Genomic DNA, 1,075,410 nt, shown 5'->3' with positions numbered 1-1,075,410 from the left:
CGACAGTAGCGCACCTGGTTTAGATATCCAAACTACCTTCGAAACCGTTAGAGATTTTACACAAGTTGAATGCTGAAGATGGACGTCTGTTCTCTGTGATTCTATTGCAAGCATGACTATTGTGAGTGAAATGTTCAGTGTAACAATATGCGTAGTTATGTTGACCTAACGTTTCATCATAATAGTGAAATTGAACACTATGTTGTCAAAATGACCATTATAAGTGGGCTGCTTGGGATAACAATAAGCATAGTAATTCTGACCTAGGCCTGTTTGTAATAACTAAAACATTGGAACTTTGACATTTGTTGACTAGTTATTTTGAGAAAGGATATTGTAAATGACGCCTGTTAATATAACTAGATGGATGGTAAGAGTGTATTAAAGCGTTCCGTATATTTTTCATTAAAATAATAATTTAGATAATAATCACAGCGGCAATTTACTAGCAGACAATAGATTGTGCCCAAATACCGCTCGACCGAGGATGGTAGAACCATCAATGGTGCTTGCCTTCTGGTGAGCCTGAAGCAAGACTTCAAAATCCTTCTGCTCTGATCGACGAATGATCCAAATACATTTTCTCCAATATAGAATACGCAGAAAGATATTGACAGCGCTCATCTTTGAAAAGAGTAGCCAGCATGCGCGATTTTTGTTGACCAGCCGAAGCAAGAACGGTACGTATTAGTACTTGTTTTCACCCTCTTCCACAATAGATCGGTGGGACAGCGTTGCCAACATTTGTTTCAAAAAAACTGGAACCTTTCTGGAAAAAAAACTGGAAAAAACTGGATGATCAAAAAAAACCTATTTTACCCTTGTAATGTTTAAGTTAATGATTCAATGAACGTAATTTAAAGTAAACACGTATGTTCCATACTGAAATTTTGAGCCAGTTTTTTGATATTGCTGTCCAAATTAAAAAAATATTAAAGCACTCGAATTTGATTGTAATAGTTACAGTCGAATTTTACTTTTTTTTGTTTTGCTTTGAATCTACACATCCACAAAATCCTAAATTTAAGACTATTTGCTAAACTTGAGGATGCGTTTAAACCTTTCTTACGATACCACTATAGCAACTAACTAAGAAATCAACAAATGTTCATGAAAATATTTGACACAATGTATTACCACCTTTATGTTTGAGTAAAATTCATTTGAAATCGAATGAAAACGTACATCCCCGAACCGTTTTACTCACAAGTGGTATAAAAAGAGTTCAGGTTACGATGGATTAAAATCTTATTCTGGGGCACTCGGCATCATCCCATCGCTTACTTGAAAATTCTATGAATCAAGTTACAATTTGTGAGATAAAATACTAAATAAATGACTATTTTAAAAAACTGGATAAAACTGGCTCAAATTAAAAAAAACTGGACGATTTTTCCGATTGTCTGTTTGACTGGATGCTATTAAAAAAACTGGAAGAATCCAGTTTAAACTGGAAGGTTGGCATCGCTGGGTGGGACAGTTCATTGTAGCATTGGACTGCTTCGATAGACTTACAACGATCTAATCTAATAATCATCGATGATGATCTTAAAAAAGCCCTTTTTAGTCTCATTTTTCTGCAGTCACGCTAAAAAAAAGAATCGAAAAATTTATGGTTTGAGAACGTTACAGTTCATTATCATATAAAATTTCAGTATTTACTCACCTGGTGCAATACTTATGAGTAAAGCAAACTCCTAGTACTGCATTCCGTTGCGACTTTCTGTTTCATCAGACTTTTAAGCCGATTCTTAGTGTAGAGACCTTTAAGGCTAGCGCTAACTCCTATTTGGTCACTAAGAACCCTTCCAGGCTAGGACTCGATTATGCGATGGTTTATAAGTCCATCGCCTTACTGTAAAATTATAGTAATCGTAAAAAAATCGAAAAGTCTCCAAAGCACGCCCGTATGTTATGTATACGGTTTTTCACTGTAATGGCCGCGACATGTAGGAATACATTTGGAAACATTTGGTCTTTGGAATTACGACAGGGCCTGCTAGATAAAATTAAGAAAAACAAGAAGCTTGTTGTCGTCTCTTCTCTTAGTATTAGCGGGTTAAATTAAAAACAATGTACCCACTATTTTCAGCTGATAATACTATAATTTTATCATAACCATGCAACATGTCATTTTTATCACATCATGCTTTATGGATTTTTACCATGTTTGTAGTATTTTAATGTTTCTGCATGATAGCCGTTTGCACTAGAAAAACTCTAGTAAGAGAACTGCAGAGCGAAAAACAGCATTTTTGGCAACGTATGCCCCGGCATTGTATGGCAACACGTCCAATGTTAGAAGGGTAGGCAATGTTCGATTGGATTCGTTTTTTGACAGCTAAACGGAAATCCAATCGATCCAAAATGGAGTCTCCGCAGTTCTCTTTCTAGAATTTTTCTAGTTTTCACTGTGAAACTAGTTAAATTGACAGCTACCCTAATAAAAAAAATATATACGAACTTTAACTCATATAGTCCAACGATTCCACATATTGTTTGGATGATACCCCAGCCCGGGGACAACTTGACAGCTCCCATATATTGAACTCATAAGCAAATTTTGTGGTGATTTGGTGATGTCATGGCGGCTCGAATGGAGCAAAATTTGAAAAAGGCGCATCCCATTTACTATTTTTCATATCTAAAAAATAACCAGTTTAAGCATTTCTATCATCAAATTTATTTCGCTGTTTACATTAGAAACTGTCCTCATTCCCCCATACTTAAACGGAAACATAGATTCCATTTGGAATTTAAAAAATCCGAAAGAAAATAAATCGATTTTCGGAAATACAAGAAGATGACTTTCAAAATCAAGCCACTACCACTTATATTGGAATTTTCGAAAATCTTCCGAAACTAATCAACATCTCCTAAGGCATGAAATCCTCCGGTAGAGCCGAGAAAAATGCCAGAATAATTCTGAAGGGATCCATACCAAAAACATCGCAACATCTTCCGGACAGAATTATTGCAAAAGTCGAACAAAACTCTGGCCGAATTCGAACAAAATTGTACATTCCTGGCAGCATTCTTGCTGAAACCGAGCGCTACTGGTTTGATGCCAGAATTCTGTTAAAAGCACACAAATTTTATTCAAAACCAATTTTGCTAAATGTGTAGAAAATCCTACATATATTGTTTATTCTCCCAATCAAAATGCTAGAATTCTTGACGTTCTTAATGAACTTGAAACAAGATGTCGCAGGTTCACGAATTGTTAAGCTTGGTGATTAGGGTTGCCACCCCTCCGGGTTTGACCCGGAGACTCCGGTTTTCGGGAGCGATCTCCGGGTTTTACATCAATTTCTCCGGGTTTGGTGGGAAGAAGCATAGGTTGATTTTTTTTGAAATTGATTCTTTACAAAATATTTCAAAAGTCTAAGCTAACTATTACTCAGATTTATTTTGCCCGACTAACCCTTCGTTTCAAGGTGGCGAAGATGAGTTCACCAAATATTAATAATTTCTTTTACAAAGCAATGAAAATGAAAAACAAATTACCACAAATTAACCTTCCGGCAGTCGCGCTCTGAAAATCTAGCGAAATCGTCTTAGGGTACCAGCGGCTGCTCGTTCGGTAGGCCAAATGCGCGACTTCCGGAGGGTTAAGGAAAATAATATTTCGTCATGTGCTACAATTGAAATGTTGCATTCCACTAAGTCGTTCAAAATGGTGTAAAAAATTTTTTTGTTGCAATTTTACCAAATAATTTCACTCATAGTGGTGCTTATCGCCAGCTGCACTAAGGTCTAGCAGATTTGTTCTAATCCAACTGACTAGGTAAACATCAAACGGGTTACGGAGGTGAGTTTTGCCCCTTTGTTGCGAAATGAAAATTTGTTGGTGATGAATAACCGACACCACATAGTGTGATGCCGCAGCTCTGCCTCCTTTGCTCTCCTTTTCCTGTTAGTTGTGGAGGAGAGCAATGCTCGTTCAACTTATCCTCTACAGTGAGAGTAGCTGGTGCTTTTGTATTCTTGGCACTTAGTCGGGAAAGTGAACTACTACACCACTTTAAACCGATAAAACCGTTCTCAACCGTCAAAAAATTACAGCTTTACTTTAACGTAGTAATTAAAAGCGATTAAAGTGCTCTAAAATGCCGAGCAATCGCTTTGATTCCACTTTCTGTCTCGTTCCACTCAAAATCCACCACCCCCGATCAGTGAAAATCTCCGGGTCAAAGCCTCTCCAGAGGTGGCAACCCTATTGGTGATTTACTTTCATTGGCCAAAAAGTTTTTCATTTATATTTCATTTATAACACCAATGATTTACCGATTACAAACTTCACACAACAAGAAAACCAAAACATGTTTAGGAAGGAAGAGAGCCGGTTGCTAAAAACAACACCTTCCAGCTTAATCTATAATAAGATTTATGTAACTTTGCTGACGGTTTCCAATCAGGGATAAATTTATTCTCTAATAATATTTTTCTTTATCCACATTTTGGAATACGCTTTTTCTAAATGTTGTTCTAGCCGCATTGACGGCGTTCATAACACACGTAACGAAACACGCTTTTCTCTTGAAACTTTTTCGTGTCGTTGTTCGTGGTAGTCGTACAGAAAAGGCATACTACCGCCACCATCAAATCGGTGGTACATATATGAAACAAGCACTATCTGTCAAGTTGTCCCCGGGCTGTGATACCCTGAACAGGTCGTTTGGCTCTTGCATCATAAGATGTTTAGTAGGGTACTGTTTTTGAGTTAAATCCTAGGGGCATGTCACTCTAGGAATGTTTAACAAATGTGCATCAAATTAGAAAAAATGCATTTAATTTCCCTTTTTTCATCAACTTTGTACTCCCTTGCAGTTAAGTGTTAAATGTAGGGCTAGTTTTTCGTAGGGTTTTGACGTCTTACACGCAACACAAAATACATTGCACGCAACGCAAAATGCATTAGGAATTTCCATTTTGATGTAAAGAAATGCATTTTATTTCGCTGATTTTAAAAAATACATCACCAGTGATCGCCCCCTAGGTTAAATCCTTCATTCATAGTAAATTTGACTCTAGGGAGTCTACTTTTTACTATACCCCAGTAAGTCCACCCCTGAAAATGAGCCGAAAAACTGGCTGGTTCTAGTTAGTATTCCGGCTCCAGCGACACAACCGACTCTAATTAGAATTGGCTGTGTCATTGGAGCGGGATACTAACTAGAGCCAGCCAGAACTCCGGCTCATCTTCCGGCTAAACCTACTGGGTTACTTTGTCGACATTTTTTGTCAGTAAAAGAAGTTCAAGATACAGGATTCATATTACGAAAACTACATGATGAAAAGGCTAGATTGCAGAGAAAAAATTTACACATGGTCAAAAGAATTTTCTAATGAAAATAATTTACATCTAGTCCTTTAGTTTTAATTAGTTTTCTGTACTTACAGATGTTAACAGCGTAAAACAACGGGCTTAAATCCAATCCTGCAATTGCGGATTGATGTCCTTTTCTGTGAAGGAATTTGGAATCAAGTACAAAAGTAATTAATCTAAAACATATTTTAGACACTCACCTACGATATTATCTGGATCGGACTAATTCTTTGCACAAACACGAGCTAATTCTCTCTAACAAACAAATACTTTAATTGCCTCATAATGGTGCATGCCAATCTTCCCTTGGTATTGAAATTTACTATATTTGTTGAAAATTTCAACGGAAACGTGGTCGCCTGAAAGTTGTCGGTACATGACGTTTGACTTGACTATATACATAGTAAATTCAGAACTGAACAGAAGTAAATAGTGAAATAATACCAACATACATAGTAAATGTTACCGCAAATACAGTATTTCAATACCTAAAATCATAGTTAATTTAACTATAGAAAATAGTCATTGCCATCATTAGAATTTTCAAAAGCGCATAGTATATTTGCCATAAAGTGGTTAAGTTGAATATATTTTCCATTATTTTGAACATTTTGAGCTATAGTAAATATGAACATAGTTTTTTTGTATTGTTTACTATTCTTTATTATTTTCTGTGCAGGCACCAGAGTGGCTTCGACAAACATACACTGATAAAAAATATAACAGTAACATCTATTAATTTTACACATAGATTTTCGCAATTAGCGGCCGCATATGCATACTATATGCTCGCACATAGATCTATTGAGAAAAATATCAATACATACTATTTTTGTATTGACATTTAATAACTTAGGCACATAAAACATCATTCTATAGCGACACGTACATATAATTTATGTGTGAACTTGTTGCGTTCTACAGCTTGCACTTGAAATGGATGTTTTGCGCTTGATGAATATACCGTTTTTGCGCATTTTATTGCTAAGTGCGCGAAACAATTGAATTGTACAGTCAGATTATTTTGAGTGTACGATTACGAAAGTTATCAGTCAAAATTCAATTTGAGGGGAAATTCTGAACGAACAGTTAGTCGCCCCACTCAGCCATTAAACAAAACAAAAGAGAAAAGTATTCTCTTTCGTTGACTATTATACATCGTACTTGGGTGATAACGTTTTCTCCAGAATTTCTCTTCAAAATGAATTTTGACAGTTGGCCTCCTTTGGACCCTAATCATATGTTTGTCAAGAATTTGACGTATCCACATGAGCAGAAGTCTGACGTATTGTGAATGCGTCAAACTTAATGTTCGTTGACAAATTGTATCCAAATTTGGATACATCACATGGTTCCTTCCTCTTAATGCCACGCTCTAACTAGAATGCCCTAATTTGGATCGATTAGGCAATCCATGAGACGTTTCTAATCAGCTGATTATTTCTTGTTTACTTCTTCTGACGTTACTCCGAGGGGTGCGACGTCCAACAATATCGTTGATTCGATCCAACATCAAACGAATCGGACTAACGAAAGATGTTTGTCGGACGAGTTTTTCTGTTCGCAGGAGTAGACCTGTTGACAGTACCCACCGCTGAGTTGTCAAACAAACGTCTAATGGATTGCCTAATAGATATTTTGTAAAGACGATGTTTTAAATATAAAGACACGCGGAGTGAAAAACAATGAATTTAGCTGCAAGGTTTACCAAGTTATTTTGTCTGCTAATTTTGGCAACCAGGAGCACACTTAATTTATTCTGCTAAATCTCAGCTTTTTTCGCATCTTTTGCCGAAATCTCAACAGCTGAGATCTCAGTAAGCAAATTTTGTTGCTGAGATCTCAGTAAAAGAGATGTTTGATAGCTGATACTCAGAAAATATTCCACCAAAAATCAGCAAGCAAATCTCACTTCACTGAGATATCAGTTTCTCAATTTGTTGAAATCACGGCTGTTTTAAAATTGCCGCGGCGAATTGAGTGTGAGTATTGTGTAAACAGCGTAAACAGTGAGTGACTTGTAGTTTGAATGAATTCTTGACGAATTTCTTTTTTGAGATATTTCGCAAAATACTCCATGATGAAACTGGGAAACGCATTGATTTACATGACTAAGCTTGTGTACATGTTTTTTGTTTCAATAGAGAAGATATATCGAGAATGAAGTAGATGAGAAATAGCAATATTGCCGCACAGTTGCCTACTTTGCTGACGCCATTCAACATCAATATTCGTGACGAATGTCACAATTTTAGGAAAAAACTAGTCAATAGGTTTATAATGTTCAGGCTTTGCATGTACCATGTAGAAAATAAGGGATTTATTTGGGCCCGTGGCGTAAATATATTTTGGCCATGTTAATAATTTTGCAAACATATTATCTCTCACTTCGTGTATACTGCCCATGATCGCATATCAGTCCCATAAAGATAGGAAAACCCATAGAAAACGGGACAACTATGCGATCATGGGTAGTATACTCGCTGTAATTTGATATTGTTGGAATAAACTACTATCAAAGATAAACTCAAGATAGAGCGGTCAGAGATTTCCCATGTACCATCCGAATTAGACTCCTCGTTAAACTCGGTTCACCGTCAGAGTGACAGTTAAAAAAATCAAAGCGAGGCTTTGGGTAACACCGCCGTCGATCTTTGCGTCGTAGCTATGACAATATGTTGCTGTGAACATGTTGCCCGATTTTTCAGCAGCCAAATAACAAACTTTGAAGTACTTGTAGCTTGATAATTAGTGAATGGATAATTTGGTTGTTACTTTCACGAATGTGAATAATTTCTAGATAATTAGAATATCTAGATCGACTGATATATGTTCCATTAAGTTCCATGCACTATATTTGCATGCGAATCAAATGCGTACATTTTTAATTTCAATTGCAACGTACATTACCTGTTTAGGATACGATCGATCTGCAACAGTTCTGGTTATCACATGTCCGGAAAAATGCATTCAGTTGCACAATCAATCAAGTAATCATTCATTCATTCTACACTCAAAAAAAAAGTAAACGTTATGCCTATTGATTTTACACATAGATTTTTGCAATTAACGGAGGCATATAGACACTATTTGCTGGCACATAAACCTATTGTGTGTATTTACAAGAAATATTAATCTTACATTCACATTTCATAACTATTAGACACATAAAACCCCATTCTATAACAATATGCACATATAACTTATGTGTGTGCATACATTGTTTATACAGTTGACACATAGAAGGTATGTGTGCGCGTGATAACAATAGCATTTCTTCTTCATATGAATTTTAAGCGATTTGAAGCAAATAGAATTAACGTTTGGATTTTTTTTCAGTGTACGTAACGATTCGATACCATGTTTACATACTGCACAAGAACTTTTCCAACTTTGTTTGAGTTGTAACCATAGCATTTTGTAGACGCATGCAAATAATAATCGACGCCTATATCCGAAGGGGCAGCAAAAGCATACCATTATTGAGTTCACCGGTTCACGGTTACTGATCCATCTTTTCTGAATATTTTGTATGGGAAATAGTAATCTTGAGTTTATCTTTGCTACTATCATAAGAATAAACAATGCAATGCAATCGGCAATGCTCCGAAAACAACGGCAATTTAAACTACTGACTCAGTAGTTAAAGGATGTTGAAATTATCCGCCAGTTCCGAAATTTAGACTTGGAAGCCAACAAAAATATTCTAACCAGTGACAGGATTTATTTAGTTTTGTGGCTTTAGAATTGGATTACTATCGAAACGCGCATGATTTAAGAGAGGGATCAAATGTTGTTATGTCTTTTTTAAATTCAGAAATGATTCTATTTTCAGTATTTTGCATTCTGGGGCGATTTTTATTATGGGTAGATTTCGCATTTTGTTGAAACTGTTCTGCAAAAAGTAATGGATGAAACGTACCCAGGTTGAAGTACAAGGTCAGTACTCATTAATGAGTAGCAGCTCTTTACCTATTGAGTGGGTGATTGCACTTTTATTGAAAATGGGTATAACTACAGACACTTTATATAACAGGCTTGTGGAGAGAAAAACCGTAAAACTAGCAATAATGAATGTAAACTGGCATCACGGATCTCTCATACCCAGTACAGTTCAGCCGGAAATGAACTGGAATTCTGGCTGGTTCCAGTTCGTATCGGCCCCAGTGACACAACCGATTCTAACTAGAATCGGTTGTGTCACTGGAGCCGGAGTACGAACTGGAACCAGCCAGAATTCCAGTTAATTTCCGGCTGAGCTTAACTTGGTAAGCTTTGCATGGGTTTCCTCGTGTACTTCCTCTCAAACCCTTCATGCTCGTTTGGCTGCACTTTTTGACAGTCCGTTTGGCTGACACTTCGCTAGTCTGTGTATAAAGTGTCTGTAGGTATAACTATAGTTTTCTACGCTACCCCTTAATACATTATTTTATCAGTGTGGGTAGTAGCGAATGAGCGTGTAAACAACTGTGAACGTAGCCAAAAACGCAAAAAACTCATTCTTACAACTGTCAAAATCGTCCGCTGAAATTATAACAGATATGACAGACGTGCTTATAATTAGAGCTCGAGTGATAATTGGTAATTTGAATTCTACTCAAATTTATTCTTCAATAAAATTGGCTCGTTTTCTGATTCGTTTAGGTAAAGTGCAGTTGGTTTTATCTGATGTTAATATGAAATTCTAGAAGCAACTAGTATACACGCTATCAATACATAATGGTGAGTATTCCCGGTAAACGGATTATACGTTCGGATGACCTATTTTTAGAAATTAATTCTAAATTTAGTGTTTAACCGCGAGCTTCCTTGATGTGCAATATACATACCTTATGGTTTTCGTGTTACAAATATAAGTAAAATATGTGCTTTCTCTCACAGGCCCTTTTGGGAGCGCAATTGGTTATCACACTGATCATGGTCAGTGTGATTCAAAAAGTGAGCCCACACTTTTCGCTGGCCAAATGGATTCTCTGTTCGACCGGTCTGATTCGTTATTTGCACCCAACGGACGACGAGCTCCGGAAACTGTCGGGTGTACCTCGCGAGAAGACTAAGTCGAGAAAGGATAAACGGGGCAACGGTCATGTTGAGGTCAGCGATAGACCATCGACATTCCACGTCCCGCGAAGTTTGGACGTGCAACTGGAGACTGTCAGCATAGCGCCTTACGACATTATCCATTTGCGGTACTACACCGAATATCAGTGGATAGTGGATTTCAGTTTGTATGCGACGATCGTTTACGCTATTTCTGAGGTGGGTTTTTTGTTGTGTTATTTTAGAAATTACTAATTGCGTATAACCTGTTTCGTTTAGACATACACGTTTTTCTTTCCGATGAAAGAGGAGTTTAACTTGAGCATGTTATGGTGTTTGTTGGTCATCTTTTTTGCATTGTGAGTGTTATTCTTTCGTTTTGTGTAAGCGCAATATACACACTGATTATACATTCTTTCAAATTGTAGCAAATTATTGGCATCGCTCACAATCCAGTACTTCCAAAGTGATGAATCTATCGGTGAACGGTCAACTTGTATTGTGACGGGACTTGTATACCTATTGATAGCAATGATGATTTTGATTGTGCCGGAAACGACATTGGAGGTTGGTCTAGTACAAGCGTACAAGAGTTTCAATGAGAGTGCTTCTGTATTTTTGGAATCGCAAGGATTGCAGTCTTCGTAAGTATTCTTTTAAATATTTAGCGATCATTAATAGGAAACAGCAAATCAAATGTGTATCAAATCACTATACTAATCCTTCATCAGATAGTCACTAATCAATCGATCAAGCAGACAAGTGCTTTATGTGGGAGCGATACCATTTGTTTTTAAATATGGAGACACCTTGTTTTTTGTTGAACCTTGGAAAATATATCTCTTGCCACCGTGTCATAACGTCTGTAAAGGAAGTATTTATTCAAGTATTTATTATAGATTTTTCTCGATACCGTGTTTTCGGATGTTATAATGTGCTTTTGTATATCATAATGTCGCGGACTTTGTGACACATCACCCTTCGGACGTTATGACTCGGAACGCTACTATACGGTGTCATTTTCTTTGATTCGTTGATGATTTAATGATTTTTATAGGGTTACTTCCTTGACATGTTAGTGAATTATTTATATCTTACATGTCTCTTTTGTTATTAACAATTCATGAATGTCTTTTTGTGCCTGTGCAAGAATTGTAATTAATGGACATTTTCTATGTGCAGCGGGCCAGCCTCCGAAATAGTGGTAAAGTTCTTCATTGCTGTCGGCTGCGGTATTCTAGGAGCTCTGTTTACCTTCCCTGGACTTCGAATGGCCAGAATGCATTGGGATTCGTTGAAGTAAGTCATTTGCTAACAGAACCAAAAAAAAATTAACTTAACTTTTGAATTTCAGGTTCTGTCAGGATAAAGCATTGCTTAAATTCGGGCTTAATCTGAGTTTTGCAATGCCCTTTCTGTTGGTACTGCTGTGGATCAAACCGCTAAGCAGAGACTATCTAACCGTTCGTGTTTTTTCTGGAATGTCTGCTCCCCTGTATGTTAGCGAGGTATGAAAAATTATCATTATTGCACTAATACAATCTACCCCGATATAGGCTCTCATCCGAAGCATTTGAAACCATTCGCTTGGATACGGTGGTTTTTGCTGTTCTGCTTAGATTCGTTTTGATGCCAGTATATTTGCAAGCGTATCTCAACCTAGCATACGATAGAATCGAGGACCAGAAAAAGGAAGCAGGTCGCATAACGAATGTTGATCTGCAGAAGAAGATCACCTCTATTTTTTACTACCTCTGCGTCGTGACTCTGCAGTATGTAGCTCCAATTCTGATGTGCTTGTTCTTTACGCTAATGTACAAAACTTTGGGCGAGTACACGTGGACCGGGTTTTTGAAAGAGGCACTTCCGCCAAATGAATGCTCCGCTGATTTGGAAACTCAGCGAGCAATGGAAGTCGCGGCAGCTGCGTCGTTAGAGAGCAACGCTAGCTCGTCGGATGATACCAGTATTCTGTCCACAGCGGAAACCATTCAGCTATCGCTGCAAAGCTTGAAGTCCGTATTTACCAAAGATGTGTACCGGGGGTTGCTCGGTTTTGCCACGTGGTGGTGCTGTTTCAGTTGGTTTGCAGCGACCTCATTGGGAATGGTTTATCAGTCCTACTTCACCAAGTCATAAGCGGAAGGGTAGTATTTAATAGTGTAAGACCAACTGCGCATTTAGTTTAGAGATATGCATTTTGCAAGAAGTTCGCCGTCAGCGAGCACACAACGTTCTAAGCACAACTCGTTGATAGTCGATTGGAAAAGTCATGGTAGATTAATCATACATTTGCTGCCCATAATCACAAGTCGGACCCATGTTCTATGGGGTTCCTTATCTACATGGGACTGACTTGCGATTATAGGTAGTATGGTAGAACAAGGAAAAGCTATAATTAAAATCATATGTAATAGGTTTGGATAAATACAGTTTTTAAGTTTTTTGGATTGTTAATTTTTTGTGCATGTCGAATAATTTTGTGTTAAACAATAATAATAATACGGTTATCACAGTTATGTCACTTGGTCAATCCGAAATTTTTATGATCTTGGTCTTTCGCTGATATTACCGTTACAAGAACACCCACACCAACTGGGCCTACTGGAAGTGTCATACGTTACTATTCAAATCATTGAAAAATGCGAAGTGATCGATATTTTGCAATACATTTTTGATATTTGTTGATAAACAAAAAGACGTTTTTGTATTTGCACTTTTTTGAAGGCAGAAATATAATTTGATTGTAAAAAATGACTTGATAGCTTATTTCGTTGCGAAACGTGATCTTCCTGAAATATTACAATTCTTTGCAAGCATAAATAAAATGGTACGTTGCTGGCAGAGCTTATGATCCCAGTAAAATGATTTCATACACTACAAAACAACTATGATGGAAATCACTTGAATGGCGCTGCGTTATACTGGGAGATACATTAGGCGTCGTGGGCCTTTTTTGAATTTACATTTAAAAAAATAAAAATTTTCAAAATGCCTGCCCATCGGGTCTTGCTGACGCAGCTTGCTGCTGTGTGTTAAGATCCTCTTAAGGCCTGTGGTAAGGCTGTACCGAGTCTTTGGTGAAGCGCACTATCTGTACGATATCTGTGGGGAGAATAAATGATTGATGGTAGATTGCCGAGTTGGACACACACGCGTGTTTTATTTACAAGCTACAATATCACAAATTGGCGACGAGGATAAGTCATTAACAGCTATCAAAGGACGAGTTTGAATTGTTGACGTGCCATAGACTGAGGTGAGTGTTATTTGGGAGTTATAGTTGAAGTTTTGTGCTTCAAAATAATCGTTTTTTTCCCTGCGGTGAAAAGGAGTGGAAGAGCTAAATATTGCTACCGTGCAATAGAGTGGCGAATCTGCACCTGCTATCGCGCATGAGAGCGGCGATTTGCTACCGCGCATGAGAGCGGCGATTTGTTACCGCACACGACAGCGGCGTTTTGCTACCGCGCTTGAAAGTGGAGAATTGCTACCGCGCATGGAAGCGGCAAATATGAGAGTTCAATCGACCTACGTCTGCTGGCGATTTTTCTGGCGGTATCGGTGGATTTCCCAAAATCGGAATGGACAAATTTAAAATGTTTTCGAGTTTACCTTCGTTTTCGTTTGCTGACGTGCCAGTGACAGATCGTAGGAACAAGTGGCAAACATGGAAACGCAGATTTGCGATTTGTTTAAGAGCAGCGAATGTCGCGTCTGGTCCTGAGAAAAAAGACTTGTTACTAGCCCAGGGCGGTTTCGAATTGCAGAAATATTTTTCAACATACCGGGTGCAGACGTGGAGGGAGGAGGACCAGGGAAGTGGTATTGACCCTTACATTTTTGCCGTTAAAAAGCTAGACGGGTATTTTGCACCACAGCGACACGAACCACATGAGCGATATTTGTTTTGGGCTATGAATCCTGAACCAAACAAGACATTGGGAAAATTTTTAATGCGAGCGCAGAACAAATAATGCAAGCAAGTGTAATTGCGGTAAAAGTACTGGTGAAATCTCCGAGATAGCTGTAATCGACAAACTACTACAATTTGCCCCTGTCCAACTCCGAGAGAGACTATTACTAGAAGAGGAGCTTTCACTCGAGGAAGTGATTAAACAAGTGAATGCATTTTAGGCTCCTCGTTTGGCAAGTGATCAGATCGCCGGTCAAGGAATTTTGCAGCAGATGAACAAACCAACTGATATGGTACAACGTGTTCGTATGCTTTGCAAGTTTTGTGATCGATCTCACAGACCTGAAGACACTTGCCCCGCATGGAATAAAACTTGTTCAAACTGTGGGAGACGGGGACATATCCGTGCCGTGTGTCTAAATTGCCCGAGTAACAGCTCTATTAGTTTTCGTCAATCTGTCACAACACAACGTTTCGGTTAGAGAAACTATGAATATGCGTTTACACCTAGTGGTACCGTAGTTAAAAAAGCAGTGAAGAAACAATTACATTCGACTCGCCGACTACACGCAATCAACGAAAATAATTCTGATGATGGGAATGTAGAGCTAGTCGAGATCGTTTCGTCTGCTAATGATTCAGATGATCTTATTTGGGCAAAGGTTGGTGGCGTTTGGATTGAAATGCAAATTGATTCGGGAGTCCAGTCCAATATTATCGATGGCAACACGTGGCAGATTATAACTCGAAATGGGGTAAAAACTATTAGTAATAGTCTACAAGCTGACAGGAAGTTTAAAGCGGGACTATTTAGTCATCATGAAAATGTTTGAAGCACTTATTGAAATAAAGGAGGGTGGAAAAGTACTCAAAGCTGTTGCTCGATTTTACGTGGTAAAAGACGGACCACAGCCGTTGTTGGGAAGAGTAACAACAAAAACATTGGGGGTTTTGATAGTAGGTCTTCCTAGTCAACAAGAATCCATCCGGAATGTAGAAGTTACCCGACCATTTCCAAGCATTCGAGGAGTCAAAATTCACATACCGGTCGATAAATCAGTGCAGCCAGTAGCACAGTGACTACGACGAGTTCCATTTGCCACAATGGATCGAGTTGAGGCAAAGTTAAAGGAACTACTTGCCAAGGACATCATCGAGCCGGTTTCAGGACCAAGCCGTTGGGTGTCCCCGATGGTTTTTGTTATCAAGGACAGCGGAGATATACGACTATGTATCGATATGCGACAAGTGAATAAAGCGCGAGACCCACCCGTTACCAACCATAGAGGAAATTCGGTGGAAACTGAACGGGGCGATGAATTTTCCCAGATTACATATTACGTACACTTGGAACTGGACCATGAAAGTAAATCTTTGACGACATTTATAACACATAAAGGTAGGATCGGATGTTAAATTTTGTATTTTATTATTGGAACAAAGAATAATTATTGAATTTGTTATATTCTATTTTATGCTAACGGTATTAATCACGAATATAATTATTTTATTTATTCAAGGTTTATTTCTTTACAAACGACTGGTCTTCGGTATATCGTGCGCACCGGAAATCTTTCAAAAGATTATTGAGCAAATTTTGTCCGATTGTGATAACTGTATAAATTTTTTTGACGATATAATTATCGTTGGAAAGAACGAACAGGAACACGATAAAGCACTTCGAAAGGTTCTGGATAAACTTAAAGATTACGACATACTCATCAATCAGGTGAAATGTGCGTTTAAATTAACTGAAATTGAATTTTTGGGTCACCATTTTAACAAAGAGGGTATGACCCCGTCGCAAAGTAAAGTAGAAGCTATCAAGAATTTTCGTCTACCAGAAAGCTGTGAGGAAGTATGAAGTTTTCTAGGTTTGGTGAACTATGTCGGCGCATTTATTCCGAACTTAGCGACGATTTCTGCAACGTTACGGGAGCTTACTAAAGACAAGGCTGTATTCAAATGGGGATCAGAGGAAAAAAGTGCATTTCGTTAAACGTAACGATTATTTCACAAAAATGTTTAGTTCGTGTGACTCGAGTACTGATACACAACCATGCACTGTTAGGCCCCACGCAAAACTGACTCAGACATCACTTCGTTAAAAGTTTAATAACTTCTTTTAACAAAGCCGGATTGACTAGCAGTCTTCGACAAAGTTTTAGACAATTAAATTATCTTTCTTATTTTCACTTACTGTGATAATACGATGCATACAGTGCCATCTAGCGGCGAAAATGCGAGCTGCTGGGTTTTCTCCATGTAAATTGTTGAAAAATCCCATACAAACTTCAGGCACGTTGGTCCGGTAGTTAGACTTGTCCGATTTGCTTCAAATTTGGTGCAAGTACTCCTGGTGGGACTAGGAATCGACTCAGAGGTGAGCCGATAGGGGTCATTTTTTTTTCCTGTCACTCTACTGACCACGGATCGAACAAGCGTTTAGCTACGATGTAGTGTATAGAAAAGGGAAATGTAATATCGCGGATCCCCTATCGCGACTATCCAGATCATCCGATGCCGAAGCAGCATCCGCAAATGATCCAGAGTTGAGCGAGTTACGAGAATGTTTGAACCGCGGGATATGGAATTATTCGTCTGATTGTATCAAGCCTTACCATGCGTTCCGGAACGAGCTCGGAAAAGTAGAAGATCTAATAGTTCAAGGATCTAAACTTATTGTTCCGAAAGGCCTGCTACAGCGTATGTTGCAGTTGGCACACGAGGGTTACCCAGGTCAAACAAAAATGCAGTAACGGCTAAGGTATACTTGTTGGTGGCCAGGTACAGACGATACAATTGCTCGTACAGTTAACTCTTGCGAAGGATGTCGCCTTGTTAGCCTACCGGAACGCCCTGAGCCAATGCAGAGACGAATGCTTCCGGATACACCGTAGTGTGAAATAGCCGCACGTTTGGAACACATCTTTGTTCGCCTGGGATATCCTCGGACTATCACCTTAGACAACGGTCGTCAGTTCGTCAGTAGAGAATTTGAAGAGTATTGTGACCATCGTGGAATTATACTTTATAAAACCACGCCGTATTGGCCCCAAAGAGAACGGACTCGTAGAACGACAAAATCGATCATTGGTGAAAAGGCTTAAAATAAGTCAAGCCCTCAAGCGCGATTGCAGGAGGGATCTGCTTTTGTATTTGTCTATGTATTATTCAACACCCCATAGTACAACCGGGAAAACACCAGGGGAACTGATGTATGGCAGGAACATACGAACAAAATTGCCATCTTTGCGTGATGTTACTACTTCAGTTCCGACAACTGATTATAGAGACAGAGATCAACAGTTGAAAGAGAAGGGAAAGGATCTGGAGGACTCGCGTCGTAACGCCAAACCTTCAGGAATTGAAATCGGGGATAAGGTGTTGATGAAAAACGTGCTACCTAGAAACAAGCTTACTCCCACGTTTGATCCGACTGTAATGCACAGCTAAACAGGGATCACGAGTAACCGTCCAGAACTGTGAGACGGGGAAACCGTACGATCGAAATTCAAGCCATTTGAAGAAGCTTTTAGCGGAAGACAGTACTGCATAAGATACACCGGAGTCAACCGATAAGGGGGTAGATATTGATTCAGCACAGGACACGACCAGTACCCAACGTTTGGAACCACCTAGCTCCTGTAACGATAAATTAGTGAAGCGGTCGCAGCGGGAAATCAAAAGGCCAAGCCGTTTCGAAGATTGTTTGTTGAAGTTTTAAGTTTATACATATTGAATGAAGGGGATATGTGGTAAGGCTGTACCGAGTCTTTGGTGAAGCGCACTCTCTGTACGATATCTGTGGGAGAATAAATGATTGATGGTAGATTGCCGAGTTGAGCACATACGCGTGTTTTATTTACAAGCTACAATATCACAGGGCCGATTTCTTCACCCTCGCTTAGCGCTTAACCCAGGTTTAAACGTACTGGTGAACCAGGTTTTGAAAGTTAAGCGAGGGTGAAGAAATCGACCCGTAGCGGTAAAACATTAGTTGCGTTGTCTGCCGCAACTTGGGGGTCAATTGGTCCGCTTTCTCTCGCGTTTTCAATCATGTCCATGTCGTCTTTGGTACTGCATTCGTGTTGAATATCACGATGTGATATTCTTGTTTTTTGGGATTACGGGTCGCTGTTTGAAGGCAGTATAACGATATTAATCACGAATATAATTATTTTATTTATTCAAGGTTTATTTCTTTACAAACGACTGGTCTTCGGTATATCGTGCGCACCGGAAATCTTTCAAAAGATTATTGAGCAAATTTTGTCCGATTGTGATAACTGTATAAATTTTTTGACGATATAATTATCGTTGGAAAGAACGAACAGGAACACGATAAAGCACTTCGAAAGGTTCTGGATAAACTTAATGATTACGACATACTCCTCAATACTGCATTCGTGTTGAATATCACGATGTGATATTCTTGTTTTTTGGGATTACGGGTCGCTGTTTGAAGGCAGTTGATTTAGTGGTACTGAGCCCGATCATGGTTGAGTTAGTGTTTGCGCGATCCGCAGTCGTTGGTTTAAAAACTTGTTGTGGTTTAGCATACGACGATTGTGGTTCACTTTTGGTCGTAACAGATGGAATTTCCTTAGCAACCTCCGCGCAAGGTTTTCCCTGCTGTAGCAGTTGATCACAGAACTGGCACGTAGGAATCTGTCCTGGGTGCGTGACCTATGTTCGCTGATTATATGAGCCTCCGAAGATAAAAGTCGCAACGACAGAACGGAAATAAACTGAAACCGTGTCAATAAGATTCTTCAGCATAAGAATCGCCTAAAAGATTTACACCCACATAACTCGGCAAGGATTAACTGCCCATAATGACCACTGAATCACAATCCTCAAATAAGATTACCAGATTTGTTTAGAAAATATCGAAAAAAAAAAATACCAAAACATGGTTGTGCCATCCATAAGGTTCAATGGAAATGTAAATCTTGAGCAGCGTTTTTCTCGGCTTGCTGTTTTTCAATATGGGACTCTTATGCTTTAATGGGCAGTGAACCTCTGTTAGAAAAACTGGCAAAAATGAGTAAATCGTACGCAGGAGCATCCGTATATCGTAATGGTTGGCACAGCTGTATTATCGTGCAACATGAGGCCAAACTATGTCGCCATCCACCTCTGATACCGAACTCCTATCCCTCACCTCCCCGCGGTGCCAACCGGAGTACGGTGGCCTGTATGCCGTATTTGCTTAAACTCGGGACTGGGTCGGGTTCTATCTCCATCCGCTGTCAGTTCATTCACTTCGACAGATTGACGGATTGGAGCCTGTCTCAGTTTCGTAGCGAGCGGGAGTGGCATTGATAACGCTGTTCGCCATTGACGATGTAATGGTTCGTTCGGCTATCCAGTCGACAAAAGCGCCCTTCGATCCCGGTTCGAGTATTATACCTGCAGCTGTATTGAAAAAATGCTCGGACATCTTGGCTACACCACTCGCGCAACTTTTCAATATGTCACTTCAGCAGCAAACGTTTCCAGTGCACTGGAAATGTTCGACACTAATCACAGTTTTCAAAAAGGCGACAAGCGTAACGTTGAAAATTACTGTGAAATTATTTCGCTTGGAGTTTAATCAAAACTGATTGAGTCAGTGCAGTGGTTAACGAAACACTATTTGCTTCCTGCCGACACTATATTAGCACCTGTCAGCATGGTTTCTATCCTGACCGTTCGGTGGAAACCAATCTAGTGAGCTTTACGTCATTTTGTATGCACGGTTAAATAAAACAACCTGCAGAATAAGTTCTTTTAACCTACTTTTGAGTTGTGCGTCGCTTTCGCACTTATTAGTGTTGTCAAAAACAAAAAGAGAGATTCGACTCAGTCGAGTTCTTCCGTGGAGGAAGGTACTTTTGAGTTGTTTGGGGTGAACTCCAAATTAGGTAAATTCAACTTAAATTTGAGTATAAAAAACCTATCAATGAGTTGTAATTTTTGGCGTGGTTAAATGGAAACTACCTTCAACACGGTTTACCTAATTTTAAGTTCCCCCACGATACCACGAGATTGAGTCAAAGGAACTCAATTTTAGGTAGTTTTTCGTTTCCGTGTGGATAATATGTGCACAAAACTTCAAGTGTTTGCGATATATACAGATTTGATTTCCGCCTTTGACAAAGTGAATCACAATATCCTGATTGCCATACTGAAAAAACTTGGCTGCACGACTAGGTTTTGTAAGTGGCTTCGATCATTCATCGTCAAATTGTTGTTTGTATTGGCACTGCTCAGTCTGATTGCTTTTCGAACAGCTCTGGGGTTCCTCAAGGTAGTACACTCGGACCGCTGCTATTTTCGCTGTTTATTAATGACGTTGCTGGTACTTTAAATCATGGTGGTAAACTATTGTTCGCTGACGATGTTAAAATTATATTACGTAATTCGTGATCAGTCCGACTGCCTGTTACTGCAAGACTTTCTGGTTACTGTTAAGGGGGGTAAAGGTTTCAGCGTGAAAAAAACACTTTTTTGCGAATTTGATTCCAACTCCCCGTCAGTGCCATGCCCTCGTCCACAGGTGTTTTTTCTGGTTGTTTTACCCCAGTTACATAAAAAATATGAGATTTTTTAAGTTTCATGAAGCCATTTTCCGAAACTCGAGACTTATTCTATTTTTTGTGGTTCATCGACTAACTACAAGTCTAAGCTTTACAAAACTTATTGAATTTCCCATATCAGACAATTTTATCGAGAGTTATCGTGTTCGCCACGGCGCTCCTCGACTTGGAAATGGTTGAACGTCTACTCTTTGACCGCTCGTATGTGTGACTGAACTTTTTTTTTCTTGCACAATGAATGTATAATGCAATCCTAACATTGGACAAAAGATCTATTGTTGCCTTCAAAATTGTTAAACAAAATAACTTTCGTTTTGAACACTTTGCACCAGACGCTCCCCTTAAAAACAATACTCGTAAGGACACTCGCTATCAATAAATATGAAGTTTAGATATTTTTTCCAAATTAAAGATCCCTATTATCCCAATAGGTATTTAACAGTGAATTCGCACGAAAGATTTATATCATTTTCCCATTGCTAGAAATAAGACCAAAACATGCAACGGTTAATTTTAGGCCAATAGTATCTTCGGAATTTATTTGATGCAATATGTCCTTTGTTGATAATATGTTTTCGCGCAATAATCTCCTTATAAGTGAGATATTTTCTGTGCAAATTCCCAAATGGGAAAATTTTGGACTATTCCAAATTTTTTGTGCATAAGGACACAATACCTTACATAAAGTATGGTTTTTGTTTTAGTGTTTCGGATTCTGCTCGTCAGTAACTAGCACCAACTGGGTGACAGTTTCTGTTCATATTCCTCGTCGGCAAACAGAACTTCTGTGCTTACTATCGAGACATCACTCGGTATAAGCCAGTTGTTTAGTGTTCACGCAAGACGTGTAACTTTTTCAATTTTAGTATCTAACTAGTGCTAATTTGGGTACTAGTTTAGATACATCGTCTAACAAGACACCCAGTTGGTGCTAGTTACTGACGAGGAGAATCCGAAACACTAACACGAGATATTTTCATCAATTTTCTTTCAAGTGATTGTGTTGAGATGATGCCTTCAGCAAATTTGTAGCCATTACTTTTGCGAACAACTTTACTGAAGACACCAAATATCGATTCGAAATACTTCACAAGTTATAGCATATTGTTTGTGGATGACCCTTTGCCGCCTGTTTATTGTTCAATACAGTAATGATTCGTTTAAATAAGCCGTATTTCAGTGCGATGTCTGGAAGAAAACGAATACTGCGCTGAGCACAAAAACATTATAGAGTTACAAATCGTGTTCATGATACAGTTCACAGAACAAGACACCGCGATTCAGTTACACTTAATACAGTTAATATTGTCACGTTACTGTATGTAAAATCCGATAATAACCAAAAACTAACATATAAGGCCAAGTGAAATTACGAACATCATGATAAAACTGCTGATGAATATGAGTCACATCACTCCACGTGTCAAATTCGAAAGAAAATTCAATAATTAAAAATATATCGATAACGTGCATGAGAATTACGAAAATAGTGACTATGATCCTGAAATCATGAACATAAATCACATTACGATGAAAAAAATATCAAAAATTGCAGCTAAGATCCTAAAATCATGAACATAAATCACTCTTCTCGTAACTAAATTTTAACGATAACTTGAATAGAAATTATTAAAAACGTGAATGAGATCTTGAAATTATGAACATAAATCACATTAGGGGAGACCGCGGCTGGTTGGCCGAGTTTTACTGTCGTAATTTCTGTACTCATTCTGGTTAGACTTTTTGAAAAACGGTTTGCGCTGTCATGAAGATACAACCCTTGCGTACATATGTAATTTTTTCATTCATGAAAAAATCAGGGAAAAAGTTATTAGCAAACAAATACGAAAAGAAAAATCGGCCAACCAACCCAGGGCTGAGGTCGAGTTTGGTAAAATAAGTTAAACACGTTAAATGTAACCGTAGAAAACTTTTAATTAAAAAAACATAGTTTTTTCGTATATAGGTAATATAGGTGCCTTTCTCAGTAGAAAGGTATTGCAATTGCTCTGAAAACCGACTTTTTAACGGAGGCCCGGAGGGCCGAGTGACATATACCATTCGATTCAGTTCGTCGAGTTCGGCAAATGTCTGTGTATGTATGTGTATGTATATAGGCTGCTATTGAATTTCTAATGGATCCGACTTCCGGTTCCGGAATTACAGGATGGTGAGTACGATCACGCAGAAAATGTCAATTTTAATAAATTCTGCAACGAATGTATAAAGGTGAAAATTTTTCCAAAATATGACCACAACTGCTTCGATTTGTAGTATTAGGTCACTAACTGCCATTCAAAGTCTCTTTGGCCACATTGGCCACCATCATCGGTTCCGGAAGCTCCGGTGGAAGTATCCAAATTCAGAATAACAGTCACATCGGTTTCTCGGAGATGGCTAGACCGAATCAACCAAACTTAGTATCAAATGAAAGATGTTGAGTTCCCGTAAATGGCTATTAAATTTTATCCCGAACCGACTTCCGGTTCCGGAGTTACGGGTTGTGGCGTGCGATCACATACCAAATTGTGATTCAAACCGATACTCCGATGAAAGCAAAAAAGGTAAAAATTTCGCTAAAATGTCTCTCAAACAACTTTAATTTGCAGTTCTAGGTCACTGACGGCCAAACAAACTTTCGTTGACTACATTGACCACCATAGACGGAAATGGTTGGGCCGATTTTCACAAACTTAGTCCCAAATGATAGCTATATTATCCCCACAGATGTCTATAAAATTTCGCACGGATCGCTTATATGGTTCCAGAAATATAGACTGAACCGAAATTCTTATATAAGCCGGAACTCAAAATTTTTTTTCAAAGGGGGGACCTCATGAAATTTCAGAAATCGTATTTTTGATGCCAAACATCTTTAAAATGCATGAAACGTCGAGATTTTATGTTATCTCGAATTTTTTCTTTATAAAGATCGACTTTTTGGGACTTTGCCGATTTCGCACCTTTTTCAGTTCAATATTACCGTGGCTGTTTTTTCTTTTACAAAATTTTAGAACTCGAAATATGATTTCTTTTCCTGTATATAGTTGTCGTGTGATGTAAAGTAATAAAATGTAATATATGCATTTAAAAGCTTTTAATGAATATAAACAACGCACACATTCTCGTGTTCATGATTGAGAAAGGCACAATTGCACCGCTAGGTGGATTAAAACAGGTTTTGGACTTAGTTTTGGTAGCTTTGGTGAACTTTTTACCAGCTCTCGTTGATTTTTTTTCCTCCGCCAGCGTACGCTTACGTTTGATATCATTTTTCTGCTCCTCCAATATTGCTTTTATTGGGGAATCGGTCAAAATTCGGCGTTTACGACCTTGCCACTTCTTCGAATCAGATCGTGCACTCGCCTTGGGAAGAGCTCTGACGTCTTCAGAGAGGCTAACATCTGCAGCAGATTGTATGCTAATGGACGAGTTTTGTTCGGGGTTGGGTCGATCTGTGACAATCCTCCCAGAAACTCCTCAGGAGGAAAAATTTCAGGATTGAAGGGGCCCACGCCAAAGACTCTGAAACTCCAAATATCGGAATCAACTTTTTATAAACAATTGCCGACTTTTAATGATTCTAATCTCTCATTTCAATTTTGTAATAATTTTAAATTATGTTTATTACTTATTTCTAGTGTATATTTTTCCTTATAATCATCAATATTAGCATAATATCAAATTTTGCTTTGGAAAAGATTGGCATTTCACAAATATCAAAGTGCACATTACTCTACACTAAATTTACAACTCGGCCAACCTACCCCAATGTATATTTTCGAGAACAATCACGATTTACACAAACAAATATGAGATTACACTGATAACCGTTACACCATTTTGTTGGGTTTTGAATACCCTTTCCAGCAGTACTAAGTTATTGGAAATCGGATGTAAAATGATTCGCGTTACACATATTATTTTTCAGAAACAGAAATTTACTCACCACCACCACCAAAACACCTGAAATTACATCGGTACATTGGTGACCTAATACCCCACCAAAATCAGTATAGATATCGCTACTGCGCATAATACCCTTTTCGTAAAAGGCACTCGGCCAACCAGCCCCTTCGGTCAACCAGCCCCGGTCACCCCTACACGAGGTTAAAATATCAAAAATCGAGGCTACGATCCTGAAATCATGAACATTAATCACATTACACGTGGTTAAAATATCAGAAATCGTGACTACGATCCTGAAATCATGAACATTAATCACTACCCATAACTGAAATATCACGATGACATGAGTGGAAATTACGAAAATCGCGACAAAGATCTTGAAATCATGAACATAAAGCACGCTGTTCTTGTGGAATTATTTGATAGTAAATTCTCAGTAACGTGATGAGAAATTAGAAAAATCGCGAATACTGAAATACTGGACATCGTTTAAATGTAAGCTGTGTATTCCCAAATTATGAACCCGAATCACAAGAAAAACTAAACGTGTACAGGGAACAACTTATATAAATAAAATACTTATTATTTCATGAATACAAGGTTTATTATTCGTAATTTCAAGAATTTGATCACGGTTTTCGTAAATCGTTCAGTTCACGAAATCGTGATCTTGTATTTATGAACTTATGAACGGATTATGTTTTCGAGGTTCTAGGAATTCCGTACTCCCGTCTTACCCACAGTTACCCTAAATATGTTACCTAGAAGTATAAGATAGTGGGATTTTTCAAGACTTGTCTACCAAAGTACTGACTGTGGACCGAACGTATTCATAAGGGCCCAATAGTGTTTTAATAAAGTTTGTGAATATTTTGATAGCACATGATAACAAAACAAACTTAAACGACTAATTAATCGCATTTGGATGTAATTTCGATAATCGTTTTGATTTGTTGGTTGCATACTTAAATTCAAAGCAATATAATGTAATGAAATGTGCAATATTGTACAATGTGTGTATGTCGAAAGATTTACTGCGAATTTGAAGAATGTACTAACTTCAAATGGGTTTTCCCAATTCGATGTTTCATGTAGACTTACATCAGATGAAAAAAGAAAAAAAAATGAATTAAATGATGAATTCAAATAAAGAAATGATATAACATGCGAGTTTGCTAGCATTCTGAGAAGCAAATAATTGTTCCTGCTTGATTTTTTCGATGAGATTTTGCATTGTCCTTATGTTTATAGACGAACCATATAACAATCTTATGAATTCGAACTAAAAGTCATATCTACACCCATTTCAATAAATTGTCACATTCGAAACATTGTGAACACCAAATTTGTTCAAATTCAATAGGCTAACAAATTCGGGTCAAAAGACAAGAAAATCAAGGCAGGACACAACCGGGGATGACACGATCAGCTTTTCACGGTAATATTGTAGCGCCCATATTGATGATATACCGCGTATTTTCTTTAACCTAACTGCTGCACAATTTGTATAAACATATGTAAGAAAACCCCATCTAGAATATGCCATCAAAATAAAAATATCACGTTTCAGAAAAATAGACAATACCTTACGAATTACAAACTTGACTTGCAGATGTGTGTTAAATGTATTCACTTTGAACTACTTTATCATTTCATGGCTTGAAAAATCTATTTGTTAGTTCATTCAAATTTCCTCAGCTTACGCGATTTGTTCCACACACTTGTTATACCAATATGTGAACTATAATGTCTTGCTACACGGTGTTAGCAGTTTTTTTGTCGACCAGAGTAAAGCGTGTGCGAATAAATAAAGGTTGAACATTCTAGAGAGCAAAGTCAGGATATTTTAAGATCAACCATTGATGAGTTTGATGATTAGTCTGCAGAGAAACGTTGAACAGATCAGATCGCAATTCACTAGTAACAACTGAGAAGCGTGAATTAATTCCCATACTTTGGCTACTAACGAAAAAGTGGTTGAAATTGTGGCGTGTGATAGTGATTTTTCAAAGGTAATACAGCTATCTATTTATATGGAAATCTTTTGCGATAGATTATGCTAAAAACATTAATTGTTGGGAGATTGGCCACGAAAACCGGTACTATAGCGGAAGATTTTCTAGTGCTTTCTACGACGGTGCACGTGATTTAAAAATATGCGGGCTAGTGACTGCCAAAAAATTCGAGCTAAAAATAGTGCGGCGCTGAACGTTTTGTGACCTTTCAATTTCAGAAATAGACATGGCTAAGATTCCTGCTATCGGCATTGATCTCGGAACGACCTACTCCTGCGTTGGTGTGTTCCAGCATGGCAAGGTGGACATCATCGCCAACGATCAGGGAAACCGAACCACACCGTCTTACGTGGCGTTCACGGACAGTGAACGACTGATAGGCGATGCCGCCAAGAATCAGGTGGCGATGAATCCTAATAATACGATTTTCGGTGAGTTGAGCTGAGCAGTTTAAAATGGGGGCGATTAGAAATTACTTCGTGTATATTAAAAATGCAAAACATTCAAATGTGTGAAATGAGAGAAAATGGTATTATGCGGGTTGAATTAAGTTTGCCAATTGAACTGTTTGAGATTTACTTTTAAAATGATTTTGATGATGTTGAAAACTAGATCTTTAACGTTTTAATTATTTGCATTATTAAATTTTATCGGCCTTATTAGAATTAATGTATAATTGATCATTCGTTTGGTACTTTTTCTAGTAAATCTAGTATCTATGATCTAACGTTATTTTGTTGGCCACGTTTCACTGAAGCTGCATTTTTTTTTTCTAATTTCACGCTCACAGTGCTCAATCCTATATTTGTTATTTTAAAATAGTTCAAAACGCGGATGAACACAATTTCACAAATTTACATCAGCGATGGGTGAATTTGAAATGCCATAATCTTTTATTTATGTTACATAATCACCAGAATATTCCTGAAATTGACTGATAAAACTAAATAAAGCGAATAACAGTACTTGGACCAGGTTGTCGATTACAAATAGAGCAGTATTAAACTTGTTAATAACGAATATCGCACAGTTTAAAACTTCAATTCCTTTTTTAATCCATGCAATGGTGCAAGTATACTTTTCTTATATATGCGAACCATTTCAGGTCAGTGGTCATTTTTTCAATATAAATTTCAAAACACATGACATATTTCAATATTTGGAAAAAAAATCATCCATTTTTTAAGCGACGATCTAGCGCTAAATCCAAAAATCCTTCTTTTTTACATCAAAATTTTGAAAATGGTAGGGGAGACCGAGTAGGGTTGAAAGAGTTTAACTCATTATAACCCAGCTATGTTAAAACTTTTGGCAATTTATAAAATACTTCGTGAGCCCTAATTAAGCCGAATTAAGTATGGGAAAAATAAAATAACCACTTTGGAATGTTTTGTTGCGAACAAAGCTAACGTATGAAATTTCATACGCTGGGCTGATAGGGTATCAAAAAATCACTACAGAGAAAATTCGGCAAACATTCTTATATTTAGCATAAAATCGACTAATATTTTCAACAGTGGCGTATCTAGAAATTTGGGGTGGGGGGAGGTAGGGTTTGATAAAAATCGTTGATTTTTCGAAAATGCTTAAATTTTATGTAAGTTTGATAAATTATTGAAAGTTCAGAAACAAAATTAATCTAACAGATGCCATTTACAGTTTCTTTTATAATATGTCAATTAAGTCAAAGTACGTAAAAAACAAAGTGCACTTTTAAGACTAAATAAATGTTCGAAAACTTTTCTAACGGCCAATAAGGTTAAATAATTTCGAAAGCATCAACTTTGGAGTTTTGAAAACCTCGAAGAAGCTAACCAATATAAAAAGTACATCTTTTGATTTAATAATATTGGTGATTAAATCTTTTAGAAGTAATTATGGAGAAATAACTCTTCAAAAATAGTAAGAGACGTAGTGTCTTCAGCAAAGTTATTGATAATGTTTTTTAAACAACTTTGTTGAAAATATATCGTATATACGTAAAAGTATATCGAGATATAAAACGATATTTAACAAATTTTCTTACAGCCAGCTCATTTCAATAATTTATTTTACTGTAGGTTTTAGAGACTATTTTCAATAGAATGGGAATTATATTGTTTATACACAGCAGATGATTTTTATCAATTACAGTAATATCAGAATTACCTGAAAACCATTAATTCTTTCACACATAGTCGATGTGGTGCTATCATATGACAAGCGTCATTTTGCACACTTCGAGAAAAACGAGTTGTTAAGCTTGAGATTGAATATCTTGAAACTTATAAATGATAAAAACAATTCAGAGAAGAGATGCTTCTATCTTGTGTGTATTAATCTCTCAATTATTACGGAGATCGGTTGATCATGTTGAGAGTGTTGGCCAAAAATGTAATGCACTCACACGTGTCATATGTGTATATTGATGACAAAATATGTACGGTGTATCATAACATGCAGCTTCTCAGAAAGAATTTTGATAGAAACTGAATCAAAAGCCCCCTCTATATCTAGGAAAACCGATGCCATCTGCTAGCATAGGCCATTTGAATTTCTGTTGAGAGCAACGCAAGACAATCGTTCGTCCCTTTTCCTTTGCGGAAATCAAATTGTGTATCTGACAGTAAGCCATTTGCTTCAACCCAATTGTCGAGGCGAAACAAGATAATTTTCTCGAACAACTTTCGGATACAGGACAGCATTGCAATCGGTCGATACGAGTTGTGGTCGGAGGCTGGTTTTTTGGATGGCGATAACCTTCATTTGCCTCCAGTCATGAGCGACAATATTACCCTCAAGAAACTTATTAAATAAATTCAACAAGCGTCTCTTGGCAGAGTCTGGCAGATTAACAAGTTGAATTTGATTCTGTCTGGCCCTGGGGCTTTATAGTTACATGACAAGAGAGCAAGTGAGAACTCCACCATCGAAAACGGTGTTTCGTTCGCGCTATCGTGAGGAGACGCGGCGCGGTAGATCTTCTGTGCCGGGGCGGAATCCGGACAAACTTTCTTGGCAAAATCGAATATCCAAAGGTTTGAATATTCCACGCTCTCATTTGTACTGCTCCGGTTTCATGAGCACCGGGTCGTGCCCCAAAGAGTGCTCATCGATGTTTCTCTCGTTAGCCTGTCGACGAACCAGCACCAGTAGCTACGTTTTTTGGCTTTCATCAAATTCTTCATGCGCGTTTCCGCCATCGCGTACTGTCGGTAGCTAGCTGACATCCCGTCATCCCGGAAGGTCTTATACGCGGCGGCCTTCTCCGCGTACAAGTCTGAGCACTCTTTGTCCCACCATGGGTTGGGAGGATGCCCGCGAGAGTTCGCGTCTGGTATGCGTTTAGTTTGAGCTTGAATCGCGATATCGAGAATCAAGCCAGCCAAGAACCCGCACTCTTCCTCCGGAGAAAGCTCTTGTGTTGATTTTACTTTTTTGGATATCACGGACGCGTAGCTCTTCCAATCAATATTTCGTGTGAGGTCATACGAAACATTGATTGTATTCGGTGACCCTGAACCGTTAGCAATATTAATTACGATTGGCAGATGGTCGCTGCCGTGGGGATCAGAGACTACCTTCCATATGCAATCTAACCGCAGCGATGTCGAGCAGAGGGACAGATCTTAGGCGCTCGGTCGCGCTGGAGGGGCAGGAATCCGTGTCATTTCATCCGTGTTCAAAATGGTCATATTGAAGTTGTCGCGAAGCTCATGGAGTGAGGTAGATCGATTATCGTCATGAAGACAACCCCATGCCGTACCGTGGGAGTTGAAGTCAGCTAAAACTAGCCTCGGTGTGGGGAGGAGCTCCGCAATATCGCAAAGCCGACGGTGGCTAACTGAGGCTCTTGGGGGGATGTAGGTGGAAGCAATCCAAAGGTCTTTGCCTTTAATTCTGGTTTGGCAAGCGACAACTTCAATGCCTGGTGTCGAGGGTAGGACGATTCGATTGAAAGAATAGCACTTTTTGATCCCCAAAAGTACTCCTCCGTAAGAATCTTCTCGATCCAAGCGAATAATATTAAAATCGTGGAAGTGTAGGTTTATTTCTGAAGTGAGCCATGTCTCGCATAGAGCAAATGCATCACATTTCAAATTATTTAGTAAAATTTTAAACGAATCGATTTTCAGGATAGTGCTTCTGCACTTCCACTGTAGAACAGTGATTAAATCCTTGACCTCGTTCGATGAATTAGCCATCGAAGGATACAATCGCTGAAAGGAGGGACCATTTCGCAGTGAACTGCATCAAAAATGTTTTACTGCGGGGAGAAAGCTTATCAGGATGCTTTTAAGGGAGTCAGAAATATTTAAAGCTGTAAGAATACGGTCCACAATGTCAGAAAAAGCAGCGCTGGTTTCTTTCTCTGGCTGAGATATGAGAACGCTTGGTGTATTTGATGTTCCTGGAAGTGCTGGGAACTTCTGTTCTGAGCTCAAGTTACTGAGACCTGGAGCAACTGGCTTCGCTTTTGCACCTGTACTTCATTGAGTAAATATTTTAGGAGGTCCATGAAGAGACACCTTCTGGCCTTTTGGCCTCTACGACGAAGCTTGGAAGAGGAAATGTTTCTCCTTTTTCTATTGCTTCTAGGCACAGCCGAAGATGTTCCCTCCTGGAGTTCATCACAGTCGCCTTTGTCAGTAGATGTTCGTTGAGGCCGGTGGCATAGCTATCTTAAGCATTTCTGCAAAAGATCGCTTAGAGTGTCCCTAAAGGGGACGCTTAAGATTCTCCTCGCGCTGTTTGTACGCGGGACATGAAGGGAGATCATGTGGGTTTTCCCCACAGTAGAGACACTTTTCGACATCTCTTTTACAGGAATCATCCGCATGATTCCCACCGCATTTCCCACAACGGGCCCTATTGCCACAATGGGAGGGTGTGTGTCCCAATTGTTTGCAATTAGTATAGTTCATGACCCGTGGCACAAAGAGGCAAACAGGTAGACGAACCTTGTCAAAGAGGAGGTAGTTGGGTAGAGCAGAACCGGCGAAGGTCACCCAATATGAGTCTGAGCAGACGTATGTTTTCTTCTCGTCAGCTGCGACCGATGCTGAATGCAAACGTTTGCACTTCAGTATATTCACTTCCTTAAGATGAGGTCTTTGAAATAGCCAGTCCCATATTCTAGCAGGTCCTCGCAACTCAGACTCGAATCGGAAACGACCCCACTGACTTTAACCCTGTTAGCTGGAATATACACCCTGTACTCCTTCGTAAAGGGCCCATAGCCAGCAATATCATTTGTTTGATTTAAACTGTTAACAACCACCCGCTTATCAGGGCGAATTTTCGATATTTCTGTCACGGCCGAATACCGATCCGTCAGAACTCGAGAAATCTGCAATAGATTCAAACACTGTTTTGTCTTTGGTCTGAAAGAAGATCACAAATGGGCCGGTGACCGAGCTCGGATATACTTTGAGTCGGGGAGCCGATTTTGTTTCGACGTCCATCTCACCTTTAGATGAACCGCCTTCAGGGGAAGTCATTTTTGCACGGGCCTATTGCCCAGTGCACGTTGGTAAAAGAACCAAGAAGGGGAAATGTAAACTAATACTTAAATTGTGTATGTAACGGTATCCAGACGGCTTACTAGAAGAACTGCTTCACTCGTCACTGACCGGCTAACGGTACTCAGAAACAGAAACACAAATGAAGGGAAAAAACACTGAAACCTTGACGAGGCGGAGAGTGCGCAAGATAACCTTGAACGCGGATTAGCACTATTTTTTATCGTTATATGCTGCACGGACTGGCAAAACACTTCTGTCTCGACTGAGCGCTCAAAGACGAATGAGAAAATTAATAATATGTATTGTTCATATTTTGGTTTGAATATTGTCCAACTTTGACATTCGAAAACACAATGGAATTTTACAAAAAAAAATGTCATTGAGCATACACATTATAAATTATAGGGTATTAAATAGCGTTCACAGAAGACCAGAAGTTTGAAAACGCCTTTATTGTATAACAAGTATGATCCAGAAATGTGTTGTTTTTGCGTATTTCATACGCTAGGTCGTAATGGGACTTTAATGAAAATAAAAGCTTATTGTTTTTCTCTTTTTACTTTATTGCAGATGCCAAACGCTTGATCGGTCGCAAGTTCGACGATCCGACCGTACAGTCCGATATGAAGCACTGGCCGTTCGACGTGGTAAACGATGGAGGAAAACCAAAGCTAAAAGTCGAGTACAAGGGAGAGAAAAAGACATTTTTCCCCGAGGAAGTTTCCTCGATGGTGCTGACCAAGATGAAGGAAACCGCCGAGGCTTACCTGGGCTACAAGATTGCTAGTGCTGTTATTACGGTACCGGCCTATTTTAACGATTCGCAACGTCAGGCTACAAAGGATGCCGGAGCGATTGCCGGGCTGAATGTACTGCGAATCATCAATGAACCGACGGCTGCCGCCATTGCGTACGGTTTGGACAAGAAGGGTGCTGGAGAGAGAAACGTCTTGATTTTTGATTTGGGTGGCGGTACTTTTGATGTGTCCGTTCTGACCATTGAGGATGGTATTTTTGAGGTTAAGTCTACTGCTGGCGATACCCACTTGGGCGGTGAGGATTTCGATAATCGGATGGTTAGCCACTTTGTAGAAGAGTTTAAGAGAAAGCATAAGAAGGATATCTCGAGTAATAAGCGTGCTTTGAGACGATTGCGTACAGCTTGCGAGAGAGCGAAACGTACTCTATCTGCGTCCACTCAAGCGAGTATTGAGATTGATTCCCTTTTCGAGGGTATCGATTTTTACACATCGATGACGCGTGCTCGATTCGAAGAGCTGAATTCGGATCTGTTCCGTGATACGATGGAACCGGTTGCCAAATCTCTTCGCGATGCCAAAATGGACAAAAGCAATATTCATGATATCGTTTTGGTCGGTGGATCGACTCGTATTCCAAAGGTGCAGAAGCTGTTGCAGGACTTTTTCAACGGTAAAGAATTAAACAAATCAATCAATCCAGATGAAGCTGTGGCCTATGGAGCCGCTGTACAGGCCGCTATTCTACAAGGCGATACATCGGACGCGGTGCAGGACTTACTACTTCTGGACGTCACTCCTTTGTCGCTGGGTATCGAAACTGCTGGCGGTGTAATGACTGTTCTAATCAAGCGTAACACCACAATCCCGACCAAGCAGACTCAGACTTTTACCACTTATTCGGATAATCAACCGGGAGTTCTGATCCAAGTATTTGAAGGCGAGCGTGCCATGACTAAGGATAACAACTTGCTAGGCAAGTTTGAATTGAGTGGAATTCCTCCAGCCCCGAGGGGAGTTCCCCAGATTGAAGTTACCTTCGATATTGATGCAAATGGTATTATGAATGTATCGGCGATCGAGAAATCAACCAATAAGGAAAATCGAATCACCATCACTAACGACAAGGGTCGCTTGAGTAAAGAGGATATCGATAGGATGGTTAACGAAGCAGAGAAGTTCCGCAGTGAGGACGACAAACAAAAGGAAAAGATTACTGCGAAAAACTCGCTCGAATCCTATTGCTTCAACATGAAATCGACTATGGAGGATGCCAATATTAAGGACAAGATCCCCGAAACCGATAAGACTTTGATATTGGATAAGTGTAACGCGACTATTAGCTGGCTCGATGCTAATCAGACAGCTGAAAAGGAAGAGTTTGAACATAAGCAAAAGGAGCTGGAAGCAGTTTGTAATCCGATTATTCAGAAGCTGTATCAGAGCTCTGGTGGAATGCCAGGTGGAATGCCGGGTGGTATGCCTGGAGCTGGTGGACCACCACCAACGGGAACTGCTGGCCCGACTATTGAAGAAGTTGATTAAAGTCAGCTGGTTGTGCTAGGGTATTTGCATAATAAAAGACTAATTCAAAACTAGTTATTCCGGGTTTTTCTGTTTTATTTCTGAAATAGTCGCAACTTTTGACTCATTTTCTTTGTTTACACAGTTCACGTGTTAGGACAAACTCATTCGACCGAAAACATTTGTAACGAACAGAAACAAAATTTACACATTGTAACACAGTTTCTATTTTTTCGTTCATCATCAATGTTTATTGGAAATGACTGAACGTTATTTTGTTTTTATTAATTCAATGCTGTTTACATGCCTTAATATCTATACGACTCCGCCTTCGTCGTTGCTGCGATTGTATATAAATTCTTACCATCTAAACTGTTTTTTCGTAACGAATATTCGCTATAAACTTCCGCAACATCTTTTGACAGCCATTTTTACGCTTTATACATCAACCAAATTGTTCATGTGTATTTCCTTGGAATAGTTTTTTTTGCCAAACTGAACATTTTTCTTCAGGAAGCATTGCACGAATAGTAGGTTCCGAACTCACAGATCTAATTAAGGTAACACATTTTTCTATTTTGTTTTTACTTTCTTTCTAAAGCTTTTGCAGATAATAAGAAACGCCAATTTATATACATTCCGAGCTTCATGTAGTCTCATATTAAGCCGTTAGTCTGTTGTTTTCCAATGTACAGGTTTCTGATACGTTAAAGTTGTGTAGTGCATTTTTTCCAATAGGTTTGTAATTTTTCACTTTTCACTCGGATCGGGATATTTTTTTCTGTTGAACCAGCATATTTTTAACGTACTTTTGAGGATCTACATCATTTTTTTTTGTAAAATATAACAATTTGTTCTTTTTAGTGCACAAAGCAAGCATCGTTTAGTAGGAAAATGGGCGTAGATGTTCGAATCACTCGAAGATCAAATATTGACTCCCAAACGAAACTCTAATTCAAGTTTAAGTTTTCCATCTGCGTGTTTAATTTTGAATAAATTACAAAAAAATATCCCGATCAGTGACGAATGACCTGGAAGGTTAAAGCTGCTAATAAATCACTAATAATAATTTCTCGATCCTTTTACCGCTTTTGATTTTAGATTGAGTGACACTGTCAAACGTTAGAAATGGAAACGCTGCACTCGAACGTCGGTGTTAGCTAAGTAAAGATTCAATGAATGTGAGTAATTGATTTTTGTTTTAGGAAATACGCTTAGAAGCTTGACATTAACTCATGAACATGTGGATTTGGAAAATGCAAAACAACTCGTACAGATCCTATCTATTCCACCGTATGTAAACCACTAAATTTTTGGAGAAAGGCAAGCTCCTTACCCTGCTTAGTATGACTGCTTTCTGTTCTCGTGTGTTGAATGGAGAATCATGTTGTACTTTACTCGATATTTTAGTTCATAAATTCAGTCATAAAAATATTTTCTCCTGTATTCCTCATGCAATCTTTGATCTCATTAGAAATTCCTGTCACCAATTTGCCTCTGCCATAGTTAGTTAAATTTGCACGGCTGCTGTCTTATATCTGATTGAGCTTTTTCATCTATTTGCTGGTGAGTATTGCTTATTTAGTGGTTTAATTCAATGCTGCCGATATGATCTCTGCTCGATCCACTGTTGGAACATTAGGATTTAGACTGTGCTAGAGTTAACCTACCAGCCAACCGATACTATTGTTTATTAATTACATGGAACAAGGGCTAAATCGATTCGATTCACAATCTGATTTCCTGGTTGTTTTGTTTTGATTGGTCTTTCGTTAGGTCTTTAATTCTAGCCTGCTGTTGTTTCATCAGATTCGTCATTATTTTCCTCTATCGACTATTTATTTATTACACTATATAAATGTCGTACTTGTAAGTTGTAACTTATCTAAAAAATCCATAAAACTTCTATTTAACAATGATGATAACTGCTAGGTTGTGTCGTTCGCGGTTGTGTTTTGTTTTTTTTTCTATTGTTGTTGTTGTTGTAGTGAATCATCCATTTAACGCAGTTTTCAAAAGTTGTTTGTTGTCATATGTTGCTTTATTTTAATAGTTCAGTGGAGCTGCACGGGCCGTCAAAGCCCCCGCATGTACTATCACTAATAGACCTCTGGCTTAGGTTTGGAGAAAGCTGAGAAGAAAAAAAAATAGAGTCAGTATATTATTGGAAGATGCAAATACTGCGCCGTTTGTCTTAATATATTCAATAGTTAGAAACATTTTTCCAAACTTTCGTGTGCTTTTATGATATTTGCATATAATTTAGTTGGACGAATTGGCGAAAGTTTGAATATTTTGAATGATCATCACTATTGAATACGCGTCTCCATATATTGATATATAATGGAAACGCATGGTCCTGGATCAGCAACACCATCCAGTGGTGCAAATTTTCATTTTCAAAAGCTAACTTTCAGTTCAATCCATCTCAACCATGATACAAATTCAAAGCCTCCCTCAATCATTCACATTCAAATTGGCGGGATTTTCATAACTAAACCGTACGTCTTCATTTCAAATTGATGCTTTTCCATTTACCAACCAAAGTTGTCATCTGGACTGTAGAGGTTAGTTTAGGTTAAATGTTGACATATTTTGCGTTTTCAAGCTTACATGAACAGTAAAAAGTATGTTCAAAGTAGTTTTGCTTGAAAACCCTAGTCAAAGAGCAGTAGAGAGATATTCACAGGGTCAATTAAATTGAAAATGAATGGAACATGATTAAGCAGCTCAGCTGTTTGAATGAATGATGCAAAATAAAAGCTACAAATGGAACATAGTAGGACATGATTTGAGAATTCCTCCTCCCTAAAGTTCAAAACAACCTGTTGAAAATTTGCAGCTCTGGTACCAGCTATAAATCACAACAACCAAAAATAGTCAACGAAATCGATACAGCAGAACTTTGTTGCAATGAAAACATAGTAACAAATCCTATAAAGGTAAAACCATTGCTAGTGGAAGGCTGCTGTGAAAGCACATGGGGATGAAATCGAATACTAAAGAAAAGACCAGAATTATTGGCTTCAGCACCTTTTCGTCGAGGTAGCACACTAAGATGAAAATAGTATTATATGTAACGCTACATCACATCGAGTATTATCGTCTGATGATAAACCTCTGTGTACTTTAATCTGTAAAATAATGTATTTTGCTTCTTTGGTCGTAGAATGTAGCTACGTGAACTATAGAGAACTAACAACATTTTCGTTTTTGACATCCTATCACATTCATTCACACTTGGGGTTTATCACATTTCGTACACTAAGCCGATGTAGGACCATATTCAGTGGGTTACTGAACGTAAAATGTGGTGAACAACGATGATATATTGATATGCTGCTTTCGGGATAGCCTCTAAGAGAAGTTGTGTCGGTTTATAGATTGTCGTCGCCTGGTTTGGTTTGCTCGCTGAACATTTTTAATGCACTTATAAAGATTCAACTATAACTAGCTGCCTGCCACAGAAAAAAAATTCACCATGAAGTGCTTTCATACAAAACCAGGAATCATTGCATCCAGTTTATAAAAAACTTACTCAATTCGCTCTCAAACGTGATACTTATCCTCTCAACGTGCCAGCAATACTTCGTTATTGGAACCAGTCAAACGAGGACGAAGTATTTCTTTGCGTTGAAGATATATGATGGTTGCTCTATTTCAATTATTTTAGGATAAACATTACATAGTTTTACAAACATTTCAACATCGAAATTTCAGAGGGGGTCCGAAATTTCGATGTTGAAATGTTCATTGTACGACACGTAATGTGTAATACCCTCATTTAATGAAAATCAGCTTCGGTGGTTGAATCTGGTTTGGAATGATTTTGAATTTAGAACCAATTTAAAATAGAAACTATTTTAAAATTTCTCAAGAAGTTAAAAAAAATTCGGGGGGGGGGGTCCGGACCCTCAGGACCCTCCCCTGGATCCGCCACTGGAAATAGCATTTAATAGGAATAGTTATTCTGTTTATAAAATTAAAAGTTTACTTTTCGATACGTTAGATCGTGAATAGAGTGGTTCGACATAAAGGGTGGCACGATCAAAAAATGATCGTATGTCTAAAAAATCAAATCATGTTTCTTTTGCAGGTTCAATTCATACAGAAACAAAATATATTCACTCAAACTTCCTTTTAAGTGAATTCGCATTGCCAGGGCTTTTCGTTTGACTCCTTCCAACGAGTTTTGCATGGCCTCTTTGGTCATTTTACTCACCGCAAAGCGCCAGTTGGCATTGAACTGCATTTCGCTGACTACTGTTTTTCGCGTCCTTTTGAGATCCCGATTGACTATTGCCCAATATTGTTCTATTGGGCGGAGCTATGGCGTATAGGCAGGGTTCATGTCATGTTGGGCACAACGTGGACGTTAATCGTGACATACCACTCTATGGCCTTTTCTTCGTGATGGCAAGATGCCGAACCCGCCAAAACAAAACAGAACAATTGTGTTGCTTGAGACAAGGCAGTAGATGGTTTTCTAGGTACTCCTTTTTTCTAGCTGGTTCCTGTTACGATGTAAATGGCGCTCTTCAAGCAACAGGAGTAGATGGCCTACCAAACGAGACATTTCTTTGCGAATTTCGACAGCTTAGATCGTTGTAGACGGCATTCCCAACTTGCTTGCGACAACTCGGACGGGAAGGTTGGGGTTCCGCTTGAATCAGGAATCAGTAGCGACTGGCTCAAATGGTGCGTTCCTCATGTTGATCGAAGATTAGAGGCTTGCCATGATTTGTCTTTTCATTATTTCCGTGATAAGAAGTATTGAGGGGGAATGGTAAGGTTAGGGATAAGGAAAATAATGACACATAAAACATAGATAATACGGAAGTATTTTTCACTCCCAAAGAAATAAAGATACTTCTCGGTGAGCTGATATATAAACACCCCCGAAGGTATATTTAGATAACAGAACAACATCCCCAAAGAGATACTGTCATTCAAATTCGGCTTAAATCGATTTAGGTTTATAAACGTTCGGCGTGACTTTTTGGAAGCCATAGGTCAGTTTATAACCCTTTTTCGTAAGAAATTCAAGAGAAAGGTTCTCGATTCTGCGAAAATATTGCTGTATTTTCTCTGTAAACTTCAAACATTCTATAGGATTCTACGGAATGTAAAGGAATACTTTATTCTAGTAAAGGTATGGTTTGACAATAGAACGGAAGTCCCCTGCCTTCCCCCTTATCTCCTTCAATTTCTGTTTCAGTCAGGTTATCCGAAGAGAACCAATCAATACCATACCTTGAATCAAACCCACGGAAACTGGACCTTTCTCCAACCTTGCTTGCACTCGATAAGTATTCTGACTCTAAGACACTATACAATGAGCCGAAGCATTGGTGAAGAGAACACCTCTGCGATTGTGCATCTTTTCTTTGATTTTGATCTAAGTATTTTCCCATTTTTAAAAAGCAAAGGCCCGGTTAATTACAGTTCCCTAGTTTCAATAATCTTGTAATTTGAAATACAAATGATCGAGCGCTTTCGGGTTTTCGATTCTCTCGTTGATAAAACGAGGCTTTGGACTTCAATGGATCTTGGGAGCGATGCTTCTTGAAATCATAATTATAGCTTGCCATTTTGAGGGTTAAGGATTTAGAAGGAGCACGCTTCTCGCAACTGCTAGTATTCACACCTGACATTGTGGGAAGTGACACAATTTTGGATTAACTGAAATTACACAAAAGGATCTACACACATAAACGGTTTAATCAAAGAGAGCACACAATAAAAACTAGAAAAACTCATAGTAAGAGAACTGCGGAGAAAAAAACAGCATTTTTGGCAACGTATGCCCCGGCATTGTATGGCAACACGTCCAATGTTATAAGGATAGGCAATGTTCGATTGGATTCGTTTTTTTGACAGCTAAACGCGAATCCAATCGACCCAAAATGGAGTCTCCGCAGTTCTCTTTCTAGAGATTTTCTAATCAAAACCAATGTTTTACTACCACTTATTCAAAATTGAATTAACACATAGTAAAACCGCAAGAGTTGCAACATCTAGACGTTTAAATGATCAAAGACGATGCACTTATGATCAGATAACGACTGTTCGAACTCGTTGGGCACGAGCCAGTTTGCCAACTCAAGCGGAATACCGCCAGAGCAGCGAGTCACATCTAACATCTTCTCTCTACCAGATCGTGCAAATGTGGAGTGATTTCCTATTCAACTTTGTGCTGTTATACTAGTATATCAATTCAGTGCCTCTCAAATTGATATCGTAGCTACATCAAAATATGTGGTGGGTATTTGCATCACTGCCGATTATGAGTGGAAACCCATTTCTGTCACAGTATGATATAACCCTTTTAAAATCATCAGAAGGCGATGATTTATGATGCGGCAAATATGCCGAACAGTAAACATATTCCTGTTTATGTTATCAACAGTCATATTGAATGCAACAGCACAAATATCACGAGTTGTGAGGTCGAATAGAAGATATGCGTCAATAGCACTATCGTTCCGCCGAACGATCTTTCGCCGCAGAGGGGGGTGCTGGGTCTAGTTAGAAGCGTCCTGCGGTACAAGCCACTTCTAATTCTAGACTAAGTATAGTTTGTGGCACCTGCGTTACAAATACCACACGCTATAGCTTAATAAGCCGGGAATTCCTCGTCCAGTTAGTATCGTTCTGCGTAACAAACCAATACTAATTCTGGTCGTAAGACAATTTGCTTCCCCGCTTGCGTTACAAACAAGGAAGTAATTTGACTTTGGATTTAACAAGGTGGAAAAACCAACGAAGAACTCCAGGGTCTGGACACGAAGTAAAGGATTTTCGACTGAGTGAAGTGGTACTTTCGACTGCTCGATTTCAACTTGATTTTATTATACAATTTTTTGGTTTATATACCTACTTTCCTAAGCTAGCTATTTACAAATAATCGATTTTTGAATCGATTTTATTTAGATTTGTTTTGGTACAGAATGTTAACAATGAATATTGTTGTCAACTCTGCACAAATGTTTTATTATCCAAGCCACCGCGCGAAGTCAAATATCGATATAATTATCGTCTTCGAATGCGCTGTGACCGGCAGTGGCACCGAAAATGCCGATGAAGCATATATGACCCTTGCGTGAGCGCGCATTGACTCATCGTTGGGCGCACTTGAATGTAATTCGATTTTCCTTCTGCCTCTTTAGGTCAGAACGAACTGTTCTATGTTACGGTGGTTTGTTTTGATTCTGCCGCTGCTCGCTGCGAACAGCTGTTTGTGATTTTGCGTCGGCGACATATTGCCCCCCGTAAGTCTATCCCATAGACCTTACGAAAAACTAGCCGACGCGCCGATGGTCATCTTGCTTGTCGAGATTTTCGATGCCTATTTGATTATAAAGGTTCATATAATATTTACTTTTGTTACCTACTAATGATTTATGTTTTTGGAGCCTAGTTTAATATTTAATAAATGATAACGTTCCTATCTTTCAAGTTATTTTTTAATATTTGTTTAAGTTATTAATGCACTTGCTTTAAATTTGTGTAACACTATTTGCAGCTGTTGTTCGTGGAATTATTCTCGGTGGTCGTCTTGGAAGTGGAGTTGGTCTGCTCGATGTTCTAATGGTGTAACGTCGACTGCCTTTCTTATAGTAAAGGGCGCTGATTATCGTGGCCACAACAAGTACTGATGATACCGCTGCTACTATGACCGGAACATGATGATTTATCGCCTTTGTTTCAGGATCGTTGTGATAGGATGAATGGGTTGCAGCTATCGGATCAAGTTCTGTTGTTTCCCAAGTGTCTTCTGACGCATTGAAATTGTCGTTTTTCCATTGAGGTATTTGATCGTGGCGTTTGAAGTATATTTTTTGTTGCTTTGAAGTTCCGCCAATGCTAGCGTACGTTACGCTGTGCTTGGTTCGTATTTCACAACCAGGATCTAATTTTACAACCGCTATGTTGTATGAGGTGAAATTCAATTCCTTATTGCAGAGTATCGTGATTGTATTTGGATCTTTTGCGTAGTATAGTAGTGTGTTTGGTTGTGATAATATGATTACTTCCGCGTAATCGGTGGGCAGGTTATCGAAAGTTGTAATATTGCAGTTTCTTACGGGACGCTTGTGAAATATTGCTGCTGGCACGCATGACATTTCCATCTGTATTGTTGGCTTGAAGCAGAGGAAGTGTGTTTCGTTTAGTTTCCTTGCCTCATTAGAGGGATAGAAATACTGGTTGTGCTGATTGATGGCGATTCTTGGTTGATCAACATGAATTTTTGTTCTGTTTTCAAAGTCTGGTATAGCTATAACCTTGAAATTTTCGAATGATTCTCTTAGTATCACAATAGATCTCATCGTGATGTGATACGAATCATTCTTTATTTTGAGTTTATAATGGGTTGCAAACTCATCCTCGGGTATGTAGTGATTTGCAGGAAGTCGCAGGTTCGCTTGTTGGATGAATTCATTTCTTTCTTCTATGGTGACGGGTATACGTTTCAATTTTCTGTGACGTGTGAGAATACTCTCGATCAGTTGTTTAGCCACCATTATTGTGTCCATCAGATGGTTGGCTAGAGTTTCTGCATAGTTCATCGCGAACTGTTTGTTCAAAAGTTTGATTCCATCTAATGCGTGGTGAATCCGTTGTTCAAATTGATTGTTTTGTTGCAGGGTTCTTTCCCTTAGCTGATTCATGCTATGTGTGACGTCATGAATTTTTTGTTCTTCGTTCATTCGGATAGCCTCGATTTGCTCTGTCAGATCATCGCCTCCGAATAGTATGTCTTTAAGGAATCCAAAAATTCCCTTTCCTCTTTTTACTCGAGCTGGTTCCAAAATTTCCTGCTTCGCGGCGTAACACTGTTGTTCAATCGAGGTAGCCAAGTCGATGAGTGTTGGATTTTTTATTTTCTGCTTTAGTCCATTTATAGCGTCTTCGATGTTTCTGTGTATCGTGTCAATGAGTTTTACATCGTCGGTGGGAGATATGTTTGTAGTAATTTGTGTGTCCCAAATTCCGGTTTGTATTAAATAGGTAGCTTCGTGATCGAATAAAAGTCCCGCATTTGGTACGGGTTTGATGGTCATACTAGACGTTGTATTTAAAGATAGTACTGCTGCTGTAGTGACGAGCATTTTTGCCCACATGTTTGGCCTAGCTCGAATAGTTTTCTTTTTCGGTTTGGTTGGATGAGCGGCTTTGTGCTTTTCTGCTAGTTGTTCTACTAGCTCTATGTCGATTTTTTGTCGCTTACCCCAATCTGTCATATTTGCCTTTGCATTTGAGCTACTATTTTGCGGGAAGACGTCTTTTCGTTTTGGTGATATTTCCTGTATGTGACCGGTGAATACCGTATCTGCCTTTACGTCTAATTTGGCCAATTTTACAGTTGGCCTAACTAATTTAGAGTTTTCAGTGCGAACGACCGCAGACCTTGTTTGGCCATCCTGCGCCTTCCTTACTTCGGTTATAATTCCTTTATGAAACTTCCCTTTCCGTTGTTCGTCTGGAAAAACAACGACATCATCAGGCTGGAGTGGTTCTGTGTTCTGTTTCCATTTTTCTCGTTTGTTCAGTTTAGGAAGGTATTCTGTACTCCACCGATCCCAAAATTTAGTAGTTGCCATTTGAGCCTTTTTCCAGTGTTCTCTTGTTGCCTCGGCTCGTGACGTGTCGTCGAGTGAAGGATACGTTCCTCCTGCGCATCCAATCAAAAAATGATTTGGTGTCAGGGGTTCATCATCGTTGGAGCTTAATGGTATATGTGTTAACGGGCGACTGTTCAGGAGATGCTCTATCTCGATTAGAGCATTCCTAAGTACGCTCTCCTTGGGTTTTGATACTGGCCATAACTTTTCATTTAGTAATTTTTTAACCTCTTGTATCATACGTTCCCATGCTCCTCCAAAGTGTGGAGCTGATGGTGGAATAAAATTCCATTTTATTCCTTCGATCGCTGTTCTGATTTCTAATTCCTTCATCTGATTACTTGCGCCAACCATATTGGTGCCGTTATCGCTGTACATTTCACAGACCTTGCCGCGCCTGTTTTGTAAGTTTTTTATGCAGATGAGAAGCGCGTCTGTACTTAAGTCGTCTGCTAGTTCCAGGTGTATAGCTCGAGTAGCCATACAGGTGAAGAGTGCACCCCAGCGTTTTTCACATCTTCTTCCTACAGTAACTTCCATTGGTCCAAAGAAGTCTATACCGGTGTGTGTAAATGGTTTTAAATTTGGAGTGGTGCGGCAGCTTGGCAATGTGCCCATTTTTGGAGGGTGAGGGCTTGCCTTCTTGTTTCTGCAGAGTTGACATCTTGCATTCACTCTTTTTACTGCCGCCCTAATCTTGATTATCCAGAAATGCTGTCGTATTTGAGCTATAACTGCTTCCGTTTCACGGTGTAGAAATTTCTCGTGGTATTGTTTTATGATCAAATTCGTTATATGTCCCTTGTTTGGTAATAGTACTGGAGTCATGTTTTGTATTCGTCCGCTGATTCGGATGAGACGGTTTTCATCTAATGCAAGCTCGTGATCTGCTACAGAGCTGTTCTGGTAAATACCTTCGCCGTTGATCAGAGCCACTAGCTCGGATGGAAAAGCTTCTTGCTGTGCTTGTTGTAACAATAGGATTTCTGCTCGCTTATAATGATCAGAAGTAATTGTCTCATCATATCTGGAGTTTGATACTTTCGTCCTCAATTTTTCCATGTATTTGAGCCAGTAACAAACTGCCTTCTTTAGTCGTCCCCAATCCGAGCACCAAGTTGTGTGCATAATAATGTTCGCAGGTTGTATTTCTTGAACGCTGCAAACCCTTTTTTCTTCTGAAGTTTCAATGACTGCACCTTTCTCCTTTGGCCATGATTCCACTTTTGTATTTAGGTACGTCGCTCCTGTATACCATATAGATTCCGTAGGTTGGATGTTCCGTGTTGCTTCGTCTGCCGGATTCATTCCTGATGGTACCCACCTCCATTGGGAGATCGTTGTGTCGTCGAGTATTTCGCTTACTCGGTTGGCTACAAATGTTTTATACCTGCGATGGTCACTTCGTATCCAGGAGAGTACAGTGGTGCTATCTGTCCACATGGTTACGTTTGTAATATTCAATCGAAGTTCCTTTAAAACGGTTGTTTTCAATCGTGTGCCTAACACCGCGGCTTGAAGTTCTAGCCTTGGAATTGACATGGCTTTATTTGGTGCAACTCTCGTTTTTGCTGCTATTAGGCTTACGTCGTATCCATGTAAGGTTTCTGCTCGTATATATGCTGCCGCGGCGAACGCTGATTCTGATGCATCAACAAAGATATGCAATTCCAATGATTTTGCGTCCGGTATGTTGGGAGAGAAACACCTAGAAATTCTCAGATATGATATTGTGGATAGTCTATTTGTCCAAATCGTCCAATCTTCCATTAATTTCGTAGATATTTTCTCATCCCAGTCTATACCTTCTTTCCAGGCTTGTTGCATTAGTAATTTACCTCCAATCGTAATATGCGCTATTAATCCAAGAGGGTCGAAGATTCTGGCAATTGTTGAGAGGACTTCTCTTTTGGTCGGTATGGCGTTGGACTTGAAGTCTGCTATTCTATACCCAATTGTGTCTTGCGTCGTGTCCCAGTATACTCCGAGGACTTTCTCTGATGTTGCAGTTTTTTCAATAAATTCCTTTTGGGTGGATTGTCTCGCGACGTTGCGTTCAGGTAGAACGTCCAGCATTTCGGCATCGTTTGAAATGATGTTTCTTAGTGTGAAGTGTGCAGCTTCATGAATTTTTATAACTCCGAACGTGACTGCACTGGCTTCCTCCGCTGTCGAGAAACTGTCCAGATAATCGTCAACATAGTGTTGTTTTATAATGGCGTTCGCTGCCACCGGATCGCAATCTCGGTAGTTCTCTGCGTTTGCATTCTTTACTGCTTGGGCACATGCAGGTGAGCAGGTTGCTCCAAACGTCATTACCTGCATTACGTAGTGTCCCATGGTATTTGAAGCCTTACCGTCCCTCCATAAGAATCGTTGAGCCTCCTGATCCTCTTTGCGTATTTTAATTTGTGAGAACATCTCTTGGATGTCTCCTGCTACTGCGCACTTTCCTTCTCGGAATCTCAGTAAAATTCCAAAGAGCGATGTCAAGTTATCGGGACCAGAGAGTAATTCAGTGTTGAGCGATAATCCTTGTACCTTGGCAGCTGCGTCAAATACAAGTCGCGGTTTTAAAGGTGTTTTATTAGGATTTACGACAGCGAAATGAGGCAAATAGTATGTTTTATCGGTTGTTAGTGTTATCTCGTTTGCTGTTAATTTTCGTGCGTATCCCTTTTCAACGTATTCCTTAATTTTATCCGTGTACCATTGGGCAAACTCAGGGTTTTTCCTCATCTTAGTTTCAGTGTATTCTAACCTCTTTAATGCTCCCTTGAAGCTTTCTGATTTTGGCATTATGGGCCTGGCTTGTTTCCATAAAAGGCCAATTTCGTATTGACTCCCGTCATACTTCATTGTTTCTTTTATCAATTTTTCAGCTCGTCTATCCTCCTCGCTCTGTTGGTTAGTGGTGCTAACCTTAACGCCAAACTCTTCCGTTGAGAAGTATTTCCTCATTTCTTCTCGTAGTGAGTCTTGCTCCTCTACTACACAGGAATATATTTCTCCTTGATGTCGGGAGTTGGTCCTTCCGTAAATGACCCATCCTATTGGTGTTTTAGCGGCAACTGGACCGACTTTGCTTGCTCTCTGTTTTGTTGCTGTTAATAGTCGGGGATGATCAAGTCCAATAAGTAATGTCGGCTCAGCATTCTCGTATCCTTGAATAGGAAGGTTTTTAAGATGGTTGTAGTTTTCATGAAGATCCTTGTAGTCAAGTGTCTGTCGTGGTAAGGATAATTTTTTTACTGTACGTACACTTTCCATTTGGTATCGAATTTTGTTGTCGCCTGATATTTTGAAACATACGCTTTGGCTTTCGTTATCTTCGTGTACGGAGTCATTTGTCCATTTTATGCATAATGGTGATACTGGCCCTTGCAAACCTAAATCTTTGGCCAAGTCGTCGAGGATTAGACTGTTCGATGAGCCGTGATCCAAAAATGCGAAGGTTTCTAATTGTCTTCCTTGCGCATAAAGTGTAACCGGCAGTATTTGGTAGTAGACCTTATTTCTTTTGGTAGCGTGTATGTTAGTGCGCACATCTTCTTGTTCCTTCGAGGTGGACGATGTTGGAGCTTGCGCATCTATTTCTTTCACTTCCTTCTTATCTTGGTTCTTCTTGTTGTCTTTTGATTGTCCTGAAGGTTCCTTGATTTTTTGTTTTGTTTCCTCCTTTTGGGAGGCTCGTTTTTCATCATTTGTTTTTGGTCTGACGTGAAGAAATGTGTGATGATATGCTGTACATCCTTCTGTTCTGCAGTTTGGCCTCATTTGACAGTTTCTAAAGGAGTGTCCTTGGCGTAAACAGTTAAAGCACATGCGTTTCTCTAGTGCCAGTTCTCGTCTTTTTTCCACACTCATCTTTTTAAAGACCGGGCATGCTACTATCCAGTGTTGTTGACTACAACAGGAACATTTGGCTTGGGATCTGGATGTTGTTTCAGCGTGCATATTGACTCTTGATTGGCGCTCATTTTTCGGGTTTTCCTTCTCAGATTGACACACCTTTTGTGCAATAAGAAGTGTTGCTCTTTGCTGTTGCGGTTTCAAAAACTCGTGTAATTCCTTTAGTGTGAGTTTTTGCCGTGGTCGTCCTTCTTGCGGAATCATTGCTTCTGCTTCCTTGTCCGCCCATTGTTCTCTTAAGTTCAGTGGTAAGCGGCAAACAAGTTCAGCCATCTGCAACGGATTAGTTAAATAATCCTCACACTGTATCATGGACATGTTGGACACCAAATTTCCGAGAGTCACTACGAAGTCCACCATGCTTTGAGGGTATTCCATGCGTGGGTTCCGTAACTTTGCCAAATCCTTCCATAGTTCGTTGTATATAGCCAACGGTTGTCCGTAAATACTATCCAGAGTTTCTACTACATGTTTCTCGTTTCCTGGATCCATCAGCAAGGCACTTACGTGTACCTTTGCTGCCTTGCCTAGACTTGCCATAAGTCTGTTTATGTTGTCGGTATCGCTGAATTGACCTTCTCGTTTGCTTTGTTCGTAAAGCCGTTTGAAATTTGGCCAATCCTTGTAATTTCCGTTGAAAACTGGGAGGGGTGTTGCTGTTTGCCTCCTCAGTAAGTTTGTAATTTCATCCGGCAATTTGATTGTCGGAGCCATTTGTTGTCCCGCTTCGGGGTCCATTTTTACTTGGTGCATTTTGGTTGCCATCTCAATCATGGCTTTTTGAAATGCCTCATCACGCAATTTTTGGCTTTCCATTTGTGCCTCAAATTGGCGTCTTAGCAGCTCTACAGTGTCTGCTGGTCCGCGTTCCTTGGACACACTCCTGGTAGTCTTCTTCTTTTGATCCTCCAGCTCCTTTCTTAGTTGCTGGAGCTCCATTATTTCCTCTTTGCACTTTGGGCAGTGCCAGAGGTCCTTAGTGGAGGGTCTTTTCTCAAGTTTGGTGCAGGTCATGTGGAACCAGTTCCAACACTTTGAGCACTCGACCATCCATTCGTCCGCGCTGTCCTTATCCTTGCACAGGCGGCAATTCCCATTCGGGTTGTGCGCGTATCCTCCAGATGCCATCCTTTAGATCCGCTTTCTCTTTCGGCTTGTTTTAGATTCACTAGTGATATATCGCACGGTGTGATATATATTGTGATATCTTATTCAAGCACTGTTTGTTTTCACCGAATCCGCTATTGGCTGCGGATACGCCTTATTAGCGATTTTGTAAGTGACGCGTATTGCAATGCGTATTACTGTCCGTTATAAGCTACGGACACGCTGTGTTTCTAGCGTTTTTCCACCACAGTTTGTAGGTGTTCGCTTAATGTTTATGCCTTTTTCCACTACCGTAGCTTGGTCAGTGTAGGACTTAGTAGTTTTTCTTTACTTCGTGCCTTCTGTGGCGAGAATTGTGAGGATAAATCCTCTCTGGAGCCACCATATATCGTTCCGCCGAACGATCTTTCGCCGCAGAGGGGGGTGCTGGGTCTAGTTAGAAGCGTCCTGCGGTACAAGCCACTTCTAATTCTAGACTAAGTATAGTTTGTGGCACCTGCGTTACAAATACCACACGCTATAGCTTAATAAGCCGGGAATTCCTCGTCCAGTTAGTATCGTTCTGCGTAACAAACCAATACTAATTCTGGTCGTAAGACAATTTGCTTCCCCGCTTGCGTTACAAACAAGGAAGTAATTTGACTTTGGATTTAACAAGGTGGAAAAACCAACGAAGAACTCCAGGGTCTGGACACGAAGTAAAGGATTTTCGACTGAGTGAAGTGGTACTTTCGACTGCTCGATTTCAACTTGATTTTATTATACAATTTTTTGGTTTATATACCTACTTTCCTAAGCTAGCTATTTACAAATAATCGATTTTTGAATCGATTTTATTTAGATTTGTTTTGGTACAGAATGTTAACAATGAATATTGTTGTCAACTCTGCACAAATGTTTTATTATCCAAGCCACCGCGCGAAGTCAAATATCGATATAATTATCGTCTTCGAATGCGCTGTGACCGGCAGTGGCACCGAAAATGCCGATGAAGCATATATGACCCTTGCGTGAGCGCGCATTGACTCATCGTTGGGCGCACTTGAATGTAATTCGATTTTCCTTCTGCCTCTTTAGGTCAGAACGAACTGTTCTATGTTACGGTGGTTTGTTTTGATTCTGCCGCTGCTCGCTGCGAACAGCTGTTTGTGATTTTGCGTCGGCGACAAGCACTATTTACAAGTTTACATGCACGAGGCATTTCGTGAGTATTTGTCATGCTATTTTGTTGTAGGCTACGAAGACGGGGTTAAATAACTTTCCAACATAGAAGTTTCCTTCGTGGAAATACGTTCCTTGAACCTATAAAGGCTTTACCTTCCTGCAAAAAGCGGAATAAATCCATGGTTGCTGTCGGCTTATAATCGCCTATAGCAAACCGCGAAATGGGCATTAGTGACAGGACCATCATTTGAATTCCACTATTTCGGAAGAAACAAACGTCCACTGTGTCAGAGAGCTTAACACAGCAAGGATACACTGGTTTATATAAACTATATCTACTAAAAGAGCCGACAGTCGTGGTTTTCTTAATTTTTCATCACCGTTTTCGTAATTCCTATTCACGTTGTCATGATATTTTATTCAAAAGTTTCATATCGGATTTTTACTGGAGTGTTCATGATTTCAGTATATTTGCAACGGTTGTCGTAATTTATATGCGCGTTATCATGATATTTTATTCTTGAACTTACTATGTCTAATTCGATAGTAAGTTCATGAATAAAATATAATGTAATGTGATTCTGGTGATGATAGCATCAGTTTTATCATGAGATTCATAATTTCTCTTCGTGTTATCGTGATATGTTATTTTTGGATACTATAGCAGATATTTTACGCGAAGCAACATGACAATATGAAATGGATCACAAAAGCGATATCAACTGGTTTTATAAACTATTTCACGAACAAGATTTGTGGCTCCATAATCTATTTTTGGTCATTTTTTGTCCGGGAATCAAGCTAAACCTTATCAAATGAATAACGGTATTCGACGTCCTAGTAGTTTTCCTACATCTACCTATTACTGGTCGCAAGCAGCTGAAGACAATTACATTTTATTTCATGAGACAAAAACGATTCCATGAATATTATTCTAAACTTTGATAAATTGTTAACGTGTATATTTCATGTGCGGATTTGCTTGAAATTGAAAATGATTATAGATATATTCTACATATCATAAGCATGCAAGATAGATCGTTAATAGTGCACTATGAATCAAAAATCAGTTCACGAACCCATTAATAATAGTTGATTGTTAACTATTCACGAGCTTGAATGGTGAGTTGTGACAAATATACTAGAAATCATGAAACAGTTCACGAATACATGAATAATATTTTATGATTTTGTAAACCTTTTCATGAGCACGGTCAGTCGTAACTATTATACTAGGAACCATGAACCAGTTCACGTATCCATAAATAGAATTTTGTAATTTTGTGAACTATTTCGCGATCACTAATTGTGAGTCGTGACTAAAATACTAGGAATCATGAACCAGTTCACGTATCCATGAATAATATTTTATGATATTGTGAACTAATATGCTAGGAATCATGAACCATTTCGGGTATGCATGAAAAATATTTTATTATTTTGTGAACTATTTCACGAGTAGGGATATTGAAAACATTTATTTCATGTTTCGATTTAACATAAAATTCGATTTAACGTACATGTTTGGATCGGAAAATGTATGCTAAATCGAGATGTACCTGTATTAACTTTGTTTTATTCTTTTTTGAAATCTAATTCGCCGACATAATTTTTTCAAATCGTTCATTTTATTTTATTCGTCTTATTGATTGAATTAATTCATTTTATTACTCTATTCTTATAATTAATTTAATTCATATTATGCACTATATATTTAAGTTTTTCATTCATTTAATTAATTTTTTTCACTGTTTTCATGTTATTTATTTTATGCATTTTGTAGCTTTATTACGTGAGTTTAATCATTTATGTGATTTATTTATTCCAATTTACTAACTTCGTTCAGTTCATTAATAACATTCATATTATTATATTCGTCATGTTCATCAATTTAATTCATTTTATCACCTATTTTTTTAAAATATTAATTTAATTAATTTTAGTTAATTCCTTTGCTTTATTCATTTAAAGCGTATCGATAATTTTCTTCATTGTCTTCGTTGCAGTTCTTATCATTTTATTCAATTTTTTCGCGTTATTTATTTTGATCGTTATATTCATTTTATTCGATTCCTTTTTTCAATTAGGTATTTTATTTCGACCATATTTTTTTATTTCTCGACAGTAATAATTTCATTTATAGTAGCCACCTTATACATTTCATTCAAACTAATATATTTAAAATGCTCTTGATTTTGTAAATCTCATTTCTTTTACTAATTTTATTTATTCAAACTTTTGATTCGCTGTAATATTGTATTATATTCCTTTTATTCATTACTTACATTTCGGGCGTTTCACATATTTTTTCATAATGTTTATTTTATTTGTTATAATCACCATTGGTTGCTTTTGTTTCATTTTAATAGCGCATTTCATTAATTTAATCGTTTTGTTCGTTGTATTCGTGTTTTTGGACACATTCAGATTATTTTGTTTTTTTTTTCATTCGTTTCATTAATTTTAATTACAAGTTTTTCACGAGTCGCCTCCGGAAATTCACTGTCACTCGCTCTATTTTCAGAATTTTGCAATGAATATATGAGGGAATATTGTTTAATTGTGGCATTATTGTACGGAAAGCGAATGAATATACTAACACTTTCCGCATCGCTACAACCATTTTTACCAAATAAACATTATAGCAACCCCACCCTCTGTGGCTGTGCAACACTTGATGGAAGGCGTCAAACGAAAGGCCCGGCAAATCGCATTCGCAAAAAAAAAGAAACTTAAGTGAATATTTTTTCTTTATTCTGTATGAATTGAACTTGAAAAAGAAACCTGAGATGATTTTTTAATAGAAGGTTTTAACGATTTACACACATTTTTGTTTGACCAGTTTTTGATCGTCTCACCCTTTATAATTAATTACTGCAATTATTGGTACACATCAGCAATAGTTAAAGAACACAAGGTTAGCATTGTCGTTGTGGTACCGTTTGCTCTATCTCTGCCCACTAGGTTGACTCTTATATTCCTTATGTTCTGGATCGTGACGATAGGGACAATCCTAGTTTAGTATATTTAATCCACTATACATCCTTCTTAGAAACCCCAACACTACTCCCACACTACTTTTGCAGTAAACGGCAAGTTACGGCGGGTTGCCTTGAACAAAGCTTCAATAGACTACCGATCGATCGATCAGACTGTCTAGCCACCTTTTCGTTTACTGGGTTTGAACGGGCGATCGTTGATATACAAAATATACACAGCCTACCTCTCTCAACTGTTACCAGCAGCATTATTCGATGACAGCTTCAAGCGAAAAATGGACTTCACACACCTTTGACTTATGGAGATATGGTTCGCTTGGAGCTGCCATGTTTATTTGGATTTTGTAAACATTAGAGCGTACCTAGAGCGACTTGAATTCAAAACCAGAATCATGTTATTTACAGTTAGCAGCAAGCTTCCGTGCTGATCGGTCGATTTATCTAGGACGCGTTAAACCGAAAGTTTGCTCACGAACTATACCACTCGTTTATTTGCCAATTTTTCATCGGTGTTCTAAAGCATTGCGCTTTCGTCGCGACAGTGCCTTTCCGCCATGTGCGAAAACACGTTTCGCGTAGACTATTCGCAGTTTCCGAAACACCTTTCCCACGATGTAATCTTAAAACTCGTCGGGAAAGAAATCGGTCTCACACGAGATAATGTGTTACAAATTCAGCCAAACAGAAGGCTGGGTTGTACCTTCGTGAAGGTCAACAACCTTGCCCTGGCAGAAAAGATCGTCGAAGAACACGATAGTAAACACGAGTTTACAATCGACGGCAAAACACACAAGCTGCGGATCATGATGGAGGACGGGGCGGTGGAGGTGCAGATCTTTGACCTACCCGAAGACATCACCAACGAACAAATATCGGCTTTCCTAGCCGAATACGGTGAAGTACTCAACGTTCGTGACCTCCTGTGGGACAATCGCTATGGCCCTTTCGAAGGTGTGAAGACCGGCGTTCGTGTCGCTCGGATGGTGAAGAAGAATATTCCTTCTCTCGTCACGATCCAGGGAGAAGACACCGCAGTCGGATACAAGGGGCAGCGGCAAACTTGCCTACACTGCCGAGAATTTGCACACATCGGCATTCCATGTGTGCAAAATAAAAAACTGCTTGTACAGAAACTTTCAGCCGACCAGTCATACGCAAACGTGGCAAAAATGCATATACAGCAGAAAGGACCGGTAAAACCGAACAAAAACCTACCCAAGTCGGGCGAACCACTACAATCATCGGGATCAAAACCCCCGACACGAGAGCCGTCGACAGCCAGTCAAACAAAACCTCGAGAAGTCATCGAGACACGATCTGCAGCCGCACAGCGGAAAAACACCATGCCTCCCCCTGCGGCGCCAACCACCACCAATCAGAAACCCACACCAACTCAAGCGACCATCCAACCTCTCTCGGCCCTCGCAAACGTCGTCACACAGCGCAAAAGCGATGGAAACGAGACAGACAGTTCTCAAGCCTCGACTAGCAACCGACGCTCACGCAGACTGCCGCCGGGGAAGAAAATGCGACACGGCGAAGACGATTTCACCACCATCGAACACGGACGCGTCCAGATCTCCGACGAAGAAATGTAAACAATGAACTTCGTCAGTTGTAACATCGGAACCATCAACATCAACACAATCACCAACACTACCAAACTCAACGCCCTACGCACATTTGTTCGCTCGATGGACCTTGACATCGTGTTTCTACAGGAGGTTGAAAACGAACAACTCACCATACCCGGCTACAACGTCGTCTGTAACGTTGACCATGCGAGGAGAGGAACGGCAATTGCGCTCAAAGAACACATTAAATTCTCACACGTAGAGAAGAGCCTGGACGGAAGATTGCTTGCTTTGCGCGCAAATAACATCACACTGTGCAATTTGTATGCCCCGTCGGGATCTGCCCAACGAGCCGAACGAGAGCGCTTCTTCAACACAACGATCGCCTACTACCTTCGCCACCGAACCGCACACACCATCCTGGGAGGCGATTTCAACAGCGTGCTGCGAGCGTGCGACGCGACGGGAAATAATTCCAGCCCCGCTCTACAAGCGACCGTCCAACAGCTACATCTACAAGACGTGTGGCAGCAACTCCGACCCCGAGAGATCGAATACACTTACATTACACACAACTCTTCCTCCAGACTCGATCGCATATACGTCAGCGCAGGGCTTAGAAATCAGCTGAGAACAACAGCCACCCATGTCTGCTGTTTCTCAGACCACAAAGCAGTCACAGTGAGAATATGCCTTCCTCTCCCCGACCGAGCACATGGTCGCGGGTTTTGGTCTCTCCGTCCCCATCTCTTGAGCACCGCAAATATCGACGAGTTCCAAATTCAATGGCAATATTGGACTCGCCAGCGCCGTAACTTTCCGTCGTGGATGGATTGGTGGCTGTCGTGTGCCAAACCTAAAATAAAATCATTTTTTCGATGGAAATCAAAAATCGCATTCAACATTTTCCATTGCGAGCAACAACGTATTTACGGGTTACTACGGCAGGCATACGACAGCTACCAAAACAATCGTGCAATGCTTCCCACCATCAACCGACTAAAAGCTGAAATGCTTTCACATCAGCGCCACTTCTCAGAGATGTTCGTGAGAATCAACGAAACACGCGTGGCGGGAGAACCCATCTCAACCTACCAGCTGGGGGAGCGCGAAAAACGAAGAACAACCATCGAACACCTACGGAACGAGAGAGATGAAATCATCGACAATTCAACTGCCATCCAGAACCACATGGTTCAATATTTTACTGACCTATACGCACGAGCCGATGTGGAAGAACCACAAAGCGACAGTCCCTTCCAATGCGAACGAGTCATCCCAGAGACCGATGTCGAAAATGAAGCCACCATGAATGAAATCACGACTGTTGAAATACTAACTGCAATCCGCACCAGTGCTTCCAGAAAATCGCCAGGGCCTGATGGATTGCAGAAAGAATTCTACCTGCGAACTTTTGACGTCATCCACCGTGAATTAAACTTGGTACTGAATGAGGCTATCAGATCAAACATTCCAACCCAGTTCGTCGATGGGGTAATCGTACTGGTGAAAAAACGAGGGGCAGGCGACACCGCTCGTGCGTACAGGCCAATAAGTCTGATAAATTACGACTATAAAATTCTCTCTCGGATCCTCAAACAGCGTCTTGAAAACGTTCTTCGTTCCCACAGCGTGCTGACCGACGTGCAAAAGTGTTCAAACCCAAACAGGAATATTTTTCAAGCCACCCTAGCCTTGAAAGATAAGATCGCTCAACTAAAAGCCAACAAGCGAGGAGGAAAATTGGTTTCATTCGACCTCGACCACGCGTTTGACCGAGTCAACCACAACTTTTTGTTTCACACCATGCGATCGCTGGGTTTCAACGCGGCTCTGGTAGAGCTACTTTCCCGCATAGCAGCAGCATCATCATCGAGGCTGCTAATCAATGGACATCTGTCGGCACCCTTCCCCATCCAGCGATCAGTTCGGCAGGGTGATCCTCTGGCCAGCCATCTCTTTGGAATCTACCTGGAACCGCTTCTACGACGCCTAAAACAGGTGTGTGGAACGGATCTAATGGTTGCATATGCAGACGACATCAGCGCCATCGTCAGTACCGCAAACCAGCTGAACGAAATGCGGGCTTTGTTCAAGCGATTCGAACGAGTCGCAGGCGCCCGCTTGAACGAATCAAAAACGACAGCAATTGATGTGGGGTTCACGGTAAATCAAATATCAGTACCGTGGCTCAGGACCGAAAACAGTATAAAAATCTTGGGTATAATTTTTACCAACTCGGTCAGGGAAATGACACCGCTAAACTGGGACATCCTCACGACGAATTTTGCTCGCCAAGTATGGATGCACTCGCTGCGCATGCTGACCCTACACCAAAAAGTCACACTACTAAACACCTTCATTTCATCGAAGATGTGGTACATGGCAGCAAATTTACAACCGACAACAGCTCAAGTGGCTAAACTTACAGCTACCATGCGGTCCTACCTCTTCCGTGGTGCATGTGCGACGGTACCTATGCAGCAACTAGCACGCAGCAAAGATCACGGCGGTTTAAAACTACAACTGCCTGCGATAAAATGTAAAGCGCTGCTGATAAACCGCCACTTACAAGAGATTGAATCCCTCCCCTATTACTCTTCCTTCCTTTACCAAGCAAATCCACCGCGAGCAATTTCTCTTCCCTGCCTAAAAACTATCCTAGCAAACATCCCAACACTTCCTATCCAAATTCGCCAAAGCCCAACCACCGATCTAATTACTCGCTTCTTCATTGAACGCACCGACAGAGCCAAAGTGGAAATTTCCAACCCGGGAGCAAACTGGAGACGCATATGGAAGAATATATCCTCCCGTGCGCTTCTTCCCGAGCAACGCAGTATACTATTCATGTGGGTAAACCAAAAAGTCCCACACAGACGACTACTACACACTATGAGGAGAACAGACGGTGAAAACTGCCTGTACTGTGTAGAACCAGTGGAAACCATACAGCACAAATTTTTCGAGTGCGACAGAGTACAAGAGGCTTACACACTACTACGAGAAAAAGTGCTGGTGGTGACCGGCGGACGGCGTTTACAAAACGACGAATTGATGAGACCTTCATTAGAACGATTTACGGCGACAACAAGAACAAAAGTCCTCAAACTTTTGTTTTGCTACATCTCCTTCATTCAGAACAACCTAGACGTTAGGGTGAATGCAAGTAATTTGGACTTCGAGTTTCAAATTCTTAATTAACACCAAAACAATTTATTTTGTGATAACATTTTAACTATAACAAAACCGACAAATAAACATATTTTACAAAAAAAAAAAAAAATGTTATGAGAAAATGTATTGAAAATCAAGGATCAATTGACCGATGATTGTCCCATAAGTTATAGTACTATACTTATTGCTTTTTATTTCTATTGCTTTCTAGAATAGTTTCACCGTTCAATAGAATCATTTCTTATAACTGTCTTTTAAATTTGCTGTATGCATCCAACGTCTGTAAGCAGCAAAGACGCGCAACAACACATACGATTTAAACCCTTCCCGCACCATCTCTATTTCCTGTCTGTCTCGGCCACCACGATTGTTGGCGGCGTCAATCCTATTCTAGTCCATTTAATTCATAAACGAACTACATATGTATTTTCCCACGAGCATCCTTACCTCCTGTGTTTCGTCGACCGACGGCAGCAAATCATCGATCGAGTTCGGCGTCATCGGGCTGGGGGTGGTCAGGATGGGTTTATTCATCGGACAAGATATCACGTCGCCGATGATGATGTTAGGTTTGATTTTTTGCAACTGCTGCTGCTCCTGGAGCCGCACCAGGTGTTTCTTCATCTCCTGCCGCAATTCCTTCTGTTGGACCTCCTGCTCGAATCGGCGCATGCTGTAACTCCGAACCGACGACGTGGTGCTGTGAATCGAAGCTAGACTTGGTCTTCGGGAACCTATTCGATGGCCGATGAGTACGAGATGTGAAAGGATATAGGAAAAAGACACACAAAAAGTAGGGCAAGAATAAATTTAGTTTTTATCATCGCTGAAAAAGACTTATTTCACTAGAACGAAAAAAAAAGAAAAATAGCGCCTGTACAAAAATACAAGTACATAAATAAATCAGCATTCTCGTGATATACGGCGTGTGAGTTGATTGAAATTTGCTCGTTAGCGCAAAAGCCATCAAGTACTTATAGCTATATGCAATCTTACGTGTAAGCAAGCCTTCAATTAATCATGTATTAATGAGTGCGTGCATGGGGATAAATTGTAACGATATTTTTTGTCCTGATGATTTAATTAGTAATTAATCACACATTGTATGTGAGAACAGATTAAATGTAGTGCATTAAGGGGGTCCTTCACTCTCGAGGCCCGAAAGTTGTGTTTGGGAAACAAATTGCAATGTATTTACTGCATAGAATTTGATTTTTTTAAACTTGATGCTACATATTTTGAATTTGGAATTTTAATTTTGAGTATCAGAAAAACAACTTTTGATGACCAAAACTAGCCACCTTGAAACGTCATTGTTTACTGCTGCCGAGTAACACTTTTGCAAACAATATTGGTCCGATTTCATTAATTTTTTTACATATTCCGTAAACTTACCGCTATGTTTTCCAGTGAAATTTTTTTTTTGCGGATTGGGAAATTTTTACAACGATTTGTCATTTTTTAAGTTTTGGCGTTATTTTTAGATATATAAAAATTGAACCAAATCAAATTTCGCAAGTCTGTCACGGGAATACGTAGCAATATATTCACTGAATGCTTAAAAAAGTTATTGAAATCGAACAAATACTTTTATGAAAAGTATTTGCCAAAGTCCAAAACAAAAATTATAAATTTAAATTATTGTAAGTAGATTCATTGCAATTTGTTGCCCAAAAACGGCTCTGTTTCGGGCCTCGAGAGTAACATTCCGAATGAATTTTCTAAACTATAGACGATGTGCCTTAGAAAAACTTTATACATATCCGCATACAGCATTTTTCGCTTTTACAGACGGGCCAACTCGCGTCCATTATATGAAAAACATGATTTAGATATAAAGTTCGATAAATTTCGCATTTCTTGCGGATGGAATGGATGGAAACTGCTTTAGAGTGCAAAAGCTGACCAACAGTTGGTGTTTCAAGATTGATCAATTGCTGGACCTGGAGAATAATTGGTGATACGTCAATCCAATGGCGAAGGCAGAATACATTGGTTGTGTGGGAGGCTGGTGTACTATAGACCCGTTTAACGGTGGTATGGTATTCGACAACAATCTGCATGGCTCATCCAGTATCGGAAGGTACCGTAGAATATTATACTGATGGCTGAAAAAGACAGTGTTGTGTGGTGCCAAGAGTTATCGTTCTTACTTCAGGTTTAACAAGTCTAAAGTTCTGTATTAAGTATTAGAAGTGTAGGTATATGTAAGTGAAACCTTTGTCGGAAAGTATGTGCTCAGATCTAAGACCACTGAGCTAGCTACTAAAGGGGCAGCATATCTTTTCACAAGTCCATAGCCATACTTTAGATTTGGACGTATAATGAATCAGGAACCAGAATATACTAGCTCAAGTAGCAAGTTTCTCGTGTGTAGTCATGGATTAGTGCCTTGAGCCTTGTCGTATCTTCTCATTCTGATCCGATGGAAATGTGACGGAGGAGGGAGGAAGTAGAATTGGAAGACTGTGAAAAATGATAACACAAAAGCAAAAAGCTGGTAAGTTGAATTCACAAGTAGTTCAAATCACCTGTGAGAAAGCCTAAAGCTCTATATCGTTTTGGATAAGGAACTTTAGTATGTCTCTGATATTCCGTGTATAAGGACAGCCGAAAACTCGTAATCGCAATTGCGCTACTGCTGGGAAATTGCATATCAAAGCTTCATATTCTTCGTATTCGGATTCCCAAATATCACATAAAAATGGCTCAGTGCGCTTAATAGCTGCCATGTGCTAATTGAGTTTGCAGTGGCCGGTTAAAGCATTAGTCAGCATACCGCATAGCAGTGGAGTTTCGAAAAAATGTAGGAGACGTTTCGGCAGTTCTAGAAACGCTTTTGTTTAGTGAAACGTTTGTAGAGTTCTCCAATAATTGCGGTTCTTGGACGAAGCCCAGGACCAGATTTTTTCCCTTATCCAACTTGTCGAAATTGGCAAGGCGGACTCAGGATCTACGAAGGCTATCGCTCCACCTGACTTGGCCAATTCGTTAGCTTATTCTTTTCCAGTAATCCTGCCATGTCCGGGCGTTCAGACAAGCTAGATAGTATTAACAATGCGTAGTTCTTCGATTTGGGCTCGGCATGTAATCACTAGCTTGGCCCGTAATTTGTCTGAGGTAAGGGCTTTAATAGCAGCCTGACTATCGTAGCAGAAGTTCATAACTTTGCCGGACGAGCTCTGTTTAAGGGCCGATTGTATCCCGCACATAATCGCAACGATTTCTGCTTGGAATACAATACAGTATCTACCTAGCGAGTGAGATTGTTCCAATCTCATTTCACGATAGTAGATACCAGCACCAGTGCTTAGATACCAGCATCTGCGCGTCGCTATATCAGAGAGACGACTCTCTGATATAGTGACGAGCTGCTTCTGGTGTAAAAGGCTGTTTGCGTTTGTTGTTGTCTCTCTATATAGCCAGACAACCACTCCTCTTGAGATTGAATCCTCACGTGTGAGGAAAACTAGGTGTGAGTGTAATGTCGTTTGGAGCAAGAATATCTTCACCCTATGTAACCAATTGTGACCATAGTCATGTATAATTGGTAGCATGATCAACATGATTACTGTTCCAAAGACCAGTAACTTTCAGTATATATGCACATGATAGTGCTTCTTGTTTGAGGTGAATATATAATGGTTTGATACATCAAGGGCATCAGTCGGAGTTGTGGTGAAAGTTCTTCGGCAACCAGGTTCCATAGAAAAGGTGATAGAATGCCACTTGGAGGACAGCTGCAAATACTCAACTTCCTTATCTTCGCCTGTTTCAGTGACGAGCGAAGAACGCGGTTACTAAGCATTGCGTTTATCCATCCCGAGATACATGCAAATACTCCATGGCCGCGCTTCGCTTGCAGAATATATTGGAAGAACACATTGTCAAATGCACCCTTAATATCTAGGAACACACACAAGCTCGATTGCTTGAGTGGGAAGGCCTTTGCAATATTGTAAATAACATCACATTCATATACATGTTGCATTTTTCATAACTTTCATAACCCTAGTCTTTTTCATAACTTGAGCGCCCCTTTTGTGAATAAACATGATTTCTCACCATGCTTCCGGGATATACTCCGTTGTAAGACTGTTAATCAAAATGTTTTTTTTCGCTTTATCGCGGGAGTGATTCCATATTTTCCAGGCGATTTGTATACAGCAAAGCTGTCAACTGTCCACTTGACCGATTCAGCGGTAACCAATGTGCGTTTTAATTCAGCCTGATAGACTCATTCAGACTAGATACATTAGTGCTTATTTTCTGCAAACCAGTACGCTTTGCAGATCTAAGACGTTGCATATATGCACTACGAACTGACCTGAAAGCCCTAGAGTCATCACGCTAACGCTAGTTCCAAGCTCTTCTCATATCCTTCTTCATTCTTTGAACCTCAGCCACCACCAATGAGTTCTTCTAGTCGATTTTACAGTACGAATTGGACAAGCTTGTTCGTAGGATGGTACTATGAACGAGTTTGTCGTATCCAGGATGTCATCCAAGACTAATAGTTCCAAGTTGACTAATAGTTGAAAAATATCCATGAAATATAGTGGTCAAGTTTTCCAAAAATATGTCATAGTTTGTAGGTTTAGGATTACGATATGTTACCATATTGAGAGTGACATCAAGACTATCGAAAAATATAGGTTTATGATAGAGAAAGTTCAGTTTCATTAGGAACCTGCCAATTACCCAGCTCATGCGAAACTCTTTCAGAGTCTAACATCTCCTCTCTCCCAGACCTCGTTACAGTTAGTTGTTTTTCTACATTCAGAACATGTAGATTTGTACTATGAACATTTGCATCACTGCCGATAATGAGCGGAAGCCCATTTCTGCTACAATATGACACAACGCTTTGGAAATCATCAGAAGGTGATGACTCGTTATGAAACAGATATCCCGAACAATATATAAACACTTCTTGACTATTTCACCAATCGCCAGAGTAACTGTGACAGCACAGATATCGCGAGTTGTGAGCTCCGATATGAGACACTCGTCAATAGCCTTATTTGCAAGAATGCATGCACGAGGCATTTCACGTGGATTAGTCATGCCTGTCTTGTTGTTAGCAATAAAGGCAGTGTTAACTAACCGTTATAGAACCAATGCTATGGAAGCTTTACCTTCTTGCATAAGTCGCTATAGATTCATAGTTGCTGCTCGTTTATGCGGGAGATTGATCTGTGTTATTCTAACCATTGTTGATTAGAAAGCTGTACATTTCATTTTTAAAATATATTGCACTACAACTAGAGGACACCAAGCAAGTCGGGATGTAAACGCATGTAGCGAGCCATATCAGGTTTAAACAATCATAATTTGATTCTGACGTTTTGCGAAGACAATGACTGTTGACTGTGTCAGAGATTCACATAACACAGTAGGGGTTAAACCCAAAATGCTCCGTGCACGATTGGCATATTTTAGACCCCTCAGTCATTGAGTCCTCGGCATGGACCTGCAACTTGGCTCAAAAAAACTTGTTTTCAGTCGCCTCCCGTGATATGGAAGCAGCAACCCAGTGGCTACATTCTTGGCTGGATGGCACATGGCCTCTGTGCAGATTCCGCTATACACATCGAAATTTGATGATAGAAATTCAGCAAAACTTCACCGAATTACTATCAGCCGAACCTCACCAAACCTTCAACCAAAAAAAAAATATCGATCTTCGGCGAAAAAATTTTGGTGTGTGATGCGAACGTTCCGTTGCGTAATGCAACATACGCTTCCCAGGCGCCGTTCATCATTGAGAATATTGCAATCTCCTTCCATAATTTGAACCATAACACGGGTCGCATGACGCTATGGAATTACGGTTCCCTGTTTGGTAGGTTATTAGCATCGGAACAGGTGGTTCGCAATGTAGCTGCTTGAAACAACGACTACCGACGCTACAATGCTTATCTAGGCTGTTCCAGGCTGATTCGGTTAATTATTATTAAGATGCTTTCGCAGTTAAGTGATTTTTTCAGCAGGAAGTTTTAAGTATGGGAACAAACTTGAATAATAGCCAACAGAGCAATCATTGCACAGTAGTTTACCGTTGGAATTGCTATGAGCATTATTCCAGGATCGGTGTTTAGCGTTAAAATCACCGAGTATAAAGAATTTTTTCGCATTTCTTGTTTTTGTAAGTCTCCTTACAAGAAATTAGTTTCCTCGTCTGTGCACTGCAAATACAAATACTTTGCAGCAATAAAAATGATACCAAGGTCGGTTCCAATTTCGATACTTAAACGCGCGATCACCTTGGTGACAAAAGACGGTAAGACGTGATGTTTGATTCAGCGATTAACCGCCATTGCGATTCCTCCACCGAATCCAACAGTTCGATCGAATCGATGAATAACAAAATTAGAGTTACTCTTCAATTTAATATTATGCCTTTAAAAAGTTTCGGTAGCAACGGCCATATTCACATTGTCTACTCTCAAGAAGTTGAATAATTTGTCTTCGCATGTTTTTGACGAACGTGCATTCCAATTATATAAATTTAAATGATTATTTAAAGCCATTATTGAACTTTAAATTCGTTACAATTTTGTTACCAAATTCCGACCCAGTTTGAAAAGCTTCAAATATGGAGATAAAATTTAGCATTCCAGTCATCAATTGAAATATTGATTGCTGCAAGAAAATCAATTTTTCTTCCGTAATGTTACCTAGATTGTTCTTTTAGCTGTGTTACCTGCCACTGAATCATAAAATGATGCACCATTGTATGATGGTATGACGGAGGTAGAAGATCCTTATATAGGCAGAGAAGTTGTATTTCTATTTTGTAGTGGAAAATGTGATTTTATGTGTTGCTTTGAACGAGCATTTATATTTTTTCTCGACTAGGACGTGCCCAGAAATTATATTTATGGTTTTCGTTACAATTAGCTCATTTGAAACATTCTGTGGTTTCTTTCACCGGACAAGCGTCTATTGTGTGCGAATTATCACTACAGATCATACATTTGGAATCTAAATGACAATGTTTTGTACCATGCCCAAAGCCCTGGCATCTACGATACTTTGAAATCTGTCGTCTATAATGTTCCCACTTTACTCGTACAGTGGAACGAAAAGCGTGCTTTTTCTAACACTTTCAAATTATTAACCTCATTGTGGTGGTGCGTTGGAGCCGTTAGCTTTTCTCTACATAGGAATGACTTGCGAAGGAGTGAAGCCAAGTAAATTATTCAATTCGTTGGATATTTCTTCCAAACTTTGACCTTGCGGTACCCTTGCATGGTTTATCTGTCATGAAATCGTATGAATAAAATTTATATAACTTCCCCGTAAGATACTGGAGATGTCGTTTTTGGCCATTCATTCGCTGTAACTCGAAATTCTCGCTTTGAAGTCGGAGATCATCACTATTATCGTCGGAGGAGATTGGCGTTTCTTCTCATTGGCATTACGCACAATGCGAGGAAATTTACAAATATCTTCTGCTTCACATTCGGATAAAACATCAAATGAGTTGCTACAATCAATCGGATTTTCGGGTGGAGAAGTTACCCTTTTTCGTTTCTGTTTAATATTTGGCACATGGCATTTCTGTGAGACCCAGATATGTTGGAAGAATTCAATATTTATTTAGGCTGAATTATTCCTGAAAAACTTCTTACTCTTGAAAAAGACTGCTTGAGTAGACAAAATAGGTAGACTTGAGAAAGACTGATTGTCGAAAATATAGGTACTCTTGAGAAAGACTGTTGCTGTTGAAAAACTCTAGGTAAACCAGGAGCTATCAAGATTTGTGACTGGATCGCACGTAGGTTCAAGCCGGACTGTATGTTGTGATTCTATCGTTGGTTTTAGAATTTTCACTTTTTACCATGTCAGGCAGTAAAAAGCTGTATATTGACTTCTCCCACGAACATTGCCAATTTGAAAACAAGAAAGGCAGCAAAACAAAAAAATCCAGAAAAATACACTGAAGAAAATTTTAGCAACACCGCCGACGAACGAGCTAATAACATGTCATCACAAAAAAGTTTGCCTTACTTAATTGCGTTGTTCGCAGCTCATCTGAAGTTAAATTCACAATCCCTTACATGAGGTAGGAGATTTTTCTAACCCGATACGGAGGCGAACCCTAGTAACAATTGAGGTTTTATGGTAGTTCTATAGCCACTCATAAAATTTAGATTGCACTTGTAGCATGCTATAAAACTTCAATTCGACATAGATCTTTCATTAGGGCTTAAATCGCAAATGTAAACAAACTGCGTTTTCGCTATTATGACATTATGCGACAAAAATACTACAAGATTGAGGTGAAAATTAGTTAAAATGGTTTTTAGTTCGATTTATAATTAAAGAAAACAAAACGGCGAAACATACATTTTCTTCGAGATTTCGACTTAGGCCCTTCTTCTCATATGGAATATAAAGGCTAAATTTACATTTTTTGACAGAACCGGGCGTACGGTTATTATTCACAAAATTATTCTTTAAACGGCGGTTCTATTATATAAATGATAAGCAATATCTACTAGGATCATGTGTACTCGATAGTTGTTGCACATAAACATTCGAATATTTCGATATTTTCATGAAATTCGAAGAAAAGATGCACGCGCCCTATCATTTACATTGGGTTTCTATGCGCCCATTTGCTGAGCCCTATTAAAAAGTATACTGTCAAGCTCGCCCATTTACCCAGCCCTACCCAGCAAGACAGAGTCAGTTTAGCCCTTTTACCGCGCCCTTCTGAAAATTATGTACACCGTTTAGCCCTTCCGCAAATGGTGGTTGCTGAAGGGCGAAATCACGACTGGGATGCAAATTGGGCGTAAGCATTTTTTTAGTTTCTACCCACTAAAAGCACATAGGAATTAAATTCTTTGTTATATTGTCATAAGGTTTAACCAAAGATGCTTCCGGAAAAACATGGTCATAAAGTAATTTATACCTACAATAAAAACTACATTTAGAAAAGCATCGCCGTATATTGAAACTGATTTTTCTCCATTTGAGTACATTGCGACTTTGGCCCTATTGAAAGATCTGTGTCGAATTGTTACTTGGGAATGATTCCAGGTGAGAATGTCTATAACCGATAACAACAAAAAACTTTCCATGCTTTAATTTTTGTATTATCTGTATGAATGAAACGCCGCACGAATTGACTAAAAAATTCAATGTCTATAACACATATGACGTAAACCAGCGGTTCTCAACCTTTTTCGTATCACGGGCCCCTCAGAAATCACCCTGGGTTGCTACGGACTCCCACGGATAAACATCGATTTTGTATGCTATCAACATGTTATTTTCAGTTTGTTAGGAAACAAAACTTAAAATTTCAATATGCACTCGGAAAATGTATTTTTCTTCGCGGATCCCCAGCAACGACTTCACGGTCCCTCCCCTGCACAGTACTTCAAATTCCAACTAGGTCGCTACCAATTTTAAAATATTTTTTTTGGCTCAATTTTACAGGTTTAAACCATTAAGCCAATTGCATCTTTCTTCGGGTTAAAAGACTTCTAGCCCTATGTACGGGGGTTGAAAATCGCATTGACTTAGTTTCGTCTAAGCCAATTAACTGCCTCAGCTGTGTCTAAGACAATCGACTTCCCAAGTACGCCAGCTGCATTTTTTGACCTCATTGATCCGGTCGCATCGAACCCATCCCAAGTTTGTCATCTGCGTGGGCACTTTATTCGTCGTTCGTAATCAACAAATCAGTATTACACTTCATAATCGTAATTGCATATCTAAAATGTGCGCCAATTGTGACTATACCGGATTCAGTAATCGATAGAAAGAAACTATAAAGTTGTTCACAGCCGCGTGCAATAGGAAACATAAACGAAGGGCATCCTGTGCTACTTAAACCATATATTTTCCTGTAGAAACCTTCACAACAGTTTATGATTTATGTACAGATTTATTCCATGCATCATTCAATGCGACATACATTTTACGCCCGTGCTTTTGGAGACTCCATTGTTTGTAACGACGGAAACCCAGCTTTGTGTTCGCTTGAGCTTCCAAATCTCTTTCGAACTGAGATTAGAAGTACCCTGCTGCACGTGGTGGTACTGGTGGAGTGTAGTCGCACAATCACGGCCGGACGATGCAGCAGACATAGATGAAAGGAAGCCGGATGAGGTTCGGCCGATGTGAATATAGATAGAAATACAGAAAGCATGAGTGATGCTGCAAAACTTCAAAAATACATGCTACTTTTCAGGTGCGATGTTGGCGAAACATGAACGACAGCGGAAGGGGTGTTATATTTTGGAGTAAAAAAAATCAGCATAGACAAGTATGGGGACGTTGAGATGTACACGCAAAAATGGTCTGGTAATGTTGACCACAATCACTACTAAAAATCATTTATCGACTCATTAGAATTTTAACGAAGGCAGGTTTCCGTTTGAATTTTTCTAATATTTTTTTCACAATTTTTGCGTTAACAGAATAAAGCATAAAAGCATTCAAAGACTTTTAGCACTGAATGGTTATGGTTTTTCTAAGTGGGAGACTGAATCCGAGGTGGTAATATCTAGGAGACAAACGGCATTTTAGTAATGCCACACGTTTTAGTTGCACCTCGATTGTACTGCTGACGTGTCTACAATAGCTTTATTGTGTTGATGTTACAATATGGTGCATAGTAGACTGGTACTTGAATGACTAAAACGATGCTGCATTATGATGTGTGAATTGCTTGAAGAAATCCATAAAGTTTGGACACATCCAGATAATGAAGCTATTGTTTGGAGCGTTGCTTAAAAAGCAATGTATAACGGTAACTGCTTTATAAGGGGTGCAAAGTAGCGCTGTTGGTGTTTCATGCTTTCTCTAGCTGAGGTAAATAAGCTGATAGAATAAAACTGAAAGTATAGAAGAAAAGTTATTCGAAGCAAGAAACTAAAACAAAATAGAATAGAAACGAGCAAACAAAATCAATGGTGAAAATGTTACCAAATTCATTTGTATTTGTATTTTACGCTTCCTATTGTTCGCCATATTGCTTATATGCATGAGACACCTCTGTAATAGTTGTTAAGTTTCACATGTATTATGGTTTTGTTAACACTCTATTTCTACAACACATGAAAGGTATTATCGAAACTAAATAGAACATATAAAAATAGTAGGCGAAAATTTTTGATTGAAACTAAATTATTTTTCAAAGATTATGGAAGCAGTATAATTTCTCGGTGCACGTTGTAGTTCGGATGAGCTTTCCACAAATAATGCAAAATTCTATTTCCTAGTTTACTGTTACTCTTACCCATATATGGCTCCAGCTAGATAGTAGATGGAGTATATCATTTTTTCGATCTATTGTATTTCAATTTTTTTGCAGATCGGCGTCTTCGACAAGCTTAATCTGGAGTTCAAAACTTACGAGGTTTTACATTGAATAATACGGGAATCTGCAGCTAGTAGGTGCACATGCCATTTTTCGATCTTCTGTATTACTAATTAAGTGTTGTAACCGGATCGAACGGAAGTTTAAACTGGCCTGTCATTTTCATATCTTTTTCCCTGGTGCTTCTCACTGCATTAGTATAAGTGGTACAAAAATCGTTCATTTCTTCTAAAACTATGAAAAAGCTGTTTAAATAAGACCAAACACGAGGTGGGACCAGAGGATTTTTTAAAGGAACATATATTCACGAATAAAAGCGATTTTATATTAGAGACTGACAGGCCCGCTTAAATGTGCTGCATACCAAAGACTAAGATGAATCCAGACAACCCAAACAGTACATGAAGTCCTGGAAACTTTACATTTTTTACTTCTAATTTTGCATTCTATTGGTAAAATTATTCATGTACGTTTACAATCCGCTATCTGTTTGTGGATTTTCTGATACTGTTTGCAATATTATGTGATTTCTGTAAATTACAATAGATCTAATGAGAAATCAGGAATCAGAATATAATAGTTTAAAGGACCATCTTATCTCCATTTTAGTCTCATTTGTATTGGATATTTTACAGTCTTAAATTTAAAATATTTCAGGGCTACGGTAACAGCATAGTGCATATTGCATTGGCTTGTTAAGTGTGGCGTCTGGTGTAGCAGGTAAATAAAATCGACTTCTTTTTTATCCGCTTATTTGTTAATAATGAAACTCTATAATAGTCTCCCGTAGTCTCGGTGACCACGCTGAGCTTCTTTTGTTTTAAACAGCCAAGCATTACTCGCGCGTGTTTGCTGTAACACACGCAGATTTCAATTTATCGGTAACAATTGTCGAAAAACTCACAGCGATAAAAATACAATGTAAACAATACACTTTAAGCTACTTCAACCCAAATTTTCAAGAGAATATACCCACTGGGTTATTTTCTACAGCGTTTTTTCCGTGGTGCAATTTGATGTGGTTTTTTCTCGAAACCGCGTTTTTCAAATTGGCCAACACGATAACACAAAAACTACTCAACGAATTGACTTGATTTTTTATGAGAATGCACAATATGTGTAGCCTGTCGATGAAACACAGAAAACTGAATAAAAAAATTCTCCATATTATTTTGAAGAAAAATGAGCCAATTTTACAGTAAAATAAAAGATTTTTCGGTTTTTATGAAGCCATTTTCCGAAACTCGATCCATTTTCTATTTTTTAGGTTCATCAAGTAACTACAAGTTAAAGCTTTACAAAACTTATTGAAGTTCCCGTGTCAGATATTTTTATTAAGAGTTATGGTGTTCGTCGTGGTGCTCCTCGACGTAGAAATGGTTGGACGCCTACGAACGCTCGTATGTGTAGCTTTACGCGACTGAAATATGTTTTCCGCTCACAATGAATGCATAAATAAATCTTAACGTTACATAAAAGATTCATTGTTGCTTTACCTTCAAAATCGTAAAACAAAATAACATACGGTTTGAGAAATAATTACTTTGTTTGATTATTTGACTATCTATAAAACTAATCCACTGGGTATTCAATGCGCGTGGGGAATATGCATGGTCTTGTCTGAGTGTATGATGACATTTGAATTATGTATGAGGGTTGCGAATTGACTATTCGCAAGACGAATTCAATACAAGTTATCAATTTTCAGCAGTCGTATCAACACGAAGAACAAATGTTTTATTTTCATATTCATTGGTTTACTTTTGGTCCATTAACATATCAATCAATTATATCAATTGTTCTTATAGTATTAAGCACTTGCATATGCTTTGGAGCAGTACATGCACTAAATTATTGTCATGTTAACCATTATAATGAGTATAATATAAATTATAGCTTGATTATTGACGCAAAAGGTGACAAATTAATTTTTTTGTTCTTATTGATTTCAATCTTGTTCTAGTATTTAGCAAAAAAAAAGGGGAACATGTCATCGGTTATATATCCGACATACAAAGTTAGTTGCTTTAGGTATTTCAGTAGGGCTACCGTTTAAAATGTGCCTTAGAGAGCATAACAACGCATCAATCATCCGCGGAGAAAGAAGCATAATTGTCATTAACAATACTTAAATTTTTACAACCCAAACAATGCGCGTATTACGAAACTTTTAATTACATAGATATATCGATAAATATCTTAAGAAACTAAAAGTAATCGCTTTTCATTACATTATATTGTTCTTGGAATGGCGTGTTTCGCTGGAATGAAGGAGCAAGGAGTAATACAATCCCTGCCGATACAATACCTGCCGTTGGATCCAATTAAACATAAGCCACACACCCGGATGTCGGCTGTCCGGAGCTGAAGATGCTTTTTTACATACCGAATATATCAAAATTAAATCGGTAAACGATAACTCTATCATAAATTCTCGGCAGCCGGCTGCCCAGAGCAATAAGCGCATGATAGTACTGAGAGGTGCACAGATCGTATCACTCATCAAGGTGAATCCAGATTTGTGTAACTCTACCCCATTCTACACCCAAAACTCGGCCGTAATACCTTTACGGTAATAAGAAAAAAATGCTCTAATAGCTAGACGTTTCATACTAAAACGATCACAACAAAAAATTCCTCAAACGGCAATACCAACACATTCAAATCTTCTCTGCGTCGCACTCATGTTTTATCAATTCTTATTCAATAAATATTATCGCGTCGGATTGTCTGGAAGTGTATAGCACTTCGCTTGTCATTGTATTGTGCATCAAGTGAAGTGAACACTATGTGGACAAAGACGAGATTCGATTTTCTCTACACGACACATTCCTTATTTGAATATCGGATCACACTCGGCTAGCTTCAAAGCACAGTCAGAAGAAACGACTCGGAATAGTGGTGGGGTATTTCGGCTGGTTGAATTAAAATTTCTTTTCTATCACGAACGTTAACAGCAAGGTAGCGACTGCACAAAACATGAACAGTCCTTCCCGTCATGTGCGGGAAGCAAGACCTATGGTTTGGATCCACGTATCCGAACCGAGGGTCGGGATCCAGACACTTGTTTGGATCTAAGCACCAGGTCTGGGTCTGGTTCAGGTCCGGACTTGGTAAGGGGAAAAGGGGATGGGCTAGATCCAGGTACTGGTCCGGATCCGGATACTGGTCCAGATCCGGGAGCTGATTCGGATCTGGGCACGTGTCTGGATCCGGGAGGTCTGGATTTGGGGACTGGTCCGGATCTGGCAGCTAGGCCGGATCCGGAAGCCGCCTAAACTATTTATTGCACTATCCAACCTACCCAGTAAAAAATCCGTAGTTCTGGCTGGTTTCTGCCAATATTGGGGCAGATTCCAGCCTGAATTTGGTCAGAGATCCGCCAGGATTCCGGTTTGTTTGACTCGGTACTAATACTATCATACCAATCGACAGAATTATCCCACATCCGAACAGAGCCGAGGTTGACACATACTGAAAAAGTGTTTGATTGTGTGATGCGCATACATGAACAGCAACCGAAATTCGTCATTCCACCGTTTACTACCTTTGCGGGAATATGAGTTTAATACTGCAATGCGCAATTGCGTGGTCTGTTACCGAAAACACAATAGAATCTTACCCAAAAGTAATAGAAACATACCCGTCGGATTTTGGGTGTACTAAAAAAACTCCTTCCCTTTGCCACGGGAAGATGCAGAGGTATACACGATCTCCATAACAACGTTTGTTACACTAACATTCGTTTCCTTCCCCGGTGACTAAAAGGACTTAACCGGCGCTGTTATTGATATTTCAAATTATAGATCTCTCCAAACATGCACACTGAGGATGGATAGCTACTCCCAGGCCCCATTCGTGGATTCTCTGAGCGATTTCGCTTGTTCTGGTTAATCAAGCAGTAGAAATTATACGGTCTAGTTCCAGCTGTAAGCAATTTGATGTAATATATCCGTATCCGACAAAGCGGCTGAAAAACATTGCTGTCACGATACTGCAACAACTAGGTTTTCCTCCGTGGGAATGCTACAATTTTTCCTTTCTGAACGCTAACTGGTGCCCTTCAAGAAAGCCAACTAGGGCTACTTATCTTTTACTTATTTATCACCGATGGCTGCACCCGCATCAAGTATGGAAAACTCGTTTACGCTGATGGCTTTGCTCCAAGACGATATAGTCAATTGGTATGCAGATCAACGTCGATAGATGTAAGGTGATAAGTTCTGGGCGCTCGACAATTCTAAGGCGCTGAGATTAAACTCCTCCAGCCTATATCATCGAGCGGGTGGCTTCTATCAATGACTTGGGAGAGTTGTTTAACAGAAAATTTTGCTTCGCCGCTCACATCACTACGACAACGACGAAGGTTGTAGCAACATTGGGCTTATGTAACGGAATACAGCTGATTTCGAGGATTTTCACGTACTGCAATATGTAATATGAAGAGATGGCGTTGTGGTCACGGATTTCATTTGACAATAACTATATTTCGTCGAATACCAACGTTTCTAAGGTCTACGTCTAACGTACGGTAACAGTCTTGTGTTAGTCAAGTTATTTTTAACATTTAAACAGGACCATGGCCAAAATATCATCACTTCACATTAAAAACAAATTGGGCGTCTTTCCTACCACTGAAATATGTATACTAGGGCATTGCAAAAAGGCACTCGAATTTAAAATCTCAATGCCCCCCTCCCCCCACCTTTCATGTTGTGACAAATGTCAAAGCAAACTCAGGTGCCAAATTTCACATCATTTGGACAACATTAGACCCCCGCCCAGTTTGACATCACTGTCATGGATTAGGTTTGATGTTTGGCACAGGCACGTAGCCAGAGGGAGCTAGGGAGAAAAAGCCTCCCCACGAAATTTCTCAGAAATGAATTATCAAAAAAAGTGTTTTTTGGTGACTCTTCGCAAATTTATGTTTTGTTTGGTTTGAACAAATTATTGAGAGAATGTTGAAGAAGTTTTCTATTTAGAACTACCAACGACACGATACCTACTCAGTAATTCTGGTGGCAGAATTTTTCGTGGAAGATAACAATTTTTATTTCAATTGAGTAAAAAGCACCCTTAATTGAAAAAATATCTCAAAAACTCAACGTGGCGGTTAGGTATTTTTTACATAGAATGTGTATGCAAAATTTGAAATAAATCGGTGAAGTAGTTTTTGAATGGCAGTCGACACCGCAAATCGTGTGTTTTTCAGAGTCGTTCTACAAAACGCTTCATCACCGAGTCGCTTGTCAATATTTTTGCATGAAAAAATTACAGAATATTAGTGATATGATATTTTATAATACACAAAAGTTTTGGTCAATTTGCTTCACTCGAAGTTAAAAAAATCACAGAAAAGTGATTTTTTTTTGCTAAAACCCTTATTCCCCCTTAAAGGATTCATTTCACATTTGGAAGAAATGGAGTTCATTATAAAGGACAAATTTACAAAGTAATCCCCCAAATATTAAATGGTGTTTTTTGTGGTGTGAATCTAGGTGGACCGACTCATTTCTTCCTACCTGACTCTGCACTTGAGTGAAAAGAAAAAAAATGACCCCTATCGGCCCACCCCTGACTCGATTTCTAGTCCCACCAGGAGTACTTACTGCAAATTTGAAGGAAATCGGACAAGCCGAGCTGCCAGACCAACGCTCCTGAAGTTTGAGACTTTTCGACAATTTACATGGAGAAAAATTACTACTTCACACTTTCACCGCCAGGCGACACTGTAAGTGAAAATAAGAAAGATAATTTGATTGTCTATGACTTGGTCAAAAACTGCTAGTCAATCCGGCTTTGTTAAACGAAGATATTAAACTGCATGGTTGTGTATCAGTACTCGATCCCCGCGATTGTGAAATAACGGTTAGATTTTGCTCAATAGTATGTTCAGAAGAATTATAGTAAATAATACGAATCATGTTTCGGTTAGAACGCCATAACTAATTTTTCAACGGAGGGAGATAGAAATTAAGTGTCTTCTACAAAGTTATAGAACGGGCAATTTGCAGTAATTCTTCCGAACATATCGATGTTCTATCTCTCTTCTAAGCAAAGTTAGTGTTGGCGTCCTCTATGTGGTCACATGGGGAACTAAAAATAGAAAAAGTAATTTCCCGGGATTTGGGAATCCCTAGACTGTCAAAAACCCCGGGGTTCTCGGGAAAAAAGTCTCTGGGATGGAAGCTGTGTGGCATAATAACATCGTAGTGTGATACGCTTATTCGAGCAACCTATCGGAAATAGCAAAACTACTTCGAAAGGTTACGTAACCGACATAGCGTGTCATGATATCCATTTAAGAATATTCTCATCTGTAATAAACCCATATGACTCCTCACATTTTACTAGCAGCTTCTCTGGAGGTAAGTCGCATATTCACAGCGCTAGGCAGTGAGTGATTCCTCGTGGCTTAAAACCTAACTTCCACAGAAGCTCTAGTCGAAGAATTTCTTACGCAGCCGGATGGCTGAGCATCGGCGTCAGTTGCTCGTATAGATTAGCACACTGTTTCGTTAGAGCGTTAAGACTGCTGTCAAAACCACTTTAACTTTCCACTTTTACCTCGTTCAATCCTTTTTCGCCGATAAACTGATCAAATGTTCAATAATTCCATTCATTGAACCGAAAATAGCGAGCAGACTGCGAAAACTGATAAAAAACAATCGCTAGCGCGTGACTGGCAGCGATGTCGTTTCTATCCAGAAACAGTATTGTAATTGTTATTTTTTTAATATTGTTCGTTTACTGTTAAAAAATAACTGCAGAATCTCAACATTACTCAAACACATATGATTGTCCCATTGCGATCACTGGTTTGGTCTTTAGGCAGAAAAGCGTTGTCAAAATTGAATCGTCTTCTATCAGAAATATCATGTAGCTACGCAAAAAAAAAATAGTCAAACAGAATAAGGTAAGAGTGAGGCACCCGGGTTATTCATCGATCACAAGCTGCGAAAGTACAAACACTGATTGAGTATTTATCAACGTGCACCGGAAATAAAATTTGCCCTTTCCGCGTCAGCAAATCCAATTTACCGGCAGTATAGAGAATCGCTACTATAGATTATTTACCGTGAAAACGTGAATATTAAACTTGAAAAAATACAAACTATAAAACAAGAAACAAATCCAACACAGAACATCGAAATGAATGGTAGGATGAACTATATGCATCGAGGAGAGCCGACAACGAACCAATGTACAGTTACACAAAATGAAAACGACAAGCAAATACAACACACAGTCATAGATGAGTTAGTAGCAAATATCGAACACATCGAACAACATCATAGTAAACAACTTGCTACACAGTTTGCCAACGAGAAGGAAATCGGGATGGGAGTGAGTGGGTGGGGACAGCCCGGTGTTAACTGACCATTTCATTTTGTTTTGACATGTCGTCTCACAGAGGTGATGTGTGCGAGTTCCAGGAAGTTTAAATAAATTGGACGCGAAGGGCTCTAAAAGGGCCCATCCAAGTGATAGTACATTTTGGGAAACAAAAAAGGCTGCTCTGAATTTCTCGTTACAGCGAGTATAAAAAGGTCATAACCGGTTCGACGACGGTGGGTGGGAAGTTGTTTTTCAGTAGCCCGGTTATTTGCACAGATTATTATCGTGTCGAACATAAATTTGAATAAATTGTGTAAAGCTTGTTCGGTAGCCCGTTATGATACACCGGGCAGACAAGTAGAAGCTTCCGGGGGAAGGAACAAACGAACAAACTTGAAACTGAAGAAAATATAGTAAGGATAACAACCAAATGACACAGAGATCGAATATAAATTGGTGGAAGAGAGATTGAACTTTTCGAAACTAAAGATACAGAAATAGGGGGCAGGTAAGAAGAGTAAGAAGGTGTTCGTTCGTGTTTTACTTGGGGTAATGGGGAAAATGTTGAGAAGTTAAGGTGTTTGTTTACCGCGACATTTGCCACCTCGCTTGCGGGTGTTGGCAGAGCTCCCAACTCAATGCTATCGTTTTCATAGCTGTAATGATTGTGTCCAGTGTCGTTCTCTTCGTCGTAACTGGAGTCGTCATTACTGGATGCGTATTTGGAGGTTTTGCAAAATTTCGACAACAATTTGTTGTGATTTCTGAGCGCCGGGATGTCCAGATAGAGCAACTGTTTCTGGTGCTCCAGCTGACGCTCGAGATACTTGGTCATATTGTCATCGCTCAGATGGTCACTCGGATGCTGCGAGTTGTTAGTGGTGTTGGATCTACTACTTCTAATTGCAGATATGTGACATGATACAAGCAATATGGCGGCAGATCTAGCCGCACCTGTACGCGAGGTTGACACCAAGACACCTTTGGAACCGTGCAATGGAGCACTGGACGGCCGTCGATTGCCATAGGAACCGATGGAGCCGCTAGATCGTTGGCTGGAACGCGACGAAGGCCTTGCCGACTGTATTGTCAATGGAATCCCTGTGGTTTATTGTGAGTTCGTTGTTGGTTTGTGATTTTTGACGAATGTGTTATAGTGTGGTTTGTTATTTGTTTCATTTTATCGGTAGTAAGGCGCAGATCCAAGAAGAAAAGATAGAATAGAAAAAAGATAAGCGTACGTACCGGATTAGAATCTAGGAATTATGCAGCGTTTCTAATTATTTAAGTTTGTATTTTATCATATGAACGAGAAGAAAGGTCATGCAATTGTATAACTTTCAGCTTTTTAGTGTAAAGCCTTATATCTAATAAATATGAACAGAATAATAAAAACCTTAAAAGAAAGTTACCAGCGGTTGTACAGTTTTGTGGTGGATCAAGACATTTTCCGTTATATTTTGTCACTATTCACTAGCCAAGTAGCAAAACGCAACTAGTTTTAAAGAATCATAGGTTTTGGCATACCGTAAAGCAGACTTTGATCACTCGAAACTTTTTTCATAGATTGCTTATTTTGCCAGAATAGTCTACCGAATCTTTAAAATTTGAAATGAATTTTACTCTAAACTTATAAAATACTGATTTGTTATATTTTTTAGCATATTGTTCGATTTTATATTTCTTAGAAAAGAAATGTATAGAATTCGCTCAAACTTTCAAGATGATTTCCGAGGCCAGGAGGGCCGAGCCTTATATACCAATTGACTCAGCTCGACAATTTGGCACAATTGTATCGATTTTGTTGGCTAATTTCGGCAAATTTGAGACTAAGAGAAACGAAAGCAATGAAATTGAAAGACGGATAGGTATTCTAGAGCGAATCAGTTATAAACTTAGAACGGAAAACTAGAAATACGCAGGCTCATATGGGCATGATCGAAAGGAAATGTGCAGAATTCTAGTTTTCCGTTCTAAGTTTATAACTGATTCGCTCTAGAATACCTATCCGTCTTTCAATTTCATTGCTTTCGTTTCTCTTAGTCTCTTTGCCGAAAATAGCCAACAAAATTGATACAGTAGAACCTTGCGGCAATTAAAACATAGTAACAATTTGGCACAATGTCTGTGTGTGTATGTAACGGACAAACTCTCATTCGTGTTTCTCAGCAATGGCTGAACTGATCTTATCCAAACTAATTTTAAATGAAAGGCCTATCACCCTGACAGAACGCTATTAAATGGTTTTTGATTCTGATGTTTGGTTTCCAAGATATGAATGTTAGACAAAGGATTCTTCACATTTCCTTTCGATCATGTCCACAAGAGCCTGCTTAGTCCTAGTTTTCTGTTCTAAGTTTATAACTGATTCGCTCTATAATACGTATCCGTCTTTCAATTTCATTGCTTTTGTTTCTCTTAGTCTTAAATTTGCCGAAAATGATCAACAGAATCGATACAGTAGAACCTTGCGGCAATTAAAACATAGAAACACATTTTCAAAATAGATTTTTTTTAATAACTCGCTATTTCGCGAAAAAACGATATATCATAAAATCGACGACGCTGGTGGTTGAGTGGTAAGCGTGACCGCCACTCATCCCAGTTGGCCTGGGTTCAATTCCAGCCGAGGTCGTTGAGATTTTTCTGAGGTGAAAAAATCTGTGGTCACTTCTTCTTTCGGAAGGGAAGTAAAGCCGTTGGTTCCTGGTCTATAAGTTGATGGATCTAGGGTTGTGGTACCGGTAATACCGGTACCGAAAATCCCGGGAATACCGACCCATTTTTGGTACCGTAATACCGGTACTGAACGAAAGCCAGTACCGGTATTTTCGGTACTATACAATTTTTTATGACAAATATGTTAACTCTGCAGGGGGATTTGTTTCAAAATATCAGTCTGCAAGATAACGTTTAATTATATTAATTTGCCTTCTAGATAAATCGTTGAGATAACACCTTTGTGTGGAAATGAGGTGGGGCCATCATTATAACCCTTTCATGCCCAATTTTTTTCTAGTGCATGTAGGATTTCAAAACAATTTTTCCTTGAAAACGGTGGGGTTACGAAACATGAAAAGTCATTTTTCATAAAGATTGGTGCTTCCCTAGCAGTGCTAGAAGCTGCTCAATTTTTACCTTCCAATGCTCAATACCATTCTCCTACATTATTTACAGTATTCCACTTGCGTGGAAAACGAAGCCAAAAGCAATCTAAATTGATACGTTTTATCAGTTTTCAATAATATTGCAACATAACGAAGATATATGAAAAATTAATTTTTCGTCGTCAACGTTAACTCTCCCTGGCAGCACTGCTTCATTGGAATCCAATCAGACTAATTGTAATAACTTCAGTTCTAGAGCTGATCCTTGTAATTGTTAATACTCAAATTAAAGGCAATAATCACATTAATGAGCCTTACTTGTTTTTGTGAGCAAATTTTGCCTCAATCAAAAGTTATAGCTGTTTAAAAACGTTTTTGTCCACAAACAACATGGGCATGAATGGGATAATAATTCTAGAAGTTAAGGTTTTATTAACGACATTCTGATTGGTTTCCATTATTCACTGGGTGGCGCGTAATAAGACTATGGTCTAAGTCATGTCTGTATTTGGTTTGCTCTTAAACCTTTATCTATAAAAGAACGAACAGCTAACAGCGTTTAGACTTGGTGAACTGCTTCAAATGGGGCGATTTGTAATTATTGGTGATCGGAAAATTCAGTAAAACTCCATAGTTTACAGGAAAGCAAGGAGCCTTGATATGCATTAGAGAATAGTAGGCAAACGACATAAAGGTCGGAACCAATTTTCAGAACAGCAAGAGAGGAAATGCAATTAACCTGCTCGGATTTACTGCCATTCTCGCTTTGATTTAATGTTGTTAATAGGGTTTCATACATTTACCATCTGTTCAAATCGACGAAAGTCGCACCACTTAGTTATTGATTTCAAAGTGGCCTAGATTTCGAAATAAAAGAAGATGCCCTATACGAAAAATATCTCCAGTGAAATAAGTCTTGCCATTCCGAAGCAATTAAAAACAATAAACATGTTTTTTGAACAGCATAAATCAATCATCTGAGAATAAGATCATCAGTTTGAGCATTCAATTTCAGTTTGAAGCTTTTTTCGAATTTCTTTAAAAAATATTCGAGTACCGGTACTTTACCGGTACTACCGGTACTGAGGGCTTCAGTACCGTAGTAGCGGTTCTCGCCAAAAAGGGTCGGTACTGCGAACCCTAGATGGATCGATATCTAGTCCAGATAGTGGAGTCACCTCTCTGGCATCGGTAAAGAAGAAGCAGAATCCAACTTCTATACTTACTAACAAATATCCTCCTCCCGTGATACTTTTGGAGTGCGTAATAATATATACGGCCTTTAGCAAAAGCAAGCATCGGACTAACCATTCCTTCCCTTTCCTTCCGCGATCTACGTTCGGGCCTGGCCGGCGCCGGTATTGGTCAATAAACACTTTAGGATTACCAGGAGTTGCACTTTGAATAATGTTACGCTGTTAATTTTCTACTTATTCCTACTTATGTGCAACTTCAGCTAGTCCAGATCGATAACAGAGTAGCAGCCAGGGGTGGTCGCACAAGCTCAAGCTCAAGTTCGAAACGATATATCGAAAAAATCTTAGTTACGTCGCTTGGTATTGTTATAAGAAATTGAAAAAAACTTTAGCTTTAAGTTCTAGGTTAAAAATTACGGGAGAAAGGTAACTATTGTGAAATATACGGTACAGTTATTTGTGTTTTCCGTCAACGCTCAACGAACGCGGAAGGTTTCTGTTTTCATGATCCTGTACTGCCTATTAGAACATAGAAGTCCTGTATGGATTTTTGTCGAATGTGAGTTGTCTGTTGGTTTGTATTTTGTATGCGTTTTTTTGTTTATATTACTACTAGTTAACCGATTTCGCCAATTTTCTCTATTGTTTCAGAGAGCGAGTAAGGGCGCTATAACTCTGGCTCATTAGTCAGGGCAGGGCTAAATACTTCTGTCCCATCCCAAAAACCTAGGATCAAAGGAGTGATATTAATCCTCTTAGCAAAGTCACTCCCAACGATTTATCAAACCCCCATCAAATTAAAACGGTTGTGTACGGTTGTCCACGTTTCTTCCTTATTCAAGGTTCAAAATATTCCGTCGATTAAATTATTCGTTGAATGAATAATTTGATTGCCTTATAATTTTGAATCATCTTTATTTTGTACGCTGCACAGTTGGCCTGGCCGCTTTAATGCTTGTGTCATATTCAATATGTGCCACAAACATTAATAATGACAAGAAAAATTGTGGACGAACGTCTGCGATTTTCCAGGATCCCTACATGTATTGGCTGTGTATGTGTAGACTAGACTAGACGGGAGAAAGGTTTCCAGACGTAAACCCTTTCCAAAAAGAGGTGTCTACGGAGAATAGCTGAACGGCCGCCATCTTGTGACAAATATACTTGAAACAATTATTTGTTGTTCTTCCTAACTAGTACTATAAATACCACATGCACAGTAAGTATGATTTATTTCTTCCAAGTAACATTCTGTTGTTTTATTGTGCATTTTTACTCATTCGGTTAGGGATCATCCATAAATGACGTAGCATTATATGGGGTAGGGGGAGTTTTGTATTTTGTTATGATGTGTGACTATAGGGGGTAGGGGGTCATGTCATGCTACGTAGCTTTTTTAAAGGGGAATAGAATAGAGTTACGGTGACAAGGGGGGGGGGGGGCAGGGCTACCGTCAAGCTACGTAATTACCAGGGGGTATTTAGAGGTTTGTGACGAAATGCTGCGATGGGGGAGGGGGGTGTTAAAAATCACTCAAAAATGCTACGTCATTTATGGATGATCCCTTAATCTCGAAGTGCATTTACGGGCAGTCTACCTAAGCTAAGCTAAGAATAACTAGTTCCATAAATACCATTTGACAAGATCTCATTGCACCTTTCTATTTCGTCTAGAAAAATTCCTGAAACATGCTTATTTTTTCGTGTTCTGCAGAGTGGTGTAACCCCTTAAGTAGCTTTTTCCAAACTAAAAGTCTTTCAAAAAGTCCCACGACTCCAATTTTGGTTCGCAAGCAATTGCATTCAGGAAAAATCAACGAGTATATGAAAACCACTTATTTTCCATCAGCCTTATTTTGAACCTGTCACCGAATCTGCTCTTCCAAACTTTGCTCTTTTGGACGGGGCTAGACTATCTGTTCGCTTTTTTGTGCCGCGAGGCATGAACTGCCGTCGTTGCAAACAATTGGGCATACAGCGATTTATTGTAGAAACAAGGGACGCTGTGGAAAATGCGGAGAGAATCATGAAAAGTTTTCCTATTGTGGAGAGACTCCGCATGATCTCTCGACATATCCCGCATATACATTATGTGGGGACAAAACGAAACATTATTAAAGGAACGCTCCGATAAGAAATGCAAAAAAACTCTACGCCACCGACAACGACTAATTTCTATGTTTCCTTGTACATTAAAGAGCGAGAGTCTGACCATCCCATTGTGGAAACATCTTCTAATGTGCCTATAAATTTCCGAAGGAGTTTTCTCTCCTAAACTTCCTCGTAAAGACCTGAGAGTGTCCATTGAAGGGTGTTGTTATAAAACCGAAGTAAGTGATTCCTGGTCTCGGTAATTTTAGAAAACAAGCAGGAATTGCCACATGGGACATCAACAACCCCAAGTGTCCCTATATTTCAGTCCCTACATTTTCCCCCACGTTTTACACAATGCAGTTGCACTACAATTAAAGCTCAAACGAAACGAGTATCCGGCGTGAACACCCGTGAACAGTCTCCTACTTCGGGGTGGGCAGAGACTGCTTGGAATTGTACGCGAAAGGGACTTTTAAACGTCGGATCGCCCGAATTTTTCCCAATATACGCGACGCTACAAATGCAAATGATAAATTTGATGAAAGCTGAAAAACGCGATTATTGGCACCGTTTCGTTGACGGATAAACGGAGAGAGAAACAATGTTTCGTCTAGAGGCTAAAGCCTACGTTGTGTTTTCGATTCATCCTGTGATTGAAATACACGGAACGTTCGTCATATGATGACAGCTATGCATCGCTTTTATGTTAATTATTATGACAATAGGGGTAAGTGCAATCATAGAAGAGGCTGTGCTGCCAACATTCTTACCACAAAACTGATGGTTTTATATGCTCAAATCGTTACAGTTACAGGAGGCTCTCTGTTTGATGGGGCATGGAAAGCACTCATTGTATTTCCTGGAGAAAACATGGGAGTTTTTGAATACTTTATCTGAAAAATCATAGAAGATTACCTTAGTTTGAGTTCTTTTGCAGTGCTCCATTCCGAGTAATGAGAAGGCGGACACTTGGAATAGAATGATAATCAAAAGGTGGATATTTAGGCATTAGAAGCCCCAAGTAACAATCCAAATGATAATTGGTTTTATTTAAGTTTTATGGTAGTTTTATCAAGCCATTATTGAGTGAATCGTGTTTTAACATTGCTTATGGAAAGGGTCTTTAGTTTGATATGCTTGGCGGGATTTAAGAGTGCTTCAAGAGCTCTTAAAGAAATATCCATAAAACTACATTTTTCATAAAATAATTGATCTTATGAGCAGTTTTAAGAGACCCTTGAGTCCCTTACATTTTTTTTCAAACTCCTAAAAATTAAAGGAGAGTTTTATGACATTCTTGCTGAAGATAAATGTATCTTAAGAATGCTACCATAAAACCTTCTTAAAGCTTTAACGTAGTGAAAATACTCTTGCATAAGAGCGTTCTAGAATAAACAAACAAACTGTTACGACTGACGGGATATGTGACGTATTCCACAGGAGAAGACATGAAATGGAGCTCAATCATGCATAAACACCAAACTCGACGATTATAATTAAATTATTTAACTTTGCAAATCTGTAGGTGCGATACATATAGCGAGATTGCGTCGGTTGTTCGAATAGCTCTATTTAACAAGCGTTGTTGAAATAAAACTTTTAGATAAAATTGTGATTTCAATAATAATTAATCATAGGCATTTTCATTTCAACATTTACATTTTCAATGAAAAATAGACTGGATTTATGGCGATCTTCAATTAAACCTGTCTTGAAAAATTCTAATTAGTTTTCTTCAAGTGCAAACGCTCTTCTTAAAAATAAAAATGAATTTATTACGATCTTGAACAACTCCTATTACTCTTGAGCAAGAATAGTTAGTTTTAATAAGATCTCATGGTGGTTTCAGTTAAATCCAATGACAAGTAATGGCGTCGTTTCTATTTTTGACCACTTCGAAATAATAACTTTTCTCCATATACTGAACTGATTCTCACTGATTGAAATACATTTCTGAACTAGAAAAATGTTTATGCACGCATTTTATCCAAAATTTGACAATTAAAAACATTTTCATGTATTATTGAATTTTCGAAACGATTTAATATTTTCTTTAAAAATCAATGTTTTAGAAATTGTTTCACGGCGCGTTGACTTTTTCGCATTTTCATATTGCATATGATCGGAAAACTTGCAACCGCATGTAAATTTTCTCAATCATTAGCTTAAAAACCTGGCCATTCATATTATCGCATTTCATTCGCATCCATTTTGGTAAAAGAATATCATATGATGGATAGATTTTTTCCTAAGCGGATTCTTTTCGACTATACACCAAGCCCTCTGTCTAACAAAGCAGTTTCATAGCACACTAGAAGTGTTCTTGAAGAAGAAAACCATAAAACTATCAAGACTTATAGTTTTAAGCAGTTCTTAAACACCACTATAAAAAGTATTGATAAGACTTAAAAGTTTTAAGAAAACCTTGTAAAATACTCTTGAGAACCTTCTTGAGTATGGGCCTTTTCGTTTTAAGAGGGGTATATGGTTGTCTTGAAGCAGTGTTGTAGAGTAATTGGTTTTATATTCGGTTTTATGAAACTAATCTTGAAGATATCTTCAAGTGTACCATAAAACTAATTTTTTTACTTGGGAGGTGATATTTATGAAAGATTGCATAGCTTCAACGGGTTTTTAAATATTTCTTCTCAGAGGATGCTCGAAAATTGGCAAATTTCGTGGAACGATGGAAGTTCAGGAATCCCAAATGTATCAACAAACCAAGAGAATGGATGATGACCATGACATCATTCGGGTGATATCTCGGGTCATGTACAATTGTTATACGTAGAATGCCTATCTCCGCCGTATTGGGGTCGTTGAGAGTGGTATCTGTGCTTGTGGTGGTGGTTATCGCGATACTAAACATGTTGTCTGGTCTTGCGGTGTTCTAGTACCAGATATCCGTTAAACGAAGTACTTCGACCTCGTTCCAGTCCAGTCCGAGATACTATACCAAATTCGTAACTGATACTTTTTGCATGTATCAGGCAACTAGCAGTTAGGAAATTGGATTCTGAGATGATTATGACTTTCATTGGTTTAGTTTTCGATAAAAAAAATGCGCTGAAAAAAGAGCAAGGAGTTGCGGGAAGAGGAAGGAGTTGAAGGAAGCATGTTTAGAACGGCATGGAATAGGACCATATGAGCAAGCTTAGAGTTTCCCGATGTCTTAACCCTTTGTCTTCTACCGCAGGAGTTAGGATGTTTTAACACTTTAAATGCAAATCACCTGAGTCTGCGGCATGTTCCGATAAGCGTGAAGTGACTTAGAACTTTATGCTGTCGAAACCGACAAAAAGTTAAGTCACGGAAAGCTTCCATACTAAGCACTGTGAACTCTTGAATGAGCTAGCTTGTTCCCGATGTACACCTCCCAAATATTTGCACAGCTTGTATAAAACTGAGGAACTTTTCGTTAGGAGTCATGACATAGCTCATATTAGAAGTTGAAAAGAGCACCTTGAAAATCAGAATAAATTGGCTCAATTTTCACATTATTCTCGTAATTTGGAGATTAGGCATCATGACTCAAAACTTTTTATAAGTGTTTTAAATATAAATGTATGTAGAATATGAGTATCTTGAAATAAAAATCAGCGTTTTGGTAAATGTGGGACACTTTCCGGCCTTGAAATGCGGGACTGTTCCGCGTAATAGGGACGTCTGGTTATTTTATCATATAGTCTCATGTCGCCGATGTTGTGCTATCTTATGACAAGCGCCATTTTGCACATTTCGAGAAAAACGATTTTTAATGTTTGAGATTTAATATATTGAAACTTATAAACGGTATAAACAATTCAAAGAAGACAATTGATGCTTCTATCTATTCTGTATTAATCTCTAGTTAATTACGAAGATCAGTTGACTATGTTGCGAGTTTTTACTATAAATGTAAACAAAATTCGCACTCACACGTGCCATAGGTGTGTATTGATAACAAAATTTGTATGGCGTGTCATAATTGTACATGGAAAATTTTCCATAGAAAAACATCATCAATTATTAACATTTATTCATATCTTTGGCTTCATTTGGTCTATAAACAATGGGTGAGATGTATTTTAAAGGAAATGAGTCAGGGAATCTAGAAAAAATAGTTATTTTTGGTTACAGTGTTGCCAAATATGCTATAATTCCAGTTTAAAACTTAAACTGCAATTTTGTAACAATTCGCGCATTTTTGTTTTGAAAATGATTATGCCATTGTGTTTCTCAGATAGTTTTACATATAAAAACATCTTATACATCAAGATGTGTTTGAGCCTCCAGACACAGTCATTTGAAGCAAAACATTAAAAATTTCTCTGCTCGTTTCTCGCTTTATATTATTAACCAAGCAAAATGTCAAAATTCTGTAAACGCCATTTTGTAGAAATTTTTTAGACAAGTAATGTGGCATATGTAACTCAGTTTACCCCAAAATGACGTTTGTCATAAGAGTCATAAGCACAATAGCGACGATGTGTTATTGGTTGAATGTAGTGTTGAATTTATTCCTAAATCTGCCATGAATCGGTTTTATTAAATCCAATATATATGAATTATTTGTAGGTTCATAACAGTTTTTGCAACCGACCGAGACGGTTGTGCCTCCAGGTGGAAGGTTTTGTTCTCGAGAGAGTGACGGAGTGCGGGACGCTGTATGCGTTGTTGTGGGAGAGAGAGAGACCAGTTTGTTGGGTGTGAGTCGACAGTTGATACGTCGGAGGCGTGGTCAACGGCATCCTCGACAAGTGGTGTTTTGACAGCAAACCGCGGGTAGACGAATTTGCCTACCGCGGTGGCAGAAATCGACAGTGATCGTGCCTGTACACACAGAAAAAAATATAGTGTATTGGTGTCGTCGGGCAATTCTAATCGACGAGAGGGAAGCGTCACAGGTAGACCCATTTGCTCTATTTGTCTACCGCAGAAGTGGTACGACGAATAAGGAAAACAAGTGGCACCGAAAAGTGCCGCATCGACAGTGGGATTTTCGCAGCAAGCCACAGGTAGCCACATTTGTCTACCGAAGTGGTGGAAACGGAGAGAGCGCGCTTGTGGTGGTGATACCGACGAGCAGCTTAATCGGAGAGAGTTTTGAAGTGTTGCAGGTAGGACTATTTCTCTACTGAAGAAGCAACGCGACGAAGAAGAACAGCAGGTGTCACATTGTCAAACAACGGGCACCGAGTTTACAACGTAACACATGAGGTGTGTTCTACAGGTATAACAGGTATATTTTTCATTCCTTTTTGTGATAGTTTTTCTTGCTAGGTAAAATGGATGAAGAGATGGGAGAACGAGTAACAGACCCTCCCCCTAAGCCTTATGCTGATGTAAATCCGACTAGAATTAAAATTTACCCAGAGTCGTCAACGGGACCATGGATTGTATTTATTAGGCGTAAAGTAAAGGCGCTAAATATTATTCAAATTTCTAAAGATTTGACTTCGCGATTCTCGGATGTAAAAGAGATCGTCAAAGTCAATAAAGATAAAATACGCATTGTCGTTGGTAGTTTCAAACAAGCCAATGCAATTGCTTCTTGCGAGCTTTTTACGCGTGAGTATAGAGCGTATATTCCTTCAAAGGAAATTGAAATTGATGGGGTCATCACAGAATCGAGTTTGACTGTTGATGACTTAGTTAAGCATGGGGTTGGTCGTTTCAAAGACACCATACTTAAAGACGTAAAAATACTTGAATGCAAGCAATTGCATTCAGTATCACACGAAGGAGATAAAAAAGTTTATCGACTGTCTGACTCATTTCGAGTGACTTTCGCTGGGTCTGCGCTGCCCAACTATGTCATTATCGATAAGATTCGTCTCCCTGTTCGCCTTTTTATCCCTCGTGTAATGAATTGCCTTAATTGCAAACAGCTTGGCCACACAGCCACTTACTGTTCCAATAAGGCACGGTGTGGCAAATGTGGGGGTTCTCATCAAGAGGATACATGCAATGAAAATTCAGAAAAATGTTTAATGTGCGGAGAAAACTCACATGAGCTCCCTGCATGCCCCATTTATAAATTGCGTGAGGATAAAATTAAACGATCCTTGAAGGAGAGGTCTAAGCGCTCCTATGCAGAAATGTTGAAAAATGCTACCCCTAAACCCATCTTCTTAGAAAACACTTACGCATCTCTATTTTCGGAACAGTCTGACTCTGACGGAGCGTGCGAAGGTACATCATTTGTTTTACCCGGAAATTCCAGAAAAAGAAAACAGTCTTCTTTTCCCAAGCTGCCAAGAAAGGGCCTTAAAATTTCTCCACCAATAGATAAACTGCGCCCAAAACCGAAAAATTCCGATTCAAAACCGAAATCAATTCCGCCCGGTTTTGGGAACGTACAATCCAAACAGAACACCATTACTGGAAATAATAAAATTTCGACTACCTCTGAGCCTCAGCCGGGGGTAGGATTATTGAAGTTTTCTGAAATTGTTGATTGGATTTTTAAAGCATTCAATATTTCTGAACCACTAAAGAGTATACTTTCAGCTTTCCTCCCAACAATTAGAACATTTTTAGAGCAGCTGATTGCTCAATGGCCCATCCTTGCAGCGATTGTACCTTTCAATGGGTAATTCACCTCCTCCAATGAAAGATTCCATCACTGTTTTACAGTGGAATTGCAGAAGTATCATACCTAAAATTGATTCCTTAAAAATTTTACTGCATAATTTAAAATGCGATGCTTTTGCTCTATGTGAAACATGGCTTACCTCAAACATTAATTTCAACTTAAATGATTTCAACATTATTCGCCTAGACCGAGACACCCCGTATGGAGGAGTGCTTCTAGGAATTAAAAAGTGCTATTCTTTCTATAGAATTAACATCCCCTTGTTTGCGGGCATTGAGGCTGTAGCTGTCCAAACGAACATTAAAGGCAAAGACATGTCTATCGCTTCTATATATATATACCTCCCAAAGTTCAAATTGGACAACGTCAAATTTTTGAGGTAGTGGAATCCATGGCTGCTCCGCGTCTGATACTGGGAGACTTCAACTCGCACGGAGTATTGTGGGGTTCCCTCTACAATGATAATCGATCCTCTTTGATATACAATGTTTGTGACGAATTTAATATGACAGTTTTAAATACTGGCGAAACAACACGCATCCCCAGACCTCCTGCACGTCCAAGTGCATTAGATCTATCTCTGTGCTCGACATCACTTCGGTTAGATTGCACGTGGAAGGTTGTACCTGATCCTCACGGTAGCGATCATTTGCCAATCGTTGTTTCAATTAACAGTGATTTAGGCCTTACGAATTCAATCAATGTTCCTTATGACTTAACACGAAATATTGATTGGAAAACATACGAAACATTAATTTCCACTTCTCTTGCTTCGACAGAAGAGCTACCCCCTACCGAAGAATATGAATTCTTAGCGGGTTTAATTATTGAAGCAGCAGAACAAGCCCAAACGAAATGCAATCCTGGAATGACAATAAATAGACGGCCCCCTAATCCTTGGTGGGACAAAGAGTGCTCTGATGCATATGAAGCTAAACAAGTTGCCTACAAAGAAATTATGAAACAGAAAGGGGGTATACGTGAGAACTTTGAAAATTATTTCATTTTGCAAAACAAATTTGACAGTATACGTCGTGCCAAAAAATCTAGTTATTGGAGACACTTCGTTAATGGCTTGTCAAGAGAAACATCAATGAGTACTCTTTGGAACACAGCCAGAAGAATGAGGAATCGAAACGTGACTAATGAAAGCGAAGATTTTTCGAATCGTTGGATATTTAATTTTGCCAAGAAAATTTGTCCCGATTCTGCTCCTGCGCAGAAAATCACTCGCGATGCTCCCACAAGTAACGATTTCATAGATTCGCCTTTGACAATGATGGAATTCTCAATTGCACTCCTCTCATGCAACAATAATGCTCCGGGACTAGACAGAATTAAAATCAACTTGGTGAAGAATCTGCCTGACCTAGCAAAAAGACGCTTGTTGAATTTATTCAATAAGCTTCTTGAGCAGAACATTGTCCCGCACGACTGGAGACAAGTGAGAGTTATCGCTATTCCAAAACCGGGAAAACCAGCCTCCGATCATAACTCGTATCGACCGATTGCAATGTTATCCTGCATCAGGAAATTGTTGGAAAAAATTATCCTACGACGTCTCGACAATTGGGTTGAGGCGAACGGCTTGCTATCAGATACCCAGTTTGGTTTTCGGAGGGGAAAGGGAACGAATGATTGTCTGGCGCTACTTTCGTCAGAAATCCAACTAGCTTATGCAAAAAAAGAACAAATGGCGTCTGTGTTCTTAGACATAAAAGGAGCATTCGACTCTGTTTCCATTGATGTTCTCTCAGAGAAACTACATCAATGTGGTCTTTCACCAATATTAAATAATTATTTATACAACTTATTGTCAGAAAAGCACATGCATTTTTCATATGGCGATTTGGCAACATTCAGAATAAGTTACATGGGTCTCCCACAAGGTTCTTGTTTAAGCCCCCTTATCTACAATTTTTACGTGAATGATATTGATAATTGTATTGTCAGCCCATGCACTCTAAGACAACTTGCAGATGATGGCGTGGTTTCTGTTACAGGACCAAAAGCCTTAAATTTACAACAACCACTGCAAGATAGTTTGGATAATTTATCAAGTTGGGCTTTGAAGTTAGGCATCGATTTCTCTACGGAGAAAACAGAGTTGGTTGTTTTTTCAAGGAAGCGTGATCCAGCTCAGCTTCAGCTTCAGTTGGTTGGTAGAACGATAGCCCAAGTCCTGACTTTTAAATACCTTGGAATTTGGTTCGATTCTAAAGGCACATGGGGAGGCCACATTAGGTATCTAATAATGAAATGCCAACAAAGGATAAATTTTCTGCGAACAATAACTGGATCATGGTGGGGTTCTCATCCAAGTGACATGATAAGATTGTATCAAACAACAATACTTTCAGTAATGGAATATGGGTGCATCTGTTTCCGTTCAGCTGCGAACACTCACATTATTAAACTGGAACGGATACAGTATCGCTGTTTACGAATTGCCTTAGGTTGCATGCAATCGACCCATACGATGAGTCTTGAAGTACTAGCGAGAGTTCTTCCTTTAAAAGACCGATTCTGGGATCTCTCTTCTCGTTTACTTATTCGATGTGAGGTTATGAACCCACTGGTAATTGAAAATTTTGAAAGACTTGTCGAGTTTCAACCCCAAACCAGATTCATGACAGTGTATTTCAATCACATGTCACAAGAAATAACGCCTGCTAGGTATGTTCCCACATACGTCAATATACTAGATATTCCTGAATCCACTTTATTCTTCGACACGTCCATGCAAGCAGAGATTCGTGGAATTCCGGATCATCTACGCTCGCGGGAGATCCCTAAAATATTCACAAGTAAATATCAACACATAGACTGCCTTAAAATGTTTTACACTGATGGGTCACGAATCAGTGAGGCCACTGGTTTCGGTATTTTCAACAATAATTTTTCAATTTCTCTCAAACTTGCAGAACCCGCCTCTGTTTATATAGCGGAACTAGCAGCAGTTCACTATAGTTTGCAAATAATTAACACTTTACCCCCGAACCATTACTTTATCCTCACTGATAGTCTCAGCACAATTGCAGCTCTACGCTCAAAGAGGATTGATAATCACGATCCATTCTTTTTGGGGAAGATACGAGAATCTCTGAGTAACCTGACAAGAAAATGTTATAAATTTACCCTAGTGTGGCTCCCCGCCCATTGCTCTATTGCGGGCAATGAGAAAGCTGATAATTTAGCCAAGATTGGTGCACTAGATGGTGAAATATATGAAAGACCCATCGCTTACAATGAATTTTATAGCGCTTCTCGACAAAGGACACTTGCTAGTTGGCAAACATCTTGGGACAATGGAGATATGGTACGATGGCTACACTCAATTATCCCTAAAGTATCAACGAAGGCATGGTTCAAAGGATTGGATGTAAGTCGGGACTTCATCCGTGTGATGTCTAGGCTCATGTCCAATCATTATACTTTAGATGCGCATCTCCGTCGTATTGGGCTCGCTGAGGGTAATCATTGTGCTTGTGGAGAAGGTTACCATGACATTGAGCATGTTGTTTGGTCCTGCACTGAATATCGTGAAGCCAGATCACAATTAGTAGATTCTTTACAAGTCCGAGGAAGACCAATCCATGTTCCTGTTAGAGACATCCTGGCGTATCGCGATCCTCTATACATGGAACTTATCTATCATTTTCTAAAAACAGCGTCTGTCAAAATTTAATTAAATTCATCTCCTCATACTCTCATCCAAGGCTAATCATTCACCAATTAAAGGAACCTAGAATATTTAGTTTTTAAATTTAGACAATAACAGAAAAAAAGTAAATAAATACACCCGAAAATACTAGATCAGTATGAAATACAACAATGTAAGGAAAAAAGCAAACAATAAAGTGATTTCAGTGTTAGTTTTAGACAAAGTACTAGTATAGTTAAAATTAGTCTTAAGGATTTTTGTAACGTGCTATGTAAAAAAAGAAACTGGCGTAAAAAGCTATTGCAAATGCCGTGTCAAATAAACGTATGAAAAAAAAAAAAAATTATTTGTAGGTATTCAGTTGAAGTTTTATTTTAATTAGTCGCTAGTGAACTTCATTGTAACGAAATTATTTTCAATCTATTTCATAAATCGTACGGATTGTTTGATAAAATACACGAAAAGCTTTTCTATATTTGCGAACATCTTTCATAGTATTCTGCATCCAATATGGCTTCGATTTTTTACGATTTTTGAAAATGTTTTATAATATTTATACAGGTCCTAGTTTCAACCAAGAAACTATTAATTAGGCTATATTTTATTGATCACTACATTAGTTTTATTGATAAACATAATGTTTTCGAATCTAGTCCATAAAATAATTCTTAAAAACATTATAAAAATATTTGACTCCACATCCATTGAATATTTTTTGTATAAGCACGTTTAGAACCACTCCAACTAAGCTTATGATACATAACAGTTCAAATGATCCATGCACCTGTCCGTAATTTGTACAACCGCACTGGTAGCTTTCCTGATGGAAACGATTTTACATGGCAGCTTCCTTTCTTACGAATCAAACCAAACAGTAAAATCCAAAGAGAAAAAGAAAAAGAGCCAGAGCAATGGTTTCCGTTTGCATACCTGTATCACTGTTGTACAAAATTGGCGGCGCTAAGTTGGCATCGCCGAAATGTCGAGGTCGAGGATATTTCGTTTTGCTAAATAAATGCAGCACCATGCAAATGAGACCGGCTAGCACGGCAATGCCACTGGTGACACCGAATAGTGTTGGAAGATCCGCAGTTATAACAGCCAAATCTGGAATGAAACAGAACCGGAAATGCTTGAGTTGGGATGTTAAAAAAACGACTGGGATCGAATGAAAAATGTATTGCAGGTCGGTGCGTCGTATGGAGCTAATGTATTAGGAGGGATTTGGTTTGTTGGATCTGCGTTCAGTGGGGATTATGTCTTTCATCGTTTCCAGTTTGTTCAATACTTATACAATTTTCGTATACACTTACCCTGTGTACAGAAGACACGTTTGGTTGGTTTTGAATAGCTAACGGAGTGGAAACCGGGCGCACACTGGCAGATGGCGTTGTGACTAATCTGCTCGCAGAGGGCGTGCTCGTCGTTGTAGATGCAAGTCTGATCGTAGAAACATTGTTCCCCTAACTTTTTGGCTGCTCTCGCCGGTTGGTTCGTTGTGTGGATGAAAAGATCATATGGAAATTGAGAAAAAAATTGATTTAGAACATTTCGATTATCAGAAACATAGCATAGTAGAGAAATGACTATCGAGTGTAGCAGCGTTGGTACGAATTTTATATTACAACTGGTTGGATATAAATAAAAAAAGAACATCCAGTGTCGAACAATGCGAAATTTATCATTTTCTATTAATTGTTTCGTTTAAAGGATTCATTTTCTATTACTTTTTAGGAATAACATATGGTCAAGGCTCCGAAAATGGCAACCACAGGCGAAATTATTTTACGTCAAACTGTTTGTTTTCCGTATGTATATAACCTCTAATATTAAAAAATATGAATGGTGATCCCAGAAAAAAATTTCATGTGTGTCATTTATGAAAGTTTGTTGATGCTATTTGCATGACCTGAAAGTGACTAAAAGACCGTAAGGAGATAAAAAGGTAAACAAAATCCATATTATCAACTTTTTGCTTGCAACCACATTTTTCTATCGTAGTCTAATTTAAATTTGATGATATTGCTTAAATTTTTTTGATGAATATGGATTATTGCTTATTTTCAGTTGTGAAGTAATGGAAACCAAATAACTTGTAACGTGACAGATCAAAAATTCAAAAAAAGTTTTGTGGACCACACCAACAGCATGCAAACAATGTCTATCCTGCATTTTTCTTACTACTTTGAGTCTACTTTTTGAAACTGTATTGTGAAAACTTTGAAGTTTTATTAATTTTTAAGAAAACACAGTTTATCTTATGTAACGTGACAGATTTTTTCTGCTGTAAAGCAATTCTATCAAGTTTGATTCAATTGCGTCAATATTAGTGACCATCTTTGATTCTGATGAAACCTTTTACGTTTCATGTATATGGGAGACTAAGTATTTTTCAATATTAAACAAACAATTTTTATTCAAGAGTAATATTTAAAAAGGGCGATGAGATGTTCAATGCACAACTACACTTCAATATATATTTTTCGAAAATCGCCATTTGTGCAGCAAAACTATATGATAGCGAGTTCTAGGGAATTAATTGTTCTGTGTGAATATTTTTTGGTGAAATTTTTCAAAAAGAAAGCAAAAAAATGTTGAAAATACAAATATATCGTTAAAAAAAATAATTAAAATACAATTACAGAAAAACAATATTTTTTTTTGTTAACGAAAGCCTATTGCACTATTAGGAAGTTACTAGTAAGAAAGTATTTTTAACTTCAAGTATTCTTCTAAATTTCTTAGTATTTGCCAGTCATGAATATAATTTTCTTATACAATATTAATACTAAATATAATTTCGAAGCAAAATGCTCTTAACAATTTTTTTTCGAAATATTTTGATTTGTTTCTTCAACCAAAATATCTAGTCGTGAAAATACGCCCTTATAATAAATTACTCACAAATACTAAACGCAAAAAACAAAACACGTTTAAAATTTAATTGCAAATAAAAAAACTTTAAAATATAATCACAGACTAACAGACATAACACTATGAGGTAATTCCTTCAAAAAATATCGATCCGCCAATTTTACTAGAACACTAGCTCCACCTTTTCTACATGGTCCCAACCACTCATTTGCAAAAGGGTTATCTCTCAGGCTCGGGAACAATTTTTCGCTAGTGCTCTATCCCCCCGTATACTTGCGCATATATCGGTGGCGCCATTATCTCAAATGCGGCCACAGTCCCAACTAAAAATATATTTAAAATGACCGTTAAAGCGGTCGAAGAATTGTTTTCGAGCGTTATGTCTGTTAGTCTGTGATATAATTGCATCGTAGAGAAAATAACAATAAAAAGTTTTAACATATTTCAATAATTCTTTTAATTTTGAATTTTCATTTAATTTTTTTTTCTTTAAATAATTTAGTTAAAGAATGTATTTCAAAATGAGTTTTCAATTCAAAATGCTCACGAAAAATTATCCTTCAAAATGCAGATGTTTTCAAGTTATTTTGGATTTTCTTTCGGCATAATGGGCCCTATTCTCACAGTCACGTCACTTAGTAACTAGAAGGAAATTCTCTTCTAGTCACTAGGTGACGTGACTGTAAGAATGTGTAATGTAAAACCAATGTGTTTTTCAAAATAAACATGAAATTTTCTCGTTATGCTCAGTTCCTAAATTAAGAATGATTTGTGTACGATTGTCTTGATATCCTTACTTCAATGAAAATGCAGAACTGTAACGTGACAGATTCTGGTTGTAACGTGACAGATCATTGAGAATACTCCATAAAATCGGAAACAAAGTTTTTCTTCAGGAAAACTATATTTCAAACTCTTCCTTGCTTTCTAAGCTTCAACTTAAAACTGTTTTCATGCAAATTTGGGGGCCAACGGAACAGACTTTTTATATTTAGTCGGGCAACCTCCAAACTAACTGCGAAAATTGTGTAACGTGACAGACGTATCAAAATGACAATAAAGTGAAAACGGATCATGATAGAAAAAAACTTTCTGTAGAAAAAATGTGCGGTTTAGTGACCTTAATAATGTGCAGTTGTGATAGAATATGGTTTTATTGTTTTTGCTGACTTATCTTATGAAATATGCGTAAAATTGTAACGTGACAGACAGAAGCCTTGAGCATATGACCATCGCCTCCATATTAAAACTTAAAAAAATGTTTGGGCATTCGGAAAATAATCGACGAAACAATAAGACCATACAAGCAACAAATTTCATACTTTTCGCATGTAAGTTAATTTATAATTGCTTTATCGTATTTATTGAGTAATATACAATGTCTCATAATGCAACTCTTCTTAATATAGTGAAGCGGTCTTTAAGGGGGTTCTCTATCCTCTAGGGACGCAGTTTTTTGGGGTTGAAAAGTATCTACCGAATAGATTTTGATTTTTTTTTTCAAATTTGAAGCTAAATGTTTAGATTTTTAAATTTTTATTTTGAAGAGCATTGGCTACCTTGAATCGTTTTTGATTACATTGATATTAAAATTGCTACAAAGTATGACTTTTGATAAAAGTTTTGATCCGATTTCAATATATATTTAGAAATATTCAGTAAATATACCGCTATGTTTTCATGTGACAATAAAGAAATATTTGTCTTATCTTTTTAAATTTTGTATTGATAAAATAACACCAGTATAAAGGTGTTGTCATTATTTTTCTTGCAAGTGATTTTACTGAGATGATGCTCTTAGTGAATTTGTAACTCTTACTTTTGCGAATAACTTTGCTGAAGAGATCAAGTATCTATCTTGAGTGCCAGCACTCATTTATTGTTCAATATTTTGCAGAGGGATTCTGATTAATCGGAATTTAATCGGAGATAATGAATTTTAAGTAGTAGATAATTAAAGTATCAATAATTCTAAAAATATTTTTTTTCAGTAAATGCCTGAAATTTATTTATTTATTTATTTCGTCCCCGGCATATACCGTACAATACAATTGTTAACGTCAATATTAAAAATTTTAATTGCTAACTTATAACTAGATTTAGTTGTGTGGAGGTCGTAAACTAGAGCAGTTTCGTTGAATTTGCTACAACATCTGTCCACCGGATTATTCTGACCATAAGCTGTACGATGTTTAGGAATCAACAAAGACGAACGATTCCTTATACCACGAGGAGGAATAAACAAATTAGTCCTAGAAAGAATGTCGGGACAGTCAACATTGTTCGATAACATATCGTAGATAAACATTCTTTGTAAGAAACTACGGCTAGACTCTAAATGTAGCAACATGCATCTGTTATTGTACGGCGGAAGACGGATAGAGTCGTTCCAAGGCAGTTTTCTGAGCAAATCGTACAAAGCTTCTCTGAGCACGCTCCAACCGATTACTTTGGCCGGCGTTATATGGCGTCCATACTTGTACAGCATACTCTAAGGTGCTCTGGACAAGTGCGCAGTATATTGATTTCAGCGCGTAGAAATTCACAAAATCAAACTGTGTTTCGTTTCAGTGTTGCAAAAGCTTTCGCCGTTGTTGTAGTGATGTGCTTGGTGAAACGAAGTTTTCTGTCGAACAACACTCCCAAGTCACGGATAGAATCCACCCTCTCGATGACACAGGTTTGAAGGGTATATTCGCAATACCTTACAATTGTCGAGCGCCCGAAACTTATCACCTTACATTTATCGACGTTAATCTGAATGCCGTTTAGTAAGCACCATTCTTCTATATTGTCTATATCATCTTGAAGCACAGCAGAGTCGTGTCCTGAGGCAATTGAGCGAAAGATCATCAGCGTAGAGTAGTTTTCCAGACTTGATGCGAGTGCAGACATCGATGAAGAATAAAAGAAAGATAAGTGGACCTAGGTGACTTCCTTGAGGCGCACCGGTTGGCGTTTGGAAGGTGCTTGAGTGCGTGGTACTGATTGTAACGAAAGCAGATCGCTCGGAGAGGTAGGAATGTAGCCATCTGGTTACCCATCCAGGAAATGCATAGTAAAGTAATTTTATGCATAGAGTTTATATAAAAAATCAGACAAACTTTGAAAGGTGTATGATTTATAAAAGAATGACCCGTATACAGGACTCTTTCTTTGTCGTCATTGCCCATTTTAAATACCCTGTCCCTCGTATTGTGCTACTCTGATGTTGAAATAACCAAATTTCAACATCAATTTTGACCTTTTTCGGAACACCGCTAAATCAAATGCTAATTGACTCCACAAACCCTATGCCAAATATGAGCTGATTCCGACAACTATACGCACCAAAAATATGAATTTTATCGCTGACGTAATTGCATGCATGACAGAATTTAACAAACCGTAGTTCACGAACTGACGAAATATAACCGTGTTCCGTTTACGAAATTTAACGTCATTAAAATTAAATTAAATCAAACTTAAAAGTAAGACATTTTTGATGCTCGTATATGTCAGGGTCAGGAGACGCAAATTTACACGATTTTTTCTAGTTGTATAGTTCACTCACAAGAGTTTTCAAGTTTCTAAAGTAATGCAATGATGACCCGATTTTATCAGCATCCGATTTTATCAGCCCCGATTTTGTTTACCCCCGATTTTATTAGGTTTTTACCCGATTTTGTCAGCCTTGTATAAAAAGTGATAGTTGGTAGTTTGATGGGCTCTAGCAGACGAACCAAGCTGATTTCGAGTCAATCCTTTCTTGAGCATATTTTTTTTATCTTAGAGATCCGAAATATGCAAAAACAAAAATTATGTGAAAAATATATGTCCCGATTTTATCAACGTCGCTATTTTATCAGCCTAAAATTCACCAAGGGGCTGATAAAAACGGGTCTTTACTGTATATATGAAAAATCGGAAACGAAAACTAAAAATTCAATAAAAAATCTCACAGTAACTCTGTATATCTCAAATTTTAAGGCCACTAGATTATTCTATACCAATCACTTTTGTTGAAGGCTATTCAACTTTAAAGGTCAACAGAATTTTTGCAAATCTCGTATTCTAAGCATGTGCGAGAAAGAGAGGCAATACATGAATTTAATGGGAATATTTTTTTTACTGAAAAGTCGAATTATTTTGCAGCCTTCGGCAATGTTGATTCTTACATTCTTTTTGATATTGGTATGCACAAGATGATCTTGAGATATTTTACTGAATTTTTGTTTGCATTTCCGATTTTTCATATATTCTCACATAAAAGCCTAAAAATTCTTCTGGCTAAACCAGAAGTAAGCGCTTAAGGCTCATATTTGGTATCCGACGATATCACATTTCAATTGAGCGGTATTCCGAAAAAAAGTAAATTTTGGTGCCGGTCTATTATTTTGAATAAGTGAAATCAGTAAATACAAAACATCCACAACACAATGCTAACTAAATACCTACCCACTACCCAATCCGTGGTACTTATGGGAGTGCAACTGAATCGGGTATTTCCATTAAGTAAGTGCCACATCAACGTTTACTTTCTAATATCTCAAGTTACAGTAAAGATGGTCGTGGTCCGCTATAGTTGGCTCTCAGGCCAAGTTCTCGTTTGGACTGGGACAGTTGTGTTAGAATGAATCACTGGTCTCCAATGTACGAATTACATCGTGCTTACGAAATGCAACGACTTAATAATGCATTTGTGTTGTGTGATCCCACGCTTGTTCTAATGTGAAGGCGTATCAAAACTGTGATTCATTGATATAATAATAAAATTTGCGCCGAACACTTGGAACGGAACGGTTCTAAACGAAACAAAAATGCAATAAAATTACCTGTTGAATTCCGAACCCCAGTACATTCGTACTTTAGTAACTTCGTTCAGTGACAAAAAATCGTTACTCATTGGGAATGCAATAACTAATTATAGTGCATTCCACAATCATTTAGTACCAACGCTTTTTAATGTAATTACCCTCAGAAATCGGAGCTCTATCTACACTGCTCTATATATGGTCGACATCATGCTATATTTTCTAGCACAATTAAAACTTGTAGCATCGTGCAAATTGTAGCCTCAAATACACCTTGATAGCACTGCCTGACCGCACTTTTCAATTCTGTTCCACATCCAATATGCTCACACATGTGACCAACAGATAAATTTGCCATCAACCGCCGACACACGGCCAAATAGCATAATTCTAGTCCCAGTATACCGCACTTAAACTCCCCGGCGTCCTTGCTTTGCAAGCATGAGGCAACTGCCCGGAGCGACCACGACTATGCCATCATCGCATTGGAAGCACAATTGCAGACACACACACAAATCCAGGCATTTGCACTATCACGCCACAAAAAGGTTCTCCTTCCTCTCACCCAGTTCAGTGGCGTTTTCTCGAAAAGCCTGCGGAAAAAGTCGTCGCCAAACGAAACAGGAACTATTTTTTTTTGCGAAAAATGCTATTTGGCTTGGTGCCAAATAGATGGTGAAATTCCCTCACCTATATCAAATCGGTTTGAGAAGGATATACACTCTAGATAGCATTAATTTGGTTGATGATTAGTTGCGCAAAATACCCAACTTCTAGCGGCATGTCAAAGTTCGTTTCTTGTTTCGTACTGGTAACAGAGGGAGAATTTCAGGATCAACGCTCATGCGTTTCTATCAGTTTTGTACCCAAATAGCAACGCGAAATGGGGGACAAGGTTGAATAACTTACGCTTGGCACATCCTCTTAGTATTCCGATCAGTACTAGATAGTCTTTTTCGCAGCTGCACGTGTTGGTAGAGGGATCACAGTACACGTGATGCAGTTTGGCGTGGCACGTGAACTCACATGGGGCTCCAACGTACATTCCTTTGGCTGCGAAACGAGAAGAAAAAATAGAGAAAATCAGAAATCGAATGCAGAAAAATCAATCATTCAAACTGAAAAGTGTTTCCCCCATTTACACTGGATGAATTTCATTTTGCGATGTTACGGCACGACCAATACAATGCAACGGATATGAATTTTATGGGGCTTACATATCCGTTTCCAAATGAGCTTCAATGGGTGGATTGGTTGGGACATTACACTGGCCAAACGCCAGTTTTTGAGTTTATTATGTTCAGTGTGTGTTACCCAACAATCATTGGAACACAATTTCAATCCCTGAAGAAACTCTATCTAGTTTTGGTTTCATAATCCGAGTGTATCAATCAAGCGACAACGACCAACGATGGTGGAATGTACCCCAAAGACTTTGCCATTCTTGCCTGGAAATTGTTGATCGATGGAAAGGGATGAAGCACACTCGCAGATAAGTGCACAAATTACAACTAATGACTGGATACTTCATTTTATATCAGGGTCCTTGATGAGGTGAGCTGGTATTGCGAATGGTACCGACAGTTTCCATCGGGAAAGTTAATTGACTACACAGGCCACCTGGAAGCCATTTTAAAGGGGCGGAAAACCTCTACATCTTATGAGCATTCTGCGTTCCTATGGCTTTTTATATGTTCTCGTTCAAGCAGCGAGACTAATTGGTTTTGAAGATGCCTGCCATTGTGCTTTTGCATTGTAAATTAAAGTTGTTTCCTGTGCTTGTCTTGTTCTTAGTTTTCATTTCAGACCGATCCCGATATTAAGTGTGTGCCATCAGTTGAAAACAATAAGAAGTTATTCGCGATTTAATGAATAAAAACCTGTTTTAATCCACCTAGTGGTGCCTTTCATGTCTCCAAATTATGTATGTGGAAATGTCTGTTGCTTAATGTTTGTATTTGTATTTGTATAAAAAAGTCCAACTGACAATTTGTCTAAACGAACTAAACTAAACTAAGTTAAACTAAACACAATTAAACTAGTGACAATACACGACGACGAAACTGCGAAGAATTCACGACGAAGTCGAAAATTTCAGCAAACTCGTTGAAGCGATGACTCATTGCTAAAATCGGACTATTGGCACACGGTGTATTTATTAGAACAATTTTATGCAAAAAAATTCAGCATCTCTGAAACTTCGAAATATGAAAGAATGGGCTTTCCCCTTTCATTTGAAACTAAGATCAAAATAATCCGTCGGGGGGTCCAGAGGAACTTTTTTTTAAGTTTTTTTTTTCGTAACAATATAGGTTTTACTACTGGAGATAATTCATATTTCTGTCTCTAGATGGTGCTTTATACATTCGAACAACACTAAAAGTGAGAATTTAATAGAAAATTTATTTGTCTACAAGTTTGTTGACCACTAAAACTTGATCTGAAATCATCCGGAAAAGTTGTTTAAGATTTTAACAAAGTTATATCTAAGATAGTTTCACACGAGGCCTAGTGGTTTGGAAATATGTTTTCTCGCACTTATTATATTACAAAAAAAATAATTGGGTTTAGTGGAATGAAAATATTAGACGGCATTCATTACGTTTACAATTCTAATTGATCTTCTGAAAATTAGGATATTTGACAGAGTCAGAAAACTTTTTGTGCTTTTGGATTGTAATCTTGCCCGATAGGTTCAAAGGGACTACCATTAATCGGAACGTATTGCTTGGTTACAAGGGTTTGCTTACATTTATATTTTGTTACACGGGTGTTTTAGAAAGGACCAAACGTTGTATAATTTAGGTTATGATCGCTTAAGTCAGCTATTAAAATTCCGTTCAAAACGAAATTTTGGGACACACCGTTTCTAATTTAACGCAAACCACAGTAGTAACTGTCCAAATTAGTGGTTAGTGTGAAATGATTTATACAAATTTTCTCCGCAAAGCATATTGTGGCAGTTGGATTTTACGGCCATTTCCTATCAATTATGCGAGATTTCGTTACTAAATTGAGCCTAGATTATGCGAAATGTATTACTTTGAAAACAAAATATGATTTGAGTACAACAATAACCTTATATACATGGAAGTCCTCGAATATATCAAAAAAAATTATCTTGATCCAAAAACTCAAAGTTTTTTGTTCACTGTTTGTCACATTGAGTTAATTTTGAAAACGGATAATCAGCGTTTTTAACCAAGCGTTGCAATGAAATCCGCGAAATATTGCAATGGTGCGTTAAAAGTTTCATTGAGTTTGTTCAAATATAATGGTTGAAGTTCAGGACAAGTCAATTTTATACGAAGATGCTAACAGAGTAGGAGATTCATGTAAGAATAGTTACCAGTCATCCCTGAGAACAATCGAAAAAATGAAAAAGAAGGCATACATAATTGAAAAGGCTGTTTCTGTGGGAGGAATCACTTACCATCATGAAAAAGAATATTAATATCATACTAGTTTGGTCAACACTTATCTAAAACTTCTCATCCTAAAAATATGAATGGTGCCTTGTATCAGGGAATTATAATTTTCAGCTAAAAGATGACTTTCCAAGCTCTCAAATTCCGCTGAATTCACTATTGAACCAAACACAACTATTTGGCAAATAAAAAAGTGCTTGTGAATTAACAAACCACTAGGTCTTCTGTGAAACTAACTTAGACTTAGAAATCGTTAAAATATTAAACTACTTTTCGGGATAATTTCAAAACGGTTTTTAGTTGGTAACAAAATTGTAGACAATTAAATAATCTATCAAATTCTCACTTTTAGTGTTGTTCGAATGTCTAAAGCACCATCTAGGGGCAGAAATATGAACTAATTCCATTGTAAAATCTATGTTTTCACGAAAAAATACTTCAAAAAAAAGTTACTCTAGACCCCCCGACGGATTATTTTGATGTTGGTTTCAAATGAAAGGGGAAAGCACATTCTTTCATATCCTGAAGTTTCAGAGATGCTGAATTTTTTTGCATAAAGTTGTTAAAAACGACACCGTGGGCAGCGTAGTTAGTGCTGCGCATTTCAGAATGCAGCAGGGCTCGTGGGCGAAGAGAACGGGTAGGCGCGTAGAGGCTGATTTACGCTAGTAGCTCCGGATCATCATATTCAGCCAGCAGAATCTTTGACACGAAAGTAGCCTGCGCTGCATGTCTCCGATGCAGTATTAAGTCCTAAAAGACGACAACGGTCCTCGTACGGTGGCAGGTTTAACGGATCGTTCCACGGCAATCCACGTAACGCATATCGTATGAATTTACGCTGGACTGCTTCGATCCTAAGGCTCCACGTTGCTTGATAGGGGCACCAAACGACGTTTGCAAATTCCAACTGCGAGCACACCAATGAGCAATAAAGAGCCTTGAAACACAGAGGATCCCGAAATTCACTGGAAATTTTGAAAATAAATTCCAGTAATCGATTGGCTTTGTCGATGGACGCAAAGACGTGATGAGTATACGTTAGCTTTTCATCAAGAATGACTCCTAGATCCTTCACGTGGTCAACGCGTTGCAGCTGAGTTCCTGCGATGTTATAGTTGAAGGTAAGCATATTTCTCGTTCGAAAATAGCTGATGACAAAACATTTTGCAACACTAAGGACCATCATGTTTCTGAGCACTGCCGAATCTCTCGGAAGTGATTTTGTGTTCCTCCCATAGTTTGCAGGATTTTGCAGTGAAATGTAATATATTTGATAGCAAATCGAGGTTAATCGCTCGGTAGGTCGTTCCTCCTGTTGTGTTATGTGTTGGTAGGCAAAAGTATCGTTGGAATAGTGTAATTTGACGTAGTGATTTTATCGTCACATCACAATTATTTTACTATGTATGTGCGCGAGCTACCAAAAAAATATTCCCACTTAGCATCGACAGCGCCGTCTGAACTTGACTAGTTGATGCAACGATTTCACTGATTCCCAGTTAAACTCATTCCGGAACCGGTTCGGATATCTGAATGGAGTCAGTACCCGGTCAAAAAAAAAATGCGGACTAAGATCGTCAGGCGATTTTAATAGTTTAACGTTTGACTCAACTCGCCTGTTCTAATTGCCCCTATGAACAAATGCTATTTGCGAATGCGATTTAAAGGCAATTTCAATACTTAGACGACAAATTTTCTGGCGCCTGCAATGGACTTGGTTGTTTTTGCATTTTTCAAACATGGCGGTTAGTGTTATCCACATTATTCATATTATTTATCTTATTAATTCAATAATTTTTTTTATTGTTTTATTCATGTTAATTGTTTCATTTGTTTTAATCATTTTATTAAATTGTTAGTTTTTCCCAGTTCATATATTGTTCAGTTTCTTCATTTTATTAATTCGGTTTAGTCAGTTCTTTTAGTTATTGGATGACAGTTAGTTAGCTTGAAACAATTTAGTTCACTCTCTTAATTTCATAACTTTTTTAATATTGTCTGATTTTCATTTGAGCTAATTTGATTTGTTTTATTAATTTGATTTATATGGATCATTCTATCCATTTTATGAATAACTTTTTTGTTTCATAATTGTTTTGATTTTTGGTTTGTTTTGTTACTGTTTTTTTTAATTTATTCAGTTTATTATACGTGTTATACGTGCAGGACTCGAGGCTGTGCTTGTCTCACATATAGTTGCTTGCCAGCTTTGCGTGCGTTTGGCAAATTAATGAATAATACAACAGTTATATGTATGAGAGGTGTCTCATCCCACTGATGGGTGGATTAAATCGGTTTTATGTATACATGTGTGTATATATGTGTATGTGTTTATGTGTGTATATGTACATATAAATGTTCAAAAAATTGTTGCATTATACACGGGATTGTTTTGTAGTGTACATATATAATCTATTAATGTGAAAAACTGATACTTCTGGATAGAAGTCAGATCTTTCTCCAATTACAGCTCCTTGGAGATCTCCAATGGAACAACTTACACAAGTCCAATAGGCAGTGACACCAGACTAGGAGAAACGGAAGCGCTGAGGAAAACACGGAGTCTATCGGTTCTTTTTTATTATTTCCCCTTTTCTTTCTTAAATAAGCAGGAATTCAAGAAATGTGGATGAGAGTTAAAGGAGACATAAATGGAAGATATGAATGAAGGTAGAAAACTGAAAAAATGGTAAGTTCTAGTACACATGTGTTATGTTATATATATATACAAATTGAACCATTATAATAAATACGCGTCGATTTCCTGCTTAAATGGAAATGAAAGTTTTACTGTAATGTTACAATCCAATTGATACAAACATTACAGTAAGGCGGGGCTAGTTGATGGAACGATGACCTCGGAACATGTCTGGCACTGTACACGAAATGGGTCATCGGAAAGTCAATTGAGCTAACACCTTCCTAAATCCGTGAACCAAGTTATTTGCATGAATGTTTAAATACATGCAAACATCTTTTTTCTGTAAATCACTACCAGCTAGTGGGAGATAGGAAGGTTAACACACACACACACACACACACACACACACACACACACACACACTAAGGACCATCATGTTTCTTACACACCAGCTATAAAAGGTGTCGATAAGAAGCTGTAGCTCACGGCAATCGGCTTCATTTCGTATAACAAGAAAAAAATTTAAGTCGTCGGCAAAAAACTGCATCATTCACGAACAGTGAAAAAAGCGGTGGACCCAGCGTACTACCTTGAAGAACTCTGGAAGTGTTGATAAAGGATTCTGAAGCAATATCGCCAATTTGAACAACGACTTCGCGGTGTACAAGGTAGGATCGAAGTAGAACAGAGAATGGGCAAAAATCGAAAACGAAAAAAGCAGATTTTCCCCACCGTGTGTTAGATCTTCATAAAAATCAATCAGCTGTACTGTAACAACATTCTACATAAGCTGATTGATTTTTATAAAGATCTAACACACGGTGGGGAAAAACTACTTTTTTCGTTTTCGATTTTTGTCCATTCTCTGTCCAACCTTAATCAGTATTAGTTCAATTGTGTCTTCTTGGGTGTGTGAGGGGGATGAAAAAGTTATAACCCAGAGCCACCATCCCCAGCTTACTTTGATATGCCTGATAGGTGAAGGCTATTGGAATGAGAGAGTTATGGATCTGTAGGAGGTGGGATGGTGTGGTAGTCTCAGAGCGAGGAGGGGGTGATGGAGAGGGATCTGAGAGGAGTTAGATGGGAGTGGGATGTGTTGAGAGGATGGTTGTGCAACGCCCTTGTTAAAATCCAGAATACCTATTTAAGTAAAAGAAATGGCTTGGATTAGGTCGACAATTTTCAGAGTAGTGCCTTTTTATATAAGAGTCAAAAAATAAGTATTGGGATGGTACAGTTATATGGGTAATTTCTACGTGACCGCACTAACCAACATGTAACTCCGGAACCGAATCAGTAACCGAAAGTCAGATCGGGATGAAATTCAATAGTAGTCAATTGAAGCATTGCATCAAATATTGCAAATTTTGATGATGGTGAAAATCGGTTAAGAATTCTCTGAGGTGTGAAATTATTTCTGAACATTGGCAAGTTCTCCGGGACATCAAGACCATCCTAGGTGGCCAATGTGATCAAAGCGACTACGAACCTGCAATTCAAAAGTAAATTAGCGCCCGTTTTAATAGGTTTTCTATCATCTAGATGTCAAGGTGGTACCAGTTTATATAGGGATTTACTGTATGATCGCTTTCGGATGTCAGATCAGAATTAGATTCAATAGCAACTAATGCCTTTCATTACTTAGAAGATGTGATGATGATGTAGGGAACCCACCATCAGTGCAAGGGCTACGTCAGTGGCTGCAGTTACTTTTATCAGTAAAGCTAAATGTTGCTAGCAACTGACTTTCAATTTATAGCTGTATGAAGGGCCAAAAAGGGTTGTATCCATAAGCAGAAGTTCTTATGTGCACTCCACAGGGACAAAGAATCTCCTTCCAACAATAAAATCCAGTCGTTTGAATAGCAGCATTTGCAAAACTCGTTAAGACACTACCTGATGGTTTGTGAGAAGAGCGCGTCTAACTTACCGTGCCGTGACAGATTGAAATATTTACAATAATTACGTAATTCCAAAAAATTGGGAAGTCAGGGCAGACATTATTATTTTGTGACTAGAGACAGGCGATCCACGTACCCTAATCCATGACACAGTTTGTATGATACCCAGATGCACCCTCCCTGCCCAAATAATTAAATAAATAAATATCATGGAATAATGCATATAACGAATATGATAGGGGAGACCGGGGCTGGTTGGCCGAATTTTTCTTTCGGAATTTCTGTACTCATTCTGGTTAGACTTTTTGAAAATCGTTTTGCGCTGTCATGAAGATACGACCCTTGAGCACATATGTAATTTTTTTCATTCATGAAAAAAATCAGGGAAAAATTTATTAGCAAAGAAATGCGGAAAGAAAAATCGGCCAACCAACCCCAATGCTGAGGTTTCTGACTTTCAATCATTCTGATCTCTTATATCAATTTGGTAATAATTTTAAATTATTTTTATTACTTATTTGTCATGTATATTCTTCCTTATAATCATCAATATTAGCATAACATCAAATTTTGCTTTGAAAAAGGTTGGCATTTCACAAATATCAACGTGAACATTACTCTACACTAAATTTACAACTCGGCCAACTACCCCAATGTATATTTTCGAGAACAATCACGATTTACACAAACAAATATAAGTTTACACTGGTAACCGTTATACCATTTTGTTGGGTTTTGAATACCCTTTCCAACAGTACAAAGTTATTGGAAATCGGATGTAAATTGATTCGCGTTACACATATTATTTTTCAGAAACAGAAATTTACTCACCAGTGCCGAAAAAAGAACAAACGTGCTCCTGTACAAACGACACCACCAAAACACCTGAAATTATGTCGGTACATTGGTGACCTAATACCCCACAAAAATCACTATAGATGTCGCTACTGTGCATAATAGCCTTCTTATAAAAGGCACTCGGCCAACCTGCCCCTTCGGCCAACCAACCCCGGTCACCCCTACACATAGTCCAAATAATTATAGTAAAAGGTAATGAAATACTCGAAAGGAATAAAATATAATTTATAAATTAATAAAAATTTATATATTGCAAATATAACGCCCTATAAAATCAGGATTAATCCCCAGTCCGACCTTAACGCCTGAAATCTACATCCAACTTCTACACTGTAATATATTCAAAGCGGGTCCTACGAACTCTTCTTTCGGTCACTCATATTCTGCTTTTTAATAGAGCTGAAATGTTATTAAGACGGTGTCTACAATGTACATAATAATGTCATATAACAATAAATAAAAAATATAATGCAGGTAATAAATAATTTATTTTAATAAGTAATAAGTAAGTGAAGTGTAAATGAAACAAATATCGCACATATAATTCAAATAGTATAGTAATATGACATTCAGCAATGAAGACCTTGACAGCAATTTCATCTTAATCGCGGCAAATAATGTTCCGTGCTTTCCATCCGTTGGATTTCCATCACTCGTCTCTAATGCAGTGGTTCTAGAAGCGTACTTACTCTTAAAAAACTCATTTAATCCCGGCCCTGATGGCATTCCATCGATAGTTTTGGAAAATTGTGCAACTAACGTCGCGTTCCCATTGGCAGCTATATTCAACCGTTCGCTATCTACGGGAACATTCCCAGAAATCTGGAAAAAGTCGTTTCATCTCTAACTATCGCGGCATTTTTTTTCGAGAGTTGTCCTACTGGAGCTGTAGAGCTAGGTTCTCGGAAGGGCTCCCCGTCAGAATCACATACTACAATTTGCAGACGAGACAGGCAATGTCACCCACTAAAACACTGCTTTAGGCCAATAGGGATCTTTAGGGGTGTGCGGGTTAAGGCATATTCTGATGCAGATTAGTACCGTGAGTTAATATCTCAGTCCTTTTTCAATTTTTTGGCCCGAAACTATTGAAAAAAACATTTTTTAGTTTGTTTCCTTTTAGGACAATAACACATCCAAACCCATGCGAATTGCACGACTCTATAGGTTGCCTTATCAGATCTACCATAGTTTGCAGATGAAACTTGGGATGGCAGGTTGCTAGCGGATTGACAAAGTACCAGATAATGCTGTGTGGGGTGCTGTCCCGGTTAACAATGAGGCGAACGAGATATTTGCAGATAAGTCATTTAGTAGGACAACTGTCAGTTTGCTGGTTGAGTTTAATTTGGTTTTTTTAAATTTAAAAATCATAAAGGAATAATTAAGGTTTAAGAATGATATGAGTGTACTCGTAAGGACACCCGCTACCAATACATATGAAAAACTGGCACAATTTTTCCAAATTAAAGATCCCTATTGTAGCGGGCCGTGATTCTGAATGTGATATTCATTGTACGGTTCAGGTATGTGCGGGGGTAGGGACTCGCGATCGCGTGTATCATCGCGAAGGGCTCGAACATTTGTACGTTAACGTGCTCGATCGCGTGTGCGTTTGTATGTCGCGTGTGCGTTTGTATGTCGCGTGCGCGTTTGTATGTCGCGTGTGCTAACGTGTATGAACTTCACGTGTATACATTCTATTTCATAACCGTGTGCCTTTCGCATATTCGCGTGTGTTCTAGAATGATCGCGCGCGGACCGTAAACCTGATACTTAATTTTGATTTTTGGTGCACGGTTCAGATTCCAGAAGAAAGTGGATTCTTACATATCATTAGAATTCCCATTCATGTCGCCGTAGAACGCGTGGTCTAATGGATATGAGCTTTATTTTTTTTTTGATTGGTCCAACTGAATGTATGGACCTAAATTGCTAAAGATTTCCGGACGTGACCGATTCATGATCGCGCGCGTTTGCGGGTTCTAGTTTGAGACCGCGTTTGTAACATCGTAAGTACTAAAACGTTCACACAATTGCGGGAGTATTATCAAGTTTACGCGATCTCGGGCATAGGTGTGCGTAGATGATCGCGAAGGGCTTAAGCGTTCGTATGTTAACGTGTTCGTCGCGTGTGCTCGCGTGTATATGACTTCGCGTGTATAAATTCGATTTTGAAACCCTGCGGCCATTCATATATTCGCGGACCGTCATTCTGATCTTTAGCTTTCGGTGTACGAATCACATTCTGACAGGGAGAGAGTTACCCCATATCACTAGAGTTTCCGGTCATGTCGCCATGGAACGTTTTGTCTAGTGGATATGGGAGTTATTTTTCAATTCTATTTTTTTTTATTAATTAACAAGGACCTAGATTGTTGGTACCGAGGATAGAGACTTCCGGACGATCCCGATTCATGATGGCGCGAGCGCGGGAGTTTGTAGGTTGACGCTTGAGATCGTGTTGCTAAGTTTATGAGCGCTGAGTGAGATTTTCACCTTATCACCGGGGTGTAATCATGTTTGCGAGTTCGTGGGCGTAGGTTACTTGGAAAATCGCGAGGGGCTCTAACGTTTGTGCGCTGACGTGATTTTGTAACGTGTGTTCTTGAATGGTCGCGCGAACCGTGAGTCTGATATTAAATTTTCAGTGCGCGGTTAGAATTCTGGCAGAGAGTGGGATCCTTTATATCGATAGGGTTCCCGGTCATGTCGCGTGTTGTCTAATAGGTATAGGCGTATTTTCTTAATTGGTCCAGCTGAAGGCATGGACCTAGTCTTCTAGGATCAAGGATAGACTTTCGGACGTGACCGATTCGTAATCGCGTGCACGATGGCATTTTCGTAGGTTCCCGCTGAGACCGCGTTTGAGAATGTGTGAGTGTTAAGACGTTCACTATCACCATCTTTGTTGACCCAGCTGAAGGCGGGTGTATAATGACAGTATAGGACTCGAAAAGAAGAAATAAAAGACAATATATGAGAGACGTAATAGATTAGATAGGTACAAGATGCAGCTGAAGTTATGATCATCACATGAGACATACATTAGTACTTCAAACACTACTAATACTTGAATAGCCAATCACCACACATAGCACATCCTTTCTCAATTATCTATTTGTTACTGGTTGATTGTTGGTTATGAGCTGGTAAATAGAGGAAAGGTATAGAACAGAAAAAAGGCTCATATCAGCCCTCCCGGCCTCCTCGACACACCACTATCGAGGCGTATTGTAATCAACATCTTGAAGCGGGCTTCTTATATAAATCAAATCCTCAGTAGTCATAATGTTTAGTGGATTATTAACATGAGAACTAATTAACCTCTAGTAGTAGAACTTGGTGCAAATAAAAACTAAAAAGAGCGAAGGTCCTTATATTTAGATAACTCTATTGAATCTATTGTGGCTTGATGATGTTTACAATACCGTCAATCCCATCAACCTGCGAGAGGGCATCTCTAACTATCGCGGCATTGCAGCTTTATGTGCATCGTCTAAGCTGTTCGATTTGAAAATAGTTGATTTCATGTCACGCTGCTGCTCACACTACATATCCGCTGATCAACACGGATTCTTTCCCAAGCGTTTAACAAATACCAATCTACATCATCCAAGAGATGGAGAAATGACATCAAACGGATGCAATTTACACCGATCTGTCCGCTGCATTTGATAAAATTAATCACGATATCGCCATAGCGAAACTCAAGCGTCTCGGTTTTCACGGAATGTTCCTCGACTGGCTAAACTCGTATGTTGTTGGTCGCGAAATGTCAGTGAAAATAGGAGATAGTATCTCTGAATCAATTACCGTTACCTCTGGTGTACCACAAGGAAGTCACCTTGGACCTCTCCTATTTCTAATTTACATCAATGACGTCAATCTCACTTTGAGATGCTTAAAGTTTTCCTACGCCGATGATATCAAATTATACCTAAGAATTTGTAATCTGAATGATACCCAGTTTCTGGAACAGCAGCTCGATATCTCGGGGTCATGCTAGATAGTAAACTGTCGTTCTGTGATCACATATCATACATCGTGTCCAAGGCATCCAAACAGCTCGGCTTTATATTCCGGATGACTAAATCATTCAAAAACATCCATTGCTTAAAGGCGTTGTATGTCGCCCTTGTTCGCTCGTTACTGGAGTATTCGGCAGTCGTTTGGTCGCCTTCTTACCACAATGGAGTGCAGCGCATTGAGGCAGTACAACGTAAATTTGTTCGCTTCACTCTGCGTCAGTTGCCTTGGAGAGATCTAATAAATCTCCCGAGTTATGAGCACCGTTGCAACCTGATTGGTCTTGAAACACTCAACGACCGGCGCAACATCTCAAAAGCAATGTTCATAACTGACTTACTTTTGGACAATATAGACTGTCCCAGCCTCCTTAGCCAACTCAACATTAACATTAGACGCAGGACGCTCCGGGCCTACTCTTTTCTCTTCACACCCACTGCTAGAACAAATTATGAGTTCAACGAACCGATGGCAAGCATGTGCAAAATTTTCAACCAACGTTACACGTCCTTTGACTTTAACTTATCCCGTGTTTCCCTTAGACATCTATACAGTGTTATTTTAAAACATGACCCGTAGTTTAATATATAGTTCGTAACGCTTATTGTTATTATAATATTAGATAAGATGTGTTATTTTAGGATATAAGTAATTATGTATCATTTGGATTATGTTATATCTGTTGCTACGAAAAGACGAGGAGGTTTTGCGCCCATTTGAGAAAAGTGCTTATGTTTTCTCATCTCAAGAGGGGTTTTCCATGCTCCAATAAATAAATAAATAAATAAATAAAATAAAATGAACGCGCGTGATGCTGATAAAATGTTACTAATAAAAGAAGACAGTATAGGAAAACATAATGAATGAAATGCATCAAACATAAACGAATATGAAAAAATATACATTAAACAACATTAAAAATATTAAGATGTCATGAACTAAAAGAATAAATCAATATTATGAACAAAATGAATATAATAAAATTAGTATTATATAGTAATATAGCATGCATATAATTCAAGTTAAATATATGATATAATATAAAAATAAATTTTAAAAAGAACATTGCGAGTATAGTGTAAACAATTAATCGATCTAGATTTCTCGCGTTTGCAAATACCTGCATAGGGAAAAAGAATAAACCGCATATATAAAGGCCTCGATCAAATTAATATAGTAAATGTATGCATTAATTACGATGGATTGCGAATGAAACAAGCTTCAGATGTTAACTTGTTAAATATCAAATAATGATTTGATGATGATGTTTTACTACCACCTATTATAGCACTGGTTACGAATCTCCTTCTAATAGGGTAAACAGGTCTAATACGCCCCCTTAAGGAAAAATAGCTATATTTCACCGTTCGACGCTATGATCTTCTCACTAACGACTCTAATTTATTGTTATATTAGTTAGAAATTAGTACCCGTTTCATTTTTTATTAAAAACATCCTGATACAAGTACTATTAAACATTTTTCAAAGATGCCTAAATTCTAGTTTTTTCTTTCACCCAGGGCAAAATGTCCCACAACAAGAGGACGGTATGCCCCACAGCAATCGGTGAGTATGCCCCACAACAATGGGTAAGGGGGGTTTTGGCCGGTGATGAGCTGTTGTGAATACATGAATAATTCTACACACACATAGTTTTAAGCCAAGCTAAAAACTAAGATAGTAACTACAATATTCTAGTAAGCCACTTGAAATAGTTCTATCGAATCCGACTGTTTCTAATTGGTTGTAATGTTATTGGAAAAAGTGGACGCTTACATAAAAGTAGCTCTTTTGAAACTTTTGTGTATATATTGTTGTTTTGCAACATATTAAAAATAGAAAACTAACTTAGTACGTTGATTTCATGAAACGATACTGTTATCAGTCATTTTTACTTTTTAGATAATTCAGGAATCCTGGGAATCGAAGAGGGGCATTTAGCCCCAGTGGGGCGTATTAAACACTTTTACCCTACCAAGACCATACAAGTCATCCACAATGCAAACAATGCACCCATTTTAATAGGTTTTCTATCATCTAGATGTCAAGGTGGTACCTGTTTATATGGAGATTTACTGCATGACCGCTTTCCGATGTCAGATCAGAATTAGATTCAATAGCAACTAATGCCTTTCATTACTTAGTTTGAGAAAATCGGTTCGGCCATCTTTGAGTAACCGATGTGCGATTGTTGGTAACATACATATACACATACGCACACACACATTTTACAAACTCAACGAAGTGAGTATATTGGTATAAGAGACTGAGCCATCCGGGCCTCGGGTAAAAAGTCGATTTTCAGAGTGATTGCATAACCTATCCATAGGAGAAAGGCAATAAAGTTTATACAGGAACTTCACGTTGTAATCGGATTCTTCTACTCATACCTCCGGAATCAATACTTCGTTCACATGCAATTTTGTCACAATCAATGTGAATACTGCACACTTCATTTAAACAGAATGAGAATCAATACGGCAATATATGAGAAACAAGTGTGAATCTAATTCCATTTCCACGGATCTTCCGGAATTTTCAACGGTTCTCAATGTGGTCAAAAATACTTTGATTTGCAATTAGTAATCTTCAAGCCGTAACACAGGAACCGGAGCTCCGTTTCCAATGGAATATAATGGCATTTACTAAGGATGTTGTAGCTTTGATTTTAGAGTGATGTCCAAAGTGATCAATGTGCGTTTGACTGGCCATCAGTGAACTGAAACTATAAATCCAAGCAATTTGTAACACATTTTATGAACTTTTACATATTTTAGATAACATGCTAATTTCGTTTTATATGGGAATTTCATGCGTGACCACAATCTTAAATCCGTAACTCCCGAACATGACAAATCCGTAGAATACCTATCCGTCTTTCAATATCATTGCTTTCGTTTCTCTTAGTCTCAAATTTGCCGAAAATAGCCAACAAAATCGATACAGTAAAAGCAGATATACAAAAACAAGCAATAGGTCGAAAACCTTTATAATCGGTGATTTCGACGCCAAACACCGATCCTGGAATAATGTTCAAAGCAATTCCAACGGTAAACTACATTTTAATGATTCCTCTGCTGATTATTATTCAATTTTGTTCCCAAATGGACCTACGTGCTATTCGTCTGTAAGGATTCCATCAACAATTGATTTGGTTTTGACAGAACAAAGTCACATTTGTAGCGAATCGATTTCCTACATACGCAGACTTTGATTCTGTCTCCTTCCAGTAACTTTTTCACTTTCTCAAGAGGCTGTTTCCAATCCCATTAGCTCAGTTTTTAATTATTACTAAGTGAATTGGGAAAGGTACAAAAATTATATTGAGAATGATTTTAATCATGATCATGATTTACAAATTAAAGCTAACATTGATACGGCATAACAAAATTTAACTGATTCTATAGTTGATGCTAGAAATTTATCAGTACCAACAACACAGGTAAAATTGACGTCGATCTTCAACTTCTGATTCTCCAGAAGAATATTCGAAGATCCTGCTATGAAATGTATCTATCAGGATCTTCAAAAAGAAATTAACTCTCCGAAAGTCGCGCTCATGGACCACTGAACGGACTGCCGGAAGGTTAAGCATAGATTCACACTCTTAAGAAATGAAAATTTTGAGATACTTTCAACGAATGATTTGAATTAGCATACTTTCCTAAAAGATGGAAAAATGCTAAGGCTATTTCTATTCTGAAGCCAGATGAAAATCCAGCAGAAGAATCTAGCTATCGACCAATTATTTTACTCTCTTCTATTAGTCAATTATGTGAAAAAATCATGCCTAACCAGAATGATGTCACATATCAATGAGAATTATATCTTTCTTCCCACGCAGCTTGAATTGATAAAGGAAAATATCTCAGAGGGCTAGTCCACTGGAGTTGCTCTTCTAGACATCGAAAAAGCTTACGACAGTGTTTGGCACAAAGAATTAATTGCCATAATGTGGGATTTCATTTTTTTCCATGATAATGAAAATTAAAAATTATCATGCTAACAGTACCTTAGATATATCTTATCAGAATTGTCAATCTAATAAGTTACCCGTTAAAGCAGTCTTACACCTCATCTTCCAAATCTACCTACAGAATGTAAAAAGTTGTTTTGTTATAATGATGCTAGTATCTCTACCACAGGGAGAAGCCTTCCTATTATCTTGTTGTTTTTGTTCTATTAGGAAGAAAACGCTTCAAAGGATTCAAAACAAAATTTTGAAAATCAGTATGACCTCGCACAAAGCCGAGGCGAAAAATTGCTACGCTATAGCAGGCTATAGGCACCAATGAAGCCTTTTGTTCCATATCAGTGCATAAACAATATTGTATCGTTGACTCGGCTGCGGATTAAAATGAGTTTGCCAAATGAAACAAAAGTGCCCGCGCTACGGAATAATACGATTTCGATCAACTTTAGTAAAACTCGTGTTAGACCCACAGTTCAGAAAGTGGAAAAATTAGTTAAAGATAAAATGAATCTTAATCTCTTTCGTACATTCAGGTACATCACGTAAAAACTGTGTTTGGATCACGTTTAGAAGCTTAGCACAGGCCGAAAACTTCATTCCAAAGGAACAACATGCAACACGAGGTTGAATTTAATAACACCAGAATCAAGATCCCCGTGCATATGGAAAACAACATGGTGGACGTGTGTATCCATGATTTAGCCCTGCGCACTAGGGATGATTACATCAAACGAATCATGTCGCAATATGGAGAAGTAGAATCTATTACGAATGACACCTGGAGAATTTTTTTCACCGGCATTCCCAACGGTGTTCGTATTGTGAGGATGCGAGTGACTAAACCAATACCTTCTTACATGACTATCGAATGCAAATCACCGAAGGAAGGCGTGACCTATAAGCAAACAACGCTAATCACATATACCGGGCAGACCCCAACATGCCAACCCTATAACCATACAGTCCACTACGGAAAATCATGCGCCGAAGCAACTAGTCAAAACTCATCTACTACAGCCAACTCTAACAAACTGCCACCGACGCCCACAGATAAACCGAAAACAACGATCCAATTAACATATAATGCAGGTACAACCACCACGACAACCGCTCCTAAACCAACAACTAGCATCACCAATAAAGAAGCAAATTCCGATAAAGACGGATTTACAACAGCGACCCGCAAGAACAAGAAACAAATAAGAACATCTGATCATGAACAGCAAGAAAGCAGTACCGATGATGACATGGACGGTAACGATAACGCGAGAGAAGGCAGACTAAATGACCCCCAAGCGGCTTCACCGCCAAGGAAAAGGATCTCAACACGCAGCAGCAAACTGCGCCAACAAGATCTGGATTCTTAGTTCTTAGTTTATTTTTACTTTTACATATTGTTAAAACTTAAAAGATCCACGGCTCAGTTGTGCTAACGCATTGGGCCGTGTCAAATAAAGCTTAATAAAAAAAGAAATTCAGAAAATGAATTCGAAGCGTCTTCCCTGGTTTAGCACAAACGAATTGCACAGACTCGCAAATATAGAAACATTAGAAATTATAATTAGAAGAATTGTAAGAAATTTCCGACAACAATCGTTGCAATCACCAATCGTAACGATTAGCTCTCTTTGTAGTTTATAAGTGAGTTTATAAGATATGTTTAGCTCCTTATTCATATGACAAGTAGGTTTAAAACTCCCTACTGCAAAACTTACCTAACGGCGGAAGCATATTATATCTTAATAATAATTAACCGAATCATGTAAACATTAGGCATGAAAAGTTAGCACTTGTGGCTGAATACCCAATATATTCAATTTGAAATGTAATGCAAACAAAACAATATAATATAATATAGAAAGAAAGGGTCTCGCAAATTTACTCCCGAGCTCTTCAAAGCATGAACATCGCTTCAGGGGACGGGCATAGCGTAGTTGGTAAATTGATTGCCTTGCACGCAGCTCACCTGAGTTCGATTCCCAACCCCGCACATAGGGCTTTCCAAAAGAGATTTCTCTAACCCGAAAAAAAGAGGCGAATGACCTAAAGGTTAAAACCTCTATGATCAAAACAAAAAAAAACATCACTTTCTTTTCTAAGCATTTTCTTGATGTGTTCGATATTTTCGCTGTTTTGGGTGCGATTGTATCGCATGTTTCTCCCGCTTACACACATTAAAGTGAAGAGATCGAAAATATCATAACACAACCTTTTCTTTTCATTCGTCCATCCAAATGTCAGTTTTCCCAGCGATGACGCATAGCATATCATCCGTGCTTCCATCGCTAGAGCTGAAATGACATTTCACTTCATAATGAGCAATTGCTTTGAACTGCGAAATCCACGCCAGCCCGTCACATTCCAACAACCAGAGCCTCATTTAAAATTCTATTTAGCCAGCAATTAGTCCCGATCTGGTTTATTACTCGCACTCAAGCAATCTGCAGATTAAGCATAGCAAACCAAATAAAAACAAAACAACCCTGCGCTACTCGCATGCACACGAACGGAACTGCAAGCTCCAGTTGTGGAGAATTACGGTATGAAACTTTCAGTCACGGCATTTCTGTCAGCCTCAGCATCAACAATAACGGCAGGAATGGTGAAAAAAAAACTTTTCTTTCCGCCAGTTTAACAGCTCAGGCATATTTACTCAAACTAAAAATAAACTGGCACAATAAGGACGGAACTACCCTGCCGGACGGTCGCCGCGGTTGGTAGGAAAGTTTCCGGTGCAGCTACGACTGGGAAGTCGGAAGTTTTGTTTGCGGCAACAGCCGCAATACGATTCAAATTGGTGGGGTGTTTTTCTCTTCAGGTTGATGATTCATATCTCATTGAATTTCATTGAAATTAAATACAAAGTACGCGAGGCAAGATAGTAAGCAAATTAGCTCCTTGCCAGTTGTGATTTAAATATCGACCTGTTGAATTGCTTGTTGTATATCTGGGTAATTGCTTAAGATTGTACGGTAATGCACAGTGACCAAATGTTATGAACACGGGACGCGCCTACAAAACTTATTCAAAAGTTTATTTTTCAGCTGTTTGCATACCTTTTGTAAGACAGTTAATTTTCACAAAGATTCATGGACTGTCATGCTAGAGGAAGATATAGGTACCATGGGAATCAAAATAAATAGGCTCCCTTCATACGGTCTCCACGTTGTTCAGAAATAAAATATCGCTATGTGTGCAAAATATGTTCAATATACATACAGGTATTAAAAATCATTATGTTGGAACAGTTTCCGGGACGTTCGGTCATGCGGGATATGTTCTTTATATTCGGGAGTGCCCCGCCTAATCCGGGGCGTGTGGTCACTTTACTACAATGCTTACACCATTTTGTTGGGTTTTATGTTTATGTTATGTTTATGTTTATTACCTTCACCAACAAGCCCCTTGGCCCCAATGGTGGTTGCTTAAACTAATTACATTTTAAAATTGACAACATTTTCGCTTTTATAGCATTCCGCGTCCGGTTGAAGTCGAAGGCCGTCGCCACACTGTTAAAAATTCGTTGGAGTCCGGTTACAGCGCTCTGGCAACCATAGTTGGTTCTCCTGAACGGAACTCGCAGAAGGGAGTTATTACGTAGAGCTCGAACGCGGGCTTGAAGATCCAGACGTCCGAGGATTGTAGGGCAATCCACTCTGGCAGAGAGTAAGTCCGAGACGAACAGGGCTCGAGAGCAGTCCCTCCGAATGCTGAGTGTATCGAGGTGTATAAGCTGGCAACGGTTTCCATAGCTCGGCAGCTGAAATCTGTTTCGCCATGGGAGATGACGAAGGGCGAAGCGTATGAACCTGCGTTGGACAGCCTCGATTCTGTCAATCCCGTTCTGGTAGTACGGATTCCAAACAGCTGAACAATATTCTAACGTTGAGCCGACCAACGCGCAGTAAAGCGATTTAAGACAATATACGTCCCTGAAGTTTTTCGCTATTCGGAAGATGAACCCAAGCTGTCGTGATGCCTTATCCACGATGTATGACGTATGTGGTTTGAATGTTAATGCCGAATCCGTGATGACTCCGAGATCTTTGATGTGAGAGTGTCTTGGAATGCTCGAGCCGAAGAAATGGTAGTTAAACTGAGTCGGTTGGCGTTTCCGCGTGAACGTAACGATTGAGCATTTGCTCGGGTTTAAAACCATTCTGTTTTGATCACACCACGTGCTAAAGCTGTCCAGATCCCTCTGAAGAAGCTCGGCATCGGTTTTATCCCGTATTTGTTGAAAAATTTTCATGTCGTCGGCGAAAGAAAGGCGGGGTCCTTGTAATGTGAAATTGACGTCATTAAAGTAGAGGAGGAATATTACTGGACCGAGATGGCTTCCTTGTGGTATGCCGGATGTAGCGAAGAATGGTGCAGATAGACAGTCCTTAATGCTGATTTGGAGTTGCCTTCCATCGAGGTAGGAACGAAACCAGCGCAGAAGCTGTCCATGAATGCCGAGTTTGTCCAGCTTCGCTATTGCGATATCATGGTTGATTTTGTCGAAGGCCGCAGATAGATCCATATAAATAGCATCGGTTTGCAATCCGTCAGCGAATCCATCCATTACATATGTTGTGAACGAGAGCAGGTTTGTCGTTGTCGATCGTTTAGGCATGAAACCGTGTTGGTCATCTGCAATGTAGTGTTTGCAGTGAAAGAAAATAGGATCTAACACAACCAGCTCGAACAGTTTTGATACAGCACTTAAACACGAGATTCCCCGATAATTGTCAATGTTCGATTTGTTTCCTTTTTTATGAACTGGAAACATGTGCGCTGCTTTCCAGCAGGAAGGGAATGTACCAGTAGTGAGTGATAGCTCGAAGACTCGCCGAAGTGGTTCAAGAAGCCCGCTGATGCACTTTTTGACAAAAATCGAGGGAACACCATCTGGACCTGGGGAACAAGATGCTTTCAGTTTGGCATTTGCTGCAAGAATGGCAGCATTATCGACACAAATTCGGTTGATGGTTCGTCCTAGAGAAGGAGTTAAATTAGCGGCGGCAGCAACTTGTTGTGGTGGCAAGCGCTCGTTGGAAAAAACGCTTAAAAATTTGTCGGAGAACAGTTGGCAAATTTCCTTAGTGTCGGTGCCTAAAACTCCATTAAACGACATACAAGATGGCAAACCGGATTCCTTTCGCTGCTCGTTAACATACTTCCAGAACGACTTGGGCTTGGATTTCAGTTGACGCTCGACGTTTCGCTGGTGTCTAAAAAAGGCGCGTCTGCTTTGTTGTTTGTATTCGTGGTTGAGTTGAAAGTAGTGATTTCGTAATGCAAGTGTCTTATGCTTCGAGAATTTTTTAAATGCAGCTCGTTTGGCAGATTTTAAACGTCTTAGGACGGTTGATTGCCAGGGAGGGTGTTCATCGGTACTAATTGATCGTTTTGGTACATGGCGGTCGATAAGGTAGTTAAGAATACTAGAAAACGTCATCGCTGACCCGTTCGCGTCGTCATTGTTAATATTTTCGTCCCAGTTTATATCCAACAGCGTGCTAACGATGCTGTCGTAGTCAGCGTTTTTAAAATCGTAGACGATAGAGCTTGATACGTCGTCAAAATTCACTCCTAAGTTACCAGCGAATATAAGATGTAGTGGGGGATGATGACGCACCTGCTTGACTAAAGGAGTCGGTGCAGTGCAGCAGTACGGAGCGCAGTCCCGGGTACTTTCAAAGCAGAGGTCCAATGTACGTCCATTCTCGTTGGTGACATTATTAATTTACCGAAGAGTTGCGCTGCTGTAGTTGTCCAAAATACAACTGGCATTGTTAATAAGCGCAGATTTTTCGATATTCAATCGTAGAAAACCATTACTTGCTTGGCACCACGTCAAGCCAGGTAAGTTGAAGTCGCCCAGTATAACGATATCATCAGACGGGGCGGCGATCGAGGCGATAAAAGAAACGGAGGAAAGATGTACATCGATCAGGCTGGAATCACGAATTCTGTCAGGTGGAAAATACACAACACACAGGAACAGATTGCGATCGGCAAGTTTCACTGATATCCACACTTGCTCGGAGCTCGCCCACCGGTCATCGTTGATCACTCGGGCTTTTATACCACGCCGAACGGCGATAAGCACACCACCGCCTGATGTCTTGTGGCTGTTGAGGGCATTACGGTCACAGCGGTAGACATCGAATGTTGAACCAAAGACCTGGCGAGACAGAGTACGGTTGTCGAGCCACGTCTCGGTCAAGGCGATAACGTCGTAACAGCAACCCGTGGTCGCGAGCAAATCAGGCATTCTGCAGAATTTTTAAGTAGAATAGGATTTACAATTCAATGTACGAGCCACATCTTTTCTCTGAAAAGTAATGAACATTTGGATCGTTTACTAGATTTGTTTTTTTGAATATAAGTGGCACAATTTTTGTACATTGCCTTCAGAAACTCTACGGTTAAGAGTACCATACACTTGGGCAATATTACAGAGCTTAGGGAACGAGAGAACAGCACAGTTGATATGCTGCTTAAATGGTAATTGAACGCATGAACGTAATGAGCGATATTTATTTAGGTTTAGGTTTACTGTCTTCCGGCAGATATCCCACCACTTCGCAAAAATTAAGATTTGGTTTCAGAATTAGGAACACCCTCTGTACTATGAAATAGAAAAAGCGATTTGGAAGATTTAAATATTGAAATGCTGCTGAATGGTTTTTAAACAAATTTTTAATTAATTTAATTTAATCCCTTTTATGCCCATTAAAGCACAAGAGCCCCATATTGAAAAAGAGCAAGCCGAGGAAACCGCTGTTCAAGATTCACATTTTCATTAAGCCTCATAAATGGTGTCCGCGCCGGGACACTCTTTTCGACAATTGCAGGATGCACAAACCAAAGTGCAATCTTCTCGGGTGTGGACTGTATAGAAAGCTATTCCTATTTTTTGAAGGAGAATTTTGAATGCGATTCTTTGTAGTGGGAAAAATTCAATTTAATTCTTTGCTTCGTCCCGTTCGAATGTAGAAGAATGCTGTGTGCCACGATTTCAACTGTAGCTAGGTATATTTGAACTGAACGGTTAAACGGTTTGATAAGGAACTGACAATTTATTTCGAGTGTGGTGTTCTTTTATAGTCTGATGCTATCTAACTTAATACATTCGCTGTATATTAGTTTGTCATCTGGAGACGGGATAGCATGTGATGGACGCTTCTAATGTGCGGACGCAACAGATGGAACAATCGTGTTTTGGTATTTTTTCGATATTTTCTAAACAAACCTGCTAATCTTATTTGTGCGCATTGTAATTCAGTGGTGATACAGCATACAATCCAACACAGAATACAACCTCATTTTCAACAAAAAATCATATGGGACTCTTAGGCTTTAATGAGCAGTTTGGATTCCTCTAAAACCTATTTAGATTATTGCACTCACCTGACTTATTGTTGACAATATCGTACTCGTCAATATCCTCATCCAGGTAATCGTCGTCGTCTTCTTCGAGGTGCGGAACCACCATTTCCGGAAGGGTGCGAGATCGAACGCTCAGGACCGGCACCGGTTTGACACCGGTATTCGTCTCAATAGCCAGCGTCATTGGAAGCATCTTGATGAACACGTACGACAGGTAGAGTAGTGCAAAGGACGATTTGCGCAGCCTTCGGTTCTTGATGTACTTATCACTAATGAGGGCGTAGATGATCCGATGATATAGTTGATTCTTCTGCTGGTGACTTTTCGCTGTGCATCCTCCCCATATGTGGTCGGGGAAAAAACTCACTATCATCTTTGATGACTTACAACTGCACGAACATTGCCGGAATGCAGCAGACTCATTTAATAACCATTAAAGTTCGGGTTAGATAATTTTTCTCTATCGAGCCATTTGACGAAACGATCTCACTTCACAGCTTATAATCTATCACATGTTTTAGCACATTGTCAAAGTTCAAAAGAACCTGTTAGAATGATCGAAATTACTGGAGCAGAGCATGGTGCAGATAAACGGATTGGAAAGCTTAATTCATGAGATCTGCTTCTGATCCTGGAGACGCATTGTGGTTTGCGGACTATCGAACTTCAGCACAAGAGCGGTCGATCGTCCACAACACCTTTGTTTCATGTTAATGGTATCAGTACCGTATCACTATCCGTCTTTGTATCGTACTACGTTTAAATTCGCTGGAGTTTTGTGCGTCGAAAGTTGGATGGCAGTAAATGGATCCTACTGCTGAGAACGAACAGCACACATAAAAATGATGAAATTTAAACGACATGTAAATCAATACGAATGTAAACATACAAAGATTGAACCAAAACTTTGATTGAAAATTACGTTAAAATCAATGCACTCAATTAGAGCATCAACAAGCATACAATTTTAAACTTTCATTCGTGTATTATTACATGTCATTCATTTTACAGTAATAAGCGTGTAAAAAATACATTGAAGTGCATTGGTTTTCCGTTTAAAGAAACTGTAATTTTCAATTCACGTGTAGAATTATAATAAAATTCGTTGAAGAAAGCACGCTAAGTCGTGTGGATTTTTGGTGGAACTTAATTTTACATTTATATTCATGCTCCAAATATGTGCATGAAAATAAACTTAAAATTACAAAATATTTTTTTCTGTGAGGGCTCATTATGAAGATTTAAATTCGTCTTTTACTACTACATACATCTATGGAGCCAAACATTCAAAATGGAACTATAGATTTATCCAACTTCTAAGAGGTTATATAAAAAGTTGGGTCTCAAAAAATCGAAACCTGTCGAAAATATCTCTCGTCTAGTGTAGTCTAGTCTACACATACACAGCTAGTATATGTAGAGATCCTGGAAAATTACAGACGTTCGCCTACAACTTTACATGTCAGCCGTAATGTTTGTGGCACGTACGGTATGTGACACAATCATTAAAGCTGCCAGGCTAATTGTGCAGCGTACAAAATGAAAATGATTCAAAGTTATATGGCAATCAAATTATTCATTTATGAAGAATTTAATCAAGGAATCATTTCGAACCTTGAATAAGGAAGAAACGTGGACAACCGCACCGACCGTTTCAATTTGATGCGAGTATGATAAATCGTTCGGAGTGACTTGGCTAAGAGGGTTAATGTGACTCCTTTGGGCCTAAGCTCTTGGGATGAGACAGAGGTATTAAGCCTTACCATGGCTAATGAGCCTAGGTTATAGCGCCTTTACACGCTCTCTAGAATAAGGATAAATAAAATTGTATGACAACAGTAACACGGTTATCTTCTGAATCTCTCACTCATTGGAATCATTACTGAGAGGAATTGCAACTGATCATCATTTTATTTTCAATATAAATACGGTATAAATACGGCTATAACGGTCATCTAGTATTAACAAACAGGTGGTTTCACACAAATAGCTTTCCATAAAAGAAACAGAAAAGTGGAGGGAAACTCAACAAAGCACCGCATGCTGCCTGAATACAATACACTGCTAATATTTGGTTATACCAATATAAATTAAATGGTACTCAATCTTTCTATCACTTCAATGCGCTCTCTCTCTCGCACGGCTTCTGTGAGAGGTATTTAATTGAAATACTATGCGAGGATTGCACATACTTCACAGCACTGGATACACACTTATAAAATAATAAAAATAGCAAGAAATATTGTTAGTGTCACCTGTTATATTGAACACTAGAAATGAAGCGCAAAATGCTACAAGTTGATATGAATCGTCAAGTGAATTGCGTAAAAAAATAAAATTACATTATCAGGATGTATTGCGCGTTCCAACCTTACCAGGAAGGCCACTTTACCTCTACGTCAATTCTCGGTCAGCAACCGACAGCGGTATAAAGAGTACAGTACAACCAAATACAAATTTGTATTTGGTACACCACTAAAACTAGTATGTACTAGTATGGATATATGCCGAGGCATAGCAAGCAACATTGAGAGCCCCTCCCTGTTTACCCACCCTCTCGATTATTACGACGTAACTATAACCCTTTGCATTAATTTATCAGTATATATTAGAAGTCGACGGTTTTTACTAGAATATTATGCACAGTTGATCAGTAAATGTTGAAACGACCCACAGTGGCACCTCTCCATACCAAATTGTGACAAACTTATAAAAATTGGTTCATGTGGTTAAAAATGTTTTTAACTAATTTTAGGTCGCTGAATCCATTTTTGCTATCAATTTGGAAATTTCATAACTATTTTTTCGACCATTTTTATGTTAACACATTTGAAGGCGTTGGTTGTTAAAGGGTTAATATAGTCTAACTAGTACAAATTACTATTTTTTCAGTACAGTAGGATTCCGTTTTTAGCAACAATTTTATTTTTTCAGTTGCCAAAATCGGAACCGTGCCAAAAATGGAACCTTATTTTTGTAGTTTGGATTTTCAATAAACGGATTTAAAAATGTTTCAAGGATTTTTAATCATGTGTGAAATGAAATGAGCTGAAAGAAAAAAAAATAAGAAAATTCAATTTTATTCATGTTTTTATCAAATTCAGTTGTCGCATAGTGATCACCTTCCAAAAAAAGTCGGACAAAACTTCGAAAGGGATCCGAATTTGGTGAAAACTTCACATTAGGGTAATTTTACGACGCTGAATTCATATTTGGTGTTATTTTTTTTATTTTTTTCACCTCGAAACTTTGGCACCTAGGGTGGTTTGAAAATTCAACATTTACGAATATAAAGTGCACTATATCTGAAAATTCATTTTTAAAAAATTTGTTTTGAATTTTTAGCAGAATTCACCTTTTTTCATACCTCGGGGCAGAAAGGGGCAAAACAAGACATTTATTTTTGAAAAGTACACCAGTTTTCAAGTGTCATGAACTACAAGCGATCTTTCCGAACTGTTTTTCCACTTTGAATAAATATTTTAATTTAATGCGCGATTTATTATGTGTTCTTCAGAAAGAGTCACTGAGCAGAAAGCCTTGTATAGACTAAACTGAATGGCAAATAAAAGTCCACCGAAAAACCTTACTAATGAAATCAGTTCGACCCTAATCGGAATCTTAACTAAAACGATATATTAACCCATTATTGCCCAACTTATTTTTCACACGCAGCACAAATTGAGTTTTCCGATTGGAAAAAATGATGTGGTCATTCCAGTGAAATTAATTTCCTACTAAGAGTAGCTGATATAATAAGGAACAACCAGTGAAAATTTCAGATTGATCGATTAATTAAGTCCTGAGATATCGTGGTCGCCGCGAATGAACTTTTCAACAAAATACAATTCCTAGATAATCGAGTTTTAATGTCGCTGCAGCGAGTCAACGGTCTAGCGTATCAAACACTACGCACCGCCTACGAGTGGTCAATGGGTAGCGGTCTATGAATCGCTGTAACTCAAGTTTTAGTATTCCGATCTTAATGAAATTTTGAGAATATTTTTCTCAGCGTATGTAATTTGAGAATATCTAATTTACAAAAATTCGATTTTTTTCATCATGACAAAAATGTGTAACCCCTTAAGGGAAAATTGAATAAAAACAAAACATAAACACCGGTTTAACTACTCTAACTTCTCTAAACGTATTCTGTAAGAGTATATGAACAATATTAACTAATTGATAATGCCTGTTCTGCGTTATTCCTTAAGTAATAGGAGTTATTCTTAGCACCTACTATGTATAGTAGGTTGGGCAATAATGGGTTAATTTGAATAACATAGGTTTGAACATGGTTTTTTTCAGAATTAATCATCTATTTCACCTTTGAAGGTCTGTAAAAAATCTATCTTTTGACCTCAAGACTTTATTTTGAGAAAACTCTATTCAACCTGTTTACAAACAGAGCAAAATGTTAAATCGTGAAAAATCCAAAAAAAAATGAGGTTTTGTACGGCTAGGCGACACTGTGCGTCGCACAGTTGCGGGTCTTCAAACAAAAGTCGGACAAAACCTCAAATGTTACCTAAATTGGCTGAAAATCACAATTTAAGCTAATTTTGAGGTGCTGAGCTCATTTTTGATGTCAAAAGTCGTAAAATATTAAATGCATTTTTCCATACAGTGTCATTGAACCTTTCTTATAACTATGATTCCGTTTTCATGATAGATTTTCCGTTACTGTTCACCAATGTCAGTAATATCATAAAAAATGAAGAACACTACTTTAAATCTATTGTATAACGTGTTGGTTTATAGTAGATTGTCTAACTATTTTACACAAAACACCATGCGCCTCCATATCAGCAACAAAGCTTCAAAATCCCCTTAAAACTTTTTGCGCACCTAGGCGCAGAACGAGACCATTATATTCGAAAAGTAGAGGTTATTTCCCATAGAATGTATACTATGTGACCGTTCCGAAATGTTTCCGAAATTTGTACAGAATACATTAGTGAAAAAAGTATTTTTGATCTGACCACCTCAAACATATTTAAACTAAAAAGTCATAGTTCCAAGCAAATTTACCAAATGTATTTTAATCACTAACCAAGCTCTTTCGTTCCTCTACACAATGAAACTAGTTGTGCTAAAATTGGACCAAAATCAAAAGAGCAACATACATTTGAAGTGAACAGAGCAATGGTGGTTTCGGAAATGAAAATCATTAAAATTTCCGGACTTTGCTACGTTTAAACTCTTGTTAAAAATCTTATTCTTATCCAATGACCATAAATGTATGAATATACATCATTCAATACATGAGAAATTTGGGAAAAATATAAAATATAAATATTTCAAAAATAAATTTTTGAGGTTTTGGCCAGCCTCCAGCCACTGTGCGTCGTCCAGTAAAATTCTCACAATCTTCACGCACTTCTCGAGTAGAATGCCCCTCTTTACGGAGGTGTAACATATCATGTAGTTTGAATAGCTTTTCTACGGTCCACTGGACGTCAAAACTCATACAATTCACTGCAAGGTATTGTTGATTTCGCTACTGGGGCTGTAATCTCTTCATTCTGAAAATTAATGAAAAATTTTTCAAGAGCCACCCTACCCCAAATCTTAAAAAAAAAACATCATAACAAATTAACCATTATAGTCTATAGATAGCATTGTTTATTCAGTAAGCTTGCTTCAATTTATATGTGTTATTATGTTATTGTGTGTGCGCAGGAAAGCTTCACACATCTAAACAGTCGATACTTTGAACATCCTAACCATAAGGACCACCCTAATTCCATTCATTTGAAAAAATCGTCAAAAAACTAACAAATTTGCCAAAGACATCATAAATCTAAAACAAACTATTTGGAAGCTATCAGCTTTGCATTCCTAAATACGGGCTTTCGATATGTACTGAAAATTTGGTAGTGACATCGTAATAATCGAAAGATAAAGAGGCTCGCAATGTTACTAAGGTTATATTGAAAATTTTCTCCAGAACTAGTCTTATGCATTGTAGCGCATTCCTCTGTACTTGACTAGTTCATAGACTCTGGGTCTTTCTGTAAAAATTGATTACGTCAGACATTAGTTACACTGTTACCAGTTATATTATACATAAATAATACATTTCTATACTTATTGTAGTCATTAAATACGACACGTATAGTGTAAAATATAGTTAACCCTTAAATGCATACGGCTGTTTTAAAACAACATTGCGAAAAACATCTCAAAATTATCACAGTAATATATTGAAACTATGAGACAATGTTAACAAAATTTGGAAAAAATGATTTGCGCGTTTGGGGGTTAATATGGCTCCAATGTTCGGAAATAAAACCAAATGTGATGTCAATTGATACGAAAAAAATATCTACTGCTCATTTTTTAAAGACTTATTATGTACAACAAGAATGTTGCCAAAAACGGAACCCATTTGTTGCCAAAATCGGAATCTTACTGTAATATGATGATGTTTAGGCAACCAATTTGTAAGAAGATGTACAAGCTACAGGGCGTCTCCATTGGGTATTTTCAAAAACATACATATGAAAACTTCGGCGCAAAAAAGCGCAAGATGAGGCCTATATATCTTTAAAATTCATTTTTCATCCGATTGTCGTAACATTTTGAGATTTTTTTTATTCAAATTAAGACTGAAATAAAATAAATATTTGCAAAGGAATATCTAGACATTGAATTTTGGGGTTTTGTTACTCGCCGTACCACAGTGCGACCGAGTAATGAACAGAAGAGAAAGACTCCAAAGAGAATCTCCCACTGCCACCCACGACCTAATCCAAATTTTCGCCAGAAACAATTCATGCTAAACCGACTTGAAAAAACGCAATATTTTCAGACATATAATGTATTAAAAATAAATCATAAAGTGGAAAATTATCAACATCATCGAGATTATTTTGCGTCACGTGTCCCTCCAGAATCGTCCTGTAAAGTAATAGTTGGTAAAATGGCTATTGGAAGGGTGACTCATTTTTATTCAATTGGCATAACTTCCTGTCCGCTTTTTCGAAAATTTGTAATTCCTGGACAACTTGACAACGAGTATCTGGAGAAACTTTTCAAATTTTTAACACAATTGCCGGAAGTGAAAAAATAATTCGTGTCAGACACCTATGGCTATTACGATCGAACTCCGAAGTCTATCGAAAATATCATCCATATGGGAGTACAAGAGTTTGAATTATAGTCATTCGCAGCGCGATGGTCCCACCCACGAATGAAGTTAACACAAAACTTTGACCGCGATTATCTCGGAATACAGTTTTTGAAAAGTACCGTTGCGTTGAGCCGAGTGAAACCCAACCGTTCAAGTACACCACACTATGTCTACAATATTTTTTTTACTTTATTATTTCAGTTGAGCGGTTCGCCATGGAGAGTGTTCACCACAAGCCTCTGCAAAAAGCGCACTTCGGTGGGAGGGAGAGGTCATAATTCCGACAATCTATATATAGTTCACAAAACTCGAAAAAAATAGTTTGCAAAGGTACAAACTTAACGCAAGGTTAACTATCAATTCAATTACAAAGAATACTACTCGTCTTTAACATTGTCTGCATCTGAAAAGTCGAAGCACAGCACATGGCTTATAAGATATTGCACTTCTATATCTAGAAATTTCTAAAAAATCATATTGAGCTACCCGTACGATATTAAGCCTGTTCTAATGACCCCGCCACTTCTAGTTTTCCGATCTGTTTACTTCACATCCTTGCTCTCACTTGAGTACTATGGCTCTAATTTTCATAACTTTCCCTACCCAGCAATCTCTGGCTAATTGAATGTCGTTAAAATGTAAAAAAGAAAATGTGACTAACATAGTCGAAATAAAAAAGGAAAAAAATACTGAGCAACCTTTTGCTCATGCCTATTGAATTCAACGTGTTCAGGGACTAGTTAACGACGTTATTAAACTCCATGCAGAAATTATGAACCAGTAACTGTCTTACTATGATGCCCTGTGACCTAGTTAAGCATAAAATTTTAAATTAGTTTCCAAATACCTACTTTACTTCCCACGCCTCTAAAGCAAGCCGAACAAAAGAAAGCCGGCTTGGTGAAGGAGAAACTGTCAATCGCTTCACGATTCTTCCTCTCTACCCTAAGTGTCCCAGTGACTGTAGTGGCCCAGTAGGGAAAGCCTAGCTGCATAAGCATTAATTTAACGGGTCACAAACCAGTTGATGAATTAATTCCCGTCAGCAGCTGGTTGTGGCTAGGAGAGTCGGGAAGAATGTCCTTGATGGAACGTGTGATGTTTTGTGATGCCAGTCACGAACCCTTGAGAGGGTGCTGGAAAGTTTCTGTGGATAGTGGATCACTTGGCGGTTCTTCACAGTACCACGCCACGGCTGTTGAGCACGAGCACAGCGTGTTAGGTGATTCAGGGTTAAACCCAAATGGAGGACTCCGAATTTTTCGATTCGCAACTTGACAATTTGACATCGACCTTTACGGTGTCGATTATTTAGGTTGGTGGAGGTGCCTGCTGGCAAACCTAAAGGCAGAAGTGACACCCACTCCCGAGTTTCAAGCATTGCAAAGGTGTGAAGGCCAATACAAATAATGACGGTTGACGGTGGTAAGAATAGCTGACATAACGCAACAAGATGTTGGGACAGTTCCAACTGGAATTGATTTCGACTCTCGCCAAAAAATAACAAGTTCAACTCTATTAATGTTGTTTGCCAAAGGAGCCCACCCGTTACCCTTGCCGTAGACACTGGATCTTTTCGATGAACCTTTCTGGCCTGTCAGCTATTTTCAACCCATAAACGTCCATTATCGTTGTTGACACGGTGCCATCCAGCTTTCTCTCTCTCTGGGTTTCTTGCAGCAAGTACTCCTGTAGAAAAGCAATATGCCTAATCGCGATTTAAACTATTTGATCTTATTCCGACATAGTACGTGCTATTTCATTAAACTAGTGATTGAAGCACCCTCTAAGTAGGTTATTTTTATCAGAGAGTGACATGATTTTGAAATTAGAGCTGGTTCTGTAGGCATTTTTTGTGTCAACCTCAGTGAGCCTACAATGAGCAGCGAATATTTATGCCTTTGACATATACAGTTACGGACAAAACAATAAGACCTCTGCGGCGCTAATTTTTTTCCCCACTAACTTCTACGTTGTGATTAAGATGATGTCATCTAGCGGCGAGCAATAGTAATGATGTGTCATTGAGCGTTATCAACTTTGTGGCATAGCTTTCTTTATGTAAATAGATATGAGATTTTAACAAAGGATGCCATAAAAACCACTTGACATAAAAATAGGACCACATTCGCTATCTGATCAGAGTTTAGTTATTTTCCAAATTTTGCAGTTTAACTTCTGTTGTACGTATACGTAAGTCAGGAGGAAAATCGAAAATTGATTTGAAAGCCTATTTGTAGTGAATTCCTCGCAAGCTTGTAGAAGATAACATTTCGAAAAAGGCCCTATTGATAAAAGAATAGCGAGATTTTGTTATCGTGTTCCTGAAAGACCGACAACATAGTTTCAATGTTCGTTGTGATGTGAAATCAGTACATCAGTACAGTACCCTGAAAACTACTGCCATTTTTTTATACTTATATATAACAACTTACCACTGTGGATATATTCAAACCAGATCACGGGTGATCTAAAGTAATCAGTATCACCCGGAACTCTCTAGAGGAGGTTTGTGGAGCATAAACTTGTTGACAAGAGTCTCAGGAAAGTCGTACTAGACCAGTGGGAGACTCGACTGTAGTTCGTCAAAGAACAACAAAAGTGGGTTGGTTCCGAAAATTAAAAAAATAACCGGCCATCTTCTGGTCGGATGAAGCAAAGATGTAAAATGGTTGGATGTGGTGGAAAACTATTCACAGTGGAAGAAATCCTACCAAAAAGGCAATTAATTGAAAGCCGCTGAAAAAGTATGACAATATATACGCCAAAAATTGCGGAATTTAAGAAATAAAATACAATAAACTTTGTTTATCGCATGCAGTTGTGAACGGTGATATGGGGTTTTGAAGATCCGGAACATTGCCGATATTCATCAAATCTGAGGTCTAATTAAGAAGCCGTAGTAAAAGTACAAAGAATTATGCCCTCAAAGTTGCAGAAAACTCTAGCGATCAGGATGCAATCAAATTTGTTCATCGCACACTTGTGACCGGAGATATAGGGCTTTGAAGATCCTGAACATCACCGGTATTCTTCAAATCTGTTCAAAGAATTCAAAGTTGCGGAAAACTCTAGTGATCAAGACGCAATCAAATTTGTTCACCGCACGCACTTGTGACCGGATATATGGGGCTTTGAATATCCGGAACATAAACGGTTTCATCAAATGCAGAAGCCGCATTAAAAGTAGGGGAATTGTGGGAAAAACCGACACTGTGGGTAAAACCGACACCCCACAACTTTTCCTAGAAATCAAATTTTTATTCATTTCATAATGATATATTATTATTAGTACGTTTATTTAGAGCATTTGAAGAAAAATTTGATTTACGTTAGTGCGCCGAATGTCATAAAAATAAACAAAACATACGACAGCAGCGTTCATACTCGTCTGGATGTTAAATTTCGTTGGTAGATTTCAAGGTTTTAACCGAACAAAAGCTTTTCATATCACCATATTTTTCAGCACCTATTATTATCGGCCTTTCTTATGATCAACTAGGTGCATTGAAGACGAGTTTGAGAAACTCAATATTTTTAATTGCTTTTATGAAAATATGTGCGCTGTTGGGGTAAAACCGACACCCTATGGTTAGGGTAAAACCGACACGCTGTTAAGATGGTTGTGTATACTTGCGATCCATTTCAAAATACTGCGGATCTTTGTGACACTTAAATTAGCCTATTAGAACACTATAGTATTAGCAGAAATACACAGAAATACTTTTATTGTGTTTATTTCTTGTAAGTCTCTTTAAAAATCAAAAAATGGAATTTTTGCTTATCTGATTGTATCGAAGCTTTTGCTATTTCTGCAAAAAGCTCATCAAACCGAATTTATAGTGTTCTCTTGGTTTGTCATAGACGAACTTTATCACAATGAGGCAATGATCTTATGTATACCCCAATAGATCGTTGATGATCAGAATAGTTTTACTAAGAAGTGTGTGTGTCACTTACAAGTGAATGAATCCAATTAGCAGAACGTAGAACGCTTGCAACTCTTCTCTTACGAAATAAAATGACACTGGAGGTTGCAATGATGTACGCAAGGATTATTTGGAAATACTCATATCAAGAAATAATCCTATAGCATAAATACTCTTATTTATAGTACTACGCTTTCGAACTTTCTTCCCCTCACTACATGATGAAGCAATAAAAAGCACATATTTTCATCATACATACTCACACTTTATTAATCACGCATATATCTCATTTTTAATAAAGATAAAGATTTTAATAAAGTGGAGAGAAAATAAATTAAAGGGGGTGTCGATCTTACCTCTATGGGGTGCCGGTTTTACCCGTAGTGCCTACAAAAAGTCACTTTGTTTTTTAAGTTTTACAACCAATAATTTTTAATGAAATCAATTTTTTGAAGCGCTGAAAAAATTAAGTCTTGTTAAGAATTTTCTGAAGAAGAATTCTACATAAAAATTATAATTTTATTGGTTTTGTGGTAACTTAGAAAAAGCGTTAAGCTTAAGGTATCGGTTTTAACCATAATTCCCCTACAAAGAATTGTACTCTATTGTATTAGAGATGGAGATAGAGTAATTTTACCCTATACCTGACCCGAACCTGTACCCGTAAGAATTTAGGTTTTATTATCATCTGGTACCGGTTGGGTTGGGTACGTTAAAAAACATTTATTCCAGTCTTGGGTCGGGACATGCTTTTTCGAAATATTTCGAATTTACCCAGCACAAGTGCGTGCGATGAAAAATTTGATTGCATCTTGATCGCAAGAGCTTTCCGCAACTTTGAGGGTATAATTCTTTGTACTTTTACTGCGGCTTCTTAATTACACCTCAGATTTGATGAATACCGGTAACGTTCCGGATCTTCAAAGCCCCATATCTCCGGTCACAGTTGCGTGCGGTATACAAATTTTCCGTAACTTTGAGGGTATAATTCTTTGAACTTTTTCAGCGGCTTCCGAATTGAGTGCATTTTATTTCCTAAAAAAAATCCGCAACATTGGAGTATATATAGGGTGATGAGCCTATTTTCACCATACTAAGCAAGGTGCCTCACTAATTCGGTAATTTTTTGCCTTACAATCAATGGAATACGTAAAAATTTACATCAACCGCTTTGCTTCGTTGTTAAGAACCAATATAATAACACAAATACGTTGAAAACAGTAAAATGCTCGTGTTTGAGCACAATGAAAACTCGAATCGAGTGCCCCTGTTGTTGCGCTACCATTTGAATCAATGCGTTGAACAAAGATGGCAGACACTGCTCTAACCAACGGCTTCAAATGGGTAAGGTGATAATAGAAACATGGCGCAAATAGGCTCGTCCCCCTATTCATACTTTTTCAGCGGCGTCCAATTAATTGCCTTTTTGGTCGGATTTCTTCCACTGTGGATTGTTTCGAAGCTCAGAAAATTCAGACCGTTAGTCACAATACATTCAAACATGGAGGAGAGAATATTTTTCTTGAGCGTTGTTTTGGAGTTCAATTATAATTTCTTTTAAATGCAATGTAAAGGCGGTGGATATGTTCTATTCTCATCTTGTTTATAAAAAGCAGTTATAAATTACTTGATTGGCGTAAAAATAACTTGATATTCAACTAGTGAAAATATAGAGAATGCTAACATTTGCATTTTGTAAAAAGTGGTCCTATTATTTTGTCCGTCGCTATACATGATCGTGCCAATTTACTTTTAACCAGTTGCTACTTGCTAAGTCTATGCGCCAGTTGCTACTTGGCAAGTCTATGCCCATTTTGAATTACACTCAAAACTTTCCACTTTTCGTCACTGTCGTGTATTGTTTCGAAAAAAAATACAGAGTATTAGAAATTCTTATCCAGTAATTGCAGCTGAAAATGTTAGCTGGCATTAATTACAATCGGTTCATGTATAAAATAACATAGATCATCGTATCCAATTGAAAGTAATTTACTAAAAAGGGATATTACTGAACTTCTTGGTATTTTCGTAAGGATATTTCGTCGCTGTTGTGCTATCTTATCATAAACGCCATTTTAGGGTAAACTGAGTTAGATATGCCATTCGCGCCTCTCTAGAAAGTTTTTAACAGCTACTCCAGTCCGGCCAAACTCCGGTATCTCTAGACCACCTCGGAGACGTCGTCGCGAGGATGGCCCTGATCTGAGCAATATTCTTGTTGGTGGTGGAAAGCTAGTCGATAATAGCTACATTGTTACGGTTCCACCTCAATGTGAACCTCCCATCCCAAGTTCGGATTAACGGTGATTGAAATCGAGATGGTCAACGAATTCGTGTATTTGAGCTCACTGGTAACCACGGATCTTGGTGGGAAATCGTGCCTACATTGGACTCCGGAGGACGCTCCGGTCGAACAAAATTCGCCGCCGCACGATGTTGATTATCTACAAGACGCTGATTAGACCGGTGGTCCTCTACGGCCACGAGACCTGGACTATGCTCGTGGAGGACCAACGCGCCCTTGGAGTTTTCGAACAAAAGGTGTTGCGTACCATCTATGATGGCGTGCAGATGAATGACGGAACGTGGTGCAGGCGAATGAACCATGAGTTGCATCAGCTGCTGGAAGAACCACCCATCGCGTATACCGCAAAAATAGGACGTTTGCGGTGAGCTGGACAAGTCGTAAGAATGTCGGACGACGACCCGGTGAAGATGGTTCCTGAGGGCGACCCTACAAGAACAAGAAGACGGGGCATACATCGAGCACGGTGGATCGACCAGATAGAGGACGACCTGCGGGCCCTTCGAAGACTGCGTGGCTGGCGACAAGCAGCAATGGACCGACTGGAGTGGAGACGGCTTCTGCATACAGTAAAAGACAAAAAGGGCTCTAGCCTGAACGAACCGGACCTACGGTTCCACCTCCCGCGCCGTTGCTCTGGATGTATCTTTCCCGCTTTCATCCTAGCGTTAGCAAGGAGACTGTCGAAAAAATGTCTAAAGAAGGACTAAATTGTAATGAGGAGATAAAAATTATTCCGCTTGTTAAAAAAGGCATAGACGTCAGTACTTTGAACTTCATAGCCTTCAAAGTTGGAGTTCCCCGAAAGTACCGTGATGCAGCTCTTAACCCTGACACATGGCCTACTGTTCAGGGAATCTGAGGACAGCCGTACCCCGAACATTTGGAGTCCGCCGACTCCAAACTGGTCCATCAATGGCCCTGCAGAAGACTCCGCCACGATTGGCCATGCCACTATACCAAGCTACACCGCCATTGTGAAGGAGTGTCGATGCCGATCGCATTGGTACTATAAAAGCCCTCGATCCCTCCGCTACAGTCGAGCCTTTGCCGCCTGCGTTCAATAGTCGTCCCAGTTCTGTATGTGTGGGTCGAGAAAGGGTCTTTCTCGGCAAGTACAAATTGTAACGATACAACTGTTGAGCCGATTCACGCTTTTAGCTCATCGTACCAACCTGTTTCTGCTCTCCGCATCGCCCCATCGGGTTTCAACACATACTGGGACGCACCGCAGTTGGCACTATGGAAGCCCTCGATCCCCCCGCCACAGTCGAGCAATTGCAGCCAGCGATCATCAGTCGTCCCGGTCCTGTGTGTGGGATGGGTGAAAGGGTCTTCAAACCCGCCGCAAATGGCAAGAATACATCTGTTCCGAACACTTCAAGCGCTGATGTATTCTTCGCTTCCAGTTTTTTGCCCTTTGCTCCGACATCTTGTGATCAGATTTCAAACTTTTCTCTCGCCGACGACGATAGTATCCCGCACCTCAGTCGACCAAGCGACCGTGAGCCGTTCCGATACTGTTCGTGGGATTGACGAAAGTATCTTCCAACACGGCAACATGGCTTCGCTCTCTGCTGTACCTGATCGTTCCTCCAACAACATCGAGGTTTACCAGAATGTAGGCGGCTTAAATTCATCAATCGACAGCTATTTGCTCGCGACCACGGGTTGCTGTTACGATGTTATCGCCTTGACCGAGACGTGGCTCGGCAACCGTGCTCACCAGGTGTTTGGTTCAACATTCGATGTCTACCGCTGTGACCACAACGCCCTCAACAGTCGGTGGTGTGCTTATCGCCGTTCGACATGGTATAAAAGCCCGAGTGATCAACGATGAACGGTGGGCAAGCTCCGTACAAGTGTGGATATCAGTGAAACTTGTCGATCGCAATCTGTTCCTGTGTGTTGTGTATTTTCCACCTGACAGAATTCTTGATTCCAGCCTGATCGATGTACATATTTCCTGCGTTTTTTTATCGCCTCGAACGCTGCCCCGTATGACGATATTGTTATACAAAGCGACTTCAATTTACCTGGCTTGACGTAGTGCCAGGCAAGTAATGGATTTCTACGATTGGATATCGAAAAATCTGTGCTTTTAACAATGCCAGTTGTATTTTGGACAACTACAGCAGCGCAACTCTTCGGAAAATTAACAATGTCACCAACGAGAATGGACGTACATTGGACATCTGCTTTGACAGTGCCCTAGACTACGTTCCGTACTAGTGCACTGCTCCGACTCCTTTAGTCAAGCAGGTGCGTCATCATCCCCCGCTACATCTTGTATTCGCTGGTAACTTAGGAGTGAATTTTGAAAACGTCTCAAGCTCTATCGTCTACGATTTTAAAAACGCTGATTACGACAGCATCGTTAGCACGCTGTTGGATACAAACTGGGATTAAAATCTTAACAATGACGACGCGAACGGGTCAGCGATGACGATTTCTTATATTCTTAACTACATTATCGACCGCCATGTGCCAAAACGAACAATTAGTACTTATCAATATCCTCCCAGGCAATCAACCGTCCTTAGACGATTGAAATCTGCCAAACGAGCTGCATTTAAAAAATTCTCGAAACATTACGAAATCACTACTTTCAACTCAACCACGAATACAAACTGCAAAGCAGACGCACCTTTTTTAGACACCAGCGAAACGTCGAGCGTCAACTGAAATCTAAGCCCAAGGTGTTCTGGAAGTTAACGAGCAGCGAAAAGAATCCGGTTTACCTTCTTGTTTGTCGTTTAATGAAGTTTTAGGCACCGACACTAAGGAAATTTGCCAACTGTTCTCCGACAAATTTTCAAGCGTTTTTTTTTTCAACGAGCTCCTTCCACCACAAGTCGCTACCGCCGCCAATTTAACTCCTTCTCTAGAACGAACCATCAATCGAATTTGTGTCGATTCTTGCAGCAAATTCCAAACTGAAAGCATGTTTCTCCCCGGCCCCAGATAGTGTTTCCTCGATTATTTTCAAAAAGTGCATCAGTGGGCTTCTTGAACCACTTTAGCGAGTCTTCGAGCTATCTCTCAGTACTGGAATATTCTCTTCCTGCTGGAAAGTAGCGCACATGTTTCCAGTTCATAAAAAAGGAAACAAATCGAACATTATCGGGGAATCTTGTGCTTAAGTGCCGTATCAAAACTATTCGAGCTGGTTGTTTTAGACCCTATTTTCTTTCACTGCAAACATTACATTGCAGATGACCAACACGGTTTTATGCCTAAACGATCGACAACGACCAACCTGCTTTCGCTCACAACATATGTGCCAAGCCATCTCGGTGCAGTAATATTCCTCCTCTACTTTACTGACGTCAATATCACATTACAAGGACCCCGCCTTTCTTTCGCCGACGGCATGAAAATTTTTCGACAAATACGGGATAAAACCAATGGCGAGCTTCTTCAGAGGGAACTGGAAAGCTTTAGTACTTGGCGTGATCTAAACAGAATGGTACTAAACCCGAGCAAATGCTCAATCGCTACGTTCACGCGAAAGCGACTCAGTTTAACTACCGCGGAGAAATGGTCGTTAAACATTTCTTCGACTCGAATATTCCTTTTTACTCTTAATGAAGGATCCCGAAGTTATCATGGATTCGGCAAACCACATACTTCATACATCGTGGATATCATTCACTACACACAGTGGTCACCTTCCATACAGAAGTTGGACAAAACCTCAAAAGTGGTTCGAATTCGATGAAAACTTCACATTAGGGTAATTTGATGGCGCTGAATTCATATTTGATGTCATATTTTTATTTATTTTTACCTAAAAATTTTGGCACTTAATGTGGTTCGAAAATTCAACATTTCGTCGCTGTTGTGCTATCTTATGACAAGCGCCATTTTGCACATTTCGAGAAAAACGATTTTTAAAGTTTGGGATTGAATATCATGAAACTTATAAATGGTAAAAACATTTCAGAGAAGACAATTGTTGCTTCTACCTATTCTCTATTAATCTTTCAAATATTATGAAGATCGGTTGACTATGTTGCGTGTTTTCACTAAAAATGTAAACAAAAGTCGCACTCACACGTGTCATAGGTGTGTATTGATGAAAAAATTTGTATGACGTGTCATAATCGGGCATGGAAAATTTTCCATAGAAAAAAATCACCACTTATGAACTTTTATTCATATCTTTGGTTTAATTTGGTCTATATACAATCGGTAAAATGCATTTTGAAGGAAATGAGTCTGGGAATCTAGAATAAATAGTTATTTTTGGTTACAGTGTTGCCAAATAGGCAATATTTCTAGTTTAAAGCTAAAACTGCGTTTTTCTTCCAATACATGTATTTTTCTTTTGAAAATTATTATGCCATTGTGTTCCTACGACATTTTTACACATAAAAGCAACGAAAACTTTATTATAACTTGAGCCAATCCCAAGATATAATGATTTGAAGCAAAAAACTCACAATTTCTAATCACTTTTCTCGCTATATTTCAGTAACCAAGCAAAATTTTAAAATTCTGGAAACGCCATCTTGTAGAGATTCGTTAGACGAGTAATGTGGCATATCTAACTCAGTTTACCCCAAAATGGCGTTTGTCATAAGATAGCACAACAGCGACGATTTACGAATATAAAGTGCACTATATCTGAAAATTCGTATTCAAAAAATTTGATGCAGTGAGTACATAATATTTAAATTTTGATAATGCTAGGAGACATTTATAAATTACGAACTCTGGGTAATCAAACACTACCTTGCGTCTCCTTCAGACATATTATGAAAAATCACCATTTTTCATACCACGGGGCAGAAAGTGGCAAAATAAGACATTCATTTTCGGAAAGTACACTAATTTTCTAGTATCATTAACTACGAGCGATCTTTCCGAACTGTTTAAAAAAAGTTTAGCCACTTTGAAGATTAAAATTTAAATTTAATGCGCGATTTATTATTTGTTCTTTATGTCTGAGCGAGAATAAAGGCTTGTAACGACTCAATCGAATGGAAAGTATAAGTACAGCATATAACCTTTCAAATGAAACCAGTTCGAGCCTAATCGGAATCTTAACTAAAAAGATATATCCATTTGAATAACACAGGTTTGAATACAGTTTTTTCCCGAAGTGTTCATCTGTTTCACCTTTGAAGCTCTGTAAAAAATCTCTTTCGTCCTCAAGACTTAATATTTTGAGGAGATTTATTTATAAACAGATAAAAATATTAAATCATGAAAACCCCAAAATAAAATTTTGAGGTTTTGTCCGACTAGGCGACATTGTGTGACAGCTTGGGTTCATCTTCCGAATAGCGAAAAATTTCAGTGACGTATAAGCTGTCTTAAATCGCTTTACTGCGCGTTGGTCCGCTCTACGTCAGAATATTGTTCTGCTGCACAGGGGTCCCCCCACAGGCTAATAGTACAAAAAAAAATATTTCGACAAAAACGTGTTTTCGTCTCTCGATTATATGGTTATGGATGTACGGTGATGAGCCTATTTGCGCCATGTTTCTATTATCACCCTACCCATTTAAAGCCGTTGGTTAGAGCAGTGATTGCTATCTTTGTTCAACGCATTGAGTCAAATGGTAGCGCAACAATAGGGGCACTCGATTCGAGTTTTCATTGTGCTCAAACACAAGAATTTTACTGTTTTCAACGCATTTGTGTTATTATATTGGTTCTTAACAACGAAGCAAAGCGGTTGATGTCAATTTTTACGCATTCCATTGATTGTAAGGTAAGAAATTACCGAATTAGTGAGGCACCTTGCTTAGTATGGTGAAAATAGGCTCATCACCCTATGTTTTATTGTTTCTAACTTGATTTGGCAAACAATGAACTGATTTTTTAGTATATAAATGAATGCTTAGGGTGGTTCGTTATTTACCAAAGTCAAATAATATTGATAATTGATTGTTCAACAGAATCTTTTTTGTCGAGCTGTAGTTATCAATATTAGTATATTTTCATCGGACAACGTAACTATTAGCAGTGCATTGAACGATAATTATCGGGTTTTGGTTAATATGAAGTGTAGAAAGATGAGTATTTTTGTATATGTATTCGAAGAACCTACAAATATTGAACTTGGCTTATATACAAATATTGAACTTGGCTTTAACTAAGTTTTTCCTTCGATATCCCTCGCGAATTTTGCTTTAAAATGGCCTTCAGACTATTCAGTTCCACTTAAACTAGGTTTTAGCTGCGCAAGTCTGCGCCCAGAATGCCTAGAGAATCTAAGTTGTATATGTATATGTTGGAAGAGATAATACAAGACGAAAAACAATATTTCACATTTTAAAATTATATTATTTTATTATTACTTCAGATCTTGAAACTTTATAGCCTTATTATTATTTTCACAAAAAATTTCGATCGGATCATTACAACTTAAGTTATAATAATTTGTTGGACGCTGCTTTTCGAAATACATGTACGAGGCAAACGACTCACTCCACTTCGTACCACTACGATGTTCTCGAATACGGATTTTTTGGAAAGCCCGTTGCGATTCATACGATGTCCGTAGTTCCTATTTACAAATAAATTTAAAGTCATGAACTGTTGCTTCTTTTTAAAATTATTGGTACCATAATGAGGTTTTTTTAATTTATGCGAAAAGCTTTATTTTTACAGTAGCTAAAACCCTTTGTATTCATAAAAACTTTCGGGGAAAAATTCACAATTAATTTGAAATTTTGTCGTGAGCTTGCTATTGTAATCACGAACCATATTCAAAATTTCAAAATTGGTCTGTGATTTTGTTCACGAGATATCAGGATCACTGGAAATGATATCAAAATATTGGCGTTCTAGCACAAAAGCTGCAGTTTCGAGAATTTTCAATGAAAAGTCGTGATTCTTTTTTTACAAGCACATCAAAACATGTACTATTTGATACTCTAAAAATGTTAGAGCGAAAAATAATGATAATTAAATATGAATGATTAGTGTAATATGAAAGGTCATATAACACTGTTAGGTGAATACAATCAATTTTCTAATGTGAGATTCGGACTCAGCGACCCAAAATTTACTAAAGAAATATGGTTTTGTATCGATGTTTGCATTGCATATATTTATGACCGCCTCTCTTGGGGAATAGAACCACTGTGTGCTGTTTGGAATCCGTACTACCAGAACGGGATTGACAGGATCGAGGCTGTCCAACGCCGTTTCATACACTTCGCCCTTCGGCATCTCCCATGGCGAAACAGATTTCAGCTATGAAATCAGTTGCCAACTAATACACTCTGCATTCGGAGGGACTGCTTTCGAGCCCTGTTCGTCTCGGTCTTACTCTCTGCCAAAGTGGATTGTACTACAATTCTAGAACGCCTGAATCTTCAAGCCCGCATTCGAACACTGCGTATACTAACTCTCTTCTGCGACTACCTTGTAGGAGAACCAACTACGCTCGCCACAGCGCTGTGACCGTACTTCAGCGAGTCTTCGATAGAGTTGCCACAGGTTTCGACTTTCACTGAACTAGAAATATGATTAATAATATTTTTTGTCTAACCTTAAGTGTAACTAGGCTAAGAACCACCATTGGGGCCAAGAGACCTGTTGGTGTTTATACAACAAATAAAGCAAATAAATTATGATTCTGCATTAAAAAGACAACAATAATCCAGGCGAACAGTAGATGAATAAAATCGACCAATTCGTTGAAGAATAATAAATAGACATGTGTAAAAATATGTAAGATATGTAAAATGTAAATGTAAGCCGAAATTGGTATGAGCGCAAGCATGAGTACTGATGAAATTGTTTGCATCATGGTATGCACTGCACAGTTGATCGTAGAATACTCTGCTGGCCTATTAGACCCATCTTGTATCTTCTGTGTATGTATGAAAATAGGTTTCTCTCGAGTAATCTATGTTTGATATTTCATAATTGTATTTTAACGTCAAATTTCCATACACAAACTTCACTAGATGTACAACTTCGTAACTAAAATACCTGTAGTCACCGGATTTGTAAGTCCCGCTTGCCTTTTAGGGGGTAATTGTACAAGAATGATTAGATTAAAGGAATGCTTTGAATTGTTATGAAACGGACAATCGAGTAGATATCACGTGATCTGATGGATTGATCTTTGAAATAACCATCGTGGTATGAATCTCCTGAACATTTATATTTTTTATTTTCTAAGCAAAAATTATCAAACGTTTAGTATTTTATTCCGCGCAATTTCGTAAAACGACTACAATCACGGGAATGTTTGAGTTTTTCAAGTGAACCGCAGAATTTGCTCAAAGAAGAACATCCGTTTGACCTAGTGGGCAAAACGTACCACTTACTAATACACGTATACCTCATACAACCGGATTCATATGGCCTAACGGGTGCGGTGTCTTCTGTGCTAAGGTTCAACCTGTAATTACTACATTGTAACACATCATTATAGGTATTACTTTGTATCGCAAAAAAGCTCGTTTCATGACAGATATGAGGCCACGGGACCGGCATATTGTTTTCTACCGCCATTCGTTTGCACCAGAGAATAAGAGCTACCAAATAGAACTGGCATGCAGCATGCTATAGAATGGGATAGAAGAGAGTGAGAGTTCTCGTGGCTTCAGCACTTTCTGCACATGCTCATTGGCTACTCAACTGATTGAAACTCGCTTTTAAGAATTTTTCGTAATGCTTCTCTGTAGTAAATGTAAGGAATACAGAAGCTTTCTGTTACTGAGATCCAAAATTTGATTAGGTTGTCAATTCCATGCATAAGGACGCGATATGCAGGAATCCGAGCATTCGAGAGGATTTGGTATTTCACGTGTTTACACGATTCACACAGTCTACGAAGGGGCAGGTTGCTTTTGTATTACTATTCTAGTGCTCCTTTTTAGGGGGGTGTATCAAAAAAATAATAGGCATGTGAAGGTTGATAACCTTTTCCTCTCGGCAGCTGTGGCGGCCGTTTTTATTGCAGCAAAGCTGCTTTTACACTAGCATTCACAGCTGCAAATTATCGTTCGAGCTCCTTCCTGTAGGTGTCTCCTCTTAATGGGTATCCTCGCTCTACATGTACTTCAAGTTGGGTTGAAATCGATTGAAATGGTAGATTTTCCCGAATGATAAGAACTGAGCTTTCTTCTTGCCAATCACAAAATATTGGGTGGGCGGAATGTGTAGTGTCTGTGCGACACTCAATACATTATTCGTTATGTTTGCTGAAATTGAATGCAAATTCAACGATTCAATGATGTGCATGGCTGTCAATACTCGCCCTATTTGAAGGCAAGCAAGAGGGATTACTGTGTGTTGGATTAGCTTTTCTCACAATCGACCGGAAGCAGAACACGAAAATGTTGGTTTGCTTTCTATCCATTTATATTGTTGGCACCAGTTCCTTTGGGACTATTACAGAAAATAATTCACCTTCTTATTTTTCACATAACAATAAAGGGAAGATGTGGCCTATAGCTTCGTTTTCATGTTACGTAAATAAACACACATTTCACTCTGTAGACCCATTTGATAATTTACTAAGCTTCAATTCCGTTTTCACTAAACCGAATCATAGCACATATCTTCGATTTTCGCACTATTTCTTCCTAGGTTAGCAGATTTCTGGCACACATCATTTTATCCTTCTCGGCCATACATAATTTCCAAACGAATGCGTTTTTGAGAACTCCACCATACAGTTTTTTTATTACTACAAATCCAACCGACAAGGATTCGTTTTCGAATGGACAGGAAAATATTTTATAATCCTGTCCTACGGCGAGCTGTTCCGTAGCACTATTTGTGAGTGAGTGTGCGAGTTGTGTGTTTGTAGCCGTGTCTCGATGTCCTATCTGTATATGTACAACAATGTATATGCGTATGTGTGTTTTAGTGGTGGTGTGAAGAGGCTCGAGAGTGCCGTGAAAAACGGTGCTATCGCGAAAGGTTGTACGACGTGGACTGCAAGCGATGAAGCTTTGCATGAAACGCTTCGCCTACGAGAGCTGAAAAATCCTTTCCTGCCTGTTTGATCGTGAGAACCGAGAGATGGTTCCCTTGTTCTACTCGGAGAATTTGCGAGAGCTTTAAGAGTGGGTGGTAAACACGTGAAAAGTTATGTTTGGTTGTTTTGATTTGTTTATTTGTACTTATCCTAAGAAAAGCTATGTAACGATTGCGAGTAAAGAGATAAACAACCCGATTTTTTTTATGAAAAACTCCTTCTATCCACCTCACAGTGTGCTGAGATATTTCTTATAACTCTTACAAATCTCTCTTCGAATATTAGGGGAACTGCGTCGAAGATGGACACTGTGAGTAAGATGGACAAATTTAGTTTCACATTAAATGAAAAATTCAGTTGAATGGTACTGATACTATATGGTTTTTAGAAGATTTCAAATGATTTTGAAAGATACTGCTATTGTCTAATACGCGAATTATCAGATATTCATGCAAAACAAAAAATTTTCTCGAGAGCGCGCTAACGGATATAATTTTTTGAAACCAGAACATAACGATTTAAACCTGAAAGCTGTTGATCTCGGGAAATATTTTAAGTTGACATAGTGTACTGGCTATTTATCACTTGACTTTTGAAAAAACAAAAAAATTAATGAGACGTTTATGATCTGGAACATTTTTAAAATTTGGTATCAGTTTGGGTACGACGGACACAGTACGGTGGGAAAAGATGGACATATTTATTACGCGAGCACTAACCAGAATGCCGCCAAATTGCATACTATTGGGCTATTTTGTTATTATCCCTAGATTGTGACGTACCGACAGAAAACAAAATTTATTGATCGAGAAGCGTCCCGCTCTCCCCTTGTCCCATGTTCATCGCTACCAATGCCAATGTATGTCCATATTACTCATGCCAGGTGTCCGTCTTTCCCATCCCAGTTTTGAAACGACGATTTTGTGCCTCTTTTTCACAATCATTTTAAACAGCTTTCTGTTTTAAATTTTATTAGTTTAAGTAACTATATTGATGGCATGTGATCTTAAATTGCGGTTTGCATTTCATTTGCGAGCAATGCATCAATCGATGAGTCGAACGTGTCCGTCTTGGGCACAGTTCCTCTATATCGATCAAATTGGCATGGTGCAACATCATTGCGAAAAATCTCGAAGGTTGTATTAAATCAAGCGAAAAAAATACCATTTAAAATGAACGCAATTCAACAGATAACTCATTTTTGACAAAAATCCATATAGGACTTTTATAGATTTAATAGTCAGTTTAGCTGTTGCTCAAATTCCATCAATACGCCTTTTGCCATGAGATGTGACAAAATATTTCAAAAAAAAAAAATTACTGCCAAAGTTAAGTGCGTGTTAATTGATGCAATAAGCTTGTTTTTAAAATGTGCAGAAGGTCCGTCACTCCAAATTCTAGGAATTTTCAATGAGTCCGGCATTTTTTCAGCAATTTCTACCAGCATGGTACAATCGTTTCTTTAGTATGTGACAATCTGACTACACTAGTTTTATATACCCTGCCGGTCAATAAAATAGGTTCGAGATAAAAATACATGAAGTTTTGCGTTTTCTCTAAAACTTGTTTAATATCCAGAGATTTTATAGTTGGGCATCGTCGTAAATATGAAAAAGAACACTTTTATTTGTGAATAATATGTTATTCTATATCGTAACTCTCTATTCTCCATGAAATCCAAAAAGGTACCTGGTTAGTTAAATAGGTGTATTGCAATCCATTGCACTTAAATGTTTCAAATCTAATGATTTCAAGGCTGTAATATTTTTAAAAAGTAATAACCTGTGTAACCTGTCTTTTTCAACAAAATTTTATCCAATCGTCTTGGCATTGAGCCATTCAAATGCTGATGAATTTCCGTTGGTATAGCGTACCATTCCTTTTAAGCTGCTTCCCACAAACCTTCCCTATTTGTGAAATTTCGACCGGATACCTTCATTTTAAGTACGTTTTGTAGTTTTTCTACAGGATTGATGTCAGGAGATTGGTAGGGCCACGAAATTATAGTTACTTTATTATCCCAAAATCATTGCTTCACATACTTCGATGTGTGTTTCCGATCAATATCTTGCTGAAACTGCCATATAAAGGCACGCTATCGTCGGCATAGGGCAGTATGACATCTTTAAGGATGGCCCTGCATTCAAATCTTTCCATTTTAGTGGTTATGCGAAAAATAGGACATGCGCCATTCCATGAAATACAGTCCCAAAACCCTAATATTCACGCATTCGTGCTTTACCGTATTTTGCGCGTGTCACAGATCAAACTCACTTTGGACGTCTGCACTTTGGACGTCTATCGTTTCATTAAGCATCGGAGGAAAACAAGTTTATCTTCGATTCGTCCCTCCAATAGGTATGTAGTAGGGTGGCACAAGGATGTATGAAAAAAATTGAATACCGCAGAACCAAATTAGAAAAATTCGTAATTTTTCAACGAACTCTTACGCTAAATCTGAATCAAATCTGTTGGAGCATGTTTTAGCACAAATGATTCTAGGTTTGTATGGAGTTTACTATAAGAAAATAATACATTTGCTTTAATTCATAAAGATGCCGCCTGGTGCCCCTGAAAAATATATTGTATGCTTCATTCTATAGATTCAGTCAAGTAGAACAACTTCTTCTAAAGACAGTTCACAGCTATGACAACTGGTTCATCAGTTATTGCAAAATTAAACTTTCGTTACCCTGTATGTTATGAAAATAGTGCTGTCTCTGGCTACCCGGCGAACTGAACCTTCAATCAAGTGACGTATTTGTTGTGGTCACCAGTTATACCATTGGTGTAAAGTGTAAATATAGTCCAGATGGTATCATCCGAAACATGTGATCTGAAGGACTTGGGATCGAATTGTAAACAGAATTATTTTTATGTATTTTTTTTTTTTTTGGTGCACAATAATATACGTTGAGCAAATTAAAATGAGTCTGAAGCGGGAAAGATTACCGTTATTTTTAAGCTCAACTGATGTTCACCACATCCCTGTGGAGCTGGAACTGAAACTGCTATAAAGTGCCCCGTAAAGTGAAGGTAGGTTAATTGAGTAAGCCGGGCAATATCTGTCACTATACGCCAGGAAGAGTGTCTCCGACCGTGAAGCACGATTTGATTTTAACCAAAACTTTTGAACGAATCATCCAGGGATAAAAATTGGAGTAACATCGTGAATATAACGTTAGAACATAAATTTGCTAAAATAAAATAACACGTCAGAAATAACGGTTATGATCTCCCTTATTGCTTTATTTGAAACTAACAATTATACATAATAACGCTCCCGCTTTACAGGAGGCAAAAAAATAAAAATATTAAAAAAATTAAGAACCGAACTCATGTCCTTCAGACTGTCTATTTATGATGCTCGCATCTGAACTATAAAACCGCCTATGTACATAGCTGCCTGTTTCGGTTTATGTCTAGCATATCACGGTTAACTTGATTGAAGTATCAGCCAGAGTATCCAGATAAATTCAAATTTCACCAACGATGTAGACACTTAAGCATTGTATAAAGAATAACTTTTGAACCACAAGTCGCAGCCTATTACACTCTTCAGAGAAGTTGTACACGGTACTCGTATCTACCGAAATTAGCGTAGCATATATTTTTAGAATACATAGGAACGTGTCTACGAAATATTAAATAATGTGGATCGTTTATCCATGTTAAATCACATACAAAGTATAAACCATTTGTGCTAAAATATAGTGCAACCTATCAAATCAACATTTTGCAGGGTTGATTGAGGTCGTATAGGAAGTAGTTTTAGATCGGTTCTACTGAATTCAAAAATTTGTGCCACCCTAATATGTAGTTATTTTTTGATTCCTTCTGGGCAGGCCATGAGCGCTGTTGAAAATCAAATTGCATTCTTCTTCGGAAGCTTTTACTTCGCAATAGTGGGACCTTCCTAACAATACTTTATAAAAAACCAATTATGTACCCTACTAATACTATTGCTCATAATAATCTAGAATTTACAACAGGCATTCGAGTTCACAGCACTAGACAAGCCAATCATTTATTATACTCCAGAGTATCCACGAACCTTGGTCAAAGACGCATTTCTTTCATCGGACCTAAGTTATTCAACCAGCTTCCTACTGATTTAAAGCAATTAACATGTCGCACTCGTTTCCAAGCAAAATTGAAACTAATTTAAAAAAAAAATAAAATAGGAGAATTTTTAATATAAACTTCGTTCACCACCAATCGAGCTTATTCCTTTAGTTATAATTGGTTAACATTTTTTTAATAAAACAATTGATAAATGCATTTTTTCTAGCAATAAGTAATATATAAATTTAAATTATTATAAGCTTCCTGCAAAGCTTATAATAATTCAAAAAAATTCACTTTGAGTGGAAATTCCGGACAAACGAATACACGTCAATCACAGATGTTGATAGTTAACAAAAGAGACAAGTTTTCTCTTTCATTAAATACTACCTTGTTCGAACAATAACGATTTGTGCGAAATTCAAAGAGAATTTGACAGTTGGCTTTTACGTCGCAATCATATGTTTGTCGAGAACTGGAATTCTGTGCAGTTTTAAAAATCTGTAGCACAGAATCTGAGCACCTGGCATCCCTGCATATCGATTTCATTTTGACAGGTTATTTCACAATACACGCTAAACGCAGGTGAGCTAAAAATGATTGATTAAAATGCTTTTTCGTCGCCAGATGGCGTACGTTTTGTGTCTTCTATGATTCGTATGAGATGTACAGGAGTGGACTATATTGTTATTTATAATATATGACGATGGTCAGCTTATGTAGATGTCTTCTTGGGTTTTTTGCGTGTTTCCTTCGTTCAAAGTTTTTAAGGCTTTTGTAACGAAGTTTTCGGAACGCCCAAAAGTCTTCGCGATTTATTTATGTCTTTCTTTCCTGAACAAAATTTCTTAGAAAAACTCGTTGCACTTGAGTGCAGTGAGATGGTCGACCCATTCTATAACAAATATTTGCCGTTTTCAACTTTCATATACATTTATTAGCACGTAGAGTACAAACTTTTCAAAACAAATGTATAATGGAATTATGTAAAATAATAACTCGTTAATATATTTCAAACACATATTGGTGACACACAAAAAGCTGCGCTAGTCTTGTTTTGCATCTGGGCAAGGATTGCAAATGTAACCAGCACCAACAACCCACTAGTAATTTGACAGATACCAAGGCTTGTATGTGCAGTAGGTGCGATTGAGACTGCTGTAACTTGGTATGTGTAATTGGAGAAAAACAAAATAATCTATCGCACACCTGTTTTATTGACCAGCAGTGTTAGTGAGCTTGTGCGACCACCCCTGGCTGCTATAGCAGAGTATACTTCGTTATCGATCTGGACTAGTTATAGTTGCAAAGGAATCAGTAGATAATTATGCTTGGGAGTAGCGAAACATCTTTCAATGTGCAACTCCTGGTAATCCTAAACAATTTTATTGATCAATACCGGCGCCGGCCAGGCCCGAACGTAGATCGTGGAAGGAAAGGGAAGGAATGTTAGTCCGTTTGCTAGAAGTTTTGCTAGAAAAAATGAGAAAAATGCAGCTTAAATTTTATACTAAAAATATAGCATGTTTGGCAACACTGTAACCAAAATAACTATTTTTTTCTAGATTCCCTGAGTCATTTCCTTCAAAATGCACCTCACCGATTGTTTGTAGACCAAATGAAGCCAAAGACATGAATAAAATGAATGAAAATTTTTCCATGCACTATTATGAGACGCCATACAAATTTTGTCATCAATACGCACCTATGACACGTGTGAGTGCGATTTTTGTTTACATTTTTAGTTAAAACTTGCAACATATTGAACCGATCTTCGTAATATTTATGAGATTAATACAGAGTAGATAGAAGCATCAATTTTCTTCTTAGAATTGTTTCTACCATTTATAAGTTTCAAGATATTCAATTTCAAACTTTAAAAATCGTTTTTCTCAAAATGTGCTAAATGGCGCTTGTCATAAAATAGCACAACAGCGACGAGTTGGGATATCTCAACCAAGTGCGCTACTGTTGGCATGGTTTATTGGCTAAGTTCGACTGAATTGACAGCGGTTATACCTCTACTCAGTTAAACCGGAACCGGCTCGGACTTCTAAGTAGATTCAGTATGGATTCCAGCTCAAATGCATCAACCGGTTGAGTCGGAATCCTTTGAGCCAGATTTCATACTGACTCCATTCAGGATTTTGAACCGGTTTCGGAATGGATTTGACGGATAGTTTCTTCATTCAAATACTTACACAAATTTTATTAACATATTTGTTCAATCATGGATATAAATTGTTATGCATATTATGTTCTCTGTGATCAGAGTTTCATTATGCTTGTATATACGGCTTCAATAGAAATGAACGAATTCAAGGATCAAAAACCTGTGACTATGGAATATTATAACATAGCATTGATCTATTTCCAAGGTTTAAGTACCCGTCTGACTTTTAGCGAGATTGACAGGGGCGGATTCAGTGAAAAATTTCTGGAGGTTTCGATTACGAAATAAACATTGCACAACACGTAATACGTAAAACCTTACTTAATGAAAATCAGTTTTGTGGTCAAAATTGATTTGAAATGATTTGAGTAAGAAACTAATATAAAATTGAAAGTAATTTAAAATATCTAACAAATTGGAAATTTTCGGCGTCAAATACAAGATTTTCATCTATATCGTGCAATAGAAGTTCAACTACATGACAAAGTACGTTTACTTGGAGAAATTTGAAAATAAGTACCAGTAGTGCACGTGAACAAGAAGCTTCTTACCTCCAAAAAGAGCCTCATATTATGGGAATCAATTTACTACTACGTAATTTGTGAACGATCTACTCACTGCGGCAACCCATGTGCGGTAGCAGTTATGAAAGAACAGTTACCAACAAACGAATCAACATACTCAACTTAATTCTATGGATATTCGAACAAAGATTAACCCCCAAATTTGATTTCTGAACTCCGATTCACTTCAAACTTTCTGAAAATGAAGTACTACTGTATAATTATGTTTTGACAGCTTTGCTTTACTGAACTTTCTCTCTCAACTCAGAATGCCCGCATCCTTGCCTTGTCCTCTATTATTAGATTTAGAGGAATGGTTGGGCGTCTTATGTCGCTTTCAACCATATTGTGGGTATTCCCAATAATGTGTCCATCATGATAAAGTGGGGCTCCTGATTATTTGGAAGGTTGATGTCTCTTGGTATAAATTCAAAATTAGTGGTTTTATATTTACATAAATTTCGTGAGGCCTCCCTTTTGAAAACATTTGTTCGTTGATGCGCTCAGATACGAAAGGGTTGACTCAGAGACTAATTGAGACCACGAACTCTCGGAGAAACTCTCAAAAGTAATGATGCATTGTACACTACAATTTTTTGAAGTAGGAGAAAGAGAACGGTCGCCTCAGCTCTACTAATCGTTACAAACCAATCTTTAGACCTGAATTTCTGTTGGGTTCGTAAAGTTGTTATTTATTGATCGTTGCTGCATGCTTTTGTTTTTGTTTCGAACTGTCTAGCAGTTTTCTCCTATGTACGGCTCGACCGTCTAGAAAAATGGTTCGTAGATGTGTGAAGTGAAAATTAAAACATGCCATGGCTGGTAGTTCTATGCATTTTATTTTTAACATGCGTTTTGAGATCATAATAGCTCAGATTATAAAAACACAGTGTATGGCAGTTAGTATGCACCATTATATCCGAAACTATGAGTGCGTCAGTACCTATGAGTTCCATTGAAACATAGAATCCAAACGGTATTGGGCAGATATCGTACTACCCAATTCATGCTGCCGTGGACCATCTCGTAGATATTCCGTCGAAACTTTTAATACAGGAAACTTCGAAAGTTATATATTAATTCCTAAAAACTTTAAAACATAATGTCACAGGATTATACTATGTTCAGACTACCGAGTACAACACATTATAATAATTAGCAACAAGGAAAATTTCACCAAGATGACGTAGGGAAATTGTGGGAAAAATCGACACAGTGTGGGTAAAACCGACACCCCACAAACTTTTCCTAGAAATCAAATTTTTATTCATTTCATAATGACACATTATTATTAGTACGTTTATGTAGAGCATTTGGAGAAAAATTGGATTTACGTAGTGCGCCGAATGTCATAAAAATAAACAAAATCAACTAGGTGCATTGAATACGAGTTTGAGAAATTCAATATTTTCAATTGTTTTTATAAAAAAAAGTGCGTTGTTGGGGTAAAACCGACACTCTATGGTTAGGGTAAAACCGACACGCTGTTATGATGGATTTGTATACTTGCGATTCATTACAAAATGCTGGGGATCTTTGTGACACTTCAATTAGCCTATTAGAACGCTATAGTATTAGCAGAAATACGTTTATTGTGTTTATTTCCTGTAAGTCTCTTTAAAAATCAAAAATTGGAATTTTTGCTTATCTGATTCTATCGAAGCTTTTGCTATTTCTGCAAAAAGCTCATCAAACCGAATTTCTAGTGTTCTCGTTGGTGGTCATAGACGAACTTTATCACAATGATCTTATGTATACTCCAATAGATCGTTGATGATCAGAGTCCGAAAAATCAAATCTGAAAATAATAGTTTTACTAAGAAGTGTGTGTGTGTTTCTTATAAGTGAATAAATCCAATTAGTAGAACGCTTGCAAATCTTCTCTTACAAAATAAAATGACACTGAAGGTTGCAATGATGTGCGCAAGGATTATTTGGAAATACCCATATCAAGAAATAATCCTATAGCATAAAAATACTCTTAGTTATAGTACTACGCTTTCGAACTTTCTTCCCCTCACTACATGATGAAGCAATAAAAAGCACATATTTTCATCATACATACTCACACTTTATTAATCACGCATATATCTCATTTTTAATAAAGATAAAGATTTTAATAAAGTGGAGAGAAAATAAATTAAAGGGGGTGTCGATCTTACCCCTATGGGGTGTCGGTTTTACCCGCAGTGCCTACAAAAAGTCATTTTGTTTTCCAAGTTTTACAACCAATAATTTTTAATGAAACTAATTTTTTGAAGCGCTGAAAAATTAAGCCCTTGCTAAGAATTTTCTGAAGAAGAATGCTGCATAAAAATTATAATTTTATTGGTTTTGTGGCAACATAGAAAAAGTGTTAAGCTTAAGGTGTCGGTTTTAACCATAATTCCCCTATGTCCTTTATACGTAATCATTTTATGCAGATCAACCGAAAATGGGACGTTTAATCAGACAATACTGGTCATGTACTCAGGGCAGATGCCAATGTGCAAATTCTGCAAAAAAGACACTGCACGACAGAAAACCTTGTGCAGAAGCAGCTAAAGAAAGCCCGCCTACTATAACCATAAACAGTACACGCCACGCCACAAACGGCTACAATACCAATATATACGGATATAACAGGAACAAATATTCACTGCGTCCTGTATCTCCAAGGCAACAACCGGTATCACCAACAAAGAAGTGAACACAGATGAGGACGGATACGTTCGTTCGTGCGCTCGCATTCCTGTTTAGTGCTCTATCGCCTTCTTCAGCAATACATTGAATTGGCTTTTGAATCCTTGGTAGTGTATTCCGTCGATTCAAGCAATTCGGTTTCGGACCTTGTATATTAAGTAGGCAGCAATGTCCTTTAAGTTTTTACCCGCGTTCATCATATAACAATTTAATTTGGCGAATGAATATAAAGAAACAACAATTTACTATTTTTATTACTTTTCCATGAATTTAACGCAAAACTCAACATGGACATGCGACACCTATGATTCAGCTCGTTAACTGCCAAAGTGATGCAGTTTGTTTTTGCACCCTCAAGCAGATCGTAGCTTCCAATAAAAACTTTATTTTAATCACGGCAAAACCTTTCCAGTGCCAAAATATGAATGAAATAAGTTAGAAGTTTAGTTTTATTTGCAATTATTGGGAGTTTCAACCATTCAAAACTATCGTGATATTATGGTGGTTATAAAAATACTATTCATAAATAAAATTTCATCAGGAAACCGAAACTTAATCAACACCAATGTTAAACTTCCTGATATTTTGGACCACGTAGGAGATTTTGTTGGACCTGCTCTGTATGATGCAGAGCATATATTTTGCATTGGTTACACCAAAACATGATTCGCATCGAAGACCACGTAACAAAATCTTCTCACCCTGGTAAGATTCCGCATGAAATCAGATTTAGAGTAACAAATAGTATTTCTGAGCCCTTAACTAAAGCAGGAACCGCTTGGTGCAAATATATAGTGGTTCGCTTGACCCGTAGCTAAGCCGTTATATTATGGATTGCACAGATTTTTTTCTAGTCACATATTTTATTTCGATCTTAACAAACAAAATATCTGTCTTGAATAGACACCAAGCAAGCATGAGAAATTCTAAAAACGGAGAAAGATGCTCCGTGAGACGCAAAAAGAGTTATTGAGCTTTGATGTTCAAAAACACCAACTCATCTGTTTCCGACTGACATCGGGCACTACCAATGAGCTCGAATTATTCTTGAATTCAAACCAACCAAATAAAGGCTTTGCTCGACTTAGTAGGAATGGGAAATTATGCTGCGACGGTTGTGGTGCTCACATTTCGGAACCGCCCACATATAGCTCTTCGGATAATATCAGGAATTACAATGTTTTACATTTTCGCAAGTTGTTTACTCATCACTTTATAAAATGATAGTTTCCCTTCGTTTTGGTAAACATTTATCAACGAATTAAAAGGTGTTATATTGTTTATAAACTATTTTCTTAAAAATGTTCACAGAAAATATATCTACTATGACAGAACAAAATGAAATCTGCAACAATTTGCTTCCAGCGCTATCTGTGAACGGTTTCGACGTAGAATTGCCAATAGATTCGTCACCTTCTTTTGCATTCGCTTTTGCTCTTTCAAAGAAATTACCTGTCTCATTGGCCTGAAAATTTCAGTTCACAAACACGTGAAATATTATCACGCTGCAGAGACTGGTTGACTCTATATTTATCAATCTGATATTGAAACAGTTTTCCAGCTAGTACAAACTTGATTACACTTACTAAATCATTTTTGTAGATGTTATCTATATCGAAAACGACCTTGGCTTTTTCTTCTTTGGTGAATCAGGAAACGCCCGAGAAACATTTTTGACAGCTTTTCCAAGGGTTTTTGGATATGTTCCGGTACGATGTCACTTGAATAGAGTCGTTGTCCAATAGTGGCATCATCTTGTTGTTCAATTTTGCACTGTTTTATTTTCTCTCTATGTTTCTTCATTCGTTTGCAGGTAGCTTGGCGTGGATTGATGATAACATTTTCAAGTTTTCTTTTCGGCAATTTGTTCACTTCTATTTTCTTCTCCTAGCATTTCATCTTCTTGGCTACAGGCCTCTTCTTCCTGTATTCATCATAGCGCTATGAAATTTTTTCTAAGTATCTTCGGTTTATTTGAGACTTGTTCATTGTTATTCTGTGATATAATATTGAATTTTAATTTAGTTGACAAGTATGCTAGTGGTAATACCGGAGCAGTAGTCTTGAATGGAATCACTAGGCACGATACGTTTCCAGAAAACATACCGGATGGTCGATAGCGAAACGGGTGACAGTCAAAGGCTACTATGATTAACTCTATGTTTTGGCACCCAGAATGAGTGAGTACACTGGGTGACACCGCAAATGTAACACAACTTATATTCTGGACTTCCACTTTCCAGCATTCCACTTTTCTGCATCACAAAATATTTGCCACATACTCACATTACGGCTCATATACGTACACGTCACATGACACAAACACTACATCACTAGCTGGTGGAAATTAATAAACAAAGACGGCAAAAGCAAATGGAATTGTTTTCAACCAGGAAGCTGCAGAAGTGTTCGTGAGACTGAGTGACAAGAATTCAATAAGTTTAATTGCTTATTTTTCATATTCAAGTAAAGTTCTATTTTTTACAATATTTTTTGAAATTAGTGCGAATAAATATAGGTTAAACATTTTATGAAAGCAATCTTTGTGGTACGAAAAACTTTATCGAATTTTCGATCTGTCACGTTACAAGTTATTTGTATCCATTACCATCCAATGAAAAATAACCCTTTGTCAAAGTTCGTGTCGATTCTTTGAGCGATTGTGTTAAGTTGAAATTAGACTGTGATGAAAAAATGTGTTTTAAGTTTAAATGTTATATAGTTTTTTTTATCGTTTCTGGTCATGTACAGGTTGTGCAAGAAGTATCGACAAGCTTCAATAAATGATAAAAATAGACCATTTCTATGATTGTCATTTATCGTTTCTAATATTAGAGGTAATGTACATACGAGAAAAAAATAACTAGAAATTTGGAAAAAGAATTCACCAACGGTGAAAAATTCCAGCGACTCTTGGAATCCCCTCCCCAGATCTTGTTGTACATCTACTAGACCGGCACAAAAATTAACTTTTTTAGAACTCCTCACAATCGAAAGATGATGGGCTCCAAAAGCATTACGCAAAATACGAACTTGCTTGGTTGCTTCTTGTTGACTCACATTTGTATGTGAGAATATATGGAAAATCGGCTAAGGAAACAATAAATTCATTAAAAACTTTCAGTGTTATCTTATACATTCCAAAATACTCAGATATATAGTCTAAGGTGTGGGGGTTAAACATTGCCGAAGACTGCAAATTGAGCAGATATGAACAATTTCCCATTTGAATTAGCAGTGTTCCAAAAAAGTTCAACATGGTTGCCAGTCTAACACCCACATATGTCGAGGCACAGTATGTACTATTTCACCAGATCAAATAGAGTTTGTATACATTTGGTTTTTGAATTTTAGTATTGTTCGACGCACCCTAAGGCTGATGCAATAATCGTTCAATAAACAATAAACTGACCGTCATAATAGACGATATTGACATAGATTTTTCGGAAGTTTTACATTTCATACCCTGTGATCTCTCTTTATTAGCCAATGGACGCGTGCTTCTAATTAGGTATCAGTGACGACGGCCGTGGGCGGCAATGCCGCTTCTCATTCTATCAGATTATAGTTGATTATAGTAAAAGCTCATTTTGATACTATACTTGCTTGTCTAGATTCCCATTTTCGTTCAATTTATCCTTGTAGTTAATGTGACGCAGGCGCTTTGGATAAAAGCTATTCGGTGTTTAGTGTTACAGGATCCCGATGCATAGCTTTCAAAAATGCCCATGTTAATGTAACGCTTATCCATTTAGAGGTGGCCTCATTGGCTACGGCTGAAAGCTTTGTTAGCAGCTGAAAGCACTCACAGTACTCACGAACAATGCATTTAATGAATGCAAAATCATTGTGCCTTGCGGGACAACCGTTCAAATTGCGATTAGGGATATGAAAGCTCAACTCAGATTGGTGCGTGGCAGTCGCTTATAAGAATACAAAAGCTTTTTCCAAAGCGCTTTCGAGAAGCAAACCGTTGTCATAAAAATATACAAACTTAAAATTTGTTTCAATTCTGTTTATTTGAAGATTCAGCGAAAAACCATTTTCATCATCCCCTTGGTGTGTTTTAGGTTGACAAAATGGCGACAATGACAAAAAACGTCGTTTATTTCCTTTCAATAAACCAAAGCTGTTAAAATAAGCCTCTTTAGTCCCTAGACATAGCCTCATAACCCTGGCTGGTTGACAAAATCGGGTCAAAAAGCTAAAAAAAATCGGGGCTGATAAAATCGGGGCTGATAAAATCGGGTATTCGCGGTCCTGATTTTCTCCACCCATAACTCGTCCGTAATACCTTTACGGTAATAAGAAAAAAATGCCCTATCAGCAAGACGTTTAATACTAAAACGGTCCCAACAAAAAATTAATTGTTATTGGTAACGTGGTAGGAGTGTTTTGAATGAATTTATTGTATTTGGTTCTGTATGGGTTTGATACTCATTTGGTTTATTTCTCATTTGGCAACTACTTGACTAGCTTTTGGTGCGATATTTCTCCTTATAGATCAAATCATAGAGATCATTTTATGCATTGAGGGCACCCCAAACCTCATATCGAGAAATGAAGTGACAGAGCAGTAATCGGTTATCATACTATATTTTATAGTAGTTTCCAACTACTGAAAACAACGGTGATGATACTTAGGCTTCTTTTTGTGTGTGCCAGCACGAATCAATGAATAAGAAACCGTGATTTTAATCATGTGGGCATTGTTTCAAGATCAAAAGAAATTGGTACTTTGAGTTTTGCCATCGTGAACTATTGAGGTGAGCAAGAAACTGCTGCTCTCGTCAAATAAGGCGTCAAGTCAATTACTTCCGGTCTTTTCCTAAAAGACCGAGTATTCGCAACGTGGACTGACATCGCAAGGTAGAAGTCGTGTGTTCACAAGTAGTTTTTACAATTTTGGACTTAGCGTCACCCCGGTACATTGGTCAAGTACCGCGGTTTTGAAGAGACGAAGTCGAAACGCAAATATCTGGACTAATTATAGTTAGGTTTTGTGCCCTTCATGCATAAAGACGGTTTTAAACCAATTTTCTCCTTAGGGAGTAATATAGCATGTGGAATACTAATGAATGGTGAAAATTGACTTTAAGTTTGCGGAAATCGCCTTTATCCAATTCCATCATATCAGGCTTACAGTATTGATAATCATTTAATTAACCTAGGCAAAAGAATTCACATCAACCTAAAATACGTAGTTGTGTTTGACCACTTAAAGATTAGGGTCTCTGTTTATGCGAACGATGAGAAAATCAAGGCATGACTTCACGATTTGGCACCGCATACTTGCCATGTGGCCAATAAAAATGTCATGTTGTAATATGGAGATATGAAATCTGTTATGGAGGATATATTTTTTATTTTTCTGGTACTAATTGTATCAATAATTGAAACAAATTAATCGACTACTTCGATTAATTAACAGTTATTCACTGCTCATGATCGCATCTCAGTCCCATAAAGATAGGAATCTGATTGAAACAGCAAAGCTTTTCTCGGATTTTTGGCACGATTTCCTCTGGTTTTTGTCTTTCTTATATAGAAAGGTTATGCAATAACTCTGAACATCGTCAACCTAAAACCATTTTTTTACTTTTGTAGGGTTCTGTGTTTTAACAGGGGCTTACCCCCCCACATTACCACCTTTCCCTAATCCCCCTCCCCACAAAGTGCCCTCACATCAAATCCCCCTCCTTCACTCATCACGCCCCCGATTCATCCACACACCCCTTTTGCATCCCAATCACCTTCACCTAGTGGTTATACAACGATAGACTGAGGGTGGTTCGGTTGCGGGTTATTCATTCCCTTCACACACACACATCCACATGATCAAATTAATTTGCCGAAAGACAACCCCCTCCTAATATTATACATTTTTGCATCAAGCAGGGGATGGTCCAGAATAAAATTTCCTAGTGGGTCTGAAACTTTGATTTCAAAATGAGCACATTACATAATACAATAAAATTCAATAAGATTCAATAAAAACCAGTAGAAATTTGGTTTGAAATTAATTTGAGTTTGAAACTATTTTAAAATTGAAACTAATTTAAAATTTCTTAACAAAATGAAAATTTTTGGCGGACCCTCCTCCTGGACCTGCGGCTGATTTTTTTATTTCGCCGTCGACACATAGCCTCTTAAGTTCGTGGCTGTCGATCCATTGTATGTATAGGGGAATTATGGTTAAAACCGACACCTTAAGCTTAACACTTTTTCTGAGTTGCCACAAAACCAATAAAATTAAAAATTTTATGCAGAATTCTTCTTCAGAAAATTCTTAACAAGGCTTAATTTTTTCAGCGCTTCAAAAAAATAATTTCATTAAAAATTATTGGTTGTAAAACTTGGAAAACAAAATGACGTTTTGTAGGCACTGCTGGTAAAACCGGCACCCCATAGGGGTTAGATCGACACCCACTTTAATTTATTTTCTCTCCACTTTATTAAAATCTTTATCTTTATTAAAAATGAGATATATGCGTGATTAATTAAGTGTGAGTATGTATGATGCAAATATGCGCTTTTTATAGCTTCATCATGTAGTGAGGAGAAGAAAGTTCGAAAGCGTAGTACTATAAATAAGAGTATTTTATTCTATAGGATTATTTCTTGATATGGGTATTTCCAAATAATCCTTACGCACATCATTGCAACCTTCAGTGTCATTTTATTTTGTAAGAGAAGATTTGCTATCTTCGTTCTGCTAATCGGATTCATTCACTTATAAGTGACACACACACTTCTTAGTAAAACTATCTTTTTCAGACTTTAATTTTTCGGGACTCTGATCATCAACGATCCACTGGGGTATACATAAGATCGTTGTCTCATTGTGATAAAGTTCGTCTATGACAAACCAAGAGAACACTAGAAATTCGGTTTGATGAGCTTTTTGCAGAAATAGCAAAAGCTTCGATAGAACCAGATAAGCAAAAATTCCAATTTTTAAAGAGACTTATACACCCAAAACGCGAACCGCATGAATTACATGCGAATAAGCATGATTCTAATGAGAATTCTGCATTGTAACTGGTATAATGCATATAAAGCGATATTGGTCCGGGACAAAAATGCATTAAGGCGATTACACTACAGAAACTTACACAAACCCACAGTTGAGAATGTATTAGTGAATTTAACGATATCGGAGCATTAGTATTAAAATGACTCCGCACTAATACACATGTAAAGGACATCTCCACTCGGATACATGTGTGCTCTGAAAATATTAATACACGCTCAAGGACCAGTTTCCATTTCGCCTTTCTACTGATCACATGCTGCATATTGGAGAGAACAGTTTATAGCGTCATCAAATTGGTGGGGTGTGGGTGATGATTTTGTTTTGATAATATGTTGAGCTTTCGGCGTTCTCTAAACCCTAAATTTACCAGCGATATGCGAGTTCTAGCCTCTAGACAGGTTCATAAATAATGATTAATGATTATTTAAGCGCACTATACGCAGGAGAAAGTTACCTATATGGGAACATAGGGTTAACAAGTTAATTCAACATTTGTCGGATAGAAGCCGTCCGCCAATCATTTCTGGCATTCCTCATATCAACAGTACTTTCAGGTGATATCATATCAGTATTTCGCAGTAAAAGTATCTAAATTTAAAGTATCATAAACTATAAGGGCAGTGATGACATGGTTTTGCACTTTTGAGTAGCAGTGGCACTGGCAGTTAATTTCAGTTTATATTATTTCCCTAACATGCGAATCTAGCGCACATCATCGCCCTGGGCAACGATCATCGCAAATCAATCTGAGCACAAATCATTTTCTTCTACTCTTCTCTGAAGCACAGAATGAGAGAGCGATGATTTTACTGCAAAAACCATTCGCTATGGGAAAATAACAACGCGTATATCACACACTCTCGTGAACGTAAACTGTTCCCGTGTTTAGTGTGGTTGGAATTGAGTTGTTCGCAGACAAAACGGCGTAACTGTGTATGAAGACAGAAGTTCTTACAAACACCACAGAGATATTCATGTATAGAATACACCACCTTTTTGGCAGACTCAGCAAGCAAAACCAACTAATACTTTTACATGCGGGCAGATATTATGGTAGCGTGTATTCTCAATCAATTTATTTCATCATGAATCAAGCGGTGTTGGTATAATGCAGTAGCTATGCTTGGTCTACAATGCGAAGAAAGCATGATTCTAATTCGGAATATGCACGAAAGGATGTAATGCCTTTTTTGCATTGGGAAATTGTTTTGGGTGTAGGAAATAAACACAATAAAAGTATTTCTGAGTATTTCTGCTATTACTATAGTGAGCTAATAGTGTGATTGAAGTGTCACAAAGATCCCCAGCATTTTGTAATGAATCGCAAGTAAACACAATCATCTTAACAGCGTGTCGGTTTTACCCCAACAGCGCACATTTTTTTTATAAAAGCAATTAAAAATATTGAATTTCTCAAACTCGTCTTCAATGCACCTAGTTAATCATAGGAAAAGCCGATAATAATAGATACTGAAAAATAAGGTGATTTGAAAAGCTTTTGTTCGGTTAAACCCTTAAATCTACCATCCAAATTTAACATCCAGACGAGTATGAACGCTGCTGTTGTATGTTTTGTTTATTTTTATGACATTCGGCGTACTAACGTAAATCCGTACTAATAGTAAAGTGGCATTATGAAATAAAAAATTGATTTCTAGGATAAGTTGTGGGGTGTCGGTTTTACCCACAATTCCCCTATACAAATCGTACTGAATATGTAAGAGACATTTCCACTATTATATTGAACTATTGTATTAAGCCATGAAATTGTAGTTTGGACAAATGGTCGGTGTTAAGTCAGACCGGACTAAGTGACAAAATATTGATTTCGAGCAAAACGGGTTTAAAATTTGAATTGCAGCATCCTCTACGTTATAATTGGTAATTTTTTTGCCATAATTCTTGTTTATGGTTACATATTTCAAATCTGGCAAAAATTGAATGTAGCTGAAGAAATTCTTTATCCAGTATTGTCATTATCTCATTTTTTGAAGTTTTGCGACTTAGTCCGGTCTGACTTAACCAAATGAGAAAGACACAATTGCACCACAAGATGGATTAAAACAGGTTTTTTGATGATAGTTGCCATCGATGCATTCAATTTTCGCACATGCAGACACACTCATGCATTATGCTTGTATAAGAACTTTGACTATTTCAAAATCTGGAAAAAAATTGAAGGTCAATCGCTCACACCAATGACGATACAAATTTATTTGAATTACTTGTAAAAGTTAAAAATGTTATGAATAATCCATGTGGATACCCCCGCACCCCCTCCCCATGGACAAGCGTGGACTTTCTCGTGACCCTTACCCACCCTTAAATTGTCCTCGGTGTAAATGGATGGTCCCTTGTAAAAAACTCTCGGGAAATTATTTGAAGAAGGACTGTGCAAAATTTTAGAACGATTGAAGTAAACTATGAGGTCTTCAATTGGCTTTTATTACATCAACAACATGTTTTCAAATCCAAAAGAAGTGGGATTGACAATAATACACAACATTGAAGTATGTGGTCTTGGGAGAAAATTTTTATAGGTATTGACCTCCACTGATTTTGCAATGACAGTTGCCATCGATTTTATCGTTTTATAGAAACTCATGCTTTTTCTAGGCTGTTATGAGCTCTTGAAGTATTGTACTTTATTGGGAAAATTTAGCTTATATATGCCATTGATGATACAAATTTGTTTTATTATTTTGTAAAGGAAAAATATATAAGTGAGGTCCACTAGGACAATTTCTATACCACACTCCTCTCCGTGGACAAGCGTGGACTTTTTCGTACCCCCTACCCTCCCCTAAATTGTCCACGTGTATATCAATGGCCCAATATTGATTGGGTTATAGCGACTTCCGCTAAACCGGAAATCTGATTTCAAAATGGTATTTATTTTCGGATAGTTTCACTGTACGAAAAACGGTAATCGAACAAAAAAAACTTGAAAGTAATGCATGCAAAAACTTCTGAAAAATTGCTCTTGAGTCTGAATATGCAAATTGCCGTAGTTTTGTTCGAATCGACGACGGTTATGTTTAATCGCGTTCTCGTGGTATTCCTCTCGTGGAATCCCGTAACTGCTAATTTTTGCGCCATGGTACATGGATTAAAATATAGTTGCTCTCGGTGATACCCCTAGTATAGTATGGATACAATAGTATCCTTATGCATGAAAGAATAAAGAAACTCCTTACTCACCATCAGTTTTCAATTCCACATAAAATGCTTTCTTAGAAGTCTTACATGAGATACATGATACATACATGAGATAACTGAATTATGTTGAAAAGCCCGATTTATTTTCTTTGTTCCTTGATGTAGTTCCAAAAGACGCTGGATTTCAAATTCTCGGACGGCACATATCAAAATAGATCTTTCTGACTGCACTGATGGATGGACTTCATAATACAGCATGAAGCAGACGTAAGTCGTTTTCGGTATAAATTGTTCCTAACCAAGGAACTAGTCACTTATTACGTCCATACCTTTTTGAAAGGCATGCCATTTTTGCTCCAAGACGCAACATTTTAATTACGGTATGAATTATAAATTACGTCATTACGCCGCGCTGACCTGGCAAGGTACCATATTGTACTACTACCGCAACCAGCTTCCGTGCCATGTGTGATGTGACGGTCTGCGGTATGCTCATACACAGAGAGTACGTTATTCATTCTATGTTCTGACTCTTTCGAAATGTGTCTGGATCTAGCTTAATTTTGAAATGAGTGACTGATGGAGGATTTGTGAAGGCTGGAGTGCATCATATTTTATAGTCACATGTTCTCCAGTGTTAGAACAAATTGAACATGAAAAATATGTTGTAATAAAACATCAATTTCATATCCCATATGGAGCAGCCGAAGGGCATATTTACAGACGCAAATATTATTCAAAATTCGATTCCAAACACAGTTCAAGGAAACAATGTGAAATGTTAAATCCATTTCAACAAAGCCTTCACGAGCTAAAGCGCAGAAAGTGTACATCAACTTTGAACAGTTTATGGACATGTCTGTATACCTACGTGTTGATGGTTTATTTATAAATAAAATTTATCGAACCGTAAGTAACCTGTATCCATTCATTCGATTCAAATACACAACAAACGGGAACAGGATGAGCGACCACGTAGTATACCTACAGCTAGAGGCAACGAAGGTTCACAGGGAGCCCGCACGAGGTATTACATGTCTATACACCGTCACTTGTAGGGAGCATTATGTGCTATTCCTTTTTGCCATGCACAGATGAACCGGATTAACGGACACTCTGTAGTGCTGATGTGGCATAGCATCGATGCTCACCGGTATCCAGAAAACATACTTTGATATCATTATCTGGAGCATAAAAATGGCGCACTTTGAAATTAGAACTACATGCCTGAGCACATTTTGTGAATGCTTCAGTTGTCCTAGAGCGTGATGTTGGATGGACTCTCGGGTGAAAATGTGCTCGAGTGAGGTATGTTCTGTCTTGTCATGTATCTTTTTGAATCAATTGGAGATTCTGAAATTTTTACGGTTGCTGCTATTTTGGGTAGTTATAACCTTAGAGATCGTTAATGAACAGGATCGTTAATGAGCAGTTTTTGTTTACATTAATTTATGCTGAAGATTTTTAACATTCATAATCTTTCTCTAGAGATAGAATTCTATTCTATTTTAAACGTATATAGTTAGATTTCTATAATGTACTTTAATGGAACACAAATGAAAACTCCAAAAATATCAAAAGTTGTGTACGGCCTCGGTGAAATTGTAAAGCTGTATTTTAATGGAGCGAACAACATCAATGAATTAATTTAAAACTATCAGCCATTTTCGTGACTTACATTAGTACAAAATAACTATAGTTATAATTTTAGTTGGTTTGATATACACAATAAAATTTAAGTTGAAATGCAATAATGCCATAACTTTTATACATTCTCGGTTGGCCAATTTGTGATCATAGGTAAATTATCGGTAGTAATTACAAGAGAATTAGGGACTTGGGAGTTATGTTAAATTCAAAACTATCATTTCTTATTATTACATTACAATAATCAACAAAGGACCAATATGCCTGCATATCTAAAATTGTTAAGGGAGCGGAGAGGGGTAAGGGTTTCAGTGTTTTTTAGAAATTTGGATAAAGCAAATTTATCGAAACTTTTGTACATTAAAATGCATCATTTCAATACTGCCATTCAAAAACTGCCGTCATCGGGGGTTACTTTTCACCACGGGGGCTACTTTACGCCAAAATTAAAGAATGATACTTGAGCTTCAAACTTAACGTTATATTTTGACAAAAACAAATCATAGTATTATTCGCTGGTTCAACACAAATATAAAATATGGAAATAGGTTCAATAAAAAGATTGCAAATAATCGCAGTAGGCGATGAAACTGAAATATAAGATATACGCAAAAAGCATTGTAACTTAAATTCTCTTGGGAAAGTGTGATATACTAGTCAAATTATTAGATAAGAGTATATAGATTACGTGAAATTAACCTGGCAATGTAAAACAATTATTTGTGTTTGTACACCCAAAACAATTTCCCAATGCAAAAAAGGCATTACATCCTTTCGTGCATATTCCGAATTAAAATCATGCCTTCTTCGCATTGTAGACCAAGCATAGCTGCGGCATTATACCAACACAGCTTGATTCATGATGATATAAATGATGAAACACGCTACCATATTATCTGCCCGCCTGTAAAAGTATTAGTTGGTTTTGCTTGCTGAGTCTGCCAAAAAGGTTGTGTATTCTATACATGAATACCTCTGTGGTATTTGTAAGAACTTCTGTCTTCATACACAGCTACGCTTTTTGTCTGCGAACAGCTCAATTCCAACCACACTAAACGCGTCAACAGTTTACGTTCACGAGAGTGTGTGATATACGCTTTGTTATTTTCCCATAGCGAACGATTTTTGCAGTAAAATCATCGCTCTCTCATTCTACGTTTCAGAGAAGAGTGGAAGAAAATGATTTGTGCTCAGATTGATTTGCGATGATCGTTGATTAGGGCGATGATGTGCGCTGGATTCGCATGTTCGGGAAATAATACAAATTGAAATGAGTAACTGCCACTGCTGCTCAAAAGTGCACAACCATGTCATCACTGCCTTTATAGTCAATGATAGATAGATATTTTTGCTGCGAAATACTGATATAATATCACCTGAAAGTACTGTTGATATGAGGAATGCTAGAAATGATTGGCGGACGGCTTCTATCAGACAAATGTTGAATTAACTTGTTAGCCCAATGTTCCCATATAGGTAACTTTCTCCTGCGTATAGTGCGCTTAAATAATCATTAATCATTATTCACATTTACCTATCTACCACAACCTATCTAGTGGCTAGAACTCGCATATCGCTGGTAAATTTAGGGTTGAGAAAACGCCGAAAGCTCAACATAATATCAACATATAATCATCACTCGCACCCCACTAATTTGATGATGCTATAAACTGTTCTCTCCAATATGCAGCATGTGATCAGTAGAAAAGCGAAATGGAAACAGATCCTTGAGCGTGTATTAGTATTTTCAGAGCGCACATGTATCCGAGTGGAGATGTCCTTTACATGTGTATTAGTTCAGAGTCATTTTAATACTAATACTCCGATAATGTTAAATTCACTAATACATTCCCAACTGTGTGTTTGTGTAAGTTTTTGTGATGTAATCGCCATTTAATGCATTTTTGTCCCAGACCAATATCGCTTTCTATGCATTATACCAGTTACAATGCAAAATTCTCATTAGAATCATGCTTATTCGCATGTAATTCATACGGTTCGCGTTTTGGGTGTACTTTTTGTGTTTGTTTGTTTTGATTTTTGGTAATTGGTGACCATATGTCCATTTTATCTAAAATTGAGGCTACTTTACGCCAAGCTTTACTTAAGTCTATATTGCACAATCTGTATATTTGATCTAAATTTTACTCTTATTTTGGGATTTGATTCTAATTCAAACCAGATTTTTATTAGCGTACTTGTTTGACTGTTTTGAAAAATAACAGCAATCGATAATTTGCAAGTTGAGCAGTGTAGTTACAATGGAGGCAAACATATAAAACGCCATCGTTTCTAAAAGTATTTAAACTATGTGTATTGAAGCAATTTGTCGTGTAATGACAGAATAAGCAGCGGGGAATAGTTCTGCAGTGTAAGCGAATGAACTTATGTTTAAAACCTTACTAAACAAAAAGGTCATCAATATATTGGAAATGGATATCTCATTAAAGATGGATGAACTGACCTGACCATTAAATATAACAGTACCATTCGCATTTCTGTTGGAAAAACCTTTGCACTCCGGAATACAACTACTCCGGAATAAAACTACTTTTAGAAAAATACTAAAAAAATTGTCTAATTCATAAGGTTCAATGAAAAAGTATATTATTAAGAGCGTTTTTTGTCGTGGATGCGTGGTACGCAGTTCTTGAACATACCATTTTTATTTTTACGAGCACGACATTCATTTGAATTCACACATAAATGACTATCATAATCTATAACAATAAATCAAGAAGTTAACATGATTTTGAAAAAAAAACTTTCTGGCGTAAAGAAGCCAGAAAGTTTTTTTTTTCGCGCCCTTTGGGAGCGACTTTACGTCAATTTTTATTTCCTTATATCCCATGTTCAATCTTGATGTACCAAAAGTTATTGTCACTGACTTCGGAGGTACTTCTGCCATATGTCACACATCAAACAGTTTCAAATTTGAAGTTGCGTGATTGTAGTTCTTGAGTGTAATATACAAAACGTTCTATTTTTGGCGCAAAGTAACCACTGATGACGGTACTATTTGAAACTTTGCATACACATTAGTTGTGAAAAATACCTAACCCCTACGTTGACGACGTCGGTAATCCATCTTCTATACTTACTAACAAATATCCTTTTACCGTGAAACTTGTAGAGTGTGCAGTAGTATATACGGTCTCTAGCAAAAGCAAGTATCGGACTAACATTCCTTCCCATTCCTTCCGCGATCTACGTTCGGGCCTGGCCAGTACCGGTATTGATCAATAAACACTTTTGGATTACCAGGAGTTCTAGATCGAAAGATGTTTCGCTACTCCCAAGCATAATTATCTACTGATTCCCTGTGCAATTTTAGCTAGTCCAGAACGATAACGGAGTAGCAGCCAGGGGTGGTCGCACAAGCTCATGCTCAAGCTCATTCGATAGGGATGTTTTGTGTCACCATGAAGTCGCATCGAACCGTTGGTGTATAGTACAGGAGACGACTTCGAAGAATGATAAGAAAAATGAAAGGAGCAGTTATATTGATGGTTTGTTGGATGACGTATAAACTGGGCATATAGAAAACTTTGCGACTAGCCAGTACATTTCAAACCATTGGATGGTCTTTCTCGGTCCCGAAAGGAATGCAATAGTTGAGATCCTACAGAACAATAATCGCCGCATGCCCAAATAATATGCTTGATATCGTGATAACCGTGGCCACAAGCAACCGCTATTCGTGAGCCCAATACATCGGAGATAAGCGTCTAACGTGTAGTGATTGAGTATGAGCCTAAACATCATACGAATGAAATCCAGGTCCACATCCATTCCTCTGAGCCAAGGTTTTGTTAAACCCTTGGGAATAATAGAATGAAGGTACCGTACCAACCCTCCATTGTTCCAAGAGGTTTGTTAACTTTCTGGAGTTCTTTGACGAGATATATTGAAAAATTCTTTGAAGCAGTTCGGGCTTTCGCAAACGTCACCTTCTAATGCGGCCGCCTTAGCTAAAGAGTCCGCTTCTTCATTACCTAGGGTGGAGCAATGAGAGGGAACCCAAACTAAGGTAATTTTACCGACCAAGCACGCAGTAACTACCATGTTTTCTCTACACCTAAAACGTACCCGGTAAGAATCGCTTACATTAATGCAATAAATGCGAGCGAAAATTGCAAGCGTTCTGGTAATGTGCGAAAATTGCAAGAAGTTTCCTTGCATGCAATGCAAGAAACAGAAAAAAACGAATTTTGCCTATGTATTAGCGATGTAAGTGTATTGGTGACCAATATGCGTTAGAAAAAAAGACTGTTGGCTTTGAAAAATGAACCCCGCACAAACAGATCATTAAGCAATACTTTATCCACCCAACCATACTACCAGATAGTTACGAGTGGATAAAAGTCATATATAAACACTTAGATGATTTCACGATTAATAAAAAAAGTAAAATACGCACCCAGGTTTGAACTCAGGCCCTTGCGCACCATAGCGCTAACTATAAGCACTGATCTGTTCTTACACATAAGAACAGGATGTTAAAACTCGTACAATCGTCACATCCGCAATTTGATGCCGCATCGTGTGTAATGAATAAAGCACAAAACTGCGTTTGATGATGTTGGTGAGGAATGAATAAAAAGTAGATGGAAAATAAAAACTCACCATGCGTTTCTATACCAACCAGCAGGCACGTGAATGCTGTGGTAATTCTTTGACAGTGTGTTGAAGAAACTTATGTACGTATAGGGAGAGATGAAGCAATTTTATATGTTTGCAACAATTGCAAGCGGCTTTGACTGCAAAATTGCAAGCGATGCTAACATTATTTGCAAGTGATTGTCGCTTCCAATTATTTCAAAAGATTTTTGTTTTGGGTGTAGAAAGTATGGAATGTTCTTTCTACGTTTTTTCGAACGAAGAGCTTCTATTGCACTGAGGCTGTCCGAAACGATAAAGTAATGATCGATGGGCAAAGTATCAACAATCCCGAGGGTATACTGAATACCAGCAAGCTCTGCGACGTAAACTGAAGCAGGATCATTAAGTTTGAATGAGGCAGTGAGATTTTGATTGAAGCTATTAAAGCCGACGAGGCTTGACCCATCGATGTAAAACGTCTTGTTGCAGTCCACTTCTCGAAATTTACTATAAAATTATTTGGGATATTTTTCTGACGTATGTGTACCGGGATTCCACGAATCCTATCTGTCATGGATATGTCGAAGAATACAGTTGAATTAGAAGCGTGAGAGAGATTGACATTTTTGGGATAATGGGAAGAAGAATTGATATTTTGTACCATGCAATCGAAGTATAAGGACATAAATCTGGAATGGGAATTGAGATCAAAAAACCTCTCGAAAATTGCAATTACTAACAGGTTTAAGATTTCGTATCGGTCCCAAAATCGATTTTTCTGCGAAGGGACGTCTACCAGCACTTCTGGAATCATCGTATGGATCGAGTGCATGCAACGCAAAGCAATAAGTAAACAATAATGGATTCGCTCCAGTTTGATGAAGTGTATGTTTGCAACGGAGCTAAAACAGAAACATCCGTATTTTATCACCGACAATATCGTTGTTTGGTGCAGCCTTATGAGGTCTCCTGGGTGAGCACCCTACCATGTTCCGGTTATTGTACGGAGAAAGTACTGTGTGGGTTGAGCTTTACATAACTGTGTAACACAGGCTTACCCTGATGTATCGGCACACGACGCCAGATGTCGACTCGGTAGGAAGAAGTTGACGTGCGATAATACTACAAAGCAAGACATAGGTAGCCAACATAATTCGCGGCATTTCGCATCTACTACGTGGGAGAGGAAAGACGTTATTCCGCGGATCAGAGCAATGGCGGATTTCCCCTAGTGGCGTAGAAAGCTACAAGTACCATCAGAGTCGAACCATACCGCAAGATATTTGAAAGCTAAAACCTAAGCAATAGTTTGACCCATTATTTGAAGCTGCTCTGTTTCACTTCGCTTTTCTCAGTGGAGAATTCGATACCTGTAATAGAGATTACACCGTCATCTGCAAGTTGCGTTAGCGTGCAGGAATGAACGAATGTCTTCGTCAATGTCATTCACGTAAAAGTTGTTGAGTAGAGGGCTTAGACATGAGTCTTGGGGTAGACCCGTGCAGTTAATTCGTGATGTTAATAAATCACCAGGCGAAAAATTCATGGGTTTTCAGGCAACAAGTTTTGCAAAAAGTTGTATATAATCGGCGAAAGGCCATACTGGTGCAGATCCACTGAAGGAATATTGATTGAAACTCTATTAAAAACCTCTTTAGTAGCCAGAAAAACTGATGCCATGTGCTTTTTGCTTGCATAGGTCATTTGAATTTCTGTTAGAGTGTCGCAAGACAATCGTTCGTCTCTTTGCCTTTGCGGAAGCCGAATTGTGTATCTGACAGTAAGCCATTTGCTTTGACCCATTTGTTGAAGCAAAATAGGATAATTTTCTCGGACAACTTCCGCAGACAGGATAGCATTGCAATCGGTCGATACGAGTTGTGGTCGGAGGGTGATTTTCCTGGTTTTTGGATGGCGATGACCTTCACTTGCCTCCAGTCATGAGGGTCACCCTCATGAAACTTATTAAAAAAATTATCAAGCATCTCTTGGCAGAGTCTGGCAGATTCTTCAACAAGTTGAATTTGATTTTGTCTGGCTCTGGCGCTTTATTGTTACATGGTAAGAGATTCAGTGAGAGTTCAACCTTTGAAAAAGGTGTTTCATTAGCGCTATTGTGAGGGGTCCCGGTGCAGCGGATCCTCTGTTCTGGAACGGAATCCGTCAGTTCTGTTTAGTACTGTTTAGGTTTCGTAAGCGCCGAGCCGTACCCAGAGAGTACTCATCGATGTTTCTCTCGTTAGTCTATCAACGAACCGGCACATGTAGCTACGTTTCTTGGTTTTCATCAAATTCTTCATTCGCGTGCCTAACGTAGCGTACTGTCGATAGCTAGTGGATAAACCGTCATCCCGGAACTTCTCCGTATATACGTCAGAGCACTCTTTGTCTTTGTCCATGAGTTGGGAAGCTGTCCGCGAGAGATCGCGTCTGAAACGTGTTTAGTCTGACCTTTTATCGCGGTATCAAGAATCAAGCCAGCCAGGAACCGGTACCCGTCCTCTGGAGGAGGCTCTTATGTGCACTCGATTTTGCCGGACATCGCAGTCGCTGCCATGGAGAAACTACCTTCCATATGCAATCTAATCGCAGTGACACGTCTAAGGTGCTCCGACGCGCTGGAAGGGCAGAAATCTGTGTCATTTCACCCGTGTTCAAAACGATCATATTGAAGTTATTGCAAAGCTCATGGGGTGAGGTAGATCGATTATCGTCATTAAGACAACTCTATGGTGTACCGTGGGAGTTAAAATTACCTAAAACTAACCTCGGTGCGGGGAGGAAGGAAGGATTGAAGCAATGCAAAGGTCTCTGCCTTAAATTCAAGGGATATCTTCAATACCTGGCGTGCTCATCGTTAAGACAAGTAAAGATAAGGAAATTGCTTGTTTGCGGATGTCCTCAAGGTTGTGTGCTGTCACCACTTTTATGGGACCTTGTCGTCGATGGCTTTTTTGAGAAAATTTAATGAGCTTGGGTTTCCGACATATGGTTTCGGCGATGATTATCTAATAATGATCTTTGGTATTTGCATTAACACACTGATACAGATTAGCTTTATCGGTCGCTTAGTCCGCTTTTGCGTTTGACGCGACTAGGGACTAACACTACAATCACCCCAACAAGACGCTAATTCCAGTGCGCTGTTTGAACGCTCTTGTTGAGGCGATGAGGCTGTACTGTGGGATAATCGTTTCATGCAACAAAAAACCAACAAAACGAAAAGAGGCAAAGACCCAACGCTTGCGGGAATAGAGCGATCGTCTTCGAAAGGAGGCTAAAGATCGCAGCTACGCTTGTGGCCACAGCAAAAGCGTTTATTCCACTGTACATCCTCTAGGTTTAGGCGACGGGAAAGCGGCACAGCGACGGCGAGACAGCGGCATGGCTGAACAGAGAGCCATCGTTGGGAGAGATCCTTCGTCCAATTACCTTCGTCCACGCAAGCAGCACATCACCAGATAAAAACCACCCCCCCCCCCTGAGTCCTCTCGATAGCATTGGTAACGTGCTAATCTATGGAAAGGAGGAGAAGATGACGATCCCTCGACTTGAACGGTCAGAAATAAGTCGTGCGAAATACGGTCGTGTCAGAAAAGCAGATCTACGGTGAAACGTGTCGAAAAGAACAACGTGTCGAGAAAACACAACTCAGGTGTGTCAGCGCGGTGATCCTGCCTATAGAAAAGCGCGAAGACTGAGAAGAGCGATTGAAGCCCTGTAAAGAAGGTGGAAGATAGGTGTGGACGAATGTGCATTTGTTGGCCACACGTGTATCGGAACGAGCTGGGCGAAGTTTAACCCTAGGTGCCTTAGTGCGTTGGGGAGAGAACCGTACGGTGGGGTGTACGACAACAACCCGTGAATAGCGAAGATAGCGGGAGGATATAGTCTCGAAACGGTCGTGAAACTTGGTGGAGAAAAGGCGACAGCAAAGGGGGAGATGAAACATCGTGAAAAGCTGTGATAGAAAAGGGTGGTGCGATCGTGTTGGAGCGAGGAGCGGGTGGACGGAGGTGCATGGTGTGATGAGATCTCTGTGAAAGCGACGGCGATGCGGCGGGTGGTTCCAGGTAGCAGGTGGCCCCAACGAAAATAAAGTGCACGTGTATAATGTAAACTTAATAAAAACCAACTATATATGTCGAAATAAAATTGTGTATTATTAAGTTAACGTTGTTAAGGTAATTACTCGAAATCTGAAACACTGATTCCAATGTATTGTGAATATTAGGTACAGAGCGAGGCGAGAGCTATGGGTAAGTCATTCAATGTTCGATCATATTATATATTGCTTATATGAACCGAAACAGTAACAACACTTTTTGATATGATGCAACAAGACTTGTGTGTTGTTGAGCAATGGTGTATTCATGTTGGACTATCAGTTAATCCAAATTAAATAAGCAGAAATCTGTGCGATTATGCGTGGCGGATAATCGGAACTTGTACAGGGAATTTGCGGTAAAAGAAACTATTTTTGCTCTGACAGTCAGGCTGCCCTGAAAGCACTTAGTTCGGCAGATTCGAGATCGAAATTAGTAATCGCATGTCGAACTCAAGTCGAAGAAATTAGCATTTCAAATGCAATCTACCTTCTACCATTCTACCTTCCTGGTCATTCCGGTATTACTGTAAATTGGCTAGAGCTGGCGCTGCGACTGACTTCGTTGGTTCAGAACCTGTCCTACTACCGTCGAGAAGTTTGATAAAGCACAAGATTCGCTGTTGGGCTGCATCCGAACATGCCAACAATTGGTGTAGTTTGTAAATTTGTGTCCAGACAAAGGCTTTTCTGCCTGAATTTGCCATGGATACACCTTTACTATATATATTGTTGAAGCATTTTCTTTTCATTCACATGTCGCCAATGTTCGATATGCCTAAAACCGCTTCAAATTAACCAAATTAATTAATTATTAATTTTTTAAGAATAACTGATAGTTTTCCATCAACCACATGTTTACAATTTACAGTATCGACCGACTACGTATCTGTTCTTGTGCAACATAATTAGTTGACGGGGCTACGACAAGTTATATATCAAAATCATTTGAGAAGAAAATACGTATTAGCAAATGGAAATTTGCCCAGTGCGTGGTACTGCTTAGTGTAAAATATCTTTGAATGTAGAAATATTTCGCTTCACCAAGCATAACATTCAATTTCTTATTCCGTGAAAAATTCATCGCTACGTCACTTCGTCTTTACACTGTGCATGCTGGATGACATTTGGGACAGCTTGTCATATTCTGTTAAGGTTAAAAAATTTCCAGCTGGAGTGAATTTCCAAAATGAGTCGAAGCAATAGATATAATAATATCGTAGACTCCGTGAAGTGCTTGTAACATATCTATCTCACTCTCATACCTCTGTAATAGGTCCATTAGTTGTACATTTATGGTCCCTGGGTACCGACGAGTACATGTGAAGGTAATGGGCTACGATGTGTTGGAGCGAAGTAGATGGTTCGACTGGACTGACAGCTTGAACAGTGCAATGCGGCGTCTATGGCATTATTATGTACATTGGCACAGTTGCTATGTTATGTTCTCGAACACCGCATCGGAACATCTTGAATTCACTCAAAATTCACAATCTGCTAACTGTGCGGACATAAAAGTGCGGTCTTATACACTGTGCTCGTTGCTTTGCTCTAACAGAAATTTTTGAGGGGTGGTGGAAAAGAGCTACTGTGTCACGAAATAATGCCATTTCAGATAGGTTTTCGGGGTGTGTTCCAAGCATCTTATACAAAATGTTTCATTTCGTAAACGTAGAATGCATTTTTGACAGAGTGTGGGAATGGGGTGAGTTTAACAAAGTGCTCCTACTGGGTACGTTTACTATGGTGATAAAAGATTTGTTCCAAGAGAAACTAGATGTATTCCGTAGGAAATAGGGAGAAAATTGTTCCAAAATTCGCTACTTCACCTTTTCCATCTTTCAGCCGCAAACAGGAGCAGACATTTTTTACCCCAGTTTGTTCCAGAGAAGCTGGGAACAAGAATCGGGTATTGGAATAAACCTAATGTTCATTAATGAATATGTCTCCGTTCAATGATTAGAAGCTAGCTCGAACAGCAGATAGAGTTATGGACCTATTTTCACCTTATTCCTTTTATCACCTATTTGAATCCGTTAGGTAGAGTAGTATTTGTCATCGTTGTTCAAGGCATTTGCTCAAAAGGAACCCGGAGAAATGTGGCACTTGATTCGAATTATCAATACTATTATTTATTTAAATTTAACCGCGCGGTCCCGGGTCATTCACCTGTTGATTCGAATTTTCGTTGCGCCTAAACACGTATATTCTACTGTTTTTAGAGCATTTTAGTTACTACACAGAATATTAGGGGGTGTGGAGATAGCGTAGTTGGTAAATCAATTGCCTTGTACGCAGATCACCTGGGTTCAATTCCCAACCCCGCACATAGGGTTAGAGATTTTTCTAAAGAGATTTCTCTAACCCGACAAAGAGGCGAATGAATAAGATTAAAACAGAATATTAGGAACGAAACAAAGATATTCCAGGCATTCCAGCAATGGAAGGCCGAGTAATTAATAATGCTACAACGTCCCCAATACAGGGTAAAAATAGGTTTATTACCCTACAGAATTTCATTTTTTCTCGTTCGCGTCTTGATTTCCACACCTAACTATGATTTCTTTCAAATGAGGGGATTTGCTTTACTTTTCCCATTCGATCGTTTCGTCTTAATTGCTATTCTTGTTACTTAAATTCCCGTGCGAGCAGATTGTTCTACAATGAGTATGTGAAATTAACAATGAACGTAAAGTTTTAGTAGCATTTTTAAACCAACTGAACAAGCTCTGACAGATGATGAATAAGTAACAATCGTAGTATCCGTTAATGGCGTTCCCAGTCTACCCTCAACAGATTTTCCTCGTATAAGTTATTCACTTATTCGTAATTAGATTGGAAGCGACGACGATCCAACGATGGGGGAAAACCGTTTTCGTGTGGTTTTGCGATGTTCGTTCGTGACGGTTCTGCTGGTTGGTTAAATCAAAACAGATTTGTAAAGTTTTGTTTTTTGATAATGTAATTGCGGAACAGGTACAGTAGAGGCAGATTGCCATTCTGGACGAAGGGGCCTTCGAATTGAATTAATAAATTAAAAGGTTCAGCTATTTCTTTTGTTACAGTCTCTATATTTTTTCTGACGTTTATAGCAAAGCGAGTGCAAATCTCGACATACATATGATTACGGTGTAAAAACCAACTTATCTTTGAAAAGAAATTTTGGACAAACCATTATTGGCTGAACACAGTTTACAGCGGTTAAGGCTACCTTCTCCTGGATTCGGCGGAAAATCAAAGCAATATTTGAAATTTTTTGTGGAAAAATGAAGACATACGAACTTCTGCTTTTGAACTTTTATTCGTCATTTATTAGAAAATGATTTTTTTTTCGAAAATTTATAAAGGCGGCTTCAAAATGGCGTTTTTCTCTAAATCGTGTTTTTTCTACTAAAGTCAAGAATAGGTCTTGTTCTATTGATCTAATTTTCTGTATTCAAACAATGTTTGAAAGTATATACTTTTTTCGGACTTATACGCATTACACTAGTTTACAGCATTTCTAAACTCATTAAGCTGGTGGTTTTTTCAATGTCAAATCGTGTGCTGAATCCGGAAATGAAGTTCAAGAAATTTACAGTAGAATAGTTTCCGAGCTAGAGTAAATAATTTATTTCACCTTAAGCTTAGCTTAGCTTAGCTTAGTTGACCGCCCGTGAGTTTCCCGTGATTGATCAAAGCCTGTTGAAATTGCATATTAAACCAATTGTTTGATGATTTGGAGTAGTACATCATACTCAACGTGCAACCTAAAGAGACTTAGATTACAGTATGATCAATAACGTAGATGGCCACTTGTGACCATTATGACCGAGGAATTCTATAGGATTGTTAGTAGGTACGGAGATGAATCAGGATATATCTTGGTAGATATTGTGATTTAGCTAAGTACTCACGCGCTTTGTCTTTTCATTTTAGATCAAAGTTTTCAGGCGTGCAACCTCTGGTAGAAATAGGAATTTTAACTGTTATGTGTCCAACAAAATACACCTTTAACAGGCCGACGTGGGTACCCGGGTACCCATAAATTGAAATGCTCATAACTATGACTTCCTTTACCCGATTTGGACGCTTTTAGATTTTTTAAATTCAGGAACTCGTCCACTTTTGGATTTGATAAATTGAACCGGATGAATGGATCTGGTGCTTGGTAATCCGGATTTTACTGGGTAATGTTCCAGTACTAAGGTATGATTTGTAATTTTTAATAATGTCCTAGCAATATGAGTATCAGAACTCTTCAAATTGTCTCGGAAGTCTGTTATTTATTGTTACGGGACCCTATGGCAATTTAAAAAATTAAATTGGAATGGACTGGCCACTCACGGCCCCACGGGAACCTGCTCCGGAATGTCCGTTCCGGGGTCAAATCACCAAATGGTTCCGATACCACGAGATGCAGCCTACTGATGCAATTTCAAGAATTTTGATACCCATATTGCTAGTATTCCATTGAAGTTCACAAATAGTATCCCAGTGCTGGAACCTGCTTCCGGAAATCCGAATGCCTGCGAACCGAATGAAGTAACCCGATTCATTTTTACCAAGGACAAAAGCGGATGAGTTCCTGAATCCAAAACACCTAAAAGCATCAAAATCGGTTGGAGATTACCTTAGTTATTGGCATTTCAGTTTTGTGGGTACCCGGGTACCCATGTCGGCCTGTTACGTAGTAAAAAAAATCAGGAGCCCTTCCTAACTCCCCCTTACTATATCAACAATATTATTAACCCAAAATCTTGACTTAGTGAAGTTCTAAGATGTCACAAAGTTTCAATATCCAGCTATGGATGAAACATAGGAATTTGATTAATTGAAACCTAAAAAGGTACCCCGGTACCGCGTCGGACACATAACGGTTAAGAAAGATACTTGGATGAACTTCTCCTCAGATCTTCGCAACGGTATGCGTGTGGTGAGAATGCGTCCGACAAAATACCTGACCATCCAATGCAAATCAATCCAAGGTGTCACATATACTCAGCGAATATTAGTCACTTATCCAGGATAGATACCTACGTGCCAATTCCGTGATCAGTCGCTACACCACGGAAAACCTTGCTTAGAGGCTGCTAAAGGAATGCCATCTGTTACAAGCAACACCGATACACAGTCGTCGTATGCTAAACCACAACCAGTTGCTAAATTAACGACTGCGGATCGGGCAGTAACAAACACTAAATACCAGTAAAATTGCTTTATTCAAAAGCGAAGAAACAAAGATTACATCTAATGCCTCCAAACCAATAACCAACACTATCAATGAAGAAACGAATGCCGATGAAGACGGAGTTACAACAGCGACCCGAAAGAACAAGAAACAAACTGCAACATTCCACAATGAACAGCATGAAAGCAGTACTGATGACGACATGGGCGTGAACGACAATGCGAGAGAAGGCAGATGGACTGACCTTTAATTTGATTATTGCCTTTAATTTGAGTATTAACAGTTACAAGGATCAGCTCGAGAACTGAAGTTATTGCAATTAGTCTGATTGGATTCCGATGGAGCAGTGCTGCCAGGGACAGTTAGTGTTGACGACGGAAAATGATTTTTCATATATCTTCGTTATGGTGCAATATTATTGAAAACTGATAAAACTTACCAATTTAGACTAAAGTTGGTTACGTTTTCCACGTAATTGGACTATTGTAATTATTCTAGGAGAATTGTATTGAGCATTAGAAGGTAAAAATTGAACAGCTTCTAGCACTGCCATGGAAGCACCTATCTTTATGAAAATAGGCTTTTCGTGTTTCTTGACCCCACCATTTTCAAGGAAAAATAGTTTGCAACCCTACATGCACTAGAAAAAAGTTGGGCATGAAAGGGTTAAATAAATTAGAAGAAAAAAAGTCTCTAAGATTCACCATTGAAAGTTGGCTAAGTTGGATGCTCAATTTCGATCTCAAACGCATACTTATGCACGCCTGACTATTTTTGTCGAAAATCTCAAATCTTAGTATTAATTTTTTTTCTTTTTTATTTCGACTAATGAGTACTCACATGTTCTTGTTTACTTTTTAACGGCATTCAATTAGATAGAGATTAATGAGTAGGGAAAATTATAAAAATTCAGAGCTATAGCACTCAAGTGAGAGTAATGATGTGAAATATACAAATTGGAAAACTAGATGTGGCAGGGTCATGGAGAACAGGCTTAAAATCTTACGGGCTAATTTTTTGTCTTCTGCTGGTAGGAGTCGAGTTTAGGCAGCATAACTACGAACCACTCAAGCCTACCAACATGTAGTATGCAAAGTTAACGAGTTTGTCTTGCCATTGCATATGGTGTGTACAAAACGATCAGTGGGTAGATTGCACTCTGAAAATTCCATTTGACGTCAACAACGCAGCGACGTATTTTTCTATCCGATAACAGAATTTTACATTCTATGGAATGTAAAATTGAATATTGTGACTCTTTAGATGTAAAACTCAGACTGAATGACCTAGAAAAAGCCAAACATCTCAAATTTTTATATGTGATAAAATGTAAATTTATGTGAATTGGGACGCTCCTTTTATGTGCATCTGGCAAGACGTAAAGCAAAATGATTTTTTTTTGCTGTATGGAAATAAAATCCTTCATAGAAATTAAGTACAACTTTCCTTTTAAAAATCGCAAAAAAGTAAAGTGACTCAAATATACAGCTATATTAGGGATATATTAATCAACCTTTTTTGGTGGAAGTAAATATGTTTTGCTTTACCCGCAACGTAGAATGTAGTTTAAGTGCTTTTGAAACACTGCTTGAAATACTTCCCATAATGACAAGAGTAAACCTTTTAATTTATTTCTTGTTTGCAAAAATTTAACCATTACCAAAATGAATCCGGGTGCACCAGTGGAATGTAAAGCTTCTTTTCTTCTTTCTATTGTCACTTGTTTGCCAATCGGTTTACTCTTTTCAACCCACCAATGGCGGAACCAAAATAGTGTGGTAGCTAGTTTAACAGGTTCAAAACTGCAAATCACCCTATCTGGGATTAATTATTGGGACGTCGATTATTTATTATTTAAATAACATTTTCCGAGCAGCTTCCGGTTTTGTCGTATTTGATTAGTTTTCTAATGAGTTTGTTTTGGGACAACTGTTGTTCACGTTGTTTGCTAGCTTCGTAGGCTGTAACCCCATTTATAGCTTGCTCTCGCTACTAATTAGATCAACATAGTCTCTTTGAATTGGTTTTGCATCAAAGTGAAAACTATCAAAGATGTTCACACTATGAGAGGAAATGTTTTTTTTATATATGGAAGTAATGTTAGTAAGTTTCGCAAGCAGGTCCATATGAGTGATTTTTCCACCATCTGGCCAAAGCCGTATAGTCATGCACCCCCTTTGCATATTTCCATATCATCAGTGGGTAAAGTGATAGTGCCTGCAACTGAGCTAGCCAGCGATGCACACAGCAGTCAAGGAGTGAGTCAGTTAGAAAGTCGAAAAAAGACGGATATCCGATGTACATGCATACACCCGCTGTTCGCTCTGTTTCAGAGCAGTGGAGGAGGACCATAATGTAATTATTTTGCTTATTAAATTATGAGCGAGCGAGTAAATTGAATTTCCCGTCATATCAATTTAAAGTTTCAAAAGAGAGCCAGGAGAGCGAGACGGGATGTTTTAAAAGAGGCCGTTCTGCATCATACCGCCCCCCACATCCGAAACGGTAATGAAAACAGCAATGGCGTAGAACCAGATACCTTCCTCTTGCTCCCGGACTGGATGTGACTGGGAATCATAGATACCAGTACGGTTCACTGTAAGTGAGTTGTAATACATGTATGCAAACGTGTAACGATTATTAATGATGCATGGGTCCCCATGATGTAGGTATATTCATATTGCAATTGTACGGGTGGGTGGAAAAAGTTGCCCTTCATGCTATCCGATATCGTAATTGATACTTTACGACTATGATTTCTGGTATGCCTTACTTCGAAATCTTAAAAGGCATGACATTGATCGAAACGCTGTTCATCAACCTAGCAGTGTGATGAGACATTTCTTATAACAGCTTTGAATCTCTACGTACATTTTTCGCTAGAGAGCGTGATGTTTCTTGACGTTTTGATAATACGTGCTACATAGCACAGAGGCAGAACTCAGAGAAACGACAGCATTATTAATTAACATTAAATGACGGACAATCGAATTATTACCAATGCTTTATGATAGGTATACATATCCCCAAAAGCATGTTCTAAAATTTTCATGGTGATCTGGGAACTAGAACTGAAATTGTACCTCTTAATAACACACTACCTCTGAAGTGCCGTTCTATGCATAATTGTCCCATGTATATAGGTAATCCCATAGAACATGGGACAATTAAGCTTATAACAACAGTGAAGTACTTGCGTGTATTTTTCTAACTATTAAAGAGGTTATTCTAATATCGATTTTTTGGAAAAGTGTTCTCGTTGTGAGCAAAGTATTTCGATTACCGTTTAACCCATCCAATTTTTTATATTATTCATTTTTATACTCACAATCAAGTTATTGAATGAAGGTATTTTGATTTGAACCATTTTTACTAATCACAGTGCCACAAATAACGAATTTAAAAGCTTTCAAATGCCGATATATTAAATTATATTATCAAATCAGTAAAAAATGCTAAAAGCTAGGGGTGATCTGGGTTATTAGCGGTTTTTCCGTTTTAATTTCGGTCGATCGTGCAATATAGAACACGTCGCGTCGCATCAAAGCTGACATCTCTGAATTTTATCAAAGTGTTCCTTTGCATTGTCTTTGTTTTTACAGACAAAAAAAATATGACGCGGAAAACCCGCCAACTTACGTCGGTCAATAAGCAATCTTACTTACACCAGTAAATAACCAATCAAATGGAAACTCAATTTCTTCAGGGGTTCTTATGGAGCTTACTGATTATCTTTTCCATAAAATTGTATTTTAACAGACAATATATTTCAGTCTTTGAGATGCCGGCATTTTGATTTCGACGCGTACTCTACATTCAAAAGCAAATTCCTGAAATTCTCCAGGCGATTGGTCGAAGTTAAATGCTTCCTGCATTGATGAGATACACAAGAAAGAGATTCTCTTACTTTGGAGCGAATTCCAGGAGTAAAAATATTTGCTGACTATTTTTGCACTGTAAACCACCAACTTGACAGCGTGCGTCATCGCCAACTTAATCCACCTAGTGGTGCAATTGTTCTTTTCTCATTTCTCTAAACTATGACTATGGCTAGTTATAATTGTGAAAATGTCTTCAACATTCTTAGAATACCTATATAGAATGACTCGCCATCCACGAACTTGAAAAGCTACGTGTCGATGTTGAAACATTTAAAAATATGCCATGCTTAATTAGATTAATCAGCTTTAGTTTAAATGTAATAACTTTTTGCTAACTCCATACGTCTCCCAACCTTTGAACGGAACGGATCGTTATATTTCACAGTGGTGTTCGGTGTGTAAATTTTAGTGAATCAAGGTCATCCTTTGTTCGTTCGTTAGCTGCCGTTCTGCTGGTGCCGACAGTAAATCCAGTACATTGTTTTCGCTGGTGCGGAACAATCGACGTTGTTTGCAGATAAGTTTTGCTTTATTTTTTTTCCTCGTTTGCTTTCTTTCCTTTTCCCTACTTTTACTCTACCTTGTAATCAAATAATAAGACACATTCCCGTTTATATAACGCTCTGCCCTCGTGCTTAAATGGCCGAGGGCGAAATACCATCTGATGTAATCATGGAAGTCCCTGATCCCCCTAATACTCGCATTGCTCCCCGTATAAAGCAGTACCCAGAAGGTTCCTCTGGGCCATGGGTGGTATATTTTCGGACCGGAGAGAAACCGGTTAATATATTAAAACTTTCTCGAGATCTGACTGCTAATTACCCGGCTGTAGCTCAGATAACACGTGTTCGGGCAAACAAGATACGTGTTCTAGTGAATGATCTCGGCCAGGCAAACGCGATTGCTTGCTGTGAGCGCTTTACGCGGGAATTTAAAGCGTACGTGCCTTGTGTGGCCTGTGAAATCGATGGGGTAGTGTCCGAACCGGGCCTGAAATGCGAAGAACTGTTGGAGCACGGGGTTGGCTGCTTTAAGGACCCCTCTCTTGAACAGATTAAGATCTTAGAATGCAAACAATTGTATACCGCAAACACCGAGGGAGGTAAGACTACCTACTCTCTATCAGGCTCGCTTCGGGTGACATTCGCCGGGTCCTCTCTTCCCAACTACATCCTCCTTGACAGGGTTCGCCTACCAGTTCGCCTGAGTGGACGACACCTTGCCTCGTAAGGGTGCCAAGGTGTCGTCCACTCAGAGTGCGCCATCTACAACCAATAAATCCAACGGAAGTGATGCACAAAAGCCGAAGCAATTTGCTCCAGGACTTGGAAATATTAATTCTAACAAGGAGTACCCACCACTTCCAGGGACATCCAAAACCCCAAGTGTCCCCTTTTTTCAAACAGATACTCAGTCCAGTAGCGGACTAATGAAATTTTCTGACATAGTGGACTTAATTTTCACAGCTTTCAATGTTACTGATCCTCTTAAAAGCCTTCTGATACGTTTTCTCCCTATAGTGGAAACATTTTTGAAGCAGTTGACTACTAAATGGCCCCTCCTTGCAGCGATCGTATCTTTCGATGGCTAAGTCATCGAACGAGGTCACCGATTCGATCACTGTTCTACAGTGGAACAGCAGAAGTATCCTCCCGAAAATCGATTCCTTTAAATTTTTACTAAATAGTTTAAAATGTGATGCTTTCGCATTATGTGAAACTTGGTTAACTTCCGATATAAATCTCAACTTCCACGACTTTAATATAATTCGTCTGGATCGAGAAAACCCCTATGGAGGAGTACTTTTGGGGATCAAAAAGTGCTATTCTTTCAACCGAATTAACCTCCCTTCGACACCAGGCATTGAAATTGTCGCTTGTCAAGTTTTAATCAAAGGTAAAGACCTTTGCATTGCTTCCATCTACATTCCTCCTAGAGCCTCGGTAGGGCACCGAACGCTTTATAATATCATAGAATCCTTACCGGCACCGCGGCTAGTTCTGGGAGACTTTAACTCGCACGGTACGGTATGGGGCTGTCTTCATGATGATAATAGATCAACATTAATCCAAGATCTTTGCGATAATTTCAACATGACCATCTTAAACACGGGAGAAATGACGCGGATTCCTATACCACCAGCACGCGCAAGCGCGTTGGATTTATCGCTTTGCTCGACATCGCTACAGTTAGATTGCATGTGGAAGGTGATCCCTGATCCCCACGGTAGCGATCATTTGCCTATCGTGATTTCAATTCCTAACGGTTCAAGACCATCGGAAACAATCAATGTATCGTATGACCTCACACGGAACATTGATTGGAAGAGTTACGCGACCGCGATATCCGTTAAAATCGAATCCACTCAAGAACTTCCTCCGGAGGAAGAGTACAGGTTTTTGGCTGGCTTGATTCTCGACAGTGCGAATCAAGCTCAGACTAAACCAGTACCCAGCGCGAATACCCATGGACGGTCTCCCACCCTGTGGTGGGATAAAGAGTGCTCAGAGCTGTACGCGGAAAAGTCCACTGCATATAAGGCCTTCCGGGAAGACGGGTTACCCGGTAGCTATCAACAGTACGCGTCGTTAGAAAGGCGAATGAAGAGTCTAATGAAAGCCAAAAAACGCAGTTATTGGCGCCGGTTCGTCGACGGGTTAACGAGAGAAACAGCGATGAGCACTCTTTGGGGTACGGCTCGACGTATGCGTAATCATAATAGTACCAACGAGAACGTGGAATATTCAAACCGTTGGATATTCGCTTTCGCCAAGAAGATCTGTCCGGACTCTGTCCCGGTACAGAAAACGTACCGCGCCGCGTCTTCTCACGATACCGCGAACGAAACACCGTTTTCGATGGTGGAGTTCTCACTTGCTCTCTTATCGTGCAACAATAACGCACCAGGGTTAGACAGAATCAAATTCAACTTGCTGAAGAATCTGCCTGACACTGCAAAAAGGCGCCTGTTGAATTTATTTAACAAGTTTCTTGAGGGTAACATTGTCCCTTATGAATGGAGGCAAGTGAAGGTCATCGCCATCCAAAAACCAGGAAAACCAGCCTCCGACCACAACTCGTATCGGCCGATTGCAATGCTGTCCTGTATTCGGAAGTTGTTCGAGAAAATGATCATGTTTCGCCTCGACAATTGGGTTGAAGCAAATGGCTTACTGTCAGATACACAATTTGGCTTCCGCAAAGGCAAAGGGACGAACGATTGCCTTGCGTTGCTTTCTACAGAAATCCAAATGGCCTATGCTAACAAAGAGCAGATGGCATCAGTCTTCTTGGATATTAAGGGGGCTTTTGACTCAGTTTCTATCAACATTCTGTCAGAGAAGCTGCACCAGCATGGTCTTTCACCAATTTTAAATAACTTTTTGCTAAATCTGTTGTCTGAAAAGCACATGCATTTTTCGCATGGCGATTTAACAACATCGCGATTTAGCTACATGGGTCTTCCCCAGGGCTCATGTCTAAGTCCCCTGCTCTACAATTTTTACGTGAATGACATTGACGATTGTCTTGCCAATTCATGCACGCTAAGGCAACTTGCAGACGACGGGGTGGTCTCTGTTACAGGGCCCAAAGCTGCCGACTTGCAAGGACCATTACAAAATACCTTGGACAATTTGTCTGCTTGGGCTCTTCAGCTGGGTATTGAGTTCTCCACGGAGAAAACTGAGTTGGTTGTTTTTTCTAGGAAGCGTGAGCCGGCGCAACTCCAGCTTTTATTAATGGGTGCAACGATCAACCAGGTTTTCACATTTAAATATCTCGGGGTCTGGTTCGACTCTAAAGGTACCTGGGGATGTCACATTAGGTATCTGAAACAGAAATGCCAACAAAGGATCAATTTTCTCCGAACAATAACTGGAACATGGTGGGGTGCTCACCCAGGAGACCTGATCAGGTTGTACCAAACAACGATATTGTCGGTGATGGAGTACGGGTGTTTCTGTTTCCGCTCCGCTGCGAACATACACTTCATCAAACTGGAGAGAATCCAGTATCGTTGCTTGCGCATTGCCTTGGGTTGCATGCACTCGACCCATACGATGAGTCTCGAAGTGCTGGCGGGCGTTCTTCCGCTAAAAAATCGATTTTGGGAACTCTCATATCGATTGCTCATCCGATGCGACATTCTGAACCCGTTGGTAATTGAAAACTTCGAGAGGCTCGTCGAGCTTAATTCTCAAACTCGTTTTATGTCCTTGTACTTCGACTACATGGCACAGAGCATCAATCCTTCTTCGTACAATCCCAACCGTGTCCGTTTCCTAGATACTTCTGACTCTACTGTATTCTTCGACACATCCATGAAGGAAGAGATTCGTGGAATCCCGGACCATATACGCCCGCAGGTGATCCCCAATATATTTTATAATAAATTCCGAGAAGTCGACTGCGACAAAATGTTTTACACTGACGGATCAAATCTCGATGGGTCCACTGGCTTCGGTATCTTCAACAATACTATCACCGCTTCATTCAAGCTCAATGATCCCGCTTCAGTTTACGTCGCAGAGTTAGCTGCAATTCAGTACACCCTTGGGATCATCGACACTCTGCCCACAGATCACTACTTCATCGTTTCGGACAGCCTCAGCTCTATCGAGGCTCTTCGTGCGGTGAAGCCTAAAAAGCAATTACCGTATTTTCTGGGGAAGATACAGGAGTCCTTGTGTACGTTATCTGAAAAATCTTATCAGATTACCTTTGTTTGGGTCCCCTCTCATTGTTCTATCCCGGGCAATGAAAAGGCCGACTCATTAGCAAAGGTGGGCGCATTAAATGGTGACATATACGAAAGACCAATCTGCTTCAACGAATTTTTTAGTATTTGTCGTCAGAGGACGCTCAATAGTTGGCAAACCTCGTGGAGCAATGGGGAACTTGGACGATGGCTACATTCGATTATCCCAAAGGTATCAACGAAGCCTTGGTTCGGGGGGATGGATGTGGGTCGGGATTTTATTCGTGTAATGTCCCGACTTATGTCCAATCACTACACCATGGATGCGCATTTGCGGCGTATTGGGCTTGCGGAGAGTAGTCTGTGCGCTTGTGACGAGGGCTATCACGACATCGAACACGTTGTCTGGGTGTGCGCCGGGTATTGTGACGCCAGGTCTCAGTTAAAGGAATCCCTTCGGGCCCGAGGTAGACCACCCAATGTACCAGTCCGAGATATGCTGGCAACTCGTGATTTCCCCTATATGTCCCTTATTTATACCTTCATAAAAACGATAAATATCCCAATTTAGCCCCTCTCTTTTATTTCTCGTTTTTAGAGTTTCCTCCTGCCTTGTGGAACCGATCAGCTCCAGAGTGCCACTATGTAACCGCCATCGCCCTTACCACTACGCCTGCATAGAAGGAAACTGAAGCGAGAGCGACTCGAGGTCCGATGACTTTTGAAAGATTCCCCGCGGGTCCGAAGAATACCATCCGCCAATCCGGTACTCGACGACTTACTATACTGAGGCGCAAATTTGATACGCTGATCCCCCTCCCCCCCCCCCCCGCCGTTCGAGCGAAAGTTGCAAGTTTTGCTCTTCTTTCCCTGTCTCTCCCCTGTCCTTGATACAACTGCTGCTACACTGATGCGGAAATAAGCCACCCTTTGAATATCTTGACCAAGCATAAGTTTTAGTTAAAAAATTCAAATTAGTATTCTGTATTCCTAGTTTTAAGATAGCTATAATTTTTACTCTTTATTGAAACTCTTGTCCTCCATCTTGTAAATAGAATTGAATCCCTAGTTTTAAGATTTCTGTGAAATTTCTCATAAATATTTGTTCCCCCTTTTGTGTACTAAACTATATTGTTAGTTTTAAGATAACCGTAAAATATTTCGTAAAATACTATTACTCCCCCTCTTGTATATCAAAGTGAATCCCTTGTTTTAAATTTTTTCATAAAAAAATCTTTTGGCCCTCTTTTGTATATTGAATCTTATTTCTAGTCTTAAGATAGCTGTAAACTTTCTTTTCCTTTGTAAAAAAATATTTCAACATTGTAACCTCCTAGTTTTAAGATATCCAAAATGTAAAAACAAAAGCATTTGGCACCGCCAAGCTAACGCATTTGTGCCTATCAAATAAACGAAATGAATAAAAAAAAAACTTTTTGCTAACTTATTTTGGTACAACCCAACCCAAAGCCACCACCCCAGCTTATTTTGGTATGCCTTATGGAGGGAAGCGATGCGAATATGAGAGTTATGGGTATGTAGCAGGTGGGATGGGGTGGTAGTCTGAGGGAATTATGAAGGGTGATCTAAGGGGAGTTTGATGGGCGGGGGATGGGTTGAGGAGATGGTTTTACTATATGTGGGGGAGGAACTCCTCGCAACACACCCCTGATAAAATCCAGAAATATCAAAGTAAAAAAAATTGGCAAGGATTAGGTTGACGTATTATTATGGGTCAGGTAAAAGGGAAATTCCTATGTGACCGCAAAAACCAACCTGAAATTCAATAGCAGCCAATTTAAACATTGCATCTATCATTTCAAATTTAGAAGATGGTTTGCTGAGGAATAGGTGTGAAATTATCTCTGAACTAGAGCTTCCATCTCGGGAATTTTTTTTCCCGGGAATCCCGAGATTTTTGGATTTCCCGGGATTCTCGATTCCCGGGAAATTGTGTTTTTTCATTCCCGGGATTCGAGAATCCCGGGAAAAAAGATATTTAATTTATTCCAAAAGGCTTAGGATCTGCGAAAGAAATTCTGTAGGAAATATCTTTACTGGCAAACATTTGGAGTGGGTAGTGAATCCAGATTATACTTTTCCAACTGATTTGCAGATCAATGGACTATATATCTTTAGGCTCGCTGATATGTTTTCGTGATTTTTAGGTATATAGTCCAAGCCTTACTCAAAACACTGCTGAAGAATATAAGATTTTATGGTCACCGCAACATATTTATTTCATGGACTTGTTGACTTTTCTCGGTGAAAATGCCATTTTCACCGAGAAAAGTCAACAAGTCCATGAAATAATACTGCTGAAGAATGTTGATATTTTCATGCAAATATGGATAAATTTGCCGGCCGTTGTACCGAAGCATTTCCTTACAGTAGCGTTAGTGCTGCGCAGGATATCTCTGCTCTGTAACCGATGAGCCGATTGATCAGATTTTTTAAAAGTTCTTTCAAGAGTTTATTTTAATAGTTAGATCTTGAATGAAAGGGCTTGCAATCACATTAGTAATGGCGGTACTTTCTTAAAAAATCGATGAGTGTTAGTTTCAAATGGTTGGTTTGTAGTGATATCATGCTTAACGCAATCGCTATTTAACATAAGGAATGTTTCTAGAACGTCTGCAGAAATATTTGGTCGGTCCATCGAATGCAAATTTCGTCTAGTTTGTTATACCTTACATTTTTAGATGTATGAAAAGAAATACACAACGCCTGATCTGTCCAATATGATGCGCATCCAAACTCTTTGGATGTCGCTTTCAAGAATGCAGGTAGAATTTTTGAAGGGATAAGCAATCAAGATACCTGCCCGTAGCAGGAAATCGATGGTAAGCTTCATCCATTGCTGCAAAGTTCGTCCATTATCTGCTTGATTTTGATTCACACTTAATTTGGAATGATGCTGATACTACTGTGACGGAGATGGATTCCATTTATCACATTTTCTCATTTGACCGAAAATAATTGCACACTACTCTGAAGCAGCTCACTCTCTTCATTCAAGATTACCAATGAAGATGCTTTGCATTAAATTGATCACATTCCATCGTATCATAACAACGAATTCCAATTTTGGACAGTAACTCCAGCAGCTGCGTTTAGTATATCGTCCCAATCGTAATAGTAATTGCCAAAATTTGGGTTATACACATAACCAAGAAAAATCATCAAAAGAACGTGATGTTGCGTAAATTTATTGACGAGTTATCAAATGATTGAATGATGTGTAGGCCACCTATTCGCCATATTCTGACAACTGCTTTTAGGACAGACAGGCTTGAAAATTTTTCAATTTATTCTTTTGTTTTCAATAAAATCATCCACCTTTTTGTTTTTCTTCTGTATTCCCGGGATCCCGGGATTTCCCGGAAAATTTATTATTTATTTCCCGAATCCCGGGAAGCTGAAAACCGTCGGGAAATGGAAGCTCTACTCTGAACATTATCATGTTCTCCGGGGCATAAAGGCCGTTCTAGGTGATCAATGTGATCAAAGCAACTACGGGCCTGCAAATTTGACACCCATTTTAATAAGTTTTGCATCATCTAGGTATCATCGAGGAACCAGTTTTTATTGGGATATACTGAATGACCGCACTTCTCAACCAATAATTTCGAAACCGGATGTCGGATCAGATTTAAATTCAATCGCAACCTACGCCTTTCTTTTGAGACTAAGTTTGAGAAATTCGGTTCGGTCATCTCTGATTAACACACACGCACAACATTAACGCACACACACATATTTGCCGAACTCGACGAAGCGAGTCGATTAGTACAAGAATTTTGGTCCTCCGAGTCGATTTGCAAAGTGATTGCATAACCTTTCTATAGGAGAAAGGCAAAAAGGTTTATATGGGAAATTCTAGTGTGATCGGATTCTTTTATTCATAACTTTGGAACAAATACTTTATTCGAATGAAATTCGGTAGTAATCAATATGAATACTACACCCTTCAGTTAAGACTAGTATTATGAGAATCGAATCAGCAATATATGAGAAAAAGGTGAGTGTCTAATTTCGGAAGCGATTTACTCGGATTTTACGGAATTCTCAAGTTGAGGCTCTCAATGTGGTCAAAGAAACTTTAATTTGCAAATAGTGATCAGGACTAACGATTTCAAGCAATTTACAACTTGTTTTAATTAGTTTTAGTTAATTTTGATATAATGTATAACATTTTGTATGAGAATTTCGCATGTAACCGCATACTTCAACCCGTAACACAGGAACCAGAACTTCGATTCTAATGGGATTTAATTACAATCAATGGGGATGCTGTAGCTTTCATTTGAGACTAAATTTGAGAAAATCGAGTCGGACATTTCTAGAAGCAGATGTGAATTCAATTCAGGAGCTTAACCCGAAGCTAGCGGTTCCGCCGAATGTGTCCAAAATGGTCAATGCGGATTTTATTGGGCATAAGTGAGCTGAAACTATAAATCAAAGCAATTCAAAAAAAAAAACAATTCATGATTTTTACACCTTTTTGATAACATTATACCGATTTATAAGGGAATTTCATGCGTTGTCACACTCTTCAATTCGTAACTACGGAACCGGAAATCAGCATTAAATGAAATTCAATAACAGCATATCGTCGCTGTTGTGCTATCTTATGACAAACGCCATTTTGGGGTAAACTGAGTTAGATATGCAACATTACTTGTTTGAAATGTCTCTACAAAGTGGCGTTTTTAGAATTTTGAAATTCTACTTGGTTACGTAGATATAGCGAGAAACATGATAAGAAATTGTCAGTTTTTTGCTTCAAATCACTGTATCTATGGATTTTCTCAAGTTATATTAAAGCTTTAGATGTTTTTATGCGTAAAAATGTCTGAGGAACACAATGGCATAAAAATTTTCAAAAGAAAAATACACGAGTTGTGAGAAAAACACAGTTTAAGTTTTAAACTGGAAATATAGCATATTTGGCAACACTGTAACCAAAAATAACTATTTTTTCTAGTTTCCCTGACTCATTTCCTTTAAAATGCATTTCACCGAATGTTTATAGACTAAATGGAGCCGAAGATATAAACAAATATTAAAAATTGATGATTTTTTTCTATGAAAAATTTTCCATGCACGATTATGACACGTCATACAAATTTTGTCACCAATACACGTCTATGATACGTGTGAGTGCGACTTTTGTTTACATTCATAGTAAAAACTCGCAACATAGTCAACCGATCATCGTCATATTTGAGAGATTAATACAAAATAGATAGAAGCATCAATTGTCTTCTTTGGATTGTTTATGCTATTTATAAGTTTCAAGATATTCAATATCAAACTTTAAAAATCGTTTTTCTCGAAATGTGCTAAATGGCGCTTGTCATAAGATAGCACAACAGCGACGATATGGGAATATTGTACCTTTCATTTGAGATGAAGATCGATAAAATCTGTTCGGCCATCTCCAAGTAGCCGATGTGCAATTGTTGGCCGCGTACATACATGCACACACACAGTCATTTGCCGAACTAGACGAACTGAGTCGAATGGTATAAGAGATTCACTCCTCCGGGCTCTAGCTGAAAAGTGGATAATCAGAGTGATTGCATAGCCTTTCGATAAAAAAAATTCCAAACCATTTCACAGTGGTTTTTTTGCAAAAAACACGCGATTATTTATTTACACAAAAACGGTCAAGTTTAGATCAATAATGTCTTCTGAAAGTTTTATCAGTATTTCAAGACCTTTCTTCTGGTTTAGTACATGGAGTGATCAATCTCCCTAAAAGTGAGATATTTTCTTATTTTTTTAAAATGTATAGATAATGAGATATGTTCTGCAATGTTGTAGAGCTACTTTTTGCGAACAACTTTGCTTAAGAGTTGAAAACTGTATGTTCAATACTTGTGAAGTTATAGTGCCTTGTTTGTGGAAAAAAATATTTTTTTTAATATAACTTTTTTGGTATCGTACCTATGAGTTTAGAATGTTCTACAAAGTTATTTGCGTCAATGCCACCCGCAACTCTTTATAAGAACGTTTTGTTCCAGCTCTTCTATCTTCGAAGTTATTCAGCAATTTTTGAAAAAAATTGTGCTATTTCCAATGGCAATAACTAGTACAACAAATGAACTACAAAATCCAATTTATTTCATTTGTCTACTGTTGTCTCCGGTGCTGTTATGGACGGTTTAGGAAGTGCTTTCCGCTGCTTAGTATGCATTTTTCATTAAGTGGAATTGTTCATCTGTTCCTCGCTGGATTCTCTTTTTACGTATGCGTGTGCAGGAAAGAAATTGAGAGAGAGATAAATAGAGGGAGAGAGAGAACAAGAGAGAGAGAGAGAGAATGAAAGAGAGAGAAAAAGAGAGATTGGAGAGGACCGCTAAGCGCATAACTTCTACGAAATCGCGCAAAAATCGCCTTTAAGGCTCAAGTTACCTCAAGGCTTGGTAGTGTGCGTAAGAAAAATTGTGTTCAGCTTTGCCACCAGATTATCCATTTAAACCTTTTCAAAACTCTAAAAGAAGAATATCAGTCGATTTATTAGATCATCACGATTTAATTCATGCAAAATACCTGCTGGGAAAACCATCGGCTTAGCTGGATGGTGCTTTTGAAAAAGTGGCTGTGATTTTTTATCACACTACCACACCGAGCTGGGGTACGCAGCACAACTGCGCAATGAAAAAACCACAGCCACTTTTTCAAAAGCACCGTTTAGCTAAGCCGATGGTTTTTCCAGCAGTTATTTTGCATGAATTGAATCGTGATGATCTAATAAATCGACTGATATTCTTCTTTTAGAGTTTTAAAAAGGTTTAAATGGATAATCCGGTGGCAAAGCTGAACACAAATTTTCCTACGTACACTACCAAGCGTTCAATTCTAACACATGCTTAAAAAAGGTAACTTGAACCTTAAGGCCATCGTAACTCGCGCCGCAAAACAGTAGGAAAAAGTTAGTTTTTCGAGAAAATAGACGATAAAATTAACTAAAATCCCAAAACAAAAAACATACGTCCCTGCAGAATTTATTCAGCTATCATCTGGTTAAAATTTTCCGTGAAAATTCTCCCGATTTTCCGAATGCATTACCTTAGACCGGAAAAACTTTTGCCTTTTTTGCATTTCCACGCTAATATCTTCGAAAATAAAGCGATGACATACTCTTTTTAGTATTTCAGTGTGTTTCTATTTCTCTAAAGCACACATTGGAACTTTAGTTTGATGGAATTTTCCGACTTTTCCATGAAAATTTTACGATTTTCCTAATTTTATTCATAACCTATCTATGCATTGTGCATACGCTCTAATTGATTCAAAAAATATACTGGAGCATTCTACGTAATATTTACATCTAATGTATATTCAGTTTTCACGAAAAGTCTAAGATTTTCATTGGGAAATTCCATATTTTCCATCGATTGCATATCAAATCGTAAACTCCGCGGATGCTTGTTTGTATGCGTATACATGAACCGGCAGTAGATGGAAAACACAAATAATAAACGTTAGTAGGCGTTTGCGTTAGTTTCACAAGTTGCAGCATTTCAGGGATTACATCTTGACTACGATGTTGCGAACAATGAATAACAAATATTTGTTTTCCATTCAAATATCGGTACTTAGTTGATTGTAACATTAATTTCAACATAATTACTGAATTGTGCTGTGCTTTTCATAAATAACATTAGTTTTTTTTCTGAGCTAGAATATGGTTTTGATATTTATGTACAATTGATGAAATTTTTGAAGACAACGTCCTAAACATGAACAGAACTAATTGAAAGAGATCAAATGTGACGTTGTAAAACATTATACTAACATGATAGCATATTTCGACTGGCTAAAAATCCCCTTTAGGAATCCGGAAGAAAATCGTGTGAGTCAGTGAGCTAATTTCATATGCAAGTGATCTACCCAAATTTTCCAAATCTATCATATAAATCACACATTATGAGAAATTCCAGCATAGTCAAAGAGTTGTGAGTTGGTGTGATATTGCGGACATTGATAAAAAAAACATGTTCATAATTTATTTCACTTTTTGGAAATCAACCAGAATAGGTTGGCAAAGCTGTATTATTGTGCAATATGATGCCACACTATGCCACCATTTTCTTCTGATACAGAACTCCTATCCCTCACCTTCCCGCGATGTCAGTTCCTACATTTTGACAGCGGTTGGGGTTGGAGCCTGACTCAGATTTGTTTCGGATGGAAGCGGCATTAGTGACCACGGTGGGATTTGTGGTCGTATGCTGACAGGGAATGGGAGCAAACGACGCGCGCGGTCTACCCAAGCTAAACTAAGCTAAGCTTTTTGGAAATCAACCACAATAGTTTCTAATGTACACTCGCTAGCCAATAAATAATATAAAACGTTTTTCAGTAAGCATTGCCGTCCTGAGCATAACCAATCAATAGATATTATAAATATTTAGAGGAACTAAGCACGGCGAAAACTGACTATTCATATAACCATTAGATCTTCAATGTCCCAACAATGCTATGTGGCGGTGACACTATACCGATGACCCATAGTGAATTATACTGCCAACGATCGCACATTTGTCCCATTTTCTATGGAATTCTTATCTTTATGGGAGTGATTTGCGATCATGGTTAGTATATGTGTATATAAAAGCTATTCTGCTCTACCTAAGTATCAGTGATTTGTAAGTTATGCTACGTAGATTCGCCAACTTTGTTTGAAAAAAGCCATACGATTTTTTTACTGATAGCGTATAAGTACAATACTTCGCATAAAAGGTACTATTTGATATAGCAATTAGATATGTATATGTATTTCAACCTGTGAACATACACTTCGGTGCGCTATGTCCCACTACCGTGCAACAGATCATAGACATCGTGAAAGTATCAATCAGACGTAAAAGCATAAGATTTCCATAGTGAAAAACAACAATCCGAGAAAAACGTTGTTCAAGATTTACATTTTCTTTGAGCCAAATGGATGGGACAACCATGGTTTGGTATTTTTTCGATATTTTCTAAACAAACCTGGTAATCTTATTTGTTCATTGTGATTCAGTGGTGATACAGAATACAATCCAACAGATAACTCATTTTCAACAAAAAATTCATATGGGACTCTTATGGTTTTATGGACAGTAAAGCTCAACGCAAAGACACTATGATATAGGCACCGGTGCCGGTTACAGATGGATTCAAAATAGATCATTTACCTACATTCTCTAAATATGATTTTGTAGTATCAAAGGCTGTGATTTTTCATTAGGATTTTAAACCGGTTCTACACTGTATCCAACCCATTTTCGGAATTTTGTTCTGATTCTTATATCGGGGCAGTAGATTGCACTGGTTTTGCACTTTCTAGCAAAAGTGGGAATGAAACGCGTCTAGTGGCTTGCTCTACTGCTAGAAAATGCAACACCAGTGCAATCCACTGCCCCGGGCTTTTTCAATGAAAAACCCCATTAGTAACCTTTTCTTCCGACATAGAATCATATCTGCATTAAATTCGAACATTTCGGAATATGGTTTACCGGACCAGCAGTAACTTATCTTCTGTTCCACCCAGTCTAGGTTATCTATAGATTGCCCTTACCACAAGTCTATGGATACCAAGCAGAATATCTAGTTATAAGAAATGGTTCAGAATGACTGCCAATGTCTGATTGATTTGAATTCAGTTATGTGATGACATCTTCCAAGCAAAAGTTTATGAAGTCTAGGATGTCTTCGATTGATTTATTGTAGTTGTGTATCACAAATAATAGTTAGTACATTATAAATTGTGGTGCACAACTGGATATTGTTTTGCCTTTCTTATATAGAAAGGTTATGCAATCGGTCGGAATTTCGACTTTCTAACCGCGGCCCACAGAGCCGAATCTCTTATACCATTCGACTCAGTTGTTCGAGATCGGTAAAAGTGTGTTTTTTACTTGGTGATAAAGCTTTTATGCCTACCCAGCAAACGTTCGACCATACTACCGATTTCGTCCATCGTGTGTTAGAGCGAGAGACTTTGAACAGAGAAGATAATTCTGAACACTACTCCTCTAAACTCCTGCTAATGCACTTCACATGATTCCAGGTCTAGCTGTTCGCGCTAGATTTCGCTGGTCTCATAACCGCCATAACAGTCCTGCACGGCATGATATTCTACATGCCCTCCTCCCTACGTTGACCAGTTGGATGCCGTGGTCGATCGAGCGATTCCGGTTGAAGGGTGGCTTCCGGTACACTGGTGCCCCGACGACCCTATACTGGTGGTTTGTTGTGTTCGGTGCTACTCGGCGTAGTCCCCGACGGTGGAGCTAGTCTACCTCGGCGGAGAGTTCCTCGACGAAAGAATGTCTCCCGCAACCGTTGACGGACGCGTTATTCTTCTTTCGATGCAGTCCGGCAGAATGCCGAGGTCAGTCCAGCGATTCCGGGTGGAGGATTGCGACCGGTTCACTAGTGCCCCGACGATTCAAGCCGGCGATTCGCTACGGACTACTCGGAATAGTCCCCGACGGTGGATCTTTCCTGCTTCGACGAAGAGTAAAAATGTGTGCGTGTATATGTGTGTGTATGTATGTATGTATGTATGTATGTATGTATGTATGTATGTATGTATGCATGTATCAAACAATCTCACCGATTTTTCTCAGAGATGGCTGGATTGATTTGCAAATACTTAGTCTCAAATGAAAGGTACAACCTTCCTATCGGTTGCTATTGATTTTTTTTAATTGATCCGACTTCCGGTTCCAGAGTTACGGGTTGAAGAGTACGATCACACAGCAAATTCCCTTATAAACTGGTACCATCATAATGTCCATATGATGCAATACATATTAAAATATGTGCAACATTACTTGGATTTGCGTGTCTAGATCACTAAAGACCCATCGAAGTCGCTTTGACCGCATTGGCCACCTATGACGGTTCTTGATGCCCCCGGGGAACTTTCCAAGTCTCTAAGTTAATGTCATACCTATTTCTCAGCTAATTATTTACCGATTTTTCCAAACTTGGTCTCAAATGAAAGTTACTACGTTCCAATTGAATTTTGAATTGAAAAGTTACAACGCTGCTATTGAATTTCTAATTGAGCCGACATCCGGTTTCAGAATTACAGGGTGATGAGTACGAACACACAGTAAATCCCGATTTCAACGTATTCGGCGATGGATGTAAATTTTTTCCAAAAGTCGAAAATTTTTCCAATATGTGACCACAACTGCTTGGATTTGTAGTTCTAGGTCACTAACAGTCATTCAAAGCCTCTTTGGCCACATTGGCAACCATCGACGGTTCCAAAAGCCGCAGCGGAAGTATTCAAAGTCAAAATAACAGTTACATCAATTTCTCAGTGATTACCGGACCGATTTGACCAAACTTAATCCCCAATGAACCCCAAAAACTGTTATTAAATTTTATTTCGATCCGAATTCCGGTTGCGGTGTTACGGGTTGTGCAATGTGGTCACAGAGAAAACTCCCATTCAAACCGATAGCGCTATGAATGCAAAAAGGATTTTTTTTCCCTAAAATAGGAGCCAAACATATTGCATTTGTAGTTCTAGGTTACTGACGGCCCATAGAAATCTTGTTGGCCACATCAAGATCCATCCGAAAATATTTAAAATCGTGACCGACCATCTTCGATTCCTACTTTACCCGTCTTCACCGACATGGAAGACTGAACATTTTTCACAATTAGAAAGATTTTTTCGACCCAAGAGGAATTTTTTAAAAGGGCGTAGACATTTCTACATGCCATAATTTCAAAAATGTTTAATTCGATTACTGTATTTTATACAGCAAAACTTTCTAAGAATGAGCTACAGAGGATGAACATTTCTGTACGAAAAAAATATACACTGAAAAAAATGTTGTGTCATTTTCCGCAAAAACAAAAAAATTGCGCTAAAGATTTAAATTGCAAATAAAACTAATTTTTTCTAATTTTTCATTATTGTCATCGAAAACTCAAAGAGAAAAGAAATATTTTGAACGTGATTGTATGATGAAAAACTTATCGCCAAAAATTAACAATAGCTTTATACATGTTTTTTTTAAATTTCATGCTAATTGACATATACAACTGTAATTTTATTTCAAAATATAATTCTAAATATCGTTTTAAATTATAATGCATTTAACAAAAATCTTCCGAAATGCGATAGTTTTCGAGGTATTTGGAATTTTGTTCCAACAAAAAAGCTAATTCGTGCCTTTTTTAATAGATATTTGCGTTACCCCATCATTAAATGTCAAAAATCTAATGCTTATCGTTTTAAAGACGTAAAAGAAACTTTTTCAGTGTATTTGGACCATGGATAAGCTTTCAAAAAAATGTCCTAACTACAACTTTTGACATATTTCCATGATTCATACTATTTGCATTCAAAAATACAATTTTCTTTTTGAATATGATTCTAAACACCATTTTAAATCAAAATGCTCATGACAAAATTTTTCTGAAATGTAGTAGTTCTAGAAATGTTTCAAATTTTGTTTTAACTTCACAATTATTTTATTTCATTGAGACCATTTCGCGTTTGTCCATCAACAACAATAGGTTTTTGAAATGGCCCATAACATTTCCTGTAACTTCTCCTTTGAATTCAAGGCGGTATTGTAACCCATTTGAAAGCTACATGAAAAAAGCATGATCGTATGATCGAACTATTTAGTTTAATCATCAGATCCTTTAATTGAATAGAATTTTGATTGTTTTCGTATAGCTTTCAAATGGTTTACAATATCGCCTTGATGTCAAAAAGAAAGTTACAGGAAATGTTATGGGCCTTTTGAAAAACCGATTGTTGTTCATGGAGATACGCGAATAACTTCTGAAAAGGTAGTAATATAACAAAAGAATTGTGTTTTTAAAACAAAATTTAAAATATCTCGAGAACTACTACATCTACATTGCAGAATTTTTTTGTTATTAGCATTTTGATTTAAAATTGCGTTAAGAATCATATTCAAAAAAATGTATTTTTGACTGCAAATAGTAATAATTATGAAAATATGTCAAAAGTTGTTGTAAGAAAAACTTTTTTATTGAAAGCTTCTCCATGATCCAAATACACTGAAAAAATTTCTTTTGCCTCTTTGAAACGATAAACATTAGATTTTTTATATTTTATGATGGGGTAAGACAAATAACTTTTTAAAAGGACATAACCAGTCGAATTAACTGTTTCTGTTGGAACAAAATTCCAAATATCTCGAAAACTATAGCATTTTGGAAGATTTTTGTTAAATGCATTTTGATTTAAAATGATACTTAGAATTATATTATGTAAAAAAATTTGTATGTCAATTAGTATGAAATTTAAAAACATGTATAAAGTTATTGTTCTCTATCATACAATCATATTTATTTTTTTTCTCTTTAGGTTTTGGTTGACAGAATATAAAAAATAGCAAAAAATTTTTTTTGCACTTTAAATCTAAAAATAAATTTTTGTTTTTGTGAAAAATTACACTTTTTTCAGTGCATTTTTTGTACAGAAATATTCATTCCCTGTAACTCGTTCTTAGAAAGTATTGCTGTATAAAATACAGTAATCGAACAAAAAAATGAAATTTATGCACGTAGAAATATCTACGCCCTTTTGAAAAATTGCTTTTGTATCAAATTATTGCAATTGTCAAAGAAAATCATGGAGATTCATAAACCGAACACAACTTCAAAGTTTCGTTCGAATCAACGATGGTCACACGAAAAAATCCGTTCATAAATTCATGAACAAAAGGTCACGATTTCATGAATTGGACGATTTACGAAAACCGTGACAAAGTTCCTGAAATTATGAATAATAAACCTCGTATGCATGAAACTATTTGTATTTTCTAAAAACAAGCTCGCCCCGAATATATACATGACGTTACATTAGAATGTTCGGGTGGGTTACTGTTGTTGTTTATTTTTTATTGTGATTCTTGTTCATGATTTGGGAATACACAGTCGACAGTCAAACGTTGTTCATGATTTCAAGAGCTTATTCGCGATTCTTGTGCATTCTCATGACGTTAGCGGGATTAAAGTTCATGATTTCAAGATCTTAGTCGCGATGTTCGTAATTTTCATCCACGTTATCGTGATATTTTAATCATAAATAGAGTGATTCATGTTCACGAGTTCATGATCTTTGTCACGATTTTAAATATTTTTGTCACGAGTTGTGTAATTTGTGCTCATGATTTCAGGATCTTAGTATCGATTTTTGTAACTTCTGTTCATGTTATCGTGATATTTTAGTCATGAATAGAGCAATTCATGTTCATGATTTCAGGATCTTGGTCACGATTTTAGATATTTTTGTCACTAGTTGTGTGATTTGTGTTCATGGTTTCAGCATCTTAGTCACGATTTTTCTAATTTCTGTTCATGTTATCATGATAATTTATTTTAGAGCTTACTTTCAAAGAGTAATGTAACTAATGTTCATGATATCAGCAGTTTTATCATTGTATTCATAAATTCTCTTCGCCTTATCATGATCTATTATTTTTTGGTTACTACTGGTTTTTTTACTCGGAATAATGTGACAATATGAACTGGATCATTAAAATAAGACTCATTCGTGACATCTGGTTTTGTGAATTATATCACGCACACTATTTGAGGTTCTCAGTGCAGTTTTCGTTTTCTGTCCGGACATCACAATGAACCTTATCAAATGAATAACGATGCTCTAGGTTTTAATATTTTTTATATCTACTGCTCGTACCTATTACTGGTGGCTAGCAACTGGGTATTTCATTAAAAAGTGTATGGAACAAAAATGATTGCACGAATAATACTCCAACTTTTGTGATAGAGTTCACGTAAAAATTTCATTACCATGTTGCATGAAATTGTAAATGATTAGGGATATCTTCTAAATATCACAAGCACGCAAATAAATACTAGATAGTTCGTAAATCATGTACTAAGAATCATGAACCAGTTCACGAACACATGAATATTTTATGATTTCGTGAACTTTTTCACGAAAACGAATAAGTTGTGACTATTATACTAGGTATCATGAACCGGTTTATGAAAACATGAATAATATTTCATGATGTCGTGAACTATTTTATGAGCACGGATATTGAATCGTAACTAATATATTAGGAATCATGAACCAGTTCACGAATGCATGAATAATATTTGATGATTTTGTGAACCATTTCACGAGCACGGATATTGGATTGGAACTAATATACTAGGAATCATGAATTAGTTCACGAGAATTGAATGGGTTCATGAATAAAATTCCGAATTTCGTGAAATAGTTCACGAAAAAATAGCCAGAATATTTCGATGTTGTGAACTATTGTTCCTATAACTATGAAAAAAAATCATGAGTCAACCATTGGTTTTATGAATAATGTTCATAAAGTTGTGAACTAGTTCTTGGCGGAAACCGTGACCGAAGTTCACAAAACAAATTCAAATATTTCCACAAATGAAAGCGTTATGCGGGCGTTACTGAAGGGAAATTGAACATAATTATAAAAGCCATGATTTTTAGCCAAGGTCCTGTTTTCGTAACGTAAAGAATTCAATTCACGACTTTGGGAACAATTTTTTTCCGTGTATATTTTGTGGTCGGCCGGTTTCTCGTGGAATCCTTCAATACAATCAGGCCACTTGGATAAGCACCCCACCAAGATCCAGTTATTGTTCGAAGTAAATTTATCCTTTGTTAGCACTTCGTTTAGCCTACCCATTTGCCTTATGAATCGAACTAAATTTTGAGATATTTGAAGGCAAGGACTTAGGCTACCGTTCTATCAGCCAGCTGAAGCTGAAGCTGAGCTGAATTACGCTTCATTGAAAAAATTACCAGCTCTGTTTTCCCCGTAGATAAATCGATTCCTCTTCTTTAAAGCCCATTTTGAAAAATTATTCAAGCTGTCTTGCAGTGGTTATTGTAATTTTAGAGTACATGGGTTGACAATACAATCAATTACATTATCAATGTCATTAACATGTGTGTGATTTTCTGGCAGTAAATTGTATAATTAATTATTTAATTTTGGTGAAAGACCACATTCATGTAGATTCAACGAGATTGTAAATCAATGTAAACTGAGTTGAACTTTCCTTTACCTAAGCACACGGACGCCATTTGATCTTTTTTGCCAGTTTCCTTGACCCTCCGAAAACCAAGCTGGGTATCTGATAGCAAACCATTCGCGTCAATTCAATTTTCGAGACGTCGTGCAATTTTCTGATGCAGGATAGCATTTCAATCGGTCGATACGAGTTATGATCGGAGTGTGGTTTTACCGGATTTGGAATGGCGATAATTCTCACTTATCTCTTGTCACGCGGGACAATGTTCTGCTCAAGAAACTTGTTGAATAAATCCAGCAAGCGTCTTTGAGCTTGAGCTTGAGCTTGTGCGACCACCCCTGGCTGCTACTACGTTATCGATCGGGACTAGCTGAAGTTGCACAGGGTAGATAATTATGCTTGGGATTAGCGAAATATCTTTCAATGTGCAACTCCTGGCAATCCTAAAGTGTTTCTGATCAATACCGACGCCGGCCAGGCCCGAACGTAGATCGCAGAAGGAAAGTGAAGGAATGGTTAGTCCGATACTTGCTTTTGCTAGAGGCCATATATACTACTGCGCACTCCACAAGTATCACGGGAAGAGGATATTTTTGTTAGTAGAGTATAGAAGTTGGATATACTTCTTCTTTACCGACGCCAGAGAGGTGATTCCACTACTTGGACTAGATATCTATCCACCAATTTCATGGACCGAGGACCAACGGTTTTACTTCCCTTCCGAAGGAAGACGTGACCACAGATTTTTTCACCTCAGAAAAATCTCAACGACCTCGGCTGGAATTGAACCCAGGCCAACTGGAATGAGTGGCGGTCACGCTTACCACTCAACCACCGGCGCCGTCTTAAATCCAGCAAGCGTCTTTGGCAAAATCAAAAAGACTCTTCCCCAAGTTGAATTTAATTCAGTTGTATGAGAGGAGCGCAATTGAAAATTCCTTCATTATCAAGGGCTAATCAATAGATTCGTTACTTGTGGGAGCATCACAAATGTTATTCTACGCAGGAGAAGAATCTAGACAAACTTTCATGGCAAAATTAAATATACATCGCTTCCTAAAAACTTCGTTTTCACTAGTCCCGTTTCGATCTCTCTTTCTTCTGGTTGTGATCCAAAGAGTACTCAGTGATGTTTCTCTAGACAAATCATCAACGAAGCGGCTCTAATAACTAAACTTCTTGGCTCGACGTAGACTGACATATCTTTTTTGCAATATCGCATATTTTTCAAAATTCATGCGTCTATCCCCTTGTTTCAAAAATTCTTTGTAAGCAATATGTCTAACTTCATACGCATCAGAGCACTCCTTGTTCCACCAAGAATTAGGAGCAAGGAGCATTTATTCTCAGGTAATACGATTATCAAAAAACGTCCATCAGCAATATTGGTTTTAAAAACATTTTTTCTTGGATTCCAGTTAGCATGCAAAGTTGTTCGCTGTTACTTTTCCCATAGCCTGTTGCACGTTTACCTCACCTTCTCACCTAGTTACTACCAAAGACGAATCACCTTAGAACTCTAAGCACTTTGGTTAGGAGGTCGTTTAGTTATTGTCATGCCAGAATTCCCCAACAAAGGAATTTCTCTCGGCACCGGTGTTTGTTTCGTAAGCCAATTAGCTCCTATTTTTGTCACGTTTTAGTCGAACAGTCCTCGGCGGCGAATCTACCCCACTGTGAATTCCTCGGTGGTAGATTTCTCCCGATGCTGATGTTCGTTTCCGTGAGCGATTTACCTCCCCACTACCCCCCGATCTACTCGATCTATTCCCTAGTGGTGGATCTAGCCTACTGAACAGGCCAGTAGGTACTAAGGTCCATCCAGCGATTCCGGGTGCAACGTAGCTTGCGATTCACTGGCGCCCGAACGACCCACTGCAAGTTATTGACCGCGGTCTACTCGGTCCAATCCCCGACGGTGGATCTAGCCTACTCACGATCTACCCGGTAGAGTGTCGAGGTCGGTCTGGCGATTCCAGTAAAGCCAAACGTCCGGTTCGCTGGCGCCACGACGACCCCAACCCGGTGCTACGGCGCGTACTACTCTACTGGTGTCCGGCGATGGACCTAGTTCACACAGCCGAAAAGTTCCCCGGATGCGGAATTTCTCCCGAAACCCTACTTCAGGTTTCAGAGTGGCGTTCTAGCCAATGAAGATAGTTTGTTTGTCCCTCGTATACTCGTATACTCGTAACCACTCTATTGTTATCGTTTTATATATGCTCTTCATGGTACATCTCTTGGACGATATTATCGACTGTCACACTAGGCATATCCTTTCGGACTTCTTCGCGCCTAGGGCATTCAAAGACCGCGTGTTCCGGTGTCTCTTGCATGTTCACACACTCCAAGCAAATGGGTGACGAAGCGTGTCCAAATCGATGCAGGTACTTCCGGAAGCATCCGTGCCCGGACAAAAACTGCATCAAATGGAAGTGTACCCAAGCAGACACATTTGGGATAAGTCGGTGGGTCCTCCTTCCTTTCTCTGCGTTGTTCCCCTCTTGCTGCCACTTATCCAACGAGTCCGACCAGTCTCCTTGCATTACATGCATTTCTCCGCTAGTAGCATTCCACGTCCTCAAGCAGATGGGAATCATCCTGGCAATTACGCATACCGCCTCCGACGACATCGTTCTGTACGCACTCGCGACACGAACAGCTATTTGGCGAAACGTGCTTATTAACTTCATCCGGTTCCTCTTTGAGTTCAGCGCAGCAGCCCAGGCCGGAACGCCATAATGAGACACCCGCCAGGAGACGTCTCGTGTTGCCTCTTGCTCCTCCGTGATTCGACATGATCCTTGCTTTAGTTGTCCTCGTAGCCTTCTCACACACATAGTTGAAATAGCTGTTATAATTTAATCAATCATCGACCATCACACCCAGGAGCTTCAGCGCACGCATCTCCACCTCCTCAAGGGTCTCACCGGTTATCTCCACCTCCTCAAGGGTCTCACCGGTTATCGCTAGGGCAACAACATCTGCCAATGTGACGATCTCAACTCCCCTGGGCAGTTGCAGTGTTAACACTCCATTGTACATTATATTCCGTTGGGCTAAGTGACCCTAATTGACCTCTTCCCCATTTTCGTTTCGTAGACCAGTACTCGGTTCTGAAAATAACTTTTCAGAACCTTGCATAGATAGTCCGGAACCCGCATTCTGTGCGGCGCTATGGCAATCGCCCCCTGCCCCAGCTGGCACTATTGAACGCGTTCTTCACACTGATCCTAACCACGGCTTAGTAGCGATTACCTTTTCTCTTCTGCTTCGATGATTTCTGTGCGCTCGCGATGACTGTGCGGATGGCTTTTATCGTCTATAACGTCTGTTGAGGATGACCCTTTCCAGGAGTTTATTAAGAGTATCCAGCAGGCATATAGGCCGATACGATGATGGATCTCGTGGTGGTTTCCCTGGTTTTGGCAGCAACACCAGTTTCTGGATCTTCCACCTATCCGGAAAGTAGTCATCGTCCAGGCATTTCTGTGGGACTATCCTGAACATGTCCGGAAATGCCAGTATCGCGGTCTTCAGCGCCACGTTAGGGATACCATCGTATCCGGAAGCTTTATTCGCTTTCAGCCCTTTTGTCACTATAAGGAGCTCGTCGTTCGGGACTCGATAATCACCAGCATTTCCACCGTCTGCATCAACGTATGCTGTAGGCGGCCATGCGGTTAGGTCGTGCTTCGAGAAAAGACTCTCCACGATAATTTTCAGTTTGTCAGCGCGCGTTTCTATTGGCGTCATTGGACCTTTGATACTGGCCATAACGACACAGTCAGCATTGCCCCACGGGTTGGCGTTTACTTATCTGCATAGCTCCTTGTAGCAGGTGGACTTACTTAGCACTATGCCTGGCAAAAAAGAACAAATGGCGTCCATGTTCTTAGACGTAAAACTAAAATTCAACTCAGTTTACATTGATGTTCTCTCGGTGAATCTACATCAATGTGCTGTGGGCATCAAAAGTCAATAATTATTTATACAATTTACTGCCAGACAATCACATACATGTTAATGACATTGATAATTGTATTATCAACCTATGTACTCTAAAATTACAACAACCACTTCAAGACAGATTGAATAATTTCCGGCTTATATGGAAACTTATTATATGACTGGACGATTCATTCTATCTTTCCGAAACCATATATCTGAAATTTCATAGTTGTCTATAGGGGTAATATACCTTACATTTCACCAAAGTTTGTGAAAATCTCCAACCATCTCCGAGAAACTGATGTGAGTTTTTTAATTTTGAAAGATGGCCATCTTTCCGCGTACTTCCAAAACCGTTTTTGGCGGTCAATGTGGCCAACAAGATTTCTATGGGCCGTCAGTAACCTAGAACTACAAATGCAATATGTTTGGCTCCTATTTTAGGGAAAAAAAATCCTTTTTGCATTCATAGCGCTATCGGTTTGAATGGGAGTTTTCTCTGTGACCACATTGCACAACCCGTAACACCGCAACCGGAATTCGGATCGAAATAAAATTTAATAACAGTTTTTGGGGTTCATTGGGGATTAAGTTTGGTCAAATCGGTCCGGTAATCACTGAGAAATTGATGTAACTGTTATTTTGACTTTGAATACTTCCGCTGCGGCTTTTGGAACCGTCGATGGTTGCCAATGTGGCCAAAGAGGCTTTGAATGACTGTTAGTGACCTAGAACTACAAATCCAAGCAGTTGTGGTCACATATTGGAAAAAATTTCGCCTTTTGGAAAAAATTTACATCCATCGCCGAATACGTTGAAATCGGGATTTACTGTGTGTTCGTACTCATCACCCTGTAATTCTGAAACCGGATGTCGGCTCAATTAGAAATTCAATAGCAGCGTTGTAACTTTTCAATTCAAAATTCAATTGGAACGTAGTAACTTTCATTTGAGACCAAGTTTGGAAAAATCGGTAAATAATTAGCTGAGAAAGGTATGACATTAACTTAGAGACTTGGAAAGTTCCCCGGGGGCATCAAGAACCGTCATAGGTGGCCAATGCGGTCAAAGCGACTTCGATGGGTCTTTAGTGATCTAGACACGCAAATCCAAGTAATGTTGCACATATTTTAATATGTATTGCATCATATGGACATTATGATGGTACCAGTTTATAAGGGAATTTGCTGTGTGATCGTACTCTTCAACCCGTAACTCTGGAACCGGAAGTCGGATCAATTAAAAAAAATCAATAGCAACCGATAGGAAGGTTGTACCTTTCATTTAAGACTAAGTATTTGCAAATCAATCCAGCCATCTCTGAGAAAAATCGGTGAGATTGTTTGATACATGCATACATACATACATACATACATACATACATACATACATACATACATACACACACATATACACTAGAGTGACAGAAAAAAAATGACCCCCATCGGCCCACCCCTGAGTCGATTCCTAGTCCCACCAGGAGTGTCTGCTCCAAATTTGAGCCAAATCGAACAAGTCTAGCTACCGGACCAACGTGCTTGAAGTTTGTATGGGATTTTTCGACAATTTACATGGAGAAAACCCACTTGCTCACATTTTCGCCGCTAGGTGGCACTGTATACATCAGATTATCACCAAAAGTGAAACTTAAGAAGATAATTTTATTATCTACAACTTTGTTGAAGACTGCAAAGCGATCCGACTCCAATAGGAAAAGTTATTAAGCTTTTAACGAAGTGATGTCTGAGTCAGTTTTGCATGGGGCCTAGCAGTGCATGGTAGTGTATCAGTACTAGGTTCTAAAAAACTAAACATTTTTATGGAATAATGGTTAGATCTAGCTGAATAGTATGTTCGGAAGAATTGCAGTACATAATACGAGTTATGTTTTGGTTAGAAAATTGTAGTTCCGCATCTGACCGCATAGATGGCGCCAACACTAACTTTTCAACGAAGAGAGATAGAAATTAGGTGTCTTCTACAAAGTTGTAGAACAAGAATATTGCAGTAATTTTTCCAAACATTTCGATATTCTATCTCTCTCCGTTGAAAAGTTAGTGATGGCGCCATCTATGCGATCACAGATTGAACTAAAATTTTCTAACCAAAACATAACTCGTATTATGTACTGCAATTCTTCCGAACATACTATTCAGCTAATTCTAACCATTAATCCACAAAAATGTTTAGTTTGTTAGAACCTAGTACTGATACACTATCATGCACTGCTAGGCCCCATGCAAAACTGACTCAGACATCACTTCGTTACAAGTTTAATAACTTTTCCTATTGAAGTCGGATCGCTTGGCAGTCTTCAACAAAGTTGTAGACAATAGAATTATCTTCTTAAGTTTCACTTTTGGTGATAATCTGATGTATACAGTGCCACCTAGCGGCGAAAATGTGAGCAAGAGGGTTTTCTCCATGTAAATTGTCGAAAAATCCCATACAAACTTCAAGCACGTTGGTCCGGTAGCTAGACTTGTTCGATTTGCTTCAAATTTGGAGCAAGTACTCCTGGTGGGACTAGGAATCGACTCAGGGGTGGGCCGATTGTGTTTTCAAAAATTCATTATTTTTCTGGGCAGTCTAATATACACGCACACATTTTTACTCTTCGTCGAAGCAGGAAAGATCCACCGTCGGGGACTATTCCGAGTAGTCCGTAGCGAATCGCCGGCTTGAATCGTCGGGGCACTAGTGAACCGGTCGCAATCCTCCACCCGGAATCGCTGGACTGACCTCGGCATTCTGCCGGACTGCATCGAAAGAAGAATAACGCGTCCGTCAACGGTTGCGGGAGACATTCTTTCGTCGAGGAACTCTCCGCCGAGGTAGACTAGCTCCACCGTCGGGGACTACGCCGAGTAGCACCGAACACAACAAACCACCAGTATAGGGTCGTCGGGGCACCAGTGTACCGGAAGCCACCCTTCAACCGGAATCGCTCGATCGACCACGGCATCCAACTGGTCAACGTAGGGAGGAGGGCATGTAGAATATCATGCCGTGCAGGACTGTTATGGCGGTTATGAGACCAGCGAAATCTAGCGCGAACAGCTAGACCTGGAATCATGTGAAGTGCATTAGCAGGAGTTTAGAGGAGTAGTGTTCAGAATTATCTTCTCTGTTCAAAGTCCCTCGCTCTAACACACGATGGACGAAATCGGTAGTATGGTCGAACGTTTGCTGGGTAGGCATAAAAGCTTTATCACCAAGTAAAAAACACACTTTTACCGATCTCGAACAACTGAGTCGAATGGTATAAGAGATTCGGCTCTGTGGGCCGCGGTTAGAAAGTCGAAATTCCGACCGATTGCATAACCTTTCTATATAAGAAAGGCAAAACAATATCCAGTTGTGCACCACAATTTATAATGTACTAACTATTATTTGTGATACACAACTACAATAAATCAATCGAAGACATCCTAGACTTCATAAACTTTTGCTTGGAAGATGTCATCACATAACTGAATTCAAATCAATCAGACATTGGCAGTCATTCTGAACCATTTCTTATAACTAGATATTCTGCTTGGTATCCATAGACTTGTGGTAAGGGCAATCTATAGATAACCTAGACTGGGTGGAACAGAAGATAAGTTACTGCTGGTCCGGTAAACCATATTCCGAAATGTTCGAATTTAATGCAGATATGATTCTATGTCGGAAGAAAAGGTTACTAATGGGGTTTTTCATTGAAAAAGCCCGGGGCAGTGGATTGCACTGGTGTTGCATTTTCTAGCAGTAGAGCAAGCCACTAGACGCGTTTCATTCCCACTTTTGCTAGAAAGTGCAAAACCAGTGCAATCTACTGCCCCGATATAAGAATCAGAACAAAATTCCGAAAATGGGTTGGATACAGTGTAGAACCGGTTTAAAATCCTAATGAAAAATCACAGCCTTTGATACTACAAAATCATATTTAGAGAATGTAGGTAAATGATCTATTTTGAATCCATCTGTAACCGGCACCGGTGCCTATATCATAGTGTCTTTGCGTTGAGCTTTACTGTCCATAAAACCATAAGAGTCCCATATGAATTTTTTGTTGAAAATGAGTTATCTGTTGGATTGTATTCTGTATCACCACTGAATCACAATGAACAAATAAGATTACCAGGTTTGTTTAGAAAATATCGAAAAAATACCAAACCATGGTTGTCCCATCCATTTGGCTCAAAGAAAATGTAAATCTTGAACAACGTTTTTCTCGGATTGTTGTTTTTCACTATGGAAATCTTATGCTTTTACGTCTGATTGATACTTTCACGATGTCTATGATCTGTTGCACGGTAGTGGGACATAGCGCACCGAAGTGTATGTTCACAGGTTGAAATACATATACATATCTAATTGCTATATCAAATAGTACCTTTTATGCGAAGTATTGTACTTATACGCTATCAGTAAAAAAATCGTATGGCTTTTTTCAAACAAAGTTGGCGAATCTACGTAGCATAACTTACAAATCACTGATACTTAGGTAGAGCAGAATAGCTTTTATATACACATATACTAACCATGATCGCAAATCACTCCCATAAAGATAAGAATTCCATAGAAAATGGGACAAATGTGCGATCGTTGGCAGTATAATTCACTATGGGTCATCGGTATAGTGTCACCGCCACATAGCATTGTTGGGACATTGAAGATCTAATGGTTATATGAATAGTCAGTTTTCGCCGTGCTTAGTTCCTCTAAATATTTATAATATCTATTGATTGGTTATGCTCAGGACGGCAATGCTTACTGAAAAACGTTTTATATTATTTATTGGCTAGCGAGTGTACATTAGAAACTATTGTGGTTGATTTCCAAAAAGCTTAGCTTAGTTTAGCTTGGGTAGACCGCGCGCGTCGTTTGCTCCCATTCCCTGTCAGCATACGACCACAAATCCCACCGTGGTCACTAATGCCGCTTCCATCCGAAACAAATCTGAGTCAGGCTCCAACCCCAACCGCTGTCAAAATGTAGGAACTGACATCGCGGGAAGGTGAGGGATAGGAGTTCTGTATCAGAAGAAAATGGTGGCATAGTGTGGCATCATATTGCACAATAATACAGCTTTGCCAACCTGTTCTGGTTGATTTCCAAAAAGTGAAATAAATTATGAACATGTTTTTTTTTATCAATGTCCGCAATATCACACCAACTCACAACTCTTTGACGATGCTGGAATTTCTCATAATGTGTGATTTATATGATAGATTTGGAAAATTTGGGTAGATCACTTGCATATGAAATTAGCTCACTGACTCACACGATTTTCTTCCGGATTCCTAAAGGGGATTTTTAGCCAGTCGAAATATGCTATCATGTTAGTATAATGTTTTACAACGTCACATTTGATCTCTTTCAATTAGTTTTGTTCATGTTTAGGACGTTGTCTTCAAAAATTTCATCAATTGTACATAAATATCAAAACCATATTCTAGCTCAGAAAAAAAACTAATGTTATTTATGAAAAGCACAGCACAATTCAGTAATTATGTTGAAATTAATGTTACAATCAACTAAGTACCGATATTTGAATGGAAAACAAATATTTGTTATTCATTGTTCGCAACATCGTAGTCAAGATGTAATCCCTGAAATGCTGCAACTTGTGAAACTAACGCAAACGCCTACTAACGTTTATTATTTGTGTTTTCCATCTACTGCCGGTTCATGTATACGCATACAAACAAGCATCCGCGGAGTTTACGATTTGATATGCAATCGATGGAAAATATGGAGTTTCCCAATGAAAATCTTAGACTTTTCGTGAAAACTGAATATACATTAGATGTAAATATTACGTAGAATGCTCCAGTATATTTTTTGAATCAATTATAGCGTATGCACAATGCATAGATAGGTTATGAATAAAATTAGGAAAATCGTAAAATTTTCATGGAAAAGTCGGAAAATTCCATCAAACTAAAGTTCCAATGTGTGCTTTAGAGAAATAGAAACACACTGAAATACTAAAAAGAGTATGTCATCGCTTTATTTTCGAAGATATTAGCGTGGAAATGCAAAAAAGGCAAAAGTTTTTCCGGTCTAAGGTAATGCATTCGGAAAATCGGGAGAATTTTCACGGAAAATTTTAACCAGATGATAGCTGAATAAATTCTGCAGGGACGTATGTTTTTTGTTTTGGGATTTTAGTTAATTTTATCGTCTATTTTCTCGAAAAACTAACTTTTTCCTACTGTTTTGCGGCGCGAGTTACGATGGCCTTAAGAAAATTTTGTGTACTTGAGTTATGAGCACCCAAAGTTTTATTATAAGTGACCAGAATGAAATATTTTATGCATTTTTTATATTTCTTATAGAAAAATAAAAACCACATTTAAGTTAAATACATTTATAACAGTTTATTTAAACATCTCATCGCTGCTAGTGTCATCGCCATCGTCATCGTCATCACTGCTAGTGTCATCGTCAACACACGCAGACTGAACATGGGTCATAATATGTTCCGGCACACTGAACGAGGAGTTGAAATACTCAGCATTTATACTAAAAACATTAGTTACTGTGAGATTATGCTTGATCCACAGTCTTTTGAAATAAATACAAGACTTCTTGACTATTTGCATTATTCCAGCGGCAACATCGGGCATATTATGTTCGTCAACGTTATAATATTGAAAGACTTGTTGAGCTACAGAACCTATTTTCATACTTTCTGTCGCGGAAGCCCAAAGGGAAAACAAGTCACGTTTATTAAGGGAACCTAAATAGTATAACGAGTGTACTTTTCAATAAACAAGAATACCAGGTATATAAATCGTGCATTCCAATTGTACACATTTTGATGAAAATCCCTTTAAATTAGTATCGCTTAAAACGTTTCGTATCATTGAATGTACGAAAAAAAACGTGTACAGACACTCTCCCGCACACGTGACCGCGTCGAAATTCGGAAATCTAGTTTTGAGCGTTACCCTTAGTAACAGTCAAGGATTGCTACATCTCGGAGCTGTGTAACACTGATTTTCTTAAAGGCGATTTCGTAGAAGTTATGCGCTTAGCGGTTCTCTCCAATCGCTCTCTTTTTGTCTCTCTTTCTCTCTCGCTCTCTCTCTCTTGTTCTCTCTCTCTCTTTCTCTTTCTCTCTCTCAATTTCTTTCCTGCACACGCATACGTAAAAAGAGAATCCAGCGAGGAACAGATGAACAATTCCACTTAATGAAAAATGCATACTAAGCAGCGGAAAGCACTTCCTAAACCGTCCATAACAGCACCGGAGACAACAGTAGACAAATGAAATAAATTGGATTTTGTAGTTCATTTGTTGTACTAATGTTTATAACTATAGCTGGTTGCCCGTTTTTGCCCGTTCGAAAGTTATTGCCATTGGAAATAGCACTATTTTTTTTTCAAAAATTGCTAAATAACTTCGAAGATAGAAGAGCTAGAACAAAACGTTCTTATAAAGAGTTGCGGGTGGTATTGACGCAAATAACTTTGTAGAACATTCTAAATTCATAGGTACGATACCAAAAAAGTTATATTAAAAAAATGATTTTAAGGGGTCATCCACAAACAAGGCACTATAACTTCACAAGTATTGAATATACAATTTTGGACTCTTAAGCAAAGTTGTTCGCAAAAAGTAGCTCTACAACATTGCAGAACATATGATCTCATTATCTATTCATTTTAAAAAAATAAGAAAAATATCTCACTTTTAGGGAGATTAATCACTCAATGTACTAAACCAGAAGACAGGTCTTGAAATACTGATAAAACTTTCAGAAGACATTATTGATCTAAACTTGACCGTTTTTGTGTAAATAATTAATCGCGTGTTTTTGGCAAAAAAAACCACTGTGCATTTAGGCAGTATTAAATTTTATTCATTTTTCGTTTTTACGTGACATACACCTATATGTAATCTGAATCATTTAGTAAACCATTAATACACAACCACACGTGAACCTAAATTGGTCAACAGCTACTCACAACTTTGTATGCAGTCATCACCTGTTACACATCAGGCCCTTCCATTATCGTCCAGTTTGTTAAAACTCGGCTCGAATTAACCTAGTTTCGAATGTAGCCATAATTCCAATGTCAATTACATTCCATTTATGTCATCAACGGTGGCATTTCGGACAGGTTAAAAGCGTTGTCTAGTTTCTAATTCAAAACATGCTGCTCGCCTCTCACCCCCTGGTTGCAGCATATATAAACCTATAGGTCATGCTTCTGCACAACAGCTAGTATTAAATGTTCACTCATATGTTATTTAATGGGGAAAAATCAATATACCTACACAATTCTACCCCAGTCGAACCCAGCCTCGATAGGCTTTATGAAAGATGAAAAGCTTGGAGGCCTCTACGTATATATGCGATAGTATTTTTGCATTTCCAATGCAGATGAAACAAAGTGTCATGGTGAAATCCGATTTTACTGCACAGGTTCGATGAACAACAGCTGGAAATGTATCATTGTTCTATAAGCATTGAGCTTTTGTTGTCGAAAGAAACAGTATTATGTAGGGGAACCCGGGGCTATTCGGACCTATTTAAGCGAATCGCCCTTTTAGGTGGATAGATGTGAAAAAATTTACCGGCAAAGGTCCTAATTGTTAGTTTGAAACCTCAGATACATTTTGGTGCCATAAAAGGTTCATTTGCACCACTCCATGGCATCACTAGGCGACGATTTGCAAACTTCTACGTTTTTCCATCCATTTTACAATGTAGGGGTAATTCGGACCTCTCTACGGGGCAATTCAGGCCGTCATTTTTCGTTATTTTTTTATAATGGAATTATGTTTACCTATGAAATATTAGTAAGAGACACTCCGTCTCTTAAGAAGAAGATTAAGAAGCAAAAAATAAATAAATTGCTTTACAAAAACTTAATCTAGTAAGTCACAGCTGTCGATTGACGACCGTGACTTACTAGATTTTGCTGTGGCGTGTTCAATGGTGTACGTAGCCGCAAGCCGCTGAACGGTGGTTGACGGAATAGGGGGTCCGAATAGCCCCGTACGCTCATTTCGTAGAGAAGTGGTGAGCGTCTCGAAAATATCTGTGTTTGCACCCAAACAAAAATCATTTCATTATATAGAAGCCTCCAGCTTTCCAAAATACTTACTTTTTATTGTTGTTTTATTTAATGCTTTAATCACGGTTTTTCCATTATAATAATTTTTGTTTTGAGGATAGCAAAAAAATGAAACACGTTGTATCTCCTTTCCACAAAGAACGAAGAATCAAATTCAGCTCTCAAAATTAATGTTTCAGGATAGCGGTTCCACGAATATGTACGATAGTCAGAAAGTATTGCTATTTTCTGAGAAATCGAGAGGGTCCGAAATATCCCCACTGTCTTGATAGCCCCGGACCCCCTATTATAACTACAAAAACAATAATCTATATTTGTGAGATCTGTGCTAACAAAAAATACGTATAACTATACAGGCTACCAAACAAAATTGCAAAAGGTAGTCTTATTTCGTGAAATCATCACATTTGGCATAAAATAGTTTATATATATATACGATGTCATTCGAAAGCGATTCAATATTTTTAGGCGTTTCTGAATAAATGATATTGTGCACTTCCCACTAACCTGGACTCTACACTTTCAAAGTGCGAGTGGTCCTAAAACTGCGAGCTGTCAAATCAGATGTATTTCAAGTGATAGAGAACGTGCATTCACAGACAGACCAGTTGAACCAACCAGTCTATAAGGATAATTTAAAAGAAGAACAGTAAGTGCGCAGTGCGGTTAGAATCCAGTTTTTAGTGCCACAAGCAATATTTTAAGGAAATTCAATCGCGGAAGATACCACGGAATTCGAATGCCGTCTCCGTGTAGGCCATGGAACCTCCTACTCTCAAGCCAATTTTTACGATTTTTCGAAAAAAAAATTTCTTTTTTAATCACTGATGATTTGCGAATTTGAATTTGTTATAAATAAATTAGTGTAATTTGAGTTGGTCTATTTTTCATATTTTTTGTTAACATTTAGAAACCAATTGAGAAGATTGCTTAAAAATATCGGAGTATATTCCGAAGAACTTTACGAGATAGTTCAATTGTAATTGTCTATCACAGGGCGTCTACCATAAAGTTATCGAGCTGTGGTCTGTCCATAAAAGCATAAGTCCATAACAGTCCCGTCGAAAATGAGTTATCTGTTAGACTGTATTCTGTATGATCACTAAATCACAGTACAAACAAGATTCCCAGATTCGTTCAGGAAATTTTAAAATCAATACCAAAACATGGTTGGCCCATCCATAAGGCTAAATGAAAATTTAAATCTTGAACAGCGTTTTTCTCGGCTTACTGTTTTTGAATATGGGACTCTTATTCTTTGATGGGCAGTGTTGTTATATTGGAAATAATTCGTATTCCTCTCTCAAATGGTAACACCATCTTCCCAATACAAATCGAAATACTAACCAAAAAACTTTATCGTGACTGCAACTTACCTTTCAATATAGGGGCCGGAAGAAAGAGGAGATAGTTTTTGAATGCTAATAACTTTTATTGGACTGAATGGAATTACACATTGTTTGCATCAATCAGTCGGAAAATGTGCACGAATTTTGCATTGAATTTCAAAGTTTGCATGACATCTGTGAATGAAACCTGTTTGTTATATAATTTCGAAAGCGACATGGAAAACGCGCAGTTTCGCAAGCTATTTCAATGGGCGCTGCCAGTGATCCAATCAAATACTGGGATATATATTGTCTCGCAAGTCCATTCGAGCCACAAGACGATGCTGTACTACGCAAACAGCTGGACAAAATTATGTGCTGCTGTTTTATGTGTTAATATGCATTCATGCTACATAAATTGCACAAATAAATAAAATTGAGACCATTTTGCCTTAAAAAATCCACCTACTCGTGTGATAAATCCACCAATTGGTATGAAATATTAGGTTAAACCCACCCTTTAGTAGGAAAATAACTGAACATAACTGCGAATAATAAAACAGCAGTTTTCTTACATTCGCAATCTTCTTAGACAAGCGTTATGTCCCGCGAGAAAGGGGTGTGCTTTGGAGCTAGCGTCAATCCGACACTCCGATCGGCGTTCATAAATCTTATAGGGATAAGGCCCTCTCCAAACAAACCTGACCAGAAAACATTTACTTTCGGGAATTTGTGAATAGCTCAACAAGTCAACGACCAATTATCAGGATTGCTGCAGAGAGGAATTCATCTGGTTGTGCTCTGTAGCTCAACGCTATACCGGAAAAACTCCTCTTTCTAACTTTATTTTCCTCGGCAATCAACAATCGGAGACTCCTTCTGTGTCAGGTAAAACCATGGAGGGTATATGTTCTTCTGAAGCAATTATAGATTCTGCACAACCTCAAAACAAATCTCAATTGCAGTCTGTCGACACGGAAGCCCCCGAGCGCTTCGACGCAGTTGCGCTACCAGCCAGCGACCAGCTTAGTCGTTCCGGTCCTGCGGTCGGAGGTAGTGATGGGGTCTTCCGAACTCCCTTCTCAGGCGAGTATTTTGCTTTACATGGCAGTTCGCTTTCTGAAAATCTCTTGGTTCATAGCATGCCGTTGCGTACAACACCTGATTTTCTGTCCGTCTACTACCAGAACGTTTGTGGAATGAGAACAAAAACGCAGGCTTTCTTGCTTGCGCTCACTTCCTACGACTACGACATTATCGTTCTCACCGAAACCTGGTTACGTGATGATATATTAAACATCGAGCTAACAACGAACTACGCAATCTACCGATGCGATCGCAACTCTTCTACCAGTTATCTACGTCGCGGAGGTGGTGTTCTCATAGCAATAAAGAAACAGCCAACTGGAACTATACTAAAAATGCCTGGATCTGAATGTTTGGAGCAAGTTGTCGTACGCGTTTCACTGCCAGGTCGATCGTCGATATATTTGTTGCACTTATCTAAGGCCGAACAGTGATCCTGACTTGTACAATGTTCACTCATCTGCAGTACAAAGCATCCTGGACAAATGAAATAGGCGTATGTACTTTTTGTAGGTGATTATAATCTTCCTAATCTTCGGTGGATTTTTGATGATGTTTATAAGTGCTACCTTCCTGTAAATGCAACCACGGCACAATCGCAACAACGAAGGCTTTTGCAACATTGGGTTTTCTAAAACGGAACTCATTCGATTTTGTGGATTTCTACGCACTGAAATCTTTATACTGCGCACTGGTCCGGAGCACTTTGGAGTATGCTATACAAAGGATGGGCGCCATACAACGCCGTTCAAAGTAGCCGACTAGAGCGCGTTCAGAGAAGTTTTGTACGATTTGCTCTCAGGAAATTGCCTTGGAACGACCCTATCCGTCTTCCGCCGTATAATAATAGATGCATGTTGCTAGATTTGCCAACGCTGGAGACTCGCCACACGTTCTTGCAAAGTATGTTCATCTTCGATATGTTGTCGAACAATATTGACTGTCCCGACATTCTCTCAGGAATTCATTTATTTGTTCCCTCTCGTGATATAAGGAATCGTCCGCTTCTGTGGATTCCCAGGCACAGTACAGCATATGCCCAGAACAATCCGGTAGACAGATGTTGTAGCAGATTCAACGAAATTGTTTTAGTTTATGACTTCCATACCACTAAATCTAATTATAAGTTAGCAATTAGAAATTTTTAACATTGATAACATAGCAATAGCATTAAGTGTAATCTGTACGATATATATCGAAGATGTAATAATAATAAGATTAATGAAAACTTAGTCCTATCACTAAGTTATTGTCAGATTCTGATGCGACGAAGTCGAAACGCAAATACTATAACTATACTATAACTAATTTAGTTATAGGTTTTGTGTTCTTCACGCGCAAAAATGGTTTTAAAAAATATTCGCCTTAACCCTTTCATGCTTAACTTTTTTGTAGTGCATGTAGGTTTTCAAAACTATTTTTCCTTGTAAACGGCACCAAGAAACACGAAAAACCTTTTTTACATAAAGATAGGTGCTTCCCTCGTAGCTGCTCAATGGTTACCTTCCAATGCTCAATACAATTCTCCAAGAATATTTACAATAGTCCACTTGTGTGGAAAACATAACCAAAGACAGTCTAAATTGATAAGTTTTATTAGTTTTCAATAATATTGCAACATTACGAAGATATATGAAAAATTCATTTTCCATCGGCACCGTAAACTGTCCCTGGCAGCACTGCTCCATCGGAATCCAATCAGCTTAATTGCAATAATAGTCATATTTATTAGCTTTACTTGTTTTTGCGAGAAAATCTTGCCTCAGTCGAAAGTTATAGCTAATTAAAAACGTTGTTGTCCACAAACAATATGGACATGAAAGGGTTAATGGAGAAAAAATGTTTCTTTATTTATTTATTTATTTATTTATTTATTTATTTATTTATTTATTTATTTATTTATTTATTTATTTATTTATTTATTTATTTATTTATTTATTTATTTATTTATTTATTTATTTATTTATTTATTTATTTATTTATTTATTTATTTATTTATTTATTTATTTATTTATTTATTTATTTATATATATTTATTTATTTATTTATTTCGTCAATCGATGTAGACTACAGATTTCCTTAATTACTAATGTGATTATTTCGTGAATTTAGTATATGTGAAGCAATTTCGGCTTTTACAGAATCATCCTCTTACGCGTTAGAATTTCTTTTGTGTATAAAATATTGTTTTAGTTTCAGTTTAGACATTGTAAAATCAATTGAGTCGCAATAGTGATTACAAATAGACATCATTCGATTTATGGGGCTATATTTTGCATAGTTTGTGCGAAAAGGAGTTATTGAAAATATACTTCGATTTCGTAGCTGTCGTGAAGGTGCATAAAAGTTCAATTTGGATAAAATTTCAGTTGAATCGATACGATGCGAAACGATATTATTAATGAAAGAGAGCATTGCAAATTCGCGACGCTCCTTTAATGTTTGAATATTGATAAGCAAGCAGCGTGCTTCATAAGATGGCAGAGGGAATGCTTCCCATCCTAATTTACGAAGGGCAAATAATAAAAACTGTTTTTGTACCGATTCTATTCGTTCTTCATGTCTGCTTGAAAAAGGGCACCAAATAATACTGCAATATTCCAATATCGACCTAACATATGCAATATATAATATTTTTATTGTATAAGGATCTTTAAAATGATAGCTAAAGCGTTTTATAAAACTGAGCATGTTGTTAGCTTTGTGTATAATTGTGTTATAATGATTAATAAAATTTAACTTTGAATCTAATATAACACCTAAATCCCTAATTCTTTCACATTTTACTACAGTCTGATTTCCTAAGGTAATCTCAACATTCGGTGTTAAAGGTTATTGAATTACACTTTTTCACGTTCAGTTGTAAGAGGCTTTTTTGACACCACATGTGGAAAATTTGTATTTCGTTTTGAAATGTATTAATATCCTCGGCATTTCTTATCTCCAAATAAAGTTTCATATCGTCCGCATAAATTAGTATTTTCAGTTTTTTGAGAATGAAGGGGATATCGTTCACGTATAAAATAAACAACAGAGGGCCTAAATGAGAGCCTTGTGGAACTCCTGATGTGACTTTAATTGGATTAGGTTGCTTTCCTTTAATTTTAATTATTTGCTGACGTTCGGAGAGATATGATTCTAACCATGTAAGTAGCATAGGCTCAATGCCGATCTTTGTCAATTTATAAAGTAACATTGGGATGTCAATGCGATCAAATGCTTTACTAAATGCTTTCGGAATACAGGAGATTATGGCTATCCCACAATAATTACGTACGTCAAATTTTTTGCCAGATTTATATATAGGCACTAAAAAAGATTTATTCCATATTTTAGGGAACTGTCCAGATTGCAAAGACATATTAAACAGCCAGAACAATGGGGCAGGTAATTCGGTTGCTAGGTTTTTCATAAATAATGGTGGGATTCCATCAGAGCCAGAACCTTTTGATACATCTAAATGTTTTAGAGAATTGAAAATGTCTTCCACTATGACATGATTGACACTAATATCAAAAGGAAAATCGGGAAGAAAAGCGAAGTAATCGCGATCACGGTCTTGTTCAGAAAAATTCGTATATATTTCTTGGAAGAATGTTGCAACTAGGTTGCAGATTTCTTCCGAGCTATCACGTACGTTGTCATCCAAGTGCATTGTTGATGGGAAATTGTCTGATTTTAATTTAGTTTTGACGTAGTTGAAAAAATTCTTCGGACAAGATTTGATCTGCTGTTCCGTTTTTGAGTTATAATCCGCAAGTGCAGAATCTATGGTCATATTTAGTTTATCGCAAATGTCGAAATATTTTTCCAAGTGCTCATTATTTTGGTTTTTCTTATATAGCTTATGGGCTTTTGCTTCCTATTTTTCAAACTCTCAATTTCTCTATAATACCAAACGGGATGCTTCGAGGTGCCGTGTCGTCTTTTTTTTTTCTTAATAGGCACCTCTTCATGAATTATCTTGAAAATAATTTTGTAAAATACGTCCACAGCGGTTACAATATTTCCTTCATTTCTAAGGCTATTTTGCCAGTCGACACTACTTAGCTTCCGCCTGATATTGTCGTAATTGGCTTTATGGTATTCAAAGACTTCCTCAAAGTCACAATCGCTGGGTTTTTGAATTTCATGGATGAATAAGGAAAATTCAATAGCAGTATGAAATGCTTCATTTTTCCACAAAGGAGTTAGAGATTCAGATACACAGAAGTCTTCCTGAATGTTTGTAAATAAAAGATCAAGATAGCAATTCTGTCGATTTTTTGCGTGATTTATTTGATTTAGTCCTATGCTAACAGTTTTGTCGAAAATATACTGCAATGTTTCGTTTTCTCCCACGACTGGGATTAAAATATGTTCGTTTTCAGAGTCCGGAATAAAGTCTGCGTTGCGTTGGTTAAAGTCTCCGTAAATGTGAACTTTAACCTCGGCTGGGAGTTCAGATAAAATTTGTTCAGCAATTTGGAAAAAAAGCTTCGTACGATGTTATATTAGCATGCTCTGGTGGGAAATATACAGAGGCAAAAACATGCATTTCGCCGGCAATGTTTGATTTAACCCACACATGTTCAAATTCCTTAAACTTCACTGTGCCTAGAATTTCTGAATTAAATTGAGCCGAAATACCCACAAGAACTCCCCCGCCAGACTTCTTTTGAGATTCGTGAAGATTTCGGTCGTCTCTGAATACGTTAAAACTAGGGTTCGTCGCGGTTGCGGTAATTACCGCAACCGCGCGGTATTTACCGCACCCGCACCGCAAAAACTGCGGTGCGGTGAGACGCTTTTTCCCGCGCTTGCGGTGCGGGAAATGAGCTTTTACCGCGCGGTATTACCGCAACCGCGCTTCAAAAAATAATTGATAAAGTCTGCAGTCTGCATTAAAAAGTGAATTAAAACTATGACTTTTACCATTTGAGAAGGACGCAACTAGATTTATTTTCTGAACGAATGCTTAGCAATGTCAATGGAACATCTCTCTGTCAGAAAGTTCGAGTTTTATTTATTATCCCACAATAGAGAAACATGATAAACATTTAATTGCTCTAATTTCCATCGACTTGACAATGATTTTAAAAGAAATTTGAATATAATCTGTAATCGACCTATCGCTACTTTATTTTTTACATTTTGGTCATTATAATGTGATAAAACATACTGTTACTAAGAAATAAAATCTATAAACTGTGTCCAAACTAATTTGGCACCATTATTTTTACGACTTATTTTGAAAACTATTTATTTTATACTTTAAAGAAACGAACCTTAAATACATAAAACGCAAAATCCAATTATTGAAAAACTGTCAAATCCAGTTACAAAATGCATCGTTTCTCCTTATTCCTCTTGGCAATCGTGGAATAATGACTCGTTTTCGATAACATTTTCTCAACTGTGAATTTTGATTAATTTGGAGAACTTAAAGATGAAATAATCATACTAAGACATAAAAACAATCCAAAGAATGTAATTACCATAATCAAACCAACGACATTAAACCAAAACGAATTTGGAGGATTTTTTTTCGCGTGCGTCCATTGTTCGTCCAACTGGGAATATATTCTACCAAATTAACAAATAATATTTTTCAGTTAAGAGTATTTTGTAACTTTTTGAAAGTAAAGCTTTCGAAGTTAATGTAGGGTATTGCGATTTTTTTGTGTTTCTCGAAGTCTCCCTTCATATTGTGACAAGTGTCAAAGTTAGCCCAGATGCTAAATTTTGCATAGTTTGGACAGTTTTTGCCTTAATTGAGAATTTATCTCGAAACTTTAACGTAGGGGTTAGGTATTTTTACATAGAATTTGTATACAAAGTTTGAAGGAAATCATTTAAGTAGTTTTTGAATGGCAGGTAACACCGAAAATCATGTTTTTCCAGTGACGTTATACGAAAAGCTTCGTTACCTAGTCGTTTGTCGATATTTTTTCATGAAAAAATTACATATGTTATTGAAATGATACACTATAATGTACAAAAGTTTTGATCAGTTCGCTTCACGCAAAGTTTAAAAAAATTGAGAAAAAGTGTTTTTTTTTTCACGCCAAAATCATTACCCCTCTTAATAAAACTTGCAAAGTTGAATATTTTCATAAATGTTCCATTCTGAGGAGTCCGTCAAAGCTAATTTTCGTGTAAATAAGAATAACATTTTACTATATATGGCTAAACAAAACAAAAGAATAATTTTTCAGCACAATTTTTAAAATACCGCATTTACCGCATTACCGCGCGGTGCGGTGCGGTAAATGCAATGCGGTTGCGGTAAGCGGTGCGGTTTCAATATTTTTTTGCGGTTGCGGTGCGGACTATCCATTTACCGCCCACATCCGCACCGCGACGAACCCTAGTTAAAACCACTGCCGAAAATTTCTTCACTTTTTACGCTATCATCTCAGCTAGTTTCAGTTCCTAATATAACCAAAAATGACGAACCTAATATACGTTTATGAATTTCTGCCATTTTGGCTGGACTTTTCATCCTATTAAAATTTTGACAATACATTAATAATTCTGTCGCAGTCTTTTTTGTATTGGAAAGTCTACCATCATTATCTAATTCTTGGAAAACACTGTGCTCAACAGCACACTCGTCTTTTTCTTGTTCTAAGGAAAGTGTCGAAACTACCGAAAACACGAATGTTGATTGCGGCATGCCTCACACGGTGATGATGATGGCGAACATTCCGTATTCACTGCATTTAATTGTTGCGATCTTGATGTATCACGTGCTGGGTAGGGATTCAAAATCTCGCCTCGTGTAAATTGAATCGATGGAATATAATTTGTAGATAGGCCGGAAAAACGATCCTTGGCTGCTGCAAGAAGCACTCTATCCGGTGGTAGAAGATTCGTGTTGCAGCTATGATTGGGATGACGGTTTTGGTTATGAATGGAGCTACTGGCACGATTAAAGAAGTTGCGATTGGAAAAAATGGCCGGCGGGCCATAATAACGATCGTTTATTGTTGCAGGAGGTCTCCGATCAGGTGGAAAAATATTGTTGTTGTTGTTGTTTTTATTATTAGTATTCCGGTTTCTAAATATTTGTTTCTTTTTACGCCTTCTAGCCTTATCCGCCTGTTTTTGTTGATTCAATCGATTTATTTCTCGCGCATCGTACTCACTCCAGTAAGCTTTCCATACTTTTTTCGTGCCCAAGAAACGCCATCCTGAGTTAATAGCGTTATTTAGTTCAATTTCCAAACTGGGACGTGAGTCATTCGGTGATAGCAATTGCGCGGTCTTATTATTCGCATATACATATGCTGACATCGATTTAACCTCGTTGAGAATTTCTGGCAGCAACGTTGATTCATGTGACGACCGTAGTTGCCTGATGCTTTTGTTTTCATTGAGGGCAACTGAGACCGATTTTAACTCGTCGAGAATTTCGTATCCTAGGGTGGAATTTGGGTTCATAGGATTGCTGTTGGCTGTGTCTAAAGACAGCTGACTAAGCTGACTTATTTCCGCGTTCTTGTCACGCAAATCAGCGGATAATTCCAAAGTTTTTAACGATTCGTATACACTATCTGATGTTGACTTAATTGCTGTGTCAAGCAGAGAGGTAACGTGGTTTTTTATTGCAATAACACTGCCGGCTAGACTACTATTTTTGTTGATTGCAATCAATTCTTGTTTAACAGTAGTGAGAAGTATTTCTAGGCCTTCGAGTGCCTCATGTACTAGGTCCGGCTTGTATTGCTGAAATGTTAGTTGATGAATCACTTCAGTATTCTCCCGTATTTGTTTTGCCAGAAGTTTTTGCTGCTCGGCGAGTCCGTTGAAATCAATTTTCCCATGTAGTAGTTCCTGACACGAGTCGCAGCATGGCAGTATGTACAGTATGCAGTAATAGCTGTTCCCTAATTTGATCTCCACTAAGGAGAAATATAGCCTGGTGACTTTCATTAACATTATAGGTTTAAGCCTTACACAATCGCACAAGAAAAAAAGCCGTTCAGCCCGAAAACAAACAAACTATGTTGAAATTGAATCAAATTCTGATGGTGAAATGTAAGAAAATTGCTCAGTCATTTTCCCACTAAAAGGTGCTTTATTATTCGCAGTTATGTTCAGTCATTTTCCCACTGAAAGGTGGATTTACACTAATATTTCAGACTAATAGGTGAATTTTTCACACCAGCAGGGTGATTTTTTAAGGCAAAATGGCCTCAATTTCCTTTATTTGTGCATTTTATGTAACATGAGTACATAATATTGTCCAGCTTTTTCCAAAGTTACCCCATAGTACAGCAGCGTCTTGTCGCACAAATGGACCTGCGAGACAATACACATATCCCGAGCAAAGTCGAACATCAAAATTACAACAAGTAGAAATCATATTTTGATAATAGCATCAAATTGAAATCTTATTTTGCTATCAGTTTTAGATTTTTTAAATATAACATCAAATTTTGATCTCATTTTGCTATCTTTGTTTCTTAGAAGAATGTTCTATGTTTATATTTCTATGGTGAAACGTCAAAGTGAATACATATTTTGTTATCAAAAAAAATTCAATATCTAAATGAGCTTTCAATTTACTCTCACATATAGCAGAATAAGTTTTCTGTTTGATGTCATAGGACAATTTTGCTGCTCTCCATTTTGATCTTTTAACCGTTAAAACGACCAAAACGACAACAACCTGAGTAATCATTTGCCGAACATCACAACATCAACTTTAGTTTTCAATTTGTTGTCAGACTCTACTCGGGATAACCTCCCAGTATTTGATTGGGTCATCTTCACGCGCAAATAGTTTTTATCAAAATTGATCAACACTAATGAGAAATATAACAATGTGCATCTTGCATTGGCTTGGTAAGCCAAACAAAATGTTTCGATTTCAGCTTAAGATCAGCTCTTTTTCTTGCGGGACATCACGCTTGATTCGGGGTTTGCTTAAGAACAAAAATTGTGGCTCCGTGTGGAAGTCCAAAAAGTGTTCATTCTGAGATTCAGCAGCTTCCTCGGACAGCATTCCAAAAGACAGTTGAGCATAATCAAATTCAGTTTTTCTATGCATTAGAATTTTATGCACTGTTGGCAACATTGTATCATCATATGTAAGTATCATTATGCTGTATTCTTCGCATAAATCGCGAATTTTTCAATGTCAACACTGAAGCCACTTAAGTAATCGTTTCAAGAATAATTTGAAAACGATAGATTATCCTCTCATCCACTTCTGTAATTTCAGGAAACGTAACGCGATTTTTGAATATTTTGCTCGACAGGTTTTCATTATCTATTTTTCCTGATCCCGCTGTTACCGATTAGCAATTTTTATTCAATGTGCAAAATCAATTCAAAAAACGAATGCTCGCGTGTAATGTCGAACTATCAATTTGAGGGAGTTCGAATTTTCATCTCTGCGGTTAGTGAGATCGTTGAAGTTTTTAGATGTTTCCCCGCAAATATAACATCACATACTTGATGCGGTACCGGTAGCCGGGTTGCAAATTTTTCCATCGACCATAGAAGGACAAAGACTATGCTTAATGTAAATAGCCTTGCCGTAAGAACTCTGATATTCGGATTTGCAAAGATTCTTGAACTGGCCTTCAATGTACGAGCTATTTCTCTGTTGGTTTCATTTACCTCGTGCATAAAACATTCTAGAATCGGGTGACAGAACCTTGGGGAAGATGGAACTGGATTTTGCCACACAATTTTATGATTTCCACCCAAATTCACAAACAATCTCAATGGCACAATAGAATTCAAGAGCTGAAATTGTTGTATGTGATTTCCCTGAACTGAACCATTACAACCCATTTTTGGGTACAATTATAGATTGCGTAGTTCGTTTGCGAACCAAGTCCTTTTAAATGCTTGAATGGTTCCGTTCGACTTCTGAGATTTCACTACGCTATATTTCACCCTAAGTAGGAAAATTTGGTAAACACCAAAATTTCTCACCACGGCGAAATTTTTTTTGGTAAAACCAGTCTTTGCACTTCAAGGGCACAAATCCTTATTTGTTACACGGGTGCGTTACGGCTTCGCCTCATCAGAAACCGACACTAACGTTTTGTCGGAATAGATTAGCGCCGACTTGACGCAAATCCCTTAAAACTAAAACACACTTTGTGTTTCAATCGAACGACTGATCAAACGTGATGTCCCGTCCGAGCAGAAGTTCTGTTTACGCCGATGAGACACAGTGAAGTCGAAACTTGTCTTGGATTAGCAGGCCTATGCGAAAGCAAAGCACTAAGCTATATTTCACCCTACGGAGGAAAATTTGGTAAACACCAAAATTTCTCACCAGGGCGAAATTTTTTTGGTAAAGCAAGTCTTTGCACTTGAAGGGCACAAATTCTTATTTGTTACACGGGTGCGTTTCGGCTTCGCCTCATCAGAATCTAGTCCGACAAAAAGTTAGTGTCGGTTTCTAATAAGGCGAAGCCGAAACGCACCCGTGTAACAATTTGTGAGATTTTTTTACAATAGAAAAACTGCAAAATATGTATGATTTACATCACAGAGCAGAAAAATTATTAAAAATAAGGGATTTTGGTGACAAAATGACCCAGTTCCCCACTTTCCCGTATTTTTCAAATACTAAGGTTATTTACATTAAAATGAGGTATGAGTTGTAATTTTCTGAGGGATACTTCAAAAGTTATAGCATTTAACATATTTTTCATCCATATTTTTCCATAGCATCAACTTTAAAAATTTCAATCATAGTGGGTGTGGGTCTAGATTGTCCAAATTACGTGAAATTTGGGTCTAGATTGTCCAAATTACGTGAAATTTGGCATCTGAGCTTGCTTCGACATTTGTTAAAATATGAACGGGGGGGAGGACCATCTAGAATTCAAAAAGCGTAATGCCCTATTGTGGAACTGTGCAATGCTATTTGCTCTCTATCCATGTCATTGTGAGATCCGCAATAACTCTCCAAAAACTTTTCGAATACGATTAATGCAGCGTTGCGTCTAGAAAACTGATTATGGTGAGAGGAATAGCAATTGTTTCTTAAAATTGCAATTGTTTCTTAAATTAAAAAAAATAATTTTTGAAAACAATCAAGACAACATCATTAGTGAATTTTATATCTCCTGGCACGGTAAGGCAAACAATGAAAACTTTCTTCCGCCTTATCTCACTAAGATTGATAATCCTCCAGCACAGCACGTTGTGTGCCACCACATCATCAATGTCGGCTAGTGGTTAGTGGCTCAGATCCCTTGTTTTCCGTGTTTTGACAACATATTGTGAACTTTCTCCCGTAGAACTTCCTAGACGATAAGCCGGACGTTTTGAAAAGGGTAAATCATGGCTCGGAACACGGTTTACTCTTCCTGAACCTCTTCTCCACTTCAACCGGCACCGGATATTCGATGTACAGTGTACCATATTGCCATCGTACAGGCCATTATCAAATTAATTTCGGCAGCATGCGACGTTTATCAAAAGAACAGAGCGAGAGGTAAGATTAATCGCTCCTACCGGTCCCGTGTGCTGTGGTTTAGCCTGGTAAGGCGAGATTTGCACCTCCCGTATCCACCAGGAGCGGCAGCAACGCCAAGGGGGATTTAACCGTGGTTTGACATTTATTGAAGCGGAAATTATTTTCAATCCGTGAAATGGGAAAAATGACAGGGCTGAGCGGTTTTATCACAAATGGAGTGGATGTGGTGCTTTACTGGGATTGCTTTTGATGGTACGCATATTTGGAGTGTCATTTAATGTTGTAGCGGATCGGGATGCTTTTGAATGTGTCCAAAAACTGGAAAATTGATAGTAACAGGAATAGTATACATTAGCAAGTTTCAGCGTTTAGAAATATTAATCTGGTTTAAAGTTACAATTCGTGAAGTTTGAGTTATCTGGTATCATGGATTTTAGTATAAATTGTCTAATAGTGTTTTTGTTTACTACCTGCGATTTTGTCAAGTATATACATTAGGTTGTCCCCTAAAAACAATTTTCGAAAAGTCATTATTCTCAAGAATAAATAATATGGACCAAGAACGGACTGTCACGTTACAATCAAACTAACATTTAACCACTCAGAAAGTTTCCAGTTGTCATTTTTTTACCGCTTTGATTCAAGTAGATCGTGCAAAATAGAACCCGTCACATAAAAGAGCAAAGTCATGGCAACATCTCCGAATTTTATCCAAGCATTGGCTTTGCTTTTATAGACAAAAATGTGTAACGTATTGTATTTATATTATTGGTCACACTTCTTAAGCATATCAAAGAAATATTATTTAGTCATTTTTGAAGCAAACTCACACAAAATTATATATTTTCCTATGATATTAATAGGAAAGTACTGTACAAAAATAACATTTTAGTGAAATTTTTTGTTAAAATTGAATCGAAGAGCTGAGATATAGAATAATGATTTTAGTAAAGGTTTTTAAAGCTTCAAAATATGCTTATGTATACTAATAAAAGTATTAGGCCAAATTAGATTGTTCTATGTAGACAGTGTGAAAACACCTAAAATTGAGTACCAAACTCGCTAAAAATGTTTCAAAGTTGTCACTACCCGATCAGAATGAAATAACAAGATTATAACAGAACACAATTTTTGTAACCTATTGTGTTATAAATTAGGTCTCGTTAGTAGTTAAAATAACTGAAATTTATAACAAGTAGCAATGCGAGATATAGTTTTGAAATATTTCTGTTTTGTGTTTCTGATCTGGATACCGTACCTCTCACTTCATCTCAATGTTCTTTTACTCATGTTATTGAAAAGCCTGTATTCGTATTATTTTTTAAAGTGAATCGAAGTTGAAATGTTTCACCATAACTCTCGCGGAATTTGGCTCGGTATTCTGGCTGATGTCTGCCGAAATTCCGTCACAAATGAAACAATCCATTCCGAGTCAATTTTTGCATTGTGAAAAATTTCGGGAATAAGCGAAACATTTACTAAGTCATAATAGTATCATTAAGTTAAGCTCACTCAAATTTCATCCCAGGATTCCTGAATTATCTGAAAAGTGAAAATGACTGATAACAATATCGTTTCATGAAATCAACGTACTAAGTTTGGTATTTTTAATATCTTGCAATCCAACAATATACACAAAAGTTTCAAAAGAGCTATATTGATGTAAGCTCCCACTTTTTCCAATAGCATTACAATTAATTAGAAACAGTCGGATTTGATAGAACTATTTCAAGTAGCTTACTAGACTAATATAGTTACTCTCTTAGTTTTTAGCTTGGCTTAAAACTATGTGTGCGTGTAGGATTATTTCTAGCATTCACAACGACTCATCACCGGCTAAAACGTCCCACCCATTGTTGTGGGGTGTACTTACCGATTGCTGTGGGGCATACCATCCTCTTGTTGTGGGGCATATTACACTGTAGCCGGCATTTTGCCGTGGGTGAAAGAAGATACTAGAATTTAGGCATCTTTGCAAAATGTTTAATAATACTTGCATCAGGATGTTTTCAATAAAAAATGAAACGGGTACTAATTTCTAACTAATATAACAATAAATCAGATCAATACAGGTCATATTCAATTATCCGTAGTTTCGATTATCCGTAACTCGATTATCCGTAGTCCGACCATCCGAAGAAATTGTTTCGATATCCGTAAATTATTTTTTCTCAAACTACGTTACACATCTATAATTTATTATTTGATACAAACTGCAGTTTCTGAAAGAATAAATATTTTCTAAAAAATAATGAAAACTTCGTAGAAATACAGAAATTTTACTTATTTAGCATATATTTTCAAATTCGATGCGATGGCTTATCTATTTTCGGACACCAATCAATTACAATTGATACTAACTACGGTTTCTGGAAGACCAGAATTTTATGTTCTCAAAATATATTCACAAAAATACGTAGAAATACAGAAATTTCAGCACTAATAATTCTTTACGAAGTAGATGCACTGAACAGCATTTAAGACCAACGTTGGTCCTCCGTTGGACAAACGTTGAGCGACGCGATGCAGGCCGTTCAGGTGTCCATTATTGGACCTGTGTTGTTCGGTTTTGAAACAAATGTTTGGGTTTCTCAGTGGAATCTAGCGACTTGCTTCTCTTAGAAGATTCCCGAAGTTTTGTTGTTGTATATGAACCAGTGGTGCGTAATCTTAAATTCAGTTGTTATTTCTGTCTGAATTTATCGAAACCAGCATTAAGTTGCTGAAGCTTCACGCAAAGAATTTAGTTTTATGCGTCTTAATTTTTAGACCATATTATATTTAGGGGGGATGGGGTGGTAAGGGATCCATCCTAAAAAAATAGTTTGTATGCGCCTATTTCTAATTTATCATCGTCAGATTAATAGGATTTCACTGTACACATAGCATACGTGCAATCTGTATACCATTTAGATTAGTTTCATTTTGTATAGTTGTAGTAAGCATAATTTACGCTTCTGTTGGCAGTATTGCCAAATCAGTATATGTTTCCGGGTCAGAAAAGGGTTTCCGGTTGAACCAATAGCGTTCGTCCAAAAGTGTATCAGGACTATATAAGCCCAGCTGACACCAGATCAGATACGTTTTCACGTTTTCACGTTCTTTTCGTTTTTAAGTTACTTTGTGAATACAGTTTAGTTAGTACAGTCATTCGTTATTCCGTTTCCGTTAGTCCGTCTATAAACGTTTCAATACAGTCTAAGTTCGATCGCTAACAATCCTCCGTGTCTGATAGTCTGCTATAATCCGCTACAATAAACAGTAAAAGAGTAAAACAGAAAGTTCCAGAGTTTTACTAGGCAGATAAAGAATCTTCACCGACAAACCATACAGACGCTTTGATGTGCGAAAACACAGTTTTTTGTCTAATTTTGTTAGAAAAATGGGTGAAGCGAATCGATCGAAACTTTTGTACATTATACTACATCATTTCAATAACATTCTGTAATTTTTTCATGCAAAGATATCAACTAGCGACTCGGTAACGAAGCTTTTTGTAGATCGTCTCTGGAAAAATACGATTTGCGGTGTTATCTGCCATTCAAAAACTACTTGACCGATTTGTTTCAAAATTTGCATACATATTCTACGTAAAAAAATACCTAACCCCTACGTGGAGTTTTTGAGATAATTTATCAATTAAGGGTGCTTTTTATTCATAAAATAGCGAAATTATTCTTGAAAATCAGCGATTCCGCCATTTTATTAGTAAAAGACCCCCTTAATTGAAAAATTATCTAAAAAACTTTTTTACATAGAATGTGTATGCAAAATTTCATATCACCACAGAGAGCAGACATCCATGATCGAACAAATATAGTAGTAAAACGTGTGTAAATATTTGAACTAATATATGATAAAACACTAGCGCCGCCACACTAACTTATTCCAACTATCCGTCGAATCCATTCTGGAACCGATTCGACATCCTGAATGGATTCAGTATGGAATCTGGTTCAAAGAAAACAACAGATTCCTACTCAATCTGTTGAGGCATTTGAGCTGCACTCAGAAGTCTGAACCGGTTCCGGAATGGTTTGATTGGGTAGAGGTATAAACAGTGTTGCCACAATTAAATCTGTCATGTCAGTTGAAAAATCTTTTCTATCTGCAATTTTTTATAGAAAAATCTGTACCGCATTTTGTACCAAAACAATAACCTGCTTGCAGCAAATGAAAGCATGATGTCAGAATGAAGGCCGAGCTAATCTGCGCGAATTATCTGTCTTTAATCTGGAAAGCTCCATTTGATTTGCTGCAAAAAGATGCCTCACATCTCGCATCCCAGCTACAACTCAGCTTCTCGCAGTTATTTTGTCAGCGGCCAATATTTGATGGCAATTTGCTGGGTTTACAGTGTTTAGGTATTTTACATTACTGTGACGTAAAAAAATCTGTACCAATCTGTACTTTTTTACAAAAATCTCTAATCTGTACCGTACAGAATCTGTACCAATTTTTTTTAAAAAAATCTGTACCTTTCAAGGTAAATTTATACTAGTGGCATTACTGGGTATAAACGCTGTCAATTCAGTCGAACTCAGCCACTAAAAAACATGACGACAGTAGCGCATCTGGTTTAGATATCCCAACTACCTTCGAAAACGTTAAGGATTTTTACACAAGTTGAATGCAGAAGATTGACGTCTGTTCTCTGTGCATTTACCTGTTTTCAACATATAATAAATATATTTAATAATGAAAAAACATTTGTTTTGATTCGATTATCCGAAGCGAAATTTTTCTGCACCCTACGGATAATCCAATCTGGGCTGTAGTTGGTGCGGAGATCATGGTGTCGAATGGTGCAATACCCTATGTCCGGCGGTTCTAATAGGCATGATATACTTTTTTAATAATTCCTAATCCAAATGCAGGTTTTACGAATACCACATTGCACTGAATACAACTTGGTGTAGCAGAAGTCGGGAATCATAACCTATTGTCCCGATCGGAGAGTTCCCCGTGTTGTTTGTATTTCATATGCTGGATGCTGATAGAGAGTGAAGCGGGGCAAAGAGTGTTGGTTTCAAAGTGACGGGGAATGCTGCCTGCGGTTGTTGATACGTACATGTACTTTGGACCACTTGTGACACGTGATAATTATGCACATTGTAAGAAGGGGAGCATGTGATGGCTGCGACCTGGCCGTTTTAATATTTACGACATGTAGAAAAAATGCTTCAAATATTGATATTGACAAAATGAAATTCTTCAGGCGATTGGCTGAAATATTTGTCGCCTGTATTGACGAGAGACACAAGAAAAAGTTTCTCTTACTTTGGAATGAATTCCAGAAATAAAAATATATGATGACTATTTTTGCACTATAAATAGTACCGCCAACTTGCCCCGTGTGCGTTACCGCCAACTTACCCCAACCGCATATTTTATAAAAAATGATTTAAAAATTACTTTTGGGTATGATAGGTATGATTTCTATACGGATGCTGAAAACTCTTTTTACGCGCTATCAAAAAATATAATCGTTCGGGGAGTAGATTGGAAACCACCTTAAATATCACAAAATGTTTAAAACTAAGAAAATTTACAAAGTATGCTCAAAAACACAGTATCGCTCACAGCTTCTACAAAACATAATGTTTCGCAACAAAAACACATTGGATAATGCGTTTCACATTACTTGACGTACACAACGAGAGACAGCGCTTTATGTCTAATAGAAACGGAGAAAAGGGGGTTCCGCCAACCTACCCTAACCGCCAACTAGCCCCGGGCTCCCCTAGTACATGTATGCTATCCAATGAAAAAAATGTAGTATCGAAACAAAATGTCGAAAAATCGAATGTTTCTGAATTTACGAATCTGCTTCTATTTTGTTCCTGAGAATTTTCAACATTCCACATTTAGCGTTTAGTAAAAATTTATTGAAGAGTAATAGAGATACATGCACTATAAAATGATAGTATGATATGAATGGCAAGATGACCTAGAGCTGAAAATTCTCGCACTCTAACGAAGATTGCAAAGATTTCCTTTGATTGCTGAGATTTGAGATTCCTGAGCATATAAAGAACTACATAAATGTATTTTATGTTAACATTTGCTAAAACCACAGTATCTCGTACTTTTCAATTGATTGGTTAGTTCGCTTTAAAAAAAAAAGGTATAAACTATAATGTTCTGAGGGCTAGTTTAAATGTTATAGCATTTAATGTATTTTTCTAAATACTCTGCCATAGAGCCAACGGCAACAATCAAATTGCGGTCAAACATTGTCCAAATGATGTGAAGCACTTATTTTTTTCAACTGTTGCTTCATAATTGCTTCGTATTTTTCGATTTATTGGAGCTTCCGGCAGTTTGGTGTATCACAGTCTTGTTTGCAATCGCTCAATACTGGTCCAGAACTGATTTTGCATAACAGCACGAACCAAATCACCGTAGAATCACAGTGCTGCCTATAAAGAAACAGTTTTTGAATTCACTGTTTAAGGTATGCTTCCAGGTTTACAGTTTTGGGTGTGACATGAATGCGACACAACTGCAAATTGCTTGCGTGACTGAATATTTCCTAATTAATTTCGAATAATTGATTTCTTTTGTATTTTTTCACGACATAAAATTTATCTCTGGCTGCAAAGTATGAGGCGGCACTCTCGAAACCCTACTGTACACTACCCGAGTGGTTGACTACATTCGCGTTGGAATATTGTTGGATTTTTGCATTGTGCGACCCGATTTTTTTACTTTTGCTTGACTGGATTTGGAAGCTTCGTTTAAAATACATCACTATGAACGTATTAAAGACAAAATTCTTAAAAGTTTCTTTAAGGGGAAGGTGGCATGCATCGCCAAACAAAAGCAATTAAAACTGAGAGAAACTTATTATTTTTTGGGTCGCACCTATCACATTGCAGTGACACCGGCCCACAATCCAGAGAATAGCTCCGGAAGTGAATTATAATAACAAAGAGCTGAAATTAGTGATCGCAATAACTTATAACTTGTTCCTTAACATTGTCATCAGGGTCGCTAGTGCCATAGCTTGGAAACTGGCATTGTGGGTCAAACATCGGAAAGAGTCTAACAGAATGGATATACACAGTGCCGAGTAGGATGCGGGGGATCGGTGTAATGCTGATGCACAGATTTTATACAGCTCTTGTAGTCTACTTGGCTATGGCGAAGATCAGATTCTGAAGATTCGATGGAAACGGTACCCTTGACATGGCGATGAGCAAAATTCGCAGCACTTGTGTGGTTGCATTCTCTTTGTGCATCTGCTGTTAAGAAACTGCAGCAATAGAATTTTGCTTACGTTGTGAATTCGAGCGTGTAATCGAATTTTCACTGGAGGTACAGAAAACTTTGTAAAACAATTGAATATTTGCCGTCGTGACGTTCATGCTCATCCTCAACTTTTTGTTCGATGTCGTCATCGAATCAATTACATTGGATAGCGTTTTCAAGTTTCCTCAACAGCATTATTTCAAAATTCCAATTTTTTTCGAACATAAAATAAAGGCGCAAAAAATAGTTGACAACTTTTGCTTGTATATGTGTTTTGGTAGCATATGGTACACAATTTAATTTTTGAAATAATTTTAGATAAACGTTCACCGTATGTTTTAATTTAATTTCCGTCGAGAATTTCGTGAATTATGTATTAAATGTTGGCCTGTAGCTAATACTAGTTTACAAAATATGAAGCTTCGAGAAAAAGTATTTTCTAGCCTACTTTTGAGTCGCTAAATACGAAAACAATATCCATTTTTTGTTCAAAGTAGAGATTTTTAAAAAACTTGATTTTGAGTACTTCTTTAGTTTTTAGTCAATATTTCGTGTAAAAATCATCCAATTAATTTAATTAATATGTAGGTTGGTGCGAAGATACCCTTTCCAAAAACATATAATATTTGTCGATTACATGTAAAATTGTTAGTGTTTCAAGCGACCCAAGTTTAAAAAAGTGAATTTTTGACCATTTTTTAAAATTACTTATTTTTAATAATTTTTTTAGCGGCAAAAAATTTATTTTCGGACCTTTTAGAATCTAAAATGACAGATAATATGCTCACGTTAATATTAAGCACTATATCACTAACATCGGACGGAAAATGTTGATGCTATGGCGCATTGAGCGAAATTAAAATTTTGTGATTTTACCAAACCCTGCCCTGGAGCGGCGGTTCAGAAAGTGGTCTCACACACCACTGGTCTCACACACCAGTCGTCAAATATTCGAGCCTCTATTGAAAAGGATTCTCAGTGGGATCGTAACACTAGGCACGTAATGTTCTGTAAACTAAGAATCGCCTACTAAGTCTGTTGAAGCAAATAACAAAAATTCCTCTAAGGGAATGTACTGTCAAGACTTTGTAACAGCAAGACGTTGATAAAATGTGTATCTGCACAGTTCAATAAATACCTACCTTCAAATGGAATTAAAAAGAAATCTTATTTCTATTATCTATTAATAAACATTTGCGCTATTCACAAAATCACGAATGTAGCTTAGAATCCGAAATAATGTTTATAAGCAGTAAGAGCATTTTCAATCAACCGATTTCTGGAACGATTGTTAAATATGTAATCACCACAGACAAAACAAAACTTTTCCAACGAATGCAAATTTTAAAAAGAGCACTTAGTTGTACAATGAAAAAAGTCCGAAACAATTCAAATGCCGCAGTTAAAAAACGCTATACAGGGTGGCAACGTGATGATACACTCATTTGAGAGCCCCTTGTTGCAACACTACGAGAAATCTGTGTTTATTTTTTTGTAAGAGTTAAATTCCATTAGGGACCAGCGGCTAATGAATTGCGATATCAGGGTTCTTGGGACGGGGACATGGTAGGTGACTACTGCTGGACACAAGCTCGAGAAAACTGTACCCAACACTTACGATAATTATAAACGATAAAAATACAACGAAAACAAAAAATTCAGTTTGGACAAGGAAAAGTTTTTTTCAAATGAGTTTTTTTCTTGAAAGTGCCAAACTTGATTTTTTGACGGTAGGTAGGGATCATAATTACCTATCTTGGAACAAAATTTCATCCAAATCAAATATGTAAATCGTAAATCGACTTTAAATTTTTAAAATCAATTTTTTTCAATGTAGAGGACGATGAAGAATTTTTTGAATATTTTTATTAAAAAATTTGATTAATTTTGTGAAAATCACTCATGCGACATTTTTTGTATAATTTGTTTGTGTTTAAAACTATAGCCTTTTTCAAAAATATTGGTAAAATAAGTTTGACCTTATTCAAAAGACAGTCTAGATCATCCTTGGAAAAACAAAGTATGCAAAGTGGCTTTTTGTGACAAACTCTGAATCGCGATTTAGCGCGAAATTTGTCAGGGTATTTAAAATACATATAATTTTTTGCAACTTTTCTTTTGACATCAAGACGATGTTGGGAACTATTTGAAAGCTACAATAAATCATTGAATGTGTGATTCAACTACCTCCTTAATGCTAAAAGAAAGTTCACAGGAAATTCCATGTGCGCTTAGAAAATTATTGTGTTTTTTATGGAGAAACGCGACAAACTTATGAAATGATCGTAATCAAACAAAAAAATTTAAAATATCTTGCAAATGATTAGAGCAATTTATTTTGAAACGGTATTCAGAATCATATTCAATGGGAAAATTGTGTTTTTTAATTCAAATAGTATGAATTAAAAATATATTAAAATTTGTTGTCATGAAAAATTTCTTATTGATAGCTTTGCCATGATGCAAAAGACAAAAAAAATCTATTTCTCGTTCAAAATGATATACATTTGATTGATGCGGATGGAGATACACGAATGGCATACCAAAAGGGTATAATTTCACGAATAAATTGATTTTTCTTGAATCAAAATCCCAAGTATTTCGAAGTCTATCATATTTTGGAATATGTTCGTTAAATGCATTTTAATTCGAAATTATATTTAGAATAATTTGAAATTATATTTAGAATAAAATTAAATTGATTTTTCTTGAATCAAAATCCCAAGTATTTCGAAGTCTATCATATTTTGGAATATGTTCGTTAAATGCATTTTAATTCGAAATTATATTTAGAATAATTTGAAATTATATTTAGAATAAAATTACCGTTTTGTTTGTCAATAAGTTGAAATATAAAAACCTGTTTTAATCCACCTAGTGTGCCTTTCTCATTTGTCCAAACTACGATTCCATAGCTGGTTAAGTTCAGTAAAATGGTGGAAATGTATATTACATATTCAGTACTATTTGCACATAGTACATATAATAAATCGACTGCCACGATTTTGAGATACTATGTTTCGACACTGAAACATCGCTTGAAATCAACGGCGGATCAAGGAGGAAGATCCGTTAGGAAATTTAAACTAGTTATAATTTTAAAGTAGCAACCATTTACTGCATACTCCTACCTAAGCCAATACAAGCCAAAAAAATTTTGGCCGGGATTAGGTTGGCGATTTTTAGAGCGATTGTATAACCTTTCTATATGAGAAAGGCAAAAATGTGCCAAAATCAAAAAAGTCAATTTTCGTCAAAAAAATGTTTTTCGAGCTTACATCAAAACTCAATGTTTCATGCATTTTAAAGTCATTTGTCATCCAAAACACAAATCCGATTTTGAAATTTTTCCTTACTCCCCACTTTGAGAATTTTTAATTTCAGTTTATATGGGAATTTGCTGTGTGGTCGCACTCTTCAACCCGTAATTCCGGAACCAGAAGTCCAAACAACAAAAAACTCAATAACAGCTGATGGGAAGATTGTACCTTTCATTTGAGACTAAGTTTGTGCAAATCGGTCCAGCCATCTCTGAGAAACAGAGGTGACATTTTTTTGCACATACACACATACATACACACAAACATTTTTCGATCTCGACGAACTGAGTCGAATGGTATATGACATTCGGCCCTCCGGGCCGGGATTAGGTTGACGGTTTTAAGGGCGATTGCATAGCCTTTCTATGTGAGAAAGGCAAAACATGTAAAAAACAAGTTATTGCAGGAAAAACTGTTTTACCGATCAGTTCTCCATGATGCAATGACAATTACAATTATTAATTTCTTTTATGAATTCTGTTGACCAAAAATACGCAAAATTTATGAAATGGGTTTATTGTAGTTCAATTCTTTAACATTTTTGCCTTTCTCTTATGGAAAGGTTGTGCAATCACTATGAACATCGTCAACTTAATCCCGGGCCAATTTTTTTTGACTTACATAGGTTTTCTGTATTTTAACAGGGTCGTAGTTAGGGAGATACGGTGAGCCCCCTCCCCCACATCTCTCACCACCCTTCACTAAACCGCCCTTCTCTCATCAAGTACCCCTCTACGCGAATAAAATCTTCTAATTCCTGTATAATAATAAATTTTCATAGTGGGTCTGAAAAACCAGGGCAAAATTTGGTTTGAAATGATTTTGAGTTGAGAAACTAATTCAAATTTCTTAACAAGTTGAAATTTTTTGGTGGGGTCCAAATCCCCGAACCCTCCTCCTAGATTCGCCGCTGGTTTCAAGTGTTTTTAGCGTCGACATATAGCGACTCAAGTTCGTAGCTGTCGATTCATTGTACGTATGTGTAAATCGCACTGAATATTTAATAGACATTTCCTTCATTATATTAAACATAACCAGCCATGGAATCGTAGTTTGGATAAATGAGAAAGGCACAATTGCACCACTAGGTGGATTAAACTGGGTTTTAGCATTATTTTCATTGTATTTTTTCACATAGAACTATTTATTCACTTCAACATAAGTCGGGATAGCGTCGCTGAAAAAAATTGTTTAAAAGTTTTCTATATAAACACTTCTACGCCCTTTTAAATAATTGCTCTTGAGTGAAAATATTCTAATTGCGAGAGAAACTCAAGGAAATTCACAAACCAAACAGGACTGCAAAGTTTTGTTCGAATCGGCGATGGCAATGTTTTATGGTCGGCAGCTTTCTCATGGAAAACTTGGTATTACCAACAACGAAGTATCCATATGAATTTAGTAATATTGTGTAAAAGATGAAATGTAAATGTTTCTCATAATAATACATGTGAGTGCAAGCTAAACCTCCACCTTGGGCGGATGATTTGGCATGTTCACTAAGTTTAAAACAATTAACCGGCGCATTTGCAAAAAGTCACCTACGTGTTGTACTCTGAGAATAATTTGCTGCAACAGTCCGCTGTCCTCTGCAGCCAGTAATATGATACAGATTATATTTGGAATACAGCAAAACCAACCTAGGGACCGATAGCTTGCGTGATAAAAGGTTTTTTGGTGAAACAAATATCGATCCTAAAGAAAAATTGTTTCGGTGAAACAGAAAGTGTTAGTCTATTAATCGTTATGCGTCCGTCACCGGGTACTTTTTTAGGTTTCAATTGATGAAATTCCAATGTTTTATCCAAAGCTAGTAATTCCAACTTTGTGACAACTAAGTCAAGTCAGTCATTTGGGTTAATGATATTGTTGATAAAGTTAGGGGAAATGAGCTGGGGCTTCAGATTTTTTTTAGTACGTAACAGTTCGACGAGGGTACTCGGGTATGGCAAAAAAAATAAAAATTCAATTACTAAGACAATTTCTAACTAATTTCGACACTTTTGGCTGTTTCGGATTCAGAAACTCGTCTGCTTTTAGACTTGGTAAAAATAAATCGGGTCAATTCATACGATTCCCGGGAATCCGGATGTACGGAAGCATATTCCAGTGCTGGGAAAATATTTGTGAACTTTAATGAAATACTGGTTATATGGGTATCAATATTCTTGGAATTGCATCAGCAGGTTGTATCTCGTGGTTTTGCAACCATTTGGCGATTTGACCCCGGAACGGACTGTCCGCAGCAGGTTCCCGTGGGGTGGCGAGTGGCCATTCCAAGGTCAAATTTTTATATGGTCCCGTAACAATAAATAACAGACGTCTGAGACAATTTTAAGAGTTTTGATACTCATATTATTATTAAAATTCACAAATCATGTACTGGAACATTACTTCGGGTAATCCGAATTACCAATAATCACATCCATTCATCCGGTTCACGCAATCAAAAAGTGGACAAGTTCTTGAATCCAAAACAACTAAAAGAGTCCAAATCTGTTAAAGCAAGCCATAGTTATTAGCATGTCAATTTGTGGGTTCCCTCGTCGGCCTGTTAAAGCTGTTTTCTTGTTGGACACACAACGGTTAATTCAATTTCATATAATAATACAACATTAACCTACATCTATGATGCACATCACACAAAAAGTTTTCGACGAGTCGACTTCGCAGATTCACTGTTCTTAGTTCCATTTTAAATATTTTGCAATGAAATTATGAGGAAATATTGTTCAATTATGGCATTATTACATAGAAATTGAATGAATAGACCAACACTTTCGGTATCGCCACAACATACTTAAAAACGTTTTTAATCCACCTAACAGTGTGATGAGACATTTCTTACAACTCTTTTCACTCTCTTCGTATATTATATCGTTTGAGAACATTTAGAACTTGATGCTTCGCGATGTTTTTGATAACACATACTACATGGGATAGTGGCAGGACTTAGAGAATCGCTCAAATCAGCATAGGACAACATCAGTGCTACAAATCTCAAACCAAATCAATGGGAAAGCGAAAAAATGGCCCATAAAATAGACATACAAACGAATTATTGTTAATGCTCTGTTAATAAAATATCTAAATTGTGGTGGGAAAACTGAATTTTCCTGAAGAGGTTATATATTGTACTGAGCCAAAAATATCGATTTTTTTTAATCGATTTGAAGTTTATACTTTACTCAAATTTCCAATGCGACTGAGAAGTAAGAAATCAACGCTTTTTCTTGAAAAGGGCGATACTAGCAGTGATACCATTCAAAGAAATTCAACAGTGAATATTTCCAGACTATTTTTATTTCCTATTTAAGAGCTATTGTGTTTTTTACATCCTAGATTGCATGATTCAGTGATCGAAACCCAAAACTTCATAAAGTATTTGAAATTATTAAATTAAAATTTGTTTTTGCTATTGAAATTGACAAAATGATAGTATCGCCCCTTTGGCGATTGTTTACTTTTTCGGTCCCACCTATCAGCATTGAAGTATCGCCCTTACGTTTTTTTATAATAACTACCGTTCTACACCACCGATTTCGTCCGTGTTTTTTCAATAGCGATCATTATTACTATTTACAGCTGGTATCAGCTTGATAATCCTAAAAAAATACGAAAATAACAGTTTCGCATCTAAACTGCTAGCAAAAAAAGTATCGCCCTGTTTGTTTGCATGGAGCATGGAGGGCGAAACTTTAAATAAACAAACAAAAATACAGCTTCGCCCGTTGTATTTTTGCTGTAGTTTAAGAAAGCAATATCGTAGAATCAAAATTTTTAGGTTAATTTTATTGCGTTTCAAAGCCCTCATTCGCATGTATGAAAAAAGCCCTATGTTTACATTTGTAAGTATCGCCCTTTTCACAAAAAAGCGTTGAAATGAAATCACAGCTCCTGATATCACGCTATCTCTGAAGTGCATGCGTGCATAGTTTCAAATTTTACTTCGACATCGACTTTTTCTAAAGGTGACTTCCCAGTAGTATCCTTGATTTGAATTATTATCGCTAATCCTAATGCCAAAGAACAAATAAAAACCTCTCGAAAACGAACTATTTGGGAAAATCATCATCATTACTGGAATTTTTATTTTCACGAATCTCTTCGATAACCTTCCGTCACTTGCGTTAATGCACTGGGTGCACAGTGCTCTGAAAATCTAGCGAAATCGTCTTAGGGCACCAGCGGGTCTAATTCAGAGCCATCTGCGCGGCGAATTAAAATCTGCAAAGAATACTAAAAATTAATTTCTATTCCATAATTTTCAGTTCAGCAATTCGAGAGATCGTGCTCACCGCAAGCCATGAAAAATAGACTACGTTGTGAAGCGATGGTCACTATTTATTAAAAAATCACGGTTAAATAAAAAATAAAACTATTAAAAAAATTCAAATAGTTTATAATTTTCATAAACTTGTTAGAAAAAATTGTTTAATAAGCTTTCGTAATATTGTGTAGGAAAAAAGCTGAAAATTTCATTTTCAGTATTTTCTCTATCTGCAACATATAAACCCTTAAGTATGCCAATTGATTGGTATACGAATTGGAATAGGTTCGCCAAATTTTGGAAGAAGTCTATAAAATAACCCCTTGAAAACTACTTAAAAATTGTTGTAGTTCGATGCAATAAAAAAATCTCCAAAAATGAAATGTACCTGTTAATGTGAAACACAGTGAATAATACATACAATAAAGACCCATTTTTATCAGTCTCATGGCGTATTTTAGGCTGACAAAATGGGAACATTGACTAAAGCGGGCAATTTTTTTTCTTTATAATAAACTGAAGCTGTTAAAATATTCTTCCCGTCCCTTGATGTAGTCTGATAACTATTTCTGATTATGATGAACTTTTTTTGCATATTTCCATCTTCATGATAAGGAAAACATGCTCAAGAAAGCATTTACTCGAATTCAGTCTTGTTCGTCTGCTAGAGCCCATCAAACATATGTTCATATTTGGCTGATAAAATCGGGGTTTCAACGTGTTATGATAGATATTCAGCATTCGAAAAAGTTTCTTGTGAACGAGTGTAGAACGACTTTGTTTCTACTTACTTGAAATCAGCGGCGTAGCCAGAAATTCGGTTTGGTGGAGGTTTGGTGAAAATCGATCATACTGTCCAAACTGCATAATTCCGAAACCGTAATTTTTGAAGTTTTAAAATTATGCAGAATTATTTTTTCAGAAAATATTTACAGAGTTCGTGTCTAGCGAATTTGTTGAGATTTTATTGTAGTCATGAATATTAACCTGAGAAAATTCACCATAAATACTTCTTGGGCGATATACCGTCAAAATTATTTTATCAAATGATGCGCTGTTTAACGTTTGTAAAACTCATCGAAGATACTAAACCTCCGAAATTGGCGGTTTCAAAATGATGCTATCTTGACCTTAAATTACTGTTTTTAAACATTTGACCTATACATATAATTGGTCATACAACAAAAATCAAATGCTCATCAAAATCGATCAGAACCTGCTAGAGTCGAATGGAAATCGTCATTTTTCATAAAAAACCTGTCTTAATCCACCTAGTGGTGCAATTGTGCTTTTCTCATTTGTCCAGACTACGATTCCATGGCTGGTTATGTTCAATACAATGGTGGAAATGAATATTACGTGTTCAGTACGATTTATTTATTTATTTATTTCTTTATTATGTCCATCGGACTTTAGAGTCTACATGGACAGTCAGGATGGGAAAAAGCCCATCTGAGTTGGACACCTTTCATACCATTCTCAGACGGGCGCAAAAAACCACCATCTTTTAAAATCACAAACACGTACAATAATTATAACTACAATTCATCTTAAGTCCTAGTACACACAAATCTTCACATTAAAAGTAGTATCAAAGCACAGCAGATCGTCTAATTTTGTCGGCAAAACGGCTGGACGGCTCACCAAATTCGAAGAGCTCCTCCACGGCGGTAAATGCGCGAATACATGCAGCAATCGGTTCGTTGTATCCAAATACGGTTCTATGGAATCTGTGTTGAAGTAGAGTTCCGTTTCGCAGTGAGCGACTTGGTATACGAAAATCTACTTCCGCAAGTATCTCTGGAGCGTCAATCTCCCCGTTGATTAGTTTTGCGATAAATACCGCCTGTTGATTTTTTTGGCGACTTTGTAATGTTTCAAGTCCCAGCAATTGACACCTATCCGGATATGGTGGCAGATTAACTGGGTCTCGCCATGGCAGGCTTCTTAGTGCCATGCGAACGAAGCGTTTCTGCACTCGTTCGATTCTAATGCACCACGAAACTTGATGCGGAAACCACATCACTGAGGCGTTTTCAAGAATCGGGCGAACGAGTGAACAGTATAGAGCTTTCATGCAAAGCGGATCCTTGAATTCTTTAGCAATTGTAAAGATAAAACCCAGTTGACGCGAAGCTTTTGAGATGATCAACGAGCGTTGTGAATCGAACATCAGCTTTGAATCCAACTGCACTCCCAAATCGCATACCTGATCAACTCTCGTCAAAACGATGCCACTAATGCTGTTATCGAACATAACGGCCCGTGGAATTCGATGAAACGTTATCACTTGGCATTTGGCCACGTTAATGACAAGCTTATTCTTGCAGCACCAATCAACAAACAGTTGCAGCAGACCTTGTAAGCGCCAACAATCCTCTACCGTGCGAACTAGGAGGTACAGTTTCAAATCATCTGCATAAACTAATTTACAACCAGCTCCCAAAAGCAATGCGATATCGTTAAAAAATATTGCGAATACCAAGGGTCCTAAGTTACTGCCTTGCGGAACACCTGATTTATTTGTGAACTGCGATGATATACTATCATTCACTTTTACTTCTAAAACTCTTCCAGAAAGATACCATTCCAACCAGGCCACGAGTTGAGAAGACATTCCCAGTCGAGATAACTTGCAAAGAAGTATCCTGTGATCAATTTTGTCGAACGCTGCTTTTAGATCTGTATATATGACATCCATCTGTGCTTTGGCCTTCATGCCCGTGATGCACTTGGACGTGAAACTCAGCAAGTTTGTTGCGACTGACCTTCCTGGCATAAATCCATGCTGATCGAACGAGATGTAATTCTTTGCACAATCTAACATGGCAGCACTCACAATTATCTCAAAAAGTTTCGAGGATGCAGAAAGACTGGTTTTTCCACGATAATTTGCAGCGTTCCGCCGATCGCCATCCTTAAAAATAGGACACATGTATGACTGCTTCCATATGCGAGGAAATTTAGCTTGCTCAAATGATCGATTGAAAATCCTACTCAATGGATCTGCCAAAGCAGTGATGCAGCGGCGAAGAACAACAGCGGGCAAGCCATCTGGTCCGGGTGAAAAAGAGCTTTTTAGTTTCTTTGCGGCGTGTTCAACCAATTCAGGCGTAACAGCAAAAGTGCCCAAATCAATTACACCGATGGGAACATCGGTAGCAGCATTTTCCGCCTCTTGTCTTGAAGTAAAGCTGCTCGAGAAGACTTCAGCGAAATGCCTCGCAAATAGTTTACATGATTCGGAAATTGTAGTAGCGACCGCACTACCAAGAAATACATTTGACGGTATCGATGAGTTTTTTCTTTTGGAATTTACAAATCGCCAAAAACATCGTGGATTTCGTCGTAGGTTAGTCTGCATGCGAAGCACATAGGATTTATACAAACTAGCGTTTAGAGAACGATATGCATTGACAGATCGATGAAAATTGCAAGCATTGGCAAGGGTTCGTTGGCGGCGAAGTTTACGTTGATAAGCGTTCCGCTCACGCTTTAACTGACGTAACTGCAACGTGCTCCAAGCAGGGGAAACGGGCGGTTTGACACGAGGAACATTAAATTCCAGCCACCGGTTAATTTCACCACAAAAACTTGCTGCCATATCATCAACATCTCCATTTGAAAACATCGAATCCCAATCAATATTGCTCAAATAATCAGAAAGAACAGCAAAATCTATCAACCGATAATTCAATCGGCGCCTATTGCTAATGTCATTAATTGTCGACGATTGCATGCTTTCACTATTTGTATGGATTGAAATGACAAGCGGTGGATGATGGGTATCTACGGGTAGTAGCGGGGCAACGCAACTATCAACTCTAGTATCACAATCGAAAGAGCAGAAAACAAGATCGAGTGTACGTCCGAGCAAATTACATACAAGATTTTTCTGTGCAAGACCCATAAACTCCGTGGCATCTAGCAGTGTGTGGCTAGTAAGTGGCAAATGCGAACTATTGCATACAATACCAAAATCACTCTGAGCCCAATGCGTACGTGGCTGATTGTAATCACCACACACGAGCACTGCGTCGCCTGGCGAACTTTTATCACACAATTCATTTACGGAGGCAATGTGCTCATTGATCACATTTAGATCATGGCTACGATCTGGTGGAATATAAATAGCACATATCAATATTCTTTTCCCTTTTATCAGCGCAGATACAGAAACTTGCTCTAAATTCTGTCCATTCATCGTTCTCACTAACTTACTGGCATACTGTTGTGCTACCGCTATCAAAACACCCCCAAATCGAGATTTGTCACTATTGCGCCGACAACGATCGCAGCGAAACACGTTGTAAGTCAATCCAAATAGTTGAAGTGAGGAGATGCAATCGTCCAGTCCAGTTTCGGTCAAAATGATCACGTCAAAGTCGCAATCTGCAGAGTTCAGGAACAAGGCTTCAATCTTCGTTCTTAATCCTCTAGAGTTCTGATAATACGACAGAATACTGCTATCGCGATCCGGTACATGCTGCAAGGGACAATCATTGAATGCAGGTAAAGGAGAAGAAGAAACATTCAAATACTCGCCTCTGATGGGAACCCTAGCACAAGGGTTCCCACCGTCCGCAGAAAATCGCACTGCATTCAAACTATTGTCACTGGAAACGGTTGCTGCTGTGTTGGTGTTGCTGCTGGTTGTTCTCTTGTGATAAAAAAACGATCGTCTCGTCGGGTTTTTTGAAATCTCGACAAACTCTCTGAACATCAGACCGGCGGGCCAACATGCTGCGTTGAGGGCTTGTTCCTTATGTGCTGGATCAAAGCCAATTTTAAACGAGATGTAGTTCATATTGCTCACGTCTTTTCCTTTTGGTACAAGACGAATAACTTCAAACGGAGTATCCAAATCTAAACAGCGGGCGACAATCTTCTGCACATCGTCATTGCTGATCAATGGTTGGAAGCCGGACAAATAAAGCCAAAATCTTGGCGGGGGCGCGACCGGTGTGATGAAGGCGACAGAGAGGTCGCCGAAATCAATTGGATTAGTACCACGATCGGTAGCTGGGCGAACCGATTGACCATTTTCGCCACGACGGCGTTTCGAGCTCAATCCTGACCATATGGGTGTCTTCATTTCACGGGAAGTGGAGGGTTTTGGAGTTGAAGTAATCGCAATATTGTCCACTTTTTTGCTTAGCGCTTCAACAATACCAGACAGTTGTTGTATTTGTGTTGAGATATTGTCGGTGCTTGCGCTTGGAGAAACATTGTTTTTGTTTTGCTCCGCTATATACGCTCGAATACTCTTGCCATTAAGCTCGCACCTGCATGTTGTACAAATAAATATAGCCTTGCCTTGGGCAAAGACATCCTTACAGGGGCGAAGATTGAAACCACAACAATTTTGGCTAATATGGAAAGGAGTTTCACACATGCCACAACGCACAGGTTCCAAATCGTTGATATCATGATGACAAAATCCGCATTGTTGTTTTTCCATGTTTGTTTTGCTCAGCACTCGCGAACCAGTAGAGAAGTGGATGACACAGAGAGCAGGATGAAGAACAAACTTGCGGCGGCTGGTGCTAGCGGTCGATAATGCGGGAAAAAACACTTCAGGATGACTGTATAAACAGCATAAAAACAGCAAATAAACACAATATCGAGAAACTTTCACTGTAGGATGGTATCAGAGGTAGTTCCGAATACGTCGGATACAGAACGGAATCGGTTAAATGAGAATAACACTATCAAAAACGTAAAAAAAGCCAACTAAAAACATGCGCGATATCCAAGTTTGACACTTGACACACACAGTGGATCGACAGCCACGACCTTGAGATACTATGTGATACTGAAACATCGCTTGACCGCCGCTGGTTTCAAGCGATGTTTCAGTATCACATAGTAAGATCCGGGAGGTCCGGGTCCTGCCGAAAATTTTCAACTTGTTAAGAAATTTTAAACCAGTTTTAATTTTAAAGTAGCAACCCCTCACTGCATACTCCCTCCGGGCCGGTATGATTGTCGATTTTTAGTGTGATTGCATAACCTTTCTATATGAGAAAGGCAAAAATGTACCAAAGTCCAAAGAAGTCAATTTTTGTCAAACATCTCAATGTTTCATGCATTTTAAAGTCATTTGGCATCAAAAATACAAATTTGATTTTGAAAATTTTTCATTTCAGTTTTTATGGGAATTTGCTGTGTGATTGCACTCTTCAACTCGTAACTCCGGAACCGGAAGTCCAATCAATAAAAAATTCAATAGCAGCCGATGGGAAGGTTGTACCTTTCATTTGAGACTAACTTTGTGCAAATCGATCCAGCCATCTCTGAGAAACAGAGGTCACTTTTTTTCCACATACACACATACACACACACACATACACACAGACATTTTCCGATCTCGACGAACTAAGTCGCTTGGCATATGACACTCGGCTCTCCGGGTCGGGATTAGATTGACGAATTTTAGAGTGAATGAGAAAGGCAAAAACATTTTTAGCAAATGTTGAAAGTTATGCATTTTTTTGGTGAGCAATTCTATGTTTCATAGACATTAAATCAATTTTAACTTCGCTTCCTATTAAATAAAGACCCTTATTACAGTACATTTCTACAAAAACGAGCTCAATTTGAAAATAAATCTGAGGATACTGATTGATTACAGAACTCTGGCATTTTCTATTGGAATGTTTTCAGGCAGGAATTTGATATTGATGCTATTAGACAACTGTGAAATCAAGACCAATAGATCAGTTACATATCAGGACCCCATTCCGACAATTTATCAAAAGTCCTCATGACGTTTACAACAACAGGTTATCAATTTACGGATCAGATAATTGTTATTGTAATATTGAATTAAATCAGTCTGCATCAATAAATTTTCAACTTCAATCCAATATTTTTTTGGGTGTGCTGGGGGGGGGGGGGTTGTATGGTGTTAAATCCCAAAACCTTCTCTTGGCTACGCCGTTGCTTGGAGCTATTTATTTCGCTATCATTTTCCGATATGTTTCAGATCGATCCGATGGTTATAAGTTAGAAAAATTGAAGTCAGAAGGATTGCACAAATGAACATTTTTGTACTGATAAGTTATCAAGTTCCTTCCAGACAACTTGGAAGTGTTCGGTGATTATCTCTAGCGGTTGTAGATAGTAAAATGACATACAAAATTCGTTTTATCGAAATAATGTTTAGCTTATTTCAATGGATTATTACTATATTGAACAATAAATAGGCGACAAAGAGTAATCAATAAACAACAAGCCATAACTTTTAAAGTATTCAAAATAGATATTTAAAGTCTTCAGTAAAGTTATTCGCAAAAGTAAGAGCTACAAATTTGCTGAAGACATCATTTCGATATAATCACTTCCAAGAAAATTTGTGAAAATGTCTCACTCATAGGGGGATTAATCAGCAAAAGCACAATACCAAAAGAAAGGGCATATTACCTCCATTAAATTCTCCGAAGATACTATTGACCTAAAATAAGCCGTTTTGGCGTTAATAATAGATTACATGTTTTTGGTCATATTTCTGGCAATGGGAAATGATAAAAATCTTTCGTCCGGATTTAATGTTAAATATCTCTTTTGATAATAGTCCGATTTCAACAATCTATAGCTTGTTCGAAAGGTATTCGTTAAAGCTGTCTAAAAACATGTAAATTGTTAATCTATATTGTCAATTTCGGCAGATAATTTAAAAAAAAAACTGCAAAAAGCGCCATTTTTACACATTCAAACATTCATATCTTGGAAACTAAACATCAAAATCAAAAACAAATTAATAGCGTTCATACTGTTTTTTAGTTCTTTCATTTAAAGTTGGTTTGGATAAGATTGGTTCAGCCATTGCTGAGAAACACGAATGAGAATTTGTCCGTTACATACACACACACAGACACACGCACACAGACATTGTCCCAAATCGTCGAGCTGAGTCGATTGGTATATAAGACTCGGCCCTCCGGGCCTCGGAAAAAATCTTGAAAGTTTGAGCGAATTCTATACATTTCTTTTATAAGAAATGCAAAAATCATTAATCTTTCGCCGAATTAACCTTATTCATTTTCTTCCACCTTAAGGAAAAATAGTTTTGGAATCCTAGAAAAAAGTTGGGCATGAAAGCATTAACGAGTAAAGAGTTAAAATTGACGCCTGATCGTATTTTCAAACATAAAGTGGTAATTTCTGATTGAGCGAAATTCGCTATAACCGTGATACCATAAGTAATTGAGAAATTGGGTTGACGAGTAGATGACAGAAATCGATATATGATGTGGATGATGATGTTTAAAATTTAAAAACCATCGTGGAAATCGACGATTTACGCCAACAGCACTGCCCTCAAACTGACTACGCCATCGATATTACGCGATACTCGTCGATACAAAAAAAAATAAATTTCATTACTTGTGTACTGACTTGTAGCATTCACGAGAATAATAATACATTCTTTAAATATTATGGATGCAGACTGAATCTAGTCAGTCGTAAAATTCATGCATTTATTATTCATCCACGCAAGACAGCAGTCCTCGTCAGCCAACAGCAACATCCATTCTAAGAGATTCTTTGCCTGTTTTTCACGTGCCACAGCCGTTGTCGCACAGTGGACCCACATTGAAAAATGCCAGTCATTTTTACTGGCCTTCGCTTGCATTTTCGTTCTGTCATTAGGCAAGCAACTCACTTATACTTTTGAACTGACGAGAAATACTTGTTTTACAACCCACAAAAATTTCTCAAAATGCAAATGGTTCAAATGAGTGTAGTATAGTTCTCCCAGAATGAATCATAATCGATATCTAAGTGCAGATCAGCCTCTAAAGTTATTTTCCAGTTTTATTCTCAGAAAATACATGAAATGCATTCTAATCTGTCTGTAAATTACTGCAAGATACCTATAATGAATAAAACAACCTGCATCAATAATATTTTGATAAATTTTGTAAAATATTCTACTTCGACAGAATTAAAAATATATAGGAATTTTCCATGAAAAACGTTCCATATTCCAATAAGACGATCTTCGACAAAGATTCTCGGTGGACATTGCCGAAGATGCCGATCCTGGAGATGATTTTATTCGACCAATACTACTAGATGGATTAATCAATGATAATGTCGTAAGCATGGGCCATTCTTGCCCAGAAACTGTTCGGTAGTTACCACATGGCTAAAATGCAATTCGCGAGATTATTACACATCGAACACCTTCGCACAGTTTTGGACCACTGTGCGCCGTCTTCATCGAAAGAGGTGTTTCGTCAGTTTGCCATCGTCTCACTGCATCAAGATCATATTTTATAACCATATTCAAATCGTGCTTTCAACCTGACATTTGTTTATGTATGTATGTGTGTGTGTTTGTACCGCCTTTTTTACTTGCAGGATCCGAGTATCGAGAATGGAGTGTTAAATGTTTTCAATACATTGCATATCAAATGAAACGTGTTGCAAATAGCAGTGGAACAAACGTGCTGATGCTGTCCGTTAGTCCGAATAAAACGAAATAGCACTTACGGGGTGAAAGTATTTTTTGCAACGTGAATTTTCGAACAAGAAAACAGACCGTTGAACAGTTAATGTACAAATGAATGGCTGACATCCAAAGGTCCACAATTTTTCCGTAATAGATATTTTTGATGTTTTAAATAGTTCTAAGTAATCCACGTAGACTGTCATTTGAGACATTTGAAAATAATTTTTAGATTTGTTGCTACTAGCAGTCAATGTTGACCGTGGAAGTAACCCCAGTACTATTTGTTTTATTTGTTTGCATTGTAGTTGGATTGCATTGTACGTTGACGTTTCGGCCCAAACAGTCGTTCCTGAAGGTGAGTGCCGCTTCCATACCTGCTATGTATGGCTATTTTCTATCCAATATATCTTTCTTGCGCGAATGTATATTGTTGAGCGTAATTATTCGGAAATTGCAGTAAAAGTGTCATCAGAGCCGTAGCGTAGTCTTCTGGCGCCCTTGGCGGAGTCTCAGTTTTGCGCCCCTTTGGTGTTTACTTTGGCTTTCTTTTTCATTTCGACCTTCAAAAAATAATTTTTGTGCATGGAAATGGCCCACCTACTCCCTACATTGACTGTCGTTAATTTCATGTAAACTCCAACCGCAAATCTTTTACTATATATTTAGGAAATCAGTTGACGCTTGGTGTTTGAAGGCGATAGAGGGAGCATCTACTAAGACGACTGTATATTAGAGTGCCAATGGCATGTATGAAAAACATGTGATCATCGAATTTAATAACCGGACTCACCTCAACAAAAGAAGTTTAGCTCAATCGCACACGATTAAGGGATTGCGCAAAACGGCCGAAGAGCAACAATTTCCGCCAATGAAAAAACACAAAAGGACCCTTGGAATATTCAAAAATTGAATTCGAATTTTTTTATGCTAAATGGCTTAGGATGTAATGAAACGTTGTGATCTACAGCCATCCTGAATTTTGTTTTAAGATACCCTTTATGAAACTTGGAAAATTCTGGATTTGAGTTGATAATGGCGTTTGAAAAGACTGCTTTTAATTTATTTTCTATTCCAAATGCCTTAGAACCGCATGAGTCTTCTCATACAAATCTGTAAAAATCTTGTCTCTTCTCATTAAAAAACCTGTTTTATTTCACTTAGTTGTGCAATTGTGCCTTTCTCGTGTGTCCAAAGTACGATTCCATGGCACTGTTCAATACAATACATTGAAAAGGTGGAAATGTATATTATATATTCAGTACGGTTTTCACATACATACAATGTATCGACTACCACGATCTTGAGATGCTATGTGTCGACACTGAAACAACTCTTGAAAAACTAGGGGCGGATTAAGAAGGAGGATCCGGGGCTCCGATGCCGTCGAAAATTTTTAACTTGTTAAGAAATTTTAAGCTAGTTTCAAACTCGAAATCATTTTAAACCAAATTTCTCACTAGTTTTTATTAAATGAAGTTATTGCGTATTACGTAACGTGTTGATTTCGAAGTTGAAATTTCAGCCCCACTAGGAAATTTTATTATGGATATATATAATAATATATAATATTTAATAAGCTTAATTAGCATTTACTCAATGTTGTCTTTCGGCTAACTTATTTTATCATCCGGGGGTGTGTTTGAAGGGGATGAATAACCCACAACCGAACCACCCCAACCTATATTGGTATGCCTGCAGGGTGAAGGTGATTGAAATGAGAGAGGGGCGAGTCTGAAGAGGGTGCATAAGGTGGACGTTTGAGGGTGATCTGTTGAGGGGTTTTAAGGGGAGGTGGCTAGATTGGGGGGTGGGGCATGATTGTGGTGACTTGCGGGAGGGGGTTCAGGGAAGGGTGTGTAATGTGGGGGGTGGACAACCCCTCACTGCATACCGCTAGCTACGCCCCTGTTAAAGTAGAGAAAACCTAAAAAAGTAAAAAAATAGCGATTAGGTTGACGATTTTCAGAGTGATTGCATAAACTTTCTATACGAGACAAGCACAAAAGTGTGCCAAAGTCCAAAAAAGTCAATTCTCGTCGAAATGTTTTTTTTTGATATTACATCAAATCTTTATTTTTCACGCATTTTAAAGCCATTTGGCATCAAAAATACAAATCGACATTTTGTTGATTTGGCATGCAAAAAAAATAAAAACTGCATTTCCAAACTCATGTCCCATTTCAATTCAAAAATATTCCTTGTACCATAAAGACATTTTTCAACATTACATCAGATCTCGACGCTTCATAACATTATTATTATTATTATTATTTTGATTATAGAGGTTTTAACCTTAAGGTCATTCGCCTCTTTGTCGGGTTAGAGAAATCTCTTTAGAAAAATCTCTAACCCTATGTGCGGGGTAGGGAATTGAACCCAGGTGATCTGCGTACAAGGCAATCGATTTACCAACTACGCTATCTCCACCCCCGATCATAACATTGTTTTTTGATAGCGCTTAGCGCTTTTCGAGGTAAAAAAAGGAAGAACAAGAATCGATCACCAGCAGAACATTGTTCCGGTTTGCTCCAAATTACTTCCAATTTACTCGGTACTGGAACAAAGATAATTTTTACATGAAGTTCAAAATGCTTTCATACTTACGCTACACAGCCTGTTACTCGATTTGTTTTTTAAAAGAGGAATTTCCGCATCATTTCGCTCACAGAACCGAATTCACTATAACCGCGCTACCGGATCTCACAGGAAAATGTAGAATTTTAGTTCTGGATAATGTTTTATTCCTTCAGCAAAATCATGCCTTATATTTCATAATTACAGGTGGACGTTATAAAAAAGCGAAATATCGAGAAATAAAAAAACAGCACAGTAAACAATCGTCGTTTTAAGTTTTATATCACAATATCTGACAACACTTTGAGGCAGCCCTTCAGCAAATTTAGTTTCCAAACCGACCGTCTGCTTTCGTCCAATCACGAGGATTCAGGATTGGTTCAAAAACAGGGGAAAGAGATGGCTGATCCTATCCTGACTACACCAAAAACATAATAATAACATTATAATATATTCGTATGGAAGATGTTAACAATATATCGAAATATTACCCAAACCTCTAATAATTGTGTATGTAGTAGATATAATAGATATAATTTAACACATAAGAGGATATTTTCAAATATAAACTAGAATTTTGCTTGGTACGAGAAATCGAACATCGGGGGGTGGGCGTAGCGTAGTTGGTAAATCGATTGCCTTATACGCAGCATACCTGGGTTCGAGTCCCGCCCCGCACATAGGGTTAGAAATTTTTCATAAGAGATTTCTCTAACCCTAAGAGAAGAAATAAAAAAAATGTTCCTACACACCTAGAAAAAATCGTGTGTCTATAAACTCTGAATTTTCAAGGTATTTTTCGTTGAAGTGGTACCTTAATAGGTCAAATCAGACATCCCTATTAGCAGGCCTTGAAAAGTAGGCCTTGACTCTATCTGACGTAAAGCATGCTGATCGCACAAAAATTGTATAAATTTGCTCTCGGATTACCAGTATAAATAGCAGTTTAAGTGCACCATGAACGGTGGAAGTGATTACAATCCAGACTACGTGCTAGGTCGTTCCGCGAGCAAAGAACGCTACTTGTTTGTGCACATATTTTGTGTGAATTAAATAAAGACTACTGAAGGTATCGCATCTGTAGCGGTTTAATGTTTTGTGGCCGGTCGGACCGACTGAAATTGTTAACGAGCTGAACATCGAGTAAACAGATAAGTCTTCTATTTCCATTTTATATTTGCTATCCTACATTGTCTCCGATTCTTCTTCCCATTTCCTATAGGTTTCATAATTCCTGTTCTTACATTAGATTAATACTTAATTCTGAGCTAGGCTCGCTCAAAAATGTTTTTATGACAATGATAGGTTGGCAAAGTTAAATTATCGTGCAACATGATGTCAAACTATGCCGCCATTCACCTCTGATACGGAGCTCCTATCTCTTACATCTCCGCGCTACCAAACGGGGTACAGGACACTCGCTATTGCTTAAACTCGGGACTGGTCGAGTTCTATCCCAACCGTTGTCAGTTCATTCACTTCGACAGGATGACGGAATGGAGCCTATCTCAGTTTTGTTTCGAGCGGGAGTGGCATTAGTGAAGATCGACTAGGATCTGTGGTCGTGACAAGGAAGGGGGACAAATGACGCGCGCGTGAAATCACTAGTATATCCGCAATGCAGATTGAATATTTCGGGACAGTTCTCTTTTGCTAGTTTTCCATTGGTAGAAATATTTGAAAAAAAATCAATTGAGGCATTTTCTCGTTATTTACCGTAACGGTTTCAGTAATATCAGCCTCTCTCACAGATTCACTTCCCAGCTGACTAAAGATTCGCGCAGAATTGAATGCCTTCAGCACAGGGAAAATAATACGTATTCATTCACAAACCATCGCATTCATTTGTTATATGCGAGTAGAGGGTGACATCTTTTATATTTTCGAGCATAAGTTAAGTGTGTAATCTATGCCTGATGCATCTTTGCTTGATAACTCATAGCCAGCAAAGTATCAAAAATTAGTTTGCAACTGAAATTGAATTTGAACAGAAAATAACTGAATGAATGCGCTACGACGCACGATTGAACGACAAGGCAAACATCCGAAGCATACCCTGCAGTGCACCGAGCGTTCTTTCGTTCCTCGTTCAAGCTGTATCCTGATAATTTTATTTGCTGCTATTTATAAAAAAAAACAATTGTATTCTGTATCATCAATTAAATAAATAATCTCAATGTTTCATGAAACTTATCGGATAAAATGTATCAAAATAATAAAAATGTGATTTTTCTGCACTATTGAATAGTTTCTACATACACCTACATTAGGGTGGGGCAAAATGATCGTTTTTTCAGCACAGCACTTTTTTGGTTCCATTTGGGGCCCCAAACAACTGTGCAAAATTTGGGGTCGATTGGATTTGACCCGGCGTAGCGCATTGCGTTTGAAATTTGTATGGAAATTAGTATGGGAAAACCTACTTTTTTGCATTTTCAATTTTACAGACTATAATTCTTTCTGCAGTATACCAACAATTAGATAGAAGTGTAATCCAGGATATGCTGAACAACTTTGCAGAAGGATGCATGGTGCTAGAATGTCTCTACAACAAGTTATAGCTGTTCAAAGTTCGATAGATCGAATTAATTGCCAAAAATCTTTTTTTTTTGCCAACATTGCGGGTGTACCAATGACTTTTCATATAGCACACCAAATTAACATCATATACATTAGATTTACCACATTAATATGTTTGGATGAATTAATCATAAGCCTTAGCTCAATTTCATGGACATAGGTAGTTTCGCAATAGGGCGTAGTGAGGGGAGAGGGAGGTAGACTTTTAAATATGGAAATTTCAACTGAAATAACGGAAATCTTATTGAATTGGAATGTTCAGAAGAATTATTTTATAATATTTACACAATCCACAAGAGCCCCAGTTCAACAGCAATTTTTACTTCAGGTGATCGAACAACATCGAAAAGAGCATCATTTCAAATCATAGTGCGTGTTAAACTGAAATATAATCAATGCATTCCTCTGACATATCAACTCGACATCAGTTGATTCAGTCTACAACTTAACTTCAATTGATATAGTCAATGTCAAGTCAATGCAGAGGTATACAGTATGTTTTGTTTCATCGTTATTATTATGCATAGGACATTGTGCAAATGTTTTAAAATAATACATCTTAACATTTCAACTCGACAAGATTTCAGATATTTCAGTTAGAATTTCTATATGTTGAATCCTCCCCCCCCCCTCTCCCCTCACTACGCCCTATTGCGAAACTACCTGCGCCCATGAAATTGAGCTACGGCTTTTGAATAATTCATCCAAACATACCGATATGGTAAATCTAAAGTATATGATTTTATTTTGGTATGCTATATGAAAAGTCATTGGTACACCCGCAGTGTTGGCAAAAAAAAAAGATTTTCGGCAATTAATTCGATCTGTCGAACTTTGAACAGAAATAACTTGTTGTAGAGACATTCTAGCACCATGCATCCTTCTGCAAAGTTGTTCAGCATATCCTGGGTTACACTTCTATCTAATTGTTGGTATACTGCAGGAAGAATTGTAGTCTGTAAAATTGAAAATGCAAAAAAGTAGGTTTTCCCATACTAATTTCCATACAAATTTCAAACGCAATGCGCTACGCCGGGTCAAATCCAATCGACCCCAAATTTTGCACAGTTGTTTGGGGCCCCAAATGGAACCAAAAAAGTGCTGTGCTCGGTTTATGAGGTTATGATTACGTTTTTCCATATAACAATGCCCCACCCTAACCTACATATGAGAAACTTCATCCAACCGTACCTTCTTCAAGTTTGACGCAGTTTTTGAATAACTTTATAAAGCAAAAGAACATTAATTAAAAAAAATGTATCATATTGTTCAGGATCTTAGACCCTTAACGATTTATGCTCGATTCAGTGTGTACCCTTCCACTAAACTCGCGGAACAGTCCCTAGCATTTATAATAACATCAAACATGTGTATTATGCAGCGATTGGTAGAAAGGGCAAACTTTCAACTCATGACATCGTATTATTTCAACATACTCCGCCACGAGTGCAAGCTGGAACGAAGCACTTGAAGCTTGGAATTTTCCATAACCACTATATTTCTTAACTAGATGTATGAATATTTATTTTTTATCAATATTGAACAGAATGTGCTAATATGTACCTCTAGCAGATTGGGAATTATTTATTTCATGATTTCATTCGAGAAATTCAAATTTCAACTTTGAAAAACCCGTTTCAACTTGCTCCGGTGTACCTTATCTCATAAATCACATAAATCATATTCATTTCGTGGTCGCATTGCCTGCTTGTGGCGAATCCTAGATCCATACCTGTCCTTCAATACAACTCCGTAATATCTATGGAAGCATCGCTAAGTCGGTGGCCTTCCTCAAGTGGGCATTACATCAATATTTCTTACCCTTTTTTTTTTTTCTAAGTATCAGTGGAGATGGTCGTGGCCGGCAATGACGGTTCTCATGCTATTGGTTTACTGAACTCAAAAGAGATGACGTTCATTACTGATCATTTACCTCACAAGCAAGATGAGTTGAACTACCTGTAGGCAACATGATAATCGTTAGTATGCAATCTACGAATAGTACCGTGCTTCGCAACGCAACGCAACGCAAATCGGACATCCCTATCAGCAATGGCAGTCACTGGGGCAAACTAAATGATGTTGTAAACACTGCTCTCGGCAAACTTGTTCTGCCTTCTACGTCATATCATCATTTCGGCCGTCTGCATTCAGTAGCGCCCGTTAGAGAAATGAAAATGTACCTACTCTTCTTGGCACTTTGTTCTGTGTTCTAGAATTCGCTTCCGCCGGCGACGTTGAGCACAGTTAAAACAACGGTGGTCTCTTTTAGTCCTTTGCCGAATGCACTTTCCCGAAAGCCCAATTGCATCGCCCCGCTAGTCGTCGGAGCTTTCAATGAACGAAGTGCTTTCCTTCGTTCGCTTTCGTGCGAAATGTGAACTTTCGGGTTGGGAGCTTTGTACCGATCGGATCGGTGTGTGGGTGGTTGGGTGGTTGTTCGGTTCGACATAGCAAGTTTGTGCGCCAAACGAAGTTAACAGGCAGAAAAACCGGCTTCCTGCGAGACGAACGGCAGCCAACACACAGGTGATCACTCCGGTTCTAGGATGCTGTCTGTGCAGCGATGGGTGCAACGTCGGAGGAAAGGTGTCAGGTGGGTAGATGTTCCATTACACGACTCTTGCTGGCTGAGTTTATGTTGTTCCCGCTGCTCGCATCCGAATGAGAGCAAACTTCCTGCCGTACAGTTAGTCAGTCAGTCTTCTGTGCAATTTTGACCTGTACGGCCGCGAGCTGAAACGCTTTTTGACACAAATTTTCTTGTTCCGCCATTCAACTTTCCAAAACATACAAATCATCCCACGTTGCAATCCACGATATCCAGGAAAATAGAGAAAGGAAAGTCGGTAGTCGGTTTGTGCGTATTTCGTGTGCGGCGTTTCACCGGTGAAGAAAAGGCCCTGAAGCAAAAGTAAAAGGAAATCTAATTACCCGGATATAGACAAAGACTTCTAGTTTACTGTGCTCCTCGAAGGAGAAAACCGACAACCAGTAGCGTCACCAGAAGTCCAATTATTATTGGCAAATCGAGTCAACCAAATTGGTAATTGATTTTCGTTCGCAATCTCCTCAATCATTCGAGCTCGCATATTATCACATCGTCACCATCCCTTGTCGGTGCTGGATCTTAAAGACACCACCCCTCCACCGACCGAGTGAAGCTAATCTGTGCTCAACGCGTTCGAGAGTGGTAAAGATTTTTATCAACTTGTAATAGCTTCGCCCTAGGGTTTACCGCTTCGGATATACACATACATCTTGTCCATACTCCGAACAGACAGAATAGTCGGGCAATACAACATTCAGGAAATTCCTGTCGAGAAAGTGGCCCCAGGATCAAACCGTTCTGCTACACAGCAAACCGTAGTCAGTACCCAAATTATTCGGATATCAGCACTTAGCCAAGTGCACTCTTATAGTGATTAGTACCATCTACGTGTGTGTCTTAGTAGATAAGTGTAATTGTAGAAATATTTATCGAGTGACCTCAATCATTAGACACATTAGAGGATAGTTTATTCATTTCTGCGTATGTATTGAAGTTTAGTGACCAATAAAACTTATTAAATCCTTCGAAAGTAGTACGTACCACCAAGGATTCAATTGATCCCAAATATAACTGACCGTAATCGTAAATGCTATCTATGAAACAACACGCTGAAATTGAATCATCCATCATTGATCTTAAACGATAAATCCCCCACCCCCTAGTTCCGCTCCTTAGGAAAAGTAGAAAAGCAATAACTTCTTTGTGCAAGCAAGCATCCAAGCAATTGCGGTTTCATTTCGACACATAAAAGTGGCAAAGACAAAGGATTGTTCTATAAATAAAGGCCACCAGAAAGCGAATAAGGATTATAACAACATTTTGGACATATTCCAGCCAAACGTAAAGGCAGCAAAAGTATATATTTTAACGGCAAAAATATAAACTAGCAAAGGCTCACCTTCACTCCACCCTCTTTGAGAGATAAGCTGACAAAAAAAACATTTGTGACTTGTGACAGTGTAGAGTGAGGACAGTGGACCTACTAAGGCTATCTTTGGAAACATCCCCACCGTTAGTCGAGCTATAGGAGTCTATTGTGAAACTCCACAAGAAGAAATTGTGCCAAAATTGCTTCCTGCCTCGCCACGTTGCCGGTAGAGAAGTCACAGTTCTTTGTAGAAAGTTGAGAGCAGCATCGGTAGCATCCTCGAGATCCGGCGGACACAAGTAAGTATCAGCGCTGTTTGTATCGTTGAAGACGTGCCATTTGTCATCATGATTACCAGTAATCTAGCTGAAATGACAAATTTTTCTAATGGTACATTGTTGTACATGAAGCGCGGGAAAGACCATCATTTTTAAAGCTAGAAACGTGATTGATTGCGGAGAAAGCGCTCACATTGGAATGAGGGAATCCAAAACTTTGTATTTTCTTTGATAAACGGACTAAATTCACAGAGCAGCACGAAGTTGCTGCTTTCTGTAATGAACTTTAAATGCTCTTAGTAGGGTGATTAGATGAGAATGGAGAGTTCTACTAAGGCGATTGGTTAAAATCTGTTTACTTAGCTGGCAATAACGTTAAGGGAAACATTTTTTAGATTTTTTTGTAAATATTTTCTTCTGTATTTGATTATATTGTTTAGTTTATATTTCATTTCTAATTCAAAATATTGGGTGGTAACTTTTTCTCCCTATTGCTTACAAGGATCCGTTTATTATAATTAAGATATAATATGTTTTCGCAGCTAAGTGATTTTTGCAGTAGGCGGAAATTTTTAAGGATTTTATTAGCTTTAAAGGAAGAAAGCAAGAACCTTTTCCATTTTCATTTTTTTCATTAATAGAAATTAAGGTCATTCGCCTCTTTTTTCGGGTTAGAGAAATCGCTAACCATATGTGCGGGGTAGGGAATTGAACTCAGGTGAGCTGCGTTTAAGGCAATAGATTTACCATCTATGTTATGTCCGCCAGAATACAAAAAAATCTTTGTCAAAGTCAGTTATTCGAATGAATTTTCATACTCTTAGCTCAATGTCTCTAATCATTTCTTGCAGAGTAGTACTTTCAAGCTTATCGGCCATCTTCTTGCACCACTTCTCCATTATATAGTAGTGTTTCGATTGTTTCGTCAGATTTCTTCAAAGGCCAATAAATTTTCGACTGGTCAAAAATCTGGACCATTTAGTGGATTTTTACTTTTTACATTTCTCATTAAAGAAATGTGTAGAATTTGCTCAAACTTTCTAGATTTTTTCCGAGGCTCGGAGGGCTAAGTCTTATATACAATTCGATTCAGCTCAACTATTTGGGACAATTTCTGTGTGTGTATGTTTGTGGCAAACTCTCATCGGTTTATCACAACAATGGCTGAACCGATCTTATCCAAACAAATTTCAAACTAAAGAGCTAACACTCAGACAGAACGCTATTTATTTTGTTTTTGATTCTGATGTTTCGTTTCAAATATATGGATGTTTCCCTTACTAAAAAAGGTGCTTTTACAGTTTTTAGAAATTAACTGTCGAAATTGACAATATAGATAAACACTTCATATATTCAGACAGCTTATACGAATACCTTTCGAACGAGCTATAGCTTGTTGAAATCGAACTATTATCAAAAGGGATATTTAACATTAAATAAGGAAGACGGAATATTATCGTTTTCCACTATCTAGAAATGTGACCAACAATATGCAAGAACCATTAACGCCAAAACTGCTAAATTTAGGTCAATAACATGTTCGGCAAATTTATTGGATGTGATATTCTTTTTTTCGCCTTTCTCATATAAAGAAAGGCTATGCAATCACTGTAAAAATCGACTTTTTAACAGAGGCCCGGAGGGCCGAGTGTCACACACCATTCGATTCAGTTCGTCGAGATCGCCAAATGTCTGTGTGTGTATGTATGTGTGTATGTGTGTGTGTCATTTAAACTCACACAATTTTCTCAGAGATGGCTGAACCGATTTTCGCAAACTTAGTTTCATCTGAAAGGTACAACGCTCCCATAAGCTGCTATTGAATTTTTAGTTGATCCGACTTCCGGTTCCGGAGTTACGGGTTTAAGAGTGCGGTCACACAGCAAATTCCCATATAAAATGGTACCACCATGATGTTAAAATGATGTAAAACATATTAAAATTGATGTAGCATTACTCTAGTTCGCGGGTCTGGATCACTAATGATCAATTAAAGCAGCTTTGACCACATTGGCCACCTATGACGGTTCATGACGCCCCCGGGGAACCAGCCAAGTTCTTAAGATAATATCACACCCATTCCCCAACGAATTCTCTACCGATTTTTACAAATTTGATTTCAAATGAAAGATACAGTAATACCATTGACTGCTGCTGAATTTCATTCGGTTCTGATTCTTGCTTCCGGAGTTACAAGGGTGTTAGTAAGGATACACTGGAATTTCCCATATAAATCGGTACAATCGTAATACCTCAGAGGCTAAAAACTATTGAAATGGTCGCCAAATTACTTCTAATCGCAGATCTAGATCACTGATTGCCAATCAAACATTCTTTGAATATATTGTTCACTATTGACGATTGCGGAAGTCCGGAATTCCGGGCATATTCCACAATTAAAGTCCCATCGGTTCTTCGGTGATGACTGAACCGATTTTCTCAAACCAAGTCTCAAATGGAAGGCAAAATATGTAGTTGAGTATTGCGTCGCCGCCCCTCCCCCCTTCACCTTGTCCTTACACCTCCCTCCTTCATCACTCCTCTCCGCTTGGACCACCCTCATGCCCACATTTCCTTCATCCACCCCGTATACCGAAATAAGATGAAGTATTTCTGACGCATCCTCCACTCCCACTCTACTAACCCCCCATTCCCTCCACTTTCAAACCCATTCCACCAACATTTCAAAATATAATCACATGAAGATAACATTGAACTCATGCTGATTAAGCTAATTAAATATTCTTCTTTTGCCTTTCTCATATAGAAAGGTTATGCAATTGCTCCAAAAACCGACTTTCTAACCATATGTATGTATGTATGTATGTATGTATGTATGTATGTATGTATGTATGTATGTATGTATGTATGTATGTATGTATGTATGTATGTATGTATGCATGTATGTATGTATGTGTGTATGTGCGGATTTGTTAACAAAATGTCCACATCGGTTTCTCGGAATTTTCTGAACCGATTTTAACAAACTTGATTTTAAATGAAAGGTTCTGGTTCCTGAATTACAGGGTGATACGTACGATCACGCAGCAAATCCCGATTCTAACGAATTCTGCGATGAATGTAAAAAGGTGATTTTTTTCCAAAATGTAAACACAACTGTTGAATTTGTAGATCTAGGTCACCAACAGTCATTCAAAGTCTCTTTGGCCACACTGGCCACCATCGACGGATCCGGAAGCATCCAAATTCAGAATAACGGTTATATTGGTTTCTCGAAAATGACTAGAACGATTTGATCAACTTAGTCTCAAATGAAACGTGTTGCGTCCCCGGAAACTGATATTAAATTCCATCTCCATCCGACTTCCAGCACCGGAGTTACGGGTTGTGGAGTGCGATCACATGGAAAACTCCGATTCAAACCGATACCGCGATGAATGCAAAAAGGTGCTCTTAAATATGCTTACCAAGTGTAATAAGAATGAAAGACATTTCCATAATGTTATATTGTACGAACCAGCTATTAAATCATAGTTTGGAGAAATGAGAAAGGCACAATTGCACCTCTAGGTGGGTTAAAACAGGTTTTTATATTGTGTGTTCAATTTTGCTGAAAACACCAAATGTCTATCTTGTATGCTTGGAAAGTTATAGCATGTTATCAAATATTCAATATAGTAATGATCCTTTTAAATATACCAGCTGAATTTTAGATATGTATGTATGTATGCAAGTAGCCACCATCCTAGCTTGATTCTTGCTCTGCATGCGGCTCCACTTAACAGTACGCTCAAATTTCGTTACCATTCTGAATTCAACATACCGCTGTGTGAAGGGCCAAAAAGGGGGGTGGCGAACCCGTAGTCAATTACACCTACTCAGTATCCGCGGGTATCGAAGAGTCTCCGTCCAGCAATACGATCCAACAGATTGAATAACGAATTTCGCGATACTTGTCAAGCTTTCCACGAGATGGTTTGTTTGAAGAAGAGCGCATCAAATTGCTTACAACTGTTGGAGAGAAATTTATCTGTTGCGTACGACGAACATTTTCTCTTCTTGGTTCCGATTGGCCATTTACTTCATTGTACAATTGGTCGGTGTTAAGTCAGACCGGACTAAGTCGCAAAACATCAAAAAATGATATAATTATAGCACTGGATAAAAAATTTCGTCCGCTACATTCGACATATGCCGATTTGCATAATGTAACAATAACAAGAATTATGGCATAAATTAATTTCCAATTATAATGTAAAGGATGCTGCGATTCAAACTTTAAACTCGTTTTTCTCGAAAACAACATTTTGTCACTTAGTCCGGTCTGACTTAACACCGACCAATTGTAATTTCAATGATGACCTGATACATCCTCCTCACCTCGTAAATCATATGCAATAAGTCTTATTGAACTAAACTAATTAACCTAACAGCAAACGGTGACGAAATTGTGATGAATTGGTATCGAAATCGAAGTGCTCAGTAAACTCGTTGAAGCGACGAACCATCGCTATAATCGGAATCAGGAATCAGGAATCAGAATATATTGGCTCAAATGGCACGTTCCCCGTTGTAGCAATGTCCGAGGGCGAAGAACTCGGGTTTAAGCGTAGAGGTTGATTTGTCCAAGAAGATCGGGTACATCGAATTCAACCAACATGAGCTTTAATATGAAAATGGCCTGCGAAGCGAGTCTACTTTCTTGCCAAGTATGTAGTCCCAATAGCCTGCAATGGTTCTCATACGGTGAGAGGTTCAGCGGGTTGTTCACGCTAATACCCTTACCCTCCCCTGCTTAATGCAGGCCTATAAATAGAGAAAACTGTAGTTGAATTATAAAGAAGCAATCACTAAAAAGTATTTTCAACAACTTTAACTAGGTTTTTAAATTTTATAGGATTTGCTAGAAATTAATGTAATTTTCTTTTACAATAAATACTAAATGAAGAATGAAAAATGCTCTAAAGAAAAATAATACAAAATATTTTAATTTTCTTTCAACAAAAATACGCCCTTTCATGGCAATTAGTCTTTCGAAATGCAGTTCAAGTTATTTTAGATTTTCTTAAAGCACTTTCAGACACTACAACCTTTTCAGAAGTTATTCAGGTCAGTTGTTTCCGAAGTAGACCGATTTACTTCAAAGTGGTGTTCGGTGTGTTTATTCAGTGAGTGAAGGTCAGCCTTTGTGCGTTGTTTGCAGCCGTTCTGCAGGTGCCGGTAGCAAATCCAGTACATTGTTTTCGCTGGAGCAGAACAATCGACGTTACCACAGATAAGTTTTGTTAGCTTTTTCATTCTCTTCGCGTGCTTTTTTTTCTTTCCCTTCCTCCTCTCTAGTGTAATCTAATAAAAAATACATCTATACATTCCTGTTTATACAACGTTCTGACTGTTAACTTCCCGGCCGTAACTCAGATAACACGTGTTCGGGCAAACAAGATACGTGTTATAGTGAATGATCTCGGTCAGGCGAACGAAATGGCATGCTGTGAGCGCTCTACGCGGGAATTTAAGGCGTACGTGCCTACTATGGCCGTAGAAATCGATGGGGTAGTGTTCGAACCGGGCCTTAAATGCGAAGAACTGTTTGTGCACGGGGTTGGCTGCTTTAAGGACCCCTCAGTTCAACAGATTGAGATCTTGGAATGCAAACAATTGTATATCGCAAACACTGTGGGAAGTAAGACTACCTACTCTCTATCAGGCTCGCTTCGGGTGACCTTCGCCGGGTCTTCTCTTCCCAACTACATCTTCCTTGACAAAGTTCGCCTGTTTGTACCGCGGGTCATGAGCTGCAGCAATTGCAAGCAGTTGGGCCACACAGCCACATATTGTGGAAATAAGAAACGATGTGGCAAATGCGAGAGGGAGAGCATCTTGCAAAGAAACTGAAAAGTATATTTGCTGCGGGCGGCCCTTCGCATGCTCTTAAATCATGCCCTGCGTACAAGCAGCGCGGGGATAAAATTAAGCGCTCCCGTAAGGAACGCTGGGACAAAGAGTGCTCAGAGCTGTATGCGGAGAAGTCCACTGTCTATAAGGCCTTCCGGGAAGACGGGTTACCCGCTAGCTATTAACAGTACGCGTCGTTAGAAAGGCAAATGAAGAGTCTAATGAAAGCCAAAAAACGCAGTTGTTGGTGCCGGTTCGTCGACAGGTTAACGAGAGAAACAGCGCTGAGCACTCTTTGGGGTACGGCTCGACGTATGCGTAACGGAAACAGTACCAACTAGAACGTAGAATATTCAAACCGCTGGATATTCGCTTTCACCAAGATCTGTCCGGACTCTGTCCTGGTACAGAAAACGTGCCGCGCCGCGTCTCCTTACGATACCGAGAACGAAACACCGTTTTCGATGGTGGAACTCTAATTCGCTCTCTTGTTTTGTAGCAATAACGCCCCAGAGTTAGAGAGAATCAAATTCAACTTGCTGAAGAATCTGCCTGACACTGCAAAAAGGCGCTTGTTGAGCTTATTTAACAAGTTTCTTAAGGGTAACATTGTACCTCATGACTGAAGGCAAGTGAAGATCATCGCCATCCAAAAACCAGGAAAACCAGCCTCCGACCACAACTCGTATCGACCGATTGCAATGCTGTCTTGTATTCGGAAGTTGTTCGAGAAAATGATCCTGTTTCGCCTCGACAATTGGATCGAAGCAAATGGCTTACTGTCAGATACACAATTTGGCTTCCGCAAAGGCAAAGGGACGAACGATTGCCTTGCGTTGCTTTCTACAGAAATCCAAATGGCCTATGCTAACAAAGAGCAGATGGCAGCAGTCTTCTTGGATATTAAGGGGGCTTTTAACTCAGTTTCTATCAACATTCTGTCAGTGAAGCTGCACCAGCATGGTCTATCACCTATTTTAAAAACTTTTTGCTAAACCTGTTGGCTGAAAAGCACATGCACTTTTCGCATGGCGATTTAACAACATCGCGATTTAGTTACCCTACTCCCCTACTCTATAACATTTACGTGAATGACAATGACGATTGGCTTGTCAATTCATGCACTCTAAGGCAACTTGCAGACGACGGAGTGGTACCTGGGGATGTCCACCAGGTATCTGAAACAGAAATGCCAACAACGGATCAATTTTCTCTGGACATTAACTGGAACATGGTTTAGCGCCCACCCAGGAGACCTGATCAGTTTCTACCAAACAACGATATTGTCGGTGATGGAGTACGAGTGTTTCTGTTTCCGCTCCGCTGCGAACATACACTTCGTCAAACTAGAGAGAATCCAGTATCGTTGCTTGCGCATTGCCTTAGGTTGCATGCGATAAGTCTCGAAGTGCTGGCGGGTGTCCCCCGCTGAAAAATTGATTTTAAGAACTTTCATATGGATTGGTCATCCGATGCGACATTCTGAACGTTGGTGATTGAAAACTTCGAGAGGCTTGTCGAGCTTCTCAAACCCGATTTATGTCCTTGTATTTCGACTACATTGCACAGAGCATCATTCCTTCTTCGTATAATCCCAACCATTACCGTTTTCTAGATACTTCAGATTCTACTGTATTCTTCGACACATCCATGAAGGAAGAGATTCGTAGAATCCCGAACCATATACGCCCGCAAGCGATCCCCAATATATTTTATAATAAATTCCGAGAAGTAGACTGTAACAAAATGTTCTACACCGACGGATCAAATCTCGATGGGTCCACTGGCGCTTCATTCAAGCTAAATGATCCCGTTTCAGTTTACATCGCAGAGTTTGCTGCAATTCAGTGCACCCTTGGGATCATCGACACTCTGCCCACAGATCACTACTTTATCATTTCGGACAGCCTCAGCTCTGTCGAGGCTCTTCATGCGATAAAGCCCAAAAATCAACACCCGTATTTCCTGGGGAAGATACGGGAGCCCTTGTGAAAAATCTTATCAGATTACCTTTCGCTTGGTATTTTTTTATATATATTATTTGCTATTTGATTATATTGTTTTGTTTGCATTACATTTCTAATTTAGTATATTGGGTGTTCTGCCACAAGTGGTGACTTTTCATCCCTATTGTTTACATGATTCAGTTTATTATTATTAAGTTATAATATGCTTTCGCAGTTAAGTATTTTTTCAGTAGGATGTTTTAAACCTACTTGGCTTCTGAATAAGGAGTTAAACAAATCTTATAAACTAACTTATAAACTATAAAGAGAGCTAATCGTTGCAATTGAAGATTGCAACGATTTTTGTCGGAAGTTTCTTATAATACTGTTCGTCATAATTTCTAAAGTTTCTATGTTTGCAAGTCTGTGCAACTCATTTCTGCTAAACCAGGGAGGACGCTTCAAAATCATTTTCAGAATTTTATTCTGAATCCTTTGAAGCGTTTTCTTCCTAGTAGCACAACAACTTGCCCAGATTGGCACTGCATATAGCATTGCCGGTCTAAATATTTGTTTATAAATTAATAGTTTGTTCTTTAGGCAGAGCCTAGAATTCCTATTTATAAGAGGGTATAAACATTTTATATATTTGTTGCATTTTGTTTGGATTCCTTCAATGTGATCCTTAAAAGTGTGTTTTTTATCGTGAATCAAACCCAAGTATTTAACTTGATCTGACGACGGTAAATTCGAACCATTAAATTTAATAATATAGTTATTATTTGGTTTAAGAGAAGAAGTTCTTGGCTTATGCGGAAACACAATCAATTGTGTTTTTGCCGCATTAGTGGAATTTTTCCATTTTTTCAGGTAATCATTGAAAATATTCAAGCTTCGTTGCAGTCGACTGCAGATAATACGAAGACTCCTCCCAGTGGCTGAGATGCTAGTATCATCACAGAAAAGTGACTTTTTACAGCCTGTAGGTAGATTTGGAAGATCTGGGATAAAAGAATTGTATAATATTGGTGCGACGCTTGATCCTTGAGGGACACCTGCTTTAACGAGTAGCTTATTAGATTTACAATTCTGATAAGAAACCTGTAGGGTACGGTTAGTAAGATAATTTTTAATTATCTTTATTATGTAAATTGGAAAATTGAAATCCCGCATTTTGGCAATCAAACCTTTGTGCCAAACACTGTCGAAAGCATTTTCGATGTCTAGAGGAGCAACTCCAGCGGAATAGCCCTCTGAGACTTTATCATGTTAGTTACTCTCGCAAGTTGATGAGTAGTTGAATGTCCAATACGAAATCCAAACTGCTCAGGAAGAAAAATAGAATTCTCATTTATATGTGTCATCATTCTAGTTAGGATGATTTTTTCAAATAATTTACTAATAAAAGAGAGTAAGCTAATTGGTCGATAGCTAGATGCTTCTGCTGGGTTTTTATCTGGCTTCAAAATAGGAATAATCTTGGCATTTTTCCATCTTTCAGGGAAGTACGCTAATTCAAAACATTTGTTGAATATTTTGACCAAGTATCTCATGGTTTGCTTGGTATTTCATTCATGATTATCAGTGAGCACGCTTTGGACTACTCTGTGATCAACAGTAGGCAGGATTAGAATAAAAACCGCATTACTTGAACAAATCAGCATAGAAAGTCGCAATCAAGATTTCAGTGTATATCGAAACTTCATTTCTTGCAAATGCTTTGAAACCCGATATCTTACCCAACAACTCTTGGGCGTTTCCCGAAATTATTTTCTGGCTACGTGCTTGTTTAGTTGTTGGGCGACCCCTCAATGTGCACGCACCTTCACATTGATCATCCTGGTGAGAATCGATACTGCAGGCGATAGATATTGACAGCGAACAAAAACGTATTCGAGCGAACGAGTGATGATCACGTGGAAGACGTTCTATTTCTATTTCGCGGAAGACGTTTCTATTATATTAAAATTAATCATCCAGTGAATTAGTGAATTATTCTAAATCTTAAAACTAAATATTACATGCTAGGTATCTACACTTATACTTAAAACTACGAAAATATCTTAAATTATTGTATTTAGCCTAGGATAACCTAAAATTTACTTCACTGGGAAAACCTAATTGAATTGTTTTGGACTGAATGCACTAATTGTAAGAATTATTATGCTGTTTGAATTATCACTAACAAAATATTTTTTTGGGGTTTTGTAACCGATTATCAATAAAGGTTCACTGATCCAGAAGCAACACCATTCAGTTCAATTACGTGTGTAACATTAGTAGTTAACCAAGGCTAATTATTACCAACCAAATCAGTGGTAGTTTTCTTAGCATTTGTTTTACCGATTTAGTCAAAAAGTAAACTATATGGTATGGAGTTATTATATCATAATTTTATATTTTCCAATGCTTTCAATTGCATTAAAATTATCAGAGTTGTCTGACAACGCCATAACGCAAACTCACTCCATCAAACAATGCTCGAAGAAGGTTATCGATTGAAACTGAGAGCATAATATCAATTTCAATGAAGCTCTAAGCAAAAAAATAATTGAATTTCATCACGCTTGCTGTCTTTCAAACAAACGACTTGTCGTTTTGAGTGAGAACAAGAATGCTGACATCCAAACTTTGAATCACGAGCCGGCAGATAGGAAGGTGAAGCGGTAGACGAAGGGAGTTTTCCGTTAGACAATGTTATCGCATTCAAAATATTGGGGGACTACTCTTTCGAGAGTTGGGCTTTGCGGACAGTTTCCGTTTTGCAGACAGTTTCCACCGTCCCAAGACAGGTACAGTCAACCAAATATCACGCTTATTTTATGTTGGAGGATGTATAATTCAGCCTAAAGTTTGCTTTATCAAGTCTCAGCGGGATGAGTGGAAAAGAGAAGTCGAACCAAAAGGGAAATGTTAGTAAAAAACAACGATATTGACACAGGTCTGATGGGGTGCAAATTAACAAGTAAACATCTCGAGTGTCCTTTATCTACAAATCGACCCGCTCTGTCATAGAGGGTAGCTACCCGTTGCGCAGTTGAACCTTTATCAGTGTCACAATTTGCCGTTTTCGATTCGAGTTCACTCCCATGAGTATTGCAAACAATTTCTTGTAAGTTTGATTAGTCTTTATACCATCGTTGAAAAGCGCAAAATATTCAACGATTAAAATGACTTACCATCCTACGCTAGCAAAAATTGGAACTTGATTATTGAGTTTAAGATATATACATAGAGTAGCTATTTCGGTTTGTTGTTGATTCGGCAAAATAAACAACCCTCCCAGCCTACAGACTGCCGCAATTCCACTTCACAAGTCTATGATGAAACGATAAAACGGTGATGGAAAACTTTTGCTTCTCGCAAATCGATTCTTTTTTTGTGCTGCCTTCTACCCATACAACCATAGACACATACGCATGATGCAACAAGATCAATAGCAGAGGAAGACGGGAAAAGATCGCCAACTTTATCAATAAAATTTATAACTCAGAATACACCGGTTGCAATTCTTCAGTCAGTTTTGTCTTATTTGTGATAATTTTTTAACGCAAATATATAATGACACAAATCGACTCGCAGGCGGAGAAAGACTAGTAGATGTATATCTCATAGTTTTGATATATACCTAACATATGTGTAATCAGACGTGATGGACACTTGTCTCGTCACCTTATAAAAATAAAACTGTAATTTCACGTACATTTTGTCTAAGTGAATTTCAGCAGATAGAAAGTATCTAAATTTAAATTCTGCACTCGATTGTGTATTATTAAAGTTGAAATAAATAATCAGATATCTCTCTTTTAGAAGAGCAGTCTCCGGTTCGTTTTACCCCATCGAGCGTTCTCACCCATTATTCTTTTAGTAGCAACAGGTGCACAACTCCCACCATGGAAAACTAATTTTACCCCAGAGAAAGCTCAATTTCATCTAGCGCTAGAGGCTCTGCGGATCATCACATACCCTGGAAGGGTAAAACGTTATTTAGTAACTAAGGATTAAAGTTATACAATTTTCTGAAGTTATAAATTAATTATTTCATCGATCTCCAAAAAGCTGTTATGAAATACTTAAGACAGAAACCGTAGCAACTATAAATAACGTGATCTTCAAACTAGCTGCGAACTGGGTTTTCAGTCGAAATTCATAAAAGATTCAACTCATTCACCCATTTAATCACAAGGTCTATATCGACTGGGATTTTACGCTTTTTGATTCAGTAGTGGAGTATTTTCCACTAGTTCGTAGTTTCATTTTTACTTGCTCCTACTCGCTTCTCGGATCCACTTTCGTCCTTATAATGAATTCTTTTCAGTCTACGTTATATTCTCAGTCGATGTGAAGCGAGCGACGCGTGTCCGTGATCTGCGAAACGGTGGAGCGACCGGTGCCGTGGAGGGAAGCGAAAAATGTATATATTGGCAGCGAGACGAAAGTCGGGATCCTGTGGAAAACTTGCAAAAGAGCAAGCAAATCGAACTCTGATTGCTTCACCTTTTCTTTGAAGGTGAAGCTACAATCGAATTCTACTGCAATGCTGGAGATGAACACAGTTCTACGTATACGCCAAGAGAACGGTAATTGCGGAACTGGTTGGATACCGCCGAGTGCGACAAACGGAAACGGGAGGGAACAAGAAAAAAATAAACCACGATGAAAGATGAAAACGAAAATAATAAATCTGAAAATAGCATAGATTAAAGGAATTTGCTGACTGCTTTCACGCTTGAAAAGAAGATTGAATGCAATGGTGGCCAGAGGTGAGGCGTTTGCGGTCATAAATTTGAGTCCTTTGAGATGGTGAGAAAGGGCTTTTCTAGTTATGTATTTTCATTCGAGGGCGGGTCAAGAAAAGTGATTATACTACAGTTACAGTTAAAATCAATCCGATGCTTTACGTGATTTAGACGCGATCAAATCCTTATTGATTTGACAATCACATCAATATTTAGATACTCAAGTCCAGTAGATGATTTTGCCACTTTTATATTGATAGCTTATAAGCAATGCAATAAGCCGCTAGTTACTTGTTGCCTAAAGAGAGAAATGATAGAATTGGTCTACTTCAATTTGGAATATTTTGACATTGAAAATATTTTACTGCACTCTCTGGGACTGGGTGTTATTCTGAAATCTGAAATCAAACGATGTCACGCTTTTGCTTCACTATTTTGAACGCTAATGTCTCTGTTGGCTGGATTTTCGTCTTTTTGTTTTTACCACCAATAAAATTCGGAATTAACTGGAATTATGTTCACTGATCTATTTAGTTTCTGTATTTCAATAGCAAACTATTGAAAACATCGGAAAATATGAAAAACTTCATATTTTAGTCAGTCTATTCCGGTCTGAGCTGTCAATAGAAATTATACCTAAATAGAGGTGTCTGTTTGAATCAGTTGATGCTTGCATTTCAAACGAGCAACATAATGACGGTATCGTCCGAGCAGTAAAGTTATGGCTGTATAAGCGGTAGCCGCTAGGCCATTTCTGCAATTTGCACACAGTTAAACGGTGTACAACTTGCATCCGTTTCCTTACTGTGTGCAATGTTTTTTCTGCACTGCGTGAGTTGATGCTTTGCATACATGACACTAAGGAAATTTTCAAGCGTTTTTTTTCCGACGAGAGCCACAACACCACAACAAATCGCTACCGCCGCCAATCTAACTCCTTCTCTAGAACGAACCATTAACAGAATTTACGTGGATAATTCTGCTATTCTTGCAGTAAATTCCAGGCTGAAATCATCTAGTTCTCTGAGCCCAGATGGCGCTCCCTCGATTTTTATAAAAAAAAAGCATCAGCGGGCTTCTTGAACAACTTCGGCGAGTCTTCGTGCTATCATTCACTACTGGAACAATTTCTTCCTGCTGGAAAGCAGCGCACGTGTTTCCAGCTTATGAAAAGGAAACAAATCGGACATTGATAATTATCGGGGAATCTCGTGTTTAAGTGCCGTATCGAAACTATTCGAGCTGGTTGTTTTAGAACCAACATGGTTTTATGCCTAAAAGATCGACCAAGCTGCTCTCGTTTACAACATATGTACTCGATGGATTCGCTGACGGATTGCAAATCGACGCTCTTTATATGGATCTAACTGCGGCCTTCGACAAAATCAATCATGATACCATAATAGCAAAGCTGGACAAACTAGATATTCATGGAGAACTCCTGCGCCGCTTTCCTGCCTACCTCGATCGAAAACAACTCTAAATCAGTATTAAGGACTGTCTATCTGCACCATTCTTCGCTACATTCGACATCCCACAAGGAAGCCATCTCGGTCCAGTCATATTCCTCCTCTACTTTAATGACATCAACATCAAAAGACAAGGCCCCCGCCTTTCTTTTGCCGACAACATGAAAATTTTTCGACAGATACGGGATAAAACCGATGCCGAGTTTCTTCAGAGTGAACTGGAGAGCTTTAGTACGTGGTGTGATCTAAACAGAATGGTTTAAACCCAAGTAAATGCTCAATCGTTACGTTTACGCGGAAATGCCATCCGATTTAGTTTAACTACCATTTCTTCGACTCGAGTATTGCAAGACAATCTCACGTCAAGGAACTCGGAGTCATCATGGATTCAGCACTAACGTTCAAACCACATACATCATCCATTGTGAATAGGGCATTAAGACAGCTTGGGTTCATCTCCCGAATAAGCATAAGCATAAGCATAAGCATAAGAGATCGCCCGTAGTTGCTACTCCGTTATTGACCACAACCCAATTAGGTTGCAAAATGTTCATTGGAACAACATACTTGGGAATAACATGATGAGCCACATTGTACAATCTATTCTGATCCCTGCATGCTGATCAATGCCGACGCCGGCCACGTCCGAATGCAGATCTTCTGGGAAAGGAAGGAATGTTAGTCCGATACATGTTGCTACTAGAGACCGAGGAATCCTCTGCATCTTCACATGTATCACGGGAAGGGGAGAGTTGTTAGTAAGTGTACCAATAGCATTATCATGTAATAATTGCTCTGGGCAGCCGGCTGCCGAGAATTTGGGAAATTTATCATTTGTTGTATTAATACGATTAGCAAAATAAGCAACTTGAACTCCGGATAGCGGCTATAAGGAGCACTGCTTATAGTTTTTAATAATATTCAATCACGCGGCGAATTTTTTCGTAGTTTCTATTGTGTCAGCGCTGATTTTACCCGGCGATCGTTTGAATAAAATGAGGAATCTTATACAGAATGTTCATCAGACTCTTCCATAGGTATCGCGGAGTTGGTGGTTTGGAAGGGAATAAGGTCTAGGATTCGCTCCAAGCAAGCTATGCGACCTGTAAAGCATAGTTTATTAGGTAGTAGTTCAATTGGTTTTCGAGAAGTTCGCTCGAAAAATAAGGTCTTGTTTAGTTTTTGGTTCTTTTACAATCTGGGTAGCCGGCTACCGAGAGTATCCTATGTTTTATAAACAAAAGCAATTTCACATCCACCCAGCCGATCGTGGGAATATTGCCTAGAAAAGCTAAGCTTATCTGCGTAATGGGCCGGATCACTATTTATTGCGACATTATTTAGACTAATTTCGCTATTCTTTCTCTTTATTGGGTTGAAAACTAACGAGTGATAACACGTTATACAGACAAAGAATTACGATAGCTCTAGATGTTATAAATCAACGAAAGTATTTCCTATTTCTAATTTCGGATTGTTTGTGAAACGTGAACGATTATATCGAACATTGAAGGGAAATACAGAGAATCGTTAACCTGATGCACGGGCTTGTTACCAATAACGGAACTTGAAATTAGATTCATTAAAAAAAATATGCCGAAAATGATTTTATAAGCCACTTTGTATAATCGTTAAATTGCACCGTTATTCACACTTTTGATAACCGGGAGGCAGTAAACTGTGCCGAAAATGATGAAAATTAACTGACTCGAAGAGATATCTACGAGAGACAACCGCTCGCGACGAAGATACACACTCGAATCTAAGACAGCTTGGGTTCATCTCCCGAATAGCAAAATATTACAAAATTTCAAAAAGTGAGATATGGTAGCACAGGATAAAGAATTTTTCAGTTACATTCGGCTATTTCCAGATTTGATTATCTTACCATAAGCAACAATTATGGTAAATTTAATTTTTTATTATTATTATTATCATAGAGGTTTTAACCTTACGATCATTCGCCTCTTTGTCGGGTTGGAGAAATCTCTTTAGAAACATCTCTAACGCTATGTGCGGGGTTGGGCATCGGACCCAAGTGAGTAATTGATTTATTCTATGCCCGCCCCGAGATGGCGAAAATTCGTTTCGAATTATAAAGTGAAGAATACAGAGATTCAAACTTTAAACTCTTTACTCGAAATCTATTCAATGTCGCTTAGTCCAGTCAGACCTAACGCCGACCAAATATTATGAAGAAAAATACTTGTCTGTTGTGGATGTTCTCACTGCGACCAGGCTATTTTTCACAAGCGGTGACGCGCCCATTCACATCCCCGACCGAATTGAACGGAACTTCGACAAAACACCAAAGCAAAGCCAGCCGTTGTGCTACGGTCAAGGGCTTCGGTATGATTGATTAACATGTTTGTATTAAACTAATCAACGAACAACTTATCGTTCGCGCCCTAGAAAAGCGAAACATGTAAACTAGAAACATTCAATTTGGTATGAAGTTAAGCCCCGGCCTGTACTAAATTATCGTAATGCGGAAAGTGAAGTGAAGAACGCGGTGTGGCGAATACGATAATTTGTTTGCGGTTGCGGTACACAAAATCTATTTGTATGTATTTACACATCCACGAACTCTGACATACTATGCGTCTTCATAATTTACACTACTATGGGGACGGATGGAATTTTTAAGCAAACGAGATGGACGGATTATGAGCATTTTTAACCTGAACCCAACAGAAACCGTACAGTAGAAATCGTGCTCGGGTTGTGTTATATTGAGTAAGGTGGAGTCCAAATACTTCAAAGTTGTTTATTTCGGATATGGATTGGGTATAACGTTTACAATGCATTTCGTATATAATTTTTTAGAATGTTCACATATTCAATTTCCGCAAGTAGTAGAATTTAATAGACTTTTTGGTTAGGGGAAACCTTGCCACTGCGAACACTATTCAGGTTATCTTTTGTAGCTGCCCCTGTTTGCTCTACATGTTACAAATTACCCGAATTCAATGTAGTTGGAAGCGAGTTGTTTGTTTGTCCACATGTGTCGTCCCAACCGGGTAGTATATTATTAATGTAGCTAAGCATCCGTTTGGGACAGGTATGCCATACCTCGTGAGGCGTCATAAGATGCCTTTCGAAGTATCGCTCCCATCGAAGAAATAGTACTGCACATTAGCAGAGCATATGTTACGAGTTCTTGGGCTCGTAGTTACAAAATCGACAATTGTCATTTTGACTATTTCCAATTTTTTCAGATGATATTTAGCAGGACAATGTCCCGTAAAAAACCTGTGATTGTACGTAAATCTTTTCGATTTAGTTTCATTAGTTTTTTGGCTCTTGTTGTATCTGGATGTATGAATTTCTTAGCTTGTCGAGCGCCTTCTACGTTACACCAGTCGTTTAATAGTTGGTCCCTTGCCGAAGTCGAAAGTTCTAGTTTGATTGCACAGGTAAATATACCTAGAAATGGTTCTGTTCCAACAAACATGTTTGATGAACCACGCCTGGCTAATTCATCGGCCACTTCATTACCATCGATTCCTTGGTGGCCAGGTACCCAGAATATCATTACTTTATTCCGAGTTGCCAGTTGTTGTAAAGATGTGATGCATTCCCAAACTAATTTGGACTCACATTTCGACGACCTTAATGCCAACAGTGCTGCTTGGCTGTCCGAGAAGATTGCGATTTTTGCATTTTTGCAGACCTTCGAGCAGGTGTATATTGCATATACCTCTGCCTGGAAACTGTAGGCCACTATACCATTGATATCTTTAATTCTTGGTCCGTAGACTCCCGAGCCAGTCAGTTCACCCATTTTAGAACCATCCGTATAGAATGTTAAGTTTCCAATGTTCTCACAAAACTCGCGCATTGATAGTTTCTTAGCATTTCTCAACTCAGTGTTTGGTAAGAGCGGTCCTGTAGTTTGACCAGTCACCAGTAATCTTAGTTTTATTGAACAGGCTAAGCGCGCTTCCTTCCTAAGTGTTGCTAGATTTTCGTTCCACCAAGGAACATCACGGCATACAGACCTTGTTACAAGAGAGCAACTGGCATTGTAGGCTGTTATGATCCTCTTTTGTAGGTCGTTTGCCGCATTGTCAAGATCTGCTGGATCTTACTCTCCGTTTCTTTCGACTGTTCCAGGTGTAAGCGGAATACACACCAATTTCCTTATTTTCCTGTGTTTTTGCATTGTGAGTTTATTGGCTTCTATGGCGAACATTATGTGTCCGTGATCTAACAGACTAGCTTCGTCAGAAACGTGCCAACTCTTTATCTTTTCCGTTATTTGAGCTCTGCATAACGTGAGGTCCAGTACTTCGCTCCCAACTGCGGTCATAAATGTAGGTTCAACTCCCTTGTTACATATATTGACATCATTTGACGACAGGTATTCTAGTAGGTGCTCACTTCTGGTGTCTGATGTGCATAAGCATCACATCCAATGATAAAAGGCTTGTTTATGCTTCTGCAGTACTTTATGAAGGAAACCAGTAAAACCAATTCTAAACTGCCGAACATAAGTAAATTCGTGAATGGGCGAAAAAAAATAACTGTTCAATTGCGAGCATTTGTAAATGTATTAATTAACCGTCTATTACGCCTGGTGTTCAGTGTTAATGACATTTTATGATATTTTAGATTTATTGTTTATTTATTTTTTATTGAGTAACTCACCAATCTTTTTTATCTCTCATATATAAACATTTCAACAACAACAAATTGGATTCGGCATGCACATTATTGCACGTGCATCTGAGTCAATGTTTTCGAATTTGTCAAAATCTTTTCTTACATACAAAGGTGAGGCTCAAAAATAAAAAAAAATAATTTTATTGCATATTCTGAAAGTAAAGAAGATCGTGCCTAGTTGGCGGCGTTTCCAGTTTTCATTTTTTACTACGTTGATTTAGGTGGATTAACGGACCACTTCACAATAAACTGAGAATATTTACATACTGCATATAATGATTTTTTCCGTCATGCATACTGCGCGGTCCGCATTCAAATCGCTTCAATAACTAAAACAAAGCATAGAAAATATTTTAGAATGAATGTGAATTTATTGTATTCATTCTTAGCAAAGATATCCTGTCCAGAAAATCAGAGGCCTAGTACAGATTGAAACACCACGGCGTTTTCTGACGCTGCAGCTATAGTTTATCTAAGCCTCTACCAAAAAGATAGTACTCAACTCACCTTGATCCCTTTGAAATACCCAAAGGAAGCATTTCATTGCACCAGACTCCAGCCAAACGATCTAAGAATCGAAATTGCCTGTTTGAAAATTTTATGAAAGTAAACTTTTGTTTATATTCAAATCGGCAACACCAGGGGATTTGAAACTGTTAGTGTGCACTGTGTGCATTTTGTTGCATCGTGGTCAGAATTCAATATTGAATCTTTTGAGACACAAATATTGAAAGTTTATTTTGCACATGCATGAACCAAAGCACCAATAGTACTTTCTGACACGAAAAAAAATTTGATGCTAATTTTCGTTCGATTTATGTTCAACCAATGAATTAAATATATCGACATAATTGACCATCCATAGTTGTTCGTTTGTTACAGTGTGAAAGCTCGTTGCATAAAATTACATCCCATGGCCATCTACCCATAGTTTCGCTTAGTTGTTGACACTATTGCTATCATTTTGGTTGCTGTCAAGTATTTTCGCTAGCGAGCCAATTGAAAAGGAATTATAACAATTTTTTTGAATCGATGCGGCAAAAAATAAAAAAAAAATATAAGTCGATAGTTACGATTATATTATAACTCGATGTGCAATTGTGAATAAGACTGCTATAGATAGCATATCATTAAAATGTATAACAGATGCAGAGCTGATTTGTCCCGAAAAGAACATTTGCAATGTTGCCATTCGGGCTGCCTAAATTACAGTATTTCAATAAGAACATGTATTTTCTAATTTCAATCTAAGAACTGGTTGAAACCGATGCAACAACGATCGTGTGTCCGTTTGCAGACGATAGTGAAGAATGAATGTGAAGAATATTTTGAAGCCGACGGTAGATATGTAATGATGAGATACGTTTGCTTTGCGACCCTGCTGTTAGACTGAGGAGATCGGCTTATATAACCCGAACCAGTCTAGTTTTGTCCCGCTTCAGTATACCGTTATCTATTACTTTGCCTTGAAATTAAATATCAAATCAATGGACCATCATAATTAATAAACTAGATCATAATAACTATCATAATTAGGATGACCAAACGTCTTGGTTTCCCAAGCCATGAACTGGTTTTCAACTGAATTTTCCTGTGTCCTGGAATATCGGGAAAACGATTGATTTGTTCTGGTTTTTTTCAATATGCCTAAAATATTTGTTTTCTTTGATTTTTATTTACTCTGGTCCAGTTTTCAGTTACGGTCGACCGCAACGATAACTGCAACGCTAACTCACTCTCTAGCAGAGTACGAGCAAGAAAGCCTAATATACTCCGATCTTAATCGTCTTGCAATCCAGGGCCCAACAGATTTCCTCTGACACGTTGACGCGGCTTCTTAACAATTTTCAATCATCTCTTGCCAGAGGATAGCTCCATTTGCTGGAAGTCCGTAAACATGTTTTCAGTCTATAAAAATGGAAATAAGCGAGACAACGTGGAAAGATTTTATTGGCCGCTGTCTCAAACTAGGTATAATGCTTGTATTGAGAGATTTTTCGGAGAGATGGAAAACAAAACAAATTTTAGTTGATTCCTGTATCAATTCATGATTTCACAAAAAATGAAACCTGCTTGAAAAGACCATAAATATGATTCGTGCCAAATTTCACACCACACAATTGTCTCAATGACCGCCTAGGCGGTCGCACCAACCTCCCGGTTCAAAGCGCGGAAGCATATCACAACTTTACCTTCCGTTTTCCACTTCAGCTTTTGCTGCACCTTTTGGCCACCCAAAACCGCTGGACGACTGGAACAGGTTGGTACTCTTACCTTTTTCCAGGAGTGTCAGGATATGTGCGTTCAACTTATCCATCCGACACGTTCGTGGACTTCTTCGCTTCGGGGTGAAACCGCCGGCCGGATTACAAACTATCGAACGCAGTTGCTTCAACAGATTTTTTCCATTCTCTGTCAACAGATTTTTTGCATTGAAGTGGCCCCTTAAGCGAAATAGAACATGTTGCTTGAAAGGGTAGACTGTTGGTAACATCTCTGAATTCTATTAAAAAATCTGATGCATTGTCTATATTTTTATGGACATAAATATGAGACGCGGAAATGCCGCCAACTTATTCAGAAAATAACTGTGCGAAATTTCATCCAGATCGGAGCACTAGATCTCAAATAACAACCGTTCGCAATGCGCTGGTTCCATACGCAAATGCAATTAACACAAAACTTTAAACGCGATATTCTCGGAATGAAGTTTTTGAAAAGAACCGTTGTGGTGAAAACGATTCTCGAAAACTATTAAACCGATTTCCATGATTTTTTGAATAGTTCATATTTACATTACTTGGACATAAATAAACCGTCCTAAAAAAATTCGACTATTTGCAATGAATTTAGAATAAAATTTAAAGCACCTCAAAAATCGATTTTTTTGTCGACATGGTCTTTTTTGTGGAACCGAACCGTTCAAGTTGCGGAACCGAACCGTTCAAGTTCAGATCGCTTAAAATCACGAACTTAGCTCAGTTTTTCCCCTCAACTTTGTATATAACCCCTTAAATTGGTGATAAAACTAACATGGACAATTTGGTAGAGCTCGATTAAGGTTTTACCATTTTAAATATACCAGTTTTGAGTTTAAGGGACCACTTCAAAGGAAAAATTCTGTTGATAGAAAAAATATCCTAGGAACACTGTAGGTTACTTTGATCACTTTGACAAAAAGTACCAAGCAAAAATCTAGCGCTTCATTTGAAAAAGTCGTTTTTCACAAATGTGTATAACATATTACAACACAACAGCATTGCTCACCAACAAACATGGAGTGCAAAAATAGGACTATATCCTCTAATTTGAGTAGTGCGTTAATGACACTGGTTGAAGCATCATCTGGCTTATTCATTATGGGTGACCATATCAGGTGAGTCCAGGATGATCGAAGGAGAAACCACCCCAACCCCCTCGGTTACTTTATCTCTGCCAGAATGCCATTAGAATTTTTGCTACACCCCAGGCAGCGAAGGTTTCAAACTATTGTTGGAGATATTTGCAATCCTCAATGGAAAGGATGAAACGAAGTCTTCGGCACTAAATATACGTCCAATCTGTACTAGGCCTTTGGTTTTCTGGACAGGATATCTTTGCTAAGAATGAATACAATAATTTCACATTCATTCTAAAATATTCTCTATGCTTTGTTTTAGGTATTGAAGCAAATTGAATGCAGGCCACGCAGTATGTATGATGGAAAAAATCATTATATGTAGTAAGTAAATATTCATAATTTATTGTGAAGTGGTCCGTTAACTGGTCCGAGAAGGTATTTGTGTAGAATTACTCGTTTCCATTTTTTTTTTTTTTTTTATTCATTTCGTTTATTTGATAGGCACAAATGCGTTAGCTTGGCGGTGCCAAATGCTTTTGTTTTTACATTTTGGATATCTTAAAACTAGGAGGTTACAATGTTGAAATATTTTTTTTTACAAAGGAAAAGAAAGTTTACAGCTATCTTAAGACTAGAAATAAGATTCAATATACAAAAGAGGGCCAAAAGATTTTTTTATGAAAAAAATTTAAAACAAGGGATTCACAAGAGGGGGAGTAATAGTATTTTACGAAATATTTTACGGTTATCTTAAAACTAACAATATAGTTTAGTACACAAAAGGGGGAACAAATATTTATGAGAAATTTCACAGAAATCTTAAAACTAGGGATTCAATTCTATTTACAAGATGGAGGACAAGAGTTTCAATAAAGAGTAAAAATTATAGCTATCTTAAAACTAGGAATACAGAATACTAATTTGAATTTTTTAACTAAAACTTATGCTTGGTCAAGATATTCAAAGGGTGGCTTATTTCCGCATCAGTGTAGCAGCAGTTGTATCAAAGACAGGGGAGAGACAGGGAAAGAAGAGCAAAACTTGCAACTTTCGCTCGAACGGCGGGGGGGGGGGGGGAGGGAGATCAGCGTATCAAATTTGCGCCTCAGTCTAGTAAGTCGTCGAGTACCGGATTGGCGGATGGTATTCTTCGGACCCGCGGGGAATCCTTCAAAAGTCATCGGACCTCGAGTCGCTCTCGCTTCAGTTTCCTTCTATGCAGGCGTAGTGGTAAGGGCGACGGCGGTTACATAGTGGCACTCTGGAGCTGATCGGTTCCACAAGGCAGGAGGAAACTCTAAAAACGAGAAATAAAAGAGAGGGGCTAAATTGGGATATTTATCGTTTTTATGAAGGTATAAATAAGGGACATATAGGGGAAATCACGAGTTGCCAGCATATCTCGGACTGGTACATTGGGTGGTCTACCTCGGGCCCGAAGGGATTCCTTTAACTGAGACCTGGCGTCACAATACCCGGCGCACACCCAGACAACGTGTTCGATGTCGTGATAGCCCTCGTCACAAGCGCACAGACTACTCTCCGCAAGCCCAATACGCCGCAAATGCGCATCCATGGTGTAGTGATTGGACATAAGTCGGGACATTACACGAATAAAATCCCGACCCACATCCATCCCCCCGAACCAAGGCTTCGTTGATACCTTTGGGATAATCGAATGTAGCCATCGTCCAAGTTCCCCATTGCTCCACGAGGTTTGCCAACTGTTGAGCGTCCTCTGACGACAAATACTAAAAAATTCATTGAAGCAGATTGGTCTTTCGTATATGTCACCATTTAATGCGCCCACCTTTGCTAATGAGTCGGCCTTTTCATTGCCCGGGATAGAACAATGAGAGGGGACCCAAACAAAGGTAATCTTATAAGATTTTTCAGATAACGTACACAAGGACTCCTGTATCTTCCCCAGAAAATACGGTAATTGCTTTTTAGGCTTCACCGCACGAAGAGCCTCGATAGAGCTGAGGCTGTCCGAAACGATGAAGTAGTGATCTGTGGGCAGAGTGTCGATGATCCCAAGGGTGTACTGAATTGCAGCTAACTCTGCGACGTAAACTGAAGCGGGATCATTGAGCTTGAATGAAGCGGTGATAGTATTGTTGAAGATACCGAAGCCAGTGGACCTATCGAGATTTGATCCGTCAGTGTAAAACATTTTGTCGCAGTCGACTTCTCGGAATTTATTATAAAATATATTGGGGATCACCTGCGGGCGTATATGGTCCGGGATTCCACGAATCTCTTCCTTCATGGATGTGTCGAAGAATACAGTAGAATCAGAAGTATCTAGCAAACGAACACGGTTGGGAGTATATGCAGAAGGATTAATGCTCTGTGCCATGTAGTCGAAGTACAAGGCCATAAATCGGGTTTGAGAATTAAGCTCGACGAGCCTCTCGAAGTTTTCAATTACCAACGGGTTCAGAATGTCGCATCGGATGAGCAATCGATATGAGAGTTCCCAAAATCGATTTTTTAGCGGAAGAACGCCCGCCAGCACTTCGAGACTCATCGTATGGGTCGAGTGCATGCAACCCAAGGCAATGCGCAAGCAACGATACTGGATTCTCTCTAGTTTGATGAAGTGTATGTTCGCAGCGGAGCGGAAACAGAAACACCCGTACTCCATCACCGACAATATCGTTGTTTGGTACAACCTGATCAGGTCTCCTGGGTGAGCACCCCACCATGTTCCAGTTATTGTTCGGAGAAAATTGATCCTTTGTTGGCATTTCTGTTTCAGATACCTAATGTGACATCCCCAGGTGCCTTTAGAGTCGAACCAGACCCCGAGATATTTAAATGTGAAAACCTGGTTGATCGTTGCACCCATTATTAAAAGCTGGAGTTGCGCCGGCTGACGTTTCCTAGAAAAAACAACCAACTCAGTTTTCTCCGTGGAGAACTCAATACCCAGCTGAAGAGCCCAAGCAGACAAATTGTCCAAGGTATTTTGTAATGGTCCTTGCAAGTCGGCAGCTTTGGGCCCTGTAACAGAGACCACCCCGTCGTCTGCAAGTTGCCTTAGCGTGCATGAATTGGCAAGACAATCGTCAATGTCATTCACGTAGAAATTGTAGAGCAGGGGACTTAGACATGAGCCCTGGGGAAGACCCATGTAGCTAAATCGCGATGTTGTTAAATCGCCATGCGAAAAGTGCATGTGCTTTTCAGACAACAGGTTTAGCAAAAAGTTATTTAAAATTGGCGAAAGACCATGCTGGTGCAGCTTCTCTGACAGAGTGTTGATAGAAACTGAGTCAAAAGCCCCCTTAATATCCAAGAAGACTGATGCCATCTGCTCTTTGTTAGCATAGGCCATTTGGATTTCTGTAGAAAGCAACGCAAGGCAATCGTTCGTCCCTTTGCCTTTGCGGAAGCCAAATTGTGTATCTGACAGTAAGCCATTTGCTTCAACCCAATTGTCGAGGCGAAACATGATCATTTTCTCGAACAACTTCCGAATACAGGACAGCATTGCAATCGGCCGATACGAGTTGTGGTCGGAGGCTGGTTTTCCTGGTTTTTGGATGGCGATGACCTTCACTTGCCTCCATTCATAAGGGACAATGTTACCCTCAAGAAACTTGTTAAATAAATTCAACAGGCGCCTTTTTGCAGTGTCAGGCAGATTCTTCAGCAAGTTGAATTTGATTCTGTCTAACCCTGGGGCGTTATTGTTGCACGATAAGAGAGCAAGTGAGAACTCCACCATCGAAAACGGTGTTTCGTTCGCGGTATCGTGAGAAGACGCGGCGCGGTACGTTTTCTGTACCGGGACAGAGTCCGGACAGATCTTCTTGGCGAAAGCGAATATCCAACGGTTTGAATATTCCACGTTCTCGTTGGTACTATTATGATTACGCATACGTCGAGCCGTACCCCAAAGAGTGCTCATCGCTGTTTCTCTCGTTAACCCGTCGACGAACCGGCGCCAATAACTGCGTTTTTTGGCTTTCATTAGACTCTTCATTCGCCTTTCTAACGACGCGTACTGTTGATAGCTAGCGGGTAACCCGTCTTCCCGGAAGGCCTTATATGCAGTGGACTTTTCCGCGTACAGCTCTGAGCACTCTTTATCCCACCACAGGGTGGGAGACCGTCTATGGGTATTCGCGCTGGGTACTGGTTTAGTCTGAGCTTGATTCGCACTGTCGAGAATCAAGCCAGCCAAAAACCTGTACTCTTCCTCCGGAGGAAGTTCTTGAGTGGATTCGATTTTAACGGATATCGCGGTCGCGTAACTCTTCCAATCAATGTTCCGTGTGAGGTCATACGATACATTGATTGTTTCCGATGGTCTTGAACCGTTAGCAATTGAAATCACGATAGGCAAATGATCGCTACCGAGGGGATCAGGGATCACCTTCCACATGCAATCTAACTGTAGCGATGTCGAGCAAAGCGATAAATCCAACGCGCTTGCGCGTGCTGGTGGTGTAGGAATCCGCGTCATTTCTCCCGTGTTTAAGATGGTCATGTTGAAATTATCGCAAAGATCTTGGATTAATGTTGATCTATTATCATCATGAAGACAGCCCCATACCGTACCGTGCGAGTTAAAGTCTCCCAGAACTAGCCGCGGTGCCGGTAAGGATTCCGTGATATTACAAAGCGTTCGGTGCCCTACCGAGGCTCTAGGAGGAATGTAGATGGAAGCAATGCAAAGGTCTTTACCTTTGATTAAAACTTGACAAGCGACAATTTCAATGCCTGGTGTCGAAGGGAGGTTAATTCGGTTGAAAGAATAGCACTTTTTGATCCCCAAAAGTACTCCTCCATAGGGGTTTTCTCGATCCAGACGAATTATATTAAAGTCGTGGAAGTTGAGATTTATATCGGAAGTTAACCAAGTTTCACATAATGCGAAAGCATCACATTTTAAACTATTTAGTAAAAAATTAAAGGAATCGATTTTCGGGAGGATACTTCTGCTGTTCCACTGTAGAACAGTGATCGAATCGGTGACCTCGTTCGATGACTTAGCCATCGAAGGATACGATCGCTGCAAGGAGGGGCCATTTAGTAGTCAACTGCTTCAAAAATGTTTGCACTATAGGGAGAAAACGTATCAGAAGGCTTTTAAGAGGATCAGTAACATTGAAAGCTGTGAAAATTAAGTCCACTATGTCAGAAAATTTCATTAGTCCGCTACTGGACTGAGTATCTGTTTGAAAAAAGGGGACACTTGGGGTTTTGGATGTCCCTGGAAGTGGTGGGTACTCCTTGTTAGAATTAATATTTCCAAGTCCTGGAGCAAATTGCTTCGGCTTTTGTGCATCACTTCCGTTGGATTTATTGGTTGTAGATGGCGCACTCTGAGTGGACGACACCTTGGCACCCTTACGAGGCAATGTAGGGGAGGCTGGATTTCTCCTCTTCCTGGATTCCCCTGGGTTAACCAAAGATGTTCCCTCTCGTGGGTCGTCAGATTCTTGCTCAACGTTAGCCAAACCAGCATAGGGATTTTCGGACAGGACAGATGGCGAAGCATTCTTTAGCATTTCTGCATAAGAACGCCTTGAGCGTTCCTTAAGGGAGCGCTTAATTTTATCCCCGCGCTGCTTGTACGCAGGGCATGATTTAAGAGCATGTGAAGGGCCCCCGCAGCAAATACACTTTTCAGTTTCTTTGTCGCAAGAGTCATCCTCATGCTCTCCTTCGCATTTGCCGCATCGTTTCTTATTTCCACAATATGTGGCTGTGTGGCCCAACTGCTTGCAATTGCTGCAGCTCATGACCCGCGGTACAAACAGGCGAACTGGTAGGCGAACCCTGTCAAGGAGGATGTAGTTGGGAAGAGAGGACCCGGCGAATGTCACCCGAAGCGAGCCTGATAGAGAGTAGGTAGTCTTACCTCCCTCGGTGTTTGCGGTATACAATTGTTTGCATTCTAAGATCTTAATCTGTTCAAGAGAGGGGTCCTTAAAGCAGCCAACCCCGTGCTCCAACAGTTCTTCGCATTTCAGGCCCGGTTCGGACACTACCCCATCGATTTCACAGGCCACACAAGGCACGTACGCTTTAAATTCCCGCGTAAAGCGCTCACAGCAAGCAATCGCGTTTGCCTGGCCGAGATCACTCACTAGAACACGTATCTTGTTTGCCCGAACACGTGTTATCTGAGTTACGGCCGGGTAATTAGCAGTCAGATCTCGAGAAAGTTTTAATATATTAACCGGTTTCTCTCCGGTCCGAAAATATACCACCCATGGCCCAGAGGAACCTTCTGGGTACTGCTTTATACGGGGAGCAATGCGAGTATTAGGGGGATCAGGGACTTCCATGATTGCATCAGATGGTATTTCGCCCTCGGCCATTTAAGCACGAGGGCAGAGCGTTATATAAACGGGAATGTGTCTTATTATTTGATTACAAGGTAGAGTAAAAGTAGGGAAAAGGAAAGAAAGCAAACGAGGAAAAAAAATAAAGCAAAACTTATCTGCAAACAACGTCGATTGTTCCGCACCAGCGAAAACAATGTACTGGATTTACTGTCGGCACCAGCAGAACGGCTGCTAACGAACGAACAAAGGATGACCTTGACTCACTAAAATTTACACACCGAGCACCACTGTGAAATATAACGATCCGTTCCGTTCAAAGGTTGGGAGACGTATATGACTCGTTTCCATTTATAGAACCTCCAAGGTAATTCGGATTCTTACTGTATATTTTCTTTCATATACGTTCTGGTAGAAAGTATAGAAGAAACATTTGATCGTCTTATTAATCGAAATTTAATCATCCACAAAGATTATGGACGATGATGCCAAAAGCTATTTCTGGAAAATATACTGATTATAAACTGGTCGTTCTATTCCCGTGCGTGCCGAGATCAAACATGGTTCAATCACTTTCTAGTTTTCCCCCCAAGCGCACCATTCATATGCATGCATATTACCATCGTCTGGGCGCAAGCTCTAGCATTGGAAGCTCGTATCGTGCAATGAACACAGAGCCATGGCCAAGTTGCGCAATCTCTAGGCTTCGGAACAGCAACATCCTGTTCCCTACATATATTGAAAGCAAACCTTATATGAACACCATCAGACATGCACCCGACCGTTGATGGCGGTGGCCTCCCACACCGATTGTGTGCAGCTCGTCGGTTGACTGCTGTGTGGAGATACACTTCAAAATATTCTTCCGTCTGGCTGAGCTTAATCCTAATGCTGTGTGAATGGGATGCGTTGCTGCAGCCGATGCTGAATGTGGAAATCCCACCGTCGCTCGCCAGCGTCCCCCACCGGTTGCAATCCTGCTTTATGCCTCAATGGATCCTGCCTGGAATGGGTCCCCATCGAAAGAGGCGAAGTGCAGGATGAACTCGTGGTCTAGTAGTTGCTACTATAATAGTAATCATCATCATCGCCATCATTTAGCAACTCTGCTACAGCAGCACAGACTCTGTGCTCTAGCCATTATAGTCGTCATTATTATTTCAAGCTCAAGTGCGCCTTACCTATTTATATAAACGTTATTATCCTATAAAATAATGTTATTCTATTTTTTATTTGGCTCTGCTTTGCAACAAAATGTAGAATGATGCTAGGTCTGGTCTTGCATAGGTAATGGTGTAACGATTTTCTGAGAATGTTCATTAGCTGAATTGAAGCGAATGAAAATGCTACTTGTTCTAGGACAATCGGGTGGTTGTGTGTAACCATCTTCGTTGCTGACATATTTGCATGTTTTAAAATGATGAATTATATACTGCTATAGAATGTATTGAAATTTATTTACGTCAATGAATCTCCAACATTATTCAGATACATTAAAGAGCATAGGGGCAAGATAAGTTAGAAATGAGCAATTCCATGGCAAATCCGTTAACGAATAGACACAACCCACAATGACCCATTCGGCCTAATGACCCATTCGGCCTAATGACCCATTCGTCCTAATGACCCATTCGTCCCAATGACCCATTCGGCCTAATGACCCATTCGGCCTAATGACCCATTCGGCCTAATGACCCATTCGGCCTAATGACCCATTCGGCCTAATGACCCATTCGGCCTAATGACCCATTCGGCCTAATGACCTATTCGGCCTAATGACCCATTCGGCCTAATGACCCATTCGGCCTAATGACCCATTCGGCCTAATGACCCATTCGGCCTAATGACCCATTCGGCCTAATGACCCATTCGGCCTAATGACCCATTCGGCCTAATGACCCATTCGGCCTAATGACCCATTCGGCCTAATGACCCATTCGGCCTAATGACCCATTCGGCCTAATGACCCATTCGGCCTAATGACCCATTCGGCCTAATGACCCATTCGGCCTAATGACCCATTCGGCCTAATGACCCATTCGGCCTAATGACCCATTCGGCCTAATGACCCATTCGGCCTAATGACCCATTCGGCCTAATGGCCCATTCGGCCTAATGGCCCATTCGGCCTAATGGCCCATTCGGCCTAATGGCCCATTCGGCCTAATGGCCCATTCGGCCTAATGACCCATTCGGCCTAATGACCCATTCGGCCTAATGACCCATTCGGCCTAATGACCCATTCGGCCTAATGACCCATTCGGCCTAATGACCCATTCGGCCTAATGACCCATTCGGCCTAATGACCCATTCGGCCTAATGACCCATTCGGCCTAATGACCCATTCGGCCTAATGACCCATTCGGCCTAATGACCCATTCGGCCTAATGACCCATTCGGCCTAATGACCCATTCGGCCTAATGACCCATTCGGCCTAATGACCCATTCGGCCTAATGACCCATTCGGCCTAATGACCCATTCGACCTAATGACCCATTCGGCCTAATGACCCATTCGGCCTAATGACCCATTCGGCCTAATGACCCATTCGGCCTAATGACCCATTCGGCCTAATGACCCATTCGGCCTAATGACCCATTCGGCCTAATGACCCATTCGGCCTAATGACCCATTCGGCCTAATGACCCATTCGGCCTATTGACCCATTCGGCCTAATGACCCATTCGGCCTAATGACCCATTCGGCCTAATGACCCATTCGGCCTAATGACCCATTCGGCCTAATGACCCATTCGGCCTAATGACCCATTCGGCCTAATGACCCATTCGGCCTAATGACCCATTCGGCCTAATGACCCATTCGGCCTAATGACCCATTCGGCCTAATGACCCATTCGGCCTAATGACCCATTCGGCCTAATGACCCATTCGGCCTAATGACCCATTCGGCCTAATGACCCTTTCGACCTATTGACCCATTCGGCCTAATGACTTATTCGGCCTAATGACCCATTCGGCCAAATGACCCATTCGGCCGAATGACCATTTCGGTCGAATGACCCATTCAGCCTAATGCAACTTTTTATTTTAAATCTTTTTGTTTGAAAACATAGGTTTTACTGGTTCGCATTTTGATTACTAGGTAGTACTGTAGACATTCAAATATTATGAGGGCGTGGTTATTGAATAGTCCCTGAGCGTGCTGTTTTGGGTGTTCAGGAATACCCGGAGTGTTAGACAAAAACCCTCAAAATGTCCTCCAGAGCACTTGTTTTGAAAAATCATGAAATTAAAGATGCTGCAAGACGGGTTTTACAACCGGTCGAGGTGTCTCTTTGGTACAGGAACTAGGTCCCGGATTATTACGGGATTTGGCTAATTCAACCAAAAACCCCCAGAGTATTTTCCAAAATATTGTTTTTTAAATCATAAAGTTTTATGCGTAGCAAGGCTTGTTTGAAAATTGCTATAAAAGTTTTGCGCTTTTCGGAAAGGAAGGTAACACCAGTACTCCCGACAATATATCTAGAACTACATACGTCATTTCCGGAAAGATGGCATCGGTTCCTAAAACTAAACAAATTTGTTTATCGTTTTCAAAAACCCGCATCTAGTTTGGCTGAAACGCTGCTTCGTAGCATTATTTTGAAATTTATTATTTTAATGAAATGGGAGCTGAGGACGTTAAAGTTAAACAGCTAAATTAAATTAGCTTGTTTAGGGACCATTCATAAATTACGTAAGCAAAAATTGTCCAAAATTGACTTCCCCCCTCACCTCATGAAAAAAATTGTCACAAATTTATCCATCAAACCCTCCCCCCCTCCCCCATTACGTAACAAGGTCCATGAAATTTTTTTTCTTCGGTGAAAACATGTTACCTAACGATCTAGCTTACTGCTCTCCTAAAAGCGTCACATAATTTATGAATGGTCCCTTCTGATTAAAAAACTTATATATTGAGCGACCGAAAATAAAAGTCGCAAGGACAGAACATGCTTCGTAAAACCCGTTTCAAATATTTTAGAATATAAAACCCGGATATAAACTTCAAGCATAAAAATCGGACTGGAACTTTTTTTTGTAAGAGTCGGATAAAAATCCTTCAGTAAAAAAACCGGAAAAATATATTTCCGGTTCTTACAAAGTAGTTTTTGTTAGCCGACTTTTAATCTTGAACATCAAGATATACGGATGCTCCTACGAGCGATTTATTTATTTTAACCGATTTTTCTACTGGAGATTCATCCTTGCCGAGCTTTACGGGTGATAACTTTATAAGCGATTTTTATACTGAAAGATTTCTGTCCGATTCTTATGATTGAAGTTTATTTCCGATTTTTATATTCTAATATATTTGAAACGGGTTTTGCAAAGCATATTCTATCCTTGCGACTTTTATTTTCGGTTGCTCATATGAGCTTGTTGATATTACTTGTAGCAATAGATCTTTAATTTAACTATTCACTTTGGTACGGTCAAGAATGGGTAAATTACCCTACACAATCTAGATCTTGCTTACATTCTGATATGTCAGTTCTCAATGCTGATAGTACTTGAAACCATTACCTGAACAATTTGATACTAGTTTAAATGCTAAAAGCTTGCTATTTGTACTTTCTAATGGAAACGGCTGATTAATTATTTCAAAATGACTAAAGTAATAATAGTTTGAGCCTACAAATTTCGCGTATGCACACGGGAAAAAAAATTGTTCCTAAAATCGTGAATAAAGTGCCATGAATTCTTGAACAACCACATTTTTACGTTACGAAAACAGAATCATAAACAAAAATCATGGCTTTTATAAGTATGTTCAATTTCCTTTCAGTAAGTAGCTGCTAAGCGACCAGCAAAAGGCACGAGCAGTAGATAAAACAAAACTATTAGGACCTAGAACATCGTTATTCATTTGATAAGGTTCAGTGTGATGTCTCGACAAAAAAAGAAAACAGATCGCGATAAGTCGAAAATAAAACTGTTGATGTCATGAACATCAGTCACATCACTCCACGTATCAAATTCGGAAGTAAGCTTTAGAATAAAATATCATGATAACGTGCAAATAAATTACGAAAATCGTGACTAAGATCCTAAAATCAAGAACATAAATCATACTATTCCTGACAAAAATATCAAAAATCGTGACTAAGATCCTGAAATCATGAACATAAATTACTCGTCTCGTGACTAAAATATCAAGATCCTGCAATCATGAACATAAATCACGCTACTCTGACAGAAAAATCCAATAGCAAACTCATGCATAAACTATCGCGGTAACTTGATGAGAAAACACAAAAATCGCGGATAAGCTCCTGCAATCATGCTCCTACAATCATGTCGGTTGTGTATTCGAATATAACACCATGTATATATTCGACGCGAACTAGTTTTTTGGAAACACAAATAGGTTCATGAATACGAGGTTTATTATTCATAATTTCAGGAACTTGGTCACGGTTTTCGTAAACCATTTAGTTCACGAAATCGTGATCTTGTTTTCATAAATTTATGAACTTTTTCCGTGTAGCAAACTACTCCACGCATACGGTAGATGTTAAGTGTAATAACAACTCGTGTCGAATCTCTCGTTATGTTTTCGACAGCGAGTATGGGACGCAAGACACAAGAGCACCTAAATTTAAGTTAAAATAATTTTTTCTTTGGATTGTTTTATCTTCCTGTGTAGGGTGGCACACTTAATTTTCAAGCGTCATTATATTAAAGGTCAAATGGAAACTCGTGGGTTTTCAGCTTGTAACTTAAATTTTATGTGCCGATAAAAGAGCACATTATTTACCGGATGAGGAGTGGACTGGTGACAAGCTTGGAGAAGTTCGGAAAGTTCACTCGATGCTTCTGGTTATTCCTTGGTAGAGGTGTGCGCCACGCCGCCGCCGCCGCGCCGCGCCGTCGATTGCATGTAAAAATAGTAAGCACATCGGCGTGACGCTGGCGCGCCGCCAACCTGGTGCGCGGCGCACACCTCTATTTCTTGGTAGTTATGAAAAGAAGTTTTCACCAACCGCGCGCTGATAAAACAATGAACATTGTTCAGATTAATTTTTCTCTTGATTACCGGTTAGTTGCGCTCAAATCAGGGGAATAACTCGCTTCGCACCACTTGACGGTAGACGCACCACGTTTGGTTGCAGCAGTGTGCTCCCAGAGCTCATAAAAATCAGATAACCGCTCTGCAAATGCGATGACTTCTTCTTTTCTTTGGTTTGCCCGATTCTCGAAAGAATTTCTACCCTATCTAGAAGAAAGGGTACATCTGCTTCGCAAGTTAGAGCATTAAATATTCAATATGCGTAAATACACTTTTTTCTGTTGGAAACTAACATTCTGTAAGCGAAGGATGGCAGTACTCAACGAGCGAAAAAAAAGAAACAATTTCCCAACCCGATTCCTTCCATTTTCTTCTCGGTTACTTCAGTAGAATCTGCTCTAACTTTTTCCGTTTCCTTTCTTCACCCTTTGCGCTGCACCGAAAAACAAATAAAGTCTGCCGAGTTGGGTAATGGGTATAATAATACCCTCCCTACGGAACTGGTAAATGTGGTGAGATGAAAAGTCATGCATAGGCGAGTTCTATCGTGTCGTGCGTTTTGGAAACTTTTTTGAATTCCCGGCAAGGAAGGAGTTTTTACAAGTTAATTTTATGGCGTTCATGCAAAAACCCACGATGCGGGTGCATGTTTTCTCGTGTTTATTAGTGCTATCCATTATCTTGGTTTATTGAAAGGACGGTTTATGTTTGTTTTTAACGTCTTGACTTGACAGATGACCTGTAAGTAAATAGTTAGACATACTTTCGAATGGATGATTGTAGCCGTACTTTTTCGGCCTTTTTCGAATTTTCGGAAATAACGACGCTCTCTATAGAGGAAGAACATATAAATGTAAGTAATTTAAATATTCCAAAAACTTCTTCGCATCTCCAACAGAATTCGATTGAAATTTTAGTCTATTGCCAAAATTTTAATTTAATTCTCACAAAAAATCATTTGAGCTATTTTTTCAAACTGTAGAATCTATTATGTTAAACGTGGAACCTGAAGTAAAACTGCATATTTATGGCGACTTCAATCAACGTAACACCAACTTCATCGTAGACATTGAAAACGAATCTATCTTACTCCCAGTCGTAGGCGAAAATGAAACACTTCAATACTTATTTGACAAAATATCAGAATTTGGCCTGCACCAAATCAACAATGTAAAAAATAAACAAAATTCATATTTAGACCTCTTATTTACGAACTGCACTGAAGACTTCTGTGTTAATGCATCTTTAACCCCATTATGGCAAAATGAAGTATATCACACAGCAAGCGAATATTCAATTTTTATTCATCAAAACTCTTCCCCGAACGACTTGGAGTATGAGGAAGTGTCGGAATACCATAAAACCGACTTCGAAGAAGTCAAACGTAGACAAACTGTATTGAGTATAGAAGGAAATGTCAACAAATCAGTGACTAAATTCTATTCAATTGTAACGAATTTAATCTCTGGAACAGTACCTGTAAAAAGAAGAAGAAGAACATGGCGGTCAACAGCCTGTGTGATTCAACCAACATCTGAAAAAACTAAAAAATAGAAAACAAAAGGCACATAAAATTTACAAAAAAGAAAATAGCATAGAAAATCGACAAAATTATTTGGACATTGGTTCCCAACTCGACATAGCCATTAACACTGCACATGAAGAATACAATCATAAAATCGAGAATGAAATCAAGACTTGTCCGAAAAATTCTTCAATTACGTGAAAACGAAATTGAAAAGTAGCAACTTTCCATCCCAAATGCATTTTGACGGACATGTTCCAGACAATTCCAATATTGAAATTTGCAATTTATTTGGAAAATTCTTTCAAGAAGTGTATACTTCACATTTCGAAACAGACCGCGACTACTTTTCATTTATACCTGAATTTTCAAATGACAAACACGAAATTCTGAACACGAAATTACCACTGTACTAAAAAACCTAGACGCATCAAAAGGACCTGGACCTGACGGAATTTCCCCAATATTTTTAAAAACTCTAGCGGAAGAACTTACTCTACCATTACACCGTATTTTCAACATGTCATTGAAAAATGGAACATGCCCAGAAATATGGAAATCATCCTTTTTAGTGCCAATTTTTAAATCAGGCGCTAAATCAGACATTCGAAACCATCGAGGGATTGCCATTATCTCATGCATTCCAAAATTATTTGAAAAACTAGTAAATGACAAAATATTCCAGCAAATCAAAAATCAACTAACAAGCAAACAGCATGGCTTTTATAAGGGCCGCTCAACAACATCAAACCTTTTAGAATTTGTAACATTCACTGTAAATGCAATGGACAATTGCAACCATGTGGAAACTCTCTACACAGACTTTAGTAAAGTATTCGACCGGATTGATATTCCTTTATTTCTCTTCAAACTGCAAAAATATGGAATGGAAAATAAACTCTTGAAATGGTTCAAATCATATTTAACGAAACGCGAACAAACAGTTCGCTTTCAGAATATACTCTCTGAACCAATTCGTGTCACCTCTGGCGTACCCCAGGGTTCCCACTTAGGCCCTCTTCTTTTTATTTTGTACGTAAATGACATTACCTTTATACTCAAACATCTAAAAGTGCTAATATATGCAGACGACATGAAACTTTTCATGGAAATAAGAAATGTCAAAGACGCTGAAGTATTCCAAAGCGAAATCAACCTATTCCACACATGGAGTAGCAAAAGTCTACTCCAACTTAACGTAAAGAAATGTAACACAATAACATTCAGCAGAAAAACTTCAAATATTCCAATAGGAATATTACACTTAGGAAACAAACTAGTAGAAAAATGCAAAATTGTACGTGACTTAGGCGTAATCTTAGACTCTAAGCTCACATTTGTGGAACCTTACAATACAATAATAAATAAAGCAAATAGTATGCTGGGCTTTATTAAACGCTTCAGCTATAATTTTGAAGACCCCTACACAATTAAATCATTATACAATACATATGTCAGGCCAATTTTGGAATATTGCAGCGTAGTATGGAACCCATACACTGTCCTGTACGAAGAACGCAACGAATCAGTCCAAAAACAATTTCTTGTGTACGTACTTCGTAAACTAAACTGGAAAATAAATAAATACTTGGTTCTGGCATAAGGAAAGCTCAAAAATACATAAGAACTTAGACTATAATGAAGGATTTCGAAATCTACAAGCTGCAAGTGATCTGAGTAATCGATTCTTAATTGAAGCAGGTCAGCAATGAAAATTGCCTTAGAAACAAATACCGTCGAATATCCCAGCTAACCTCAGCCGGAAATGAACCGGAATTCTGGCTGGTTCCAGCTCGTATTCCGGCTTTGTAAAATAAGTTTCAGAGCTATAAGTTGGCTTAGATCTTTATAAAAATTTGTGATAACAAGAAACTATACTACATAAAAAATAAAAAACCTGTTTTAATCCACCTAGAGGCAAGGTGCGGAAAACTCGCTCACCGCCATGAGCGTACATGAATTTGTTTCCTTATACATCGTCGGGGGTTAACGCTCTCGTTAAAAAGATACAGACCCACACAACTCGTTCCGCATCACACCGTATGCGATTACGAAGAGAGAGAGAATCGGAAATCGCAAAATTTTTTAACGCGTTCCGCATTGCCGATGCAGTAAGGTAATGAGCGCCATCGAACATATTCGGCAGCGAACATGTTCGTTCGGAAAAATGATCCAAATCTTCGTGCGCAATCCTGAAACTAAACGATTGAAATATATGGCTGGCCTGAAAATATCGGTAGGAGTCAGTGTCCGCCTGGACACCGCACGGAGTGGCAGTTTCTGCTGTGTAGGTTCAACTCGCAGTCATTTCCTTGCTGCGTGTTAATTCTATCATGCGCATGTTTTCGCTCGAGTTGAACTCTACCATTGTATGTACAAATGCCGTACTTACGATGTAGACAAGATGTGTGGTAATGTACATTGGTTTAGATTTGTTTGGATTTAGTTTAATTTTCAATGTTCAGGCGCGTTCGGCTCCTTCCATGCGCTGCATTCGAGAGGAAACTTAGATTTGTCTTCTTTTCTATGCCAATAAATAATCTCGATAGTTGTGCGTTTTATAGCGTATCATTGCGCGAATATAGCTCACTACTTCCGGTGATATGCATTTGCATAAAATTGACAAAGTGTCGATTGTCGCTGATCAATTTTCTTGTTTTTAACTGTAATGATAATATCTTTTGCGTCAATCATATGATTATCCACGTTTAGGTGGTTTTGGCTTGAGACGAAGCTGGCCCAGGTTATAACTCAAATTGATGTCAAAATAAATTAAGTGATAACAGTTTCGGTTGAAACCTGACTCAGTTACGAGATCAAACAAAAACGCATTCGTGCTAGGGCATACGAGTCCGGCGCATAAAGTTCATACCTTTTTGTGTGCATGAAATAAATCGAAATTTTAAAAACAGTTTACCAAGCGAAATTTTCACTGAAGTGCTGTTAAGTTTATTAAGTTTCTTGGAACTAATAATTGGAATGTGGATTGAGTGATATTTAGTAACAAGGATCACCGTTCTGGCGGAGTAACTATTGGTGTTTGTTTCAGGCAAGATTTGTTCACAAAAATAGATAAGGCTAGTAACTAGGACTATAACCATTCATGTATACGCTTACAGTTGTATTATCTATAGCATTGCAGTTAATGATATTAGTCTGAAAGGATTCCGCTGGAGCAGTGCTGCCAGGGACATTTCCAGTTAGCAGTGAAAATGATATTTGTATAAATATTTTCGTTATATTGCATTATTATTGAAAACTGATAAAAACGCATAAATGTAAACTATCTTTGTCTATCTTTCCTATACTATGGGCTATTGAACAATTGGGCAGGTCGTAGCACTCTGATAGAAGCATTACTCTTGATAATCAGAGGTTTTTAGTGTTTCTTGATACAAACAAACCAAAAAAAAAGTTTAGCATAAAAGGTTTCGAGTGATCGGTGTGAATGAATTTGTTTATAGACATCATTCAAAAACCGGCGATGGAAAACGTGTGCAACTTTCGTAGCCATATATTTTTCCAATCATGATAACTGGCCAACAACATTTCGATCCGCCTCAAATTGTTTAAAATCACAGTATTTTCAAATCGATTGGAATTTCTGAATCGGACAAGATCAGTTGAGTTTGAATCTAATATTAATAGTACACCCCATGTTATATAATACTTTCAGAGAAAATTGGTTAAATCTCACGGTATAAAGATACTTTCCTAAGATTCAAATTTGAAAAATGTTACATGGTTAATTTTACGAAGATGCGAATTTTAATCCAGGTCGCAATTCTATGATTGTGAGTATTATGTGAATTATATTAGAATTTAAACTAAACTGTTCTCATTAGAGTCAGATCCAAAAAAATGTGAAAAGCCTTCAGACAGCACAGAAAAGCTATTAGGAAAACTTGGAGTCTCAAACCGAATTACATCTTTGAGTTTATATAAAAAATTGTATGTTTAATAATGTTCTTGTGTGGTGTCAGATGGAAGAAGTGATGACAATCCTGTAAAAGCTTAGCTATCTGCTGAGAATGGTGTGCATTGCGATAACTGGGACACTTACGATACAGAACTGCGTAGAACTGAAGAACTTATAAATACTATCAATTTGGACAGTCTTCGGCTATATTTTCCAAGCAACTGGATTTTTGCTAAGATTCTAGGGGAATTCTATTGTGCTTCGGAAAGTAAACATTGAGTAGTAGCTTATTACTGAAAGAGAAGTACATACCACAGAGAACAGACGTCCATCTTTAGCGTTCAACTTGTGTAAAAATCACTAACGTTGTCGAAGCTAATTGGGATATCTCCACCCGGTGCGTTACTGTCGTCATGTTTTTAGTGACCGAGTTCGATAGATTGAAAATCGAATTGTAATGCCTGAAGATATTTAGGTTTGAAGAAAACCATTTTTGTTGTAAAAATCACTTTCAACTGTCCAAACAAAAGGTTCTTTTGAAAATTTTCTCCAGAAATAGTCTTATTATTCAGTGTAGCGCATTCCTCTGTATTTGACTCCTAAAGTGGACAGACTCTGGGTCTTACTATAAAAATTGATTCCGTCAGACACTAGTTACACTGTTACCAGTTATATTATACATAAATAATACATTTCTATGCATTGTAATCAATAAATATAACACGTGTAGCATAAAATATAGTTAACCCTTAAACGCATAACGCTGTTTTAAAACAATATTACGCAAAACATCTCAAAATTATCACAGTAATGTATTGAAACTAGGAAACAATTTTCATAAAATTTAAAAAAAATATTTGCGCCTTTGAGGGTAATATGACTCCCATGTTTCGAAATAAAGTAAAATGTGATATCAATTGATACAAAAAATATCTATTGCACATTTTTAAAAGACCTATTATGTACAACAATAATGTTGCCAAAAACGGAACCCATTTGTTGCCAAAATCTTAGTGTACCGAAAAGGGAGCTTGCAAAAATCAGAACGTGCCAAAAACGGAATCTTACTGTACTATCATTGAACAGCCTCCAAGAAACATAAAAAACACATATCGTCAATACTTCCTCCATACCATTACACGTTGAAAAACCTTGTCAATACGCTCCAGTATTGACAAAACAACTGAACGTGTAAGGACCGTTAATACGGAACACAAACTAGATCAAACATTCTTTACTAGTATATATGATGATTGACAGCAGAAATAACAAAAAGCGCCACAAAAAGCATAAGCAATCAAAACATCGGGAAAACAATATTTAGAACAGATCCATTCTTGAACGCTCATCATTCCGAATTAGATCCACATGACATCACTGTGAACAGCCTAGTGAAAGAAACCGATTCCGCGCACCCCGGCTTGGCCACAAAGTCAAGTTACTGTACTATCATACTACAAATTATGCAAAACATCAAACTGTCTTGAAAACAAAAACTCCAAAGTCTGTTAATGATTAGCGGCTGATGATGTACAAAGGGACAATCTGCTCGCTTAGCAAATTACAAACACGTACACGCACTCGACTGACACTACACCACTCCATCGATACAAAACACCGCGGCAGCGTCAATGCAAACAATCGCAAGCACCGCTCCCGCTCGCATGCGGTGGGAATTGAATCGATTTTCGATTTAGGCGAACATAGATCGCGATCCAAATTTTTGAGGAAGAATCGCATTGCCGAACGGATCCGATCATCATTGTTCGGATACAATTCCGAACATGTATCGGAAAGAACCTAATTCGCAGCGATCCAAGGTGAGCGTAAGAGAGAAAAAATACGAACATGTGAGATACCACATTCACTTGGCTCTGGCCGATCGGGCGCTCAACAGATGCACACTCATAAACAAGAAAAACAGAATAAAGCATCGGAGGTAGGTGAGTGCGCATGAGCCTTGAGTGAGCGTAAAACGATGCGATTCTTCCTATCCTTGCCTAGAGGTGCAATTGTGCCTTTCTCATTTCTCCAAACTATGCTTTAATAGCTGGTTCGTACAATATAACTTTATGGAAATGTCTTTCATTCTTATTACACTTGGTAAGTATATATAAGAGCACCTTTTTGCATTCATCGCGGTATCGGTTTGAATCGGAGTTTTCTATGTGATCGACCTCCACAACCCGTAACTCCGGTGCTGGAAGTCGGTTGGAGATGGAATTTAATATCAGTTTCTGGGGACGCAACACCTTTCATTTGAGACTAAGTTGAGCAAATCTAGCCATTTTCGAGAAACCAATATAACCGTTATTCTGACTTTGGATGCTTCCGGATCCGTCGCGGGTGGCCAGTGTGGCCAAAGACACTTTGAATGACTGTTGGGGACCTAGATCTACAAATTCAACAGTTGTGTTTACATTTTGGAAAAAAATCACCTTTTTACATTCATCGCAGAATTCGTTAGAATCGGGATTTGCTGCGTGATCGTACGTATCACCCTGTAATTCAGGAACCAGAACTCGGATCCACACAAAATTCAACAGCAGCTGATGGACCTTTCATTTAAAATTAAGTTTGTCAAAATCGGTTCAGAAAATTCCGAGAAACCGATTTGGAAAAATCAACAAATTTTGTTTTGTAACCATACTCTTCAACTCGTAATTCGGAACAAGATGTCGGTTGAAAATGAAATTCAATAGCAACCTATGGGAATATTATACCTTTCATTTGAATCTTAGTTTGTAAAAATCGGTTCAGCCATCTCCGAGTAACCGATGTGGACATTTTGTTAACAAATCCGCACATACACACACATACATACACACATTCACATACACACATACATACATACACACATACATACATACACACATACATACACACAGATATTTTGCGATCTCGGCGAACTGAGTCGAATGTTATATGAGACTCGGCCCTCCGGGCCTCGGTTAGAAAGTCGGTTTTTGGAGCAATTGCATAACCTTTCTATATAAGAAAGGCAAAAGAATAATATTTAATTAGCTTAATAAGCATGAGTTCAATGTTATCTTCATGTGATTATAATTTGCAAAGGTTGGTGGAATGCGTTTGAACGTGTAGGGAATGGGGGTTTAGTAGAGTGGGTGTGGAGGATGCGTCAGAAATCCTTCATCTTATTTCGGTATACGGGGTGGATGAAGGAAATCTGGGCGTGAGGGTGATCCAAGAAGAGGGGAGTGATGAAGGAGGGAGGTGTAAGGGCAAGGTGGGGAGGGGGGGGGGAGGGGCGGCTACGCAATACTCAACTGCATATTTTGCCTTCCATTTGAGACTTGGTTTGAGAAAATCGGTTCAGTCATCACCGATGAACCGATGTGACTTTAATTGTGGAATATGCCCGGAATTCCGGACTTCCGGAATCGTCGATAGTGGACAATATATTCAAAGAATGTTTGATTGGCAATCAGTGATCTAGATCTACGATTAGAAGTATTTTTTTTTTTTTTTATTTCGATTATAGAGGTTTTAACCTTAAGGTCATTCGCCTCTTCGGGTTTGAAAAATCTCTTGTGAAAAATTTCGAACCCTATGTGCGGGGTCGGGACTCGAACCCAGGTGCGCTGCGTACAAGGCAATCGATTTACCAACTACGCCACCCCCACCCCCTATTAGAAGTAATTTGGTGACCATTTCAATAGTTTTTAGCCTCTGAGGTATTACGATTGTACCGATTTATATGGGAAATTCCAGTGTATCCTTACTAACACCCCTGTAACTCCGGAAGCAAGAGTCAGAACCGAATGAAATTCAGCAGCAGTCAATGGCATTACTGTATCTTTCATTTGAAATTAAGTTCGTAAAAATCGGTAGAGAATTCGTTGTGAAATGGGTGTGATATTAGCTTAGGAACTTGGCGGGTTCCCCGAGGGCGTCATGAACCGTCATAGGTGGCCAATGTGGTCAAAGCTGCTTTGATTGATCATTAGTGATCCAGACCCGCAAACTAGAGTAATGTTACATCAATTTTAATATGTTTTACATCATTTGAACATTATGGTGGTACCAGTTTATATGGGAATTTGCTGTGTGACCGCACTCTTCAACCCGTAACTCCGGAACCGGAAGTCGGATCAACTAAAAATTCAATAGCAGCTTATGGGAGCGTTATACCTTTCAGATGAAACTAAGTTTGCGAAAATCGGTTCAGCCATCTCTGAGAAAATTGTGTGAGTTTAAATGACACACACACACATACACACACATACACACACACACACATACATACACACACACAGACATTTGCCGATCTCGACGAACTGAATCGAATGGTGTATGATACTCGGCCCTCCGGGCCTCGGTTAAAAAGTCGATTTTTACAGTGATTGCATAGCCTTTCTTTATATGAGAAAGGCAAAAACGATTTTTTGGACCGACCTCAACATATATAACCCCTTAAGTAATCATGAACTCAGCTGAGTTTACTAAATTTTACGGTTACTTTGTAAGTTGGCATGAAATAGTTCCAGAAATATTTAATGACATATTTCAATGGGTCGATAATATCTACTGTATTTTAAACGACCTTCGAAGAAACCACTCTTTCCACTCTGTTGCTTTCTTTTGTTCACTACTGAAACTCTCGTAGATCATCCTCTCAACGTAATTTGAAAGTTTTGCATGTATTCTTTACATTATTTCAGCCATAAAAAGATTATTCAAAAATTGTATCAGTAAGTAATAATAACCATTGTCTCCATCAACAGCTTTTTTTAAATTTTAATTGCTATTCGCAAGTTTTTGCAAAACTAACTTGGGCTCATTTTAAACAAAAAATTAAAATCTTTCAAATGAATACAGCGCGATGGCGGGCGTTCGCGTGCGTCGGTTTTGTAATGACAGTAGAAGTTCATGTTTAATAAAAGTTCATGACAAACATCTATTTAAGCAATAGTTAAATGCACTAGTGACTTATTTTTGGTGATTTAATGGTGTAGTTTAATCATATTGATCCATTGTAATCGGTCGATACGAGTTGTGATCGGAGGTTTTCCTGGTTTTTGGATGACGATGACGACACTCACTTGTCTTCAATCGTGTGGAATAATGTTACCCTCAAGAAACTTATTAGTTTTGGCAAAGTCAGATAGATTCTTCAACAAGTTGAGGTTGATTTCGTCTGGCCCTGGGGCTGTTGTTACTCCACCATCGAAAATTGTGTGTCGTTCGCGCTATCTTGAGCGGATGGGGTGCGATAGGTTTTCTGTGCTGGGGCGGAATCCAAGCAAACCTTGGTGAAATCGAGTATCCAACGGTTTGGATATTCCTTGTTTCGGTATCGCATACGTCAGGCTGTGTCCCAATGAGTGCTCATCGATATTTCTCTCGTTAATCCATTAACGCACCGGCGCCAATAACCACTTTTCTTGGCTTTCACAAAACTCTTAATTCATTTTCTAACGTCAAGTACTGTCGATAGCTAGCAGGTAACTCACTTCGCGACTTTCTCCGCGTATACATCTGAGCACTCGTTGTCCCCATAAGGATTGGGAGAAAGTTCTTGGAGGTTCACGCCGAGTTCATGTTTCGAATGAGCTTAAATCGAGGTATCGACAGAACAAGTTAGTTACTCTTCCTCCACAGGAAGCGCCTGTGTCGAGTCGTGTCGATAGTTTAGCAGATCGCGGCGGCGTAGCTCTTCCAAACGATATTTCATGTGATACCTTACGAAAAAATGATTGGTTCCGATAGACTTGAGCCATTCGTGATTGAGACTACGATAAAAGATCAAAGATTATCTTCTACATGCAATTTAACTGTAGCCATAAAGGGTATAGGGATAAATCCGCGCTGGTGGGAGACGGATTCCTGTCATTTCATCCGTGTTCAAAATTGTCAAATTGAAGTTGTCGCAAATATCGCGGATTAAAGTAAATCGGTTATTATCATATAGGCAAGGCGGGAATATCGACATTATATTCCCCCCTAAAAAGCCCACAGCTAGCAATAGGTATCATTTTCCTACTTTGACTTGGCTACCACGACTCTAAGTTTGTCCGGACGAACCTTCCCAGCAAACAACGAAAGCTGAACGCGCTTTTAAAACGAAGGAATAAGCTGAACAAGAACTGTTCTAGCTATTATACAGCTAAATTGTTTGATGTGCTTTGCTATTTCGGTCACAGCTGAGAAGCGTTCTGTTAGGTTCTTCAAAATTTGACAGCTCTGTGTACTGTTTAAGTCGGAGAGTCTTAGAAGTCGATTCCGTTTCGATCTCCATATTACCATCCGGCGTAGGGGCAACCGTCATCACACGGAGTCTGCGCAGACGGGAAAGATCCAGCCTACATGGTCAAGGCTTTTGTCTGTCACGTTACATTTTTACGCATATTTCATAAGATAAGTCAGCAAAAACAATAAAACCATATTCTATCACAACTACACATTATTAAGGTCACTAAACCGCACATTTTTTGTACAGAAAGTTTTTTTCTATCATGAACCGTTTTCACTTTATTGTCATTTTGATACGTCTGTCGCGTTACACAATTTTCGCAGTTAGTTTTGAGATTGCCCGACTAAATAGAAAAAGTCTGTTCCGTTGGCCCCCAAATTAGCATGAAAACAGTTTTAAGTTGAAGCTTAGAAAGCAAGGAAGAGTTTGAAATATAGCTTTCCTGAAGAAAAACTTTGTTTTCGATTTTATGGAGTATTCTCAATGATCTGTCACGTTACAACCAGAATCTGTCACGTTACAGTTCTGCATTTTCATTGAAGCAAGGATACCAAGACAATCGTACACAAATCATCCTTAATCTAGGAACTGAGTATTAACGGGAAATTTCATGTTTATTTTGAAAAACATATTAATTTTGATGAACAAACGTGAAAAACTTTTGAAAAGATCGTAATTTCACGAAGTAACATATGTCGAAAGAAAATCTAAAATAACTTGAAAACATCTGCATTTTGAAGGATAATTTTTCGTGAGCATTTTGAATTGAAAACCCATTTTGAAATACATTCTATAACTAAATTATTTAAAGACAAAAAAATAAATAAAAGTTCAAAATTAAAAGAATTATTGAAATATGTTAAAACTTTTTATTGTTATTTTCTCTACGATGCAATTATATTTTAAAGTTTTTTTATTTGCATTTAAATTTTAAACGTGTTATGTTTTTTTGTGTTTGGTATTTGTGAGTTATTTATTAAAAGGACGTATTTTCACTACTAGATATTTTTGTTGAAAATAATCAAAATATTTCGAAAAAAAATTCTTAAGAGCATTTTGCTTCGAAATTATATTTAGTATTAATATTATATAAGAAAATTATATTTATGTCTGGCAAATACTAAGAAATTTAGAAGAATACTTGAAGTTAAAAATGTTTTCTTGCTAATAACTTCCTAATAGTGCAATTATAGTTTCATAAGTTTACAGGCAAAACATTGTTTTTCTGTAATTGAATTTTCAGTTTTTTTTGTTTTTTTGACAATGTATTTGTATTTTTAACATTTTTTTGCTTTTTTTGAAAAATTTCACCAAAAAATATTCACACAGAACAATTAATTCCCTATCATATAGTTTTGCTGAACAAATGGCGATTTTCGAACAATATATATTGAAAGCACTGCAATCAAGATCTCATACGCCCTTTTTAAATATTACTTTTGAATAAAAATGGTTTGTTTATTATTGAAAAATACTTAGTCTCCCATATACATGAAACGTAAAAGGTTTCATGAGAATCAAAGATTGTCACCAATATTGACGCAATTGAATCAAACTTGATAGAATTGCTTTACAGCAGAAAAAATCTGTCACGTTACTTAAGATAAACTGTGTTTTCTTAAAAATTGATAAAACTTTAAAGTTTTCACAATACAGTTTCAAAAAGTAGACTCAAAGTAGTAAGAAAAAATGCAGGTTAGACATTGTATGCATGCTGTTGGTGTGGTCCACAAAACTTTTTTGAATTTTTGATCTGTCACGTTACAAGTTATTTGGTTTCCATTACTTCACAACTGAAAATAAACAATAAACCATATTCATCAAAATTTTCAAGCAATATCATCAAATTTAAATTAGACTACGATAGAAAAATGTGGTTGCAAGCAAAAAGTTGAAAATATGGATTTTGTTTACCTTTTTATCTCCTTACGGTCTTTTAGTCATTTTCAGGTCATGCAAGTAGCATCAACAAACTTTCAAAAATGACAGACATGAAATTTTTTTCTGGGATCACCATTCATATTTTTTAATATTAGAGGTTATATACATACGGAAAACAAACAGTTTGACGCACAATTTGATAAAAAATAATTTCGCCTGTGGTTGCCATTTTCGGAGCCTTGACCACATATTGATTATTGTTCAATCCTCACAGAAGCGAACCATACAATGTGCAATATGTACAAAACGATACCGAAACCACAGTCTTTTATCACATCGGACTGATATGATAAGCATACTCGGTAGATTTGAGATCTACGGTACGGTACGTGTACAATAATAATCAGCAACAAAATTTGTCGAAACAGAAAATAAGACCCCTGCGGGATGTAATCTCCACGTTCATATCTAATATGCTACTACCAAGGTTTGAAACTTTCTGTGTAATTATGAGATATTTGATTCCCTTTCTATTCTACCTATTCTTAGTTTTACTAAACACTTAAACGATGTATAATTAAGCCTTTCCTTTCAACAAAAAGTCTACAATTAGCATAAACAATTCCTGCTCCGCCAGACAGCCAAGTCTATTCTTCGTTCTACTTCTCTTTGAGTTGGTGAACTCCGCCGTGATGGTCCCGAACGAAAAAAGCTTTATCTTTGATATTTAAAAAGAGATTATCATACAATTAAGCGTGCCAGGCAGCCCGAAGAAAAGCTCGCCCCACAGGATTCAAGAATCAAAGAGAAAACTTTTCCGCCCCGTTATTCGGTTCGCCGCAGTGAATGCAGTTTGTGCAGGCAGCGGAACGGGAGCTTTCCCCACTGCCTTCGCTAGCGCCGTTGGGTCACGGCAGTCCCTGGCACGGTTGGTTTTATTTTATAGCCTCTGTAATGGTATGAATTTACGGGTCGGGTTAAATTTTATTGCTGTTAATGGGAGAGATTTAGTGAGTTTCGTAATCGGGCAACTTTGGGAAATAAACGATCAAGTCTAGCTTAACTATGAGGTGAAGATTCGTGTCGAAAGTGAAATGTTATTTTCTTTATTCAGTTCGTTTATTTGATACGGCACGATTGCGTTACCTTGCATGTGCCAATTTCTTGATTTTTAATTTTTTATTAAACTGGAGGATTACTTAATGAAATATATTTTTTATGATTAAACTAAGATTTTACATCTATCTTAAAGCTAGGGATATATTCCGATATTCAAGAGGGGGCAATATAATGTTATTAAGACTAGAGATGCACCGAATAGTACTATTCGGCTTTCAGCCGAATACCGAATATTTAATGTTTAATTATTCGGCGTACCGTATATTCGGCTGAAGTTAAAATCGGTTGGTATTCGGTCAGTATATTCGGTCGACCTAATATTCGGTGCATCTCTAGTATTTTGTATATACCTATGTATTTTCTTTTATTTTGTTTCTTTTAAATATTTCATGAATATTAGACCATTACTTATCATACTCGGCCGAAAGTCGGTTTTTATTATTCGGCGTACCGTATATTCGGCTTAAATCAAAATCGGCTGGTATTCGGCCCGAATATTCGGTCGACCGAATATTCGGTGCTTCTCTAATTAAGACTAGGGAGATCAATGAGAACTATTTTTATGAGTAGTTATATGGTTTGGATTTTTTAGAAAGAATTAATATTAGAGCAATTAATTATAATAAGTTAAAGGGAATAATTATGCAACCATCTTAAAACAGGGAACACCGTTCGATATACTAGAGGAAGTGAATGAATGTTATTAGGACTAGGAGGGTCAGCTATTTTATGAGTAATAGTACAGTTGGGAATTTCCATCGACATTATTATATTTAGCAATCAAAGCCAGAAAACACTAGGAAGGTAAATTAGCTTCGGCTATATTCAAGAGGATGGGATGGGCAATTCTTACATCAGGGTATCAAAGGCAGGGGAGTGAGGGTAAAAAATGAAGACAGCATATATTAACTTACAGTTTCGGGCAAATGGGAAATCAACAACATCGATTACAGACTCGTACGGCCTTCATCAAGACACATCATGGGCTGAGGCGCCGAGTGGTCCTTTTTGAACTGACAGGAATTACCCTCCAGACGATTTTGTAGTACGGCTCAGTTACGGATCAGCAACACACTGAGTTGCGCGTGTGAAGTTTATGCTGTGGGTACCGTGTTTGTTAACTCATTTGATTTAGATGTTTCGTGTCACCTTGAAGTCGCAACTATCAATAGTATACGACACAATCGTAAAATGGCACTTCTGAAAATGATAAGAATATACAAACAGGGCAGTTTGATCTGTATATTGATTGTTTTTAAGAAGGTATATACAAGGTACATATAGAGGAAATTGCGGCTTACGAATACATCCCAAACTGGAACATTAGATTATCTTACTCGTACCCGAAGGAAACCCAATAGTCAAGATTTGGCAGAACAATACTTGGCGCATGCCCAGACAATATGTTCGATATCGTGATAATCGTCACCACAAGCGCAGATACGATACCCAATACGTCGGAGATGAAAGTCACACGTGTAGCGATTAGTCATGAGCCGAGACATCACACGAATGAAATCCCGACCTGCATCCACAGGGTTGCCAAAATTAAATCTGTATTTTTGTCCTAAACAATCTTTTCATCTGTATTTACTTTTCGAAAAATCTGTGTCGATATCTGTATCGAATCAGTTGAGTCGTTTAACCTTTTGCTGGATTATGTATTCTTGTGGTTTAAATCAGTCAAGCAAGGACCTGTTTACATTTTTAAAAGAAAAAAAAACACTACAAGTCGTTCTGGTATTTTACATCCAGAAACTTGAACTTAATCGATGTGCACAATGGAAAAATAATTTTCTTCTTCATTTAATGACTTTTGTTGATATATAATGTTATATATTGAATTTTAATGGTTTTTCGGCAGATCTCGTACCAGTGATTAGCCATTGCGCATGTAGTCCTATTTACGAAGTGGGGAAATATTTTTTCCTCACCTACTGTGTCTTGAGAGTCATTCTATCTCGATATACTGCCGTGTCATCATCGTGGTACCTACCTTCATGTTCGCAAACAGAAGTTCTTTCTTGCTTCTTGCCCTAATGAGTCACGAATGTTCACTTTCTCACTGATGGGGGTCTTCTTTTATAATTATGAACAAAGTACCGAATGTTTGATAATTTTTTTGAAGAAGTAATTTTACTTAGACTTGTGCGCTATTCTGTAAAATGTTTATTAAGGTTTCACCTATAAAATAAAAATTTTCGAGTACCAACCTACAACGTATCAAAAATGGCGGCTCCAGCAAAAGGTGTTTTGTAAATCGACCTCATCTGCGGGCACGATACAGGTCACAACTCGTCGTTTACAAGCAGAAAACCAAAACGATCTTGAAGATTACATTCCATGGAGGGCCCCAACCTAAAAAAACATGAAAAAATTCGTCATGGAAACAAAATGGCGGCCACTTGAAAATAAAGTATCGTTTTTTCGCATGATTTTACCACTTTGGCCGGGTGCAAAAAGTCGTTAATGATTAAAATATTGCGATTTTGTAGGTTACAGCGCCGGCGAATGTTGCCTTCTTTTAGGTGGGCAAAACGCGAAGTTGATTGGTTGAATGATTCAAAAACAAGAATGCCTCCAGATTCGAATAATCTTGTTTACAGAAAATGCGTGTAATAGTTTGGAAACCGTGTATTCGTGTACAATTTATGTTACTTGATCTATTTGTCTAAGAATAAGTGAATTTATGGGTTTCTAAGATCACTAAACACGAATTTGAGATTTTATATGGAAAATTTAAAATAGCGGATCGAATATGGCAAATTAAATAAGTAAAATATAAAAGAAAAATATTTATCAATTTGAATGAAACTTTGGATATAAGTATATTTGGAGTCGCTGAACGCGAATTTGAGGTGAGATTTGAAAAATTTTAACTATCGGATCGAATATGGCAACCAAAAAGTGATCTTAAAAAATGTTCATGGTTTTTTATCAAAACAAATGTTTTAGAGAAGAGTGAACAAAATTTTAGATTAGTTTTAAAGAGCGCGGCGAACTTGTTTCTGAGCGTCCGTCAACGATATAGGTCCGTTCAAAGCCATGTAGCGACGAAACTGATTACTGATTAAAAAACTACAAGGGGCAGCCCTATGGGGTTGCACGAACTGTTGACGTAGGACTATACTACTTAATGTAAAATATTTATTTTCTTAGTGCATTTAGAGTAATAATAAATCAAATATATTTCTTACCTATAGTTTAAGTACAACCAATCAACATCGAATGTTACATATTGAACCAAACCTTCTTAGTTATCAGGTAGGTGATCGAATCCGATTAAATTCATTTGAGAAGATCCGAAGAAAGAAGACAGGAAACCTTGATCGAACTAATAACTGGAACTAAATAATTATAGCACAATATCAGCTTTTAAAAATTGTAGAAACTTTTCGATTGTGTGTGTTAAAAAACCCGGACCAGTAAAGAAAAATCAAATTTTAGGCAATATCATTTCATGTATAGACCAAGCTTTCTAGTTATATTTTACCATTATTGTAACTTTCCTAAAGTACGCATATCATATATCAAAACTATAAATATACAAGAATCGAAAACAATTTTGTATATGGACTTAGATGCGTTTTTACAACGGTTTTTCGAGTGGCAGTGTATTCAGTCATAAATAGGCTTTGTAGTATGTACCTACTAACAGAATCAAAATATGATAGGCTGAGTGGAAATGAACTGGAAATGAATTGAACGAACGTAAATAGTAAAATTTCGTTGTGTTTTCTATAGATCCGCGTAAATTTGTTGCTAAGATAGTTTTCGTCTTTGCGCAACGAAAGCACAGATTGCTATCATGCAGGTTACGCATGCAACCGCTAACAAACAGGGATGCCACATTGAAATCTGTGTTTCGGTCAAAAATATCTTTTTAACATCTGTGATAACAGAAACAAGAAAATAATCTGTGATAAATTTCCGAAAAATCTGCGAAAAATCACAATATTTCCAAAAATCTGTGAAATTTTCATCAAAATACCAGAAATCTGTGAAAAAGTATCTGTGATAAAAAATTGTGAAAAAAATCTGTGACATTGCAGAAAAATATGTGAATATGGTAACCCTGCTAACAAAATAGATATACCTACCTACGCTGATGATGATGGGTAGAGCGAAAGAGATACGAATAATTGTGTTCGAGATTGTACATAAAAGTGTGCTGGAAACGAGCACAAGACAAAAGAAAGTATAGTGTACTGAGTAGCGTACCTCCACAGCCAGTTCAATGGACTTCTAATTCAGCTACACTGGCTGTGAAAACACACAGCGCAGTGATGTGCTCCGCCTTTCGTTCAACATGCAACTGAGCTTGTCAGGTCAAATCCGTTCTTTAAATAGTCGATGATGACGTCATTCATAGAAGCGTAGCGCGCTAGGTACACAAATCTGTCCTGCTGGACTTGGGAAGCGCTATCTTCTGTGTAAATTCGTGATATTTTGACTAGGTTGCACATTATTTAAGTTTTTATTGTTTTGATATCAAAAATCGTTGGGTTTATCTATTGGAATCTATTCTTAGAAGTATTTCGGGGCGATATGTGCAAAAAATTTGAAAATTTATGGTGAGATGGTTGAATTATATGCGTTTAAAATTGGACCACTTTTCGTTACATACCATTTTTGTAGAATTTGCAACGTGCACCCCCATATCGAAAACAAAGACGTAGTCCTACGTCAAAAACATTTTACCAAAATATTGCATTCGATTTATGAAATAAAAAAATCGATCATTTGAAAAAAATAGAAGACTTAAACCCCTAACTGCCCGTACTTCTTGACTCTACCACAATGCGGTTATCGTAATGTGTCTGGCAAAATTGTAGCGACGTCATTTGTATTGCAAATCTTGAATTTTTGAATCTATAACTTTTTTGCCGCTTCTTTCAAAATATCAATTCCAACTGGGTGGTCATCAGCTGAACATTCATCTTTTACATTTTCAGCCTAATGCCGTAATCTACTGTATCTATGTAGCTTTTATTATTTAAGGGGCAATTTCGACGCTAGTGGCGAGACTAGTTACAATATTAACTAAAACTTTACTAATTTTCCATATTTCATATTGAAAAAAAATGGATTTTTTATCTTTAAACTTGCCCTAAATATATGTTTTATCAGCACCATTTTTTTTCTTTTTTTAATAGAGGTTTTAACCTTCGAGTCATTCACCTCTTTTCGGGTTAGAGAAATCTCTTTAGGAAAAATTTCTAACCCAATGTGCGGGGTAGGGAATCGTTATTTTATTTTACAATTTTGAAGGCAAGACAACAATGGATCTAAACACGCTAAATCTTGATAAAATTGTTTGACACATTGAATTCAATAAGATTTGTAAAGCTTAGACTTGTAGTTACACGGTGAACCAAAAAAAGCTCGAGTGTAGTAAAATGGAATGATGAAAACCGAAAAATCTCATATTTTACTGCAAAATTCGCTCACCTTTCTTCAAAATAATACGAGAAAAAAGTTCAGTTTTCTGTGGTTCATCGACAAGCATTCTTATTAAAAGAAACAAGTCAATTCGTTTGATTAATTTTTGACTTATCGTGTTCGCCAATTTGAAAACGACGGTTTCTGTTACACCAGTACAGAATTAAAAAAAATCGATTTTTTATTTTGGACTAATAAATAAATAATAATGTGCTTTAGGATGTTAAAAAATATATCCCAAAAGATGGAAGACGAAAACAATATATATACAGGGTGTTTGGTTCATGGTTAAGAATCTCTCGGGGGGTGATAGACTGCCATATTTGAAGAAAAAAATTGTTCTACACATACCATCAAATTTCAACCGTTACAGAGTTATTGAACTTTTTGTGTAAAAAACTTATTTGTCTTTAAATACCTCTAACTTTAAAAGTATACTTTGTATTTTAAATGTTTTAGTTCCATTCGAAAGGTGAGAAAATTTCGCATTGAGTGATGTCCTCACAAGTTTCAGCTAATGGGTTTAAGTAGCCTTTTCAAAGTAATTAATTGAAAATTAAACAATTTTGAACGATTTTTCGTTCATTTCTTGAAAATCCTAATAGTTAACCTCATCCTTTTAATAATTCAGATTGTTAGTCTTGGTGTGCTGCTTAATTCGTTCTTTGACATGATACACTTACCTTTTCTTATTTTCATGATTTTGGGTTATTCAACATGGATATTTTTATCTCATTTCCACTAGTACCAGCTCTAATTGAAAAATTATGGCACTTATTGTACTTTTTTTCATTTTTATTCGAAAGCCAGGAAAATTTTACAGTGGAAAAAGTATTAATACCTTTCAGTTAAGTGAATTTAGTATTCTTTTAAAAGTAAATTAGTTTAAAGTTAGTGCTATTATTAGCATTTTCGTTAATTTTCTTAAAATAGTAAATAATAAACATCACCATTATTATCATGGAAATAATGCATCTCAGCAAGTTCTACAGTTCTTTCTTTGACTCCATTCAATTATCTCTTTTGGTTTCGACGCAAAATCGTTTTTATCACATCGTTTCATATGCAAAAATAACGATTTCGAACCCACTACATTTGTGGCGGGGTCATGCTGTGTTAACTATTAAATAGCAGCAAAATTAAAAGAGATATAGACAAAGTGTCAAATAAAAAGTTATAGAGAACATTAAGGGGCATCAAATGAACAATAGTAACAACAAAATTTGGTTGATTAATGATTAGAATAATTAAAAAACTCTCCAAAAACACAAATTTTGAGTTATTTCGTTAGTAAAAAAATCATTTAGTACACTTAACTAAAAGATATTTGTACATACACTGATAGGAAATTTTCTCAGCTTTCCAATCAAATCTTGTAAATAACGATATAAAGCATATTTTTTAGATTAGAGTCTTTTAAGCACTTGCAAGTCGGTTACAGGAAAAGTATAGTAATGAAATCACAAAGAAAAGAGAAGAGATAGAAATATGACGTCCAAGAACAAATTATGAATCGTCTAAAAATCCAACTTTTGGATAATAGATATTGCTATAATCATACTTCATTATTTCGAGAAAATTAGCAAAAACCTCTTCAAAAACACTAACTTTTAACTACTTTACAGCTAAAAGGTAATTAAAACTTATTACTTAAAAGATATGAGAACACCATTCAATAGGAAATTTTCTCACCTTTCGAATGGAACTGAAACATTTAAAATACAAAGAATACTTTTAAAGTTAGAGGTATTTTAAGACAAATAAGTTTTTTACACAAAAAGTTCAATAACTCTGTAACGGTTGAGATTTGATGGTATGTGTAGAACAATTTTTTTCTCCAAATATGGCAGTCTATCACCCCCCGAGAGATTCTTAACCATGAACCAAACACCCTGTATAGACGAAATCGCGGACTGTTACGTTACATTCAGACGGATATTTCGACATAAATTTCCTTGATAATACATATTTCTGTTATTATTTATACAACCACCTAAAAGTATGCTCATTTGGTGAGATTTTCTTAAAATATAAAAAAATGTATGCTTTGTTATTTGTGAGTTAAGAATGTCCAAGGATGGACTGTTACGTTACATAATTTTGGAAGCAGCTTTTAAAGTTGCCATACATTGTCGAAAAAGTCTGCTCTCCTAGTGAACTATTTTTAACAAATGTTACATATTTTATAAGCTTAAAGGTGGAAGCTGAAAACAAAGTATCGATAATACTGAAAAATTTATTTTTGACTTGTTTAAAAGCGTAAATGTTCGGACTGTTACATTACATGTGCGATCTTTGTTTGCGTCTAAAGTTGGATTATGCATTAAACTGACATTAGTTGTTTTATTATACAATGGATAACCTTAATTACGTGGTTCCATGATAAAACATGCAATAGATTCCAAGAAATCAAAATTAAATAAGGAAAAACCGAGCTACACCCAATTTATTTTTAATCTTATATAAATAAATTAAAACTAGATTTCTAGTTGGGCCCCAATACAATATGTAATTTTTTGGTTTATTCCGATGCAGCTGATGTTAATCATGCGTGGTCAATTGAGAAATAAAAATTGTTTGAAATTGGATAAGCAGGACAATACCTTCCTTTCAACCACCTTCCTACTATACTTTCGCTTAGGTTCAAAGACACTAAGCCTTGTGATTATAGCAATTGTCGACTAAGCCCGATTGTATCAAAAAGAGCTCTTTACATTGCAGTAGAAAATGAATTTTAATTCTTTCTGGTGATTCAAGAGGAAATTCATATGGTTACGTTTAGAAAACTGACTTGTTTGGGTCACTACATGAAGAATACAATTTTTCTTTTATTATGCAATAAAAGAATTTTGTTCGTCATGTTGTGACCCAATTGAAAGTGAATGTATAGTGAATTATATCCCTGATTCATAGTGTTAGTAGAAGCGAAAAATCTATTATTCACTTGAATTTGATGAGTCGTCGCTATGTCGCGAATACTTTTTACTTGAGTAATAAAGGAAAGCTCATTCAATATGTATATTACATCGATAATAATTTTTCTAGCTTTCTCGATGTTAATATTCATTTCTGTACTGTTTAATACAGTATCAAAGTCTGAAGTAATGCACGATACAATCACATGTAAAAATGTGCTTCCTTGATATCATTTTGGCATTTGTCCCTCTGCTATCAATATAGAATATTCCGAGTGAAATCGAGCAATAGTTATATTAAATTTTCATACCAAATTCGCTTTTGAAGTGAAAAAAAGCAATTGCACCAATGCACTTATTTGCAAACTACAAACCTTATTTAATTTATTCTAAGCATTAAAAGGATGTTTTTGGGCTATAAAATCAACACAGTATAAAAGCTTAAATAATCTATGAAAAAAGACTGTTACGTTACAAATTGTTTTTGGCTCTACACAATGACATACCTAAATAAAGCACCATAGTTTTATTTTTTTAGGAAATAGGTCAAAAATGCTCGAAGAAAATTTCATGTTTATGTTTTGTTGACGTGGTAAACTACGCACAAAAAGACTTTTTGGGATTTTGGACTGTTACGTTACATTGAAAAGAGCGAGCGAATACTTTATCATACAAAAAACTGATGAATTTTTTTTCTTCAAGTACTCCATACAGTTACGTTTACTCAACTTTAATATACTTGAAAAAAAATCAGCATGTAAAAAATAACATATGTTGAAAATAACAATGTTGTTAGTTTAGCGTTCAATTTTTGCTTATTTTTACTCACTAAAAGGCAATGTAACATTGAGCGTGATATTTTCGATTTCAATAACAATTTTGAGTTGACAGTTGCATTGCTCGATACTTCAGGATGTCTATCACCCACAAAAAATAAAAAAAAAGTGCGGAAATGAAATAAAATTTATTTTTCACGTGATTTCGTTTTTCGCGTTTTGGTCCATATTTGTTCAAATTTTCAATTCTCCCGCAACGCCTCTTATGTATACCACGTGTGTACGGCAAACTTTAACCGCGTTTTTCTCGAAAACACTTTTTATGAGCTGGCCGGAAACGTAATTCGAACAAACCAATAATTATTTTTGATCGCTTTGAAATTTCCGCAACGTTTTCAAAATTAATTTTTCCAGCGACGTACGTAGGAATTTTTTTATTTAACTTTTCTTTAATTAACAATTTTGTGACGATATTCATGGCATTTTCGGCGTTGCTTTAGACCTAAGGAATTAGAAAAACTTTAGTATTTAGCTCTAGATCAAAAATTATGGAAGATATATCTGCGGCCGTGGACTCCTTCCAAAAAACGCCCATGGGAAAAATGCTGCAAAGATCTTGTGATGAAATTGCTCGAAAAAATTATTTTGTGTTATTCATTACCTATGCTATAAATCGAATTTAACAAAATCTCACTTCACCTCTTTATTGCGCCAATAAAAATTCCCGAAATATGCCTATTTTTTCGCTTTACAGTGGTGTAACCCCTTAAAGGGTGCCCCGCATCAAATTGCATCACAGAAAAAAAAAACGCTGTAGAAAACAACTCATTGGGTATTTTCCCTTGAAAATTTGGGTAAAAGTAGCTTAGAGTGTATTGTTTATACCATATTTTTATTGCTGTCAGTTTTTCGAAAATTGTTGCCGATAGATTGAAATTTGCGTGTGTTATAGCAAATGCCCAAGAGGAATGCATGGCTGTTTAAAACAACAGACGTTCAGCATGGCCACCGAGATTGCGGGATAGTCTCAGATAGAGGTTCGTTACTAACAATAAAACGGATAAAATGATGCCCACTACACCAGACGCCCCCTTAATAAAATAACACTAAAAGTTGTTCTAATGTATTTATGTCTGTTTTCAAATTTCAGTTACGTTTTCTTCAACCGGCTTGTCAGCAGGTAAGACTCAAATTTTTCAGCATATTTTTATCATGTATGGTCCCATTGCTAGTTTATACGAAAACAGCAATTGATAAGCGCAGCAAAATAATATTATTTTCAACAATAGAAAATATACAACGAAAATATTCATGTACAGTCAATAAAAAAAACTGTTTGCAACTTTGTTCTACACGGATGATTCAAACAGAAAGAATGGAAGTCTGTTGATTTACCACGATGAACTCTTGTTAGTAGAAATCCAAACACGGCAACGCTAACACTTCTCGGCAATATCAAACCATGCTGTCAAGAAGCAGATTGTCCCACGATAAACATCGGCACACTGGCCAGCTTCGGCATGTTAGAGTATATGGAAAATAGAGCCCGCTTATTAGGGTGGTCGAACAAATCACTTCTCAGTGCATCAGAGAGTTTATGTGTAATTCTGAATAATGATAAACAATTTTAATGGATTTTAAAAACACAACGCATAATAATATTTCTAATGTTCTTCATAAAATTTCGGAAGTCGCTGTTAGATTACACTACTGTGTGTATACAAGCTACACATGAACATTTTTGTCGTGTTTCGGAGAGAAGCACTCGGATCTCTCTAGCACCGGCCGAAAAGCGAATGGTGTTAATTATTTGATGTTTGATAGGTTGGTTTCCAACACTGAATAATTTATCAAAAACTCTCATCTGCTGCAGGGGACAGACAAGCTCGCTTCCGGACTATATGTGTGTGTGCCAGACAGGACCAACAACGACGTATGTAACGTTCTACATACCTTCCTCTGAGCGGTCCGTAATGGCCGAGGGCATACACGCATATTGGAGCCCAACACGGCGTTAAAAATTTCATCAACTTTTGCGCCCAAAGCAAAGCTTATGAGTCTGCCAACCAATCTGGTTTTGCATCAGAGCTTAAATTCTGTTTTCATATTTTCCCAAGGGGATGCGTGAAAGCAGTAGCTATGTGTATGCATATAAACACAAATACGGCGGGCTTGTGTCGCAGGATGAGACTTTTACTTGGCTCGTACTTTTTTACATATGAGTTTATCTTTTGATTTGAAATCGTAGGTTTAACATCCGTCGAAGCTGAATTCTGTGTACATATTCATACATGTAAGGAGGTACTTATTCAACCAGTGAACACGTTCGTATAATTTTAAGACGGTATTTATATAAAATGTATACCACAATCAAATGTTGAGTCGCTTTCGTCTCTTTGATGTGTGTTTTTATAATCTCAGCTTGCGTGAAGCATGGGCATCATGGGATCATCATGTCATTAAATAAATAAAAGTCGGTTTTCAGAGCAATTGCAATACCTTTCTATTGAGAAAGGCAAAAATATAAAAACCTGTTTTAATCCACCTAGCGGTGCAATTGTGCCTTTCTCATTTATCCAAACTATGATTTAATGGCATTGTGGAAATGTCTATTACATTATTATTACACTTGATGAGCAATGAGCATATATAAGTGCACGACTGTCGCGAACCTGATAAGCAACATGTCGACACTGACACACTTGAAACAAGGAAAAATATAATATCTAAATAGTTTAATTAGCGTGAGTTCAATGTTGTCTTCTTGGTAGAGAATGGAAGGGATATAATTAGTGGGAAGGGGAGGATGCGTCTGGAATCGTCTAACTTATTTTAGTATACGGGGTGGATGGAAGGTATGCATGTAGGAGGTTGGTCTGAGAGGGTGGAGGGTGAGTGATGGGAAGGGGGTTGAGAGGTAGAAGGTGGAGGGGTAGATGGAGGGTTCAACTCTGAACTTCATATTGTACCTTCCGTTTGAGACTAGGTTAGTGAAATTTGGTTCAGTCATCACCGAAGTGGCTTTAGATGTGGAATTTGCCCGGAACCCTGGGACTTGCGAAATTTTCGATAGTGTACAATACATTCCAATAATTTTTGATTCGCCATCAGTGATCTAGGCCTGCGAATCGAAGTAATTTGATGTTCACTTCAACAGATTTTAAGGACATTATACAAGCGAGCCATAACATGGCTCCTACGCCTCACCCACCCCTCCACCCTGCCTAACCATGCATCTGACATGATCAAATATAAAAATCCGTTTTTTCAACACACTAACCTTGCCGGTGTTCCACAAAACTACTACTTGAGGAAGCTAGAACATTTTCCTATGCAATCAACCCGAGTTTTTGACGGAAAGCCATTTGTAGTTCTTATTTTGTGCGAAAATATCGCTCCTCTTCACTTGGGGTTTCTTTTCGAAAGACTTTTATTTTTCTTCTTCTCAATTTTATAGCACATTTTCAAATGCACTTTAATCACACACCACTGCCAAAATACCCGCGGAACATTAATCGTTTACTAACAAAACTTCAAATTTTCTGCCACTGTGCAGATGACCGAAGGAAAATGTGTGAAAACTCTCAGTTGTGCGTTTGAATTTTCACTTCGTTGAGATATGGTTTATGAAAATCGGTCATCAGTCATCACCGAGTATTCGATGTGACTAATTCTGGAATACGTCCAGAACCCGAAAATTCCGGATCTGTCGATAGTAGACATTAAATTCAAAGAATCATTGATTGGCCATCAGTGATCTAGACTTGAAAGTAGAAACGATGTGATCTAGACTTGCAATTAGAAATGGATTTTTAGCCTTTGACGTATTACGATTGTACCGGTTTTCATGGGAAATTCCTATGTGGTCGCAATAACCAACCTGTAACTCCTGAACCAAATGTCAGATATGAATGAAATTCAATGACAGTCCATGAGAGTATTGTATCTTTCATTTGAAACTAAGTTTATAAAAATCGGTCAAGAATTCTCTGAGAAAAGGGTGTGAAATTAACTCATGAACTTGGAAAGTTCCCGGGGGCATCAAGAACCGCCATAGGTGGCCAATGTGGTCAAAGCTGCTTAGAAAGATCATTAGTGACCTAGACCCGCAAATCCAAGTTATGTTGCACTCTTTTTAATATGTATTACACTATTTGGACATCATGGTGTTATCATTTTATATGGGAATTTGCTGGGCACTCTTCAACCCGTAACTCCGGAACCGGAAGTCCGATCGACAAAAAATTCAATAGCAGCTTATGGGAGCGTTATACCTTTCATTTGAAATCAAGTTTGAGCGATTCGGTACAGCCATCTCTGAGAAAAGTGAGTGAATTTTGAAAACACACACACATACACACATACAGACATTTGTCAATTTCAACGAACAAAGTCGAATGGTGTGTGAGACTCGGCGCTCCGAGTCTCGGTTAAAAAAATCGGTTTTCAGAGTGATTGCATATCCTTTCTTTATGAGAAAGGCAAAAAGAAAAAGGAACTGATAGGAAATATTTCAAAACTATAACTCGCATTGTAACTTGTAATAAATTTCTGTTATTTTAACTACTAACGAGACCTATTTATAACACAATATGTTACAAAAAATGTATTCTGCTATAATCTTGTTATTTCATTCTGATCGGGTAGCCGCTGTAGATACAGCCATTACCTTACACAATGTAGCAAGCCCGCTACGACTGTAAGCACAGTGACAATAGTCTGATAAAAATCTATCCCGGCATTCGAAAGGCAAACAGAGATGAACAGCAGCAATCATCATTTGATTAATGCTAATCGTCGACAGGTTTTCAGTGGTGATCTTGCGTGGCTTAATTTTTGTCGGTTGTCACGGTAAAGATGGACAGGTCTATCTATACCAGGAGCAGGACACATCGTCGCTGTTGTGCTATCTTATGACAACCCGATCAGAATGAAATAACAAGGTTATAACAGAACACAATTTTTGTAACCTATTGTGTTATAAATTAGGTCTCGTTAGTAGTTAAAATAACAGAAATTTATAACAAGTAGCAATGCGAGATATAGTTTTGAAATATTTCTGTTATGTGTTTCTGATTGGGAAGCGCCATTTACCACATTTCGAGAAAAACGATTTTTAAAGTTTAAGATTGAATATCTTAATAAAAAATAAATGGTTTAAACAAGCCAAAGAAGACAATAGTTGCTTCTATCTATTCTGTATTATGCTCTCAAATATTACGAAGATCGGTTGACCATGTTGCGAATTTTTACTATGAATGTAAACAAAAGTCGCACTCACAAGCGTCATGAGCGTTGATGACAAAATTTGTATGACGTGTCATAATCGTGCATGGAATATTTTGCATAGAAAAAAATGATCAATTTTTAATTTTTTACTCATATCTTTGGTTTAATTTGGTCTATAAACAGTTATATGCATTTTGAAGGAAATGTATCAGGGAATCAAAAATAGTAACTTTTGGTTCCAGTGTTGCCAAATATGCTATATTTCCAGTTTAAAATTTAAACTGTGTTTTCCCCGCAACTCGTGTATTTTTATTCCGAAATACCATACCATTGTGTTCCTCAGACATTTTTACATATAAAAATATCTAAAACTTCAATATAACTTGAGCGAATCTCAATATACAGTGATTTTAAGCAAAAAACTCATATTTTCCCAGAAATTTTCTCGCTATATCTAACCAAGTAGAATTTCAAAATTCTGAAAACGCCACTTTGTAAAGATTTTTTAGACAAGTAATGTGGCATATCTAACTCAGTTTGCCCCAAAATGGCGTTTGTCATAAGCACAACAGCGACGACATGCTAATGAACTCGGGTGATTCGTAGTAACGCTAACTAAGCTCAACCCTCATTAGCAGAAGACAAGTATTAAGCCCGTACGATATTAAGCCTGTTCTAATGACCCTACCACTTCTAGTTTTCCGATCTGTTTACTTCACATCCTTGCTCTCACTTGAGTACTATGGCTCTAATTTTCATAACTTTCCCTGCCCAGTAATCTCTAGTTAATTGAATGTCGTTAAAATGTAAAAAAGAAAATGTGACTAACATAGTCGAAATAAAAAAAATTAAAAAAAACTGCAAGGGGCAGCCCTATGGGGTTGCACGAACTGTAGACGTAGGACTATACTACTTAACGTAAAATATTCAATTTCTTAGTACATTTCGAATAATAATAAATCAAATATATTTCTTACGAGTAGCACAACCAATCAACATCGAATATTACATATTGAACCAAACCTTCTTGATTATCAAGTTATTTCACTTGTAGTAGGCGATCGAATCCAAGTAAACTTATTTGAGAAGATCTGAAGAAAGAAGACAGAAAATCGTGACCGAACTACGTAATATCTGGAACTAAATCTTTATAGCACAAGATCAGATTTTAAAAAATGTAAAAACTTTTCAATTGTGTGTGGTAATAAAACCGGACCGGTGAAAAAAAAACATATTTTAGACAATATAATCACATTTCATGTATAGACCAAGCTTTCTAGTTTTATTTTCCTAAAGTACGTATATAAATGTAGCGAATGCAGTGGTCTTAGTCATATATATGTGCTTTCCATCGATCCGCGTAAATTTGTTGCTAAGAAAGTTTTCGTCTTTGCGCAATGAAAGCACAGATTGCTATCATGCAGGTTACGCATGCATCCGTTAACAAACAGGAATACCACATTGAAATCTGTGTTTCAGTCAAAAATATCATTTTACCATCCGTGATAGCTGAAACAGGAAAAAATCTGTGATAAATTTCCGAAAAATCTGTGAAAAATCACAATATTTCCAAAAATCTATCAAATTTTCATCAAAATGCCAAAAATCTACCATCTGTGAAAAAGAATCTGTTATCAAAAATTGTGAAAAAAATCTCCGACATTACAGAAAAATCTGTGAATGTAGTAACCTTGCCAACAAATTAGATATACCTACATTCACCTCAAACATTGAACCCAAGCGAACAAAGCAAAATGAGTCAACGCTGATGATGATGGGTAGACCGAAAGAGACAACTAGTACCACGACACTATGTTAACCGTGTTTTCAAATGGAGCTCGAATGTACAAGCGATTTTGTGTAGGAATAACTGTGTTCGAGATTGTATATAAAAGTGTGCTGGAAACGAGCACAACACAAAAGAAAGCATAGCACTGGATAGCGTACCTCCACAAGAAGTGTAACGGACTTCCCATTCTGTTACACTGGCTGTGAAAACACACAGCGCAGTGATCTGCTCCGCCTGCCCTTCAACAGGCAACTGCGCTTGTCCGGCCAAATCCGTTCTTTAAATAGTCGATGATGACGTCATTCATAGAAGCGTAGCGCGCTTGGTACACAAATCTGTCGTACCGGGCTTGGGAAGCTCTATCTTCTGTGTGTAAATGCGCGATATCTTGACATATATCATATATTATTTAAATTTCAATGATATCAAAAATCTTTGAGTTTATCTATTGGAATCTATTTTTAGAAGTATTTCGGGGCGATTTGTACAAAAAAATTTAAAATTTATCGTGAGATGGTTGAATTGTATGCGTTTAAAATTGGACCACTCTTCGTTACATAGCATTTTTGTAGAATTTGCAAGGTGCCCCCCATATCGAAAACAAAGACGTAGTCCTACGTCAAAAAATAAAAATATGTTTTGTTCAGAGCTTAACAATCAGAATAATCCCCATTGTACTGGTACTGGAGGAGGATCAGGAACTAATACTCTAGAAACAGAGACACCAGAGAAGTTCGACGAAGAATGCACATTGACATCATAAGAAAGTGGCAAGAAGAATGGAACAGCGCAATGAATAGGATATCCCGTCCGTGTCCATATGGATGAAGCACAGAGAAGTCAACTTCCACGCTATTTCTGTCAGGCCATGGCTGCTACACGTGGTTTTTGGATTCCCACGGTTGGGTTCAATGTAAAGCGCAATGGTTGCTATCAGCGGGGTCCACAGTAGCGAGGATAATGTCGCCCACATAATGTATCGTGAAAGGTCTTTTCATGGATCCATTTTGCAAATTATGCCTGCAACGAAAATGGCGAGTTGATTAAGCGAGTGAGTGAATAGAACAGCGGGTAATCGCCTTGTGCGATAGGCTAGATCAACTGCCGACGACTAGCTCGATAGTGCGTCGTCGAGGGCCAGGGAAACTCGTGAGTAGGCTAGATCCATAACATCAAAGCGCCAATGGCGGATCGCCTAGGGTCCACCAAATTGGAAGCTAAGTTTCATCCTGAATCGTCTGCGACTGGTTGGCCCGTTGAGCAGGGTAGGTCCCCCGCCAGGTTTATCTGAAAAGGTCGTGGCGAAACTCGGAGCTAAATGGCTCACGGAAACGGGATTCGGTATCAGGAGAAATTCCACCAACGGGGAACTCTGTCGGAGTAAGATGCACTCCCAGAGACTATTTGAGTAGATCGCGACGACAAGGCTGGGAGTTGAATGGCTTGCGGAAAGGTAAGCTAGCTGATGGAAACGAAATAAATGGCTCAGGTGGGACCTAAAAGGTTCGCGGAGTGAAATGGTTCTAGTAGGCAGAAGATACCGCTTAGATTGAATGTAGAGACTAATGGAGTACAAGACGACAGCGCGAGGGAAATCTAAACTGAACTGAATGATCGGGGTCAAGCTGCAGTTAGCTCACGACAAGACGGAGATGTTGTTGATCAGCGACTGCAAAGTGGTTTATCGGAAGCAGATCGACGTCAGAGGGCGCGGTCGGTTGAGCTTCAACAACCACGTTAAAGACGCCTGCGAAAAGTCGACGAAGGCAATGAACGCAATAGTGAGCATCATACCAAACGTTGGCGGTCCGAGAAGCAGCAACGACTGCTACCTAGTTTTTCGTCATAGATACTGCGATATGGAGTTCCATTCTGGAGTTCGGCTCTGAAAACCAAGTTTCGAGCACGTACAGAACAATATCATCGGAGGCAGTATGCGTTATCGCCTGGATGATCCCCATCGGCATTACTTTGGCGGAGGATGTCGAGTGCTACAATCGGTGCAACACCAGAAACGTGAGGAAGATGGTGAGAATCGTTTCGATGGCCAGGTAGTAGCAGCAATTCAACAAAACGAGCATCCCTAATATGTTGACGTAGGTCAATAGAAAGCACGGTGAAGTAAACTTCCACTTGACACAGCTCCTGTCGGGCCACAGCTGCTTCAGAAAGTATCTTCATCGATTCAAGAACGCAACGTCACCGTTGTGCCGGGAGTGTGAGAATATCAAGGACACACAGGATTTGGTTTTTAATGCCCGAGGTTCGAAGCGACACATAGAGAGATGCTCTGAAAATGATGGCTGGACATCAACCCGGATAATGTGAGAATGACGACCAACGTAAATACGTGGAACGCGGTCAACAGCGTGGTAGTGCAGATCATGACTTCCTTACAGCGGAAATGGCGTGATGAACAACGAGCTTCGGGAGAGCAATCACCACCGGGTAACTCTCCACCAAATTAGGCTAGATTCACCACCGAGAACTAGTCGAGTTGACAGCGGAAAAGCACCGGATATGGAACGCCGCGGCTCCAGCGAACCGGATGCCACGCTCGACCAGGAATCGTCGAGAGCACTTCTTTCGTCGGGGAACTCTCCGTCGGTGTAAGCTAGATTCACCATCGGGGACTAGACTGAGTAGATCGTGACAAGTCGCGGGTCGCCGAGGCACCAGCGAACCGGGCGCCTTGCTCCACCGGAATTGCCGAACTGACCTTGACACGTGGTTGGTTGGCTCGATTTCGAAAGAACTTCCCTCTCTAGAGAATTCTGCGTAGGAGTAGGCTAGGTCCATCGTCGGGGACCAGACCGAGTAATTCGCGAACAAATCGACAGCTCAATGCGTAAGTGGTACGAGAAGGGATTTGTGGTGCTGAATGGCACAAGGGAGCCGAGTCGTGGTGCTGAATGGAATAAGGGAGCCGAATTAGACAATCTGAAGTTTGCCGCTTAAATTGTCTTCGTAGGCTAAGAGCACAAAGTCTCGACCCACAGCTAGCTTTCCGATTGCCATGCAGACACTGCCAGTCTGTGTGGATGGTCCAGAACTGGTGTTTTTTCATAATAAGGTGTAAAAAGCTTCAAAAGCCTGGCCTGTAAAGTATTGGCACTGTGTGGGACTTGCCCAGCCAATAAAAGCAATCCTTACTTTTCACGCCCTTCTTCCCCACGGAACTGCGTCAAGGTATTATTTCGTGGGGGGATCGTTGTGCTTTCGTCGCACCTCTTTCTTCTGTTCTATCTCGGAGCCTCACTTGGTTCATGGGATGGCTCGACCTATTAGCTTGGATTTAACTCTCGATTCTTGTCTCCATCTATTACGCCACAATTAACCCTCGTTTCCGAGAGCCGGTTAGGTGCTGATTCCTTAAGCCATTTATCTCATTTTTCTGTGAGTCATTCAGCTCCCGGAATTCGCCCTACTCCGACCGATAGTTCCCCGACGGAGGAAATTCCCCCGATACCGAAACCCGCTTCCTTGAGCAATTTAGCTCCCAGCTTTATCGAGATAAACTCAGATATTATCCTACTCCGACTGAGAGTTCTCCGACAACGGAATTTCTTTCGCTACCGGTGTTTGTTTCATGAGCCAATTAGCTCCCCCTTTGTCCCAATTCTGTTGGGTAGTCCACGGCGGCGAATCTACCCTACCGTGAATTCCCCGGCGGTAGATTGCTCCCGATACCGATGTACGTTTCTGTGAGCCAGTAAGCTCCCCGTTTCGTCTACTCGGTCTAGTCTCCGGCGGTGGACCTAGCCTACTCAACGGGCCAGCTAGTAGGTGCTGAGGTCCATCCTGCGATTCCGAGTGGAGCGTTACTTCCGATTCACTGGCGCCCCAACGACCCACTTCTAGCTATTCGACGCGGTCTACTCGGTCTAATCCCCGGCGGTGGATCTAGCCTACTCACGAGCTACCCGGTAGGTGTCGAGGTCGGTCCGGCGATTCCAGTGAAGACTGACGTCCGGTTCACTGGCGCCCCGACGACCCGAATCTGGTGCTACATCGCGTACTACTCAACTAGTACCCGGTGGTGGACCTAGTCTACATCGTCGGAGAGTTTTCCGGCGGCTGACTACTTCCTCTGTAGTTCGGAGAGTAAACTCGTAATAACTCTGTTGACTGCGTCCCAAATATGCTCGTAGTGGTACTTCTCTTCAACGATCTTGTTCACTGTTATATAAGGCATTCTCTGAACCTGGGGCATTCGAAGACCACGTGTTCCGGTGTCTCTTGAACGTTCATACACTCGGGTAAAGGGGTAACGAAGCGTGCCCAAACCGATGTAGGTATTTCCGGAAGCATCCATGCCCGGACAAAAACTGCATCAAACAGAAGTTCACCTCTCCATGCTTCCTATGTACCCAAGCACTCTTGCTGCCACTTAGCCAACGAGTCCGCTCGGACCAGTCTCCTTGCATTACGTGCATTTCTCCGCTGGTAACATTCCACGTCCTCAGCCAGAGTGACACAGATGGGGATCATCCCGGCAATTATGCATACCGCCTCCGACGAAGTCGTTCTGTACGCACTCGCAACGCGAACAGCCATTAGGCGAAACGTGCTTGTCAACTTTGTCCGCTTTCGCTTTGAGTTCAGCGCAGCAGCCCAGACCGGTACGCTATACCTCAGTATTGAGGATGATACAACCGCCAAGAGTCGTCTCGTGCTGCCTCCTGCTCCTCCGTGATTCGGCATGATCCTTGCCAATGCGCTAGTTGTCCTCGCAGCCTTCTCACATACATAGTCGATATGGCTGTTGTAATTTAACCGATCGTCGACCATCACATCCAGGTGCTTCAGCGCACGCATCGATTGGATGGATTGTCCCCCGACGCTGATCGCGACACGCTGGATCTTTTCGCGGTTGCTGACTAGCACTACCTCGGTCTTATGGTGAGCCAGCTGCAACTTGACGTTAACAATCCAGGTTTCCACGATGCCTATTTTCTCCGCCGTCAACATCTCCACCTCCTCAAGGATCTCGCCCGTTATCGTTAGGAAAACATCACCAGCAAAGCCGACGATCTTCACTACCCTGCGCAGTTCCAGTGTTAACACTCCATTGTACATTATATTCCAGAGTGTTATGCCAAGTATGGAGCCCTGAGGTACTCCCGCCGTGACCTCCGTACCATGTTCGCTTCGTAGACCATTCCGACGTCGGATTTTCAGCATCGGAATTCCGACGTCGGATTTCCGACATCGGAATTCCGACGTCAGACTTCCGACATCGGAATTCCGACGCCGGATTTCCAGCATCGGAATTCCGACGTCGGATTTCCAGCATCGGAATTCCGACGTCAGATTTCCGACATCGGAATTCCAACGTTGGATTTCCAGCATCGGAATTTCAACGTTGGACTTCCTACATCGGAATTCCGACGTCGGGTTTCCGACATCGGAATTCCGACGCAGGGTTCCTGACGTCGGATTTCCGGCATCGTAATTCCGACGTCGGTATTTCAGCATCGAAATTCCGATGTAGGATTTCGAGCATCGGACTTCCGACGTCGGATTTCCAGCATCGGTATTCCGACGTCGTATTTCCGACATCGGAATTCCGAAGTCGGATTTCCAGCATCGGAATTCTGACGTCGGATTTCCAGCATCGGAATTCCGACGTCGCATTTCCAGCACCTGAATTCCGACGACGGATTTCAGCATCGGAATTCCGAAGTTGGATTTCCAGCATCGGATTTCCGACATCGAAATGCATCATAATTTGGAAATTACTGTAGGAAACCAAGTCCGTAACACTAGGCAAGCTAACGAACTATTACGGGTTAGAGTCTTTAGCAGCCTTGGTCAAAAGTGGATATTGTTCTTTGGACCGTATAAATATAATTCCCTTTCTGTTGATTTGAAGAAAATATCGAATAAAAGTATTTTTAAAACTCAACTGAAGAGGTATCTAAAAGAAAAAATAGACGAATACACATAAACAGCGCTCAACCTTAGTTTTTGATATTGATCCCGTTTTTCTTATCTTTTCTTAAATCTTGGCTAAATATATACACTCAGGTTTTTTTTACGCAGGGGATACGAGCCGCGTAAATGAAAACCGCGTAAATGAAAACCGCGTAAATTTCAAAATCCGCGTAAATGAAAACCGCGTAAATTTCAAAATCCGCGTAAATGAAAACCGCGTAAATTTCAAAATCCGCGTAAATGAAAACCGCGCAAATTTCAAAATCCGCGTAAATGAAGACCACTTAAATTTAAGAATCCGCGATAAAGGGAACCTCATTGATGGATACCGCGTAAATTTCAAAATCCGCGTAAATGAAAACCGCGTAAATTTCAAAAACCGCGTAAATGAAAACCGCGTAAATTTCAAAAACCGCGTAAATGAAAACCGCGTAAATTTCAAAATCCGCGTAAATGAAAACCGCGTAAATTTCAAAATCCGCGTAAAAAAAAACCGCGTAAAAAAACCGCGCAAAAAAAAACGCGTAAAAAAAAACTTGAGTGTAATATTATTTGTTTTCATGTGTGTTAATTAGTAAATTTCTAGCAGTATTAGTTGAGTCCCTTAAAAGAAACAGAGTTTCACTGGGACTCAATGCTTTTTGTAGATTAAAATTATAATTTCACCTCGTTAGTTCTATTTTTTTTTGTATGTGCCCACTACCAGGAGGCTCCAAATTCGAGCCTTTTGGTGTGGGGGTGAGTGGATGGATATTACAAAAAAATGCTTTTGCTGTGATGTTTAAGTTTATTTAATTTAAAGTTTTAAATCAAATTTGCAATGTATGGTAACAACCGTATTGATTAACATAACATTTCAAATTCAATATTTTTGGTACGCGTCTTTGGATCCGTTGTAATCATTTTTGTATGTTACTGGTGCAATTTCAGCATCATTTGATATCGATTCCCTAGAGTACTCTATCCAAACCATGTTGGATGCCCTCTGCAAAGTTATATCCACGAGAATGTCCAGGTTGCTGGTTCGTGGGTAGCACAATTCATCCAATATCAATTAAAAGCTTCATTCAAAGTTGTTGATAGACGCCCAGTTTCAGTGCAGTTTGTTCCGTGTTGTCGTCGCTTCTGATGAGTTTTCTCTGCTCACAGACTGGTGCTTTCAGATGCTAAAAAAGACCACCGCCGGCAACCGGTAGAATGGAAAATATTTTTAATTTCAACCTTTTTCCCTTGGCTGATTTTACGTTTAGTCAGTGGCAATTTCCATTACACAAAACGTCAACGTTGAAACGAGACCGGTACACCCGGAATCATGTTGTCACTAGAATGTAGTGCCGAAGGGTTGTTTGTCTTCTATTTCTATACACTATTTCTACAGGTGAGACTAAACCTGCATTTGAATATATGATGTTAACTGGAAAACGTTTGACCCAAAATCGAGTCCGACGCCGTCATGTGCTCGGCCTTAAAGGATATGGGTGGCGTCCTGCAGTTAATTTAGTGGCTATTGTTTACTGAAACAGCATTAGAGATTGACCTACGAATTGGAAAAAGATTGTTCGCATAATCCATAGCATTTACTTACAATAAGCTTTTATTATTCAAGTTTTTCTTTCGTCTAATTCAGTTTTCGGTTATTTTGTTTTTAAGTGTTGTGTCCAGCAAAAAACATCGCGTGAAAAAAAAACTTCTTCACGATTTTTTTACAAATTTGGGTGAAGCGAATTAATCAAAACTTTGTGCATTATCATGTTTCATTTCAATAACCATCTGTAATTTTTTCATCCAAAAATATTGCAAGCAACTCGGTGACGAAGCTTTTGGTAGAACATCTCTTGAAAAAACGCGAATTGCGGTGTTATACTATGTTCACACTATAGAGTTAAAACACGTTATAATAATTATCGTTAAATAGCGTTAAAACACGTTTCAACTCGTAGTGTGAACGTAGAATTAACTGCCATTCAAAAACTACTTACCCGATTTATTTCAAATTTTGCATACACATTCTATGTAAAAAATACCTAGCCCCTACGTCGAGTTTTTGAGATAATTTTTGGTATTCAAAGGGATTTTTACTCATAAAATGGCGGTTTTTTGCGAAAGATAGCAATTTTTATTTAAAATGAGTAAAACACCCCCTTAATAGTCATTCGGCTTTCGTAGCGTTCGGTTGTTTACCAGTGCGTTCCATACGAGTGTTTCTTTTACCGGTGAAGATAAACAAGTTTTGCCTGGCTTCCATTGTCGATCGAAGACAATAGCGCGTGTGGACGCAGTGATAGCAACGACAAAAGATAAGTATCGTTACAATTGTATAGTTCTAGGAAACTGAAGCGAGAGCGACTCGAGGTCCGATGACTTTTGAAAGATTCCCCGCGGGTCCGAAGAATACCATCCGCCAATCCGGTACTCGACGACTTACTATACTGAGGCGCAAATTTGATACGCTGATCCCCCCCCCCCCCCCCCGCTGTTCGAGCGAAAGTTGCAAGTTTTGCTCTTCTTTCCCTGTCTCTCCCCTGTCCTTGATACAACTGCTGCTACACTGATGCGGAAATAAGCCACCCTTTGAATATCTTGATCAAGCATAAGTTTTAGTTAAAAAATTCAAATTAGTATTCTGTATTCCTAGTTTTAAGATAGCTATAATTTTTACTCTTTATTGAAACTCTTGTCCTCCATCTTGTAAATAGAATTGAATCCCTAGTTTTAAGATTTCTGTGAAATTTCTCATAAATATTTGTTCCCCCTTTTGTGTACTAAACTATATTGTTAGTTTTAAGATAACCGTAAAATATTTCGTAAAATACTATTACTCCCCCTCTTGTATATCAAAGTGAATCCCTTGTTTTAAATTTTTTCATAAAAAAATCTTTTGGCCCTCTTTTGTATATTGAATCTTATTTCTAGTCTTAAGATAGCTGTAAACTTTCTTTTCCTTTGTAAAAAAATATTTCAACATTGTAACCTCCTAGTTTTAACATATCCAAAATGTAAAAACAAAAGCATTTGGCACCGCCAAGCTAACGCATTTGTGCCTATCAAATAAACGAAATGAATAAAAAAAAAAATTGTATAGTTCCCTTATATCCACTAGCCCGTTTCAGCACACACCAATTGGCTTTTGTTTTTTTCACACGGTGCATTGAACCCGCGTAGAGATATCCCAAAAGGGACAAATGGATCATCCACCTGACACCGAAATGGATGCTGGTGATAGCAAGATAGCCCCCACTGTTAAAATTAAACCTACCCGTGTAAAAGTTTACCTTCCCAATTCGACGGGACCATTCTTAGTTTTTTTTCGACCCAAAGCAAAACCTCTAAATATTATTCGCAATTATTCGGCAGTATCCGAAAAGTCCGACCTAACCGATAGCGCGTCACAGTCAGTAGTTTGAATCAAGCAAACGCGATTGTCTCAAGCCCGCGCTTTACGCTTGAATCTAGAAATGTGGCGAACGAAGCGGGACTCACTTGCGACGATTTATTGAAGGACGGGGTTGGTCGCTTCAATAATCCCTTACTCCAGTCTGTTAAAATTTTGGATTGCGAACAGTTGGGCTCAGTCGTTAATAAAGATGGCAAGCGGGTCTACACTAAGACGGAGTCGTTTCGTGTAACCTTCACCGGGTCTGCTCTCCCAAGTCACGCCATGCTGGGGAAGCTTCGTCTACCTGTCCGCCTGTTTGTATCGCGTGTCACGCACTACCTTAAATGCAAACAGCTCGGCCATACACTGTCACATTATAGCAATATGGCAAGGTGGGGCAAATGTGGGAAAGAACATGAGGATATCTTTTGCGATAAAAATGCCGAAAAGTGTCTCTACTGCGGTGATAGTCCTCATGACCATACATCATGTCCTACGTACAAGCAGCGCAGGAATAAACTGAAGCGCTTCGTCCAGGAGCGCTCAAAGCGCACTTTTGCAGAAACGTAAAAAAATGCACTGCCACCAGTCCTTTCAGAAAACCCTTATGCTCACTTTTTTCCTGTGGAGGCTAATCCTGAGGGAACATCCTTGTCCTTCCGGGGGAGTCAAGGAAGAGGAGAAATCTTTCCTCCCCTAGAGAGCCTCGTAAGGACTCCAAGATATCCTCCAGTGCGGTTGCGCCATCATCAGCAAATCAAATCAATGAAAGTGCTGCATTAAACCCGAAGCAAGCAGCTCCTGGACTTGAATTCCAATAAGGAGTACCCGGCGCTTTCAGGGACACCAAAAACCCCAAGTGCCCCCTTTTTGCAAACAGATACTCAGCCCAGTACTGGACTGATAAAATTCACTGAAATCGTGGACTTGATTTTAACAACTTTCAACGTCACTGATCCTCTTAAAAGCATTTTGATAACCTTTCTCCCTATAGTGAGAACATTTTTGAAGCAATTGACTGCTAAATGGCTCCTTCTTGCAGCGATCGTATCCCCCGCTGGCTAAATCATCGAATGAGGTCGCGGATCTGATCACTGTTCTACAGTGGGATTGCAGAAGTATTCTCCCGAAAATCGATTCATTCAAAATGCTAATAAATAATCTGAAATGGTACGCATTTGCACTATGTGAAATATGGCTTACTTCAGAAATAGACCTCAATTTCCACGATTTCAATATCATTCGCTTGGACCGAGCAGATCCTTACGGAAGGGTACTTTTGGGGATCAGAAAGTGCTATTCTTTCAATTGAATCAACCTCCCCTCGACACCAGGCATTGAAGTTGTTGCTTGTCAAGTACGTGTTAAAGGCAAAGAACTTTGCATTGCTTCCATCTACATTCCTCATAGAGCCTCGGTAAAGCACCGAACGTTTAGTAATATCGCGGAACTCCTACCAGTACCACGGCTAATTCTAGGAGACTTCAACTCGCACGGTACGGTATGGAGTTATCTTCACGATGATAACAGATCAACATGAATCCAAGATCTTTGCGACTACTTCAATATGACCTTTCTAAACATGGGTGAAATGACACGGATTCCTCCCCCACTAGCGCGCAAGTGTGATGGATTTATCTTTGTGCTCTACACCGCTACAGTTGGATTGCAGGTGGAAGGGAATCCCTGTTCCTCACGGTAGTAACCATTTTCCCATCGTTATTTCAATCGCTAACGGTTCAAGGCCATCTGAAACCGGATCAAATAAACGAACTAAAAAAACCCCTTAATTGAAAAATTATCTCAAAACCTCAAACCATGGGTTAGGTATTTTTTTTACATATAATGTGCATATAAAATTTGAAATGGATCGGTCAGGTAGATTTTGAATGGCAGATAACACCGCAAATTGTGTTTTTTTCGAGACATTCTACAAATAGCTTCATCACCGAGTCGCTCGTGGATATTTTTATATGAAAAAATTACAGAAAATTACTGAAATGATACATTATAATACACAAACGTTGTGGGCAATTCGCTTCATCCCGAGTTCTAAAAAAAATTTCAAAAAAGTGTTGTTTCTTCCTGAAACCCTTACTTTCTCCACCCTCCTTTAACTACTGTAAATTAACTTTCTTTCTTTTAAGGCTCATAGGACTTTTCGAAAATATTCTAGAATTTTCTTGTGAAGTTTACAAAATCAATCAAAAGGCCTAATTGCTTTTCGTGGACGTACTATCGAGCCCAACTGTACGTACAATCGAAGCTACGTACTACCGAGGCATATAACCAACAATAAGTGCTGCTAACTAGCCGGGTTCATCTTATGAAAGTTTGTTTATCTGAAACTTTGTGCCGTGTCTGTCTCATCGATTGTATGAATGAACGCAATCACAAACATATACCTACAGCGGCAGCCTACATTCGAACATACACACATGTCTGCCAGGTATATTGGATTGGGTTGTAGCCTGTTTGACACTGCAAATATGTACCCAATGTTCCTAGTGTAGCACATAAATATGTACTCAGCTTGTGCCTGCGTACATGGTGCTTCCATTGACTGAAGTGTACCACTTGGCCGAGCGAATGCATCGACCATGTTCTGCAGCAGCCAGCCAGCCAGCTAGATGGATGGCGGTTGGGAAAAGCCACCCAAAGGCATAAACAACCAACATATTCAGAACGACGGCGACGACGACGACAACGCCGACGACAGCTCAATGGGTGCTGCTGCCATCAACTCCGGTCGATGATGATGGTGATGGATCCGTGTTGTAAAAAGTGCTGCACACAGGAAACAAGTCTCCCAGAAGCAGGACAGGTCGACCGCCGGGCGAGGCGGAGAATATTGCACGGATGAATGGGTGGCTTGTGTGCTTAGTAGATTTCAATCTTTTTCGTATCACTTCAGACTTCGGCTTCTGTTTTCTGCCCTGTTCCCCAGTCGCATGGACCTCCGAGGTATAACTTTAGTTGTATGACGGTGCCCCCGATACTGGGAGTCATTCTATGAATGAGAAAGAAGTCGAATTAATAATGCATTTCTATTAGCATAGCTTCAAAAAAGGGTGTTGTATTTTTATTTTCATGCTTGAAGCAGAACTTGTTTGAATTGGCGGGAACATAGATTGCATGGGCGCATGGGAGACATTACTGGTGGAAATTAATATTTGCGCATTTTTGGCACAATTGCATTTTTTTCATTTCAAGAATTTTCTGGAACTCAATCCGTATTTTTTTGATAAAAAAATCTGTCTATTCATATAACTTACGATATGAAGATCACAAATACATATATGTTTGCCAATACAAATTAAAATGATAGCCTTATTAAAAGATGTTTAAAAAAAAATTCTTGACTATATGCGAAACCCCAAGGATTGTGTCATTTTTCATAATGCCGAAATTCAAATTGCCCACACCTGGTGTCAAAAAAGCATTGTTACAATTGAGCGTGAAAAATGTAATTCAACAACCTTTAGTCGAAAACGACATGCACCAAACGTTTCAATTTTCTTAAGCAATCAGACTGGCAAAATGTGAAAGAAGTGTAGATTTAGGAGTTAAATTGTAGGGAAGCCCGGGGCTAGCTGGCGGAATCATCTTTTCTCTGTTTCTATTAGGCATATAGCGCTGTCACTCGTTGTTTACATAAAGTAATGTGAGTCACATTTTCCAATGTGTTTTTGTTACAAAACATTTTTTGAGCGATATTGTGTTTTCGATCATAAGGGAGACCGGGGCTAGTGCTTTCAGTTCTCATTTTTCACCACTATGATTTTGGTACATCTTGCAAAATTAGGGTGACCATAACAGACGAGTAAAAACCAAGACAGTCGAAAGAGTACTGCTTCCACCCGCTACCTCTCAATCGACATTGCCTTTTCCGCATGTTTTCGGCAGTTAAAAAGTTCTGGGGTCTGGCAGGCAGAGTATCGACAGTAAAAAAGTTCTGGGAGTCTGAGAGGATGAGCTTTTTCGGATATACACAAAGGCAGTTCTTGCTACACCACCATCAGTAAACGTTTCATGCTGAGATGATCAGTGCAGGACCGGCGAGGAGTTTTCAGTACTAAAAACATGACATTGACGTAAATCAGCAACATCAGCGATCCCAAGTAGCTTCCCTGCGCTATGCCTGGTAATCTCCAATGGCAACTATTATCTCTCGATTTGAGAGCTACAAAACCTACCGTTGTTACCAAAAATTTCGAAAATGTAGAAGATGCCAGCTTCTGCCTTCAAACTGTCCACATAAAAACAAATAAATGCTTTGGTTGGTAAAGGAATTTATATTTCCTCTGCACTCAATTCCAATCTGCATGAAGTTTCAGTCAGTTGGAAAGTTAATGAATGAGGGAGGCGATGAATCTGAATTCTGGTTTCGGTAAATACAAGCAGAAATAAGTAACTGATTTTGAAACTTCGCAGCACTGGTTTGAGTGCGACATTCCATACTCCCTATTATGTAGGATGCTAGACTCGGCAGTTAGTCGCTGTTTAGCGTCCAAGCGTGAAGGCATGTTAATCGTCTATTAGCTATTTCATTTATTTGACACGCCTTAATGCATTACCTGAGCCGCGGATCTTTTAATATTATCAATGAGTAAATAAAAATAAATAAATCGAATTGGTGGTAGGCGTAGCGTAGTAAGTAAATCAATTGCCTTGTACGCACTGAACCTGGGTTCGAGCCCCGACCCCGCACATAGGGTTAGAAATTTTCATAAGAGATTTTTCTAACCCGAAGAGGAGAATGACCTTAAGGTTAAAACCTCTATAATCAAAATAAAAAAAATCGAATTTTATTGTATATCCATCGGATCTTGTGTACGCGCTTTGTTACTTTGCGTAAAGATCTTATTTCTTATTGAAGATCGATTTATTTCATTGCCTCTTGTTGCTTGTAGATCACTTAGTCCGCTTTCTCTCGGTTTTTCGTTTTCGTTCATGCTATCCTCGCTGTTGATGTTTTATGGGCTTTCACGATTACCTGGTTTGAGTTGTTTGTGGGGCCTACGGGTCACGATCGCGTATCCGTGTTCTTTGTTATTTACTTTACTATCGGTGGTGCTAGCAGTTGATTGGGAAGTAGTAGGCGCATCACAATGATCGGACACGCTGTGAGTAGGTTCTGTTGTTCCAGTATTCGTTGGTGGCTGAGCTGCAACTCCAGTGGTTTGTGATTTAGTTGATGTTGTTGACGGCCTGTGTGATGGGTATGCTTGCAGTTGATATTGCTTCGTTAGAGGTGGTTACACAAGAAGACACACTACATGGTTTCTCGTAGTGTGTCTTCTTGTGTAACAACGTAGGGCACGCAGGAGTCTGTCCTTCATACATGCACAGCGTGATTTGAGATTTGGTCACGCGTTTTGCTTTGAATTGAAAGTTCAGATATGACGGAATAGGTTCCGTCACTTATGTTTTCACGAAACAAACACCGTTGGAATTACATAGAAAAAAATTCTCCTGGTTTCAAACTTAAAGGATCTTACGTATTCCGACATGATGGTTGTAATAAATTTATTAATAGTACCCGTGTGTAGATCGTGCAGACGCATATCAATCTTATCATTGTGAATATAAACGGGTATCTTGGTCCTAACATTATCATGCTCAACTACGTATTGCATGTTGTCTTCCATAGCGTAGTTTTCCGTTATGGCCAAAGTTTTAATCGTTATCAGTAACGAGTGTGGTGGGCTTATATAACGACGACTTCTGTTAGTCTGAACTGCATTTGCAAATTTACTGTTGATTTTTTCTGTTGAGTTTCAAATATCTTAAAATGAATGATCGATATCGCACCGATGGAAGTAACGGTGCTTTATTGTTCACACTGGCTTGGAATGAATATTATTATTCGATTGCGTTGTTTGTTTATAATACTGGTATTGACACGGTACATTTAGACAGCAAACTTTAGGTAGAAACGTTCGTTTGATTCACTGCACTGTTTACAATCAGAGCGACTGAGTTGGTACTGGTATAGACCCTGCAGTAATTCCATGATCCCCAGCTCGAGAGAGCACTCAATGAAATTTTCCTCGATAGTTGATATTTTTCTTTTTATGGAATGGATTTCCAGTAAGACGAAAAAAAGCTACTAGCAAGAGAACTCAAGTAAAAGCAGAAGCACCAAAACACCGATGTGTCTTTTCAGAGGCACCAAAAGGAATTCTTCGGGTCCCGGATTGAAAGACGATTTGAGCCGAGAAGAAGCGCTGGTAACCATTGTTTCATCGATATTGACGAGGCACTCTTGACAGATTAAAAAAACCATCGAAAGGTACAATGGGGAGATTCGACTGTATTAAGTTTTGTTTGTCGCATTCCGATGGAGGATGAGTATACGTTGAAGTTATGGTTGCGGTCGGTCGTAACTGCGATCTGGAGCATAGTGAAAAGCGAAGACTGAATAAATAGAAATATATTAGGCTTCCAGGAGAAAAACCAGGACAAATCAAGCATTTTCCTCGACTTCCCAGTACACCAGGACAGTCAATGCAAAACCAGGACGTATGGTCACCCTATGCAAAATAGAACACGTTGCATGAAAAAGCAGACTGTTGGCAACATCTCTGAATTTTATTAAAATGTTTGATAAATTGTCCTCGTTTCTAAAGACAAAAATATGAGACGCGAAAAAGCCACCGACTAGTATGTGTGGGGTAAGTTAGCGGAATGCCAGAAAATAAGCAATCAAATGGAAATTCAATTACATCAGTAGTCCGTCCCGTCACTTTTACATCGACGCGTACTCCATATTAGAAAGCAAATTTTCGAAATTGTTCAGATGATTGGTCGAAGTAAATGTTTTCTGCATTGACGAGAAACATAAAAAAAGATTATATTACTTTGAAATCAATTTCAGAAATGAATAAAATTGATGACTATTTTTGCACTGTAAATAGTACTTCCAACTTGCCCCGCGTGCATCACTGCCAACTTACCCCAACCGCATATTTTATAAAAATGTATTTAAAAATAACTTTTGTTTGTGGATAGGTGTAATATCTATACGGAAACTGAAAGCTCTTTTCACACACTTCATACAAAATATAACCATTCGTGGAATAAATTTAAAATTACCTTGAATAACAGAAAATGTTTAAAATTAAGAAAATTTTCAAAGTATGCTCGAAAACACAATATCACCCACAACTTCCTCAAAACAAAATGTTTTGCGACAAAAACACATCGGATAATGTGTATCACATCATTTGAGGTGCATAAAGAAAGGCAGCCCAAATAAAAAATAATATACACGAACTCTAACCCATATAGTCCTACGATTCCACATATTGTTTGGATGATACCCTGAACAGGTCGCTAGGATCTTGAATCATAAGATGTTTATTAGGGAGCACTTTATATCTAATAGAAACCGCGAAAAGCGGATTCCACCAACTTATCCCAACTCCCAATTAGCCCCGGGCGTCCGTACTTTATAAATTTTCTTAATTTTAAACATTTTGTGTTATTTAAGGTGTTTTTCAATCTATTCCCTGAATGATTATATTTTTCGATAGAGCGTGAAAAGAGCTGTCAGTCGCCATATAGATATTACACAAATCCACAAACTAAAGTAATTTTTTAAATTCTTTTTTTATAAAATATGAAGTTGGGATAAGTTGGCAGTGACGCACGCGGGGCAAGTTGGAAGTACTATTTACAGTGCAAAAATAGTCATAAAAAAATTATATCTGGAATTTACTTCAAAGTAAAAGAATCATTTTCTTGTGTATCTCGTCAATGCAGAGGTCATTAACTTCGGCCAATCGCCTGAAGAATTTGAAACTGAAATATTTTAGCAAGAGTTGAAAACATAAAGTTTTAATGGAAAGCCAAGCTGCACATTTCATAAGAACCCCTAAAGTATTCGAATTTCCATTTGATTGCTTATTTTCTGACATTCCGCCAACTTACCCCAAGCATACCACCAACATACCCCGGGGCTGGGGTAAATTGGCATCTTTTTCCCAGCGCATATTTTAATCTCTAAAAATGGAGACTATGCATGAAACATTTAAATAAAATTCAGAAATTTTGCCAATAGTTTGCCTTTTCATGCAACGTGTTCTATTTGGAAAGAACTACTTAAAGCATTAAAAGATGAAAACTGAAAACACCGTCAACTAGTCCCGATCTCCCCTATTGATTGTTATAACACAATTCTCGAGGCTTTTTTCAAAAAGACATATCAAACAATGAGAGACTCATTTTTTACTTTCTATTCTGTTAAGCATACTCTTTCAAACTTAGGTGTAAGCAGTCTATCACTTTTTTCCCTACACCAGTCAAATACGAAAACTATTAGATTTGAAATTTGATATGGGTACACTAAGTTCCAACAGTTTTTTTAGCCCAACAGGAATCTTCTGCTTGTGATTGGCATGTTTTAGTTGAGAATTCCAAATTATTCAAGAATGCTTAAAAATATTGACGTAGATTATTTATAAAAGTTCAAATGAAATTTTCAAAAAAAACAAAAGTGTTCAATTTCGACCGTTCACAGCTTTTATTGTACTGCGTGGTCAGGCATTTGTGCACTGTTGAGACGAAACAGAATTAATTAAATTTATATTAAATTCCGAAGCGTGTATTAACAACCGAATGTCGGATTCTCATACAATCTTTCGAAAGGAAATAAAATGAATATTCACAACCTATCTAAGGATCTCCCGTAATAAGGAGTACGATCCGAAAACCACAATGTTGCAAATTTGTTGTATAGGTTAGCTGAATATTTGCCGGTGACACCACTCGTAGCTAGAGCTGTTCGAATGCGGCAAACTTGTTACTTCTGGACTGTTCATTGAAACTTTCATACTAAACAGGTAATACATATTTAGAAATCTGACTACACTGGATTATTTGCAGCAATGGTAATTTTTATAATTTAAACAGAAAGAATCGATTTTCAAAATGAATACACGAACACCGAAGCCTAATGAAATACCTAAGGATCCATTATAATAGTTCAACGGTATGATATTTCCGCTCCATCCAACAAATATTTGCACATATACACAACACCGACTGCGTACAGCACACCCCTATTTGATTCGTTGCTAATCAGACGCTAGCAACTCAGTTTTTTATAATGTTGTGTATACTCATGGCTGGATTTTACCTGAGGTGTTAAGAAAAATCAAATCGTAGACGCCTTGTTAGCATCGAATCGAATATGGGTGTGGCTTACGCGACAATTAATTTTATGAACATGTGATAAGATGCGCTAATCCATCGGTCTTGTTTTGAATCATTATTGGTCTGTATCACCACATAATTCGCAGATAGTTGTTTAAACGAGACTCTATTAACGTTTCTATAGCTTCTACTACTGAAATGTTAATACATCAAAACAATTTTGGGCTTTCATCAGGCTGAGTTGTTTTCCGCTGTGGAGAAAACAATTAATTTGTTCTGCCCATGCCAATAGCAGACGACTAAAAGAAGAATGCAGTAATTTCTTGCTTCCCCGATACTTAGTATGAGGAGTTTTTCGGCCAATCAGTAATAAACTAGACAGTGAAAACTACAATATTGCGTTTAACTCCAACGTTTCAATGGATTTATACCATTTTAATCAATGATTAAATATTTTGTGTTTTCTTGTTCTTGATAAAGGTGGAAGAAATCCATTGAAACGTTGGAAGTAAAAGCAATACTGTTGTTTTTGCTGTCTACTTTAGGACTGATTATCCGAAAACCCACTCTTAATAGAAGCTCGACAGTCAAGAAAACATTTATAATGATACACACGGCACCTAGACGAAGCGTCGATTTCTACGACTGCATTCACTGACAATAATAACAATTCTTTGGCTAGTATACGAGAGTCCTACTAATATGATTGATATTTTTGCCAAAAATTAGATTCTATTCATTCATATATTCAGAATCAGAATATATTGGCTCAAAAGGCACGTTCCCCGTACATAGTAGTGGATTTGTGCCATAGTTATAGCTCTAGTTGCGATATGTTAGTAAAGTGACGTTAACGAGTATTTGTCCAAATATTTACACAAGGACTATAAACCTTTTTTTAGACATGTTTTCTGTGTATTTTGTATGATTATCGTACCTAAATGTGGAGCCCCCTAAATCATAGGGCCCCTGGCCCTAGTCCAGTGTGCCCATGAGTAAATACGGTACTGAAAAACATCATTAAAGCATACAGTGTTTTAATTCGAAGTTATCTTTAGAAACTTAGGCCGTTATGAAAATGTATGTATTTGAAGATATTTTCAAAATTTATAAAAAATGTTTAGAAATATCATTTTAAATATCGGCTAAATTATCAAAAACCGTTACCTCCAATTAAGAATGTTGCTAACCTTCTTCTTTTGTACCTATGAGCATACGTTCTACTAAATACTCCAAACGTTTGTCCACAATCTTACCCTGGAGTACGTGTTTAATCTCTACCAGATCATGCTGAACAATGAACATCATATTTCGTAGGTTTACGGAGTAAACGTGCAATTTAGAGCAAATATTCCATGCCAGCCGTCATTTGTCGAGGGAAAGTTCTCCAATTACTCGACGGCGCTCATCACCTCTTATTAGAATTTCCAATTATTGGCACTATTAACATAATGAATCTTTCCACCGCCGAACCTTGAATAAGCCATTTCTGCTGACGGCACCTAAAATTGTAACCGGTGCGGTGAAAGGTAACAAGCGAAAGCATGGTTGAGAAAGCATCAGCTCAAGTTTCTCCACTTCTAGCGCACTCACTGCCGTCTTGCCTATGGACGCCCATATTTCCTTCAGAACGCTTCGATTCTGATGGACGTCAGCACAAAGTGTACATCAATTTCCACTGTTCTTCAAATAGGCCGTGAACGCAAGGAGCAGTTACTCGGGGTGGCGTTGCTAGTTGTAGGTTGATCAGTAATAGGTAGCTCTCAGATTCAAGCACACACCCCCCCCCCCCCCCCCACCCATGGAATCCCAGGCTACACCATACCATCGTCATTTTCTACCACACCACTATTGAAAGTAAGGGAGGAATGCTGTTCACATAAAGTTTGCCTCTGTATTTCCCATCATCGCCGCCGCTTCCAACATCCTACACGGGTAAATTCAAAATCCACCACGCGGGGCGGAACGAGAGCAAGTGTAAACCACGCGATTAAGTAGCTATACGGGGAATCTCAATTAGTCGAGTACCGAGTCAAGAGCTTTTCCATTGCACTCGAGCTTCTCGCTGCGTTTGCGAAACATGGAGGTATAGAAGATTCTTCTTCCGTCGAACATAAGCTGATTACCGAACGCTTCCGATTGACGCTGTCTGTTAGATGTGCATAGTTCGTTTGGGAAAAGTTCATTATAGTGGAAATACATGGATAGGCAGTGATAGATTGTAAAAAAATTGAAGTTGATTAAAAAGTAATATAGTCTGATTTTTTAGTATTATTGTTATATTATATAGTCTTCGAATAAATAATTTTCATACAGACTAAAATACTATGCCAACTTAAACCTATTTTGAATTTGAACATTTCTCTACTTACATTAAAGTCGTAAAGGTAAAAAACGCTATTGAAGAGCTGGCAGCAAACATCCATTGGGTTATTCTGGCCGTACTGCGTGCGATGAGAAGAGCGCCGAAAGAAATCTATTCTTCGCTACGATCTACTAGGAACGTTGAAGTTCAGCTTTGCAAGAAGCACAGGGCAGTCAATGTTGTCTACGAAGAAGATCGAAAATAAAAAGGCGCTGCAGAAAAACTCTCCTGTTTCGTAGTGTAGACAGTAGACCTCTCCACATTTTGCAAAAGTTTTGAAATATACATGGGTCAGCTCAAATTTTTGTTCAAGGTGTGAATTTAAGAACTTTCGCCAAAAATGGCTTAATTTGGACATGATTTAGAGGTGTCTCCAATCAAAAATCGTGTTTTCGCTATGTTTCCATAGGAAGATCACTTACACTCTGATTTGATAGGCCCTACATGCCCACATATCATCAAAGGTTGTTCTTTACACATATCTTAACATGTTTTAACAGGCGAACATAGCTCTAATCGCAATAGAAAATTTGTTAACTGGATTTTTATATAGAAAAGAATACCAAAACCAAGAAAAAATACTACTAATTTTCCTTGGTTTTGATGTATTTTTCTACATGAAAATCCAGTTAACAAATTTTTTATTGCGATTAGAGCTATGTTCACCTGTTAAAACATGTTAAGATATGTGTAAAGAACAACCTTTGATGATATGTGGACATGTAGGGCCTATCAAATCAGAGTGTAAGTGATCTTCCTATGGAAACATAGCGAAAACACGATTTTTGATTGAAGACACCTCTAAATCATGTCCAAATTAAGCCATTTTTGGTGAAAGTTCTTAAATTCACACCTAGAACAAAAATTTGAGCTGACCCATGTATATTTCAAAACTTTTTCAAAATGTGGAGAGGTCTAGTAGACAGGTTCATGAGAGCACAGCGTGCCTTCAGGCAATAGACGTCGTTGAAATCTCGGGTGTTTGGTTTGATGAATTCTAGTACTGCATAGGCTTTAGCAGTTACTGCGTTGACGTGTTCGATGAAACATAGTTTACAGTCAAGTATAACACAAAGGTCCTTGATGGAAGAAACTGGTTCTACTGGAACAGCCCTCACAGCAGTACCGTCTTTACGCATAGGCACATTGGGCCAGGGCCAGGGGCCCCGGGCTTTTGGGGGCCCCCAGCTTAGGATGAATACAAAATCATTTTGAACGCTATGTTCCAAAAAAATTAGCAGCACTCAATTGTTTACTCTTTATCGTTTGGGTAACAATGGATCAGTTGCTCGAATTCGCATATTGCACCTTATCCCATGTGGCGGTTAACAAACATCAGACAATCAAGCGTAGGAAACGAGGCACCGCATGATCAGGATGATATTTTAGAAGAAATGTTTCACACATTCACACTTTCCAACATTTCGATTCAAGTTTCAATTCATTTCGAGCAAAAACAATTAAATGTTTTATACAACTCGCATAGAAAGTTCGAAAGGCACCAAACAGGAGCGGCAACCAACAAGGTGGCAAAGTTTGCACAAGGAAGCTGTTAAGAAAGTGAAAGAAGAAGATGTCGAAATTCGATACACAATCCTTATTTGGCAAGCGATCCGCGTTTGACAAATTTGACAAATTTTCACTTCTTCATCACATCAGGGATTGTGAGTGGGCAAATCTAAATGAAAATCTCTAAATATGACTCCTGGACTTCTTGAGGTCTCACTATACTTTCGCGGCCAGATTAGGCATTTTTCACTATGCTGTCGTAGTCTGGTACAGAACCAATCATGTTATTTTTGCACGACACTCCGCCTTATCAAAAATATTTTAGCACGTCAGAATCAGGAATCAGAATATACTGGCTCAAATTGAACGTATCCCGTAGGGAGCCGAGGGTTTCTGCATCACGGCAGCGTTCATTAGATGTCTTTCCTATTCTAGCTGTTTTACATGACAGGTATTGAAATGATTTTTTTTAGCTTAAATTTTTATTCGTTTATGTTTGTGTTTACATTTTGTGTAGTATTGCAGTCTATAGCGTTTGCTTTTCATGTTTGATGAGCTTCGTTGGTAGATGGTTGCATTTCTATTATTTATGCATGAACTGCTAACAGTTGCGGTAGTGAATTATTGAAATGAATTGCCGTGCTCATATTAATAGATTCGAGTAATTTCTATGATTCGCTATGTTGATTTGATTGGATAACAATGAAGGTGTTGAAAAAAATTTCAACACCTTCATTGTTATGCAAACAAGTTTTTGTACTTTCGACAGGTGAAAAGGCTAATTATTGTTATTATTTTTCCTTCGGTCTCTTTTTGCACTGCCTATCACCGACACCAGAGAGGTGACTCTATCATCAAAACCCTAGACTTGCCACCTAACTACCGGCGCTGTCTTTGAGATACTAATTCGTTGGATATGAAAATGATAAAATTACTTATAATGTACTTGTTTGCTACATTTGCCTCTCCGAACCGTTCACTATAAAAGAAAGCACAAAACTTCTGTCAGAATATATAACAAAAATCTACCTCACCAACAATTTGTGCATGCAGAGATACTATTCCAAAGAATAGTTATATTCCTGCAGCGAAAATGCAAATATCTAAAATAAATGAACCTTGAATCGCGCACTTTGATTTCAATGACTTCAATATTCAATATTGCTGTCTGTAAATGTAGTTGAATTATGATTGAAGAAAATGCGGCTTTTTTGTAGCTGGCAATTGACTTTTTCCAACTGCATCATATCAGGAACAGTAAGAAATGAAGAACAACATTGAACAAATCAATGTAACTTTTTTAAATCACGTGGTCGTCATCTATTACCTAGATTTTCAAAGTGTAAGGATGGAATGAATCGTCGACATTGTAGTCTAGACGTTTAACCCGCCTTACTCCATTATTCCTCATTATTGAGGGAGGCATTCTTCACCCTCAAACAACGACTTTTATTTATTTATTTATTTATTTATTTATTTATTTATTTATTTATTTATTTATTTATTTATTTATTTATTTATTTATTTATTTATTTATTTATTTCTCATTTCTCATGAGACCCGTGTTGGTCTACATGAAATTTATTGTTGTTGTTGTATTCACTTCAGAAGCAGACCTCAAATGCGCGTAAAAACCCATAATCTTTTCGTACGTTTTTTCAATAATTACAATGATCGCACATTACAAATCAACAAAATTACATACAGGTTATACAGCATTACAATAACATTAAAGAAATATTTTAACATAATCTTATAAGCTAAGTCAATCTCCTAAGTCTATTCTTGAAAACATCACTAGATACATAAAAATCGAAATGGTCATATACACTATTGAAAACATTACACATCGCCCCTATGGGTTCGTTCTGACCGTACTCGGTGCGCTGAAAGTCGACTCTTAAAAATTACGTGATCTAAGGTGTTTGGGGGTTGATGTTGATTTGTGAGAGAATATCTGGGGCATCCATTTGGCCAGTCAATATTTTACCAACAAATACCGCTCTGAATGTATTTCTCCTTTTTGCCAGAGTTTCCATATCCGGTTGACGAGGTGGTAGCTTTGTTGGGTTACGCCACGGTAAAGTTCTAAGAGCAAAGCGGAGGAATCTTGCTTGTACTGCTACAATTCTGTTAGTCCAAATGCTCGTATAAGGACACCAAATGGCTGCTTCCAGGACAGACCGAACAAGTGAAAAATTCAATGCCCGCAGACATTATAGATCAGTAAACTCGTTGGCGATTCTTATTATCAAGCCAAGGTTTCTATTTGCCTGTGCTATAACGTGAGAGTAATGGTTTCTGAATGTCACTTGAGAGTCCAGGAGTACACCAAGGTCTCTGATAACTGAAACTCTCTCTAGCAATTTGTCGGCGATGTTGTAGCTCCAGACAATTGGATTTTTTTACGCGTGAAAGATATTATAGAGCATTTGGATACACTGAGAGCCAATAAGTTGCGATTACACCAATTACAGAAAGCATCCAGATGTCGCTGAAGTTCAATACAGTCCTCTATTGACCACACAATGAGAAAGAGTTTGAGATCATCAGCATATATAAGTTTGCACCCTGGGGGTATAACATAGTAAACGTCTTTGAAGAATAAATAAAAAAGCAACGGTCCGAGATTACTCCCTTGAGGTACACTCGAAAAGTTGATAAAGCTATATGAGACGTTACTTCCTAATTTCACAGACAGGGTACGATCTACGAGATATTATTTAAGCCACCCTGAAAAATTTGATGGAACACCCAGCCACTTGATCTTTGCCAGAAGAAGAGAGTGGTCTACACGATCAAAAGCAGCTTTAACATCAGTATGTACAGTGTCTACTTGTGATCCATCTTCGATGTTTTTAACCCTTTCATGTCCAACTTTTTTCTAGTGCATGAAGGGTTACAAAACTATTCTTCCTTGAAAACGATGAGATCAAGAGATACGAAAAGTCTTTTTTCATAAAGATAGGTGCTTCCCTTGCAGTGCTAGAAGCTACTCAATTTTTACCTTCCAATGCTCAATACAATTCTACAAGAATATTTACAATAGTACAATTGCATGGAAAACGTAGCCAAAAACAGTCTAAATTGATAAGTTTTATCATGCAAAATTCCCAAGTGAGAAAAATTTTGGACAGGACCAATTTCTTTGTGCATGAGGGCACATGCCTTACATGAAGTATGGTTTTTTTGTTTTAGTGTTTCGGATTCTCCTCGTCAGTAACTAGCACCATCTGGGTGTCCAGTTAGACTATGTATCTGATCTAGTACCCAAATTAGCACTAGTTAGACACTAAATTCCAAAAAGTCACATGTCTTGCGTGAATACTAAACCACTGGCTTATACCGAGTGATGTCTCGATAGTAAGCACAAAGGTTGCCGACGAGGAATATGAACCGAAACTGTCTTTTGGTATGAGTACCAAACGCCTGGAATTATGCAAAATTCTCAAGTGGGAAAATTTTTGGACAAGACCAATTTCTTTGTGCATGAGGGCACATGCCTTACATGAAGTATGGTTTTTTTGTTTTAGTGTTTCGAATCGAGACATCACTCGGTATAAGCCAGTGGTTTAGTGTTCACGCAAGACGTGTGACTTTTTGGAATTAAGTGTCTAACTAGTGCTAATTTCGGTACTAGTTCAGATACATAGTCTAACTGGACACCCAGATGGTGCTAGTTACTGACGAGGAGAATCCGAAACACTAAAACAAAAAAGTTTTATCAGTTTACAAAAATATTGCACAATAACAAAGATATATGAAAAATTCATTTTCCGTCATCAACATAAACTGTCCCTGGCAGCACTGCTTCGTTGGAATTCAATCAGAGTAATTGCAATAACTTTAGTTCTTGAGCTGATCCTTGTAACTATTAATGCTCAAATGAAAGGCAATAGTCACATTTATTAGCGTTTCTTGTTTTTGCGACTAAATCTTGCCTCAATCAAAAGTTATAGCTGTTTAAAAACGTTGTTGTCCACAAACAACATGGGCATGAATGGGTTAATGCAGTAAGATGTAAATTGGGCTAGATTGGTGGTTGTTGATCTGTCTGCAAAAAAGCCATGTTGGTCCTTCGATATGTATGCTTTGGTCTCACGAAAGAGCATATTTCCTACTAGGACCTCAAACAACTTTGATCCAGTGCAGAGCGAGGTTATACCACGATAGTTTGCAACATTTTGCTTACCACCTTTTTTTTTAAACGGGAAACATTACTGATTTTCAAATATGAAGGTTAGATTATATCATATGGGAGGAGGGGGAATAGCGCAGCTGGTAAGACCATTACACTGTACGCAGCTCACCGGAGTTCGAACTCCCACAACCACATATAGTTTGTTAGGCCCTTTGCCACGTTCGGTCAGATTGATCAGAAATGCTAATATCCAAAATGATAGATATCTTAAATTTTTTATCCATATATTTTGATTGTTACAGTATTTTTAATACTTTCTCATGGTTGAATTTCAGTTTGGAAAATAAATCTCAATGCGGCATAGATGGTTCCCTGATGGTGGGGATCATTTTTTGATAATCCTACTCTACAGCGATTTATACCTGTTCAATTATAGGGGCCCCTCATCTCAGTTGTGCCCAGGGGCCCCGATTGGTCTTAAGACGGCCCTGCCTCACAGCATACTCAAACGTAATTGGCGAGAGTATTCGTGTGAAGTCCAAGTCTCACAGATGCACTACGGTTTGTAAGGTACAAGGAGATTCAATTGGTCTACCAGTCCGGAAATCCGATTCTTCTCAGCTTTTCAACAGCTAGCTGATGAGGAAGACGATCGAAGGCTTTTGAGAAATCTACATACACTGCATCATTTGTTGTCGTTTCTCTAATTTATCGATCAGCGTTGACACACAGTTCATTAGGTTCGTCGTTGTTGAGCGCTTTCTAACAAATCCATGCTGATCAGTAGTGATGATGTGTTTCACTGCTGGATAGAGAATATCTAGCAGCATACTTTCAAAAACTTTTGGAAGGCAGCTCAGGATTGAAATTTCCCTGTAATTTATGACGTCATGGACATTGCCGGCTTTATGAATTGGTGTTATTAGAGCTTCCTTCCACTTGGCGAGAAAAATACTTTCACCGAGAGAGCGATTGAAAAGCATGGATATCGGTGCAGCTAACAAAGAAGAGCATTCGTTGAAGAAACACGGTTGTATTCCTTCCGATCCTGGTTCCTTTGAACCGTCAACACTACGTTAACACTACCAATTTAAGGAGAACGTCGGCAGACTACTCATGTACGATTCAGACAAAGGGTGTGGGTTATTACTTAGCACACTTTGAAAGAAAGGCGAGAATAGATTTGCTGACTCCGTAGGTGTCGTTGAGGTCCTATCACGGTAGTTCACGTTTTCGGGAAAACCACGGTTGGATATTTTGTTCCGCAAATAAGCCCAAAATTGCTTCGGCTCGTTCTTCATGTTCGTTCTCTCAAGTCGTGAAACGTATGATCGAAAGCAAGATGCATTCAATGATTGAAATTGTCGCTCCAAATCTCGCACAAACGATTTATCAACCTCAGCTCTAGTCCGGAAAAATCGTTTACGAGCCTTCCTTAACCGATTTCGAAGATTGCGCAGCTCATCATTCCACCAAGGACGTTTATTTATACAACGGCTCATTCGCCTTCTCAGAGGCACGTGTTGTTGAAAAATTAAGTCCAATTCACGATAAAACCTGTCCACAGCCTTGTCGAGGGTACCCAGTGATAATATTGCAACCCAATAGATGTTTGAGATTCTCGCATTTAGCTCGTCGTAATCGCATTGATTAAAATCATACCACATATCTACATCGTCAATCACTGGTGAACCATACAATGTCTCAATAGCCAATACAAACGGATGATGATGGCGATCCAATTTCATTAGCGGTAGGGGTGGTTCTAGGATTTCAAAATCACTGGGACTACTTACAAAGGCTAAGTCAAGTAACCTTCCATTGTCATTCGTCAGGTAATTTACTTGTTGTAAACCAGAAGCGATCATAGTTTCGACTAACAATTCGTGCTCAGAGGATGCATTATTAGGAATAAAGCATCCGATTTCATCATCAAAGCCCCAGCGTAGCAACGGTAAATTATAATCACCGAGAACAACAACCCTAGTGCAACCATTAATGTGATTGAGCAGCTTATCCACACAGGCGGCATGCTGCTCATATAAAGCGAGATCAGAATTTGGTGGTAGGTAGATCACACATAGATATGTTGATAGATATGTTCCCACAAGTGACTCGAACGGCAATCTGCTCTACACACTCAGCCCCATCGACAGCGACAATATTGCTTCGATTGCTTTTCTTTATACCTATCAAAGCACCACCAGCCGGCACTTGTGGAATAATTTCGATCACGATATATTGTATACTCATCGGTCAGCTCAGTATTAAGTACATTGTCGTTGAGCCATGTTTCAGTTAGCACCACGTCATAATCACTAATCGAAAGCGCTGCATAGAGTTGGCGAGTCTTGGATCTGAGTCCTCTCGTGTTTTGATAGAGAATCGTAAATGGACGTTTAGTTTCGTTGTGTGAGTTTTTAGTTTTCGGGCCGAGATCGGACCTTTGTGACGTGAATGATGTGTTTAGAGTCGGACTAGTGTTACTGACAGGTGACAAACAGGAAGCGAGCGCTGTTGTAAAGGGTGATTCATCATCATTTTTGTCGCGAGAATGTGGGTTATACAGATAAATATTCGGACATTCGATTTTATAAAACCCCTTTTCAAAATCTGTTATCTTTGATACACCGATATTTTTAAAATTTGTGAAAACCCAATTACTCAAACCAAACATTTTAGATGGTTCTGAAATGTTTACAGTATATTCCTCATTACTCTCTCCAGTAACGTACATAGGGTTTTATTTTTTCATGGCGTAATTTTTTAATGAGTCATTGTGTCGATTTTTAACATATTTTCATTGAAAACTTTGCCATTTCGCGAAAAATCTAAATATTGAAGAAAAAATCCGTTGTTGGTATATCGGCTGCTTTTATGAAGCCCGTAGCATGCGGTTGGTCAGCTGTAGTTAGGGACCATTAATTAATTACGTAACGCAAAAATTGCGCAAAATTGACTCCCCCCTCCCCCCATGTAACAAATTGTCACAAATTTCTCCATCCCCCCTCCCCTATTACGTAACAAATTCTTAGCAAAAAAAATTTCTTCTTTGGCGAAAACATGTTACGTAACGATTTAGCTAACTCCCCTCCCCCTATGGCACAACATGTCACAACTTGTCGCACCCCCTAAAAGCGTTACGTAATTTATGAATGGTCCCCAATTGAAGTCTTCTCGATACCGGGAGTAGCTCCGCAGTATCAAAAAAGCTGCCGATGCTCAAGCAGTCCTACACTAAGTGAAATTCCTGGTTGAAGTGTCACATAAGATGTTTGCTGTTTCGGGAAGTGCTGTTTTTGGCACTACTTGTTTGATCTCAAACTTCAAAGATCAGAAACTCTTTGCTTCGGCTGCGTTTCAAAGCTTCCCCAAACTAATATATTTGGTCGCCTTTCAAGAGAAAAAAATTAAGTCTTTACAATTCATCTAATCTGCCAACATTTTTCAGGAATAGTAAAAGATATCCCTATATGAGGATCATCAGAGACACACTTATCCTGGATTTGTCGTGGTGAGTGGCGAAGCTCCTTTTAGTGTTTCTGCGAAAGAGTATTTAAAGCATTGTTTGGGGGGAATGCTTCAGAGTCCTAGGGTGTGGGGGATAGTAATAGATCATATGGACTCTTCCCCTAATTGATACACTTTTCAGCATTTCCGATGCAATAATCATTCTCATGATTCTCTGCGCAACTGTCACACTAAGCCTTATGGCTAAAATGTCACATTTGAGTAAACGGCAGACGATCCTTAGCGAAGAAGACGTAATGAAACGCAAAGCAGTCCCGCCAAAGGTCGTCTGACACGAGTTTGAAGAGACATACAATTTTGTACCGTCCAGTGCGATTGTAGCATGTTCACCTTTTTCGTAATTTTTGTCATTATTCGTTCACTACGCTCACTATGCCAAAACGCATCACATCAAGAAATATTCAGACGCTTGTGTACAAATATTCCCTTGCATGCAATTTTAACCTATTTCGGATGAACTTTCAAAATATTCCGTCTCACCGAAACCCAAATGCGCATTAGAATGAAATGGATAGATACGAATGTGTTAAGAGGAAAGAGTATTCCTAAAATTCAAGCGAGAGAAATGGTTGTCGAAAGAGTAGTATTTGTAAAAATACGTACTTCCGACTACGAATACTCGAATCACTTGACGCCTATCTGAGGATTTACAGAACTGCAACTCGTCCATTTCGATCCTGATCGTGGAAGAGGCAGCAGTGTGAAGTTCTTTTTTTAGTATCGCGGTGTGTTTTAAAAGGTAGTTGTTAAAAATGTGAGAAGTATTTTAGGATTAAATTTATTTAAAAAAGTTCCCTTCCGATAGGCATAGCTAGTGCGGTCAGTGAATTGTGCGGTCAACAAATTTGAATTCGTTACATTTCGTGCGAACTTGTGTGTGAAAAGAAGGTAAGAATTAATAATTGAGTTGTGTGATAAAAAGCTTCAAAGCGTCGAATAGCCGATCGACGGCTTCTTCTCTTTTATTGAAAGTTTGGAGATTTTTCGCCATCCGTGTTCTAGCGACGCATACGCTCGGCACGCCGCCCGTCTCGTTTACCACCCTGCTGACCCCACGTTCCGGCTTCGAAAGTTCCCGACGCTTTTGGTAAAAGGTCGGAAGGAAGCAGCAAAACCATCAACGCGCTTCGTTAGAGCGACGGCCATCATCATCATTGAAAAGTCGGCCGAATTCAACGCCCAGTAGGCAAAGGCCTAATTAGCGTCATCATTGCGACGCCATTGTAGACGCCGTTTGTCGCCATCGCTGAATAGGTTTGCGATAGGAAGTCGGTGCCGAAGCCGCAATACCAGTCGGCACCCAGCTGAGATGCAGCTCTACTAGATCGACGCTGTTCCTGAAATAACGCATGTAAGTTAAAAATAGATCATTGATCCGTGCACGTAGATCCATACACACACAACACTCAAACCTTCGAAAGCTTTCTTTGCCGCTCGAAAACTAAAGCCGAGCGCGCATTTGTACTGCTCAGCGCAGCTTTATCCGCTAGCAGGAAATTTTGACCGCACATAGGTAGACAGGAAAGGGGAAAGCTAGAAAGGGAAGGAACACGAAAAATGTAAAGCTTAATGAATATATAAAACCTAGGTTAAGAATAAAATGCCGTATTTTAATCCGTTCAATAAAATGTTTTCCTGTTAGTTAGTGTTACCTGAAATGTTTGTATTTTTTATGTTGATTAGCTTTCCCATGTAGTGAATTTGGTTCGAGAAGATTTCTCACGTTTCGCGTCGTTTCCGTAGATTTGAATTTTCTTTGTGTTTGTTTTACTCCGATGGGCTATCGGGAATTAGTCCCCACTACTACTTACAAAGTGAGAGGGAAAGAGTGTTCGACTGAGTTCTGCCTGTGATGATAACTGATCGTTTTTTTAGTGCATGAGCTTTCGAGTTGGTATAACGATCATTTCTCTTGCGTCTTTGCTAAACATAGTAGTGGCTCCATCTATACGCGAAACGGAGTGCATCTTTTCACATTTTGTGTTTACCTACCGTTCCTTTGCGCCATTTCGGGATCAATTTCTATAACCTGCCCTGAGGTTAGGTTTCATGCTGGGCAATTCTAACCTGACGAGTGGTCCTCTTCGGGGGTGGCGCTAAAGCTACTCGTTTAAAACGTCCTGAGGAGCGTTTTGGTAGACGGAAACCGTAAACGGCCATTTGGCCCGCTACATGATGGCGCCCAACGTAAATTTTGGGGTAATTTTTTTCCTGTTGCGCGCATCACATTTTGGTATCCAATTTTAAAAAAGGCTAAAATTTTGCGAACTCATGTAATGCAATTTGCATCTTGAGTTAATCTAGTGTTGGATTTTTTTAGTTGTGTTTTTGGGAACTGCATTTTCTCAAAAAAATACATAACGATTTCGGGTAATTTTTTTTCGGATTTGTTGAAATCAAAAGCAAAATTGGGCATTTTTATAACGTTTATTCTTCTGTTTTTTTTTATATTTGTACATACGTCTTGAATATTGTTGGTCTATAAAAATTCATTTTCTCTAGTTTCTGTACATATATTCTTCCATTCTATGTTAAGCTTAGATTTATGGGTACACAGTTCAGCTACAGACAGGGCATTTCGCCAGGACGGAACGACAATACCCGGATGAGACGCTAAATCGTAGGATCAGCGGACTGCCGACTCAACGAACCGAAGAAAGCAGCGAAGTTGAATCGGAGGAAGATTTTCGAAGACATAGGGCGACAGACTGGCAAGGGGGACGTCATAGGAAGAACTATAGAGAGGTCAGCAATGATTGGTACGGTTCGGGAGAATACAGTGACCGGGCAAGCCATGGAAGGATGGCGCGTCAGGGTGGAATCTTGCGAGAGAATCGCGAACCTCGATACTACCGGAGAATAGAACACTGGAAATTATTTTTTTCAGGTGATTCTAAATCCGTTTCGGTGGAGAACTTCCTGTATAAACTGAAAAAGATCGCTGGACGTGAGGGAGTGTCAGACAGGAGTCTACTGCGTGACATTCATCTCATTTTGGAAGGACAAGCTTCGGACTGGTTCTTTACGTACGTCGACGAATTTGAGAACTGGAACGATTTCGAGGAGAGGATACGATATCGGTTTGGCAACCCGAATCAGGACCAGGGAATTCGGCAGAAAATCCAGGAACGCAAGCAGCACAGAGGAGAGCCGTTCATTGCGTTCGTGACAGAAATAGAGAGGTTGAACAAACTGTTATCAAGACCCCTCTCACGCAGACGAAAGTTCGAAGTAGTATGGGACAATATGCGACAGCACTACCGTTCGAAAATTTCGACCGTTCCGGTGCGAGATCTTGACCATCTGATTCGACTGAATCACGGTATCGATGCAGCCGACTTCAATCTTCAACAGCCGGATGCTCGAACCCAGCGGATCGTTAATCACGTGGATTGTGAGCAGTCAGAGTGCGACAGTGACACCCCGCAAGCGATCGACGCAATCAATCCAAGAGCGGAAGCGAAAAGTTGGAGACCGTCAGCAGATAAAAGGAACGCGACGAATCTTCAAAATGCAGAGCACACCCAGCTAAATATCTGTTGGAACTGCAGGAAATCCGGTCACAATTGGCGGGACTGCAGAGAGACCAGAAGGGTGTTCTGTTATGGTTGCGGAGAACTGGGGAGGACGATTCGCACTTGCACACATTGTGCTGCAACTGCTCGAATACAACCCAATCAGAACCAGGGAAACCATTAAGGGGGTGTACGCCGGGGAACACGGTCATCCCTACAAACGGCAAAGTTCCCATTAAACTCGGTTACGACCCAATTAATCGTGTCCACACGATTCAAATCGAAACCAGAAAGTGTCCATATTTGCGAGTGAACGTTTTTGACAGCGAAATAACAGCGTTGTTGGATTCCGGTGCAGGCATATCTGTAATTAATTCGTTGGAGCTCTCTGAGAAATACGGATTGAAGCTTCTGCCAACAAAGCTGCGAGTGTGCACGGCCGACAACACCCAGTACAATTGTCTGGGTTATTTAAACATCCCGTACACTTTCAAAGGTGTTACGAGAGTAGTTCCGACCGTCGTAGTTCCAGAAATTTCAAAACCAATATTAGGTTGTAATTTCCGGAAAAGTTTTGGCATTACTCCTATGGCCGACCTGGGACATGGACCAGAACCAGTAGGTGATTTCGGTAACGTTAACGAGCTCATCGCTATCACGTTAGAGCCGTTAGGCACGTTGCCACCTCTACCGCTAACAGGCGAGGATATAACGCTGGACGTTCCCACATTCGACGTACCGGATAACGCACAGATCCCAACTGAGGATTCGATCGAGGTGGAGCACGAATTGACACCTAACGAACGTCGAGAATTGGTGGATGTTGTGAAGGACTTTGCATTCACATCCAGCGAAAAGCTCGGTCGAACCAATATGATCGAGCACGAAATCGTTTTGAAGGAGGGGGCGAAACCTCGGAACCAGCCAACGTATCGCTGCTCTCCTAGCATACAGAAGGAAATAGATGCTGAGATTGAGCGATTTCGGAAAATGGATGTCATAGAGGAATGCTACAGTGAATGGACAAACCCGCTGGTGCCCGTGAGGAAGTCGAACGGGAAAATACGAGTTTGTCTCGATTCCAGAAGGCTGAATGCGATGACGGTGAAGGACCAGTACCCAATCCGGAACATGCTAGAGATTTTCGGCAGACTAGAACACGCGAAGTTCTTTTCCATCATCGATTTGAAAGATGCGTACTTTCAAATTCCGCTGAAGGAAGAGTGCAAGAATCTGACCGCTTTCAGGACCTCGAAGGGCCTGTTCCGGTTCAAGGTCTGTCCATTTGGAGTAACCAATGCGCCTTTCACTATGTGCCGGCTAATGGACAAGGTGATTGGCTTCGATCTCATGCCAGCGGTATTTGTCTACCTGGACGATATCGTTATTGCGACCAAGACGTTGAGCGAACATTTTCGTCTCTTGCGGATTGTAGCCGAGAGATTGCGAAATGCAAATTTGACTGTTTCATTAGAAAAGTCAAAATTTTGCCGGAAGCAAATTAAATACCTCGGATATTTGCTGACAGAAAGAGGTGTAGCAATCGATAGTTCCAGAATCGCACCGATTTTGGACTATGCGAGACCGAAGAACGTCAAGGACGTAAGACGACTGCTGGGATTAGCCGGATTTTATCAGCGGTTTATAAAAAACTATAGTCGGATTACCGTGCCGATAACCGACCTGCTGAAAAAGTCCAAAAAGAAACTCGAGTGGACCGAAGAAGCGGAACTGGCATTTACAGAGCTCAAGTCAGTTCTAACGTCGGCACCGATACTGGCAAATCCGGACTTCAACCAGCCTTTCACCATCGAATCAGATGCGTCCGACACAGCCGTTGGAGCAGCATTAGTCCAGAGCATCGACGGGGAAACACGGGTGATTGCATATTTCAGCAAAAAGCTCAGTAGAACGCAACGAGCGTATTCAAGTGTCGAGAAGGAATGCCTCGGAGTGCTGCTCGCGATAGAGAACTTCCGACATTATGTAGAGGGGTCGCGCTTCAAAGTAGTCACGGACGCACGAAGCCTCTTATGGCTGTTTACCATCGGAGTTGAGTCCGGAAATTCAAAACTCCTCCGATGGGCGCTAAAAATACAGTCATACGACATACAGCTGGAGTATAGGAAAGGAGCTTGCAACATTACCGCCGATTGCCTTTCAAGGTCCATCAATCTCCTCGATCTAACGTCCCAGGATGACGAATACGAAGAACTGGTAGAACAGATTAAAGCAAACCCAGCGAAGTTCGCCGAATACCGAATAACGGACAACGTAATCTACCGTTACGTTAAAAGTGAAAGCCGTGTCGACGATCCACGATTCCGATGGAAAATGTTCCCGAGAAAAGAAGAGAGGGTACCAATCATTCAGACCGAGCATGATATTGCGCACTTAGGAGTAGAAAAGACGCTGCAGGCACTGAAGCGTCGCTACACCTGGCCAGGAATGGCTGAAGAGGTAAAAAAATTCTGTCGCGAATGCGTTAAATGCCAGACCTCAAAAGCCAGTAACATCAACGCAACCCCTCCGATGGGAATGCAGAAAGAGTTCGTTGAGTATCCTTGGCAGTTCGTTACGCTGGATTATGTAGGGCCGCTTCCGGCATCGGGAAAGGGTAGACACACGTGTCTGCTGGTTGCCACCGATGTTTTTAGCAAATTCGTCCTGATACAGCCATTTCGAGAAGCAAAGGCGAATTCGCTTGTCGATTTTGTCAAGAATATGATCTTCTTACTCTTCGGCGTACCAGAAGTGATTCTGACAGACAACGGTACTCAGTTCACGTCGAAAATCTTTCGCGATCTGTTGGCAGACTTCAACGTGAACCACTGGCTTACACCGGCTTACCACCCTCAGGTAAACAACACTGAGCGAGCGAATAGGGTAATAACAACAGCGATTCGAGCCACGATAAAGCAGCACAAAGATTGGGCAGACGATCTGCAAACGATTGCATGTGCAATCCGGAATGCGGTTCACGAATCGACGAAATATACGCCGTATTTTGTAGTCTTTGGTCGAGAAAGGGTGTCTGATGGTTTTGAATACCAGAAAATACGGGATCAGCCAACCGCAGGTCCAATGCAGAATGACGAAGCACAGAAAAGAAGAAAAAAATTGTTCGACGAAATAAAAGAACAATTAACGAAGGCTTATGATCGTCATAAAAAGCAATACAACCTTCGGTCAAACTCAGATTGTCCCACCTATGCTCTCGGGGAGACTGTTTTGAAGCGAAACTTTGCGCTTTCAGACAAAGGGAAAGGTTTCTGTGCAAAGTTAGCCCCAAAGTATGAACTCGCCGTAGTCAGGAAAATATTAGGAAAACACTGCTACGAGCTTGAAGATTCTACTGGGAAGCGACTTGGCGTCTTCTACAGGAACCACCTGAAGAAGATGCATTTGCCCAAGAAGTAAAAAGATTCTCAGCTATGAAACTCTTCGGAGTGACAAAATGAACTTGTTTCATAATAAAACACCTTCGGGTCAATACTGAAACATTGTTATGAAGTAACAACACCCCAATTCTCAGCTATGAAACTCTTCGGAGTGACAAAATGAACTCGTTTCATAATAAAACACCTTCGGGTCAATACTGAAACATTGTTATGAAGTAACAACACCCGATTCTCAGCTATGAAACTCTTCGGAGTGACAAAATGAATCCGTTTCATAACAAAATACCTCAAGGTCAATACTGAAACTGTGTTGTACAATAACAACACCCAACGATTTCCAGCTATGTAGCTCTACGGAGTAACCACATAACACTTCCAAAGAAAACACCTTCGGGTCAGTATTGAAATCGTGTTGTAAAATAAGACCCACTTCTTCCAGCTATGAAGCTCTACGGAGTAACTACATGCACGTCATAATAAAACACCTCCGGGGTCATTATTGAACAATAAAGAACAACACCACCCATTCATTTCCAAGCTATGTATCGTGAGAGACAAGAACTTCAAAAAACACTTCAAGAAAGGAAACCCACGAATACTACTTGAATCATTTGCTTTGAGATAGCCAAAGAGGAATCTGTGCGTTGATTTCAAGAAAGTAGTAGGATTCATGAATGATAAGAACGAGCCAAGGCGATGACCTGTCAACAGTAGTTAACAAACGAATGTTTAAAGTGAGCCTGGCGATGACTTCGAAAAACAAAAAAGTATATGTTTCCTATAAGAGCGAGAATGAGCACGACTCTGAAGCCTCATACGTCGATTCTTGGAGTCATTCTCTACGAAAATTTCTGTACTTCTTCGATCACAGTAAAGCGTGATCAGACCTCACGAGAGGGTTTAAGATGGATCTCAAGCTATGCTCACTTCATACGTAGCAACCAAGAAATTAAAAAAAAATCCATCAAACGACCCAAACGGGGAAGGAATAATCAATAAACAGGGAAGAGGACTTCCATCCCGTTGTAAATATTGTACATATTAGTAATTAGTACGCGCCTAACGCACTACGTTATTTCTATTGTTAGTATATGTTTTGTTATTGTTAGTATGTTCAAAAACTTACGATTAACCCTTTGTTTTTCCTTATTTGTTATCCAAAACATACAATTCTTCGTTTCAGCAATTTCCATTTTCATTTTTCCCCTTTTCGTAAAGTATATATAGGTTGTTCATCCGTAGTAATTTTGTTGCATTTTTAGTCCATCCGTTTTGATTTTTTTTGCAATCCAGCATATCTTTTTCCCCATCTTTCTCATTTAGTCATCATTAAAACCATGAAGTGCCACCTGAAAATATAGTAAAAAACGCCATCCCCCTGAAACAAAATAGCTCAAATGAGCAAAACAACGACACGACACAAAGTAAATTATACTTCCTTGAGATTTCCGCTGGAATTCCTGTTGATTCGCCGGATTGATTAAAAATTCGGCCGAAACAAAACTTCTTCTTACCGGTCGTAAACATTGCCGCCATCACTGTTTTTGATTTTGACATTTGTTTTTCATTTTTGTTCCGTTTTGTTGGCAATGCACTAGGAGTGAATGAGTTACGGGAGTGAGTGACGATTTGCTCCCAGTATGCGTGTGAGTGATTGAGAAGTAAATTGGTATTGTTAGTTTCGTCGAAAATATAATATTTTCGATTTGACGTTTTGTGTTTATGATAAACAGTTTTTCGGACTATTACTTCTGGAGGGTTTTTCATAGCGCAAGACGAATTTATTGTGGAAAATGAATGCAATCAGAGTTTCGGAGTATACTCTGGAGGGATTGCCATTCAGGATTCACAGGTTTATTATTATTGTGGAGAGTGAATGCGATCAGAATTTCGGGATTAATTCTGGAGTGATCGTTATTCAGGATTCGCAGGATTTTTTTTATCGTTTATAATGTGGAAAACGTACATGATCATTAATTCGGAATTTATTCTGGAGTAGATCATGATTCTGGATCCACAAGTCGCGGTTTATTTTACAGATTATTGTTTTCAGTGGTTCGGCTAATTCATTGCTGAAGTGAAAACAATGTTCTAGTATTGTTATTTTCTGAAATTTTCATAAATTTCAGCAAAGTAATGTTTTTATAATTGTTGAATGAATGTTTTTGTTGCGTGTTGATGTTTGAATGAGTTTGCTTGTCATATTTATTTTGGAATTTTATTTCAATAGCCAAATTTTTCAATTCAGTAAAATTAAACCATACGAAAATTTGATTGAATTTTGCAATTCAATCAAATTTTCGTACAATTAGTAGGGGATGATGTAGCATGTTCACCTTTTTCGTAATTTTTGTCATTATTCGTTCACTACGCTCACTATGCCAAAACGCATCACATCAAGAAATATTCAGACGCTTGTGTACAAATATTCCCTTGCATGCAATTTTAACCTATTTCGGATAAACTTTCAAAATATTCCGTCTCACCGAAACCCAAATGCGCATTAGAATGAAATGGATAGATACGAATGTGTTAAGAGGAAAGAGTATTCCTAAAATTCAAGCGAGAGAAATGGTTGTCGAAAGAGTAATATTTGTAAAAATACGTACTTCCGACTACGAATACTCGAATCACTTGACGCCTATCTGAGGATTTACAGAACTGCAACTCGTCCATTTCGATCCTGATCGTGGAAGAGGCAGCAGTGTGAAGTTCTTTTTTTAGTATCGCGGTGTGTTTTAAAAGGTAGTTGTTAAAAATGTGAGAAGTATTTTAGGATTAAATTTATTTAAAAAAGTTCCCTTCCGATAGGCATAGCTAGTGCGGTCAGTGAATCGTGCGGTCAACAAATTTGAATTCGTTACATTTCGTGCGAACTTGTGTGTGAAAAGAAGGTAAGAATTAATAATTGAGTTGTGTGATAAAAAGCTTCAAAGCGTCGAATAGCCGATCGACGGCTTCTTCTCTTTTATTGAAAGTTTGGAGATTTTTCGCCATCCGTGTTCTAGCGACGCATACGCTCGGCACGCCGCCCGTCTCGTTTACCACCCTGCTGACCCCACGTTCCGGCTTCGAAAGTTCCCGACGCTTTTGGTAAAAGGTCGGAAGGAAGCAGCAAAACCATCAACGCGCTTCGTTAGAGCGACGGCCATCATCATCATTGAAAAGTCGGCCGAATTCAACGCCCAGTAGGCAAAGGCCTAATTAGCGTCATCATTGCGACGCCATTGTAGACGCCGTTCGTCGCCATCGCTGAATAGGTTTGCGATAGGAAGTCGGTGCCGAAGCCGCAATACCAGTCGGCACCCAGCTGAGATGCAGCTCTACTAGATCGACGCTGTTCCTGAAATAACGCATGTAAGTTAAAAATAGATCATTGATCCGTGCACGTAGATCCATACACACACAACACTCAAACCTTCGAAAGCTTTCTTTGCCGCTCGAAAACTAAAGCCGAGCGCGCATTTGTACTGCTCAGCGCAGCTTTATCCGCTAGCAGGAAATTTTGACCGCACATAGGTAGACAGGAAAGGGGAAAGCTAGAAAGGGAAGGAACACGAAAAATGTAAAGCTTAATGAATATATAAAACCTAGGTTAAGAATAAAATGCCGTATTTTAATCCGTTCAATAAAATGTTTTCCTGTTAGTTAGTGTTACCTGAAATGTTTGTATTTTTTATGTTGATTAGCTTTCCCATGTAGTGAATTTGGTTCGAGAAGATTTCTCACGTTTCGCGTCGTTTCCGTAGATTTGAATTTTCTTTGTGTTTGTTTTACTCCGATGGGCTATCGGGAATTAGTCCCCACTACTACTTACAAAGTGAGAGGGAAAGAGTGTTCGACTGAGTTCTGCCTGTGATGATAACTGATCGTTTTTTTAGTGCATGAGCTTTCGAGTTGGTATAACGATCATTTCTCTTGCGTCTTTGCTAAACATAGTAGTGGCTCCATCTATACGCGAAACGGAGTGCATCTTTTCACATTTTGTGTTTACCTACCGTTCCTTTGCGCCATTTCGGGATCAATTTCTATAACCTGCCCTGAGGTTAGGTTTCATGCTGGGCAATTCTAACCTGACGAGTGGTCCTCTTCGGGGGTGGCGCTAAAGCTACTCGTTTAAAACGTCCTGAGGAGCGTTTTGGTAGACGGAAACCGTAAACGGCCATTTGGCCCGCTACACGATTGCCAGTCAAAATCTTTGTTCGCTGAAGCAAGGTCTCCTTAAAACGGCTAGTAATCCCGTACTTAAGTAGATCCACGCACTCAAACACAAACTTGAGTTGGTGATTCATGCCCAATTTTTTCCTGTCTCACATAAGGCTTCAAAACTATATTTTCAGAACACTGTTTGGGCCAACAAACACGAAAAACTTGTTTTGTTCCAGACATATGCTTTTCTCGCAGTGCCAAGAGCTGCTTGATTTTTACCTTCCTATGCGTTGTCAAAAACAGTCAAAATTTTTAGGTTTGCTGGGTTTTGATTATCAAATTTCGATGTGTACAGACGAACCTGCCCAGAGGTCGTGTCACAGAACTGAGCCCCTGGGCTTCTGCTCCCATGTCGTAAGAAGCGAATGAAAGCAGGAGTCTTTAAGTCAAGGTGTAGTTCCGTGACGAGGACTTGATGGCTGGACAGTCTAACTATGCCAATCGTGCACGGAGCATTTTGGGTTTTGTCCTTACTGTGTTAAGCGAATCTCTGACACAATATGGTCCACTTTCTCCGCAAATGGTGAGAATCAAATGAACGCGTCCCATTTAAACCAGATATGACTCGCTTCATACGTTTGCATTTAAAACTTGCTTGGTGTCCTCTAATTGTTGTGCAGCATAAACGTTGATCTATTTGGACTTATGCAGGAGTGCAAAGCTTCCATTGCATTAGTTAGAGAACCGTATTTCCATAAAGTAGTTATATATTGTCTGTTTTTGGTCACGATTAGTAAATGTAAATGTTATCGTTTTTGGATTGATTTTTTCGGTGATTACAATAAAAACTCTTAAATTAATTTTGATTTTGTTTCCCCCAGCGAGAGCAAGAGGCAAGTGGGGTTACATTTCTGAAGATGGCTGAAATATGAACAGTAAGCTGAAACGTAAACAGTAGGAGGAGTTTTTATTGTAATCACCGAAAAAATCAATCCAAAAACGATAACATAGAGTAATTATACATTTGAAAGTTACTTAGCACTGCCACTGCCTTTATTACTTACCACAAGACTGGTACGACCAGAGCGGTAACGTGGTCGACTAGCGCCCTTGGCGGAGTCTCACTTTTGAGCCCCTTTAATATTTACTTTGCTATTCTTTTTAACCCTCAAAAAGGCAACCGGGTCTCAGAGGCCCGGCACGTTACAATTTTTTAGTTACAAAAAAATGTGTATGCAGTATAAGCTCGGGCATGGAAATTTTGATAAGTAGCTTTGAAATCTATAACAAAAATAAAGAATTGTGAAATTTTCATCTATGGAGTGATGCGCAGCTATGTTTGAATTTTTTACATGCACAAAAAGGCAAGCCGGGCCTGGCAGGCCCGGTGTGCATGCAATATTTACTAGGAATACCACTGGTTTTATACATTAATATTTATCTAAAAAAAAAACATTTTTCTTCATATTAGCAGGATTTTTTTTCATGTTTTGATTGATTTTATCTTTTTACCTTTTCTTATATGAAAAAAATCTTGAAAGTTTGAGCGAATTCTATGCATTTCTTTTATAAGAAATGTAAAAATAGCATACGATAATGACGTGTGGCATATTTTTTGGGTTAATACTTTTATTTCACCAATGTGGTCTACTTGACAATTATTTGGATACAACATAACCTAACTCTGTCGTTATTGTCTATTTTTGTTGTCTATTCTTTGTGTTATAGTTGTCGTAATTATTCAAATTGTAGGATCTAAAAGCAACAAAAAATTTCAATGGCTATAAGACGATATGCCCATGTTTTCAATCGTCTCAAAGAATCTGAAGTAATGGAAGAAATTCGAGCAAATTCAACAGCAGACGATTTCGAAACTGATTTGCAAAGCGAGGAAGAAGATGTGAATGATATTGCTTCCGACGATGAATCTGATGCAGAAAAATATGAATATGTACTCCGGTTATGCATCAGAAGAAATTAATAGCAACCCAGAAACATTTATTGGTCGTGTTCAAACGAAATGGAGCTCAGAACCAATCGACAGTCGACGTGATCTTCCGAGTACTCACCTTTTGGAAAAAAAATTGACCTTTTTACAGCCATCGCCTTATACGCTGAAATCGGGATTTGCTGCGTGTTCGTACTCATCATCTTGTAATTCCGGAACCGGCAGTCGGATCATTTAGAAATTCAACAGCAGCCAATGAAAATGCTGTACCTTTCATTTGAAACCAAGTTTGTAAAAATCGGTAAAGAATTCGCTGAGAAATAGGTATGACATTATCTTAGGAACTTGGTAAGTTCCCCCGGGGCATCAAGAACCTCCATAGCTGGCCAATGTGGGCGAAGTGCCTTCGGTGGGACAATAATGATCTAGACATGCAAAGCCAAGTAATGTTGCACATATTTTAATATATATATTGCATCATTTGGACATCATGGTGGTATCAGCTTCTATGGAAATTTGCTGTGTGATTGTACTCTTCAACACGTAACTCCAGAACCGAAAAACGGATCAATAAAAAAATCAATAGCGACCGATGGGAAGGCTGCACCTTTCATTTGAGACTAAATTTGTACAAATCGGTCCAGCCACCTCAGAGAAAAATCGGTGAAATTGTTTGCCACATACATACATCCATACATACATACATACACACACATACAGACATTTTACGATCTCGACGAACTGAGTCGAATGGTATAAGAGATTTGGCCCTGCGGGTCTCGGTTAAAAAGTCGAAATTTCGACCGATTGCATAACCTTTCTATATGAGAACGGCAAAAAGGAACTTGAATTTAGACGGGCCTGAGAGGCCCGGCTTGCCCTTTAACGTTAGGATTTTAGCTTGCCTTCACAAGGGTTAAGCTAAAGGCATTCGAGCAATAATTTAGCACCACCATGGAAATGGACCACTTAACCTCACTTAGTTTATAAAGATTTCAACGCCCCTAGCAGTCACGGCCCTTTTTGGCGTTTACATTGGCTTTCTTTTTCAATTCGACATTCGAACAATACTTTAGTGTGTACCTGGAAATGGCACATCATCCTGACTTATCTAATTTTACAAAGTATATCATGACTTCAGCGCCCCCTGAGGCTGGCGCCCTTGGCGGGGGCCAACCTGGCCAACTCCACTCTGCGGGCCTGGGCATGACTAACCGACGTGAGACGCCTCGTTCTTGTACTCTTGCAAATAAGGCTATTGACGCGTATCTCATACGGGAGCCATGTTGATCTTGCTTGTCATACACAACTAGGGTCACGAATTGTTATATTGGATGAAGATATTCTTGCTCCCAGTGATATTTCACTCACATGTAGTTTTCCTTACAGGACATTCCATGTGAAAATTCCCTCTCGAGAGTAATGGTTGTCTGGCTATATGGAGAGACAACAACAAACGGAAGTAGTATGTTACACTGACGGTTCTTTGATGGAGGGACGTGCTGGTGCTGGTGTCTACTGTCGTGAAATGAAATTGCGACAATCTCACTCGCTCGGAAGATACTGTACTGTATTCCAAGCAGAAATCTTTGCGGGGTACAATCAGCCCTTCAACAGAGCTTGGCCGGCAATATTATAAACTTCTGCTCCTATATATAGGCTTCAATCTAGGCCCTTAGCACAGACAAATCACGGTCCAAGCTATTAATCGCGTGCCGAACCCAAATCGAAGAACTAAGCATTGTGAACACTATCTACCTTGTTTGGGTGCTCGGATAATCCGGTACTACTGGAAATAAATGGGCTGACAAAATGGCCAGGGCAAGTGCAGCGACTAACTTTGTTGGTTCTGCCAATTTCGACAAGTTGGACAGGAGAAAAAAGAAAAAATAAAGGGTTGTGTACAGAACACGACCACGGTGACATTGAAAATGTACCTTTTCTCAAGCGCGCAAATGAATTTTATCTATCACACATATCGACTCACGTTCTTGTTCACTCGCCTGTTTTCATATGTTTCAATTTGCTATATACCCTCCCCATCAAAACATAATTTATTGGAGGTCTTTTAACGGTAATCTATGAATTAATCAAGTATCTCACTAGGTGATTGGCATTATTTGGCTGATCCATCTAGTAAAAATAGGCTGGTCTATCCAGAAAATATATTCAAAAGAAAAGTTCCATATTGAGAGCTGTGATGAGGAAGCCCACGCCCGCCAACGGAAATATACAGATTCTCCATGAAATATGAAATTTCATTTTCCATTTAAATTTTCAATAATGTACTAATGAACTTAAGTAAACAATCTTAAGTTTAAGTATTTCTTGATCGATTAGTGGTGGAAAAAATGAAATTATTTGATAAATTACATTGTTATGCAACGTTCGCACTACCAGTTAAAACGGCTATCTTGGTGACATTTTTCTTGTTGCTAATTATTAAAACGTGTTATAACTCTGTAGTGTAATACTATGTTCACACTACAGAGTTATAACACGTTATAATAATTAGCAACAAGAAAAATGTCATCAAGATAGCGTTAAAACACGTTTTAACCCGTAGTGTGAACGTAGTATAAACATTGTATTATTAAACCAATTCTGCAGCGTTTTATGTTATATAGGTGTTTTATGTGGTAATAGGACTGACATCATTATATCTTCAGTACAGCGGTTTGTTTCATAATTTAAAACAGATTTATTTTAAAATTTAAATTAGTATACCCAACCGTTCTATTTGTTGTATACTTTAAACCGCAATTAGAACTGTGTTTTAAATACATAGGGTAGGACAGATATTCTTACTGGATAAACTGGGAAAACAATTTTAAGTCCAGTAACGCTTAAGACATGGCTTGAATTTGAATCGAAAAAGAACACCCGCTTAAACTGCTGCTGGGACGGTAAGTTCTGTTTTAAAATTTTCCGTTGTGTGCAGTACGAAACAAAAGTGTTTGAAATTAGAAAACAAAAAGTTCTGCTGGGAATGTGATTGTTTCCGATGCAATTACACTCAGATTTTTCACACTGGGGATACAGGCCGCGTAAATGAAAACCGCGTAAATTTAAAAAAAAAAACGCTTTAATGAAAACCGCGTAAATTTCAAAATCCGCGTAAAAAACCTGAGTGTACTCTCCTATATAAAATACTACGCTGCTGAACAGTGCAATAACTACAGAAGCACGTTGTCAGATGCCTTACTGATAAAAAACATATAACCGAAATATGAAACATGAAAACCAATAGGCTCTTTACCCTACGCAGCTACAAAGCGCCGTAAACATGGATTAACAAGTTACAACGCACACGCATGCATTTAAATATATTTTTTTCAAACGCAACACTCTTAAGCAGCACACACCGTATTGAATTAAATCCAAACCTCCCCGCCCACCCACTTTGCAAATCATTCTGTGACACCGTGCTGGTACCCGAAAAATCCGCACACGGCCACCGCTGCCGAAAATGCATAGCGTCTACCGCTTATTGTAGTGCCCAGACGCTGCAGCCATGATCTTACCCGTTAGACATAAGAACAAAAACTGATTCAAACGGGTACGCGTCACCTCTGTTTATAAACTAACCGTATATGGTTTAGTCACTTAGGTGCGAGGGTGTGCAAATGCCAACGTTACCGAAAATCGATAGCACTTATTGCATCGCCCGGAGACGATGTTGCTCGTATGGGATAAGAGCAACAACTGATTTAAACGGACATGCGTTACTTCTATTTATGACTTTTCGTGTTTCATTGAGCAACTAAGCTGCCCTCTCTTGACGGCTGTGTCTGAGAAATCTGCCTCACGAATGGTAATTTTCCCGTTTTTCGTGAACTTTTTTAATTTTACCAATTTCCAAAAGTCTACTTTTATTGGGGAGATATTAAATTATTACCAATATTTAAGTTAGGTGTTTCTGAATCGGTTGGTGTATGAATGATTAAAATCCATCTAGTAATATCGGAGTTATAAGCGTGCAAACCTTACATAGTTTCGTTACATGGGAGATAGTTTAGATTTTAGAATGATACCTAGCCCCAGATAGTGGAGTAAGACATTTTTAATGTCAAAATATGGTCCTGAGCTTCGTCCGAGCACCGCAATTATTGGAGAAATCTACAAACCTGTCGCCAAGCAACAAACTACCCAGTCATTTCAAAAAATCTCCTACGTTGTTCGAAACTCCACTTCAGCATGCTGATCAGGGCTTAAAACGGCCACTGAAAGCTCAATTATCACATGGCAAATATTCAGCGCGCTGTGACATTTTCATTTGATCTTTGTGAATCCGTCTACGGAACTGTTATGCAAGTGCCTAACAGTAGCGCAATTACGAATTTTCGGTCGTTCGTATATAAACCATGTTTGGACGACTGAAACTTACTCACAGGCGATTTGAATTAACTGTGAGTTTAACTTACCTGCTGTTTGTTTTTGTGCTGTTATTCTTCCCACCCTTCCAATTCTACTTCCTCTTTTCACCTTTCCTTCCTCTCAGGAAATTATGAGAAGCCACGGCAAGGTACAAAACCCCTACCACATCGTTGACGTTTATGATTTAGTTGACTAGATATAGAGAAAAAATCGTTGATTGATGTAACGTTATTTTCTGTTGTGTGTTTTCAACATGTAATGCACGCCAGCGTAAGTTATGTTGGAACTATCAGTATTTTACTGTCGGTTTTATATGCTCTATTCACACCACTAACAATTTCGAAGCTTGCTAGGACCCAGTTATTAATTTTTATATGATCTAAAGTTGACCAAGCTCTACTCAGATGTCTAAGATCACCTGTTGATCAAAATTAGCAGCACTGACAAACAGTGAGCCTGTTCCACACCCAGGAATTTGTGTTTTGCCTTTCTTATACAAAGAAAGGCTATGCAATCACTGTAAAAATCGAGTTTTTAACCGAGGCCCGGAGGGCCGAGTGTCATACACCATTCGATTCAGTTCGTCGAGATCGGCAAATGTCTGTGTGTGTATGTATGTGTGTGTGTGTATGTGTGTGTGTCATTTAAACTCACACAATTTTCTCAGAGAACCGATTTTCGCAAACTTAGTTTCATCTGAAAGGTATAACGCTCCCATAAGCTGCTATTGAATTTTTGGTTGATCCGACTTCCGGTTCCGGAGTTACGGGTTGAAGAGTACGGTCACACAGCAAATTCCCATGTAAACTGGTACCACCATGATGTTCAAATGATGTAAAACATATTAAAATTGATGTAACATTACTCTAGTATGCGGGTCTGGATCACTAATGATCAATTAAAGCAGCTTTGACCACATTGGCCACCTATGACGGTTCATGACGCCCCCGGGGAACCCGCCAAGTTCCTAAGCTAATATCACACCCATTCCCCAATGAATTCTCTATCGATTTTTACAAACTTGATTTCAAATGAAAGATACAGTAATACCATTGACTGCTGCTGAATTTCATTCGGTTCTGACTCTTGCTTCCGGAGTTACAGGGGTGATAGTAAGGATACACTGGAATTTCCCATATAAATCGGTACAATCGTAATACCTCAGAGGCAAAAAACTATTGAAATGGTCGCCAAATTACTTCTAATCGCAGATCTAGATCACTGATTGCCAATCAAACATTCTTTGAATATATTGTCCACTATCGACGATTGTGGAAGTCCAGAATTCCGGGCATATTCCACAATTTAAGTCACATCGGTTCCTCGGTGATGGCTGAACCGATTTTCTCAAACCAAGTCTCAAATGGAAGGCAAAATATGTAGTTGAGTATTGCGTCGCCGCTCCTCCCCCCGCCTTGCCCTTACACCACCCTCCTTCATCACTCCCCTCCCCTTGGACCACCATCACGCGCGCATTTCCTTCATCCACCCGGTATACCGAAAAAAGATGAAGGATTCCTGACGCATCCTCCACTTCCACTCTACTATCCCGCCATTCCCTCCACTTTCAAACCCATTCCACCAACATTTCAAAATATAATCACATGAAGATAACATTGAACTCATGCTGATTAAGCTAATTAAATATTATTCTTTTGCCTTTCTCATATAGAAAGGTTATGCAATTGCTCCAAAAACCGATTTTCCAACCGAGGCCCGGAGGGCCGAGTCTCATATAACATTCGACTCAGTTCGCCGAGATTGCAAAATATCTGTGTGTATGTATGTGTGTATGTATTTGTGCATGTATGTGTGTGTATGTGCGGATTTGTTAACGAAATGTTCAAATCGGTTTCTCGGAGATGGCTGAACCGATTTTTACAAACTAAGATTCAAATGAAAGGTATAATATTCCCATAGGTTGCTTTTGAATTTCATTTTCAACCGACTTCTTGTTCCGAATTTCGAGTTGAAGAGTATGGTTACAAAACAAAATTTGTTTCTTCACATCGGTTTCCCGAAATTTTCTGAACCGATTTTGACAAACTTGATTTTAAATGAAAGGTCCATCAGCTGCTGTTGAATTTTGTGTAGATCCGAGTTCTGGTTCCTGAATTACAGGGTAATACGTACGATCACGCAGCAAATCCCGATTCTAACGAATTCTGCGATGAATGTAAAAAGGTGAATTTTTTTCCAAAATGTAAACACATCTGTTGAATTTCTAGATCTAGGCCACCAACAGTCATTCAAAGTCTCTTTGGCCACACTGGCCACCATCGACGGATCCGGAAGCATCCAAATTCAGAATAACGGTTATATTGTTATATTTCTCGAAAATGGCTAGACCGATTTGATCAACTTAGTCTCAAATGAAATATATATGAGAAATGAGAAAGGCACAATTGCACCTCTAGGTGGATTAAAACAGGTTTTTTTTCTATACACTACTCGAATCATTTAACTGCTGTCGACTTTGGTATCCTAGAACGACTTGGCAGAAATAAACCCGCCTGCCTAACGTCAACTTGAATTATGTTATATTGCCCACCTCCTAACTCTTAAAGTGATGCACATTTCAAAACTATAAATTATTTCAATCTGCCACTATCAATAAAAAAGTTTAAAGGCGGAAATTCTTTAGCAGGCATAACTATACATAGAAAAATTCCGTCGGAACGAACTACCAAGTTAGCAGAAAAGAAATTCAATTTATATGATTCATTCCAAGGGTTCATCTTTCTCAGCTTACTGCTCTCTCGGCTCGGCGGGGTATCCGAAGGAAAACCGAGCACAATATAGTGGCAAGCAGCAAGGAAGACAGCAGCAAACTGCTCCACAAACGAAGGGCTATAAAAATCATAAAACATCATCATTACACGGGATCGTAAAGCATGCTCGAATGGTGAAACGAGCATGAAGAAATTAAATGGCTATAGGAATTAATGCCAGCAGGCGTCAATTTCCTGCCACAGGTCTTTGAGCGCCCTCTGTCTCTGTTGGCAGAAACGATGCGGGGATGATCAGCCATATTTAGGGGTCGTTTTCATCAGATTTGTGGATCAATTGCCAGCAATATTATTTTTGGAAATAAGTTGATACGTACGTAGTGTTGATCATTTCGAATAGGGGAGAACTATCACTTTTGTTGACCAGCGAATAACATCTTTACTTCTAAGAAATACATGCCTAGAGAACGAATAAATAATCTGGCTCGTTAATATTCTACGTACCCAGTTTCAAAGTTTATTAGATGGTAGGAATAACTTTAATTGGATTTAGTGATTAACATTAGGGTCATAGGGTCAAGCATTAAGGTATTGCCCGAGAAGGTTAGTGTATGTACCTACTCTCGAAATTAGTTACTAGTGACCCAATAGGATTAAATTTTGATGTCATGTGACTCCCTATAAAATAAAGTCAATTGTAGCACAGCACTTTAAAACACAATGAAACTTCGTATTCGACCTGTAGTACTTCAATGCAAAAAAATGTATCAGCGGTTGAATAGAGCCACTGATTTTGCCTTCTCCACAATCCAGATTGAAAGCTATTGTTTCCCGCACTGCCGGAAAACCACTCAATCAAATTATCCGAGAATTGAATTCAACCCTCTTCGGTTCAGCACAATCGAGTAGGACAACCGCCACAGCAGCCCAACAGGATGGTTGGACGGGCGGATGTGGACGTTATGAGTGAATAAAAAATATGCAAACGTGTACGCACCAGCAAGCCACTTCTCGATGGACCGTTCCACATGTTGGCCAATAGCCACTGCATCCTGTCCCTATCTGCGGACCATTGAAACTATCCAGCGGCAGACTCAGTCGGTCATGCAAACGATTGTCCGAAATCGGGTCTACTTTACCTGTTCGGAACACTGTGGAAAATGGAATATGAAGTCAGTCAAGAGCAATTGAAAAGTCAAAACCACACATCCACCCGTCCATCCAGTGACGATACAACACACAGGTGCAGGAAAATCGAACAAGTTCATTCTTGGATAAATTTGATCGCGTGGGCCGATCTGAGTTAAATATACAATTATAAGACTCATAAAGAAAGTAGCTCTGGACTACCTATTCTCTGTTCTGATATGTAGTTGCAGTTTCTTTTTCGCTTATGGCGTTTTCGTTTTTGACTTTGAACTACATCGCACACTGTTCATACAAAGTTGTGACAAAATTATAAAAATTGGTCTATGTGGCTAAAACTTGGGGTTTTAACTAATATTGGGTCGCTGAATCCATTTCTGCTATCGGTTTTGATATTCCATATTTCATTTTTTCAACTACTTTTATAGAAACTTATTTGAATGCGTTGGACGTTAAAGGGTTAATATAAATAATTATCATAGTAGACAAGCTCATCGGATATCAGAAATGGTTGACAAAACTAGTAAAAATCATTAATTTTTCAGTAATATGATGTTGTTTAGGCAATTAATTTGTAAGGAAATTTATGAGCTACAGGGCGTCTCCATATGGGTATTTTCAAAAACATAGATATACCAACTTAGGCGCAAAAATGCGTAAGATGAGCCCTATTTATCTTGAAACTACACCAAATTTTGAGTCAGATTCATGATAAGTGACCCATGGGAGACCATCTCAAAAATTGGAAGACGTATAAAGATAAATTACTGATATGATATGAAACTTTTTAATTGGATTTTTTGATGCAGAACAAACGTAAATCAGTTTTACACAAAAATTTCCAGAATTTTTAAATTCTGTTGGGTTACTGATATGCAGTGAAAAACGATTATGACAAGCGCCAATTTCTCGAGTGATCGAGTTGTACTATCTTGTGACAACAAAAAAAAACAAGCAACAATCCTAGCATACGACATACGTAATTGAATAAAACCACGTCAAGTAGGCCTCGAAATTTCCACAAAATCTCTAATTTTCATGAAAAATATTGTTTTGTGTAAGGGACGAGAGTGTAATTTTTAGTATTCGTATTTTGTTAAATTTGTTAAAAAAAAATTGAAACAATAAAATCGCATTTTTTTTAATTTCTTGTTTCTCAGAAATTACTCTAAATAATTGAATAAAATTTTACACATTTATACAATGATACGTACACTGTCATATGAAAATATATTCACGGAATTCCGTTTTTGGCAATATTATTTTTTTCAGTTGCCAAAACTGGAACCTTGCCAAAAGTGGAACTTAAAAGCCAACTGTCAAAATTCTCTTTGAAAAGAAATTCCAGACAAACCATTACTGGCTAAACGCAGAATTTTGACAGTTGGATTTTAAGCCGTAATCATATGTTTGTCGAGATTTGATCTACGCATATTATACATTTTTGAAAAGGGCACATCAATATCTTTCGAACTGTTTCGATCGGATCATATTTGAACAAGATATTGACAAATAACTAAAATAGTGCCCAAAAACACCTTTTTCAAAGAAATCTTAGAAATGCTTCTTTGAAAAAAATGGACTTGGTTTTCGTATTCAGCGATCCAAAATGAACTGAGGAAACACCTTTCTTCTTAGCTTATCGCGATTACCTTAAAATTGTTAAAATCTGTCACATTAGATTCTGAAAATATGAAAAATTATTTTTCTGTAATAAAAAATAGAGCAAAAACAAAAAAGCGCAAGCAAAAAAAACGTTCTTTTTTAAACTCGAACTTCTTTGAAAGATAAATAGGGTATTATTTTCGTATTCAGCGACCCAAAACTAATCTAGAAAATACTTTTTCTCGTACCTTCATTTTTCTTGTAAACTAGTGTAATCTATTTAAGACCAAAAGAGATGTGGAAAAAACAGAGCAATTTTCACTCGGTGCTTAATAACATCACCAGTTTTTGTCTGATTTTCGTGATCTTAGGCTTAAAATTCACGTGAGAAGTTTGTTTATCACATAAGGTTTTAAAAGATTGTTTTTGTTGATTTATTTTTTATGAAAAATCAACTAAAATTAGTAATTTTGCCAAACACTACTTTTTTTTACTTTGGTTGCTCTTAACCCAGAATTGTTGATATTTTATCTTAACATGTTATAGAACCACATCAATACCTTTCGAATGGTGAGTCGTTTGTGTTAATCGGAAGATTTATTCCTGAGATATTGACCAAAAACTGCAAAAAGTGCTCAAAAATACCTTTTTCAAAAAACCACAAAAATGGTTCTTTGAAAAAGAAAATGGCTATGATTTTCGTGCTCAGCGACCCAAAATTAACTTAGAAAACAGCTTTTGGCTTAACTTCATGCAATTAACCCAAAATTTGTAAACTAGTGTAATCTGTAAAGATATTTTGTTCCTATTCAGAGATATAAAGTTTTATGTCTTGCGCCGCGCTCATTCAACATGCGGCGCATTTCGATGATGCCCACGATAACGCATTAGCCACAATTTCTATTTACTTCTCGTTTAGAACGTCGTCAGTTCTATTGTTAAAATTTAGTTTAATATGTGTCAATTAAAATTGTTATCACAAATGAGGTTTAATAGTTGTAACGAGTACGATACATATACAACATATATTTAGTTCACTTTTCCTACAAATTAAACATCAATTATAAACTTTTATTCATATCTTCGGCTTAATTTTGTTTAGGAACAATCGGCTCGATGCATTTTAAATAAAATGCATTTTTAGGAATATTGGAAAAATAGTATTTTTTTTATTACAATAATGTTGCTAAATATGTAACATTTTCGTTGCGTTGCGTTGCATTACGTTGCGCTGTGTTGCGTTGTGACGATGATTTTGGCGGTTTGCACACTGACTTCATCATGTATGACTGTTGATTATCTAATAAGAGTTGCTTAGGAAGTGGTTAGTTGGAATTCATACCAATCCGATGCATATTAAAACCTCAACACATGATATCCATCATTGCCGGCCGCCCCCATCTCCATCATTCACGGATAAGGAAGACGGGAAGTGTTGATGCTCCACCTACTTAACGGAAGAACGACGATTCATCAGACTCTTCCATAGGTGTCGCGGAGTTGCTGGTTTGGAAGGGTAAAAGGTCTAGGATTCGCTCCAAGCAAGCGATGCGACCTGTAAAGAATTTTTTATTATGTAGTTGTTTAGTTAGTCTCGAGTACACGATCACTCGAAAAATAAAAGATCTTGTTTAGTTTTTGGTTCTTTTTAAACTCTGGGCAGCCGGCTACCGAGAGTATCCTATGTTTTGCTAAACAAAAGCAATTTTAACGCCACACAGCCGACCGGGGAGTATTGCCTAGAAAAGCTAATCTTGTCTGCGTAATGGGCCGGATCACTATCTATTGTAACAGTATTTAGACAGACGTTATACAGACAAAGAGGTATGACAGCGCGAGATGTTATAAATCAAGGTATGTATTTCCTATTTTACGTTTCGGATGATTTGTAAAATACACGTATACAAGCGATAATAACAACCATTGAAGAGAAATACAAAGAATTGTTAACCTGATACACGGGCTGGTTAGCAATAACGGAACTTGAAATTAGATTCATAAAAACAGACGCGGCGAATTTTCAGTACGTATTGACCCGCGATCATCGATACTAGTCAGATTAAGCTCTTGTTGCGGTTGATTTCCGATCAGATATTCATTTTTACGGTAGTGTTTTCTTGATTACATCTGTTCGCACCCTCTCATTCTGCTACTATCGGCAGAAGGCTGATAGCACCCATTCGTCGCCGGTCTAAGGACCAAATGTCATCAATAGACCTACTCGCGTGGAGGCATGAGATTATTGATTAAAAAATTAAGATTAAAAAAACAAAGAAACTACATGCTCCGTCCTGAATCCGAACTCAGCTATAAGCTTCTACAGCTGAATTGCAACTTCAAACGGAATATGGCGTCTCCTTGTCATTCCAATCCCTTTAAATATGGAATATTGCATTTTTTCGAAATACATGTGCGGTTATTTTAAAAAAATTTATGCCATTGTATTACTCAAACATTTTTACACAAAAAAAACATCTAAAACTTCAATATACCTTGAGCCAATTCCAAGATACACTGATTTGAGGCAAAAACTCACAATTTCTCATAAATTTTCTAGCTATATCTCAACAAACAAACAGAATTTAGAAATTCTGAAAGCACCATTTTATAGAGATTTTTCAGATAAATAATGTGGCATATCTAAATCAGATTGCTCCAAAATGGCGTTTGTCATAAGATAGCACAACAGCGACGAGATACTGTATCGCATTCCAAGCTAAAATCTTCCCGATTCTGTGTGGGATACAATCGGCACTTCCACAGGGAGTTTGCGCTAGAAGAATCTATTGTTGCTCTGACTGTCAAATCGAAGAAATTAGTATTTCAAATTCTATCTACCTTCTATGCGTACCCGGTCATTTCGGTATTACTGAAAATAAATGGGCGGATGAATTAGCTAGAACTAGCATTGCGACTGACTTCGTTGGTCCAGAACCAGTTATACTACTGTCGATAAGTTGGATAAAGCACAAGATTCGCTCTTGGGCTTCATTTGAACATGCCAACCATTGCAAACAAGGACTTTTTTGCCGGATGTGAGTCCGAAAATGTCGAAGAATTCGCTTCATTTTTCCAAGCACAATTTCAGTAGTCTAGTCAGGGTACTGATTGGATATGGCAAATTCAATTACCATATGACTACTATTCAGCGTGCTCAGTATTATTCGTGTGATCTTTGTGAATCTGATTACGGAACTTCATATCATTTGATATGTAACTGCCCTGCAGTAATGCAATTGCGTATCCGGATTTTTGGGTCATAAATGAACCATACCAGTACAGACAGCTGAAACCCAAGGATATGCTATTGTTCCTAACTCAGTATGGTAGCGAGCTATAATTTAAGCTGTATTTGAATGACAATATCTCTTCAAGGGTGTAGTCGTTCTGTTATCTCGATATCGATTTGGGTGTGTTGATATATCCGCTCATCGAGAAGTGTCTTTTATTCCCTTAGAAATGAAGAGTTATCTTATAAAATGTTGCTCGTCTTTTCACTGAAAATATGCTTTCGAAACACTAGTGATGTAATAAAACAGTCAGACTTACTTTTGAAACATTCTTATTTTCTTCAATTTTTTTCGCAACAAGCTATGTAACCCCTTAAATATATTTGACATTAGTTACTCGCATAGAATTCGATTAGCGCTCCCATGTCCAAAAATTTCAATCTTCTCTAGAGAATTCCTGTAACTACTTTGTTTTTCTAAATGTTCATTTCGATATCCGGTACACTTTATGTTGCCTAGTTAAAACGGAACTTGGCAACAATATTTTTAGCATGTTTCGTAGCTATGGGCAGACACAACAGAGCGTTGTCAACTACAAAAGGAGGCTCCAGTTTCTTTTTCTTTGAAACTAAAGCTACAGGAAAAAGCAATCGCAGGCGAGTTACGTGGCACAGTTTGCTTCAGGGTTTTTGAGACGAAAGAGGGAAATTGTATGGCATGGATGCAATTTCACGTAAATAACCCCAGACCAATGGCGAAATTTTTTTTTATTCAATATAGCAATTTGCAATGAAAGAAGCTAATGTCTATTAACGCGAATGGTACGTATTTATCCAGCAAAATAAATTCAAATCAGCCTTCAGAGAGAAATTGGTGATCTTGATTGAAATCTACTTATTTTAATAAGGACCATTCACGCTGCATGATAATAACATATTCAGTACAAATAATATTGAATAGCTCTTCTGGCAATACAATTGTTCTGCATACAGTGCTTCTGGAATTTTATATGGCCTTTAAAACTACATACACTTTTATGGAGGGGGAGAGTCTAGCCAAAGTTTACGCTCAGTAAAAATATTTTGAATCTTGCACGCAGCTTGTAAGTGTAGATTTAGTTAGTCACGGCTGCTGTGACTCGATGGAGATGTAATGTGAACTACCATGCGTCTTCATCGTTTCCATGCATGTGATATGTGTATACATATTCCCTTTTTGCTCGCAGTAAGTTTTTAACCCAGTCTTGCTCTCAGCCTCTCATATGGAGGTGCAATGATTTTTTTATTTAAAAAATAAATATATATCGCCGAAACGTATGGCGCCGCCTGCCTAATTTTACGGTATGTTCCGTGCCTAATATTTTTCGATAAGGAACGATTCTACAACTCAATGAAACAAAAATCACGTTTAGAATAATTTAATCCGAAATCCCGATACATCAACTCATCGCACTTTGTTTCGGGAGGAACAGAAAGTGATCCCACCATCGATATCGCCTTCCTTGGAATATGTACAACAGGAAAAGAAACATTCACCTCCCTGATGTCCATATGGCACCATGGTAGCAAGTCCTACCAATTCCCAAACCTCCTTCGGATGCTGGCACGTTCGTTTCGATGCGGTTATCCATTAACTCTCTCAGCGGGGTGCACAACAATGTTTTCATCCAGCTACTGCACAGATCGATAGGATTAAAATCGACTGCCTCGAAAGAGCCGACGGCAGTGGCCATGAGAACTCTGCGCTGAGAACGTTTGTTAGCTGCATGACCAATAACAACAACGGATCTCGTGGCCACGAGCATACAACGCCATCACTTATTCAAAGTGTTCTGCATTAAGTGGTTCCGGCTAAACTGACAGTGGTGTTGTGTGACATGGTCGGGGGTTTCGCTATTCGAAACGTTCGTCTATTCGAGTGCTGCCGGGGATCATTTGAATGGTAGTTCAATATATTGAGCTTGATGGCAGTGTGCTTTGCTGACGCACATACTGTTTCCGATTTCACTGTTTTTCAACTGAAAATATAAAAGTTTTTTAAATTGAAAAGATTAGTAGACTGGTTTATTTTTTTTCGGACGTCATTTACTACTTTGAGATGTAATTAAAATTTTAATAAACATCGAGCCTCTGCAAACGATATACGGAGGGATCGAAATAAATTTTCGAACAAACGACATACTCTTAAATATCAATCGGTTGATTGATCGAAAATCCTTTGAACTAATTATTCCATGAAAATTAGGTTTGGATACAATATCAGTTCAATTGTATCAACCAGTACACGTTGACCAACATACGTGTATACCGACTACTCGAAAGGACAAGAAAGCAATCACCCCGTCTCTCCAAAATGGACGAATATCCGTTCAACGAGGGAGCAAAATCGGTCCTTATGATGTGGCCGAATGGGACCTGACAGTGTAAAGCTGCGTAACAATTGTTGAAAACCCACGGGAAACCGATAAGCGTTACCTTGCAAGCTGACGAGACATACCGAACAAATACGCACGCAGGCAAGCGTTGATGGTGGGAGCCTTATTTGACTGTAGGTGCCTTTCGCGTAGTGTTCAATATGCAGCCGGAAGCTGGACAAGGCATGAGCAACAATGAAAACCTGTCAAATTCATTTACGTATATCACAATATCTTTCCGGGCTTACTTTGGCCAAATGGTGATACGAGGAAACTTGTTCAATTGGGCCCACAGCGTCTGATGTTGATAGGACGTTAGAAATGTCTATTGATGTGGGAAATGGTTACACAATCCGACTTTGGAGCTTTGTGATTAGTACATCAACAATGGATTGGATAAAAAAATATTCAGATGCTTATGTCCGTTTGGGGAGTTTCGAATTTGCTTTTTATGTTTTCTTATCGTTTTGTCTTTTCCATATAAAATGTTCTGTGATCTTTCTGTTTGTCGACTTCTTAACCATGGACATTTTTTTAATATAGCCCATTTTCAGGAACTTTAAAAATCCGAAAACCTTCTGCCGTTCTAATGTAAAATTAATCCTCCTAATCATAGACTCAGTTCGACTAGTTTGGGAGACTTTTTGGGAAAATCTTCTGAAGTTTTCGTTTTACTTATGTTTCCATGAGTGTCACACTCTAAATTCGGAATATTGACCCTCTGTTTTAACTATACTCTGCAACCAATTTTACGGTTACAGAGTACGGTAAGATACTGAATTATGTGCAGGTCTAGCTTGTTGTATTTAAAACAAGTTTCAAACAGTATCGACCAATTTAGACGGTTCCTAAAGTTCCACGAGAATAAAATCTATGTTAACCTCGCACAATGCACAGTGGGCTAGGAGCCGAGACTAGAAAGATAATAACTAGCAATTTGTGTAGGCTTTTTTTTGAAATGCCGTCTTCATCGAAGTATTTTGGTTTTTGCGCCTTATTTTGGTGATACAATTAATTTTAATTTTTACTGCGCAGGTGGTTCTGCAATGCAAGCTCACTTATTTCGCATGTTAGAGATTGAGAATCTGTGACTAATTTTTCGAACATTTAAAACTATGACAAGTTGTCGAAGATACCTATGCTTGATAACAAAGTTATCGTAATTTTTATAAAATTTCGCTGGATTTTACGTTTTTTGTGCTATTTTTCTTTATATTCGTTGAATATATTACTTTTAACGTTACGTATCTAACAGAACGGATAATTGGCGTTTTTCGTAGGAAACGAATCACTGCGACCAGTATTTAGGGACTATTCATAAATTAAGCAACACTTTTAGGGGGATCCGGTACGACAAATTGTGACATGTTGTGAAATACAATGGCGTAGTAGCCCCCGAAATATTTTGGAGAATTTTGAAAAAAATTGAACATGTTAAACAAAAATATGCCTAATATTTTGAATGAAATTCTCAAAGTTTCATTTGCAAAAGTTATCTTGTGAAAATATTTTCTTGTATTAAGTTTTTTTTTGTGTGTTTCGAATTCATCTCGTCAGTAACTAGCACCATCTGGGTGTCTAGTTAGACGATGTATCTAAACTAGTACCCAAATTAGCACTAGTTAGACACAAAAACTTGTAGTGAAAATTGGCTGCAGACTCGGCACGTTGTGGAGGCTAGCTCAACCGCCGAGGACTATAATAAGTAGATCGCAGCGAAGCGAGGAGCTGGGAGCTTATTGGTTTACGAAACGGATATCGGTACCGAGAGAAATTTCGCCACATTCTGTAGTCCTTGACTGACGGCGAACATGAACTGGAGAGTATGAGAGAAGTATCCCCATAGAGACCACCAGGCAATTCGCTACCACATCGGCCAATGGAACCCTGCTGCAGCACGAAGAAGGACGGGCCACAAGCTAAAGTGGAAGACGAAAGCCTTTATCGAAAACCTCTTTGTTGAGTTACTTCGGCGAACAACGGAATCAAGTACGTTGATGCGGCTGATCTAACAAGAAGGATTGTGACGGCTTGTGACGTTACAATGTCACGAAAACTAGGGCCATGCAGTAGACGGCGTGCAGCTTACTAGTTAAATGAGTAACTCAGTACGCTACACGCTGCTTGTCTTGGAGCCAGAAGACGGGAGAGAGAGGGGCACAAGCGACGTATCTCTTTAAAACGGGAGATCATGCTTAGCAAGCCAATTGCCATAAGTAGCTGTGCTGAGAAATAAACGCCAATCCCTGGGGGACGCGAACTGAGTCGTCATGACGAAGACGAGGCTCCATCGATACCAGCTGAAATATGCCCGGGTAAGCTAAAGATAATCGTTGAGGGTCTCTTCCCGAATCACGGTTCAACTACCTGGTCACCGACACCGTACGGCGAAGAAGAAGGAGATAACACAGCCGAGTGGAAGCGTCGATGTGACTAAAATCAAAGAAACCCCCGGTCCGGATGGAATATCAACCATGGCGCTGAAAGCTACGATCCTGGCATATCCGGACATGCTCAGGATGCTACTGCTGAAGTCTTTAGATGATGGTAATCCCCGAAATGAGAAAGGTGCAGAAACTGATGTTGCTGCCAAAGTCAGGGAAGTCATCGGGCCATCCAAACTCGAATAGACCTTGAACTGCTGTGTGGCATTAAAGAATGAGCCAAATTCTGAAGAACTACTTCCAGAGTAGAGCACTGCTGTACCAGACGAACAAAAGGGCAATAGGCAATGCGAGTCGCAGCGGGCGTTACTCAGGGCTCCATTCTCTGTCCAACACTTTGGAATGGGATGTACGATGGGGTCTTAACACAGCGGCTGCACAGGAAAGTGAAAATCGATGGTTTCGTGGACGATATGTCACTAACGGTGAGTCACTTGAAGAAATGGAGGTGTCGGTGACGGAGGCAATGAAACCGCGAAAAGCTGAACAGGGAGCTTCGACTGCTGGTCGTACGAGTTGCGATTGCGTACCGGAGGCAGTATGCCTTGTCGCCGAGATGATCCCCATCTGCATTACCCTGACGGAGGATATCAAGTGCCACAATCAATGAAACGTCCACCTGAAACAGCTCCTACCGAGCCACGGCTGCTTAAGGAGTATCTTCATCGGTGTGGGTACGCAACGTAAACACTGCCTGGAGTGTGAGAACGTCGAGGAGACACCGGAGCGTCTTTGAATGTCCGAGGTTTGAAGTCTTTGAATGTCCGAGGAGAGTCTTTGAATGTCCGAGGAGAGTCTTTGAATGTTCGAGGTTTGAAGTGACGTGCAGGGAGCTACTTCAAACGGGAGGACCGGACATCAACCCGGATAATGTAGCCTACAGAATGACAAACGACGTAAAGCCGTGGAACGCAGTAAACAGAGCTATGATGTAGATTAGTGATTCTCAACCTGGGGTCCGCGGATCCCTAGAGGGCCGCGAAGTCATTGCTGGGAGTCCGCGAAGAAAAATATATTTTCCGAGTGCATATTGAAATTTCACGTCATGTTTCCTAACAAATTGAAAATAACATATTGATAGCATACAAAATTGATGTTTATCTATGGGGGTCCGCAGCAACCCAGTGCGATATCTAAGAAGTCCGTGGTACGAAAAAGGTTGAGAACCGCTGATGTAGATCACGACCGTCTTACAACGGAATGGACATCGAACAACGGTTTCGGGAGAGCAATCACCGCCAGGGAACTTTCCGCAGGAATAAGCTAGATTCACCGCCGAGGACTAGTCGAGTAGACTGCAACAGAGCAGCGAGTATGAGTCGTCGAAACGCCAGCGAACCGGACGTCACGCTCCATGCGGATTCGTCAGACCGACCACGGCACCCCACCGGTTGTTCCGATAGAAAAATAGCGAAAACCAAAGAAGAATCGATATTAGGACAACTTTTTTCGCCAGGGACCTCTCCGTTAGTGTAAGCTAGATTCACCGCTGGGGACTAGACTGAGTAGACAGAGCCAAGACACCACTAGTCGCGGGTCATCTGCGCACCAGTGCACCAGGAAACCCTGCTTCACCAGAATCGCTGAACTGACCTCGGCACCCAGCTGCTTCTCTCGCCGGGGAAATCTCTGTCGGAGTAGGCCAGGTCTATCGTCGGGGAATAGACCGAGTTGTTCGCGAACAAGTCGAGGAGCTGAATGGATCATCAAGGAAGCAGTGCTAAATGGCCCAAGAAGAGAACTAAAGGGCTTAAAGGAGTTGCTGTGCTAAATGGCACCGGTCACGGAGCCAAAAGGCTCTAGAAGTTGTATTCTAGAGCCTTTTGGCTCCGTGACCGGTGCCATTTAGCACAGCAACTCCTTTAAGCCCTTTAGTTCTCTTCTTGGGCCATTTAGCACTGCTTCCTTGATGATCCATTCAGCTCCTCGACTTGTTCGCGAACAACTCGGTCTATTCCCCGACGATAGACCTGGCCTACTCCGACAGAGATTTCCCCGGCGAGAGAAGCAGCTGGGTGCCGAGGTCAGTTCAGCGATTCTGGTGAAGCAGGGTTTCCTGGTGCACTGGTGCGCAGATGACCCGCGACTAGTGGTGTCTTGGCTCTGTCTACTCAGTCTAGTCCCCAGCGGTGAATCTAGCTTACACTAACGGAGAGGTCCCTGGCGAAAAAAGTTGTCCTAATATCGATTCTTCTTTGGTTTTCGCTATTTTTCTATCGGAACAACCGGTGGGGTGCCGTGGTCGGTCTGACGAATCCGCATGGAGCGTGACGTCCGGTTCGCTGGCGTTTCGACGACTCATACTCGCTGCTCTGTTGCAGTCTACTCGACTAGTCCTCGGCGGTGAATCTAGCTTATTCCTGCGGAAAGTTCCCTGGCGGTGATTGCTCTCCCGAAACCGTTGTTCGATGTCCATTCCGTTGTAAGACGGTCGTGATCTACATCAGCGGTTCTCAACCTTTTTCGTACCACGGACTTCTTAGATATCGCACTGGGTTGCTGCGGACCCCCATAGATAAACATCAATTTTGTATGCTATCAATATGTTATTTTCAATTTGTTAGGAAACATGACGTGAAATTTCAATATGCACTCGGAAAATATATTTTTCTTCGCGGACTCCCAGCAATGACTTCGCGGCCCTCTAGGGATCCGCGGACCCCAGGTTGAGAATCACTAATCTACATCATAGCTCTGTTTACTGCGTTCCACGGCTTTACGTCGTTTGTCATTCTGTAGGCTACATTATCCGGGTTGATGTCCGGTCCTCCCGTTTGAAGTAGCTCCCTGCACGTCACTTCAAACCTCGAACATTCAAAGACTCTCCTCGGACATTCAAAGACTCTCCTCGGACATTCAAAGACTTCAAACCTCGGACATTCAAAGACGCTCCGGTGTCTCCTCGACGTTCTCACACTCCAGGCAGTGTTTACGTTGCGTACCCACACCGATGAAGATACTCCTTAAGCAGCCGTGGCTCGGTAGGAGCTGTTTCAGGTGGACGTTTCATTGATTGTGGCACTTGATATCCTCCGTCAGGGTAATGCAGATGGGGATCATCTCGGCGACAAGGCATACTGCCTCCGGTACGCAATCGCAACTCGTACGACCAGCAGTCGAAGCTCCCTGTTCAGCTTTTCGCGGTTTCATTGCCTCCGTCACCGACACCTCCATTTCTTCAAGTGACTCACCGTTAGTGACATATCGTCCACGAAACCATCGATTTTCACTTTCCTGTGCAGCCGCTGTGTTAAGACCCCATCGTACATCCCATTCCAAAGTGTTGGACAGAGAATGGAGCCCTGAGTAACGCCCGCTGCGACTCGCATTGCCTATTGCCCTTTTGTTCGTCTGGTACAGCAGTGCTCTACTCTGGAAGTAGTTCTTCAGAATTTGGCTCATTCTTTAATGCCACACAGCAGTTCAAGGTCTATTCGAGTTTGGATCGCCCGATGACTTCCCTGACTTTGGCAGCAACATCAGTTTCTGCACCTTTCTCATTTCGGGGATTACCATCATCTAAAGACTTCAGCAGTAGCATCCTGAGCATGTCCGGATATGCCAGGATCGTAGCTTTCAGCGCCATGGTTGATATTCCATCCGGACCGGGGGTTTCTTTGATTTTAGTCACATCGACGCTTCCACTCGGCTGTGTTATCTCCTTCTTCTTCGCCGTACGGTGTCGGTGACCAGGTAGTTGAACCGTGATTCGGGAAGAGACCCTCAACGATTATCTTTAGCTTACCCGGGCATATTTCAGCTGGTATCGATGGAGCCTCGTCTTCGTCATGACGACTCAGTTCGCGTCCCCCAGGGATTGGCGTTTATTTCTCAGCACAGCTACTTATGGCAATTGGCTTGCTAAGCATGATCTCCCGTTTTAAAGAGATACGTCGCTTGTGCCCCTCTCTCTCCCGTCTTCTGGCTCCAAGACAAGCAGCGTGTAGCGTACTGAGTTACTCATTTAACTAGTAAGCTGCACGCCGTCTACTGCATGGCCCTAGTTTTCGTGACATTGTAACGTCACAAGCCGTCACAATCCTTCTTGTTAGATCAGCCGCATCAACGTACTTGATTCCGTTGTTCGCCGAAGTAACTCAACAAAGAGGTTTTCGATAAAGGCTTTCGTCTTCCACTTTAGCTTGTGGCCCGTCCTTCTTCGTGCTGCAGCAGGGTTCCATTGGCCGATGTGGTAGCGAATTGCCTGGTGGTCTCTATGGGGATACTTCTCTCATACTCTCCAGTTCATGTTCGCCGTCAGTCAAGGACTACAGAATGTGGCGAAATTTCTCTCGGTACCGATATCCGTTTCGTAAACCAATAAGCTCCCAGCTCCTCGCTTCGCTGCGATCTACTTATTATAGTCCTCGGCGGTTGAGCTAGCCTCCACAACGTGCCGAGTCTGCAGCCAATTTTCACTACAAGTTTTTGTGTCTAACTAGTGCTAATTTGGGTACTAGTTTAGATACATCGTCTAACTAGACACCCAGATGGTGCTAGTTACTGACGAGATGAATTCGAAACACACAAAAAAAACTTAATACAAGAAAATATTTTCACAAGATAACTTTTGCAAATGAAACTTTGAGAATTTCATTCAAAATATTAGGCATATTTTTGTTTAACATGTTCAATTTTTTTCAAAATTCTCCAAAATATTTCGGGGGCTACTACGCCATTGTATTTCACAACATGTCACAATTTGTCGTACCGGATCCCCCTAAAAGTGTTGCTTAATTTATGAATAGTCCCTAAATACTGGTCGCAGTGATTCGTTTCCTACGAAAAACGCCAATTATCCGTTCTGTTAGATACGTAACGTTAAAAGTAATATATTCAACGAATATAAAGAAAAATAGCACAAAAAACGTAAAATCCAGCGAAATTTTATAAAAATTACGATAACTTTGTTATCAAGCATAGGTATCTTCGACAACTTGTCATAGTTTTAAATGTTCGAAAAATTAGTCACAGATTCTCAATCTCTAACATGCGAAATAAGTGAGCTTGCATTGCAGAACCACCTGCGCAGTAAAAATTAAAATTAATTGTATCACCAAAATAAGGCGCAAAAACCAAAATACTTCGATGAAGACGGCATTTCAAAAAAAAGCCTACACAAATTGCTAGTTATTATCTTTCTAGTCTCGGCTCCTAGCCCACTGTGCATTGTGCGAGGTTAACATAGATTTTATTCTCGTGGAACTTTAGGAACCGTCTAAATTGGTCGATACTGTTTGAAACTTGTTTTAAATACAACAAGCTAGACCTGCACATAATTCAGTATCTTACCGTACTCTGTAACCGTAAAATTGGTTGCAGAGTATAGTTAAAACAGAGGGTCAATATTCCGAATTTAGAGTGTGACACTCATGGAAACATAAGTAAAACGAAAACTTCAGAAGATTTTCCCAAAAAGTCTCCCAAACTAGTCGAACTGAGTCTATGATTAGGAGGATTAATTTTACATTAGAACGGCAGAAGGTTTTCGGATTTTTAAAGTTCCTGAAAATGGGCTATATTAAAAAAATGTCCATGGTTAAGAAGTCGACAAACAGAAAGATCACAGAACATTTTATATGGAAAAGACAAAACGATAAGAAAACATAAAAAGCAAATTCGAAACTCCCCAAACGGACATAAGCATCTGAATATTTTTTTATCCAATCCATTGTTGATGTACTAATCACAAAGCTCCAAAGTCGGATTGTGTAACCATTTCCCACATCAATAGACATTTCTAACGTCCTATCAACATCAGACGCTGTGGGCCCAATTGAACAAGTTTCCTCGTATCACCATTTGGCCAAAGTAAGCCCGGAAAGATATTGTGATATACGTAAATGAATTTGACAGGTTTTCATTGTTGCTCATGCCTTGTCCAGCTTCCGGCTGCATATTGAACACTACGCGAAAGGCACCTACAGTCAAATAAGGCTCCCACCATCAACGCTTGCCTGCGTGCGTATTTGTTCGGTATGTCTCGTCAGCTTGCAAGGTAACGCTTATCGGTTTCCCGTGGGTTTTCAACAATTGTTACGCAGCTTTACACTGTCAGGTCCCATTCGGCCACATCATAAGGACCGATTTTGCTCCCTCGTTGAACGGATATTCGTCCATTTTGGAGAGACGGGGTGATTGCTTTCTTGTCCTTTCGAGTAGTCGGTATACACGTATGTTGGTCAACGTGTACTGGTTGATACAATTGAACTGATATTGTATCCAAACCTAATTTTCATGGAATAATTAGTTCAAAGGATTTTCGATCAATCAACCGATTGATATTTAAGAGTATGTCGTTTGTTCGAAAATTTATTTCGATCCCTCCGTATATCGTTTGCAGAGGCTCGATGTTTATTAAAATTTTAATTACATCTCAAAGTAGTAAATGACGTCCGAAAAAAAATAAACCAGTCTACTAATCTTTTCAATTTAAAAAACTTTTATATTTTCAGTTGAAAAACAGTGAAATCGGAAACAGTATGTGCGTCAGCAAAGCACACTGCCATCAAGCTCAATATATTGAACTACCATTCAAATGATCCCCGGCAGCACTCGAATAGACGAACGTTTCGAATAGCGAAACCCCCGACCATGTCACACAACACCACTGTCAGTTTAGCCGGAACCACTTAATGCAGAACACTTTGAATAAGTGATGGCGTTGTATGCTCGTGGCCACGAGATCCGTTGTTGTTATTGGTCATGCAGCTAACAAACGTTCTCAGCGCAGAGTTCTCATGGCCACTGCCGTCGGCTCTTTCGAGGCAGTCGATTTTAATCCTATCGATCTGTGCAGTAGCTGGATGAAAACATTGTTGTGCACCCCGCTGAGAGAGTTAATGGATAACCGCATCGAAACGAACGTGCCAGCATCCGAAGGAGGTTTGGGAATTGGTAGGACTTGCTACCATGGTGCCATATGGACATCAGGGAGGTGAATGTTTCTTTTCCTGTTGTACATATTCCAAGGAAGGCGATATCGATGGTGGGATCACTTTCTGTTCCTCCCGAAACAAAGTGCGATGAGTTGATGTATCGGGATTTCGGATTAAATTATTCTAAACGTGATTTTTGTTTCATTGAGTTGTAGAATCGTTCCTTATCGAAAAATATTAGGCACGGAACATACCGTAAAATTAGGCAGGCGGCGCCATACGTTTCGGCGATATATATTTATTTTTTAAATAAAAAAATCATTGCACCTCCATATGAGAGGCTGAGAGCAAGACTGGGTTAAAAACTTACTGCGAGCAAAAAGGGAATATGTATACACATATCACATGCATGGAAACGATGAAGACGCATGGTAGTTCACATTACATCTCCATCGAGTCACAGCAGCCGTGACTAACTAAATCTACACTTACAAGCTGCGTGCAAGATTCAAAATATTTTTACTGAGCGTAAACTTTGGCTAGACTCTCCCCCTCCATAAAAGTGTATGTAGTTTTAAAGGCCATATAAAATTCCAGAAGCACTGTATGCAGAACAATTGTATTGCCAGAAGAGCTATTCAATATTATTTGTACTGAATATGTTATTATCATGCAGCGTGAATGGTCCTTATTAAAATAAGTAGATTTCAATCAAGATCACCAATTTCTCTCTGAAGGCTGATTTGAATTTATTTTGCTGGATAAATACGTACCATTCGCGTTAATAGACATTAGCTTCTTTCATTGCAAATTGCTATATTGAATAAAAAAAAATTTCGCCATTGGTCTGGGGTTATTTACGTGAAATTGCATCCATGCCATACAATTTCCCTCTTTCGTCTCAAAAACCCTGAAGCAAACTGTGCCACGTAACTCGCCTGCGATTGCTTTTTCCTGTAGCTTTAGTTTCAAAGAAAAAGAAACTGGAGCCTCCTTTTGTAGTTGACAACGCTCTGTTGTGTCTGCCCATAGCTACGAAACATGCTAAAAATATTGTTGCCAAGTTCCGTTTTAACTAGGCAACATAAAGTGTACCGGATATCGAAATGAACCTTTAGAAAAACAAAGTAGTTACAGGAATTCTCTAGAGAAGAATCGATATTAGGACAACTTTTTTCGCCAGGGACCTCTCCGTTAGTGTAAGCTAGATTCACCGCTGGGGACTAGACTGAGTAGACAGAGCCAAGACACCACTAGTCGCGGGTCATCTGCGCACCAGTGCACCAGGAAACCCTGCTTCACCAGAATCGCTGAACTGACCTCGGCACCCAGCTGCTTCTCTCGCCGGGGAAATCTCTGTCGGAGTAGGCCAGGTCTATCGTCGGGGAATAGACCGAGTTGTTCGCGAACAAGTCGAGGAGCTGAATGGATCATCAAGGAAGCAGTGCTAAATGGCCCAAGAAGAGAACTAAAGGGCTTAAAGGAGTTGCTGTGCTAAATGGCACCGGTCACGGAGCCAAAAGGCTCTAGAATACAACTTCTAGAGCCTTTTGGCTCCGAACCTGAAACCAAATAAGAATCGGTATCGGGAGAACTTCTTTCGTCTGGGACTTCTCCGTCAGAGTACAGTCAGATTCACCGCCGGGAACGAGACCGCGTAGACGGCGACGATACACCACCAGCAGCGCCGGGGCTCCAGCAAACCGGATGCCCTACTCTACCGGAATCGCCGAACTGACCGCAGCACCTGGTTGGTTGGCTCGGTTTCGAACTCTCGCCGGGGAACTTTTCATCGGAGTAGGCTAGATCTATCGTCGGGGACTAGACCGAGTAGTTTGCGAACCAAACGGAAGCTCAACGAGGAAGTGGTACTGACTGGCACAAGGGAACTGAAGGGCTCATTAAATTAGACAGTCTGAAGTTTGCCGCCCAGATTGTCCTCGTAGGGGAAGAGCATTAATTCTATACCAACAGCTAGTTTTCCTACCTTGACTACCCAAACCCGTTCCCTGAGTTGTTGGTTTTGAACATTTTTTTCCTGCTCAGAATGTTTTTGAATTTTTTTTAATATATATGCAAAAAAAAATTTCATATACCCCCCCGAAAAATTTTCTTACTACGCCCCTGGTGAAATATGAGCGAGGGGAGTAAGCTATAACGCTACGTAACATATTTTCACTGTAGAATTTTTTTAAGAATTTGTTACGTAATAGGGAAGGGAGTTATAGAGAAATATGTGACAGTTTATTACATGGGGGAGGGGAAGTCAATTTTGAGCAATTTCTGCGTTACGTAATTTATTAATAGTCCCTTATCATTGAATATCGTTGCTGTCATGTAAAATATCATACTTTGTAGTATAGATCGCCAAAAAAATGACAAAAATGATTTTTTGTATATCTTGCAATATTTACCCAAAAATAATTAATTTTTAGTAAAAAGTATACATATAACTTTATAACGAAATAAGCTAGAGGTTCATTATATTGAGCCAAAGTGATCTCCTTCAAAATATCAGAAAGTATTTTTAAAATCATCTTAATGAAAAATCAACAGTGCAAAAGTTATAATATAAATGATTTTATGTAACTCCCTCATTTTTTCGGTAAATTTCTTGTAAAAGGAAAAATGCAAGGCATAGAGTTTCAGTGTCTTCGATAAAGTTTTTAAAATTGAATTTTCCTCAATTTTCTGGAAGACTCTATATCGAACCATTAAAACGTTAATTTTCTGTTTTTAATAAATTTATAACCACCCTACCCATATTTAAAATGATAGAAAAGTCTTGCAAAGTGCAAAATTTTATCATGAAAATAAAGCTATAACTTTTACATTGTCCACCGTAAACGTAATTTAAACATACTACCAAAGGTCATGAAAAAACAAAATTTTAATATAACTTTTGCAGTTTCCTTTTTGCTAACATATCCGTTAGAAGTTTTTCAGAGATGAACATTTTCTTTTAGTATATATCAAAACTCTAGCTTCTATTATTCAAAAGGTGTAAGTACTTATACTTTCAAAAATTCATTCTTTGCAATCAATTTTGACATTTTTTACACAAATATCATGTTCGCCATTTTTTGTTTAATTATACCTCCTATCATGACCTTATATGTAGTTGAAAAAAAAATTATGTTTTGTTTGCCCCAATGAGAGATATTGGTATTCCAAAGAACTCCATTTTTGGCGAAAAAGCGCTCATAACTTTTCAACGATAATAGCTAGAGGTGCCATGAAACAAATTATTCGCCTTAAAGCAATCTTAAAGTTATCCGATGACTACTTTAGTTTTAAATCAACACCGCAAAAGTTATTCGAATAAAGTGGATTTTTTAATAAAAATTAAGATACACCAAGATTGATTTTAAATTCGTTGCAAAATGAAAAGTATGATTACTGAAGCTTACATGTCTTCAGCAAACTTTCCTGAAATTTGTCGTTCTATAACTTCACTGAAGGTCGTATGGCTTTATCCAGAAAGATTAAAAAGTTAAATTGTTGACCTTGTTGAAATTAGAACCACCCCAACTGTTGTTTTAGCAAAAAGAAGGAATTTACAAACTACGAAAACTTGTACAAAGACATGATAACGCTAAGTGGTTTATTATTAGTAAAATCTCAAAATCCCCAAGATTTATTGAAAGTTTGTCTACCTTCGCCGAAGGCCATAAAAGCTTTCTGGATTCTGAAATTAATGTGAGCTGTCCAAATAAGTTTTGAGTCAAAAATTAACTCAACGTAATTCACTTGATCTGCGATAATAATATCAGAGTCAAAAAACTGCAACTCTTGTTGTAATCCTTCAATGCATGAAAAGCACCATTGATGTTTTATTTGGATTAACTGATAGTACAACATGAAGATAGCATTGCTCAAAAACACATAAGGTTCGTTCCATCAAATCAAAAAGTGTGTTAAAACAAATACTGGTGATCATTATATCATAATAATAAACGAAAACATATTTCGGAAACCCAAGCTCATTAAGTTTTCTCAACAAGCCATGTGAGACCCTTGAACCTTTTCCATAGAAGTGGTGACAGCACACAACCTTGAGGACATCCGCAGACACTCAGTTCCCTTATCTTTACTTGTCTTAACGATGAGTTCTTAGTTGCTAAGCATTGCGTGTATTCAGTTCATGATATATGGAGGTACTCCATGACCTCATGCTGACACGTTGTCAAAAGCTCCTTCAATTTCAAGAAAAACCCCTAAACTTGATTTGTTTTTGCGAAAAAGCTTTTTCAATGTTGCTGAGCTTTGTGTAAGAGGGTGGTGTAAGAGGAGTAGACTTCCCCCGCTGATATGTATGTTGCATTACATGGAGCGGGTGTCGCCCTAGCGAACATTCCGAATGTAATGGTCGATTGGACGTTTCATTGTTTTGAGAGGGAAGGAAGACAGATTAATCCGTCTGAAGCTCTTTGCCTCCTCATAAGTGACGCGGCCACCATTGGGTATTAAGATATGATTTTTTGAAAATAGAAAAGATATCAATTAGTTTCCATTTAGACATATACAATACACTTAAACATGTGCAACGTCTGAATTCCTCCAAAAAGCGACTTCGTCGACTGCGAGAATTCGCTCCAACTATCGAGCATGGTATTAATGAAGCCTTGAATATTTGCAAAATCAAAGTCATGCTCGACAGTCCAATCCCAAGCCTTGTACCGCAAATCCTCCAAACCAAATTTACAGCACAATTATATTAAATCCCATTCCACATTTTCCCAACCAAAGCGACGAAAGCTCGACACCGCGAACCACCAAGGGTTCATCGATAAATTATGTCCTATCACAGGAATTCACTATTCACTGCGCTTCTACCGAGAGAAGGGTAACAATGTGACACTAAATACTGATAAACCGCCTCACTCACTTTGCTTCGCCGAAGGACGGGACGTATTTAATCGGTGGACCTCGACTTCCGTGCAAAATGCCAACAACAACACGCGCGCTACTACATAGATTTTTCGCTCTGCTTCCCTTCCAAGCGAACCGAAAAATCCACTCTACGGTTTTAATTGACAGACTGAAATTTAGCTGAGGATATTTTTGAATTATTCATTGCAAGCACTGAGCCGGTTGACTGGATGTATTCACCCGCTCTGTTGCTGTGGTACAGAGGTGGCGATAAGACCAGAAAGCTTCCACCCACAATAATGCCTCCCGACACCGAAACCAAGATGGTTTTGTATTTTCGTTATTACCTCTCGAATGTTATGCTATATGACGGGATGGAATCTCAGGGTTTCGGAGCACATTTTTCAGCAAACCTCATCATCCGTCTTCGTTCTCCGGTCTTCCAACAGAATGTCGTGCTTCGGAACCGAACGGTGCACCACAACTTGATGTATCTGAAAGTTGGGAAGCATTGCCGAAAAACTGATCCGTTTCACTCCTTGCTGCACTCTTTGCTCACCGCTACCATCATCCAACCAGAATATCCTTCCGGAACATCAAATATAACTGTGACTGGTTGGTTCGTTCTCGCCGGAGAGTGAGAGAAGCTAAAGTTAATTTAAAATTTATTCTGTATTAAAAGATGAAAATGACACTTTTAGTGGAAATTCTCTTAACAAAATACATCTCTCCACCGAGTCGAGTCGGTTGGTATCTTATGGGGAACGTAGGTACCGTACTTTCAAGTCACCGAGTGTCGTGTCGATGCTGCCTTGCCGTGACACTCGATCCTCCGCCTGCTGGTTCGGCAAATTTTCAGAGTAGCAGCGAAACATAAATTGATTTTGCTTGTTTCGAGCGACAGTCTCGTTATTATTCAATTACTTCGACTCGAAAATATTCAAGCTTTTAGCCGTTTCCATCAGAGCGCCACTTCTGCTGCCATTTGTACCCTGTCAGTAACTCACAACGAGAGCTGTGTAAATATGTGCATCTCGTGCACCGGCCCAGAATAAATTCTGGCTGTGGAAGCCAGATGGTCGAAAAATTTACCGGGCAAACTATGCGAATTGGGTTTTCCGGATAGGTTTAGTCTCAGTACAGGCACGGAAGATGTAGAAGAACGTTAGTGCCGTTGTTGTCTTTCATTCAGTTTGATTCAGTTCGACGATTGATGTAATTGCACAACACTTCATTGGAAGCAAAGAAATATTACCGAAAAAACACCACAGAAACTTTTTCAATAGTAATATTTAAATCGTTATTATTGCAGCAACCTTTTTGCGTAATTGGTATCATGAACAATCTTTTTGCCTTTCTCCTATAGAAAGGTTATGCAATCTCTCTGAACATCGTCAACTTAATCCCGGCCCGGAGGGCCGTCTGTCATATACCATTCTACTCAGTTCGTCGAATTCGGCAAATGTCTGTTTGTGTGCGTATGTATGTGTGTATGTATGTATGTATGTGACCAAAAATATGCACATCGGTTACTCGGAGATGGCTGAACCGATTTCATCAAACTTAGTCTCAAATGAAAGGTACAACGTTCCCATAGGCTGCTATTGAATTTCATTGAATTCCGAGTTCCGGTTCCGGAGTTATGAGTTTAAGAGTACGGAAACACACAGCAAATTCACATTTTTGCCTTTCTCCTATAGAAAGGTTATGCAATCACTCTGAACATCGTCAACTTTTTTTGGACTTACATAGGTTTTCTGTATTTTAACAGAGTCGTAGTTAGGGGGATACGGGGAGCCCCCCCCCCCCATCACTCACCCTGAATTCGCCGCTGGTTTCAAGTGTTTCAGCGTCGACATATAGCGACTCAAGTTCGTAGCTGTCGATTCATTGTACCTATGTGTAAATCGCACTGAATATTTAATAGACATTTCCACCATTATATCAAACATAACCAGCCATGGAATCGTAGTTTGGATAAATGAGAAAGGCACAATTGCATTACTAGATGGATTAAAACGGGTTTTTCAGTATAATACGGCTTTTTATAAGAATCGAAAGGAAGATTGGACACTTCTTTTCAGATGCATAATAACAAGGTTACTATTCGCACTCCCACTCTCACAGAGTGCTTCGATTTAGGTTCTTTACTGACACAGTTAACCTCACTTTTCTTGACAGTTCGCTTGTACTGTTTACAAAATTGTGGACGACTAGATTCGCTCGAAGAAAATCGTGAAGAATTTTTCTAAGTCCATGTAAGCAGTACAAGCGAACTGTCAAAAATGAACACTCAGTTCATTTGTGACGTCACCGTAAAGTATTCATTTGGAATGTGAATCGTATCTGTAACGTGGACTACCATGAATCATTCGAATGAAACTAGTATACAACTAGTTTATAAACAACAACGTTGAGGCAAGAATTGCTCACAAAAACAAGTAAAGCTAATAATTGTGACCATTGCCTTTCATTTGAGCAGCAACAGCTGTAAGTATTATCCGTAGAACTAAAGTTATTGCAATTACTGTAATTAGATTCCTGTGGAGCAGTGCTACCAGATGTAGTGTAAGTTATCGGTGAAAACTTCAATTTTAATATTAATATTTATATATCTTCGTTGTCTCGAAATATCATTGAATAATGATAAAATCTATCAATGTCGACTGTTTTCGATTACCTTTTCCAAGAAATTGGACTACTGTAAAAATTCTAGGAGAATTGTAGCATTGGCAGTTAAAATTTGAGCAGCTTCTGGCACTGCAAGAAAAACACCTATCTAGATCAAAATAAGTTTTTCGTGTGTCTTGATGAATAGTTTTAAAGAAAAATAGTTTTGGACCATATGGACTAGAAAAAAAGTTGGGCATGAAAGGGTAAACTTAGTTCTCATAGTCGTTACCACTTCCTACCAGAATGTCATTTATCGATAAAACTGATTTCTAGGTTCATAGCTTTCAATGTTCAGATGCAGAAATAACTGTAGCTCTGCTGTCGATGTTACGGTGAAAATTTAATTGGGTTTTGGAATTCCCAGCCGGTTTTGTGTTGCTGAATAGCATGTGTGTTTGCTATCCGAACGGTGTGGATGGCAATGATCATTGGATTTCCCTTAGGGAAGAGTTACAACATTTACAGCAAATATCATTATTTTTTTTCATTGAGATGAAATAATTCTGCAAACATGTATGTTGATTTCATGTGTTAACATAGATTGAGTGTAGTTTATAATAAACGATGGCTCACGCTGAAAGGGCGTGTATAGAGTAATGAGACTATTTCAGCTCTGTTTCTATTTTCACCCTACCTATTTGAAGCCATTGGTTAGAGCAGCATCAGCCATCTTTGTTCATTTCACTTTCAGTTCCTCAACCATGATTCAAATTCAAAGCCTCGCTTAACCGTTCACTTTCAAATTGGCGGGATTTTCATGGCTACTCCGTACGGCTTCATTTCAGATTGATGCTTTTTCATTCACCAACTAAAGTTTTCATCTGCTCTGTAGAAGCCTGCAGGCATATTAAATATTATTAGCAATTAATTAAATGCCGTAACAACTGTTGAAAAATTGACTCAATAGGTCGTTAACAAAAATGGTTAACAAAAAATGGTAAAAATCGATAAAATAAAATCACTCAGGTAGGCAATTGGTGATGGAACAAACAAAACTGGCTCATTCAATGAGTTTAAACGTCGCAAATGCTTAGTGTGGAAGTTTACCGTAACTTTACTTTTTGTCGGTTCCGACAGCATGAAGTAACAAGTTACTTTACGCTTGTCTGGACATGCCGTAGACTCAGGTGATTCGCATTTCTAATGCCAAAAGACCCTGACTCCTACGGTAGCAGACAAAAAGTTAAGTCGCCGGTGAGCTCTAAGCTTGCATATGTGATCCTTCCACGCTTTTCTAAACTTTCTCCCTTCAACTCCTTGCTCTCCCTTGAGTACTATGGCTCTAAATATTGAAAAATATACTTCACCTTCCAGTCCCTTGCTAATTAAATGCCGTAACAACTGTTGACAAATTGACTCAATAGGTCGTTAACAAAAATGGTTAACAAAAAATGGTAAAAATACAACTAAAGGCTGATAAAAACAAGTTTTCACTGGGGGGACGGGCACAGCGTAGTTGATAAATCGATTGCCTTGTACGCAGCTCATCTGGGTTCGACACCCAACCCCGAGATTTTTCCAAAGAGATTCCTCAAACTCGCAAAGAGGCTAATGACCATAATGTTAAAACCTCTATAATCATAATAAAAAAAAGTTTTCACTGTATAACATTTCGTTAGGGTAAAGTGACCAGACGTCCCGGATTAGGCGGGATAGACCAGGATTTCCTGGCCATCGTTAATAGGTCTCTTGAGCGTTAGTCTTGGTCACTTTATCTTAGGGATATATATATATTACCCCATTTTCTCCTACCCACGAATGTAAGCAACACATCGACTAGTGGTTCCACCATCCTGCATAGATATCACGAGTGTTTCTATCATTCCGTCTGTCGCAGATTCCACTCGTAACAACAACAACCACGGTTGGTCCATTTTCCGACGGTATACCTGTTTACCTGTTTCGTTTAGAAGAAGCACAACGACAAAAAACTCAAGTGACACTTTCTGATAGATCGTGACTAGGACTAAGAATACATGCTCATACATTTTTAATGCAACTTATCATTTTCTCTGACACACTGGCGTGCGAGGAATCCTCCTTTACTTTGAAGACAGCTCCAGTACATTTGTGGGTATATGAGAACTTAGTAAGATTGTAATATGCTAAGGCGTTGTTTATGTTCAAAGGTGCGGCCATAGTTGGCCCAAATCTACCTATCAAACATGTCAGATGGCTACCAACCGTGCAAAGTAAACAAACATTCTTCTTTCGGAGAACATGCAAGAAAAGTATGAGTATTGATACTATACTAAGTTACACGAACTTATATCCAAATGAATGAAAATTTTTCCACCGGCTGCCGCGCAATTTTTTTTCTGAACGGACTTCCGGAAGCTCAAGATTCATAGCAACACGAAAAATAAATGTAAAAGTCTTGATAAAATGCATGCCAAATTTATTGCATTTGTTGGAATATGTCAATGAAAATTGGTTATCTGTGACACATTGGTCATCATCGTTGGATCCAGAAGCGCCAAAAATTAAATTCACATTACTGTAAAATATAACAGTATTATAATAAACATTATTATAATGAACCATGAAATCATAGAGTGTATGGTAGAGATATACAATTCCAGATGGATTAAAACAGGGAATCTCAAAAAGCGGCGTACATCACAATTCAAAATTTACTAAATCAATTGTTTTTAAATTTTGGACAGGTTTTCTTCACATGATTCCCCACATAACTGCAAAAGAAAAATTTATAACATGTTTAAAAAAATAACCATTTTTGGCTTTCATATGCTACGAGAAATTGAAAAATGGAGAAAGAGAAAAGGTTTCCGGAACAAGCTGGGGAATTATGTAAATTGAATGTAGTGAAATTACCAGGTGTATAAGCTTAAATCCGCTGTTTGCTCATAGATGGTGTCAGTGACCCTGACCATATTTAGCTCCCATAGAAACGTCATATGTTTTTTGTGCAAGTTCGGCACCTGTTTACTTCAATCATTGTACATCATCAGTGATTTCATATAACAACTTACATTTTCCCTTGCGTAAACAGGTCTAAGTTTGAGTCACAAAAAGAGCATATGAAGGAAGCTCTACTTTTTTGCTTTATTTTGAATAAATCGTCTGCCTAATCGCATCGCATGCAAATAAAAATTTAAACAAAAAATGAAAAATAAACTGAAGACAAAGATTAAAAAACTACTGAAACTGTCAATGCTCACTGCTACCAACAATAACTAATCAAATTGCAGCTTTTTTTTCGTGAAAAAGGCCAGGTTATGAACAAAGACATGAGCAGCCCGCATCGCACAATTTAAAAATGGTCCAAAACTAGCTAAAAAACTCAACTGGGAGGGGCCAACTCATCCCGTTAAATCACCAGACCGGCCCCCTTCTGATTATCGCCTGTTTTCATCAACGGGTAACACGGTCGGAGAACAGCACTTCGATTCGTACGAAGAAGTCCAAAAATGGCGTGACGGGTGGTTTGTCTCGAAAGGTGAAAATTTCTTTTGGCGTGGTATACACAAATTGCCCCAGAGATGAGAAAAATGTATAGCTAGTGAGGGAAAAAACTTTGAATATTTTTTTTGCCTTTCATATAAAAAATGTGTTTTTTTGACAAAAAACAGGGGATTAAAGCTTATATACCCGGCAGTCTGATTGGATCCCGCTGTAGCAGTGCTTCCAGCTACAGTTGTAATTAAGGAAGCATTCGTAAATTACGTAACGCAAAAATGGTCAAAATTGATTCTCCCTTCCCTTATGTATCAAATTACCACAAGCCTATCTATCCCCCTCCACTATTACGTAACAAATCCATCAAAAAAAAATTTTTTCTTCAGTAAAACATGTTACGTAAAGTTCCAGTTTACTCCCCCTTCACCATATGTCACAACATGTCACAATTTGCTGTACAACTCCCCCCCTCCCCCTAAAAGCGATACATAATTTATGAATGGTCTCTAATTGTTGAATATGAAATGTCGATTAGTTATTCTCATAGAGAGATATGAGGAGAACGACCAAAGAATTGAGAAGAGCTTGGTACTGACGTCTGCGTTATAGCTCCAAGAAATATTATGCAGCTCATATTGCCTATAATAAATGTCTCTAATCTTACCTTTTTGCAAGGTTTGATTTTGACGTACTAGTTTTACTAAGGTACTGAGAAATTGATCGAAAAATGGAAATGTTTAAACACGGCGATTAAAACCCGCTTTCCGCTCTAGTGGCTACTCGAGCAGATTCTTATGGGTTCAAACACCGTGCAACCCCATAAAAATACCAATGGTCCGTGTTAAATTTTACAACCATCAAAACACCATAAAATGATCTCTAAAACCTATGAATACACCAGAATATAGTTTTTAAATGGGATCATCCGGACCTTGGTGAAGGTGTTTTTATGGCTTTATTTTACTCATCTTTGCAACGAAGAGATAGAGAAATATTTTACCCGCATACAACATGAGTTTTATTTTGGTGCGCATTTTTTGCCCAATAACTAGGAGAGCAGAGAGAAACCACATGCTCTCATTACTAAATCCTCTTGCTTGTGACAGAGCAAACCTTTATTAGATGCTCTGCTTTTACCTCATCATAGTCAAATGAGATAAATTGCTCAGTTGGCAGATGAGAATAAAATAGTTTCCTCTTTACCCCCAAGGGAACCAAATTTATTTCGCTTCACATCAGTGTTCGAATATTTAACTCGGCTTTCATGATAATTATCCATGTTTTACCTTCTGGGAATAGTGAAGATGTTTTAATTGGCAGCTTCCAGTTCAAAATCGCTGAACAACATTAAGGGGTTACACCACTGTAGAGCTCGAGCAAATGGGCATATTTCGGATTTTTTTCTTGACACAATAAAGGGATGAGTTGAAATGTTGTTACAAGGAATTTATAACATACCCTGTCAAAAAACTGCGGACGAACATGGTCAGGCGATTTAAAAAGTTTGACGTTTGACTCAACTCGCCTGTGCTAATTGCCCCTCGGAACAAATGCAATTTGCGAATGCGATTTAAAGGCAATTTCAATACTTAGACAATTTTTCTGGCGGCTGAAATGGACTTGGTTGTTTTTCGCGTTTTTCAAACATGGCGGTTCATGTTTGGTTTAAGCTTAAAATTGTTTATTGAACAATTGGTGTGTTTTCACTTGTACTTTGTGTGTCAAGTGCACTTCATTTAGCCAACGAATGTGGGAAATTGTGGAATCGTGTTTATGTATAGTAGAACAAGATCTCTGACTTAAAGTCTTAATGAACGTCAGATTGTGATAAGTTTTGATGTGCAATACCAATTTCACCATTGATTCTTCCTATAATTTGGTGGTGACTACCTAGTATACTGGTAAGTGTGTGTGAGTAGATAATGAATCCGAAAATAAGCATAATTTTTAATTTTCATATTAGGCAATTAAGGGCGATTAAATGACGCGTTCCGTGGGCGATTTGGGGGCGATTTTTGGGCGGGTTGGGCGTCAAAAAAATGACGGCGGCAAATCGCCCAAATGTTGCATTTGCAATAGCCCCCTAGGGCAATTAGCGCATCCGAGTTGGCAAATAGCCCTCCGTTAGCCAGCAACTTGCCCTTTTTGACAGGGTATGTATTGGATCAGAAAAATCATTTTTTCTGGTAATTTCATCACAAGATGGCAACTGTGCAGTATTTCCCACCATGCGAGTTTTTTTAGGTAGAAGTCCACGGTCTGAAAACTATCTGCCGTAATTTTAAACCTAGAGCCAAAAAATAATTTTTCTGATTCCTTATGGCAGTGGCAAGCGACATACGTAGGATTTTTTATCGTTTTTTTGCTTTTTCGCGAAATTGTGCACTATTAAATGAAAAAACGCGGAAAATACCATTAAAATGGAAACAAATTATTAATTTAACAAAAATTAAGCAATAAGAAATTAAAATCCTACATACGTTGCTGGAGAAATCAATTTCGAATATGCTGTGAAAATTTCAAAACAATCAAAAACCATTTGTTCGACTTGTATTTCCGGCCAACTCAAAAAAGTGGGTTTGAGGTTTACACAGAAGGCGTTGCGGAAGAATTGATAATATGAACATTTATATATCGTATTCGTCTTCCATTTTTTGGGATATAATTTTTAACATCTTAAAACACATTTTAGACTAATAAGTATAAATTCGACTTTTTAAAAATTCTACTGTGGTGTAACCACTTAAATGCCTATTAGACTGATAGGATGTTGAGACTATTTTCATCCTATTTATATTATAACCCTACTCATTTGAAGCCTTTGGTTAAAGCAGCGCCTGCCATATTTCTTCATCTCATTGCCGTAAATAGCAGGGTGAAAATTAGGACACTCGAATTAAATTTTCGTTGCGTATTTTACCATTTTCCGCCTTAATCCAATCTTTGCCATAATAAAATCAACGTTGTCTTCAAATCATTCTCAAGGACATATTTAATAAAAAGTGTCCTAATATTAGTGTAATGCTCAAATGTCTATTAATTTGCGTAATGCTCAAGTGTCTATTAATTTGCATAGATTACACTCTTAGTTTGAATTATTGAGTATTGGAAAATTATACTTGGGTTTCCAACAGCAAGCCATTCGGTAGTTAATTTAGTAAACCAATTCTGTTACCAAACTCTCCGCAATATTCCGGTTTTATCCAAACGTCAAAAATACTCAGCAAATTTTCAGATGAGGATTGCTGACTTGTTCAGTAATTCGATCATTAAATTTGACGAATTGGTAGTGGAAATTAATTTACCAGCTTTTAAAGGTTGTACACAAAATTAAAATTCGAACGAAAGTAATCTTACCAATCCTAAATTTGATTACGAATTTTAGCCCGGAATTTCTGAACACAAAACATTCTCATTATCAAAAAAATTGCTTGTTCGCAAAAATCTTCAGTAATTATCAATAAAGCCTAATAATTTCCACTTTTTCGCGATTGAATCTACACTTCCTTGCACTATCAGGCTTCTAATTATTATACTTGCAAGTCAAATCCTTTATCCAAAATCGTCATGTGTAAAATTGCCCTAGCCAAATACACATCAAACATAATGACAACCACAAAAATCTCACTATTACTGTTTTTACTGGGTTCTGATGAAAATTCATGGTTTTACGAAAGACGAAAGAGCAATGTGCAAACACGTCGTGTTAATGTTTTTCCCTGTAAATGGCGATTTAACAGATGGTTTGTTGTACGTGTTTTGTATGTTTTCGACGAGATTCGATGATGTTCAACTTTTTGTCGAACAAGTTAGTATTTTACTGAATGGTGGATAATTTACCGAAAAAGCAAAAGTAATCATAAATTATATTAAAATTATTCCAGGTTTTAAATTATTCCTAAATCTACCGAAGTCGCTGAAAAATGAATACGCTTTCGCAATTTTTCAAATCAATTGCTGATCTCCGTTAAATATTACTGTGCAAATCGTCAAATGAAATTACTGAACAACTTTGGGTTGGCTTAGTGTGTACATATAAATGACTGGTTTGAATATGCAAAGCCTGAATAAAGCACTCATTTTATATAAAATATCGCCATTTTGTTGTTTTCCAAACCATCTTATTTTATTGGCATTTTTTCAAACATGCTCTTTCTGTAACTGAGCATCTGATGAGGAACACTCCCTTTTGAATTGGGCGAGAATTAATACTTTCGCATTGCGTGAACACAAAAAAAATCTCTTCTTTCTCGTAACCGTGTTCTCTCGCTTTCGGTGGGAGCTAGTAAACAGCCCTACTGCGTTTAACTACTTGCAAAAGAGAAAATGAGCTAGTATCGAGAGCAGTAAGGAAGCCTGAAACCATTCCCAACATTATCAAAACACCACGCAACACAGTGGTAACAAAATCCCAAAACCAATTTATTTTATTTTTCTCTCAGTTTAAAAAAATATATCTCCAAATTTGAAACTGTGAAACCGGATGAAAAATAAATATTCAACATGTCGTTGATGCAAGTGATGTTGAGGATTTCTGTTCATTTTAACTCATGAGAATTGTTCGAGCTTTGAACTTCAAACAGCAATACATTAAGAACTACAGGGCCGATTGGAGTAATTTTTAATTCTTTGGAAAGGTGGTTTTTATGGAGATATCATTTCGTCGCTGTTGTACTATCTTATGACAAGCGTCATTTAGCACATTTTGAGAAAAACGATTTTTAAAGATTGAGAATGAATATCTTGAAACTTATAAATGGTATAAACAATACAAAGAAGACAATTGATGCTTCTATCTATTCTATATTAATCTCTCAAATATTACGAAGATCTGTCGACTATGTTGCGAGTTTTTACTATAAATGTAAACAAAAGTCGCACTGACACGTGTCATATGTGTGTATTGATGACAAAATTTGTATGTCGTGTCTTAATCGTGCATGGAAAATTTTCCATAGAAAAAAATCATAAATTATTAACTTTAAATCATATCTTCGACTTCATTTGGTCTATAAACAATGGGTGAGATGCATTTTGAAGTAAATGAGTCAAGGAATCTAGAAAAAATAGTTATTTTTGGTTACAGTGTTGCCAAATATGCTATATTTCCAGTTTAAAACTTAATCTGCATTTTTCTAACAATTCGTGTATTTTTGTTATGAAAATAAGAATGCTATTATATTTCTCAGATAGTTTTACACATAAAACATATTATGCATCAAGATAACTTGAGCTAATCCGGAGACAGTCATTTGAAGCAAAAAATTAAAAATTTCTCAGCACGTTTCTCGCTATGATGTGGCATATCTAACGCAGTTTACCTCAAAATGTCGTTTATCATAGGATAGCACAACAGCGACGATTTACGTTTGTTCTGCATCAAGATAAATCAATAGAGAATTTCAAAGTCATACCAGTAATTTATCTTTCTGCGTTCTACAGTTTTTGAGATGGTCTCCCATCGGTCACTTATAATGAGTCTGACTCAAAATTTAGAGTAGTCTCAAGATATATACGCCTCACCTTGCGCATTTTTGCGCCGAAGTTGTTATAGTTATGTTTTTGAAAATACCCATATGGGGTGGAGACTAGGGTTTGCAGTACTAACCCTGTTTGGCGAGTACTACGGTACTGAAGCCCTCAGTACCGTTAAAGTACCGGTACTCGAATTTTTTTTTTGAATTCCAAAAAAAACTTTAATGTGAAATTGAATGCTCAAACTGATGACTTTATTCTCAGATGATTGATTTGTGCTGATCAAAAAACATGTGGAATGGCATGACTCAATTCAGCAGAAGATATTTTTCGTATGTGGCACTTTTATTTCGAAATCTAGGCCACTTGAAATCATTAACTACTAAGCGGTACGACTTTCGTCGACTTCAACATGTGATAAATGTAAGAAACCCTATTAACAACAGTAAATATAAGCGAGAATAGTAGTAAATCCGGGCAGGTTGCTCGCATTTCCTCTCTTGCTTTTATGTAAATTGGTTTCGACCTTTATGTCGTTTGCCTACTATTCTCTAATACAGCGATTCTCAACCTGTGGTCCGCGGACCTCTAGGGGGCCGTGAAGTCGTTGCTGGGGGTCCGCGAAAAGGAAAATCTTTTCCGGACGGATATTGAAACTTCAAGTTTTTTTATCGTATCAGACTAAAAATAATATATTGACAACATATAAATCGATGTTAAGCCGTGGGGTCCGCAACCGCCCAGGGTAATTTCGAAGGGGTCCGCGATCGCCCAGGATAGTTTCGAAGGGGTCCGTGATGACCCAAGGTGGTTTCGAAGGGGTCCGCGGAACAAACAAGGTTGAGAATTGCTGCTCAAATACATATCAATGCTCTTTGCTTTCCTGTAAACCATCGAGTTTTGCTGAATTTTCCGATAACTAATAATTACAAATCGTCCCATTTGAAGCTGTTCAAGCAAGTTTAAAATTGTTAGTTACTAAATTACTGTTCGTTCTTTTATAGATAAAGGTTTGAGAGCAAACCAAATACAGACATGATTTAGACCATAGACTTATTACGCGCCACTCAGTGAACAATGAAAAACCAATCAGAATATCGCTAATAAAAAAAATCATAGCAATTTTTTACGTCTCTTACGCTAGATGTGAATATTTTGAAATTTAATACAACATCATTTAAATTTAATTTAGACAAAATAGTGCAGGAAACATGCCGTTCAGTGCAACGGTAACTAGTAATGTTAAACTTCTAGAATTATTATGATGATGGCCCCATCTCATTCTCCCATAAAGGTGTTAGATTAACGATTTATCTAGAAGGTAATTATTATAATTAAAAGTCATCTTGCAGATCGTTATTTTGAAACACGTTCCACTAAATAGTGAACTTTTTTTTCAGAAAAAAAATTGTCCGGTACCGAAAATACCGGTACTGGCTTTTGTACAGTACCGGTATTACGGTACCAAAAATGGGTCGGTTTTCCCGGGATTTTCGGTACCGGTATTACCGGGTTCCCAACAACTGGGGTTGTCGTATGCAAAAACATGGCATATTTTAACGGAAGAGCATGTTAACAGACATGTTACTGCCCGAACTTGAATCCAGCAGTCTGGCGTTTGTCGAAAACAAGAATAAGGGTATAGTAGAATGGGGTCAAGTAGGTATGGGGGTACAATAAATATATGGCGTTATCTTTGCTATTTTATTGCAGAGATCGTTATTTTGACAGAAAACGGTACGTAATTTTGTGCGAAAAATGCCAAAACGAAGTCAAGAGGACATAAAGAACACAAATACATCTGTTCAAGATGGCGCCAGTATTTGACCAGCCTCTAAACTAGCGGTTCTCAACCTTTTTTGTCCTACGGACCCCTTCGTAATTACTCAGGGTTGCTGCGGACCCCCACGGTTTAACATCCAATTTGTGTACCATCCAAATACTATTTTCAGTCTGTTGTAAAAAAGATCCTTCCGAGATAAATAATTTTCTTCGTGGACCCCTCATAACTACTTTGCCGAACCCTGGGGGTACGCGGACCCCAGGTTGAGAATCGCTGCTCTAAACAATTCTAGGTTCCGCTGAAAACATTACGTTCTCGTGTGAAAGGAAAGTGTTCTTCTTCAATGAAAGCGCGTCAGAAATTTCGTATGACTTAACTATATAATAATTTAAGGTGTTGTTGAAGTAGGCAATCGAAAAAACATGATCGAAAAAGAGAAGGAAAATGAATCCAACAAATGCTCCGAAGTGCAAACGTGGTCGTCCCACTGCTAAGCAGCCACGTGAACCGGAATGCACAACTTCCATTCCGCACTCTGCTGACAATGTGACCGACGAAGTCATACGCAATCACAATTTTCTCACGGCTGAACCCATTTACTTAAACTTAGTCTCAAATGAAAGCTCCCATAAGCTGCTATTGAATTTTTAGTTGATCCGACCTCCGGTTCCGGAGTTAGAGTGCGGTCACCCAACAAATTCCCATATAACCTGCAACCACCACGATGTCCAAATGATGTAATACATATTAAAATGGGTGCAACATTACTTGAGTTTGCGGGTCTAGATCACTAATGATCATTCGAAGTAGCTTTGACCATATTGGCCACCTATGACGATTCATGATGCTCCCGGGGAACTCGCCTAAGCTAATATCACATATATTCTCCAGCGAATTCTTGACCGATTTTAACAAACTTGATTTCAAATGAAAGATACAGTAATCCCATTGACTGCTGATGAATTTCATTCGGTTCTGACTCTTGGTTTCGGTAAGCTTGGTTAGTAAGGTTAGACTGGAATTTTCCATATAAACCGTTACAATCGTAATATTTTCTCTAACCAAATCTCAAATATAAGGCAAAATATGCGGTTGAGTATCAAACACGAGAATTTTATCGTTTCTTGGGTATTAATGTTAGTAGATTGGTTCTTAATAACGAAGTAAAGTTGTTAATGCCAATTTATGCACATTCCGAGTAATTAATAAATATGTGGGGTACCTTCCTTGATAGAGTTAAAATAGGCACTTAACTCTATAACAAGAATCGTTCAGTAGGTCGTTATCCTGTTGTGTCATGTGTTAGAAGGTAAAAATATCGTGAAAATCGGGACATTTTAGGCGGTGATTTTATTGTCACATCCCAATAATTTTTGATTTTCGTCGATAGGTTGGCTTCGTTTTAATCGTAGCCGTCTTTCATAAACTGTGGGAATTATAAATTCATTTGATTCTGCGATCCTTTTTGCAACTTTTTCAAGAAAATTTTGCTTGAAGCCCACACTGGCAATGGCAAACATTAAAATATTTAAGGAATGCATTATTTCTATTGCTAGCAATCTAAGACGAAAGCGATGTTTGTTGTCATCGTAAGATACAACAATTGGAGCAGTTTCGCAAACAATTAAAATAAGTGTTGCGTAATTGTCGGTTTTATAACCAGCTATATGTTCAACACTTCCTAAGTGTACCATAAAAAAATTGAAAGCTACCCGAGCTATCTAAAATATTACAAAACACCATCGTTCATTTCAACTCCAAGAAAACTTCTAAAGTATTATTTCGAAGCTTAAACCGAATGAGCACTTAGCATTGCTGAGAAAAAAAAAGCTTATATTTTATTCCTCAGCAGCATGTCGACCCAACATACGCTGTCATTATTCATGATACGTAATTAAGATTGAATGATAAATTTTCCTAGCCGTAACAACCCCCAATCATGCTGTGCAATATTTCGTCCACATAACGGTTGGGCAACAGCTTCTTCGCTCGGTGAGCATACGTCTCCAAACCGTATCATAAAAGTGAAATGTGGGTAGAACTTCTGTCATGTTGCCGGGTTACCCATACATACCTTTTCCTCCTATTCAGCGACACGAATTTATTACCGAAACGAACGAAACATCAACCCTTACCTACATAGTGACTGGGAGAAGCATTGTCCCACCCTTTGAGGACTTCGGTTGGAGGATGCGTTTGAATTGCTCCACTGACGAAGGGGTGCTCCAGACAGTTCGATCCGGGTGGTATAAGGTTATGTAGAGACAGTAGACCGTAAACGTTCGTGATAAGAAATAATTATTATTCTTTTATTGCTCCATTCAGCTTCAAACAGCGTGGAAAGAGCGCCATGTTCTGTAATGTCCCTGTACTGGGGTGGAGTGAATGGAAGAGGTAGAGACTTGAGCACTCAGAAAACACGGGATGCTTAAGATTTTTTATATCATTTGAGCATAATCAGATTTACCACTAGAATATATTGGCAAGTGATATAGCAAATATAAACCTAATCAATGGACTACTACTACAGATTGTAAAATGCAATGTCCCCCGATTAAAGCAAACATCTTTGAACCCTGCTGACTAATATCATCTACAATTGATGGTGATTTTCCAACGTTCACATAGTGATTGCGCACCCCTCGCTGAACAACCGTTATAAAATTTCTCATGGAAAGTGAACAATAACCTCGAGGGAATATAATTGAATAATGCAATAATATTATTGAATCCAATGTGTGGGTGAATAAATGAGCTTTCGAGCTCGCGTCCTATTATGGCTCTAGTCGAATGCAAGAGCAAAGTCCACTTTCCGAAATACAGCATTTTTGCTTCTTGCTTGGGAAAAATCATTGTTTCCAATTTACATCATCAGTACCTACCATTCGAATGGTACTGAATCGCAAATCCGCGTTACAATTGGCAGAGACAATTTTATTTATGCCAATTGAGGTACTTGTGCTTTACTATGAAAATTTTATGGGGATAGGGTACGATAATAGTTTCAGCTAAGAGGATAGGATTGTGGTTTTCCCACAACTGTTAGAAATGATTGGTTGATAAATGTGAGCAATGTCAGATTGTAAAATTAGATTGGTTCCCGCACTGATTGTCATTCCGACCACAAAATTCAATTCGTTTATTGTCATGTCACTTTCTGATGGGAGTCAACTGTACCAATTTTCAGGTTATTTTTTATTCAGTCTGTTTATTTGATAAGGCACGAAACCATTACAGTTTGAAGGTGCATTTCACAGTTTAAATTTCCTCAAACTAGGGGATTTCAAAACAAGCTTTTTTCAAAGTACATTTTGAAACTATGGAACAATTTTTAGACTATCATAAAATATGATACGATTTTAGACTATATTATATTAGGAATAAACTTCAGGTATCCAGCAGGGTGTCATTGAATATATATACTATAAATACACTTTGGGAGATTGTATTTTAATGAAAGGCTAGAAAGGAGAACAGATCTAAATTTTCTTTTCATATGACAAAAGTCTATGCTGCCGTTATAAGCTTGTTGTTGTTGTTTATTTGTGGCTTTAACCTCTGTGGATCATTCGCCATCCGTTATAAGCTTAATTGTCCCATGTTCTAGGGGATTCACTGTATACATGGGACAATTATGCGTAGAACGGCAGTATGTGCTTAAGCAATACATTTTCAGAGGGGTGGGGGTAAATTCAGCATCAGAGTAACAGCTATATCAAATACGATGGAGACAGAGAAGAGAAGAACATAAAGTTTGCATATTTTGGCTAATCGTCTATGGTAATGACAGCTTTGGACTGCCAAGACAACGCGCAGCGGGACGTTGGGTGATCTTTAGGTCGTTTTTAGATCCATTTTGGCTTATGCAAGCACATTAGTGAGGATGAAGACGATCTGGTTGTAGCGCTCTGGTGCAAGTCGACACCATAAACGCAGCACAGGGGGCTTCTGAGAACGAGAAAAATCCAAAGAGAGGGTCCAAATTTGTATATAGATCAATTTTAGAAATTGATAGAATCGAATCGGGACGTTGGGTGATCTTCCTTGCGCCCGAAGGATATCTATTATCCAAGACCTGGCGGAACTATAGTCGGTGCATGCCCAGATAATATGTTCGATATCGTGATAGCCGCCGCTACAAGCGCAAACACCACCGTCCACGAGTCCAATACCCCAGAGAAAAGCATCCAGCGTGTAATGGTTTGCCATGAGACGGGACATCACCCAAATCAAATCACGACTCACCTCCATCAGGCTTCATCGCCTTGAGCCAAGGTTAGATATTTTCGGGACTATCGAATGTAACGAGTTTCCTAGATTACCATTGCTCCACGAAGTTGGCCAACTTTTGAGGGTTATCTGATGAGTAATACTGAGAAATTCATTTAAGCAAATTAGTTTTGCATAAGTGTCACCTTCAAAGGAACTCTCAATAGTTAAAGAGTCCGCCTTCTTATATCCCGGATCAGAGCAATGAGTTGGGCCCAAACCAAGGTAACCTGAAAAGATTTGTCACTGTTTTATCGAGAGGTTATCCGAAACGATGAAGTAATGCTCTGCGGGTTACTGAATCGCTGCTAGTTATACAGCACAAACTGAAGCAGGGTCACTGAGTTTGTTTGATACAGCCTAACTATGTCTCGTGAATTTTTGTGTGGTACTTCGGTGTCAGATACCTAATGGGGCAACCCCAGGCATCTTTCGAGCCGATATTTTACTAAGAAGACCTGAGCAATAATTTGACACATTAATAGAAGCTGTAGTTGTGCTGGTTTACGCTTCCTAGAAGACACAACTAGCTCAGATTTCTCTGTGGATGATTCCATATCAAAATAGACAAATTGTCCAAGGTATTCGTCAATGGTCCTTGTAGGTCGCGACTTTGGGTCCTATAAGAGAAACCAAACAGTCGTTTACAAGTTGCCTTAGTGTGCAGGAATTTTCGAGACATTCATCGATGACCAAAAATTGTACAGAAAAGAGAATAGACATGAGCCCTTCTGAAGACCCATGTAGATATTTCTCAACGGAATGAATCACCATCATGCGAGAAATACATATGCTTTCAGACAACATATCCAACAAAAAAATGGTCAAAGTTATTGAAAGATTTTTCTGTACCACTTGAATTTCTGTGTTGAGCAGCTCATGGCAATCGTTCGTCTCTTTACCTTTGTAAAACCCAAATTGTGTATCTGACAGTAAGCTAGTTGCTTCGACCCAATTGTCGAGACAGAATAGGATCATTTTCTCGAACAACTTTCGGATTCAGGACAGATTTGCAATCGGTCGATAGGAGTTGTGGTCGGAGGTTGGTTTTCTTGGTTTTTAGATAGCTATGATACTCGCTTATCTCCAATCGTGTGGAACATATTAATTAAATTCAGTAGCGTCTTTTGGCAGAATCTGGCACATTCTTCAACAAGTCGAATTTTATTCTGTCTGGCCGTAGGGCTTTATTGTTAAATGATAACAGAGCAAGTGAGAATTCCAGCATCGCAGAAGGTGTTTCGTTCGCGGTATAAAGGGAGACGCGGCGCGGTAGGGTTTCTGAGTCGGGGGCGGAATCTCGACAAATCTTTTTGGTGAAATAGAGATTCCAACGGTTTGACTATTCCTCGCTCTCGTTATTACTGTTTCAGTTTTGCATACGTTGTGCCGTACCCCAAGTAATGCTCATCGATATTTCTCTCGGTAATCCATCAACGAACCGGCGCCAATAGCTAAGTTCCTTGGTTTTCATCAAGCTCTTCATTCGAGTTTCTAACGTCGCACATTGATCCCCTTCCATACAAAAGTCGGTCAAAACCTCACTTATGGCCCGAATTTGATAATAACTTCACATTAGGGTAATTTTGTAACGCTGAATTAGTATTAGATGTTCATTTTTCTCCCTCAAAATGTTGGCACTTAGGGCGGTTCAAAAATTCAACATTTACGAATATAAAGTGCACAATATCTGAAAATTCATTTCCAAAAAATTGGTGTAGTGATGTTTTAGTAGAATACACATTTTTTCAATTGTTAATATTGCTTAGAGACATTTATAAATTTTATTACACACCCTGGGTAATCAAACACTACCATACGTCTCCTTCAGATATATCTTGAAAAATTTCTTTTTTCGTTCCTCGGGGCAGAAAGGGGCAAAACAATACATACATTTTCGAAAAGTAAGTTAATTTTCACGTATCATGAACTATGGGATTTCCTATCATTATGGGACTGACTTGCGATCATAGTCAGTGAACTACAAGTGAAATTTCCCGATCACAAAACACATAACAGAAATATTTCAAAACTATATCTCGCATGTTTACTGGTGATAAATTTCTGTTATTTTAACTACTAACGAGACCTAATTTATAACACAATATGTTACAAAAATTGTGCTCTGTTATAATCTAATCAGAATGAAGATCGGGTTCCGAACTAAGGGATTCCATGAGAAACCGGCTGACCGCAAAATATGACCATCGTAGATTCGAACGAAACTTTGCAATTGTGTTCGGTTTATGAATCTCCATGATTTTCACTGGCAATTGAAATATTTTGAAACAAAAGTAACTTTTTAAAAGGGCCTAGACTTTTCTACGTGCAATAATTTTCAATAATTTTTGTTCGATTATTGTATTTTATACAGCAAAATTATCTGAGAACTTGTTACAGGAAATGAATACTTCTTGACACTGAAAAAAATGTTGTGTCATTTTCCACAAAAACTAAAATTTATATTAAATATTCAAATTGCAAAAAACCCATTTTGTTTAATTTTTTAGATTTTGTCAACAAAAACCTAAGTAGAAAAAAAAATTAGAATGTGATTGCGTGATGGAGAATTTATCGGTAATAAAGTTTATCTAAGAATAGCTTTATACATGTTTTCAAATTTCATACTAATCGACATAAAAACTAGCAATTAATTCGTGTAATTATACCCATTTTACAAGTTATTCGCGTTACCCCATCACAAAATGTCAACAATCTAATGTTTGTCGTTTTAAAGACGTAAAAGACACTTTTTCAGTGCATTTGGATCATGGAGAGGCTTTCAATAAAAAAATCCTAGCTGCTTTTGATATATTTTTATAACTCTATTTAATAATATAATACTATTTGCAGTCAAAAATACAATTTTATTTTTGAATATGATTCTTAATTCCATTTTAAATCATAATGATCATAGCAAAAAATTTCGGAAATGTAGTAGTTTTCGAGGTAATTTAAATTCTGTTTTAATAACACAATTATTTTCTTTTATTATGACCTTTTCATAAGTTATTCGCGTTTCTCCATCAATAACAATAGGTTTTTCGAAAGTTCCACCGAATTCCCTCAAACTTTCCCATTGACATCAAGGCTATATTGTAAACCATTTGAAAACTACAAGAACAATCAAAATATTATTCAACTATGGGGTCTGATGATTAAACTATATAGTTGAATCATATTTTGGTTATTTTCGTGTAGCTTTCAAACGGTTTACAATTTCGCCTTCGAGGAAAGTTATAGATTTCCTATGGGCCTTTTTAAAAACTTATCGTTGTGGATAGAAAAACGCGAATAATTTACGAAAAGGGCGTAATAAATCAAATAATTGTGTGGTTAAAAAAAATTTTAAAATATCACGAGAACTACCACATTTCAGAAAAATTTTGTAATGGCCATTTTGAAAAATGGCGTTTAGAATCATATTTAAAAAGAAAATTGTATTTTTGACTACAAGTAGTATAAATTATAAAAATATGTCAAAAGTTTTTGTTGGGAAAATTCCTTTATTGAAAGCTTCACCATGATCCAAATACACTGAAAAAGTTTCTTTTACGGCTTTAAAACGATAAACATTAGATTGTTGACATTTTATTATGGGATAACACGAGTAACTTTTAAAAAGGGCATAATTACATGAATTAATTGTTTTTGTTGGAGCAAAATTCCAAATATATCGAAAACTATCGCATTTTGGAAGATTTTGGTTATGCAGAATGTGGGTTACCCCCTTTTGGGCGGTAGCCATTCATATGTTTTATAAGAAACCTACAAGGTGATTGGAGAATCTCGATCGATAATTAGAAAATAATGACTGTGCTTAACATGTTCATTTTACCACCAATTCCCCCATCTATGAAATCTGTTGATATTACAACCAAAAAGAGAAAAGAAAGATTACAAGAAATTAGCACAAATTTCTCCTTCTATAGCGTATACCAAAAACATTCAGGTCAGACAATGTCACGCCTCAGTTTCAATAACACAAATCGGTAGAAAAATGGCCAACACTTATCCGCCATCTGATTTGCCACAACGACTGTCAGATGGCAAATGTCTTGATCTGTGGGTCTTCTAACGCTCGCCGACATACACCCACGTTCCTTTCCATACTCATCCAACCCACCAAGCAACCAACCAACCGGCAGCTAGGATGAAGCACTACCGCTTGACCTCAGTCCATCCAAGCATGCCTATCTAGGAGAAAGAAAAGTGGCGACTTGCCGAGCTATCCGAACCGGTATCGTACCATGGCGGGATTTACCAGGAAGGTCGTACGGAGACCATTTGACATGTGCTGAATATAAATCACCGAAGCGCAAGGATATGGCCTGTGCCTTCGACACATTGTGTACCTTTCCCGGAAAAGGAAGTTGACTGCCTGCGGCCCGACCGCCGCCGCCGGTAGCTCGTGTCCGGAATTTAAAATAAGTAGTCCTTTTAGCTGCTGGTCGCCAATAGTGATAGCAACGGGTACAGAGGAGAAAATTCGGTCAAGAGAAGTGTTATCCCTAGGTGATGGGTAGGATACTATAGTAACATAAATATTATTTGTTTACACTCGTTCTGGGACAACGTGCCGCTATGTTTATAGACTAGGTCTCTATTTCGTCGCTGTTGTGCTATCTTATGACAAACGCCATTTTGGGGTAAACTGAGTTAGATATGCTCCATTACTTGTCTGAAAAATCTCTACAAAGTTGCGTTTTCAGAATTTTGACATTCTGCTTGGTTACTAAGATATAGTGAGAAACGTACTGAGAAACTCTATGATTTTTGTTTGTGATTGGGGTTTGGCGCAAGCTATCTTGATGTATAGGATGTTTTTCTATGTAAAACTGTCTAAGAAACAGAATGGCATAATCATTTTCAAAACAAAAACACACGTATTGTGAAAAAGATGCAGTTTAACTTTACAACTGAAAATATAGCATATTTGGCAACACTGTAACCTTAAATAACTATTTTTTCTAGATTCTCTGACTCATTTTCTTCAAAATGCATCTTACCGATTGTTTATAGACCAAATGAAGCCAAAGATATGAATAAAAGTTAATAATTGATGATTTTTTTTCTATGGAAAATTTTCCATGCACGATTATGACACGCCATACAAATTTTGTCATCAATACACACCTATGACACGTGTGAGTGCGACTTTTGTTTACATTTTCAGTAACAACTCGCAACATAGTCAACCGATCTTCGTAATATTTGAGAGATTAATACAGAATAGATAGAAGCATCAATTGTCTTCTATGAAGTGTTTTTATCATTTATAAGTTTGAAGATATTCAATTTCAAACTTTAAAAATCGTTTTTCTCGAAATGTGCTAAATGGCGCTTGTCATGAGATAGCACAACAGCGACGATTTAATGCGATACAAACAGCATGGTGACCATTTCAAGGTTAGAATCAAACTTCGTGGCCTAATATTTCGCTTTCAGATGTTGTATAGGCTAGCTGAGTAAAGAATTAATTGTACTCAATTGTACATGGAAGATTTAACATTTTCCGAAACCAACAGAGCAAATCTTTAAAAGGGCGTAGCACTTTGTACATACAGGAAAATGTAACATTTTAAATGCATTATGGAGAAACCATCACGAAAAAAGTTTTTCTGACGATAACTTTGTACATTATTTTAAATTTCATATTGACAGGAAACAATCGTGAATTTCGGTTTGACAAATTGGGCCAAGTTTCTGGTGTCCCTAAAAATATTATAAAACCGACCATTTTTCAGCTCCTAAGTTCATATCGCCCACAACAGAAAACCTAGTCAAGTTCCAGTTTCACCGACATGCTGTCGGTGCTTACCACACGAACCTTTCAATCATTTTTCACCTTTGTCAGCGTAATAACCTTTTCTCCTTTTCTCTTCTGTCAATTTCAGCATCCTGACCGTAATTAAGGTAAGTGAATGTCAGTTTTCGTACAGTCTAAGAATCGACCATTTTTATTTTATCTATTTGCTTTCAGTTTGAATGATTTTTTTTTGTGTTCTTTAACCAAATCAGACAAAAATCAACATGGAAGCATATTTATTAATTCAGTGGGAGCAGAAATGAATATATAACAAACATATTTCACAAAAGCCCAATTACCTTCCATCAAAATCGTACATAGGGTAAGTCCCTAATGTTGGCCCCATTAGGAAGGGGGCCGCACTATTCTACTAATTACGCAGCCCACGATCGATGAAATGCGCATAAATTGGCATCAGTATCTTTGCTTCTTTCCCAAGAACCAATATAACAATGAAAATATCCTGAGAATAATGAAATATTTCGGTTTCAGCGCAACGTAAAATTCGAATCGAATGCTCCAATTATCGCACTGCCATTTGAGCCAATGCGTTGAACAAAGATGGCAAACACCGCTCTAACCAACGGTTTCAAATGGGTATGGAGAGGTGTGCGTCGATGCATTTTTAATCGGCGGCGGCGTAAGCGACATTGTTAGCTGGCGGCGGCGGCGTTGGTGGCGTCACGCCGTTGGACCCTATCGGCGGCGGCGCGCCGGCGTGTGTCGGCGTGACGAATATTGACGCCTAGGCAACTAAAAAAAATTCTTAACAGTACAATTCCTTTCCCAAACATACAAACAAACGTTACAGTTTGAAGAAAATCTAAAAAATCATCGCCCACGATGTACTAGCGACATCTGTTGAACACATTGCACAAAATGTAATTCTCGCAACCATATCAATTTTTTTTTCAACTGATGCTCCAATAGTGACCACCCTGCTTGCCAAATGCAAGATAATAAATGAAAGGTGGAACTATTTTTACAGTTGTAAAATTTGAAAAACGAGATAGAAAAATTGGCGATGTCGCATACTACGACTTTGCATGAAATAATGATTGCAATGGACAAATTTGAAGAATGCAGAGTAACGATTGTATTTCAATGACCCATAATAATTATTTATTGTTCTATATTTGGGAAATTAAGCAACGGTAAAACAGTTTTTGTTTTGATGGAGGAAATTAATTGTTGTTGTCGTTTCATTGTTTTTTGTTTCTATTTAGTCATCTTTACCGTAAGCCCGGAGACAATTGACAGCTCCCATATATTTAATTCATAAGCAAATTTTGGGGTGATTTGGTGATGTCATGGCGGCTCGAATGGAGCAAAATTTGAAAAGGGCGCATCCCATTTATTATTTTCCATATCTGTGGAAAATAATCAATTTAAACATTTCTACCATTTTTTTGCTGCTAGAATTTTAATAAAAACACAAATTCTATTCAAAGCGAATGGTTAAGCTTGGTGGTGATGTACTTTCATTGGCCAAAATGTTTTTCATTTACATTTCTCGAGATAAAAAGCACCAATGATTTAACGGTTTCAAACTTCACACAACAAGAAAACCAAAACATGTTTAGGAGGGAAGAGAGCCGGTTGTTAAAAACAACGACTTCCAGCTAAATATATAATAAGATTTATGTAACTTTGCTGACGGTTTTCAGTTAGGGATAAATTTATTCTCTAATAATAGTTTTCTTTATTCAAATTTTGGATTAAGCATTTTCTAAATGTTGTTCCAGCCGCATTGACGGCGTTCATAACACACGTAACGAAACACGCTTTTCTCTTGAAACTTTTTCGTTTCGTTGTTCGTGGTACTCATACAGAGAAGGTATACTAGCGCCACCATCAAATCGGTGGTGCATATATGAAACAAGAACTATCTGTCAAGTTGTCCCTGGGTTGTTTACCGTCGCTCTTTTAGAATCCCGCAGATATCAGGAACCCTAACACGAGGCGTTGTTAATGGCATTACTGCGAAGAAATGTCACTTTTAATTGAGTTCTACAAGATGACGAAACGAACGAACTCATGATGAATGAAGTTCATGTTTGACAATTCTCGGTGGTTTGTTTACTTTGCCAGTTGCGCGAGTGCGAGTGCAACGGGTGCTCATCTGTTACATTCGAACTCACGTAACTTCCATGTAAACAAACAACCGAGAATTGTCAAACAAAGTTCATCCGGCTCATTTTGTGGGGTTATGTCGGTTGGTGTAAAACCTAATGATCGTGTTTCAAGGTAGACACATTACTTCATTTTCCAGACTGGTGTTTACTTTCACTTTTTGTAAGTACAAAATCGTCAATGATAAGAAATACGATTCCCTGGCACTACATTTTCTTACAACGTACGGTCTGCTTCTATCTTGAGTGCAAAGTATGCTCGATTTGCTGGAATAATACAGATCTACACCCTGACGAAACCTAAATATACAGTTACTATCAATCATAATCATTCCACGACTTGACGTGTTAGCTCCTGTTAGGCTGAAACTGATCACTAAACAAGTCTGATTGAAAATGGTCTGAGCGTTCTCTAGTTTTTGTAGCACCTGCACCCCGCCAATTTCTCCAGCAGTTCCGGGGACCAACGAATTCTAATCCATTGCATACATTCAATACACCGAATCAATTAAATTACTAACGTTCTGTTATGTGCTTACTCACATATCGGCATCGTGTGAAAATGGTTGTGAACAACTCCCACCTTGGGCACTTCGACAAGAATGAATTTCACATTTCCGGCCCATATTGTTTGTTTTGGTTTGCATGAGATTAAAAAGACCGTAACGTTTTCGGGTGGGTGCGGAAACTAAGTAACGCAATTAGCTCTGTGTCAAAATCTCACTAACGCCACCGATTTGTAATTGAAATCGACCGTTTTTTCTACGAGTGATGAAAATTCATCTCGTGTTACGTCTTATTTGTCTGTGATACCGGGCTGGTGCAACTGACACTGAAAATCTTTCTTGAGTGGGTCTAGATCACACGATGAATAATTTATGAGACTAGAAATCTTACCCTCTGCATCGCCTCACCTGTGCACCAGCGTCGAGAAAAGTCAAGATCACTTTGCTCAACTATTCTTCGAAAAAAAAATTAAAATAGGTGACGATTCAATCAATTATAAATAAACCTCGTATTGAAAATAAATTTTGTGTTTTCACAAAACTAGTTCACGTGAAAAAAAGACAGTATACTGAAATATTTAGTAGGTGGTTGTGTCTGACTATGTTTAATATTTTTATGATTCTAATTCGTAACTCGATGAAACATTGATTTGTATTAACTTTATTGACTAAAACAGTCAAGAATTGAACGACGTTCAACGATTTTCGTAAATTCTCGTCGTGTTATCGTGATATTTTAGTCTTGAGATTACCGTTGGATTTTTTACACAGGGTCACGTGTTTTATAGTTTTGTAAATTATTTCATGGACATGAATTGTGGCTAGGTAATGTATTTTGCTCAGCGCTGTTTCATTTAATTCCGAACATTTCTCTGAATTTTTACAAAGGAATAACAGGGTTACAGGTCCTAGTAATGTCTTTGTATCTAATGCTCGTGCCTATGAGACTGGTTGCTAGCAGTTGTACACAATAGCTCACATAGAAATTTCAAAACCAAAAAGCAGAGCGAATAATCCATGAATGATAGTCTGAGTTCCTTGTAATTGTTTACGTAAGTATAACAAGATTATGTGAAAAATTAATTACTTCATGAATTACATCATGAACAGTTTCACGAACTCGACTGGTGAATCGTGTGTAGCATATTAGGAATTAAGAATCGGTTAAAAAATCAATGAATAATACACTGCGTTCCAGTGAAATTTATTACGTGCAAAGATTAGGATCAGGCACATAATCGTAAATTTCAGGCACATATATCTTGAAATCGGAAGTTTTTTTTTTAATTTGTGGACCATTTCACGCACACGAATGGTGAATCGAAACTTATTAGCTCAAAATCATAACTAGTTGACGAAGCAAGAATGGATCTTTGAATTATATAACGAGTGTCGTGTAATGGTTTTCGAGAAAATATCAAGATTATTTTAATTTTGTAATCCAATTGACGACTACTACTACCAAATAATGATCAAGATGTGATAAATCATCAATCAGTTAACGTCGTATATTTGGCCCATGGACAATGTTCCTAGATTTGTGGATAAAATTATGGGTCAACAATTTTAGAGTTCGCGTATTGTCGGCGCGGGAAAAATTCATCGGCGGCGCGCCACCGATCTACCGTTCGGCGTCGGCGTACGTTAAAAATTACCGGCGGAGTGGCGCGGCGGCGCACAGGTCTAGATGGCGATAATAGAAACAGGGTGTAAATGGGCACCACACACTGTGTAATGGGAAGTCTTCTCACCTTTTAATGGAACTAAATGATTTAAAATACGATGTAAGCACTTTAAGTTAGAGGTATTAAAGACAAACAAGTTGATTACAGAAAAAGTTAAATAACTCTGTAACAGTTGAGGGTTGAGGGTATGTGTAGTACATTTTTTTTCCTTAAATACGATCCATCCCTCGAGAGGTTCTTAATCATAAACCAAACACCCTGTATACAACCAGATATTAATATTCTTATAGTTACTTACCATTTCACACCTTAGAGTCAAAAGTTATGTTTCAGGAACTTCCATGTTTATTTCGAAAAGTCTATTATTCTTAATGGAGAAACATGAATAACTTATGAAAATGTAGAAATTTTACAAGTTAATTCTCTTCGTTAAAACAAAAATAGTCAAATCTCGAAAACGGCTACATTTTAGAAAATGTTCGTTTAGGGCATGTCGATTTGGTATGACATTTAAAATCATATTCTAAAAGATTTTTTTTTGCTTGGAAAATAATAAGAAATTTAAAAACACGTTTGAAGTTGTTGTAAGCATGTTTTTATTGGTTGCTTCTTTATGATACAATTATAAATAAAACATTTCCTTCTCTATAGGCTTCCACGAAAAAATGAGTTTTTTAAATTTATTTATTAACTTAAATTTTTAATATAATGAAAATGTCAGTGTACATTTTTACATAGAAAAAACAGTTCCGTGGAACTCGTGCTCAGATAGTTTTGCTGCATAAATGATTGGTCAATACTACTACTTTTTATTCAACCTTCTGGAAGTCGCGCTAGTGCGCTGAGTGCACGCTGCTCTGAAAATCTAGCGAAATAGTCTTAGCGCATCGGCGGCTGCTCGTTCAGTGTGCCATTTGCGCGACTTCCGGAGGGTTAAGATAGAGCATGAAAAAACACATACGCTCTTTTAAAAATTTGCTCTCGAATCAAAATAGTCTGAATGACAGTTGAAAACATGAAGATTCATAAACCGAAAATTATTACGATGTTTCGTTCGAATCGGTAATGGATAAGTTTTAAAGTCTGCTACTTTCTCATGTTACCCTCACAATAATAGCTGATGTCTTCAATGAAGTTTCTTCATGTTTTCGCCGGATTTTTTAATCTTTTAGTTATGATGGTCCTTATGATTTGGAAGTTAAGACTATCATCTTTAGTTTTTTGATATAAATCTAATAGTTCGTGTGGAATGATTTTTCAATCAGGAAAGCTAAGGTAGAGCGTGAAAGAATAGATTTTCAATGTAAATCATCAAAGCTTCTATAATTGATGGATAAGAAGTAACTAATACATAAGAAAACAATTGGAGAAAATCACAACCCTTCAAATTATGTCGCAAATCAGATTTTTACCACAGTTTTATAATTGAACAGTTCCTTGCAGTAAAACCAAAGGAATTGCTTTTGATTGATAAGCAACCCTTCTGTAGTAGGTGAGTAATAGCGACCTAATGGAATTAGAAAACGCAAAACGCCCTCGAAACATATTCTCGATACCACGGCCAGCTACCTAACTATTTTCCCACAATACCGATACCCCTCACCAAAGTGGACTCATGGACTAACCTTCCAGCAATCCCTCAGCCGCTTAAAGACTCCGAGTGGGGTTGCTACTCCAAAGACAAAAGTGATGGGAAATTGAATAAAATCAGATGGAGAAAGAATGATTTCATTTCACGCTCTCCTAGCATAATAATCATCGTCATCATGTCGTGGAAGTGAATCATTTTACGGTGAATTATTACGGCAAATTCAATTAGACATGCTTTTATCGTTGTGTAGAGTTCCCATCACTTCCTGTGTTCAACTTCGGTGTCCGGGATGAAACGACGGAGTCGTCAAACCTGTATATGTAGATGTGTTTTTTTTTTCTGTCCCAGCCACCCGAACCCGGGAACGAAGCACTTCTGTTAAAGAATGTGAACAAGAGTATTTTTATCAGGACGCCAAGTCGCTTTTCTAAGTGTCTTTTTCTTGTCTCCAACCGGTAGTTATGAAATAGTGCTCAACGGTCCCTCACTACCTGTAAAACTTCCACGAGGATTTGGATTTTTTTATAGTATTGAACTGTTCGGAAAAAAATAGTTGGAAATTTTCGTAAAGTGTCAAATAATTAGTGGTCTATTGCGATCCATTGAGCATAATTTTATAAAATTTAGGTCAAAATGTAATAAATAGCATAACTAAGTAAACAATGAAATATTGGAAATAATTTGAAATACTTGCACCCGGTAGAATTCAATATTGTTATCGCAATTTTTTAAAGGAGGGGATAAGTGTATTATAAAAATCAGACCAAACCCGTGGGTGTACGGCGGTAGCCTTATGTCATAAAACTTCAAATCGCTATATCTCTCGATTCTCTCGATGGATCATTATGAAATTCACTAAGAAGATGCTTGGATACTGTATATTTTGAATTCCGTATTCGCGGTTTTGACCTAAAACTGAAGTAGTCTTCAGACAACTTTAAGATTGTTTAAGGCGAATAATTTGTTTGAAGATACCACATAAGTGACTATAATCATTGAAAAGTTATGAGCACTTTTTCTTAAAAATAAGCTTCTTTGTGGTACCTGCACCACTTATTGGGGAAAACAAAAGATTATTCTTTTTCAACTACATATGAGGACGCCATTCTGATAATATAAGTACTTTTATCTTCTGAATGAAAGAAGCTAGAGTGTTTATGTTTTAGAAGAAAATGTTCGCCTTCAAAAACTCCGAAACACATCTGAAGGATAGGTTGAAAAAAAAATGAATACTGAAAAAGTTATATTAAAAATATTGCTTGAATCGACCCTTTGTAATAAGTTTAACCCTCCGGAAGTCGCGCCTATGGCTTACTGAACTAGCAGCCGCTGGTGCCCTAAGACAATTTCGCTAGATTTTCAGAGCAGCGTGCACTCAGTGCACTGGCACGACTACCTGAAGGTTAAATTACTTTCACGGTAAACAATATAAAAAATATAGTTTCGTTTTCATGATAAAATATTGCACTATACAACACTGTTCTATTATTTAAAATAGTGGTTAGGGTGGTGCTAATTTTTTTTTTCGAATCAGGCAACTAACTTTTTAATGGTTCGAGATAGAGTTTCGCAGTCTTCCAGAAAATTGTAGAAAATAAAAATTCATTTCATTTTACAATAAATTTACAAAAAATAGGGTGCTTCATAAAAAATGGTTGTCTTTATATAACTTTTGCAGTTTTGATTTTTCATTAAGATAACTTTAGAAATATTTTCAGATATTTTAAAGGAGAAATATAGTGAATCTTTAGCTTCTTTCGTCAGAAAGTTATATTTACTTTGTACTAAAAATAAACTATTTTTTGAGTAAATATTCCAAGATATAAAAATATATAGTATCTTCCATGTTTTGGTGATCTATACTACAAAGTCTAATATTTCAGTGTCCACATCGAAGAATGCTATTTGAAAAATTTTTATTTGTTATGTCAAAGTTTTCATAACTTTGAAACGAAAAGCTCAGTAGTTGGTGTATAAAAATAAATTATGTGCCCTAAAATAATGTTTAAGTTGTATAAAGGGTACTTTAGTGTAAAATAAAAATTACGAAAGATATAGAGATAAAACCGTTTTTCAAGGAACACCCTAAAGCCTACATTTGGATTTCTCGTGCAATGACAAGTATACAAGATAGAGTTTGCGTATTCTCGGCAAATTTGTCTACAATCTGTTGTTCTACAACTTCGTCGAAGACAGACAAGCTCTATCTCGAACCGTTAAAAAGTCAAATCTTAAATCTTGCCTAAATTAGACCACCCTAGCTTCTGTTTAAAAAACGAAGGGGCCTTGCAAAGTCCAACAACTTTCCTAAACATATTGTACGGTTAAGTTGTTTAGTTTTAGCAAAAAGTTAAAATTCCTGATAAATTTACATTTTGGACCACTGTGGTGTCGCCATAATGACGTCGATGTTATTGAGAAAGATAACTTGAATCTGCCCAGTATTCCTCCCACTCTAAATGAAGACGAGTAGAAAATTTCAAAGGATGTCATTCCAACGATTAGGTACTGGAAGAAAAATCGATCCCAAAGTTCGAATTTTCATTCCAGAGCAATAATAATTGCAACATTCATGTTGTGCCCATCTTTAAACTACAATAAATACAATATCATTTACTTCTAATAACGTTTCACTCTAAAGCATACAGATTCTGAAATACTTCCGATCAAAAGCGTACCCATTATAAATTGGCAGCTCCTTATTTGTTATTGATACAATTCTTAAACTTTGAAAACAACAAAACGAATATCGGAACATAAACTATTTTTAAGGTACAGATTTTGGTACTGTGTTATCGTAAAACGACAGCTCCGATAAAAAATACAATTATTGCTTTCGCATGAATTGCAAACGCAACGCTGCTTGTGTGTGTGTGTTCCGAAGAACTGCTTTCCAGTATACTAAGCTCGAATCGATAACAAATAAGATAACAAAATTATATTATTTTTCCCCCCGGATTCACCCTCGATCGGTTTCCGTTTCGTTCTGTGTTCTTCCGTACCGATTGTGACCGATGAAGTTTTTTTTCCTTTTTACTCGCTCTCCACTTGACTGGAAAACAATCCATTCTACACAATAGCCAAGGTTCTGAGTGAATGGAATGAAGAATCCTACCACTTTGCTAGGTGGATAAGGACATTGAGATATTGAATAAGAAAGATGATGGTTGAAAATGGATTATTTTAAGATTGTTGCCGAGCTAGAAAGAATCAAATTGAAAAAACCGGGGGATGTATTATTCCATGTGGATAATTTAAGTGTTACGGAAAACCGGGTACGGAACACAGAAAGTTGATCATATCCAGTCTAAGTCGGAACTTTAAACGAAGCGCAGAGCTCGTCATCTGTTTTATGTAAGTTTATGATTGAATTCAACTGCTTGCAAAATGCTCACTGCTAGAACAATTGCAGTTACCTCGTAGGAAATATTGTATATTAAAGTAAATAAAATATTACTTGATTTATATATTTTTCTTCTGATTTATCTACAGAAGTTATGACAAGGTATACACCAAGCGCTTTTCGACAATTTTGGTACAAAGTAGCCATGTGCCACAACAACATCAAGACAGTCACGTGCGAGCACCGGTAACGAGATGCTAGCGCAGAAGATAGTGTGCCTGATGCAAATTTGATGAAACAGTTTATTAGCATGTTCCGGTTCACATTATTTTTACTATAATTATATATTACATAGCTTTACAAGAACATTACTAAAATATTAACAGTGTATCTAATAAACTAAATCATCCATTGAAGTCTATTTACCAGACTTCAGACTCGTAAAAATCAAAATGCCGTACACGCTATTAAAACATTATATTGTGGGTGCGCTGAAAGTCGAGTCTCAAAAAATTACTTAATCTACGTCTGCTTAAAGCACATTACTATTGATTAGAGGTAAATTAATATCTGTATTATTGATTGATTTATAAGGAAGTATGTGGAGTATAAATTTGGCCCGTCAATAGATAGATAAATTATTGTTCGACTTATTTAGCTAGAGACTTGTAGTCTTCAGCAAAGTTATTAGAACAATTATTATGATGAACTTCTACTAAATTTCTACACATAGTAGCGGTATCGAAATATGTAACATTGTTTACAATTTACTCATTTAAACTAGTTTCTCTAACTTTCCTTTTAGCATAATTTTTAAAAATTTATAGTCTTTTGCAAAGTTGTTTAGAGTAGAGAAATTGTGAAAAATATGCGTCTTGAGCAGTAACCTATACCTGCCAAAAATGTTTGGATAATCCGTGGATATTCCGTGTACTAAATGCTGCATACACATAGTCCGTTTTGTCGATAAACTACTTTCTCCTGACATACGTAAAGGTTCCTCTTGGTATGGCGGAAATAACAACGTAAGATTTTCTAATGGGGGTAACACTTTTACGTTGCCACCAGTAGTTGGATACAATCTTCTATTGGCAGGCACGTAGCCAGAGGGGGGGCTAGGGGGCTAAAGCCCCCCCCCGAAACTTTTCAAAAATAAATTTAAGAAGCAACATGTTTTTCGGTAACTCGTAAAAAAATTGTATCTTGTTTGGTTTCAACAAATTAATGGGAGAATGGTGAGGAAGATTGCTATTTCGAGCCACCGAAGACATCGGTCACGATATCTAATCAGTATGCCGAGTCTGATAACACACTTCCTTTCATATTGTGTGACTCGTCGGAAGAACAAAAGAAACTGTTACTTTAATTCTTGCTGGGGTGATCCGTTGGATGATTGAATCGCAGAAGCAAGAAGTGGTGCTCCAGCCAAACGTGGAGGCTATTGACTTCCGAAATTTTTGCATAACCGAATTTCATGATGGGAAATATTTGCTGAAGGTGAAAATAGAGGTTATGCTTACGAACTTCGCTTTTAACGAGTTCTACCTTGTCAGGCATTCAGTACTTATGTTATTCAACAAATTAGCCTAGGCGAAACCAGTCATTTTGCAACTTGTAACACGTGGTTGATTCTCATATATATGGATGATGAGAAAATCAATGTTCGGCTACAAGATCTGATACCACTTACTTGAACCGCGGGCGAACGACTAGGAGGTTAAAGCCCCAATAAACAAACTTAACTTATTTGAACCGTGGCCAGTAAAAGATTCCTGTCTCATTTGGAAAAAATGGAATTTATTATAAAGGACACATCTAGGAATTAGACGGGCAAGGTCAGCTAGGATTTCGTCCTTGCTGACCCTGCACGTACAAAACGCAATGGGATATTATCATTATACACGTTACATCTTTGCACATCCATAGTCTCCAATACGATTACCTGAAAAACAAACAATTGCCAAATTTGTGGCTGCTGTTCATATAATATTGACGGCAAAAACTGCGTCTAGTATCTCAAAATTAACAGTCAGCATCATCATTGAGGAAGTCGACACTTGTGGCCCGTAAGGGGACAAAACAAAAATGAAATCAGATATTCGCGAACTGCCATGTCCATGGCAGTTACCACGATAATAATACGGAAGTGTACAAGATAGATATGAACGACCATCAAGACGCGGTTGGTTATGAAAAATATTTCTCAATCAGTAAACAGGTCAATCGCACGAGATCTGTTGGACAACCATTAGCGTTTTATCATTTTCATCGTTTACATCGTGGAAATATATTAAAGACTCAAGGCTTCATTTAGCTAATGCATAGAACCGACTCAAGTAAACGAATTGTATAATAAAAAATTAGAAGTTTCATAGAAAACTGAGTACAAAAACTGTCCCAAAATTAACATTTATCGCTAGTAATGGTATCTAACAATACTCATTTTATGCTAGATATAATAGATTAGAGCAATGTGCGCTTAATATAAACGTCAAGCATCTTCCAAACTGTTTTCTTACATTTTTTAGCTAAAAATAATTGACACGTATTTTTTGGTTTGGCTAAATATAGTATTTTTTTCAAGTTATTCGCTTTTGAACTTTTGAAGTCTATAAAATTGAACATTTTTCAATCACTGATAACTCGGAAACGACTCGATATATGGAAAAAAATATTAAATAAAAAAGTTGCGTTTTCAAATAAGCTTACCAAAAAAAATTACAATTTTTTTGTTATATAACTTATGAAATTTGCAATTACTTGAAACAAATTGAATTTTTTGAAGGCTGGACCAAATGTTTTATTTATTATTTTCTTTAAGTATTAAAATCGTGTTAAAAAGATTGTGTAAAAATTTGGCAGTGGAATTCTTTGCGAGATATTACAATTATAAACATAAAACATGGCAATTTTACACTAAACGCCCAGCGAAAGGCCTGTTATAACTGAAATGTCTCGTAACACTTCGAGTTCCATTCTGAATTATTCACATAATCTTCTTAATATAGTTATGTAATCAAAATAAATTTGATTTCGGGGGACTTTAGAAAATATTTGCTTTTAACATGAGAATACCCCCAAAAAAGTCTTAAATTTGCAGAATGCGAGTCATTCCACGATTTACAACTATAATTTTAGTTCCCTTCAATTTTTTTGCACTCTTTAGCTGAAAATTATAGACACGATTTTTTTACTTTGGCTGAATTTGATTTTTTTTCAAGTTATGAGTTTTTGAACTTTATAAAGTACTAGCTAATACCCATCGCACGTTGATGCGACTATCAACGAAATAGGAGGAAACCATAATTTGTTCCGAAGCGCCTTCTTGTAGGCAGATAATCCCCACCAATAGCACACAAACACGCTCCATAACAAATTCCTACTATGCATAAATTTTTACGGCAATTGGTTAAGCCGTTTGGGAGTCCATAAATCACATACATACAAATATCGACTTTTAATAATATAGTGATTTTTTAAAGTTTTATAAATTTAATAGAATTGGACATTTTTCATTCCCTGATAACTGAGAAACTATTAGATTTCTGGAAAAAAGCATTAAATAATAAAAGCTGCGTTTTCGGAAGATCTCGGCAGATTTTTTTTTGTAATATTTGTTTTTTTTGGTTAAATAATTTATGTATTATGCAAATATTAGTAACAAATTTTTTTTTCAAGGTGGAGCCAAAAAAATCTTTTTAGCTTTTTCAAATAATTTATAATTATATCAAGAAGATTGTGTACAAATTTCAGAAAGAAATTCGAAGTATTTTACGAGATATTTCAATTACAATAGGCCTATCACTAGGCGTTTGGTGTAAAATTGCCTTGTTTTAAGTTTATAATTGTAATATCTCGCAAAGTATTTTGATATCCACTCCCAAATTTTTGCACAATTATTTTAACATGATTTTTAATATTTAAAGAAAATAATAAGTAAAAAATTGGTCCAACTTTAAAAAATTCAATTTGTTTCAAACAATTGCAAATTTCATAAGTTATATAACAAAAAGAAATTGCTATTTTTTCAGTGAGCTCATTGAGTACACAACGTTTTTATTTAATATTTTTTTCCATATATCGAATCGTTTCCGAGCTAGGAGCAGATCACTCGAAGAATGTATAACAAATTTGCATCAAATTTGAAAAAATGCATTTAATTTCCATTTTTCCATCAGCTTTGCACTCCCTCGCAGAAAAGTTTGTTTAACAAACGTACTACGCTGATCCACTTTGTTCGACGTTTTGTTAAATGTAGGGCTAGTTTTTCTGTAGGGTTTTGACGTCTTACACGCAACGCAAACAACATTGCACGCAACGCAAAAACATTGCACGCGACGCAAAATACATTATGAATTTCTATTTTGATGGAAATAAATGCATTTAATTTCGCTGATTTTTAAAAATGCATCACAAGTGATCTGCCCCTAGTTTCCGAGTTATAAGTGATTGAAAAATGTTCAATGTTATAAACTTCAAAAGTTCAAAAACTAATAACTTGAAAAAAAATCATATTCAGCCAAAATAAAAAGTACGTGTCAACTACTTTAACTAATGAATGCAAGAAAAAAATTGGAAGGAATTCAAATTTTGATTGTAAATCAGACGTGGAATGACCCATATATTTTGATCCTATTGATCACCAAAGATCCTCCTTCCTAACTGGGGTATGCCAAAAAATTATGTTAGCATGATGCATTAGAACTGGTAATAGTTACAGGACGCCAGATCAAGAAAATAGAAGTTGAACCATCTACAATTCGTTTGCTAAATCAGAGGATTTTGTGCAAATTTCGACATTCTCTTCGATCGAACATTTTATGGATATTTTTCTACTCATTTCGATTTAGCGTCATCTACACCTTTTAAACGTGTAGCTTAGAACACCTTGCGTTTTCCAGCACCGTCAAGGATTGTCATATTCGGTTAGCGCATAAATACTGAGAACTCTAGAATATCCATTGTTGCAACGAGAGTAAATTGTAACTTGTAAATAAAAATAAATAATAAAAATCAAATTAATTTTTTTAGCCCCTCCCGAAATAAACTCCTGGCTACGGGCCTGTCTATTGGTCATACAACATGAAACAAATCGAAATCATCAGCATATATAAGTTTACATCCGACAGCACTGAAAAAACCTGTTTTAATCCGCCTAGCGCTGCAATTGTGCCTTTTCATTTATCCAAACTATGATTTAATGCCTGGTTACGTTCAATATAATATTGTGTGAATGTCTATTACATTCTTATCACACTTGATAAGCATATATAAATGCACAACTGTCGCGAACCTAATAAGCAACATGTCGACACGGACATACTTGAAACAAACAAAAATATAATATTTATATAGCCTAATCAGTGTGAGTTCAATGCTGTATTCATGTTAACTTAATGATGGAGAAGGGAAGGGATTTAATTAGTGGAAAGGGGAGGATGCGTCGGAGATCATCTAACTTATTTTAGTATACGTGTTGGATGAAGGGAATGCAGGTGGGAGGTTGGTCTGAGAGGGTGGAATGGTGAGAGGAGGGAGTTGAGAGGTAGGAGATGGGGGCGCAAATGGAGTGTTCAGCACCGAACTTCATATTATACCTTCCATTTGAGACTAGGTTAGTGAAAATTGGTTCAGTCATTACCGAAATGGTTTTAGATCTGGAATATGCCCGGAACCCAGAAATTCCGGAATTAGCGATTGTAGACAATATATTCCAATAATCTTTGCTTCGCCATCAGTGATCCAGGCCTGCGAATCGAAGTAATTTGATGTTCATTTCAATAGATTTTAAACCTATAAGGTGTTACGGTTGTACCGATTTATATGAGAAATTCTTATGTGACCGCAATAAATACTCCGTAACTCCAGAACCAAAAGTCAGAACCGAGTGAAATTCAATAGCAGTCAGTGGGAGTATTAAGTCATTCATTTGAAATTAGGCTTGTAAAAGTCGGTTAAGAGTATGCTGGGAAATAGGAGTAAGATTAGGTCAAGAACTTGGCGAATTCCCTGGGGCCATCAAGAACCGTCATAGGTGGCCAATGTGGTCAAAACTACTTTGATTGGTCATTAGTGATCTAGACCCGCAAATCCAAGTAATATTGAACCCATTTAAATATGTATTACATCATTCGGACATCATAGGGTTACCAGTTTATATGGGAATTTGTTGTGTGACCGCACTCTTCAACTCGTAACTCCGGATCCGGTAGTCCGATCAATTAAAAATTATGGGAGCGTGACACCGTTCATTTAAAACTAAGTTTGTGTAAATCGGTTCAGCCATATCTGAGAAAATCGAGTGACATTATTTGACACATACATATACACAGACATTTGGCGATATCGACGAACTGAATCGAATGGTATATGATACTCGACTCTCTGGGCCTCGGTTGAAAAGTTGATTTTTGGAGTGATTGCATAGCCTTTTTTATATGAGAAAGGCAAAAAGGTGCGAAATCGGCAGTCCCAAAAAGTCAATCTTAATCAAAAAATTTTTTTCGAGATAACATAAAATCTCGACGTGCTTAAATGCTTAAAGATGTTTGGGATCAAAAATACGAAATTGATGTCTAAAATTTCTTGGGGTCCCCCCTTTTGATAAAAAAAAAATCGAGTTCCGGCTTATATGGAAATTTCATATGTGACCGGACGGTTTATTCTATATTTCCGGAACCATATAAGCGATCTGTACGAAATTTTATAGACATCTGTGGGGCTAATATAGCTATCATTTGGGACTAAGTTTGTGAAAATCGGCCCAACCATTTCCGGGAAACTGATGTGATTTTGTTAATTTTGAAAGATGGTCGATTTTCCCGGGCACTTACGGAACCGTCTATGCACAGCGGTCGGAAACGCCAAAATCGTGAACTTAAGAGAATTGCTGAATTTTGTATGGAAAAAGTCAAAAAACATGATAAAGTAAGTTTACCCTATTCATAGGGTTCTAGAGTGCCACGCACCAAACCTTCTTAGCTTTATTGTGCATACTTTAGACAGTGAAAAAAGTTCCTGTTCATGCATTTTGGTTTGTACCTTTCTTTCTTATACGTAGTTGAAGTTTGTGTAGAAAATGTAAAACTCTTCAATAACTTTGAAACGAATAAGTATTTGTACATACAGCCTTCAACAATATTATATAGTTTTGATACCTACACATTTGTCTTGAACATAGTTTGCACGAAAAGTCACAATGAAAAAAGTTATATTAAAAAAACTAGATTTAAGGGGGTTGCCATAGAAAACGCCTAATAAATCGATAACCTTTTTGTCCTACAAGTTCAAGTTCTTCAACAAAATTCTTCACTATGAGCATTCCTAAAACTTTGTCGAAGACACCAAATTTCTACCTTGTCAGTATAAAAAGTTAATTTTTTTTAGTTCGATCATAGTAAGCCATGCCTAATTTCAATTGTTACCAGATTGTGGGGAATATTCATATGAACAATTCCTCCAAAGACACCCTGTGAATATATTCGATGGTTTAGCCTCTAGTGAATTAAGTTCACGTTTTTGGCGTTTCCGACCACTGCAGTGGGGCAAGGGAATTGTCAGTTTCCGGTGTCAGGCGTATGCATTGAGTTTTTGAACAACTGTAACTTTTGACCCAAGCAAACAGAAGTTCGGATAATACTTAAAAAGCACACTTTAAAATTCACAAAAAGTTCTTAGCGAACTTTCAAGCTGCTCAAGCTTTAATAGAACTGCTTAACCCGCTATTAGAACATAAAACGTATTGCAAAATTACTTAAAACGAGAAGCTTATGTAGTTCCTTTATATCAACTTTTGGTTGCTTGGGTATTTACTAAAGACGTGCTTACAAAAGTAAGAAAGGATAATTATTACGACTTTAACCCTTTATTTCAAAACTAACAGTAGGGGATGGGTGTAGTGTAGTTGGTAAATGGATTGCCTTGTACGCAGCGCACCTGGGTCCGAGTCCCGACCCCGCACTTAGGGTTAGAAATTTTTCATAAGAGATTTTTCTGACCCGAAGAGGCGAATGACCTTAAGGTTAAAACATCTATAATCCAAATAAAAAAACTAACAGTAATATATGGTGATGTATTTAATGCCGAAACAGCAGTAGTATGGACAAATTTAGGCTCTAGTATTTCCATAGAGGGCCGCCTTGGGGGGATCTGATTTTTCCAGCATTTGTTGCGCTTTTCTTGCACGTTAATTTGTTTACAAAGTGGTTTGCCCGTTTTTGCCCGTTTAAAAGTTATCGGCATTGGAAAAAGAGCTAATTTCAATCAAAAAACGTGAATATCTCCACACATACTAGCGATAGCAAGTTTCCGTCTTCGGCAAAGTAATGCAGTTTAATGGTCCAAACAATGTTCTAGAACATTTATATAATGGAAAAAATCTAGAAGAAAACTTATGATGAAAAAACTGTTTTTAAGGGGTCTTTTACAAATAATGTCCCATATCTCAAAAACTTTAAAAGATAGAGAGTTGAAGTCTTCAGGTAAAATGTTTATAACGAGTTTCTCTACAACTTTGCTGAAGTAAGTATTTGTCTATCTGAATTATTGGAGGAAATAAATTTCGTAGCTCACTATTAGGGGGATTAATCATTAATCTGATAAGACAGAAAGAAGGGGAGTTCTTCTCCAAGAAACTTTCTCAAAGACACCATATTGCTAAAGTCAACCGTTTTGACGCAATCTAAAAAACCCCCTTTTTTGCTCTTTGGGACCACTGTGCACTGTGCTATGGTGGTTAATGTAGTCATCAAAAGTTCGGTTAGTCGTCAGTGAGCTAGAACTGCAAATTTAAGTTATTTGAGAGACTTTTTAACGAAATTTTTACCTTTTTTGCTTTCATCGGAGTATCGGATTGAATCTGAATTTGCTTTGCGACCGCGCGCCACAACCCATAACTCTGGAACCGGAAGTCGGATCGGGATGAAATTTAATAGACATTTACGGGGATAAAACACCTTCACGAATCGGTCAAGTCATCTCCGAGAAACCGAGGTGTCTGCTATTCCGAATTTGGATACTTCCGCCGAGGCTTCCGGAACCGATGATGGAGACCAATGTGGCCAAAGAGACTTTGAATAGCTGTTAGTGACCTAGTACTACAAATCCAAGCAGATGTTGTCACATTTTGGAAAAATTTTAACCTCTATACATTCATTGCAGAATTTGTTAAAATCGACATTTTCTGTGTGATCGTAGTCATCACCCTGTAATTCCGGAACCGGAAGTCGGATCCATTAGAAATTCATTAACAGCCTATGGGACGTTGAACCTTTCATTTGGGACTAAGTTTGTGAAAATCGGTTCAGCCATCTCTGGGAAAAGTGAGTGAGATTTTTAGTCACATACACACACAAACGCTAACTCACACATACACACATACATTTGCCGAATTCGACGTACAGAATCGAATGGTATAATATATCATATTATGTCACTCAGCTTTCCGGGCCTCCGTTATGAAGTCGGTTTTCAGAGCAATTACAATACCTTTCTATTGAGAAAGGCAAAACACAGAAAAAAAACAATGGTTCTAGATTAATCCTTTGAAGTATACTCACCACGTAAGTCGTATAGTGTGCCCTGTGGTCTCACGTTCTGACATTCAAGCGAAATCATCTTAGAGCTTCAGGCAGTCGTCTAAATATAGATAACGACGCGACTGCTGGGAGGTTGATTCCTTTTTACTAACTTATAGATAAATGACATTCTATCAGTTATGATTTAAGCCACCCTGTCTTTACACGATCTGCTTAGCCGCGTGATCTTTGCCATTGGAAGAAAGTGATGTACGCGATCGCGCGATTCTCGTAGATCCATGAAAATATCATCTATCTGCCACTTTGGAATGTGTTGGATAAAATGTGCAGCAAATTGAATTAAATCGGTTATTCATGTACCTACAAAGCCATGTTTGTGCCTCCGCATGCGGATAACATTCATACTAGCAGGATCTCAAACAGCTTGTTGTAGCGCAGAGTGTGGTTATGCCCTGATTGGATTTAAATTAGTCTCACAAACTTACATAATGCACTTACGACTTTTATCCATATAATGGAAAAATTATATCTGGACCAATTGCTCTTGAAGGAAGTCTTATTTACAACTGGAAAACTACATTATACAGTTATATTTCCAAAATTATTTACATCTTGAGAGACATCCTTAAGGCCATATTTCACCTAAAGTGAGTTGAGCTTTTTAAATCTAAATTAGTTAAAGAATTTGCGTTTCGACTTTATCTCAACAGAATCAGACACTAACTTAATAATAGAACTAAGCTAAAGCCGGATTGACGCTAGCTCCAACAAACGTAGACACTAATTCTGTTCCTGAGCCAACCCCTAGTCAAGCGTAATAACGCGCAAGAAAAGGAATTCATTTTAAGCTGATGAGAACTAGTAAAGTCGAAACACTTGGTTCGTCTTAGCAGCTCGAAGCAAAATGCATTATACTAAATTTCTCTCTAATTTGGGTGAAAACCAATTTTTCTCCGCTAAGGAGAAAATTTGGTAAAACCACATAGGCACGTAAAAGACTAAAAACTTATAACTAAATTAGTTATGGAAATTACTTTTCGACTTCGTCTCATCAGAATCCAACACTAACTTTCATGTGGGACATCACGAATTTGACCAGGGCAACCGAAAACTTTTCTACAGTAATATCAACACCGATGCGTGATTATTTATATCCTTAGAGTACACGGCCCAACGCATCGGGAGAACTATACACGAAGCATGTTATTTTTCGCGTATGCTGTAGGAAAACGACAAGTTCGTTTCTCTATACAGAACTTCTAACCCACAAAAACCCAGTGACCGCAAAAGAATATTGATGTCATAAGCCTCATAACTTCCCGAACCGGAAGAGGATCCAAGCATAAGAGTAAAGAAGCAAACAATTAAAAACGATAAGCTGCAACAGAGCCGTAAAACGACTCAGCAAAATTAGACACGTTCGTTCACTTTGTGAGACAGTACGGGACGCGGCAAAGTGGAGGATGATTCTTATGAGATTTTAATGGTATGGTGTAGCTTTATATACTGGAAAGTTCAACGACGAAGGAACTCATGAACTGTATCAAAATGTGAGTTTAATTTGCAATGGAATTTGAATTTACGTCCTAATTCGTTTGGTTAGGTTCCGCAATCATTATATTTTGTCGCAAACGTTTGTTTTGAATGCTTTTATGTTCGGTTTAATATATAATTTTCTTGAGCTATTTTTTGTTTATAACATTTCACCAAGCGATTTCACAAAATAAAAAATCACATTAGAGTGTTCAATTAATTATTAATTCAATAGTGTATTGTTATTCGAAGCATCAATCATCGCAGTGTGGGTTTGGGTACTAGAAGCATCAATTTTGTGCCGATGTTTATGATATTACTATTTTTCCATTAAAAAATGCACCATTTCGCGGCCAATCAAAATATCACGAAAACCATACGTACGTCATTTGCTATTGTTGTACAGAACAATGTTGATGTAATTTTCAAATGTTATTATTCTTTGGTAAAGGTAAATAGTTGACCATTAACAAGCGCAAATGTCATTCAATGTAATAGAAGGATTTTCCTAATTCAATTATTTTTCATTATGTGTTCGTCATAATATTGACGGTTTGCTGATTACTATGTCTTGTTTCGGGTAGAGAAGCTTATGAAACGGTTTTCGAACGTTACCGGCACGGCTCATATATACACGCTATAAACCAGCAATTAACCATCACGCTTCTTTTGCGCCATCATCTTTTAAGAATCGAATTTTTTATTGGTCTAAAATATGCCTCAAGGTATTAAGAATGATGTATCAAAATATGGAAGGCGGCAACAGTATACAAATGTTCAAATTTTTAATTCTACCACAACGCCTCTTACCGCAACGTACTGAAAACTTTTACCCATGGTCGTTTTAAGACTACTCGGGGACTCTGGGCACTAATGCACGTAAGAGATTCTATAGTTGAACAAAGGTAAAAAGATTAGGAGTAACATTCGATTAATATGATTGAACGTCATCTCTGTGATAATCAGCACATCGTATTATACTTCCAGGGATACAAAATGTGACAGTTTGTAATGGCAATTGAACACAATTGAAGGCTAGAAACATGCAGTGCGAATGTTCATTTAGCGGTTCACTGACAAAATAATCAATAGCAATTTGAGCTGCTTAGTTACAGTGCGTTGTTTGAGGATGCATAGGTTCATGAATAAGAAGAAGAAATAATGGGGTAGGGCAGATTTACTGTGAATTCGCCATTCGAACTGCCTTGCCCATGCCAACAAAGTAGTACTGCGTCATAATGCGTTTAACAGTTACGTGTCCAACAAAAAACACCTTTAACAGGCCAACGAGGGTACCCGGGTACCCACAAATTGAAATGCTCATAACTATGACTTCATTTAACCGAATTGGACACTTTTAGATGTTTTGGATTCAAGAACTCGTCCACTTTTTGCTTCTGTAGAATTGAACCGGAAGAATGGATCTGGTTTTTGGTAATCCGGATTTTCCGGAGTAATGTTCATGTACTAGGGTATGATTTGTAAATTTTAATAATGTCCTAGCAATATGAGTACCAAAACTCTTCAAATTGTCTCGGAAGTATGATTTTTATTGTTACGGGACCCGACGGCAATTTGAAAATGGAATTGGAATGGAATGGCCACTCACGGCCCCACGGGAACCTGCTCCGGAATGTCCGTTCCGGGGTCAAATCACCAAATGGTTCCAAAACTACGAAATACAGCCTACTGATGCAATTCCAAGAATTCTGATACCCATATTGCTAGTATTCCATTGATGTTCGCAAATAGTACCCCAGCACTGGAACCTGCTTCCGGAAACCCGGATTCCCGGGAACCGAATTAAGTAACCCGATTCATTTTTACCAAGTCCAAAAGTGGATGAGTTTCTGAATCCAAAACACCCGAAAGTATCGAAATCGGTTGGATATTACCTTAGTTATGGGCTCTTTAGTTTTGTGGGTACCCGGGTACCCACATCGGCCTGTTACGTAGTAAAAAAATTCAGGAGCCCCTCCCCACTCCCCCTTACTATATCAACAATATTATTAACCTAAAAGCTTGATTTAATAAAGTTCTAAGATGTCACAAAGTTTCAATTTCCAGCTATTGATAAAACATGGGAATTTCATTAATTGAAACTTAAAAAGGTACCCGTGTACCGCGTCGGATACATAACGGATAAAGCAGTTTTGGTAAAAAATACGTTCTTCTATGTGTAACTGCGTAAATATTACAACATCTCTTATATATGCTTTTATTTGTAAATAGGTGCCAATTTTCTTTTTGATACATGACATGCCAAAAAAATACGGAAACCATTTATGATTGTCCTTTTTGATTTTCGATAGTTAAAACTATTATCAAATTTTTGGTACTCTTTATACCATCGACGACAAAAAAATCACCATAAGTCCTTCTTCTAACGACGCAGAATAACCAATTTTTGTTGAACTACAGTTTAACGTGTAATGTTCGTATTCGTATTAAACTTGCTAAGATTTCTTTATCTAAATTAACAATACCAGAAAATTTAGCCAAGCAAACGAATGAAAACGTAAGAAACGATTAGGGGTAGTGAACGCCATGGTTTCGAGCGATCCTGCTATTTACCGCCAGAAATAAATATAATATCGTAGAAAAATAAAACCAAATAATAATTCGAAATGAACCAAGACTTTTTTGTCTGGCAAGCAATCTGCACATGCCGCAAATGAAATCAAATTTATGTCACAACCGAATCTGGGCAGGGAACTTAACACAAAAAGTGCCTTTCAGGGAAGGGTAAAGGTTTCAGCGTAAAAAACAATTTTTATTGAGAATCTTTCAGAACTTTGCGTAGAGCAAATTTATCAAAACTTATGTACATTATAGTGTATCATTTCAGCAACATGCTGTAATTTTTGTTTGCAAAAATATCGACAAACGACTCGGCGACGAAGCTTTTTTTTATTTCGATTATAGAAGTTTTAACCTTAAGGTCATTCACCTCTTCGGGTTAGAAAAATCTCTTATGAAAAATTTATAACCCTATGTGCGGGGTCGGGAGTCGAACCCAGGTGCGCTGCGTACATGGCAATCGATTTACCAATACGCTACGCCCACCCCCTTGGCGACGAAGCTTTTTGTACAACGTCTCTGAAAAAAAACATGATTTGCGGTGTTAGCTGCCATTCAAAAACTACTTAACCGATTTCTTTCAAACTTTGCATACACTTTCTATATCAAAATTGTCTAATCCCTACGTTGAGTTTTTGAGATAATTTTTCATTTAAGGGGGTAATCGGTTAAGTGGTTTTGGAATAGCTGGTAACACCGCAAATCATGTTTTTCCAGATACATTCTACAAAAAGCTTCGTCACCCAGTCGTTTGTCGATATTTTTGCATAGAAAAATTACAGCATGTTATTGAAATGATATACTATAATGTACAAAAGTTTTGATCAATTCGCTTCACGCAAAGTTCTAAAAAAATTCACAAAAAAGTGTTTTTTCACGCTGAATAACCTTACAACCCCCCCCCCCTACCCCCTTAAGACCAAAACTGCGGTCCTTCGATATTTTGGCATGACATCGTGCCGTTATGTAATATCAGTTATCGACATAGATAGATGCATCAAGATTAATATTGTGCCCTAAGAAAAGTAAATCGAAAGGTGCTGGGCATTTACGAATCAGCAGCTAAAACATCAAATATTGCGAAAAATGAGTAGAAAATGTAATGAAGTAGAAGAAAGCTGGGAGTAAAGTTACGTTCCTGAAGTGATAAAACTGGACACAATTTGGCTTCAGAAAAGCCACATTTTGTTTTGCAATAAAAATTACGCTTTGGTAACCGAAGGCTATATCAATCAGTATTTTTCGAAACAATAGAGATTGGGTTGCTCTTTTCTTTTCAAGTTTCCAGTTTGCATGCCAGCAGGGCAGACAGCTAGTATGATTTCATGCGCCAAATTCCATGGCAGAGCTCCTGAAACCCCTGGGTCAGGTCCAGTGTACTCATGCGTAAAGGCGGCACTGATAACCGCCTTTATCCCAAAATCCCTTTTTTGAACTGGCCGGAAACATCGCGATTCTCTCACAAGAGCGCGGAACGGCACTGACGTCCATCTCCTGGATACAATTCCGGATCCTGGTGGTCAACTGCTTCGTATCCTTGGTCCGCCATTATTTTTGTACACTAGGGCACTGAGGGCGCCGATAAAATCCTCAATGGGGCGGCACTGGAACAAGTTGCTCGGGTTACTTTCGTTCGGCACGTACGGTATCTTTTTCTGCTGAAGATACTCCAAAGTCTTCTTGGAGTAATGGGAAGACACCTTGTCCGGCTAGAAGACGTACTTCCCATCCGCATGATGCTCCTTTAAGAACGGCAGAAGAATTTTCTCAAGACACTCCTCCTGGTACACTTGTTGATTGATGGCCAGACCGCTCGGCTTGAACCATGACTTTGAAATCTCTCTATTCGATATGGCGATGTACAGCATAACTTTTTTCAAATTTATGCTTAAACTTATATTTTACTTCGGGGAGTGTGACCGACTTGTCGCTGGAATAGTAGCTGTCATTTCCTGGAATGTGGGTCTTCGAAAGCGGAAAGCAACTTTCGTCGTCCAACACGAACGACGTCCCGCGGTAGTTCTTCGTCATCCACCAGCACTGCGATTTCACGATCACTATCTGCTCGGCCGTGTACTCGGGGGACCGAGTCTTCCTCCGACAGATGATGTCCGCCATCTTGAGGGTTCGGCGAATCAAGGTATGGGAGCAGTGCCATTTTCGGCCGACGTCATGCAAACTCGTTCCGTCCTTGCTGTCGAACAGCATTTTCAACCCTTCCTTCTTCTACTTCGTAATTTTCTTCGACGGACGACCCAACCGGCACTCCGCTTCACGCTCAGGGATGCCAGGATCTAGTAAACTGCACTCACGAGCACGGTTTCGTCTTGAAAGTGGTCTACCGTAAACTTTTTTCCAGTACAACACGCTCAAGGAGTGTTTGCTGTTTCGACGCCATCTTCGATTTAACTGACAGCACCCGAGCGAAAAGAAACATGCCTTAATTGTATTTCTAGGGAGTCCAGAGAGCAATTCTCTTGGAGAGAAACAAATTTACGCTTTTTACTTTAATTACAGAAAGATATTAAAATCATTCTCATTTTATATTGAACACCCGTTACACAACGACAACATACTATTAGTACGATGGTCAAGCAACAGAACGATAGGTAGAATTGATTTCTAGTTTTGGTCATAACTGTAGCGGAGCGGTAATTAGCATCTGCTCTAGGTGAGATAGCTAGATAAACTGATTGTATATGTTCCAAAACCCGGAGATTGTAATTTGTAGAATAGCCGTATACAGTAGGAAATACCAATTCAACATCCAATGGGAGAACAGAGTTTTTACATTCCTTCTCAGTTTTTATTATTTTAACAACACAACTACATTCTCAAACAAATCTTTCAACTGAAACTTATTAAGCTGAAAAAATAAGAGTTTCGATCCAAAAATCATTTTGGCATGGTGACATTCGTCCAAGTTACTTTTATTATAGGAATGTATAGAGTGCCGCTCATGCAAAGAAGAAGGAAAATAACTTTACAGCTTTCAGATTTATCAACACAAATATTGTAAAGACAGGAGCAGTATGCGGTTGATGGCAAATAAAATAAATTCGTTAGATTATAGGTACATATATTCTTCTCTATGGCAGACAAATAGTCAGTTCAATAGTATTACATTTGTATTTAAAAGCCAAATTGTGAACTTGGTTATTAATAATTCCCTATGACTGTTCCTTGTCGTTATCGTCATGTACTTTCAAACATACTGCTTTTACGAAAAAAAAAACTGTCTGAAATTCTTCTGAAATAGGCTGCCCGAACGGGTAGCGTTCGCTGCAATTGTTAACAGAGCTTCAAATGACCGTGGAACATAGAAAAAAAAATATAAAGCACGCGCTTGTTCGCAAAATAAAGAATGGCGGTGGAAAAGTGCTGCACTGTACCATATTCTTCTATTCTTTATTAGTTTTCTGCACAGCATGCGATTTTCACATTCATCGAAATCCTTATGGATCCTGACACTTTATGCATACATACTCACATACACTTGGAATATGTTTCGCACTCCGGGATACCCCGGGTATTTGCTACTGTCCGATGGATCACCGAGCGGGTTGATGAAGGCGTGTGTGATGATATCCCTATTCACAAGCGACTGGAGGCGAAAACGAGCCGTCACTTTTATGCATTCCTGCTGCTTTTTTCATAATGACATCCTCTCGTTCGCCAAGTCCTCGCCATCCTCCCCCTGCCGTGCGAGGGGGTGAAGTGCTACAGCAGGAGGTAAGCATTGACGGAATGCACTTTGTGATGCACTTATTTACAGAGATTTCTCCGTACTTTCTTCGTTCGTTCGTTTGGATTTGTATGCTTAAAATGCTGAGTAAAGTGTGACTACAAATGCTACTACTGATGATGGTGTGGCTGTCTAGAATTACTCGGTTACTACTGGGAGAAGAAAAAATGAATCCCTTTTGCGTTGATTCTGCGTAGCCTCTCGAGTGGATACAAATGAAAAAGTAGATTGCTATTTACAGTTTGTTTTTTTTTATGAAACATTGTCAGTTGAGAAAGGGTAATCTTTATTGCAAATGCAGAAGACTAATTTTTAAATCGTTGTAGGATAAACGAGGGATGGTTAATTCCATGCATTCATGAATTATAATATCTCCCTACATCACTACAAGCTACAAACGTCCAACTTGAAGTGATTGAACAGGAGCCGGGCACACGAATGAAATTACGACCCACATCCATCATGTTGAAGCTTCTTGATAGTAGACTGTAACCATCGACCTAACTGCTCATTACTCTGTTAGGTTTGTCGACTTTTGAACGTCATCTGATCAGAAATATCGCACTAGTCATCAAACAAAATTGAACGTTCGTAGATGCCAACTTCTGATACTAAGGTGAGCAGCTAAAGTTTTCATTGCCCTGGATAGAACCCTGATACAACGTTTGAAGATATTTCTAGAAATTTATTATTCAATTCCAATCAGAAGATTCAAACAATTGAAGCCGATAAAAATTATAAAAAGAAGGATTAATGTTTAGCATTTATCATATAAAGAAAGACTATGCAATCACTTCAAAACTCTTACTGTTCGACTCAGTTCCTAAAGATCGGATAAAGTCTCGATGTTTATATGTGTGTGTTTTATAGTAAGGCTTAAGAAGCATCAAAACTCCTTATTCTTCTTTTGCCCTTCTTCCCCACGGAACTACATCAACGTATTACTTCCTGGGGGGAGTGTTCGTTGTGCCTTCATCATATCTATTACTTTTGCTTTCGAGTTTTCGGCACCTAACTCGGGGCCTCATTTGTTGCATAAAATTCCCCTGTTGTGAGCTATCGCAAACCATTTAGTTCCGGATTCCGTGAGCCCTTAGCTCCTGTTTCCACGAGTCATTTAGGTCCGGTTTCCATGAGCCACTTAGCTTCCAGCTTTATCACGATCTACTCGGATAGTCCCCGGCGGTGAGCTCCCCTATTAAGAGTTCCCCGGCGGAGGAATTTCTCCCGGAACCGATACCCCTTCCGTCCATGAGCCTTGTCGCTCCCAGTTTAATCGAGATCTACTCGGATATTTCCCGGTAATGAACTGACGGTATTCCACGCCATTTCTTCTGTACACATCTCTTGTACGATATTCTCTGCGCTTTTAGCCGGCAATTTGCATTGCACTTCCTCGAATTTGGAGCAGTCGAAGAGGTTTCCTCCACACCATCACACTCCAGGCTCTAGAGTAAAGGTGTGTGACCGAACCGATGAAAATGCTTCCTGAACCAACCGTAACAACTCACAATCTCTAGCTGTCGCTATTAGTTCACTGATTGCCTTCTCGCTCGTACCTGTTCTGTTCTTATGCACATCATTTATGCTAGAGTCTATCGGCTATCGCTAGTTCGATGTACTCGCTTCGATAGAGAAATAATTGACGGCAATTGGACGGCATCTCTCTGCCCCGCTTGGGGATGGCAACTTTATTCGCCAGGGCAGACGCATTCGTCCTTGCAGCAGGTTGCCAGTTGTTAGCCTGACTATTCCCTCTTTTTTACAATGGAGAATGCAATTACACACTTTCCCAGTACACGTACTTAGTAGTTGTCATGCTACCACACGGAAGTGTACTGGCATGTCGGGCTCGATCAGGGGGTCATACCGACTAAACTCCATTGAGCTACGCCATCTTTCCTCCAGCAACTACCTTCCGGCATTACTTCTGGGGGGATGACAGTACTTAATGTACTCACTCACTCACGCTTAATGTTCGCGCTAACCCTACATTCCTCTGCCACGCCACGAGGTATCAATAGCGATAGGTACCAACATTCTACGCTACGCTAGGACCCTCCCTTCTCGGCATGAACAGTCCATACATATGTATATTCACTCGCTCTTCTGCTATGATTCGGCGTGACTATCACGGTTACCACCGCTGTGCCACCCTCGCCTCGGCACGACCAGGCCATTCACTCACTTCTCCGCATTCAACCATTTCCGCTCTAACTAACCAATCCCACGTTAGTCATGCTTGTCATCTGCTGCTCGGCGCGCCATATTCTCTGTAACCTGCAGGCAATCTGAGTGGTTGCAATCGAGACTGCGTTCCACTTCTCCACATGTATAACAGTATCAGGATTTGTGTCCCAGTCGCAGACGTCTAGCATTGCTCTTCTTTCGACGTCGAAACGAGGACATACGAGCAGTATGTGTTCCGCAGTTTCGTCAACACCTGGGCAGTCAGGGCAGACTGGGGCCTCCGTGTGCCCAAACCTGTGTAGGTACTGTCGGAAACAGCCATGGCCTGACAGGATTTGTGTCAAATGGAAGTGAACTTCCCCATGGGGTCTACCCACCCAGCATGATAAGTTAGGTATCAGCCAGTGAGTCCACCTACCTTTCGAGGAGTTATCCAACTCGCGCTGCCATCTGGCGACCGAGTTCACCCTGGTGCGCTCACGGTCTTCTCTATTGCCACTCAACTCAAAACACTCTTCGTCCTGCCGGATGACCAGCCCGACTGGCATCATGCTCGCCATTACGCAGGATGCATCGTGTGATACCGTGCGGTAGGCAGATATTACTCTGAGACACATCAAGCGGTAGGTGCTTTCCAGTTTCCGAAGGTAACTGGTTACTTCCAGTGCTCTCGCCCAGGACGAGCCACCGTACCTAAGGATAGATACGACAACACCTGCCAGTAATCTACGCCTACTGGCGCACACCTTAGAGCTGTTGGACATCATCCTCGATAAAGCCGTAACAGCCGTCGAAGCCTTCTTGCACACATAGTCGACAGGGCTGCCGAAGGTCAGCTTGTCATCTATGATGGCCCCAAGAATCTTCAGACTCCGCTTTGAAGTTATCGCGACTTCTCATTGGATCCTCGACTCCTCAAGTGTCACTAACGCACAATATCGAATACCTCGCCTTCTTCGTTGGATCGCTATCTCGGCGGTCTGAGTTGATAGCGTCCACCGTGGACTTACCCTTTAGAAAACCAATCTGATTACTTGACAGGCCATCCGTACCTTCTGCATACGGGGTTAGCCTGTTGAGGATGATCCTCTCAAGCAATTTGCTCGTCGTGTCGATCAGACATATTGGTCTGTATGCCGATGGGCCGCCAAGCGACTTCCCAGCCTTCGGCAACAGCACCAATTTCTGTTTTTTCCATCTATCAGGAAAACGGCACTCGTCTCTGCATAACTAACCTGAACATTTTCGGGTTCGCTATGATTGCTGCCTTGAGAGCGCTATTTGGAACTCAATCAGGCCCTGGAGCTTTGTTCGTTGCTAGAGAATTAGGCCGATGACAAGCTGAAGCGGAAAGCGAAGCGTTTGCGGACGCGTCCATAGTGTTTTGCCGCGTTCGCCCCGCTTTTACTATGACAGTATTACGCGTTCTACATGCACACGCCAAAGAGATAGGTCAAACGCATTCGCTTCGCTTACCGCTACCGCATCGCAAATCGCGTAAGCATGTCATCGGCCTTAGCCACTGCGCACCCACAGTGCCTTGCGGCGAAGGAGGCCAGCGACTTGTGATTCGGGACGGGAAGAGTACTTCGATAATCCTCGTCAACCGGTCCGGTGACCGTTCGGGGGGTGAGGAGCCCCCTTTGGTCTTAGCTATCAGGATCCTGTAGGCGTCACCCCACGGATTCGCGTTGACACCCTCACACAGGTTATCGAAACACGCTCTCTTGCTGCTCTTGATGGCCTTATTAAGGGCCAATTTCACAGCTCTAAACACTTCACGGCGGTCCGGTCTTACCTCCTCGGTGCGGGCTCGTTGCGTCCTACGTCTAGCTTTGAGGCAGGCTGATCGTAGAGCTGCAATCTCAGCACTCCACCAATATACCGGGCGTCTGCCATTTTCGGCAGGGTTTTATTCGGTATAGTGGCGTCGCACACGCGTGATAGGACAGCTACCAGCGCATCCCCGTTTAGACTGTCGGTGTTGTCCTCCAGTCCCAGGGACGCGCTGAAAACTTCGTTGTCGAAGTGATTGGCCTTCCATCCGCGTACCTGACAGGGATTACCCGCCCTCGGATGCTGTACACCGTAGTTGAACCTAAAGCGTATTGCTAGGGGATCACTATGGGTGTAGCTCTCGTCAACCCTCCAGTCCATGTCTGGAACCAACCCCGGGCTGACAAACGTTACGTCAATCCATGACTCGACCCCATTCCTACGGAATATGCTAGTGGAACCATCACTGACTAGCACTGCGTCGAGTTTCACAAGCGCCTCCAGTAGCGCTATTTGTACAGCGGCTCCCCCACTCCACTGTCCAAGCGTTGAAATCTCCCGCTATGACGAACGGCTTCCGACCCACTAAGTCGGACGAAAGCCTGTCGATCATCTGGTTGAACTGTTCCATGGGCCACATTGGTGGGGCATAGCAGATACAATAGAACACACCATTGATCTTGGCAATCGCGACACCCTCCGCTGAGGAGTGTACTACCTCTACGACCGAAAACCGTCCCGTTGTATAGATTGCCGCCATCCTAGACCCGTCCGCCACCCAGTTGCCGTTATCGGCAGGGACGTTGTACGGGTCGGATAGGAGGGCGACATCTGTCCTCGACTCCGAGACCGACTGCCACAGCAGCTGCTGAGCAGAAACACAGTGGTTAAGATTCAGCTGTGTTACGTTCACGAATTCTTCTTACCGGCCTCCCCGAAGGGAGGCCACATTGTTATTGGTTATTACTTCGATGCGCTGAAATAGATAAATATAAAATTCTATGTTCAGATCCTCCACTTACTGATAAGACTCAACCTGCCGAAAGTATAAAACCTTCTGTCTAGACCACATGTCTAGAAAATACAACCACTTCTCTCCATTGCCGGCTTTGAACTATCTCATTCATTGGAAGCAATGTCAGGGCAACAAGCTTCCAACTTTGTTCCAATAATATTACCACAGCAGGTGAATTTCCAACCGAACGTATTGCATATCTGGTTTTTGATTTTCCCATTTTCGCAACATTGCTGCATATAGTTCTCCCGTCAGAGGTAAGCCACAAGTGTCAAGAATGTTTCGGGTTCATATCTCTTTGAAAAGAAAAACATGGGATGTGAGCTTTAGCAGTACGGTCTGTTGGTTTTATTTTGTTGAATTTATTTGTCGGTGTGGGTGTGTAATATTCAGTATTAGTTGTTCACAATTGAAGCCACGTATGTACTAGCACTATTTGAGTAAAACATTACATGAGTGCAGAGCACAACGATATGCATAGCTTCCAACAATTATTTACGTTTCAAGAAACTTTAATTGATGTTTTGTAAGAACAAAACTGTTGGTAGAATGCGTACAAAAATGTGCTTAGCTTTTCCACAGGCGTATAAAAGCTTTACTAAACTGTAAAAGAAACGTAACACATAATTTATTAGACAACCACGATTCAAGTTACACAAAAAAGTAGCTAGAAAAATTATCGACCTAACTGATGGTCGCTTTTGAAAGTGTAAATGCCTTTTTGCGTCTCACTACCACGCTATGTGCTCGGGCGTGCAACACAACTATTCTTACACGCCCTCGACCATAATTTCTTGAGCATTGAAGTTCAACTGAGAAAGCCTCGAAAAGTGATTATATTTGTTAACGAAAAATGCAGTTGTTTTGGATTTTGGAAATCTTCATGAAAATCATTTAATAGTACCTATTCTCACAATGATCCAAATTCTTTTTCGTGAAGATTGTGTAAAAGGTTGTAAATAAAGTTTTTTTTAAGTATGGCTGCTTTTTCATGCGTTATCAGTTGAACCTTAACAGATATTTTTGATCGTATGCGACGTGATGCAAAGTAAAAGAATAACTTTTTGTTTCTCTCCTGTCGAAACACTCCATCACACGTTAATTTCAGCGAAAAGTTGTCTTTATTTTGCTTTGAGGAAACAAGTCAAGAATGTTGATGTGGCGCGGTATCATTTTCGAGAAATCTGTGCTGTCACGGCGTTATGATAAAACATTTGAAAACACCTGATACCGCTTTAGAACCAAAATGGATTGCACAGCATCGCCAACATAATAAATTTCCTTAAATGGGTGGTACTGGTTTTCATGCATACATTAGCTAACGAGAAGCACATCAATCGAGGCATCCACTCTGTTGATGATTATTCCTACCTTGTTCTATTTTCTGTTTGAGTTACTTTACTTTTCAGTTACTTTCAGTGGGAACACACAAAACCGTGCCGCTTCCATCCATACCAGTTTCGCTTTTCATTTTTTCTCCATTTATGTTATTGTCGCTTTTGATGGATTTGGCTGTTTTACAGTGATAATGACCATAACTAGGATTGCTACCCTGCGATGGTATTATTTACTGTATTACTGACTGTATAGCTCATGAATTTCGATGCACAATCGAACATTGAAACATCATTTACATTCAATAAATAAAGCATAGTATATAGCAGTAAATAAATACAAATTGTCGATCCCAATACAATAACAAATCAGTAAGGTACAACTTTTTTATTGTATTAGGAACTACAATTTGTATTTCTTTAACTTTTAACTTATCGAAATTCTAAAGCTACTAGTTATAATTCAGTTTGCAATAAAAGCAACATAACAACATTATGAACATGTTTGTATGAGAATTTTGCTAATTAAACCAGTTGGAATTATTTCGGTTAAGCAGTCTTTGAATTATTGAAACAACCTAAGTTTTAATTATCTTGACGTTTCGATGCATGAATGGCATCATCTTCTGGGGACGAATCTACATGGTCGTTCCTCAATTAGAGACTTTTCTAAGCTTAATGGCTTCAAATATAAAGGTGGTAGGATATAATGCGAATTTGGCATCGTAAAATTAAGTTGCTACAATCGGGTTTTTCCTCTTACTCAGTTCAGAATCTAAAAATCGCTGTTATAACAGGGCGCGCAATCAAATATACCCGTGTGCTGCTTTGTCTATAAGCCAACGCAAAATTTCGTTCCTTCTACCTAGTGTGTGAAACGTGAACAAACAATGAGTGACAATGAAAAGTTAGTTTATTCCCCGATGCGATCAAACTGTGTTGCCGTTGACTTTTCTAAATGTCCAGTAAGACCATCGATTCATAAAGTGGAGCAATCGTTGAAGGTGAACAAAAATCTCAACGTATCATAAGTTAATACTGTGAAATTCCACCATCTTTGTCATGCGGTACAGATTGTGTTCAAAACAATTATCCAAGCAGAATCATTTGCTTCGCAGAACAACTTGAAACACGTCGTCGAACGTAATGACTTTTTTACAGCATATGGGTCATTCCACGTCAGATTATTTCTTCCAAAATTTTTTTCTTGCATTCTTTAGTTAGAAATATTTGACACACATTTTTTGTTTTTGCTGAATATGATATTTTTTTCAAGTTATTAGTTTTTGAACTTTTGAAGTTTGATAAATTGAACATTTTTCAATCACTGATAACTCGGAAACGATTTGATATATGGAAAAAACATTAAATAAAAAAGTTGCGTTTTCAAATGAGCTTACCAAAAAAAAATCTACAAAAAATTATTTTTTGTGATACAACTTATGAAATTTGCAATTATTTGAAACAAATTGAATTTTTTTAAAGTTGGATAAATTTTTTTTACCTTTTTTTTCTTAAAATATTAAGAATCATGTTAAAAAGACATAAAAATTTGGGATTTGTTATAATTGAAATATCTCGTAAAATACTTCAAGTTCCATTCTGAAATTTTCAAATAATCTTCTTAATATACTTATGTTATCAAAAAAAATTGTTTTCAGGGCGACTTAAAAAACAGCTTTTTGTTTCCTAACTCTTGGATACCACCAAAAAAGTCTTGAATTTGTAGAATGCGAGTCATTTCACGTCAGATTTACAACTACAATTTTAGTTCCTTCCAAGTTTTTTTTGCATTCTTTAGCTAAAAGTTGTTTACACGAATTTTAGACTTTGGCTGAATTTGATCTGTTTTTCAAGTTATGAGTTTTGAAACTTTATAAAATATTTAATCAAATTTCATAAATTTAATAAAATTGAACATTTTTCAATCCTTGATAACTTAGAAACTATTAGATTAATAGAAAAAAGCATTACTAAATTACTAAACACTAAAAGTTGCGTTTTCGCATGATCTCGCCGATTTTTTTTAAATATTTGTTTTTATTATGTAATTTATGTTTTCTGCAAATGTTAGAAGCAAATAATTTTTTAGGGCCACGCCAAAGAAAATCCATCTTTTTATCCTTTTCAAATAATTTACAATTATATTATAAGATTGTGTTAAAACTTCAGAATGGAACTCGAAGTATTTTAATAATTATAATATTTTTCTGTTAGTCTGTTTTCCAGTGTACACGTTCATAAAAAATCCTTAAGAAAGGAAAAAAACAAAGACGCATCCAAACAAGGAATGTATGTATATCAATTATAACAGGCATATCACTGGGCGTTTAGTGTGATATTACCTTGTTTTAAGTTTACAATTGCAATATCTCGCAAAGTATTTGGATATCCACTCCCAAATTTTTATACAATCTTTTTAACAAGATTCTAAATATTTAAATAAAAAAATATGTAAAAAAAAATTGGTCCAACTTTAAAAGAATCAATTTGTTTCAAATAATTTCAAATTTCATAAGTTATATAAGAAAAAATAATTTTTTGTAATTTTTTTTCGGTAAGCTCATTTGAAAATGCAACTTTTTCTATTTAATATTTTTCCATATATCGAATCGTTTCCGAGTTATCAATGATTGAAAAATGTTCAATTTTTTCTAGCTAATGAATGTAAGAAATTTTTTTGGAAGGATTAAAAATTTTGGTTGTAAATCTGACGTATAATGACCCATATATAGACGACGACATTTTTGAAGTAAAGCAACATGATATTGCACTGCGTACTAATGTTAGCGTTATTAAACAACACATGTCAAAATACGAAGAAATGGATACCGTTAATCCCGTTGTTTGTGGACAACATCCCAGTTATAACTTTTGATTGAGGCGAGATTTGCTCACAAAAACAAGTAAAGCTAATAAATGTGACTATTACTTTTTATTTGAGTATTGACCGTCACATGTTACAAGGATCAGCTCTAGAAATGAAGTTATTGCAATTAGTCTGATTGGATTGTTATGGAGCAGTGCTGGCAAGGACAGTTTACGTTGACGACGGAAAATGAATTGTTCACATTTCTTCGTTATGTTTCAATATTATTGAAAATTGATAAAGCTTATCAATTTAGACTATCTTTAGCTACGTTTTCCACGCAATTGGACTATTGTGCTTATTCTAGAAGAATTGTATTGAGCATTGAAAGGTAAAAATTGAACAACTTCTAGCACTGCGAGAGAAGCACCTATCTACAAGGGGCAGCTCTATGGGGTTGCATGAACTGTAGACGTAGGACTATACTACTTAATGTAAAATAATTATTTTCTTAGTACATTTAGAGTAATAATAAATCAAATATATTTCTTACGTATAGTTTAAGCACAACCAATCAACATCGAATGTTACTTATTGAACCAAACCTTCTTAATTATCGGGTCATTGCATTTGTAGCAGCTGATCGAATCCGATTAAACTTATTTGAGAAGATCTGAAGAAAAGAGACAGAAAACCGTGACCGAACTAATATCAGGAACTAAATCTTTATAGCACAAGATCAGCTTTAAATAATCATAAAAACTTTTCGATTGTGTGTGGTAAAAAACCCGGACCGGTGAAGAAAAATCAAATTTTAGACAATATAATCACATTTCATATATAGACCAAACTTTCTAGTTATATTTTGCCATTATTGTAACTTTTCGGTCAAAAACATATTTTTACCATCTGTGATAACTGAAACAGGAAAAAATCTGTGATAAATTTCCGAAAAATCTATGAAAAATCACAATATTTCCAAAAATCTGTGAAATTTTCATCAAAATACCAAAAATCTGCCATCTGTAAAAAAGAATCTGTGATCAAAAATTGTGAAAAAAAATCTGAGACATTACAGAAAAATCTGTGAATATGGTAACCCTGCTAACAAATTAGATATACCTACCTACACATTCGCCTCAAACATTGAACCCAAGCGCACAAAGCAGAATGAGTCAACGCTGATCATGAAGGGTAGAGCGAAGAAGACAACTAGTACCACAACACTATGTTAACCGTGTATGCAAAGGGAGCGCGAATGTACAAGCGATTTTGTGTACGAATAATTGTGTTAGAGATTGTATATAAAAGTGTGCTGGAAACAAGCACAACACAACGGAAAGCATAGTGTTTGAAAGGACAAGCTCAGTCGCGTGTTGGACGGCACTGGGTAGAGTACCTCCACAGCCAGCGTAACGGACTTCTAAATCAGCTACACTGACTGTGAAAACACATAGCGCAGTGATGTGCTCTGCCTGCCGTTCAACAGGCAACTGAGCTTGTCCGGCCAAATCCGTTCTTTAAATAGTCGATGATGACGTCATTCATAAAAGCGTAGCGCGCTAGGTACACAAATCTGTCGTGTCGGACTTGGGAAGCGCTATCGTCTGTGTGTAAATGCGCGATATTTTGATTAGGTTGCACATTATTTAAATTTTTAATGCCGTGATATTAAAAATATTTGGGTTTATCTATTGGAATCAATTCATAGAAGTATTTCGGGGCGATATGCGCAAAAAATTTGAAGCAAAATTTTCCATAGAAAAAAATCATCAATTATTAACTTTCATTCATATCTTTGGCTTCATTTGGTCTATAAACAATCGGTGAGATGCATTTTGAAGGAAATGAGTCAGGAAATCTAAAAAAACTACAAGGGGCAGCCCTATGGGGTTGCGCGAGCTGTAGACGTAGGACTATACTACTTAATGTAAAATATTTATTTTCTTAGTACATTTATACTAATAATAAATTAAATATATTTCTTACGTATGGATTAATCGCAACCAATCAACATCGAATATTACATATTCAACCAAACCTTCTTGGTTATCAAGTCAGCTTGTCCGGCCAAATCCGTTCTTTAAATAGTCGATGATGACTTCATTCATAGAAGCGTAGCGCGCTAGGTACACAAATCTGTTGTGCTGGACTTGGGAAGCGCTATATTCTGTGTGTAAATTCGCGATATTTTGACTAGGTTGTACATTATTTAAATTTTCAATGTCATGATATCAAACATTTTTAGATTTATCTATTGGAATCTATTCTTAGATGTAGTTTGGGGCGATATGGGCAAAAATTTTATCGTGAGATGGCTGAATTATATGCGTTTAAAATTGGATCACTTTTCGTTACATACCATTTTTGTAGAATTTGCAACGTGCACTCCTATATCGAAAACAAACACGTAGTCCTACGTTAAAAATAGTTATTTTTGGTTACAGTGTAGCAAATATGCTATATTTCCAGTTTAAAACTAAAATTGAATTTTTCGCACAATTCGTGTATTTTTGTTTTGAAAATGATTGTGCCATTGTGTTTCTCAGATAGTTTTACACATAAAAACATCTTATGCATCAAGATAACTTGAGCCAATTCTCAGACACAGTCATTTGAAGCAAAAAAATTAAAAATTTCTCAGCGCGTTTCTCGCTATATCTCATTAACCAAGCAGAATATCAAAATTCTGAAAACGCCACTTTGTAGAAATTTTTTAGACAAAGTATGTGACATATCTAACTCAGTTTACCCCAAAATGGCGTTTGTCATAAGATAACACAGCAGCGACGACATACGAGCGTTGCAAGAGTGGACGTCCAACCATTTACACGTCGAGGAGCCGCGGCTAACACGATAACTCTCGATAAAATTGCTTGATACAAAAAATTCAATAAGTTTTGTAAAGCTTAGACTTGTAGTTAGTCGATGAACCACAAAAAATAGAAAAAGCTCAAGTTTCGGAAAATGGCTTCATGAAAACCGAAAAATCTCATATTTTACTGTAAAATTTGATCACTTTTTTTTACAAGAATAGGAAGAAAATTTCTTTTATTCAGTTTTTTGAGGTTCATCGACAGGCTACACATATTAGGTATTTTCATGAAATAAATATCAAGTCAATTCGTTGATTAGTTTTTGAGTTCGAAATTTATACATTGTTTCGCGGAGTTCTTTAAAACGGCAGGATTGATCGTTTGATAAAAATCATCTAAGTTGATGTTGCTGCTTTTTCTTCTAACTTCAGTACATATTCCAATTTGGCTTCAAAACAGAAGAGCTGGAGACGGTCGGAAGCGGTTGGTAGTAATTCGGATGATGAGCAGCATGTTGATGCGGGTTGGTAACATTTCCTTTCCCAAATAAAGAAAGGCTCTGCCATCACTTTAAAAATCGACCTTGGCCGAGATTCATATACCATTCGCTTCCGTTTCTTCGAGATCGGAAAATGTCTGTATGTGTGTGTCATTTAAACTCACACAAGTTTCTCATACCTAGTTGAAACGATTTAAACAAACTTAATTTCAAATAAAAGACGTTCTCATAAGCTGTTATTAAACTTTTTGTAGATTCGACTTGCGTTCCGAAGTTACGGATTTAAGAATGCGATCATACAGCTGTATAATCGATCAGTCTCTATATGTTGCAGAGCTCTGCTAACTTGCTGCCGTTCGCTACGCTGCAGCGCGTTGGTCGAGATCAAAAGAGACACGACGCTTCTTATGCGCATGTTCCAACCATTCCCCAGCCTACTAGATATCACGTTTAGGGATATTCTGAGCACACTCTGTACAATCGAACACTGAATCAAATCATCACCTCAACATTTATTAGTTAGAGCTCTACAACAGAAAATTCCAAAATAAACTGTTATCACCATGATGTACTATTGATGTATCACATATCAAATTGGTTGCAACATTATTTGGATATGCGGGTCTAGCTCACATGTTCCACAGTTAAAGTCACATCGGTTCTTCGGTGATGATTGAAACTAGCCCCGGCTCTAATAAGCATGTAATAGGCATATCTACAATTATATTGATCATAACCGGCAAATGAGTCATAGTTTGGATAAATGAGAAAGGCCCAATCGCACTACTAGGTGGATTAAAAGAGATTTTTTTAATGATCTAGTGAAGTGTTACAGTATTTTTCTACAGCTATAGAATATACTGGATGCAGATCAAAACCAATACAAAATCGATAACGATATACCTTTCGTAGTCATCAAATTTTTATGCTCGTGACCACCAGTTGCGTACAAAAAATGGGTCAAGTATCATCGAAAACATGAGCTGTCAAGTTAAATCTGCACTTGAATGCAATTCTATCATACTATGCTAAGTACACCTATAGTCTATGATGTACATCAACAAACCACTCACCACAGGAAATTCAACTTAGTGCTATCATTCCGACGTAATTTTAGATGAGTTATATCGTCCTATATTTCAGCAGCCATTGTGTTTCAGCAACGTTATCTTTATAATATATTTGTAATTCTATCAGCCGGAATATTCTAAGCGAGTGAGAGATCAAGCCTGACTCCAACATTTTCCACACTATAGCAAAACCTGTGAGTTTGTAACTGGATTGCATTTCACCACAGTGCACAATAGTCAAGAAGTGTAAAAGAGCGAGTCCACTTATTTTGCAGCCAAACTGTATAAGATTTTGTCTTCTCATATCGTCGGGATAGTTGATAGAATGCTTGTTTCCAATTTTGACGTAGAGTCATTTATTCGATCTGAAGCCAATAATTACTTATCATTCAATTCAACTCAGTACGCAGTGAAAGAGATGAATAAAATGGAAACCAGCCAGTGATAGCTTAAAGTGTTGTATATTTCGCTTGTTTTGAATAAATGGGTCGCTGGGGTGATCGTGGTGGGGTGAAAGTGCGGCATATGGCAGCCCCCAGCAACAAAGTTCGAGAGCGCTAATGATCGATCATTAATATCGCTAATTGGCTCCGCAGGTGACGACAATCGAACTGCACCAGTTAGCTGCAGCGTAAAGGATGCTTGACAGAGGTGAAAAATGAATTTCCTAGTGTTATACCATCCTGGAATGAGTAGCCTCCAGGAGAGTTGCTGTTTGGATATTCCGATGGGTTGAAAATAGTGTGGAATGTTACGTTCCTATATTCTTTATTTACCAACCAACTGACATAACAAGCGATGATAAATCTATTGATTTCATATAAAAAAGCTTGCAGCTATTTGTCGGTTTTATGCGAGACTCATGTACTGCCAATAAAAGCATAAGAGTTCTTTTTGAATTTTTGTTAAAAATGAAAAACCTTTGATTCAAAATGCACAATAAAAAAAATATCGGCTTTGTTTAGAAAACATCAAGAAAAATACCAAAACATGGTTATCCGAGAGTCTCAATTAATATGTAAATATCGAACAACGTTTTTCTCGGCTTACTGCTTTGCATTATTAGACTGACCTGCATTGATAGGCAGTGTAGTAGGTACGGTGACAACTTCGCTCTGCATAAATTCACCTTCCTGCATCCCTTGCTAACACGAAATGAAGGGTAATTATCGAGTTCAAAGGAAGAGGAAGGATCGTACGCATGGACTAGGTACACTAAAAGATTCTCTTTCTCCAAATAAAATTTCTGTCCATATCGAAAGTGGAGTCAACAACAGGACTATTTTCTTTAATTCAGTGTATAGTGTTTTATTCATTGTTTTATTGTTGTTTATTATGTGCCTAAGCTATTTAGTAATAAGTTTAGCAACAATTATACTGTAATGCCTATACTCAAAACGCACTTTGTGATGCGGATAAGCATGATTCTAATGCATATTAAGCATTATAATTGGTATAATGCATGTAAAGCTATATTAATACAATAGGATGGAATGCCATGTCAAGATAATGCAAAGAGAAATGATGACATCTCGACAAAGCTCTTAATATTATGAACGTGAGTCACATAGCGCCGCGTTGAAAATTTGAAAGTAAACTCAAGCATAAAATAATACGATAACAGTGTAACTAAGCTCGCTGTATAGTGAATATCGTTAAGCTTATAAAATCAAGAATATAAACCAAATTAGTCAAAAGTGAGAAATCTGGTAAACAATAAAGCACAGAAAGTTTACAAAAATCATGATACAGCTATATATATATATATGCATATGAGTCACGTTATTTCTGTGTTTACGAGTGTCGGAGTTTTATGGGTAAGGTTGCTCCAAAGAGAAAATTTGTCCAGATTAATTTAAAGACTGCATGCCGAGCAACCTTACCCATGAGTTACACTAGAAGATATGAAAAGCTCCGAAAATCATTACCATGAGTCATAGTACGTGGCTGGAATACCCGATAGTAAACTCATAAATATCATTGTTGTTGTTTATTTATGACACACACTCATGATTACTAATGAAATGAAAAACATAAATAGCAAGAATAAATTAATTATTGTTATAAAAATGCCGCGGATTTACAAAAAAATCCCGCTTTGTTACTTATACACTGCACGCACATAAAACTGCGCGAAAAAAAACGAATTTTTGAAAACTCAATCGGCCCACCCCTGATTTGATTCGTACCCCCAGGAATGCCAAAGTAAGAATTTAAGTTTTATAGCACACTAGAAGTGCAATCTAAGTTTTAAGAGAGACTTCAAGAGTACAATAAAACCGCAATCCTTACTAGGGTGTCCACTCCAAATTCCAAGCAAATTGCACAAGTCTGGCTACCGGAGCAACATGCCTGAAAATTGTTTGCGCTTTTTTGACACTAGCTCGCATTTTCACCGCTAGGTGGCACTGTATACATACATGAAGTTATGTCTGAATCAGTTTTGTTTGAGGCTTAACAGCACATTGTAGTAAACGTTATTGTAGGGCAATAACATCGATTTCTCTTTTATCCGTTTAATTGTTAGTATTGATCCTCTAGAATAGTTTCCCGCAATCTCGGAAGGCCATGCTAAGCTTGTTTTGTTTTGAAAAGCCATGTGCGAGCGCGTATTTGCTATAACACGCAAATTTCACTCTTTCGGTAACAACTTTCGAAAAACTGACAGCGACGAAAAAACAGTGTAAACAATGCACTCTAAACTACTTCACCCAAATTTTCGAGAGAAAATACCCAATGGGTTATTTTTTACAGCGTTTTTCCGTGATTCAATTTGATGTGGGACACCCTTTAATTATCGAAACCGCGTTTTTTTCAAATTGGCGAACATTGAGAATACACAATATGTCTACTCAAAAACTATTCAACGAATCGAATTGATTTTTTTATGAGAATACACAATATGTCTAGCCTATCGATGAACCACAGAGAGAAGAATAAAAAAAAAATTTCCTATTATTTTGAAGAAAAGTGAGCTAATTTTATAGTAAAATATGAGATTTTTCTGTTTTCATGATGCCATTTTCCGAAACTCGAATTTTTTTTTCTATTTTTCTTGGTTTATCGAGTAACTACAAGTCTAATCTTTACAAATCGTGTCAGACAATTTTATCAAGAGTTATCGTGTTCGCCGTGGCACTCCTCGACGTGAAAATGGTTGGACGTCTAGTCTTGGAACGCTCGTATGTGTGGCTCTGCGTGACTGAAAATACTTTTTTTCGTGCACGATGAATGTATAAATAGTTCTTAACAGTACACAAAAGATCCATTGTAGCTTTGCCTTCAAAAACGTAATACAAAATAACTTTCGGTTTGAGCACTTTACACCAGACGCTCCCCTTAAATCAGAACTCCTTTTTTTGCGGGACCTCAGGCTGGAGTAGGTGTTTGCTAAGAAGCACAAATTGAGCTTTATTTTTTTTTTTTTTGAGTTATGTACAATCCGGTGCTAGCTTAGTCCTGTCAATAAGCTAGTATCGGATTCTGATGAAAGGAACTCGAAACGCCTCACCAATAACTGATTTAACTGATTCCTTTAAATTTAAAATTTTCACATTCGAGTCAGGATCGGTTTTTCCAATTGAAAACTTCTCTGGTTCTGGTTTTCCAAATTCTATATACTCGATTTCGGGTCTATGAATTTCGAAATTCTCGGGTTTGGGGCGAGGTCGAATTTTTCAACAATTTTTCACATCTATCCACCTAAAGGGGCGATTTGCTTAAGTAGGTCTTAATAGCCCCGGGTTCCCCTATACTGAGTTCTGTAAAATTGTTCACGAAAAAATTTTAAAATCATGCACAAAATTGTTCATTTTATAAACTACTAGCTAATACCCATCGCGCGTTGCTGCGACACTCTGCGAAATAGGAGGAAAACATAATTTATTCCAAAGCGCCATCTGGCGGGCAGATAATCTCCAACTAATAGCACTCAAACACGCCCCATACCAAATACCTACTGTGTGCAAATTTTTACGGAAATCGGTTAAGCCGTTTGGGAGTCTATAAATCATATACATACAAACTTTGACTTTTATATATATATAGATAGATAGATAGATAGATATAGATAGATAGATAGATAGATAGATAGATAGATAGATAGATAGATAGATAGATAGATAGATAGATAGAAGATAGATAGATAGTAGAAGGGTATTTTTGTGATATTGTGAACTATTTCACGAGTACGGATAATTAACATTGATTAATATACTAAGAATCATGAACAATTCATGAGGCACGAATGTATTCGTGCATAATATGCCAAGTCTCGTGAAAAAAATCACACGAAAATATCACAATTATTTTGATTTTGTGAACCTTTATGAAAAAATGTGATAAACCAATAATTAGTTCACGTTGCGTTGCACAGTGGCACCTGTTCATACAAAGTTGTGACAAAATTATAAAAATTGGTCTATGTATAAACATTAACTTGGGGTTTTAACTAATTTTGGGTCGCTGAATCCATTTCTGCTATCAGTTTTAATATTCCATACTTCATTTTTTCGACTACTTTTATATAAACCCATTTGAATACGTTGGTCGTTAAAGGGTTAATATAAACATTAATCATAGTAGCCAATCTCATCGGATACCAGAAATGTAAAAATCACTAATTTTTCAAAAATATGATGTTGTTCAGGCCATTAATTTGTAAAGAGATTTATGAGCTACAGAGGTCTATGGGTATTTTCAAAATCATAGATATACCAACTTCGGCGCAAAAATGCGCAAGATGAGCCCTATGTATCTTGAAACTACACTAAACTTTGAGTCAGATTCATGATAAGTGACCCATAGGAGACCATCTCAAAAATTGGAAGCCGTATAAAGATAAATTACTGATATGATACGAAACTTTTTAATTGGATTTTTTGGATGCAGAACAAACGTAAATCAGTTTTGCACAAAAATTTCCCATCTATAGTTTAGTATATTCATTCTTCTTTTCAATGAACTTAAAATTACTCCAATTGACTGTGTAGTTCTTCAGATATCACCATTTGAAACTCTAAGGTACTAAAAATTCTAATGAATTGAATTGAACAGAAATCCTCGACATCACTTGCTTCAACGACATGTTAAAAATTGATTTTTCATCCGATTATAGTAAAATTTGGAGATACCTTTTTTCAAACTAAAAGAAAAATAAAATAAATATTTACACAAGTATTACAAGACACAAGACTAGTCGTGCCACTGTGCGTTGTCAGACTGTAAACAATGTTCCTAAATTTATGCATACGTGATTTCATACGAGGCAACATTTCATTTTTGAATAATCATAAGTTCATGGGCAGAAAAAATGATTTGGTAATGACATAGGAAATTGTGATGTAACGTAAAAACGCGATTGTAACGTAAAAACGCGATTGTTTCAGAATTCATGGCATATTCACGAATTTGGGTACTATATTTTTCGGTGTAATCAACTACAATAATAGTTTCTATTCCTACCCTTAACATTTGCCAATTACGTTAACATCAAATCATTTGTTTGATGAATATATAAACCTTAATTACCTAATTAATTTGTGTTACATTGGTTTCGCATTTATCATCAGATACCAATCATTTAATCGCTGTATTTTTATTTTAAAATTGCTCATTAAGAATACTTGTTATTTTCAACCTTTTGTATACATTAAATTTAAATCTCTTTAGCTGCCAATATTTTATCAATTGCTTTTAGACTGCTACAAATCCCCGACTACATACGGGGAACGTGCCATTTAAGCCAACATATTCTGATTCCTGGAACATAGCATATGAAAAATACTTAATCAATTTTTGGTACAAAATCGTCTACATAAATGACAGGAAACGTTAATAGTCATGCAGGAAAATTAATAATGTCAGAACGCAGTGTTTTTTTATCTAGTTGATGTTCCAAAGCAATAACAATAAACATCCCTTCAACTTTCGTGTATCCACAAAGATCAAAGTTCTCCCATTTGCATCCGAAAACAATAGATCCCCACTTTTCATCGGTACAGTCTTACAAATATGTAACCTTCTGCACAAGCTCTTCTGAATCGTATAATCGCTTCAACATCATCTCCAGGCTTTCCATATAAAACAAAAAAGGAAGATTTACTCAACATCTCCCAACCCATTCCGCCCAACCTGGAGCGAGGATGAGACAGTTGCCAACAAGTGTATGCGAGTGTAACACGCCAGATGTATGTTTTCTTCAAGTCAAACTTCTGGCTTCCAGCTGGGAAGTGCACTGCTGTTCTGCACATCTAATAATTAGATTCAAGCAGCAGGGATTCATGAAACTTGCCAGATTTTCCACTGGCAGTAAGCAGCCAGCCAGTTTATATTGTAGTTTATATTGTAGTGGGTGCTCGTTACTACGTCTTACTAACCTAACCAGGCACATGTCCTCCCACACTAAACGGAAGCGATAGTGTCGACGCTTGTCGTATTTTGTGTTTCTGCAACGTAGGTATATTTTTTTACTTGATAATAACAACAGAGAATCGTCGAAGGTACTTTGGGCTTGAGAATTGTCATAGCTCTTGTCACATGTCAGCTTTCTTGTCGCATAATTCTGTGTGGAGTGGTATTTTTCAACAGCTACTGAAAGTGTTATTCCGTTGGTAGACATGTCGTTGGGATATTGGCATTTTTGTCGTGATTTGGACTTACAGTGAGAATTGTCAGGTTCAGACATCTATCTTCGAATCCCACACAGTTGCACTCGATTTCTGCAATGTGTTATTAATAATTCAAATAAACGTCAATGAACCATTTAAAAGCTTATAAAACATGATTGATTTTCTATTGTATCTTATAACATAGTTTTGTTTCCTTTTCCATTTCATGCAGGCTTTTTATTTTTTTCTATTTCACCTATTTGTTCTTATTTTACATGTTTTATAAATTTTACTCCATATTTCCCTTATTCTATGTTTACCTTTTCGCGTTCTTTAAAATTCGTCCCTTTTTTAATATTGTTATATTCGTTTCACCTTTTCATGTTTTTTCATTTCATCTACCGTTTTATTTGTTTTTTTTTTCATCCGTTCACTCAATTTGATTCATTGAATTTGTTTAATTTATTTCACTAAACTTTTATATCCTATTTCTTTTGCATTTTTTCACATGATTCAATAAACCTATTTCAGTATTTTCTCTACGCGCCCTTTTTCCTTATTTATCAATATTAGGTACCCCACATATTTTCTAATCATTTTCTTCTATTTGTTTCGATTTAATTTTTATCGTGTTGTTAATTTTTCTGTTCTCCAATTTAAAGTTTATGAAATGAAAAACAGAAAATATGCACAAAACGCAAAATGATCAAAATAAAATTATAGGAAAAATTAACAAAGCAGGAAACATGAAATTCGAAATTGTTGAAATGGTTAGAAAAATAAAATGCTAAATGTAATAAAATAATAAAGGAAATGGGAGAATATTAAAAAAGCCATACAGAGAAAAGCGTAGATTTTAAAACTTAAATTTATGCTTTCTTTTGTATGGCTTTTTTCAATATTCTCCCATTTTTATTTATTGTTTTATTATATTTAGCATTTTCACTTTAGCACTTTTCTAAACATTTAAACAATTTTGAATTTCATGTTTTCTGCCATGCAAATTTTTTATTTAAGGGGGTGGTAAGGGTTTCAGCGTGATAAAAGACACTTTTTTGCGATTTTTTTTAGAATTTTGCGTGAAGTGAATTGATCAAAACTTTTGTATAATATGCTGTAATTTTTCTATGTAAAACTATCGACAAACGACTCGGTGACGAAGTTTTTTGTAGAACAGCTCTGGAAAACCATGATTTGCGGTGTTACCTGCCATTCCAAAACTACATAAATTTTCAATTAATAGTGTTTTTTCCTTATTTTAAATAAAAACTACTATTTTCACGAAAAATTCCACCTTTTTATGAGTAAAAACCTCCTAGAACGAAAAACTATCGCAAAAACTCAACGTAGGAGTTAGGTATTTTTTACATAGAATGTGTATACAAAGCTTAAAAGAAATCGGTTATGTAGTTTATGAATGGCTGGTAAAACCCCAAATCATGTTTTTTTCCAGAGACGTTCTACAAAAAACTTTGTCACCGAGTCGTTTGTCGATATTTTTGCATAGAAAAATTACAGCATGTTGTTGAATTGATACACTATAATGTACTTAAGGCGTGATAAATTTTCTTCACGCAAAGTTCTAAAAAATTCGCAAAAAAGTGTTTTTTTCACGCTGATTCCTTTAAAACGACCCCCCCCCCCTTAAATATTTTTCCCATAATTTTAATTTGATCATTTTGCGTTTTGTGCATATTTTCTGTTTTTCATTTAAAAAAAACTTTAAATTTTTTCCACTTTTACTTTATATAGATTTATTAACTATTCAACCCATTTATTTTCTTTTTTATTTTTCCTTTTTTATTGTAATTTTCCTATTTTTCCCATTTTTTCAAGCATTTTTATTTTCACCCATTTAAACCATTTTGTATTTACATGTTTTCTACAATTTAACTTTTGTTCGTTTTTGAGCTATTTCCACATGTTCCTGTTTCTATGTTTTGCTGCAATTTATTTCCCCATTGTTTTCTTTTATTTCTATTTCTATTATTTCATTGCACTTATTCAATTCCAAATTAGTTCACTTGAAAATATTGCCCATTTTTTGATTTTTCATAGTTATTGCAGTTTTATAAATTTATTCCATTCTTGTTCTTTATCATTTCTTCTATTTTGAAACAATTTTATCGTTTCTCTCATTTTTCTGTTTTCATTTCAATTTTGTATTTTGATACCAATCTTTATATGTATTATTGTCATTTCTACGTCTCACTCAGTTCATCAATTTTATTTTTTTCTATATTATTTTACTTTTCAAGGCTTTGTTTTTATATTTTTTATTGTATTCATTTTTCTTCCTTTTGCCGTTTCTCCTGTTTCTATATTACGATATTTTATTGTTCATTTTGCCGTTCACCTGTTTTTAACATTTCGAATTCTATTTTTTTCAATTTATGACTAGTCTCTTTTTTTGTTTTTTGCATTTAATAAGATTGAAAAATTTTAACTTTTCCATTTTTTTTTTAATTTTCACTATTCTCTATTATTTCTCCGCTTTGGATTTGCATATAATTAATCTTTTTTTCAATTATTTTAAATGTCATTTTTACAGTTTTTCGTTTTGTTCTTTTATATCCATTTATTTATTTTTTCTCGTCTATTCCTTATTTATTAATTTTTATTTTTCTTACCTCCACTGAAAGTTGTTTTTGTTTTTTGTTTATTTACTAGACTTTCATTTTGCTACTATTTTCGCAATTTGTGCAAAGTTTTAGTTTTAATTTTGTTCTAATAATAAATCTACCAAATATATAAATGAATCACCTGCATTAGTTTTCCCCGAAACCGAAGAAAGTCAGCTAATCTATCGAACAAATGAAATCTTGCATTTTCAGAGGCTGGCAATGTTGTAGCGCACCGATTTGGCCGTACATGTTTTTTTTAACTAATTCTAGATGAACCCAGACAAAGATCCGAATAAAACCATGCAATACTGACACCCGGATAAATATGAATTATTGATAAATCGGCTTCTTTCAAAGCCGCTAAAAATTTTGTTCAAATATTTGAAAGAATTTACGATCAAAATTTAGTCTAATTAAAATTGATGCATTTCTTTGCATGATTTTCAAAAAATCATTTGCCTGCGCACAAAAAGATGCCTTTTTGCCTTTCTCAATAGAAAGGTTTTGCAATTGCTCTGAAAACCGACTTTTTAACGGAGGCCCGGAGGGCCGAGTGACATATACCATTCGATTCAGTTCGTCGAGTTCGGCAAATGTCTGTGTGTGTATGTATGTGTGTATGTATGTATGTGTGTGTATGTGACCGAAAATGTCACTCATTTTTCTCAGAGATGGCTGAACCGATTTTGACAAACTTAGTCTCAAATGAAAGGTGCAACGTTCCCATAGGCTGCTATTGAATTTCTAATGGATCCGACTTCCGGTTCCGGAATTACAGGGTGATAAGTACGAACACGCAGAAAATGTCGATTTTAATAAATTCTGCAATGAATGTGTAAAGGTGAAAATTTTTCCAAAATATGACCACAACTGCTTCAATTTGTAGTATTAGGTCACTAACATCCATTCAAAGTCTATTTGGCCACATTGGTCACCATCCTCGGTTCCGGAAGCCCCGGCGGAAGTATCTAAATTCAGAATAACAGTCACATCGGTTTCTCGAAGATGGCTAGACCGATTCGACTAAACTTGGCCTCAAATGAAAGGTATTGCGTCCCCGTAAATGGCTATTTATTTTCATTCCGATCCGACTTCCGGTTCCGGAGTTACAGGTTGTGGCGTGCGATCACATAGCAAATTGTGATTCAAACCGATACTCCGATGAAAGCAAAAAAGGTAAAAATTTCGCTAAAATGTCTCTCAAATAACTTAAATTTGCTGTTCTAGGTCACCGACGGCCAACCAAACTTTCGTTGACTACATTCACCACCATAGACGGTTCCGGAAGTGCCCGGGAAAAGCGGCCATCTTTCAAAATTTACGAACTCACATCAGTTTCCCGGAAATGGTTGGGCCGATTTTCACAAACTTAGTCCCAAATGATAGCTATAATATCCCCATAGATGTCTATAAAATTTCGTACGGATCGCTTATATGGTTCCGGAAATATAGACTAATCCGTCCGGTCACATATGAAATTCCCATATAAGCCGGAACTCAAATTTTTTTTCAAAGGGGGGACCTCATGGAATTTCAGAAATCGAATTCGTATTTTTGATGCCAAACATCTTTAAAATGCACGAAACGTCGAGATTTTATGTTATCTCGAAAAAAATTTTTTTTATAAGGATCGACTTTTTGGGACTGCCGATTTCGCACCTTTTTGCCTTTCTCATATAAAGAAAGGCTATGCAATCACTGTAAAAATCGACTTTTTAACCGAGGCCCGGAGGGCCGAGTATCATACACCATTCGATTCAGTTCGTCGAGATCGGCAAATGTCTGTGTGTGTATGTATGTGTGTGTGTGTATGTGTGTGTGTGTATGTGTGTGTGTGTCATTTAAACTCACACAATTTTCTCAGAGATGGCTGAACCGATTTTCGCAAACTTAGTTTCATCTGAAAGGTATAACGCTCCCATAAGCTGCTATTGAATTTTTAGTTGATCCGACTTCCGGTTCCGGAGTTACGGGTTGAAGAGTGCGGTCACACAGCAAATTCCCATATAAACTGGTACCACCATAATGTTCAAATGATGTAAAACATATTAAAATTGATGTAACATTACTCTAGTTTGCGGGTCTGGATCACTAATGATCAATCAAAGCAGCTTTGACCACATTGGCCACCTATGACGGTTCATGACGCCCTCGGGGAACCCGCCAAGTTCCTAAGCTAATATCACACCCATTCCACAATGAATTCTCTACCGATTTTTACGAACTTTATTTCAAATGAAAGATACAGTAATGCCATTGACTGCTGCTGAATTTCATTCGGTTCTGACTCTTGCTTCCGGAGTTACAGGGGTGTTAGTAAGGATACACTGGAATTTCCCATATAAATCGGTACAATCGTAATACCTCAGAGGCTAAAAACTATTGAAATGGTCACCAAATTACTTCTAATCGTAGATCTAGATCACTGATTGCCAATCAAACATTCTTTGAATATATTGGCCACTATCGACGATTCCGGAAGTCCGGAATTCCGTGCATATTCCACAATTAAAGTCACATAGGTTCTTCGGTGATGACTGAACCGATTTTCTCAAACCAAGTCTCAAATGGAAGGCAAAATATGCAGTTGAGTATTGCGTAGCCGCCCCTTCCCCCCCCCCCCCTCCCCACCTTGCCCTTACACCTCCCTCCTTCATCACTCCCCTCTTCTTGGACCACCCTCACGCCCGCATTTCCTTCATCCACCCCGTATACCGAAATAAGATGAAGGATTTCTGACGCATCCTCCACTCCCACTCTACTAACCCCCTATTTCCTCCACTTTCAAACCCATTCCACCAACATTTCAAAATATAATCACATGAAGATAACATTGAACTCATGCTTATTAAGCTAATTAAATATTATTCTTTTGCCTTTCTTATATAGAAAGGTTATGCAATTGCTCCAAAAACCGACTTTCTAACCGAGGCCCGGAGGGCCGAGTCTCATATAACATTCGACTCAGTTCGCCGAGATCGCAAAATATCTGTGTGTATGTATGTGTGTTTTTTTTTTTTTTTTTTTTTTTTTTTACAATGGAGAAGACCTTTATGTCCTAGTCCAGTACACGTGCTAACGGTAGGGTCCAATCTACCACACGGGGTGCACTGGGGGCGTGTCGGACTCGAATGGTGACCAGCCATTAATACCGACTAAACTCCATTGGGCTCCGCCATCATTCCTCCCAGGAACTACCTCTCGGTATTACTTCTGGGGGGATGGCTGTACTAAGTGTACTCATTCACTCTCACTCGCGCGATCATACATCCTGTATGAGGCTTACTTGGGTGCTCTCTCAATCACACTTTGATTCGCTCTCAAACACTCCCACATGAGGCTGACTTTTGTGCTCACCTTTTACGTTCCATGCGAGGCTGACTTGTGTGCTCACCTTACTCATTCCTTGCTAGGCTTACTTTTGTGCTCGCCCTACCCATACATGTGAGGCTGACTTGGGTGCTCACCCTATCACCTGATTCACTCTCAATCGTGCCACTCTATTGTACCTTTGTCACTCCCTCTGGCATCCCATGTGGGACATTTTTCTTAGGCCCCACTTCTGACATACCATGCGAGGCTGACTTTTGTGCTCACCTTTTTCATTCCTTGCTTGCTACCAACCTGTGAGGCTGACTTTTATGCTCACCCTTAACATGCAGTGTGAGACTGACTTGGATGCTCACCCTTTCACTCCTCTGCCACGCCATGAGGCATCGATAGCTTAGTTCCAACATACTACGCTACGACCCTCCCGTCTTGGCATGAGGCAGTCCACTTATACGCCTATACACTCACTCTTCTGTCTTGCTTCGGGGTGGCTGGGTTTACCCCTTACGCGGTTGCCATTCGCTGCGCCAACCTACCTCGGCATGAACAGACCATTCACTCTCTTATTTTGCGCTTGGCCTTTTTCGCTCCAGCTAACCAATCACTAGTTAGCCGTGCCCGCCGTCTGTTGCTCGGTTCGCCAGATTACCTGTAGCCTACTGGCAATCTGGATGGTAGCAGCCGAGACTGCGTTCCACTTCTCCACCGTTTGACACATCCGCTGGATAAGGGTATCCGGGGTTGTGTCCCAGCCACAGACGTCAAGCATTGCTCTTCTTTCGACGTCGAACCGATGACATACGAACAGTATGTGTTCGGCAGTTTCATCTACACCTGGGCAGTCCGGGCAGACTGGGACCTCCGCGTGCCCGAACCTGTGGAGGTACTGACGGAAACAGCCATGGCCTGACAGGAATTGTGTCAGGTGGAAGTGAACTTCCCCATGGGGTCTTCTCACCCAGCTCGATATGCTAGGTATCAGCCGGTGGGTCCACCTACCTTTCGAGGAGTTGTCCCACTCACGCTGCCATCTGGCGACCGAGGTCACCCTGGTGCGCTCGCGGGCTCCCCTATTTCCACGTAGCTCAAAGCACTCCTCATCTTCCCGAATGACCAGCCCGACTGGCATCATGCTCGCTATCACGCAGGATGCATCGTGTGATACCGTGCGGTAGGCAGATATCACTCTGAGGCACATCACGCGGTAGGTGCTCTCCAGTTTCTGTAGGTAACTGGTTACCCTCAGTGCTCTTGACCATGACGGGCCGCCGTACCTGAGGATAGATACGGCAACGCCTGCCAGTAACCTACGTCTACTGGCGCACACCTTTGAGCTGTTGGACATCATTCTCGATAGTGCCGCAACAGCAGTCGACGCTCTCTTGCACGTATAGTCGACATGGCTGCCGAAGGTCAGCTTGTCGTCTATAATGACTCCGAGAGACTTCAGACTTCGCTGTGAAGTGATCGCGACTTCTCCCACATGGATAACTGCATGTTGTGCCGACTTGCGGTTGTTGACGATAACTACCTCCGTCTTATGATGAGCGAGCTCCAGGCCTCTCGCGCTCATCCATTCCTCCACCGTGCTAATCGCGTGTTCTGCGGTTAGTTCTACCTCAGGAATTGACTCCCCGTAGACCTCCAAGGTTACGTCGTCGGCAAAGCCGACGATCTTGACCCCAGGAGGGAACTTCAGTCTCAGAACCCCGTCATACATGAGGTTCCATAGCACCGGGCCTAGGATCGAGCCCTGCGGGACTCCGGCGGTAATCGGAACCCTTTTCTGACCGGCATCGGTCTCATATAGCAGTACGCGGTTTTGGAAGTAACTTTCCAGGATCCGGTACAGACCCACCGGTAGGCTAAGCCGGTGTAACGAAAGCGCGATGGCATCCCAGCTTGCGCTGTTGAATGCATTCTTCACGTCAAGTGTCACTAACGCACAGTATCGAATACCTCGCCTTTTTCGTTGGATCGCTATCTCGGCAGTATTTATCACTGAGTTGAGAGCGTCCACTGTGGACTTACCCTTCCGAAAGCCAAACTGGTTGCTTGACAGACCGTCCGTACCTTCCGCGTACGGGGTGAGCCTGTTGAGGATGATCCTCTCAAGCAGTTTGCCAGTCGTGTCTATCAGTGAGAGAGTGGCCTCCAGTCCCAGGGCCGCGGTGAAAGCTTCGCTGTCGAAGTGATTGGACTTCCACCCGCTTACCTGACAGGGATCTCCCGCCCTCGGATGCTGCACACCATAGTTGATCTTAAAGCGGATTGCTAAATGATCACTATGGGTGTAGCCTTCGTCTACCCTCCATTCCATGCCTGGAGCCAGACTCGGGCTGGCAAAGGTCAAATCAATCCACGCCTCCACTCCGTTTCTACGGAATGTACTAGCGGAGCCATCATTAGCTAGCACAGTATCGAGTTTCGCAAACGCTTCCATTAGCGCTTGACCCCTGCTATTTGTACAGCGGCTGCCCCACTCCACTGCCCAAGCGTTGAAGTCTCCCGCTATTACTACCGGTTTCCGGCCCACGAGGTCCGACGAGAGCCTGTCGATCATCTGGTAGAACTGTTCTATTGGCCACCTTGGTGGGGCGTAGCAGCTGCAATAGAACACACCATTGATCTTGGCAATCGCCACACCCTCGGCGGAGGGGTGTATTACCTCTTGAACCGGGAACCTTCCCGTTGTACAGATTGCCACCATTCCAGACCCGTCCGACACCCAATTGCCGTTGCCGGCAGGGATGCTGTACGGGTCTGATAAGAGGGCGACATCTGTCCTCGACTCCGAGACCGACTGCCACAGCAGCTGTTGGGCTGCTGCACAATGGTTAAGATTTAGCTGTGTGACTCTCACGGCTTCTTCTTATTTAACTCGCCGAAGGGACACGAAGGTCCGCCCATAGCATGTTTATGGGCTTGCTTCTTAGAGGTGCAGATAAGGCACTTATATGCCTTAGTGCACCCCCGCTCTTTATGCCCCTCCTCGCCGCATCTACGACATAGCTTACTCCTGTCTAGGCCTTTGCATTCGTAAGCTTTATGGCCGGATTCTAGGCACCGATAGCACCTGTCCACTGAAGGCGGCTGGGGTATACTGATAGGGCATACCGACCAGCCGATCTTCAGCTTCCCTTTCTCGGTTACCTTTTTGGCATCCGCATTGAGTAGCCTGAGGTAGGCTACTTGGGTGCCAGAGGGTCCGTCCCTCAATCGCACAGAGGCCCGCTCGATTGTGACGCCGCATTGCTCCTTGACGGCTGCGGCGACGTCTTCTGCGGTCGCGAACTCGTCCAAGTGTTTGCACTGGAGAGTTGTTTCCGCACCTAGCGACCTGATTTGGGCGCCCTCACCAAGGACCTCTTGAGCCAAGGCCTTGTATATTGCACTTGATTGTGCGCCTCGCTTCAACACCAGGAGCATCTCTCCCGTGTTGGTGCGTCTTACGCTACGCACATCCTGCCCAAGGGCCGAGAGGCTTTCGGCCGCTTTCATCGATTTAAGGACATCGGCGTATTTGTCCTTGTCGGTTTTTAACCACAAGGCTTCGCCTCTGTCCTTGGCCTTCCTCGCAGGCCGCGGTACCTCCGGTTTCGGTGCCGGCTTTTTCTTGGTAACCAGCGTCCAGGGGTTTGAGCCCCCCTGCCCCGGTCGTGCCGGGTTGCTGGTACCATCGCTCTCAGCAGCGAGGTCACTCTCGCCCTCGCTTACCTCACCCAGGCGGCGTTTGACCTTGACGGTTGCACGCCGAGTGGTGTCGGTTTTGGCACCCTCTCCTGGCGACTTCCTAGGGCGCTTCGCATTCGATGCCGTCTTGCGATTGCCCTTTCCCTTTCCCTTCGAGGGGAACTCGGTCGCCGCTCCGATCGACGTGGCTGCTCCATAGAAGGTAAAGGCCACTGTCTGTGAGCCTCTATTAACCTTCTCTCTTTCCTCCCTATTGGAGGCCACTGTCTGGGTTTCTCTGTCGGGCCTCTCCCGACATTCCACCCTCTCAACATATGCCTGCTGTTCCTGTCTTGCGACACGAACAGCTTTCCGGAGCTCCAGAAGGCTCAACTTCAACTCCTTGGCTATGTTCTGCTTTGCGCTAGCGAAGTCGATTATAGCATCGAGTTGCTTCGCTACTTTGCGCATCGCAGCTATTGGCCCCTCCGATGCATTGGTAGGGGTATTGCCTACCGCTGCTGGGGGGTCACTGGTGCTTTCGAGTACAGCACTCATCGTTCCACTACTCTCCCCACGGGGGGGAGACCTCGCCAAACCACCTCTTGCGAAGGGGTTTGGCACCTCCGTCTGCTTATTTTTATTTTTGTTTTGCTCCATGAAAATTCCCACGAGTAGCGCGAGAAATATATGTCCGCCACGCCAGAGCTCCGCATTAGCGTGGTAAGGGACGCTTACTGTGGGGGTTGCCCAGGTACCCCACAGGCTCCGTTAACGATCGAGCATCTTTTTCACCCCCTCGATCACTCATCCCTCGGCACGGGTCGCTTCACGCCTTGGAATTGGGGTTATGCCCTACCTTGCTTTACGTGGTGATCTCGGCCCGGATCATCACAACCATCCTCCTTTACCAGGGCTTTGGACCTGTAGCTCTGGATCTCAATAGTTCCATGTACGTATGTTATTACAGACATGCTACTATTGGGATCCGTCATTCGCTAGCGGAGTTAAGTATGTATGTATGTGTGTGTATGTGCGGATTTGTTAACAAAATGTCCACATCGGTTACTCGGAGATGGCTGAACCGATTTTTACAAACTAAGATTCAAATGAAAGGTATAATATTCCCATAGGTTGCTATTGATTTTCATTTTCAACTGACATCTTGTTCCGAATTACGAGTTGAAGAGTATGGTTACAAAACAAAATTTGTTGATTTTTCCAAATCAGTTTCTCGGAATTTTCTGAACCGATTTTGACAAACTTAATTTTAAATGAAAGGTCCATCAGCTGCTGTTGAATTTTGTGTAGATCCGAGTTCTGGTTCCTGAATTACAGGGTGATACGTACGATCACGCAGCAAATCCCGATTCTAACGAATTCTGCGATGAATGTAAAAAGGTAATTTTTTTTCCTAAATGTAAACACAACTGTTGAATTTGTAGATCTAGGTCCCCAACAGTCATTCAAAGTCTCTTTGGCCACACTGGCCACCATCGACGGATCCGGAAGCATCCAAAGTCAGAATAACGGTTATATTGGTTTCTCGAAAATGGCTAGATTTGCTCAACTTAGTCTCAAATGAAAGGTGTTGCGTCCCCAGAAACTGATATTAAATTCCATCTCCATACGACTTCCAGCACCGGAGTTACGGGATGTGGAGGTCGATCACATAGAAAACTCCGATTCAAACCGATACCGCGATGAATTGAAAAAGGTGCTCTTATATATACTTACCAAGTGTAATAAGAATGAAAGACATTTCCATAAAGTTATATTGTACGAACCAGCTATTAAATCATAGTTTGGAGAAATGAGAAAGGCACAATTGCACCTCTAGGTGGATTAAAACAGGTTTTTCAGTTCAATATTACCATAGCTGTTTTTTTCTTTTTCAAAATTTTAGAACTCGAATAATGATTTATTTTCCTGTATATAGTTGTCATGTTATGTATAATAATAAAATGTAATATATGCATTTAAAAGTTTTTAATGAATATAAACAACGCACACATTCTCGTGATTTATGATTGAGAAAGGCACAATTGCACCGCTAGGTGGATTAAAATAGGTTTTTTTCTGATTTTGACATCGGCTATACAAGTGTCGTTCAATCACGAGGAGCGACACAGCGAAGTTTTGTTCCCGTTTCACCTGAATCTACTACTTGCTTGCCGAGCTAGTTAAATCGTTAAAAGTTGCTCAGTCAACTGGCACCAGCGTGATGTCAATAGGAAAGGAAATTTTCAACAAAATGAAACTTTCGAGGTTCACACAGAAATATCTGGTTTAGTAAGCTTTCTGTACCGGTGGTTTAAAAAGCGACATTTTCTTTGAAACCGATACCTTCAACCAGGAAAGTTAGGTGAAAGAATACATGAAAAAGCCAGTACGGAAAAAAGGAAATGTATTGATAAACCGATATCCGGGTGTGGCGTCACCTCTTTGGCGTCGGTGATCGTCAGTCAGTACGGACAGAGACCGACGAAAAATAAACGAAAAATAATTGACCCTAACAGCTCAAAGGATGTAACTTTTGAATTAACAGCACTAAATATGTTCTATTACAGTTCTTCACACAAGTGTATATGATACATAATAGCTATTTTTCTAATAGATTTCCAGCCGTTAACCTTTTCTGTGTTCGCAAAATCTACAATGATGGAAGAGGCCCTTTTGCTGGACCCCGCGGACCCGCAATTTGTCTCTATCAAACCCTGACTGTTTAGTCTCCAGTCCTTAGATGAGTCGATAGTTTTGGTAGAGTAAAATTTATTGACGAATTGTATTACACGCTCTTGAAAAATGTTAAGTGTCACCGTACACAACCCCGCACTTTTTTGGGTTGAGAACTTATTAAATGATTTCTATATCGAAGCACCACCCGCTTTGATGGTTTAAATTTTTAGAGACTGTCAGACCAAAAAGATCCCAGTCTAAACCAATCCAGGTTCATTAAAATCGATATCCAACTGTGTGCTGCTCATTTTCGATGGTTAATTGCTTGTTACGGAATTGATTCAATGATTCCAATAGTTGAAGTCGGTAGAAGTGACCATTCGGTTTTAGCCTTAGCTTCTGGTTAACCTGGTACTGTTCATGTGCTTTCGTTCCTTTAGGGGAATCCGTTCGGTCAGACGCATTAGTGATACAACGCAATTGTGATGGACGTTATTTGTACAGTTGGCAAAGGAAATGGAGCTATGGGGAATGGCATACAACAGGGATCGAAAGTTCCTTTGGGCAAGGTAGGAAAATGTTGAACTTCACAGAGCATAAGCTCCTTTGCGGGAAATAATGCCAGTGGTGTGGGAGTATGAAAACAGTACCAATGCAGTTGACTAGGTAAGTGTGCGGTGACACACTGAGTAAATAAGTGCATGTGGAGCTGTCGAAGGGATACTGCCGCCTGCTACTATTTCCACTGTACTATTTCAAGCACATTGGAATATGTTGTTTGTGAATGGAAATTCTCCCAGGACTGCCGGATGATGTTGGTTAGATTCATCAAATGTTTGACTTTTACCTTCTCTAGTTTGTGATTTTTGTTGGAAACGTTACATACCGGTGAAATGTGCAAGTAGAGTATCCATTGAAATGGAAATGTCTGCCCATTTGAAAGGTTTAAGTTGATTTGCATTTACTCATGGATTCCGGGACGACCAACATTGCAATTAAGGGAAGATGTAACACCTGTTCGAATGAAAAGTAAAACAGAGTGAACTAGAATCCTAAAATGATGGCCACCCAATTCCGTTAAAAAAAGCAAGCAAAGCATCTTCTAGCTGATTGAAGATGATATACGTTGAAAAGTAACGAAAATAAGAAAAGTGCAAAAAAACTTTACGAAAAGTACAGCTGGTATCGGTACAGGAACCAAGTGGAGAAAAAACGTCCTTCGATTGTAAAAAGAAAGCTTGTAAGTGAATTTTTTCACCTGGAATGTGTCCGCTTTCTATAAAATCACTTTCAAAGAGCACGAGAATGCTGTCAAGAGCCACTCTGATTTCCGAGAACTCAGTCTTTATGGTCAGTGCACGTCGGAAAGCGATTTTCCTGCCACGCTACCCGACTCACCTGGGTATTCAGGGTAGTCGTTAGGTAGTGTCACATTGTTACTCTTCTTGGCTGAGGAGGATTAAATGGTATAAACATTATGTGATGTAAAACTGTTTCATAGAATTTCAGTTTACGTGAAATTAAGACTTATTTTAAAAGCCTGCGGAAACGTTTTCAATTGGTTTTACTCATTAGCCTCTTGGCCTATTTCGCCGTCATCAAATGGGCGGTGTTAGGGATTGCAATTGTTTCACCAACTACGAAACGTCGAATCGATTGGAAATGAAGGGCTAGTAGTTGTGCATCAATTTATTGCAGAAAATTCAATTGCTTGTATCACAAAAATTCACCTTATTATATTGTTTCGTGTACACATTCCCTGTCATAAGAAACTCTCCATTATTTCCAGTTTTAATTTCCCGCCCATTCAAAATAAATCCGAAAGATATCAGCACATGTTTCGACTAACAACATAAGCTCTCCAGAATTTAATTGGACACGAACACCATTCGTTCAACCTTAAAACCACTAAACATCAGTTCGCTCTTCCCAATTTTGCTTCATCCAACTGTTTGTTCAGAAGTGTGCGCAAACAAAAAAGGCTGCTGGATGTGTGGAATGGTACGGGGAACCGGCGTGGAGGGATCCAACCTACCTCGTATTTAGAGTAATGAGCAACTTCTTCCTTCGGCCCTGATGGTGCAGAAGTAGTAGAAGCACAAGCTCATAGTTCTCTCATTATCTTTGCATGTCGGAAAACCCATTCCTGTCAGTTCATTACTGCAGTGAGAATGCTATCCTCGTTGCGATTACTTGCGATATATGTGAGAATCTCCGCCAGGCACCGGCCGTCAGTTCGAATGAAAGTTTCTTCTCTTGCTACAGGAAAACTTATGCTTCGAAGAAAGCTTCCATCTGAACTGATTTCAGGATTTCAACAGCAAGCGACAAAACAACAGAATTATTATCTATTTAGTTCCAATCTTGTTGATGGAAGCGCTACCATCCAAAAGATCGTATATGTGTGGTTTACATATACAACAAGTCAGCAAGTTGGGGCGACAAACAGTTTACCAACAGGAATACTCGGAGTATATATATATATTTGAAGGGCAACGAGAAAATATGGCAGAAACACCGAAATGGGTAAAAACTTGCTGGTGAACATGCTTTTTCCGACTCCTCATAATTGAAATTGTCTGTTTCGGGGTATAATGCTTCGGGATGGTCGCTGGCGGCAAGCTTACAGCCAGTAGATGTTAGTTGTGTAGTTTTCCGTCCTCTGCGCCGAGGTTCCAAACTAAATACGTGCAGATATAGCAGGGTTGCACCCTCTTTGGCAAATAAACCGGATCGGCCAGAATGTCAGAACGATATAGGTTAAACGATATATGTACTGACCTTCTCAGGCTCAATCATTTGGTTTTTGCCAAGATGTTAACTGTCTTAATTCATCAATTATCTGTTTTTCACAAAAGTTTATTCTATTGCTCAACATATTTTTGAAGAGCGTCTTTGTTTTAATAAAAAAAAATAGAGAGAATATTTAGTTCCGCATCCTACGACCTATTTATCCTCAAAATCGGTTGAAAAATGCAAGAGTTATAATTTGTTTTCCAAACTAGAAATGGGTTCGCAACTTTTAAGGGAACAATCTCACATAAAATTTTCAAAAAATCTATTTTATTGCTTATTTACGTATAATTTAAAAAGTAGCTGTGTAAACTTTATTGTTAAAATTGGAGAAAATACCGGAAGATAAAATTTTACAATCCCAGAGTGCACGACAATACCCCAATAATTTGGAAAAAAAATAATAACTACCATTTTGAACAGATTTTAATGATAAATAGGTTGCTAGATGCGGAAATAAATGTTCTCTCTAAATTTTTATTAAAACAAGGACACTTCTTAATAAAAAATATTGAGCAATTTTTATATTTTTCATGAAAAAATCTCAAAAATTTGGTTAGTTTCGTATCGATGTCTTAAAACCACTTAAAATTTTTTAACAAGGGAACATAACATAGTATACCGATGGCAGAGCCGTAGCGTGCGGTTGGGCGAGTTGGCCAAGGGCGCCAAGCTTTGGGGGGGCGTTGAAATCGTGATCTATTTTATAAAATAAGTGACGATAAATCGTAAGATAAATCATGCAGTGGCGGATCCAGGGGAAGAGTCCTGGGGGTCCGGACCCAGTCTGAAAATTTTCAACTTGCTGAGAATTTTTAAATTAGTTTCAATTTTATATTAGTTTCAAATTCAAAATCATTTCAATTCAAGGTTGATCTCATTTAAATAAGGTTTTTACGTATAACTTATTGTACAATGTTCATTCCAAAATCGAAATTTCAGACCCCTCCCGAATTTTTTTTCTGGGTCCGCCCCTGAAGCCATGAGAGGAGTGCCATTTTCAAGCACACACTAACTTATTGTTTGAAAATCGAACTAAAAAGGAAAGCAAATCTAAATACCAAAGTAATGCACAACTGAGACCCCACCAAAGGCGCTAAAAGATTCCGCTACGCTGAAGTCTTCTCGATCTGAGGAAGAGTTCCGCAGTGTCACAAAGTTACCAGTGATCAACGAGTTTTGCACTAAGTTGAGTCTCTGCTTGAAATGACATGATACTTTTGGAATTCCTAGAAGTATTGCAAATGCTTTTTTTGTCTCCAAGACTTTGGGTCAAAGCTTCCTCGTGCTGATATATTTGACAGCCTCTCAAGAGAAAAATTTAAACCTTTATAAGTATTCTCACTTGCCTATAGTTTTCGGAGCAGTAAAGGATGCATGGAGATAAACAGAGTCACGCTCCTCGGAGTCAAGTGAGCATAACGATTTGTTGTCGTCAGTAGCGTAGCTCTTTTTAGTATTTCTGTAAAATAATTCTAAGAGAAATTTTAATGGAATCCTTCACATTAGTCAGATGCTTTTTGTAGGCGGGGATGGTTATGAGGACACACCATTTTGTCCCGTGCAGTGCAATTGCCATTCAAAATCTTTGCTAACTGGAGTGATGGGTGTAACCCCGTGATTCAGTAGATCCACGCATGACAAACTCGAATCAGTAAGTACACTGTCGATTTCAACTTTGTGAGCGGGCATGCAGACGTGGTAGTCCTTCATAAAAGACAGAATATCACAATTCTAAGCTTATCTGGTTAAAATATCTGGTAGCGCTGAATAAGTCGTTGCTTTGTTTTACTTGCATGTGCAAAAAGATAGGTGTATAATATCTGAGACATAACCTGAATGTCGTGATGGCCGTAATGAGTAATTCACAAACAAGGTCATAGTTTCTAAAAGTAGTCTCCTCGATATTTTGGTCTTGATATATAATGCCGCTATAAGCATAACTCTCCCATGATCTATGGGATTCTCTATATACGTGGGACAATTATGCGTAGAGCAGCAGTATAGATATAGCACATTGAAAAAATTCCCCATCATTCGGAAAAATGTCCTATAATGTCATGGAATATCAAGATCTGGAGTAATCTCGAAAAATGCCTTTCTGCGACATTAATATTTTTATTTGAAATGCGACCTGAGTTTGGAAATGCAGCTTTTAATATTTTGTATATCTTAGCAATGTTGCTTCAGAATCTTCATCGCGACGAAGCACGGTGAATATGAATCACCTGCATTCGTCCAACATCGTTCTTCGCTGTTATATTCAACTTGCTGTTGATATTCATCCACGAATGAATCCGACTGCCAATCCGTGTTTACCCGAATGCCTTATCCATACGTTCTTGCCTTGCTACTCATCGAACGACCGAATGAACTGCACGAGGAAGCTATGAAGCGAATGACGAATAAACGAATCAGCAAACCATTCCTCACCATAGCGATGATCGCTTACAACTATTGGCGAAGATGACTTCAATTTTATCTTCGCAGAATGATGGCTCGCGAAGAAATATATTTTTATTCTGATGCGTTGTACTTTTCGGAACAAGCCAATGCGCTACTGGTTCTTCAGTACAAAACTATGGGTTAAATTAACAGCCGAATCAAGGCAATATTTGTTAAATATAGTACAATCTTAATAGAAGCCTTGTGTGTCAAGTATTCAAAGGAGATTGAACCCATGTTTGGTGATAAAACTCGGCATAAGCAAAACAAAATTCTTTTGGATGAAGTTTTGATTTTAATCTGCTCATGGTGTTATATCACAATAATTTAACCTATTGCGCATGTTTTGCTAGTATCACGACGAATTCGCTTAATCAGTACGGTTGTTTAAAAATAAATTAGCTGTAGAATGAACAGTGTGTTGTGGGTGTAATATGGACAATACAAATATTACTTCTTGTTCCCCCATCGGGAAAGACTTGGCATAAAAAACGTGCTGTAATTATTTTACTCCATATTGTCGAGATCCTTAGATACCAACAAAAAATATAAAATTGTTGAATTTCGATTTTTAATGCATTCCCTTCTAGGGATTAGCTATAATGATTACATTGCATGTGCACATCTCACGAATTCAACCATGGCTGCTAACTTTGTTAACTAGTGCTATAAAGTTAGATTGATGTTTAAGGTGAGATTTTTTGTGACGTGGTTAACATTAACAGTAGGTACCACAGTTTGATAAAAAAAAAAAATACATCATTTAACGCAAATTTATTAATTAGGGGTCATACACTAATTACGTAAGGACATATGGGGGGAGTGGGTGTTTCAAAATATCTTACCAATTCTCACCTGGGGGAGGGAAGGTTTGTCCTTTCTTAAGTAATATCATAAAACATGCATGAAAAATGAAATCGATAAGAAAAATATTCTTCTCATAAGAAAAGAAACTATTTCTTATTTGTGCCATGAACATTTTATATATCAAACAAAATGAGCACATACTGTACATCATGGTCATGGAAACGCAGACCTCAAATTGAAGTGTTTTGCAGCGACAAAATATGATTGTTAAATTAGTTATGGAATTTATTGTTGCCAACGTAAGGGGCGGCTTAATTGTCGATGGTTTTGGAGCAGTTACAGAAATTTCTTGACTCTTGGTGGTACATTGTTCTGATCGGGAACTGGAGTCACAATCTGCTTTACGAGTTAAGAAGTGTTGAGACCATTCGTGTTGTTAGACCAACATCCTTCTTTTCAAACTTTCGCTTCAAACCCGCAAGGTATATGAAAAATTTTCTGTCATGTGATTGTCAAAGAACTTGTTGGCTGTATAGTTCCAGAGTGTGAACTGTATTTTACTTCAAGAAAATTCGAAGATAGCTATGTCGGAACTATGCGTACGATAAGCGTTATAGTTGAAACTCCGAACAAATTCACACCAGAAGAGGTTATAAATTCTTTTGAGTTCTACATCACAAAAAAATAGATTCAAAGGAAGTGGAATATAGCGAAGCAAATTATGTGGAACAAATCGGAGTTTCTAAATATCTCTTAAAATTTATTCTGAAATTTCTACTGGGCGAGATTAGGATGCAAATGAAATTTCTACAGATGATTATACACACACTTAGAAAAAATCGTATAAATTTACGTCTCCTGATCCTGACATATACGAGCATCAAAAATGACTTAGTTTTACGTTTGATTTTAATTTTACATGACATTGAATTTCGTAAATCATGTAATTTTACTCCACATATGGCGTTTGTTCTGTATGACAGTAAGTGTAATTTTATGTCATTGCGCATGGAAAATATGTTTCATGTAAAATTAAATGGAACACGGTGATGTTTAATATTTAGTCATTTCGTGAATTACGGTTTGTTAAATTGTGTCATGTTTGCAATTACGTCAATGATAAAATTTATAATTTTTTGGTGTGTAGTTAAATTTTGTCCTGAGTTCTCTTTTAATAATTCAATAAGTATCGTGTTCGCTATCGAATAATTTAATGAATTAACAATATGATTTAAAATTACACAAAGTAAGATAAAATCTTATGTAGGGGGAGAGGGAGTTCACCAAAATCATACGAACTCTCATCTGGGGGGAGGGCGAGGTTGAATAGTTCTAAAAAAGCCTTACGTAATTAGTGTACGGCGGCCCCGAGCAGAATATTTTCTATGATGAAAGTATTTTCCATTTCAAACATTTATAATTACCTTAAGGGATCGAAACAAGCATAAAAATATTTTAAAAAAATTAAAAACCAAAGAGAATACGTTATAGCCAAATGTAGAATCTTACACTTAGTCAAGTCTCCCCATGTTCCCCTACTCTATCGTCAGAGCAATTAAATTTTCGTACATTTTCGAAATATGCTAGAAGTACCAAGTTCCAATCAATTTTACATTTAAATTTCGCCCACTTAAAATAAACAACTTTATCAAATTTAGTAACGCAAGCTTCAAGATAATCAACACATTTCTGATCAAAATAAGTCGTTTAAAAAAAAGCATATCGCGGAACGCATTTTCACGCTAGACATTTTGAATTTATTTATGAAACTGTTATGAACACTTTTTCATTAAAAATATTTCTGTTTAATATTCCAGTAGCACTGATTATGGCAAGCAAAGCTTATTTCCGTTCAACTTCATAGTATGTCATGACTTGTAGAACACTTGAGCGATATTGGAAAATATTGATATTTTTAACGTCCATTTCTCATATTCTCCACAAAAGAAATTTTGAAGTTTTCGAAGAAAAATTTTGCCTTTAAAAATCTGGCCTAGAGGATTGATATGTCTTGACATATTGATTCCCTAGACTCTAGTTTGTTCCGTGAAAAAATTATGAACACTTTTTATATAGGATTTTGAATGAATATTGCAACATATAAAAAAATTGTTTTGGCATTTTCAGGCCATTTTTTTTCTAAAAAGTCGTATATTCTTTATGGAAAAAACAGGTTTCACTTTCAGGCACTTTATTCGAAGATAACGAAGTTCTTATAACTTTCAAATGAAAATAGTTTAGTGGTTGGTGTCCTTAAACATCTCATGCGCTCTAAAATATTTTTAATATGTCCAGAGATTACATTTATGTTAAATAATAATTACCAAATTTATCTAAAAACGGTTTTAAAGTGTCACAGCACTGTAGAATAAAAAAAAGTCGATTTTCAATTTATTAGTCAAAAATGGCTTTAGAATGTTAAAAATCATGTCCCAAAACATGGAAGACGCAAACAATACATAAATATTCAGATTTTCCATTCTACCGCAATGCCTCTTATGTATATCTCGTGTGTACTGAAAACTTTAACCGTGTTTTTCTCGAAGCCGCAAATGTAACTCGAACAAATAATTTTTGAACGCTTGGAAATTTTCACAGTATATTCAAAATTGATTTCTCCAGCGACGTACGTAGGATTTTTTTTTATTGCTTAGCTTTTTTAATTAATTTTGTGTCCATTTTCATGACATATTTGGCGTGCTCTACAGTGGTGTAGCCCCTTAATAGAATATATCCAAATTTTATTTCTTGATGTCATGTCAAGTAAGATAGGCATATTCAGCATTTTTTTCTGTAATGCTTTGTTGTACAACTTTATTGAAAACATGCTAAATTTTGCTGAAATTAAAACCATATTAGCTGCTATTTAAGCTAAAGAATAGTCTTTCATGGTACAAAAACTTATGTTTACAAGCAACAATTGAAGTTTTATAGCACGCTACAAGTGCAATTTAAATGTTATGAGTGGCTATAAAAGTACGATAAAACCTCAATTGATACTAGGGTATAAGACTAACCAGTTCAGTTTTGGCAAAAAGTTTAATATTTGCTAAGTTTGGTTGAAATCGGAATGCATCGATTTGTCAAAAACTTGTGGCTTGATTATACTTCTATAGATATAGAAATTATATTATATAAGAGTATCTCGTCTTACGGTTGCTATTTGTGCCAAATGGTCCTAAGAAAATCATTAAACGTAGATTCAAGGAAACTATCACCCAGTGTTGATTTCATCATTAGAAAAAAAGTTATTTGAAGTACCAATAGTCTACTATGTAGATTCATAATTGTGTTGATTCGGTTTTCGCCCGCGAGACATCCGCAGATTTACATATGTAATTGATTTGTTTTGCTTTGCTTACGCAGCTTCCCGTTTCAAATCTGATAAAAAAACATCAGCAAATAATCATTATGTAATACTAATTGTTGTTTATAGCAAAAGTCATCCTATTCCGAACATAGCAAGCATTTCTGCACCACTTCAGTCATGAAGCTCTGACCCTTCCATCAATGAACAAGAAATTTGTTTTTCTTGGTCGCAATGCAGGAGGAATGAAGAACGAAGAATCCTTAGCGAAGAATGGCTAGTGGCGATTATCACCTAAGCCATTCGTGTGCCGATCCGAACGATGCGTGAAGATGAACATTGCATGAATGGCTAAATTCAACAAACAACGATGCGAACAAGCAGCGAACAGCAGTCATCAGATTCGGATTTTTTGTTTGTTTGTATTATTCATTTTCGATGATTCTGTGCTTTCGTGTGACGAACGGCGCAGCGTTATTCGAGGCATGGGTGAATGACACGACGAATATCGCATCGATGATGAACGAATGAACTAGTTCGGCGAAGAATATTTGCAACATTGTATCTTAGCATGCAAATTTAAGAAATCAGGTGAAAACTCCAAAAAAAGATATTGATATATTATTTGAAAATCCAAAAATTTCAAAGACCTTTACAAAAATTACGAGATGATACAAGATCCGGCGTTTCATACATTTCTAATGCTTTTTGCATCTAAAAGAAATTAAAAGCTACTTTTCCGAACTCTAATATTTTCAAAGTCCCGTAGAGGCTATTTACAAAAAAAATCGAGATTTCACTAAATCTTGACATTTGTTGACTACCTAAACTATTTTCCATCAAAACTATGATTTATTTTTGAATAATCAAAGAGTTCTTGGTGTTTTATCACGAGAGAAAATTTTCGCAAAATTGATCGCTAAGCCCGACTCTTTCATCAAGTCTGATTGAGCTAAAATTTTACATCGAGACTTTCTTCGAGGTGTCTGGTTTTAAATTTCGATGGTTTCTTTTTTCCCATACGTACCATTAACACCTTAATATACAGTTTCCTAAAGAAATGCTCACATAAAATGCGTGGCAGTCGAACGCTAACGAACTTTGGTCGAATCTTTTAGAAATTGGATCTTTCGGTATTTTACAAGCTTTCAATCATCAGAAATAAATATAGCTGTTGTAGAAGAGTTGAATCGCAGAGAAAAAAAATTATCCCTATCTGAAACTACACCTTTCTGAGAATATTTTCTCAAATTTTCATAGAGAGTCGAGCAATAGATCGAAAGCTACAGCGCTTTGGAGTGCGCCTCGCCTATAGTGCTTCTGATTTTCGGTAACAGAAAGGGGGTTTACCCAACAGTCGGATTTGCCCCACCTTACCCTATATATTGCACAAGTTGTATATTTGTTCTAAAATTTACTTTTATTTTGGGATTTAATTCTAATTCAAATCAGATTTTCATTAGCGTACTAGTTTGACAGTCTTGAAGTCTTGACACTGTGTGCACGCTGCTCTAAAAATCTAGCGAAATCGTCTTAGAGCAGGTGCAGCTGCTCGTTCAGTGAGCCATTTGCGCAACTTCCGAAGGGTTAAGTAGATGAATGTTGTTCTTGAAATGGTACAAAGATATAAAAACGCTATGGTCTCTAGAAGTATTTAAACTATGTGCAATAAAGCAATTCGTTGCGTTGATCTTATGGTTAAAGCCTTAATAAACAAAAAAAATGCTATTCAGGATATTGAAAATGTATATCTCATCGAAGAGGGATGAACTGACGTGCCCATTAAATATTAAATTGCAGTCCCATTTGCATTTTTGTCGGGAATGCTTTTGCACGCCGGAACACAATTAAAAATACTTTGAGAAAAATACCAAAACAAGGTTGTCTAAACCAAAAGTTTCAATGAAAAACTATATCTTGAAAAAGGGTTTTTCTCGGCTTGCTGTTTATCGTTGTAGGACTTATTGAGTTCCCAAAACAAGGTTACTGGATGCGTGTATATTTTTTTATTATAGGTTGTTTGTAAATTAGTTCATTTAAGGGGTTACACCCCTATATGTAAAATTTGAAAAAAAAAATCGATTTTTTATTTATTAGTCTATAATGTGTTATAGGATGTTAAAAACGATATTCCAAAACATGGACGACGAAAACAATACATAAATTTTTAAATTTTCAATTCTACAGCAACACCTCTTATGTATAGTGCATACCACGTGTGCACCGAAAACTTTTACCGCGTTTTTCTCGAAACCACATTTTTAGGCTGACCGGAAACGTAACTCGAACAAATGACTTTTGATCGCTTCGAAATTTTCACAGTTTATTCGAAATTGATTCCTCCAGCGACGTACGTAGGATTCTTTTAATTGCTTATCTTCTTTTTAATTAACAATGTTGTGTCAATTTTTATTAAATTTTTGGCGTGTTTTCACTCAAAAGGGTGCAATTTCGCGTAAAATGTATCGAAAAAATCCGTCGCTTGCTATAGACATAAGGAATCAGAAAAACTTTAGTTTTTGACTATACGTAAAAAATTACGGGAGATAGATTTCCGGTCGTGAACTCATTCCAAAATGAGGAAATATGCTGCACAGCCGATATCTTGTGATGAAATTGCTCGAAAAAATTATTTTGTGTTATTCATTACTTATATTATAAATCGCATTTATCAAAATCTCGATTCACCTCTTTATTGCGACTAATTTCGCGATAAATCGTATTCAGAGTTGGCAGCACCCTCTCAGATTTTAATGAAACTTTCTGTACATAAAAACTTTGTCACAAAAAGCCACTTTGCATACTTTGTTTTTCCAAAAATGATCTAGACTGTCTTTTGAAAGGGGTCAAACTTTTTACCAATTTTTTTTTTCAAATGGCTATAGTCTAAAAATGAAAAATCCTACAAAAAATGTTGTAGAAGTTTAAAAAAATTTAGAAAAATTTAAAGCCAATTTACAAAAAAATCACATCTTTGATTTCGATGAAATTTTGTTCCAAGATAGATAATTATGTTCCCTATCTACCCACAAAATTTCTAGTTGGGCACTTTGAGGGAAAAAAGTTATTTAAAAAAAACTTTTCCCTGTCCAAACTGAATGTTTTTTTTTTCAGAGTATTTTTATCGAAAACTAAACCAATGAAAGTCGAAATCATCGCAGAATCCAATAAAAATCAGTTTATGAGAAGATATTGTCTAAACTAAGTATATTTTAATTATTTATTTATTTATCTTATTTTCTTATTTAGTTCTGAGGAAGGATCAGGGAAAGAAATAACCACCAAAACGTTATGTATTGAAATTTACATAACTATTAATTTATTTTTATATATAACATTTGTCTTAAAACTAGCTTCATGCATGCTATTTGGTATTATTTCTAAATAATAGGAAAATATTTTTGGTTCATCCGAATTAGAATTCCTTTTCGCCTCTACTTTGTCACCAGAAATAGGCACAAAACTATGGAATTTCTGAGTGCCAGCTATGTTTTGGTGTTATTACCCGATCAGAACGACATAACAGAAAGCTATCAAATTTATATCTCATGTTGATATTTATTACTCACTGTGTTATCTTTGTGATATCCCAATCAGCAAGCAAGCAAGATTATATTTTCTGGTGATATCATTGATCTGCTAATATGTTAGTGTACGCATATAACGAGGATGTTATAATATATTACATATTCTTTCACAATTATCTTTGAACGCTAACTGCAAAGCGGGAAATTACCAATTGGTTAAGGTTGAACAGAGAATGCGGAAAATTCGCAAACGAAAAAAGCAGTTTTTTTCCACACCGTATGTCAGATCTTCATAAAAATCAATCAGCAGTACTGTAACAACACTCTACATACGCTGATTGATTTTTATGAAGATCTGACATACGGTGTGGAAAAAAACTACTTTTTTCGTTTACGAATTTTGCGCATTCTCTGTCCAACCTTAAAGCACCAATAAATAAATCAATCGATCAGCAGTGAATGATTGTTATATTACACAAATGACCGTCTATTGGTAATACGCTGAAGTCTCTTTTTATGCGTCGTTATTACTTTTTAAAGCAAATTTTCGAAGTTTTTATTGATTTCCTAATATTTGCGATTTCCACATGGATATTCAAAGTTCCACGATTTGGAGAATAGATAAGTTTTAAATGCAAGTGGTCGGAAAACTTGAAAGTAAGGTGGTTGCATTTTGATTAAGAGATTACCTATTTTCTGACACGCAATTTCGAATATGGGGCTTATGATTTCAATGTTGAAGCCAAGAAGTTTTGGAATCGTAGTTATTAACAAGCTATTCTAAAGATTATAATTTTCATATAAAACTTATTTTAAAGAAGATGCAGGAAGTATCAAGCATTCCAGATGAAATAAAGAAAAACGGATTCAAATAAAAAAAATTAAAACTATTTGTTAGTCAAATAATTATACAATTAATTTTCTTTTAATTAATTGTGCATATTGCGAAAACGAATTTTCAGAACTTTAAAAACTGTTTGATATATACTGATTTCCACAATACCGTTATGTAATTTGAGAATCTTCGAGGATCTTCAGTCTGATTTCTCCAACTTATGCGGGTTTTTCTTAAACAACCGAAACATGTGCAGTTTGTGGGTATCTGATTTTGTGCGTTCTCCAAATTACCAAAGCATTGCAATTTTTTTTATTTAAACCCCCAAATAAAAATGTTTGAGTTTGAGATTGTTGTATCTTTTCAATCCACCTAAGATAAGTTTGACATTTTACGGTTGAACTGACAATTGCTTTGAATGCGCATATGTACTAATGTTTCCGTTGTATTCGATGGTGCTTCGTTCGTCTTAAAAAATCATCGAACTAACAAATGTTCGTAATAATCAAGATACTTGTTTCATTTTGTAGAAAGTTAAAAAAGGAATAAGGCGACCTGTTCAAATTGTTGAAAAATTAATATTTGTGAGTATGCTGCATAAAGCTATCAATATTTCAAAATGGCAAAATTTAGAAAAGAAAATGTATTTTTGAAAACATGAAATATTCTAAAATTCGTCACACCGAAGAATCCTCAACAATTTCTCGAATTTTCTGATTATCTGTTATAATATTCGCAGTTGATAGATTGAACTGTTGTAAAAAATTTGCATTTCTGGCAATTTATTAGGTGTGAGATAATTGTACTGGTTTGCTTAATCTTTCCCATATTGAAAATGCCAATAACAAAACCCCGAAAACGACTTCACTTGAAATCTCAAAATGCAAACCTCAAAACTTTGGTATTGGTTTTCTTTGAATCTATTCAGAATCATAAGTAACATTTCCATATCAATTTTTGAATAGGGCTAACAAGATTTGTAAACAAACTTTTGTTTTGCTGATTTCTCTTAACTTGTAATAATTTCAACAAAGAAAACATTTGAAATTGATTCTACCAAGGTTAAAGATGTTGATTAATGTGTATCTTTCATGAAATTCAACTCAGCAGCGGAATAATGAGCAAAAAAATGTAAAATAATGTAGGTAACTTATCCGCTCAATGTTACCATAGCGCATCGACATTATTTCTAAAAATCGTGTAAAACATGTCATTAATCTAAAAATAGCCCCACTTTCCTAATCTGAAAAGATATTATAACGCTATTCAGTCTATCGTAATATAAGCACCTGTAGTAGTGAGCAAAACTGTATGAAAAGGAAAACAAAGCGTATGACACAAGGAAAACAAACAATCCTTAAGATTTGGCAAAGTTCAATGTGTGCGTCAGGCAACATCTTCTCCATCTATAATCGTTTTGTTCTTGACGGATGCGTGGAATATCATGCTAACATTAAAATCGGTTGAAAGCAACGGCTGAAAGCAAATCGCTATATCCACAAACAACAATCAGCGTGTCATATATTCATAATAACAATCAGCCAGCATGTATGCAATCGTTTGACAAAACTATAAAAAGCTTTTGCTACAAGAAGCTTTTTGCTTCCAAACGAAAAACGCCTTAATGTATGCTCTATTTTTCTAGTCTATTCTATTTTTAGACCTGCACGCTAAATTCGTTGATACTATACAATGGGTAATAAAAGCTATATTGGCCGTGGGAGAACCTAACAAAATTTGTTATAATTCTGATAGAAGTCTATCACAGGTTGTCATATTTTTGATATATACTAGAAGAATTTCTGTTAAGTTTTCTGTTATTTTACCAACTAACGAGACCAGACTTATAACACAACTTGTTATCATAACAAAGTAACTCAGTCTGAAATAATTCTGTTATTTCTTTCTGATCGGATATACAGTTCTTCGAGTTCTTCTGATATTTTGTTGTACTGTTCTGTGGATATATAGCAGAAATTTAATTTTGTAATATTTTTATCAGTTTGTTCAACTACCCAGTTATATAACTTTCGTGGAGTTGTTATGGTATTGCCATAGTCGCGAGCAAGACTAGCTCTTTGTGCCATTCGCTTGAGAGTGATACCAATAGCATCACAGGGTCCTTTTCATGGAATTTTGCAAAAAATGTCATTCTGAGCATAATTCATACTTTAACTGGAATCTACACAAGTATGCGATGTTTTTTTATTTTTATATTGTGCTGCTGATCCATCAGACAAAACATAAATTTTAGAAAAGCTTGTCAATTGTTTGATAAAATTTATCATTTTTGAGATGACAACCGAAATGCAGTTTTCCAGTCTTCCAATCTTCATTCAAGTTTGGTATGAATATATACCAAATTCGTTACTGATACTTTTTGCATGTATCAGGCAACTATCAGTTGTGAAATTGGATGCTGAGATGATTACGACTTTCATTGGTTTAGTTTTCGATAAAAATACACTAAAGAAATTCAGTTCGGACAAGGAAAAGTTTTTTTCAAATAACTTTTTTTCCTTAAATGTGCCCAACTTGAAATTTTGGCGGTAGGTAGGGAACATAATTACCTATCTCGGAACAAAATTTCATCCAAATCAAAGATAAGATTTTTTTTTTGTAAATCGACTTTAAATTTTTAAAATCAATTTTTTTCAGTGTAGGAGTCGATGAAGAATTTTTTCAATATTTTTATTAAAAATTTGACTAATTTTGTGAAAATCACTCCTGAAATATTTATTTGTGGGATTTTTCATTTTTAATCTATAGCCATTTGAAAAAAAATGGTAAAAAAAATTTGACCCTTTTCAAAAGACACACTAGATCATTTTTGGAAAAACAAAGTATGAAAAGTGGCTTTTTGTGACAAAGTTCTCATGTACAGAAAGTTTCATTAAAATCTGAGACGGTGCTGACAACATTTGTTCGAGTTGGCGCGAAATTCGTCTTGCACCAAGGAAAAATCCAGAAATATACCTATTTTTGCGCACTCTACATTGGTGTAACTTCTTAAAAATGAAACCATAACAATAAAATCAAGATATGATCCATGTAACGTTTCGGTCCAAAGTATTACGCAAACAATTTCATTTTGATTTGAGTCGTATAGCTATTATTTTAAGATTTTTGTGGTGACCAGTATACCTATTTCGCTCACTGTATTTTGTCTGTTTGTCTATGGTATAACTGTCCATTCATACTGTTAGTTGTAAAATAATTGGAACCTACCGGTCACAGGTGCAGATTTACTGCTAAATCATCAGTTTACAGGCAATCCTGTCTGCAAAAACGAATTTATAAGTCTTATGGACATATCTGCGACTTCAGGAAACATCCAACTTTGAAGTCCAGTTTGATATATGTTTATTACATAACATCTGCGTTTTCGGGTTTGTAAATAAAAATATAATATTTTTGGGCATGATTTCAAGAGAACTACTTTGTAAACAAATTGCAATTTTCTCCTCTTCGAGCAGAAAAGCCTCCTGTTGGTCACCTGTGACCCGTTTGCTGTTATCGGTCACTAATCAGCTAAGCAAAGGGAATATATTTACACAGTAGAAAAAAAGGCGCAAGAACTTTTAATTTTCCGGTTCGAAACCGCAAGAAAACATTGTTTGACTGATTTCAAAAACCCCATGGTAAAAACATCTCGGTTATCTTTTTCAACTAACCTAGAGTTGTTTAAACTTAACAAGTACTCGTTATTGTGTAAACCTAATAAATTAGTCGACTCTTGGCTATAAAACGTGTCAATGGTTTTTTACATGCAATTTTAATAAGTTTTACATCCCCATTGAAATTAATTATAATTCGACTTCCATTATTTTATTCTATATAAGTGTCTTGTATTTCGAAATCTATAATGCAGACTGCATATATGAGAAAGACACAATGCTTTCCACACGGTTCCGCTTCAGTTCTGCACAATATATTTACCTCATATCTTACGGATCTACTAGTGGGATGCGTTTCTGTGTTATTTCGAGCACATCTAACATACCTAAGTTCATTCTGTAACGCAGTTCAAATATGTCCGTTGATCATTTGAAGACATAAAAAATTACTCCAAATACTGCTAAAGCTTAATAATACATTTACCTCATAAGGACATTATGGAAATAATATCTTTATCAAATGAAGATTAGGTTCCAGTTTTGATATACATATAAGAAGATGAAACAGTTCCAAGATAGATTACAGCCCTGTCTGATTTACCAGAATAAGAATTAATTTTCAACCTCGCCTCTCTTTCCGTTCAACAGAGTCATTTCATTCCATTTCGCAAAGAATTACAGCATGAATATATTTTAATTACGAAACCCGGGAAAGCCTTACACTGCAACAGCTTGGCTGTGTGATGAATGTGCCCACGGAGAACTGGCGCTTCCGTTTCAATGGCTGTAGGTATGTATCTTGAGCGAAAAAAGTGCTCCCGCCGCGGGGCAATGTTTCCACTCACCAAAAACAGCACAAAATCGGAGGCTGAATGAAAAACGTTGTACCTAAAGTAATAAGGTTGCGTGTTGTTTTTCCTTTGACAATCCTTTGCATTCGCTCAGATGCGATGTCCCTGACTGAAGAAATGTTTATTATATTAGGGTGATTTCTTCCATACGCATGCTGGCCATGATTCACAAAGGTACGCTCCCCCTTTTCTAATATATATGGGTGACAACCAAGAAAAGGTGTCTGAACGCTGTGTAAACATAGCGTTTTTTCTGTTTTTTTGTGTATCTCCCACCCAATGTGTTTAATGAAGATTTATTGCGCTCAGATGCTGAACACCGACGATGGACTCCTCGCAGGATACACAAATTCGAAACAGAAGTCCTTCGAAGGGTTTCGCCACGTTGATAGCTGTTTGGGTCGGCCAACGTTGACGTGATTGTGGTGGCCTTTGAACGTTCAACCTCCAGCCCCGTGGTAAAAGGAAAATTTATTGAGCAATTCTATAACTAACAGTAGCATATACTGCAACATATTTCAAGCTATATAGACAGCGGGTTCAGAAAGCTTGCTAACTTTTCAGTGCGTAGACAAATGGACTTCTATGTGTCGGGCTGTTGGCTAAAGATTGAAAGCTGGGCCATTTTCTGGAGTTCGACACCTCTTAATAACATAACATTGTGAGAGATTAAATTTGGAATTTCGTATACCCTTTGTGGGGTAAAACAAAATGTTGACGTAGAATTAATTCTACGTAATTCATGTAAAATTTTATGATCATATTTCAATAGTTTGTATGTATATTGAATTAATAAATCAACGAAATATATTGATTTAGAATAGTTTAAGGGTACAATTTACACGATAATCGAAAACCTAATTTGATGGATTTGCATTCCTTCGAAATGCGATATATTTTATCAACGTAAAAAAATTTATCGTTTTAGATCACAAATATCAAAATTAGCTTAATATAATATCAATTTTTCTATATACTTCACAATACTTTGAATTAGACGTGCCTTTGGAATTCATGGAAATATATTTATTAACACAAAAGTTTTTTTTTATGATTAAGAACAACAACTTCTTGGTCTCGAGATCAGATATAAGAATAAATTTACTACATCTACTTTGCATTTCGGCTGACTTGCTTATTTTGGCTCTATTAAAAGTCACTCAAGCCCGAGAAAAGCAGTGAAACACAGGGCGGACGAACAGCACCCGAAACGAAATAAACTTGGCTGGCCCCGCACAGGCCAGCAAAAGGGCGTTCTTTTCCGCCTTCTTCGGACCTTTCCAGTCCACGCAACACCAGAAAGTCGCTTATAACATAACAACATTTATTTACACTATTTACATATGTTACATTCAAATTTCACTGCTTCTAATATTTCTATGTCCCGGTCTGTGGGGAAGCGGTAATGCAACGTATGCACGGCGAGCGCGACGCACAGTCAGTTCTGCTGGACTGTCTTGATCGGCGATAAACTTTGTACTGCCGTACTGCCCTGCTGCTCCCACAGGACATGAGACGGCTGAAGAGAAAGATGACCCAGCCGTGTGCGATCAACTGCTCTCGGTGCTGCTACGGCGACGAATTTGCATGGAAACCGTCGGATTGCAAAAAGCATTGTTCATCTCCAGTGGCAATTGGCAGCAATCAGCTGGGTAACGATGATGAGAGCTTGCCTTCGGTTTGCGTGTGCGCCAGCTGATCGAAATTGAAGGATAATTTAATCTGTGCCACCGGGGTGAAAATAAGCGATTTTGCACACTATCTGCGGGTGTCAATTTGGGGGGTCAAAATAATTATCTGGTACGATGTTCACTTCGGCGTGAACATTCTCCCCGCCTTGAATTATTAAGAAAATTCAACAAGTTGTCGCTTAGGCCACCGAGATGGGCCGAACCAATCGTGAACCGGAGATGGGTATACTAGGTGGACTCGTCGACGGCGATCGCGCAAAAATTACTGTGCGGTCCAGTCTACTACCGGAGTGGTGATCCCGTGACGTCATAAACGTTCGTGGTGATGGTTAGTGATTTTATACCGATATTCTGTCGGGATGATGCTCATAGACGGTGTAGTCCGATATTCTGTCGGATTGGTGATTCGAGCTTCGTTGATACGGCGATGTGTGCATGAGTGATAAAACGGTCCGAAATTCTGTCCGGATGGATGTGCGTACAGACCATAGTGCGGTTAACGATCACGATGAAAAACTGAAAGAATAGAAAATCTGTACGCAAACATCGTTGCTGCTGAGCGAAAAAATTGTACTTAACTATTGTCAAGTCACAGCCGGGGGGTTCCGAGAACCCGCCCGGCGAGGCTTGTGCTCTTTACAGATGCTTCAGGAACTGCTCGATTCCCCCGAGCTTGGGCCAGGATCTCGTCTGGCGACTCTATACCCTGAGTGAGGGCCGGGATCTCGTCCGGCGGGTGTGTTTGCTGCTATGGCTTCGTTGATGGTGGTGACAAAACCGCTTCGCCGTAACTTACTGTGTGTAGTGATGCGATGTGATCAACTTTGTGGTGCAATCCGTACATCCGTGTACGGATTACACGCAAAAAGATGGATTCCTCCGGTCCAACCACAAGGAGTGCGTTGAGGAACAGAATCCCACGGAAAGTTGATCCAGTATCGGGTGAGCTGACGGATGACGTGAAGAATTTGGCGAATGTCACCTTCCGGTTGCATGATTTCTGGCGAATACGCGATCATAAATCCACCAAATCGCCCTTTGGTGGGACCAGAAAACACCAACGGTGAAATATGAAGCACTTGGTTGCTTCCCAGGTCGGAAAGTGACTCGACATCCGTGTGTGGTTGTGTGTGTGAGAATCGTCCTTCGGTCGTCTTTGACGGGAAAAGTGAAGCCAATTGCTTCCAGGAAGTACGAATCGTGCGTATATGTGGGTTGACGTTGTGCGCATTTTAGCCACCAGAGATCCTTAATGTGCCTAGTGTGTGTGTACGGGGTACGATACAGCTCTAATGCCGGTAGAGCAAATCTAGTGCAGGCTTATGTAGGGAAAACACGATCACGCACCGTTTCGATTGTCTGTTGGCGACACATACGAAGAACGGCGTTCTGTGCTGCACTAGATGAAGCGGCCGTCGGTTTGCCGCGAATTGATGACGTGGGATTTGGCATCTGATGCCACACTATGGCTGGTTTCGAGTGTGAATCGGGCTGGTAGTCTTCGTCGTAGGGTGCTCACTAATATATAATGACGTAAATGGCTCACAACGGTGCTCGTCCCGAAGAATCGCAGCGAAAGCGGGACGTGTTGTGGCCACGAATCGGTCCTGCTTGGACCTACTGTTACAGCGCGGTCGGTGTGTAACTTTCGCGAATTGTGTTTCTTCGTCAACGGCAAGAAAAAAGACTACCAGAAGCACTGATTTATTCACACACTTGAATGGAACTGCACTCACCCATTTCCGTCGATGATGCGATGGAAAACGCGTCCTACAGCTGGCAGATTTGTTGCATAGCTGTCCAGCTGGCCGCCGATTCTCCAAATCAGCAGCGAAAGTAATCTCGATCCGCGTCTTCGCAGTATTGGAAAATGGGTGCAGTCTCCATTGCATTTTCTCCCACAGACCGGGTTGATCGCGATGGCGCTCGCGAAAACAAAAGCGCGATCGTTGCGCGCGTTTTGCAGCGGACCGCTTGGCTTGCGGTAAATGGAGCGCCATCCTGCGGACTTGAGGGTCTATCCGGTTCGAAGGACCATGTTTACGCCGGGATCTGGCCGATACTCAAGCCCGAGAAAAGCAGTGAAACACAGGGCGGACGAACAGCACCCGAAACGAAATAAACTTGGCTGGCCCCGCACAGGCCAGCAAAAGGGCGTTCTTTTCCGCCTTCTTCGGACCTTTCCAGTCCACGCAACACCAGAAAGTCGCTTATAACATAACAACATTTATTTACACTATTTACATATGTTACATTCAAATTTCACTGCTTCTAATATTTCTATGTCCCGGTCTGTGGGGAAGCGGTAATGCAACGTATGCACGGCGAGCGCGACGCACAGTCAGTTCTGCTGGACTGTCTTGATCGGCGATAAACTTTGTACTGCCGTACTGCCCTGCTGCTCCCACAGGACATGAGACGGCTGAAGAGAAAGATGACCCAGCCGTGTGCGATCAACTGCTCTCGGTGCTGCTACGGCGACGAATTTGCATGGAAACCGTCGGATTGCAAAAAGCATTGTTCATCTCCAGTGGCAATTGGCAGCAATCAGCTGGGTAACGATGATGAGAGCTTGCCTTCGGTTTGCGTGTGCGCCAGCTGATCGAAATTGAAGGATAATTTAATCTGTGCCACCGGGGTGAAAATAAGCGATTTTGCACACTATCTGCGGGTGTCAATTTGGGGGGTCAAAATAATTATCTGGTACGATGTTCACTTCGGCGTGAACAGTGATACTGAACTATTTCTTTAATTACTCGGCATATAGTTGATGAAATGTGTTTAGATATGTAGTGACAAGAAAATAAAAAAAACCTGTGCTTAGGCGATACAAATTGTAGAAAACCTGTACCACACAAGGTGAAAACTGTAAATCAAACGCCTCAACATTCGTTTATCATTTAATCCAATGCACAGTATCCCCTAGCTTGACAAAACCTCAAACATTTATTTTGGATTTTTCATAATTTAACTTTTATATGTTTGTAAATAGGTTGAATAGAGTCTTCTCAAAATATTAAATCTTGAGTCGAAAGTTCGATTTTTTTACAGAACTACAGAACTTCAAAGGGGTAATAGATGATGAATTCCGGAAAACCAGATTCAAACCTATGTTATTCAAATAAATGTATCTTTTTAGTTAAGATTCCAATTAGGATCAAACCAGTTTCATTTGAAATGTTATTCGCTGGACTTATACTTGCCATTCGATTTAGTCGATACAAGCTTTTCTTCTCGCTCAGCCATGAAGAACAAGTAATAAATCGTGCATTAAATTAAAGTTGTGATGTTCAAAGTGGCAGTACTTTTTTTTGAAACAGTTCGGAAAGATCGCTTGTAGTTCACGAGACTTGAAAATTAGTGTACGTTCTGAAAATGAAGACATTCATTCCTTTTGCATTTCATTTCGCCCCTTTCTGCCCCGGGATATGATAAAGGTGATTTTTCATGATATGTCTGAAGGATACGCATGGTAGTTTTTAATTACCCAGGGTTCATAATACATTTTGTAAATGTCTCTCAGCATTAAAAACAATCGAAAATATGTGTATTCTGCTAACAATTCACTACACCTAATTTTCAAATATACGTAAATGTTGAATTTTCGAACTTAGGGTGGCAAAATTTTGAAGTAAAACAATGACAAAAAAACATCAAATATGAATTCAGCGCAGTGGCGGATCCAGGGGGGGGGGGTTCTGGGGGTCCGGATCCCTCCCGAAAATTTTTAACTTGTTGAGAAATTTTGAAATAGTTTCTATTTTAAATTCGTTCTAAACTCAAAATCATTCCAAACCGGATTCGCCCACTAAAACTGTTTTTATTTAAATGAGTAATTACGTATTGTACAATGAATATTTTAAAATCGAACTTTCGAACCTTTTTCCTGGATCCGCCTCTGATTCAGCGTCACAAAATTACCCTGATGTGAAGTTTTTATCAAACCCGAGCCACTTTTGAGGTTTTGTCAGACTTTTGTATGAAGGGTGATCACAGTGCAATGTGTTACATATAGGTAGCAGGCGACGTTCAAACCAACAACTTCAAATGAGTAGAGCAAGAATAAGAATGGGACAAATAAGGCAACCATGATTCTCCACCTTTTTTGCAGACCAAGTGAATAAATCAAAGCTCACTAAATTCAATCAATAAAGTGACCACAGACGAGGTGACAGGATAAAGTATTGCCGCAGCTGGGTAGCTAGAAGAAAAACCCTTGTGATTATTTAATGCAGCTTTATTGTTTATTGTTTCATTCGATAAAATTGTTCGTCTGAAGATATTTTTTCATTTAAAGTTTTAATTTTTTGATTCCAGTAAGAGAATTGTTAGAAACAGGAATGTCTTTTGTCTTATCAAGCAATCTTCAGCAGTTCATTCGGGCGGTGGTCAGCTGTTTTTGTCCGCGTTTCTTATCACCTATTTTAATTGGGTGACTCATCACCAGTGCTATCTTTGAAAATGCACCACCTCGGTTATGCAACTGATTTACCGATCTAATTTTATTGTAAATTATTAGGTAATCTTTATTTTATTATATTTAGAATTGCACATATTTTGTTGTGTATAATTTTAAATGTTCGTTGATTTGATGGCATTGTAAGGGATCACGTATCGGCCGGTTGATGCCAATCGTGCTGACATTTCTTTGGACAAATCAAGCTTATTTCTTTATTTGTTTAGTGTTTATTTGACCCACTAGGAAACAAATCCACTGGGTGTTTATGTGCGTGTGAAATACGTATGGTCTTGTCTGAGCGAAATGATGACTGTTGAATTATGTATAACGCTTGAGAATTGACATTTCGCAAGAAGAATCGAAAGTCAGTTACCAATTTGCGACAGTCATATCAGCACGAAGAACATTAATTTTATTGTCTAATTTATTGGTTTACTTTTAGTCCATTAAATCAATTAAATTAAATCAATTAAATTCATTGTTCTCATTGTATAGAATACTTTTATATACTTTGAAGTAATGCATGCACTATATTATTGACTGTCGTGTTAGTCATATTTCTTCTTGTGAATAAAAATATCCTAGATTGATTATTGACGTACAACGTGACAAGTTAGTTGGTTAGTATATTTGGAAGAATTTTAATACAAAGTGTACGATATCTATTGGCCACAAAATTTTAGTTCCACATTTTGCCGCATAGAGGGCGCCAACATCAACTTTTCAACGGTGTGAGATAGAAACTAGAAGTCTTCTAAAAATTGCAGAACAGACATTTCTCAATATTCTACCTCTCTGGCTTAAAAAGTTAGTGATGGTGTCCTCTATGCGATTAAATATAGAACTAATATTTTCTAACCAAAAAGATGCCTAATATAATGTACTGAAATTCCTCTGAACATGCTGTTTAGCTAAACTCAACCATCACTTCACAAACAAAAGAGTTACTCTACGACCGATTCAGCACTCTACGTTGTTTGGCCCCATGTAAAACTAACTCAGACGTCGCTTCTTTCAAATTTTAATAACTTCTCCTGCCAAAGCTGAATTTATTCGCAGTCTTCGACAAAGTTGTAGGCAATAAAACTTTTTTTTTTCTTATTTTTACTTGTAGTGAGGAACTAATACATATAGTGCCACATAGCGTTGAAAACTAGTGGGTTTTCTCCATGTAAATTGTTGAAAAATGCCATGCAAACTTCAAGTATATTGGTCCGGTAGCTAGACTTGCCCGGTTTGACTCAAATGGAACAGAAGCTCCTGGAAATCGACCTAGGGGTGGGCCGATTAGGTTTTCAAAAATTCGTACTTTTTCTAGGCAGTCTAGCTCCTAACCCATTATTGCCCAACTTATTTTTCATGCGCAGAACAACTTGTACTTTCTTGTCGCAAAAATGTATGCGATCCTTTAAATAAAAATGTTTTATGTACAAACAAGCTAATATAATAACGAATACCTGGTGAAAATTTCACAACGATCGTTAAATTGGTCCCTGAGATATCGTGATCGCCGCAAAGGTACTTTAAAAAAACAAACACGTAGTCCTACGTCAAAATACAATTTTGAAATAATTGAGTTGAACGGGCGGTGCAGCTAGTCAACGATCCCACATATCGAACACTACATACCACCTTTGAGTGGTCACCAGGAAGCGATCTATAGAAAGTAACTCAAGTTTTAGTGCTCTAATCACAATGAAATTCTGAAAGAATTTTCCTCGATGTCATTTCACTTTTAGAATATCTAGTTTCGGCCATCAATCCTTTAAAAAAAACTCACCGGTGGAGAAATAATGCACACCCGCCATCTTGTGATGAAATTACTGGAAAATTTCGTGATTCACAAATAACATTATAAAATTCATTTTACAGAACCTCGATTAATCCCGTCTAGAAAAAATCCTGAAATATACCTATATGTTCGTGCTCTTCACATTAAATATAAAATTTTCAACAAAAACGGGTCGATATGTAAAGCAGAAAACTCTATTACATTTTCGATGCTGCTTATTTAAAGGATGCAAAACTACTTGAAGTTGCCCAGATGTCAGGAAATATATCAAGACTAGTGTTGCCAGCGAACGGCACATTGCGCCGAAAGGCTGCAGAGAGCTACTATCTGCTATTATTACAATATATACGCGAACGGAGGTCTTAGTGGAATGTACGTAATGTTTCAAAGATTTTCTTCCATTTAATTCCACTATGTTTGTTATAAGCTGAACTTTGAATTTTAATTCTTAGATCGCCGTGACCATTCTAGTACACACTATTGAGGATATGTTGCTCAAATTCAATTTTTTTTAGTTTTTGTGCCAGGCAAAACAAAACAAAGCCCAGAAATATTTTATTTAGCAATAGCAATAAAATCAACCAAACTGTTTTCATTGTTACCAAAATTACGAGTCCCATACTGCCGTTCTACGCCCAATTGTCCCATGTTGCAAAACCGGTAACTGAGAAATACGCGATTGAAGATGAAAATTGTATTAGCAATCTGGAGGGAAACGGTGTAACAAATAAAGCTTTATTGTCTAAAATTACGTTCATGGCAATCGTTTTCAATATAATCGGTCCAGTTTTTTATTATAGAGATTCAATTAACGTTAGTTTTTAAGAAAAATGTTAAGTGGGACTGTAATGCCGAGAAATCGAGCGGAAACCGGAAAGTTCTACGCATATCAGTCCCATAACGATCTATGTAAATGATGCTCATAACTCATTTTTTTACAAAAGTGCATGTCGTGAGTTTTTCTGTTACTCGGGGGATTTGTTGCTTCATCAAAATTGGAAATAGGGTAAAGTACCTATTTTTACTCTATTTAGAAGGGTACCTTACAAGTTCATTAATTACTCTGCCTACACTCGATGGAGTGCATTAATTTGGCATTCACAACCTTGCTTCGTTCTTAAGAACCAATCTAATAACACAAATGGCCTAAAAACGATCAAATGCTAGTGTTTGATCGCAACTAAAGTTCCAATCGAGTGCCCCAATTGTCGCCCTACCATTTGATCAAATTTGTTGAACAAAGATAGCAAACGCTGCACTAACTAACGGCTTCAAATGGGTAGCGTGATAATAGAAACATTGCGAAAATAGGCTCATTATCCTAGATGCGTTCGCCAAGTTATGCAAGCGACGATAGTAATGAAGCGCTTTACAGGATTGTTCTCACTGCTGTGATTAATATTGCCACTGCCATCTCTTTTTTCATGATCCTGTATTTTTCCATCAATTTTTTCAGTGCCCGACATCTAGCGTAATGTACTTCTTAACTAAACGCTACGTAATTATTTTTTTATTGCGCGCTTTTTTGGGATTTTTGTTAGTGGGACAATTATGCGTAGAATTTCAACAATGGGACAAACAGACTTGGTATTTTTTCACGAAGTCTTCGAACAAACTTTATGATTTGGATGTGTTTTCTGAAAATATACATCAAAAAGGACAGTTTGATTAATAAAAGTGAAAATGACCAAAAAGCAACATGGGACAATTATGCGTAGAACGGCTGCATACATCTGTATCAGATCAATTAAAATGTGATAATTGCGGTGTAACTCCTGCAGAAACATATCATTGATTATCCCTACTCAAAAAGTTACTTTGTCCGAGCGTAATTTATCGAACCAATCTCGCCCCATTCCAAACGTATTCCAACGCGTTGCTGCTGGGAAGAGAAAGTTCCTCACCGGAACGGGAAACACGAAGGGAAATTATTACATGTTGCGTGTTCCGACTTCTCCGGAACGTTTTCCGCTTATCATGTTGTAAGCAGATAAACTTGTGTCCCTGTATGTGTGATCGCCGGGGTATCTTTCTCCATCAGCAATTTAGTTAATAATTGAAATTTGATGGAGTCGTTGTTTGCTAGAGATATCTAAATTTCACCCAAATGAAAGTAGCTCCTCGGAAGGTATTGGGTTTTCGATGGGGATGATCATGAATGCTTGGGTGTGGGCGTTGAACTAGGTATATAGCTATATGATTGATATAGTAGGGACTTGGACATAGCCAAGAGGAAAATGAAATGCAGAACATCTTTTGAGAGGATTATTGCTTCAAAGCGGATAAAGTTCTGATTCTCGATGGACGCGTCTTGCACGAAACGAAAGAATCAGCACAGATTTGAAAAGGAGCTTTGAATTTCGAGATGGACGAGGATGGAGAAAAATAATGGATCAATACGTTCACCACTCTACATTGCCACTGGACTCAAAATAAAACAAAAAATCGGTCGACAGAAAATCTGTTTGATTTCAATACCAAAACTTATCCCTCACTACTAATTTGTCAGCGGGTTTGATTTGTGATCTTATTTGATTTATCTAGGTCAATTCTAAAGAAACTAACACAGTGGAACAGAATTGAATTTAGCAGGAATTTTATCTTTTTACTACAGGTAAACAGTTCCTATATCCATATAATAGGTTTGGGCAGTTGTTGTACTTTGTAAAGCTCGTCTTTCGTCTCTAATTTTAACAAGATCTGAACTTTCACTAATTAACGCTAAGAGAATTTAGGCAAATATTCCATGAGAAATCGAAAGGTAAGCTTTAGTGTATTTCTAAAAACGGTTTTATTTTTGTAACTTAATGATTATTTAAGAACGCATAAATTGTTCCAACATACCAATTACCAAACTATTTTGATAATGAAAACTTTTCAATAAAATATAACATTCTCAAATATCATTTTCTTCGATTAAGGTACCTAACAATAAATACCGTTTCTTTCATAAGAAATATCATTATATAACCAAAAATGGCGATATCTATTAATATATTGCATTAGTTTTTAAATCTTAATAGGCGCTGGTCAGCTATTTTCGTCCGCATCCCGTATCACCTGTTTTTATTGGGTGATTCATCAACAGTGCTATCTTTAAAAATGAACTACCTTGGTTATGCAACTAATTTTCTGTGATCCAATTTTAATGCGAGTAACTAAGCAGTTTTTATTTTATTATATACAAAATTGCACATATTTTGTCGTATGTAATTTTCAATGTTCTTTGATTTGATAACATTGTAAGCGAACACGTGGCCGCCGGGTGATGCCAAACGAGCTGACATTTCTTTGTAGTGAGCAAACTAATTTCTTTGTTTAGTGTTTATTTGACCAACTAAGGAACTAACTTACTGGGTATTTAGTGAGCGTAGAGAATACGCATGGTCTTGTCTGAGTTGAATAATAACTTTTGAGTTATGTATAAAGGTTGAGAAATAACAAGACTATCGAATTAATGAGAAGAATCCAAAACCCGTTTCCAATTTGCGGCAGTCGTATCAGCACGAGTAACAAATATTTTATTGTCATGGTCATTGGTTTACTTTCGGTCAATTAAATCATCAATCAATTATATTGATTGTTCTCATTGTATTGAATACTTTCATATGATTTAGGGTAATACATGGACTATATTTTTGTCTTTTTAACCATATTTCTGCATGAGGTTTAGGACATTATCTTTGTTATGTTATTGCAGAGGTCGCTTAAGTTGCGCGAATATCGTGTTACGCTGGAATAAAGAAACGTCGTCGATTGAAAGCGCAACTGATTGACGATACTTTGGGGGTCTGTGTCGAGCAGGTGTGGGTGCGAATCAAACTGGCTGGCTACGCACTTTTTCTTTGCGTGGTTTATCTTCCACCGGACCGCACTCGCGATTCGACATTGATTTATTGACATACTGAGTCACTGGAACGGATTTCCGCTCAAGCAAGCCCGGTTGATGAGATCCTGATTGTTGTAATTAATCACGCTATTGCAGTGGCAAAGTTAGATAGACTTGGCTTTGGTACTAATATCCTCCGTGGGATGCAATCGTATCTCAGTGATCGTCGTCTGGCAGTCAAGATAGGTGATTGTGTATCCGAAGATTTCTTCGCTTCATCTGGTATTCCGCAAAGCAGCCATCTCGGTCCATTGATTTTTCTTCTGTATTTTAACGACGTCAACTTTTGTTTAGAAGGACCACAGTTGTCTTTCGCCGACGACCTCAAGTTATACCATAGAATCCAGAATACTGATGATGCAGCTTTCCTTCAACGCCAACTGCGAATTGTGTCAAAGATCTCGGAGCTTTTCTCGATGAACAATTGACGTTTAAACAGCATATCAGCTATATTGTCGCAAAGGCATCACGCTGTTTGGGGTTCATAATGAGAATATCTAAGCACTTTTCAGATATTTACTGCTTGAAATCTCTCTACTGCTCTCTCATTCGATCAACTCTGGAATATTGTTCAGTTGTGTGGAACCCTCATTATCTTAACGGTGTCCATCGAATTGAGACAGTACAGCGCAGATTTGTTCTGTTTGCCCTTCGTCATTTGCCTTGGAACAACCCTCACCAGCTGCCAAGTTATGAAAGCCGGGGTTTGTTTATTGGACTCGATACATTGCAAGTGCGACGGAATCTATTCCGTGCTATGACGATTTCGGATATTTTGCAAGATCGAATTGACTGCCCCGAGCTTCTCAGTGCGATAAATATGAACGTCTGCGCCTTTCGCAATAATTTATTCCTCCGATTACCTCTTCGCCGGACTAACTATGGAGTAAACGGTGCCATCATTGGTTTGCAGCGGACCTTCAACAGAGTGTCATCCGAGTTCGATCTTCACATTCCACGTAGCAGATTACAAATTGACTTTTTAAATAGATTAAAAAATTATCATTAGAACCACACTGTGTCTGTTGATATCAATTATAAATAAATAAATATGAAGAAACAAGGAATAATAAAATCGTTCCGCTACCGTTTGGTTCAATTAAACATAACCAACACACCAGACTGTCGGCTGTCCTGAGCTGAAGTTGCTTTTTTATGTATCGCGCATTTAAAATTTAGTTCAATAAACGATAATCCTTCCATAAACTCTCGGCAGCCGGCTGGCCAGAGCAGCCGGCTGGCCAGAGCAATAAACACATAACACTTATAAGAGTTGCATACATTATACCACTTATCAAGGTGAATTCAGATTTGTGTAATTCTTTACCCAATCCTACTAACAAAAACTCCTTCCCGTGGCAAACGTGGAGTTGCAAAGGTATCCATTACTTTTTTACTTTATTTTTATTAACGTAACTTTAAATTAGTTTTCATTCGTCACGCAACTAACATTTCTTTCCTTGGCCGATGACTGGACGTGGCCGGCGTCGTTGTTGGTATTTCAAAATATTAGTGAATAAGTTGACCAAAATCAGTTAGCTCTTTTCAGTTGCTGCTAGACTGTAGAACCAAAACATAAGCCTCCCATATATCTAGAATTTGGTAGGTTTTCTTTGTATTATTTTATAAACACGAAAACAAATTTGACACCTACTAATTACAAATAGTTTGTAAGTAATTTTAATCTTATTTTAAGTCCACAACATGATTTTTGTGTTTATGTTTATCTGATAAAGATGTCATTATATTAACAATTGTGAGCTAAGAACTTCCCTGACCAGAACGTCACTTCCTCAGTGATAAATTAAAACTGCGTAGACTCTGAATTTCTCTAAACGCGGTTAATTGAAAGTACATTTTTGAACCTTTGTTCCAATTGAAAACATGTTTAAAACTACATAATAATACAGGTATGACTTAAAAATTAAAGCATTGTCAAAATTCTGCTCCTACCATCAAGCTTGCTCATATTTCACTTTTACCGCATTATCGTGTGGTTGCGGTGCGGTCAATCAACTGCGAGTGCGGTATGCGGCGCAGTTTTGATATATTTTTGCGGTTGCGGTGCATCCATTTACTGCTGGCATATGTACCCACACCGCGACGAACCCTAGTTCTGTCTGAGTACTAGACTTTTCATTTGAAAATATTTTGGTTTAGATCGGCTGAACCATTACTGGGAAACACGAATGAGAGTTTACCCCATAACACACATATACGCACACAACCCAACATTGTCACAAATCGGCGAACTCAGTCGATTGGTATAGAAGACGGGCCAAGAAAAATCTTAAGTTTGAGCAATTTCTTTACATATTTGTTATAAGAAATACAATAACGATGGTCAAATCTAGCCGTGGACACACATATCTACTACAGCTGCACCAACGATAATGAAAGCATCAATCCTGTTTATCTGCTTTGAAGTTTACATGCCCAAATAATTACAGCAGTTTTCCATCCAATGAAACCTAAATCACATTACCGTACCGAATCCACCCCCACATCTGTTCTCAGTTTTGCCTACCTTCCACGTCCTGCTCCGTCTCCAACATCGGATGCTTTAGGAAACCGTAAACTGTCAGGTTACCATTTTCCCTTGATTCTCAGGAAAACCTCTCTATGCAGGACGATACCGGGCACCGTTTTGCTGCGATGAGTTGTTTCCCCTTCGGGCAAAAACCTCAATCATCGACCGTGAGCAGGGGTGATTCCGACCGGATACTAGATAAGCATCGTATCTTGTTCCCCTCTGACGCCCGCCATTACCACGTCGTTTGAATCCACTAAGCCAATTTCAACCACTCTGCCCTACGATGTTAGTAGTTTAAAATTTAAAATATGCCAATTTTCATCTGTCTCCGTTTTTACACAAGTTATTGCACGTTTCGCTCCGTTCTGGCACTGGGTTGATCCTTTTCTAAGACAGCGGGGGGATGGAAAGCATTTCGTTTCATCACATCTATACCCCAGCCAGGACCGAGTCGGTGATATTGCCCCAGGAGATACGTGTCGGAGAAGATGTGTTAATTTAGGTAAATGAAAGCAAATAACACTTCAGCTTTGAATTTCGGTGGAGAAAGGGTACCACGACACATGGTTTTGCAGTAAGCAACCCTTTTGGAAATCCCGTACTATAGACGTGACATGACGCAACATAAGATTATGTTATCTTGTTCTTATTGTTCTTTAGGCTTTTGACTTTCGGATGGTTTATTCAATTTTAGTAAGAAAAAAATTCACTTTTCTCCAATCTTTTCATGTGAATGTCTCTTTAGATATGAATCTTTCTTGTGGTAAGTGGGATGTTTGGATGTTTTGGCATTCATCAATGTATAGAGAGACATCCAAAGTACCCTAACCGATTTTTCTTGTATGTTAATATAAGGGATACCATGAGAAAGTTTTTGCATGTATTTCTTCCAAAAAAATTGTTCGATTGCCATATTTTATACAGGAAAACTATCTGAGAAATAGTTACAGGGAATGAACTTCTGCACGAAAAAATATACGCTGAAAAAAATCGTTCATTTTTCACAAAAAAAAAGTCTATGTTAAAAATCAAATTACTAAAAAATATTTTTCAATTTTTTTTTCAATTTTTTTAATTTTTAATTTTTTATTATCTTTTGTCAACAAAAACCTAAAGAAAAAGAAAACATTTTAAATGTCATTGCATGATAGAAAATTTATCAGTTTTTACATATTCGTGGAAGCGCCATTCTAAAACATTATTATGACAGACGAATCTCATTCTTCAGATTTTTTAGAAAGGAAATTCAACGTATTTATTTTTTTGCCACCCAAAACAAATGATTGATTTTCTTAAAACAATTTATTTATTTATAAACAAAATTCCATTGTAAAATAAATGTAAAAATAACCACAGTCCGTAAAATTGTAAAAGGTTGGAAAAAGTAGACTTTTGCAAATCGTTGCCTAGCGTTACTATGGTGTGGTGCAAATGAATGTTTATGACTCCAAAATGTGTTTAACTCCAAAAAGCTTAGGTTTCAAATTAACAATTAGGACCTTAAGCTTGAGCTTGTGCGATCACCCCTGTCTGCTACTCCGTTATCGATCTGGACTAGCTGAAGTTGCACAGGGAATAAGTAGATAATTATGCTTGGGAGCTGGGACTTTATTGGTAGATTTTAAGGTTTTAATCGAACAAAAGCTTTTCAAACAGCTTTTTTCTGTACCCATTATTATTGTCCTCTCCTATGACCAACAGGGAGCATTGGAGACGAGTTTGAGGTATTCAATAGTTTTTATTGTTTTTTGGAAAATAAATGTTCGCTGTTGGGGTAAAACCGACACCCTTTGGTTGGGGTAAAACCGACACGCTGTTAAGATAATTGTGTTTATTTATGCTTCATTACAAAAGGCAAGGGATCTTCGTGACACTTCAATTACACTAATATAGTAAAACAGAAATGCTTATAAGTCTCTTTTAAAAGAATTTTTTTTAATTTTTACTTATCAGATTCTATTGCTATTACTGCAAAAAGCTGATCAAACCGAATTTCTAGTGTTCTCTTGGTTTGTCCTAGATGAACTTTATCACAGTGAGAAAATGATCTTTTGTATACCCTGGTAAATCATTGATGATCAGTGACCCGAAAAAACAAAGGTTTGAACCATGTACCTTTACTACGAAGTTGTGTCACTTATAAGTGAATGAGAAATTATTCACGGTGTTCCTAAAACCGTTATTAACTAAAAAAAATGACCATAAATTTGGCATACGGCATTCGAAAGATACAGTATCCAACCATCTTCTCAGTGAATTTCAAAATGATCCATCGAGGGATTCGAGAGATATGGCGATTTGAAGTTTTATGATACGTTTCATAAGGCTACCAGCAAACACCCACGGGTTTGGTCCAATCTCTATAAACAAAAAAATATTTGTCTACTTATTTAGTACATGGCATTCGAAAGATATAGTAATCAAGTATATCCCTTGCAAGTTTGAAAATATTTCATTGACGGAATCGAAAGTTATAACGGTTTGGATGTGGTATGCGGTCATAGATGGGTTTTCTACCAGACTTCAAGCGTGAATCCATGTTTGTTCATTGACTATTTAGATCGTTTATACGTGTCGCGATTTTTAAAGGAAACCCTTGCGATTTAATTACATAAATATAATGTACAAAAGGTGTTATTTATATGGTGCACTGAAAAAATATGAAAATGGGGTTGTCTACCAAATGTTAAATATAATGTGTAAATTAAAAAAAATAGATGAAAGCTGGAATATTTACTTCAAAAGGCCATATCTCAATGGTATGTTGACTGATTCTAATTATTTTTTCATTATTGAACAGGTAGACGTTTCATCGTTAATTTTCATCAAGAAGAATATAAAATAGAGTTGTCTACATAAATAAATAGACAATATAATTGGTCTCAACTATATGTATTATAATTATTTAGTGATTATTTTTGTATAAAAAATAGCGGCCTATCAATTTTTATATACTAGTTGATTGCAGTTGCTGTTTACTACAAATTATGGATATATGAAATGTTAAAACTAACACAGTCGTGATTCGCTGGTCGCTCAATTTTTAACAGGAGCCGCTTTTTAGTTGAACCTCCGCTAGTTGGCCCATTGTCGACATCTGAATGTCAAATTCAATTCGACAATAAAACTGACAATAGTTAGAGATATGAGCAGATGAACTTGTCCCCTTTGATCCCCCTACTAATAAAATCCCCCAGTTTTAACATCTGTCGACCCAACCAGCGAATCACGATTGTACAAAATTTCCAACAAAAACCGTATCATAACATAAATTGATCTGAATCAGCAAATACCTTCATATTTTTGAATATATGTATTGAATTTATGGTTTTATTTTTCCATGATTTATAGTTTGCGTTAGTTGCATTCAACTAATGTATAGAAATTGATAGGTCGTCGTTTTGAATATAAAGATATTTACTAAATAGTGATAATACATATAGTTGAGGATAATTAAGTTGTCTATTGTTTGAAGTAGCCAACTCTATTTTATATTCTTCTTGATGAAAATTAACGATGAAACGTCTACCTGTTCAATAATGAAAAAATAATTAGAATCAGTCAACATACCATTGAGATATGGCCTTTTGAAGTAAACATTCCAACTTTCATCTATTTTTTTAAATTACACATTATATTTAACGTTTGGTAGACAACCCTATTTTCATATTTTTTCAGTGCACCATATTAATAACACCATTTGTACATTATATTTATGTAATAAAATGGTAAGGGTTTCCTTTAAAAATCGCGACACATATAAACGATCTAAATAGTCAATGGACAAACATGGATTCACGCTTGAAGTCTGGTAGAAAACCCATCTATGACCGCATACCACATCCAAACTGTTATAACTTTCGATTCCGTCAATGAAATATTTCCAAACTTGCAGGGGATATACTTGATTACTATAGCTCTTGAATGCCATGTACTAAATAAGTAGACAAATATTTTTTTGTTCATAGAGATTGTACCAAACCCGTGGGTGTTCACGGTCCCTTTGATTTCCATGTTTTGTAAATAGTAATTTTTAAATAGCTATAACTTTTGATTAAGGAAAAATTTGCTCACAAAAACAAGTAAGGCTAATAAATGTGACTATTGCCTTTCATTTGAGTACTAACAGTTACAAGGATCAGCTCTAGAACTGAAGTTATTGCAATTAGTGTGATTGGATTCCAATGGAGCAGTGCTGCCAGGGATAGTTTACGTTGACGACGCAAAATGAATTTTTCATATATCTTCGTTATGTTGCAATATTATTTGAAAGTGATAAAGCATATCAATCTAGAATGCCTTCGGCTATGTTTTTCACGCAAGTGGACTATTGTAAATATTCTAGGAGAATTATATTTAGCATTGGAAGGTAGAAATTGAGCAGCTTCTAGCACTGTGAGGGAGGCACCTATCTATATGAAAAAATGGCTTTTCGTGTTTCTTGGCCCAACCGGTTTCATGAAAAAATAGTTTTGAAATCCTACATTCACTAGAAAAAAGTTGGGCATGAAAGTGTTAATGAAATAAAATTTTTGAAGCACAGACAAAATAAGGCCTTATTAGGTATTTTCTGGAAAATAATTCTGCGCAGAAACTATAACTTCATTGGTTTTGTAGTAACCCACAAAAATGGTTAAGTTTAAGGTGCCGGTTTTAACCATAATTCCCCTACTACTGCGCACTCCACAGGTATCACGGGGGAGGATATTTGTTAATACCGTCGTGCGGGGCTACTTTGGATATGTGGGGCTACTTTAAACACTTTAGTTTTTCAATTTTTACTAACAGACGCGCTTTTATTAGTTTTATTATACCTTTGACATTTGTAGAGCCATGTCTATTAAACATGTTGCATATGCCTTTTGTCATTTCTTGAGCGTTTTTTCAAAACGTCGTATCTGCAATGAGTTACTCTCTTTGTTTACTTTCTCTTCTGTTAATAATTCGGTCACTTTAACATTTATCCCTCAACTCTTTGCATAATATGCTAGTTAAAACCACCGTCTTTCGATCTGTACTGTAAAATAAGTGAAAAGTGTTATACTGACGCCGTAAAAATCGAAAGAGAAAGTAAACAAAGAGAGTAACTCATTGCAGATATGACGTTTTGAAAAAACGCTCAAGATTTTTCTAAACACTGTTTACCAAAACAAACAAAACACTTCAAGGGTAGGGTGACCAACGTTTCCCAGGACATGTACTGGTTTTTCACTGACTGTCCTGGTGTCCTGGGTAGTTGAGCAAAACGCTTGATTTGTCCTGGTTTTTCTCTTGTAAACTTAATATATTTGTATTTATTGAGTCGCTTTATTCGCTCTGCTCCAGATCGTAGTTACTACTGATCGCAATCATAACTGAAACGTATACTCAACCTCGTTCAGAGTACGACAAACAAAACTTAATACACTCGAGTCTCCCCATTGTACCATCCGATGTCTTTTTTAATCTCTGAATACTTTCCTTTCTTAGTCCGTGTGTAAGGAAATTTTGCAACTGAATAAATCGAACCGATTCCAGTTATGGACCAAACTCTACTACTGCTGGTGCTACTGGAAATCTATTCATTAAAAAGGAAAATGGCGGAACATCAATAACTATCGTGGAATAACTTCATTGAGCGCTCTCTCGAGATCGTGTTTATGGAACCACTTCAGATTCAATACCAGTACCTAATCAGTCAGCTTTGTGTTCGCCAAGTGGGACAGTTATCAATGGTACAAATGCAGCCTTAAATTACGGAAGTCGTCGTCATCCAGTTTCACCATACTCGTAATGACGTACTAATAATATTTAAAACCTTGGCCGCGGCGGAAAACTTTAATACGGAAAATAACATGCAACACGTAGTACAACATATTACAATCTATAGATTCACGTTTATATTGACGATGATAAGATTGATGTGCGTCTGCACGATCTATCCCCACGTTCTACCAGTAAATTCATTACAACCATCATGTCGGAATATTTGATGGTGGAATCCGTTAAGTTTAAACCTGGAGAATTTTTGTCCAGGTATTTCCAACGGTGTCATGAGAATACGAGCGACGAAACCTATTCCTTCATATCTGAACTTTCAATACGAAATAGAAAGCGTAGCCAAATCTCAAATCACGCTGTGCACATATGAAGGGTAGACCGCTACGTGCCAGCTCTGTAACAAGAAAACACTGTACGGAAACCATGTGCAAAAAACTATCACGAAACAACATCAACTACCAGCAAATACACAGCCTTCATCAACATCAACTAAATCATAAACAACCGGATTCTCTGCTCAAGCAACAACGAATGCTAGAACAGTAGCACACAGCGTGTCCGACATTGTGATGCACCTACTACTTCTCAATCAACTACCAGCACCACCGACAATAAACTTACACGGAAATCACGAAAACGATAAACCGAGAGAATGCGGACTAAGTGATTATATAGCTAGAACAATCGATGGAACTAATGGATCTGCCACAAGAGAGAAGATCTTTATGTGAAGTAACATACCGCGTACACAAGATCTGATACATATCCAATTAAACTCGATTTATTTAATTTTATTTACATATTGTAAGTATTAATAAATCCACGGCTCAGGTAAGCTAACGCATTGAGCCGTGTAAAAGAAACGAAAAAAGTATCTAATCCACGATTAACATAGCTTCACGTCTGGATGCTGCAAAGTGACTAACCTGTCGAGTCTAGCATCCTACAAAACAGGGAGTATGGAATGTCTCACTCAAACTGATATTATTTAAGAAATTTGGAAGCAACGGTAGGTTTTGTAGCTGTTGGAAATTGCCAGATATAGCGCAGGGAAGCTACTTGGGACCTTAGATATTTCTGCTTTATTTCAATAGCGTGTATTTAGGGTTGAAAACTCCACGCCGGTTCTGCACACACGAGCTCAAAATATTTTATCTTTTCCACTCAATTCAAGATTGCCGATTTCTCCAACAAAGCATGAAGCATGAATCTTTTGCTGGTGGTAGTGTAGCAAGAACTTCGTGTGTATAAATCCGAAAAAGTGCGCGGTGATCGAATTCAAACGAAACATCTTCTGATAGAACTTTTCTTCCCAGACCTACAGAAGTTTTTTACTGCATAAGCTCGGCCTGCCAGATCCCAGAACATCTCAAGTGCTGACAACCTGTGGAAAAGGCACAGACGATTGAGAGGTAACGGGGGGAGGCAGTCCCCTTTCGACTGTCCTGGGTTTTAACTCACCCTATTCAAAAGTCGATAAAAGTGATTAGAGGCTCGTAAAATAAGACTGCTCAACAAAACAGAAAACCTTAAGTGTACCAAGACCACATACTGATTTTCGGAAAGAAGAACAAAAAAGATGAAAAATAGCGTTTTCCGTTTGCTTCTAGTACGTCAGGATCGGTTTTTATGAGCATTTGAAGGTTTTTGTGTGATGAAAAATGGTGTTTTCCGTTTTTTGCGTCCAAAAAAAGTTGTTTTTATACCATTATCAACAAGTTTACCGAAGATACCAAGCCTCTAAATAATGTTTTGAGTTTATTCCCCGTAATTACGTTTTTCAAGAGAACGTGGCCTTGTGTACTAATTACGCCATCAATTTATCACTCAAATATACGTCATAAATAACCCCTTATTTCACTTTTTTTATTTTGCGAAATTTTCAATCCCACCTGGCTATTTTTAAAATTGATAATTCAAAAAATCTCTAAATGCTCTTAAAAACCTATTCTGACATACTAGAAATAAACTGATGTTCGCATTTTTCATCATTTTCCTTTTTTCTATACGAAAAACAATATACAGTCTCAACCCACTCAAGTTTCTGTGACAAGTAACGTTGTAAATGTTAAATTAAAATAAATCCCTTATTTTAGAAAATGCGATAAATGCGTGATGCTTTATTGTTGAAAGAGCCTGGGTAATTTTTATTTTATATCGAATTCAAGAAGTGTGCAAAGTAGCCCCTAGCTAGTCCACAAAAATATTTTTGAACGCTATATGAACAACTTTTTTATGTGTGAACTAATGCTGCTCGTATTTGGCATACATATTACATACCGAATGACGATAAATCTGTGCTAATATGATACAAATCCATCGATTATTAAAGGAGTTATAATTTGTCAAAATTGAAAAATTGATAAAAAATGCGCAAAGAAGCCCCGCATGACGGTAATATAGAAGTTGTATTCTACCTCTTCTTTACCGACGCCAGAGAGGTGATATGACTAGGTATCGATCCATCAAATCATGGACCGGGGACCAACGACTTTACTTCCCTTCCGAAGGAAGACGTGACCACAGATTTTTTTCACCTCAGACCTTACCACTCAACCACCGGTGACGTCACAAATTAACAATTAGGACCTTAAACCGATTAATTCTTTCATATCTACCTACCTAAAAAGGCGATTTACTGAGGTAAATCGGAATAGCCCTGGGTTCCCCTACTATTTTCTTACTGAATATGATTCCAAATGTCATTTCAAAACAAAATGCTCAGAACAAAAAAAATGCCGCTGTTGTAGTTCTCGAGATATTTTAAATTTAGTTTCAACAAAAATAATTCCACCAAGAGCAATAGGTTTATGAAAATGCACGTCAAATTTATTTTTCTTTTGACATCAAGGCGACAGTGGCGTAGTAACGATGGTGGAGGGTTTGGACACAACTCCCCCCCCCCCAAAAATTTGTTGAAATTTGAAAAATTGTTTATATTTATCAAAAATGTGCCTAATATTTTAAATGGAAATTTTTAAGTTTCATTGCAAAAGTTATCTTCTGAGCATATTACCTTGTAGTGAAAATTAACGACATACATCGCACCTACCTGTTGGCTCGTTGTGAAGGCTAGGTCTACCAACGAGAAAAATTCCGCCACCACGAAACTCTCAGTCGGAGTAGGGTAGTTTCACCGCCTGGAATCTACGTGACTCAAACAAACAAGTATCAGTTTCGGCAAAAAAATCTCTCAGTCGGATTAAGGTGAGTTTACCACCAGTATCAGGAGCTAAATGGATCCCTGAGATGAAAGCCAAATAGCTCACGAAACAAAAACCATAACTAAATACCTTGCGGTAACATGCCGCTGGGTAATATCCATGAATTCGAGGCTAAATGGCTCAAGAACACAGAGAATCTATATAGCGCCATAGATTGAGAGATTGAGAAACAAGAGAAATGTCAGAAACTAAATGGATGAAAGGCTGAGACATATCATGGATCAAGCGAGGCTCCGTGTTAGCCGTGAGCAAAAGGCTTCGTGATCGCCAAAATCAACAGCTGGTACGCACCTACAAGGTGGATAATGGACAATTCAGACTAATGTCGGAACAGTTAACTGAGCTGTTGATCAGCCGAAAGCCGATAGTCATTAGAGTGGCTTGCGGTTGTATGGAAAAACTTCAAAAAGATTTGAACTAGCGAGCACAGCACCTTTTTGAATTCTTTTTGTGGTCCCAAATGTCTCTGCAAAATTTGGGAGGGGCCGATTGGTTCTCGGGTTTGCGCATTGCGTTCAAAGTTTGTATGAGCTTTTATATGGGGAAATCAATTATTTTGCATTTACGTTTATAAAGATCGCTATTTCACTCAATATGAAAAACCAGCTTAATAAAATTATAGTTAGACCTTGGTTAACAACTTTGTCGAGGACGATAACTAGCTACGAGTTTTCAAAAACCAGCTTAATAAAATTATAGTTAGACCTTGGCTAACAACTTTGTCGAGGACGATAACTAGCTACGAGTTTTCAAAAAATAGTTATAACGATTTTAAAACATATATTTCAATCCACTTGCAGAAATTCATTATTTTTTCCTGCCAGTGCACCATCGACATTTAAACTTAAATAAATGAGAATGTATTCATCGTAGAAACTTGGTATCCTTGAATGAAATGTTCAGAATGAATTGCTAAATAACACAGACGTAGTCAAAAAATGAAAAGAAGAGGGGTGGGGGGTTGTGTACTCCCCAGTCCCCTTTTTTATAATTGTTTTGTATAAAACAAAGCATCTATCAAAATATTAAGAAAGTTCAGTTGATAGACCCAAATATGAATCATACTACAATCGTTGCTGTGGGAAGTAACATTTACAACATTTGGGTAAAATACCAATAAACTTGTGAGTTGCTTTTGCTTGAGGTTCAGTTCTAACAGCAACACTGTTTTGCGTGAACCTAACTCAATTTCATCAAAAACGTTAGTTTGTAGTAACTATCCTGGCTTAGTTCCTAGATTCTCAAACGAAAACGTCAATAGAAATAATTTCGAGATTTCAAAGAATGTATTGATATGAATTTTTTAAAATTCTGACTCTGAACGATTAAGAAATAGGGTTTTAAAATATGTAAAACTTAGAAACCGTTGCACCATTTTAAATTAGATAAGAGCGGTGTCTTTTATAGTACCACTGCGTTGGAGATGTTCTTCTTATGTTATACTCAACTATCTAAAAAGGAGACTGGGGAGTACACAAGCCTCCCCCTCCTTTTCATTTTCTGACTACGTCTATGTTATTCAGCAATTCATTCTGAACATTTCATTCTAAGGTACCAAGTCTCTGCGATGACTACATTGTTTATTGTTTATTTGTTGTACCGTCACCAACAGACCCCTTGACCCCAATGGTGATTACTTAAACTAATTACATTTCAGAATACGAATTATTTTAGTTTTTATCGAATTCCTTGTCAGGTTGAAGTCAAACGCCGTCGCCACACTGTTAAACACACGCTGGAGTCCGGTAACAGCGCTCTGGCGCCCATAGTTAGTTCTCCTGAACGGGACTCGCAGAAGAGAGTTATTGCGCAGAGCTCGAACGCGAGCTTGAAGATCGAGGCGTCCGAGGATTGTAGGGCAATCCACCCTGGCAGACAGTAAGTCCGAGACGAACAGGGCTCGAGAGCAGTCCCTCCGGATGCTTAGAGTATCGAGCTGTATTAACTGACAACGGTTTTCGTAGCTCGGCAGCTGAAATCTGTTTTGCCAAGGAAGATGTCGGAGTGCAAAGCGTATGAACCGGCGTTGGACGGCCTCGATTCTGTCGATACCGTTCTGGTAGTAAGGGTTCCAAACAGCAGAACAATATTCCAGTGTTGAGCGAACCAGCGCACAATAGAGAGATTTTAAACAGTATACGTCCTTAAAGTTTTTCGCTATTCGGAAGATGAACCCAAGCTCCACAATGGATGATGATGTCTTGGAATACTCGAGTCGAAGAGATGGTAGTTAAACTGAATCGGATGGCGCTTCCGCGTGAACGTAACGATTGCGCATTTGCTCGGGTTTAAAACCATTCTGTTTAGATCACACCACGTACTAAAGCTGTCCAGTTCCCTCTGAAGAAGTTCGGCATCGGTTTTATCCCGTATTCGTTGAAAAATTTTCATGTCGTCGGCAAAAGAATTTTCTCATTTATTTAAGTTTAAATTATCGGTGACTGACAATGTTGGAAGAAATAATGAATTTCTGCATTTGGATTGAACTATAAGTTTTAAAGTATTTTTTGAAAACTCGTAGCTATTTACCGCATTGGACAAAGTTGTTAACCCAAGGTTTTAGCTATAGTTTCATAAATTATGTTTTTATATTGAGTGAAATAGCGAGCTTTCTTAACGTAAATGCAAAATAATTGATTTCCCCATATAAAATCCCATACAAACATTGAACGCGATTCGAAAACCCGGGAAGTAACCGACTGCTCCCAAATTTTGCATATTTATTTGGGACTACAAACGAATTCAAAAAGTGCTGTGCTGAAAAAGGTCATATGTCGAGCCACTCTAGTAGTCATCGATAGTGACTTCAATGTCTGGGTTGTGAAGTGGGGCAGTATAGTAACCAACACAAGAAGATGTATCATGCAGGAAGCACTAGTTAAGTTAGACGTATAATTACACAGCGAAACAAAACCAAAAAAAATTGGAAGCAGAACAAAAAAATGGCAAAAGTTTGAGGTCCCAGGAAACTACCGGTGAAGAAATTTTTGAAAAAAAATTGGAACGGGGCTTCACAGTTTAAAACCAAAGTTTGCATGGAGAGCTAGAGGCAAGATATCTATGAAGTTCAAGAGGCAAGATATCAATGAAAATGGTCATCTTAAATTTTCGCATAAAGTCTTACATAAAATGCTTAATGCTTACATCGAAAAAGTCATCTATGCAACTTTTTTAACTCAATCGGACATCATTAAGGGGATGCGGCTTTTAAATATTTGTTTCATAATATAAGAACAAATCCAAAGGAGTACATAAAGTTTTGAAAATCGACAAAAAAATTGTCAAAATATGTCTAAAAATAGCATAAAGCATCAGCATCTAGTGTCAAAACAAACGAAAACCGCTGAAACAAATTATAATTTCTTTGGACTTGCAATTTTTTGACATAATGATTCGAAAATCGAAAATTTTACTGTAATTCCCTATGATTGCAAAAAAATACCCATCAAACTGAACTGGGGAGCAGAGCAAATAAAAACATGGCAGGGATTTGTGGTTCCAACTAAATCACTGTCAAGAAATTTTTTTAAAAAATTGGAATGGAACTTCACAGTTAAAAACCAAAGTTTTGTGAAATTTTGGTTTTAAACTGTGAAGTCCCGCTCCAATGTTTTCAAAAATTTCTTCTCGGTGATATAGTTGTTATCCTAAATCCCTGCCATCTTTTTATTTGTTCTGCTCCCAAGCCCAGTTCGTTGGGAAAATTCGATCAAAAATGTCCATTTTCACCTAAAAGATGCTATTTTCCTAAATTTCACAAAACTTTGATTTTAAACTGTGAAGTTCCGTTTCAATTTTTTTCAAAAATTTCTTCACCAGGGGTTTCCTGGGACCCAAAACTTTTTCGCCATTTTCTTCGTTTTGCTCCCCGATCGTGTGTTGAACAGTGTTATACAACAAAGATTCCGTTGGCATAGTTAGGAGAGACACACAGTGACACAACGAGTGAGAAAACCCTATGAATGTCTTGTTTTTTGTAAATTTTTATTTTATTTTTCTCTTAGTTTGAATTAAATTATCTCATAATTTTACGATAATCGGATGAAGAAAGAATTTTTAAAATGAAGTAATGTCGAGGATTTCTGTTCAATTTCATTCAAGTTCGTGTCGTCGAACTTGAAATGGTGATATCTCAAGAACTACATGGCCGATTTGAGTAGTTTTAGGTTCATTTGAAAGAAAAATGAATATGTTAAACTATAGATGTGAGCCTTTTTAAGTAAATTTGGTTTACGTTTGATCTGCATTAAGAAAAAGCAATTGAGAAATTCAATGTCATATCAGTAATTTATCTTTCTACGTCTTACAAATTTTAAGATGGTCTCTATAGGTCACTTATAATGAGTCTGACTCAACATTTAGTGCAGTTTTAAAATATACAGGCCTCATCTTGCACATTTTTGCGTCGAAGTTGTTATATCATTGTTCTTAAAAATACCCACATGGAGACGCCTTGTACCTCATAAATCTTCTTATAAATTGGTTGCCTAAACAATATTACTGAAAATTTAGTGATTTTTACTAGTTTTGTCAACCATTTCTGCTATCCGGTGTGAACTGCTACTATCATTATCGTGTATATTAACCCTTTCTCGACCAACGCCTTCAAATGGGTTTACATTAAAGTAGTCAAAACATGAATTATGGAATTTAAAAATTGATAGCAGAAAAGGAGCGTGTTAAAAACCCGGTTTTTAGCCACATAAACCAATTTTTATAATAATGTCACAACTTGGTATGGAGAGGTACCACTGTGATACGGAAAGAAGTATATCGTCGACGTCACATTCTGGAGTCCTTCACTGCCGGCGTACAAGGGCTGGTGAAGTATACCCATAGCGCCCACCAGGCGATTCGCTATCACGCTACTGCAGCAGGAAGAAGGACGACCGGCGAGCGAAAGTGGAAGATCTCTTCGTTGAGATACTTCGACCTGACAGCAAGGCCGAGAAAGTTGATGCGGCTGATCTAACAATAAGGAATGTGACGGCTTGTGATGCCACAACTGAAGCCACGCAGTAAACGGCGTCCAGCCCCCGGTCCGGATGGAATACGTGTCACTGAAAGCTGAGTCCCTAGTATGTCCGAACATGTTCAGGATGGTGTTGTAGAAGTGTTCAGATGATGGAAACTTCTAAATATTAAACACTGGTCACGCACCCAGGGCCGATCACATGCCAATTTTATGGTTCGCCGCCACGCTACGGAAAACCTTGCTCAAAGGCTGCTAAGTGTTGTGAACAAGACTGGTTCACAGTCGTCGTGTGCTAAACCACAACCGATTGTAAAAATAAACGACTGTGGACCGGGCAGAAACAAACACAATCTCAACTTCGATCGGGCCAAACTGCCATTACTTGATAGTAACGAAATAACAAGGATTACACCAAATGCCTCCAAACCAACAACCAACGCCGTCAATAAAGAACCAAATTACTATAAAGACGGATTTACAACAGCAACCGCGAAGCACAAGAAACAAATAAGAACATCTGATCAGGAGCAACATAAATACAGTACCAATGACAACATGGTCGTGAACGAAAACGCGAAAGAAGGTGGACCAAGTGACCCCCAGGTTGCGGCAGACAACGCAGCTAATGCTTTACCGCCAAAGAAGACAATCTGAACACGCAGCAACACACTGCGTCAACAAGACCCGATGGCCATGCATTTCAAGCACACCGCCTAGCGACAGAATACAACTTTGCCGAAGACACAAATATGATGAAAAATCTACCGAAGCTTGCAGGAGAGAATAGTGTTGATCAGAATCGTGAAGTATTCTGAATAGAAGCAAACTGTCTGTGTTGTACAGTATACTACGCATAATTTGGCGCGAATGCCGGAGGGTTAAAGTTTAACCTACAGCAAGCAATATTCAGTTTTTCTCCTATAGGCCTTCCGTCAATCATTTATTTTCAAATTGACGGGGCTTTATGAAAAATCAAACAGTTTTATCTCAAATCTATAGTTCGAAGACATGCACATTTGAAATGAAGTTGGAAAGCGGTTGAGTAGGACGCAGCGCCTGAATTATGACGCTAACAACTGCGATTTTAGGGATAGTAGGGCATGGTTTGTAAGTTGTTCCTATTTTAAGTTCAAACAAATCTGTCACAGCTCTGAATTCGATGACTAGATGAAATATATGTATCTTCATCTACTGAATTTTCTACCAAAATATGAGTATCAGAAAAAGGAATAACTCTCTTATACGTTCAACCCGAAGGTACATAAAAATCACAATTCCCCATTCACTCATACAACGTTGGTGTACAGGTTTTGGTTGCACAATGCCCGTATCACGTATATATTTCATCCTATTTCATTTCATCAGCGAAGGAGCAAAATTATGCCGTTGCAGCGAAATGTAATGATAATAATAATAATAGTAGTAGGTACCTCGGTTGGCTGCCACCAAAAATAAGATTTCGTATTATGTTTTTGCGCTGCGGTTCGACAGGTTAAATGCGAAGCGAAACGGTACTTATATAGGGTATTTGTTCCTATATTCAGAAGCTTGAGGGAAACGAAAATATGTGCTCGTTGTTGCGGCCCAGCCCTATTTATGGCCGATCTCTCCATTGTCATCTTCATCATCGTCACAATTAGTGAGCACAATCCCACTTCTCTTCCTCACGATAATGAGAGAAACGTAAGATTGAACAACACACATCGCCCTGGTTGTCTGACGTGATAAGATTATTTTACGTTATTTTAGTTATTTAGTTAAGCGATTTTAGGTATTGAATGGACAGTCATGAAACAATAGTCGCGGGTGAATGGAGAACAGTGAGTCTAGTTATGAATATTATGCAAACTAGGCTGTAAGAAGGATCCTAGATATGTTGAATTGATTCGTATAAATTTGAAGCCACGTCAGACGTTGCTTTAATCTGTTCTCAACTCCTATTTGACAGTTTTCACGACGCCACTCGCGCTACGACTTCCTGGTGTCGAAGGGGGTCCATTGTGGTTATCTGACGTATTGATGGTGGTCAGCTTATAGCATTTTGGCTATAAATTGGCAGAGAGCTTCGATTGATTGTGATTACATCGGAGTCGTATTCTAGCGATTTAAACTAGGTAGTCGATCAATAATCCGTCATGAGGTAAGTAGGAAGTTTTATCGGTTATTGGACTAAGTAGGGTTCGTCGCGGTGCGGATGTGGGCGGTAAATGGATTGTCCGCACCGCAACCGCAAAAAAATAATAAAACCGCACCGCTTACCGCAACCGCACTTTATTTACCGCACCGCACCGCGCGGTAATGTGGTAAATGCGGTAAAAATTTTATATTTTTAAAAAATAGTGTTGGAAAATTGTTCATTTGTGTAACAGTATATAGTAAAATGTTATTTTTATTCACACGAAATTTAACTTTAAGAGACTCCTCAGAATGCAATGTTTATGAAAAAATCAACTTTTGCATTTTCTATTAATAAAATTCCGTTCATTTTAAGGCAAACATTATACATTCAAAAAAGGTTCTACTGCAGTAATAGGAAAACTTTTATTTTAGCAACCCTTCAGTTAATTGAAAAAAGGGGAATAAAAATGTAATAAGAAATGAAGTTGCATATTTTTTTCTTTAAATTTTCTTATTTTCAATGCTTTTGACATATGAAAATAAAATGGATGCTTTTCGCATTTACGTAGTAAAACCACCTTTCATTCTTAAAGGAATTTCACCAACAAAAATTTAAAGTCGAAATACCAGTATTTCTATACAGTAGCGCATATATTCCAATACAGTGAAATAAAAACATATTGTATTTCATCAATAAGAACGACGCCATATTTGACGAAAAAATTGCTCTAATGTATTTTTCTCTAATATTTTGCCAATAAGCCAAAAGCAAAAACTTCAATTGCAGTGAACGGGAGTCAAACTATGTGGTATTTGGCAAAAAAGCTTCAAAAAAGCTACAAAATAGTCTTAACTGAAAAATATTAGGACTTAATTTGGTAGAAAATTATAGTAAATTTGAATGGAAGTACGCGAAAAAAAGTCATGTAGCATACTTTTTGAGAAAGAGTCCATTAAAATTGACTGTAGAAAAATTTACATTGAATTTACACAGCAATCAAAGAAGATAGAAATACGATGTTGAGGATCGAATGATAGAATCAGCATCCATCCGTCCCCTCCTTATTTTGGACGCTTTCATACATTTGTATCCTTTACTGCCAATTATTGCAAATTCGTTTGGTTTGACGAAGATAAATATATTCCCAAGCAGCACTTGTAACAAGCAACGACAGCGATTAGTTGCATAAGCAAAGGCTTTTACACGTGCGCTTTTTGGGTTGCTAAACCAGCGCAATAATGGTTGCCATATACCTTTATGTAACGAATTATGTTGCTGAAACTGCTAGTCAACAACTGGTGTTGCTCGGGTTCTTTGGGTTGTGTTTAAGTCCCAGCATAATTAGTTGATCTCTAATTCCTTTAAATTAGTCAAAATTCGCAATTGAAAAATTGATATCGTATACGATTCATAATTCCACGATTACCAACAGAAATCGGGAGAAGTGATGCACTTTTAAATTGGATTTAAGAGTACAAATTTATTGTTTTTAAATGATCTAATAATTTTGTCTCTATTTGGATCTTGCATTTCATGTATTTGAAATGGTTAGTTTGTGAATTTTTACTTAGAAGTATCAAATAACTAGTCCAAAATATGTCGTAAAAATAATAGCGTCAAAATATTTCGGACACAGCTAGATTTTCTTTCGTAATAGCAGTCTGTTTATCAATTTAGAATAATCAAAATTATCACTTTATCAATTATTTTTCGCGGTGCGGTTGCGGTAAAACCGCGCGGTAAAAGCTCTTTCCCGCACCGCACCTGCGGGAAAAAGCGTCTCGCCGTACCGCAGATTTTGCGGTGCGGATGCGGCAAATACCGCGCGGTTGCGGTAATTACCGCAACCGCGACGAACCCTAGGACTAAGTATGCTCATAATTCTGGTTTGTGGAACTAATGGTGTCGAAGAAACAATTCACCTCGCAAATAAAATTTACAATTTTACTGACGATATTCAAAATTTTTGACTAAATAATAAACAAATCGAAAAAGCTGCGTAAATGTTGATTTTCGCTGATTCGTAATATTTTATCCCTTAGTTAAAAAAAAATGTAGTATGAGATGGATATCAGGGCTGAGATGAATAATGTAACAATACCCCTACGACTGCGTCGGCTATTCCGACATCAAAAAGGGCGAAACAGTACAGAACAAGAATCATAGCTTCGTGGAGAAAATCATCAGTTCTTTTTTTCCATTTCGGTATCAGCATCCTCGAAAAAGAAGTCTCAGCTTCACCTTGGCTCGCGTAACACCAGAAACAGGACGTACTCGATAATTTGGAATAAACATTGGCTGTCCGTTATATAATGTTATTTGTGAAGCTAGGTTTCATTTAACGAAGTTGTTCCTAACGATTGCCGCCTGTACACAGAAGAGCGAATGCCACCTCCAGGTAGGATATTGAAGCACGGTAAACCTAGACCTGATATAATAGGAGGTGAGGGCGGAAATTGAATGGTATTTTGAGTGAATACTTTTCTTTGGCAATGTTATTATGGCGAATAAATCACTGTCGCTCCAGTAGGTATGCGTGGGCAAGTTCTTCACTACCCGACTGGCTCGGATCGTACTCCAACTCGTGCTGGCCGGTGTTGTATATAGGGGTTGTTTTGCCGTCATTTGCACAGCTTCACAAAACGGGTAAAAGCGTGCCCAAATCAGCTCAGCTCTGCACGAGGCGAAAGTTGTTTGAATAATAAATTTGTAACCTTTTTGTGCTTTGTCGCAAGTTTTTTTGTCCTGCTCTAGCTCGATGCTGACTGAAAATTGAGGAAAAACAGAGCGAACGGGAGGGAGCACGAAAACAGCAGTTCAACAAAGGTAACAACATTAAGAAGTGACTCAGTTGTCGGTTCTATGAATGCTAACTGCTGTGATAAATGTCGACTCGTGTCACGGACAGCGAAACTTGAAACGCAACAGGATATTAAAGTGTGTTGGGATGTAATGGAAAAAGGGCTGTCGATGTTTTTTTATTCGATTGATAGATTCTTATTCGAGTTAACATTTTAGATTATTTTTCATGCAGGTCGGTCATTTAGGCTTTGATTTTCTTGGAACAAGACCTGGGTTAATTCTACACCGTGTAAAACGCGTGAAATAACGCAAAATTTGGATAGCGAGGTTTTGTCCCACACGAGTTATTGATTGGCTTAAAAATACGAGAATCATTGGCAGTTACAGACATGCCAGTTTGTTTGCCACTTTAGCCCACCAACCCGTTATTGAAGCATGTGTAAGCAAAGCCAGATTATTTTTTGCTTTTTCAATATTATTTGCTTGGATCAGACTCCCCACAGATACAAGAGCGCTATTCTTTCAATTGAATCGACCTCCCCTCGACACCAGGCATTGAAATAGTTGCTTGCCAAACAAAAATCAATGGCAAAGACCTTGACATTGCTTGTTTACTTGTGGAAGGTAATCCCGACCATCTGCCAATCATATTCTCTATTGCTAACGATTGAATATTTCGTATGACCTCACACAAAATATTGATTGGAAGAGCTACGCGTCTACTATATTGGGCAATATCGAGTCCATACAAGAGATTCCTCCGGAGGAAGTATACGGGTTCATGGCTGACTTGATTCTCGACCCCGCGATTCAGGTTCAGACTGAACGCGTACCAGCCGCGAAATATCTTGGAGGACCTCCCAACTTATAGTTGGACAAAGAGTGCTCAGACCTGTACGCGGTGAAGGTCGCCGTGTATAAGATCTTTCGTGACAACCCGTCAGCTATCGCTATCGACGAAAGAAACATCGATGAGCACTCTTTGGGGCACGGCCCGGTGTATCCAAAACCGAAACAGTACTCACGAGAGCGTGGAATGTTCAACCCGTTGGATATAAGATTTCGCCAATAAGGTTTATCCGTATTCCGCCCAGGAACAGAAGATCCACTGCACCGTACCGCGTCGCCTTACGATAGCGCGAACGAACTTTTTCGAGAGTAGAATTCTCACTTGCTCTCTTATCATATAACAATCAAGCCCCTTGGCCAGACAGAATCAAATTCAACTTGTTGAAGAATCGACCAGACTTTGCCAAGAGACGCTTGTTGCATTTATTTAATAACTTTCTTGTGGATAACATTGTCCCACACAATTGGAGACAAGTGAGTCCCATCGCCACCCAAAACAACGATGATTAGTTACGCTCTCTCACCGAGCACCGACTTAGGTATAACGCCCTGCTCATACCAGCAGAAGGCGAAAGATTCTTCACCTGCCTAGTCATAGTTTTTCCCCGACCAGGAGGAAATAACACAATTATAACTCATGCTGATATTTTGTTACGAAAAATTTCCTATCAAATTTTGTTATAAAGCAGAAACCTTTAGATGTTAAAATAACAAAAATTCTAACAAAAAATTCTCTACGAATATCACATTTATAACAAACGTTGATAGCAATATAACACGATCATAACAACATGAGATAGCATAATTGACCCCAACATAGCTTGTATTACTTATTGTATAATATCAACGATTTTAGCGTGCACGTCTAAAAATAGAATGCGAGAAAAATAAAGCATACATTAGGGCGCTTTTTGCTTTGGGAGCAAAAGGCTTCATGCATCAAAAGCTTTTATAGCCAAATGATTGCATACCTGCTGGCTGATTGTTATTGTGAATATATGACACGCAGATTATTATTTGCCGATTTGCCCGCTTTGAACCTGGGCATTCTGAGTTTGATGGGGAAGTTTCCTGCATGAACTAACGACGTTGTTTTCGACTGATGTTTAATGTTAGCATGATATTCCACGCTTCCGTCAAGGGTAAAACGATTATAGATGCACAAGACGTTTCCAGAACGCACACATTGAACTTTGCCCAAGCCTAAGTGCTCTTTGTTTTCCTGGTGTCATACGCTTTGTTTTTATTCAGTTTTACTCACCAATACAGCTGTCTATATGACGATAGACTGAATAGCTTTATATCTTTTCAGATTAGGAAAGAGGGGCTATTTTTAGATTTTAAATAGTGCGCTTTGGCGCTTCTCTTGTACGTTAACGTGTTTTACGTGGTTTTTAGAAATAATGTCGTTGCGACATGGTAACATTGAGCGGATATTTTACGTACATTATTTTACGGAGAATACGACAAATCTTATCTAGGATTCCGTATAGATTCAAAGCAACAAATGTGTTTTGAGGTTTCAAAATAAGTCTCTTTTGGGGATTTGTTATTGGCATTTTTGATATGGAGAAGACTAAACAAACCAGTACAATTATCTCGCACCTAATAAATTGCTAGAAATGCAAATCTTCCACAGAAGTTATGTCTATCAACTGCGAATATAACAGCTTTATGAAAAAATTCGAGAAATTGTTGATGTTTCTTCGATGGGACGGATTCTTGAAAATTTCATGTTTTTCTGTTACACATTTTTTTCCAAATTTGATTAAATTTTAAGGAGGAAATTAACAATATTTTTGCATTAAAGTTTTTAGATATTTCAAGGATTATCTAAAACGCATTCAAATCACTTGTCAGTTCAACTATTAAATATACTTAAGTAAACTCAAACACTTTTTATGCGGAGGATAAAATAAAAAAATCGCGATAGTTTAGAAATTCAAAAAACGCACAAACTAGAAACCCACAAACTGGATAAGGTTTAAGTGTTCATAAAAAACCTGCATAAATTGGAGAAATCGCACTGAAAGTCTTATCAAGATCCTCAAAATACATTACGAAAATTTTGGAGATCAGTATAATATATCAGATAGTTTTTTGTGATCTGAAAATTCGTTTTCGCAATATGCAGCATAGATTAGAGGAAAAATAATTATATACTCATTAGACTAAGCCATTAAAAAACTAGTTTTAGAAAGCTTTTTGATTTCAATTCACGTTTCTTTATTTCATCTGGACTGCTTGATACTTCCTGCATATTCTTCGAAATAGGAAGGATAGGAAATAGTTTTATAGGAAAATTATAATCTTTAGAAAAGTTCTTTGATAACTTTACGATTCCAAAGCTTTTAATGATAATGGCTTTAACATTTAAATCATACGCCTCCTACTCGAAGTTATGTGTCAGACGAGTGTCTCAGAAAATAGGCAATGTCATCTCTTAATCCAATTGCAAGCAAGTAAGTCAATCAAACACTTCACTGACAAGTTCTCCGACCAATTGCATCTGAAACTATACTCAAAACGCAGAATTTTAAAAATCCAAATCAAAATAAATCAAAAACTTCGAAAATTCGCTTTAAAAAGTTGAATTACGACGCATAAAAAGAGACTTCAGTGTATAAGCAAATATACTGTTATTTGTGTAACCGTTAGCGTTCAAAGATAATCGTGAAAGAATATATAACTTACTGTAACATCATCGTTGTATGCGTACATTAATATCATATTATTAATCCAATGAAAGCACCAGAAGATATAATCTTGACATAAGCTTTCTTGCATTCCTGATCGGTATATCATAAAGATAACACAGATAGTAATATATATATATATATATATATATATATATATATATATATATATATATATATATATATATATATATATATATATATATATATATATATATATATATATATATATATATATATATATATATATATATATATATATATATATATATATATATATATATATATATATATATATATATATATATATATATATATATATATATATATATATATATATATATTAACACAGAGAGTAATATATATCAACATGAGATATATATTTGATAGCTTTCTGTTATGATGTTCTGATCGGGTCGCTCTATGTTTATAACTGATTGGCTCTAAAATACCTGTCCGTCTTTCAACTTTTTACTTTACTTCTCTTAGTCTTAAATTTGTTGAAAATAGCCAACAAAAATGGACAATTTTCCAATCCTAACAAGCCACGACATGCCATATATGTAGGTCCCTCGAATACTTTTTCTTAGAAAAACCTGTTTCAATACACTTAGCGGTGCAGTTGTGCCTTTCTCATTTGTCCAAATATGTTTCCATAGCTGGTTATGTTTCATAAAATGGTGGAAACGTCTATTACATATTTAGTACGATTTGCACATACATGCAAAGGATCGACATCCTCGAACGTGAGAGGCTATGTGTCGACGCTAAAACACTTGAAACCATCGGTGAATCCAGGAGGAGGGTCCGGGGGTCCAGACCGCACCCCAAAATTTTCCGTTAAAGAAATTTTAAATTAGTTTCAATTTTATAGTAGTTTCAAACTCAAAATCATTTCAAACCAAATTTGACACTGGTAATTATTAAATTTTATTCTGCATCCGCTACTGCTTGAAGCAAAACTATATAATATTTAATTAGCTTGAGTAGCATTAACGCAATATTGTCTTTCGGGTAACTAATTTTATCATCCGGAGGTGTGTGTGTGTGTGTATGTGTGTGTGTATGTGTGTGTGTGTGTGAAGGGGATGAATAACCCACAACCGAACCACCCCCAGCTTATCTTCGTATGCCTACTGGGTGAAGGTGATTGGGATGAGAGAGCGGTGGGTCTGAAATGGATGGATGAGGCGGTCATTTGAGGTAGATCTGTTGATGAGCTTGATGGGAAGGGACTTGATTGGGGAGGGGGGTTTAGGAAAGGGTGGTGTGTAATGTGGGCGGGGGTAACCTCTCACCCTATTAAAATACAGAAATCCTATATTATCCAAAAATAGGTTGGCAATGTTCAGAGTGATTGCATAACTTTTCTATATGCTAAAGGCAAAAATGTGCCAAATTCCAAAAAAGTAAAAAAAAAATTCGAGGTTGCAACAAATTTCGACGTTTCATGCATTTTAAAAATATTCGGAATCAAAAATACAAATTCGATTTTAAAATGTTCCATTACTCCCACCTGTTGAGCGTTTTTCAGTTCCTGCTTATATGGAATCAAGAGTTGTCAAAGGTGGCTAATGCGGTCAAAGTGACTTTGGTTAGTCATTATTGATCAAGACTGGTAAATCCAAGTAATTTTGCACCTCTTTTAATAAGTTTTGGGAATTTTCTGTTTGGCCACACTCTTCAATCCGTAACTCCGGAACCGGGAGTCCAATCAATAAAAAAAACCATCCGATAGCAGCCGACGGAAAGGTTCTACCTTCCATTTGAGACTAAGTTTGCTCAAATCGATCCAGTTATCTCAGAGACAGAAGTGACTTTTTTGCCAGATATTTCAAAATAAATCAAAAAGTGTCTGATCTCGACGAACTGACTCGAATGCTATATGACACTCGAACCTCCGGGATTAGGTTGGCTATGTTCAGAATGATTGCATAACCTTCTCATATGAGAAAGGCAAAAAACAAAATATATCCATTTTGCTTTCTTTTTTCTATCACTTTGAGAAGTACCAGGCCCGTGCGCAAGGGGGAGGGGGGTTCGGGGATCAAACCATAAGGGTTTTGAAGTACTTTAATTAAATTTTAATTAAATTTATTAACTCCCTGTTCAGGAAAAAATATACTGCAAACCGTTTTCACACATAAAATGTCATTTGAGTTCGGTCACTCTAGAAACAAGTCAATGAAGAAATCAAGGACGAAACTTTGCGAAGGTAGCTGGAAAGGATGTATATCAAGTTGGACGGCTTCTCTGAAGGATCGGTTCACGTTTCGACAAGTTTCGATATTAGCAGCAGTAGTGAGTAGAGAGCAGATGTCGGTCAGCGGGCTAGCAACGCCAGCTAAGGAGCAAAAACACGAATTTGGAGAAAATCGGGATAAATTTAACCGCCGGTGATTATTCCGTTGTAGTGACAGCGAAATGGATCGCGGAAATTGGCATCGGTATAGGGTGAAATACCGCTGCCGAGACATTCTCAGCATCAGCTAGCAGAGAAATAGGAACGACTAGCACCAAGAAGAATAAAAAACCCGGCGAAAGTGGGCGTAAATAGATGTAAATCCTTATGGTCGACACCTCCGGATCGGTTAATGTCTAAACAGGTGACGGCATTTGCAGCTGACCTGAGCAGGTCAGATATATCGCGAAGGTTGGACAGTAAGTAAGGAAAAGTAGCTATGGATAAAAAGGTAGAAAGATGGTGTCTTCGACAAAGTTTTATAAATGCTCATAATGAAGAATTTTGTTGAGCATCTTGAACTTGTAGGACTTAAGGTTATCGATTTATAAAGCGTTTTCTAAGGCAACCCCCTTAAATTTAGTTTTTTAATATAACTTTTTCCACTGTGACTTTTCGTGCCAACGATGTTCCAGATAAATGTTGAGGTATTAAAACCGCATAATATTGTTGAAGATTGCATGTAAAAATTAAATTATTGTTGAAAACTGCATGTAAAAATATTGTTGAAAACTGCATGTAAAAATTTTACCTGAAATCGGCGGCGCAGCGCACAGCTCTTGTAAAAATACTCATTCGTTTTAGAGATATTGAAGAATTTTAAATTGTTTTACACCAACCGTATTTGAGAGAAAGGTGCAATCCAAAATAGAGGAGCAGGCACTATTTTCAATGTACAGACTACGCATAATCAATGTAAGAAGGTTTGATGCGTAGCACTGTACAACCCTATGAATAGGGTAAGCTCCCTTCGTAATGTTTCTTTTTTACTTTTTCCGTATAAAAATCAACAATAAAAATTCGGTTTTTTTCGCAAAATTTTGTAAATAATGGTAAAAAAATTAAAATCTTCATTAATTTTGAAACGAATGAGTATTTTTACTAACAGTCTTCAACAATATTATATGGTATAAATGCCTTCACATTTGTTTGGAACATGGTTTGTACGAAAAGTCACAGTGGAAAAAGTTATATTAAAAAAAACTAAATTTAAGAGTGTTGTCATAGAAAACGCTTTATAAATCGATAACTTTAAGTCCTACAAGTTCAACTTGTTCAACAAAATTCTTCTTCGAGCATTTCTAAAATTTTGTCGAAGACACCAACTTTCTACCTTGTCAGAATAAAAAGTTGTTTTTTATAGTTTGATCACAGTAAGCCATGTCTAATTTTAATTTCGCATACGGTTCATCACCGTTTAAAACACCTCCATTGAACTTCATCAGCACCTGGTCGAGCAGCGTACGTGCTCGGTTTTTGACCGCTATTTGTTGTTAGGGGCTTCGGTAGGGTTGTTCATTTTCTCGGTAAAATTTGTAGCCCTTTTGGAGACTAATTCGCCAATAGTACAACGGTTAGTTTTCAGTTTTATTCGCTAAATAGTTATCAGAGACGTTAAGATCAGCCCTGATTTTCCAAATGACCTTTGGTTGTTCAGAATGTGTAGTTAATGATAAACGACTCCACTCTCACACTGACTCTGATTGCTCTTTGCAGGCAGATAGTTTCCTTCTACTTTTTAATCCCTCGACTGACAGTTCTCTTAAATTCAATAGTTTCTTCTAATGCTCGCTCGAGAATGGACAGAGCAATTTCGTTGCTCACCAGCATGGGAGAAATATCATCTCAAATCGTCCGTTGGCCATTCACAAGATAGTTTTCTTCACCTATGAATCATTCTACCTGCATTGATAATAAAGCAAAGCCACTTGGGACAGTGAACGCATTCGAGCCGAAGCTGTAACAACAAATAAAAAGTCAATCGTTCATGTTTTCAATCGGGTTTCCAGTAAACAATTCTATTTTGATATAATTTTCCCTCGATGTAATAAAAATGTTGATAAACGTTTGTCGTTTATTGGATATCCGATAACCATAGAGACCCCCCCCCCCCCTAGTGTCCATGGAGAGGTTGATAGCTATTTATTTATTATTGAATTCCTTGTTCCATGCCGCAAGAAGCGACAAAAACAGAACCCTCTACATTTCCTGTATTTTTTAGACATTCAAATTTCGTGTATTAAGCTAGTAAATTATTCCTTATTATTCTTGCCTATCGTAATAAACCTACTTGCTTCTCTTTCTAGTAGTTGAAATAATAATACACGACACGTACTTAAAATTGCTAGTATCTCCCTCATGAACAATAAGGTTTTTACTTACAGTTATGCTTATTTTGGGCCGCTCAAAATTATTTCATTGGCGCAAATACAATCCATGCCTCAGTTTATTTACTGTTCAAATTTTTTCAAGATTATTTGATGCTTTTTCTTTCACTTGGTTGTCTTCTGTTAGAATAATATTTGAATTAAGTATATTGCCAAACATTTTCTCGCTATTCGTCGTTATATTCCTAAAACGAATTGTTAGGCATTTAATGAGTCTTCTGGTGACCGGACGCCCAGATACTGTTAAAATTTGGAATAGCGCGCGAATTCCAGCATTATTTTTAATCGAGTACCTTTCGCTATTCTCAATCTCCCTCCTCTAGTGACACTTGTGGTGTCCGTAGTAGTATACACGGCCTCTGATAACAATGTCGGACTAACATTTATTTTCTTTTTTCTTGAGATCTACGCCTGGGCGGTGCCTGTATTGATCAATAAACATCTTTAGATTACCAGGAGTTGTACATTTATTAATAAATTGTTACTCCCAAGAATTATCATCTATTGATTCTCTTGAAATTTCTGCTAATCCCGATCAATAACGTAGGTCCAACCCGGATTGGGTCGCACAAACTCAAGCTATTGGGTATTCATAATTATAATTTTTTTTTATATTTGCGCTGGTAACAGAATTATTCTAACATTACACAAAAAATGTTTCCAAAATCGTACATAAAGTGCCATGAATTCTAAAACAAATACCTTTTGCACGTTACGAAAACGAACAAAAATCATCTGTTTCATAAGTGTGTTCAGTTTTCTCTCCAAGAGAATTGCTCTTTGGATTCTCTAGAAATGGGTGGCATGCTTCTTTTCGATCGGGTGCTGTCAGTTCAATCGAAGATGGCGTCGAAACAGAAAGCACTCTGCAAACGTGTTGTACGGTTTAACAAAACGCATGGTCATCGTAGAAAATGTTTATGGTTTTGCATTTTCGAGACGAAAACGTTCCCGTGAATGCAGTTTACCGGATCCTGGCATCCCTGAGCGTGAAACAGAAGGCCGGTAGCAACCGTCCGGTGAAGATAATGACGAAGAATATGAAAGAAGCGTTGAAAAAGCCAAAGAGAATAGGGAAAGAGACGAATAGTGTGAAGCCAAAAATACCTTATTGAGCAGACCAATCGTGCAATGTAAATAAACATTACTCATGCCTGAGTTGGAGGAGATAAGTATTGTACTTCTATCAAAAAAGAAATTTGAATTTTCATCAGAATTTAGTTCAATCGTGATTGTAAGGTGCATTCTAGAGTATATGTAAGAGTAAAAATAAGCTTTAGAATTATTTCATCTCTTTGTTTCGAAATGCACATCATTTGATAAACAAATCCATCGATCGACATACGGTTTGTTTTCAAAATATAATAGGAGTCATTTAAAGTGCTGCCTATAGAAGCGGTTGCCAAAATTCTAGTGTTGAAATCATCATAAAGGGCGTGTTGCCGTTTTGACTGATTTTCACTCTTCGTCTCTTTCCCTATTCTCTTTGGAAAAAGCTATTCGACAACAAGGGCGGAACGAGTTTGTGGGACGTCAGCCGAAAATATCACTGCTCCCATACCTTAATTCACCGAACCCTCAAGATGGAGGGCATCATCTGTCTCCCGAGTACAAAGACGATCAGATAGCGATCGTGAAATCGTAGGCAGACGAATAACTACCGTGGGACGTCGTTCGTGTTGGACGACGATAGTTACTTTCCGCTCTCGAAGATCCACATTCCAGGAAATGACAGTTACTATTCCAGCGACAAGTCGGCCACACCGCCTGAAGTAAAATATAAGTTTAAGCATAAAATTGGAAAAAAAAGTTATGCTGTACATCGCCACATCGGAGGGATTTCAAAGCCGTGATTCAAGCCGTGAGTGTCTTGAGAAAATTCTTCTGCCGTTCTTAACCCTTTATAAGGCCCAGAGTTTGGGGCTATTAATGGATTTTATATTAATAGAAACATGGTTTTTTCACTTAGTTTAGAATATATTTACATTTATTTCGTAATAAAATAATGTTTTAACAATATACTTGGTACCGCCGTTAGAAAACGTCAGTTTTCGTAATGTTTGATGTATTTACAACGAGATTGGTGGAAATATAAAAACAAATCAAGCTGGATCGGAAATTCAGAAAGAAATTAAGGTGAGTTACTGGTTATTACCTGATTAACAGTAAATAACCCCTAGATTCTGAGGATAAGTTGTTAAATGAGACCACAGATTTTTTCTTTCCAATTTTTACCACTCATAAACCAAATTTTCGGATCAAAAATAGTTGTTTTTACAAATTTGCATCACCAACTTATAGGGTCTAGAGTATTTTTTTCAAAATCGAGCTAATTTTATTATCCAAAAGCAAATCGCCGTATTTTTTTCAAAAAACTCTTCACCAATCTGACACTTTTCACTGTATCTCAATAGAAAGTAATAATAAGAGTTGCCATACTCCTAACAAGTAGATTTCATAAGATTGGAACAGTTATCACTTCATATTTCAGCGTTACGAACGAACGGAAAAGGCGGCAATATAGTTGTCACTGCCTTATAAAGGGTGAAAGAAGCATCATGTGGATGGGAAGACGTTTTCTGGCCGGACAAGGTGTCTTCTCATTACGCCAAGAGGACGCTGGAGTATCTTGAGCAGAAGGAGATATCGTACGAGCCGAAAGAAAGGAACCGGACCAACTTACCCCAGTGCCGTCCCATTGAGAACTTTTTCAGCTCCCTCAGTGCCCTAGTGTACAAAAAGAATTGGCGGGCCAAGAATACGAAGCAATTAACCACCAGGATCCGGAATTGTATCCGAAAGATGGACGTCAGTGCCGTCCAGCGCTCTTGTGAGAGCATCGCGACTAACTTGCGTCGTACGGCTGACCGGGGTCCCTTCTCCAATATTCATTAACGTTTTGCCTTTCTCATATAGAAAGGTTATGTAATCACTCTGAGACACGTCAACCTAATCCCAGCCAAAATTTCAAGTGTTTCACCGTCGATACGTAGCTCATCAAGTTCGTGGCTGGCAAGCCATTGTGTCTAAGTGCAAAGTGTACTAAGAATGTAATGGACATTTCCACAATTATTTTGAACATACACAGCCGCCGAGCAATAGTTTAGAGAAATGAGAAAGGCACAACTGCACCGCTAGGTGGATTAAAACAGGTTTTTTGAAGAATAAACAATATGTTTTTATTAACCAATACAGAATTCGTTGGAATTTTTTTGTTTCTGTTTTAACTACATGAACGATAAAAGTCTCATTTTTTATTGACCACCCGTTAAAGATAATTGTTTTTGATTTTGGGAATTTCAGCCATGGCTTTCGGCATGTCATTACTGTATCGATCGTCTGTGTGTGAACTAATTCACAGCTTTATGAACATTATCCATAAACCAAAGGCAGACTAGTGATTTTATTCAAGGATTTGGGAACATTATTGAGTGTCCAAGTGTACAACGTGAACTGATTCATAATTTATCACAGCTTGAGCATGATTTGGTTTTGGTGGTTGTGAATTACTTCACAAAATCAAAACAGTCTGGATATTTTCTCGTGAACTATTTCACGAAACTGTTAATATTATCTATGAATCATTTCAACCCTCGTGAATTTATTCATTATTTCTAATATTTTAATCACTATTAAATATTCGTGGACGCGAATTAGTTCACAAAATCATGAAATATTCATGGATACGTGAACTGGTTCATGATTCCTAGTATATAAGTCACGAATCACAATTCATGCTTGTGAAATAGTTCGCAAATTCATAAACTATCACTCATGTAGTCCTGAACTGGCTCTTGATTCATAGTACGTTATTCACGGTCTATCTTGTTTGTTTGTGATATTTAGAAGATATCCACAATCATTTTCAATTTAATGAAACTCTGCATGAAACTTTCATCTTTCAATTTTAGTAATTTGACAGATAAAATGGCTTGTGTGTGTGTGGTAGGTATGATTGAGGTTGCTATAGCTTTGTGTGTGCAATTGAGAGAATTTGTGTGTGTATTTGGTACAAACAGTAGATATATGAAAATTATTATGACCTCGAACATCGTTATTCATTTCCGGTTCAGTGTGATGACCGTACAAAAAACGAAAACTTGGCTGATCACCCAAAATATATTATAGAGTCACAAAGCGTGTTCGTGAAAACATACATCGAATCAGTTACACTTTTATTATCATGACAAAAATATTAACATAAATCATACTACTTTACCAGAAAAAATCCTATAAGAAATTCATGAATAAAATATCACGCTAACTTGAAAAGAAATTATGAAAATTGCAACTATATTATATTATTATATTATATTTCCTGATTGTACTTCATATTAACATGATTTAATCTGTTCCACAATATTCCGCCACGTCACTCGGTCAGTTGCTGCTTGTTTCCAACCTCTCAGGTGCTCGATACTCGCCAGGTTTTGCTCCACTTGGTCCAGCCACCGGGAACGCTGCGCTCCTCTCCGTCTTGTACCTGCCGGGTTGGAGGTGAAAACCAACTTGGTGGGGTTGTTGTCCGGCATCCTCACAACATGTCCCGCCCACCGTACCCTTCCAGCTTAAGCTAATTTCCGGATACTTGGCTCATCATAGAGTCGCGCAAGTTCGTGGTTCATCCTTCTCCTCCAGATGCCATCCTCCTGAACACCACCGAAGATCGTTCTCAGCACCCTTCTTTCGAAGACTTCGAGTCCTTGCAGATCCTCCTCGAGCATTGTCCACGTTTCGTGCCCGTAGATAACCACCGGTCTAATCAGTGTGTTGTACACGGCGCATTTCGTGCGGACTTCCAGAGATAATACGCCTTCTGATCTCCCGCCTGGTGTTATTGTCCGCAGTCACCAATGAGCCTAGATAGAGAAAATTGCAACTAGGCTCCTGAAATCATGAACATCGCTTAACTGTCGACTCTTTTAGTTAATATAGTTTATACAAACCAGTGTATCCCCAAATCACGAACAAGTATAACAACAACCACGAAACCCCTACCAAACATTCGAATGTAACGCACACACCTAGAAAAAATCGTGTAAATTTACGTCTCCTGACCATGACATATACGAGCATTAAAAATGACATAGTTTTACGTTTGATTTTACATGTCGTTGAATTTTACGAGTCACGTAATTTTACTTCACATATGGTCGGTGTTATGTCAGACCGGACCAAGTCGCAAAACATAAAAAAATGAGTTATTGATAGCACTGGATAAAGAACATCTTCATCTACATTCCACTTTTACCAGATTTGAAATATGAAACAATAAACAAGAATTATGGTAAAAATTATTTTCCAATTATAATGTAAAGGATGCTGCGATTCAAACTTTAAACGCGTTTTTCTCGAAATCAATGCACTGTCACTTAGTCCGGTCTGACCTAACACCGACCATATGGCGTTTGTTTAAAATGTTGGAGAGTGTAATTTTATGGCACTGCGCATGGAAAGTACAGCTTCCATGTAAAATTAAACATAACACTGTTATATTTCGTTATTTCGTCAATTACGGTTTGTTAGATTTGTAACCCGTCAGGGTAACAATTTAGCACTGGGTGGAAATATACCCTTTTTTGCGTATACACTCCGTAGAGTGTATTGTTTACGTAAAATTATGCTCACCGCTGTTCAGTACCGTTCACATTTAGTTGTAAATTTTTGTTCATTTTCGTGTTTGTGAACGGTTTTATTCGTACAGATAGGTTAGATAATTTTTGTTTTATGTTTGTGAATTAGTAACATAGGGCTTAGGTAGGCTACCGCTCTCCTCTTGCAAAAATTTGTGTGTACTGGTTATGCTGTTCATCGTTGACAGCTGTGCGACAAGGTGGTTGGCGGTTTGTTTTGGTCGAGTGCGGAAGGCGGCCATCGTGAAAAGACAGAGTGTGACGAACCACGGCAGTGAACAGACGCCCAGAATAATCCATCCTTTTTCGGGACAGTTTCCCGCCACTAGTGCCAGTGAGGTAGAGTGCGCGCGTGCGACGGCAAGTTATACCGTCAAAAGTGCCGGCCCGTGGTTCGGGCACACGTAAGTACGGTGTTGATTCGCCATAAGGGGATAGCTAATCGCTAAGGAGTGCTCTCGCTTCCCCGGCTAAACGAGAAGGAGTCAAAACACCGACCGTTCTCACTGTGGAGGATCAGTCGAACGAGCCTAGCTCTCCTCCACAGTTAATCGTCAAGGAGAACGAAGCAGGGCGGACAAAGGTTCCCCCTGGGAAGTGCACTGCGGTGACTTCCGGGATCGCTTGCGGCGAGCAAGTCGATCCGGCGATAATTCGCCAACGTCGCTAGGGAGGTTCCAACAAAGGAGCCAAGCTCACCTCCCTAGCTAAACGCCAAGGACCGCTGCCGGAGCAGCCAACGCCATTCCGGGAGAACTCGGCCTTTGTAGTCCCGGCCGGTCGGAAGAAACCGCCCGCCTTCCCGCCAACGGTAGCAGCAGATCGACGAGATCCAGCAGCGCACAGTACAGGAAGAGGAAGTAGAGGAATAAAAGTCGGTAAATTTGTTAATTTATTTTGTTGTTACGAAAATCCGAAATTCTGTAGAGGCACCTAGGCCACCCTGAAAGGAAGGGTTCGCCGGGCAAACAAGAACCCGAGTAGTGGGCAAACCCCTACTTACAGATTGTGGCAAGTTTGGAATTACGTCAACGATAAAATTCAGATTTTTTTGGTGTGCAATGTATATATTTGGAACGAGCTAGTTTTTTGGACACAAATATTCTCATGAATACGAGGTTTATTATTCAAAATTTCAGGAACTTGGTCACGGTTTACGTAAACAGATCAATTCACGAAACCGTGATTTTTTCATGAAATTATGAACGGAATTTTTCCGAGTAGATCAAATTCCCAGTATGAGTTACCTCAAATGCGTTTCGCCAATAAAAATTATTTTAATGAAAACGTTGCAATGTGATAAATGTTCGCAAAGAAAGATTCTACGCGGATCTTAGAAGTTCCATTCGCTTGGTGTGTTACTCATGGTTATTGGAGAGCACACCTTGGACTACTCTGCATTCAACAAAAAAATTCTCATAGTAGTTTTTATGTGCATGAATTTATTGGATATTTTTTAGTTCATCATGTTGGAGTCTGCACCTTCAAATATGGTCTGTTATCAGCACGAAACCAATACATACAATCAGGGCATAGTTCACGATACTGTCTGTCCAGATTTCCAGTACAGGCCCATAGTAAAAGCTTTGTGGCATTCAAACAAATAGTTACAAATGATGGTACAAACATACAGGGTGTTTGGTTCATGGTTAAGAATCTCTCGGGGGTGATAGACTGCCATATTTGGAGAAAAAAATTGCTCTACACATACCATCAAATCTCAACCGTTACAGAGTTATTGAACTTTTTGTGTAAAAAACTTATTTGTCTTAAAATACCTCTAACTTTAAAAGTATACTTTGTATTTTAAATATTTCAGTTCCATTCGAAAGGTGAGAAAATTTCGCATTGAGTGATGCCCTCACATGTTTCAGCTAATGAGTTTAAGTAGCCTTTTCAAAGTAATTTATTGAAAATTAAACAATTTTAAACAATTTTTCGTTCATTTCTTGAAAATCCTAATAGTTAACCTTATCAATTTAATAATTCAAATTGTTAGTCTTAATGAGCTGCTTAATTCGTTCTTTGTCATGATACACTTACCTTTTCTTATTTTCACGATTTTGGGTTATTCAACTTGGATATTTTTATCTCATTTTCACTAGTACCAGCTCTAATTGAAAAATTATGGCACTTATTGTACTTTTTTTCTTTTTATTCGAAAGCCAGGAAAATTTTACAGTGAAAAATGTATTAATACCTTTCAGTTAAGTTAATTTAGTATTCTTTTAAAAGTAAATTAGTTTAAAGTTAGTGCTATTATTAGCATTTTCGTTATTTTTCTTTTAATAGTAAATAATAAACATCACCATTATTATTATGGAAATAATGCATCTCAGCAAGTTCTACAGTTCTTTCTTTGACTCCATTCAATTATCTCTTTTGGTTTCGACGCAAAATCGTTTTTATCTCATCGTTTCATATGCAAAAATAACGACTTCGAACCCACTACATTTGTGGCGAGCTCATGCTGTGTTAACTATTAAATAGCAGCAAAATGGAAAGAGATATAGACAAAACGTCAAATAAAAAGTTATAGAGAACATTAAGGGGCATCAAATGAACAATAGTAACGATAAATTTTGTTGAATAATAATTAGAATAATTAAAAAACTCTCCAAAAACACAAATTTTGAGTTATTTCGTTAGTAAAAAATCATTTAGTACACTTAACTAAAAGATATTTGTACATACGTTGATAGGACATTTTCTCAGCTTTCCAATGAAATCTTGTAAATAACGATATAAAGCATATTTTTTAGATTAGAGTCTTTTAAGCACTTGCAAGTCGGTTACAGGAAAAGTATAGTAATGAAATTACAAAGAAATGAGAAGAGATAGAAATATGACTTCCAAGAACAAATTATGAATCGTCCTAAAACCCAACTTTTGGAGAAAATTAACAAAAACCTCCTCAAAAACACTAGCTTTTAACTACTTCACAGCTAAAAGGTAATTAAAACTAATTACTTCAAAGATATGAGAACACCATTCAATAGGAAATTTTCGCCTTCCGAATGGAACTGAAATATTTAAAATACAAAGTATACTTTTAAAGTTAGAGGTATTTTAAGACAAATAAGTTTTTTACACAAAAAGTTCAATAACTCTGTAACGATTGAGATTTGATGGTATGTGTAGAACAATTTTTTTCTTCAAATTTGGCAGTTTATCACCCCCCGAGAGATTCTTAACCATGAACCAAACACCCTGTATATTAAAACATGGATCCGCATATAAAAACGCATAACTTTGAAAAACAGCATAAAAAATCACCAAAAACCACATAAGAACATTGCTTAAAATATATTTCAGTGCATATCAAAACAAATTCTTGGGCCCCTCCCGAAACTGTATTCTTACTACGTGATTGGTTTTCTATAACATCCTAAGAGCAAACAAATCTTCCGAAAAAGGCACTCACTTAAGCAGCGACTTTCATGAGACCAAATTCAACAGAAAACAATCATCAACTACAAATCCGCCCCAAAGCGCAGTGAATTCCGACAATTGATCAGAGCCGAAATTGAAAAACCAACAACACATCACAGCGTCATTCAGACGGAACAAGGCAACATAGAACGAAAAGCAGCTCTAAAAGCAGGGCAGACAATCAAAAAATCCACCATCATCATCATCATCATCATCCTCACCAAACTCAACATCCCCGTCAGTGGAAGAATCAAGTATAGTGCGGTGCGAAATCGTAAATTAACACCCAGTTGCCTAACGTCACGGCGGAAGGATGGAAGAACGAAATCGGTAGGCCAGATATTATCGTCTGCGATGGAAGAAAAACTGTCCTGAACAGATCCAGCCCCGCTAAAAAGCAGTATTGACTGCCATGTAGGTTTTTCCGGCATATGGCTTATGCGATTTTGGCGCTTTTTTGCTCTGCTTCGGAACTAAACCCCGAAAAGAAACAGCGGAGTGAAGATGGACGGCGAAGAGGACGAAGCGTTTGCCGTCCGGATTTGGTGACAATGAAAGTGTGCTCTAAGCCGAAATACAGGAAGTTCGAAAGCCTGTAAGTTTGATGACGGGCGAAGAACACGCCGACTTCATGGACAGACAGGTTTCGGAAGGATTTCCGGTTGATCCTACCGCAAAATGGGGGATGGGGGGGATAAAGACGCGTGTGTATGTATTAATCATTTTGATATCGATATTTGTTGGGCTTCAATCTTCGTTACATGGGTGGTGGTTTTTTGTGCGCTGCTCGTTTCCGTTTATGGATATTTGAGCACATTTTTGATTTTATCAACTGGGAGAATTTACGCAGATTTGATATCGCTATTCATCTCTATTCTTTGCGATATTGTCAGGAGGGTGCAAATGAACTGGGTTTTCATGCCCTATTTGAATAGAAGCAGTAGGTAATCAATACCCGGATTAGGTTATAAATGTACCGTCCTTGTTGCTTACTCGAAAACACACAATCAATGCAAGGTCTTTTGGAGAAGCAAGCTTTGAAATGCTCCCTAGTACATCCGAATGCCATGTGTTCCACCGGCAGCACAATAGCAGCCATATTAATTCCCAACAATGTTCAGCCATCGTTCCGGTACAAAATCAAATCCAATAATATTATAACACAGCTAGCCAAGAAGGAAAAACCACATAAATCGCAACAGATAAAATCGATGCCCACCGGAATACCCCCATCATACTTGTGCCAATCGGTTGCTATTATCGATAAAAATGGCACTCTTATTACCTAGAGCCACTGTCGCTTCAGCGTTGCTACGCTCTGATCGTAATAACCACGTGCATCGTTTCTTCGCGTGGGAGATCGTTATTGATATTATTTTTTCCGGTTGCTGCTAGTACTAATTGATAGCCGTGTTATGATTTTATTGAGTGTCACATCAACAATCTTTCTAGCAACCATACCGGGTAAAAAAATGCATTATGTCAAAAATGTCAATAACAAAAGCAAGTGGAAATAATTTTAACAAATTAAAGAGTTGTGAACTGACAGGATTATGATATTTAATGATGCGAGAATGGTAACAACGAAGCATCCTGCAAAACAGTTGGGTATAGAAGTGCAAGGAGTGGGGACAACCCCCCCCCCCTCTTCCTCCGAGATATTTTCATTAATTTAAAAAATGTGAGCATGTTCAACAAAAATGTACCTAGTACTTTAAATGGTATTGTCTAAGTTGCATTTTAATCCTCTGAGAATATTTACTTGTAGTGAAAATTGGCGACAGACCTCGGCATCTACCGATCGGCTCGTTGTCGAGACTAGGTCTACCGACGAGGACTATATCGAGTAAATCGCGGCGAAGCGGGGAGCTAAACGGGTCCTAGTATCATGACAAAACTGAGAGCTAATTGGTTCACGAAACGAGTATCGGTACCGAGAGAAATTTCGCTGCATTCTGTAGTCCATCACTGACGGCGAACATGGACTGGAGAGTGTACAAGAAACACCACTAAGCGATTCGCTATCGCATCGGCCAACGGAACCCTGCTACTGTACAGAGAAGGACGACTAGCAAGCTAAAGTGGAAGACGAAGCCATCAACAAAAATTTCATTCTTGAGGCATTTCGGCAGGCCAGCGGTATTGAGAACATTGATGCGGCTGATCTAACAAGAATGATTGTGACGGTTTATGAGGTTACAATGCCGCTAAAAATAAGGGCCACGCAGTAGACGGCGTCCAGCTTACTGATTAAATGAGTCGCTCATTACGCTACCCGCTACATGTCTCAGAGCCAGAAGGCGGGCTCGGAGAGCAAGATCTGAGAGAGAGAGAGAGAGAGAGAAGAAAGCAAGGCGACGTTTCGGGAAGCTAGCGCCGCTTTAAAACGAAAGAGCAAGCCAGTTTGCCATAAGGAACTGTGCTGAGAAGTAAACACCAATCACTGGGGGACGCGTACCGAGTCGTGGTGTCAAAGATAAAGGCCCGTCGACGCCAACTGAAATGTGCCCTGGTAAACTAAAGTTTGTCGTTGAGGGTCTCTTCCCGAAGCACGATCGAACCACCTAGTCTACGACATCGTACGGCTAAGAAAAAGGAGCAAACACAGACGATTGATAAGTGACTAACAACTGTTACTGACTAACGTTACAGTTCGCGGGATTGACGAAAGGATCTTCCTACACGGCAACATGGCTTCGCTCGCTGCTGTATCTGATCTCCAACAACATCGAGGTGTAACTACCAGAATGTTGGTGGCTTAAATTCATCAACGGACAGCTATTTACTCGCGACCACGGGTTGCTGTTACGATGTTATCGCCTTGACCGAGACGTGGCTCGACAACTGTACTCTGTCTCGCCAGGTTTTTGGATCAACATTCGATGTCTGCCGCTGTGACCGCAATGCCCTCAACAGCCACAAGACATCAGGCGGTGGTGTGCTTATCGCCGTTCGCCATGGTATAAAAGCCCGAGTGATCAACGATGACCGGTGGGCGGGCTCCGAGCAAGTGTGGATATCAATGAAACTTACCGATCGCAATCTGTTCCTGTGTTGAGTATTTTTCACCTGACATAATTCGTGATACTGGCCTGATCGATGTACATCTTTCCTCCGTTTCTTTTATCGCCTCAATCGCCGCCTTGTCTGATGATATTGTTCTACTGGGCGACTTCAACATGCCTGGCTTGACGTGGTTCCAGGCAATTTATGGTTCCCTACGATTGGATATCGACAAATCTGCGCTTATTTTGGACAACTACAGCAGCGCAACTCTTCGGCAAATTAATAATGTCACCAACAAGAATGGACGTACATTGGACCTCTGCTTTGTAAGTGCCCGGGACTACGCTCCGTACTGCTGCACTGCACCGACTCCTTTAGTCAAGCAGGTGCCCACTACATCTTGTATTCGCCTGTAGCCTAAGAGTGAATTTTGAAGACCATGTGCCAAAACGAACAATTAGTACCGATCAACACCCTCCCTGACAATCAACCGTTCTTAGACGATTATAATCTGCCAAACGAGCTGCATTTTAAAAATTCCCGAAGCATGAGACTCAACCACGAATACAAACAGAAAAGCAGCGTCTTTTTAGACACCAGCGAAACGTCGAGCGTCAACTGAAATCCAAGCCCAAGTCGTTCTGGAAGTATGTGAACGAGCAGCGAAAAGAATCCGGTTTACCATCTTGTTTGTCGTTTAATGGAGTTTTAGGCACCGACACTAAGGAAATTTGCCAACTGTTCTCCGACAAATTTGCCAGCGTATTTTCCAACGAGCGCCCTCCATGTTTGCGCTGGTTTCGTTCCTACCTCGATGAAAGGTAACTCCAAATCAGCATTAAGGACTGTCTATCTGCACCATTCTTCGCTACATCCGGCATACAGCAAGGGAACGATCTCGGTCCAGTAATATTGCTCCTCTACTTTAATGACGTCAATATCACATTACAAGCACTTCACCTTTCTTTTGCCGACAACATGAAAATTTTGCGACAAATATGGGATAAAATCGATGCCGAGCTTCTTCAGAGGGAACTGGACAGCTTTAGTAAGTGGTGTGATCTAAACAAAATGGTTTTTAACCCGAGCAAATGCTCAATCGTTACGTTCACGCGGAAACGCCATCCGACTCAGTTTAGCTACCATTTCGTCGGTTCGAGCATTCCAAGACACTCTCACATCAAACCACATACTTCATACATTGTGGATAAGGCATCACGACAGCTTGCGTTCATCTTCCGAATAGCGAAAAACTTCAGGGACGTATACTGTCTTAAATCGCTTTACTGCGCGTTGGGCCGCTCAAAGTTAGAATATTGTTCTGCTGTTTGGAATCCGTACTACCAGAACGACATTGACAGAATCGAGGCTGTCCAACGCCGGTTCATACGCTTCGCCCTTCGGCATCTCCCATGGGGAAACAGATTTCAGCTGCCGAGCTATGAAAACCGTTGGCAACTAATACACCTCGATACACTCAGTATTCGGAGGGACTGCTCTCGAGCCCTGTTCGTCTCGGACTTACTCTCTGCCAGAGTGGATTGCCCTACAATCCTCGGACGTCTGGATCTTCAAGCTCGCGTTAGAGCTCTACGTAATAACTCTCTTCTGTGAGTTCCATTCAGGAGAACCAACTATGGTTGCCAGAGCGCTGTTACCGGACTCCAGCGAATTTTTACAAGTGGGACATTGGGGCCAAGGGGCCTGTTGGTGAAGGTAATATACATAAGCATTAACATAATCATAAACGACGAGCTCAGAGAAGCTTCGATGCGACTAAAATCAATTAAACCTCCCGGATGGATAGAATACCAAACGTGGCGCTTATAGCAGCGATCCTGGCATATCCGGACATGTGATGAAGGCAATTTCCCGAAATGTGGAAGGTACAGAAGTTGGTGTTGCTGCTAAAACCATGGAAGTTACCCGGTGATCCAGCTTCGTATAGCCCTATATGTCTGCTGGACACACTCGGAAAACTCTTGGTAAGAATTATCCTTAACCTTCCGGCAGTCGCACTAGTGCACTGAGTGCCCGCTGCTCTGAAAATCTAGCGAAATCTTCTTAGAGCAGCTGCGGCTGCTCGTTCAGTGAGCCATTTGCGCGACTTCTGGAGGGTTAACAGGCTGACGAAACACATAGAGGGTGAACACGGACGGTTCAAGATGCAGTTCGGATTCCGCAAAGAAGTATCGACATTGGAAGTAATTCGGACAATGCTGAGGAGTACTAAGTAGGCATCTAAAGAGAAGCTAAGAAGAGATCGATGCTGCGCTGTAGTTACGATAGATGCGAAGAATTCGTTAAACAGCGCCTGCTGGAAAGCCATCGTCGTAGCGCTGAACAGAATAACCATGCTAGATCCTGAAGACGAACGAAGGGCAGAAGTCAATGCGAGTCGTAGTGGGCGTTCCTTAGGGCACCATTCTCGGTTCAACTGTACGAAGAGGTCTTCACATTGCGGCTGTCCAGAAAATCGTGGGTTTCGCAGACGACGTGTCTTCAACAGTGATGGGTGAAACACTAAATGAAGTGAAGGTGTCGGTGACGGATGCAATAGACGTGATCGAGAACTGGATGAACGGGATCAAGCTGCAGATAGCTCACCACAAGACGTAGGTGTTGTTTGTTTGCAAATACAAATTGGTTCAGTGGATACAGAACGACGTCAGAGGGCACGTGATTGCATCGAAGCGTGCACTGAAGCAATTCGGTAGAATAATCGACGACCGGTTGAGCTTCAATAACCACGTCGTCTATGCCTGCGAAAAGTCGGTGTATTCACTGAACGCAGTAGCGAGGGTAATGCCAGACGTCGGCGACGCGAGAAGCAGAACGAGACGTCTGCTATCTAGTGTTTCGTCTTCGATACTGCGATATGGAGTTCCTGCTTGGGGTGCAGCGCTGAAAACCAAGCGGTACCGCGAAAAGCTGAACAGGACGTTCCGGCTGATGGCCGTGCGCGTCGCAAGCGCGTGCAAAACAATATCGTCGGAGGCAGTATGCGTTATGGCCTGGATGATCCCCATCTGTATCACCCTGGTGGAGGACATCAGATGCTACAATCGAAGTAGCACCAGGAACGTAAGGAAGATGGTGAGAATCGATTCGATGGCTTCAACGGCAGGATTAATTGTACAATACAGAGAAAGGAAAGTTGAGCAACTGGCTAATCTCAAACCTGTCGACGTGTGTCAATAGAAAGCATGGAGAGGGGAACTTCCACCTGACACCGCTCCTATCGGGCCACGGCTACTCCTGGAAGTATCTTCATCGGTTCGGAAACGCAACTTCAACCTTGTGCCCGGAGTGTAAGAACATCTAGGAGATACCGGAGCATGTAGTCTTCGGATGCCCAACATTCGAGGCGACGTGTAGGAAGCTACTTGAACTGTGAGGACCAGACATCAAATCGGATAATGTTGCTTACAGATTGACAAGCGACGTAAATACGTGGAACGCGGTTAACAGAGTGGTGAAGCAGATCATGTCGCCTTACAGCGGAAATGGCTTGATGAACAGCGAGCATCGACTTCTGAAGAGCAATCACCACCGGGAGTTGACTAGATTCTACGCAGAAGATTAGTCGAGTAGACTGCGACAGACCATCGAGTATGGGTCGTTGGAACGCCAACGAACCGGACGCCCTGCTCCATCCGGAATAGCTGAGCTGACCTCGGCACCTAGCTGATTGGCTCGGTTTCGGGGGTACTTCTCTCGCCTTGGAAGTCTCCGTTGGAGTAGACCAGATCCATCGTCGGGGACTAGACCGACTGCGTTCAAGTCAGGAGCTCAACTAGGAAGTGGTGCAAAATAGCACAGGGGAGCCGAAGGGCTCAGTAAATTAGTCAGTCTAAAGTTTTCCGACCAGCTTGTTCTCGTAGCACTAATTCTTAGCTAGCTTTTCTACTGCCTTGTATCCTTTCGTAAAATATTTTTTGACAAAAGTTGCCTCTCTGGTGCTCTTAATTTTTGAACTGAAATTTTCAAATAAAAATAACAAAAATATTCCTAAAATGATCCTAAAATAGATGTCAAACAAGATTCGTCATCAAAGACTCCGAGTTTCCATTTAAAATCAAACACATTGAACTGTGTTTGACCATATCCGATCTTTTTTCGGATCAAAGATAGTCAGAAAGTATTCTTATAATCCGCAAAAAGCAGAAATATTCAGCTGTGCCAGCTATCACGAAAGTTCGCCAAGATAAGCTCAGAATTGTGATATTTTGTCAATAGCAAACAAATGACGTTACTTTTTATGAAAAACTAACGCGTTTACATACCCGCTCACAAAATTGAGATTGATGGTGTTGTTATAGATTCTAACTTGGTATGGCTGGATCTCATGAAGGACGGGATTGGTTGTTTCAAGGATCTCTTGCTCCAGTAAACGATGATTTTGAATGACAATCGCACCGGACGGGACAGAATGGTGTGTCCCTTCAAACTAGTGTCGAGTGATCTTTGGTGAGACTGCTTTGCGTCTTCTTCGACAAGGATCGTCTGCATGGTTGGTTGTTTATGCGGTGCGTCATGCATGCAGTATTGCAATAATTACAAGAAAATGGGTCTTAGAAACAATATTTTTGCTCTCTTGAGAAACCGCCACGAATCCGAAGCAAACAGCACCTGCTTTTAGACATTTAAGAAGAAACAAACAGTTTTTAACGCTCCCAGGAACACCAAAATGTAATTTAGCATTTCAACCACACATTCAACTTAGTGCAGGATTGGTTGGGTCTAGGTCGGGAACCGGCAACTTTGATATATTGCGGAACTCCCGGCATCGAGGAGACTTCGAGGAGGTAAATGATCTCGCTGGCTTTACGATCTTTGCTACAGCTTCTAAAAGGTTTACTGCCCATAACTACATTTCCGTTTCCGTTGTTTCTATGAAACTGAGAAAACGCCTGAAAACTGATTTCAAAATTCTGTAACATGGCATGTCTAACTCAGTTTGTTCCAAAAGGACGTTAGCCCGACAGTAATGATCTCCAATATTTTAGACGGACTGACTGCATTTCACAGTTCCTACTGGCTGAAGATTGCTGAAGAAATTCTTTATCAAGTGCTATCATTATCTGCTCTGAAATCAGGAATGGTCTGACTTAAGGGGTTATATACAAAGTTGAAACGAAAAATTGAGCTAAGTTAGTCCATTTGTTAAAGCGTTTTGTGCAAATTTTATTTGAAAAGGCGAAAGACAGAACGTTGGTAGTACTATCGAAGATAGAAAAACAAGTTGAATTGAAAAAATATTCAAGGTTGACGGAGTTATGGCCGATTCCCCGAAGCGTGTTTTTTGGCAGAGGTTTGCGGTGGACGCTCTCCAAGCCGAACCGTACAACTGAAATCCAAAAACTAAAATGATTATTGAAGAAAAATGTATTGTGGTGTACTTGAACGGATCGATTACCAAAAAAAATTCTTGCAAATAAAATATGTTGACCAAAAAATTGAGTTTCATAGTGTTCAAAATTTTTAACAAAAATTCATTGCGAGTAATCAAAATTTTCTTGATGAAAAAGAAACCGTTAAAGAATTTAAATACAAACAATTTAAAACAAAGTATTGGCAAATCGGATGAATAGATTTTGAGATATTACGTTCACCGCAACGGTACTGTTCCAAAAACTCCATTCCGAGATAATTGCGTTTAAAGTTTTGTATTAACTTCATTCGTGGAAGAACCGGTGTGCTGCAAACGGCTGTAATTTAAAATCTAGTGCTCCGATCTGGATGAAACTTTGCACAGATATTCTCCAAAGTATGTACTTTTAAAATGTTCAATAATTTTTTTTTGATTTTTTGTGTTGCAACTTTGTATATAACCCCTTAATATCGACCATATGTTCAGAGTATTTAGTTCTCGATATTTTTATTAACTCACGACATGACTCCAACGCCCACCAGTTTGTTCATTATGCTTCCAGAAGAAGGTCGCCCGAGTCTGAAATCTATGCCGCAATTGGCGACGATTTCCCGTTGCCTGAAACTGAAAATTAATCCTCCTTCTCTCCCCAGTCTCCCAGATGCCCCCTTCCCTTTCCCCTGAATATCTTCCTGAAGCATTTTTGCACTTCCTGTCTTTTTTCTAATTGACACCCTAATCTTAATAAAATTATGTTGTCCCTCGTGAATATCGAAGCTGTAAAATTTGCTATTATTATAAAAAAACATTTCAATGTAAAAGGTCTAGTTTTAAGAAATTAAAATTGAAAATCAAAGAAATTGTCACCATTAAAAAAAATACAAACATGCTTTTTGAAATAAATGAATTGAATGAAAAATAATTTTAATTAATTAAATTAATAATGTTTTTCTTCCATAACGTTTAAACAACGTTGGTTGAAACGTGCATCAGCTAATATAGTACAAAACAACCAACTGTGATTACAACAAAATCCCAGTGTGCCACATTATCTCTGCTCTGTAAACTACTAGCTTGATATTAATTTATTTGGTGAAATTTTCTCCGCATACTGCTGTGTACACGAAGCACCGTAACCTCGTCTAAATCCATGCAAATATTCATTCATGCGCATTTTAGACGAGCCGCAGTTGCCTTCTCTCTTTCTCCAGTACGACACTCCATCCGTCGTCGCAACACACAAACGGTACCAGCGGCAGCATCTGTCAAAACTTGTTTTCAGTCTTTTCAGTGCATCTCACGCTATAGGTTGCGCATGTGTTTGTGAAAACGGCATGTAACACGGCCAGTACGTATATAAACAGCTTGCGGTGTAATTATATACATAGCATCGCAGCGTCGTGCTCGTGTGAAGAAGTTGAAGCCGCGTTTCGCAAACGTTGACGACGGGCAATCAGCAGAATAGAATCCGCAAGCAAGCATCCAAAAGTAAACCCTTCCGCTGCGTCGGTGTTGGTTTCATTCAAGTCAAACTCGTCCAAAAGGTACCAGGCCAGCTCGGTTTCGCGTTTGTTTGAGTGAGAGCTTCATCGTCTGTCGTCTTTTTTGCCATCGCCATCGCGTTTGCTGCTGCTGCTGTCTTTCCTGCTTGGCTAGTTTTGTATTATCTTTGTTTTGAGCTACACGCTTTCCCACGAATTTTCTCTCATTCTCAGTCGGTCCCATCAAACCCAGAACACAGGATAGTTAGTGTAAGGAAAAGTGTGTATTTCGCTGCAAATAAAATACGTCATTATAGAATCAGCGGCGATAGATTCGCGAAGCAGAAAATTTGTGTTGTAGAATTTCGGGAAATTGATTTGTTTTTAAGGAATAGTGGCTTTCCGGTGACAGTTCCGGTAAAGGTGGCAGAACTTAACATCGCATTGAATTTGGGATTTTGCACGATTGTGGCTCTGTGATTGTCATTGCAATTTAGGAAATTAGTGTGATTGATTGAAAAGAAGACGGAATTCGGTTGTAAAAGGTGCTGACTTTCCGGATTTTGGATATATAAGGCGTTTAGATTTGTTCTCCCAAATCCGAAAGACGGACAAGCTAGTTATAAGGATAGAGATAGAACGCTTCATCCGCAGTGCTGCCGTGGCCTACCCGAACTGTGACAGACATAATCCCCATTAAAAATCGGTAAGTTTTGACAGTTTCCAACTAAAATAGTGAGATTCGTAAAATCAATCAAAAGAAGCCGGCTTCCACCCTATCTCCCCGTGGCGGCAGGGAACTGTGTTTTATTGCCGCTTATTCGTAATGGCCGTCGCATTTTTACGTGTATACGTCGCTACCCTCCCGGTAGCAACCAAGCACGAGACGGCTATTCCTGTCGCGCTCTGCTCCTGGCTACTCGTCCCACAGTCGCGGAAAAACGCTGCTTTAGTTTGACGGACGGAATTGGCCGGAAAGATTCACACAAAGCAAATGATGGATGGAATCTAAAGTGCGCTGGCAATGGGTGTGTAGGGATATGAATGTCGCAGAATTTTATTGATTTTAGAAGCCATGAGGCCCCGCCGAATGGTTCATGCACTTTCCGCTCCATGTTCCGTCCTCGTGCAGCAGCTGCATAGGCCGAGGTGTTTTTGAGCATATTCATTTTTTTTGGCTTCGACTAGGTATCAGCGTTTTGCTTTTGTTGGTGTTTTAGGTGTTATCTGTACGGGTCCCGGAGGCTTAAAGTCTTGAGGAACGATTTCTTTTGCTTACTACCGCAGAACATGGAACAAAACAGACGGTCGTTTGTAGTCCAACAGTAGCTGCCGCAGATCGCGGTGATAAGTTACCGAAAAGATACCACTACCAGTGTCAAAGGTTGCCAGTTTATGGGGAAGGAGATGAAGGTTGTTTTAGTTTAAAGTTTTACTTACCGCAATTTTTTGGCAATTATAACTCCGTTAACATGGTCTCGATTCAAGATGGTCCGTTAGTTGTTTTATCCTAATGCAATCAGTGAAGCAATAAAGAGAAATTCTGAATTGCAAATTTTGAGGGTTGTGGAGAAAAATAGCATTTTATCAAATTTCGTGAATGATTTCGACAGAAGGCAGCTCTGCTTCAGTAGGTACTCCTGGTGAAATTCTTGAACGGCAATGTCAGTTGTAATTAAAGTGGCATTTCCTGCCAATAGTGCAAATTGCTTGTCGAGTGTGTGATATTTTTATGCATATCCTTTTAATACTGAAATGTATAGGTAATTATGATCAATACTGAATAAAATGTTAAAGATCTTGTGAAACATAAGTTTTGATGCCCACAACGACACGTGGTGTTTAATCAAATACTATTTTCGAGAACGTGACGAACGAACATGTGGAATTGTATTTGTATTTTGTTTATTTGGATTTTAACCATTAGTTCATTCGCCCGTAACGTGTGAAATTGTTTAAAGCCATCTGCACTAACTTAGTGACAGGACTTAACTTGAGGGATATCACGAAGACTAGAGATTTACTCAGAAACACCAACCCTTCTACACAAACGATTTTCAACAAAATTCCTTGTTAGGGAGGGAATAACAAAGTTGAGGACAACGACAACACTATTTTTGAGACAGACTTGCGCAAAATTGTCTCCAGTACCGATTACTTGTCAGACAGTCGTTGCTATTTTTATAAGTTATTGGTTATGCAACTAATTTTTCCGAACTTTTTTAATGCAAACAGTTAAGCAGTCTTCATTTCTGAATTGCACATGTTTTGTCGCATGTAATTTTAAATATTCTTTGATTTGATAGCATTGTAAGGAAACACGTATCCGCCGGTTGATGCTAATTAAACTCACATTTCTTTAGACTGAGCAAACTAATTTATTTGTTTGTTTAGTGTTTATTTGACCAACTTGGAAACGAATCCACTGTGTCTTTAATGCGCAAGGGGAATACGCGTGGTCTTGTCTGAGTAAATGATGACTTTTGAATTATGTATGAGGGTTGAGTGTTGACAATTTGCGGCAATCAAATGTTTTATTGCCATATTTAGTGGTTTACTTTTAGTCCATTAAATGGGCTGTCAATTATACTCAGCTAAGAATAAGTACGTACTATTTGGAGACGAGGTGTGTTTGATTTGTCCATGATATTAATATCGTTTAGAAACGCAGCATCGAAGATTAAGTTGATTTGTTTGAAACCAACCCTTAAACGTCTTCACATCTAGAACATTTACGTACCCTACAGTCAATAAACTATTCAAACTTTTTATGCACGAAAATATATTCTCAGTTGAGGCGAATTCTGGTGCTTATGGGAGTGTCACTGAGTCGGGGCCTTCCGTTAAGTAAGTACCACATCAACATTTCTTTTCTCAAACAATGCTCCTCAAGTAGCCTGGGTGGAAACGAGAGTCATCAGTCTGTAATGTACGATGTATACCGTGCTTACGCAACGCAACTTTACTAGTTACGGGAGAATTTTTTTCCAAATATCACCGAATAAAGTTAAAACTCGACAATAAATCTAAGGTAAATTAGCCAGGTTTTTGAAATCAAGCTATATTTTCCTAGTATATTCATTCGGTCAACTATAATATGCCTATAACAACACCTAAATAGTAGCCAAATGATGGAGTTCTTTGCTCGACCAAATGTCGATTTGCTTTCTGAGGTTTCAAAAATGAGGCGAGGTCCTATACTTCCATTTTAAAAGATTTCGTAAGCTATTCTTAGTATACAGGACAATTTCAGGGTTAGTAATACTATCCTGCTGACCACAGAGGGTCTTTCATAGACAACGCTCGAACATACGACGAGTGGTTAATTTTCTTTATTCTTATATCATTTGACCTAGTCTTAATGAAATATTAAGCGTGAATGGGAAAAAGCCAATCTTAGTGAAATGTCAAGTAAATTCTTCAAATTGACTCAAAAAGCCCATATCCATCGATTACAGAAAGTGGTTCAGCAGGTTCGCGGAGCTTACAATTTCCAGGATACGACTGTAACGATTGGCAATGCTAATTATTTGTGTAAGACATTTAGAACCAAATCCCTCCAATATCCAATGCAAACGGTAGTATTGTCACCTGTGTACCAAATTACACCGGACTGGTTGTATTTAACAAACAATAATGCACAGTCATTTTATCCAAGGTGAGAAACAACAGCATTAATCGATCGGATATGGTTGTTTGCACTGACAAAATCATCCTTCCCTTTTATTGGTAAATATATTACACTAATGTTGACAAAACTGTCAGGTAGCTTCAGCTCAACGGTGAACTGTTCGTGCAAAAGGTTCAATGCGGATGATACGGCGATGAGCACGCCACCACCGTTAGATTTAAGACTGTTCAAAACTGCGATCGTTTCTACGAACAACATGTGGTTCGCCAAAAAGTATTCGAGAATTAATTCTATTAGCGTTGTGGTACCGGTAATACCAGTATCGAAAATCTCGGCATTATCGACCGATACTACCGGTATTTTCGGTAGCTTTCAAAACTTGACAATCAAAAGGTCTTCGTTTCCAGAAGCCTACTCGGTAAACGAAAGTCAAACGACACACTCATCAGTAGGACACCGCAGTATAAGCAAACACAAATCGCGACAATAAAGTTATTGGTCTCCGATTCGCTGTCTTTAGGAAATTGGGATAATTTGAACGTGAGGAAAACTATTTATTCAGATATGTACGTTGTCGAACTCTATAGATGCCTTTGTAGCGTGTAGTTGCAAACTTGCAAGAGACGAACTGGAAAGTTATACTCTTTGGTGGGAACGCTTTGTGCTCCTGATCGGACCTTTCAAAATAAACCCGTTCCTAAATTCCGACCAACAATTAAGCATAATTAGTTTAAAGGTTATAGCTCGTGCAGTACTGAACTGAATACTTTAACTAATTTGTCGAAAATAATTGCGACGTTTTACGTGTTTACAACATAACAGATGACTTGATTTTTAAAAGAATTTTTCATAAGCGAACTTCGGATTAGTTCTCTTTATTCGCAGTGTGCCGACATAATTATTTTTGTGGTCTTTCAAAATAAATGACATTAGCGATATTTTGTTGTTCAGAGCTCCAGTTGTGCATACAGCATACAAAAGCTGATCAATGAAATCACAATTTTAACGTATAGAGTTTCGAGGGCAGGTATTTTACCGGTATTACCGGGTAGTTTGCAAAGCATTTGGTACCCTAAATATTATGTACGCCTCAATGAGGACAATTATGTCGTAACGGGAAGTGGCGATTAAGAAAAACATAATCGATTTTTGTACGTAGTCTTTGAACGTTTTGGTAATAAATAGACAGTTTGCAGCCTGCGTCGCTAGTCGATTTCCCCCGTACGTCTGTTTATTTCGATGTTTCAGCAGGACATACTGCTAATGCTACCTGACGAAATAACACTGATTGAAGCCCATAGAGATTTGATGATGCATCGGAATTGTGATGGACGGCTAACATCAGGCCCTCTGACTTCAAAATAGCACCATAGCAGGACACAGCTAATCTGACTGGATGAGTCGGCTCTCATCAGCTTGATAAAATCACGGAATCGCCTACCGTGCGGACAAAAAGCGTGTTTTTTCTTTCATTTTTTCCTGATTTTTAAAAAATTTGCAATGGAAAATAGAGAAAGGATGACCAAAGCGGCGAGAAACATATGCTGCCAAATTTCGCTGCAGCAATCGACTGTGGTCTTCCAAATCATTATTCGATCACTTATAGGAGACATTCAGAGTCGCATTAGTTCGCATGAGTCCCGTTAGTAGGTATTGGGGCTATAGCGGTGATTGCGAAACTTTTGGTAATTTGCAATGTCTCCTCGATGGTAGAATAGTTAACGCACCCTAGACTAGGTCGATGGCTCCTGTGGATGGGTTTTGTTTCAATTCTTCAAATTTGTCGTCACGTGTTCCTTCAAAGGGAAAGTAAAGCCGTTGGCATCAGTTCCTATGTTGGTGGACCGATATCTGAGGTCCAGATGATGGAGTCACTTTTTTGACGTCGGCGAAAGGCACTAAGTGCGGACTAAGGTCGACGGAAAAGTAAATATTAAAAATAGAAATTGGAAGATAGCAGGTTCAATCCCTTCTCGAGAGCATATCTTTATTCAGCGTGTCCAATGAAAAAAGGTGATTTCTGGTCGTATCTCTTTCTCACCGCTTCGGTCATTCTTTTCTAGTTTGTTTGTTTCTATTGTTCTAGTTTTGCTGTGGAAAGGATTCTACATTCTGAGTAAAATTTTGTAAGAGTTAGAGCCAAGTAGCATGACATTTTTTTTGTAAAAAGAGACCGTTGTTTGTCAGTTGACGATGTTTTATATGTAGCTTGAGGAGTCTATTCTAATTTATTCGATGTGCTCTTGGAGAAGCAGTGAAAGAGTTTGCACAGCCCTATTCTACACCTTTTCCTGAGTATATCAATAGTTTTTTGACTTCCTCGGCTTCGTCTTCGGTTTCCATTGGACTTGGTTCAGAGAAATTCGGAAGAGTTATGTCCTTGGTGACAAAATGCACCGAATTTGCTTTATACCATGCTAGTACATTTTTATGATACTAACATTAAACTGAACGGCATCAATAGTGGTCTCTAATTGCACTGTTCCAAAAATTGCAAGACATTTTGTAAGTATCATTAATGGTAACTGTTGTCAACATACAACTTGAACTAAATGCCGTGGGTTGCCAGCGTCTAGTCACAAGATAAGAATTCGCCCAGTGGTCGCATAATTCTTCAGAATCATGCTGTTGTTGATAACTTTCTTATCTGACATGCGGTAATAAGATTATTGCGCCCTCTTACATAAATCATCGGATAGTACCATAACAAGTACTGGAAATTATGTTATTTCAATGGCTGGATGTTGGAGGGAAATTTATGTGCGCATGAATGAATCTGTTTATGGATCCACCCATTTTTGGTTCCTCATACAGCGATCATGTGAATGTCATTTGGTAATACGATTGCATCCTTGCTGCTGGAAGCATTTGCAGCCGTCGGAGGTCCGGTATCCTCCGAACCTGGTGGGCTCTTATATCATAATCATCATCATCATCATCATCATTGACCTGTTGTGATGATAGGGGCATATCGGTTTCAAACGGTGCGAATTTCCTGTCAAATAAGGTTTTCCATTGCGAAATTCGCTATCTCATTCTGTTCGAAACTATCGCTCACTTATATGCTTTCTGGTATAAAGCTGCTCTCCGATATTCGTTGATATTTAGCTTTAAGGACATGCTGAACAGAGTCACAAGATGGCAGCTAAAATGGCTACCGTCGTTTCTGCTTCTTCTTTTTATTTCATTGTCAAAATCAAAACATTGCATTGGCGCGCAAGACAAAATCGTTTGTAACTTAAGGCTCAAGTTACCTCAAGGCTTGGTAGTATGCGTAAGAAAAATTGTGTTCAGCTTTGGCACCAGATTATCCATTTAAACCTTTTCAAAACTCTAAAAGAAGAATATCAGTCGATTTATTAGATCATCACGATTCAATTCATGCAAAATACCTGCTGGAAAAACCATCGGCTTAGCTAAATGGTGCTTTTGAAAAAGTGGCTGTGATTTTTTATCACACTACCACACCGAGCTGGGGTACGCAACACAACTGCGCTATGAAAAAACCACAGCCACTTTTTCAAAAGCACCATTTAGCTAAGCCGATGGTTTTTCCAGCAGGTATTATGCATGAATTGAATCGTGATGATCTAATAAATCGACTGATATTCTTCTTTTAGAGTTTTAAAAAGGTTTAAATGGATAATCCGGTGGCAAAGCTGAACACAAATTTTCCTACGCACACTTCCAAGCGTTCAATTCTAACACATGCTTAAAAAAGGTAACTTGAACCTTAAATGTGTTATCTCAGATTGCTTAGAAATTGTATCACTGTATGTAGGCATGTTAGCACATGCAGATGAATAGATTCTCTTCGCGGAATTTTGGGAGATTTGTGCCTTCTAATTTTTCAAAACAAATCAAACACGTGGTGCAAAAATCGGTCAGCTGATTGCTGAACGATACGCTTGTGTGCGTGCCATCTCCTATCGATATAGTACGTTCTAGTCGCACACAGATGCTGAACGTAACCCGAACATAGCCGAACATAACCGAACCTTTGTTGTGATTTTGGCATCGCTTCACCTTAACTTAATTATGTATGATGTACGCTGTACAACTTCTCAAGTGAGCATATCTCTGATTGACTCACTTCCATCTAGGCTCCAGTAATCACAAAATTATACAATTCACAGAATGTAAACCGTACACTTTAGATTGTAACAACGCAGTATTTCGCTATACAGTTAGAGTAAAACTGTTGGCCTCTTGTGTCATGATAATTGCGTATTGTTTTTTTTGTTTTGGTTGAACATAGAAGACCCGATTGTATCAGCTCCGATTACGTCCGTCCACTAAATTATCTACCCCCGATTTTTTAGTTTTTTGATCAGATTTTTTCAGCCACGTATAAGAGTTCCTTTGATGGGCTTATAAGGCTAAGTCTAGATACAAAAAATGAATATTTTAACATCTTCAGCTTATTATAAATATGTCCCAATTTTTTCAGTATACTCATTTTCTCAAGCTCAAATACACCAAATGGATGATAAAAATGGTCTTTGAAGTTTTTTCTTGAGGATTTTCACACACGGTTTTCTGCAGTGTGCAGTTTGTTGACAGAACTGACACGCTGCAGTTTGTTGGTCATAGGTGCACAGTGCGGTCTGTGCATATCGGGATCAACGTTCCAGGTAAATGAAGAAAGGAATAGAGTGGTTTAGCAGCATGCATACAACCCGAACACGATTGGTAATGAGGATGAAAAAATTCCTCCATGGGTCGTTTTTAAAGCTCAAAAAGGCAACCTAAAATTGTGACGGTCCTAAGAGCCAGTGAGATCGAATGTCCCCTTTTTGTTGTTTTATCAGTAAGGGAACGCACGATCATTCCTATTTCTATTTACAAATTCATTAAAACTCTATGATTGTACCCGCCGGGCCTCTGAGACCGCTTGCCTTTTTAAGGGTTTACGGAATCACATCGCCGTGTTGTGACATACAGAATCTGCGGATTTCGTTATCTGGTTTACCCAGGGACAAATGTAGCTATGTGTCCACTGCATTACTCTTCACGTACGCGGAGGTTTTGACCGTATCGATGTCATCTTCTGCAAAGTGTTTCATGTTATGTTATGTTATGTGAAGTTATCTACTTCGTCTAGGGTGAGATGACTTTTGGAATTGTATTAGTACCACATCCTGCCCATCTTGAAACTGTATGAGATTAACTTTACATTTGGAAATACACAATTTCTCTTAGGACAATCACTTCACTTCTTGCAGGGGTGGACGAAGTCCACAAATAGTTACTTTGACGTTCTTCAAAAATATTCAGAATCGTTTTTACCCTCTCAGAAAAAAATATCAGTTGGATGAAACCCAAATTACAAACCTGTTCCTGTTCACTCTCAGTAAGCATCTCAATTCTTGAAACACTGAAACAATATATAAACAAAAATATCCGAGAGGAATGTTGGGATAACAAGTAAAAAATTATCCCGCATAATGCACCCCCTACAATAGTCTAATTCACTCTTGGGGTTAAATCGAAATCGTTGTGATATATTTTTAGTTTATCTGATGATCTAAGCTAAAACTCGATCTTGTAAAGCAGACCACTCCGATAATGGCTAAAACTGATTCGTCTTCATTCTTTATTACGCTATCGCTATTTTCACAATAGTACTTTTCTGAGAATTGTGAAGTACCATATAATTTTAGATCTTTCGACATTCCTTTTGAATTTCTGAAACGAGTTGTTTACAACTCATTAACCTAATCCCGGCCCGGAAGGCTAAGCGTCATAACATTCGACTCAATTATTCGAGATCGAAAAAAATGCTGAATCAATCTGCCATTGAGTGCGGCCACGCAGCAATTTTCCATATAAACTGGTACTACTATGATATCAAAATGATGCAAAACTTATCAAAACGTGTGCAAAATTACTTGAATTTGCCAGTCTAAATCACTAATGACTAAGCAAAGAAAAATGTTCGAAAATTGACTATATTCAGGGTCATCTGTTGTTCATGAATACAATTCTGACAGATATACCGCTAAAAAGGATTATTTTGTTTATTAAATCTTTTTTCCTTTTTTATTTCTATCATGTTAGTCACATTTTTTTTTACAATTCACCGACATTCAATTAACTAGAGATTACTGGGTAGGGAAATTAGAGCCATAGTACTCAAGTGAGAGCAAGGATGTGAAGTAAACAGATCGGAAAATTAGAAGTGACAGGGTCATTAGAACAGGCTTTATATCATACTGGCTTAATTTTTGTCTTCTGTTAATGAGGGTCGAGCTTAGGCAGCATAACTACGAATCACCCGAGTTCACTAGCATGTGTCCTGGTATAGACAGACAAGTCCATCTTTATCGTGACAACCGTTTATTAAAGAAAATATTCTCCGAATAGGAGATGTTTGTTCAAATTTGTCCCAGTTACTACCACGGAGCTTCACAAACTAATTAATGCAGTCAGTCCACGGAGCCGGTTACATCCTAATAACCATGTTCGCTCCCGATGTTGATATGCAGTCTCCTGAAATGAAGGCATCTGAAAGGCCGAAATAACAGCATTCGACAAAAATCACAATTCTTCCTGTTCAAGATTTGCGGCTCCATCCATGAAATGCCAATAACGACCGATCTTCGGTCGGATGTTTCAAGTTCGGGGTTTTGTTGTGTTTGCTAATTCCAACCATTGGAAATAAAATTAATGGACTTTGCGAATTTTACAAACTGGAAAAAAATTCGACAAGAGGACTGCTAGTAGCACAGAACGATACCAACTAATTGAATCGTAATCCACCAGCCGTGCACAGCCCACAAGTGTTCCGTTTTAGATATTGTAGTCTTTCGGGGAGAAGCTCTGTTCGCTTCAAACAGCTCAATACGTATCACAATAGAAACAAATCTGTAGCGGACCTATATTTAAAACTTTTCATCATGTTAGTGTTCAGTTGGTGGACCATATTGACGGCTCTGACTGACTGATAGGCAGGAATTTTTCACCTTTTCCGAATCGTTTTCAAACGATATTTTAGGACGCTGTTTTTCGTGGCTTATACATCACCTACATCTTCCAAAATATAATACAACATTGCAACACATATTTTCTCCACAGAAAGGTGATGAAATTGTTTAATTCTATTCAGTACAACAAAAGATACAAACGTTCCAAAGCGTACAGTAAGTCTTTAGTTACGACAAAAGTCTTTCGATTACTGACAGTTAAGTTAAATTAAATTAATTATTTAAATTTATACACAAGTAAAGGGCGAACACGAAATTATTGCGACACATTCAACAGGGCATAACTTTTTTACCATTGGGTAAAAATCAACCAAATTTTGCACACTTTCTCATTGATGTGTATTGTTTACATGCTGTCAAACTCGAAGTCGTGTTTTTCGATTCAGCGAAAATGGAGGTGAAGCAACGCGAGTCGAGAGAACAAATTCTTTCCAAACGCCTGGAATTTCCTGACCTGTCGCACCGGCAGTTGCGAAAAATGTTGAACATTCACCATTCAATCGTCTCCAGAGTGTTGGAGCGGTTCAGGAGCGGTTGACGTTTGACCACGGCAAAGGAGCTGGAAGAAAACCGGGACCGGAGGACAAAAAGACGGAGGGAAAGGTGAAGCGGATGATTAAAGCAAATCCCAACGTCTCAAGCCGTGATTTGGCTAAAAAGATCGGCATGTCGCAGAGCTACGTCTAGAATGCAAAGAAGAGAGCTGGACTACATACATACAAGGTACAGAACTTCCCAAACCGCGATGAGCGGCAACAATCGACGGCTAAACCTCGGGCACGAAAGCTCTACGAGAAGATGCTGACAAAATATGGCTGCTGTGTGATGGACGACGAAACGTATATAAAAGCCGATTTTAAGCCAATTCCGGGGTTGGAGTTTTTCACCGGCAAGAGCAAGTTCTATGTGGACGACAAATTTAAGAAGAAGAAAATGTCGAAGTTCGCCTCCAAATACCTCATTTGGCAGGCCATCTGCTCTTGCGGACTGAGGAGTGAGCCTTTCGTGACAAAGGGCACAGTAAAAGGCGAGATCTACAAATTTGAGTGCCTCGAGAAGCGTTTTTTGCCGTTCTTGTAGCAGCACGACGAAGCTCCGCTATTTTGGCCAGATTTGGCATCATGCCACTATTCTAAAAGTGTCCTGGAGTGGTATGAGGCCAATTCTGTCCATTTTGTTCCAAAGGACATGAATCCGCCAAACTGTCCGGAGTTGCGACCGGTGGAGCAGTGCTGGGCAATGATGAAGCGGAAACTTCGGAAGAGCAAGAAGACAGTCAAAGACGAGAAGGACATGTTAAGAAAATGGAAAAAAGCTGAGAAACTAGTACTGGATGACACTGTAAAGACTTTGATGGACGGCATCAAGCGAAAATGCGTTCAATTTTACGCTCAAGGCTCCATCGATTAACTTTTCTTTTGATTTTTGAAGTAAATATATCTATAAAACTACCCTAAAATTTTGGTTTGATTTTAAACATTATAAGAAAATTGGCATGACATTTTCGGTGTCGCAATAATTTCGTGTTCGCCCTTTATCCTGAAGGCAGAGCGACAATTTCAAAAACTTCAAAGCTTCCACAACAAGTCAGTCAAAAAGCACTAACAACAATCCTAATCTACTGCAAAATAAAGTACACGGGAAAACCAATCGCATAATTTCCAAAATTTGCATACAAAGATCGTCATGAAACCGTTTTAAAACAGCCGCATAAGAACATAAATACAAAACTCGCTATCAGCTTCAAATGTGAAGAGCTTCGATCAATTTTCTCCCATATCTAACCCAGTCTCCAGATCTGAAATTAACTCTATTATTGAAACACCCAAATTTCATCCAATTATCCAATAAACTAATGCACGTGTCGAATTTGGCAACCTTGGCTGCCACCGCCGATGTGTACGTTGTTCCAACACTCCATATTCTCGCACGATACATGTGTTCGTGAGCCATTGACGGCAAGAGGAAGAGTAGGCGGTCTGCTTGTCGGACTAAGCTCTCCGGGGATACGACGGACGTGACTGCTCGCTTTTATCAATCACTGCAGCAAGTGGCAGTGTGAAAGGGCGCTTGTAAAGCGGGTGTCTTCTATCAACGAATTTGACAGACGCTTGCCGATAGCGCAGCGCCGTTGTTATTGTTGTTGTACAGCTCAATTTTTGACAGCTCCTTCCGTCGATTTTGATCGCCGCGTGCAAAGTGTAACAATGAGATGAGAATGAGCGGTGTATCGTTTCTTTGGCTTGGTGTGGGTGGTCGGCTCACCCGTTTGGTAGCACGTTTGTTGTTGTTTTGGTAATTGATTTTCTGCCCGCCGATGCACTAGCTGTGAGGGGTCCGACTGAGGCGGAGATAGAGAGATGGAGAGGTCGAATGGGAGAATGAACGAAACAGCATAACATAATGAAACACGAGCCAAATCAGCAATTTGTAATCATTCGTAATTCCTGCTTTTTCATCGGTTTGTTTTCCCACACCACAGCTCTCCGCAACTCTTCCACCTTCCGATCGTGAGTTGAAGGGGTAGCGTTATGTATGTAGCTTTCGATCAATTGCGTATCATGAGAGGCAATCACAAAGAGATGCTAGAGTATGAGGAACATAAAAATAGTAAACAAAAGATTCGGCACAGTCAAAGTTGAAGTCGGCCCGAGCCGGATGAATAGCATTTCGGCTGGGAATTAGCTAGAGCGAAGCAGAACGGCAATCAATATTATTAGCCGAAATGTAAACTAATCTGGGTAGGACTGGCCCCGACATCCAGGATCGGTCTTTTAAATTGTGGGTGAATGCAAACCTTCTGGGATTGTTTACTTTTTGCCCAGATGCGGATGAAATTTTCATGTTAAGAATTACCGTCGATTCGGGACGTCAATAGGAGTCATTTGTTTGTTTATACATAAAAGAATCGATGGAAACTGTTTTATTACTTTTTGGCGATATTTTATTATGTAATTATGATAATAGATAATGTTAAACATGACTTTGATATGAAACCGAGTTATATAAAAATAAGTAGGATCGCAAAGTTACAATCGTTTAATCACGTTCGAAATGGAATATAAATGCGATGCTAGGAATATCTGTTTAAAGTTTTCTTAACCTTATGTTCCGTGTATGTATCCGAAAATGGCTATCGATTATGGTTTGAATTGCTATTGCAAGTTGATGTTGAATAATCCGCAGCATATGATTCATTGTTGCAATTATTATTTGGTAAGGGTTGTGTTTATATTTGTAATTAATTACAACATAAAGTTACAATAAAATTGCAGTGATATAAATTTAATTCTGAGCCACGCTTCCTAAAAAAATTATATATTATATCCATATCAACATTAGAATAGGGCTAATAAGATTTGTAAACAAACTTTTGTTTTGCTGATTTCTCTTAATTTGTTATATTTTCAACCCAGAAGACATTTGAACTTGATTCTACCAAGGGTAAAGATGTTGATCCATGAGTATCTTTCATGAAATTCGACTCGATAGCGGAGTAATGAGCGAAATAAGTTTGTTTATAAAAATCTCATTAGCCCTTTTGAAGAATTGATATTGATGTATACAAATACTGAAATTTTACTTTGTAACAGATTGAAAATAATATTTTAATAGCATAAAAATCGATGTTACACCATGGGGGTCCGCAACAATCCAGGGTGGTTTCGAAGGGGTATGTGGTACGAGAAAGGTTGCGAACCGCTGTTCGCTTGGAGCAATTCAGCCAATTTTTGAACTCGAAGAACTTTGACATAGCTACCAGAAAGCTTATTCTCAAATTAAGGATTAAGTTGTGTCCTTCTGTCAAAAATCCATTTTTCATCCAAATAAGATAAAATCTCGCGAAATGTCTGATAGCTCAGCTAATATGAGAAAAATATCAGCGAGAATACCGCATAACCTTTACATTTGGATTAGTGCGGGCTCGTTCTACTGTGCAATGCGTTAACACAACTGAACTGTGGATTTTTCATGTTTTTACAAACAGCCTTTCTGTTGCGTCTTTTTAGCGCAATTTGCGGTTGCGTGTCCCTTGGCGGTGAGATATTAGTTGCGTTGTCCGTCGCAGATTGGGGGTCTGCCTCCTCTCGCGTTATTTAGGCCGCTCGGCCAACTATGCAATCTTCTTTCTTCGAGCATCCAGATAAGCCGTATAGTGTCGGTAGTGGATGATTATACCGGCTAAGAATTACACTACAGACCACTGGTTCCAGTTGGTATAAACCCTTCAAACTGGCAAACCCAATCCCATAGTGTAATGGGGTTTAAAATATTATCCATAGCGAACAGAGCCTGGGAAGTGCAGGGGCGAACTCTCCAATATGTTGCATTACGCAATTATCCGCACGCCGGCTGTGGTGCACTAGGAGGTTGATAGAAGTCTACCATCTTTCTCGAAACAAAACCAGTCTAGAGGCCGTATGGTATGCGGTGAGTTGAAGTATCTCGGCCAAGAATAGATCCACTGGATTTCTGTCCTCATGTCGTAAGAGGCGACTGAAAACAAGAGTCGTTAACCCTCAAAAAGGCAAGGGGTCTCAGAGGCCCGGATATTTACAGTTCTCTAGTTTCAATGAACCTGTAATTTGAAATACAAATAATCGAGGGTTTTCGGGCTTTCGATTCTCTCACTGATAAAGCGACAAAAAGAGCCTTTTGATTGCATTGGGTCTTAGGAGCGATGCTTCTTGAAGTCACAATTTTAGCTTGTTTTTTGATTATTAAGTCCAGGTGTTTCTTCGTACCGGGGACTGAATGGCTGGCAGGATTAAAAAACAAACGTTGCCGTGTACGAAGTGTCATGTGTCTTATCCTTGCTGTGTTAAGCGAATCTCTGAAACAGTAGATGTTATGTTTCTTCACGAATCGCGGTATTGAGAATTATATTTAACGCATAATGAATCATCATCTTTCGATATTTTTTTCCGCTGATAATAGACAGCGATGCTAGTGACCAGCACATAATTTAGGGCAGCTCAGATATCAATTTGAGAGGTACTGGATTGATGGAATATTTATGCAGTACAAATCGGCATATACCTAATACATAAAATCGCCCAATGTTTCCCCGATCTGCCAGGGAGGTGTTAGATGTAACTCTCTGCTCTGACAGTATTGTGCATGAGTTGGCAAACTGGATCGTCCGAATGAGATTGAGTCGTCATTATCTGGTCATTAGTACATTGTTTTTGATCATTAAACTGTCTCGCTGGATATCGTCACATCGTAAACCCAAATCTACGAACTAGGACCTCTATGGAGAAGGATGTAACAAACTGACTCATAGTAGCAGCATAACAAGAGGCTTGTACGCTTCGAGTTGCGCGAGCTTTTAGTGGATCCCCTTGGGGGAATACCAACTTGCTAGACTCAAAAAATTATTCCGAAGAGCTTGGAGTCGCGAACGCAGGGATGGGTCGGAGGTATTGACTCGCAAAACATACAAAAATGCCCTTCGATCCTCTGAGCAAAGCGTTTGGAAAAGTCTCTGCCCTAGGGGCCATGCATAAATGACGTAGCATTTTGGGGGGTAGGGAAGGTATACCAAATTTGTGACGAAGTGTGACGAGGGGGAGGGTGGGGTCAGTAGTTGTGTGACGTAGCATTAAGTTTTAATTTTTTGGCGGGCATCAAAACCCATTGATTAGAGAAAACAATTTAATGTTCCTCCATTCCCAAGAGAAATAAATTTAAGTTCACACAAGTTACTTCTCATGCAGTTTTTCATGATGTGAATTTTGCGATTCGTGAAATTACAAGCTTGTAAAAATACAGAAAGATTTTGTATGCCGATTTTGATTTGCTGCATTAATTAGTTAGTGTTGCTAACTAGTAACTTTGATTTGGTAGCTGAAAAATTTTCCCTTCAGATTCAACCAAACAAAAATTAGTAATTTAGATGAACGTAGAATCATTGGCAGCTGCAGGATTGTGAACTCAAAGAACTTCTCTTCATGCTCACCTTGACATATAAAGCAAAACAAAACTATCAACACTATATTTGTCGTGAAATTGGTTTATTTTGTACGCAATTTGCTGTTATAATGAAAATGTTGATAAAAGTAGTCAAACATTTTGAAAGAAGATGTATTTGAAATAATTGTAAAACATATGTATTTGTATTCTATCCTCCGGCCGCGTTGTACAGGATAAGGGGGGGGGTGGTGGTAGGTAAATGCTGCTTTATTGACGAGGGGGAGGTTTGAATTTTGTGACCTAATGCTACGAGGGGGGAGGGAGGGGTAAAAAATCGTCGAAAAAAAGCTACGTCATTTGTGTACGGCCCCCTACTATTTCAAGTCTCAACAAGGCTAGTAAATTAGATAAGTCGCTTTCAAAATCGAAAGACTCATGTCAGTTCGATTAGAATTGCTAGTGGTGAGTACTCGTCTGACGTAGATGAAGTTCTCGACTGTCTTTTTGGCACACACTGCCCAGGATGTATGGAGCCATTACCGATCACTGTCCCTGAGTTCTTTTCATGTAGTTCAGATTATTGGACATTTGCTCGTAGAATTGTTACAATCGAATCGATCAAACGGGCAATTGAAAATTTTGCTCCGTGTAAGTCTCCAGGAAAAGAGATCCATCCCGTTCTACTTCAAAGAAAGATATAATCACTTCAAGCATATTTTGAAAAAAGTTCTTACTTGTAGTCTTGCAACAGGATACATACCATTATCATTGCGGAAAATAACTGTAAAATTCATTCGCAAAGGAGGCCGCGTCACTTAGGAGGTAGAGAGCTTTAGACCGATCAGTCTGACCTCCTTTCTTCTCAAAACAGTGGAACGTTTAATCGATCACTACATTCGGGATGTTAGTTTGGGCGAATACCCGCTTCATGCAAAATGTATATAAAAAGTGGAAGTTGTTTTTTATTTCGATTAGAAAGTTTTTAACACTGAAGTCATTCGCCTCTTTTCGAGTTAGAGTTCCTTTAGAAAAATCTCTAACCCTATATGCGGGGTAGGGAATCGAACCCAGGTGAGTTGAGTCAAGTGGAGGCAGTCTACTACCAACCTGTTACACAATGTTGTCTACAGCATTGAAAAGGGTTTTTCGTAAAAGGAGTCCTTCTTGACATTGACACGTTTCTTTCGAATCTATTTCGGAAGCAGCACTAGGTCATGGGGTACCTTTATATATCACGAACTGGATACACGCAATGCTTAGTAACCGATATATGGGCTCATCGTTAAAACGAGTAGAGACAAAAAAACTGTCTACGATTCTCCTCACGGTAGTGTGCTGTCACCACTTTTAATGCAACCTTGTCGCTGAAGGCTTGTTCAGAAAACATAATGAGCTTAGGTTTGCGGCGTATGAAATTTGTATAACTGCCATGTCCAATTCATTTTTACAGGAAGACAGAAAAACGCTGGTACTTTTTCATTTTTAACGTAACGTAACGTAACGAACGATTTGGCGATTTCAAAAGCAAGACGAAATATTTACAGGTAATTGGCACTGAGTCAAAAAGAATTAAGTTAGGTAGTACACCACATTTCAATTTGCGGAAGTCCCACAAAGAATTCTGACACAAACACATACATTTTGTGGACCCTAGTATTCGAAATTTACATAAGGTTCCATTGTCAGTCTACTTTCTACTTCTGCCCAAGTCAGACGTACAATCGAACCAAGTGAACAACAACTGGCAACCTCTCAGTCTAGTGTGCATTGTATCGAGAACAAAGTAAACTTTTAATTTATTCTTGCCATCATGAGTAAAGTTGACGAAAAAACTCTGCTCCGACCCAACACAACGGTCGTTGACTTTAAATTCTGTTCAATAAGATTGAGTTTTCGTGAAGTGGAATACCTGCTGAAGGTGAAGATGCAGCTAAAGCTCAAGGAGGTTATGTATCTACAGTATCGTCATCTTCTCAATGTAGTGCTCATATCATTCAACACGTTAGCACAAGCCGAACGTTTCGTTTTGCAGAACAACTTGAAGCACGTGGCTGAAAGTGATAACGTTGGAATTAAGATTCCCGTGTATATAGAAAAAGACTATATACACGGGAATCTCCACGTCAAACCAACCCAAAACAGAGTTTTCAATACCAGTACCTGAACCACGAACGGTTGCCAAATTTGTGGTAGCTGTTCAGTCCATACTGACAACTGCCAAAGCAGCATCCAGCACCCCAAAAACCACTGTAAGCAACATCGGTGAAAAAGATAATAACAATGACGACGGATTTACACTGGTCACCCGTAAGTGCAAGAAGCAGGACAGAACATCTGATCGCGAGCACCAAGGCATATTTAACGAGGATGACCTTGATGTGAAGGACAGGAGAGAATTAAATGGTCCCCATGACGATCCAACGGATAATCAATAATATTTGTTTTTACTTTTATTTTTTGCATATTGTAAACACAGGAAAGATCCACGACTCTGTTAAGCTATGAGCCGTGTCAAATAAATTAAATAAAAAAGAAAATAAGGTTCCATTGGTTATTATACGATTTTCAATTTCCAATAAGCTTCCACTTACCAAAACGTAATTTTTTGGAAAATGTTCACAAAAAAACTATTCAAAATTTTGACTTCCTCTTCTCAGCATCAGCCTGGGTTCTCAAAAAAATAAAACGATTTTTCGACTATGCTATATTTTTCCTTAAAGGAAAGTAATTTAGGTAAAAACTATTTTTTCTTTTTTAAAAAGAAAATTAATTTGAAGAAGCACAAAACCCGTAACTAAATTAGTTATAAAATTTACGTTTCGATTTCGTCTCATTAGAATCAGACACTAACTTAGTGACATAACTAAGCTAGCGCCGGATTCACGCTAGATCCAAACAAACAGAGACACAATTTGTGTTCCTTAGAAAACCCTTAGTAAAGCGTGATGTGTCTCTGTTTGTTGAAGCTAGCGTTAATTCGGCGCTAGCTTAGCCTTGTCACTAAGTTAGTGTCGGATTCTGATGAGACGAAGTCAAAACGCAATTTCCATAACTCATTCTGATTTTTTTTTCAAAATTGAACTTTGAATGTCCACCCTTCAACTATTGCAATACCTGTCAATGAGTTACTATATTAGCAAAATAGTGGATAAATTGACTTACTCAAAATTTGGAGTTCCCAATGTCTAATTGTTAAGACTTTTTTGTCTGAACTTTCTTGAAATATCTGAAAAAAAGTATTCCAATAAAACCATATGGACTCGATCGATTAACCTCGAACATCTGCCGTTCCCTCGTCAACATTACGCGCAAATCTACTTTTAATGTCGATTTGGTCTGCAATTTCTTCGCGGCAAAACACCTGCAATCCCACCGGATACCATCCTCATTTGCGATCGTCCGCGCTCTCACTTCGCGCATTGCACACATTCAGCGACTAATTCCAGTGGAGAAAATCTCCGCAAACGACGAGTGCTAGGCCGTTTCATTACCTCTAATGGGCAAATCTAGTTAATACCGTTACATGAACTCACGATCGTCGCACGACCAGTCGAAGTAGGTAGTTGTTAATGTGGTTGGACTCTTTTGCGATTCTTCCCTACAAATGTGCAAGAGACAAAGAATACGAGGAGGGCTCTGCAGATAGTAGGTAATGGTAGCTGGTCACTTGTGGCCAGTGACAGGTTTTAGTTCAATAATGGGATCTCTGGATTAGATACTGGTCCTATAGTTTCGGGGGTATATTGGGTATATTCATGTCTTAAAGAAAGTACGACTAATTTCACATTTCACCTGTAAATATCCTCGTACGAATGAAATACCATCCCATATCATCCATAGCCATGTGTGCAAGTATTTTACATCAAACTATCAAAATGTACCACCAGAAGCCATTCATGCTACCTCACAACTTTGTAAGAATGTGAGCGTGTATTCTGCGTGTGGGGAAGAAGCTTACCAATAAACCTCAACATCAGTGTCTCTCTTTGCCATGCGTTCTGCAAGTTGCTGGTTTTTCAATCAACAGCATCAGCAGTAACATCACACAAAAGATGCAATGAAGGGGAAGTTGTAGGACCACACTTCGTTATCCATGTGATCGGTACAGGTATACGAAATACGGTTGAGCGGATGTGACACATTTACCGCTCGGTGACGCAGTTGTGCGAGACGAGCAAGTGCAAAATCGATACCTTCGTTGATTGGCACAGGGCCCACCGGACCGGACAGCTGCGAACCGTTGCACAGTGGGAAAATGTTGCGTCAAAATTGTATACAGGGTGCTGTTTCTATAGCGTTATATTTTCCTTTGTAAATAAATCACATTAACTTTAGGTCTATAACGTTGTTTTAGCATTATTTAAAAGATTACTTCGTTTTTACATAGGAGATATTTTCGCCTCAAATAACGGTGTACTGTTTCTTAATCATCTATATAATACTTATTTAGCAAAAATGTTTCATTTTGCGCATAAATGAAAATAAATCATTTATTCTGAGCAGCTATTCTGACTACAACAAGCCAATTATCACCATCTTGGCGTGCCAAATTTCACCGCATCGAGAAAAAATCTGATGGAAACGCTATAGGCCTCATATTCCATTGCGCTGAAAAGAGTCAAACTTGGTATCCATACCGCAAGGCATAATCATGCGAGGGCTAAAAACTGGTAAGGACTAGTTTCACATCAAACATCGCGTTGTCAGGAGTCAAATTTTATGTGCAGCTGAAAATAAACTCTTCCTATTGAGCAATTATTCAAATAACCTGCAATTGATTACTTATACCTGAAATAGCATTTCAAATTATTTTCAAGTTTATGTTTTAGTTTAACCGTACTGCTGATTCTTTCCTATGTGCTGGATGCAGAACGATTTTGTAGATCGTGGTAGTTTATCTGAAAAAACATGACGATAATGTGTACCACTACGTTTCTGAATGTTACCAAGGGTTTTTATAGTGAATTAACCATACATTTTTGTCCAACTAAAATAAAGGTATGTATCAGTGCAATGTTTAAGGGGGTCGACTACTTTCGAAACCAGAAATTGACCTGATTTTGGGAATATATTGCAAAGTATCTACTGAATTTTTTTTTTCAAGCTGCAAACAAATTTTTAAATTGTAATTTTAAGAACCAGAAAAAACATTGGCGACCTTGAAACATCATTGATTGATGTTGAAACTGCTACCGACTAAGACTTCTCATCGAAGTAAAAGTCCCATATCAGCATTTTTCTTAAATTATTCAGTAACCATAACACTACGTTCCTTTAGTTGGCCACATTCGGTTTCCAAAAAAAAAAAACATTCTAAAATCCGACTTCTCTTCGAACTTACGTTAAGCAATCCCAACTGGCCATGTAGGCTTATCTTTGAAATCCGTGATATAAACGAACCATCGGTATCAGTATCTCCTAGCAGCTTAGAAGAATTGAAGGTTGTATAAACGTTGTCCCTCTCTCTTTTAGCAGAGTTAAATAAAAATTGCCGTGGTCCAGGAACCGGCGTTTTGGTACAGCGTTGAGCAACGTTTTGAAATTTGCTTTATCCATGTTAATTTTGCAGGTATTACATAACAAAAATAGCTACCTTTATTTTTTTTTCTAAAAGACGAGAGTTGGATAAACCAATTTGCGCATAATTGGATTAACCAATAAGCGCACTTAAGCCACAAGACTTAACTTTGAAAATTTGGATTTTAATCTTTCGTGATCCACACTTCAGTCACAGACACCAATTTGCTACCAGTTAGACGATATATGCAAATTTACACCAAATTGGTTCCAGCTAGACACTAAATCCAAACAGTTCACGCAACGTGTGTGAACGGCTAATGCAACTGGCTGGTTCCGAGTAATGTCTCGGTTAGCCTAGCACGGTAGGTCTGGAAACTCTACACGACGATCTGCAAACTCACAGCTTCGAAGTCGTAGTAGCATTACAAGACCCTTTGCTTGGTTGAATAGAAAATGTAAAAAATAAAGCGTCGAGCGGTTATATTTTAGCAGAGCATGGGCAGATCAAACGAACCTGGAACCTGCTTTATAGTGCTGGACGAGATACGGCAACGTCTGATCAAGTGATAGGCAATTGGCGAAGAGATGTGGATTAAAGGCCTTTTTTCCAACAACAGCACCATTAACGTGCATTGCCCTCACGATGTGAAAACCGAGAAATGAATTTTACAAGCTACCAAGCAAACGAAAAGCCCAAAATACACCCATGCCCATTCTGTTTTAGATGGGTGTTTAAAATGGGTTTAAACCATGAAAACAGCATCACCATGGTTTGTTAGCTAAAAACTATATTTTGGTGTATTTGGTGTATTGTATTGAGACCATTTTATAGGTGGTTGTGTTATTTGACACGGATTATATTTATAGTCTTTTCAAGGGGCTGACCCATGAAAATTTCCTCGGGCAGATAGGCCGGCAGGTAATGTATAAACCAGTCATTGGACCGGACAGTCTTACAAATAACAATGGGACAACTTCGTAGCCACCTGAGGAATGGTACCTTCTCTCTCTCTCTCTCTCTCTCTCTCTCTCTTTTTCTCTCTCTCTCTCTCTCTCTCTCTCTCTCTCTCTTGCAAAGGCCATTTGGAGATCACCGGATCCACAAACTGTGAACGAAATCAACCACATTCTAATCAACGATTTCACAATGACATTGCAAATGTTCGCACCGAAAGCAGTGCGACCTTAGATTTGAACCACTACCTGCATGTCATCCAAACTGTCGACTGTGTATAACACTCGTCGAGCAAGGCTACTGAGGCTCAACACCGAGCAGCTACGAGACTACCCTGCTGCCGAGAAATACGCACTACAGCTAGAGACTGCGCTACCGGGAAGAAAAGTTAGGCGCGGAGTACTCTTAAAGAAGGCTTGAGTCATATATGAACTGCCATAGGTAGGACTTCCGAGGTCGTACTAAAGGGCGAACACGAAATTATTGCTACACCGTGTCATGCCAATTTCCTTATAATGTTTAAAATCAAACCAAAATTTTAGGGTAGTTTTATACATATATTTACTTCAAAAATCAAAAGAAAAGTTAATCGATGGAGCCTTGAGTGTAAAATTGAACGCATTTTCGCTTGATGCCCTCCATCAAAGTCTTTACAGTGTCATCCGGTACCAGTTTCTCAGTTTTTTTCCATTTTCTTAACATGTCCTTCTCGTCCTTGACTGTCTTCTTGCTCTTCCGAAGTTCCCACTTCATCATTGCCCAGTACTGCTCCACCGGGCGCAGCTCCGGACAGTTTGGCGGATTCATGTCCTTTGGAACAAAATGGACAGAATTGGCCTCATACCACTCCAGCACACTTTTAGAATAGTGGCATGATGCCAAATCTGGCCAAAATAGCGGAGATTCGTCGTACTGCTGCAAGAACGGCAAAAGGCGCTTCTCGAGGCACTCAGATTTGTAGATCTCGCCTTGTCACGAAAGGCTCACTCCTCAGTCTGCAAGAGCAGATGGCCTGCCAAATGAGATATTTGGAGGCGAACTTCGACATTTTCTTCTTCTTAAATTTGTCGTCCACATAGAACTTGCTCTTGCCGGTGAAAAACTCCAACCCCGGAATTTGCTTAAAATCGGCTTTGATAGACGTTTCGTCGTCCATCACACAGCAATCAAATTTTGTCAGCATCTTCTCGTAGAGCTTCCGTGCCCGAGTTTTAGCCGTCGATTGTTGCCGCTCATCGCGGTTTGGGAAGTTCTGCACCTTGTATGTATGTAGTCCAGCTCTCTTCTTTGCATTCTGGACGTAGCTCTGCGACATGCCGATCTTTTTAGCCAAATCACGGCTCGAGACGTTGGGATTTGCTTTTATCATTCGCTTCACCTTTAGCTCCGTCTTTTTGTTCTCCGGTCCCGGTTTTCTGCCAGCTCCTTTGCCGTGGTCCAACGTCAACCGCTCCTGGAACCGCTTCAACACTCTGGAGACGGTTGAATGGTGAATGTTCAACATTTTTCCCAACTACCGGTGCGACAGGTCAGGAAATTCCAGGTGTTTGGAAAGAATTTGTTCTCTCGACTCGCGTTGGTTCACCTCCATTTTCGTTGAATCGAAAAACACGACTTCGAGTTTGACAGCATGTAAACAATACACATCAATGAGCAAGTGTGCAAAATTTGGTTGATTTTTACCCAATAGTAAAAAAGTTATGCCCTGTTGAATGTGTCGCAATAATTTCGTGTTCGCCCTTTAGATGCGAGAGCTCTGATCCCAAGAAATGACTGGTTTGACGGCGAGTTAAGAATAAGAATACAGCATGGGTGAAGATGCTGCAGCACTATACGAAGCGAACGAGGATCGTTGCAGAAATTATCGGAATTGACAAAACTCGGTATTCCGTTGAAAAAGCACTTACAGGATGACCGGGATAACGAGGCGATGGAGCAGCTACATCATATTAATGAACCACGCAAATTGTATCAGAAGGATATATGCGACAAGCTGACATGTGCAGAGACACTAATGGAAACCTTCTCACGAACGAGTGTTAGGTGATTGATAGGTTGAAGCAGCGATATGACGAATATCTGCATTGCGAAGCAGTAGACGACGATAGTAGCGCAAGATTCAGCGTGTGGGTATGCACAGTCGACGACAGATTCCAAGCGCCGGATATATCTGAGATCCAGGAAAAGATCGGATGGTTGGGGCCGCTGACGATGATCATCAGGCATGTGAGCTGCTCAAATTTGGAGAAGAGGATTGGCTAGAGCACTCTACTGAATGATTTCGAAAGTCTCTGAAGATGAGGATTCTATAGAGGGAGTAGCACGGGGGGTAGTATACCCCATCCACATTGCTGAACACCACCTGAGAGATGCTCGTCTAAATTCTTTGTCTCTGCCTATCACTGTTGCCAAGGGCGTTTTTAAGGCAATATTAAGCAGGTTTTACGGATGCACGCGCCACTACGGAGCAAATATTCGCGATTAGTCCTGGCAAAATCTTGCGAATACACCGTTCCTACTCATCACCTATTCATAGATTTCAAAGCCACATATGATACAACCGATCGGGATCAGCTGTGTCATATAATGTACCGCTACGGATTCCCACAGAAACTTGAAACGAGTGATCAAGGAATCGAGTAATGTCTTACGTCCAAGTATCAGGGACACTCTCGAGTCCTTTTGAAATTCGGTAAGGGCTACTGCAAGGCGGTAGGCTCTCTTTCTCTGCAATGTGTGATAAGAAGAGTGAGGATTGACGCGAGTGGTACGGTTTTCCGGGAGCAAGCTTGAGACGATGGTGGAAACATACATCCGACAGAAGGTTCAAACAAAGCGAATTAGATTGGTCATAAATGCGTCAAAATTAAAATACATGAGAGCAAGAGGTTCGAAGGAAGAAACATTATGCCACCCACCAAGTATATCGATCAATGGCGACGACATCGAAGTGGTTGATGAGTTCGTGTTTTTGGGCTCACTGGTGACCGCCGATTATGACACCATTAGAGAAATTCAGAGAGGTCTTCTGGTAGGTAATCATTTCTAACCATTTATAAAACGCTCATAGGAACGTTTGTCCGCTACGGCACGAAACCTTAACTATGCTGGCGGAGGACCAGTGTTTTCGTGCGAAAGGCGTCGGGAACGTTCTACGGTAGGGTGCAAATGGAAGACGGAATGTGGAGACGGCATATGAACCACGAATTTCAACAGCCGAACCAAGCACAGCGGTAGTACAAAAATTTTTGACCGCAAAAAAGGACATCACGGCCTTAGATTGGTAAGGTAAGTAAGTTGTTCCGGGATGATGAAACTTATCGTCTAGAATCTAGTCTCTTCTAGCACATATCGTAGCCGCGTTACGCCGATGCCAATTTTTATGATTTTTTTCCACAGAAAAAATTCAGTTTAACAAGACGACAACTGCAAGGCGGTAGGCTGTCAGTTTATTGAAAAATTTTATATACTCGTATGGTTTTGCCGGGCGTTTATTAAAGAATTTTTTTGCGTTGTTTCCAACGGGGAAAACAGATCGAAAGAGTAAGTTAAACGAAAGAAATTATGTGAAAAACTCACCCCAGAGACAAGATTCAAACCTCCAATCTTTGAGACTTCGACCCAATGCACAAACCCTTTTACTATCCTTGGGCTGTGATGACGTTCTCGGAAGAAAACATGATTATTGCATTGGCGACAGTAATCGTACCACTGCCTCTGAAGCGAGACCACACTCAACCGCCCCTGCCACCCAACTCCCGAGTCCCAAGGGATGCAGGTTCGAATTGTGCCTCTGGGGTTATTTCTTCATGTAATTGTTTCGTTTTACTCCATTTTCCCCGTTGGATACCAGCAAAAAGGTCTTAAATAAGGTTTTGGCTCTTAACACCAAAAATGATTGTTTATTGTTTATTAGTAGTATCGTGATCATCGTCGCAGCCTCCAATTCCTCCCAATTGACCTATCGACCGCCAATGTTTCCTATAAGCAAATCGTCACCTCTCCCTCTCATCGATCGGGCCAAATCTCTCTCGTTATCTATTTTTAAGTCCAGGCTTGAGATATTTATTATCACTGTTTGCCCCCTACCTAACACAGTTGCCAAAGGGGGCAAACAGTGATAATAAATATCTCAAGTCTTGAGAGCAGTCCACTGGACCTAAAAATAGATAACGAGAGAGATTTGGCCCGATCGATGAGAGGGAGAGGTGACGATCTCCTTATAGGAAACATTGGGGGTCGATAGGTCAATTGGGAGGAATTGGAGGCTGCTGCGGTGATCACGATACTATTGGGAATATGTGATGACATCATCACAGTCCCTCGATGGCGGAGTGGTTAACGCACCCAACTAGAGACTGGGAGATCGCAGGTTCGATTCCTGCTTGAGGACATATCTTTTTTTCTGTGTTTATAATAAAAAGGTGAATTTTCACCGTTTCTTCATTCTCACCGTTTCGGTCATTCTTTCTCTCTGTCTATTTTCCAGTGGACACGTTCATAAAAATCAGCAATGAAAGATCAAGTTGACAGCGGTTCTTGTAGTTTGGGAAGTTCAGTGGTTTTTTTTCATGAAGGTCGACGAAGAACAAATGAAACAAATGTGTGCTGGATAATCCCGATGCGCTGGATATCCAAATGCTAATATGGTGCTTAAACTAGACTAAACTGTAATCTGAAAACAAAACGTCGAGTTGAAACTTCTTCGTAATGGCGTTTAATTTCGATTATAAATTGTGTTTCCTTGATAAATTGTCTTTGATTTTACGCATAGTGCGACGAATATCTATTAGGTTTTGGACAGTTATGATGTCGATTTCATTTAACGTTCGCTTGATTCGATAAATCAAGTGCTGCTCGTTTGAAGCCTACCAGTTCTAATCGTACATCCTATGTTTGATCAATTTTTTGTTTGACGTGCATATTTGTGGCACGTTTTTAGGATTGTGTTTTTTCGTCACAAATTATGGTTTTGTCTAAAATTACATGATTCTTTACTAGCGTGATGTTTTTCGATGAATTGTTTCGACTACAATGGTTTTCGATTTGGCGGCATATTTAACATCGTCTGGTATCGCTTCTATGCTGTTAGTGTAATAACCCTTGTTTCCACTTAATTTATGGTCCGAAAATGTAAAGTACAATTTACCATCCAAAATGATGAATTTTTCACGCGCGAAGTGTTTACGGTGGAGTTTACGGCAGCAAACTGGTTGCTGTTTTGCTGTATATTTTGGCGCTCACGTATCATAAATTACATAAATACAGTAGATGGATGGGTATGAAATGCTAAATTTTTGGTGTGCATCTTGATAACCTTGTTGTTAGCATATGACGGAACATTTTTAAGTCTGCTGCTTAATTTTGGTTAGAGACCGCTTTTCTTTTTATTTTCTGGCCTTTTAGCATCACGACAATCTTTCAAATCATTGAAACTAGTTGCAGGCCAGATTTGCTTGCTGTTGAACACTTGAAGAATTTTATTTGTAGTGTGTCCAGCCAACCAAGTTGGCGACACATTTACGTAAATCCAGCTTGAACAACATTTAGTTTGTTAACAAAAGCGCAATTTAAGGTGCAGTGCAGTGCAGCGGTAGTACAGTTAAGTATGACAAGTGTATTTGTAGACATTTTTGTTCTTATGCAATTGAATAAACGCCTAAATTTAGTCTTAAAACATTCCGAACAGATGTTACAGCACATTCACGCTGTATTCTAGTACGAAAAATAACCCCCAGTAACTTAGAAACCTCGGAAATTATATTTTCTTTGCTGTCCTTTCGATTCAGTTTAAAGTCTAGAAGAACTTCCAAGTTTTTCACGGATGCTTCTCGCTTGAGTCATACTTGATGATTTAAGTTACACCACTAACAGTTCGAAAAGGTATCAAACTGTGTTTTGCAGAAAGTTAGTGTCTTTGGGATCCTTCATGAAATGAACCAATTTAAAATCGACGACGAATGATCTTTTAAAGCATTGCAATGTTTAAATCATTTAAGTAGAGTAAAAATATTAAGAGCACAAGGTGAGTGCCCTGAAGCCCTCAGAGATCACACCGATCACTGAGGACACTGTATATATCGACTTGAAATCAGCATTTGACAGAGTTGATCACGCAATACTTCTGGAACGGTTGAAATTAATAGGAGTGTCTTTTGATCTGATTCGTTGGCTCAAATCATATCTGAGAGATCGAACACTTGTAGTAAAAATTGGATGTGTGTTCTCTGCCCCATTTTCGAACAACTCGGGTGTTCCCCAAGGAAGTAATTTGGGCCCACTCTTATTCACACTCTTTATCAATGATCTAGCTACAGTATTACCACCGGGCTGATGATGTTAAATTATACATGATCGTCAAGTGCATCAGGGATTGCTTAGCTTTACAACAGCTCTTGGAGACTTTCAATGACTGGAGCTCCTTAAACTTGCTTACAATTAGTATTGATAAGTGCAGTGTAATATCGTATCATCGCAAGCACAAACCAATTTCATACGACTACTGTATTGGAGAACAGCATCTGTTTCCGTTCACTTTACTGCGCATTGGTACGTTCAATATTGGAATCTAACTCCGTAATATGGTGTCCGTATCAAGCAACATGGATAGCAAGAATTGAAGCAATTCAAAGAAAATTCGTTCGTTATGCACTAAGACGCCTTCCGCCAAGACCGCTGTAGATTATTAGGTCTAAACACGCTTGAAGCGAGAAGGAGAGTAGCTGTTTTTGTCGCTAAGATTCTTCTAGGAGAGTTAGATACGCCAGAATTGTTGGGCCAACTCCACATCTATGCACCGGAACGTGTACTCCGTCAACGAAGCTTTTTGCTGTTGGAACACAGGAACTCCCTGTATGGTAGCCATGATCCAATTCGCTTCATGTTTGCCACATTCAACGAAGTGTTTGCGGATTTCGATTTCAACGTGTCATCTACTACCTTCAAAAACCGGCTATTAAGTAGTTTCTGACTTACCAGATATTTCCTGACGACATTTTAATCTGTATTTTTATTTGCTGCTTCCAATGCGCCCAAAAGTTAACAGTGCTCCAAAAATTTCCGTTGTTTTTTTTTCTGATTGAGTAAAATTAATGAAGCAAATGCGCAATATACCCTCAGCGCCAAAACATTGGAAGCAAATATTTCCGACGATAGACCGCTTGTATGAAGCGAAGAACAAAAACGCTACCTATAATTTCCACTGAAGAAGGTCGAAACCAACGGTCGAAACGTCTGGACATTATAAAAAAATAGTGTTCGATATTATTTATTGACTGAAAAGCCGAATATACCCCTCTGTACCAACGACAGTCGTAACATCACCTATTTATCGTTTAGTTCTGTATTGTGTATTTGAAAAGATATGGGGTTTTACGCCAATTTGAGTATAGTTAATGTTTCACTCAAATTGGCTTTTTCCCATCCCTTCATATTCATTAAGACCAACTAGGTCAGATGAAAAATAAATAAATAAAATCACACGACCTGACAAATACGACTAGAATTAATCCAAACAAGAACGACTGAACCCAAGCCTACCAAGCTTACCAACAGCGATCTAGTGGTTTATCTATGTTTACGATCGTTCAATATCCAGTAAAACAGAGCAAGTTTGAGGAGCGTTTAGAAAGTAAACCGTGTTGATCACCAGCTTGAGTCTATTGGCAATGCAAGAAAATATGTTCGCTGACAACCAGTTTAATATATATCGAAGCTTTTAATATTGCCGATATTGTCCTATACGTTCGCGTACTTCCATAGTGCGCAATTAATCTAATTTTCATAGGCTAGGAAGAGCTATTTTTCATGGCTAAAAACTCGTTACCAAAATAAGAAATGAAATTCCTGGTATTAATGCAATGGAAAACACTGTTTTCGTATTGCGATATCTTTTACGTAATATCATCTAAAAGAGATCCGCCGGTAATAGATTGGATTGCCTCGTTTGCATTGTCGGCTACATAGACGAAGATCTCGCATTTCAAAGTCCAGTGACGCGCTGGCTCACTCCAGCTGACCTTGAAATGTACACTTTTTGCCACACTAGAAAACAAAACTTTTTTTTTGGTTGCCGATTTTAACCATCGTTGCTTATGTTATGTCGTTCGTTTTCGAGCGTAATATTGGTGCACCTGTTCCAAGTACATAATTGAAGCGAGCATCAGATAGTGCGAATCAAAAAATTACTTTTCTGGCCACCTTTTATCTCAGCACGTTCCACAATCCCATGTGCTCATTCAATCGAAACTATCGCAGCAGGACAAGTGTAATTGAAACTTTTTGAATGCGTGAACCTGATCTGGAAGCAGATCCCATGGTTGGCTTACACGCAATAGCGATGATCCGTAATCAATTTTCGAATGTAGTAAAGCGCTTGGAATAACAGTTGAAACTCCACTCACTGTTGCATAACTGGTTTTAAAACTGCTACTTCTTTGTCGTTTAATCGCAGTTTGATTGAAGCTTGTTCATGGAAAATTACGATATCACAAACAAACTTCTTGAGTTTCAGACAAAATATCCTCGCAATGTTTGAACCTGTACCCAAAACGAAGCCGTGAAGAAGGCCTTCATTGCTAAGATTCCAGCGACCTCGTCGAATCAGTGAATCGGTTCAAGTGTCAGTCGTGTATTCACGCTCCCATAGTCCCAGAACGACACGTCGCCAACCGTGAGTTGGCGGAAAAAGTCAAACTGGATTGCAGACAGGAAGAATGTGTACAGTTTATCCCATTTGGTTTATAGGGATTTATTTGCCTGCCTAGCTCGCTTTCTTGTCAAAGACTCTCGACATCTTCAATTACGCGTCCTGCTGTGCCGGTATGATGACGGTATACGAGACGAGAGACGCTTCAGGCTGTGGCGTCAGTTTCGTTTCTTCCGAACACCATGACACCGCGCAAAGACACACCGTGCCATAAGTCGTCGGAACACGGCCCGGAGAGCCCTTCGCAAGACGACACTCGTTGGAAACATGGCCCTCGAAATCTAGCTGTAATTGGCGTGATAGCACATTTTCCACTGCGCATCACAGAAGGTTGGTACTGTGACACGCGGTGATGGGAAAGGGAACGAAACCAGTGCGGGAAAAACTTGTTCACGAAACACTGATGGGGAAGAAAAGGCCGGTTTATTCCTTTTCTGTGTGTTGATGCGGCTGAGTCGGGAGTACGTATATATATAAAATCTGTAATAAAAGATGACGATGACGGATGTGTGTTGTGGCACTGGCTGCCGGAGTGGAAAACGGAGCATATACATTCACACTCGAAAGAAAGGGAGTAGAAGGAGAAATATAGCTGAAGGGAAAATCCGGAAGAGATGCTTTTATGAAGTATTGCCTTCCATTCTGTTGGTATTTTTTCTACTTCAGTCAGCTTCTGAATAAAAAGGATAAGCTACATATATTTGAAGAACTGCAAAATAACTGCTGAATACCCATTCGGGTGCACTGCAAAGAGCGGGTGAAATCAGGAACAGATAGCGTGCTCACATTTTAGTATATCGGAGCTGCAGGTTGATTGAACTAACCTGGGGATTTGCAGGGGGGTGAAAATGGACGAGAGGTATTACAGCAGGGTTTTGGTGTTTTCGCTGTGCTCGCTTATCACTTTCGGTATGCGGTCAACTGCACTGTCCCGTTGGTAGATACCTGTACAGCTATGTGTTCTAATTACCACAATCAATCATTGACTGGAGCTTGGTTGTCGATAAAACGCTACTGATAACGTTATTTTTTGACATCGGCTGATAGCAGTAGTGGGTGAACAGTTTAACATTGATGTAATGCGGTTTTGTAGTACACGTGGTGAGCAAGATGTTCTACGTGTATATTGCTGCGGAGAATTTTGACACTTGAGTGAGCTTCACTTGGACGTTTTCGGCCACTTGAAAATGTTCGTGCTGTCTTAGTTGATGAAGATAAGAATTCATCTACATGTAATCAAGGTTAAGGTTAATTGGAAACATTTTTATTTGCCTGGCAGTGCACCCAAAAATAAGGTGGGTTTTTATTTAATCGTTGTCGTAGTTTAGTTATTTTAAATGATATCCTTTAGAATTTGAAGTAAAGTTAGCACCATATACCGTAAGGTCGAAATGAGTACCTCATGATTAATAGGTTTGAATGAAAGAGTAGGAGAATCCTAATGGAGATGTTACGTAAGGTTTCTTACAATATTCTTTATTCCTAGTAACACAGTCTGTTGAAAACTCGCGAATCTTTGTTTTGGAAAATCCCAAAACCGATAATTTTGACTTCGGGAAACCCAAATCGTAGAACTTTACATTTGAAAATATCGAAACCATACCTAGTATTCAGGCTTCGTTTATTTCAGAAACTGAATCCGATCCAACACATAATTACGTTTTCAATGCTTCCCAAAAATATTCGAACCGACCCGAACCAGATCATTGTAAACGACGAAGCCCAAGAGCATCAAATATGAATAACCCGAATTAGTAATTTTGACATTACCGAGCACCTGGCATTTCCGGGCAAAAAACTGCCATCTTTACCTATGATACCAACGAATCCTCTCAGAATTTAATGAAATCGTGTGTATAGAGTTGGACTAATTGTGAATCTTCGTATGCTTATTACTCCAAAAATCCACCTAGACTGTCATTTGAAAACGAAAGGACTTCTATTCCAAAACTTCTTCAACTTCTAACTAAAACCCGGATGGTCGACTCAATTTGTCGAGATCGGAAAATGTGGCCAGAGAAAATGGTCATAGTCCAAATTTAGTCACACATAAATTTTTCGGTGAATGCTATACTTATGGTTATTCCGATTTTTGCAAACCTAGATGAAGTGTAATCTAATATCCCTGTAGAATGTAATTCTATTCAGATTCGGGATAGGGTTGACGAGTGCATGACGGAAATAGAACCCATATTGTTCGTTATCAAGAATAATGCTCAACCCGCAATCATCATATTGAACTTGGAAAAGTTTCCAATTGTCCATTTTCAGCATCTACTTAGCAAGCCCATTCCAAAAATACCCATACTGTTAGGGTTATAGAGAATATTGCTCAACCGGAAGTCGCCATCTTGGTTTTCGAAAAGGTTCCAATTGTCAATTTACATCATCTACTTGTCAATCCCGTTCCAAAAATACCCATATTGTGAGGGTTATCGAGAATATTGCTCAACCAACGAATATTAATAAGAATGTGAAGCAAACTTTTTTTGCGAACTAAATCCTAAATAAAGAACACTTTTTTTACGAACTAATTCAATTTACGAACCCCCGGTTTGGTTCGTAAATGGAGGTTTCAGTGTATTATGAAGCTATGTTGTGTTCCGTGAGAAAAATGCCTATATCGAGGATTAACTCCCTGGTGACTCGCTTGTCATTTACATGTGGAGACAAAGTCGCAGTGCATTTCTCAACCCCACAAAAGTTGCTACGATCCATTCTTTGTGAAAAACTTTTCTTCGCATTTCATTTACATTACTGCTGAGATGTTGCACCCTTGCAGTTCTTATCACGGCTTGCCTGTCTGTGCATTGTTTGAACAGAAACGGATGCATGCGAAGAAGCTTATGCGAGCATTTTGCAGTCGCAGTAAATATACGTTAACAATAGCGAGCGAATAGTAAATGGAAAACTAGACTATGATAGGATGAAGTATGACTCAGACGAAGAAGAAACCGATCAGAATGCTGTGTTCCAGTAGGTTCATGACGTTATTTATAAAGGTAGGTCATATCAAGTCTAGGAGCATTCATAGATTTTTCAGTTTCGAACATTGTGCGTTTCTTTCCTTTGCTACCTTTACTTCACATAGAACAAAGATATGCTAGATATCTTGACTATAGGGTAGAAATTTAGCATAAATGGGTTTTAATAATAATTTGCATTATGTAGTAAGATTCAATAGTATGGCACTGTAAGATGATGTAAGGATTTTCCAACTATCAGTTGTGCGTATAGTGAACCGGGGAGACTTTCATTGTAGGGGTGACTTTGATTACACTAAACTTTTTTCGTAGATTGCTTATTTAGGTTGAATAGTATACCAAATCATCTATATTTCAAATGAGTTTTATTGAGTTGATAACATACTGATTTGTTATACCTTTTAACTATTTCATTGTCCGATTTTGGTTGCACGAAAACCGTATTTTTAGTTTGCCTTATTTTTATAAAAGTATATATTTTTTATATAAAACAAAACAAAACTAGATTTCGGTAGAAGAATTTATTTTCTTTATTTTAATTTTGCTTCAAACTCGGATGTACCAAACTATTTCTGTGAGTTCAACAATCTAAACAACACAATGTTGGACCATTTTGCAATTATTTCAAATTTCAGTTTTTAATATTTTTGTATATTCAAATCTCTAATATGTTAAAATGTATTGAGGTCTTTGCTAACTGATGAAACAATGAAATAAGGCTAGCCTAGCGGTTGAAAACATGTTTAGATTCTTTTATTCTTATTGGACTCGAGCTATACTAAGTTTAGTCACTCGAATTTTGAAGTTTCTTGAAATATTATGTATAATTCAAATTGACACCTATTTATTTAGTATCGAATTACCCGTTTGCAATCCATAAATTTGTTAAAATACAGATGTTTGTAGAAGGCATGAATATTTTTTACGTCAAAAATTAAGAACAAACTAGTTAAACAATACTATCATTTTGAGCGCTAATTAGTGAAATATGTGGAAATCTGTGAACATATTTCGACTCTTTGATTTAGATATTGAAAAATAATACAAGAAAAAATACTAGTTAAAACGGGCATTCACCGGGGAAAAATACTTCCCAGCAATATATGTATTGTATTTTGTAGCAATATAAATATGATTTTTCTAAAATAACTTAGCCAAATACAGATATAGGTGGTAAACTCTTAATTTCTGTTATCCTAAAAATTCATAAATCAACACAATTTTGAACGTGAATGATTAAGATATCTGGAAAAGATTTCTGAATCAGAATGTCAATGGAATAAACAAGTGACAACAGAAATTTTAAAGGGGACAGACACGCTGCAAATGCCTCGAAATTTCGAAAAAGTCGCTATGCAAAACTTGAGGCTCAATCGATCATGATTAAGGGTTGTCGCAAAACGGTCAAATTACAGAAAAAAAATCAGATTTCCTTTGTTTGGGTAGAGATAGAGCAATAAGAGGGGGCTCTATCCCGGGCAATGAAAAGGCCGACTTTTTAGCAAAAGTAGGTGCATTAGAAAGTGATATCTACAAAAGACTAATCTACTTCAACGAATTTTTCAGCATTTGTCATTAAAGGACACTCAATAGTTAGCAAACCTGGTGGAGCAATGGGGAACTTGTTTGATGACAATCTATTATCCCGAAGGTATCACTGAAGCCTTGGTTCAGGGGGATGGATGTGGGTCAGGATTCCATTCGTGTAATGTCCCGGCTCATATCCAACCACTACACGTTGGATGCGAATTTTCGGCATATTGGGCTTGCCGAGAGTAGTCTTTGCACTTGTGACGAGGGTTATCACGACATCGAGCACGTTGTCTGGACGTGCGCTGAATATTGTGTCACCAGCTCTCAGTTAAAGGATTTCTATCGGATCCGACGTAGACCACCCAAGGCTCTCGTTCGGGATATGCTGACAAATCGCGATCACCCCTATATATCTTTTATTTACATTTTCATCAAAACGATATACATCCCAATTTAGCCCCTCTCTTTTATGCCTCGTTTCTGGAAGTTCCCTGTCCTACCTTGTAGAGCCGACCGGTATCAGAGTGCCACTATGCGACCATCTTAAGTCTTAAGATAGCTGTTATTTCCATTTTTTCATTAAATCTATTGTTCCCAATCTTGTAAATAGAATTGTATCCCTAGTATTTGTTCTCCTCTTATAAATCAAATTGAATTAATTCTTTCAAAATTTTTCATAAAAAAAATCTATTGTCCCCACTCTTGTATATCGAATTGTTTTTCTAGTCTTAAGATAGGGACCATTCATAAATTACGTAACGCTTTTAGTGGGAGGGGGTATAACAAAATGTGACATGTTGTGACATACGTAACATGTTTTTGCTGAAGCAAAAAAAATAGCGGATCTGTTACGTAATAGGGGAAGGGGGATAAAGAAATTTGTGACAATTTGTTACATGCGGGGAGGGCGGGAATCAGTTTTAGTCAATTTTTGCCTTTCGTAATTTACGAATGGGCCCATAGCTGTAAAATTCTTGCGCTCAATATAAAAAATATCTCAACATTATAAACTTAATAATAAAAATAAGTTTAAAACTTCGTAAAAAATAACTAAAAGACCGTTTGAAGCTTGAAAAATCTAGATCGTGGGGATCATTGTGTGTTGTGATAGTTTTTAGTACTAGTGAACGATTGTTATGTGGTAGTTGCTTGTCTATCTGTGTATGTGTTTGTCTGAGTATTTGTGACAGCTGAGTCAGGGAATGGATTCATAACTGGCGTATATGATAGAATAGCGGGTAGTCCATTCGGTGTTCAATCAAACCGTGCATTCGATTCAATTCATTAGGGAAGATCGGATTGAATAAATTGAGGTACGATTAATTTACCAACGCACGTGAATCATCCATTCCCGGTCAGCATAGTATGAAAAAATTCTGACAGAATGTAACGGTCTTTAATGGTAAATAAGTTTCATATGCTGGCATTTAGACGAATTGAAGTAGTTTTATTGCATGTTACATGTTCGTTTCTTCTACTTCGTTAGTCTGTTTTTGATGTACTTCCACTACTCATGTGTACCAAAAATAATATCGATCAACTTGTACGCTTCCATTTAATTTCTTTCCTTTTTTTCTTTATTCGGCACGTTCTTTTATTGCTCTATCTTAAATTAGACTCATACCAATACAACAAATGGCATATGCTCTCATATACACTCGCATTCTCTCATTCCAAACGTGTGGCTTTCGCGATAACATAACCTTGTTGACAAACGCGAGTATGCAATTGCACATAATTACACACGCGATCTCGCCAACTTCAAAACCCTGGTAATGAAATGAACGTATTAGCAATTATAAATTTTCAAACGTGGTCTCAAGCATTAACCGACCTCTCGCGCGATCATGAATCAGTCGCGTACGGAAGTCTTCCCTCGATCCTAGCAGCCTATACTTATGCCTTTATATAGATCAATACAAAAAATTACGCTCACATCAACTAAACAACACGTTCCAGGGCGACATGAATGGGAACTCTAGGGAAATGGGAGAACTCACTCTCTTCTAGCATCTGAACCATACACTAAAAATTAAGTATCAGGCCACAAGGTTATAGAAAAAAAATTATTCACGCTAGCACACGTGACAAAAATGGTAATATACAAACGCCCGTGCCGTTCGCGATCATCCACGCACACCTACACCCGCATTCTCGCAAACATCCCGGTGATAAGGTGAACGTCTCAGCACTTTTCAAACGCGGTCTCGATCGGGAATCGAGGAAGTCTATCCTCAGTACCAGCAGTCTAGGCCCATGCCTTCAATTGGATCAATAAAAAAAAGAAATTGCTCATATCCACTGGACAACACGTTCCGTGGCGACATGACTGCAAATAAGAATATTATTACACATTTTTCAAAGATACTAAAATTCTGGTTTCTTCGCTCACCCAGTGCGGCATGCCTCCAGTTACAGTGTAATATGCCCCACGACAAAAGGGTTGTATGCCCCACCAGCAATGGGAGAGTATGCCCCACAACAATAAGGCTATGTTTCCTAATCGAATTATTGAAATTTTTATCATGCTAAAAAAGGTCATACATTGAAACCTTATTTTACATGAAGAAAATCAGTATTACAGCTCATAAGGCATCATCCATAAATGACGTAGCATTATATGGGGGAGGGGGGTGTTTTGTATTTTGTGATGATGTGTGACGACAGGGTGGTAGGGGGTCTTGTCATGCTACGTAGCTTTTTAAAGGGGAATAACTATCATCGTTTTTTAGTTTTTTTAATTTTGCGGGGACAAGGGGAGTAGAGTTACCGTCAAGCTACGTAATTACCAGGGGGGTATTTGAAAGTTTGTGACGAAATGCTACGATGAGGGAGGGGGGTGTTAAAAATCGCTCGAAAAATGCTACGTCATTTATGGATGGTCCCTAATTGGCTCAATAGTTACTTTGCGGTTGTGTTAATAATGGGGTATTCCAGTGGTGCATTTTGTCTGGTGATGAGCTATTGTGTAAACATGAATAATTCTACAAACCATTTCAAAAACTTAGGAATTTAAATCTTCTGTTAAGTTGCTCGAAAGAGTTCCACTACTACTAAATTCGACTCTTCCCAATTGGTTCAAATGCTTATAGAAAAATATTGGGGACTTACATCAAAATGGCTCTTTTGAAACTTTTACGTATATTGTTGTTTTGCGGAATTTTTAAAAATGTCAAACTAACTTGGTACGTTTATTTCATCAAATTATAGGGGAACCTGGGGCTATTCGGACCTACCTAAGCAAATCGCCCTTTTAGATGGATAGACGTGAAAAAATTTATCGGTCCAAGGTCCTAATTGTTAGTTTGAAACCTCAGCTAAATTTGGTACTATAAAAGTTCATTGGAACCACTTCATGGCAGCGCTAGGCGACGATTTGCAAAACTCTACGGTTTTCCATCCTTTTATAATGTAGGGGTAATTCGGATCTCCTTACGGGGCAATTCAGAGCGTCATTTTTTTTTTAAATTTTTTACGATGGTATTATGTTTACCTATGAAATATTCGTTAGAGAAATTCCTTAAGAATCAAAAAAAAAAAAATTGCGATTCGAAAACTTAATCAGGTTAATCACAGCTGTCAATTGGCGCATCATGTATTTTCTTTGCTGTGGTGTGCGCAATCGTGTGTGCAGCCGCAAGCCCCTGAACTGTGGTTGACGGAATAGGAGGTCCGAATAGCCCCGTACGCTCATTTCGCACAAAAGTGGTAAGCGTCTTGAAAATATCTGTGTTTTACCCAAACAAAAATCATTCCATAAAATAGGAACGTCAAGCTTTCCAAAACACTTACCTGTTATTTTTTTCACTTTTATGTGTTGCTTTAATCACGGTTTTACCATTATAATGATTTTTGCTTTGAGGATAGCAAAAAAAAAAAAAAAAAAATGAAACACGTTGTATCTCCTTTCAAAAAAACAAAGAATGAGATTCATCTGTCATAATTAATGTTTTAGAATAGAGTTTCCAAGAATATGCATGACAGTCAGAAAGTCTTACGATTTTCTGAGAAATCGAGGGGGTCCGAATTACCCCCACTGTCTTAATAGCTCCGGGTTCCCCTACTGACATCAGTCATTTTTACGTTTCAAATAATTCTGGGGTCCTAGGAATAGAAGTGGGGCTTTTGCCCCGGTGGGGCACATTGTACCCTTTTACCATACTTACGAAATTACAAACGCAGTCTCAAACGCGAGTACACAAATGCCTGTGTTCGTGCGACCATGAATCGGTCACGTTCGGAAATCTTTACCCTCCAAGAAACATCTATACATGCAGTTGGCCCAATCAAAAACTAAACTCATATTCATTAGACAACACGTTCCATGGCGGCATGACCGATATGGAAAAACTCACTTTCCTCTAGGACCTGAATCGCGATAATCCAAGAACACATGCGAATATGCGAAAGGTAGTTGGTTCTAAAATAGAATTTATACACACGAAGTTATATACACGATAGCACACGCGACATACACATGTGATCGAGTACGTTAAAGTACAAACGCTCGAGCCGTTCGCGATGATACACGCGATCGCGAAGTCCCTAAGCTCGCATATATCTGAACCGCACAATGATATCACATTCAGAATCACGGCCCACTGCAATTAGCCTCAAACTGTTTTTTAGTGGGTGACATTACCCATCTTGTCTGCAATTATAGTGAGTAAATCTGACGGAGAGCCTTTCGGAGAATCTAACTCTACAGCTCCAGTAGGACAACTCTTGAAAAAGAAAACAATACAAAACTGTCAATATACAGTTTTAGTTTTTGTTCATAGTAAAGTTAGTAAGTAAAGGTTAAAAAACAGAGGAAAACAAACACGAAATCCCATAACTCTCCGAGCTCTCGATCGAAGCAGTTCGTTTTCTGGTGCTGTGCATAAAGTGAACAAGAATAAATTGTCAGTGAAGGTCAACCATTGTTCGAGGCAGTCTTTGTTCGCCGGTGCCCAGGCTGGTGAAGTGAATACCAGAATAGCCGGAATCGCCGCTATATAAGCTAAGTATTTTTTTTTTCTTTCATTTCCCTTTCCCCGATCGGTCTCTACTTCTGCCCTTTCCCCTGAATATAAGTTTCATCTCTCGTTTACACCACGTGTTATCCTCGTGCCTAAATGGCCGAGGGCGAAGTAACATTGGATGGGAATGATATTCCCATGGATATACCGGATAAACCCGAAATTACTCCCTCCCCTGATTCCCCCAGTCCTCCCCGTATTAAAACATACCCAGCCAGTTCGACTGGACCCTGGGTGGTGTATTTCCGGCCCAACACGAAATCGCCCAATATTCTAGAAATCTCACGGGAGCTGACTGCCAACTACCCGTCCGTGGCTCAGATAACACGTGTTCGAGCTAATAAGATACGCGTTATAGTAAATGACCTCGACCAGGCAAACCAGATTGCTCGCAGCGAGCGTTTTACGAAGCAATTCAAAGTGTATGTGCCTTGTAGAGTTGTGGAGATCGATGGGGTCGTCGCCGAACCGGGTCTAAAGTGCGAAGACCTGTTGAAGTACGGGGTTGGCTGCTTTAAGGACCCTTCACTTCAAAAGGTGAAAATTCTGGAATGCAAGCAATTGTATTCCGCAAAAACTGAAGATGATAAGACAACTTATTCTCCGTCAGACTCGATTCGGGTGACTTTCTCCGGATCTGCTCTTCCCAACTATGTCCTCCTGGATAAGGTTCGCCTACCTGTTCGCCTATTTGTACCGCGGGTAATGAACTGCAGCAATTGCAAGCAACTGGGCCACACAGCCACTTATTGTGGCAATAAAAAACGGTGCGGCAAATGCGAGGGAGAGCATGAGGATGACGCTTGCGGTGGAGAAACTGAGAAGTGTATTTACTGCGGGGGCCCTCCGCATGCTCTTAAGTCATGCCCGGCGTACAAGCAGCGCGGGGATAAAATTAAGCGCTCCCTTAAGGATCGCTCGAGGCACTCTTATGCAGAAATGCTAAAGAATGCTTCGCCATCTGTCGCTTCCGAAAATTCCTTTGCTCTTTTGGCTGGCGTTGAGCAAGAATCTGACGACCCACAAGAGGGAACATCATTGGTTAACCCAGGGGAAACCAGGAAGAGGAGAAATCCAGCCTCCCCTACATTGCCTCGTAAGGGTGCCAAGGTGTCGTCCACTCAGAGTGCGCCAACCGCAATCAATAAATCCAACGGAAGTGATGCACAAAAGCCGAAGCAATTTGCTCCAGGACTTGGAAATATTAATTCTAACAAGGAGTACCCACCACTTCCAGGGACACCAAAAACCCCAAGTGTCCCCTTTTTTCAAACAGATACTCAGTCCAGTAGCGGACTAATGAAATTTTCTGACATAGTGGACTTAATTTTCACAGCTTTCAATGTTACTGATCCTCTTAAAAGCCTTCTGATACGTTTTCTCCCTATAGTGCAAACATTTTTGAAGCAGTTGACTACTAAATGGCCCCTCCTTGCAGCGATCGTATCCTTCGATGGCTAAGTCATCGAACGAGGTCACCGATTCGATCACTGTTCTACAGTGGAACAGCAGAAGTATCCTCCCGAAAATCGATTCCTTTAAATTTTTACTAAATAGTTTAAAATGTGATGCTTTCGCATTATGTGAAACTTGGTTAACTTCCGATATAAATCTCAACTTCCACGACTTTAATATAATTCGTCTGGATCGAGAAAACCCCTATGGAGGAGTACTTTTGGGGATCAAAAAGTGCTATTCTTTCAACCGAATTAACCTCCCTTCGACACCAGGCATTGAAATTGTCGCTTGTCAAGTTTTAATCAAAGGTAAAGACCTTTGCATTGCTTCCATCTACATTCCTCCTAGAGCCTCGATAGGGCACCGAACGCTTTGTAATATCACGGAATCCTTACCGGCACCGCGGCTAGTTCTGGGAGACTTTAACTCGCACGGTACGGTATGGGGCTGTCTTCATGATGATAATAGATCAACATTAATCCAAGATCTTTGCGATAATTTCAACATGACCATCTTAAACACGGGAGAAATGACGCGGATTCCTACACCACCAGCACGCGCAAGCGCGTTGGATTTGTCGCTTTGCTCGACATCGCTACAGTTAGATTGCATGTGGAAGGTGATCCCTGATCCCCACGGTAGCGATCATTTGCCTATCGTGATTTCAATTGCTAACGGTTCAAGACCATCGGAAACAATCAATGTATCGTATGACCTCACACGGAACATTGATTGGAAGAGTTACGCGACCGCGATATCCGTTAAAATCGAATCCACTCAAGAACTTCCTCCGGAGGAAGAGTACAGGTTTTTGGCTGGCTTGATTCTCGACAGTGCGAATCAAGCTCAGACTAAACCAGTACCCAGCGCGAATACCCATGGACGGTCTCCCACCCTGTGGTGGGATAAAGAGTGCTCAGAGCTGTACGCGGAAAAGTCCACTGCATATAAGGCCTTCCGGGAAGACGGGTTACCCGCTAGCTATCTACAGTACGCGTCGTTAGAAAGGCGAATGAAGAGTCTAATGAAAGCCAAAAAACGTAGTTATTGGCGCCGGTTCGTCGACGGGTTAACGAGAGAAACAGCGATGAGCACTCTTTGGGGTACGGCTCGACGTATGCGTAACCGTAATAGTACCAACGAGAACGTGGAATATTCAAACCGTTGGATATTTGCTTTCGCCAAGAAGATCTGTCCGGACTCTGTCCCGGTACAGAAAACGTACCGCGCCGCGTCTCCTCACGATACCGCGAACGAAACACCGTTTTCGATGGTGGAGTTTTCACTTGCTCTCTTATCATGCAACAATAACGCCCCAGGGTTAGACAGAATCAAATTCAACTTGCTGAAGAATCTACCTGACACTGCAAAAAGGCGCTTGTTGAATTTATTTAACAAGTTTCTTGAGGGTAACATTGTCCCTCATGACTGGAGGCAAGTGAAGGTCATCGCCATCCAAAAACCAGGAAAACCAGCCTCCGACCACAACTCATATCGGCCGATTGCAATGCTGTCCTGTATTCGGAAGTTGTTCGAGAAAATGATCTTGTTTCGCCTCGACAATTGGGTTGAAGCAAATGGCTTACTGTCAGATACACAATTTGGCTTCCGCAAAGGCAAAGGGACGAACGATTGCCTTGCGTTGCTTTCTACAGAAATCCAAATAGCCTATGCTAACAAAGAGCAGATGGCATCAGTCTTCTTGGATATTAAGGGGGCTTTTGACTCAGTTTCTATCAACATTCTGTCAGAGAAGCTGCACCAGCATGGTCTTTCGCCAATTTTAAATAACTTTTTGCTAAACCTGTTGTCTGAAAAGCACATGCACTTTTCGCATGGCGATTTAACAACATCGCGATTTAGCTACATGGGTCTTCCCCAGGGCTCATGTCTAAGTCCCCTGCTCTACAATTTCTACGTGAATGACATTGACGATTGTCTTGCCAATTCATGCACGCTAAGGCAACTTGCAGACGACGGCGTGGTCTCTGTTACAGGGCCCAAAGCTGCCGACTTGCAAGGACCATTACAAAATACCTTGGACAATTTGTCTGCTTGGGCTCTTCAGCTGGGTATTGAGTTCTCCACGGAGAAAACTGAGTTGGTTGTTTTTTCTAGGAAGCGTGAGCCGGCGCAACTCCAGCTTCTATTAATGGGTGCAACGATCAACCAGGTTTTCACATTTAAATATCTCGGGGTCTGGTTCGACTCTAAAGGTACCTGGGGATGTCACATTAGGTATCTGAAACAGAAATGCCAACAAAGGATCAATTTTCTCCGAACAATAACTGGAACATGGTGGGGTGCTCACCCAGGAGACCTGATCAGGTTATACCAAACAACGATATTGTCGGTGATGGAGTACGGGTGTTTCTGTTTCCGCTCCGCTGCGAACATACACTTCATCAAACTGGAGAGAATCCAGTATCGTTGCTTGCGCGTTGCCTTGGGTTGCATGCACTCGACCCATACGATGAGTCTCGAAGTGCTGGCGGGCGTTCTTCCGCTAAAAAATCGATTTTGGGAACTCTCATATCGATTGCTCATCCGATGCGACATTCTGAACCCGTTGGTGATTGAAAACTTCGAGAGGCTCGTCGAGCTTAATTCTCAAACCCGATTTATGGCCTTGTACTTCGACTACATGGCACAGAGCATTAATCCTTCTTCATATACTCCCAGCCGTGTTCGTTTTCTAGATACTTCTGATTCTACTGTATTCTTCGACACATCCATGAAGGAAGAGATTCGTGGAATCCCGGACCATATACGCCCGCAAGTGATCCCCAATATATTTTATAATAAATTCCGAGAAGTCGACTGTGACAAAATGTTCTACACTGACGGATCAAATCTCGATGGGTCCACTGGCTTCGGTATCTTCAACAATACTATCACCGCTTCATTCAAGCTCAATGATCCCGCTTCAGTTTACGTCGCAGAGTTAGCTGCAATTCAGTACACCCTTGGGATCATCGACACTCTGCCCACAGATCACTACTTCATCATTTCGGACAGCCTCAGCTCCATCGAGGCTCTTCGTGCGATGAAGCCCAAAAAGCAATTCCCATATTTCCTGGGGAAGATACGGGAGTCCTTGTGTACGTTATCTGAAAAATCTTATCAAATTACCTTTGTTTGGGTCCCCTCTCATTGTTCTATCCCGGGCAATGAAAAGGCCGACTCATTAGCAAAGGTGGGCGCATTAAATGGTGACATATACGAAAGACCAATCTGCTTCAACGAATTTTTTAGTATTTGTCGTCAGAGGACACTCAACAGTTGGCAAACCTCGTGGAGCAATGGTGAACTTGGACGATGGCTACATTCCATTATCCCAAAGGTATCAACGAAGCCTTGGTTCAGGGGGATGGATGTGGGTCGGGATTTTATTCGTGTAATGTCCCGACTTATGTCCAACCACTACACCTTGGATGCGCATCTGCGGCGTATTGGGCTTGCGGAGAGTAGTCTGTGCGCTTGTGACGAGGGCTATCACGACATCGAGCACGTTGTCTGGGTATGCGCCGGGTACTTGGACGCCAGGTCTCAGTTAAAGGATTCCCTTCGGGCCCGAGGTAGACCACCCAATGTCCCAGTCCGAGATATACTGGCAAATCGTGATTTCCCCTATATGTCCCTTATTTATACTTTCATAAAAACGACAAATATCCCAATTTAGCCCCTCTCTTTTTATTTCTCGTTTTAGAAGCTTTCTCTTGCCTTGTGGGACCGATCAGCTCCAGACTGCAACTATGTAACCGCCGTCGCACTTACCACTACGGAAACTGAAGCGAGAGCGACTCAAGGTCCGATGACTTTTGAAGGATTCCCCGCGGGTCCGAAGAATACCATCCGCCAATCCGACCTACTAGACTGAGGCGGTAATCTTTCGCTGATCTCCCGTTTGAGCGAAAGTTGCAAGTTTTGCTCTTCTCTCCCGGTCACCATCTACGCTTTCTCTCCCCTGTCCTTGATACATCTGCTTCTACAGCCCCCCTCTGAATATCTTGACCAAGCATAAGTCTCCGCTAAAAAAGTTCAAATTTGTATTCTGTATTCCTAGTTTTAAGATAGTTGTAATTTTACCTCTTTGTTAAAACTATTGTCCCCCATCTTGTAAATAGAATTGTATCCCTAGTCTTAAAACACATGCGAATTTTCTCATAAATATTTGTTCCCCCTTTTGTGTACCAAACTATATTGTTAGTTTTAAGATAAGTGTAAATATTTCCTAAAAATTATTACTATTGAATTCCTTGTTTTAAAATTTTTTCATAAAAAAAATCTTTCGCCCCCTCTCTTGTATATAGAATCTTATTTCTAGTCTTAAGATAGCTGTAAAATTTTTCTTTTTTAAAAAAATATTTCAACATTGTAACCTCCTAGTTTTAAAATATACAAAATGTAAAAACAAAAGAATTTGGCACCGCCAAGCTAACGCATTTGTGCCTATCAAATAAACGAAATGAATAAAAAAAAAAAAAAAAACACGAAATCTGCCACTTTCGAACAAGCCACAGCGATTTGGTCTATTCAGCAATGCTGTGTATTTTGTCACAATAAAAAAAATTCTGGACAATGTAATCGCGAGATGTCAGAAACAAAGTATAAGACGTGAAAATTTGAATTTAGCGAAAGAGAAAAGATATCGTTGTCCGAATTTACCTATGGAAATGAACTTCTCTACAACTTTATGGAATACTGTGCTCTATCGTTTAAAAGTTAGATTTCCATAACGCCAAAAGATGGTGCTTTTATACACATAAACATTGTGCATCCTGTCAAGCCGTGTGGTGTCCGGCGGGCTGAAATCTTTTTGCATATTTCAACCAAGAATAGAACCTCTGGGAACTGCTCCCATGTCGTAAGAGGCGACTAACAACATGCTAGGAGTTCCTAGGCCGACGTTTTGCTCCGTACCGAAGACTTAATCTGGACGGACCTTAAGGTTTTCCATATTACCCTCTTTCCAGTCTGTATTTAGTGAATCACTGACATATACTCACCTTTTCTGATTCGCCATTCTTGATTGTGTACCAACGTTTTAAGTTTCTTCTGGCGGTTGTATATTAGCCGTAAATGACGAAATCTAATTCTACACTAAGTAACAGAATATATTAATATACCGGCACTTCCACGCCAAGGTTTAACTTCCAAAGCTTTGCTTTAAAAACCGTTTTTAAAAAAGGAAACTTTCATGTAGGAAATTTATTGAATTGGCCTAAGATGGAGCTGTCGAATTTCACAAAAAGCTTTTTATGTTGCAAGTGATCTGTAGTTGTGTTAAATTAGGTATTTTTCTATTATATTTGGAACCGTCTACCGACAAATCTACATTTACGAATACCTCCAAAAGTGACTCCTTGAGGTCTCATGAAGGCCTGACTTTATGATACTTTTGCTTTTCTAAACAGTAATAAAAATCTTAACATTCAAGAACTTCACTTTGTCAGAAAATGTAGGGCCATCGGAAGCTAAAACTTCGTAAAATCGCACTCCTGGTCCTTTTTTCAGTGCAGTACTCTACGTCACTCGTTCAAATTTGCACCGCTCTTATGGTAGTCGGTATTTGCTAGTATTACTGTACTCCCATCCATTCTGGTAGTCAAACGGTGGGATAGCAAAATTCTTACAAGTTTCCTATCTCATGCCTCCACGCGAGTCTAAGTCTATTGATGACATTTGGTCCTTAGACCGCAGAATGAGAGGGTGCGAACAGAATGAGAGGGTGCGAACAGATCTAGTCGAGAAAACATTGCCGTAAAAATGAATAGTTGATCGGAAATTAGCCCCAATACGACTAATCTGACTAGTATCTATGAACACGGGTCAATACGTATTGAAAATTCGCCGCGTCTGTTTTTATGAACCTAATTTAAAGCTCCGTTATTGCTAACAAGCCCGTGCATCAGGTTAACAATCCTTTATATTTCCCTTCAGTGTTCGTTATTATCGTATACTTGTATTCCACAAACAATCCGATATGGAAAATAAGAAATACTTTCCTTGATTTATAACATCTCTAGCTATTTTTGCCTGTATAATGTGTTATCACTCGGTAGTTTTCAAGCCAATAAATATATCGTAGAGAAGAAGTAGCGAATTCTGTCCAAATACTGTTGCAATAAATAGTGATCCGGCCCATTACGCGGATAAGATAAGCTTTTCTAGGCAATACTCCCACGGTCGGCCGTGTGGAGTTCAAATTGCTTTTGTTTAGGGAACATAGTATACTCTCGGTAGCCGGCTGCCCAGAGTTTAAAAATAACCAAAAACTAAACAAGATCATCTCTTTTTCGAGTGATCGTGCACTCGAAGACTAACTAAACAACTACCTAATAAAACATGCTTTACAGGTCGCATCGTTTGCTTGGAGCGAATCCTAGACCTGATACCCTTCCAAACCACCAACTCCGCGACACCTATGGAAGAGTCTGATGAATCGTCGTCCTTCCGTTAAGTAGGTGGAGCATCAACACTTCCCGTCTACCTTATCCTTTATCCTTCCCCGTGAACGATGGAGATGGGGGCGGCCGGCAATGATGGCTATCATGCTGTTGAGGTTTTAATATGGGTCGGATTGGTATGAATTCCTACTTACCACTTCCTAAGCAACTCTTATTAGATAATCAGCAGTCAAACATGATGAAGTCAGTGTGCAATCCGCCAAAATCATCGTCACAACGCAACACAACGCAACGCAACGCATAAACATTGTGCATCCTGTCAATTCGCATATATAGATACTTTTAGCTCCACCTAACCAAACCCAAAAGCATGTTTTGAACCACTGTGCTTTGGCATCAAAATTACAAAATCGATTTTTAAATTTTTCTCCTTCTTTGAACATATTTCAATTCTTGCTGATGTGGAATTAAGAATTGTTGTAGGTGACCAGGTGTGGTCAAAGCGACTTTGGTTAGTCATTATTTATCTAGGCTGGAAAATCTAAGTGATTTTGAACCCATTTGATTAAGTTTTGCATCATTTTGATATCAAGGTGGTACCAGTTTGTATGAAAAATTGCTCTTAAACCATTTTGTTAATAAAAGGTTAGAAATCTGAAAACATGAGTAGAATTCTCGAGCAACATGTGGTTAACCATCGGTTCCGTTACGCTACCGCTATAAGCCGTGTGAGATATACGAATTAGATCTATTTTTCATTTGATTAATAAAGGGTTATTTTGTCCTTCTGTCTAACCCTGACTCTAAACAGCAAGATAATGTAATCCATTGAGGAGCCACCGCCGAATACTACGGGTATAATATGGCTGGAGAAGCCTTTCAAAATAATATGCATTTATGCAGTTCGTATAGCATCCTAATTGAACCTGTTTCACCCGATCATGTTAGTTGTTAGCATAATAAATCCAACCCACTTCCGATTAGTCAAACAAACTTTTGGATCGTCTGCTATTCTATGATAGATTTATTGGAACAAATCAACAAAGTGGAAGCAAGGCTAATGGGTGATAATTTATTACGAAACTCTCAACGTCTTATAATGTATGATGTGCTAAATAAATAATCTAATGACCATATTTGTATAAATTATGGATTTACACCTTCTGTATTTAATCATCCCTTTTTCCATTAATGATTACAGCAACAGCAGTAAGAACAGCTTAGTAATATCCAAGCTACGCTGCATGGAAAAAAGACTCTTCTGTGGGAAAAGTTCCACCACTCTCATCTACTTTAATTAAATTTACCCTTTTCAACTCCCAACGGATCCCATCAAAAGATTGCTCGCTTGAATCCCAAATTAGATTACTATATAGTAATAATCTCTCTGATCAAACGGCAAATATCACTTTACCTCATCAAATAATATCATTTTCGCTCGTACCATCAATTTGCCCCCCTCCTATCATACACAAGAGCTCACACATCCTCACACACACACATACACACAACTGGCACAAACACAAGTGGCACCAACAACCACTCGTATCAACTCACACCAACTCTAACTGTTTGTTTTTCTTCTCCACTTACAGGCAATTGATACCGGGTCCCGGCTGTGCGATAGAAGTGCTACCGAGAGCCCCAACCAACCAGCCAGTGTCAGTCAGCCAGCGCAGTAGGAGTGGAAGGATATCATGATCCGAGATTTTGCTATTCATCTCACATCGACCTAATTGATTCTCCTTCCCCCCTGTGCTGCGGTTGGCCGCCGTGCGAAACCCAAGCGTGTATATCGTTCGGCTGCGACCGACCAGAACAGATCAGAACATAGAATAACACACGCGAAATATTATCCACTATTTATTGTTTGTTGCATGCCGCTTCTCTTACCCGTATACTTCAAAATACATCCCCCGGGGGATGGGTCGGAAGGAAGTGAACTAAATTTTCGCAACTGCTTCAACTCGCGAATCAAATTCCCTGCCGTAACTAAATAATATCCTAAGATTCCGTTTCGAGCAAGCACAACGCAGTGTGATGAATTGATAGTGACGTAAAGTGATCAGACTTCTTCCGTTTTCAGCTTCCAGAATCTCATATCTCCTTTGTTTACCCCTTCTCTCCCTTTTTCTTACAGCACAGGTCCCTTTTGAAAAGGTTCGATTCTTTCCTTGACGTTTTGTAAAAGCGTTTTAATTTACTTAATCCTCCGGCGTGAGATACATACTTACATACATACATACAACCTTTACACAACCCTTAAAAAGTACAGTAACAGTGCAAGAGTGAATCGCGGAATCAAAGGAAGCAAGCGGATAAAGCAAAGTGAAAAGTGTGCAAAAGTGCTGCTAGCAGGCAAAGGAGAAAAAAAGCTTCCAGTGAATCAACAACGCCCAGAGAGCGAGCGCGGAAAAGTTTGCAAAATTTTAAATTAATCAAGTTTTTCGCGCGTGAAGAAAGTGAAGATACTCGAACCGGCGGCAGCAATGGAGGAAGCCAAGGCTAAGCTTACCGAAATCAACCTGTCCGACGACCCGGCAGTGACGCTCACCATCCGTCTCATCATGCAGGGCAAGGTGAGTGCTGTTTGCGAATGTTCTTCTTATGCTGGGCGGGGTCCTCGAAAGGAGGCGCATAAGAATGCGCGGGGTGTACATTTCGACGGATTCATTGCATTCGGGAAAACTGTTGGCTGTGAGCGGTTGGAATGGGAATACTCATTAATCTGCTTGATTTCCGGGCCCGGAAGAAAAATGTTGATTATCGCGCAAGATCTGCAGTGTGAGGGGGCAATATGTCTGGACGAAATTTACAATTATTTCATTTGATTAAAGGGTGCTTTTGTGCCTGAGTTGTATAAAGCGGATCCGGAAAAGGCGAGCAATTATTCAGGCGTGTGTGATTTGAAGAAGTTTCTTGAAGATAAAGATGCCATCGGAAAATACGGTGTGCAGATAATCGCGGTTTTAAAAGTAGACAGTCGGTCGTCTTATGTTTGATCTGCAATCAACAAACAGGACACGATGTTTCTGTTACTCTATCGGGAGATGTAGTTGGCTGCTATTGATTTTTTTACATTTTAAAGATTATTTTTTAAGATGACCTTTCAATGAATAGTTCTCAGAAACATTCCGTACCGGAATAAAGGATTTGTTACATTAATAAAATCTTCCGAAGATACCACTGACGAAAATTTAACCGGTTTCGCGTTATTTCATTTTTTGTGTTTATTTGGCACTGTTAAACGCGTTAGCATAACTGAGCTGTGGATCTAATGTTTTTACAAAATGAAACACTGTTTTTAATTCATCTATTGGTGCAATTGTATCTTTCTCATTGGTCAAAATATGATTCCATGACTGGTTATTTTCAATATAATTGTGGAAATGGCTTCTATATTCTTATTTTAGTAAAAAAGTAGAGATGGCATAACCCTGGGCTTGGGTGATGAGCCTAATGGCCGCGTACTCTTGCTTGGTCGATAAGAGTGGGAGATCCGAGCGAGTGCTGGTTCATTGACCTCTGAATCTCATGACTAATAATCATTCGATCGAGTGTTTTGGCGGGCGGCTGATATGGATGTTTCTTCTTTCAAATGGGGGAACATGCTGGTTCGGTTGTTCGGGGACTCATTTGATCTTGAGCATAGTGATCGAGTCATTCGATTCGGATCAATGGACTGTCATCTATAAGAGATGATCAGACTGAAGGTGGGTGTTTTTATCTCTTAAATCGCTCTGTCGCTCTGGCTCGTGAAGATGGCGAGTAACACTCGTTTATAACGAATCGGATTCGCTGTTTTCAGAAACAGAGATGACAATCTCTTATGGATGGAACCTTCTCTTAAACATACTGTTCAGCCACTAGTTAATGCTCAACTAGATCAACTTAATAAACTGAAACACGTAGTTTTTGAAGAAATCCAATCCACGTGAACCACATCACCAAACACCTAAAAGTAGTTTAGATGCATGTAATATCTATTTCTGTGTTATCTATTATCTTATCTATTCTATTATCTATTAATATCTATTTCTTTATCCCTCTCGCAGGAGGATTGACGGTATTGTAAACATCATCAGGCCACAATAGACTAAATAGAATTATCTAAATATAAGGACCCTTCGCTCTTTTTGGTTTCTATTTGCACCAAGTGCTACTACTAGAGGTTAATTAATTCTTATGTTATTAATTCACCAATCATTATGACGCAAGATTTTATTTATATAAGAAGCCCGCTTCAAGATGTTGATTACAATACGCCTCGATAGTGGTGTATCGAGGAGGCCGGGAGGGCTGATAGGAGCCTTTTTTCTGTTCTTTATCTTTCTTCTATTCACCCGCTCATAAACAACAATCAACTAGTAACAAATAGATAATTGAGAAAGGATGTGCTATGTGTGGTGGTTGGGTATTCAAGTATTAGTAGTGTTTGAAGTACTAATGTATGTCTTTCATGTTATGATCATAACTTTATCTGTATCTTGTACCTGTTTTAACTATTGCGTCTCTCATATATTGTCTTTTATCTCTTCTTTTCGAATCCTATACTGCCATTCTACTCTCGCCTTCAGCTGGGTCAGCAAAGATGGTGGTAGCCAACATCTTAACTCTCACACATTCTCAAACGCAGTCTCAAGCGGGAACCTACAAAAATGCCCTCGCGCGCGCGATTACGAATCGGTCACGTCCGGAGGTCTACCCTTGATCCCAGAAGCCTGGGTCCATGCCTTCAGCAGGACCAATTGGGCAATAACCGGGAAGCTTATCGATATAAGGGATCCCACTCTCTGCCAGAATTCTGGCCGCACACCGAAAATTTAATATCAGACTCACGGTTCGCGCGACCATTCAAGAACACACAACACACGCAAATATGTTAGAAAATCACGTTAGCGTACAAACGTTAGAACCCCTCGCGATTTTCTAAACAACCTACGCCCACAAACTCGCAAGCATGATTATACCCCGTTGATAAGGTTAACGTCTCAGCGCTCATAAACTTACCAACGCGATCTCAAGCGTTAATCTACAAACTCCCGCGTTCGCGTCATCATGAATCGGAATCGTCCGGAAGTCTCTATCCTCGGTACCAACAGTCTAGGTCCATGTTAATTTTAAAAAAATAAATAAAATTGAAGAATTAAAAAAAATTGCTCCCATATCCACTAGACAAAACGTTCCATGGTGACATGACCGGGAACTCTAGTGATATGGGATAACTCACTCCCTGTCAGAATGTGATCCGTACACCAAACTAAATATCAGAATGACGGTCCGCGAATATATGAATGGCCGCAGGGTTTCAAAATCGAATTTATACACGCGAAGTCACATACACGCGAGCACACGCGACAAACACGTCAACATACGAACGCTTAAGCCCTTCGCGATCATCTACGCACACCTATGCCCGCTATCGCGCAAACTTGATAACACTCCGGTAATTATATGAACGTTTTAGTACTTACGAAGTTACGAACGCGAATCCGCAAACGCGCGCGATCATGAATCGGTCACGTCCGGAAATCTTTAGCCTTCATTCTAGTAATTTAGGTCCATACATTCAATTAAATAAAACTCATATCCACTAGACCACACGCTCTACGGCGACATCGCCGGGAACTCGTGATATGGAAGATCTCACTTTCATTTAGCATCTGAGCCGTACACCAAATATAAAGTATTAGATTCACGGTCCGCGCACGATTATCCAAAGAACACGCGCGAATATGCGAAATGCACACGGTTATAAAATAGATTTTATATACGCGAGGTTACATACACGTTAGCACACGCGACATACAAACGCACACGCGATCGAACACGTTAACGTACAAATGCTCGAACCCTTCGCGATGATACATGCGATCGCGAGTCCCTACGTCCGCACATACCTGAACCGTACAATGAATATCACATTCAGAATCACGGCCCGCTACAATTGGCCTATTGCAGTGTTTTATTGGGCGACATTGCCTGTCTCGTCTGCAAATTGTAGTATGTGATTCTGACGGGGAGCCCTTCCGAGAACCTAGCTCTACAGCTCCAGTAGGACAACTCTCGAAAAAAAAGTAGAGATGGCATAACCTTTCTATATGCGAAAGACAAAAATGTACCAAATTAACGTAAAAAGTAAATTTTCGTCAAAATTTATTTTTATGAGATTACATCAAATCTCGATGTTTCATGCATTTTCGGCATTTGACATCAAAATTACAAATTCGATCTTTAAACTTTTCTGTGCAGTGTGCACCACTCTTTGACATTTTTCACCTTATATGGAATCAAGAACCGTCGCCAATGTTGTTAATGCGACTTCGTTTAGTCATTTTTATCTAGATTGGCAAATTCAAATCATTTTTCATCCATTTTAATAAGTTTTACATAATCTTGATGGTGGACTAGTTTAAAATGGAAAATAGCTGTCTGACCACACTCTTCAACCCGTAACTCCGGAACCGGAGCTCCGATCAAGAAAAAAAATAATAACAGCCGACGGGAAGGTGGTACCTTCCTTTGAGACTAAGTTTGTGCAAATCATTCTAGCCATCTCTGAGAAACAGAGGTGAATTTTTTGTCACATAAACACAGACATTTTTCGTTTTCGATAAACTGAGTCGATTGGCGATTTTAAGGGTGATGGCACAACCTTTCTATATGAGAAAGCCAACAGCAACAGTTTCTCCGGGGCTACCGGAACCGTCTATTGTGGAAATGTGGCCTACCGCAGTTCAGTTAAGCATCAGGAACTTAGACCTAAAGTTTTAAGCAATATTATTTCCAGTTTAATGGGATTTCTATGTTTTAGGGACTGTGACGGTACCGATTTATATAGAAAATATAAGAAATGTAATATCGATCTGATTTCACTAACTCAACTGCAACTCAGGAACCGATAGTCAGATCGGAACGAAATTTAATAGCAACCGGTAGGTGTAATGTATCGTTCATTTGTTTATAAAAATCAGCCGAGAATTCATTGAGAAATAGATGTGACATCAGCTTAGTAACTTGCCACGTTCCCCGGGGGTATCAGGAATCGTCTTAGGTGACTAATGTGATCACTTTAATTTCAAGCTAAATTTGTGCAAATCGGTACAGCCATCTCTGAGAAATAAAGGTAACATTTTTGGCCACATGCCGACATATACATACACACAGACATAATCCGATCTCGTCGAATCGAGTCGAATGGTATGTGAGACTCGGCCCTCCTGGCACCGCTAAACAGTCGATGTTTGGAACGATAGCATAACCTTTCTATACGAGAAGTTTCGGTTTCACCGTATCCGATCGGTTAGTTATGTTAAACTAACGGAACATCACGTTTGATTCGAAACACAAATGTGTTTCCGTCTTTGGATCTATCGTCTAGCTGGCACTAAAGTATTTCGGCTGTAAGTTCGCGTCGGATTCTGATGAGACGAAATCGAATCGCGACTTATGACTTTATTGTGTGTTGAGATCTTCTTTCTTGGCGATGAAGCTGGCTTGTTCCTTTCACTGCAGTGAGGATCAATCAGTCTGCTTTCTCTAGTTCTTTTTTGTTTCTGGTTTCTTATTGGTCGCTATTGTGAATTCGTCTTCCTCGACGTTCATTTTTATTGTTGGGTTTACTGGTGGTTGGCTTAGAGACATTGGGAACAGTTGTTGTTGAGTGAATATTTATTTAGATGAAATTTCCTAACTTACACTGATTAAAAAGTATTGTTTGCAAATTACAAGTGGTCAGCCACTTCGAGCTTCAAGCTCAATGGCAAAAATTAAGTACATAGGTAAATAATAAATGTATAAAATAAATTTGTTCCTGTCGGATCTGTTGATATTGGTTTTGCAATGGTTTGTGATTTAGCTTAAGAACTTGGTTGTTTGCGGTTGTAGTAGGCGAACTTTCCTTAGCAGCCTCTGCGCAACGTTTTTTGTGGTGCACCGCACCAATAAAAGAGGACCACCCTGGTTCATTCAACTTTATTTTTATTTTTTTTTGTGGCAGACCTGAATTCAGAGAACTAGAATTAGCTATTCTTGTAATTACGGAAGCTTTAGAGATGTTACCTAATATTTGTTCCGAGTGCCATCATTGTGCGTAGGGTTGCGTATAACATTTCTGATGATTTCTCGTGGGTGTGTGTTTTCTGACTTAGATCGCTTTGCAGTGCCTCTCGATCGTATTCGATGGTGATCGGGTTTCGCGACAGGACTCGGCGTGCTCTAGTGGTGATTCCTTTCCGTATAAACGCTCGAGCGTTTCTCGATCATATACGCCCAGAAAAAAAAAAACTAATTTTTTAAAACTCAGTCGGCTATGGAAAACATTTAAAGTGGACCGACAAAGTGGACACCTTTCGACCGATTATAAAACCCGTTCTGCTGCCTGCCAAATTTTGTCATTTTGCAAAACAGATGCACTGGAGGACCTTTTGAGGTTTTTAGATAAATTGGCTACACCCCGGGGTATTCTGTGAACCTGGTTCCTGCTGCAAAGAGGACACTTTTCGATCGGTTACAAAACCCGTCGTGCAACATGTCAAACTTCATGATTTTGCAAAACCAGTGCCCTGGAAGACATATTCGGGATTTTGGACGAATTGGCCACACACAGGGGCATTCCAAGAACCAATCGAAAACGATAGATAACATTATGAATGTTCTCTGACGGACCATTTTCACGACGTTTGACACAAAATGAGTTTCAAACCCGACCAAAAACGTAGGAACCAAATTCAGGAAAAAACTCAGGTTGTGTTGCATTCGATCAGAATACCTCGAAATAGGATCCAGAAATTGTTTTGCAAGATCATGAACTTTGAATTTCCGCAGAATGGGCTTAGAGCGAATCGAAAAATGTCTCCCTTTCCGAAGGAACCATATTCCAGGAGTATCCCGAAATATGACCAATTCCACCAAAAACACTCAAAGGCTGTTTTTTGTTTTGAAAAATCATGCAGTTTGACATGTCCCAAGGGGAATTTTGGAACGAGACAAAAATGTCTTCCTTTCCATTGGAACCAGATTTCTGTGATATTCCAAAGTGAGGCCGATTCAAGCGATAGTCTCAAAACACCCTCCCATGCGCTTGTTTGTAAAATTATGAAGATTGGCTTGCCACAAAACAAGGTTTTGTAACCGGTTGAAAAGAATTCTCTTTGCCAGAGGTACCAGGTTAATAGAATGCACCGGGGTAGGGCAATTTCGTCCAAACGATGTTAAAATGTCTTCCAGGGCACTTGTTTTGCCAAATAATAGAGGTTGACTTGCCACAAAACGGGGTTTTGTAACCGGTTGAAAGGACTTCTCTTTGCTGGAGGAACCAGGTTCCCAAGGTATCCCGGGGTGTGACTAGGGTTTGCAGTTCCGCCCCGTTTTGGCGAGAACCGGTACTACGGTACTGAAGCCCTCAGTACCGGTAGTACCGGTAAAGTACCGGTACTCGAAATTCAATTCAAAGTGAAATTGAATGCTCAAACTGATGACCTTATTCTCAGAATTTGTGCCGATCAAAAAATGTGTATTGTTTTTAATTGCTTCGGAATGGCATGACTCATTTTACAGAAGATATTTTTTCGCATGCGGCACCTTCTTTTATTTCGAAATCTAGGCCACTTTGAAATCAATAACTGCTAAGCGGTGCGACTTACGTCAACTTCAACAGATGTAAATGTAAGAAATTCTATTATCAACAGTAAATCAAAACGAGCATGGCAGTAAATCCGAACAGGTTCCTCGTATTTCCTCTCTTGCTTTTCTGTATATTAGTTTCGACCTTTATGTCGTTTGCCTACTATTCTCTAATGCATACCAAGGCTCCTTGCTTTCTTGGAAACTATGGAGTCTTGCTGAATTTTCCGATCATCAATAATTACAAATCGCCCCATTTGAAGCAGTACACCAAGTCTAAAATTGTTAGCTACTAAATCGCTGTTCGTTCTTTTATAGATAATGGTTTAAGAGCAAACCAAATACAGACATGACAGACCATAGTCTTATTACGCGGCACCCAGTGAATAATGGAAACCAATCAGAATGTCGCTAGTAAAAAATCATAGAAAATTTTTACGTCTCTTACGCTAGATGTGAATATTTTGAAATTTGGTACAAAATCGTTAAAATTTAATTTCGAAAAAAATAGTGCAGGAATTTAAACTTACTGTTCAGTACAACGGGAGCTACTAATGTTTATGATAGAATTATTATGATGATGGCCCCACCTCATTCCCTCGCATAGGTGTTAGCTCAACGATTTATCTAGAAGGTAATTAATCCAATAATTAAAAGGCATCTTGCAGACCGATATTTTGAAACAAATCCCCTTAGAATCCCCTAGAGACTACACATAAAAAATTGTATGGTACCCAAAATACCGGTACTTGCTTTTGTTCAGTACCGGTATTACTGTACCAAAAATGGGTCGGTATTCCCGGGATTTTCGGTACCGGTATTACCGGTACCACAACCCTAGGTGTGACTAATTCGTCCAAAAACCCTCAAAATGTTCTCCAGTGTACTTGTTTTATGTCATCATTAAGTCTGACATACCGAAATACGGGTTTTGTAACCCGTCGAAAAGCTTCTTCAATGCCGGAGGAACCAGGTTTTCTGAATATCCCGGGGTACAAACAATTTAACCAAAAGCCCTCCAAAAATCTTCCAGGGCACCAATTTTGCAAAATCATGAAGTTTGGTATGTCGGAGGAAACAGGTCCCCGGACTGCCTCGGCGTGCGGCCTATTCGATCAATAACCCATAAGATGTCCTCGAGCGCACTTGTTTGGAAAAAATCATAAAGTTTTATGCGTCGCAAGACAGGTTTGACAGGTATGAAAGCTTTTCCCTTTTCGGAAAGGGAGGTCACCTCAGTACTCCCAACAATACGTGCGGAACTACGATCATTTCCGGAAAGATTGGTTCCTAAAACTAGACAAATTTAGTGATCGTTTCAAAAAAACCGCATTAAGTTCGGTTGAAACGCGGCTGAGTACTATTATGTTAAAATTTGATATTTTCAATGATATGGGAGTTGGGGACGTAAGAGTTACTGCAAATTGTCGAAAAATCCAGTAGAATTTCGAACACGTTGGTCCGGTAGCTAGACGTTTCCGGTTTAGCTCAAATTTGGAGCAGACACTTCTGGCGGGACTAGGAATCGACTCACAGGTGGCCCGATTGGCGTAATTGTTTTTTCTTGTAACTATAATGCACACCTACACCCGCGATCTCTTAAACTATTATGTTTGCAAGATCGCGGGCTTAGGTGTGCGTTAGAGTGACAAGAAAAAAAAAATAACCCCCATCAAACCACTCCGGTGATCAAATGAACGCACTTCCACAAATTTATAAACGTAGTCGTAGTCATGAATCGGTCACGTCCGGAAGTCTTTACCCTCAGTTCTAGCAGCCTAGGTCTATGCCTTCAGTTGAACCAATGGTAAAATTAAACAACGCGTTCTATGGTTAGATGACTGTGAACTCGCCTGATATGGGAAGATTCATTCTCTTCTTCAGATTAACGGTTCGCACGAATATACGAATGACAAAACGGCCAAAAATCGAGTTTATACACACCGAGTTACATACACATTCGACATATTAATGGGCACGCGATCGAACATGTTATCATATAAACGCTCGAGCCCCTCACCATGATACTAAAAGTGCCATTTGAGCCAATATATTCTGAGTCCTGATCAAAGGACACTAGAACGGTTAATTCTATTGGCGAAGCGCCCAGATAACTCGTTAAACTCGAATAATTCTTCCACAGCGCTGAAGGTTCGGATGCATGCGGCAATCGGCTGGTTGCATGCATACAAGGTTCGATGGAAGCTGTGCTGAAGCATGGTTGTATTTACTCCCGAACGCAACTCTGGATAATCCATCTCCCCGTTGCACAGAGGATTAATTGGGGTCGAATCCTGGCCAAAATTATTTGCTGCTGCAATTGTTGTTATTTTGCCTTAATATGAACTAAAAATAGACAATTACTAGTTTTTGGCACAATTTGGTATCTACCCACCTACCAGTGCAGAGGCCAATTTTCTATATCCTTTCGAATACTAGTAATTTCTATGTGATCTTTGTGAATACATTTGTTTTTTCAGTTGCATAAACATTTGATCAGTGGGAAAGGGAGAAGAAAAGGGACGCCTGTGCATATTTTCATAGAGATACATTTTGGCAAACATAATATTTGGCCCTACAGCATTTCGGTGTACCTCAAATTAGTAAAAAATTCAATATTTTCAAATCGCTTGGGTTGGTGGATCGGACAAGATCGGAAGAGTGCAAATATTTTTTGTATAGCTGAAATCTTGTTTTGTAATGTTACTTCAGCAACTTTGCCGGATCTAGCCGTATTATGTAACTTTTTTATCATTAAAATTTGGAATAAAATGTTTAAAAAAGGTATTTTTTAAAGTTGGTGCAATACACAGCAAGTCTACTTTTTTTTAGTTAGTTTTAAGCTGAAGCTTAACAAACGGTTGTATTGAACTACGTTTGTAATAATATTGTCTTATTTAATACAGTCATCATCACTAGAATGCGATTTTGCTGAATATATAACGAAAACGATTAAAATATCCATTAAAATATCACCATTGGGCATACATGTAAAAATTCTTTAACAATTTTTGATATACTCCTTATTTTGCCACGAAACAAAAAAATCGAAAAAAAATATTTTGGTTTTGGCCAAGAATTTGTTCTAGTTACTCCTCTGTGCGTTGATCAATTTTGCAATAACCAACGCTTGTTGTATTTTCTGAGGGCGCTGTAACGTGTTGATTCCCAGTGGTTGGGGTCTATCCAAATACGGTGTCAGGTTCACTGGGTCACGCCATGGAAAATTTCTTAGTGCAAAGCGTTTTTGTATTCGTCTTACACCATGATACTTGGTGCGGAACCAAACCACTGATGCGTTTTCAAGAATGGAGCCGACTAGCGAACAAATATAATGCCTTCAGACAATACCGACACTTGAATTCTCTTAGTTTATTTCTACAGCACCAAACCACAAACAGTTGAATCAGGCCTCTGCAAAGCGCCAACAGTCCTCTATAGTGCGAATTACGAGATACAGTATCATATCGTCCGCATAATCCAATTTACATCCATCTCCCAAAAGCGATGCGATATCGTTGTAAAATAATGCGAACAATATGGACCCTAAGTAACTGCCTTGTGGAACATCTGATTTATTCGAGAAATGCGTTGAGATGATGTCATCTATATAGAATTCTTTCGTGAAGATAAGAATCCAACCAAGATACCCGTTGTCAAACGATGCTGTCAGACCAGTGCAAATGGCATCCATTAATGCTTTGGACTCCATGCCTGCAATACACTTCCCAGGCGATCGTGAGGTCCCTACATGTGAGTCCTACACTCAATATCACAATCAGAATCACGGCTCGCTACAATTGGTTTCAAGCTGTGTTTTAGTGAGTGACATCTCCCGTCATGTCTGCAAGAGTAGTGACTGATTCTGACAGAGCCCCTCCGAGAACTAAGATCTACGGCTCCAGTTTGCCCATACTCAAAAAAATAAAAAGAATATCAATTACTCTACCGTGCCCATAAAAACGTGCTGCGCTTACAATAATTCCTACATACATTTCAAAATTTCAAACTTTTTACACGCGAGTATCTCCGTTTACATATTTGCAGACCGGCTGACACTAAGCACAGTCATTCGAAAACCTGAATCGGAATATGGTGTGTTGTTTCGTACCGTGTTGTGATGAAATCTATACCGGGCCTTAGCAGTAAGGTAGCGACTGTACAAAATATGAACAGTCCTTTCCGTCATGTACGGGAAACAACATCTACGGTTTGGATTCACGTATCCGAATCGATGGTCCGCATGCAAACACTCACTTGTCTGGACCCAAGCGCCAAGTCTGAGCCTGGTTTAGGTCCCGACCTTGCGTGGGAAAAAATGGGAAAGTGTAGATCCTCAAACTCGTTCGGGTCCTGATCCAGGTTAAGCTAGTCCGAATCCATGGGCTGGTCTGGATCCGGGATCTGGATCTCAATCGGAACCAGGAATCTGCAATCTAAGGCGAGTCTGACACAAAAGATAGTAACGATTTTTGAAATTTTACTTGTATCATCCAATCGACCCTGTCAAAAAACCATATTTCTGACTGATTTCTGCCAAAACTAGTGTATAGTCTATTACCAAAAAGATAATAGAATCTTATATAAAAGTAATTGACACAATCTATCAATCCTGTAAAATGCGTATCGTTTTAGTATTATAGTCATTGTTCAACTCATATCTTCAGGCTATTTGTATCATACCGAATCTCACCGAAACTTGCCAAACTCCTCCTTATACTGTCAATCCTTACCCCTTTGTATCTTTTGCAGAAGCATCAGTTTTCCCTAAAAACAACCATCTTTCCGTCGTGGAAATAAAATGATAAAACTTTTTAATTGCTCCTAAACATCCAGCAATTATTTCGTGCCATCTGCGCGAAGCATCCAAAACAACATTTTCCTCATGTAGGAGAGTATGCCCGACGAAATAACAACGATGCCGACGTCGTACACTGACTTAAAGACACACACAGGATTCGACATGGGGTTACGAGCGAGAAGCAACACAACACTGTTCAGCACGCTGCCCTTAGGATATCACCTCGCCCCGACAGGGAATCTCTGTCACCGATGCGTGTGTTCTCTAATTACTTTGCCAACAACTGCAGGCCGAGAGTGTTTGCTATCTTATTGGACTAATTAGAAGCAAAAGTGCCAGATACAGGAAGGTGCCTGACTTTCATCGCATTCCTCCTGGGTCGTACAACTTTGAATGGATCTATTTTCTTGTTCGCACAATTTTCCAGTTACTTGAAAGTAATCCCCTTTAAGCCAGAAACAAGCACACTAACAGTGCTCGTCCTGCGAATGCATCCTTCACTATCAATGAAAATCATCCGGAACGGAGATCGTAAGTCTGGACGGTGTGTAACTCTTTCAGCTGGGACGAAAGCAGTAAAATTTTCCAATGTCTTCTTTGCTGCAGGCTTTCTATTCAGCAGCGCCTGAATTGGATTCCTAAAGAACGGCAAACTTTTCCGAGCATTTTCCGGAAGAATGATTCTTGAAAAGATTTATTGAAAGAGTGTATCTTTTTGCCACCCTTTTTACAAGCTGGTCTCGATCGGGATTCCAGCCCAGGTGAGGCGAAGAAGTTACTTGACATGGTGTAACTTTTTCCTCTCGGCGCTCAGGCTCCGGGCGGCTTTGGCCGGCAGTTTTAATTATAGGCATTCAAGGACAAGGACGAAGGCATTCCGACTAGATCGTTAAAATGTTTTAAGTGGGCATTCGTAATTTATTTTGATTCACGACGTCAAAGTTTGTGTTTTGCTGGCGGAAATTGTTTACCAAGAGGTCAAAGATGTTGATAGAAATGCGGGGGAATCTCAACTTTTTACTGTTGGTAAATACAACGAAACAAAGTAGCGCTGTGTTGTTCCATGTCTCCAGATATTGAAAAAACGTGGCGGAAAATGCTTTATATTCTCCAAAAATTTGATAATCGATGAACACTTTGAATTCAAACATTTGATACAGAGTAAGAGGCGACTAAAATGATCGTTCTACCTGCAATAATCAAACTATACAAACTTCAAAGTTGTTTTGATGTATCAGATTTTCAATTGCAATTTATCCTTAGTTTCTGTCCGGCAAACTATCAAGTGGTGTTGTTTAATAGTTGTCTTTTTCAAATAGTACTACATCGGTGGCTTATTGTACTTATTGCACCTGTGTAGTGCAATGTAAAAAAGTAAATGTCAGAAGAACCATTTTAATACGCTTGGAATCTGTCTGTGCAAATCTTGAATAAATTTTGACTTCAAAAAAAAATGAGATAGATAAACCCTGAAGGCCTGAAACATTAGACTAAGTTGTGTTCTTTTCTTTTTTTTTATTCTCCACCAATCAGTGATAATTTCCTACCAACTCTTTTAATAATTCATTACCAGATACATCCCATTTACCGCGTAGTAGCTTTATTTACACATTTTCCAGTGATCAATTTCATCGCTCTGATTGTTATGACACTCCACAACTCTGAACCACTTCAGATTACTTAGACCCTTCGAGAAAAAAAAAGAATCCAACTTATGTTGTGCCTTGCCGATCGATCTCAAGTGGGGTGAAAAGTGCGAGTGGACCGGTCTCTTCGATGACATGTCGAATTGGAAAGAAAACTTCAAAGTTTATACATATTCAATAGTACAGGCAAGCATTACCAAGGGGCAGGAAGCTATACCCATCCAGAATCCTTATTGCTTGCTATTATCGGCTGTGATGGACGGATGAAACTCGTATATAAGTTTGAAATCGACAGAAAAAGGGTTCGGTGGTATTACGGTAGACAGACGAAAGGCGGTATGAGTGGAATGAAAACTTCGAATGCTAGCAGGAGGGAATGCTGTAGAGGATTTTTTCCTCTATAATCTTGAAGTTTTTTGCTCTGAAGAAATGGAGTAGGATTTCATCATGAAGGGGGCTTTTCCGGCATCGTCGACTTCGGTGCTGCGGCAACGAGTTTGGGCTGCGTGGACATTGTCAGTCTCTTTTCATATTAGACCGTCGAGTGAAATAGATGCCAGAAGGTTTCAATGGAAAAGAGAATTGCACTTTAGATGGTGTGTTTTGTGGGTATGTACGTTTGCTCAAACTGCAGTAGGCATCCATAAGCTGAATTAGAGTACGTGTAATAGAGCTGTCCCTGGCACAGTTTTTTAATACATTTCTATTCCGAGATTCCCCAAACGACTTTCAAAATATAGTTAGTTTAAAATCAGGTATTGTGAAACAATATGTTCGTTAACCCTAATTTACTCCATTCAAAATAAAATATATATTCGGTTCATGTCATTTTGAGGTAGAATTATTCCGTTGTTGGGTATCAATAGTCTCTCTAGTGGACACATAATTTTGATGCATACTCTAATCATCATATTGTTATCGTAGGAATTTGCTTGAAAATAATTGACAATTCGATTTCTTCTCCTTAGTGTGAGGTACCGCCCAAGCGCCAGAGGCTAATCCATGAACAAAATCACTACTTCGGTTCAGAACTCATCAGTCGCTCACTGCGACGTCCCAGAAGCCCAGAAGCAAAAAAAAACATTAAATCGAATCAGATTTTCATCTAACAAGTAATGCTAGCATGTCGGATTGAAAACCTGCTTCGCAAAATCTAACCATTGTATGACAAAGGGTTTTTATGTCGATTCCAATTCATCGGAACAATCCAAAAACAAAACCTATTTGAGACCTTAGGGGTCATTTTAGAGCCAGCACTTCTCCATAGGATGTGTTCACAATACAGTGAAGACCTGTGGCAGTTATAACGAAAATACTTCGGAACCAATACTGTGAAATCAATGTCTTGACTTCTTTTTCCTTATAAATTTGCATTATTTTCATTAAAAATGGTAACCACTGCATCCTAATTTAATGTTACATTTAATTTATTCTTGGAATAATAGAGTATCGGAATAGCCAAAGTTTGGCTGCCAAAAAAGTACCGGTGAAAACAGAAATCTTTGATGAAAATAATGCAAATTAGTAGATATGGAAAATAGTTTTAGATGTTTAAAAATAATTTTACAGCGCAACAAAAAGTATTTTGGTGATACTTCTCACCTTGTAGAACATATTAAATTAATCAATAAATGTTTTAATGTAGAAAATTCGAAATGCTTCTTTTTAGGTCATAAATACAATTTCACTTCGAAACTTAGGTTATCTAACAGACATCTATCAGACATCTGTCTGTAGTATCTTCGATATTCTACAACTTTGCAAAGACATCTAACCACTGAAAGATTATTTAAATTTTTTATCAAATATCTAAAGTTTAAAATTTGAAATCTTATATCTAAACTCTATAATCTAAAATTTAAAATCTAAAATCTAAAATTTGTAATCTAAAATCTAAAATTTAAAATCTAAAATCTCAAATCTAAAATTTGTAATCTAAAATCTAAAATCTAAAATCTGAAATCTAAAATCTAAAATCTAAAATCTAAAATCTAAAATCCAAAATCTAAAATCTAACATCTAAAATCTAAAATCTAATATCTAATATCTAGAATCTAAAATCTAAAATCTAAAATCTAAAATCTAAAATCTAAAATCTAAAATCTAAAATCTAAAATCTAAAATCTAAAATCTAAAATCTAAAATCTAAAATCTAAAATCTAAAATCTAAAATCTAAAATCTAAAATCTAAAATCTAAAATCTAAAATCTAAAATCTGAAATCTAAAATCTAAAATCTAAAATCTAAAATCTAAAATCTAAAATCTAAAATCTAAAATCTAAAATCTAAAATCTAAAATCTAAAATCTAAAATCTAAAATCTAAAATCTAAAATCTAAAATCTAAAATCTAAAATCTAAAATCTAAAATCTAAAATCTAAAATCTAAAATCTAAAATCTAAAATCTAAAATCTAAAATCTAAAATCTAAAATCTAAAATCTAAAATCTAAAATCTAAAATCTAAAATCTAAAATCTAAAATCTAAAATCTAAAATCTAAAATCTAAAATCTAAAATCTAAAATCTAAAATCTAAAATCTAAAATCTAAAATCTAAAATCTAAAATCTAAAATCTAAAATCTAAAATCTAAAATCTAAAATCTAAAATCTAAAATCTAAAATCTAAAATCTAAAATCTAAAATCTAAAATCTAAAATCTAAAATCTAAAATCTAAAATCTAAAATCTAAAATCTAAAATCTAAAATCTAAAATCTAAAATCTAAAATCTAAAATCTAAAATCTAAAATCTAAAATCTAAAATCTAAAATCTAAAATCTAAAATCTAAAATCTAAAATCTAAAATCTAAAATCTAAAATCTAAAATCTAAAATCTAAAATCTAAAATCTAAAATCTAAAATCTAAAATCTAAAATCTAAAATCTAAAATCTAAAATCTAAAATCTAAAATCTAAAATCTAAAATCTAAAATCTAAAATCTAAAATCTAAAATCTAAAATCTAAAATCTAAAATCTAAAATCTAAAATCTAAAATCTAAAATCTAAAATCTAAAATCTAAAATCTAAAATCTAAAATCTAAAATCTAAAATCTAAAATCTAAAATCTAAAATCTAAAATCTAAAATCTAAAATCTAAAATCTAAAATCTAAAATCTAAAATCTAAAATCTAAAATCTAAAATCTAAAATCTAAAATCTAAAATCTAAAATCTAAAATCTAAAATCTAAAATCTAAAATCTAAAATCTAAAATCTAAAATCTAAAATCTAAAATCTAAAATCTAAAATCTAAAATCTAAAATCTAAAATCTAAAATCTAAAATCTAAAATCTAAAATCTAAAATCTAAAATCTAAAATCTAAAATCTAAAATCTAAAATCTAAAATCTAAAATCTAAAATCTAAAATCTAAAATCTAAAATCTAAAATCTAAAATCTAAAATCTAAAATCTAAAATCTAAAATCTAAAATCTAAAATCTAAAATCTAAAATCTAAAATCTAAAATCTAAAATCTAAAATCTAAAATCTAAAATCTAAAATCTAAAATCTAAAATCTAAAATCTAAAATCTAAAATCTAAAATCTAAAATCTAAAATCTAAAATCTAAAATCTAAAATCTAAAATCTAAAATCTAAAATCTAAAATCTAAAATCTAAAATCTAAAATCTAAAATCTAAAATCTAAAATCTAAAATCTAAAATCTAAAATCTAAAATCTAAAATCTAAAATCTAAAATCTAAAATCTAAAATCTAAAATCTAAAATCTAAAATCTAAAATCTAAAATCTAAAATCTAAAATCTAAAATCTAAAATCTAAAATCTAAAATCTAAAATCTAAAATCTAAAATCTAAAATCTAAAATCTAAAATCTAAAATCTAAAATCTAAAATCTAAAATCTAAAATCTAAAATCTAAAATCTAAAATCTAAAATCTAAAATCTAAAATCTAAAATCTAAAATCTAAAATCTAAAATCTAAAATCTAAAATCTAAAATCTAAAATCTAAAATCTAAAATCTAAAATCTAAAATCTAAAATCTAAAATCTGAAATCTAAAATCTAAAATCGAAAATCGAAAATCGAAAATCGAAAATCGAAAATCGCAAATCGCAAATCGAAAATCGAAAATCGAAAATCTGAAATCGAAAAACTAAAATCTGAAAGCTAGCAACTAAAAACTGAAAACTAAAAATCGTGAATCTTGAATCTCTTGAATCTTGAATGTTGAATCTTGAACCTTGAACCTTGAATCTTGAATCATGCATGTTGAATCTCAAATCTAATTTCTATAGGGGAGCCCGGAGCTATTCGGACCTAAGCAAGCGCCCTTTCAGGTAGATAGATGTGAAATAAATTATCGGTCAAAGGTGCCATAAAACTTCATTTGCACCATTCCATGGTAGCGCTACACGACGATTCACAAAACTCTGCGTTATTCCACCCTTTTACAATGTAGGGCTAATTCGAACCTCCCTACGGTGCAAATCACACTGTCATTTTATTATTTACGATGGAATTATGTTTACCTATGAAATATTATTGGAGAAACTCCTTAAGAAGCAAAAAAAATGCGTTACAAAATCTTAATCCGATTAGTCACAGCTGTCGATTGGTGCATCATGTATTTTCTTTGCTGTGGCGTGTGCAATCGAGTGCGCAGCCACAATCCACTGAACGGTGGTAGATGGAATAGGGGGTCCGAATAGGGCCGTTCGCTTATTTCGCACAAAAGTGGTGAGCGTCTTGAAAATATTTTTGTTTTCACACAATCAAAAATCATTTCTATGGGCGAATGACCTAACGGTTAAACCCAAAATAAACAATACAATGCAATACAAAAATCATTCCATAAAATGGGAGCCTCACGCTTTTCAAAGCACTGATTTTTGTATTGAGGATCGAGAAAAATGAAGCACTGTTTCTAAAAAAACCAAAGAATAAGATTCAGCTCTGTTTAAATAATTTTTAAGAATAACGGTTCCGCGAATATGCACGACAGACAGAAAGTCGAGGGGTCCAGATTACTCCCACGTTCTTAATACCCCCGTGTTCCCCTAATATATAATCTTTAATCTATGATCAATTTAGATTCTGAAAACAAGTATCTAGAATCGAAAATCAAAAATCTACAATTAAGAATTTCGAATTCGGTGAAATTTGAGCATTTTAGATTAAATTCGCAGAACAGTTTTCAGTTTGGAAAAATAATCCTTAAGTTCATTTATATTGTCTGTAGTTGGTGGTGCGTTTTTTAATTTTGAAGTAGTGCGTTCTGGTTGTGCTACTTTTTTTTCTGAAATGTTACGTGAAGTTTTCAAAAATGTTTTACAAAAAAATTCTTGAAATTTGTCGGGCTTTTTGAGTATTGCTCTCGTAGTAGTTCACAGTGGCACCTGTTCATACAAAGTTGTGATAAAATTCTAAAAATTGGTTTATGTGTCTAATGTTGGGTTGTTGAATCCATTTCTGCTATCAGTATTGAATTTTTTTTCGAGTGATTTTATGTAGACCAATTTGAAGGCATTGGTCGTTAAAGTGTTAATATACACGTTAGTAATTGTAGCCAATTACATCCAATAGCAAAAATGGTTGACGAAAGTAGTAAAAATCATTAATATTGCAGTAATATGATGTTATTTAGGCAACCAATGTGTACAAAGATTTATGAGATACAGGGCATATCCATATGGGTATTCTCAAAAACAGATTTAACTACTATGGCGCAAAAATGCGCAAGATGTGGTCTGTATATCTTGAAACTAAACTAAATTTTGAGTCAGATTCATGATAAGTGTCCCATGGAAGACCATTTCAATAATTGGAACACGTATAATGATAAATTACTGACATGACATTCAATTTCTCAATTGCTTTTTCTTGATGCAGACTAAACGTAAATCATTTCTGCACAAAAAGCTTACATCTATAGTTTAGCATATTCTTTCTTCTTTCCAACAAACTAAAAACTGCTCCAATCGGTCTTGTAGTTCTTAAGATATCGCAATTTGAAGTTCGAAGGTACGAACAATTCTAGTGAATTAAATTGACAGAAATCCTCGACATCACTGGATTCAGCGACATGTTCATTTTTAATCCGATCATCGTAGAATTTTGAGATTTTATTCGAACTGCGAGAAAAATAAAATAAGTATTTACAAAAGTATTACAAGACATTGATTTTCGGGGCTTTGTCACTCGTCGCGCTGCTTTGTGGTTGTCTGGTGTTTTCTTTGTAGTTCTTCGGATATTCGTAAGATGTGCCGAGAGCTAAACATTCTCCAAGCATCAAAGATGATACTTGGAGTATTTTTATACCTGGTATTCGGTGTAGTCCTCAAATATTTGAAACTATGATCAGAACCTGCTTCCTTCTTCGTGATAATTCAACCTGACACTCTCTATGCTCAGATCACGCTGTGTATTTTTGAAAATCAGACCCTCCCTTGTCAATTCTGTGAACACACTACGACACAAACCTATATGTGCCTCCTAGGCTGGCTTTGTCATATAAATAAAAAAATAGAACGTTTGATAGGTCGAAGACTCACTGCTAAACCCTAACATTACAAATTTGGTTTTTAAATTATGAATATTTTCTATGAAAGCTCTTTTTCTAGTTGGAAAACACGACTCTACCCGAAACCGTTTAAACAATCAAGCTAACCGCTTTAGAGTGGCTCATCTGATAATGGGCTGTCACATGTAACAGGCTGCGAACTATGACATCAAACGAGTTTTTCATGCTTCACATAAAGTCTGTGAAATGGAATAAATATGCTACCGGATTAGTCCTAATGACGGCTACAAATACCGCTCCACACGCGTTGACATAATTATCAACCACGCATGCAGGAAGGGATTTGAGTTTCCGCTGTGTACCCACCGGTTCCCCCTGCCCATCAAATGTGCCTGTAGTACCATGCTGCGATAACGTCCCATATGTATACACATACATGCAAAAGAAGTCCTCTTCGAATAAACTAGATAATATTATCAATTAAGAGATACCCCATTAACGGGGATCTAGGTACAAATTTATTAAAATGGATAGAAACATGTTTTTGCCATTTTGAAAACTTTTTTATTCCCCTCCACGTTCCTCGATTCGGCTCGGCACTGGATCCCGACTGTGCCTGTGTACTCGTCCATATGTGCCGAACCTGGGCTGTGGAAGGGTTAGAAGATTTTTATATTACCGAGTTTGCACCGGACCGGGACCGTATTCATCGTACGCTCAGCACCACTCCACCATATCGTCGCTCGTGTACTATCCTGGTCAACTGTGTTTTCGATTATTGGTTAATTGGGTATTTCTTTTAAAGTTGAAATTTCTTCACTTCAGGTTCGTTTTTGTAATAGCTTAATTTTCAAAGTTATTGAAACGATTACAAGTGAGCGACGGTATGAGTAGTTCCGGCGGAAAAAGGGACGTAATTTTATCCTTTTTGTAATCTCATATCCTCCTCTCCTATCGTAATTTTGAGGCTATTGTTGATATAGTATATAGAGAGAGGGAGTCGCTGCACTGAGCTGCCTTGCGAAGGCAAACAAGTGGCTAAATGCACCCCGAGTCTTGCCAAAATGTTGTGCTTTATGTTTTTCTGTCTGGAACACGGTAGCTATGAAAATGGGCTGGAAAAAATCCGTCATATGTTTGCTCATGTTCACCTGGTGCCTGCTGAGCCGATCCCTAGCCGCAAGGATCGTCGGGATCAGATATGGATAAAACCACGTTTTGGGATGAAAATATACCATACCACCGTGTGTTCTGGTCTTCGTTTCTGATTGGAAACTGTTTGTTAATTGCAACTTTAGTTAGTTAATGCTAATCCGAAGCTGTAAGTCCTATTTTGCATCACCTCCGGGTCATATGAGTCAATTTTTTCAGATAACCTTTCGATATCAGCTCAAGTAGGGGAATTTCATGATGATCCAGGACAGTCGAAATTAATCGATAATTCACCAACAAACAGTTGCTGCCTGACAGTTCACGAATATCTTGCTGTAGGGATCCAAATATAAGTGATACACAGAGACAGCAGGACATCAGTTTCTCCTCACGTTCGCAGAACAGAAGCACTGTATTTGACTTCTGAAGTGTTACCGCTACCCCCTATCGCTACTGTCGCCGCTTTTGTTTCCTTCGCTGAACCAGGAATATAGGGTATTGAATATTTAAATTAAGTGAATTTTGCATAATTCAAACCACACTAAAAGCTCGTTCACGTTCTCGTGAATTATGGCATATGTGGCTCTTCGTCGAGTCGTATCCCAGTTATGCACCGTTCGCTCTTGTATTCGAGGGACCAGCTACTACAGTTGTTCTTGAACTTCAGCTTCAGTTTCACGATTATGCCTCTGAGAATAATGAACTAAGAAATTTGATGGATATATAGAAAATATCTCACAAAGGCAAGTTTGTACAACGTTCATGCTAATATTGTTTCTGAAAGGAACAGAGAACTGTAGATATGCTCTTGCTGCCTCATGTCGAGTATAACAGATCCTATCCTTCTGGGCAAAATGTTTCAGTTCATATTTTGTTTGAACTGCTTTCCCGTTGACTTTGTTCCAACCCTCCGCTCTGAATGAATATGTGTGTGTGCGCTCCTCGCTGCATCCACGAATACTAGAGTTGAAAACAGTTTACAATTTCAACGATGTTATGCATCTTTTATGTCTGCACCATTGTCAAATTTGGACTGTGTAGCCGGCGGCAATTTGCTTTCTAGGAAACAATCAACAAACATACAAGCGAATGCTGTTAGGATATGTATTTCGCGATTGAGGTGCTACGGGTGAATTGTGAGCTTGTCTCATCTGGTTTAGGAATGTTAAAATTGCATCGAACACAGCGCGACTTCTGCAAGGCTGCTGTACGCGACAAAGCTAGTTTTATGTTGACTATTTGCTTTTCAAAATTTAGATTTATTTATTATTGATCGAACGGTGTTTGTTCCAAGGTGGAAAAGTGTACGATTCGAGGTTGTCGGCTAGTTCATATATTTTAGAGCACCAACGATATAGGATCACCATTGGAGCCGCGAGATAAAAATGCGTGTTGCGGCTACGAATGAATCTTTCTATAGTTTGCATAGTTCCGTCGCCTACAGATGCACAGAAAACTTGCTCGATAGCAGTGGTTTTCAACCGGGGGTGAATTCAACTCCAGGGGTAAATTGGACTATTGTATGTGGGATAAATTTTATCTTGTGATCCTAAGATTCTCATCGGATATTTGTTTTGACGTAGGACTACGTCTTTGTTTTCGATATAGGGGTGCACGTTGCAAATTCTACAAAAATGGTATGTAACGAAAAGTGGTCCAATTTTAAACGCATATAATTCAGCCATCTCACGATAAATTTTCAATTTTTTTGCACATGGCGCCCCGAAATATTTCTAAGAATAGATTCCAATAGATAAACCCAAAGATTTTTGATATCATGGCATTAAAAATTTAAATAATGAACAACCTAGTCAAAATATCGCGCATTTACACACAGAAGATAGCGTTTCCCTAGTCCAGCACGACAGATTTGTGTACCTGGCGCGCTACGCTTCTATGAATGACGTCATCGTCGACTATTTAAACGGACGGAATTCGCCGAAGCAGCTCAGTCGCCTGTTGAGCGGCAGGCGAAGCAGATCACTGCTCTGTGTGCTTTTACAGCCAGTGTAGCTGAGTTAGAAGTCCGTTACACTGCCTGTGGAGGTACGTTACCCAGTGAATGCGAATGAGCTTGTCCGTATGCTATATTTTGTGTTGTGCTCGTTTCCAGCACACTTTTATGTATAATTATTCGTACACAAAATAGTTTGTACATGTGAGCTCCATTTGCAAACACGGTTAACATAGTGTCGTGGTATTAGTTGTCTCTTTCGCTCTATCATCAGCGTTGATTCATTTTGCTTTGTGCGCTTGGGTTTAATGCTTGAAGCGAATGTGTAGGTAGATAGATCTAATTTGTTACTAAATTGCACAACGAAAGTTTACTATTTACGTTCGATCAATTTATCGATTCATTTCCCCATCACGTGATTCATTTCCACTCAGCCTATAGTATTTTGTACTAATAGGTACATACTACAAAGCCTATTTATGAATGAATACACTGCCACTTGAAAAACCGTTGCAAAAACGCATCTTGTGCATATATAAAATTGTTTTCGATTCTTATATATTTATAGTTTCGATATATGATTAAGACCACTACATTCGCTATATTTGTATGCGTACTTTAGGAAAGTTATAATAATGGCAAAATATCACTAGAATGCTTGGTCTATATATGAAATGTGATTATATTGTCTAAAATTTGATTTTTTTTCACTGGTCCGGGTTTTTTACCACACACAATCGAAAAGGTTTTACAAGCTAATCTTATTCTATAAAGATTTAGTTCCAGATATTAGTTCAATCACAGTTTTCTGTCTTCTTTCTTCAGATCTTCTTAAATAAGTTTAATCGGATTCGATCACCTACTACAAATGAAATGACCTGATAACCAAGAAGGTTTGGTTCAATATGTTATATTCGATGTTGATTGGTTGTGATTAAACCATACGTAAGAAATATGTTTGATTTATTATTACTATAAATGTACTAAGAAAATAAATATTTTACATTAAGTAGTATAGTCCTACGTTTACAGCTCGTGCAACCCCATAGGGCTGCCCCTTGTAGTTTTTACATCTTGCTTCAATGTGTCAAGAATTGAGATGCTTATTAACAGTGCTCAAGAACAGGTTTCAAATTGAAAAATTATGGTTTTAATTTAATTGTAAATCATTTTTAGTAAGCAATTTTCAGCAAGGGGTACATCATGGGGATCAATCGAAAAAGGTTGAAAACCACTGCTCTATACAAATTGCTTGTAGTCATTGAAAAAGGGAGACTATCGAGTGGTGCTCGATGTGGTTGAAAGAAGAATTTAATACTCAGTTTTCGGCGGCACAATAAATGGCACAGACGCATGAGCCACAAGCTGTACTAAGTATATAAGCATGATGATATAGGAAAGTTGATGAAGCACGGCAGACTTGTCTACTTGGACAGATGAAGTGGAGATGCGCCACCGCTAGCGTATTTGAGGATACAATACGCAAGGTTGCTACGGTTGCACAGATTGCGAGGTTTTCGCGTTTTTTGCGAAATTGGCCCGTTTTATGTTTTTAATTTGGCGTATTGCTAGGATTTAATTTTCGACAATATTTTACTTTAGAAGAATCTCTCTTAATGTCTTTTTTTACATACACGCTGGAACACATACAAACATCAACGCTACATACAAACGGTCACGCGATCGAACACGTTAACTTTTTTTTTTATTAACGACTTAGAGTGAGTCAATTTTTTCAAGGCAAAGGATGGTGTGAAGTATTTTTAGCATTAAGAGCCACGGTACTCAAGGAAGAACAAGAATGAAGGAAGAAGGTTTAAAAAAGCGTAGAATAGGGTCATATGAGCAAGCTTAAAGTTTCCCGACTTAACCATTTTTCTTTTACCACAAGAGTGAGGATTGCTCTTCCGTGAGTACTATGGCTCTTAATATTGAAAATATTCACCGCTTTCATTCCCTTGCCAATTATATGTCGCTACAACATAAAAAAGAAAAAAAAATACTGTTAGTCGTTAATAAAAAAAGAAAAAAAACGTGTTCGATCGCGTGACCGTTTGTATGTCCCGTTGACGTGTGTAGTAGGGTGGGGCAAAATGATCGTTTTTTCAGCACAGCACTTTTTTGGTTCCATTTGGGGTCCCAAACAATTGTGCAAAATTTTGGGTCGATTGGATTTGACCCGGCGTAGCGCATTGCGTTTGAAATTTGTATGGAAATTAGTATGGGAAAACCTACTTACCTACTAAAGTTACATACTGAATCGACTGATGTCGAGTTTATATGTCAGAGGAATGCATTGATTATATTTCAGTTTAATACGCACTATGATTTGATAGGATGCTCTTTTCGATGTTGTTCGATCACCTGAAGTAAAAATTGCTGTTGAACTGGGGCTCTTGTGGGTTGTGCAAATGTTTTAAAATAATACATCTGAACACTATATGTTGAAGCTTCCCCCTCCCTCTACCCTCACTACGCCCTACTGCGAAACTACCTACGCCCATGAAATTGATCTAAGGATTTTGAATAATTCATCCGAACATACCAATGCGGTAAATCTAAAGTATATCATTTTATTTTGGTATGCTATACGAAATATCATTGGTACACCCGCAGTGTTGGCAAAAAAAGATTTTTGGCAATTAATTCGATCTATCGAACTTTGAACAGCTATAACTTGTTGTAGAAATATTCTAGCACCATGCATCCTTCGGCAAAGTTGTTCAGCATATCCTGGACTACACTTCTATCTAATTGCTGGTATACTGCAGGAAGAATTGTAGTCTGTAAAATTGAAAATTCAAAAAAGTTGGTTTTCCCATACTAATTTCCATACAAATTTCAAACGCAATGCGCTACGCCGGGTCAAATCCAATTGACCCCAAATTTTGCACAGTTGTTTGGGACCCCAAATGGAACCAAAAAGTGCTGTGCTCGGTTGATTAGGTTATGATTACGTTTTTCCATATAACAATGCCCCACCCTAGTGTGTAGGTTGCGTGTGATGGCGTCTATGTATAAAAAGACATTCAGAGATCCTCTTGTAAAATAAAATATTGTCGGAAATCAAATCCGAGCAATGCGTCAAATTGAAAACATAAAGCGGACCAATTCCGCAAAAAACGCGAAACTATGGCTCTTAATACTGAAAATACTTCACACCTTCCAGTCCCTTGTTAATGTAATGTCGTTTCAGCATAAAAGAGAACACATTAACTTATCAACGCCCGAGCCCTTCGCGATGATACACAAAGACCAACACGTAATTGCGATCATCCACACACAACTACGCCCAAGATGTCGCAAACACAAAATCGCCCCAATGATTTAGTGAAGGCAATAGCACTTATAATCTGATTAACGCGGTCTCAAGCACACACAAATAAACGCTCATTCCCGCGCGATCATAAAGTCCCTACACCCGCGCATTTGAATTGTACACTCAATTTCACAATCAGAATAATGGTCCGCTGCAATTGGCCTTCAGCAGTGTTATAGTGGGTGACATTTCCCGTCTCGTCTGCAATTAATTCGACGGGGAGCCCTTTCGGGAACCCGGCTCTACAACTCCTGTAGGACAATTCTCGTAAAAGAAATTATTTTCCCTTCGTTTGGAAACATTTATGGGACAGTTAGTCTGTTAAGATGTGTCGTTTTCGTCCTGATGGTTTTTCAAATTGGTAAAGTGCCGAAAACCTATAGTTGTATTATAAATTATTTATTTATCTTATTTGAAATAATTTTCAAGCCGCAAATAAGTCAACTTAGAGCAAAGACATTTGTTTATTAAATTTTTTTTAACTTCAAGATAAACAATAGTGTCGAAACAATACAAAAATGAATTTTGGAGAAGAAGATAAAGTCATTTTGAAATTATTTACTCTAATTTTGGAGCTCAAAAGTGCCTAAAACCCTCCCATTGGCTAAACGTCTTCAGGCAATATTACATGTATTAGTTTGAATCAACTTGGTACATCAATTAACAACTATCAGTACTAGTTGATTCGTCAACCTCCATTTAATGCGTTAACTAGAAAAGTATCAATTCATGGTCTATTGAATATATTTGTCGCTCTTCATAATGATCTCTAACAAGAAGATGATGCTTTAAGACGTTGATTGTAATACGCGTTGATAATGGTGAATCAAAGAGGCCGAGAGGGCGTTTTGAGGCTTTTTAATGTTACGTGCTTTTTTTTAATTCCATTTGCCCAAACCATTTTTCAGCCATTAGTTAATATTTATAATATTTGTATGGTTTCCGGAATACTAATGTCTTTTAGTCATGTGTTATACGGTTTTGCCTTTCTCATCTTTCATTTCTTTTTTTTACTGCTCTGCGCATGATTGTCACAATATCTTATGTCCTTCTCTTATTTATATATAAATATAAATATAAATGAAACGAAACAAGTGAGGTTATACATAGTCTCGCATACGCTTGTCGCGGTTAAACACGCTAAAATATATACGCATGTGCATCTCGCTACACTTGCGAAGATGCAATCACGATCATCAGATACGTCAATATGGTGCGAATAACAAAGGAATATGTGCCAATATGCGAATGGCCAAAACGGTTATAAAATCGAATTTATACAAGCAAAGTTACATACACGCTAGCACATGCGATAAACATATGTCCACGCGATCGAATACGTTAACATACAATCGCTCGAGTCACTCGCCATGATACACAAAGACGAACATGGAATCACAATCATCCACGCACAACTATGCCCAAGATTTCGCAAACACAAAAACGTCCTGATGATTTACTGAACACTTTAGCACTTATAATCTGATTAATGCAGCCTCAAGAGCGAACAAATAAACGCCCATTCCCACGCGATGGCGAAATCCATATGCCCGCACTCTGAACCGTAAACTCAATATCAGAATCACGACCCGCTGCTTTTGGCCTAAAGCAATGTTTTAGTAGGTAAACATTTCCCGTCTTGTCTGAAATTGTAATGAATTATTCTGACAGGGAGCTCTTCCGAGAACCAAGATGTACAGCTCCGGTAGGTCCAATCTAAAAAGCGTTTTTTGTGGGTTTTCAGTTCAAGAAAGTTCCCGGTTTATGGTGCTTATACCTTACATTTGGTTTATCTCATTAGTAAGATTTCCCCACAAGATCATTAATTTCTTGGTCAACAATTACTGGATTGACTTCAAATCGGTATCAATATCTTTGTTTCGTCCATAAGAGGTAAAAAGTTCTGCTCTAACTAATGGATTCAAACGAGTAAAATGATTGAAAGATCTAAGATAATCCAAGAAACAGGTAGGTCAGGAATCAGAAGATTTTCGAAATCAGTAACAAGTATCACATCTTGAATTGGACTGCCCTCATGCAGACTTTCTGATAAAGAAGACATCCGCGGAATATCGAACACTCATCCTTATTATTTTGGTTTATCGGGTGTCGGTATAACAATCAAGAACTTTTCTCTCTGATTTTTTACAATGTTTTATTTCACCAATTTGGTGTAATCGGCAGCTGCACACTCCAAAATATGAGAGCCATCTTTATCGTTTCTAAGGGTACTAATATTGTGTATTCTTCGATCAAATTTATTTTCCAATTCTTGGCTTGTGTTGAGTTTTTCCATCATTTGTAATAAAAAGTCGCGTCATATTTTTTATCGTGATCAATTTTAATTCCCATCGCTTCGCCGCTTTCTGGCATGTCTGGCAGAATGCACAAGTTCGCTCAAAACAACAAAGGAAACATCGAACTATTCTTGTCATCATGAGTAAAGTTGACGAAAAAGCTCTACTCCGACCTAACGCTGCAGTCGTTGACTTTAAATTTTGTTTAAAACGACCGAGTTTTAGTGAAGTGGAATACCTCCTGAAGGTAAAAATGCAACTTAGACTTACGGAAGTGTTGTACCTTCAATATCATCATCTTCGCAGTGCAGTGTTAATATCATTCAACACGTTAGCACAAGCCGAGCGTTTCGTTTTGGAGAACAACTTAAAACACGTGGTTGAAAGTAACAACGTTGGAATTAAAATTCCCGTATATATTGAGAATGATTTTATAGATGTAAGGTTATATGACCTTTCGCCTCGTTTCCCTCCTGAGCCAATTGCAAAATGCATGTCGCAATACGGACAAGAAGAATCCGTTACACCTGATACTTGGAGAAACTTCTTCCCGGGTACTCCTAACGGCGTTTTTGTAGTGAGGATGCGGGTTGAAAGGACTATACCCTCCTACTTGACAATAAAACTCAAAACTCACGGAACTACAATTATGCAAACTACGCTATGCACCCATGAGGGGCAAACTCCTACGTGCAAGTATTGTAATCAGACAGATCATCATGGACAACCTTGCGCGGAAGATGCAGAGGAAGACGCATCTCAACCGATTGCCAACTCATCTACGGCAAACCAACCCAAAACAGAATTTTCAATACCAATACCTGAACCACAAACGGTGGCCAAATTTGTGGCAGCAGTTGCACAGACCATAATGACAACCACAAAAGAAGCATCCAGTACCACAAAATCAACTGTAAGCAACATTGGCAAGGATAACAATAACAGTAACGGATTCACGCTGGTCAACAATAAAGGCAAGAAACAGGGGAAAACATCTGATCGCGGACACCAAGCCGGCTTCGACCTGGACGTGAAAAACAAAAAAGAATTAAATGACCCCCCAGATACAGTTTGCCAGCAAACCCCGCGAAAGAAGGTCTCCGCTCGCAATAAAAAGTTGCGCGCACGAGATCCAGTATTATAATAATATTTGTTTATATTTTTATTTTTACATTTGTAAACATATAAAAGATCCACGGCTCCGTTAAGCTACCGCTATGAGCCGTGTCAAATAAACGAATTATAAAAAAAAAATTAATTCAATTTCATTTGTAACGTTTCCAGTGTAGCAATTTCCGAAATCTTCCCATTGTTTGGCAAGTTTCTCTATCCCGTTCTCTAATGTGATGTTCTCTGAATATCGATGTTTCGAAAATCAGTGAGATTCAAAAATAGAAAGAAGCGGGTCATCCTATCATCCTATTCAACTCGAACTGACTTCCTGCACACCACAACACTACACAGTGGTCCAGAATGCAAATTTAGCTGGAATTTTGAGATTTTACTAAAACTAAACTTTTAAGTCTTTGGAAAAGTTTTCGTAATTTGTGAGCCTCTCCTTTTTGTTGAAACAACAGTTAATTTTACCAAAATCAATAATTTTACTCATTCTAGCCAGCTTGAGCCAAATGAACTTTAGCGAAGTTGTAAAACGACAAATTTTAGAAAAGTTTGGTGAAGGCTTGTAAGTTTATTTTACAACAAATTTAAAATCAATGGGTAGGGTGTTTCTTAGAAAAACTGTTTTATTCAAAAAACTTTTGCGGTATTGATTTAAAAATGAGTTCAGACAACCTTAAGATTGATTTAAGCCGAAATTTTTTTTCATGGCATCACATATCTAACTTTTTTCGCTGATTAGTTATGAGTACTTGCGGGTTCTTTGGATTATCAATATCACTCATTGGGGCAAATAAAAGATAATTCTTTTTTAACTATAAATAAGGTCATAATTAGAGTTATAATTCAGTTTGTCTTCACATCTCGCCCTGAGCAGAAGCAAAAAATCGTCCCGCGCAAGTGAAACAGTCAATTCTACCTAAAAATCAATCGGTGCCTATCACACAAGCAGTCCATATAACAATAGCCTATACCTACTGTGCGATTTAGTGATGCGTGACGGTGCCCAGCAAAAAGCAATCCAGATACGGCTGAACTCTGTTGCTGTTGATTTGTCGAAATGCCCCGTAAGACCAGCCATTCGGGAAGTGAAACAGTTATTAAAAGTGCAGATGAAACTCAATCTGGCTGAAGTGAAAACCTTACAAATGCATCATATCAAACATTGCGTGCTGATTTCGTTCAACAACATAAACCAAGCTGAGTCATTCGCCTCGCGAAACAACATGCAGCACACCGCCGAATGCGGCAATGTTAAATATAGCATTCCCGTATACATCGAGAACGGCGCTGTAGTAGTTCGGGTCCATGATTTGGCTACGCGTACCCCTGACGGCGCGATTAAAAAATGCTTGCAAAAATACGGAGAAGTAGACTCCGTTACACATGAGACTTGGAGGAATTTTTTCCCGGGCATCCCTAACGGTGTTCGTGTGGTGAGAATGCGTGTGACCAAGCCAATTCCCTCATACATAACCGTCACAGCGTTAGGAAGTGACGATGTTCTCATTCATCAAACATCACTAGTCACGTACCCAGGGCAAATTCCTACGTGCCAGTTCTGCACGAAGAAGCTGCACCTCTGAAAACCTTGCGTAGAAACTGTTAAGGAAAACTTAACCAATCCAACTGAAATCAGCCCAGAACCATCTTACGCTAAACCACTAACAGCTTCAAAACCAACATCTTCGGATCAAGCACCAACAACCAGCAACAACAATAACGAAACGAATGCCGAAAAATACGAACATACAATGACGACCGATAAGAGTAAGACACAAACTGGAACATCTGACCGCGAGCAGCAGGAAAGTAGTACGGATGAGGACATGGACATGAACGACAACGCAAAAGAAGACAAACGGATCGAACCTCAAATGGACAACACTGGCAATATTTCGCCCCCTAGAAAAAGGATCTCAACACGCAGCAGAAAGCTGCGTCTAAACGAGACAAAAAACTTAACATAGTTGTTTTTTTATTTATTGTAAAAAACTAACAATCGGCCTCGTTGAGCTACCGGCCTATATAAATTTAATAATTATAAAAAAAAAGAGTTATAATTGAGCAAAAAATGGCGAGAGCGATATTTTTTTAAAGTTTCAGTAAATTAATCTTAAAAATCTATTTTTGATATATTAAGTACTTATCTCTTTTGAATAACAGTGCTACAGTTTTGATGTGTTAGAAGAAAATGTTCGTCTTAAAAACCTCTAGCAAACATCTGAAGAATTGGTTGTAAAAATGGAAACACGTTAGCACACGCGACATACAAACGCACACGCGATCGAACACGTTAACGTACAAACGCTCGAGTCCTTCGCGATGATACAGGCACTCGAGAAATGCCCACGCCCGCACATATCTGAACCGTGCAATGAATATCACATCCACAATCACGGCCCAATCAATTGCAACAATTGGCCTTAAGCAGTGTTTTAGTGGGTGAAATGTTCCATCTCGTCTGCGATTGTAGTGAGTGATTCTGACGGGGAGACCTTCCGAGTATCTAGCTCTACAGCTCCAGTAAGAAAACTCTCGGAAAAAGGAGAAGACAGGATCTGCAATGTCTGAAAATGTTTCTACGTAGTTGATGGACGGCCCCCGGGCTAAAACGAATGTTGCACCCTGGTTGTGAGTAACTCATTGATTTTGTTAGTCACAGCTGTTTATAGTGAACTACCATGCGTCTTCGTCGTCTTCATGCATGTGGGGTGTGTATGGAGAAACAATGACTGTTTTTTTGTTAAATTCTGCCTCCGAAACATTTGGGTGTGTTATGTAGAATTGAATGATATTTCAACTAAAAATGTAAAAGTGGGTAGTTGCTAATGTACATCACAGTGAAAATTAAGAAAAACAAAATAATTCGCAATGTTTTCAAACGAAACCATTTGAGATGCTTTCTATTTTTTTCTTGAAATTACTTTTAAACCTTTTATTTAAGCAATTAAGAATAAAAATTGGTTCAGCGGGTTAGCAATTATGATTTTTTAAAAAAAATCTGCTTTTGAAGAATCACGTTTTTTGGACCACTCTAACGTGGAAAGAGGTACCCTCCAGATAGAATAAAATATAAAATATTTTTCGATGAAGAATGATTCTACCAAATATTTCGAAATTATGAGAAATTATATAAATTAATTATTATATAAACTTTGTTCGCGGAATTTCTGTTTATATTTATTTGGTTTTAGAACCCTGCGGCATTTTGTAGTAACAACCCTGTATTCAGATATATTATTAAAAATGTAATAAATGTGCTACAGGCAACAGGTATAGTTTTACTTTTAAAAATAAACCATCGGTTTAGTTGAATTTTTGCTGATATTATTTTGTTTTCCTAAATTTAACGGCGTACCCTTATAAAGAACTAATTTGTATACCTAACCAAACCTAAACATCGTAAATTGAGTACTTGTTCTTTTTATAACATTACCTAAATATTTTTCACATCTTTTTTGTTACTTACGGCACAACTCAACCATTCGCGATGACAATACAAACAGAGACTAACAATTGGACAGATTTTTCAAACAATTCAAAACTCGAAAAACGCGCATATCAACACCGCTTTTCCTGTTATTGCCTACGCTTCGATTTCAAATACACCAATCTTCAATATCTATTTGCTTACCAATGATCCTATTACGTATCCTCGAATCGGATTGTTCCTCGTCAATTACTGCTCCCGTCCAATTCAATCATTTTTCATGCTTGATTCAGATTTACCCAGCTCATCAAATCCGCATAGCTGATTTCAGCTGGTACAAGCGCGCTGTTCAGGATTCACAGACGGCAATATTTGTTCCTGTCTCCTCCGGAATGGAGCTTTAGCGTACAGTCGCATACAATGACGGTGCATAATGTCGTTCCCAGCCCGCTGACAGTTTGAATTTCGAATCGCATCCAGCCATGCAGGGACATGCACTCAACCAGCTTTGCTCGTGTAAATTTCGTCGGATTTAATTGAATTTTGCGACAGCAGTAGCAGCAGTAGAGTATAAAAATTAGCGAGCAAAAGTTGTAACATGATAGAAAAAATCGTATTTGATAAACCAATTATGCACAGCCAGGCCAGTGTCGAACCTGCCTCCGCGTCGAATCGAGTTTCCCACCATTAGTTCTCCCCCTGTGCACAGACCCGCTCGAGTTTCATCGAGTGTTTGTTTTGCCACTCCACCGACTGATCGACCGTCTAGGGGGCGACGAAGCGAGCTTCTCTCGGTTCGAGATTTGTCAAATCTGGGTTCGTGTTCCGCGTGGAGCCAGGGAATCAATGGTACTTCGAATGTACGAAATTGCTGCAAACTCGAACATCTGCTATGGTTTGGGTAGGTACGCGAACGAGAAATCAAACGGAAGGAAAATCGTAGGAAAACTGTTGGAACGTTTTCCAAGGCTGTGTTGGCCCAGAGCGAGAACAGACTATGCAGGGGACAACCTACGTGGACGTTTTGCACGGTGAAACGAGGTCGACGTTGATGTAAAGTTGTGAAAATGCAAACATATTTTTATATGTTTCAATGTGCAGTCATATCGCAGGAAGTGCTTTTCACAAACGGGAAATCAAACCACGTAGATGCCACAATTTTACTATATGGGCACTACCGACTTGTGCTGAGCGCCAATCCACACATCTTCCCTTATAATAGAGACAGACCCGTGTCGGTTTCATCCCTCCTGCAATGTTTGGGTTCCGTTGGTTAGAGCAAAATATTAAAAAATGGCGGCAAACCAGAAATCATTCCATGAGAACGCTGTCTCCCAACAGGAAACGAAGTAGTATGCAATGTGGAGGTAGCTTTCAAATCGTGCCTTCGTTAATAGAATTGAGCACGTTTATTCAGCGAAGCGCAAGAGGAACCGATAGGCCCACCACAGCACCGCCGCACTGTACCGCATCCGACCGTGCTGACTGCAGCTAGTTATACCATCAGCAGGTACTGCACCGGAGAAGCGATATAATCAATAAAGCTCGATTCAATGTTTAATTGAATCAGATTTTTCTCATAATTGAAAATAAATACCTCTCTTTTGGGACCAGGAAAACGGCAGCAGCATCTGCTCGGTGCTAATAGTATCACTGGTAACAGAACCAGAAGCACCTGTTCCAGGTGAAGGGAGGGCCACTGGGGAAGAATCAGACCGATATCTGCGGTCTCTATATCTTCACCGTATTGTTGAAACGTGGTACAGACATTTTTCGATAACCACAATGAACGGATTTTGTAGCTGGTCTCCGTTGACAGTAGAACGGGGTGAACCCAAATATTAAATAGAATATGTAGTTTTTTTATTGCTTTCGAATGTGCCTCATCTCATGGTTCTAATTCTGGGATTGCCGCTATAAAACAGTATGGTGTGTCATTTGATCGTTCGTTGGTTCGCTCACTGGTCGGTTGGCTGGTTGGTCGATTGCCAAAGAGTACGACAAATCGACAAAGGATGTGAATTCGTAGGAATCGTTCGGATCGATGCCCACGTTAGTCTGGATAGAATTGAACACTGCCCGCAAAGGCCAAGCGATGATTGTGTAACAAACTATCGGTTCTCCGTTTATGCGCTGGACGGAGAACATTACGGCCGATGTCGGATTGCGCAGGAAGGGATATTATTTGGGTGGAATTTTGGTCGTTTCCATTTCGTGGTAAAGTAATTATTCGAAACTATTGTATGCTCATGCAAATCTCGGATAGAATTGCTCCATTTTATGGGAATGAATTTGGGTTGTTTGGCATTCCGCAAATGGTGATTGAAATGAACTTAATATTTTATATTGCTTCTTTTCTTTTCAGGTAAGAACCAGGCGTTTTATGGCGATCGTACTATTGCACTGCTGAGTGACGAGTTTTCATTGGTGGGGTAAATATGAATACGATATATTTTATGCATTTCGACGGGGATTTTATATTTCACTAAATCAGATATACACAAACATTTAAATGGAATAAGCAAATTGAATGTTTGCTACTTTATTGCTTTCTTATGTTAGTACATAAGTTACTATTGAACACTAATATTATAACTCAAGAGGGTGTCTGTTTTTATTTTTATATGGAACGTTTTACGACGTTGTGACAAATGAAATATTCTATAGCTGAAAATTATAATTTTCAATATTTCATACTTTCTTCGTACTAATGGAGACGCATGGGGAATCACATATCAAACAGTATTTCTTATCTAATTCGTATTTCTGAAAATTTCTGCAGGAAATGTTGAATGTTTTGGCAAAACATATTGTTATCGTGAGATGAGGTGGGAAAGGGTTGTAAATCGTAATTATGAGGGAAAGTATTTTGTATGTTCGGCAAAATAAAAAAAATAGTTCGCTATCAGGTGTACTATAATGTTCGGCAAAAGTGGAACCAGTGAAAATAACAGTGAGCAAGAGTCATCATGATAACCATATAATTTTTAATTAATACTCTGTGATTGACCAGAACAAGCGAAATCGCTCAGAGAGAATATCAACAAATGGAGCCTAGAGGTAGGGTAATTTGGGGAAAGATGCCGCACATTTCTAAAAATGGATCCTGCATCAAAGTAGACCATTCAATATTTGATGAAATTATTTTGATCAACTGCGACAAGTTTCAAAAATGTTGTGAAATGGTTTTTTTCATGAAAAAAAAATCATTAAATTTCCACGAACATTTTGAAAAAAAGGACATTGCGGGAGACATACCGCATGTGCGGGTGAGACGCCGCCCAGTGGCACGACGAGTGACAAAACCCCAAAAATCAATGTCTTGTAATTCTTTTGTAAATATTTATTTTATTTTTCTCTCAGTTAAAATAAAGGTATTTCAAAATTTTACTATAATCGGACGAAAAATGAAATTTTAAGTCGTTGAAGCAAGTGATATAGAGGATTTCTGTTCAATTCAATTCATTAGAAATGTTAGTACCTTAGAATTTCAAATGGCGATATCTCAAGAACTACACGGCCGATTGGAGCAATTTTAAGTTCATTGGAAAGAAGAATGAATATGCTAAACTATAGATGTGAGATTTTTGTGCAAAACTACTTTACGTTTGTACTGCATCAAAAAAACCTAATTGAAAAATTTCATATCGTATCAGTAATTTATCTTGATACGTCTTCCAATTTTTGAGATGGTCTCCCATGGGTTACTTATCATGAATCTGACTCAAAATTTAGTGTAGTTTCAAGATCTACAGGGCTCATCTTGCCCATTTTTGCGCCGAAGTTGGTATATCTGTTTTTGAAAATACCCATATGGACACGCCCTGTAGCTCATAAATCTCCTTACAAATTGGTTGCCTAAACAACATCATGTTACTGAAAAATTAGCGAGTTTTACTAGTTTTGTCAACAATTTCTGCTATCCGATGTGTTTGGCTACTATGATTGATGTTTATATTAACCCTTTAACGACCAACGCATTCAAATGGGTTTACATAAAAGTAGTCGAAAAAATAAAATATGGAATTTCAAAACTGGTAGCAGAAATGGATTCAGTGACCCAAAATTAGTTAAAACCACAAGTTTTAGCCACATAGACCAATTTTTATAATTTTGTCACAACGTTGTATGAACAGGTGCCACTGTGCGCCGCACTGTAGTCATAAACTGAAAAATGCTGAACAAAAGTATTTTTTAGCTCTCGTTGATGTTTTTGTGATTAGGAGACTTCAGCCTGGTTTAATGAAATTTGATTACACCTATCATCCGGCTACCACCTTAACTTTTCTTAAGGGTGTACTACCATCTGTAAAAACACTTTTTATTCAACATTTCAAACATATTTTTCCTTCGCAACTTTATGTAACGGTTAAGTTGGAGTAACTTAATAAGGGTACTATTTATCCCTATGTTTGTACGAGCGATATACATCTATTTGTTGGTAGGGGTTCCTTAAAAACAGTTTTTGGCTGTTTCTCGCAACAATGAATTTATATAACTTTGGTTTGTTCTTGTAAGATTCATTTTGAAAAAAAGCATCAATTCGTTGAAATTCTCGTTTTTATCCCAATATTGACATCGTCACAAATCAATACGTTCACGAAAATTAGTGGCTGAAACTTTAAAGAATAATCCGAACTAGCTAATACTTAGATACATATCGCCCGTTTCAATATATTGATAAATAGACTCATAATCCTATATGTCACTGTATTAGGTTCGTTAGTTTGTGAATATACCTTATTAAGAACCTATACTTGATGCAAATGATCATTTATTGACATTCCGAGGTGAAAAAATACAGTATCCTCCGCCATCGAGTGAAGCATCTCACCCGCTATTTTGATGGGGCATCTCTCCCAATTCTAGAGGACATTTTCCTCTGAAATTATGGATGACTGTACTCATGATCACAATGTCTTTTGAAAGGATATGATTTACCAACAAAATCGAGCGATTTAAAAAAACGAAATTTTTACATGGTACTGGAAAATTTCCATTTCTTAAGGAAGGCGGTCATAAATATATGCAATGCAAATATCGATACAAAACTACATTTCTTTAGTGAATTTAGGTCGCTGATTCCGAATTTCGCATTGGAAAATTGATTATATCCACCTAACAGTGTGATATTGCCTTTCTTATTACACTAATCATTATTATATAATTATTATGTTTTTTGCACTAGCATTTTTTAGAGTATCAAATAGCCTGTAAAAAAAATTCATGGTTGTTCATTGAAAATTCTAGAAACTGCACATTTTGTGCTGAAATGCCAATAGTTTGATATCTTTTCTGGTAAGCATAATATCTGGTGAATCAACTCACAAACCAATCAGCAATTTTGGAATGTTGTTCGTGACTATAATAGCAAGTTTAAGACAAAATTTGAAATTAAGTATGATTTTTTCCCTAAAAATGGTTAATAATAATAAAAAGAGTTTACCCTCCGTGGACATAAAAATTCCCACATAAATAGAAATACCCTCGTTGGGGTACCAACTATTTAAAAAAAGCAATATTCGTGACTTCAAATTTATTGGCAGATTGTAACGACGGATATCGTATTAATCGCAACGGAATTTCTCAAAAAAATCGTATTAAAGAATATCGTTGTGGCGCGAAATGGTGCCATATGCCTCGTAAATCGAATATTTTGTACCGATATGTGTTTCAAAAAGTAGCGCACTATAAATTAATATAACTCAAGTTGTTGATCGAAAAGAAATTTCGGAAGAATAGTAATTAAGCTATAAAATTTCAAGATCTGAAGGAACAATATAATAATATAATTTTGAAATATGAAATCAATTTTTTCGTCTTGTATTCAAAAATCCCATCAAAAAAAAAAAATGGGGTTTGAGCCAGGACTTCTTACATGGGTACAATCATATCTTACAAATCGTGAACAAGCTGTTAGATTTAAAGGGATAAAATCAATCCCAATTCAAGTTACATCAGGAGTCCCTCAAGGGTCTCATTTGGGCCCGCTATTCTTTATTTTATTTGTTAACGACATTTCCTTCATTCTAAAAAATGTAAAAGTTCTTATATATGCTGATGATATGAAACTATTTCTAGAAATAAGAAATGGTGAAGACTTTCAGACATTTCAAAACGAAGTAAATATATTTTATACATGGTGTAATAAAAGCCTGCTGAAACTGAATGTAAAAAAATGTAATTCCATAACATTGAGTAGAAAGAATAATATACTGAACAATAGAATCTTATTGGGAAATCAACAAGTAGAAAAGTGTGACAGAATAAGAGACCTAGGAGTTATTATAGATTCCAAAATAACATTCATAGATCATTATAACACAATAATTAACAAAGCAAACAGCACACTAGGTTTTATTAAACGCTTCAGCTATAATTTCCAAGATCCCTACACAATAAAAACATTATATGTAGCCTATGTGCGTTCAACACTAGAATATTGTAGTATAGTTTGGTCGCCTTTTTCAGCAACGCATGCAAACCGGATAGAATCAGTACAAAAGCAGTTTTTGATGTTCGCTCTTCGTAAACTAGGTTGGACTGGACTACATTTGCCATCTTATGAAGCACGGTGCATGCTAATTGACATACAAACCTTGAAAGATCGTCGTGAATTTTCTATGGTATCATTTGTAAACGACATTGTATCACATCGTATTGATTCAATCGAACTTTTATCGAAACTAAATTTTTATGCTCCTTCTCGACAACTACGTAACCGCAGCATCTTTTGTACAATTCGCCATCGCACTAATTATGCCAAGTTTGGCCCGTTAAACCAAATGATGAATATTTACAACAAACATTGCGAAAGCATTGACTTCACTATGTCGAAAACAAAACTTAAGCAGCAGTTTAAAGTAAACCAAAATTTTAACTAGTGTTAAGTTAGTTTAATAATTATTGTAAGAAACCGGTCTACATCTGATTGACGACTTGAAATAAATAAATTATTTCGTGAAACTTATAATACATCTTAAATTCTCTAGGCATTTTGGCCGCAGAGATGCGCAGCTGAACTCTTGTTTAAGTGGAACTGAATAGTCTAATGATCATTTTAAAGAAGAATTGCCGAGGGATATCGAGGGAAAAAATTAGTTTAAGCCAAGTTCAATATTTTTCGTTAAATTTTTCGAATACATCTACAAATATACCCATTTTTCTGCACTCCATATTTCGTCGCTGTTGTGCTATCTTATGACAAGCGCCATTTAGCACATTTCGAGAAAAACGATTTTTAAAGTTTGAAATTGAATATCTTCAAACTTATAAATGATAGAAACATTTCATAGAAAACAATTGATGCTTCTATCTATTCTGTAATAATCTCTCAAATATTACGAAGATCGGTTGACTATGTTGCGAGTTCTTACTAAAAATGTAAACAAAAGTCGCACTCACACGTGTCATAGGTGTGTATTGATGACAAAATTTGTATGGCGTGTCATATTCGTGCATGGAAAATTTTCCATAGAAAAAAATCATCAATTATTAACTTTTATTCATATCTTTGGCTTCATTTGGTCTATGAACAATCGGTGAGATGCATTTTGAAGGAAATGAGTAAGGGAATCTAGAAAAAATAGTTATTTAAGGTTACAGTGTTGCCAAATATGCTACATTTTCAGGTTTAAAGTTAAACTGCAACTTTCTCACAATTCGTGTATTTTTGTTTTGAAAATGATTATGCCATTCTGTTTCTCAGACAGTTTTACATAGAAAAACATCCTATACATCAAGATAGCTTGCGCCAAACCCCAATAACAGTCATTTTAAACAAAAATCATAGAATTTCTCATCGCGTTTCTCGCTATATCTTAGTAGCCAAGCAGAATGTCAAAATTCTGAAAACGCCACTTTGTAGAGATTTTTCAGACAAGTAATGTTGCATATCTAACTCAGTTTACCCCAAAATGGCGTTCGTCATAAGATAGCACAACAGCGACGATTTAACAAAACCCTATAATTACCGTTAAACACACAACTAGTAGTAATGTTGTCTGATAAAAATACTTATACTGATAATTATAGTTCAACAAAAAAAAATTCCTGACGAGCAACCGATTATCGATATTATTTAAATTATCGGTACATAACAAACCACCTTATGTATTCTTCAATGTACTAAAAAACTTTAAATCGGTCGGTCGATGCGATTCACTTCACTTTTTCTAAAAAAAATGCAAAATACTTTTATGCTACTAGCAACACATATAATCCATTCTTTAAAGTGATGTTTAGTTCGGAGAATTAAGCTGTTGTAAAAAATAAAACAATTGGAAGTGAAATTTTTCACTACTTCAAAGAACTCGGATTAAAGCATAGTTCACAGATAATATAATTAAGAACCAATTTTTTAAAAGTCGGTACGTACCTCTTTGCTCGAGAGGTCGTATTAATGTTCTCCGATTTTGATGAAAATTTCAGCGTTTCTTCGTGCATATATGGGATACATCTCGACTAGTTACTTTAGGCGCCATGTATGTCGTATGACTGTTTGGATATAGAGTCTAACTAGTGCTAATTTGGGTACTAGTTTAGATACATCGTCTAACTTGGCCCGAAGTTAGTGTTAGTTACTGTCGAGATGAATTCGAAACACAAAAATCCAATTAATTTAAGGTACGTTTTGTGTCCTTAATGCACAAATTCGTTTAATCCATTTTTTCCTGCGCAAACTTTCCAGACGGGAATTTTTTTTGGAAATCGCCACATTTTTGTGCCTGAGTACACAAGACCTAACATTCGCCAGCAACTAATTAGCGCTAGTTGGACACTAAATACAAAAAATCACTCGTCTCTCGTGAACGCTAAGCAACTGGCTGGTACCTAGCATTAAGTTGGTGTTAATTACTGACGAGGAGAATCCGAAACACCATAAAACCATACTTCATGTTAGGTCTTGTGTTCTCATGCACAAAAATTTAGTGTTGTCGAAAAATTTTCCCATTTGGGAATTTTGCGTACAACCAGGCGTTTGGTTCTTATACCAAAAGACGGTTTCGGTTTACCTTTCTCGGTGGCTAACAGAATCTCTGTGCTTACTATCGAGACATTACTCAGTACCAATCAGTTCTTAAGCACGTGTCACGTGTGACTTTTTGGATTTTCGTGTCCAAATAGTGCCAATTTGGTGCTGGGTTGGACATATCTAACTAGCATTAAGTTACTGACGAGGAGAATCCGAAACACTAAAAAAGCATATTTTTCAATTTTCCTTTTTTGGTAATAAGTATTACATTAGATTTCTACTTCGAGAGGAAGTCAGATAAAACGGGCATTAAAAATTCACCCCTAGAAATAAATCGAAATTTTAAATTCTCTAACTCTGGTTTACCTTGATGAAATCTAAGTCTGTTTAGTTTTTCTAAAAAGGCTTTAAGTTTGTGTTCGATACATAGAAAAATAATCATATTTTTCATTGACATGGAATTAAAATTCTAAAAACGTTTTAGCTTTTTGCCACAACCTCATTGAGGGTAGATGTGTATGGATGAATTTTAGAGTGAACTTAGTCTTCCCAAATGAACATCGTACACAATGTTTGCTCTGGTTCTGTGCTAATATTAAACCTACACTTCGTGTGCGAATTCAAACACGATATTTCGTACCAAAACACGAGCACATGTTCGCCTGCCCATGTACGTACACGGTTTGCGTACACATAGATTCGTTGCACCAGTTTTCTCTTTCTCACTCTCATCATCACTAGCGTTGACTCTTTTTGCGTTGTGAGAATCGTTCTCGTATACGCACCCGGTGTACGTACACGGATGTTTGAACTAGAGTTTTCACATCGTTCGCTTGAGTTCGATGTTCGAGGCGAACCTGCACATCGAGACGAAGCATGTTTGAGGTTGAACGCGTGCACGAAATATTGTACACAGGTACAATCTTGTCGATGTTCATGGGAAGTCTGCTGAGGAGTATAAGGTTGTTATAATAACTTGTTAAGATGTCCTAAAATTTGCAAACCCTACTTTTCTAAGTTAAGTGTTGTGAAATTGCAGAGTTCCAGGTGTTTGGCTGTCTAGCGAAAGGTTCTGTGTTTGGCTACCTGTGACATTGTGTTTGGATTTTGTATCCTACTGGCGCCAATTTGGTGTCAGCTGAGATTTGGTTGCGTTATGACGATGATTTTGGCGGATTGCACACTGACTTTGACTGCTGATTATCTAAAAAGAGTTGCCTAGGAAGTGGTAAGTAGGAATTCATGCCAATCCGACCAATACTAAAAGGGATCATCCATAAATGACGTAGCATTATATGGGGGAGAACATATCTAACATCGTTTTTTATATTTTTAAAAGAAATTTCGTGAACAAGAGGGTGGGGGGTGGGGGAAATATCCGTCAAGCTACGTGATTACCAGAGGGTATTTAGAGGTTTGTGACGAAATGCTACGATGGGGGAGGGGGGTGTTAAAAATCGCTCAAAAATGCTACGTCATTTATGGATCGTCCCAAAGCTCAACCAAAGCATCATAGCCGGCCGCCCTCATCTCCATCGTTCACGACGAAGGATAAAGATAAGGTAGACGGGAAGTGTTGATGCTTCACCTACTTAACGGAAGGTAGACGATTCATCAGACTTCCATAGGTGTCGCTGAGTTGGTGGTTTGGAAGGGTATAAGGTCTAGGATTCACGCGAAGCAAGCGATGCGACCTGTGAAGCGTGGTTTATTAGGTAGTTTTTAGTTGGTTTTCGAGTGCACGATCACTCGGAAAAGAAAATATATTGTTTAGTTTTTGGTTTTTTTTAAACTCTGGGTAGCCGGTTACCGAAAGTATCCTATTTTTTCTAAATAATAGCATTTTGAACTCCACACAGCCGACGGTGGGAGTATTGCCTAGAAAATCTAATTTTATCTGCATAATGGTCCGGATCACTATTTATTGCGACAGTATTCAGACAAATTTCGTTGTTCCTTCTCTACAATATACTACCGAGTGATAATACGTTCTACAGACAAAGTGTTGTGATAGCTCAAGATGTTATAAATCAAGAAAAGTATTTCCTATTTTCCATGCCGGATTGTTTGTGAAATACACGTATACGAACGATAATTTCGAACATTGAACTGAAATACGAATGATCAATGCACGGGCTTGTTAGCAAAAACGTAAATTGAAATTAGATTCATAATTGGCAAAATCAAGTTTGAAACAAAATATACATCCATAACCATATAATCGCGAGATAAAAATTTCGATTTCGCTGATTTTTTTTTGTATTATTGGCCTATGGGGGGACCACTGTGCTATGTGGTGCAACTCGATTCCATTATTTCCGGTTTTTCATCCATGCTAAACATGACAGCCAAAAAAACAATAAAATATAAAGTGTTTAGCTTTGCTGTCCCGAGCCATTTGTCGAACTAGAAATGCTGATACGCATGTATATTCGATTTAGGGTTTGTGTGCCTATAATGCACTGGCCATTGCTACCCTAGGAGTGTGGTGTCCCGGGAAGAACATATGATTATCGTATTGGTGACTGTGATATGCGTTCGCTTTTCAAGCAAGATCGCATAACTGCCACCCATAGTATATCTATTTTTATATAATATGGACATCTTTCGGTTGAACATTACCAAAAAAATTATATGATATATCGGATTCGATTTGCCATAACCAAAGTATCATTTTATTTTCTTAAATCTGTTAACGCCTAGTTTGTTTATAACATTAGCATTATTATATTTAATCAGGGAAGCTACAGCCACGGAAACGAACTGCCATGGCATTGCCCCCTTTTAATAAGCTTAAAAGCGTTATCCCAAGTTTGTTCTCGTATGCCTATTCTATTTCGCCTGCCGAAAACCACGGAAGGTTCCGCCAAAACGCGAACAAAATTCCGATCGCGAACGTCGTTTTGCGTAAACTTCAAGTCCACCGAGAACGCACCAGTGAAAAGCTAATCGAAATAATTGCCGAACTTACAATCTTTTGTGCTTATAGATTGTAGCTCGCAATAGCAGTAAAAAATGTAAAAAAAAACCTTCGTCAAATTTTATCGCTCGATAGGTGCGAGCAGGGCCGCCGAGAGGGGGGGGACCAGTGTGTTTCCCCCCGAGCCCGGAGTTTAGAAGGGGGCCCGGATTTTTAACAGAAATTAAAATTTTGACAAATATTTTTTCGACAAAAATTAATTTGAGAATACAATTAAAAATTCAATATCTTGTGTAACTGGAATGGCGAAAATTCAAAACTACTTCATATTTGATATCAACTATGTTTAAACCAACGTAAATCTCGCATCGAAATAAGATCAGACTCGAGCGGGCATAGCGGAATTTGTACATTGAATGTCATGTATGCAGCTCACCTGGGTTCGAATCCCAACCCCGCACACAGGAATAGAGATTTGTTATAGGAAAATTCCTAACCTGAATGAAGAAACGAATGACCTTAAGGTTGAAATGTCTATAATCGAAACAAAGATTTGATCAGACTTGTAAGGGTTAAACAATTAAATGGTTTGATTGGAAGTCATGAGGTTCTTCAAATTTCGCCAATTTGAAATCGATTTTTTTTATTTATTTAATTTCCAATCTCCGAAAGCGCTGAATTAATATCGAAAGTAATTATTGAAAGAAACAAGCCCTGCTTAGGGTTGCCACACCGGTTTTGGAATTCCATGTCTTCGTTCGGGTAAATCCGAATTCGCCCGGAAGAATCCATTGGATTATTTTGCAATTTTGCGTTGCCCTTTTCTTTACCAGGAATCACCCAGAACCCAGTCCTCATAAACATCATCCTCGGGTTGCAGGCCCTAATTGTTAAGGAGGGCCTCTTGGCTTTGACAAATATTATTTTAAAAGTGCCATTTGGGTTTACTTTACCCCATTGAACCTTCGCTTCAATGGATTAATGTTCCTCACAAAGATTCTCGAAAGAAACTGAAGTGTGATTTCACACCCCGTGTTTGTTTACTGAGGAGCAGAGCAAAGCTCGCTCGGGTTATCCTTCACAGCGAGAGTGGTTGGAGCTTTTGGATTCCATGTGAATATCCGAGACAGCGAATCACTACATCCAACTAAATCAACAAAACTCTTAACAAATGCAAAAATATACAACTAAATGTGAACGGCACAGAACGGTGGAGTGCTTTACCAAAACTTTACACTCTACGGTGAATGTGACCAAAATAAGATATTTTTCCTCTTAGTGCTACGAGCTACATATGAAAAAAGTGCACATTTATTTGCTTTTAAGCGTTTTATACAATAAAAAGCAATGGAAGCGCTCCAAAATTCTGTCAAGTGATCACTTTAATTCGAAATTCGAATTGATTTCAACGACCCTTGTGTCTCTTGAAGTCTATCCCCTGCTCAGTAAAATTCTGCTGGTCAAAGTGCCACTAGAGGCGATAACCCTACCTCTATTTGAGAACTCAATTGGTCAAATGAGTCATCAAAAACTCTTGATATACCAAAAGAATTCGAAATTAATCCATTTTAAAATTTAAAATTTAATATATTTGGTTTGCCGTTCATTGATACAAAATCTATAAAAAATTATATTCAGATACGAGATGATACCGAAACGTTTTTGTAAAGGGGTCATACTCAAATGACGTAGCTTTTTTCGGCGATTTTCGACTACCAATTCCCCCTAGCAAAGAGGCCAGGGATGGAAAAAATACGTTTTACAATTCTTTCAAATACGGCCTTTTATCAATATTTGCATTATAACAGCAAATTGCGTACACAACAAGCCCCTTTCGTGTTGAATATAGTGTTAGTAGTTTTGTTTTGAATTTATATATCATGGAGCATGCAGAGAAGATCTCTCAGTTCACAATCTTGCAGCTGTCAATGATTCTAAGAAGCATACGTTCAACTAAATTGCTAAATTGTGTTTGATTTCGAAGAGAAACTTAAAACTAAACCAACTAGTTAGCAAGATTAGCTAACTAATGTAGCAAGTTAAATCCGCATACAAAATCTTTTCGTTTTGGAGGAGTGAGCGTGTGATTTTGAACGACGCTTCCTAAACGTAACGATTTCATTTTATTGAACTATTTTCTAGAAATCAGTTACAACATTCTTGTAAAATATTTTAACTTGTGCTAACACACCAAAACAAATAAAAGAATAATTCATGTTTTTATAGGATTATGAATGTTTTCGAAACCAGCATAGCGTAAAATCCAACCAAAACCTTTATTTGAAATTTAATGCATGCTTCTCATTTTTTTTTTTTTCATTTTTTTATTCCTACATGTTTTTTTTTATTTTATTAAAATTTCATTGATCTATTTTTTCAAGTTGTGGATTGTATCTATATTTCTACAACTGTAAGATTCTGCCCTTTTTTATCTATTTGCATACTTTATTTTATCCATCTTTTTACGTTCCTCACTATCACCACAGAGAACAGATATCCATGATCGAACAAAAATATTTAAAAAACGTGTGTAAACATTTGAATTAATATACAATAAATACTAGCGCCGACATACCAACCTATCCCAATTATCCGTCAAATCCATTCCGGAACCGGTTCGAAATCCTGAATGGATTCAGTATGGAATCTTGCTCAAAGAAAACAACCGATTCCGACTCTATCGGTTGATGCATTTGAGCTGGAATTCATGCTGGAAGTCCGAACCTGTTCCGGACTAGTTTGACTTGGTAGAGAAATAACCGCCGTCAATTCTGTCGAACTCAGCCACAAAAAAACCTGACGACAGTAGCGCACCTGGTTTGGATATCCCAACTACCTTCGAAATCGTTGGAGATTTTACACAAGTTGAATGCTGAAGATGGACGTCTGTTCTTTGTGCTATCACTATCACTTACTTTAATTTATAGTTTTTTCTCTGATATTTGATTGTATTCGCAATTTTTCGAGAAAATTCTGCTTTCTTTATTTTTTTTTCTTATTGTTTCATATTTTGATACCCTGCTTTTTTATTTGTTTCTTTTGCCATTCCATCTAATTTTTAGAATTTGTCTATTTACTACATTTATTCTTGTCATAGCCTTTTTCTATTTCCTTTTTTTTATATTATTTTGCATTTCTCAAGGCAATTTTACTTATTCAAATTCATTCCAATTTGTCTTATTGTTTAATTTTTTGTCTTTCTCCTATTTTCTTCTTCATTTTCTATTTTTTAGTTTTCCGTTTATCGTAGTTTTATTTTCCCCATCGTTCATTTAATATAATTTTATTTATTTTTCATACTTTTTGCTTAAGATTTAATTCGTTATTGTTATTTCTACATGTTTTCCATTTAACCTAGTTTCAAAATACTTTTTCAGTTGACCATTTTCCTATACGTTAATATTGATTTTTTATTCCTAAAAACATTTGATTTATCTTTTCTTGACACTCAGCGCGCGGGGGGTAGGAGTAGCGTAGTTGGTAAATCGATTGCCTTGTACGTAGCACACCTGGGTTCGAGCCCTGACCCCGCACATTGGATTAGAAATTGTCATCAGAGATTTTTCTAACCCGAAGAGGCGAATGGCCTAAAGGTTAAAACCTCTATAATCGAAATAAAAAAAACGCTCAGCGCACTTTTTCTAAATTTTACATTTAGTTCGTTGTTTGAATTTATTTCAAATTTCATTTCTAGTACTTTTTCTATTCTTTAAATAATATCCATTTTATTCATTTTTTTCGTGTTAATATCTTCATTTTTGTGTTTCTATAGTATGTCTTTTTTCTACTATTTTTTGTTTTCCATTTTGTCTGTTTGCTCCGTTTTTGTTCAATACTTCCAATTTTCTTTACTTTTTCGTCTTTTCATCATTTAAATTTTCCAGTTTTTCAAATTTTTCTGGTTCGTAAATTTTTTTATTTCTCTATGGTTATTTTATTCATGTCTTTTATATATACTCCTCTAGTTTTATGCATTCTTAACATTTTATTTATTTTTCTATTGTCTATTCTATTAAATATGTCTTATTTTAATTGTTAAATAAATTCTATTATTCTTGATTTATCAAGTTTTTCAGTTTTATGCATTTTTTATATTAATGTTTGTATTCTTTTTAGTAGTTTTTTTCATTTTCATTGATTCTAAAATTTATTCCTACTTTCCTATCGATTTTTCATTATTTTCATCATTTGTTTAATAATGTTCGACTTTTTTAATCTTCGTATGTTTTTCTAGTTTCCTGTTTTCCTTTATCAATTTTTTATAGGTTTTGTTTCGGTTTTTCTCGATTAAACATTTTTGACAATTAATGTTTATTTGGTTGATTTTGTTGTTTTTAGCTCTTTTGTACATTCTTTAATATTTAGTTTTACTATAGTTTTTTTTATCTTTTGCCGTTGATCACTGTTTAGATATTTTTAATTTTTGTGATTACTACATTTTTAATCTTGCCATTTCCTTACTTTTATAAATACTATTAACAAAAATGGCGCTTTTCAAAGTCACCAAAACTGTCGAAGAGGTATTAAAAACTCCCAAAGTTTAAAAAATTCATCTTTTATTACCTTCATTGGTACTACAAACAAATAGAGCAAAAAATGGTACATAAATATAAAATTTCAGTGTACTATACATAATATCAGTGAACCCAAATGGATTTCAAACATTGACTATTTTGTACTCAGACAATACAAAGTGGTAGGGGCCCCGTACGTTGGACCTCCCGGGCCCGTAGTTCCTCTCTGCGGCCCTGGGTGCGAGTCATCTTTTAATAAGTTGCTAATTTTGACCCTTTTATTTAGGCTGGAATTTTTTTTCAATTATTCAAATTTAATTACGGAAAGTTGCGCTATTGAGGTACTCGGTAGGTATGTAGGGTGTTGAACACACTTTTACTGTATTCATATTATTATTCTACTAATTTAGAACCAATTTAGACCATTTTGATTAACAACTTATGGTGAGAATTAAAGTGTTTGATTCGAATTTTAAAACACGATTATTCCACAATTTTCATGCCAATTTTGTCATTATTGGATTCTTAAGATTTCAATATGTTGAAATTAAATATCACTCTATTTAAATAATGGTTATTGATGGTCTGCTTTTTTGGTAGTGATTAGAGTACAGTAGGTTGGAATGGTACAAATACCCTACCTAATCTCGCACATAACATGTCAGCAACATTCGCAATAAAATTGTGTCTTCTGCTTGGATCAGTTTCACCCATTATTTGTATATGCCATCACATTACGAAACCCGAATGCCATTATACTTACATTTTCTGTGTACCCTAGAGCTATCCGTTTTCGCTATAGCTACTTAGCGTGATAATTGAATTAAGCTACTTTGTGTGTGTGTATGTCAACTTCGCTGTTGGATCTGCCTGTAGATGGAAGGTCGTATACCGCGTCGAGCGGTGGCCATTTGTTGGGAACTAAATCACGATCCGTACCGCGAAGCCGCGCGACAAGACGACCTCCGGCGTTACATATGCACATTCTCCGACTACTACTTGCCCGGTGTAGCCGCTTCCGCCTCTAGAGAACCTAATTCAGGCGAAACCGAACCGGGGTTGTGGGTAGCGGGTGGGTGGGTGAAGACACAAACGAACAACATACCGTCAGCTGCCGCTGCTGTTTGGCTATAAATACAATTTTAAGGACTTTCCCCGTTAATTAGACGTAAAGTGAAAAGTTTTCTCTCGATTCTCATTTTTCATCGCCGAAAAATGCACATTTGATTGCGCTATGACTTGGCTACAACGACCCCTGTTAACCGTAGTAGCCGACGAGCAAGTGCAAGATGCAATGTTTGTACCGTTTGTACGGTTGCAGCGTAGCCAGTGTGTTATGGCTCGTTCTGAATTATTTATTAAGCAGACGTATTTAAACGTATTGAGCCAAGAACAATACTATCGAAATGATTTTCTATCTCTTATTATATTCCAAGTAGTTTCGTTCCGTATGTTGGAATGAGGGCATTTGTTACAGGTTTCGCAATTATTGTTACTGTAAATTGGATGAAGTCTTTTGCATCCCTTTGAATTAAAATGTAATTCTTCATTCGTAACTATATCTACGTAAATGTTGATGTATCCTTTCACCAGAATGCGATCATATCTATGTAGATTACTTCAAACTACTTCTTAATGCATCATCTTAACTGACTGCATTGTACTATGTAAAAAAGTTAAAACCATTTTAAATTTCGTTTGTTTGAAGCGGCTCAATGCGTTTGCTTAACTGAGCCGTTGATCTTTTAACATTTTCAATGTGTAATTAAAAGTGATGAAATCGAACTTAATTATAAGTCCATCGAGTCATGTGTACGTGTTTTTTTTTACTTCGCGTAAAGATCTTTCTTGTTGGACATCTTGCATCACCTTCTATTGCTCCGCTTTCTCTAGATTTATCGTTCATGCTATCCTCGCTATTGCTTTTGTGCAGGTTTTCACTATTAACTGCCTTGCATTGTTTGTTGGTTCTACGAGTAACGATCGTGTATATCCGTGTTTTTGTCATTTACTTTATCGTTGGTGGTAATGATTGTTGATTTGCGTATAGTAGGCGTCACCTACGTCAGAAATTCTGTGTGTAAGTTCTGTTCATTTCGCATTTATTGGTGTCAGAGCAGCATCTACGGTCGTTTGTGATTTAGTTAAGGGCTGTGCGTTGGGTTTGCTTGCAGTTGATGTTGTTTCATTAGAGGTTTTGTACATGGTTTTTCGTAGTGTCTTCTTGTTATGAAACTGACACGTAGGGGTCTGTCCTTCATATGTACACAGCGCGTTTTGAGATTTAATAACGGCTTCTATTTCATATTAAAAGATTAGGTAAATAGAAATAGGTTTCGTAGCTCTCACGACACGAACGCTGTTGGAACTACCTGGTAAAAAATGTCTCTAGGCTTCAAACTCTAGGGATACCGCTCCGTATTCCTATTTGGTAGTTGTAGTTGTGCAGAGGTACGTCAATCTAATCATTTTACATATAAACGGGTATCATGATTTTAAAATTGCCATGCTCAATAGGGCATTGCAAAAAAAATTTTTTTTTGAATTCTCGAAGGCCCCCCCCTCTCATTTTGTGACATATGTCAAAGTAAGCTCAGATGCCAAATTTCACATCATTTGGACAATTTTAGACCTTCTCCCACTTCGCTTGAAATTTTTTGAAATTGGTACTATGGGAAAATATGGAGGAAAAATACATTAAATGCTATAACCTTTGAAGTAGCAATCAGAAAATTACAATTTATAACTCTTTTGAAAGGAAATAATCTTAGTATTTGAATGGAGATATTTTTGTTTCTAGAAAAATACGGAAAAGTGGGGTACTGGGTCATTTTGGACTCAAAATCCCATATTTTTAATGATTTTTCTGCTCCGTGATGCAAATCATACATACTTTGTAGTTTATCTAATGTAAAAAATCTCAAAAATCGATCGGAGCCTTTTTGACTTTTGTCCGAATACGAGAAGTTGGGCTTATATGGCCTTTTGTCATTCATATTAAACTTTATCATGTTCTCGTGAATAGATGTCTATTATTCTTCATTCAATTTTCATAAACTATACCTTGTTGAACGTGGAAAATCCTTAGAATTATAACAAAAATAGATTCGTTACCGGTAAAATTCAGGAACATCAAATTATCTGACATATAGTGTCGATTTCACATTTTTATCATAAAATCGCACATATTAACTCCATTTAACAACAAAATTCTTATTTAATTTACTACTTTTAGTGTAAAATATGCTTAGGGATCACATGAGAAAAGTTTCATTCCTGGAAAAATAGGGGAAGTTGAGGTATTAGGACAAATAATGAAAAAAAATGGGATTTGTAGAGTAAATATCAAAAAGTTTGATGTTTCTGAATTTTACCTTTAACGTTTTTATTTTTATTTTATTCCTCAGAATTTAACACGTTCAACAAGTTACATTTTATGAAAATTGATTGAAGAATAATAGAGATATATGGATGAGAAAATAATGAAATTTAATATGAATGACAAAAAGCCCTATAACCCCAACTTCTCGTATTCGGACTAAGGTCAAAAGGGTTCCGATCGATTTCTGAGATTTTTTCACATTAGAAAAACTACAAAATATGTATGATTTGCATCACGGAGCAGAAAAATCATTAAAAATATGGGATTTTGGGTCCAAAATGACCAAATACCCCACTTTCCCGTATTTTCCTAGAAACAAAGATATCTCCATTCAAATATTAAGATTATTTCCTTTCAAATGAGGTATGAATTGTAATTTTCTGATCGCTACTTCAAAAGTTATAGCATTTAATGTATTTTTCCTCCATATTTTCCCATAGTACCAATTTCAAAAAATTTCAAGCGAAGTGGGCGGGGGTCTAAAATTGTCCAAATGATGGGAAATTTGGCATCTGACCTTACTTTGACATTTTTCACAATATGAGAGGGGGGCCTTTGAGATTTAGAAAAAATTTTTTTTTTGCTATATCCTAATGCTCAACGATGTTAGCAAAGCTTTGCCTAGTACTTCTTCACATTATTTCCCAGGCAACTGCGGATGTTCTGTTTGATCAAACTTTGTGCATCTATTATCAACAAATAACACTACTATGCTATATTTCTTTTCAGTGACGAAAATTTTTAGGCAAAAACTATATTTTTCGTCAAGGAAAAAAATTGTTTAAAACCATCTTTACACGTGAAGAGCACAAAACCTATAACCAAGTTAGTTATGGAATTTGCGGTTAGACTTCGTCTTATTAGAACGAAGCAAAGCGCAAATTCCGGTATTTGTACTCTTCACAATTTTAAACCTTTTCTTAGTGGATAACAAATAGTTTTTACCTAAAAATTTTCTTCACTAAGGAGTAATATAGAATAGCGCATATTGCATTGGCTTGCTAAGCCAAACCGAGTTTCGCTTGCATTAATTCTCATCAGCTTAATCAGATTTCATTTTCTTGCATCAATCCGGCGCTAGCTTGGCTCTGTCACTAAATTAGTGTCGGAATCTGATTAGACGAAGTCGAAGCGAAAATTCCATGACTAAGTTAACTAATACTAGTTTAATAGAAAAAGGTGGACGTAGCGTAGTTGGTAAATCGATTGCCTTGTACGCGGCGCACCTGGGTTCGAGTCCCGACCCCGCAAATAGAGTTAGAAATTTTTCATAAGAGATTTTTCTAACTCGAAGAGGTGAATGACCTTAAGGTTAAAACCTCTATAATCGAAATAAAATAATAAATAAAATAGTTTAATAGTAAAGCTACATTTAATGCGCGAACTTGCAAAATGGTTGTTCATATTCTATTGAAAACATTGATCTTTAGCAGAAAGCTGCTTTAGGATATTCATTGCACTACGCCTTGGTAGTGGTGAATCTAGGAGGTTGGGGGAGCTCATTTTGCCTTTTCGTGTTGCATGCTGTCACCTACCCAAACGCATGTTTAGCCAGTAGCTGGCATTTTTAATATTTGAATGCCTGGCGTCCAAAAGGGGCGAACTTACATTTTGAATTTTTTTTACAGGACATGCATACCAATTCAGCATTGCTTTTAAATTGTTAAAATACACAATTTTATTAGTAGTTCGTTGTGTCACGTTGTCTAGAAAAAAAGATCATTACATGAACTACCTTTCAAATCACGAGCATTTTCTTAGTTTGAGGGGAAACCTCGGGAGTACCTAGCGTCCTTTCGTTTCCGAGTTATGATGTCTTTGGCAAAGTTATTGAATAGCATCTAGCGCTTTATTTGATCATTTTAATAGTTTATAATTTACTACTACTACCTTCGAAATCGTTGGAGATTTTACACAAGTTGAATGCTGAAGATGGACGTCTGTTCTTTGTGCTATCACTATCACTTACTTTAATTTATAGTTTTTTCTCTGATATTTGATTGTATTCGCAATTTTTCGAGAAAATTCTGCTTTCTTTATTTTTTTTTCTTATTGTTTCATATTTTGATACCCTGCTTTTTTATTTGTTTCTTTTGCCATTCCATCTAATTTTTAGAATTTGTCTATTTACTACATTTATTCTTGTCATAGCCTTTTTCTATTTCCTTTTTTTTATATTATTTTGCATTTCTCAAGGCAATTTTACTTATTCAAATTCATTCCAATTTGTCTTATTGTTTAATTTTTTGTCTTTCTCCTATTTTCTTCTTCATTTTCTATTTTTTAGTTTTCCGTTTATCGTAGTTTTATTTTCCCCATCGTTCATTTAATATAATTTTATTTATTTTTCATACTTTTTGCTTAAGATTTAATTCGTTATTGTTATTTCTACATGTTTTCCATTTAACCTAGTTTCAAAATACTTTTTCAGTTGACCATTTTCCTATACGTTAATATTGATTTTTTATTCCTAAAAACATTTGATTTATCTTTTCTTGACACTCAGCGCGCGGGGGGTAGGAGTAGCGTAGTTGGTAAATCGATTGCCTTGTACGTAGCACACCTGGGTTCGAGCCCTGACCCCGCACATTGGATTAGAAATTGTCATCAGAGATTTTTCTAACCCGAAGAGGCGAATGGCCTAAAGGTTAAAACCTCTATAATCGAAATAAAAAAAACGCTCAGCGCACTTTTTCTAAATTTTACATTTAGTTCGTTGTTTGAATTTATTTCAAATTTCATTTCTAGTACTTTTTCTATTCTTTAAATAATATCCATTTTATTCATTTTTTTCGTGTTAATATCTTCATTTTTGTGTTTCTATAGTATGTCTTTTTTCTACTATTTTTTGTTTTCCATTTTGTCTGTTTGCTCCGTTTTTGTTCAATACTTCCAATTTTCTTTACTTTTTCGTCTTTTCATCATTTAAATTTTCCAGTTTTTCAAATTTTTCTGGTTCGTAAATTTTTTTATTTCTCTATGGTTATTTTATTCATGTCTTTTATATATACTCCTCTAGTTTTATGCATTCTTAACATTTTATTTATTTTTCTATTGTCTATTCTATTAAATATGTCTTATTTTAATTGTTAAATAAATTCTATTATTCTTGATTTATCAAGTTTTTCAGTTTTATGCATTTTTTATATTAATGTTTGTATTCTTTTTAGTAGTTTTTTTCATTTTCATTGATTCTAAAATTTATTCCTACTTTCCTATCGATTTTTCATTATTTTCATCATTTGTTTAATAATGTTCGACTTTTTTAATCTTCGTATGTTTTTCTAGTTTCCTGTTTTCCTTTATCAATTTTTTATAGGTTTTGTTTCGGTTTTTCTCGATTAAACATTTTTGACAATTAATGTTTATTTGGTTGATTTTGTTGTTTTTAGCTCTTTTGTACATTCTTTAATATTTAGTTTTACTATAGTTTTTTTTATCTTTTGCCGTTGATCACTGTTTAGATATTTTTAATTTTTGTGATTACTACATTTTTAATCTTGCCATTTCCTTACTTTTATAAATACTATTAACAAAAATGGCGCTTTTCAAAGTCACCAAAACTGTCGAAGAGGTATTAAAAACTCCCAAAGTTTAAAAAATTCATCTTTTATTACCTTCATTGGTACTACAAACAAATAGAGCAAAAAATGGTACATAAATATAAAATTTCAGTGTACTATACATAATATCAGTGAACCCAAATGGATTTCAAACATTGACTATTTTGTACTCAGACAATACAAAGTGGTAGGGGCCCCGTACGTTGGACCTCCCGGGCCCGTAGTTCCTCTCTGCGGCCCTGGGTGCGAGTCATCTTTTAATAAGTTGCTAATTTTGACCCTTTTATTTAGGCTGGAATTTTTTTTCAATTATTCAAATTTAATTACGGAAAGTTGCGCTATTGAGGTACTCGGTAGGTATGTAGGGTGTTGAACACACTTTTACTGTATTCATATTATTATTCTACTAATTTAGAACCAATTTAGACCATTTTGATTAACAACTTATGGTGAGAATTAAAGTGTTTGATTCGAATTTTAAAACACGATTATTCCACAATTTTCATGCCAATTTTGTCATTATTGGATTCTTAAGATTTCAATATGTTGAAATTAAATATCACTCTATTTAAATAATGGTTATTGATGGTCTGCTTTTTTGGTAGTGATTAGAGTACAGTAGGTTGGAATGGTACAAATACCCTACCTAATCTCGCACATAACATGTCAGCAACATTCGCAATAAAATTGTGTCTTCTGCTTGGATCAGTTTCACCCATTATTTGTATATGCCATCACATTACGAAACCCGAATGCCATTATACTTACATTTTCTGTGTACCCTAGAGCTATCCGTTTTCGCTATAGCTACTTAGCGTGATAATTGAATTAAGCTACTTTGTGTGTGTGTATGTCAACTTCGCTGTTGGATCTGCCTGTAGATGGAAGGTCGTATACCGCGTCGAGCGGTGGCCATTTGTTGGGAACTAAATCACGATCCGTACCGCGAAGCCGCGCGACAAGACGACCTCCGGCGTTACATATGCACATTCTCCGACTACTACTTGCCCGGTGTAGCCGCTTCCGCCTCTAGAGAACCTAATTCAGGCGAAACCGAACCGGGGTTGTGGGTAGCGGGTGGGTGGGTGAAGACACAAACGAACAACATACCGTCAGCTGCCGCTGCTGTTTGGCTATAAATACAATTTTAAGGACTTTCCCCGTTAATTAGACGTAAAGTGAAAAGTTTTCTCTCGATTCTCATTTTTCATCGCCGAAAAATGCACATTTGATTGCGCTATGACTTGGCTACAACGACCCCTGTTAACCGTAGTAGCCGACGAGCAAGTGCAAGATGCAATGTTTGTACCGTTTGTACGGTTGCAGCGTAGCCAGTGTGTTATGGCTCGTTCTGAATTATTTATTAAGCAGACGTATTTAAACGTATTGAGCCAAGAACAATACTATCGAAATGATTTTCTATCTCTTATTATATTCCAAGTAGTTTCGTTCCGTATGTTGGAATGAGGGCATTTGTTACAGGTTTCGCAATTATTGTTACTGTAAATTGGATGAAGTCTTTTGCATCCCTTTGAATTAAAATGTAATTCTTCATTCGTAACTATATCTACGTAAATGTTGATGTATCCTTTCACCAGAATGCGATCATATCTATGTAGATTACTTCAAACTACTTCTTAATGCATCATCTTAACTGACTGCATTGTACTATGTAAAAAAGTTAAAACCATTTTAAATTTCGTTTGTTTGAAGCGGCTCAATGCGTTTGCTTAACTGAGCCGTTGATCTTTTAACATTTTCAATGTGTAATTAAAAGTGATGAAATCGAACTTAATTATAAGTCCATCGAGTCATGTGTACGTGTTTTTTTTTACTTCGCGTAAAGATCTTTCTTGTTGGACATCTTGCATCACCTTCTATTGCTCCGCTTTCTCTAGATTTATCGTTCATGCTATCCTCGCTATTGCTTTTGTGCAGGTTTTCACTATTAACTGCCTTGCATTGTTTGTTGGTTCTACGAGTAACGATCGTGTATATCCGTGTTTTTGTCATTTACTTTATCGTTGGTGGTAATGATTGTTGATTTGCGTATAGTAGGCGTCACCTACGTCAGAAATTCTGTGTGTAAGTTCTGTTCATTTCGCATTTATTGGTGTCAGAGCAGCATCTACGGTCGTTTGTGATTTAGTTAAGGGCTGTGCGTTGGGTTTGCTTGCAGTTGATGTTGTTTCATTAGAGGTTTTGTACATGGTTTTTCGTAGTGTCTTCTTGTTATGAAACTGACACGTAGGGGTCTGTCCTTCATATGTACACAGCGCGTTTTGAGATTTAATAACGGCTTCTATTTCATATTAAAAGATTAGGTAAATAGAAATAGGTTTCGTAGCTCTCACGACACGAACGCTGTTGGAACTACCTGGTAAAAAATGTCTCTAGGCTTCAAACTCTAGGGATACCGCTCCGTATTCCTATTTGGTAGTTGTAGTTGTGCAGAGGTACGTCAATCTAATCATTTTACATATAAACGGGTATCATGATTTTAAAATTGCCATGCTCAATAGGGCATTGCAAAAAAAATTTTTTTTTGAATTCTCGAAGGCCCCCCCCTCTCATTTTGTGACATATGTCAAAGTAAGCTCAGATGCCAAATTTCACATCATTTGGACAATTTTAGACCTTCTCCCACTTCGCTTGAAATTTTTTGAAATTGGTACTATGGGAAAATATGGAGGAAAAATACATTAAATGCTATAACCTTTGAAGTAGCAATCAGAAAATTACAATTTATAACTCTTTTGAAAGGAAATAATCTTAGTATTTGAATGGAGATATTTTTGTTTCTAGAAAAATACGGAAAAGTGGGGTACTGGGTCATTTTGGACTCAAAATCCCATATTTTTAATGATTTTTCTGCTCCGTGATGCAAATCATACATACTTTGTAGTTTATCTAATGTAAAAAATCTCAAAAATCGATCGGAGCCTTTTTGACTTTTGTCCGAATACGAGAAGTTGGGCTTATATGGCCTTTTGTCATTCATATTAAACTTTATCATGTTCTCGTGAATAGATGTCTATTATTCTTCATTCAATTTTCATAAACTATACCTTGTTGAACGTGGAAAATCCTTAGAATTATAACAAAAATAGATTCGTTACCGGTAAAATTCAGGAACATCAAATTATCTGACATATAGTGTCGATTTCACATTTTTATCATAAAATCGCACATATTAACTCCATTTAACAACAAAATTCTTATTTAATTTACTACTTTTAGTGTAAAATATGCTTAGGGATCACATGAGAAAAGTTTCATTCCTGGAAAAATAGGGGAAGTTGAGGTATTAGGACAAATAATGAAAAAAAATGGGATTTGTAGAGTAAATATCAAAAAGTTTGATGTTTCTGAATTTTACCTTTAACGTTTTTATTTTTATTTTATTCCTCAGAATTTAACACGTTCAACAAGTTACATTTTATGAAAATTGATTGAAGAATAATAGAGATATATGGATGAGAAAATAATGAAATTTAATATGAATGACAAAAAGCCCTATAACCCCAACTTCTCGTATTCGGACTAAGGTCAAAAGGGTTCCGATCGATTTCTGAGATTTTTTCACATTAGAAAAACTACAAAATATGTATGATTTGCATCACGGAGCAGAAAAATCATTAAAAATATGGGATTTTGGGTCCAAAATGACCAAATACCCCACTTTCCCGTATTTTCCTAGAAACAAAGATATCTCCATTCAAATATTAAGATTATTTCCTTTCAAATGAGGTATGAATTGTAATTTTCTGATCGCTACTTCAAAAGTTATAGCATTTAATGTATTTTTCCTCCATATTTTCCCATAGTACCAATTTCAAAAAATTTCAAGCGAAGTGGGCGGGGGTCTAAAATTGTCCAAATGATGGGAAATTTGGCATCTGACCTTACTTTGACATTTTTCACAATATGAGAGGGGGGCCTTTGAGATTTAGAAAAAAATTTTTTTTTGCTATATCCTAATGCTCAACGATGTTAGCAAAGCTTTGCCTAGTACTTCTTCACATTATTTCCCAGGCAACTGCGGATGTTCTGTTTGATCAAACTTTGTGCATCTATTATCAACAAATAACACTACTATGCTATATTTCTTTTCAGTGACGAAAATTTTTAGGCAAAAACTATATTTTTCGTCAAGGAAAAAAATTGTTTAAAACCATCTTTACACGTGAAGAGCACAAAACCTATAACCAAGTTAGTTATGGAATTTGCGGTTAGACTTCGTCTTATTAGAACGAAGCAAAGCGCAAATTCCGGTATTTGTACTCTTCACAATTTTAAACCTTTTCTTAGTGGATAACAAATAGTTTTTACCTAAAAATTTTCTTCACTAAGGAGTAATATAGAATAGCGCATATTGCATTGGCTTGCTAAGCCAAACCGAGTTTCGCTTGCATTAATTCTCATCAGCTTAATCAGATTTCATTTTCTTGCATCAATCCGGCGCTAGCTTGGCTCTGTCACTAAATTAGTGTCGGAATCTGATTAGACGAAGTCGAAGCGAAAATTCCATGACTAAGTTAACTAATACTAGTTTAATAGAAAAAGGTGGACGTAGCGTAGTTGGTAAATCGATTGCCTTGTACGCGGCGCACCTGGGTTCGAGTCCCGACCCCGCAAATAGAGTTAGAAATTTTTCATAAGAGATTTTTCTAACTCGAAGAGGTGAATGACCTTAAGGTTAAAACCTCTATAATCGAAATAAAATAATAAATAAAATAGTTTAATAGTAAAGCTACATTTAATGCGCGAACTTGCAAAATGGTTGTTCATATTCTATTGAAAACATTGATCTTTAGCAGAAAGCTGCTTTAGGATATTCATTGCACTACGCCTTGGTAGTGGTGAATCTAGGAGGTTGGGGGAGCTCATTTTGCCTTTTCGTGTTGCATGCTGTCACCTACCCAAACGCATGTTTAGCCAGTAGCTGGCATTTTTAATATTTGAATGCCTGGCGTCCAAAAGGGGCGAACTTACATTTTGAATTTTTTTTACAGGACATGCATACCAATTCAGCATTGCTTTTAAATTGTTAAAATACACAATTTTATTAGTAGTTCGTTGTGTCACGTTGTCTAGAAAAAAAGATCATTACATGAACTACCTTTCAAATCACGAGCATTTTCTTAGTTTGAGGGGAAACCTCGGGAGTACCTAGCGTCCTTTCGTTTCCGAGTTATGATGTCTTTGGCAAAGTTATTGAATAGCATCTAGCGCTTTATTTGATCATTTTAATAGTTTATAATTTAGTCACTAGGACGGTAATCAACTTTTCAACTTTCAGTCACTAGGACGGTAATCAACTTTTCAACGAGATAGAAAGATGAAGTTGTATGTCAGGTAATTATAAGTATATCTTCTAAAGATACTAACTTTGTAGGTCCTACAAGTTTTAAAATATGGCGCATTTTTGAAAAAAATAATCTGTAAGTTAATTATTTAACCAAAATCTACTCTATCTCGAAACATTAAATACCTACAAAGTTTGCATTTTCAGAAGATATATTTAAAATAATAATAACTACAACTTTCTCGAAGACACCATATTTCTATCTAGCTTTATTAAAGGTTGATAACAGCACCGCCCTAGCGACTGTATTCCGAACTAGTTTACTTCAACCAAATAAATCGCTAGCTGCCATACAAAAACTTTCCAGATGACACCATAACTCTATAATGAAAGATAATAATTGATTCCTCGTATTTTTAATTTTCCGACCACAATGTACCGTTTTTTCTCTTGATCCCTTATTGCTCGGTCATCTTTCAATGTAGAAACATGGCTGTTCACTGGAATTTTCAAAAAATTAAACTCAATATATATTCGTGCAAGAAATATACATACTAGATAGAAAATAGCCCTACATATCAAGTATGTTAGCGACACTCACCTTCAGAAACGACTATTTGGGCTGAAACGTCAACGTACAATGCAATCTAACTAAAAACGGTATTATATGGAATTGACCAATATGTGAGCTACAACATAACATTTACTGATGGTGAATCGATAGACTACTGCTCGGAAAACGAACGGAAAACTCGAGTTTCCATAAGACACAATGTGGGGTTAGCCCCTTTTGGACCATTTAAATGCAAAAATGTCAATTTCGGAAAAAATGTGTGTTAGTCCCTTTTCGACGCCAACCATTCATTTTTCACTATGCTCGGAATATTAATTTTGTGATGTACTATTTGTTTTCCCTCTTGTCGCCTTTTATTTAAATTATTATTGACATAATTGTCACAATACATAATATCATTCTCTAATATATATTGTTTTGCTGTTTCTTTCTCGGCGACACGGGAATATGCAAACGACAACACGGTTATAGAAACGCAGTAGCAGATGCAAAATTACAGTCGCATTAACATACGTAACATACAAAGCCAACGCGATAAAAAGAACGCGCACAATAGCATACAAGCGCTCGAGATTTTCACGATAATGCAAACCCTTTATCTGTATCTACTTCCGCTATCTCGCAAATATGAAAATGTCTCGGCGATTAAGTCAACGTGTTAGTATTTACGAAATTGTAAACATGATCTCAAGCACCTACATACAAACGCTCGCTCTCACGCGATCATAAATCGTACTCGCCTGGGAGCTCCCACTTTGAAAAACAGAACACTACTCAACAAATCTCTTGGTCCCATAGTTTGAAACTCCCATGAGATGGAGGAGATCGCATGCATAGGAACTTATTTTTCAAGCGCATCACAAATTGAGTTTTCCCATCGGAAAATATGATGTGGTCATTATAGTAAAATATTTTTGCGCAAAAAGTAGCTAATATAAAACGGGACTACTAATAAAAATTTCAGATTAATCGATTAATTAGTTCCTGAGATATCGTGATCGACGCGAATGAAATTTTCCATAAAATACAACTCCGAGATAATCGAGTTTTACTGTCGGTGCAGTGAGTCAACGGCCCAGCGGAAAGGGGAAAATTAATTAAAAGCAAAACATAAACACCGGTTTAACCACTCTAACTTCCCTAACGTATTCTGCAAGAGTATAGGAACAATATTGACTCGTTGATCATGCCTATTCTGCGATATTGCTTGAGTAATAGGAGTTATTCTTAGCACCTACTATATATAGTAGGTTGGGCAGTTGTGGGTTAAGTTAATACGTAAATACTTACGAACATATAATCGTGGTCTCAAGTGCGATTATACAAAGGCCTGTTCGTACGCAATCATGACTCAGTCACGTCTGGAAGCCCCTACTTTTGCTCCTAACGGCCTACGTCTATGCCTTAATTCTTCGTATAAAAAACCAAACTCATATACTAGAAGCGTCAGGGCAGTCTAGTTATATGAGTTAACTTTTTGGGTTCCATAATCATGGTTCGCCCGAACATTCAAAGGCACACGTGCATATACTTAGGCTACAGGGTTATATGAACGAATTCAAACACGCTAAGTTATGCAACATAAGAACGCCCAAGCGATCAAACCCGTTAACATACAAACGCTCGAAGCCTGTGCGATAATCCAACCCCTGGTCAAAAACGCGTACATGCATTTGCGATGATCCACGCAAAAATACGCCCGCGATCTCGCAAACATGAAACACTTCTGTGAGTAACGCTACGTATGTATAAACGCAGTCACAAGCGCAATTATACAAACGCTCTTTCCCATGCGATCATGAATCGATCACGTCCGGAAGTACCTACCCTCGGTTCAAGCAACTAAGGTCCATGAACCATTCTCAAAAAAGACTCATACAGTAGACAACGAGTGTTACGGCGACACTACCAGGAACTCTGGTGATATGGGGAAACTCACTCTCTTCTAACATTTGAACCGTACACTCCTAATTAGACATCAAACTTGCGGTCCGTGCGAACATTCAAGGACGAACACAAATGGCCACACGGTTATTAAATCGAGTTTATTCACGCAAAGTTACGTACACCTGAGAACACGCGACATGTAATCGCCCATGCGATCAAATATGTGACATATAAATGCTCGAAACCTTCGCAATCATCCACGACCGCGATCTCGCAACTATGAAAATACCCCGGTGATTAACCCTCAAAAAAGGAATTGTGACTTGAAGAAGAATCGCTCATAAGATCCAATGAAATCAAAAACCTCTTTTTGTCGTTTTATCAGTGAGAGAATTGAATGCTCCAAAACGCTCAATCGTTTGGATTTCAAATTACAAGTCCATTGCGACTAGAGAACTGTAACTAACCGGGCCTCTGAGACCCTTTGCCCTTTTGAGGGCTAAATGTTCGTTTTAGTACTTATAAACACAGTCGCAAGTGCATACATATAAACGTTCGTTCCCACGCGATCATGAAGCCTCGAAGTTCCCATATCTGAACCGTACACTCAATATCACATTCAGAATCACGGGTGACTTCAATTGGCTTTAAGTTGGGTTTCAGTGGGTAACATTTCCCGTCACGCCTGTAGTTGTAGTGAGTGTTTCTGACCAGAACCCCTTTCGAGAATCCAGTTCTACAGTTTAAGTTGGACTATTCAAGAAATCATTGTTGGTGTCGTACTATTCCAATTCCGTGTCTTGTACGCCCTTGTAAACAAGTAGTCCCTAACGTTGCATAGCATTCTGCGCAAACTGTCGGTAACGGGAACGACCATTTTGTTAGTTAATTCTAAGATATATATATATATATATATATATATATATATATATATATATATATATATATATATATATATATATATATATATATATATATATATATATATATATATATATATATATATATATATATATATATATATATATATATATATATATATATATATATATATATATATATATATATATATATATATATATATATATATATATATATATATATATATATATATATATATATATATATATATATATATATATATATATATATATATATATATATATATATATATATATATATATATATATTTATAGAATTTTCGTGCTCAGAACACAAATTGTGTCTCCGTTTCTTGGAGTTAGGATCAATCCGGCTCTAGCTTAGTCCTGACACTAGTTAGTGTCGGATTCTGATGAGACGAAGTCGAAACGAAAATCCCATAACTAATTTATTTAACTTAACTTTAAATATTTATCCATATCGAATACTTTCGTAAAGAGAGCTACCTATTCCGTATCTGGGTCATCCAAACCTTTTTATAAATGGTCAGTTAGGAAAATTGTTCAGTCACAGGAACTGTGGTTATTTCTCATATGATCTTTTAACAACACGGTACACATCAGTTTGCAACAAACACAAACGCAAAGTGTTCATATTTGAACTTTCGCAACGCTATAATTGTGCACCTAGGCAGCTCTTATTAACATTTAGAATGTTTTGATGACATTTCTCACTGCAATTAAAAAAATATCTGGCAACTGGGTCAGCATTTTACGTCTTGCAGTACGTCGGTTTCTGCGGAAAACCGCCATGGGCATCTAAATCACGCGAGTATGATCTTTGAACGATTTCGTGACAGGTGCGCTCAGCGCGCCAAACGCGTACGAATCTTTTGTTACTCTCTTCTACCGCTAGCTTGTCGGATTCTTCTCGCCTCTTTGTCTGCCAGTCCTGCCTGGTCTGGTCAGGTTGATTTCTAATTGGATCAACTGAAACAACGTTCAAAAGTTTTAACCGCCCTTTTCACTCAGCGCTACTATTGCAGCATCCGAGGCAACCAGGCAGATATGACATTGTGCAACGGGCTCGTACACACAAAAGGGATCAAAAAGTCGGTATCAATTTTGTTGGCAGTGCAGCGCATTTCGTCAACTCGACCTCTCTTTCGCTCGACGTGCTTCGTCCTCGCAGTTGTGCGCTTCGAATGTGCTTGTAGAGAGAGTGGGGATAAGTTCGACACCACCCGACTTTTCTCAGAAACAATGGTTGAACCGTTTAATAATGACACGTTAGTAAAAGTTTGATTATTTCAAACTATTCGAGAAACGTTAGTCAAATGTCAAAAACAACGTTCATGTCTGATGGCTATTTTTTGTTGGTAGATTGTTATGTGATAACAGTAAAAATTTTGAAAATCATCATTTCTTTTATTGCATGCAAGGAAAACATTTTAAGAGCTTTCTGTTCAATTATAAGAATGAACGTAATATGTCGGGTTTACCCCCAATTCCCTTAGTATGTTCCGTAACCCAAAGTTAATATGCCATGTTCGCAGTGTCGAGACTAATTAGTTCCGTGAAAACAAATTTCGAAATTTCGCTAGTTGATGGCGTTGTCCCCACGGTCTATCTCTATCCCTGTCTGGCTTCATAGTTAGTTCGTCGTGTAGTTTGTGCTCGGTCGCTCTAGAAAATGTCATCTCAACTATGCTAGAGTGATGACGATACTTTCGTATTTGTTATTACGGGAGCGATTGTACGAACGTTGTTGGCCGCGTTGTTCGCAAATTTGATTCACAGGATAGAAGGGAGAAGTTTTCTAGGAATTTGTTTTAAAGTCAAAATGAGGGAATCATTATATATTATACGGTGCTACGTTTCTTCTTCTCGTGCATTCTTGGCGAACGGAAAATCACTGGAGCACCTTTAGGTAATGTACGAAGAATGTTTCCTTTTTTCGTTCACTGACCACAAACCGCCCGCTGGCGTTACATAGATTCTTTCTCGTGTTTTTTTTTCTGCTGTCTTTGTACAAAGCTGGAGACTTTTCACAAAAGGTTATTACTCTAATCGAAAAAATAATAATACCATAACAAAGAAGTTCGTTGGTTGAAAATAAAGAATGTTCGTCGTTAAGTCTGTGTAAAAATGGTTTTTCTTGCTTCTGAAAGTCAGCCGACATCTTATGGCATTTTGTTTTTGCTATTTAGCACTACACCAGTGTAACTGGGGTATTAATGATTAGTTCCTTTGCTTTTTGCCAAGAAATGAAACCACATTAGCTCTCTATCAAACGAGATTCGCGATCACGACTAGTATATTAGAGCAACATTTTCGGTAACATCGAAGGAACGCCTGTCCAGTGATTCCTGATAAGTTCATTGTTTGGTTATAAGTGTAATTTCTGCACCTGTTTTGGGAACAATAATCTCGATTGTTCGTGTAATTGAAGTCGACGATTTACTAAATGTGTTGAGCTTCCTTTCGACTTCACGACGCGTGTGTTTTGAGAGAAGGTGCATTGCACAGTGTAGGATCTGAAATCAGCAAGAAACAATATTTATTGTTCAGGTTTTCTTCTTTGGATTTAGAGATTTATGTTTTGGAAACTTTTATTATGCATAATAAACTGATTCCTTTAGCTGAAGCAATTTCAGGGTTAGTCAAAGTTCAAAAATATATTTCAAATTTTAGTTGAGATAGAGCTATACTATTTTCTGCAATGTTCTAGAATGATCAATTCTGAATAACTGTTGATGATACCAAACATACCATATTCAGCAAAACTCTACCATTATTTCTTAAAAACATTAAGTTCGTGAGAATCGACTACTGATACACCCCCATGCACTGCACAGAGGAGTATTTGAATAAAAAAGCTGGCCAAAAGTATTAATATAATTTGTTCCGTGAAAAAATACGGAAATTAATGGTAACCTGTGTGATAAGATGTGCCAAGTAGTTTTCTTATAGAATTGAATTGTAATTATTTTTGTTTGGATCTTAAAGTGCGGATGTAACTTTTTGTAACAGTGCCCTCCAGACTCAACAGCTCCATTCCGAGAAAAGGCGACGGTTTCGCTGCGTGAGATTGGTGTCCCGTCTGTTTCGTTCAAAACGCGTATCTACATAAATAAATATCACTTCATAATATCAAAAAAAAATATTGTACTATATATTCAGGTCGATTTTAACTGTCGTATTCATTGAATTATGTGGTTAATAGGGATTTTTAATATACATACCAATGGATTCAGCATATACTTTACGACTAGTTGGTAGATGATTCTGGTTCTTAGATATACGAAAGAAATTTTATTGACTTGCTATTGAACGGGTTTTTAAGTTTTCGCTTTTTGCTAGATTTTTGGCTCGAATATTCCTCTGTGCACTGTTAGGCGCCATGCAAATTTCACTTAGAATCACTTCGTTGTAAGTTTAACCTTTATGTGTTCCAAAGGGTTTTTGGCTGCCGTTTCAGATTTAAAGGGGTTTTCTACTCTCATGGTTTCAAAAAATCGATTTTTTTTCTTTGATTAATTTCATTATATATGTATTATTAAATGACATTTTGCAAATCCCTCTCGACCAAACATAGCGGTATGTTTTCTGAACAACTGGAGAAAAAAAATTTTGAAATCGGACCAGTACTTCTATGAAAAGTCTACTTCGGCTTAAAAAACACTACTTTCAGGAAAACGCGTTTAAAGATAAAGTACTGTGTATAACTCGATAGTAGTAACTTACTAGATGATCTACTATACCGGGTCCGCAGAGATTACCTTCCTCATCACGAAAATGTTCTTGGTTTTGCACATTTTGCTCTCTCAGATGAATTTGGGGTTGTTTTGCCGCGACAACCACTTTGCGTTCAGAACGAGGTATACGTTCACTGTCGAGTCGAGTAGCACAGCTTTCAGCTTCAGTCCCCAAGGTAATTCCCATCGCCTCCATAGCTTGTAAGATCGATGAAAATCCTTGGTTGAAGATACTGACTGCCAAATAAGTCACAACATTGACCACCTGCCTGCCAGAATTTGCGCATGTATTTTGGCGCTACGGAAAAGATTTCACTATTCAGAGACTCGTTGATGTTTTGGGTGTGAGCTCCTAAGCATCTTTCTAATAAATCATTAGATAACAGACTCGTAGATCCTGACATGTTCGAAAGTTTCGAAAGATCCTTTTGCTTCGGCCTGACGCCACTTGCACCAACCGTCGTCGCCGGGTGAACACTTTGAGTGTTGGGGATTTTCGTTCGATGACGAGAAGTGTTCAAGGGAAGCCCAGCAAATATGCATTTCGCATATTTTCTACAGAATTTGAGTTTCTCCAAATCGGCAGCCCATGAAATTTTGTTAGCTGGCCGATTGATTTGTCCTTCAACTTTCACTTTCCTTTCCCACTGGTACCTTTGTTTTCTTTCTTCAGTTTTCGTAATCTCGTTCCCATACGCTTCTCAACATGTCCGTCGCATTATTTCTTCCGTACGATAATCTCATCCAAAAAAAAAACAAGAAACCATTCACAGACGCTTTCATATACATAAAGCGTCCAGAATGAACCGGTGAATTCTTTAAACAATGATTTTTCCACAGACAAGCGCCATCGTTATGCGCCGCGCTTATATTGGAAATTTTCATAAATCTTTCCTTTTTTTACAAATTATAAAATAAAAGAAATCCCTCTCGTCTAAACATACCCAACGTTACCATGATTATAAAAAATAAGAGTTTTCTGACTAGAGTTTACCCAATTTGTCACAACTTTACATAAGCGGGACCCATGCAGTTTCAACATCAATGTCATCAATGAAGTTTCAAGCTCGCGAGAGATTTTTCTTCTCGTCTTCAAAAGTAAAATTAAATAGTCAAAACATCTATCTTCAAAATAAAAAAAAAGTTTCTAAATCCATTTAATAGATGCTTTCAATTTATTTCCAAAAAAGTGCTCAATTTTAGGCCTCGCGAGTAGAAGACCGCCTTAAATGAATTTAGATGAAATTCTATTGTTGTTACCCAAGCTGGTATCATCTTAGAACATCACCAAGCAAAGGTTTTTAGGAAATGAAGTTGATGATGCGACAAGCGGGGATCTGGGGAAGGGTTTCGTAATTTTTAAATGCACATAACTTTGGCATTTTTTACCCGATTTGTACATTTTTGGATGTTTTGGGTTCAGGAACTCATTCACTTTTAGACTTGGAATGAATTCATTCGGTTCCTGGGAATTCGGTCTCAAGCATTAATCCACCATTCGCGCGATCGTGAATTGGTCACTTCCGGAAGTTCTTACCCTCGGTCATAGCAGTGCAGACTCATGCCTTTAGTTGGACCAATCAAAAATATGCCGTTCATATCCAGCAGATAATACGCCCCATGGCGAAATGACTGGATATACAAGGGATATGGGAGAACTATCTTCTAGTACATGAACCGTACACTGATAATTAAGCGCCAGATTCGCCGTCCGCGTAACTATTCATGAACACACGTGAATATGCAAATGGCCACTTGGTTATAAAATCGAATTTATCCATGCTAGCACACGCGACGTACCAATGCCCCCGTGCTCGAGCACATTAACTTACAAACGGCTGAGCTCTTCGCGATGATGCAAAACGACAAACATGCAAATGAACGCTATAGTACTTATTACGTGATCAACACAGTTTTAAGAGCGAACAATTAAGTGCTCATTCTGACGCGATCGTAAAATCCTGATTAGCCTTAAGCAGTGTTTTGGTGGGTGACCTTTCCCGTCTCATCTACAATTGTAGTGAGTGGTACTGACGGGGAGCGCTTTCGAGAACCCAGCTCTACAGCTCCAGTAGAACCGCTCTCGAATAAAAAGGAAAGAAATCATTTTTCCTTTCATCCAAAGCTCTGTTTATTGCTATTATGCCAGAATCTGAAGAATACATTTGGACTTTTTGTTGTTTACCAACAATAATAAATACTATTAGACCTGTTTTCGACCTATTTTGACCCTGTTATGGAGGGTGTCACACTATTTAATTAATTACCTGACCTGCTATCGATGGAATGCGTATAAATTGACGTATATATCTTTTATTCGTTCTTAAGAACAAATATAATAACGTAAACAAATCTGAAAATTGTACCAAAAACGATCTGAAAGGGGTAGCTTAAACTCGAATCGATTGCCTCAATTATCACTTTACTATTTCTGTCAACTGTGGCAAAGGCTGGTCTAACCAGGCTTCAGATTGGTAGGGTGATACTAGGAACAACTCCACTCAGATGGAACAAAGTCTTCAGGATGTCCCTCATGATGTAATTAATTTAGGCATTATTTAATTTACTGCTATGAGAAAGCTAAAGTCTTCAACATCGGCAGGACCAGATGGCATTCCTTCCATTATACTGAAAAGATGCGCAAGCGCATTGTGTACGCCTTTAAGACTAATTTTTAACCAATCAGTGTCGCAATCAACGTTCCCCGTCTGTTGGAAAAATGTTTCCGGTTTTTAAAAAAGGTGATAAGCAAAATGTTGGGAACTATCGTGGCATACCTTCACTCTGCGCTGGCTCAAAGTTATTTGAAATATTAGTAGGAAATGTGCTGTTTCGTGAGACCAGAGCATATATATCGAAGGATCAACATAGCTTTTTTTTCCTGGTAGATCGACAACTACTAATCTAGCCCAACTCACTTCGCTCTGTATTAAAAATATTGAACTTGGATCTCAGGTGGATACTGTATACACGAATCTCAAGGCTGCATTCGATCGTGTAGATCACTCTCTTCTACTGGCAAAGATGAAGCGGCTGTCTGTAAAATTAGGAAATAACGAGTCATACAATTTCATCAACTTGTCGGGAGTTCCTCAAGGGAGCAATCTAGGACCGTTGCTTTCCTCGTTGTTCTTCAATGACGTTTGTTTTGTTATACCTCCTGGATGTAGACTTATATATGCCGATGATCTCAAACTATTTCTTATTGTGCGGTCAATAGAAGATGCAAGGAACTACAGCAACACTTAGATGCTTTCTGTAGTTGGTGTAATCGCAACTTGCTGGCTCTCAGCGTGTCCAAGTGCTCCATAATATCTTTTACACGTAGAAAAAATCCAATACTGTGGAACTACACCATCTCCGGGGAATTGCTAGAGAGAATGACAGTTGTCAGAGACCTCGGTGTACTTCTGGACTCACAACTGACATTCAGAAATCATTACTCTCATGTTACAGCACAGGCAAATAGAAATCTCGGTTTCATTACAAGAATCGCCAAAGAGTTCACGGATCCATATTGTTTGCGGGCACTCTATTTTTCACTTGTGCGATCTGTCTTGGACTTCAGCACCCATTTGGTGTCCTTACACAAGCATTTGGATCAACCAAATAGAAGCAGTGCAGGCAAGATTCCTCCGTTTTGCTCTTAGAACTCTGCCGTGGCGTAACCCAACAGAGCTACATCGATCGCTGTCGTCTGCTCGATATGGAAACCCTAGCCAGAAGGCGGAACACATTTAGAGCAGTATTTTTGGGAAGATATTAACTGGCCAAATAGATGCTCCAGATATTCTCTCACAAATAAATGTTAATGTGCCCCCGAGAAGTCTCAGATCGCATAACTTTTTACGACTCCAGTTTCAACGCACCGAGTACGGTCAAAACGAACCCATAAGGGCGATGTGTAATGTTTTAATAGTGTTTATGGCCATTTTGACTTTTCTGTATCTTGTGATGTTTTCAAAAATAGACTAAGAAGGTTGACTTAGATTTTAAAATTAATTTTTTTTGTAATATTTGTATTTTTTAATTATGTAATGCTGTGTACTATGTTATTATATTTTATTGTAGTGTGAATCCATTGTAATCAGGTGTGAATATATGAAAAGATAATGGGTTTTTACGTCCAGTTGAGGATTGCTTCTGAAGTATATCCTGAAATGGGCTTTTCCCATTCAATTACATTTCATGTAGACCAACATAGGTCAGATGAAAAATAAAAATAAATAAATAAAATAGCCTAATTACCGTATATTTGCAATGGTTGAAAATTAGCCGAAATATCGCAAAAATCGATTTTCTAAAAATCCTTCAGAACTGGGCTTTGGTTGGTTGCCGGTGTGTAAACGCAAAATGTACTGTTTCAAATTTTTAGTGGAAAATAAACGAAAGAAAAAATATTATCTTTAAACTTTCTAAAGCGGTGCTCTGGTTGATTGCTGTTTCGCACTTCTCACACAACAGGTCTTTGATTTATCCTTTTTATTTTGACCTTATGGTCATTTGTACTCTTTTTTCGGATTAGATTTTTTTGTTTTTGAAAAATCTCTAACCCTATGTGCTACAGGGTTGCCAATCCAACCCAGAATAGCTATGTTCAATGTAATGTAATCGATTTACCAACTATGTCCGCACTAATAGTAGGCAGTAATCAGATGCATCCAATTTCTTATATTTCGGCTTTGAAAAATTGAAATTCGAACTCTTGTGAATTACCTACTAAAAGTTGGGCAAAATTGTATATTCATTTACACATGCTTTTGTAAGTTTTTGAATTGGGATACTAGTTGGTGAAATAATTTCTCTACTATCTGTACCTGAATTTTGAATTTTAAATCTTTAGACAAGATACACCATTTCACCAAAAAAGTTTAAAACTAGATCGTACAGTTGAAATCGATATGAAAAGTATTGAAAATTAACAAATTGAAATCAGATTTTTAAAGTGTAGAATTCAGCACAAAATTATTCTAGCTGATGTTTAGTTTATGTGGGATAGTTCGACAACACATTTAGCATTGATTTTTGACCGCAAGGTGGCACTTTAGACCTTCGAACATTTCAAAATGCAACTTTGTTGAAAGCTGTAAACCGATTACTTGTTATAGCTGCAGCTCTTGAATGCAAACGTAATAACTTTCAGAATCTAGATTTTTTAACCAAACCGTGAAGTTTAAATACCCAACAACAAGAGTATGAGAAATGCCAATTCATTATCCGTACAATAATACAACTGTTGTTCTTGCATACCGACATAAGTTGAACTATTCAACGACTGTTAATTTCTCTGTTCAATCGGTAGTCCAGGTGGATAGAAAACCATTTAAAATATTCACCCCAACCATATTGTTTTACACCTGAACACCAGCGTCATCATTTCCACCCCTTAATACAACGTTAGTTCATTCCGCTGCTGTCCTTCAGGTCTACCCTCTCACCAAAGTCAATTTCCTTGCCCCACAATAGACCGCAAATTGATCTAAATTAACCTTTCTGATCACAGGCCTGCCGTACCGTGTTTTCACCCCCTCCGTTGCACTCTCTTTCTCTTCGGAAAAAAACGTCCTTCAAACATATGTCATAGCCAGAAGAAGAAGCAGTTGAACCAATAACAACCCCTTCATCGGAACGTCCAGGAAATGAGAGACCTCTTATAAACCATTAGGCCAATATCACCGGGAGACATCTTCATTATAAACTGTTATCGAGTGGCAAGGTTTTTTTTGCTCCGTATTCCACCTTCATTCATCCTACTTTGTCCCCATAACGGTATCTATAGGGATTGTTTGTTTTCGTCCGTCCAGATCCAGACCGACACGGATAGAACAACCACCGAACCGAAGGACAGCTACCAACCTTCCGATCGACAACATTTACATGGACATGAGACACATTGTGTGGGATGCAAGGATTTTTTCATGTTTCTTTTTTTCTCTCCCTCTCGCGCACACGCTACCCATCCGTCGCATTCTGATAACCTTCTGTGCAGAATTATTTCCCTTCATAGGTCTGGTCGGTTTCCGTTTTCCTTCTTGCTTCCGTTTGGATTCGAACTGATAATCGGGTTGCACAATCACCGCCCCATCTTCATCATCATCATCATCATGATCATCGTGCTCATCGACATCTAAAAGTGGCATTGTCACTCGCCCATTGCTTTATCATGCTCGAAAAGACGAAACGGCTACTTGGGTCTGATCGGGTTGAACGGATTTCATTGAAAAAAAAATATCGGACCAAAGAAAGGAAAAGTCTACTCCACACTATCGATGGCAGCTGGAGCAATATCACATAAGAGTTATTGGCTAACTATATTGTCTGAAAGCGGGTGATAATGATTTGTGTTTCGTGATTTGCTTTTCGTCTCATGTCGGTTTATCCGTCGAGTCCACAAACATCGAGCCGTAAAGATTAGTGGGAGCGAGGGTGACTCTGCTGAAGGGTTATGTTTGCAGAGCGAGGTTGCATTGGAGCGTACAGAGAAGCAACTGTTATTCTAAAGTCAGAGATACGAAACTTTTTCAATTAACTTTTTTGTTTCTGGTAGCTATAGTCCTTTACAATCTAATTGTTGAATGTGACTCTATGGAGTTTTGAAGGAATATGCGCAATAGAGTCCTGTCGAACAAGTCAGAATACACCATGCATGTACCTATCTGTTGGAGTACGATGAAGCATAGGACAGATGCTTTAAAAATAAATTGAAAATTGTTGATTGTTGTGTTATTTCATATAGTAGTTGAGGAATTTAAATATAGTAATTTTCATTTTGTGTACATATATGCTTTGTTTTGAGCTTTGGTCAATATTCCTTTTTACAAATATTGAATATGACACCGGTGATTAACGTTCTATTTTTACAAATTGAGGGATTCCACGAAGATCCGGCCGAAATTTTTAAAAATCGTGACCGACCATCCTAGATTCCGATAAAACTTTACACTTTTCACCGGCATGGAAGATTAAACATTTCCACAGTCAATAATATTATTTTGACTCAAGAGCAATTTTATAAAATGTAAAAGTTTATCGTATTTTATACAACAAAACTATCTGAGAACGAGTTACTGGGAATGAATACTTTTGTATACAAAAAGAATATACACTGAAGAATATTCTCTGATCTGATTCTCATCGGATATTTGTTTTTACATATTGCTTCAATGTGTCAAGAATTTAGATGCTTATTAACAGTGCTCAGGAACAGGTTTCTAATTGAAAAATTATGGTTTTAATTTAATTGTAAATCATTTTTAGTAAGCAATTTTCAGCAAGGGGTACATCATGGGGATCAATATTAGGAAAGGGGTACACGGAACGAAAAAGGTTGAAAGCCACTGCTCTATACAAATTGCTTGTAGTCATTGAAAAAGAGAGACTATCGAGTGCTCGATGTGGTTGAAAGAAGAATTTAATACTCAGTTTTCGGCGGCACAATAAATGGCACAGACGCATGAGCCACAAGCTGTACTAAGTATATAAGCATGATGACATCGGAAGGTTGATGAAGCACGGCAGACTTGTCTACCTGGACAGATGAAATGGAGAAGCACCACCGCTAGCGTATTTGAGGATACAATACGCAGGGTTCCTACGGCCGCACAGATTGCGAGGTTTTCGCGTTTTTTGCGGAATTGGCCTGTTTTATGTTTTCAAGTTGGCGTATTGCTAGGATTTAATTTCCGACAATATTTTACTTTAGAAGAATCTCTCTTAATGTTATTTTTACATACACATACAAACGTCAACGCTACATACAAACGGTCATGCGATCGAACATGTTAACTTTTTTTTATTAACGACTTGGTGTGAGTCAATTTTTTCAAGGCAAGGGATGGTGTGAAGTATTTTCAGCATTAAGAGCCACGGTACTCAAAAAGAACAAGAATGAAGGAAGAAGGTGTAGGTTTAGAATGAAGGAAGAAGGTTAGGTTTTCAGAGATCTTCTTGTAAAATAAAATATTGTCGGAAATCAAATCCGAGCAATGCGTCAAATTGAAAACATAAAGCGGACCGCAAAAAAAACGCGAAACTATGGCTCTTAATACTGAAAATACTTCACACCTTCCAGTCCCTTGTTAATGTAATGTCGTTTCAGTATAAAAAAGTACACATTAATTTACCAACGCCAGACCCTTCGCGATAATACACAAAGAACAACACGTAATTGCGATCATCCGCAAACACAAAATCGCCCCAATGATTTAGTGAAGGCAATAGCACTTATAATCTGATTAACGCGGTCTCAAACATACCCAAATAAACGCTCATTCGCGCACGAGCATAGCGTCCCTACACCCGCGCATTTGAATAGTACACTCAATTTCACAATCAGAATAATGGCCCGCTGCAATTGGCCTTCAGCACCGTTTTAGTGATTCGACGGAGAGCCCTTTCGGGAACCCGGCTCTACAACTCCTGTAGGACAATTCTCGTAAAAGAAATTATTTTCCCTTCGTTTGGAAACATTTATGGGACAGTTAGTCTGTTAAGATATGTCGTTTTCGTCCTGCTGGTTTTTCAAATTGTTAAAGTGTCGAAAATCTATAGTTGTATTATAAATTATTTATTTATCTTATTTGAAATAATTTTCAAGCCGCAAATAAGTCAACTTAGAGCAAAAACATTTGTTTATCAAAAAAAAATTAACTTCAAGATAAACAATAGTGTCGAAACAATACAAAAATGAATTTTGGAGAAGAAGATAGTCATTTTGAAATTATTTACTCTAATTTTGGAGCTCAAAAGTTCCTAAAACCCTTTCATTAGCTAAACGTCTTCAAGCAATATTACATGTATTAGCAGGGCCGAGGCCGAGAGGGCGTTTTGAGGCTTTTTAATGTTACGTGCTTTTTCTTAATCCCATTTGCCCAAACCATTTTCAGCCATTAGTTAGTATTTATAATATTTGTATGGTTTCCGGAATACTAATGTCTATTTGTCATGTGTTATATGTTTTTGCCTTTCTCACCTTTCATTTCATTTTTTTACCGCTCTGCGCATGATTGTCACAATATCTTATGTCCTTCTCTTATTTATTGTAGTATTTGAATCGTACGCGCATCTATACTTTACTGAACAATTGTTTAATTAATGTGTTGGTTTTTTCTATTGCTGTCTTGGTGATACTGAAAAGAACACGGGAATGTGAAAACGACCACATAATAGTATAAACGCGTTAGTACACGCGAAATTACAAACGCACTAACATACGATACATGCAAACGCTGAGGTGATATACAGAACACGCAAAATGACATACAAATGCTCGAGAATTTCGCAATAATGCCAATTTTGCCCCAAACGCGATAATGCGCGAGTAGCATACGCTCGCGACCATAACACCCTTACAAATTTATAAACGCGGTCTCAAGCGCCAACATTCAAATGCCATAGCTGGAGGCCCTTGTAAGAACGAGGAGCTCACTTTCACCTTTAATCTGAACAGTACACTCAAAATTAAATATCAGAATGTGAATATGCAAACGACTACACGTTATTTAAATGAAATGAAACACGTGAAGTTATACATAGTCTAGCATACGCTTGTCGCGGTCAAACACGCTAAAATATAAACGCATGTGAATCTCGCTACACTTGCGAAGATGCAATCACGATCATCAGATATGTCAATATGTTTGCACTTATGAATTCATAAACGTGGTCTCAAGTGCGAATAACAAAGGAATATGCGCCAATATGCGAATGGCCAAAACGGTTATAAAATCGAATTTATACACGCAAAGTTACATACACGCTAGCACATGCGATAAACATATGTCCACGCGATCGAATACGTTAACATACAATCGCTCGAGTCACTCGCCATGATACACAATGACGAACATGGAATCACAATCATCCACGCACAACTATGCCGAAGATTTCGCAAACACAAAAACGTCCTGATGATTTACTGAACACTTTAGCACTTATAATGTGATTATTGCAGCCTCAAGAGCAAACAAATAAACGCCCATTCCCACGCGATGGTGAAATCCATATGCCCGCACTCTGAACCGTAAACTCAATATCAGAATCACGACCGCTGCTTTTGGCATAAAGCAGTGTTTTAGTAGGTAAACATTTCCCGTCTTGTCTGAAATTGTAATGAATTATTCTGACAGGGATCACTTCCGAGAACCAAGATGTACAGCTCCGGTAAGTCCACTCCGAAAAGCGATTTTTTGTGGGTTCAAAAAAGTTCCCGGTTTATACCTTACATTTGGTTTATCTTATTAGTAAGATTTCCCCACAAGATCATTAATTTCTTGGCCATCAATCACTGGATTGATTTCAAATCGGTATCAATATCTTTGTTTCGACCATAAGAGGTAAAAAGTTTGCGATTGTAGTGAGTGATTCTGACGGGGAACCCTTCCGAGTATCTAGCTCTACAGCTCCAGTAAGAAAACTCTCGAAAAGAGAAGACAGGATCTGCAATGTCTGAAAATGTTTCTACGTAGTTGATGGACGGCCTCCGGGCTAAAACGAATGTTGCACCCAGCTTGTGAGTAACTCATTGATTTTGTTAGTCACAGCTGTTTATAGTGAACTACCATGCGTCTTCGTCGTCTTCATGCATGTGGGGTGTGTATGGAGAGACAATGACTTTTTTTTTCAAATTCTGTCTCCGAAACATTTCGGTGTGTTATGTAGAATTGAATGATATTTCAACTAAAAATATAGAAGTGGGTAGTTGCTAATGTACATCACAGTGAAAATTAAGAAAAACAAAATAATTCGCAATGTTTTCAAACAAAACCAAATATTTTGGGATGCTTTCTATTTTTTTCTTGAAATTACTTTTAAAAATTTTATTTAAGCAATTAAGAATAAAAATCCCCTCCCCAAGGTTTAGGGGTTTGACGGTATTGCAAACATCATCAAGCATCAATTGCTTTAGGATGGGTACTTGTATTCGTCTGAGTATTTGTGACAGTTGGGTCAGGGAATGGATGCAGAACTGACGTATATGATAGAATAGTGGCTAATACTTCTGGTGATCAATCTGAGCATTTAGTTCTATTCATTGGGGAAAGTCGGGCTGGATAAATTAGGGTAAAATAAATTTACCGACGCACGTGCGTCATCCATTCCCGGCCAGCATAGCATGATGAAAGTCTAACAGCATGCAATTGTCGGTAATGATAAATATACAACATTTGCTGCATTTAGACGGGTTTGATTGCATGTTACATGTGTTTTTCTATTCTACTTCATTGGTCTGTTTCTTCTGTGCATCTATTAGTTTGCTTTTCCATTATTTATGTATACCAAAATAGTATTGTTCAATTTATACACTTCTAGTCAAGCTCTTTGCATCTTTTTTCTTTATTCAGCATGTTATGATTCCTTTTATTAGTATATCTCTGCTATACGCTATCTATACTCATATAGGTACAAACGCTCGTGGCCTTCGCGATAACACAAAACTGGTCACAAACGCGACCATGCAATTGCAATAATGCACATATACTTACGCCCTCGATTTCGCCTACATGAAAACACCCCGGTAATTAAGTAAACGTGGCATCTTTAAACTTCCATACGCGGTCTCAAACATTAACCCACCACTCGCGCGTTCATGAAACGGTCACGTCCGAAAGTTTTACCAGCCTGCACTAATGCCTTCAGTTGAACCAATCAAAAAAGTGACACTCATATTCACTAAACAACACGTTCCATGGTCACATGACCTAGAACTCAAGTGATATGGGGAAACGGACTACTATCTGTATCATACACTAAAAATTAAGCTTCAGATTCACGGTCCGCGCGCGATCAAACAAAAATACACAATCCGTCTTTATAAAATCGAAGTTATACACGCGAAGTCACATACACGTGACAAACACGTTAATATACAAATGCTTGAGCCCTTCGCTATCATCCCCGGCATTTACATCGGCGATCTAGTAAACATGATCGCATCCCAGTGATAAAGTGAATGTCTCAGCTCCTATAAATTTTCAAACGCGGTCTCAAGCGTGAACCTAAAAACTGCCGCACTCGCACGATCATGAATCGGTCACTTCCAGATGTTTCTATCCTTGATATCAGCAGACTAGGTCCATGCCTTCAGTTGGATCAATTAAAAAAAGAAAGCTCTCATATCCACTGGACACCACGTTACATAGCGACATGTCCGAGGACTCTAGTGATATGAGTTAACTTACTCCCTGTCAGAATGTGAATTGTGCACCAAAAACTAACTATCAGAATGAAGGTCCGCGTGACCATCCAAGAACGCACGCGTATATAGAAAATTAATTACGACGCACACCTACGTTCGCGATCGTGCAAACTTAATAACACCCTGGTAATAAGGATAACGTTTTAGCGCTCGCGAAGTTTCAAACGCTGTCTCAAACACGAACCTACAAACGTCCGTTTTCGCGCGCTCATGAATCGGTCACGTCCGGAAACCATTACTCTCTGTCCTAATAACTTAGGTCCATACATTCAGTAGGACAAAAAAAAAAAATAAAGCACGTATACACTAGACAACACGTTCCATGGCGACATCAGCGAGCACTCTAGTAATACAGAAGATCACACACTATTTTAGAATCTTAGAAGTACACCAAAAAATAAAGTATTAGACTCACGGTCCGTGCGCGATTATCCAAGAACACATGCGAATATGCGAAAGGTATACGGTTATAAAATAGAATTTATACACGCGAAGTTACATACACGTTAGCACACGAGACATACAAACGCACACGCGATCGAAGACGTTAACTACAAATGCTCGAGCTCTTCGCGATAATACACGTGATCGCGAGTCACTACGCCCGCACATACCTAAACCGTACAATGAATATCACATTCAGAATCACGGCCCGCTACAATTGGCCTAATGCCTAATGTTTTATTGGACGCCGTTGCCTGTCTCGTCTGCAAATTGTAGTATGTGATTCTGACGGGGAGCCCTTCCGAGAATCTAGCTCTACAACTCCAGTAGGACAACTCTCGAAAAAAAAGAATATGCACTGAAGAATATGTTTTGTCATTTTTCACAAAAACAACAATGTATGTTGAAAATTGAAAAAAAAAAACATTTTTTATATTTTTTATAATTTGTCAACAAAAACCTAACGAGAAAAGAAACATTTTGAATTTGGCTGCATAATGGAGAACTTATCGGTAAAAAAGTTTCTCTAACAATAACTTCATACATGTTATTAAATTTCATACTAATTGACACACAAATCTGTAATTTTATTACATAATATGATTCTAAGTATCAATTTAAATCAAAATGCCTTTAATAAAAATCTTCCAAAATGGGATAGTTGTACAGATATTTGGAATGTTACTCCAACAAAAACAACTAATTCGTTTTATTATGCCCTTTTTAAAAGTTATTCGCGTTACCACATCTTAAAATGGCAAAAATCTAATGTTCATCGTTTTAAAAACTTTTTGAGTGTATTTGGATCATGGAGAAGCTTTAAATTAAAAAGTTTTCTTAGCAGCAACTTTAGACATATTCTTATAATTCATAGTGATTCCAGTCAAAAATACTATTTTTATTTTTAAACATGATTATTAAAGCCATTTTAAATCTAAATGCTCATAACAATAAATTTCTGAAGTGTAGTTGTATTCGAAATATTTAAAATTTTGTTTTAGCAAGACAATTATTTTGTTTTATTACGACCTTTGCATAAGTTATTCGCGCTTCTCCATCATCAACAATAGCGTTTTCATCCTGGAGTACGGTAGGATTCCGTTTTTGGCATGCTCCGATTTTCGCAACATCGTTGTTGTGCGTAGTATTTTTTTTTAAAGTGCGCAATACATATTTTGTTGTAATAAGGGACTTGGAATAAATTACGTGTCGCTTTTAGGGCGAGAGTGCACAACAAATCGTGACATGACGTATGGGTGAGGGGGAATAAACTAAAACGCCCTATTTAGGAATATAAAACTGCTGGAGCCAAATAGTTTACAAGGGCTATAAAATGTCTTTGAAAAACTTTGATAGTATTTTGTTGGCGATTTTTTTCGAATAATTACACTTATAGTGGTCGTTGTAGTTAGGGTGTTTATAGGATCAACTGCTTAGATGCGTGCTGTTTCTTACGAACATTCTACAATGTTATAGAACAATTAAATTGAAGTCACTTTGCTAAATAAGATTAAGGTAGGTTGGCTCTTGAATAATCGTTTTTTTTATATTATCTTTTCATGTGCTAATTTCTCGCAAATTCATTGTTCTGGAGATTTTTAAATACTAGCACTGCGTAAGCTTAATAGAATTGTATTTTTTCTTAATAGGTATGAAAAGTAAACATGGAATCAATCTTATCGTATGTCTATCAAATTCTTCACACGCAATTATCTCTTACGGGATGGTGGGACATTGTCATAGTCGCCTTATAACACCTGACGATCATTTAGTCCGCCTCCTCGATTGACGGTTTTCGTTCATACTATCGCTGCTTCGGGTATCTTGGAGATCACAGTTGATTATTTTTTTTTCAACTTTTTCCGTTTGTGAATCATGAGATTATCCTATATATTGTCTGTTTCTTTGACGGTGGTATTGCTTGTTGCTATAAAAGCACTGGTGTAGCCGTTGCTAGTTGGATAACCGTGTTTTGAGGTTGGGTTCTACATAATGTACAGTTCGTTAACAAAACGTAACACGTTGCAATCTGTTCTTCATAGGTGCACAGCGTGGTTTGAGCATAGCGTATGCCATATTTCAGTATCAAATTTACTGCCCGAACCCCGTTACGAATACGGAGAAGAAATCTCTCGAAGTGTAGTATAACAAATACCGTTTATCCGTTTTGTGACCTGAATTCGAATTGAGCTGCTAGATGCCCACGGCGCTAGATCGTGCAGTTGTATCTTTATAGCATTATTTCTCATATACATGGGAATCTTGAACTTTACACCATTGCTTTCGACAAGATGTTCCATGTTGTTACGGGAACAAAGTCCTCTACATCCGTAGCATTTATATAGATCCAAACAAAATTTAAATATTTCTTAACTTAAACAATTTCAAGGAAAAAAGTATATGCGATAGAATAAATGTTTTATTCTTCTTATTATTTAGTAACAGCGAAATTAAATAAACATTGAATTATCTTTCACAAGAAATTATTTGATTTATTATCAAATAATTACTTGTGAAAGATTATTCAATGTGTATTTCATTTCGCTGTTACTAATTTTATTACTTTTTTGCCGTCGCAGCTACTTGTTAGAAGTTCTTCTAACTCGCACTAAAACTCGCACTTGGTTCAGCGTATTTTATAATTTGCTCATTTGTTTTGCTTCCATTCCTCTGCAGGGTTGATCGAGTGTTGATCTTTCGGTTTGTCGTATGCCGAAAAACGTCTTATCAAATCTTTAAAGCTACTTGCTGCTTCGTGGCACTGCAGCGGAACATTTTCTCTGTTGTAATCTGTAATCAGCGACTAACTTTACAAAAGTGCCAGTCCTTGGGAGGGTCCATCTCTGGTGGCATCGTTATAGCTTCGCCAAGCTGTCTTAGAAAAATATTATTTTGTTGTCCGTATTATTGTTGGTTGATATAAATATGATATATTATTTGATATCATTATTGACAAATCAAAGCACGATACAAATATCAAGTCGAGCAATAATTTTGATATATTCTTGATATGGTTTCCTGATCGGGTAGATTGCTGCTCTACTGTACAGCTGATCTATTGGTAAATGACCAGTACATAAGAATCTAGCTTAGAGTTGAATGCCACTAAGATTAAAACCTATAAAATCGAAACAAAAGAAAGAATCCAGTTTCACTAAAGGTGTGGTATTTGCGCAGTGCCTTGGGCGCAGTGACAGCGGTGTACTATGAAAGGGAACCTTCTGGGAAAATCGATTTAAAATGCTGATTCCGGTCCTTACGATGTTGAGTGATTCAATAGTTCGACAGACAAACTGACGAAATCTTACCATTCTTTGGATTTTGAACAACTGGATATGGATATTGTCATGAGCATACAGTAATTCAAGCAGGAAGTATCCCCTTTTTCCGGACGTTCCATGTGGAGGACAATTGAGTGTGCGGTCCATAAATTCGCAACATCTGAAACTGGGTCGTTGAAATAACGTTACATACAAAATGTGATTTTTTTACCGAATTTCCCCATTATTTGTGGCGTAACTATAATCAACGAAAAAACTACTCACGCCGATGATGAGTACGTTACCGGCAAGGACTACAATCGCCTTTTCATTCAATAACTATGCTAACGAACTTGGGGCTCTCGCAATTGTCAATTTACATTGCAGCTTCTGTATAATATAAGTCTCTTTAACTTTACTAACAGAAAAGCCACAACAAGTTAGATCGGTGCTCCGAAGCAAAACAAAATAAACAAACCTATATGAACCTACCGACCGACATCTTATGCGAAAAGCAAAAAAAGCTCTTCCGAGCTTGCGATGGAACAGTATCTTTTCCATTTTTTGTGGAAAATATTTGCTCCCAATTCTGTATCATATGCTAACAAAAGCTGACGTAGGAATCTGGAAATTGCTCACCCGTGGCATAGGGGGGAGGAGCTATTTTCACTGTTTTCCCACAATTTTTTACCATATGTGTATATGCACTGTATCACCAACTGTGTATGATGGCGTAGGGAAAACGATAGCCAATCTTGCTGCTTGCTTCGGGTGTAGCTCTCTGGGAGGAGACAAAACAACAAAAGAAAACCAATTATTCTGGATTAATATGCGGTCGACGACAAATTTGTGCTGGAAGTTTTCCTCCCAATGGTTTTGCTTAATTTTCTTGCCTTGACAATGGCCTTTGGTCCTGGCAGTGACATCAGGGGGCGGCTGGCTTTTGCCGCCCATATACGTATGTATATGAAGAAACCCAACACTTATGGCCAAGAATTGACGTTTGTGGTCTGGGTGTGCCGAAAATGAAATGTCGAGAAAGGGACACTGCTGTTGACATATGTAAAATTAGATTCATTGAAATTCTGACTTTGGGTTGCTGCCCCATAGTTGGGATGAATTGGTTCCAGTTCGGAAGAAAGATGAAAACGAAACGGTTTTGATGAACTACTCCTAGTACTAGTGCTACCACGCATAAGTTTCGTGACCTCGTGTTTTGCATAGTCGTTTTCTCGCCAGATGAAACTTATCCCTTTGCGGAAATTAATTCCAAATAAATTCAAACACGAACTAGGTACTGATTGCAGAATGCAGAAAACTCCTAGATTGGTTCTGTTAGCGAGAAACCGAAATGAAACGTAAACTTGTTTCAATTTAAAAGTTTTCGAAAAAGCAATGACTTTCGATCAAAGTGTGTAGAATAATGATGATATCAGGGGAAGGCTACTATGCAATTTTTACCAGCTTAAAGTTTTCTCAAATTCTCCAGCATAGGAACAAAAATTCCAATGAAAGCTGTATATTTCACCTCATATAGGTTTAAAATTTAAAAAAAAAAACAAATTTTGTGTTATGGCAAATTATAAATTAAATTAAAAAAGGAAGATTGGGTATAGTTTTTCTGCAAAAGGTTAAAGCAGTGTCAGTCATCTTTGTTCAACACATTGGCTCAAATGATTGGGATAAAGATAACTAGGGGCGTGCGATTAGAGTTACGCTCATACACGAGTGTTTCACCATTTTCAGCCAATGTGTGATGTCCCGGTTCATACAGGAGTTTCTATTATTTACTGAAGAGAACCAAATTGATTTGAAGCATTTGTGTCTTTCTTATTGGGTTTTTAAAATTTTGAATTCCATGAAGCCACCGATATATTTTTATTTGAAAATCCGTTATCTTGAAAAGCATTGTTACTAAGCATAATGTGATAATTATTTCACAAACAAAGCATTTATCTAGTTACTCATGTAATATTTTTATTCTTTTCAGGTAAGGACAACTTCCATTTGTGTATTGTTCGACTACGTAAGTGTTTATTACCGCTACCGAAATATTTTCAATCGCATTATTTTATTTTATTATTAACACGTTGTAGTTGATTCAAAATTACCCAAGTGGGCCACCCAAATTAGGTGATATGGGAAATTTAATGGAAGATCCAATTTTGTGATACTATGGTATGGCAAAACCAAATCCAAATTGGTTTTAAGTAAAACAATTTATTTGAAGTTTTTAGCCCGTTTATTTAAAAACAATAGTGCTAGTGAGTACTTCGATGGAGAACAACCGTTCTCTCACTACAATGCATAGAGATTCTATCCCTCGGGGTTTGACCCGGTGATTCCGGTGTTTGGAGACGATCTCCAGGCCTCTGGGATTCACACCAATTCCTCTGGGTCTAGTGAGAAGATGAATAATTTTACCTGAATTTGTTTATTACAAACGAGTTCTTCTGGCGTCAATATTGGCGGTACCTGCAACGGCTATTTACTGTTGACCAAAGAGAAAAGCCTCGTTCTTTTGTTGCAACCTCCCTAGCCACAGTGATGATAAACAACCGAATTTGCGCCTAGCAACAATTCCGGAAGCCATCGCAGTGTGCTTCACAGACATTGCCACTTTCCTGTCTGTTTCGCTCTACTTCTCCAGTTAGCTGTGGCAGAGGACAATCCTTGTTCGGCTTATCCTCCACAGAGAGAGCTGTCAGTGCTTTTGGATTTTTTGACGTTTTGAAATTTTACATTAATGTACATCTTCAAAACGGTTTAGAATCGCAAAAAATTTACAGCTTAATGAGAAAAATTCAGAGCAGTGGTGTGCATTATACTTTACTAAAACAAAGTACTAAACGGCGAATTTAAGTCAATTTTGATAATTGATACCTCGACGAGTTACGAAAAGAATGGAAGAGCTTATACTTGTCTCATTTAAACTCAGCAGGTAGGTTTGGTTTTAACGTATAATCGTGCTTCTATAAAAACCAATCCCAGGTCGGAAAAAATTTACGGGTGATAGCCTTACTGGAGGTGGCAATCCTAATTGCGATTACTACGAAAATAAATTCACTTTTCCCTTGTTCAAATAGACGTCTTATTGCAACTATAAAAACATTTCACATCTTCAAATTCGTATCGCTATTCGTGCACATAAAAACTTGCTCTAGACAATGACAATAAAAGTGTTCTGCTAGACCTCGAACAGTTGCAGTTTTTATTTTGGAATAAGATCTGCTGTTTTCAGCATTTTGTTTCCACTTAACTATTAATATAGTTATTATACTCTACATTACCTTAAAAAAATAAACAATATTCCGTAAAATTGTTGAGATTATTCGAAAATAAGTAATTCTATGCTATTTGTAAGAATATTTGGGCATTATTCGGTTGAATATTCGGTATGCCAAATAATTAAACATTAAATATTCATTTCTGACCAACCAATGCCAATCTCAAGATGTTACTCTTTAACAGCGAACATTGGACACCCATCCAGGGCAGATTCCTACCTGCCAATTCTGTGATCATCCGCTACATGGCGGAAAACCTTGCTCGGAGGCTGCTAAAGAATTTCCATTTGTTACGACCAAGAAAGCTAGACAGTCGTCGAATGCTAAACCCTATGTATCAACAGCGAACCGCATATTAACAAACATTAACTCAACAACGATCGGGCTCAGTACCACTAAAACAACTGCCTTTACGAACAGCGACGTTTCAACAATTACACCAAATGTTTCCGAACCAACAAACACCATAAAACAAAAATCAGATTTTTTTGGTGGTATTCAACGGGAAAACTGATCGAAATGGTGAGTGAAGCGAAAGCTATTATATGAAAAAAAAATCCCCTCATAGGCGAAATTCGAACCCGCAACCTTAGAGACTCCGACCCGATGCACTAAGTCTTATGTTATCCCTGGGATATGATGACGTCCCAGAAAGAACATATGATTATCGCACTAGCGACGGTGATCGTGCCCTGTCTGCAAAACGAGATCACACACAACCACAGATCGTCGCTGTTGTGCTATCTTATGACAAGCGCCATTTAGCACATTTCGAGAAAAACGATTTTTAAAGTTTGAGGTTGAATATCATTGAACTTATAAATGGTAGAAACAATTCAGAGAAGACAATTGATGCTTCTACCTATTATGTATTAATATCTCAAATATTACGAAGATCGGTTGACTATGTCGCGAGTTTTCACTAAAAATGTAAACAAAAGTCGCACTCACACGTGTCATAGGTGTGTATTGATGAAAAAAATTGTATGACATGTCATAATCGTGCATGGAATTTTTTTCATACAAATAAAGCATCAATTATTAACTTTTATTCATATCTTTGGTTTAATTTGGTCTATAAACAATCTGTTAGATGCATTTTGAAGGAAATGAGTCAGGAAATTTAGAAAAAATAGTTATTTTTGGTTACAGTGTTGCCAAATAGGCAATATTTTCAGTTTAAAGCTAAAACTGCGTTTTTCTCCCAATACATGTATTTTTCTTTTGAAAATTATCATGCCATTGTGTTCCATTTTTACACTTAAAAGCAACTAAAACTTCATTATAACTTGAGCCAATCCCAAGATATAATGATTTGAAGAAAAAACTCACAATTTCTAATCACTTTTCTCGCTATATTTCAATAACCAAGCAAAATTTCAAAATTCTGGGAACGCCATCTTGTAGAGGTTCGTTAGATGAATAATGTGGCATATCTAACTCAGTTTACCCCAAAATGGCGTTTGTCATAAGATAGCACAACAGCGACGAGATGCCACCCAACACATTTGTGCTTGCTCTGCACAAATGAGGGCAGTAAAGACCACGTAACGCGAGGCTTCTTATGCCCGAGTTACAAAAAGGCGAAGGCAGGCCAAAGATGATGGAGATAACCCAGCTTAATCTCAATCATTGCGACATTTCACAGCAACTGTTGTGGCAGTCAACAACAGAAACGAAGTGTGGCGTTGCAATTATTGCAGAGCCGTATCTTGTCCCTCCCTATAGCGGTAACTGTGGTAACGATGGTGGATAGTGCAGGAATGGCGGAACTCCATGTGATGGGCGGTTTCCCTGTTCAAGAGGTGGTGGATAGCACACACGGAGGTTTCGTTATCGCCAGAATCAACGACGTATTCGTGTGTAGCTGTGACGCGCCTCCACGGTGGACACCAGATCAGTACAACAGGATGTTGAAGGCATTAACCGACTCGTTAGTCGAGCGAACGCCGGTTGTTATAGGAGGAGATTTTAACGCTTGGGCCGTGTAGTGGGGTAGCAGGCTGACCAACGCAAGTGGTTACAGCATATTGGAAGCACTGGCAAAGCTGGACGTAAAGCTGTGCAACGAAGGTTCCGCTAGCACATTTCGTAAAGACGGCCGGGAAGCTATCATCGACGTAACATTCTGCAGCGCGTCGCTGATGGATAACATGAATTGGCGAGTTAGTGCGCAGTACACACATAGTGACCACCAAGCGATCCACTACATCATTGGTCGGCAAAATTGTACGGTAACGCCAAGAGTGAGGACTGGCCTTTTTGTGGAAGCACTTCGTGCTGACAGCGTCACTCCAATTTCGAGTGCCGAATAGCTGTAGGAAACAGTAGCTAGGGCATGCGATGTAATAATGCCGAGGAAAATGGAGCCGAGGAACTACCGGCGTCCCGCGTACTGGTGGAACGAAAGGCTAAGCATCCTCCGGGCTGCTTGCCTAAAAGCATGTCGGACAGAGAGATTTCAAAACCGTGGTGCAAGCCGAGCGGTGTGGCCATCAATCAACAATTGTAACAAGAGGGGTGTTTTGAAAAAGTTCTTCTGCCGTTCTTAAAGGAGCAGCATGAGGATGGAAGGAAAGTACGTCTTCTGGCCGGACAAGGCGTCTTCCCATTACGCCAAGAAGACGCTGGAGTATTCTGAGCAGAAAAAGATACCGTACGTGCCGAAAGAAAGGAACCCGACCTATTTGTCCCATTGAGGATTTTTTCAGCTCCCTCAGTGCCCTAGTGTACAAAAATAATCCGGAATTGAGATCAGTGCCGTCCAGCGCTCTTGTGCGAGTATCGCAACTACTCCAATACTAATTACGTTTTTTTTAAGAATAAATATTATGTTTTTGATAAGAAATACTGAATTCGTTGAATTTTATTTTTGTTTTTTAACTGCATGACTGAAAAAATTCTCATTTTTATCGAACACCCGTTATGTGAAAAAAATCACCTCAGAGGCGACATTCGAACCTCCACCTTCGAGACTCCAACTCGATGCATTAACCCTTATGCTATCCCTGGGATATGGTGACGTCCCAGAAAGAACATATGATTATCGCACTAGCGACGGTGATCGTGCCCTGTCTGCAAAGCGAGATCACACACAGCCACAGATGCAACCCAACACATTTAGTCTATTAAATTTACCTGGTAGGTACCAAGGCCCGGGATTTAATTATCGTATTGTGTAATTTTTTTAGTTCATTACCCATCGTCCTTCGGTGGGTGACAGAGCTAATGAAGACTAGACTAGACTAGCCGCAGTCTCGAAGGTTGTGTGTTCGAATCTCGCCTCTGACGAAATTTTTTCCACATAATTTCTTTCGCTTCACTCACCGTTTCGATCAGTTTTCCCCGTTGGATATCACCAAAAAAGTCTTAAATAAGATATTGGCACTTACGTCAAAACACCAAATAAATGAATTATTTGTTTAAGAATCAGATGCCGATAAAGACCGATGTACAACAGCGACCCGTAAGCACAAATAACAAATACGAACACCCGAGTCCGGCCGTGATCAACATGAATGCAGTGTCAATGATGACATGGATGTGAACGAAAACGCGAGAGAAAGCGGACTAAATGCCCGTCAAGTTGCGGAAGACAACGCAGTTGATGTTTCGGTGCCATGACATAGGATCTCAATACGCAGCAGCAAGCTGCGTCAACAAGACTCGATGGACAGGTATTTTCAAAAATAACTTTTATTTTGTACATATTGTAAAAATCAAAAAAACCTACGGCTCACTTATGTTATTACATTCAGCCGCGGCGAATAAAAAATAGAAGAAAAACGAAAAATCCATGAAACGGATGCTGACACAGAGATCAACTGGAAAATTAAGAATTGCCTAATAGATTCTTATCGTGATCACTTTCGAATTGCACCAGACAGCGAAATTGTAACCCTTGCCTCTCGACCGTGACATCAAAGCTGTTTACAACTTAACAGTAAAGGCCACTGATCAGGGTACACCATTACTCTCTAACTAGGCCTTCCCAATCGCAAATGTACAAAATTTCAATGATAATCCTCCGGAGTTCACCTCCATTACTTTACATCTGTTCCGGAAATCAACTCAATTGGTTCCGAGATATTTGGTTCTGGCGACTTTCAAAGATACCAGCCGATGCTGAGATCTTCTACTTCTTTGTTGGTGGAAACGAGCATCTTAGGTTTGTTATGAACAATATAATTGGAATTCTCTCATTGGCTGAGACTTTGGACTACGAACGAGGAAGGGACTTTGTTCTAACCATACAAGCTGTGGACGGTGGAATTCCTCCGTTGAGTAATTTTGCGACAGTCAATATACCTGTCATAGATAACTTGCCACAGTTCAGTGGAAAATGGACGAGTGAACTACAAAATAGAACGATCCCCAGAATGGGTTAGTTAGTCATTGAAGAAGCTACCGGATACATCTGCGTAGCCGGTACACTAGACCAAGAAACGATTTCCAACTACGTGTTGGATGTTCAAGCGGGAATAGTTTCTTCAACTTTACAGCTTATATACTGGTTAATTTTGAAATCTCGGATGCCAACGATAATCCTCTAATGTTCACTCTACAGAACTACACTGCTGTCGTCCAAGATGATCTTAGAGGTTATCGATTAGCATCTGGCATCAAATGCTGCTGTTTATACGTTCGATTTTCGATCCGGTAACGATAGAAGTAAATTACGAATTGAGCAAGATGGAATCATCCGGACAGCATCCCACTTCAATAGTAATTTCAAGATTTCTACCAGTTTCAAATCCTTGTATTCGATAACAGCATTCCATTACTGTACTCCGACACCTGGGTTACGATTAAAGTGACCGAAGCGTCCCAGTATCCTCCAGCGATCACTCCGTTAGACATTTCAATCAATTAGTTCTTCGATGAGTTGCCCTGAGGCTTAATAAAGAACGTATTTGCCACCGATCAAGATCAATACGGCATTCGGAAAATTAGTCCGGATCCGCAAACCTTTTCAATATATCACGCAATGATGGCGTTCTTCATATTTCTCTCTTTCGGATGTCTGTGATTATCAAGAAACCATCATTTGAAATCGTCGATTTTGGATTCTTAGTGTGTTATGTAAAACAGAACATCTCCTACAATAATTTTAGTGGTAGTCCTTGAAAAGAATTATGGCGAATAAAGGTTTCAAAAATTGTGCGGACTTGGTGTCTTCAGCGAAGTTGTTGAGAATGCATTACAAACAAATTTTCATTGTGAAGATATCGTGCTCACCATCTTATCTGGGACGGAATTTACAACGACGTGCTAACGCTTATGAGGACCTCCTCATCAGTGGCTAATAAAAAGATGTTTTCCAGATTTTTTTTGTACGTGAGAACAACAAGTTAAATAAATTATCTATTACGTATTTTTGAACATATATTTAATCAACAAAAAAGTTTTTTGAATGTCAAAATAAATAGAAATGGCGGATTCATAAACAATCTCGGGCACCAGCTCGCCGCGTACAATTTAAACTCCGTGCAAGATTCAACCTATTATTTTTATCTGAAACAAAAAAGTGAAATACTTCTTGGTGGAGCCGGTGGTTCAGTGGTTAGCGTCACCGCCCTTCATTCCAGTTGGTCTGGATTCAATCCCGGCCGAGCTCGTCGAGATTTTTCTGAGGTGAAAAAATCTGTGGTCACGTCTTCCTTCGGAAGGGAAATAAATCCATTCGTTGGAGTCCATATCTGGTCCAGATAGTGGAGTCACCTCTCTGGCATCGATCATGAAGAAGTAGAATCCAGCTTCTATACTTACTAACAAATATCCTCCTCCTGTGATACTTGTGGAGTGCGCAGTGGTATATACGGCCTCTAGCAAAAGCAAGAATTGGACTAATATTTCTCCCCTTTCCTTCCGCGATCTACGTTCGGGCCTGGCGGGCGCCAGTATTGATCAATTAACACTTTAGGATTACCAGGAGTTGCACATTGAAAGATGTTTTGCTACTCCCAAACCGGAATTATCTACTGATTCCCTGTGAAACTTTAGCTAATCCAGATAGATATCGGAGTAGAAGCCAGAGTCGGTCGCACAAGCTCAAGCTCATCAAAAAAGCGAAAAACTTCCTTATTTGGAAGGCTTTTCTGCGCAAGATAAACTGTTATGGGGATCGAAAGTTTAAGTTTAAAACATTTGACTCATTTTTTAACATAGGATTTTTCGGCGTTTTTCAGCGGTAAGTGTGTTAATAACATTGTAAAATGCCGTTTATTAATACATTTTTAGTTCAATCCGTGCACAATACAGATCAAATAAAAAAACTAAGTATGCAAATTTGCTTAACTGTACAAAGAGCCCCAAAAAGATTATGAAACAGTGCTGTTAACCATTGGTCGAGTTAACCATCCGTATGCCTTCAGGTGTACTGTCAGTTTGTAATAGTTTCATCCACATATATTATTCTCAACATAATAAATTATTCCTTCGTGCTGTCCTACCAGTTTGAATAGTAGTCGATGAATAATGATCATCGTTATTTATGTTGACAGTAGCCAAACACATCAAACAAAACTTAAAATACCCAAATCTCGGATAAATACACAATCTTTACTTTTATTTTCGTTCATCTCCTTCTATTTATCTTATCTATTTGCGACATTCATCGCAGTTTACAGACATTAACCCTTTTATGCCCAACATTTTTCTAGTTCATATAGGGTTCCAAAATTATTTTTTCTTGAAAATGGCGAGATCAAGGAATCCGTAAATTCACAAAGATAGGTTTTTTACACGCAGTGCTAGAAGCTGCTCCTTACAATTCTTCTAGAATATTTACAATAGACCAATTGCATGGAAAACGTAGTCGAAGGCCTAAATTGATGCTTTATCTATTTTCAATAACATTATAAATTAACGAAAATACATCAAAATTTAATTTTTCGTCGTCAACGTATACTGTCGCTGGCAGCACTGCTCAATTGGAATCGAATCAGACTAATTGCAATAACTTCAGTTCTAGAGCTAATACTTGTAACTGGTACATTTATCGGTCTTACTTATTATTGTGAACAAATCATACCTAAACCAAAAAATATAGCTGTTTAAAAACATTGTTTATAAACAACATGGGTATGAATGGAATAACCTAATCGCCATCACAGGCAAGTATTGTGCACTCCTAGATCAATCAGTAGTCAAGCTAGCAAAGTATGTTACGATGTGCCCAGTTAAACAGTCATCCAAACCATTCGAATCGAATAAAATCGCTTTTCCATTTGATTTTTTTCTGTGCCCACAAAATATCATTTGTGTACGTTAAACAATCATAAGGCCAAGTGCCTACGTACGAAAGATGTGGTGCATAAACGGGTCACTATGGGCGACTCCCTATTCCATTCATTATAGAAACCATAATCACAACTCAATGATGTGCTGGCGAAAGAATGTACGCCAACAGGTTTCTCCTAGCTATTGAAGTAGAACGACAAGCTGTTGTCTTCCTCTAGGTTGGAAAAAGTCTGCCACGAAGTATGCTTTCAAAAAACACACACGCACAACAAAGTGGATAGCTTAGAGGAAACCAGCCCCGGGCGGTGAGATCCGAGCACGGAGGATATTCATTACATGTTACTGAAGAAATGCCATCCCCGATGCCCAAACGCAGGTTGACAACGACGTCGTCGTCGTTGTCGTTCGTCTTTCGAATGATTACGCCATACCTGTCTATCTGTCAAGTAGATACTGCGCGTGCTGCTGTCATTAGGCGAATGAGGACCCATGTTCTTTCGTCTCCTTGCCCTCATCTCGATCCATTCAGCGTCGTAAAAGTATGCTCTCTTGGGCTGCGAAGCTGCCACTTCTGTGAACCATCTCGCAATGAGCCGAATGATAAATAATTGATATTACAGCATCCGTCAGCGGATTTTCCATCATTGTATGTATAGCGAATGGTTCCTTCTTTGAATCATTCCGCGCTCCTTTTGTGGATTTTTCAATAGATTCCTCGGAGGCCTACGATGTGATGTTGCAACGCACCTCGGGGGCCGGTCAGAAATAGTGATGTTTAGGAACGGTACCCGTCATCCTGATAAGGGCAAAAGTTGACTTCTGTGTTGCGTCGCTTCGTCCGCTTCATCCAGGCACGAGATTGTCGCGATATGGCTTACGTTTTGAATGAATCGAAGAGAACCGGTCATCGCAGCCATGGTGAGGGAAAATATGCTAAAACAGCTGCGATTATTTTCCCGACGTTGACTTTAAAATTGGTTTTGGCTTATTGTTCAGTCAAAGGAATACAATCATTCTGCTATTCTAGTTGTTGCGGTGAGAGGGGAATGGGGCGGTTGTATATTCAATAATATTTATTCAGTCATTTTGTAAATGTTATTACTGGAATGTAAAATAAATGAGACAATCGAGGGTTCAAAATTTGAAACTCACTGTAACCCCAAATCATTGAAGTTAGCCATTCCATGGAGCTACTTTTGGATAATTTATATTCATTGAACAGCTGTTCCAATATTTGTAAGTAACATTTTCGACTAACTTTTCTATGGGGTCTATGTAGAAATAGTTACAATAAAGAACACCTGTTGGAATCCATTTAACCGTTATGTGTCCGATGCGGTACCTTTTTAGGTTTCAAGCCATAGTTATGAGCATTTCAATTTGTGGGTACCCAGGTACCCTCGTTGGCCTGTTAAAGTTTGGTTGTTAGACACATAACTGTGAATATCATTTTAGTTAGTGTCATTTTTAGATAGCTTATATGTCACGGCTCGATGCGTAAGCTTAACCCTTAAATGCGCAATGTTGTTTTTAAACAACGTTACGAAAACCATTTCAAAATTATCGCGTATTCAAGTTGTGGGAAAAAAATTTAAAAAAAATTAAAAAGAAATGATTTGCGCCGTGGAAACGGTGGAGTTTTCTATCGCACGCAATTTTCTATGAAAACCGCTGAGGATCATTCGATTCGCTCTCAAAAAATTTTGGTTGACCGGGAAGACAAACCACAGTGCTGCGGAGACGACTTCACCGTAAGACACCTGCTCCTGGACTGTCCTAAATATCAGCAAAGCAGAGACAATCATCTAATGAATCTGACATTAAGCGAAATTTTAGGGATAGGTAATGAGAAAAAACTAATTCAGTTTATAAGAGAAATAGAACTGTTGAAGAACATAAAATTTTGTTAAATGACTTGTAAATATTCAATTTTCGAAGCGTGACGAATGAATAAAAATTTAAAGTCACGTTAATAAAAAAAAAAAAAAAATTCGCTTCGCTCCCTTGGTTGTCGCTTTCGTCCATACTAGTAATAACATTTTTGTGTGTCTGATTTTCCATAATGCAATTTTTTTTAAATGTTTAAATATCTTTTTAGGTTTTTACCGACTTTCTGTAATTTATTTTTAACATTTTTCTTGAAAGAATAAATGTGTGTATTTTTTGCAGAGAAGGAATAATTCCCTGAAAAATTTTCACTGATAGTTTTTCTGTGCTTATGACGGTTCTTGGTCAATTTTGTTTGAAAGTAGTGCAACCAAAGCACATACATGAGTCTAAATGGTCTGATTGACAGTGAAAAATACGTGGATTCATGAATACAATAATCTGTATAAATGTGGGCATGGGAAACCCAAATTGTAATGCTACCTATGCCATACAATGGTTTATATAGTTTTTAATGTTTTCTCACGGCTTTGTAAGTCAAAGCCGTCGTCATCCAATTTCACCACGCTCGTAATTCTATACTGATCACGTTCAAAACTTGGGCCAGAGCGGTAAGTTTTTCTAAGGAAAACAACAGGACACACGTCGTTTAGTAAGACAATGTTAAAATCAAGATACCCGTTTATTTGGACGATGATAAGATTGATGTGCCTCTGCACGATCTATCCAGCATATTATTTCATCTTATCTGAACTTTCAATACGAAATAGACCGTTACCAGATCTCAATGCACATATGAAAGACAGATCCTCACGTGCCAGTAACAAGAAGACGCACTACGGGAAAGATGTACAAAAATCTCTAACGAAATATTAGTTGCATTCAGCAAGCCCAGCACACAACCCTTATCAACATCAACTAAATTGGCACAGTTAGGCTAACTCATTATGCAGTGTCAAATAAAGGAGAAAAAACGATTATATTAGGAAAACTCGGGGTTAATTAGCAAAAGAATAAGTTGGCGAAATTCTGTTTTCTCCGTTTGTGTTGGAGATATTGTGCTGTTCCACGTTGAGTACTTTAAGTAATGTTAAAAACATTCTACAATGCGTTTGTGTTGCATTACTTTCCGTTTTGCAGAACTTTGAGGCAATATTGAATTTTCGAGCGCAAAAAAGTCAATTTTTTTAAATTCAACCATTTTCTTTCATTTATGAAGAGTTTCAACTTGTTCCACAGATGCTTATATTTTTGAAAGAGCTTTCAATATCCGTATTTGGATATTTAACTTAATCACAAACAGAAATTGTTTTACAATGCTTTTTTTAAAAAAATATGTGGTTTTGGTGAGTTGATCACGGCTTAAAAAACCATCAATTATTTTTATTTCCGTAATTCACTGCTAATACAAGATAATCGTTTTCTTGTGTATTTCGTGATTTTAGGGGAAATTTACTTCGGGCTTTTGTCTTAAGAATTTCAAAAATTTGCTTTTAAATGCGGAGTAAAGGGTGCCCCCCCATCAAATTGCATCGCGGAAAAAGCGCTGTAGAAAAATACCTAGCGAACCGAACCTTCTCAAACGTTCAAACAATAAAATATGACCTATTAGTAAGCCTTTGGCACATGGATTATTCCGCGCGAAATTGCGTTGCGTAAGCACGGCATACTTCGTAGATTGCGGACTGATGACTCTCATTTTCTGCCAGACTACTTGAGGAGTATTGTTTGGGAATAACAGTTGATCTAGAATTTCGTCTGAAAACCACCATTGCTGGCCACGTCCATCTTCACCGTAACTTGGGATATGAGAATGGAAGTGCTGATATTGTACTTACTTAACGGAAGGCCCCGACTCAGTGAAACTCCCATAAGTACCACGGATTGGGTAGTGGATTGTTAGTTAGCATTCGCCTCAAGCAAGCGATGCGAATGAGAATATATTTTCGTGCATAAGGGGTTCGAATAGTTTATTGACTGTAGGATACGTAGATGCGAAGGCGTTTAAACTCTGGATAACCGTTTATCGAGAGTTTGTTTCAATGAAAACAACTTGAATTCCGGACAGCCGGCTGTCGGGAGTGTTGTCTGCTATATAAAATGGTCCAAAAATAATAAGTTTAGAGGGATGCGTTAATCTATATGAATTTCAGCAAATTGGAAAAGTGGTATTGTAGGCCATTCATAAACTATGTCACACAAAGAGCATATGGGTCATTGCGCGCGAAGAAATTCAAAAAACCTGTTTTAATCCACCTAGCGGTGCAATTGTGCCTTTCTCATTTCTCTAAACTATGGCACGGAGGCTTTTTATGTTCAACATAATTGTGGAAATGTCCATTACATTCTTAGTACACTTTGCACTTATACACAATGGCATGCCAGCCACGAACTTGATGAGCTACGTGTCGACGGTGAAACACTCGAAACAAAAAAATATCATACTCCATTAGCCTAATCAGCATTAGATCAATGTTATCTGCTTGCTAACTCATTTTGTCATGCGGGGATGGGTATGTGAGGAGGGCGAAAGTCCCATGAACGAACGACTCCCCAGCTTAAATTGGTATGCTTTGTGATATAGTGGTGGTTTAAAGATGATGGGGTTGAAAGGGAGGGGTATGAGGTGGTGGTCTGAGGGGTGATTTAAGGAGATTTTTAAAGGAGGGGAGTGAACAGTAGAGGGGGGGTGTAACCCCTCTCCGTAAACCATCAACTATGCCCCTGTTAAAATCCAGAAACCTTATGCGAGTCGAAAAAAAGATTTGGCCGGGATTAGGTTGACGTTTTTCAGAGTGATTGCATAACCTTTCTATATGAGAAAGGCAAAAATGTGCAAAATCCAAAAAAGTGAATCTTCGTCAAAATTTTTTCGTGTTTGCATCAAATCTCGACGTTTTGTGCACCTTGAATACATTTAGCATCAAAAATAAAAATTCTATTTTTAATTTTTCCTATAGTGTTTATGAGAAATTTCTGTGTGGCCGCACTCTGAAACCCGTAATTCCGGAACCAGAATTCCGATCGATCCAAAATTCAATAGTAGCCGATGGGAAGGTTGCACCTTTCATTTGAGACTAAGTTTGGGCAAATCGGTCCAGCCATCTCTGAGAAAAATGAGTGACATTATTTGACACATACGCACATACATACACACACACACATACACACACATACACACAAATACATACACACATACACACACACATACAAACTTTTTCCGATCTCGACGAACTGAGTCGAATGGGATAAAGTTGTAGGGCATATAATATGAAACAATTTTACTGAAGAGACTATGTATGACGAATTTCGCGCCAACTCGAACATTTGTTGGCAGCACCCTCTCAAAATTTAACGAAATTTTCTGTACATGAGAACTTTGTCACAAAAAGCCACTTTGCATACTTTGTTTTTCCAAAAATGATCTAGACTGTCTTTTGAAAAGGTACAAACTTTTTTTACCAATTTTTTTTTTCAAATGGCTAGTCTAAAAATGACAAATCCCACAAAAAATGTTGCAGCAGTGATTTTTACAAAATTTATCAAATTTTTGAAGAAAATATTGAAAAAATTCCATAGTCGCGAGCAAGACTGGCTCTTTTTGCCATTCGCTTGAGAGTGCCACCAATTTGTTCTATTAAATGTATCATTTTTGAGATTAAGAACTGCACTGCAGTCTTCCAGTATTCATTCAAGTTCGTTATGAATATATGTATACCAAATTCGTTACTGATGCTTTTGCATGTATCAGTGGCATTTTGTGAGAAAGTCTTTATGTACAGAAAGTTTAATTAAAATCTGAGAGGGTGCTGCCAACTCTGAATACGATTTAGCGCGGAATTCGTCTTTGGGTTTTTAACACACATATGTAGAATTTTCTATGATACACCCCTGCAAATCACTTTTTCAAAAAAACTTTTCTGGGTGATTTTTTAGCATTTCAAAATGTTCTAAGATTTTGGGTTGTTTCCATGGCCCGACATGTTCAACTGACACAAAAATGTGGATTTTGATATATTGGCCCTAGATGAACAATTCTTCCAAAATTGGTTCGAATCCGTAAAGGTCTATTACACGTGCCTTGATCACTTCGCGCGGAATGACCCATATTTATTTCAATACCATACCGTTCGCTCGCACCTTACGCTCAACTCCACTCATTATGTTTTGTACAACATCTGGCTGCAGCTTCTTCCGTACGGAAATCTACGTTTTCTTCATGACTTCCTCAGATTTGACCTCCTTGGGATGCTTCCGTAGTGCCTGCTTCATAATTGCCCAGTATTTTTCGATGGGACTTAGTTCCGGTGCGTTGGTGAGAGATCGATGTCCGTGGGTACGAAAATGACTCCGTTGACTTTGTACTACTCCAAGACACCATTTGAATAGTGACACGAAGCTAGATCCAGCCAGAAGACCGTGAGACCCTCGTGTTGTTTCAATGGACGAAGCAGAGGCTTCTGTAGACACTCCCCGTTAGTAGTCACGAACGGCGCATTCCGTTTGCCACATGAGCGGATCGCTTGCCAAATTATGTATTTATTGGCAAACTTTAAAAGTTTCTGCTTCCTTACTTATTCCGGAACATAAAACTTGTTCTGGACGGTGAAAAACAGTAGCCCCATAAGCTGCCGGAAGTCTGTCCTGACGTAAGTCTCATCGTCCCTGATGCAACAAAAATGCTTCGTCAGCATCTGGGTGTACAGTTTCCGGGCCCGTATTGTATTTTGCCGTTCGTCACGATTAGGAGCTTTCTGCACTTTGTACGTATGCAGCCCCTCCCTGTCCTAGACTCTTTGAACGAAAAATTCAACAGATTCAACTTTTTGGCCACATCTCTGACCGAAGTATCGGAATTCCGCTTCAACGTTTTCTCTACACGCTTGTGTTCCTGGTCACTAATTCAATATCTACTCTTACCGCATTTCTCTTTCCGTTCGATGCTCAGAGTTTAGTAGTAACGTTTGATCACACGACTCAGCGTTGACTGCACGATTCCGAGGTGTTTTGCGATATCCCGAGGAGAGAGTTGAGGATTGCGCAAAATCAATCCGCGAGTTTGCTTTTCATGTGACGCCATTTTTTTTCCAATTTTCGAAAAACTGACTGCGCTAAAACAATAAACTATACACTCTAAACTACTTCTACCCACATTTTCAAGAGAAAAAACCCAATGTTATTTTCTACAACGTTTTTCTGTGATGCAATTTGATGTGGGACACTTTTCACTTTTTAAAAATTAAAAAAAATAAAATACTGGCAAAGGTTGATTGATGTACAGTTTTTATCGAAATTTACAAATATGTTTAAAGTTATTCTTAGAAAAAGTTAGTGCTGATAGTTTCACCACGATGCACTAACATTTAAAAAAATTCTTTCTTACGGCTTTCGTTGACTAAATATAAAAAACGGGTTATTCTTGTAATTTAATTTTTAACATAAATTTTTGTTGGTTGTGTATACGACTGTCGGATTTTTATGTATAAGGGTTTTCGGCATGCAGTCTTTAAAATACTGATCACAGACAAACAGACAGAAAACATTGTGAGTAGACAAAAAATTAACAAACATATTTCAAACAAAACTTAAAAACAATCGTTGTAGCAATCCCTGAGGAAGACAAAAATACATTGTCGAAACGTAGGAGAGAAGGTAAAAATCTGTCCACAGTATTTTAAAGACTGCATACCGAAAACCGTTATACACATAAATTTTTGTTTTGGAAGGAACGTCACAATTTTTTTTTCATCGTGCAGTTTTTTCCCTCGGCTCTTAATCCCCTGTAACTTTCTCGGATGGTTTTGTTGTACATACAAAATACAGTGACCGGACTTTTTTTTTGGAAAATGCTGCTTGAGCTTGAGCTTGTGCGACCACCCCTGGCTTCTACTCCGTTATAGATCGGGATTAGCTGAAGTTGCACAGGGAATCAGTAGATAATTATGCTTGGGATTAGAGAAACATCTTTCAATGTGCAACTCCTGGTAATCCTAAAGTGCTTCTGATCAATACCGGCGCCGGCCAGGCCCGAACGTAGATCGCGGAAGGAAAGGGAACGAATTGTTAGTCCGATACTTGCTTTTGCTAGAGGCCGTATATACTAGTGCGCACTCCACAAGTATCACGGGAGATGGATATTTTTGTTAGTAGAGTATAGAAGTTGGATATACTTCTTCTTTACCGACGCCAGAGAGGTGATTCCAATAGCTGGACTAGAATATAGATCCACCAATTTCATGTACCGGGGACCAACGGCATTACTTCCCTTCCGAAGGAAGACGTGACCACAGATTTTTTCACCTCAGAAAAATCTCAACGACCTCGGCTGGAATTGAACCCAGGCCAACTGGAATGAGTGGCGGTCACGCTTACCACTCAACCACCGGCGCCGTCTAAACTTTTTTTTTGGAAAATGCTGCGTGCAAAAACTTCTACGTGCTTTTACAAATGGCTCTTTACTCAAAATGGCCTGATTGTTTCATCGGAATCGAAGATCACGGTCACGGTTTTTTGACAGTGAATATTGGTTGTAAGAGTTAAAGAATAAGGGTAGGGTTAAGCTATAGATTCAGCGAAACTAGAAGTGACCGAACTGTACCGAATTGCGCACGTCCGTGAAATGGCTCAACTGAAAGATACGGTTTTGATTTGCGAATCCGCAAATGGTACACATTTAGCTTGGATTATTGGTGATTAGAAACATTGGTACCACCCATTTGTACTTCGAACAATTCGTGCGGAGTGCCTATTTTGTAGAACTTATATTCTCATAGATCAAGAGATGTTTTACTGGATAAACCGTCCCGTCATCGCAAAAACAATACAAAACGTAGATCAAAAGCTTTGCTCCAAAGTAGATTCCTTCATCACATAGTCCAAACCACCTTCAATGTAAGCCCAGTATAAAATCTTTAAATTCTCTCCGCTGTCTGCATTGTTCAGTTCTAGAGAGCAGAAAAATACCCTGTGCTTTTCCGCTTTAATTATGTGAAATGGAACAGCTTACGTAAACATGACTTCTTAATAAACCCAGAGGCGATTGAAATCCGTAGAAGTTTTTTCTTCTTCTTTATCATTCTCGAGTTTCAATTTGTCGGCTGGTCTCTCCAGCAAAAGAGGAATATGATAAAAAATGCACCCCCGGGGGGCGAAAGGTATTCCGTTGATGGTGAAGCAATAGAAGCGACATCGTTTTGAAAAGTGACACTGGCGCTCGATTTCAGGATGGCACAGTGCTATAGACCTGGGCCCATTGAGTGAAAAAAAATGTAGAGATCGATTACCGTCTGAATAACGAATCTTCTAAGATGTCTCAACGCTTGCAAAAATATGCTGAAGAACACCATTGAAACATTCAAATGAGAAATTACGGGAAGTTTATTTTCATTTTATCGAATACATCACACACTCCAGCGAAGTGCGTTTCATCCAGTATTTCACAATCGGTACGCTTCTAGACTTTTTTCGTCGTCCTTTCACGCAACCTACACTCTATTTGCCGCACCTATGAAGTGCACTCGAAAAAAAATCTACCGAACGAACGAGAAGGCTTTCAAATGGGTGCAAAAAGTCTGGTTACTGATCCTGGCTATCCTTGCCCGTAGGCATATTGTGATTTCCCTAAGCACTTTTCGGCGTATGGTTGCTGCTAGATTTCAAAGTACATACCTACCTGCAGAAGGATGCCTACGGTTTCTCCGTTTCATTTCCACTCCGATATTGCGTTTATGCTGCTTCTCTCCGGGACATGCTAGCTAGCAAAAAATAGAGTCCTGCCAAAAAAACGACGCAAAAACTTACACTACCCACACACACACCCACACCCATACATCACTCATCCTCCGACACACGGATGTCGGCTGTCAAAAGTTGTACGTGTGGGCGTCTATTTTTGTTTATTTGATTGTTTCTCGTAAACAAATCTGGATGATTTGAATGGACGCGGCAGAATCAAGTGAAGCATTATTATGCTTTGTTTTGACAGGAGAAATATGTTTGAGTGCCGAGTTTGTGCCAATTGCTGAGTTATTATTAGAAGGATAGGTGTGCTGTGAAGTACATAGGAACAAATTTTGTACTTACCATTTTAAAAAATAGGGTGTTTCTTGAAAAAATGGTGTTATTCATTTACTGGATTTTCGGCTTTTGCGGTCTGTTTTATTAGACCGGCTGATTTATACTGCCCGACGTTTCGGCCACTGGTTATGGTCTTTTTCAAGGGAAATATGTTATCGTTCTTCGTTTGAGCGTCGTTTGCCGACGATCGGAGTTTATTAAAAATTCACCTAGCTAGTTATACAAATAATTTCGTTTTTAATGAACGTCCTTAAGCTCACATTTAGATTTCTCTTGGAATAGGAAAAATGAAAGATAGACTTTGTCTGTCTTCAGCAAGTTTGCCTAATATGTGTTGTTCTACAACTTCATTGAAGACAGTCAAGCTCTATCTCGAACCCATGAAATAGTAAATTTTAGAACTTAGTGTTAATGAAACGAAAAGAAGAGCCTTACAAAGTACAACAACATTCCTGAACATCTCATAAAGCTAAATTATTTTGTTATAGTAAAAAATTTAAATCCTGCTAAATTTACATTCTGAGCCACTGTGCTTTGGTATTCTGCATTTTGTCTGGTAGCATTCAAAAATACTATGCTCTATTTTATAACATAGTATGATTCAAAAATAATTCATAGTGATTGTCAATTCCTGTATATTATTTTTTGCTAGTGATCCGCGTCTTTTCCTCTTTTCGTTGTTTTGGAGGTTTTTACTTAAACAAAGCTTTAGGTGCGAGTTTTTGCAATTTATGGAACCCTCCATTTCGTTTAAAAAAAGTAAGGGATCTAATTTGACCTAAATATGTTTCAAACCTTTTTATCGTTCTAAACAGAATCATGTTAGCGGATAAGTCGATCATTCCAATCCGTTGTGTGTGCGCATTAAACGGCACTCAGCCAACAGAGCAGTGCATCAGCAGTGTTTCTTTTCTTATAGACCTCCTGGATACCGCTATATTACATTCTCCATTCTTGTCTCAAGTGCCATCTCGCACTGGGCAATAGGACCGTGCAAGAATGATTTTCCCTGTGGTAATAGCTTGAAACAGGCAATTGATATTGCTGGCTACGGGTCTTTTATAAAGGAGTACAGAGTATATGTACCACCTAATCGGGTTGAATGTGAAGGTGTCATCACCGATTCGAGTTTGAACTGTGCTGATGTCCATATGCATTCAGCATCAGTTGCCGTTGAGGGGAAGAGGACATATGTTAACTCACACTCTTATTGGGTGACCTGAGCCGCGGTCGTGAACTGCTCTAATTGCAAACGACTGAGACACACAGCCTTCAATTGTGCATTGTGAAACATGCAATGGTAATCATGTCGATGATTCCCGTGGAAGGGATGTTGAAAAGGGGTCTCTATTGTAAGGGAATCCACATGATCTTACAACATGTTCCTCGTACAAACAGCGCCAGGAGAAACTTAGACGTTCCCTTCAGAGACGCTCTAAGTGATCTTTTCCAGAAATGCTAAAGATTGCTGCGCCACCGATCTCTACGATCATGTTTACTAACTTCTCCGCCGACGAGCTGTGATGAACCCCAGGAGGGAATATCTACTGCTGTGCCTAGACCCAATAGAAAATGGAAAAACATTTAATCTCCTAAGCTTCGTTGTAAAAGTCAGAAGGTGTCTCTTCAAGGTCCCCACAAAAAAGTACTCGAGGGAGTATTGTTGCAGAACAGAAGCAAGTAGTTACAGGTTTCAGAAATCGGAGCTTAGAAAAGGAGTTCCTTGCGCTTCCTGGAACATCAAAAACCTCAAGTCCCATGTCTCAGGGGGAGAAAGAGACCAGCGCTGGATTAATTCAATTCTCCGACAATGTGGACCATATTTTCATAGCTTTAAATATTTCTGCTGCTCTTAAAAGCATCTTGATAAGCTTTTACCCCGCTGTAAAAACATTAGTGATGTAGTTCACTGCAAAATGGCCCCTCCTTTCAGCGATTGTATCCTTCGATGACTAATTCATCGTACGAGGTAACGGATCTGATCATTGTTCTACAGCGGAATTGCAGAAGCATTATCCCGACAATCGTTCTTTTTTTTAATTTTAATAAATAGTTTGAAATACGATGCATTTGCAATACGCGAATCAGGGCAAACTTCAGAAATACACCTCAACTTTCATGATTTAATATTATTCGCTTAGATCGAGAAGACTCTTACAGAGGAGTACTTTTGGTGATCGAATAGTACTGTTCTTTTAATCGAATCGACCTCCCCTCGACACCAGACATTGAAGTTGTCGCTTGCCAAACTAGAATTAAAGGCTTTGCATTACTTCCACCTAGAGCCTCAGTTGCCCACCGACGGCTTTGCGATGTTGCGGAACTCTTCCCCGATTCGAGGCTCGTTTAAGGTGATTTTAAGTCCCATGGTACGGTATGGAGTTGCCGTCACGACAATAATCGATCTACTTTACTTCTCGAGCTTTATGATAACTTCAATACAGAGGCGACGCGTGGTTCCACCGTCAACCTGTTCAATACTACAAAATCCCTCAAAATCGACGATTCTAACATCGAACGAATAGTACCAACGAAAGATGTGTGGCGGACGGGTTTTTATGATCGCAGGAATTGAGCAAAACAAATTTGTTGTCAAAACCCATCGGTGAATTATCAAACAAACATCTTGTGGGATACCTAATTCAAGAGAGTTCCGCAGAAAAAGCAAAATAGATATATTTCATCCGTATAGGCAACCACTTACTTCGTATTGAAAAAGATTTCTCAATTTAAATTTCAACAACCATGTCTAAAGGCATTATTGAATACTCATAAGTCATGTTTTGATTCGAATCAACCTCCAATGTAGCATCTTATTTTTTACACCGAGAATTATTCCTTCTTCTGAATAAGATAGGTTGAAACATTTATTAACCTGTTTGAAATCATTTATTAATTCTACCAAACAGGAGAGAAATTTAAATGTTCCATATGCAATTTCAAAAAATTCATTTTCCTCGCGAAATGGCGTAAGAAAGAGACTTTTAACATTATTACAATAGAACCCGAAACGATTCGAATGAAATCCATTATGTCCATTTTACATTTTCAGTAGACATGTTTTCAATGTGTAAATGCAAAGAACAAACAATTTCTACGAAGCAAAAACATGGTTCATTACTTTCGTTGAACCAACCAAATCCATACGTGCTTATAACTAATATGTTCCAAGGGCAGAAACATCTGGTTAGACTACCCAAAAAACAAGCGTTCGACCGACAGCTGTGAACGTATGGCACAACTGCAAAGCGTGTTGGAAAATTAAAAAGCGCTCTCGTTTCGCACACAGAGCTCTAACGAGCAAATGGACATCGCTACAATGCACGCTGGTTCAATATTTGATTTGAACCGGTGCAAAAGAGAATAGAAAAAAAACCGTCGCCCATGGCTCTCAGGCTGCTGCTGCTGCTGCATCCAAAGCGTGCGGTAAGAGTACGAGATGCGTGCATGTTTGAGGATGAACTGGTGAAACCATTTTCTGAAATTTTACTGGAGACCGGTTGGTTTATCGTTCAAATCAGAATGACTTTAGTGTTTTATTTTTTTCTTCATTGAAAATATGTTGCAGAGTTCTACAGTTCATTTAAACTTGAAATGGGTTTCGGTTTGTCTGATTTGGCTTACCTGTTCAATGAACAGGTTGAACGTACCGACACGTCGCCTCTGCTTCAATATGACCTTTTTGAATATGGATGAATTGACACGGATTGCGTGTCCCCCTGCGTGCTCGAGTGCCTTAGACTTGTGCCCCTGTTCGAAATCGCTGCGGTTAGATTGCATGTGAAAGGTAATTCCTGATCCCCACGGCAGCGACCATTTGCCAATCGTAATTACTATCACTAACGGTTCGGGGCTACCCAACACAATCAATATTTCACACGAAATATTGATTGAAAGAGTTTACACAATAGCTTCATCCGAAGAAAAAGTACGGGTTCCTGACTAGCTTGATTCTTGATACCGCGATTCAAGCTCGGGCTAAACGCGTACCAGACGCGAAATCTTCCAACCCGTGGTGGGTCAAAGAGTGCTCAGACGTATACGCGGAGAAAAGCCGCCGCGTATAAGACCTTCCGGGACAGCTATTAACAGTACACGACATTAGAAACGTGAATGAAGAGTCTGATGAAAGCCAACAACGTAGTTACTGGTACCGGTTTGTTGACGCATTAACCGTTGGATTTTTAATTTCGCCTAGAGGATTTGTCCGGATTCCACCGCGCTGCGTCTCCTCACAATAGCGCTAATGAAACGCTTTTTTCTATGGTGGAGTTCGCACTTGCTCTTTAACAATGTACAGTTAACTCTCTCTATGTCGATATTCTCTATGTCGATATCTCCCTATCTCGATGTACCTAGCTTTATATTTGCCTGCATTATTCTCTCTCTATGTCGATGTGTTTTTTTTCTCTCGGGACATCACAAAGCATATACATAATGAAATAAAAATTGGCGATCAGGGCGCTAAGTCCTATTCTGCATGTAGGGGCAGTAAATACATGATTTGAAGTAAAGGAGATATTCAACATGTTTTCCTACGAGACTTTCATCTTAATCTGCATATATTGAGGTTGTCTAGAAATTATGCATTTTTAGGTTCAAAATTTTAACTTTAACGTGCTATAAAAATATTTAAAATGCAGCCATCTGTAGCACGGAAATCATTCTTTCGTGGTCAAAACAATTTCAATTAGGGGAACATGGAGAGACTTGACCAAGCGCAGAATTCTATTATTGGCTATGACGTGTTCTATTAGGGCCTTAAAAATTTTCAAAAATATTTTTGTACTAGTTTCGGTACGTCAACTTAAATTTTTAAAGTTTTGAATGAAAAATGCTTTCCTTGTAGAAAAGATTCCGTATTCAATAAATTTGCGTTAAATGATGTAATTTTGTATCAAACATTGTATGGACATATCTACTCGCCTAATAATTACTTCTAAAGTACTCATACATTATTTTATACTTTATGAACTAGTGAAATGATTTTACATAAATCGGAACATTGAAATAGTTATTACTAAAATTTGCACGGGATTGAACGCAATAACTAATGTTGGGGAGACTTGACCAAGATTTTATGGGGAGACATGACCAAGTGGCAATAAGCCGAAGAAAGATAAAAATTTTCTGATATTTACTATGCTGTACTAGTAAACAAAGTTAGTAGTAATATGGCTGATTTCGTGACGTGTTAATATGCAATGAAAGCAGTACAGTTAATCCTTAAAAGGAAATACATTAAATACAGTCGAAATTTATGAAATTGGACCCTTTTATATTTTTTACTGCTACCTAATGACTTCGACAATATGGAAAAAAGGATTACAGTATTATTTATATCATTATTTTTTGTTCTGATTTTTCAAAATTCTCTTGGTCGTCTCCCCAGGCCTTGGTCAAGTCTCCCCGCAGTGGGGAGACTTTACCAAAAAAAAAAAACGATCTCAGACAAACTTTTATAACTTTTGAAAAAGTAAAGTAAAAATTCCGCAAAAAATTTAAACACGAATAATACCTTTTACATTATATCTCAATGACTTTGGAAGGATTGAAAACTTTTTTAGAGATTTATGCAAATTTAGCTGAAAACCTGGTCAAGTCTCCCCATGTTCCTCTACATGTGGGGCAAACTGCAAATAAGGGATCCTTCTCAAACAGCAAACTTGATGTTTTGCAGTGCGAGTGCACTTTACCTCGTCGTCTACTACCCTACTCCCCCCAATACGAGCATCTATCTTTATTTCCCGGCATGCATTATGATGTCCTGAAGGAAAAGTTGTCTCAAAGAAAATCATTGTGTTCTATATGTCGATCTCTCCCTATGTCGATGGTCCCTTCAATATCGACATAGAGAGAGTTAACTGTAATAATAAAGACCCAGGGACATACAATCAAATTCAATTTGTTGAAGAATCTGCCAGACGGCTTGTTGAATTTATTTAATAAGTTTCTTGAGGATAACATTCTTCCTCATGACTGGAGGCAAGTGAAGGTCATTGCCATCCAAAAACCAGAAAAATCAGCCTCCGACCACAACTCGCATCGACCAATGGCAAGCTTGTTCAGTATCCGGACGTTGCTCGAGAAAATGATCCTGTTCCGTATAGACAATTGGGTCGAAGCGAATGGCTTTCTGTCAGATTCACAATTTGGCTTCCGCAAAGGCAAACGGAAGAACCTGTCAACCGAAATTCAAATGGCCAATGCTGGCAAAGAGCAGATGACATCAGTGTTCTTGATATAAAGGGGGCTTTCGATTCTGTTTCACAGCAAAAGATCCAGGGTTCGTCTCAAAAGGTACCTGGAGATGCCACATGTGGTATCTGAAGTGCCAACAAAGGATCAGCTTTCTTTGTGCAATAACCGGAACATGGTGGAGTGACCTGCCAGGAGACTTAATTAAGTTGTATATAATAACAATACCATCGGTAATGAAATACGGATGCCTCTGCTTTCGCTCCGCTGCGAACATATACTTCATCAAACTCGAATCATTATTAACGTATCGCCTTGATGTGCACCCAGACCCGTTTCATGTCCCTGTACTTTGACCACATGGCGCAGAATATTATTCCTTCTTCTAACAATCCCAGCCATGTTCATTTCTTAGATAGTTCTGAATATACTGTTTTCTTCGACACATGCATAAAAGACGAGATTCGTGGAATACCGAACCACGTACGCCCGTAAGTTATTCCTAATATTTTTTTAATAATCAGTTCCGAGGAGTCGACCGCTGTAAAATCTCGTAAGTATAAAACATCTGTAAGATGTTTTATACTTACGGATCGAACCTTGAGGAGTCTACAAACTCAGTGACCCTGCGTCACCCCCACAGACCGTTACTTCATCGCTTCGAATAGCCTCAGTTCCATCGACGCTATTCGCTCAATGAAACAAGAAAAGCACTCATCGTATTTTTGGGGAAAAAGCGGTAGCTACTAAGTGCTTTATCTGACGAGTCTTTCCAGATTACGTTGTTTTGGGTCCTTTCTCATTGCTCCATTCTAGGCAATGAGAAGGCGAACTCTTTGGCTAAAGTGGGTGATTTAGAAATGATTGAAAGACTAACGAAATGATGAGTAATAATGAAAATTCATCAGAGGTATCTCGAAACTTCGTGGAGCAATGTGGAACTGGGAAGGTAACTACATTCGACAGTTCCAAAGGTAATGTCCCGACTTATGTCGAACGAATGCATGCAAATTATTGGCAATTATTCAATAGACGTGGACCACTTTTTGGCAGAATTTTCACGTTGATGGATGTGAAAACGATCATATAATATTTTTTGTTATTATTTGTTTTAGTAAACCTCAAAAGTTCCGAAAATTCTGGAGATTTAGTTTTTCACATAGCAAATTGCCGGCCACCCTTAAGAGCGAGTAAAGGCGCTTTAACCTAGGCTTAATGAGCCAGGGCAAGGTGTAAATACCTCTGTCCCATCCCGAAGGACCAAAGGAGTGACATTAACCTTCTTAGCAAAGTCACTTCCAACGTTTTATCCTAACCCACTATAAACTGAAACGGTTGGTACGGTTGTCCTCGTTTCTTCCTCATTTAAGTTTCAAAAGGATTCGTTGGTTGAATTGTTCATTAAATGAATAATTCAATTGCAGTATAATATTGAAACATCTTCAAACCCAACTCTGCACAGTAGGCCTGGCCGTTTTAATATTTGCGACATATTGTAATATGCTTCAAATATTAATGTTGACAAGAAAAACACTAAAAAATATCTGCAGTGTTTTCCAGGATGCTTTTCGATGCTGGCTGTGTAAGGGTTAGAATAGAATAGAATAGCAAATTGCCGGCCACCCTTACCTTTCACATTCCCAATTCTCATTTAAATGTAAACATTTAATTTGAAAGTAACGGTTCCCAACCACGTTCCAACAAAACTTAGAAAATAGTAGAATAATGATTGGCCCAAATATTGAGAGAGTCATACGTATTCTTGGATCATCTCTACCTTTTACCAAAGGCTGCAGCCGTCAATCGCCATAATGAGATGCCTGGATATTATTGTTCGGTTCGCGGGGTTCTTTTGCATAAATAAACACTATCCACCAGCAGTCCCAATGGGGGACAGCTTTTAAGCTGAAACATATTTCTAGTTAGAAAGTAATTCACAAATTATTCATTTTTATTCAGAGCTTACATTCAGTGTCCTCTCGTATAGATACCGAGACCAAACTAGGTTCGACTGTTCTTTTCTAGGCAGCGAAACTCTATCATGATGCATGGAATGTAGGTAGTAATATTAATAATTTTTGCATGAACATAGGATATAAAAAGTTTTAGGTTAGGATTTTTCAATTAGGCTATACAATTTAGATTGTAGAATTTAGGTTAAACAAATTAGGGAATCAAATCTGGACTTATAATATAGGTTCTCCGTTTCGGGTTATTAACCTCCAATTCACAGTAACTTACGTTTTCGCCCGGTGGTTACTGTCCGTTGGGCGATATGCGAAGGTTTCCTCGCGGATGATGCTCCTCCGATCAAGCTGTTCTGGTGAGTTCACCGGTGGGTTTGGCAGCATCGTTTTTCCTAAACCGATATACGACACCTACACAAATAGCACACTCGCTTTAGATCTTAATTGGCCAAATCACCTCAATTTTGGCTCGCACTCGCGAAATATCATCGAACGTACTGTTGGCTTGCACGTGGTCTCACTTCTGCTTTGTTTTTTTTTCAACCGTCGATGACAGTTCGCTAGCGGGGAGCGTCCGGAGCTCACGTCCTCGTTCGTTTATTCACAGCGGTTTTGAACAATTATATTAATACACAGAAGCCGAACTATTTAAAAATTTTAAATAGAGTGCACCCAGTGCACTACGCGACCATCGAAGGTTTAACGTCTTAGATCTAAAATTTGTCACAAACAATGACTCAATTCCCAGCTCGACAAATAAACACGTCAGTAGTTCTAAATAATCCATATATACATAAACTTATCTCACACGCTTAAAAGTAGGAAATATGCATGATGAAGGATTATAAAGCTTTCAAAGTATAATCCCTTCGTAAGCTTCACGTTAACGGAACTCATGTCTCATCCATCGGCAACGAGTAAATCAGGCGACATTTGACCCGCAAATGCCCACTAAAGATAAAGTTTAATACCAAATCCGTTTTACTTTTACTGTTTGGTTCGGTTGTAGGTATTACAATCCTCTGAATGGGTATAATCATCAACGGTATCATGCCAACGTCGAACTTGGCATGGCTGTCCCCCTTAGGCTGGATGGACTACCAAACGTCGCACAAGTGCGACCAACGAAAGACGTGGCGAACGGGAAACTTTCTGGACCTCAGACTGCTGGGCTACCACTTGGAACAACGGTCGGCTGTGTCAGTTGCTTCCGATATCAGATACGGTATGCAGAAAGTAAAACTGCAGACATCGACCGGATGAAAACTTCTATGTAACGAGACATTAAGCCTTTAATCTGCTGGTACAAAATAAGGGAGGTTTGTGTAATGCTCGGTGTACAGTATGCGACATGAAAAAGTGCGAAAATTTTTGTAACGTAAGCAAATGTCTCATTATCAGGTCAATTGATAAAAACAACTATGTTTTATGCTCCAATATGAATATTTGACAAGTCTCGATTGAATTGTTCAAATTGTGCTGTGTTTCTTCTAGGGTTTTGGTTCCGGTAATACCGGTACCGAAAATCCCGGGAATACCGACCCATCTTTGGTACCGTAATGCCGGTACTGAACAAAAGTCAGTACCGGTATTTTCGGTACCATACAATTTTTCTATGAAAAATATGTGGACTCTCAGGGGGACCTGCTTCAAAATATCGGTCTGCAAGATGACTTTTAATTATATTAATTGTCTTCTAGATAAATCATTGAGCTAACACCTTTGTGGGGGAATGAGGTGGGGCTATCATCATAATAATTATAGAAGTTAAACATTACTAGCTCCCGTTACACTATTTTGTCAAAATTAAATTTTAATGATCTTGTACTAAATTTCAAAATATTCACATCTAGCGTAAAAGACGTAAAAATTTGCTATGATTTTGTTTTATTAGCGACATTCTGATTGGTTTCCATTATTCACTCTGCTTACGTCACCTTTATTCTGGCTGTTCAATAAGTCACTAGAATCTGGTATTTTCCCAAAAGATTGGAAAAAATCTTTTTTAATACCTATTTATAAATCGGGTAAAAAATCTGATATTCGCAATTATCGTGGAATTGCCATTCTGTCTTGCTTTCCCAAACTTTTCGAATCCATCATAAATAAAACCATTTTCAACCAAGTCAAACATAAAATAACAAATTCACAACATGGGTTTTTTAAAGGCCGTTCAACTAGTACAAACCTTTTAGAATTTGTTGATTACTCGTTAAATGCCATGGATAAAGGAAATCATATAGAAGCTCTTTACACTGACTTCAGCAAAGCTTTCGATAAGCTGGACATTCCCATGTTAATATTCAAACTTGAAAAATTGGGAATCGAGATGAGACTCCTCAATTGGATTAAGTCGTATTTAACAGATCGTCAGCAAATAGTAAAATTCTATGAGATGAAATCTGATATAATTAAAGTTACTTCGGGGGTTCCGCAAGGTTCACACTTAGGACCTCTTCTTTTTATTTTATATGTCAACGACATCTCTCTTATTTTAAAAAACATTAATATTCTCATATATGCGGATGATATGAAGCTATTTTTAGAAATCAGAAATAATAATGACTATAATGTTTTTCACGATGAAACACAAATCTTTTATACATGGTGTTGTAAATGTTTACTGGAGTTAAATGTTAAAAAATGTAATCTCATGACTTTTAGCAGAAAACAAATCACGGCTTCCGTGTCAATTACATTAGGTAATCAAACCGTTCAGAAATGCGATAAAATAAGAGATTTAGGAGTTATCTTAGATAAAAAATTAAACTTTGTGGAACATTACAACACAATTGTTCATAGAGCTAGTAATATGCTTAATTTTATAAAACGCTTCGGATATCACTTTCAAGATCCTTACACAATTAAAACTCTTTACGTAGCATATGTTCGGTCTATTTTAGAATATTGTAGTATTGTTTGGTCACCATTCATAAAAAAACACGAAGTGAGAATTGAATCAATCCAAAAACAGTTTCTATTATATGCATTACGCAAGTTAAGATGGACAGTATTCCCTCTTCCATCTTATGAAGCACGTTGTATGTTGATAGATATTCAAACATTAAAAGAACGTCGGGACTATGCTATGATCTCGTTTCTAAACGATATCGTCATGCAGCGTATTGACTCATCTTACATTTTGTCAAAATTAAATTTATATGCTCCTACTCGTCAATTACGCAATAGAAATTTGTTCGCGATAGGTCATCACCGTACAGACTATGCTAAATTCGGACCACTAAACCGGATGATGGCTGTGTATAACGAGCATTGTGAAAGTATTGACCTTACCATGCCCCGAACAAGTTTAAAACAGTTTTTCAACTCTTTACGGCATCATAGTACATAGAAATAGTTTACAGGATAGTATATAAGCAATTAATATTTATATAATGTAGTCTACATTTGATTGACGAAATAAATAAACAACTCTGTGGCGCGTAATAAACCTGTGGTCTAGGTTACGTCGGTTTTTGGTTTGCTCATAAACCTATATCTATAAAAGAACAAACAGTGATTTAGTAGCTAACAATTTTAGATTTGGTGAACTGCTTCAAATGAGACGATTTGTAATTATTGGTGATTGAAAAATTCTGCAAAACTGCAAAGCGTTTTTTTTTCATACGTTTATTTGAAACGGCATTTGCAAAAGCTTTTTACGCCAGTTTCTTTTTTTACATAGCACGTTACAAAAATCCTTAAGACTAATTTTAACTATACTAATAATTTGTCTAAAACTAACACTGAAATCACTTTATTGTTTGCTTTTTTCCTTACATTGTTATATTTCATAATGATATAGAATTTTCGGGTGTATTTATTTACTTTTTTCTGTTATTGTCTAAATTTAAAAACTGAATATTCTAGGGCACTTTAATTGGTGAATGATTAGCCTTGGATGAGAGTATGAGGAGATGAATTTAATTAAATTTTGACAGACGCTGTTTTTAGAAAATGGTAGATAAGTTCCATGTATAGAGGATCGCGATACGCCAGGATGTCTCTAACAGGAACATGGATTGGTCTTCCTCGGACTTGTAAAGAATCTACTAATTGTGATCTGGCTTCACGATATTCAGTGCAGGACCAAACAACATGCTCAATGTCATGGTAACCCTCTCCACAAGCACAATGATTACCCTCAGCGAGCCCAATACGACGGAGATGCGCATCTAAAGTATAATGATTAGACATGAGCCTTGACATCACACGGATGAAGTCCCGACTCCAATCCTTTGAACCATGCCTTCGTTGATACTTTACGGATAATTGAGTGTAGCCATCGTCCCATATCTCCATTGTCCCAAGATGTTTGTTAACTAGCAAGTGTCCTCTGTCGAGAAGCGCTATAAAATTCATTGTAAGCGATGGGTCTTTCATATATTTCACCATCTAGTGCACCAATCTTGGCTAAATTATCAGCTTTCTCATTTCCCGCAATAGAGCAATGGGCGGGGAGCCACACTAGGGTAAATTTATAACATTTTCTTGTTAGGTTACTCAGAGATTCTCGTATCTTCCCCAAAAAGAATGGATCTTGATTATCAATCCTCTTTGAGCGTAGAGCTGCAATTGTGCTGAGACTATCAGTGAGGATAAAGTAATGGTTCGGGGGTAAAGTATTAATTATTTGCAAACTATAGTGAACTGCTGCTAGTTCCGCTATATAAACAGAGGCGGGTTCTGCAAGTTTGAGAGAAATTTAAAAATTATTGTTGAAAATACCGAAACCAGTGGCCTCACTGATTCGTGACCCATCAGTGTAAAACATTTTAAGGCAGTCTATGTGTTGATATTTACTTGTGAATATTTTAGGGATCTCCCGCGAGCGTAGATGATCCGGAATTCCACGAATCTCTGCTTGCATGGACGTGTCGAAGAATAAAGTGGATTCAGGAGTATCTAGTATATTGACGTATCTGGGAACATACCTAGCAGGCGTTATTTCTTGTGACATGTGATTGAAATACACTGTCATGAATCTGGTTTGGGGTTGAAGCTCAGCAAGTCTTTCAAAATTTTCAATTACCAGTGGGTTCATAACCTCACATCGAATAAGTAAACGAGAGGAGAGATTCCAGAATCGGTCTTTTAAAGGAAGAAATCCCGCTAGTACTTCAAGACTCATCGTATGGGTCGACTGCATGCAACCTAGGGCAATTCGTAAACAACGATACTGTATCCGTTCCAGTTTAATAATATGAGTGTTCGCAGCTGAACGGAAACAGATGCACCCATATTCCATTACTGAAAGTATTGTTGTTTGATACAATCTTATCATGTCACTTGGATGAGAACCCCACCATGATCCAGTTATTGTTCGCAGAAAATTTATCCTTTGTCGGCATTTCGTTATTAGGTACCTAATGTGGCCTCCCCATGTGCCTTTAGAATCGAACCAAATTCCAAGGTATTTAAAAGTCAGGACTTGGGCTATCGTTCTACCAACCAACTGAAGCTGAAGCTGAGCCGTATCACGCTTCCTTGAGAAAACGACCAACTCTGTTTTCTCCGTAGAGAAATCGATGCCCAGTTTTAAAGCCCAAATTGATAAATTATCCAAGCTATCTTGCAATGGTTGTTGTAAATTTATAGCTTTTGGTCCTGTGGCAGAAACCACCCCATCATCTGCAAGTTGTCTTAGAGTGCATGGGCTGACAATACAATTATCAATGTCATTCACGTAAAAATTATAGAGAAGGGGGCTTAGACAAGAGCCTTGTGGGAGGCCCATGTAACTTATTCTGAGTGTCGCCAAATCGCCATATGAAAAATGCATGTGCTTTTCTGACAATAAATTGTATAAATAATTATTTAATATCGGTGAAAGACCACATTGATGTAGCTTCTCCGAGAGAACATCAATGGAGACTGAGTCGAATACTCCTTTTATGTCTAAGAACACAGACGCCATTTGTTCTTTTTTTGCGTAAGCTAGTTGGATTTCTGACGAAAGTAGCGCCAGGCAATCATTCGTTCCCTTTCCCCTCCGAAAACCAAACTGGGTATCTGATAGCAAGCCGTTCGCCTCAACCCAATTGTCGAGACGTCGTAGGATAATTTTTTCCAACAATTTCCTGATGCAGGATAGCATTGCAATCGGTCGATACGAGTTATGATCGGAGGCTGGTTTTCCCGGTTTTGAAATGGCGATAACTCTCACTTGTCTCCAGTCACGCGGGACAATATTCTGCTCAAGAAACTTGTTGAATAAATTCAACAAGCGTCTTTTTGCTAGGTCAGGCAGATTCTTCACCAAGTTGAATTTAATTCTGTCTAGTCCCGGAGCATTATTGTTGCATGAGAGGAGTGCAATTGAAAATTCCATCATTGTCAAAGGCGAATGAAATCGTTACTTGTGGGAGCATCGCGAATGATTTTCTGCGCAGGAGCAGAATCTGGACAAATCTTCTTGGCAAAATTAAATATCCAACGATTCGAAAAATCTTCGCTTTCATTAGTCACGTTTCGATTCCTCATTCTTCTGGCTGTGTTCCAAAGAGTACTCATTGATGTTTCTCTTGACAAGCCATCAACGAAGCGTCTCCAATAACTAGACTTTTTGGCACGACGTATACTGTCAAATTTGTTTTGCAAAATGAAATAATTTTCAAAGTTCTCACGTATACCCCCTTTCTGTTTCATAATTTCTTTGTAGGCAACTTGTTTAGCTTCATATGCATCAGAGCACTCTTTGTCCCACCAAGGATTAGGGGGCCGTCTATTTATTGTCATTCCAGGATTGCATTTCGTTTGGGCTTGTTCTGCTGCTTCAATAATTAGACCCGCTAGGAATTCATATTCTTCGGTAGAGGGTAGCTCTTCTGTCGAAGCAAGAGAAGTGGAAATTAATGTTTCGTATGTTTTCCAATCAATATTTCGTGTTAAGTCATAAGGAACATTGATTGAATTCGTAAGGCCTAATTCACTGTTAATTGAAACAACGATTGGCAAATGATCGCTACCGTGAGGATCAGGTACAACCTTCCACGTGCAATCTAACCGAAGTGATGTCGAGCACAGAGATAGATCTAATGCACTTGGACGTGCAGGAGGTCTGGGGATGCGTGTTGTTTCGCCAGTATTTAAAACTGTCATATTAAATTCGTCACAAACATTGTATATCAAAGAGGATCGATTATCATTGTAGAGGGAACCCCACAATACTCCGTGCGAGTTGAAGTCTCCCAGTATCAGACGCGGAGCAGCCATGGATTCCACTACCTCAAAAATTTGACGTTGTCCAATTTGAACTTTGGGAGGTATATATATATATAGAAGCGATAGACATGTCTTTGCCTTTAATATTCGTTTGGACTGCTACAGCCTCAATGCCAGCAATCATGGGGATGGTAATTCTATAGAAAGAATAGCACTTTTTAATTCCTAGAAGCACTCCTCCATACGGGGTGTCTCGGTCTAGGCGAATAATGTTGAAATCATTTAAGTTGAAATTAATGTTTGAGGTAAGCCTTGTTTCACATAGAGCAAAAGCATCGCATTTTAAATTATGCAGTAAAATTTTTAAGGAATCAATTTTTGGTATGATACTTCTGCAATTCCACTGTAAAACAGTGATGGAGTCTTTCACCTTAGGAGTTGAATTAACCATTGAAGGATATAATTGCTGCAAGGATGGGCCATTGAGCAATCAGTTGCTCTAAAAATGTTCTAATTGTTGGGAGGAAAGCTGAAAGTATACTCTTTAGTGGTTCAGAAATATTGAATGCTTTAAAAATCCAATCAACAATTTCAGAAAATTTCAATAATCCTACCCCCGGCTGAGGCTCAGAGGAAATCGAAATTTTATTATTTCCAGTAATGGTGTTCTGTTTGGATTGTACGTTCCCAAAACCGGGCGGAATTGATTTCGGTTTTGAATCGGAATTTTTCGGTTTTGGGCGCAGTTTATCTATTGGTGGAGAAATTTTAAGGCCCTTTCTTGGCAGCTTGGGAAAAGAAGACTGTTTTCTTTTTCTGGAATTTCCGGGTAAAACAAATGATGTACCTTCGCACGCTCCGTCGGAGTCAGACTGTTCCGAAAATAGAGATGTGTAAGTGTTTTCTAAGAAGATGGGTTTAGGGGTAGCATTTTTCAACATTTCTGCATAGGAGCGCTTAGACCTCTCCTTCAAGGATCGTTTAATTTTATCCTCACGCAATTTATAAATGGGGCATGCAGGAAGCTCATGCGAGTTTTCTCCGCACATTAAACATTTTTCTGAATTTTCATTGCATGTAGCCTCTTGATGAGAACCCCCACATTTGCCACACCGTGCCTTATTGGAACAGTAAGTGGCTGTGTGGCCAAGCTGTTTACAATTAAGGCAATTCATTACACGAGGGATAAAAAGGCGAACAGGGAGACGAATCTTATCGATAATAACATAGTTGGGCAGCGCAGACCCAGCGAAAGTTACTCGAAACGAGTCAGACAGTCGATAAACTTTTTTATCTCCTTCGTGTGATACTGAATGCAATTGCTTGCATTCAAGTATCTTTACGTCTTTAAGTAGGGTGTCTTTGAAACGACCAACCCCATGCTTAATTATGTCATCAACAGTCAAACTCGATTCTGTGATGACCCCATCAATTTCAATTTCCTTTGAAGGAATATACGCTCTATACTCACGCGCAAAAAGCTCGCAAGAAGCAATTGCATTGGCTTGTTTGAGACTACCAACGACAATGCGTATTTTATCTTTATTAACTTTGACGATCTCTTTTACATCCGAGAATCGCGAAGTCAAATCTTTCGAAATTTGAATGATATTGAGCGCCTTTACTTTACGCCTAATAAATACAATCCATGGTCCTGTTGACGACTCTGGGTAAATTTTAATTCTAATCGGGTTTACATTTTCAGCAGGCTTAGGGGGAGGGTCTGTTACTCGTTCTCCCATCTCGTCATCCATCTTACCTAGCAAGAAAAACTATCACAAAAAGGAATGAAAAATATACCTATTATACCGGTAGAACACACCTCATGTGTTACGTTGTAAACTCGGTGCCCGTTATTTGACAATGTGACACTTGCTGTCCTTCTTCGTCGCGTTGCTTCTTCAGCAGAGAAATAGGCCTACCTGCAATACTTCAAAACTCTCTCCGGTTAAGCTGCTCGTCGGTATCACCACCACAAGCGCGCTCTCTCCGTTTCCACCACCGCGGTAGACAAATGTGGCTACCTGTGGCTTGCTGCGAAAATCCCACTGTCGATGCGGCACTTTTCGGTGCCACTTGTTTTCCTTATTCGTCGTACCACTTCTGCGGTAGACAAATAGAGCAAATGGGTCTACCTGTGACGCTTCCCCTCTCGTCGATTAGAATTGCCCGACGACACCAATACAATGTATTTTTTCTGTGTGTACAGGCACGATCACTGTCGATTTCTACCACCGCGGTAGGCAAATTCGTCTACCCGCGGTTTGCTGTCAAAACACCACTTGTCGAGGATGCCGTTGACTCACTCTCTCCAGAACAAAACCTTCCACCTGGAGGTACAACCGTCTCGGCCGGTTGCAAAAACTGTTATGAAACTGCAAAGCGTTGGTATGCATTAGAGCAGCGGTTCTCAACCTTTTTCGTACCATGGACCCCTTAGAAATCACCCTGGGTTGCTGCTGACCCTCTCAGATAAAAATCGATTTTGTATGCTTTCAATATGTTATTTTCAGTTTGTTAGGAAACTAGACTTGAAATTTCAATATGCACTCGGAAAATATATTTTTCTTCGCGGACCCCCAGCAATGACTTCACGGCCCCCTAGGGGTCCGCGGACCCCAGGTTGAGAATCACTGCATTAGAGAATAGTAGGCAAACGACATAAAGTCGAAACCAATTTACAGAAAAGCAAGGAAATTTGGGAATTCAATTTCACTTTGAAGCTTTTTTCGAATAAACAAAATTCGAGTACCGGTACTTTACCGGTACTGAGGGCTTCAGTACCGTAGTACCGGTTCTCGCTAAAAGGGGTCGGTACTGCGAACCCTAGTTTCTTCTTAGTGGAGAACAATTTCAGTAAAAACTATTTTTTCTCCATTTGGTAGAAAATTGTTTAAAACCATCTGCGCGTGAAGAGCACAAAACATATAAATTAGTTATGGAATTTTCGTTTCAACTTCGTCTCATCAGAATCCGACACTAACTTGGTGACATGACTAAGCTAACTCCGGATTGCTAAACCAAACCAAATGTTTCGATTTCATTAGTTTTCATCAGCTTAAATTTAGCTCTTTTTCTTGCGGAACATCACGCTTGCATAGGGGTTTGCTCAGGAACACGAATTGTATCTCCGTTTTTAGAACTAGAGTCAATCAGGTGCTAACTTGGTCCTGTACCTAAGTTAGAGTCGGATTCTGATGAGATGAAGTCGAAAGGCAAATTCCAGAATTAATTTTTTCAAATCGTCCACCCAGAATTTATTGATTTTTTCAGTTAAAACAGAACTCTAAAGATTTCTCTTAAGATATACGACACAGACGTGAATGCCGATGACTCATTTACAACAGTTTTGTTGAAGACTGAAAATATCTTCAACCCAGCGGACCGTTTCAAAACCTAGCTGTATGGTGATGTTTTCGTGTTTTTTGAAGCATCCTCGATTTTCTTGAAGAAAATATTACTGTCCCTGGGCATTCTGGAGACGGGATTAATGGGAAGAAGTTTTTCAAAAGAAAACAATTTAATGTTATTTCAATATATTGTAGTATTCTTCTCAATTTAGAGTATTTTTCCTTCAAAGCCAAATTTTTGCAACCAAAATCAAGATCGGTTTTGAAAAGCACGGAATTAAAAGATGATAACAAATTTTGACAAATGGCATATATGAACTATCCTAATATAATAAGTGACATCGTAGGTCACGATAGATCAATTGGTTAATTTGAACAAAAACTTTATTAAGTATTTAAAGATATTTCGGTGTTACTTTCCAACTAATACTTTCACAATTTCTTCTAATTTTTCTTCTTTCCCTCAACGATCTGCAACTTGTCAACTAATCGCAGCACTAGTATTTCCTCTTCACATTATATCTAACATAATGCAATGAAATTTAACCTTTGTACATTTTTCAACGAAAAAGATTCCCTAACTGACACGAACCACTGCCAGGCAATCAATCCTCGATTGCACTTCGAATCTAGTTGGTACTCGGGGTTCTTCTCGACATTGGCTGAGTTGTACCTACATACTGTATGCAGTTATCAAGAAATTCTTTCGTGAAACAACCACTCTCGCGCCACGCTCTCTTGAATGCCCGCAGGGGTACGCTGGAAATGGCAGCTCAGCGGAAACGGGATGAGCTGAATAATGTAGCGTCAAGACGTTACCAAGCTGTGACAGATAGACTGTCTGACGAACGGAAGACGACTCCCGGATGATATATACATACATACTCATTGTAATGTGTAAAATGGGTTTGTCGGAACCAGTCTGCAGACCGACGCATAGCAAACGATCCAGTGCTTATAGCAATGATGATGATGATGATGATGCTGTTAGTGGATAATTAGATCTTATAATTACTTTCAGCCGCCAGGTGGCACTTTGGAGGCAGTAAGCTTGGAAGGTTCATAAATCTTTCTCCAAGCACCACTTGCTTAGGGAGCGAACCGAGCAAGGCAATGTTGACGAGTATGTTTAGGTTAGCGCTCATTTGGGTAAACAGCGTGGTTGAATGATTGGTGGTCCTTACAGAGCCCGAATGTGCTTTCGGTCTATTTGTTCAACTGATTCGACAGTAATCGTAGCGAAATTTGTCGTCAGCCGTGACAGAAGGACACACTCGTCGGTTGTGACGCTGAGAAATGACGAAGCACCCGCGTGTCTGGGGAATATTCATGAAGGGTAAAGGACTTCTTCAGAACGACGTCGATGTACCATTTCGTTTGGGTCGTGAAACGTAAGTGAGCATAAAATATATTACCTATAATTACGTTTGATCCGGTACCGCTTCCGAGGCGGGCAACGTTCGCAAGATGCTTCCTCGTTTTGATTTGCTGTGAGTTAGCGTCTACGTTTAGCACGCATTTACCCCGTCGTAGTCTCGTGAAATTTTCGAACCACGGCACACGAACAGCGCGACAAGCGACTCCAATAAATTGTAAAAATTTCTCGTTGCCGAATCTCCTTGCGTACGGTGCCTGTGTGCCTACAGATGGAACGGTTGTAGCCGAACGCTATGTGTAACGTTATAAAGACCGAGTTCTATTTCAATTCCCTGCGGCATCAGTCTGCCTGGGTCGTGTCTGGTGCTAGGCCGGCGTGAATGTAGGAGTAGTTTTTGTTTGCTTGGGCGTTTCTATACAAGATTTAGCGGGAAAATTCACGGTGTGCAGTTTTTAGATGTTTCAGCAGTATTCATTAGTTTGAATGTCGCGAGTTGTTAAATTTCTGATATTTAATACCATCAACTTTCGATATTTGTCCGTGTATTTATTTCGTTAAAAAATGTACACCTACAAATTAATTAGGGTGATATGGCGAATCTCATTGTCGACTTGCCACCCATTTAAAGCTATTGGTTAGAGCAGCACCACTTCTGTTCAACGCGTTGTTTCAAATGGTAAGGTGATAATTAGGAAATTTCACCATTTTCAGTCCATATTTTCTTTAGGTTAACTACATCAACGTTAACATTATGTTCAACTTCTTTGCTCTCTTCAATCGTTATTGCCGTTGAGATCAAAAATAATTGCCTAATACTGCTTTTGTAGAGAATAAGCCGGATGCTCAATTTGATTTTTTAGAAGAAATTATGGAAATAATACATTTTCTAAGATCAATTTCATGTCCGGCATTCGAAACTTAATAACCAAAATAGAGTCAATAAATCATTAATTGCATTTCGACTTGGTACGAGATAGTTGCTAAATCTAAAGTGTATCCTAATTTATGTCCGCACAGCAATCAGCTGGTACCGAGTGAAGATTCGGAGACAAAGAAGTTCTGATTTGCTAATGAAACATAACGAAATCAAAACCTGATTCGGCTGCCGAGCCAATACGATGCAATATATTATATTAGTCCCCTGTAATGAAATTGGATGAAAACCAATTTTACGCGTGGCTATAACTTCGTAAGTCATGGATTACATTTTAACTTTGTCTCATCCATATCTGTCCTCGATTTGGCGCCAGATAAACTAGTTTCTACTTCACTGCTGCCGTTCTACGCATATTTGTCCCTTGTATATAGGGAATCCCATAGAACATGGGACAAATATGCTTATAACGGCAGACTGGACATTAATTAACACTACACAAAAAAAATATTTTGTGATTTTAAATTTATTTTCATGCACATATTTGGAGCATGAATATAAAAAATAAAAATAAAATATCATGCAGAAAACTATTTTGTGATACCGGACCATCAGCACTCTGATAACACTTGCACAATTGATACTTTTTAATTAGAAGATGCTTTATTTTTATCCTTTTGTTTTTGATTAAGCAACAATTACTTTGTATTTGTATTTGTGGTAGGCTGAAGGCTACAAGCCCGTTACCCATTTCTTAAAACTAGTTTACAGAATAGGGAATAACTATAAATTACGGCTACAAATCACAGCTCTAAAGCAGTCGTCCTCTGTAATAAAGGCTTAACCTACGTCTCATCGTACTCGGAGTAGTGTTGAACGAGATCACATCTGTCAGACGGTTGATCTCGGTCATGAACCAAGTGCATGGTTCGTGCTGCGTGTAGGTTAGGTGGCTCGAAAATCCGACAACGTCGTAGTACCGTACGATTGTCGTTGAAGATTAGATTGTCACGCAGACGTTGACTTTTGGTGCGTCCAGCCAATATATGTGAGAAAAAGGTCACATCCGCTATCGTATGTCTAGAATGAACAGTGTCCAGATCGACTAGTCTGCACAGTTGCTGGTAAGGAGGCAGCTCATCGTTGTTCCAACCCAAGTGTCTAAGGGCGAAACGCACAATTTTTTTCTGAATTTGTTCGAGCCTGTTGATTTGTGGTACATAGAGCATTTAGCAAGCAGTGAGAAGCGACATTTCTTACATGGTTCACTGTTGGATCATTAATTAGTTTGCAGAAATCTGATGAACACAGTTTCGAACTTTGCGCGAAAGAAATCTCGCATAAACTGAATGAATTAAATTAAATTAAATAAATAAAATTAAAAAATTAATGCAGCATAAAGTTATCAAAACCATAAAATGAATAGAACGATTAGTATAAATGAAATCAATAAAATAAAAAATCAACGTAGTTTATATTTATGGAATAAATTAAATTGATGCAAACAAATTGGATGAAATGGATGAATGGAATGACTGAACAGAATAAACGAAATTGCCAAAATTCAAAAAAAACTGCAGGGGGCAGCCCTATGGGGTTGCACGAATTGTAGACGTAGGACTATACCATTTAATGTATAATATTTATTTTCTTAGTACATTTTGAGTAATAGTAAATCAAACATATTTCTTACGTATAGTTTAAGCGCAACCAATCAACATCGAATGGTACATATTGAATCAAACCTTCTTGGTTATCAGGCCATTTCATTTGTAGTGGGTGATCGAATCCGATTAAACTTATTTGAGATGATCAGAAGAAAGAAGACAGAAAACCCTGACCGAACTAATATCTGGAACTAAATCTTTATAGCACAAGATCAGCTTTTAAAAATTGTATTTGTATTTGTTTATTTGGGTTTTAACCATTCGCCCGAAATTGTAAAAACTTTTTGTTTGTATGTGGTAAAAAACCCGGTGAAGAAAAAAATCTTAGAAAATGTAATCACATTTTATGTATAGATCAAGCTTTCTAGTTACATTTTGCCATTATTTTTAGTACGCATACAAATGTAGGGAATGCATTTGTCTTAATCATATATCGAAACTATAAATATACAAGAATCAAATACATTTGCATTTTTGCTACGGTTTTCGAGTGACATTGTATTCATTCATAAATAGGCTTTGTAGTATGTACCTATTAGCAAAATTAAAATAAGATAGGCTGAGAGGAAATGAATCACGTGAAGTGAAAATGAACCAATAAATTGATCGAACGTAAATAATAAACTTTCGTTGTACTTTCCATCGATCCGCGTAAATTTGTTGCTAAGAAAGTTTTCGTCTTTGCTCAACGAGAGCACACATTGCTATCATGTCGGTTACACATACAACCGCTAACAAACAGGGATGCCACATTGAAATCTATGTTTCGGACAAAAATATCTTTTTACCATCTGTGATAACTGAATCAGGAAAAAATATGTGATAAATTTCAGAAAAATCTGTGAAAAATTACTATAACCCAAAATTTTTTTTATCAAGATGCCAAAAATCCGCCATCTGTGAAAAAGAATTTGTGATCAAAAATTTGTGACATTACAGAAAAAACTGTGAATATGGTAACCCTGCCAGCAAATTAGGTATACCTACCAACACATTCGCCTCAAACGTTGAATCCAAGCGCACAAAGCAAAATGACGGATAGAGCTGGTGATGATGGGTAGAGCGAAAAAGAGAACTAATACCACGACACTATGTTAACCGTGTTTGCAAATGGAGCTCGAATGTACAATCGATTTTGTGTACGAATAATTGACCTGCGTTAAGCCAAAGCGAGCTGTGCGCCATATTTTTTCCTGATGTTTTTAATGAAAAAAATATTTTTTTGATTATTTAACATTATCATAGAAAGTCTAAGGGTACACTTATTTGCTATCGATTACTATTTGAGTTCTCAGAAATAAAGATGCATTAGCTGCGATAGCGATTTTTAGGAAGGTACCTCCAAATGGCGCTTGGTCCTCTTTGGCTTAACACAGGCCAAATGTGTTCCAAATCGTACATAAAAGCGTGTTGGAAACGAGCACAACACAAAAGACAGCATAGTGTTTGAACGGAAAAGCTCAGTCGCGTGTTTGACGGCACTGGGCAGTAAATCTCCACAGCCAATGTAACAGACTTCTAACTCAGCTACACTGGCTGTGGAAACACGCAGCGCAGTGATCTGCTTCGCCTGCCGTTCAACAAGCAACTGAGCTTGTCCGGTCAAATCCGTTCTTTAAATAGTCGATGATGACGTCATTCATAGAAGCGTAGCGCGCTAGGTGCACAAATCTGCCGTGCCAGACTTGGGAAGCGCTATCTTCTATGTGTAAGTTAGCGATATTTTGACTAGGTTGTACATTATTTAAATTTTTAATGCCATGATATCAAAAATCTTTGGGTTTATCTATTGGAATCTAGCCTTAGAAGTATTTCGGGGCATATGTGCAAAAAAATTAAAAATTTATCGTGAGATGGCTGAATTATATGCATTTAAAATTGGACCATTTATAGTTACATACCATTTTTTTGGAATTTGCAAAGTGTACCCTCATATCGAAAACAAAGACGTGGTCCTACGTCAAAAATCGAAGAAACTTGATGAAATGTACGAATCGGAAGAAAGATGAAATGAATAAAATGAATGAAAGAATAAAAAAATAAAATGAATAAAATAATTTAAACGAATAATATAATTTAAAATGAATAAAATTAGAAAAATTAATATAGCAAAAAGTTAGCAAATCCGTAAAATGAGTAGAGTGATTAGTATAAATGAAATTCAAAAAATAAACAATGCAAACTAACAAATTCGATGAAAAGAATTAACAAAATTAACAAAACGAAGAAGCTGAATGAAATGTACGAACCGGAAGAAAAATGAAATGAATAAAACGAATGAAATAAAAAAATAAATGAAGTACATGACATTAATAAAATAGATAAAAAAAATAAAAATAATATTGTGGATACAATTAATAGAATCAACATTAATAGACTGAATGAAATAAACCAAATGAACAGAGTTGATAAAATGAATAAAAATATGCAAATTAAAATGTATTAAAACATTAAAATGAAAAATTAAATTATAATGAAAACGGGATTCACTCGACGCCAATTATTTTGGGGTGACCTTGGACATTATGACACAGTTCTTATTCATCATAATATCCGAAACTATAAGTGCGTCACAGTATCCATGTATCGTCTGCGACAGAAACACCGAAATCGAATGTTCGTTATAACGTCCAGGACATTATGACGCACAAGGGTTGCGTTAGAAGATCCGAAAACATACGGAGAATATTCTTAGTTTTAAATGCTGAAGATGGTTAATAAAGTAAGCTGAAACGTAAATATCACGAGTCGTTCTGATCAGTGATTATTAAAACCGAAAAATATAGTGCTCACATGTTCACATTAATTAGTCTTTCATTTGTCCCACCATGCTTTATTTCGTTTAAACTGAACACACGCGCCGTTGAAAACAAAATGTGAAATTGTCCCGCATAACGTGTGAGAAATAACTGCTGCACAAGGTTTAAATCTGTCGGTCGAAGCGATTCACTTCACTTGTTCTACAAAATTACGAAATACTTTTATGCTACTAGCAACACATCCAATCCATTGGTTTATGTTTAGTTCGGAAAATTAAGCTGTGGGAAGAAGACCGTTGTAAAAAATGAAACGATCGAATGTGACATTTTTCACTACTTCAATGAACTCGGATTTAAGCATAGTTCTCAGATAACATAATTAAGAGCCAATTTTCCAAAAGTGGGTTCGCGCCCCTTTGCTCGAGAATTAATGGGCTCCGATTTTTCCGAATTTCAGCGTTTCTTCGTGCATATATGGGATGCAGCTCGAGATATCACTCGGGACTTGCTAGTTACTTTAGGAGTCATGTATGTCGTATGACTGTTTGGATATAAAGTCTAACTAGTATTAATTTAGGTACCAGTTTAGATACATCTTCTAACTTGACCCCAAGTTGGTGTTAGCTACTGTTGAGATGAATTCGAAACACAAAAATTCAACTAATTTTAAGTTAGGTTTTATGTCCTTAATGCACAAATTGCTTTAATCCAATTTTTCGCTGTGCAAAGTTCCCAGACGGGAAATTTTTTGGAAATCGCCACATTTTTGTGCATGAGGACACAACTAACACTAACCTAATGCTAGTGAGATAAGTCAAACCCAGCACCAAATTAGCGCTAGTTGGACACTAAATACAAAAAGTCACTCGTCTTTCGTGAACGCTAAGGAACTGGCTGGTACCTAGCATTAAGTTGGTGTTAATTACTGACGAGGAGAATCCGAAACACCATAAAACCATACTTCATGTTAGGTCTTGTGTTCTCATGCACAAAAATTTGGTGTTGTCGAAAAAATTTCCCATTTTGGAATTTTGCATACAACCAGGCGTTTGGTTCTTATACCAAAAGACGGTTTTGGTTTACATTTCTCGGTGGCTAACAGAACCTCTGTGCTTACTATCGAGACATCACTCGGTACCAACCAGTTCTTAACCCATTCATGGACAACATCGTTTTTAAACAGCTATAACTTTTGATTGTGGCGAGAATTGCTCACAAAAACAAGTAAGGCTCATTAATGTGATTATTGCCTTTAATTTGAGTATTAACAGTTGCAAGGATCAGCTCTAGAACTGAAGTTATTGCAATCATTCTGATTGATTTACGATGGAGCAGTGCTGCCAGGGACAGTTTACGTTGACGACGGAAAAAGATTTTTTCATATATCTTTGCTATGGTGCAATATTATTGAAAACTGATAAAACTTATCAATTTAGACTGTCGTTGGCTACGTTTTCCACGTAATTAGACTATTGTAATTATTCTAGGACAATTGTATTGAGCATTATAAGGTAAAAATTGACCAGCTTCTAGCACTGCCGTGGAAACACCTATCTCTATGAAAATAGGCTTTTCATGTTCCTTGACCCCACCGTTTTCAAGGAAAAGTAGTTTTGAAACCCTACATGCACTAGAAACAAGTTGGACATGAAAGGGTTAAACACATGTCACGTGTGACTTTTTGGATTTTCGTGTCCAAATAGTGCTAATTTTGGTGCTGGGTTGGACATATCTAACTAGCATTAAGTTGGCGTTAGTTACTGACGAGCAGAATCCGAAACACTAAAAAAGCATATTTTTCAATTTCCCTTCTTTGGTAATAAGTATTACATTAGATTTCTACTTGGAGGGGAAGTCAGGTAAAACGGGCATTAAAAATTTACCCGAAGAAATAGTTCGAATTTTTAAATTCTCCAACTCTGGTTTACCTTGATGAAATCTAAGTCTGTTTAGTTTTTCTGAAAGGGCTTTCGGTTTGTGTTCGATACATAGAAAAAATAATCATTTTTTTCATTGAAATGGAATAAAAATTCTAAAAACGTTTTAGCATTTTGTCACGACCTAATTGAGGGTAGATGTGTATGGATGAATTTTAGAGTAAACTTAGGAGCAGTCTTGCTAAATGAACATCGTACACAATGTTCGCTCTGGTTCTGTGCTAATATTAAACCCACACTTCGTGTACGAACTCAAACACGATATTTCGTATCAAAACACGAGCACATGTTCGCCTGCCCATGTACGTACACGGTTTGCGTACACATAGATTCGTTGCACCAGTTTTCTCTTTCTCACTCTCATCATCACTAGCGTTGACTCTTTTTGCGTTGTGAGAATCATTCTCGTATACGCACCCGGTGTACGTCCACGGATGCTTGAACTAGAGTTTGCACGTCGTTCGCTTGAGTTCGATGTTCGAGGAGAACCTGAACATCGAGGCGAAGCATGTTTGAGGTTGAACGCGTGCACGACATATTGTACACAGGTACAATCTTGTCGATGTTCATGGGAAGTCTGCTGAGGAGTATAAGGTTGTTATAATAACTTTTTAAGATGTCCTAAAATTTGGAAAGGCACAAATCTCCGATCAACATGGGGAACGTGCCATTTGAGCCAGACGCTACTGATTCCTGATACTTTTCTAAGTTAAGTGTTGTGCGATTGCAGAGTTCCAAGCGTTTGGCTCTCTAGTAAAAATCTAGAGTTCGTATTCAGTTTCTTGTCAGCAAACCAGAGCTTCTGTGTTTGACTATCCGAGAAACTGTGTTTGGATTTTGCATCCTACTGGTGTCAATTTGGTGTCAGCTGAGATTTGCGTTGCGTTGTGACGACGATTTTGGCGGATTGCACACTGACTTCGTCATGTTTGACTGCTGATTGTCCAAAAAGAGTTGCTTAGGAAGTGGTAAGTAGGAATTCATACCAATCCGACCAATACTAAAAGCTCAACCAAAGCATCGTTGCCGGCCGCCCCCATCTCCATCGTTCACGGCGAAGGATAAAGGATAAGGTGGACGGGAAGTACTGATGCTTCACCTACTTAACGGAAGGTAGACGATTCATCAGACTCTTCCATAGGTGTCGCTGAGTTGGTGGTTTGGAAGGGTATAATGTCTAAGATTCACTTCAAGCAAGCGATGCGACCTGTAAAGCATGGTTTATTTGGTAGTTGTTTAGTTGGTTTTCGAGTACACGATCACTCGAAAAAGAAAAGATATTGTTTAGTTTTTGGTTCTTCTTTTTATTTCGATTATAGAGGTTTTAACCTTAGGGTCATTCGCATCTTTCCGGGTTAGAGAAATCTCTTTTGGAAAAATCTCTAACCCTATGGGCGGGGTTGGGAATCGAACGCAGGTGAGCTGCGTACAAGGCAATCGATTTACCAACTACGCTATGCCTGTCCCCTTTTTTGGTTCTTTTTAATCTCTGGGTAGCCGGCTACCGAAAGTATTCTATTTTTTTCTAAATAAAAGCAATTTGAACTCCACACAGCCGACCGTGGGAGTATTGCCTAGAAAATTTAATTTTATCTGCGTAATGGTCCGTATCACTATTTATTGCAATAGTATTCAGACAAATTTCGCTGTTCATTCTTTACGATATACTACCGAATGATAATACGTTGTACAGACAAAGAGTTATGATAGCTCAAGATGTTATAAATCAAGGAATGTATTTCCTATTTTCCATGCCGGATTGTTTGTGAAATACACGTATACGAACGATAATATCGAACATTGAAGGGAAGTACAAAGGATCGATGCACGGGCTTGTTAGCAAAAACGTAAATTGAAATTAGATAAAAACAGATGCGGCGAATTTTCAGTACGTATTGACCCGTGATCATCGATACTAGTTAGATTAAGGTTTTATTGGGGCTAATTTCCGAACAACTATTTATTGAGAAAAAATTTTAATCGAACCGAACCGAAAGATTTTTTTTCTGGAAGACGGATATACTAGCACAATGTTTTTCAACCGGGGGTGAATTCACCCCCAGGGATACGTCAGATTATGAATTATTTCGGGTAAATTTCAACTTGTTATCCTAATATTTCCATCGAATTATTGACTCTATAATATATAATATGAAAAACACGACTAGCAGTCCCACGCGCGCGTCATTTTTCCCCCTTCCCTGTCAGCATACGACCACAGATCCTAGTCGATCTTCACTAATGCCACACCCGCTCAAAATGAAACTGAGACAGACTCCAATCCGTCAACCTGTCGAAGTGAACGAACTGACTGCGGTTGGGGATAGAATCCGACCCAGTCGCGAGTTTAAGCAAAAACGGCAAAAGGTGGCCTTTACCCCGGTTGGCACCGTTTACGATGTAAGGGATAGGAGTTCTGTATCAGAGGTGAATGGCGATTGGCCTCATGTTGCACGATAATACAGCCTTTCCAACAATTTGGTGTCAACTGAGATTTCTCGTCTAAGTAACAGTAAGTTTGTGTCAGTTATGGACGAGTAGAATACGAAACGCGAAGATCCAACTGTTCTATAAGTTTTGGTTAAGGCAAGATTTGCTCGTAAAAACAAGTATAGCCAATGATAGGGACTATTACTTTTCATTTCAGCACCAACAATTATAAATATTATCTGCAGTACAGAAGTTATTGTAAGTAGTCTGACTTGTTTCCACTGGAGCTGTACTGCCAGAAGCAGTTTCCATTAACGATGGAAATCGAAAGTTTGACATTTGTCGACATAATATTCAAAACAGGTAAACCCTCACAGTTTAGTCTGCCTTCGACTAACTTCTGCATCCAATTGAACTTTCGTGAATATTCTAGGAGAATGTATTGAGCATCGGAAGGTAAAAATTGGGCAGCTTACAGCTAAGCGAGAGAAGCACATATCTTAAACACAACAGGTTTTAGTGCTTCTTGATCCCAGTAGAGGGATTCCATGAGAAACCGGCCGACCGCAAAATATGACCATCGTCGATTCGAACGAAACTTTGCAGGTGTGTTCGCTGTATGAATCTCCATGATATTCTCTGGCAATTGGAATATTTTGATACAAGAGTAATTTTTCAAAAGGGCGTAAACGTTTCTTCGTGCATGAATTTCAATTTTTTTTGTTCGATTACTGTATTTTATACAGCAAAACTATCTGAGAACAAGTTACAGGGAATGAAAAAATATACACTGAAAAAAATGTTGTGTCATTTTTCAAAAAAAAAACAAAAATTTATGATAAAAATTTAAATTGCAAAAAAACCCATTTTTTAAATTTTTTATATTTTGTTACCAAAAACCTAAAGAGAAAAGAAACATTTTGATTGTGATTGCATGATGGAGAAAAAATCGGTAAAAAAGTTTTTCTAACAATAACTTCGTATATTTTTTTAAATTTCATACTAATTGACATACAAAATTGTAATTTTATTACAGAATATAATTCTAAGCACCATTTAAAATCAAAATGCATTTAACAAAAATCTTCCAAAATGCGATAGTTTTCGAGATATTTGAAATTTTGCTACTTCAAAAACAATTAATTCGTGTAATTATGTTCTTTTTAAAAGTTATTCGCGTTACCACATCAAAAAATGTCAAAAATTTAATGTTTATCGTTTTAAAAACGTAAAAGCAACCTTTTTAGTGTATTTGGATCATGGAGAAGCTTTCAATAAAAAAGTTTTCCTAAGAACAACTTTTGACATTTTTTTATAATTCTTACTATTTGCAGTCAAAAATACAATTTTTTTTTGAATATGATTCTAAACGCCATTTTAAATCGAAATGCTCTTAACAAAAAATTTCTAAAATGTAGTAGCTCTCGAGATATTTTAACTTTTGTTTTAACAACACAATTATTTAGTTTTATTACGACCTTTTCATAAGTTAGTCGCGTTTCTCCATCACCAATAATAGGTTTTTCAAAAGGCCCGTAAACTTTCGTGCAACTTTCTCTTTGACATCAAGGCGATATTGTAAACTATTTGAAAGTTACATGAAAGCAACCAAAATATATTTCAACTGTATAGTTTAATCATCAGACCCTTTGGTTGAAATATATTTTGGTTGCTTTCATGTAACTTTCAAATGGTTTACAATATCGCCTTCATGTCAAAAAGAAAGTTGCAGGAAAGTTTACGGGCCTTTTGAAAAACCTGTTATTTTTGATGGAGAAATGCGACTAACTTATGAAAAGGTCGTAATAAAACAAAATAATTGTGTTGTTAAAACAAAAGTTAAAATATATCGAGAACTGCTACATTTTAAAAAAAAATTGTTAAGAGCATTTCGATTTAGAATGGCGTTTAGAATCATATTCAAAAAGAAAATTGTATTTTTGACTGCAAATAGTAAGAATTATAAAAAAATGTCAAAAGTTGTTGTTAGGAAAACTTTTTTATTGAAAGCTTCTCCAGGATCCAAATACACTAAAAAAGTTGCTTTTACGTCTTTAAAACGATAAACATTAAATTTTTGACATTTTTTGATGGGGTAACGCGAATAACTTTTAAAAAGAGCATAATTACACGAATTAATTGTTTTTGAAGGAGCAAAATTTCAAATATCTCGAAAACTATCGCATTTTGGAAGATTTTTGTTAAATGCATTTTGATTTTAAATGGTGCTTAGAATTATATTCTGTAATAGAATTACAATTTTGTATGTCTATTAGTATGAAATTTAAAAACATGTACGAAGTTATTGTTAGGAAAACTTTTTTACCGATTTTTTCTCCATCATGTAATCACATTCAAAATGTTTCTTTTCTCTTTAGGTTTTTGGTAACAAAATATAAAAAAATTAAAAAAATGGGTTTTTTCGCACTTTAAATTTTTATCATAAATTTTTGTTTTTTGAAAAATTACACAACATTTTTTTCAGTGTATATTTTTTTCAGACAGAAGTATTCATTCCCTGTAACTCGTTCTCAGATAGTTTTGCTGTATAAAATACAGTAATCGAACAAAAAAAAAATTGAAATTCATGCACGTAGAAACGTTTACGCCCTTTTGAAAAGTTGCTCTTGAGTCAAAATAATCTTATTACCTGTGGAAAATATTTAGTCTTGCATGGAGGTGAAACGTGTAAAGTTTCATTGGAATCTAAGATGGTCGGTCACGATTTTAAAGAATTTCGGACGGATCTTCGTGGAATTCCTCAGTAGAAAAATAGTTTTAAAACACTGTAAGTGCTAGAAATCGAAGCTGGCAGTTAAAATGGATTCCGTCATTTCTTTTTATTCATGCTTCATCAAAGCCAGTATCAAAGCATTGCACTATCACTTGTAACTTTAATATTTTACCTCAGATTGTTCAGAAATCAACGCAATCTCACAACATACATTGTCCTAGTCATGTACCTGAATGCTTTGAAATAAAACCACCGAATAGTCGCACCGTTTTCTAACTCACGAATACATATACACCAATTATTAAGAAAATACACATATACATAATTAGCAGTGAATGGTCGGTTACGGACCAGTAGTGGGGGCGGGCATTAGCCGAAAAAGAACGAAAGAGGACATCGTATATTAAAATCGGGAATATTATTACTCTCGCTGCGGACGTTTGTTTATAAAAATATAAAACCGGCGATAAAGTCAAGCACTTAATTAGATTATGAAAAGCGTTTCTTGGGTGGGAAGCATGAGCTGATTGTGATTGGCGATGGGGTTTGTTTCTATGAGGACAGTGTGGTCCTAAAATTAGATGTTGCTCGTACGTAGGTGAGCCGGTTTTGAGCAGACGTTGGAGAATGCCATCAAAATACATTTCAACTGTAGGTCAGGTATAACAGATTGCCAAAAGGAAGTTGACATAGATGTTGATTTACAACCTGTGTACTCGAGAAACTCGTGCTTCAAAACTAGCAGCTAGACATTCTAACAATTGCAAAGTTTATAGGAAAAATCACGAACCTGATATTAAACACTTGTACAAATTAGCTGGCGACTAGTGTAAAACAGATGTTGCATTGTGTTCGTTTCGCGACGCCCGATCCGTTCGATGAGCAAATTATGATGGAAACTCACAATGATGGCTGCGGAACTAACAAACAAGTAAATAACTAAGGAGATGCAGTGACAGTAGTTTCGCATTCTTGCAACCATTGAATTGAGTCAGTACAATTTGAGTTACCGTCCGCTTGCTCTACGACCATCGGGTATTTTGTTTGCACGCTCTGAAACTCACAAAACACATTCCCCAACACCTTTAAATGCCATAGCGCCGAAAACCTCACGTGCACACGGTCAATCTTTCGTGTCTCGACGGTAGATTGATTTTTTGATCATTCTCTTGCGGGACGCACTTTCAAGCAACATTTTCTGCTGTCAACAGGAAAGTGTTTTCCTATCGCAAAGAGTGTGTTTGTTTAGTGACCGTCGTAAATGTGTCTCGTTTGAAAATAATAGGAATCTGACAACATCTGCCTCCACGCCACAAATGATAACAGAGAAGCACAATCTGTTTCCCACTTCCCATTCGACAACATCAGGGGCGTCGTGAGGAAGGAGATCAATGAAGTGACGAAAGCATCTTTATTTTTTTAGATTTACTATGGAACAGTTCTTGGAGCCTATTTTCTCTGATCAAATGAAATTCCACAAACTAAAATACTGGATACCCCTCCCAATCATAATTCTAGCCACGCTTCTATTCGGAAGTGGATTTATTGAAAAACAAACTGTCCGAGCAGGGTCGTTCCGCTGGTTAGCTTGTGATGTTTTCCGCATCTCTACGCACCGCTACACCACGAGCTGGTCCTGCGGTTTGTCGATGCGGTACCAACCTTCTTAGCTGTCAAGCCAATCTTCTGGCCGGCTATCGTTGTCGGTTTGATTCTTACTGAAGTACTAGGGCTACCACCAGTGCGGCGCAGTGGTGATGACGCCATCGACGCTCTGATGAAGTGTAAACGGTTCGTGTCAGGGTTTCCAGACCGATTGGTACTTTCGCTTCATGAAACACTGATGCAAGGAACCAATCATCCATTTTCGAAAAATACCATTAATTTCCTAGCCGACTTAAGCACCGGTACCGTAATCCCTAGCATCAGTCACGCATCTGTCACGGACCGATGCATCGACGTTGACGACGATGCGAAATTCAATTACAGACTCGATTTCCGATTTGAGCAAAGCAGTGTGCTACTACCCTTACCCGGTTGTCTTCCTGTTGCTTTTGCTGGTCTCTGTGTACCTACAGATGCACAGTCAAGTCAGGTGAATCCTTATCCGGAGCAACGGCGCCTCGCATTCCACTTCTGTTGAAGATATGTATGTATTGGCTTTCCTCATTGGCTGGCTATTCTCGGTGAACCGCAACACACATAATGCATGAGCACCCAATCGCTGGATAAGCAAGGCTTCAAGGATGCATTGAGAACTGGGCGGAATCAGAATACATATGCAGTGGTGTAATAACTTGATGCGCACCGAATCTCAAACGTGCTTCTGTCACCTCATGCGTAAAATAATGTTCATTAATTTGGACTGCTATTTGCTGGTTACTCTTGTAATGCGGGCGACCGCAGAAGATGAATGGTGTTTCGATTTGCTGTCCAATCGTTAGATTCCTGAGTAAATATTTGCTCGCTGGCCGAGACGTCGAACCGATTCGTAGCTGTTGTCTGTTGGTATCTTTGTGAGATTAAATTATTCCAAATGATGTAACAACGACCAGATGATGTTTGTGTAGCGCACAAATGGCTTCATAACGGCAGTTTGCCCGGTCGAGCTTTGTAGGTTTAACAATCTGACATTGTTATCACTTGAACTAGCAGATGCGTGCGAACGATGAATGTGACAGCCAATGATTCGAAGCATATCATTGTTGATCCTCGAATAAGTTATCAGCTTCACTAAACCTAACTTTAGTAAGGACGGGAATGGCCACTTTGTTTGTAGATTTAAAGATGGCTTTTTGGTCTCGGGACTGTAACCTTCCCTTCGACATAAAGGTCATATTGTTTTTTTGTTTATTGAAAGGCCATAGTGTAAACCATTTGTAAATTACATGTAAACCAAAATATGATTCAACCTTAAAAACTGATAACTAAACAATATAGTTAAATCATATTTTTATTGTTAAAATGTAGCTTTCAAATGGTTTACAATATCGCCTTGATGTCAAAGGGAAAGTTAGAGGACATTTTATGAGCATTTCGAAAAACCTTTTGTTATTCTTGGAGAAACGCGATTAAGCTATGAAAAAATCGTACAAAGCAATATAATTGTTTGAAATTTTTAATATATCGAAAACTAACACATTTGCTAAATTTCAATTAGAATTTTGATTTGAAAAAATATAATTAAAGTCATTACAAAAATTAAATGCTTTCCCATACTTCAAATACAATAAAAAGTTTTTTCACATCTGTAAAACGATAAAAATTTTATTGTTGTTAGTTTATGATGGAAGAAACGCTAATAACTTTTAGAAATAACATAATTTCACAAATTAATTGTTTTTGTTGCAACGAAATTCCAAATATCCAAATATCTCATTGGATAAAAAAAAGAAAAGAAAGAGTTTTGTTAAATACATTTTGATTTGAAATGACATTTGAATCATATTTTGTAATAAAATTACAGTTTCGTCTGGCAATCGGTATGGAATTTAAAATTATGTATAAAGCTACTGTTAGAAAAACTTGTTTTGTGAGTTTAAGTTCTGCGTCGTGCAGTCACATTCAAAACTTTTCTTTACTCTGTTGGTTTTCATTCACAAAATAGAAAAGAAATTATCAAAATCGTTTTTTTTTCAACTTGAATTTTTAACATCAATTTTTTTGGTTTTGTGAAAAAATAACACATTTTTTTCAATATATATTTATTTCGTACACGACTATTCATTCCCTGTAACTATGATAACGAGATAACTATGATAGTTTTGCGGTATAAAATAGGAACAGTTTTAAAATGCTACTTGCAAAACTTTTTACGCAATAAAAAAAAAACTCTTGAGAGAGTGATGTCGTTAAGTGTGGGAGGGGGTGGGCGTAGCGTAGTTGGTAAATCGATTGCCTTGTACGCAGCGCACCTGGGTTCGAGTCCCGACCCCACACATAGGGTTAGAAATTTTTTCTAACCCGAAAAGGCGAATGACCTTAAGGTTAAAACCTCTATATTCGAAAAAAATGTGTGGGAAATGTTTAGTATTCCATGTCGGTGAAATTTGTAATTTCATTGAAATCGATCGTGGTCAGTCACGATTTTAAAGATTTTCGGACGGATCTTCGTAGAATTCATTTAATCGCAATTAAATGCTATTCCTCCCTCTTGTATATCTTTAAAATTTCCTCAAATTCATTATAAAAAATACTTTACCATTTTACCGAGACCTTCAGCTGGGCCAGTAAAAAATAACGCCCATCTCCACCAGATAACACGTTTCATGGCAACATGACCGAGAACTCCAGTTGATACGAGGGAACTCACTCCCTTCTAGCATCTGAACCGTGCACTATAAATTTAGTATCAGATTCACGGCCCGGGCGATCATTCAAGACCACACCCGAATATGTGAATAGTACCACGATCACAAAATCGAATGTATATACGCGAAGTGTATATACGAGAAAAACACGTTAACATACAAAGGCTCGAACTCTTCGTGACCATCCACGCACACCTACGCCCGTGAACTTGCAAATCTGATTACACCTCGGTGATAAAGTGAACGTCTCAACACTCATAAATTCTCAAACGCGGTCTCAAGCGAAAACCTACAAAAGTGCCTGCACGCACGCGATCACGAATCCGTTACGCGCGGAAGTCTATCCTCGATCCTAGAAGCCTAGGTTCAAGCTGTCAGCTGGACCAATTAAGTAAGTACGCCCATACCTATTAGACAACACGTCTCATGGTGACAAGACCGGAACTCTAGTGGTATGGGGGAACCCACTCTGCTTGAATCTGAACCGCGCACCGAAAATAAAATATCAGACTCACGGTTCGCGTGACCATTCAAAATCAAACGCAAATATGTGAATAGCCACACGGTTACAAAATCACGTCAGCATACAAACGCTTGAGCCGCTCGCGATCATCCAAGCAATCTACGCCCGCGATCTCGCAAACGCTGGTAAGGTGAACGTCTTAGCACCTACCCGATCAGAAGAGCATAACAAAACAATAACACTATTATAACTATGGTTTGATATGGTTGATATTTTGGAGTTATATTCAGACAACGGAATGAAAAAAGGATTGCGGACACTTTTCTATGCTATCAATATTATAATATAATCTATTATGAAACGATCAATTTATGAATTGATCGTTTGTTACTAGGTCACTGTCATTAGATGATTACAGGTAATCTTCGATACAACGTACCCTCGATATAACGTACCCTCGATATAGCGTCACTCGATATAACGTACATTTTTCCTCGATATAACGTACATATTTTTTAATTTATTTTTCAGGTCCAAATTTCTCTTCAATTACGCATGTATTCCATATTTTAGGAATTCAATACGTTACACACAATCTTAAAACGTACTAATTGGGCTTCTAATGAGCATGTTAGGAATTGGCTACTTCATTGAAGGTTGCGAGAGCGATTTTTTCAATTTCATTTGCGTATAATCGTAATTTATTAAAACCAATCATTTATCTCAATAAATTATCCAAGATCAAAAATGAAAACTAAAATTGATAATATTTGTGTGACCATTGTTGGTTGGTTTCGGGACTGCGGAATCTTATTCTCTGGGCCGAATGGCAATATTTAAGTTCCACAGCATACTGTACCACCAAAAGAGTGAGAGATCTTATTTGTAGTTACACGGCAACTGTGCATGCTTTACGATCGGTTTGAGGTATTTAGGAAACTGATTAGCGGACTGAAATATATCTTCAGATTTTTTTTTATAATTCGTTTATTTGACACGGCTCATAGCGGTAGCTTAACGGAGCCGTGGATCTTTTATATGTTTACAAATGTAAAAATAAAAATATAAACAAATATTATAATATTGGATCTCGTGCGCGCAACTTTTTATTGCGAGCGGAGACCTTCTTTCGCGGGGTTTGCTGGCAATCTGCATCTGGGGGGTCATTTAATTCTTTTTCGTTTTTCACGTCCAGGTCGAAGCCGGTTTGGTGTCCGCGATCAGATGTTTTTCGCTGTTTCTTGCACTTATTTTTGACCAGCGTAAATCCGTCACTGTTATTGTTATCCTTGCCAATGTTGCTTACAGTTGATTTTGCGGTACTGGATGCTTCTTTTGTGGTTGTCATTATGGTCTGTGCAACTGCTGCCACAAATTTGGCCACCGTTTGTGGTTCAGGCATTGGTATTGAAAACTCTGTTTTGGGTTATAGGCCTTTCAACCCACATCCTCACTACAAAAACGCCGTTAGGAGTACCCGGGAAGAAGTTTCTCCAAGTATCAGGTGTAACGGATTCTACTTCTCCGTATTGCAACATGCATTTTGCAATTGGCTCAGGAGGGGTACGAGGTGATAGGTCATACAACCTTACATCTATATAATCATTCTCAATATATACGGGAATCTTAATTCCAACGTTGTCACTTTCAACCACGTGTTTTAAGTTGTTCTTCAAAATGAAACGCTCGGCTTGTGCTAACGTGTTGAATGATATTAACACTGCACTACGAAGATGATGATACTGAAGGTACAACACTTCCGTAAGTCTAAGTTGCATTTTTACCTTCAGAAGGTATTCCACTTCACTAAAACTTGGTCGTTTTAAACAAAATTTAAACTTAACGACCGCAGCGTTGGGTCGAAGTAGAGCGTTTTCGTCAACTTTACTCATGATGACAAGAATAATCCGATGTTTCCTTTGTTCTCGAGACAATGCACACTAGATCGAGAGGCCAATGCACACTAGATTCGCTTGGCTCGATTGTACGTCTGACTGCGGCAGAAGTAAAAAGTAGACTGACTACGTGCGAACTGAAACTAATATCTTCAGAAATTCTTGAATCGTGGATACAAGTGGATCTTTATACTCTATTCTAATGATTAAAGTTCATAAATTGCTTTTATTTTATGAGGCGCAGACGGTGGGAATATTAAAAAAAAAAACACTTTAGAAGCCCAGACAGAATAATAATGACTTAATAATTAGGAAAGGAGTCAGAATAAGAATATTTTCGGGGGTGGAGACCCGAGCAAAAGAAAATAACTTAATGATAACAAATGGTGTTGTCTGGTTATCACTAGTTTGATAAATTAATTTGTTATCAATTTGGTTGATTTAACAGCCAACATAACAAAAATGATAATAAAGTTTTGTATCTTGGATTTAAACATAATAACAAATTAAGTTATCACTGATTCCATATTGATAACAAATTGTGTTATGCATTTTATGTTATTGAATAATTCATCCAGTTATCATTTTCATAAAAGTGCTTATTGATGATAACTGGTTGTTTAATGTATTAGTTGTTGATAACTTTATGTCCTGTATTCATAATTAGCACTTGTAGTGTGCTAATTAGCACTTGTAGTGTGCAAAAAAATGCTACTTGGGTATAGCCGATTTACCAATCAATCTAAAGTGTCACCATAATTTTTGACTCACTCTTTATGTTACTATATTGCCTTCAACTTGGAAACTGGAGTAAAATCGTAAAACTGAAGAAATTCCTTAAGATTTTTAATTGTGGCATCAAAAACTGCAGCGATAACAAATTCTGTTATGATCCAGTTATTCGCAAATTGGGAAGATGATAACATAATATCAAAATAATAACAATGATAACAAAACATGATATCAATATGAAATCATTATGTTATCCGCCTTTACTCGGGGATAGCGTAGTTGGTAAATCGATTGCCTTGTACGCAGTTCACCTGGGTTCAATTCCCAACCCTGTACATTGTGTTAGAGATTTTTCAAAAGAGATTTCTCTAACCCGTCAGAGGCGAATGACTTTAAGGTTAAAACCTCTGTAATCAAAATAAAGAAAAGAATATTTTCACTAAATTTAATTCATATAAGCAAAAAAAATTGAGTGTGGCATCTTTTTTTCTGGAATCACTATAATTTTCTTATTAGAAAAGTTGTTTCGCACTGCTAGGTAGGTTAGATTTTCAAAATTAGCTACGCGTTATCAAAATTCTACAAAATAAAGTACCATGAACAACAATTCGTTGAATGTTTTGTATGCCTCGATATAACGTACAATTCGATATAACGTACAATTTTTAAACCAAGATGTACGTTATATCGAAGTTTACCTGTATATCTAATACAGTTTTCTCACAGAGGACGTTTTTACCTTTGAAAAAAAAATTGATTTTGTTGCAATGTTGTTAACCATTAGCCAGTTTTTTGTTTTATTTTTTGTTATTTTAACAGGTTCCGTTTCAAAATATTTTTGAAATAAATAACTCCAGGTGTTACAAATCAGTTATGCCCTTCTGATCGGGTATACATTTACTAACGCAGTCTCAAACGCGAACCTACTATCATCCGAGTTCGCGCGATCATTAATCGATCACGGCTGGAAGCCTTTACCCTCTGTCTAAGAAACCTATGTCTCTCTACTCCCTCCTACCGTCTGAGCCGCACACCAAAAATTCAGCATGAGATTCACGGTCCGCGCGATCATCCAAGAATCCACGTGAATACGCGAATGGTCACACAGTTACTTATACACGCGAAGTCAAATACACGCAACAAACACGTTAAAACACAAATGCTGGAGCTCTTCAAGATCGTCCACGCAACCTACACCCGCGATCTCGCCACCACGATAACACCCCGGTGATAAGGTGAACGTCTCAGCACTCATAACCTTACAAACGCGATCTCAAATTCATGCGTACGCGCGATCATGAATCGATGCCTTCAATTGGACCTATCAATAAGAAATAATTAAAAAAATAATTCTCATATCCACTAGACAACACGTTCCATGGCGACATGACCGGGAACTATAGTAATGTGGGGTAACTCACTCCCTGTCAGAATGTGAACCGCATCGAATATTAAATTCAGAATAACGGTCCGCGTGACCATCGAAGAACACACGCGAATATGTGAATGGCCAGACAGTTACAAAATCGAATTTATATACGCGAGCACACACGACAAACACGTTAACATACGAACGCTTAAGCCATTCGCGATCATCCACGCACACCTACGCCCGCAATCGCGCAAACTTTATAAGGTGAATGTTTTATTACTTACGAAGTTTCAAACGCGAACCCACCAACGTTCATGTTGACGCGATCATGAATCGGTCTCGTCCGGAAATAGTTACCCTCCGTCCATACATTCAGTTCGACCAAAATAACGCTCATGTCCACTAGGCAACACGTTCCATGGCGACATGACCGGGACCTCTAGTGATATGAAAGAACTCACTTGCTTCTGTATATCGAAAAATAAGTATCACGGTCCTCGCACGATCATTCCAGAACATACGCGAATATGCGAAAGGCACACGGCTATAAAATAGAATTTATACATGCGAAGTTACATTCAAGTTAGCACACGCGACATACAAACGCACACGCGATCGAACACATGAACGTATAAACGCTTGAACCCTTCTCGATCGTGAAATTTTTACGCCAGCACATATCGTCGCTGTTGTGCTATCTTATGACAAGCGCCATTTAGCACATTTCGAGAAAAACGATTTTTAAAGTTTGAGATTGAATATCTTGAAACTTATAAATGGTAAAAACAATTCAAAGAAGACAATTAATGCTTCAATCTATTCTGTATTAAACTCTCAAACATCATGAAGTTCGGTTGACTATGTTGCGAGTTTTCACTATAAATGTAAACAAAAGTCGCACTCACACGTGTCGTAGGTGTGTATTGATGGAAAAAATTGTATGGCGTGTCATAATTGTGCATGGAAAATTTTCCATAGAAAAAAAGCATCAATTATTAACTTTTATTAATATCTTCGGCTTTATTCGGCCTAGAAACAATCGATGAGATGCATTTTGAAGGAAATTGAGCAAGCAATCTAGAAAAAATAGTAATTTTTAATTACAGTGTTGCCAAACATGAAATATTGCCAATTTAAAAGTAAAACTGCATATTTCTCGCAATACATGTATTTTTATTTTAAAAATTATTATGCCATTGTGTTCCTTAGACATTTTTACATAAAAAAAACATCTAAAACTTCTACATTACTTAAGCGAATCCCAAGATACAGTGATTTAAAGCAAAAAACTGACAATTTCTCTTCACTTTTTTCGCTATAACTCAGTAACCAAGCAAAATTTCAAAATTCTGAAAACGCCATTTTGTAGAGAATTTTTAGATTAGTAATGTTGCATATCTAACTCAATTTACCCCAAAATGGCGTTTGTCATAAGATAGCACAACAGCGACGATATCTGAACCGTACAACGAATATCACATTCAGAATCACGACCCGCTGCCATTGGCCTTAAGCAGTGTTTTAGTGGGTGACGTTTCCCGTCTCGTCTGCAATTGTAGTGAGTGAATTTGACGGGGAGCCCTTCCAAGAACCTAGCTCTACAGCTCCAGTAGGACAAATCTCGAAAAAAGTAGTGTGGGTGTGTGCGTGTTCATGATTTCAGGATCTTGGTCACGATTTTTGTAATTTATATGCACGTTATCGTGATATTTTATTCTTGAGCTCACTTTCGAATTTGACACGTGAAGTACTGCAACTCATGTTTATTATATCAGCTGTCTTTTCATGATATTCGTAATTTCTTTTCGTCCTATCGTAATATGCTGTTTTTATGACGACGTGACAATATTTGAGGGATCATAAAAGTATGACTGAATTAGCGGTATCTTGTTTTGTGAGCTGTGTCACGAGCATGATTTGTGGCGCTATAAATGTATTTTTTGTAGTCAGCACAGTTTTCGTTTTCTGTCAATTATTTCATGATTTTGTGAACTATTTCATGAGTACGAATGGTGAGTCGAGACTAATTTGCTAGGAATCTTGAATTGGTTCATGTATACATGAATAATATTTTATAATTTTGTGAACTATTTCACGAGCACTGATCAATATCGTGACAAATATGTTAGAAATTATGAACTAGTTCATGACGATTGAAGAAATTCTTGAATACCTTTCCGAGTTTCGTGAAATAGCGCACAAGAAAATATGTTTTGATTTTGTGAACTAATTCACAACCACGAAAACCATATCATATCAAGGAGTAATGAATCACGTCGTATAGTCGGACTCTGTTTAATGTTACTAAATCTTTGAATAAAATCACGAGTCAACCATTGGTTGTATGAATTATGTTTATAAAGTTTTAAACTAGTTCTCGTACAGAAAATCTATTTGGTAATTAGGGTGATGAGCCTATTTTCGCCATGTTTCTATTATCACCCTACCCATTTGACACCGTTGGTTAGAGCAGTGTCTGCCATCTTTGTTCAACGCATTGAGTCAAATGGTAGCGCAACAATAGGGGCTTTCGATTCGAGGTTTCGTTGAGCTCAAACACGAGAACTTCACTGTTTTCAGCGCTTTTGTGTTATTATATTGATTCTTAACAACGAAGCAAAGCTGTTTATGTCAATTTTCACGCATTCCATTGATTGTAGGCCGAGAAATTAATAAATTAATGAGGCACCCTGCTTAGTATGGTGAAAATAGGCACTTTACCCTATATGGCAGAGACCGTGACAGAAGTTCACAAAACAAAAACAAATATCTCCACTAATAAAAACGTTATCTAGGCGTTACTGAAGGGAGATTGTATTTTATTGTAAAACTCATGATTTTTGTTCATGGTCCTGTTTTTGTAACGTAAAAACGGTTTTTTTTCAGAATTCATGTCACGATTTTGTAAACGTTTTTTTTCGTGCTGCTCTCAAAGTATTAAACTGTTTTCAAATATAAGGAAACGAATGGAAACTAGACCCTGGTGTCCCATGCTCTTGTTTTGATAAATAAAATGATTTAAATTCTGTTAAATAAAATGTACTGATGTTATCTCAACATTTGATCACGATGCAGAAAATTTAATGATATACATAATCATTGCTTCCTCTAGCCCCGATTGAAGTAGAGCTTTTGTTTGCTAACCTTTCTTTGAATTCGAATTTGGGTGGGTTGTTTGAATACTGTATTTCGGAAAATTTCTGGCTATGCTCCAGAGTGTAAACCTCTTTTGCTCCTATATATTTGAGACTCTTGAGTTTCAAGCCATGGTTTGCATGTAATTAAAAAAAAAGAATGGAAATGATTCAAAACCAAACAAATGCGTCACAACACTCAACTCCGAAGTGTGACGCAGTCACCCCACTTCGCCAGCTGTCTACTGAACGCGCAGACCCGGAAAACAATAGCACACAATTTACTTCTATGGCCACCACTTACCGTCATCAAAACCTAATTGGAACATGAAAAACGAACATACGAAACAAGGGAAAAACTGCAGCATCATCAGCGGTAAAAAAATATAAAATTGCATAAAACAAAACACGTGGTTCTGTGCGTTACTACTTGTTTGATGCTGGCAGCTCCCTTAAACGTAGTTTCGAAGATTCCGGCAGAAAACAAAAAAAAACACACATAGAAACGACGCAGACAGTGCACCAGACCGTTTGGTGACTCCTTGTACCACACCACCATGGGTAGCCGGTTGGTCGCATCACATGCATTATTTTACGACAACAATGACGAAGCTTTGCTTCCCTTGAGCTCCTGCGTGTTGGCGCGGATTTTTTTTTTTTTTTTTTTTTTGGAGGACGACATACTGCCGCATGTCGAGAGAAGGACATGTGTTGTGTGCTGTATGGGTACCGGTAGTGCATTCTGTGCCAGAGAACCATATCATCCCAAGTCTGGCACTTGTATTACTCCATCTGTTTTAAAAATCCTTTTGTTTCTGCTGTCACCGGATAAAATGAGAAGCACTCATGAAGCCAATGTTTCATGTGCAATACACATTGGAGTCTAGCGGTGCTTAGGGGTTGGCTTTCTGCAGCAGCTTTATCACATCGGTGCGAGGGTTGGCATTCTTGATTATTTCAGATCATTAAAATTTGCTTGTGATGGAGTAGTAATGTTCATTATTTTCTTATTCTCTATTTTCCAGGTAATACCTATCCATCTTTGTGATACAGGGCGGTAAATCAGCAAGGTAATAGTATTTCGCAATATAACGAAGAAAGATGGTCGGCACTGGCTGACATAGCTCACCCTTAGCCACTGCTGTCCAATAAATCAACCCCAAATTTTCGCTACACGTGCTAACCGAACGGTAGCGTGGATCCCCAACATAAACAACCGTCATCGACATTCCGAGTAACAAGGTAATCGAAAAAACCTCTTTTCGTCGTCCACCGTACAAAATCCGAACGGTTGCTTGTTAGAGGGTGTCCTTAATAATGGATTAGGTTCTGGATTGAACATAGGTTTGAGCTAGTTTTTAAGAGGCACCCTAATGGCATGATGGCGCGAATCCCCACTACCATTAGACATCGTCACATACAAACACTGGGAAAGTACATCCTCCGGTGCCAAGGTACTACACAATCCAACTGTAATCGAATTTGAATTCGCCATCCAAGCAGCTGCTTGACACAATTGTACGTAAAAGGGCTTCTTCGCACGGATGCAGCCGCAGATTACAGGCGAGTAGACAAGTAAGCAAACAAAAACGCCATTTCGGTCTCCTGGTAACCAACCAATGCACCGTTACCCAAAGTGGCATTTACTGGGTTTGTCGGTTTTTTTTCTCTCTCTCTCTCTCTATTGCCTACGGTCCGCGTCTGTCCTCTAGCAGCATCGTGCATTCCTTTTGCGAAGTACTTTTATCAGTGCAGGTTCCTCCAGCTTCGCGGGAGCTGTTGAATTTCTAGTTTTCGCCTTAACCAGAATCTATTTATATGGCAAGATACGACGTACATACTGCAATGGATGTATGTTGTAAGCAATGCGATGCACTCACTCGCTTGGGACTTAGGAATGTTGAACTGTTGCGATTTTTTCGCTGATAGTTTGCAGTTGAACAAAAAAAAGCTGCCTCGCAAAACACCGGATCGGACTTGCTTGCAACAGGAGGAGAATTACGCCTGGTGGGGACGGTCGGGCAAGTGTCACTCGGATTGGATGAAAATTTATGATAACACCGGTCTCGAAACATAACTTCTAGTGACAAACTAGTTGATATCGGTGCGTGTCTGTGAGAAGTTGCAATTGAAAATTAAATGCCCATATGGTGGGGATAACCGGTATTTCCCGCTGTTCGGTCGAAGCAATCGGAAGCGTATGAACTGGTTTACCAGTGGGGTATGAATGTAGGGCAACAGACAATCATCGGCTGATTCTTCATTTAGTAATGAGGTGAGAATGGGCTTTTTAACAGTTATAGTGTGTGTTAGTTGAACAGTGGGACGATTCTAACTGTTTCGACTTACAACGATGTGTACAGAGAAAATCTTTTAGCCGTAAAATTATTGTGAATAGTTTGTCTCCATTCAACTGCACTTAACCGGTGTTGAGTGGTAAGCGTGACCACCACTCATTCCAGCTGTCCTGGGTTCAATTCCAGCCGAGGTCATTGAGATTTTTCTGAGGTGAAAAAATTTGTGGTCACGTCTTCCTTCGGAAGGGAAGTAAAGCCGTTGGTCCCCGGTCCATGAGTTGATGGACCGATATCTAGTCCAGATAGGGGAGTCACCTCTCTGGCGTCGGTAAAGAAGAAGTGATCCAACTTCTATACTCTTACTAACAAAAATATCCTCCTCCTGTGATACTTTTGGAGTGCGCAGTAGTATATACGGCCTCTAGCAAAAGCAAGCATCGGATTAACCATTCTTTCCCTTTCCTTCCGCGATCTACGTTCGGGCCTGGCCGGCGCCGGTATTGATCAATAGCATTTTAGGATTACCAGGAGTTCCACATTGAAAGATGTTTCGCTACTCCCAAGCATAATTATCTACTGATTCCCTGTGCAACTTCAGCTAGTCTAGATCGATAACGGAGCAGCAGCCAGGGGTGGTCGCACAAACTCAAGCTCAAGCTCGATATGTACAAAGAGTTCGCTGTGTGATGGTATTACCCCCTTCGGTTTTATACTGCAAGGTAAGGTAGGAGGCCATGGGTTGGTCTACCCGCATTCTCTTCACAAAGACACCAGTTCGCTTTGCACTAGCTCGGACAGAAGCAGGAGCACACTGAGTATCGTGACCGATGTATTTGATGGTTGAAAATAGACTGAAAAAAATTATTGAAGCACTTTATTTAATCAGAACTGAAATTTCCTTATCCTGAGTTTATTATACGTATTCCGAAACAAACGACCGGACTTTGATCGTGTGTGCTTCTAATCCTCCATGCAGAGCGAGATATTGTGGGGAACCGTGTGGGATAGATAGCTATTTTTGCGCATAAGAGAAAAGGAGGTTTAAATATAGAAATAGAAATACGTCTGATTTCAGAAAGATAGTTTTATTGCCTTCAACTTTGTCTAAGATTCCTACTCGAGCATAAGTCATTCGGAGAAGTTCCTGCGAAAGCCGCGTAAATGATGGACTGGACGAGCAGCGAGTAGTGACTCACAAATGGTCGGTGTTAGGTCAGACCGGACTAATTGACAGTGCATTGATATCGAGAAAAACGCGTTTAAAGTTTGAATCGCAGCATCCTTTACATTATAATTGAAAAATAATTTTTACCATAATTCTTGTTTATTGTTTCATATTTCAAATCTGGTAAAAGTGGAATGTAGATGAAGAAATTCTTTATCCAATGCTATCATTAACTCAGTTTTTGATGTTTTGCGACTTGGTCCGCTCTGACTTAACACCGGCATAATGTCGTATGATTTTCAGAGGGATTTCTACTTAGGTGATAATGCCTACGAGTAACAAATCATTCTCAATGTACAATAGAGGGTCACAAAAATGGGCATCGATATCGAGAGAAATTCCGCAACCAGATAACTCTCAGCACCGGGTAATAGATTGCTACGCGATCACAATAAATCAACTCTACTTGGAGGCGCAAACCAATTTTTTTCAAATTTGGTGAAAATTGTTTAACAACTATAATACGTTTGATAATTTTGGATTTCGCAATGTTGTTTTCAAACAACATTGCGCATTCAAGGGTTAATCTTAGAAAAAAGAAGAAATGACACGGACTCCTACAGCACCAACATGCGCAAGCGCGTTAGATTTATCGCTATGGTCGACATTGCTACAGTTTGATTGCATGTGGGAGGGGATCCCTAATCCCCACGATAGCGACCATTTTCCTATCGTGACTTCAATTGCTAACGTTTCAAGGCCATCAGAAACAATGAATGTCTCGTAAAATCTCACACAGAACATTGATTGGAAAACGCGACGCTCCACCTCGATATCCGACAAAATCGAATGCACTCAACAACTTCCTCCGGAGGAAGAGTGTCGGTATTTGGTTGGCTTAATTCTCTACAGCGCGAAACAAGCTCAGATTAAACCAGTACCCGATGCGAACACCCACGGACAGTCTTGCACCGCGTGATGGGACAAATAGTACGCGAGAGCTGCACGCGGAGTAGTTCACTGCGTATAAGGCCTTCCGGGATGACTACTTACCAGCTAGCTATCGGCAGTACGCGTCATTAGAAACGCTAATGAAAAGTAATGAAAGCCAACAAAACGCAGTTATTGGCGCCGGTACGTTGACGGGTTAACGAGAGAAAAAGCGATAAGCACTCTGTTGGATACGGCTCGCCGTATGCGTAACCGAAACAGCACCAACGAGAACGTGAAATATTTAAACCGCTGGGTTTTCGCTTGATGATGATCTGTCCGAACTCTATCCTGGTACAGTAAACGTATCGCGCCGCGTCTCCTCACGATACCGCGAACGAAACACCGTTTTTTGATTGTGGAATACTGACGTGCTCTTTTATCATGCAACAAGAACGTTCCAGGGTTAGAAAGAATCAAATTTAACTTACTGAAGAGAATGCCTGACCCTACAAAAAAGCGCTTATTGAATTTATTTAAAAAGTTTATTGAGGTTCATTGTCCCTTATGACTGAAGGCAAGGGAAGGTATCGCCATTTCAAAACCGGGAAAACCAGCCTCCTACCACAACTCGTACCGGCCATACGTGTATCCGGAAGTTGTTTGAGAAAATGATCTTGTTTCGCCGCGATAATTGGATTAAAGCAATTATCTTACTATCAGATTCACAATTTAGCTCCCGCAAAGGCAAACGGACGAACGATTGTCTTGCGTTGCACTCTACAGAATTCCAATTGGCCTATGCTAGCAAAGAGCAGATGGCATCGGTTTTCTTAATTATCAAGCTCGATTTATGTCCTTGTACTTCAATTACATGGCACAGAGCATCAATCCTTCTTCATATAATCCTAAGCGTGTATGTTTCATTGATACATCTGATTCAACTGTATTCCTCGACACATTCATGTAGGAAGAGATTCGTGGAATTCCTGATCATGTACGTCCGAAAGATAACCCTAATATATTTTATAATAAATTTCGAGAAGTCAACTGTGACGAAATATTCTACACTGACGGATCGAATCCCGATGTTTCCCATTGGGAACCTAAAATACCTTCTAGGAATATCGAATACCGAGAAAATGTCCAGAAACATACTCATTTAAAATATAATTTTAACAGAAAACAATCTTGCAAAATAAAAAGCACCAAATAATTTTGAAATTAGAAGTAGTAAACAAACTAAGACTACAACTAGAAACTATCGATTGTATTCGCTAGGAGAATAGGAAATAATTTTGAGCGGCCCACAGTAAGCGGACATACTGAAGAAGAGAGTCTGGTTTTTGTCGAGTTTTACAACATTGCAGCAGGAACCCCGATTCCTTGGTGGCTTTGTACCCAGAATATCATTATTTTATTGCGAGTCGCCAGTAGTTGTAAAGATGTGATGCACTTCGAAACAAACTTGGACCGACATTACGAAGAACGTGTTGCCAACATTGCTTGCTTAACTGTATGAAAAGATTGCGATTATTGCGTATTTGTAGTTTCGCTTCTTTCATATTTCCGAGCAAATATATGGCATTGTATATACCTCTACCTGGAAATCTGTAGGCCACTGTCCCACTGATATCGCTTCTTTAATTTTTGATCCGTAGACTGCCGTGCCAGTCTGCGAAATTCTTGTTTGAACCATCCTTATAGAATGATATTTTTGTACCTTGAGCTAGTACAGAACCACCTATATCACATATCTGTCGCATCAATACATGGACGTCATATGCAATGTCGAAGTTCGGTTTAGCCTTCATTTTATCTGGAACTGCTACCAAGACAGGGTTTATTTTCGATTCTAGCCCCTGATAGAATATTAACGTACCGCTTGGAAAGTGCGTGACAAGTACTTCATATTCGTCAGACGAGCATCCACATAACTTTTTGAGTCTAGCAATTTCGGAATTCCCCCCAAAGAGTTCCTCTAGAACCACGCATAGCTCGAAACGAACAAGCCTCTTGTATACTGCTACTATGAGTGAGCTTGTTTTATCCATGACCGCATCCAAGTCACGTGAAGCTTCATTCTTAGAAAATATAAGACCTAGTCGCCGAACCTTCGTCGAAGAGATCCAGGTAGTAGATTTGAGCTTATAGGAAGACGTTGAAATAATCAATGATGAGGTATTTGTGATCACATAAAGACGGTTCGAACTCGAATGGACGAGCCAGCTTGCTAACTCAAGCGCAATACTGTCGGAGCAGAGTGTTACTTCTACCACCTCTTTTTTGCTCGATCGTGCAAATGTTGGGCGATTTACACTATCCAGTATATGCAGATTTGTGTTACTTATGTATTATATCAATAAAACAAAATTGATATCAGAGCTGCACCAAATGATGGGGTGGGCAGGTGAATTACTACCGATTATGAATGGAAACGCATTTCTGCCATAGTATGATACAGCTCTTTTGAAATCATCAGAAGGTGATGATTCATAAAGCGACAAATACTCGTATGCCGAACCATAATCGTATTTCCTGTTCACGTTTTTAACAGTCATATTGACTGTGGTGGCAAAAATATGGCGAGTTGTGAAGTCGGATATAAGACATGCGTCACTAGCACTATTTGCAAGTACACGTACACGAGGCATTTCACGTGGATTAGTCATACCATTTTGTTGAAAGCCACTAAGCTGGGGTTAAGTAGTTTTCCAACATAGAAGTTTCACTTATGGAAATTTGGTTCTTGAACCAAAACTCTGGAAGCTTTCCTGCACATAACGGTGGATCTATTCTTGACTAAGGCCCGCTGGATGCCTGTATGCTGGTTTTGTTCGGAGAAAGATAATAGGCTGATTAACTTTCTAGCCTATAAAAGGAGACAAATTCGGGGGAAGGCCTAAATATTACAGCAGAATTATTGACAAAACTTTACAAAAATCAGAATTTTAAAATTTTCAGTAATGAATTTTTAAAATTGAGACGATTTGTACACAACCCAGGTTTATTCTATTATATTCAGTGAAACCAAACGAATTCAAAGTAGTTTTGTCGAACGTATGAGTATCTTAACGAACTCTAAGGAAGGTCTTTGGGATGTAGGGAACATCTTTAAATTTTCCGGAAATGTGATTCAACGAGTACAATAAAATCGTACAGATCTTAGAAAAATTCTCCAAACTACGAAAAATTTGAGTGAAATAAAGCAATTCCTATCCTTCGGAAGGGAAGTAAAGCCGTTGGTCCCCGGTCCATGAGTTGATGGATCGATATCTAGCCCAGATATTAAAGTCACCTCTCTGGCGTCGGTAAAGAAGAAGAAAACTTTCTATACTTATTAACAAATATCTTCTTTCCGTGATACTTGTGGAGTGCGCAGTAGTATATACGGCCTCCAGCAAAAGCAAGTATGGGACTAACCATTCCTTCCCTTTCCTTCCGCGATCTACGTTCGGGTCTGGCCGGCGCCGGTATTGATCAATAAACACTTCATAATTACCATGAGTTGCACATTGAAAGATGTTTCGCTACTCCCAAGCATAATTATATACTGATTCCCTGTGCAACTTCAGCTAGTCCAGATCGATAACGGAGTAGCAGCCAGGGCACAAGCTCAAGCTCTGAATTAATTTCTGTCAATTTAGGCATCGTCCAACATTGCAACACACAACATTGCGAACCAGTACTCTAAGATTTACGATCTTTATCCAAACCCTATTTGCAAAAATTTTTCTTGTGTCAATTGCAAGTTTATAAAATCTCTCTGAAAATAAAATATGGTATATTACTATTGTATACATTGAAAATAAAAACGCACATCTCCTTTAACATAACATAGAACAGAAAACGATTCGTTGGATACAACTCCACTTAAAAATACATATATAAATATTAAATCCGACAGATAAAATTTACGGCATTCCAGACCGCAAATTGCACACTTGTCAGCTGCTCACCAGGTAAGGAGCGAGTGTATCGTGTCATCATCAAACCCATGAGAGAAACAGTTGTGTGAGTGAGTAGCCCCGAATGTCGTGAACCGACGACGACGATGACAGCACGGACGGAGACCAGGGTTCGCGGTGTGTTTACGTGCACCTTAATCTGAAACGAATAATGTCACACCGCTATGTGCAATTTATTGGCATACGGCCACGAATCATCAAATTCAGCGTCGACGTCGTCGTTGCGTCCTCTTTCTTCTATTTCACTTTCGGGTTGCCTGGCTAGCTGACTGGTTGACGGTGGCACGTTTTCCTCCTTGCTCTTCCTTGTTGCGAAATCTTCAGTGTGTATTTCGAGCCGTGTTCACCTACCCCCCCCCCCCCCTTACTTTTTGACGATAATCCCTCTTGTTGTACAACAAATCTAGTAAGTATGAATGTATGTGCACCGAACCGCGTACAACCGTCGTCGTTCATGATGACGATGATTGTGACGGTGACGATAATCATGATGATGGTGGGAATCGTGAAAAGTGGTATTACTGAATGCTTTCCAGTGTTTTTGTTGCTACTCAAATTTATGCAGTTTATATTTTGAAATTTCAATCAGATATGTTGTTAAAGTGTGCATCTCATGGCGACGATGGTCTGCGAATTTGAATGCTAAAAATCCTAAGGCGGTTACGTTTTACTTCAGATTTGGGACCAATATGAATTCGAACGGTTGCTGATAAAGACAAACATCTAATTTTAGTCGAAAATTCTAATGAAACCCGCAGTGGAGGTGTAGTTTTGTGTTGTTCATGGAAGTACATACTTCTATTGTTTATAGAAATTATTTTGTACAACATTGGTCAATATTTTTCCGACGTGTTTGTACAAGCTGTGATATCTAGAAATGAAAAATATAAAGGAGTGGTTTTCCCTTACTATGTAAATTTCAAATGCAATATTGGATACCGGACTATGGTCATTTAACCCCAAGTTTTTCATAATTATTTGGGACTCAGGTAACCCCACCATAATAGTTATTGCTACATTGCCAACATTGAAAAGGGTAACCTGCTTTAGGAGGCAGTAAATCAACTGCTTTTCACGATTTTTTTAGAAAAACAATGCAGTTTTTTGAAATTTTGAGTTTATTTACATACATATTTGAAAAGCTGATTTTTTTTAGTTGAAAAATATCACCAACCGACAGACTAATGAGTCAATCAGTGAAGCGTCTCGTCGTTAAATTGTGTCTTTTATTCGAGGTTTCCTGCTCGATCTGGACCAGTTCTCCGTGTTTATGCAACAGTAACCTCAAAACTGGCATTAAAGTCTGGTGAAATTCATGTTCCGCAATGAAGTGTAGTACCAGTACTATTCGTTACCACTGGATGTGTTAAAGCTCTATAATCTAGGTTCAATATTCTATTCTAACCCAGTGTAACAACCAGTATCGAAATGCATACTGGAAAACTCTGCAGTTATTCTGTAATGTTTTTCTTGTGAATATGCCGAAATAATCCAGCGTTGACATCTGGTGCAGTACATACACTGAGAAAAAATGGATTAATCACGTTTTAAAGTTACGAAAACAGGACTTTGAACAAAAATAATTTATTTTATAATTATGTCCAATTTTCTTTCAGTAACGTCCGCATAACGCTTTTATTGTGGGAAAAATTGTTTTTGTTTTGTGAACTTCAGTCGCGGTTTCTGCCATCTTATTATTAGATTTATGGTATGTGAACTAATTCACCAGTTTATTGACATTATTCATAAAACCGAAGGTTGACTCATGTTTTATTCATACATTTAGGAACATTAATTCACAAAATCAAAACAGTCGGGATATTTTCTCGGTAACTATTTCACGAAACTCGGAATGGATTCATGGATCTAGTCAATCCTCGTAAACCTATTCATGATTCGTTATATATTTATTACGATTCAAAATCCATGCTTGTGAAATAGTTCACAAAATCGTCAAATATTTATGAATTCGTGGGCTTATTTACGGTTCCTAGTATAATGGTCACGACTGACCATATGTGTCCGTAAAATAGTTCACAAAATCAAAATATTATTCAAATATTCGTGAACTGGTTCATGATAATAGTATAATAGTCACAACTTATCATTCGTGCTCATGAAATAGCTCACCAAATTGTCAAAAAATTATTTTCCTACTTCGGCCCAAGTAAGACGTACAAGCGAACCAAGTGAACAACAACTAGCAACCTCTCGATCTAGTGTGCATTGTTTCGAGAACAAAGGAAACTTATAATTAATTCTTGCCATCATGAGTAAAGTTGACGAAAAAACTCTGCTCCGACCAAATACGGCGGTCGTGGACTTTAAATTCTGTTCATTAAGATTGAGTTTTCGTGAAGTGGAATACCCGCTGAAGGTGAAGCTGCAGCTTAGGCTCAAGGAGATTATGTTTCTACAGTACCATCATCTTCGCAATGTAGTACTCATATCATTCAACACGTTATCCCAAGCCGAGCGTTTCGTTTTATAAGATTCCCATGTATATTGAAAAAGATTATGTCGATGTAAAGTTACATGACCTATCACCACGTACCCCTCCTGATCTAATTGCAAAATACATGTCGCAATACGGAGAAGTAGAATCCATTACACCTGATATGTGGAGAAATTTCTTCCCGGGTACACCTAACGGTGTTCTTGTGGTGAGGATGCGGATCGAAAGACCTATCCCCTCCCACTTGACTATAAAACTCAAAACCCTCGAAACTACTATTAACCAAACAACGTTATGCACCCATGAGGGGCAAACTCGTACGTGCAAGTATTGTAATCAGACAGCGCACCACGGACAACCTTGCGCGGAAGATACAGAGGAGAACGCATCTCTACCGATTTCCAACGCATCCACGGAAACCAACCCAAAAAAGAGTTTTCAATACCAATACCTGAACCACACACGGTTGCCAAATTTGTGACAACTGTTCAGTCCATATTAACAACTGCCAAAGCAGCATCCAGTACCCCCAAAACCGCTGTAAGCAACATTGGTGAAGAAGATAATAACAATGACGATGGATTTACATTGGTCACCCGTAAGTGCAAGCAGCAGGAAAGAACATCTGATCGCGAGCACCAAGGCACTTTTAACGATGATGACCTTGGTGTGAAGGACAGGAGAGAATTAAATGGTACCCATGACGCAGTAGGCGAGCCGCGAAAGAAGGCCTCCGCTCGCAATAAAAAGTTGCGCGCGCGAGATCCAACGGATAATTAATAATATTTGTTTTTACTTTTATTTTTTACATATTGTAAACACATGAAAGATCCACGGCTCTGTTAAGGTACCGCTATGAGCCGTGTCAAATAAACGAAATAAGAAAAAAATAGTCACGATTAACCATTCGTGCTTGTGAAATAGTTCGCGAAATCATACAATATTATTCAGTTCATGATGCCTAGCTCAATAGTCACGGCAGACTGTTGTGCTCGTGAAAAAGTTAACGAAATCATGAAAGATTTCATAGATTCTTCAACTACTTTTTGATTCCTTATACATGATTAACGGGTTTATCTTGCGTGTTTGTGATATTTAGAAGATATCCCTAATCATTTTCAATTTCATGCCGCATAGTCATGAAATTTCCCTGTGAACTATTTCGCAAAATTTGCACTATTTCTTGAAATGTTATATATGTCCAGCTGCTAGCGACCAGTAATATGCACGAGCAATAAATCTAAGAAAACTGTTAAGTCCACGAACATCAATATTTATACATTATAGAGTTTCAAATCGTGTTCGTGCTTTAGTGTGTATACGCGAACGCGTTCATGATTCCTAGTACTTGTGAAATAGCTCGCAAAAACATACAACATTATTCGTGTTTTCGTGAACTGGTTCATGATGCCTAGCTAAATAGTCACGGCAGACCATTCTGCTCGTGAAAAGCTCACAAAATCATGAAAGATTATTCATGAATTCTTGATTTATTATTCCTTGTACATGATTTACGATTTATCATGCGTGCTTGTGATAGTTAGGAAATATTTCTAATCATTTTCAATTGCATGTCACATAGTCACGAAATTTTCACAAAATTTGAAGTATTATTTGTGTTTTTATTTTCGTTACATGCACTATTTTGAAATTTCATAAATGTCCAGATGCTACAAATGACCAGTAATATGTACGAGCAGTAAACGTAAGAAAACTGTTAGGCCCACGAACATCGATACTTATACAATATTGAGTTTCAAATCGTATTCGTACTTTAGTTCACTTTCATAATCCAGTTAATATTGTCACGTTAATTCGAGTAAAAAATGCGCATGAAACTAAAAAATAACTTATCACTATAGGACGAAGTGGAATTTCGAATATCGTGAGGAGACTGCTGATATTCTGAAAATGAGTCACATAATTCAACGTATCGAATTTGGTATTAGGCTCAATAATAAAGTATCACGATAACGTGCATATAAATTACAAAAATCGTAACCGAGATCCTGAAATCATGAAAATATATCACTACTCGTGGCTAAAATGTCATGATAACGGGAATAGCAATTGCGAAAAGCGTGATCAATATCCAGAAATCATGAACACAATCACATTACTCGTGATTAAAATATTAAAAATCGTCGCTATGATCCTGAAATCATGAATATGAATCACTCTACTCATGATTAAAGGATTACGATGACTTGAAGAGAAATTACGAATAACCTACTGAAATCATGAACCTTACTTAATTGTCGTTTGTGTGTTCCTATTTTATGAACTAGAATCATAACAAAAAATAATCATGTCCAGGTAACAATCACAGTAATTCAACCAAACATTTGAAAATAACGCCATATATTCACCGCGAAATGTTTCTAAGACGCACAAGTAGTTTCATGAATGCGAGGTTTATTATTCATAATTTCAGAAATTTGATCACGATATTCGTAATTTGCTCAGTTTGTTTTTTTCATGAGTTTATGAACGGATTTTTTCCCGTTTGGAATTCTATAAAAACCACACAATAAATTAGTCTGATTCACATTAAATAGGATAGACGAGCCCCCTCCCCTATCTCATTAGTCAGGATGGCTTACTATTGCATTAATAACTTGGCATACAATGATTGGTTTGCGCTTAAATGAGAATCGTGCCTAAGAAGTAATGCAATGAAAAATCTGGCATGGAAAATATTCGAGCCAAACTCGCCCCTATTAATCTAACCATTTGAGCTAATACGTGGAATAGAGATAGCAGACACTACTCTAATTAATTCGTTCCGATAAATAGGTGCGTTGATGAGCCGATATTTGTTACTTACCCATTCATGCCCATGTTGTTTGTGGACAACACACACACACACACAGCTATAGCTTTTACACAGCTATAGCTTTTGATTGAGGCAAGATTTCCTCACAAAAACAAGTAAGGCTAATGAGGAATTCTATGAGAAATCGGACGACCACAAAATATGACCATCGTCGATTCGAACGAAACTTTGAAGTTGTGATCGGTTTATGAATCTCCATGATTTTTTTTGACAATTGCAATAATTTGATACAGGAGCAATTTTTCAAAAGGGCGTAAAAATTTCTACTTGCATTAATTTCAATTGTTTTTTGTTCGATTACTGTATTTTATACATCAAAACTTTCTGAGAACGAGTTTCAGGGAATGAATATTTTTGTAGGAAAGAAATATTGACTTTTTTCAGTCAATATTTCTTTCCTACAAAAATATTCATTCCCTGAAACTGTGTCATTTTTCACAAAAACAAAAATTTGAGTTAAAAATATTTTGTCAACAAAAACCTAAAGAGAAAAGAAACATGTTGAGTGTAATTATATGATGGAGAACTTATCGGTAAAAAGTTTTTCTAACAATAACTTTATACATGTTTTGAAATTTCATACTAATTGGCATACAAAACTATAATTTTATTACAGAATATAATTCTAAGTAGCATATTAAACCAAAAGGCATTTAACAAAAATCTTCCAAAATGTGATAGTTTTCGAGATATTTGGAATTTTGTTCCAGCGAAACAGTTAATTCGTGTGATTATGCCCTTTTTAAAATATATGCCTTACTCCACCATAAAATGTCAAAAATCTACTTTTTATCGTTTTAAAGACGTAAAAGAAACTTTTTTAGTGTATTTGGATCATGGAGAAGCTTCCAATAAAAAAAGTTTTTTTCAACAACAACCTTTGACATATTTTTGTAATTCATACTATTTGCAGTCAAAAATACAATTTTCTTTTTGAATATGATTCCAAACGCCATTTTAAATCAAAATGTCAATTACAATAATTTTCTGAAATGTAGTGGTTCTCGAGATATTTAAAATTTGGTTTCAACAACACAATTCTTTTGTTTTATTACGATCTTTTCAGAAGTTATTCGCGTTTCTCCATCAACAACAATAGGTTTTTCAAAAGGCCCATAACATTTCCTGCAACTACTCTTTTGATATCAAAACGGTATTATAACCCAAAACTACACGAAAACAACCAAAATATGATCAAACTATTTAGTTTAATCATAAGACCCGACGGTTGAATAGTATTTTGATTGATTTCGTATAACTTTCAAGTGGTTCACAATATCACCTTGATGTCAAACAGAAAGTTACAGGAAATGTTATGGGCCTTTTGAAAAACCCATTGTTGTTGATGGATAAACGCGAATAACTTCTGCAAATGTCGTAATAAGACAAAAGAATTGTGTTGTTAAAACAAAATATGAAATATCTCGAGAACTACCACATTTCAGAAATTTTTTGTTATGAGCATTTTGATTTAAAATAGCTTTAAGAATCATATTCAAAAATAATATTGTATTTTTGACTGCAAATAGTATGAATTATAAAAATATGTCAAAAGTTGTTGTTAGGAAAACTTTTTTATTGTAAGCTTCTCCATGATCCAAATACATTGAAAAAGTTTCTTTTACGTCTTTAAAACGATAAAAAGTAGACTTTTGACATTCTGTGATGGGGTGACGCGAATAACTTTTAAAAATGGCATTATTACTCGAATTAACTGTTTTTGTTGGAACAAAATTCCAAATATCTCGAAAACTATCACATTTGAAAGATTTTTGTTAAATAATTTTAATTGAATATGATGCTTAGAATTATATTCTGTAATAAAATTTGCAGTTTTGTATGTCAATTAGCATGAAATTTTAAAACATGTATAAAGTTATTGTTAGAAAAACTTTTTTACCGATAAATTCTCCATCATACAATACCATTCAAAATGTTTCTTTTCTCTTTAGGTATTTGTTGACAAAATATAATAACTTAGAAAAAATGGGTTTTTTGCAATTTAAATTTTTGACATCAATTTTAGTTTATTGTGAAAAATGACACATTTTTTTCAGCGCATATTTTTTGTACATAAACATTCATTCCCTAAAACTCGTTTTCAGAAGGTTTTGCTGTATAAGATACAGTAATTGAACAAAAAAATTGAAATTGATGCACGTAGAAATATTTACGCCCTTTTAAAAAATTACTCTTGAGTCAAACTAATCTTACTGATTGTGGAAAATGTTTAGTCTTCCATACCGATGAAACCTGCAAAGTTTCATAGGAATCTAAGATGGTCGGTCACGATTTTAAATATTTTCGGACGGATCTTTGTGGAATTCCTCTAATGAATGTGACTATTGCCTTTCATTTGAGTAATACCACTTACAAGGATCAGCTCTAGAAGCGAAGTTATTGCAATTAGTCTGACTCGATTTCGATGGAGCAGTTCTGCCAGGGACAGTTTACGTTGACAACGGAAAATGATTTTTTCATGTATCTTCGTTATGGTGCAATATTATTGAAAACTGATAAAATTATCAATTTAGACTGTCTTTGGCTACCTTTTCCATGCAATTGGACTATTGTAAATATTCTTGGAGAATTGTATTGAGCATTGGAAGGTAAAAATTGAGCAGCTTCTAGCACTGCAAGGGAAGCACCAATCTTTTTGACAATAGACTTTTCGTGTTTCTTGATCTCACCGTTTTCAAGAAAAAATAGTTTTGAAGCCTTACATGCACTAGAAAAAAGTTTGGCATGAAAGGGTTAAATTAATCACAAAAACTTTACATATTTTTTCATTCGAGTGCCTATCAAACAACGCAACATGTAATGTATTGTTCGAAGCCAAGAGTAAGTGATTTTACCATAGTCTGCCACTTTCGCACAAACGAGCATTTTGAGAATGGGCATAGCATAAGCAAAAGGTTCCTGATATTTGCAGATATGCACTTCGGGAATGTGCAACGGGTTTTTTTTTCCAGGATGGCATTTGATATTGCTTCTGAAATGTTGTTTGGCTTATATGTAAAAGAAGACCGAGAACGAGCGTTATGAAATTGGAGTAATTTTTATGTGTTCTGTTTTTACAACATTCTGTGGTGTTGTGATGGAAACGATATGGGAATGTTGGTGCAGAGGTGCAACCCGAAATTCTTCGCTTATTGCCAGCATCATTCTGTGGCAATTTGTGAGGCCCCCTATCAACCGTTGGATGGTTTAACGTTATATAAATTCATATGTAGGAGTTGTATACCAAGGATAACCTGAAACACGATTCCTGTCAACACTCTGTGCACCTAGTGAAAATATTTGTATTAAGCATATGATACAAAAGAATAACTACTGTATCGATTTTATTGGTTATTTTCGCAAATTTGAGGCTATGAGAAACGAAAGCAATGAAATTGAAAGATGGATAGGTATTCTAGAGCGAATCAGTTATAAACTTAGAACGGAAAACTAGGACTAGGCAGGCTCATATGGACATGATCGAAAGGAAATGTGAAGAATTCTTTGCCTTCTGCTAAGTAGGAGTTGAGCGTTGCACCCAAGTCAACCGCATGGTCTATGGTAGAACATAACTCATCATCATGTTTTACCGCCGACTCAAATTTGTCGAAAATAACCAACAAAATCGATACAGTAGAACCTTGCGGCAATTAAAACATAGTAACAAAAGAATAACTACGAATAGCATCGCTTTACTAACATATTATTCTATTATTTTGCTTTGTGAGCGATGTCATCATAATGATAATATGATCAACTAGTTCAATCCCAATTTAACATATATTATTTCATGAATTAAAAAAAAATATTTATATTCGTGACCATGTTTGTTCATTTCTAATTTTTTTTTAATAATTCAGTCCCAACGCACTTTAAGGTTCCATCAATCACAATAAATATGTAATGTTTCATCAGACAAAATCATAGCGTGTATGATATATTCCACGCAAATTGAATGCACAATATGGTTCGCCACTCGACACGAACCCTTTTTTACACGTGCAATCATTCTCGTAAAAATCCAACCCCCGTCTGAGGTAGCCGTCCGCAGCCATCAACTGTACGACCCATGTGTATGTGCCAGCCTGCGAATGAAACTGCAAGGAGCAGATGATGACGATGATGATCAGCACCGTATGCGAAGCGCGCTGGCATTGATGGAGTACATCATTTTCGCTCCCGCACACACATACACTATCAAAATCGCATCTCCAAGCCAGTCTCTTCTCCCCCTTCCCAATGGTTCGCGCAGTTTGTATATTTCAATCCTTAATATGTTGTGACACTGTAAAACGACACAAAACAACACGTAAAATGAAATAAAAAAGCATGCTCCGCCGCCGCTGTCGTTAGGACTTCTTCCACCCACAATACCCACTTGAAGACGTGAGGAGAGAAAAAGAAAAAAGAAAACAACATCACTCAAGTCGAGAATCGAGCGGAAGTCGGCGGGGCGGTCTGGTTGTCAACTCCACAATATTAGACATATTTCATGATTGCTTCCCTGTTTCTGCCGCTGGTTTTCTCTTGGTCGATTCTATGCAAACTCTTTCCACAGCTTTTTTATTCGCTTGCTCGTGAGCTTTGGGCGACATATCAAAGTAACATCATACTCGAAATATGAGAAAGGCGAAAAAATTGCAAGCAGAGGGAAGCGTCAGGTGGGCTGGAGCATTCGTGAAAAAACCGCTTCACCCAGAATACTTTCCGAGTGATGACTGTTATCACAGAAATGGGCGAGTTTTTATGCGCAATATTCTTTTTTTTTCTGTTTGCATCAAGGCGAAAAGTTTGTTTTGTTGTTGCTGTTGTGCAACGCTTGGGATACAAAGGCAATAGCAGTTTTATTTCACTCAAATGCACTAGAAAATTGGAAAATGTACGTCGTGGATTTGCGCGCACTCACGGCGTCTACTGAACACCGGCGGAGTGCTGCAGAACAATCTTCAACACACAGCACAGAAGTCAGTCGACGGTGATGGAGAACCGTTGGGCAGAATGATGCGGTTATTTATAAACCTTTTACACGAATATAAAAGACACATTTGCCATCAGAGAATCGAAATGGGTGACAAATGGGTGTGCTAAGCTCGGTTGTCGACGACGACGATGCTGCGGCACCGCAAGAATCCAATCCAGCATCGCCTTGGATTGCATTGCGAATTGGAAAGGGCGGCGTCTATTCGCAGCGTCATAGTGTTCATCGCAAATAGTCGCTCGTCTACGTTGTTTGTTTGGCACTGGCGGATTCCAAGGATGCCATAGACGTCGTCGTTTGTTGATTTCTTTTTCTTCTTCTTTTGCTGCTCAAAACGATTCGTTGCGAGAATTGAACGATAAAAACTTTTTGCTTTAGGGTTTCTAAAATCATGTTGCTACTCTCGGTTTCAAGTATGTGGCTATTTATTGGTGCATTAGTTTGATGGCTCGTAGGTCCTTTTGAGAGTTAAGTACCACACTACTAACATGGGCTTTATCCTGAGTTTAACTTACAGAAATGTGAATATACTGGGGGAATACATTCGCAAATCTGCAAACTTTCGTAATGTATGAGAATTTTTTCGTACATATCATTCGTAGTTCTGTGCAAACGTTTTTATTTTCATTACGAGTATTTCGTAAAAAACCGCGAAACGAATTTCGCAGGCTTATTAAAGTCTTTCTAATATTTACAAGCATCTTTTGTAAACTGAACGATTTTTTTTCTGAAAAATCCCCTAAATAATGATGGTCAAAGAAAGCATCTTTTGTAATATGAATAACATCGCTGAACGAAATTATTCATAAATCTGCTACGAATAGGTTCATCCGTGGATCCGAGCATTTCCTTGCATTGTGAATAATTGGTTTCGATCATTTTACGAGCTCAAAACATGGTGATTTTAATAACGAATATTTCGTTTCAGACATAACCGCTATCAAATTGTTTGTTTGAAGCCGGATTCGAGCTGGGTTTTGTTCTGACGTTGGGAGTTGAACCCAGGTGCATACAAGGCAATCGATTTACCAACTACGCTATCTCCACTCTTTTTCTTCAGCCAACTCCTCCGATTTTTTTGTTTTTAAAACCGGTAGCTTTCGAAGTACCACGGACCGACCTCCAGCATTAGCTACCGTTCTGGTGAAAGGCTTCTTGAAATCGCTGGAAATTTGCGATCCCTCTGCATTCGTCGTCAAACCGAAATATGTTGGCCTTCGGTTTCATAATCTTCAGAAACTCTCCACCACAGGTTCTTTGAAGTTTGGCTCACCAAAACTCGGCAGGTCCTGGATTTATAGATCGTTTCACCATCCCATAGTGCTGTGCACGATTCCGGCAGTCTCCATTACATTTCCACCAGTTGGTTTGATAGAGTTTTACTTCGTCGTGGAACGTGCCATATATCTGCGATCTGTTGCTATTTAGCTTACGTTTGACGAAAATTACCGTCGAAAACGAAACTATTTTTTGTGATTGAAACGAAATGGTTTGTTATTTTACCAAATGTTTGTATTTAGCACGAATATTTCGTAAGCTGGAACGATTTTTTTTCGTCGAACAAAAGTTTATTTAAGTCGTATTTTTACATGTTATTTTGATGTTTGACAACATTGATTTTATTATACAAAAGAGATCGATCTGGTAAAATCGATTTTTTCTAAAATGCTCATCACTACGAAAGATTTTTGCAGCAAATTTTGTTATTGACGAAATAGAATCATCATCATCCCAAGAAATTTGGTTGTCGCTAGTCACGGTTTTTCGCAAAGAATCCCAACAATATTTATTTCTCAAAAAATTAGTTACTACGGGAGTGCTTGTAACTTTTGTAAACATTTTTCGTGAATGTCACGAAGAAAAAATATCAATCACTTAGTACTTCATACTGATGAGTACTTTGAAATAAAATCGGTTTTGCCAGACCGATCTCCTCAAAAAATCTATGTTGTCAAACATCAATCCAAAAAATCGGATGCAAAATAATATGTAAAAGTACGAAAACTTTTGTACATATACAAACATAACTAAACATTCGCGAAAAATAATTTCGTCATCAACGATAACTTTCGGACAATGTATATCAATTATATAAAATTACGAAAACAGATCAGAGATTAGATGCAGAACTGGCGTATATGATGGAATAGTGCGTAATTTATTGTCTCGCGTGCATTTTTTCCTTCCTGGGATTCGTTAGTTACTTTTTTGCAGTGCTTAATTCGAGCATTCGGTTCGCTTCACTCGGGAGAACTAGATTGGATGAATTAAGGTACGATTAATTTACCGACGCACGTGAATCATCCGTTCCCGGTTAGCGAGGTATAACATAGCCCTAATGAAATGCAGTTGTCGTTGATGGTAGGTAAATAGCATTTACTGGCCTTTAGACGAGTTCAAGTTGTTTGATTGCATGTTAAATGGATTCCTCTTTTCTACTTCATTGATCTGCGTTTGATGTTTATGTTCTATTGGTTTGTTTTTCCTCAATATATGTATACCAGGAACAGTATCGATCAATTTATACGCTTCTACTCCATCTTTTTCACCTCTGTTTGGCATGTTTTTTTTCTTTATTTTACTTTATCTTAAATTAGAATCATACTAGAACTTATTAAGGAGTTATATACAAAGTTGGAACTAAAAAATTATATACAAAGTTGGAACTAAAAAATTTTTCTCGAAAACTGTTCATGCGATCTTCAGAATTTTTTTTTTTTTGAATTGTTTGTATTCATATTCTCGTGTACTTGAATGGTTCATCATTCATCCAAAAAAAATTTATTCTTCGCAATGAATTTTTGTTTAAAATTTTGAACACCAAAAAACTCAATTTTTTGGTGAACATGTTTATTTATGTAGGAAAAAAATGTATTGGGAGGTTTCCCAATAAATCCGTTCAAGTACACTACAATACATTTTTCTTGAATAATTTTTTTTACTCTTTTGATTTCTGTTGAGCGGCTCGGCCTGGAGAGCGTTCACCGCAAACCTCTGCCAAAAAACACGTTTCGGGATAGACCATAACTCCACCAACCTTGAATATTTTTTTAATTCATCCTTTTTTTCGAACTTTGATAGTACTACTAACAAACTATCTACCGCTTTTTTAAATAATATTGGCATAAAACATTTTTTAAAAAAATCACGAACTTAGCTCACTTTTTTCGCCACAACTTTGTATATAACCCCTTAACACAAATCAATTGCATATTCTTTCATATACTCCCACAATCCCTCTCATTTCAAATGTACAAGCGCTCGCGCCCTTCGGGGTAACACCATTGCAATCATCCCACGTGCAATTGTAATCATCCTTACATACTTACGCCCGCAATTACTCCAACATTAAAACACCTCGGTAATTAAGTGAATGTTTTAGCACTTGTTAATTTGCAAAATCGCTCTCAAGCATTAACCAACCGCTCCACAGTGGGGATAGGTCAATAATGCAAAAAAAATATTTCGGCGAAGGCGTGTTTTTATCTTGCGATTACATCATTCTGTATGTATATTTTATAGCTTCATAATTAATTTTGTCAATACTGAACTGGTTTTCTTAGTATATAGAAGAATGCATAGGGTGGCTCGTTATTTACCGATAATGTAAATAATATCGATAATCGATTGCTCGCCAGAAAAATGTTTTTGTCGATCTGTAATTTTTAATATTCATTTTTTTTTTAGATAACACTACTATTAGCTTTGTATTAAATGATAATGTTCAGTTTTGGGAGTGTAAGGAGAGCAGAATTATGGGTTTATTTGTATAAGTAATAGAAAAAATTAACCTAAAAATTTTCAATATGACTTTAACTAACTTTGTCCCTCGATATCCTTCCCGAACTTCTTTTCAAAATGGTCGTCAGACGTTCCACTTTCACTTAAACTAGGCTTCAGCTGCGCATCTCTGCGCCCAGAATGCCTAGAAAATCTAAGATGTTGTACATGTTTAACGGGATAATGCAAGACGAAAAACTTTATATCAGACTGTCAAATTATATTACGATAATAATTACTACTGATCTCGAAACTATATAGCTTCTTTGTTATTTTCCCAAAATTTCTTATCGATCGAATCATTAGAACTTGAGTTATATCGATTTATTTGACGCTTCTCTTTGAAACACATGTCACTACGAAATCTTCGATGTACGAGGCAAATGTCTCACTCCACTTCGTATTACAACTACGTTCTCAAGTACAAGTAGTATTTCTCCATTTTAAAATAGCTGGTACTCGGTTTTTTTTTATTATGGGATAATTTTTATTGTAGGAAAACACATTGTTTGTTCACGAAAACCATCATTTTAAAGGAAAAAATACACGATTTATTTAAAATTCGAGATATTATGCTCACCGAAGACGATATCATAATATTTGCGTTCAGGTGCAGAAGCTACAATTTAGAGAACTTTCAATGAATAACTATTTATTTTTTACCAGCGCAGCACAACTTGTACTATTCGATACTAAAAAAAAATCTGGAACAAAAAAAAGTAAATGTGAATCTTAATGTAATAAGAAAAGCCGTATTACACTGTTAGGTGGATATAACCAATTTTTTATTGCGAAATTTGAATTCTGCGACCCAAATTTACTATAGAAATGCAGTTTTGTATCAAAATTTGCATTAAATATATTTATGATCGCCTCTCTTGAGGAATGGAACCACTGTGCGCTCATGTAATTATAAATCAGACACTTCCGGGAGTCCCTATCATGTTTTCAGTTGGACCAATAAAAAAATGTCGCTCTTATCAACTAGATAACATGTTCCATGGTAATATGGCCGGGAACTCTAGTATCTGAACCATACATTGAAAATTTAGCATTAGATTCACGTTCCGCGCGCGAGCATTCCAGAACACACGCGAATATGGAAATGGCCACATAGTTGACGTATTTCGCGTCAACTCGAACAAATGTTGGTAGCACCCTCTCAGATTTTAATGAAACTTTCTGTACATGAGAACTTTGCCACAAAAAGCCATTTTGCATACTTTATTTTTCCAAAAATGATCTAGACTGTCTTTTGAAAAGGGTCAATCTTTTTTTACCATTTTTCTTCAAATGGTCTAAAAATGGTAAGTCCTATAAAAATGTGCTATCTGAATCGATTGGAAGATTGGAAGACTGGAGTTTTATTGGATTCTGAGATGATTAAGACTTTCATTGGTTTGGTGTTCGATATAAATGCGCTGAAAAAAAATTCAGTTTGGACAAGGAAAAGTTTTTTTCAAATAACTTTTTTCCTTGAAAGTGCCCGACTTGAATTATTGACGGTAAGTAGGGAACATAATTATCTACCTTGGAACAAAATTCCATCCAAATCAAAGATAGGATTTTTTTTCTAAATCGACTTTAAATTTTTAAAATTGATTTTTTTTTCAGTGTAGGTGTCGATGTAGATTTTTTTTAAATATTTGTATTCAAAAATTTGACTAATTTTGTGAAAATCACTCCTTCAACATTTTGAGACGTAGTCTTCATGTACAGAAAGTTTCATTAAAATCTGAGAGCGTGCTACCAACTCTGAATACGATTTAGCGCGGAATTCGCCAGTTATAAAATAGAATTTATCCACGCAAAGTGCTAGAATACGCGACAAACATGTGAACATACAAACACTTAAGCCTCGCCTACGCACAACAACGCCTGTGATCTCACAAACATGAAAACACTCCAGTAATTAGATGAAGATTTTAGCACTTATAAACTCATAAACGCGGTCTCAAGCGTGGAATTACAAACAGGCGGTATCATGAATCGGTCACGTTCGAAAGTCCCTTCAGTTATGAAATCGAATTTATACACGCTAGCACATGAGACATACAGACGTCCACGCAACGTACAAATGCCCACGCGACATGCAAACGCCCACGCGATCGAGCTTTAACTATAATCTATAAACGCTCGAGCCCTTCGCGATGATACTGAAAGACGATCGTGCAAACGCGATCATACACGCACAACTACGCCCAATATTTTGCAAATTCAAAAAGGACCCAATGGTTTAGTGAAGGCTATCACACTTATAACCTTATTAACGCGGCGTTAAACGCGCACAAATAAACGCTCATTCCCACGCGATCGTAAAGTCTCTACGCCCGTGCATCTGAACCGTACACTCAATATCACAACCAGAATCACGACCCGCTACAATTGGTCCCGTAAACATTTCCTGTCTCGTCTGCAATGGTGTTGAGTGATTTTGACGGGCAGCCCTTCCGAGAACCCAGCTCTACAGCTCCAGCAGGACAACTCTCGAAAAAAATCTATTAAAGTTTCGTCCAGCAAGTGGCAATTTTTTCAGTTCGTGAAATGAACGAAGTCAATTTTTTACAATGCACGAAAATACTCATTTCAGAAAACGACGAATGAATACGTACATTGTACAATCATTTTCGTTCTATTAACGAATTTATTTTATCTGTTGTGATGGTCAAAAGTAATTATTGCGAGGGTTGCATTTTAGCAATGGAGTGCCTTTGAGAAAATTTAAGTATAGGAAAGCCCTTGCTGCTGGCGCTGACATATCAGTGATTTTTTCACTTAGTAGCGCGATTTAAAATTTCCATTTTCAGAAAGCTCACATGCGGGATCGGTTTCTTTGATAATGTTTAAAAAAATATTATTTCAAACATCTGCTCTAAAGACACTAGTTGTCTTTTTCTTCTCTTTTTGATATTTGGCGCATGTTTCGTGGAGAGATATAAAAAAACTGTGTTAACTCTCCGCGTCCAACGGCATTTATATAATCAAAATCGGTCGAAAAGTACCGGAGTTATTCATATTTTCCCAAATAAGGGATTCTCCTTGTTGTGCACTAAAAACGAAAAATGCACTTTCGGAATAATTGCGTTGGTGCAATTCTGATCATAGTAGCAATGTCACATAAACCTCTTAACCCTTTCATACCTTAAAACTGTCGGGGCCAAGAAACACGAAAATTTTATTTTGATCAAGATAGGTGGTTTCCTTGTAGTGATAGAAGCTGCCCAATTTTAATCTTCCGATACTTAGTACAATTCTCCTAGATTTTCCACCATTGTCCAATTGCTTGGAAAAGTCAGTAGAACACAGTCAAAATTATTAGGTTTTATCTGTTTTCAATACTATTTCAAGACAATGAAGAAGTATATAAATTTCATTTTCATCATTAATTTAAACCATCTCTGGCAGCACTGCTGCATAGAATCCAAATCGCTCTAATTGCAACATCTTTAGTTCTACGGATCATATTTACAACTGTTGGTGCTCAAATGAAAGGTAATTGTCACAGCTCGTAGACTTGCTTGTTTTGTGAGCAAATCTTGTTCAAATCAAAAGATGGGTATTTAAAAATGTCGGTGTTTATAAACAACACGGGCATGAAGGGGTTAAGAGTCATGCGTCACAGTTCCTAATTTTACAAAAATTGGATAGCTGCCATTTTTCGACCGATTGTGATGATGTCGGTGGTTGCGGAATTGTCATTAGGAAGGAAGGACTGAATTTTTCACATGGTTGTCCCAAAATTGCTAAATGTTTCTGACAAAACAGCTTTATATAGCATGTAGTTTGAAAGGTATATTTTGTGTGCCGAAGGACCCAGATTTTGTTTTTTTGTAATAGTAATTAAGCATTGCTTTTGTACTTTAAGACACCACAAGACAAACAAATTACCGTAAATTACCAGACAAATCAAATTTAACTTGCCTATAACTTATGCAGTTAGACGAATGTTTAATTTTAAATATTTTGAAAATTACAATTAATGATATAATTAATGATATTTTTAGATTTACAGTCACGCATTGTGCATTGAAATAACAGAAAATATTTCATACGCAGAGCTGTTCGTTGATTGTAGAATGACAAGTTGTAAACTCAATGAAGTGGGTAACAAGATGGCTACCGCAATCCTACCTCTCCGAACGATCTGATTTCGTTAGAATTGGCACAACATGTTCAAGCATATTTGAAACGCCAATCGGAATTTGCATTTATTATCATCCTGCTAAATGTCTTTAATGTAAAATTAACGGAAAAGCGATGATAATGTTAATCTAGTGACGTTAATCTCAATTAATAGTTAATTGCATTTAATAGAATTATGAGCATTATGCTTAAAATTACTTCACCAGAAGGTTCTTGTTCTTTAGTTTGAGTAATAACACCATCGTCATGGCTTAGTCGTTTCCATAAGGGACTCTTCGTAAATGTCTAACAATAAATCAAACCGCCATAACTGCAGTCAACATCACCACCCAAATCTATCCCAAGGAGAAAGTCATATTTCCGAGCAGCCAGTCAATAATAAAAACCAAAAGCCCTCTCCTGTTCGTATCGCACCTCCCTGCGGTTAATTTCGACCCAATTTAGTAAGTAATTTGTCATCACTTATTTTTTCCGTGATCAGCATGTTCGGAATATAACCTTTCAGCGTACCTTACAACATTTCTAAATTCTTAAAAAAGGAGAAGAATTCCGCCAGCAAAACCTTAATTCCACCTTGCGTACGAACTTCTACGCGGCCAGGGTCCGGTAACAGATTTATTAATTCATAAATTTTAGCTGGAAATTAAGTTATGCAGGCTTTCCTTGTCAGCATCAGGGGAAGTAAAAAAAACTGAGCTACCTTTCCCCGCAGTCAATCGCTAAATCTGTCGGTGCCGCGAGGGGTACGGTGAAATGCTTTCTTCTTACTTTCAACCCTCGCCCGATAGCTTGGATCAAAGCCGTCTTCCCTCATCTGGCTGAGGAGTATCCTTTGTGGTAGAAATCGCCGTGCTTTGTGCCTAACCTGATCACATCAGTCAGGCGGATGAAACTTCGTGTACAGGAGAACCGGAAGAGCGACGAGGATCGAACAACAAAAGCAGGTCACGTGTTTTTGAACGGGTAAGGATGAAAAGGTACCATCGTCGGCCATCCTTTCGAAAGATGCATCAAAACCGATGATGGGGCCTCCTCTTGCACATCAATCCGTGGATATAAAAATGTAGAGATAATACACTGCGAATAGAAGGAAAATGCGAGAGTGCGCGAGAAAAATAAAACTCTTGCTCTCAAATGGAGCGGTAAAACATTAAATAAACATGAGCATTTGCATATCTGAAAATTAAATAACCTGCCAGGCAGTGCAGTTTTTTTTCTTCTTTGCTGTAGGCGCCCTCGTTTCTATGAGATTTTATGGTGTGTTGTACACAACTCTGAAGATTTTTGGAGATTTTTGGAAACCTGCTAAATTGATTGTACCAAATTCGAGAGAGGCGATAATCATCTCATTATTTTTTGCGAGGTCGTTTCTGTTATCGCGATCTTTCGCTTTGGAGGCATACTATAGTTCCCCGAGGAGGGTGAATTGGAAAATTAATTAAGAAAAATGACCGTTTTCCGAGTGGGGCAACGACAATCGTTCGATGGTTTGCTCTACTGAGGTATTCAAGCTGGGGGAGTAATAGCAAAAATGGTTGCTCTTGTGTGTGTGATTTTCATTTATTTATATGGTATTGTTGAAAATTGGCTTAGGTATCGTCTTAGCGTACGCTTTTGAATGATTCGCTATATTTGACTTAGATTTTCGGCTGACACCGCATGGTTTTATAACTCGAATGAAGAATTTTGGTGATTTAGATGATTCGTTGAATTTTCAAAACGTCTATGAAAAATTATTGCTATCACTTTCAAATAAATCACCACAATATTCATGCAGATTATAGGTTCAGGTCTAGAGTAGTGTCCTGCGTGCAATGAGAGAACGATGTTGAGGGAAGCAAGATTAATTTTCCATTCAAATTTTCTATATTTTATGGAGAGTTATTTTTCTTTGGCCTCTGTAGGCACTCATTGCCTATCACGGACGCCAGATATGTGAATCATTATCAGGTTCATAGGCATCGGCCTATCAGCAGATGGACTGACTTAAATACTAAATGTTATTGAATATATCCATGTAATAGTAGACTAAAATGTGTACCGTAAACTGGGGTGACATTGATCACTTTTCGAAGTAATCATTACATATTTTTAGACGCGACACATTTTTTTCAAGTTTAATATTTTTAAACCATGTACTGATGTATGGAGAACATGATTGGATGGTTTTACCAAAAATTGTCCGCTTACAGCTATTTTTCCAAAAATGATTTCAAGTTGAAGTCCGTTTTCGTATTCTGGGGTGACTTTGATAACCTATATGTTCACCCACATTAAGTTATTGATGTCAATGTTTTTCATTCAAATGTTTGTTTAAACTAATTTTGGAAAGATAATCATTGTTAAATAGATGTTAATTGGTATTATAAAAAGTATTTCAGTGTACTGTAAAATTCGAGTAACCAAAATTGTATAATTTGTGTCCAACTAGAATAAAAGATTCTGAAAACCTTTAAAATTGCTAAAATTGTTTTATTTCAGTACTTTATCAATGTACAAAAAGTTTCATCCATTTTAACACGTTGGAATATTGAACAATAAAAAAATGTTGCGAATTTTAGCTTAAAATAATTTGAAATAATTGCCAACTAGTTTCACAAAAAAAATTATTTAAAATAAACAAACTCTTAAAACTAAATTTGGTACATTCCAATCTAAAGAAAAATAAAAACTTACTTGTAATTTATAACTCTTACGCAAATCTGAGATTTATTTGTTTTATAAAAAATAGACACTTTATGAAGCTTCGTAAAAATAAGGTAAAGTCAAATTTCGGTTTTTTGTAGTTTTTGTACCCAAAAACCGAACAATATACTCATAAAGTATAACAAATCAATATTTTATAAGTTTAGAGTAAAAATCATTTCAAATTAAAATGATTCGGTAAACTATTCTGGTTTAATAAGCGATCTACGAAAAAAATTTCGACTGATCAAAGTCACCCCGATGATCAAAGTCACCCCGGTTTACGGTAAGAGTATCGAACTGTAGAGCTCTGATATTGAACAAATTGTTTCCTGGAATCCTAAATTACCTGGCAGTAAACACCAGATCCGAGAAAAATGTGTCAAAAATATACTGCCCATAATAGCATAAGAGTCCCGTATTGAAAAAACGCAAGTCGAGAAAAACGCTGTTCAAGGTTTACACTTTCATTGAGGCAAATAGATACGACAACCATGGTTTGGTATTTTTTTATATTTTCTAAACAAGCCTGGTAATCTTATTTAAGCATTATGATTCAGTGGTGATACAGAATACAATCCAACAGATAACTCATTTTCGACAAAAATCCATATGCCTTTATGGGAAGATGTGTAGATAAAATTTTACTAATCGACAATGTTTTAGTCATATCAATTTATTATGGGTTTAAATGGATACTCCATGGATTCTCATTATTCATTAAACCATTAATGTCATACTTATTTTTCGTGCGCTGCAAAAATTGAGATTACGGTTTAGAAGAAATAGGAATAGTTATTCAAATCAATTTCTTCTTTTTTAATGGGCTATTAACTCTAAGCGATGCGAGCAGGGTTTTGCCTCTGTCAGGCATTTTGATTGATGTGAAAGATAAAATCTTTCACATCAATTCTTTTGCTCCAGTACTACAACCCACTCTGTCTATCAGTTCCTTGTACTCTCGCTTGATACTTCTAACAGTCATCTTTGCGATGTTACGGTAATTCAATGTTAACCATAAATAATAACTATATCATCGTGAAATTACACTGCACTGAATGGGACTTCGTTAGTACTTGAACTCTTTTGAACACATTAGCTCACTAAAGTTAAACTAATTTTATCTATGAGGTAATTTGGCATGTAATCTTTTTTATCGAAAGGTAGAAGAGAAATTAAAATCCTTTCCAAATTACTTGACGACTGCATGCCTAATAACCTTATACATAAGAGTTCAGTTTTTTGCGAAGTAAGTTTAAAGCAATTGATTCCTTGACCTCTGCACAGTGGTCCAGAATGAAAATTCTTCGGGAATTTTTAGGAGAGTTTTTATAGTTTGTGAGCCCCCTTGGTCGCGCAAGCTAAAGCTCAAGCTCAATAAAAATCCATTTTTGAAATGTATATATCTTTTCAATACTAAAAGTTAAAGTTCAGATGTGTTAGAAGAATATGTATTGGATTCGCTGAAACTTAAAAAAAATATTTCGAGTTCCGGGGGCCGAGTCTCATGTACCAGTCATCTGAGTTCGACAAATAAGGATAATGTATGTGCGTGAGTGTCTGTATGTATGTCCTCTAATGTTTAGTAATTATCTCAGTAATTGCTGAACAGATCTTAATGAAACTAGTTTCAAACAAAGCCGTAACGTGACCATTTAACGCCATTATTTTTGTTTTGGATATTTTGTTTTTCTCTGAAATATGGATGATATGGTCAAAACACATGTTGTTGATATGGTCAAAACACATGTTGTAACACTTCACTTCACCTTTTATTAGAGAGCTTATACGATACAATTCAGCAGATACAGCTACAGATATTTCATATATTTATTCCTCACTTAATTTTCAATAGCTTAAAATGAAACTTCAGAGCTGAGTTGCTTCAGTGGTGTTTTAGGGGCGAAACTAAACCGATTTTTAATATCGGGATATGAAAACACATCAACATCAAGGAATTCGATTCCGAAAACATGTATATTTACTCAACAACGAAAGAAATATTTCTCAAAAATAACACAAGAAATTTGTAAGAACTCCTCATTCTTTCCCGAACTGATGTATTTACGCCTTGGATTAAGCGTTGCGTTTGACCGTGAGACAGATATTGGATGGAGTATCATGTTACCAAGCATTCCGCCTAATATGTAGTGAGATAATGCATTGCTCATATAATTGATATTTATATTATGCTCGTGGTACCACCGAGATCAACTGTATCTTTGAACCCAAAACTTTAGTGAAAATTTGACTTCTTTTACAAGAATTAGTTTATCCTGGTCATGGTACGAAAATTACCAGTTGCATTATTTACAATAAAGGTGTAAGGAATCAAAATAACGCATAACATCAAAATAATGCCCCTGTACTAACCATAACTAAGCATTCCTCACACGCGTCCTCTCTCTCTCACTTTTACTCTACATCTCTTTCTCTCTCTCTCCCTATCTCTCTCTCTCTCCCTATCTCTCTTCCTCTCTCTCTCTCTCTCTCTCTCTCTCTCTCTCTCTCTCTCTCTCTCTCTCTCTCTCTCTCTCTCTCTCTCTCTCTCTCTCTCTCTCTCTCTCTCTCTCTTCGTGTTGGCAACTATCACGACTCGCTTTTATGAATCTCCATGATTTTCTCTGGCAATTGCAATATTTCGATACAAGAGCTATTTTTCAATAGGGCGTAGACGTTTCTGCGTGTATTAATTCAAACATTTTTTGTTCGATTACTGTATTTTATACAGCAAAACTATCTGACAAGGAGTTATAGAGAATGAATACTTCTGTACGAAAAAATATGCGCTGAAAAAATATGTCATTTTTCACAATAACAAAAATTTAAAGAGAAAGGAAACATTTTAAATGTGACTGCATGATGGAGAACTAAGGTTTTTGTAACGATAGCTTTATACATGTTTATAAATTTCAATTAGTGATATACAAAAATCTGTAATTTTATTTCATGCTTAGTTGCGTTTCGGCTTCGCCTCATCAGAAACCGTATATAGCGTAGTGCTTTCGCATAGGCCTGCTAAGCCATGACAAGTTTCGGCTTCACTGTGTCTCATCGGTATAAACAGAACTTCTGCTCGAACGGGACATCACGTTTGATCAGTCGTTCGATTGAAACACAAAGTGTGTTTTAGTTTTAAGAGATTTGCGTCAAGCCGGCGCTAATCTATTCCGACAATAAGTTAGTGTCGGTTTCTGATGAGGCGAAGCCGAAACGCAACTAAGCATGAAATAAGGATTTGTGCCCACCTGTACAAAGACTGGTTTTTACCAACAAATTTTCACCCTGGTGAGAAATTTTGGTTTTTACCAAATTTTCCTCCTTAGGGTGAAATATAGCGTAGTGCAATTTTATTACCCAATACGATTCCACGTATCATTTCAAATCAAAATGCATTTAACAGAAATCTTTCAAAATGCGATAGTTGTCGAGATATTTAGAATTTTGCTCCAACAAAAACGATTAATTCGTGTAATAATAACCTTCTTAAAATTTATTCGCGTTTCTGCATCTAAAAATGTCAACAATCCTATGTTAATTGCTTTAAAGACGTAAAAGAAAGTTTTTCAGTGTGCTTGAAGAATCTTTCAAAAAAAAGTTTTCCTGACAACTTTTGACACATTTTTATAATTCATTCTATTGGCAGTCAAAAGTCTTTTTGAATATGATTCTAAACGCCATTTCAAATCAAAATGCTGATAACATAATTTCCTGAAATGTAGAAGTTTTCGAGATATTTTAAATTTTGTTTTAACAATATCATTATTTTGTTTTATTCTCAATCAACAATATGTTTTTCAAGAGACCCATTTCTTTAACTTTCAGGCATTGCGTTTATCGCTCACATGAGTAAATAATAATTTGCTACTGCCACAATAAAACCTCACATTTTCACACGAAAAGTAATTGGCACTCACATAACTTCTCCGGATAAATGCAACGTGTTATTTCTCCGGATAAATAAATCCGCCGGAGAACGAGCGAGCGAATGAGTTTATCACGGTATCCTTTTTGCGCTCGCTGCCTTGCTGTCGCAATTCCAAAACACGAAAAAAGAGGCTATCGTACTTCTTTGCCGCTTTTCTTTGAAATTAAGTATTTTGTCGCTTTTGTTGATTTCCACGAAATTAAAATATTATCACCTTCTTCGGTTTAAAGGAAAAAATCAAATAAATTTAATCCGGAAAATTATTCTCATGCTATTTATGAAGACGGAGAATTTTGCGACTCATCTTATCTCGGAAAAGTTGGACATCGGATAAGCTTTTTCTCGTGTGAGTGAGAGAGTAATTGGCCTCACATACCATTTTTTAAATATGAGCTTTTCCGAAAACTCTAGGTCACTCACAAGAGTTTTCAAGTTTGTATGGCAAAATATATGAAATATAGGAAACAATAAATTCAGTTAAAAATTCCAGTATCATCTTATGCATCACATAATTTGCAGATATATAGCTTGAGGTGTAAGGATCAACATTGTCGAAGACTGCAAATTGATCCGATTTTGCAATAAAAAGATATTCTCTTTTAAAGTTAGGTGTTTCCTCTCTTTCTCGCACAAGCGTAGAAATTTACTAAATTTCAAAAAAATCGGTTGGTCAAAGTTAAATAACTTTGTCGGGGACCCTCCAATCATTATGCAACCTTCAACAAAGCTGTTCGTTATGAAATAAGCTATGCGACCAGAAGGTATGCAGGTATGCAGAGTTACTGTGCAATTTTTTATTGGATTTTAAGTTTTTATTTCGGAGTTTTCATATATATTACTGTAGAAACTTGAAACCTCTTGTGGATGAGCTAGAATTATCGGAAAAAGCTCATATTTTGCACATGATTTGTGCATCCAATTACCATTTGAATTAGCAGTGTTCCCAAAAAAATTCAAAATTGTTGCCGGTCTAATGGGGAGGCATGTGATCTAATTTCGAAAACTACACCAACTCCAACTTAATTCAATTCTATATTGAGCGTTTATGTACACAATAATTAAGGAAATTTTCGGGTACTTGAAAGAATATTCCACGTGCGTTTTTTAAACTCTTCGTATTTATATTGAATTTTGACTCAAACATATGTTCAAACATGTCGCATATGCATTGTATTGGTTTTAGTATTTATGTAAAATAACAAATCGAAGTCCAAAAAATCAACAATGAAGATCCGGGAAAAAACTCTCTCAAAGGGGGATGCTAGTATAATGATTCTTCTAACATCTTACATCACATTTACCAATAAAATTATATTAGGGTGTTTCTCACAAAATGGTTTTATTTACATAACTTTTGCAGAATTAATTCTTCGATAAGATTACTTCAAAAATACCAACAGATATTTTGAAGGAGAATAGTTAGATAAACCGAACCTCTAGTTTATTTCGTTAGAAAGTTATAACCATTTTTTAGAAAAGAAAGCCGATTGTTTAACTTTTTTGCACGGATTATGCAAGTACACAGTTTCTGTTTTTATTCTAATTCCTTAGAAGATTTTTGGAAAAATCGAAAAAACGGATCTTGAAGTTTCCTTTTGGACCGCACCGTGTAAAATAAACCTTTGTGTATTTCATGTGGCAGAAACGGAATTTAATGTTAGGTGCCCTAATCAAAGATGTTATTTGAGGAAATTATATTTACTAGTTCTCATAACTTTGAAACGGAAATAATTTAGTAGTTGGTGTACTGAGACAAATAATGTTCCGTAAAATAATCTTGCAGTTGTTCAAAAGTAGAAATAAAACCCCAAATCAATGTAAATAAAACCTTGTTTTTAAGGAACACCATATTTTAAGGAACTGTCTGGTGTAAAGTGCTCGAATCGAAAGTAATTTTGTTTTCCGATTTTGAAGGCAAGACAATAATGGTTCTCTTATATAATGTTGAGGTTTATTTATACATTCATTACACCCAAAACAATTTCCCAATGCAAAAAAGGCATTACGACCTTTCGTACATATTCCGAATTAGAATCATGCTTTCTTCGCATTGTAGACCAAGCATAGCTACGGCATTATACCAACACCGCTTGATTCATGATGAAATAAATTGATTGGGAATACACGCTACCATATTATCTGCCCGCATGTAAAAGTATTAGTTGGTTTTGCTTGATGAGTCTGCCAAAAAAGTGGTGTATTCTATACATGTATACCTCTGTGGTGTTTGTAAGAACTTCTGTCTTCATACACAGTTACGCTTTTTTGTCTGCGAACAGCTCAATTCCAACCACACTACGCGTGAACAGTTTACGTTCACGAGAGTGTGTGATTAGCGCGTTGTTATTTTCCCATAACGAATGGTTTTTGCAGTAAAATAATCGCTCTCTCATTCCGTGCTTCAGAGAAGAGTGGAAGAAAATGATTTGTGCTCAGATTGATTTGCGATGATCGTTGCCCAGGGCGATGATGTGCGCTGGATTCGCATGTTTTGGAAATAATACAAACTGAAATGAGTAACTGCCACTGCTGCTCAAAAGTGCAAAACCATGTCATCACTGCCCTTATAGTTTATGATACTTTAAACTTATATACTTTTACTGCGAAATACTGATATGATATCACCTGAAAGTACTGTTGATATGAGGAATGCCACAAATGATTGGCGGATGGCTTCTATCCCACAAATGTTGAATTAACTTGTTAACCAAATGTTCCCATATAGGTAACTTTCTCCTGCGTATAGTGCGCTTAAATATTCATTAATCATTATTAACATTTATGAACCTATCTAGTGGCTAGACCTCGCATATCGCTGGTAAATTTAGGGTTTAGAGAACGCCTAAAGCTCAACATATTATCAAAACATAATCATCACCCACACCCCACCAATTTGATGATGCTATAAACTGTTCTCTCCAATATGCAGCATGTGATCAGTAGAAAGGCGAAATGGAAACTGGTCCTTGAGCGTGTATTAGTATTTTCAGAGCGCACATGTATCCGAGTGGAGATGTCCTTTACATGTGTATTAGTGCGGAGTCATTTTAATACTAATACTCCGATATCGTTAAATTCACTAATACATTCCCAACTGTGGTTTCTGTGGTGTAATCGCCTTAATGCATTTTTGTCCCGGACCAATATCGCTTTATATGCATTATACCAGTTACAATGCAAAATTCTCATTAGAATCATGCTTATTCGCATGTAATTCATACGGTTCGTGTTTTGGGTGTATGCAATTTTTAATTTTTTTCGACTGGCTACACATATGCATTCTCACAAAAAAAATCCGCTGAATAGTTTTTGAGTTATCGTGTCCTCCACATTTAAAAAAAATGTGCTTTTGGAGAACGATCGAACCTGCGAGTGTGACAAAAAATACGCGCGAGGCTGTTTAAAACAAAAGGAGGTCAGTGTGACCACCGAGATTGCGCGATACTATTCTAGAGGTTCAATTCTAACAATTAAGCGAATAAAAAATTCATTTTTGCCCATTACACCAGACTCCCTCCTTAAGTTTACTTTTGGTTTTCTTGTGGAATGAAAAGGATGAAAGATACAGTTTGCATGTCTTCGATGAATTTGTTTAAAATATGTTGCTCTGCAACTTAATTGAAGGAAATGAAACTATCTCAAACCGCTAGAAAGTTTAATTTAATTTACACCAAAGGAAGGGGCTTGCGAAGTGCATCAATTTTCTTAAACATATTTTAAGGCCAGGTTAAAATTTCTGCTAAATTCACAATTGGGACCACTGTGCACTGGGTCTCCTACGAAAACGGTTCTAAAATTATTTCGAGAAAATGTATTAACCTTTTCCTGATGACTTTTGATTAGATTTCTACTTTTTAACAAAGTTTTAGGTAGTAAAATTGTAAGATTTTCATCTTTAGTGGTTACAAATGAAAGAACCTATTACTTTGTTTCCTGCTGGTTTAAAAATTCCGATATTTTATGAAAAAATCTTCTATAAAATGACTATTTTTTGGTGTATACCCGATCCGAAGATCGTAACAAAACTCTATCAAAACTATATCTAGCGAAGATATTTGATGCAATTGTTTCTTATTTTAACTACTAACGAGACCAAATTTATAACATATTTTGCTACGGAAATTGCATTCTATTATAATTTTGTTATTTGATTCTGGTTTAGTAAGAAAGGAAGTTTTGCTTCTAGTATGAACGCATATGATACATTTTGAGGGATATTGATGTAAAATTCATGTTGCAAAATACAAAACAATGGGTGTTTTTAATTCAAAACGTTTTACATTTCTTAGAAAAAAAATGTATAGAATTCGCTCAAACTTTCAAATTTTTCCCAAGGACCGGAGGGCTGAGTCTTATATACCAATCGACTAAGCTCGACGATTTGGGACAATGTCTGTGTGTGTGTATGTAACGGACAAACTCTCATTCGTGTTTCTCAGCAATGACTGAACCGATCTTATGCAAACCAATTTTAAATGAAAGGCCTATCACCCAGACAGAACGCTATTAAATGGTTTTTGATTCTGATGTTTAGTTTCCAAGATATGAATGTTTGAAGGTGCAAAAATCGCGCTTTTGGTAGTTTTTGAAATTTGCTGCCAAAATTGGCGACTAATTAAACAGTTTATATGTTTTTAGAAAGCTTAGCGAATACCTTTCGAACGAACTATAGATTGTTCAAATCGGACTATTATCAAAAGAGATATTTAACTTTAAACTTTAAACATATATAACTCCATTAGGAAAATTCAGCAATAGCGGAGCAATAGCAATAATTCGTTTGTATTTCTAGTTTATGGGCCATTTTTCCGCTTTTCAGTTCAATTGGTTTAACCTTTGAGATTTCTTGCACTGATATTGTCCTATGCTAATTTGAGCGATTCTCTGAGTCCTGCCACTATCCCATGTAGTATGTGTTATCAAAAATATCGCGAAGCATCAAGTTCTAAATTTTCTCAATCGATAGAATACCCGAAGAAAGCGATAAGAGTTATAATAAATGTATCGTCACACTGTTAGGTGGATTAAAAGCGTTTTCTGGTTTAACATTCAAAAATAGTTTGTGACTTTTGACATGAACAAAGTTTAAATAAATAATACTCAATGCAATAAACAACAATTAAAATACATTGTTAATTTAGTGAAAGTTTGTAAATCGCAATATTTTCAAGTGACCTATGTCAGTGGTTTCGATTCAAATTTTACGTAAAGAAACAGTTTTTATTTCCTGTTTTTGTTTATCTTTTAAACATCGGGTGGTTCATTATCGTACGAAAAACTTTTATTTGGCCGCCCTCCAAGAGAGCAAGCGAGGTACCCTACATTAAATTACATTAAATTACCAGTTTCCCAACAACGCTCCGCAAACCAAAACTCATGAAACATTGGATGGGTAGCTTATAATGTAAAATGTCTTCAAAAACAGGACATGGTTCAGGTAGTGCCCTAATTCGAAAAGTAAATAAAATAAATAATTCTATGACTCGATTTATGCAGCGTGGGATGGGATCGGAAAAACGCTAAAAAGAATTTTACTGATTTTTAAAGACCTCTTATAGCTTAATTTCCCACCCACGGCCACGTCGCACGTTAAGAAATTACAGTTACGGAATCGTCTAGATTTCCACTTTAGTACGAATGAAAATCTCACACATGGTCAGTGGCAAGGGTTAATTAAAAGAATGATTCGCGAGAGACCACCAGCACCGTAATTTCGAGCTAGCTGTTCACTGTAGTTTCCGCTCCCATCCTCACTACCCGACGGAAGCTTTTATTTTTACGTAGTTGCAGCCACAGCTTTGGGGCGAAAATTATGTTATTTTTTGCATTATTCGCTGAAACTTTTCTCGTCGGGGCAAACCAACTGGGAGTTGCACCGTACTACAACGGTAGTATCTAAACCGCGAAAAGATACGTTTTTTGCTTCTTCGGCAGCGAGCGAGTAAGCAACCAAAAACGTGAGCCATAACTCATCTCTTGCCAAATTGTACCGGCTTATTACCATCGGGCGGGTTCCTTCCGCTCGGTGGATGGTGGTTCCGTATGCCGCACGCTGTACCCAACCTCCGCCAGACTGTGTACTACGTAGTTGTTGGGTCATATTTATGCGGAGCGTGAATGTTTTCCCTGGGCGAAACCTGAAGCAACCCGGGTTATGATATACGACAATAATGTTTAAAGTTCGCGTGGTCCACCGGAAAAGGTTGCCTCCTACCCAACAAGCTGAAAAATTATTGAAATAAATCTCCGCATCCTTCCAGTATTCTTCCACCCATACACGTAGAAAAATCTTGCTACCATTGCTTCCAGATATCTTCCACACAGCACAGTGCTGCAAACGCCTTCTGGGAGGCAGTTTTGAAAGGCAATCCATTCAAATAAATAAACAACAGAGTCCTAAGTGTCTACGTGGAAATGACGTGTTGATTTTTCCGAGTGTAAACATTGGATGGGTAGCCTAAGTGAGTGCTAACAGCCCCCAATTGGGATGCTTGAAAGCTCACACAAATTTGGTTTGTGCAAATCCAAACTGGGTGTAAAAGCCGAGTGTCTGTCTCTGGGATCATTTGTTGGAAAAATAATATGATAATTCAATTAGGCCTTTGTGCCTACGGTCGAATGGACCTGAGCAGAGTGACACCTACACAACAGTCTAGTGCAGGCCAAGTAGACCAGTTTTTAATGTTGTATGCTCCCTTTATTTACAAGGGGTTTTGCTTTTGAGGTGGGAAACTTCCCAATGTAAATCTCTGTTATTAGCTATAACGAGAACATCATAATGGACCGGACCCATTTATAGGCGTCCTAAGTACGGGTTCCCCAAGTTTTGCACGTTGCTATAAGATCGTAATGTAGATGTACCCTAATCGACTTTTGTTGTTTATAGACTTTTGCCGAATTTTGTTGGTACAGAGTGTACCATGTCTGCTCTTCTTCGCTGACGAGCGTCCAAACGAACGAATTTCAATCGACATAACTGCGCAGCCAAATTTCAGAACGAGTAATCTAAATAACATCTAGGAAGCACACAATAGAATACAACATAAACTTTCCCCGTAATCTCACTTGACTTTCCCTCAGCCATTGCATGTACTGTGTGCATGCATGTAATGAATCATTTGATTTCGAGTCTCATTTAATCTAGCAGGAAGAATTTCGCACAATCGGTCTCCGACGAGAAATAACAACAGCAGCTGCGATGACTACAGACACGTCTGGCACCAGCAACTGCTGCTTCACGAGGTTTATGAGGATCAGTCGCGTTAGACTGCGAATGTCACCGATTTGTGCATCGCAATCGTTGCCAGCTTTTCGTTGATATCTTCTGATAAGTTTGTGAATTATGTCCAATAAGTTATTGATTAATGCAGAATGCACGTATATTTGTTATGCTGCGGAGAAATTGTACATTACCTAAAATAGTACTAATCATTATATATCATCATAATATGTGTTATCTTTAGGCAGCGCGTCTAAAAACTATTTTAGGGTCTCATATCATTTCGTAGTTACAAAAAGGCATTGCATTTCATCGTGTAAATAATCTCAAGAATGTGAGCGGGCAATTCAATCACTACTGAAAATACCGATGATTGACTCATAGAAGTTGTTATCATTTACTGCAAACGAAGTGAATTGAAGCTTCGGACAATATCGACCGTCAGAATCCGAAAATGGAATATGTGCTATGCGTCAGCAATATTATTGGAACATCTGTTAGAATCAACCCTAGCGCAATCTTGGCATGAAACAGATATATCTGATAAGATGTGACAGGAAAAAATGTCAAATTTCGTCATATCTCGTATTATCGACGGGCCCATCTACAAGCAAGCATGTTTTCATTTTGGTTTTATTTAGTACTATGATATGCTTAAAATAAGATGAGATAATGTACCAATTTACCACCATCTCACTGATATTTTTTCTTTCTGGTAAATATAGGAGAAATATTTTTATTATTATTAGTATTATTATTAATCCATCTGACAAAGAGTCTACATGAATACATAAAAAAACTTATGCAAATAAAAATACATTTTCATTTACATCAAACAGTTAAGTTAAAAAGCTTCAATCGGTTTTTAAAAGCATCCACTGAATGTGAAAAATCAAGCAAGTGGTAAACTCTGTTGAGTTCCAGAAGCATTAACTGAACTGGTTCATTATTTCCATAGTCCGTTCGTCTGAAGTTCAACCTCAAGAAATCTCTCGATCTTAGCGGTAAAGCTGGCACGTTAAGATTGATCATTTCGAGAATCGAGGGACAGTCGATGTTTCCTAGCAGAAGTTTAGCAGCATACAAAGCTCTGACCGAGCTACGTCCTTGTTGAAGAGTTTCCATTCCGAGCAAGCGACAGCGATATTCGTACGGCGGTAAACTTAAAGGATTACTCCAAGGGGAAACCTCAGCGCAAATTTGATAATCGAGCTTGAATTGCTTCAATCCTGTTGATGCAAATGTACGGACTCCATATAATCAAAGCAGTTTCTAAGACCGAACGAACAAGAGTGTAGAACAGTGACCGCAGACAGTATGGATCTCGAAATCCGTTGGTAGCTCTGGATTATGGAACCAAGAAATCTGTTTGCTTTAGCAATGATGCTCGAGTAGTGATTTCTAAACGAGAACTGTGTGTCCAATAGAACTCTAAGGTTTTTTTTACCACATTTACTCGCTCAACCGGACTTCCACCTATTTTATATATCCAGTCAATAGGATGTTTATCACGATAACACAACATTTTTGCACACTAATAGTCAGTTGATTTCAAAACACCAGGTCTCAAATAGCTCAATTAGTCGTTGTACAACAAGTCGGAAACCCGGCGGGATGATTAGACAAACATCGTTAAAATATTGAAAACAATAGCGGTGCCAGGTTGCTTCCTTGTGATCTGTTGGTATATCTGTAGGACCGGTATGCTCCAAGCTTGCCCCTTTTCAAAATCGGCCTCTGACCATTGAGCGACAAAAAATACCACCATCGGGACACTGCTCATAAAAGCATGAGTCCCATATTGAAAATCAGCAAGCCGAGAAAAACGCTGTTCAAGATTTGTGTTTTCATTGAGCAAGCCGACGGTCGGTTGTCACGGTAAGGATGGACTTGTCTGTCTATACCAGGACACATGCTAGTGAACTCGGGTGATTCGTAGTTATGCTGCCTAAGCTCGACCCTCATAAGCAGAAGACAAAAATTAAGCCCGTACGATATTAACCCTGTTCTAATGACACTGCCACTTCTAGTTGTCCGATCTGTTTACTTCACATCCTTGCTCTCACTTGAGTACTATGGCTCTAATTTTCATAACTTTCCCTACCCAGTAATCTCTAGCTAATTGAATATCGTTAAAATGTAAAAAAGAAAATGTGACTAACATAGTCGATATAAAAAAGGAAAAAATGCATATAGTACTTATGTCTAACGTCGCGCACCCGTGGTGAATTTTTTGTGAAAATAATATTGGGTTTAACTAAATAGTTTAATATGACGAATCAATTTGCTAGAGCATTTTAATAATAGTGGCGGCCGTAGCGTAGTTGGTAAATTGGTTGCCTTGTACGCAGCTCTCCTGGTTCCGATTCCCAACCCTACATATAGTGTTAAAGATTTTTCTAAATGGGTTTTGCTAACACGAAAAAGAAGGCAAATGACCTTAAGGCTAAAACCTGTATAATGAAAATCACAGAACTTTTTTGATAGTTAATGTGTAATAGTCTATGTGCTGTTTCTCTCCACTAAAAAAGTAGTGTTGGTGTTCTCTATTAGGAGCGATGTAGAACTAAATTCATATGATGTACTAAAAATCTTCTAAATGTATTATTCAGGTACACCAAAAAATAAAGTTGGTGGGTCCGGAAACTAGAATTATCCTATTAGGCTCAGATTTAGAGCAGACAGTTCGCGTGGAACTAGAAACCGATTCAAGGGTGGGTCGACTAGGTTTTCAAAAATAATATTTTTCTGGTAAGTTAAAATATTTGTTTCTGTTATATTCAAAATATTTGCACCACAAAAGTTTATTAAAGAAAAGAAGATTCTGGTCAAACCAGGATATAATCAACATTTAAGAGGGTCCTCTATTCTCTAGGTCTGAAATTGTGCTATTTGCGAGGAATGATTTGCAAAGTATCTACTGAATTGATTTTGAAGTTTTTTTTTATTTTGATGTTACATGTTTTGGCTTGTACGTTTTAACTTGGGAGACAATAAAAAACATTGGCGACCTTGATACGTCATTGATTACATTGATGTTGAAACTGCGTGGGTCCCGTTTCAGTAAATTTGTGACCAGTTGGGTAATATATAATGAGAAATTAGATTTTTTTTATCTAAATATTTATTTGAAACGGCTCAATGCGTTAGCACAACTGAGCCGTGGGTCTTTTATTTTTTTTACAATAAGTAAAAATTAAATGAATTAGGAATGTCTATCTGCCAGATCTTGTTGACGCAGTTTGCTGCTGCGTGTTGAGATCCTTTTCCTTGGCGGTGAAGCCGCTTGGGGGTCATTCAGTCTGCCTTCTCTCGCGTTATCGTTCCCGTCCATGTCATCATCGGTACTGCTTTCTTGCTGTTCACGATCCGAGGTTCTTATTTGTTTCTTGTTCTAACGGGTCACTGTTGTAAACCCGTCTTCATCGGTATTTGCTTCTTTATTGGCGATGCTAGTTGTTGGTTTGGGAGCGGTTGTCGTGGTCGTTGCGCCTGCATTATTGGATCGTTGTTTTTGGTTTATCTGAAGGTGTCGGTGGCTGCTTGTTAGAGTTGGCTGTATTAGATGAGTTTTGACTAGTTGCTTCAGCGCATGTTTTTCCGTAGTGGGCTGTATGGTTACCGAATTAGCATGTTGGGGTCTGCCCGGGATATGTGATTAGCGTTGTTTGCTTATAGGTCATGCCTTCCTTCGGTGATTTGCATTCGATAGTCATGTAAGAAGGTATTGGTTTAGTAACTCGCATCCTCACAATACGAACGCCGTTGGGAATGCCGGTGAAGAAATTTCTCCAGGTGTCATTTGTAGTAGATTCTACTTCTCCATATTGCGACATGATTCATTTTATGTAATCTTTCTTAGTGCGCGGGCCAAATCATGGATACGCACATCTACCATGTCGTTTTCCATATGTACGGGGATCTTGATTCTTGTGTTATTAAATTTGACCTCGTGTTGCATGTTGTTCTTTGCAACGAAATTCTCTGCCTGTGCTAAACTTCTAAACGTGATCAAAACACAGTTTTTAACGTGGTGCAACTGAATGTACGTAACTTCAGCGAGATTAAGCTCCGTTTTAACCTTAACTAACTGTTTCACTTCCTGAACTGTGGGTCTAACACGAGTTTTATTAAAGTTGATCGTTTAATTTATTTGCTCCGATCTTTAGTAGATACCGCACAGTTTTTTATAAAAATAGAATTTACTATCTTAATTCTAAATTATTAAAATTTCCTGACAGCTAACTTATAACTAGATTTGGACACATTCAATTCGAACATGCGGCGGAACTCTAACGTCAGTAACTCAATCAGTATGCATGTATCGTTATAAAGAGGTAGAAGGTTACTCTACGCAAATTTTTTAGACCATATCGCACGCAACATTTTAGACCATATCGCACGCAACAGAAAACCAAGTGTTGATCCGAGAAGCTACCCAAGCAACTTGCAACATGTAATGCCTACGGTTTGTTGCATGACCAGAAACTTTTGCTGGTGCGCTTTTTTGGTTACTTAATCAGTTGAATAATGATTGATGTACATTTCTTTTCAACGAATTATGTTGCAGAAACTGCTGGTCAACAAACTGTGTTGGTCAGGTAAGCTTTCTATCAAACGGCACTCCCAAGTCGTGAATAAAGTCCACTCTTTCGATGACGCGGCCTTGGAGCAAGTACTCATAATGGGGTATAGTGGCCGATCGTCTGAAACTAATCACCTTACATTTGTCACCATTTACCTGCATGCCATTCAACAAATACCATTGTTCAATATTAAGTACGTCATTTTGAAGTGCAGTAGAGTCAAGTCCAAAAGCAATGGAACGAAAAATATTTAAATAGTCAACGAAGAATAGTTGTCCACATTTGATACGAGTGCAATGGTATAAAATGAAAATTTACCGGTGACTTCCTTGAGGGACTTAGGTTGGCATATCAAGCAAGCTAGATTGTATTGAACCAATACTTGTTTACTTCGACTAGACAGATAGGATCCCAACTATCCAATTAACCACGGAAGAAATCCTAGTGTTTGTAGTTTCAGAGGAACTACTACTATGTCAAAATCGGAAATTTATAACTACCAAATATATAACATATTAGGTTGTTATATATGATTAAATCAATCCTAATCGCAATAACTAAATGTGTTTCTTCTCCGGTATTTACCTGAAAACATGTTTGCAATTAATAACATTGTATTGAATAAAATAACAGGATTGCAACTGACGTTTCCCATGTAAGCAAGTTATTTCTTCATTTATATATTGGGACCTCCTAGCCAATGCTACTCCACTATCAGTTAATCATATATGCCATAATTATATCCAGAGTTCAAAAAATTAGCTAGTTTTCAAATTTTGGAAGCTTTAAAGATTATGGTCAACTTCTTTAAGAAATTTGATCGAGCAAGTGCAAACGACAATGGAACACTCCCCACTTCGCACACAGCATGGAACTGTCAATCCTGCGACCGTCCGGAATCCGCCGAAGCAGAGATGGTCCAGTGCAGCGTCTGCAAGCTTTGGGAGCATTTCGGATGTGCCGGTGTAAATGAGCAGGTAAAGCAACGCGGTATCACATACACTTGGAAGCTGTGTGAGTAGCTTCTCAAGATTCCTTCGGGAGAAACACGTCCATTGACAGGATCAAAAACGACGTCAAAAGCGGGCTCAAGAAGGGGAAAGAGGAATCCCGATCCTACGAAGAGCAATACATTAAGTATCCGTGTGGCACTGCTAGAAGAAAAACTAAAACTCGACGAAGAAGAACATTGACTGAAGGAATATGAGCTCTTGGAACAGAACGAGATCAAGCAGCGGCAGCTAATGGAAAAAGAGCGTCAGTTGGATGAAAAACGAAAGCTCGCCCATGAGGAGAGGAACCTACGTGAGCGCAACCTGAAGGAGAAGTTCACTACGGTGCAGTCTACGTGGAAGTTCATCCCACCAGCAACACCACACATGGGCGGTGCACAGTGGCGGGTCTTCAAACAAAAGTCGGACAAAACCTCGAATGTTACCTAATTTGGCTGAAAATCTCAATTTAAGCTAATTTTGAGGTGCTGAGCTCATTTTTGATATCAAAAGTCGTAAAATATTAAATGCATTTCTCCATACAGTGTCATTGAACCTTTCTTATAACTATGATCCCGTTTTCATGATAGATTTTCCGTTACTGTTCTCCAATGTCAGCAATACCATAAAAAATGAAGATCATTACTTTAAATCCATTGTATAACGCGTTGGTTTACTGTAGATTGTCTAAATATTTTACACAAAACATCATGCACCTCCATATCAGCAACAAAGCTTCAAAATCTCCTTAAACCTTTTTGCGCACCTAGGCGCAGAACGAGACCATGATATTCGAAAAGTAGAGGTTATTTCCCATAGAATGTATACTATGTGACCGTTCCGAAATGATTCCGAAATTTGTACAGAATACATTAGTGAAGAAAGTATTTTTGATCTGTCCACCTCAAAAATATTTAAACGAAAAAGTCATAGTTCCAAGCAAATTTACCAAATGTATTTTATCCACTATCCAAGTTCTTTCGTTCCTCTATACAATGAAACGAGTTTTGCTAAAATCGGACCAAAATCAAAAGAGCAACATACATTTGAAGTGAACAGATCAATGGTGGTTTCGGAAATGAAAATCATTAAAAAGTCCGGACTTTGCTATCTTTAAACTCATGTTAAAAATCGTGTTCTTATCCAATGATCATAAAATTTTGAATATACATCATTCAATACATGAGAAATTAAGGAAAAATATAAAATATCAATATTTCAAATATAAATTTTTGAGGTTTTGGCCAGGCTCCAGCCACTGTGCGGTGTGCGGTAAAGGCTCGTTCGCTCTGTTAAGGTAGCGACTGAGGCAGTGCTGAACGGTCCTCGCCGGCCAAACGATGAGACACTCGAAACGATCCTACTTAAAGCGGAATCAATGATAAACTCCAGGCCACTCACTTATATCCCTTTAGAACATGCAGACCAAAAAGCGCTGACGCCGAACCATTTTTTGTTGGGAAACTCATCCGGCAGAAAATTCCTCTCAACGAAGCAGTTGGAAATTAGCCAGATTCATCACCGACGATTTCTGGCACAGGTGGCTGAAGGAATACCTTCCTGCTATCACACGCAGATGTAAGTGGTTCCACGACGTTAAGGATATGAAAATCGGCGATCTGGTGGGACGTCGAGGAACCAGTGGATTCGGGAACGGATCAAAACGGTCATCCCATGACGAGACGGCAAGCGTTGTTGCGAACATCGATGGGGATCATTCGAAGACCAGCTGAGAAACTGGCTGTTTTGGAAGTCTTGGATGAAGGTAAACCTGTTTCTGGCGTTCCGGAACCTCATCAAGGTTTACGAGCGGCGGTATGTGCCGACAGACTACTTTGTGTCGGTAACGCTGCTGATCGCAGTCACGCTGCTGAACAGGGCGCAGCACCGGTTGGCGACACTGACATGCGCGAAACGTCAGGACAAAAATTATAAGAAGTTTAACGGAAGCTTCGAATTTTATTGGGTTGTTAAAACTGACATTCATTTCGGCTACGGCTAAATCAGTATCAGTTCCTAATTCCTTAGAAACGAGTTAGTGCAGTCGATTAAGATTAAGTGCAGAAATTGGATTTACTCTAGATCAGATCCATCACGTGTGGGACAGAGCGACCCATTTCTTCCACTCGATTCAGGCGATCACCAAATTCCTTAAAGAAATGTGGGGTTAGGTTACACAAACTCTCAACAGCAAACTCGAATTTTCTTGATCCCACTTTTTTTTTTCAATGAAATAAAAATTTCAATCGCAAAATTCGCCATCTTGTAGTCAATTCGAATTGTAAGAGCTATAAATAATGTGTAAATCCGAATACTATGTCCTGTCAGCAATATGAACAGTTTGTTGAAAATCATGCCACGGTAAAGATAGACACGTCTACCTTTATCAGGACACATGTTAGTGAACTCGGGTGATTCGTAGTTATTCTGCCTAAGCTCGACCCTCATTAACAGAAGACAAAGATTAAGCCTGTACGATATTAAGCCTGTTCTAATGACCCTGCCACTTCTAGTTTTCCGATCTGTTTACTTCCCATCCTTGCTCTCACTTGAGTACTATGGCTCTAAGTTTCATAACTTTCCCTACCCAGTAATCTCTAGATAATATAATATAATAATTTTCCAAATCAAATGTAATATATCAGATTTGTTTTTTAAACCTCATAAACGACCAAATATTTCATCTTCTTTTTATATTGTGATAACATTATGCGTATAGATTAGGAGATATGGCCAGGGAATCAAATATCCCCAAGGATCAAGTGTCCTCGCTCTCCCCTATAATTAGCCGAAAAAATAGCTGGCATAATCGACGATCGCAGATGATCAGGGATACCTTGTGTGAGTTCAAAAAATTAGCTAGTTTCCAAATTTTGGAAGCTTTAGAGATTCTGGCCAACTTTTGCTCCAAGTGGCATTACTGTACAGCGTCTACCATCTTTGTTCCATACATTAGCTCAAATTATAGGAAGAAAAATTGTGGCACTCGTTTCGAGTTTTCATTACCTAGAGTATTTTACAATTTTCAGGCGGACATTTTCATTTGTTTACTAGCCCTGTTCACGCCGAAGTGAACATCGCACCAGAAAAATGATTTTGACCGCCAAAATCGGCACTTGCAGATAGTGTGCGAAATCAAATATTTTCTCCCCCGACGCACAGATGAAATTATTCTCCAGCCTCAATCACCTAAGGCAAATCCTGCGCTACGATCATCGTTGCCCAGCTGACTGCTGATGTTAGCCACTGGAGAAGACAACAATAAGTTTTCACTGTACGGCGATTTCTAATTTCGGAGTGACGTTCTCACGTACATTGGCCCAGCCAAGTCAACGCCAACATTCTGAAACGGGTACGCCTGGTTGACCCGAACAGATGGCAGATTCCCCATCAGCTGCTGCAACGGCTTGGGTTTGGCACGTGCGCATACCATGCAGCCGTGAGCAATGTTGCGAACCAAGTTCCGTCCGCCGAGGGGCCAAAATCTTTGGCGCAACGAGGATAGTAGTAAGCTGGGACCGGCATGGAGCGTCTTATGGTGTTCTCTCGTGGCGATCATGTCGGTGAGACGATGTTTGGTGAGTACGATCGGGTGTCTTCCGTCGACAGGTATTGCAGCATTGTGAAGCCGGCCGCCGACACGAATAATGCCGTCTACGAGTGTCGGGTGCAGATACCGTAGCTTGGATTTACGGTTTACTTTTCCGACGGTTTCAAGTTGGCGTATCTCGTTGGCAAAGTACTGCTGTTGTATGCGACGGACCAGATTGAGCAGAGTGCGATCAATGTCAAGAGCCGTCAACGGGACGACAAGAATTGGTTGGTGATTCTTCCGGTGAAGGCAGTTAGCGGCGAAACGCCGAAGAAGTGTTCCGATCCGAAGTAGCTGACGAAGATTGGAATAGCGATCGACGATATCTGACGGTTCTACGCTCACGACTGGAAGGGCAATAGTCTGTCGGACCTCCGGTTGGTCTGAGTTTGAGGTCGCTACGACGACGTACTTCGTTGGCCAAGGAGCGAATATTGGTTTTAGCCACTGCGGTCCGTTCCACCACAGTGCACTAGCAAGGAGTTCATCGAGGTCCATTCCTCGAGAAACGAGATCGGCGGGATTGTCTTCGGATGGGACGTGATTCCAAACGGCGTGAGACGTCAGCTCTTGGATTTCAGCCACTCGGTTGGCTACGAACGTCTTCCATGTCGATGGAGTTGCGGATATCCAGTTCAAGACGATGGAAGAATCGGTCCACAGATATGTGGTGGCGATTATGTCGATGCTGTCCTGAACTTGTTTAAGAAGTCTGGACAGGAGTTGAGCTGCGCATAGCTCGAGGCGTGGAATGGTTTGAGTCCCCATCGGAGCGACCTTGGACTTAGAAATCACCAGGCGAACTGTGCAAGGGCCCTCGGCAGGTATTGACCGGAGATAGATGCATGCGCCATATGCAGACTCTGAAGCGTCGCTGAACCCGTGAATCTCCAAGCGGTCGTAACCCGGACGTAACACATGGCGAAAAACTCGAAGGTGGGCAAGTGCTGAAAGCTTCTGGTGAAATTCCTGCCATTCGTGCGCGAATCCGTTAGCCACGGGTGTGTCCCAGTCGAGATGGAGTTTCCAAAGACTCTGCAGCATGATTTTCGCCTTGGCAATGGTCGGTCCAATCAAACCTAAGGGGTCGAAAAGGCTGCTGATCTGAGAGAGGATCGTTCGTTTGTTCAGAACCGTGCATTCCTTCCAATTCGGTGTCTTGAACGAAAGAAAATCGGTCGACGGTTCCCAGCGGAGGCCAAGTGCAGTCACGGAGGACTCGTGGTCCAAATCGAGTAGTGTTTTCGTCTCTCGGAGCTCCAACGGAATGGTATCAAGAATAGCTTGACAATTCGAAGACCATTGTCGGAGAGGAAGTCCTGCACATGCGAGCATTGCAATGAGCTGGTTGCAGGTAACGGCGAGAGATTCAGCATGTGGACTGTATCCATAGGTCACTGGTTCATATCCGGTTCGAAGGACCAAATTTATGTTCACGCACTTCACCACTCTTCTTACTTTCTGGATCTTTTAGAAAGTTTTTGCCGTTTTCACCTGCTGAATCAGGACTTTTTCTGCATCCACTGCACTTTCAGCTGTCGCGCGCGAAATGAACGGGTTTGTAGGGGACTTTGGATATCGCGAAATAAAAACTCGTAAGATTTGTATGACCGACACCAACGATTGCGTTTTACTATCTTCATGTTTACGCCGGGATCTGGCCGATACTCAAGCCCGGGAAACAGTGAAACACAGGGCGGACGAACAGCACCAGAAACGAAAACAAACTTGGCTGGCCCCGCACAGGCCAGCAGAAGGGCGTTCTTTTCCGCCTGCTTTGGACAACTTTCAGTCCACACAACACTGAAAGTCTCTTATAACATAACATTTATTTACACTATTTACATATGTTACATTCAAATTTCACTGCTTCTAATATTTCTAAGTCCCGGTCTGTGGGGATCCGGTCGTGCGACGTATGCACGGCGAGCGCGACGCACAGTCAGTTGTGCTGGACTGTCTTGATCGGCGATAAACTTTGTACTGCCGTACTGCCCTGCTGCTCCCACAGGACATGAGACGGCTGAAGGGGAAGATGACCCAGCCGTGTGCGATCATCTGCTCTCGGTGCTGCTACGGCGACGAATTTGCGTAGAAATCGCCGTACAGTGAAAACTTATTGTTGTCTTCTCCAGTGGCTAACATCAGCAGTCAGCTGGGCAACGATGATCGTAGCGCAGGATTTGCCTTAGGTGATTGAGGCTGGAGAATAATTTCATCTGTGCGTCGGGGGAGAAAATATTTGATTTCGCACACTATCTGCAAGTGCCGATTTTGGCGGTCAAAATCATTTTTCTGGTGCGATGTTCACTTCGGCGTGAACAAGCCCTTAGAAACGAAGTAAAGATATTGACGCCAATTAATAGACATTTCATTGATTGAAGGCCAAGCAATTATCGAAATAATGCGACACTGTTCCTAATGGATCATGCACCCGAAAGGGGCTCCTGGATTTTGTAACTGGAAGATTCCCTATACATGTATGGCGCATTACTCTATCAATACATGGGGGTTGATGTTCGGTTAGAGTGAAATGTAGCGTGTCGTAAAGTTCAATCGAATATAATAAAGGGTGTTTTTTGTCATCCTAATTTTTCTTTTAATTTGTTAACATTTCTCTACAATTTTCTACAAATTTCTACAAATTTTGGAATTATCTCCGGTTGTATTGATCGGATAAATTTAATTTTGTTTTTGTTGGGCACGTGACTACATAAGCCTTTAAAGTGTATTTATTTCTGGTCCTAGTATGGTTACTGCTCCCTAATTCATCTTAGCTCCTCTATTCATCCCGCCTGTTTAAACGCATTAGTTAGAGCAGTATCTGCTATCTCTATTCAACGCATTAGCTCATAGCTGATAGGATGAATAAGGGTACGTTGTACTCGACTTTTCGCTACGCTCAAACGCGAGCATTTTACATTTTCTAGGCAAACATTTTAACTGTGCTGCTTCTTATGAACGAAACAAAGATGATGATACCTATTTAAGCGCAATCCAGTCACCCTAAATCGAGTTATCAACGAAACAGTATGAAATCATGACTAATGAGATGAATAAGAGCTCGTCTACCCTACTTATGTCTATACATGGTAATATCATTTACAGCGAACGCCAAATGAGAAGAACTTCAGAAAACAATTCCAGCTTTAAAAGCTTTAAACTCACATCTCACAAACGGGGAAAAACTCGAAAACTTGCGCAGAAGTTTGAGAGCGTTCATAATTTTTATCTGAATGTTGTGATGTAATGAAAACGAAGTTTTACAAAAGTTGAAAACATTTCAAATCAAGAATTATCTTTGGACGAAATTTTGGAAACAAACTATGGATGAGATCAAATCCATCATGAAATGTTAAAAAATGTGAAACCTCCAAGTTATTATGAAATTATTAATATTCTTCTTAAAAACGAAATCACCTTAAGATACTTGGTCAAATTATTCAACAAGTGTAAAAATAAATAAATAAATCCTGTGTAATATTTTTACCTCTGATCTTCCAAATCTACTCACAGGCTGTTCAAAGTCACTTTTCTGTGATGATACTAGCATATCTGCCTCAGGTAAGAGCCTGAAAGGTATTTGCAGTTGACTGCAACTTTAAAGAATTCATAACAAAATTCTGAAAATGATTTTCGTTCTTCCTGGTATAGCACAAATGAATTGCACAGACTCGCAAACATAGAAATATTAGAAATTATGACGAACAGTATGTAAGCAATTTTCGACAGAAATAGTTGCAACCATCACTTGCAAGTATCTGAAAATGTTTCGAGTTTACTACCTCCCCCTGATGCTCTAAAACAATTTCGCTAGACAATCTTGATGCTTTATTTTATCTAAAATTAAGTATGCTTTCAAAATTCTCTTTGAAAGAAAATTCTGGACAAACCGTAACTCGCCGAGAATGGAAGTTACCATTTTATGAAAGAGAAAGAGAGTTTTCTCTTTCGTTTGTTGCTATGATTCCTAATCGGCGATTAATGGTTTGTCCAGAATTTCTTCTCAAAGTGAATTTTGACAGTATGCTTATTGGCCCTTCTCAAAAAACACGCGATATATGTTCTTTTATTATTTGAAATTGGATCATTTTTTGAATGAAAATATTTTGCGGTTGTCTGTTTTTGTCACTGTAGCATCGCTTCGACAATTTGGCAACACTTTGCTCGAGATTTCCCTGTGACTACCTCAATTCAACAAGTGCGCACCCGCTTTCCGCCACGTCCAGTCCTGCCTTTAAGATCAGTAATTAAAATAATAGTTTCAATTTTCGTGAAGCCAGTTGTTGATTCAATTATAATGTTTCAGCGTGACACGCTCTCGGCGAAGGTACCATCATCCATGCGCTTGAAGCAAAGCGTGTCGGATCACCTCCCCCCACTCGAAGCCGAATTACAAAAGGGTTAAAACGGTGCTAGACCTCTATCCTGTCTGCTCCACTTGCAACTACCACACCACCGTCCCCACCGCCAAAGGTCGTTCGGTCGAGTTCCGTGCTGTGCTGTGGAATGATTTACGCCGTCTATTATTAATGGCTCATTACCCGTTCGTCTTGCCGCGGCGGGTGTTGCCCCGGATCCGTGGTGTGGCAATGTTTACTCAATCTGACGGAGGCTTGGGCGGTGTGAGTTACTACTTACTGTCGGACTTTTGAGTATTTATCGGGCTTACGTTGAGATTTGCTTTTCGCGCCGGTGGATGTGAGAGAAGAATTTGGAGTTTGCGGCAAATGTCAAATCAGCCAGCAATGGAATGATAGTGTCTTAAGACCGAAAAACACATTCGTAGGATCAATGTATGGTGGGACAAGATCAGTTTTGGATTACCTTAGACTGGGATGTTCCTTATGCGTGTTGCATTTGTTCTCACTTACAGGAAGTTCGGCATGAATCGATTTTGAAATGATTTGGCAATGGAACTCTGTAAGCAGAGTGCGACACTATTTTTTAAATTATCCAATCTGAAAATTATGTAAAATGTTCACAAACCCAAATTCCAAATATTTATATCGCTATTTGGAGTCCGGTCTATTGACTTGATTTATGATTATTCTCCATCTGACTAAAATACTGATTCTGCGAAATGTATTTGATTCAGCGGTCTTTCTTCGGTATCTGAGACCATATATTCATTTGCTGTAACCTATCCTAATGGAATTTCAAATCAAAGGTTCGCCCTGAAGCACTGAATGCAGCTTACAACCCTAATCCGTAAATGCATAGTAAACCGCCGGCAAGGTTTTCTTAGAGAAATTGAATGTAATCTCACTCTCAAAAGCAACATCACTCGTTCTTCCAATTGGACAATACCTATAATGTCACACCGGTATATCACCGAGAACCGACGTTGATTGAAATTATGCACAAAGCAACATTGTAACACGAAGGTAAATCTTACCGTGCATTGTTGTACGGTCGGTACCGAGGAACAAGTTGAGAAGTCTTTCATGCACCTGTCTCCCGATATGATGTGTCGTTCCGATTGCGATTGCGATCCCGTCGAAGGCTTCAATCCCATGCGTTGACACGATTCAGCCCTTCGACAGCTGAAAGGACCGTTCAGAACTGCACTTGCAAATCTGAAGGGTAGGGAGATGAAAAAAAAATCAATAATTCCTGCAACCCGCTCCCTACCGGCTGCGAACGCGTAGGATCACGTGAGATGCTGACGTGCACATAATTAAAATAATTAATTTTCTAGCGTGGGACCAGAGACGGTTCGCTTCTCGTTCCAAACCTGCTTGAACCTTTGTCGCCAACCGTAGGAGAAGAAGAAGAAGTAAATAAGGATTTTCCATCACCTTCCGCGTCGTGCAGACCTGCCGCAGTGATAATCCCTGCATGAATGCTGGTTCGTCGAGTACGTGCACAAATCCCAACACGGGCGGGCCATGGCGGTTGCAAACGAGTCCCTTATGCTGGTGTTTTATGCTTCCTAACGGGTTAGCGAGCGCACTGTAAAAATATGGTGCTGGAAAAATTGTTTCCCGCGATGTGTGTGATTGTGAGGGTAAGCTGATAGAGTGCAATGGCTTATTTGCGTTTGTGGATAGATGAGCGGGAATCGATGCTATTGTTGTACCAACTTATTGTGTAAGGTTGCACGACCAGGTTGCATCGTGTGGGGCTTGCAACGTTTTTTTTATGCAAAGTGTTTGATGTCTACTATAACGTCAGTACAACGGAACACAGCTGGGAACCCCACTGATCAGTTTGGCAATTTTGATTTATGATTGGTGGCGTTTGTTTATTATGATGGACAGTATTTATTTTATTTCTCGGATTTATTCCTACTTTTAACCTAATTTTATTCCGTTTATGTCCACGTCCCGTTATAGTGAATATGTTGTTTCATGGTAGAATACGGCTGCAGGAAGTCTACTGGCTTGTGACGGCGAGGTTCAGTCTAAAAAGGGCATGCTTAGAAGTTTGTAGAGTGAAGGTCCCAGTTTCTGATGGACCCTAGATGACTTATCGATTGAATTATTTTTACTGTTAATATTAAACTAGACCCAGATGGATGCAGTGTCTTGTGGCTACTGGTTCATTACATTGAACTTAAATAGGTCCCAGCTTTGGGATTATGATATGTGACGATATCTATCGAGACGTTTAGATGATCAAAGACGGTTCGACCTCCTTTGGTACGAGCCAGTTTACCAACTCATGGGTAATACTGTCAAACCAGAGAGTCACATCTAACACCTCTTATATGCCCGATCGTGCAAAAGTTGGGCGATTTCCTACATTAAGTATGTGCAGTTTTGTACTACTAAATATTCTATCAATCCAGTGCCTCTCAACTTGATATCTGAGCTGCCCCAAGTTATGTGGTGGGCATTTGCATCACTGTCGAGTATGAGGGGAAACCCATTTCTGACACAGTATAATACAACCCTTTTGAAATCATTAGAAAGTGATGGTTCATTATGCGCAAATATGCCGAACAATAGACAGGAATTGCCAAGAATATTATACATCGCCTAGAAGAGAGTTGTAAACACATTAAGCTGTCGAAGCGCGCAAAGAAATATCTAGCCATCTGTTCATGTGGCAAGAGTAACATTTACGTCGCAACCGTGATCATCAACCAGCAAATTTATGCGCAGGAGTATCTGGGAAAACTTCTGTTGCCTGTCATCAAGCAACAAGATCGTCACTTTCTGTTTTGGTCGGATTTGGCATCTTGCCTTAGTATTGTGATAAATATCAAAGTACTCAACTCTGATGCCAACTTTCACATAATTTGGGCAATTTTAGACCACCGCACAGTGACAAAACCCTTAAAAGTTATATTTAAAACATTGATATTTAATATTTTTTTCTAAATTTCTAATGTATTGAATGATAACACAATTTCGAAAAGCAGTTTAAACGTAGCAATGCCTGGATTTTTTAATAATTTTCATTTCCGAAACCACAATTTCTAAGTTCATGTTTTTCGGTCCGATTGTAACACAACTGGCTTTATTTTGTGGAGAAACGAAAGGACCTGATTTGCGATTATAATATATTTGCTAAATTTGCACGGAACTTCGACTTTTTTCGTTTAATTATGTGTGAGGTTGACTGCGGCATTTTTTCTTCATATAAAATTTTAACATTTTCTCGTGCATATATCTTTATTGTTCTTCAATCAATTTTTATTAAATGTTCCTCTTTGAACGTGAAAAATTCATATAGGAACATAATTGTTAAAATAGTGTGAAATTTGGCATCTAAGCTTACTTTGACATTTGTCACAATATAGAACGGGGGGCTTTGAGATCTAAAAGCAGACATTTTTTGCAATGCACTAGTGTTCAAGGACCTGAACCCCAGGGCCGGCGGAACACTTTTTTCCCCGAGTGGGTAGTAAGATTCTCCCCTTACCCGACGAAAATTGGGGCATGACGTGTGTAAGTGAGAATGAAAGCTCCCGGATATTATCTGATGGCTATTTGGAAAGACCCTTTATTAACAGGCTGCATGACCGACGGCTTAGCGAAAATGCGTTTGGTGATTATTGAGACTACAAATGTTCTGCAGCCACGTACCAATTATACCATTCTTTGAAATTTCGTTGCATTAATTTCCCATTCTCTCCAATAAAATCTTCTTTTCGCAAGTACTGAAGTCCGCATGAAAGTGTTAGCCAATGGTAAGGTATCTCCGACGACCGACGAGGCTCAATGACGTCGATTTGGATATTTCTCCGATGGCAAAAATAATGTCGATAAGTCACCTTTTCGATACATGTTATATCCATCTAATACAACTGGCCCCTGGATGGTCTACTTCCGGACTTAAGATAAGCCATTTAATATTATTGATATATGCGTGATTTAACCAAATAAAACCTGGCCGTGTACGAAAAAGTATCTTGTCTACGTACCTGCCCGGGAAGTAGAGATTGATGGTGTAGTTTCCAACAGGTATTTTAATTGTAAAAGATGGGGATGGTTCCTTCAATAACCTTTTGTTTTGGCCAGCGAAAATTCTGGTTTGCAAGCAATTGCGTTGAGCAAAAATAGAGTAGTATATGAAAACAACTAATATTACATCAGCCTTATTTCAAGCCTTTCGTACAGATCAGCTCTTCCAAACTTCGGGGAACAGGGCATGAACTGCAGTCGTTGCAAACAATTGATCATAACGCTACCTATTGTATAAACAAGGCACACTGTGGAAAATGCGGAGAGAATCATGTAAAGTTTTCCTAATGTTGAGAGACTTCGCATTATCTCTGGACATATCCCACATATAAATTATGTGGGGAAAATTGAGAATCTTTTAAGAACGGCTAAAGAGAGCTACGTCACCGGTCACGACTGATTTCTACGCTTCCTTGCTCACTTAGTCACTTAGTCTGACCATCACATTGCGGAAAATTCTTCCAATGTGCCTAAAACGAATTTTCGAAAGAGGAAAATCATTTTCACTCCTAAGATTTCTTGTAAAGGCCTGAGAGTGTCTCTTCAAGGATGATGTTACAAAACCGAAGTAAGTGGTTCCCGGTCTCGGAAGTCGTAAAAACTAGCTGGAATTTTCACACTGGACACCAAAAACCCCAAGTGTTTTTCCCAGGTTTTACACAATGCTTTTGCACTGTGATTGAATGGTCAGACGAAACCTTTTTCGGCGACAGAAGTATTCCATGTAGATCCTCATTCCAACAATAAACGTTTCTCAATGAAATGAAAATACTGTATGTAAATGTAATGATTGTTCACAAATTTATCTGACAGCAAAGATACTCGTGCAAAGCATATTAATGCGTATATCACTGCAACGTTCGTCTGATGATGACAGCTATGCTTCGCTTCTATGCTAATTATTATGATAGTGTGGTGAGGTCATTCATAAAAGAGGCTTTGCTTCAAACTTTCTCCTCGCAAAACTGACGGTAATAAATTTACCTATCGACGACCATACCCACATCGTTACAGTTCCAAGGAGGAGGACACTTCAGGCATTAGAAGGTGATATTTATGAAAGATCGCGTAGCTTCAACGAGTTTTTCAGTATTTCTTGTCAGAGTACGCTCGAAAATTGGGTATTTTCATGGAGCAATAGAAGTTTGGGAATCCAAAATGCATTAACAAACTTTGTTCCAAAGAGATGGATGAGGATCGTGACTTCATTCGGTTGATATCTCTAGTCATGTATAATCATTATACGTTGAACGCCCAACCCCGGCGTATTGGGGTCGTGGACAGCGGTCTCTGCGCTTGTGATAACGGTTGTCGCGACATTGAACATGTTGTCTGGTCGTGCGTTTAGTGTTCTAATACCAGATCACCGTTAAACGAATCCCTTTTGGCCTTGTTCCAGTCCGAGATGTGGCTACACTCGGTCTCCTTTATATATCTCTCATATACATATTTTTGAGCACAACAAATATCCAAATTTAGTTATCTCTTCTCCTTTGGATGATATGCTAGCAGCTACCTGGAAGTCTGGCCCTTGGAAGAGGTTCCCAAAAGGCTAGTTGGCGATTCGGGTCATGATGTCCTGACAGTGATCTCCCGTTTACCAAAAAGCTGCAAGTTTAATTTCCTCTTTTCTCTGCCAGTTTTGTCCCCTCTCTTTTCACTTTCCGTGTTACGGTCTCTGCTGCTCTGATGTTGGAATCAGTCCCTCTTGTGTAAGTCTTTTACCTACTTTATATAAAAACCTAATAGTGTTTCTCCCTGTTTCAATTGTTAATGAAATAACAGTTCTTGTTAAAAAAAATTACAAATTGTATATCAAGTCATTAAAAATATCTCTTGTTGCATTATTTAGTCTGAATAAAATTGCTTTCATATTTTTTGTATAACGAACTTTATTCCCATTAGTATTAATATAAAAAATAATTTTAAATTTCAAACAAATCTTAATTATTATCTCATGTTCCAAAAATTTTGTACATGAATAAAAAATTTAATTGTTGTACATCGAGAATTACAGGCGCATGTATTTTGTTCGATTAATGCATACGTGGTTAATCTCAGGTTTTAGTGTTCTCCAAACTTTCGATTGGATAATTTCCCCCCTCGGTTATTTTCGAGTGGGTAGTAGGGTAATTTCGGGAGAGATGCCGCACTTTCTATATCTCGTATATGGGGTCACTTTTATACGGTAATATGATATTGTTAGTTTGTCTTTCGAAGAATTACAACTCTGGAGAGGTAAAATAATCCTTAGTTAGTGAGTTAATAACTCATGAAAATTTTATTAATGATTATGTGCGTCCAGTTGCATCACGGAGTGCCGAAAGTTTTTCAGTACCACATTAAAATTATTTTTTTTTAAATTGTTCGATATTTTTTGGCAAATAATATATCGGTTGAATAGCTGGGACCTTTTAGAAGGCAATTTTGATCATAAGCACGGTCATCCATAATTTCAGAGGAAAATGTCGTCATGCGGCATCTCTCCCATACAACTGGGAGAGATGCCGCATCAAAATTGCGGGTGAGATGCCGCACTCGATGGCGGAGGATATGTAGCTAAAATGTATTTTTTTTTACTTCGGAATGTCATTAAATGATCATTTGCGTCAGGTATAGGTTCTTAATAAGGTATGTCCACAAACTAACGGACCTAACACAGTGATATATAGGATTATGAGTCTATTTATCTATATATTTAAACGGGCAATATGTATCTAAGTATTAGTTACTTCGGTTTATTCTTTAAAGTTTCATACACTAATATTCGTGAACGCATTGATTTGTAGCGATGCCAATATTGAGATAGAAACGAAAATTTCAACGAATTAATGCTTCTTCAAAATGAATGTTATATAAATTTATTGTTGGGAGAAGCAACCAAAATCTGCTTTTAAAGAACCCCTACCAACACATAGATATGTATAGCTCGTACAAACATATAAGTAAATAGTACCCTTAATTAAGTTACTCTAACTTAACCGTTACACAAGTACTCCCTTAAAAAAAATTAAGGTGCTACCCGAGTTATAGGTGTAATAAAACTTCATGAAACTCAGCTGAAGATACCTGATCACCAAAACATCAAGGAGAGCTAAAAAACTTTTGTTCACTATTTTTCAGTTTGTGACCATGGCGTGGCGTCTCGCCCGCACATGCGGCATCTCTCCCGCAATGACCTTTTTTTAAAAAAATATTGATGAATTTTTTTCCCATGACAAAAACCATTTCACAGTATTTTAGCAACTTGTCGCAATTGATAAAAATGTTTTCATCAAATATTTAATGGCTTACTTTGATGCAGGATCGATTTTTGGAAATGTGCGGCATCTTTCCCCAAATTACCCTACTACCCGTATTACCCACGTAATCCGCCGGCCCTGATGAACCCTACCAACGCGTCATAGTTCAGCCCAGTAGAAAAATATTAGAATATCGTCAAGCGAAACCTCAAGAAGACGCTGAAGACAGTAGCCAGTGAGATACAATTCAAAGCAAACTAGTGTTATGTGGCAGTAGGATACGATTTGTAAATTTTAATAAAATTCTAACATTGGTATGCTAATACTGGTACATACCTCCGGAATTCCTTGAAATCAAATGGGTTAGATTCATGTATACAGAGTTCCTGAATCCAAGGCATCCGAAATTGTATAAATCGGTCAAAATGCCATGAATAATTCAGTTTTGTGGGTACCCTCGTCGGCCTGTTACGGGATAAAAAAAATCCAAAAGCCCTTTCTCAGATCCCCGCATACTGCATCATCAACCTTATTCAACCAAAAGCTATGGCTAGTTATGTTCTAAGATGTTACTAAATATCAACTTCTAGCTTGAAAAAGAACACCGATTTTTTATGGATGGAAATCTAAAAAGGTACCTCTCGTACCCTATTGAACAATTAACGGTTAAGAAACACTCTAAAGCTTTATCGTGTCTTCAGCAAATTTGTCTAAAATGTCAACTTCATTGAATTCAGTCAAGCTCTATCTCAATATCTATATTAGAACCACCCTATCTGATATTAAAACGAAAAGAAGGGTTTTGCAAAGCACAACAATTACCCTACACTTATATGGCTAAGTTATTTGATTTTTGCAAAAGAGTTGAAATTTTTTGTTAAACTCTCATTCTGGACCACTGTGCAGTGCGATTGAAAAACTAATAACTTGAAATAGAAAGACGAGGAAATTAATGCTTATGGTGTACATTTTAGTTCTGAATTGAAGTAGATTGTGTAAACAAACTCTTTTTCTCAAGTTATGTACTTTCAAAGTAAAGAAAAGTGAAATAATTGTCCAAAGACATAATTTCGAAACTTTTGTGGTGCAGTATCCTAGAAAAAGTTTAACGTTGTATGGCAACGTATGTTATGACAAAATAACTTGGTGGTTAATCCTTCTAACGCGCATTAAAGAGAATTGCCTCTTCTAACTATTTTTGTTTGCTGTCATGTTGTTGTTGAATTATTATTTGTAATGTACCGTTTCGAACAGTTAATCCAAACCCGTTCAGAAAGTATCTCTCAGCATGAGAGAGCACACAGCTTTACAGAACTTTATATAAAAGCAGAGATTAATAAAGAGCTGGTCTCATTACCAGTAACGTGATAAACCTAATTAGGCAGTTCTTCATTACGCATAAAGAAATCCACAGGTCAAGAATATAACATTATTGAAACAACGTTGTTGAAGACATGACAGCCTTTTGTATGGAACATGTCGAGATGTAGAACGATATTTACGAATTTTTCTTAAATAAAATTTTAATCAGTGTAACTTTTTTTGTGTATCTTCAGAGGTCCATACCTCAGATAACATTTTGTATTTCATCGATCTACACAACTTTGCAGAAGGACAATCAAGGAACATTTTCAATAACTTTGAGGAGACACATAGTCACAAACTAATTGTTGAAGAGTTTATTCCCCATAATTACTCATAGGAGTATTTACCACCAAAGTTGTTTCATCAGAATATTCGCTGAATTAGGTTATTCGAAGATACTACACCGCAAGAAATTGTGTTAGACCTTGCTTATAAAATCCAATTACGCCATTCAATTCAATACGCACATGTACACCATAAATCGTCACTTAGTAGATTGATTTTTTATTTTATTTGGTAATTTTTCAATATTTGTAAAAACCGATCCTGACGTACTAGAGACAAACGCTAAACACCATTTTCATTTCTTTTCTTCTACTTTCGAGAAAAACTCGATAAGCGGTCTCAAAACGCTCAAGTTGGCTTATTTCTTGCGAACAGTATACTGTTTTCGTTTTATAAAATTTTTATAGCAGTATATTTAACAAAGAAATATCGCGTGCCATCAAAATGTATATCATTGTGAAACTTTAATATGTACTATAGGAAATGTACACATTTCCTATTCGAATGCAGTTATTTGCCAGTTCTAATTGTAACGGTCCCAGGCTTTATCTGTTTAAGTTCAAGACCTATCTCAAACATTCGAGCGAATATTGATTTACCGACGACAACCGTCTTCGCTTTGCTTGGCGAACTTCAATCAATTTCACGCACCAAAAAGCAAGTTTACGATCGAATTTCACACCTGATTACGCTAAACACACACCTGCAATGATTTTTCGTTGAAGTCATAAAAGTTGTGCGTTTGAAATATTTGTCTGTCGGATTCCAACCGCACGTCATCATCCCTTCGAGGCTCGTCTTCTCAAAGTCAATAGAAAACGGATTCGTCTGCCAAATTACACCGGCTGTCCAGCTGCCCTGGTCATGGGCTGGAAATTGAAATAAAATCCCCTTTCTCACTGGCAGCACAAAATGGCAACCTGATCAATATTGCCCGCAGCATCGAGAATGATTCAAATATTTCTCCGCTCTTCGATTGAGACAATTTCGAGCATGTTTACCTATTGAAGGTTCCTACACTCCTACATCCACCTCCCGTATTCGGAAACTGCCATGCCCAAACAAATGGAATCTGTTCCGATGGCCGGTTGTGTGTGTATTTGTTTTGTGCCGTCTATTTTTAGAATAGGTATTCAATTTATAAGTTTATTAAATAGTGCCGATGTTTGATCGATTTTTGAGTGTCCAGCAACGGGTGTGAAAATAATTATGTCAAATTGGAAGCGCAGCATGTGGTACGCATGTGGAAAGCGGGCATTTAACATTTACTAATCGAATTAAATTTAAATATATCGGATGATTTATCGTTCGAAGCTGCTACCGTTCGCAACTCTAAATGAAGATCGGTATTTTAAAAAGCAATGAAAAATCAGTGCACTAAAACAGGGTACTGTACACACCTGAAATCGATCGGAGTACACCTTGGAACCTTTCTCTATTAAAATATGTCAGTATGTCTGTGTACCATATACTACCTACAAATCGACAAGCAAATTAAGAGCATCATTAAGAAAATGACGACTTAAATTGTGTGTTGGTAGTAGGTAATGAAAACCATACGTCTGTATAAAATTACCACATATAGTGGACGTTCAAGGAGTGGATGAGTAAAAAAATTAAAATTCCGTAAAAGTAGCATAATCAATATTTTGACTCAATTCTAGTTCCGTTTATCGATAAACACACTTTTTCCTATTTTCTGTATAATACAGCAATTTTAATTTTTATATACCATCATCAATTTGTCTAGAAGGTAAAATAAAACACATTATATAACTCTGAAATTGTTAGATGTAATAAATTACCATGTGCAGAAATATGTTTCATAACAGTTTGTTAACTTTGTATTGTAAGTCGAACTTTAAACAAAATTTTGAAAAGAAAATATGATTAACCCATTAATATACAACCTACTATATATAGTAGATAATTAGAATAACTCCTTTTATTCAAGCAATAACGCGAAACGGGCATTTGCAATAAGTTAATGTGGTGCATATATTCTTGGTAAAATCATTTATCTACTCTTCCGGCCGTCATATCTTTTAACAGGTATACTTAATGTGTATAATTAAGAACGAGATGTGACACTTGATTACTTGACAGTTCACTTTTTCAAAGAATTGTGTACTCTTTAGATGTCATGAAACAATATTCCAATTCGGATACCACATCACATCGGTGAAATAGCAGTGGGTATACGGCCACTGATTAGCTACTACACAAATTATACCAGAGAAGTTTTATTTGCAGTGGATAAGATCCACACAAATATTGACCATTAACTTAAAGAAGTAAAACATCGTTTTATGAAAAATCTCTGCAAGCATTTTTTATTAAGATAGGATGGGTTGGTGCTGGGCATATGGCCTTCGTATAGTACACTAGCTAATACCCATCGCGCGTTGCTGCGACACTCTGCGAAATAGGAGGAGAACACAATTTGTTCCAAAGCGCCATCTGGCGGGCAGATAATCTCCAACTAATAGCACACAAACACGCCCCATACCAAATACCTACTGTGTGCAAATTTTTACGGAAATCGGTTAAGCCGTTTGGGAGTCTATAAATCATATACATACAAACTTTGACTTTTATATAGATAGATTGATTTAAAATAGCGTTTAGAATCATATTCAAAAAGAAAATTGTATTTTTGACTGCAAATAGTAAGAATTATAAAAATATGTTAAAAGTTGTTGTTAGGAACAAAAAATATTAAAAGCTTCTCCATGATGCAAATACACTGAAAAAGTTTCTTTTACGTCTGTTCGAGAGTGGACTGTAACTTGTTGACTATAGACGAACCGACGAACTCCGCGAGTTTTCCACCACGTAATTCGGAAACCGGATAGAAACACTTGCGTTTAGTTTTAATAATGTATTTTCGTCTAATTACATGTGTTACTCTTGCTTAAATTTGCTTCACTCAAAAAAACTAATCTTCGACTGCATGTCTTAACACGACGAAAGTACGATACCTTATGCCATTTATCCTCCAATACAGGTAGCATTTTTCTTCCCTTTCGCGCGCTTCGTTTGCGTTGCGTTTGTTACGCTGACGTGGCGCAGCGGTGCGTGTTGCCATATTATTTTATATCTAGGTAGGCTGTGTTTAAAAGTTACACAAAAATTTTTCATTCGTGACGTTTAAACGGCCCGAACATCCTCCCCCGCGAGAAGCTGGTTGTCCAATATCGGTAAAGGAGCCAGCTTGTGAATTGGGCGCTTCAAGATACCGACCCTGGTTCGGACATCGACAACACGGATCAATCCATCCGATCCTGAGTAAGTTTTTTCTACTCTTCCTAGTTTCCAATGCTGCGGTGGTAAGTTGTCGTCTCGAATGATTACCACCATTCCAGCTTTAATGTTCTCCTTTCTCTTGTCCCATTTTTGTCGTATCTGCATCTCCTGCAGATATTCTAGAGACCAGCGTTTCCAGAACTCCTCACGCAAATGCTGGACATACTGCCACCTGGAAAGCCGATTGACAGGAATTCCGTCGTAGCTTGGCTCCGGAATAGCAACTAAAGGTCTGTCGATCATGAAATGTCCCGGAGTCAAGGGTTCAAGCTCTGATGGGTCGTCGGAGGCCGCATATAATGGCCGAGAATTGAGCTGAGCCTCAATCTGGCAGAGTAATGTCGAAAATTCAGACATTGTAAGTAGGCATGAATTCAAATTTCTTTTCAAGATTGCCTTCATGCTTTTAACCCCTGCCTCCCAAATTCCTCCCATGTGTGGTGCATTTGGAGGAATCATTTTCCATTCAATCTGTCGGGATTGACAGAATTCTTCTAACTTCAAATTGGTGGTTCGATCCTTGAAAAGGCGGTGCATTTCGATCAAGTCGTTGCGGGCTCCGATAAAGTTTGTCCCGTTATCGGAAAATATTTGCTCAGGGACGCCACGACGAGAGACAAATCGCAACAATGCGGCAATAAATGCATCAGCAGACAGGTCCTCAACCAGCTCCAGGTGAATTCCCTTAGTAACCAAACACACAAATACGCTCACATATCCCTTTACAGGTGCTACCTTTCTACCAGTCTGCTTAATTAACATAGGACCTGCAAAGTCAACGCCCACCTTGGTGAAAGCGGGAGCTTTGTCGCATCTTGCTAACGGCAGGTCCCCCATGAATTGGCTTGCACACGGAGGTTTTAATTTGAAACACTGCACGCAATTTCTTGTCACCTTACGTACAGCAGAGCGAGCTCCCAAAATCCTAAAATGACGACGAAGCTGGGCTAGAAGAGCCGACGGTCCAATGTGTAGGTTCTCACGATGTACAGCTTCAATTAATCGTTTCACAATCACATCATCCTTTGGTAAGACCCACTGATGCTTCACGCCGTACGGCAGATTTGAATGCCGAAGACGCCCGCCGACACGAATCATTCCATCGTCCATGAAAGGGTTCAACATAGAAAATCTCTTGCAGTACTCACCGGACTCAATGATGGCTGCTTCCTTACCAAAATGTTGCAATTGAACCACCCGAACAATCACCTTCAAGGAGTGGCGCATTTCAAACACAGTTGGGAACCGCTGTATGATTCGCTTCTTCTTCACCTTTTCCTTCGCGTTCCAGCAAAATCGTAAAACGTAGGCAAGGATTCGCTGGAGCTTCCTGAAGGACTCGAACTTCTGGAAAATCGGTAACGGCTCCGATTTCATTGTCATAGAAACAATAGTGGATCGCCGCAACTCAGGTACATCGTCATCGGACAGCGGTTCTGGATCAACCACCTGATATTCTTCATTGCGCAGGAACAACGGTCCATTCCACCAAAGGTCGTTGTTCTCAAGACCATCAGCAGTTTGACCGCGTGACACTACATCGGCCGGATTATCCAGCGTGTGAACATATTTCCATTTGAATTTCATTCCTGTCGCAGTAATTTCACTAATTCGATTGCGTACAAACACTTCTAAATGGTCCGGATTCTTAGCTAGCCATGCTAGCACCACTTGACTATCCGACCATAGTGTAATGTCACGAAAAGACAGTTCTAATGCTGAAATCACTGCTCTCACCAATCTGTGCAGCAAAAGCGCAGCTAGAAGCTCCTTTCTTGGAATGGTCAACACTGTCTTCGGAATAATCTTCGACTTGGCACACAGCAACCGTACTACCGTAGCTTGACCAGACACGATTGACCTGATATACACGCAAGCCCCGTATGCCTCCATACTTGCGTCACCAAATCCATGAAGCTCGAAAGCAGCAGCTCCAGTCACCATCACATGACGAGGGATGCGAAGGCGCACAATGCACTAAGAAAATAATCAAATTTCTTCCTCAAATCACCCGTGAGCTCTTCATCCCATTCCACTTCTTCTTTCCAGATATTCTTCATTAGAAGTTTGCCGACAACGATAACTGGTGCCACAAGTCCCAACGGATCAAACATTCTCGATACCAGTGAGAGCGCTTGTCGCTTGGTTACGTCCCTTTCACTCACTACTGGAAGGGAGATGTACTGGAGAACGTCCAAATCGGGGTTCCACATTAGCCCTAATGTTTTGATTACCTCACTTGTTCCGCTTTCATCAATACTGACCAGTTCGTCCCGGTCCTTTTCCGGAATACGCTCCAGCAGTACCGGATTGTTTGATGCCCATTTGTGCAAATGAAATCCACCAGCCTGAAGGAGATGAATCAACTGCACCTGAGCTTCACTTGCTTCATCCAACTTGTTGAATCCGAACAACGCGTTATCGACATAAAAACTGTTCTTCACTATATCTGCAGCTAGCGGGTACTTGGAGCTTTCGTCGATAGCCAGCTGCAAGAGTGCCCGCGTTGCTAAAAACGGGGCAGAAGCCGTGCCGTAGGTGACAGTTGTCAGCTCTAGGACGCGAAGGGGATCGGAAGGATTTTTCCTCCAGAATATACGAGATAGCGGCGTATGCCGCCGATCGACTAAGACTTGCCTATACATTTTGGCCACATCAGTAGCCAACACATGAAGCGGAATACGGAATCGAAGTGAGATGGACTGTAAATCGCTCTGGATGATAGCACCAATCTTCATTACGTCGTTGAGCGATCGACCAGATACCTTAGCGGACGCATCGAACACTACACGACACTTAGTAGTGGTATTTGAAGGTCGCAGAACAGCATGATGTGGTAAGTACCACTTAATGGTGTCTACTGGATCCTTGTTTACATCAACTTCTTCACAGTGGCCAAGACTCTCGTACTCGTCCATAAATTCCTGGTACTGCTTCATCAAGTCCGGATACCGTAACAATTTTCGTTCCAATCCATGGAACCTTTTTAATGCCATCGACCTAGAATCTCCCAGCTCGCTGACGGACTCCTTCAGAGGCAGCTGGACTATGTATCGCCCGGACGCATCTCTACGATGGGTAACCTTAAAATGCTCTTCACACTCATCCTCATCATTGCACGATTTATCAGCACTAGCAACATCTTCGACTTCCCAAAATCGTTGAATGAACTGGCTTAAATCGTCTATCGTGATTGTATGCGAGTGAACTGCTCCATCTGATGCCGCACCATCATTATACACGCCACCAACAACCCAGCCAAATTGGGTCTCGCGCAAAATGGGTAGACCCTCAGCCAACATAATCTCACCAGGTAGCAACAACTTCAGGAACCATTCGTTACCCAAGAGCATATCCACTTTGCTAGGATGCAAGAACTTCGGGTCAGCCAATTGAACACCAACGGGAATCTCTAATGCATAGTTCATAGCCGACGTAGGGAGATCTGCAGTGACCTTGTCGGTGACAAGGCATTTGATTTTTGCGTGGAAATCAGCGTACCTTGAAGACAGATGCACCACACAATCACTAGCGGATTCTATTTTCGCGCCATTGACTCCGAACAACGTGACCTTTGAAGCATTCAGCATCAATCCCAGCAAATCAGCCGCTGAACGTGAAATTAAATTTACTTGGGAACCACTGTCCAATAATATTCTACACGGGTGGGGCTTGTAGTTTTTATCAAAAACATCCACTACCGCCGTGAGCAACAGCACTTGCTGCGAATGAGTAGCCAAGTTGTTGCATGTTGCTACTGTCGGAACCGTTGCTGATGGTGCATTCTCTTGCTCTATTACAGGTGGTTCCGGAGCCACCTTAGGTTTGTCCTCTGCGTGCAACAGGCTATGGTGCCGACGCTTGCACTTCTGGCACGATTTGTCCGACGAACAGTCGATACTTCGATGGCCTCTTCTTAGGCAGTTGAAGCAAACGTTTCTCTCACGTACTTTCACCAATCTTTGCGGAACCGGTAGAGATTTGAAATCAGCGCAGTTATGATTTGCGTGTACCTTACCGCAGAAATCGCACTTTATTTCCGTCTCGCTCGACGAAACCGTTGCATGTACCTTTTGACCCGGCAGTTTGCTAGGTGCATAAGCAGATTTAACGGGAATTGTAGCCTTCTGGTAGCTGATTTCAATTCTCTCCAGTATGAAAGTCTGTTCCTTCAGGAACGCCAGCATTTTTTTGTATTCGGGGAGCTCTCCATGATTAACCGATGACTCCCACAGATGACGAACGTCAGAGTGCAACGCTGCGGCCAAAAGCTGAATCACGAAATCCTCTCCAACACCTTCGAACTTTCGTTCAAGAAATTTCAGCCCTTCGACATGTTTGCTGCATTCATCCACCAGATTGCGTAGCTCCAAATGACTCTTCTTAGTCATGCGCTTAAGATTCAGCAGACCGTGAATGTGGGAATCTATGGCATGACGCTTGTTCTCGTACCGCTCTTCCAGGATTTGCCACGCATGGGCATAGTTGCCCTCATTGATTGTTTTTGCATCAATAAGACCAGCTGCACTACCGACCAGAGCTTTCTCCAGATGGTATAGCTTGACAGCTGGTGGATCTGGACCTCTGTCCACGAGGTCCTTGAACATGGCCTTGAATTTTGGCCAGCTTTCGTACCGACCATCGAATGTGGGAATCGGCATGCGAAGCGGTTGGTGAATTACAACTGGTGCTTGCTGGTTATTGCCATTCCTTGTGAGCTCTGTGGCAGCAGCAGCAGCCGCCGCGGTTGCGTTGATCCTGGTGAGCTGTTCCTCCAACATAATAGAAACATTATCGTACAGGATGTCGAACTCTTCATACTGCTGGTCATGTTGTTCGTAGTCCTCGACCGCCGTTAGTTCCATTATTCGCTCGTGAACATCGTTGTAATCCTTTTGAGCTGCTTCTAATTTCCGCAGATACACCTTAACCTCAGCTTCTGTCAGCTGAGCCACTTCCTGTTCATCGGGGCATATAGTATGGAGGATACGAGTAACCTTACCTTTGGCTACGCCACGGCGGTGGACGAGCTTATCCATGTTCTCTCCGGAGACCAACTTCTCCGTCAACTTAACCTTCTTCTTTTTCTTCTTGATGCGAGGGGTCGAAAAATCTAGAGCAGACTGCCCAAGTGCAGAACTAGCTCCAAATTTCGTTGCTTCTTTATGCTTTGGATCACTTCTTTTCGACATGCCACCGTAAACACCACATCAGGTCAAGCCCTATGCTCGACGATGGTTGGGAACACAGCCAAGTCTATGCTCACGCAACCGGTAACTCAAGGGCACAGATGGTCAAATCGAAACCACGAAGAAATCCACTTTGTTTCCCAGAGCGCTCAATGCTCGCTTTTTCACCACTCACAAAAACACTATAAATGGCTACCGCACACCAGTCTTCAAGCTCATAACAAAATGGCGCTGGTACTATTCCAATATGGCGGCCATTTTCCAAACCACGTTTTGCGTAACCACTTTTCACGATGCTGATTTTCTTCCGGTTCCGTAACAGTCGGAGCCGTCGGAGCACTTCACAACCTTAGATTCGGTTCGATGGACCAAATTATGTTCGAGAGTGGACTGTAACTTGTTGACTATAGACGAACCGACGAACTCCGCGAGTTTTCCACCACGTAATTCGGAAACCGGATAGAAACACTTGCGTTTAGTTTTAATAATGTATTTTCGTCTAATTACATGTGTTACTCTTGCTTAAATTTGCTTCACTCAAAAAAACTAATCTTCGACTGCATGTCTTAACACGACGAAAGTACGATACCTTATGCCATTTATCCTCCAATACAGGTAGCATTTTTCTTCCCTTTCGCGCGCTTCGTTTGCGTTGCGTTTGTTACGCTGACGTGGCGCAGCGGTGCGTGTTGCCATATTATTTTATATCTAGGTAGGCTGTGTTTAAAGGTTACACAAAAAATTTTCATTCGTGACGTTTAAACGGCCCGAACAACGTCTTTAAAACGATAAACATTAGATTTTTGGCATTTTATAATTGGGTAACGTGAATAAATTTTAAAAAGAACATAATCACACGAATTAAATGTTTTTGTTGGAACAAAATTCAAAATATCACGAAAACTATCGCATTTTGGAAGATTTTTGTTAAATACATTTTGATTTAAAATAAGACTAAGAATTATATTCTGTAATAAAATTACAGTTTGGCATGTCATGTATAAAGTTATTGCTAGAAAAACTTTTTACCGATAAGTTCTCCATCATACAATCACATTCAAAATATTTCTTTTCTCTTTAGGTTTTTGTTTCTAAAATATAAAAAATTAGAAAAAAGGGGTTTTCAACAATTTAAATTTTTAATACAATTTTTGATTTTGTGAAAAAAATTTCAGTGTTTATTTTTTTAGCACATAAATATTCATTCCCTGAAACTCGTCCTCAGAAGGTTTTGCTGTATAAAATACAGTAATCAAACAAAAAAAAATGAAATTAATGCACGTACAAATGTTTACGCCCTTGTAAAAAATTGCTCTTGAGCCAAAATAATCTTACTGATTGTGGAAAATGTTTAGTTTTCCATACCGATGAAATGTGTAAAGTTTCAAAGGAATCCAAGATGGTCGATCATGATTTTAATTATTTTCGGACGGGTCTTCATGGAATTCCTCATGTATCTTCATAATGGTGCAATATTTTTGAAAACTGATAAAACCTATCAATTTAGTCTGTCTTTGGCTACGTTTTCCATGCAATTGTACAATTCTAGCACTGCAAGGGAAGCACCTATCTTTATGAAAACAGACTTTTCGCATTTCTTGATCTCACCGTTTTCAAGGAAGTTTAGCTTTGAAACTCTACATGCACTAGGAAAAAGTTGGGCATGAAAGGGTTAAATGTTGTCTTCGTGTTACTTTGGAATGCAGTGGGAGGGAGGAGATTATAACTGTAACAGGAGGTATGAAGATAGCGTAGTTGGTGAAAATCGGTTCAGCCATCACCGAAGAACCGATGTGATTTTAATTCTGAAATATTTCCGGTGCCTGGTACTTCCAGAAATGTCGATGTTGGACAAGATATTCAAAGAATCTTTAATTGGCCATCATTGATTGAGAACTCCAAATCGAAAAAAATTTGATGTATTTTTAACATTTGAAATATTAAGAATGTACCGGTTTACATGGAAAATTCCTATGTAACCATAGTAAACAACCTGTAACTCCGGAACCAAAAGTAAGATCTGTATGACATTCAATAGCAGTCAATGGGAGGATTGTATTAACCATTTCAAAGAAAAATTTTAAGAAATCACTCCAGAATTTTCTGAGAAATAGATGTGACATTATCTTCGGAACTTGGTAAGTTACCCGGGGGTATTTAGAGCCGATGAAGGTGGCCAATATGGTCAAATCTACTTTGATTGGTTTTTAGTGATCTAGGTCCGCTAATCCAAGTAATGTTACATCCGTTTTAATATGCATTGCGCCATTTGGGCATCATGATGGGGCAAGCTGATACGGGAATTTGCAGTGTGCCCGCACTCCTCAACCCGTAACTCCAGAACTGGATGTAGGATCAACTAAAAATTCAGGAGCGTTATACCGTTTATTTGAAACTAAGGGTGTGCCAATCGATTCCTCTATCACTGATGTATGGAAGGATGGTGTAAGGGGAGGGGATGGAGAGGTTGATGATGGATGCAACACCCAATCGCATTTTATACCCTCCATTTGAGGCTTGGTTTATGAGAATCAGTTCAGTCGTCACCGAAGAACCTATGTAACTTTAATTCTGGCGTACGCCCAGAACTCAAGAGTTTCGGAACTGGTGATAGTGGGCAATTTATTCAAAGAATCTTTGATTGGTCATCAGTGATCTATACTTGCAAATAGAATTAATTGGATGTCCATTTCAATGAATTTTAAATGTTTGAAGTATTCACGTAGCATTGCTTTATATGAGAAATTCCTATGTAGTCGCAGTAATCAACCTTTATCTCCGGAACCAAATGCCATATATGAATGAAACTCAATAGCAGTCCATGGGAGTATTGTATCTTTCATTTGAAATCAAGTTTGTAAGAATCGGTCAAAGATTCACTGAGAAAATGGTGAGACATTACCTTAGGAACTTGGAAAGTACCCGGGTATCAAGAACCGTCGTAGGTGGCCAATATGTCAAAGCTGCTTTGAATGGTCATTAGTGATCCAGATGCGTAAATCCAAGTAATGTTGGATCCTTTTTAATACGTATCACACCATTTGGACATTATGGTGTTACCAGTTTATAAGAAAAATTGCTGTGTGGCCGTACTCTTCAACCCGTAACTCCGGAACCGGAAGTTCGAACGACAAAAAAATCAATAGTATCTTATAGGAGCACTTGAATGAAACGATGAAACTAGGTTGTTTGAGTCGTTTCTGAGAAAAGTGAGAGAGTAAAGAAAATACATACAAACAAATACTTTTGCTGATCTTGACGAGCTGGGTCGATTGATATGTGAGATTCGGCCCTCTGGGTCTCGGCGAAAAAGCCGACTCTCAGAGTTATCGAACTTTATGAACTTATTCAAAATGAGTGCCTTTTGACTTAATTATTTGTGATAGTCTTCTAGGAACACTGGAAGAGCTGACACGCACGATTTCTTCTGAAATATTGCTCTATGCCTTTTCAGTTACAGTTATTAGAGCATCTGAAAACTCGTTTTCGATCCACGGCAAAACTTTCTTCTGCAAAAGCTCCAGGTAGACGTACTGGGTGTATTTCACCATCCAACTACCCTATCATTTTGATAGTTGAATTTGCGCATTTCAACGAATAATTTCTCATCTGAATAGATAACGACGAAGTCAGGATGATCCGCGAACCAACTTTGTAGCATTTTGCATCTTTTTTCGTTTGCTCAGAAAGAAGCTGGTCTTGTCGGAGTTTACATGGATACAAACCAAGTTCTTTTTACCACAGTTTGGATCCTCGTACGTGCCACATTGTAGTTCTTAGTCGATTGGTTGATGGATCTGACTGGATTGCGGCGTATTTTGTTGGCCACCGCTTTAATCAATGCTATTGTTCTTACAGAACGAAGCCTTTTCGATTATAACGTCTTGGCTAGATGCTCTACTCTACTACTAATCGTTTCTTGTTTCAATGGGGACAGATATAGCGTAGTTGGTAAATCGATTGCTTTGTACGCAGCTTACCTGCGTTCAATTCCCAACCTCGCATATAGGGGTAGACATTTTTCCAAAAAAAGATTTCTCTAAAGCGAAAAGAGGCGAATGACCCTAAAATTAAAACGTCTATAATCAAAATGAAAAAAAAAAGTTTCTTGTTTCAGCAGACAAATTTTTGATTTGCACCGAACAGTTTCGTTATGTCTCCGACGTATTTCGGATTCCTTAGCACTAGACAACGAGTTTCAGGGCTACATAATTGGAAATACTCCTTGATATGAGTGAACTCACTCTCATCTAGCAACTAAACGGTACATACAAATGCCCAAGCAATCAAAAACATTGACATACCAGCGCTCGAACTCTACGCGAGAATACGAGCTTGTACATGTTTTTGTAACCTGTGATGCGCGTAGACTTACAGTACACTGAATGTATTTATCAGGTAATTTTTAATTTATTACTCTCAGTGAATGACAAAAACAGGGTTAACGACGCGTAATCAGAGACGTTAAGCGCATTCCGCGAGAAACAGAGAATCTCCTTCTAATCATTACAATAACATTCGTTCGCGAGAGTTTAATACTACGCATTCATCCAAGCACACCTACGGCCGCGATCTAGCAAACATAATAAACGGTCCGATGATTAGCACTACGAATTTATAAACGCGGTCTTAACCTCAAATATGCGCTGTAGGTAATGATGTGGCAAACAATTTGAACTAGAACAATTTGGATTCAACAATATTTATATCACCAAAGCATTCGACTGAAATTAAAATTCATATTTGGAAAACGGAACATTTTCTTGGAAACTTTTCATTTCTGAAGAAAATTACTTTTTTAATTAGTTTGTTCTAAAGGCAACAAAACTTAGTTCAAATGATTTCAATTGAATTTTGTTCATGCATTTGATTATTTAAACCAGAATAACCAAAATAATAGTTATAACATAGATTTTATTTTTTCGTGGGTTCTGTTTTCGGAAGACTTGATCGTGCGAAATAAGTTATAAAGTTACTTCCCAAAAATTGTTTGATCAAGCGTATCATATTTATTTTCGAGATACATATCACATTCTAAGAATGAAAGATTTCGTAACCTACCGGTCCCAGAAAATAACGGCTGGCTACATTTCATTTCTGTGATTTACGACACTGATCGATTCCGGCAGCTCGTCTGTGCTTCACGCTACGGTAATTAATCATGCAAAGCGCCGTGATATGCAACATGTGGGTAATTGAATACCTACAAATCTAGGAATGGGGCCGCTTCGCACGGCTCTTAACCTCCCATCGTTGGTGATCTAGAGCACAGTACAGAATGTGCTCAGCTATATAAACCTTCATCAAACTCAATTTGCCGAAGCGATTTGTTACGATCCTTATCTGATGGCCATTATTCCCGCCCGGCAGTCTACGCTATTATACCTATTCCGATGATTTCCCGCGAACAATCTTTACTCAACAAGTTTTTTTTCTATTTGCAGGAAGTCGGAAGCATAATTGGCAAAAAAGGAGAAATTGTCAAACGTTTCAGGGAAGAGGTAAGTGTTACTTTTCTTTCCTAGCACGTACAACCAGACAACACGGACTGTCACTTATTCTTGGCCCCCATGGAATTCATGGCAATCATGTTCTGTTTAGACAACTTCCTACTTAAAATTTGTCCTCTTCCGCCGCCATCCTTCCGGAGCCGATGCCGATAAGTTGCCTAGATTATCGCCGGCCTTTGGTGATTGAGTCTTCAGTCACTTGTCGTTCTTATGCACCTACTACTAGACGGAGTAGTGTATGGCAACCAAAGCATGATACGATTGCCAGGCGAGACTACCGATACGATATTGTATGGTCTCTGTTTGTATGCTGTCATTCTTCATAACATCGCCGACTCCACCAAAGCGATATTAGAGTAGATTGCTTTTCTAGTTTCAAACAATTCGATGGGATGATTCCCCTCTTCAAAATTTCTTATTTCGTATTCGACAGTCAGCGCCTAGACCCGTCGTGGGTAGTCGGTAGTAGTAGTCAGCCGTTTCCTCTGCTCACGTCAAAAGAGTATCCAAACACAGGAGCAGTGATTGATGGTTCGCGTGGTAGGTAGGTACCTGCTGTAAGTGTGAAGGTCATAATGATGATCCATGAACAGATGGTTCCGAAAGAGCCGCTCGCCGTCACGCAAATGTTTATTTATGCGTGCTGCTTCAATACGATGCTGATGAAGTGAAGCTGGGGAACACTGTGAAAGTTTTTGTTTCACGAATTGTAACAGTTTTTTTCTGTTTTGAGTTGATCCATGGTAAATGTTTTGGAAATGTTTAAACTATCAATCATGTTCCAAAAAAGCTTGAAAATATGTTTTCCAACTGCGTCGAAGGAAGTATACCTACGTAATAATTTGACTATTTCATTCGTTCAGTGCAGCGAAAGCAGAGAGTAGTAAAATTGGAAAACATATGGCACGTTTTCATAGCTCAGTGTGAAAACATTTTCTCTTCTGATACGTTTATTTTACCGGTCGTCAAACGGTGGGATAACAAAATTCTCACAAATTTCCTATCTCATGCCTCCACGCGAGTCTAAGTCTATTGATGGCATTTGGTCCTTAGACCGGCGACGACTGGATGCTACCAGCCTTCTGCAGATAGTAGCAGAATGAGAGGGTGCGAACAGATCTAGCCGAGAAAACATTGCCGTAAAAATGAATAGTTGATCGGAAATTAGCCCCAATACGATTGATCTGACTAGTATCGATGATCACGGGTCAATACGTATTGAAAATTCGCCGCGCCTGTTTTTATGAACCTAATTTCAAGCTCCGTTATTGCTTTATATTTCCCTGCAGTGTTCGTTATTATCACTCGTATACTTGTATTCCAAAAATAATCCGATATGGAAAATAAGAAATACTTTCCATGATTTATAACATCTCGCGCTATCTTTGCCTGTATAATGTGTTATCACTCGGTAGTTTTGAAGCCAATAAATATATCGTAGAGAAGAAGTAACAAATTCCGTCTAAATACTGTTTCAATAAATAGTGATCCGGCCCATTACGCAGATAATATTAGCTTACCTAGGCAATACTCCCACGGTCGGCTGTGTGGAGTTGAAATTGCTTTTGTTTAGGGAACATAGGATACTCTCGATAGCCGGCTGCCCAGAGTTTAAAAAGAACCAAAAACTAAACAAGATCTTTTCTTTTTCGAGTCATCGTGCACTCGAAGACTAATTAAACAACTACCTAATAAAATATACTTTATAGGTCGCATCGATTGCTTGGAGCGAATCCTAGACCTGATACCCTTCCAAACTACCAACTCCGCGACACCTATGGAAGAGTCTGATGAATCGTCGTCCTTCCGTTAAGTAGGTGGAGCATCAACACTTCCTGTCTACCTTATCCTTTATCCTTCCCCGTGAACGATGAAGATGGGGGCGGCCTGCAATGATGACTTTCATGCTGTTGAGGTTTTAATGTGAGTCGGATTGGTATGAACAAAACTAAAGGGTGTACGGAATTTGCCAAAAAACATGATTTGGCAGGCAATTTGTTCGTGTGGTTCTTGACACCCGTAATAGTCAATGGCCAGGTATACTTAGAGAATGCCACCAAAAGTGTCTACTTCCACTTCTGAGATCTCACGATGGCCCTACGTTTTTCTGGCTGGATTCAGCCGCGTGTCATTACTCGAAAAATGTTCTGGGGTGGCAAAAGCGAAGGAGGTTACTTACATCGTACCGAAGATCTTAATTCCCCGAATGCACCGTAATTACGACCAATTCAGAAGTACTGGGTCATCATGAAGCAAACATTCAGGAAACACCCCAGTAAAAACGGCAGCAACTACTCACTCAATTCGACTCGGCAATTTCCCAACATCCGTTTAGTCAGCAAAATCAAAAACAGATTGTTTAGTGATTTTCGGTGGAATATTTCCCGAACCTCAGTTATCAAACGTCACTTTTACTGAGATCTCAGCTAAAAAATTTACTGAGATCTCAGCTGTTAAGATTTCGGCAAAAATGCGAAAAAAGCTCAGATTCGGCAGAAAAAAAATTAGTGTGTATAAAGAAATGGATTTCCACATAAAACCAAATAGGCCCAAACGTTGTAAAAGGGCTTATGTGCAGTGTTAAGAGGAAGGTATGTGAATTTTGATATGGCTATAAAATTTAATGAAACGCACATGAGAAAAGTTTAATAATATGTTTTATTTTATTCCCTAAAAGTTTGAAAATGAATTGTGGAACGGGTGAATTCTGATGAACGTTTTCTTGTGATGCAATTTTACTTCATACACCCGTTAAATGCATTGTAACTTTACTACTTTTACATGCAACTGCACGAGAAATAGAATATCGAAATCATAGTTTTTAAGTGTATCACTTCCACGTTACCACCCTATAACCTATTCATCCCTTTTCTGGAATCTTGTCATCGATGCTTTGTTGAGGAAACTGAATGAGTTGAGATTTTCGACACTTGGTTTAACTGAAACCTGCTATCCATTTATCGAAATGGCATGCGGCGAAATTACTGATTCGACCAAATGGTTTGCAGTAATGCAATTGCGTAGTCGATTTTTTAACTTCCCTTCGATTGACGTTCTTGCGTACGAAGAGCTAAAACATAAAGATATGTTATTGTTCCCACACCGATATGGGAAAGTGGTTTATTGTTCTTTCGGGAGTGAAGAACCATGCTGTTTAGTTTTTTTGTGTTAAAATTACATTTTATTTTAATTTTCCATTTTCCCCTTTTTCCCTCTCTCTCTCCCTTACCATTAAAAAAATGATGAGACGATATCACACGACACAAATCTGCGAATAACAACGGAACGTTTAAATCGAATCAATTTATGTATATTCCTGATGCGAAATTTCCGCGATTGTTTTTAAAATTGATCTAATCCTTCTTACTTAGATATCAATTAATAACACATATAACCATCTGTACGAAAGCAGTATTCTTTCCCCAACCACTCCCAATCAATCCAGGCTGCCGATCAATTTTCAAACTATACGATTCACTATGGCAGTGAAGTTTTTTCTTACCAATCTCAATGGTATATAATGCAAACATTCTGCACAAGTCGATAACAACTTCATAAACTTTATCTATTCGAAACAGAAGATGGGCAGTGGAAAAACTCTCGCAGCTTGCGCGACAAGGACACAGAGCCTGGGAACGTTATAGTTACTGTATGGATCAGCATCACCGATACAGTTGTGCGTTGTCCCCGTTGCTGCTAGAATTCAAGTGTGACTTTCGTCGTGCGTGAGTTATCATTTTATCCGGCACGGCATATTATTCTGCTGTCGATGGCAGGGGCAGTTTCTCCTTTCGACAGACGGAAACTCACGTTTGCGATTCCTATTAGAAAATTGTTAAAGCCCACAGTTTCATGCGGATAATTGAAATTGATTTGTCTTCTTCGATCTGATTGCGCGTTTCCTCTTTGCTCCCTTGCCTAGGCGCTTTCATACTGTCGGCAACGTACACCCAATTAAGCGATACATTGCAATTTGGCACGTTCTTGACATCCTGGAACTATTACGCTCCGATCCTTGGACGCACGGATCAGGGGGGGAACCGCGTTGTCATCGTAGCGTAATTTGAGCCTCATTCATTAATGCGGACGGACATATGTTGCCACCCGTGCCATGCCCGTCACTGTCACAGCCTGTCCGTTCGCGACTGGTTGAACGGGAGAGTGACAATTTGTGGAGATTGCCCCGTTCCAGTGTGGGAGTTGATGTGTTTAATCGAATGCAAATATACCGATTATAGATCGGAACAAAAGATCGGCGTTGAGTGGAGTTTTTGTACAACAACACGTTTTGTAGAACTACATTTTTATATTAGCTCTCTACGATATCTCAAAAGCTAATCACCCGACTCGGCACAATTATGCTGTATTAAGGGGTTACATACCTGTTTGCGAGAGAAAATTGAGGAATTTTGAAGCAATGATTTTGTTGCATCAAAGCTATAACTTTTTGATAGTGCATTTTTCAGTGAAAAAACAAGCATTAGTTTATAAAAAGATTTTGATTATTGGTGGAGTTACGATCTTTTTCCCAAAATCTTTTTTGATTTGAGAGGCTTGCGGTGATCATGATGGAAGTCCAGCAGATTAACTAAAATCCTAAAACTCACAAAATTCCAATAGTATAGGGGTATTCTACGCACCTTAGTAATTAATTGAATGAAACGATATTCTATATGCTGAAATGTGTTTCCAATAAAAAACGATGTTTGTAACTCTTGCATTAAAAATTCTCATTCAAAAAAAAGGCATAAAAAATTAAGGTGCGAATAAAATTAATTACAAATAATTGAACTACTGAATAAAATGTATTGACTGAATAAAATATATGAAATGAATAAACTAAACAGAATGCATCCAAAGAAAAAGGCGAATAAAACATCAAATGAATAAAATGAACAATATGAATACAAAAATACTGAATGAAATAAATCATTATAATGAAATAAACACATATTAAAATAAGTAAAATATTTAAAATAAATAAAATAAACAAAACGAATAAAATCCATAAAATAAATAAACTGAAAAAATGAATTATACCCAAATAAATAAAAAAAATTAAATAAAGTAAATGAATGAAACGAAATATTTTTTTTGTCGCTATTAACCGTGACGATTTTAACAAGTACAGATCAATAACGGAGTTGCAACCAGACGCGGTCACACAAGTTCAAGCTAAACGAAAAATATAAAAAAAAACAAACAGAATCTAGAAAAGTCCATTGCAGTATAAATAAAAAGCAACACTCCAGCAAGTGGCAGGCTGTCCGGAAGAAAAGTTGCTCGATAAACATTCTCAGGAATTGAGCGCGAACGACTTTCGTACGTATTGCTGAGATCATAGTGTCTACTAAGTCACATTTCCTGATCTTTTCTCTTTCCTACTAACACAATTTTTTTCCCGTGAAGTTCGTAAAGATGCAGAGGTAGTTTCGGTCTCTTTCAACAAACAGCAAGTGTCGAACTAACATTCCTTTCGTTCCCCGATAGAATTGCATTAATTGTTGCCGACGTGGTTATTGATCATCTAATGCAAATGTTGAGTCATTGGAACATGCACAGTGAGAATGATTTGCTCCTCTCGAGCATCATTTTTTGGTTCATTGTGTATTTTCACTCATTCGGTCAATCATAAAGTGTAACTACGGGCAGTCTACCTAAGCTAGCTATTTGCAACAAGCTAATTAAGGGTAGGATTGAATGGATTAACTTGAGAATAAACTTAGTTGCTTTTTCCCATTCTATTTCTACTGATGTAGTCACACTTTCTTTTTTAACTTTTAATTTAAATTTAATGACATTCAATTAGCTAGAGATTACTAAGTAGGGAAAATTTAGAGCCATAGTAATCAGGTGAGACCAAGGATGTGAAACATACAGATCGGAAAACTAGAAGTGGTTGGGTCATTAGAAACAGGCTTAAAATCTTACGGACTAATCTTTTGCCTTCTGCTAGTAGGAGTCGAGCAGGCTAGGCAGTGTTACTACGAATCGGTCAAGTCTAACAACATGTCTATAACGGTTCTCATGGTAAAGAGGGATAAGTCTGTTTTCGCCATGAGACATGTTGGTAGACTTGAGCGATTCGTAGTAATGCTGCCTAAGCTCGATTCCTTACAGCAGAAGACAAAAGATTAGTGCGTAAGATTTTTAGCCTCTTTTCAAATGACCCTGCCACTTCTAGTTTTCCTATCTGCATATTTCACATCCTTACTCTCACTTGAATACTATAGTTCTAAATTTTCTTGACTTTCCCTATAGTTTTTTTTTAATAAATGAGTAGCACATAAAATTGGAGCAGTACAAAACTTTCTTCCTCTCTACGGCAATGAGTGTTTGATCCGAATAATTTTTACAGTACACTCGATGGCAAATTGCAAAACAAATCCTTATCGACGGACCTTAATCACCAGATCTTTTATTCGTTAGTTATTTCTTCTTCAAACAAATAATGCCGGATGCAGTATTATAGTATTCTGACTGGACATTGCAAGCTCAAGTATCACATGGTTACTATTCAGCATGCTGAGTATTATTCGTGTAATCTTTGTGAATAAGATTGCGGAACTTCATATGATTTGATATGTAACTGCCCTATAGTAATGCAATTGCGTAATCGGTTTTTTGTTTCACCATACATAGACGAAGTTTTGAACAAGGAGCCTCAAAGATATGCTATTGTTTCCAATCCAGTGTGGTAAAGATATATAGGCTTTATTAGTAGGGTTAATTATTCCTCCGGAAGTGAAGAATTCAGGCTGTTTCCTGTTTTGTGTTGTGATTGTATTGTGTTGTCATTTTCCATTTCCTTAGCTTTTTCTTTTACCTCCCTCCCCCTTGCTACTAGGAAAGTTATTATAGGATATACATTCAGGTTTTCTTTAGCGTTTCTTTGCGCGGTTTTTACGCAGATTTTCCAATTAACGCGTTTTTTGTAAAAATATTCAAAGTCCTTTTGAATGCAAAGAGCTTAGAAGAATTATAGCATTTTTTCCCGAATTTCGCAATTAACACGGGTTTTGTAAAAAATAGAAGTATTTCGGAAATATGGAAGAGACGGGTTTGGAAGACTCGTACCGTAAACCGGGGGTGACTTTGATCACTCGAAACTTTTTTCGTAGATTGCTTATTTGGCCAGAATAGTCTACCGAATCCTTAAAATTTGAAATGAGTTAGGCCTAAAATTTATAAAATACTGATTTGTTATTTTTTTATTAGTATATTGCTTGGTTTTTAGGTACAAAAACCACAAAAATACCTAAATTTTACTTTACCTTATTTTACGAAGCTTCGTACAGTATCTCTTTTTTATAAAACAAATAAATCTCAAATTTTAAAAAGAGTAATAAATTCTAAGTGAGTTTTAATTTTTCTTTAGAATGGGGTACTCCAAATTTATTTTTAATAGTTCGCTTATTTTAAAAAACAATTTTTTTTGTAAAACTAGTCGGCAACAATTTCAGATTATTTCCAGCTAAAATTCGCTATGTTTTTTTATTCGATGCTCCAAAGCGTTAAAATGGATGAAACTCTTTGTACATTGATAAACTACTGAAATAAAATAAGTATACCAGTTAAAAAAAATTCGGATTCTTTTATTCTAGTTGAGTTCGAATTATGCGAATTTTGGTCACTCGAATTTCACAGTATATTGAAATACTATGTACAATACCAATTAACATCTATTTTTAATATTTAATAATTGAATATATTTTCAGAATTAGTCCAAACAAACATTTGAATGAAAAACCTATTTTAATCCACCTAGCGGTGCGATTGTGCCTTTCTCAATCATGAATCACGAGAATGTGTGTTTATATTCATTAAAAGCTTTTAAATGCATATATTACATTTTATTATTATACATCACATGACAACTATATACAGGAAAATACATCATTATTCGAGTTCTAAAATTTTTAAAAAGAAAAAACAGCCACGGTAATATTGAACTGAAAAAAGGTGCAAAATCGGCAAAGTCCCAAAGAGTCGATTTTTATAAAAAAATAATTTTCGAGATAACATAAAATCTCGACGTTTCATGCATTTTAAAGATGTTTGGCATCAAAAATACGAATTCGATTTCTAAAATTTTATGAGGTCCCCCCTTTGAAAAAAAAATTGAGTTCCGGCTTATATGGGAATTTCATATGTGACCGGACGGTTTAGTCTATATTTCCGGAACCATATATGCGATCCGTACGAAATTTTATAGACATCTATGGGGATATTATAGCTATCATTTGGGACTAAGTTTGTGAAAATCGGCCCAACCATTTCCGGGAAACTGATGTGAGTTCGTAAATTTTGAAAGATGGCCGCTTTTCCCGGGCACTTCCGGAACCGTCTATGGTGGTCAATGTAGTCAACGAAAGTTTGGTTGGCCGTCGGTGACCTAGAACAGCAAATTTAAGTTGTTTGAGAGACATTTTAGCGAAATTTTTACCTTTTTTGCTTTCATCGGAGTATCGGTTTGAATCACAATTTGCTATGTGATCGCACGCCACAACCTGTAACTCCGGAACCGGAAGTCGGATCGGGATGAAATTAAATAGCCATTTACGGGGACGCAATACCTTTCATTTGAGGCCAAGTTTAGTCGAATCGGTCTAGCCATCTCCGAGAAACCGATGTGACTGTTATTCTGAATTTAGATACTTCCGCCGGGGCTTCCGGAACCGAGGATGGTGGCCAATGTGGCCAAATAGACTTTGAATGGATGTTAGTGACCTAATACTACAAATCGAAGCAGTTGTGGTCATATTTTGGAAAAATTTTCACCTTTATACATTCATTGCAGAATTTATTAAAATCGACGTTTTCTGCGTGTTCGTACTTATCACCCTGTAATTCCGGAACCGGAAGTCGGATCCATTAGAAATTCAATAGCAGCCTATGGGAACGTTGCACCTTTCATTTGAGACTAAGTTTGTCAAAATCGGTTCAGCCATCTCTGAGAAAAATGAGTGACATTTTTGGTCACATACACACACACATACACACACACATACATACATACACACATACATACACACACAGACATTTGCCGAACTCGACGAACTGAATCGAATGGTATATGTCACTCGGCCCTCCGGGTCTCCGTTAAAAAGTCGGTTTTCAGAGCAATTGCAATACCTTTCTATTGAGAAAGGCAAAATATAGACATCAAGAATTTAATGTGGGTGAACATGCAGGTTACCAAAGTCACCCCGGAACACGAAAGCGGACTTGAAATTGAAATCATTTTTGGAATAAATAGTTATAAGCGAACAATTTCAGGTAAAACAATCCAATCTTCTTCACCATATATCGAATGGTTTAAAAATGTTAAATTTGGAAAAAAGGTGTTGCGTCGAAAAATATGTAATGATTACTTCGAAAAGTGATCAATGTCACCCCGGTTTACAGTACCTCAACAATATGGGTATTTTTGGAATGGTCTGAAGAATGGGTGCCAGATATTGGTTTTTGATGCCATGTTGAAATCCATGATGGTAATTTCCGGTTTAGCGAAATTCTCTATAACCCCATCAATATGGGTATTTTCGGAATGATCTTGACAAGTGGGTGCCAGACATTGGTTTTTTACGCCATTTTGAAATCCAGTTCCAGTTTAGCGAAATTCTCTATACCCAATCATTAGGGACATCTTCGAAATGGTCTTGACGAGTGGGTACCAGACGCTGTTTTGAAATACAAGATGGCGACTTCCGGTGTAGCGAAGTTGTCTTCAACCCAATCAATATGGGTAATTTCGGAATGGTCTTGACGAGTAGGATACAAAGATCGATGTTCAATTCAAAATTGCTACTTCCACCGTTCATCGAAATTCTCTATGAAATAATCGATATGATTCTTTCAATTGACGCGACTCTTTCCAGACGATAGAAAAAAAGATATTAGCAAAACTTTCTTATTGTTAGCTTCTCCTTGATCCAAATGACTTATAAAAAGGGCATAATTTCATTCATTCATGATTCTTTTTACTGAAGCAAAATTCCCAACATCTCGAAATCTAAGTAAAGTATTTTGATTTGATATGACATTTAGAATCATTTTTATAACACAATTATAGTTTTGTCTGTCAGTTCGTATGAAATTTAGAAAACATGTTATCGCTAGGAAAACTTTTTCGTTGGTAGTTTCTTCGTGATGCAATTGCATTAAAATATTTCTTTCTCATTAGATTTTTATCAACAAAATCAAAAAAATAAAATTGTGTATTTTATAAATTAATTTTTAACAATATTTTTGGTTTTGTGACGAATACAACTTTTTTTTGAGTTATTATATTTATCATGATAAAATATTTATTTCCTGTAACTCTTTCTCGGGTAGTATTGCTGTATAAAATACGGGTATCGAACATTTTTCACGAAAAATGCTGCATGAAAAAGTTTCTACGCCTTTTTAAGAATTGCTCATTAATCATAGCGTAGTTGGTAAATCCATTGCCATGCAGGCAGCTCACCTGGGTTCGATTCCTAACCCCGCACATAGGGTTAGAATTTTTTCCAAAAGAGATTTCTCTAACCCTATAAGAGGCGAATGACTAAGATCAAAACCTCTATAATCAAAATGTTTAAAGTTTTAAAAAAATTGACTGTGGATTTTTTTTTAATTTTCCATGTCGGTGAAACGTATAATGTTTCAGCAGAATCGAATCGTCGAAAAATCTGGGGTTTAGCACAATCGATCAGAGCACGTAAACTTCTGCATCCTTAGTACGACAACAAAGTCCAATTTCAAAGAAATGCGGAGATACCTGGAGACTGCGCCTAGAAACATCACATGAGTCGGAAACTTGGTTGGTATGACGATAGGAACCTGCCAATAATCTGTTATGTCTACGATTCACCCTAACGTCCATCCCGAAATCTAAAAGGATGTCCATTAAAATTATCAGCCTTAATCTACGCTTCTTCATATTTTTTTAGTTCTTGTCGCAAATTACTCTGCCAACATGATATGCGATTTGCTGTTGTGAGTGGTAGCTTCAAGATTTAACAGCGAGTTCTATCTCTATTTCCTGAGAGGAAGGAAATCTACTAAAATACGTTTCATAATTCACGAAAACTGAGCAACAGCGAAATTTATCCTCACCTATTTTTTTTTTTTTTTTGAGATCGCGTCTGTACCACTGATATAAGCCATGAATTAGTATGGCAATATGTTATAGAATGTTAGTCCATCGTTCGCTCATCTGATCAATCGTCCCATGCCGTCAACACCGGCTACACTAGTGGCCCGCAATCACGTACGATACGATGCCATACAGATGATGGTGTTACATGTATTACACCAAGTGGCTATTTGCAAAAACGATGTAATTTAATAGTCTCACCCGGTTCAGTTACACTCCAGCACCCATGGAAATAATACACATATCGCTCGTTTTTGTCGGGATGCATGCGAGAACAGAGAACAGAGCACCTCAAACAGTCGCAAACTTTATTATACCATCATTAATCATATCATTTGTACAGAAGCGCCGGGTGGTGGTTGCGCCCGTACACATGCTGCCACGCGACGGCCCACTCTTTGCATGCTGCGGCAGATCGTAGAACAACGCCCTCTTTGCAGCTACGCTACCATGCATGGTCTCAGCAATAGATTTTCCATGCTGGTAATTGGTGAAAAAAATCATTTCTCGGCTGCAAGATCACATGTTGTTTTTTCTAACGTTTTCCGGTCACTCATTAGGGTATCCTTCATTTTCCGACAGTGATTGGTGATTTAGACCCTTCTGTGTAATGTACAAAAGCACAACAGAAAGATGCTCCAACCCATCAGCTTAATTGCCATATTTTTAACCAAATTTTCCTTCTCATACATTATCGTCCAGGGGGACCCTTGGGCACAGGTCTGTTGGCGCGTTTTTCATACAATTTTCTACTCAACTGCCGGCATGCGTCTACCGAAGCCATTACCCAGCGGCACAGGATGCCAACTAATATGCTCCAGCCGGTAGCGTTTGGTACGTGAAAGTTTAAAACAAAAAAAAGAAAAGAGTACAGCATGGAACATGGAAAAGGTTTCCTCATCTTGGCTACTATCTACGTGTGTAGAGACCGGACCCGGACAGTGCTGGTAGAGCGGAAATAGACTATCGCTGACAGGTCGCACAGTACATTAAGGCGATGAGTCCCCGGTCCTGCAGGACGTAGTGCTTTACCAGATATGAACGGCTGTTGGATTTTTTTTTGCTTTCTGTGTAAAACTTTCAGGCCCATTCGGTTTTGTGGTTCACTGCGTAGAGCCGACGGTTGGTTAGGGCGGAATCCATATCAAAACTTTTTCTCCAGTTTTTTGTGTGTATTCGGTATAGAATGTTTTCCGTTGTTTCACCGGCAGTTGTCAGTGGTAGACCAAAGCATGGGAAATAAATTCGAATGTCGCTTCTAGGGCTTCAGTTTTAGCTGTTGGACGTAATTGAATAACAGGGATTTCATTGTCTATTATAAAGTGGGTGATGTTTTCTGGTTTCACACAGGGTGATTTTTCGAACAGGAGTTCAAGTTTGTCATAGAAAAGTACAAATCGAAAGCCTATTATTGCACCTATAAGCGGTTGCTGTTGTATAAAATGTGTTGTCATGTGTCCGAGGTGAAGGCTGTCATACTCTGATATAGGGAAGACCCGTAAGGTGGTCGAATACAATCTCGGATTACAGCAGGACATCGACTTCGTCTATATCTAGAACCAACATAAAGGGGAAAATTTATTTAGGAATGGGCATTTTCTAATGCGTGTGATTGCTTAACCTTTCATGTTAATGCCGCTCATCAGCCAGCGCACAACCTCAGTCGTGGTTTCGACGGGTTGATTCCACCAATTCTTCATTCGGCTAATATTGGTAACGACTGCTCCATTCATCGTTATCGCCATCTATTGGACGAAATTCATACACTGGTTTTCTTGCCAAATTATAAAATTTTTCGCAAATTTACCCACGAAATTAAACATGAATCTCCCAGGAAGTTTTTTGCGAGCAGAATTAAGCAGAGATATATTTGAAACCGGCTTTCGCCTAGGTTTTATTGTTGCTCAAACGACAACCATCGATTTTCGTCAGCACCAAGTTGTTTGGGTTTATGGGTCCGAGCTCTGGCCACTGTTTGTTGTTTGAAACTTCAGTTGGGTGCTCGATAATATCTGCAGCCTTCTTTAAGGCGGACTCACTGTATTGTCTAACAAGTAGTATACAGGTTTTTCTCTAAATCATAATCCTAGAAGCTGGGGACCTTTCGCCCCCCCCCCCATGATGATGATGTAGCCAGGCCTGTAGAATGTAGTTAGCCTATATCAAGGGTACCAACCCTAGGGTGGGTTGAAATCTTGAACTATTTTATAAAGTATTACGAATAGATCATAAAATATGTCAAAATCAGAGTGTGCCACTTCTAAGTACTCACTAAATTATTGTTCGAAAGTCGAACTGAAAATGGAAGCCAACGTAGCTGAGATTTCACGAAAGGTTCCAGAAGGCCACGGTGCGGTGCTCAGTCCCATCCAGACTTAGTCACAATAAATGGTGTTGTTCTCAAATTTAAAGTATATACAAAAATAAATAACGCACTCGTTTGAGTTGTACGACATAAAAATTTCAAATGCATAGATTTCAATTAGGAGAACTAGCGAAAATTATTGCAAACTATATCGTACGTTTTCTCAGTAGGGTTAGAGATTTTTCTTCAGGGAATTTTTTTAACCCAAAAAAAAGAAGTGAATGAGCTTGAGCTTGTGCGACCACCCCTGGCTGCTACTCCGTTATCGATTGGGACTAGCTGAAGTTGCACAGGGAATCAGTAGATAATTATGCTTGTGAGTAGCAAAACATATTTCAATGTGCAACTCCTGGTAATCCTAAAGTGTTTTTTTATCAATACCGGCACCGGCCAGGCCCGAACGTAGATCGCGGAAGGAAAGGGAAGGAACTGGTTAATCCGATACTTGCTTTTGCTAGAGGCCGTATATACTACTGCGCACTCCACAAGTATCACGGGAGGATAATATTTTTGTTAGTAAGAGTATAGAAGTTAGATCTACTTCTTCTTTACCGACGTCAGAGAGGTGATTCCACTACCTGGACTAGATATCGATCCACCAATTTCATGGACCGGGGACCAACTGCTTTACTTCCCTTCCGAAGGGAGACGTGACCACAGATTTTTTCACCTCAGAAAAATCTCAACGACCTCGGCTGGAATTGAACCCATGCCAACTGGAATGAGTGGCGGTCACGCTTATCACTCAACCACCGGCGCCGTCAAAAAAAGAGGTGAATGACCCTAAAATTCAAACTTCTATAACCGGAATGAAAAAAAAATGAGAAGACAACTCCCTATCATACCGTGAGAATTGATTTCTCCCTGGTGACGGGAGGACTTCCACAATAAAACAAATAGGAGGGTATCCAACCTAAACCTTCCCAGTTCTGCGCTAAGCCGAATCTCTGCTTAAAATATTGAGCCAGTGGAGAGTTTAGGTGTTCCTGGAAGCGCTGAACAATCTTCGTTTGATCTTGAATCTCTAATCAGTCAATTTATATTATTCTACTTGATCTCTTTGCATCTTTTTCATCTTTATTCGTCATACTTTTACTATATCTTAAATTAGATTCATACTAACACTCACTAGCACAATCAATTGCATATTATCTCATTTTCACTCACAATCTCTCTTTCCAAACGTACAAACGCTCGTGGTCTTTGCGGTAACACAAACTTGGTCACAAACGTGGACATGCAATTGTAATCATGTACACATACTTACGCCCGTGATCTCGCCAACAATAAAACACTCCACTTATTAAGTGAACGTTGAAGCATTTATAAATTTATAAACGCAGTCTCAAACATTAACCCATCGTTCGCGCGATCATGTAATCCCTACCCTCGGTCCTGTCAGCCTCAACTTATGCTTTCAGTTGGACCAATAAAAAAGGACGATCATATCCAACGGACAGCACGTTCCATAGCGACATGACGCGGAACTCTAGTGATATGGGACAACTCTGTTTTAGTATCTGAACAGTAGACTGAAAATTACGCATCAGATTCACGGTCCACGCGATCACCTAAGAGCACACCCGAATATGTGAATGGTCACACGGTTATAAAATCGGATTTATCTATGCGAAGTTACATACACCATGGCACACACGATAAAGACAATATCATAAAGACGCTTGAGCCTCGTCCACGCACATCTACTCTTGCGATCTCGCAAACATGAAAACACCTCAGTGATTAAGTGAATGTTTTAGCACTAATAAACTTATTAACGCGGTCTCAAGCAGGAATCCACAAACGCCCATGTTCACGCGATAATGAATCGATCAAGTCCGGAATATGAACCTACGGTCCTAGCAACCTAGGTCCATACCTTCAGTTGGACCAATAAAAAAAAATGACGCTCATATCCACTAGACAACACGTCCCATGGTGACATGACCAGGAACTCTAGTGATATGGGGAATCTCACTCTCTTCTATCTTCTGTGTCATACCCTAATAGTTAAGTATCAGATTCACCATTTGCGCACGATCATTCAAGAATACGCGCGAATATGCGAACGACCACACGGTTATAAAATCGAATTTGTACGCGCGAAGTTACATACATGGTACAACACGCGACAAACACGTTAACATACAAACGCTCGAGCCTTTCGCGATCATTCACGCATACCTACGTCCGCGATCTCGCAAGCAGGATAACACCCCGATGAGTAAGTGAAAGTTTTTGCACTTATTTATTTACAAACGCGGTCTCAACAGTGAAGCTACAAACGCCCGCGTTCGAATAATCATGAATCAGTTACGTCCGGATGTCCCCCCTCTCGGCCCTAGCAGTCTAGGTTCATGCCATCAGTTGAACCAATCACAAAAAATATGACACTCATATCCACTAGACAATACGTTCCATGGCGACGTGACCGGGAACTCTAGTGACTCTATGAGAGAACTCACTCTCTTCTAGCATCTGAACCATACACTGAAAATTAAGTGTCAGATTCACAATCTGCACGATCATCCAAGAACTCCGAATAAGCGAATTGTCACACGGTTATAAAATCGAATTGATACACGCGGAGTTACATATACAAACGTTCACAAAACATACAAACACCCCGTGATCGATCACGTTAGCTTACAAACGCCCGAGCTCTTCGCGATGATATACAAAGACGAACATGAAATCGCGATCATTCACGTACAACTATGCCCAATATTTCACAAACTCAAAACGATCCCATGATTTACTATAGTACTATAGTACTTATAACCTGATTAGCGCGGTCTCAAGCGCGCACAAATACACACTCATTCCTAGGCGACCGTTAAGTCCCTAAGCCCGCACATCTGAGCCGTACACTCAATATCACAATCAAAATCACACCCCGAAGCAATTGGGCTTAAGCAGTGTTTTCGTGGGTGACATTTCTCGTCTCGTGTACAATTGTAGTGAGTCGTTCTGACGGGGAACCCTTCCGACAATCCAGCTCTACAGCTCCAATAGTAAAACTCTAAAAAAAATAACAAGGGGTCGTCAGAGTCTCACACTTTCTGAGCTAAGAGTTCATAATATTTTGTCGTGGTGAATGAAGCAGCTCTTTTCAGTTTTTCTACACAATAGTGTATTAGCATTTTGTATGCTTAACTGTTGTAATCACTATTCAAATATCTATTTTAAAGCGTCTTGTTAGTAAACAGCATTTTGAATGCGCAATAGAAATAAAAATAATTTTAATGGCGTTGCAGTAATGTAGCCGTATATTTTGTCAAAAGTGCTTTTAAATATATTTAAATATATTATAAACTAGTCGGTGATCACGCCGTCGATCTCTACTTTGTAGGCGGGAATGTAGGCACGGTAGCCATTTATAAAATACTTCTCAATCATTTTCTTGCTTTAGATAGAATATCACAATGCTCAGTTCATTTGGGGCGTACTTTCGTGACATCAGTCGTTGCTTTTTCATTTACGCACGTTACTGGAGCCTGACGCAAAGTGAGAAGTTGAAGAGACATTACTGGAGATATAAGAAATTGAAAGACGAGTAAGGTGACAGTACAGTAAAAATGTGGTTATCTATCTTTTTCCGACGTATGGCTGGACGCTACCGATACCAATTGGTAAAACCAAGAGCAAATGGCAAGAAAAACCTGTAAAAACTTTTAACAGCAGCAGATCATTAAAGCATCGTTTTTTTTAAAGAATGTTATATCATTTGGACTGGAAATTCAACTCTATTATTATGCATGCTAACCAACAATCCACCAACAATGACACAGCACCTAAAGCTTGTCTCTTTAGTGTATTGGTCTTGATACTAAGTTTGCTGAATATATTCCTCGTCTGTCGCCTTCAAACAACCTAACGTCAACTGATTTCACAAAGTCTTCCGAGAAAACGCTCCGTCGATCTTCAATCACCCCAATGATGATATTACAGACAAATGTAAAGCGAATCTATTTTTTTATTTCGATTATAGGGGTTTTAACCTTATGGTCATTCGCCTCTTCGGGTTAGAAAAATCTCTTATGAAAAATTTCTAACCCTATGTGCGGGGTCGGGACTCGAACCCAGGTGCGCTGCGTACAAGGCAATCGATTTACCAACTACGCTACGCCCACCCCTTAAAAGCGAACCTATATTTAAAATTTCTATCCTGTTGGTGCTCCATAGTCATGGCTTTGCTCGAAATAAGGTTTCTGTCTCGCTTTCGAAAGACCGTCTCAGAATGTATTTCCGCAGTTTTTTTTTAATGTCACACATACTTCGAACTTGAGTTGAAATTAAAATCTGTTCAATTGATTTGTTTATTCTGCTCAATTTTTATCTTTGTATTTCGCCCTTTGTGTATACTGAGTGAAGCAATAATAAGTTTGGGGATCTGTAAGGAGCGTCATTCTCAATGGATTTGAACCAAAACTACCTTACTAAGACAGCAAACCTCTAGTGTGATTATGTAGCAAGCTACATACTAATGATGCTTTTATTGGTCCTCCGAATTCACGAATAAATTTTGTCCTATTGAAGTGAAAGTCCTCTTAATCCAGTTTAGGTTTAGTTCATTGGCTCGAATCAAAACTCGTCGAAATGACAATATGTTCATCCGGAGTGTTCATTCTTATTTACATTTTGCTAGCGTTGCCAATTTTATTTCGATTCCACCACCCAATGAGGCCACGCCGACGAGTGGATCACATGTTTCCTCGCGAGAGGTCACCGCTTACGACGGAGGATCGTCCGGCGGGTACTCAGTGATTTTGCGCCGCATCGGTTCCTAGGTCTCGGTTATGCGGTTATTGTTGTACGGTTCTCAGCTGAAGCACAAAGCTGCTAAAGCTTATTTTTAGCGTTTCGAATTCCCGTCATCAGTAACTAGCACAATCATGGTGCCAGTTAGATGACTAATCTAAACTAGCACCAAAATTGGCAATAGTTATGTCTCAAATCCTAAAAGTCGTACGTCTTGCATGAACGTAAACAACTGGCTGGTTCCGAGTGATGCCTCGGAAGAAAGGCTTAAAAGTTCAAATTTGCTGATGAGAGAGAGGAATCCGAAACAGCTTTTTGTTTAAGAAATAAACGCCTCTCACTATGCAAAAGAAAGCTTAATTGGAATGAAATGGAACAATGGAAGAACACCTAACATAAACCTTCTGTAATTCATGTTTTCAGTGATTAAAATCAAAATCTTTTACTGGAGGTTAGATAATATATTTCTGACCTATCAACAATGCTATTCTCACTCCAGCACACGCGAATACAATTTTTTTTTCATAAACTGACTTTATTTACACTGATGCAAAAAACCTACAGAAGCTAGTCTCACTCGAGAACATAACACGTTTAAAAAAATTCGAATCATAGAAATCAGTTTCCCCAAATAAAATAACAACTTAAACGATTTAATATCAGACCAAAACTTGCACATTGATTAGCAGCTGAAGCTTACTTCGACAGCGTGTTTGCAAATCGAGCATCCTCTCCAAAAAACGGGTGAAAACCTCCTAGCGAATATAATGAAACCACTAATTAAAGCACGCAAAAAGCTGCTCTTTACAAAAGAGCAACTATACAGGGTGGGCGTACTACCTATTCTAAGGAGTCCCAGTCTCAAGGCTACCACACTTCCCAGCTAGCAGACAAACTGAGAGATCCCGTCCGGATGTCAAGAAAAGCGACGTTTATCGAAATATTAATTTTCATTTCCATCAGCATCCAGCCAGCTAGCAACGATGTCGAGTGCGCATTTTCCGTTTTTTCCTACCGGCTTTTGTGCTAAGGTGTTTATAGTACGCCCTGTTTGTTCACTCAACCCTGCGCGCGGGAGTCGAACTTTTCGTAGCTTGGTGAATCGATTGCATGTTGGTAGGGCGAACAAAGCAACAACATGCCGCTAGCTAGCTCACAGTGGATTGAGTGTTTGAGGCAGGGGAAAAACTTTTTTCTACCTTTTTCCGTCCTTCCTGGTAAACTAGGTAACCACTTCGTTAATTGTATTTTTCGTGACGAAAACTGTCACGAGTGTAATGTAGGATGAAAAAATGACGTTGATACACGCTACTCATTACGGGTAAGGGATGTACCTTGAGTCGAGGACGGATCTGTCGAGAGCAATAGAGAGAATATTGTTGCCATACAGATGATCAATATCTTTGTAGAGAAAAGATATTTCCGAGTTGGTTGGCGGTGACATTTTGCTTGTCATAATTGGCTCTTGGGTGAAAAGAATTATGTTCGTAGAGGTATGGAAGTCTTCTAATTATTTCTATTTTTATATACTGTGTTCTGTTGAACACTATGCTAAATTGTTACAACAGCAAATCCATATTCATGATTTAGGTTTCAAGAACGGCTATATTTTTAAGGCAATTGAACTATTGCAAATACTCTAGGAGAATTCAGCAGCCTCTGGCACTGCGAGACTAGTATCTATATTAATCAAAGCAGGGTTTTACTGTTTCTCAACCCATCATTTTGATATCTCTTGCGCTAGAAAAAAGGTACGCATACAATGGTTAAAGTAAAACTATGGATATTGATTAAAGGTTAATGTAATGCAATTTTATATTGTGAGAAACAGTTTGAGGTCGTCAGCGTAGATAGGTTTGCATCCAGCCGGAATAACGAAGTAAACGTCATTGAAGGACAGGGTGAACAGCAAAGGTCCAAAATTGCTCCCATGTGTCATAAAAAACTACCAATTTTTGGTAGTTTTTTTGACACATGGGAGCAATTTTGGAGCTTTGACACATTGTTAACGGTTTCTGAGGAATGATCCAAGCCATTCGATGAAATTAGGCGATGCTCCTAGCCGCTCAATTTTTGCCAACAGCAGAGAATGATTAACATAATCAAAATCCGGTTTTAGATCAGTTTATACAGAGTCCACCTTCGCGCCATTTTCTACGTTTTTATTGCAATGCGAAGTGAACTGAGCTAAATTAGTAGTTGTCGACCTACCAGGAAAAAAATATGTTGCTCACCTCAGATGTATGTCTTAGTTTAGCGAAGAAGGACATTTCCTACTAAGATCTCGAACAGTTTCGATCCAGTACAAAGCGAAGTTATGCCTCTATAATTTGCAACATTTTGTTTGTCTCCTTTTTTGAAAACGGGAAACTTGACCGATTTTTTCAAATGCGCAGGAAACTTCACCTTCGATTACGATTGGTTAAAGGTTAATAGTGGCTGGAATTCCATCTGGACCAGACTTTATCTTTTTAATTGCAACAAAAACGTCTTCTTCTGAAAAACGCTTACTTCCTAAATTTATGACGTCGCAAGCAACATTTCGAAGGTCGCATTCTATGTTGTTGCGGTAAACCGAAACTACTTTGAATACATTTGAGAAACGATTCGCGAACAGGTGACATATGCTGGTGTACTTGATTCATCGTTTGCAAGAAACGTGGAAGTATGGAGCTCATTTTCTTTACGTTTTCCATTCCCAAATGACTAAAAACGTTTTGAATTCCCCTTGAGGTCAGATCGGGACTGCAATACGTGTTTAAAGTAACGGAAGCGGTTGTACGACTCCCGTGATCTCCCGCTTTGTCATGGTGTTGCGTCGATTAGTATAATGAGTATAGCTGCCTTAGTTCCCGTAGTCGCCGATTTGACTATGATAGTTTTGCTCGTGAACGAGGTGCAGGAACATGTACACTGAAGTGCTGTTTTAGGACAAGCGAAAACCTTTCTAGTGCAAAGTCAATATCAGTTGGATTTGATTGAATTCTGACGAATATTTTAGTTTCTTTTTTGATGGATGTACAATTTTTGTTTTTTATCAACGTAAACATTCGCCTCAGTATTCTGCAAAGCCGTTCAGACTTGTTAGCCAACCACCATGTTCGCTTACCGAATGGGAACATCTTATTCACACGCAAGGTAGGACCGCAACATCCAATAATAATCTGGACAAGCTGAAGCAGTTTGCTGATTTGCTATAACCGCCATATTACCGCTACACCGGCGCCTCGCCACTCCGCCACCTCACCGCCGGTTCCTGGGCCACGGCAATTTTCCTTATATTCTGCTAAAAAGAAAGAGATACAACGACGATACAGGCTCCAAATTCTTCTGATGCTACGTAGTACTGATGCCGCCGGTTCATGACTTCATCCATCGCCGTGAATCGTTAAGATAAAAAGTTTAGGTTGTATCTATCAGGAATTTGGCCCGATGTTCCTGATGAAAGTGTCACCAAGCTAGCGGCTGATAGACTCGGAAATTCGGATATCACTGTCGTCAAGTTGATCCCTCCTGGCAGATATCATAGAACGCTGAATTTTTTCTCCTACAAAGTTGGCATGCTCACGGATCTCAAAGATAAGGGTATGACGGCGTCTACATCGAGACTTGGGATTGCTTATCGTGAGTTCGTGAGTGACCTCCACTGCTCTTCGCTCCCTCCCAACTAGTTACATCGTCTGTTTTACTTCCTGTATTTCTTGTTCCCGAAGTTGTTGCGCCTTCCGAGCAGTTTCTTTCCGTTTACTACCAGAACGTAAGAGTAATGAGAACGAAAATACAAGAACTCCATCTAGCGCTTTCTTCTAGTGGTTACAACGTCATTGTCCTAACGGAAACCTGGTTGCACGAAGGCATATTAAACGCTGAACTCTCGTCGAACTACGTAATATACCGCAGCGACCGCAACTCAACAACCAGTCATCTGTGCCGAGGCTGTGGCGTCCTTATAGCGGTAAAGAAAAACCTCACAGGTTCGCAGCTAAGCTTGTCAGGAATTGAGCGCTTGAAGCAAATTGCTGTGAGTATCGCCCTCCTGAATCAATCTGTATATATTAGCTGTAATGATCCGGATTGGTATCACGCGCACGCTAATGCCTTTCAAACAATTCTAGACAATGCTGGCAGCACCGACACTGTTGTCGTTTTTGGAGAATGCAATCTTCCACGCCTTCAATGGTCACTCGATAACAATCTAAAATGTTACCTACCTATTAATGCCTCGTCGGAACAAAAAATAGCTGTGACGGAGTCTATGATTGCAGGCGGTCTATACTAGATCTGCTCACTAACGAATGTGAACGGGATGGTCCTCAATTTTGCATTCGTAAACAACACGGATATCGTAGAGCTGCTTGCACATCTGACTGCTATTCTCAAAGTCGATCCTCACCACAAACCGTTTATCCAGCGGCTGGATGTACGTGCCAACACCGAAAATAATTCATTTCACTCGAGTGACGACTTTTATTTTGACTTTATCCGTTGCAACTTTGACGAAATCACCGCACTAATTGCCACTGCCGACTGGTCCGACTTAATGGGTTCTAATGAACTTGACGAAGCAGTCGAACTGTTTTATGATATACTCCGTCAAAAGGTTTCACTGAAACGAGTCAACAGGAGGATGGATTTCAAATATCCATGGTAGAACGATGAGATTCGCCGTTTGCCCTGCAAAAACAATGCAAGTGTTATTTTCGCCACAAATCAGACGAAAACAAAGTTACTCTTCGACGGACAGAACTGCAATATGAAACTGCCCGGAATTCCGCTTTAGTATTAAAAACACGCGCTCATGCACATTCAAAACACCCACAGGTGTCCCACAAGGCAGTCATGTGGGCCCGCTTATTTTTATTTTGTTTATTAACGATATCTGTGGTCGGATCAAATCTGGGAAATTGCTATACCCGGACGATCTCAAAATCTTCCGAACTATCGCTTCGGCACTTGACACAGTAGTGCTTCAAGAAGATATCTGTATTATTCAAGAATGGTGCACTTTTAACGGAATGGAAGTGAACGTTAATAAATGCAAAGGAATTAGTTTTGGACGCTTGCTTACTCCAGGACATTATGACGTTGAAAGCGTCGACTCGATCCGTGACTTGGGAGTGCTTCGGTAGGAAGTTGAGCTTTTCCGACCATATCACCGCGACAACTGCTAAGGCTTTCGGAATGCTGGGCTTCTTAAAGCGGAACGCGGCGAACTTCGATGATTTCTACTAAAAGCACTACTGCGCCCTGATCAGAAGTGTTTTGGAGTATGCTGTACAAGTGTGGGCACCATACCGTGCCGTTCAAAGTTACCGTCTAGAACGTATACAAAAATGTTTTGAACGATTTGCTCTTGGGAAACTTCCATGGAATGATCCAGTTTTATTAACTCCTTATGCCGATAGATGAATGCTACTCGGTCAGCAGACTCTGGTGACTTGCCGTATTCCTGCAAAGAGTTTTTGTTTTCAATTTGCTGTCAAGTAATATCGACAGTCCAGATCTTCTCTTGTGCGTTAATTTGTATGCGCCTCCGCGTGTTCTTCGTAACCCCACTCTGTTGTGGACCCCTAGACACCGTACTTCGTATGGACAAAATAAATGGTTGTTTCACGATCATTGTGATGAACCGTACACATTGGACCGAACAGTTGAAGCGAATTGATTTAATTTTTCAGCAATACCAATAACATTATATTCACTATCCGAAACAGTCGATATTGATTTGATGATTTGATTGTCGAATCATAATTTTTGTACGAAGTCCTCTAACATTCTGGTAGTATATCTCAAATTGTTGATGTCGGCAACCATCTAATGAAACAGGAACGTTCTTCGTCAGTTGACTAATGGGCAGAAGAGAAACGTTGCTGTCGGGTATGTTACATCCGCCGAATGCCTGAAACTGAGATACATTTCGAGAGTGCGCAGTTCCTCGCATAGCCTCGAGAAGACATATACTTTACCTGATAAAACTGTAACAAATCCTGCATGCTCTTCGTGCTGCCTGGTGTGTTGAAGGGATACCTCGTTGCCCTCTCGAATTTTATGTGTAACTGGGGTATACGAAGTGTACGCAGTACCTTCGGCAGGATATATACCCTTCGTAACCTTTCCTGAGGAAATATAAGTAAAGTCTAGTCTTGATTTTCTTGTTGGTATTTGAGTTGACTGGCAGACAGATGATTGTTCGCAAACATCTATCCACAAAAGAGGACGGTTCCTTAGAGCGCGAGGAGGTACAAACACATTTATCCGTGCAAGAATATTGCACAGCATACTCCAAAATGCATCGCACCAATCCGCAATATAGAGATTTTAGTGCGTGTAAATCGTCAAAGCCAGCGGCATTTCGCTTCAGGAAACCAAGTGTTGCGAATGCCTTCGCCGTCGGTGCGGTGATGTGATCTGAGAAGCTAAGCTTTGTATCAAAAAGCACTTCCAAGTCATGAATGGAGTCCACTCTTTCGATGACGCGCCCTTGGAGCAAGTACTTATAATGAGATAGAGTGGATGATCGCCTGAAGCTTATCATTTTACATTTGTCAACGTTTACTTGCATACCATTTAACAGACAGCAATCTTCAATATTAAGTACGTCATCTTGAAGTGCAGCAGAGTCAAGTCCAGAAGTAATGGAACGAAAAATCTTTAAATTGTCGGCGAAGAATAGTTTTCCACATTTGATACGAGTGCAAATGTCGTTTATGAATAAAATAAAAATTAGCGGCTCTAGGTGGCTTCCTTGAGGGACTCCGGTTGGCACGTCGAGCAAGCTAGAACCAATTTCAACGAAATCACTCCGACTAGACAGATATGATTGCAACCATCCAGTTAACCACGGAGGAAATCCTAGTCTTTGCAGTTTCAGAAGAGCAATTTTATGAGGTACTTTATCGAATGCTTTTGAGAAGTCAAAATATATTGCATCGGTTTGTTGACGCTTCTCAATAGAGGGGACCCAGATGCTAGGGTACATCATCAAATTTGAAGTTGTAGAACGTTGCTTCACAAATCCATGCTGACATTCGTCGATGATGGAGAAGCAGCAGCGTACATCTCATTGTAAACAAATTTTTCAAGAACTTTAGCAAAACAGTTCAAAAGTTAGATTCCTCTGTAATTCTCAACATTATGAATGTCTCCAGCCTTGTGAATCGAAATTATAGGCGCTTGTTTCCATGCACTCGAACGCTTTCAGTGATTGAGCGGTTAAAAATAATGCTAACTGACAATGACAATGATCGTGCACATCCTTTTATGAATATCGGAGGCAAACAATCCGGTCCTGGTCCTTTCGATAGGTCGAGACTGGATAAAGCTTTCAACACGTCTGCTTCAGTCATATTCAAGCAAGGGACGCTGATATTGTATGATGGTAATGTGTTTATATGTGACGGAGAGATAGCTGGGTTGGTGAATATCCCACGAAAATGTTCTGCAAAAAGGTCTACGGACTCGGCTGTGGATTGCGCACTGGCATCTCCAAGATAAATATTATGGGAATGCCACCAGCGCGTTTTCTGCTGTTCACAAACTTCCAGAACGTCGAGGGGTTGTTTCGAAGGTTGCTTTGGACGTGACTTATATGTTGTTTTCGGAGAATGTTGCGTAGACGACGAAGCTCGGAATTCCACCATGGATACCTGTAATCCGTCTTTCCGTTGACACATTTCTTATGAACTAAGCGGCGGAGTGTCTCGTTTACAGTTCCATAGAACACCGCGACAGCATGATCTAGATCGTTTCCACTTAAGAGATCGGACCAGTCAACAGCATCGAAGGCCGCAGATACTTCATCAAAATTGCAGCGATTAAAGTCAGAATTGAGGCCAACGTCAACGGATTCGGCAAAAACGTCTTCTGTTTCAACCTCAGCACGAAGGGTTTATGGTGAGCGTCAACTTTGAGTATAGAGGTCGGAGGGTCGAGAAGTACGACTAAATCGGCGTAGTTCACGAATGCCAGATCGAGGGTCCGTCCATTTGCGTTAGTGAGCGAGTTGATTTGACACAGTCCTCCAGCGACTATCGTTTCCGTGATTGCTGTCTCTTGTTCGGTTGTGGCATTTTCAGGCAGGTAACATTTGAGATCATCGTCGAATATCCATCTGAGATGGGGAAGGTTGTAATCACCTACAATGAGTACACTGTTGGAACTATTAGCTTTATCTAGAATTTGTTGAATTGCAGAGGAATGCGCATTGTACAGGTCTGGACTGCTATTCGGCCGCAGATATAAACAACAAATATACAGAGCGCAATTTGGTAGTGAAATGCGCACAATAACTTGTTCCAAGCATTCTAAACCAGGCATTTGTATTACAGTGCCGTAGTGATTATTTTTAGCGCAATAGGAACGCCGCCCCCACGACGAAGTTGACTAGAGCAGCAATTCTCAACCTTTTTCGTACCACGGACCCCTTGGAAATCACCCTGGGTTGCTGCGGACCCCAACGGATACTTCGAGTTTGGATGCTATCAATATGTTATTTTCAGTCTGTTGGAAAACAACTTAAAATTTCAATATGCAATATGGAATATATATTTTTCTTCGCGGACCCCTGCAACGACTTTACGGCCCCCTAGGGGTCTGCGGACCCCGGGTTGAGAATCACTGGACTAGAGAAAAAGTTGCGATCGCAACGATAGATTGTGTAGTTCATTGAAAGTTCCGAGTTATGTATGTCTGTGAGAAGAATAACATCATAATCGCAAGTGGAGAGCGCCAACAAGAAGTCCTGAGTTTTTGTTCTCATTTCTCGAACATTTTGATAGTAGACGGACAAGAAACCGTCCGACTTAGAATTGGAATTGATGATACACTGTGCGTTCTAAGAACAATGGCCGATGTTCAGGTTTTCGCAGTATGGATTATGACAGTTAACACATACTTGGAGTCAAAGTTACATTCGTTGACTGCCTGTTCTGCTGCGCATTTTGAATAGTGGTTTCTCACGGGACGCAGCTTTATTGCCATACTCGGAGCACTTATAGCATCGCATAACATCGACCACTTCGATAACTCTACACTGTTCTCAGCCTCCGTTGACACGTTGCAGTTTCATAAGTTAATCGAATGTTGAAGCATCGCTTTGAATTATAACTGTCATTATGATATTATTTCCGTTTTGTTTCTTCAGCGCTCGAACCAGTGATATAATTGAACCATTACCCGACCAGGAGAAAATAACTGGGCAACAACCCGAGCATACTATTTTTTGGTATTCATATCAAAACTTAGTATTAATTGAATATTATACCTCATTGAGGTATTAAGCAGATATTGAAGAAACATTTTTCAATACCTGCTTAATACCTCAATGAGGTATGATACTTTATTTTATTATTATTTATGTATTCCAGTTATTTTTACAAATACCAAACCAATACCTTATTGAATACCTCCATAGAGTGAATTTTATTATTGGAAGGTTGAAAAATGTTTTATTATTATTCAGGAATTATAATAACTCGTTTCATTATCAAATAGTTATTTGTAGAACATGTCTGTGTTATTCTTTTTTGGTATTTTACCACTTATGTAGAGCTCATTTATACCATATTGTGGTAAACAGTCGTTGGTATTGATACCTAAATTTAGTATTCCGCTGTTATTTTCTTCTGCTAGGGTACTGTACTGCGAATCTCACACTCAACAAATCTAGAACAACAACAAAAAATCACATTATTAAATCAAAACTTTGAACCACAGCCCTCTCTTCCGTATTGTATTCAACTTTAAACAACATGCAAAAAAGCTCTCAAAACAAATTGCATCCTAATAGCCCACAACAACCATCTTATCATGCATCTCGAAGGCAACCCGGAATGACATTCAGAAAATTATTCACACTGACACAGCGGATTTTTTCTTCTATTCGCGCTTGCCGGCACGGTTCGGAGCACTTTAGTAAACTACACCTCGTTTATTGCATTGCATAAACTCTAAACTTTCGCATTCGCGACCACGTCATCACGGGGGGCTGGTTGACTTTATCGAAATGTAGAGAGAAAAAAAAGTCGGGAAATTATGTGTAAAAAAGGTAGATTTTACTTGTTAACTTCAAGTTTTTTTTCCTGGGCCCAAGAAGAATCTATCAGCTGATACAACTGAACTATGAGATGTGTACACGAGGAAAGTCGAAACGAGAAAACTTTTTGTTTGAACAAGTGATTCTCGTTTGACTTTTGGAGGCATAGTTTTCATTCTTATCTACTCATTGTAGTAGTGTTTGCCATCAGAGGAAGAGTTGAAACGAGTAAAAGATGATGTTATTCAACAAAATCGTTTATTGGACAATCGATTTCATGTATATAAACTTTTTTCCTTTGTGCCAAATACAAAAAAAAACTGTTTGCAGTTCTAGCTGGTGGAGGGGGTATTGCTCTTGCCAGCGGCACCCAAATAACTTTCCCAAAACCGCCCAAACTTTGTCCACATAGTCCCCCACCCTTCCATCAGTCCGTGCCTATGAAAACTTATATATCTATAAAATGCGATGAAGATAGGTTTCTAACGTGTTTTTCTTTCCATTCGCTTCCTTCAGTCCGGCGCAAAAATCAACATATCAGATGGATCCTGTCCGGAACGGATCGTCACGGTGTCCGGTTCCCGCAGTGCTATTTACAAAGCCTTTACACTGATCACAAAGAAGTTCGAAGAGGTAAGTTTGCTGGAAGCTGGTCCTGGAGGCAAGGTTTTCGGGACGAAAAGTTGATTTGTTTTTGTTTTCTTTCCATTTCTACCCCTCCCGTTTCAGTGGTGTTCACAGTTCCAAGACAATACTAATGCACAGGGTAAAACACAGATTCCAATCCGCTTAATTGTACCAGCTAGTCAGTGTGGTTCTCTAATCGGTATGTGGGGAAACTCAGCTTAAATAGTAAATTCGCTGAGCAAGTTTTTAATTTTCTTTCTAATCCACACAGGAAAGGGTGGCTCGAAGATAAAGGAGATTCGTGAAATTACAGGGTGCTCCATCCAGGTCGCTAGTGAAATGTTGCCAAATTCGACAGAACGGGCTGTCACGCTCAGCGGTTCGGCGGACTCGATCACACAGTGTATCTATCACATATGCTGTGTCATGCTGGAGGTAAGTGCCAAATGTTTCTCATATCAAGCATCGGGCGAGTACATGCTCGGGATTGTTCTTCGATATAATGTATTTATTTTTGAGTTTCGTTACGTGAATCCGTTGTGCAAACCCTTCAATGTGCTTAATAAAAAGAGATAATAACTACTAGAGGGAGCAAAGCGCTACTGTCTCCATGCATTCACGGACTGAAACATGGGGTCTCGCTCTAGCATATTGTATCCCATTACTTTGACATGTGTGTACCCGGGGCAATATGTGTCAAACTAATGGGCTTAGCATATGTAAGAGCGAGATAATAAATTTTCAGAGTTAACAGCGACATGCGACCTCTAGTAGTTAAAATCTCTTTTGTTTAATATCTATAGGTGAGGCGCTGCACAGAGGAGTAACTAGAACAAATTCTTGGCCAATAACCAAAAAAAAATTCGATTTTTTATTTAGTTATATTTTTTTTTAGATACCTAAAAGCATACTGCATATTGTGGCAAAATAAAGAGTATGCCACAAACTGCTAAAAATTTTTTGCATGAATAAAAAATGGTGATATTTTAAGGGTTTTTAATCATTTTTTGTTATATATCCAGCAAAATTGCTTTTAAATGATGATGACTGTAGTAAATAAGACAATATTATAACAAACGTAATTGAACACAACTATTTGTATAACCTCAGCTTAAAAATAACCGAAAATAGCAGTGTTGCTGTGTATTGGACCAGCTTTAAAAACACCTTTTTTAAACAATTTTTTCCAAATTTGAATGATAAAAAAGTTACATTATACGGCAAAAGCCGGCAAAGTTGCTGAAACAACATTACAAAACAAGATTCCGGCTTTTCAAAAAACATTCAATCTCTTTCGATCTTTTCCGAACCACAAATTCCAATCGATTTTAAAATATTGATATTTTTTACTAATTTGAGGTACGCCAAAATGCTATAGGGTCAAATACTATGTTTGGCAAAATGAATCTTTATGAATATGTGCACAGGTATCCCTTTTCTTCTTCCTTTTCCACTGACCAACTGTTCATGCAGCGGGAAAAACAAATGTATTCACAAAGACCACCTCGAAAATACTAGTATTTGGAAGGATCTAGAAAATTGACCCCTGCACTGGTAGGTGCATAGATACCAAATAGTCCCAAAAATCAGTTATTTTCTATTTTTAGTTCATATTAAGGCATAATAACAACAATAGCCGCAATAAATAGTTTTGGTCATGATTCGACCCCAGTTACTCCTCTGTGCGCTGTTGAAGCAATATTGAATTTGTATGGTGAAATCTAAATATTTTCCCAACCTGTTCTTCTTCATTAGACAGGTTTATCTGTCATGAACAAGTTAAAGATTGAAAAATGAAAAATGGAATTTTCTAGTTTAAGCCGTAGTCAAAATGACGAATATAATTTTTTATTTTGTAGGATACTAGCCCCTGCTACCAATATTTAGATCTCTTGTGACATTTTCCTTCCTTTATTTAAGTTTATTTCCTACTATGTTTGTAGGTTTAACAATTTTTCATAAAATGATATATACTCGAACAGTGCACGTCATTGTGGACAGATCTTTTTAGTTTAGTCTGAGAAGCCCCACATTTGTTGTAACTCCACAAAACCCGGAACCCGGTATAAATTGACTAAATTTTTCTCCGTCAACGTCAACTGAGTGCAGTCTATACTAGTTTTGAAAAACAAGAAGGATTGAACCCTTTATTGATTTGATTTGATGATTTGCTATTTGATTTGATTTACAAAAACTGAATCTGGTTAGTCATAGCTGTAGCTTGTCGCATCATGTAATTTTCTTTGCTCTGGTGTGTTCAATCGTGTGCATAGCCGCAAGCCGCTGAACGGTAGTTGATGAAATAGGGGGTCCGAATAGTCCCGTGCGCTCATTTCGCACAAAAGTGGTGAGTGTCTTGAAAATATCTGTGTTTACACCCAAACAAAAATCATTCCATTAAATAGAAGCCCCAAGCTTCCCAAAACACTTACCTTATATTTTTTACACTTTTATTTGTTGCTTCAATCACGGTTTTCCTATAACTATAATAATGATTTTTGTTTTGAAGAAGGCAAAAAATTAAACACGTTTTATTTCCTTTCCACAAAAATCGAAGAATTAAATTCAGCTCTCAAAATTAATGTTTTAGAATAGAGGTTCCACGAATACGTACGAGAATCAGTAAGTTTTGCGATTTTCTGAGAAATAGAGGGGGTCCGAATTTCCCTCACTGTCTTAATAGCCCCGGAACCCCCTATAATAAAAATATTTTTTTAAATTGGCATCGATAAATAATATAAGGCGATCTCACCAACGCGCTGCTATGAATTATTAAGTCGTGACCAGAGTTCAGAAAAATTGACATGCCCGTGTGAGCTTGAAAGAGGAACGAAATTCAATTCATACAAACCGCGCTGAATGGAATGTTTTGTTTGTATACCTCGTCATTCATTCGTTCGCTTGCAGCGCAGTCATTCAGATAGTTATTGCCGTGTGGTACCTGACGGGCTGAAATCTCTCGAGGTATTTCTGAATAATGGATCCGTCGGGTTTCTGTTCCCATGTCGTAAGAGGTGGTGGTTCACTAGGAGGTTGATAACAGTCTATGTTCTTTCTCCGGACAATACCAGCCTAGAGACCGTGTGGCATCCGGTGGGTTGAAGTATTCCAGTCAAAAATTGATCCGCTGGGTTCCTGTTTCTATGTCGTAAGAGGCGACTGAAAACAGGGCTTCTCTCTGGCTGGCAGGACTAAAATATTCGAGTCACGAGTGTTGTTGGTCATATCTTGCTGTGATACGCGAATCTCTGACATAGTGGACGTTTCTTTCTTCGTAAATCGTGGGATTCAAATGATGGTCATGTCTCTAATACCTACCCATTTCAGGGCTCGCTAGATGTAAGCCAACGTGTTTGGTATCTTCTAGTTACTGTATAATAAGTGCTGAAGATGAAATGTGTAGTGCTGTGATCGAGTATGGTTAGAGTTGCACAAATTAATCTTCAGCATTTACGTACATCAGCTATGAATTTATCCTGCCTTTGACAGGAAGAAGAAGCTTCCATAGCTTTAGTTCACGAACCGTATTTTTATAAAGGAAACATTATGTTGAAAAGCTGCTGAGAACCATCTTCGTGGCTTTCAACAAAAACGGCATGACGAATCCACGTGAAATGCCTCGTGCATGTATACTTGCGAAGTGGAACTGAAATGATTGCTATTGACGCATGTCTTCTACCCGACCTCAAAACTCGCGATATTTGTGCTGTCGCGGTATATTTGATTGTTGATATCTTAAATAGAAAATACGTCTATTGGTCGGCATATCTGCCACACAGTGAACCTACTGATGACTTCAAAAGGGCTGTTCCTATTGTGGCCGACATGGGTTTCCACTCATAATCGGCAATAACGCAATTTCCCACAATATAATTTAGGGCAGCTCAGATATCAATTTGTTGAGAGCACCGAATTGAATACTTTAGTAGTATAAATTTGCATAGACTTAATGTAGGAAATCGCCCAACACTTGCACGATTTGACAGGGAAGAGGTGTTAAATGTAACTCTGGCAGTATTACACATGAATTGGCAAACTGGCTTGTACCCAACTAGCTAGAACCGTTGTTATCTGATCATAAGTACATCGTCTTTCATCGTTTGAACGTCGCGCTAGATGTCGTCACGTATCGTGATCCCAAACGAAGAGGGATTTGTTACTAGGTTTCATTGGAATCTCCAAGCGACTTTGATGAGAGCGTGTATAAAACAAACTCAACCATAGTAGCAGTATACCAAGAGGCTTGTTCGTTTCGAGTTATGCGGGCGTCTAGAGAATCCCCTTGGTGGAATACCGAACTTGTGACTCAAAAGCTTATGTAGAAGAGACTTGCAAAACATACAGAAATGCCGTATCGATCCTCTGAGACCAGTGTTTGGAAAAGCCTCTCCACAAATGACTCAGTTGTCAACGAGGCAGTAGGTTAAATAAGTTACTATCGTAATCGAAGGCCTTTCACGTTATTGTTAGAACTGCTAATGGTGAATACTCATCTGACGAATATGTAGTACTCGACAGTCTGTTTTGACGCACACTTTCCAGGCTGTACGGTTTCATCACCGACGATCCTTGGGCTTTTGTGCGTAGAATTGTCTGAACTGATTCGACTAATGGGCGATTAAAAGCTTTGACCCGTATAAGTCTGCGGGAAAAGATGGAAGCATTCCAGTTCTACTTCAAAGAGCTGTTTTAATCCACGTAGTGGTACAATTGTGCCTTTCTCATTTGTCCAAACTACGATTCCATGGCTTCAATATAAAGGTGGAAATGATTTTCGAGATTACTTCACATCTCGACGTTTCATGCATTTTAAAGTAATTTGGCATCAAAAATACGAATTCGAATTTCAAATTTTCCTTTTCCCCTCTTAGAGTATTTTTCAATTCCTGCTTAGGTGGAATTAAGAACCGTCGTAGGTAGCCAATGTGGTCAATGCAACTTTGGTTAGTCCTTATTGATCAAGACTGGCAAATCCGAGTAATTTTGCTCCTAATTTAATAGGTTTTGCATAATTTTGATATCGTGGTGGTACAAGTCTATATGGCAATTTGATGTGTGACCGTACTCTTAAACCCGTAACTCTGAAACCGGAAGTCCGATCAATAAAAATAAATAAAATAGCGACCGATGGGAAGGTTACATCTTTCATTTCAGACTAATCTTATGCAAATCGGTCCAGCCATCTCTAAGAAAAATAGGTGAAATTGTTTGACACATACATACATGCATACATAACCTTTCTATATGAGAAATGCAAAAAGTTTCTACCTGTATTCTTGCAATGGAATATGATTAATTTGGCGGGAATATAATTAATTTCACAATTATTTCGCAAAGAATATCACGTTTCTTATGCGAAGGCTCTAGGCTGATAAGTCTGACCCCCTGCCTTCTCACATTAGTGGAACGTTTAATCGACCAGTATGCTCAGAATGTTAGCTTGAGTGAGCACCCGGTGCATGCAATGCACCATGCATACCAGCAGGGGGAAGTATACCACCTCCCTGTTACACAATGTTTTTGAAAAAGCAATCAAGTTTAGGCATTTTTCTTGATGTTGAAGGTGCTTTTGTCAACGTGTCTTTCGAATCCATTTTGGGTGCATTACGAGGTCATGGAGTACCTTTATATATTACGAACTAGATACTCGCAATGCTTAGTAACCGCCATCTGTGTCCATCGTTAAGTCTTTGTGAGAGGGCCCAGCCTGTGCTGATGTGTATTGTTTTATTTTGATTATATAGGTTTTAACCTTAAGGTCATTCGCCTCTTCGGGTTAGAAAAATCTTATGAAAAATTTCTAACCCTATGTGCGGGGTCGGGACTCGAACCCAGGTGCGCTGCGTACAAGGCAATATAACTAATATCATTTACACTATAGGCTTTATCAGTTGGATTCGTTATTCCTTTGGAGTTAAATAATGCAGGCTGTTTACTGTTTGTGTTGTAATCGTATTGTATTGGAAGATGACATCCATTTTTCTACCTTTTTCTTTCACCTTCTTTTCCCTTCCCATAAGGAAAGCGATGAAACGAAATGCAAATCTCTTATAAACATAGAGAACACGAAAATGAAATTAATATATTCGATTTCTTTCACAATGATAATGATTGTATAGCTATGAATCAGACAGCAATGATCAAATTGTGCTTCAGGAACTAAATGTAATGAACGGGTGCATTTTGCAACGAATCGAGTCACACTCATACTTGGCAACGTTATTTGCAGGTGCCGCTACAATCACAAAACAAAATAATATTGCCCTATTTTCGCAACAGTTTCACCAACTTACATGCGATTGAACAGAAAAAAAGGACTTTTGGAGCAATTGTTTTCGATGTTCATTCGGATGCACTCTATGTAACTGAAAAATAAAAAAAACCTCTGATCGAATATAAATAAACATTTTAGCGAATCGGCAGTCCTACCAATTTTATTACTAGAAAACACTTGTAATCTGAAGTATAATAGCAAATTTATGAAATATAGCGTTGCATAAAATTTAAAGCAAATGTAAAACTGTATAATTTTCAAGCACATTGGTTAATTTTTGAGAAGATACCACTCATTTTCATTAGTTACTGTAGGTCGAATATTTTACGAAATTGAGCGGAATCCTCAATAATAGGGAATGGGATGCGATGGAATACGTATAAATTGGTATCAATCTCTTTGATTCATTCCTATGAAATAGTATCATGCCATAAGGGTCCTTAAACTTAATAAATACTCATAAGGCATGAATTGCGTTACCACTGCTTCTCATCAGGATCTGGAATTTTTTTAGCACCAGATAGACCCAAATCCAACAACGTTACACTTCGTAAAGCAACTGGCGTTGAAGTTTAGTAATTTCACAAATCTAGTGCACAAACTATTGGATGAAGGGGGATTTGATTAGCGCTGTTATACTGCAACTTCTTTTTTATCAGTTAAACACGTTATGCTAGAAGTATCTGTGGAACTGAATCATCCGTTAACTGGAGCGAATATTTTCGCTGAACTTACGAAAGCCAAACCAACAACCCACCGAACTGTGCTGGAGTAACAATTCAATTTATCTCAAAACATTAGAATAAATTAAGATCCCACAGCAGACAGGAAACAAATTTCGTTTCCGAAACTTTGCCAACGTTTGCAGAAAAGTTCGTGTCTGCGTTTGATGCCGGGTACGAGTAATAGTATTCGTAGCATAGTAAAGCCGACATGCATAGACAGGAAACCGTGGCGATGTCGTAATTTAGTCTACACGATTAAACGGGAAATATGGTTATTCCACTGGAACATGGTTGAGCAATGTTCGATTTGAAATCGAAAATATCGACTGAATAAAGTTTGTAAACCGTACTACCACAGAAAACCGAAAGTTTGACATGTACCCGCTTTTGGCTGTGGAAGTGCATCCTCGGACAAGTCTCCATTGCAACAAGAAGAGCAACTTTTTCTCATATCTCAGAGTACGGGAATCACTGCTAATGAAATGATAAAGCAATGCCTTGTCTAGCCTTGTTATGTGGAGTTTTCCGCTGTGGTCGTCGCATGTACATATACTGCATGATCGGCTCTTTTGGGGGACTTTCCCTGGACAATTTTCGCCTACTCATGTGCTGTATACTGGAAACGGTCGGCGAGCGAAAAGTACCGAGGCAGAAGAATCACAAAGCAACTTCCTGGAAAATTGACTTTTTAGTGAAGGGTTGAAGAACAATAATGCACGATTGCGTTGTTTAATGACGTCAGTAGAAGCTTAAACCATGGGAATAATTTGATTCAACAAAAGTTTTTAAACCAATTATCGAATTGATATTTTGATTTTGTTGGAGTGTTCATTGTATTGACTCTAAAATATATATTGGGGAGACTCCAGAAACACTGATTCCACTGATACCTGGAAAGTTTGTTTTACTGATCGATCATTCCAACTTATATTTAGGACGGCCAATTGTGCCCAAGTCCCAAACATCCCACATGCTATTAAACTTTTTGATAGACTTCATTTCCTGGTTCAATAGTCGACTCTAATCGAAATCAACAGCCGACCAGGGAGCTTCCACTAGAAGTAATTTCTCTCAGGTACCACGGAGAAAAGGAAAAAAACAGCCGATGGGCAGCTATCGACAAAAGCAATTTCTGCGGAAAACCCAATAACCGCAGAATTGCCCAGCCCACGATTCGTCCTCCGGGGAAAGACAACCCCATTAATTATCTCGTTCGTTGCAAGCGGGCCTTTTTTCTGATGTTCCCTCTGAAAACTTTGCTGCCTTTCCGTTCTCCAAAATTACTTCATTAAATAAATTAAGAATTAACACTAAGCGGATTATGCGTTTCATTTCGTCTGTGCTTCCCAACGTTCTCTCCAGTTGAACCCATTGTTCACACATTGTAGTGGGACTGCGGAAAGAAATTAATAGTCTCGGCAAAAACCATGAGAAATAATTTCCCCACTTCCCCTGCGCTGTAATAACTGATGATGGTCTATGTGACCACAAACGCAGGACTGCTAATAATAGCTACTAGCCGCCGGCATGCTGTGTGGTGGCTGCCATCTGGGACCAACCAACGCAGGCGAACTCTTAGATGAAGATTTTTTCCTTGGTTCAGGGAATGGTACGAATTTTCTCATCGGAATCGAGAGTACCTACTGTTGCAATTCAATTTCACAATCCAACACTGTATTAGGACGATTATTATTGAACTGCTGTCTTTTGTTCTACGAAGAGATGCAGGAAATGGAAATTTATCCGTAGCGCGGTAAAAGCGAAGAGAACATTTCTAGAAAGCAATCATAAAGTGGATCCTGGCAAGACTGATTACGCAGAGATTAAAAAAAAGAAGTTTTACAAAGGTGAATTGAAATTCAAATTACGCGAGAGCGCTGGGATAAAGTAGCTCTCCCATGGGTGAATGAATAGCTTTGCATCTCTAATGGAAAGACTGCAGTAGCTTTTGTCGAAAAGTTGAGTTAGTTCATTGAATAGCCATTATGAGAGAACCTGAAAATGGATAATGGATTTTGTGGAACTAGCAGAGTCGAACATTTTTAAGAGCAACAGTTAGAAATCTCTTACACAACCAGCGGTTTAAAAAACCGAAACGCACAAAGTCATTAGGACCGATTTTCGATATAGCGATTAAAAATTTCTCTACGTGCTTCAAACGATCTGTACACTTAGATATTGGATTGCAGTGAACTGTTCACACAAGCTTGTTAAATTCAAATATGTTGATTTAAAATGAATGTATTTAAATAGTTCGGATGATAAGAATGAAGGAAGTCAATTTCGCTAATACTATTGTTTCACTCCTTCTTAGTTAATGTTTTATAGTATCCTTATCCTTCTAACACTGACAACAACGAGCACATAGTAGGTTGTAGAAAACCGGTAAAGCTGCTGGGAAGGTCAAGATCCCGGTTGAACTTCTCAAACACGGTTATGAGCATCTACCCCAAATAATCCACCGTATTATTCTAAGAATATGGTCGGACGACGAATTGCTTGCTAGTTGGCTGGATGGACTCATTTGCCCCATCTACAAGAAAGGGCACACACTGGAGTGCGCTAATTACAGGGGGATATCTCTCCTGAACTCGGCGTATCCTATTTAGCAGACTGAGACTGTATGAGGAGTCCTTCGTCGGCGAATACCAGGCTGGTTTTCGTGAAGGCCGATCACCGACGGATCAGATGTTCAGCCTGCGGATGATGCTGGACAAATTCCGGGAATACAACTTGCAGACCCACCATCTGTTCATTGATTTTAAAGCGGCGTACGACTCAGTGAAAACAAAAGAGCTGTGACAGATTAGGTGAGATCATGATTTTCCGGCGAAACTGATTAGACTCATACGTGCGACGTTGGATGGTTCAAAATCATGTATTCGGAATGCAGATGAGATCTCAACCTCACTTGTGACTTTAGATGGACTGAAGCAAGGCGATGCACTTTCAAATTTGCTGTTCAATATTGCTCTTGAAGGAGCTATCAGGAGAGCTGGCATGCAAAGGAACGGAACTATCATCACAAGGTCGCAATACTCGGCGGGATATGTGAAAATGGAGTGTGACGCAGGCGCATGAATCATGAGTTGTACTAAGTATACAAACCTGCGGATATTGTTAAACTAATAAAATACGGCAGCCTGAAAGGGGCTGGTCATATAGTACGAATGTCGGAAGAAAGAATTGCGAAAATAATATTCAGCAAGGAGCCAGGAAGAGGCCGCCGACTTCGTGAGAAGCCACGAACACGTAAGATATACGCAGTGGAAAATGACCTGAGATCCCTGAACGTGCAGGGGAACTGGAAGGACGCCGCCTAAGACCGACAAAGATGGAGCTCTACGATACGCCCGGCATTGACGAGATGACGCTGTAGCCACCAAGCAAGCAAGTCAGCAAGGTTGTAGAGAACCGGGACTTTCTATAGTTTACGTTGTCATCTAAAGTCGATAGCATACAGGCACGCACAAAGCTTGCCCTATACAAAACGCAAATATTTCCTTTTGCACTATACGACCACCAATCATCGGCGCTCCGTATGCATTCAATACTTAGCATACAAAAATGCTGACATCGGATGACTCTTAAAATACAACAGACCATGTAGCGCGAATGCCGGAAGAGATACCAGCAAAAGTTATATACTCGGCATAGAACCCGAAAAGGTTTGGGTAGACCACACAATCGAAGAAGATGCGCGTGCAGTGGTCGTTCAAAAAGACTGGCGAATGGTGGCCTAAGATCAAGATCAGCGAACGGCTCAATACCCAGTGATGGAATACTTGTGGTAGCATGGATTACTCTTCGACGATCGTAGATCGTCCTCTAGTCCTCCTCTGCTGCATCTGATAGCACCAGTGACCCCCCAGTAGTGGTAGGAAATAGCCCTACCAACGCACTGGACGGGCCACTATCCGCGATGCGCAAAGTGGTGGAGCAGCTCGATTCAATAAAAGAGTTCACTAGCGCAAAGCAGAACATAAGCAAGGAGTTAAAGCAGAGCCTCCTGGAGCTCCGGAAAATTGTTCGTGTCGCGAGACAGAAACAGCAGGCTTATGCCAAGAGGGTGGAATGTCGGGAGAAGTCCGACAGAGAAACCCAGACAGTGGCCTCCAAGAGGGAGGGAAGAGAGAAGGTCGATACAGGCACTCAGACAGTGGCCTTCACCTTCTATGGAGCAGCCACGTCGCTCGGAGCGGCGGCCGACTTCCCCTCGAAGGGAAAAGGCAAGGGCAAGGGCAATCGTAAGACGGCGCCCAACGCGAAGCGCCAGGCGAGGGTGCAAAAACCGACACCACACGGTGTGCAACCGTTAAGGCCAGACGCCGTTTGGTCGAGGTAAGCTAGGGCGAGAGTGACCTCGCTGAGCAGAGCGTTGGTACCAGCAACACGGTGCGACCGGGGTAGGGGGGCGTTAACCCCTGGACGCTAGTCACCAGGAAGAAGCCGGCACCGACACCGGAGGTACCGCGGCCCGTGAAGAAGGCCAAGGACAGAGGCGAGGCCTTGTGGTTAAAAACCGACAAGGACAAATACGCCGACGTCCTAAAGTCGATGAAGGCGGCCTAAAGCCTTTCGGCCCTTGGGCAAGATGTGCGTAGCGTGAGACGCACCAACACGGGAGAAATGCTTCTGGTGCTGAAACGAGGCGCACAATCTGCGGTGTACAAGGCCTTGGCCCAAGAGGTCCTTGGTGAAGGCGCCCAGGTCAGGTCGCTAGGGGCGGAAACGACTCTCCAGTGCAAGCATCTGCACGAGTTCACGACCGCAGAAGATGTCGTCGTAGCCGTTAAGGAGCAATGCGACGTCACAATCGAGCAGGCCTCTGTGCGCTTTAGAGAGGGACCCTTTGGCACCCAAGTAGCCTACCTCAGGCTACTGAAGGCGGATGCCAAAAAGGTAACCGAGAAAGGTAAGCTGAAGATCGGCTGGTCGGTATGCCCAATTAGCATACCCCAGCCGCCTTCAGTGGATAGGTGCTATCGGTGCCTTGAGTTCGGTCACAAATCCTACGAGTGCAAGGGCATAGACAGGAGAAAACTATGTCGTCGCTGCGGCGAGGAGGGGCATAAGGAGCGGGATTGCACTAAGGCGCACAAGTGCCTTATCTGCACCGCTAAGAAGCAAGCCCATAAACATGCTATGGGCGGACCTTCGTGTCCCTTCGGTGAGGTAAATAAGAAGAAGCCGTGAACGTCTCACAGCTAAATCTTAACCATTGTGCAGCAGCCCAACAGCTGCTGTGGCAGTCGGTCTCGGAGTCGAGGACAGATGTCGCCCTCTTATCATACCCGTACAGCATCCCTGCCGGCAACGGCAATTGGGTGTCGGACGGGTCTGGAATGGTGGCAATCTGTACAACGGGACGGTTCCCGGTTCAAGAGGTAATACACTCCTCCGCCGTTGCGATTGCCAAGATCAATGGTGTGTTCTATTGCAGCTGCTGCGCTCCACCAAGGTGGCCAATAGAACAGTTCAACCAGATGATCGACAGGCTCTCGTCAGACCTAGTGGGCCGGAAACCGGTAGTCATGCGAGTGACTCATGTCGAAAGAAATCCAATTAATTTTAGGAATGTGCCAAAAAAATACTCCTGTAGTCCTGTCTTTTTCAGGACAATAAGATATTTGTAATTAGAATTATAATCGAAATTTTTGTTTACAAGAAATAACTCTTCTGGCGAAGAGGTATTACTCAACTGTCTTTTTGACACACACTTTCCAGGCTGTACGGAGCCATCACTGACGACTGCCCCTGAGTTCTTTTCAGGTAGTTCTGATTCTTCGGCATTTGCTCGTAGAATTGTGATAACTGAATTGATCAAATGGGCGATTGAAAGTTTTGCTCCATATAAGTCTCTGGGAAAGGATGGAATCATTCCAGTTCTACTACAAAAAGGATATGAACATTTCAAGCATATTTTGAAAAAGGTTCTTACTTGTAGTCTTGCAACAGGATAAATTCCATTAGCTTGGCGGGAAATAACTGTCAAATTCATTCCCAAAGGTGGCCGCGTCACTTATGAGGAGACAAAGAGCTTTAGACCGATCAGTCTAACCTCCGTCCTTCTCAAATCAGTGGAACGTTTAATCGACCACTACATTCGGGATGTTAGCTTGAACGAGCACCCACTGCTTACAACGCAACATGCATATCAGCGAGGGAAGTCTACTATCACACTGTTACACAATGTTGTATACAACATTGAAAAAGTTTTTTCACAAAAGCTTAGGAGTTTTTTTTTCAATATTGAAGGTGCTTTTGAAACGTGTCTTTCGAATCCATTTTGGTAGTAGCAGGAGGTCATGGAGTACCTACATATATCACGAACCGGAAAGCTTAGCAACCGACATCTGTGCTCATCGTTAAGACAAGTAGAGATAAGGAAACTGAGTGTCTGCGGATGTCCTCAAGGTGGTGTGCTGTCACCACTTCTATGGAACCTTGTCGCCGATGGTTTTTTTAGGAAACATGATGATATAATGATCTCCGGTATTTGCATTAACAAACTTTTTGATTTGATGCAATGGTGGCTTAATGTTGATCTATCAGTATTTGGATTAAATAAAACATCAATGGTGATTTTCACGCAACGAAGTATTTCAACCGGAGCTCGTCCATTGCAGTTCTTTGGTTCTGAAATTATTATCGCAGATCAAGTTAAGTACGTTGGGGTAATTCTTGACTCAAAACTTAATTGGACAGCTCACATCGATTTCAGGATCAAGAAAGCTTGCATGGCCTTCGGTCAGTGTACACGCGCTTTCGGCAAATCTTGGAGAAAAACCCAAGTACATTCAGTGGATCTGCACGATAATTGTTAGACCAATACTGGCATACGGCATGGCGGTTGTATGTTGGAGGGCCGAGCCGGTGCTGGTCTCTATTGTCATGAAATGAGAATAAACCAATCTTATTCGCTTGGTAGATACTGTACCGTATTCCAAGCAGAAATCTTTGCGATTCCGTGTGGCGTACAATCAGCACTTCAACGGGGAATTTACGGTAAAAGAATCTATTTTTGCTCTGGCAGCCAGGCTGCCCTGAAAGCACTTAGTTCAGCAGATTCGAGATCGAAATTAGTAATCACATGTCGAAGTCAAATCGAAGAACTTAGCATTTCAAATGCCATTTATCTTCTATGAGAACTCGATCATTCCGGTATTACTGGAAACGAATGGGCTGACGAATTGGGTATAGCTGGCGCTGCGACTGACTTCGTTGATCCGGAACCAGTTCTACCACTGTTAATAAGTTGGATAAAGCACAAGATTCGCTCTTGGGTTGCATCCGAACATTGGCGTAGCTTGCAAATTTGCGTTCAAACAAAGACTTTTCTGCCGGATGTGAGTCCGAAAATGTCAAAGAATTTGTTGCCTTTTTTCCAGTATTCTAGTCAGGGCACTAACCGGACATTGTAAACTCAATTATCACATGGCTACTATTCAGCGCGCTGAGTATTATTCATGTGATCTTTGCGACTCCGATTATGGAACTTAATATCATTTGATATACAACTGCCCTATAGTAATGCAATTACGTATCCGGATTTTTGCTTCTCCATACATAGATTAACCTATGTACAGAGAGCTGAAACTGAAGGATATGCTATTGTTTCTAACCCAGTGTGGTAAAGAGCTATAATTTTAGCCGTATTTGAATGACAGGATCTCTTCGGGGGTGTTATCGTTCTGTTATCTCAATATCTCCTCGTAGGTGTTGTTATATCCGCTCACTGGTTAAATAAAAATTCTATATCCCTCCGGGGGTGGAAGTTTAATTCCTACTATTAAATTGCCTGCAGATCGTTCAGTATCCCTCCAGGGGTGCAGAATTCTTTGTTTTAATTGTTCTGTGTCGTTATTTTCCTTAACCCTAACTTTACCACTTTCCCAATCCTTCCTATCAAGAATATGACGAAAAGACAATTCTTGGCGAGGCACAAATCTCCGATCAACATGGGTAACGTGGCATTTGAGCCAGACGCTACTGATTTCTGATACTTCTCAACGACTATCCCCATTCTCTTATAATCAAATGGTAGGAATCACAATAGCTTCGATTTTAGCGACTATGTTCGTTAGCTCTATTTTCTAGAAAAGCAAGACGAAAATCATGAAACGCATCATCCAAAAGCTTTTTTGTATAGTCAAACTTTTCTTTTAAGTTTTTAATGTAGGATACAAAATCGGTTGTGTCAAACGCGTCTGATCGGCCGGAATTTTGCCCGCTTTTTTGAACGCGAATATCTACCGTAACACTGAATGAAAAAAAATAGATGATTGCGTTACCTGAAAGGAAAACAATTTTGTAACTAATTCCGTAGAATGTAGGTACAATTACTAAAAATAACGGGAATAATGGTTTTTGTGAAATCAATTATTATCTGCGCCATGATTGGTCCGTACAATTGAATCAACGGACCAAACTAGTTTTCGTTCGAAGCTGCACCTCTTTGACGATAGAAGTAAACTGTTTTCTTTCGGTGGCCGGCCTTTTTGCATTGAAACGATCACAGAACACACTGTGGGTAAGCAGTAGTGTTCGAAGGACGCGAGCGTTGATTTTCTTTTCGTTCGTTGACCAGCCCGTTTGGCTTCAAACGTAAACTGAACCAAGTACAAAAAAGGGTTTCATGTGCGAGTGCGCTATCATTCGTGCTAGATGCATTACACATGTCTGGAAGATGCATTACACATGTCTGGAAGCGGAAAAGAGGGAAAGATAAAGAAAAAGCCACAATCCCGCTCTGTTCGTGTCGGTCTCCAGTTTCCTGTCGGTCGAATCCATCGTTTGCTGAGAAAGGGTCAGTACACCGAGCGTATCGGCTACGGATTACCCGTCAACGTGGCAGCAGTGATGGAATGCATGCCCGTCGAAGTTTCGGAGCTTTCCGCCTTTTCTGGGCGACTGTTTCTTCGCATAAAGAATTAATTTGATTTATTTTAATTTATGTGCATTTTCAGGATTTGGTTGTTTTTATTTTAACCCTCCGGATGTCGCGCAAATTACCCACTGAACGACTTTCAGAGCAGCGTCCAATTAGTGGACCAGTGCGACTTCCGGCAAGTTAACTTAATAGTCTACAGTCCATCCAGTTGAAATGTGAAATAGCTCCTCATCCCCCTTGCGTATTATTTTTCTATTTTGAATCATACAAAACTTCCTTGAAAACGACCCACACACACATATCCGAGAAGCTTTTGAGGAAACACACATACTTAATTGATATGTATGCCTAAGCTGACCAACTCTGACGAAAAAATCCGTACGCTTTACGAACTGTTTCCCTGAGCGTGGTGAACGATTACGCTTCGTTGCGGTATGGTGAACGGATTTTTTCGTCAGAGTTGGTCAGCTTATGTATGCCTAAGTATGCTATTGTCCCAATGTTACATATCACAACACCAACACAGTCGGTCAAGCCAAAAACATATCTTCGAAAAAAATTACCATTCATGTCAAACCTCGCCCTGCTTATCATACCTATAAAATCGATTTTAAACCCTTTCTAAGTTCAACAGGGCTCAACAGAGATTCTGGTACTCGGATTTTGCACCTCACTCGAGCCATTTTCGCTTTGATTCTTTTATTCAGTTAGTTCTGATAATGATCAATTGTATCGTATTCGGCTTTGAAATTTATTAACATTGTAATGAGTAGTCTTGCTACATTCGCGAAACTTCTGTATGACTGCAACCCGAGACCGAGTTTGAACCTAAATCCTTTTTGTGCCTAAATCAATATTTATCGGATGGCTTCTGCGCCACTCCCGAACGAGACCATTCGCCTTATTCGGTTTGCCCAGCTATTGACACCCCTCCTACGGGCGGGTACTAGTTGTTTCTGAGTTCTGGCTCCAGAATGATCCAACTGAACTCATGGACTCAACCTGGCTCCATAATGGTCCAACTGGACTCATAGATACATAGATTCCCCTAGGTTGACGGGTTTTACGGGTATTGCGAACATCATCAACTATATTCGTGCATCAGTTTTAAAGAAACTCTGACAGACAACTCCTTTATCAGAATCAGGAATCAGAATATATTGGCTCAAATGGCACGTTCCCCGTACATAGTCGGGGATTTGTGCCTTGCCGTGTGTTTTCATCATTTCCTGAGCGGAAGGAAAGGACAAGGAGGTGTGGGGAAGTAGACTTGGAAGGGTGGGAAAAACAGCACAAAACAAAAAATAAACAACAGGTAAATTAAACTCACAAGTAGTTCAACTTGCCTGCGAATAAGCCTAAAGCTCTTTACCACATTGGATAAGAAACTTTAGTATGTCTCTGAGTTTCAGTCGACCAAACATGGTTTCGTCTATATAAGGACGGCTGAAGACTCGTAATCGCAATTGCGCTAGCGCTGGGCAGTTGCATATCAGATGATATGAAGTTCCGTAGTCGGATTCACAAAGATCACATGAAAAAGACTCAGCGCGCTGAATAGTTGCCATGTGATAATTGAGTTTGCAGTGGCCGGTTAAAGCCCTGGTCAGCATGCCGCAGTGGAGCTTCGAAAAATGTAAGAGATTTTTCGAAACCACTGGGCATGGTTGTTCTAGAAACGCCTTTGTTTGGCGACACGTTTGTAGATTTCTCCAATAATTGCGGTGCTCGGACGAAGCCCAGGACCGTATTTTTTCCCTTATCCAACTTGTCGAAATTGGCAGCGCGGGCTCAGGACCAACGAAGTCAATCGCTGAACCTGCCCTGGCCAATTCGTCAGCCCATTCATTTCCAGTAATACCGCAATGTCCGGGCACCCAGACAAGGTAGATAGTGTTGACAATGCTTAGTTCTTCGATTTGGGTTCGGCACGCGATCACTAGCTTGGACCGGGATTTGTCTGAGCTAAGGGCCTTGATTGCAGCCTGACTATCGGAGCAGAAGTTTATAACTCTGCCGGACAAACTCAGTTGAAGGGCCGATTGCACCCCGCACATAATCGCAAAGATTTCTGCTTGGAATACAGTACAGTATCTACCTAGTGAGTGAGATTGTTCCAGTCTCATTTCACGACAGTAGACACCAGCACCAGCACGTCCCTCCATCAGAGAACCGTCAGTGTAACAAACCACTTGCGTTTGTTGTTGTCTTTCCATAAAGCCAGACAACCACTCCTCTCGAGAGGGAATCTTAACATGGAATGTCCTGTAAGGAAAACTACAAGTGAGTGTAATATCGCTGGGAGCAAGAATATCTTCACCCCATGTAACCATTTGTGACCACAATCGTGTATGACTGGTAGCAAGATCAACATGATTACTGTTCCAAAGCCCAGTAACCTGCAGTCTGTATGCACATGATAGTGCTTCTTGTTTTAAGTGTATGTGTAATGGTTTGATATTTAGAAGTGCCTCAAGAGCAGCAGTCGGAGTCGTGGTGAAAGCACCAGTCAACGCCATGAGCGCCATTCTTTGCAGATGGTTTAGCTTTGACTGGACTGTCACCACCTCTCCCCTCTGCCACCACACAAGGCATCCGTATGACAGTATTGGACGTACAATTGTCGTGTAAATCCAATAGATGTATTTAGGTTTGAGACCCCAGGTCTTTCCAAAAGTTCGTCTGCACTGCCCGAAGGCCATGCACGCTTTCTTGACTCTGAACTCAATGTGAGCAGACCAATTCAGTTTGGAATCCAATATGACTCCAACGTATTTGACTTGATCTGCACACAGCAGCTCAGAATCAAAGAACTGCAAGGGACGAACCCCGGTTGTTATTCGCTTCTTCGTGAAAAGAACCATTGAAGTTTTGCTTGGGTTAACTGATAGTTTAACTTGTCGACACCACTGTTCGACAGCTCTTAATGCCTGTTGCATCAAGTCAAAGATTGTTCCGATGCAAAATCCAGTAATTAGTATTTGGTAATCGTCAGCAAACCCGTAGGTTGGAAATCCAAGCTCATTGAGTTTCTTCAACAAGCCGTCAGCTACTAAGTTCCATAACAAAGGTGACAGAACGCCGCCCTGAGGACAACCGCAAATACTCAACTTCCGTATCTCAGCCTGTCGCAGTGACGAGCAAAGTATGCGGTTACTAAGCATTGCGTTTATCCAACCTGAGATACATGCAGGTATCCCATGACCGCGCGTAGCTTCCAGAATAGACTGGAAGGACACATTGTCAAAAGCACCCTCAATATCTAGGAATACACCCAAGCTAGATTGCTTGAGCGAGAAGGCTTTCTCAATGTTGTAAACAACATCGTGAAGCAGAGTGATCGTGGATTTCCCACACTGATATGCATGTTGCATTTTGTGCAGAGGATATTCAACTAAACTAACGTTCCTGATGTGATGATCTATTATCCGTTCCAAAGCTTTCAGAAGAAAAGAACTTAAGCTGATAGGCCTAAAACTCTTGGCTTCTTCATAGCTTGAGCGCCCCCCTTTGGGAATAAATCTAACAGTTATTTCTCGCCATGCTTTCGGGATATACCCGGTAGCAAGACTGGAAAGCAAAATCTTTTTCAAGACATGTTTAAGAATATCAAATCCCTTTTGCAGTAGCACGGGAAGTATCCCATCTTTTCCGGGTGATTTGTATGGAGCAAAGCTGTCAACTGCCCACTTGACCGATTCAGTGGAAACCAATGTGCGTGCTAGCGCCCACGAGTCCGAATCACCAGAATGAGATCTGTGAACATTGATCAACTCCGGATCGATACAACCTGGAAAGTGTGTGTCGAAGAGACAATTAAGAACATCTTTTTCGTCTGTCACATAAACACCATCTCTGGTTTTCAAGGAGTTCATCTGAAAATCATTCGATTTGGAGAGAATTTTATTTAATCTGCTAGCCTCGTTCAGACTAGAGACATTAGTGCATAGGCTTTGCCAGCCAGCCCGTTCTGCAGATCTAAGACATTTCTTATATGCACTACGAGCTGACCTGAAAGCCCTGGAGTCATCACGCTGACGCCGGTTCCAAGCTCTTCTCAGACCTTTCTTCATTCTATCAAGCTCAGCCCTCCACCAAGGGGTTCCCCTAGTCGATTTAACAGTACGAAGTGGACAAGCTTCTTCGTAGGATGCTAATATGAATGAGTTTGTCGTATCCACGACGTCATCTAAGTCGTCTAGTTGACTAATTGTTGGAAAATATCCATGAAATTTAGTCGCTAAGTTTTCCAAAAAGAGGTCCCAGTTTGTAGACTTAGGATTACGATATGTCACCACATTGAAGGTGACATCAAAATGCTCGAAAAATATATATTTATGATCGGATAGAGACGGTTCAGTTTCATTTGGAACCTGCCAATTTCCCAGTTCATGCAAAATTCTATCAGAGCAAAGTGTTATGTCTAACACCTCCTCCCTCCCAGACCTCGCAAAAGTTGGTCGGTTTCCCACATTCAGAATATGGAGATTTGTACTACTTATGTACTCCATCAGTTCAGAGCCTCTCAGATTGATGTCTGAGCTGCCCCAAATGATGTGATGAGCATTCGCATCACTGCCGATAATGAGCGGAAGCCCATTTCTGCTACAATATGATACAACGCTTTTGAAATCATCAGAAGGAGATGATTCGTTATGCGGTAGGTATGCTGAACAGTATATATATTTCTTGTCTACGTTTCCGACAGTCAATGTAACTGTGACAACACAGATATCGCGAGTTGTGAGCTCCGATATGAGACACGCGTCAATAGCCTTATTTGCAAGAATGCAAGCACGAGGCATTTCACGTGGGTTAGTCATGCCTGTCTTGTTGTAAGCAATGAAGGCAGTGTTAAGTAACTTTCCAAAATAGAAGTTTCCTTTATGGAAATACGGTTCTTGAACCAATGCTATGGAAGCTTTACCTTCCTGCATGAGTCGAGATAAATTCATAGTTGCTGTACGTTTATGTTGGAGATTGACTTGTGCTATTCTAACCATTGTTGATTAGAGAACTGTACATTTCATCTCCAACACAAATTGCACAACAACTAGAGGACACCAAGCGAGTTGGGATGTTAACGCATTTAGCGAGCCATATCAGGTTTAAATGGGACATGATCATTTGATTCCCACGATTTGCGAAGAAAATAATGGTCCACTGTGTCAGAGATTCGCATAACACAGCAAGGGCAAAACCCAAAATGCTCCGTGCGCGACTGGCATATTTTAGACCCTCCAATCATTAAGTCCTCGGCACGGAACTACACCTTGACTTAGGGTCTCCTACTTTCAGTCGCCTCCTACGACATGGCAGCAGGACTCCAGTGGCTCAATTCTAGGCCGGATACCACACGGCCTCTGGGCAGGTTCATCTGTACACATCGAAATTTGATAATCGAGACTCAACAAAACTTCACCGAACTACCATCAGCCGAGAGTCTCTGCAAACCCCCAGCCAACAAAAATTCGGCAAAATTAAGTGGATCATCGGTGAAAAAAATCGGAGTGTAGAGTGAACGTTCCGCTGCGTAATGCAGCGTACTGGGGATTTCGCCCGACTCTTCCCAGGCTCCGTTCGCCATTGAGAATGTTTTAAACCCCCTCAACAATTTTACCCATAGCACGGGTCGCATGACACTATGGAATTGGGGTTCCCTGTATGGTAGATTTTTACCACTGAAACAGGTAGTCCGTAGTGTAATTCTTAGCCGGTTGAAACAACCACTACCGACACTACATGGCTTATCTAGGCTGTTCGGTGAAAGAAGCTGACATTGAAGAACAGCTTCCATATTCAGATGGGCGAACAGCCGCAGAAGGAAGGAAGGAAGGAAGGATAACGGGAGGAGAGGGATTTGGGCTAAGCGCTTATTTAAAGGCGGCACTGGCTCGCCTTGTCAGGGCTGCTTTAGGGCATGTGGTATTTAGGCCTAGGACGTATAGGGCCCACTACCTCGTCCTACCACACCCGCAGTCAGCCCCCGCTGCTGATTCGGGTCGCGAATCACAACTAGTTGCTATCGCGATTAAGCATTATCCACCACCTATGACCCGCCCGGTTGCTTGCAGCTCAGCTTCCCACGTAGCGTTCCTCCACCACCACGGGGCCCGGGAAAAATGTGGAACGCTTCACGATTTTGCGTGTCATCCTTGCGCAGGGCCATGCTAATCTTCTCTGTATCGTTCCAATTTTAGTATATGTCCAGCCGAAGCATGGACTCAACCTGGCTCCATAATGGTCCAACTGGACTCATAGATACATAGATTCCCCTAGGTTGACGGGTTTTACGGGTATTGCGAACATCATCAACTATATTCGTGCATCAGTTTTAAAGAAACTCTGACAGACAACTCCTTTAAGATTGTTATTGTATTACACCTCGATAGTGGTGCATTGGGGAGAGCGAGAGGGCTTATGGACCTGTTTTATGTTTTTTCATACTCTGCTTGATAACACCCCGGTGACTAAGTGAACGTTTCAGCCTTTATAAATTGGCAAACGCGGTCTCAAACGTGAACCCACAAACTTCCGCGCTCTCTCGATCATGAATCGGTCACTTACGGAAGTCTCTATCCCTGGTACCAGTCTAGGACCTTCAATTAAATTAAAAAATTAAAAAAAGAAAGTTCTCATATTCACTAGACAACATATGTTCCATGGCTACATAACCGGAAACTCTGATATGGGGTAACGCACTCCCTGTTAGCATCTGAGCCGTGCACTGATAACTGCACATCAAAATGACGGACTGCGTGACCATCCAAGAACACACGCGAATTAGCGAATGGCCACACGGTTAAAAAATCGAATTTATACGCGCGAAGTGACATACACGCGAGCACATACGACAAACACGTTAACATACGAACGCTTAAGCCCTCCACGCTCTCAAATGCCCGCTATCGCGCAAACTTGACAACACCTCGGTAATAAGGTGAACGTTTTAGTACTTACGAAGTTACAAACGCGATGCCACAAACGCCCGTATTCGGGCAATCATGAATCGGTCACGTCCGGAAATCATTACCCTCCGTCCTAGCAACTTAGGTTCATACATTCAATTGGACCAATTAAAAAAGAATGCTCATGCACTAGACAACACGTCATGGCGACATGACCGGGAACTCTAGTAATATGGAAGATCTCACTTTCTTCTAGCATCTGAACCGTACACCGAAAATTAAGTGTCAGATTCACGGTCCGCGCGCAATCATCCAAGAACACACGCGAATATGCGAAACGACTCACGGTCATTAAATAAAATTAATACACGCAAAGTCACATACACGTTAGCACACACGTCATACAAACGCATACGCGATCGAAAATGTTAACTTACAAATGCTCGAGCACTTCGCGATGGTACACGCGATCGCGAAGTCTCTACGCCCGTACATATCTGAACCGTACAATTAATATCACATTCAGAATCACGGTCCGCTGCAATTGGCTTTAAGCAGTGACATTTCCCATCTAGTCTGCAATTATAGTAAGTGATTCTGACGGGGAGCCCTTCCGAGACCCTGGCTGTATAGCCCCAGTAGGACAACTCTTGATTTTATTGAATCGTAAAAATGCACCCTTCATTGTAAACTGATCATTGTTTTAAATCTTCTTGATACATAAAATGTTTACGATAATGACGTAAATCAAGCCTATGAAAATGTTATGAACACAGTTTTCGTCCCCGCAAACGCTTTCCGGCCCAATTCCACAAGTAATTATGAATTGAAAGTTATTATTGATATTTTCGCCACGCAAGTAGCTTTAATTAATTATTGATGGCATTCTGTTCCCGTCCCTAGGAATAAAGCCCCCCCCCCCCCCCCCCTCCCAAACGAAAGCTTACCCATGCACATACCTCCCGTTTCCCGATGCAACTCACGCACCTAACGCAAAGGTATTAATTTCCTCTGCGATTTCGATATTAAAATTTCAAAAACAGTTGGGTGGTGTCAGTTGCCTCTGATCCCGCATGTGTTGCGACGCGTATTCAACCGTGATTTAACAAAACAGCATGAGAGCGGTGTAACTTTCGGGCACCACAGCACTAGCAATGTGTCCTGTTTTTTTTTAATATACATCTCATAATGAGCTCTATGGCTTTGCAGCAAGCGAGTGGGCGATGCAAATTTCGGGAAAAAGGTAGCCAGAAAAAATGTTTCATTTCATTTGATTATGATGGTTTTTGTTTTCAATTTTCCGGATTTGCCACCTGCTTTTCGTTTGGTTGCTTCGGTCTTTCAGAAGGGGGCAAGTATGGAGGGCCACGTTAAGGCTGCTGCCACCGTCATTAATCACGCTAAAATGAGCGAATAATGGCGCTTCGTTAGGTCGGCCTAGTCCAGCAGTCCTGGTTGACCTCGACATGCAGAATCCGGGCAATGTTCATTAAATGTGAGGATTATTATTAATTGAGACAATTAGAGGCTGAACTGTTCTGTGACTAGGGATGGCCTGCGCAGTACAAGAGAGTGTAATTAAAATTTTAGTACGATCTCAGCAGCACACGTTGTCAGTTTTATTCATTAGTGAATTTGGTTCATTCATGTGTTAGTGCGTTTGAATAATTAGTCTAACTGATTAGAGAAATATTCAGTTGTATGAATTGTAGCTCAGGCACCATTGTTTAAAAAATAAATAATGAGAACAAATAACATTTTTAAACGGAAAATTTTGTCACTATTGGTGGCGTAGCTCGGAAAACGTTACATGCACCCTCTTCTAAACTGACTTACATATTAATATGTTATAGCATTATTTGCACTATCTCGCGTTTCCAGGGTTGTGAACTTTTCTGGCCGTATTGCTGTGCAGCAATAGCAAAACCATCCAGCACTCTTGCAACCGTCAGTCACTATATTCAAGCTTTTGAAAAGGAAAACGGATATCATATACCTTTTTGCTACTCCATCACCGTCGCCGCCATCAGCACCAGCTTCACCACCCCTCTAGCACCTGACGGCTGTGACTTTTCTCTTCATCCATTCAGATCCCATTCTATTTCAGTGCATCAATGTTTCACAGAGAAGGATGATGGGAAATCGCTACGCGTGGTGGAATCACAGACAAACAGACATAACACTCTAGAATTCACCATCGCCCATGTTGAAAACAGTAATTTTTAAAATATGTTAGTGTGCAGGAACGCCACACTTAGTGTGGTGGCGCTACGGCGCATTCTTATAAGCTATCACGTAGTAGTCGGGTAAATAACTTTGTAAAAATGGGTCGCCGGTGCGAGTTTGTGATGTGTCAAAAACAGAGAAGGTGCAACAATTGGAAAATCGTTTTTCCGGTTTCCACGCAATCCACAAATGTATGAATTTATATATAGTTTTTCTAATGGTCCAAAATACAATAGGCTTGTTTTCAGCTGTGCGCTTTGGGTGCAACTTTGTTGCTCGGAAGAACTGTTGGAACGGTTCAATCTCGAAGGAATTGAATATGTAAAAAATCGTTTATTATGTTCCGATCACTTCCAGTCGCTAGCGTACAAAAATCCTTCACATCCTCGACAAGGGTAAGCTAGATTCGTTAGATAAAATTAACAATGATCAACTGCTGCTATTTTAGATTACGGGATGGTGTGCTTTCGAGTATCTTTACTTCGCCCATATGCAGCGAATTTAATTTGGAAGTTTTGGATTTAGAACGAAGCGTGGAGGATGGTTCTAAGGGCGATCCATTGGAAGTTCCAATGCATGGGCAGAAAACGACTGCAAAATATTGTTTCGTGGATGAGATGGAGCGTTTAGATGAGATCGCAGAAATTTCTGCAGATGAACCACACGATGCTAATGTGTTCAATAACGTGGAGCTAAACACGGAGGCAGATAGCCAGATCGATTTTATAACAAATGATGATCAATCTGCAGCAGAAGTTTATCGCCTAGTCGAAACTGAGCATAATTTCAATACCGAGGCATATGTTGCAGGTGAGTCACAAAATACATTATGGTATGCGACACTAATTGCGAAATTTGACATTATGATGACATAACAGCAGAGGTGACTGCAGAATATTATAAGTCACTTTTTATTTCCGAAAAAAACAAATGTTCGAAATTACGTTCAAAAGTAAAACACCAGAACAGAGAAGTACGTGAAGCAAAACGCAAATGTGCGTGGCGTCTAAGGTCCATGCGTTCGAGACAAAAGAAACTTAACGCGTTGAAGACGGAAGTTACTCTTTTGAAAAAGAAAACAGGGAAAGATGCGAAACTGTTGGATCATCTTAAAAGGAATAAGGTACTGCACAATAGCCTTCAAAATACTTCTAAGAAGTCAAAAGGGCGCCGTTATAACCAGGAGACCAAAAAATTTGCCATTGGAGCATATTTGGCAGGACCTGCTGCATTTAGGTACATTAAACAGTCGGAAGTATTGAAGCTACCTTGCAAAATGACCGTCAATCGTTGGAACTCGAGCAGTCCTCTAGAACCTTGATTGAACACGCAAATCTTGCGTCGGATTGCAACAAAATTAGAAACATGCTCAAAAAAAGAAAAGGCAACTGTTGTTTCTTTTGATGGCATGGCTATCAAGCCAGAGTTGGTGTACAACGCCAAAACTGACACATTTGTTGGTTTTCCCTGCGACGGGGTCAAGAAAAAATTGAAAAAAACAATCCATTGATTCTTGCAACTGAGGCCATAGCTATAATGATATCTGGGATTAGCACTTTGGAGCCTAACCGTTGGTCAACAACAAGAATCGGAAAAGAGCGAGGTAAACGGTTCAAGCAGGTAAATGGTTTGTTAAAAATTATGCATTTTTGCAATAATGTCTAAAATTACAGGGTATTGGTTTCTTGTTGGCGCATAATACTCTGGACAGTGACAAATATTCACGGTCTACACCCATTAGTAGTGGTCATGGATCAGTGCAGTACAAACGTAAAGATGGCTAAGGAAGCAGGAGTAACACGAACGAAGCCAATAATGAACGTAGATGGATACAATATAGCAGTTATGTTCGACTCACCACATTTAATTAAAAGTTCAAAAAACATGCTTCTTAAACACAACGCAGTTTTCGAAGGCAAAATCGCATCTTTCACCAATATAGCGAAATTGTATGAAATAGATCGAGTTTCTACACCGAGGATGGTTCCAAAACTTGTGGAAAGATATATAAAACTCGCGCCTTTTACGGCAATGAACGTTGCTCAAGCAACAAGAACCTTGAGAGAATCTGTAGCAAAAGGGATAGAGTTTTATGTGCAAATGGGAAATCTTCCGAAATCGGCTCTTGTAACAGCATCATTTGCAAGCTTCTATGATATGCTATTCAATACCTTCAACTCTAAAACTATTGGCCAAAACTCCAAGGTAAAATAAAAATATTTAAGCATAGTTCAGCGAAAAATAACAATTTCATTTACAGCCTTATCGTGCTGCAATATCCGATGAAACATGCCACTGGGCTTTCTTAGACTATGCTGAGAAGGTTCTGAAAGATATGTACTATACCAAAAGTTCATGTTTCAACATTAAACAGGTATGTTACATATAAAAATTTCATGATTCATCAAATAATGGAATTTCAGGCCTCTAAAGAAGCCAAGTCGTTAACTGTGAGGCAATGCAAACCAAATTACATCGACGGTTTCATCGGAAACATATATGCTATTCGTTGGTTATGGAACAAGCTGAAACATGAGTTCGGGTTCGAGTACTTGTGCACTAACTTTTTGTGTCAGGATGTGGTAGAAAACTTGTTTTCTGAAATAAGAAGACGATGCGGACGAAATGATGCTCCTAATGCCTATCAGTTCGCTGCCGCTTTCAAGTACGCATCTATTTCTGCAAACGAAGATCTATCTTCCGACAACACTTCTGGGACAAATTGCGAAAAGGTCGACGCGAATATACTGCTTGAAGAAAATGATTTGCTTGTTGAAGAAAATGATATAGGGTCAACAGTCCAACAACATTTTGATTACAAGTTCAAGCCATTGGATTCAAACGCAAAGAAATATTCTCGAAGAGAACTTAACGGATTGATGTACATCATCGGTGCTGCTGCTGCAAAGATTCAGCACAAAAAATGTCGCAAACACCTCTCTATTGAACCCAGCGAGGTAGATAAGAGCAGTTCACTGTATATTTTCTGCAGGATAAAAAATGCAACAATGCTTCCGAGCACCGTACTCTACAATATAGGATTCCAAGCATTCACCGTGTTCAAGCAAAAGTTTAAAAAGTTCCTATACCAAAATCGGCAGAAAGTGAAAACACGGTTAAAGCAGTATCATAGTTTCGATCAGTATGAAGCGTACGTCTGTCAGCAATGTTACGATGTCTTGGTTGATAAAATTTTCAACACGCTAATACAATGCTTTTTAAGGGAAGCCAAAACTGAATTGAAACAAAAAATACGATCGAAACGAACTTTAACGACAAGAAAGAGAAACCGTAAAGCTATTCGTATCAATTTGCCCGAATAAAGATGGATTAGACGTTTAACATTTAGTATTCCCCTCGTTTATTATTGTATAACTTAATTTAAACATAAATAAAGACCTATTTATATTTATATAAACATGCATTTGTATTTATCTAACCAACTTATATCATAGCATAGTCATATTGTCAAATACGTTTACCGTCAAATATATGTGTATATGTTGCAGGAACCTACCCTAAAAACAGAGAATAAAGTCACATGTGTTATTGCTTATTTGCTGATTAGTCCTTGTTTGAAGTTTACTTTCGGATTGTGGTACTTTACAAATAGATGTTGGTTAACCTTTCGGCACTCGTGCTCATGCACTGAGTGCACGTCACTCTGAAAATCCAGCGAAATCGTCTTAGGACACCAGCGGCTGCTGGTTCAGTGAGCCATTTGCGCAACCTCCGGAGGGTTAAGTAGAGACTGAGAATGTTTCGGATAACCCCCTGATCATTGCGAATGATTGTGGGCGAAATTATGGTTTTCGGCAATGTAAGTTCTGAGCTATGCGAAGCGGATAAAAACTGCAATATCTTGCTCTAGGTAGATTGGGCATAAAAAAGAGATTCCCCAGCACATACAATGCTGGCTTCAGATGAGAATGCAACGCGATAATAAAAAACTTCAACTAAGGGAACATTTAAATTGAACCTTCGATTCGTTGGTGTAGCAACCGTTAAGTTTATTTTTGGAAGTAAAGTTGTACGTAGCTTTTAGACAAACGAACTTTCGTCGAGAAGCTTTTACCTGCCAAATATGACGAAACCAGCATCGCTATCTTCGATGAGGTGAGCAAAGCAGTTGAGCAGGAATCACGATAGATAGCGCTAGTGACAAGTAAGAATGGTTTAAAAAATGTGATCGATAGAAATATCGGCTTTTTGTTCAATGTGTTATGTCTGTTTGTCTGTGGTGGAATTTCGTCTGTACAGGGGATGATAAATTCGGAATTTCACCGAACCCGGCATAAATCTTGAATCCCCGCAGAGACTGACTGTACGCGTTTTCTGTCTATTGCTCTTTCGCTCGCACGCTCTGGTACTGTTCCTGTGTATATGTCTAAATTGCTGGCAGCAGAAATTGGCCGCCATGTTGCTGCGGTTCGAGCTGAGGCTTGGTTTGTTTCATTTTGAATAGTTTGAAAACAGGGCGGGAAACGGTTCAGCAAAATCCGCTGTCAGCCTGGCACATACAAATAGCATACAGGAAACAATACGTACAATCCACCACGTGGGATTTGGTTGCTACTGTTGCGGCTATTTGAACGATAAGGTCGGAGTGGATAGATGAAGTTTAGAAAAGGGATTTCAAATTTTAAATAACTCTTTGTATCAAAACACGTTTCTAGTGTAAGGTTGGAAATAAATTGAAAATATTACCTCGTTTGCAAAAATGGTCAGGAGACCTTGTACTACGTGAACACAACCAAGTACCTTGCGTCGTCGTCTACGTCCATTGTTATCCTCTAATCGCCATAGTTAGTTCCATCTGGCTCATCGACCACGACCTGGTTTCCAAATGGAGCGCATAAACCGCACCCCACATACACGTTTTTACATTTCTTATAAAAGAAATGTATAGAATTCGCTCAAACTTTCAAGATTTTTTCCGAGGCCCGGAGGGCCGAGTCTTATATACCAATCGACTCAGCTCGACGATTTGGGACAATGTCTGTGTGGGTGTGTGTGTGTCTGTGTGTGTGTGTGTGTATGTAACGGACAAATTCTCATTCGTGTTTCTCAGCAATGGCTGAACCGATCTTATCCAAACCAATTTTAAATGAAAGAACTAAAAAACAGTATGAACGCTTTTAATTTGTTTTTGATTCTGATGTTTAGTTTTTAAGATATGAATGCTTGAATGCGTAAAAATGGCGCTTTTTGCAGTTTTTTTAAATTATCTGCCGGAATTGACAATACAGATTACCAATTTATATGTTTTTAGACAGCTTTAACGAATACCTTTCGAACAAGCTATAGATTGTTGAAATCGGACTATTATCAAAAGAGATATTTAACATGAAATGCGGACGAAAGATTTTTATCATTTCCCATTGCCAGAAATATGACCAAAAACATGTAATCTATTATTAACGCCAAAACGGCTTATTTTAGGTCAATTGTATCTTCGGAGAATTTAATGGAGGTAATATGCCCTTTCTTTTGGTATTGTGCTTTTGCTAATTAATCCCCCTATGAGTGAGATATTTTCACAAATTTTCTTGTAAGTGATTATATCGAAATGATGCCTTCAGCAAATTTGTAGCTCTTACTTTTGCGAATAACTTTACTAAAGACTTCCAATATCTATTTTGAATACTTTAAAAGTTATGGCTTGTTGTTTGTGGATTACTCTTCGTCGCCTATTTATTGTTCAATATAGTAATAATCCATTGAAATAAGCTAAACATTATTTCGATAAATCGAATTTTGTATTTCATTTTTCTATCTACAACCGCTAGAAATAATCACCGAACATTTCCAAGTTGTCTGGAAGGAACTAGATAACTTATCAGTGCAAAAATGTTCATTTGTGCGAACCTTCTGACTGAAATTTTTCTAACTTATGACCATCGGATCGATCTTATTTCGACTTTCGGAAAATGAAAAGCGAAATAAATAACTCCAAGCAACGGCGTAGCCAAGAGAAGGTTTTGGGGTTTAACACCATACAGCCCCCCCCCCACCACTCAAAAAAAAAAATATTGGATTGAAGTTGAAAATTTATTGATGCTGACTGATTTAATTCAATATTACAATAACAATTATCTGATCCGTAGATTGATAACCTGTTGTTGTAAACATCATGAGGACTTTTGATAAATTGTCGGAATGGGGTCCTGATACGTAACTGATCTATTGGTCTCGATTTCACAGTTGTCTAATAGCATAAATATCAAATTCCTGCCTGAAAACATTCCAATAGAAAATTCCAGAGATCTGTAATCAATCATAATCCTCAGATTTATTTTCAAATTTTCAGCTTTTTTCCTACACAATATTACGAAAGCTTATTAAACAATTTTTCCTAATAAGTTTGTGAAAATTATAATCTATTTGAAATTTTTTAATAGTTTTATTTTTTATTCAACCGTGATTTTTTAATAAATAGTGACCATCGCTTCACAACGTAGTCTATTTTTCATGGCTTGTGGTGAGCACGATCTCTCGAATTGCTGAACTGAAAATTATGGAATAGAAATTAATTTTTAGTATTCTTTACAGATTTAACTCGCCGCGCAGATAGCTCTGAATTAGACCCGCTGGTGCCCTAAGACGATTTCGCTAGATTTTCAGAGCACTGTGCACCCAGTGCATTAACGCAAGTGACGGAAGGTTATCGAAAAGTTTCGTGAAAATGAAAATTCCAGTAATGATGATGATTTTCCCAAACGGTTCGTTTTCGTGAGGTTTTTATTTGTTTTTTTGCATTAGGATTAGCGATAATAATACAAATCAAGAATACTACTGGGAAGTCACCTTTAGAAAAAGTCGACGTCGAAGTAAAATTTGAAACTATGCACGCATGTACTTCAGATATAGCGTGATATCAGGAGCTGCGATTTCATTTCAACGCTTTTTTGTGAAAAGGGCGTTACTTACAAATGGCTTTTTTCATACATGCGAATGAGGGCTTTGAAACGCAACAAATTAACCTTAAAAGTTTTGATTCTACGATATTGCTTTCTTAAACTACAGCAAACAATACAACGGGCGAAACTGTATTTTTGTTTGTTTATTTAAAGTTTCGCCCTCCATGCTCCATGCAAACAAACAGGGCGATACTTTTTTTGCTAGCAGTTTAGAGGCGAAACTGTTATTTTCGTATTTTTTTAATATTATCAAGCTAATACCAGCTGTAAATAGTAACAATGATCTCTATTGAAAAAACACGGACGAAATCGGTTGTGTAGAACGGTAGTTATTGTAAAAAACGTAAGGGCGATACTTCAATGCTGATAGGTGGGACCGAAAAAGTAAACAATCGCCAAAGCGGCGATACTATCATTTTGTCAATTTCAATAGCAAAAACAAATTTTAATTTAATAATTTCATAATTTCAAATACTTTATGAAGTTTCGATCACTGAATCATGCAATCTAGGATGTAAAAAAACACAATAGTTCTTAAATAGGAAATAAAACCAAGTCTGGAAATATTCACTGTTGATTTTCTTTGAGTGGTATCACTGCTAGTATCGCCCTTTTCAAGAAAAAGCGTTGATTTCTTAGTTCTCAGTCGCGTTGGAAATTTGAGTAAAGTATAAATTTCAAATCGATTCAAAAAAAAAAATTCGATTTTTTTGGCTCAGTACAATATATAACCCCTTTAGGAAAATTCAGTTTTCCCACCACAATTTAGATATTTTATTAACACAGCATTAACAATCATTCAATATTTTATGGGCCATTTTTTCGCTTTCCCATTGATTTGGTTTGAGATTTCTAGCACTGATGTTGTCCTATGCTGATTTGAGCGATTCTCTGAGTCCTGCCACTATCCCATGTAGTATGTGTTATCAAAAACATCGCGAAGCATCAAGTTCTAAATGTTCTCAAACGATATAATATCCGAAGAGAGTGATAAGAGTTATAAGAAATGTCTCATCACACTGTTAGGTGGATTAAAAACGTTTTTTATACCAACTAGGCGCGGAACCAGGTTGGATATAATATTTCATGAATTTTAATTGAAATTTATGTTACACCCGGTTGGCCATAAATGATTTTTTGCTACCCAGTCGATCCTTGCACCTACCACCGCTCGTGTTCCTTTTCCAGCGACAACGCGTATGATTCGCTCAATTTGCTCCACTTTCGGGCTCCTGCTGCTTCACAGTACTGTACGTGCCTATAATTTCACTTTAGAGCAAACACGAAGTTTCGGCCACAAGTTTGTCGGAAAAGTCGTCGAACCTTTCCTTGTCAACCAGCGGACTGTACCCAAACACCAGCGACTGAGAGTTGATCTAAGAAGTTGGATACAAACGAGCTTTGATGAACTTTTGCCGTCTAGGGTAGGGAGCGAAAAGTTTGCCCTGTTGATGGCATATGGCATGTGGGTGGTGTTGCTTAGAACACGACGTTCTACTCGAAACAGAGCCGTCTGTTAGTGTGAAGTTGTTCAGCCGCGAATAGCGCTCTGACTTTCGGGGCGTTCATTTGTGCTTAACGCAAAGCTAGTAACTAGATGTTGAGGAAATAAATCGAGTTAGGGGAAAATTTTGGACAAGTTTTCTGTCGAATTTGGTTAATTTTACTTAACAGTATTTAGATGTGCTTCTGTAGACAGTGAAAACAACCGATTTTGCAGAAGGTTGCGCAGGTCGTAGCAGACTGTTATCAGGTATTTTTTGTGTTACACAAAAAAACTGCTCATAAATTTTGGAAAAAATAAGCATTTCGTAAAACGAACCGTTCAGAAAATCATTACCAAGTTCCCGAGATCATGGATAATATTACTCGTATGCATGTAACTAATTGTATTTCCACAAAACTAGTTTACACCAAAAATGCATGGCGTTACACTTAGACGTTGGGTAGTTATTGTGGTTCTATCCTGAATATGTTTATTTTTAATGAATATAGTTCGTAACCAGGGCCGCAGAGAGACAATGCGGGTCCGGGGGGTCCAACGTATGGGCCCCACCACTGTGTATTGCCTGAGTACAAAAAAGTGAATGTTTGAAATTCATTGGAGTTTACTGATATTGTGTATAGTACACTGAAATTTTATATTTATGTACCATTTTTGCCTTTCTCATATAGAAAGGTTATGCAATCACTCTGAAAAATGTTCCACCTAATCCCGGCCCGGAGGGCCGAGTGTCATATCCCATTCGACTCAGTTCGTCGAGATCGGAAAAAGTCTGTATGTGTGTGTGTGTATGTGTGTATGTGTGTGTATGTGTGTATGTGTGTGTATGTGTGTGTATGTATGTGCGTATGTGTCAAATAATGTCACTCATTTTTCTCAGAGATGGCTGGACCGATTTGCCCAAACTTAGTCTCAAATGAAAGGTGCAACCATCGGCTGCTATTGAATTTTAGATCGATCGGAATTCTGGTTCCGGAATTACGGGTTTCAGAGTGCGGCCACACAGAAATTTCTCATAAAAACTATAGGAAAAATTAAAAATAGAATTTTTATTTTTGATGCTAAATGTATTCAAGGTGCATAAAACGTCGAGATTTGATGCAAACACGAAAAAAATTTGACGAAGATTCACTTTTTTGGATTTTGCACATGTTTGCCTTTCTCATATAGAAAGGTTATGCAATCACTCTGAAAAACGTCAACCTAATCCCGGGCAATTTTTTTTTTCGACTCGCATAAGGTTTCCGGATTTTAACAGGGGCGTAGTTGATGGTTTACGGAGAGGGGTTACACCCCCCCTCTACTGTTCACTCCCCTCCTTTAAAAATCTCCTTAAATCACCCCTCAGACCACCACCTCATACCCCTCCCTTTCAACCCCATCATCTTTAAACCACCACTATATTACAAAGCATACCAATTTAAGCTGGGGAGTCGTTCGTTCATGGGACTTTCGCCCTCCTCACATACCCATCCCCGTATGACAAAATGAGTTAGCAAGCAGATAACATTGATCTAATGCTGATTAGGCTAATGGAGTATGATATTTTTTTGTTTCAAGTGTTTCACCGTCGACACGTAGCTCATCAAGTTCGTGGTTGGCATGCCATTGTGTATAAGTGCAAAGTGTACTAAGAATGTAATGGACATTTCCACAATTATGTTGAACATAAAAAGCCTCCGTGCCATAGTTTAGAGAAATGAGAAAGGCATAATTGCACCGCTAGGTGGATTAAAACAGGTTTTTGCTCTAGTTGTTTGTAGTGCCAATGAAGGAAAAAGCGTAGTTTTTTATACTTTGGGAGTTTTTAATACCTCTTCGACAGTTTTGGTGACTTTGAAAAGCGCCATTTTTGTTAATAGTAGTTATAAAAGTAAGGAAATGGCAAGATTAAAAATGTAGTAATCACGAAAATTAAAAATATCTAAACGGCGATCAACGGCAAACGATAAAAAAACCAATGGGAAAACTAAATATTAAAAGAATGTACAAAAGAGCTAAAAACAACAAAATCAACCAAATAAACAAATTAATGTCAATTGTCAAAACAAAACCTATAAAAAATTGATAAAGGAAAACAGGAAACTAGAAAAACATATTGCTAAGATTTAAAAAGTCGAACATTATTCAACAAATGGTAAAAATAATAAAAAATCGATAGGAAAGTAGGAAAAAATTTTAGAATCAATGAAAATGAAAAAAAACTATTTAAAAGAATACAAACATTAATATAAAAAATGCATAAAACTGAAATACACGATAAATCAAGAATAATAAAATTTATTTAACATTAAAAATAAGACATATTTAAAGCAATAGAAAAATAAATAAAAGGCTAAGAATGCATAAAACAAACATAAAAGATAAGAATAATATAACCATAGAGAAATTTAAAAAAAATGACGATCCAGAAAATTTTGAAAAAATTGAAATGATGAAAAGACGAAAAAGTAATGAAAATTGGAAGTATTGAACAAAAACGGAGCAAACAGATAAAATGGAAAACAAAAAATAGTAGAAAAAAGCCAACATGGTATACTATAGAAACACAAAAATGAAGATATTAACACAAAAAAATGAATAAAATGGATATTATTTAAAGAATAGAAAAACCACTAGAAATGAAATTTGAAATAAATTCAAGCCACGAACTAAATTTAAAATTAAGGCAAAGTGCATATAGTGTCAAGAAAAATAAGAAATAAATCAAATGTTTTTTTAGGAAAATAAAAAAAAATATATATATTAACGTATTGGCAAATGGTCAACAGAAATAACAATAACGATTTAAATCGTAAGAAAAAGGTATAAAAAATAAATAAAATTATATTAAATGAACAATGGGAAAAAATAAAACTACGATAAACGGAAACCTAAAACTAGAAAATGAGTCTGAAAATAGGAGAAAGGTAAAAAATTAAACAATAAGACAAATCGGAATGAATTTGAATAAGTAAAATTGCTTTTGGAAATGCAAAAAAATATTAAAAAAAAGGAAATTGAAAAAGGCTATGGCAAGAATAAATGTAGTAAATAGACAAATTTTAAAAATTAGATGGAATAACAAAAGAAACAAATAAAAAAGCAGGGTATTAAAATGCAAATAGATAGAATGGCAGTATCTTACAATTGTAGAAATACAAATACTATCCACAACCTGAAAAAATAGATCAATGAAATTTTAACAAAACAAAAAAATCCATGTAGGAATAAAAAATGAAAAAAAAAATGAGAAACATGGATCGAACTTCAAATAAGGGTTGTGGTTGGATTTTACGCTATGCTGGTTTCGAAAACTTTCATAATCCTATAAAAACATGAATTATTCTTTTATTTAAAAATTTTTACAAGAATGTTGTAACTGATTTCCAGAAAATAGTTCCAAAATAAAAATAAAATCGTTACGTTCAGGAAGCGACGTTTAAAATCTTACGCTCACTCCTCCAAAACGAAAATATTTTGCATGCGGATTTAACTTGGTACATTAGTTAGCTAATCTTGCTAACTAGTAGATTTAGTTCGGTAACAGAGTTAAATTATCTCAAACACGATTTAGCAATTTAGTTGAACGTATGCTTCTTAGAATCATTGGCAGCTGCAGGATTGTGAACTGAGAGATCATGATTCTCTTCATGTTCCATGACATATAAAATTCAAACAAACAAATTATAATGAAAATGTTGATAAAAGGCCGTATTTTGAAGAATTGTAAAATGTATTTTTTCCATCCCTGGCCTCTTTCCTAGGGGGAATTGGTAGTCGAAAATCGCCGAAAAAAGCTACGTCATTTAAGTATGACCCCTTTACAAAAATGTTTCGGTATCATCTCGTATCTGAATATGATTTTGTATAGATTGTGTAATCAATGAACGACAAACCAAATATATTAAACTTTTGGATTAATTTCGAATTCTTTTGGTATATCAAAAGTTTACGACGACTCATTTGACCAATTGAGCTCTCAAATAGAGGTAGGGTTACCGCCTCTAGTGGTACTTTGACCGGCGGAATTTTACTGAGCAGGGGATAGACTTCAAGAGACACATGGGTATGCATTGAAATCGATTAGAATTCCGAATTAAAGTGATCACTCGACAGAATTTTGAGGCGCTTCCATTGCTTTTTATTATATAAAACGTTTAAAAACAAATAAATATGCACTGTTTTATTTCTTAGGTAGCTCGTAGCACTAGGAGGAAAAATATCTTATTTTCTTCACAATCACCGTAGAGTGTAATGTTTTGGTAAAGCACTCCACCTTTTTGTGCCGTTCACATTTAGTTGTATGTTTTGCATTTGTTTTTAGTTTTGTTGATTTAGTTGGATGTAGTGATTCGCCTTCTCGGATATTCACAAAGAATCCAAAAGCACCAACCACTCTCGCTGTGAAGGATAACCCAAGCGAACTTTGCTCTGTTCCTTAGTAAACAAACACGGGGTGTGAAATCACACTTCAGTTTCTTTCGAGAATCTTTGTGAGGAACATTAATTCATTGAAGCGAAAGTTCAATGGGGTAAAGTAAACCCGAATGGCTCTTTTAAAATACTATCTGTCAACGCCAAGAGGGGCCCTCCTTAACAATTAGGGCCTGCAACCCGAGGATGATGTTTATGAGGACTGGGTGCTGGGCGATTCCTGGTAAAGAAAAGGGTAACGCAAAATTGCAAAATAATCCAATAGATTCTTCCGGAGGAATTCGGATTTACCTGAACGATGACACGGAATTCGCCTCCAAAAACCGGTGTGGCAACCCTAAGCAGGGTTTTTTCTTTCAATAATTACCTTCGATACTAATCCAGTCCTTTCGAAGATTGGAAATTCAAAAAAATCGATTTCGAATTGGCGAAACTTGAAGACAATCTCATGACTTCTAATCAAACCATTTAATTGTTTAACCCTTACAAGTCTGATCATATTTTTGTTTCGATTATAGACATTTTAACGTTAAGGTCATTCGCTTCTTCATTCAGATTAAGAATTTTCCTATAACAAATCTCTATTCCTGTGTGCGGGGTTGGGATTTGAACCCAGGTGAGCTGCGTACATGACATTCAATGTACAAATTCCGCTATGCCCGCTCGAGTCTGACCTTGTTTCGATGCGAGAATTAGGTTGGTATAAACATAGTTGATATGAAATATGCAGTAGTTTAGAATTTTCGCTATTCTAGTTACCTCATACACAAGATATTGAATTTTTAATTGCATTCTCCAATAAATTTTTGTCGAGAAAGTATTTGTCAAAATTTTAATTTCTGTTAAAAATCCGGACCCCCTTCAAAACTCCGGGCCTGGGGGGGAAACACCCCGCCCCCCCTCTCGGCGGCCCTGTTCGTAACTTCTGGATATATTCGTTTGTTGAGTTGAATGGAGTCAAATAGGTATAGCGGTACAATAGGTATAGGGCCGTATCTTCGCTATATTATTGCAGAGGTCTCTTGTGTTGCGTGAATTGGATACACGGTTGAGGACATCGTTGACGACTGTCATTTTGACATGGATCAGCTGTATTAGTTACGGCGTCGTTTATGTTTTCGCGTATTGTTCTGAGAAAACGCATTGTTTTTGTCCTCAGTACAGCACATTTAATCAATATAAAAAAATCAAGTAAGTTTTTTCTTACGTGAAATTCAATGCTGAGCACGAGTTTTGTGTTAATTTTTCGATGTTTTCGTTTAAAAAAACGGACATCAACATAAAACATAAGCTTGGTGGCACGATAGGTCAGCTGTTTGGGGGTCACTAAGTAATTACTATAATGCAAATTTTGGGGCGAACTATAATGCGAATTATAATTACTCCTAATTATTAAGCTTAAATTTCCCTTGAGGGGGTCTGACAAAGAAAAATTTAAAAAAAAAGATTTTTTTTTAATGTTTCGGATTTCTAAGATACGAAAAATATGCTCAAGAAAGGATTTACTCGAATTAAACTTGGTTCATCTGCAAGAGCCCATCAAACTACCAACTATGAATTTTCATGTGAGGCTGATGAAATCGGGGGTAGATAAAATCGGGTGCTGATAAAATCTAGTCTTCATTGTAGAAGAGGACTGTTTCAAGATGGCGCTAGTATTCGACCAGCCTCTAAACAATTCAAGGTTCCGTTCAAATCATTGCGTGCTCGTGTGAAAGGAACGTGCTCGTCACTAACCAAAGTGCGTCAGATATTTCGCGTAAGTTAACACCATATTAATTTACGGTGTTGTTGAAGTAGATGATCGAAAAAGAGAGGGAAAAGGAATCCAAAAAAAAATGCTCCGAAGCACAACCTCGTAAGCCTGAATGCACTTCCACACTCTGGCAACGACGAGGATACCGATGAAGTCATTCGCATATACAAAGCCAGACGAAGCTGCTGAAAAAACATGTTTTTTCAGCATTTCCTTTCATGGTTTCCTAATTTTTCATATCATTTGCCACTTCCTCATTTTTTAACCTGAATGACGTCAATGGATTGCATGCATTATTTGTATTATTAATTTTTAAATAATCTACAGTAGTCAATTTTTTTTTCAAACAAAAATAAAACAGCTTATTTTATAGGCGTGTATATTGTTTTTTTTATTCCCCAGATTTTAAAATTTTAAAAGATTTTAAAAAAACATCGAAAAAAGTATCTTCGCCTTATTGAATTTGGCTTGAAAAGTATTTAGTCAGGCATAAAATCATTATTGCCAGCTATATAACTTTTCCAACGAGTTCCTGTTTGTCAAAATCAGTGCAAAAATACCATCGCATGAGCTCGCCAAAAAACTGACCTACTTGTCACCACTCTAACCTTCATATTAACTATAAGGACTAAAAGTGAGCGGTGTTCATAATTTCAGTTGGTTAGTCACGGTTTTCATAATTTCTATATACGTTATCGTGATATTTGTTAATCAGTTTACTACCGGAGTTTTCAGACATAGTAATGTGATTCATGTTCATAATTTCAGGACCTTAGTCATGATTTTCCTAATTTTCCTTCGTGTTATGGTAATATTTTATTCATGTGTTTCTTATCAGATTTTACACGCGGAGTCACGTGACAATATGAGCTGGATTATGAAAGCATAACCGATCGGTGGTATCCTGTGGGTTTGTTAATTATTTCACGAACATGATTTGTGACTATTTAGTGTAATTTTGGCGCACAGCGCAATATTTATTTTCGTTCCGGATATCATGCAGAACCCCATCAAATGAATGTCGATGTTCGAAGTCCTAATAGCTTTATTATATTTACTACTCGTTCTTATGAGTACTATCAGTTCGAAACAACAATTATTTCATGAAACAGTTCACAAAACAAAACTGAATCCTTGAATATAATTCCACATTTTGTGAAAGAGCTCATGTGAAAAGTGCAATCTCATGTACAGAGGTGCATGGAAGTGAATATGATTAGAGATATCTTCTAAATTACACAAGCACAAAAGATAAATCGTAAATAACATACAATGAATAAAGAACCAGTTTACGAATCCATGAATAAAATGTTATGAATTTGTGACCTATTTTACGGGAACGAATGGTGAGTCGTGATTAATACTTTAAGTTTTAAGAACCAGTTCACAAATCCTTCGATAATATTTTATGATTTTGTGAAACATTTTAAGAGCACAAATGGTGAGTCGTGATTAGGTATTATTTGACCAATTGAAGAAGGTATCCATGAGTAATATTTCGTTTTTCGTGGAATAGTTCGGCTAGCGCACAATCTACAACTGGTCAATCGCGATTGTGTTCTCTTGTAACGGGCGATATTTATTTTGTGATTCACTCATTTAACTCGCAGTTAGGAAAAACGGGACTTTGCTCTATCTGTATATTTCACGTACGCGCTAGAGTGCAGCTACACGGCCCACTGAACAGCAAAACTGAAAAATTCACTGCATGGTGGTGTTTATTTCGCTCATAGGGTTGTTATGTCTGCTATTTGAAAATTTATGGACAATTGGGTTAAAAACACAACTCTTTTGAAAAATAATTAAATTAATTAAATTAACACCCTAACCACAAGGACCACCCCAATCCCATTTATTCGAGAAAATCACCAACAAAATACCAACAAAGTTTTCCAAAGACATCATATAGCTAAAGCAAACTATTTGGGCGTCAGCAGTTTTGTATTCCTAAATACGGATTTGGGGTCATAGTGCGTCGGCTTTCGATGTGTATTGGGAAATCATTCCAAAGTTTTGTAGTGACGTCGTAATAATCGAAACAAATGTTACCAACATTGTGCCCTTTTATGCAACGTATTTTATTTTGCATAATCTAACTAGATCAAATTGGTAAAAACTGAAAACTGAAAACACCGCCAACTAGTCCCGGGGTCCCCTATAGTGAATATGACTCTCATGATTGGAAATAGATTCGAATGAGCAGGCATTGCATTTATCGCTCATATGAGTAAATGCGTCCGGATAGTTTGCTACTGCGACAATGAAAACTCACATTTTCACACGAAAAGTTATTGGTACTCACACAACTTCTCCGGATAAAAAAAACAGCCGGAGAATGAATGAATGAGTTTATCACGGTATCCTTTTTGCGTTCGCTGCTTTGCTGTCGTTATTCCAAAACACGAAAAGACAAGTCTATCATACTTCTTTGCCGCTTTTCTTTGTAATTAAATGTATTTTTAAAAGTTTTAATTGATTTCCACGAAATTAAAATTTTATCACCTTCTCCGGTGAGAAGGAAAAAGTCAAATAAATTTTATCCGGAAAATCATTCTCGCGCTATTTGTGGAGACGAAGAATTTTGCGGCTCATCTTATCTCGGAAAAGTTGGACATCGGATAAGCTACTTCTCGCGTGAGTGAGAGAGAGAATTACAATGCCTGCGAATGAGGTATTAATTGAGGACCATTCATTAATTACGTGACGCAAAAATTGCCCAAGATTAATTCCCATCTCTTTCCATTTAACAAATTGTCACAAATTTCTCTATCCCCCTCTCCCCTACTTCGGTACAAATTTAAAAAAAAACACATATATTCAGTGAAAACTGTTACGTAACCAGTGTTGCCGCAATTTTATCTGCACCGGGTGTTGAAAATTCTTTTCTATCTGTACTCTGCTATAGGAAAATCTGTACCGGATTTTGTATCCAAACAATAAAAAGGTTGTTTTACATAAATAATTTTTCTTATACTAATTCTTATTCGGGGAAACCAAACTAAAAATTCCGACTCGGTTGTTTTATTTAAGCTGGAATTCCGCAAGAAACCAAGTCAGAATTTCAGATGAGTTTGACTGGGTAATGTCAATATCAGCTCCAGGCCAAATTCTCGCTACTATTTTGTTTGCAACCTAAGGCCGCTGACAGGGTGGCAGCATGAAGCTGAGCTGGGCCTGGTAATGACAATAGGATGCGAGAAACCTTTTTGCAGAAAATCAAATGGACCATGTCAGAGTAAACGTAGGCACTCCGAGAAGATTCGCCCGGCTTTCACTCAGACATTTTTATTTGTATTTGTATATTCAACGGACTTTTACAGTCTAATTGAAAACTTAAAACTAATGTGCAGCACTCTAAATCAACAAGAAACATAATTATAACAATTACCACAAGAATTCATATCAAATACACAATCAGTAACATTTTTGAACAGTGAAACAATTTTGACAACATTAAATTGAAATCGGTTTAAGATCTAGAAGAATCCATTCGAACGGTTGGCATCCAAGGTTCATTATGGCGAAGATCCCGAAATTCCCTGAATCGTACTCCGTGTGGCCATGTGCTGGATGAAAGAGCGTGTTTTTTCAAACTTGTGTATAGCTCCACTTTGAATGAAACGTAGTCTAACGTACTAACGTCTTGCCTATTCGAGACGAGTTTTTTGACCTTTGCAGAACCATTTACTTTTAAGCATTCTTTTACCAGAATCGAGATTTCTTGCTCGCTGACGTCGTTTTTGATATTCGATAGGAATAGCGTGAAACTATCGTTCGCAGCTCCTTCAGGATGCATTGTTTCTGAGCAGTTTAATGATATTGGAGAAGAATGGTGGTGTTCTACATTGACCACGGCACTTTCGTTGCATTGCACAGATGAACTCGGTTTTGTGCAGTTCATAAGCTTAGCCATCGTAGAGTTCAATGACTCGATACTTTTCCTTAAACATCCAATTTCATTATCGCGCTGTCTCTCGTACCTCATAGGCGGCTTTAATCGAGCTGATCGAATTACAAAATTTTGCGTCTTCCAGTAGGCTACGGCAATCGTCACACATCCATAGCACATTTGGCCTGCGTTAAGCCATACCGAACCGAGCGCCATGATTTTTTTCTGGTATTTTTCATGCAAAAAATCATTTTTTGATAACTTGCCATTAACTGAGAAAGTTGAGGGATACAATTACTATTTGAGTACTCAAAAATAATTTTATGTGGATGTTACTAGCATTACATTGGATGTGATAGCGTTTTTAGGCAGGTATCTTAAAATGGCGCTTGGTCCCCTTTGGCTTAACACAGGCCATTTGAGCCACTACGCGCAGACAGTTCAGCTTCTGTTAGGCCGGTGCAGTGTTTGTGAAAATAACGAAATCCATCGCAGAAGCCGTCACACACTGCTGGGTCAGATTTACCCAGTGCCATTCTACACTTTCCGCATGGTTTATCCACTAGCTGGTTCATGATCACGAAGTAGTATTTCCAACACAAAATGACCAAACAATGGAGAGTTTTGTTTCGGCGGCGAGATGAAATCGAATTATTTGGGTTGTGCACAATTTTGCGAAGAAATTAATCAATGTAGTCAAAACGTTGATAGTACAACTACGATTTGGTAGAGTTTATCAACCGAAATAAGCGGTTTTACGGCGAGAACAAAGTAACTTAGTCGGAACACACAGATTTGCAACGCGGCGGTACGAACGAATCAACAACATATGCCTTTGAACGTAACGTTATAGTTTACTCCCCTTCCCCAAATGTCACAATTTGTCGTGCCCCCATAAAAGCGTTACGTAATTTATGAATGATCCCTTATAACAAATAAATATGTGTTGCACATTTTTAAAACGAATTACTAGGAACAACAACAATGTTGCCAAAAGCGGAATCCTACTGTACTGTGAAAATTTCAAAACGATCAAAAATCATTTGTTCGAGTTTCGTTTCCAGCCAGCTCAAAAAATGGTTTTAAGAAAAATGCGGTTAAAGTTTTCAATACACTCGGGGTACACATAAGGCGTTGCGATAGAATTGAAAATTTTGTACATTTATATATTGTTTGCGTCTTCCATTTTCACCATTCTAAAGCACATTTTAGACAAGGGTAACCATGTCCTGATGCCATCGTTTTAAATACTAGCCCTTAGTGTAATATTTGCTTCAAATAAATATTCATCCTTTCTTTCTCTGAATGTTAAATCGAAACTCCACTCACTTACAGCTTAAATATGTGGTCTTCACGGCACACCTGATTTTTGTTGTATATTGTTTAGTTTCTTTTATGTTCCGCTCATATTTATAAAATATCAAGTTTTTTTTATTTTGATTATAGAGGTTTTAAACTTAAGGTCATTCGCCTCTTCGAGTTAGAAAATCTCTTATGAAAAAATTCTAACCCTATGGGGTCGGGACTCGAACCCAGGAGCGTTGTGTCCAAAGCAATCGATTTACCAAAACACTACGCCCACCCCAAAAAATATTAAGTTATATTCAAATGGCAGCGTGCTTGAAATGAGGTATTATTTCCTAGGAGAGCCCTTACCATGAAAATTAACATTTTTGAGGTTATGCTGTCACAATTTTGGGCGCAACAAATCGTTAGAACGCTAGTACTGTAGTATGCATGTAATTTAATTATTATACATATTGAATTGGCCGTGTGGTTTTCCACACTTATTACCATTTATTGAAAATTCCAGTCGAAAGAAAAACCCTTCAATGGGGGAACCCCAAAAAGTGCTCGCCATCTCTTCCATCGGCATTCAATTAATAATAAATTATACGAAATTTTATTTCATTACATGCACATGATCAATTGCCGGTTTCACACCACTTTTTCCATCCCATTTCAGTCGCCACCAAAAGGAGCCACAATCCCGTACCGGCCAAAGCCCCAGATGAATGGACCGGTCATAGTAGCAAACGGTCAGGCGTACACCATCCAGGGCAATTATGCCGTACCGACACAGGAGGTAAGCGCACACAACGAGCAGTCTTGTTTTTAGTTTCCATCCACCAGTCTCTCTAGGCCACCACCTTTCACATCTATCTTTTTTTATCCGAACCCTTCGTATCATAAGCTTTCGCCGAGAGTAGAGATACTTTTGTCCCTTTTTCGTGTAATTAATTACTTTCGACAGTGTTAGCACTTGAACCTTAATTGAACGGGTCCACCGCTTACGTTCTCCTTAATCTTGCTCCCTTTTGTAGTTCCAAACACCTCCCCCTCTAGTCGCCGCTTTGTTCGAAATGATTACGTAATGCTAAATCCGATTTTCTCTTTCTCTTTCTCTCTCTCTCTCTCTCTCTTTATCTCTCGCACCTTGACCACCGTAACGGCTCGATTTTGCGAATCTAATATCATTTTTTTCTCTCTCAAAACATTTGTCTTTCCGCCACCATCATACCTGTCTCATCTACTGTACTACTACTCTTGAAACATCTCGAACTCGTGTGTAGACCTGCACAGTATTTCCACTAGCCATAGCCGGTGGCTTGCATGCGGCAGGCATCTCAGGTTTAGTCGATCCATTACTAAAAGGAACACATCTACAAGGAGCGATACCTCCACATCATCTACAACCGATACCTGATGTGAGTCTAATCGTGTTTTTGACTGGTGCTGAAATACACCAGGACGCCCACGCCCTGCCTGGTCAAAATCCGACCTTCGTTCCCGATTCCGGCGATAACCGATACCTTCCCCAATCGCTCCTTAGACTAATATTAGTCTATTAGTGTAACTGTTGTTCTGATTTCTGGATGGAATGCACCCCTCCCCTTGTGATCCTCCGGCTAGGGTTTTCAACTGTGTAAATATTGTTCAAGTTTAATAACTGTAATATATTGAACCCCGATCAAACTTAACCAGTTCCCTTCGTATTAGCTAGAATCCTGCCCACCACCAAGCATCTTAATTCTTGGCTTGCGCCAAAGTTCATACATTGTTAGTTTTATCCCTTCATTAGCCGAATAGTCCACTGGAACAACCCAAATTCCTCTCTATCTTTGTCTGTTGTGTGGTTCAGTGTCCACTCCTTTGTACAAAATGCCCCTCGTAGTAAAAGCAGTCGACATATAACGCTTGTCCTTTCGGCGGAAACGTTTAGCATTGTTTTAGTGTGAACCAGTCCCCAGTTCCCATTAGACATGTAGTGTTGCATTGCTGTACATAGAGTGTTTGTTGCTTTGGTGCTACTATTTTGTTTTTTGAAGATTACTAAAACTGTTGAAGGGCTTTGTTTTCCTAGTTGCTACTAGTATTAATGTGAAGTTTGATATATACCTTATGAGATGTAAATTACAAAACTGGAAACTGAGCTAACGAAAACATTTTGTACTGCTATATAAACTGGAGGTCCTCGATCGAAAGAAGTAACAATTAGTATTCTTGGCGCACGGAAACTTCGCTTGCATAAATGACTCTCAATATCTTTACTTTGATCTTGAGATGCAGTACAATAACAAAACTGAAGTGATAATATTAAGGTTCAAGTTACCTTTTGTAAGCATGTGTTAGAATTGAACGCTTGGTAGTGTGCGTAGAAAAATTTGTGTTCAGCTTTGCCACCGGATTATCCATTTAAACCTTTTTAAAACTCTAAAAGAAGAATATCAGTCGATTTATTAGATCATCACGATTCAATTCATGCAAAATACCTGCTGGAAAAACCATCGGCTTAGCTAAATGGTGCTTTTGAAAAAGTGGCTGTGGTTTTTTCATTGCGCAGTTGTGTTGCGTACCCCAGCTCGGTGTGGTAGTGTGATAAAAAATCACAGCCACTTTTTCAAAAGCACCATCCAGCTAAGCCGATGGTTTTTCCAGCAGGTATTTTGCATGAATTGAATCGTGATGATCTAATAAATCGACTGATATTCTTCTTTTAGAGTTTTGAAAAGGTTTAAATGGATAATCTGGTGGCAAAGCTGAACACAATTTTTCTTACGCATACTACCAAGCCTTGAGGTAACTTGAGCCTTAATGGCGTTATAAAAATGAAGCGGGTGTTCAACTTTTCGACCTACGATTTAAGACAAATCATTGAATAGAAATAGTAGATCTTATTCTAACAGGTAGGATGACATTAGAAACATAACTTTATTTGAGGAGTAAGCCAAAATTAGCAAAAAAACTCAATATTTAGCCATATAAACTATTTTTTATAATTTTGTCACAACTTTGTATGGAGAGGTGCCACTGTGTGCCGCGTCGGGTAAGATGTCTATATCTCGTGTACATTTTTAGAGGAAAATGTCGTCGTACAGCATCTCTCCCAGACAATTGGTATAGGTACTATATTATAACTGTGGGGGAGATATCACACTCGATGGTTGAGGACGCGTAACTGCAATGTATTGTTTTGCCATAAGAATGTCATTAAATAAGTTTGTGAGGCAGATATAAGTATTTAATGTAGTATACTCACATACGGACGGGCATACCACCAGGGCATATGCGTATGTGTGCACTAGATTAGACTGATTCAATTTTTGATTATTAGCTCCACCACACTCTACTGATTCCTGTTATTGTCCTTTGTAATTGTACAAATTTTGGTAGCGATCGATTGTGTCTACGGACCCTCCAAAAATTTCAAAATTTATATTAGCATTGATAATACATTTTCCAAAAATCACCTCATCAATCAATTAATAATAACACTATATATTTCTAAAGGTATTCTTCTAGTGAACATATTCATGGAACATTGAAAGTTTGCGAAAATTCGCTGAGAGAAGTTATTAACTAAAGAAGCAGTATGATTTCAAAACAAGTGGAGTTTGTTATTAATCATGGCAGCCCTGCTTGAATAGCTACATCTGCTATACGCGATCGGTGGGTGGCAAGTCTAGTTTACACATGAATAACGTTTTGGAACCGTTTTTTCACTCCGAGAATCGTTTTAACGAGAATAAACATAAATTGAAAAATATTTTATTATATTTTAAATTGTTAACCTATTGTCACCTTGCGTATACCTAGGGCAATTTCCGAATTTCGATACGTAGTTTTCTTATTCTAAATTAAAAGTATCTAAACTATTTATTTTTGTGGTGGGGTTTGTTTTGTGCTTCTGGATAAAACAAATCAATTATTTTGATATAATTTAGTGCGCAGCAGCTCGCCGCGGACAACTCAAACTTCGTGCAAGATTCTTGATGGCTTGACAAACAAAAACACACTTTGTGTTTTAATCGAACGACAGGTCAAACGTGATGTCCCGTACGAGCAGAGCCAAGACAAGTTTCAGCTTCACTGTGTCTTATCGGCATGAACAGAACTTCTGCTAGGACGGGACATCACGTTTGACCAGTCGTTCGATTGAAACACAAAGTCAAGCCGGTGCTAATCTATTCCGACAAAAAGTTAGTATCGGTTTCTGATGAGACAAAGTCGAAACGCATCCATGACTTGATTAACTTTAACTTGCTGCGACGAAATACATTCATAAAGGGTTCTTTGGAAAATCTCGGACTGTCAATCTTACATCACCTGAATATGGCGCAGTTCAAAACGTGATACTCTGCTGAACACATCGATTAAAACATGTTTCCCAAGGCGCTAGAAGTATTGTCTTACTAGTTTCGATCCAGTAGGGTAACACTCAGTGCGGTAAAATATCAATTTCAAACGAAAATAATCGTTTCAAGTGAAACTTCGAGCCTTTCACTGTAAACATACCACCACTATATCAGTTGAGTTCGGCTGCCGTCTTCGTTTGAGTCACTCAAAGTTCACTGTCAATTGAATAACAGGTTCTAGTCATTTGACGTTTTTGCCTGTTTAGTTTCTGTTGAACACCAACCTCACATTAGCACGGTCTCAGCTAATGGAAGTGAACCATTCCAATGAACCACTCACACATGAATATGAAGGAACACTCACTGACATAAAAATAACTCCGACCAAGATAATAAATAATATAGGGTAAAGGCTATGATAAGACGAGGCAACTCAAGACGGATACAGGTACGAGCATTTTTTCTCTGTATGAGTAAGGTTGTATTTTTTTTCGATGAAGCTGATAAATCAGGAGGATATGAAAAAGAAAAGAATAAAACAAATGACGTAGTGGGCTTTTCTGCTTAACAAACATAAAACAAATTCACTCAAAAATGACAAATGTTCCGAACCTTTCTTTCTCTTCTTCTTGGAGAGTTCTCTTTCCTTTCTTGTGCCCTGGTGAATAATTCTTGAGCGTTTTTTCAAAACGTCATATCTGCAATGAGTTACTCTCTGTTTATACTTTCTCTTTCGATTTTTACGGCGTCACTATAACACTTTTCACTTATTTTACAGTACAGGTCGAAAGACGGTGGTTTTAGCTAGCATATTATGCAAAGAGCTGAGGGATAAATGTTAAAGTGACCGAATTATTAACAGAAGAGAAAGTAAACAAAGAGAGTAACTCATTGCAGATATGACGTTTTGAAAAAACGCTCAAGAATTGTTGACAGATGACTGTATGCAACTAGCGAGGTTGGCAGTGCAGCCAATTTCTTTGTCATATTTAGATATGTTGCTATAATACACATAATAATGACTGTTTTATTAACTCACATTTCGCCAAAATATATCTGGAACTAATCAATCCAAGATTTTTATCATATACTACATGTTTCTAGCAAATTTGGTCAGCATAACAGCCTATTCATCAGAATCAAATTTGCCACAAACTTTGAAATAGAGATGGACGTACTACCAAAATACAGAAATATACAGAAATCGTATTACTAGTTGCTTTATCTTGTCTTAGGTGTAAACGGGCGAACTCGTTAAAGGTCCAAGATGATAGATAACGGAAATCGATGGTTAGTCATTTTAAATGAAGGCGTAGTTGGTTGAGTGGTAAGTGTGACAGCCACCCATCCCAGTTAGTCTGGGTGCAATCCTAGCCGAGGTCGCTGAGATTTTTCTGAGGTGTAAACTCTTCCTTCGGAAGGGAAGTAAAGCCGTTGCCTAGCAAAAGCAAGTATCGGACTAACGTTCCTTTTGCGATCTACGTTTGGGCCAGGCCGGCGCCGGTTTTGTTCAATAAACACTTTAGGATTACCAGGAGTTGCACATTGAAAGATGTTTCCCTAATCCCAAGCACTACTACTGATTCCCTGTGCAACTTCAGCTAGTCTAGATCGATAACGGAGTAGCAGCTAGGTGGTCGTACAAGGTCAAGCTCAAGCTCAAGCTCGATGGTTAAAGTCATTTTTAAATCAGAGATGAGGGCAACATGGATACCATTTGAAAGGAGGTTAGGCCATTTTGAAATCCAAGATTGCGGCCTATAGTGACCAAGAAACTGTGAAAACAACTATCAATATGGGTATCCTTTAAAATAATCATAAAATACCGTAATTTATGAATTTAGGCCATTTTGAAAACAAAGATGGCGGTTTCGGGTAACCACCACAGTAAAAACCATGATCAATATATATCTATATCGCTTTTGCAATGATGGTCACTAGATGACGGAAACTGATGATTGAGGACATTTTGCAATCAATCAATCCAATATTGCGCCTTTTGGTTACCTCAAATCAATAAAGCCACCTTCGATATGACCTATTTATAGCATTCATATCGAGCAGAACCTTTTCGAATTCTCTCTGAAAAAAAGATTCTCGTAGACTATAGACTGTGCTCGTAATGTGTTCCTATATAACCATTGTGGAAATGTTTTACCTCTTCACCATGTCATCGGAATTGTACACAGGGAACTATTGGTAGAGGTGCAAATAAATAGCTGAATTACATATTTGATTTTAGCAATGAATTTGACAGCTTCGTACAATTATGATAGCATACTGCGGCTATCATATTTCTTTTTCAAATTTTCTTAAATTCGCAGAGTTCAGACGAAAATAATGAATCTACTAATAACAGCTTATTGAAACTGGTTGCAATGAAAAATGTTATTTGGTAGTACGTTCATCTCTATAATATTTTTGTTGCAAATTTGATTCTGATGAATAGGCTGTTATGCTGGCCAAATTTGCTAGAAACATGTAGTATGTGATAAAAATGTTGGATTGATTAGTACCAGATAAATGCGAAATGTGTGTCAATAAAACGGTCATTATTATGTGTATTATAGCAACATATCTAAATATGACAAAGAAATTGGCTGCACTGCCAACCTCGCTAGCTGCATACACTCATCTGTCATCTGGCACAAGAAAGGCATGATAACCAAAAATACGAAGCCAGTTGTCTCTTTTTGTCTTAGGTTTACCCGGATCTCATTTGACTGGTGCTCACTGGGGAAATTGAAAGCTGATCTATTCATTTGAGAGGATCAAACGAAGGAGGTTGAATATGAATTGCGACTCATTTGAAAGCAGCGGTGAGTGAAGTGCCATGAACCCAGCTTCAGATTAACAACAACTGATGCGTTAAATGAATGTGAATGCTACTGCAGACGACTGATTGACTGCGTTCATTCAGTTTCGATTGAATGAAATGAAATTTTACTGCACTGGTAACACTGATGAATATGTTCCATTGAGATATATGTTTAACCTTCCGACAGTCACGCGAGTTCACACGTTCAGATACTAGAAGGCCGACATAAGTACCCAGACAGGGGCCTTCCCCTTCTACGGAGCAGCCAAGTCGCTCGAAGCGGCGGCTGAGTTCCCCTCGAAGGTCAGGGGCAAGCGCAAGACGGCGTCGAACTTGAAGCTTCCTAGGAAGTCACCATCGTGCGACGCCACTATGCCGAGGAAAACCCTGCCAAGAAACGTAAGATGCCCGGTATACTGGTGGAGTGCCGAGATTGCAGCTGCCTCAGAGCTAGACGTAGGATGCAAAGAGCTAGCACCGAGGATGCAAGAGAGAACCGCTGTGAAGTGTTTCGAGCTGCGAAATTGGCCCTTAACAAGGCCATTAAAAGTAGCAAGAGAGCGTGTTTCGACAACCTGTGTGAGAGTGCCAACGCAAATCCGTACGGTGACGCCTACAGACTCGTGATAAGCAAGACCAAATGAGGCTTTCCATCCCCAGAAAGGTCTCTGGACCGGTTGGCGACGATTATCGAACGACTCTTCCCGTCTCGAGCCACAAGCCCCTGGCCACCTGCACCACGAGACAGTGTGAGCGCGGCCAAAATGGTGGTCCGGTGACGAATGAAGAACTACTGGCAGTGGCTAATTTCCTAGCAATGAACAAAGCTCCAGGGCCGGATGGAGTTCCAAACAGCGCTCTCAAGGCAGCGATCATAGGGAACCCGAACATGTTCTAGCTAGCTATGCAGAGATACCTTAACGAGTGCCACTTCCCCGATAGATGGAAAAGGCAAAAATTGGTGTTGTTGCCGAATCCCGGGAAGCCGCCAGGCGACCGATCGGCGTGCAGACCAATCTGTCTGATCGACACGACTGGCAAATTGCTGGAGAGAATCATCCTCAACAGGCTAACCCCGTACTCAGAAGGCACAGACGGCCTGTCAAGCAATCAGTTTGATTTTCGATAGGGTAAGTCCACGGTGGACGCTATCAACTTAGTGATAAAGACTGCCGAGATAGCGATCCAGCGGAAAAGGCGAGGCATTCGATACTGTGCGTTAGTGACACTTGACGTGAAGAACGATTCAACAGCGCGCTCTCGTTACACCGGCTTAGCCTACCGGTGGGTCTATACCGGATCCTGGAAAGTTACTTCCCGAACCGCGTACTGCTATACGAGACCAATTCCGATCAGAAAAGGGTTAGCCGACGACGTAACCTTGAAGGTCTATGGGGAATCAATCCCTGAGGTTAAACTAACCGCAGAACACGCGATCAACACGGTGGAGGAATGGATGAGCGCGAGAGGCCTGGAGCTCGCTCAGCATAAGACGGAGGTAGTAATCGTCAACAACCGCAAGTCGGCACAACAAGTGGGAGAAGTCGTGATCACCTCACAGCGGAGTCTGAAGTCTCTCGGAGTCATTATAGACGACAAGCTGCCCTTCGGCAGCCATGTCGACTATACATGCAAAAAAGCGTCGACTTCTGTTGCTGCATTATCGAGGATGATGTCCAACAGCTCAAAGGTGCGCGAGTAGACGTAGGCTACTGGCAGGCGTTGCCGTATCTATCCTCAGGTACGGCGGCCCGTCATGCTCAAGAGCACTGAGGGTAACCAGTTACAGTTACAGAAACTGGAGAGCACCTACCGCGTGATGTGCCTCAGAGTGATATCTGCTTACCGCACAGTATCACACGATGCATCCTGCGTTATAGCAAGCATGATGCCAGTCGGGCTGGTCATCCGGGAAGATGAGGAAGATGCTTTGAGCTACGTGGCAATAGAGGAGCCCGCGAGCGCACCAGGGTGGCTTCGGTCGCCAGATGGCAGCGTGAGTGGGATAACTCCTCGAGAGGTAGGTGGACCCACCGGCTGCTACCTAACATATCGAGCTGCGTGGGCAAACCCCATGGGGAAGTTCACATGGGGTCGTGTCACAATTCCTGTCAGGCCATGGCTGCTTCCGACAGTACTTCCACAGGTTCGGGCACGCGGAGGTCCCCGTCTGCTCTGACTGCCTAGGTGTCGACGAAACTGCCGAACACATACTGTTCGTATGTCCTCGTTTCGACGTCGAAAGAAGAACACGTCTGCGGCTGGGACACAACCCCTGATACCCTTATTCAGCGGATGTGTCAAGCGGTGGAGAATTGGAACGTAGTCTCGACTGCAACCTCCCAGATTGCCTACAGGCTACAGGGAATCTGGCGCACCGAGCAACAGACGACGGGTACGACTAACTAGTGATTGGTTAGTTGTAGCGGAAAGGGCCGAGCGCAAAAAAAAGTGAATGAATGGTCTGTTCATGCTGAGGCAGGTTTGGCGCAGCGACTGGAAACCGCGTAAGGGGTAAACCCAGCCACCCCGAAGCAAGGTAGAAGAGCGAGTGTATAGGCGCATATGTGGACTGCCTCATGGCAAGATGGGAGGGTCGTAGCGTAGTATGTTGGGACTTAGCTATTGATACCTCGTGGCGTGGCAGAGGAGTGAAGGGTGAGCATCCAATTCAGCCTCACACGGTATGTTAGGGGTGAGCACAAAAGTCAGCCTCACAAGCTATGAAGTGTGGCCTAAGAAAAATGTCCCATATGGGATGCCATGGGGAGCGATAGAGGTGTAATAGTGTGGTATGATCGAGAATGAATCAGGTGATAGGGCGAGCACAAAAGTAAGCCTCATGTAGAGTGTTAGAGAGTGAATCAAGGTGTGACAGAGAGAGCACCCAAGTAAGCCTCATACAGGATGTATGAACGCGTGAGCGAGAGTGAGTGAGTACATCTAGTGCAGGCATTCCCCCAGAAGTAATACCGAGAGGTAGTCCCTGGAGGGAGCAATGGTGGTGCCCAATGGAGTTTAGTCGGTATTACCTAGTCATGGTGAGAGCCCGACACTCCAGTACACCCTGTGTGGTAGCTTGGCATCTACTAATAGCACGTGTACTGGGTTAGTGCGTAAATTGCATTCTCCATTGAAAAAAAACACGTTCAGATACTCCAACGAAACTGTCTTTGAGCATCAGCGGCTGCTCGTTTAGGGAGGCATTAACATGGCTTGTCTTGCTAATTTTCAAAATTTCAAAACAAGATATCACAAATATATCAAAGTATGTATCCGGTGTATTTTCACATTTGGTAGTACATATTTGGTAGACTAAGAAACGTTGATGATTGTTTGCCAAAACTTGCAACATGTTGAGAAAACTGATTTTTAAAATCAATTTTTTTTTCAATATTTTTGCTCATATTTTATTTAAAACATGTTGAAAATTCGTAAAGTCTTCTATATTAGACGAAAAACGTCAGTTCTGATAGAATCGTAATGTTGTGAGTGATAAATTTAACGAAAATAAAGCAAATGTTACATAAAAACGTGAATTTCAGTGGAATTTTATAATAATCGCTGTAACTTTGTTACTTGAAGGCATAGAGCTAGACTATTTTCGACTACTTATCGTAGTTTTGAACGTTCTAAAACTTTATCGAAAACACCAAATCTCTAGAATGCGAAATCAAAAAGTTAACATCGCAGCGCCACCTATGCGATGAAAATCCAAACTGATTAACTTCTTCAAAATAAGTCGCAGATAAAACCAAGATACTTTTCTGAACATATCAACTAAAAAAAACCACTTCCAAAGCGCTAAAGGTTTTGTCTTGCTAATTTTCGTTCCTGCCCCACTGCAATGAAGGAAAATACGACCGAGTATCACAAAGTCGGAGAAAAATGGATTCGATATATAGAGAAAATCGGCTGTCATGCATATCCTCATCGATGCAGCGTATATTTGTCGTCGGGAACTATCCGAGTTGATTGCGACCATAGACTGATGTCAGTCGGAGTACCCTAACCAGCTAGATATGACTTGTAAAACAGTGCTATGCTGCGAATAAATGCATCCCTCTAAAAGGCACTTACACTCTTGATGTACATATATGTCAATTTGTTTGTTTTTAATTTACTGTGCAATTGGGTAGTATGAATGCCGCTAGAATCATTCTTCACTCAGCAATAAAATTGCTTAAGATTCAACTGAGAACGCCTCAATAGGCGGCCATCTTGAAAAACGAAAAAAGCAGTTTTTTCTCACACCGCGGTGCACCGTTGGAAAAAGTTTTATGAAATTGAATCAATGTAATCAGGGCATTGGTAGGGTATTACTGATTGATTTTCATGAAGATTTTTGCAACGGCGGGAGAAAAAACTGTTATTTTTTCGTTTTCAAACATAGCCACTTTTCCAAGCCTTCTCAGTTGAACCTTAAGGTATTAGAGCCAACTACCTGTATATTTGGTTTTCTCGTGAGTTTCCTGTCAATAGTTTATCATTGGTATCACCTACATCACTAAACAATATTCACTATTCCTAGGCTGCCTCCCATTTGAATGCAGATATTATTGAGTATATCAGCGATTCATTTTCATTCAGAAGCATTTTCCAATTACTATAATTAGCTTCTTTTTTCTATATAGTGTTTTTTGAAACACAATTCCACAAAAACATAGAAATTATTATTGAATTTAATAATAATGAACTCCGCGAAATAACATCCTAAATAGACTCGGTGATGGATACACACGCAAAGTTTTGTTGGAACTTCGACAATTGTTTCAGTTTTCAATCATGTTCAATCGAATTTCATTCAGTTGCCGGCCATACGGTGCAACCAGGTGAAGCTTTCCGACCACCGGCAGATGTTCGCACTTTTGTCCGAATGACACTGTCGAACCGGTGCATACGTACATTACATTTATCGGGATCCCTCGTTTGTTAAACATAACTGTTTGTATTTCCCCGATTATTGTTTTCCCCCCTTTCTGTGGTTCCATGGCACACGTCCCTGCCGAAAGTGGTCGGCGGCGGTGCGGCTCCATTGTGCCGATTGTGCATCGATGTCCTTTATAGGTACGATGGACGACACAAGTCAAGCCTCAGCGGTAGTGAAATTCCTCCACACGAGATCCTTCTCCATCCACCCGTCGGTTAGTGGCAGGCAGCGTTTATTGTTGGTAAAACCGCGACCGGTGTTTGTTTATTTGTTTTCGAAACTAATTTGCTTCGTTGGAAATTGGGTGTGCCCAGTAGGGTGGCGTGATTATCAGGTAATATTATAAATCCCATATTATTTTTTATTTCAAGTGTGTACTTACAATTGATCTGTATATGTTTTATAGTGTCAAATTTTAATAAACACATGTTTAGACCACTGGGAGTAGAAATGAGTGATGTTTATTGCTACGTATTGAGTTAAAGCACTAAAGCGACGTTCGTTTACTGATTTTCTTGTTTGTTGTTCCAACAGGCTATATTTTTTCAGTTCTCAGTGAAAACTAGCAAAAATCATACCTTGTCTTTTGTAGTATATTTGCTATTTAAAATCTTTGTAAATATAAAAACGGAGGCACGCTGCAGTACATTTTAAGAAATAAAGTAAATAATTCATGTTTTCAAATTTGTCATTTTTTTCATTCTACAGAAGATTTCAAAACTTGTCATTGATTCAAAATGGAATGTCATGCTCCATGACATGACTATTAAATATCAAGACTTTGTTTTGTGGAAGTTAAATTGATAATTCTATGAAATTGCAATGCTAAATGTTCAGAGGTGGGTTTACGGGTATGTGCTTAGATATTAGATTTGGGCCATATTGGTCATTTTTTAGAACAACAGTTTTTGGCGATCCCAGCAATCTTAGAAATATTTGGGGTCCGTTGGTTATGGCCGGGCATCCCGCATTGCATTTTAAATTTGTATGAAAATTAGAATAAAAACAACCTACTTTTTTGAACTTCAATTTCTAGATACTCACTTTTTACACAGTTCCTTTTTACCAAAGAGTGTCCCCTTGATTGAATATACTTTTTGTGGTTTTGTTTCGAACGCTTTTAACTACTTTCGAATTTTAATGAACTTGTAGTTAGAAATGGAAATGATGGAGCGTATTCCAGCTTTCAATTCTCTCACTGACAAAGCGATGAAAAAATTATTAATTCTTACATAACCAGTAGTTAGCATAACGATGAATAAATCGCGCGCGTTAATATTCGTTCAGAATCGGCATTCTATTCACACGTTTGTCTGCTATGGAAATAACACGGTTTTCCATTCTTATTTTATTATTTTGAGGTTTAATATTAGTAAAATTCACTCTTACCACGAAATCATTCTACGTGTGCAATTATAACTATTTATAAAGATAGTACCTGGTACAAGAAAAGATAAATCGTACATTAAATTCTGTTGCATAAGAATCGAAATTTTATTGAAACGATCGCTAAGAACACAGACATAACAGCAATACTCCTCATTGACGGCTATCCGGAGTTCAAGTTTCTTATTTCGTTAATCGTATTAATACAACAAAAAATAAATATTCCAAATTCTAGGCAGCCAGCTGCCAGGAGCAATTACAACATTAAATACTACTGGCATCAGAGTTAACAATAATCGAAGCTCTTTTTTGACGGCTGAAAATGAACCTGTTGCGACTCGCGGTGAATAGAAAAAATATTCATTCAAATATCCATCTTATTCATTCAGTTGAATATCGTATAACATATTCATTTCACTAATCTAGCAAAATGTTTTCAAATGCCGGTAAAGCATATGAAACAACAATCATAATCGCTTTCATTATGCCAGGGCCTACTTTGATGCGTTTGATTCGTTGTTGCACGGTCGCTTCGTGTAATAATTGGAGACGAATGAAAATCTGCATGGATGAATGGGCCATTTGTTCGTTTGACATTCTCAGCTGTGTCACTGAATATTGAAAATGAATGCGGCTGAATATGATCAATTTTCATTCAATGAATTTAAATACTTTTAACTCTGACTGGCATACTTACTAAAAAAATTCCCCTTCCCGCGTTATATAGGTTGATGTATCGGACTAACATTCCTTCCTTCCCCAGAAAATCAGTATTCGGAGGCCGCCATCAGTATTGATCTGCGGGCAGGGATCAATATAGATTGCACAATGTTGCTCATCGTGTTATCCCTAAGCATGTTCATCCATTGAACATTTTTCAATTTCAATTGGTTCTGGCCAATAACGGAGAAGCGAACACGGGTCTTTTGCTTAAGCTTATGCCTATTTAAAATTGGCAAACAATGTTTCTATAAAAATTAGCTTTCTTAGTCGAATATTTCACAAATTGCTACATCTCCAGTCCCCACTTTTCGCTTGAAGTTAACAACCGGCTTCTACACTCCTATGTAATTAAACTTTAAGAAGCATGGTCTTTCCTACCAAATTGCTGAATTATGCTTGTTGGAAGAGGCGAATTCTTCACTCTGAATTACATGCGTTTATTCCTCAACACTGTGGGACCAAAAAATCAACTTGAGTACGCTGTGATCGCATATTGTTTTTCGGAAAGTAAAAGGAAAATGATGAAAAATTGTTTTTTCCATTTGTCTTCGGTAAGTTAGGATCGGTTTATTTTGTATTATCTAATTTATTTTGTATTATAAATATTAAAAATAGCCACACAGTGGGATTACAAAGTAGGCCAAATAAAAGAGTGACTATTTTCGGTGTACATTTGAGAGGCAAGTTGAATTACGTACCTAGATTGCGTACACGGCAAAAAATTGTTCCTAAAATCATAAATAAAGTGCCATGAATTCTGGAACAATGTGTTGTTCAATTTTCCTTCAGTAACGCTTGCATTACACTATACAAGTATAGTGGAGATATTTGTTCTTGTGTGGTGAAGTTCAGCTATTATAACTAAATAAATATATAGTCCACTTCTGCATTTCTTAAAAAATACCACATAGGCGACACCTTGGCTTAAATGGTTACTAGTACTAGTACTCAAGTTTTTTCTTACGCGGTTTTTTTGCGCGGTATTTTTTACGCGGATTTTGAAATTTACGCGGTTTTCATTTACGCGGATTTTGAAATTTACGCGGTTTTCATTTACGTGGATTTTGAAATTCACGCGGTTTTTGAAATTTACGCGGTTTTCATTTACGCGGATTTTAGAATTTACGCGGTATCCATCAACGAGGTTCCCTTTAACGCGGATTCTTAAATTTTAGTGGTCTTCATTTACGCGGATTTTGAAATTTACGCGGTTTTCATTTACGCGGATTTTGAAATTTACGCGGTTTTCATTTACGCGGCATGTATCCCCCGCGTAAAAAAACCTGAGTGTACATTATAAATTTTGCCGTACATTATAACAGTTTTCAGTGCGTTGCAATACATTATAGTAGAGGTGGCAACATTTCTCAATTAGGGAGAAAACGAATTTCTTATCCCTTCAGCAGGAGAAAGCTACATGACATCGTTTTTTTTCTCTTGTTTATTTGACACGGATCAATACGTTAGCATAACTGAGCCATGGGTCATTTAAGATTTTTACAATAAGTGAAAATTAAAATTAAGTTTCAACTGTCCATTGGGTCTTGTTGATGCAGCTTGCTGCTGCGTGTTGAGATCCTCTTCCATGGTGGTGAAACATTAGGTGCGTTGTCTGCCGCGTCTTTGGAGTCATTTAGTCAATCTTCTCTCATGTTTTCGTTCGCGTCCATGTAGTTATCGGTAATGCATTCATGATGCTCATGGTCGGATGTTCTTGTTTGTTTCTTGTACTTACGGGGCGCTGTTGTAAATCCTTATTCATCGGTTTACATGACATCGTTGTAATGATTGTATTATAGTCCTTACATGAGATGGCGATCATTGCGTAGTCTTTACAGTTCACAGTTTACAGAAATAATGCAACAACAAAAAATATCTGTTCATTTTCATACGTTTACATATTTGGAATTATTTTTCTAGCACCGCTGGACAAGATTGTGCTGGTTTAAAGCAGTAACCCTAAAATGACGATTTTGCCTGCCTTTTACTTCTACTTCATGGACGCGTTTGACATTCCATCCACGGCGCACGCTAATCGCAGAATGATTGTTCATTGAGATTAAAACCCTTTTTCATCTACAGATGGCGTTACATTTATGTCCGTTATGATCCGTATGGGATTAACAGGAGTGGACTATATTGTTATTATATAATATTTGATTTGAGTCACGATTTCCGCCTTGTCATTACCAAATCAATTTTCTGTGAGGGAGCTAGTTCACAACTATATGAACATTATTCATAAAACCAAAGAGGATTGAAAAAAATCACAAAGAAAAAAATGATTTTAAAACATCTAACTGAAGCTCGTTCGTGATTGGTTTTCGAACCGCAAATCTTGGCCTGAATAAATTGAGAAGTCAATCGAAGGCTGCTGTTCAAACCTATCGTCGAGCACTAGACTTTTTTATATTCCTTTATTTGATACGGCTCATAGCAGTAGCTTAACGAAGCCGTGGACCTTTTTTATATTTACAATTTGTAAAAATAAAAATACAAATATTATTGTACAAATATTATTGAACAAATATTGGATCTCGTGGATGTAACTTTTTATTGCGCACGGAGACCAGAGTTAAAAATAATCGAAGCTCTTAACGGCTGAAAATGAACCTGATGCGACTCGTGGTGAATAGAATAAATATTCATTCAAATATCGACGTTATTCATTCAGTTGAATATCGTACAACATATTCATTTCACTAATTATCTAGGGAAATGTTTTCAAACGCCGGTAAAGCATATGAAACAACAATCATCATCGCTTACATTGTGCCAGCGCCTACTTTGATGCGTTTGATTCGTTGCTGCACGCCGGTTCGTGTAATAATCGGAGACGAATGAAAATCTGCATGGATGAATGGGCGGTTTGTTCGTTTGACGTTTTCAGCTGCGTCACTGAATATTGAAAATGAATGCGATTGAATATGATCAATTTTCATTCAATGAATTTGAATATTTTTAAATCTGACGGAGACCTTCTTTTGTGGTGGGTAAGCGTTTGTCTGCTCGTCTACTGCATCATGGGAATCATTTACTTCTTACTTGTTTTTCACGTTCATTGTCCATGGCGCCTCCTTCGCTTGTTGTCCGCGATCAGATGCTCTTCCCTGCTTCTTGCACTTACGGGTGTTGTTACCATCCTCGCCGATGTTGCTTACAGCTGATTTTGGGGTGCCGAATGCTTCTTTTGCGGTTGTCATTATGATTGGAATAGTTGCCTTAAATGTGGCCACTGTTGGTGGTTAAATTTGTTGGAAAAATTTGTTTTGGGCTGGTTTGCCGTAGATGAGTTGGCATTCGGTTGAGATGCATTCTTCTCTGCATCTTCTGATTACAGTACTTGCACCCGGGAAGAAGTTTTTCCAAGCATCAGGTGTAACGGATTCTAGAGGTGGTTGAGCGGTAAGCGTGACCGCCACTCATTCCAGTTGGCCTGGTTTCAATTCTAACCGAGATCGTTGAGATTTTTCTGTGGCGAAAAAATCTCTGGTCACGTCTTGCTTCGGAAGGGAGGTAAAGCCGTTGGTCCCCGGTCCATGAGTTGATGGATCGATATTCTAGTCCAGATAGTAGAGTCACCTCTCTGGCGTCGGTAAAGAAGAAGTAAAATCCAACTTCCATACTTACTAACAAATTCCTCGTTCCGTGATACTTGTGGAGTGCGCAGTAGTATATACGACCTCTAGCAAAAGCAAGCATCGGACTAACCATTCCTTTCTCTCCGCGATGTACGTTCGGGCCTGGCCGGCGCCGGTATTGATCAATAAACACTTTAGGATTACCAGTAGTTGCACATTGAAAGATGTTTCGCTACTCTACATATTCCCTGTGCAACTTCAACTAGTCCAGATCGATAACGGAGTAGCAGCCAGGGGTGGTTGCACAAGCTCAAGCATCAGGTGTAACGGATTCTACTCCATATTGCGACATGGATTTTGCAATTGGCTCATGAGGGGTACGAGATGCTAGGTCATGTAGCTTTACATCTATATAGTAGTTTTAAAGTACACGGGAATCTCGATTCCAACGTTGTTACTTTCAACCACGTGTTTTAAGTTGTTAGGTCGTATTGTACAAAATTTAAAGTCAACTACCGCAGTTGAGTTTTTTCGTCAACTTTATTCGTGACGACAAGAATAATTCGAACCGCAAGTGGACTCGTGATTTTATTCATAGATTTAGGATCATTATTCAGAGTCTATATATACTATAACTATTATAGACTACTATATGACGGGTACTGATTCATGATATATTACATCTTGAACATAATCTGATTTTCCTTGTTGTGAAGTCACAAAATCAAAACATATTTTGCGGTGAACTATTTCACGATACTCGGAATATTATTCATAAATCCCTGTCAATCATCGTGAACAGTTTATGGTTTCTAATATACAAGTTACGATACATTATTCGTGCTCGTGAAATAATTCATAAGATCATAAAATATTCATCTATTCGTGAACTGGTTCATAATTCGTAGTATGTTACTCACAACACAACTCGTGTTCGTGAAATAGTTTACAAAATAATGAAACGTTATTCATTTATTCGTAAACTAGTTTGCGATTCTAAGTATAATAGTCATGACTCATCATTCGTGGTTGTGAAATAATTGAATTGATTCATGAATCCTAGCGAATTAGTCACGACTCACCAGTCCTACTCGTGAAATAGTTTACAAAACTGCTAGCAATTAGTGATAGATGCCAGCAGTAAATAATAACGAACATCGTTCTGCCGTTCTACGCATAATTGTTCCATGTATATATGGAATCCCATAGAACATGGGACAAATATGTTTATAGCGGCAGCGTTATTCATTTGATAATGTTCAATGTAATGTCTGGGCAGAAAGCAAAAACTGCGATGAGCACCAAAAATACATACAGGATATAGCCCACACAACACGATACCGCCAATGAGTCTCACGTTTATGATCCAGTTCATATTGTCACGCTACTCCGAATAACAAATCCGAAAGTAATTAAAAAATAAATTCTGCCGAATGAAATCTTAGCTCCTCTTTTCATCCCACCCATTTGAACACATTAGTTAGAGCAGTATCTGCTATCTCTATTCAACGCATTAGCTCAAACGGTAGGATGAATAAGGGTACGTTATACTCGACTTTTCGCTTCGCTCAAACGCGAGCATTTTACATTTTCCAGGCAAAAATTTTAACTGTGCTGCTTCTTAGAAACAAAACGAAGATGATGATAGCTATTTAAGCGCAATTCAGTCACTCTAAGTCGAGATATCAGCGAAATAGTGTGACATCCTGACTAATGAGATGAATAAGGGCTCGTCTACCCTATATCACAACTGATATCATGAATACGAGTCATATTACTACTCGAGCAAAATTCATTAGCTCAAGAATGAAATGTCGAGATAACCTGCATATAATTCGTAACCAAGATCCTGAAATCATGAACATAGATCGCACTACTTCGATACGAAACTCCTGAAAAAATATCGCGATAATGTACATATGAATTACGAAAATCGTGACTAAGGTTCTGAAAGCAGGAACATGAATCGCCCTACTGTGCCAGAAAAATTCGATAGTAAACTGATGCATAAAATACGGTTACATGATCAGAAATCGCGTCAAAGGTCTCCAAATCTTAAACAACGTTTAACTGTGGATTGTTTTGGTTGATATAGTTTATATAAACCAGTGTATCCCCAAATTATGAACAAGAAACATAACAAAATCAACCTATACGAACTGAATATAAAAATAACAAAATCAAAGCATCTCCAGGGAACAACCATAGTAACACTACCGCACGGAAAAAATTGTTCATAAAATAGTGAATAAAGTGCCATGAATTCTCACGAAACAATCACGTTTTTACGTTACGAAAACAGGACCATGAACAAAAATCGTGGCTTTTATAATTGTGCTCAATTTCCCTTCAGTAACGCATGTATAACGCTTTCATTAATGGACATATTTGTTTTTGTTTTGTGAACTTCAGTAACGGTTACCGCCAAGTTATTTCTAATTCGATTTTCTGTATGCGAACTTGTTCACAACTTTATGAACATTATTCATAAAACCAAAGGTTGATTCATGATTTTTTTTATGGATATAGGAACATTAGTTCACAAAATCAAAATATTCTGGTTATTACTTCGTGAACTATTTCACGAAATTCGGGATTTTATTCATGAGTCCATTCAATCCTCTTGAACGAGGTTTCATTATACCTAATATATTAGCCACGACCCAATATCCGTGCTCGTGAAATTGTTCACAAAATCATCAAATATTATTCATGTATTCGTGAACTAGTTCATGATCTACGATCTAATATCCGTGCTCGTGAAATAGTTCACGAAATCATGAAATATTATTCATGTATTCGTAAACTGGTTCATGATTATTAATATAATAGTCCCAACTTATTCGTTTTCGTGAAAAATTCGTGAAATCATAAAATATTATCCATGTGTTCGTGAACTGGTTTATGATACCTAATATAACAGTCACAACTTATCATTCGTTTTTGTGAAAAAGTCCAAGAAATCATAAAATATTATTCACGTATTTGTGAACTAACACGATTCCTAATACATAATTTACGATCTATCTTGTATCTATTTGCGTGCTTGTGATATTTATTTGTGATATTTTGTGATAGATATCCCTAATCATTTACAATTAATTGCAACATGGTAATGAAATTTTTACGTGAACTCTTTCACAAGTATTATCCGTGGAATCATTTTTGTTCTATGCACATTTTCATGAAATACTTAGTTGCTAGCGACCAGTAATAGGTACGAGCAGTAGATATAAAAGAACTATTAGGACCTCGAACGTCGTTATTCATTTGATAAGGTTCATTGTGATGTCGTGACAGAAAATAAAAACTGCACTGAGAACCCCAAATAGTGTGCGTGATATAGTTCACAGAACAATATATCGCAAAAGAGTCTTATTTTAATGATCCAGATCATATTGTCACGTTATTCCGGGTAAATAACCGTTTGTAACCAAAAATAATAGATCACGATAAGGCGAAGAGAATTTACAAATACCATGATAAAACTGCTGATATCATGAACATTAGTTACATTACTCTTTGAAAGTAAGCTCTAAAATAAAATACCATGAACATGAACAGAAATTACGAAAATCGCGACTAAGATCCTGAAATCATGAACACAAATCACACAACTAGCGACAAAAACACAAAATCGTGACTAAGATCCTGCAATCATGAACATGATTTGCACTATTCATGGCTAAAATATCACGATAACATGAACAGAAATTACGAAAATCGTGACTAAGCTCCTGAAACCATGAACACAAATCACACAACTAGTGTAAAAAATACATAAAATCGTGACTAAGATTCTGCAATCATGAACATGAATCACTCTACTCATGATTAAAATATCACGATAACGTGAATAGAAGTTACGAACATCGCGACTAAGATCTTGAACATAAACTTTATTCCCGCTAACGTTCCCAAATCATGAACAAGAAACACAATAACTAAATATGTCCAGGGAACAACAACAGTAACCCAACCAAACATTCTAATGTATCGCCATGTATATATTCGAGGTGAACTGGTTTTTGGAGAACACAAATAGCTTCATGAATACGAGGTTTATTATTCATAATTTCAGGAACTTGGTCACGGTTTTCGTAAATCGTTCTCACGAAATCGTGATCTTTTGTTCATGAGTTTTTGAACGGATTTTTTTCCGTGTAAGCTTTTGTATTTGCATTTGTATTAAAAAATTTGTTTCCATCTTACAATAAGTCGTAATGAGCTAAACTTAAGACACTTAACCGAATGTAACAGCAAACGGTAACGACATTCTGATGAATTAATAGCGAAGTCGAAGTGCTCGGCACAATTGTTAAAGCGACAAATCAACGCTGAAATTGGACTATTGGCGGCGTAGTTAGTGTTACTCTTTTCGATGTGTAGTATATCGCATATCGTATGAAATTGCGCTGAACAGCCTCAATCCTTTTACACATCAAAGAGATATATAACCTTGAAACACAAAGGATACCGCAATTAGCTGGAAATTTTGAACGTAATAGCAAGCAGATGATTTGCTTTGTCAATAGTCGCTGATTGGTATAAGTTAGCTTTTCATCAAGTATAACGTCCAGATATTTTACGTGGTCAACGCATTGCAGCTGAGTTCGAGCAATTTTACAGTTGAAATTACGTTGAAAACTCATGACAAAACGTTGCGCAACACTAACGATCAACATGTTGTTTTTTGACGCCAGCTGTAAAATATATCAATTAGACACTATACCTCACGATAATCGACATTTTCAAATCATTCACAAACAATGAAAATAGTAGTGGACCTAGCGCACTATCTTGAAGAACTCCGGAATTATTAGAAACGGACTCAGATACGCTGACACCAAATTGAACAGTAAGCCCGCGGGTCAAGTAAACGGAGTAAGTTCTATCTGCTTCAGTATATTGTAGTGTAACGCTATGTATATCGAGATATAGAACAATATTTACAAATATTATAATATTGCTTATGGTGTTCTGTTTTGCAGAAATCTCCCTTTAGAACATAATCAAATAAGACGGATGTCTAAGAAGCAATTTGAAAGTTTTGTTTTTTCAGAATTTCCGGAGTAATTCCGGAAAAGCCAACCTGAACGCACCATAAGGTTCAATTGCTGAATACTGCGCTATCTTAATATGATAATAAATCGTTCACCATTCGTTTATGAAAATTAATCCAAAATTATTTTCCGAAAAAAAAATGGAAAAACCTGCAATTTTCCGAGTACTTTTTCAGCTAATCGGATAGACCCCCGTGCAATCCAATTCTCCGTGGGAACATTTGAACTTTGATTTGTTCGCTACAAACCTAAACTATACCGTTCAATGCTCACTGATGAACAAACAAATCAAACATCGCCAATAGATCACATTTGCCGGTTTTACTGGATGCTCTCCGTCGCAATTTATATGCAAATACATACATAGATGTATGTAACCGCACGCATGGAAACAATATGCGCAGTCCCACATACCCTGCAATATGCCGGGAAGAGCAATATCAACGGGTGAATGGTGGAAAGCGCTGGCAGTTGCTTTATCCCGAGGTATTGGTGGTTTGCGTGCTCACTAGTGGGCGGCGTCGCGGTGGAAGCTATGACTGAATATTTGGATTATATTGGAATTCGATTCTTCGGTTCGGAGGATCCAAATACTATTGGATAATAGGGGATTGTTTTGTCGCACGAATCAGTGCTGTTCGACCACAGAATAACACATTTCAAACAGCGGTTGCTTATCGATGATGTTTGTGTATGCGTCGAAATGATGGTTAGCTTTTCGGTTATCCTCCCAACCGATTATTCACGTTCGAATTGATTGCTCATTTGGTGATATTGTTGGGATATTTTTGGTTACCCCATGATGTGAACTTAATTACTTGATATATTGACATGGCTTTGCTTAATCCATCGTAAGCTTTGAACGCATGTCGCCAGTTTCCGTTATAACTGTAAATATTGCAATCTCTTAAAGCAATTCACTGATATTTTATGTAATTGAAAAACTCGATTCCAAAGAAAAATTAAATCAGTCAACTTCAATAAATCACTTTCTGTCTGTAAGCGAGCACTTCTTGGAATGATTTACGATTGTTTTACGGAGATGAATGGAATAAATTAATTATTGCCAAATTAGCATCCTTTTGATGTGCTGTTCTTGTCCCGCTGCCATCTGCTATACTGTTGTGCTAAAAAAAGTAATTAATTCTCGAACCAATTAGTTTTATCGTGTAAATAATTCGGTGACCTGGTTACCGAATCGCGTTGATTTCAGCAATAAAGGAGTCATTATTCTTCCAACCACTTAAAATTCTGTTTCGGTTGTTCGGCGCTTGTCCGTTTGTGTGACTGCAACTCCCCTTCTGTTGAAAATGACAGCTTCATTCTAAACCTTAGGAACCTTGTACTTGTGTATATAACCGTTGTTAGTTGCGTATGGAATGCCTTATTTGTACGAACGGTGGTGTTTGATTTTCGAACAATGTTATTTTTCGTAGCAATCCAATATAGATTTCATGCTAATGTGGTTCTTTCGCCATTTTTTCGTGTTTGTATCTTACAGGTTGCCGGACTTGCCAAGAATCCGCTAGCAGGACTGGCAGCGCTCGGACTAGCCGGTGCTATTCCGACCAACACGGGTGGACTGAACCCAACAGGTGAGTTGGGTGTGTAACATTTTTTACTATCATTCATAATAATTAAGAATCACATTAACCCCTAGTAACAATTAAGGTTTCATGGTAATTTTGATAACCTCTCATAAAACTTAGATTGCACTTGTAACGTGCTATAAAACTTCAATTGTTACTTGGGACGGACTGGTGAATCACTAGAGGCAATCGACTCATACATAGCCAAGCAAATGCTGCAGAACCTATCCCTTGATTGCTTTATTTTTATTTATTAAATTTTTTATCGTAGTTCAATAGCTAGTTTCAGTAGCACATCAGTTTATACTTTTGAACTTCGATAAGCTTTCATGAAAAAGCAACATGTACACCAGTGGGTCATTTATTTTTTTCCGGTATTTTCTAATACTAAAATAAATATACTAAATAAATTTTTGATAATCTAGAAATCTGTAATTCCCACATGGTTCCACTAGACACACTACATTTTTAGTGTAAACGTGGTCGTGTCTTGTGCAGAACCTTTTGATGTTTTGGAAGGGAGAAACATGACTTAGTTTTTGAAAATGTTGGTATATTTCTCTCGTGTTTTTGTGAAGGTCCAATAAGCATGCTGTCACAATTCACTTTGAAAGAAAATTGCGGACAAACCGTAACTCGCCGAGAATGGAAGTTAACATTTTACGAAAGAGAAAAGTTTTCTCTTTCGTCTGTTGCTATGTGTCATAATCGGCGAATAATGGTTTGTCCAAAATTTCCTCTTAAAGTGAATTTTTACAGTATGGCCCTTCTCAAAAAACATGCAAGATTTGTACACACATTTCTAGGGTTAAAAAAAGCTTATTCTCCATAGGGAGCTAAATTGTGGTTAATATGTTTGATGCGCATATCAATCTAAAGTAGATATGATATTTGTGTAATAGATCGTTCTCGTCAGTACCTAACGGCTGACTTGGCTGCTCTCAATCCAAAAATGGCACACAACTTACGTGTACACTATCGGTCAAAAGTTTAAGTTCACTTACTTTTTTCCAATTTTACATAATTGAGTGGGATTCTCAGTAGAGTTTCTGAGTTTGTCTAGCACGTGCCTCTTAACTGTTCATGTTGCTACACGCTACTGGTCAGAGTGTAGATCACAAGCAAACTTGTTTCATTCCGGCTTGAACCTTCGTTCGAACCGGTCACAAATCTTGATAGCTCCTGGTTTACCTAGAGTTTTTCAACAGCAACAGTCTTTCTCAAGGCTATTTATATTTTCGCTCGATCAGTCTTTCTCAAGACTACCTATATTTTTTCGACAATTAGTCTTTTTCAAGGCTACCTACTTTTTCTACCTAATCAGTCTTTTTCAAGACTAAAACATTTTTCATGAATTCAGCCTAAAGAAATATTTAATTCTTCCAACATCCTGGGTCCTCCCAGAAAGGCCGTGTGCCAAAAATTAAAGCTAAACGGAAAAGGGTATCTTCTCCACCCGAAAATTCAATTGACTGCAGCAACTCATTCGATGTTTTATCCGAATGTGAAGCTGATGAAATTTCTAAATTTCCTCGCATTGCGCATAATGCCAATGAGAAGAAAACGCAATCACCTCTGCCTGTAACAGTAATGATCTCCGACTTCAAAGCCTTTCGAACTGAGCTTTCGACGTTCCTTCCGGACGTGAAAGTCTCTTTTCAGATTGGCCGAAGAGGAGAATGTCGAGTTACAGCGGAGGAATTGATTGACCACAAACGACTACTCCAGTATCTTACGGAGAAGTTATATAAATTTTATTCATATGATTTCAAGACAGATAGATCATTCAAGGCTGTTTTGAAAGGGCTACCACAAGGTCAAAGTTTGGATGAAATATCCAGCGAATTGAAAAATTTACTTGGCTTTTCTCCTTCACAAGATATTCTTATGAAGAGAAAGGCTAGCGGCGAGAACACGCCAGTACGCTCTGGAATTATCCAGGAGCTTTAATTCATTTTAACCGTAATGAGGTTAATAATTTGAAAAAGCACGTTTTATGTTCCACGTGCGAGTAAAGTGGGAACATTATAGACGACATGGGGGCAGAATTCAAAATCTGACCCAGTGTCGTAGATGCCAAGGCACAGCACAAAAAATTGTAATTATGATTCCAAATGTATGATCTGTGGTGATAAAGATACGAAAGATACTTGTCCGGTGAAAAAAACCACAAAAAGTTTCAAATGCGCTGATTGTAGCGAAAATCATAAATCGAATTTCTGGGGTTGTCCAGTTCGAGGAAAAATTATAAATTCTCGTTCTAGACAACAAAAACAACAAATAAAAAATGTACCTGCTTCTTCAGGTACACTTCAAGAAAACACGCCCAAACGTGTTAATCCGATTCAAAATAGATTATTCTACCTCCGTCACACCATCCTACAATGGTGTGTCATCTCATGCTTCAGTGGCAGGTAGCAAAGCCAAAATAACGGCTACACCTACCACGCCCTTAATCTCGTTTGCACCCAACGCTTCCTTTAGTCCAATGGATCTTGGTAGCGTAACGGAAGAAAAATTAAAATACCTACAAGAGACTATGTTACCTATGATGATTGCCATGTTAAATTCTACCTCCATGTTTGAAGCTTTTCAAGCGGGGTGGGAATTTGCTAACAAAATTGTAATGAAATTAAAGTTTAACAATGACTTTAAATAATTATTTAAATTTATTAAATTGGAATGCTCGTTCATTAAAAACGTGCGAAGACGAATTTTTCAACTTCTTGAGGATACATAATGTGCATATAGCCATTGTGACCGAAACTTTTTTAAAACCAAGGGCCCTATTCTCACAGTCACGTCACCTAGTGACTAGAAAAAAATTTCCTTCTAGTCACTAAGTGACGTGACTGTGAGAATAGGGCCCCAAATATTAAATTGAAGAGTAACTCTAATTTTGTTATTCATCGATTTGATCGAATTGTTGGATTCGGCGGAGGAATCGCAATAGCGGTTAATCGCAGGATCATCAAACATTCCGTTACGCCGTCTCTTGACACCAAGGTGATCGAGAGTTTGGGTATCGAAGTTGAAACTGATCTTGGTATCATTTTTATTGCTGCAGCCTATTTGCTTTTTCAGTGCACTGGCGAGCAAATGAATTCCTTGAAAGGAGACTTACAAAAACTTACAAGAAATCGGTCGAAATTCTTCATAATCGATGATTTTAACGCCAAACATCGAGTCTGGAATTATGCTCAAAGCAATTCCAACGGTAAACTACTTTTTAATGATTGCTCTGCTGGTTATTATTCAATTTTGTTCCCGAATGGCCCTACATGCTATTCGTCTGTAAGGAATCCATCAACAATTGATTTGGTTTTGACAGATCAAAGTCACGTTTGTAGTGAATTGATTACACATGCTGACTTTGATTCTGATCATCTTCCAGTAACTTTTTCACTTTCTCAAGAAGCTGTTTCCAATCCCATTAACTCAGTGTTCAATTATCACAAAGCGAATTGGGAAAGGTACAAAACTTATATTGAGAATAATTTTAATCATGACCTTGATACAAAATAAAACTGACATTGATACGGCATTACAAAATTTAAGTAATTCTATAGTTGAGGCTAGCAATTTATCAGTACCAACAACACAGAAAAAATTTAATACTCCTATTATTGATGACGATCTTCAACTTCTGATTCGCTTGAAGAATATTCGAAGACGTCAATATCAACATTCTCGTGATCCTGCTATGAAATGTATCTATCAGGATCTACAAAAAAAAAATTAAGCATAGATTCACACTCTTAAGAAATGAAAATTTCGCGAAAGAGGTTGAACAAATCAAGCCAAATTCTAAACCTTTCTGGAAACTTTCTAAGGTTCTTAAGAAACCTCAGAAACCAATTCCAGCTTTGAAGGAAGGTAACCACATACTTCTTACAAACGAAGAAAAAGCTCAAAAACTTGCTCAAACAAAATGCAACAAAATCCAAACAAAATGCAACAAATATATAAAATGTTTATACCCTCTTATAAATAGGAATTCTAGGCTCTGCCTAAAGAACAAACTATTAATTTATAAACAAATATTTAGACCGGCAATGCTATATGCAGTTCCAATCTGGGCAAGTTGTTGTGCTACTAGGAAGAAAACGCTTCAAAGGATTCAGAATAAAATTCTGAAAATGATTTTGAAGCGTCCTCCCTGGTTTAGCACAAATGAGTTGCACAGACTCGCAAACATAGAAACATTAGAAATTATGACGAACAGTATTATAAGCAAATTCCGACAGAAATCGTTGCAATCTTCAATTGCAACGATTAGCTCTCTTTATGGTTTATAAGTTAGTTTATAAGATTTGTTTAGCTCCTTATTCAGAAGACAAGTAGATTTAAAACATCCTACTGAAAAAAATACTTAACTGCGAAAGCATATTATAACTTAATAATAATTAACTGAATCATGTAAACATTGGGGATGAAAAGTCACCACTTGTGGCTGAACACCCAATATACTAAATTAGAAATGTAATGCAAACAAAACAATATAATCAAATAGAAAATAATATATATATAAAAAAAGCAAACTTGTTATGACAGGTTCTATTCTTTCGATGCGTCGAGTACATGATACGCGTAACATCTTAGTGCTTCGAGAGCTCACACTAAAAATTATATTCCAAATAGTTTTTTATATAGAAAATTGTAACTGTCGAAAAAAAATCTGACCTAATTCGAAGACATCATCTCATTATTGAAAAGTGAAGAAAAACTACATATATGTGTCTATCGTAGAGAAATGGGTCGAAAAATAATTTTAAATAATAATAATTATTAACAATAAATGAAGAAAACCATAGCTTTTTGAATATTACATTAACATTGTAGGGTGAACTTAAACTTTTGACCGACAGTGTTGGAAATGATGTTCCGGTGGTACAGAAGTTATATATTTTTACTAATGAGTTCCAAAGTGAATTGAAATTTTTGTGTTAGTGTCTACCTAGTGACTTAAGGGGTTACATACCTTTTTATGCGCAAAATGTCAATAAAGTTTGAATTTACGTGAAGGCTTAAAGCAATGATTTCATTACATCAAACTAGTAGTACATTTTTCAGTGAAATAAACAAGCATAAGTTTGTAAAAATATATTGATAATTGGCGGAGTTATGGCTTTTTCCCCGAAACCCTTTTTTATTTAAGAGGTTTGCGGTGATCACGATTGAAGACCAATAGACCCACTAAAATCCCTAAACTCAAAAAAATCCATTAGTATATGAGTATTCTTTGTACCTTTTGCGATAAGTTGAATAAAAAATATTTTTTTCTTGAATTCGGGATCACTTTTCCTAAAAAGTGTTCTCGGTTTAAAGCTTTAAAAATTGTATTAAAAAATTCTCATCTACAAAACAAAAATTTCTGCATAAAAAGGAATCGTTAAGGTACGAGAAAAATTGATTACGATCAAATGTATTTTTTTAAGAAAATCGGTTGAGTGGTTTTTCGGCAATCGTGATCACGGAAAAACCATTTTTGGAATAACAAAATTTCGCGATAATCGCCCTAGTAACAATTGAGGTTTTATGGTTTTATGGTATAGCCATTCATAAATCTTAAATTGCACTAGTAGCGTGCTATAAAGCTTGAAATTGTTACTTGGGCGAGTTTAAAATTTCATGTTACCACTGCTCTTGGTAGACGAAGCGCGCTTGGAAGCGCTGTAACTTTCGATCTATGTCTCGGATCTCAGATAAAATAAAACGATTTTTTGAAAAATTAAAAAGTATGAAACCCCTTACGAAAAATAGGCATATTTTGGTGTTTTTATGGCGCAATGAAAAGATCGAGATAATTTAGAATGGGATTCATAGCACTTCTTGTCCAAATGTTCAAAATGTCAAAAAAATTATGTTTTCAAGCAATTTCATCACAAGATGGCGCCTGTGCACCGACTTGTTTTTCTTTATTTGAAGAAATCCTTAGCCGGAAATTTCCCATAATTTTTCACCTAGAGCCAAAACCAAATTGAACAATAGCAAGCGACATGTGTAGGATTTTTTTTTCGGATTTTGCTTTTTCGCGAAATGGCAGACATTTTAGTAGAAAAACGCTGAAGGTGCATTGACACAAAATTGCTTATTAAAAAAAATTAAGGGTTGCGTGATTTTTTTTTGAAATTGAAATTTTTTTTTGAAAAACAGCGGTTCCACCATTTTATTGGTAAAAAAACACCCTTAATTGAAAAATTATCTCAAAAACTCAACGTAGGGGTTAGGCATTTTTTACATAGAAAGTGTCTGCAAAGTTTGAAATAAATCGGTTTAATAGTTTTTGAATGGCAGTTAACACCGCAAATCGTGTTTTTCCAGAGATGTTCCATAAAAAGCTTTATCACCAAGTCGCTTGTAGATATTTTTGCATGAAAAAATTACAGAATGTTATTGAAATGATGTAGTATAATTTACAAAAGTTTCGTTAAATTCGCTGCACCCATCTTTCTAAAAAAAATTGACAAAAAAGCTGATTTGTTTTTACGGTGCAACCCTTAACCCCCCCTCAATGCATACCGTTTTAAACAACAGCCAGTACGGTGCCATGCATAAATAACGAATAACGTAGTACTTTAGGGGGTAGAGGGGTATAGCAAATTTGTGACGATGTGTGACGAGGGGGAATATTGTGACACAATGCTACGAGGGGGAGGGAGGGGTCGAAATTCGCCGAAAAAAGCTACGTCATTTGTGTACGACACCAATGGGTAGGGTTACGATATGGGTCGAGCTAACTAATTTTCGATACGCGCAAATCAATTATTCGAAATTTTATTCTTTTATGCGGAACGAGTACCTAAATAAATCAAATCTTTCCAACTCGCACCAAAATGAGCCGGTGTAAATATACCGAGTTTCAAGGTGTTCCACGAAGCTCAAAACAATCGGCTTTCCAAATTTGAGAACCTTCGATCTATTTTTTGCAAAAATTCTAGTGTCGCAAAAAGCAACGCGGTACTAGATTCATCGCAACGGCATGCTCTCAACTAGCACTGACATTGAGGGCCGTAACTCTTCAGTTGTGGTGTGCAAAGCAGTACACAGCTCACTGCATAATTTAAACAGATCTGTCGGGTTCGGCTACTGCTATCGTCTCCACTCCGACGTTCGACTAGAGAATGAGTTCGCCCGAGCAATGCTGAAAGTTATATATTCGAGGATGACGTCATCGGCAAAATCAATACAGCCAATCAGAGCCATGGAAAGGAGACATCACAAGCGCTTGGCCGCTGGAAGCCTAGATCTGTCGTCGTCCCCATCCCCAGCGGTAGCAGTGATCAAATGCAGCACTCATCGCAGCGCATTGTCTTAACATGCCTGGCTGCTACAACTGTTCTTTACGGTCCGACGTTCGACGGGAGAATGAACTCGCCCGAGGAATGGTATTCCTTAAATAGTCGAGGATGACGTCATTCATAGAAGCGTAGTGTGCTGGGTGCTCAAATCTGTCGAACGAGATGCTATAGCCACGATGCTACTTTTTTTCAATTTGTTTATTTGATAAGGCACGTATGCGTTAGCTTAAAGGTGCCATTTTTTCATTGTTTTACATTTTTACATTTCTTAAAACTAGGGGGTTACACATTTCAATATTATTTTGTTTTATATAATGAAACTAAAAAAACGATGCTACTTGTTTGGCAAAAGAGCAACTACTGATTCAAATAGGTCAGTTCAGTTCAGACAGTTACTTTATTTAATATTTCGTAGTATAATACATATTACAAACTATTTAAATGATATAGAATTCTTCTTTTCATATTTGAGTTGCTTTTGTACAGTTTATACTATTTCGATTATTATTATTTGTTTCTAGTTTACTCTTTAGAGATGTTGTTCAAATTTGATTCAATTAGGCACGCGGCACATTTATTTATAATTTTTCGTGTTCGATTGAATCGCGTAGGTGCTTCCTATTGACGGCTCTGCCTGAGAAATCTGCCTCACGAATGGCAATTTCCCTTTTTTGTGAACTTTTCAATTTTATCGATTTTCAAAAAACTGCTTTTATTGCAGAGATATTACATTATTACCAATATTTAAGTTAGGCGTTTCTGAATCGGTTGGTGCATAAATGATTGAAATCCATTCAGTAATAGCGGAGTTATAAGCGTGTAAAGCTTGCATAGTTTCGTTATATTGGACATATTTTAGATTTTAGAATCACACCTAGCCCCAGATAGTGGAGTAAGACATTTTCAATGTCAAAAAATCGCGATGCAAAAATAAAATCCTACGTACGTCGCTGGAGAAAGTAATTTGGAATATACTGCGAAAATTTCAGAACGACAAAAATCATTTGTTCGAATTACATTTCCATCCAGCTCAAAAAATTGGTTTCGAGAGAAACGCGGTTAAAGTTTTCTATTCACTCAGGGTATATATAAGAAGCGGCAGGCAGGCAGAATTGAAAATTTGAAGATTTATATATTATATTCGGCTTCCAAATTTTAACATTTCATTTTTAAGACCCTAAAGCATGTTTTAGGCCAATAAAAAACCAGCGCTGCGCAATATCAAAGTCAGTTGCTTATTCCTGATTGAATTTACCAAAACCAACGTTCAGTTTCAACATATCTCAATAGTAGTAGTTTCTTCTACTACTGATGTGCTTAATACTTCTCCTCCATCATCAAGGACGCATCTAATTTCCGACCTATTTTTTAAATCCTGTTCGAATAAATTTTCATGTCAAGGTTTACGCGAAATACTTCTTATACGATGCAAATGCAACTCAAAAAAGTTTCAAAATTTTTGAATTGTTTCAAAACCATGATTTATAGCAAAAAACTATTTTTGAGGCTTTCGTCACTAATAAATTAGCTTCGTTCTCATTTCCTAACTGCAGTTCAAGATTTTCGATTTTATGATTCTGGAAAGATGGATAGACTTTTCCAATGGTACGCTATGTTATGTCCTTTTATTAATATGCCATGCGCTTCTGGGACACCAGGATTAAAATGGCCATATGACCTTGACATTTTTTGCACGAAAAATATGTAAATTGTTCAACATGTATATGAAGAAGCATCTTCGTCCTAGTAAAAGAGAACAATGAACTCTGCATTTATACCCGAGTCACTCTATATTTCCAAATTGAAAACATGCTCGCATTATTCTTAAGAGGTCAGTGTGGCATTGTCGTGCACTGTATGATTCTATATTTATACTTTCTTTTGAATGTAATAGGGTAAAAAAAATCGATTTTTTGAAAAGTTCATGCCAGAAAGATCATAATTTGGGAATAAATGGCATTTTCCAATCGATTTCGATGATTAACAGGTCGTTATGTGAAGAAATAAATGTTAAAAAATATATTCAAATTTGCATTGTTTTTTGCACCGTATTGAGTATATTTTATAAACGTATAAAATCAGCAGATAATACAGACAACCACTGAGCATTTATGGCAACTAGTTATCTGCATTATTATCAAAAGGAATAGAAGCGATATAATAAAATTTGGTGTCGATGCTTTAAAGTAAAAACTAATTTAAAACCATACTTATTTCCACTGGTGTCATCGACCGTCCTCAGGATGCCTCCACACCTAACACACAGGTATATCCTCGGCTAAGCGACGACACTGGTAACGTTTCACATCTGACACCAAATTTAACCAACTTCAATTCCTTTGATCTGCCCTCGAAATTCACCAGTCCACCATCAATTAACCACCACTCACAATGGCGCTAATGAACTCTCACCATCACTATAAATAGTTTCCCCTCCATCTGTCGCATCGCCTATAGCTCTCGCAGCCCTGGCCGGATCCCAGCTGCGGACCAACAACAACCGCAGTGTGACCCAGGTTCAGTCCCAATCCCACGAGATGACAGTGCCAAACGATCTGATCGGATGCATCATCGGCAAGGGCGGTACCAAGATTGCCGAAATTCGCCAGATATCCGGTGCAATGATCCGCATCTCTAACTGTGAGGAACGTGACAGCGGCAACACCGACCGGACCATCACCATTACCGGCAATCCGGATTCGGTGGCCCTGGCGCAATATCTGATCAACATGAGGTAAGTTCCAATCTTTGACTCGAACAGGACACTCTTTACCTTTTACCAGTGTGCATTGTGTGAACTAAGGTGGGGACTATCTCTTCTGCGGGTACGCGTACTAGATCAACTAATACTAGTGTTAGTTTTACTACTACTTTTATGTACAACAGTATGCTGTTGAACTTTCTCTGTCTGTCGCTGGTTGAAAGGTTCTTATCGCAAACGAATGTTTTACCAATGTTTAATGGGAAGGCAGCATTTTTCGTTCGTCTTAAATCCTGTGTTTTCCATAACTGTAAACCAACAGCACTTACCCAACTCACCTTACTTCCCCATACTCCAGAAAAACTGACCCATCGCGTCATTGAGTTCCGAAATGCAACCATCGTGCCTCTTTTTCCTTGCATAATTCATCGATATCCCTCCGCTCATCACTCACTCTTTCTGCATCCTTGCCTGCGTCATTAAACTTTGAAAAAGGGGAAATACATCCCCGCGTATCCTGACATCAAAAGCTGCAATATACAGCTTGAACTCGTACACATATCACCACATAAACTCATTCATCGTCGACCGTTATGGCAGTATTTATGAATCCCTATGCCCGCGCAAATATCTCCAACAGGATTTTTCTGGTAAATTTATTTCCCTAAGCCTTTCCACTCAAATAAGTCCTTTTCGCTCGCAGACTTTTCCTCTTCGGTGCCTTTCTAAGCACGCTCACCAGATTTCAGATAGACGAAAAATCGTGTGACAGCGGGCGCGTGTGTATTCCAACCCACTTGGCGAAACCCGCTTACTTCCTTTTCAATTTTTTTCCACATAAACGGTATCGAAACTGAGTCTTCTTCATATACTCAATCGGAGTCGTGACTGCCTTGTTGATTGCGGGGTAGACTTCCCGTACCTTTGAAATATTTTCCTTTCCGTCACTGATGACACCGAATGACGCTTGACTAGACAATCACGAACACGACGCACCGTTTCGAGGATCATACTGGCAGCTGGTTTCGGCAATGTTTGGGAACATTGCGGTTTGTTCATCATTGTATAGCATTTTATGATGTGACAAAAATTAGCTGCAGCACGGAAAGAAATCCTTTCGTATTTTCCGGAATACCACGATATCATAATTACAATAATCGTGCTGAAAAGCAAGGTCACGTGGCTGCTGTTCACGGTCATAACATCAAAGGCGTTACTAATCAAGCATTTTAGTTGTCCACACTATCGCAGGTTCAAAGTTTGAAATTATTTACATTTGTAAGTCTGATGACCGTTATTTAGGATAAAAACTGAATTGTTTTTAGAACATCATATTGAGTGCAATCTAGTGAAATCGTCTTAGCACACCGGTGGCGGCTCGTTCAGTGGGCCATATGCGAGACTTCCGGATATAAATAGAAGAATGTCACTTCCGAATAAGTAGTAAGGAATTCGTTTATAAAGGAACATGGGCGAAGACACTAACTCTGTATTTCTAATGGTCACTTCGACCATCAACAGTCAATTATCGAAACTATTACACCGCCTCAATAGCCTAATCACCGTGCTCCATCAGCCATTCTCTCTTGAAAATAACTTTTTTCCTGAAGACGACATAGTCCATTCCCTTCTTCATTATCACACTGCATCTTACCGAGCTGATTGTTTGAAAGCACTTTGACATTGTTGATTACTTCCAATTACTTTATCTCTATGTTGTTATTGGATTCTGTCGGCTTGCAATCACCTGCCGCAAGTAATAGTCGGGTACTGACTGCAATTGCATTACAAAGTGTGGCGACAAATTCCAAGATATGGCAATTAAAAGTGTCTGAGAAAGTAGAAATACAGAAAAAAACAAATCCTTTAGGCGTCAGTTTTTTGCTAAGAAGGAAAATGATGGTGATTATAGAACAGCAGACTCAGATTTTTGTTTAGTTTGTAAATTATTTAACGAAATGTTATTTGTTTATTCGCTAGACGGCTAACTCGCGGTATTTGAGGTTAGGTCTTAATCGCACATAAGAAATCATGGTTATGATAAATCTGGATAAAATGATTATTACTTTAGAAAATTATTAATCACAATACACGTAAAATTATCTCTGTATGGGTCTTCCTTGCAGTAAAATATTTATTTGCATTTAATTCATGGCCCTGACGTAAATCATTAAACGGAAATTGTTGCCTCGGTAGCCTATTTGAAATTCATGGAATACTTAACACATTCATTGGAACGTAAAGAAAAAAAAGCAGCAAACATTACTTTGGCATTGTGTGCGTTTTCCACCCCAATTCATCGACCGAGGGTTTAACAGGTGATTAATTTGCCATTTATATTATCAATAATTTCACTCTCGATTCAAGCGATAAAAAGCAGTAAAACAATCGCAAACAGTGCATGTTGAATGCTATGTGGGAGTAAAGGGTCATATAAATAATGCTAATCGCAACCGAAGCAGATGGTGGTCGAGATTTTGCGTGCGATCGGGATGGAATCGAATAATCATGCTAAAATTGTGGAAAATGGATATAGTTTCTGATTTAGGAGTACAGAAGGTAAGGTGCTGGACTCAAATGAACAGTTTGCAGGTTCAAGTTCCTCTTATCCTGTAGGCTGAGATTCGACTTCTGTGGTTCTAGAAAGCAAAGTTCAGAAACGAAATGTAGTCCTAAAACTGTTTTGCTTTGCTTCGGGGAGACCAAATTGCTATCATGGCAAATGCAATCATTGAGATTAACTTGAATTTTACATAGTGTTTGATCATAATAGCTAGTATGGAGCTATCTATGGTCTGGTCGGAAAGCCAATTGATTGGTATTCTGAGAACTATAACGGTACCTAATAAAACGAGAGCTAGCTTTAGTTCGAAGTGAATCGAAAAAGTTCTGGAATTTTCATTCGACTTAAAATAATGAGATTGGGCCGTGATTAAACGAAGAGTTGTGCGAAAAATTATTTCGAGAAGAGTGACGATTTCCTCAAAGAACGATGCATGAGAACTCTTTTCTTTGGTTTGTTGGCAATAGGATTAGTAAAGAGGGTTTAATTTTGAATACCTTAACAGCTTTTGAGGTTATATACAACTTCTGAAAATTCCAGATTAATTGATTTTACGACAATCGAAGTCACTTTTCATTGCTTTGTGCGGATTATTCTTAATTCAATAAAACCGCATCAGAACGCAAAGTAGGAAAACTTATTTTTACGCAGCTACTACTTTGAAAGATGAAACGAAACTCATTGAAGTATGCAATTCGTGTTCGGAAATATGTCATGGCTAGTGTTACCAACGATGTTCCCAAACCTGTGAACAGCTTGCTATGAATGCTGAAACAAATACATTGTTATATAACGGAAACCGAACCTGAAACAATACTCATGTTTTTGATAATTGCGTTTAGCTTTCATCCTGTAGAGTTTATACATCGCTCATGTTTTCTAAGGATTACGAACGTAGAATTCAGGAATCAGTAGCGACTGGCTTAAATTGCACGTTCCCCATGTTGATCGGAGATTTGAGACTTGCCAGGATTTATCTTTTCATAATTTCACTGATGGGAAGAATTGGGGAAGTGGTTAGGTTAGGGTTAAGGCTATTAACTACACAGAGAATATAGACAATTCGCAAGTATTCTTCATTCCCAAGGGATTAAAAGATACTTCTCGATGAGCAGATATATTAACAAACCCGAGGGGACATTGAGGTAACAGAACACCAACACCCCGGAAGAGATATTGTCATTCAAATTCGGCTTAAACCGATTTCGGTTTATAAACTTTTGCCGTAACTTGTTGGAAGCCATAGTTCAGTTTATAACCCGTTTTCACCAGAAATACCAAAGAAGGTCGTCGATACTGCAAAAATACTACTGTATTTTCGTTGTACTTAACTTGGTTCTCAGAACTTCCAATCGAACTGCCCGCGAACAAGGATTATGGAAATTTAACCTCATCAAAACTTTTCAAACATTCGAACGAAATGTGAAGGAATACCTTATTCTGGTGCAGGCTATATGGTGCGAGAATAAAACGGAAATTCACTGCCCTCCCAATTTCTGTTTCAGCCAGGTACAGTTTTATCCATTGTCTGGAGAGAACCAAACAATACCATACGTTAAGCCAAACCCACTGAACCTGGGGATGAAAGAGTTCGGAGGTATTGAAAAGAGACACCCGTGAAGATTTTTTAACAGATCGTCCTTCAGCGGAATCGAAAGGTGACATTTCTCCTACCTTGCTTGCACTCGATAAGTATTGGGACGCGAAGGCTCAATACAATGAGCCGAAGCATTGTTCGAGATTGTACTTTTTTATTTGATCTCGATCAAAATTTTACCCCTCTCGCTTCTATCAATATTCACACCTGATGTAGTGAATTGAAGTGACTCAATTTTCGATCAAAAAGAGTTGATCTAAAAGAGTGAGAGTATACATTCTAGTAAAGTCCATACAATTAAATTCAATTTTGTGCTACCACTTATTCAAAATTTAATTATTACACAGTAGAACTTATGAACAGATAGCGACGGTTCGAGCTCCTTGGGTACGAGCCAGTTTGCCAACTCATTCGTAATACTGTTAGAGCAGAAAGTAACACCTAACACTTCTGCTCTGCCGGATCGTGCGAATGTTGGGGGATTTCCTGCATTAAGACTATATGCAGCTGTGTGTTACTTAAGTATTCCATAAATACGGTGCCGCTCAAATTGATACCTGAGCTACCCTAAATTAAGTGGTGCGCATTAGCATCACTGCCGATTATATGTGAAAGCCCATTTCTACCACTGTATGATAAAACCCTTTTGAAATCATCAGCAGGTGATGAATCATAATGTGAGAGTGTTAGTATATTAATTCAACTTCTATATAATAATGCCACAACTGAACAATATTTCCTAATATTTTCATGGCAAAATACTGAAAATTTGACACCTCGTTAAAAACTTGTTGTGCGGTGTATATCATAACTCAAAATCTACTGATCCAATCTTTTTGAAGTTTTGCACTGTTCTTCTTCACATTATTTCCCAGGTAGCTTCAAGATCTTTTCTGTTTTGCTCGATTTTTAAATTTTTGGTTGCATTTTAAAGCCAAAATTCCGATTTTTGCTAAAAATTCTGTTAACGTGTTATTATAAAAATAAATATACTAAACATTCATACTATGTTGCGTTTCGGCTTCGCCTCATCAGAAACCGACACTAACACATTGTCGGAATAGATTAGCGCCGGCTTGACGCAAATCCCTTAAAACTAAAACACACTATGTGTTTCAATCAAACGACTGATCAAACGTGAATCAAAATATAGCATACTAAACATTGATGCAACAATTTCAGGGATAGTATAGAATTCTTCACAGAAATCTCATTAATCTATTTATTCAGAGTTGGTGAGATCGTTTCATGTTATTTTTCAATGTTTTTCTACCTTCATAAATATTTTCCTTTTTGCAAATATGTGCCAAAATCAAATACATTTTTCATTCTGGAAGTGCGAATATATTGCAAATATCCAATTGATACGTGGATGTATTCGCGCGGGGCTTATTGTATATGAAGGCGGCCTCAGGATGTACGTGTAGGAACAGGCATTCTTGAATAGGTCGTTGGATGTACAGTAGAGCTATCGCCTTTCATTTTCAGGGCTAAACTTGTGTACATCTATCGATGAAAACAAATATATCATCACGTAGATGCAAGCAAATTTCTTCCATAACAGCACTGCCGGACAGTGGGAAATGGATTGTACACACACACCGCATTTTTTCGAGGAGCCTCCTGAAGATTCACTGCCAATTGCATATTTTTCAATATTTTGCAGTGAAATTCAAGAAAATATTGTTCAAATGTTGCGTTATTGGAATGGAAATTAACACACTTTGCATCTCCAATTTAAAAAAAAAAAAAGTTATAGACGATCTTTTTTTCACCAAAAAGACGGAACTTGAAGATTCCTTTTGACATGTAATTTAACAATATGTGTGTTTTCGGTACAGAGATAATGAGTAAACGCAAATATCTATGTCAGAGGCCATTTTGCAAACCAAGATGTCGACCTCCAGTTTATCACAATTCTCTTAAACTCAATAAATATCGGTATTTTTGGAGGGAACTTGACAAGTAGACGCAAAATATTCATGTTTAAGGCCATTTTGAGAACCAAGATAACGACTTTCAGTTTAGTGGTCACCAGACCCACTCACCATGAAATGGGATTGATAAGTAGACGCCAAATATTGATGTCGGAGACCATTTTGAAAATTTAAATGGCGACTTCCAGTTTAGCAGAATTCTCTAAAATCCAATTAATATGGGTGTTCATGGAACGGGCTTGACGAATAGATGAAAAGTCGATGTCTGACACCATTTTGAAAATCAAGATGGCGTCTTCCAATTTAGCTGAATTCTTTAAATCCCAGTCAATATGGGTATTTTTGGAACGGGATTGGCAAGTGGACGATAAATATCGTTGTTAGAGGCCATTTTTAAAACCGAGATGTCGCTTCCGTTTTAGTGGGATTTTCAAAAACCCATTAATAACAGAAATTTTTGAAATTGGCTTGACGAGTAGACGCAAAATATCGATGCCTGAGACCATTTTGAAAATCAAGTTGGCAACTTTCGGTTTAACGGGTTCTTCAAACCCCAACATGGGTATTTTTGGAACGGGCTTGACGAGTTGATCGATGTGTGAAGTCATTTCCAAACCAATATAGCAACTTCCCGTTCAGCGCAGGTCTTTACACCCCGATCCATATGAATGGATATTTTCTGAGTAGGGTTGACGAGTAGACGCCAAATATTGAAGTATGAAGTATCTTCAAAACTGAATTTGTGATTTCTGGTTTAGTAAAATTCTTTGTATCCACAACATTGCGGGAAATTTTGAAATAGTGGTGATGAATTGAAGCCGGATGTCAATCCCGGAAGTCGTTTTATTATGTAGGATGGAAACTTCTGGTTTAGCGGAAATCTTTTTAACATTAATAATACAGTGAAAACACGATTTTATCAACACCCGATTTTGTGTGCCCCCGATTTTGTCAGCTTTTTACTCGATTGTTGTCATTTCGCATTGCAAAATGGACTCAGACTTTGATCTCTTTCAAGGAATTATCAAGCCCGCTTTAAGTTATTCATCTTGACTAGGGTTTAGAGATTTTCACTAAATCGGAAGAAGCCATTTTGTGTTCCAAAATGGAGTCAAACATGGATATTTAACGTCTACTAGTTCAACCAGTTGCAATATATCCATATTGATGGACTTAAGGAGAATTCCACTGATCCGGAAATTGCCATCTTGGTTTTCCAAATGGCCTTAGATATCAATATTTGGCGTCTACTCGTTAAGCCCGTTCCAAAAATTCCAAAAATAGATCAATATCAATCTTATTTCAAATAATTCCACCAAATCGAATCGCCATTTTTTTTGACGGCACCGATGGTTGCGTGGTAAGTGTGACCGCCACCTATCTCAGTTGGTCTGGGTTCAATCCCAGTCGAGGTCGTTGAGATTTTTATGAGATGAAAAAATCTGTGGTCTCGTACAACCGTCCATGAGTTGATGGGTCGATATCTAGTTACTAACAAATATCCTCCTCCCGTGTTACTTATGAAGTGCGCAGTAATAACATTCCTTCCCTTTTCATCCGCGATCTACGTTCATTGGTATCGGTATTGATCAATAAACACTTTAGGATTACCAGAAGTTGCATATTGAAAGATGTTTCGCTACTCCCAAGCAAAATTATTTACTGATCCCTGTGCAACTGCAGCTAGTCCAGATCGATAACGGAGTAGCAGCTAGGGGTGAATGCACAAGCTCAAGCTTAAACCGGAAGTCGCCAGTTTGGTTTTAAAAATTGTGTCAGGCATTGGTATTTGGCGTCTACTTGTCAAGCCCGTTTCAAAGGTACGCATATTAATTGGGTTTTAAAGAATTCCACTAAATCGGAGGTCGCCATTTTGTTTTTGAAAATGGTGTCAGGCATCGCTATTTGGCGTCTCTTCGTCCATCCTGTTCCCAAAACACTGATATTGTAGTTTGTGTCGAAAGGCATATTCAAGAACCGTCTTCTAAGTCTAAGGTTTTTTGCACGGTTTTTGGGATTAACACGGTGTTGTTTTACATACCCCGTGTAAAAAAAATCTTAGTGTACACATTTTTATCCATAATTTGAGTGTCTAAAACGAATTGTATTAAATAAAACTTAATTTAAGAAAACTTCGTTGACATTTCGATATGCTTCATACATAGAGCTTCCATGCCTTTAACAAAGTTGTTTGTAGTTAAATTTTCAACAACTTTGCTAAAGACACTAAGTTTCCGAAATTTGTATGAAGAGGTAATTCTCCATAAATGCTACCATAAATATTAATTACAATTTGTTTCCGAAGACGCCGTTTTATGTTCTAAAACTTCTTCGTAGAGCTATGAAAGTCTTTCTCTTATCCCCAATACATTTAGTTAATTTAATGCTTTTGATATGATTGCCTAAAAGAAACGATTTTAAATGACTAATTCCAGTATCACGAATATGAAAAAAATCTACGATTCTCGACCCTGGTGGTAATTACAACCAAATGCTTGATTAGTAACGATTTGAATTTTTAATTAGGTATAAGTCCTTTGATTCGACATCATGGCTACACGGTAAACCCTCTAATCAAAAAAGTATATCTTTGCAGTTGTAGAGCATATGTGAATCGTTTAACATTTTTAATCGATGCAATAGCGAAAAAGCGTGGAAACGATTGCTTAACCCTTTCATGCCCAACTTTTTTCTAGTGCATGTAGGGTTTCAAAACTATTTTTTCTTGAAAACGGTGGGGCCAAGAAACACGAAAAGCCTATTTTCATAAAGATAGGTGCTTCCATGGCAGTGCTAGAAGCTGGTCAATTTTTACCTTCTAATGCTCAATACAATTCTCCTAAAATAATTACAATAGTTCAATTACGTAGAAAACGTAGCCAACGACAGTCTAAATTGATAAGTTTTATCAGATTTCAATAATATTGCACCATAACGAAGATATATGAAAAAATCATTTTCTGTCGTCAACGTAAACTGTCTCTGGCAGCACTGCTCCATCGGAATCCAATCAGACTAATTGCAATAACTACAGTTCTAGAGCTGATCCTTGTAACTGTTAATACTCAAATTAAAGGCAATAATCACATTAATGAGCCTTACTTGATTTTGTGAGTAAATCTCGCCTCAATCAAAAGTTATAGCTGTTTAAAAACGTTGTTGTCCACAAACAACATGGGCATGAATGGGTTAACATAAATGAAAAAGACGAGTTTATGAATATTAAGCAATGTGTCCTGAATTCTAATGATTTTTAATCTCAAACCCAGTGCGTATCGCCTTTAACATTTTATTTATTTTTGCATAGTCTCTATTTTAATTTATGCCTACACCATCGAAGATTAAAGCTTTAGTTAAACTTAATCTACCGACAGTGTGATTCTCTCCAGACCCAGACGACTACGCTGACTAAACTGTGACTAACTTCCTAATCGCATTACCGCCACATTCCTCCAGTCTCTGAAATGTCGCACCACTCCTAGTGTGTACTGTTTAAAAAAAAAAACACGCGCGCCACAACTCATACACATCACCATCAAAACACACGCACACACCCCGCACCATGCCATGTCCACCCAGTACTCCCCCTGCCACGATTCGTAAAGCCTGGCCTGTTTCCCCCCTAAGAACCGCAAATCCTTCTTCTCTCTACCTAACCGGACAACTTCCTCCTTTCTCCTTTCCCAACAGCGTCGAGCTGCAGAAGGCGAATCTAGGCGATGACAGTACCGGCAGCGCAGGTTCCGGTCCCGGCGGTAACCCGCTGCTCCAGAGCAGCAACAGTGGCAACAACAGTAGCTCCAGCAACAACCCGTCGTCCTCCGGTCTCGGTGGTAATCCGCTCGCATCGGCCATCCCGTTGGCTCAGTTGCTCTCGAAACCCGGTGCACTGAATGCCCTGACCAGCCTGTCGGCCCTCGGCGGACTTACCGACCTGCTCGGTAATCTGTCCAGTGGCAGCACCGGCACCGGACTCGGTTCTATTCAGACTACCGGTATCAATCGGCCCAAGACCACCCGGATGCGGTCCCCGAACAGCAACAGCAGCATGAACGGAGACAGCAATAAGAAAAGCGAGCGTAATAAGTTTAATCCCTACTAAAGCCGCGCTGGCGGTGGTGGTGGTGGTGGTGGAGCTTAAGTAACTTCCGGTCGTAGAAGCATCCATGTGTAAGAAAGCGAGTAGGTTGGTAGGAAAAGTTTAATTGCGACGACACTTTAGCGTAGTAGGTTTTTCAGTAGGAATCGAGGAGGGTGGAAGAAGCGAAATGGGAAAGTCAAACATGAATTTATTATAGCTCTGACGATTGGAAGAAAAGTTTTGCCGGTATTTTTTTTTTAAATATATTTTCGTCGAATGAGCTTCTTCCGCCCTCCGAGTCGTTTCCACCCCGTAGAGTTGGTGACACCGCACTGGCATCAACAGCATCGTGCAAGCAAAAATCCATCTCCAGAGGGAGAGATTAGGACAGGAAAGGCGAGGCAAAAATACTGAAGCAGACGAGATAAAAAATTATTTATAGAGTTTAATTCAATTAAGATTTAAAATAGGATCACGATCAGCAGCAGTCGACGAAGAGAGCAATGATTTTTAGTAATTCCTTTTGCTACTCGGTTACGTTTATCTGGCTCTATGCAGTTCTAAATCGGCTAGCGAGAAATGCGCGCTGTCAACCAAACGACATGCGAAACAAGCACACATCCAGCTCCCGAAACTCCCTTTTGTGTAGCGTCGTCGTAAGTTTGATGGCCGGCACCGGCGCTATAATTAACTGCCTCGGCTCATCGTGCTAAAATTATCCGCGAATGCACGTCGCCGCAAGGTCCTGAGCCTGTGGCGAGAAGAAACGAAGATTGATGGAAGTTTACAAATTGTTTTTGTACTTGAATTGTGGTTCTATTTGTCAAACCATCCCCCCAAGTAGGTGATTTTTGTGCTTCATCACAATACACTACCTGGATCAAGCGTATTGGCTCCATCAGCTTTATTTCTGCCTTTTATCACTGGCAGTAGGCTGTAGAATTAATTAGTGTAGTTTACTTTGAGAGCGAAACTTAGGGAACAGGCGAGTTCAGCACGTGCGAAATTCCAACTCGGAAAGGCTTTGGAGGTTGTATTGAGGAAGAATAAAGTGCTTTATTTGTAAGTATAGATTTTTTTAAATTTTTTGGCTGTTTGGCAGAGCTCCGGTTGAATGTCTGTTTTGGTCATTCTTGTACATTCTGGCGGCACCGAATCAGCACCTTTTAATTTCCACATTCAAACTAAGTAATCGCTGTATTTGGCGTTCCGATGTTCAAAGGCGTTTTTTCGGAATGTTTTGATCGATTCACGGTGTGTGTGGTAGATTATTCTAAGGAAATAAGCATTGCTAAAACTTCGGGATATGAGGGAATGAACTTTCTCCTATCATAATGTTGAAACCCTATATGCGGTAGAAAAAAGTTGGGCCTGAATCGGCTATGACGCCTATTTCCACGATTTTTTGCAGAAAAATGTTTGAGTATGGATAACAGTGTCTTCAGATGAACTTGAGACTTTTCAAAGACAAAATTCAAGATTCTACTTGATAAAAGTCGCGATATCTTTTTAACGTGAGGCTATACTGTCCATAAAAGCATAAGAGTCCCATATTGAAAAACAGCAAGCCCAGAAAAACGCTGTTGAAGATTTACATTTTCATTGAGCCTTATGGATGGGACAACCATGTTTTGGCATTTTTTTCGATATTTTCTTAACAAACCTGGAAATCTTATTTGTGTATTGTGATTCAGTGGTGATACAGAATACAATCCAACAGATAACTCATTTTCGACCAAAATCCATATGGGACTCTTATGCTTTTATGGGCAGTATATAGAAGTGTTATTTCGATCACGAATTCGTTGCTTTTTCATTCCTTTGCTTGTTCTCGATGATTGCTCATGTAAACTTGAATGAACTTACTCCTCCGCCAGCTCCTTTGTGGTAAACTATATAAGTCGCGTTTTCGCTGCAGTATTAGTATTAACACATTTGTATGTTTTCTTAATTAAATTAGGTGTTTCTCGGCATTGAATTAAAGTTAGACCAGTGTATCGGCATCGGGGGCTACTTTACGCCACGGAGGCTACTTTGCACTATAATTAGAGAACAATATTAGATGTTATCGTTAAAATGTTACGTTGTTTAATGACGAAATTTAAAAAGGACCAACAAATGTTTTGCTTTTGTTATAAAACAACTAAAATTTGAACAACAAGCTCAAATATTGCTCTCTAATTATGGCGTTAACTAGCCACCGAGGACGGTAATTTATTCTAAATAAAGGTGTTTTATTCTACTTTCAGAAAATAATACTGAATTAGACCGACTGCTTGCGAATGGACTTTTTTGGACTTTCATCGTCCTTCGCACCCTGGACTTGACCTCAGAGATATTTTTTTTCCAATTTCGATCTATCTGTAAAACGTCCTGAGTCGTCTTTGCAGTTTTCTTGAAATTCAATACTTTTGGATTATGCGGAATTGCTCGCAGTTACCAAATCTGGTAAGAACTTCACTGGACCTTTGTGAGCTTAAATGGAAAATAGCAAAGTTTTCTCCAGACACTCTTGCTTATACAGCATGGAATTTATCGTTTTGTTGGTGGTGAAAAACTTGGTTTTGAGTCGGCAGATGCAAATTCCTGACAAGATCATCAGTTTTTGGACACATCTATCAGCGAAAACAATCGTGAATTTACCGGGGACATCACCTATTATTGTGCTCAAATAAAACTTTTGCCAGGGAACCGGCCTGAAATCAATCCTGGTACAGGTTTGATCCTCCATGAGAAGAGCTTCGTTTGTACTTCGTCAAAATCCGGTCGTACATCTTCCGGGCGCGTTTTCCGGCCACAAGATTCTACTTAATCGTACTGATCGGATGCTTGAAGACATAGAATCAAACGGCAACCTGCCCGCCGTCGGATCTTCCAGACGGTAGTACGGCTGGCACCGTATTTTTGGCAACATCCTAACCCAAGAGTTCTAGGTTTCTCGACCTTCCCGTTCAGCGACCAATCAAAAGTTTCAGCACGACGTTTGTTTTTAAACTTCCGGGTCACACTATTGCGATCGCAAAACCGCTTAACATCTCCCACGGTAGAATCGTCAATTTTCAAATTTTTCGCGATATTCCGAATTGGATTGAGCATGTTGGGTTTTCGACGTGGCTGGGCAGGATAAATTTTCTTTTATCGCGTCTTCCATCTAGCACAGCTTTTTAATATTGTACCTATCAAGAAGAAATTTTCACCATTGAAACACGAGTTCTTTAAAAAAAAACAATCGCTTTCAAAACATTCTAAGTCCGACTGCTAAAGCTGTTGCAGAATGAATAAAGTGTCCGAATTCTAAGTAGACCGTACTTCATCTTCTACGCTACCACACTTTCCACTGAATGGCCTGTTTTAATTACTCCTCGACGTTCACACATGGAAGCAGCTGCTTCACAATCGTCCGTCCAGAGTACAACAATTGAATTTTAGTCCGAAGTATTGGTCACCTCGGCTGTTTCAGAATAGATGACAAAATCTTTCTTAAAATATTATTTCATTAGTATACTGATTTGTGATACCAGAAGTTAAGAAAACTAAACGTTCCCGTCCATAGTTGCAAATTGCTTGCCATATGATGTATTTTTTCATTCTGAAGCGCTTTCATGATGAGATGCTCAGCATGTCATATTTTTCTGTCACCTGATCGAATTCCACCACTAAGTAGCTTACGTGCATTGTCTTTTCATATTATATAAATTACTAGACGGATTGGTTGCAGACAAATTTTTCTGGAGCTATTTTCCTACTAAATTTGGCAGTATCACTGCTTCATGGCATAGATTAGTGCATTCTCCACTCTGCACAGTGGTTTTTTTTCGCCAAAAACGTGTGAAAAATTATTCACGCGAATACGGTAAAGCGTACAGTAATGATGTTTTCTGGGATGTTTTATGATGATCCAATACCTTGACGATATAGTTATAGTGATTGATCCCCCATGAAGTGAGATATTTGCCACAATTTTTTTTCAAAGTATGAAAAACGAGATAAAGTATTCAGAAATGTCAAAAAACTTGTTTTTGCGAACATCTTTACTGAAGACCAAAAATCTCTTTTTATAGTACACTCGAAGTTATTGACCGCTGTTAGCGAATGACCCCTTAAAAGATTTTATTCAACATAACTTCTTCAATATCCTTAAATATCGTAGATAAAACTTCAGCTTGTTCAAGAAAGTTGTTCGTCTTATTAAGATGCATATCTTTCCAGAGAAGATCATCGGTCAATCTCTTTCGACTTAGAAGTTATTGGGTAATTCTTGGTAAAAGTAGTAAAAGTTTTAAAAGCGATAGCTTTTGAACGGGCGAAAACGAGCAGGTAGCTCTAATTGCAATTAGAAATGTTACATCAACACTATAAAACTTAATAGAGATCACTTGTCTCTCGGTGTCTCCAGTAGAGTTATAGATGATTTTAAAAAAATAAAGCTTTTCAAAAAATGTCAAATATTTTTGAAAATACTCAAAATAAGAAAAATTATGCGTTAATAAAAATTGTGTATTTTGACGATTGAAATAACTTTGTAGAATATATAAAACCCGTAGGAATGATAATAGTAATGCATTTAAAAAAGAGACTTCTTGTATTCAGCAAAGATATTCGTAAAAAGCAATCTACACAACTTTTCCAAAGACGTTAGATAATTTCTTTTACCAAAAAGAATATTTTGTTGAAAACTCTCACTTATAGGAGGATTAATCACGAAAATCTATCTATGCTATGTTTGATGAGTAATCCGAAAACACTATTGACGTAATCTCAGTCTTTTTCCCGTTAACAAGCAAACACCATTTGAAACACTTTATTTCTCAAAATATACCAAATTCTTTTGAAAATACACGAGGTAAGCCATTGTTGTAGTGAACTGAAGATCTCGAACTTGTGAAAATGTTATTTCAAAAGGTATATTAATGATTTGGCCACGAACAACCAGCAATAATGTCGAAGATATTACAGATTTAGACTTCGTGTCTTCGGCAAAGTTGTTGGCAAAGACTTGCTCTATATTATTGCCGAAGACAATATTTTAATATATGCTCTTGTAAGAAACTTTATAAATATATCTCTGGTACAAAATTAATGCTGAGCGAAATTTGGCTCTAAAATTTCAACATTTGAACAAAAATTTGACAAAATCGGTGTTGACATTATATGAGCCAACATTCGGAGAGATAGGGAATGTAATGATAGCTTAAGTGAAAATACCTTTTGAACGATGAAAATGCAAAACTTTGTAAAATTGTCAGAACCCCAAGTTTTTTTTACGAAAATGCCTCAAAATCTAAAAAAAAGGTTGTGCATATATTTTAAATCGATTTTTCTGCAAATATTCGACCAAAACAAGCTTCTGAGAGGGAAATCTCGTCATGAATTATCACCAGTAAAATGTTTATCGTTTTAAACATAAAAATAAATTCAGTGTGTTTGGATCATGAAAAAGCTAACAATAAGAAAGTTCTCCTAACAGCAACTTATAACATATTTTAAAAATTCATACTATTTGCAATCAAAACTATTATTTTATTATTGAATATGATTCAAAATCCCATTTGGAATCAAAATGATTATAACAAAAAGTTTCGAAAATGTAGTAGTTTCCGAGTTATTTAAATTTTGCTTCAACAAAAACAAGAATTTTGTTTGATTACTGCCTTTTTATAAGTTATTCGCGTTTCTCCAATAAGAATAAAACGTTTATAAAAATGCCCGTGAAATTTTATGTAACTTTTCCTTTGAAATCGAGACGACATTGTAAAACGTTGAAGAACTACATGAAAACAATAAAAATATGATTAAACTATATAGTTTATCATCAGACCCTATGTTTTAATTGTTTTTTGTAGCTTGATAGCTAGTTCCCAATAGCGCCTTGATTTTAAAAAGAAAGTTACAGGAAGTTTTAGGACCCTTTTGGAAAACTTATTGTTCTTGATGGAGAAACACAATTAACTTATGAAAAGGTCGTAATCAAACGAAATAATTGTATTTGTTGGAACAATATTTAAAATATCTCGAAAACTGCATTTTAATTTTTTCTTCTTTTGGACATTTTTATTTTAAATGGCTTTTGGAAGCATAATCAATAAGAGAATAGTACTTTTGACAGCAAATAGTACGAATTTTAAAAATATGTTAAAAATTGTTGATAGGAAAACACTAATTGCTTGCTTTTACATGATTTAAATAAACCGAAATTTTTTTGTTTATGTTTAAAATGATGAAAATTTAGTTGTTGCTATTTGATGATCGCATAATTTCACGAATCAATTGTTTTTGTTGAAACAAAATTTCAAATATTTCAAAAACTATCGCCTTTTGGAAGATTTTTATTAAATGCATTTTGATTTGAAACGACATTTAGAATATATTTCAGAATAAAATTACAGTTTCGTCTGTCAATTTGTATGAAGTTTGAAAACATAGTTAAAGTTATCGTTAGAAATACCTTTTTCCTGATAGTTTCTCTATTCCACAATTGCACTTAACATGTTTCTTTTCTCTTTCGGACTTTATTGCCAAAAGATAAAAAAATATTTATTATCGTGATTTAATTTTTGAACATAAATTTATGTTTTAGTGAAAAATATCCCAAAATTTTTTTCAGTGTATATTTTTCCGTACTGAAGTTTTCTTTACTTGCAACTTTTTCTCACATAGTTGTAAAATACGGTAATCGATTTTCTTTGGAAAATGCTGCATAAAAAAATTTCTACGCCTTTTCAAAAAATTGTTCTTGTGTCAAAATATTCTAATTGTAATTGTTTTAGGCTTTAACCAAAAGGTCATTCGCCGGGTAAAGTTTTGTTCGAATAGAAAATGGTCATATTTTATGACTGGCCACTTTCTCATGGAATCCCCCTCTACTGATAACCACCAGTTTACATAATTCTTCCCAATTGAATATGAAAAAATCCGTTTCATAGTGCCAATGGCAATTAATGTTTCTTGGATCTACAGCAACAGTTTGCATGTTAAACAGGGTATTTTTTAATCATACTTCTGATCAAGTTTTGGTGCAACCTGCCTAATGAAACTCCACAAGGCGTCAAGTTTCATTTTTAAATGTCTATAAAATCATAGTCCCAATTTTTTTTTCGTAAAAATCGTAATCGCAGTGAAAATACATTTCGGCCTGGTCAGTGTCTGCTAGTTTGAAACCTGTTCGGAAGCTTCCCGCACCTATTTAATTGGCCAGTATTAGATAGTGTCAAAACCCTGAAGAAAATCCATGATGTGATTGTTCAAGAGACCACTGCGTCTGCCAACCAAGTGGCAGTTTGTGGTCCACATCGTCATCCGATGAAGCAATCGCTTTCTGAGACGAAATAGTTATTCTGGAACAAACGAATTTTGGATAATTACTAAGCTACCTTCGGTGCTTAACCCTTCATAATGCCCAGAGTTTGGGGCTATTAATGGATGTTATATTGATGTTACTGGTTATTATCTGATTAACAGTAAATAACCCCTGGATTCTGAGGATAAGTTGAAAAATGAGACCACAGATTACAGACGATCATCTATTAATTTAATTTTTTTTCTTTGTAATTTTTACCGCTCATAAACCAAATTTTCGGATTGAAAATAGTTATTTTCACAAATTTGCATCACCAACTTATAGGGTCTAGAGTATTTTTTTTTCTAAATCGAGCTAATTTTATTATCCAAAAGGAAACCGCCGTATTTTTTTTTTTCAAAAAACTTCAATCTGACACTTTTCACTGTATCTCAATAATAAGAGAATAAGTAATAAGAAGAGTTGCCAGCCTTCTAGCAAGTAGATTTCATAAGATTGGAACACTTCTCACTTCATATTTCTGCGTTATGAACGTTATGAACGAAACGAAAAGGTGGCAATATAGTTGCCACTGCCTTATAAAGGGTTAAAGAAACTTGTAGTAGCGAAGAACTGAGTAAGAGCTTTCCGATTTATTTTTGTATACGGTGAATTTTTGTAAGCGGGGCACATTTTTTCGCCATTTAATATCTCCGTCATTTATGAAAACTGTTTCGGTTCCGAGCGGTTTCCTTGAGTAGATGACTATTGTAAAATGAAAACGTTGTTAAGGACGTGGCCAGGTGTGTTGCAATGAGCAGGTCTACGTCATTGCAGATCGTGGCGAAATCTAATATAACAATGGTTATGCTCAATTCTGCAACTCCATGCACAATTTGTGCATGTGTTAGTGCTACGATATGCTATGCTAACCTGCGTAATGAAGCTCTACAAAAAAGTTTTCTTATAGAATAAAATCATATCCAGGTATCAAATTCAATCCAATATACCAGAGAACTTTATATATCTGCTGCTACAATTGGCTTGCCAAACAGGATGCTTCGTGCTTCATTCGTTCGATGCAGCGCATTCATTAAGTTATTTTCGGTTAAAATTCAACTTCAGTTGCAAACTAAAATTTGGTTCTAGTCTAACTCTGAGCAGAATAAATTAGCAAAAATGCGTCAGACATAGATTAAATAGTTCGCTTATGCTCTAAGCTGTAGAATAAGATTACGTTCTGCTGTCAATCTGGTCATATATAACATAAATGCTATGGTTTATGAATAAATTTATATTTCCCCTGCAAGTGAATAAATGAGTGAGGCGTTGATACTGAATGCTGGTATCTACTAATCGCAAAAATAGGTAACTGAATCTGAGATTTCGGACCACTGATTAATTGTATCTTCCATCGTGTTAGATAATAGCAATATTTGATCAGTAGTAGAACGTTGCACGCTAAATATCTGATATAATTTGCATTTTCAAAGCTGTAAAATTGAACATCATGGTTATCGTTTTTTATGGTTGATCTTTATGCAGAAGTCATTATTTTGCACATCATTCATAATATATTATTAGTGTTCGGGTTAACAGTGTAACTTAAAATCGCATCAAAACTTTTGATTTGCAGCATTATTACAGGAAATTACCTAAAATAGTGACACAACAAGATAACGATAAAATCGCGACAAATCACCAATTTGGCCAAAACATTTCAAAATTATAGCCCTCAAGCCAACCCTATCCCAGACAAATTTTCGCCCCAAGAAAGCCATAATTAATTTACCACTAAGCGCATTAATCGCAGTTATTTTCCCGTGTAAACTGGTGCCTTTCTGATCCAATAGTCGCCGCCGCTGCCAGAACCCTTTGAACGAGCTCAAAACAAAGAACACCAACTTTCACGACGAACCCCGTATTTTTCGTGGAAAATCTTTTTTTATTAGAACCTTCCACCCTTGCACCATCTTCTTCTAAGAGATCTTCCATTAAGTTGATTAACTGTTTTAATTATACGAACCGTTCTCAACGGCACTTGCCTCTCAAGAAATTGCTTCGTCCCATCGAATCTAAATTTACCCAAAGCTATTCTATATTTACCATCGTTTCGCAAACAAAACTTCGGAACTGATATTTTGCTATCCTGCATGTTTTTATGCTCCTCCTGGTGGTGGTGCCACAAGCTAAGCTGTCAAACCTTAAAAGTTTTCCACTACATCACGTGTGCGACGGGGAAAAAAGCACCTAATTCAATTTAAGGGGCCCACTTTGGCCGGATTCCGGTGCTACCTACCTGTCTACCTCCCCTTCCTTAGCTCTTTCCTCACGGCATAGAGTGACATTCACTCATGCCGGAAAACTGTCGGTAATGAAATTTTGAGAATCAGGATAGGAAAAAAAACAACAACAACAGCCCGGCTGTCCCGAATTCCCCCGGGGGCGAAACCGTACTCACTCTTCATTATGGGAAGAGGTGTGTACTTGGGATCGGGGCTGTTGTTTGCCTTCTCGAAGGGAATAACGCACGGCGGAGACGGAGAATCCTTTTAAAAGTATCGATGCCACGTTTTCACTTTCGTCAAGACTAAATTTCCTCGTTTATTCCACCATGTGCGGCCAACCATGTAGCCTCCGACGGTAGAGGAAATAAGAAAATAATATTTCTGAAAGCTCAACCTCCGGAAAATTGCGCCTAACTTTGTCGAACGCGGAAATAATTACCGATCAATCAGAAGGGAAGAAAGGAAAAAAGGAAAGAAAGGTTAAATCAGGTGATCCACCTACTCATGTGTCGTTTTCAAAGATTCATACTGTCAAGTGTAGCAACCTTCTCGTGCAGGCGTAGGACCCCGAGTAGCGGTTACAAAGTGAATGAAATCATTATCTAACCTCGTGGGATTAAATAACCAATAGGGTCACACAAATTGGAATATAAGCGAAAAGCCCCGTGACACGCGGGGATATTTTTACTCCATCACCGCCGTACACGAGGACAGGAAAATGTATGGACCTAAATTGGAAGATTACCCCGTCTCTCTCTCTCTCTCGCCGAGGGATTCGGTGCGTGTGGTAAAATCAGATTTTAATGAGCGAGGGAGATGAAAAAATAAGTTATGTCCATGCCACTTTCTCCCCGTGTAGCTACCCTTACCCTCGCTGTTCTCGTCGTGTGCCTCGCGTTTGCTCGAATTTCCCGACGAAGGAGGAAATTAAAACTGTGTAAACGCTGAGTTTTACGACAGTTTAATGACTCAATTTGCTATCTGCCTGACAGTTTGGTTTAGGGGAATGGTGCGTACACGCGCCAGTGTCAATCCAGGAACAGGTCTGAATGGACTGGTGACGGGTTGTTTTGGATGGGGCTTATTGTTTTGCAATTACCATCTAATGACGATTATGACAAGATTTTTCCTGGCTGTCGTCAGGGGGTATTGTAGAATAAATTAAATGATTTCATCGTGTTGTTGTCGAGCTTGCTTCGAACTAAGTTCGTTTACCTACCTAGGAAGAATGATGAATTTAAATGTTTTGTTAGTTGTTGTTTCGGTTTGGATGAGACCGAAATGTGTAGGGAATTTTCTATCACCATATGGCCCTAAAATCAATTTAAACAGACCAATTAAGTTCCAGTATTCCCGAGAAATTAACATATGTTTACAAAAACATTCATAATGGGGAAATGGTATAATGTAATGCCATATATGTTTTGTTACTTACGTACAATTGAATTGGTTTTACTTTGTGTGCCATAGTTTTTCCTGATATCATATCCCCAATTATTGGATGTAATGAACAACAGTAGGAATAGTTGAACAGAAACGACTTAACTGGAAGAGCAGACGAATGAAAACAGTTAAAGATCATAGTTGCTAATTAACCCTTTCATGCCCAACTTATTTCTAGCACATGTAGGGTTCCAACATTATTTTTCCTTGGCATTGTTGAGGTCAAGTAACACGAAAAACCTATTTTGGTTAAGAAAGATGCTTTGCTGGCGGGTGCGCGACGTTAGGCACAAATACGTTAGACATAGTGAACGATTGACGTAATATGCGTTAGGCATAATGAACAACTGGCATAATGTACGTTAGGCATAATGGCCGATAGGCATAATTCACAAAAAAAGTAATCACAACACTTTCTTTATTGTAGAAATTATTGCTTGAGGTGTCAGTATTATGTATTAGAGTGGGACATGGTTATATAAAAAAAATAAAATTTTACTCCGAGTAACTTTTTGGGTCCCATTTAGCTCCCAGAACAACTGTAAATTTTTAGCTCGATCGGTGAAACTATATTTTTGAGCCCACGGTTTAAAGTTTATATGGAATTTCGCATGGGAAAATTATCTTTTTAAATTAATTCTTCCAAGAGTCGCCCGTTACCTCCTAAAAATAAATAGATGTCTGATTTTTATAGGAAATATGTCAAGGAAACAAAGTCTAGAAGGCCGCAAAACGATCTGATACTCGTGGAAAAAATTATTAAGTAAAAACCGATTGATGCCCTGAAGATTGATGAAAATTTCACTTTTCATAGCATCACTGCTTCTGACGGTCGAATTATATACAAATTTTTTAACTTTCTCTTATTATGTACAAAAGAAGCCTCAATTTATCCCTCAAAACTCTTGCGAAATGGTCAAACAGTATAGGCAAATGATTTAGACACATTAAGAGAAGATTAAAACAAAATTGCTTATAATTGTACAACCAACAGCAGTGATGCTAGAAAAAATGAATATTTTATCAATCGTCAGAGCATCAATCGGTTTCTGCTTAATAACTTTTTTCTGGAGGGTCAGATCGTTTCGTATTTTTCGAGACTTTGTTTTTTCTGTTAAAAAAACTGTCCTTTAAAAGCCACATAACGAATTATTTTAGGAAGTAATGGGCGACTCCTGGAGGAATTATTTTGTGAAAGTTAATTTTCCCATAAAAATCCCAAGCAAACTTTAAATAGCGGGCGCAAAAATATAGTTTCATGGATCGAGCTAAGAATTTGCAAGTTGTTCCAGGACCAAAATGGTACCTAAAAAGTTGTTCGGAGCTGGAATCTATTTTTTGTCCCACCCTATTATGTATGTACATGGTTGTAGAATGCATTACGAATACAATTGTACACAAATATTGAAAAATAAGGCAAAATAAGCAAGTTTTGGATCCTATGGCAACTTGCAGTGTTGTCGACAGCATTAGGCTACCGATGTTATGTTTGTGACGATATCTTTTTTGTTTCGGTAACTCGTCACTTTATACGAAAAAAGTCTCCCTTGTATCAGACAGTTTCCGTACTTTTATCTTAGATAGTTTCAAGAAAATTGTCATTGAAATGAATAATTTGTGAGAAAATCAACATAGAAGCTGCAATATTCGAATATTTGTTTAATGAATAATAAAAGGCACCATTCTTTCTTTCATGAGCTATTCTTCGAGGCATATATTTTCTTCTTGGACAATTGCACCATGCATGTATGCAACAGCTAATCAAAGATATTCTGCGCCATTCAAACATTATTACAAATGAGATTGATTTTGAATAACAGTGTTGAATCTATTTTTGACAAGCGCAATTTATCGGGTGTATTCTGCATACCAGTCTGCTTCTGCAGTTTGAGCAAAAATTTCTACAAGTATATACAGCAGTATAAAAAGTTAATCGAATTTGATCAGTTTTCAAAATAATTCTACAACATCAAACGAATTACCAACCGAGGAAATCAGCGCCAAAAAATAAATTCATACATGATAGTTTACACCTAACGTCCATTATGCTAATCGTACGTTATGCCCAACGCCCAGTATGTCTAACGTATATTATTCGAAACGTCCATTATGCCCCACGTCTTCATGCCTAACGTCTGTTCCTAACGTTTTTATGCCTAATGTGGTACACCCTTCTCTGGTAGTGCTAGATGCTTCTCAATTTTTACCCTCGGATGCTTAATACAATTCTCCGAGAATATTTGTAATAGTGTAATTGCATGAAAAAGATAGTTGAAGACATTCTCAATTGATCAGTTTTATCAGTGTCCTTTAATATTTTAATACAACAAAGATATTTCAAAACATCATTTTTCACCTTAAGCTGAAATCACTGGCAGTACTGCTCCAGCAGAGTGGCGACAATAACGTATTAACTGTTGGTGCTTATATGGCAGGTATTAGCGTTACTGGTTTTTGTGAGCCAATTGTGAGCGCCTTCGATCTTCAATTGAGCGAATCATACGAAATATTTTGAGATCATCCACGAAGGACAGTCGTGAAGTCCTCAGCACTAGATGCACATCATTAAAGTACAGCAGAAATATCAATAGTTCTAGGTGTCTTCCTTGGGCTATTTGTTGACATTGCAGTAAATGTGGGAACCTGGCAACCATTCCTCGATCCGTGAAGTAGGATCGAAACAACATAACTTATTATTAATTAGAAACATCTGCATTTTAGAGATTGCTATATCGTGGATCAATTTATCCAACGCGGTACTTTGATTAGTGTAAATAACATCAGCGATGATCGCGACATTCTATGCTCTCTATTATGTAAGATATTGTAGGATGTTAGACACAGAATTTTAGTCGTTGTGAAATATCCAGACGTGAAGCCATGTTGATCGTGACCATGGTATTGCTGGCAGTGAGCCTACAAATGATCCATAATGACCACCTAAAAAAACTTTGAGACAGTACTCGATAAAGTTTCGCTTATTTCCCTTTCTTATAGATTGGAAACATGTTCTCAGATTTCCTGAAAGATGGAAATATCCCTATTAGAATGAAATAACAAAATTAGAGCAGAATGTAATTTTCGTTTCAAACTGTGTTATGAATTTGGTCTCCTTAGTAGTAAAAATAACAGAACATCATAACAAGTATCAACACGAAATTAGCTTTCATAGAGTTTTGTTATGAGCTTCTGATTGGGATGCCAATGAGAAAAGGTGCTCGAAAGTCACCGAAACGTCGAAGTTAATTTTAAAAGTCGTTTGTTGTAACGGCATATAATTAGCAAGGGACTGGAATGTGAAGTACATTTTTGAATATTAAAAACCATAGTACTCAAAGGAGAGCAAGGAGTTGAAGGAAGAAAGTTTAGAAAGGCGGGGAATAGGCAAGCTAAGAGTTTCCCGGCGATTTAACCTTTCGTCTGCTACCGCAGGAGTCAGGATCTTTTGGCATTAAAATCAGGTGCGAATCACCTGAGTCTCCGATATGTCCGGACGAGCGTAAAGTAACTCTGTACTTTATGCTGTCGGAACCGACAAAAAGTTAAGTCACGGAAAACCTACTTGGTACATTGAGAGTAATTGAGTTTCTTCTATATAAGATTTTACGTGTCAAATCACACTTATTAGAAGAATGACGCGGTATAAGTAATCATAGCACGCGACAGTAAAGTTATTGTTTTTTATCTCTGGCTCTCAAATCCATGCCGAACACTCAAAAGTGTTTGTAGACAGGACAGTCAAGAACGACATGCGATTTGTATGGGATACACACTTAAGTTTTTCTGCCGAATCCCAGGATTTTTTGCAACTTTTGCCGAGATTTGAACAGTCGGGTTCGAAAAATCTCTTATGAAAAATTTCCAACCCTATGTGCGGGATCGGGACTCGAACCCAGGTGCGCTGCGTACAAGGCAATCGATTTACCAACCCTATTTGACAAATTCATTTTTCGCTGGGATCTCAGTAAAAGCTACAATTTTTTGCTGAGGCTCGGGAAATATTTCGCTGAAAATCAGCAAACAAATGACACTTTTCCGAGAGATCAGTATAAACATTTACTGATTACTATAGGTGAGTAATCAGTAAATTTCATAGCTTAACTGTGTATGTTGTGACTTGAGCGCTAATTTGAAAGAATAACGAGCTCACTCACGGAAAATGTAATGATTGTTTCGCTTTTGAGAAACTGAATATTTAAGCACGAAAGAAAACTGTTGTTCAGTTATGTGTACGATCAGGCTCTTTATGGATACCTTTGTTACGAGTAGTTGAAAACTCGAACGTTATTACGAACTAGAAAAGAAGCCCATTTCAAAATATCCACCAGTTCAGTAGAATTATTAGTTATGTATAGCTCCCGTCGTACTGAACGGAATATCTTAATTTTATGGTCGAAAATAATTAGAACTGCCTTATATTAAAATTCAAAGTATATATAACTAACGGAAAAACAATGTAAAACATATTTTTTGGAGAATGTTCCACAGATGAAGTTCCAATGAGTTCCCATTATACGTTGTGTGCCGACATAATTAGTTCGTGGCAGCATGCCCGTTATCAGATTGGTATGTAATCTTTATGGGTCATCCCACGCGAAGTGATCAAAAAAGATGCAAACTTGAAATCGACCTTAACGGATTTGAACAAAATTTGGAGGAATTGTTCATCTAGGGCCAATATATAAAAACCAAATTTTTGTGTCAATTGAACCACCCCTCGGGTCATGGGAGCACCCCCTGTTTTGGCAAATTGCCAAAACCCTTGATTTTCTTTTGATCATTTTTCCGGTTTTATTTACTTTAGAATCAAACCGAAAGATGGCTTTTGAAGAAAATTGTTCAAGGAGTCTAGAATAAATATTAATTTTCAGCGGCAGTTTTGTCAGGTATGCGATTTTTCAGTTAAATATTAAAAGTTATTTTTTCTCTCAATACATATATAAAAATATTGAAAATTCTAATGCCATCGCGTTCCTCAGACATTTTTACATAAAAAACACTTATCATCTCAATATAATATGAGCGCATCATGAGATATACCGTTTTGAACGGAAAAACTCGCATTTTCTCATAGAAAAATCCATTTTTTTGGCCAAAGTTGGGAAAATCTTCATAAAAAATCATAAAAATCGACCCTGATCTGCTAGAAGCAAACCAAAAACATAATTTTTCATCATTTCTCATCTACTTCACGAAAAATTATGTTTGAACTCAGAATACTCAGATTGGTTCTTTAGTGTTGTGCGCTTGCGATTTTATATGGGAAATTACGGATTTTTCTCTTCAAAACGATGTATTTCAGGATCCGCTCAAATTATATTGAGATTATAAGTGTTTTTTATGTAAAAATGTCTGAGGAACACGATGGCATTAGAATTTTCAAAATTTAAATATATGTATTGAGAGACAAATTAACTTTTAGTATTTAACTGAAAAAATCGCATAGTTGGCAGCACTGCCGCCAAAAACTAATATTTTTTCTAGACTACTTGAACAATTTTCTTCAAAAGCCATCTTGTGGTTTGATTCTAGAGTAAACAGAACCGGAGATATAATCAAAAGAAAATCAAGCGTTTTGGCAATTTGCCAAAACGGGGGGTGCTTCCATGACCCGAGGGGTGGTTCAATTAACACAAAAAATTGGGTTTTTTTATATATTGGCCCGTGATGGTCGATTGCACGTGCCTTGATCACTTCGCGTGGAATGACCCTTATCTATAAATAGACTTACACCAATTTAGTACATATTTTGTTGGATTTTGCATCCGCGTGAAACGCTTCGAAAGACGAGTATTGTGATTTGCTGACGATTGGAAAGGGCAGTAGTCAGCAAGAAGACATAAGGGGAAGGAGTGTAGTGAATTGCACTGAATTTTGATAAAACATAGAGTCTACTCTAGCTAAGCTAAGGATACTTGATTTATTGCTGGGTTTCTAGTATCTACCATAATTGGAAGACACCAGAATCAACGAAATTAGCATTTGCAAAAAATCTATAAGTGACACATAAAACATGCGTTGTTGATCAGAATACGTTACCAACCGTCCTTATATTCAACACTGAAAACTAACATACAAGACAGAAATATAACTGTCGTTTTGAAATGCCACCAAAAAGTAGCAACTTGCCACTAGCCGGCGCTACGATCGGCCAGCAAACCCTATACGGGCGTTGCGTGCAAACTTGGATACAATGATGATTCATGCATGCGAACCTGTATACGATGATGATTTTCAACATATTTTTATTTAAATGCTTATACAGGATTTTCAGAAAAGTTTGTTCTAGCTTATATGTCTGTTCTCTGGGTTTGCAAGGACATGTCCTTAACCCTCCGGCACTCGCGCCGTTGTATTTTGTGCAACACTTTCAGAAACTCTAGCAAAATCTTCTTCCAGCACCAGCGGCTGCTAATACGGGGAGCCATTCGCGCGAGTGCCGGAGGGTTGATTTTGGGGAGTTTGGGAAGTGTCTTTTATTTTACCTCAAATATCTTTAATTTTAGTCTCAAACCAGACCTATTTCCAAATTTTTCAGATCAAGTTAATTCCGAGAAAATGAAACTTTTCAATATTAATTTAAATTGATTATTACTTTCCAGCGCTTTCAGTCAATACAGTTACTTGCATACCTTTCGTGATTCATAGCAACCAAAAGATCTTTGAGCATAAAAGAAATAAAGTTTGTTTTACTTACAATTCGGACACATTATTCATTCTGTAGTAGCGCATCTATTGGTGGGATTTGGGTTATTGTGATAGCGAGTTATCTGGAAAATACACGTGATTTAGTGGTAAAAGTAGCCTCGATACATGCAGTCTTTACAAAGTTGTGCAAGATGGAAGACGAGAAAACAAAACCCGACACGAGCCGTCAATCTCAGGCGCATTTTTTTCCAACATCGAGTTACTTGTACAACGTCCTCAGTCGTCTTTCCAGTTTTCTTTAACTTCCACTTAATAATTGCCCAATACTATCCAATTCTCGGGCAGTTGGGTATATTAACATCCTTGTGGACGAAATCTACTTTATTGTCATGGAACCACTGCCCATCGTTTCTTTTGGGATGAAAAGCTTGGTTTTCAGACCGCATCTCAAAACTCCTTGCTGGATGATTTAAAATCACTCCTTCATAAACCCAACAATTAATCGAACTATTACTAGATGATCAATTTCTAGGCAAACTTATCGCCGAAAACAATCTTGAATTTTCTGGGTACCTTGTACTGTAGCCAGATAAAACTTTTGTCCGGGAGCATGTGGATACGAGGTTTCTACATGGGGTCCCATTTCAAAATTTTAACTTATTCCGTAGAATGAACAATTAGTGCAAACAACAAAAATAATGAATTTTGTAAAAGCACTAATTATCTGCCCCATGATTGGTCTGTACTATTCGACCGAGCGAGCTAGCGTCTTTGGCATGGCCCCTTTGTCGTCGAATGAACTGCGACACACGTATAAGGCATAATGCAGAAGAAAAACTCATCAATTTGCTATTTGCCGTAGCAGTTGCAGCATGATTTCAGTTGCCCGTCAAACGCAGATCGCTCGTTGGCTAGCCAGAGCCATCAATTTGGAGGATGTTGCACCTGAGGGACTCAATCAGATTCTTGAAATTATAAATAGAAATGCCGCGTGTCCGTTTGTATCATTCGTCGTTCGTCTGCCAAACGAGCAACATCATGGCTATAACGTCCGGATGGTACAATAAGCGGTTAAACACCATTAACCATGTTCGAATTTACACTCGTTTCTTTGCTGCGTACCAAGCTCATCACGCGCGATTTGAAACGAACGAGTAGAGTAATGCTATTGTATGGTTCGAGTTGTAGTTGGTAGCGTGGGTTTGGATTGCGTTCAGCACACTGCAGGTACGTTAGTGTTTGGAAAAAAATACTTTTATGCTTGTGTGTGCGTTGGGCTGGAAATTCTTATCTTATACTTTTGGTGGTTTGTAGGTACCTAGGGTAATGAACCTATTGGTACATACGTTTCGTATTTCGGATATACGTGAGGCGCTTTTTTCACTAAACATCTGATAACATTCTTCTGTAGGTATTACTAAAGCACGGGCGGACTCACCTGGATTTGTGCTTACTTAATGGCGGGGGTTAGTTGGATATTTCAGTGGGTGAGAAGATTGAGTTTTGTTAGAGCAGGGACCAAGAACTTTGAAACCTGATATATGCTGTCGCTCTGTTTATTGCTTCATTTGAAACACATTTAGATCTGTGTTTGAATAAAGAGTACTCATCACAGATTCGATTGACTGAGGAAAATAATTTCGAACCAAGTAATGACCGAGGGACGCATTTAGGAGTGGTTTAGTTCTAGATGTTTTGTTACAAATAATATAACTGTTGAAGTAATATCAGTCATTGCAATATAGTCCTGAAGAAATTTTTGATTTTTTTAAAGTTTTTGCACATTCCAGAACACTGAATGCGATGGGATTTTTGTTGTCGAATTTGATAAATTTTGTTTGCCAAATTTAAACAAAACGATGATAATTTGCGGCAAAAGTTAGAAAAGAAGAAAATAAGTGCATTTCATTTCATTGCGGTTATGTGTCCGACATTGCCAACCAATCTTTTTGTTCTCTTCTTTCATCTAGCACAACTTTTTACTGATAAGATCAAGACGAAACCTTTCCCACCAATCGCAGTTAGAACATTCCAAATCTGACCACTAGGATAGACCATTGCAACAGAATTAATAAAGTGTCCGAATACTAATGCTTTAAAAATTGATTTGTATCCTTAATTTCCTCTAAACTAATTTTGTAACCTTAGACACTGCGTAGAATTGACAGCTGGTTCGCAAGCTTAAATGGGTTGGTAATCATGCCAATGGGTTATGTTTTAGCAAACATCGAATTTTCTGGTTCGAGATCCGTTAATTTCATAATCTAACGGAATGTTAAGTATGATATTTTAAAATGACATTAATAAACCGATAAAACATTATCGCTTGGTTATAATGGAATGCACCTGATCTATCATCTATGATTCATGATATTTTCAAATGCGTCATAGAACTAACAGTGACGAAATAATCAAATTACAAATAGACAGGTCACTATGCCATATTTCTCCTTGAAGGGGAAAATTTATCCGGCATCACTAACCACTTTTCACATGAATTGATTATCCAGGTAAGATAAGCTTGCATTAATCATCATTTCGATCAACCACCTGATGCCACCAAATTGACATCTATCATTTTTCAAGAATGGCCATCATATATCATCCGTTTCACTAATTGTCAGAATTTTCTCTGGAAAGTCCGACAACAGCAGAACTGTGATATATTTCGTATTGGCAGCTTTGATGATGATTATCATCCACGTTTTCGCACAGTGGGTGACACGTGAAAGAATGGTTAAAATGTTGCCATAATCATTCAATCTTGATGTTCGTTTCGTAGTATAACCACTGATAACTGACATCCAAGTCAAATGTTCAATGTGTGTAAGAAATGTAACTCATTTTTAAATGGTGTCAGCAAGTAGCAATCTGCCACTAGCCGGCGCTACGATCGACAACCAGCTAACTTTCAGTAAACGGTGTGCGGACCTTGTGTGCAAACTTGGATACAATAATTGTTCACGTGTGCAAAATTGAGTGCAACTGTGATTCGTAATGCATTTTCATTCGAATGTTTGCACACGTTTTCCTGTGAAAAAAATTATCCCATCATTTATGTCTGTTCTCGGTGATATAACCCACCGTGACTCGCAACCAGTGCGATTCAATCGTATCATAATTCAGCCCATTCCAACCCAAAATTCAGCACTTTTACGATCGAACTGGCTCGTCTGCCGCGGATCCATTCGTTACAGTCGCCTTCGCTCTAATTCGAATTAATGATGATAGATTCGTACGAATTTACCCCACACCCAGCCCAGCGATGAGTAACTGACTGACTGATGCTAAATCTCTTCATTTTGCTGGAAGGAATAATCTGCTTGCTTGTGGGAGCGCGAATGAAATAAAAAAACAGACTATGGTTAAGCGAATGGAAGCCAGGACTGGCATGGTCCGTAACTCGTTAGAAATTCTCCATCGACCGTATCGAAGGAGAAGTAGTATCTTTCTCACTTCGCAGTCATTGCAACCCTCGTTGTAATTTATGGAGCGATTCACGTACAATTTATGAACTTTTCTGGTCGACCTCTAGGTTAGAGCTACAGGGTTGACTCGAAGTTCTACCATGCGAGGTACATCGTTTCGATGTTTCCGTCGCACAAGAGTGCAAGCTGTTTCTTGATATAGGTGAAGATTTTCTAATTCCAACTTTGCAACGAGTGATTTCACAAAAGCATAACTTTTCACCTGATTCCGCAAAACATCGGAACTCAGTAATGAGTTTCTCTCCGGTTGACCGTTCGTCAGGAATCATTATCACCTCCTTTAACTTCGCTGATGTTTGTTTACTTTCGCTAACTGGGTAGGAACGAGTACAACTACCAGCCCAAAATAGGACCAACAAACTTTTCACATCTCGGAACACGCCCTTCCTTAGTATAAATATCAATTTCGCAAATCGAACTGCCGCGCCTCCATTTCGGGAGATACCTGCCTGAGGGGATCGACGAAAAGCATCGTCATGATTATTATTATTATTTCTAGTGAAACTCTCGGAAAACGACTGCCTGCCTGCCAACAGAGACAGTTTCGGTCCGGATTGTTTGTACCGTTTCCAAAAAAAAAATGTGAAGCGTGCAACTCATCAATTTCCATTTCATCGCGCTTTTTGCGGATCAAGCAAAGTTGGGCTTCTATACAAACACACACACACACACATGTGCATCTGTCGGTCTGTCTGTCTGCCGAAAGTGACGCCGGAGCTCACTTTTTACAGCATCCCACGTCTCTGTGGTCGAAGCGCTGTACGCGATATTGATATTTGGTTTTCCATTTCCATTCGCATTTCGGTTCTAATTGGAGTTCTGCCCTTTAACGATTGCTTTCGAGCTAACTTTCGAAGCCAATAGCCAGTATGGCGTAAAATTATCAGAAGTATGAGTTGAAATTGATCCTTCATCGATTGCAAATACAAATATTGATGAAAATATGGAATAAATAACGTGCATAATTTCGAAACCAAGTGCTCGTCAAACGTTGCCGGCGCCCGGCAATCGCATCGTGGTCGTAGGTCTTAGCCAACATTTTACGTGTTTCGTTTTAATTTAAATCCTGAAAAGCGGTAGTACAAATCATCGACGTGCTTCTTCTGATCGATTTACTAAATAAAGAAAACAAAAATATCCCGCCAATCGGCTACAACCAATCGGAGTTTGGTTTTTTATTTTAACTTTAAACTTTTTTTTATTTCTTACATGTCTTTTAAAGATTAGCGAGTAAGGTTTTTTGTGCTTTAGATTTAGCGTGTAAACAGCGATAGTGTCGCTTAGAGCAGAGAAGGACTCTCCAGTGCTGGAAACGATCTTGAATAGCCTAAAAAGGCGAAATAATGAATGAAATGAAATACTTCAACTTACTTAGAGTAAGCACACTTTATCGAGACTTTTTGCGTAGGATTAAGCTGTCAAATCTTGATAATAATTTGTAGTTTTTAGAACAGAAAATACAAACGTTGCTATAAAAAACGAGTAAATGTAAGTTGCATTAAAAAAATCACGTAAATACTTTCTAGATGGTTCACGTTAGTGTATGCGAATCAAGGCATACGCAGCCAGTTTTAATCCAATCCAACTCAATGTATTTAATCACTCTATACTCTATCGAGGCAAGTAGACAATTTTCACGTGGATATTTTAACGTAATACGAAGCCAACCAATAATAACCAACAAAATTAAGTGTTTATAATCCAAGTTCATTGACTGTTAAATCAAACCCAGGCCACATAATACGACGAATATTATCCAAAACAATGCAACAACAAAAAAAAACTTATTTCATGTAAACAGACCGTAAAAAATGAGTTAATAAAGATAGACTCTGAGATAAATTGGAACAACTAGCCAAAAAACCGGTCGTTTTTTATCACACTAACGCTTTTAGAAACTAAGTGTTGTTTTTTTCCAGAGATTCGCCGACTCGACGGAACTTCGCCGACAATCCTTACCAACCAAGTCACCAAACCAAGTTTAAACCAACATCAACAACAAAAAAACACCAAACTCCACCAAGAAAAGAAAAAGGTTCGACCTTCTTTTCCATCTTTTTTTCTGCTTCATTAATGAGCCCGTAATCCGAATCCTAGTTGTTGTCAATGGAGCAAAACGCACTCACGAACCCCCAACAGCACTTAACGCTACGTAATCCGAAAATCAAAACCCTTAATCATTGTTTCTTTTCCAGCTTCCCGGTTCCAGCAAATCCAGCATCAAACTTTTCTCCCAAAACCGAAAGCGAAACGTGATAAAAAAAATAAACAGCTTTTAGAACCCGCTATTTACCATAACGATCACCAACTAGCATTTTCTTTCTTTCTCAAACGTCCACATCAATCGTAACATGCTCCAACCACTATCACAGCCCTGAATCCTTCTCGACTCTGAACCCCATTCTCGCACCAACTCATGCATACAAGATTCTACCGAAACCATTCCATCAACCACATAACCGAACCTACGAAACCGATGGCGCGATTTTTTTTCCCTGAACATGGAATTCCAAACATCCGCAATCCGAGGTTGCTCCCGAAGGCACAAACCAGTGCAGAAGTCATGCACTAACCTCTATACCGTCAAAGCAATGTAAATAGGCATCCTAGATTGCAGTTCATTTGTCACATATGTATATTATAGTAAATAATTTTCTGTATAAAGTAGTACCAACATGTTTGCTCTGAACAGCCTCTTAAGTGTACCCTTTTATTAAATAATTTTATAAAATTATGCGTTTGTCAATCATTGTATCGATCTCCTCCGAAAACAGTCAGTTGAGCTATAAAATCTAATGTCTTTCTAAAAAAATTGGAAGTGCGTGAAAAATCCAAACGATTCGTGTTCCAGTAGTTATCAATATCCGAACAAAATAGCTTTATAACATCACATTTAGGATTGCCACCTCTGGAGAGTCTATGACCCGGAGATTTTCACTGAACTTGGGGGGGGGGGGCGGTGGACGGGGGATTTTGAGTGGAACTAGACGGAAATTGGAACGATTGCTCGGCAGCAGGGATGCCAAAGTTACTGGTAAACTACATTTTTTTCGGTATATTTACATTTGCACAAGCCGTACAGCCCGCTACAGCGACGCATCACTACAGCTCTTGCCAGAACGGTAGCCAAATCGAGTACATTTTCCCGTAGAGCAGTAGAATACATTTTTGTTTTGCTGTTTTGCTCCAACTGCTCGGTTAGAGTGTGGCGTAGTAAAGTTTGTTCTCTCGCTTTATACACTTTTCTCTGCGTAGTCAAAGGGAGAGGCCCGCACACGAAAGCGTTGATGCCGGTCGTGGCGTAAACGAACCGCATTTATTGTCGTCGTTTGTGATTGAAAATATTGAATGGATTAAAAATATTAAAAAGTGTAAAATAAGGAAAGAAAAGCTGTACCGCTCGCGTCTGGTGGCTGTACTAGGGGTAGTATTTCTTTGTCATGTTACTGCTTTGCTTACAGACTGCCGTACAGCGCTGGGCGTCCTGCAGCCAACGACAGCACCGTCGAAAGAGAAATGGGAATGTAGGCAGACAAATTACAACCGCAGAAAAGGTAGACATTTTGCATCCTTGCTCGGCAGCTTAGAGCACTTTAATCGCTTTTTATTACTACATTACAGTAAAGCTGTAAATTTTTCACATTTGAGAACGGTTTTGTCGGTTTAATATGGTGTAGTATTTCACTTCCCCGACTAAATACCAAGAATATAAAAGCACCACACACCAAAAAAATCTGAATTGTATCGTTGACGTAATTGCAAACATGACACAATTCAACAAACCGTAATTTACGAAATGACAGAACATTACCGTGTTCCATTTAATTTTACATGAAACATATACTTTACATGCACAATGACATAAAATTACACTTCCTACCATTCAGAACAAACGCTGTATGTGGAGTAAAATTACATGATTTACGAAATTAAACGTCATGTAAAATTAAAATCAAACGTAAAACTAAGTCATTTTTGATGCTCGTTTATGTCATGGTCAGGAGACGTAAATTTACACTATTTTTTCTAGGTGTGCGGGTACTCTCGCTGTGGGGGATAAGTCGAATGAGCATTGCTCTCCTTCATAACTAACAGGAAAAGGAGAGCAAAGGAGACTGCGGCATCACATGGGAAGCACTATGTGGTGTCGGTTATTCATCACCAGAGGTCGGTGGCACAAAGAGGTAAAACTCACCCCCTAGCCAACAGTTGAGGGTCGCTGCAGGAGTAGCAACAACAAGGGAAAAACTCGTTTGATGTTTACCTAGTAAGTTGTATTAGAACAAATCTGACATACCTTGGTGCAGCTGGTGATAAGCACCACTAACAGTGAAGTTATTTGGTAAAATTGCAGCAAAATGACTTTTTTACATAATTTTGAGCGACTTAGTGGGATGCTACATTTAAATTGTAGCATATAGCGAAATATTACTTTACTTAATTTGTAGTAAATTTGATGTTTTTCATATTCATTGCTTTGTGAAAGAAATCAGCAATATTTGGTGAACTCATCTTCGCCACCTTGAAACGAGGTAAGTCGAGCCAAATAAATCTGAACCAGAGTAATAGTTAACTTAGACTTTTTAAATATTTTGTAAAGAATCAATTAATTCCAAAAAATGAAATTATTCTTCTACCAAACCCTGAGAAAATGATGTAAAACCCGGAGGTCCGGAGATCGCTCCCGAAAACCGGAGTCTCCGGGTCAAACCCGGAGGGGTGGCAACCCTATCAACATTGGTCTGAATGCAAGGAATCAGATTTATCTTGGGATTATAACTTTTTGAATATTTCTTTGTTTGAGAGTTTTTTCCAATGTCATAGCTGGTGGGTTTGAAATAAAAATATGTTGGGTAAGCAAGATGGAGACACTAAAAAAATATTGCGATATGTGTAACCAGAACATAACAGCGTAAAAAACCTTTGTCAGCTCAGATGAACCCAAGCAAAATCGATCATTAAGCGATGGCGAAAACTTCATAATTTTCATGGTTTTCCTGTTCAGCTTATACATGACTTGTTATGCTTCTTCTTCGTCTGTGTTCTACCACAACTGTATTTTCAATGCGATGCTAAAAACTGGTTCCGTGAAAATAAATAAAAATAAAAAGAGACTTCGACTAATTCGAGATGATACATTTTTTGTGATGTTCAGATTTTTTTTAATCTGTTTATTTAATATGGCAGGGTACGTTAATTGTAGATGTCGATGTTTTCATTATATATTTGACAATGGAGTTTTAAATTTGAACGTATCCAAATTCAAAAATTTCCAAAGAGGTTGGTTTGGTCCCTTTTTGGTGCCAAGCGTTTGGTCCTCAAACCAAAGGACACAGGCCCGTGCCCAAAAGGAAGGCGTTGAAGGTTCAAACCCCTTCCATTAGTGTTTTGAATTACTTATAAACATTTATTAATTTTCTGTTAAGGAGAAAAATTATGCAACGAGCCGTTTTGGCACATAAAAGGTCATTTGAGTTCAGTCACTCTAGAAACAAGTGTTAGAAGAAAACAAAGAAAAAACCTTGCGAGAGATGCTGGAAAGGGATGTAAGTCAAGTCAAAGTGTCGACAAGTTTTGATATTAGCAACAGTTGTAAGTAGACCAGTTACAGAGCAAAGAGTGGTCAGCCTGCTAGCAATGGGAGCTAAAGAGGAAAAATAAGAAGTCGGAAAAATCAGGATATCGTCTGGAGAAATTTTACCTCCGTCGATTTCTCCGCTGGATCGGTATCAGGAGAAATATCGCCACCCTGAAATTATCATCACCAGTTTGCAGATAAATAGACTCGAGTAGCGCTAAGGAGGATAAGAAACCCAGCGAAGATGGTTGTACAGAGATGTAAATCTTTATGGCTTATGATTGATACGTGTCTCAACAGGTAATCACATTTGCAACCGACCTGGGCAAGTTATATATACCACGAAGGTCGGACAGCAAGCAAGAAAAAGCAATAATGGAAAAATGCATAAATGTCTTAAAAAATAGAAAGAGCAAGAGTACAATCCCTACTGAATTTGTACCTAACGATTATGCCGGATGGATGTGGATTGCGAGATACAAGAGGTTTTGTTGTAGTCTTAAAGCTTCATAACTTAACAAACCAATTGTACAATACCACAAGCTGAAGTCGATAACAGATATTTACCCAATGTGTTGAGCTGAATCGATTGGTGCGCACGATTCGACCCTCCAGGCATCGGAAAGAATTCTCAAAATTTGAGGATTTTGTATGTCTTTTTTTAATAGGAACCGCAAAAAATCAAAACCCTCCATTGACAATGATCACTTTTCGAAGTAATCATTACATATTTTTAGACGCAACACATTTTTTTTTCAAGTTTAATATTTTTAAACCATGTACTGATGTATGGAGAACAAGATTGGATGGTTTTACTAATGGGATTTTCGATTGATTGACACCGGTGTAGTGTAGTGCACTGAAACTGCACCGTTTTTGCACTTTCTAGCAGAAGTGTCAATGGAACATATCCAGTTTTCTGCACTTCTGCTAGAAAGTGCAAAAACGGTGCAGTTTCAGTGCACTACACTACACCAGTGTCAATCAATCGAAAATCGTATAAAATTGTCCGCTTGCAGCTATTTTTCCAAAAATAATTTCAAGTTGAAGTCCGTCTTCGTATACCGGGGTGACTTTGATAACCTACACCCACATTAAGTTATTGATGTCAATGTTTTCCATTCAAATGTTTGTTTAAACTGTCTCTGGAAAGATACTCATTGTTAAATAGATGTTAATTGGTACTAAACAAAGCATTTTAATATACTGTAATATTCGAGTAGCCAAAATTCGCATAATTTGTTTCCAATTAGAATAAAAGATTCTAAAAACCTTTAAAACTGCTAAAATTGTTCTATTTCAGTTCTTTATCAATATACAAAAAGTTTCATCCATTTTAAAACGTTAGAATATTGAACAATAAAAAAATGTTGCGAATTTTAGCTTGAAAAAAGTTGAAATTAATGCCACTAGTTTCACAAAAATTGTATTTAAATAAGCTAACTCTTAAAAGTAAATTTGGCACATCCTACTCTAAAGGAAAACAAACGCTTGTAATTTATTACTCTTGCTCAAATCTGAGATTTATTTGTTTTATAAAAAATAGACACTTTACGAAACTTCGTAAAAATAAGGTCAAATTTCGGTTTTTTGTAGTTCTTGTACCCAAAAACCGAACAATATTTTCAGAAAAGTATAACAATTCAGGATTTTATAAGTTTAGAGTAAAAATCGTTTCAAATTAAAATGTTTCGGTAGACGATTCTGGTTTAATAAGCGTTCTACGAAAAACGTTTCGAGTGATCAAAGTCACCCGCTTTACGATACCAAAGAACCATCTTAGTCATATCTGTATATTAGGTTCTTTACTTACATATCGTCGCTGTTGTGCTATCTTATGACAAAGGCCATTTTGGGATAAACTGAGTTAGATATGCCACATTACTTGTCGAAAAAATCTCTACAAAGTGGCGTTTCCAGAATGTTGACATTCTGCTTGGTTACTGAGATATAGCGAGAAACGTGCTGAAAAATTTTCAATTTTTTGCTTCAAATGACTATGTCTGGGGATTGGCTCAAATTATCGTGATGCATAAGATGTTTTTATGTGTAAAACTATCTGAGAAACACAATGGCATAATCATTTTCAAAAAAAAAATACAGGAAGTGTGAGAATAATGGAGTTTTAGATTTACACTGGAAATATAGCATATTTGGCAACACTGCAACCAAAAATAACTATTTTTTCTAAATTCCTTGACAAATTTCCTTCAAAATGCATCTCACCGATTGTTTATAGACCAAATAAAGGCAAAGATATGAATAAAAGTTAATAATAGATGCTTTTTTTCTATGTAAAATTTTCCGTGCACGATTATGACACGCCATACAAATTTTGTCATCAATACACACCTATGACACGTGTGAGTGCGACTTTTGTTTACATTTATAGTAAATACTCGCAACATAGTCAACCGATCTTCGTAATATTTGAGAGATTAATACAAAATAGATAGAAGCATCAATTGTCTTCATTGAATTGATTCTACCATTTATAAGTTTCAAGATATTCAATGTCAAACTTTAAAAATCGTTTTTCTCGAAATGTGCTAAATGGCGTTTGTCATAAGATAGCACAACAGCGACGATATGTCGTTTTTGACTGATGTCGTTTTCGCTTGAAGCAGAAACTAACTCAGTTTCGGACCTAACTGCTGTCAAACCGTTTGTTTGAAGCCAGTTTCCAACCTAGGTTATGCGCTACTGAACTGAAAACCGGGTTGGGTTCCAACCTGAAATATATTTCGGGTTCGCTCACACCACTGCTGTTTGGCGAGAACCCAACTCAGTTTCATTAAAAACGTTCGTTTGAAGCAACTAACCTGGGTTAGTTTCTAGGTTCTCAATCGAAAACGACATGAGAAGCTAGAAACTAACCCAGGTTAGTTGCTTCAAACGAACGGTTTTTAATGGAACTGAGTTGGGTTCTCGCCAAACCCCGGTGGTGCGAGCGAACCCGAAATATATTTCAGGTTAGAACCCAACCAAGTTTTCAGTTCAGTGGCGCATAATCTAGGTTGAAAACTGGTTTCAAACAAACAGTTTGACAGCAGTAAGGTCCGAAACTGAGTTAGTTTCTGCTTCAAGCGAAAACGACAATAGTTAACCTCACTTTTCTTGCCGGTTCGTTTGTACTGTTTACATGGACTTAGAACAATTTGTGAACGACTAGATTCGCTTGAAGCAAATCGTAAAGAATTTTTCTAAGTTCATGTAAACAGTACAAGCGAACTGTCAAAAATGAACACTCAGTTCATTTGTGACGTTACCGTAAAGTATTCAATTGAAAAAGTTTACATTATAGTGAAAACTCGAAACATAGTCAACCGGTCTTCGTAATATGTGAGAGATTAATACAGAATAGATAGGCGCATCAATTGTCCTATTTGTATTGTTTATACCATTTATAAGTTTCAAGATATTCAATCTCAAACTTTAAAAATCGTTTTTCTCGAAATGTGCAAAATGGCGCTTGTCATAAGACAGCACAACAGCGACGAGTTGAAATCTGTCTTAGCAGAATTTAATTGTCGGCGGTATAGGTAGGAAATATTTTTGCTGCGAATTCCTACATAGGGATGCCCGATTTTTTTAAATTTAGTGCAAGGGCAAGAAGTTCGATTAATCGTTCACAATTAATCGAGAATTCGATTATGTCAATGATTTGACAACATACTGAAAATAATCGAATTGATAAATAATTGGTGCTAGTAATATGGTACGAATATTTTAAAATTAAAGTATTTTGAATTTCAACGTATTCACTATTTTCGGATGTAATAGAAAGTAATTTCAAATATCTTCTAATTAACTACCCTTTTCTCAGTTGGGGCACGATGAGAACTTCCGAAAAGAGGATGAAAAGGTCAAAAACACTCATCGAGGACATCTGTTCTCTTTACTTCCGTTTCGAAGCTAGCATCAATTGGTAGCAATCCTTGTAACAAACCTTCCGCAGGTGCAGTACTGACTAAACTGACCACTTTATTTAGTCATCGATATCATATTTTTCTATCCGCATCTCGTTCCTTCTGCTGTAACATTTATGCATTGGACATATTAGGTCTATTCACTCATGGAATGCTTACTTGAAGTATATGCTAGAAAATGCATAAAAATTACAATAGAAGAAAACAGACTGCAAACTCTGCATATTTTTATTGCTCAGTGGAAAAAAACCCATCAGCAAACGTATTACACTCTTAAATGAAATTACACATTGTTTTCGTACTAATCCTTTAAATAATTGAAGCAAATTAATTGATCACTTCGATTATCCAATAGTTGGTAATCGATTAAAAATTATTCGATTGCCATACCAGTTCATCGATTATGCTAAAAAAATCGGACACCACTATTCGCATAGCTCAGGTACAGGATATTGGCAGCCTCATTACGCGAAGCTTTTTTCCTACTAATTCTAGAATTCAGCTGAAATTCGCGAGACAGGACGAGCTGAGATTTACACTTTTCCGACCATGAGCAAACTCAGCCCTTTTGGGCATCCAATTAAAATGTTACGATTTGGTAAATGCGATTATACCAGCTGTTTGCTCAATTCCAGTTAGGCTATAGTATACATATTATTTACCTTTGATTTTATTACTGAGAGCCCTTTTGAGCACATTTGTTGATTCAACGTCTGCTATCTCTGTTCAACGCTGGCTCAAATAGGAGAATGAGAAGAGAAATGCTCCATTCGCGTTTTGTCTTCGCTCAAGCACTAGTCTTTTACATTTCAACGCCAGTGCTGTTATAAGGCAATCAACCTGATTATTTCTAGTTTATTTCTTCTGACATAATTCGAGTGGGAGCGAGGCCCGAAAAAAGTAAATTCGATCCAATATCAAACGAAGCGGGCCAACGAAAGATGTTCCTCGGAAGGGATTTTTTTTCGCAGGAGCACAGAAAACAGACTTATTGGCAAAACCTCTGCTAAATTGTCAAACAAACGTTTTGTGGATTGCTTAGTCATAGGTACTGTTACCGATTGATGCACAGCACAGTTGTACCCCATATGCCAATAGGGTGGGTGCTCCTATAGTTGAGGTGTACCAATAGTTGCAGTAGTGGGTTATACGCCTAACTGAGGTACCAACCATCAACGCATATTTTTTATAGATTCATCACACTAAAATTATGCGAGAATAAAACTGTTATCCTTGAAATTTGCTCAAATAACTATTGAAAAAAATGATTTTCTTTGAACTTTGAGCTCCCTTGCACCTATAGTTGATCTAATGTACCTATAGTTGCAAGTCCCATAAGCAATCAATGGGATTTGCAACAATAGGAACCGAAATTAGCGATTGCACCACTATTGGTACATGTGTTCCTATAGTGGTACAAGCGGTTTTGAATACATGAATTGGTTAATAAACCATCATTATATTTTTCCTATAAAGTAGGGATTGAAAGTATTAACATTGCCCATAGGTTTATTCATCGATTGTTTAGCAAAAATTTTCCTTAAGAATACGACTATTGGTACATCCACCCCAATTAAAAAAAAAATATTTCGGTGAAAGTGAATTTTTATCTCACGATTACATCGCACACTATATATAAGATTTACCGATAATTTTAATTAAATCTTAGAAAAACTACTCCTGTTAGCGAAATAGTTAGCGCGCTACCGTCGTAATGGAGTTCGCAAAGAAAAAGCATTTAATGCAGACATTTTATACTATAACTGCATAAATATATGCAGTATTCCAAGTATTCTACAAATATCTAGAAATTAGGTCAATAACAGGTTTTTCCTAGTGATGCAATCATGTTCCTAGTGACCATGTTCAATTTAATTGTGGAAATGTCTACCACTCTTATTGTGCCTTATTATTGTCCAGTGGCGCAGCCAAGGGGGGGGGGGGGGGGGGTTGAGGGTTAAAACCCACTCCAAACCGAAATATTTGAATTGAAGAAAGAAAAAGTTTGATGCTTACTAGTTTATTAAATATTCAAATAATAATTTTGGAAATTTATTATCTGATCATTACATTGAGAACCTAATGTTTTAAACGTTATGGGGTTTTGTAAATTTTGAGAATGGGATCTTGTAACTAATATTTTAGTGAGGATCTTATAGTTGATAAATCATGTAAATATCAAGCAAAATAGCTCAATGAAAACAATTACATAGAAACTTATGAAAGATTGCGTTTTACGCTTGTCTCTAACAGGTCAGAATCGATTTTTATGTGCATTTGATTTTTTTGGGTTATCACTTATATAAAGTGCCACTAGCTAAGATTGGTAATAAAAAAATTGAAAATCTTTCACGTTTTTCGCTATTTATGATGTACATTTGGGTATCGAATTGAATGGCGCCAAGATTCCATAATTTGGAAACCATCAGCTTTTGGAGGTTTAGTATTTAGCAGCATAATTTTGTTGATAAATTTTTACAGTTTGATGCATTACTAATTCCAATAAAATTTAATGTCTTCAGCAAAGTTTTCAAGAATGTTATTGCAAATAGCTTGGTTGAAGATATGAATGCAACCCGTATTTGTTGGTTATAGGCCATATTGCACTACGATTTCCCTTACTAACGGTTATAGGCGGCAACAAAGAATTTGTTGTAGATGACGTTTACTATCCTAGTATACAAAAGTGACTTCAACGCCACTTTGGTCAAATTTAACTTTTTCGTATTTTTAAATTCACTACGAAAATTCGCATCTTTCAGTGGAAACGACTTAAAATAAAAATTAAAAATAACCTGTTGAAATGTGAAAAGTAAAGTGGCGAAAGCATGCTTTTACCCGCACCATGCAAGATTTGAAAATTGATTTCCTGAAAAATATACTCGATGGCATTTACGTCACCTTTGCATACAAGGGCAGTTCAGTAATGTGATTAATCGGTAATTAGTTGCAAAAATCCCGATTAACACCATTTTTATAGATGGGACATACTACTCCCTACATCCTATGCTTCGGTAAAATCTCCTCCTTCCAGATCTTCAAAAGCACTCAGTGGAGTGCTCTAGCCAATTCCTCTACTCTTTGTTTGAGTAGCTCACATGACAGTTGATCATTGCCAGCGAATCTGTCGTCGACTGCGCGCGTCTCCAAGCTGATTCTTGTAATACTCTTGTCGTCTACTGCTTCGCTATTTAGGTGTTCGTCATAATATACTTATCAATCGTGAGAATTTCTGCACATTATTTATAAGGTGTACAGACTATCCTGTGCGATAGCCGGTTTATACAATGCCCCGGCCTATCAGGATGTTTATGTCACCAATGACGAGCTTAACATTCCGCCATAGGCAGCTATCATAGACATGCTCCAGCTGCGCATAAAATGCATCTTTCTCAGCTTCATAAGGTCAGTGCACATTGATAATGGTCTAGTCGAAGAAATGGCCTTTGATTCACACCACACACATCCTTTCGCTAATCGCCTGGCAATCGATCACGTGTTGGCGCATTTTGCCCAGCTCTTGTGCCGTCGCTCTATCCCTGCATTTCCACACCTTCTGCCCCGTCTACCAAAGCTCCTCCAATGCTACGGTTTCGAAGTTGCGAGTTTTCAGCTCATCATTTTCTGCTTGATTGTTAGTAAAGTGTGGCCACTCGTTGAACTTGACCAAACCTGTCTCGTGGTCCACCACCCAATATAACTGACACCTGCGAAAGGTATTTAGTTCTGCCTACGGTAGGGTTATAGCGCCCATACCCGCTCACACCATCCAATTTCGCTATTACTGCAGAACACGGTAGTACCCAGTCGATCGCCTACAGATTAAATGTCGTCAATAGACCCGCCAACATTTTTAAAAAATCTAAGATTTTCGTCAAAAATCCCCTCCAAACCAAATTTCTGGCTACGCCACTGTTATTGTCTATTAGTATGGAAATTTCTTCTTATTACACATAGTATGTATCCCACGACTACCACGACGCTGGCACACTTTGAACTAAAAAGTATAATATATAACTAGTTTAATCAGCATAAGTTCAATCTTAACTTCATGTGATCATATTTTGAATTGCTGGGAATAGGTTTGGGAGGGATGGGGTGTGAGGGATTAGTAGAGTGATAGTGGAGGATGTGTCTGAAATCCTTTATCTTATTTTGTTATGCGGAGTTGATGTGGGTTTGAAGGTGGTCCAAAAGGCAGGAGGGGTTATGCAGGTGAGCGATGTACGAGTGAGGCGGGGGCTATGCAACACCCAACTGCATATTATACCTTCCTTTTGAGACTTGGTTTGAGAAAATCGGCTCAGTTATCATCGAAGAACCGATGTGACTTTAATTATGGAATATTCCAGGAAACCGTGACTATCGGTATTGTCGATGTAGGACAATATATTCAAAGAATGTTTGATTGGCAATCAATGATCTGGACCTACGAATCGAAGTAATTTGGTAACCATTGTAATAAATTTCTAGCCTCTGTGGTATTACGATTGTAACGGGTTATATGGGACATTCCAGTGTGATATTACTAACCAACCTGTAAGTACCGGATTTACAAATGTTCGAACCAAATGAAATTCAGTAGTAGTCAATGATATTACTGTATCTTTCATTTGAAATCGAGTTTGTAAAAATCGTTCGAAAATTCTCTGCGAAATAGGTGTGATATTAGATTAGGATCTTAGCGAGTTCCCCGAGGGCAACAAACACCGCCATAGGTGGCCAATGTGGTCAAAGCTACACTTTGATTAATCATTAGTGACCCGCAAATCCAAGTAATCTTACACCTATTCTAATATGTACTACATCATTTGGACATCATGGTGTTACCAGTTCGGATGGGAATTACTGTGTGACCGCAATCTTCAACCCGTAGCTCCGAAACCGGAAGTCATACCTTTCATTTGCATCTAAATCGGATCAGCCATCTTTGAGCAGCTTGTGTGAGTTTAAAAGACATACACGCATACAGGGGCAGCCGGGTCCTGATCTATGAGACAAACGGGGGACAAAAATCGATTAAAATTATGGCAGGAGTCTCGCAAGGCTCTATTCTGGATCAGTGCTTTCAAACGGGATGTATAAAGGCGTGTTGATGCTTAAAGCTGTCTAGGGGCGTAGGGTTCGCGGAAGCTAGAAACGTCTTCTGGGTAGCGTATCATCGTCGATACTGAGGTATGAAGGCCCGGTCTGGGTTGCAGTACTGTAGACACAGTGGAATCGAGTAAAGCCATGGAAGTCGCGAGCGCGTACAGGACTATCTCATCAGAGACAGTTCGCGTTATCTCTGGAATGATCCCTATTAGCATCACCCTGTAGTGGAAAATGACGAATGCTATGAGCGGAAGGGGACCACAGAAATACGGAAAACAACGAGAGCTGACGCGATGGCCAAATGGCAACATGATTGGGACTCGTCGGAAAAAAGAAGGTGGACTCACAGACTCATACCGGTTTTCTCGACCTGGGTAAAAAGGAGGTATGGTGACGCAGTTCCTGTCTGGTCATGGTTGTTTTAAACAGTACCTTCATCGATTCGGTCACGCTGTGTAACCCTTTTGTTCGGACTCCGGAGTGCATAAATGTCGAGGAAACCTGGCGTATAGAAGTAGCACAGCGACACGGGTAAAATTTTGTCATTTGCTGTTTCATCTATGTTTACTTTTTGTGTCACTTCTGTATCGATATATGTATTGAACCATCCTTTTGCTGGATTATCTACCAAAGATGTGGCTTAATCCATTGTCAAGAATTATCGGTAGTGTCAAATAAGAAACTTTTAAAATTTTCGAGAAAAATCAAGAAAAATCGTAATGATATTTTGACGAGTTTTAGATACTTTAAAACCGATACTTAGGTCGCGGCGACGTTTTATTCATTTAAACGGTTTTACCCCAGAACTAAAATCGCTCTAATATGTCTAATTTTTATTAAATTTATAATGAAATTGGATAGTTTTATTCTAAGATCATTCGTAAAGTAACCTGTTTAAAAATATTCGTGTTTTGATTATTTAATTATGTAATATCGCATTTTGAATAGAACAAGTCTATAAAATACGTCAAAATTCCCTTTTTCCTTCATATTGCTATATCTCGGGTAGTTTCAAACCGATTTTGGCCATCTATACGGCGTTGTAAAGATTAATAAATTTCCTTTTGAACAAAATTATTCAAAAACTGGTCAAAATTGTATTTATTCCGATGCTATTTTGGACACCAAGCGCCACTACAAAAGGTAATAATTCAGCAATATGCAGTAACGGAGATGAAACAGGAAGGCGTCGAAGAAAAAGGTAGAACCGGTGCATTGTAGGGGAATTATGGTTAAAACCGACACCTTAAGCTTAACACTTTTTCTAAGTTGCCACCAAACCAATAAAATTATAATTTTAATGCACAATTCTTCTTCAGAAAATTCTTAACAAGGCCAAATTTTTTCAGCGCTTCGAAAAATTAATTTCATTAAAAATTATTGGTTGTAAAACTTGGAAAACAAAGTGACTTTTTGTATGCACTGCGGGTAAAACCGACACCCTATAGGGGTAAGATCGACACCCCCTTTAATTTATTTTCCACTGTATTAAAATCTTTATCTTTATTAAAAATTAGATATATGCGTGATTAATAAAGTGTGCGTATGTATGATGCAAATATTTGCTTTTTATTGCTTCATCATGTAATGAGGGGAAGAAAGTTCGAAAGCGTAGTACTATAAATAAGAGTATTTTATGCTATAGGATTATTTATTGATATGAGTATTTCCAAATAATCCTTGCGCACATCATTGCAACCTCCAGTGTCATTTTATTTCGTAAGAGAAGATTTGCAAGCGTTCTACGTTCTGCTAATTTGATTCATTCACTTATAAGTGACACACACACTTCTTAGTAAAACTATCTTTTTCAGATTTGATTTTTCGGACTCTGATCATCAACGATCTATTGGGGTATACATAATATCATTGTCTCATTGTGATAAAGTTCGTCTATGACAAACCAAGAGAACACTAGAAATTCGGTTTGATGAGCTTTTTGCAGAAATAGCAAAAGCTTCGATAGAACCAGATAAGCAAAAATTCCAATTTTTGATTTTTAAAGAGACTTATAGGAAATAAACACACTAAAAGTATTTCTGTGTATTTCAGCTATTACTATAGTGTGCTAATAGTGTAATTGAAGTGTCACAAAGATCCCCAGCCTTTTGTAATGAATCGCAAGTAAACACAACCATCTTAACAGTGTGTCGGTTTTACCCTAACCAAAGGGTGTCGGGTTTACCCCAACAGCGTACATTTTTTAATAAAAGCAATTAAAAATATTGAATTTCTCAAACTCGTCTTCAATGCACCCAGTTGATCATAGGAAAGGCCGATAATAATAAGTACTGAAATTTGTGGTGATTTGAAAAGCTTTTGTTCGGTTAAAACCTTAAAATCTACCAACGAAATTTTACATCCATACGAGTATGAACGCTGCTGTCGTATGTTTTGTTTATTTTTATGACATTCGGCGCACCAACGTAAATCCAATTTTTCTTCAAATGCTCTACATAAACGTACTAATAATAATGTATCATTATGAAATGAATAAAAAATTGATTTCTAGGAAAAGTTGTGGGGTGTCGGTTTTACCCACAGTGTCGGTTTTTCCCACCATTCCCCTACGTGTAAATAAAGTAAGTATGTTCCAGAGCCTGGGCTGCTGAAGATGACGTATCGAATGGTGCGTCTTGCATACTAAATACAAATCATTCACGAATGTGTTTGCCTCTCATCCGCAAAAGTAAAAAATCACGATGCCGATCCAAGCGCATTTTCTAGTTACTTTGTTATAGTGCTTTGTTATATCAAATAACAGATTCTATTATCCGATAGAGTTGGAACTTATACAACTTTACACAACTAGCTCGCTTACTATGTATCGATATTTTGCTTTTAAAAAAAGATATAATAAATTTTCCGAATTATGTACACATGACAAAACACTAACGTAAACGGTTTTGTGGGGTACATTTGTACCCCGAACAAACTTTAAGCGAGCACTATTAAGTTAGTCAATTGAAACAAATAGGTTGTACCTGCTTTAACGGAAGTTTAATAATCAAATTGATTTATGATAAAGATTGCTCGCAATTAAAATAAACTGTGACGGAATAACAAGGAATTGAACTCACAAATTTGTTGGTACTTTGGTGGCATTATGGCGGCTCAAATTTAAAAAGGACACATTATTTTATTGAAAGTAGATAGTTTAAGCTAAATTTATTGGTAATTGGCATGTTAAAAAAATGGTAATTGGTAAATCAGTGGTACATATATGAAACAAGCACTTTCTGTCAGATTGTTCCCGGGCTGAGCCGTTGCATGATCCGGATTCATTCGTGAAAATACATGAATTTCCACGAACTTAAGGAATTGATCGCAAAAATCTTGTGTGTTCTGTTGAAGCCATTAACGGATTTGTAAAAGTTTGGAGTCGTTCCGAGAGATCCATTGGAGATGTCGAAGCATCTCTACTGGCGCGCTTACCGTATAATCTGAAGCATAAAATAACTTAGATACCCTTATTACAGATCGTCCTGACGCTAATAATGGGACAACAAGAACGCGTCAGAGAATCTTGATTGATACCCTTCGATACAAGTTTGACCGATACAAGTTTGACCGTACAAAACTGCATTGCAGGAGTGGTTTCTGATGAAAAATTAATTTTTTTGGTTAAGTACGACGAGCAAGGTTGTTTGAAACTATGACCATTAAGCTTTCTGTTTCCCCATGAGTTAGCCGCAGATTTAACCTAATTTCCGGTTAAGATATCGACGATATATAAGTTTCTCAGAACATTAAAAATTCGACGTTCAATAATAGTTAATATAAATGTGGATTCTACTCGCCAGTGATTGCCGTTGTGCCATTGGCAGATGTAACTAAATGCGTATGGTGCTACTTCAGATTCGAGTGATTCTATTATTCTTAGATGAGCCTAGGGTCCAGCTCGGGCACATAGAATTAAAAATCTTCGATATCTTTGATTGATTCTCCGTATTAGCAAGTTGAGTTCGTATCGGGCTTCTCAAATTTTAAATTTTCGGGTTCGGGTTTTCAAATTTTAAAATTCCAATCACTACACCATGGATGCGCATTTGCGGCGTATTGGGCTTGCGGAGAGTAGTCTGTGCGCTTGTGACGAGGGCTTTCACGACATCGAACACGTTGTCTGGGTATGCGCCGGGTATTGTGACGCCAGGTCTCAGTTAAAGGAATCCCTTCGGGCCCGAGGTAGACCACCCAATGTCCCAGTCCGAGATATACTGGCAAATCGTGATTTTCCCTATATGTCCCTTATTTATACCTTCATAAAAACGATAAATATCCCAATTTAGCCCCTCTCTTTTATTTCTCGTTTTTAGAGTTTCCTCCTGCCTTGTGGAACCGATCACCTCCAGAGTGCCACTATGTAACCGCCGTCGCCCTTACCACTACGCCTGCATAGAAGGAAACTGAAGCGAGAGCGACTCGAGGTCCGATGACTTTTGAAGGATTCCCCGCGGGTCCGAAGAATACCATCCGCCAATCCGGTACTCGACGACTTACTAGACTGAGGCGCAAATTTGTTTCGCTGATCCCCCTTCCCCCCCCCCCCCCCCCCCCTTTGAGCGAAAGTTGCAAGTTTTGCTCTTCTTTCCCTGTCTCTCCCCTGTCCTTGATACAACTGCTGCTACACTGATGCGGAAATAAGCCACCCTCTGAATATCTTGACCAAGCATAAGTTTTAGTTAAAAAATTCAAATTAGTATTCTGTATTCCTAGTTTTAAGATAGCTATAATTTTTACTCTTTATTGAAACTCTTGTCCTCCATCTTGTAAATAGAATTGAATCCCTAGTTTTAAGATTTCTGTGAAGTTTCTCATAAATATTTGTTCCCCCTTTTGTGTACTAAACTATATTGTTAGTTTTAAGATAACCGTAAAATATTTCGTAAAATACTATTACTCCCCCTCTTGTATATCAAAGTGAATCCCTTGTTTTAAATTTTTTCATGAAAAAATCTTTTGGCCCTCTCTTGTATATTGAATCTTATTTCTAGTCTTAAGATAGCTGTAAACTTTTTTTTCCTATGTAAAAAAAATATTTCAACATTGTAACCTCCTAGTTTTAAGATATCCAAAATGTAAAAACATAAGCATTTGGCACCGCCAAGCTAACGCATTTGTGCCTATCAAATAAACGAAATGAATAAAAAAAAAATTTAAAATTCTCGAGGTCGGGTCGGGTTCGGGTTTTATAAAATTTTCATTCTCGGGTACGGGTCGGGTTCGGGTTTTTAAGTTTTAAAATGTTCGGGCTCGGGTCACGTTCGGGTTTTTCAAATTTTATAATTTCGGGCTCGGATCGGGTTCGAGGTTTTCAATTTTCATGCTCTCGGGTTCGGGTACGAAAAAAATGAAACCCGACCATCTCTAGACTGCACTCATGTGCGATCTTTTTTTCGTCTATTCGTCTCTGCAACGGAAACGCTTTTTTGACAGCTTTTGCAAGCAATTTTGTGGCATGCGGAATGTTTTCAAGCTTATTTTCGTGTTGTGCTGATATCGGTTAGCTCTATTCTACACACTTAACATATACTGACTAATTTAATTCATACAGCTGGGAAATTAATAGCCTAACGACGTTTGCCCAATACAAATGTAACAGTGATTCAGAAATACTACTATATCATTTTTCGTCATGTTTGCTTTATATATACTATCACCATAAAAACAATCTTTCTAGAAATCAACAGTGTGGCCAAACTGTATCATTAGTTTTAAAATCTTTTGTAAAGCAACAATTATTTCAAGTTATTCAACTAATTGCTGTTTGCAGAGGTTTTATTTTCATCTGCACATAACATTCGGCTCGGGACAATGCATTACTTACCCCCTTAATTGGAAAATTATCTCGAAAACTTAACGTAGGGGTTAGGTATTTTATACATAGAATGTTAGGGTTAGGGTAAGGGTACTTACCTCCAGAAGAAACCAACATGAGTCCTGGTTGGTTGAAATCGCCAAGGACCATCATCACATCGTTTGCATCTGTCTGAGAAGAAGCGCGCTCTATGGAGTCTAGATGGAGCTGCGTAATAGAATAATCAAGTCGTTTTTTTCTGGAGGAATGTAAACAGCTCCAATAACGTTCTTTGTCTGCATAGTAATCTTCGTCCAAACTGCTTCAATGCTTGATGAACTATCCACACCAAATTCACAGGAGGCAAGTGCGGAAGAAACAGCGATCAAACGTCCACCGCCGCAACATTGGATACTTTAACGAGCACCTCGATCCGCACGATAAACCGCGTGAGAATCTCCGAAGAGCTGCATCAAGCCAAGTTTCCGTCAGAACGAAAATATCCTAGTCGCCGTCAAGAGCAGCCAAGTACAAGTCCTCGATTTTCGTCCTTAGCCCTCTGATATTTTGGTAGTGCAACCGCAAACCATCGGCGCCATGTGCCAAGCGTTCCAACCAGTTGCAAGGACATGATATACCCGATGGCATGCTGGAAACCAGAAGGTTTTCAGGAAGCGGATCGTCATTTAATGCAAAATACTCGCCTGAGAAGGGAGTTCGGAAGACCCCCTCACGACCTCCGAACGCAGGACCGGGGCGACTGAGCTGATCGCTGGCTGCTAGCACGCTGCAGTCTCGGCGATGGCGACGAAACAATGCTTCTTCGTTACTGTGGTAAATTGTGCAAGAAAGGAATTCGAAAGACGGCGATGTAACGTGTACTATTTCCCATCAGCTGCTCAGTCACTATTGGACTTTCCGAGTACTCAGTATGATTACGTCCGCCTGGAGTTTGGAGTCGGTTTTGTCCGGGTCCAAGATTGGGTTTTTGTTGACATGTCGATGAATTCTTGAAACAGTAGGCCCTCGGGCCACGTAGAAGGAGTAAAGGGCGAACACGAAATTATTGCGACACCGAAAATGTCATGCCAATTTTCTTATAATGTTTAAAATCAAACCAAAATTTTAGGGTAGTTTTATACATATATTTAATTCAAAAATCAAAAGAAAAGTTAATCGATGGAGCCTTGAGTGTAAAATTGAACGCATTTTCGCTTGATGCCCTCCATCAAAGTCTTTACAGTGTCATCCGGTACCAGTTTCTCAGTTTTTTTCCATTTTTTTAACATGCCCTTCTCGTCTTTGACTGTCTTCTTGCTCTTCCGAAGTTCCCGCTTCACCATTGCCCAGTACTGCTCCACCGGGCGCAGCTCCGGACAGTTTGGCGGATTCATGTCCTTTGGAACAATATGGACAGAATTGGCCTCATACCACTCCAGGACACTTTTATAATAGTGGCACGATGCCAAATCTGGCCAAAATAGCGGAGCTTCGTCGTGCTGCTTCAACAACGGCAAAAGGCGCTTCTCGAGGCACTCAGATGTGTAGATCTTGCCATATAATGTGCCCTTTGTCACGAAAGGCTCAGTCCGCAAGAGCAGATGGCCTGCCAAATGAGATATTTTGAGGCGAACTTCGACATTTTCTTCTTAAATTTGTCGTCTACATAGAACTTGCTCTTGCCGGTGAAAAACTCCAACCCCGGAATTTGCTTAAAATCGGCTTTTATATACGTTTCGTCGTCCATCACACAGCAGCCATATGTTGTCAGCATCTTCTCGTAGAGCTTCCGTGCCCGAGTTTTAGCCGTCAATTGTTGCCGCTCATCGCGGTTTGCGAAGTTCTGTACCTTGTATGTATGTAGTCCACCTCTCATCTTTGCATTCTGGGCATAGCTCTGCGACATGCCGATCTTTTTAGCCAAATCACGGCTTGAGACGTTGGGATTTGCTTTAATCATCCGCTTCACCGTTCCCTCCGTCTTTTTGTTCTCCGGTCCCGGTTTTCTTCCAGCTCCTTTGCCGTGGTCCAACGTCAACCGCTCCTGGAACCGCTTCAACACTCTGGAGACGGTTGAATGGTGAATGTTCAACATTTTTCCCAACTGCCGGTGCGACAGGTCAAGAAATTCCAGGTGTTTGGAAAGAATTTGTTCTCTCGACTCGCGTTGGTTCACCTCCATTTTCGTCGAATCGAAAAACACGACGAGTTTCACAGCATGTAAACAATACACATCAATGAGAAAGTGTGCAAAATTTGGTTATGCCGTGTTGAATGTGTCGCAATAATTTCGTGTTCGCCCTTTAAGTGCTATTGGTACTGAACAAATTTGTTGTGTCTTTACCCTTTGTCACTAAACGCACGATATTAGTGGTACCTTCAACATTCAAACAACGAAAATGGATTTTCTGAACGTCGTTGTCGGTGATCATAGTATGAAAACCAGACAAGTATAACTAGAACTTTGTCGGTTGTGCTTCAGGAGTAATAGAAGTAACGAACAGGTCACTGAGGTCAACCACATTTGTTCCATGGTTAACCTTCCGGAAGTCGCGCTAGTGCACTGAGTGCTCTGAAAATCTAGTGAAATCGTCTTAGGGCACCAGCGGCCGCTCGTTCAGTGGGCTATAAGCGCGACTTCCGGAGAGTTAACCGTAGCATGTACAGGCTGGTCTTGATTTCCACGGCGACGTTTCACTCCCAGTCTAGGCCAAACTGGCGTATCCGATTGACCACTAGAGCGAATTTGTTCGATCGGCATGGTTTTGGCACATAGTTAAACGGTCGACTTTTTGGCTCAATGTTACAATTTTTGCGTAGATAAAATTAAAATTATAGAATGTTATTGAAATGATATATTACAATGTACAAAAACTTTTATCAATTCGTTTCAACAAAATTTCTAAAAAAAATCGCAAAAAATGTTTTTTTTCACTCTGTAACCCTTAACCTCTCATTAAGAGCATGGGATTTTGTTTGAGTTGCTGGTGCAATATGTGATGCAATAGCATTTTTTACTCGCCCAAATGAAATTGGCGCTCAGTTCTCTACGGCTCAACACAGATCAATGTTTCAAAACAATATCACTTGGCTCCTCCAATCGCAAATTTCCAAGCACGAGCATAATCCGGCCAACTTTGCTGTACTCTGCGAACAATCATCTCTTAAATTTTAATTAATTGCCAACCACATGATAATACCCGATAGCTCACTGAGTGGGAATTCGTTTGCAGCAGCAGCAGCAGCAGCAGCATCGACACGCCTGAAGAGTGGCGCAATTATACTGACTGCCCGATAGAAATAGCATCCAACTTATTTCAGCGTTGCGAGGCGACACAAATACGGAACACCGAACATTGCATCTGAGCGCATATGTGTGTGAAATTATTATTATGATAATCCTGTCATTGTCGTGCTTCGCACGACATGGGAAATTTAATGCACCCAAAAAGTTTCGATGACGGAATGAGCATAGGTTTTAATGAATGTCTGATGGGTGGTAGGATGAGCGTTCTATAGAGAACAACAAACAACACAACTATTTTTGATCCACTAGAAATATGTCAACTGATTCAACTTGATGGTACAATCACTTATCCACGGACATCCAAATGCGGATTTTTGTTCCAAAATCCCCATATTATACATTTATACTGTTCAAATTACTCATAAACATCTTAAGTCGTGCTGTCAATGTGCAAAAGGGGCACATTGTCTTGATTGTCACGGTGCCCTTTTCGATTTCTAACATGACCCAGATCATGAATCCTTACGCAACGTTTCTGGTTCTTACACAAGTTGTGTGAATATTTGGGAATTCCATATTTTTACGAAGATCATCTTAAATTATTTCTGTCATTCCTAAATTTTTGGAAATGTTCTAAGCTACTCTAACGATTCTTCCAATACAACAGTATTGCGTCGATTCGACTATTTGATAGTTTTATTTTATGTCGAATCCCGTATTGAGGAGTATGATGAACTTTTAGAATAACGCGGTAGGTTTTTTGGTATGCCAAAAACAAGGGAGCAACTCGGCCATTGAAATCATTCGGAGTTTCTTAAACGTGATCGATACAATGTTATGAAACCCTTTATCAAACACAGATGCCAATATCACAAATCAATTCATCCACCGTCCATTTATAGGTGCACTCTCTTTTCTAGTGATCCCGCGATTATCGAACAATAAACAAACATTCTCCAAAGTAACCTAAAACGTAATCCTTTCCAGTATATTTTTCCTTCGTAGTTTACTCCACTCAGCAATCCATAGGTTAACGCAACCACAAATAAACAAAACTGCCGCCAATCATCATGAGTGATATCCTGAAATTTGCACCAACCAACAATTTCCACCCTCCAATCGATGCTAGTCCACCGATCAGCGGGGCGAACTCGATGCCTCCAGCCACACCGGAATCGCGGAAGTTCCAACCAAAATCGCATGACGAATGGCAGTCTAGTGATGAAGCAACTAACACACTTGCACACATACACACTCACATATATACCAATACACGCAACGCACTCCATTCACCATTGAAGAGCAAAGAGAAAAAACAAAATCTTCTGTTCAAATGTGAATGTGATTCGAATCATGCCCGCTCAAAGGGAAACTATTTCGATTCCGAAATATTTCATTTATCAGCAAAAATTGCTTCATCACCGAGTGCGGGCAGGAAAAGCTACCGGCAGAATAGCAGGATAAAAACAAATTTTATCGATTCTTTTCCGCCACTCAAAGAAACATAATCCCATGAAACCATCCATCTGTATAAATAAAAAAAAATCATCCTGGTAAGAAGAGTTTTGATTTTATGTCCCGTTTTTCATGGTTTTTACTTTTATTTCTATCTCTATTCCTCTTACTATTTTTTTCCTAATCTCTTTTAATCGTATTTGAAATTACAGTTTTGTTTTTCGTTGCATCCATGGAGTGTAGTGAGCAATTATTTGTTTTTCGCTTCTCTGTTTTTAGTCTGATAGTATTTTATAGTATGCAAGCAATCAAATGTTGTACTCGTATGGAAATCAAATAAATGCGTTCGTTTTAGTACAAATATTGTTCAATTTTGTTGGAATTTATGGAAATCTGAGGAACAGTTTGTTGCAACTTACACATTCGACTCAAAATTGGCCAAGCTTAAGTAGGTTACCAAAAAATTTTTATATACGATCAAACTGTAATAACCGAACACCAGTTTTTAAATATTAGCGAAGAGACCCCTTCAGACGTCGCATATGGCAAATTCGTATATTTACACCACCAAGCTACTTGGTGCCAATGATGGTTCCTTAAACAAGTTTCAAATATAACATAATCAGTTGTTAGGGCACAAATATAAAACTTGCATAGAACAATTTTTGCATTCTGAAACAAGTAAACTTATTACTATAATAATACATGCAGCTTCTCATTAGAGTGGGACATGGTTATATGAAAAAAATTAAATTTCGCTCCGAGTAACTTTTTGGGTCCCATTCAGCTCCCAGAACAACTCAGCAAATTTTTAGTTCGATCGGTGAAACTATATTTTTGCAACCACGGCTTAAAGTTTACATAGAATTTCGTATGGGGAAAACGTCTTTTGCAAATTAATTCTTCCAAGAGTCGCCCGTTACCTCCTAAAAATAAATAGATGTCTGATTTTTATAGGAAATTTGTCAAGGAAACAGAGTCTAGAAGACCACGAAACGATCTGATGCTTGTGCAAAAGGTTATTAAGCAAAAACCGATTGATGCCCTGAAGATTAATGAAAATTTTACTTTTCATAGCATCACTGCTGCTGACGGTCGAATTATATACAAAATCTTTAATTTTCTCTTATTATGTACAAAAGAAGACTCAATTTATCCCTCAAAACTCTTGCGAAGTGGCCAAACAGTATAGATAAATTATTTAGACACATTAAGAGAAGATCAAAACAAAATTTCTTATAATTGGACATCCAACAGCAGTGATGCTAGAAATATGAATATTTTATCAATCGTCAGACCATCAATCGGTTTCTTCTTAATAACTTTTTTCTCAAGCGTCAGATCGTTTCGTCGTTTTCGAGACTTTGTTTCTTTGTTAAATTTCCTACAAAAGGGGCGACTCCTGGAGCAATTATTTTGTGAAAGTTAATTTTCCCATATAAAATCCCATGTAAACTTTATACAGTGGGCGCAAAAATATAGTTTAAGGGATCAAGCTAAGAATTTGCACAGATGTTCTAGGACCCAAATGGTACCCAAAAAGTTGCTCGGAGCTGGAATCTATTTTTTGTCCCACCCTACTGCTCATATCCGAAATCGTACACTGCTATGCTAAGTGCAAATATGCACTTTACAAGTAAAAAATAAGTTTTCGAGAAATGTTATTAAAGATTTTAATAGACCACATAGCGACATCTTAATATACCTTGAAACTCATATTCGTACGTTACACATAATTTCTATAAATTAATTGAAATTGGTGTGGCAGCTTTTGCTTGTAGGAATGCGATCCATTAGTTTTGTGTGTACATTCAATCGAAAATTTTCCCCATTCTTCTAAAAATATGTTTTATATTCTCAATAGAAATCGGTTGGTTTCGAACTTTTTTATCCAAATACTCCAATAAATTGTCCAATGGGTTAAGGGGACTGCATTGGTTCATCGAAACCTTTTAATCTGTACGCACACGGGGCGACAGGACACACGGCAACAACAACGACGTTGGAATACGTAGAACAAAATCCATAGTGAATATTTTTTGTGGCGTGTGTCCTGTCGCCTTGTGTGCGTACAGCTTTAATTAATAATTATATATTGGCGTTTTAGTACACTCCATGCTTTGGGTCATTCTCTTGTTGGAATTTGTAATATCTACCATTTTCAAGCAAAAGCACCATTTTCCTGGAGCTTTGTTTTATAATATATTTAGGTGTGATGAACACAGCTTTTTGATCTGCACGAATAAAACCTCTAATAAAGTCAATAAATTATAGAAAATCAATTAAAAGAATGAAATTAAAAAAATAAAGCAAAACAAAATTAAAAACGCTTTAAACTCTAATAACAGTGTGATGGGGCATTTCTTGTAACTCTTAGGATTCCGTCTTTGGATATTACATCGATCAAATTAGCATGTGCCATCTTTGCGATAAATTTCGAAAATCAGAGCAAACCAAAGGTAAAGCGAAAAAATGTCCTTTAAAATAGGCAGACAAACGACTTATTACTAATGCTTTGTGAATACTATATTTATGTTCTTCATTCAATCCATTATTTATGGAAAAAAAAACTGAATTTCCCTTAAAGGGCTATATATGTTGCGTTGGGCCAAAAAATATATTTAAATCGTTTCGTTTTATTTGAAGCACATATCCTTAATAGAGTTAATTCAAGAACGATCTGAAAACTAGAACAGAAATTGCAGCTCTTTATAACGCGCTACCTCAACGCGATTATTTCGATATCGACTATTTCTAAATGTGACCTCATAGCGAGCAACATATTTTGAATACTGTTGGACTCACAATAGCTAGCGATTGAACAAAGTATTTTGATTTGTACCATTATTACTAATCCTAATGCAAAAAATAGAGATATCTCAATATCTGATTTATAAGAAAAAAAATCGTCATCATTATTGAAACATTTTTTTTGCGAAACCTCCCGTTAAATCACTAATGAATGCTTAAAACTAACGTTAGTTTTAGCTCCATATTCTTCAGTTGAGCGATTAGCGTTAACCGAAAGCGACGAATAAAACTACGTTGTAGAGCGAAGGTTATAATTCCGTTGACTACAAATTTCATGAGTAAGGGACGGTTGGGAGTTGTGAACCATGGGGAGTTGTGAACACCGCCAATTCCCGCTAGGCTATAAATGATAAAAATGTGTTAACTACTTGTAAATGTTTCTACTGTCATGACTGCACTTTCTCATTAGCAAATGTTTCATTAACTCGTGTTCTTCGTGTTTAGGGAACTAGCGAATAAATATACTAAACAAGAAGATTTCTTTTAACGGCTCTGTCAGTCTTTTGATAAATAATTGAACGAATTTTAATATTTGTCCGACGTTTCGATGCTTTATGGCACCATCTTCAGGGGAAAAATATAGTTCTGTGTATTTATATATACAACAGGGCGCAAAGAGTAGATACAACAGGGCGCAAATAATTGAAATATTAGGTTCACCCAAAATTTCTATTAGGCGACTTATACGCACAGATGTACGAACAACAAACAATATCTCAGACATTCAGCTTATCAAAGCATTTAGACAAAGGACGAACTATATTTTCCCCCTGAAGATGATGCCATAAAGCATCGAAACGTCTGACAAATATTAAAATTCGTTCCATTATTTATCAAAAGACTGACAAAGCCGTTAAAAGAAATCTTATATACACCGTAACAGTCGAAATCTTCATTTGCAATCTAAACAAAAAGTTTTTTTTACTCAATTGGATTTGTGGTATGTGGAGTCTCGTTATGTAGCTGATTTCAAAGTAAATTAGTGCAAAACACTTCTTGTGCAATTGGCTTTCATTGATAAAAAATTGATAAATGATAAAAAATCTTTATTGAGTCGATGGAGATACGTATTTTTCGAAGATATGTAAAATGGGGAGTTGTGAACCACCAGTAGTGGAGAGTTGTGAACCATAAATTACAGTGGATTATAGTTATTTTTTTTTAAAAGAACAGTATCATAATTCGAAAAACAGGGATGACTCATACATATTATGATATAAAAAGGTTAAATTTTATGCAAAGGATTCTACCACAATTTTAAATTCTCTCCTGCCGCAACCGCGAATTCAGGTGGATTGGGGCGAATCATTTTGTCACCTACGCATTGCGAATCAGATCACTTTCCCATCTCATCTTTAGTTTAGAAATATCTCAAAATTTATCTTCCATAACCCTAATAAAAATAAATCACAAAATATTCCATTTTTTTGTACTTTTTGCGATGGTTCACAACTCTCCGCTAAACTAAAAAAATGCCGATTCCACGCATTTCACGCATTCTGCCATATCTCAAATACCAGGTCAACTTTCGAAAATCGACCAATGTTTATGATAGTCATGCGTTGCGTTGCGTTGTGACGATGATTTTGGCGGATTGCATCATGTTTGACTGCTGATTATCTAATAAGAGTTGCTTAGGAAATGGTAAATAGGAATTCATACCAATCCGACCCATATCAAAACCTCAACAGCATGATAGCCATCATTGCCGGCCGCCCCCATCTCCATCGTTCACGGGGAAGGATAAAGAATAAGCTAGACAGGAAATTCGATTTTTTACAAAAATCTGCTTTAGGACAGTAGCGTAGCCTTTTGGGTTGGAGGGGGGGGTGTTGATGAAAATTGTTGATTTTTTGAAAATACTAAAATTTAATATGAGTTTGACAAATTATTGAAAGTTCAGAACCATAAGTAGTCTATCAGATTCCATTCTAGTATACAAACAAGGAGAATCAACAGGGAACAGTTTTCAAACCTCCATAGATTTTTTTCTTGTATAATATGTCAATGAAGTCAAAGAATGCAACCTTTAAAGGAAAATAAATGCTCGAAAATATTTTCAATGGTCAAGATCACATTATTTCGAAATAATCAACTTTGAAAGTTAAACAACTTTGAAGGAGTTTTCTAACATAAAACATCGCATTTTTTGTATAGAAATTTTAGTAAAGTAATAAGTAATTATGGAGAATGAACTCTTCAAAAATAGTAAGACATTTGGTGCCTTCACCAAAGCTGTTGATAATGTTATTTTAAACAATTTTGTTGAAAATATGAAGGCACTATGAATGTAGCATACCGAAAAGAAAAACGACATTTAGGAAAAAATTCAAATTCTCCTCGATATAATTCTTTTTGTAAGCTTCAGTAACTCATACCTTAAATGCAATGTGAATTTTATTGTGTATAAACAGCAGAAGAGATTTATCAAATAGGGGAGATCGGGGCTAGTCAGCGGTGTTTTCATGGAGATTCAATTACTTCAAGGGTCCTTTTGGAACGTGCTGAATGTCTTTTTAAGAAAACTGTATATTAACCGACATTTGCTATTATATTTCAGTTTCAATATCCCAGTATTTTGACTTTGACGAGTACTCCCTATTCAAAAGCAAATTTTCGAAATTCTTTATGCGATTGGCTGGAATAAATGTCTCCTGCATTGACGAGATACACAAGAAAAAAATTTCTTACTTTGGAGTGTATTCCAGAAATAAATTTTTTGATGACTTTTTTGCACTGTAAATAGTACCGCCAACTTACCTCGCGTGCAGCACCGCCAACTTACCCCAACAGCATATTTTATTAAAAACTATTTAAAAAATAACTTTTGTTTGTTGATAGATGTAATATCTATACGGATACTAAAAGCTCTCTTTACGCGCTATCGAAAAATATAATCATTCGGGAAATAGATTGAAAATCACCCTAAATAACGCAAAGTATTTAAATTTACTTGGTATGCTCGAAAACACAACATCACCCACAACTTCAACCAAACAAATCGTTTTGCAACAAAGACACATTGAATAATGGGTTTCACATAACTTGAGCTACATAAGAAGAGGCAGCGCTATATGTCTAATAGAAACAGAGAAAAAGGGATTCCGCCAACTTACCCTAACCGCCAACTAGCTCCGGTCTCCCATACAGTAATATGAGAATAACTCGTTTTAAACGTTTTCTTTTACATATAGTCTACTATATTTCGATATTCTGACTATATGGCGTATTATTGTCTTCCACAAAGTTGTTTGAAATAGCATTTTCGAAAACTTTGCTGAAGACATTGAGTCTCGAGTTAAATTTTCTTGAAGAGTAAATTCCCTATAACTACTTCTAGGAGGATTGACCGCCAAAATTATTGTATTAGAAAATGTGCTGTTTTACGTTGTAAAATTCATAATTGATACTTAACATCGAAATTCGTCAGTTTCGAATGAATGTGATCGAGACCGCAAAAAAGTTATCGAGTATTTATTTTACTTTTTTCACTATTCAAGCTCACAACTAACGATTCCTAGTATGCAGTGCACGAAATATTATTACGTCTTTCAATTTAGCGCTCAAATATACACCAGCGGCTGTACATATAATTGATAATACAACAACAACCAAATGCTCATAAAAACTGAGCATGGCCTGCTAGAGATAAACTGTAAACGTCATTTTTTATCATCTTCCATCTACTTTCCGAAATGCTTTTATTGTTATTAATGATATTGAGCTTTTGTCTGAACTACGCAGTCTTAAAAAATACACTTTCAGAAAAAAATGTTGAAATGCACGCAAGTTTCTGGTGAGCAATTTTACGTTTCATACATTCAACCTATTCACACCTAACTTCCCCTTCGAAAAATTGTCCCTAATACATGCTTTGGAACATCTCTCCAAAAAAGAACTCATAATAATTATAAAAATATTTAAATTCCACTAAGATGTTCAAAAGGAAACTATGTTCAGTTATTTTATATTATATTAATGTAATTTGTTATAAGTTTCCAAAAGTCTTAAGAATGCTTAAAACGACAAGTTCACAATGTAGCAATCAGACAATATTCATCCACTAACATTTTGTACAATATTTAATTAAATTAGTCAGCATCGTTAATTTTTTTTCAATCTAATTTTTTTGCTTTAGGAGTGGGTTTAACCCCCAGACCACCACTGCTTTAGTCTCTTAAAAGTGATATGGTGTACTGTTAACTTTAACTGCACTTTCCTCGAAATCAAATTTTTTGCGGTGACCGATAATATAACACGAACAAATGATTTTTTACCGGTCTTAAATAGCTTTCTCCAGCGATGTATGTAGGATTTTATTTTTTTATTAAATAGTTTTTTGAATAAGCAATTTTGTGTCAATTTTTATGACATTATCAGACATTGGTATATAACACTCGGCTCACCGGGCCTCGGAAAAGTCTTGAAAGTTTGAGCGAATTCTATACATTTCTTTTATGAGAAATGTAAAAAGTTCTTGAATTAATAAAATGTATAATGATTAATATAAATCGACTTTATAACATAAATAAATCAAATTAGTTTATCTCATTAAATGGGAAATTGGAAAGCTGCAAATTTAATAAAATAGATTAAATTAAGCCAAATTAACAAGTTGGAGGAAATGAGTAAGAGAAATGACAGAAGAGAATTAATAAAATGAAGAAATAAAAAAATGTGCGAATTGAAAAAAATAAATAATAAAATGTATTCAGAAACTCCGTTTCTTCACATCTTCCTAGTATTTGCAGTAAATGGTATTTTCCCATCTTGTTTGTAATCCGCGATCATGTTTTCTAGTATCTATTCAAATAAGTGAGACATCAATTACAATTGTAGAATAACTTTATTGAGGTCTGTCTCGATGCAAGAAAAAAAAGGGAGTATGGAACATCGTACTAAAACTCATATTATTTACACCAACCTATTTGTCGCTTTTATTAGAGTGAGCTTGCTTCGATCCTAGCTCACAGATTGAGAGATAAAAATGCTCATCAGAGATTGCTAGGAACCCACATTTACTTTTACGCCAGGAATAGCCCAGGGAAGCTACTTGGGACCATTGACGTTTCTATTTTTCTTCAATGACGTGAATTTAGTGAAGACACTTCTACTTGCCACAACACCTTAGTTAAAGGGTTATTGTACACGTTAAATATATTGGCGAACCAAATCAGGTAGCAGAAGTGGTTTCCAAAACTAGTATAAATCACTAAACTTTCGCCAATGCATTGTGAAGTTGTTTAGGGAACTCATTTGTTAAAAGATTTATGAGCTATACAGCGCACAGTGATCACCTTCCATACAAAAGTCGGACAAAACCTCAAAAGTCGCTCGAATTCGATGTAAACTTCACATTGGGGTCAATTTGTGGCGCCAAATTCATATTTGATAATATTTTTTTATTTCTTTTTTAACCTCAAAATTTTGGCACTTAGGGTGGTTCGAAAATTCAACATTTACAAATATAAAGTGCACTATATCGAAAAATTCATTTTCAAAAAATTTGGTGTAGTGAATTTATTAACATTATTTATTATTTTCAATTGTTGATAATGCTAAGAGACATTAATAAATTTTATTACGAATCCTGGATAATCAAACACTACCATGCGTCTCCTTCAGACATATCAGGAAAAATCACAACTTTTCAAGCCTCGGGGCAAAACAAGACAGTCTTTTTCGGAAAGTACACTAATTTTCAAGTGTCATTAACTACAAGCGATCTTTCCGAAAAGATATATTAATTTGAATAACACAGGTTTGAATGCAGTTTTTTCAGAATTGATCATCAATTTCACTTTTGAAGGTCTGTAAAAAATCTAACTTTCGTCCTAAAGACTAAATATTTCGAGAAGACTCTATTCAGCCTGTTTAGCCTGAAAAATCCAAAATCAAATTTTGAGGTTTCGTCCGGCTAGGCGACTCCGTTCAGTGTCTCCATAGTAATAAAACATGCTGAGGAATTCCACGAAGATCCTACCGAGAATCTTTAAAATCGTGGTAGACCATCTTCGATTCCGATGAGTCTGACCAGCATGGCAGACTAAATATTTTACACAGTCAATGAGATTCTTTTTACTCAAGAGCAATTTTTCAAAAGTGTGTGAAGTATTTGCATGTGGCATTTCCCAAAAAAAATAAGATTAAAAGAACTTAAAATAATGATGAATATAAATTTTGAAAAATTATAATGGAAAATCGATTTTGCATACCTTTTGTAGGTGAATTTATCACGGAACTGTGTATTCCTGTAGAAGCGAAATCATAAAGGCAACAGCTTCTCCGAACAAACTGTACTTCTAAGCTGAACAGTTTAGACACTATTTATTTTGACCACAAATACGGTGTTTTAAAACACAGTGCATCGAAGGAATTAGTGAGAGTGTCACACCTGTGTCAAGAAAGACATTCCCTAAAATACTGAATTACTGAAGATTTATTGCATTGGAAAACACTTGAATAATATATTGATGGAAAACCGCACATCAAAGAAATTTACACTCATTTATATAGAGTTCTATGCAAATTATATCACACAGACTAATTGGGGGTTTGTTTTCCTCCAGCTGTCATATATAAAACTGTCAGCCAATTTGAACATTTGAAATAGCTCGCCTAAAGTATTTATAATGGTTTTGAAATACTCTATGACACTGTAAAACTTCTTCCGGATATGCACAATACCGGTTGGTCAGGTTCCATGATGAAAATAATCCAACCGAAAAGCTATTTTCGATTTGTTTTCCTCCACCTATGACAGGAGGAAAACAAATCGTTTAACCCACTAATACAGTTACAGATTGTCAAGTACTCTATGAGACTCTTGATGATATGGGTTATATCGAGAAATTAAAATATCGGGTAAATACCCGATCAGAAACACATAACAAAAAGATTATTAAACTATATCTCGCTTTGTAACTTGTTATAATTTTCTGTTATTTTTACTACTAACGAGACCAAATTTATAACACAGTATGTTACGACAATTGCATTCTGATATAATCTTGTTATTTCATTCTGATCGGGTACGCACGTCGCACAGTGGCGTAACTATATCAAATCCATGGCCAAAATTATTTCACATGTTTTAAACCTTTTTCTTACGATAACAAGTGATGAAAAATGGTTTTTCTTGGTTTTAGACAATTTATGACCAAAGTATGAAAATATTAAACCTCCTTGCAGTGTGATGCAAAGCCGAAAATAAACAAATTTTTCAATATAAACGTGTTTTTAGAGTAATTTATCAGTTTAAGGAAATCTCGCATTTCAACTGTTTTCATAAATTAAAACATTTTGTTTCAAGTTCATATGTTATTTTTGCTTTTCTAATTTTCTTATAGAAGAAAAAAAATATTCAAATTTTTGTAAATTCGGTAATAGAAATCTATCCAAGTGATTATCGTATTCAATCTGGATTATTTACGTTAACACTTGCAATCCGAAGACAAGGAACTGGAATTTGAAGATTGCATAATTTGTTTGATGCTTCGCTTACGTTACCGAGGCAACTTGTGTACGTTACGTTTCATATATCAAGGTTAGTGGAAGTTATATTACACACTCTTTTATATGGCTGTCGTGGTCATAATAACTCAATTTGGTTAATGGACGCAATCTAACAAAAAATAATATGGGGGACTCAATCAAATCATTCTTGTCTTATAAGCTTGAGCTTGTGCGACCACCCCTGGCCGCTACTCCGTTATCGATCTGGGCTAGCTGAAATTGCACAGGGAACAAGCGGGAGTAGCGAAACATCTTTCAATGTGCAACTCCTGGTAATCCTAAATTGTTTATTGATCAATACCGGCGCTGGCCAGGCCCTAACGTAGATTGCGGGAGGAAAGTGAAGGTTAGCCCGATACTTGATTTTGCTAGAGGCCGTATATACTACTGCGCACTCCACAAGTATCACGGGAGGAGGTTATTTGTTAGTAAGTATAGAAATTGGATACTACTTCTTCTTTACCGACGCCAGAGAGGTGAATTTACTTTTGGACTATATATTGATCCATCAACTCATGGACCGGGGACCAACTGCTTTACTTCCCTTCCGAAGGAAGACGTAACCACAGATTTTTTCACCTCAGAAAAATCTCAATAACCTTGGCTGGAATTGAACCCAGGACAACTGAAATAAGTGGCGGTCACCACTCAACCACCGGCGCCGTTTCAAATTATCATTTTAATATAAGATATTTTATATATTATATTGTATTGCATTGTCTTCGATTTAAAAAAGTTACATCGCACAAACTTAGACTAAACACTAGCTTAATCCTATTTTTAATTTAAACGATTCTCTACTAATATTAAAATCAAACAAATTATAGACACTATTGAAGAGTTGACAGCAAACATCCAAAGGATTATTCTGGCCGTACTGCGTGCGATGTGTTGAGCGTCGGAAAAAATCAATTCTCCGGAAAGATCTTCCCGGAGCGTTGAGGTCGAGTTTTGCTAGAAGCGCAGGAGAGTCTATGTTGTCCGTTAGAAGGTCGAAAATGAAAAGTCGTTGCAGAATGATCCGTCTATTTCGCAGTGTAGGGAGATTGATGAGGATACAGCGATCTTCATATGGAGGAAGCTGGAAACGGTTTTGCCAGGGTAACCGACGAAGTGCAAACCTGACAAAGTTCTTCTGTACCCGTTCGATACGATCAACGTGTATGGTGTGATACGGAGCCCAAATAGTAACGCCATATACTAGAATACTGCGTACCAGTGTAATGTATAGTATTTTTAGACAATACACATAATTGAAATCACGAGTGTTGCGTTTGATGAGTCCAAGTACAGCGTAGGCTTTTGCTATAACGGAAGAGTAAAGTGCGGTAAAGCGTAGCTTACAGTCGAGAATGACACCAAGGTCCTTGACGGATACAACTCGTTCTACGGGAGCAGAATACATTGAGTATTCGAACTTAATTGGAGTATGTACTCGTGTAAAAGTGATTGTACTGCATTTTTGAATATTCACACTCATTCCGTTTCTGTCGCTCCAGTCCTCTCGACGTCCATTTGCAATGCACAACAGTCTACCATAGTTGTAATGACACGGTAAATTTTCAGATCATCAGCATACATGACTTCAGAAGACGATAATTCACTGCAGAGATCGTTCACAAAGAGTACAAATAGAAGAGGTCCGAGATGACTCCCTTGAGGAATACTCGATGAAATGTTGATTTTAAACAGCCACAATACTGATTTTTTAATTGCATTCTCTTAAATTTGAGCAAAAAACACGACATTTTCAAACAGCTGTAATAAATCGAATGGGATTAATTGGGAATATTTTCTTCGTGGAACGGTGAGAGGACACTCCAAATAATCTCCTTTTAATCGATTTACGCGCCATTGCCCGACCATTCGACCTTCTTAAAGTGGAGGAACCTACTACTTTCGAAAATATCGAGAACATAACATTCTCAGTATGTTTCATAGAACACGTGGGAAATGAAAAGGGAATTAGGTTGACGGCTCAGCCGGAAGAGGATGACTCGTTAGAGTTGCCAACACTCGACCTACCAAGTAATCCAGAGGAGAGCATAGAATCGATAGAGACAGAACACATATTGACACCCGAAGATAGACAGAAACTTAAGGAAGTATTGAAAACTTTTAATTGCACCAGTGAGCATCGGCTAGGACGAACCACTTTAATAGAACATGAGATCGAATTGAATGAAGATACTAAAATGAGAGATTTGCCGATGTATCGTTATTCACCTAAAGTATTAGAAAAAATTGAGGTGGAATTGGAACGATGGAAAAGTTTAAACGTGATAGAGGAATGCACCGCCGAGTTTACCAGTCCTCTAGTGCCTGTTAAGAAGGCTAATGGTAAAATCCGGGTTTGCCTCGACTCACGTCGGATCAATTCAATCACCAAAAAAGATGCGTACCCTATGCGCAACATGTCAGAAATTTTTCATAGGTTACAAAAGGCGAAATACTTTAGTATCATTGATCTAAAAGATGCCTATTTTCAAATTCCATTAAAAGAAACTTCAAGAAATTATACTGCTTTTAGAACTCCAAAGGGTCTTTTCAGATTCACGGTCGTACCATTCGGTCTGAAAAATGCACCGTTTACAATGAGCAGATTGATGAATCGAGCGATCGGTTTTGATTTAGAACCGTTTGTTTTTGTATATTTGGATGACATAATTATTGCTACAGAAACCCTCGAAGACCACTTCCGACTAATTGAGGAAGTAGCTAAGCGTTTAAATAATGCAGGGCTAACTATTTCAGTAGAGAGAAATAGATTCTGTAGGAAACAGGTGAGGTATCTTGGGTACCTGTTAACGGAAAATGGCTTATCAATTGATAGTGCGAAAGTGGAACCTATTTTAAACTACCCTAGACCGAAAACGGTTAGAGAGGTTAGAAGGCTACTTGGACTTATGGGGTTCTACCAAAAATTTATTAATCATTATAGTCACTTTACAGCACCTATAACAGATTTACTAAAAAAAATCAAAAAAATTCAAATGGACTGAGGAGGCAGAACAGGCGCTCAGTGAACTGAAATCTGTTCTCACCTCAGCACCCGTTCTAGCAAATCCAAATTACTCTCGACCATTTATAATCGAAACGGGCGCTTCCCAACTATAATTGGTTACTTTAGTAAGAAACTGTCAGCTACCCAAAGAAAATATTCGGCCACAGAAAAGGAGTGTTTGCGTGTAGTGTTGGCAGTCGAAAACTTCCGCCACTATATTGAAGGCTCCACTTTCACCGTGATAACTGATGCAAAAAGTATCACTTGGCTATATTACATTTCCGCCGCAAACGCAAATTCTCGTTTGTTGCGATGGGCACTGAAGTTACAGTCATATGACTTTATATTGCAATATCGTAAAGGAAAGGATAATGTTCTAGCAGACTGCCTGTCTCGTATCGAAACAATTCATATTATCGATCAAGACTATGTCGTTTTAAAGGATAAAATAGTAAAGAATCCGGAACAATATACGTCCTTCCTGGTAACAGGAGACAAAATCTACAAACATATCAGTGGAAACACAAAGTTCAGCGATAAAAGGTTTGAATGGAAATATTATCCACCAATAACGGAACGCACCGAACTAATACAAATCATTCATGAACCAGCACATCTTGGTTACGACAAGACAATAAGCAAACTCAAGGAAAAGGACACTAAAACATTTTGTCGAGCATGCCTACCATGCAAGACATCCAAAGGGGTAAATATTATCTCAGCACCACCAATGGGATCACAGAAGAAGTACTGCGATCACCCATGGCAACTCATAACCTTAGATTATGTTGGTCCTTTTCCACCCTCTGGGAAAGGAAGGCACACCTACTTGTTGGTGATAACAGACGTTTTCACAAAATTTGTTTTAGTGAAACCTTTCCGTCAGGCAACAGCGTCCTCATTAATAGAATATTTAGAAAACGATGTGTTCCTTCTATTCGGAGTACCAGAGATGGTACTAACCGACAATGGTCCCCAGTTCATTTCAAAAGAGTTCGCGAAACTCTTAAAGAGATACGATACTAAACATTGGTTAACACCCTCATACCACCCCCAGGTGAACAATACAGAAAGAGTAAATAAAGTAATAACTACTGCGATTAGGGCCACTATAAAAGTAAAGCATACTACTTGGTCCGATAACCTTCAGCTAATTGCTAGCGCGATTCGTAATGCTGTACATAATTAACCAAATATTCACCGTTCTTTCTTACATTTGGCCGCAACATGATAAGTTACGGTTCAGAATATGAAAACATGCGGAGTACTGATGCTCAATCTCATAAACCCTTTAACGACCAAAAGCGACAAAATTTATATAATGATGTACGAGCAAACTTAACCCAGGCATATCAGAAGCAAGAGAAATATTATAACCTAAGATCAAACAAAAATGCACCCACATATGCTGCAGGTGAAAAAGTTTTAAAAAAACAGTCCTTTCAGACAAATCAAAAGACTATTGCGCTAAGTTAGGTCCAAAATATATGGAAGCCATAGTTAACCGAGTAATGGGGGATAGTTATGAACTAACCGATTTGAACGGTAACCTTTTAGGCATTTATCATGCAAACTATTTAAAAAAATTTTAATAAGGTTTTCAAAGTCAAGCTATGAAACCTCTTCGGAGTGACCAAGTTAAGTAAAATTTAATAACAAAATACCTTCGGGGAAATTAACTTTCAAGATCTTTCTTGAAGAGAATTTGCAGAGCGATCGAAAAATAGGAACACTATTTAGGTTTTTTTTAAAGTCGATACAGGGTTCAAGCTATGACATTGTACACTTTCTGTGCCAATGTACAAAACCCAAAACAAAACACACACATCAAGCGGAATTCCGACTGTGATGGAAGTAAAAAAATGTGAACAACTGTTACCAACGCTAGTTGGCAACGTTGCTCGGTTAGAACAAATATTTGGGGTTAGCGCAAAGTATTCGGGGTTAGCGAAACGCTTAAATCTAAGTTAGTTGATTTGATTACATCATTTGGCTAGCCTTTACATTTTTTCAAAACTACTTAATGTCTATGTTAGTATATTAGTAAGGAAAACGAGTGTTAGTGAAATGAAAAAAATCACTCACCCGGAACCGGTTGTTCTTTTATTAAATTCCATTTTTCTATCATTTATCTATAAAATTTTTCCTTAACAGGTTCGCCGTATGTCAGTGGTACCTAAAAGTCGTAATATAAGATTAGAATATGGTAGATAATTGTATTGATTGGAACGAAGCTCACCTGTAAATATTTCGTGTCCCTCTACATCTTCGCCATCAAATTGTAACGTCAACATCAAGCATCTTATGGGGGCAATAAAGGCTCGTCCCATATTGGCCTTCGGAACCGTGCAGAAACCCTATTCTATTTGTTGGGTATCGGGTTCCTTCCAACAAGGTGAACTTGAAAAAAATTCAAGGGGAACGGCCACATGTTGGCTGATTGTTACCCTTTTTGAGGTTAGGGTTCTCTGTTTCCACTGCATTTCGGGTATTTCGTTCTCCCATAGGAACCTGTAAAGAAGAAAGGAAAAGGCAGATTATACGAATATTTAATACAAATTAGGGACCATTCATAAATTACATAACGCTTAGGGGGGGGGGGGAGGGGGTACAACAAGTTGTGACATGTTGTGACATAGGGGGGAGGGGGGTTAGCTAGATCGTTACGTAACATGTTTTCACCGAAGAAAAAAAAATTTTCTAGGAATTTGTTACGTAACAGGGGAGGGGGGGGGATGAAGAAATTTGTGACAATTTGTTACATGGGGGAAGGGGGGAGTCAATTTTGGGCAATTTTTGCGTTACGTAATTTATGAATGGTCCCTTACCTTCAACTCCCCTGGTTTTCCGCATTCCGGAAAAAAATCCGGAAACATTCCGACGAACGGGCAGACACTCTCACTCGCGACAAACTTTACGTACTTGTGAACATTTCGTTTTTGACGTTTCTTTATTTACTCTAACTGTTTTGACACTTGACATGTGAGTTGTCAATCAACAGCAGGGTTGTGCTGTGATGCTGTCAGTTTTTATGCGATGTATTTCTTGCGATGTTTTAGGGATTGTTCAGCAGATTACATATCCGAGGTGTAACAATGGGTCAGATAGAAAGCATCTGATGAATACACTCGGAAAAATAATCATTTACGTTACGTTTAGCCATGGCATCAACGAATGATTGGTGGTGGTGGTTTTAGGGAATAAATTGACCTCAATCTCAGTTATGGATACCTAGATTGTTTCTAAATTTATTCCCAGTTACGTTTAAATCATTGCACCAACGGATTGATTGGTGATGATTAATCATTCGCTCCAGTTTAAGAGAAGTGTTAGCGCACGTGAATTATCGGACATAGTTATCCGATGTAGTGTCGACTCATCTCAGTTTACGTTCTACCATCGCACCAACGGAGTGATTGGTAATGGTAAAAGTTAGTTTGTGGGAATATTCAGGGTACGCAGTAGATCGGACATAGTCCTCCGATGATGTGACTGAATACTTTTAGTTTCAGGTTTCCAATTATTATTTTATTGGTGGAAACCGCTCCATTATTATGATGGTTCAATATTTTACATTCGGGTTTAGGGGTTTTTAGTAGAAAATACATCCATGAAATATCGAAATAGGCTGCACATTGCTGCTGTCAGTTTGGACAACAATAGGAAAATTGTTAGTTAATATTATGTTGCGTTGATTTATTTTGCTTAAAAATAATTTCCATCTGAAGTTATGAAAATTTTATCGATCAAATTTTCATAAAACCTGTTAGTGTGATGTAACGTTTTGTGTTCTGTGTCAATTATTTAGTAAATAATAGCAAAGTTTTAAAATGAAAACGAAGTAGCAATTAATCGTTATGGTTAGAAATACACTCGAGCTATTTATAGCAAGCTTCTTACGAGATACTTCGAATATATTAGTTGCTATAATATTTGGATAAGGTTCATGTCTCGGCTGAATGCCATAATCAAAGGTTGTTAAATTTCACGAAACCTTGCAAAAAAGATAGGTTATAAATTATTTATATTTTCCCGCCAAATCTTATATATAACCGCCATGCTAATTTTATCGCCATCTCGGAATCCAACGCCGTCGTTTCAATCGATCGGAGGTTTCTTAAACACGAGAGAAGAAACGCTCGTTCATTTCGTAAGAAGTTCGTTACGTTTGATAGCTAAAGTTCGTTACGTTTGATAGTTAAATTATAAAGTCGATTCGACCAGTTGTGGTCATCGTGTTGGAACTTTTCTATAGTTTTTGAAGTGATAAAAGTACAAAAAGCGCTCGTCCAACGGGCGTTTTATGTACGAGCTGGAATTTTGGGACCAACGGGAGTCCAGTCTACGTCCGGAGAAGGATCTCCGAGGCTCGTGTGCTTCGTCAAGGCCCGCCTTACGGCAGTCAAACGGAGAGGTTGGTAAGTTCGTTGTTTTGCTACGAAATTCTCACGACGGCCACCAATCACCGTCCGTGTTTCCCGACCCAATTCTTGCGTTACGTTCCCGTGGGTTGAACTCCGAGAGCCGGTCCTCGTCCTGTACCTTTTCCACCAGAGCAAGCTGTCCGATCCGAATGAGCTCGATTAAAGTTCTTGATTTGATTTCATTAAGTTTTATTATTACCTTCCGTTTAGTTCCGTGGTGTTTAGCTTCGTAAATTTGAATAAAGCACACGGTGTCTTTTTTAACAACTTTATGCAAAAAAATTCAGCATCTCTGAAACTTCAGGATATGAAAGAATGGGCTTTCCCCTTTCATTTGAAACCAACATCAAAATAATCCGTCGGGGGGTCTAGAGTAACTTTTTTTTGAAGTATTTTTTCGTGAAAACATAGATTTTACAATGGAATTAGTTCATATTTCTGCCCCTAGATGGTGCTTTAGACATTCGAACAACACTAAAAGTGAGAATTTGATAGATTATTTAATTGTCTACAATTTTGTTACCAACTAAAAACCGTTTTGAAATTATCCCGAAAAGTAGTTTAATATTTTAACGATTTCTAAGTCTAAGTTAGTTTCACAGAAGACCTAGTGGTTCACAAGCACTTTTTTATTTGCCAAATAGTTGTGTTTGGTTCAATAGTGAATTCAGCGGAATTTGAGAGCTTGGAAAGTCATCTTTTAGCTGAAAATTATAATTCCCTGATACAAGGCACCATTCATATTTTTAGGATGAGAAGTTTTAGATAAGTGTTGACCAAACTAGTATGATATTAATATTCTTTTTCATGATGGTAAGTGATTCCTCCCACAGAAACAGCCTTTTCAATTATGTATGCCTTCTTTTTCATTTTTTCGATTGTTCTCAGGGATGACTGGTAACTATTCTTACATGAATCTCCTACTCTGTTAGCATCTTCGTATAAAATTGACTTGTCCTGAACTTCAACCATTATATTTGAACAAACTCAATGAAACTTTTAACGCACCATTGCAATATTTCGCGGATTTCATTGCAACGCTTGGTTAAAAACGCTGATTATTCGTTTTCAAAATTAACTCAATGTGACAAACAGTGAACAAAAAACTTTGAGTTTTTGGATCAAGATAATTTTTTTTGATATATTCGAGGACTTCCATGTATATAAGGTTATTGTTGTACTCAAATCATATTTTGTTTTCAAAGTAATACATTTCGCATAATCTAGGCTCAATTTAGTAACGAAATCTCGCATAATTGATAGGAAATGGCCGTAAAATCCAACTGCCACAATATGCTTTGCGGAGAAAATTTGTATAAATCATTTCACACTAACCACTAATTTGGACAGTTACTACTGAGGTTAGCGTTAAATTAGAAACGGTGTGTCCCAAAATTTCGTTTTGAACGGAATTTTAATAGCTGACTTAAGCGATCATAACCTAAATTATACAACGTTTGGTCCTTTCTAAAACACCCGTGTAACAAAATATAAATGTAAGCAAACCCTTGTAACCAAGCAATACGTTCCGATTAATGGTAGTCCCTTTGAACCTATCGGGCAAGATTACAATCCAAAAGCACAAATAGTTTTCTGACTCTGTCAAATATCCTAATTTTCAGAAGATCAATTAGAATTGTAAACGTAATGAATGCCGTCTAATATTTTCATGCCACTAAACCCAATTATTTTTTTTGTAATATAATAAGTGCGAGAAAACATATTTCCAAACCACTAGGCCTCGTGTGAAACTATCTTAGATATAACTTTGTTAAAATCTTAAACAACTTTTCCGGATGATTTCAGATCAAGTTTTAGTGGTCAACAAACTTGTAGACAAATAAATTTTCTATTAAATTCTCACTTTTAGTGTTGTTCGAATGTATAAAGCACCATCTAGAGACAGAAATATGAATTATCTCCAGTAGTAAAACCTATATTGTTACGAAAAAAAACTTAAAAAAAAGTTCCTCTGGACCCCCCGACGGATTATTTTGATCTTAGTTTCAAATGAAAGGGGAAAGCCCATTCTTTCATATTCCGAAGTTTCAGAGATGCTGAATTTTTTTGCATAAAATTGTTCTAATAAATACACCGTGAGCAATCTTCGAATTCAATCACACTCATGACGTTTATTTGTTAGTTGAAATAAATCCGTGCGTTTCCGTTGGCGATAAACTTGTTATTGGCGAGTAGGTTTTTATAGCGGAAAGATTTCAGTTGTAGAGATTTTCGTAAGCCACCAATAGCCATTCGGGTCATCCCTTGAGGAGTCTCATACCAAGTAGTCGAGCTAACAAACGACCGGTGGTCTCTCGTACGCGAGAGTGGCGCAAAAGCCACCGAGTTTAACGAGGTCTTATTGGGCTCGTAGCGCGGACGGTTACAAAGGTACTTTTTTACTAACGTATATGTGGAAAATTGAGAAAAGTGAACACTTTTATAAAACCTACCAAAAATAACAAAGAAAAGCTAAAATTGACCTCAATTGATTGTGGTTGCTGGAATTTGTTATGAAAAGCATAATTTTGATTTTTATATTGACTTTGGGTAAATAGTTTTTGAGCAATCTGATAAATTGAGGGATAATGGCTTTCAAGCTAATGAAATGTGTAAAAAAATCACTGAATTCAAATTATTGCATACAAAAAATTTTAAGCGAAAACGGTTTTCTTTTTAAGCAATACGTTAGAGTATGTTTCGAAGAACAATTTAAGCTGAAAGTATGGACAAATAAAAAGAATATTTTTTCAATTTTGGCAAGGATTTGAAGTTAGTTACGCCTCTGTGCGTGGCTTACTGTTGTCATAAGGAATCTTAAAAACTTAAGTTTTTGGTTTTAGGTAAAAAATTACAGGAGTTTGATTCCCGCCCGTGGACCCCATCCAAAAAAACGCGCACGAGGGAAAATGCTGCACAGCCGCCATCTTGTGATAAAATTACTTGAAAAAATTATTTTTGTGATTAATTACTTATGTTATTACTACGTTCACACTACAGAGTTAAAACACGTTATAATAATTAACAACAAGAAAAATGTCATCAAGATAGCGTTAAAACACGTGGTATTTATGAGAGTGTCACTGAGTCGCGGCCTTCCGTTAAGTAAGTATCACATCAACACTTCCTTTTCCAATATCCCATGTTACGGTAAAGATGATCGTGGCCCGCTATGGTGGCTCTCAGGCAATGCTCTCGCTAGGACTGCGCAAACGTTATTCCCAAACACTGTTCCTCAAGTAGTCTGTGTAGGAAGGAGAGTCATCAGCCTGCAATCTACAAAATATACCATGCTTACGCAGCGCTACACAATGCAATACAAAATATTTCAAATCAAAGTATAGAATCTGCTGCTGATTACAAAGTTCGATAAGTACATACATTGATTGCTTGTTTTTAGTAGATTAAATTATTATAGTAATCCTTACGATTTGACACGTTATTTTAATATTGTATAGTTAATATCGATCTGCCCTTATTCCTTATTTGCATCAAAATCATTCTAAGATTTTCGCTCCGATTTTTTCCTAAAGTTTCCTATAACACCTTTATTTTATCCATCCTTGCTTCCTTTTTTCTAGAAAACCAACCTGCCCATTACCTAGACAAACCGAAGCGTGTTTATCGATTTTTTTCGACTCTAGCCGAATGTTCAAACAAGCAAAAATACATCGTTACCGTAGCTGAAATGCAACCCTTGAACCGACTCTCACCTATCATTACGCTTGTTTCCCTTTTGCAGAATTTCGATGGAAACAGCCGGCCTGCCGATTCCTGGCTACCACTACATCGCCCCGAATCACATCGTGAAAGCGCCCATTCACTAAATATACAACCAGCCAGCATGCATGCATCCAGCTCCGCATCCAGTCTCTAGTAGCAGTAGTAGGAGAGTCGGCGGAAATGGCACCGATTAAAATAAAGATCTCACAGGACTTGGTTTAACCCTCTTAGGTATGGTTAGAAAACAACATCGGACCGCTGGACCAGTGCGACTTCCGTACAACAACCCAACCTGCACTGGTCTGTCTGGCTGTCGGGAATGGACCGAAGATGAAGCCGTTGTGTACTATTTGCGAGACGACAGAGAAACAAAAACCCACAAGGACTACAGCAGACTGCTTGTGTGCGTTTTTCTTTTAATTTGTGGCATGGGAAAGACAGCAAACAAAAAAAAATGCAATGTTTCGTTTTTATATTTAGATTTTAATTGCTAACTATTCTAGGTTTAATCGCTAGTTTTTAATGTGTTTGTTGACATGTTTTTGCGTACTCTTTTTTTAGTATATTATCGAGATGAATACGAAACAATATTAAAACAGCTACTGTAGCAGCCAAAGCTGACCAAATGTGATGAAAAGGCGTATTATAAAAGGATGATAAAAGAACAGAACAAAAAAATCGGTGAATCGAAAATGATTCCAAATAAATTCATGAAATCATGCGAATGCAATAGGGTTCCATTGGCTAACAATGGGAATTGTGTGCGGAATGAGACAATGATGGGACAACTTGTACAGACAAACAGAGCCAAATGGTTGATCAAAAAGAGATGAAAACTGCCAGCGTAGATCATGCAAATAAAAACGCGCTTCACGTTGCTATTGAAATGTGAAATAATAATTTTCATGGAGCAGATAAAAATATCAGAATAACAACCAACCAAACAGGAAAACGCAAAAATAACCACTTATTGTAGCTTGCAACGCGTAACGTGCGAGCGGTGGCGGGGAAGCAGCATAATCGTCAAAGAGCTTAACATTCAATTATATAGATTGAAACCTCACATATTTTCCCTTCCCGTAGCAATCCGCGTTACAGCCTGATCTAGGGACAAAGCCAAGCGGTTTGCTTGAACAGTAGCAGGTAGCAGGTGTGCCAGGTTCAGCAACGGGATATTGATATGATAGACACTTTAACAGCAGGATTTGTTTTTAAAACGCGCTACTGGTCCCGGAAAATATTGCTTTTTATTACTATTAATTAAATTTCGGTTTAAAGCTTTAAAAACAAATGAAAATTAATTGAGCAGTTCGTTTCGCTTTCAGAAAGCGTAGCGTGCTGTTTTCTTTCACATAAAATACACAAACACAAACACACATACACTACAGGGATGAAAAAAAAAACAAATGTAATCGAAAGGAGAGACACTTTTTAAAAGTTTTTGGTTTGCAATCAAAATTATGTTATGTTCGATATCAGCTGCTTTGAGCTTGAGGTTAGGTTTAGTAGCACTGTTACTAACAGTAGGCGTTGAAAGTCGTGCGTAAATAAGAGTATGACTCGAAGCTAGACCATTGCTAGTTATTAGGGGAAGAAGAAAAAACTGTATACGAACAATTCAAGACGCGTTAAAAAACTAGTAATTACACATAAGAAATCGTAGAATTCACATATTTATCGTACATATCGTTTTGAGGAAACGGAGAAAGAAAACAAAAACATATGACAGCAAACAGAACATGTCATTTAAAAATTAGACTCTAATATGTCGTTAGATTGCCAGAGAAACAAAAGTTCGTCGAAGCTTACCAACACCCAAAACATATCGTTGGTTTTTTGAGTAGATTAACTTGAATGGGAGCAAGTTTGATTGGGCGTTGGAAATTGTACGCTGGAATGAGTTCAGCTATCTTTGGGTAAGATGTGGGTGCTGGCTTAGCTGATTGCTTTTCTTAGCTATTTACTGTTGTTAATGAACGGAACTATGACGGAAGTGGTAGATGCAAAGTGATGCAATGAGATTATTTAAAATCGAGGTCGTCCTTCCAAAATTGTGAGCTTTTAAAGTGGAAGCTAAAGAGCCGTTGCATGTATAAATGCTTTCTTTCGATTATCACTCCATGCGAATCGTACAAGAAAACTCTAGTTTTGTTTTTATGTGCTTTAAACTCGGGGTAGCTGGCTGCCGAGAGTGACCTTTGTTTTCTAAAAAAAGGCTATTTGCGCTCCAAACAACCGGCCGTTCTCTTACGATTTAGCTTGGAGATGTTTGTGACCTTTGGCCGAGACTTGGACAATTTATTTTAATTGAGCTTTTTATTTATAAGCTTACTAGTATAGGAGAGAATTGTATTACTTGTATAGATTTAATCACCTATTAGACGCAAATGTAATTTCTGATTGATGAGCGTTAAGCTATTCATCAGATCCTTTGAGAAACGTTGTTTTATCTGTATAAATCATCGTTTGTTACTCGACAAGCCTTTTCCTTGCGTCTCAAAGTGTATCTTGCGAGTAACCGTTTTACTTATTTTAAAGATTAGTAATCTAATTTATAGTACCATCTACGTATATGTTACCTTACGAGAGGTTGATTTGTGAACTTTTTAATTTTCCCTGTGAAACTTAAGCCTAGAAAAGTCTATCAAATCTTATCAGATCATTGGTCCATCGGGTTTCTTAAAAGATTTTATAAGAGAGAATTTTATTGTTGTTCAAATGCTTATGCGTTGCGTGGCAGCATGGCGTTATTTGGTAGATGTAAAAGTGTTTTACGTTTTCAAATTAAAATTACCAAAATTGCTTTAAAATCAGGTGAACAATCTAATAGTTCTATTTTTTTCTAAAAATTTAAGCAGATCTTGAAGCTAGGAATTTTATGCTGTATACAATTAGAAATTCTGATTATTTCAAATCTATATGAACAAGATTATAATTTATCTAAGCCTAAGTGGGACAATTTTGTATTTTGTATAGATTTGGAATACAGATTCACATTTTGGTTAAACAAGGGTACATTTTATTTAAAATGGAGTGACACTTTCATTTCTGTTTTGGTACACGGAAAACTTATGTTGAATCATATTCTCAATGGATATTTATTACAATATCTGCGTATTCTGGACAGTGATGAGAAAACGGCTATAGCAGGAAAAAGTAGAGCTTCTAACTTGCGCATTAGTTACTAAATATTGGTAGATCAATGACCCAAAAGGGAGTCTAGCTGTGATCAACATATTTAATTGAGACACCGTGTGACTGGGAATAAGAAAATGATAAAAGAAAGAGATAAATTTGAATACTGACATATATTCGGCGCCTGACCCAGCAACATGCTTGATGGCGTTATATCCCATGTTATAAACACAGCTTCCGGTCTCTATGAGTTCAATAGGCTGAAGATGCGCATTAAATGTGGAACTGCTGAAAATCACATTAATGAAATTACGATCCGCATTCTAAACTGGGCTACATCGATATCTTCTGGATAGCAGAAATCACCAAATATCCTCACGAAGCATCGTATTTTTAAAATTCCTTTCCTACCAGACAAAAATCTGGAATTCCGGCAACTTTCTGCTTGTATTGCGACAGAAACTAACCAGCGTTCCAGCAGAAGCCAGCCACAATTCCTGCTGGTTTGGGTCGGGACTAATACAATCGCAGGAATCGACCGAATTAGCCCACATACGAATAGTAACGAGGCAGGCACCTACTGAAAATCTATTTGGTTGTACCAAATGTACCTCTTTGGTCCCTAAAGAAAATATAGTTATAGTAAAAGTGCTGTAGCTAGTTGTTTGATTTTTTAACAATTTAACCACTTGCGTTCATATGTATAGGACGTCGGGAAAATGGTTCACTCTGATCAATTGGGTCAGAAAAAAGGCTTGGACCACTTCAATAATGAATATTATAATCTACAAAATAGAGTACGTTCATTGTGCGGTTCATGATATCGCAATTGTCTTTGTCTGCTCGCTTATTGCGACATGGGGGTCTTCCCTCGTGTCTTTCATGTCAAGGTCTTCGTTACAGCTGTCTTGGTGTCCGCCATCAGATGTCCCCGGCTTCTTGCACTTAGGAATGACCACTGTAAACCTGTCATCATTATTATTAATTTCCTTGCCGCTGAAGCGATCAGTTGGTTTTGGGGTACTGGATGCTACTTTTGTGGTTGTCATGGTTTGAACAGCTGCACCCTTTGTGGTTCAGGTATCGGTTTTGAAAACTCTGTTTTGGATTGGATTGACTTGGCAATTGGTTGAGATGCATCATCCGCACAAGGGTGTCCATGGTGAGCTGTCAGATTACAGTAGTTGTACATAACCGTTTGACCCTCATGGGTACATAACGTAGTAGTTGAGTTTTATGTTTAATTGTCAAGTAGGAGGGAATAGACCTTTCAACCCGCATCCTCACCACCAGGGATGCCAACGGTACCGGTTAACTACATTTTTTCGGTATATTTACATTTGCACAAGCCGTACAGCCCGCTACAGCTCTTGCCAGAATGGTAGCCAAACCGAGTACATTTTCCCGTACAGCAGTAGAATACATTTTTGTTTCGCTGCTGTACTCCGACTGCTCGGTGATTGTAAAGTTTGTTCTCTCGCTTTGTACACTTTTCTCTGCATAGTCAAAGGGAGAGGCCCGCACGCGAAAGCGTTAATGCCGGTCGTGGCGTAAACGAACCGCATTCATTGTCGTCGTTTGTGATTAAAAATATTAAATAGATTAAAAATATTAAAAAGTGTGAAATAAGGAAAGAGAAGCTGTACCGCTCGCGTCTGGTGGCTGTGCTGGGGGCAGTATTTTTTGTCATGTTACTGCTTTGCTTACGGATTGCCGTACAGCGCTGGGCGTCCTGCACTAGCGAACGAGAATGTAGGCAGAAAAATTACAGCCGCAGAAAAAGTAGGCATTTTGCATCCTTGCTCACCACAAGAACACCGTTAGGAATACCCGGGAAGAAGTTTCGCTAAGTTTCTACTTCTCCGTATTGCGTTATGCATTCTGCAATTAGCTCAGGAAAGGTATGTGGTGATAAATCATGTAAACTTGCCCCTGTATAGTCATTTTCATATACACGGGAATATTAATTCCAACATTGTCACGTGTTCTGCAAAACTAAACGTTCGGCTTGGGCTAACGTGTTGAATGATATCAAACCTGCATTATAGAGATGAGGATACTGAAGGTAAAGGACCTACAGAAGTCATTCCACTTCATGAAAACTCGGTTGTATTGAACAAAATTTATAGACAACGACGGTGGCGTTGGGTCGGAGCCTTCTCGTCAACTCTACTCATGATGGACAAAAAACAAAAAAAAATCTTTTGTTCTTTAAACAGTGCACAATAGATTGAGAGACTGCTAGTTGTCGTTCACTTGGTTCGATTTTGGGTCTGACTCAGACAGAAATAGAAAGCCGACCAGACTTCTACTAACTTATCTAACAACAACGATTCGATGTTGAATTAAATTCAAGTCGATTGAAAGTCATTGAAATAAAGAATTAGTGCCAAATTTTGATAAAAATTCGTTCCTTTAAGTTTTGAATAAAATTTTTCGTAGATTGTATTTTCAAGCAAAGTCTATCCGCTTAATGTACTTTACTTTTTACTGTACTGTACATACTGGGAGCAAAGCAAATTATATTGATTTATGTCATGGTAAATTTTATTTAATAAGATTACGCATCAAACTAAGGTACTTTTCTTCGCCTCCGAGACCAGGTAGCAACATGTTCAGCATTTTTTTCGCACAAGCATTATCAATGTTTGGTATTTAGTTCACACGCGCAAATTCGAATGATCGGAATGTATCAAATATATTTGAAATGACGAATTTCTCTTTTGAATAATTCCAAAATCTTGGAATTAAATCTTAGCACAAAGAAATTTGTGTCGGGGCAGAGAATAAGTTATTTTTTAGAGCTACGTTAAGCCCTTGATCCCAGCTATGTTTACCGATGCATAACATGATAACGAGCAGGTTTGAATTCGATTTTCATTACAACTATGAAATCAAATTTTGTAGCTATTCGTGGACATCCTGATATTTTTGAACCATTTTCTAATCTAGTTTCACGTCTTTGCCGCTTGCAAACAGTATACGTGTACAACAAACTCCATCATAGTTTTCAAATGATTAAACGTCATACATATCTGTAAGCAAAAACAAAAAAGGGTTAGAAGAGTTTCAGCGTAAGCCAGAATCGCCCCATCTGTCCAAAGAAATTATAAAATTAAAATGCAAATCGCAAGTGCCAAGTTTGTGTAGGGTGTGAGTAATTAACGTACCGTTGATATGTGCACTAGTATTTCAACGAACGAACAAAGACAGAACCATCAAACAGTATAGTAGTGTCCAGCATCTGTCATGCCGCGGGAGGAAAAATAATTAAGTAGCTTCAATCCAAAAGGAAGTGTATAAATGTAGCTAAAACTGGTAGAGCTGGTAGAAAACATATGCGAAATATCACAAAACCTTCCGCGATTGGACCCATTCGGAAGAAAAACTCCACCAGAGATGAGAGTGTTAAACACGTGAAAATTCACGTTTCGGAACTCGGCAAAACCAAGAATAATGATTAGCGTGTTCCGGCAGTCATCAGGTGTTCGTTCCCTTGTAGAGTTCACACCGCCACACACCTACAGTAGCAAGCAAATAATGAGCAGACAAATGGCTTTTCACGAGAGAAAGAAAAGAGCAGAATTAAGAAGAAGCGTTATATATTTTGTATAAACTTATTTAGGATTCTAAACGCATTCAGACGCGAATGAGAATTAAATGATAGAGAAAGTCTTTTGTGAAAGCTTATTAGCGCATCGGAGTAAGAATTAAGCTTAGAAAAATTTAAAAAAAAAAACAGGGTGAACTAGTGAAACATAACGCAATCAAGAAGCGCGAGATAACTCATTGATTGATTGTGCTCTGAATCGGAGATACTCTTGCTGAAGAATAGCGATTCCCAAAGAGGCAGTACATAATAACCTATAGTGAAAAGCTCAAGTAGATCGAATTTATTTAACCCTAAAGACTATCACGATTTACCTTTAATCATATCCCTAAAAATATTACACGCAAGCAAACACAAACAAACAAACGAGGAAGGCGAGAAAAAAAGTACTACACTATATCAAGCAGTCTTTAATGGAAACCAATACATATTGCAGACAGGTTGGCTAAATCGATTTTTCTATCATATTCCCACATATCATAGTAAAATCTATGTGAGTCCCTTTTTCCCGAAACTATTTATAGCAATCACTGAAGAGAACAAAAACGACGAGTGCACTTCTCACTCGGCGAAATAATTGTACAGAAGCAACAGAAAAAAAAAGAAAAAAAATGACGAAAAGAATAACAATCTTCTTACCTGACGAAGAAGAAAAATTCCATTTGGTTTCGTAAGAACAAATAATAGATCGTAATAAAAAAAATGTTGTACAAAGTAAGTAAATCAGAACAGAACAAGACAAAAATTAGCAGAAATTCGCATATGGTAGGCAGTAGCAAACGGAGCGGTAGACTAATAAAATTAATAAAAAAACAGTTTCGCGGTACACGATTTCAAGGAACAGATTTCAGTTGGAACAACAAAATACATATTGACATATAGGAGAAGGGTAGGTAAATCAATTCGCGCCTATTATAGAATGAAAGGATAAATTCCGCACACCAGCCGGCTTCGTCAAAGTGAGTGTAAGCTGAAACAAAAATTGAGATAAAAGTGAATATGAACTAGCAAGCCGCCCCGGTTATGATATTGCGACGAATAAAATTAAATTTGTATCACCACTCACTTTTGGCGAGCCATTATCAAATCCGGAAGCGCCGCGGGTGGAGAGAGTAGATATTCGCCAGTCGCGCACAGCTCCTAGGGGCTCACCTGGAGCTGTTTTTATTGGCGCCGGAAACATGAATGGCCTATGTTCAGCCCTACCGTTTTTTTTGTTAAAATTTCATTTTTTTTAAAATGAAAATTCAATATAGAAAATAGGCGATAGCATGATTGCTTTTGCTTACTACTCGGCTCCCTTGTGGCGGTACAGAGAGTCTTATATGTCAGCCGTTGTATGTTCGAGACTCGGTCAAGAAGCTTTGCGATAGTTTAACTGAGTCGTGAATATTTTAAGTTTTAACAATGCAAAAAAATAAAAAAAAGGCATTTAAATTGATTTCCTACGTGTTGGATTGTGTTGACGAGGTTTGCTGCTGCGTGTTGGAATCCTTTTTCTTGGCGGTGAAACATTGCAATGTCGTAATTTTCAGTCAAATCCCCGGGTGCCAAAACGAACCGGTGGTCTTCCATCATGGTTCCTGTCCTGCTATTTTGCCACTTGATCCGCTGCTTCAGTGCTAGTTCTTCGAGCGATCCGTTTGCCACGCTGTTTGGTAAGGTATTGGAGGAGCCACTTGATCCGCTGCTTCGGTGCTGGTTCTCGAGCGTTTCTAAGTTATCCGTTCGCAACCGCCGTCCAGCAAGTAATTTTGGGAGTCACCGGATCCGATGCTTCGGTGCTGGTTCGTGAGTGCTTATAGGCGATCCGTTCGCCACGCAGTCCGGCAAGGGATTCGGGGAGCCACTGGATCCGCTGGTTCGTGAGTGATTCTAGGCGATCCGTTCGCCACGCCGCACAGTGGCGGGTCTTCAAACAAAAGTTGGACAAAACCTCAAATGTTACCTAATTTGGCTGAAAATCACAATTTAAGCTAATTTTGAGGTGCTGAGCTCATTTTTGATGTCAAAAGTCGTAAAATATTAAATGCATTTTTCCATACAGTGTCATTGAACCTTTCTTATAACTATGATCCCGTTTTCATGATAGATTTTCCATTACTGTTCACCAATGTCAGCAATATCATAAAAAATGAAGAATACTACTTTAAATCCATTGTATAACATATTGGTTTACTGTAGATTGTCTAACAATTTTAAACAAAACACCATGCGCCTCCATATCAGCAACAAAGCTTCAAAATCTCCTTAAAAAATTTTGCGCACCTAGGCGCAGAACGAGACCATGATATTCGAAAAGTAGAGGTTATTTCCCATAGAATGTATACTATGTGACCGTTCCGAAATGATTCCGAAATTTGTACAGAATACATTAGTAAAAAAAGTATTTTTGATCTGACCACCTCAAACATATTTAAACTTTTTAGTCATAGTTCCAAGCAAATTTACCAAATGTATTTTATTCACTAACCAAGTTCTTTCGTTCCTCTACACAATGAAACTAGTTGTGCTAAAATCGGACCAAAATCAAAAGTGCAACATGCATTTGAAGTGAACAGAGCAATGATGGTTTCGGGAATGAAAATCAATAAAAAGTCCGGACTTTGCCACGTTTAAACTCATGTTAAAAATCGTGTTCTTATCCAATGATCATATGAATTTTTGAATATACATCATTCAATATATGAGAAATCTAGAAAAAATATAAAATATCAATATTTCAAAAATAAATTTTTGAGGTTTTGGCCAGCCTCCAGCCACTGTGCGCCGTCCAGTAAGGGATTCGGGGAGCCACTTGACCCGCTGATTCGATGCTGGTTCTCGAGCGTTTCTAAGCAATCAGTTCGCCCCGCCGTCCGGTAGGGGATTTGGGGAGCCACTGGATCCGCTGCTGGTTCGTGAGTGCTTCTAGGCGATCCGTTCGCCACGCCGTCCGGTAGGGGATTCGGGGAGCCACTGGATCCGCTGCTTCGGTGCTGGTTCGTGAGTGCTTCTAGGCGATCAGTTCGCCACGCCGTCCGGTAAAAGAATCGGTGCATAATGCAGCCAATGCATTGGCTGCATTATGCACCGCAAATTGTAAGTAAATCAGTCTGCCATTTCTCACATTATCGTGAACGTCCATGGCGATACCATCACTGCCTTGTTGCTTTTTTCGGTTTGATATTCTTGTTTGTTTTGTGTTCTTGCCACACACTCTGTATTTCTTCTCTATTGGCGCTGCTGATTGTTGGTTTTGAGGTGCTAGGTACAATTGTTGTTACTGCGCTATTGGTACTGGCATTGGGTTTTGAGATACAATTTATTGGTCAGTCATTTGATTGTAGCTTTGTGTGATAAAATCGGAAAATGAGCCTTACACCAATCTGGAGCAGATTTTTCTCCGTAAGCAAGCATTGAAACCAGCTCAAAAAACCATTTCTACCTGTTGGGTTTAAGGAAATATAACCAGGGCAATAGCGTGGTCTTCTTGCGCCCTTGGCGGAGTGTCAGCTTTACGCCCCTTTGAAGTCTACTTTGGCTTTCTTTTTCAGTTCGATTTTTGAACAACAGTTTAGTGTGTATATACTTGGGAATGGCATCCTTACCATGACCTGTTTTATGACTCATCCTCTCTTAGGTCTGGCGACCTTGGCGGGGATCAATTGGGCCAAAAACATGCTACGGGTTTATGCCGCAGTGAAGGTTTTTACATAGACAAGTGAATACACCAAATATTGTTTAACATTCCGCTACCACAAGACTTGCACTTTAATAGCACGAAGTTTATTCGCGAACTAGGAGGGCCAGACTGACTTGATAAGACAGTTTCGCTTAAAAAAGTTTTGCGAATGACGCTCCTGGCACAGAAGAAGAAATTTGAACATCCGTCGGAAAAAAAGTTTAGCAAACGGAAATATCCCACACTTCTTAGGACAAAGCCATCAATATCAGAGTTACAAATATTTAAATTCATTGAATGAAAATTTACCATATTTAGCCGCACTTATTGTCAATATTCAATGACGCTATCGGAAACGTCAAACGAACCAACTGCCCATTTATTTATGTGTATTTTCAATCGTCTTTGTTTATTGCATGAAGCGAACGTGCAACAATGAATCCTACGCATTAAAGTAGGCGTTGGCACAATGTAAGCGATGATAATTATTTTTTTCTATGCTTCTATTCTTCTGAATCAGCAACATTGGAAAACAGTTACCTAGATAATTAGTGATATGAATATTATTGTACGATATTCCATTGAATGAATAACATGGATTTTTGAATCAATATTTTTTTTCTATTCATCACGTGTCGCATCAGGTTCATTTTCAACCATCAAAAAAGAGCTTCGATTATTTTTAACTCTGATCAATGTGGAGCATCCACAGAACACTAAGTTCACTGCAGAGCATTTCGCGAGAAAGTTTGTGAAATCAGCTAACACTAGGTGTTTGAAGGCAACGGACGAAGTATTTTTCCTTCTATCATGCAAAGAATCAGAAAAAATTAGAATATTTGTTCCTTCATCAACCGTTATATTTAATTCCTACGGTTGAAAAATTGTAAAAAAAACGAAAATCCGATTTCCAAAAAAAAAATATGTTTGACTGTTGCTCATTTCGTGTAAATTACAGTCATAAACAGTAGATTGATGTTAGATGAAATTGTCCTGTGTTACTATGTTTTAATTGCCGCAAGGTTCTACTGTATCCGTAAATTTGCCGAAAATAGCCAACAAAATCGATACAGAAATTGTCCTGTGTTTTCACTCGCATGGTATGGTCACCCTACAAGCAGTATAACGAGGAGACAATTTTCAGGAGCTGTGACCTAGTTGGTCGATTATTTTTTACGGTGCAAATAATTACATTTGTATTACCAGTCCCAGTGCCTTCACGACATTACAGTAATGTCAGCATCAGTTTTGCTTATTGGGATTATCCAAAAAATCAGTACATTAGGTATTGTATCTATCACTCATGTGAGTAAATGAGTCCGGATAATTATCCCTCAAAAGGCAGGCTAAAATTGTTACTTCAAGAAGCATCGCTCACAAGACCCAATGAAATCAAAAGCCTTTTTTTGTCTTTTTATCAGAGAGAGAGAGAGAGAGAGAGAGAGAGAGAGAGAGAGAGAGAGAGAGAATCGAAAGCTCGAAAATGCTCGATCATTCAAATTTCAAATTCCAAGTTCATTGAAACTAGAGAACTGCAACTAGCCGGACCTCTGAAAACCGTTGCCTTTTTGAGAGTTAACCCCTTCGAAAATAAAAACTCACAGTTTCACATGAAAAGTAAAACTTTGCTGCCTTTCTGGCGCATATCAAAAACATTGCAAAACAAGTCAATCCAACTTTGTTGTCGGTTTTGTTGGTAATTTAGTGTAAATTTTGACATTTTTGTTTTCTTTCACTGAAATAAATTATCATCTCCTTATCCGGTGAGAAGAGAGATCAGTTGAATTTTATCGCTATTTGGTGAGAGGGAGAATTTCCACTTTGGTGAGAGGGAGAAGTTCGACACCGAGTGATGACTACATTTTTGCTTTGCTATCCCCTGGCTCGTCTTTCATTTTTTTAAATCTTTCATTATATCTGTAAAGTATTCTTAAAAGTTGTGTCGGGATCTAGGCCCGTGCATAAATGAATTCGACTGAAAAAGAATCCAGCTGATGGTTAAATTAATCTCGAGCACGATTCGTCATTAAAGACTCCGACTTGTCGTAAAAAATCATACACATTGAACACAGTCGGACCATATATGATATTCCTTCAGATCAAAAATTTTTAACCGGGACAGATATTTCGAAAGTTCGACGAGATAAGCTCAGAATTGTGATATCCTGTCTAAACCAAGCAAATTACCTGTATTTTATGAAGAGCTTCAGCGTCTTCAAGCCTGCCCACACAGTTAAGATCGACAGTGTGGCCACCGATTCGAGTGTGTCATGCGTGGATCTACTGCACTCAATATAAGCAAATGGACCATTGTAGCAATAAGTCAGGATGACTTTTGTATTGGGAATGCTGAAAAGTGTGCATTCAGATGGTCTGGTGGTTACCATGCACGGTCTACAAATAATGCCCGGAGAATCTAAAATATTCCCTTATAAAACGCTACGTCTTTCACCATGAAAAATCATTATATTCTCTTGGCTCTGGAAGACTATTGCTTTGACGATCCCCTTGTGACGACATCTGTTACTGGTCCTATAAATGATGAACAGTTGAGATCAGGCCCGTGCGAAAGAGAAGGGTTTTGGGGGTTCGAACCCCTCCCATGAGGGTTTTGAATTACTTCTAAAAATTTATTAACTTCCAGTTCAGGAAAAAATTATACTGCGAGCCGTTTGACAAATAAAATGTCATTCGATTTCGGTCACTATAGAAACAAGTCGTTGATGAAACCAAGGAAAAAAAACTTTGCGACGGTGGCTGAAATAGGAAGTCAAGTTGGTCGGCATCTCTGGATCGGTTCACGTTTCGATAAGTTGCAACAGTTGTGAGAAGGCATGGGAAAATTCGCTTACTCGCGCGACTGTTGCTCACTGTGGATCACAAAATAGCATAAAATGTATGCTCGCAATAATTAACCATGAATAGGGCTGAAAAAGCTTCACAGTAGGCTGGTAGAAGGGCAAACCGCGAACAAACTATAAAGCTTGATATTCTATGAGTAGCGTCGAATCTTCACTCGTGAATGTTTGTCGCATAGTCTCGTGAAGCTCACAAAGGTTTCTTGATGTATGAATAAAATATACTACCTATTCTAGTATTACATTTTTTATTGACGCATTTTTACAAAAAAAAATCATAATTAATAAATTTATTTAGGCACAAATGTGGTAGCTCGACGAGGCCGATTTTGTTCGTTTTTTACAATAAATAAAAAAACAACTAGATTGAATTTTTGTCTCGTTTAGGCGCAGCTTGCTGCTGCGTGTTGAGATGCTTGTTCTAGGGGGCGAAATATTGCCAGTGTGGTCCACTGCAAGTTGAGGTTCGATTCGTTTGTCTTCTTTCGCGTTATCGTTCACGTCCATGTCCTCATCCGTACTACTTTCCTGCTGCTTGCGGTCGGATATTCTAGTTTGTGTCTTACTCTTATGGGCCGTTATTGTATGTTCATATTTTTCGGAATTCGTTTCGTTGTTGTTGTTATTGCTGGTTGTTGGTGTATGATCCGGAGATGTTGGTTTTGCAGTTGTTATTGGTTTAGCGTAAGATGGTTGTGTGCAGATTTCAGTTGTATTGGTTGAGTTTTCCTTAACAGTTTCTTGGTAAAGTTTTCCGAGGTGTAGCGTATTTGTGCAGAACTGGCACGTATGAATTTGCCCTGAGTACGTGACTAGTGATATCTGATGAATGGGAACACTTGCTAACACGACGATTATGTATGAGGGAATTCGCTTGGTCACACGCATTCTCACCACACGAACATCGTTAGGGATGCCCGGAAAAAAGTTCCTCCATGTATCGTGTGTAACGGAATCTACTTCTCCGAATTTTTGCAAGCATTTTTTAATCACACTATCAGGGGTACGCGTAGCCAAATCATGGACACGAACTTCTACAGCGTCGTTTTCGATGTATACGGGAATGCTCTATATAACATTGCCGCATTCGGCGGTGTGCTGCATGTTGTTTCACGAGACGAATGACTCAGCTTGGTTTATGTTCTTGAACGAAATCAGCACACAATGTTTAATATGATGCATTTGTTGGGTTTTCACTTCAGTCAGATTGAGTTCCATCTGCACTTTTAATAACTGTTTCACTTCCCGAATGGCAGGTCCTACGGGGCATTTCGAAAAATCCACATCAACACAGTTCGACCGCAGCTGGGTTGCTTTTTGCTGGGCACCGATACTCATCACTAAATTGCACAGTAGGTAGCCTATTGTTATATGGACTGCTTGTGCGATAGGCACCGATTGAATTATAGGTAGAAGTGGCTGTTTCACTTGCGCGGGACGATTTTTTGCTTCTGCTCAGGGCGAGATGTGAAGACAAACTGATTTTTACAAATTTGAAAAATCGTTAGCTATCAGCTATTCAATAAACGGTATATTTTCTATCTATTTTTTATATTATGCAAATATGAAAAGGAAATAAAACTGTTTGATGAACATCCTACGCAAAGCGCGAGCCGCTCGAGAAGAGTTTCGCGACCGGAGCCATCGACGTTAAGAAAGGATGGAATAAAAGAGTAACTTCTTTATTGGTTGCTATAGCGTTGGCTCGCGTGTATCATTTTCTAAGCAAACATGAAGCATAACAACTGGAGAAAGTTTTCTGGTGAACGGTGAATAAACGGTTCGTGATGCGATTTTTCCCATACTTGGTTGTATGTAGACCAGTTGCACAGAAACTCGGTCAGCGGACTAGCAACTAGGTGGCTAAGGGGGAAAAACAAGAAGTCGAAGAAAATCGTAATATCGTTGTCTGGAGAAATTCCACCGGCGATGATCTCTCCGTCGGAGTTGGCTGATAGCTAAACAATAGCACGACTGCAGGAGGTATACATGTCAAATTCGAAGCCTCAGTTTTTATCTTAGAAAATCTCAATGGCCTCGACTTCGGTTAAAGCTAGATACGATGGGATGTCTCTAAAATGTAGGGAGATAGTAATTATTATTTAAAATGTACTATTTGGCTCATTTCCTATGTTTTCCTGAAATAATAAACGTTGAATGAATTCGATACCAAAAAACCTCCCTCAATGAAAAAATTCTTCCTAAAGGGGAAAATATTCCAAAGAGGCGTTATTTCTATTCCAGCATCGAGGAGGGAACATAAATGAACTGAAAAACGTTATGCGTGCTTTGAATCAATATTATACCCATTTATTTCGAGAACAGAAAGATTCGGCGAAGTTAGAAGAATGGCTTTTTTCGAAATTGGATGTATTTCTGCTCACTGGTAAAGTACTTAACTAAAGCTTATTTTGGATTTAACGTCTATATTGCGATTAAGGTAGCGCTGACGCTGATGAGAACAAAAATTCATTCTTTCTTGGCAAAGGCACTCTTCATCCTCAAACAACGTCATGAAGGTCAGATTACCTCATGTTAATTCTGTCGGGCGCTACATTATGAAAATGCTATGTAATATTTGTTATTTCATTCCTTCAAATGTTCTGTTATCTTTCCAATTGGCATTAACATGCGACTTTTTTAAAATTTTGGATTGAAACACGAATCTTTTCTCTGACCACTGGTATCCCGGAATTTTAAGCCTATGGAAGTCCTGCGTACTTGCCAATCAATTTTTGGATGAGCTCAGGTGATCTTGCATGTTATACCTGGTGGTGGAATCTATAACCATGTCGTTTCTCCATATAATTTGATGTTTTTCCCAACAAACCTAACTGTTGGCCTATTTGGCTCAAATTTGGAAAAGTCTATGGAGTGGTATGGAGAATCATCCAACTATATGTCTGTTTATTCCTTGTTGACGATAGGGTTAAATAGTACCTATGGTCCCTTACTGGTCTTAAGACAGCAAAAAACAAATATTAAATTCCCAACTTTTATTTCATCTTACTCTTTACTGCTGCTGGAACCCAATTTGATGCTGCTGGCGACGGGATGTATCTCCCGACCGGCCGGGACAATAACGACCGCGTACTCCTTAGGTCGTATCTTCGTTAGCTGCTCCGGCAGCGGTCCTTTGCTTTTAGCTAGGAACGTGACCCCTTTCTCCTTTGTTGAAACCTCCCTAGTGAAGGTGGCGAATAATGACCAGATAGCAGTGCACTGCTCGAGGGGAACCTTTGTCCGCCCTGCTTCGCTCTCCTTGTCAATTAGCTATAGAGGAGAGCTTGGCTCGTTCACCTTATCCGCTATAGCGAGAACGGCCGATGTCACGGTTCCTTTTCGTTTAGCCGGAGAAGCGTATATGCTCCTTAACATTTAACAATACCACATCGTATTTCTCACTGGTGCCCGAACCACGGGTTGGCACTTTCAGACGGTCTTTAGCTTGCCTTCGCACGCGCACTCCCCGACTATGTACGGGGAACGTGCCATTTGAGCCAATATATTCTAATTCCTGAAGCTCGTTGTTATTTATATACAATTGAACAACAAAATTTACTACAGCTATATACACGAACAAAACCGTTCACAATCGCAAAAATGAACAAAAATTTACAATTAAGTGTGAACGGTATACAGAACAGGGGTGAGTATAATGTTGCCAAACAAATACACTCTACGGAGAGATTATGCAAAGATAGGTATTTTTCCAATTTGTTACGCCGCTGGGTTACAACTCTCATGCTGCTCTTTTACACATCTACCTATTGTTGAGCTCGATTCAGTTTAATTTGCTCACTCGATTCTTTTCTCAGGTATTACTTAGGAAATTTATCAAACAAAAATCTGCAATTTTTTTTACAAAAATCAATACTTTTTGAGAGACTTAGTGGAATATCACAGCTAACCCTCTTAAGACATCTGTCTACCATCTAATGCCGCTATAACATTATAGTGGATTTAAACTGTAGACATCTGTCTTAAGAGGATTAATTAAAAATTACCATTACAATGGGATCTCCTATTACGCGGACTCGTACTACGCAGATTCCTACTATGTCGCAGTAGAAATCCGCGTAGTGCGAGTCCGCGTAGTAAGAGATCCAACCGTAAGTTTATCAAGTCTATATAGTGGGATTTAGAATAGATTATCATTTCCTACCACTAAGCATTCGTTTCACACTAATGATGATATGGTTAATATTCACTAAACTTGCCGGAGAAGGGGGTAATACTAACACCTTCAGGTGAGAAAAATTAAACCTAAAAGAAAGTTAAAACGGATAAGTTTTTTTTGCGAAAAAGCAATATTTTCCCGCAAAGCGACACTAAATTGGCAATGGGCCATCAAAACTACTCTGATACTGGTCCTAGATCCTGACTATCGCGCTGAAATTCAAGGCTATAGATCAACAAACCAAGTAGACGAGTCCGAATCCAATCCCTTTCTTGCAAACAGGACTAGTTGGATGACGATGCAGGGTGATAATGAGTAAAGCTAGAGAAACAAAAGTGTTAAGCTATTAATGTAATTAATAAAAATCTCATAAATTTAAGATTGACAATTCGCAAAAGTTTGCGAGAATAATAAGGCAAAATGACGTAAGCGTTAAGACGAAAAAATCGGAAAAAGGGATCAACAACCAAAGAAATAATCTTTACTATAATAAAACAAGCAAACAAGAGAAAAAAACATAACAAGACGAACCAGTGAAAATACTGAATTCAACTGAAGACATACAAGATTGAAAGTAATTTAAAGGTAAATAAATGTATAATTTTTAGAATTATATATTAACAAATCTTATATACAGCACTTACAACAAAAGGAGGAAAAAGTGAAACTGATTACTGCATTAAAAACTAAGAAACAATTCAACGTTTTATGTTCAAACAGAATGGTTAAGGGATAAGGCTTTGTTCAATGGTAGACAAATTAGGAAGACGTCAAGAATACATTTTTCAATACATGCAAAGCAAACAGTAGGGAAGCGATTTCTTTTGTTTACTTTTTTCGAATAGGTTTAATTTTTAGTGAAAAATAAAACTCTTTCATTGTTGTCTCTTGTTTATACGTTTTTTTAGTTATACAGAATTCGTATGATGATAAGGCAGACAGAAAAACACTCTCGCTTTGCAAAGGGGAAGAATTTAGAATGGGATTCTAACCGGAATGACCGGACCAAAAACCGACACTGCTGAATGAGATACAATTAAGTGAGTAGACAGAAAGACATGTGATGAATTTTTATTAAAAAATCATTCATTTCGTTTTTCGCTAGAACGCATAAAGGGCTGTGATTTTAGTGGTAGAAAATTTGTTGTTTAAAGATGGAGTAAATTTTGTTTATGACTCGAGATATAGAAGAAAAAGGAAACAAGCAAAACGTGGAACAACTAACGCTAACAAAAAGAGAAATATTAAGAAATTATTTTTAAAAAGAAGAATAAAAGACAAAAACGGGCCCGGCCTGTCTTTGGCAAAGGGACATGGAATTAGGGCCGCGTTTAGAACTAAGGTGCTCTTATGACTAAAAAAACTGAACTACTTAAAAGTGCAAATATTTCTTCACCAAAAAATGCAACCACACATACACTTCTTCTGCAGCGTGTTACAGCCAATAAATTCCACAATCGAATATCCAGGCCATGCCAACACTGTCCGAGAACTATCGATACAATCAAATCAAGCCGCCGAATGCCCGCGCCGCCAAGCCAAGCAATATCTAGAGAACAAACACAATTTGAAGCAAAATGGCAATCAAAGAGTCAAAAAACATTGTTTGTTAACACACATCTAAACCACGTCCCTTTATGTGTATTTTCAAATGCTTTTACTATTTTGAGTTTGTTGCTTTAGATTTTGAGTTTGGAGAGAACAGTTTCAAAGTGCTTTAGTTGAAAATATTTACGTCGAAGCAAAATTCGATTAGCATCTTGGTGAGATGCTTCCATTTTTGAGTTCTAAACCTAGCGTTCGAAGAAGAAATGATACAAAACATGTTATCAGCGTAAGTTGACGAGAAAAAGAATTAAATTGAAACAACAAAATGAAATGACGAAAGTGTTTCAATTAATCTGAAGCAAATAAGGTGAAACAATAATTTAGAAGTCTTCCCAGTTTCTGACCCCTTTGGAAAATTTCCGGTTTGTCAGTGCCGAACTCAAGCCAAATTTTCTTGTATGGAATGAAAATACGCATACAACGTAATGTTTATAGTTTGTCACATAATCATATTTATTAGATTCTGAGATCACTTACACCAACAATAACAATCACACTCACACATATTTTGTATAATCGCTGCGATGAAGCAAGCACTTGAAACAGCAGAATCGTATGTTTGTTTACCGCCCCCCCCGTTTCCCCATCCTAGTAAATTCAACACGGAAGCTTTCTTGCAAGAGGAAACCCGGCCATTTGTTTATACTGCGAAACAGCATAATCTTCAACCTTAACATGTAATCTTTCCCCCTTGTAATGCAAATGCAAACAAAAAGTAATAATAACAAGAAACAAAACATAAAAAAACAGTGTGCCAAATTTAATGAAACTATAATTATCTCTTAGAACTGCTTATTGTTTACAAGCAAAACTAAAGCAAACAAAACTAAAAAATAACTGAACAAAAAAAATCTAGTTTGTTAATGTTTAGTGAAACTTGAGATTGAAGTTAGTTCTTTTTATATGAAATAAAGCGATTATTATTACAATTATTAACTAGTAGTTAATAACAGCGACGAAACGAGAAAAAAAAAACAGTCACATAATGCTCGTGGCGAAGATGGTATGAAATGGAAGTAATTATTGCTCATTTTTGCTTATTTATAATCGTAGTAGGTTGCAGGTTTCTGTTTTCACAAACACACTCACATAAAAACACTCGTGCATATCTAGACATTCGCATGATAGAAACATTCACACCCACACACGTAAACGTAATGTATCAGAAACAAAATTGCATGCAAAAGTTGTACACTTAGATAAAGTGTCTAAATTGTAAACAAAACAAATTAACAAAAAAATGTACTAAAAGTGGTTCTTAGTTTAACGCAATTGAGACTGATTTGATTTCGAAATTATTATAATATTATATTTTTGTTTAGTTGTAAGTTTTCAACTGATTCAATTCAAAATTGACAGAAATCATTCGTACTGATTATCGTTTCGTTTATTTTTAGTTTGTTAAAACAAAGTTCTAGACATTATTTTACATCGTAATCAAACTAATTTAAGTGTCTTAATAATTTAGCAAGCATTAATTATACTATATACACATTTTTAAGCAATTTATGAATAGAGAATATAAACTTTTAATTTTTTAAATCACAACAACGTTATTTTTCTTTCCTTTCTGTCACTCACCCTGATTTCACCACACTATGTTTCATTTAGCGTTCTGCTGGGATGAAGTCTTTGCTAAGCAAGGACGAAAACCCACTGCGAATCGCATTTCACCACTTGTATCGTTTCTTTTGATGCGCAAGCGCACACTTCGATTGGATGCAAGCACGTGTAGCTTCGCATCCGGTATTTCCGTTGTTCCGTTGTTTATGTTCTCACTAGTTCGGAGTCTCATCACACTGCATGCTAATGTAGTACACAAATTCAAACACTTCAATTACGATAATAAATAGGGACAATCCGTACTGTTTTGTTGTTTGAAGGCGCTGAGAATAAGTAGAACAAATGAGAAATTTAAACGTAAATACCTTTAAAACAATGACATTTATCCAAATAGGAACGTATAAATGTGTTACAAGTTATTTTTCGCGAAACTAGAAGTCTTGATAATATAGCCAAAACCAGATTCCATAAAATTGTCAAACTTGATATTGAAGTAAACCTGTAACGGGCACCCATTTTATTCAGTGTACCAATAGATGTAATTTTTGTAATTTTTCACGAAAGAGAGAGCAAATAATCCCACTAATATCAAACGCAATACACTCATTCACGTTCGAATAGAAACATACTGAAGATTTAGACATGCAGTTATAACACGTTTTCTCTCACTCTTTTGTGACGTTGCACTAACACCTAGAGATATAATAATTTGTCACGCTCATAACCTTGGAGTACACACGCATATACACAAAAAGTGGTTCACACAGTTTCGCGCATATTGATTGATTACTTAATTAACAGTAAATGAGAGGTAAACAAGTTGTTCAAGCGAGTCGTATTATGGGAAATTTACAAGAGATAAACTGATAAAAAAACATATATATTAAATTTAATGAAACAAATGTCATAATTTACAAATGAAGCTTTACATTTAATTGTAATTTTTTATATTTATTATACATATATATTAGGTGATGAGTCAGTAATGCAGAAAACACAAGTAAATTAATTATATAGAATTATATAAATAATTAAAACTTAGACCTGAAGTAGCTGCTCAGCAGAAGTCTCGATTCGATCAGTATTAAAAAAACAAAAACACTCACACACGCAAGCAAGTGGTGATGCAAATATTAAATTCAAATATGATTAAAACGTAAGACACTCATACAGAACAGAATGTATTTAGAGTTGACTTAAAATCAGATATAGTGTTAGAATTGATAGTTTTATATAGTAAAATAAAAGCGCAAGAAGAAAACACTCGAGAGTAGAAGGGGAATGGTATGCCTGAACGATACACACACACAAGCGTAATGTCGTCACCGTTTGGAAAACAAAACGATCTCGCAGCGAATGTGAAAGTTGAGAAACAATAAAATACATAAACCGTTTTGGATACATTTTGTGACAAAATACAACTTTCAGTTGGTGTTAAGAAAAAAGGAAATCCGCTATTTACCGGACATTAAGCAAAAAATAAAGCAACCAAAAAAGGGAAAAACAAACACAAAACGGCAACAAAATAAAATAATACAGGAATTTTTCAGGCCGATAACTTCTACTTACTACCAGCCAAAGTAAACCACTGATCGTTTTAGGGAATGGTACGAATTTGAAGAAAAAAAACACCCAAAGCCATACATTTTTATTAGCCGTAAGCCACAGCCAATTTACAAACCACTTTTTTTGGATTGTTCAATAATCGATTCCAACATCGGGCGATTTATCAAGTACTTCGAGTCAATAAACAAACCGCAAAAAATGTTTTTTCTCTATGTCTGCAAAGCGTTGTTAAAGTAATTTTGCACCCACACACTAAGCGCAAATGACGATCCTCCAGTTTACATATGCTCATTCGATTTTTGATAATCCAGAGTCAGTGTTTTTTCTATCTCGAAATGCCAGTTCAATAAATGTCGAATTTAAACAGTTTTTAAGAGTTGGCCAAGCTAAATCGGATCCAAAATCGTTATATAAATGTGATTTTCCATAGCGTTAATAATTCAACACTACAACACATTCATATAATTATAAGCACAACACACACTTTAACCATGTCAAATCAAATGATTCGAATTATCCCTGAAACAAATCTCAACCATTGACAACTAACCAACCCAAAAAGACATGAAAGCCGGATTGATAACAAGCAACATAAAAGTCTTTCCTTGAATAAGTAATCCCGCGTCAGAGAGCTTATTTTCGTCCCCATCCTCAATCCTCTAAAGCTTGTCCAGAACGATTGCATATCCCGACTGTTTTCTTCATCTTCCGGGTATCAGAACCGGATCTCACCCGCATCGGTCAAATTTATCCCGAAACTACCCAAACATCCTTACGGAAAGCTCGGTGGGCAGTACGGGACACGGGGTTGACACAATGCAAACATTACTAGATTTGTAACGGAATGCAGTGCAAGGCAATCATATAACTAGAGCTTCTTTTTTAAGGGATTAAAACTAGTATCAACCGCAGAGCGTGTGTAGATGGTTTAGGAGCGAGCAACTGTCCCAGCCGGATCTTCGGATTATGCACATTAGATTCAAGCGGATAGAATGAGGAAACCTATAAATATCCAAGAACGGGTCGACAAAGTCGCTTTGAACTTGCATACACACATACATGCGGATAAGGTTGATCACAGGCAGACGAAAAACAAACAGCAGGAAACGGAGTGTAACAGGAAAAAAAATAAAACAAACACCCGAATAACATGCGATGAAGAAAACAATTGAAGAAAACACTTTATATGATGTATATTTATATTTTGTAAACAATGGGTAATTAAATGACAAAACAAATCTAAACGGAAGCAACTACTGTGTATTGTTGAATGGACAAGAAAAAAGATATTAGTAATAAAGGAAGGAGAAAAAACGATATTATTTTTCAATGATGACAAACCTTGGTAAACTGACTTATTTGACGTCTAGGACACCAACAGAGTTTCAATGTGTATAGACATATATGTATACGAAATAAGAACGCACACAGCGACTCTCCGCCTGATTCATGACTCAAGTTACTTTTTGAGCATGTGTTAGAATTGAACACTTGGTAGTATAACCCACATAAACGAGAACAATAAATGGATTATTTGCACTATAGTTTATTTCACAATTTGACATATTGTGATTCGACAATAAACACGCCACACCGTAAATTGTTTCCGTTATTTTGGGTATTGTTTTCAGCCGGATAACAATTTGGGGAATATGGCGTTAGGTTATGTTACAATACAACAACGACGATTTTCTCGAACTTTTTTTTTCGTGGACATAGAGTAAGGTGGGGCAAAAGTGCGCACCTAACAGTTTTCATAAGATTGCAGTTAGAAGAAAAGCACCACGATATCGGATATATTACAAATATGTACCGTTATCATATAGCTTCAAAACGTATTACTAGAAATCTCTTGTTTTGGATTGTAATTCGAGAAATAAACATTTTTTTATAAACACGCAAATGCGCACTTTTTCCCCATGATCGGGGCAAAAGTGCGCATAGCACGGGGCAAGAGTACGCACTGCTTAAATAACTTATTTACGACCACCAACAGACAAAGCTAATCAATGCTTGGATTTACATCCCCTCATACTGTTTCTCTATGATTCAAAGGTAGTTCCATCTGCCAGGTTTGAAATTGTTTATATTTTTTTTTGTAATACTGTAAAAGTTGATCTTCGTATCTTCAAATCGAGTCGTTCGTGTCATAACAAATGGATAGACAATTAAATGATTTTTTTGAAAATATTTCTATAGGTTTTCAAAATTTATATTTATTTCTGCTTTCTTAAATTTTTGTTTTTCTGCTCTGAGCGTTCGACAGTCAGTTTGCGTTTCATATTGGAACACTGTTTTTTCTCTTGAGCTGCAGATGTCAGCCTTTCTTTAACAGGAGAGCTAGTTATTATTTCGGATTTTTGTCCTTTCTTTCGTAGTTGTTGTGGGTCCTTTCTTCTAGGAAGTGGGCGTATCGCTGCTGGTGACACGTTAGCCGACTTGCTAAGATCCAATGCTTGAACTTCCAAATCTTCAAAACAGTTTCTCTTTTTGAATCGCAATGCACCAGAGGTCGACGGATATGAATTGGGCACTGAATGAATTATTGGTGCATCGTATACCTGTGGTACAAATGTTTGTAGTGGCGTAGCATTACTCGGCATGGGTATCTGGATTTCGGAAATTGTGCAAGATTGATTCGATTCTTGCGGAATGTCCGTTACTAAACACGGTTGAAAGTCACCATCATCAAACACATCCGGGTTGAAAGGTTCAATTCCACATGTTTTGAACGCAGTGATAGCTTTCTCAATAGTGGCACATTTACGATAGGCTATGCCGAACAATTCTGCAATTTGGTATTGTGTAATGACCCTACCTGGGTTATTCGTCATCCATGTACTACAAGCCTCTGAAAAATGGGTCTTTAGGGATTTAAAAAAGCAACGATCTAAAGGCTGTATCTTATGGCTGCTGTGTGGCGGGATTGATAACATTACAATCCCATTGTCACGACAGTACAATATGGCCTCCAGATTCAGATGAGAACTGTGATTGTCCAAGATTAATAAAACAGGGTCATTCACCGCTGCCTTCACCTCCTTGTGGAAATGTCTCAGCCACTCCAAGAATAGTACACTATTCATATAACCAGTGTCTGACACAAGCAAAAGAGACCCTGGAGGTGCCCCATTCAAGAGCAAAAGGTTTAGACGCTTTCGTTTGAAAATTAGTGCAGGGGGAACATAATTTCCAGTTGTACTCATGGCGCACACAGCGGTGGTAAGTTCACCCCTTTCCGCTGAACTAACTTTGCCGACAGCTTTTTTACCAGTACTGGCGATTACTTTTGGGGGACAATTGGGAACTGTCGACATACCCGTTTCATCCATATTATATTGCCGATTTGGAGGAAATTTATACTTCGTTTTTGCATCGAACAAATTTTGGAAAAATATTTTGACCTGCTCTTTGTTGAATCCCATGATTCGGGCCAAACTGGTTTGCTGAGGTGTTCTCAAAGATAGACGATGTTTCTTCATGAAAGTAAGTGCCCAATCTTTCCCTGCCAATTTCGTGCCCTGATTGAATCTATGTTGCACTTTGTTTTCTTCAGCAAACTGAAAAGCCAAGCGTCGCAAGTCGGTGAAAGTCAAACCGTAAAACGCCCTGTCCAGTGCTCTACAATGCTCGGCTAGTTCTTCCGACTGTTGACAAGTGAAAACTGGTCTAAATCGTCCGTGCTTCTGATTGGTAAATCCCTGCAGAAACGTGATTGTGATTATGTATGGAAAACCTCTACAAATAAATTAAGTATCTCACCAATTTAAGCCTCTTCCTCAAACATGCATCCGAAATGCCGAGATCTGCCGCAATCTGTCGCTTAGAGTCCCCATTCCGAAGTCTTTGTCGGGCTGTTTCCAGCATATCTGCTGTACATACCTTCCGGTTTGGTTGAAGGATTGTTTAAATTTTTAATCTTCTTGAACAGATATGTAATGCGCACTCTTGCCCCACGATTGCTGCGCACTCTTGCCCCGTCGTATGTTTTTTAACAAATTTCATTGCTTCAAAAATCACGGAATATTTTTCATCAAAACTAATGCGTTTACAGAACTACCATATATTGAAGGTTTTTTGGGTAGTATAGTTTTCGAGGTTCTCAATCATTCAAAGAACGATTTTGTAATCCCCAAAAATGGAAAAATTAGATCAAAATAGCGTAAAATGCTACTTACCTCATAACTTCACGCCACTAAAATGAAACCATTCATGTTTACATGTGTGATCAGCTGACCTAACTATGTGTCAAATTCATACAGTGTTGCCGGGTTTTCATACTTGTATGTTTCAGAAAGTTCAATGCGCACTTTTACCCCATGCGCACTGTTACCCCACCTTACTCTACATGTACAATACCACAAATAGTCGCTTAGTTCCGAGTAGGGTTGCCACCCCTCCGGGTTTGACCCGGAGACTCGGTTTTCGGGAGCGATCTCCGAGTCTCCGGGTTTTACATCAATTTCTCCGGATTTGGTAGGAAGAAGCATAGGTTCAATTTTTTTGGTATTAATACGGATAATCGACACCATAGAGTGATGTCGCAGCTCTGCCTCCTTTGCTCTGCTTCTCCTGTTAGTTGTGGAGCAGAGCAATGCTCGTTCGACATCCATAGTAAGAGTAGCTGGTGCTTTTGTATTCTTGGTACTTCGTCGGGGAAGTGAAATACTACACCACATTAAACCGATAAAACCGTTCTCAAGCGTGAAAAATTTACAGTTTTACTTTAACATGGTAAATTAACCTTCAAACTACCAAACCCTCTTCGATACATCAAAATCGACGTTCAATTGGCCATAACTTTTTTTTCTGTTTATTCGATTTTGATGCAGTTTTTTGTCAAAGAACCGGAAATTATTCCAATTTTCGAAAATGCTTTAAAAATCGTATTCGGAGCTACGACCCCGGAGCTACGACCCCGGAGTAAATCCAGCTTGCAGTGGGGTACCAACTTTTGGCCATTTTCAGTTTTTCATAAATATTTTCAAAACAACGCTAGAATTCAACATTTTTCGACAAGAATTTGTCAGAAATGACCTTCCAACATAATAATTGCACTTCATATAGGAGTAATACGAATTGGCCAGTTCCTGGGAGCGGTTCCCAAAAGTGGCCATTCAGGCGCTTACATTGTGTATGCTTTATTACAACAGAAACACTAATTTATTTCAAAAAATCTTATCAGATCGTCTACTTAGTATAGCAAGCAATTAATTAAATAAAGGTTTAATATAAATTTGCCACATTCTGACCAGTTCCGGGAATTCCGGAACACGGTTCCCAGGACGCAATTTATTTTTTATGATAATTGTGGAATGCGGCGCAAAAAAAAACATCAACTCGATGATCTATGAAGAATGTAATCATATACGAAGGCAGGTAGTTTGAAGGTGAAATTGCTATAAAATGCCTAGCAATCGCTTTGATTCCAATTTCTGTCTCGTTCCACTCAAAATCCACCACCCCCCAGATCAGTGGAAATCTCCGGGTCAAAGCCTCTCCAGAGGTGGCAACCCTAGTTCCGAGATTCTACTATTTCTCCTATAGTTCAAATATAGTTTTCTAGCGAAATGCTATACAAATAAAAACGTATAAATCAACGGTAGGATTTTGACGAACAATATTGCAAATAGTTATACAGTAGGATTCCGTTTATGGCAACAATTTTATTTTTTCAGTTGCCAAAACCGGAACCGTGCCAAAAATGGAACCTTATTTTTAAAGTTTGGATTTTCAATTTACGACTTCAAAAATGTTTCAAGGATTTTTAATCATATGTGAAATGAAATGAGATGAAAGAAAAAATAAGCAAATTCAATTTTATTCATGATTTTATCAAATTCAGACATCGTACAGTGGAGCAAGCTTTCGACGCTCAAAACCTCTACGCTCTGGGTATATATCCTGGAGGATTTGTGTCTTTAGCAAAGCATCTTAGATGGAAATGATCATTATTTTGACAACTTTGGTTTTAATCTAGATAAGTAGAAACTTATCTAGATCAGTTCTATCTTTTGCTAGAGGTGTTCTATCAAAAAACATTCTTCGGCAAAGTTGTTTGTTTTGATATTTCTAACACATGTACTGAAGACATTTATACTTTATAATCTATGTAGATGGCGCTACATGACATTTAAAAAAATACTCGAAAAATGAATTTTAACATTTGTTTATGAAAAATATATAGAAATAATCGTTTTTTTCCTAAATCTTCGAAAATATACAATAATAAAAATGCTTAAAGGAGTGATAAATGTTATCATGACATTTTAAGGTTGTTTTCATCAAAAATATTAAAAAAAATATGTTCCACAAAATTTGTAATAACCCACGAAGGGGCAGATGGCGGCAGTTGGAATTTTGTTTGTGACTAGTAAAAACCTTTAACTTTATAACCACGAAGAGAAAAAAGTGGGGCAAGGTGGGCCCTTTGCAAACAAATGAAAGGAGGAAAAAATATAATTCAAGTTAAATAGTTCCTACTTCGCTAGAGAATTTTTGAGTAAACTAAAATATATGCAAATATTTTCTTGTTTTCGAATTTAAATGTAATATTTCGAACTGAGAATAAATTTATAAAGTAATCTTATCTAAATCACTGCTGTTTCTAGTCCTTTCTGCAGTTTTCCGAATTGTAGTTCAGTCATAAGGCTGTGCTTATTCTTTGCAAAAAACGTTTATCAGTCAGTTGTCAAAATAATGCTCATTTTCATCCAAGATATTTTTCCGAAGACACAAATCCTTCAGGATACATACCCAGGGCGCTAGAAGATTTGAGCGTCGAAAGTAGCAATCTGCCCACTGTGCCGTCCTGTAGAATTCTCTCAATCTTCGCGCACTTCTCGAGTGCAATTCCCCTCATTACGAATATGTAAAATAGCATTTAATTCGAATCGCTTTTCTTCGGCCCACTGAACGTCAAAACTTGAACAATTCACTGAATGGTAGTGTTGATTTCGCTCCTGGGACTGTTATGTCTTCTTTCTGAAAATTATTGAACAATTTTGTTTAAAAAACACAGCTCTTTTAAAAAAATTTAATAAATTTATTGCTTCTCCATAATTAGCCCATCGTTGATCTTTCAAATGGAATTGATAGATTGAAAATCGAAAATGCTTGAAGATATTTAGGTTTGAAGAAAACCTTTTTTGTTGTAAAAATCACTTGCAACTTGTCCATATTATAAGGGAAAGTCGTCGGTTGCCGACACTGGTCGGTTGTCGGCACCCCTATGTAGCTTTTGACAGAAACCAGATATGGACATTCTGATAAATATTATTTGTGTTATATATTAGCGCGATCTTTTTGTGCCGATTGCTCTGTTCTGTTCTACAACCAATATATTTTTTGAACAAGTGAAACTCTACTCAAAAGTTTTTTTTAATGATTTGCTTAGTGTTACAGAAGGAAGTAAATCGATCGAAAAAGTATGCGCATTGAATTTTATTTTGTGTGAATTTATTCTATTTTGTGATTCAACGTTAAATGGCGCCGAAATGTTCGCCACAAGTTTTCTTTTGATCAGTTTTCAAAAAGGTTACTAAAATCGGTTGTCGGCACCCAATTTTTTGTGGCAAACGCTGATTGCACACTGACTTCATCATGTATGACTGCTGATTATCTAATAAGAGTTGCTTAGGAAGTGGTAAGTAGAAATGTATACCAATCCGACTCATATTAAATCCTCAACACATGATAGCCATCATTACCGGCCGCCCCCATCTCCATCGTTCACGGGGAAGGATAAAGGATAAGGTAGACGGGAAGTGTTGATACTCCACCTACTTAACGGAAGGACGACGATTCATCAGACTCTTCCATAGGTGTCGCGGAGTTGGTGGTTTGGAAGGGTATCAGGTCTAGGATTCGCTCCAAGCAAACGATGCGACCTGTAAAGAATATTTTATTATGTTGTTGTTTAGTTAGTCTTCGAGTACACTCGAAAAAGAAAAGATCTTGTTTAGTTTTTGGATCTTTTTGAACTCTGGGCAGCCGGCTACCGCGAGTTTCCTAAACAAAAGTAATTTGAACTCCACACACCGACCGTGGAAGTATTTCCTAGACAAGTTAATCTTATATGCGTAATGGGCCGGATCACTATCTATTGTAACGGTATTTAGACAGAATTTGCTACTTCTTCTCTACGATATATTTATTTGGTTGAAAACTACCGAGTGATAACACGTTATACAGACAAAGAGTTATGATAGCGCGAGATGTTATAAATCAAGGTATGTATTTCCTATTTTACATAACGAATGATTTGTAAAATACGCGTATAGGAGCAATAATAACGACCATTAAAGAGAAATACGAAGAATTGTTAACCTGATACATGGGCTGGTTAGCAATAACGGAACTTGATATTAGATTAATAAAAACAGACGCGGCGAATTTTCAGTATGTATTGACCCGCGATCAACGACACTAGTCAGGTTAAAGTCTTGTTGCGGCTGATTTCCGATCAGATATTCATTTTTACGGCAGTGTTTCCTTGATTAGATCTGTTCGCACCCTCTCATTCTGCTACTATCGGCAGAAGGCTGTTAGCACCCAGTCGTTTCCGGTCTGAGGACCAAATGTCAACAATAGACTTAGACTCGCGTGGAGGCATGAGATAGGAGACTTGTGAGAATTGAAGAGATTAAAAAAACAAAGAAACAACATGCTCCGTCCTGAATCCGAACTCAGCTATAAGCTTCTACAGCTGAATTGAAACTCCAAACGGAACATGGCGTCTCCTTGCCATTCTAATCCCTTTAGAAAAGACTATGCTATCTCACCATTTGACGACCTTAAAATGATCAATTTATCAGAAGCGTGCAGAAACTACTTTATCGACGCTGTTAAAAGGATAGGCAAAAGTAAAGAACCTTACAACGTTGGTATTTTCTGCAAAATTTATCACATTTGTAACGCTTGCATATAGTTTTAACTCTATCGATATTTAATAATCGAGATTTGATTACCTGCTATCTGGAAATTGTTGTCATCAGTGGTACTGACGCTTTATCCAATTGAGCTATTTCCACTATCGAGCAAAGAACACAATTTTCATCATATTATTGTGAGCTCACCCCACCATCTTGAACTGGGTAAATCTAATTAGCTAGTACCGATAATTATCAGTGGCATAATGAATAACCATGACAATAGGAGAATAAAAACATACTACATCACATATGGTTGAAACTACCATACAGGATGTGAACTTGTTCAAATATATTTGATTAATTTGAGTTCTTCATTTTATGTCCAACAGAGACAAGTTATCATCAGGTAGTACAGTAGTACCTTAGATTGTACCCATAGCTGGAAAATGTCATGGTTATGACCAGTCATCTGTTGATTGGTCGCATGTTTGCTCGTGACATGTACAAGTTGCAGATTCTTGCGACATGTGACACAAGCACGTGTACTATGACACGATACATTTTCCCCGTGACATGTCATAAAATTTGTACATGTTTCAAAACAAAACTGGTTTGTCAAGCGACTGTACATTTACTGAACTGTGACATGTATGTTCGTTTGCGAACGGTCGCGACAATAGAAAAACAGGTTTGCTTGTTATGTGACATGTCGACAAAGAACCGGTATTGAAAATGGGTAAAATATTGAATACCGTACTTTGGCGGATGATTGGAAATATAGAAAATGAGATAATCGTATTTCTTTCAACATTTCACAAATAAATATTGTTTGTTATTGCGGTTTAGAGGTGTTGAAAATCACACTGGGATGTAAATGCATCAATATCGAAAAATTTCAACTTTTCACGGATAAACATTGTTTGTTATGAAGAGGTGTTGAAAATCAATAGTTTTAGACATTTTAAACGCACATTGGGAAGTAAATGCATCAAAATCGAAAAATTTTCAACATTTCGCAGATAAACATTGTTTGTTATTACGAGTTACGAGGTATTGAAAATCAAAAGTTTTGGACATTTTAAATAGAGGTATGCGACGCGCCGCGAATATCAGTTAAAAATCGGCGGCGCGCCGGGCCGGGCCGGCGTGCTTACTATTTTTACCTGTAACCGTCGGCGCGGCGGCGCTGGGCACACCTCTATTTTTAAACGCATTTTTAAATTTCCATTTTGTCCCGTTGTGCATTTCAAATGTTCAAAACTTTTGATTTTCAAGTCCTAATAACTCGGAAAAACAAGCAACATTCATCTGTAAAAAGTAAAAAGTGAATTTTGCGATTTTGACGCATTTACTTCCCCATGTGCGTTAAAAATGTTCAAAACTATTGATTTTCATATCCTAGTACAGTAGGATTCCGTTTTTGGCAACAATTTAATTTTTGCAGTTGTTGAAACCGGAACCGTGTCCAAAATTGAACCTTATTTTTAAAGCTTAGATTTTCAATTTACGATTTCAAAAATGTTTCAAGGATTTTTAATCGTATGTGAAATGGAATTAGATGAAAGGAAAAAATAAGAAAATTCAATTTTATTCATATGTTTATCAAATTCAGTCTTCGCACAGTGATCACCTTCCATACAAAAGTCGGTCAAAACCTCAAAAGGGATCCGAACTTGATGAAAACTTCACATTGGTGTAATTTTACGTCGCTGAATTCATATTTGGTGTTAATTTATTATTTCTTTTTACCAGAAAATTTTGGCACCTAGGGAGGTTTGCAAATTCAACATTTACGAATATAAAGTGCACTATATCTGAAAATTCATTTTCAAAAAACTTGGTTTAGTTAATTTTCAGCAGAATACACTGTTTTTCAATTGTTGATAATGCTAAGAGACATTTATAAATTATATTGCGAACCCGGGGTAATCAAACAATACCATGCGTCTCCTTCAGACACATCATGAAAAATCACCTTTTCGGGGCAGAAAGTACAGCCACTTGAACATTATAATTTTAATTTAATGCATGATTTATTATTAGTTCTGACCTTTTAGCGACTAAATCGAACGCTAAATATAAGTCCAGTAAATAACCTTACTAATGAAATCAGTTCGACCCTAATCGTAATCTTAACTAAAAAGATATATTCTTTTAAATAACAAAGGTTGGAATACATTTATCATTTTAGAATTGATCATCTATTTCACCTTTGAAGTTCTGTAAAATATCTATCTTTTGTCTTCAAGACATAATATTTTGAAGACTATTCAACTAGAGGTGTGCGCCACGCCAACGATTTCAGGTAAAGGTCGGCGGCGCGCCAGCGTCAAGCCAATGTGCTTACTATTTTTACATGCAATCAATTAAATCAGGAAAAATCCAAAATAAAATTTTGAGGTTTTGTAAGGCTAGACGACATTGTTTATCGTCCAGTAGAATTCTCACAACCTTCGCGCACTTCTCGAGTACAATATTCGTCATTACGAAGGTATAACAATATATATCACTTAATTCGAATCGCTTTTCTTCGGCCAACTGGACGTCAACACACAAACAATTCACTGCATGGTAGTGTTGATTTCGCTCCTGGGGCTGTAATCTCTTCTTTCTGAAAATTCAAGATAATATAAGCCACCCGATTTTTCAAGAGCCACCCTACCTCAAATCTTTTAAAAAAATCATAACAATTTAACCATTATAGATAGCCTTGTTTATTCAGCAAACTTGCTTTAATTTATTTGTGTTATATTGTAGGGCATTGCGCAGGTAAACTTCACAGATCTAAACAGTCGATACTTTGAACACCCTAACCACCCTAATTCCAATCATTTGAAAAAATCGCCAAAAAAAAAATTACAAATTTGCCAAAGACATCGTAAACTATTTGGGAGCTATCAGTTTTTGTATTCCTAAATACGGGCTTTCGATATGTACTGCAAATTTAGTGCCAAGTTTTGTAGTGACGTTGTATTATGCGGTGTAGCGCATTCATCTGCATTCGACTATGAAAATTGATTCCGTCTAACACTAGTTACACTGCTACCAGTTGTATTATACATAAACAATACTTTTCAATACTTATTGTTATCATTAAATATGACACATATAGTGTAAAATATAGTTAACCTTTAAATGCATAACGCTTTTTTAAAACAACATTGCGAAAAACATCGCAAAATTATCACAGTAAACTATGAGACAATTTTAACAGAAACTATGAGACAATTTTAACAAAATTTGAAAAAAAATGATTTGGGCTTTTGAGGATTAATATGACTCCCATGTTTGGAAATAAAGCCAAATATAATGTCAATTGATACAAAAAATATCTATTGCACATTTTGAAACGATTTATTATGTACAACAAGAATGTTGACAAAAAGGAACCCCTTTGTTGCCAAAATCGGAGTGTACCAAAATGGGAGCATGCCAAAAACGGAACGTGCCAAAAACGGAATCTTACTGTAACTCGAAAAAACAAAAACAAAATAGCGAAAAGTTGAAAAAATTTCCGTTTTGATGCCTTTACTTACTAATGTGTGTCTAAAAAGTTCAAAACTATCGTTTTTCAACTTCACGTAACTAGCAATAGAAAATAAAAATTTTGTGTGAAAGTTGATTTTTTCCATTATGACGCGTTTACTTTCAAGTGTGCGTTTAAAATGTCTAAAAATATTGATTTTCAAATCCTCGTAACTCGCAATAACGAACAATATTTGTCAGTGAAAAGTTGAAAATTTTGACGTATTTACTTCCCAGTGTGCGTTTAAAATGTCTGAAACTATTGATTTTCAACTCCTAGTAACTCGCAACATTTATTATCAAAAAGTTGAAAAAAGTTCAAAATAATTGAATTTATATAGCGTCTACCATTCCGTTTATCCACTGAGAACTGACATACAAGTAAAGTTTTCAACTTATGTAAGAAATTAAACTGTCACTTTGAAATGACAACAGCAAGTAGCAACTTGCCACTGGTCGGCGCTTCGATCGGCCAGCAATCGCTAAACTAGACTTGTATGCAAACTTTGATGCAATGGTGACTCACGCATGCAAAACTGTATGCTATGGTGATTTTCAACGTATTTTCATTTAAATGTTTACACAGCTTTTTCGGGAAAGTTTGTTCTAGCTTATATGTCTGTTCTCTGTGGTTTATCTGCCACTGCACGGTACTTAAACGATCAAGAATAAGATACAGGTCAAACTAGCAAACCATAACAAAATGTTCATCTTTGTACAGGTTCGTAAACTTTGTGACGGGTATCGCCTTACGCGCGACAGGTAAATTTTCCTCATGACCAGTCCCAAGACCGATGACGCATTTAAATTCCATGACATGTCACGAGACCAACCGTCGAGGCTTGGAAGCTAACCTGAATGTACGGGTGGCTTGACATGTCGCGAAAAATGTACACAGGTTCCAACTATGCAATTGTACCATTATTTTGCCTAATTAATTCATCAATTTTTTGTGTTTTTGCCATAACAAAAAATATGTGCTTAACATTATGATCATTTATTTTAGCAACGCCGCATAGCTAAAAACCATTTGATGTAGTCCGATCAATAAACCTGTATTGTGGGAAGTAGTAACCCTTGGAGGTGTTGCTTTTATAATGTTCCTACAATATAAACTTAGATTTTATTCAATGAGTATAACAATAGTTCTACCATATCCCCAATAGAAGTGACGAATTAAATGGTTACATTATAGCAAAACATTATCCAGTACCATATGTTGATGACCATGTTAATAGTTCGAATGTTAAACAAACAATATCTTATATGGTTTCGCTAGTAAAAAAAAACAGTAAATAGACATTATGTGGGATTGTTGATTGTACAATGACATCTTATCGTGTAAATATTTAGAACATAAAGCTTATTATTTCTATGCTATCATTAACATAAGGTTGGCCGAAATATTTTTGCAAAGTGAGAGAATTACGTATTACCTGGGATTGAAATATTATCTGATATTGTAAATATTTAGAGTACTTATGCAAAAGGTTGCAAGAGAAATAATAAATTTATGTTCTAAATATTTACAAGAGAAAGGTTCCTAACACATTACAATATATTGCAACAATTTCACATAAGGTCTATTTACTGTATTGTTAATAAGCGAAACCATTTCAGATATTGCTTGTTTAACATTCGAACCATTAACATGACCATCAACATGTAAAATATCACATATGATTACAGTACTGGATATTCTTTTATATTTTAACCATTCAATTCGTCGTTACTATTGGGGATATTGTAGAACTATTGTTATATTCATTGAATAAAACATAAGTTCAAATTGTAGAAACAATACAAAAGTATCAGCTCTAATGGTTACTATATCCCGTAATATAGGTTTATTGTTTGGACTATGTGACAAATGGTTTTTAACTATGCGGGAACTCCGAGGTATACCTACATTTCCACATACTGCAAAAACGTTAAGCTTCATGTCTTGCCGAAACTCGCGTCCGATTTACTGTTTCACTCTGTCGATATTCAGCAACTGTCTATTCCGGACGAAGTCAACCTCGCGGACCCTCGTTTCAACGAACCTGGCCCGGTAGATATTATCATAGGAGTAGAGTATTATTATGATCTACTTACAGATTGAAAACTGAAACTGTCAAAAGATGGAACAACACTGCCGAAAACAGTTTTTAGTTGGATCGTGTCAGGTCGTGTATCCAGTAGTATGGCTGAAGTTTCCAGAACCAGTTCTCACCCGTGTGCATCGCTCGATCTTTGTGATCTACTTGCAAAATTTTGGGAGCTGGAGTCATGCAATAGCAACAACCCTTTGTCAGTGGAAGAGTCGACGTGCGAAGAATTTTTCGATCGCACAACGGTGCGTGATGTAGATGGGAAATTCGTTGTCGCTCTTCCAAAGAAAGATTATCGAATCAAGCAACTCGGAGAATCGAAGGCCATAGCGACAAGAAGATATCTAGGATTGGAAAAACGACTCCACCAGAAGCCTGAGTTGTTGCAACCATTCAGAAGAATTTATCAGCGAATATCTACGGCTCGGACGCACGAAGCTTGTGTCCGATGAAATTGAAACAAACCCAGCATATTATCTACCGCACCATGCGGTCTTGCAGCCAGACAGCACTACTACTAGACTGCGTATTGTCTTTGATGCTTCGTTCAAAACGACCAGTGGCATCTCACTAAACGATGCGCGTATGGTCGAACCTGAAGTGCAAGAGGATCTATTATCCATCTCCATTCGTTTTCGTTCCACAGAATGGCTATTGTTCGGGACATAGAAAAAATGTACCGCATGGTGAAGGTTCAGCCGAACGACCAGCATTTCCAACGAATGAGCTAACTACGGTCACGTACGGAACTGCGTCCGCTCCATATTTAGCTACTAAATGCCTGCAAACGATGGCAATAGAAGGAGCAGATACCTACCCTAATGCTGCTAAGACTCTAAAGGAAGACTTTTACGTCGACGATATTTTGACAGGAGTGGACACAATCGAAGACGGAAAGTTGTTGGTCAACGAAATGGTAGAATTGGGTAAGTCGGGAGGATTCACATTGAGGAAGTGGGTGTCTAACAAACCACAACTCCTAGGAGATTTGCCGGAAAACTTGCTCGATGATGGCACCATACTAGAGTTAGATTCGTCCAGCTCACCTGTGAAGACCTTGGGATTGCTATGGGAGCACCGGTCCGATAGATTCATGTTTCGATCACCCGCATGAAATGATCATTCTCCCATTACAAAACGAATCGTCCTAGCCGATGCAGCTCGTCTATTTGACCCTATTGGTCTGATTGGGCCTGTGATAGTACAAGCCAAGATCTTTCTGCAACAACTCTGGACGCAGAAGTGTGATTGGGATGAGCCACTTGCAAACGAATTCCAGAACTTTTGGTTGGAATATCGAAGACCTCCTTGCGCTGGAATTCAGCACTACGTCCGTCAGTTCAGAGATCCATGGGTTTTGTGATGCCTCCGAAGTTGCCTATGGAGTGTGTCTCTACCTCCGGAGCACATCGGCTGATGAATCAGTCACCGTACAGCTGATCACGGCGAAATCACGGGTTGCGTCCCTAGAAGACTTTGATCGAAAAAAGAAAAAGCAAACAATCCCACGATTGGAGCTCTCGTGGGCATTACTCCTAAGTCACTTGAACAAAAAACTTCTGTCCAGAAATACGCCGGCGTGGGCGTCAATGATTGTCAAATGGTGGCTGTCTTCGCTTCCATCCCGTTGGCAATCATTCGTCGCCAATCGAGTGTCAGAGATTCAACACATTACCACGTGGCCGGTGTGGAGAGCCCAGCAGACATAATTTCGCGGGACATGACGCCCGCCCAACTTCAATATCAAAAGCGTTGGTTTGAAGGTTCACAGTGGGTTAGTCATGACCGCAGTACATGGCCCATGACCGCAGAAGTTCTTCTAGAGCCTGACCAATCGTTGTTAGAAGAAAAATCATCGGTGACTCTTCCTACTCGAGCGAAACCACCAAATGAACTGTTCTCGCTACGCTCGTCATTTCCAAGACCTTGTTCACATCACAGGGTGGATTCGTCGATTTGTACACAATACTAAAGCAGGCAGTGTATTACATAGACGCAGAGGTCAATTGTCGTTCGTCGAATATGAGGAAGCAGTCACTACTTTGGTGCGGTTGGCACAACAGGAGAGCTTTCCGGAAGAAATCGGTCACTTAGCAAAAGGACGACAAGTAAAATCCTCGTCCATACTTATTACGTATGATCCCCAACTAGTAGATGGAATTATACGCCTGAGTGGGCGGTTAGCACACGCGCCCATCCCCGAAACCCGCAAACATTCCATGATTTTACATCATCAGCACCCTCTTACCAAACTTATCATCCGTCACTATCATTGGAAATTGTTTCACGCCGTTCAGCAGTTACTAATAGCATCGGTCAGTTTTGGCCCACCCGCATTCGGGACCTCGCTCGAAGAACAATCCACCAGTGCGTGCAATGCTTTCGGAGCAAGCCAAAGATACACGAGCAGATTATGACAGATCTGCCCTCTGTCAGAGTAAATCCAGCAGCCGTGTTTCAGAAAGTGGGCGTAGTTCTATATTCGCTATCCCGTACGCCGCAGCGTTCCCGTTATGTGTTTTGTTGGTATCTTTATCTGCCTCGCAACCAAAGCAGTGCACATAGAGATTGTCGCAGGCATTTCTCGTGGCATTTAGAAGATTTGTAGCCATCCGTGGCAGACCACGTCTGGTGATGTGTGACAACGCCACAAACTTTGTGGGAGCAAATCGGGAGCTTAAGGAACTCCGCCAGCAGCTCAATGACCAACAGTTCCAGTACTCAATGATTCGTGCAGCAGAAGACGATGGAATCGAATACAAATTCATTCCGGGCAGATCCCCCAACTTCGGAGGGCTGTGGAAAGCGACTGTGAAATCATTTAAGGGTCATTTCCGTCGAACTATTGGCAACAATCCATTATCCTACGATGAACTTCATACAATAGTACATCAAGTAGCAGCTATTTTGAACTCATGTCCGTTGACACAGTTAAGCAACGACCCGCATGACTGTACAGCCCTAACTCCCGGGCACTTTCTGACTGGCAGACCACTCACCGCTGTACCAAAACCGGACCTACAAGATATTCCGGAGAATCGATTGACTCTTTGGCAGCGAAGTCAAGCTTTCGTGCAGCGGATCTGGTGAAAATGCTTGTCGACCTTACAATCCCGAACAAAATGAACCAAGAAACGGGACAACATCGGAACGATGGTGCTCGCCAAGGAGGAAAACCTACCTCCCCAGAAATGGAGATTGGGACGTGTGGCGGAAGTGTTCTTCAGTACCGATGGAAACATACGCGTCGTGACTGTCCGCATCAAGGATGGTACGTTCAGGAGGGGCATTGCCAAGATTTGTGTCCTTCCCATCCGGGATAACATCGAATCTCAACACGAAGAGAACTAGTTCTCTTCCAACAAGGTGCTTCGGCACCGCGGGAGCCTTCAAACGAAGAGCTCCCGCGATACAGTTAAGTTGTTTTTTCATCACATATTTCAAAAAGCTTAAGGAATGTTTATCTTTCATAGCTAATCCTGTTTACGTCCCGCCCGGGACGTCGATATTTCGAGGTCATCCAGTTCGTCACATTTACAACCCGTCAATAGGGATGATCCATAAATGACATAGCATGTTTTGAGTGATTTTTAACTCCCCCCTCCCCCATCGTAGCATTTCGTCACAAACCTCTAAATACCCCCTGGTAATTACGTAGCTTGACGGTAACTCTGCCACCCCCCCTTTTCCCCGTAAATTTTTTAAAAATTCTATTCTATTCCCCTTTAAAAAAGCTACGTAGCATGACATGACCCCCTACCCCCCCTGTCGTCACACATCATCACAAAATTCAAAACTCCCCCCTCCCCCATATAATGCTACGTCATTTATGGATGATCCCATAGCACTTTATCTATACCATCAGTGTCGTCTCCCTGAGCATGTTTAAGGACGATTCAGACGATACATCAGCTTCCGTCAACGTCAACGGAACGTCACCGTTCCGTCAGGATAAGTTACATGCAGTTAAATGGAGGCATTCACACACAACATCAACGGCACGGAACGTTTTGACGTACGGCATGTGTGAACGGACGCAAGAGGAAAGTATTTAACTTATCCTGACGGAACGGTGACGTTCCGTTGACGTTGACGGAAGCTGATGTATCGTCTGAATCGCGCTTTACTCGTCACGGTTAAAGTGCATGGTACCATTCATAGCAGTAATCACATCAAATTTCGTCACATCATGATAGTACTACAGCCTTATTATCCGAATAAGTTTCCAGTCCTGCAATGAACCCGTTGTACGAAAGCAGCGCCAGCAACCGATTGGTCCTCAGAAGATTTGGCCAACCAATTCTGATAGTCATCAACAGCTACGTCGCAGGATCGCAGGCATTCCAGCAGTACACGATGATTTCGCTCTCGTTCAGTATCCTTGTCGGCGTCATTCAAATTCATCCTCAAGTTCCCATCCCATCTTCAATAAAGTTAGGAGAGCGAATAAACGCGTGTTTCCAGTGAAGTGTGTTGCATTCCACCGGAAGTGTTTCCGTGTGATTTCGGTGTTAGCCTTCGTAGGCGAAGAATAAGTCCCCACGGAAGTATTAAATGTGAAATTTAAGGGCACGTGTTGCATCACGAATCCAAGCTCTCGGGCATTCGTGAATTAATGGACATAGATCCGGCGTCAGTGCGCATTCGTTGTGGACAAAGTATAGGGGATACAATATTGGCCAAACGGATGAAAAAGGAGAATAAGTTGAGCACTGAGTTCATGGCAGAAGAGTTCACAGTGTTAAATAAGCAAGGCACCGACGTTACTATCCGTTCGTCCTCTTCGGGAAAAACGTACAACAGAAGCGTTGATCATCTAAAAGTAGTATCAAAGTCATCAGAAATTAATCGGGACGATAAGGGACGATCCATAAATGACGTAGCATTTTTTGAACGATTTTTAACATCCCCCTCCCCCATCGTAGCATTTCGTCACAAACCTCTAAATACCCCCCTGGTAATTACGTAGCTTGACGGTGATTCTCCCCCCCCCCCTTGTCCCCGTAAAATTATTTAAAAATATAAAATACGATAGTAGTTATTCCCCTTTAAAAAAGCTACGTAGCATGGCATGACCCCCTACCCCCCTGTCGTCACACATCATCACATAATACAAAACTCCTCCCTCCCCCATATAATGTTACGTCATTTATGGATGATCCCAAAAGATTAAGGAACCGTGCAACCTAGTCCGACCTGTGAGAAACCCCTTGCTACAATCATATTAAAAGCTATAAATCAATATACATATAAATACAAATATTATAAACCCATTTTCTGTAGTATTCATTTATTCTCCGAAAAAAATAAATAAAAAATGCTACAAACGGCGAAACAACTGCATTTAAAATCTAATAAACGGTTTTCACTTCACGGTATTTTGCATGCCTCGGGAACCATAAAACCTGGAGTGTAAAATCATCAAGGATCGAACAATCATTGTTTTGGTTTTCAACCAGTTAATGATTTGAATGTGTTCTACAACGCTGTTTTCTGCCATTCACCAACGATTGCCAGCATAATGGAAAGCGCAAAGAAGAAACCAACTACATACTCACTAATGATGTGCCGTTAAAAACGTAACTAGAAGTGCTGATACGAATCTCGTTTATCGAGAAGGTAATTGCTTTTATAGCAATATTCAATCCCGGTATTAGTACTACATTGCATTATAAACGTACTTACGGTCAGCCATTTGGGCTCATTGGAAACTGCTGGCATTATTGCTCACGTGAGGTGGTCTTTGTTTCGGCGGTCTGGTCCATATCGGAGCCCGCTCAATCAAATAGCTATCGTAAAAAGGACGTCTAAAACAGAAGAAAATCCGTTATCGATTTGCTATTTTCAATCCGTGTAGTTGTAAGCTGAATTCATTTCCGCCCACCGAGGAGGTAGCCGCTGATCGAAGCTCGAACGAAAAAGAATGATTGCCTTTTTTATGACCTCCGATAAAGGGTTTGCAAGACGTGTAAATTCGACATTTCTGTAGAACCATTTATTGGATGAATAGTTAGAACGGAAGGTAGGTAATTGTTTTATTTATTGTTTCGAAACATGATTTCCCTTTTGATTGTTCAATGTAACTATGACTCATAATACGAACTGTGGCTCAAGAAATTGTATCTTTTTTAGTAAATATGTACGTCACTAATATTTAGTAAACAATAGAACTAACCTTCGTTTTTATTGTGTGTCGTGAGTTTAACAAATTCAAAATAGCTGTTAGACACATGCCATTGTCATTACCGCCAGCCTGTTGAAGGACTGCAATTGTATATTCCATCCTAAAACAGAACATGCTAGTTCAATGTAGGGACAATTTATGCAGCTGAATCGGACCAGGGTGGCCTTGAACTAATAACATTTTTACCCCGTCCAGGATGTAGGTACAGCTACTTTATTTCTACGTTCTGTGTCATGAT

The 1,075,410-nt window shown here is 38.3% G+C and overlaps 5 protein-coding genes and 1 non-coding gene across 27 annotated transcripts; 4 read left to right on the top strand and 2 right to left on the bottom strand.

Moving 5' to 3' along the window:
* The first annotated feature begins 9,816 nt into the window (after positions 1-9,816).
* Positions 9,817-13,305, top strand: LOC131690256 (transmembrane protein 161B). The gene is made up of 8 exons (XM_058975882.1): positions 9,817-9,910; positions 9,974-10,051; positions 10,211-10,588; positions 10,649-10,728; positions 10,798-11,013; positions 11,552-11,668; positions 11,724-11,864; positions 11,926-13,305. Exons 2-8 carry the CDS (start codon positions 10,049-10,051, stop codon positions 12,506-12,508), a joined length of 1,518 nt encoding a protein of 505 aa, XP_058831865.1. The 5' UTR covers positions 9,817-9,910; positions 9,974-10,048; the 3' UTR covers positions 12,509-13,305.
* A 13,325-nt stretch (positions 13,306-26,630) lies between these two features.
* On the top strand, positions 26,631-34,653 carry LOC131690254 (heat shock 70 kDa protein cognate 4-like). Its single transcript, XM_058975857.1, has 3 exons — positions 26,631-26,790; positions 27,012-27,224; positions 32,868-34,653. Exons 2-3 carry the CDS (start codon positions 27,020-27,022, stop codon positions 34,598-34,600), a joined length of 1,938 nt encoding a protein of 645 aa, XP_058831840.1. The 5' UTR covers positions 26,631-26,790; positions 27,012-27,019; the 3' UTR covers positions 34,601-34,653.
* Positions 34,652-148,620, bottom strand: LOC131690257 (uncharacterized). 3 transcript variants are annotated; one of them, XM_058975883.1, is made up of 8 exons: positions 148,097-148,620; positions 125,365-125,888; positions 102,037-102,180; positions 94,774-94,935; positions 94,391-94,567; positions 77,778-77,924; positions 58,586-58,872; positions 34,652-36,710 (listed from the first exon to the last, which is right to left on the bottom strand). In XM_058975883.1, exons 2-8 carry the CDS (start codon positions 125,714-125,716, stop codon positions 36,621-36,623), a joined length of 1,359 nt encoding a protein of 452 aa, XP_058831866.1. In that variant the 5' UTR covers positions 125,717-125,888; positions 148,097-148,620; the 3' UTR covers positions 34,652-36,620. The 3 variants fall into 3 exon arrangements, with proteins under 3 accessions (XP_058831866.1, XP_058831867.1, XP_058831868.1); XM_058975884.1 differs by having other exon boundaries at positions 125,365-125,848; XM_058975885.1 differs by lacking the exon at positions 77,778-77,924.
* A 118,907-nt stretch (positions 148,621-267,527) lies between these two features.
* LOC131690255 (poly(rC)-binding protein 3) lies at positions 267,528-1,055,631 on the top strand. 20 transcript variants are annotated; one of them, XM_058975872.1, is made up of 13 exons: positions 267,528-269,050; positions 328,307-328,336; positions 430,417-430,435; positions 619,194-619,627; positions 846,182-846,238; positions 875,066-875,182; positions 875,279-875,375; positions 875,448-875,611; positions 920,654-920,773; positions 921,261-921,395; positions 944,326-944,419; positions 954,172-954,448; positions 964,203-965,664. In XM_058975872.1, the coding sequence occupies exons 4-13, from the start codon at positions 619,538-619,540 to the stop codon at positions 964,612-964,614; spliced, it is 1,563 nt and encodes a 520-aa protein (XP_058831855.1). In that variant the 5' UTR covers positions 267,528-269,050; positions 328,307-328,336; positions 430,417-430,435; positions 619,194-619,537; the 3' UTR covers positions 964,615-965,664. The 20 variants fall into 20 exon arrangements, with proteins under 20 accessions (XP_058831855.1, XP_058831853.1, XP_058831854.1 ...); XM_058975870.1 differs by having other exon boundaries at positions 954,142-954,448; XM_058975871.1 differs by having other exon boundaries at positions 944,326-944,428.
* LOC131694355 (U6 spliceosomal RNA) lies at positions 897,187-897,292 on the bottom strand. The gene has a single exon (XR_009306469.1). It is a non-coding gene; the product is annotated as a U6 spliceosomal RNA (small nuclear RNA).
* A 15,991-nt stretch (positions 1,055,632-1,071,622) lies between the features above and the next one.
* On the top strand, positions 1,071,623-1,072,078 carry LOC131687933 (uncharacterized). The gene has a single exon (XM_058972030.1). The coding sequence runs from the start codon at positions 1,071,623-1,071,625 to the stop codon at positions 1,072,076-1,072,078; it is 456 nt and encodes a 151-aa protein (XP_058828013.1).
* The last annotated feature ends 3,332 nt before the right edge of the window (positions 1,072,079-1,075,410 follow it).

Source organism: Topomyia yanbarensis, chromosome 3, assembly GCF_030247195.1.
Source record: "Topomyia yanbarensis strain Yona2022 chromosome 3, ASM3024719v1, whole genome shotgun sequence".
Classification (NCBI taxonomy): domain Eukaryota; kingdom Metazoa; phylum Arthropoda; class Insecta; order Diptera; family Culicidae; genus Topomyia; species Topomyia yanbarensis.
The sequence above is the reverse complement of the archived record's forward strand: the minus strand, read 5'-3'. Positions and strand labels throughout refer to the sequence as shown.

Coding starts and splice junctions, on each gene's coding strand:
- LOC131690255 (XM_058975867.1), top strand. CDS start 619,538: ATGGAGGAAGCCAAGGCTAAGCTTACCGAAATCAACCTGTCCGACGAC. Junction 875,612..920,653: donor TATGCTGTGTCATGCTGGAG/GTAAGTGCCAAA, acceptor ATCCCATTTCAG/TCGCCACCAAAAGGAGCCAC. Junction 920,774..921,260: donor ATGCCGTACCGACACAGGAG/GTAAGCGCACAC, acceptor ACTCGTGTGTAG/ACCTGCACAGTATTTCCACT.
- LOC131690257 (XM_058975883.1), bottom strand. CDS start 125,716: ATGATAGTGAGTTTTTTCCCCGACCACATATGGGGAGGATGCACAGCG. Junction 102,181..125,364: donor TATTGTCAACAATAAGTCAG/GTGAGTGCAATA, acceptor CTCGTTTCGCAG/CCAAAGGAATGTACGTTGGA. Junction 94,568..94,773: donor ACGTGTCTTCTGTACACAGG/GTAAGTGTATAC, acceptor GTTTCATTCCAG/ATTTGGCTGTTATAACTGCG.
- LOC131690256 (XM_058975882.1), top strand. Junction 10,729..10,797: donor TTGGTCATCTTTTTTGCATT/GTGAGTGTTATT, acceptor TTCAAATTGTAG/CAAATTATTGGCATCGCTCA. Junction 11,669..11,723: donor ATGCATTGGGATTCGTTGAA/GTAAGTCATTTG, acceptor TTTGAATTTCAG/GTTCTGTCAGGATAAAGCAT.
- LOC131690254 (XM_058975857.1), top strand. CDS start 27,020: ATGGCTAAGATTCCTGCTATCGGCATTGATCTCGGAACGACCTACTCC. Junction 27,225..32,867: donor TCCTAATAATACGATTTTCG/GTGAGTTGAGCT, acceptor ACTTTATTGCAG/ATGCCAAACGCTTGATCGGT.
- LOC131687933 (XM_058972030.1), top strand. CDS start 1,071,623: ATGTGTGACAACGCCACAAACTTTGTGGGAGCAAATCGGGAGCTTAAG.